Source organism: Cetorhinus maximus, chromosome 12 (assembly GCF_964194155.1).
Source record: "Cetorhinus maximus chromosome 12, sCetMax3.hap1.1, whole genome shotgun sequence".
Lineage (NCBI taxonomy): Eukaryota > Metazoa > Chordata > Chondrichthyes > Lamniformes > Cetorhinidae > Cetorhinus > Cetorhinus maximus.
In genome coordinates, this window is record NC_135890.1 from 118,604,380 (window position 1) to 119,649,379 (window position 1,045,000).

Consider the following 1,045,000-nt stretch of genomic DNA (forward strand, 5'->3'; position numbering starts at 1 on the left):
TGTGATTGTGTGGGTGTGTGATTGTGTGAGTTTGTGCGGGTGTGAGATTGTGTGGTTGTGTGATTGTGCGGGTGTGTGATTGTGTGGGTGTGTGATTGTGTGGGTGTGTGATTGTGTGAGTTTGTGCGGGTGTGAGATTGTGTAATTGTGTGAGTTTGTGCGAGTGTGTGATTGTGCGGGTGTGAGATTGTGTGGTTGTGTGATTGTGCGGGTGTGAGATTGTGCGGGTGTGAGATTGTGCGGGTGTGTGATTGTGCGGGTGTGAGATTGTGTGGGTGTGTGATTGTGCGGGTGAGAGATTGTGCTGGTGTGAGATTGTGTGGGTGTGAGATTGTGCGGGTGTGAGATTGTGCGGGTGTGAGATTGTGCGGGTGTGAGATTTTGCGGGTGTGTGATTGTGCGGGTGTGAGATTGTGCGGGTGAGAGATTGTGCGGGTGAGAGATTGTGCGGGTGTGAGATTGTGCGGGTGTGAGATTATGCGGGTGTGAGATTTTGCAGGTGTGAGATTTTGCAGGTGTGAGATTTTGCGGGTGTGAGATTTTGCGGGTGTGAGATTTTGCGGGTCTGAGATTGTGCGGGTGTGTGATTGTGTGCGTGATTGTGTGGGTGCAAGATTGTGCTGGTGTGTGATTGTGTGGGTGTGAGATTGTGCGGGTGTGAGATTTTGCGGGTGTGAGATTGAGCGGGTGCGTGATTGTGTGTGTGATTGTGTGGATGTGTGATTGTGCTGGTGAGAGATTGTGCTGGTGTGAGATTGTGTGGGTGTGAGATTGTGCGGGTGTGTGATTGTGCGGGTGTGAGATTGTGCGGGTGCGTGATTGTGCGGGTGCGAGATTGTGTGGGTGCGAGATTGTGCGGGTGCGAGATTGTGCGGGTGCGAGATTGTGCTGGTGCGAGATTGTGCTGGTGCGAGATTGTGCGGGTGCGAGATTGTGCGGGTGCGAGATTGTGCGGGTGTGAGATTTTGCGGGTGTGAGATTGTGCGGGTGTGTGATTGTGTGCGTGGTTGTGCGGGTGCGAGATTGTGCTGGTGCGAGATTGTGCGGGTGCGAGATTGTGCGGGTGCGAGATTGTGCGGGTGCGAGATTGTGCGGGTGCGAGATTGTGCGGGTGTGTGATTGTGCGGGTGTGTGATTGTGCGGGTGTGAGATTGTGCGGGTGTGAGATTGTGTGGGTGTGAGATTGTGCGGGTGTGTGATTGTGCGGGTGTGAGATTGTGCGGGTGTGTGATTGTGCGGGTGTGAGATTGTGCGGGTGTGAGATTGTGCGGGTGTGAGATTGTGTTGGTCTCACTTTTTTATTTAGAGGCAGCTAACGTCTGAAGATCTGAGTGTCTGGGAGTTCGGGGTCTCAGTTTGTCATGGGGCAGACTCTGTGATCTACTCACTCATGGATTTTGCCAATAAAATCCCTTCCCAAGTAGTTGTGATGGATGGAATCAGAAGATTGCTGTTCTTTAGCCCTTGGGGGTTGTTCTTGTCCTTCAGGAGTTTAAAAAAATGCTAATTTGTACCTGGGCTGTTGGAATCTGGATCTGCATTTGCTCGATGGCCTTCACTCATTCCAGGCCTTCTCCGGCCAGAGTGAAATGTGCCGGAACCCAAAACTCGGACAGTTCATTGACCTTTGACCCCAGTGTGACATCTCAGCTCCTGCGATATTGACCCTGATAATCTCTCTGTGCAAAACTGTCCAAGTTTCAAATAAGAACATAAGCAATCGGAGCAGGAGGTGGGTATTCGGCCCATCGAACCCGCTCTGCCATCCCATAAGATCATGGCTGATCTGACTAGGGCCTTAACTCCGCTCTCCTGCCCATTCCCCGTAATCTTTGACTCCCCCGAGGTTCAGAAATCTGTCTCTCCCAGCCTTAGTTACTCCTCATGACTCCTCATTATCCCCCTCTTTAATTACAGGTAAACCTGCATTTACCTAGCACCTTTACAGACCTCAAGCGCAAACCAATGTTGCAGCCAATAACGTGCTCTTGAAGTATAGTCACTGTTGCCTTGTCGCCAATATGAAGGCAGCAACATAACAGTGACAATCAGCAACAATAACTTGCATTTATATAGCACCTCTCAGGTAGGAAAACGTCCCCAAGGCATTTCACAGGAGTGTTCGCAGCCCATGTTTGACACTGAGCCACATCAGGAGACATACAGACAAGCGACCAAATGTTTGGTTAAAGGGGTAGGTTTCAACGAGCGACCTTCCAAGAGAGGAGCGAGGCGGATTGGAGGGTTCCAGAACTTCAGGCCCAGGCTGTTGAAGGCCGGGCCACCAATAGAGGGGCAGTGAAACTCAGGGACTTGCAAGAATTGAAGGAGTGCGGAGACAGACCTCAGGGGGGGTTATTGAGGTCTCTGGGATATCAGAGGGTTGTTGGGCTCCAGAGATAAGGAGGGGCAAGGACATGAAGGATAACTTCTGGCTCGAATACTGGGGCCAACTCCCCCGGTTGTCTTCAAAACAGTATAATGGGGTCTTTTTAATTTTTAATCTTTTATGTCCACCTCAGTTGGTTTAACATCTGAACCGAAAGATGGAACCTGTGAGGCTGTGGCAGTCCCTCAGTACCGCACTGGAGATACTGTCGGCTGGATTGCGATCAAGCCCGTGGAGCGGGACTTGAACCCACATCCTCAGGGGTGTAGCGACAGCTGTAGATCAGCATCTACATGGTTAATAGCGCAGATTCACATTCAGATTAAACCCACTCCAGGCTGAGAAATTGGCATTGTTCTGATGACAGATGAGATCTGGATGTTTAAAACCGAGTCCTCGCAAGTTTTACTTCAAACTTGGCTCTCTGGAGGTGATTAATGTCGCTCTGGGCTGTGTACAGAAGTTAGCATTTGCCAGAAATAAATCCTGTAGGATTTTCACATTCTTCTCCAAGAGTCTATTAATTCCCATTTCAAAAGACTGTAGCAAGAATGCTCCATAAATGACAAGTTAAAACCTTGTAGGATTTACTTTGGAAACCTACAGCAATCCCATATTTGGGATAATGAGGTTGGTATTCTGAGAGGCACTTAAAAAAAAAATACAACTAGTGGCAAACTGGCAACTAAAGCCCAATTATTAATGTACCGCAACAAGAGGACACTTAATGCAGGAAACACCATCTGCAGCCCAGGCAGACGCTGGAATATAGTTCCCTGTCATTCTCAAACTCTTAAAGGGTGGTCAACATTAGCAAAATAATGACCTCAGGATGTCCCAAACTGCTTCACAGCCATTGAAGTACTTTCAAAGGAAACATAGGATCTGGAGGAGGCCATTCAGCCCCCTCAAGTCCTGTTCCACTGTTCAATCAGAACAAGACTGATCTGAACCTCAGGTCCGTTGACCCATCTTTGATGCATATCCCTTTGATGCTCTACCCAACAGAACTCTGTCAGCCTTGAATACCAGGATCAGCTAGGGCACAGATTATCAGTGAGATAGAAATCAATAAATCGACTGAAAGAACTTGCATTTCTATAGTGCCTGTCTCTGGATATCCCAAAGTGCGTGATAGCTAATGACGTTCTTTTGACGTGCCCGATACTGTCGTAAGGAAGGAAATGCGGCAGCCAAGTTATGCACAGCAAGCTCCACAAACAGCAAAACAAAAGCAAGAGTATTGCGGACAATGGAGATCTGAAATAAAAATAGGGAATATTGGAAGTGTTCAGCAGGTCAGGCAGGTCCTGTGGAGAGAGATAGAGAGTTCATATTGATGGCCTTCACCAGAACGGTAAGAGATTAAACAGCAATGTTGATTATCAGACAATCTGTTCTTTAGAGATGGTGATTGAAGGATAAGTATTGGCCAAGACACAGTTATTCTTTTTTTCCCCATGGGATCTTTCCTGTTCACAGAGAGCAGACAGGGCCTGAATATAACATCTCATCCAAAAGACAGCATCTCTTACAGTGCAGCACTCCCTCATTCCTGCACTGGGAGTGTTAGCCAAATCTTTGGCATGGAGCTCGAATTCTCAGCGATGAGAGTGTTACCCACTCAGCCACAGCTGGACACCTTCATGATACCCATCAACAGGAGATGTTCCATATGAACAGGAGCTGAGTATTGCTCAGTTGTCACTCCTTCATTAACTTATTCTGACTGCTGCAGTGCTGAATACCTGAGTAGTTAATACCTCAGAGCCTTAGGAAAACCCACCCAGCCTTCAAACATCCCCGGGAACTGAATGAGCCGTCTCAGTGTCCCCGAACCAAGCAGAGAAAATGAAAACTGAGCAAGGTTCCCACTTCTCCTTGATCTCCACTCCAAACTGCACTAACTGTGGACACTGGGTGGGGCCTCAGCTGTGATGCTTCCTGTGGTGGAATAGCCAACTGAGATTGTCCAGACTCAAGTATGAAGACTAACTGTCTGGGCAAGAATCGGGCCCCAGCTTTTTCATATGGTGAGGGGCTGCACTGAGGGGTTCCGCTAAACCATGTGGGGAGATGTTATAGCCACGGGTTCCGGTCAATTACACGCCTGACGCACCTCCCCGTTTAACCTCTTCGACAAGGTTGGAGAAAGTGGGCAGCATCATCGGGGTCAGTGCAGAGCTTCCCAAACTGTGGGTTGCGACCCCCAGTGGGGGTCACGGGATAAGATTTTGGGGGTCATGAGCACGAAAGCAGTAACAGCAGCCGCGGAGTTCAGACTGAGTTCTGACAGATGTGAGGACCCTTTACATATTTGTGCTTTTTTTTCCTTATTGGGTGCAGCTTAAATGGACTATTCTTGGGGGCCCCATTACTCCTACAACCAGAGTCTGTAAAAATCGGGATCTTTTCAGGTTAAACCCAGCTGAGGTAAACCCCTAAACCTGCCCCCTGCTCAGCAACTCTATGACCACTCACTCCCTCCCTCACCACATCCCACTCAACAAACTACGCCCCCAATTTTCACTCTGGGGGGTCACATGAACTCTGAGGCATTAAACGGGATTATTTTGGGAGAAAGTTTGGGAAGCGCTGGGTTTGTGCCTTAAACAGGGGTCCAAGGGGAGAAATAATAACAACATTCATATTACATATGTGGACAGATAACACGATAATCCCAATAATCCTTCGTACAAGGCTTCAACTAACTACTTGGCTAAATTCATAATCCTGGATTGTGCTCATTTCTCTCAGCTCCCCAAGTAAAGTGATTTCTTCTTTGCGAATTAGACTTAATCAATTAAACTGTCAGTGGCCACACTTCAAGATGTACTGTAAAACAATTTGGGATAGCCTGAGGTGGTGAAAGGCACTATATAAATGCAAGTTCTCTCTTCCTGGCTTAAAAAAGGGGCCTTGGTTTAATCTGAAAGATGGAATCTCCGACAGCACAGCGCTCTCTCACCAGGCCAGATTTTTTTGTGCCCGAGCCTCCGGAGTGGGATTTGAACCCACAAGCCTTTTGACTCCGAGGTGACTGAAGGAGCCACAGTTGACAGAAAAGAAATTTTGCACCAGCTAAGGCGTTTAGAGTTACTGCAAAGTCTGCTCACACACATAACTGTGCTCTCCCAGCAGGCAGCTTGTTACAGATGAACCAAACTATGTCCTTCCACTAGTGCGAGAAAAGCTTTGGACTTGATTACACTGGCTCCCAGGGAACGACATCAGAACAAACTCCTGGAGGCTGTGTCATACATATTAACAACCCCAACTGAAAATCATTAACCGCGGTGGAAATAATGAGAGGTTTTCCAGTGATGCTGGGACTTCTCACAAGGAAGCGGTTGGGACAAATCCAACCGTTGTTCTTAGTTCGAGGGGAAGGTCACAATATCATCCAGTCGGAAGCAAAATGCATCCCCCCCCTCTTCGCTAATCAGCCTTGTGTTAGCTCAAAGCGTTTTGTAAAATTATTTGTGTTCACCTTTGGAGATTCATTCATTTCTATTCTGCCTCACAGGAACATTGAGAATCTATTTTAAATAGATTTGCAGCTTTAATCGCATGCTATATAAATGCAAGTATTTTTCTATTTTTTCCCCCACATCCAATGACGTACTTTAGGAGTGCACTCACCGTTGAAATGTAGGAAATGCAGCAGCCTATTTGTGCAAAGCAAGATCCCACAAACCTCAATACGATACAAAAACAGAAATACCTGGAAAAACTCAGCAGGTCTGGCAGCATCGGCGGAGAAGAACACAGTTGACGTTTCGAGTCCTCATGACCCTTCAACAGAACTAAGTAAAATTAGGAGAGGGATGAAATATAAGCTGGTTTAAGGTGGGGGAGGATCATGACCAGATCATCTGTTTTTTTTGTGACATTGATCAAAGACACACGCTCTCCTTTTAAAATAGTGGCCATAGGATCTTTTACATCCACCTGACAGAGCAGGTGGGGTCTCGGTTTAACATCTCATCCAAAAAGATGGCACCTCCGACAGTGCAGCACTCCCTCTGTGAGTGTCAGCAGGGATTTTGCGCTCAGGCCTCTGGAGTGGGTCTCTATTCTATGGCCTTCTGACCCAGGAGCACGAGGCCGATACCGAGATGGATGGTATCAGTTTCATTATGGCTCTAGAGTCGGGGGGTAATGTTGACTTTGTCTAATTGCCCCTGGTTTGAAGGGTCCCAGTGCGATGTCGTCCAGATTGAGTAGCTGAGCCAGGGCTGGAATCCCGGTGCTCACCACATGATGGCACTGTGGCACTTCCCCTTGGTATTGTCAGCAGCTGATCCATTTCTGAGACACTTTGCAAAGTGCCACACACACAGGGTTAAGTAATTCAACTGCTAAATGCAAATGGTAATCTTCAAACCAAGTTGTAAAACCATGGTGGGCCCTAGGGCTTGCTCTCAGATAAAAGGCGCTGCTGCGAACACATTCTGCAGAGGCCTCCATAGCTTTTAAAAAATGTCCTTTTGGGTGACATTCTTCTCTCAGTCTCCGCTGTGATAATTGATAACACAGAGAAATCGAGCATCTGCTCAGGAACAGATATTAATGGGCAGATAAAAGATAAGATAGAAACTCAGCCATGTGTAATTATTCCAAACGAGGAGCTATTGAGCAATAACAAGTGAGCTCTTCCAGTGGGTTACATAAACTGAATGGAACACTTTAGTGAAAATACAAAAGGGGTTAGAGCTGTGATGTCAGGGCACCTTATCAGAGACAGATTGTTGGCCTGACTGAGCAGGGCTCAAACAAATAAACTACCTTTACCCAGAACATAACCTTATCAGCCACTATCAATTGTGCGAGTGCTGCTCAGTCTAAACCAGCAGCAAATCTATTTGGACATGACATTCACACACTGATAGTGAGAGATATCAGGCACTGATGGCCGATGAGATAAGCTCATACAGACTTCATACACAAACCCAGGCAGACTCAACCTGAACAACAGAGGAAAGGGTCCAAGTGTGAATTCATTTAAAGTTTTTTTATAAAAACCGCTTCATTCACCTTACACCTTACACCTTAGTTTTTAATTTGCTCCCTTTTTGCTAGTCTGTTTATCACAAGCTTTGGGTGGGGGGGGAGTGTTTAAACCTTAACAAAAAATAAAAATACCTGGAAAAACTCAGCAGGTCTGGCAGCATCTGCGGAGAGGAGCACAGTTAACGTTTCAACTGTGTCCGGCCCATCTCCCGCGCCTCCGCCCTCACACCTTCCTCTCCCTCCCAGAAACATGATAGGGTCCCCCTTGTCCTCACTTATCACCCCACCAGCCTCCCGCATTCAAAGGATCATCCTCCGCCATTTTCGCCAACTCCAGCATGATGCCACCACCAAACGCATCTTCCCTTCACCCCCCCCCTCCCCCCCACCCCGGCGACATTCCGCAGGGATCGTTCCCTCCGGGACACCCTGGTTCACTCCTCCATTACCCCCTACACCTCAACCCCCTCCCATGGCACCTTCCCATGCAACCGCAGAAGGTGCAACACCTGCCCCTTCACTTCCTCTCTCCTCACTGTCCAAGGGCCCAAACACTCCTTTCAAGTGAAGCAGCATTTCACTTGCACTTTCCTCATTTTAGTCTACTGCATTCGCTGCTCCCAATGTGGTCTCCTCTACATTGGAGAGACCAAACGCAGACTGGGTGACCGCTTTGCAGAACACCTTCGGTCTGTCCGCAAGCATTACCCAGACCTCCCTGTCGCTTGCCATTTCAACACTCCACTCTGCTCTCATGCCCACATGTCTGTCCTTGGCTTGCTGCATTGTTCCAGTAAAGCTCAACGCAAACTGGAGGAACAGCACCTCATCTTCCGACTAGGCACTTTACAGCCTTCCGGACTGAATATTGAGATCAACAATTTTAGATCATGAACTCCCCCTCCCCCCATCCCCTTTCCGATCCCCCCCTTTTTTTCCAATAATTTATATAGATTTTTCTTTTCCCGCCTATTTCCATTATTTTTAAGTGTATTTCCATCCATTGTTTTATCTCTACCTTTTAGCCTATTTCGATCCCTTCCCTTCCCTTCACCCCACCCCCACTAGGGCTATCTGTACCTTGTTTGTCCTGCTTTCTACCCTTAATTAGCACATTCCTTAGATAATATCACCACCTTCAACACCTCTTTGTCCTTTTCTCTGTGACATCTTTGGTTATCTCCACCTATCACTGGCCCTCTATCCAGCTCTACCTGTTCCCCCCCCCCCACCCCCTTAAACCAGCTTATATTTCACCTCATTTCTATTTTTCCTTAGTTCTGTTGAAGAGTCATACGGACTCGAAACCTTAACTGTGTTCCTCTCCGCAGATGCTGTCAGACCTGCTGAGTTTTTCCAGCTATTTTTATTTTTGTTTTGGATTTCCAGCATCTGCAGTATTTTGCTTTAATCTTAGTGTTTAAACCTTCTCCGTTTCATTGTTTGATTTGCTGCAGGAGTAAGATTATGTCGGTAAACCTATTCTCTTCATAGAAAAAGTTAAATAGCAAGAAAATAACCAGAATTTTAAGTACAAAAAAAAATAACAGTTCACCTGTGCTCGCTGAGCTACGTTGGCTCCCAGTCCGGCAATTTTAAAATCCTCATCCTTGTTTTCAGTCCCTCCCTTATCTCTGTAACCTTCTTCCATAGCCCCCTCCCCCACCACCACCACCGAGATCTCTGCGCTCCTCCAAGTCCGACCTCCTGTGCATCCCTGATTTCAGTCGCTCCACCACTGGTGGCCATGCCCTCGGCTGTCTGGGCGCTAAGTTCTGGAATTCCCTCTCCAACTCCCTCTCTCCTTTAAGACGCTTTTTAAAACCTACCTCTTTGACTAAATGTTTGGTCATCAGGCATAATAAACGTGCTTGCTAACGCTCCTGTAAAGCACCTTGGAACATTTGACTACATTAAGGTGCTCTATAAATGCCAGCTGTTGTTGTTGAAATACGCTCTTTAATTTATGACATGGTCCAACGACATACATTTATATATATATGTGACGAGGATGAGATGAACTAAGGTGGGAAGAGGCTGAGGTGGAGCATGAACACTGACGTGGACCTAGTAGAGCAAGTGTCCTGGTCTCTGCTCTGTAAAAGCCAATGTAATTTGGTATAACTCCCTTAATGAGGGGAGGGAGAGGGGAGGACAGAGGGTGATAGGAGGAAGAAGGGAGGGGTAGGGGTGTGGGAGGGGAGGGAGAGGAGGGTTTGGAGGAGGGGCGGGTGGACGGAGGGAGCTAGTAGAGGGGGAGGGGAGGATGGAGGGTAAGTGGTACGGGTGGGGAGGGAAGAAGGGAGGGGAAGGGGGTAGGGGTGTGGGAGGGAGGGGAAGGGATGAGGAGGGGAGGGAGAGGAAGGGATAAGGAGGGGAGGGAGGGAAAGGGATGAGGAGGGGAGGGAAGGGAAGGGATAAGGAGGGGAGGGAGGGAAGGCCTGGAGAAGGAGGGAGGGCAGAGGGGGTGGAGGGGTGGAGTAGAGTACAGGAGAGGAGTAGGGGGGAGAGCAGAGGGGGAGGAGGAAGGGGGTAGGAACGGGGGAGGGAGGTGTACGAGGAAGGGGAGGAAGGAGTGGAGGAGGGGAGGGAGGGAGGGAGGAAGGGAGGGAGAAAGGGATGGGAGGAAGGGAGGGAGGGAGGGAGGGGATGAATGTCAAAGATCTGCTAAGTCCGCACAGGTGCAGTTGGCTCAAATTTTGACTTTTTCTGTCTTAATGTTTCTGCCCAATGGCAGCCGTGAATGAAATTGTGACAGTTGTCAGTTTGGTTGGTGATTTAAATGCCTCCATTCCCAGCGAGAAACCCCTGCTTTGTCAGGAGTTCCCCTCCGATCCTGGGCTCGCTCAGGGCTCCTGAACATTAAAGGACCTGGAACTTCCAAACTGTCCACTCCCAAGTGATAACAGCTGCATGGAGTCCACAGCAGTGACTGAGATTTTATTCAGTTGTGCTCAATCAATCCATTGTTTTTATTACTTGGATTTACAGGATTTTTGCTGGTATTTTGGGGATTGTATTTCATGATATTGCCCAATTATCTTAAATAGCAAAGCCACTGGCCGTGTGGGGGGTCAGCTGTGGCTCAGTGGGTAACATTCCCACCTCCGAGTCAGACGATTGTGGGTTTGAATCCCACTCCAGAGCCTTGAGCACATAACGTGGAATTTCAGTGCAGCATCGAGGGAGTTTCACACACGGGGTTGGAGGCCCCGTCTGCCTTCTCAGGTGAACGTAAAAGATCCCATGGTGCCCTTTTGAAGAACGTCCTGGTCAATATTCAGATCCTCAACCAAATCGCAAACCGATTATCTGGGCATTGTCCTGTTGCCGTTTGTGGGAGCTTGCTGTGCACAAATTGACTGCCACGCCCTCATACATTACAAACTCAACAACAAAGAAATTCATTGGCTGGGGCATTCTGATGTCATAAAAGGTGCTACATAAATGCAAGTCTTTCTTTGTGAATGGGTGAAATGGACTGGGCCCAATAGTGTGGCCACACAATCCATGAGCCATTCATCTCTGCGCACTCTCCAACATTTGTCTACATTTCAAACCATATTTGTAGTAAATCTTGGCCCCGGCCACTTCCTGGTGCAGGCAAACTGTCAGACAGTAGACCAGATACAGGATTTGTATCAAGGTCAATGGTTCATCTACATTGTGGCTCATCAAAGCACCGAGTGCAAGCGCTGACTGTGGTGCTGTAAATTGCCAATCATACACTTAATTAAATACGGTTGATTGCTTGAAATAGAAAACAGCATTTGCCACATAAAAATAAATCACTTTACTTGCACCTCAGCTATAACTGATGGAACTCACAGTCAGGAGTGAACAGGATTCCTGGAACCTGTGGAGTTGCTGAATTGACTGATTTACTCAGAACAGAGGCACCAAAATCCAATAGAAGACGGCAATGGATACAGACCAATCAAAGAGTTGTTGGACAGGGCACAGCAGGAGCTTTGTGTTTGATTATTGCTGCCCAGGGTCCGTGGAAAGATTTTGACTGTGAGACAATGTAAGATAGACAGCAGCAAGCATGCACCTGTTCGGCATCACTCCCGCTTTGACTTCCATAGAATTGGGAGATGTAACATGGGGTCGGCCAGCTCACCATCGTTTTGCTTCACACCAACGCAGAAAGTCAAGATTTACCCCATTCTATTGTTAAATCTCCCAAGGATTGCCAATCCTCACTGGACATATCCCTGGATCCCAGCTCTCTCTGTCGCCTTTAAGATGCTAAAAACCGGCCTCGTTGACCAAGCGTTTGGTCACCTGTCCTAATATCTCCCTACGTGTCACAGACTGTTTTGATAATCATTCCTGAGAAGCTCCTTGCCACATTTTACTGTGTTAAAGACAATATGCAAATTGTTGTTGTTTCAACACATGACTTCATACCTCCAACTGCCCCACCCAAACAGCCAGTCATCCCTTCACTAACTTTTTTTTTAAGAACTAGCAAAGTGTTAGACCATCATTAAAGACAGGTTCTTTTCAATGTCTTGGTAATTCTTCTCTTGTGTTGTGGCTGTCTCCAGGATTCATTCCTGGAGACTCCTGACTCCTGGGTGATTGACAATCCTAACTCTCGCTGTTCCCGCCTAGTCAGGTTTTGGTTATGCTGGGCTCTGCCACTGTGGGTGGGGTTTTGGACCGTGTTTGGGAGGGGGGTGTAGCGGGGGGAGAGGTTGGTGAAGATCAGCTTCTGGTGTTGGGGCAGTGGGGGGAGAGGTTGGTGAAGATCAGCTTCTGGTGTTTACTATCCCAAAGCCCACCCCAACTCCACCCCCCGCATCCCCCAGCAACCTCGCCAGCATTGGCTGACCTGATCTCCTTGGTGCAGGGTGTTTTATATGATTTAAGGCTGCTGCTAAACTGAGTTCACATTTCTCCTGCCTGCTGCACTCCTAGGATATAAACTAGCCTGAAACCTATTGCTGGGGGAGTTGAGAGAATTTACTTCACTACTACCTTGAAAATGCAGGCCCCTGCAGGGTTGATCCCCTGTGTTGATGGTAATGGTAGAGTGGGGGATATGCTGGGCCATGAGGTTACAGGTTGTGTTCGAGTACAATTCTGCTGCTGCTGATGGCCCACAGCGCCTCATGGATGCCCAGTCCTCAGTTGCTAGATCGCTGGAGGAGGTGGCTCCACAAATATCCCCATCCTCAAAGATGGAGGAACCCAGCACATCAGCGTTAAAGATAACGCTGAAGCATTTGTTACAATCTTCAGCCAGAAGTGCTGACTGGATGATCCATCTTGGCCTCCTCCGGAGGTCCCCAGCATCACAGATGCCAGTCTTCAGCCAATTCGATTCACTCCATGTGATATCAAGAAATGGCTGAAGGCACTGGATACTGCAAAGGCTGTGGGCCCTGACAATATTCCAGCAATAGTACTGAAGACTTCTGCTCCAGAACTTGCCGCGCCCCTAGCCAAGCTGTTCCAGTACAGCTACAACACTGGCATTTACCCAGCTATGTGGAAAATTGCCCAGGTATGTCCTGTACAGAAAAAGCAACACAAATCCAACCCGGCCCATTACCACCCCATCAGCCTACCCTCCATCATCAGTAAAGCGATGGAAGGGGTCATCAACAGTGCTATCAATCAGCACTTGCTCAGGAATAATCTGCTCACTGATGCCCAGTTTGGGTTCCGCCAGGGCCACTCAGCTCCTGACCTCATTGTAGCCTTGGTTCAAACATGGACAAAAGAGCTGAACTCCCGAGATGAGGTGAGAGTGACTGCCCTTCACATCAAGGCAGCATTTGACCGAGTGTGGCATCAAGGGGCCCTAGCAAAACTGGAGTCAATGGGAATCAGGGGGAAAACTCTCTGCTGGTTGGAGTCATGCCTAGCACAAAGGAAGATGGTTGTGGCTGTTGGAGGTCAGTCATCTCAGCTCCAGGACATCACTGCAGGAGTTCCTCAGGGTAGTGTCCTAGGCCCAGCCATCTTCAGCTGCTTCATCAATGACCTTCCTTCCATCATAAGGTCAGAAGTGAGGATGTTCGCTGATGATTGCACAATGTTCAGCACCATTCACGACTCCTCAGATACTGAAGCAGTCCATGTCCAAATGCAGCAAGACCCGGACAATATCCAGGTTTGGGCTGACAAGTGGCAAGTAACATTTATGTCACACAAGTGTCAGGCAATGATCATCTCCAACAAGAGAGAATCTAACCATCGCCCCTTTACATTCAATGGCATTACTATCACTGAATCCCCCACTATCAACATCCTGGGGGTTACCATTGACCAGAAACTGAACTGGACAAGCCACATAAATACTGGGGCTACAAGAGCAGGTCAGAGGCTAGGAATCGTGCAATGAGTAACTCACCTCCTGACTCCCCAAAGCCTGTCCACCATCTACAAGGCACAAGTCAGGAGTGTGATGGAATACTCCCCACTTGCCTGGATGAGTGCAGCTCCCACAACACTCAAGAAGCTCAACACCATCCAAGACAAAGCAGCCCGCTTGATTGGTACCACATTCACAAACATTCACTTCCTCCACCACCGACACACAGCAGCAGCAGTGTGTACCATCTACAAGATGCACTGCAGGAATTCACCAAGGCTCCTTCGACGGCACCTTCCAAACCCAAGACCACTGCCATCTGGAAGGACAAGGGCAGCAGATAGATGGGAACACCACCACCTAGAAGTTTGCTAACAGCACTGTGGGTCTAGCTATGCCACATGGACTGCAGCGGTTCAAGAAGGCAGCTCACCACCACCTTCTCAAGGGCAATTAGGGACGGGCAGTAAATGCTGGCCCATCCAGCGACGCCCACATCCCATGAATGAATAAAAAAAACAGCAACAAGATGTGCTGAGTGAGGTCAACAAATGTATTCATTTAGCAAGCAAATCACTTGTCCTAATCCTCACTCGTGATCTCCGGGCTCATGTTTCATGGGAGAAGGAAATGGAGGGAATACAGGGACAGGTTGGAAGAGATAATTGTGAGGAGGCGGCTTTTGTGAATGATAAATACCAGTAGAGGCCAGTTGGGTTGAATGGCCTGTGTCTGTGTGCAAATTCCATGAAATTTTATACCAACAATTCCATGTGGAGTAGAAGGTCATCATTTTTCACTTCACATCATATATTACCTCAGACTCTCAGGAACCCATTTATCCCAACAGATGAGATGAGAATAATGAACATACCTGGGAAACTGGGATGATCATCCACCTGCAACCTGGGATGATCGTCCCACATTACAACAGTGACTACCCTTCAAAAACACTTCATTGGGTATAAAGCACTTCGAGACATCTGGTGGTGGAGAAAAGCACTATATAAATGCAAATCTTTCTTTCTGAAGAGAGGATAGGAGGGAGGATTCACAGGTGTTTCCAAGACAGAGTTTTTAAAAAATTCTTTCATGGGGTGTAGGCATCACTGGCAAGACCAGCATTTGTTGCCAGTCCATGTCAGTTTAGAGTCAACCACATCGCTGTGAGTCTGCAGTCACATGTAGACCAGACTAGGTAAGGATGGCAGATTTCCTTCTAAAGGATATTAGCAAACCCGATGGGTTTTTACAACAATTGATGATAGTTATCATGGTCACCATTACTGAGTCGAGCTTTACAATTCCAGATTTTATTAGTTGAATTTAAATTTCACCAGCTGCCGTGGTGGGATTTGAACCCATGTCTCCAGAGCATTAGCCTGAGCTTCTGGATTACTGGTTCAGTAAACAGGAGCACTACGCCACTGTCTCCTCTCTAGATGATAATGGTGTAGCTGTTGATGGGGCAGGGAGTCAGCAATTGATGGCTCGTTTCATTGGCATCGATGAAAGGGATGAAAGTGGGAGCTGGACCAGGCAAAAGCAACAAAAGCCTGAACCTTCCGAGGTGCATCAATCACCATCAGGTCGCTGCTCCACTCCCACTTTTCTCCTCCACGATGGAACTCCGGGTCTTCCCATCCCGGCTACCTCAGAAACACTGAGCAGTCTTCCATCGAACTGCCTACTTGTAGTGTACTGTCGGGGGCGGGGGAGATAATTCAGCACTATGAGATGCACTTCGATGGTAGGTGGGTCAGGGGCTAGTCAGGCCTGGTCAAGGGGGAGTCAGGGATCTGGGGGGTTGTTGTGATAAGTCAAGTCAGGCTGGGGAGGTAGTCAGGGTGGGGGTGAGGGGGGGTGCGGTTAGTGTGAAAGACTTGGTGGGGGGGTAGGGGGTCAGTTGCATGGTTACCCAGGAGCTAGACTAAGATTTTTCTGTCAAACATTCCTCCTGGGTAAGTGAGTCAGAACCGTTCGAAGTTGCCAAGTGTAGTTCAGAGCTGGAGACTTTTTCCAGAGGGTCTTGGGGAGCAGGGGAATTGCCCATTGGGAGTTCAAACTTCCTGGGCAATTGCCATGGAGTCAGTGCCTCAGGACCTCCGAGGGGTCCCATAGCGCATCTGGTGGAGCACGTCCAGTCTCCAACCATCCGGAAACCGGAAGATTTCAGCCACTGACTCCACAAGAACCCGCAGTTGACTGATTTACAACTGCCAAAGAAGACAGGGCTAGATCACAGAATAAACAATCTGTTAATGATTCACTGATATAGTCGACATTAAGATTAGGGAAAGATATGCATTTTTCGGGCTGGATTGCAGAGTCCTTGGCTCTTACAGGCAAAACTGGAGCCAAGATCAGTTACAAAACAAAATTGAAAGCACCTTTCTTTTTCCCACATCCAAGTCGCTCATGTCTGCTCTAAGACACTAAGAGCCGTCAAGCTGTGAGGATAGAGAAGAAAAAAAGTTTCCTTTCACTGCTCTCACGCAAGGTTCCTAAAATGCTGGCTCACTGTAAACAGGTTACTGCAGCACAGGCAGTAGTATGAGGAAACAGAAAGGCTTAATACCCGTGCTTCAGAAACATAATTCAGCCAAAGTGTGTCCATGTTTGTGCCTCCAACAGCTGGTCACACGGACAAATCAGAGTTCAGTTGTCCATTTAATAGCCCACCAGATGGGCACAATGGGTTAGATCATCTCATATCTAGAAGCTGGGTTGAACTCAGGTCCAGGTGGATGAGATGAAACTTACAGAATACTGAAAGGCCTGGATAGAGTGGACGTGGGGAAGATGTTTCCATTAGTAGGAGAGACTAGGACTCAAGGGCACAGCCTCACAGTAAAGGGAAGACCTTTTAGAACAGAGATGAGGAGAAACTTCTTTAGCCAGAGAGTGCTGAATCTACGGAATTCATTGCCACAGAAGGCTGTGGAGGCCAGGTCATTGAGTGTATTTAAGACTGAGATCGATAAGCTCTTGATTGGTAAGGGGATCAAAGGTTACGGGGAGAAGGCGGGAGAATGGGGTTGAGAAACTTATCAGCCATGATTGAATGGCGGAGCAGACTCGATGGGCCAAATGGCCTAATTTCTGCTCCTATGTCTTATGGTCTTAGATGGGAATATCCTCTTGTGACAGGAATCTTGGCCACCAGCACTGAACAGGTGATGTAGCTCAGGCTGATGGCAGTCTCGAGAGCATTACCAGCAGCGTAATGGCCATTTCACTTTCTTCCCCAGCAGCATGTCAAACAGGAATTCACTTCGAGACACTTCAAAAATCTGATCAAGTGCGATGTTAAAAGGCAAGTTATTTTTAATTTGGGAACCTGATGGGGTGTTCTCAGCACCCATTTGAAATTCATTGTTGAATAATGGCAGGAAATCGTAACATCAACATACGGTTATATAACACTGGAAATTTGGCAAAAACCTGTCAAGGTAACTTAACCAACGCCAAGGAGAGATTTGAAGGAGGGTCGTGGTGGCAACTGAAGGAATGATCAAACATAGAGAGAAATGTCATAGCAACAACTTACAATACCTTTAACCTAGCAAAGATGTCCCAAGGCACTTAGCAGGAGTGGTATCGAAAACAATAGGTCACTGAGCCACATAAGGAGGGACTAGAGCAGATGACAAAGAGTCAAAGGGTTTGATTTTAAGGAGCATCTTAAAGGAGGAGAGAAGTTTAGAGATGGAGAAGTTTTTAGGAGGCAATTGCAGAGCTTTGGGGCCCAGGCAGATGAAAATACAGCCACCAATGACGGATGATGAAAATTGGGAATGGACAAGGGGCCAGAGTTGGAGGAGAGCTGATAACTCTGAGGGTTGTAGGAGATTACAGAGTTTGGGGAGGGGCGAAACCATGGTGGGATTTGGAAAAAAAGGATGAGGATTTTAAAATCAAGACTTTGTTTAACTGGAAGCCAATGTAGGTCAGTGAAACACGGGTGGATGATGAGAGGCTGGCATTAAAATAGTCAAGTCACGAGGTAAATAAAACATGCATGAGGGTTTTCGCATCAGAACACATCAAAAGTATTTAATTGGGTGTAAAGTGATTTTGGACAGCCTGAGGTCATAAAAGGCACTACAGAAATGCAGGTTTTTTCTTTTAAGGACAAGGATTCCCACCTGCAACTGACTCTGGGTTTACTTGGTCTTTGGTTCCACAATACTAATGTGGAACATTTTATTCATTCATTCACGGGATTTGGGTGTCACTGGCCTGACCAGCATTGCCCATCTCTAACTGCCCTTGAGAAGGTGGTGGTGAGCTGCCTTCTTCAACTGCTGCAGTCCATTAGGTGTAGGAGCTCCTTAGCTGCTGTTAGGGAGTTCCAGGATTTTAACCCAGTAACAGTGAAGGAACGGCAATATAGTCCTAAGTCGGGATAGTGAGTGACTTGGAGGGGAACTTGCAGGTGGTGGTGTTCCCATCCATCTGCTGCCCTTGTCCTTCTAGGTGTTAGAGGTCGCAGGTTTGGAAGGTGCTGTCAAAGGCGCCTTGGTGAGTTTCTGCAGTGCATCTTGCGGATGGTACACACTGCTGCTACTGTGAGTTGGTGGTGGAGGGAGTGAATGTTTGTGGAAGGGGTGTCAATCAAGCGGGCTTTGTCCTGAATCTTGTCCAGCTTGTTGAGAGTTGTGGGAGCTGCACTCATCCAGGTAAGTGGGGAGTATTCCATCCCACTCCTGATATGCATCGTAGATAATGGACAGGCTTTGGGGAGTCTGGGCGTGAGTTTAGTCTCCACAGAATTCCCAGCCTCTGACCTGCTCTTGAGGCCACAGTATTTATATGGCTAGTCCAGTTCAGTTTCTGGTCAATGGTAATCCCCAGAATGTTGATAGCAGGGGATTCCGTGATGGTAATGCCACTGAATATCAATGGTAGATGGTCATTGCCTGGCACTTGTGTGGCGCGAATATTACTTGCTACTTATCAGCCCATGGCTGAATATTGTCCAGGTCTTGCTGCATACGGACACAGGCCACTTCAGCATCTGAGGACTTGCAAATGGTGCTGAACATTGTGCAATCATCAGGGAACATCCCCACTTCTGATATTATGATGGAGGGAAGGTCATTGATGAAACAGCTGAAGATGGTTGGGCCATAGGACACTACCCTGAGGAACTCCTGCAGTGATGCACTGGGACTGAGGTGGTTGACCTCCAACAACCACAACCATCTTCCTTTGTGAGAGGTATGACTGCAACCAGCAGAGAGTTCCCCCACCAACCCCCCCCCGCCGATTCCCATCGACTCCAGTTTTGCTAGGGCTCCTTGATGCCACACTTGGTCAAATGCTGCCTTGATGTCAAGGGACTCTCACCTCTGGAATTCAGCTCTTTTGTCCATATTTGGACCAAGGCTGTAATGAGGTCTGGAGCTGAGTGGCCCTGGTGGAACTCAAACTGAGCACCAGCGAGCAGGTTATTGCTGAGTAAGTGCTGCTTGATAGCACTGTCAACAACACTTTCCATCACTTTGTGGATAATCGAGAGTAGACTGATGGAATGGTAATTGGCCGGGTTGGATTTGTCCTGCTTTTTGTGTACAGGACGTACCTGGGCAATTTTCCACATGGCCGGGTAGATGCCAGTGTTGTAGCTGTACTGGACCAGCTTGGCTAGGGGCGCGGCAAGGTCTGGAGCACAAGTCTTCAGTACTATTGCCAGAATATTGTCAGGGCCCATAGCCTTTGCAGTGTCCAGTGCCTTCAGCCGTTTCTTGATATCACATGGGGTGAATTGAATTGGCATCTGTGATGCTAGGAACCTCCGGAGGAGGCCGAGATGGATCATCCACTCGGCACTTCTGGCTGAAGATGACTGAAGTGTTCCAGCCTTCTCGTTTGTGCTGAGACACAAGGGGACCCATCATCCACTTTGTGGTGCACAAAAGTCCACTGAAAGGAACAATTAAAAAAACAACTTGAAAGGAAAAAGAAATGAGCAGCCCAAAGCTGCAGAACATTCGAGTTCCATGAAATCTCAAACACACAGTGCAGCCAGGTGGAAAACAAGCCCGGAATAACGTTTAGAAGAAACAGTTTGTTCTTCACAGAAATTGTGGTGCTGAGAAAAATCGAAAAAAAACCCAGATGCATGCACCAAATGTGCTTTTGACCAGAACTTGTTCTCACCTGACTGTTAAGTGGAACCATATGAAAACTCCATTCTATTACTGGACACAGCACAGTCCTTATAGTGGGGAAGAAACATTTATGCCTTTAATGTGGAAAGACTGAGCACTTCATTATTGAGGAGCTCAGGAAACAGAACAATCGACTGGATTTTACTGCTCCAAGATCCCGGCCCTAGGCTGAGTGCAGGACATCACCAAGGCTGGAGTAGGAGGAAGTACACAAGATATCAAATGATAATGGAGTGTTCATGCCAAGCTTGGGTTTCAAAGGTGGGCAGATTGCCAAGAAGGACAGACAATTACCTCAACCATTGAAGAGTTAGGAACTACCATCTAGTATTGTGCTGCTCTATTCTATTAGGTGGCGGGGAGGGTCAATTATGCAGGCTTCACCCATCTGCCATCAGTGCTTCTGTGTGACTGGTTTTGCACGGAATCTGCACTCCTGGATGCAAAAGACTTCTTTGAAAGGAACTTTGAGGTACCTGATCATAGCTGGGGTTCACTGTGGAGTTTGGGACTGGGGGGCTGGGGGTGGTTGTGTGGAAATACAGCCAATGTTCATACTCTCTGAAGAAGAGCAGGGGAGTTCTCCCTGGTGCCCAGGCAAATACTTATCTCTAAGTCAACATCACAAACACAGATCATCTTGCCATTATCACATTTCTGTTTGTGGGAGATTGCTATGCAAATATTGGCTGTCGTATTTCCTACACCACAACACTGACAACATTTTCAAATGTACTTTATTGGCCGGAAAGCATTTTGGTATATCCTGAGGTTGTGAAAGGTGCTATATAAATGCAAGTTATCTTTTCTCTCCTGATCACAAACCAGTGACCATCAACTACCCCCCCCCACTCCCTCACTGGGAAGTGTACTTGTGCAGATATTGAAGTGAGCCTTTTATTCAGGCTAACACCAGTGCTGCACTCTCTCAAGAACTGCCTTTGGATGAAATATTATACTGAGTGCCTGTCTGCCTGTTCAGGCAGAGATGAAAGATGCCTCAACACTATTCAAAGAAGAGCATGGTGAGCTTCCCTGATGTCCTGGTTAACTTTTCTCATCAGTGGAAAGGGTTTACACGCCTGCTTGCTGTCTATTTTTAAGGTGAAGAAAGGATTTTGCTGTGAGTAAATTAGCTGCCACATTATCTGCACTTCAAAAAAAATTCATTGCTGCCGACAAACACACCAAAGCACTAGAGAAATGCAAATTCTCCTTACGTATTACTGTCAGCGCAGCTTAACAATCTGACAGTCTAATAACATGGTTTTGCATTGTAGATCTGTATAAGTTCAGCTTCAAGCATCTGCCATCCTTGTTGACGATGTAAATGAAACAAATCTTGGATAGGAATAAAAGCAGAAAATGCTGGAAATACTCGGGTCAGGAAGCATCTAGGGGGAGAGAAACAGAATTAACTTTTCATCAGAACCTCAAACACTAGTCAGGGAGGCTGAGGTTAATGCTCGAGCAGAACAAATGAACCCTATCCTCCATTGTACTCAGTCCACAGTGCAATCCTCTGCTGTGAGATATCCTGAAGTTTTCAAGCCCAAAGAGCTGCTGCATATCAACACCCTAAGGAGGAGAGAAAAAAAATAACCTTGCATTTGTATCATGCTCAGGGTTATCCCAAAGCACTGCTAATTTTTGAAGTGTAGTCACTGCTATAATGAAGGAAACATGGCAGCCAAGCTTCCACAAACAGCAATGTGATAAGTTACCAGATTAGCTGTTCTTTAGTCATGTTGATTGGGGAATAAATATTGACCGAGAGGGGAGAACGCGCTGATCATTTTCATACAGTGCCATGGGATCTTTTACATTCAACCGAGAGGGCCGATGGGGCCTTGATTTAACATCTAACCCACTCCCTTTGCACTGCACTGGGAGTGTCAGGTTGGATTTTTGTGCTCAAGTCTCTGGGGTGGAACTTGAACCCACACCTTCTGACCCAGTGGTGGAAGTTGACAAAAGGAAGGGGGGAATGAGTTAGGCATGGAACAATATTCCAAACCTGATGTTAAACACAAAAAAAAAAATCACACTTCAACCTCTGAATTAAGGTAAATCAGTTGAGACACAACACAATGACAATCTGCAAGATATTCTGAAAGAGCCACAAGGTCAATAGAAAATCACGTGAAATCAGAGATTTTGTGAAGGCTAAAGTTTGCACATCTCAAGCATACAACCTGGTAACCCAGAAATCAGATGAGGCCCTTTTTGACAAAAGTCTTGAGCTGTTGCACGTTGATGTAATGTTACATTTCCCTTGTGATAGAAAAGGTTGGTACATGGTTTTGACCCACCAATCTCCTGCGATCTAGCACTGAACCTGCAGGCAGACTGATCTTTCCATCTCCGTGTCCCCCCTCTCAGCAGTCAGCCAGCCTTGCTGCATCTCAGAACAGAAAACAAATTATTTTGTGTAAATCCATCAACCAACCAAACTGAAGGATTAGGCAAAGTAAAAACGGTTCCTCGTGGTCAAAGGTGTCAGACCAGCAGACGGGGCAAACTGTGTGTTGAAAACAATAGATTCTGTTCCACAATCAGAGCTGTTCAATCCTCTGCTGGCTTTAAATGAGCTGCTGGGCAAGAGTCAAGTCGATCAATCTCACACAACCACTAATATTTCATTGTCTCTCTTCTGGCTTTGTTAAACCATGAATTATTCAAGGAGAATTTCAGTGCCATTGCAATAATTTGGCAAGTACATTTGTTGTCATACGTGCCAACTTTATATCAGACAGATATAAACATAAAAGGCTTTACTGGCATCAGTTGTAATAAAATGTAATGCTTTACCTCTGTTCATAATCCCATGCTCGCCTGTGCCAAGCTAACCTATTTCAAAGGTAGCTTTAAGATTAAAATGGCAAGACGATGTGCCCCAAGGCACAGGCCCCTGAGATGTGATAAGATTGGATTTGTGCCAGTAAATCTTTTACACTGTAAATCTGCTTGCCTGTAGTGTTAAAGTCAGGTCTTTGATACAATATCTCCCATAATTGGTGACTGCGCACAGTCGGCCTGAGGGAGTTAACAAGTCACCAGTGCATGAACCCAGGTTCTCTCAGCTGGAGAAAGCAATGGGAAGCAGAAACTAGGCACTTCTCCACTGGAGCAGAACACTGTCTGCTTCAAAATCCGTCTGCAACCATTGACGCTGTTGACCACTCCATTCCTCCTCCAACATAATTCCTCATCAAGTTGAGTGGGATTGCCATCACTTGGTTCACAACCTTGGCAACATATTTGACCCAGAGCTGAGCTTCCAAACACAATGCTGTGCCATTAAGATCACTTATTTCCACCTATGTAGCATTGCCCAACTTTGCTTCTGCCTCAGCTCATCTGCTCCCTAATCATTCATACCTTTTGAATACCATTCATGCCCTCATTCACACCTTTGTCTAGACTTGACAGACATTCCTGGCCAGTCTCCCACCTTGGCACCATCTGCAAACTTGCTGCCCACATCCTGACTCTCAAGTCCCATTTATCTATCACCCAGTACTGTTGACCTACATTGCCTCCATGTTAAAGACCATTTCGATTTTAAAACTGTCATTCATACGTTCAAATCCCTCCATGGTCTCATTTCTCCCATTAATAAAAACAAAGCGCTGGAAAAACTCAGCAGGTCTGGCATCATCTGTAGAGAGCAGAGTTAGCATTTTGAGTCCAATATGACACTTCTTCAGAACTTCACCTCTCCCTCTCTGTAACCTCCTCCAGCCCCACAACCCTCAGAAGTCTCCATATTCCTCCAATTCTGGCCTCTTTTGGAGCATTGATTTCCTTCACCCCATCATTGGCAGCTGTGTTGGGCTCTAAGCTCTCGAATTCCCTACATTTTATGAATCTTGAACCTACACCTTTGATAATGCTCCTGTGAAAGGCCTTGGGACATTTTACTATGTTGAAGGAACTGTATAAATACAAATTGATGTTAAATGGATCAATTCATTGGAGCTATAATACCGAGAATTCAGTTATAAAAATGACATTATTTCATGTTAAAGTTAATAGTGACGCAGGGTAAAATTCCAAAATTAAAGGGACAAGTTTCTTTCACAATCAACTGCCTGAACCTTTGGCTCTGGAATTTCATCTCTAAACCTTTCCACTTACCTCCCTGTTCTTTGTTGAGACCATTCTTTAAACCCATCTCTTCTGTCAAACCTTCAGTTTCCCCTTCTAATATCTAATATTGGCTGCATGTTCATTAATTCCAATGAATACACCTTTGGATACATGTTTCCATGTTAAAGGCACCATCCAAATGCAAGTTGTTGATTTATTACAGCAATAAGTCTTCTATGATTTCAATGTTGCTAAAATAATGAAATGCTAATATTTATTATTCAATGTGTTGGACAAATGTATTAACATTGTTCTGACTCACGCAGATTCTGACAGGAAATCTTGTACATCAATAAGAGAAAACTTCTCCTTTCATACCCATAAATTACATCAATATATTATTCGGCATGTATTAGTAAAATCAAACCAATGCTTCAGTACATGTTGATGGGACAGCTCCAGCACGATTCATTAAGCTGTGCACAAGAGAATGAAATATATTGCGATAAAAACAATATATAGTATTGGTGTGAAATGTATTGTAATCAACTCAGGAAAATGGAATAGGAAGTGAATCTCAGTCTTACAGGAGTTGTTTGCAGAGTGGTTGTAAATGTGAATATATGATCTCAATGGATAAACCTGGTTTCTTTGAAAATCAAACTTTAAATTGTGCTTCTCATCAATTCAGTATCTTGATGTATTTTTGTTCTGATGCTCAGCATGACACCTCAACTGAGTTGTAACCGAATCGGCATTTTACGCGATGCCACTGACCCCTCTAAGCACTAAATGCTGCCTTGTTGGAGGTTGAGGCCCTGTCTGGTTTTGTTGTTTGAGATGGACATTGAAGATCTCATGGTCTCTATCAGAAGAGAAAAATGTTATTCTGGTCTGGCTACAAGCATTTAAAAAAAAAATGCTGGATTGAGTTTACAGGCATCTCTTGCCAGGTTAGGGTGGTTTAGGCTATGGGTTTCACCAAGGCTCCCATCAACGTTGCTTGAAAATTGGTCGATTGAAAGCATGTGTGTGTGTGACAGGACCAACCCCCTCAGGGATGGAGAAATCCACTGCTTTAGGGCTTTTAACTTGCAATCGGATAGCCCGATTGGAGATCACAGTAAAAAAAATCAAACCTTAATGTCTCTCGCTATCTACCCAGCCTGGCAAGTAGACAAGATTTTAAAAAAAATTCAACCATAATAAATCAATTTGTCATTTAGCCTCAAGTTTCCTGCATTTCAACAGGAAAGGCATTTCAAAAGTATTTCATTAGCTGTAAAGCACTTTGGGATGTCCCAAGATTGAGAAAGGCACAATAGAAATGAGAGTCTTTCTTTCATTCTGCAAATTTTCTTAGCGTCGATAATGAGAGAGACCTGTGTTGGTAAACGAACCAGCGTGAAATCATTGAAAGTTAAGTAACTGATTGATGCAAAGTATGGACATTATATGGCCACTTTGGATATGCTGGGGAACTGCTGACCCTCAGCAAAAACAAATTAGCACCTTTACTAAGGAAAGTGCTCGCGAGTCACCCGGAACATTTAGAGGACCGAATATTTTATGGCGGTGTTCAGGTGTCAAGAAGTGCATCACATCATTAATATACTAAAATTAGCTCCCATAATAGGAGAAAGATTTAAATTTAACCTTTGTTGTCTGGCTTTCCCGTGGCTTAGGGAGACAGAGGCAGGAAATGCCAGATCAAGAAATCAAGTGCCTTTTACAGCACTTCTTATGGGCGAGGATTGGAGTGCTCTCCCGAGCCCCTCGAAGAAGCCTTCAGTCTCCCCTCTGCTGATAGGCTACATCATATCCTCCTTCCGCGATGGCCTCTCTCTCCCTTTCACCAGGATCCCTCATTCCCTCTCACCTCCCGATTGCTGGTTATGGTCGCAAAGGGTCCCTGCAGTCTCCTCCTGCCAGTTTTCCAATCTGACAGCCAGCGAGCCTGTCAAATTATGAGGAGGGCCTGATGTTAAATTTAGCCTCCGTGTCCTTGACTGCGACAAGTTTTCCTCTGCCTTCCACACCCTCCCAGTAAATATTGGGGTCAATATTTCAATAAGCGAGTGGTCAATCTAAGGTACAGACTCCCTTGAGGCATGGCGGAAGCAGCTAATATTTACCCATTCAAATGCAAATTAGATTTCCTTTAGAAAGTAGTATATAGTGGAGCAGGAATTTGAGACATGACGTGTAGCGAGTGTGGTGTGCTCAAGGGGAACAGACTACTTTGCACCTGTGGTTTCTAAAGCCCCACCACTGGGGGAATTCCTCACCTCATGTCTGGATATGTTTAGACTCATTGTTGGAAATTGATAGCTGTGATTAGACAACAACTCCATTATCATTGCATCATTTGACTATCAGGATGGTAGAATCTAGACCAAAAAGCTGTTTCGTGAGCATGCATTGTAATATTTGTAATAGAGAAGGCTGAAGACAAGAGAAACAGAGAATTGATGTGGTGGGTGACAGAAAGCTCAGGGTGGAATTTCTAAACAGAATGAAGATGTTCAGTGAAGCAGTAACCTAATCTGTGCTTGGTCTCCACAAAAATAAGAGAAATGTTGTTTCCCACCCCGTAGATGTTGCCTGATCTGCTGAGCGTTTCCAACATTTTGTTTGCTTTTAACAAAGGTTGATGACAGTGGGACTGGTTGAGCACCTGAGAATAGAGAAGAACCACTACTGGGGGTAAACAATCAAACGATGATTATATCTAAAAACATTAATGAGGTTGTAGTTATGTACAAAGACTTCATAAATTTTATCTTTTCACTGGAATAGTTAATGAGGATCTTATTGAAATTTATAATGAGACTGAATGGTGAAAGATTGCCTCCAGAGGTTAACAAGTTGGTAGGTATAGGACAGTAATTTTATTGAAAGAACAAAGACACAGGGTACAATTTCTTATGGAGAACCTGAAATTAATTACAAGGAGCTACTGAGGCTGAATCACTATTATTTAAAAAGGAATTGGTAAGTATATGAATGGAAAGGACATAAAAGATTATGGGGAAAAAGTAAGGAAATGAGATTCAGTTGATAACTCCAGTTAAAGAACTAGGACAAGCAAAGGCTTGATGGGCTGAATGGCTTCACTCTGTGCTATAATTTTTCATTGGTGTAAATTGGAGTAGTGAAGCCAGGTTACATTTAAATGAGCATCTTGACTGAAATCAAGCTTTGATACTGATCAGAAAAGTGAAGTGGAATGATTGTTCTCTGTTCCTGCTTACTGTGGTCCAAGTACGGAGGGCACTAAAGTAAGTAAGTTAAAGCACTTCAATTAAATTCTAAGAGCTGTGCTGAAAAAAATACATGTCATTTTGCAGTATTGCAAAACTTAATTATCCTATGTTCTGCTTTGTTTATGTGAGATATTGCAATGTTTAAATGTAGAGAGTGAAATTTGTAGTTGAGAAAAGTTTCAGAACGTTAGGTTTCCAAGTCTAATTTTTGTTCATAGATTCAGAGTGTTGCACCCTGTTTCTAATGAGCTTCTGCTCACACATGACAACAAGTGCAAACCTCGTAAGGTTTGACACAATGTGCAATCTTTTCCTTTGATGCATCAAGCTTAATGTTCAGCTGGATTGCAAATATTTCAAAATTTCCTACAACTCTGCTCTGAAGCACAATTCATGACTACGAAGGGTGGGAATATAAGGTCCATGAGTAATGATTTTTCTAGTGATAATCCTGAGTTTATCTCAGAACGGTTACAGCACAGTAAGGAGGCCATCATTTGACCGATCATGATTGTGCTGGTTTTCTGCAAGATCACCCCAGATAGTCCCGCCCTTCCCCCGTACCCCCGAACATTTTCCCACGACAGGAGCTTGTCCAATTCCCTTTTGAAAGTCCCAATTGAATCCGCCTCCACTATACTCTCACGAATGCATTCCAGATTCTGACCACTCGCTGTGTAATAACACTTTTCCTCACGTCGCTGTTGGTTCTTTTGCCAACCAATTAAATCAGCGTCCTCTGTTTCTCTTCTCTAAACCAGGAGCATTGAGGCCAATTGCAGCATTCCCTGCTGTTGTACTAGCTTAGATAGCTAACTCAGCATAGGGAGTGCATCAAATTTGAGTTCTCCATGGCTCAGAAGCTCATTGTTTTCACTAGCTGTGCTACTGGTGCTCCATATTCCAGGCTGTTAAAATGTGATATTGTCAGTGTGATGCACATATAAACACTCTTTGTAAGGTAACCAGTAAAACCCTTTTATCAAAATTAAAATAAATCCCAAATCCCAAGCAATTACTTCACAATAAGCTAGAGTAGATTGTCTCTTCACTTAGTGATTGCAGGCTTTGTTTAAACGTCCAAAAAAGGAAATGAACAGATGCTTGTTTTAACAGGATGAAGGGCAAATAAGATCTTGGTTTAAAAACATCAATAACATGAAAGTCTATGTGAGTGTTGAATAGAATGAAACAATGATGAGTGGCACTGCTTTTTCACACATTTACCTTATGAGTTTGCTGTGGGTTAGATAGATGATGGGGCCTATCGTAAGTTGTGCTGAGAAAATTGCAGTGTGATCCACAATATATTACTTCTTACAATAAGTGAAACAAGGAGATAAACTGCAAATGCAATATGGACTTTTTTCCACATAGGGAATGAGCAGAGAGTCTGTATTGTAGCTACCGACCATATATTTCTGAGCTGAATATTAAAAAAAAGCATTGCCACAGGCAGACAGAATCACTTGTGGGGATTGTCAAAGCAATTTTGTATCAACAACTCACAAGTGCTGGTGGTAAACAGTTCAATTGGTACGATCTCTGACACAACAAACAAACAACCATTTTGTCTCAAAATCAATGCTGTATTTGTCTCATTGATCTACAGGAATCAAGTCTGTTTAAAATACAGAAACCAAAGTACAGAGCAGAAAGGAGGAAATGGCAGCTGATGTATGAAGTAACTACAGAGTAAAAGCCCAGATATATAAACACAGATGCTGCTTTTTGTCCAGCAAGTAAAACATGGCAAAATTTACATATGACCAAGAAATAAAGAGTCATGCAGAGTAGTTCAGCCAGAACCACACTGCAAGAAACATCTGTTTAAGGACTTAATTGCTAACAGTATTTTATCAGAAATGTTACCATGAGATTTTTGATCCTAAAATACTACTTTGTCTTGTATACAGATTCCATAAAAACACTGCACAATTACACAAGGTCCATACTGAATGTCCTTGCCAGCCACTAAGAATTTCTGCCCAATACAATGTTTGTCATTATTGTCTGTGTTGTGGATTGAGAAATAAAACCTCTCTCTGAACTGGGTGCCTCATTGGTCCAACAGTTTTCTTCTCTCCCTCTCTCTTGTGAATGCAGTTTGTTCCGTGTCTGCTAAATGGATTTGCATTTTGTCCCCCCTGTTGCACGCAGTAGTGTTCCCCCACTGTGTGTTGCCATTAGCTTGGATGCACAGCCTTTGTGAAAGACCTGCCTGCGGTTCTTGCATAGTTGAATTGAATATGCTTCTCTGAAACTGAGCTTCAAGCACACTTCCACGTGACACTATAGGAATAACTGTGCTACAAATATCCAGTGAGCTGTTCTGGTTTCAGAAACCCTTTATAAAGGCTACCTAAGTAAAGAATTTAATTAGCATGTTCTGAGTATTAACAGAGTATTTACATTTGTACAGGAACCACAGGGACCTCTTCTGCATATCTTGTAATCGTTAATAAGGCAAAACAAATTCAGATTTGTACATTTCTCAGAGTACACAGACATTTTTGGGAACCAAATAAAGGAAAGTCATTTTTTGGCCTCAATATGAAACCTCACAGTGGATTCATTGTAAATTGGTATCGTGATAAATAATACCAATAGCAAACCCTGGGTATTATTAAAATAGTTTGAGGCCTGTAACTGCTGGAAACAGAACATAAAACTTAAAAGCAAACAAATTAAAGTGAAACAAAAAAATTACAAATTCATACAAATTAGATTTCAAATATTGGAAAAATGTACAAACATGATTTCAGAATTCTCTGCACAAAGAAATCTAGAGATTTATAATTGATAATATATTAATTCCAATTATAAGCAATCTTCTGGTATCAAAGTTCAGACTTTTTTAACCCTCCCAACTGTGCTTCAATTCTATAAATTTACAGCGTTCTCTTCTTGTTGCAGTGCATTATTTAAATCAAAGGATCTCGTACACAGGACAGCTCTCACCAGGTCCAAGAACTACCTTGCCTCAACTTCTTTGGGATTACGAGAAGGGGAGTAGTCCCGGGACTCTGAGTTAGTGAGTGGGGTAGTCCTCCGGGGAGACACAGACCGTGCACTGCCTGCTGGTACCAGAGGAGGTGGGGCACTCAACGCTGCAGTTGGTGGGGTCCTGTTCAAAATACCATTGTGATTGGCAGTGGATGGACTTAGCCTCGGGTAGTGCATTCCGCTTAAATGAGGCATAAAAGATGGCACATGTGCCAAGTGACTGTCCATGGCTGATGTATGCAAGGCATGCAACCTGGCACGGTCAAACTCTTCCCGTAGATGCAAGCGTTCTCTTTCATCTGTTTGCCGTAAGCGCTCCTGCTCACGCCTGACCTCCAGGACGTGCTCGTGGTTGTAGTCGTGAGGCTCCCTGTCTCTGTACGACCGATCGTGCTCATAGAAACCAGCGGGCGTTGGGAACCTGTGCATGGAATCTGTGCGTAGGGGGAACTCCATCCTCCGGTGCAAGTCAAAACTCCGGTACGCATCTCGTAAAGGATCCCGGACAGGATCCCAAGAAAATCCGGGGTGGGGTAGTCGCTCTCTTCCCGCCAGCGTGTTCATACCTATGAAAGGCGTCACCATCCGAGCACGGTCAAGCACATTCATGTTGTTCATCTGGTGGATGCTGCTCATTGTAATAGGCATAGGGCCCACAGAATGACCCAGTGGAAGTCCGTGTATAGATGTGTGGTGAGGTGGCTCATTGCTCCTGGGATGCTGCGATGAGTCTGAACCTATCACCATCACCTCATTATCCTCCTTTCTCTCTTCCTTAATCTTTACGTCGTTTTTTATTTTCTGAAGGTCGCAGGAGGGCTCTGACTTCCTTTCGCTGTCTTTGCTCACCGAATTGCTGAGCTTCATGCTTTCACTCAGCACAGCTCTGCTGTATGGAGAACTGGGTCTCACAACTGGCTTTGCATTGTCTTCTGGGAGCCGTCTCTCATGGCTCTGCCCTTCCTTTATTGGTGACCGGTTCTCCTTGATTTTATGCTCAATGCCAGGTAACTCCCGCATTGGGTCCGTGTGCTCTCTCTCCAGCTCCTTTGACCGATCTCGCTCAGTGCTGCTGTGATGTCTGTTTGGATCATTAGTGCTGCGGCTGTTGCTATGGATGAGATTGTTAATTTGGTGGTTGACTGGGGCAGATGCTGGTGACGATCGGTTGGAGTGCCTGTTTTTCTCCATTCCATCCCTAGAAAAACATGTCAATTATTTTAAACTGCGTGGAACTGCAAACAAATATATCTGGCGATTTGGTTTTTCAAATCCAGTTAAGAGTTTGGAAATTCTGCAAGGTTTTTAGGCAAGTAATCTTTCACATAAAATGCTGGAAATATCTAGGAGCTCAGTCAGCATCTTAAAGAGAAACACTGGGTGCAGTCCTTTCAGAATGTTAACCTGTCCTTTCTTTTTACAGATGCTGATTGACAGCTGCATATCCAAGAACGAAGCTTTTCTTCTAACAACTATGCAAGGCCTAAAACTCTCAAATAGCCAATCGTTTGCTCAATTTCATCATATGAAAAGACATAACAGAAATAAACACAAAGACAAAGAATCCGTTTGGATAAGAGGGGTGAAGAGGAGCATTTCTCATGTAGTAAATTATAAGCAGATTCAACAGTAACCTGCCAAAGGAATTGGAAAAAGAAAAAAATGCAAGGACATGGGGAAAGAGATGGGGGATGTGGGACTAATTGGATAGCTCTTTCAAAGAGCCGGTAGAGGCATGATGGGCTGAACAGCCTCCTTCTGTGCTGTAAGATTCTATGATGCTAACAATGAATATCCTGGAGCTTGGATTGCCAAAGACCTATGCGTTTTATGAGGCATTATTCTAGAACTGATTTTGTAATTGATTCTTTTATGATTTGCACTTATCTTATTTGTAAAATAAACTTACAAATGAAGAGATTGTTTCTGTGCTGTTAACACTCTCTTCCACATTACAAATAAATGTTGGCATTGACCTTACACAAGCTGGGATCATGCCTACAACTGTCTTGCTGCGATATACAGGGTCACGGAGAGAATATCCCATTAGCACGGGTGTCCAAGCTAGGATGGGCACATCACACATCCTGGAAACTCCAGCTCATGGCTGCTTAGTTCTGCACTTCAATATGGGGTCAACCTCTGCCCTTTCTACTCGGTCTCACTGCTATCAGAGATGTGGGATGCCCCATTGCTGAGAGTCCATGCCCCCTTTGTGTCACTGGCCTTGAAGTAGGTCAGTCTCTGCCCTTTATGAGGCCAGTGAGGGCTCCCAGCATAGGCTGGGACCTCACGCATTGGGCCTAATTCTAGACTATTCTGGTGAGAAGGCAGGAGTCTGGCAGACCGATCAAATAAACTCAGGACTGCATGACCATGTAACGAAATGTTCTGGATAGTCTAGTCCTAATAGCTGAGCACTGGGGACCAAGTTTCAGTTCATGCTCTATGTTGAGTTACATCATCACCAACAGTTGGCCCTAATGTTAAGCCAGTGAAGAGAGGGGGAGAGTTCGTCATTAGGGTTTGCTGACCACCATCCAATAATTTCAGTCGCTAGTGGACAGACTGAATACCGCCCAAAGATTGGATCAAGCTGATCCCCGTGGTTAAATTCCTTGCAACAAGTTCCCGTTCACAAATTGTGGCACTTGGGCAAGTGCTGGTGGGAACCCAATGTCTTTGGAACCATCCTGAAAGATTGAGTCAGCAGAGGAGGAAGGTGCAATGCAGGATCAAGAGGATTTAATTTTTCAATACATGAAAGAGAACAATTGTCCACACCTATAGAAAATTCCTATTAAACAGGAGAATGTTTAGTTAAGCAGGTACCTTTCTTTCTCTCTGTCACTTTTAAGCGAAGATTCTCTTTTCTCCAAATCTCGATCTCTGTCGTGATTAGTTACTGAGGAGCTTCGTTCAGGCTCCCCTGGTTTTGGCCATTGTGGTGGGGTTGGAAATGAAGGTGGAGTTCGATGGAGGCGGTTCCATGGTTCGTGAGCATTGTTGAGGCTCTGCATACCTGGACCTTCTTTGTGACCAAACATGCTGTTGGAAGCTAAGAAAGTGGAATATGGGGGAAAACACACAGATTGAGTAGTTGGAAGGCCTTTTGAAAATCTCATGAAGCACAAGTCAAAATGTTACATCGTAAAGAAAGAAAGAAAACCACTCTTGGAACTGGGCTTGAAGTTTAGCCTCAGTCAGTATTCATAGTCAAGTCATCCACAGATGTTCAGTTACTCATTTGAGAAAGGTTCATCAGATGAGGCAGTGAAGGCAAGGCACCTAGTCTTGATAGCAGATACTCCACATCACTGCAACTGCCACCACACAGCAACATCGGTGGAGGACTGCACTTATGCAGCCCGAAAGACTAGGTTACACCCAGAATCTGACAACTATAAAAACTCAGCCTGACGCCTGCAGTGTTGGTTGACGAGGAATGTTCGCACCCATGGGGCAGCTGCTACATGATCTGCACTACGGCGACAGTTGCCAGATTTAGATGGCAGGATTAGCAACACAATATTAGCAGATCACGAACTGCATCCTTCAGTTTCTTTAAAAAAAAAACTTGGCAAAGCCTGAGCCCAAGACATGTTCAGATGGCAATGGCCCATTGAAATAACTTAACTTGTGCATGAAGAAAACGCACTGGCAAACAGCCAAAACCAGTCAAAACAAGCAACTGTGCTCCTGCCTAAATAAATACATTATCTTAAGGAACTGTTTTGACAATACAAAGAATAATGGTACTTTGGATTTACAATACAAACATGTACTAACCAAGTGCTGGATTGCCTAACCCTCCAAAGGCACTAGTGCTGAGGTTTCCAAGGCCACCGTAGGTGTTTGATCGACTGAATGGATCTGAAAAAAAAAATGGATTTAGAAGACAGTCAGCCACTTTTCTAGAAAAGTCTATCTTTGAGGTCTGAGAACACACATTTCATTTTGCAGACTGAATCTAGGTGGGATTTACCTAGAGCTGGTGCTGATCTTCGTGCATGAAGGTTTGATGCGGAAACAGCTCATTTTAAAACCTGGCAGCATCTTGTTTCCTCTCCTAATGCTCAAAACTACTAAGTCAGCTGCCTAATAAAACTTGTCTCAATGAATACAATCCTTTCAAAAGCTGGTCAAAAAGAATATTTTTTAAGTAACCTATAACCAAAGTCCAAAGATGAGAGAAGACTTTGCTTTTGTTCTGTACCTGTTCACTTATCCAAATACAGCAACTGAAAATATCCAGACTATCAGCTGGTTTTCAGACCCTAGAGTTAGATTTTCCATCCAATGACAATGCAAGAGCAGAACACTGAGCCCTTATGATTTCATGCTCAATTTGTCTCTCATGGGTTTCTTATTCTCACAGGATTGAAAGAATGCTCCTTGTGCCTAACTTCCATTTTAATCTCTGATATTTAAGGGGTAATTTTAACCTAACTCGCCACACGGGAAACCCATTAGATTTAATGTTCCAAGAGCTTGTATTTCTCTCCATTTACCCACAGCAATTGAAAATTAATTGATGTGTATTATAACTGTCATTCGCATTAAAACTGCAGCTGCCTATATTTCTCCCATACAGTAAATGTTGTTTCAGATAAAGGGGCCGTCACCGCATCCACCTTGAAGATATTTATAAACGTCACACTGGAAAACTGTTGTGTGAGCCTGTGGTAGATACTTCGCAGCCACCACTCCCCCGCTTCAAAAAGTAAAGCGCTTAAAATGGATGGCCTGACAATAGTTTTTCCACAAGCAAGTTCCTTCGGCTCGCTCTTATCTCTTAATGAGAACAAACGTAAGGGCACGACATCCTTTATATATAAAATATGCTGACACAAACTACAAACTAAGCTTTTGCAAACTTGACACATTTGCTGCTTTATTTCTGCATAACCTTATATTCAAGAAGTTAAAATTATTAAATAATTTGGAAAAAAGGCAGCTGCGAGATATACAATACTTTACCCATCTCGAGACATTATTGAGTGAAAATATTAGACTGGCTTCAGTCGCAAGGGTAACTAAAGAGCTTTGGCTAACTTCAAGTTACCAAAATCTAACATGGAACAATAATTTTCTTAAGCATGTCGTTAACTAGTGTGTTTCTCATTTCCTCTCAATCTGCAATGCATTCCCATACTTGTGTTTGGGTAAGGTTTAAATTTCACATGAACTTAAGCATATTCGTACAGACAAGTGTATAAAAAGGGCAGGAAAAGGCCATCAGGCTCATCTCGACAGGGTGCAAATTCTTAGACTTATGTTTCGTCCCTAACCAATCTACCTCCGGAGAGCAGAAAAACCAGCAAAAGAAACCTATGGTCAGTTCAGGAAAATCTCTGGGAAATTTCTCTGTTGTGTGCACGCTTCAGGTTACAAGCAGGTTAAGTACATTAAAAAAAATGCACGGCTATGAATGTGGTGGAACCTTCCAGACAGCTGCTTGGGAGTTACGATGTGCAAACATGAATTAATGTGTGACTATTAGTTTTTGTACGGTTAGTAAGGCAAATGGCACAGACTGGCATGGTGGAAGGCAAAGGGATATGGCAGATTTGCACTTCTGCATGCACTTTAACAAAATGAAGTATTTTTAGAATAGCTGCACAATAACAACTCGCAGAATTGCAGTGCAGAGGTGTAGGTTTGCATCTGTAATTTGCAATGCTTGCCACTTCCTTATTCAGTGAAAAACTGCAGCAATGCCACTGGTGCATTCTCACCATCTCCTAATAGATGATAACAAATCTACAGAACATATTGTTTCTGTGCTCTCCTGCAGGAAAACACTCTGCACCATCAGTTGGGTAGGGGCCAGATAATGAAGAGGTTTTGTTAAACGGTGTTCAGTCTAAAAGTTTTTCCTAAGAGAAGCAGGCATACCCATCTCACTGATAAGTAAATACACGCACTCTTAAAAGAATTTTTAAAACACACTCTTTATGTGCAAAACTTTCATATTATGAGGACTATCTAGTGTTATACTGGGGAGGGGGGGGGGGGTGTGTGTGGTGGAAATCTGTGATTACTAATGCATCTGAAAAGGGATCCTTCAACCAAAAAGTTTGAAGAACCACAGACCTATCCTACCTAAGGTTTGTAACAGCTTATTTAGGCAGTGTGGTCACATTCAGGGACCTACAAAGATACACTTCACTTGGATACAGAAATATAGCCAAATGTGCAACCTCCTGTGAAGTAAAACCCGCAAGCACCCTGACTTGCCCATATCTTCTAATATTTTTCAGAACAAGTCTCTGAAGACTTGTGCTCCAGAATCAGCTACAACCCTAGTCAAGCTGCTCCAATACAGCTACAATATTGGCATCTACCAGTCAATGTAGAAAATTGCCCAGATATATCCTGTTCACCAATAACAGGACAAATCCAATCTGGCCAATTACCGCCCCATAAATCTATTCCGATCATCAGTAAAGTGTTAGAAAGTGTCAGTGACAGTGCTATCAAGTGGCACTTACTCAGCAATAACCTGCTCACTGATGTTGAGTTTGGATTCTGCCAAGTCCATTCAGCTCCTGACCTCATTACAGCCTTGATCCAAAGATGGACAAAAGAGGTGAACTCCAGAGGTGAGGTAAGACAAGCGTAGCATTAAGGAGCCCCAGCAAGATTAAGTCAATAGAATCGTGGGGCAAACTTGCCACTGGTTGGAGTCATACTGAGCTCAAGGAAGATGTTGTGGCTTTTGGAGGCCAATCATAGCCTCAAGACATCGCTTCAGCAGTTCCTCAGGGTAGTGTCCTAGGCCCAAACATCTTCAGGTGCTTCATCAATGGCCCTCCCTCCATCATAAGGTTAGAAGTTAGGGATGTTGGCTAAGCCTCCTTCTTCAAAAACCATTTGTGTGTTGCTCGGTGAAAACAGTGGGATCATTTTACATCCGGGATGTGTGAAAAGAAATCTGCTATTGCTGTGGCCTGCAAGAAGTGTTCAAACCAGTAGCTACAAATTTGGCAGGAGAAAAACAGCTCCCTCTTTAATTGACAAAGTTGGTGGGTATGAATAGTTGAGCCTTCCATACATCCAGCCAGGGAGGGGCAAGACTTCAGCCTCACTCTTTGAAAAAAAATTCTTGGTTTCAATGAAAAGGTGGCTGTTTCACAGATGAGGATTGAGGAATAGTTCCATCATGGCAACCTAATGACACTGAATGCAAGGAATTTTTTTGTCAAAATGGCATACTTCTTTCGTTTAAGTCTTTGATCTCTAAGAGACATGTTCTGACCAGGCTCCAGTTTGGTTCCCCAGTCTTTCATTGAACTATATTCTCTTGTGAGCTTACCAGTAAAAGTGTACTCATTCCAACTCAGCAGTCAATCTCAAGGTCACAGCACTTCAACTTACTTTCAAAGTGCTGTTACTCATACATGGGGCAGAATTTTACCGTCGGCGAGCTGGGCCCTCTCGCCAACGCGTAAAATGACGCGGGATGACGTCAGGCGGAACCCCCAACGTCACCACGTCCCATTTAAATTTACAGGAAGGCGGGGGCGCAGCAAAATCAGCTGCGGGCCTGCCGACCTGTCAATGGCCATTTGAGGCCATTGACAGGATCAATTAACCAGTTAAAGGACCTGCCCGTCGAACCTTAAGGTTCGCCAGGAGCCCTGGCGGCAACTAGAAAAAACACGAAACCTCATCCAGCGGCGGGATGAGGTTTCATGTAAGGTTTTAAAAATTATACTAAAGTTGTTCTGTAAATTATGAACATGTCCCAACTCAAGTGACACTGTCACATGAGGGGACATGTAAGGGATTTTTCTTTTCTTTATTTTTAATATTTTTAAAAGTCGAGGCGATCTCCCTGAGGCTGCACTTAGCCTCAGGGAGATGTGAGCTCTTTTGCGCGCATGCGCGAAAGAGCGCACTCTTGATTTTAGGGATTCCCGCCCGCCCGCGCAGGGAGCATATAGCGCTTCCTGGTGGACGTCACGCTGGGCAGGCCTTAATTGGCCCGCCCACGTAAAATGGGGTAGCAGCCCCGATCGCTGGTGGTGATCGGCTCCGCGCCCGTCCGTGATTGGGTCAGGCCCGCCCGCCCGACAAACGGAAAAATCTGCCCATGGAGTGCTCCCACTTATAGGGAAGACTCTTATGAGACCCATGGAGTTGGCATCTGGAGGACAATAGGAAATGTTGATGTTGGGTCAGCAGTATGGTCTGTTCTCACCTCTGGGCAAACTCACCACAGTTCAGTGGGTGAGCAATGGCATCAGTGGGTAGTGAATAATTAGCAATCATGAGGATAATTAGGGAGACAGGGAGGATTCTGCTGGGAACAGCCTCCAGCTGATCCCAGCTGCTCAGTGAAGGTTGCTTCCTGGCGATAGGTTGGGCAGCCATCCAAATCAGAAGCTTTGTGCTCCAATGGCTGCACCGCAGCAGGACAGGCCACACCTGTGGCCCGAATGAGTCCATTGGAAGGGCTCGCCCTCTGCTCCAAGGGGCCTACTACTTCAACCCTCATCATTTTTAGTTTTGTTTCATGCCTCCACATTGAGGTATCCTTGTGCTCTCCTTTCTGTCTGAGCAGTGCCAACCTATCCAGACCTGTGGTCTTCCAAAGGTTCGCTGATTGGGCAGGCAGCCAGCAATCTCACAAACCCACCTACCATCCTTAATTGACAATGTTCCTGGAGGTGGTCTTTTAATTGGCAGGCAGGTGGGACTCTCAGACCATTGGGGATGGAACTGCATTTGTCCCTTATGAAAGAATATTTTCAAAGGCAGCCTGTGTTTACCCTCACGTATTTATTCTCATTGCACTAATATTCAGGCACTCAGACGGATGCTCCCACTCAATCAGTTTCATTCACATACATGCAGGTATCTGTCACAATGCTGTCACACAATCACTTCTACACACATGCTCATGTGTTTTTATACGTGAACTGGATTTGGACTGTTACTTGCATTGACTGCTCCTTTCCAGGTCCAGAAACCTTCCTTTTCTCAACTCCTCCCTGGCAAGGCCAGCATTTATTACTTGCTGCCAATGAATGGAGTTTCATGGACAAACCTCATTAGTCTCTTCATTCATTTTAAGAGGTGGCTCACTGCAATCTGCAGTCAGCCTGGATTTGACTCAAGCAGATCTCTGTCAGAGCCAGAAATAGGTCATTAAAGAATTATATTTGCAAATATTTTCATGGCAGCAATAAAAAAAGACTCTGCTGTCAGTTTAAGTAGCAACAATGTCCAAGACCTTTGCAGTTCTGAAACAAACCTACTCCTTCAACTAAAACTATGAGCAATCTTCTTTTAACATGGAGGAAAAAGCCAGCCAAGGCAAGGTTCTGCTTAGTCACTTCCTTCGGGTTTCAGTGCTGCTGATGCAGGATCTTCCATTGTTGCCAAATAAGCCCAATCTTTTCACTGAAACAGCACACAGCACCACAATTGTTTTAAGATCCAAGAGGCAGATCAGGCTGGTGCAAAAGACTGACCGGCACCTTTTAATTTGATGTTGAAATGTTGGTTGGGCAGTTGTTACACTGAGTGGAGCCCCTGTTAATAAAACCAGGGAGCAGCATTGGCATTGCATGATGCAGTGATTGGCCTGGTGATGTATCCTGTGGGGTGCAGCAGGAACTGTGAAATCACTATCTCCAGAAAGAAAAGCAGCTGAGGGAACAGTTAAGTAAAAGAGAAGCTGATCATAACTGGATTTAGCTGTGGCTGGATGCAACATGAGCAATCATTGTGTCAAAGGCCCAGTAAGGTATAAGGTTGCGCAACTGCACATCTGCCACCCAACGCCCATAGTTCTCACCTGCCAGGTGACCAGTGGGTAAGTAGCTGCCGTGGTGATGAGGTGGAGGTCCAAAGGTGGTTGCAGCCGGATGTGCATTGCCTACAAGGAAAGGACGAAAATAAAGAGCTCGGTTAAATGAAGGATAAAAGAGTCAAGAAAAAATGAAAGCAACAATCCATCAATACTGTTAACAAGTCATCAGAGAATAGAGATACATAGGGTCATTTCAGTGAACACATACATACAGTTCAAATTATTACTATATCATCAACCCAGGAGGCAGCTTTCTGTTGAAATGGAAATCCATTGAAACATATCTACTACTCTACTTCCATATGACTAATGGAGACTGTCATTTTCCAATCCACCAAGATTTCAGGACACATCTAACAGATGAGAAGTCCAGTGACAGGTTTTAAATGAGATCACTTACAAACTTTTGTAATGCACAGGACAGAAGCCAGGCGATAATGAAGATCCACCTGAGGAACTAAGGGAAATGCTGCAAAGTGGCACAATGTTATCGAACATAGTGTTGCCCAAGCAGCCAACCATCTGTCTTGTGGACAGTTAGTCAAAGTTAACATGTACACCTACCACAGTACCAAAAATATCAGCACATGTACAGTGCCTGAAAGAAGTGAGGTGCTGTTCAGCGTGCCAGCAGCAATGGGATGAAAGCAATACACATCAATGGTATTTTCATCTGATGGCAATTTTACTAATGCTTTGAGTTGCTGCACTTTATTGACTTTCAAGAATTCCTCATCTGATATCCAGCGACCTGCATTTATGTTGTGGCTTCAATGTAGTAAATATCTCTAGATACTTGCAGCTGGCAAACAGTAATAGAAGCTTTAGGAGAGATTGAAAGCAGTGATAAGTAGCAAAATGGAGGTGTTTAGGAAGCTCAGGAGAGCAGGGCTGAAATTGCAAAAGGCTCAGTTCACAGGTGGTTGAGGGGAGGGGTTGGGATGCTCATGTGGTCAGAGTCCAAAGGAGATTACAGAGGTAGGGGTGGGGCAAGGGTATTCAGGAAGAGGATTTTGGATTTTGTGTGTGTGTGTGTGTGTGTGCAAACTGATAGGCAAGCAGAATCGAGTGCAGTTGCTTTCTGGATGAGTTTGCAATCTATATAGGGTGGCAGCCATCAAAATCCAAGCTATACCACTGGAGTAAGGCCAACTCATTATTTTAAGTTGACATCAGCTTTATTCTAGACACTCTATTTGAATATTTATTTTATCAATTTAATTCAGACCCAGGTGTAATTAATATATACTGTATAATTCCATTAATAAGATTAGAAAAAGATGAGGAATTTTAGATTGCATTCTCCCTTGACAAGTGGCTGCACCAAGAGCTAATGAAGATGATTACAAGTATGGTTGGAGTGAATTAGAGCATCAAACACAGGTGGAACTTGAACCCAGGACCATAGTGGTGTTGTGGTAGCCTCAAACACCAAGTAAACTCCACAGGCTGAAACATTTAGATGACATTTTACAATCAGTCTTCTGTAAAAGTTATTGATCTCAGCTTCATGGTCAGGCAATAAACTCAGCAGGTGCTTTACTAATGGGAGGAATGAAAAATCTAAAGACCTTCTTTTTCAGGTTGCAATTCACTTCTCCTCTGGTCTGGCACTGGCAGAAGTGACGAAGAGTATTGCACTAATCCATTCTCTTGGGTCCCAGGATGCACAATCTGGGAAGCCATCAGTATGTGAAAAAACTCAAAATACAATAAAAACTGTTCCGCCATTCAACGATATCATGGTTGATCTTTTACCTGAACTCCACCTTCCCGTAATTTTATATCCTTTAATTCCCTTAGTAACCCAAAATCTATTGATCTCTATCTTGAATATACACAGCGACTGAGCATCCATTGCTCTCTTGTGTGCAGAATTCCAAAGATTCGAACCCTTTAAGCAAAGAATTTTCATCTCAGTTCAAAATGTCTGATCCCCTATTCTTTAGACTGTAACCCCATGTTCTAGTTCTAGATTCCCCAGCAAGGGGAAACATTTTCTCAGCATCTACCCTATCAAGTCCCTTAAGAATTTTATATGTTTCAATTAGATCACCTTTCATTCTTCTAAACTTCAGGAAGTTTAGGCCTAAATGAAATATAAACAAAGAAAAGAGGAAATATTCCATATCATCAGCTGACAGACCTGTGGTTGAGAAGAGGGGCCTGGCAAGGTCATGTGGATATGAGAATCCTGGGAACATTCCTGGTGCAGGTGGCCGACTAAACAGGTCTAGTTTTCCCCCTATTTCGAGTTTGTGATGGTCCAACGGCATTTGTTGCTTTAAAGTAAAACAAACATCTTCAATATCATGCATTAGAGTAACAAAGCGCCAAAAGGAACAATTATTCCACAATCAAGACTGGCTCATGGTGCTCTGTTTGAGCTGTTAAAATGGAGGGATATGGGCTGGAAAATTCCTCAGGGGTCCTCCTGATCGATCACATAAATTTGGTGCATACGGTATTCCTGCTGATCGTCAGTTAACTGAGAGAACCTCTAAGAAAGGGAAATCCCGGCAAATAATTCTGGACAGAATAGCTCAAAAGCAACAGTCACTCATAGTAGTTTTTGAAGGGGTGGAGTGGGATAGTGCTTAGTATAAACTGGTACACATATTAGCAAAATTTCACTACTCTAACACATCTGGCAGCTTTTAATATTATTTAATACATCTTCACGTACACTGATAGCTAATAAGTATATATGGAAAGGAGAGAGTACAAAATTTGCCATTCTTGGGATTGTGAAGGCTTGTCTTTTCAATACCTTTAATTTTTGCTGATGATGGTAGATTTGCCAGGCAATCTGCACATGAACAGCACACCATTTCCCAGGCTTCTGTAAGACACAAAGACACAACACACCTTAGCAGACACGTTTCAACTGGCAGTAACGAAAACATGCAAATTCATAGGCTTACTGAAATAAAATGCAAAGCACCACATAAAATAGCAAGCAAAAAAAACCTTTAAATGGACTGTAGCCAAATATATATGTTGTGAAGCTTAAAGCAAATGTTTGACAGGTGAGCTGAGAGAGCATGAATGAAGAAATCCTTTTCAATTATATGGCAAGAGCTGCCAGTAAGTAGACAAATATACACTAGAACAAGGACATGTAATCCTGAGATAGAATGCGCCTTGTACATTAGATTTGGTTTGGGTTACTGTTCCCATATTTTGGAATGGAATGTCAAGATGACAAATCGACGATGAAAAGGTTTTGATTTTATGAAAGCGTTACTTCTGCTTTGAAGAAACCATAACAATTTGCATTTCAGCTGAATTGGAAACCGGTGATGTACATCCTCTGTACTTCACTTACTGTAAGAGTTTAGGTGCCTTTTCTCATCGTGGATCATAAGCAAGTACCCTTCCTCAATCCAGGCAATGGAAATGTTGTTATGCAAAGGAGAGCTTAACTTGAAGAATGGTAATTACTGCAGCTATGGTGAGAAATCTTCTGCACATGCCACAGCTCATTCTGAGAAGGATCAGTTTGACTAGGAACTACAGCAGATACCAAAATTACCCTGTCATGTTATGACTATATGTCATGAAACGGAGGTCCAAAAGGCAACACTAATATTAGGAATACTCCTTGTGGCTGCCTTGCAGACATCTTCTTTGGTAACTTTCTCAAAACTAATACATATTTGGGATACAGTTCTTCTCGAATGACCCTTAACCTTTCCCAGGGTGGTAAATTATTTTTTGGGGGCAGAATGGAGGTCACTGTCTCCATATTAGTTGTCTATATTACACAATCCACTTATCCATTATTTGCTTTCTGATAAACTGACCCAATGTCTTGTCTTCACAGTTAACTGTTATTTGTGCACCCAGAAGGTAGAATCTTAGCTCTCCTTCATACTTGATGGCATAGAATTAAAGAATGATTATCACCTCAGCCCAATGATATTTGGATACCAGGTCTGGCATGAAATTAACATGAGGTCTGAAAACGTGTCTATCCTAGATAAGGCAGTCATGTTATTAGAGTACATAGCTGAGCTCTCTCTCTGACTGAAACCAAAGCTATTAATGTTACTATTTTCAGATTAACAGTGCTAACTAGTGTAGGGTAATAGGCTCAATAAATCACAGACATTTGTGCAAGACTAAATACTACCCTTAAGAAGGAATCAGGCATTTTGCTCCCCTCTGCCCTACCCCAGAATATCTAGTTCACCACTTATTAGTGACAGGAACATTGGTGAGGGCACATTAAGTGCCTACCCAGAAGGCAATGGATAATGTTAGACCATTAGGAAAGCATTCAGTGCTTAGTACCATTAACAAATTCTACATTGGTTGAAGTAATTTGAACCTGCCTGCTTACAAACACCATGATTGTGGTGGTGTCTGCCTATAGAGAATGACCAATTATTTGGTTACTAAGGTGTGAGAGCCTGCCAATCTATTGTTATTACAATCAGCTTCCTTTTGTGGGAGGGTGGAAGGGGAAAGAGAAGAGAAAGAAATAAATGGTTCACCTCTCTCAACAATGACCCAAACATGTTCCCAAACCAGTCAGAGAAGCAGAGCACTGTGAACCAACCCTTTCTTCCCACCCTGACCCCGCAAAAAAGAAAAATAGTTGACAAGAGTATATTTTGGGAACAATGCAAGAAGTAGAGTTCAGCGGTATAACAGGGCTTCCGTGATTGAATAGGGAGTAACTCGGGAGCTGGTCAAGTTTAAGAACAGAGAAGATAATAGTAGTTGTAAGCGTGTGAATTCTAGGCTCCTATCATTAATTCTCTGGTAAGTAAGAGGGGAAGAGAAGATGACTTAGATCTTCAGGTAACCAAAGAGCTAGCAGGCTCATTTGGAAATGTCACAAAGAGCCTGATGTGTGTGACCACAAATATGCTTGGTGCCACCAAACTCAAGGTCTAGCTATCAAGTCCAGCGAACTTTCTGCTTCTGGCAGTGATGGACGTTATTTGAAGAACTTTTTCTGGAAGTCCAAAAACAAAGAGCAGAATATTTCCAAGACAGCCTTGAACCTGGCTTCTATGAAACTGAAGCCCTAGGGAAAGATTCATTTCCAGGTGTGCTAGGTCTCGACTAATACTTTTACTCAAAGTATACTTACGCCCATTGGTTTTTGAGGTAGATTTACCCTTTTGAGTGGGAGCTGGAAGAAAACAGTAAACACAAATGAAACACTGAACTCTTCATGGATGAAACCATGTCAAAAATAGACGTCTTGATTTTTTTTTTAAACAAAGTGATCCACAAGTTTTTCCCTTGGGCTTCCATGGCAGACTGCAAAGAAGTGTTCAGTGGGAAGATAGAAAGCCTTGCTGGAGCACATACAGATTTTTGAAGCCAGAACTTTGCGATAATTCCATTATTTGCGATCTTAAGTTGCCAGAAAGCAAAGGAACTTCAATGCGTTTCAAAGAAAAGTTGCATTCACAATGAATGTATCACTATAGGAATAAACCATTTTGATGTGTGGGTGACCACAACAAACTCTCAACCGATGTTAACAAGCAAGCAAGATCTGAAGATGGGCCCTGTACAGACCACAGAAAGGAGAGAGGACAGATTCACTAAAAGCTTCATATAATTTTATTGGATGTACCTATGTCACAAGCCAGATAGCAGAGAATCAGGAATCAAAGCAATTTGAGTTATTCCATAATAATTTAAAGTATAAATGCACCTGCCATGTTTATTCATTTAGAGCTCTAGGGAGGGGGGCCACCACAGAGTTAACTGGTCCCAAAGTACTCAATTAAGTCTCCAAAAAAAATGTATGCAAATGCATAAATCGTTACAACTGCACAACCCGCACGAGCAAACATAGTCATTTGGTTACAGAAATCTTTAATTTTATTGAAACATTTACCACAGTTTTCAAAGAACAGCAGTGTCCTTTTGCTTTACTATGTTCAGAGATGAACACATTTGTCTTTTTCTTATACTGTCTTTAGAAGTAAATCAAACCAAGATGATTTCCATACTTCAGAATTTCTCCTAAGTTCATGTCTGGCCAATTAGAACTACGAAGACCGGATTCAACAATGCAAGACATCGACAAAATAAAACCAATTAAAAATCCTTCTTCCTTTGAACATTAATTTACCCTTTGCCTTCAAAATTTTCCAACAGCACACACAACTCCCCCAAGGCAACATCTGATTAGACACTTCCCAAAGTGAAAGGAAACATGTCAAAAATTATGCCCAAATATCCAAAATGTTGTTCAGCTATGAAGCACAGCCCAGGCTAACTTGTGCAGCCCTCTCACGCAGGTGGAAGAAAATAAGTCTTCTCACTCTGCTTCTCCTGGACCACAAGGTTGAAATGGAGAATCAGGTGCATGAACACGCATTCACCAGCATGTCAGAGCAAAAATATATCACGCATATGAAGCACAGGAATCAAGTAATTCAATGAGATCTGCCAAAACACTAAATGGCAGTAGGCAGCTTGAGCAGCCCACTTGAAATTTAGGCTCAACTTTATAAACAGGTATTAAAAATATTTGTTATAATCAATGCAGGAAAATAGCCTGAGACTTGCAGTGTACATACTTTCATAGATTCCATTATAAACATGATGTTTTGGAATAAAAACACGCTAACTTAATAATGTGTGAAATGGTTTTACAAAATGATTAACTGTTAAAAAAGTAGTTCTCACTTACTCTTATTGACTGTCTGTAGGGGTCTGACAACTGCGAGAAAAGATGAGACAGAAAGGTTGTACAATTATATTGATAGAAGCAAAATATTAATGGGAACTGACAATATAAAAACGATCTTGGATAAACTAATAAGACTGCTGTCAGTGTCTAATGCATTAAACTCACCCAAACGTAATCACTCATTGGCAATTTCAATGAATTCTTGGGATAGATGGAATTCATTTTTTTAAACATCAGATACAAATCAAATACTCATGTCACCATCAGTAAAAGGGTAAATTATTCTTTGTAAAAGCATTTACAGACAGCAAAATAATGCAAACATTTTCTCAAAGAAGCTAAACTAATACACAGCACATTATCTATGTTCACTGTGTGTCACTGCTAATACTCTTCACCAGCCAAAATATATAGAGGATTGCTGCTGTCAATTACTGTGCACCCTATTTATATTAGTGACTTTTTGAAATATGAACAAATGTTGCGCTCAAGATATTTTTATCATCAGTCTCTGTATCTCATTCATTTAATCATCCTCATTCATTTCAAGCTATCTTGTCTCCATGGAATTTGAACTAAATTTCACCTTTCATTTGGTTCTAGGTTAGTATAGTTTGTTATAGAAATATACCAGCCTTCTGCAACAAGACATCGCAGCAACAGTGCTGCGCTGGCTGAGAGCTCAGCAGTGGTAAATACTAGAAAATGATTTCAGTGTTAGGTACCATAAATAGTTATAGTCTCTAGCTTCCTTAACCCCCCTGATCTGTGCTTCTATGTTGCTTGACTTATTTTAATGGAAAAAGGAACACCTCCAACAATCAGCATTAACAAAGCTTTTACTCAATTCTTTTGAGAGATACCCACTGTCCCTATCAGAATCCATCAACATAAAAACAATTTTTTCAGACAACATATCCCCAGAATAATAATTGCATCTAATCAAGAATTCAAAAGGCACAACCGTTCCACTCCTTTCCCCCATGTAGTGAAATGGAACATTAATGCCACTCTTATTCATTACAACCCTTTTTCTGCCCAAATGACGACTCCCACAGCAGCAAGTTTTCCTACATTACAACTGTACACTTCCAAAGTACTTCATTGATTGTAAAGGGCATTGGGATGAGCTGAGGTTGTCAAAGTCGCTGTATAAATGCAAATCCTTTCCTTTCATATTCCTTTCAGATTAGCAGTATCTCACTGGGCTTGAAAGTTCACTCAACAAAACTAGATCAAAAATATTGGCTCACAGAATTGCGATTTATTGAGATCGCAACACATCTGCAAAACTAATAAAAGGTTACTGCTTGATATAAAAACAGAAAATGCTGGAAATGCTTAGCAGATCTGGCAGCATCTGTGGAGAGAGAAGCAGAGCTCTCATTTCGAGTCAAAAAAGACTCTTACTGCTAAATGTATCTGCTGATTAGTGAAACTCATTTTGTGGGCATCCATTTTCAAATCCAGATATGGGTTAATATTGGATAAATCCAAACAAATGACCTGGAATGTAATAGTTCATTCAATGCAGAAAATGCATCAGAAACAACCCTGTAAACAAAACTATGCTGAAAGCAGCAAGACCTCCCTCAGGAGGGGCTTTCAGTTGTAAATAAAGATATTGATCACTGTTGACATGTTGCTGCCAGTTTGATAGTGACCCCTGGGTAGATTTATATCTCATGTGATATACACATTACTGGTTTGCACTGACCTTTCCTCAGTGTTGGACAAACTCCGACCAAATTGGCAGTCAGGGTTCTGCGCTATCTGCATGTGTCTGAATCTTACATTTGTGTAGTTATCTGCTGTTCCTGAATTAATGGCGCAGCATAAGTTGGACAAATTCAGGGACCTGGGTTATATTCTAATAATGTAAATGGGGCAGTAAATAGCCATGGAAACCAAGCTTGTAGACCTATCTGCTTACACTGCTTTGTTAACTAGCAATATGGATACAAACATGATGTAGTCATTGTTATGAGCAGGCAGAATCAGGATTTTTAAGAATCAAAGTTAGATAAAGGGCTAGTAAACAAAATGCCAAATAGATTTGATGATCAAGCCTGGTCTTGCTTCTGGATTTCAACTTACTGGCGGTTTCTGGCTGCATGGCCTTCTGAAACACTTTTGCCAAGATGGTATCTTTCAAGGAAAAGATTTTTGACAAAAGATGAGCTTGTTTAGAATAGGAAGGGTGATGATAGATTGAACAAGCTCAGGGAGCACTTACTAAAACTGAGCTTGGAATAGTGTTAACAGCAAGAACCTCAAAGATTCTCTGAATAGGCTTTTCATAAGCAGTCAAGAACAAAGCTGTAGGGCAGGTCAGAAATGCATTTGGTGGTATAAGGCATTTGGTTCCTGTGCAGTTCAACTGCATCATAGTGAAAATTCAACATGTATGTAATGCAGTCCTGACTCAAGATTTCAGGTTGAAAGTGATTAGTTCATTTACCCTGGGGTCCTTCTGGAGTAGAGTGTGAGGAACTGTTCCTTGCCTGCTTGCTACATCAATTGGATTGGAAGTCTGGGGAAAGACAACACCATATTCATATTATTAATAACAACTGCTCCAGTCCACTGAAATTATTACAAATTACAAGGCCACAAAGATATGGAAAAGCCACTGGGCCTAAAAATTTCTGAATTTATGAAAAATTATATTTATATTTTAAGTAGAGAATGCTTTCTGTAATCATTATTTGTAACTCAAATTCAAAGATATTAGATTCTGAGATGATTACTGTGAACTGCAAAAGTATATATCAAGAGATATCTGTGCATCTGCATCCCTTATATAGAAAGTTCTTAATTTTGGCTGTGCCTATGGGCTGGATGCTGAAGTCAGCCACTTCTCCACCATGGGTGATGACAATGGGGAATGAAGGGGAGTGAGCAACCTTTGGTCCTCCCGGTCACAGAGTGGCTCAGGAGGAGAAATTCCTTAGGAGCCCTCCTGTTATGTTAATTACAGCAAAATTATCACTGTCACTGCTCCATTGAAATTGACAGCAATATCTAGGGTCTGTATATGCGCAGAGTAAGGCAGAAATCCATAAGCTGTTGTCAGTAATTTTACACATTTCCGGAGTTGTGTTGTGGTTCCTCCAGACTGCAATCGCTAAGCAGTGAATTGTCAAAGATTTCCACTTATATGCCGTTAGTTTTGCTGTAAATATCCTTGAAAACCCTTGTTGAAGGAGGTGCAACTGGGTTATTAATGGCATACTTTTAAAAAAAATTCATTCATGGGATGTGGACGTCGCTGGCATTTATTGCCCATCCCCAATTGCCCTTGATCAGGAGAAATTTAAGAGTCAACCACATGTAGGCCAGGCCAGGTAAGGACGGCAGACATTAGTGAACCAGATGGATTTTTACAACTTAGGCTTTTAATTCCACCATCTGCTGTGGCAGGATTTGAACCCAGGTCCCCAGAGCTTTAATAAAAACAAAAAACTACTGCGGATGCTGGAAATCCAAAACAAAAACAGAATTACCTGGAAAAACTCAGCAGGTCTCAGCAGAACTGCTGAAGGGTCGTGAGGACTCGAAACGTCAACTCTTTTCTTCTCCGCCGATGCTGCCAGACCTGCTGAGTTTTTCCAGGTAATTCTGTTTTTGTCCCCAGAGCTTTACCCTGGGGCTCTGGGTTACTAGTCCAGCGACAATACCACTACGCCACCATCTCCCCCTCAACTTCATTAACTTCATACTAACTGCTAAACACCCCAGTGGCCCAACAGCTAATTTTATATTTGTGGAATGTCAATTTTTTCCATTGATTAAAAAAATACTATAGCATTTTGTTTCATGTAAGAGTGAAATCAATGGCCTGGATTTTGTGGTCATATCATAAGAAATAGGAGCAGGAGTAGACCATTTGGTCAATAAAGCCTGCTCTGCCATTTAATAAGACCTGATTGTGGCCTGTCAACATTGCCAATACCTTTAAAAAAAATTCATGAATTTCAATTAATGTTCTTAAGATTGCCAAAGGTGTATTCAAAATATTAATTTATAATTTGTCAGGATTGCACTTTTCCATACATTCACACTCTTGCTTGCCTGATGCTTAGTTTAATAGCAACTGTGATAACAGAAACCACCATATTTCAACAGTGACAAACCTCAAAAGTACTTCATTAGCTGTGAAGTGTTTTGGGATGTCCTGAGGTTGTTAAAGGCGTGATATAAATTTAAATCATTCTTCCTTTCCTTTATCAGTATGTGCATAATATTCAAGTTGTAAAAATGATTGGCTTTTACTTTGAGGTTTGAACTGCTGTTGTGAAACTAGTTTAAGGATGCTTACACGACAATTCTGAAGGCTATTATATGGAGTATGTAGGACCTTTGAGTCCACAGGACTCAATTACTTTCTTTGACAAATTGAGCTCAACATTCAATCAGTTGTTTGGTGTAGCTTCGGGCATGAAACAACTATGAAAAGTTTTAATAAGTTGGCACTCTTTATAAATTTTCCATATGGAATCACAAGTTCTGTTCCAAGTTTGGAATTTCCCTGCAAGTTACATTTTGATAAACCTTCAGAGGTACCTTTCCTTTAATGACATTTTCCTTTGCACTGAGACTTGAAAGACAAAAAAACCAGGAACTTTCACCAAAACTAAAATATCAAAAAGCCCACACCCTAATAAAAATATTTCTATTTTTATAGCAGTTTTTAAAAATCTATCCAGAAAGCGTTGATGAGCTGAAGAATTACTTTGTAGGCTATGTTGTCATTTCAGTGCTTGATTGAGTTACTGCTCTGCATTCCACATTTAAGTATTTACTATTCTTTAAAAACATACCTTGAGAGATAAGAGAGCTCATTCTACAGACTGCCAACTGTTTACTACACTTGGAGGTTTAAATTTACTGTTATCTAAAATTGAAAGAAAGCGTTTTAAAGCAGTTTCATAATTGATTATATGTTGCTGAAAATGTTAAAGTTTCATTATGTTCTCTTTCCTGTGACCTTGAGTTAAGGATACTACATGCCTGTCCATGAAATTGCCATTTGCCTACACTACGACAGTCAGATAATGAATAACCTGTTATGCCTCTAACTGGCTCCCAGCTCAGCAAAGTGGAGTGCGAAGACAGTGAAATTGACTGAGGTAATCTGTCTCTTCCCACCTCAGTGACAGATGCTTCAGTCTGAAAAATGGAGGAGCACTCAGCAGCACCGACCCAGGCAAACTTAATAACCCTGACTGATCGTGGCAGCCCAGTGAAAGGCATTGTGCTCAGTCAGCACAAGCACACGCAAGTCAGGCCTTTAGGGCAAAAAAATCATCTGCTCTACAGAACAGGGTAATTTGCTCGTTTGAAATGGTTCCTACCATTACAATGCATCAGCTACAGGATTTTTGACTCCAAAGATGGGTCAAGTATTATTAACCTTTTGCAGTTTACCCTGAGGGCCTCCTCTTCTACTGAAGTTGGCATGTAAATTATGTGGAAATTTGCAGATCAAACCGGTCTCTGTTTGACAGACACATTTTTTCCTCGAGTTTTATGCCTAGAAAATGCTGTATTTACTGATCCCTGGTATAATCATAGGTTAACCACATCAATCACAGCACGTTTACAGTAACCCTTTATTAGCAAAGGTTATGCAGAAAGCATATAGCAAATCTCAACTTCAGATAAGCTGTTTGATAATTATAAATTTACAATTCATTGCTACTTTCTTTTAATACTATTGGACATTTAGGGTACAGTTGCCTCAGTTAGCTGAGGAATCTTACACACTCAATGATAATTTAATTTACCAAGACAAAAAATGGGGAAGGGGTGAGAAAGATAGAGGACTGGCTTTGCCCTTTCTAGCACTGTCATGATTATCCAGAAAACCACCTAATAAATCATTGTTAGCAACTTTAAATTGATTTACATACCTTAGGCTGAAATGCTCCCTGAAGTGACCCAAAGGGACCTGAATGTGGAATCATGGATGGCATGCCTGGCATTGCCGGAGCATATGGTGGGAAGAACTAAAATCAACAAGATATGAAGAGTTATATTCAGAATGAGAAATAGTCACGTAATGCATATCTCACGTACAAACCAAGCACTAGCTATGCAATGATGCAATTCAGCTACTCAAGAACAAATGTACATCAATTGTTTACACATGGTTGTTGTATCTTTGCCACCATCTAAAAATAGTACGATATCAGATAATGTTTACAACAGGCACTTCACCAGATACAGGATATGGTGAAGCGGTTAACTGTGTGCAACATATATCTAAAAGATGCAACATTAAAATAATTTTACATATGGAAGACTCACAACTAAGTCTTCCTCCTGAAGCATCTAACATTTTATTTTCAACTTCATCAAAGACTGGAAAAAGGCCTGGTATAACATCTGCTGTTTTCTATCCCACGACCCCATAATTTTAGTATGAGCAAATTAAATTACTGCTGCGATCTTGCATCATGTCTGCGTGAGGCAACTGTTCCCAAAATGCCCAACAACATAGGCTCATCTTCAGTGAAGCCAAATAAAATGACATATCTTCATCAAACAGAATTGCAATTCAACAATGTAGTTTTTAGGCAGCTGCGTTCTTATTGATTTTGTACCTGTAATCTAAACAAGTAAACAGCTATCTATTTCTGCATTTTATGGGAAAGCGTTTTGAAGGTGTAACATTTTTCAAACTATACCGGAGGTGCTAGCATGAACACGGAGATGCTTGATTTGCATGTGTGAGATAATGCCTCTGCTATCAAACAAGCATGTCCTGGATGCACAATGACATGAAACTTTGGCTTTAGCAAAGGAGAGACTGTCCAGAGCATATTCTGCCTTCAATTTGCAGTTCAAAATCACCTGATCTATATTTAGTCGGTCTCTGTTAGAAATGCAAATTGAAGCTAATTTGATGAACTGCAGATGCATTGGAAACCACAAGAGTAGAAACACCAAATTTAACACATGAAATGATGCTTGATCAAAATAACACTTTAAAAAAATGTGGGTGTGAGCTGAAGCACACGCACAATGAGCTCTTGAAAAAAAAAGAGGACACTCACACTAGAATGTCGATAGAAAGGATTTTCTATTTTTGGTGTATACTTTTCAAACTGAAAGGAAGAGGAAAAACAAGTTGTAATAGATTTTATTTTGCCTAGCATCTAAATCACTCTGTCATTGTGAAGCTCTGAGGCTGTCAAAATGAATTAAATACATTCTCTGATCACCATGTACAATCAAAATAGGCTAATGATTGATCAATATTATTAGCTGCTAATCATTTTCAACTTGGCATGAACTACTTACAATTTTTTGGGAAAAATCGATAAACAGCTTTTAATAATTACTTCTACATATTTCATCTTTGAACAATTAAGGGAAATTAAGAAATGGAAAGTCTTCACACACAGCCATTTGGCATGGCAGCTGCTGCTGAATATAATAACTGTGTATACAGAACACATGCATAATTTCATTAATTATAGCCATTACCAGATGTCTGCCACTTAGTCAGCATAAACAACATTAATCACAAAAACATACACTAGGTAGATTATACACACACTTCTTTATGACCATAATTAGGCCACATGGTACATTTTTTTGCATTAAAAAATTGAAAACACATTCTGCAACAAGCAGTTTCTCTTCTTCATCTTTTTTGGAAAATTTGGAAATGGCATTTAAAATGGAGTAGACATGCATGCAGCTTGCACAAGTACCATGGTGAGCTGGTGTGTAAACCAGAACAAATTAACTGTTTTTAAACACTAGTCAAAATAAAGAAACAGTAACCAACTGAGCATTTAAGAGCCAGATTCTATAGGTATATATATGGTCTTAGTAATTTTAATCGTACATTCTTAACACTTAACTATGCTACAAAAACAGTGTTTGTGTGTTAGAAGTTATAGAACTGCTACTGTTTTCAGTTCACAGAAAGAATATGTATAAAAACAGCACTGTGGATATATTTATACTTTATTCTTCCACACTGGGCTACTGTGGTATTTCACTCTTTGCTAGTACGCAATGCTCATATAGCATATATTTAAAGTCATATTCAATTATTTCATACTGATGAATAAAAAAGGTTTAGTGCACTAAAATTTAAACCCGCAACCCTGAAATAAGCAGAGAACAAATATGTGTTCCAAGGTCCAGAAAGGATTTGTAATTTCTCCGTCTTTTGACCACACAACACTTTAAAGCACTATCAAGCGCCTTCGAGATGTTTTACTACATTAAAGGTGCAACATAGATGTAAGTTGTTGTTGCTAATTAAGTTTTGAAACAACTTTTCTTATGACTGCTATCAGTTTGTGGTATTTTAAAATAGCAGGGCCATATTAACTTAACAGTCAACAAATATTAAACAAGTTTTAAGGTACTATTCTCTTTAAACATTAATCGATGGTGACTGCCAAAAGTTTGAAGTCCAATGTACACAAAGAATCTCAAAACAAACATACGATCTTCCACCTTAATTGGTCGTCTATTGATTGTATGGTCAAAAGATATCACAGGAGGTTCAGAATAGAAAAATAAGTGCCACTGGTGTTTTTCTTTTTAAGAACCACATTAGCCAACCCATGGTCACTATGGCAAAAGAGATGAAAGGTATTTTTTTTGTAAGGGGAGAGGGGGAGTCAAGAGATGCTCTACTTATCCTCACTTTTCTGCCTGGGGTATGCACCATAGGTGGTGCAGTGGGCGGCATGAGTGGAGTCGGTGGCAGACTCGCAGGGAAAGGAGCAAACGTGTGCTGATGTGTGTGTTGATGCGTGTGCTGATGCTGGTGTTGATGCTGATGAAACTCTGCCCTCAAGAATGGTGGCGGGGCTAGCGACCCTGCCCTGTCGGAACTCTGAACCAAAAACCGGTTGTTCAACTCCTGCCTCAGCAGTTCATGCTCTGGAAGAGAAAAAAGAAACACAAGGGCTGTGGGCCAGTCAGTTGGAAAAAGAAAGGCCAAATATTCACCTGGCATTCCCTGTTTCTGCAGGTCATGCTGTGGTGGTTTTCTACGTGAGGACTCATTGGTGGAGGTAACAGAGATGCCTGTGACAAAGCACCAATCAGAATTCCCGACTGAGGCTGACAATACATGATTGGTTGGTTGAATGATATCAACAGGCTGGTATCTAAAGACAGAAGAGAACCATATGAGTCATCCCAGCAGAAAACAAAACTAGGGAAATGAGAAACACACACACAGTCCACCTCTAAAGGAGATAGCTAAGACACTGTACTTGTCTACATAAGAGCAGGCAGCAATACCACTATTAATGAAGTTGGCACCTTTGCAAGCTACCATTTTCTATTCATCGGAATTGGAAAAATGCATCGTGAGCTTTAAATGGGGAGGTATGCAGCAATAACCATTTGATTACTTTTACACTGGCATTTCAGAGCTCGTCTGCGTTTCTTTAAACGGCCAAACCTTACAAACACTCTACTCTGAATCACCTTCACTGCTAGTAGCATGGCAACATCTGCAGCATGCTGAAAGCATACATTTTTAATAAAACAAAACTATTATATGCTCTTATGAGGACATGTTTCTTGACATCATATCAGACACTTGCATTCAATACAACTTCAAGAGAAAAAATCAGTTTGAATTATGTTAACTTGCAAGATAAACACATTTGAAAAACTACTTATTGAAATATCATTACCATTTAAGTTAAACTGAATGGAATGATTAAATACAAGTGTAATTCAAGGGATGAAACAAGATTCTTGTTAATTAGCAGTACAATCATCTTGGCCAAATGCTTCTCTGACATTTTTGGACAGGATTTGAAAATTTACAATAAAACAGGCATGATTTTGTTTAACTCCCCCAAAAAGAAGATCTTTGTGGTGGTGCTCAGTATAACTATTTGAACAAGACAGCTATATTACAGAAATCAATCTATCTTGTTAAGGACTGTTAAACATCATTAAAACATTCAAAGTTTCCAGGAAATGAAATATGGAGGGGATTTGATTTTTGAATACCCAAATAGACTGAAACAAGGATTTGTTATCAAGCTAGTCTTTTGCTGGGAGGATAAGCAAGTAACAGCCCAGCTTACAAGATCAACAATGTTGCTTCCTGAAAGGTGAGGGATACGCCATCAATTCATCTCTCTCTTCCAACTTAAATCTACAACTGACAGGACTATAATTAAACATTTTCTCGGTTCTTCAGGGGCTTCCCAAACATGGTACACATTTTCTCTCGCCAGTGAGGGTATATGATCTGCTTTCAGGCTTTACCAATGCTGCTTTTTAATTTGAAATTCCTCATGAGCATAAAACCAATCTGCTTGACTTCTTATAAAAACAAAATATGTATGAGTTTTGAAGCTATGGTTGTGGTTTATAAGCACAAATCAAATTCTTTGATCACCCCCTTAATCTGATAAGTGTGGGCTCTTCCATGTTGGGGGGGCGTGTTTGGAGTGAAAGGTGAAGAGAGGGAAGGGGATGGAGGTTATTGGTCGAGTTCTACATCTCTCTCTCTCAATAGCATAGGCTGTTATAATATTAATCCACTATAATACCAGACTACTCATTAGGTGGACACCTTAAACCATTACAAGATCTGAGTGTGCTGCTCTTTCTTTATTTTGTCAGCTCTGAAAGCTACACCTGTAATGACCAAGTTATGTGCAATTATCTTAACTCAAAACAATTCTATTCAGAATGGCGATTTGACATGTTACAGCATCTGAAACAGTCAAGTCAAACAAAAGAGAGTGCCTACATAAATGAGTGAAATTCAACTTTGATTGCATTACATTATATTTTTGTACATGCTTCAGTTTTATACTGTAACAGATTAGGCTGGCTTCTGAATATCAAGGAATCTTATGAATAAAGCGAGAGTTCTGAACCTTTTTTATGCAATAAACTTCCCTTATCCCTCAAGGCCATTTCCATCCTGTTGGGTTATGAACTGAGTAAACACAATGTTCACTTTTAAAAAAAAAGAGTATTTTGTTCAGGAATATTTTAAGTGAAACACTAGAACTTTTAAAATTGAACAAAATTAAATTGGCATTTTGGGGAATTCAAAAGGAATTATAAATATTAACAAGCAAAGTCCTCAATGACAAATGCAGCTGAACGACATCTTTAATACTGGGTAAATAAGAATCTGCACCTACCTGAATAGCCAGGTCCTGCAGGGTGACCCGGTACAACAAGGCTGTTTGACGTTAAAGGAGGTGGTGGTGGTAAGGTAGCTGGTGTTGCAAACATGGCGTGGTGATGAGGGTGAGTCTGAGGCCTCAGGGAGAAATTATGTGAGGTAGCAAGGTTTGGAATAGATAGGGGCAGGACTGGAGTGGATGAATGATGAGGGTGGATTTGGGGGGATGAAGGCAAGTGTTTGGGTAGGCTGACGCTTGCAGCACTGCTGGCGCTGCTACTCCTGCTGCTGGGGAAGAAAATTTGATCATTAGTTAACATATGACACAAAACATAACAATAAAAATACAAATATATCTCATGTGCTGGGACTAAAACAAGACAGTCATGTTTCCTGTGAAATCTCTACTGCAAATGTGTTAAAACAATCCTGAGCAAATTAATTTCACATAAATCATTTTTTTCATTCCAATCAAAACTGGTACATAGTTATATTTGTAAAAATTCAGTCTCACTGATCTCTGCTCTTCCTCATTACAAAGGGCAATAATATTTATCTTGGTGGTGTATTTTTATAAAAATGTAGCAATTTTCATTTAAAGAACTAGGGTAGGAAATTAAGTTTAAACTTTTATTGGCAATTATCTTTTTGTGATCTTGTAATCCTTAATACTGGGTAAGTAACATAGAAACATAGAAAATAGCAGCAGCAGTAGATCATTCGGTCCTTTGAGCCTGCTCCACCATTCAATATGATCGTGGCTGATCCTCTATCTCAACGCCATACTCCTGCTCTATCCCCATACCCCTTGATGCCTTCAGAGTCTAGAAATCTATTTTCTCCTTAAATATATTCAGTGTCTTGGCCTCCACAGCCTTCTGTGGCAGAGAATTCCACAGGTTCACCACCCTCTGAGTGGAGAGGTTTCTCCTCAACTTAATCCTAAATGGCCTACCCCATATCCTGAGACTGTGACCCCTTGTTCTAGGCCCCCCAGCCAGAAGAAACATCATGCCTGCAATGAGTCTGCCCAGTCCTGTCCGAATTTTAAATGTTTCAATGAGATCCCCTCTCATTCTTCTAAACTCCAGTGAATACAGCCTAATTAACCCAATCTTTCCTCATATGACAATCCTGTCACCTCAGAAATCAGTCTGCTGAACCTTTGCTGCACTCCCTCTATGATAAGCATATCCCTTCTTAGGTAAGGAGACCAAAACTGCACATAATACTCAAGGTGTGGTCTCACCAAAGCCCTGTACACTGCAGTAAGACATTCTTGCTCCTGTACTCAAGTCCTCTTGCAATAAAGGCCAACATGCCTGAACTGTTTGCAGCACCTGCATGCTTGCTTTCAGTGATTGGTGTACAAGGACACCCAGGTCCCTTTGTACATCAACATTTCCCAATCTATTATCATTTAAATAATACTCTGCCATTCTGTTTTTCCTACCGAAGTGGATAACTTCACATCTATCCACATTATACTGCATCTGCCATGTATCTGCCCACTCACTCAACCTGCCTAAATTGCCTTCAAGCCTCCAAACATCTTTCTCACCACTCACAATCCCACCAAGTTTCGTGTCATGAGCAAAGGTGGAAATATTACATTTGGTACCCTCATCCAAAGCATTGATATATATTGTGAATAGCTGGGGCCCAAGCACTGATTCCTGTGGTACCCCACGAGTCACCACCTGCCACTCTGAAAAAGATGCATTTACTCCTACTCTGTTTCCTGTCTGCTAACCAATTCTCAATCCATGCCAATATATTACCCTCAATTCCATGTGCTTCAATTTTGCACACGAACCTCTTATGTGGGGCTTTATCAAAAGCTTTCTGAAAATCCATAACATCATATCCACTGGTTCTCCCTTATCTATTCCGCTAGTTAAGTCCTCAAAAAACTCCAGTAGGTTTGTCCTTTACCTTCCATAAATCCATGTCGACTTTGTCCAATCCCGCAGATATTTTCTAAGTGTCCTGTTATCATATTCTTTATAATAGACTCTAACATTTTCCCTACTACTGATGTTAGGCTAACCGGTCAGTAATTCCCTGTTTTCTCCCTCCCTCCTTTTTTAAATAGTGGGGTTACATTTGCCACCCTGCAATCTGCCGGGACTCTTCCAGAATCTACAGAATTTTGGAAGATGACAACTAACGCATCCACTATTTCCATGGCCACCTCCTTTACTACCCTGGGAAGTAGATTATCAGGCCCTGGGGATTTATCGGCTTTCAGTCCCATTCATTTCTCTAGCACTATTATTTTTAGTAATACTAATTTCCTTCAATTCCTCCTTCTCACTAGGCCCTTGGTTCCCTAGCATTTCTGGGAAGTTATTTGCATCTTCCTCCACGAAGACAGAACTAAAGTAGTTGTTTAATTGCACCGCCATTTCCTCGTTCTCTATTATAAATTCTCCCATTTCAGATTGTAAGGGACCTACTTTTGTCTTCACTAATCTTTTTCTTTTTACATTCTTATAGAAGCTTTTATAGTCCAATTTTATGTACCTTGCAAGTTTACCCTGGTACTGTATTTTTGCCCTCTTTTAATCAATCTCTTGGTCCTTCTTTGTTGAATTCTAAACTGCTCCCATTTCTCAGGTTTGCTACTTTTTTTTAAAGCAACTTTATATGGCTCCATTTTGGATCTAATACTATCCTTAATTTCTTTTGTTAGCCATGGTTGTGCTGCTTTTCCTGTTGTGCTTTTGAACCAGAATGGAATGTACAACTGTTGCAATTCATACATTCATACATTCCTTAAATATTATTAACATTACCTATCTGCCTTTTAATGAAGTTCCCCAATCTATCTTAGCCAACTCATGCCTCATACCTTCGTAGTTTCCTTTGTTTAGATTTAAGACCCTAGTTTTGGATCGGACCACTTCACTTTCCATCCTAATCAAGAATTCTATCATGTTATGGTCACTGTTCCCTAAAAGACCCTGCATAACAAGATTATTAACTAACTAGCTCTCATTGCACAATAGCAAATCTAGGATAGCCTGTTCTCTAGTTGGTTCCTCGATGTACTGATCTAAAAACCATCTCATACACATTCCAGGAATTCATCCGCCACAGTGTTATTGCTAATTTGGTTTGTCCAGACTATATGTACAGTACAGGTAACAAGTTAGGGCAAGTTGATATAGATGATCCCTGTGATTATTACAAAAGTGATCAGTACATTTGCAAGTACTTTCCCTCCGCTGCAGTATTTGGATGTTTTGAAGGTAAATGGAAGTGTTCAGTTGAGATAGCTTGCTTACAGTTAGATAAACATCAGTCATTTCCTGGAAGATCTAGTCTGAAACATCTTTGTACTTTTTGGCCCACTTGGTTACTCTGAACTGAAAATCTGGAAACTGGCATCAAAATCAGGATGACTCATCCTCACAGTTAAGTGGTTTGGAACACAAGGCAACTATTAACAGCAATATGGCAGTTAACTGTGCTGCGCAAATAACACAACATTTAACTGAAGTATGCATTAATAACTTTCAAATGTAGCCATTTAAAACAAATATAGCCAAGAATGTTACAGCTTAAATATACTTCCAACTTCTAGGCATACTCAAGGAAATCTAAATTGGCACTCCCTCAGATGAAGGGTCATTTTCTACTATTACTTTAATGCTGCCATCATAATGAAAAGTTAATTTTGCGTTAATTTGTTAGTAAGAAAAGTAGGGTTGCTCCACTGTACAAAGTTCTGCAATTCTTTTATTTGGATACCTATTTTCTTTCTGAAGTTAATTGGGCTGCTGTAATTTATTTGTTGACAGACAAATTTAGCTTTATGATTTTCCACTATCCTGGATGACATCTGTTAGTGAAGCCAGCATGTTCTCAGCCTGCAAAATCATATCTGAAATTGTGGAACAGACAGTTTCTTTGGTGATTTGGGAATGTCAATGAAACAATTGCTTGTGTTTACATTTAATGCAGCACTGGTCAAATCAAAAGGTGAAACATTCAAGCTCATATGAACTTCTGTTTAAATATATGAGTAAACAAGTACTGACAGCATTATTTGGAGAAAGGGCTGGCAAGAGCTATAAATATGAGGGAACAAAATGAACAGTTTTTCTGCTGCCTGGCTGATCCAGCAATCAAGTCCATTTAATTAACTGTGCTAATTTCACACCCTCGGCATCAACCAAGGTCTTTAAAAACTTGATTGTAAAGCTTTGTTTGCAAAAAATTACCGGTGCCTATTAATCAGGTAGGCGCAGCATTTACAATTACACAATCTAAGAAGCAGAATTCCAGGTCTTAATTTATACTTTGAACATTTTACCATGTATATAAGGTTGTGGACTATATTACATACACATCATAAATGGATAGATGAGTCAGTTAAAGCATGTCACAGATGGTGGGCACAATTTAATATCTGCCAAAAATATATTTGCCCACGCTATAATTATAGGTCAGAACCATTACTTGCTGTACTATATGGGCTGCAACATGTAACGAAGCCACTGCATAATTAAAACTTGCATTTATACAGTGTCTTTAACATAGTAAAACATCACAAGGCACTTCACAGGAGTGTTATCAAACTAAATTTGACAAGCCATATGGAGATATTAAAATATTAAGGTATTAAAAACTTGGACAAAGATGTGAATTTTAAAGGAGCATCTTACAGGTGGAGAGTGAAATGGTGAGGTTTAAAGAGAGAATTCCAGAACTCACGCCCTGGACAGCTGAAGGCATAGCAGCCACTTAAGGTTTGGGGGAGGGGGGGGGGGCGGGGGCGGTGTGTGTGTGTGTGTGTGTGTGTGTGCGCGCGCGCGTGTGAGTGATGGCTGGGAAGGAAAGTGGAAATGGACAAATGGACAGAATTGGAAGAAGGCAGAGTAATCAGAGGGTTCTAAGAGGCTGGAGACAGGGAATGGCAAGGCCATAGTGGGATTTGAACACACAAAGGTAAAAATTTGAAATTTCAGTTGTGGCTGGATCAGGGGCCAATATAAATTAGTGAGCACAGGGGGAGATGCGTGAATGGGACTTGGTGTGAGTCAGGATAGGAGCAGCAGAGTTTTTAATGACCTTGAGTGTATGGCAGGTGGAAGATGGGAGGCTGGCCTAAAGACCACTGGAAGAGCTGAATTTGGGGCTAACAAAAGTATGGATGAGGGTTTTAGCTTCAGATGGGCTGAAGCAGGCAATATTACTGAGATGGAGGCAGGTGGCCTTGGTGATGAACAGGACAGATTAGAACAACTCAGGATCAAGTTGAATGTCAAGGTTGCTTTGGTGTAATTCTGCTTCATACATCATCCAGTGGTAAGGGAGTGATTGTGGATGGGAAATGTATTTTGGGCAGATGATAGAGGAAAATTCCTGGTAATTCAGGATACACACGCTACATAACCAATGCAACAGCTGTGGTTGCTCAATGAACAAATCCAGTGATGTCAGTGTACACCATGTGAGGCATAACATGCAGCAGCACTGCACCATTGCTTCTTCTGCATAGTAAATATGGACACATGAGATCTAGCGTCTAATTTTTAATCACATTTTCACCATTTGCACAATGTATTCAATATTTCTAACGCTATATGAATTGTGCTGCATAAGCAGAAAGTTTAATACATTTCGGTAAAAAAGACATTCATACTATCCTGAATCAGAAGGGGACTGATGGCGAGCTTCTCTTTCATCAGGTGCAGAAACACTGCATTTTAGCAATAAGCTTTGCTTATGGGTTTAGTATTGTTTTAAAAATTAAATATGTAAAGATTAAAAATTTTTAAAAAATTAAACTGCACCATTGCCAATCTGATTTGTCATGCACCACTGTTAAGCAATAGTTACAATTAGCAACCTAATAGCTGAATAGTTTCTTCCAATCTTAATATTTGTTATACCCCTGTGCTTATTCAATCTTTTGAGTGCTGATGGGAGGCTCACATTAGCAGTTCCCTATGGATCTGGACGAAATGTGTTAGGTTTCACAAAACCACAGTATGAAATCAACATTTATTCTAGGTTTCAATATTAAACATGTAGAAAATAATACAGCTTTATAAAGAATAATTGGTCTAAGGTAAGAAAGCAGGTCTTGTGCTGGGGTGAGTGCATGCATTTTAAGAAAGTTAGTATGTTTTGGCTTTTGTGAATAGTCACTCTCAAATGGCAAACCGGAGTTCAAATCCAGTCCAGGCTGATGGAATGCAAGTCCTTCAGTTAAAGATCCTAAGTAAAATGAGTTCTTCATCTCAATGCATTTCTTAGCGAGCATTGTACCAGCACAAAACAACCCCTAGTTTTGAAATTCTATTCAGAGGTCACCTAAAACTTTTGTGGGAAATGGAAAAATGTCACGCTACTGGAGAATTAGGTATTCTATGATAGAGGTTTTGGCACAATACAAGGACAGAGTTGAACTACACCTGACCTAGGAGCACTCAATAAATACTGGTCTAGTCATTAACACTTCTCACCTGGAGTACTAAATAAAACACCGTGTGAATTCTGAAAGTGATGCAATATCTTCCCTGCTTACCTGATACTATTAAGACTGCTGAAAGGTATCTGGTGGTGAATCTGGTGATGTACAGGAGGTTGCGTGTGAATCTGAGACAGAGGATAATGCTGTAGTTGCGGCTGTAACTGTGGCGTTGGCTGTCTTGCTTGGGGCTGTGCCTGGTAAATGGTTTCCTTTACTGTTGGACTCACTGTGCTGTTGGAAGCACACGCTGAAGAAGCTGGAGGTACCACAGCAGCTGGAGGGCTTGGCACCAGCGGCACAAAGGGTGTCTCCTTGCTCTGTTCCTGGCTACGTTCTAGTCCAGAAACCTTGGAAACACCTGGTCCCTTTGTTTCAGGTTTCTCATTCAACGTCAGGCTGCTTCCAGTGAAGCTTGAACCTAGAAAATTAGAGAAGAGCAAAACCTTTTCTGAAGTGTTTATGCAGTACATTTCCATGCTTAACCATCATCAGCTGATTCCACCTCTCTGAGGAATAAAGTCAGCTTTAATAACTCACTCCTAATTATTGTTAAACGCCTGTCGATTCAGGTCTTCGCCAAGCACATTCTAGCATAAAATGATTATGTTGCAGTACAACTCTGAAAAGTTCACAGCCTTTTCCCACTGTGCAATGATCAAAATCCTCAGCTCATTCATGCCTATTAATATTTAAGGATTAATTAAATGTAAGGGTTTTATCGCAAACTTAATAGCATTTCCCACAATTTATTTTTTAAAAAACTACCTGTTTAAACCGTCAAAGAGGCCAATCTTACAGCCCTGCGGTCCAAGCATAATCCATTTGCACAAATTACAATCAAATGAATATGAGGGAGGCAAAGTGGCATGGATATTAACACTAATTGTTGTCTAGCTGCAAACAGCACATCTTTGCTGCAATTTACTTAATGAAAATCTGTTTAGTTTAATTGCTTTGACACTGTTCTCTTTATCTCAATAAATGCATGTATCAAGCCAGCTTTGCCGGCCTTGCTTCTGCAGTAATAGTCTAGAGGATGAACTAACAGGCAGTGAGGCCTGTGTTTACATCCCGGGCCTAATCTCTTCACTCAACAGAAATCACATTCCAGCTGGCTTAGCATGCTCAGAGTTAGGGAATCCTAAGTACACAAAGGCAAGCGGAATGAAAAACATATTTAAGACAAGAGTTAAACTTCAGGCATTAAGGGTCCTTTGCAGCAAAGCTTATTTAGGTTAACAGATTCACCATTTACTGCAAGTTTTGAGCGAACATTTAATTTACTCTTTCCACATTTTGAAACAATTATTAATCACAATAGTCTTTGTTACATTTCCATACAATTCTATGAAACATGGTCACTTCCAACAAAGAGGGCATCTTAGTGTGAATGCCATAAATTGGCAGTATCTATTCTGTGACTGATATGAATCCATTCTTTTCCTTCCAGGTCTCTTGCCAGGAAAAGCAAACCTTATAGACAATTTCTGACTGATATTAAAGCTTTTCTTTTGGGGAATTTCACCTCCACGTCAGAATCTTGCCACCATAGCACATTTAGCTGCCAGTCACAATTTTTAATATCCTATATGTTTTACAGCACTCCTGCCAATGATAGTGGGGGTACCTTTGTAGTCTGGCTCCCATGCTTTGCAATTCCCTCCCTGAACCTCTCTATCTTGCTCTTTCTTCAAGACCCTCCTCATAAACCTACCCCTTTGCCAAAGCTTTTAGTCACCTCTCCTAATAGCTCTTTCATCCATCTTTATTTGATTACATTTCTGTGAAATGCCTTGGGGAATTCTGTGACATTACAGGTGCTATAGAAATGCAAATTGCTGAAACAACAATCCAAAAAGCGAACAGAAACACAAAGCCTCTGGGGGAGGGCACAGCCTCTTCTCACAAGTTGGATTGTGAGTTCAATTACTGATCTTGTGCACCTTCCTAGCAGTTAGCACATAGATTCATGTAACCTGCTCTCCGTGTTTAATGGGCCAGGTTAGAAGGCGACTAAAACATAGAAAGATAGAAAATAGGAGCAGGAGTAGGCCATTCAATATGATCCTGGCTGGTCCTTGATCTCAGCCCCCAGCCAGGCGAAACATCATCCCTGCAGCCAGCCTATCTAACCCTGTCAGAATTGTATATGTTTCAATAAGATCCCCCCTCATTCTTCTAAACTCTATTGTATAAAGGCCTAGTCAACCCAAATTTTCCTCAACTTGTAAGTCCAATAGAAAAAGTACATCTGTGAGGGAGTTTTCTTCAGATTACTTTATGTTCAAGAATGCCAATGACAGTTGAACTGTACGCCTGCCATTAATGGGTTTTTATGAGGTAAAGCTGCAAGAGAATAGTTCTATAGAACTGGCACTGTTGAATTATTATGCAGAACCACTTTCAGGCTGTTCTGCAATAAAGGGAGCATAATGTTTTCATTACTAATGGCTATATCAACAAAACGCGAATATTTCTAAGTGCTGGGAATCCAAAACAATCCATCATACTGATAAAGTATTAGCTTCTGTTAGAACACACTGCAAACTGGAGCATGAGCCCTAAATATGTATTATTCTGTTTACAAAACAATATTAATTTTTCAAGGTAGTGCCAAGTTTGACAACATTTCAGACCTTGCATCTTCTGCAAAATCAATGACCTATTCAATTTCCAAAATACATTTTGTACTTTCTACAAAATGACATTGGAAGTTGATAAAGAGCATTTCCTTCCCAAACAAGCAATAGAAATATAGAGAACAGAAAACTAGAGAAGTAAATAGGATCTGGAAGAAAACATATTGAAGCATATTGTGCTTTAGGACCCATCAGAAGTCCTGATGCCCACACAAATGCTGTAATTGCCCGGAAAGTTTAAACTTCCAGAGGTCTGATTTGCGCTGCCCTAGAACCTTCGTGAATGTCTCCTACACAGGTCTCAGTGTTGGAGACTTGGGCTAGATAACACAACTTACCCCGGATACTTACCATAGAATTATTGCAGTATTTAATCTCTGGTGTAGCTCAGGTGAACAGCAGCATAACTCAACCCACCACTTCAACTGACACCTGCACCAACCCGCCTACCCACCCCGACACCCCACTGGCTTGACTGCTCATTCCTGACCTCCACTCACCAGGCTACCCAGCCCCCGACCCCACCACCAGCTTGACTGCCCACCCCTATTATACCCAATTGACCTGACTGCGCACCCTGACCACCCCCCCCATGCACCCAACATTCAAACCCTACCAACCACCCACCACTCAAAAGCTTTGAAATTTTTAAACACTGACTTGAATACGGCAGTTGACGTTATAAAAATGGGTACTTCCTCTCCACTGCTCCTCTTCACCATTGTTAAATGTGACTGATCGCGCTAAAGCATCGCTGCTGCAGCCGGGACAGGATGTCCCAGCTGGAAGGACGCAAAAAAGGTCCAGGCGCAGCGAACTTCACAGTCAGTGGCAACTGTTCCAACATCGCCACTGACTGGAAAATCTGGACCAATATCCAAGATAGCTAAATCACCTTGAAAGCGTGAAGACCAAAAATCAGCTTATTTCAACCACTGACTGGACATTGTAGTTGTAACACATAACATTAAACACCAGCTCATCATAATTAGCTGGCTCAAGCTTTGGAGATTAGTGATCATATGTATAAAGATCATGGGATACTTTAATTTTGATGCAACAATTAACAATGCTCTCTCTGTACACTTTGCTCTTCGTCCACATTTTTATAAAGGGTTCACATTTAAAATGCATCTGTTCTGTTGTGAATCAGTGCATCAAGCCATTTATTATACAACAGCTGCAATTCAGTCTTGTCATCCTTTTCATAGCCTTTGAATAGTTAGTCAGCCAGCCAGCTAACAATCTAAATGTCTTGAAAACAGCTGCCACAACCACTTATTATTGTTAAGTTGTGTCTGGCATGTAGGAAAATATGGAGAACTACTGTTGGGAGCTTTGAATTCGTTTTCAGCACACTGCCAATTAAAAAAACTCTTGGTATCCAGTGAAAACAATACTCATCATAATATAACTCATTTGCATATTTTTTTCAAGGGCCAAATGCTGGGAGAATTGTTCAAGAAAAACAATAGCTAGAAAGACTTGATCATTTAATTGCTAAATATCAGCATCTACACAATAATGTTTACAATATAAATTCATTGGCATGGTAGGTTTTTCTAATAGTTTAGTTCTCCTCCCCAAAGTTTATTGTATTTTCCCCAAACTGCTGGCATATTCACTGCACTTGCCAGGATTCTCAGGAGAAGTTCCAGTCCATCAGGACCACACTGGTAAAGACAGGGTCATGTAATGCCTTATCTCAGTGCACAAAAGATATGGAGCTCCAAGCCCAACTCCAAAATCCAAGGACAAGCAAAAGATTCATCAGCGATGTGCACAAAGATTAGGACTCTGCATTACTCGGTATGCAAGTGTATAGATGTCAATCACATTGAGGATTTCACAATCTATGCTTTAACAAATTTTAATGCCATGAAGTAAATAATGCTCTTTCAGTTTGAACTTGGCCGTGCGCAGTTTGCACATTCTCCCCATGTCTGCATGGGTTTCCGCTGGGTGCTCTGGTTTCCTCTCAATGTCCAAATATGTGCTGGTTAGGTGGATTGGCTATGGTAAATTGTCCCTTAGCGTGTGTGCGTGTGAGTGTGTGACCTGTGATGGACTGGCGTACGTCCTGGATGTACCCCGCCTAGCACCCAATGCCTGTCAGGATAGGCTCAGACTCCCAGCGACCCTGAATTGGATGAAGCGGATCTGAAAAGTGAGTGAGTTTGAACTTGGTCTACTGATATGCATTCAACTCTACTAGGAATAGTATCAGACTGCTTAATATTGCTGCCTGAATGTGCAAAGTAAATGCTGGAAACATTAACAAAAGCTTTATAGTGCTCCACTGTGAAATTTCAACAACTTGCAGTTACATAGTGTCTTTAATATAGTAAGAGTTCGCAAGATGCTTCACAGGAGCAACAAATAAAATTTAACACCGAACCTCACAAAGAGATATTAGGGCTGATGAACAAAGGCTTGGTTAAAAAGAAAGGTTTTAAGAAGTGCTTAGAGGAGGAAAGAGAAGAGAGACAAAGGGATTTCGGAAGGGATTTTGAGAGCTTAGAGCCTAGACAGCTGAAGGTATGGCCACCAATGGTGTAGTGATTAAAATTGGGAATGTTCAAGAGACCAGAACTGGAGGAGTGCAGGTATCTTGAAGGGTTGCAGGGCCAGAGGAGATTACAGAGACAGGGAGGGGCAAGGTAATGAAGGGATTTAAGAACAAGGATGAGAATTTTAAAAGAGGCGTTGCTTAACTGGGAATCCAATGAGCACAGAAGTGCACAGAACAGGACTTGGTGTGAGTTAGGACAAGGATAGAAGAATTTTGGATGACTTCAGGTTTATGAACACAGGACTATGATACGTCTCTTTCTCAATCCATCAGAAACAGAGATTTGTACAATTCAGCCCAAATTTCCCCAAAGAATAGCAATTAATCTGATTAGCCATTTGTTTGGTCTGAAAAGTATTGATTAATGCTCTAAAGTTATGAAGTCTGTCTCACAATGGACTGAGTCAGGTTAATTGTTTACAAAAAAAATTTTAGAAAAAGAGTCTTATCCTTAACTTTCAAGGGCACTTGAATTTGAAGCATTCTTTCCAAAATATTTTACTGCTTCCACTAGAGTTTGCCAAATCCTGATGATTATGAAAACATCACAAACTTCTACTAAAATTTGTGGTACTTAACTAAATTGTAGCCCAAGAAAATAGCTTCTACTTCAACTGGATAATAAGGTAGGAAATGAATGAAAGTCAACAGTACGTATTTCCCAATTTGAAGCTGAATTATTGATTTTCTTTCCCATTCTCTAAACAGCAAGTTATTAATCATTCCAATTAATGCATGCACATAGCTCCCTAATGCATAAACTGAACCATTAGATCAATAGTTATGCCCTTAAGAGTATTGTTGTGGCATGCAATTACGGTGTATACTGTACCTGTACAAAGTCCACTGGCTACATCAGGGCTTTTAAACTTCGAAGCAACCAGTTTTATCAAATGCACCAGATTTAATGTTCCAAAGTTCATAAAATGTTAATCTAAAGGTGTAACACTTCATGCTATCACTAGCTCCCAAGTGCCTGTACCTTTTACGGTGTTCACAATATCTCATACAAATTCATTATTGTACATTATCAAATAAAGGATAAATGGTTTTGTAAAGTGGCATCTTTGCAAAAGTGATATAAAAATGGACAAATGAAGGATGAGCAATGGTCATTTCCTGACGACCTTCCAGCTTTCTTTATGATGAACAGGCAGTATGTATGAAAGTCCACTGTTGTTTATTCAATCATATCTCAAAGTTGCATGAACCTCACCCATGATTACAGTTGTTTGCAAAGCCCCTATGTTAGGCCACCATCATAAAGATATAATTGGTTCTCAGCTAACTACATACACCTTTTGACTAATCCTGCCTCAATATAGTGGTATGGCTGAATGAGATTCATTCTTCAGTCCATTTTCCAGTCATATGCGCAGTGATGTTAATAGATAGGCATTTAGGGATGTTTGTTTGACACAATGAACCTGTTGCATGATGAAATTTAAAGTCAGAGATGGCTGCCTAACTTTCAGCCACACAGTTTTAAGTCAATCAACTATGAAATTATTACAAGCTATATATATTAATCAAGATCTTCAAATTACTACTATTCATAACATTTGCTGCAATAATTATGTGGAGGTTCCAGCTGATTGTTTACCTCCAGCCATGTAAAGGTTAAATGCTTGCTGGGAAGCAAATTCAACTTGATGGATGTAAAAACACATTCCTAATAAACTGGAATACTTTAGTTTCAGAGTCCAACCAGAACAACAAGACAATGTCAAATACAATCTGAAGCAAGATCCAAGCATTTACTTGCAACTCTCTAATTTTCTTCTAGCAATCAATAAACAGTAGCTTTTCTGGTGAAAACAATCAAAATGGAAAGGATGAAGCACAATAATCTCTCCCTGTTACCAAGACAAATCTACAATTTCTATTGTCCATGCCTGTTCCCATTGGTCATCATACCACTGCCTGCGGTATGAACACCCACTATGAACAAAACAATAAAACATAACAAACAATACCAGTTACTTTATCAGAAAGGCTTCTAAATTAATTGCTTGTGACTTACAGAAATCAAATTACAATTACTGCTACATTCTTATGAAGCTGCTTAAATTCCATGCTATTAAAGACTATAGTTGGAATTTTTTTTCACAATGATCTTGAGCTAAAACATGCTTAATTTAGAAACTGACAACAAACTGATGTACATCACATTAAGACCACATTGTTTAAACTTCTTACTTGAATACAGGTAGCTATCTCCATAACTGAGTTGCTGGAATCTGGATTTGAAAATTTTTACCATAGTAAATCCAGTCATTTTAGGAATAATTTACCTTAATACTATGCTCTGAAGCAGAGGCAGACAGATTTGTTCCAGCACTGTAGAAAGAATAAAGATAAGCAAACCTCTATTCCTCCTCACTTGAATTCAATGGGCAAATTCTGCAGGGAGATGGGTTTATAGAAGCTGTTCAAAGGCTGGATCAAATAGATGCTCATCGATCGACTCAATAAATTACGTGTCACACATTGTTCCATTTTTTACAGCCAGCTGAAGGTGCACACTTTGTGGCCAGCAACAGGTAACTTATCAAAGCAGTTTGTGTCAGTTGTCAAAACAAGCAATGTTATCCTACACTGTCTCTGAAGGGACAATAAAGGGAAGAGAACGCGTACACAGGCATTGATTGCTGCCTTCTTTGCTACCACTGCGGCTGCCTGCAGGTGATATCTGCACGTATGATGCTTTCATTGCTCTAAATGCCCTGCTCAGGCAACCTGCATTCCATCCATCATCATTCATTAGGGAAGCTATTGGCACCCAATTAACTGGAGAGGGCACAAGCCGTGAAACAAATCAGGATCAGTTCATCTTCCAACCTTCAGGCTGCAGGCAACTGGATTTCGCCACTGAGGACTGTCACATCTGGTTTCCTTCTCTATAAACAACCCATTCTATAAGCTGTCAAAATGGATTTGGAACCAAATCAGAGTAATGCTAGTAGTGACAGTGGCAAATAGCAGGAGTGTGCAAGGAGGCAAGCATCTAAGGAACCAAAGTATTGGCTTAACTGAAGGACCATAAGAAACGTGACATGTGCTGCCCTGATGGCATGAAGACATTTTACTTTTCATTTGCTGCATGATAAATAAATTCAACTATTGACGGTTTGAGCGCAAAAGAGTTTGTAAACAATTGTGGGAAGACACAGATGTTCACTTGCCATTAAATATAATTTTAGAGCATATTTTCCTTTGCATGCACCTGCCACAAAATAAACAGCATTATTCTGTCTGCTGTTGTATCTAATGAAGAAGACCTAGCTCAATGTGTATTTAAAAGTCCTTGAATCTACCGTCTGCTCACTTTATATCAATATCTGACCAGTAGATTCAACGATATGTCTGAACAAACCACTTGCAGAATTAATCCCTTTGACATTTTATTTATAAAGGGTTTACATTATTTTACTGTTATGGTGTGGTGGTGGTGGTGGTGGGGAGGTGGGTGTGGGGGGAAAGAGTGGAGAAAAAGCACTTACAATATCATGAAGAACTTAATTGCTTGATAAACATGGTCAGCAAGATTTTTCATGTAAAGGTTAAACATTTCCACTGTAGCAAAGTGTTACCACCAACATGAAGGGTGTTAGATGTGACCAGTATAGAGTTCCTAAAAAATATTTTAAAAGATGGGCTCCAATCCGTTAATTAAAGCTGCTTTGGTTTAATATTGTCCAAGTGTTGCCAGTTCCCAACACAAGGGTCTTGCACAGTGCAGGAAACCCAAAGTTGGCAAAGTCAAGCAGTTGGGATGACTTTTTGCTGCTATAGTGAATCTGTCAAGTTTACTTAGGGTTGTCTCCAGCTGTTCAAGACCCATGTGTCAGAAGCTGGTTTGCCACTAGTATGCCAATAAACCCAGGATAAGAGCAAAGGACAGAAGTGGGAATGTTCGTTGATGATTGCTCAATGTTCAGTGCCGTTCGCAACTGCTCAGATACTGAAGCAGCCAGTGGCCATATGCAGCAAGAACTGGACAACATTCAGTCTTGGTTTGATAAGTGGCAAGTAATATTCACACCATACAACTGCCAGGCAATGACCAATTCCAACAACAGAGAATCTAACCATGTTCTCTTGACATTGATTAGCATTACCATTACTGAGTCTCTCAATATCGAGATCGTGGGGGTTACCATTGATCAGAAACTGAACTGGACCAGCCATATAAATACTGTGGGTACGAGAGCAAATCAGAGGCTAGGAATTCTGCAGAGAGTAACTCATCTCCTGACTCCCTAAAGCTTGTCTACAAGGCTCAAGTCGAAAGTATGATGGAATAGTTTCCACTTGCCTGGATAAGTGTAGCTCCAACAACAGTCAAGAAGCTCAACACCATCTAGGACAAAGTTTGATCCCACCTTTCACCTTAAACATTTAATCCCTCCACCACTGACGCAGTAGAAGCAGTGCGTACCGTCTACAAGATGCACTGCAGGGACTCAAGCAGGCTCCTTCAACGGCACCTTCCAAATATGTGACCTCTACCATCTAGAGGGACAAGGGCAGTAGACGCATGGAAACACCACCATCTGCAAGTTGCTCTTCAAGCCGCTCACCATCCTGACTTGGAAATATATCGCCGTTCCTTTACTGTTGCTGGGTCAAAATCCTGGAACTCCCTCCCCTAACAGCACTGTGGGTGTACCTACACCACATGGACTGCAGCAGTTCAAGAAGATGGCTCACCACCACCTTCTCAAGGGCAATTAGGCATGGGCAACAAATGCTGGCCAAGCCAGCAGTGCCCACATCCTTTGAAAAACAACTAAAATTGTAATCTTCTTGGTCAGGTTCTGATTAGATAAATGGGCACGACATGCTGACAATGCAGAATCTTCAGTTACTTCTGCCCAATATACTCTCTGAAACTGCTGCAACCATCTTCATGGGCACCGACAGAATTAAAACTAAACCTGTGGGTCTCCAATTTCATCCAAACCTCTTATCTTCATCATCTTTAAACAGCAAAATATTCTCAATACATTTGAGTGGAAAAATAATTCCTAGCTTGCCATTTAATACACAATAATTGAAGGCCACACAGGAGACTCGAGGGCTCTATTTCTTTGACCTTAATAGAATTAATCAAATGCAACTTGTGGTGGTCTGCTTAGCCTTTCAAATGCACTCCATACATCGTTACCATGTAAGAAAGAGATTTAGACAAATAACCAAGATATGCACCTTAACTCTGTAAGATGCTGCACTCTTTACTCCTCTAATTCTCTTGCAAATATTTTCCCCCTACGTTAACTCTCTTGGAATTAGCAATTCATGCCACGGGTATGGACCGAGAGGTGATGGCTCTGATACTTCACCCAACTGACCATTTTTTATTCGAGTATCCAGAGAGCACAGGCAGTGGGCTATTCCACAATGGGGATGTTATGATCGAGCAGTTGGTAAAGCTGAGTTATTTAAAAATCCCAGAGGGAAACTTTAAACAACTGTCATAATCAATAATTTTAAGTGTTATTCAGGAACCAGGCCACCAGTTCTCGAGGTTTTACATTAAACTAAATGAAACATTTTAATAATTTACACAGGCTAAAATGTATATACACATGGCTACAAATTACTACTATCATAACTTTTAACAAATTCCCAAACTAATCTCCATTAAGGCAACAATAACCCATAGACTTAAACAAACACCAGACAAAGCATTTTCACCTTACAAATTCAAAATGAGGTTCTTTTCACTTTGGATCCTGTGGAGACAATTTGAGGCTTACAACTGCTTTGATCTTACATTGCTTCTGCTCTACACACACAAAACGGTCGTCTTGTTATACCTAGCACAGCCCATTGAATGTAAATTCTCATTGTATCACCAGCCTCTGCTAACAATGAAACCCCTTTCATAGTATCAATTTTATTCGCAATATAAACATATTGATTGGTCTCTGGTCGCAAGGTACTAGAATTCACCCCACTTCTTGAACGCTCTATTCAAAAAATACAAATGCACTCTACCGCTCTGTTTACACCTCAAAGCTAGTACACATCAAAGCACCCAGACTAGCTGGCTTTAATCCAATTAAGACACCCCTGCAGACTAAACCTCTATTTTAAAAGAAAAATATTTCCCAATAATATTATATACATTAATAGCTTCAGGACAGGGGATCATCACAACCCAATCTCCACCATCCAATGTCTGACAGAAGTCTCTGGATGGTTATCAGGAGCATGGGCAATAGTTAATTTTTCCCCTGCTTAGGGTAGGATGTTGGAGGCTCGCTCCCTTGTACTGCCTTTCCTTCAAAGCATCAGCATGGACTGAAACTTGGATATTCCTAGTTTACTCAACGTCATTCCATCTTTTCAATACTCAGAATATTAAGACATTGTCGTCAAAAGCATTCACTGTATCACAGTGCACACCCATTAACTGCATCAGATTTATTTAGGAATAATTGAGATGCACAGCCCGAAAGCATGTTCAGAGAGCCTTCATCACAGAATACATTTGAAAGCTACGCTTGTACATACGTACACGTATACACATTTTACAGATGCCAGCACTTTTATGAGAATGGTTTGGCAATAAGTTAATAACCACACACCTGCAGGACTTCAGTGTACCAGCATTTTTATTACCCCATTTAAATTATATCCTTGGCTTTAGCTTGCTCCATTCCAATGATGAATATACTGTCTCTCAATCCTTTTTATTTTAGTTCAGTGCTATTAGATCTACAACCCGTCATGGAAAAAAAATGCTTTCAACAAAATGCTTGCCTGCATTTGCAGTCTAACGCAGGATTAAGCTCTACTGGTTCTAAACACTTCACAAATACCTATAGTTAAAAAGGGCACAACATATCGTTTAGATTTAAAGGTCACTAAGGACTGAAATGAAATGAGTTAGATCTGATGTACTGTGTGGTCACTTTTCTACAGAGCAGATACCATAGATTAGAATCTCCAACCTCTATTATTAAAAACCAAGTTTGGATTATTCAGGTCTTGCTGCCAAATGATTTGTGTTCAGTTAGAGACCATGTAGGGAGGTCTTGTGGCACAATGGATAGCTTCACTGCCTCTGAGCTAGAAGCTCTGGGTTCGAGTCTCAGCCCAGGGCGGGATGGTCAAGGAAGGTGCAGTCATAATGCGGCCAAACAGGTTGATTATCAACAAGCAAATCCTTTCAAAACATGCCAATGGCAGGAGCAAAATCATGATTGGAGGGATTCAAATATAGAGTTCGAGGAAAGATGGGCACAACATATTCAAGGACTTTGACGTGGAAAGGGAGATGAAGCGGTAGTTTGCAAGGGTGGAGGGGTTGGGAGTGTTTTTTTGAAGAGTGGTGATGAGGGCAGATTTGAAGAAAAGGGGAGCACCGAGGAGGGAGAATCAGGATTAATACTTCTGTGCATTATGACAAACTTTAACCTGGAAGCAGTAGTGCAAAAAAACTTTGTAATTTCTTTAAAACATTTGTAGAATCTGTAATTATTTGTAAGAATATTTCAACAGGGCTTTTAAGAGTTTGCATTAATTGTAAAGAGACCAATTGTAATTTTCTTGGATAATAAGAAATGCTGGTCAGTGTGCCCTGGTGACCCTCTACCTGCAGGCAATACAAACATGAAGTTAAGACAGAAGCCATGTGGCCAGTTAAAAAGGAGAGCTGCAGACACAAAGCAGAGCTACAAGTGGAAGAGGTGGAGGGTGAAGGCACAGGTGCAGACAAAAAGAGAATGCCAACAGAGCCAGAAAGAGGAACACAGCGAATTCTAGTAAACAGAAACTATTCAATCTCAGGAAGAGGTCAGTTTTTATTGTTTGGCAGGAAAGGAGACAGGAGCTCTTGGAGGCAATGTGCAAGCTCGCTAAAAATGTCTAAAACCTGTGTGAATAGCTCAGAGACGCAAAAGAACTGGGTGTTTTCCCAGAAATGGCCAAACTGTGAACAGCAGTGTTATTGGTTTGTTGGCTGAAAAGGAACTCTGGAAAGCTACATGATCAGGACTGTCGCGATCTGAGGGACAGAGGGTTCATAGAAGTTTGCTGTGATGATAATCATACCCGTGAAAAACTCGGAAGTGAAAGCTGCTGTCGAATAGAGGATGCCTGACCTACCCTGCAGGAATAAAGAACAGCATATTGTGGAACTACATGGCTAAGTAATGCCAAACATGCTGAAGGGGAATGCTTGTGGTATCTTTGTTGCATCAACTATTTAAAGTGAAATTTACCTTTTTAGTATTATTTGCCTGTTAATTCATGTTTAATTTGCGTTGGTTCTGATTTGTGTTGAAGTAGAAGTTACAAAAAGCGAAATCTTGTTGATAATGTCTTCATCTGGAGGTCATTCATTAAATTTGGTTATTTTGGTTTTCGGTTCCCCCATGGGGATTGTAACAAGATCATTTATGGTTGGGAGCGAAGTAGGTGAAGGATCTGAGTATCTGAATGCACTTTTCCATCGTGTCAGTAGGCGAATAATAGTAAAATGAATCTATTCCATCTTTTGGCATCAAACCATAGGGAGCGAAAATACCAGGGCTGTAACGTCCACAAACCTTCAACTGACCTTTCAACAAAGTAGCTGCAATGCTAATCTACAGGTTGAATCACATTTTAACCTAAAGGAACACAGTTTCTTCTCAGCAGCAGAATATGCTGTCCTTATGATATAATGCTCCAAACAATGCAATCACAGATCTACTAAAATATATTGCCGAGCAAGCAAGAATGCTTCACATGAAAGGGGAGGAATGTTGTGAGCAGCACCAAGATTTATAGCCACAATAGAGAATACAACCAAAACTGTGATAAGTTTCTGGGGACTGATGCATGTATTAGTTCAGAACCTAGAGGTATCATATTCAGTTTTAGTGTGTATGTATTACTGGAAATGTAGTTTTGACTAGATTGATACATTTCAAATCAAGTACCAAAGAGCACTAATACAAAAAACGACGAATATTTCATTATATAAAAGCCAAATCATGCAGGATTTCAAACTTCATTTGACTTGCATTTGCACTACAGCACTTGATATTCCAGATATGTAGCATCAAGCATTTTTGCTGGTCAGATGCAAAAAGATTTACATAATTGAACACCCAATCCAAAGGCAATGCACATCAGTTGAAAAAGGGTGCACCACTTTTTAATTTGACAGAATTTTGGCATTTTTCCCAAACTGGTTGACACTGTAACTGGGTGTATCATTTATGCGTAAAGTCTGAATGGATTATTATTTAGAAGTAATTATGTAATGATTCCTAGATGCACATATTCAATGACTAAGCATCGGGTGAGCACAAAATATTGCTGACATGATGCAAATATTTTAGACAATTATTAGTTTGCATTTTTACATCCAGTATGGTAGATAGTCAGGCATTACGTCCCGAAATATGTTTAGGAAAGAAAAGAATCACACTACTAAAATGAAACCCAACATTACTTCAATTGCTAAAATTTGTGAAGTATAAATGTTTGATTTCAGATTGAAGTTCGATAAAGACAGATAACATCACAATGAATTATTTATATATAATCTTTATTTTCTGCATTGCACCGTAACTAGAACGAGAAAGCTATTTTCCTCAGCCTTGAATTTTCTTATCAGTATTCCACAAGCAGGCTGTATATATTTATTTTATTTATTAACAGCCCTGGCTAAAGCCTTCAAAATCCCTAATCTCAAGGCGCTTCACAAACTTTTCTATTGAATTAATGAACACCAGCTATGTTCTTTCCTAAAGACCTTGGTGCACTGATATATGTGCTAATACTCTCAAATCCCTGCTCTTTGGCTGCATTCAATCACATTTAACTGAGATTAAATAGAGTTAAGCACTACTGTACCTGCATTTGATTTTCATATTAAAACGATTTGGTTAACTTTGTCCTTTTTCTATTTTGTAATAATCAATCCCAATCTAGGGTGAATTATTTCCTGTGTTAACAGAAAAGACATCAAGTGTCCAATTGGTTGTTTTCTTCATGGTGTTGGCTGAATTTTAGCTTGCTGCTCAAGCTCAGGTTTCCCTTTCATTTGTTTAGACATCCCCAGAGGACCCATTAGAATTGTTCTTTTTTATTAAAAAATAAAACAAAAACTCGCATAGGTTTTTTTAGAAGCAATGATATAGCAACTTCATCCTTTGGATGAGGAGGCGGTGGTGTACTGGTATTGTCACTGTACTAGTACTCCAGAGGCCCAGGGTAATGCTCTGGGGACCTAGGTTCGAATCCCGCCAGCAGATGGTGAAATTTTAATTCAATAAAAATCTGGAATTAAGACCGATGATGACCACAAAACCATTGCCAATTGTTGTAAAAACCCATCTGGGTCACTAATGTCCTTTAGAGAAGGAAATCTGCCATCCTCACCTGGTCTGGTCTACATGTGACTCATGAGACCCAGAGCAATGTGGTGGACTCTTAACTGCCCTCTGAACAATCAGGGACTGGCAATAAATGCTGGTCTAGTCAGTGACGCTCACATCCCATGAATGAATTAAAAAAGCTATTTTTGGATAAATTATAAAACAGATAATTCTTACCAACACTGTCAACTAATAACTCTCCTCAGGCACTATTTTTCTCTTTCTTCTGTTCTTAAAAAATCTAACTTCAACTCTGTGTTCTCCAAGTACTGCCTCCTCTGCCTCTCTTAGCTTCTGAAATGGATGGTTCTCACCCAAACCTCTGTTTATCTCTCCTTTCACTCAAGTGCCAAACAATTGGTAGCACTTTCACCTTCATGTTAGAAGGTTATGTTCAACTCTCAGTTCAGACACATAGGCACAAAAATTTAGGTTGACCCTCCAGGGCAGTACTGAGGAAGCACTGTGCTTATGGAAATGCTGGTTTTCAGATGAGATGTTAAAAAGAGGCCTGACTACTCTCTCAGGTGGAGATAAAAGGTCCCATGGTACTATTTCAAAGGGCAGTTATGGCCTATGACCTGATCAATAATTATCCCTCAACCAACATCACCAGAAAAAACATCTGATCGTTATCACAGTTCTGTTTGGGGGAGCTTGTTGTATGCAAATTGGCTGCAGTGTTTCCTCCATTCCAACAGTGTCTACAATACTAAAGCATTTGCTGTTAAATGCTTTGGGACATCCTGAGATTGCAAAAGACATTATGTAAACACAAGCATGCCTTTTTATTTTGGTTTTTTTACACTGACAGTACTGAGACCTGTATCAAGATGTATCCCCTATGATGCACTACCTATTAAAAATTCATTTACAGGATGAGGGCATCGCTGACTATGCCAGCATTTACTGCCCATCCCTGATTGCTCTCGAGGTGGTGGTGGTGCGCTGCCTTCTTGAACCACTGCAGTCCCTGTGGTGTAGTTACACACACACTGTTGTTAGGGAGGGAGTTCAAAGATTTTGACCCAGCAGCAGTGAAGGAATGGCGATATATTTCCAAGTCAGGACGGTGAGTGGCTTGGAGAGGAACTTCCAGCTGATGGTGTATCTGCTGCCCTTGACCTTCTAGATGGTAGCGGTCGTGGGTTTGGAAGGTGCTGACTAAGGAGCCTTGGTGAGTTTCTTTACTCTTCTTGTCCTTTTTCTGGCCTTCAACTGTTGACCTGACATACACTTCCATTCTAATCTGCCCTAATGAATTCAACTCATCAACAATAGGTTTTCCTTACATCCAGTCATAGTCATCTGTACCTTCTAAAATACATTCTTACTTCCCACCCTTAATTCATCTACAGGCTGCTTCTTGGTGACATTAATGTAAGCAGGGGGATAGCTTACATATGCATACTGATGATATTCAGTCTTCATTCCATGATTTTTATTACAATCTCATTGTGAGGCATCAAGCTGTATGTCTGTCAAAACTTCTGCAACCTAATGTTGGAAAATCCAAGGACACCTCTAACATACCTAAACCTTGATCCCATCCCCTCTTTCTCCTTGTTCACTCAGGCTCAACATGATTCTTTATCCTTAGCTGAGCTTCAACTTTCATCCAGTCCATCAACACTAACCATTTCCATCTCAAATATTGTTTCTTTCCATCCTTATTCTACTCCCACCACTCTTAAAATCTATATCTACATCATCACCTAAGGATTTGACTTCTCTTGTGCCCTCTTTCTAAGCTGTATCATAAACAAATTCCAACCCATCCCAGAATTAGTGCGTCCATTCTACACATGCTGATTTGTTCATTTTTCCCTTACCTTGTCAATCTGCAGTGGTTCTTTGCCTCTCAGCATATGAACTTCCAAATGCTCTATCTACAAAACTTGACATAACCTCATTCCAACCTATCCCTGCGAAACAACACATAAATCCTTCATCTCCACCTAAACATTCCTCAATTCAATCTCTGCTCTCTTATGCATTCTGCCTTCCTCCAAAGTAAAACAACAGAAAATCAGTTGTTCAAAAAAGAATTTAAATGTGATACAAAACCATTTTATACCCCTAAGGGGCAAGAGCTCTACTTGTCAAAAAGAAGGCATGGGCAACTAAAGAGCTAAGGGACAACAGAAAACAAAAAGAAAAAGCACATAGAAATGCAAAACGTAGCTCAGGTCCTGATGACTGGGAAAGATACAAAGAACTGAAATGGGTGACGAACAGGTAGAGCTACGAAAAGGGAGTAAGAAAAGAAACTTGCAAATTATATCAAAATACATATTTTTTATAATTATATTAGGAAAAAGAGGGTGATAGGCGCAATGTTAACCCCTTGGTTAATGGTGATACTGTCAATGAAAATAAGGGAATGTAGAATAATTGCTTTGTGTCAGTAATTACAGTAGAGGAAACGGATAGCGTGCTGGATTTGCAAAGGAAACTAATATTGAATCAGGGATATTGTCTCACCAATAATAGCATAAGCAAAATTACTGCACTAGAGTGCGACAAATCCATGCCAAGGTTTAACAAAAAGGTAAGAACCTTGCAGATGCCCTAACTATACTCTTTCAAAAGCTCTCCTGATTTGGAAACCATTGCTTTCGATTGAAAAATTGCACAGAACAATCTGCTAATTAAGAAAGGAGAGGGGAAACGGATTTATAAACAAATCACTCAACATCTGTTGTCAGAAAATTACTAGGACATATAATTGACAACTTATATTTATACAGCACCTTTAACAATGAAATATCCTATGGCATTTCACAGGGGCATGAGAAAACTGAATATGACACTGAGCCACATGAGATATTAGGGCAGATGGCCAAAAGCTTGGTCAGAGGGGCTTTAAGGAGGAATGTGAGGAGAAGAAGAGGTGGATAGGTGTAGGGAGGGTATTCCAGAGCTTGGGGCCTAGGCAACTGAAGGCATGGCCACCAATGATATCATTTTTAATATTCATTCATAGGATGTGGGCTTCGCTAGCTGGGCCAGCATTTATTGCCCATCCCCAGTTGCCCTTGAGAAAGTGATGGTGAACTACCTTCCTGAACCGCTGCAGGCCATGTGGTGTAGGTACACCCACAGTGTTGTTAGGAAGGGAGTTCTAGGATTTTGACCCAGTGACGGTGAAGGAACACGATACATTTTCAAGTCAGGATGGTGTGTGACTTGGAGGGGAACTTCCAGGTGGTGATGTTCCCATCTAGCTGCTGCACTTGTCCTCCTACATGGTAGTGGTTGTGGGTTTGGAAGATGCTGTCGAAGGAACCTTTGTGAATTCCTGCAGTGCATCTTGTAGGTGGCACACACTGCTGTTACTGTGCGTCGGTGGTGGAGGGAGTGAATATTTGTGGATGTGGTGCCAATCAAGCGGGCTGCTTTGTCCTGGATGTGTCAAGCTTCTTGAATGTTGTGGGAGCTGCACTCATCCAGGCAAGTGGAGAGTATTCCATCACACTCCTGGCTTGTACCATGCAGATCGTGGACAGGCTTTAGGGAGTCAGGAAGGGAGTTACTCGTCGCACAATTCTAAGCCTCTGACCTGCTCTTGTAGCTACAGTACTTATATGGCTAGTCCAGTCCTTTTTCTGGTCAATGGTAACCTCCAGGATGTTGACAGTGGGGGATTCAGTGATGGCAATGCCATTGAATGTCAAGGGGTGATGGTTAGTTTCTCTCTTGATGGAGATGGTCATTGCCTGGCATTTGGGTGGCACAAATGTCACTTGCCACTTGTTAGCCCAAGCCTGGATATTGTCCAGGTCTTGCTGCATTTGGGCATGGACTGCTTCGACATCTGAGGAGTCATGAATGGTGCTGAACATTGTGCAACAATCAGCGATCATCCCTACTTCTGACCTTATAGTGGAAGGAAAGTCATTGATGAAGCAGCTGAAGATAGTTGGGCCGAGGGTACTACCCTGAAGAACTCCTGCAGTGATGTCCTGGAGCTGAGATGACTGACCTCCAACAACCACAACCATCTTCCTTTGTGCTCGATATGACTCTAACCAGTGGAGAGTTTTCCCCAACTCCCACTGACTCCAGTTTTGCTAGGGCTCCTTGATGCCACACTCGGTCAAATGTGGCCTTGATGTCATGGGCAGTCACTCTTGCCTCACCTCGGGAGTTCATCTCATTTGTCCATGTTTAAACCAAGGCTGTAATGAGGTCAGGAGCTGAGTGGCCCTAGCGGAATCCAAACTGGGCGCCAATGAGCAGGTTATTGCTAAGCAAGTGCCGCTTGAATACACTGTTGATGACTACTTCCATTACTTTACTGATGATTGAGAGTAGACTGATGGGGCAGTAATTGGCTGGGTTGGAATTGTCCTGTTTTGTGTGTACAGGACTTATTGGGCAATTTTTCACATAGCCGGGTAGATGCCAGTGTTGTAGCTGTACTGGAACAGCTTGGCTCGGGGTGCGGCAAGTTCTGGAGCACAAGTCTTCAGTACTATTGCTGGAATATTGTCAAGGCCCACAACCCCTGCACTATCCAGTGCCTTCAGCCGTTTCTTGATATCACACGGAGTGAATTGAATTGGCCGAAGACTGGCATCTGTGATGCTGGAGACCTTTGGAGGAGTCCAAACTGGATCAGCACTCGGCACTTCTGGCTGAAGATTGTAGCAAATGCTTCAGCCTTCTCTTTTGCACTATTGTGCTGGGCTCCCCCATCATTGAGGATATTTGTGGAGCCTCCTCCTCCAGTGAGTTGTTTAACTGTCCACCACTATTCACCACTAGATATGGCAGGACTGCAGAGCTTAAATCTGATCCGTTGGTGTGGAATCATTTAGCTCTGTCTATCACTTGCTGCTTGTGCTGTTTGACACGCAAATAGTCCTGTGTTATAGCTTCACCAGTTAACACCTCATTTTTAGGTATGCCTGGTGCTGCTCCTGGCATGCCCTCCTGCACTCATCGCTGAACCAGGATTGATCCCCTGCCTTGATGGTAATGGTAGAGTGGGGGATATGCCAGGCCATGAGGTCACAGATTGTGTTCAAGTACAATTCTGCTGCGGCTGATGGCCCACAGTGCCTCATGGATGCCCAGTCTTTGATCTGTTCGAAATCTATCCTATTTAGCATGGTGATAGTGCCACACGACACGATGGAGGGCATCCTCAATGTGAGGGCGGGACTTGGTCTCCACAATAACTGTGTGGTGATCACTCCAACTGATACTGTCATGGACAGCTGCATCTGCAGCAGGCAGGTTGGTGAGGATGAGGTCAAGTATGTTATCCCTCTTGTTGGTTCCCTTGCCACCTGCTGCAGACCTGGTCTAGCAGCTTTAGGACTTGGCCAGCTCAGTCAGAAGTGGTGCTACTGAGCCACTCTTGGTGATGGACATTGAAGTCCCCCACCCAGAGTACATTCTCCACCCTTGCCACCCTCAGTGCTTCCTCCAAGCGGTGTTCAACATGGAGGAGCACTGATTCATCAGTTGGGACGGTGCGGGGGGTACGTGGTAATCAGCAGGAGGTTTCCTTGCTCATGTTTGACCTGACGCCATGAGACTTCATTGGGTCCGGGGTCAATGTTGAGGACTCTCAGGGCAACTCCCTCCCAACTGTATACCACTGTGCCACCACCTCTGCTGGGTCTATCCTTCAGGTGAGACAGGACACACCCAGAGATGGTGATGGTGGTGTCTGGGACATTATTTGTAAGATATGATTTCATGAGTCTGACTATGTCAGGCTGTTGATTGACTAGTCTGGGAGACAGCTCTCCCAATTTTGGCACTCTAAGAACTCCAAGGGTTAACCAAGAGGAGAAAAGGAGAGATCACATAAACTAGGAATGTATTCACAGGAATATAGAAGGTTAAAGGGCGATTTGACTAAAGTCTTCAACATATTAAGGGAAACAGATAGGGTAGATAGAGAGAAACTATTTCTGCTGGTTGCAAGTCTAGGACTAGATCTTTTAGGGGCAAGATTTGGTGGAGTTGGCGTGGATGCTATGTCAATACTTAATTTTAAAAAGTGTGTTTAACAGACTTTTGATAACCAAAGGTATTAATGAACATGGAGCAAAGGCAGGTATTTTTGAATAAGGTCACAGATCAGTTATGATTTCATTGAATGGCAGAACAAGCTTGAGGGGCTAAATGGCCTTTTCTCATTCTAATGTTTCCACTTTCAGCCATGTCGAACCTTGATTTTATTGACACAAGAACAAAAAATGCTGGAAACACTCAGCAGATCTGACAACATCTGTGGAGAGAAAGGCAGAGTTAACGTTTTGAGTCCGTATGACTCTCCTTCATTTCCCTCCTGGTATTTGACAAGGTGTTTACTAAAACTCGCTTTCGCGGCCATATTTCCTTCCTCTGACTGTCTTCGGCTCTGAAGAAGAGTCATACGGACTCCAAATGTTAACTCTGTCTTTCTCTCCACTGTCAGACATGCTGAGTTTTTCCAGCATTTTTTGTTCTTGTTTTAGATTTCCAGCATCCGCAGTATTTTGCCTCTATCTTGATTTCATTGGTTGACTTCTGACTGGTTGGAACTTTTAACTTTAGAGAAAGCTCTGTACATGCATAGTGCTGTCAACCAGAAGTCATTAATTTAAATTTTTGGTGTTGGGAAGGGAGAATCTCTGTTCATTAAATTAAGGTCAGGTAGGTTTACAAAATATTCAGGTTTCAAAGTGAAGTGTTGTGAGGCGATGGACTCAAGGGAGACACGCTCCACCGCTTTTTGGAATCAGATTGGCTAACAGTGTTGCTGCACCCTGAGACTGGGTCATGAAGTCAAACCATCTTAGGAATCCTATACTTTTACGTTGCAGCAGGTGTTTTATGAAAACAGAAACACATTGGTAGTGGGGCACAATTGTGTGGTTTTCAAACTTCTGTGCAGGGAATTCCCTACAAACACTGATAACAATTCAAAGAATTCCTGCTTTAACTTACAAAACATAACTTTTATTTTCAAGGAAGAAAATGTGATGACCTCTATGCATTCTCGGTTTGAAAGCCTATGGCATTTGTTTTTCGAACCACACAGCTCCACACTTAAACAAGAGCAATTTATTTCAAAGATCATTTATTGCTTTTGCTTAGCACCAAAATTCACTATAACCGCAGAATGTTAATTAATTCATACAATTGAAAATTCAAAGAACTGTATTTGTTCATATGGGTGTCCTGAGAAAAGCTAAACTCAATTAGAAACAATTAGTTCTTTAAAGAAATAACATACATTTTAGCCCTGGAAAAACACCATCCTTCGAAACACATGACAATCATTTAGAACAAAGTTACTTAGACTCTTTTAACCAACCTGAAAAGTGACTATACAATTGTATTAATCAGCTGGCAGGAGGCTGCTTGTTTTGAATTAAAGCATCAGACATAAGGCTGGAGAATCAACTAAGTTATATTATTTTGCATTTCAAGTGCTAGACTTGCATTTTTGAATTTTGTTAAACATTTTTCGTTAAATAGTCAGGTGAAACCATACAGTTAAAGTATTCACAGGGTCAAAAGAAGTGCAAAGTATCTTTGCACAATAGTTCTTTAAGAACTCCAACCAATCGCTTGTATCAGCATCAATGTGTGCTTGGGTGGCAGCCATTTGAAACAAACATTAATCAGTTGGTGGCTGTTCTCTTCCCTTGTTGCTCATCAGGAAAAAAATAGCTGGGCTGGGAACACCACTTCCATATACAGTACACACATGGTGTATTTGAACAATGCATCACTGGAGCCAGAGACCAGTCAGTCTATATTTCTGGGCCACAGAAAACTTTGGAACAGACAGAATTTTTATTTGTTTGCCCCACGGCACTAGTTAATTATTTAATGAAAGACTTATAAATTATGGCTCAACTGCCCCTGTTAGGAGGAAAGATTTATCATACATTTCCATGCAAGACTGTACTTGCAACTGAGTCAGTCCAGCTTCTGTTCAATATAACATTTCAAAAAGGGCGAGGAGACCAAAAAACAAAAATGATCAGGGCCACCATGTAATTCCAATTCTAAAGAAGTCCATTGCATCCAACTCATTGACAAAAAACTTGCTAACACTCCTGGGTACAAACTTTCAGTAACACACACCTGAGACTAACCCGGCCATGTGTTCACAATGGCATCTAGCAGTACTGTACCCATGCTCCTGAATGAGACAAAATTAACCACAATACAATGCAGTGCTTTACAAATTACATTGTATGGGTAATTCTGGGTTTTTATTATCTTTAAAGCATGTGACAACCTGTTGTAGATATCCAGGTTGACCACACATCATGCCTTCTAATCTAGGAGTATGAAGCTGAATGTTCTTCTGAGAGTAGGAGTCTGGAATAGAGACTCATCACTAAAACACATTTCGAAGCTATCCCTTAATTTCCTGTTTATTGAAAGAACCTTAATGCTGTAAGGCTAAAACCTTTCAACAATAGTGTGGTAATTATGGTTTTATGTAATGTGTAGTATACCTTTGTTACAAAGGAAGATCACATGATCTTATGTAACCAATAGAGTAGCAGCAGGGGCTACCTCTGTAGTCAGTAGTCTGTAGTATGAGTCAGTAGTATGGAGATAGGGTTTGAGTTGAAGGCGCACAAGTGTAGCTGCTGAGTACCTTTGTAAATAAACAGAATGTGTTCCACCTAAGAAGTGTCTGCTAATCAACTCTGTCTATTGTACCAACTCGGCCATCCCACAGCAAGTGTGCAACCAGGATCCATAAGTCCCAACAAACTGGTGACTTTTTTTGGATCTAATAAACTGACGACGGGGTAAAAGCGAAGATACAATAAACTGGCTTCGAGAATAAAACAGATTAACGGAAGAAATCAAGAGAAATGAAATCGGGCTGTACCTCGCACAGTAATTGTAAGTATAATTTCTGTTCTAATCGTCGAAGCAATTCCCTCTCAGAATGCAGCAATTCGGAAGAATTGATCCTTTCAAACCAGCCGCATATGACTGGTCTCATTACACCTCACGTTCTTTTTCCAAGCAAATGACATAACAAGGGAAGAGAAGAGGCGAGCGATCCTCTTTTCTACATGTGGGAATAAAGCCTACAATTTGATTCAAAGTTTGACAGCACCCAGTGCCCCAGATTTTTAAAGTTTTGATGCATTAGTGGACTTCGTGAAGGGTCATTACCAGCTAAAGCCCTCGGTAATGATGCAACAGTTCAAATTTAACTCAAGAAATAGATCCCCAGGGGAGACGGTTGCTTGTTATGTGGCAAGTTTGAACCAGTTAACAGAACACTGTGAGTTTGGTACATCTTTAAATGACATGCTCAGAGATCATTTAATGTGTGGTGTGAATAAGGGCACGATTCAGAAGAGATATCTGTCTGAAACAAATTTGGATTTTAAGAAGGCATTAGAGATAGCACTGGCCACGGAAAATGCAGTAAGGGTTTCAAAAGCCATACAGGGAGCACAAAATAGCCTCCACTTGGCTGGGGCTTCCTGTCCAACAAGGACATGAAAATGCAAGACTCTGCCGGGAAGCAGAAAACAGCAGAAAAATAAAAAATGACATAGCAGCAAAAATGAGGAATAATTGAAACAGAGGTGGAAACAAGACCTGCTGAGTTTTTCCAGGTATTTTTATTTTTGTTTCGGATTTCCAGCATCCGCAGTTTTTTGCTTTAACCTTATAACGATTTAGTAGTTTAAGAAAGCATTGTTTTTATTGTCATAATGAGACAGTGCAAGGAAAGTATCAGGCAGACTTTCAAACAAAATAAAAAACCCAGTGAGATCTACAATGTAGAAGAGCCTGAAGCAGACAAATGCAGATATTTATTCATTATTTAATTAAAAGGTTGAAAAGTCAGAGCAAATACATGCAACAGTGAAGGTAAATGGCAGGCCTATTAGAATGGAAGTGGACACAGGAGGTTCCACTACAGTAATTGGTGAATTCACCTTTGCATATCTGAATTATGAAATTAAATTTGGAAGAAACTGATGCCAAAGTAAAAACTTACACGGGTAAAGACATCCAAGTCAAAGGTATAAGCAGAGTTACCAGTCCATAGCGGAAGCCAATCGGTAAAGCTACCCTTGATGGTGGTAGCAGGCAAGGGGCCAAGCCTCCTTGGGCGGAACTGGCTAAAGGAGATTAAGTTAGAATGGGCTGAGATTTTCCAGCTGAGAGCAAGTGGGCTACCAGAGCTATGACAAAAATATGCCTCAATCTTCAAGGATCCAGGGGCTACAAGCAAAAATTCATGTGGATCCAGAGGCAACCCTTCAATTCATGAAGTCAAGGCCAGTACCTTATGTACTGTGGGAAAAGGTCGACATGAAACTGGACAGATTGGAGAAACTGGGCATTATACAACCTGTGCAGTTCTCAGAATGGGCAGCACCAATAGTCCCCGTCCTTAAACTCGACAAAAGTGTTTGAATTTGTGGAGACTGCAAATAGACAGTTAATAAAGTGGCTAAGCTGGACAAGCATCCCATACCAAAAATCAAAAGACCGGTATGCTAAGCTACCAGGTGGAACTGCCTACACCAAGCTTGATATGAGTCATGCTTATCAACGATTAGAGTTACAGAAGGCCTCCTGGGAATTTGTCACAGTTAATGCACACAAAGGGTGTATCAATATACCCATTCACCTTTCGGCGTCTCCTCAGCTTGCGCCATATTCCAGAGAACAATGGAAAAATTTATTGCAGGAACTGCCCCGCATTGTAGTCTATTTAGATGATGTTCTGGTGACAGGGCTCACTGAAAAGGAGCATTTGGCAAACTTAGGAGAAGTCTTAAAATGTCTCTTGCAGGCTGGAGTGCATTTAAAAAAAGAAAAGCGCACGTTCCGGGTAGATTCACAGGGACCCCATCCGGTTGAGGAAAAAGTGAGAGCCAGAAGAGAGACATCTGCGCCAAAGAACCCCTCTGAGCTCAAATCATTCTTAGGAATGATCAATTATTATGGGCTGTTCTCACCCAATTTGTCTATAGAACTGCCACCCCTGCATTATCTACTCAAGAACCACAACGTTGGTCTTGGAATACACCACAGAAAGAGGCTTTCGTAGTGGTGAAACAATTGTTGCACTTGTCCAACCTATTACAACATTATGGCCAGAGGAAAGAATTGGTGCTAACGTGACGCATCTCCCTAAGGAGTGGGAGCAGTGTTCTCCCATCAAATGGACGATGGCATGGAACGGCCTATAGGATAGGTATATCAAGAGCACTCACCACAGTGGAAAAAGGATACTCACAGAAAGAAAAAGAGGATGTTCCAGTTCCTCAGGAACTAGATTTATTGTTAAATTTCTTAGATTCACCGCCGGTATGTGCTAGACAGATCAGAGACTGGACAAGTCGAAACCCAGTCTTATCAAAAGTACAAGAACATGTGCTTTATGATTGGTCACAAGAGCATGTATCTGATGAAATGAAACCATACTTTAACAGAAGACATGAAATAACCAGCCAGGATGCTATCTTACTGTGGGGAGCACGAGTGATAGTTCCTCCAAAGGGAAGAAAGCCATTGTTAATTGAACTACATAGTGCACATCCAGGAATATCCTGAATGAAGACCACAGCACACAGCTATCTATGGTTGCTTGGGATGGATGGAGAAAAAGAGAACTTAGTGAAGAATTGTGTGTAGTGTCAACGATTGCAAAAGTTACCTTCAACAGCTCTGTTACACCCTTGTGGGGGCCAGGAAGGCCATGGGTGTGGTTACACATTGTTCCCAAGAAAGGCCCCACATAGTCAATGTTTCTGCTCATTGCTGATGCCTACTCAAAATGGATGGACATATATGAGGTGAAGTCGCCAACGTCTTCTGCTACAATTGAGAAGCTACGTTAAAGTTTTGCCATTCACGGACTACCAGAAGTGGTCGTATCTGATAACGGCACGGCATTTACAAGTGCTGAGTTTCAACACTTTATCAACCTCAATGGTATTACTTATGTAAAAACTTCACAGTACCACCCTTCCTCAAATGGACTGGCCGAAAGTTCAAACGTTCAAGTCAGGCATGAAAAAGTTAATTGGAGATCCCCTAGCAACCAAGTTAGCATGCTTTCTTTTCCATTATAGGACCACCCCTCACACAACAATAGGTGTCACATCTGCAGAATTATTGATGAAACGCCGTTTCAGGACGAACTTGATAATGCCAAATTTAGTGGGGGGGGGGCGTAGTTCGAAAGTTAGACACGACTGGCATAGTTGTGACAGGGAGTTTACCACAGGAGAGACAGTATATGTGAAGAACTTTGGAGAAGGACCAAAGTGGTTACCGGGTGAAATAAGTGCAGTGACGGGACCTCTACATGAAGGTGGAAGGCCGAGTCATATGCAGACATGTGGTTCATCTAATGGAGACAGAAACAAATCACCAAGAAATGATTCCACCAGTGTTCACAACAGGGTCAACGTTTCCTGTTGAGAGAACTCAACCTGGTACAAATGTGTCAGATGTGTCTGCTGTACCTGCAAGAGTTGAAGAAACAGGTTTGCAGGTGCCTGTTGAAGAACCCGATGTTCGGACAACTCCAGAAAAGGAGGCTCCTGACAAAGCATCTGAAGTCGTGGAGCTGAGACGTTCGACACGCATAAGGAAACCCCCAGAAAGACTGAATTTGTAAATTACTTGTGTGTGTAAATAATTTGCTATTTTGAGAAAATTGTACTTGTAAATGTGAAATGTGTTTCCAAGTAAAGGGGGAGGGATGTGGTAATTATAGTTTTATGTAATGTGTAATACACCTTTAAGGAGGATGTTATAAAGGAAGATCACAAGATCTTATGTAGCCAATAGAGTAGCAGCACAGGCTACCTCTGTAGTCAGTAGTCTGTAGCTAGAGTCAGTAGTATGGAGATAGGGTTTGAGTTGAAAGTACACAAGTGTAGCTGCTGAGTACCTTTGTAAATAAACAGAATGTGTCCCACCGAAGAAGCGTCTGCTGATCAACTCTGTCTATTGTACCAACTCAGCCATCCCACAACAAGCGTGCAACCAGTTTCCGTAAGTCCCAACAAATTGATGACTAGGATCCAACAAATAGTTAGATTAGTACAATGGTCTGTATCTGCAAGCACAGGTTTCAGCTTCAAGTCTGTTGTTGGAGCCATGTTTCAATCCATGCCATCCAAAAAATAAAGCATAATTGCTACAATAAGCCTCACATGCCTACATATACAACTACCCTAGTTCAAAAAAATCTGTGTGGACGCCAGCAGGCTTCTCAGGGGTGTGATAAGGTGCTACATAAATGCAAGCTGTCCCTGGCCAGATCTCCCATTATGTCATTCACAAACAACCCAAGATCTTCTGATAGCAGCCTAAACATATGTTGCTGTAATACTACAAATTCACTGACACAATGTGAATGACATTATTAATATTGAAAGATACAAGGCTCAGATGTACTATTTCACCATTTAATATTTGCTTAAGATGCCACTTTGCTGTTCCCTCACAAAGAACCTTATTCTTAGTTATTTACATAACAGCTTTCCCATCACGAACCCGCAGTAGTTGCTTAATATTAATTTATCTATTCTTCCCTCCTACTGCCTCAAACCTTCCCCCTCAGTTATTTACATGGATAAAAGAGATATTTATTCTTACTTCCCACAATAGATTTGTAACATCTGCAAAGTGATCATTGATAAAACAATTGTTAGTATGTTTATTTCAATTGATGAGTCCTTAATTAGAGAGCCTGCAAAGATATGATGGGCTGAATGTCCTACTTCTTCTGCAGTTCTTCTGCTTTGGTTTTGTCAGCATCACAGACTAACACCCATACTCTGCCAAATTATAGATGTGGTTAGCGCTAGCTGAACGAGACATGATCCACTGATAATGAAAAAACTTATAAATGGAGATGATCTAAAGATGGATCTTGAAGATTTCAAATGATGAGGCTGCCTTTGGCAGTTTGTTCCACTGTGGGATTGTTCTTGGAAAGAAAGATTGTTGATGCACTGCCTTGGAAATAAATGGTCTCTGTAGTTTATGTGGATGGCTATCTTGTGTTTTGTCACTGCCAGAGAGCACCAGGTATTTGTTTCTGTCAATTCACACCATTTCATTCCACATTTTATTAAACATACTGAGATTCCAGGTAATGCTGGAAATACACAGCAGGTCTGGCAGCATCTGTGGAGAATAAACAATTAACCTTTTGGGCCGATAACCTTCCATCAGACCAGTTCATTAACTTGAAACATTAAGTTTGTTTCTATCTCCACAGCTGCTGCCAGATCTGCTGAGTACTTCCAACGTTTTCTATTCTTATTTCAAACTTTCAGCATCTGCAGTATTTTACGTTTATGTGATTTTGTCTCTCTAACAAACATAGATGCAATGATGCCTAAGATGCAATGTTTCAGAGGTCACACTTCTGCAAGGTGTGGCTTTAGGTTGGATGTAAACTTATATAGCTACAAGCATTCCAAAGTCATGGGTATATATGGCATCAACATCACTACATAGGCACAACTCAACACAATAAAATTCTCATTAGTGCTAGCGTTAAAAATAAAATACAAGCTAGTCCAGTATTTAGCTGGTGTTTGGCAGAGGATGGGGATTGTGACCAACCTACTGAGTTCATGTGAAAGATGTACAGTTCCAGCACGCAAGCTCACACATCTGCATTTCCCCAGATGCCAAGTTTCTGATATCAACCATATTGTTTGAAAGAGGTGACTGATTTTCAGTTGCTTCAGCAGATAGATAAGGAGGAAAAGCTCATAGCTGAGTCACTGCAAACCAGTCTTGTGAGCTTTCCATCAGCTGGCAATTAGGCAGCATTGTGGGGGGGGTAGTGGTGGAGGAAAGTCTGTTTACCCTCTTACGCACATTGACAGAGTTTCTCCCCAGTAGCCAGAGATCAGAAGCTGCTAAGGTCCCAGTGAATCTCAAATCGCACAGGAGGGCAGGTATACGTTAAGAAAACTGCTTTGAGGCATTTCTACCATTAAATAACCAATTTCACGGGTAAATTCAGGTTTACTTCTATGGTTCATACGTTTGTTATGTTTATAAACATAAAATTCTGAGGTGGGGAGGGGACAAAAATGGAATAAGAGGCATTGTTTTTTTAAAAGGTAAATTTTAAAAAAGCATCAATAGTAGATACTCTCCATTGCTTCACCCCACCTTTAGACCAATAGAATTGATGGGTTAATACCTAGGAAAATATGTAAAGAATGGTTGATTTTCAATCCAATATTTAGTATTATTGTGCTGCCTACATGCAGTTTGTGATGTTATCCCCTAACCTCCAGTAAAAATTACAGTAGTTTTGCTTGCTGTTATGTATTTTCATTTTGTTTCTTCAAGTGCAGTCACTCAAGGGATCCAAGCAGTCTGCTGAGGAATATAAACTTCTACTTAATAAGACTTGCTTTTCTAACTGTGAAAATGCGACTAAATCAACTACCATCTGTTCCATGTCTCAAAGTGTTAAAACATTTGGTTAAAAAAATGAAACAAGCACCTCCTTGCAATAAGTCTTTACAGAGACATCATGTTGTAAACCACTGTATAAGATGCTCCCCTGCATCCTTGCTCTAATCTCGTTAAAATAACACAGTAATTGGGAATATATGCCAGATTTTACAGTAATCTCCTAGCAGCCTGCTGCAGGAACAGATTGTAGCCATGAGAATCACTGTCAGGAAAGCTGGCATGAGGCTTCATAAATAACAAGACATCTGGAAAGCTATAAAGCGAACATAAGCAGCAGCTTGAGCATATAACAGCAAGAATGTTTTGAGCCCACGTAAAATGCATGAGAAGAAATTAAATGAGCTGAGAGCTAAACTGCGCTGTGTCAACACAAAGGCATGAAAAGGCCTGGCATTTTCAGCAAGGAAAGCATCCAGTTTTACAACACAATTACTGTTAGTTCTGCCACTTTCAATTTGGAAAAAAATGACAGTGTATTTTTTTTTTTGTTAATGCATTTACTTCAAGCCATACAGACAAACTTTTTCCTTTCCCAAGATCCATCCAATGCTTGAACTTTGCCACATGCTAAATGAATTAGCCAACAAATCTACAGAATGTGGATCAGGAAATTGCAAATTGGGACTAAGAATAATACGTTTGAGATGTTGTGCCAGGAATATGATATGAATCTGTACTTGGATACCTTTAAATTTGATCAGTGACTCTGTTGGGGCCAGTTTCTATCTTCATCAGAAATATTCAATCTCTTCTCACACGATTCGAGGATAGAATGTGGGGTATCAAGATTTTGCTGTCTTGGGCTGAGGTTTAGCTGGACGCTGAACCAACCGGTACTCATTTGAACCTTGGCCAACCAAACTGCCAAGCACGTAGTTACCACTGACCAATTAGATTCCAGAAACTGGTGCCACCGCACTGTTTTCAGTTTATGGAGCAATCAGACCACAGAAATGAGGCCATGCACAGTTGGAAGGACAGACTAAACAACTTCAAAAAAATAGCAAGAACGAAGCCATTACCCTCAGTCCTACCAGGAAGAGAGTCCCTAGACACTGTTTCCACCCCCCCTCCCTGGCCACAGGCTCGACCAGACAGTTCCAAACCTCGAGGTCCTATTGGCCCCATATTGAGGTTCGGAACCCACTCTCTATCAAAATATCACCTCCTTTCATCTCCTTAATATCACCCATCTCTGCTCTGCCTCACTTTGGCCAGAATTATGTGCTTTGAGGCAGGACCCCAACGTTGGAGCCAGACATGTATCCGGACGTCACACCGTGTTGGGAGCAGTAACCCGACATTGATTTTTGCAGAATTGGTCTAGTAGTGGTCAAAGGGCAGGCGTGCCCCCAAGGCCGGGGGGGCCAAAAGGAGGCCTTCCAGGGATGACACGCCAGCAGCCAATGGGGTGGGGGAAGGAAGAAGAGGGAGAGAGAGAGAGTGCGAGTGAGCGAGAGCGAGAGAGCAAGAGAGCGAGCGAGAGAGCATGAGCAAACGAGAGAGAGAGACTCACAATGAAGCTGCCCACTGAAGAGAAGGTAAAAGAATTTAATCTAAAAAGGCCACAGCTACCTTGTCGTAATTGTGGAGGGGCAACCCCTCCATTGGACTCCAAGCGACTGCAGCTGAGGGCACTCACCATGATGGGTGCAGGTGGGCAGATCCCTAGCGGGCTGAAACATGGACACTGCCCTCTTAATGATCTAGATGAAGGAACAGAGGGCATTCTGGCTAAGTTTGCAGATGATACAAAGATAGGTGGAGGGACAGGTAGTATTGAGGAGGCGGGGAGGCTGCAGAAGGATTTGGACAGGCTAAGAGAATGGGCAAAGATGTGGCAGATGGAATACAACATGGGGAAGTGTCAGGTCGTGCACTTTGGTAGGAAGAATAGAGGCATAGACTATTTTCTAAATGGGGAGAGAATTCAGTAATCTGGAGTGCAAAGAGACTTGGGAGTCCTAGTCCAGGATTCTCTTAAGGTTAACTTGCAGGTTGAGTCGGTAGTTAGGAAGGCAAACGCAATGTTGGCAGTTATTTCAAGGGGACTAGAATATAAAAGCAGGGATGTGCTGCTGAGGCTTTATAAGGCTCTGGTCAGACCACATTTAGAATATTGTGAGCAATTTTTGGCCCCGTATCTCAGGAAGGATGTGCTGGCCCTGGAGAGGGTCCAGAGGAGGTTCACGAGAATGATCCCAGGAATGAAAGGCTTAACGTTTGAGGACTCTGGGTCTATACTCGATGGAGTTTAGAAGGATGAGGGGGGTTCTGATTGAAAATTACAGAATACTGAAAGGCCTGGACAGAGTGGATATGGGGAGGATGTTTCCATTAATAGGAGAGACTAGGACCCAAGGGCACAGCCTCAGAGTAAAGGGAAGACCTTTTAGAACAGAGTTGAGGATAAACTTCTTTAGCTAGAGAGTGGTGAATCTATGGAATTTATTGCCACAGAAGGCTGTGGAGGCCAGGTCATTGAGTGTATTTAAGACCGATAGATAGGTTCTTGATTGGTAAGGGGATCAAAGGTTATGGGGAGAAGGCGGGAGAATAGGGTTGAGAAACTTATCAGCCATGATTGAATGGCGGAGCAGACTCAATGGGCAGAATGGCCTAATTTCTGCTCCTATGTCTTAGGGTCTCTCTCCCACCAGAAGGCTGCCTTGCTTAACTGGCCATGTTTCGGCTGCTGTGTGGGGCCCACCTGCCGACTCAAAGTCCAGTCAGCGTGGGATAGGGGCCTTAATAAGCTCCTTAATTACCGGAAGTGGCTACCTGCTGCTTGTGGGCGTGAAGCCATTCTACCCCCAAACTAACCTTCCCAAAAGTGATTCGGGGGTAGGATGGTGCCAGCAAAAAAGGTCTGCCTGGCTCAGTTCCTGTCCCTATTGGCCTCTGAAAATCCTGTCCCTTACCTCCTGCTGAAATCCTTATCAATGTCTTTGTTACCTCAAGACTTGGCTATTCCAATGCTCTCCTGGCCATCATCCCATCTACCACCTTCATAAATTTGAGCTCATCCAAAATTCTGCTGCCTGTGTTCTAACTCGCATCATGTCTTATTGACTCAGAATACCTGTGATTGCAAACCTATATTGGCTCGTAGCCCACCAGCACCTCAATTTTGAAATTCTCATTGTGTTCAAATTCTTTGATGACCTGGCTGCTTCCTAACCTTCCTCAGCCTTACAAACTCTCTGAGCACTCTGTGTTCTTCCAATGCTGGGCTTCTGTACAGCACTCACTCCCTTTACCCCCACCACTGGCAGCCATGGCATCAGCTATCCAGGCCCCAAGATCTGGGATTGCATTCCTAAATGTGACTGTCTCTCCACTTCTTGCTCCTCGATTCAGGCTCTCCTTAAACCTTATCACTTGACCAAACATTTAGTCGTATGTCTTAATATCTTTCTCTTTAATTTGGTGTCAATTTTTGTCAGATGACAATCCTTCGAAAGCCCTGGAATGTTATACTACAATAAAGGCACTACAGAGATGCAAGTTGTTATTTCTTTCAATACGTTAACTTACTAACACATTATTTGGGCGTTGACAACGTACCATGCAATAGGTACTTTATACAATATAGTCATGTGGGAGAAAAAGGAAGATACTGGATTGAATGGGGAATTGGTTGAGTTCGAGAGCAGAAGGCTGGTTACTAGTGGAGTCCCACAAGGATTAAGTTGGCACTGCTGTTCTTCATAGTGTATATTAATTATCTAGATGGAGTTGTGGATGCTGTCCACAAGTTCACAGATGAAAGAGTGTTGTGGTAATGTTAGGATCCTCAAAGAGGAAAAAAACCCCTAAAATGTAATTTAATTGCAAGGAAGACATGACTTGCATTTGACAGATGTAATTTAATGTAGATAAATGTAGCATAATGTGGGTAGGTCTAATGCCAAGCACGTGTATACCATGCGTAAGTCTGTTGGGAAAGGGAGCTATATAAGTTACCGCACATGAGTCTCTGAAAGTGTCTGGGCAGTGCCAAGAGGGTAAGGTAAAAAATGTCTGATTGTAAACGTCTGCTGGTGAACACAAATTGATTGTAGCAGTTCAAAAAAGTAGCTGGATACATACATAAAAGTAGGTGGGCCATTGGTATGCACCTCATGGTCACTGTGATCTTCTGAACATACTTTGATCACTTTAGGCAGTCGTGATGATTCAGTGCCACAACAATGTTGCTGATTCTGAACTGCCTTCTGCAGTGTCCTGGATAGCCATTCAGTTGTATCAAACTATACAAATACTGGCTTAAGAAGGCAATCCACCACCTCCTCAGGGCAACTGGGGACTGGCAATAATGCTGACCTTGTCAGTAAAACCCACTTAGCAAAAATGAAAAAAATAATGTTGTTAAATGTTGTTGTTCTATTTCCTCCTCCCCGCCCCCCCACTAGCATCACACACCTTTGGTCAACCAAGAATGTATGCTCACAATCTGTATCTGCCAATGAGAATGAGGGGAGGCAGTGGCATAGTGGTATTGTCACTGGGCTGGTATCCCAGAGGCCCAGGGTTATGCTCTGGGGACCCGGGTTCAAATCCCACCATGGCAGATGGTGAAATTTGAATTCAATAAAAAACCTGGAATTATAAGTCTGATGATGACCATTGTCAATTGTCGTAAAAAAAAACTCAACTAGTTCACTTTAGGGAAGGAAATCTGCCATCCTTACCTATCTGGCCTACATGTGACTCCAGGCTCATTGACTCTTAAAATGCACCCTGAACAAGGATGGGCAATAATTGCTGGCCTAGCCAGCAATGCCCACATCCCCATGAACGAATATTTTTTTATCTACAAACGTGTAAATGTGTTTTAATGTGCTAGTGTAAAAGATGTCTCCTGTACTGGTTGCAAATTGCTTGGCCTCTGATGTTTCATCATGTTGAGAAATCATTATCAATAATTAGAGGTATGAATTGCATTCCTCTGTCCTATATAACGACCTCTTTGTTCACCTTAAACTGACCAGTTCAATTCTAATGCACTGAAACCAAAATATGTTCCAGTAATGTGGTTCCACAGTGAGCATGTGACCAAACCAAAAGTGATATGTTGTTTTTGGTTGGCACTATGCTCAACTGTCCCGACCCCACTCTGTTGCCAAATGCATATATAGAGTTTCTGTGTAACCAATAGAGTTCACATACTCTTCATAGACCAAAAATCTGACAGGTTTAGGTGCATATGGCAAGAACCATGGTTAGTGGTTCCTTAATTCCCCATTAAAATACAAAGGGTACTGTTGCAGTTTAACTAATGATGAGCCAACAGCAGGGTATCTCCCTCTGCATTTCCAGCAAGGCTCCTGTGCCTGTTCACTGCATTAGCTTGAATGTTTATCTATATCTGAATGGGAAAAATCCTGTCTCTAGCAACAGGTTTACCCTGCAGGTCTCATTGATGAGCCAAGCCAGCTGGTCAACAATGAATAACGCCCTGGAGTATTGCAAACAGCAGCATTGATTATTAAGTCTATCATGGAAGGCTGATCTTTATGTCGCAATGTTTCATTGACATGATGTGTCATCTTGGCGTTACCTTGACCCCAAAGGGACCCTGCTTACCTAACCTCCTCTCCCTGTGGAAATTAGTTACTACTTGTTCATATTTTAATGGTGCTGAAAGTAAAAACAGAAATTCCAGAGTTAGAGGTGCGCATCTAAAAGAGGAGTGGAGATTTATATAGACATCCCTGGATCTTAGATACTGCACTACAAAGTATAATAATTTTTAATAATTGAGGAACTTTACAAAACAACAAAATAGTTGTTTGGTAGTACAGAACTTGAGTACATCTGAAAAAAGATATTTTGTGGAAGCTTTTCATCTTGTACTCATCAGGACAATTGCAAGAATACTAAAGTCAGGGGAAGCAACAACTTTATACTGTATGAGGAGAGAGTGCTGATTGGTTGGCAAATGAACTCTTGATTGCCATTGAGAATGCACCAGTTAATAGTGACTGACAGTCAACTGCCAAGCATTGTTTGAAATTTTAAACAAGCTCCGATTGGTCAAGGCATTGCCCTGAGGAATGAACCGGTGAATGACTGTCACTTATTTTGTTTAGCTGAAACAGGTGCAATTTGGACATGTTCACTCTGTCTGCAAAGAACAGGACCCTGTGTATTAATATATGTAGCTTCTAGTACACGCAAATGTTCCACACTGCGAGCCTGACTAACAATCTTAAATTGGTTGTCGGTGTAATTTTTAGCACACTGAAGATTTAGCAAATGTCGTCCAATTGGGGAATAACATCTAATGATGGACATAGTGTTTTGAGTTTTGCAAGCACGGGCTGATTGGGTATGGTCTGTACCTTGCCTATCACTAACAGCAGAAGGGACATGCTGTTTGATATGATCTGCCAGTCTTTGGGATGAACGGTCTACATACCCAGCATCACACTGCCAGTGAAATTCATGTACAAATTACTCATTTGCGTGATAGGCAGAACGTCTTTTTGGTTTGACGACAGCCTCCTGTTAATGGCGAATACCACTCGCATTGCTACTGCATAGTAGCATCAAAGACATCCTGCAGGATAATTGCTACCCTGATCAGATCATTTCGCGCTGTACATCATGCAAACTCATGAATGGGCCTTAGGCTGTCACTTTCAGACCTGAAAAGTGCCCAGTCTACCTCAGATTACCCTGGAAAGGCAAGGTATCTCAAAAATTTGAGCAACAGGTGAAGTTAGCTGTTTCATGCTGCTACTATGCAGTCGCAACACAAGTGGTATTCAGCACTAACAGGGTGCTGTCAAGCCAAAAAGACATTCTGCCTAACACACAAATGAGTAATGTGGTTTATGAATTTCAGTGCAGTGTGATGCTAGGTATGTAGGCCATATGTCCCAAAGACTGGCGGATCGTATCAAACAGCAAGTCTCTTCCGTTGTTTGCAACGGGCAGGGTACAGACCACACCCAACCAGCCCATGCTTGCAAAATTCAAAACACAGCGTCCAACACTAGATGCGATTCCGCGATTGGACAATATTTGCTATCCTCAGTATGCTAAAAATTACACTGACAACCAATTTAAGATTGTCAGTCGGGCTCGAATGTGGTACATTTGCATGTACTGGAAAATACATATATTAATACACAGGGCCCTACTCTTTGCAGACAGAAAGAACATGTACACACATTGCACATGTTTCAGATAAACAAAATAAATGATAGCTATTTGCTGGTTCATTCCTCAGGGAAATGCCTTGACCAATCAGAGCCAAGCTGCCTGGTTTAAAATTTCAAACAATGCTCAGCAGTTAACTGTCAGTCACCATTAACTGGTGCCTTCTCCATGTCAATGCCTCCATCAATCAGGCTCCACTTGCCAACCAATCAGCACTCTCTTCTCATACAGTATAAAGTTGTTGCTTCCCCTGACATTGGTATTCTTGCAATAGTCCTGATGAGTGCAAGAGGAAAAGCTTTGGCAAAATGTCTTTTCTAGCAATACTCAAAGCAACTAAGCTACCCTCTTGCAGTCCAGTCCAAGTGTGTTACAATGTTCATGTACTGCAAAACAACAAACATTCAATTCCTATTAAGCCTTATAATATTCAATTAATGGTGTCTGCCTGCACATAAGCACTGCCATATGACCAGCTACGTTTCATCTAACCTGCAGTCAAATAACGTCCCATTCAACTATTACCCAATTAGTTAATGCCATTGATTAAATGATAGCATGTGACCCTTTAACATACACACCAATGGCTCATTTAATCAGTTAATGATTATGGATTCAGAAACCACTGGAATAAACTTGAACAAAGATGACACAACTTTGCACCAAGTAGTCACAAAGCCACGGCAACAAATGACTGCATGCAAGGACCACATATATACATACACACACACAGACATACATATAAAAAAAGCACTCATTAAAGCTATGCACATAGAATAGTAGTGCATTGTGCAAATAATAGATTTGCATTTGAAAGCCACATTTATCCCTTTCTTTAAGATAGTGATACTTTCACAGAAATAAACTTATAGCTTCTTGGCTGCGATAATGATTTTCAAACTCCGTTTTTTCAACTAAAAATTCAAGGTGAAGGACCAACTGAAAGGGGGTGTTAAGTTTGGGAAAAAATTAAGTGAATCAAACAATGATCAGGTAACATCAAGTTTAGGTTTTAAAAGCCTCTTAGTGGAAGGACAAAGGAGATGGAGTCACACAGTTTTAAGTCCTCAGTTAGGGCATAAGAACATAAGAAATAGGAGCAGGATTAGGCTTTTTGGCCCCTCAAGCCCCTCATTCAATAAGATCATGGCTGATCTGGCCCAGGCCTCAACTCCTCTTTCGAGCCTGTTCATAGCCCTCAACTCCCCGATATTTCAAAAATCTATCTACTTCCTCTTTAGATATTTACAATGATCTAGCCTCCACAACTCTCTGGGGTAGAGAATTCTAGACATTCACTACCCTCAGAGAAGAAATCCCTTTGCATCTCAGTTTTAAATGAGTGTCCCCTTATTCTGTAACTATGCCCCCTAGTTCGAGTAGGACAAAAGAAAATTTGGCAATTTCGATGAAAATAAAATGTTCAAATAGAATGTGGGTATAACGGGAAGAGTAGTTTTTTTTTCATCTGTTCGTGGGATACGGCATTGCTGGCTAGGCCAGCATTTATTGCCCATCCCTTATTGCACTTGTATAGAGAGCATTTTTAAAGAGTCAACCACATTGCTGTGGGTCAGGAGTCACATGTAGACCAGACCAAGTAAGGACAGCAGATTTTCTTCCCTAATGGGCATTAGTGAACCAGATAGGTTTTTACAACAATCGACAAGGGTTTCATGGTCATCATTAGACTTTTAATTCCAAATTTTTATTGAATTCAAATTCCACCATCTGCCGTGGTGGGATTCGAACCTGGGTCCCCAGAGCATTACCCTGTCCAGTGACAATACCACTATGCCACTGGCAATGAGGAAGAAAGCACTACTTTACTGGTCTGGTAATGAAGCGGAACGAATAGGCAACATTTGGGGAGAGATGGAAAACTGTGAACCCAGTATTATTAGAGTTTATGAACACAAAAGGGAAAAAAAAGTTGAGAACAAGGTATTTAACTGAAAAAACAATTTAAAATGACGTTACAAAGTCACTTTGCTCATATTAAATGGAAGGTAAATTTGCAAATAGAACAAGAAAGGAGAATATTTAAATGTTTCGAGGAGATGGAGGGGGCACAAATCAAATGTATTCCCAAATTAGTCCAAAGGCTGGGATTTTATGGAGATTACATCAAATTTGAAACTGTAAAAAAACATTTATCGGCAATTAGAACTTAACAGGAAAGTATTAAAAATGAAAGCTAGGACCCATATAAAGAATATAAAGCACAACTACAAAACTTATAACAGAAAGGCTAAAAGGGAGTATGAGAGAAATAAACAAAGCAATAAAAGGTTTTCTACAAACATGTTAGCAATACAAGGGTAATTAAGGTCAGAGTTGGACCACTAAGAGGAGGCAATCTTGAACTGGGTAGCAAGGGAATGGCAGAGTTATTAAATAAGCCCTTTGCCTCGACTTTCACAGAAGAACTAGATTCTGGGATTGTAGAACTAGTATTAGTGGATACAGTGCTGTTAGTGGATGCAATTATTGAAGAGAAATGGTATAAAAATTACTCAAAGCTAAGGTAGATCAAACACAGATTTCTGAAAGGCAGGTCATAGAATTCTTCAAAGAAAGAATAAAGAGATCACTAAAGGAAATAGACATGGCTTATATGGATTTTCAAAAAGCATTTGATAAGGTACATAAAAGAAACTGCAGCAAAGATAATGGCATGGGAAATTATAGGAAATGCTGCTACCTGGATAGAGAAATAGTTGGAGGGCAGAAAGCAAAGAGTAGCAGTTATAGATAGTTTTGACACTGAAAAGATGTGATGACTGGTGTTTCACAGGATACTGTGTTGGGGCTGCTCTCATTTACGATTTACTTAAATGATTTGGAATTAGTTGTTGAAGGAACAATACAAAAAAATTGATGATGCCAAATAGGGAAAAAGATTGCAAAAAACTACAAAAAAGCTGAGATGAGCGAACAGGATCTACAGATGGATGGCAGATGCAATGCAAAAGGATAAATAGTGAAAAATACAATATGGGAGCAAAACCAGGGAAATACTTATTTTAGAAGGGAGTACCGGAGGACAGATACACCTTGGTGTCCCAATACATAGATTATTAAAAGGAGGCAAAGCAAGTAGATCAGGCTGTAAAAAGGAAACCAAATCTTTGCTTTTGTACCTAGAAACAAAGAATACAAAAAGCAAATATTAAACTAATATAAGACCTTAACTAGGTTGAAGTATTTTGCACATGGTTTTGGATATCCCATTAAAGGAAGAGCTTAAAAGTAATGGATAGATTTACCAAGGAATCACAAAGGGTGAGGGGGCCAGTTTTTAAGGATAGACTTGAAAAGAACGTGATGAGGTGATCTGATAAAGGTTAAATGTTATGTAGGGTCATGATAAGGTAAATTGTGACAGTTTATTTCCATAAGACAGTGAGCCTATTATGAGGCATCACAATTTTAAGATAAACAAAGTGCATTAAAGGGAAGGTTTGAAAAAAAATTATTTACACAGAGACAGATTAGGTTATGAAATTCTCTGTTCTAAATGCATTCAAACAGACACCAAAATTATTTTAAGAGAATTATACTGCTGCTTGAAAGAGAGGAATATTAAAGGGGAGCAAACAGGAGAGGTAGCTCGTGGAGATGCCAGCTCCTACTCGGTTGCACACTATGCTATGATTCTCTAAATATCCAATAAATTCCTTCAGCAGTCTTGCCAATTTCATGCAAAATTCCCTTAAATTGAGAACGCTTCAATTTGCATTTTACACATTGTTAGGATGATGTGGGCTTAACCAATGATGAATTGCTAGAGGCGTAAACTCTTGTGATTACTTACTTGGACTCAAAACAGGGCAGGGGGGTACTGTCTACAAATTTAAATTATACAACAAAATGATATTGTATTTTGAACTGAAAGCAAAATGGGCTAAGATACCATGATTTGATTAGACTAAAAATAAATATCAAATTTCTGTCTAGAACAGGGGTCCTAATGTGTTCAGTGCGTGGAAAAAAAAAATCAAGCAACCAGAACCTTTTCTACAAATGATTACTTCAAAAATGAATTGTAACAGATTCTAATTAGATCGATTATGGAATCCATGGAAGCACACAATTCACAAATCTAATGGACAGCCTTCCCTTAGTCATTTCCCAGGGTGCTTTTAAGTCTGCAATGTAATTTAAATCTTAACACTTTCACTAACAAACCGACAAGAGAAAGCATTTCAACATCTTGGAAGGTGTTCCAGTGAAAGAGTGAAAACATTGATGTGAATGGCAATGTGAAATTGCAAATTGCATCCCATAACAAGAGAGGCAAAGTTCACACAGAAAGGGCAACCGTATCCATTTTCAATCAATAAACACATATCACATCTGGTTCCTTGATTGTTCATATTGAAACATGAGTTGCCCAGAGACTGCTCCCTTCCACTCTCTGAACCAGTTACCTTGACCTGTCAAATTACTTGGCAGTCCCTGATGTGATATGTAGGTTAGCAGTTCTGTACAGAAAGGGGGCTCAGTTGCTTTGTCCAGAGGGAAGTTCTAATGGATATTTACAGAGTTTTAGACAGCTTAGTATTGACTTTTTGTCAACTCGCCTTTCCAAAGCAACTCTTTAGACAAGGGATCAAAACTTGATTTTAAATTTAACAATGTTTCTTGAAAAAGGAAATTTCCATGAGTACAGTGGTTCCCACTCTTCAAGGATTACCTTCGATTTGCTATTTTCTTTAAAAACAAAATCAGTTTGAAGGACAAATTTTACTCTGTACATGCAGACTACTGTTAAAAGGGCTAAACAAACAATTGCACCATACATACGGAACAGCTCAGAAGATATCCCAGAGAGTCAAGCCCACCTCTGGGTCAAGACCTCTTCCTACACCATTTGCCAACATATTTTACACAATTACACAGAATCCCCATTCCTACGGGACTCATCCTGTTAAATTCTGAGTGACATATAAGGAAGAGGTGGAGAAAGGTGGAAAGAAGTACATATATAGGATAAAGGTTTAGCACAGGTAATGTCACAAAAGCAGTACTATTACCTTCTCTTTTTAATCTAGGTTGAATCCTGCACACTGGGCTCTGACTCTTCATTAAGATCTGGATTTAATCAAAAGCATCTTTCTGATGAACAATTACTGAAGAGGTCAAAATAGACCACTATAGAGTCAAATCCTCGACTAAAACAAAGGCAGGCTTCCATATACACATACTGTCTTATCACATCAGTCTGAAACATCCCAAAGTTCTTTACATAGAATGAATTACATTGAAATGCAATTACTTATGGAGCCAAGAAGAGCCACCATTTGCGCACAGCATGATTTCCTAAACAGCAATAAGATTTAAGACTGGTTAATCTATATTTTTGGTGTTATTGGTAAAAGCAGCAATATTAGCATGACACCGTTAAAAACTTCTTTATCTGTGATATCCACTTGAACAGTCAGAACAGACAAACAACTCATCTGAAGACAGCACCTCTGACAATTCAGCACTCCCTTACTTAGGTGGTGTCAGCTCTGGCTCAGTGGGTAGCATTCTTGTCTCCGAGTCAGACAGTTGAGAGTTCAAACCCCACTTGAGACTTAAGCACAAAATATAGGCCGACACTATAGTGCAGTACTGATGGAGTGCTGTCCAATCGATGGTACAATTGTTCAGATGAGATGTTATACCAAAGCCCTGTCTGCCCTCTCAGATGGATGCAAAAGGTTCCACTGCATTATTTTGAAGAAAAACAGGGGAGTTCTCCTCAGTGGCCTGACCAATACTTATCCCTCAACCAACATAATTAATACAAGTTATCCTGTCATTATCACATTGTTGTATGTTGGCCCTTGTGTGCAAATTGGCTGCCAATCTAATATGCTTCAAAAATGCTTAATTGGCTGTAATGCACTTTAGGGTGTCCTTATGCTTCCAAAGGTATCAAAGCAAATATTTCTTTCCTCAGTGCAGTACTGCACTAGGGTGCTAGCTTAGGTTATGTTGTCGAGTTAGACTCAAAGGCCAGTGTTGCAAAGATGAAATTTCCAAACTGCAATGCTTACTGAAGGAATCCAGATTACTTCAAGTTTATGATTGGCAACATGCATTTAAAAAAAAATACATATTACAGCTGCTGGACTTTACATAAGATGGATATGTTTGAAACTGTCCCCTTTAATTCACAGTAAAATGGAGTAGTGGAGAGGGGTATGTGACCTTATATGAAGTCTGCCCAGAGAGAAGCCCGTGGTTGCATGGGGACAGGTGCCCAGGTCAAAACATACTGAAAGGAAGGTGCAAGTTTTAACTTCTTGACACAAAAGAGACCGTTGATCTTGCTGCTTGCTCACTTATAGATTCTCAGAGGCAGTCAGCAAGGGAACTTTTGGGGAGAAGGCTAAAAGCAGGTGCCAGGCAGAAGAAAAGGACTGCTTTTGGATTAACCACCGATTGTGGGCTGGTGAGGATAGAACTCATGTTTGAGGAAACTAGGCATGTGAAGAGTTAAAGATCACAAAATCACCAGAGGGTACCTTGCAACGTGAAGTCCATTCAGTTATGCTCACAGAGTTGAGTGAGCAGGACTTTGTTTAAAAGGGCGCTGGAAGATTCACCCTGGTGAAGCGTAGATCACTGGAAAATTCATATCCCTTTTATAAAATTTATCAGTCTCTAGGGGATCATAACAATATAATGAACAAAATTTGTTCACATTGTGACTGATAGCGAAATAGTTTCTAAATCTTTTTAACTGGAAGTTCTCAATCTTCAAAGGTGGGCATGCTCCATCTACCAACAGACACTGTTCATCAACAGGTTAACTCTGCTCGGAAACAGGGTAAATTTAGGACTTATCCCCACTGCAGACAAGAAGTTGGCTAACTTTTCTAACACTACTCAGCCTGTCCACTAAAATGTAGAATGGTCTGCATGAGCCTACGTGGTGGAGGAACAACATTAGGAGTCCTGAGAGTTCCTGGTCAACACTGGACTGAACCTGTACATCGATGACAAATCAATTATACAAATTGCTAAGTTTTGAGGTGCATTTGCCTTCCTCTCCTTTCTTGGGAGTGGTTCCATAGCTGCCAGGCACACTTTCCTACCTCATTTTTGAAATGCAAGCCTAGGTGGTAGGTACTGCTTGTCTATTTAATCACAAGTCAACTACAATTGAGTTTGATCCTGTCCTTGAGGTATCAACATGAGCAATTCCAGCAGCAGATGCTACACAAACATTTAGGAATGGGTATCCTAACACTACCATGGCAGAAATTAGTTCGTTTATTACAGACAAGAGACTGAACAGAAAAACTTCTGGCCTGTATAGCTCACCACCCTAATCAGGTAAATTAGTGGGAAATACCCCACCTCCCAGCTGTAATAGTGAAATGCTGTGCCCATATCTTCTTCCAAACCAACACAACAGAATCGGGTTTATTGAGCCCAGCTGACCTTAATACTTAGAGCATTCAATATTGTATAAATACAGTCCCAGTCAATTCCAAAGAGCATTCAATAAGATGCCACATAAAAGGTTACACAAGGTAAGACTCATGGTACAAGGGCAAAATACTGTGGATGCTGGAAATCGGAAATAAAAACAAAAAATGTGCAAATGTTCAGCATGTCAGGCAGCATCTGTGGAACAAAACAGAATTAACTTTTCAGGTTGATGACATTTCATCAGACCTGGAATGTTAACTCTATTTCTCTCCACAGATGCTGCCTGACCTGCTGAGGAAAACAAGTTGTGAGGGGGACACAAAGAATCTGAACAGGGATATACGTAGGTTAAGTGAATGTGCAAAAACTTGGTAGATGGAGTATAATGTAGGAAAAAATGTTGGCCACTTTGGTGTGAAGAATGGAAAAGCAGATAAGCAGATTATTATTTAAGTGGAGAGAGGCTGCAAAATGCTGTGACACAGAGGGATCTGAGCGCCCTCATACATGAATCACAAGAAGTTAGCATAAAGGTACAGCAAGTAATTAGGAAGGTAAGTGGAATGTTGGCCTTTATTGCGAGGGGGATGGAGTATAGAAGTAGGAAAATCTTGCTACATCTGTACAGGACATTGTTGAGACCACACAGAGTACTGCGTACAGTTTTGGTCTCCTTATTTAAGGAGGGATATACTTGCATTGGCGACAGAGAAGAGAGTGAAATGAAGACGTTGTCTTATAAGGGAAGGTTGAGCATGTTGGTGTTTAGAAGAATGAGAGGTGATCTTTTTGAAACATTTAGGAATCTGAGTAAGCTTGACAAGGGAGATGATGAGAGGACGTTTCCCCTTGTGGAGGGAATCTAGAACTGGGGTACAGTTTCAGAGTAAGAAGTCTCCCATATATAACAGGGCTGAGGAAAATTCCTACTCTCAGAGGGTCATGAATCTTTGGAATTCTCTATCGCAGACAGCAGTGGATGCTGGGTCATTGAATATATTCAAGGCTGAGCTAGGCTAATTTTTGATCTACAAAGGAGTCTAAAGTTATGGGGGGCAGACAGCAAAGTACAGCTGAGGCCGCGATCAGATCAGATGTGATCTTACTGAACAGTGGAGTAGACTCGAGGGGCCAAATGGTGTACTCTTGCCCCTATTTCTTATGTTATGTCCATAAATCGAAGCTACACAATGCCAGAAACAAATGGATAAAATCAATTCTGAAGCCAGTGTGCAGGGTAGTGGAGCCAGCATAGAGCAGCAGCGGGAGCGGACTGGAGCAAGCCTGGGGGTGAACGGCACCAGCGGGGCTTCTCAATAAAAGCCTAAGGGTCAAGGCCCAGATCGAGCCAGTCGGAGCAGCAGCTAACCCCAGCAGGAGCCCCGCCAGAATTCGAAAAGGTTGACGAAAGTGGCGTCAGCGCAATGCAGAGAGCTGATTGGTAGATAGTGGGTAAGTTGATCTTCTCCACTTTAAAGCTATATTAAGCAAAGGTATGAGTTCTAGCTTTTGTTTTAGAAAGGAAAGAAACTTAAATAATATTCCTTAGAGCAGTGAAGGCTGAGGGGGAACCTGATTGAGGTGTATAAAATTCTGAGGGGCAAAGATAGGGTAGATAGAAAGAAACCTTTCCCTTTAGTGGGGGGGGGGAGGGTCAATAACCAGGGGGCAAAGATTTAAGGTGAGGGGAAGGAGGCTTAGAGGGGGATTTGAGGAACAATTTATCCATCCAGGGGGGTGGGGGTGGTGGTATCTGGAAGTCTCTGCCTGAAAGGGTGGTAGAGGCAGGAACCCTTACAACATTTAAGTAGTATTTAGATGAACACTGGAAACACCATAGCATACATGGTTCTGAGCCAAGTGCTGGGAAAATGGGATAAGAGTAGATAGGGGGCTTGATGACTGGCATGGACACAATGGGCTGAAGGGCCTCTTTCCATGCTGTAAAACTTTATATGAGTCTATGAAACTTGCACACTTCCTGTCTGGGCATGTAGTTGGGCAAATGATCTGGCAAGATGTGCTCTTAAACAGCTTGTCACTGTGACAAACAAATACTTGGATCAACTTGGAGTACAGGATCTACTGCATTCTTTCCTACCCTCCAGCCAATTTTGTTACCCTGCCTTTTTTAAAGGCAGTGACTCATGTTGGTATTTGTTTCCACAGGTGTTAGCTGCCATCCAGTACCATGCCTAAACTGCAATTCTTCTTGTTTGAACCTGCATAATGAATACAATGAATGCTAAACTACAGACGAGTACCAAATTGTCAGGCCTGCACAGGCAATGATTTTTTCTATTCGTTCATGGAATTTGGGCGTTGCTGGCTAGGCCAGCATTTATTGCCCTTGTTCAGAACGCACTTAAGAGTCAATCCCACATTGCTATGGGTCTGGAGTCACATGTAGGCCAGACCAGGTAAGGACAGCAGATGTGAACCAGATGGGTTTTTATGACAATCAGCAATGGTCATCTTCAGACTTTTAATTACAGATTTTTACTGAATTCAACTTTCACCATCCGACGTGGTAGGATTTGAACCCGGGTCCCCAGAACAGGGTCTGTGGAATACTAGTCCAGTGAGAATACCACTATGCAACCATTTGAACAAACAGGCAGAAAGAATCATAGTTGTTTTTTTCTCTCCCTAGCTTTGGGGATACGGTGGTCAAATGTAACACATCCCCAGCTGCCACCTTGACTGAAATCAGCTAACGTGCCACAGATTAAGCCCTGAACTTAGCATTTATCAGATATGACATGTTTATCACCTACTTACCAGCCTACCATGAGTTTTAACTCACATGCTCAACCCACATTTCTTTTTTTTAAACAATTCATGTGGAATTTCAATTGAGGTGTGAGCACAGCTGCAATGTTTAGTGAAATGTCTTTTCCAACAACAGGAAGAGCCAAAATTACAGTGGTGGCTCATAATGGAAGGAAAGTAACTTAAGGTGCAGGAAGCTAACTGGGATACTTATGGAGGCTGTGTAAAGGGAAGTAATATATTGGCACGTGAAGGAAACTAACCCAATTTATCTTGGCCCCAGTGTCTCCCAACCCCCAGGACATACGGATTAGGAGTAGGCCACTCGGCCCCTCGAGCCTGCTCCGCCATTTAATAAGATCATGGCTGACTGGAATGTAACCTCAACCCAACATTCCTGCCTACCCCCGATAACCTTTCACCCTCTTGTTAATCAAGAATCTATCTATCTATCTTTCTCTGCCTTAAAAATATTCAAAGGCTCGGCTTCCACCACCTTTTGAGGAAGAGAGCTCCACAGACTCTTAACCCTCAGAGTGAAAAATATTTCTCAACATCATGTCTTAAATGAGCGACCCCTTATTTTTAAACAGTCACCTCTAGTTCTAGATTCTACCACAAGAGGAAACATCCTCTCTACACCCACCCTGTCAAGACCCCTCAGAATCTCAAAGGTTTCAATTGAGTCACCTCTTACTCTTCTAAATTCCAGTGGATAAAAGCCTAACCTGTCCAGCCTTTCCTCATAAGACAACACGCACATTCCTGGTATTAGTCTAGTAAACTTTCTCTGAAATGCTTCCAACACATTTACATCTTTCTTTAAATAAGGAGACCAGTACTGTACACAATACTCCAGCTGTGACCTCACCAATGCCCTGTACAACTGAAGCATAACCTCCCTACTTTTGTAATCAATTCTCCTGACAATAAATGACAACATTCTATTGGCTTTCCTAATTACCTGCTATACCTGTATACTAATCTTTTATGTCACCAAGGACCACAACATCAAGATTTAAAAAAAAATTCATTCATGGGATGTGGGCTTCACTGGCTTGGCCAGCATTTATTGCCCAACCCTAAGTGCCCTTGAGAAGGTGGTGGTGAGCTGCCTTCTTGAACCGCTGCAGTCCATGTGGTGTAGGTACACCCACGGTGCTGTTATGGAGTTCCAGGATTTTGACCCAGCGAATGTGAAGGAACGGTGATATATTTCCAAGTCAGGATGGTGAATGACTTGGAGGGGAGCTTCCTGGTGGCGGTGTTCCCATCTATCTGCTGCCCTTGTCCTTCTACATGGTAGTGGTCATGGGTTTGGAAGGTACTGTTGAAGGAGCCTTGATGAATTCCTACAGTACATCTTGTAGATGGTACACACTGCTGCTACTGTGCGTTGGTGGTGGAGGGAGTGAGTGTTTGTGGATGTGGTGCCAATCAAGCGGGCTGCTTTGTCCTGGACGGTGTCAAGCTTTTTGAGTGCTATGGGAGCTGAACTCATCCAGGCAAGTGGGGAGCATTCCATCACACTCCTGACTTGTGCCTTGTAGATGGTGGACAGGTTTTGGGGAGTCAGGGGGTGAGTTACTCATCGCAAGATTCCTAGCCTCTGACCTGCTCTTGTAGCCACAGTATTTATATGGCTAGTCCAGTTCAGTTTCTGGTCAATGGTAACCCCCAGGATGTTGATAGTGGGGAATTCAGTGATGGTAATGCCATTGAACATCAAGGGGCGATAGCTGGATCTCTCTTGTTGGAGACGGTCATTGCCTGACACTTGTGTGGCGTGAATGTTACTTGCCACTTGTCAGCCCAAGCCTGGATATCGTCCAGGTCACGCTGCATTTGGACATGGACTGCTTTAGTACCTGAGGAGTTGCCAATGTTGCTCAACACTGCGCAATCAGCAGCGAACATCCCCACTTCTGACCTTATGATGGGAAGAAGGTCATTGATGAAGCAGCTGAAGGTAGTTGGGCCGAGGACACTACCCTGAGGAACTCCTGCAGTGATGTCCTGGAGCTGAGATGACTGATCTCCAACAAGCACAACCATCTTCCTTGGTCTAAGTATGACTCCAACCACTGGAGAGTTTTCCCTGATTCCCATTGACTCCAGTTTTGCCAGGGCCCCTTGATGCCACACTCGGTCAAATGCTGCCTTGATGTCAAGGGCAGTCACTCTCACCTCACCTTGGGAGTTCAGCTCTTTTGTCCACGTTCGAACCAAGGATGTAATGAGGTCAGGAGCTGAGTGGCCCTGGGGGAACCCATACTGGGCATCAGTGAGCAGGTTATTGCTAAGCAAGTGCTGCTTGACAGCACTGTTGATTGGGAATGCACCAAATCTTTTGGGTCAAACATTACCCTGACTTGGGCATATGCCACTGTTCCTTCACAATGCTGGTCAAGATCCTGGAATTCCCTGCCTGTCACCAATCTAGAGGTAGTACTGGCAGCACTGTGGCCATTCAAGGGGAATGGCACCACTTTCATCTTGGTTGCAGTATTTTCTTGGCCTCAATCTGATTGGTGCAATTAACATACGCCTGATTTAAAAAAAAACACATCAATGCACAATTTCAGAAATACAATAAATAATTCAACTCATTTTATCTTAATACAGAAAGCTGTTTAAGGGAACCAAATTGTTACGAACATATGAAATAGGAGAAGTACGCCATTCGGCCCTAGAGCCTGCTCCGCCATTCAATAAGATTGTGGCTGATCTGTTTGTGTTTCAAATTCCATTCCTATTTACCCCTGATAACCTTTGATTCCCTTGCCTAACAAGAATCTGTCTACCTCTATTTTAAAAACAGTCAACAACCCCACCTCCGCTGCCTTTGGAGGCAGAGTTCCAAAGTTGCACAATGCTCAGAAAAAATTTCTCATCTGTCCTAAAATGGCAACCCTTAATTTTAAAACTGTGCCCCCCTAGTTCTGGACCCACCCACAAGAGGAATCATCCTTTCCACATCCACCTTGTCAAGACCATTCAGGATCTTATATACTTCAATCATGTCACCCCTCACTCTTCTAAACTCCAGTGAAAACAAGCCCAGTCTGTCTAACTTTCCTCATTCCAGGTATCAAACTAGTAAACCTCCTCTGAACCACCTCCAACGTATTTACATTCTTTCTTAAATAACGAGACCAAAATTGCACATAGGATTCAAAATGTGGTCTCATTAATGCCCTATTTAGCTGAAGCATAGCTTTTATGTTCAATTCCTCTCGTAATAAAGGATAGCGTTCCATTAGCCTTCTCAATTACTTGATGTACCTGCATACTAATTTTTTTTGTGACTCATGCCCTAGAACACCTCAGTCCCTCTGCACCTCAGAAACATTTCTTCCCATTGTGCATGAAATGTTGCATTTAATGAATAATCAAGGTGAAATGTTCCATGCAGGCTGAATGACAGATTAAACATAGAACTCACTTTCAGTGGAAGAATCCATCAACAGAGAAACAGAACACAGACCAAAGCTGTTGGCATTTTAAAAGTTATCAATATATTACCTGAGTTCCAGTTCAGAATTATAGATTAATATTCAGCTTGTGATTTATTTCAAAGAATTCTTCCAGGAAATCTACAAAATATTGCAGGGCAATGGTTTTTAAACAGGTGGGGGGGGGGGGGGGGGGGGGGGGGGGTGGGGCAGAGAAGAGGGGGGGGGGGGGGGGGGGTTTGGCAGAGAAAAGCTTGATCCTAAAACACAGAACAGTAAGCACATCAGGTGTGACCTGAACGGGATTTACAGACACTGAAAAATCCAACAACTTAAGTTTTTGCTCTCGTTCTTCAGTCTCTTGTGACATCATTGCTTAAGGAAAGGAAATGTTCAGATTGAACATTTAAAGCCTTCTTGCAATTTGCTACCTAATTTATGGCAATTGTGTTAGTTTACAGAAATTCCCACCTGCACTCTCTCTACCCCCCCTCTGGATTTGTTTCCTTTAATTCTTTACTGAATGTGGAATATAGTTCTTTCTCAGTGGCGGCAGCAGCAAATGATTTAACTGTGAGAATTAGTATAGCTAAACCTGATAATATTCTCGCCCTCTGATTTTCAGTTCCTGATAGGGAAATGGCTGTTCTTGAGTTTTCCGGGTCTCCCAGTTGGATGGACAAATTGTGTCGGAGTGGGAAGCGAACCTGCGTTTGCATTCTGTGCCAAGCACACTGGGAACACCAAGGTACTCAGCCACCCACTTTGATGACCTGCTGTTCTAATATGATCTTATATTTGGCAAATTTTGTCATCCAGTGCAACATTCTCTAAACAAGCCAGTTTCATGATGAAACCTTGCAACACCCTAATTCACATCGATGAGTACAAGATCACAGTTTAGTTTTATAATACTGCTAGATATAGTTAAATATAACTGTCACAGGATTCCAGCTATATTTTGTGCCAACTATTTTACCTCAATATTGTGATTTATTCTTGGAGGGTGAACATTTTCCTAATGCCAGCTTGTGACAAACTGCTCTTCAAAAATACATAGGAAACTGGTTTTGCAAAATTGAAGGTTCCTCTGTCTAAAGAGCCATGCTCTATTAATCAGAAAGGTGCAATGAATTTATAGCACAGAACTGATGGGGAAATTGAAACAGAAACAGGGAAGCCCGGGACAGATTTACAAGTTGTGAACAGGGTATCACATTCTGCTCACCATAATATTCTAATCTTTGAGACAACTAACAGAATAGATTGGGATGCAGGATCAATGTTCATTTTATTATTTTTAATACCAGAAAATTTACTTTTGAAGTAAATTGCTATTTTTTTTAAGAAAATTGGTGTTTTGTTTTGCTGACTCAGGTCAGAAATTGAAATTGCCTGCACACAGCTCTCAATACCCACAGGGAATGGTTGAAGTGAATAGTATAGATGTATTTAAGGGGAGGGAAGATAGACAAACATTTGAGGGAGAAGGGAATAGATGGTTAAGATGGTAGATTAAATGCTGGCCTAGAGCCAGTGACACCCGCATCCCTTGAATGAATAGATAAATAAAAATTAGATGAGAAAAGATTAGAGGAGCATAAACACTGGTATGGACTGGCTTGTTTCTATGCCATACATCCTGTGTAATATCGAAGTGTTTCTGCTATATCTTCCTTTTCCCTCAACCGAGGATACCCCTCCATTGTGGTCGACAAGGCCCTCAACCATGGCCCATTCCATTTCTCCAATTCTGCTCTCACCCCTTCTCCTCCTGGAAATGCAATAGGGTTTCCCTTGTCCTCACCTTTCATCCCAACAGCCTCACAATCAATGGATCATCCTATGCCATTTATGCTTCCTTCAGCATGATGCCACTACCCTACTCCTACCCTCTCCCCCACCCAAGCAAGCCCAAGAGGTGCAACACTTGTCCTTTTACCTTTCTTCCTGCCACTTCCGAACATCCAAGGTCCCTCCAGGTGAAACAGTTGCACTTCTGCCAATTTAATACACTATTTGCTGCTGACAATGTGGTCTCCTCTACACAAGGAGGCCAAACGCAGGATACGGGACCACTTTGCAGGACACCCCTGTTGAAGCCTGCAAAATGACCTCAAGCTTCTGGTCACTTTTCACTTTAATTCTCTGCCCTTGGTCTGCTACGCTGTTTCAATGATGCTCAACGTAAGCTCCAGGAGCAGGATTTCTTCTTCCAATCAGGCACATTACAACCTTCCAAACTTAGCCCTGAGTTCAACAATTTCAGATCATAACCTCTGTCACACCTTTTTTTTTGTTTTCGGGTGGCAGCTGTTGGTGATGATTCTGTTTTACCCCATTTGTTTCTTTACTTATTCCATTACCATCTCCTTTTGCTTTGCACCATCATCCCTTGTCAAGTTCCGAAGACATGAAAGAGATCAAAACTATGTAAATCAGACCTTATTTTCTGCTCATTTAAAAATTGACTTTACTGGACCAAAAACATGGCTGCTACAGGTCACACGATTTGCAAGTTGACTACAGTTCTGGAAACTTCCAACAGTATTTACAGGACAAAGCTCAACCCTCATCCTTGTGAAATCTCACACCCATCACTATCAATGAAACAAAGGAGCAACAAACGGTCCATCTCCCCAACCTGGACTTACAACAAAGAGAGCACCATCGAAACTCATTGTACCTACTGAGGTGCAAATAGTCACCATCTATCTCCTAAGGTAAACAATGGAATTTGACCAGAGACATAAAAACCGATGGTTAACCTGAAACTGACTCAATAATGGGCAACACCACATGACTATGCTCCTTTGGCCTTTGGAAGGTTTTATTACATTCCTGGACTCCCAGGGCAGTCTGCTGTTAAACGTCCAGCCTGTCGACACCAAAGTGTGACCTCCAGGCTGACAACAAAGCCTGACTCAAGTCTAAACCTCCTCAAAGCCTGGTCCTCTGGAAGATCCCTGCCATTACCTGGAGAGCAGACCAAGTCTCTGTATACCGACCTCATCTTGCTGCGTTATCAACAACTTTGAAGGAATTTGGCAACTCCTGCTTTCTGCTAGCTGAACCTGCCTGAACTTTAATTGCTAGGTGAACGAACCCTCACTGGACTCTGACATTCTAGACTCTAACATTAATGTGAATTAATATTCTTATCTTTGGGGGTTTTTTTGTTCTAGGTCAATACTAGTGGTAAGACTCTTTCCTTTCCTATCTCCTTCTTGTGTGCGTGTGTTGTGTGTGCGCACGTGTGTATGTATGTGTGCGTGTGAGTGTAAGTAGCTGCAATGGCCATGACCTGGGTTTAAATGTATAAATAAACAATACTTCTGATTTAACCCTAAAGAGAGTTTGCTGTGGGTCACTTTAAAATAGATTTCACAAATGGAAAGTTTGGGGAAACACTCCACAGTCTATTCCAAAAATTAAAACACCTCTGCTTACGGATAGGCGGCAAGAAAAATAAAGGAGTTCAGTTTGCCTCTCTGCCCTGTCCGTAACTCCCTTTTGTCATTTAATCTCTCCTGCCCTTCAGCCTACCACAAATCTTTCTTCTTGTTCTTTCCTTGCCACCATACATGATTAAAATCTGCTGTATCTCTAATTTTGTCCACTTCTAACAATGGGTCATGTTCCTCTCTCCACAGATGCTGCCTGACCTGCTGAGTGTTTCCAGCATTTTGCTTTTGTTTCAGATTTCCAGCATCTGCAGTATTTTCCTTTCATAAGTGATCAAGATTCCTTGACAAAACAGACTTCTGTTGCAAACGATTTTGGGGAAAAAATAATTAAATAGAAAGCTTGACATCTCTGGCATCTCAAGGGCAGCAGATAGATGGGAACACCACCACCTGGATGATCCCGCCTGCCCCCAAGTCACTCACCGTCCTGACTTGGAAATAAATCACCATTCCTTCACTGTTGCTGGGGCATAATTCTGGAACTCCCTTCCTAACAGCACTGTGGGTGTACCTACACCACATGGACGGCAGCAGTTCAAGACGACAACTCACTACCACCTTCTCAAGGATAACTAGGGATGGGCAATAAATACTGGCTCAGTGAATGTATAAAAAAAACCAATTATTTAAAACTAGGTGTGAATTTCAAAGTATGTAGCACGCACCTGGAGAAATAATGAAATGCTCATGTCCTGAACCACAATCGTTTCTCAATGATACTTTTGGTTTCACATAGTATGTATCTGTTCCTTGGTGCGCCATTTATTTTATTTGGTTTTAAATGACGCAGCAGTAACGTTGCAGGACCAGGGAATTTTTTTCTCTACACAACTCTCTGTACCTCATGCATTCCATACATGTCACCAGGTTACTGCTGAATGATGCGGCCTAAATTAATTATGTCCAGATTTGTTTTGTTCTCAAATAACCACATCAAATATACAGACAAAAGTTTTACGGTTTGTTTTTCCAACTCAAGTTTTCCCCGCTATTTCACCTGGAAGTACTGAATCCTGCAACAAATGACACCAAAGTAGAATTCCAGCAATGCTCTGGATTGAAGACACATCCCATAAGAGCATCAAAGTGCAATGGCATAATGTTGGGACATGAACTCCCAGAAGCTGTGCCACCAATCTCTAAGCAGAAGGCAGACATTTTGGGCAGGGAATGAGAATTTCTGCAAGGAAATGGCTACTTTATTTCAAGAATTGACTTATATGGTGCTCAATTTCTTCCCCAATTGCCAATTTGTTCTGCTCAAGGCATCAATTTCTTGTTGAGGTTTCATTCTACACGCATGGGCAACCTCTGGCACCTTGCCTAAGTGGCCATTATTCAAGTGTGAATCTTGACAGTGAATGTTGGCAGGCTAGTTTATTGTAGGAGTCATCAAATGCCTTTGCTTGACACCTACACATCCCAATTCCAGAAAGGGCTGCTGCATAGCAATGGAGAGTGAGAGATCTCAGTTGACCTTTCCTTCCCTAATCCTGGGAAATGGAATGCAACTGAACACAGCCTGGGGTCAAAACATAGCAGATTCTTGTTATATTTGAGGCAGAATGCAGTTCAGTTCTTAACCGTGCCATCACCAGAATGAATGTTGTACGTTTTACAAACATTAGTTTCCGTCTTCTGCAGTATTTTCTCCAACATTGATGGGAATGATCTACTACTTCAAGAAACCTCTGCTAATACAGAACTTAAATTTAAATGTAATTCACATTCAACATTACTCCATTGCCCTTTGATATATCAAAATGTTCTTTTTAGGAAATTAATGTGGATCTTATTGTTTGTCTACTCTTATAATCCTTTGCAACAATAGGTAATAGAACAATTACAATACAAGTAAATTAAGGATTAAACTGTTAGAATGCAGATCAAATGGTTTCCAACCACTTGGAATCTGGTCAATTTGACGTTTCCTCAATCCTGGAGTGGGGTTAAAAGGATGAATGCCATCAGTGTGTTTCATTTCCTTGGTGCATGAAAACATTGGCACAAAAGATATAACACAGCTGAGGTTGACTGCAAAGAAATTCCATGCCTATTATCTAAAACACAGGTCACTAGAAGACATTATGCCTCAAAGGGACCAATAATCTTATACTCAAACCTGACAAGGTTAAGAAAAAACTGAAACTCTGACTTTCTTAAAATGAACTTCTGTGATTCTGCTCCTGATAACTTGGTATGAGAGCTTAGAAATCACACAATTTTGCTTATCAAATGCTCTGGGTAGGAAGGGAGTGTTAGCCCTACAAATTAAGGAAGGATGTAAATGTGTTGGAGGCAGTTCAAAGGAAGTTTATTAGATTGATACCTGGGATGAGTGGTTGTCTTATGAGGATAGGTTGGACAGACTGGGCTAATTTCCACTGGAGTTTAGAAGAGTGAGGGGTGACTTGATTGAAGTATATAAGATCCTGAATGGTATGGAAAAAATGTTTCCTCTTGTGGGTGAGTCCAGAATGAGGGGGCACTGTTTTAAAATTAGGGGTCGCTCTATTGGACAGAGATGAGGAGAATTTTGGATTGTGCGATTTTGGAATTCTATGCCTCAGAAGGCAGTGGAAGTGGAGTCACTGAATATTTTTAAGACGGAGGTATATAGATTCTTGTTAGGCAAGGGAATTAAAGGTCGTCAGGGGTAGATGGGGATGTAGAACTCGAAACACATACAGGTCAGCCATGATCTTATTGAATAGTGTAGCAGGCTTAAGGGGCCGAATGGCCTACTTCTCCTATTTCGTATGCTCGTATGTAAACTTGAACTCTCCAGATTTGGTCATATAAATCACCTCTTAAAAGCTATTTAATGTAATGACTTCAGCAATGTTAACCCAAAGTTTAACTTTGGGAAGCAAAGACAGCAATTTTAATATATAATACCTGTACTCAATAATCATCAGCAATTATCAGGGTAATTTTCCAACTTCACATTACCAGTAAGGAGTCTTGTCCAAAGGAAGTCATTATGAGAAATATGGTGTCAGACACACTGTGTCTGAGTTCTCAGATTTAGATGGAAAATTATCCCATATATAGCTCCAACTTGCTTTTCTTCTTTGATTGATTGACATCCTTCCACCTGGAAGAGATAATGGGAATGCAGCCCCAGAATCCTGGTGAGGCCAAACGAGATCATCCTCTTCACCTCCTTTGATGATCAAACAAGCTGACTCTGGAAAGGAAGGGTGAAGTGTCTTCTTCATTTGTTTTTTCGTTGTCTGGGCAGGATTTGAAGACATGTGCATCTCCTCAACCTTACAGACTGAATCCAGAGGAAGGGCAGGAGCCCCTACATCTGGAGCTCACTTAGTTGCAGGAGTTGCCGAAAGGTGCCTGCTTAAAAGGATCACTGGCCGCTTATGGGACTCCACAATGCCTTTGACAATCCCGAGTGGGACCCACAAGGCAGTGGATATTATCTGACCTATAGATGGAACCTGGTTGATGGACGTCAAGGTGTGTCCACATGCTTGTGGGCTTGCATATCGCATCTCTGGGGGCCAGGGTTCCTCTAAGTTCCCCTTCAGATCTGTGGGGTGCCTGGTTGCAGTGTGTCACAGAAGAAGTAGTACAGGGGATTTTGGTGTTGCAGAGACTGTGTATTGGCAGAAGAGACCTATGCACTTGGCTCCCTCTGTGCAGTAAGCTATCCAGTGGCACTGGATCATGCAACTGCACTTGGTGCCTAACATCACAATGTGACAAAACCACTGACAGACACCCTTCTTTAATACACTCCTTAAAATCTACCTCTTTGATCAAACTTTTGGTCATTTGGCTTAATTTCTCATTATGGGTGCAATATCTCCTTTGTGGCTCGGTGTCAAATTTTGCTCCATTATACTTATGTAAAGCACCTTAGTACATTAGAGATACTATATAAACTTAAGTAGTTGTTGTTACTTTTTTGGTTATGAAAATGACAATTCTCTATTGCTTATAATTGAACTAGTTTGCATAAAGGAATTTAAATCATGTAAAACATTCAACCACCACCTTCCATTAAAATGAAAGTCCCAGAAACCTTAAGTCATGAAAAGAATAAAATCACCTCTGGCACTGTGATATATGTATTCATATCAAACACTTGTTATGACACCACACCAGAAAATGTTCAACTTCCTTACTGCATGAGATCAAGTTTCAGCACTGAGTTGCAGTGGTTTCTTTATAATGGATGACTGATCAAATGCTCATTGTTTACATTCAATAGTTTATATACTTCGCATTTTTCCTCCAGGTGGCTTCTTGATGACCATGAACTACTGTCTCCAATAAATTTCCCCCTTCACATTCATGTTGAGAAATTTAAATTCACAAAATTGACTGGTAATAGGCAAGGTTGATGCTGTTTGAACTTAAAAGTTCAGCAAGATAGTTCCCAATAAGTTTAACCCTTTAAGCATGAAGTGTGTTTTGCAACTTTCCCTACCACCTCTCCTGAAGTCACTGACTGTCACTTTGATATAATTCCTGCCGCCCACAGTGCTTCGCTCAGGTAACTATTCGTGTGTGAACTCTGATTAAGAATTTCAACAGGCTACTTGCCTGTGAAGGACATAAAAGCAGAACCTAAGTCTTTCTTCATCTAAAGTCCACACGTGTATTTTCCTGCAGCGGTAACTGCTCCAAGAGTGCTGCAAACTCAACGCAAACCAGAAGCTGAACTTGGGAATTTATAGTTTGTCTGTATTATATTACATGGCACATTTGCCTATTGATAGATTGGAGGAGTTGGCGGCTTTCAGTCACATTCAGCATATTTTTTTAATGATGAGACAATGGAAAATTTTGGTATTCAGAGGAACCTGGGTGTCCTTGTACATGAATCACAAAAATGAACAAGCAAATAGGAAAGCAAATATTAAGTTATATTCTAACCCTTTTGTAATAAAGGCGAAGAGTGGAGAAGTCTCACTGCAATTGTATAGGACCTTGATGAGACCATGCCGGGAATGCTGTACATAGCTTCGGTCTCCTGACCCAAGAAAAAATACGTCTGCCTAGGATGGATTGCAAGGGATGAGGGGGATTTTCCTAGGAGGAGAGATTAAACAGATTGGGACTGTGTTCCCTGGAATTATGAAGGATGAGAGGTGATCTCATTGAAACATATAAAATTCTTAAAGGGATTAACAGAGTAGATGCTGAAAAGTTGTTTCCCCTGGCTGGGGAGCCTAACACTCGGGGTCATAGCCTCAGAACAAGAGGTTGGCTATTTAAGACTGAGATGAGAAGAAATTTCTTCACTCAAAGGGCTGTGAATCTTTGGAATTCTCTCCCAAGAGGGCCATGGATGCTCCATTGTTGAACAGGTTCAAGACAGAGATAATAGATTTTTGGATACCAAAGGAATTCTTCTCTTCTCTCTTAGGCAGTCTCTTGGGATCGAGGATGACCTGTTTCCACTTCGGTTTAATAGGTTCTGAGAGAGCTGATGAATCCAATGTGTGATCTGTAGACTTTCTCAAATGTGGGGTGGGCAGGTGGTGCCTGAAGGGCTGGGTAGATGGATTATTTGGAGGTTTGTATGCTCCCTCTGATGCCTCGATTTCGCCTCTGCACATTCCCAAAGTCTCTCGAGTGTTCGGTGTCTTCCTGAATGAGCCTTCTCCATTTTGGTCGGTCACAAGCCAGGGTCTCCCATGAGTTAGAGGATATGTTTCACCTCTTCAGAGATGCTTTGAAAACCTCCTTAAAACATTTCTGCTCTCCTCTTGGGAATCTCCTGCTACAATCAAGTTCCAAGTAGAGCAATTGCTTCTGGAGTCTGGTGTCAGGCATACAAATGATATGTCCGGCCCAACAGAGCTGTTGTTAAATAATTAGCACCTCAATGCTGGGCAAATTGGTTTGGAGAGGACATGACTGTTGGATTGCCTTTCTTGCCACCAAATTTGGAGGATCTCACGAAGGTGCTGCTGGTGGTACTTCTTTAGTGCTTTGAGGTGCCTGCTGTAGGTTGTCCAAGTCTCAGAAGCATATGGAAGCATAATAATTAAGAGGTATGGGGATAGGACAGGGAGGTGGAGTTGAGGTAGAAGAGCAGCCACCATCGCAATGAGTGGCAGAGCAGGCTTGAAGAGCCAAGTGACTCACTCATACTCCCATACCTTATGTTCGTATATCTACAAGACAATGCTCTTTACAAAGAATCATGGATTGTGTGGGTGCCTGGGGAATTAGGCATGTTGAAACTGACAACCAGAGAATCAAATGAAATTGGATGAACTATTTGAAAAGCAGCAGAAGCTTGACAAAGTATTGTTTTAATTCAAACAAAATAAATGCTGAACAGATTGATTATCAGTGAAGTAAAAACAAAAAACTACTGCAGATGCTGGAAATCCAAAACAAAAACAGAATTAGCTGGAAAAACTCAGCAGGTCTGGCAGCATCGGCGGAGAAGAAGAGTTGACGTTTCGAGTCCTCATGACCCTTCAACAGAACTAAGTAAAAATAGGAGAGGGGTGAAATATAAGCTGGTTTAAGGGGGGGAGGAGAGAAGTTTGGGGGTAGGGGGTTGTAGGGACAAGCAAGCAGTGATAGGAGCAGATAATCAAAAGATGTCACAGATAAAGGAACAAAGAGGTGTTGAAGGTGTCTGTGACATCTTTTGATTATCTGCTCCTATCACTGCTTGCTTGTCCCTACAACCATCCCCCCCCAACTTCTCTCCCCTCAACACCCCCCCCACCTTAAACCAGCTTATATTTCACCCCTCTCCTATTTTTACTCAGTTCTGTTGAAGGGTCATGAGGACTCGAAACGTCAACTCTTTTCTTCTCCGCTGATGCTGCCAGACCTGCTGGTTTTTCCAGCTAATTCTGTTTTTGTTTTGGATTTCCAGCATCTGCAGTAGTTTTTTGTTTTTACTTCACTGATAATCAATCTGTTCAGCATTTATTTTGTTTGAATTAAAACAATACTTTGTCAAGCTTCTGCTACTTTTCAAATAGTTCATCCAATTTCATTTGATTCTCTGGTTGTCAGTTTCAACATGCCTAATTCCCCAGGCACCCACACAAAATACCTGAATGAGCACATCAACAAATTACATGCACTGCCAAGAGGTGGTGGAAGAAACTGAATGTTCACTTACAAATCCACCAACCCATTTCCCTCTGGAGCACTCAATTTCTGTTGACATTGTTCCAGACAGGCTTGGGAATATTTTAAAGCAATTATTACAGGTGTATAAATACAATAAGTGGCAAACACTTAGTGTGAGCACAGGTGGGAATAAGAAATGCTGCTCAGCCCAGCTAGTGCACCCCATCATTTACATCTACACACCTGACCCACCAGGACCACTTATCTCACTCTCACCTCCACCCCAACTATCTCTGCACCAAACTTACATGGCTTCAATTCTTCCCTGCTGTGTTAAGTAAACTGTATATCCATTTCCTTCATTTCAACTCAGTCAGCATTGATGAATGGCTGTTGAGTCCTAGATTAAGCACAGAGCAGTTACTTCTAAAATGCACTAAAATAAAAGTTAAATACTCCAGATGCTGGAAATCCAAAATAAAAACAGAAAATGTTGGAAAAACTCAGCAGGTCTGGCAGCATCTGTGGAGAGAGAAACAGAGTTAACGTTTCGAGTCTGTATGACCCATCTTCAGAGCCATTCTGAAGAAGGGTCATATGGACTCGAAACGTTAACTCTGTTTCTGTCTCCACAGATGCTGCCAGACCTGCTGAGTTTTTCCAGCATTTTCTGTTTTTACTTCTAAAACGCATTTAGTTTATTTATGGTTTACTTAGTTTATTTCTGCTTTGTATTAAATGGGCAAAAAAAGTCTCCACATCTAACCCACTGACACCACTTTGATCTTGAACTAAAAATACTAAAGCTTTGGTTTAGTAATAACATTATGTAATCATTTTGGCAGCACAGTGTCAGCAAGGAGTGGTAAAGTATAGATTAGGCCTCGAATTTCCTTTCTCCTCCTTATTAGAAAGTGGGAGACAAATAGAGGGCTAAATTTTCTTTGCGAAATCTCTGCTCTCATTACTCTTAGAAATAAAATAATTTTACAAATATCTTTTCAAAATTAACATTTTAAGCAATTTTAAAGACACAGACATGCATGGAAATGCACCATCAAAATGGAGAAAATACAAAAGGTCATACCTGCTGTATCCACCCAGGGTATGAGCAGAACATGTTGGGTTGGTAGGTTTAATGGAAACAATTAAGAATGGCTTAAAATGCCATCTGTGTTTAAGCATCATAATCCTCTAAGCTTCCCAGGTCTACTCCAGTTGATACAGTAAATATTCAATTCAATACACTTTCTGAAAATGCTCTTAATACTGTGGGTCAAAATTAATCAGAGCTGTGAGGCACTATTCACAAAAACAACTTGCACGCTCAAGCTAGATGAAGGCTTGTAAGTTTAACCCTTTTAACTACACCAATTTGCATTAGTATTTTGAAATAATAAACTTATTGAACCAATATAGCTTTGCTTCTGTGTGTCTAAAACATCCGATTTTTGGAAACCATTAAATGCGACATTTAGTTCAACATACTATCTATACCTAGTTCAAGTAGTCAATCGAAAAATCCTGAATAAAACAGAATGTAACAACAGTAAACTCATCCACTGCCATGGGATAAAATATTTCCATTAATGGACACAGTTATGCTTATGGGTCAACACCCCTTTCTTTTAGCTGATTCTCTACAGATTCCTACACAAAGCTCTTATGATTCTCCCTTCAGGCTACATATTTCATGAGTTGAAAAGGCTTTAGAAGTGTCCCAAAGGAGGAAAACAGAGCTTGGTTATGGGACAAAAAGAAAATACCCTCTGGTGGTCTACATTCATGCCAGCAACATGACTTCCATGATAAGCCAGCACATTCTGTTAACAGAGCAGGAAGAGTAAAACCAACCAGAACCCACAAGGCCTTGAAGACCCTTCCAAAATAATTAAACCAACAGTATGTTTTACGACTGGTTTTCATAACAAAAAATCAGGCTCTTTAAACAGTAGACAATGTACAATGACTAGCATGAGTCTAAAAAATTCTGGAATGCACTACCCCAACCAAGACCACAACTGAAAAGCAGCTTTCTTTACCAACAAACACAGACCGACTCCTAGGCTGGGTGAGGACTCTCGTTTCTGTCCAACAATCAGCTGTCTGAAACCTTCCATTTTGACCACAGGAGAGCCAGGAAGGGCTACGTCACATTTATGCGCTAGTTGTTAATGATACATAAGCAATTCATTTTCATCATAAACCTTTCAACATTAGTGTGTTTCCTCCTGCTAAGAGCAGAAATAGCAAAAATTCAACACCATTATCCGAGTTAAAAGGGAGACAGTTTGCAAAACCACATTGCTTAAAATCTGATGACCAAATTGGTCTATGATGCTCATTTTAAGTGTAATACATCAGTCTGATTTATATAAGATGCCTAAAAGGAATAGCAATTACACACTAAATTGTCTACCAGGGAGACACTTCTCTAAAATCAGCACCATTGATAAACATATAACCTAACCCTTTGTTCAAACTGCCACAACCACTTGGAGCATGCTTGCTCTTTAACCATTTTCTTATTTAACATTAAAATATTCCACATTTTAAAGAGGGAGAGAAGTAATGAGAATAAGAATTCACTAAGGCATAGTCATAAGACAAGGTAGCAAAAATCTCTATCTGCTAAGTTAAATAATTAACATTGCAGAACTAAAACCAACCTTTCTAAAGAAACTGCAGTGACCCTTGCAAAGACTTCAGTATTCTCCTGACGTATATGTAGAAAATTTGATTTTGGGAACAGGGGAAAACCAAGTTTCAAAATAAGAAGGCCACATCTTATTAATTTTGAAAAAGCAGCATCATGAGTGACAGAAACCATACTCTGGCCAGTCATACAAGGTTTAATTTTTTAAAAACTCTCTTAAATTCTAAAATAAATAATGGCATTATAAAGTGAGAAAGTTAGGAATATATTCTGAGGCTGGTTACTTTCCGCATGCTATACGGTTTACTGCACAAATTTGTTGTGCACTGTATTCATGGTCATTTCTGGGATCTTGCTGTGTAAAAATTGTTGTCGTAATTGTCTACCTAATGGTGATTCTATTTCATTTGCCGCATTCAGGTGTTTTCCTGAAGGCATAAAAGGCACATCATAAATGCAAATACTTCTGTTATTTCTACCCCAAATAAATATTTTCAGAAGGTGTAACTGCTGGGTTGCTATACTGAACGCTAAATTGGGATGAGGCAGCAATTAAAGTGTGGTTAGCACACTAATGCATTGCACCACGGGTCTTCCTCTTCGCTGCAAGTTACTGATTTTAGCTGTGACATTTTATGGAATTGCTGAGAGAAAGCAAAGTAAAACCGACTAAGTTACTGAAAAAATGAAACCAAGTCAAAAAAAATAGCAGCAGGCATGTCAGCCATTGTCACTCTCAATTCCTAGCAATCCGATCAAAAAGCACTTTTGGAGCAGGCTTGGTTAACACAAGAGTTTTGCAGTACAGAAACCAGCTTTTCAGTTGGTCTAAGGCACTGTTTATGCTCCAAATTAGCATCATCCAACCCTACTTCTCTTAATCTATCAGCACAACCTTCTTTTATTCTCCCTCACACTTATCCAGGTCATCATCTCTACCCCCTTGTAAAAGGAATGGTGTTCGGCCTAGCGGGGTAAAGACACAAGAGGTTGAGAGAAAATAAAAAGAGGAAGTGGGAAATGGGGATCAAAAATGGAAGAGAAGTAGTTGGACAAAAGATGCCAGAACAATGTAGCTGACAAAAGATATTTGTGAAATAGAAGCACTTTTCAAAAATTTACACCTTAATTGTTCCCAGCTGTAAACTAAACTGCGTCACTCAGCACTAGAGAAATGGTCCCACTTCAAATTAATGGGCTTTCCAGAAGATCATTTCTTATTAATACCTTTCATGCTCCTGCAGGGCATTTAGTCTGTGCAACATAACTGATTGCTCAATCTTCATTGTATGTTCTACACTGACTATTCGTGGGTGCAACTGCTGGAATTTGTTACATGAGAACTAATTGTTTGAGGGAAGGAAAAAGACCAAAGGCCCCAGAGGAGCTTCATAGCCCCATACTTTGAAAAACAATGTTTGCAGCCAAGCAATTTTATGCAAAAGAGTCAACCCACAAAGCTACAGCTCACTTCCATTAAAATTTAATCATCAATGTTTTACAGCACAAATGTTAATGTGCTTAAGAGCATTATAATCAAAAAGCACAATAAATTTGATCCTTGTAAAAGACAGACCCAGGATTACTTGAAATACCAGAAGCTACATACACCACCAGTTAAACAACAATTTGTAGCTATATAGCATTTAATGTAGTGAAATGTCCAAATGTGCTTCACATAATCAAACAAGATTTGACACTGAGCCACACAAGGAGGTAAGGTCAGGTCACCAAAAGCTTGGTCAAAGATGGACAATCTTTTAGGGACAGTCTTAGGGGAGAGAGACAGAGGCAGAGTGGTTGAGAGGCGGAGAGGTTTAGTGAGAGAATTCCAGAGTTTAGGACCTTAGGCACTGCTACAAATGGTATACAGGATCCCATAATTAAACCTTGCCTGCTTATAACCGTACCCAGCTACTAAACTTGGATTCCAAATGTAGCTGTCTAATCATTTTTAATTAAAAGCTTCTTTTGAAGTCACCATATTAAAACTTTGTTGCAAAACATAGATCTAATATTTGTAAGTAGCATAATGCTGACATTATTTCTTTCGAATTCAAGCAATATAAGTATTTACTGAGCATCGCAGATGGGAAACTTCTGACATAATCAGTTAATTTTCCAGCCAAAGTTACTGAAGATCTGAGGAATTAGAATTTCTCTTGCAAATGCAAGCAGATATTAAACAGATGTTCCAAACACCAGTGTGTTACGCCAGTATGCTTCGGATTATTGCATTTGTAAATTTGATGGGCAACTTTGCTTTAAGAGCAGAGGAAATGTAGGAAGGGGAAAACTTACACAGAATGTGTACCTGGTGTGGAACTTTGTCCACAGATGCTTTGTGCTGAGCCTGCACATTCTTAACTGAATACAGTTCACAATAGAAATGGCATATTAATGAGAGATCATTCTAAGCATGTCAGTATTTAGAGTAATCTTGGCAAAGTTTGAGGGAGAAGACAGAAACAGATGAGTGAGTTTAAAAAAAGTACTAGCCACCTGAACAGGTTTTAAATAACACACCATATGCTCACATTGTGAAACACATTAAACAATGCTGAATATCAAGTTCAGCTAGATTACATGAGCTAAAATCTGGAAGTGAAATTCTGACTTTAAGATTCAGGAAAGGAAGAAAATTATTGTCCTTATAAATCTGGATTACAATGTTGTATAGAATTTGAAAACGTTTACTGGACTAACAGTAAGCTTCTATAGAACAGCTTTGAAAGTACACTTCAGGCAATTTGCTAATTCCCACTGTTAATTTTAAGTATCCCTTAAATTAAATGCAGTGATTTAAATCTGAAACAAACCAATTTAGAGCTACTTGGCACTTCAGCTCAGAATGATAAAAGGATTGCTGAAGTTTTGAGTGTTCTCAAGAATTTAAATTCTGCCCTGAATGAGAAGATAAACTTACCTTTACTTGCTGCAGGTGAGAAGAGTTTCTCTGAGCCTACATCTGATGCCTGTGGGAAAAGCGGAGAAGATATATGTTAAGATTGAAGATTTATATCCAATGTATTACTTGAAAACCACCAGTAGAGGGAAGTGTTTTGCCATCAAAGGCCAAAATATCACTAGCAATACACTCACTTTTTAAAAGAGCATTAAGTCGATAAAATTATCCATTTGCCTGGGTGTAAATGGAAAATGAATAGTTTGCCAATCCAATTTTTAGTGAGGAAACAGTTGTGGCCACAACCAAGAGGCAGCAGTTCAAGGGCTCTTGAAACAAAAATGCCCTTACACAACATTTCCATGTGAATTAACAAAATACGGTATGGAAAAGGAGACAATCTGGTTCAATGCAACATCTAGCTCTTTGACAAATAAGTCTTCAAACAGTGTAGACAGGCTTTTGACTAGAAAGCACCCATAGGCCTTGAAACACGCGCAAAAACTGACAATAAAGCCATGATCTATTCCATTGCAGGACATGCAATTTGTATTCATTTTGCGAACACTCTCATTGACAACTGTCTACTATGACTGAAATCTTGGAAGTTTGAGCAGACAGACACTGGGTGATGTAGAAAGTATTTCTGTAAATCTTTTAAAAAGGCAGAGAAAACAAGAACCTATCTGGTGCATGTTGCACACTTGGACAGAATTGATGCAGCAGCCTGCAAAGTTCTAGCAAATTTCTTTGATCCCCTCAGACCTGGCTTAATTTGAGAGCGCCATTTCGTCAATTAACCCCATCACTTTGATCTAGTCTCCCCTTGGCGCAAGGGGATTGAACTTCCTTCAAGTTTCACATGCCAAGACTTCCCACCAGTCATAAACCTGACTTGTCAGGCTCAGTAAGCCTTTTGTACTCAAAATTGATTTTCAATGAAAACCATCTGTGGTTACGGGATTCTCAAGCAACCCAGCTAATGTAAGCAGCTACACATTATTTGCTTAATGCCAATGAGAGGCGGTAGGGAAAAGGATTAACTGGTATGTTCAAGTGGCTCAGGACATTAAAGGCTGCTGCTCTCTAATTTGGGCATAAAGTGTAATTGTCTTCGAGGCTCTTAACCGGCACAATCTATTTTAATAGAAGATGTAAACACCATGACTCCCAAAAAGGCAATTTTGGACTATGAAGTTATCTTGTTATTATATATAAATACATATATTATATATATAAATAAATCATTGGCAATCTGAGCATTTAGTGTATATAAAATAGAATAAAATGCATTCCTAAGAGAGAAATTTTACTACTTAAAAAAAAACCTAAAAACACTAGCACTTCTGTCAGTTGGAAACTGCTAGCTAAGTCAGTTAATATTAAGAGTGTGAGGATGTACAGTTTATAGACCACAAATCAATCAAATTTCCCTTCACCCTCTCAACATATATAGAAGCTTGAAAAATCTTTAGTTTGTTAAATGTTTGGATAATCTCTTGGTTGTTCAAGGGCAGCGCATCCAGCGATCCTACCACTGGACACGCCTGACTGATATGGGTTACTAGCTTGATCCAGGGGAGCAATGCTAGTGACAAACGCCTGATTGAAGAGTTATGCCATTTACAGGAGCAGCTGGCAGCATAGAGTACAATTACAACATTGTACAATTTAATTCCAACCTGCTTAGAAGGCTTATGGGGGATGATCTTTTTACTGTGGTTCTAAGTTCTAGTAGCTGAGAGCTGCATCAATTGCGCTTTTGTTACTGTATTAACTACTAAAACAACAACTTATATAGCTTTAACATAATAGAAAATCCCAAAGCACTTCAAAGGAGCATTATAAAATAAAATATGACACCGATCCACTGAAGAGATATTAGGCCGGATGACCAAAGGCTTGGTCAAACAAGTAGGTTTTAAGGAGTGTCTTACTGGAGAAAAGTAAGGTAGAGAGGCAGAGAGGGGTACCGGCAGTATACCAGAGCTTAGGGTGTAGGCAACTGAAGGCACAGCTGCCAAACGCGGAGTGACTAAAATCAGAGATGTTTTGGAGGCCAGAATTAGAGGAATGCAAAATGCATGTACTTTGGCGGGTTGTGAGCCTGAAGGAGGTTACAGAGATAGGGAGGGTCGAGACCATGAGGGATTTGTAAACAAGGATGGTCGTTTGAAATCAACACATGCTTGCCCAGGAGCCAATGTAGACCAGCGAGCATATGGGTGATAGTTGATCTGGGCTTGGTGTGAGCCAAGGCATGGGGAGCAGAGTTTTGGACAACATCAAGTTTTCAGAGGGAGAATGGGGGGGGAAGAGCAGCAAGAAGTGCATTGGAATAGTCAAGTCTGGAGGTAACAAAGGTATGAATGAGGGTTCCAGCAGCAGGTGAGCTGAGATGGAGTGAAGTTGGTCGATGTTAGGGAGATGAAAATAGGCAGTCTTGGTGATGGCACAAATGTGAGATCGGAAGCTCAGCTCAAGGTCAAATACGACACCAAAAGTGCGGACAGACTGGTTCAGTCTCAGACTGTGGCCAGGGAGAGGGGTGGAGTTGGTGGCCGAGGAGGAGAGTTTGGAGCAGGGACCAAAAGCAATGGCTTCAGATTTCCCAATATTTGATTGGAGAATATTTCTGCTCATCCTGTACAGGACGTTAGATAAGGAGTCTAATAATTTAGCAACAGTGGAGGAGCTGAGAGAGGTGGTGCTGAGGTAGAGCTTAGTGTCGTTGCCACATGCGTGAAAACTAACACTGTGCTTTTGGGCGATGCGCCGAGGGGCAGCATGTAGATGAGAAATAGGAAGGGACCAAGGATAGGTTCTTGGGGGACACCAGAGGTAATGGTGCAGGGTCAGGAGGAGAAGCTATTGCAAGTGGTGCCATGGCCACAATTAGATGGGCAAGAATGAAATCAGGCAAGAGCAGTCCCACCTAGCTAGATGACAATGGAGACATATCAGGGGAGGATGGTGCAATCAACTGTGTCAAAGGCTGCAGACAGGTTGAGAAGTTTCATACATTCGCTGACTTATGCTAAATTTTCACATATTAAATGCAGTAGGATCACATAATGCTCAAAAGATTTATAGTTTTTCATGGCTACCAACCATGGATTGGCAGTGAAGTTACAGTATTAAAGTCACAACTATATCCATTGCTTTGTGTATTTCATCAGGCATTAAGTACATGGAGTCAATTGGGCACAGACAACCACTGCTGAATAGAACTGAAGGAGGGAGGGAGCAGTCCTACAGAGTATACAAGGAAGTGATTTTAAGGCTGCAGCCTCATTTCAGTGTCAGATAAAGTTTTAATTTTGGTCTTATGATTTGTCATCTGGTCTGACAGCTATTCCCAAGTATTTATTATTCTGTCTATAGCTATATAAATGAAGAACATACAGCACTCAAAGGGTTACACAGAATGGTAATTTCATTTTTAATATGGATGGCTGAAAGGATTATGAACACAAGCACCAACAAGCTAAATATCTTATCTTAGTCTCCAACCAATCCTGTGGATTTGGTTTGCTGCGAGTCTGTACCCATGGTGTATAATTCTCTTAAGTGCGTACAATTTGAAAAAGCAAAACCATTTCCTTCCTGAACACACTGAATTCATTTCTATTAACTATACACTATTCTAGTGTAAACTCCTGTGAAATACATAATTGCTTCCCCAGATTGTTCTCAACCATGTTAAATCAGGATTAGGGACATTAAAATTCTAGTCAACCCTTGTACTGCAGTCTTGTGCTTTTCTGATGAAAAGCCATTTTTAACAAAATAAAGTAGGTTAAAAAATACTATAAAAAAGTATATAATTTGGAATGCTTTTCATGGTAAATACCAATGCTTAACTTGTTGTTTCCTTCAAAACATGTAATAAAAGTACATAACAACTAATGGAAAAATAGCATGTGTTTAATTTAGGATAGGATTGAATAGCCAAAGGAATCAGAGCTTCCTTGTAATTGCAAAGCCTCCCCCTTCTCCCTCCAATGTGGGCAGACAGCAGATTAAGGGGCTGAACGAGCTTTTAAAATGGCTGTCTTAAACTAATTAATACTTAAGAAACTGAAGTGCTTTATTCCCCCCCAAAAGGCGGCTAAATCCTCTACTTAAAACTGCCTCGCTTCTTTCATAGTCAGTTAGAAACACTGAATTAAGTTCACCACTGAAAATGTCCTTGTACAGAGTTTGTACCAAATCACTTTGAACCTTCACAGATAGATAAATTATAGATTTTAATTATTCTTCTCCTACTAACCCTCCTCTCACCATAAAATTGATGTCAAAAGGTAGGCTTCTTCTGGACCAAAAGTTTAACGGTGATACACTGCAGGCCTGAACGTTAATACTTTTGTCTTTTCTAGGAAGGAGGCAAATTGTTTATCTGTTAGTCCACAGGTTGCAGTCCCACTGGGTCATGTTTGCTGAGGCTGCTATGTCCATTAATGTTTACTATAGTATCTTTTTCATCCGGAAATAGAAGCCCTGCCCAACAAACTGCAGGAAGCTTGACCTCTGAACATGTCCACGTATTAAGCCTGAAGCCACAGACTCCCTCTGGAGAGCCATCAGCTGCAGAGTTTTTCTTCCCTATTCTCTCCATTAGCTACGCTTTATGAATCACCTTCCTCTGAGCTCAATAAAACTCCCCTAAGGAAAGGGCTTTAAAAGCTCTCGAGGTCACAAACCCCCAAGCTATGCTGGCTAAAACAGTTGTAGAAACCTATTCTGCAAAGGGAGTTGAGCATGAAGTCTCAGTGTAGTTTAAAAACTCCCCAAGGAGTCTGTGTTTTTATCTTCTGATACACTTTTGCTTCTCCCCAGCAGCCAACCTCTCGCACTTCATTCAGAAGCTTTATATGCTCCTAGAATGTGGAGCCGATATAAGGATCCGGTTTCCCTCATCTCCATTCAGATACCAAACTACCATATAGACTTCAGAGTTGGCAGCCATACAAAATGCCACAGGCTCTTGGCAATGTCATAACTTGGATTTCTCTCCATGCAAGGTGCCTGCATATATCAGTGTAACAGCACAGAAGGGGAGGCTTGGCAAGGGAGGAGTAAAATTATGCTGGCAGCAGACAACACTCCATACACATATGTCATTTTGCAGTCACGGCAACATTTTATCACCAACACGCCTCCCTTCCCCGACACTTGAACCAGTTCCAAATTGTAACACATGTTCCACTGCCTTTTATGTTATAAACACATTAAACACTTTTACGACGAGCATTTTTCGCGTACAACCAAAATATTAGTCTGTTGCCAGTTGGTGTCAAATCCGTCCCATCCCCCTCCCTTCTTGCTACACCAGCAGCTACAAAGCAGCTGCTGCAGCTTATCATGGCTGTCTGTCCATTAACTTTACAAATTAACACCCTATCAGGGCAGTGCAGGACCGATTAATCAGTGAATGCCTGTCTGGTGGTTTATCGCTTCAAACTGCTGCTGCTGACTCTATGGAGGCAGTATCTGGACAAGAGAGAAAGGAGAAGAAAGAAGTGAAAGGCAGATGAAGGAGATAGAAAGCAGACAGGGAGGGAAGAGGAACAAAAAGATAAAGGGATTAGAGAAAAACAAGTCAGGCTGCCTGGCCAAAGAACAGGCAACTAAGGAGAGAGAAGAAAGCAGCAAAAAAAAAAATCTTGGAAAATGATCCAAATCTAATTTGCAGCGTTAACATAAATTGTGACAATCAAATTGGTCAAATCCAAATTACAGGTACACCTAAGGCTACTGTTAAAGTAAAAATAAATCTAATTAGCGGGATCCAAATAAACTCTACCAGTAGTTTTTCTCTCACTCTTGTAATGTGACAACACGCGAGCATTTTGCAATAGACAGGCACACAATCACTACTGTAGAATAAAACTCTTATCATTTCAGCATGATCGAAGTGTAGTTTGACTGTTGTTCAGAAGGTTGATTCAAAACAGACAAGCCTGATCCTCTGAAATGCCACACATTTGATCTACATGTTGCAAAATACAGTGCCAGTGTAAACAAGGCTCATCTCATGCTTTGGCTGCACGCCAATGTGGATTCAGACTAATGTCAGTATAACCTGGCAGCAGACTGTGGCCATAATTCCCCCCTCACAATTGATGAATTTCCCTCTTCTGGGAGCTGCAGCTACCAGGTTCCACTTATGGCTGCTTTTTCATCAATTCAATTGTTAGTGCTCCTCTCAGTGGTTAAACCTTCCACTTTTACTTCTTCATTTCAATAACCTCCTTCATCATCATTCAACCCTACTCAGTCTTTTGAAACCTCCAGTCTACATGCACAATTTTTTTCCAGATCACAAACCATCAGTGCTCACAATTAAAGTTCCCAACATGCAATGGTTGAACCACCTCTCAATTTCTCCCTTCAATTGAACAGGAAAATCTCCATGTTTCACAAGTCTAATCAATAGCTTTTACCCTTAAGTCCTTCATGGATATCTTCATTGGCCTACTACCTCAAAATGGAATTCCTGCATTACAGAGATTGTTTTTGAAGGAGCTTGACCATCTCTTTTGTGTCAAATAATACTTTCTCCCTTATCATATCTCAATTTAGCCCAAGTCTATCTGAGCATTTCATATGGCTCCTTTATCTGGGAATGCTGTTCTAACACTTCTGTCACATTTCTGATAAATCAGAAGATTAAAGTTTGACATCTCGAGTGTTACAGCTAAAATGTGACAGGAAGTAAGGGCGTAGACGCTGTAAGCAAACCTTTTAGCATACTTCATAAATATACTGATTAGAAAGTAGAAAAGTTATGGAGATGACTCAGCATATCACTTCAGTAACTACAGCACGATAAGTTGATATTACAATCAGCAGTGGAGCTATAGAAAGGAAACATAGAACAAGCAAATAGTGAGAAATACTGTTGGGTATTGACTAAAAGCATGAAGCGAAATCTGGGTTATCTTCACTGAATCTAACTGCAAGCCAGAATAACCACCACATTGACACGATTTCAATGTTCAAGTTACATGCAATCTGGCTTGTGTTTGTCTCAATCAAAAATGTAAGTAAAGCAATGAAGCACCTGCTAACTAGGCCAACGTGCATTCCTGCTGGACTATACTTTGACCCAAATTACAGTTTATTTATTGTACTGATAAGAATTTTGTCAAATCTTTTTGACACAGTACAAGATGCAGCATCCAAGAACTGAACCAGTTAATAACCAGTTGTTACCACGAACTACAATCGGACATTGGGCTACTAGTTGGCAGCGACCACAATATGATTGAATTTTACATCCAGTTTTAAAGGGAGAAGAGTGGGTCTAAGGCTAGTATTTAGACTTAAATAAGGGCAACAATGTGGAAATGAAAGCTGAGCTAGCTGAAGTGAACCGGGATACTAGGCTGGGGGATAGGTCAATAGAGAAGCAGTGGCAGACTTTTAAGGGGATATTTCATAATACACAAAATAAGTATATTCCTAATATAAAGAAAAATTCGAAAGGGAGGACCCACCATCTATGGTTAACTGAAGAAGTTAAAGAAAGCATCAAACTTAAGGAAAAAGCACATAACAGCGCAAAGATGATTGGCTGGTCGGCTGATTGGCCAGAATATAAAAAACGACAGGTTAATCAGGAGTTAGAAATTAGAGTATGAGAGGAGGCTAGTTAGAAATGTAAAAACGGATAGCAGGAGTTTGTACAGATATCTAAAAAGGAAATGAGTAAGTAAAGTGAGCGTTGGTCCTCTAGGGAGTGACAGTGGAGAGTTAATAGTAGATAATAAGGAAATAGCGGGTGACACACACAAATATTTTGCTTCAGTCTCCGCTAAAGGATACAAAAAACATTCCAGAAATAGCTGCAAATCGGGAAGTGAAGGGGAGAGAGGAACTTGGTAAAATTACAATCACTAGGGAGGCAGTGCTGAGCAAACTGATACAGCTGCGGACTGACAAGCCTTTGGGTCCAGATGGACTTCATCCTAGGGTCTTAAAAGAGGTAGCTAATGAGGTAGTGGGTATGTTGGTATTGGTTTTCCAAAGTTCGCTAGAATCTGGAAAGGTTCCACCAGACTGGAAAGTAGCAAATATAATCCCTCTGTTCAAGAAAGGAGGGAGGCAGAAAACAGGAAACTGTAGGCCAGTTAACTTAACGCCTTTCCCATGTCAGATATCAAGAGTCAATCATTAAAGAGGTTATAGCTGGGCGCTTAGAGAGACTCAAGGTAATCGGGAAGAATCAGAATGGTTTTATAATAGGGAAATCATTTCATCTGATTTATTATAGTTCTTTGAAGGAGTAACATGCGCAGTGGATAAAGGGGAGCCTTTGGATTTCCAGAAAACATCTGATAAGGTGCTACATCACAGGTTATTGTGGAAAATAAAAGCTCATGGTTTAGGGGGTAACATATTAGCATGGACAGAAGATTGGCTGGCTGGCAGAAAGCAGAGAGTATGCATAAATGGGTCTTTGTCTGATTGGCAGGATGTAACGAAAGGAGTCCCACAGAGGTCAGTGTTGGGGCCTCAACTTTTTACAATTTGTATCAATGGCTTAGATGGGGGAGGCGAAGGCATGGTAGCTAAACTTGCAGGCGACACAAACATAAGTAGGAAAGTATGTTGTGAAGACATAACGGGTTTTTAGACGGATATAGTAAGTTGAGTGAGTGGGCAAAAATCTGGCAGATGGATATAATGTGGGAAAATGTGAAGTTATTCACTTTGGCAGGAAGAATAAAAAAACAGAGTATTACTTAAATGGAGAACGACTGCAGAATTCCGAGGTACAGAGCAGCCTAGGTGTTCTCGTGCATAAGTCACAAAAACTTAGTATGCAGGTACAGCATGAAATCAAGACGACTAATGGAATGCTATCCTTTATTATGAGAGGGATTGAACATAGAAGTAAGGATGTTATGCTTCAATTATACAGGGCATTGGTGGGACTGCGTCTCGAATGTTGTGTGCAGTTTTGGTCTCCTTATTTAAGGAAGGGTGTAAATGCAGTTCAGAGGACGTTTACTAGAATGAGCCGGTTGTCTTATGAGGATAGGTTGGATAGGCTGGGCTAGAAGAGTGAAGGCTGACTTGATTGAAGTATACAAGATCCTGAAATGGTCTTGACAAGGTGGACGTAGAAAGAATATTTCCTCTTGTGGGTAAGTCCAGAACTAGGGAGCACTGTTTTAAAATTAAGGGTCGCCCTTATAGGACACAAATGAGGAGAAATTCTTTTGAGGGTTGTGCGACTTTGGAACTCTGCCTCAGAAGGCAGTGGAGGCAAGGTCACTGAGTATTTCTAAGGCAGAGGTAGGTTGATTCCGTTGCCTAACAAGTATCCAAGGTTATCGGATGTAGATGGGAATGTGGAACTTGAAACACAAACAGATCGGCCATGATCCTATTGAATGGCGGAGCAGGCTCGAGGGGCCGAAAGGCCCAATTCTGCTTCTATTTCCTAGGTTTGTATGCTTGTTCCACAAATGAGGAATTTGAATGTCCAGGGCTTCCAGGATAGTTGTTCTACATGATTAGAACTGGAAAACATTTGAATTTGGTGTCATTCTAGTTCCAGAAGTATAAAATCACAGTATGAATATTACTCTATTTCACAAAAACGTCTTAAATGGCACACAAAGTAAACTGAACAAGATTTTTAATGACATGACAAAATTCTTTGTGACAAAAACGTGACAAAGACTTATAACTGAACCACAGTGTGCCACTCTAAAACTAGCACATACCAATCTTTACAAAATGTTGATGGAAAGCAGCACCCTATAAAATGAAAAGGCCTTTTAACTTAGGAGTGTGTCATGTAATGGTAGAAGTTGTCTGATACCATATGAACTATAGAGATAAGATGTAATTGCAGATTGAATTAATCTTCATGGAGGATCAGGCCTGGACTTTGTTACCACTGAATTAGATACAGATCTGTGTTCAGCCCTCCCACAACTGCCAGATATTTAAAAAGGCTTTACTGCCTGATACTTGAGGTTTATCACCAGGTAATGCTTCATTGCATATACTACATTCATTTCCTACACTTCTACAATCTGCAGTTTTGCAACACTTCATCTAAGATCAACAAATGTAGAATGAAAATATACAAACGGTCAAACCTTCTACCCTAAGGATAAGGTGGATAACTATGTTTTATTTTTGGAGGCAAGAATATGTGCATGTTTTAGCAATGCGTTATTGAGGGTATACTTGGCTAAATGAAGATAATAGTGTGACGGACTTTGCGTTACTGGTGACAAATCTGTTGGTGAAATCCAAAATATTGCTTTTTTTAAAGCTTCCATTTTGACTTCTGTCAACTGCAGAGGCTATTTGGATTTATAAGACTTGACCCCCAACCTTATTTATAATTGTGGACTCCATGGACCAGCAGTGTTGCTTCGGCCCAAATGATGGAAAATATTTCCCTGATCTATTTCCACGTAATTGTAACAGATCACTGAGAAAGATGCAAGCAGATTTGTTTTGTTTTGCAGATTTGTTCATCACAAAAGGCAGTTGGAGGAGCATAAAAAATGGGCAAGGGAGTAGTGTTGCGTATCCAAATTCAATTCTCACCCAAGTTATGGTGCAAAACCAGAAAAAATACCAGTTTCTGCTGGAAATGCAAAGAAAAATGTTCCTTGAAAAACAAGCTGCGAATTCATCGCAATTGAATTACAATTCTATTAGCTACAATTATTCTCATTTTAGAAAAATGATAGAATAATCTATTAATGAAATGTGGTTTAACATTTAAACATTGAAGTAGGTTCAGAAATGTGTGGATGTACATTATACATCCCTCCCAAAATCTGAAAAGTGCAGAAAAACTTAAGAAGCAAGTAAAAATGACTTAGGGGAACATTTGGTTAACAAATCTAAGTTAGTTTCACCAAAAACACATCCTTTTCTTCATTAACAAAACAAGCAAAGGTGCAGAACCATCCATACTGAGAAATTTGATAATGATCTTTGCTCTTCTAAGATCTGCTATCTCAGGCAGGGTGCCTGTGGTAAAGCCACTAGCCCAACATTGCTTTCCTCGTTAGCTGCAAACAGGCTTCAGCAGACAATTCAAAAAACCTCTGGCCAAATTGAATTTATTGTATCTGATGAACATGCAACTGAAGACAAGCATCTACAGTAAATCTTGTTGAAGTAGCACTCTAGGAAACAAAAATGAAAAGATTCTAATCAATATTTTTGTTATCTGATTTAATACATGTTAAGGTTTCATATACTTACCACTGTTTTTCCCAATAACACGACTTTTGTGTCTCATTGTGACTATTTTTTGCCTATATTTTCTAGGTGGTCTTTATAATTATATAAAGAAAAGATGGTTGCCGATATCGGAATAGCGTTTTTTTTGCAGAAGGGTCCCTGGGGTATTCCTTCAAATAGTTATGGAACCCAACTAATTGCTATGGACAGATGGTGTCTGGATTCAGAGTTCTTTTAACACTGGCGATGTCTTCTTAGGTAAACCCAGCATGAAATTAAATCTCCAGTGGAAACACTGGAAAAAAAATGCATTTCAGTGTTGAACTGATACAAAAGCTTGTCCCAAGTTTTGTTTTGCATTACATCATATTTTCTTTCACTGAAACAAACATCCCTGTTGATCAGGAATTGTGCGCTTGCATTGTCCTGCATGTATATGCAAATATTTAAGTTTTACGCCATAAGCTTCACTGAGCATATACATAAACTAGACAGTACCAATTCCCTCACTATATTAGATTTGCCCCATTCCAATTTTGCTACAAATGGGTAATTTAGATCTTCACTCTGCCAGCATATGGAGTGAACAGAATTAGATTCACTTCAGATAACAGGCTAATGCCTTGGTCTATAACTTGCAGAGTCAAACCCCTGATGTGAATTATGACCCAGTTGAACCAATAATACTGAATCTGGTCATTGCTGAATTAGATGCTCCCGAGGTTGGCTTTCACTCTCTCCAACTCCACATTTCCTTAATTCCAATTACTGTGCAATTCAAGTGGAGTCCAGGCAGTTATCACTTGGAAGGAAAGAAAATCATGGCAAAATGCTGTGGTGCATATTCTTCTGGCTATCTTAGAGTGACTTTTAAGGAGAGCACATAACCTACCTACCTCCTATTGAAGCATTACTAATCCAGAAAATGGGAAGAAGAGGAAGTCAACTATGAAAGATGACAGCTTTCTGTTAAAGCTTTGTTCTATTTTCTTAACTTTATCAATCAAAAGGGTTTCCACTTCTGGTCTAATTGGCACATTGGAGCTTGATGAAACAACAGGATTAAAGTTACCATTTTAAATTTGCCTGTGACTCTTACAATGTCACCACAATCTTGTTTTCTACAATTCAAAATAACATGTTCAACATATTGCTGCAGGCATCTACTGAAAATATATTCCTGTAGCTTCAGCACATATAGGCAGCTGTCTGCAGTGGAAAGTTTGGAAATCTGGGCACATCTGGGTTTGGAAGGTGCTGGGTAAGTTTGCCAGATTACTGGGTGAATACTACAAGTAGCATCTGCACATTTTTAAAGCATACAATAATCCTGTTTAGATTGGGGCCGAAGTTCCTGTTTCCAGAGGATCAGGTCTCAATCAATTTAACTTGAATGACTGAATTATGCTTCATATTTCATAATGATGAAAAAGGGTTGTGCACCACTAGCCATAAACAGGCATGTTAAGTGCTTGATGATATCTGACATTTTAATGCAAAATAGCTTACCATATTGTCAGTTCTTTAGTGACAGAAAATCATCCCTAGTTGGACGCAACTTTAAAGAACTCCAGCTATGTTTCAAGTAAGCTTGCATGGAGCTCTGCATTCCTCCACTCAAGAGTGATGCAAACTGGAAGTAGACTGTGACTACCTGTTCATGCCACTCAGAAATGGAAGTGAAAAGGACTCTATTTACATTACAGAACCTAATACAGCAGATAGCCAAATATTCTGCTACTTCAGCCCCATCATGATGCAAACTTGATGTGACCATTGGAGCTGTTGATATTACTACTGACACACTTTCCATTTCCATTGCACTTTTACTGGCACCAAATCATAGTCCAGTGGATATTTAACATAAAATACATGCTCCATTTGAACTAAGATACACATATTGGATTTATACTGGTTCTAACGTCTCCAATGTAAACAGGGAGTAGACCAGATATTGAAATAAGCAGCTGCTGTGTAGTTTGGGTGGCTAAAGAAGAGGTTTCATGAATCCTTCCATGTGGTCCTCTTGTCTTCCAATACAGTAATAAGCAGCTGTTTAGCTGGGTGGAGTTTTTAATCTAGTTCAAATTAACTGACAAAAATGTTTCTTCGATATTAAGAAGTGGTCTTCAGCAGATTATCTTTCAGTGTACATGGTTTGCCAATGCTGCTTGTACAGGGCTAAAGCTAACTCACGTGGAAAAGAAGTCCAAACTGCCCAATGATATTTAACATACAAGCTGGTTACAACAATGGAGTATTGTCCCATTGGTTCTCATGCCTCAACAAAATTATCTGACTGTAGTTTTTAAAAAAATTTGTTCATGGGATGTGGGCATTGCTGGCTAGGCAAGCATTTATTGCCCATCCCTATTGCCCTTAAGGAGGTGATTGCGAGCCATGTTCTGGAACCACTGCAATCCATGTGGTGTAGGTAAACCCGCAGTGCTGTTAGGGAGCTCCAGGATTTTGACTGAACAACAGTGAAGGAACTGTGGTTTAGTTCTAAGTCAGGATGGTGCATGGCTTGGAGGGGAACTTGCAGGAGGTGGTGTTCCCACGTGTCTGCTGCTCTTTTCCTTTGAGATGGCAGAGGTTTTGGGTTTGGAAGATGCTGTTGAAGGAGCACTGGTGAGTTGCTGCAGTGCATCTTGCAGATGTGACACACTGCTGTCGCTGTGCATTGGTGGTGGAGGGAGTGGATGTTGAAGGTGGGGGATGGGGTGCCATCAAGCAAGGTGCTTTTTCCTGGATGGTCAAGCTTCTTGAGCTTTGTTGGAGCTACACATCCAGGCAAGTGGAGAGTATTCCATCACATTCCTGACTTGTGCCTTCTAGATGGTGGACAGGCTTTGGGAAGTCAGGTGATGAGTTACGTGCTGTAGAATTCCCAGCATCTAACCTGCTCTTGAAACCATAGTATTTATGTGGCTAGTCCAGTTCAGTTTCTGGTCAATGGTAACCCCCAGGATGTTGATAGTGGGGGATTCAGTGATGGCAATGCCATTGAATGTCAAGATGAGATGATTAGATTCTCTCTTATTGGAGATGATCATTGCCTGACACTTGTGTGGTGCAAATGTTATTTGCCATGTTATCAACCTAATCCTGAATGTTGTCCAGGTCTTGCTGTATATGAACATGGGCTGCTTCAGTATCTGAGTCATCATGAATGGTACTGTGCAAATCATCAATTTGGTTAGTGAATTAATGTAGAATATTGCCCCCGTAATTGTCAGTAAATTATATCAATGAAGAGATAGCAGATTTGAATCATTTCATAGGTAAATGCCTAACTTTTTAAGAAATAATTGCTTCTGTGCACATTCACAGTGTCGTGGTTTTACGATACTGTAGAAAATGTACAAAGACAAACCTCATATCACTGAACATTAAACAGTTCTAGCTGAAGAACAGATCCTGTCACAACACTTCTGTTCACATGGTTAGCAGGCTAAACAGCCAAAAGATCAGATCTGCACCAGAATCAGTTTGCACATCTCTTCAAAAACTTAGTTACAAGTGCAATTAGACAGGTTAATTTGTGCAATTAGTCAGGTGACCCGCCTAGAATGGTAATTTCAATACTGTGGGAAAATACTTTTTATCTTGACATATAAATCAATAATTCAGTAGTGTGGGAAAGCTTTAAACCGTTTCTCTGTAACCACGAGACTGACATCCCACTGATGCTGGTTAACGTGCTCGTAGATCAAACCTGATACAGGTTCATGGTTCACAAATTATGAAAATGGAGTAAACTGAGGTGGAGAGAGCAAGCATATTCAAAACAAACACCATAATGTGGTAAAACATCCTTGATTAAATAGTTTTCAAACATGAGGTAAAGTTCAGTAGATACAGACCACTGGTATGCAAATAAAAGGCTCACCTCAGTGTTAGAAAATATGAACTTGTGATATGCAGAATAGATCTCAAACATTATAGGCACATATTCTCACATACTCTGAGTATGCAGTTATACTGTCAGACATGCAGACAATTGCTAGTCAAGGGAAAGAAGATCTCAATAATTGTGTACTTAAATGTACAAGGATTGTCCATCCTTGCTGGCGAGATTTTTGAATGGTAGAAAACTGCTAACTTTGGTGACAAGTCCTGTTGGATGTGAGAAACTCAAAAGTCAGATCAGCTGATCGCCTGGGATACTTAGAAGTTTAAAAAGCTGCTTGTAATTCATTTGCTTTAATGCTGCAGCAAGTGTGAAATAAGTGTTCTAATGATGAGGCACTCTCAAATAATCCCAGCACAAACCACTGAGCTGTCAGTTCAGCTGCAGCAATGCCACACGTTGTGTGTCGTTGCAATAATGAAACTGCTTTGCAGCAGAGGCTTCTTATTGGAGGTTCATTTGTGTATTCACATGAGTATGATTAAAAGCAATCTTAGATATAAACAATGTTTCGAACTTCTCCACTACAGTAAACCTACATTTAGGCTGCAGCTAACTCTGCCTCTGTATTCTGTATTGTTTAATACTTCAGTTCATCTAGTCAATACTTTACACCTGTACGTGAAACAGGTGCAGTTCAAAAAGATTTTAACCAAATCTACGTCACATTTAACCACAGTAACCTAGAGCTTTAATTTGCATTACTTATAAATATGCATAAATTTATATGTCAACAGGCTTTTTCACAAAGTATAAATCAGAAAAGAAAAATACAAAGGAGGAAGGATTAACGTACGGTGTCCACAGAGCTACACCAGCTTGTCCATTTTCATATTTGCAAACATTAAAATTTGGAGAACGATAGGATTTCCAATCGGTAAGGAAGGATTTCATCGAAAATTTATACACAGCTTTCATTTCTTGAAGTCGCTGTTAGGAACCCTCTATATAAAAGGCACAGCCAAGCCAATAGCCTTGTGCTTCATGCTGTTCTTTCCAGGCTATCAGCCTGCAGGCATTGTCTGCACAGAGGCTAATCCAAGTCTCCCTCAGTCTTGGCCTTGTAGCTCAGACAGCTAGCACGAAAAAAATGAAAGACTTGGCAGTGAAAAGCAAACCAGCTTATCCAAAGCTGAAGGTATATGCTGTTTTCTTTAATGTGTTATCAGTTTGATTCAGCTTCACGGAATTTCATTTGAAGTCCTCCCCTGCTCTGGATGAATGCGTGTGTAGGCTAGCCCTGTAGAAATCACATTACACCAGTCTCCAGAAGGGAAGTGGAACAGTAAATGGGTTAATCTTGTCTCTATTTTCTCCCCACAGGACGGCTGATTCAACACGCTATGTTTCACCATGTTTCTTTAGGATACTGCTCCCCTGCCTCCATTCTCTACTTTTCTGCATCCCCAGGAAAACTATACCACCTCCTGGTATCTTTCAACAGCTTTATCAGTGCTCAGATCTAATCAGCTGTGAAAAGCTGCACAGTCACAGCAGGGGAACCATTCCTTATTTCATCCCTTCAGCTTTTCCTTTTACACAACTTGAGAGTTACAGATAATTAGGTATCTCAGTGAGCACGCTTAAGCGCGTAAGCACTTCTTCCTCCTAGAAAGACTTATCAGGTGTGGGCTAAGACGCTCAGTAAGCCTGCTAACCTGCTGTGCTGCTCTGGCTTGTAATTAGAAGGATCCACACTTTGCTGCACAAAAGTAGACAGGGTCAGCATGAGCCTTCAGTGAGCTTTGGTGCAAAATTGCAGCTGGCATGATTGATGGGAGGCATCAAAGGCAGCAGAGACAAGTCAGCTATCAGTATTTAATATTTTAAAAAGCCGTAAAGGCTGCAGTTGATCATGCAGAACATCAGTGAATAGATGAGCTAACCTGTGCTTGCTAATGTGCCATTTCTCGAATAATGAAAGGTCAGATGATCCGCAGCCGCCTGTCTGGCTGCAAATATGAACATGCTATCAGCAAAATCCGCTATTCTAGTCCCCCCGCAGCTACAAGCAAGACCATCACAATTTTATTCCTCATCTCTCATTCTCCACTTTTCATTGCCCAGGAGCGTAGTAATTTCATAGATGTAACACTACCCAACCGATAAACAAATTATCTACATACTCTACAAGGTTTTCTATTAGCTAGGACACATTCCCAATTCTATTTGCCTTGAGACACTTTTGATCAGATTAAGGCCTTCCTTCCTCTGCGGCAGAGTTTTTATATGTTTACCGAGCAAAATATCTCTGTCAAATTAAAACACAAAAGTTGCGTATCTATCAAAGGTCCCTGCCCTAGCTGGAGCCATCAAGCATGTACTGCAAGGTTCAACTTCCCTCACATCATCTGCAGCAGCCCTAGGGACTTCACAAGGCAAACTATAATTTCTAGTAAATATATCCTAGGGACACAATTAGTTTTCAGTTGGGGAGATGATAAATTGGTCATGCATAATTCAGAACTGGCAGAAGCTAGAAAATAAACTGCCCGAACTTTGCTTCCAACCCCGACAAGAGAATACAAATGTGACTCGGGGCTGGAGTTGATGAACGGTGCTAATACTGCCTGGGTACAGCACAACGATAGGAAGGACACTGCTGGCAGCATCTATTTTGTGCTGTGCTTCCGTATGTGTCATGAGCTTAAGAGTCTGACACAGAGTTAAATGCACAGATGTTCAGCAATCTGCACTTGTGTTAATTACCCTAATGTGAGCTGAAACTCAGCAGATCACAGTTAATGAAGAAGCCCGTTTTTTCCAGACCCTGTATCTTGACTTCCTTTGTAAGTGCATTGAGGTTTTTCTATAAATTAACATCACCTTCTTGGAAGGTGAACAAAATTAGACATAAAAGGAACACACTGCCTGCACAAGTAGATGACAGTAGGATGACTGATATATCTGTTCATGGTGCTTGCAATAAAACTCTATGTTTAATTATTTCATTGTTGGTCTGATATAAAGCTCAGGTTACAAGTTTTCATAGAACTGTGCTGCACAGGAGATGACCATTCAGTCCATCATGCCTATGCTGGCCCTTTGAATATACTATCCAATTAGTCCCACACACCTCTGCTCTCTCTCTTGCAAGGTTAATAAACGCTTCTCTTCAACATTCAGGTGAAACAATTAAGTCAGTAAGCCAAAGTTTCAACTTGATAACACAACACATGCTATCTTGTTAAGCACCTGTTTTATCTGACTTAAATCATGGCATACCATAAATAAGCCTTAAAAATTCTTGGGGTGAGGGATGGTTGGGGGCTAGGGGAAGAAACAATGATGGGAAGACAGGGTATGTTTACATTTTTCAGTACAGCAAAATCATTTATTTCACAATCAATAAATTTAAAAATGCTATTTCCCTTTTGCAACTTTTAAAAGACTTTTTTGATAATTAATACACAGTATTCACCAAGGAGATTTATAAGAACATGCATGAGAACGGGTCAAGAGTAGTGTGAAGTTCCTAAGATGAAGACTCTTTGCCACTTTGGAGCCCACTCTTCCCATCATTAACACTAGGGAAAAAACATCTGGTAAATGGCAACTGCAGCAAGCCTGCCGGCATACAAGTGACATTTACCATACATAACCAATGCAGAGTTGATTTAATTACTGCACTTAAAGGTAACAAAAGACGACTCAATTTAATCCACAATGGCACTAGAAGATCAAAACGCAGCTGTAGGATAACAAGACAGCATAAGCTGTGAAGAAGAAGGACCAATTTGCTTGAGAGTCTCATCTGCACCTTTCCACAAAAGAACAAGAAACACTTCTCTCTCACCAAATCAAAGGAAGCTTTTAACTTTATGTTCACACCAATGTTCAATTAATTGGGGAAAAACTCTTAAAGGGCTGAAGCACAAAATTACTTTTACACATCCACGCTCCCAAAAAAATTAAGCACGTTTTAATCGTCAACGACGAAAGAAAATGGGGGGTGGGGGCTGAGATGAACACACGTTGAGGCAAAGGTGCACAATGAACAACAGCTTTTACTTTCATTGTGGTGTCATACTAATGGAAGGGAGCATGTGACAACATACAAATGGCTTCTCGAGGGAACCTGCCTCAGGCTCTTCATCTGTTTTTCTCCATTTCTGCAGGAATTAATCAGGAGTGATAAGAACGTTTGTCTTGTAAATGCTGCATCAAGAGGAAACACTGTTTTAACTTATCATGCCAGGCACTGGTGAAGAAGGCACTGCTTTAAGCCTGGGATAATAGAATGCTTTTTGTGCAGTTCTCAAGGCCTCGTGAGACAGGGAAGCACAATGATGTGACCTTCAGTGTTGAAAGCAACAAAGCCCACCCCAGAGTCTTTGGTAGAACAGTGGATTTTGTGGAAAGGTCATCTTTCCAACAACAGAATACCTTCTGAACATTGCTACCAACCTCAGTGCCTTTGATCTGGCCAGTATTGGGACAGCAAAGGCACATCAGTGCCCAATGCTATAAAAGTCTACAACATATCATTCAGTCTGCATTAATGAGCATTTCTAAAATAAAATTAGGTAAATATATGCTTTGGTTCGGAAACGCCTAGATATTTGCTTTCTGTCCTGTATTAAAACATTTCAATAAATTCTGTCTGGGGAGACAACTGTAAGGTTGAAAACCAGTAACCATTATAAATGTCAATATGTTACAACTAAGTCTCCTGACATGTTGCACTCAAAAAGGCAATGCAGATATTTTCACGCATGCACAGGTCCTGTCGAAAGGTTATACTAACTACAAGAGTTGACCAGGTTAAAAGTTCTTGGGTAGGCTACAACATGCAGTCTTTGTCTTTTAAGCATAAGTATTCCAATCCCATGATTGTGGTTTCAAATGCAGCTCTGCCCCCAATCCTTTACTAGCTGTATCAAAGATCATTCTGAAATAAGATCGAACTAAAATATGAATTTTAGTACCGCACTGGTACACAGGAATCTCTTTCATTTAATGGGACACCTTTTATCCTTGGATCTTAAAAGTGTTAGGAGAAAACTACTTAAAATAAATTGATCGCAAACAATACTAATGCTAGACCGGGAACCAAATTTTAGAGAATGTTTCTGTCCTAAATTAATGTTGTGAGCATACAATTTGTAAATGTGAAAACAGCTTTTCTGATGATGCAAAGTTCATTATTTGCTATGTTTCTTTTAAACGGAAAAATGAAACTATTCAAAATACAGGAAATGTTTCTTGCTCGTCAGAAGAAATGCGAGATATGATGCTTGGCATTCTAAAGTTATTTGTCTAATTGGTTAATTAGATTGGGAAACGTTTGCCTAAGGAAACTCAGATGCCCCAAATATTTTCTAGTTATAAAATACATATTCAGTACTGCATCAATGTGCTGGCAGGAAGCAGACACACGGACTTGTTTAACAGCTGCATGATTATTCACAAGCAACAAGGTACCAGAGGAAACAAAGGAGCCCAATGATTTTACAAGAAAATATTGATTTCTATTATACCAGTAGCTTTTCAACTGTCCAAAGTTATTGGATTCATATTTGACAAGAAAGCGGCTCAGTGAGCTGACAAAGGGCTTCCTGGACTCATTTCTCCACGCTATGATCGAGCATGCAGCCTGCTCCGAAACGCTTAACTTTGTTGTTCAGTAATGCCAACCAGCTGGTTAAGCTCATGTACCTTTAACTAAATAGCACGAATAATGGTAATTTTAAAAACATATAAAAAAAAACCCAGCATCGCTCAGAGCTACTACTACTTTGGTGAAAAGGCACGGAGCCAACAGGGAGGATTCCCTTTGTTACTGATCTCAAAGACAGAGGAGTCCACAATAAAAAAAATATAAACACTACAAGCAATAAGAACACAAGGGCATTTCTTAGAAGGGAAGAAACTGAAATGTATAAACCTTACCAACACCGTGGAGTTATTTTCCTAAACACAAAAACCGATTGATAATCTCAATCCAAGAAGCAAAAAAAACGCAGTAAATCCCAAACCATCTAGGAATCCACAATTATCCGGAACATTCCCCCTCGCAGTAAAATAAACACATGAGTCTTGGTAAAATATGGCCGTATTCTCGTGGCTTTTTTTTTTAAAAAAAGCGTGGTGATTTTTTTGTTTTGTTTAAAAAGACCAGTTTTCTTTCCAGATGTTGGTTGGGGGGGGTGGGAGAGAGAGAGAGAGAGAGAGAAAGAAGACAGACGAAATCGGAAACGGGCACAGCGAAGAGAAACCAACCTGACTCGCCCGCCGTCCACCCCCAGAACACTGGCGGCCGGTGCAAGCAAAAGCGAGCCCGTCACTGCCGCTTCCTCCACCGCTTCACCCCCAAAAAAATCCGGCACACAAACCACCGGCAGCTCGGGGCTTCCCTCTCCGCTGCTCCTCTTTTTCCAGTATATAGATGGCGATGAAGTGAATCCTACCGGGTGTGTGTGTGTGTATGAGGGTTTGTGTCTGTGTGTGTGTGTGTGTGAGAGAGAGAGAGAGAGAGAGACAGGCGCGGTGCGGCTCGGCTCGGCTCTCAGCGCTGCCCAGCTGCTTTGCTCATTAGTCCGGGACTGGCGCTCTCTCTCTCTCTCTCTCTCTCCTCTCTCACACACACACACACACACACAGAGAGAAAAAGAAACGAGTTTCAATCCTCACTCGGGTCCTGGAACCGCTTCCCTCATACAAACTGCACTAAGATGATTTTCTCAGGTCTTGATATCCATAATTCCCATGATGAGCGAAGAGCAATACCCTCTGCACATTGTAATCTCAATCTTGTTACTGTTAAGCCTCCAAATCAGCTTTGGAGCCGCTCTGGACAACTGCCGCTTTCAACCTCCTAAGGTGGCTTAGGGTTGTAATGCCAGCGAGCAGACTGAACCGATCTATTCAAGAAAGATGGATTACAAAGACTGCTTTCGTTTCTCTTAAAGGGACCGCGCACCGCCGTCTGTGCCACTGTCAACTCGCTTCTCTTCCTCTCGTCCCCAGTTTGTAGTTACAGAATAGATGATGGCTTTTGCCAGTGAGCTCCCAAGCTGAGAGTCAGGACGTGGGGGTTTTAATGACGGCTTCTTGGTTATGAATGCCATCAGGATCTTCAAATCGAATTGTCGACGTTTAGGTCAATTTCAACGTTATTCTACACACGCAGGCAATTTAAAAATAATATAAACATTCTACTTTTTCGACAGTTATACGGCGTGTGCTTAGCCTCAAAGAAGTCAGTGCAAGGTTTGGATGTGGGGTGGGGTGGGGTGATGTGGGGTGAGGTGGGGTGGCAAGCATAGATGGATCTGAAGACTTTTTTTCTAATCCTGGATGTCTAAACATAAAAACAAAAAGTATCATTTAACACTACCCTGTTTGGGTGTAAAGGGTTTTTCCTCGGGCGGGGGGGAGTGGGGGGCAGACAAATAAAACTCATATCAGCTATCCAATGTGCTTCATTTGTCTGACTTTCATCAGCTTTGAACAAGAAAAGCACATATTAAATTGTGAGCATTCCCACTTCGTATCCTATTTGTCTCTGAGCTCTTTAGTTCTTTCCCCTACCAAATCCCTTCCCATGGATCTTCTGGCTAAAAAAATCTCTTGAGGTGCAGAGTTGCAGCTGAAATCAATGGCTTGGTGGAGTATTGAAATACATCATGTTGCTGAAGCTTTTTGCCCCGGCACCCACCAGGACAAATGCAAGAATGCCAAATTTCAAACCATTTATACTACAGGAGAAAAAGGTGCTGATTGATTGGCAATGCTTTGACCAGAGTCAACTTGCCAACCAATCAGAATTTAAATTTGGCAACATTTCTCTCTTTTCAACAATATCCAAGTTTGGTACTACCACATGCCTGCTTTCATACATAAATTCTTTTGTGGTCAAAAATGATCCAAGTCCAGAGAATTACATTTAGCTTACAGCACAGAAGCAGGCTATTTGGTTTAACTGTTATGTACCAGTGTTTATGTGCCACATGAGCCTCAAACCCAACAGCATATCTTTCTCATCCTTTCTCCCTCAAGAACTTCTCTAAGTTCTTTGTAAATGCATTCTGAATCCTTATTGAATTTATTAGCAACTGTCTTATACTTATGGTCCCTAAGCTTCCATCTACTCCATGAGTGGAAACATCTTTTGTACATTTAACCTACCAAACACCTTCTAATTTTTATTAGACCACCCCTCAGCCTTCTCTTTTAAAGTGACAGGAGTCCCTGCCTATTCAGTTCTGCCTGACAGATGTTAATACAACCAACAGCCAAACCCCTATTATTGCATTTTTTTTTTTGGTTAGGTTATAAAAATCAATCTATTGGCTGAAGTTTTAATTATTTTCCAATCTGAGACTGAGAAATATTTTGGATGTAAGGGTTAGATCAATTCTAAATTATCTCCATCGTGAATAACTTTCTTGCAAACTGAGGTAGTGTATCAGCTTAAATTAAAAATTAGGAAACAAAGGCGGGACCCGTGGATAGTCTGCAACACAACACAGGCAAAGTAGAGCAGTGGACAGAATTATCAAGATACAGTGGATGAGGGTCAAATACATACCATAAACTACTTTACTTTATAGTTTGATAAACGTAACTCAGGAACATGTGGCGTTTAAGTCCACGTTTTCAATAATCTGCATACAACTGAAGCTGCTGATATCTGGTATTAAGATTTAGGATTTATCTCTCCATCAATGAGTCAACAGCCCTTTGCAAAAGTCCAGGTCCATGAAATTCCAACAGGGCAAACCAACAAGCAAGGAAATACTAGCACATGTAGAAAGAATTATGTTACTTCTGCTTTGTAAAACAGATTGCTGGGGCTCGCAAAACATCTATGAGTTGCAAGTCCTGGGGACAGGGTTAATTACATAAAATGGGTGGATGCATGTGCCATTTATGGTGTTTCCTCTGTACTGCCAATGGTGGCCAGGAATATTGGAGCAGAGTCTTTTCTGCTCTGTCAAGGGGTGGGGCAGCTGATTAATATACATATATATAAATATATATATTAAAGAGCATCTTCAATTTCCTGCTGGGAAATGAGATTGTGGATCCTCTTTCCACCTTTCTACAGTATGTCTGCATCATACTTCAGGCATCTGTCACAAGACAGGTGCAACTGGCAGGATATCTGACTTCCCCCACCCTGTGTATGGCCCAGTTCTGCCATCTAAGCCCAGGAATTCCAACTAAGGTGTTCCAACCCCACAGTTCGAATTGCAACTGAAAAATTTATAATTATAATATTTGTAAGTGCTTATTGAAAGTGAATTTTGTTTGTGCTCTATTCTCTCCTGAAGGTTGTGGCTTGTATTTGGGCATGGAAATCCATCCAATGCTTTAGCACAAATGAGAGCTCTTCATACGTAAACCTTGACAGTGAGAATCACCATCATAGCTGACCTCAATCCTATCCATGTGTGTACTGGATGATTTCTTTTTGTTTTCCTAACTGGGAACACAGATCAACTGCAGCAGTATGACTATTGCCATTTCTCTACTGACTGCTGAGATCAACTAACTCAGTCTGGGCAAGAAGTTGCATCAGGAAACTTCCTGGTCTGAATGATTATGTGGTGCAATGCACTCACTTGTTGTCCCTCCCAGTTCTGCATTTTGTTAACAATACCAGAATCTGCAGAGTCTGCATTCTGGAGCTCAACATGGATACTGTGAATACTGGTATTGATTTAAATAATGCTCTTAACCACACTCTTAATTTGGTCCAAAATGCAGAACTCATTTTCATTGAATGCTTCCAAAGTTTGAATCAATGTTTAGACGCACAGCTTTAATAATTCTATTCTGTGGTCTGTCGAGGGCTGTTGCTGCAATGACGTCACTGCACAATACTAAGAAACATGAGTAAAGGTTGCAAACTGTTCCACAAGACAGTTTAGAATGATCATGGCCTTCTTTTAATGCAGAGATGGAACGTATGCAAGTCCTTTCATTAATATCAAAAAGGTCTAAACTTTTCAGTCAATAATGGAAACAAAACAGCAACATTAACAGGACTTTAAATGCACAGATAAACACTATGGCTGGATTTAAACTCCATACTTTGGGGATTCAAATTGGTGAGATGGCCTCAAGAAAGGATTTCATACCTCCATGGTATAATGTGCTTTTTAGTCTTCTGAATGTACTTCCAAGTATGTGCTCCCTAAAAATGTTATGCATTGGTGCAAAAGTGGCAAAATAAAAGCAGCTTCAAAAAAACGGTTTGCCATCTGAATGTAGCATTGAATCCTAAAGCTGTTGAAGTATTCAGATTGATTGATCCAGCCTGCTGTTTTCAAGGATAAAAGATCCAGGAGGGTCGCTGTTGTCAGACTGAGACACCAGTTTTGACCCAAGACAAGACCTCTGCCTTCAAAAAAAAAATCTGTGGGCTTCAATTTCTCAGATTATATAAAGGCTGAAATTTTCTGCCAAAGCATTTTATAATTCCCTGGGAGAAAAAAAGCATTAATGATGAGTGTGTTAATGGCCATGATTTGGGAGCAAGTTAATGTAAGTATTAAACAAAAACAAAAATTGCTGGAAAAACTCAGCAGGTCTGACAGCATCTGTGGAGAAAACAACAACTTCAGATCATGAACTCGTTCCTCCATCCTCACCCCTTTTTGATCCCCTTTTTTCAATATTTACTTTTTAATTTTTATATATTTTTCCCACCTATTTATATTATTGTTTTAAAAATTTATTTCCATTCACTGTTTTATCCCCACCTTTTAGCCTATTTCGATCTTTTTTCCCCACACTGTCCCCTCCCCCCACCCCACCCCCACTAGGGTCATCTGTTATTGCTCATCCTGCTTTCTACTCTTAATGTCACCATTAGCACCTCCTTTAGCCAGTATCACCACCATCAACACTCCTTCGACCTTCTGTTTATGACATATTTTGCAATCTCTCCACCTACGCCTTTGCCTCCACCTATCACTGGCCTTCTATCCAGCTTCACCTGTCCCACCCCACTTAAACAGTATATATTTCACCACATTTCTACTATGCTTTAGTTCTGAAGAAGAGTCATACGGACTCGAAACGTTAACTCTATCTTTCTCTCCACAGATGCTGTCAGACCTGCTAAGCTTTTCCAGCAATTTTTGTTTTTGTTTCAGATTTCCAGCAGCCGCAGTATTTTGCTTTTATCTTAATGGAAGTATTAGTTGTTCTAGACTGGCACAATTAAAAGCCAGTAAGTTTGTCAAAATGTCTCATTAAATAGTTTACAAAAGTTACAAACATCATTTACCATTAATAAGAGTTATAAAGAAAATCTATTCCCTGCGTTTACTGATCGCTAATATACAAGATGCCTGGCAATGTAACCCTTTGATGCTTTTACAGTCTTGCTGTAAATTACTTCCATATATTTCCACTCTCCTTACTCAGGATATTTCGGTCATGACACCTTTTCTTACATTTCACTTGTAGCTTATGAGACAAATTGTTTCCTAAAATTTGAATCAGCTGTCATCTGCCCTCTCCAAAAGCCTCCCCCCACCTGAAATACATCAAATTACCCATTATGTGCATGTAATATGGTTTTGAGAAGCTCTTTCATAACCCCACCTTGAAAAACTTGCAGTAGAAGCATTTTAAACCAACATGAACGCTGTGGTGGTTGTGCTTAGACTGTCAGATATCTCTTTGATGCTTCATTTTTCTCCCTACTGCTCAAACACAGTTGTCATCAGACCTAACTCATGCATGACGACCTTTGGTCACTGCAAACACAGATCGTTTGGATGATAATAGTGAGAAAATGGATTGCTCGCCAAGTACATCATGTGGAGATCCTACATTCCACCTTCAAATATCTTCCATTTTAACCTATAATTTACCAACATCAAAGAAAACTGAAGATATGTTGAATGATTACTTAGAATTTTTCATTTAATGTTTAGCCTTGTGTAGTTCACCATCAAAACTAATTTCAAATTTGAGATGTGCCATGAATTCACATTAAAATAATAATGCTTTAAATTTAAAATATAGAATGAAAATTGAAAATTGGGCAAAGATCGTGATATTGACTTTTTGTAATTCTGGAATATGCGTTCATTTTCTGAATCATTTTGTATTTAACTTTCAGTAAGAACAATATTAAAATTAACACATAATTGCCTAGCTGCATAAAATGTACATTCTGAAGCTTTTCATATCTGTTATATAGACACTTTAGACTTAATATTTTTAAAATCTAATGGTTTACAAGAAAGGAAAATAGAGTGTCAAAATAACATTTGCTTTATTATTATAATATTGAACAATTGCAAAGGGTCATATTGCTCCATTGTAAAGTACTTTGTTGTAAAGGAAAGTACTTTGATGCTAGAACCCCAATGGAAATGCTTGTGGCAATAATAACACCAGGGAAAAAGATACATTCCAAGAAGCAAAATACCAAATTGTTTCGGCCACCACTGGGTATTGCTTAATTGTCTCTGCTATGGAAAAATTATATCAGTTTACCCATTATTCTGCATGTAATACATTTTTGAGCAGGCAGTACAGTTAGCAAACTTCCTTTGCTTCCAAAACTGGGGTTTGAATCTAGCTGAAAGTGATAAGACGGAACAAACTTGCATTTAGTATAGTGACTTTCACATCCTTAGGTATTTCACAGTCAGTGAATGGGTGTATGGGTAGGGTAACACAGTGGTTACCTTGCTGGATTAATAATCCAGAGTGTTCAAATCCTATCATGGCAGTTAGGGATTTTAAACTCAATTAATTAAATAAATCTACAATAAAAATGGCAGCCACGAAATTACTATTTTGTCACAAGAACACTTCTGGCTCATTAATGTTCCATCTGGAAGGAAATCTGCCATCCTTACCTGGTCTGGGCTAAATGTGACTCCAGGCATACACCAACATGGTTGACTTATGACTACTCTCTGAAGTAGTCTACAAAGCCACTCAGTTGTATTAAAGTGCGAAGTAAAACAAGAATTAAAAAAGACGAACCACTTGGCATCATCCTATGCACCAGACACAATGAAGACACAGACATTCCAGTCAACCTTGCAAAGTCCTCCTCAGCTAGAGACTTGTACCAAAATTGGGATTAGTCAAGCAACATCCTGACATAATCATTCTCACAGAATCAAATCTTTCAGTCAAAGATCCAAACTCCTCCATCACTGTCACTGGATATTTCCTGTATTATCAGAGTGTGTGGCACAGTGGTATACAGTGAAGATGCCCTGGCAGACCTCAACTTTGTCTCTGGGCACCCTGCAGTCACATGGTGTCAGGTCAAACATGGGCAAGGAAATCTCCTGCTGATTACCACCTACTGTTCTCCCTCAGCAAATGAATCAGTGCTCCTCCATGCTGAACACCACTTGGAAGAGATATTGAGGGTAGCAAGGGCACAGAATGTACTCCAGGTGGGGGAATTACAACGCCCATCACCAAGAGTAGCAACGTAGCACGATTACTGGCCAAGCTGGCACAGTACTGACACAGTACTATGATATAGCTATCAAACTGGGCCTTTGGCAGGTAGTGAGAGAACCAACAAGAAGGGAAAACACACCTGACCTCATCTTTACCAATCTACCCATTGCGGATGCATCTGTCCTTGACAGGAGGAGTGACCACTGCACAGTCCTCTACAGGCTATGAGGCTACAGACCAAGAGCCAGAAAGCGGAACTTGGTTGCATGGCTCTTTGTCAGCTGGCTTGGACATGATAGGGCTGAACGACCTTCCCCATTGTAAATTTCTATGACTCTTTGACACGGTCCAAGTGTTGTGTGACACTACTATTTTGCTAAATGGGTTAGATTCAGATCAGATCTTTCAGCTGAAAAGTCAGCATCCAATGGCACTGTGGGCCATCAGCTGCAGTAACTTTGTATACCATCACAATCTGTGATCTTATGGCCTGGCTTATCCCTCACTCCACCATTACCATCAAGCCAGGGGGTCAAACCTGTTTCAATGAGAAATGAAAGATGTGCCAGGACCAGCATTAGGTGCACCTAAAAATGAGCTGTCAACACTGGACTAAATGCATGTTAAAGCACAGTGACAGTATGCCATAGACAGAGTTAAGCGATCCTACAACTAATGGACGAGATAAAAGCTCTGCAGTCTTGCCACAGTGAGACATGAATGGCGGTGGACAATTGAACAGCCAATGGAAGGAGAAGGCTCCATGATCATACTGATCCTTAATAATGGGGGAGCCCAGCATCAGTGCAAAAGTCAAGGTTGTGGAGCCTTTTCAACCATCTTCAGCCAATTGTTCTGAGCGCATGGGCCCAGTTCATCTAGACCTCCTCCTGAGGTCCCACCATCACAGAGAATCCAGTCTTCAGCCAATTCTATTCATTTCACGTGATATCAAGAAATGGCTGAAGGAACTGGATACAACAAAAGCAATGGGCCTGACAACATCTAGGCTGTGGTACTGAAGACATGCTCCAGAACTAGTACACCCATAGCCAAGTTGTTCCAGTAAAACTGCAACATTTGACCCTACTTGGCAAATGGAAATGACCCAGGTATGTTCTATCAACAAAATTCAGGACAAGCCCAAATGGTCGATTACTACCCCATCAACCTCCTCTCAATTATCAACAACGAAGGAGGGGGTCATCAACAATGCTATCCAGTGGCACTTACTGATAGCCTGCTCACTGATTGGGTTCTGCCAGGGCCACTCTGCTCCACATCTCATTATACCATTGGTCCAAAAATGGACAAAATAGCTGGATTCCAAAGGTGAGGTGAAAGTGACTGCCCTTGACATCAAGGTTGCATTTAATCAAGTGTGGTGTCAAGGAGTGCTTTTAGAGTTGAAGCCAATGAGAGTCGGGGAAAACTCTCTGCTGGTTGGAGTCATATCTAGCACAAAGAGAGATGTTTGTGGTTGTTGGGGGTCAATCATCTCTGTCCAGAATATGGCTGCAGAATTTCCTCAGGGTAGTGTCCAAGGCTCAACCACCTCCAGCTGCTTCACCAATGGCCTTTCCTCCATAATAAGGTCAGAAGTGGGGATGCTCGCTGATGATTGTACTGTCTTCAGTACTTACTCAAAGGTGTCAGTTGGAACTCGAAACCAGTTTCTATTTTGATTTCAAGCAACTACACAGTCTGGATTAATTCAGGCATTGAAATTATAGTGTACATTATTTCTTTAGTTTGAAACTATAGAAATATAAAGAGAACAGACCACTCGCATAGAACTTTGTTTACTACTGCTCAATTACAACATCTCAAATGGAATAAGACTGAATGAGTATTTGAAACAATTGTTATAGCTGCTTTTTTTGTTTTGATTGTTCTGTGGTACGGTATGCTACATATGGCATGTTGTTGCTGGAAGAAAGTGTCATAATTCTTGTCCAATAATTGTAATGGACTGTTCCAATAAAGTTTACAGGTCTTCTTTAGGGAACACAGAAGGTGTGAATAAATATTGTTGTCAAAGCTGCACAACATCATAAGTCAACTGTATTATCAATAGGTAAAGATTCATCACTGGCATACAGTTCCTTTGGTACAGTGCAGAGGTTGACAGACAGGAGGACTATGCAATATGGAAGTGGAATTTTAAATAAAGGAGGCTGCTGGGTGCTCGGATATAGGTTCTAAAGTGGGTCTAAGCATTAACAACTATATTAAGCTAGCTAAAATATGGCACAGTGATCCAAGTTAAATAGTTGTGAAGAAAAGAGACATTTTAGTACAGTGGATCCAACTCAAATGTAGTTTTGAAATTCATGCCTTAAATCAGGCTCTCTCTTTAAATGGATACTTCTAGAAAAATGCTCATCCTGCATTATTTATATAAAAATGCTGTCTCTACATCTTTATTAAAATTCTTAAATCACTTAGTTAATTTTGCCATTACAATTTTGTGCCCACGTTTACAATGGAAACTGCCAATATAATGTTGTTATGCTGTAATTACACTCTCCCACCAGTGGCAGCATTGCAGTGTCTCAGTTTTACATCACCCAGCTACTCAACCTATTGCAGAGAGGAAGTCTTACACTCCAAGCAACTCTAATCCTCTGCTTACCACATTTTTGTTATGTAATTTAATTTGATTGATATAAAATTAGAGTATTATATAAAAATGAGAAACAACTTTGAACTGGTGAGGGAGATATATCTGCACACCCTGTTCTAATTATTGCCTATCATCCAATCCTACTTTTTCTAAAGATTACATTTTATCTGGACTCCCTATGTGGAATGTTATGCAAGGTCAACTGGTACCTAATTCTTATTGTGCTTCTTCCCTCCACTTCCCATCTCCTATAAAGGCATTTAATGAAATTGAGATGTAGTTCCTATGTGCCAATTACCTTAACATCATCTCATGTGTGAACCAGTTAGGATAATTAGACATTTCAACCATAAGGACAATGAACAGAACTCAATTCTGTCCTTTCCTGATATCCATATGCACAATTCATAGCAGGGGTCACTGTATACTGTTCAGGGAAGAAAACTTAGCTCAGGATTCCTAACCTCAATTATACTGCAGATACATGGGAACACCGCCAGCTGGAAGTTGCTCTCCAAGCCACTCACCATCCTGGCTTGGAAATGTATCGCCATTCCTTCACTGTCGATGGGTCAAAATCCTGGAACTTCCTTCCTAACAGCACAGTGGGTGTACCTACATCACATGGACTGCAGCGGTTCAAGAAGGCAACTCACCACCACCTTCTCAAGGACAATTAGGGGTGGGCAATAAATGCTGACCTAGCCAGCAACGCTCACATCCCATAAATGAATAAAAAAATACTTATCAGCTAACTCAGCATTGACAGCAAACCAGGAACCCTCAGCCTGTCCAGCTTACTTTCACACTAGGTAGTGCGTTTGCTAAATAAGGTGGCAGAAACACCATCTTCTTAAAACTTTTCACAGAGACAACTGAGTGGTACAGTGGGTTAGACATTTGCCTTTTATCACTAGGACCTGGTTTCCAATCTAACTAGCAGATGGGATAGAAGTCCTCCCCCTCTCCTGGCTGTAATAGCCCTATCTAAATTGAGTTTTGTTGCACTCAATTCATTTAGCAGTGGGCATAGGCCTACCGCATGAACCTGCCCATAATTCAGTACTGATTGTTCATATCACAGGGATGCCACAGGGTGGCTGGTGTAGGAAATGGAAAAAAAAGTCATACTGGTGCAGTAGGATATGCCCTTTCAAAGCTGGGAGCAAGAAATCTTAACATCTCAGTGCAAACCACTCTCCACTTTACCTCATCATTGGTCGACTAAAACCTATTAATAGCAAAAAGTGCTAGGAACAAACACTAAGTTCCCTGCCTAGCACCAAATTACCAGATAGATGGTGGCCTGTTCAGCTGGAGTATTTTTACATGAATATTCCTGCACCAGGCCATTATGGAGTAATCCTTATCTGAACTGTTGTCGTTTTTCAACTTTGTGTATAATTGCAGTGGATCAGTGAATTTGAGTGTACCAACATATTATTTTGGTAATTGAACATTTTATTCATAAAAAAAGCCAATTAATTAACTCATTGGAAATATTAAATAGTCATAATTATGGTAGCGTATCCTGCTTGAATGCTCGATCAGTTTCTCGTATCGTTGTGCTAATCTGCCAATTCAGTTCGAGCATGTTTGAATCATGTATTTTGCAGTCAATGCATATGTCAGCTGGCTGGCTAATAAACTTAAGGTCTTTTGTTTTACGACAATATCATCGCTAGTGTTCTGTAGAAGAGGATCTGAATAACCAAATCAAATGTGCACACATAAAGGATAATAGAGGCCTGGAACATGTTGCAGAGCAGTATTTCAATTGAATAGTTCTGATGTCATAAATCACAAGGGCAAAAGGCAGTGCAATAATTAACGTCAGCAGGACTTGGTGATTGATTGTCTTTGTTGAACTTACCACTAGATTTTGTTATGTTTTTAATAGAGTATGTAATTTCATTTTTAAGAATATTTATTTATTTCAGTATGCGCCTGATCTGTTGAGCAAAGTCGAGCTCCTGTAACATGAATGAAAGAGTAGGAAGTGGGTAGTAAGATAACTGTATGATTTCATGAAACACCACATGCCTCTATCAGACTGCATTACCAGGACTTTCAAGAGCTCAATAGATGAAAATGTGCTACAGTTTGTGAAAGCAAGCTGTAGTACGTTTATGATATCTCAATGCCATGCTATTTGATATACCACACAATGGTGCACCATATATATATGCAAGTGCCTTAGGATGTTTTACTACATTTAAGGTGCTATATAAATGCACATTGTTGTATGTTACTGTAGATGTTATACTGTTTTGCAAAAGCATAGTAGCCAGTGAGATGACAAATCCACTTGTTTAAATTCCCATTGAATCATCCACTGCAATAAAATGGCAAAGGACCCACAATTAACTATTATTTTCAGATTTGAATAGAACATAAAATAGAATGATCATTGCAGAGTCGTGGTATTAGCCTCATGCGCTGCAGTTTCACCTTGATAAACCTTAATCTTCACCAATCAAGTATTGTGCAACAAATCACTTTATGTTGTAACAATTATACTGTAAAAATCATGCTGAGCAAATAAGCCATTCTAGTTATCTTCCCTACTATCTATACTAATTAGCCACTAATTTCTGCATCTGTTCCATTCCAGAAAATTCAGGCATGGAACTAATGTGTCTATTTTATTTAATTATAAAAACAGCTAAATCTGCACTATAAAGCTTCAATCACATGTTTGTTAATGAAGTTCTGCATAGCAGAACAATGCTGCATTATTTCACAATATAACATTAAATTCCATTAACATGTACTGGAAGAACTGATGATATTTGTTATTTGTTGTATTTGCTACTCAACAGATCAAATGCAGTTATATCCTATGTCCATTTACACATTTATCCCCTGGCTGTTCAGCTCCAACAGCTCCACAGCATACTTTACTCCAACACAAACAAAAATACCTGGAAAAACTCAGCAAGTCTGACAGCATCTGCGGAGAGGGATACAGTTAACGTTTCGAGTCCAAATGACTCTTCATCAGAACTCATATACTTTACTCAGATACTTCATTCATTTCAAAGTCGGTTCATGATCTTGAGTAGTTCGGATCAACCTCTATGAAATCAACCTAGTCTTAGTTTTGATCTTTTTCTTTGCCAGCTCTCCGGTACAACACAATATTCCAATTTAGCTCTGATGGCTATTGCTCAGTCAGGGAAAATAGATTCAAATGTCTCTCAATCTTTGGTTTGAAATTCTGTGCTTTTGGTCTAGAGTCTAATATTTTACCCCTCCAATTATTAGGTATACCAGGAAGAATATTGAACTCCATATGTGAAATCAACAGTTGGTGGTGGTGCGATTCAGTGATTGCAATCCAACCAGGTTAAGCACTGACCCCTGGAAATATGAATGTGGGCTCTTGTACTGAGGATCCAGGTCACTTATTAAAGCAGCACATTCCAAGTCTGATCTGAGAGAGACTTTGATGATGATGGAAGATGGACATTAAGCTTCAGATGATGGAAAGAAGAAGTTCTCATAGGACACCTCAAAAAAGTTTGAGATTCTAAGGGGAACAGGTAAACAAACGCTCAAGCTCTGGAGCTAGATAGACCTTTTCAACCTCAGAACAGGGAAGATGAACAGTTAGATTAAATTATCTTACACAGAAGATTATGAATGTGTGAACAGATTCTTTGGAAGACAGTGGCATCACATGAAGTTGACAAATTCACAAGAGTTGGTCAGTTTATTGGTGAAATAAGCTACTGGGGGATTTGAGTCTGAGAGGGAAGGAGAAAAATCTTGCATTTACATTAGAAGATAACGGGAGCAGGAGTAGGCCAATTGTCCATTTGAGCCTGCTCTGCCATTTAACAAGGGAGGGAGGTAAAAAACAGAAAACTAAAGGCCAGTTAGCATGACATCTGTCGTGGGGAAGATGTTAGAATCGATCATTAAGGAAGTTATAGCTGGGCACTTAGAGAAACTCAAGGTAATCGAGTGAAGTCAGCATGGTTTTGTGGTTTGTTGGAGTTCTTTGAAGGAGTAACATGTGCTGTGGATAAAGGGGATTTCCAGAAGGATTTGTGCATGGATTTTCAAAAGGCATTTGATAAGGTGCCACATCAAAGCTTATTGCGCAAAGTAAAGGGTCATGGAGTAGGAGGTAACATATTAGCATGGATAGAAGATTGGCTGGCTGGCAGAAAAGAGTATGCATAAATGGGTCTTTTTCTGATTGGCAGGATGTGACGTGTGGAGTCCCGCAGGGGTCTGTACTGGGGCCTCAACTTTTTATAATTTATATCAATGACTTAGATGAGAGGAGTAAAGGCACGGTAGCTAAATTTTCAAATGACACAAAGATAGGTAGGAAAGTATATTGTGAAGAAGATATAAGGAGGTTGCAGACGGATATAGATAGGTTGAGTGAATGGGCAAAAATCTGGCAGATGGAGTATAATGTGGGGAAATGTGAAGTTATTCACTTTGGCAGGATGAATAAAAAAGCAGAGTATTACTTAAACAGAGAATGACTGCAGAATTCCAAGGTGCAGAGGGATCTAGTTGTTCTAGTGCATGAGTCACAAAAAGTTAGTATGCAGGTACAGCAAGTAATTAAGGCAGCTAATGGAATGCTATCCTTTATTACGAGAGGAATTGAACATAGGAATAAGGGTGTTAAGCTTCAGTTATACAGGGCATTGGTGAGACCACATCTTGAATATTGTGTGCAGTTTTGGTCTCTTATTTAAGGAAAGATGTAAATGCATTGGAGGCGGTTCAGAGGAGGTTTACTGGAATGATACCTGGAATGAGCAGGTTGTCTTATAAAGAACGGTTAGACAGACTGGGCTTGTTTCCACTGGAGTTTAGAAGATTGAGGGGTAACTTGATTGAAGTATATAAGATCCTGAACGGTTTTGTCAAGGTGGATGTGGAAATGATGTTTCCTCTTGTGGGTCAGTCCATAACTTGGGGGCACTGTTTTAAAATTAGAGGTCGCCCTTTTAGGATAGAGATGAAGAGAATTTTTTTCTTTCAGAGGGTTGTGCGACTTTGGAACTCTCTGCTTTAGAAGGCAGTGGAGGTGGGGTCACTGAACATTTTTAAGGCGGAATTAGATGGATTCTTGTTAGGCAAGGGTATCAGAGGTTTTCAGGGGTAGATGGTAACGTGGAATTCAAAACACAAACAGGTCAGCCACGATCTTACTGAATGGTGGAGCATTTCGTGGGGCCGAATGGCCTACTTCTGCTCATATTTCGTATGTATGTTCGTCTGTTCGTAAGATCATGACTGGTCTTCTACTCAACTCCACTTTCTTTCACTATCCCTATATCTCTTAAATTCTTTGGAACCCAAAAATCTATCAACCACTGTCTTGAATATACTTAAAGACTGAGTATTCAAAGCCTCCTAAGGTCGAGAATTCCAAAGATTCACAACCTGTTGAATGAAGCAATTTCTCCTCATCTCAGTCCTAAATGGTTGACCCATTATTCTGAGACTATGACCCTGTGTTCTAAATTCCTCAGCCAGGGGAAACAATTTCTCAGCATCTACTGTATCAAGCTCCTTAATAATTTTATATGTTTCAATTAGATCAGCCTGCACTCTTCTAAACTCTAGGGAATTAGGCCCGAGTCTACTACAATCTCCCCTCACTAGTCAATCCCCTTATTCCAGGAATCAGTCTCGTGAAACTTTGTTGCATTCCATTTAGAGGCAAGTACATCCTTGAGACCAAAACTGCATGCAGTACTCCAGCTGTGGCTGCACCAATGTCATGTATAATTGTAGCACGACCTCTTTACTCTATACTCCAATGTCTTTGTAATGAAAACTAGCATATCATTTGCTTTCCTAATTGTTTATTGTACCTGCATGCTAACTCTGTGGTTTATGGATAAGGACACCCAGGTTTCTCTGAATGCAAACATTTCCGAGTCTCTCACCATTAAAAAAGAATCTCCTTTTTTATTTTCCCTACCAAAGTGGATAACTTCACACTTCGCTGCATTGTATTCCATCTGTCATGTTCTTGTCCACTCAACTTGTCCCTATCTTTCTGCAACCTCAGAATCTTTGCATTCTCATCACTTACTTTCCCATCTAACTTTATATCGTCAGTAAGCTTGGAAAAATTACTCAGTGCCTTCATCTAAGTTATTAATAGATTGTAAAAAGCTGCGGCCCAAGTACTGATCCTTGTGATCCCTGCTGGTCACAACCCACCAACTGTTTATTCCTACTCTCCATTTTCTGTCCATTAACCAATCCTCAATCCATGCTAACATATTGCCCCAATCCCATGAGTACTAATTTTGTGTAATAACCTCTTATGTGGCACCTTATGGAATGCTTTTGGAAAATGCAGATACACTACACCTGCCAGTTTCCCCCTATTCATCTTACCAGTTACATTCTCAAAAAACTCCAAAAGATTTTTCAAACATAATTTCCCTTTGATAAATACAATATAGCATCATATGGCATTCACAGGACATGCTGAAGCAATTCGCAATCAATATTTTTGTGTTGTCAGTGATATTATGTACTAACAAAGTTGCCAATAATACACAGGAAGGTCCAACAAACAGTAAATGAGTTGAATGACCCATTAATCTTTTTTTTGGTGGTGTCAATTGAGGGAGGAATGTTGGCTAGGATAGTGGCAGAACCCTGTCATTCTTCAAACAGTGCCATGGAATCTTTCACTACACCAAAAAGATGGGGCCTTCATTTAACACATCATTTGAAAAATTGCCCCTTCTTACTGCACATGATGGGGGCTTGATCACAACCTTCTGACTCAGAGGGAAATTTACTACCAACTGAGCTAATTTGACAGTTTGAATTGATAAAACTATGTTTTATTTTAAACTTTGGGATGAGCCAGGTTGGGCTGCACTCCTGAATTTTCCAATATAATCTATGCAGTGTTCTACTTGCCATCCGAGATAACATAGCTCAGATTAGGAATTAAACCTTCATGGCTCAGATTCACACTGGGTAGTATTTACCAATGGAGCCATCATGGAGCTCTCAGTGATTTTTAATTTACTGTGACATGACTGAATTATGTGATAAATACACTGCATTCAGCAGATTGTTTATTGTACATAAGTTGAAAATTTGGCTCTGCTACAGTGTAACAGAAGTCAGTAACAGAAGCAGAATTCAATTAGGGTGATCTTAAATTGCATTGGTTACATAGAGCTGCTTAATTTAGTACAGTAAATCTTAAATTAATTTGAATTTAAAAACTGTACAAACAGGGATTTAGACAAGTGCATGTAGTGTTAGAATATTAATATAATTTTAACGCTGCAAACTTTATTTTCTCCAACCTTCTACCGAATGCCCTATAGATCCACTGAAATACAGATAAATAGAGCCTCAAAATCCATATTGTCACTGAACTATACATGTGTAACCTTACCTTTAACAAATAGCAATAAATTTTGAAACCGTCAACATGCTCTGCTACAAGGCATGGCAGAAAGATGCAAAAAAATCACTGGCAACCCACAACTGACCAAGATAAATGTTCTGAGGGTCACTGTAGCCCTTATCAATCAGCAAATGCATTCTAACATTTCACTGTGCAATTTTGCATTATTCTGCCAATGCCTAGAATGTATACTTAAGCTCCTAATACTTACTTTGTGACCTTAATAGTTAAGAACAACAAAAGTGATGTACACTGGCACATCTGTAGAAGAATTTGAGCCTATGGTAGGACCCAAAAACAGTTTTTTAAATGATAAACCAGTTACATTCCTTCAATTATATGAATTATGCCCTGCACAGCACAGTTTGGGCCTTGCTTTTCTAATTTAATTTTACTTTTTTAAAACACAGTTCCATGCTTTCCATTGTTTGGTCCGTAAAAGGTGTTATAACTTTGAAATTACTTTTACATTTGCTCATTTATTATCACACAGGCAGGTATTTCATTATGAAGAGGTATGCACAATGTAAGATACATATCCTTCTGGGGCCTCTTAGAATCATTGCTTACTTCTCTGGGTGGGTGTGGTGGAGGGCATGGCATACCTGCTCACATGACCTGTGGTTCTGAAACAGCCTCAAGGCTGTAATTGTAGAATAAAGCAGTTTTAGCACAATACTAGTGCTAAAGTTACAGGCCATGGCAATGAGAGTAAGGAATTAGGACTGCTATTGTAAACTATGGTAATCTCCATTTAGAAGTGGAGCAGTAGAATTTGTTTACAAAGCAACAATGACTAAATCTCTAAAATTATTGTTGGTAAGTGTTTTGGGTCATCCTGAGGACAGAAAAGGCACTATATGAATAGAAGTCTGTCTTTTCTCCCTAGATGTATCTCAGGATTTGACTGAAATGAAAAAATACAGTACCTGTACTTGAAAATTGGCACAGCAGGGAAGATGTTTTGACTTCAAAATTTTCACTTCACTGATATGGTTCAAAAAGATACATAATCGACTCATGTAAGACGTATTCTAGACCCAGGCAAAGCAACAAACAGAACATGGAAACCCAAAAGTAGGGTTTCCAAATTATATATATCCAAATATCTTTCGCAATTTAAATTTCTCTTGGACACAAATCAACAACTTATATATAGCACCTTTAGGGTAATGAAATGTCCGAAGGTGCTTCACCAGAGCATTATAAAACAAAGTATGACACAGAGCCACATAAGGTGATATTAGGTCAGATGACCAAAAGCTTGGTTAAAGAGGAAGGTTTTAAAAACTGTTTTAAAGGAGGTAAATGAGGTAGTGTGGCGGAGACATGTAGGGAGGTAATTCCAGAGCCTGGGGCCTAGGCAACTAAAGATATGGCCAGCAATGGTTAAGCAATTATGATTGGGAATGCACAAGAGTCCAGAATTGGAGGAGTGCCTTGGAGGGCTATGGGATTGGAGGAGATTACAGAGATGGAGAGGGGCAAGGTCACAGAGGGATTTGAAAACAGGACTGCAAATTTTAAAATCAAGGTGCTGCTTGTTCTATCTACAATATATAAAAAAAATTGCCTCTGTGCATATACCTTATTAAGAATTTATAATGGAGATAAGTTAAGTCTCTGTTTACAATGGAAACTGTTACGTAAATGTGTTATGCTGTAATTATACCTTCCCACCAGCAGCGCAAATGTAGCGCCTCAATGTGTCTTCTTGAGAATTATTTAAGGGCTCTTTGGTTACTCCACCACTGATTCTTGCTTTATTATTTTTGGGGTGGGGAGGGTGCAATATTATCTGAACAGTTCTACTTGTAGCTGCACAAATCATGAAGCGATAAAGCCAGTTGGTTCATTGTACTTGTGCTGGCTTTTTAAAAGAGTTATCCAATTAGCCACATCCCCTGTCCCTTCTTTTCCTGCATTTTCTTCCCCTTCAAGTAATTATCCAATTCCCTTTTGAAAGTTAGTACCGAATCTGTTTCCACCATCCTTTCAGGCAATGTGTTTCACATCATAAAAACTCACTGTGTAGAAAGAAATCTCTCTGGTTCTTCTAACAATTGCCTTAAATCTGTATCCTCTGGTTACTGATCCTTGCGAATGGAAACAGTTTCTTCTTCTCTACTCTATCAAAACTCCACGATTTTGAACAATTCTTCAATCTCCACTCAATATTCTCTGCTCTCCAGAGAACAACCCCAGCTTCTCTAGTGTCTCCTTGTAATTGGCCCCAAATCACTGGTACCATTATTAGACATTTCCTCTGACTCTCTCTCAGACTTTGGCATCCTTTCTAAAGTATGTTGCCCAAAATTGGACACAATACTCCAGCTGGGGCATAACCAATGATTCATAAAGGTTTAGCATAAGCTTACTTTTGTTTCAAAAGCCAAGTATTCCATATGCTCTTTTTTTAAAACAGGGTTCTCAACTTATCTCGCCACCTTCAAAGATTTGTATACATACACCTCCCAGGGTCTCTCTGCTCCCGTATCCCTTTTAAAAATCTATCATTTAGTTTATATTTTGTGTTCTCATTCCTCCCACTAAAATGCATCACTTCACACTTTTCTACTTTAAATTGCACCCGCCATGTGTCTATTATGCTGCACTTTACCAAATGCCTTTGGAAAGTCTATACACACATCAAACACTCTATCTACATCAACCCTCTCAGTTACTTCATCAAAGAACTCTATCAAGTTAGTGAAACATGATTTGCCCATACCGAATCCATGTCGGTTGTCATTTATTAATTATTTCTCCGAGTGACAATTAATTTTGACTCTGATTACAGTCTCTAACAGCTCCCTCACCACAGACGTTAGGCTAACTGGCCTGAAGTTGACAGATCTTTCCCTCTCCTCAAAATGCCCAAAAGTTGTTGTTAATTCTCAATGATGGTCTTCACCCCATGAATTTCTCCTTCTCCCAGGCCTGGAGCTCTTCACTACTATAAAGTGCTGAAATCCTTTAAAGAGTAAATAAAATCCATCAACCAAACCAGGACAGCTAGATACAATAGTCAGTCAGAAACAGATTCAAAGCTTTGGCCCTCTGATTGGGATTTTGTCAGTCTAATGCAAAATCTATGAAGTCATCTTCATGCATTTTCTTGGTACATACAGATTAAGACATGTACAAAATAATTTTAAAATAAAATACATCAAAGTTAGAGAACTGTAGCTTTAAAAATTAACAGTTACTGTAGTTACTGCCCTGGGAAAAAAATATTAATTGGAACTAGATAGTAGATTCTTCTCATAAATAGCACTTTGATACTTAGCAAGAGCAATGGCATCAGACTACACTGAATTAACCAGAAGAAACCTGTGACCTACTCTCTTAAAAATATAACTCAACAATCATAGCAGCATCAAGTCCTGGAAGAATGAATCTGAATAGTGCCTTTGCCACATGAATTAAAAAAAACCGAACAGCCCCCATGTTGTGATGTGTCCCAGAGGAGTCCCAGTCAGCCATTCTCCTTTCTCTCTATCCATCATATTCACACAAATCCCAGAGGTGGACCAGTTTCTGAGGACTTGCGTAGCGCATTATCCTCAAGCTTAACAATCCAATATCAGTGTAGCTGGGGATAATTACTTTCCATTGATGATAAAATGCCCCAAACCCTGTCAAGCATAGTAATTTGCATCTTACAGCATTCAAGATCAATAGAAACACAGAACGGTGAAGGCTTTAAAAAAAAAGAAAGCGGGCAATGCATGAGGTGGACTTTACTGATTAGAAACTGAGAAATGGGTCACTAACAAAGGAATGAATATAGAAAAATGAAGGGCAATCAGGACAGACAGATAATAAAATAATATTGTCAAGAATAAATAATATAAAGAATGAAACTAGAAACAGCGATTCGGTCCATTTGAGGGAAGAAAAATCAGGGCACTTGTCATTGAGTGGAATAGAGATAACCACTCGAGATTAGACTGGTATTAAATATTGGATTACCAAACAAAATATATAATCCATTTAAAGGCACTGATGGCAGTTCTCTGAAGCACATTTATTTGCAGCCTACGGTTCAACAACCGGCATTATAACTCCATTTCTCATCATTAAGAGAGCTGTATCAATGTCACAGTAGTCTGCGAGAGAAGAGGTCAGCTTCACCGAAAGGACTGCATTCATCAGGCACAGACAGACACTGAGGAGCAACCACGGCCACTGTCTGTTGGAGCATTTCACACAGAGTGGTGGTTCGTGCAAAGGACATAGTACTTCAGCATCACAGCAGGACAGTGCAGGTCAATATGTCCACCCTGAGGGATGCTGAGATGAGAACATAATTTTCAGCTGAGGAGGAGCTTTGAAAAATACTAATGTGCATGTGGAAGCGTCTTTGCAAAATGTCATCTTTAAATATGAAAGCTGAAGCTTTCCATTATGTAAAAATAAAAAAAATACTTCAATGTCTGTAAGTATGACCTCCATTAACATGCTGTATTAAATATTAAGCCATTAAGAAGCATTCATTAAACTCCTCATAAACAAGAATCTGACATTAATAGTTAAACAAAAAGGAAGAAAGATGAAAGTTCCTAATTTTTTATCCTTGCATCTATGCAAAATGGAACTTAACCTACGCTCCTCGTGTTATTTATTTATTATGGCTAACTAACCTATTTTCAAAATTTTTCCTGCATTTTTTATTTTCCTGTTCTTTTCTGGTTATTTCCTCTCCATAGTGTATACCTTGGCACCATTCCCAGACCAACAAGACAAACATTTACCTGTCCTCAGGTAAAAGCACCAAGTGCTCTGGATTGAGCCATATGAAGGTCTAAATTTTCACCCTGGTCTTGATCGAGATAGCTGATCTCAGCAAATGCAGCACTAGTGATATTGCAACTGATCTAATTAGCCCTGGGCTAGAGATATGAAAAGATTGTCAGTGATCCAGCTACCCTGATGGAAATATGTGGACACCATTGGGGCTCACATGATTGAATAACCTAACAACATGATGGCCACTTGCACCAAGTTATCACTACTGCATCATACTACATCCTGTTTTTAAAAAAAAGACGAAAAGGGAAGAAGCATTTGCTGCAAATCACCTCCCAAAAAATATTCTTTAGCTGGTTATGAGTGATTTATCATGTCTGATACGGCAATGTACAATCAAATAGTGTATCAAGTGCATATTTTTGTTAATGTGGAAAATAAAATTACTAAGTTTTTCAATATAACAAAGTGGAAAAGTTTTACAGAAATATTTCACAATAGCATCTCTGGATGATATGCATTCAGCACCTTAGTTAAACACATATCCCATAGAGCATAATGTTTTTATAAGGCAATGTTCTGTGGTCCAGCTGGGTTCATTAGATTTTGTTACTTTTATGCTTAAACCTTCTGCAGTACAAACACAGCATGATGGCAACTACACTTACAGCACTTTCACACTACCTTTTTTTATCTCCATGATTTGTTTGCTAGGATAAAGCAGCTGGTTTTAGCATGTGGAGCCAGTCCATGGAGGATACTCTGCTGGGATTCTAACTAAAATACATCAATCTAAAAGTGTTTCCATATTGGTGATTCAGGTTCAGGGGTGGTGAATTTCAACATCAAATTCTCCAGTGACTCCCAAAGCCAGCAAATAACTTGCTCACATGGGAAAGCCAACTGTTATGTCTTTTAGCAATGATGGTCTAACATATTATCAGTTCAAAACATAACTAATTAAAGATACCCGGAGACAAACTGAAATACGTTAATGGGAATAAAAATCTGGCCCTTGGGGGGTAGTGTGTTGCAACCAGGTCTTTGCGGAAAATGACCAGTCCACTGAAATCAAAGAGAATAAGTACACAATATTATAAACAAGGATACAAACTGTCCTTTTTTGTGTGTGTTTACTGGTTACTGAAAAATAAATTCTCTCCTTCCTAGTTCTGAGGCAGGATTGCCAATTGTAGAAATAGAATCTTCAGCCTAGCTGAGATTAGTTACTTATATGTAGACTGGGTATTCAATTTGGGTCTGTCCTGGTCCGTGAAGTTCAGTACCATTTCAGGCAGTATATTTAGATATAAAGAAATGGGGGAATCTCAGATGGAGCATGGTTAAATTGGTAAAGCATAGCTTTGTTTGTGTGACAAGCCCCCCAAAAATTGTGAAAAATTAAAACTATGTAACATTTAATTTTAAAATGCTCTAGTTAAATACTGTTCAACAAAAACTTTTGTTATCCCTGTGTGCTTGAGTGGATTTATAATATATTCAAGGTGTAGCTTCATGTAACTTACTGTTAAATATAGGGTTTGTCATAAATTCAATATTCTTTCAGTTCTTAGATAACAACACTGATATCTTCCAAGGCCCTTAGTCACTTAATATGTTGAAGAGACAACATTAATGGAAATGTTGCATTGGAAGCAACATAGCTGTGGGGAAATATCACTTCCTTGTATGCATTACAGACAACAGCAGACATCTTTTTTAGCCAATTTAACCATATCATGCTTCAGAAGCATTTCCTGAAAATCTCTTAAACTGCTATCTTATAACATAGAAACAAAAAAAATTCCCAAGCAATATCTTATGAGGCTTCAAAATTATTTGTAAACTGACATGAAAGCAAACAAAAAATAGCATGCATAACTCACACACATCAGATGGCAGGCAACAGGATAGAGGGTGCTGTGTCATCCATTGGGTTAGACACTAACCTTTCACTGCTGAGATCTAGCTTAATTCTTGCTCATATCGATGGGATGAAAGTCATTTCTGTCTGATGGCTGTCAGGGTTCCAAGCAAATGAGTTTGAACAGTTTCAGTCCAATTTTTAGCAGGCTTGACCCCACAGCAAAAAAAACTGTCACTAATTCAGCACTAACTGGCAATCTCATTCAGACAGGCCACATGAGGCTGGTGTGGGAAATGGAAAATACCCTTCCATTTCTTTAGGAGGGGGGGAGCGATGACAACAGTGTATATTTATACAGTGTCTTTAATGTAATAAAAAGTCCCAAAGACACTTCACAGGAGCATTATAAGACACAGTGTGGCACTGAGCCACATAAGGAGATGATAGATCAGATGACCAAAAGTTTGGTCAAAGAGGTAACTTTTAATGAGTGTCTTAAAGGAGGAAAGTGAGAGAGAGAGACGGAGAGGTCTAGGGAGGGTAATCCAGAGCTTATGTACTAGGCAACTGAAGGCGTATCTACCAATGGTGGGATGATTAAAATCAGAAATGTACAAGAAACCAGAATTAGAGGAAACCGATATCTAGGAGGGTTGTGGGACCGGAGGAGATTACAGATAAAGGGAGGGGCAAGGCTACGGAGGCAGAATGTGGGAGACCAGTCAGGAGTGCATTGGAAGTCAAATCTAGAGGTGACAAAGGTGTGAATGATGTTCTTTTTTTTAGAAGATGAGCTGATAGGGGCAAAGTTAACATCAAAGGTGCTACACAAGATAAGATTACATGGTATAGTGGGTAATATATATTAGCATGGATAAAGAATTGGTTAGCTAACAAGAAGCAGAGAGTAGGGATAAATGGGTCTTTTTCAGGTTGGCAAGCTGAAACTAGTGGAATGCCACTGGGATCTGTGCTGGGGTCTCAACTATTTACAGTCTACATCAATTGTAGTAGTATGGTCTGGTACATAAAGGGTTAACATGGGACTGAGTACACTACCACCCACAAAGTGATGTAAGACGACGCATGATCCAGAGCCAGGGTCAGTCTAGAGATGGACAGAGTTGGATAAAGACCTAGACTGGAGTTAGTTCCATGCCTGTACCCTCTACTGTGAACTTGTACATAGTTGAGTTGTTAATAAAGACTTGATGTTAACATACTCTAGGCTATGAAGCCTACTTCTTGATGTCTGAAGCAGGATTTTTAATCAATGATTTGGATAAAGGGGCCGAATGTATGGTAGCTAAATTCGCCAATGACACCAAGATAGGTAGTAAAGTAAGCTCTCAAGGAGGTAGAGGTGCTGCAAAGGGATATAGACAGGTAGAGTGAATGGGCAAAAATTTGGAAGATGGAGTATAATGTGGGAAAATGTGAACTTGTCCACTTTGGCAGGAAGAATAGAAAAGCACTAAACTATTTAAATGAAGAGAGATTGCATAACTTGGTGGTACAGAGGGATCTGGATGTCCTGGTATATGAATCACAAAAAGTTAGCATGCAGGTACAGCACATGATTGGGAAGGCAAATGGAATGTTGGTGTTCATTGCAAGGGGAATGGAATGTAATAGTAGGGATGTTTTGCTACAGTTGTACACTGCCTTGGTGAGACCATATCTGGAATACAGTTTTGGTCTCCTTATTTGAAAAAAGATGTAATTGCATTAGAGGCAGTTCAGAGAAGGTTCACTCAACTCATTCCTGGGATGAGAGGATTATCTTATGAAGAAAAGTTGAACAAGTTGGGCCTTCCCCAGAAAGCAGCGGAGGCTGGGTCATTGAATTTATTTAAGCCAGAGTTAGGCAGATTTTTGATAGACGAGGGAGTCAAGGGTTAATTTGGGAGTTGTGGGGAGGGCGCAGACAGAAAAGTGGAGTTCAGACCACAACCAGATCCAGCCATGATCTTATTGCATGGCAGATCAGGCTTGAAGAGCTGAATGGCCTATTCCTGCTCCTAACTCCCATGATCCTATGGTTGATGTTACAGAGGTGAAAATAGAGGCCTTACTGATGGTGCAAGTATGAGGTCAGAAACTCATTTTGGGGTCAAATGTTGCCAAGGTTCCAAACACACTGGTTTAATGTCAGATTGTTGCCAGGGAGAGGGATGGAATTGGTATCTAGGAACTGAGTATAGAGTGAGAACCAAAAGTAATGGCTTCAGTCCTCCCAATATTTATTGGAGGAAATTTCTGCTCATGCAGTACTGGATGTCGGATAAGCAGTTGGATAATTTAGCAGGGCCAAGACCATTTGAAGTATTAATCTCTCTGAGGTGCTTGCTGAAATTACTCCTGAACTTTCCTTTTACCAATTTGCACATAAATCTCTTTGTTCTGCAGTGTGGTTCAACTTTAAATAGTACTCAATGTTAGCCTTTTCTATTACCTTCTTATCTTAAAATACTTCTGTCAGGTCCTTTCATTCATCTTCTTTCAATGCTGAAGAGTTTTTCTAATCTTTCCTTGAGCATCCCCAATTTTAATTGCTCCACTCTTGGTGATTGTGACTTCAGCTATCTAGGCTCTAAGCTTTGGAATACTCTCCCTACACGCGTCTGCCTTTCCACTTCTCTCTCCTCCTTTTAAACACCCCTGAAATCCAACTTCTGTGATCAAGCTTTTGGTCATCTGACCAAATATTCCTTAATATGGCTCAGTTTGTTTGATCATACTCCTGTGAAGCACCTTGGGATGTTTTGTGACATTATATGTGTTATATAAATTATAAATTGTTGTTATTGTAGCTCTGACATGAGGGATCAGCCTCATTATCCTTCCTGCACCAGTTCCAAAGCTAGGATTTTTTCCTTCATCTCTAGGTCATCAGTATTTAGTGTGTTATTCAAGGAATAAATAGTCTGACCAGAGCACTGCATAAACTTAAACTCTACAGATGTTGTTCTTCAATGAATGGATGTACTAAAACTACAATCACTCTCCAGCCTCTGTCTGAGTTATTTACTGAGTTGTTTACTATGCCAAATAACAACGTATTAGGCCTTATGCTTATCAAAATTGAATAGCAATTAACATAGCCTCATATTGGAGATAATTTTCACTTTTGGTTTGGGGAGTAAACTGACGGTTGCAGATCAGTTGCCTGTTACACTTCCTGCTCAATTTTTCTTCCACTGAAGTCAGTACCAGCAACTGCCAATTTTCTGCCCACGCCACGAGAGAAAATTCCTGTCCATCTGTAAAGCCTTGATTGTTTAATCTAACTTTACTACCCATCCCCAGAAATAGTAGAAGCAACAGCAATCAGTTTTTACAGCAGCCTTTCATTTGGAACTTCAGGAATCTAGTTGCACTATATCAAATAGTTTTCCTATGTCCACTTAGAGTGCAACTTTCTCAATAAAGTCCACAGAAATATTACAGACGATCATAGAAAGAATTGAGGTAAGGGTAAAGTAGCAGAAGAGAGGAGACACATTTTAATAAGGGGGTCAACAAGATAGAGGTTGATGACGATGAGAGAACAAGTGCATGAGAACAAGGATGTGAGAGATCATGTGTGAAAGATTAAGGGCAATTAGATATAGAGGGGAAGCGGAAAAGGGAAACTGCTAAAATGGATCAGCCAGAGAAAGAGAGGTTAATAAAAGGGATCAGCCAGAAAGAGAGAGATCAACAAAACCAGTCAGTGAGAGACAGAGAACAACAGAGATTATCAAAAAGGATCAGCAATTACCTGCTGCCTGATTCTGGTGCATAATATAACTAGCTAGGAGAACTCTTAAGTGGCAGGTGAGGAGGTGAGGTGAGGTGACAGATTGTTTACTGCCTACACAAACTTCAAGTTGCTAGCTAAAGCCCTGAAATACAGAGCATTCTTGATGCAAGTTGACTGCCAGGAAACAGAGGTAAGTGCCTTTGTAAGTGTTACCTGACTGGTTTATTCCCACAACCCACTGGAACATGTGTCATTTCTTCCAACACATCTTCATTGATGGTGTTCATCTATCTTAATATGTGGCTCTTCTGAGAGGATTGCCGTCAACATTTTCTCATCCTACCATGAAGCAACAGGAAATCTAAAATGGCTCTTGAAAGGGTTCAAAAGGGGATGTGGAGCCTCATCATGAAGTTCCCAATCTGATGGAACAAGCAAAGGAAGAACGATGGATGCATGCAAAGGAGGAAGCATGAAATTGGAAAGAGGTAAAGAGAGGGGAAGGAAGGAGAGAGAGAAAAAAATGAGAAAGAGGAGTGGCAGAAGAGATAAGGAGGTAAAAATTGTGATCCAAAAACTCCAGGAAATGGAAAATAAATTGGTAACAGCAAATAGTGTTTAGCCATGAGTCTGCCTGACTCAAAGTGTACTGTGTACTGAGGTGAGTACTGTACTGTAATCTTTTTAAAGAATTTAATTGTATTGTATTCTTTCATATTTAGTGATGCATTTTATTTTGTAAGTTATTTCAGATAGGAATGTACAGTGCCGCAAGTGTGTGGTACAGTATTTCAATTTGTACATTGTGTTTTTCTGGGTGAGAAATATCCAAAGGAACCTAACTCTGGCTTTATCATTGATTCCTATGGGAACCAATGATTCACTTAAAGTCGTGATTTTCAGAAACACAACCACAACTTTAAGTGAGGGCTTACTGTACTCATCTTAGCAGTTAAGTTACAAACCATCAAGAATAACATCTTGTTGCTGAATTTGGAATGTGGTACATTGAAACACAATATATGCAAAAAGAACTAGAAACGAATATTAACTCTTGGGCTGCAGGCAAGGTATAGTGAAATTTCTCTCTCTCTGGCCAGGTGGTGTATGCTTTAGGATGCTAAATTACTAACAATAGAGTAATGAAGTTACAATTTTAAGAGTTGAAGTACAACTAAAATAATGATCACTTTACTGTTGCTTATCCTGTTACTCATACTTTTAAAAAAAAAAATCACACTTTAGTTTTTTCCTCTATCTAATTTTTTTAGAAAACCCTCTTGCAAAAAAATCATCAATAACTTCTTGATTACTTGGATACCCATACTGGAAGCAGGAGGCAACTTTCAAAAAGCTGGTTTTTCAATGACACAGCTTCAGTTTTAAAGGACTCACTTCTGCCAATCCAATACACAGAAGGTAAACTTTGCAATTATGCAATATTGTCAATTTTTGACACCTAGAAGCACAATAAATATTGAAGCAGCCTCTGTATACATGTCAGTATCTCCTTGATGCACTTCAGATATGGAATAGTAACCATTCTGGAACATGGAATAGTAACAGTAACAGTCCTCCACATATTGCAGCAAACGGAATAAATCATGCAGCATTGTGTATTTTTCCTGAGAAAGGCAGGAATGTTGCTTTGAGATCACATAAAATATCAAACTACATGTCAAGGCCAATAACAAATGGAGTCTGCTGTTAACTGATTTCTGGTACTTTCCAAATCCAATCTGTGCAGAACAAAAGATGCACTATCTTATTAAACAGTTTCCTTTGCAATTATTATAGTAACTTTAAACCATCTGTAACACACATCCTTGTAAAGACGCTTGTGTGTCTCGAATTGAAAGTGTTAAATTACTTGTTTTGCTAGCCTCTACATTTGGGAGTCTACCAACAGCACTTCAGACAAGCAAGGTCAGATCCTCGGTTCAAGCTGAATGCTCAATCAGCCAAGAGGACTGCAGACCAGGTCACATATGGAAATCACTAAAGCTATTTCACTTGCCAGAGGTTATTAATAAATCTCCAGCTATTTCCTTAAGTAAATAATAGGATTCCATCTTTCAAACAAGGAACGTCTGTATCTGTTATGGTACCAATTTTACCCTTCCTTTCTTCCCCCTGCAAAGAGGAAATACAAATCTCTGGTGACAACAATTGCAAACTGTGAATTATAAACATCCATGTGTCTTGGTTAAGGGCCTCTTACAATTTTCCTGACAGCTGCTAGTGCCTCATGGTTTATTTAGTGGCCGCTGTATAAGTTTTCTCAGGAACTCAGCCGTTGTGGTAACACCAGCCAGCTGCTTCTTCGTGATAAAGTTAAATATCCTCAATCAATTACACGGCTTAAAATGTCACCATGTAACAAAATGATTTGTATAGTATTAAACAATACCACATTCACCATCTTCTCTCTTATAGAATTAACTGTAAAATATGGTTGGAGTGGAAGATGGAAATGACAATCCACACTGAAGATCTTTTCTTATGACAATTTAGACTTCTAACCAAGCTTCAGTTTTGGATCCGAAAAACACTTTGGACTATTGATGTGAATATGTGCTCAGCTAAGATAGAACAAAGTATTTTTTGAAATTTTTACAAATGCTATGTAGTGTTCTTGACACATTAGCTTCGTATGGAGCATCAGCACACTTTGGGAGATCAAAGCAAACCTGGCCTTAATCTCAACTGACAAAACATTTGAGTTTATAAAGACTACATCTCATTAAGTGCTTTTAAGTGTCTCATGTTGGAATAAGGCATGTAAGAGTACAGCTTAAAGGATGTTTTTTATATAAGGCAATCCCAGTTGGCCCTTAGTGAAATCTTTCGTGCCCATCTTGCTTAACCATGCACTGGACTGGCAACCCAGAGACCCAGGGTAATGCTCTGGGGACCCAGGTTCAAATCCCACCATGGCAGATGGTGGAATTTGAATTAGAATTCAATAAAAATCTGGAATTTAATGATGATCATGAAACCATTGTCGATTGTCATAAAAACCCCATCTGGTTCATTAATGTTCTTTAAGGAGGGAAATCTGCCATCCTTACCTGATCTGACCTACATGTGACTCCAGACCCACAGCTATGTGGTTGACACTTAAATGCCCTCTGAACAAGGGCAATTCGTGATAGGCAATAAATGCTGGCCTATCCAGTGATGCCCACATCCCAAGAATGAATAATAAAAAAAAGAGATTTAGCTATCGGCTACATTTTGGTAAGATAAGGAAGCGAAGAGAAAAATGAGAAAAGATCAGAAAGTAAAGCAAGGGATAATAAAAAGTACAACTGAGGGAAGAGGTTCTCTGCATATGCAAAGTTAACTGAACTCAGCTGGGTTGGTGATAGGGATGTTAGCACCCTTTAGTAGAGGTGAAACTGACTTGGCTCCCCGATTGCTATCCAGCGATACCTTATGCAATTGTACATTTGGCAAGTATGGTCAAATAGCCTGCTAATATTCAATATCTGGGGTCAAAGATGAAGGAGGATGAGGTATTGGATGTGTCCTCTGGAACCATACTCCAGCAAGCAGTCTACAATTTCTAAGTGAGTAAGAGGTGAGGAGTTAGAACAGGGGAAAAAGAAAAAAAATGAAGGAGAAACAACTGATTCTCAAGTGGCAATGCCCAACCAATATTGTAGTTAGGAAATATGAAGGACCCTGTTATGCATACATTGCTTGTCTTAAGTAGATACATGATGGCACAAAACACCAGCAAAATGATAGTAGTGAGTGGTAACAACTCAGATACCGGTGATCACTAGAAAGTTTGTTTCAGTTCCAATGTGGAAAGAGAATGAACAATTTTCTAGGACTAATGGCCATTAAAGACCAAGTCTGATTAGGTTTCCATCCATCAACTATATCCTTAGCACTATCCACATTTAATAAAGCCTGATTGTGGCCTCAACTCTGCTTTCCTGCCTGTCATGACTCCCTTGTACATCAAAAATCTGTCTCTCTCAGCCTTGAATATATTCAATGAACAGCCTCCACTGCTCTCTGTAGAAGAGAGTTCCAAAGACTCACAACCCTCTTAGAGAAGAAATTCTTCTACGACTCTGTTTTAGCTGGGAGACCCCTTATTTTTAAACTGTGTTCCCTAGTTCTAGATTCCCCCATGAGGGAAACATCCCCTCAGCATCTAGGAAAGGCGCTGACCTCAAAGAAAGATTCCCACAAAGATCGAGTGATCTCTGGTGCAGTTTCACCTTCTCCAATAGCAATTGAAATCTAGTGCCAAGTCAAGAGGATATCTTGTCCTGTGATAACAGTGATGTCAGCAACTGGTAAGGGGCTAATCTGTTGAAGTATTCACACATAGCAAACCAGGAAGTTAAAGCCACTTAATGTCTTTCACTTTTGATTTAAATTTTAAGATTGCAAAATAAATGACTATGATTGGATTAACATAGAAGCTGAAATAAAGATAAACGTAAACAAAATAAAAAGTACTTTTCTTGGGCCACTGGGGATGTTTAGCAGTAACTATGAAGTTAGTGAAGTTGAGGGGGAGGCAATGGCATAGTGGTATTGTCGCTGGACCAGAGATCCAGGGTAAAGCTCTGGGGACCTGGGTTCAAATCAAGCCATGGCAGATGGTGGAATTTGAATAAAAATCTGGAATTAAAAGTCTAATGATTGTTCTAAAAACCCATCTGGTTCACAAACGTCCTTTAGGGAAGGAAATCTGCTGTCCTTACCTGGTCTGGCCTACATGTGACTCTACACCCACAGTAATGTGGTTGACTCTGCACAAGAGCAATTAGAGATGGGCAATAAATGTTGGCCTAGCCAGTGATGCCCACATCCCATGAAATAAAAAAAAATTAGGCTGCTGTAAGGTGAAATGCTGAGAAATCTATCTTAGTTGAATTTGTACGAGGCTATATGCGCAGCCATAAAAAACACAAAGAGTTTCTCTGAAACTTTTCCCTAATTCAATTGGAAATGAGAAAGTACCACACTCAATCCTGAAACAAACTGTCTCCAAAAATTCATCTAAAAACATATATTGGGTAATTGAACAGAGAGTGTGTAAAACACATTTCAAAACTTAGCAAATTTTGACAAAACTGGTGTATTTTGCTCATTGCATACCAGCAGGACATCATTGAAAAAGCAAATATTCAGGGTGTAAAGTTGTGATCTCATCTTTCTACACATCTATGATATACTTTACACAGTATATATTTTGCAAGCGATAATTACAGGGCAATTTTAGCTTTCATGAAAGCTGCCATCTATGCTTTGTTCTCAAAGGGCAACATGTCTATATTCCACTTTGCAACACAGTTAAAATTGTTAGGTCAGAAATTTCAGCATATGTTCCCCACCCCCGACCCCCTTTCTGAATTACAGAAATCAGCAATTGGCAAGCCAATAAAGGGGCAACCGCAAATCAGCTAAGATTATCTGACTTCCTTCAGAAAGCCAGAAATTGTTTACAGCAATATTCAGGCAAATGGCAGAATTGAGGAGGAAAGCTTTGATCTGGAAATATCTATGTAAAACCTAAGCTCCTTCCTGTAGGTTACCAATGAGACCACTGTAATCTCTAGTTTAATCTTAGAATTTGTTACATACACACTTCGTTTCCTTAAATACATTGCTGGAAAACAAACTTGGGAAAAAAACATTTAACTACTCACTCAAAAGGATGTAATTAAAAGAGATCTATATATTCCGATAATGTAGGTTACTGGAAAATATATTCATACTGTATAGGAAATCTGTTTTTGTACACAAAATTCACTTTATAAATTATAAAGACAACATTTTATCATGCAGCTCTAAATATAAGCTATATTATAACACTCATCGAACCATAAAGAGAAACAGTTGAAAGTGGACATTTATCACATCAGTGTTACAGCAGGTTTAATTACATATCTTTACAATGTAAAAAAAACTTAGTAATAAGTTTACTGTTGTAGTGTAAGCAATGTTAATCAGATTATACTTTTGACAGTAGTATTTGTAGATCTATAACTAATATATTAGAATCCATGTTCTAAGTTAAAATATTTTCAGGTTGTTGTATTATTGCCCTAGTATTTCAGCTTCATAAAAAAACCTGGTGATAATATTATTATATTTAAGAGGTAATATCTATGTTGAGAAGAGTGCTTTAGGTGTACAATAAATGCTGTCGCTGTTGGGCCATTATGCAGTGAATGCCATAAAAGCCTGCTACACTAATGAAACATCTTGAAAATTTATGTCTGCAGTTAGTATGGTTTCCCACTTGCATGTTTACTGTTTCATTTCTGCACAGCAGGCTTTAAGAGCAGCCTAACTGCCACAGTCTACATTTTACATAGAATATTAGGCATTTTTTAATAGAATCAACTGTGTGAATGGGAGGATAAGTTTTATGTAATGCCCAACAGTTATTTTGAAAAATTATTTTAATTTGTGCATAAAGTCACAGAGCTAAAAGTAGTTTATGTTAGCAAACCATTTTTGGGCCAGAGACACTATTGGGGATTATATACACTTCCAAAGAGGTTGGAGATTGGGTTAGAGAAGTGCTGGGAAATTTAATTGTGGGCATTCAGGGGACAAGAACTTGTATTTATGTAGTGCTTTTCACAAAGCATTCCCAAATCTGTATTCACCTTTCCCAGTGCTTCTATTTGAATCCCTCTAATAAGGTTTCTGCCCCTGCACAATGCTAAAATGGCTCTTATCAAAGTCACAAATGACATCCTATTTGACTGTGACAAAGGTAAGCTATCCCTCCTCATCCTTCTCGGCCCTGTCTGCAGCTTTTGACACAGGCGACTACACCATTCTCCTCAAATGCCTCTCCACCGTCGTCTAGATGGGTGGGACTTCGTTCGTCTGGTTCGAATCTTATCTATCCAGTTATAGCCAGAGAATCACCTTCAATGGTACATTCTACCCTCTGTAAACTTGAGGGTATCCAAAACTCCTGTTGCCCATGTCCTAACTCACACCAAATCCAGTTCATCCATCGTGTCTCTGCTGCTGTTCTACACTGGCTCATTGTTAAGCAATGCTTGGATTTTAAAATTCTCATCTTTGTTTTCAAATTGCATGGTCTTGCCCATCCCTATCTCTGTAAACTTCGCCAACCCTACAATCCTCCAGGATATCTGTGCTTCTCCAATTCTGTCTTTTGAACATCTGATTTTAATCATGTCACCATTAGAGGCTGCCCTTTCAACTGTCTAGATCCTATGTTCTGAAATTCCCTTCCTAAACCCCTTTGACTCTTTCCTCTCTTTAAGACACTCCTTCAAATCCACTTCTTTGACCAACATCAGCCTTAATATCTCCTTATATGCTCAGCATCAAATTTTGCTTGATAACTCTCCTGTGAAGTACCAGGGACATATTACTATCTTAAAGGTGGTATGTAGCCTTGTGATTATGGTACTGCGTTAACAACTCAGATGTTGTAAATTTAAATCTCGCCACAACCTGATATAATCAGATTTACCAAATCATATCTATCAGCCATCATCCCAGACTTCTCCCCCGCTATCCCTCGATATATCCTATGCCACTTGTTACTTCAATCAATGGTATTGAGTACTTGGCCCTTGGGATCACCAACATTATTAATATAATGCTTTCTGGCTTCATGTCAAGCAAGTTCAAAGAAAAATTTTGCTGAACACCACCTATTGCGACCCCCTCAAATGATGAACCAGTAATTCTTTGCGTTTAACATCACTCAGAGCAACAAGTAAGAAGCAAGGGGATAAATGCCCACTAAGGACATCAAAATTTGGCACCAAGAGTGGCTTAGTAGAACCATGATTGACAAAGCTGCTATGTCCTGCATCTGGAAACCAACATGAAAACCTAACCTATTTCACCTTTTCCTCACAAAACTACTTGCTGCAGACATGCATTTCCACAGTAGAACTGGTTGGAGTAAGCCACTGCACAACCTTTGTGAAGACAAAGTCCTGTCTCCACAGTGAAGGCATCCTAATGCAGCATGACCATTATGCTAACTGGAAGAAACTAAGGACAAACTTAGCAGCCCCAGCAGTGCATCCATGAGGCAATGCGGGCTATCACAGTCTGTAGCCTCATGGCCTGGCACATTCCTCATTCTGTGATTACCATCAAACTAGGGGACCAACCATTGTACAATAACGAACGTAGAAAGGCCTGCCAGGGGCAGCACAAGACATTCCTCATAATGAAGTACCTCCTCCAGCCCTATAATCTCTAAGCTTCTCAAAAACAGACTAAAGTGTGATTGAGCTCGCAGCCAAAGATGGCTACCCAATTTGCATCTCCATACCCTCCACAATCCAATCTACTGAGATGGAGACACCACGTCTGCAAAGACCCATCAAGGACAATGACCTCAGGAGAATGTGTGAGTCATATATCCTGTCCCCATTATCAAGGCGTCAAAGCAATCACCTCAGACATGAACTCATCAAGTTACAATGGGAAACAAAAACAGAAAATGCTGAAAAAACTCAGCAGGTCTGACAGCATCTGTGGAGAGAGAAACAGAGTTGACGTTTCGAGTACGTATGGCCTTTCTTCAGAGCTACAGAGAAGTAGAAATATGATGAAATTTATACTGTTTAAGGAGGGGTGGAGCAAGTGAAGCCGGATAGAAGGCCAGCAATAGGTGGGGGCAAAGGAGAGAGTGACAAAGATGCCATGAACAAAAGGACAAAGGGAGTGTTAATGGTAGTGGTAAGGGCTAAAAAAGGTGTTGATAGTGGCAAAGGTAAGAAAGCAGAACGTGATAATAGCAGAACAAGGGTCAGCACTCTGAAAAGAACAACATGAACAAGTAATAAATGGCCCTTGTGGAGGTGGGGTGAGGGGAGGGGGCGGTGGTGGGGGAGAAAAGGATCGAAGATGAGATAAAAAGGTGGGGGGGGGGGAGAAGAGAGGAGATAAAAAAAGGGGATAAAACAATGGGAATATGTTTTAAACCTAATCACTTGAACAATGGGACTCTGGCTGAGAGGGGTGATTCTCAGATATGCACTGATTAAGTTACAAAGGGGAAATATGCTAGTAGTGACCACATTTGAATCACTGGGTGACAGTCATATGACAGGCTCACCCTTTGTGTGCTTAAGCTTCTGCTTTCTCTGTAGTATGAGGTGAAGCAGCTGAGACGCTGACAAGAGAAGACCCGAGTGGGGTCCCTCCTTCCTCCCTCTCTCTCCAACCCATCTTGCCAGTTTTCAAACCAAGTTTTTTGACCATGACCACCCAGGGACGTCCCTGCTGCAGTCAGAGACTTCTTGAAGGAAATCAACCCTACCCAATTATCTCCAGGACAGCTAAAATCAGTCGCCTACATCTTTAAATTGTATCCACGAGGTAACCAACAGAACCACCAAAGTCATCCCGAAGCTAGTCAAGTCACCAAACTCCATGAGCCATATACCCCTTTTATTTCTCTGGACTCTAATTTGATTAATCTGTCCTTTCCCACTGTGTAATCTACTTGTGTGCATGTGTGAACTTCGAGTGTTTGTGTGTGCGAATGTCACGGCATATTTTAAATTATTTTTTTAGACCTGGTTAAATATAATAAAGCTAACCTCTTTCTTCGTTAAAACTCAAAAAAACCTGCCTGATTTTGTCTTTTATGATCACAGCTCAAACAGTCACTGAATTGGCAAGGATATCCAAAATTTCACAAAAACCCTGTTACAGTCAAACGAGGAGTGGGAAAAGAGGGGAATCATTTAACCACTCCTCACCTGATCGTGACACTGCAGACCTACCACATCCAGGCATGAATGGTGATGGACAACTAGGCAGCTAATAGAAGGGGGCTCTGTGAATATCCCCATCCTCAAGCATGGTGAAGCCTAGCACGCAAGTGCAAGAGAGAAGCCTGAAGTGTTTGCAATCGTCTGCAGTCAAAAGTGCTGAGTGGATTATTCTACTTAGGTTTCCCCAAAGACCTATAATATCACAGATGACAGTGAGAAGTAGCTGAGTGTGATGGACACAACAAAGACCGTGGACCTCGACAATATTCCAGTTGTAATGCTGATGATCTGTGCACCAGATCCAGATGCTCCACTCACCAGTTTTCTTTCACCTATGATAATGGCATTCGACCAACAATGTTAAAGATTGTCCAGCGTGTTCTATTCATGAAAAACAAGATAAATCTACCCTGGTCAATTACTGTACTATCAGCAGCAGCAGATGGAGGGAGTCACCATTAGTGCTGTTAGGCAATGCACACTCACCAATAAACTGTTCACCAATTTTCATTTGAGTATCCTCCAGCACCACTCAGTTCTAGGACTTATCACAGCCATAATCCAGCCAGAAGAACTGAATGCCAAAGGAGAGGAAAGAATAGCTGCCCTAGGCTTCAAGGTGCTCTAGAAAACTTAGGTCAATGATGATCAAAGGAAAAACTCTCCTTGACTGGAGTCATAGTGCTATGGGAACTCTTAGGCTAGAATAATCTGACCCTGTTGGCATCAGGTGTCATGGAGGGCAGGTGGGGAGGGTGGGTTACAATATGGCGAGAAGGCCAAAAATCAGTGTTATGCCATTGTGAAACCAGTTTGCGATGGTCTGCTCCACCCGTCAACGGCAGGCCACATGCATCTGCATCTAATTATAAGGCCTGCTTGCCGGAATCATCTCCCCCACGTCAAATTTACTGCCCACATTGGCATGGCTTCAGAACGGTGTGTTTCACAGCTGTCTTTAAAAGATGTGTACCTGACAAACTGAGGAGCTCAGAGGTGAGTGTACACAACCTTGTGCAGTGCTTGTGAGTATCACCCATAGGACATCAATGAAGAGGCACTGCGCATTCGCAGGGGTCACAGGCAAGTCACTTTTTTCCCAGCTGGCTTTCAGTGTGGTGCCAGGGCAAGGGCTCCAGTGCAGGTCAGGCCAAGGGGGAGTGGGAGCAAAGCAGCACAGACAGACTAAAGGAAATACTCAAGCACATGCTGGGCCGGGGGTGGAATTGGTCAAGTGGAGCGGAGCATAGGTGGGTGGGGTTTTGGAAAGCCAATGAGCGCACTACACACTGGTCATCCAAGTGGTGACCAGCACTTTCCTGCATGCGTGAAGGGGCCTTCAGACTCAACCAAGAGAGGTTCTTAGTACACCAATGCTAACCCACAGGCCTCTCGGAGAACTTCAGGATCATGGAGCCTGGCGATTTAGCAGCATGCCTCATGGCTTACAGAGACCAAAGAAGAAGAGAGCAGCAGAGGCACCTGGCTCGGCAAAGGGAGGAGTACCTCCCTCAAGATGAAGGGGCGGCATGGCCTGCTGCACATGCAGCTGAAGATCCATGAGCCATCACTTGTAGGCGCCTCACTAGACCCAGGGTCTATAGACGGTGCCTGTCATTCCTGCAGATGACTGAGAGCCAGTGTTGCTGAAGGCAGCGCATGTCTAGGGAACTGGTCCAGTCATATATATGAATATAGTAGAGAAGTAGGCCATTCAGCCCCTCGGGCCTGCTCCACCATTCATTAGGATCATGGCTGATTTGTTTGTGTTTCGAATTCCACATTATCATCTACCTCTGATAACCTTTGATTCCCTTGCCTAACAAGAATCTATCTACCTCCGCCTTACAAATATTCAAAGATCCCGCTTCCACTGCCTTCTGAGGCAGAGTTCCAAAGTTGCACAAACCTCAGAAAAAATTCTCCTCATCTCTGTCCTAAAAGGGTGACCTCTAATTTTAAAACAATGCCCCCTAGTTCTGGACTGACCCACAAGAGGAAACATCCTTTCCACATCCACCTTGTCAATACTTTTCAGGATCTTATATACTTCAATTAAGTCACCCCTCACTCTTCTAAACTTCAGTGGAAACAAGCCCAGTCAGTCTAACCTTTCTCCACAAGACAACCCATTCATTCCAGGTGTCAAGCTAGTAAACCTGCTCTGAACCGCCTCCAATGCATTTACATCCTTACATCTTTACATCCACATGGTATTTGAGATGTGGTCTCATCAATATCCTGTATAACTGAAACATAACATCCTTACTTTTATGTTCAATTCTTCTCATAATAAAGGGTAGCATCCCATTATCCTTCTTAATTATTTGCTGGTACCTGCATACTAACTTTTTATGACTCATGCACTAGAACAACTTGATCTCTCTGCAGCTCGGAAATCTGCAGCCGTTTTCTCGGCTTTTTTATTCTTCCTGCCAAAGTAAACAACTTCACGTTTTCCCACATTATTTTTTGTCTGCCAGATTTTTGCCCACTCACTCAACCTATCTATGTCCACCCACAACCTCCTCATGTCTTCTTCACAACATACTTTCCTGCCTATCTTTCTGTCATACGCAAATTTAGCTATCATGCATTCACTTCCCTCATCTAAGTCATTGATATAAATTGTAAAAAGTTGAGGTCCCAGCACAGACCCTTGTGGGACTCCACTTATCACACCCTGCCAATCAGAAAAAGACCCATTTATGCATACTCTGTTTTCTGCCAGCCAGCCAATCTTCTATCAATGCTAACACATTACCTCCTACACCATGAGCTTTTAGTTTCCACAATAACCTTATGTAGCACCTTGTCAAATGCCTGTGGAAATCCAACTACAACACATCTACAGGCTCCCCTTTATCCACTGCACATGCTACTCCTTCAAAGAACTCCAATAAATTGGTTAAACATGATTTCCTTTTCACAAAACCATGCTGACGCTTTCCGATTACTTTGAGTTTCTCTAAGTGCCCAGCTATAACCTCCTTAATGATCAATTCTAACACCTTCCCCACGACAGATGTCAAGCTAACTGACCAAAAGTATCCTGTTTTCTGCCTCCCTCCCTTCTTGAATAGAGAGGTTATATTTGCTACTTTCCAGTCTGATGAAACCTTTCCAGAATCTAGGGAATTTTGGAAAATTAACACCAACGCATCTACTATCTCAATAGCCACCACTTTTAAGGCCCTAGGATGATGTCCATCAGGATCCAGAGACTTGTCAGCCTGCAGCTCCATCAGTTTGCTCAGTACTGCTTAACCAGTGATTATAATTTCACCAAGTTCCCCTCTCCCTTCCACCTCCTGATTTACAACTATTACTGGAATGTTTTTTGTATCCTCTATAGTGAAGACAAGGGTAAAATATTTGTTCATTTCATCCAACATTTCGTTAGTATCTAGAGGACCAACACTCATTTGGTCTCACCCTTTTTAAATATCTGTAGAAACTCTTGCTATCCATTTTTACATTTCTAGCTAGCTTCCTTTCATACTTTAATTTCTTTCTCCTGATTAACCTTTCAGTCATTCTCTGCCTTCCTTTGTATTCTGACCAATCATCTGACCTGCCACTCATCTTTGTGCAGCTATATGCCTTTACCTTAAGTTTGATGCTTTTCTTAACTCCTTTAGTTAACCATGGATGGTGGGTCCTCCCTTCAGAATTTTTCTTTATAGTAGGAATACACTTATTCTGAGTATTCTGAAATATCCCCTTAAAAGTCTGCCACTGCTTCTCTATTGATCTATCCCCTAGCCTTGTATCTCAGCTCACTTCAGCTAGCTCAGCTTTCATGCCCACATAGTTGCCCTTATTTAAGTTTAAAATACTAGTCTTAGACCAACTCTTCTCCCTTTCAAACTGGACGTAAAATTCAATTATATTGTCGTTGCTGCTGCCTAGGGGTGCCTTCACTCTGAGGTCATTAATTAATCCTATAAAATTACACAATACCAAGTCTAATATAACCTGCTCTCTGGTTGGTTCCAGAAAATGCTGCTCTAAGAAACTATCTTGAAAGCTTTCTATGAATTCCTCATCTTACTACTGTCAATCTGATTTTTCCAGTTTATATATATAGATTAAAATCACCTATGATTATTACCGTCCCTTTATCACAAGCACCCAATATTTCTTCTTGTATTCTTTGTCCTAAATTGTGATTATTGTTAGGGGGCCTATAGACCACTCCCTCTACTGACTTCTTTCCCCTACAATTCCACAACTCCATTTAAACCGATTCTACATCCTGATCTCCTGAACCAAGTCATCTCTAACTATTGCACCAGTGCCATCCTTGACCAACAGTGCTACCCCTCCACCGTTACCTATTCTTCAATATTCCGGACCCAATCCTTGTCACCCTGCAGCCATGTCTTCGTAATAGCCATCAGATCAGATTTATTTACTTCAATGTGTATTATCAACTCATTGGTGTACTCTTGTGCCCTTCCTGCTATTCCATGACCCTCATTTTCCAAATTACTATTATGGTCTTCTGTCTTGATCCTACCCCTTGATTTGCCACATCTACCCAAGCTTGATCCCTCACCTTCCACCCTCCACCCCCTGCCAGATCAATAATCCTGATCCAGAACTCCTCCAACTGCTTACACTTTCTGCAGATGTGTTTGTCTTGGATCACCTTGGCGTCCAAAAGCACCCACATTCCACAGCTGCAACATAACACCTGTCCTTCCATTGTTACTTTGTTATTTAGTTAACTTAATTTAATTGCTCACTTAATTAACTTAGAACTATTCCTATGTATACCACACCCCTCTCCCCTGTGCACTGAATTCCCAAGTGAACCTAATTCGCTACTCACTCAGTCTCTGTCTCACTCCAGCATAGTCACCTGTCTCCTTGCACGCTGCTTACTGATCCCACCTGCTGCAGAATTTGGTACTATGGGGACATGGAGGTCATCCGCTACCAGCGGCCGTGAAAGTGACCATGACGCTCAAATTTTACGCCAGTGGCTCCTTCTAGGGCTCCACAGGTGACCTTTAAGGGATCTCAAGTCTCCACGCACAAGTGTATCCAGAAGGTCATGGATGCCATCTTCACGAAGGCACAGAACTTTGTGCATTTTGTCTGAGATCAGGAAAGCCAGGAAGCAAGAGCACTGGGTTTTGCACAGACCTCAGGTTTTCTACAGGTGCAGGCTGCTATCGATGGCACTAACGTGGCACTTAGATCTCCATGGCAGCAAATAGTCAACTATGTCAACAACAAGAGCTTTCACTCGCTAAATGTTCAGCTGTTGTGCAACCACAACAAACACATCCTGCAAGTCAGCGCCCGATTCCCAGGGAGTGTCCACGACTACTACATCCTTAGCAGGTCTCAGATCCCTGACATCTTCCAGGGTCCAGAGAGGCTGCAGGGTTGGCTTCTCCGTGACAAGGGTTACCTACAGAGGACATGGCTGATGATGCCCATGCAGTGGCCTCAGACTGCAGCAGAGCGATGTTACAATGAGACTCATGCCGGACTTTAGTGGAGCAAACCACAGGCATTTTGAAAATGAGGCTCCGGTGCCTCAACAGGTTTGGTGGAGCATTGCAATACAATCCCCAGAGGGTGTTGCGCATCATCGTTGCTTGCTGCGCGCTCCACAACCTGGCGCTGCAAAGGGGGGTGGACATTGCTGAGGGGGAAATGGAGGAGCTGCACGTCTCCTCTGATGAGGCCGACGTCAAAGGGGATGACGGTGATGAGGTCCTTGAAGGCAAGAATGACGGCCATGAAGCCATCGCTCTGGCCAGACGAAGTAGGTGTGCTCAGAAGGCCCTCTTAGCCGCAAGATTTGTGGAGGATGATGATGAGATGCTGTGAGGACAGTCCTGACATCCTCACCTTGCATCTTTGAATGTTTTACTCTTGTGAGGCTGATGACAGCGCGCATACCCTCAGTGCTCAGGCTCATGGAAGTACAGCAGAGGTCCTAATAGTCACTAGATTCCAGTAGGATGATGACGACATGTATTAAGGACACTCCATAGATCTTCACATTGCCTCCTGTCTGGCTGAGGGCAGCTCGCTTGCACTCTGTGACCAGGGTCATATCATGGAGACACAGCCGTGAAACTTCAAATGCACCTGATCCTTTGTCAGTTTTCAGCCCCTGACACCTTCAGGAGCACAGAGTCACTGGTCACAGATGCTGAAGAGATGGGGGACAGCCCCACCTCAAAGGTGCTGAGAGCACAGAAAGAGAATGACAGAACTCTGTGACGCCTGCCCACAACATTCTGGCAGTAATGTCCAGCACCATCGAGGGGCAGGCATCACTAATGTGTCCAATGAGTGTGAAGCCGGACCATCACTTCGGTCTGAAAATTGCACACTGCACAGGGAAAAGGTCCTGGACCGAGACACGTGCCTTTATCTTGTGCAGGAATCAAGGTTTCACATCTGAGTGACATGAACACTGCTCATCATAACAAGGGGCCACAGGCAAGGAGGCATTCTTGGGAGTTTATTTACAGTAGCCAACATTAAGTACAAATGATTAATACCAGTGCCCAGGCTGTCAAACTACATCTTCTTGACCTTCCAAATGTGGCCGCTATGTCTTGGTGCCATCTAAGACCAAGATGAAGAGGAATTTCTTCACTCAGAGGGTGGTGAATCTTTGGAATTTGTAAGAGGTAAATGATCAGCCATTTGAATGGCAGAGCATGCTTGAAGTGCCAAATGCCTACTCCTGCTCCTATTTCCTGTGCTCCTTTCTGAAAGATTGGCACCTCCACCTCACTATAGGACTGAAATCTTGGCTTAGGTTATGGTGTGGAACTGGAACACACAACCTTCAGATTCAGAGGTGACAGGACTTCACCTGAGTCAACCTGACACTCGTTAGACGAGCAGTAAAGTAGTCCAAGCCCATACAATAGTTATGAACAAGGAAATATTCATGGTATTATGCTGCTGGTCGAATATGCCATATGCATATTTATAAACATTATCATTTGAATGGTGCATCTGTAATTCAGCACATCAGTAAAATATGTTTCTCCAACTGTATAAATTTCACAATTTATGCCGTACCAACACTTACCTTGGACCTTCCTCCTTCTACAAAAACACGATCGCTTCTGTAACAGGAGGTACCATATGTTGCATCATAATATAAATTCCATACAGCTTCTACACTGCAATGTAAAAATGTCTCAGACTACATACAAAATCTCAGCATAGCTTGGCAGCATTCACACTAAATGTTTAGTATTCATATTGATCTGGTAAAGCTCCAAAAAAGATCAAATAAATGAGAATGCTGTAGTAGTCCACAGCCTTTTCTAATTAACACTACCAACAGTCAGACAGAATTACTTGGATTTTAATAACTCTTCTGATATTGCATTTACAGAAATCAAATACAATTTTTTGTGCAACCACAACAGAGCTAACGCTAAACTGGATACGATTTTGGCAGACAGGAAGGATCATGTTCTGCATCCATGTGAACATTTTTGAATGTTACATTTTATTAACACACAGAAGCACTTGTGAAAGGTAAGCTTTCTTTTAAAGGGCCCCCGAGACAGTTTATTTCTGCATTCTAAAAGGCTCTTGGCCAACATGTATGACCTTCAGAATAACTGTGAAAAGTGTAATGAATAGCTTTTCCTCCAATCAGCTAACAAAAAGAAACGACACATAAAATAATGATATCCTTTACCCTAATTAAGGAACATCACCTTTCCTGTGAGCAAAGAGAGCGCTGACCCTCTGCTGAACTAGAAGCATTTTTTTCTTTGCCTGAATGCCAAATGCACCCGAAACTGGATAGCCAAATTAATAAAGCACTAACAATGCGGCAAATTGGTGCCTTTCTACTATCAAACAATGCAAATGAAGGTTTGGAAATAAAAATCTCCTGAGTAATTGAGTCCTTGCTCCTGAATCAAGACATTTGATGCTAATTTAGAGTTATGTCTTATCACATTACCCACAAACACAGACCCATACATTGTCTGTTCACCAGGGAACAAAATAGCTACACACGGTATTATTAATGAAGTCAATGTATTAATTTCCTATTTATGAGAAGATAACCAACTGGCTACCTTGCTGACAGCACTATTAATGATCTTTAATGCCCCACAGGCAGTAACGGGTCCCAATGGGACCACAGGGAGCTCAGCAATTTGTATTGAGGATTTAGACATAACAAAAAAACTATGCTCCTGGGAGTAGGCATTTGATCAGCAGTCGCCCCTGTGGAACACAGCAGACAAATAATAAATGACAGCTCAGCGATTAAATCAAACCTTCTACCTTAAGTGTTAAAGTGTCTGATTGTCACTAACAATCTAGTGCTTGTTAAAGCCCTTGGGGCCTTGGAACAGATGAAGCCAGCTGAAAACCAAGGAGGGAAAAGGAGTGAATAGGAGCCTTGCTGTCTCGACAACTGAACCCAGTGTGCCTCTGTGGCAGCAAGGTGTTCCTTCTTCTTACCCAGAAGAGGAGAAACTTGCTGGGATGCCAGTTCAACGTGTAACAACTTTAAGCAAGTTCCTATTCCCACCATTGCCCCATGAACCCAAGGCGAGGGAGGGGAAAGGTAAAAAAATCTATTAGTTTAAATTAATCCATCATGGTATTAGTAGTTCTTTATAAGCACATAATCAGCACTCACATTATGGCACTTTATGGCAAACAACTGGTGGCAAAACTGAGCAATTACTGCAGTACGCTTTTAAATAGGTGGTGATAACATTAATGTGCCATTCTATTTGCCTTGATGGAGCTTTATCAGGTACTTCATCAGAGCGCAAAGCTCCAAAGTGAGCCACAGTTCTTCTGGGGTCATTGTGCAAAATCACTAACAGGCTTGTTCATTAAAAAACATGATCATCAAAAGAAACATTACCAAGCGCAAAGCACTGATTGCAATTTGTATTTCTCAAGGCCCACATGAATAAGTTAGAGAGGATGTAGCCACTTCTGTCAGGCCCATTCTTTTTAACAGTCCTCTGAGCCTTGTTTTACCATGCATTTTCCATTCCTTGCAGACTGTGAGGAAGAAACATAATTGTGACGATGCTCAGGAGAATACTAGGAGGCCCTGTAAAGTGCACTGCACAAATGAGCATGTCTGCTCACTCATCACATTTAGCATTTGTGCTGCCACTCTCTGTCAAATTAAACCACGGCCAACAACTCATTTTTCCCCCTTCCAGTTACAAATTAGTCCATTAAGCTGTCTACAGTAAGCCTTTTTCCTCTTCCTGGTAATGGCCTATGAGAATTCCTTCATAATCACAAAGGCTCCCAGTACGCCCATGGAAGCAGATGGAGAAACTCTGGGGTAATGGATTGCACTTTTATGACATAACATACTTCTCTGCCATTTCATATTCTTCTGGAACAATCAAGATTTTTTTTTTTAAAAAGGGCATAAAGGAAGGAGAGTGTGTGACAGGCCTGGGGCTTTGATTTAAAATGCAGTTAAAATTTATAGCACTATGGCTGGATCTGAGCCACACCATGCAGATTGGCGTGCTGATCAGAACCACAGCAGGCTTGCCTAATGAATCCCACACAGTTTTTCACCCCCCATATTTTACCAATAAAGTAGTAGTTAAATACCAACCACAGCTGCAGCAGCTCCTGCCATCTGTGCATTTTTCTCTTTCGCTTTTATGGAATGGTTCTTGGCCGTTTACACCTTTCTTTTCCAGTGCAGATGTGCAATGAATTTTCTGACACTCCTGTGATGAAACTAGGGACCATGCACACTCTATCAAGCTTTATGGATTAAATGGACTTTGTATGCTGTAAAGTGAACCACTGGGGAGCAACTTGAGCTTCTAAGGCTTTTGCTAACATTAACAGCAGTTAGCGCCATATTTGCTCCCCTCAGTGCATGGCAGTTTCTTTGCCATTAGCAGTAATCACTACTCCAATCGTCTAATCCACATGTTAGTTCCCCCTCCAATGAGAAAGCATGATGCTCACTAACAAGTCCCCATAAAGCGATAACACACCTGCAGTGTCCAGTTTTCAAGCTAATTTCTCCTGGTACAGCACATCTTTCAAACATCAAAGGATTTCAGTTGCGTGAAAAGCACATGTATTCTATTTTAAGTTAATTCAACCCAGCTGAGCACGTTGTTTGGCAGTCTGCAGGCATGCTGATTGTTCCTTCCTTCCCACAGAATCTCCACATCACAGAAAGACTTTTTCAAAATAAAGGCCGATCATCATGGTAGGGAAACACAATGCTCTGTGCGTAAGATTCCTATGACGCAGATGGCAAGAGCTGCCCTTCACACAAAACCATGACTTCGGCTTTATGTTGGCCCAGTCAAGAGCAGCCAAATGTTTAATGTTGTTTACCTTGCCTTGATTGTACCAGGAGGCTATACACTACAATTTGAGCAATGTCTGGTTTCCATTTACAGTACTGCAAACCTGAAACTAATTACTGCTGGGTCATGTTTGTTGAATAAAAGCACTCCAGCATTATGTTTATACAGAACTAAAGGATATTAACAGCCAGTAATAAAAAAATACTTTTACAATGCACATCTGCAAGCAATGTGAACCAAGTCCGCACCCTACCATTTAAGTCTGCTGCACTTTGAGCAATTCTCTTAAGATGGAATGGCTAATTCTGATCAAACCCAACTAGTATCCATTTCAGATGACAAAACACTAGTGTAATTTATACTTGCTTATCATAGATAGTAACAGGTTATTATGCCAGTGTTTTGTTCAAATGAAATCAATACACCAGGAAAGGTAAAAATGTGGTTATAACTAGACAAATTAAAAAACCACTCTTGAATTTTCCAGTGAGGTTCCACAGTGTGCCTTCATCTGGACTCAAGATTGAAATCACTCATGTTAAGGAGGCAAATTAAAACATTATAAATCTTTTTCTTGTTTTAGTTGTCCCTGCGTTACCCTCTTGCCCAGAAGTTGGGCCTATAACTACAATGCTTGAGCAGCATTAAAACATTTTGTTCTTGTGTTTGAATCCCTTGCATTTCCCCCACTGTCCCTTTTCTCGAATTTCCTCCTGTCAAACAACTTCTCCAAAACACTTCATTTCTTGGACTCTATCCTCTTGTTTATTCCCAACACCCTGCCTTTACCTCGAGTCTCCCTCTCTTAAATTTCCTCCCAAATCCTCTCTGCCTCTCTAGCTCCTTCAAAACTGTTCTTAAAAGCCACCTATTTGGACAAGCTGTTGACTATCCATCATCGTCTCTCTCTTTTTTGGCCTGCCGCCCATTTTTCACCATGCCTCTGTGAAACAACATGAGACATTTATCTACATTACAGACATTGTAGAAATGTAAGTTATGATGTCTGGTTGGTAGCATGTGGCACATATTCCAACTTCTTTTCATCTTGTGGCAAGTGCCTTGTTACCAATTGCTGCCATTTGTGACAGCACAGTCAAGAGAAGGAAGGCATTGCAAATCACAACAGCAAATTGCATCTAATGTAGACATCTAAGGTGCTTCAGAGAGATGGAATAGACTATTCCAGTCCACTGGAACGCCAAGCTTCACTACCTTTGCTGACATTGTTAAAAAGCTATTAGAGGCACCAAATCCTGTCCCTTGATGCAAACTAATTATTTCTGTTGATTTAGAATTAATAAGTAAGTGTAAGCATTGCCTGTCAACAATGGAAATGCAGTATATGAAGGCAGACATTGTTCTTTCAGTTTGTGTACTCATTCAGGTTTACATATAAATAACATTAGGTGTAGGCCATTCAATATTTTTATAGGATTACAGTAAGTACTTTTAAATTAATGGCTCTCTTTTGTCCTTCAGTGGGTCTTTATAAATTTTTTAATACATTTAAATTGAATATGATTACAAACCAAATTTCACCCAGCAGTGTCTGCCTTTCTGAACACCCAGATCATGTTTGATCAAGTAGTGTGGAACAGCTTCCCCACTGGATGAAAGAATATATATATTATGCAATGTGGTACTGAGTGACAAAGAGCCAAATTTAACCATGATCTTTGCTGAGTTCATTTATCTCAGCTGGGTGCTGCTGGCAGGTGGAGGGGGGGGGGGGGGGGGGGGGGGTTGGTCAGCAGCTATAAGTGCCACTTTTGCTGGATGCTTCCCATCCCCGTACCCACAGCCATGCTACCCATCACACCATCATTCTAATCCATTCATGAAGAACACCAAGATATCAGTGGGTCATCACCAAATGCTTAAGAGGAGAAAATTTTCAAAAACATATTTCAGCATTCAAAAGGCAGCCTACACTGGATACAGAGGTGTATGTAAATGGATATTTGGACTGCTCTAGGTGTATCCTAAAAAACTAAATCAAATGAAGCTGGGAAGCCTGCAGAAACTTCATGCATCAAGGAAACCGAGTAATCGTTCATAGAATGTCATTGAGACTGAAACAGCCTTTGGGCTTATCAAGACTGCATTTACTAGCCACTTAGTCTAAAAGCTTATGTTCACATATCTTCCAAGATAAGTTAATTACGTTAACATATAATACACAAGTTACACACAGGAGTGAAGAGTGATCTGGATTCGAAACGTTAACTCTTTCTCTCCACAGATGCTGTCAGACTGGCTGAGTTTTTCCAGCAATTTTTGTTTTTGTTTCAGATTTCCAGCGTCTGCAGTATTTTGCTTATTAGTATTAGTGTTACACCCCCATTGTACACAGTATTTCATTATTCACTGCTCAGTTTGTATATTTACTGCCAAGTGTGGCAATGACCTAAACAGACCAGGAAGACTGTAGCTGGATCCCATCAGTGATGCTGAGTTAATTCATCTCCGTTGGGACGACAGTACCCCTGAAATGACATGCCAGTGAGCCCAGCAAACCACCATCTTAATGATTTGGCTTCAACTTCTGAAGATGATGATAGGAATTTCAGGCATTCCAAAGTATTAATCTTTAAAAATGAAGGCTGCTTTAAGTTTCTCATACTTTTTTAATAAAAATTATTTATTGTTTTTTTCCATGCAATCGGTGGGAATTGTTGTGAAGTATATGCCCATTTGGCATACTTGAACATCTAATCTAATAAATGAAATGTCTTAGTGCTTTTGGGAAGTGGATTGGACTCAGCTGTGAAGCACTCTGCAGTTGTTTACTCTTACCTTTGAGAATGGTCACCTGGGTGAAGTGAGATATCAGAAGGCTGCTGAAGTTCAGGAGCTGTACAAAAGAGTGACTTAGTGCCTTTAGAAGCAAGGGCTGAAAATCTCATCTCACTCATTGTAACTCCAGTTTGACAGGATCATGCTTTAACCTGCTTCCTTCATGTCATCTTATACAATGGCAGCAGAGAAGAATTAGTGCTTATAATGGTGATAGTCATGGAAGATACAACTCCTAAGAGAGTCAGGTCCAAATTGATAAGCATTATGGAACATATTCCAAAGCAGTGTTTTTTGAACATGGTCAAGGCTCTAACGCACTATGATTTGGACACTGCATAGAAATTGCTCTCAGAGTATATGCTGAATCCCTTGAGTTTATTACTACCTTGTAACACTCTCTTGGTCATCATTTATTCTCTTTTTGAATGGTATAGAACATTAGTTACCACACACCACTTGCCTGTTCATTTTACAATGCATGGAATCTGATATTAATGCGTTATGGACTTTCCAGGCTTAAGTTACTTCTCATCTAATAAAATGCCAGCCTACACCTCTGCTTCTAATCTGCACTTTCATGTAGGGTACAGGATAAACGTACAATCAATGATTTGTTTCACAATGATAACTAATTTCCACAAGACACCTGGCAAAATATTAACATGAGGTACTCATTCTAAACAGCAATGTCTGAAACATTGCAGTACACCAGAGTACATGAAACAGTGATATCATTAAGACATTAGGGCTTTAAATTGGCCACAAACTGCACATCTATACTTTATTCAGATAATTTTTACAGTTAGCAAATGAGAGGGGAAATGTAACAGATTGCCTGTGTTCAGGTGGTTGGCCTCAACTTAAATAAAAGACTGAAGGAACTGATGTATTTTGACCATTTCAGGGTAATCAAAAACTGAAAAGCTTCAGTTCAGTTTATTTCAATGGAAGAACCTTAACCAAGTCATAATGTACTATCCAATCATGGTGATGAAACCAGTCTTTCCACCTTTGGCAATAAAGTCTATAACAAATTTTGGTTTTTAACTTTGCTCTTTTACAAAATACTGCAAGATTTCTAGGATTGAATGCAATTATATTTACTGAAAGGGGAAATGGCTAATTAAGTATGTTATAATGTTTTACAGGCTTTTACAATACTTTCAGCTAAGGCTGATAGAGGGATCTATTTCACACCTGCAATCTGGTGTCAAAACAGCACTGGATATATGATCAATTTGACTAAGGATCTCAACTCAAAACATTAATGAATCTTCTCTTTTGTATGCTAATAGTTCCCTTAACTCCTGTTTAATTTCAGAATTCCATTATTCAATTTTTCTTTTAATATCTACGCGGAAATCTTTAATTTGTTTTAACGCTGTTGGATAAAAGTATGTCTGCATGTATGTGACATGCATGTATCTCTCTGATTCAGTATTAATCTAAAGGCTGTGGCTACAATCTGCAATTGCTTATCTGACATCCAGACCCAGAGAAGCCAATATTTGGCTCGACATATCTCTGGCCTTGATTCCATCAACCTTCCTAGCTGTCATGAAGTGCTGAATGTGAGGTGTAATACCAGGGTATTCTGCTTGATCTAGAGATCAGCTTCTTCCATTGCATCTGCTTTGTCATTTAGGCACCTTTCCTCACATCTGCAACATTTCTTGCCTCCAATCTTATCTCTCCTTATCTTTGTAACTCAATTTTTCAATTTTCCTTGATAGCCTCTTTAAACAACTTGAACATGTCCAAATCACTCAAAATCCATCAACTCTGTGCTCCCAATCTGAGTAAAGTTGACATCAAAATTCTCATCTTCATCTTCAAACAAATCCATGGACTTGCTGCCTTCTAAGCTGGCGATTTCCTCAATCTGACATCCCCACACTATCATTACCAAATTAATTAAAATAAGTGATCGTTAAAGTGTGCTGTACTGCAATGATTTGTCATAATTTCTCAAATTAGAAATTAAATTCTCTGAACATTATAGCCTATTAATCTTTTCCTGTACCCTTGTTCTGTTAAATAGGAGTATGGTACCATACTGTATGTTATATTACATGGCAAATGCAGAAGAAAGATGCCTAAATGACAAAGCAGATGTGGTGGAAGGAGCTGATCTCTAGATCCGCAGAATACCCTGTTAATAAACCTCACATTCAGCACTTCATGACAGCTAGGAAGGTTGATAGAATCAAGGCCAGAGATATGTAGATCCAAAGATAAAATATTGGCTTCTCAGAATCCAGAGGCCTGGGCTAATGCCTTGAGACACAAATTCAAAATCAAAAAAGTTAGTATCAGTAATAGTGATCATAAAACTAGCAGATTGTCATCAAAACCCATCTGATTCACTAATGACCTTTAGGGAAGGAAATCTGCCTTCTTTATTTGGTCTAGCCTATATGTGACTCCAGGCCCACAGCAATGAGACTAACTTTTCACTGACCTCTGATATGACCCACCAAGCCACTCAGTTGTATTCAAGAAAGCAGCTCAGCACCGCCTTCCCGAGGGTAATTATGAGTGGGCAATAAATGCTGGCCTTGTCAGTTACATCAACATCCTGTGTTTGAGTATAAAAAAATCACTCTCTGCTCCTCCCACACTTCCCCTCATCTTCCTTTCCACTGATCCTGGCAGCTTGTTCAGCCACTACTGTCCAGCTCTTTGGAATTCCCTACCTAGTTACCTTTCTGTCTTGCAGTCCCCATTTCTGTTATCAAAAGTCTCCTCTTGAGCTGTTCATTTGGTCCTCCACCATAACCCTATGCATTTTCCTTTTCTTCTCCTCCTCAATGCCAATAGTTCATTTTCCTCCTGCATCTAAATGAGAAGTTTTCCTGCATGAATGGCTCTATAGAAGTTAAGAAATATGGAATATTTGGGTAAATCAATTAGGTATAGTTCCTTTATCTGGAACCTTTATTTTGACTTTTACATTATGGGACAAATTATCAACATGGTGACTCTAATTTGCTATTACCAACAAACTAATTAAAATAAGTGATCATTAAAATGGCTGTAATGTAATGATTTGTCAGCCTCTTTCTCATATTAGGAATTACATTTTCTGAATCGTATAGCCTATTAATCTTTCCCCGTACTCTTGCTCTATTAAATGGAAGCATTTACATTTTTCTTTAGAAAAAAGTTAAAACTCTACACTCAATTATTCAAATTTGACAGCAATTTTAAAGATATATTGTTAGAAATTTAGCTTATCATTAATTCATACAAACTATATTATCCTTGACTCAAACTTTTGTTTAATGCAAAAATAGTCTGTATTTCAGATACTGCCCTAGAAAATATAACATATTTACTGTCTTCAAATGTTCACTTTTCTCTTGCTGGTAGTTGAATGTAAACAAATCATTTTGAACCCCATTTAACAAGATATTTGTGAGGAATGAGAAGAAATGGTTCCAGTTACAACTAACACTTTCATTATACTTTTCCTTTGTCAATGTTTCTGCTCTGAAGTTTCTGACTCCTTATGGACGTGCATTTCCAAAAGGTTTCAGGTATCACCCAGTACCCCTTCCAAGTGGTCAGAATTGACAGCACCTGCACAATGATTCTCAATAACTATCTGACCATAGTGGGGTCCTGCCTTATGGTGTGTGTTATAGCTACAAATGTTAACGTTTAGTTACAAAGATGAGCAGGAAGAGAAGAGAACACAAATTGAGTGTGCACAATGTTATTTAAGTTTAAAAACGAGTTAACCAACTAACCAAAAAAAGCATTTCCAACAAAGCACATGTTGCAATCACTATTTTTCCAGAAACCTCACGTTTTCCAAGGTCTGCATGGCATCTGGCACAAAAAACTTGCAATGACACTAATTGTTTCCAACCCTAATGTATATGATAAACCTGACTGATAGTGACTTAAATGCAGTAATCTTGTCCATAGGCTTGATGAAAGTTAACAAATAGCTAAAGCTTCATGTTTGCAGTTTATGTTCCTCAAATAATTCCATGAGATTACTGCCTTATAATCATTCCTGTGAGTGTCTAAGGTAGACCTGGGATATCCTCAATTCATGTTAATAATTTTATGTTGTTAACTGATGATGCTTCCTAAACAAATACTTAAAATGACTGTACACAGATAATTATACTCTCAATTTTACCTTTTCTTGTTTATATTTATAGGTACCTTACAGGGCTATGGAAAAAGATTTTTCTTTGGAACTAATTTGATGCAAGTTGTTAGGTAAATTCTAGAGTATCTTTTGTTCCCTTCCTTAACCAACCTAGACTGGTACCAGTAACCAGGAGGGCTGGTTGCCATGTCGGGCACCAGTACACAATCATGTGAGCTGTGAAGGCATGTTTTTCCTTACTGCTGGCAGACTCTGCAGCCTATGCATTGCATCATTCCATTTAATACTGAGATTGGCAACAAATCAATGTGAAACTCCAAAATTCCACTATCACTGGTCTGTGACAATGAGCAGTCAATTTATTCTAATGGGTAGTTGGGTCTTTAGATGCCATGAAAGCACCTAAAGTGAAATATATTCCGTGCTTGCCCTTACCATTTGGTCAGTACAAAAGAGTAATATTTAGTAAGCCCAAATTCAGCACGCTTCGTTTGTTTAGAGCACATTTCTGATCATATTCAAAGTGGGAACTTGAGACGTTGAACAATTTTGTCATGAATAGCTTGACGCAGGACTGTCAAGCTTTGTGTATATTGGTGATGGTGTTGTGGTAATGTCACTGGAAAACTAGTAAACTAGAGGCTCAGGTTAATGTTCTGCGTACATGCATTCAAATCCCACCATGGCAGCTGGTAGAATTTGAATTCACTGAATAAAATCTGGAAGTAAAAGCAAATGATGACCACGAAACCATTATCAATTGCTGTAAAAACCCATCTCGTTAGCTAATGCCCTTTAGGGAAGGAAATTTGCTGTCCTTACCTGGTCTGACCTATGTGTGACTCCAGACCCACAGAAATGTAGTTGGCCCTTAAATCCCCTCTGAAATGGCCTAGTAAGTCACTCCATTGTATCAAGCCACTACAGAAAAGTCAATAAGGAATGAACCCAGACGGATCACCTGGTATCAACCTAGGCACCTGAAACGACAATGGCACACCCAGCCCTGTCGACCCTGCAAAGAGTCTATTGTGTTTTGTTTCAAAATTCAGAGAGCTGCCTCACAGGCTAGTCAAGCAACAGCCTGACATATTCATACTCACCTTACAGCGAGTGTCCCAGCCACTACCATCACCATCCCTGGGTATGTCCTGTCTCACTGGCAGATCACAACCAGCACAGGTAGCAACACAATGGTATACAGTCGGGAGGTAGTTGCCCTGGGAGTTCTCAGCATTGATTCCGGACCTCTTGAAGTTTTATGCCATCAGGTCAAACATGGGCAAAGAGACCTCCTACTGATTACTACCTGCCACCACCCACCCCCAAGACCTTCAGCTGATGAATCAGTACTCTTTCATGTTGAACACCATCTGGAAGAAGCACTAAAGGTGGCAAGGTCACACAACGTACTCTGGATGGGGGACTTCAATGTCCATCACCAAGTGTGGCTCGATAGCGCCACTACTGACCGAGCCCTAAAGGACTTAGTCGCTAGGCTGGGTCTGCGGCAGGTGGTGAGGGAACCAACAAGAGGGAAAAACCGACTTGACTTCATCCTCACCAATCTACCTGTCGCAGATACATCTGTCCATTACAGCATTGGTTGGAGCGACCAACGTACAGTCCTTGTGGAGACGAAGTCCCGACTTCACATTGAGGACACTGTCCATCCATGCTAAATAGGATAGATTTTGAACAGATCTAGCAACCCAAAAGTGGGCTTCCATGAGTCAGTGTGGTCTGTCAACAGCAGCAGAATGTATTCAACCACAATCAGCAACCTCACGGCCTAGTATATCCCCCACTCTACCATTAATATCAGGCAGGGAGATCAACCCTGGTTCAAGGGCTGTCAGTCTGGTGAAGTTACAACACAGGGCAACTTGCGTTCCAAATAGCATAAGCAGCATGCAATAGATAGAGTTAAGTAATCCCACAACTAACGGATCAGATCTAAACTGCCACATCCAGTTGTGAATGATGTTGGACAATCAAACAACTAACTAGAGAGGCAGCTCCACAAATATCCCCATCCTCAATGATAGGGGAGCCCAGCACTTCAGTGCAAAAGGCTGAAGTATTTGCAACCATCTTCAGCCAGAAGTGCGAGTGGATGATCCATCTCAGCCTCCTCCTGAGGTGCCCAGCATCATAGATGCCAGTCTTCAGCTAATGCGATTCACCCCATGTGATATCAAGAAACAGGTGAAGGCACTGGATACTGAAATAGCTATGGGCCCTGACAAAATTCCGGCAATAGTACTGAAGATTCACGCTCCAGAACTAGCCATGCCCCTAGCCAAGCTGTTCTAGAACAGCTATAACACTGGCATCTACCTGGCAATGTGCAAAATTGTCCAGATATGTCCTGTCCACAAAACGGACAAATCCGATGTAGCCAATTACACCCTATCAATCCACTCTTGATCGTCAGCAAAGTGATGGAAGGTGCCGTTGACAGTGCTCACGTGGCACTTACTCAGCGATAAGCTGCTCTCAGACTCAGTTTGGGTTCCACCTGGGCCACTCAACTCCTGACCTCATTACAGCCTTGGTTCAAACATTGACAAAAGAGCTGAACTTAAGAGGCGAGGGGAGAGTGACTGCCCTTAACATCAAGGCAGCATTTGACCGAGTGTGGCATCAAGGAGCTCAGACTGTTCACAATCTTAGTGCCATAAACGGCCCCGAGAAGAGTTCCTGACAACATGTCCACGGTATCATTGCCACCTCTATAACATCACTCCATTCCATCCTTGCCTCAGCTCATAGGAATGTAAGAGAGAGGAGCAGGAGTAGGCCAATAAGCCCATCGAGCCTTCTCTGCCATTTATTTAGATCACAGTCAATCTTCTACCTCTGCTATACTTTCCTGCATTATTCCCCATATCTTTTGATTTTCTTAGTATCCAAAAATAGGTCTCTGACTTGAATATATTCAACGACAGAGCATCCATGCTCCTTAGGGTTGAGAATTCCAAATGTTCACAACCTTTGAGAGATATACACTCCTCCAATTCTTGCAACTGAACATCCCCGATTTTAATTGCTCCACCACTGACAGCGATTCCTTCACCTGCCAAGGCCCTAAGCTCTGAAATTCCCTCTCTCAACCTCTCCGCCTCTCTACCATTCTTTGCTCCTTTAAGACCTCTTTGACCAAGTGTTTGGTTATTAGCCCTAATATCGCCTTATGTGGCTTGGTGTCAAATTTTGTTCAATGACATTCCTGTGAAGCACCTTGGAATGTTTCATATGTTAAAGGTACTATTGCCAACAATTCTCTAGCATGCAAAAGTACTGATCGAATCTTTTAACAGTCATACACCTTCAGTTGTTTGCATCTGTAATGCAGTAGTAAGCCTGCAATAAAATCAATGTACTTATAGTACTTAATGTCATCAAAGCTCTCTCTGCAAACACATGTTCAATTTGCATTGTGGAAGCAGTGCAAAAATTTGAAAGGTTGCTGTCCTGAATATTCATAAAGATTATAGTGCAGTATTTATCCTTGATGATCTCAAAATTTTAAGAGCAGAAGTTTTCATAAGGTACACAGGACGTTTCATGGGTTATGGGCATTGCTGACAAGGCCAGCATTTGATGTCCACCCCTAATTGCACTTGAACTTAGTGGCTTGCTGGGCATTGAGAGGGTAGTTAAGGGTCAACTATATTGCTTTGGGTCTGGAGTTACATGTAGGATGGCAGATTCCCTTCTCTAAAGGACATTCGTGAACCAGATGGTTTTTACGACAATTGATGGTAGTTTCATGATCACTATTACATTCCAGGTTTTAGCAATTGAATTCAAATTCCGTTAGCTGCAAAGGTGGGATTTAAACCCATATCCCCAGGGCATTAGCCTGGGCCCACTAGTCCAGTGACATTACCACTATGTCAACATCTCCCCCAAGCTCAGCTAAGAGTATAAGAGGCAACAAATTCCATAACACAAGGACTGGAATAATGAAATTCATGGCAGAAGGATAGCTTATAAGACTCCAAAAATACACAAGAATATTTCAGAACAGTTTTTTCTAATGGGCAGAAACTTTGCATTTTTCATAAATACGGAGGCTTCATTTGGCAACAAAAATAATTTCAGCAGTCTTTGACTATGGCCTCCAGTCCAGATGGACCAGAGTTTGAATCCCAGTTTAAAATTCAAATCTGCGCTCAATACATGAGCACTCCGTTGGGCAGCCAGGTGAACTTTAAACTTAACAGACTGCTGTGCTCTATTTCAGAACATTTAGTGGAAAAAGGGAAAAAAAAACTTTGCAGAAACGGTCTTGTCTCACATAAGCATACGCCTTCCGTTAGCCAATCTGATGTTAAGGTCATTAACTGGTGACATAATTCTGAATCAGCACTTTGGATCTCTAAGGGCAAATGAAGTGGATCTCCCCTGGCTATGCTGAATTCCCAAAGTAGAGGGGTTCCTTGGCAGAAACAGGTGCATGCCTGTGGGGGAAAAAAGGTTCTAATTTTTTTAAAAGTTCATTGAGTGATTCTGACAGGAAACAAGTAGGCAAATCAGGATGGTGCAACACACACTAAGCGAAAAGGATGTGGTGGTGTAATAATAGATTCAACAGCTGTCATGGGAAGTAAAGGAACTGATTCAATCACGGTTCCAATGATAAGTTACGCTGACATGTGCTTAAAGAGGTGATAGAACGAACCAAGTTTACATCAGTCTGAATTGGCCTAAATTGTGTACTTCAGTCAGAAGTCAAATTTCACTCAATTTTGGGTCCCCCACATCGAATATAACCAGCAAAACCATTCCGTTAATCCAGTTAGGGGGAAGAGTCAATCCTAGGTCTATGCCACAAAATATGAAAAAAGAACCATGCATTTGTAGCAGTTTTAAGAATGTCCAATACGCAAACATTTCTTCATTATATTATAAATACAAAATGATCTATTATGTTAATTTGGCAATTTCTGAACAAAAAAAATATCAATTTGTGCCACTGGAAGAGAGACCCAGCAGTTAGTGAGACTTTGGGGATGCGTGTACCGACACGCATGCACGAACAGACAAATGTGTCCAGAGAGAAAGAGAAAGTTGCAGATCTTAGCTGGTTGTCAGGAGCAACAAAGAGATAGGATGGGGGGAGGGGGGGAAGAAAACTGGCCAGGTTCCACCTCAAATGCAACCCGTGTACAGCTTTATCCAATTAGTTATCCAGTAACAACGTGGCAACCTTTGCCATTTCTGCAAATCATTTCATGTGCATTCTGGGGCCACAAGCCAGGAGGATATTTAGGGGCAAAAGTAATAATACATTGAATGCTCTATTGGTGGCCTTCTTCCTTTCTGACAATCCCAATAGGGGGTGCTTCTATTTTTTTGTGACAGCAAAGGTTAGGCATCTGCCATTTTAAAGTGGGAAGGGTTAATATATAATTAGTGCTTTAACCATACTTGCACTTAATCACTCAAGTGAAGGTAGGCTGAGAATACAGCAACACAATTGTGTTTAAAAGCCAGTGTTTTTGATGAGGGGGAAGAGGAAAGGGGGAGACTTCTTTGAAAGCGTTATCTTCTAAATTGTATTTATATTATTATAATGAACAATATGCAATAGCCTCTCAATAAAATACATTACTAACGCATCCCAAGTAGATGACCCAGAGGAGGCTTTAATGCACTGCACTATTTTCGTAAGGTTTTTATTGCTTGCATTCTCATCCAGAGTGAGATTCAGCAGTCCATTTCAGTTAGCCCACGCAGTGACCATGCAGGTTGCTCTGCTGCCACACATGGACTTTATAATCATGTTGCTGTGAATCCTATGTTGCATACACATGCTTGTTCATCTCAGTATATGACGTGTTGCTGTCTTAACTGCTCAATTACATTGCAACTATCACTTGTAATGGAACTTCATTACTTATAACTTTATTAGTCTCATAAACACATTTATGTCATTTCAGTGTTACAGAAGCTCACAGCTTGAGTCATTCACTAATAGGATAAGTTATATTATTTTGGCAATGAAACACATCAGCAAACTGTAGGGGAACGAAATTTTTTTTGATTCAAGTAAATGCGCCCTTAGACACAATAACATTAAAAGTGATGTCGATGTATTAAATTCTCAATCACAGTCCTCTGTTGTTATTTCTACGCTGCTGAGGGACAGAATTAAAATTATCAGCACTGGTCCAAATGGATTTGCTCTCATTCAGCAACCTGCTTCAGAGAATATTTCTGCAAATTGGTTTTAAATTAAAGGAGGTGGAAGGTATTGTGCCTTCTCAGCATTTTCCCAGGTGCACTTAATCTAATTTCATTAAGGATATCAGGACAGATGATCACTTGTGTAGAAACATTAAGTCTGTCCATTTTTGTATAAAACCATTAAGTCTGTCAATGTGTCAGCGGGTAAGCTGTTTATTATTTGAGATGGGAGCTGGGCTTAGCTTCCCAATAATCTGTCAAGAACAGTCAACCACAAATTAAGTCTGCTGCCAAGGAACTCAGCTACAATTCTGCTAACTTTAAAATATTTGTACAAAACCTAGATTCTAGACCACACCAGTTTGATTTCAGAAGTTATGCAAGTTTTCAGCCTATGAACATGCATTCACGGGCAGTTAAGAACAGATTCCACTGGTTAGACTAAAAAATAAACATTAAATAAACTGATAAAACACTCCTGCAACTGCATTCCTCATTGTTTTAAACCCATCAAGTTTTTTGCTGACAAAATTAAAGCTCATTGTAAAATCAAGACCAAATCACTCTGTTTTCTTGCTGAAATGCAGTTTCACTTTCCAACTGAACTCAAAGGATCGAGATCAGTTAGATCTTTCCCCTACCTATCTGGGAATAAAGGCCAATTGTCCTCTATCTGAGATTAGCTAAATCAATTTAGACCTTCCCAGTCTGTATGGCTCAGAACCACATCAGGTAATGCATTTACCCACTCAACCAAGAAGGGAACATATCTGCCACCATATTTATGCCGCAGACCACTCATTTATTAATGTCAGAAGGATTTGCTGCTTGCATAAGCTGAACCTTTGAGATATTGCCTCCTTTCATATCTACACTTTAATCTGCAAATTAATCTAGATCTGTAGTGATGTGACACACTTTTCTTAAAAGCCTTCTAGTGAGATTTCTTTTTGCATGTCATTGTTTCATTTCACTTTATTCCTGTGCATATCAAGCAGAGGGATTTTAGTGCTGGGGTATGGAAGTACTTTCCATTTCAATGCCTAGTGTCAACAACAAGCACTCACAAGTAAGGTATAACACAACTACATGCAGAGTAGCGGTCCCCTTATTCTACCCCAAATTGACATTTTTCCATTTGTGGCCCCTAAGTGAAATTGTCAATTAACTGAATGAGGGACAGTTTTGTGCTGCAGGCCAGATTTGCAGCTTGTATTATCTATAGGTCATATTGTGTGCTTTGAGAATATCAAATGCAGAGTCTCACTGCATATTCCTACTTACGCTTGATTTGCATGTCACATCAAAAGGGCTAAAGGTAACATAGAAAATATTATGTTATTTTTAAAGTTCCATGTTTTCTACTGATACCTTTCAGTAGCAACTATAGTACTTGCATTTCATGATTATGGATGAGGAGAGCTCAAATAGATGACTTGGATTATAAACAACCTGTCAATCATCAACTTCAGAAAACATGTCCAAGTGTTACTGCACCGCTGATGCTAACTACGTCACTTTCTGGATCATGTCTTGGTGCTGGACTCAAGCCCAATTAGCAGTGTTGCAGATTAGTGAAATGTGGGTTTCTGTCCATCCATGTGTTGGCTTTCCATTGAAATGCACTGCAGTGGAAGGATTCTGGGTATAAACTGTCATAACTACAAATCATCTGGATTCGTATAACTGATCTACCTTTACTGTATTGTTACATAATTTCCCCATTCACAATTGTTTCTGCATTATTATACCTGGAAAACACTTTACACCAACAGCATTACCACAATTCTGAGTGGAGTATAAGAGATAACTCTATATAATTAATATAACAGAACTATACTTTCTGCTAAAACTACAACTACTCTTCTGATTAAATACTAAAACTATGGTGATACATTGAATCTACAGATATGTAAATTTGCTACAAGCAAATTCCTGATAATGCCCTAAACTTAACACAATATTAGAAAATCTGAGAACAATTATTAACAAAGTTAATAATGGTGTAGTTACAAATAGATCTGATGACATACCATTTTTCCAGCCTTATTGGCATATTTCTTTCTCACAAAATTGATAACTTGGCCTCAGATACTGAATATTCAGGCTTTTCTCTGGGAAAGGAAATTGAGCGAGTGAAAAAATGGATGCTGTGGGTGTTTTCTCCTGTTGTATCTTGTTACTGCTCGGAACTGCAGCAATCACTCAAGTATAAAGGTACGCATGAATTTCCACAACTGAAAACTCGACTCAAGCAGGAAGGCTCAGTTTTTGGTTTGCAAGTACCTACAGCACTGCATTTCCAAACAGGGGGGCCTAGTGGACTACAAGATTTTTAAGGGAGAATCCTGGACATTTAAAGATAGAGCAAGGGCAATAAGCTTTTCCTTCTGCAGACTGCCTTCACATCCAGCTCAGAGTGATATTTTCATAACACCTGTTTGCTAACAATATGGATCCAATGTAAAATGAGTTTGAGGGTGAAGCAACCCAATTGCTCGTGGGTTTGTACAGTACCCATAGATATATATGGCGCTAAATTTGCAATTTCTCTCAGATGTTAGTGTAGGAAATAGGAAAGATAAACTGCTATGGTGGAAGTGGTTCTTCTGAGTTTGCTGCTGAGCACATGATGATGCATTGAACTGGTGTTATAACCTGATCTGGGAGTGTCTGATACTACCACTAGGTGCCTGAAATAGAATGTGTTTCATTTTCTCATTTTGATCAGTTCACAAGAAAGTACAAAAGGCAAGTAAATGCAACATGAAAGGTATCTTCTCTTTTTGAAAGATTTGATATTTAATTGAAGAGTTGGAAAAGGAATTAAAATTAAAAATAAATCCAAATACAGATACCAAAGATATAAACATCTTAATGCTCTCACCCGACCTGTGTTATGTCCTCTAGCCTTTATATCCCTGTACTCCTCCCACACTGAGCATCTCCTTGTCCAGATCCACTAATGGTAGCCTTTCATTCAGTCATTATTCTGCTGTATTTTGGATTTCCATGATTATATCCTGCCATCTTTCAACTTTGATTCCTGCTTTCCAAAATAAACCTCATTAAATGCTCTCCTCTTTGACTATGCCTTTGGTTTCTATCCTAGCCCCTCCATTTCTCAACCACTTCTTCTTACTCAGTGCTCATTGTAGTATAAGGGTCTGGTATTTAGAGGGGTTAATGTGGGACTGAGTACAGTACCACCACACAGTGATGTAAGGCGGCATATGACCCAGATCTAGGGTCAGTGTGGTGTTGGCCAGAGACATGTTAAGACTTAGACCTGGAGATAGCTCCTTGCCTGTACCCTTTACTGTGTACATAGTTACAAGTAGTTAATAAAGACTAGCTGTTAACATACAGAAGACTTTGAAGACTTCCTTAACAGACAAGCTCTGTAACCAACACCATTACAATGTGGTGGCAGCGAGGGATCAAAAAACCTTCAACCTCACAAGAATGCTGAAAAACTATACAAAAAGAAAATCTTCAATGGATTCTAAAAGAAGCTCCCAGCTGAAGGTCTAGGTGCTGAGAAATTTCACCAGAAAAAGCTCCAGACAGAAGAGCGTGGAAGCCAAAGGCAGAAGCTTTGCTGCAGCGGAAGACACCATGGAATCTCCCTTGGAAGTCCAGTCTAAGCACGCAGAGACCATAGCCTGCAAGGGTGAGATCATTTTTTTTTAAACTTGCAGGCTGCAGCTAGCCCTGAGAAACCCGTTTTACTAATTCAGTCAGAAGTTCCATTTGAACGACACCCATTGCTAATCCTGATCTCTGACTCCGAGCCACAACATGTGGTCTTGAGTTGAAAAAGAAAGAAAAAGAAAATTAACTTACTCAACGCTTGGGAACTTTGCAACTGTCTGAATCCTTAAACAGCAAGCCTGTGGTTAATTTAAACACCTCATTACTCACAATGCTACATCGCTGAATAAATCAAGTCAGCAAACAGCCAACCAAACAGCTATTGTTAAACATTCTTCTTCCAGAAGCGCACTGCCGCCATTTTGCAAAGCCCGCCAAAACCGGCAAACGCAGGAAATCCATTGTTTTGCAGTGAACGGTGACGCCATCTTGGAAGCCTGCAAGCTCTTAAAACTGTACCCATATATTAAAAATCTTCAATATGAATCACAGTTCCACACTTCCAACTCCAACACACCCAAGGCCCAGACCAGTCACAAAATTGGAATCTTTGGAGGGCAATACTTCTATGGGACAACATTTCTCCCAACTTCAGCAATACGTCTGCAGACCTGCAAGCTCAGGGTTATCTTACCTTAGACAAGGCAATCTAGCTAGTTATACTGTCTGAGTTACGCGAGCAACACAGGACAATCTTAAGGGGAGAGAATATAACGTGGGGCAGAAGCCAACTTTCAGTCCAGCTGATCAGGTTACAAAGATGCAGGGACAATCCAAGTCAGGGAAAGCAATTCCTGAACAGCCCAGCACAGCAACTATACCAGCCCCGCTCACAGGACAGATCAGTGTCCTGAGAGTACAGCCCAATGCTTCCACTGCAACAGACAGGGACACTTTGCCAAACTGTGCAAGTCAAAACCCCCAGCACTGCACATATAGCCGAAAGCTAATCCATGAGATCGAGACAGAAAACCCAGGAGACACAACCATGTTTCTTGGGTGAGGTCAAAGATAGCAGTTCTTCACTTTGGAATGCTGACATCATGGTAAGTGGTCATTAACAAATTTTAAATTAGATTCAGGTGCCATCATGACAGTCCTATCAGACGAGGAATCATGGCTCAAAGGCCTCTGGCGTTGAACAACAGACACTCCACTTCACGGGGTGGGGGAGTCTGACTCCCGGTCAGCGGCATGATCCTGGAGCCACTGAGGTATGGCAGTAACAGATCTTTAAGCTGATGTACGTCATCCGTAACCAGACTTTCTCTCTCCTAAGCAGGGATGCCTGTGTGGCCCTGGATCTCCTCCAGGCGTCAGAGGATGTCAAGACTACCACTGTCATTAGCCAGCTAGAACAGCACAGTCCTGAGTACTCAAACACTAAAGAGTGTTCAGACTCGAATTTCACCTTCGATCTCTCTTCTCTCTTTGTGGAGCAGGTTTGTTCATAACAGGTTCTGGAAAGTTCCCATTGGTCAGACCAACCTACCACCCATGAAATTGCCATCACATACAGAAGACTACAAAGACTTCCTTAACAGAAGCGTTCTGTACCCAACACCATTACAACACTCACCATGTTTTCTTGACTTTATTGTAAACACCCTGGTGCATCATCTTACAGATGGGTATAAGTTCAAGTTATCATTCTCTCTGCCTTGTTACCTCCCTCCATACTTGGCAAAGAGGGCTCTTTGCCCTTGCTGTCCTCACTTTGCACTTTGTTCCCATCATGCTTGGTGTCTGTCCTCCATTATGCAAAGAACTTTGAGACATGTTTCTACATGTGAGGAAGAGTCTTCTAGAAAAGCAAGATGTTGTTTCTGATATTGGCTGCTAGAAGCGCCATGAGTACTGTGAAACAAAGACCTGGGCTTTTTGCCTTTTCGTTTGGTGATTTGGTTGTGGTGGGGAGGTGGTGGTGGGGTTGGTGATGGAAATTGGGGGTAGAAATGTATTAGAACCTGTCACTGGCCTAGCGTCTCCTTAGCCCGCAGCATGACTGCCTTCGAATACATCATTGTCAGTTGTCAAACAACAAATCTGCCTGCTGCTTGCCAGATGATGCCTGCTATAGACGTCAAAACTACAGTCAAGTCTTTTAAGTTATCCTGGTTGCAGGTTTTGATCTTTCAGACAGCATTTTATATCTTTTTCATCTGTAAGTCCAGGATTCTGGTAAACTAGGTCACTGTGCTGTAAATCTCCATATCCCTAAGGATACACTAGTGTTGAGCTGTTCATTTAGAAATATGAGGCAATTCCTTCTGGAATAGGCAACTCCTATGAATTTCACTGAACTCCACAATTTGGGTCATTTCACAATGTACATCACTCTCAATTTATGCAGATGCTATATTCTCTTAAAGGGCAGGGGTCTGTAAACAGTGCAAGAACTGGTTGTTTGTTTCAGATGTCCATGGGGCGCAATGATTGAGTATTGTTTTAACAATAAATTCAGAACATATTAGGGAATACAGCAGCTATTTAATTAATCTATCTTGCTTCAAAAAGATATTAGGCCTGTTGCCTCTGATTAAAACTGCAGTGCCCAAGGAATTTTTAGGAACTATTTTACTGAATAATTATGGTAAATTTTTTAAATTCTTGATTACAGCTACTTGCAGACCCAATAATTTCAGAAATTTTTATGCTTCATATGAGTCTGCTAAAGCTGCTCAAGTATAATTCAAAGGAGTGTTTAGTATATAAATAATCAATAAACTTCATTATCATAACCGAGCCAAAAGAACATATTCTGCAGCTGTTTATATAAATTGGTGTAAATCTATATATGTAAAGAATTTGAATGAACCTCTTTAGGGTTCGTGCCATTCATTTGAGAGTCTAGATAATATGATGGTATCAGGTCGTCATCCAACATTCACACCAAGACAACTAAATAACAATTAGGAATGGAAAGCCTGACTGATTTTTCCATTCCCAAGTTGAGAGGTACCAATTTTAATGACTCAATTGATGCCTCAACTCAGATCAGTTAAAATGAAAATAAATAGAGTCTGAGCCTGGAACCATCTGGCTTGAATGCGTGGTGCATTTACCGTACATGCCAACCTACAAAATTCAGAAAAGCCGAATAATCCTATGAAATAGTGAAAGCTCAAATCATATGACTGAAAACAGCCCTAAACAAATGCTAGTGATCAAGGCCACTGCTTTAAGACAACTGAATAAGTTAAAATAATTTATATTACATTGGATTTCTGGATTTTTATTAGTATTTTAGGATCAAATTCTGCAATGTAGTTCGTTTTTCCTTAAAAACTGAAGCCTTGTGACTTCAAGTGACATATGAAAAGTATATGTACAGAGTGGTCATAAACACTTAAAAATTCTAGTGTGTGAATAATGGGCATTTGGTGAGAGTGGGAACATGTTGCAGAGGGGGAAGGTGGCGTTGCATGTAAGACTGAGGCAGAAAGTAGTTAAAATTTTTGTCCAGTGCTTTAGTGTGAGCTAGTATGCAGAAAAAGGTTTGAGAAGATACAAACTAAAAGTATATATAAATAATCTAGACTAAAATATGGCAAAGTAATTTTTATGTCTGGACTGCAACATGTGGGACTTGTTGACAGTGCAACTGTTCCAAACAAAGACTTCTGCAGTAGATTGAGAGCAAAATATTGCGGATGCTGGAAATCTGAAATAAACTCAGTGCTGGAAATATTCAGCGGGTCTGGCAGCATCTGTGAGGAGATAAACAGAGTTAATGTTTCAAGTCAAATATGACTCTTCTTCAGAACTAACTTTTGCAGTAGATGTCTCAGTCTTGAATTGCTCTGGCTCAGAGTCATTGAGCTGGTGTGCAAGTTGATGACACTCTGACACATAATTGGGAGGGGGAGAAAGATCTCAGTCACACCTCATAGGGAAATGCTGGTTCAGAGTAGGGTTGCTGTGACCAAGAGTGTACAGGTCAAGGGGAACCCAGGTGAAATGGAGAACAAGAATTCACAAGAACTGACTGATCCTAGTCAATGGATACCTGTCAGGATAAAAACAGTCAGAGGACAGTCAGAATGCTGGCCATGGCACACCGGAGCAGGAGGCTGTCCAAACGGAGGGGCTAGGGAGAAGAAGGTGGCAGTGAAGTATAATGTAGCAGTTGTAGAGGGTTTAGTAATTAGGGAGACAATCCTATTTATAAAGGATGCTATTACGAGTCCCACATGGTATGTTGCCTATCTGGTGCCGAGGTGAGGAACATCTTAGAACCATAAAAAAGTTACAGCACAGAAGGAGGCCATTCAGCCCATCTTGTCCATGCCAGCCCGAGGACACCCAGGTGCCATTTCTAATCCCACCTTCCTGCACCCAGCCCATAGCCCTGCAGCTTACAGCACTTTAGGTGCAGATCTAGGTACTTTTTAAAACAGTTTAGAGTTTCTGCCTCTACCACCAACTTGGGCAGCGAATTCCAGACACCCACTACCCTCTGCGTAAAAAGTTCTTCCTCATGTCCCCCCTACACCTTCTGCCACTTATCTTAAATCTATGTCCCCTGGTTCTAGAATTCTCTATCAAGGGAAACAATTTTATCCTGTCCACTATCTATTCCCCTCATAATTTTGTACACCTCAATCATGTCACCTCTCAGCCTTCTTTGTTCTAAGGAAAATAACCCCAACCTATCCAATCTCTCCTCGTAGCTACACTTTTCTAACCCTGGCAACATTCTTGTAAACCTCCTCTGCACTCTCTCCAGAGCTATTACGTCCTTCCTGTAATGTGGTAACCAGAACTGCACACAATACTCCAGTTGTGGCCTCACCAGTGTTTTATACAATTCCAACATTATATCCTTACTTTTATCTTCTACTGGTTTGAAAGGATATTGTAGGCAGGGGGATGAGATCTAGTCATTGTGATCCATGTTGGGACCAACAAATAGGCAGAGTTGAGAAAGAGGTCCTGTTTGGAGTGTACCAGGAACTAGGAGCTAAATTAAAGAACAGGGCCCTCAAGGGTTATAATCTCTGGATTATTATCCAAGTCATGTGTAAATTGACATAAGAAAATTATGGAGGTAAACAGATGACTGAAGAAGTGGAGTGGGAAAGTGGGGTTCCATTTCATTGGTCAATCGTACAGGAAGGAACTCTACTATTGGAACAGGCTCCACCTGAACGGAATTGAGACAGGAAAGGATAAATAGGGTGACCACAAGGACTTTAAGCTCGTAAATTTGGGGGGAGGGGCAGTGTGGGATGAAAAAGATAGTATAAATAGTAGTTCAAAAACAAATGGAAGGGAAGAGAGTAAAGTATCAGCTAGAAATTGTGCTTTAGGCAGACTTTAGAAAACAAAAAGATATAATTAAAATCAGGAAAGAGAAGTAAGAAATGTGTGAGTAAAACATTAGAGCAGAAAGACAGGTCAGGATATGAGTGTTCTTTATAAACACAGATTATAAGGAACAAATTGAATGAATTGCAGGCATAAATTCAACTTGAAGGGTATGACAGAGCAGCCATTATTGAGACATGGTTGCATGGTTTTAGGACTGAAAACTAAATATATTAGGTTATAAGGTCTCCAGGAAAGATGGGGAAATGGAAGAGGAGGAGGAGTAGTCTAAGTAATTAAGGGTGAAATCACCTAAATGACAAGAGCGGATATTAAAAGGCATAAGCAGGCAATGGAGACTTTATGGGTAGAATTAGGAAATAGAAAAGAATTTAAGACTCTAGTGGGTGTTGCATACAGGCCCTCCAATAACAACTGTAATGTCCATTACAAGCCTACCGACTCCCACAGCTACCTCAACTACAGCTCCTCACACCCCGCTTCCTGTAAAGACTCCATCCCATTCTCTCAGTTCCTTCGCCTCCGTCGCATCTGTTCTGATGACGCTACCTTCAAAAACAGCTCCTCTGACATGTCCTCCTTCTTCCTTAACCGAGGTTTTCCATCCACGGTCGTTGACAGGGCCCTCAACCGTGTCCGGCCCATATCCCGCGCATCCTCCCTCACGCCTTCTCCTCCTTCCCAGAAACATGATAGGGTCCCCCTTGTCCTCACTTATCACCCCACCAGCCTCCGCATTCAAAGGATCATCCTCCGCCATTTCCGCCAACTCCAGCATGATGCCACCACCAAACACATCTTCCCTTCACGGCATTCCGTAGGGATCGTTCCCTCCGGGACACCCTGGTCCACTCCTCCATCACCCCCTACTCCTCAACCCCCACTTATGGCACCTCCCCATGCCCACGCAGAAGATGCAACACCTGCCCCTTCACTTCCTCTCTCCTCACCGTCCAAGGGCCCAAACACTCCTTTCAAGTGAAGCAGCATTTCACTTGCATTTCCCCTAACTTAGTCTACTGCATTCGTTGCTCCCAATGCGGTCTCCTCTACATTGGAGATACCAAACGCAAACTGGGCGACCGTTTTGCGGAACACCTGCGGTCTGTCCGCAAGAAAGACCCAAACCTCCCTGTCGCTTGCCATTTTAACACTCCACCCTGTTCTCTTGCCAACATGTCTGTCCTTGGCTTGCTGCATTGTTCCAGTGAAGCCCAACGCAAACTGGAGGAACAGCACCTCATCTTCCGACTAGGCACTTTACAGCCCTCCGGGCTGAATATTGAATTCAACAACTTTAGATCTTAAACTCCCCCTCCCCCCATCCCCACCCCGTTTCTTTTCCACCCCCCCCCCACTTTTTTTTTTCAATAATTTATATAGATTCTTCTTTCCCCACCTATTTCCATTATTTTTAAATCTAAAACTAAAACCTCTAGTCTTTCCACCCCACCCCCACTAGAGCTGTACTTTGAATATCCTGTCTTCCATTCTTAATTAGCACTTTTCTCAGACAAAGACCACCACCTTCAACACCTCTTTGACCCTTTTGTCTGTGACATCTTTTGATTATCTGCTCATCTCCACAATCATCACACCACACCCTCAATGTGTCTCTTCCCGCCCCCCCCACCCACCTTAAACCAATTTATATTTCTCCTTTCTTCTAACTATGCTCCAGTTCTGCCGAAGGGCCATGAAGGCTCGAAACGTTGACTGATTTCTTCTCCGCCGATGCTGCCAGACTTGCTGAGTTTTTCCAGGTAATTCTGTTTTTGTTTTGGATTTCCAGCATCCGCAGTAGCTTTTAGCTTTTTGTTTTTACAACTGTAATGTGGTGGATTATATAAATGCAGAGTTTAGACAAGCATATAGCAAAGGCAGAGTGGTTTTAATGGGGAGATTTTAATTTCCTTATAGATTGGATTAAGCAGGCTTGTGTATGTCAGAAAGGTAGTGGATTTCTTGAGTGTGTTCAGGAAGGTTTTCCACAATAATATGACCTAGAACCAAGAAGGGGGCATGCCATATTGATCTAGTAGTGCCTAAAAAAAAGCCAGATTTAGTTAAGAGCCAACAGTATTGAACATTTATCTAATAGTGATCATGATATGCTCAAATTCAATGTAGTGTTTGAAAGGGAAAAATGCAAAAAAGCTATGAAAATTCTCAATTTATGCAAGGCTAACTTCAATACATTGAGATAGAGAATGTCCACAGTAACCTTGGCAAATCTGTTAACAGGTAAAATGTCAGAAGATTAGTGGGAGGTTTTCAAAGAGAATTTAGTGTGGTGCAGAACCAGTTTATACCTCTAACAGACAGAACTCTATTTGCCAAAGAAGGCAGCCATGCCTAACGAAAGAGAAAAAAAAAATAAAAGCATGCATAAATGTAAGAAATAGCACATACCCTGATGAAAGGAAGAGTTACAAAGAACAGCAAAGGGTGACAAAACAGGTAGTAAGAGCTACAAAAGGGGAGCATGAAAAGAAGCTTGCAAAGAGCATCAAAATTAACAGAAAACCTTTTCTTCCAATTATATTAGGAAAAAGATGGTGGTCAAGAGCAACATGGGCCCCTTGAAAACTGGTAACGGTATTTTCTGTCAAAGTAAAGAAATGGTGGACATTTTCATCAGCATTGATAGTGTGGAAGAGGCATGCCAGAGATCCCAAGGAAATATATACTGATTTAGGGACAGGGACTCACAAAAATTAATATAAGCAGAATAATATAAAGAGAATAATGGTACCAAAGAGGGACAAAACCTAAAGACCAGATGGTTTCCATGGCAGGGTTTTAAAAGAAAGTGGAGATGAGAACATTGCAATCCCCTAACTATAATCTTCCAAAATTGTCTTAATTCAGGAACCACTCCTTTAGAGATTAGAAAATTGTGCATGTCATTCTACTAATTAAGGAAGGTGAGAGGGGAAATCTAAGGAATTACAGACCAGTTAGTCTAACATCTGTTGTCAAGAAATTACTAGAGTCTACCTTTAAGGACAGAGTAACTGAACACCTTGAAAATTTCCAGCTGATTAGAGATGGATTTATAAGTGTAGTAGGCCATGTCTGATGTACCTGATTGAATATTTTGAAGAGGTGACTAAAGTAGTGGACAGGGGAATGCTTATGGGTGTTATGCATATGGACTTCCAGAAGGCATCTGAACTTCCAGAAGGCATCTGATAAAGTCCCTTATAAAAGACTGTTAGTTAAAATTGAAGCTCATGGAATTGAAGGAACATTACTGAGCTGGTTAGGAAATTGGCTGAATAGTAGGAGACAGAGTGTAGAAATAATGAGGATGTACTTTAGTTGGCAGGATGTGACAAGCGGTGTCCCACAAAGATCTCTGTTAGTGCTTCAAACTATTCACTGTACTAACTAACAATTTAGGTGATGGGCTAGAAAGCCACATATCCAAGTTTTCCAATGACACCAAGATAGGCAACACTGTAAGTAATGTAGATGAAAGCATAAAATTACAAAGGATCTCAATAAATTAATTGAATGGGCCAATATGGATTTTAATGCAGGCACATGCGAGGACATCCATTTTGGAGCTAAAAAGGATAAAACAGTACTTTCTAAATGTTGAAAGCTAGAAACAGGAGGCAAGAAGAGGCTAGTTGATCCAGGAATATAGATCGTTGAAATGTCATGAACAGGTACAGCGAATGATCAAAAAGGCTAGTGGAATGCTTCAAACTGAAGGGATATTAATATTGCGTCAGTTGTATTATAGATCTGGTTGCAAACCATCTATTTTTTGAGCAGTTGACCAGTAGTTTTTTTTTAATTCGTTCATGGGATGTGGGCAAAACTGGCTGGGCCAGCATTTATTGCCCATCCCTAACTGCCTTTGAGAACTGAGTGGCTTGCTAAGCCATTTCAGAGGGCATTTAAGAGTCAACCACATTACTGTAGGTCAGGTGACCTGTGTAGACAGACCAGGTAAGGTTGGCAGATTTCCTTTTCTAAAGGACATAAGTGAGCCACTTGGGTTTTTACCACAATGGTTTCTTGGTCATCACCAGACTTATAATTCCAGGTATTTTATTGAGCTCAAATTTCACCATCTGCCATGGTAGGATCCGAATCCGGGTCCCCAGAGCATTGCCCTGGGTATCTAGAGTACTAGTCCAGTGACAGTACCACTACGCCACCGCCTCCCTTCTTTTCTGGCTCTCGAGTCTTGTAGATAAAAGTAGTTTGGGGCATGCAGGATTTGTGGGGTAATTGTTGCCATTCTAAAAAGATAAACATTGATGAGTATTGTAATGCACCAATCCCATGAGGAAGGAGTGGCCGTTTGGCCGAGGTCGTGGATGGGCACCGCTGATCAATGGAGATTGAGATGGAGGATACAATGGGGCAGATACAGGCCAGTCGATGACAAATTATCAAAGCCTCTGGAGAAAGACAGAGTAAACCTGGCACAGAGACACAGCCAGAGACAGCACAGTCGGCGGTGCATCAATAGCACACAGCCATAAACCAGGTCAAACTGCTGTCTTTGCCTCCGCATCATGGGGTTGAGTATGCTGGCTGCCAGTCAATATTTGTCATTTTAAATGGAGTAACAATGAATGATTAATGAAGATGTAATAATGATTCAAAATTATAGTTAATTGCTTAGAATCTTAAGTTTTAAATTGCTCAAAAGTAGATGCTGTCAGGTGTCATTAAAAAGCTTTACTTGGCTGAAGTCTGATGACCCTTGGCCAGGTTGCAAGATACAGACCTGCATAGTCGGAAAGCATTCTATCTCACTGAACAAAACTTGAAATTGCTCATGTTGCCTTGCTTTAATCAAACCTCCCATCATCTGATCTTGGCTATCACATGGACAGATGCACAGTTTGAACTGATTCTACCTTCATAAGATAGAAAGATAGGTGGCGGAACGAGCATTTAAAAATCTTTACAAAATAGGAAGTAATTTTAATTCTAAAATGCAACAAGGAATTGCAAATTTTGGCAATGTATTTGAGAAGAAAGCATGCAATGGGAGAGCTTTAACAACACTCATGATCATTTTGGCATGAAGATAGAGTGCGAGAACAAACAAAACCATGATAATAGTGCAAACGGACATAACTTTTGAGTTTGTTATTAGCATTTGAACCCACATTGTGATTGTTGGTGTATACAAATCAATTTTTTCTACCTGTTGTCTCCCGAAAGCAACGACTTATGCTGGGTTACTATTGCTCAAGCAGTGCACACCCACTTCGATCTTTCCAAGTGACCATTTTTCATATGAGACACAGAATGGTCAGTACTAGCTGTCTGTTGACCTACAAAGTTCAATGGGGTCAAAGTCAATCTAGTCTTCATTTGATGTACATGCGAGTACTTCGATTGGGTAACGATCAGAGAAGCCCTACCCGATGTTTCCCTTTCCAAATCCACACATAGAGACTGATTCGAAACCAGGTTTGTCAGGTCCATAAGCAGTAAACAGATGGCTCTTTGTAAGGATATTTCTCAAGTTAATTTCTCCTCTTTCCTCCTAGGTCTCTCCAAAACAAATGTCAACTGTAGTCAAGAATCAGTGTGTGGCACTTGCAGGCACAAACCCATGCTCACTACACAGTGGTGCTTCAATATTCTTGTCTTCAATTTGTGCACTGAGCCATCAGGGAATACCAAACACTATTAAAATAAAAAAGTAATAGGATGATACGGTGTCACAACATGTCATCACTTGGTTGCCAACATTGGTGTAGGGCTGAGGATAGGTCCCTTCAGGTCTAAGGGGCGTGTGACCTATCATTACTTGCATAAGGAGAAAACCATATGTGCTTTTTTTTAAAGGAGACATTGTAAATTCCAATCTTCAGCTTCCCTCTTTCTTTGGGAGTAAATGTGTCATATGGTATAGCACTGATTCAAACATACCAGGATGATATGATCCCAGATTCAATCTCTGTGCTCAAGTGGCTGTTCTCAACGGGGGGCAACAATGCAGCTGCCAGTTAACAGCAGCATCCCCAAATGGAGAGCAGAGAGAAGAAAAACCACTGCTCCCTTTCTGGTCACTTTCCAGTTTGGAAACCAAGGTGAGAACATGGTTAGGTTAATCTGTAATACCCTCACAATTAAATCATAGTCATGAAAAATCGCCATTTAGATGATGAGCAAGTCAGCTGTAGGTGTTTGTGGAATCACACTTCAAAGATGAGAAGCAAGGTTGGAAAACTTGGCTGGAAAGTCTCTGGCTTTAAAACTACATTTAAGCTGGAGTGGCTGTCACTTGTGTCAGCAGTACAAAATCTTTATGCAGACATTTGGAATATAAAGGTAAATTCTAACTCAGTATTCCAGGAATTTACATTTCTGGAAGAATCAGGCATAGCACCGAGATGATCCGCAGTGGTCCAATGGACAGAAACTCTGACAGCATGTAATAAACACAGTGAACTGCTACAATTAATCCCCTGAGTATTTAGCTTCCATTGAATAATTTCAAATACTCTTTCTGCAACGCAATACCAATGATAATGATTTCCTAAAACTGACTTATGAAAATTGTTGTAAAATATTAAGTACATAAAATTTTTATAAGAAATGCCTGTTAAATAATGCAACACTAAAATTAGGAAGATAATCAAAAACAGTCATTTTAAAAGCAAATAATCATTAAACAGTGAGTACTGATGACATACTGGATTAGAGGAGCTGTTGAACTAGGCAGTATAAGCAACCTGAATTATGATAACAGATGGCTCTTTGTAAGGATATTTCTCAAGTTAATTTCTCCTCTTTCCTCCTAGGTCTCTCCAAAACAAATGTCAACTGCAGTCAAGAATCAATGTGTGGCACTTGCAGGCACAAACCCATGCTCACTACACAGTGGTGCTTCAATATTCTTGTCTTCAATCAAGCCACAGTCGTAACCCTTCAGTGCCTCTGCATCAACTATACATGCTAATCCAGCTTCACTGCTGTGTACTCCCCTCAAGGCAGTACTCACCATGATGCCATCACTCACTTGCTTTCCTGAAGCTTATTCATGTAATTCTGTATATAACAGGGGTGGTGCTAATGAGCAAGTGTGCCCTTGACACCTTCTTCGCTTAAAAGATAATTCTAGTTTATCAGGATTCTTTGTAATGTAACTACCCTAAATGAAGCAATGACATTTTTCAATCTCATTTATGAGTTGAATAAATAATGTTTTCTAAGGTGAATTTTTATTTCTAACAGAAAAATTAGCTTTTTCCTCTAAAAACTTAACAAAGGTTCATCAGGCTTTGCTGGTAAAAGCTGAAACCAATAAAAGAATTGCTGTGGAGCAGGCACTGTCCCCTTGACTTTATCTATTTTTATTAGAAAAATCATTGGAAGATTCCTCCTTCTGATTGCCCCAATGTCTGGCTCTCACGTAAAATCAACAACTGTATCACACATTCTTCTCAAGTCCCCTTCGAAACCCTATATTCCAACAGCTATCCCTCTCAGAACCAGAGAATAGCATGTGCACATCAGACCAAGGACATGTGCATGCTGATCATTCTGTCCTGCTACTGCTGATCTGACTGTTCCATATTCCGTTGTTTTTTTTCCTTCTGCAGACATAACTCAATTATCCAATGCCCCGCTCACAGCCTAGTTCTCAGACCAAGTGAGCCCTAAAACCCTTTGCTTTGAGACCTAATGGCTCAACTTATTTACACTCTCAACACTACTCCAGCACAACCTGATCTCTTCTCACATCATCATAGGATAGTTATAGGACAGAAGGAGGCTATTTGCCCTATCACGTCGTGCTGGATTTCTGCAAGAGAGCTAGTGCCACTTATCTCCTTTCCCTGCATGCCCTGCAAATTTTTTCTCTTCAGATAATCATACAATTTCCTTCCAATCCAGTAGGTCCTAAAGTCTGATTCAAACTAATCCTGAATGCTTTTGCTGACTTTGGACTCAGATTCTCATGGATAGCAAAGTTAACAATGCAGGGCCTAAGTGATACAATGATTTTAAGATGATTACCACTGGCCCAATTCTCACTAACTGTAAAAAAAAACACCACAAACATATTTCACAAGACAGCATGAAAAGCATAACGGAATTACAGAAACTTTAAACAGTACTCAACACTAACCAAGTGTGCGGCTCAAAAAGAGGCAAAGTTTGAAATGTCATATTTATTCAAAAAGAAAATAAATTGTGTCAAATTCCAAATCACACAGTAGCATTCTGTAACGTTTCCCAAAAAAGACAAAAAAAGGTAACTGGCAGTGAGATCTTGAAATGCACAATTCTCTTCAGATATGATCCCCAAAGTACTCTGTAGATTAAAAGTATTACAGATGACAGTGAAAGTGAGACATACCCACAAGTAAGAAAAAGATAGACAGGCGGAAACTGGAAAAAAGGTAGGGAGAAGGAAACGGAAACTGGAAGGGTGGAATATGAAAAAGATTTATTCATAAGCTACCCTACATAAGAACAACTAATGTTGGTTATAAAAGCAGGCTTGTGTATTTAATGAAGTGTTCATCAACTGTGGGAAAAAATTTGATTATCACTAACTGTCCTTTAACAGTGACAAATACAAAAGCAAAATACTTCTGATGAAAGTTCACAGAACTAAACATTAACTGTTTCTCTCTCCACAGATGCTGCCAAACCTGCTGAATATTTCCTGCATTTTCTATTTTTATTCCTTAACAAATACTGTTCCAAATGTTGCCACCACCCACCAATTCAATTCCTCCAGTGATCTAAATTCCACTGCTATTTCTTCATGGAGAGCAAAACAATGTTAGAAGTTACACACAAATGGTTTGCTGTCTAGTAAAACTGTTCTGCAAAATGAAAAGATGAACATTGCATAGATCCCCCAACAGCTGACCTCAAACACCATACTTTGAAAGCCAATCAATGTTGTTCGTATTGAATTTTCACCAGTACAACCCAGAGGCAAATCTAATCTGCTAGATGTCAGTCGTGCATGGAATGATGTTAAGCTGACATACTCACCTGCCAACAGGACCATTATTAATCCCACCCTTATGAGAAAACACTAAATACACTGGGGGTGACATAGTAGCTTCACTGTTCAGGAGTTGGTTTCCCAGAGAGCTGAAGGTACAAAATCTCAGGCCTGCCTGTCAGTCAAAATTATCTGCCACAGGAGTTAAGTTCTCAGTTGGATCACTAGATAAAACCACTCAGGAGAAATACTTTGCCCCAATTTTGTTTAGGAATCTGTAATAAATATAGAGGTTAGTGTTATGAAAAGACTAAAACTATTAAGTGTGTACCAGGTGGCAGATTCCATTGACTATTTAAAGGACATGTGTGTGATTGGACCAGGATTTGTGGAATTCAGATTCACAGATTGTGCTAGAGAATCGAAGAAGCTCATATTATTTACAAAAAACATAGCAAGGTGCCAGTTAGGGAGTTATAACTAGCTGATTCATCACTGATAGTATACATTTTGCAGGGCATTACTGATAGTTGCCTGTAGAGCATAAAGGCTATTAAGAACAACTGACATAGTTTTGAAGCCACAGGTTTCCTTTCTTGGGAGGGGGTGGCGCTACTGAATATTTCCAAATCGATTTAAACGGTCATCAGCACATATCCAGTGGATACATTTGATTTTGAAAGGGGCCATATTTGAGATTTCTGAAGAAGCTAAGTATGGATTTTAATGACAAACTAACCAAGTAGATTGAAAACTGGTTTGGCAATAGAGAATAGATGGTGATGATAAACAGCTAAGAGTAATGACTAGGGACATTGTGCAGGAACCTATTGCAAATACATCACCGTTCATGAATGTAGGGAACACTGAACTTCCCTTAATATTATGTTATTTGATTACTACTGAAGGGATAAATCACACTAAAAAGAATACAGTTGCTTTAAATATTTGGACAAATTAATTAAATAAGTGGCATTTAATATGATGGGATGTTTAGTAATGCATCTGGCACATAGAAACAAGTGCAATAAACAGGTACTGCCCAATTACTGAAGGTGGTGTAGTGGTAATGTCACTGGACTAGCAATCCAGAGGCCCAGGCTAATGCTCTGTAACACAGATTCAAATCCCGCCATGGCAGCTGGTATAATTTAAATTCAATTAATAAATCTGTAATCTGTAATTAAAATGGAATGGTTACCATGAAAGTATCAGGAATTGTCTGCTGTCCTTATGTGGTCTGGCCTACATGTGACTCCAGATCCACAGAAATGTGGTTAACTCATAAACGCTCTCTGAAATGGCTAGGAAGCCATTCAGTTGTTACAGGAAAAGTCAAAAAGAAATGAAACCGGACAGGCCACCTGGCATCGACCCAGGAACTGGAAACCACACCAGCACACCCGGCCTTGTCAACCCTGCAAAATCCTCTTTACTAACTTCTGGGGGCTTGTGCCAAGAGCTGTCCTAGTCAAATTAGACTAGTCAAGAAAAATGGGTGAACTGAATCATACCTTACAGACAATGACCCCGGCATCACCATCACAAACCATGGGTTTGTGCCTGGTGGGACAGGACATACCCACCAGAGGTGGCAACACAATGGTAAACAGTCAGGAGGGAGTTGCCCAGAAAGACTTCAACATCGACTCTGGACCCCATGAAGTCTCATGGCGTCAGGTCAAACATGGGCAAGGAAATCTCCTGCTGATTACTCAGACTCAGACGTTTACAGCACAGAAGGAGGCAATTCACCCATTGTGTCCACATGATCAACAAAGATCTGACTACACTAATCCCATTTTCCGGCCCTTGGCCCATAGCCATGGAGGCTATGGCAATGAAAGTGAATGTCTAAATATTTCTTAAATGTTACGAGAGTTTCTGATTCAACCACTCTTTCAGGCAAATGAGTTCCAGACTCCCACCACCTTGTGGGTGAAAAGATTTCTCCTCAACTCCCTTCTTAGCCTTCTACCTCTTACCTTAAATCTATTCCCCTTGGTTATTGACCCCTCCACTAATGGAAAAAGTGGCTTCCTATCCACCCTATCTATGCCCTTCATAATCTAGTACACCTCTATCAGGTCCCTTCTCAACCTTCACTGCTCCAAGGAAAACAACCCCAGCCTATCCAATCTTTCCTCATAGCTCAGACCCTCCAGCCCAGGGAGCATCCTGGTAAATCTCCTCTGCACCCTCTCCAGTTCAATCACATCCTTCCTATAATGTGGTGACTAGAACTGCACACAGTACACCAGTTGTGGCCCAACCAGCGTTTTATACAGTTCCAGCGTAACCTCCCTGCTCTTTCATTCTATGCTTCGGCTAATAAAGGCAAGTATCCCATATGCCTTTTTATCCACCTTATCTACCTGCCCTGCTACCCTCAGGGATCAATGGATATGCACACCAAGGTCCCTCTGATCTTCAGTACTTTCCAGGGTGCTACCATTCATAGTGTAATCCCTTGCCTTGTTAGCTACCTACCGTCGCCCCACCCCTCCCCAACATCCCATAGCTGACGAATCAATAGTCCTCCAGGTTGAACACCACTTGGAAGAAGTACTGAGGGCAGCAAGGGCACAAAATATACTCTGAGTAGGGGACTTCAATGTCCATCACCAAGAGTGGCTTAGGAGCACCACTACGAGCCCTAAAGGACAAACCTGCTGGACTGCATCTGCGGCAGGTGGTGAGGGGACAAACAAGACGGAAAAACCTGCTTGACCTCATCCTCACCAATCCACCTGTCGCAGATTCATTGGTCCATGACAGTATCGGTAGGAGTGACCACTGCACAGTCCTCGTGGAGATGAAATCCCATCTTCACATTGAGGATGCCCTCCATGGGTTGTGTAGCACTACCACTGTGCTAAATGGGATAGATTTTAAACAGATCTCGAACCTCAAAGCTGGGCATCCATGAGTCACTGTGGGCCATCAGCAACCACAGGATCGTATTCAACCATAATCTGTAACGTCATGCCCTGGCAAATCTCCCACACTACCATTACATGAAGCTGGGGGAACAATCCTGGTTCAATGAAGAGTGCAGAAGAGTATGCCGGGAGTAGCAGCGGGCATACTAAAGATAAGGTGTCAACCTGCTGAAGCTACAACACAGGACCACTTGCATGCCCAACAGTTGAAAGGGCATGCAATAGGCAGAACTAAGCGATCCCACAACCAATGGATCAGATCTAAGCTCTGCAGTCCTGCCACATCCAGTTGTGAATGGTAGTGGACAATTAAACAACTAACAGAAGGCTGAGGCACTACAAATATCCCTTTCCTCAATGATGGGGGAGTCCAGCACACCAGTGCAAAAGACAAGGCTGAAGAATTTGCAAGGATATTCAGCCAGAAGTGCCCAGTGGAAAATCCATCTCGGCCTCCTCCTGAAGTCCCCAGCATCACAGATGCCAGTCTGCAGCCAATTTGATTTACTCCACATGATGTCAAGAACATGCTGAAGGCACTGGATACTGCAAACGCTAAAGGGCCCTGGCAGCATTCTGGCAATCGTACTGAAGACTTCTGCTCCAAAACTAGCCGCACCCCTAGCCAAGCTGTTCCAGTACAGTCACAACACAGACATCTACCTGGCAATGTGAAAAATTGCCCATGTATGTCCAGTCACAAAAAGTAGGATAAACCCAACCTGGCCAAATGCCACCCCATCATTCTACTCTCGATCATGAGCAAAGCAATAGGCAGTGCTATCAATCAGCACTTACTCAGCAATAAGTTGCTACATGATGCTCAGTTTGGGTTCTGCCTAAGGCCATTCAGCTCCTGGCCTCATTGCAGCCTTGGTCCAAACACGGACAAAAGAGTTGAACTCCAGAGGTGAAGTGAGAATGGCTGCCCTTGACATCAAGGCAGCATTTAACTGAGTGTGGCATCAAGGGTCTGCACTGGAGTGCTGTGTTTGGCTGTAGTAGAGAGCTTCAGTTGAAAATTGATGACTGAGGGAGTTTAAGGGTTAAATTCTACCTAAAGTTTAGTCTTTCTTTAATTTAGCAATTAACTAAAAGCTGCTGTTAGGTTTGAAAGAGGGCGAGTTTTAGTCCAGCCTTAAAATAGGGCTCATACAGGCTCTGGTGCAACTTCAACTAGTTAATTAGATAATTGGCTTAATCAGGTTTTCAGAGGCTAGCTTCAGAGAGTATGAAAAGTAGGCTATCTATTAGTGCTGACTTTGTCTGCCCTGGAGTGCTGTGTTTGGCTGCAGTAGAGTGCTTCAGTTGGAGTTTGGTGACAGGGAGTTCGGTGAGGAGGTGCTCCTTTATTTTTCTAACTTTCCTCAGAAAGAAGAGCGGTGGCCTTAGTAAGTAGGAACTGGTTTATTATTATTAAATTAGAAAAGTGTAATATTTTTAAAATCCCTATACTTGGATTTAACTGCAAAGTGCCAGGAATAAGGGAAATCTAGGGCCAATATAATAAAGTAATACAAATAATCCAAAGTAGAATAAAGTTAATGTAAGGGAAGTAGAGTTAAGGCATAGCAGGGCAACTCAGTCAAGTGGAATGTGTGTCCTGTAATATGTGCAAAGTCATGGACGCTACCGGTGTCCTCTATGACCACATGTACATGAAGAGCTGTCAGCTGCAGAAACTTGAGCTCTGGGTTTCAGAGCTTGAGTGGCGGCTGGAGTCACTGTGGCACATCCGCGAGGCTGAGAGCTATGTTCAAAGAGGTGGTCACACCACAGCTTAAGGGCCACTTAGAGAGGGAATGGGTGACCACCAGGCAGTCCAAGAGAAGTATGCAGGTAGTGCAGTAGTCCCCTGGGGTCCTGCTCACAAATCGATTTTCCGTTTTGGAAGCTGGTGAGGGTGCTCGTTCCTTGGAGGAGTGCAGTCAGAGCCAAGTTTGTGGCACCATGAGCGGCTCGGCTGCACAGGAAGGGAGGAAGAAGAAAGGGGATTCATTGGTGAGGGGAACAGACAGGCACTTCTGTGGCTGTAGACGTGACTCCAGGATGGTATGTTGCCGCCCTGCTGCCCAGGGTCAAGGATCTTGCAGAGTGGCTGCAGGACATTCTTCTGGGGGAGGGTGACCCGCCAGAGATCGTGGTCCACATTGGGACCAATGACTTATGTAGGAAGGGGAATGTGGTCCTGCAAACAGAATTTAGGGAGCTAGGTAGAATATTAGCAAGCAGGACGTCTAATGTAGTAATCTCTGGATTGCTCCCAGTGCCACGTGCCAGTGAGTACAGAAGTAAGAGGATAAGGCAGATGAATGCGTGGATGGAAAGATGGTGTAGGAGGGAGGGGCTTTAGATTCCTGGGACACTGGGACTGGATCTGGGGGAGATGGCACCTGTACAAGCCGGACGGGTTGCACCTGAACAGAGCTGGGACTGAGTTTCTTGCGAGGCATTTTGCTAGTGCTGTTGGGAGGGCTTTAAACTAACTTGGCAGGGGTGTGGGAACCAAGAAAAAATATGAGAGAGGAATATCAGGGTGCACAAAATACTGGGAGGGACAGATAGCACTAATATAGAGAATAGTAAATTAATAGATAAAGTCAGGGTAAGTGAGAAAGTAACAAAATCTAAATCAGGATTACTATGCATGTATGTGAATGCACAGAGTATAGTAAATAAGATTGGGGAGTTACAGGCGCAATGTGGAAATATGATGTTGTGGCAATAACAGAGACCTGGCTCAAGGAACCGCAGAACTGGGTGTTAAATATTCCTGGGTACAAGGTGTTCAGAAGAGATAGGAAAGGAGGAGGGGTGGCGGTATTGGTTAAGGAGAGCATTGCAGTACTGGAGAAAGAAGATGTCCCAGAGGATTCAAGGACAGAATCAATTTGGCTAGAGTGAAGGAACAAAAAGGGTGCAATTACATTGCTCAGTGTGGTCTATAGGCCGCCAAATAGTGAGAAGGACATAGATCAAATCTGCAGGGAAATTACAGAGAGATGCAGGCTGGGACAGTGGTAGTGTAAAGGGTGGAGAGGGGAAAAAGTTCCTAGATTGTGTTCAGGAGAATTTTCTACAGCAGTGTGTGTCCAATCCAACAATGAAAGACTTGGTTTTTGGAAATGAGGTGGACCAAGTAAATCAAATGTCAGTGGGGGAACATTTAGGAGACAGTGATCATTGTATTGTACGTTTTAGGTCGATGACAGAAAAGGACGATGGGCAATCCAGAGTAAAAAATAATTAACTGGACAAGCACTGACTTCAATGGGGCGAAAACGGAGCTGGGCCAGATAGACTGCAACGAAAGATTGGCAGGAAAAACTGTAGCTGAACAATCGGCCACCTTCAAAAAAGAATTGGTTCAGACACAGTCAAGGTATATTCCATCGAAAGGCATAGGTAGGGCAAACAAGTCCAGAGCTCCCTGGATGAAAAAGGAGATTGAAGTTAAGATAAAGAAGAAAAAGTGCACTTATGACAGGTGTCAGGTAGAAAATACAATTGAGAACCAAAAGGTATGCAGAAGGTTCAGAGGGGAGGTAAAAAGCATATTAGAGAAGTGAAGAGGGATTATGAGAAAAGACTGGCAGCCAACATAAAGGGGAATCCCACAGTCTTCCATTGGCGTATAAATAGTAAAAGGGTGGTAGAAGGAGTAGGGCCGATTAGGGACCTAAAAGGGAATTTACACATGGACGAAGGGGCCATGGCTGAGGTATTAAGTGAATACTTTGCATCCGTCTTTATTAAGGAGGTAGATACCCAGGCCATCGTGACAGATGAGGAAACTCTGTCACTAGAAGGGTTCAAAATTGATAAGGAGGGAGTGTTGAATAGACTGCTGGTACTTAAGGTTGACAAGGCACCGGGACTGGATGAGATGCATCCAAGGTTATTGAAGGAAGTGAGAGTAGAAATTGCAGGGGCTCTGGCCATAATCTTTCAGTCTTCCCTAGACTCAGGGGTGGTGCCAGAGGATTGGAGAATTGCAAACATTACGCCCTTGCTCAAAAAAGGTTGAAGGGATAAGCCCAGCAATTACAGACCAGTCAGTTTAACTTCAGTGGTGGGCAAGATTCTAGATACAATTATTCGGGATAGAATTAGTAGTCACATGAAAAAATATGGGATTGATTTTTAAAGGGAAAATCGTGTTTAACTAACTTGCTGGAGTTTTTTGAAGAGGTAACAGAAAAGGTCGATGAGGGTAATGCTGTTGATGTGGTGTACATGGACTTTGAAAAGGTATTTGACACAATGCCACACGACCGACTTGTGAGAAAAGTTATTGCTCATGGAATAAAAGGGATAGTAACAACGTGGATACAAAATTGGCTGAAAAATAGAAAGCAGAGAGTAATGGTCAATGGATGTTTTTCGGGCTGGAGGAAGGTTTGTAGTGGAGTTCCTCAGGGGTTGGTATTGGGACCCTTGCTTTTCTTGATATATATTAACCTGGTGTGCAGAGGACAATTTCAAAGTTTGCGGATGATGTGAAGCTTGGGAATGTTGTGAACTGTGAGGAGGATGGTGTGAACTTCAAGAGGACATAGACAAGTTGGTGGAGTGGGCAGATAGGTGGCAGGTGAAGTTCAATGCGGAGAAGTGTGAGGTAATGCATTTTGGTAGGAAGAATATGGACAGACAATATAAAATAAAGAGTGAAATTTTGAAGGGGGTGCAGGAGCACAAAGATTTGGGTGTATATGAGCATAGATCATTGAAAGTGGCAGGACAGGTAGAGAGAGCAGTTAATAAAGCATATAGTATCCTGGGCTTTATTAATAGGGGCATAGAGTACAAGAGCAGGGAAGTTATGCTGAATTTATTTAAGACCCTTGTTAGACCTCAGCTGGAATATTGTGTACAGTTCTTGGCACCATATTAGAGGAAGGATGTGAATACATTGGAGAGAGTGCAGAAGAGGTTTACAAGAATGGTCCCAGGGAAAACTTCAGTTTTCAGGAAAGATTGGAGAAGTTGGGACTGTTTTCCTTGGACAAGAGAAGGCTGAGAGAAAACTTGATGGAAGTTTTCAAAATCATGGGGGGGCTGGACAGAGTAAATAGGGCGAAGCTGTTCCCACTCATAAACGGATCAAGAATGAGAGGGCACAGATCTAAAGTGATTTGCAAAAGAAGTAAATGCAATGTGAGAAAAAACTTTTTCACATGAGTGATTTGGGTCTGGAATGCACTGCCTGGAAGTGTGGTGGAGGCAGGTTCAATTGAGGCATTCAAGAGGGCGTAAGATGATATTTTGAATAGAAACAAGGTGCAGGGGTACAGGGAAAAGGCAGGGCAATGGCACTAGGCCACAATGCTCATTCGGAGAGCCAGTGCAGACACAGTGGGCCAAATGGCCTCCTTGTGTGCCTTTAAGACTCTGTGATTTCGTGATTCTGTGAAGGAGCCAGAGCAAAACTGGAGTCAAGGGGAAAACCTCTCCACTGGTCGGAGCCAAAGGTTGTTGGAGGTCAATCATCTCAGTCCCAGGACATTGCTGCAGGAGTTCCTCAGGGTAGTGTCCAAGGCCCAACAATCTTCAGCTGCTTCATCAATGACCTTCCCTCCATCATAAGGTCAGAAGTGGGGATGCTTGCTGATGATTGCACAATGTTCAGCACCATTCGTGACTCCCCAGATACAGAAGCAGTCCATGTGCAGCGAGGCCTGGACAACATTCAGGTTGGGCTGATGTGTGGCATGGTTACTTGCCACTTAGGTGCCAGGCAATGACTAACTCCAACAAAAGAGAATCTAACCATCTCCCCTTGACATACAATGGCCTTCCGTTGCTGAATCCTTCACTATCAGCATCAAGTGGGTTACCATTGACCAGAACCTAAACTGGACCAGCTATATCAACATTGTGGCTACAAAAGCAGGTCAGAGGCCGGGAATTCTGTGGAGAGTAACACTCCTCCTGATTCCCCAAAAGCCTGTCCACCATCTAAAAGGCACAAGTGAGGAGTGTGATGGAATACTCTCCATTGCAGAGATTAGTGCAGCTCCAACATCATTCAAGAAGCTCGACACCATCCAGGACAAAGCTTGATTGGCACCCATCCACGACATTAAACATTCACTCCCTCCATCATTGACGCACAGTGGCAGCAATGTGTACCAGCTACTAGATGCACTGCAACAACTCACTCAAGGATCCTTCGACAGCACCTTCCAAACTGGCGACCGCTAACACCTATAATGACAAGGACAGCAGAAGCATGGGAATACCACCACCTGCAAGTTCCCCTCCAAGCCCCACGCCATCCAGACTTGGAACTATATCACTGTTCCTTCTCTGTTGCTGGGTCAAAACCTGGAACTTCTTTTCTAACAGCACTGTGGATGTACCTTAACCACATGGACTGCAGTGGTTCAAGAAGGCACCTCACCACGACCTTCTCAAGGATAATTAGGGATGGGCATAAATGCTGGCCTAGCCAGTGAGCCCACATCCAGAGAAAGAATAAATTTAAAAAAGGAAGAGCAAGATTTAAGTATGATTATTGCTCCTGCACTAAAAAAAATGAATACCAGGATATTGCCAGCAAGTTGAATCATGCCTTGGAATGCATTTACCAATTAAAACTAAAAGCCACAATAGGATTACCTCAACCTTCTCTAAGTCCCAGATAAGAGCCAGAACCAGAAATATCTGTCTTTATTTGGCATGAGTTTAAAATAGATTCACTAAGGAATAGTCAGGTTCAAGATGGATAGTGCTTTCTCTTTGCTAGGTTTCAAAGTTTTTGGAGACCGACAGCTTGTATTAGGACTGAGATTTATGTTCAGGAATCCAAGTTATTTTGGTCTAAAATGATTTGGTTGAATAAGTAAGTAGTTCTGTCTTCCTGACTGTAAGTTACTCAAGTTTGGGTAGATGCACTCCATTTCTTAATGAGCATGAACCTTCAGCACATATCTGTCCTTAATTTGGTAGTAACTGACAATGTTATGTAGGTAGGCCTAAGGATGCTTGTTGTAGAGAATAGAAAAAAAAATCACAATGATCATAAGACGTAGAAGCAGAAGTAGGCCATTCGGCCCATCGAGTCTGCTCCACCATTCAAAGAGATCATAACTAATCTGATAACCCTCAACTCTACTTTCCTGCCTTTTCGCCATAATCCTTGATTCCCTCAGCAGGTCTGACAGCATCTGTGGAGAGGAAGACAGAGCTCATGTTTCGAGTCCGTATGACTCTTCATCAGAATCTTCATCTGTTCTGATGAAGAGTCATATGGACTTGAAACATTAACTCTGTCTTACTCTTCACAGATGCTTTCAGACCCGCTGAGATTTTCCTGCTATTTTTGTTTTTGTTTCACATTTCCAGTATCAGCAGTATTTTGCTTTTACCCTTGATTCCCTTACTCATTAAAAATCTATTTATCTCAGCCTTGAATATACTCAACAACCCAGCCTCTACAGCCCACTGCGGTAAAGAATTCCACAGATTCACTGCCCTCTTGAGAGAAGAAATTCCTCCTCATCTCTGTCTTAAATGGGTGACCCCTTACTCTGAGATTATGCCCTCTGGTCCTAGACACTCCCCACAAGGGGAAACAACCTCTCAGCATCCAAACTGTCAAACCCCCTAAGAGTCTTATATGTTTCAATAAGGTCGTCTCTCATTCTTCTAAATTCCAATGAGTACAGTCCCAACCTACTCAGCCTCTCCTCATAAGAAAATCCCTCCATACCCGGGATCAACCTAGTGAACCTTCTCTGGACTGCCTCCAATGCCACTAGATCTTTCCTTAGATAAGGGGACCAAAACCGTTCATAGTATTTTAGGCGTGGTCTAACTAGTCCCTTGTTTAGTTTTAGCAAGACTTCCCTATTTTTATACTCCATTCCCTTTGAAATGAAGGCCATCATTCCATTTTTCTTCCCTATTACCTGCTGAACTTGTATGCTAGCTTTTTTTGATTCATGCTGTGCTGTGACTCTGTGCTGCAGCTTTCTGTAGTCTTTCTCCATTCAAATAATATTCAGCTCCTCTCCTTTTCCTGCCAAAATGCATAACCTGACATTTTCCCACATTATACTCCATCTGCCAAGTTTTTGCCCACTCACTTAACCTGTCTATATCCCTCTGTAGACTCCTTGTGTCATCCTCACCACTTGCCTTCCCACCTATTTTTATGTCATCTGCAAACTTGATGATAGTACATTCACTTCCCTCATCCAAGTCATTAATATATATTCTAAATAATTATGGCCCCAGCACTGATCCCTGTGGCATTCCACTAGTTACAGGTTGCCATCCTGAAAATGCGCCCCTTATCCCAAATCTGTCTTCTTATTAGTCAGCCAATCCTCTACCCATGCTAACATACTACCCACAACAGCATGGGCTCTTACCTTATTAAGTAGCCTTATGTGCAGTACCTTATCGAACGCCTTTCGGGAAATCCAAATATATTACATCTACTGGTTCCCCTTTATCTATCCTGCTTGTTGCCTCCTCAAAGAATTCCAGTAAATTTATCAGGCATGATTTCCCCTTCATGAAGCAATGCTGACTCTACTTGATTATATTATGGATTTCTAAATGTTTTGCTATTACATCCTTTATAAACATTTACCAATGATGGATGTTAAGCTAAATGGCCTATAGTTACCTATTTTTTGTCTTCCTCCCTTTTTGAATAAGGGTGTTACATTGGCAGATTTCCAATCCTGTGACTTTTCCAGAATCTAAGAATTCCTGGAAGATTACTACCAGTGCATCCACTATCTCTGTAGCTGCTTCCTTTAATATCCTAGGATGCAACCCATCAGGTCCAGGGGACTTATCGGCCTTTAGCCCCATTAGTTTCCCTAGTACTTTTTCTCTAGTGATAGTTGTTGTATTTATTTCCCCCGCCCTCTTTTGCCCCTTGATTATTCAGCATTTTTGGAATGCTATTAGCGTCTTCTACCATGAAGACTGATGCAAAGTATTTATTCAACTCCTCTGCCATTTCCTGGTTCCCCATCATTATTTCCCCAGCCTCATTCTGTAAGGGGCCTATGTTCACTTTGGCCTCTCTCTCCCTTTTTATATATTTAAAGAAGCTCTTACAGTCCATTTTATATTACTTGCTAGTTTACCCTCAAAGCTCATTTTCTCCCTCTTTATTATTTTTTTGGTCATCTTTTGTTGGTTTTTAAAGCTTTCCCAATCCTCTGGCTTACCACTAATCTTTGACACATTGTATGTTTTTTCTTTCAATTTGATACTATTTCCTTAACTTCCTTGGTTAACTGTGGTTGGTTTATCCCCTTCCTAGAATCCAACTTCCTTGGTTAACCGTGGTTTGTTTATTCCCTTCCTAGAATCCTTCTTCCGTATATTTGGGGCTGCTCTTCTGAGATTCGGGTCAGCGCACACTGAGTAGTGGGATTTTTGGTTGGATCTGGATGGGAGAGCTGATGGTGACCCCAGCTTCAACCAGGTTTTGAAGACTGAAATCTATCTAGGACAAGGAGATGGCTAGTATGGATATGGCAGACTAGTGGTTATGGTACAGGAGTGGTAATCTGGAAATGGTGAAATAGAATGTTACCATGGCAAGTTGTGAAATTTAATTCAGCAAATTAGTTAATTTGTGGTCTGCACTGGACAAAATAACCACAGAAGCTTCCGCATTATTGTTTGGAGAATAAACCCTGGCCTGGCCTACTCATGATGCGTCAGGGAAATTAGGGTTAGACAATAAATTCCTACAAAAATATATAATCTACTGTACAGCCAGTCTCTATGGATGGCAAGCATTGACATCAAAAGAGGGATAGACTATTGCTGCATGTCTTTAAGATGTGGGAATACAGAAAGATCATTAGCTACATTGTTGAAATAATGAATGGATAATTGAAAAGCTTAGAGTCATGAAAGACAGCAGGATACTAAATATGAGATTGGCAACAGCAATGACATGACAGGCAATGCTGAAATAGAATCATACAAATGGCCACCTCCCCTCAAGACAAGATGACAACATGCAAGAAAGGAGAGAAAGAGACACAAGCATTGACATTGCACAGCAATCCTTCAACCCAAAAATGTGTGACAACATGATTTTTAATATTAACTTTTCAAAAATAGGACTTTGATCATTCACATCAAGAACAAATTCCTGAAGCCACATTCCAACAACTGCTCCTAAGTTCTGTTGCGGTAGATATGTGTCTGTTTTTGCTGCAGAAATATTTTTACTTTAAACCAACTGTGCGTGTGCAAAGTTGTTTCAAAGTCACAGTTCATAATTATTTTCCAAATGCCAGAACTGTTCCTAATGACAGGATAGGTCTGTGTAGGCAAGTGGTAACAAAGCCATCTATAGTCATCTGTACAAAGGTAGGCAGGCACACTTCAACTCCTCAGCTGGCTGACAGACAGGTTTTTGGCTGCCTATGATGGTGGCATTTATTTGAAAGCAGAGGTGGTATTGTCAAAATGTGCAGTCGTAAACCACCTAACATTGGTTGTGTGTGTGGCCTCAGAGCGCAGCTGTGCTACTCCATTCATATTAGAGGTCTGCTGTCATTAGACCTCCACTATTTTAAGTGAGACTCGTGTTGCAAGGTCTGGAAACATATACTTGATGGAGTACGGCTTCTGATATGTAATCTGTTGGAATTCATTTCCTCTGTGTAGGAAAAACTCAATACCATCATATTTTGTTCCCCAAAAAACTTAAAATTTTGCTCTACATAAATTCAACTTGACTTCAAATCTAAGAAGCATTTGCCAGGAACATAATTACCAATGCATACTGATTTGTTTTTGTCTCAGCAGCCAGGATATTGCACATTTTCAAGTTTCTGAACTAGACTATACCCTCTCTAAATATTTAAAATTTTCTTGAAAAAATATTTTTGCAAATATGAATATTCAGAAAAGATTCATAAGTTAGTAAAACAATTGTGAGCAATCTCAGTTTTCATTTATTGGAAGCACCAGGAACTTTGTTAATATGCTTAGAAATGTTATGTAGAGATATTTATAACAACATAGTTTTTAAGACCTCCTAAAGCGATATCAACTCCTCAAGATCAAAGATATTAAAGCAGTCCCATAAAATATAATTTTTTTGTAGTTTTTATTACAGAACAAAGTGGAATCTCACAGCAGTAAAGAACTCCAATCATTGAGGCTTGCAGCTGTGTAAGACCATTAAAGTACTCAACCCCCTTCAAGCTGAATCCTGCTATGCTAATTAAAATCCATCTGCACACAGCTTTTCGCTTAGTGCTTTTGTAGACAAAAGTCATGTCGCACCTGAAATTCTCTTACTACCTGAACATGCAGAGTAGCTCTGTCTCTCTAATGGCAAAACCTCATCATTTAGAGGGCTCAGTGGCAATTAGAACTATTGCATTTTAATTGGAAAACAACAATTCATGGGAAGGCAGAGGTGAAATGAGTCTTTCATGCAAGCATTCTATATATATGTGACCTAAGAAAATACAGCATAAATTACTAAAGGTTTCAGTGGTGCTTCATTTTTGTATAACATTCTAAAAATTCAGTTGGTACAGCTGTGCCATACATTAGGTCTTTATCAAAACGCATGCTGTCCCAAAAATTCTGCTATAAAATAATGATTGCTCACCTTTTTTATCTGTTGCTTCCATTAAACACATATTTCAAGGACCAAGTTTTCAAATGATGGCCACAACAAATGAAAGCATTCCTAATTTTCTACAACCACAATTGCTGGAGGTGACTGAATACATCATACGTTTTTGTCAATAATCAAATTTAATGTCATGGCTTACATAAATGTTAAAATTATTGCTGACTTAGATTTCTAGTTATTATTCTATAAAGTACTTTCATTCTGAACAGATTTAAGATGCCTCTCCCAGCCCATCTACAGTATTGCAGTGGACCTTTTAGACTGGCTGATATAGATTCTGACACAAGGCCACTTTATCCATACGCAACATGAAATTATTCCCACAATGAAAATTATAGCAATTTTCAACCATTATGCTGCCTTCTATAAGTTATGTGCCATTTAGAATGCCTGGCGTGTTGCTGCATAAAAAACCCAACCACTTAGTCAAAAAGGAATTGGTCTTACCTTGTCATCGATGTCACTCTCACTGTCACACTATTAGAAAAAGAAAATGATAAATTAGTTCTAAATCTAAATGCACATTTCAAAACTATAGAACTGAAAGTTTGATCAACTTCTGATGCAGTAAAACAATCAACAGATTGGTTTAGGGAATGGAAAAGTTTTCTTTATAAAAATAGCAGATTGGTTTCCAAAACAGGGCCAGAGAGGTAAGCATGCTAAATTACATTTCTTCACTTCTAATTTCTGGGGTGCCCCTCCCACTGTTTTTGAAGCGAGTGTTTGTTGGCAAGCTATTCAACTGTGGCACTGTCTGGTAAACCTAATTCCGATGCCTACATGTGCAATTCCTGCTTTCACTGGTTAACAACCAGGAGGGGCAATCCTGATTGATAATTTTCCTGGACAAAGAGGCCTGAGGCAAATTGTGTTCCATCCTCATCACTTCCCCAACTGAGACTAGTTAAACTTATTACATAATAAGAGTAAAATTTGGGAATTTACTGATCTGTATGTCTTACTATCACATTAACATTACATGTTGTAGTCACTCACTGAATAACTAGGAATCTCTTATGTTCTGATAAATTTGGATTGAAACAGTACATCATACTGTTACCCAGTTTAATAGAGGGGATAGCTAACTAATGCTAACTCTTAAAAAACACAGAACTTTTATCATACACAATTGGAACATGAGATTAACCAAATACGTCTTCAGACTCAAGCTGCTCTGTCACCTGGTAGGCTGTACAGTAATCTGTGGCCTGACAGTGAAACCAAGCTTTTAGGACTCAATAACACATCATGCAGATAATACTGAAAATACATCATGATGTCTGATATGTAGGAGGACTGGCATTTCACGAGAAAGTTCCAGGGTAGATTATCAAAACAAAATTCTAGGCAAAAGAATGCAAAGCTTTTATTTAGCAGCGGTTTTGACTGGTTCCAATCTCTTACTCATTTGCTACGTTACATTTCTGCACCAAATTTAAACATAAATGAGACACAAAAGTTGCATTATAACAAATCTCAATCAACTATGATATACCACCTCTGCCATAGATTATCGACTGTCTTGCAATGATTAATTTGTGTCAGTTCTACAGAAGTACTTGGAGACAAACATTGCAATGACTGAATATCATAAAGGCTGGATTAATCTTCTACTTATTAATAGGTATTTGACACCAAGGCTCTTGGGCCCATATAACAGTTATGCAGCCAAGTTATAGGGGCCCAACAAACTAGGCTGCACGACGTTCCTAATTTCTACTATGCATGCAAAGGCAATTTTTGATGGATAATTGAGTTTGCACAAACCTGCACATCTACAATTCTACTGTGAATTTCAAAGGAAGTCAACGTGGCTAACTGCTTGCAGCAAAATTAATTAACCACCCATTCTTGCGCCAGGCTGGTTAAAATAACAGCTCTTCAGTTCTTCTGAGATTGGAATGATGGACCCTCCAGCCTTACTAAAAACCAACTGTTAATCAGACCAGCCATTTTTGAGTTTGCATCAGTGGATGGTATAAGTGGAAACTGCCAAGTCGTATTGACAGGTTTACTCTAGGTAAAGTAATATCATAGCTCAAATATCAAACGTTATAATCCTTGCTCATATGTGATTTGACTGGAGTTGTTTCAGTCATGCTAGATGTTCTGTAGGGCAGCACCACAACTACAGTAATACTTATTTTTAGCCCATAGTTGTTATGCCTCCTTACATGGCAGAGCCATTCTTTACCCCGAGTTGCAGGGCGATAGCTGGTGGTCACCTGGATGAAATACAAATGGTAGCCAAATTTGGTATATGCAATGGAAGTCATTTGAGACTGCTATTAGGTTAAGGTGGTACATGTTTAAATTGTTACGCACAATACATTAATCTGGAGGTGGGGATGGTTTACTGATTCAGAGCTCAGATTTCAGTAGTTTCCAGGTCAGATTTGATGTCCATATTGCAGCATAACCATACAATTAGTGACATTGAGTTGAAGGTCAAAACCATGTATAATATACTTAGATTTTCTTTCAATCAGAAGTGGAAAAGAGGGATACTTGCAGCTAGTGCCAGAATTCCTCTAAATCCAAAGGTTGTTTCATACAATTTTCCTAAAGGAATACTTCAGGTTCACAAATATATTTGGGTCCCGTCTCCAACATCTGCTTTTCTCCTACAGCTAAAAATTCAAATGTGAACATATCCATAGAAGGTAATTTTAAAAATTTTTCTTACAGAGCAAGATAAATAAGGTCACCAGTGTTCCATTGCTCATTTTTATCATTACAACACCTGAAATTGGCATTTGTGTGGAGCACAGAAGCACATTCTGAAAGCATACTGCCCTCTCAATAGGTATTATTTTAACACTTACGTTGAACTGAAATGTCTTCAACCATCTGGGAGGACAGTATATACTGTTATGATAAATGTTACTTATAATCAATGCATGGCTCAGCAATGCAGTTGGACAATCGTAACACATGTACTACATCAACTCCTTAATACTAAATTCTTCTCATCAAGAAGTGCATCTGTTGGAGAATTAATAAAATAAATTTAAACTTGACTGCAGGTCTGATCTTGGGAAATGCCATTTGCTAAAGAAAAGCTCACAAACAAGAGCCTTTTGAGTCTTAAGGTAACAATTTCTTTATTACATTTTCACAACGCTACACTGTCAATACTTTATATGCTAAAAATATGTGGATTTCACTCAAGCAACTGTTCACCTATGTCATGATTTTACTGCTAGATTGTTCAGGGTTTGAATGTAACTTTTAGTACAGATAGACTTGAGGGCATATATTTACATAGGAACAGGAGAAAGTTGTTCAACCCTTCAAATCTGTTCTGCCATTCAATTAGATTATTGTTGATCCACCCACTTCTACAACTGATCCCCAGCATCAACAACATTTTGGGAAAGGGCTCCAGGTTTCCACTACCCTTTATATGAAGAAGTGCCTGCTGGCATCATCCCTGAACAGCTTTAAGGAAATGTCCCTTTGTTCTGGATGCCAGCATCAGTGGAAATAGTTTCCCTCTATCTACTTTATCAATCCTTTAAATCATCTTAAACACCTCAATTAGGTCAATCCTTAATCTTCTATACTCAGTTTAGAAAAAATACTAAAGTTTTACTAAGGGAAAGTCCTGTTTGACAAATTTATTAGAGTTTTTTGGGGATGTAACTAGTAGGGTAGATAATGGGGAACCAGTAGATGTAGTATACCTGGATTTCCAAAAGGCATTCAATAAGGTGCCACACAAAGTTTAACAGGCAAGATAAGGGCTCATGGAGTTGGGGGTAATATTTTAACATGGGTAGAGGATTGGGTAGAGGGTAACAGATAGAAAGCAGAGAGTGGCAAGCAATGAATAGTAGCACGCTGGATGGATCATTGCTGGAGTCCCAGCTATTTACAATTTATATTAACGACTTTGCTGAAGAGACAGAGTAATTTATCAAAGTTTGCTGATGATACCAGGCTGGGTGGGAAAGTAAGTTGTGGGGAGGACACAGAGAGGCTGCAAAGAAATTATAGACAGGTTAGGTGAGTGGGCAACAAGGTGGCAGATATAATGTAGGGAAGTGTGAAGTTATTTACTTTGGTTGTAAGAATAGAAAGGCAGAATATTCGTTAAAAGGTGTGAAACTTGTAAGTGTTGATATGCAAAGACACTTGGGTGTGCTTGTACAAGGAATGCAGCAAGTTAGCATGCAGGTACAGCAAGCAATTAGCAAGGCAAATGGCATGTTGGCCTTCATCGCAAAGAGATAGGTGTACAAGAATAAAGAAGTGTTGCTGCGGTTATACATGGTTTTGGTGAGAGCACATCTGGAAAACTGTGCAGTTCTGGTCTCCACATTTAAGAAATGATATACTTGCATTGGAGGTAGTACAGCAAGGCTCACGAAATTGGTACCTGGAATAGTGGAGTTGTTTTCTGATGAGGGGCTAAGTAAATTGGGCTCATATTTTCTGGAGTTTAGAAGAATGAGAGACAGCCTCATTGAAAACTTCAAGATTCTAAAGGGGCTTGATAGCGTAGACACTGAAAGATTGCATCCACTGGTTAGGGAGTCTAAAACACAGGGGTACAGTCTCAGGATAAGGAGCCGATCATTTAGGACTGAGATGTGGAGAAATTTCTTCACTCAAAGGGTTGCGAATCTTTGGAATTTTTTAACCCAGAGGGTTGTGGATGTTCCATCATTGAATACATTTAAGACTGGATTGACAAATGTTTAGTTTCTCAGGGAATTAAGGGAAATGGGGAGCGGGTGGGAAAATGGAGTTGAAGCCCACGATCAGCTATGATCATATTGAATAATGGAGCAGGCTTGATGGGCCATATGGTCTACTTCTGCTCCCATTCCTTGTGTTATTGTATCATATTTTGCACATTTCTGAAGATGATATAAAATGGATTAGAGAAACATTCAGCACTAAAAATATTTTTAATCTGTATGAAATAGGAACAGGAGTAGACCATTCTAGCCTGCTCTGCCATTCAATAAGACCATGGCTGATCTTGTTGTGTTTCGATTTCCACATTCCCATTTACCCCCGATAACCTTTGATTCCTTTGCCTAACAAGAATCTATTTACCTCTGCCTTAAAAATATTCAATGACCCTGCCTCCACCGCCTTGAGGCAGAGAATTCCAAAGTTGCACAACCTTCTGAGGAAAAAATTTCTCCTCATCTCTGTCCTAAAAGAGCGATCCCTAATTTTAAAACAGTGCCCCCTAGTTCTGGACTCACCCACAAGAGGAAACATCCTTTCCATGTCCACCTTGTCAAGGCCATTCAGGATCTTGTATACTCAATCAAATCACCCCTCACTCTTCTAAATTGCAGTGGAAACAAACCCAGTCTGTCCAACCTTTCCTCATTAGACAGGCCACCCATTCCAGGTAGTAATCTAGTAAACCTACTCTGAACCACCTCCAATGCATTTACATCCTTCCTTAAATAAGGCGGCCAAAACTGCACACAGTATTCGAGGTGCAGTCTCACCAATACCCTGTATAACTGAAGCATTAAATCCTTACTTTTATGTTCAATCCCTCTCGTAATAAAGGATAGCGTTCCATTAGCCTTCTTAATTACTTACTGAACCTGCATACTAACTTTTTGTGACTCGTACTAGAACACCTAGATCCCTCTGCACCTCAGAATTATGCAGCCGTTCTCCATTTAAGTAATACTCTGCTTTTTTGTTCTTCCTGCCAAAGCGAACAACTTCACATTTCCCCACATTAAATTCCATTTGCCAGTTCTTTGCCCACTCACTCAACCCATCTATATCCATCTGCAACCTCATGTCCTCTTCACAACATACTTTCCTATCTATCTTTATGTCATCTGCAAATTTAGCTACCATGTCTTCACTCCCCTCATCTAAGTCATTGATGTAAATTATAAAAAGTTGAGGCCCCAGTACAGACCCCTGTGGGACTCCACTCATCTATCCTGCCAATCCAAAAAAGACCCATTTAAGCATACTCTCTGCTTTCTGCCAGCTAGCCAATCTTCTATCCATGTTAATATGTAACCCCCTACACCATTTTCCGTGATAGCCTTTGACGTGGCACCTTATCAAATGCCTTCTGTAATCCAAGTGCAATATGTCTACAGGCTTCCCTTTATCCACAGCGCATGTTACTCCTTCAAAAAACTCCAATAAATTGATTAAACATGATTTTCTTTTCACAAAACCAAGCTGACTCTTCCCGATTGCCTTGAGCTCGTCTAAGTGGCCAGCCAAAACCTGCTTAATGATCGATTCTAATAACTTCCCTACAACTGACATCAGGCTAACTGGCCTATAGTTTCCTGTTTTCTACCTCCCTCCCTTCTTGAATAGAGGGGTTATATTTGCTACTTTCCAATCTGATGGAACCTTTCCAAAATCTAGCCAATTTTGGAAAATTAACAGCAGTGCATGGAATACCTCATTAGCCACCTCTTTTAAGACCCTAGGATGTAGTCCATCAGGACCTGCAGACTTACCAGCCTGCAGCTCCATCAATTTGCTCATTACTATTTCTCTAGTGATTTCAATTTTACCAAGTTCCTCTCTCCCTTTCACCTCCCGATTTGCAGCTGTTACTGGAATGTTTTTTGTGTCATCTATAGTGAACACAGAAGCAAAATATTTGTTCATTTCTTCTGCCATTTCCTTATTATCTACTATTAACTCCCCATTGTCACTCTCTAGAGGACCAACACTCACTTTACTTACTCTTTTCTTTTTTAAATGTCTGTAGAAACTGTTGCTATCTGTTTTTACATTTCTAGCTAGCTTCCTCTCTTACTCTAATTTCTTTCTCCTGGTTAACCTTTTAGTCATTCTCTGTCATTCTTTATGAATTAAAGTAATGACTTGGGGTGGCGGAGGGGGGCGGGGGGAGAATTTTAATTACAGTTTTGGATTTTGAGATAGAAGTGCTACCATGATCTTCAAAATAGTAATGTTAGGTGAAACACCAAAATACAGTTACATTTTTAAGTTTATTTGCGTGAAGTGGAACCCATAGCACAAACTTGCCAATGAGTTCAGAATTCCAAAACTTTGTTTTCATTCCAACATCTTAGCTGTTTTTTCCTTCTAGCTCAAAATGCAATCAGTAACCCTTAAAATCTAAGCTCAAATATTTTTATGCAATTTGTCACAATGAAATACATTTAGAACCTCTGGTATTCTGTCTAGCTATTGTGAACATTTATTCCGCTTGGGATCAGTGGAAGGACAGCCAGGAGCTTCTGTGTGGGATTTCCTTTCAGCTCCAAGGAGAAATGTTGGGAAAAGAAAATAATCCTCTGCATGCTGCACACTTATAGCCCATTCCAATTCCTGGGAAATAACAATGAAGCCCATGCATAACTTGATTTAGTTGATAAAGCAGTTGAATAACCAACAGAACTGATATTCCAGAGTAACAATGCAATGATTTTCTGTATTATTCCATCACTTAAAAAATCAGCTTCTTACAGTACCAATTTCACCTTCAGGAGGGTTGCAATGGTGGAACAATCAAAACTCCCAGGAAAGGAGATGGGACAAAGGGTGAAGTGACTGAGAGGAACCAAAGTCTAAGCAGGGAACATAACATAAGAAACAGGATCAGGAGAAGACCATGGCCAGGACTATACAGCCCTGCCACAGCATGTCTCCCCCTGGCGGATGCGGCGAGCCATTTAAATCCCCATTCAATTCGGCGGGACCATAATATCCCACTGGGTGGGAGGGGCCGTAAAATCCTGGCCCATATATCCTGCTGAGCTGCTCCACCATTCAATTTGATCATGGCTGATCTTGGGCTTGTTACAAACAGGTGAGAAGGGGTGAACTGGCTCCCCTCTATTCAATGTCATCGGTTGGTCACAACAAATGTTTAAGTTTCCTTTTCATGAGGATATGGCTATTCTAAACCAAAATGTATTTAACTATTTAAAGGTGTGAGTAATAAGGAGCCAATAAAACATGCTTTTCTTGAGTCTCATCAAGAGGAGGTTCCCTTTTGTGCCATCTCCCAGGGGCAAGGTCTATCCTCGCAACTGTCCAACTATTTGTAAAGAGTTCCTGAATTCACTGGGTGTTGAGAAATGCACAGAGCACAGAGTTAGGAACTACAGTGGGATGATCAGCTCTGACTTTTCTCTGAAGCGGAATGCTATTTTACCTGAGTATTGCTGAAAGTAGAGACATGTTATCAGAGCTTTTCATCTTGTACTCAACAGGACTGCTATGCAAGATAAACCAATAGTACGGAACAACAATTTATACTGCATGAGAAGAAAGTGCTGATTGATTGGTAGAGGTGTTGCCATGGGCATTGCAGCAGAGAATAGTTAATTATTAATGCAATTGGATAATAATTGCTGAACAATCCTGATTGTGCTAATAATTATACTGAAAACCAATTTAAGATTACCAGTCAGGGTTGAGGTGTGGCTCACTTACACATGCTAGAAGCCATATATATTCACCCTGGACCCTGTCCTTTGCAGACAGAAGGAGCCTGTCATCGCATTATGTCTTTTCCAACTAAACAAAAGCTTGGGGGACAGCCATTCTTTGGTTCATTCCCCAGGGCAATGCCTTGACCAGTGTTGGCCTGTCTGGTGTGAACTTGAAACAGAAGTGTGGCGTTTAACTGTTCTCTACTGCCTTCTCCATGGCAATGCCTCTACCAATCAGAGTCCAATTGCCAACTAATCAGCATTCTCTTCTCATGCAGTATAAACTGTTGTTCCCTTTACTGCTGGTTTATCCTGTGTAGCTGTCCTGATGAATGCAAGACAAAAAGCTCCGATAGTATGTCTCTTTTCTCAGCAATACTTAACTTCTATACTATCAAACAATTATTATTACATTTCAAACAAACTGATGTTCTCAGGGATTACTGGACAGTAAAGAAAAGGAATATTTTTAAAATACAATAATGTAAAGCCCCTAATGTCACTGAACAAGGCACAGGATCCACCGATGTGCTTTCTTAAACTTTCGAGATAACTTTTCACAAACACTTTCAAAGATGCCAAAATGACCATATTGAATTAATTGCAGTAACCAGTTAATGTGCATTACCTATGTGGACAAATATAAAGAACAAAATAAACCTTTTTCTCTTGTTGTGTGCAATAATTTAAATGCCCATTTGAAATTTATCAATATCATTTTGATCAGTATTATGAAAACAATACACCAGGTTAAAATGAATGGGACAAATTTTGGGAATGGGATGGAGGTTAGAAAAGAGAGATTATCCTTGACTTTTAGATTATTTTGTTCACTCAAAAACTCTCCTTACTATCAAATTAAATACATCATCATGGCTCACTACCTCTTTTGTTACCAGCCTTCTTGAAGTAATCATGTCTGAATATGTAACAGTGTCAGCTGTGACTCAAGTGGTAGCACTCTCCCCTCTTGAATCATAAGGTTTAGGGTTCAAGTCCCATTTCAGAACTTGAACACAAAAATCATGGCTGACAAGTACATCAAACACTGGGGGAACTATAACTAGGGGTCACTGTTTAAAAATAAGGGGTCATCTATTTAAGACAGAGATGAGGAGAATTTTTTTCTCTGAGGGTAATGAGTCTTTGGAACTCCCTTCCTCAAAAGGCACTGGAAGCAGAATCTTTGAATGTTTTCAAGGCAGAGTTAGATAGATTCGTGATAAACAAGAGAGTGATGGGTTACTGGAGGTAGGCAGGGGGTTACAGTCAGATCAGCCATGATCTTATTGAATGGTGGAGCAGGCTTGAAGGACTGAGTGCCTACTCCTGCTCCTAGTTCGTATGCTCGTATGGGAACGCTGCACTGTCAGGGGTGCTGTTTCTCATAAGACTTTAATCCGAGGACCCATCTGCCTTCAAAAGGCGGATGTAAAAGATCCCATGGCACCATTTCAAGGAAGATTAGGGGAGTTCTCCTAGGTGTCCAGATAAATATTTATCCCTCAATCAACATCACAAAAATTGATTATTTGGTCATTATCACATTGCTGTTTGTGGGAGTTCGCTGTGTGCAAAATTGTCTGCCATATTTCCTACAACAGTGGCTACACTTAAAAAAAAAAGTACTTCATTGGTTGTAAAGTGCTTTGAGATGTCTGGTGGTTATGAAAAGTGCCACATAAATGCAAGTCTTTCTTTCTTTCAGTTTTCACCTTGTAGCACAACATTCAAAACATGGCAGGTCAATGGAAGCATTATAAATAAAGTCAAGATGAAGGAAGTATCCCACAGAGCCTTGTAAGCAAGGCACTGCTAATAATATAGTGGTGCATGTGTGAGATGCATAGGCCAATACAACATGAAAAGGCTTCAACTCCCTTTGGTGCTATGAAAATGGTGACAAGAAACTGTGGAGCTCTTATGGACCTTACTTTCACAGCACAAATATTCCAGTATGTAATACCTTCCAAACTAAATTGAGTAAAGTAGCCACATTAGAAAACTATGAAGGGTTGACATGATATACAGATTTAAAATATTTCTGCACTATTTGGTTATTAAGCTATTGTTTATGGATTAGTTCCTGGTCATTTTGGTGGCACAAACCAACATTAGGTTCTTCTCCCCTCAACAAGATGTTGACTATTACTGTGCAGTACCATGAGTTCTGCTGGTCTCTCCTGTGCTTTGCCTATTCTTAATGAGTAAGACTAGTCAGCAAGTATAAACAGGCCATGCAACCACAGAGGGCATCATTACTCGACCCAATCCTGACCTCACCCAGCATTCACATTTTCCAGCAGGTATCACATAATATAGGACAGAAGCAGGGAATTTGGCTGGAATGTTTCCCTCATTACTCAGGGTTGCAGAGGCCAGTTCTAGCAGCCCTAATATTAGGTGGTGACATGGACAGAGTTGTTTCCCATTGTTAAATAGCCTGTTCACATTTACACAAGATGACCGACTGGGCGAGGTACAGGAGGTCAGAACCATATCCCAATGAGGCATTTCAGGATAGGAAGGGAGAAATGTAAAAAGACAAGCAGGTGAAACACTGTAACATTGGCTTTGCTGAAGCATATTTATTGTGTGCCTCTCTTAAACAGGTCTATAAAGACGGTAGGTAATTTGTGATAAGACCAATTAATTTTAATAGGAAGACAGTTCGTTAGTCTAGTTGTCTATTTTTGTGTTTTTTCAGTAAAGTGGACAATATCATAATTGATGCATGTTTGTTCAGTTCTCAGCTGTAACACCCATTAGTAACAGTAATGGGTATCTTATGGATGCTGCAAAGACCCAGGAGTTTAATTTAACGTGATAAATTTCCTACCAGCTTTCCACAGCAAAGTCCAATAGATCAACACAACATACACTCATCACCTACAATAATATCTGACTTTGGTAACCTTCAACATGAAGATTCTTCACCTAAATTATTGAATTTGCATAAGCTTATTTAGATTCTATAATTAACAAGAGCAAAAGAGGGGACAAGTTAAATGTAAGGAGGTTTCAGGAGGACAATAGGAAATCTTACACTTAGCTAAACATAAAACACATAAAACTTATATTTACATCACATTTCAATTATTTTATAAGTGCTAGGGTCAAAGCAAATTATTGTAATTGTATATTTTAATTAAGTTACACTGAGTCTTCTTTGCCTAACAACCATAATATCTTAACTAAGACTATGGGCGATTAACCAAGTTCAGAAACGTGCAATATTTTCCTGGCATGGTTTCCACTTCCAAATTCACTAAGAAATGGTTATCAGAATCTGACAAATGTGAACTTACTAGTGCAAATTACAATTATTTTCAATATATTAGCAGTACTGCTATATATTAAATGCAGCCGAGAGTAAGATTAGATTCTCTCATTGAACCGTACCAATATGTAACCAGGCAACTGAGCAACAGAATATGTCAGTGCTATAATTTGACGTCACCAAACAGCTGTCCTTCTTCTGCCCCTCATGGCTGGACTTCACAATGTTTTGAGGTCTGCATTAGGGTAAATGGTGCTGACCTCCAACCCCATTAAATAAATCACCACAATTGTCCTCCAAAGACTTATAACGAAAAAGTGGTCTAAGTTCAGTCACAAATGCATGAAACACACACTAGTACAATGTGCTCTTCATTTCATCGGTAACAACGATCACAACTCTCAGATTTATAAATGTTCAGAAATTCTGTAAGCCTCAAAACGTAACTGATGTGATATTCTGAGATCACTAGCTCTGGTCTAAAAAGCTTCCAACAACTGTGGCAGTGTGGCAACATCAGAGCACACAGGAGTGTCATTATCATTTTTATTTTCATTGTGGTGAATTAGGTCTTGGGAGAGAAAGAAAAATTTCCCTGGAATAAATCAATCTGTGTACCTACACACTTGAGGATATACAAAAAGACTTTATTCAGAAGAAGAGTGTCACGGGCAAAGCTACCCAACCATTATACGTCAGGGGTGTTTCCATGCTGACTTCTGTGGACATGAACATTAAAAAAAAAATCAAGCAAGCAACCTCTTTTGGTTTGATAAATGAAACAGGAACTTGTGAGGCTAGCTTTAGATTACAGACAAACAGAGAACACAAAGAGACAGCTGTAATAAAAGACATTTAGCTAGATAAAAAATGTTTGAAAACCAGAATTTAATAGGACAATTCAGCTTCTGTAGAAACATTGTTAACCATCTTTTTTCTTTGCTATTGAAGAGGCAAAGAAAAGACCCTGAATCAAGGAAATAAAAGAAGGAAAATCGAAACTGCAGTTCTGTTGTGCTGTAGTCCAAATGTATAATTAAGTAATGGGAGAGACTTCAAACTGACCCCAAGAGTTCACAGAAGTCTCTTGAGAATATTTTTTGAGGTATTCAAAAGGAGTGAACAAAACTGGTACTGTCAAAACTAGTGTAAGTCAGACGACTAATTTCTGCTCAGCACTGCCAAAAGAATGTTAACACTGAAGAAAGAGGCCGGCCTTCACCTCCCACGCAGCCCTTGTCAGTTGGACAAAGGCTCGTGTCAAAATAAGAAGTTGAAGAAATCTAAAGAATGGCAACTGTTGACAGCTATGGTGCTTGTTGAAAGATAAAGGGCTCTATTACCTGGAGTTTCCTCCCACTGTTAACACCTGCTCTAACACAAAACTGTAAACAGATCATTGTGCTCATTGCAGTTCTGTCTACATAGAGGCTAGTAGGGGATCATTTACTTAGTTGTGCCAATTGCCTTCTAATTCTTTAAGGAATGTTAGCAAAATAGGCTCTAATTATGTGTTGCAGCAACATTTTCCTCCCATGAAGATTTCAGGAGGAAGCAACCTCAAGAAAAGATGAGTGAAGAGTGTTTTTGTGACCCGATCAGACTGAAAACCCACTAATGGGACTGATTTAGGGCAGGAGGGGGAAAGAGTACTTTATTTACTAAATATTCCAGTTAATGGGATCTAGGTTAAGAGAGTTCGATGCACCACACATGCTGACAGAAAATCCTGCTAATGGAACTTGGAGCATATGGAGGAGAAAAGTGCCAAAATAATAGGCTACCATGAAAAAGTGCATTAAAAGCAACTAATTTATCAGAGAGATTTCAGCAGTGTCCTTTATAAATTTCCTCAAGTCTTAACATACTAATAGAGGCAAGCACACGTGTGTGGTAACCTATCAAGGGGAAGGAGTTTTCAAAATTCTGTTTCCTCTCCTGCCCTTTTCAACCACAAAGGCATTTGAATGGAAGGAAATAGAATGTTGACTTGAACTTGCCCCAGGCTAAAATAAGAGGGTTGTCTCAGCTTCACTGGGTCTTAGACAGTTTGATGAAACATGCAGTGGCTTCCCTAAGGTCTGGCCAGCAGACAGCCAATGCTGAGATAGCAATGTAAGAAACAGATTGAGCCTCAGGGCAGCACTCTGTTTTCTGCTCTCTGGGGGTTTAACCAGCACTACAGATGTAGATGGTGAGTTTTTTCGTGCTTTATGTGTATGTGCAAGCAGCAAGAAGAGTATATTAGTTATGGCAACCGAATATAGCCAAAGGCATCTGAATTAATTCTGAGGGGGGGCAATGATGCGTCCCACAGTCCCCTAGCACATCAGTCAGAAGGGACCCCCTGTCGTGGTATGACAGTTAAGGGACATTTTGTTAAGTGACCATAAAAAGCTGTCATCTGTAGGCATATAAATGAATATTTGTACCATGAGGGCAGTTTATATGAAGCTTGGACTCAGCTTTAGCCTTGTACCATATGAAAAACTTTGTTTTTATAGCTCTCATGAATATATAAAGAAGACATAAGACAACTAATTGTCTGCAGCACAACATGAAAGAAACTCCTGCGAGAGAACAGAGCAGATCTATCAGAATTGCAAAGGAGAGAATAAAACAACCTATTTGATTCCAAGATAAAAGCTTTGGGACTATGCTCACTGCTTATAGCCTAACTCCAAATAAATAATGTAGACAACATCATGAAAAGAGAGAGAGAGAGACACACAGAGTGGGGGAGGAGGGGGGGAGAACACAGAATATGTAACTCAAGGGCTGACTACTGCTGAGGCCCAATGCACCAAGCTTTATAAAGGAAGAATTCATCAGGGGAGCAAATAGCAGATGGTCGTGGAAACCGACTCAGAGCACTTCCTATGCAATGTTTAAGGTCACCAGCTTCTGTATGGTCTACCAGCCCAGATGGGCCGACCATCAGCAGACACCCTTTGGGGCTTCGTTAGTGCCTCCCATGAATTGGCCCTATTCTTCTGCGTACTCAGATTTGTAATGACGACCACATGTGGACAACCTAACAAAGTTGGCATTAACAGGTCGCAGTCTAAATTTGTTTGCAATCCTACTCCTGACTGACCTCGTAAAACAAACTGCTAACCCAGGTCACCCATGCTGTCATTGTACTAAGATTATCTAAGGCAATTACTTCTAACTGAGACTGTCCTGTTCCACAGAATGTTGTTGCCTGCCAGCATCACAGAAAATGTCACTTAAGCCCAAAAGGCCAGCAGAAACACAAATGCTATAATTCTGAGATCCCTTCAGATTTCTTTTATTTTCTATTTCCTGTCACGTGACAGGAGAGAGGGAACAGAATAACAATATTTTCATCATTAGAAAGTTTTTTTTAAAGCACAGCTTTTCAGTCAAAACACTCAGCCATTATACAATTTATTTAAAATTCGAACAAAGGCAGCAGCTAATAATTTCTAGGCCTTAATTCATGGAATGTAACTATAAAACCATTTTAATTAATTTTTCATACCTTTTTGTTTAGAGATTCAATACATTGGATTTTTTTTGCTATGCTAATTTTCCCCCTTCATCTTCTCTTGAAGGCACTAACTTCTGCTGCAGCATGATTTCAAAGGACATATCTACCTCTGGTACTTTGCTGAAATAGCCATTCTTCATTTGTGAGCCAACTTGCTGAGTACTGGGTGGCTTTCTCAGTGAGGGAAATAACAGCTGATCTCAATCCTATCCTTAACTGAGTTCCCACACACTTGAAGCATATCAAATTGGGAGCAAGAGCTAAGGCGGAGGTAAAATTGTGATTAAATTGTCACCTCAGGTGAAATCAGCACAAATCTGGACCTTCTTGTCTGCATGTCTCAATTATACATTGCCTTGGCCAGCTGAGCCATCAGGAGAGCCAACCTAACGTTGCAACCAATAACCCTATATTTACACCTGTCCAGCTATGTCAGAAGTGGAACCTGTTAAGGAGGAGCACCCAGCTAAGCACTGCATAATCTTTGAGTGTGCTATTCTAACTTTAACAATTATAAAATTTAGACTAAAAGCAAAATACTGCGGATGCTGGAAATCTGAAACAAAAACAAAAATCGCTGGAAAAACTCAGCAGGTCTGACAGCATCCGTGGAGAGGAAGACAGAGTTAACGTTTTGAGTCCGTACAACTCTTAATCAGAACTAAAGACGAATAAAACTGTGGTGAAATATAACCTGTTTAAGGGGGGCGGGGTGGGACAGGTGGAACTGGATAGAGGGCCAGTGATAGATGGAGGCAAAGGAGAGATTGCCAAAGAAATTGTCAACATCCCTTTGTCCTTTTGTCTATGACATCTTTGGCAATCTTTTCTTTGCCTCCACCTAACACTGGCCCTCTATCCAGCTCCACCTGTCCCACCCCCCCTTAAACAACTTACATTTCACCACATTTTTATTCCTCTTTACTTCTGATGAAGAGTCATACGGACTTGAAACGTTAACTCTGTCTTCCTCTCCATGGATGCTGTCAGACATGCTGAGTTTTTCCAGCGATTTTTGTTTTTGTATAAAATTTAGACTGTTTTCTTTCTCTGTCTCTTCCATCCCATTTCTTTTTCAGCCACACCTTTTGCCATTTCTGTCAACGAATTAGGAGCCCTTGGCCCCTCAAGCCTGCTCCACCATTCAAAAAAATCATGGCTAATCTAATTTTAACCTCAACTCCACATTCCTACCTGCCCCAGATAACCTTTCAGCCCCCTGCTTATTAAGAATCTATCTACCTCTGCCTTAAAAATATTCAAAGACTCTGCCCTCCACCGCCTTTTGAGGAAGGGAGTTCCAAAGATGCATAACCCTCCAAAAATTTTTTTTCATCCCCTCTGTCTTAAATGGACGACCCCTTATTTTTAAACAGTGACCCTTAGTTCTAGATTCTCCCACAAGAGGAAACATTCTTTCCACATCCACCCTGTCAAGACACCTCAGGATCTTATATGTTTCAATTAAGTTGCCTCTTGCTCTTCTAAACTCCAGCGGATAGAAGCCTAGTCTGTCCAGCCTTTCCAAGACAACCCGCCCATTCCAGGTTTTAGTCTAATAAGCCTCCTCTGAACTGTTTCTCATTCATGGTGAATACATAAGCAGTGGGCACTAGGGGGTAGAAATTTGTCTCAGGTGGTGGCACAAAATGGATGATATTGAATTGGCTGCCTGTTATAGGCAACATCTGATATCTGCTGCCATTGCAGTCACCGAAGTTCAGCGCTGTGTGTAACAGGCGGCCGATCCGATAACGCCCATTTTGAACCACTGCTGACTAATTTCTACCCTTAGATTTATGCACTTTAAGGACTGGAATATCTTACAGATCACTTTAATCATTGGTCACTATAAATTCAAGCTTAGCAGCTGATGATTTTTGTTATGGGGGTTCAGACCAATTCAGATTGTGTTTCGACCTTGAGAATAGAATCATACCAATGTGAAAATGGAAGAGAGTAAAGCATACGATTTGGAGTGAATCTGAATGAGGCACTAGGCTATTATATTGTCGCCCTTTGATGACTGAGGCAGCAATTTCCCTCCTCTCAGAAAATAAAAATCTAAGTACAAATATTTTACATTTATTCTTAAAATGAGGAATTAATATTGCCATCGGAATGATATTAAGATATTTTGAAATCAGTGAATAATGCCACAAATGCATGGAGGGGCAGAGAGAATGCTTTCTTCCTCCCCATAGCCCTTAGAAGCCCTCTCCCACCTACCCAACATTAGAAATTCACAGAAAATGATTTATACAGCACATACACTTTGAAAGCTATAATAAAAATTTATTACTCAAAGGCTACAGAAGTGAGTAATACTTCTGAAAAGCTGTACAAATAGTATAAGCTCCTTAATGGACTTTATTTCTCAATTTGTGCTTGCTAAGATGCAAATATCACAAGATGATGTGATAAGGAATTACTCCTATTCACTATACACAAGTCTGGGGAAACTGAAGACTGCTCATTGTTAATTAAAGCTAGACCCAATCTGAAGCAGAATGCCTGCCATCACATTTTAAAATTTACATTAAAAATGAAGCCCTGACAAGACAGACGCTTATTTTGTCCCTCTTCATTATAACTGTCAAGTTCTTTTATTTTGTACTCACTCCAATATCACACATTGTGTCATTCATTTCCTTTTCATTAAGCAGACCTTGGGCTAGTTGTGTGCAGCCTAGATATGGTGCCTATTATTCCAGAGCTTGCATTGAAATTCCACACAGCACTTGCAATTATGGTCCTCTCATCTTAAATGAATTATATTTCTGAAAATAAATCTTCTGAACTACAGACTTGGCTATCTGGCATCAGTCAGGCACATACATTACTGGTTTTTAAATGTTTAACTGCACTTGATTAATATAGGTAATCAAATTATATTGCCTTCAATTCCACTTTCAAATTCATGACTATGATGTCTTCAATGACAAAGCTGGAAGCATTATACGGAAATGCACTTCTTGCCACACTAGGCAGTTATTACAGCAGTAAAACTGCTATATACCCATCTAAGAATCGTATTTAATAAAAATCTAATTTTTTTTGCTGAAATTAACCCTCAACTTTCTGCAACACATCAAAAAGATTAGGCAGAGCTGTCTGATAGGTCAGGCAACAGGTCACTGGATTCCCAGCATTAAAAAACAGTCTTTGGCTACCAAATAAAGTTTAATATCTTATTAAGCAAGTTTTACTGATTAGCCAGTTTGCTACATACATCACCATATAGTAGGCAAAGAAACACCACCCTGGGAGGGGAAAAGATAAAGTGGAGAAGAGTACCTCTTGTCATTCAGACATATTAAATAGTATCAAATTAAACAAAGTTATATAGATCTCACAGGCAAAGAGAAAGTGGGGCAGCAAATATCCAACAAGAGCCTCAAATCCATAAGCTATCATCCATGTTCCTTTCTCACTACAAATGTTGGACCATTCGGATGCAGTATGAGATTCTTCCCATTCTGTACTTTAGCTTTCTTTTACATATGTTCAAAATTATTCAGAATTTCTAGTTGTTGATTAAATTAAGGGCATGGACCAAACAGTGTGAAATTACAAATATGAGAATAAATTCCCTCTTATGTTACTGGAAAAAATATCTTCCATGGGAAGATGATTGAGTTCAAGGTGTTGCAAGTAGCCTGGTCTGTACCGCTGGCTTCTGCGAGCCAATTGTGCATCCATCCTGGTACCATACTTTTGCAGCTGAAACAACCACCTAATGACCTTTTGTCAAAGGCAACCTTTAGTATCACAAAAGGGTCAGCCATTTGAAATAATGAATGTCTATTTTCTCTAATCTCTGGCTTGCTACGCAATGTTGATCCACCAAACTTTGACCTACTGGGGACAATCTTGTATGGCCACATGTCTGTTTTGTGCCTGATAACTGGACAACCAGAAGGTAAAAATTGCCTGAGTCAATTTCAGGCAGGCCTTTAATTGGGCACAAAACCTTCAGGAGATTGTTTAAATGTGATTCAGGGTCTTATGCAGTTGTAGGGCCTCTACTCCCATTTTGATATGGAAATTAGTGGCTTGGACACTGAGCATATTAGATCTAGTTTTACCAAATGCTGAATGGCCTAAGCATCATTCCTTAATGAAACTACTGGACGCTGCTCCAAAAATGGGCTGGGGAACTTTGTGGGGCATATAGGAACAGGAGTCAGACAGCATCCAATTAGGACATTATATTGTGACAATGTCTGTATCAAGTTCTGAAGCTGCCTTTTTGATGGACCATGTGAGCAGCATCCAGAAGCCAGACAGTGTGTGTTGCATGGTTGAATCTGTGTGAAACTTGAAAGACTCTATTCCAATCTCTCTATTCCTAGGAATTTGGATGCCTAACTACACAGCAATATGGGCATATTCTTCATCTTCTTCTTCAGTCTCACAAGCAATGGTCAGATTCAAGTCCTGTGGTCCTTGCTGACTAAGCTGGCGGTGATTATAGAATTACTGTTGGCTACAACATCCCGGAGCTTTTGCAAGCACCAACTCTCATCAACTTTAAAGAAGAATTTATTGATGGGACTAAGGAATCTTTCATGAGCTGGAACAATGGTAGGCAGACAGCTGAGTGGGGAAGTTTCTGTAGGAACACGTTAAGATTTATAAGGGCAGCATCCCTAAGTGCTTTGTCCTTACAAATAGGTAGAATACACAACATCTGCCTCAAGACAGACGATGGAAAAGATGCAGCTAATTATTCCTCCTTCCTGGGAGAAACACATTTAAAAAGGTCACATTCTCTTACAAAGCCTAAAGTGGTAACCAAATATAAATTCCAAGCTTGCTTTGATATTGCATAAATTTTAAATCAAAAGATGTGGTTCTGGAACATCATTTTGGTGAGTTTCAAACCAGTCTTTAGGACACCAAAACACATACTGACAATTTTTAAACAAATATTAGCATAACTATAGGTGAACACATGTAAGCGGAGAGCACAGCAGCATTTTACCAGACAGAACATTCCGTGCAGTGTTGTCTGTCCATATAATGAAAGATACAAGCTGACCTAAGCCAAGTCTGCATTTATATTATTTAAATAAATGATCACAGATAAATTTCAGCATACACTATGAATCCATTAAGCTGTCTCTTTATCTTTAGACAGCCATACTGGCTACAAGTAGACTGAGTACTGGCTTCATAACATCCTGAAATAAAATTAGCGGCTTCATGGCATTCTCACATCATAAACTCCAATATAAATTGTCAATACACAGTACATTTAGAATATGAAATGTCTACATTATATTGAAACATAGACCTCTTCCAAAAATAACAGCAGCACAAGTAGTGTCCATAAGGAAAGCTGAAGATTATTTTGCATGAAGTTGGAGACCTGCACCTTCTATGTATGCAGGTTTGAATACTGCTTTGTGGAATTAAACTGTCTGCTGCAAAACAAATGTTACCAGTTTTCAGGCAAAAGCTGATGGCATATCTTCCTCAACTGACAAAATTCCAGATCTACACTTGAATCAAGTCAAGGTTTGAATACCCATCAATTATGATCTGAAATTAATCAGCACAATCTAAACTGCCCGTTATTTGAACTAAAATATCACCGAATTAGTGAAATTCCATGGTATCCAAATTTTAAGCCTGACATGTCCCAAAGGTGTGGACAGAACATATATCTGAATCTCAAAATGGCACATAAGATCCTATAATCATCAGCAGAGTGAAGAATATCAGTCTTCAAATCAAGCAAACCTGCTCATTTAAATTGAACAGGTCAAGAGAACGAAATTTTAATCAAGTTATAGGCGCACTCCAAGATTCCGAGCTCCTCATTTGCAATTGTATTCAATCCAAATTGCATTGATTTGTACCACTTGAACAGTGGAATTTGATTCAACTGGAAATGACTCTACAACCAGGTGATGGACATTATGCCTTTGTGTCATCAGTACAGTCTATGCATGAGCATTAAGTGCCCAGACTGAAATTGTTTAGCTGCTTACAATCCACCAGAAAGAAATTCCTGGGCCTCAGCCTATGGCTGGCGTGGATATCAGTAAGCTATTGCCACAATACTTATTCCCTGTCCCAAAGAGATTACACCGTGTTTCTAAAGTGATAGTATAATAAAACATCTATGTCAGGAATATTATACTGGTCCAGATGTACACCTGTGGTAGAGATCATTACATCCTAATTGAACTATTCCCAAGTCATTTTATAAAAACATTCTGGATATTACTTTAGGTCCATAGCAATCTAGTTTGAATTTATGTAATAGAGATAGTAGAGTTATTATTAATTGAAGGCATCCATAGATAGACAAGGCATTGTAGAGTGAGTCCTTCGAGAACCTTTTTAAAATAGTTGAGGTTCCTTTGTTGTTCAGTGCTAGTAACAAGCAATCTTGTAAATCTTTTTCTTGTCTGCTATAGGTAACTGCCTGACAGTTCTTTCCATTTGAAAACATATGTAATAGAATACATGCCAAAGTAGGAATGGCAAACAAAAGCTATTTACATTTTAGAAGATCAGATACTTAAAATATCTTAAATACAAGAGACTAAATCAAGAACTGATGTATTAGGATTTTTTCACAACTAAAATTAATTTTATTGACATCAGCAAGTTTGAACAGCAAGCTTCAGAGGGGATCACTGCATCCCGCCACCCCAAACCACACCCCTACACCACTCCCTAGGAGAAATTGTGGTTCTTGGATCTCAGTTTTCCAAAATAAATTACACCGATTAAATGATAAAAATATCAGCACTTCCAGTTGCTGCTTTTTAATTGAAGCTTTCAATATGTAAAACAGCATGTTACTGATAACACATCCACAGATATGTCTCCAAAGCCAAAACAGTCCAATACAGTTAGCGAAACATTGTGCTACCATAGTTGTAATGCTTCATATGGTTTTATGAGACATCTCTTTGTCCCAAGTTACTGAGTCATGGAAAGTGAGCATACCTATTTATACTCTTTGGCAGTGATATTTAACCCTCTTTTGGGATAGAAAAAGTTGCGAAAATCATAGAAAGAGGCACCATTTAAAATCTTCCATGTTGTTATCAAGAGCAAAAATAATGGCAAGAAAACAGAACAGTTTTACATTTTCTACTTTTAGATAAGCACTCTCCGATCAGATCTGAAGCAGTGTCCTTTCATAAACTGCTGCTGATGCACACCTGTCTTACCCTGAAAGCACCACCATTTGACACATCTATTTGGACGATCTCAAGAGTGAAATTACAGCCTCAGTAGGAGGGCTAAATTGATTTTCTGTTATGGAAATGTATTTTCATTATTGTATAAAAATGGCTAATGCCACTGATGACATCATTAGTTTACAGTTTCTACAAGTGTCTGTGAATTATGTCTGGAAAAAAAAAGAGTTCTTTGGACTAAGATTACTGGGGTTAGTAAGAATTTATTTCAGTAAGATGGAAATTTTACTACTGGAGAATGGAACATATTTACAATTTGTGCAACTAACATCAGCACCAATCACTCCAAGCCAAGGCCTGCACTGGAATACAGTTCTCTCTACCCTGTCCTAACTGTGTCTGATAGAACGAACTTCACACACATTGTGGAGTTAATAAAATAACAAACTTTGCCAAGGCACGCCAAATCTCCAACGTTTCAAACTCTTGGCCCGCCACAAGCTGCATTGATGCTGTTCAAATTAATTTCTTTTTTAAACTTCTCAGGCAGTAGAGAATGATCAGAGAATCATTGAGCAGAGAAAGAGGCCATTCAGCCTGTCATCCCTGTGCCAGCTTTTGAAAGAGCTGTATAGTTAGTCTCAAGTTCCCTCCCCTTTCCCAACAGACCTACATTTTTTTCTCTTTCTAGAGAAACTCTGTTAAGAACAAAGTAGAACTGAAGAATGGTGTTTATGCATATTTATAATTTATTCGATAGCTTTCTTGGTATACAGTACCATCAACCTTCAGCTACTGCGTTATACCAGCAGCTGCAGACATTTCAAGGGCCGTCATTGCGGGAGAGCCGATAACCAAAGTTCTCTGTGTCTTATCAGTGGCCAACCTTATTTCCAAAAGTTGAAGCCATTCAAATTCATTAAAATAAATACACAAACAAATTACATAATTGAATCTAGCAGAGTAAAGAGCAGGGATATAACTCATTTGAGCCTTTGTGCTAACTCTGATTAATTCAAATTGTTTTGAAATTTTCCATTCATATATGGGCAAAATCATAATTCTGCCTTATTAAGTATGGCTTTTCCCTAGTCTTATTTTTTTTTAAGACCAATTTCCTTTCCTCTCCACCTCCCATGGTTCTGTGGTGACTGGTGGGGTGGGGGGGACAATGCAACTTTTGAAAGTGAACAAAAGCAGCCCCCAAAATATTTAATCCCATTCTGTTCCTTTCACACTAACTAAATTTAACAGGTATACGTCTTTCAACAGCAACTTCATTCAGAGAAAAAGTCACCTCCCCCACCTTTGACTCTTTAACAACTTCTGAAGTAGCTGAACAAATCACTCAGTGGTAAAAAAAATTGCTATGGAGCAAAATTAAGGCCATCAGCATTTTCACTGCACGACTAGAGGTTGGGAATACAGCTTCGCCAACTTTGACCACATCCAGAAAACAAATTTTATAAAGTGTCGGAGCAAATGTTATCATGTGACAGACAAGTACTGAGCTGCATGTGAAGAGGTTTTCATATTGAACCAGAAGGCAAGAGGAAATGAATAACAGATAAGAAAACAGATCGTCTTGGTTTGTTGTTTTGAAGTTATGCAATGCAGTGCTTATTTCCAATTTACTAAGCCTTTTTCAAACCATGACGTGCACTTCATGCAGCAACATAAACGGGGCAATTATAGGTTCTGTATTCCAGCATCAGTTTGTTGAAATTCAAGATGCAATAGGTATACTCTTAATTTCTATCTGGTCGGGCTCAAGTGAAAGCTCTGGTTAAAATATGCAAATATATTGCTGAATTACTGTGCTTTTTGGATTAAAATTCAAAATGGCACTGCACTCTCCATAACAAATCAAATCCTGATTTTAAAAGCCCAGCAGTTTTTCCCTTTCTGTTCCTGTAAAACTTGAATACTGGCTAAGGCATTCTTTGCTTGTCAGTTAGTCACAGGTGAAAAACAGACCATAAGGGTATGGCACCATTTTCTTTTCCCTTTGGAGCTGCAATATAATGGACAGAATTTTAGCTTATTTTATCCTGGGCGACCAACAGCAGGTCAAGAACTTAAAAGATATTGGAGCGGGTTATTCTGTGGCTCTTTAACTCAGTCACAGCATGAATATTCCACTTTCAGGTTTCACAGCCAACTGGAGTGGGAGGCCAGGCGTGATCACAGCTCATACCTGATTGTTGAAACCCCGTCAAATCCCACTGTGCTTTCACCTTGTTGACCGTGGAAGGCCTGCGTGCTGGCATTTAAAGTCAGAATGCATGGTTAAATCTTCAGACAACTGCCTTTCCTCCTGTCCTACGAGGGTTCCCTAAGCACCTGAAGAGGCACGCACACTGGTTTATTGTTGAAGACAGCGAGTTCATGTTGAACCCCTGACACGCCATTTGTTTTTCCTTCTTGAAGTCGCATCTCCTCCCACCCGGCACGCACCTAGATCTGCACCCATCCCACACCCAGTCTTGCAGATTAAAATTCCCTCCATCATTTCATGCATGCTCGCCTTCCTTTAGTACCTCATCCAAGAGGCCACTCTTCACACATGAGTCAAGGTATAAATTGTTGACAGGCTGTTCAATTTTCTGCTTCCACAGCCAAGTCAGATGCTTTTACCACCTGATTCCCACAAATGCACACTTTCCAGCAAGGGTTACTGGATGTTAATCAGGCATGGAGCCATTGCTAATTTTCTCCCCTCGAGCAGAAGGTACTGAGGCCAACTTCAACATCTCTTGGCCTGGCTGAGAAGAACAGGTACCAGAGATTGAACTTGGGATACTCCGCTTCTGCATGCCTCTATATCACCAGAGAAAGCACATTGTGCATCGGTTTAGCATTTCATCCAACAGTGGAGCACTCTCTCAGTACTGTCCATAAATGTCTGCCTAGATTGTGCTCAATTCTACGCAATGGGACTTGAATCTATGACCTTCTGGTCTCGGAGGTCAGCATGCTACCAGTGAGCCAAGGTTGACATTAGTAAATTTAACATAGACAGATACCAAGTTTTGATTTATTTTATGTAATTTAGCACATTATACATTTTGGTAGTTGAAATATGCTTGTGCGTTGTAACGTTCATAGATGTTTCAGCACTCAGAGGGGATATGATCCAATTTCATTTCTCTCTCTTTCTTGACTAAAGACTGGAATCTTAAATAACTAAATATCTGTAGTTTTAAAGATGCTGGTATTAAATGGAAGCAAGTTGAACAGGAATGTAAGTGAATACATTATTGTTAAATTCTTCCACTAAATTATTGCTTAATTGTGCAGCCATCCTAAAACGGAAAAGGCAATTACTCAGAAGAAAAGCCACATCTGTCAAAGATTTTGAATGTGTCTGGTGAAATGACCTTCGAAACATCTCTGCTGACTAAAGCACACCACCCACCATTTGACAGTGCTGATAATGAAGCGAGAAAAAAAGTGAAGGGAAAGTTTAGTCAGTACAACCAACAACTCACTTTCAGTGCGAGTCATGCAGGAAACACCTTCATCTGCCACAACAGTGCTCTAACCTTTTGTGTCATCACGTCTCAAGGGACCAAAGAAAGGAGAACTTCAAATCAACTTCCTGGGCCACATAGAATTTGTGAAATCAACAAATTATACTACTATTTATTAATTTATTAATTAAATTTATTAAAATAATTTATTTTCCTTCATTTCTTGATTAATTTGACTCACTTTCACAGTTCTCTAACTTGTGACAATCACTGGGGGCTATGAATAACTTGTTTAAAACAAACAAGTGAAGCCAGGCTGCAAACACTAGAAGTGCAACACATTAAAAAGTATTAATAAAGAGCAATACGAGCACGAAGATTTCTTGACTCAGAAAGTCATGAGTTAAGAGTCCCAGTGATACTTGCTCAACTAGGGTTGGTTGAGCTCAGTTGCTCTCAGCTAGGCTGTTGGGTGGAACACTGTACTATTTCAGAGGGGAGTAGAGGTGGAAGTGGATAAGCTGACACAGGTCAATCTGCACTACTGAATCTTGCTTGCTGCTAACCAATTATAAAGCAGCAATGTCAGCAGGTGGAAAACCCTCGGATCCACACTCTTCTGCCCTCTTGTTTGTAGTGGGCTGGGTCATTGGTTAGCAGTACAGTTGTATGAACAAGAAAATCAGAAAATTAAAGGATAGTAAAAGGGGAAAAGAATTCTGTGCATACAGCTTATTTTTCCTTCCTTCTGTAACTGCAGGTCTTATTGAAAAGATCAAGGGCAGAATTTTCCATTTGGCTTGTGGGCGCACAGCCGGCATGCCGGAACGTTAAATGACACGTGATGACGTCGGGCATGCATCCCGATGTCATCGCGAAGTGGCGCGATAATTCGTTCAGCGGATGCGCGCCAGAGTCAGCTGCAGGGTCACCGATAATTGATAGGCCTATTAAGGCCATTAACCAGGTAATTAACATGAATTTTACGCTGCCCGTCAAACCTTACGGTTGGCAGGCAGGCGAAAATGCCAAGCGGCCTTTACGTTTTTTTTTTAGGAAACCTCATCCACGAGCAGGATGAGGTTTCCTAAAGCTTTCACAAGTTAAATAAAAACTTTTTTTGAAAAATAAAAACATGTCCCATCTCATGTGACACAGTCATTTCGCTACATTTTTATTGTATTTACTTATTTTTTTAAAAAGCGCTCTAAACTCCGAGGCAGCTCCGTGCCTCAGGGAGACTGAAGCGCTCTTTTGTGCGCATGCTGGACCCGACTCTCCCTCCTCCCCTGCCCGCACAGGTAGCGCTCTACCGCTCGCGATCTACACGATTGGCCCGCCCGTGTGAAATCGCACTGTGGAGCCGATCAGGCAGGGGTCGGCTCCGTGACCGCCCCCTCCCGCCGAGCCCACCCAACGAATGGAAAATCCTGACCCAAGTTTTCTTGAGGATCATCATCTTTCAAATTTACTTAAAAAAAAAGTAGTTGTGTCAGAAGATTCTAGATATATCACAGGAACAAGACAGTACACTCGCAGTTATTCATAGCATGTGTAAAACATTTCTCGGTGGACTGTTGCACTGTCAAAGCTTTTGAGGAGTGCTGACTTCATCACTTTCCCATAGATATACTGAATTTCTGTGCACAGCAGCATTATACCACCAGCAGTCTAACTATATTCTTCACCACATACCTAAAAACGCTTTGAGTGAAAATTTAAATGGTTTTAGGAATAGAAATTTGTAGCTCAGAAGGAGACCACTCTAGCCTTGTGCTGAGTTTAGGCCCTCACAAAAGGTTAATTTTACACGGTACCATTTGTAGAAATAGAGTTTTCAGCTACCCAAGATTTTTATGTTGAAATTAGTCAGAAATGTTCCAAAAGATTATGAAATATTTGCACTCATCTTAACACATGTGTACCTGATGTTGCAACCATGCATCATTGTAATTCAGGTCTAAAGGGATGGGGTGTGGTGAGGTTCTTGAACATAATGCTAATTTCACATCACATGGATGGGGGCTCCCAATCTTAACTAAAGAGCCTCAGTTTCATTCATTATCTAGACCCTATGGAATGCAGTCTTTTCTGACGTAGAAATATCTTACCTCAGGAAAAGAAAACTGATAATTCCTCCATCTGTCCAGCCAGTCTACATTTCAAGCTGATAGATGAGAATGGAACAACACTAAGCACGTGAGGTTATAGAAGAATTTGCCTCTTGTCTGTCAAGAGAGTAGCATCCGCAATGATGAGTTAAAAAAAAAAGAGCTGGGAGAATAAAAATGAAAATCTTCTGTCCAATTAAAGAATGATGCAACCTCAAAGACATTAGAAGATTCTCCTTTGAATATCATAGTAATTCTGTAAATTGAGCTCATTGGTATAAGTCTACAACCCCAGTCTGTAAATATACTTGACATTTCAATTTATCAATTGCTACACAAGTCATAGAATTAATGGCCCTAGTTTGAAAGCTACAAGACTCCAAAGTTCAGCATCATTCATGTACAGCTTCAGTGTATCCACAGTATCACCTAACAGCCAGCATGCCTAATTGACCCAATTTTGTACACAGTAATGCTTTGAAAGAAATTCACATTAAAAAAGCAACAAACCAATTAAGACTGAAGAGAAAAAGACAGATCTGTTGCGACAAGTATAGTAATTAATAAAGCATTCTAAAGGACAGAAGCTTTTTTGTTAAATGCTGGCATAGCATTGGAGAAGCCGGGGTGGGGGGTGGGGTGAGTGGGGGCAAGCCGAAACACTCAACACCCCCCACCACCTCCCCAACCACAAAGCTGCATGTGGACCTGATGTTGCAACCATGCATCATTGTAATCCAGGTCTAAAGGGATGGGGTGGGATGAGGTGGGGGGGAATGGTTGAGAGGGAGATTGTCATCCACATGGGAAAGTGGATCACGTTTTCTTCTCTCTGTTGCGCATTGTCTTTCCTTGCCCCCCCCCCCCCAACTCACCCATCACCCTTCTTTATAACTGCGCCATGTTCTCCCTCTCCTCTCCCTCACCAGATTTGGATCATACTCTTGACCAATAACATCAGTGAGTTGATTTATCAGAAAGCTTGGTATTGTGTGCAGCAAGAGACATCATTAGACTGGGCGAAACTCAGAAGTCATAATACTATCATTCTTAACTCTTGTGATATAAAGGGAGATTTCCCCAGCCCCCACACTTAAACTGGTTAACGATCTTTGGCCAGCACACAATGCCTGGTTTATTCTTGGGATGTGAGTGTTGTTGGTAAGGGCAACATTTATTGTCCATCCCTAATTGCCCTCGAGAAGGTGATGGTGAGCCAGCCTCTTGAACTGCTGCAGTCCATGAGGTGTAGGTACACCCACAGTGCTGTTAGGGAGGGAGTTCCAGGATTTTGACCCAGTGACAAATATAGTTCCAAGTCAGGATAATAACTGGCTTGGAAGGGAAACTTGCAGGTGGTGGGTACTTATGTGTCTGCTGCCCTGTTCTAGGTGGTAGAAGTCAGGGTTTGGAATTAGTTACCACAGATCACAACCAGAGTGTTTCGGTTGATGGACTGATAAGAGCCAATGTGGGTAATTACAGTCTTCAATCCGTAATGCCATCCTGCACTTGAATCAGGCCTCTTGATGATACTACAAATCTGCAACTCCATTAATGTCACTTACAATGACTTTATACTCACCTGTTCCCATTGAATAAAATTCAGTGGATGATCCATCTCAGTTTCCTTCTGAGGTCCACAATATCATAGATGCCTGCAGTCAATTTTGTTCACTTCACATGACATCAAGAAATGGTTTACTACACTGGATACAGCAAAGGCTATGGAACCCAACAATATTTGGCCGTACTGCTGAACACCTGTGCTCCAGAACTAACCGCACCTCTTGCCAAGCTGTCCCAGTGCGACTACTGGCACCTACCCAACAAGTGGAAAATTGCCCAGGTATACCCTGTTCACAAAAAGCAGGACAAGTCGATTAAGGCCAACTACCACCATGTCAGCATACTCTCAAAGGTCAACAAAGTGGTGCACGGTGTCATCGACAGGACTATTAGATGGCAATTACTCACGATGCTCAATTTGGATTTTTCCAGCACTTCTCAGCTTCAGACCCCATTACAAACTTGAGCTAAACAAGGAGAAAAGAGCTGAATTCCAGAGGTTAGGTGAGAATGACTGCCCTTGACATCACAATGGTTTTTTTGATCAAGTGTGACACCAAGGAATACTAGTAAAACTGAATTTAGTGGGAATCGGGGGGAAAACTCTCCATTAGCTGAAGTCATACTTAGCACAAAGGGGATGGTTGTGGTTGATGGACACCAATCATGTCAGCTTCAGGGCACCACTGCAGGAGTTCCCTAGGCCAGTGTCCGAGGCTCAACCATCTTAAACGACTTCATCAATGATCTTTCCTCCATCATTAAGTCAGAAGGGAATGTTTGCTGATGATTGCACAGCGTTCAGTATCATTCATAATTCTACGGATAATGAAGTAGTCTGTGCTCACAAGCAAGGTCTGGTCAACATTAAGGCTTGGGCTGATAAATAACAAGTAACATTTGTGCCACATTTGGCAAGCAAAGATGCTTTCTCGTTGGAGATAATCAAAGAATCTCCCCTTGAAGTTCAACAGCACTACCATTGCCAAATCCACACCATCAACATCCTGGGTGGGGGGCGGGGGAGGGGGAGGGGGGGGGGGGGGGGGCTCCATTGACCAGAAACTGTAGCAGGCACATAAATACAGTTGTTATAAGGGCAGATCAGAGGCTGCGTATTTTGTGGTGAGTGACTCACCTCTGAACACTCCAAAGCTTTTTCACTACCTACAGAACACAAGTCAGAGGTCTGATGGAAAACATTGTACCTGTCTGGATAAGTTCAGCTCAAGCAGCTGGCTTGACTGGCACACTACCTACCACCTTAAGCATTCACTCCCTCCCACACTGGTGTACCAACTACAATATGCAGCAAATTGTCAAGCCTTCCTCAACAGCACCTTCCAAACCTGTGACCTCTACCACCAAGACAGACAAGGTCAGTAGGCACAAAGGAACAGTGCCTCCAAGTTCACTCCAAATCACATCATTCTGACTAGGACACATATTGTCATTCCCTCATTGTCGATTGGTCAAAATCCTGGAACTTCCTATCTAACGGCAGTGTGGGAGGACCTTCACCACACGGACTGCAGTGGTTCAGGAAGGTAGCTTACTACCACCTTCTCAAGGGTAATTAGGAATGGGTAATAAATGTTCGATTTGCCTGCATCCTGAGAATTAATAGATACATTTTTTAAAAATGAGAGCATATTCTATGTTGGTTTCACCAACATACACAGCATTACACTTGTGATATTTGCCAGACTCGACTATTCCAGAATTCTCATGGCCAGCTTCTAATGAACGGGAGTTCATCCTAAACTCTGCTGCCCCTATCTTCACTTGTAGTAAATGCCACTCACCTGTCACTGCTATGCTGGTTGACCGACACCTTGATTTTAAAATTCTCATCTGTATGTTAAATTCCTCCATGGTTTCAACCTTTCCTATCAGAACTCCAGAATAGAGATGCTGTGTATTCTCTGAACTCAGCACCGAGTCCTTTGTGTTCTCCGAAGTTCGGTGCGAGTGCTGTGCATTCCCTGAACTCGGCAGTGTCAGTCAGCACTGTGCCTTGTCAGAACTCTGTAGCCTGCCTCTGTAGTCAATGTCTGGATCAAATTACACTGGCAAAAAACACAATCTACATCAGACATGATCAAATTACATATCCCACACAAACTAGTGGGTGTGCCTTGTCCTTCAAGGGGACCAATCAGAAATCTGGTCAGTCCACTAATGTCGCAAATAGATACAGCCTTTTATTTTAAGTTGTGTGGCATGTTTCCAGTGGAACCATGAAAATTCATGATAAGACAAGATCACCACAATGAACTCTACAATCCTTCCTGTTTGGCAGTCCAAATTAATACAGGAAGCTGTCGCCTATAGATCCTCTGATTTGTCAGATGAGAAGCCAGTGCCTCAAGCAATCATATAAACATTATACACTAAATTTGATTAAGGTCCTAGCTGCACTAGTAAAAGCCCTACAGAATATTATGTCACCAATATCCTTTACCGAAGTATGCTCAGTTTGAAGCACAGGCTGCGTTTTGCTGTATTCTGCTACCAGGATATCAAAGTACACCTGTTAGAAATGATGAAAACTCATCTTACTTTACCATTTTTAAAAGTGCGCAAATACTCTTGGAATCAGCAAAGATATAAGAGAGCAACTGATCAGACAGAATTTTCTGAGAAGGGTTTAGGTACCTCACTTCGTACAACTGGAGTAGAGTGCTTTGCTGAAAAGCAGCCAGAGATTCTCAATTGTGGCAGGCTCCAGGAGATATCACATGTTATCATATAAAGTTGAATGATTTTCAGGAAACAAAATTAAAGCAATGGACCAGTGACAATGTGCCATAAGATATTTTCTTTCTTCCCACTGCTATAAATTGAAGTTTGCTCATTGGAGGTTACTGAAGGATCAAAGATCATTATTTTTTTCTCTTCCCAACCTAAAGATGAGGCTATTAAACATGGGTTTTAAAGCACCAACAGTGAATATCATTCTGTCTATGCTGTTATGATTTGAATCATTGGATCATAGGATAGTTACAGCACAGAAGGAGGCTATTTGGCCAGTCATGTCTATGCCGGCTCTCTGCAAGAGAGCTAGTGCCACTTCCCCCCTTTCCCCGCGTGCCCTGCAAATTTTCTCTCTCAGATAATGATCCAGTTTCCTTTTGAAAGTCACCATTGAATTTGCCTCCAACTCAGGCATTGCATACTGGATCCTAACCATTCACTTTGTAAAAAAGCTTTTCCTCATGTCGCCTGTGGTTCTTTTACCAGTCATTTTTGATTGTTTAGTGTTTAATGAGGGGCAAAGTGGCATATCCCAGCACCCCCCATTCCCAACAACCCCCTTCTGCTTTCCATGTGCAACAACCACCCCCCCACCCTCCGATCCTTTTTCTAATCCAATCTGTATGAACATTGTTTAAGGACAGTGCTGAGGAGGGAGACTCCCCACTGCAGAGTGAGTGAAGGGTGTTTCTGGCAGGAGGGCAACTTGCATAGAGAGACCAATTTTCCAATGAAACAAATACATTCTGAGAGTGAGATAACAGACCACAGGACTAAACATCATTCCTCAACTGTGGTATATTGCACCGGAGGTTATGTGGGATACCAGCCATGTTATCCAAACGGTCATAAACGCCATACCATTATTTCCAGATAGAAACAATTTAGACAGCTAATTTACAACTAAGATTTTGCTTTGTTGTGATTTTCACTTGTATTTCTCACATGCTGATCAGGTACAAAACTGATGAAAGAGACTGCTGTACTTTTCTCATAAGCTGATATACGAGGGTGATTTGAAACTCCAGTCCAATGCAAAGAGCTCACCTGTCAATTATATTAAACAAAGTTGAACAGTTAGGCCAATGGCCTTTTTGTCAATATAAGTCTTCCATGGCACAGTTGTTACTCTTAAGGTATTAACATCCTCCCTCTTAACTATATATCGAAGAGTCAGTTATTAAAAATAACGAATTCTTCCTCCAGACTGTGACCTGCCATTTATTAGGTTTGTTTTTAAGAAAAGCTACCTAACAAACTATTACCGAATGAGTGTGATTGTAGCACGTTTGCTGGAGACACCTAGCCTTAACTCACTACCATCTCTCTCAGCTCCTCCACTGTTGCTAAATTATCAGGCTGCTTGTCTGACATTCAGTACTGGATAAGCAGAAATTTCCTTAAATATTAAGATCGAAACAATTGTCTTTGGTCCCTGCTACAAACCCCATTCCCTAGTAACTGACTACATCACTTGCCCTGGCAACTGTAGGGCAAGTTGTTCGTAACCTTGGTGTGACACCGAGATGAGGTTCCAACCACATATATGCACCATCAATAAGACTGCCTTTTTCCATCTCCTTAACACTGCCAGGCTCCACTGCTGCCTCAGTTCACCTGCTGCTGAAACCCTCATCCATGCCTTTGTTACCATTATAGTTAACTATTCCAATGCACTCCTGGCCACCTTCCCACTTTCTACCCACCAAGAATATCTGTGCTCATTTAATTCTGTCTTCTTCAGCATCCTCAACTTTAATTGCACCACCATCGGGGGCCATGCCTTTAAATACCTAGCTCCTAAGCTCTGGAGTTCCCTTCCTAATTTTCTCCACCTCTCTTTCCTCCTTTAAAATGTTCCTTAATAATTGCCTCTTTGACTAAATTTTTGATCATCTGCCCTAATATTGCCTTATATGGCTCGGTGTCAAAATTTGCTTTATGATACGCCTTGGGACGTTTTATTATGTTAAAGGCACCATATAAATACAAATGCACGCCATGGCAGCAACAAGAAATGTATTTAAAATTGTAAATGTATCTGACCAGTTCCATTTAATGGTACCACCTACTGACACAGAGGCAAAGGATTCTCTAGCTATAGATGTTCAAAGCCATTAACATAATTTAGGCCTGTCTGTCTAAATTAAAACAAAACAAATAAATACATTTTCAATACTGAATCTGGTTCCATCATGTGATGTGTTAATGTTCTCATTAAAAAAAGCTAAGACCCTATCTTTTAATTAAAAAGGAAGTGCAACCTGATTCTTTTGCAAAATAGATCTGATTCACTTTAAATTGTGATGATCTCATATGTCTAGCATTTCTACTGCACCAATGCCTCAATCTAGGAAACATCTAAAACAGAATCGAATTACAGAGACTTGTAAAGTGGATAAAAGTGCAGCATAATAACAAGTAGACTACTGTGTAAGTGTTGGTATGGGCTCTATGCACTACTTTTCTGTGAAAGCTGTAGATGCTGCTATAAAATAAAGAGTTTACATTTTTTCATTCCTCTACACCAAGGCATTCACGAGCCCATATCCTCCATTAGCTGCAAACATGTAATAGCTTGGGCCAATGACATCTCCTTGTGCCATCCTCAATGCTGCTGTGTGATTAGCCAAAAGGAACATGATCCAGATGGGACCAAGCCAGGCAATTCATTTTTCTGTCGTTTCGGAAGGAATAAGTCACTTTCCTGTGGCATCTTGGTTGCTCCTGACACTGGTTGAAACTCATTTATTCAAATCCTTCAGTGAGGGCCACAAAATTAGGAGTCATATTAAAGTTGGGGGGAAAAAAAACAGCTTTTGGTGTAGCTAATAATAGAAATCAGTGATCAACTGGATTTTCAGTAGACATGGAGTCGCTGAGTGAAGTCCTTATTAAAGTATTCTTGTGGTTAGTTGTGGCATCTGTTTTTTGTGTGTTGACTCCAGGCTGTCTATGTTGCAAAACCAAATGAAATTAATGATTGCTAGTAATGTTTATATTTATAACTGGAATGCTCCTATTCATATTCTTGTGAATGACAAAGTGCCTTTCAATTCATAGTATATTGGTAATATGAATTTGTAGCATATTACTATTATGCTTGGGTACAACGATCAAAATCATTTTTTATTTACAACAATTAAAATGATTTTGCTAATTGAAATCTTCTAGATGTCTTCATATTTTACACTTGTGTGCTTAAATTAGGCAGTAAAGAGTGGCAACAGACTACTGAAGTTGTAGTGGATATGTTAACACACAGTAGATGAGTTAACTGGGAATCCTTACTGAGAATGAATGGAGATTGGTAAGGATAGAGGTGATGGATGTATTAGAGGGGACTTGGTCTGCAGAATTCCATATTAGATGAGGTTTGTGATAGGTGGAAGGAAAGAGATCTTCAAGGAAAGCATTTGAACAATCGATCCAAGACGATGGAAGGCATTCATAGGGATCAGCAGATATGGGAGACTATTTTCTACAAGAATAATAAATCTTAGTGAAATCAACACTTTGATGAATATTAAATTGGTTACTTACAATGGAACTACTTAAAGCGCAATGTCCAACCTTGCATCACAATTGTGAGAACGAAATGCTAAAAGACTTCCTATAAAAACAGACAGCCTAAGAAGTTCCCAGCTGACTTAAGCAGTAGTCTGTTCATACAAATGGTTTGCCTTTAGAGAGGCAAAAAAGAACAGCCCCAAGGTCCTGTTCATGATCTTTATTTAGTGACTCTTGTTGAAGAGTGTGGTATTTGGATGCTGGATGGGAGCAGGGTTGAGCTCTGCTGAGATCCCCTCCCCCTTCCTTCAAGGCCATTACTGAACAGACAATCATTGACCAGCCTCACACAGGGAGAATGGCCTCTTAGGAATGGTAATGGAGGGTTGCTGATGCTGGTGGAACTATTCCAGCACTCACCCAATCATGGGTCATTGTCATTAGTTACACGAGGAGAGAAAATTGAAAGGGAATAAATCCATGTTCACCAAAGAATTGAGTACTTGTGGTCCCTTTGCCTTACAAAATATATTCTAATTCCCCATGTTGTATGAGAAGCAGAGATGAAAATCTAACTTATCTCACTAATTGTCATGTTTAAGGGGAAGCTAGCCACATACCGGAGAGGAAAAGAATAGGATATGTTGATAGGCTGAGACCCCCATACCTCCCTGACTAAAACCTCAAACTTGTGCTGGGGCAGAAGCAGCCAGTGATTATTAGAAGGTTTGGTCAAGGCCAACCCCCACTCTCACTTGACAGATACCTTTTTTTTTAAGCAGAGGTCTGTAGATACCAATTAAGAATAAAAGAACTTTTCAAATGTATTTTTCTTGCCGAAATTTAAGGGTTAAGATAAATGAATCAAATTCTAGGGTAAATTGTTGCTGATTTGGCTGAGATTAACTAATAGCATAGAACAGGGGTTGGCTTAATTGGACCTAATCAGAAAGCAAAATACTGCAGATAACGGAAATAAAAACAGAAAATGCTGGAAATGCTCAACCAGTTATAGCAGCGTTTGTGAGAGAAATAGAGTTAATGTTTCAGGTCAATGACCTTTCACCAGAACTTCTGATGAAGGGTCACTGACCTGAAACATTAATTCTGTTTCACTCCACAGACACTGCCATCACCTGCTGAGCATTTCCAGCATTTTCTGTTCTTATACTGGCTTCGACCCTACTGGTCTGTGTGCCACAGTACTATAATTGGCAGTGCATTTAATACATTGAGCCTACAATCTAACTGAAGTGAAGCGCTTGTGTGTAATTCATGTAAGTTCCCTGCCGAGGAACATTTCTGCATTTAGGTCACTGCTTTCGCAGGGTTTAACAGTTAACAGCAAATAAAGTGAAATTCGATAGCCCTCCAAAAACTCAGTCATATTCTGCAACCAATAATATATATACTGTATGAGTTAATAATCCAGGTGGTCAAACATGAGCTGTTCTTCCAGAGAACACCCTGGCTTTCTCTCTTCACGAACTTGAGTAACTACATTCCAAATTCCTCTTGAGGCACCATTCGCTTGACAATGGTACAGTATTAGGTTATTTTCACTTGCTAGCAAAGGGAGACAAAAAGGACTTTATCAATCTGTAACAGCTGGCCAATCTTGACTCAAATCCCTCTACACCTCCATCCTCCACCAGGATGGTCTGAGGGCTCTCTGCTTCTTCCTTGAGCAGAGGGCTGAAACAATCCCCATCCACCACCGCCACTACTCTCCTCCTTCTGTCTGAACTTGTTCTCTCACTGAAAAATTGCTCCTTAAACTTGTCCCACTTCCTCCAAATAAAAGGTGTGGCTATGGGTGCCCACATGGGCCCCAGTTATGCCTGTCTCTTTATGGGGTATGTGGAACATTCCTTGTTCCAGTCCTACACAGGCCCCCTCCTTCAAATCTTCTTTTGGTACATCGATGACTGTTTCGTTGCCATTTCATGCTCTCACTTGGACCTGGAAAAATTTATCAATTTTGATTCCAATTTTCACCCCTCCATCACTTTCACGTGGTCCATCTCCGACAACTTCCCTTCCCTTCCTTGACCTCTTTGTCTCTATCTCTGGTGATAAACTGTCCACCAATATTCATTGCAAGCCCACCGACTCCCACAGCTACCTCAACTACAGCTCACACCCTGCTTCCTGTAAGGACTCCATCCCATTCTCTGAGTACCTTCGCCTCCGTCGCATCTGTTCCGATGGTGCCACTTTCCAAAACAGTGTTTCTGAAATGTCTTCCTTCTTCCTTAACCGAGGTTTCCCACCCACGGTGGTTGACAGGGCCCTCAGCCGTGTCCAACCCGTCTCCTGTGCCTCTGCCCTCACACCTTCATCTCCCTCCCAGAACCATGATAGGGTCCCCCTTGTCCTCACTTTTCACCCCAGCAGCCTCCGCATTCAGAGGATCATCTTCCGCCATTTCCACCAACTCCAGCATGATGCCACCACCACCACATCTTCCATTCACCCCCCTCCCTGTCAGCATTCCGTAGGGACCATTCTCTACGGGATACCCTGGTCCACTCCTCCATCACCCCCTCTCACGGTATCTTCCCATGCAATCCCAGAAGGTGTAACACCTGCCTCTTACTTGCCCCTTCCTCACCGTCCAAGGGCCCAAACACTCCTTTCAAGATGTACTTCCCTCGATTTGGTCTACTGCCTTCACTGCTCCCAATGCAGTCTCCACTACATTGGAGAGACCAAACGTAGACTGGGTGACTGCTTTGTGGAACACCTTCGGTCTGTCCGCAAGCAAGACCCAGGCCTTCTTGTCGCTTGCCATTTCAACACACTATCCTTATCTCATGCCCACATGTCCGTCCTTGGCCTGCTGCAATGTTCCAGTGAAGCTCAACGCAAACTGGAGGAACAGCACTTCATCTTCTGATTAGGCACTTTACAGCCTTCCAGACTTAACATTGAGTTCAACAACTTCAGACTATAAACTCTCTCTCCATTCCCACCCCTTTTTGATCCCCTTTTCTCTATATTCATTTTTATTTAATTTTTCCCCCACTTATTTTCATTATTATTATTTTTAAAATTTATTTCCATTTTGATAGATTTTTTTATCCCCAGCTTTAGCCTATTTTTGATCTTTCTTCCCACCACTGTCCCCTCCCCCACTAGGGCCATCTGTCACTATCCAGGGTGCTTACCCTGGTCTGGCCATCATCATATTCTGCTTTCCGCTCTTAATGTCACCATTTGCACCTCCTTTAGCCAGTACCACCACTAATAATAACCCTTTGACCTTTTGTTTATGACATCTTTTGCAATCTCTCCTTTGCCTCCATCTATCACTGGCCTTCTATCTAACTTCATCTGTTCCATCCCCCCTTTAACAGTATATATTTCACCACATTTCTACTTCCCTTCAGCTCAGAAGAGTCAAACGGACTCGAAACGTTAACTCTGTCTTTCTCTCCACAGATACTGTCAGACCTGCTGAGTTTTTCCAGCATTTTTTGTTTTTGTTTCAGACTTCCAGCATCCACAGTATTTTGCCTTTATCTTATGTTGTTATTGATTGAAAAAAGGTTGCCTTCATTGATACAAATCTGGACATCTAAGAAATTGAAATGGTTCACATCAGCTGATTGATCAGGAATAGCTCCTAGTCCGAACGTAAGCAAGACTATCTGCATTATCAAGTGGTACCAACATCATCTGAGAAGCAGTTAGAGTTTGACATAGACATTCCTTCAGACTATTAACATACCATGTCAATGACTTTTTTGGAAACTGAGGGAACATTTAAAGAAGGCCAGCTCTGCTTGAGGTGTTTTTCATTGTTTCCACAACAAAGTAAAAGGCTTTACAGTCAATCCCAAAATGCAGACTTTATTATTTATAGCAGCTGCTGTGTGTCTGTAAGATTAAAGATTTTGCAACTAAATTGCTGATATAGTTCCACAGAATGAGTCATTTCTTAACCATGAAACCACTTTTGATTTTAAACCAGTTGTAGATTTTGCACGTCTTAATATAGAAAAACCAAACTGACCAAGTACCCAAAGGGAATTTGTACTTTTGTGATTGAGTAACTGATGATTCTTAATGAATGTGCATGCCAAAGTGACCACAATTTGATTCTCTATCCCACATCCTTTAAACAGCATTTACACAAGGGGAGCTACTCCATTTGATAGCAGACCTACTCTTTTTCCCACTTACAATACCACAGACTGGGGACTTCAGACTACAGTGATATGCTATTACTGTACACTATAGTACCTTGTATCAGGAAATGTGTAGCATATATTGCAACCGGGAATCAGAAGTTATTGCGGTGCCCATTTTCATGAAGGCAAGAAACTGGGATTGAATTCTTTGATAGTGGAGTGTGTCCTAAGGACTAACCTTATTGCTCTTTCAGGGTGTTGAGTGAAACCATCTGTTAACGAACATAGAGTGGTGCCTTAAATAAGGATAGGCCAGGTTGCTGAATTTAACTTTATCTCAATGGAAATTCAGTCATTTCTAAAGTCTACAGGGACCTTCTCTATTGATATTACAAAGCCAAATGGTCATTTAAATCATCAGTTTTCCATAGCTTTCAACAACTTTAAAACTGGAAATATTCTGTGTATGCTTCTTCAAGACCTGAAGCAAATGATCTCACAGAGTGAATAAAGAACTGGCACAACCATCACATCATTTCCCCTGCTTTGAGGAATAATATTAATTATTCACACAGTTCGGTAGAGGATGGTAAAATACAGGCAAGGCCCTAGAATTGTGTGATTAGTGGCATCAGAATCTCTAGCTCAGTATTTCCAAGGCCCCTTATGGTTGTAAGGAAAAGAAGCCTGAATAGTGTCAGTTGTCACCAATCTTCTAATTGCCACTGATTTGCAGTTTGTTACTCCACATGCATTTCACTCCTTGAATCATTTAACTCATTGCTAGGCAGCCCACTCAATCATCTAACTCCATTCATCCCAGCTCTTCAATCAGCTGGTTTTGCAGAAGTTGGGCCTTCAGCCTCTGAGCACCTGATTCTTTACTCAGCTTATTTTTAAATATTAGTGATGGTAGTATTTACAAGTCTTATCTTCTCATGTAACAAATATAGTTTCAGCATTACATTCAGACAACCCTCCTAGCTTGGTATATTTCTTTACATCCCTGTAAAGCATCTTGGGATGTTTATATAGTGCCTTTAATGTAGGCAAAAAGTCAGAGTCTATATGAGGAAAAACATTTTTTATGCAATGAGTGGTTAGGATTTGGAATGCATGACCTGATAGGGTGGTGGGTACAGATTTAAAGTAGCCTTCAAAAGGGAATTGGTAAATACTTGAAAGAGAAAAATGCAGGGATATGGAGAAAGAGCGGGGGACTAGGACTAAAGGATTGGTCTTCGAAAGAGCTGGTGCAGACTTGATAGGCCAAATGACCTCTTTTCTGTGTTGTGTAGGTTAAGGAAAATCGGAAGGTAAGGGGCTGTGACTTCTCATGTAGGTCCTCATGGTCAGGTGATGCCTCAACTGCCATTTATTAATCAAGGTAATGCTCAATATCAACAATGTAAGAGGTCCTGCTTCATATTCCAGTCTCAATTGATATTCACACTTCCAAAGATCAAGCTGTGCAATGCTTAACTGTGGGGAAAACAGGCAAAATCTGACCCACCGGTCAAGCACATGTCCTTCAGAATCAACTAAGGAGTCGCACAGAGACAATAGAGAATTTTCAGGCTCCCTCTCCATCCTTTTAGGCAGTGGGATGGATTTAAGGGAGGCGGAAGAGAAGAGAGGGAGTCTCTTTCAATAACTCAGTACAATAAGCTTATCCTGAAAATGGAGCAAATTAGTTTTCATTGCAAAGACAACTGTTAAAAATAAGTTATACTGTTGACAGATAAAAAGCTGCATGATAGCTTTTTTTCAAAAAATCTTTACTGTTTAATTGGAATTGAAATGTTTTCTCCTTTAAGTTAGTTCACTGTCACTTACTGTCATCATCTTTTTGCAGTTTTTACTATTCTTTCAGGAAATATAAGTGATACATTTGATTGGACTTTCAATGTGGTTGAGATTCTAGACATGAATGTGCATTGGGAATGACATCATCCAGTCCAATTACTGTACCTCACCTAACTGAAATAAGTCACCAAAAAACATCGTCACACTTCCTGTTTTGGCTAATATGACAGCCACATTGCCTTTAAAACAATCATATAACCTTTTCACTACCAAATTTATCTGTCAGTTTCACGTGAGAAACATGCTTTTTGTGCAACAGCTACAAAAGTGGCAGTGAAGACAATGGTAGAAGGCAGAAGGCATAATTTTTCAAGAGGTGAGCTTCTGATCTGAGTCAGAGCAAGATGCAGCCCACAGAAAGGCTTGAGGCAGAGGAGATATTCAATGACCACTCAATGGCATTGACAGAGGGGTCAACAAGACAACTAGAATAATAAAAAAAACAATTTTTAAAATATGGTCTAAATGCTGTGTTGGAGCTCAAGGTTAATGATCCACATGGTAATTCATGAACTATCTACAATATCAACAGATCAGCACACAAAACAGTTAAAACACTTTTAATACTGCATATATAATCACAAATTATAAATTGAGAGAATGAACTCTTGAATTGCTTTCTAGACTTGAATTCCTTTCTTACTGCGCTATTCATTAATGTTATGACTTATGCAAATAAAACAAAGCCATGCATGGTCAAAAATGCTGTACAATTTCCACACCCACTTTTACTTTTGGTTTAAAATGTAGTTGCTTATCTCAGTAGTCCCGTGACCGATGGCTTGTTGCTATATGCCATTGGTTAATTACACAATCATGGTTCTATGGCAGTTGTCTGATTCACAATGGTGGGAGATAACAGGCAACTCAGCAAAAGCTTATTCAGTGTCATTGGTATTAAAGTAGGGAAACTCAGCTCCAGTATTAACAAGTATTTCAGCTAAGACCAGATCTAATTTTTCCACCCCAGTTTGCCAAGCTCAACAAAGAGGAATTTTGATGGAGGGAAATTTTATACAGCTCATTGCAGACATTATTAAGGATTGCTTTGAAGATTCAATGGACAAACACTCTGTAGTGTGGTACTGAATCAAATACACCAGGAAAGTCTCGGGCCCAATCCTATTGTTACAATTCATGCACTCTCAAGATACCTTTTCCTCATGCTAAATCCAAAAGTCAGCTTCTACAATCAAATGCTCAATACCTATGAATCGAAGCATGAATTTATGTGCGAAGCATTTGATAATGTAGCATGCCTGGGTGAACAATTAACCTTTGGTGCCCTTGATGAGCTCACCAAATATAATAGAAGATGCCTCGTGATCTGTGGATCTTGCCAGACATGACCAGTAAAACTTTGACAGGCCATAAGTCTGGTTATAAACTATAAATCAAATTTATTATTTAAAGAGAAGCAAGAGAAACATAGCAGGTTACTCAATTTTATTTGTCTCCTAAAACTATTCCAAATGTATGTGAAGGTTCTACATGAGATTAGGTATTCCCTTGAGAATTTCCACTAATCCCAGTTTGTCGCCTGATGAAACAGGAATCCCCTCAAGAAATCCCTAATTATAATGCTAAGGGTTGAATTGAGTTGAAGAAAGATCAAAATATCAAATTATTTACTATATATATATATATATAAATATATATATATATATATAAATGACTTAGGTGAGGGAAGTGAATGTACTTCTAAGTTTGCGGATGACACAAAAATAGGTTGGAAGGCAAGTGGTGAGGATGACACAAGGAGTCTACAGAGGGATATAGACAGGTTAAGTGAGTGGGCTAAAACTTGGCAGATGGAAGATAATGTGGGAAAATGTAAGGTTGTGCACTTTGGAAGGAAGAAAAAAGGAGCTGAATATTATTTAAACGGAGAAAGACTGCAGGAAGCTGCAGCACAGAAGGATTTGGGAGACCTCGTGCATGAATCCCAAAAAGCTAACATACAAGTTCAACAGGTAATAGGGAAGGCAAATGGAATGTTGGCCTTTATTTCAAAGGGAATGGAGTATAAAAATAGGGAAATCTTGCTAAAACCATACAAGGCACTAGTTAGACCACACCTAGAATATTGTGAACAATTTTGGTCCCCTTATCTAAGGAAAGATATACTGGCATTGTGGGCAGTCCAGAGAAGTTTCACAAGTGTTGATCCTGGGTATGGAGGGATTTTCTTATGAGGAGAGTTGAGTCGGTTGGGCCTGTACTCATTGGAATTTAGAAGAATGAGAGGTGACCTTATTGAAACATATAAGATTCTTAGGGCACTTGACAGGGTAGATGCTGAGAGGTTGTTTCCACTTACGGGAGAGTCTAGGACCAGGGGGCATAATCTCTGAGTAAAAGGGTGCCCATTTAAAACAGAGATGAGGAAGAATTTCTCCTCTCAGAGGGTAGTCAATCTGTGGAATTCTTTACCACAGAGTGATGTAGAGGCTGGGTCGTTAAGTATATTCAAGGCTGAGATAAGACAGATTTTTAATCAATAAGGGAATCAAAGGTTATGGGGAAAATGCAGGAAAGTGGAGTTGAGGATTAACAGATCAGTCATGATCTCATTGAATGGCGGGGCAGATTCGATGGGCTGAATGGCCTATGTCTGCTCCTACATCTTATGCCTTAACAACGAGCAAAGCAGTCAGTTAAGAAAAGGTTCAAAGATAGCAAAGATATAAAATTTAGGTTGACACGAGCTGCTCTGTTGGAGAGGCCATCTTTGGTTAAAGTGAGGATCTGGCTGGCCTCTTTGGTAGATTAAAAGATCCCATGACATGACTCAAAGAGCATGGTAAACACTGTCTTAGGCTACATTTATTTCTCAGCCAACATCACAAACAGATTAATATAAAAGTAAAATACTGCGGATGTTGGAAATCTGAAATAAAAACAGAAAATCCTGCAAAAACACAGCAGTTCTGACAGCATCTGTGGAGAGAAAAACAGAGCTAGTGTTTCAAGTTCAATATGACTCTTCTTCGGAACAGATTATCTGGTAATTGTCTCATTGCTATGTGTGGGACCTTATGTGTCAACTGGCTGCTACATTTACTGTATTACCACAGCGACTTCACTTCAAATGTACTTCATTGGCTATAAGGTGCTTTGGGACATCCTGAGGATGTGAAAAGGGCTATATTACTGCAAGTTCTTTCTTCGTCAGCCTGACAGGATTTCCTGGTACAATATTTACACGCATGAGACAAAACAACTCACACACTGCAAGGTTAGATTCTTCACCCTTCTTGGGGGCTGTCAATTTCAATTGATTAACTATGTCTTCTCTTGCAGCTAGGCAATTAATATTAAGCATTTCTATATTTTAGCTGGTCACTAACTGTTTTTAAGACATACACCTGGGACAGATCATATCCCCTGCTCTTTCAAATGACTAACAATTAAGATAAAGTATGCATGCCAGTAGTCATACAAACAAAAATGGCCATTGGCTGGCTAGTTACCAAAACTTTGTTAAAATAGAATTTATACTATTAGAAACAAGACAGAACTTCAATCTGTCAAACCATTGTCTACGCAGAACTAGGATAACTTGGGAAACATAGTGCTGGGACACTACAATGTGTCATATGGGCCATATATTTGCCTGGAATGCACCCTGATGTATTCATTATTTTGTCACACCATTATCATGCACAAATTAATTGGGCTACGATTCAGATTTCAAATATTTTTTTATTCGTTCATGGAATGTGGGCGACACTGGCTGGGCCGGCATTTATTGCACATACTAATTGCCCTTGAAGATGGTGGTGAGCTGCCTTCTTGAACCGCTACATTCCTGTGCTGTAGGTACTCCCAGAGTGCTGTTAGAGTGGGAATTCCAGGATTTTGGCTAGCAACAGAAAAGGAATGGCCATATTTTTCCAAGTTAGGATGGTGAGTGGCTCAGAGGGAACCAATTTTTGTGTCATCTTCAAACTTACTGATCATCCCTCTTACATTCATGTCTAGGCCATTAATGTACACTACAAGCAGGAAGGGGCCCAGCACTGAACCCTGCAGTATGCCACTGGACACAAACATCCAATCACAAAAACAACCTTCGGCTAACACCCTCTATCTCCTGCCACTAAGCCAATTTTGGATCCAATTTGCCAAATTGCCCTGGATCCCATGGGCTCTTACCTTCTTGACCAGTCTCCCATGCAAGTCCTTGTCAAAAGCCTCACTGAAGTCCATGTAGACTACATCAACTGCACTACCCACATCTACACCCTAGTTACCTCCTCGAAAAATTCAATCAAATTTGTTAGACATGATCTCCTCCTGACAAAGCCAAGCTGACTATCCTTGATTAATCCCTGCCTCTCCAAGTGGAGATTAATTCTGTCCCTCAGAACTTTCCCGGTTTATCCCTACCACCCTTCTTGAATAACGGTACCACATTAGCTGTCCTTCAGTCCTCTGGCGCCTCTCCTGTGGCCAGAGGGGATTTGAAAATTAATATCAGGGCCCATGCAATCTCCTCCCTTGCCTCTCACAGCAGCCTGGGATACATCTCATCTGGGCCTGGAGATTTAACCACTTTTAAGCCCACTAAAACCGCTAATACTTCCTCCCTCTCAGTGCAAATTTGTTCAAGTATATCACAGCCCCTCCCCCTGATTTCTATAGCTACATGGTCCTTCTCTATAGTGCATACAGATGCAAAGTACTCATTTAAAACCTCATCCACCTCTTCTGGCTCCTCACGCAGATTGCTGCTTTGGTCCCTAATGGGCCGTACTCTTTCCCTGGTTATCCTCTTGCCCCTAATATACTTATAAAACACCTTTGAATTTTCTTTTATTTTACCCGCCAGTGCTTTTTCATGTCCTCTCTTCGCTCTCCTAATTTCTTTTTTTAAGTAACCTCCTGCACTTTCTATACTCCTCTAGGGCTTCCACTGTTTTAACTTCTCCAGCTGAGATCAGCATAAGACTGAATACAGTCTGCTTGTTACACAATAGTGCTTTTAGCTAATGAAATACTTCTGAAGCATTGTTGTAATAATGCACACAGCAAGATCTTATAAATGTCTCTGGCTATAAATGTGTTGGTTGAGAGATAAACTGGTTGAACTCCATTTCTCTTTGCCATGAAATTTTTTACATCCATCTATAAAGGAAAATGGGGCCCTGGTTTAGCGCCTTATTCGAAAGACAAACAAACACATCTTTGAATAAAATGCTTCTATATTTTTCTCCATGCTGCTATTGTACGCTTTCCGCAACTCAAATGAGGGTTTCTACCCGCGTGCCAGAGCCAACATCAAGCTGATCAACTTGGCAACTCTGTGCACCAAGACCATAGTGCGTAATGTCCTAGTTAGCGAATTGATTTTGCTGATGACGCCACACTGACATCCCATGCTGAAGTTCACTTGCAGCACCTTGTAGATCAGTTCTCCCAGGCCTGCAAGGATTTGGACTGACAACCTGCGTCAGGAAGACCAAAATTATGGGCTCACTCTGGAGGCTGTCGACAGCTTCATATACCTTGGATCAACAGTTATCAACAACCTGTCTCGATACCGAAAACAGCACCAGGATTGCCAAGGCCGCAGCTGTCATGTCAAAGTTGAGAAGTCCAGTGTGGACCAACAGCAAACCAAGCGAAAATACAAAGCTTCACGTGAACCAGGTTTCTATTCTCAGTATCCTCCTTTACTGCAGCGAGGCATGGATAACTTAGGCAAGTCAAGAAAAGTGGATGAACTGCTTCCACCCCTACTCCCTCAGACGAATATTGGGCATCTCCTGGCAAGACAGAGTGCCGAATATGGAAGTATACCAGTATACAGGGATCCCCAGCAAGTTTGCCCTCTTGAATCAACTGCAACTCCATTGGTTGGGTCATGAGAGCTGAATGGATGACGGCACATCCTCAAAGACATACTCTATGGTGGGCTTGCTATCTGGACGAGACCAACAGGTTAGTCACACCTGCGACACAAGGATGTCTGCAAGCGAGACTTCAAGTTGATTAGGAATGGAGTTGATGCATGGGAAGTTTTCACTGCTGACTGGAGTGCCTGGAGGCAAGCAGGGCAGGAAGGATGTGGAAAAACCAGAGGACAAAAGAAATGGCCAGATGGAGGAAGAGCCCGCCGGAAGCAAAAAACATTAGTCGTCCTCGGGCCAACGCTATTCATCTGTGCCAGCTGCAGAAGGGTCTGCCACTCACAAACTGGCCTCTACAGCCACAACAGATAATCAATACAAAAGTGACATACACCCGGAGATGGATGGATGCCAATAAATTCATGGCAACAGAGCATATATGTAAAACTTCAATAAATTGCGTTAGTATCTCAGGATGTGGGAAGACCTTTTCAATTAATTAACCTTCAAACCCTTCACACTTCAGCCAACAAAGCCCTTTCCTCAGTTCTCCATTTTAACGCCTTAACAATTCACCTGTAATTCTCATTTTTTGACTTGCTTTACTTTTGTTTCTGTCAGTAACCATTTGTTTCTCAGAATCCTGAGAAGGTGCATGCCATGGTTATACTATTTGATCATTAGTAGCAAGCTTACCAAGGTTCAAAGCAAAAGTGAAGAGAAAACTCTTCCAGACTCAATAACTGCTTTTACATTGCACAAGATCCATGATAGTGAGGTTGAGTTCTGGAGTACATATGAACACACGAAATAGGAGCAGGAGTAGTCCATTTGGCCCCTTGAGCCAGCTCTACCATTCAATAAAATCATAGCCTTGTATATTTGGCTGCAGGCTGAACATAAAACTGCAAGGGGTCACCAAGCATGACCGACTGTCCAACACAGCCACCTGTGCTTTAGAAACCAGCCACATGAACATGGGCCTTGCACAGTGTAAAAGTAAAGACTTAACTGAGTTGGCTTGATCAATTCTAGCTGAACTCTATCTAAAGGTGCGCTTACAGTGGTGCTTATTTAATTAAGATCACAAAAAGCAGTATCTATGTCAAAAAAATGCTGCACTCATTGCAGAATCTATCATGACAGCACAACATCAGTTAGTATTTCATGTCATAAAACTGCCTCACAACAAGTGTTAGTTGTTTTGCTGCTTATCACATTTATGTAGACGGGATCTCATGGCTCTGAGTTGCTTTCAGGCCAGTCTGAAGTAGGAGCCCCGATGTTTCTAATCAAGCTATTCTTAAACGCAAAAGGACAGACCTCCTGCCAGTATATCATGAAAGATTTAGCACGAAAGGAAAGTACATACTTCCACACCTCACAACTGGAAATGGTTTCTGCAAGTTTGCTGTTTATCATTATGAAATGGGTGAGGGTATGGGTGTACTTTGAGTAAAAAGTATTCCTAAACTTATTCTCCTGTCATGATCATTTCAATCTGACTTTTTCTCAAAAGCTGGCAAATGGGCCTAACCAAAAAGATTGGCTTCTTAGAGAGTTTTTAATGATTTTTAATGGTGGAGGGATCAATAACCAGGTGGCATAGATTTAAGGTAAGGGGCAGGAGGTTTAGAGGGGATGTGAGGAAGAATTTTTTCACCCAGAGTGTTGGGAATCTGGAACTCACTGCCTGAAAGGGTGGTAGAGGCAGATACCCTCATAACATTTAAGAAGTATTTGGATGTGCACTTGCGATGCCATGGCATACAAGGCTATGGGCCTAGTGCTGGAAAATGGGATTAGAATAGTTAGGTACTTGTTTGACCAGCGCAGACTCGATGGGCCGAAGGGCCTTTTTCTGTGCTGTAGACCTCTATGAAACCCTAGTAATGATCATAGATTGTTTTCGCTATTGATCCTGTGCGCAGTCCCATTGCAACTTACTTTTATCATTTTAATTTGCCATATGCAAGATGTGCATTGGAAAGCCAATTCACAAAAGAACATTTGCACACAAAGAATTCATATTTTATTAATATGCAAACATTTATATCATACTTGACATGTTTATAGTTCCCTGGTGTTTTTGTAGCCTGATTAATGCTTTTGAATTAGAGCCCGCTGTGATCTTATCAAGCAGGCGTTTATTATGCCACAGCCGATGGATGGTAAATGCTGAGCTGCTCAAATCCCAAAGGGAAACTTGAAACAACTGCCACAACTGTTTTGCAATTTGTATAGATTTTGAGATGCGTGCCTTGAATTCAGTAGTAATAAGGCCACTGAGTCTTACAGGTTTCTTACAAAACTAAATTAAACTTTTATTAATAGAAGAAATTATTTTAAGTACACACCTACATCTACAAATTACTTTTACGATAACTTCTAAATCCCCTATTTAATCTAACTCCCAGTTATACTTTCATTAGGGCAACAGTAAGACACATAGATTTAAGTAACACACAATATCCTGAAACAGTTGAATTCAAAGTGAGTTTTCTTAACTTTAGTTTTTTGTAGACAGCAGCTTGAGGCTTAGATGCTGAAGGCTTTTCACACTTGTTAGATCTTAGAATTCCTTCCCTTGCACACAGCCTTCTCTCCTTTATCTATATTTTCCCTTTTGAATGCAAATTCCCATCGTTTCACTGTGTCTTTTGGACTTTACCTCTCTAATAATAAAAATCTCTCATAGTACCAATTTTACCAGTAATCTTTGGGAAAAATAAACACACTGTTTCTTAACTTCTCCTGGCTAGGTGAAACATTTCACCCCTCCTTTGAAATCAATCAAGTCTGGCTTATTTAAAAATACAAATGTTCCCTTTACACCTGTGTTTACCTACTTAACATTTCAAACCTAGCTTATCTTCTGACACATCAAAGCCTCCAGACCAGCTGCCTTTAATTCAATTAAGTCTCACACACACACCCCCCACTATTACTCCGCGTTATAATAAATTCCGATAACATTATGAAAATTGTTATATCTTCCTGACAAGTTCTACTGAAAACAAAATATACTAGGAACTAACTGGCTCACCCAGAAAATCAGTAGGCGTTGCCTTATAACCACTAATGAAAACAAAGCTTGAAAGGCTTACAACAAACTATTGGCTTAACTTACTTCTTTCGTCGCCTGCTTACAATATCAAAGTTAATATTTACATGTCCATACAAATTATCACTTCACTGAAGAAAAGTTTGTTTTACTACTGCAATATTAGGTATTAGTTGCTGGCATTACCACCCAAAGGACTGTAGGTAAAAATCACATGCAGTTTGTTAACACAATATTTATGGGTTTTAGCTCAAAACATTTCCGGTAATGATACTCTTAGCTTTATAAAACTGCGTTGCTGTACAAGACAGTTCAACTCATTCCATGAGCATTGATAATACTTTTGCAAGGGAAAGGGCATATTTATATACTCATAAACTTTTTTAATCCCAGCCATATTTTGTATATACTTTCTTCCACATGGAAGTTCCTCCACAACAAACATCTTACATTTGTCTGCTGTGCTTTGTCTCATCTGCACCTTATATTGGACAATCTCATGTCTTCTTTGATTCAGTGGCATAATGTAGCCCATTGTCAGAATTTTTAAAAAATGCTAGTATTTTGCCAAAAAATTATACTTTTAAAAAATACCTGAATTATCACTGATGCACAGCCAATCCCCAGTGTGCACTGAGGTGACTGATTTCAGTTGGAATAGCCGTTGGAGAGTTACAACATGAACTTTGGGTGGGGGAGAGGAAATCAGACATTGTTCCTATTTCTAATTGGACTGTGCATGTGTCAGGATCCATGTGGCTGTGCTCTTCCACATAGTTAAATAGCATGCCTATGCAAGCTGCTGTTGGCTTATGCATAAAGACTGGCCACTGGGAGAAGTATCTGAGAGCTGCTGGCGCCCATGAAGCTATACCAAAGCAAGTGTCAATGTTTTCCAGAAAGAAATATTACCACCATTAAATATTTACTTTTTGATCAAGACAAATAAGGGCTTTGATTCTTCTGTCAGGGTCAAAGCTTCATTCCTGGCTGTACTACATGTTCTTCTCATGCTGATCATGCTTCCTGAGTTGGTTTCTTCTGGCTCGACACATAGGCGCCCAGTGCTTCTAAGCTCTGGGATGCCTACCTATATACAAAACATTTCGTGTTGAGCACCATCTCTCACACTTTGGAGTGCCAAAAGAAAAGAACAATAATTTATTATAATAATAATTTCTTTCCTGATGATGATGACCTGACTTTTCCCCATGACCAGCAGCTGAGAACATAAGACTGCTTCTCACAGTAAGTACCTGAGCAGTGGTCTTAAAGGAACAAGCCAGATCGAGCTGCATCTTAATTGTTGGACATCACAAATGTATAGAGACGTGAAACTTTATCCAAACAATGCTGGCAGGCTGTTTGATAAAGCTATAAACTGCATCTTTCCCAATCAAAGGTTTGCTATGGTGCCCATTTAAAGGACTGCTGAAGCAATACAGTAAAGTTTAGACTCTTCATGACATTTGCTTTCTTCTGGGCTAATTTCTCAACTGGTTCTTAGTCAGGTCACCTAGGTACCTAATAATTAAATATTTGGAGTCGTGCGTTACCAAGATATCTCTTTCCTTTGAAGAATAGTAGATATACTGAGCCCATTAATACTACCAACCTCAGTGACATAATTTTACCCAGATCCTTCTCAGTCCTTCAACATTTCCTTAAATTTTCTCCTTTCCTTTACTCTTCTAAAGGTATCCACTCATTTTTTTTCTGGTTTTCGGCTGAGCACTGATGGTCATCAAGTACCATGTCCAACAAGAGCTTAGATAGTGAATGCTGGCAGGCTGTTTGATAACTGGGCACCACTGGATTTAGTATGTCCTCACCTGACATCCACTAATACTCATTTCCAGCTAGAAGCATTGGATAATAGTCAGGATTGGCAACTCTCTCAGAAAGATTGAGCCTATTGAAAAACCACATTAGTGTCCAAGTTGAGAGCACCAGATATACCATTGGATAATAGTCAGGATTGGCAACTCTCTCAGAAAGATTGAGCCTATTGAAAAACCACATTAGTGTCCAAGTTGAGAGCACCATGCTATATCATGGAAAGTTTGATAAACAAGGAAATTTGGTTGCAGAATTCACGTGAAAAGAGAGCTTATCCACAGTGCATTGAACACAGTATCACAGTTACCAGCTTGTTATGGACTTCTCTGCATCCTTTGACATAGGTCAACCATATACTCCTTCAATGCCATTCTCATCCACATTTGTGGATTTTTACCTATCTAAGAATGGCATCCCTCAATGGCTACTTTTCCTACCCCTGAACTGTCTTCTACAGAGTCTCCAAAGATTTATCTGTGGCCCCCTCCTCTTTCTCATCTATCTGCTACCTCTTGGCAACATCATCATAGACACAAAATCAGCTTCCAGATGCATGAATTGACATTTTCCATCTTTCTACCACTCCCCTGTGCGGTCAAGTTACTGGCTGAACATCATCCCGCCTTTTATAAGCTGCAATTTGCCCCAGCTAAATTGGAAACCTGAATTATTAACTTTGGCTTGGCCACAAAGTCTACATCTTTGCCATCAACTTCATCTGACATCTCATCAACTGTCTTAGGTTCATCCAGAATGTTAGCAGCCTCTATTTGGTGATATGAGCTTCTGACCCTATAGCCTTCCCATCACAAAGACCTATTGCTTCTGTCTCTGTAGCGGGTGAGATTCTAGGAAATTTGAGTCAGCAGCTTTAAACTCTCAACAAGCTTTGTATAAAGATAAACTGTATGGTGGCCACTTGTAACTACTACCACAAGAGCTCTCAGCTAATGCCAGGAACGTTGTAATTATCAGTCCAGCCAGACAGATTTAGTGTATTTTTAAAAAAATGATAGCTGCATGTTTTTTTAGGTTTTGCTAGAGTAAGAATTGAAATCAATGAAGATGTTAGTACAGAGAATCATATGGAAACACACAGAATGGTTTGCATGAAAAAAATCAAAGATTTGCATATTGAGATTGTCAAGTTTATATACATCTGCTTAATGATACCATCATCCTTTAGTACTGCTATTTTCCAATTTTCTGAGACCATATAGTGCTACATGGAATCTTCCACAGTGTGATGGCTCAGTGGTAACTGTAGTGACCAATGTTAACTATACTCATGATGATGATGTCAACTCTTAGTGCCTCTGAAGTGACCTAATTACTCAGTCGAAAACAATTGCTAAAAGGTTCACAAAAAAGGGGGAACGAACTCGTATGGATCTAACAGCAATGACAGACATTGCATCAGGATAGTGCTTAGGCAATTTCAGCCCAGGTAACCCTGCAAGGCCCTCTGCACCAATGTTTTGGGATCATTAACCGAGTTGAGAGAACTGTTCCACAGACTGGAGGGAAACAGGAAAGGATTGATCATTAGTGCCAGCAGCCACCTGCTCATCAATACGTATCTCAGGTTCATAAGAACAGTAGGCCTTTTAGCCCCTCTAGTCTGCTCTGCCATTCAATTAGACTATGGCTTATGGCCAGAACCATGCAGATCCAAGACTTCATTGCCATTTCCAGACATGGCCACAAGAGCTCAAATCCAGACGAGAAATTAGGGCTGCCCTTGATATCAGGGCAACCTTCTACTGAGTATGGTGTCAAGAAGCCCTGACAACTCTGAAGTCAATGAGGGTCAAAGAGAAAACTTTTCAGATAACTATCATAAGGTCAGGTGTGGGAATGCTTGCTTGAGCGTTCATCTCCATTGACAATTCCTCTGATAATAAAGCAATCCATGTCATGGGACATGAACAACACCAAGACTTCATGAGGACTCGAAACGTCAACTCTTTTCTTCTCCGCCGATGCTGCCAGACCTGCTGAGTTTTTCCAGGTAATTCTGTTTTTGTTTTGGATTTCCAGCATCCGCAGTAGTTTTTCGTTTTTACCAAGACTTCTGTTGACAGGTGGCAACTACATCTATGTTGGCAGGTAATCACCATCTGCGACCAGAGATAATCTAGCTAACTCTTCCTGACCTTCAATGGTATCACCATCACAGAATCCCTCACCATCAACAACTAATGGGTCATCACTGACTATGCATTTAACTGGATAAGCCATATTAACAGCATGACAACTACAAGTGGCTCACCTCCTGACCCCCTCAAAACTCTCCACAAAGCTCAGGTGAAAAATGTGATGGAATACTCACTTAACTGGAGGGGTGCAGCTGCAAAACTCAAGAAGGTTGACACCATCCATTTCAGAACCTGATCGGCACTGCTGCCAATGAACTCGATATCAATGCCCCCACACCCATTGCCTATCACTAGCGTACTGTGGTTATAGTACAGTACATATGGTTTACAAGATAGACTGCAGCAACTCACCAATGTTATTTCAACAGCACCCCCAAACCACTGTGACCTCTTCCACAGAGCAGGACAAAAGCAACAACGTCATGGGAACACCATCACCCCCAAAATTCAAATCACACACTATCCTGGCTTAAATGTATACCGTCATTTCTTCATAGCTTCTGCAGTAATATCCTGGAATTCTCTCTCTCCCAGAATTACAATGTGAATACAGCAGTTCAAGGAGAAGACCCACCACTACCTTCACACAACAACTACGGATCAGCAATAAATGCAGCCTTGTCATTGTGCCCACAGTGTGAGTTAAAAAACTGAACTGTATAGGCCAAGAAGGTTACAATGCTGATCCTGTGTTAGCTAATCTCAGTTAGGAGAACAGAGGCTTGCTCTAACTGGCCTCTGCAAGGGCTACATGAGGTCACATGTTCTTGCACTCTGGAATACTCTCCTAAAATCACCTCTGTCTTACCTCCTTCCTGCCTGCTCCTGTAAACTTTTAAACTTAGCTCTTCATAAGCTCTTTCTACCCCATCTCCTGATTTCGTTCCACTTGTTCTTTCCTCCCACTGAATACCCATTCTCCTCTCTCTAAAATACTCAGTTTGTCAACATAAAGGAGGCTAAATAAATGCAAATTGATGGGGGAAGCGATGGCATAGTGATATTGTCACTGGACTCATATTCCAAAGAGCTAGGGTATTGTTCTGGGGACTGGGGTTTGAATCCCACCACGGCAGATGGTGAAATTTGAATTCAATAAAAATCTGGAATTAAAAATCTGATGATCACCACAAAACCATTGCCGATTGTCATAAAAACCCATCTGGTTCATTAATGTCCTTTAGGGAAAGAAATCTGCCATCCTTACGTGGTCTACATGTGACTCGAGACCCACAGCAATGTGTTTGATTCTTAAATGTTAGAGGAATGCTAGCCTATCCAGCGACACCCACACCCCATGAACGAATAAAAAAACATTTGGCAAAGAAAGGGAAACATCAGCCAGGGATCCTGCTGTTGACCACTAACCAGTGCAAAGTGTGAATGCCGTGAGGAATGAGGCTGTGATAAAGTAACTCACTGGCACTTGCTGTCTAGATTCAACGATGAAAGATTAGCCACTTTGTTGAAGTAACTGAGGATCCACCTGAACTGTTCCTCAACATGATTTAGTGTCTTTGGTGGTGAAGGACAGCCATTAAAATAAACCTTGTTCAGATTCTAATTTTTCCATCTCACTCTTTTGGGTTCTTTTTACCCCAGCAACTGGAACAAGCAACTGAAACTTCAACCCATCCGTGATGTTTATCTTGGTGCTCCTTGGCTAGGTGAAGCAGAAACACAGCCAGGATATTTGGTCATGAATCCGCCAATTTAGTTAAAAACAAGGGCATCTGTCCACTTTGTACACCATGGGAAAAACAGTTGCAGAGAATGCCAAACTAACTATGAAGGTGTATTTTATTTATTTGGATATACAACAGACATTTTCTCAAATAAGCTCCAATTGGTCTGATGTCAGATACAGGGAACAGGCAAGCTTGGGCCAATTTGTTGATGAGGAGTTTGCTTTTATTTACCAAAAAACAGATATTGCACTTGTGTGAGATCACATTTGAATCCAATGCCATTTCTGTGACATCAAATGAGGTCTTTGTTCTATGGCTTTACATGAGTCCAGTTGGTTTGGTCCACTAAGATGAGAAAGCAAATTAAAGACAGGACTGAACGAAATTAACTAGTCTGACTACATTGTAAAGGGTGCAACACAAGTAAAACATTGAATATGCCAAAAATTTTATATTAAAAATTAGATCCATATAGCATAATTTTCACTCAGCTCAAATGTTTCACTAAGTTTTTTTTTGGTAATGATTATACAGAAATCCCACATCACAGAAAACCTTCAGCCTAACATCTGAAATCTGCCAAACCCACAGTTAATTGGGAACATCATCAAAAAGGGGCATGTGATGTTGATTAGTGTATAGTACACATCAAGTTTGATGCACATATAGCGCAAGTCTCGTGATACAAAATCCACTATGGCAGCCACTACATTGCAATTTTCAAAACCAGATCAGTTTCAATCAGGCCAAAGCAATCAAAATCAGCTGTACTCAATTATTCATTTGGTTTTTTCATACCCGAGACATGTTAATTGATTGCATTCTTTTTCCTTTAAGCTATTGCATTCTAGACAATTATTTGAGCAAGCAAGAAAATATGAAAGAAGTTATTTATAATTACACTTAAATATTGCAGATGAAACCACATGCTGACACAGAAGTGGCTGATGTGGGAGAATTACAAAAGTCTATTTCATCCATTTTGGGAAAGAAAACTTACATTTCATCCCTTTATCGTTCAAGGATTAAGCTTTTTAAAATTGTCATTGGATGACCAGATCACATGGACATTACAAACAGAACAACCTTCAGGATATGAACTTCAAGTTCTTTTGATATGGAGGGCTAATTATTTACAACACTGGCTCATTTATGTAAGTGAGGAATTATATACAAAGGTTTTAGTGTAAGGTTTCTTAAGGTTTGTCAAACAGCCTCTGGTAGATGTCTTGTGATCATCATTTTCCATTTTTCTCCCCATTCATGAAGACTAATGGACTTACATGAACCCAGAGTCACCAGCATCAGCAAAGCAAGTCAGATGCTTCTCTTTTACTGTTAACTAATGATGAACTGGATTCAGCCGGTTAGGACTCCGACCATCAGAATGTGGGATCATTGGTATTTTGAAATATGATTCTGCTCATTTATCAAGCAAGGTATGCACTCACCATATATTGGTCTATCATTCGTGCTCTACCAAAGGATTTTTCTTTACCAGAATTCTCCTCTATCCATTAAGTCCTTATTGCTGCCATAGTTTCCCTTTTAGCCAGAAGGACCAATGGGCTGAACTCCAGACTTCCTACTCCAAATTACACTATGTTGTGTCCAAACCGGAATTTAAACAGGACCGATAATGAGGCTGATTAAAAATCAACAGAAAATATCATTCTATGAGATAGGATTGGGCCTGCTTGATTTCATCCACACTTGTTTACATGCTCTACCCCAAGTAAATGGCCTAGCCAAACACAGGCTCATGAAGCGGGGTTGAGTATAAATGATGCTGATGCTGAATTTGATGAAGTAACAGAGAGGACTGACAAAGTTGATTTGTATAAATGGACTCCCAAAAGCTGTTTGATGAAGTAACATATAACAGGCTTGTCAGCAAAGTTGAAGCCCATGGACTAAAAGGGACAGTAGCAGCATGGATACAAAGTTGGCTTAGTGACAGGCAATAGAAAGTAGTGAAGAAGTTGTTTTTCAGAATGGAGGAAGGTGAGATTCCCCAGGGATTGGTATTAGGACTACAGATTTTCTTGATCTTTATTAGTGACCTAGACTTAGGTGTACAGGCCACAATTTCAAAAATTGTGGTTGACACAAAACTTTGGAAGTATTGTGAACTCTTAGGAGGATAGACTTCAAGAGGACATTGACAGGCTGGTGGAATGGGTGGGTATATGTGGCAGATGAAATTTAATGCATACATTTTGGTAGGAAGAATAAGGAGAGGCAACATAAAATAAAGGATACAATTGTAGAGGAGATGCAGGAGCAGAGACACCAGGGGTTTATGTGCACAAATCAGTGAAGCTGACATGGCAGATTTATAAAGTGGTCAATAAAACACATGGTATCCTGGGCTTTATATATGGAGATATGGAATATAAAAGCAAGTAAGTTATGCTGAACCTTTATAAAACACTGATTTAGTCTCAATTGGAGTATTGTGACAAATTCTCCACACCACACTTTAGAAAGGATGTGAACTTATTCGAGAGGCTGAAAATGAGATTTACGAGGAATTATTCCAGGGGTGAGAAATTTCAGTTATGTGGATAGATTGAAGAAGCTGGTGCTGTTCTCCTTAGAAAAGCTTGAGAGGAGATTCCATAGAGGTGTTCAAAATCATTCGGGGTGTAGTTAGAGTAAATAATGAGTAACTCTTCCAATTGGTGGAAGGGTCGAGAACCAATTTAAAGTGAATGGCAAAAGAACCAAAAGCTACATGAAGAAACATTTATTATGCAGTGAGTGGTTTGGATCTGGAATGTGCTGCCTAAGAGTGTGGTGGCGGAAGATTCACTCAGCTTTCAAAGGAGACTGGTAATTATCTGAAGAGAAAAGAAATTGTCGGGCTATGGGTAAAAGACAGGGGAGTGGGACTAGCTGAGTTGCTATTGCAGAGAGCTTGTACGGACACAACAGGCTGAGTGGCCCTCGCAACAACCCTCTATGATTCTAACCTTACACTCTCTGGGCATAAATCTAATCATCTACTACTGAAACTTTAATAGTTCTGAATTAAGTCACTGGGCAGGCTGAGAAATGTGAGAAAAACAAACATTATCAATCTAATTTCTTGGAGATTCACCTCCTGTAACTTCATCCAGAGCACAACAGATGTGGAAACCTGAAGAAGAATGTGTTAATGTTCACCCTCCCAAATAGAAGATTAAGCTTATAGGAAATGAGGTGAAGGGAAGCCGTTCAGCATTTATATAAAGAGATATGACAGCATTTGCACGTACCATTATGCACATAGTCTTGCATGAAGACAAAAATGTCAGAATGCATTATGCAGATAAACGCCTACAGTAGTGTTAATGATTTCACATCTGAAGGCTTCTAGCTCCAAATGGCTGACAGTAAGTTGTTAAAGATAAAAATTTCCTTCAAAACCTCACAGGTCTGGAGATTAGTTGAAATCCTACAACTATTAAAATCTTCAGGCACAGAAGAAAAAGCTGCATTTAGAAAAAGACAGAAATTCATCCAGAACTTTTGAACTATGACAGTTTAAAACCCAGTGGGTGCATATTTAACTTTACAAATTAGGCAAATTAAACCAGTTTAAATATTAAAAGCTTTCCTTTCCATGGAATTACACAGAGCTTCACTAAAGGCCATTCACGATATGGTGAATTGGTTACAGTCAAGCTGGTTCATGAACAATGTGTGCAAAGCACTTATTTGAAGTGCAGACAACTTATTCTGTTCAAAGGGAAAGGGTGAAAGGTGAAAAAGTGATGCTTTCAAACAATTTCTCTTTCTCAGAGTATCCTACAGGTATTATGGCTGCTTAGTGAAGCACCACACTATGCAGAATAAGGATAACGTGCTTAATGCCACCTTCAAGTTACATGTCTAAAGAACTTTAATCAACTCTTAATTATGCCTTTTTTCCAATATCTTCAACACTGCACATTTACTTTAACAGCACCTTGGAAAATTCTCAGTATCCTTGTGACAAAATGAAAACTGTACTATTTGCATAAATACTCCAGTTGACTGTAACAGAGAGCTGCAGATTCTCTAACTCATTTCCAGCTGAGGATAACCAGTACTACTAAGGCGTTAACCTTCATTTGTGCTCTTAATATTCAATTTGGGATGTAGACCACATACCAATTAAAAAGCTCTGCTAAAATAAGAAGGCCTTACATTGCCATCATATCTGCCTCCATCCCAAGGGGATTGTGGGTATCAGCCTTGGGAGATCAAATTTATTGAGTTTTCAATAATACTGTGAAAAATGTTCTTCTGGAAATCAAATTATAAGATCTTTTCAAATCTACAGTCATATTGAAAAGGTCAGTTCTCATCATGTACTCCAACCTGAGTCATGTAAGTTACAACTGCTCAAATATTCCAGTGACAAAATTTTTTTGGCAATCCTGTCAATGAAATTGCAGAAATACGGGGTCTGAGTAAAAATAGACGCTTGGTTGGCCCCAAGGCCAAGACCATAGATAGAATATTGGTGAAGGGGGCACAGAGGAAAAACAGCAAAAGCATTAACATCAGGGCAGGTTATGGAGAGCTTCCTTGTTGCAAGAGTGCAGCAAGGACTGCCCTCCTCCAGAAGCATTCAATACAAATTCAAAGACAGTGGTTGTCCTCCATGACCTTGTTTCAGGGGGCCATTCTTCTTCTGGGTGATCTTTGATAGGTTATCTGATCACAGAGTGGAGTAGGGTAGGGTGGCATTAGAGCTTGATCTTTACTTGTTCACAGGGATTAGCTGCTACCTCACATTAGTGGACATTTATCAGGTGCAAGATGGACAGTGGTGGTCCATGGGCTAATCAGCTAAGGGGTTCTTCACATGTCCTATCCCAGTATCTACAAACACATTCACTTCTGTCCAGGTTCACTGGAGGACAACTGGGATTTTGAATCCTGGCCTGGGTTTTGCCTCCCTAGCCCAGGGTGCGGAGGTCAACTGCAGTGCCTAACTCTTGCCCTAGAGATCATCAGCTAAGTCAGTATATAACAGGAATGATGGCTCAGAACCACAACATTGGTCCATTTATCCACCAAGACATCAGTGGAGGCAGAAAACTGAATTACGCACATATTACACTAAAATTTGTAGCCAAAATCTCAAAATGTCTTTTAGCCCTTAAAGACTCAATGATCAAGTTATGTGGATCTCGATTTAAAGACTAATTTGAAAGGTAGCAACTTCACACAAAAATGTTTCAAAACTTGCCACAGTACATAATTATCAAAGACTAGTTATAAATTTGTATAATGCTTTTTTGAAACATTGACTTGGCACTGGGCAGCAGAAAAAAAGGTTTCGCTATTAGTGAAGTGCGCTTATGATAATAGACTAGCACTCAAGAAGACATGAGCCTAAATCCCACCATGGCAGGTTGTGAAACCGAATTCAATAAATTTCGTAATTACAAGCTAGCACGAGGAAAAATGATCAAAATCATCATAAAAAATCCAAATGACTTCACTAACCAGATCGGGCCTACAAACCCATAATTATTGATTGACACTTAAACCACTCTGAAGTGGTGCAACTGTCACTACAGAACAGGATGATCACCGCTAACTTCTCAATAAACTTGACTAGAGTTGTCCACATCCCAAGAAGAATTAAATAAAACTTATTAATTATACTATTTTAATCAACAGTAATAATTTTGATAATCAATGATACTCTACTAATACTTGCTTGTTGATGCATCTGATGTATTGAAAGGAGGACTGGAAAGAGAAAGCTGGATCTTTTTCTTAATACTATCCATAAATATTAACTTATCACAAAATTTATTAGCCAACTTTGAAATTCATCAGCCAGCCCATTAAATACAGTGCCAGGGTATCTATTCTCTAGATTATTAGCCAAATGAACACGTAAAGTCATATTAGCAATTAGTGAATGTCCAGCTCAGTCTCAGAGTTGCAATGAAGTATTGCAGAATCATGCATAATTAGCAGTTACCTATAATGTCAAGAAGCTTTCATGTGCACAACAGCTGTATTAGTAAGGGAATTATAGAAATGAACCAAACCAGATTTTCTACAGCATGGCTTATTCATTCTAATTACATTTCTATGAATATAGCACAAGAATAAACTAGAAAGTGGGGCAGGAGGGAAGGGTAAAACTCCAAGAAGTATGACTAATGGGAAACAAAGCAGCAGGTTAGTGTGTGGGGTGGGGGGGTGGATTCAACTTCATGGAAAATTATGAAAAAACTGAAAAGAAAGGAGAGCCCAGGAGAGGCTATTAAAGTCTCCAGAACACAAAATAGGACAGAGTGTTTGGAAAGGGCTAGGAATCTAACTTCAAGCACATCAGATAAAGGGACGACAATGAGAAAGGGGACAGGAAATACAGGACTGAAGGTATTGTATCTGAATGCACGCAGTATACGAAATAAGGTAAATGAGCTTGTGGCGCAGAATGAAATTGGCAGGTATGATGTGGTGGGCATCACGGAGACATGGCTGCAAGGGGATCAGGACTGGGAGCTAAATATCCAAGGATATACATCCTATCGAAAAGATAGGCAGGTTGGCAGAGGGGGTGGAGTTGCTTTGTTAGTAAGAAATGAAATTAAATCGATACAAGAAATAACGTAGGGTCAGATGATGTAGAATCTGTGTGGGTAGAGTTGAGGAACTGCAAAGGTAAAAAAACCATAATGGAAGTTATGTACAGGCCTCCGAACAGTAGTCAGGATGTGGGGCACAAGATACACCAGGAGATAGAAAAGGTGTGTGAGAAAGGCAAGATTACAGTGATCATGGGGGATTTCAATATGCAGGTAGACTGGGAAAATCAGGTTGGTAGTGGATCCCAAGAAAAGGAATTTGTGGAATGTCTACGAGATGGCTTTTCGGAGCAGCTTGTGGTGGAGCCCACTAGGGAACAGGCAATTCTAGATTTAGTGATGTGTAATGAGGCAGATTTGATAAGGGAGCTTAAGGTGAAGGAACCCTTAGGAGGAAGTGACCATAATATGATAGAACTTACCCTGCAATTTGAGAGGAAAAAGCTGGAATCAGATGTAACGGTATTACAGTTGAATAAAGGCAACTACAGAGACATGAGGGAGGAGCTGGCCAGAATTGACTGGGAGATGAGCCTAACAGGAAAGACAGTGGAACAGCAACGGCAGGAGTTTCTGGGAGTAATTTGGGACACACAGCAAAAATTCATCCCTAGGAAGAAGAAGCATACTAAAGGGAGGACGAGGCAACCATGGTTGACAAGGGAAGTCAGGGACAGCATAAAAGCTAAAGAGAAAGCATACAATGCGGTGAAGAGCAGTGGGAAGCCAGGGGATTGGGAAGCCTACAAAGACCAACTGAGGACAACTAAAAAAGAAATAAGGAGGGAGAAGATTAAATATGAGGGTAAACTAGCCAGTAACATAAAAGAAGATTGCAAGAATTTTTTTAGATATATAAAGGGTAAGAGAGAGGCAAAAGTGGACATTGGGCCGGTGGAAAATGCGCTGGAGAAGTAGCAGTGGGGAACAAAGAAATGGCGGAGGAACTGAATAGGTACTTTGCGTCAGTCTTCACGGTGGAAGACACGAGTAACATCCCCCAAAGTTCAAGAGAGTTGGGGGGCAGAGGTGAGTATGGTGGCCATTACCAAGGAGAAGGTGCTAGGAAAACTGAAAGGTCTGAAGGTGGATAAATCACCTGGAACAGATGGATTACACCCCAGAGTTCTGAAGGAGATAGCTGAAAAGACAGTGGAGGCGTTATTGGTGATCTTTCAGGAATCACTGGAGTCAGGGAGGGTCCCAGAGGACTGGAAAATCGCTAATGTAACCCCCCTGTTTAAGAAGGGAGTGAGGCAAAAGACGGGAAATTACAGGCCGATTAGCCTGACCTCGGTCATTGGTAAGATTTTAGAGTCCATTATTAAGGACGAGATTTCAGAATACTTGGAAGTGCATGGTAAAATAGGGCAAAGTCAGTATGGTTTCATCAAGGGGAGGTCATGCCTGACAAATCTGTTAGAATTCTTTGAGGAGGTAACGAGTAGGTTAGACAAAGGAGAGCCAATGGATGTTATCTACTTGGACTTCCAGAAGGCCTTTGACAAGGTGCCGCACAGGAGGCTGCTCAGTAAAGATAAGAGCCCATGGTGTTAGAGGCAAGGTACTAGCATGGATAGAAGATTGGCTGTCTGGCAGGAGGCAGAGAGTGGGGATAAGGGGGTCCTTCTCAGGATGGCGGCCGGTAACTAGTGGAGATCCGCAGGGGTCAGTGTTGGGACCACAACTTTTCACTTTATACATTGATGATCTAGATGAAGGAACTGAGGGCATCATGGCTAAGTTTGCAGATGATACAAAGATAGGTGGAGGGACAGGTAGTATTGAGGAGGCGGGGAGGCTGCAGAAGGATTTGGACAGGTTAGGAGAAAGGGCAAAGAAGTGGCAGATGGAATACAACGTGGGGAAGTGTGAAGTCATGCACTTTGGTAGGAAGAATAGAGGCATAGACTATTTTCTAAATGGGGAGAGAATTCAGAAATCTGGAGTGCAAAGGGACTTGGGAGTCCTAGTCCAGGATTCTCTTAAGGTTAACTTGCAGGTTGAGTCGGTAGTTAGGAAGGCAAATGCAACGTTGGCATTTATTTCGAGAGGACTAGAATATAAAAGCAGGGATGTGCTGCTGAGGCTTTATAATGCTCTGGTCAGACCACATTTAGAATATTGTGAGCAATTTTGGGACCCGTATCTCAGGAAGGATGTGCTGGCCCTGGAGAGGGTCCAGAGGAGGTTCACGAGAACGATCCCAGGAATGAAAGGCTTAACGTTTGAGGAATGTTTGAGGACTCTGGGTCTATACTCGGAGTTTAGAAGGATGAGGGGGGATCTGATTGAAACTTACAGAATACTGAAAGGCCTGGATAGAGTGGACGTGGGGAAGATGTTTCCATTAGTAGGAGAGACTAGGACCCGAGGGCACAGCCTCAGAGTAAAGGGAAGATCTTTTAGAATTGAGATGAGGAGAAACTTCTTTAGCCAGGGAGTGGTGAATCTACGGAATTCATTGCCACAGAAGGCTGTGGAGGCCAGGTCATTGAGTGTATTTAAGACCGAGATACATAGGTTCTTGATTGGTAAGGGGATCAAAGGTTACGGGGAGAAGGCGGGCGAATGGGGTTGAGAAACTTATCAGCCATGATTGAATGGCGGAGCAGACTTGATGGGCTGAAGGGCCTAATTTCTGCTCCTATGTCTTATGGTCTTAAGAATAAGATAAGCACCATGTAGTTAAGTATAAGTATTTCACTTTTTTTGTACAGTTGAGTACAAATGAGCTTCATATAACTGTTGTTATATTTGCTCTTTTTGTTTGAAAGTACAATTCTCTGTTTAAAACATCAAAATATAGGTTACAAGGCACTAGTTAAACCACACCTAGAATACTGTGAACACTTTTGGTCCCCTTATCTAAGGAAATATATACTGGCATTGGAGGCAGTTCAGAGAAGATTCACTAGGTTGATACCGGGTATGAAGGGATTTTCTTATGAGGAGAGGTTGAGTAGGTTGGGCCTGTATTCATTGCAATTTAGAAGAATGCAAGGTGACCTTATTGAAACATAAGATTCTTCGGGGGCCTGATAGGATAGATGCTGAGAGGTTGTTTCCCATAGTGGGAGAGTCTAGGACCACAGGGCAGAATCTCAGAGTAAGGGGTCGCCCATTTAAGGCAGAGATGAGGAGGAATTTCTTCTCTCAGAGGGTAATCAATCTGAGGAATTCTTTACCGCAGAGAGCTATAGAGACTGGGTCGTTAAGTACATTCAAGGCTGAGATAGACAGATTTTTAATAAGGGGATCAAGGGTTATGGGGAAAAGGCAGGAAAGTGGAGTTGAGGATTATCAGATCAGCCATGATCTCATTGAATGGCAGAGCAGACTCAATGGGCTGAATGGCCAACTTATGCTCCTACATCTTATGGCCTTAGCTTGCCTCAGGATCTCTCAATCATCATTGTCTACTATTACAAAGTGCAGTTTGGATTATTAAGATTTGCCAAAGTCAATGAAGAATTTTTTATGCTAAATAAAACACAACTACAGAAATTTTAAAAGGACTAACATACAGTTTGGATCAACAGACTTTTCTCAATAATCTCCAAAAGAAGTTGTGGAAGAAAAATTGCACTTTGGATGCAATGGATAGACCAACTGATATTTTGCACTCCTTCACTCCCAGAATGAGCCTTGGGAAACTGTGCACATTCCAACCCATGGCTTCCTTTTAAACAATAAAAATTAATGGCCAGAAAATCATGGGGTGGGGCAAGGAGTTACCCTAGTATGTATGCTCCCGCTGTTTGCCAGCAGGATTGAAGTGGAAAATGCTAGCTTTCATGAGTTCACGAGAACAATATTTCAGATGTGAGAAGCAACTCATAACTAGGCCTGCGAATGGTGTTTCAGAAATCATTAACAAAAACAGCTCAAGTTTCTAACTAAAACCTTACAGCCAGTAAACACCTCAGCAGCGACAGGAACTTCCAGTCATTTCTTTACGTGTAAAAGACCACCATAACTCTCTTGCCCCTGCAGCATTCATGAGTTATGGGTCTTTCACATTCATGAAAGAAATGCTGTAACTCACTGTCACTGGTGAGATATAATGAGGTTATATAAAGGATATTTTTCATTTTCAGGCAGAAATGCTATTGCAGACCTCAAAGGATTAACCCTCTGAGTATAGAGCAATCACAGCTTTTGTGCTTGAACATACTGGCTTGAAGAGCAGATGTCTTATTTCAAGTGTTGCCCTTGTTACTGCAGCTATTAGTAAACAACTGCACCAAATATGTACAATGTAGGTCGAATTCCAAATGCATTTTTTTTAACAGGTGGATTTGTACTAATATAACATTCTTGCTATACAGGAGTGAACCAGGAATTAATCTTTGCTGGGTAGCACAACTAGGTTCTGAAGAAGTATCCATTAATTTATTTTGGTATCATTTTAAATTGTTAGGCAATAAGTTAGGCAAGCAAAAAACGTTTTAATATTAAAGCAAAATACTGCGGACGCTGGAAATCTGAAACAAAAACAGAAAATGCTGGAAAAGCTCAGGTCTAACAACATCTGTGGAGAGAAAGACAGAGTTAATATTTCGAGTCCGTATGACTCTTCTTCAGCTCTGGAGAAGAGACATACGGACTCAAAACGTTAACTCTGTCTTTCTCTCCACAGATGTTGTTAGACCTGCTGAGCTTTTCCAACAAACTTTTAAACTTTTATTCTATATTTTCAGTCTCAATTAGACTGAATTTGCACAATATGAACTGCTTTTCCAGTGTTGGAAAAATTTGGTACTTAAGATAATAGCCATTTGTCTGTGGGAATACCTCTGTGTTACATTAAGCAATAATATAACATTACCTTATTGTATCTAGTCTCCCTCTTTAGGGAGGTCCTGCCCAGTTACTAATGTTCATAGCAAATTCTGACTCCAGAAGAATTAATGATCTCCATCCATAATTCCAGAATAAATATCAATGAAATCATTTAATCAGTAAACTGACAAATAATATTACAGAAGTACAGTCATAAGGTTAAAATGAATTTGTAAGCCAGTGTGCAAAATTTACTGTGGTGTATAGAAGATTGACTAGCTGGCAGAAAACAGAGAGTATGCATAAATGGGTCTTTACGAAAGGAACTGAACATAAAAGTAAGGATGCTATACAAGGCATTGGTGAGACCGCATCTCGAATACTGTGTGCAGTTTTGGTCTCCTTATTTAAGGAAGGATGTAAATGCATTGGAGGCAGTTCAGAAGAGGTTTATTAGATTGATACCTGGAATGAGGAAAGGTTGGACAGACCGGGCTTGTTTCCACTGGAGTTTAGAAGAGTGAGGGGTGATTTGATTGAAGTATACAAGATCCTGAATATTCTTGACAAGGTGGATGTGGAAAGGATGTTTCCTCTTGTGGGTAAGTCCAGAACTAGGGGGCACTGTTTTAAAATTAGGTGTCGCCCTTTTAGAACAGAGATGAGGAGAATTTTTTTATCTCAGGGGGCTGTGAGACTTTAGAACTCTCTGCCTCAGAAGGCAGAGCCATTGAATATTTTTAAGGCAGAGGTAGATAGATTCTTGTTAAGCAATGAAATCAAAGGTCATCAGGATAGATGGGAATGTGGAATTCAAGACACAAACAGATCAGCCATGATCTTATTGAATGGCAGAGCAGGCTCGAGGGGTCAAATGGCCTACTCCTGTTCCGATTTCTTATGTTCTTACCAACCATTATGTGTTGCTTACACTTGCAGGACTTTGTTCTCACAATAACTTGCTTAGTAACTTAAAAAATTGGCCATAGAATCAACAGCAAATTGAATAGACAATCTGACCTCATCCAGATGAGGAATTGGAATGAATTGAGTTAATTTGGACCATCCTCAATTTGACTTTAATTATTTTCTAGATCATGGAAAAAGCTCCTCTTAAATGCTTGAGGCTTCATCACACATTAATTAGCATAATCTCTTGAATAAACTAAAAAAAACGCTGTTTAAAAAAAACCTTCGCATAAAATGAAATCAACATATGCTCCTAATGGAGAAGTTGTATATAGCTTCCTTTGCATATCTGAGTCATACAGGCCAGGAAGGTCCCAGGATTGATCCATGTCTATACTGCTGATATGAGCAGGGGTGATTGAAGGTTACTAAAATTTGTCTCATTGCTCCTAGCTAGGAAGTGGGGGTGGGGTTCAGAAATTAGCCTCTTTTTCCCTCTTACAGATTGCATGAATGCAGGCTTTGGCAAAAACAGCAGGATTTGCTCAATCGTGATGTCCAAATTGGTCAAATACTGCTGCCTGACAAAAGTTGAGTAAAGTAGCAAAGGATAGTTGGCACCTATGGATTCATAGCACAGCACGAGTCAGTGACTTTAGGAGAAAGAGAGGAAAACTGGGCAACACACACAGTGGCAAAGTGTGGTCAGAATAACAACTGAATTTTTAAAAAATATTCATTCACGGGATGCGGGTTTTGCTGGCTGGGCCAGCATTTATTGCCCATCCCTGGTTGCCCTTGAGGTGGTGGTGGTGAGCTGCTTTCTTGAACCACTGTAGTCCATGGGGTGTCGGTACACCCACAGTGCTGTTAAGAAAGGAATTCCAGGATTTTGACTTAGCGACAGTGAAGGAACAGCGATATACTTCCAAATCAGGATGGTGAGTGGCTTGGAAGGGAACCTCCAGGTGGGGGTGATCCCATCTATCTGATGCCCTTGTCCTTCTAGATGGTAGTGGTCATGAGTTTGCAAGGTGCTCTCCAAGGAGCCTTGGTGAGTTCCTGCAGTGCAGCTTGTAGATGGTACACACTGCTGCTACTGTGCAGCAGTGGTGGAGGGAGTGAATGTTTGTGGATGTGGTGCCAATCAAGCGGGCTGCTTTGTCCTGGATGGTGTCCAGCTTCTTGAGTGTTGTGGGAGCTGCACTCATCCAGGCAAGTGGGGAGTATTCCATCACACTCCTGACTTGTGCCTTGTAGATGGTGGGCAGGCTTTGGGGAGTTAATGAGGTGAGTTATTTGTCGCACGATTCCTAGCCTCTGACCTGCTCTTGTAGCCACAGTATTTATATGGCTAGACCAGTTCAGTTTCTGGTCGATGGTAATCCCCCAGGAAGTTGACAGTGGGGGATTCAGTGATGGCAATGCCATTGAACATCAAGGGACAATGGTTGGATTCTCTCTTGTTGGAGATGGTCATTGCCTGACACTTGTGTGGCGTGAATGTTACTTGCCACTTGTCAGCCCAAGCCTGGATATTGTCCAGGTCTTGCTGCATTTGGACATGGACTGCTTCAGTATCTGGGGAGTCCCGAATGGTGCTGAACATTATGCAATCATCAGCGAACATCCCCACTTATGACATCAGTTTAACTGTTAAATCAGTTTAACCGCTAAACTGACAAAATTTCAGCAGGAGAACAAAGCGAACTTTGATGGGAGAGGAGTGATAAATGTCACTGTGATCCACAACCAGCACAGTTCCTTCTGATTATGAGTGGACACTAGTCTTTACCACCACGTGGTAATCTGGCGAGTGGATCATCCACCCTTTATAGAATTTGGCCAATTTTCATTCCTTTGATCCTTTCCGCCAGGTGCCCAGACAATGAAGACAAAATTCTCCCTCCAGGATTACTGAGGTTTCCCTACTTGAGTCACATGGCATTCTTCCACTTTCCTAAGAACAGGACAGTGCAGATTTTCACCATGAGAAAGTCTGCAACGACTCTACCACACTCACCTCACCAACTCACACAATTGTTTCCAACACCTGGATTTCCAGAAGCCCATAAAACTTTACTTTCTCTCCCCAAATCTTTGCTTGTAAATTTTAATGGTAAATGCTATAAAATTGTCAACTTCAAGAACTGATTATAGGAAGCAAATGTAAGCAATATTAGAGTAAGCAGCTGCTATATTGCTCAATTGCACATTAAATTACTGGATAGCTAGCTTAAGTTTTTTTGAACATTGTTATGCTATAAAAAATGGTTTCTATAAAACTAACTAAAGGCAGTTTTGTTTTGAAAAAATTGGGACCAACTTATTCTTTTGAAATAATAAAACGTCCACAATGACGTCAGTAATTTAGCTGAACAGATTTTTCTTGTTACTGCAGTATTATAAGCATCTTCTCTCAATGTGAATCCAATTACAGTATTTCTTGTTCTGTGCCCATTTGGTTTTGTTTTAATCACCTGTCTGGAGAGGAGCTCGCCAAAACTTTCCCACTCCCCATAATGATTTTGGAAAGATTCAAAGGTGGGGGCTGATGGTGTACGGCCCTCTGTTACATTTAGGCTTATGCCTCTATGCAAGGATAGGTCTGGAAAGTGCAATAAATGATCAAGACAAGAAAAAATTAAACAATTTTTCCCCTCCTTTTTTTTAATGATACTCAGCAATGAGTTGTGATTTCCCATCATTATGTGGTATATTTTTGGGGCTGGATGAATTACAAGCTAAATAAATAGCCTTGCTAAACAGCTGGAACCATACTAAGCCTCTAAAAATTTATTTCAGTGGGAACTTTCAGGCTCCAGTCAAATACTCTAAAAGGCACATTTTCACTTTGGAATTGTACATTGTTAAGAGACGGGCAGGAAAAGGCAAGAATCCACCTTAATGCCAAAACTACTCCCTTGCAGGTTGTTCAGACTTGGCTCCTTCCATTGTAAGTAATAACATGTTTTCTTTTAGACCTATAACTAACTTGGCATTTGAAGAGGAAGACCAAAGGATTATCTTTGTTTTTACATAAAAGATCAATTTAGTGTGGTCTCAAATGAAATAGCCACTCCCTCTCTTCAGATCTTTCTCAGTTTCATCTGTCACCATTTAGTGCAGGATAAATCCAAAACGATTCAGTTGTCAAATAAAAACTTCCTTCACCTGCAATTTGTGAGTCCATATAAATTGAACAGTGACCAATAATTCAGTACTTTGTAGACAAAAATAATTGTTGATTTGGTAGTTTATGTTATTAATAACAGAGTGTTCATATCATCCTGGGTAAAACTGTGAAATTCAATTTTCTTCCATGAAACTAAAATCTTTAGTTCCCCTGATAGCAGCATGCGGTGATCAGACGATCAACTTCAGCCAACAAAAACTTGAATTTATATAGCACCATTACTGTTATAAAACATCCCAAGGTGCTTTACAAGAGTATTGTGTAGTGTGACAAAATCTGACACCTAGCCATAGGAGGCGATATTAGGCCAGATGATCAAAGGCTGGGTTAAAGAGGTAGGTTTTAAGGAGCATCTTAAAGGAGGAAAGAGATGTGGAGAGATATAGGGAGCGAATTCCAGAGCTTAGGGCTTAGCCAGCTAAAAGGACTGCTGCCAAAAGTGCAGTGTTTGAAATCGGGAATGGTAAAGAGTCCAGAAATATCAGAATACAGAGAGCTATGGTGGGGCAGTAAGGCTGAAGGAGATTAGAGATAGTGGGGGGAGAGTGCATGAAAGAATTTGAAAAAAACTTGGCACATGGAATATAATGTGGGAAAATGTGAGGTTATGCATTTTGGCAGGAAAAGGAGAGGAGCTGAATATTATTTGAATGGAGAAAGACTACAGAAAGCTGCAGCACAGAGTCACAGCACAGCATGAATCAAAAAAAGCTAGCATACAAGTTCAGCAGGTAATAGGGAAGGAAAATTGAATGATGGCCTTCATTTCAAAGGGAATGGAGTATAAAAATAGGGAAGTCTTGCTAAAACTAAACAAGGGACTAGTTAGACCACACCTAAAATACCATGAACGGTTTTGGTCCCCTTATCTAAGGAAAGATTTAGTGGCATTGGAGGCAGTCCAGAGAAGGTTCACTAGGTTGATCCCGGGTATGGAGGGATTTTTTTATGAGGAGAGGCTGAGTAGGTTAGGCCTGTACTCATTGGAATTTAGAAGAATGAGAGACGACCTTATTGAAACATATAAGACTCTTAGGGGGCTTGACAGTTTGGATGCTGAGAGGTTGTTTCCCCTTGTGGGGAGTGTCTAGGACCAGAGGGCATAATCTCAGAGTAAGGGGTCACCCATTTAAGACAGAGATGAGGAGGAATTTCTTCTCTCAAGAGGGCAGTGAATCCGTGGAATTCTTTACCGCAGTGGGCTGTAGAGGCTGGGTTGTTAAGTATATTCAAGGCTGAGATAAATAGATTTTTAATCAGTAAGGGAATCAAGGGTAAAAGCAAAATACTGCTGATACTGGAAATCTGAAACAAAAACAAAAATAGCTGGAAAAACTTGGCGGGTCTGACAGCATCTGTGAGGGGTAGGACAGAGTTGGCGTTTCGGGTCCATATGACTCTTCATCAGAACAGATGAAGATTCTGATGGGGTGTCATACGGACTCGGGGCGTTGGCTCTGTCTTCCTCTCCACAGATGCTGTCAGACCTGATGAGGGAATCAAGGGTTATGGGGAAAAGGCAGGAAAGTAGAGTTGAGGGTTATCAGATTAGTCATGATCTCTTTGAATGGTGGAGCAGACTCGATGGGCCGAATGGCCTACTTCTGCTTCTACGTCTTATGATCATTATGAACAAGAATGAGAATTTTAAAACTGAAGTATTGCTTGACCTTAAAGTTTTCACACCCTTCCTCAGGACTCAGCCAGACCTGAAACATCAACTGACTGCATCTGCTTCTACAAAGACGCTGCTTGACATGCGTATTTAGACTTCATTGTTTTGTTCTCAGATTTTTAGTATCTGCAGTAATTTTCTGTTTGTTTAGACTGAAACTTCATCTTCTGATCTGTGCTGAATGAGTTGGTCTCAGCCTGGTGGTTGTTGAGAGACTTACAATTAGCCTCTCCATTTGGATTGGGTGGGGGTTGGGGGGGGGCAGTGTGCGGGGAGAAATACAACCAGATTTGTCACTACAAATTGCCACCCAGTGACTCCTGCTGGACAATGTGCTCCTGTATATGTTGGTTTTGGGCAAAATTGTGCATGGCCGTAATTCTTTCTTCGCTCACGGGATGTGGACATTGCTGGTTAGGCCAGCGTTTACTGCCCATCCTTAAGTGCCCTAGAGATGGTAGTGGTGAGCACCTTCTTGAACTGCTGCAGTCTATGTGGCATAGGTACACCTACAGTGTTATTATGAAGGGAGTTCCAGGGTTTTCACCCAGTGACAGTGATGGAACAACAATATAGCTCCAAGTCAGGAAGGCGTGTGGCTTGCAGGGGAACTTGCAGGCGATGGTGCTCCCATGCATCTGATGTCCCTGTCCTTTTAGGTGGTAGAGGTCACGAGTTTGGAAGTTGCTGTCGAAGGAGCCTTGGGTGAGTTGCTGCAGTGCATCTTGTAGATGGGACACACTGGCTGCCACTGTGTGTTGGCGGCGGAGGGAATGAATGTTGAAGGTGATGGATGGGGTGTCAATTAAGTGGATTGCTTTGTCCTGGATGGTGTCGAGCTTCTTGAGTGTTGTTAGAGCTGAACTCATCCAGGAAAGTGGAGAGTATCCCATCACACTCCTGATTTGAGTTTTGTAGATGGCAGGCAGGCTTTGGGCAGTCAGGAGGTGAGTTACTCTGCACAGAATTCCCAGCCTCTGTCCTGCTCTTGTAGCCACAGTATTTATATGGCTAGTCCAGTTCAGTTTCTGGTCAATGGTAACCCCCAGGATGTTGATAGTGAAATGCCTTCCCTAGTACAACAGTTTGCCAACACATTGATTTAGGCTCATATGTGAACTACTGTATTGCCATTTGGAAAAGGTGCTGGTGCTCATGGACCCTTTCCTCAGTAAAAGTCAAGAAAAATTAAACAGTAAAGAAAATAAAGCCTTGTTTGGTAGAAATTGGATAATGTCTTCCCATCAAATCACAGCAGAATCACAGCTACTAATATTCCTATTCCCTCACCAAAATGAGAATGTGGTTCAGTTGCAAGTCTCCATTTTACACAATAGGGTGGGGGAGGAGAGAGAGGAGAATAAGCTTATTTAAATTTTAGCTGCATTGCATTGTGCCCCTGACAAGGAGGCAAACTCAAAGCTGAAATAAAAACAGAAAATGCTGGAAACGCTCAGCAAATCTGGCAGCATCTGTGGAGAGAGAAACAGAGTTAACATTTCAGGTCAGTAACCTAACAACAGGACTTGGAAAAGTGGCAAACTCAAAGCTGATCTTGATCAATAATCACATGCTTTGGTGTCTGGGGTGCTTTAGCTATCTTTTGTTTTAAACCAGATAATCAGGACAGAACTGGCTAGGGGGTTAGGGGATGGAAAGCATATTAAAATCTCTTAAGCACTTAAGGTTTATTTACTAAAAAGCAGCACTAATGGTTAATTCTCCAGACTGTCCCACATTCTTTTCTGATGAGAACAGCATGAATACAGAGGAATGTATTGAGAGGGAAAAAAATTGTTAATTTTCCCCAAAGCACTCAAGTTTAGATGCTATCAAATTATCAGTCTGAGGTTTTCCAGCGCCTTTTAATCCAACCTGATTCTGTGGATTAAAACCCATGAGTATTTATTGAATTGATTTATGGTGAAAACAGGATCCATGTTTGTTCAACTTTTAGAAATCAGGCACATTTCCAAGAAGCAACTGGTACATAACTTCTCATCCAACAAATTGGCACCCCACTGGCAGTTTGGGATGAGCTGTGTAGTGCAAAAGAATTTCAGATTTAAAAGCATTAAAGCCACTTACCCTCTCTGTTATAGTCATCACAAAGTATCATGCAAATTAACTCTTTCACTACTCAAGATAAAGCTTATACAGTAAATGCATTAAAAATGGTGTCAAAAAGATCATTTAGGTGTCTGTTGGAATAATTAAATAGGAAGGCTGCCTAAACATGCATTTCGAGAATTATTTGTGAAATATGAAACCCTGCATGCAAATCTAAGTTGAAATGAATGCCAGGTACGCAAATAGAGAGTGCACACCTGCAAACGCTTATCACACCACCATTCACATCAGCATTGATGTTGCTTTGGTTTTCCTGTAAGCCTGTACTTGTTACTTGGTAATTTGATTACAATTTTCAAAATCGTATATTTATCAAAACACTTAACTCAGCTATCAAATGAAGCTGGGATTGAATACATTCAGGAAAAGTGCATGAACTGCAAAGGAGGAACAGCGAAGTGTCTCTCAGATGCCTCAGTTACTGCAACACTGGTTTGCCCAGGATCCTACCTTTGGAATTCGAATTGGCAGATAGATTACCTGGCCCTTCATATTTGCTTTGAACTGAATTCAGTCCTTCTACATTTTTTATTAAGTTACTCTAAAAATTGGACTTGTAAGGTGTTGAATTAGACAGGAAGAGCCAACTGGCTCATTATATCCAGATAGAAGCTTTCACATAAACTGTCTGGATTTGAGTTTAGACAATCTGGATCACAGCTACCACAGGCTTGGCTCAAGATAGCTACCCTTGTACTGACTTACCAGAGTGCCAATTGCTTTTGAAGACATGCAGGTCTTGCAACTTAATGGATTTGTTAAAGCCAGTGGCTGGGAGGATCCATCTTTTAAAAAAAACAGGAGCCAGTGGCACTCAAACCAATATTTTGTGTTCTCTGCAGGGACTGAGGTCAGGTTGGTAGGAGAAATTTGGATAGGAAATAAATTCACGTTATAATATTTTTTAAAGGTATGATTTGAGCGTCCATAGCTACGCTACCCGATTAAACGGCAGTTATACAATGCCTTGGTTTGAAGGGTCTCTAAGCACTATCAACATTATCTCTTTAGTAAAGCCATCAGAAAGTGACCTTGAAGGGTGTAGAAAGGGACTTCTATCATAAACTAGTTTACCCTTCCCTCTATTCTGATCATGATCTGTGAAGCTGTCCCTTCGAGCTGAAATTTGAAATAGTGTGTCTGAGTCAGGAAGTCCAGCAGAGAATTAGTACACAGCCCCAATGCAGTTAGAAAACTAAGGCTTTCATCCTGTTTTTCAAATGCTTTAAATCCCTTTCAACACTTCAGTTCCAATTCCAAGGCGAGTTTGACTGTTATGGCCATCCTGAGACTTTTTGCTGGTGCTTATTGCGTGAATGACATTATATGTTGTCTAACTAGCTTTTGCAGCATTACAGTCATTGTACGTAACAGCTGTTGATGGTGATGTCTAACTATTCAAGTTTGGCCATTACATGCAATTTTCAGCTAAAGCAGACAGATAAAAGCCATTCTAGCTATTGTCATTAGGATTTCAAGTAACTGTCATTGACCAGCTCCAGCATTTGTTGACATTGACTGACAACTAACTGCTAAAAGTAGGATCTAGGGCTAATAACAGTGGCAATACTTAACATCTAACTGGTTTCAAGATCATTTTTATTTCTAGAGTAGCAGCCAGTAGAGGCTTATCACTTGTCTATAAGAAAATAAAAAGGCCAAAAAAGCAAACAGGCATTTACAAAGGGTGAGAACAGATTGTCCGACGGTCCTCTTGGAAACAAAAGGGAAAATTTTAACTTTGGACGATGGTGCAAATTGGGCGATTATCTGATTGGAAAGGAAATTCAGGCAGGATACATAGTGGGTGGCCCGCTATTATCAGTTTTACACTATTGCCCAAGGTTAAAATTACTCCCAATGTCCGGAAGGGAGATGTAGAAAAGGGAATAGGCAAAAATGTATACTGCATACAATTAAAGCAACTTACTTTTTAACCCAATTTAATAGTAATAATTTTGATCAATATCAACTCAGCTTTCCTATAGCTATTTTGGTGTAATGTGCACTGCACTCTTTCTTCTTTCTGTCTCCATCCACCTGCAAGGTCACATGGCACATTCAGAATGGGGGATAAGTCAGGGCTGGAAGGGAATATTACAGAATCACAGTGCAGAAGAGGCCCTTTGGCCCATCGAGTCTGCACCGACACGTGAGAAACACCTGACCTACCTAACTAATCCCATTTACCAGCACTTGGCCCATAGCCTTGAATGTTATAACATGCCAAGTGCTCATCCAGGTACTTTTTAAAGGATGTGAGGCAACCCACCTCCACCACCCTCCCGGGCAGTGCATTCCAGTCCGTCACCACCCTCTGGGTAAAAAAGATCCTCCCTAAACCTCCTGCCCCTCACCTTGAACTTATGTCCTTGAGGTTGTCAAATTATTTGCTGTGGCTCAAGGGCAACACCACTGTAAATCAATTTTAAGACGTTTCTTGCATATAATACTGCACTGATGCTACTTGCTCCCAATTCCTGCATCTTGCATAACCAGATTCACGAAGACCAATTTGGCCAAAGAGTCCCAGAAGCCCTTCGATGAATCTTTATGTTGGTGTTGCTGTGCGAGACAGATGCATTGGGTGTTAATGGCATTACAGCAATATTAAAGCAGTTTTATTGTAAGCCACACTAAGCTGCCACTCTGCCTGGAATTGAACAACAATGCAGTGATAAAATACCCCATACAAAATTCATGGTACCAATTAATGAAACCGAAGAACTAAACTTTGGTTTTGTCAATTCCTATATTTATTGCCTGATTCCATAATGAAATTAATCAGATTCATACCTTTTTCTCTCCTCAAAGTGTTTGCATTCCAATGAAAGCCATGCACTCTTCCATTCCTGTGAAGGTCCTGCCACACATACCACTGCAGTTGAGCAGTCTGCTTCAAGGCCACCTCTTCACCTGTTTTCCCGAGTACGAGTGTGGCATGGGAGTACGGCAGTAAGTGTTTATGTTTCAAGAAGGGATTGGAATAGCGAGGGAGATTGGAGGTACAGCCTTCCTGTGTGTGGTGCTGTATTTTGCTACTATAATGCACAGCTGCACTCATCCTACACATGGATCCTTATTATGATATTTCTGAATGTGTTTATAACAAAAACATATATTCATATAGCGTCCTTAATGTAATAAAACATCCAAAAGCACCTTAATGGAACGTAATCAAACAAAAACTGACAAACTGAAGGACATAAGGAAAAGCTTGGTCACAGGCAGCTTTCAAAATGCACCTTAAAGGAGGGGAGAGGTGTAAAGGCAATTCCAGAGCTTAGAGCCTAGACAGCTGAAGGAAGATAGTATGATGCAAACCTTCATTCCTCTAACTTGGGACCTTGGTGCATCTACTGTCGGCAGTACTGTCTTCAGCTTCCTAGGCACCAAATTCTGGAATTCCTTCATTCCCCCCACCTTTCCTTTGTTCACCTCCTTGAAACCCAATTCTTTGATCAAGTTTTCAGTCAGAGCACCAAATGTTATTTTCTTCTACAGCTTGCACCCATTTTCATCTGCTAATATAAATGCAAGTTGTTGTTTATTACTTAACAAACTCAATATATGCTCTCTGTTCTGCCGAAGGGTCGTGAAGACTCGAAACGTTAACTGATTTCTTCTCCACCGATGCTGCCAGACCTGCTGAGTTTTTCCAGATAATTCTGTTTTTGTTTTGGATTTCCAGCATCCGCAGTAGCTTTTAGCTTTTTGTTTTTATCTCTATGCTCTCTTACATTGCTAAACAAATCCTATGATTCATTGAATGCAACGAGGTCTTTAAAAGGTGTGATGTTCAAAAAATATTTTACTTCATCAGAAATGTAACTTTAAAAGTTCGTATTTGAACTTGAATATATTTCAATCCAAATTTAGCTACATTCATTATTTGCTTAATTTATTACTGAATCTCACAAATATCTGAGGCTTATACTTAAATTTGCATAAAATTTCTGAAAATTTCCATTTGGATTCATGAAGCCTTTGTTGAATGATCTAATAAAGAATTTAATTTCTTTCATTTAAATAACCATTCCTTTAAATCACTCAAATAGTCACTGGTGTGTGTGTGTGTGCTCTTCCACACAAAACAGCACTCTGTCTGGGGTAGACGGCGGCTTGCTGCTGAGTTAAGCCATTTGAGCTAATGACTACCTCTGAGAGAGCAGCTGTCACTGAACTGGAGTTAATGTCCTTTTCTGGCAGGCAAAGTTAGCAGGTAACATGTCAAGGTGAAAGGTAGTACTCGCTGGAATTGCAAATCTCTTGCTTTACCACGTTCATCCTTTACCGTGGCCCACCTTGCACCACTTCACTGTTAATCCTTCTGTGACAACCTAAAGGTCAAAGGCAGAGCTAGCTTGCCCTGGGAAAGCTATGCTTTTTTATTTTCAACTGTAGCTCAAATTTATAGTGACCATGAAGTAGCTCAAGTAGTGGAGTAATGAACGTCATAAACCTGCCTAATAAAAATGGCATTCCTGTGGTATTACAGCAGGTCAGGCAAAGAAGAACATTTCATTAAAAATTCTCCTGCTCACCCAAGAGAGACTTAAAAGTATAATCATTTAAAATGGCTGAATGACACCATTAATGAACATTAATATTTCAAGTCTTAATAGTGTAAAATATTCCAGCTCCCCTACAGGACAAAAAAATACAGTGCCGCCAAGCTGCTAAGTTCACTGTATTTTACCTTGAACCTCAAGTCTCCTAGCCCCTCCACCCCCTCACTGCAAAAAAATAGTTATTTTCGCAGCTTCGTAATAGAGGCCTAGCAGGTCACTCTTGTGATTTATGGGCCTGTAATTAGCCCTGCCTGACAATGATGAATACTATACACTAACACCTTTGTAGACCGCCTTGTTAAAGAACATCTGTAAGGAAAGCAAAGCTATAATTTAAGAAAACCTCTTAATTACAGTGGCACAGTAATGAATGTGCTCAGAACAGGCTTCCAGCTGTTCTTTCGAAAGGCGGATCAGGCTGACAGATACAGTGGTGACACATTTCTGTTTAGGGTTTCTTTCTGACAGAAGAAAGAAACTGTAGTCTGTCTCTCTCCCAAAGCTATAATTTAGATGAGCAGGCAAAGGAGGTGGGGGATGGGAGGGGGAAGAAGTGGACAACATAAAATGTTGTTGAAGAACAAAATCTGGCTTCATTCATGCCTGCAAGCACCTGTGATCTTTATATGTTCATTAATACACTACTTCAACGCATGTATGTTTTAAACTGTACTCAGCATTTATTCATCTGTGACTATGTTATTCTCTAGGATAGATAGAGGAGAACGATTGAACCTGATGGACAGTTAGTTTCCACATCAACTCTCCCTTGTCTAAGAACGATTTACAGTAATTGTTTTGAGCAGAATTGCATTCAACCATTGTATTCAAACCTCATGGCCTGGCGAATCCCACACTCTACCTTTACCATCAACCGCCTGGTTCAATGAGGAGTGCAGGAGAACATGCCAGGAGCACCACCAAACATCCCTAAAAATTAGGTGCTAAGCTGATGAAGCTACAAAATCGGACGACATGCATACTAAACAGCAATAAAAAAAGCAAAGTGAGCTCACAACCAACAAATCAATCTTGTCACATCCAGTCTTGAATGGTGGTGGACAATTAAACAACTAAGCAGAGAAGGATTTTCCACATTCCTATTCTCAATGAGCATAGCACATCAGTGCCAAAGACAAGAAAGAAACATTTGCAACCATCTTCAGCCAGAAGTGCCAAGTGGATGATCCATTTAGGTGTCCTTCTGAAGTTCCCAGCATCACAAGTGCCAATCTTCAGCCAATTTTTTTAGCCAGCACATAACCAGCCCAATGAGAAGGAGTGCAATTCTAGGTTTAGTCTTAGGAAATGAAGCTGGGCAAGTGGATGAAGTAGCAGTGGGTGACCATTTAGGAGATAGTGACTGTAGTATAGTTAAATGTAATATAATTATGGAAAAGGATAAAGATAGATCTTGACTAAAAGTTATAAATTGGGGGAAGACAAGTTTTGTGAAGCTGAGAGTTCATCTGGCGAAAGTGGACTGGTTACAGCTACTTTAAGGGAAATCAGTGACAGACCAGCATTCCAAAGCGAGGTTCTACAGGCACAGTGTATACATGTCCCTGCAAAGAAAAAGGGTGGTACTGCCAAATCTAGAGCCCCCTGGTTTTCTAGAAGCACACAAAGCAGAAAAAGAAAGCTTATGACAGTCACAAAAAGCTTAATGCTGTAAAAAGTCTAGAGGAGGATAGATAGTACAGCGGTGAAATAAAAAAGGTAATTAGGAAAGCAAAGAGAGGATATGAAAACATATTGGCAGGTAAAATCAAAGAAAACCCAAAGATGTTTTACCAGTACATTAAGAGCAAGAGAATAACTAAGGAAAGGGTAAGGCCAATCAGAGGTGTACATGGTAATTTGTGCTCTGGTGCTGAAGATGTGCATTATGACATGGCATCGAATCCACGAGGGAAACGTGATCCCGCTATCACAACAGTTTTGCAATTTGTATTTCTTTTCGAAATGCATGCCCTGAATTTAGTAGTAATAAGTCCACCAAGACTTGAGGTTTTTAGAAAACTAAATTAATCATTTATTAACAAAAGAAAAGATTTCAAGCACATACATAGATCTACAAATTACTACTATTAAAAACTCCTAAAACCCCAAATTAATCTGGCTTCCAGTTACACCCCCATTAAGGCAAAAGTAAAAATAAATAGATAGTAAACAGAACCAGGCATGTCAACTCAATACCCTGGACAGTAGAATTCAAAGTGGCTGTTCCCAGCTTCGGTTTCTGTAGACAGCAGGCTTGATGCACAAATATTGGAGGCTTTTCACACTTCTGGTAGATTTTACGATGCCTTTCCTGACACATAACTTTAATCTCCCTTATATATGTTTCTCCCTTTTAACGTAAATCCCATTGTTCCCATATGTCTTTGGAACTTTACCTTTCTCATAACATAAATCATTTTATGGTGCTAATATTATCAGTAACCTTTGGGAAAAATAAACACACTGCTTGGCCCAGCTTCCTTGGCTAGGTGTAACATCCTACCATTTCTTTGAAATTCAAACTACCCTGATTTATCTAAAAATGCAAAATCTCCTCACCTCACGTTCTAAGGCTTCAGCCATGTTTACGTATTTAGCATTTCAAACCTAGCTTCTTTTGATGAGTCAAAGCCTCCAGGCTAGCTGTCCAATTCAATTAAATCCCACACACACAGAAACTATCCAAGCCCGACTATTAACCTACTTTTACAATAAATCACAAAAATATTATGAGAATTAGTATACTTTTGTGACAAATGAGTACTTTGTCTCTGTCTTCACTAAGGAGAGGGATGAAGTGGATATTCTAGTTAACAAGGAGGAGTGTGAAATATTAGATATAATAAGCATAGTGAAAGAGGATGTACTGGAGGGACTGACATCCTTGAAGATGGATACGTCACCAGGCTGTTAAAGGAAGCTAGGGAGGAAATGGCAGATTCTATGAGGTTTATTTTCCAATCCTCACTAGAGGTACCAAAGGATTAGAGGTCTGTGAATGTTGTAACATTATTTAAAAAGGGTGCGAGGGATAGACAAAATCATTATAGGCTGGTTAGTCTGACTTCTGTGGTGGGTAAATTATTAGAATCCATTTTGAGAGACAGGCTAAACTGTCATATAGAAAGAAACGGATTGATCATGGATAGTCAGCATGGTTTTGTTAGGGGAAGGTCGTGTCTTACTAATTTAATCAAATTTTGTTTTGAGGAAGTAACAAGGAGGATTGATGAGGGTAGTGTAGTGGATGTTGTCTACATGGATTTTAGTAAGGCATTTGACAAGGTCCCACATGACAAACTGGTCAGAAAAGTAAAAGCTCATGGGATACAGGGGAATGTGGCAAGTTGGATTCAAAATTGGCTCAGTGATAGGAAACAAAGGGTAGTGGTTGCTGGATATTTTTGCGAATGGAGAACGATTTCCAATGGTGTTCCACAGGGCTCAGTGTTGGGTCCCTTGTTGTTTATTGTATATATTAATGATTTGGACTTGAATGTGGTTGGCATGATTGGGAAATTTGCAGATGACACAAAAATTGGCTGTGTATTTGATAGTGAAGAGGATAGCTGCTGTCTCCAGGATGATATCAATGGTTTGGTTGAGTGGGTGAAAAAGTGGGAGATGGAATTCAATCCAGAGAAGTGTGAGGTAATGCATTTGGGGAGGGCAAAGCTAGGTGATACACAATAAATGGGAGGATATTGGGAGGGTTGGAGGAAGTGAGACACCTTGTTGTGCATGTCCACAGGTTCTCTGAAGGTGGCAGGACAGGTGGATAAGGTGATAAAGAAAGTATATGGAATGCTTTCCTTTATTGGATGAAGTGTAGAATACAAAAGCAGGGATGTAATGATGGAACTGTTTAAATTGCTGGTTAAGCCACAGCTGGAATTTTGTGTACAGTTCTGATCGCCACATTACCGGAAAGACATAATTGCTCCGGAGAGAGTGCAGAGTAGAATTACAAGAATGTTGCCAGAGCTTGAAATTTGCAGCTATGAGGAAAGATTGGATAGGCTGGGGTTGTTTTCTTTGGAACTGAGGAGGCTGAGGGGTGACCTGAGTGAGGTGTACAAGATTATGAGGAGCCTAGATAGAGTAGACAGGGATGCCCTGTTTCCCCCAACAGAGAGGTTAATTACCGGGGGCACAGATTTAAGGTGATTGGTAGAAGGATTAAAGGGGAAATGAGGAAAAACTTCTTCACCCAGAGGGTGGCAGGTGTTTGGAATTGACTGCCTGGTTGGGTGGTGGAGGCAGAAACCCTCAACTCATTTATAAGGTATCTGGATCTGCACCAGAAGTGCTGTAACCTGCAAAGCTGCAGACCAGGTGCTGCAAGGTGGGATTAAACTGGGCAACTAGTTTTTCTATTTTTTCTTTTTTGGCCAGCGCAAGTATGATGGGCTGAATGGCCTCTTTTTGTGCTGTAATGTTTCTATGATTCAATTCAAATCACTCCATGTGTTACCAAGAAATGACTGAAGGCACTGGACACAGCAAAGGCTACAGGCTCTGACAACATCAGAAGAACTGAAGGCTGCAGTATTAGGGTGCTCAGGGCTGTAAGGGTTAGTGTAGCACTGGTAAAGGAAACAAACTTCAGTATACTGTAAATAATTTACTGAGGTCCCTATAAATGGCTAACAGCTTTTTTATATTCTTTCATGGGACATGAGCATCGTTGGAAAGCCACCATTTGTTGCTCATCCCAAACTGCCATTGAGAAAGTGGTGGTGAGCTACTTTCTTGAACCGCTGCAGTCCACCTGCTTGAGGTACAGCTACAGTACTGTTGGGAAGAGTTCCAGGATTTAGACCCAGTGACGTTAAAGGAATGGTGATATAGTTTCCAGTCAGGATGGCGTGTGGCTTGAAGGGGAATTTGCAGCTGGGTAGTGTTTCCATGAGTCTGCTGTCCTTGTCCTTCTAGGTGGCAGAGGTCACGGATTGGAAGGTGCTGTCGAAGGAACCTTGGTGAGTTGCTGCGGTGCATCTTGTGGATGGTACACACTGCTGCTACTGTGCGTCAGTGTTGGAAGGAGTGAAAGTTTGAGGTGGTGGATGGGATGCCAAGCAAGCAGACTGCTTTGTCTTGGACAATTCTTTATTAACAAGATAAATCCTCAGCATAATAGAATTAGTCTCTATATTTGATGACACAATATTTAATATGGAATGGTTTTGAGGGTCATAATGCTTCCCTCCAATTTCTTTCCCCTCCCCCACCTGAAGGCATTGACTCACTCACGCGGGTACAGTTCCATAGGCCAAATGCCAATAAGAATGAACAAATTTGCTTTCATAGAAAGATACAGAAAAAAAGGAAAAATACTTCTATTTATATAGCGCCTTTCACAGCCACTGGATGCTGTTTCAAAGCACCTTACAGCCAATAAAGTACTCTGAAGTGTAGTTACTGTTGTAATGTAAGAAACGCAGGAGCATATTGAAATACGGGAGACATTTGGCTGATCGCGCCTGTGCTGGTGGACAGGCAGCATCTTACCATGACCTCAGCATACTGCAAAGGACTTAAATAGTGAGTCAGTTTTTACCCGCAATGATTGTTGTCTGACAGGGATATGTGGCAACTGGTATGCTCATAGTATGCTCAAATGGAAAAAAGTGAAGGAATGAAACTATCAACAACTGTCATAAAAACTCAGCTGGTTCAGTGGTGATTTCCTCTCCTTTAGGAAAGGAAACCTACCTGTGACTCCAGACACATAGGAATGTGGTTGGCTCTTAAATACCCTCTGAAATGGCCTAACAAGCCATTCAGTTGTATCAAACTGCTTCAGAAGAGTCAAAAAGGAAAGGGACTGGAAGGACCACCCAGCATGGCCCTAAGCCCCAGAAACATACATACGAACATATGAGTTAGGAGCAGGAGTAGGCCACTTGGCCCGTAACAACAGGTTAGGAGCACGGAGGCAGAAAGGGAATGAGTGATCACCAGGCAGTCCAAGAGAACAAGGCAGGTAGTGCAGGAGTGCCCTGAGGGCCCACACCCAATTGGTTTTCTGTTTTAGATATTGGTGAGGTCGTTGTTTCCTCGGAAGAGTGCAGTTGGAGCCAGGTTAGTGGCATCATGGGCGGCTCAGCTGTACAGGAAGGAAGGAAAAAGAGGGAAGAGCAGTAGTGATAGGGGATTCGTTAGTTAGAAGAACAGACAGACATTTCTGTGGCTCCAGGGTGGAATGTTGCCTCCCTGGTGCTAGGGTCAAGGATGTCACAGAATGGTTGCAGGGCATACTTCGAGGGGAGGGTGAATGGCCAGAGGTCATGGTCCACATCAGCACCAATGTCTTAGGTAGAAAGGGGGGATGAGGTCCTGAAAGCAAATTTCAGGGAGGTAGAAAGGTGAGTGAAAAGCAGGACCTTTAAAACAGTGATCTCAGGATTACTTCCAGCCCCACATGCTAATCAGCATAGAAATAGGAGAATTGAGCGACTGAACACGTGGCTGGAGAACCAGTATAGGAGAGAGGGCATCAGGTTTCCGAGGCACTGGGACTAGTTCTAGGGCAGGTGGGACCTGTACAAGATGAAAAGGCTGCATCTTAGCAGGACCGGGACTAACATCCTCGCAGGGAGATTCCCAAGTGCTGTTGAGGAGGGTTTAAACTGGATTGGCAGGGTAATGGGAACCTGAGAGGGAGCTCAGACTTCAGGAAAGCAAAACTACTAAAAGGAAGTAGAAAAGTAGAAAGCAAAAATAGAAGACAGATGAAGCCTATGCAAGCATCAAATTGGATCTGAATAGAGAATAATGTTAAAAAAAAGCAGAATTAAAGGCACTCTACCTGAATGCATATAGCTTGATGATTTGAATGCACAAACTGAGGTAAAGGGGCATGATTTAAATGCCATTACAGAGATGTAGCTATAGCGTGACCAAGATTTGAAACTGAATATTCAAGGATATTCGGCATTTAGGAGGGATAGGCAAAAACAAAAAGGAGGTGGGGGTAGCACTCCTAATAAGGGCCAGGATCAGTACATTCATCAGGGAGGAACTTAGATTGAAGGATCAAGATGTAGAATCAGTTTGGGTGGTGGAACTAAGAAACAGCAAGGGACAGCAAACATTGGTGGCAGTGGTTTATAGGCCATCAAACTGTAGTGTCAATGTTGGGCACGGTATAAATCAGAAAATTTGAGATGCACGTTACATGGGTAATGCAGTAATAATAGGCGACTTCAATTTACACAGACTGGGTTAACCAAATCGGCACTAATGCTCTGAAGGAGGAATTCCTGGAATGTGTACGAGATGGTATCTGGAGCAGTACATTGAGGAGCCAGCTAGGGATTGGGCTATTTTGGATTTAGTGTTGTGTAATGAGAAAGGTCTAATTAATAACCTTGCTGTAAAGGAGCCTTTGAGAAATAGTGACCATAATATGACAGAATTTTGCATAAAGTTTGAATACGATTTGGGTCATTCTGAAACTGAAGAAAGAAAATTATGAAGATATGAGGGGGAAGTTCGCTGTGGTGGATTGGGAAATTACACAAAGGTTTGGTGATAGACAGGCAATGGCTCATATTTAAAGACATGGTCCACATCAGATATACGTTCCTCTAAGGCACAAACACTCAAAGGGAAAGGTAAATCAACCATGGTTAACGAAAGAAGTTAAAGGCTGCATTAGATCAAAGGAAGTGGTTTATAAGGATGCCAGAAAAATTGCTGAGCCTGAGGATTGGGAGTAAAGGAGGACCAAGAAACTGATTAAGAAAGGGAAAAGAGAAAATGAATGCAAACTGGCAAGGAACATAAAGGTGGACTGTAAAAGCTTCTTTAGGTATGTAAAAAGGAAAAGATTAGCAAGGACAAATGTGGGCTCAATACAGGTGTGGACAGGATAATTTAAAGTGGAGAACAGGGAAATGGCAGCAAAACTAAAGATACAGAAAATCTCCCAGAAATACTTGGTGACCAAGGGACTTGTGAAACTGAGGAACTAAAAGAAATTAGTATTAGTAAAGAGGTAATATTTGAAAAGTTAACTGGATTGAAGGTTGATAAATCCCCTGGACCAGATGAGCTTCATCCCAGAGTGTTGAAGGTGGTGGCTAGAGTGATAGTGAATGCATTGGTGGTTATCTTTCAAAATTCTATTTATTCTGGAAAGGTTCCTGCGGACAAGAAAGTAGCAAATGTAACTTCACTATTTAAGAAAGGAGGAAGAGGGAGAATAGAAAAGTACAGGCCTGTTAGTTTGACATTAGCAGTAGGGAAAATGTTAGAATCTATTTTAAAGGATGTGATAACTGGACATTTAGAAAAGAATGGTAAAATTGGGCAGAGTCAACATGGATTTATGAAAGGGAAGTCATGTTTGAAAAACTTGAAGTTTTTGAGGATACTACTTGTAGCACTGATAAAGGAGAACCAGTGGATATGGTGTATTTGGATTTTCAGAATTTTTGATAAGGTTCCACACAGGAGGTTAGTAAATAAAATTAGAACACATGGGATTGGGGGAAGTATGCCAGTATGGATTGAGAATTAGTTAACAGATAGAAAACAGAGTAGGAATAAATGGATCATCTTGGGGGTTACCATTGAACAAAAACAGAATTGGACCAGCCATATAAATACTGTGGCTACAAGAGCAGGTCAGAGGCTAGGAATTCTGTGGAGCGTAACACACCTCCTGACCCCCCAAAGCCTGCCCCCCATCCACAAGGCACGTCAGAAGTGTGATGGAATACTCTCCACTTGCCTGGATGAGTGCAGCTTCGACAACACACAAGAAGCTCGACACCATCCAGGACAATGTCGCCTGCTTGACTGGCACCCCATCCATCATCTTAAACATTTACTCCCTCCACCACCGACGCACAAGGTGCACTGCAGAAACTAACCAAAGCTCCTTCGACAGCACCTTCCAAACCCACAACCTTTACCACCTGGAAGAACGAGGGCACAGACCATCTTGAGTTGGAACTATATCGCCATTCCTTCACCGTCACTAGGTCAAAATTGTGGAACTCCCTTCCTAACAGTACTGTAGGTGTACCTACACCACATAGGCTGCAGTGGCTCAAGAAGGTGGCTCACCAGGACCTTCTCGAGGGCAATTAGGGATGGGCAATACATGCTGGTCTAGCCAATGATGCCCATGTCCCTGAAAGAATAAATTTTTAAAAAGCAGCCAATCTTCATGCATGAGCCAAGACTTCAACTGACAGCCAGCTATGCAGCTACAGTGGCTTTTACAGCCAAATTTGTTTCCACTTTCAACTAACATTAACACATGTGTGTGTCCCACTAAGGATCAGTGGATAGAGACAATGAACTATTGCTGCTTTCCTCTCCTATACCAGTTCAGGTCCTATGTAATGCGGTACTGAGTTATCATACAAACCACAGTGATTCCTGCTCCATTCTGATTTAGCTAACCTCAGTTGGTGGTAGCCAAACAGTTGGATCTCAATATTCCTTTGTTAGAATCGGAGGTAAACAGTAACAAAGATTCTATGTTGCTGGAAGGATAGGGAATGCATGTGGACTTCTGGTGAAGATAGGACTCTGCAGCTTAATTACCTATTGACACTCATCTTCCAGGTTCATACAAAGAATGGCACTCCGGAACACACCTATGGTGCTTGAGGAATTAATAAAATGGCTTTGGGAAAGGGTGTTCCAAATTGGAAAAAATATGTAACTTGCGGATAAATAACATTGACTATTTCTCCATTTTAATGGGCAACCCAAAATATCCTTCCAACCTTCATCCTATACTTCTCATCCTCAAAACAAAGGGTATGATAAATTTTCAAAAGTAATGGATTGCCAGCCACTCCAACCTTGCAAAGAACTAAATCTTCACTTCCAATTTCAGAATTCAGTAAAATTCACTCAGCTTTTTAGTGTTGACAATTTAAAACTTCAAATTAAACAAGTGAAGGTGAAATATCTTTATTGCTATTCCATAGAACAAATATCAAACACAGGTACAGAAGGGCAGTTTTCTGGCAAGTCCTTTCAATCTGCATCAAAAACACTGTTGATAGTCAGAAAAAGGACATACTTTCTTTAAGTGCAACATAATTTAGGAGAAAATGTTGTGACTCTGGGAGCAGTTCAAATTCCATGCTATCTAAAAGCATTAATTTGACCAAAAAAATTGAAACATAACATATAGTGGCCAAATTATTGTTTTAAAATGCAATACTGTTTCAGTATCCTCATTGCTTTGGAACTGGTGTTGAAATGAGTTTTTGTTAATAAAACACAATCAACTTCCTATCTCCTCGTTTGACTAATGACATGTTGACAAATGACTTCCGGAGGTGATCCAAATGATATAACCCAACATGTACTAATCAACCAAACAACAACATAACTACCCTGGTGCCTGCACGAGGTCAGTATTTCCTTACCATCAAACCACCCTCCCACATCTCTGTAGTCTTAGACTACAGTTTCCGAATAGGAAACAGTGACTGAGTTGAGGCCCAGTTCATGGCCCTAAAGTTTCACAAGAAATCACTTCCTTTTGAGATCAAACAATTGAAACCACTTGTTTACATCCATCATAAGGAAAATAAGCCATTGACTATTTCAAGGCTGCAATTCTATTGACGCCAGAGGCAAAAAGATCAGAAATAATCCTTTCTTTTATCAATTATAATCAACAGGTTTGTTCCAAATGATTACCCATATGGTAAAGTATTTAAAAAATGCTCCAACAGCCTAGTGATCAAATGCAACACCTACTGTAGCACAAAGCCTCTGGATCAGAATATCGCAGGTTTGTGCTTAGCTTTATCTCGGCAAGGTCAGCAGCTGGGCCGGCCTCAGCATTTCAGGGCAAGAAAAGGAAGAAAATTATCCCATTCCTGATCACGATTCAGTGGTCCTGCTGCAAGGTGTCACATAAGGGTAAATGGCAGAGCACGGGTTAATGTGGGACTGGGGAAACAATACTGCCCACAGTATGATGTAGAGTCACATGATGGTAGACTGTGTACAGAGAGAGTCTGAGAGGAGTTGGTATGAAGATAGCACATAGTTAGGGTGTATACCAGGGAGATATGTATATAGTTGTGAATTGTTAATAAACAGTTATGTTCAACTGGATGCACCACCCGGCATCAGGAAAGAAACCGGATGGAGCACCCGGCATCGACCTAGGCACCAGAAGTGACAATGGCAAACTCAGCCCTGTTGACCCTGCAAAGTCCTCCTTAATAACATCTGAGGGCTAAAATTGGTAGAGCTGTCTCACAGACTAGTCAAGCAACAGCCTGACATAGTTATCTTCACAGAATCAAACCTTACAGGTAATGACACAGACACCATCATCACCATCCCTGGGTATGTCCTGTCCCACCGGCAGGACAGACCCTGCAGAGGTGGCGGCACAGTGGTGTAGAGTCAGGAGGGAGTTGCCCTGGGAGTCCTCAACATCGACTCCAGACATCATCTCATGGCATTAGGTCAAACATGGGCAAGGAAACCTCCTGCTGATAACCACGTTCCGCCCTCTGTCAGCTGGTGAATCAGTGCTCCTCTATGTTGAACACCGCTTGCAGGAAGCACTGAAGGTGGCAAGGGTACAGGATGTATTCTGGGTGGAGGACTTCAACGTCCATCACCAAGAGTGTCTCGGTAGCATCACTAATGACAGAGTTGGCCGAGTCCTAAAGGACATAACATTTAGACTGGGTCTGCAGCAGGTTGTGAGGGAACCAACAAGAGGGAAAAACATACTTGACCTCATCCTCACCAACCTGCCTGCTGCAGATGCATCTGCTCATGACAGTATCAGTAGGAATGGCCACCGCACAGTCCATGTGGAGACAAAGTCCTGCCTTCACATTGAGGAAAGCCTCCATCATGTTGTGTGGCACTACCATCATGCTAAATGGGATAGATTCCGAACAGATCTAGCAACTCAAGACTGGGCATCCATGAGGCATTGTGGGCCACCGGCAGCAACAGAATTGTACTCGAACACAAGCTCTAATTTAAGGCGCGGCATAACCCCCACTCCACCATTACCATCAAGCCAGGGGATCAATCCTGGTTCAATGAAGAGTGCAGGAAGGCATGCCAGGAGCAGCACCAGGCATACCTAAAAATGAGGCGTCAACCTGGTGAAGCTATAACACAGGACTACTTGCACTCCAAACAACATAAGCAGCAAGTGATAGAGAGAGCAAAGCGATCCCACAACCAACGGATCAGATCTAAGCTCTGCAGTCCTGCCACATCCAGTCGTGAATGGGGTGGACAATTAAACAACTCACTGGAGAAGGAGGCTCCACAAATATCCCCATCCTCAATGAAGGGGGAATCCAGCGCATCAGTGCAAAAGAGAAGGCTGAAGCATTTGCTACAGTCTTCAGCCAGAAGTGCCGAGTAGATGATCCATCTTGGCCTCTTCCGAAGGTTCCCAGCATCACAGAAGCCAGTCTTCAGCCGATTCAATTCATACCGCGTGATATCAAGAAACGGCTAAAGGCGATGGATAGTATAAAGGCTATGGGCCCTGACAATATCCTGTCAATAGTACTGAAGACTTGTGCTCCAGAACTTGCCGCACCCCTAGCCAAGCTGTTCTAGTATGGCGACAACACTGGCATCTACCTAGCTATGTGGAAAATTGCCCAGGTATGTCCTGTACACAAAAAACAGGACAAAACCAACCCGGCCAATTACCGCCCCATCAGTCTACTCTTGATCATCAGGAAGTAATGGAAGAGGTCATCAACAGTGCTATCAAGTGGCACTTGCTTAGCAATAACCTGGTCACTGACGCCCAGTTTGGGTTCATTGTCAAATATGGACAAAGGAGCTGAACTCAAGAGGTCAGGTGAGAGTGACTGCCCTTAACATCAAGGCCACATTTGACCGAGTGTGGCATCAAGGAGCACTAACAAAACTGGAGTCAATGGGAATGAGGGGGGAAACTCTCCACTGGTTGGAGTCATACCTAGCGCAAAGGAAGATGGCTGTGTTTGTTGGAGGAGGTCAGTCATCTCAGCTCCAGGGCATCACTGCAGGAGTTCCTCAGGGTAGTGTCCTCGGCCCAACCATCTTCAGCTGCTTCATCAATGACCTTCCTTCCAACATAAGGTCAGAAATGGGGATGTTCGCTGATGATTGCACAAGGTTCAGCACCATTCACGACTCCTCAGATACTGAAGCAGTCCATGTCCAAATGCAGCAAGACCTGGACAATATCCAGGCTTGGGCTGACAAGTGGCAAGTAACATTTGTGCTACACAAGTGTCAGGCAATGACCATCTCCAGCAAGAGAGAATCTAGCCATTGCCCCTTGATGTTCAAGGGCATTACCATCACTGAATCCCCTACTATCAACAGAAACTGAACTGGATAGCCATATAAATACTGTAACTACAAGAGCAGGTCAAGGCTAGGAACCCTGCGATGACTAACTCACCTCCTGCTCCCCAAAGCCTTCCACCATCTACAAGGCACAAGTCAGGAGTGTGATGGAATACTCTCCACTTGCCTGGATGAGTGCAGCTCCCACAACACTCAAGAAGCTTGACACCATCCAGGACAAAGCAGCCCGCTTGATTGGCACCACATCCACAAACATTCACTCCCTCCACCACTGATGCGCAGTAGCAGCAGTGTGTACCATCTACAAGATGCACTGCAGTAATTCACCAAGGCTCCTTCAATAGCACTTTGCAAACCCACAACCACTACCATCTAGAAGAACAAGATCAGCAGATAGATGGGGACACCGCTGATGCAAGTTCCCCTTCAAGTCACTCACCATCCTGACTTGGAAATATATCGCTGGTCCTTTACTGTCACTGGATCAAAATCTTGGAACTCCCTTCCTAACAGCACTGTAAGTGTACCTACACCATATGGACTGTAGTGGTTCAAGAAGGCAGGTCACCATCAACTAGGGATGAGCAATAAATGCTGGCCTAGCCAGCAAGGTCCACATCCCATGAATGAGTAAAAAAAAGAAACCACACAAGCCTCAAGTCCTCTTTGTGAGACACAAGAAAGCCTTAGAACATGGTGGCAGCTAATGGAAGAACCTAAAACCTCAAAGAAGCTGGAGAAGGATCCCAGAGAATGAAAAACTAAAGACTGATCTGAACGAAGTGCACCTGAATTGAAGACACAGTTGGAGATCATCTAAAAAGTTCCATTGCAGACTTGGACACTGAAGGGCAGAAGAAAAGTCCATTGTGCAGCTGAAGGACTCCATCAGAGCACTTTGGGGCCCATTGCCAAACCTGATCAAACGCAGAGTTAATGGATCTAACCAGATCACAAAAAGGGTGAGCAAAATTTTCGAAAAGGCTGAACTAACCATTTAAAGACAATCAGGGCACTAATCAGGCAGAGTATACAATTGTTTAACTAGTGCAGCTGGAAGAACACTGCAGTCGGCTCTGGAGTCAGTGCTATACCATGTGGTGGCCGAGCTCAAATGAATGAAAAAACCTTCTTTAAACAGAAGGCAGAGCTAAAAATCACCTTCAAATCAATTTCCCAGGCTTAAAAAAGTAGCTGGCCCAAAAGACCTTTTTGACAATTTCTTGCGAAATCGCAAAGTTTAGAAAAGGCCCTGTGATCACAACAGGAATCCACCAAAACCTCACATCGTGGGAACAACAGAGAAAAATCTGTTACTGCGGGGCCATCTTGGAAGAAAAAAATTTAAACTGCATTCCCGTTATGAAAAACGGCCATGGATTGCAAATTGAAACAACCAGACTAATTTCAGCTCATGCAAGGGCCAAACCAGATGCAAAATTGGCCATCAAGGAGAAGAAAATTTTTAGATTAAAGGAGTACATCAGGATTATGTCAGAAATCAGAAGAAACTTATATGCTTTTATATTTTTTGGGGGGGTATTTGCTGATGAAGTAATCCTAATGCAAGGTATAGATGAATCCCCAACCACATTTGGTGAGGTATTAAAAACCTTTGACCGGTATTTTAAATTCCAAGTTGTGGAGAGTGCAGATCTTTAAAAAACCTACAGAATAACCCCAGTAAAGCACCAAAAGGACAAGGAGACCCCCAGGTGAGGGAGACAATATCCAAGCAAACCACTAGATGGTGGCACACCATGTCACTGAAATGAAGTGCACAAGCCGAAGAGTTTAATGCTGAAGAAAGAAGAGGCTGAGAAATGGCCGAAAGGCTTAAAAATAGAGCTTTTTGAAAATGCCGACATAGTAGCCAAACGAGAACAACAGGTGGCAGTGGGGAACAAGCAGATGGCTGTGAATGACAGAAAGATATCAGAACTCAAAAGAAACAAAGCCTGCAAAAAGATAATGTACCTATTTCACAGGAAAATGTTCATAACAAAACTGAGTTGGAAGAACTCAACCAGAAGTACAGCCAGGCACAACAGAAGGCAGAAAAGGTACTCAACGAAGTCGCTGCCCTGATTCTTTGAAGAATTAATACGTGGCCCTGGAAAAACATGAGTTAAAAAGATGTTGAATACTACTTTAGAAAAAACTGCGCTGGAACTATCAGCAGCGACAAAGCAATGCACTGAAGTGCAGCGAGGGTTGGCAAGAGGCTGACAAGAAAATAAACAGTTGAAAGTACAGCTAATTGTCCTTTAAGATCAAGTGCAAAAGAAGTACATAATCCTTCAGCAGCATGAAGAAATTTAGACTATCTTGAACAGCAGAACGGAAGAACTGCAGAACAAAGTCGAGGAGACTCTGCTGAATTACAAGAAAACTCAAGACAAAGAATTTGAGCTTCGCAAAGAAAAGGAAAACCTAGGACCATCACATGCTTCAAGAGTCCCTCGGGTCAATTTTTTTTCCTCTGCAAAATTACAAAGAGAAGAAAAATTAATTTAATGTCATTCCGACCAAACAAAGAACTAGTTGACAGAGAAGATTCAGCAATGTTCAATATTCCAGGAGGAAGACAAGAGGTATAAGAACAATTTCTGGAAGAAGTGTTAAGCCTCCAAACTGTCTGAATTTATAAATTCAGAGGCTTGAATGGGGTGGGGGGAGAGGAGGGGTAGCATAGAAGTAAAGATTGTATTGTAAATATATTTGGGTATAGACTTGAGGGGGAGGTATAATATAAGGGCAGAGTAGGAGTTAATGTGGGACTGGGGAAACAGTACCACCCACAGTAATAATGTGCAGTTACGTGATGTTAGACTGTATGTAAGGGGAGTCAGAGAAATTGGCATGAAGGTAGCACCTAGTTAGGGCTACACCTGGAAGGTATGTATATAGTTGTGAGTTGTTAATTAACAGTTTATGTTCAATCACACAAATCTCCAGACCCCTTAGTGAGACGCAAAACCACTTTTCAACAGAAAGCGCATGTGCGTGTTGGACAGGGAAAGCAAATGGGACTCAGCAATGATGCTCTCTATGTTCCAGTAGCCTGCTTTCAGTCACTAGTTCACACATTTAGAATGGTCACTTGGATGCAACGGATGACTTCAGGCTTTGGTGAAATTGAGTCCCAGTAAGAAACAGTGACTTGAGGGAGAAAATTAACAACAAAAGAGCTACATCAGATTCAGAAAGTGTTGTGATTTAACTCTGTTGCAACAATGCAGTGGCAAGAGTGAAGATCTAAAGCATTCCTTGTAAGTTATTGATCTCAGCTGAGCTTTTATGTGGATGCCAGGAAGTTTATTAGTAGAGAACAATCTTAAGCTGATTCACAAGAGTTGCTATTTGACCACAAACTACATCCCAACAAAGCTTGATCTTGTTTACATCTAATACACAGACATGGAACTTTGTACAATGATTGCAATCAAGAGTGCAATTCCCTGGATGGTTTCTACCCCCCAAACTGTTCCCTCTCTAGCCTGAGGACAAAGCTAATGCATAACACAACATAGCAAATCCACTTAACAAATGACTCAACACTTCTAAATTTCCTGTAGCTAAAGCGTGCACGTCATCTACCACTTGACAATCGGAGAAACATTTAAGGCTATACATCATGCCTTAAGTCAGTCTTCTCAGGTTGAACTAAAAATAACTGTTATACTCTTGGGGATTTTTGCCAAAATGTTACAGTAAGAGATAAATGGCTTACAAAAAGGGTTGTCTAATTCAGAATCTGATAATAGCCACAGGAACTTACCAGGACTTTTTAATTCCACGCATTTACAGATGAAAGATATAGTTGGCTTGCAGCGGATTTGTACAATTTATTTGAATAGTTCTTGACTAAATTTGAGTGCACACTGCTGCATTTATACTAAAGTAACAAATAGGTCAATAGTGGGACGGGGTTCCCTCATCTAACCCAAGCGAGGCCTGCAAACTTCCCGTCCCCAGACTCAATATCGGTTTCAATTCCCTTTGCGTCACCTTGAATCATGTGCCTCTCCACAAACGAAAGCACGGTAATCATTAATCTCTTGGGAACAGCGCCCAATGGTTCTGTGATTACTGATTTCCTCACATTTATTCTACATTGCTAGCTTGACAGGGATGTCTGAGGGAAAAAGACACTTTTGACTGTGGGGCATTCCCATTTGGAATGCTTTTGCTGACAGCTTTTCCTTTCTCCTCCCTCAATTTCTCATCCAGGTATTCATTCATTTTGGTAGATGGGCATTAGACATCCTAAGGCCCAAAACTCCATCGTATATGTGTGAACTTGACAGTGTGCTAACACACAATGTCCACAGAAATGCACTTGTAACACAAATTGCTGGAGAACTAATAGGTATGGGAACCCTGGGCAATTCTTCCTTTCCTACGCAAAAGGCATGAATCACAGAATAGTTATAGCACAGCAGGAGGCTAGTTGGCCTGTCGTGTCTGTGCTGGTCCTCTGAAGGAGTTCACCTAGTTCCACTCCCTTGCCTTTTCCCTGAGCCCTGCAAATTTTTCTTTTTCAGATAATGATCCAATTCCCTTTTGAAAGCTTCGATTGATCCTACCTCCACCACACTCTCAGGCAGTGCATTCCAGATCCTAACCACTTATTGCGTGAAAATGTTTGTCATGTCATCATTGCTTTTTTTGCCAATTACCTTTAAATCTGTGCCCCTCTGGTTCTTGATCCTTCCACAAATGGGCACAATTTCTCTCTATCTAATCTGTCCAGACCCCTCAAGATTTTCAACACTCCATCAAATGTCTTCTCAACCTTCACTTCTCCAAGGAGAACAGCCCAACTTCTCCAATCATCTTCATAACTGAAGTTCCTCATCTCTGGAACCATTGTTGTGAATCTTTTCTGCACCCTCTCTACTGCTTTCACATCATTCCTAAAATGTGGGTGTCCAAAACTGGACGCAATACTCCAGTTGAGGCTGAACCAGTGCTTTATACAGGTTTAACATAACTTTCTTACTATTGTACACCATGCCTCTATTGATGAAGTACACTTTATTAACTGCTTTTTCAACCTGTCCCATTATCTTCAATGATTTATGCACAAAATACCCCCAGGTCCCACTATTCCTGCACACTCTTAGTGCCCTTTATTTTATATTGTCTTTCTGCAATCTTGCTACCAAAATGAATCATTTTACACTTCTCTGCTTTAAATTATATCTGCTACTTAACTGCCCATTCCACCAACCTGTCATTTTGAAGTTCTACATTATCCTCCACATGGTTCACAATACTTCCAAGTTTCATTTCATCCACAAATTTTGAATTTGTGCCCTGTACACCAAGATCTAGGTCATTAATATAACACCGACTCCTGGGGAACTCCATTATAAACCTTCCTCCAGTCTGAAAAACAAATGTTCAGTACCACTCTTTGTTTCCTGTCACTCAGCTCATTTTGCATCCATGTTGCTACTGTCCCTTTTATCCAATAAGCTCTAACTTTGCTCATAAGTCTGTTGTGTAGCATTTTACCAAATGCATTTTGGAAGTCCCTGCACACCACATAAACAGCATTACCCTCATCAACCCTCTATTATCTCATCAAAAAACCCCAGCAAGTTAGTTAAACATGATTTGCCCATAACAAATCCATGCTGGCTTTCCTTAATTAACACACACTGGCCCAAGTGACTATTAATTTTGTCCCAAATTATCGTTTCTAAAAACTTCCCCACCACTGAGGTTAAACTGACTGGCCTGTAGTTGCTAGGCTACACCCTTTTTAGAACAAGAGTGCATTTGCAATAGAACATTTGTAATTCTCCAGTCCTGTAGCATCATCCCTGAGTCTAAGGAAGATTGGAAAATTATGCTCAGTACCTTCACAATTTCCACACTCATTTCCTTCAGTATTCTTGGATACACCTCACCTTGCCCTGGTACCTTACATATCTGAAGATGCAGAAAATTTGGATTTATTTTAAAGTACTAGCCAGGACCAGCAGCTAAGGCACCAAAGCATACACAGTCACAGCCTTACATGAAAGCTATAAACTTGTACAAAGGGCTCAGCTGTAAATTTGCAATTAGGAAATGGGAGACACACGGGCGGGGACACGGGATAACTCAATCAAGAAATGGGGAAGGCCATTTTGCACCGTCTGATAGCCATCTTCAAAAAAGACAATGCCCAGTCTCCGCACTACAATTACTGTACAAGAACACAATTATCAGCCCACCGTGTGTGTGTGGGGGGGGGTCATTGTGCTGTGGCCTTTGTCTAACGAATACTATTAAGTTGTAACTGATAGTAAAAGATATATAAACTCTGCTCATTTGAAACCTCGGTGGAGAAGTGCCTGGACTGCCCAGTGTTTGCTCCCTGCATGCGTAATAAAGGAACCACTTGAATATTGCATCTGGACTTCAAGTGTTGAAATTTTGTACCAGAGTATTCCTTGGACCTTTCATATCCAATACCACCTCATCATCAATTTTAAACCCTTCAAGTGTCTGAATTACCTCCTCTTTCACCATGACATGGGCAGTATCTTCTTCTTTGGTAAAGAAACATGCAAAGTTTCATTTAATACATCAGTCATGCTCCCTGCCTCCATGTGTAAATCCTCTCCTTGGCCCCTAATCGGCCCATTCCTCCTCTTAATTTGTCTATAGATGACTTTTGGAGTCCCTTTGATGTTAGTTGCCAGTCTCTTCTTGTATTCTCTCTTTGCATCTCTGATTTGCCTTTTCAATTCCCCTCTGAAGCTTCTAAATTTGGCCTGCTTCTCAATTGTGTTGTCTACCTGATATCTGTCATAAGCGCACTTTTTCTGTTTCATCTTAATCTCTATCTCTTGCATCATCCAGAGAGCTGTGGATTTGTTTGCCCTATCTTTTCCCTTCATGGGAACATACCTTGACTGTACTTGTACTATCTCTTCTTTAAAGACAGCCCATTTTTCAGTTATAGTTTTGCCTGCTAATATTTGATTCCAATTTATCTGGACCAGATCTATTCTTACCCAAATGAAGTTGGCTTTCCCCCAGTTAATTATTCTTACTCTGGATTTCTCCTTGTCCCTTTTCATAGCTAATCTAAACTTTGATACAATGAACAATGTCTCCTAAATGTTTTCCTACTGATACTTGATCCACTGGGCCCACCTCATTCCCAAGAACCAGGTCCTCCTTTCTTGTTGGACTGCAAACATATGGCTGTAGAAAATTCTCCTGAACACATTCTAGGAACTCTTGCCCCTTTCTGCCCTTTACAATACCACCATCCTAGTCTATATTTGAATAATTAAGTCCTCCTTATAACTTCTCTATAATTCTTGCATTTCTCTGTAATTTCCTTGCAAATCTGTTCATCTACATTTTCCCCACAAGTTGGTGGCCTGCAGACTATACTGAGCAATGTTATTACACCTTTTTCATTCCTTAGCTCTGTAGAGTAAAGGGTTAATTCTAATGATAGCTGCTTACGCACATGCTCAGTAGCTATGTCACAGTGATGTCACTCATTGAGAGATGACGACTGTGAAGCATCTCAGAGAGTAGCTCCAGCTACGTCTTTGTCTTATTTAACCTTTATAATTAGTTAGCATGTAAATAAAAGTGTTGACAACAAAAGGCCATTGCCTCCAGCAAGATCTCTTCTAGAGTAAGAATCTAATGAATCCCAAGATAAAACCACGATAACAGATAGTGGCCACCCACGGAGAAATGGTAGAAAATGGCACATAAAGCCTCAAGTGAAGCCCAGCAACAGTGCAGCTCAGCGGTTGAAGGATGTCAAGGCCAGCCCAGCAGCCACACCGGAGAAGACAAAATAACAAGCGCAGCCCAGTGACTGGCAAGACAAGCAGCGCGGAAAAACACAACCTCGAATCAGGGTGAAAAATGGCTACTACTTTTCACTTATCAAAATCATTTCAAAACATAGAGGGCCCCAGACAGGCTGAACAATGGCAAAATTGGAAAAGACTTTTTACCTGGTACTGCACTGCCTCAGGTCTTGCAAGTAAAGAGATCAAGTTTCAAGATAGCACTTTGTTATCCACTGTTGGGAGCATAGCAGATGATGTGCTCGCCAGAGACAGCCTTCTATGAGGATGTCATTGAAGCCTTAGACTCGTACTTCAGTCTTCGCAAAAATATTGTCATAGAGAGGGTGAAAATTAATCGCCGCAGTCAAAAACAAAGTGAAGGGATTGACTTGTACCACCTAGCCCAAAATTGAGAATATTGAACATTAAAAGACAACCAGATCAGAGATAGAATAGTCATTGGTGTTTTAAATGAGCATCTCTCTAACTTCTTACAATCTCATCAAGATTTAAATTTAAGCAAAGCTGTACAACTGGCTAGATAGGATGAAAAGCAGAGGCAGAATAAGGATGAGGGGGAAATTTTTCAAGAACAAATGTCATTCAATTTGCGGGTTGCAAAGCCGAAAGTATGGCAAGGCAGCAGCCAGGGAAATGCCCTGAAAAGGCGCAAGCCGCCATTTTCCAATGTCCCTGCTGTGGAAGAAGGTCTATAGGTGGGAAGAATGCCCTACCCGAATTGTGCAGTGCCATGGCTGTGACAAGTTAGACCATTTTAAAGTGGTCTGCCATTCCAGGAAATCTGTGTTTATAAGGCAGAAGGAGAAATATGCTAAAGGAAACTCCATTCAAGAAATTCAAGACTTTGACAACCAGAAAATAATCTTTCTAGGAGAAATAAAGGAAAATAAAACCAGTATTGGAGTGCTGACATTGAGGTAAATGGGCATCTGACCAAATTCAAGCTAGACACAGGAGCTGGTGTCACAGTGTCACCTGAGAGAGTTTCATGGCAAAATAAACTGACACTGCAACCATCTTCTATTCAACTCCAGGGTCCAGGGGGCCCCAAGTTAAAAGTTCAAGGCCAACTAGAGACGACACTGAAATACAAAGATGGAGAAATTTCTGAAACGTTGTACATTATCAAGAATGCTCTTTGTCGAGTAGAAAAGCCTACATAGCTCTAAACTTGCTTCTAAGGGTTGGTGGGGTCAACACAGAAACACACAATAATGAATTTAGGAGGGAATTCTCCATACACTTTACAAGATTGGATAAACTGAAAACCATGTATCACATTACAGTCCAGGCAGACGCTAAGCCTCTTTGCCTTTTCATACTAAGGAAGGTCCCACACCCAATCTGAAAAGAGTTAGGAGTAAGATTAAAACAATACTGCAACAAGGAGTAATTTCTCCAGTCATTAAAACCAACAGGTAGTGCTTTGGTATGCTACCAGTCCCAAAGCCTAATGGCTCCATTCGTATCTGCATTTGTCGAACACACCTCAACAAGGCAGTTGAAAGAGAAATATATCCAATGGCATTGGTAGATGAAAACTTGGCCAAACTTGCAAAAAGCACCATCTTCAACAAACTTAATGCCACCAGTGGGTTTTGGCAATTGCCATTGGATCAGTAGTCCAAAATCTTAACCACTTTCATTATGCTCTATATGCCACATGGATGACATCCTGATCCTTGGGTCGATGAAACAGGAACACGATAAACAGGTCAGGGAAGCCTTACTCATGCTGCAAGAGGCTGGCTTGACACTCAATGACAAATAATAAGGTTCCTAGTAGAAGCTAAGCCATCAAACCATCAATCTTGTATGTTTAGTCAGAGACATAGGGCTCAAGACCTTCCAATTTTTGGAAGGGGAGAGAGGGTATGGATCAGACACCAGGACTGCGCAGGAGTGGTAATTCAGAAGCTACAACAGCCGAGATCATATCCGGTCAAGACACAATCAGGCATCATTCAAAGTAACAGATCTGTCCTAATCTCAATGGACAGAACACCATAAACAGCATGGGAAGATATCATGAACCACAAGAGGTTGTCACACCTGTTTTTTTTATTCATTTGCAGGATGTGGGCTTCGCTGGCTAGGCCAGCATTTATTGCCCATCCCTAATTGCCCATGAGAAGGTGGTGGTGAGCTGCCTTCCTGAACTGCTGCAGTCTCTGTGGTGTAGGTGCACCCACAGTGCTTTTAGAAATGGAGTTCCCCAGGATTTTGACCCAGCGACAGTGAAGGAATAGTGATATATTTCCAAGTCTGCATGGTGAGTGGCTTGGAGGGGAACTTCCAGGTGGTGGTGTTTCGATGTATTTGCTGCTCTTGTCCTTCTAGATGGTAGCGATCATAGGTTTGGAAGGTGCTGCCTAAGGAGCCTTGGTGAGTTTCTGCAGTGCATCTTGTAGATGGTACACACTGTTGTCACTGTTAGTCAGTGGTGGAGGGAGTGCCAATCAAGCGGGCTGCTTTGTCCTGGATGGTGTCAAGCTTCTTGAGTGTTGTGGGAGCTGCACTCATCTAGGCAAGTGGAGAGTATTCCATCACACTCCTGACTTGTGCCTTGTAGATGGTGGAAGGCTTTGGGGAGCCAGGAGGTGAGTTACTCATCGCAGGGTTCCTAGCCTTTGACCTGCTCTTGTAGTTACAGTATTTATATGGCTATCCAGTTCAGTTTCTGGTCAATGGTAAATCCCAAGATGTTGATAGTAGGGGATTCAGCAATGGTAATGCCATTGAATGTCAAGGGCCGATGGTTAGATTCTCCCTTGTTGGAGATAGGGATTGCTTGGCCACAAATGAGGGAAACAATGAGCGACAACCCCCATGAACTGATCTCAGACCAACAGGACTTCTAGAAGGAGCTCCGCATCTGTTCAGAAAAACTGATGAAACCATCAAAGAGAATTTACATTTAAGAGAAGAGATTTTGAGCGGAGGTATAGGGGAATGTGTGTATAATAGTATGGGGATAGAGACCTAGGGAGAGATGTAGAGTAAAGGATTAACTCTAATGGTAGCTGTTTACATACACGCTCAGTAGCTATGTTGCAGTGATCTCACTCACAGAGAAGATGACTGAAAAGCATCTTAAGAGAGTAGCTCCTTCTAGGTCTTGGTATTACATACTAACTATTTACTAAGGTTAAGTAACTAAATGTGTTTTCAACAAAAGACCATTGCCTCCAGCAACATCGCTTCCAGAGTGAGAAGCTAACAAATCCCAAGAAAAAAACCATGATAACAGAGCTCTATTCAAATAGATTCTGTCCTTGACCCCTCTGGGACATCCATCGTCTCTCTCCAGCACTGCAATGTTCTCCTTAATTCTGAGGTAGATAGAAATCCTTAATCAATATTGTCACTCCTCCTCTCTTTTCCTATCTTTCCTGAACACCGTTTATCCAGGAATATTTAATACCCACTCCTGCCCTTCTTTAAGCGATCATATTTCCACGTGGCTATCTGTGTCTGCAACTCATCAATCTTATTTACCACATGGCATGCATGCACTGTAACCCTAATTTAGATTTTATTATTTTCTTTCTTATGCTGAATCCACCTAATGCCTTATTATCTCCTACTCCAGTGCTATATATTCTTTGCACCTTGGTATTCCTCTCTAGCATTACATCCTGGTTCTCCCTATCAAGTTAGTTTAAACCCTCCCCAATAGCACTAGCAAATTATTCCCCAAGGAAATTTGTTCCAGCTTTGTTTAGGTGTAACCCATCCAGTCTGTCCAGGTCCCATCTCCCCCAGGACTAATCCCAATGTCTCAAGAATCTAAAGCCCTCCCTCCTGCACCATCTCTCCAGCCACGCATTCATCTGCTCCATCCTCTTATTTCTACACTCACTTGCACGTGGCACTGGAAGTAATCCCAATTTCAGCACCCACCTGACACTGGCTAACTCAGCACAGATTGGGGTACATTCCAATTGTACACATAGTATAGAAAAGTTTTTTAAAAAAATCTTGGTTTTGCACAGTGAGCACTTGTGGGCATTAAATAGAACTTGGACAAGATTAGTTTTGCTGTGTTAGCTACCAGTTGAATACAACACTATCAAAATGCACATGGCAATAATAGGCTACTTGTGGAGAGATGACTAGGGTTCATGGTACTTCCCTGGACTGTAGGTTCAGCTACTTGCTGGGCAAAGTTGCTGAACCATTGGGGAAACCAAGAGAAAAAAAGCAGTTGCCATATCATGCATCACATCATATACAGTCGGTCTGAAATATGAATTACAAATCCAGTTTTCTTTGGATATGGCTTTAAAGAGTAGGTTATACTCAGAGGGTATGTTTCGATAGACATTTACTTATTTCAAATGACAGGTGCTCAAACTTTATAGTTACAATCCTTTTTGAAATTCAGTTATCGTCTACATGGTGTAAGTTCTATCATCCCAAATTCCTTGTAAACCACATTCTGCAACATTTATTACAACCTTTCACATTATTCATTTCAGCAATCTTTATGAACATTTAAATGAAAAAATGATGCAGTCACAGTTCTCTAATAGCTGTATATGATATGTAATTTGTGAAACTGCTTTAAATGTGCAACAATACTGAAGGAAATATTACTCAACTGAGCTTTTTGTCTTTTAAACAAATTATATCTCATAGCAAAGAGAGCATTTCTGAATCTCTCAATGTGTCACCCGGAAGCATAATTATGCATAAAAATTGGCAGAAATATCATTCTAGAACATGCCGTAGAAATGAAACCTACAATATCGAAGACAAATACATTTAAAAACACAAATACACTTAAAAACAAAATCTGTAGTGTATGTTTATGGAATTATTTTCAACAAGTCAATGACTTAGCAACTTGATGGCAGCTTTTGAAATGTCTTGAGATTAGATCATGGGTATTTAAGGAAGCTTTCTTCAAAACTATGATGTTTTTAAATTGATATATTATCACAGAAAGATCTTGGATGAATGAGATTAAGGAAACTAAATCTGTTTTGGGGGAGGGTACAGGGGAAGGGAAGAACATGTCTCCAAACATTTAGTTGACTTTAAATGAATCAGTGGGATAGATAATGCAGAACTCTTTCATACTCAATTGGAAATATGATAAGCTAACAAAACACCTAGTTAAACGTAATTTGAGTAATTACAGTAAAATCTTTATTATCTGGCATGTGCGGGGAATGGGTGGTGCTGGTTAATCAAGAATGCCGGTTAACCGATGGAATACAGTACAATACTTGTAGCATCAACCAATATGCAAATACTCAGGAAGTGAAGAACAGTATTCTTTTTACTTCTAATCTTCAACAGTATATTAGGAAGTACAGGTTTCAGATAACTTTGTAATTGCTTCCAGTTGGTAAAGTAATGATTCGTATTAGGGGAACAACTGAAATTTCACTTAGTAAAAATTTTGGTTGGTAGAGTGTCAGATAACACAAAGTTTATTGCACTTTGGATTAAATTTATCTTATGGAACAGCATTTTAAATACTATATGGCTAGACCAGGAAAAACATAGGAAAAAGATTTCCTTTCAACTGGAAATAGAAGCTTAAACTTGTCAGTGAGGCAGAAAAGAATGGACAATGTGAATGGCTCCTACACATGGAACTGGATATGACAAGATGAATGGATTTTTCTTGTTCCTATCTTTTAATAATATCAAGGTCAAGTTTAAGAAAGCAACAGAAAATTCAAAATTGAACGGACAAAGCCATCAGCTCTGATGTTATTTCCTAGGCTGTACCAAAAATGGCGCAGACTTTCCAAATATAGCTGTATCAATAGCTTCCTCTAAATGGCAAGACTGTCGTGTTATATTTAATTTTGTAGACATGACATTTGCTATGTTTTAGTGCCAGCTTGGCTCAGCTGTAATACTCTCAACTCTGAATCAAAAGGTTACGGTTTCAAGCTCTATTCTAGGACTTGGACACACCTGTGCAGTACAGAGAGACTGCAGCATCGTCATGTTTGTACAAACATATGAATTAGGAGCATAGGTAGGCCACTCAGCCCCTCGTGCCTGCTCTGTCATTCAATAATATTATGGTTGATCTGATTGTGGCCTCAACATCACTTTCCTGCCTACCCCAATACCCGTTTGATTCCCAGAATCGCAGAATTATTACGGCGCAGCAGGCAGCCATTTGGCCCATCGTGTCTGCATTGGCTCTCCGAATGAACAACTTACCAGTACTATTCCACTGCCTTTTCCCATAAACATTCTTCCTTTTCAGTTAACAGTCGAATTCCTTTTTGAATGCTTCAATGTCTCCACCACCCTCTCAGGCAGGTTCACTTGCTGCATAAAAAAGCTTCTCCTCATATCACTTTTGCTTCTTTTTATTAATTACTTTAAATCTGTGCCCTCTCATTCTCGATCCTTCCATGAGTGGGAAGAGTTTCACCCTATTTACTCTGTCCAGACCCCTCATGATTTTGAATACCTCTATCAAATCTCCTCTCAACCTTCTTTTCTCTAAGGGAAACAGTCCTAACTTTTCCAATCTATCTTCATAAATGAAGTTCCTCATCCCTGGAACCATTCTTGTGAATCTTTTCTGCACCCTTTCTAATGCCTTCAAATCATTCGTAAAGTGCGTCGCCCAGAACTGGATGCAATGTTCTAGCTGAGGCCAAACTAGTGATTTATGCAAATTCAACACAGCCTCCCTGCTCTTGTACTCTATGCCCTATTGGTAAAGCCCTGGATACTGTATGCTTAATTACTGCTCCCTCAACCTGTCCTGCCATCTTCAATGATTCATGCACATATACACCAAAGTCCCTTTGTTCCTGCACACCCTTTAGAATTGTATCCTTTACTCCCTTGTCAGTCAAGAATCTATCTGCCTCTGCCTTAAAAATATTCAATGACCCTGCCTCTACCGCTCTCTGGGGAAAGAGTTCCACAGATTCACGATCCTCTGGGAGGAAAAAAATTCTCTTAATCTCCACCTTAAATGGGAGACCTTTATTTTTAAACTGTGCCCGTTAGTTCTGGTCTCTCCCACAAATTCTCTCAGCATCCAGGATCTTATAAGTTTCAATAATATCACCTCTCATTCTTCTAAACACCAATGGATTCAGGCCCAACCTTTCCTCATAAGATAACCCCCTCATCCCAGGAATCAGTCGAGTGAACCTTCTCTGAACTGCTTTAATGCAATTATGTCCTTTCTTAAATAAGGAGGCCAAAACTGTACACCAGATGTGTTCTCACCAATGCCAATGTAACAAAACGTCCCTTTTATATTCCATTCTGCTTGCAATACATGACATCATTCCATTTGCCTTCCTAGTTACTTGTTGTACCTGCATACTAACTTTTTATCAATGTACCAGGACACCCAGATCCCTCTGTGTTCGGCAATCTCTCCCCATTTGGATAACATGCTACTTTTCTATTCTTCCTGCCAAAGTGAACAAGTTCACATTTTCCCACATTATACTCCATTCGCCAAATTTTTGCCCACTCATTTAACCTATCTAAATCTCTTTGCAGGCTCCTTATGTCCTCTGCACAATCTACTTTCCTACCTATTTTGTATCTACAGCAAATTTAGTAACTAAACATTCAGTCCCTTCATGCAAATCATTAATATAGATTGTAAATAGTTGAGGCCCCAGCACTGATCCATGTGGCACTCCACTTGTCACTTCCTGCCAACTGGAAAATGACCCATTTATGCCTACTTTTTGTTTCCTGCTAACGAACCAATCCTCTATCCATGCTAACACATTATCCCCTACACCATGAGCTCTTATTTTATGTAGTAACCTTTGATGTGACACCTTGTCAAATGCAATCTGGAAATCTGAGCACACCACATCCACAGGTTCCCCTTTATCCATGTTGCTTGTTACTTTCTCAAAGAACTCTAATAAATTAGTCAAACACGGTTTCCCTTTCACAAAACCATGCTGACTTTGCCTGATTGCACTGGGATTTTCTAAGTGCCCTGCTGTAACTTACTAAATAATAGATTCCAGCATTTTCCTATGACAGATGTTAAGCTTACTGGCCCATAGTTTCCAGATTTTTGTCTCCCTCCTTTCTTGAATAGAGGACTTACATTCTCTATTTTCCAAAACTGACAGGACCTTTCCAGAATCTAGGGAATTTTGGAAAATCAAAACCAATGTATCTACTATCTCAACAGCCATTTCTTTTAAGACCCTAGGGTGAATTCCATCAGGACCTGGGGACTTGTCAGCTTTAAGTCCTAACAATTTTCTCAGTATCCTTTCCTTGGTGGTTGTAACTGTTTTAAGTTCCTCCCTCCCTTTCACCTCTTGATTTATTGTATCTGCCACGGTGAAGACAGACACAAAATATCTGTTAAATTCATCTGCCATTTCCTTATTTTCCATTATTAGTTCCCTAGACTCTCTCCAGAGGACCAACGCTCACCTTCCTTTTCCTTTTCAATACCCGTAGAAACTCTGAATATATTTTTATATTTATAGCTATTTTATTCCCATACTCTAATTCCTCCCTCCTCCTTATTCTTTTAGTTATTCTTTGTATTTCATATTCTGTCCAATCTTCTGACATGCCACTAATCTTTGTGGAATTGCACACATTTTCTTTCAATTTGATACTATCTTTAACTTCCTTAGTTAGCTACGGATGGTGCATCCCTCCCCTAGAGTCTTTCTTCTAAACTCCAAAGGGTCAGGCCTAACAGGCACGAGGTCAGGGTGAGAGTTCCAGTGGGAATCGGGGCTTTGAAAAGAAACGAGAATTGCAGTGAGAGCCAGGGATTTTAAAAATACCTGGTGCAAGGACAGAGTGAGAGTTGATCAACATTTTACTGTATTTATTTAAATTCCAATTTCAGTGCAGTAAATAAATAACTCGAGGCATGACAGGGCTGCTCATACCCGTTGAGTGCACATCCTGTACTATGTGGGGAGTCCAGAATGCTACCCATGTCCCGGACAACTACGTGTGCAGAAAGTGTCACCAAAATGGAAAAACCCAAGCGCCGTGTCTTGGAACTCAAGGGGCAGCTGGTGTCACTGAGGTGCATTTGTGAGGATGAGAGCTACGTGGATAGCACGTTTCAGAAGGTGGTCACCCTGGAGCTTATGAAAGAGCAGGCGAAGAGGGACTGGGTGACTGTCAGACAGGCAAGACAGACAAGGCAGGTAGTGCAACAGACCCATCCCATTTTCTAACAGGTACTCAATTCTGAGTACCAGCAGGGAAGAGGGTTCCTCTGAAGAGAGCAGCGAGAGTCATCACCAGAGTAACATGGCTGGCTTAGCTGTGCAGGGAGGGAGGAAGAAAGACAGGAGAGCAATAGTGGTAGGGGATTCTACAGTTAGGGGAACAGACAAGTGCTTCTGTGATCGCAGACGTGATTCCAGGATGGTATGTTACCTCCCTGATGCAAGGGTCATGGGTATCACGAAGCAGCTTCAGAGCATTCTGGAACATGAGGGTGTACAGCCAGAGGCCATGGTTCACATTGGTGCCAACGATATAGGAAGAAAAAGGGATGAGGTCCTGCAGATTGAGTTCAAGGAGTTAAGAAAGAGATTAGCAAGCAGGCCCTCAAAGTTAGCAATCTCTGGATTACTTCCAAGGCCATGTGCTAAGGAGCATGGAAATAGGAGAATACACGTGATGAAAGCATGGCTGGACAGATGGTTCAGGAGGGAGGGCTTCAAATTTCTGGGACTTTGGGACCGGTTCTGGGGAAGGTGAGATCTGTACAAGTCAAACGGTCTATATCTGAATAGGACTGGGAGGAATATCCTTGGAGGGAGATTTGCCAGCGTTGTTGGTTGTTGTTTAAACCATATTGGGAGGGGGATGGGAACCTGAGGGCAGATTCATATAGAACAAATTCAGAGCAGGGAGCGGGGGACAGAAAGTTAGCAGAAAGTCTTAGAAAATGAAGCTGGGCAAGTGGATGAAATAGCAGTGGGTGACCATTTTGGAGATAGAGATCATAATAGTTAGACTCAGCGTAATTATGGAAAAGGACAAAGATAGAACAGGAGTAAAAGTTCTAAATTGGGGGAAAGGCAAATTTAACAAAGCTGGAAGGTGACATGGTGAAAGTGGATTGGTTCCAGCTACTTGAAGGGAAATCAGTGACAGGTCAGTGGGAGGCATTCCAAAGCAAGATTCTATGGGCACAGTTTAGACATGTCCCCACAAAGAAAAAGGTGGTACTGCCAAATCTAGTGCCCCCCGGTTATCTAGAAGCATACAAGGTAAGGTAAAGCAGCAAAAGAAAGCTTATGACAGTCACAAAAATCTTAATACTGTAGAAAGCCTAGAGGAGTACAGAGAATACAGGGGTAAAGTGAAAAAGGTAATTAGGAAAGCAAAGAGAGGATATGAAAAAATATTGGCAGGCAAAAATCAAAGAAAACCCAAAGATTAAGGGCCAGACAATAACTAAGGAAAGGGTAGGGCCTATCAGAGATATACATGGTAGCTTGTGCACCAATGCTGATGATGTGGGCAGGGTTCTCAATGAGTACTTTGTCTCCGTCTTCACTAAGGAGAGGGATGATGCAGACATTCTAGCTAAAGAGCAGGAGTGTGAAATGTTAGATACATTAAGCTTAGTGAGAAAGGATGTCCTGGAGGGACTGACAGGCTTGAAGCTGGATAAATCACCAGGGTCGGATGGATTATATCCCTGGGTGTTAAAAGAAGCCGGGAGGAAACAGTGGATGTTCTGAGGATCATTTTCCAATCCTCACTAGATACAGGTGAGACACCAGATGATTAGAGGTCTGCAAATGTTGTGCCATTGTTTAAAAAGGTGCGAGGGATAGGCCAAATAATTATAGGCCGGTCAGTCTGACTTCTGTGGTGGGAAAATTATTGGAATCAATTCTGAGAGGCAGGATAAACTGTCACTTAGAAAGGAATGGATTAATCAGCAACTATCAGCAAGGTTCTGGTTAGGGGAAGGTTGTGTATTACTAAATTAAGCAATTTTTTTGAGGAAGTAACAAGGAGGATTGATGGGGGTAGTGCATTGGATGTTGTCTACATGGATTTTAGTAAGGCATTTGACAAGGTCCCACATGACAAACTGGTCAGAAAAGTAAAAGCTCATGGGGTACAGGGGAATGTGGCGAGTTGGATTCAAAATTGGCTCAGCAACAGGAAACAAAGGGGAATGGCTGATGGATCTTTTTGTGAATGGAAAATAGTTTCCAGTGATGTTCCACAGGGCTCAGTGTTGGGTTCCTTGCTGTTTGTTGTATATATTGATTTAGACTTAAGCGTGGTTGGCATGATTGGGAAATTTGCAGATGACACAAAAATTGGTGTGTATTTGATCGTAAAGGGGATGGTTGTAATCTCCAGAATGATACCAATGGTTTGGCTGAGTGGGTGGAAAAGTGGCAAATGGAATTCAATCCAGAGAATTGTGAGTTAATGCAATTGAGAAGAGCAAACAAAGTTAGGGAATATAAAATAAATGGGAGAATATTGGGAGAATATCGAAGAAGTGAGACACCTTGGAGTGCATGTCCACAGGTTCCTGAAGGTGGCAGGACAGGTGAATAAGGTGATAAAGAAAACATATAGAATACTTTCCTTTATTGGACGAGGTATAGAATACAAAAGCAGGGATGTAATTATGGACTTGGATAAAATGCTGGCTGGGCCACAGCTGGGATTTTGTGTACAGTTCTGGTCGCCACATTACAGGAAAGACATAATTGTTCTGGAGAGACTACAGAGGATATTTACAAGAATGTTGCCAGGGCTTGAAAATTGCAGCTATGAAGAAAGATTCGATTGGCAATGGTTGTTTTCCTTAGAACGGAGGAGGCTGAGGGGTGATCTGATTGAGATGTACAAGGAGCCTAGAGAGAGTAGACAGGGATGCCCTGTTTCCCCTAGCAGAGAGGTCAATTACCAGGTGGCACAGATTTAAGGTGATTGGTAGAAGGATTAGAGGGGTCATGAGGAAAAACTTTATCACCCAAAGGGTGGAGAGTGTTTGAAATTTGCTGCCTGGTATGACAGTGGAGGCAGAAACCCTCAACTCATTTAAAAGATACCTGGATCTGCACCTAAAGTGCTGTAACCTGTAAGGCTACGGACTAGGTGCTGGAAGGTGGGATTAGAATGGGCAGCTAGTTATTAAGTTTTTCTTTTTTGGCCAGCGCAGACACCATGGGTTGAATGGACTCTTCTGTGCCGTAACTTTTCTATGGTTCTAATATAACCCCCACATCCCAGGAATCAGTCGAATGAGCCTTCTCTGAACTGTACAAGGCTTTAAGTTGAGCTTCCGTCTGTCTGTTCAAGTAGATGAAAAAAGATGCATTGGCATGATTGGAAGAATAACAGGAGAATTCATCCAATATTCAGGTCAACATTCACCTGACATTCAATTATAGCTAAAAGCAATGAGCAGGTAATGTATCTAATTGTTGTTTGTGGGACCTGATAGCATGCAAATTGGTTGCCATGAATGCCTGCCTTGCAAAGTAATTTGTTAAATGTGAAATACTTTGGGACATCCTGAAGATATGAAAGGCACAATAGTAATTTAGTTATTTCTTTATCTATCATAACAGCTTTCCATCACATTACATTCTCTATGAATGAATGGCCTAGGGCAAATGATTCCATCAAAATAGTTACAAGTGGTCAAACAAGAAACTTTGGCCAGTTGGTTTGTATCAATTTGCCTATCCTCTGATACAAACTCTGACTGCCATGCAAAGTTCCATCCAACATTCCAATCAACAACATACCAAAATCATCTGACTGAGGTGTGCTGTCCCAGGAGTTTGAACTGAAACCTTCCATTAGGGGTCATGCAATTATCTTATTGAAACTGTTCATTAAATCTAAATAGTGCTAAGACTAATGTATAACTTTAAGTTTAATTTATATTTGTGTGCTAAGAAAGGTTTCAGTTTCATTTAGTTTTTTTGAGAGAGCTTGGTGTCATGAAGTCTCGAGAGCCTCCTAGCAAGGAGGTCAGGTTTTCTGGATTTGTTTGTATACATGCATTTTTAATTAGGTTTTACAACCCTTGAAGTGAAGAGATGGATTACAAAGGGGTTAGTAGTTTAGTGATTTTGGGAAAAACCACAAAGAAAAAACTGTGCTGTTGCCTAGCGACAGGGGTGCAGAGACACACGGAAAGACAGAAAAGAAATTCAGTGTGTCTGTGTCAGAGAGCGAAGGCAGGAGTTCTACACTCTCAAGAAATACTGCAAGGCTACTGGGGACTGAGTTACACGTGAACATACGAATTAGGAGCAGGAGTAGGCCACTCAGCCCCTCAAGCCTGCTCCGCCATTCAATAAGATCATGGCTGATCTGACTGTAACCTCCTAACTACCCCCGATAACCTTTCACCCCCTTGTTTAACAAGAATCTATCTACTTCTGCCTTAAAAATATTCAAAAACTCTGCTCTCACTGCCTTTTGAGGAAGCTACCCTCAAAAAAAAAATTCTCCTCACCTCTGTCTTAAATGGGTAACCCTTAATATTAAACAGTGACCCCTAGTTCTAGATTCTCCCACAACATCCTCTCCATACCCATCCTGTCAAGACCGTGCAAGATTTTAAATGTTTCAATCAAGTCGCCTCTTACTCTCCTAAACTACAGTGGCTCAAGCCTGTCCAACCTTTCCTCATAAGACAGCTTGCCCATTCCTGAACTGCTTTGAGCGCATTTACATCCTTCCTTAAATAAGGAGGCTGATACTGTACACAGTACTCCAGACGTGGTCTCACCAGTGCCCTGTACAACTGAAAGCATAACCTCTCTACTTTTATATTCAATTCCCCTCGCAATAAATGATAACATCCTATTAGCTTTCCTAATTACTTGCTGTACCTGCATACTAGCCTTTGTGACTCATGCATTAGGACATCCAGATCCCTCTGAAAATCTCTCACCATTTAGATAATAAGTTTCTTTTTCATTCTTTCTGCCAAATGGACAATTTCACATTATACTCCATTTGACAGGTCTTTCCCCACTCACTTAACCTATCTATATCCCTTTGTAGCCTCCTTGTGTCCTCTTCACAATTTACTTTCCTACCTATCTTTGTGTTGTCAGCAAATTTAGCAACCATTCCTTCAGTTCCTTCATCCAAATCATCTAAATAAATTATAAAAAGTTGAGGCCCCAGCAGTTGATCCCTGTGGCACTCTACACGGTCACATCTTGCCAACCAGAAAAAGACCCATTTATGTCAACTATCTGACCCCTGTTAGCTAGCCAATCTTCTATCCATGCCAATATGTTACCCCCTATACCATGAGCTTTTATTTTCCGCAATAACCTTTGATGTGGCACTTTAACAAATGTCTTCTGGAAATCTAAGTACAGCACATCCACTGGTTCCTCTTTATCCACAGCACATGTGAGTCCTTCAAAGAACTCCAATAAATTGGTTAAACATAATTTCCCTTTCACAAAACCAGGTTGACTCTGCCTGATTGCCTTGAATTTTTCTAAGTGCCCTGCCATAATATCTTTAATAAGAGCTTCTGACATTTTCCCTACGACAGATGTTAAACTAACTGGCCTGAAGTTTCCTGCTTTCTGTCTCCTTTCCTTTTTGAATAAAGAGGTTACATTAGCTATTTTCCAATCTAATGGAACCTTCCCCGAATCTAGGGAATTCTGGAAAATTTAAACCAACAATCTCACTAGCCACTTCTTTTAAGACCCCAGGATAAAGTCCACCAGGGCTGGGAATTTGTCAGCCCACAGCTCCAGCAATTTGTTCAGTACCACTTCACTGGTGATTGTAATTTTCTTGAGTTCCCTCCCTTCCAACTCCCTACTTACAGTTATTTCTGGGATGTTACTTGTACCCTCTATAATGAAGGCCGGTGCAAAATATCTTTTCAATTCATCTGCCATCTTCTTAGTTTCCAGTTTAGGAAACTCATGTTTGCTCTGCAGTTGAAATATTAGTGAGTTTAGAGTGCAATTTTGTGTCTTGGGTCTCGGACAGAAACCAGCAGGGGAAAAAAAAAGCATCTAGTGAATGCTCAGAAATCTGCCAGAAGAAAATCATTTGCAACTGGGCCAGCCCAAGCAAGATGCCTTGGTGTTGAGACAGCGGCAAATCTTCACTGGGTGATTGTATCTGTAAGGGTATTGCTGGGATGAAAGGGATAGTGAGTTTGAATCATTTTCTGATGTTTGTATTGTGATCTTTCCAACTTATGTGTCTGGTGTAATATAGTTCATTTTTCTTTGTTTAATAAATGTTTTATTCTTTATGTTAAAAGTTCATCAGTAAACTCCTGTGAATTTGTTTAGTAACTTTCCCTCCACAGTTTCTAAAGAAAGAATAAGTTAGGACCTATGAAGCCAGGTTTCACCCTGGGATCTGACTTGTCCAATATTAACATCAGCTGGCATTGTAACAATAGTGATTAATTCATGTTTGTTATCCCATGGTTAAGTGCAATTTAGACCTGGAAATGAGAATCATTGAGCTAGAGCAAAAAAATTGCAGAAGAGGCATGAAAGTAACAGCTTGAGTGAGTCACACATGAATATGACTAAATAAATAGTACATTCAGGTAGGTTCAAAGGTACTCAAGGTAATTTTGGAATTGGAACAATGGAGTTTAAGGGATAAAAATATTATTTGGGATAGTATCTCTGTTAATCAAACATCATCTGCATCAATTGAGCAGCTGAGAAAAAGGCCAATATATCCATTATTGGGCACAAATTATATCAGCTCATCTCCAGCCATGTTTATTTCCCCTTCCCCCACTGCACTGGAAACTGATTAAACTCAAGCACATTGCTGGGGAGTGAGCATCTTGACAGCTATGCTGCTTGACTATCAACATTATAGTTACGGATAGGTTTTGTACAACCGTACTGTCCTTGGTTGAATGTGAACATGCTCAGATATTAAAAATTACATGGCAAATAGACTATGAAGCATCAAATATATTTGCATTAAGCAGCCATTTCCTGTTTCCTGTTAAAAGCCTCTTTATCTTAGCCCATCGCTCGAGACTGTAAGCAGTTGCAAGCGTGAGCTCTACCATCTTTCTCTCACTCGCGCTCTCTCATATGAGCCATTTTTATGAAATCAGGCTCATGAATAAAGAATTGCTCCTCATGAAGAAGTGAGGGCTTGCCTAATTTGACAGCACAAAACAAATGGGAAGCTGGCTGAAATCATTCCGTTTCAAGGTGACACTAAATGAAGGAGTCAGTGAAGTCTTATTGGTATGCAGGGAGAGTCAGCACAGTCATCGGACATGAGATTACACTGAATTGAGGGAGTCTAACTCCATTAATTTTAAACTGGCAGAGGTGGGGGGAAATGGAACAATATGCATTATGTATTTGTTACAAAACTATCATGTCAAAATGATACTTAGCGATAAATTACACTGCTATCAGCAGTCCAACACTGCACATATTAATAAATCTGTATCTATCAGGCAAGCAGAAGTGTGACGGAGAATCATGCACTCACCTGCACCATTATTTCAAAGGAAATATCGTGGTTGACTGCACACATATAGAAACCTCTCAAGAAATGTATCTTTACAATATTGAAAGGCCTCTCTGCCATTCATTTTTAAAAGAATATCCATGCAAGATGCTTTGGAAATCTGAAACAACTACAGCAGAAATTCTGTAAAATACTAGGATGAATTACTAACAGAGTTTTCACCATAATTTTTTTTGCATTTCATTCTCAGCAGTTTTGGACTTTACATGCTTTAAGCATCCAACAAGCGTATTTAGTTCCTCAGAAAATGTTACACAACGTTTATCTGGATTCTTGTTCTTTGTTATGCGACTGAAATTTGTTTCTTCCTAAATTTTTTTAACAGATTTTTTGTGTATATCACGATGAGGGAAATGATATTGGGGAAGGAAACACTTTTGAACCTAAAAGTTAATGTCGACACTGCAAGCTCAAATTGGTCTAGGACAGTTCTCTGCCTGCTATTTTAAAGGAGTGTTCATAGAACCATAAAGCACAGAAGAAAGCCATTCAACCCTTTGTGTATGTGTTGGTTCTTTGAAAGAGAGTAATTAGCCCCACTCACCTGTTCTTGGTTCATAGCCCTGCAAATTTCTCTTTTTCAAGTGTGTATCCAATTTTCTTTTCAAAGTTACAACCAAATCTGCTTGCAGTACTTTAATGCAGCGTGTTCCAATCATCATAACTTCCAGCGAAAAGCAATTTCTCCTAATTTTCCTAGGCTTTTAGGCAATTATCTTAAAGCTGTGCCCAATGGTTACTGGCCCTCCTGGTAGTGGAAATGGTTTCACCCTTTCTACCGCACCAAAATACATCATAATTTTAATCCCCTCTTAACCATGTCAGCTCTAAGAACAGCAACCCAAGCTTCTCCAGTCTCTCCAAATGACTTAAGCCTCTCAACCCTGGTACCTTAAAATAAAATATGTGCCATTTAAAATTGAAAAACACATTGAACTGATATAACACCTTTCCCTAAATATTCCACAGAAGGGCAGTCACTGTCATTATGTGGGCAAATGTACCAGGACATCAGGAGAACAACCTTACTCTTTAAATAGTGCCATGGAATCTTTAACATCCACCCAACAGGCAGATAATGCCTCAGATTTACATCTTATCTGATTCTATCAGTATTGAACTGAACTGCCAACCTGGGTCAAGTTCTGCACTGAGAATTGAACCCATGGTTTCCACTGAACCGACCATTGCTACTGAGTCAAGGTGGAACACAAGTGAAGTCAACAGTAATTTCTAGGCGAGAATAAAATCAAAATGCTGGATAGACCCAGTAGGTCTGTCAGCATCTTTGGAGAGAGAATGTTTCAGATCTGTGACCTTTCATCAGAACTGAGAAAAATTAGAAATGTAATAAGTTTTAAACAAGTGAAAATGGGGGAGAGTGGGAAGAACAACAAAAGGGAAGTTCTGTGATAGGATGGAGGGCAGGAGGGATTAAAAGACAAAAGGTTGCATGATGCAAGGCCAAAGGAGTGGTAATGGGGCACGTAAAGAAACAAAAGATGTGTCTGGACAGAATGCTGATTAGTTGCCATCTGAAAATAATGGAAATAAGAGAGATACTGGAGAAAAACAAGCAAACCAGCAAAGAAAAACAAAACAAAATGAGGACAAAGTTACAATATAAAATTGTTGAACTCAATGTGAAGTCCAAAAGGCTGTAAAGTGCTGAGTTGAAAGATTAGATTCTAAACCTCAAGCTTGCATTGAGCTTCGCTGGAACACTGCAAAAGGCTAAGGACAGAATGGTCAGAGTGGGGGCAAGGTGGAGAATTAAAACGAGAGATGACTAGAAGCTATGGGTCACGCTTGCGATTGAACAGAGGTGTTCCACAAAGCGTTCACCAAATTTGTGCTTCGTTTCCCCAATGTGTTTGGTTTTCCCAATGTAAAAAAGACCAAGTCGCGAATATTGAATAGTGTATACTAAATTGAAAGAAGTGCATGTAAATTGCTGTTTCACCCTGAAGGAGTGTTTGGGGCCGTAGACGGTGAGAGAGGAGGTAAAAGGGCAGATGTTGCATCTCGTGTACTTGTGTTGAAAAGGTGCCGTAGAAAAGGTTGGGGATGTTGTGGAAGTGAACCAGGATATTGCGGATGAAATGGTCCCTTAGGAATGCTGAAATGGGAGGGGAAGATGTACTTCACGCTGGAGGATGATCTGTTGAATATGAAGGCTGGAGTGCTGGAGGGTGAGGGTAAGGGGGACTGGGGGGTGGGTGGGGGGAATAGGGTCAAGAACTCTGTCACTCATAGTGTGGGGAATACTCTGGTCAAGGAAAAAGAAAGATATTTTGAAGCACTGATATGGAAGGTTGCCCCGTCTGAACAGATGCAACGGAGATGCAGAAACTGGCAGAACGGAATACAGTCCTTGCAGGACACGGGGTGTGAGGAAGTGTAGCCAAGTTAGTTGTGGGAGTCAGTGGGCTTATGGTGAATATTAGTCGACAGACCATCTACAGAAAAGGCGACAGGGCAGTCAAAGAAGGGAGGGGAAGAGTCTAGGATAGACAATGTGCAGGCAAGAGAAGGATGGTTATTGGAAACAAAGTCAATGAATGTTTCCAGCTCAGGATGGGAGCAGGAAACGGTACTGGTACAGTCATCAATGTACCGGAAAAAGAGGTGAGGGAGGGAGTCTGAGTAGGACTGGAACAAAATGTTCCACATATCCACAAAAAGGTGGGCATAACTAGGGACCATAGCAACACCTTTTATTTGGAGTAAGCGAGTGGAGTTAAAGGAGAAATTGTTCAATGTGGGAACAAGTTCAACCAGGTAGAGGAGGGTGGTGGATGGGGACTGGTTGGGCTTCTGCTCAAAGAAAAAGCAGAGAACTTTCAGACTATTCTGGTAGGGGATAGAGGTGTAGAGGAATTGGACATCCATGGTGAAAAGGAGATGATTAGGACCAGGAAACCAAGAACTGTGGAAGTGACAGAGGGCATCAGAAGAGATATGGATGTAGGTGGGAAGAGACCAGACAAGGGGAAAAAATATTTTATTTCAGATTTCCAGCATCAGCTGCATTTTGATTTTGGGGAAAAAAATAGGGTTGAGGAGGATAAAATCAGTTCAGTGGGATATGAACAGGCTGAAACAATAGGTCTAAAGCTTGTCCACCAGCAGAACATAAGATGTCATTGTGGTACAGTATGGATCAGCACCACATACAAACAGGATTGTCACTTTGTACAACATGGAAATTATTATTGGTGTCAATGACTCAATCCATTTTAAAATCAAATCAAATCAAATCCCCAGCATGCAATTCAATACATTACACATATACAAAGGCAGGAAAAATGACTGTGCCCAGCCATAAATTAGTCCAATCAAAAGGTTTGACATATTATAAAGTTCAAATATAACTCCTTATTAAATATCCCAGTAATCAGCTGAAGATGTAACAAAAAAAATTAAAAAGTTACCTTTTAAAGAGCCTCACCATTCTCAACTGGCATTCTCTCCATTCAGTATCCAATGAACCATTAGATGTTGAAATACAGATAGAAATTGACACTAAAATAATGTGGAAATGTCTCTTCTGATCAACCCTACAGTCATCACACTACATACAGATTTAACATGGAAGCAGAGGTCCGTCCACAGGCATTGAACCATTTAAGCTATTTTGTCAGCTTCACTGCTAACATTTACATCACTGGGCAGCCCTACAGCAACACAGAAACTGAGAAAGGATCAATGACAACTGACAATTAACCACTGATTGACCAATACTCAAACTGCACAACTCCCATCATAACAACAACACTATCAATAGAGTTTAATTTCAAACTTGACATGCCATTCCAATATTATTGAACCTGACTCCTAAAATATAGCGAGAGGTTAATAAACTCCATTTTATAAGGAGGTATTTTTGACAGTGAATGGCTCTAGTATTAGATTAGCTGGTGTTGAACTTAGTTAGCATGTGAAACACATTACTTCAATTCTATCTGATCAATTTTTATTTGATGTGAAGATGTGAATCAACTGGCATTTATTGTCCATCCCTGCACAACAGAGTAGCTTGCTGGGCCATTTCAGAGGGCCATTAACCATCATCTACATTGCTGCGGGTCTGGAGTCATGTTGTCCAGGTAAGGATGGCATCAGTGAACATGAGTTTTTACAATAATCCAGTAGTTTCAACGTCCATGACTGATCCTAGCTTTTTATGAAGATTTATTTAATTAACTGAGTTTAAATTAACTCATGTCTTTGGATCATTAATCCAGGTCTCTGGATTACTAGTCCAGCAATATAATCACTATGCCACCAGATCTCACTAAGGGTAGGCCTTCTTCTATAGCATTTGTTTTTGTATCTTGAATAACTTACTAGGTCATTTTAGAGGTCATTCAGAGGCAATCACATAATTTGAGGTCAGTGTCAAATGTCAGCCAGTCCAAACTGAGTGGTAGAAATGAACTAGCTGTATGTTTATGATAATCCATCAGCTTTCATGGCCATTTTGTTCCAGTGCTAACTCAAAAATGACCATATTTACTGAATTCACAACCTTTTGGTTACTAGTTCCTACATTACAACAGCGGGTTATGCTTCAAAGGTCCTTCATTGGCTGTAAAGTGCTTTGGGGCATCCTGAGGTTATGAAAGTCGCTATATAAATGCAAGTTCTTTGTCCTTTTTGTATTGCCCCATAACCACTACATTACCATTATAACCCAAATTCATCAGAATTCAACACTGATAGTTTCCTTTATTGAGTCAGTATTCTCCCCTTGCTCCCCCTTATACTTCTGAATCTATGAAAGAAACATGACTTAGTGCCTTTGGAAATTCTCTTTCTATTGCTCCCTCTTAATCTGGAACTCTTATTCTCCACCACCTAGCTACTACAGACCAGAGAGATGCATATGGATGCAGTCAATAATATTGCTTGACTAATGTGACAGAGTGTGGATGAAGTAATCTTTCTTGCACCAGGTTTCCTTCCTTCTCAATATGATAACATGAAACATGCCCTCTGGCGACACCTCGAGTATGAACGTTAGCCAGTAATATGATTTGAGATCCATTGCCTCAATGTAAATGAATCTCCAATATTCAAATATTATAGCTATGAGACCACCTCATTAAAAAGTGCTTATTAATAGTAGTTAGCATTGTGTAGACATCTCTTCTAAATCAAAACAGTATCATCTCCACTCTGTTGCTGTAATGCTGCCACTTGCTTAGATTGGATTCTGGCAGATCATCATCCAAAGGGGGCTCCTTTTCTCTAGGTGATAGAATTGGTGACCAAATAAACATCCTAGACAAAGGATGTTGGATTTGCTAGCACAAAGCCCGTATTTACAGTAAATCACAGATTAGGTTTCATTATGTTTTTGCTTACACTACCACACACCTGCTATTAGAAAGTAATCATCAATTTTCCTCTTACCTAGTTCAAAAATGCAAAGGTCATTTGTAGCATCATTATTGCTGGCCATGTTAAGATCAGTTAACTAAGTGCAGGCCAGGGCTAAAACCTGATGTCTACTCGTTTCCCAGTAGCTGCTGAATCATCAGTGTCGCTCCATGGCAAACTATTTAAGATATACATCTAATGGTAGCTTAAGGACAAATGTGCAACCTTTATGCAGTTGCCTTTCTTCGAAATTTCTTTAATTTTGTTTCCTGATTTTTTTGGTTCAGAGTGAGGGAGGTCACTGTTTTTCCACTTCAGTTATCTGTTGTCAGCAGCAACATTCCCAGGTTAGGAGCAGCGTGGTGAGATAGCAAACAGGCACAAGGGACCAATTGGCCTACTCTTGCTTCTAATTTGTATGTTAGCATGTATGTTCGAGATGCAAGTGAACCTTAGCCTCAATCTTAACCTCAGAAGAGCACCTTATGGTACCAAGGTGACAACTTTGCCATAGCAGCCAATTTGAGGTTTCTTGAAGGTGAAAATTTAGTGGTACATCTGGGTCCCCATGCCCACGAGGCATTGACCAGCATGTAGTTTTTGCCCAGAACTCAGAAGTATCTAACTCACTGCGTCCACAGGATTCCAGCCCTGTCCGCTATTCAAAAGTAACACCAAAACATTCAGACATTATCATGATTTTGTAAAAATGTTATAAAGCATCTCACTATATATACAATAAAGAGCCAGAAAATGATGTTGCCATCTCTATAGTTACTGTTTTTCCACTGAGTGTAACAACTGTAGTTGCCCCCAAGAATTCGTTTGAGCATATATAAGGGAACAGGCACAACATTCATATAAAGGATATCAAAATAATTAATAGTTGCATATTATATGGAGATAAACTCAAGCTCTGAGTAACTTCTTTTACAGAAACGTTGAGGTTTGCAGATGAGTTGAGTCAAACAATTTGACTGAATGCAAAGAGTGCCAAGAGATAGAATCAACATCAAATATGCACGTAGTTATGTGGTTAATATCTGACATTTGAAATCAGTAATGAAACCCCCCAGAAGTCAATCTCTGATCGAAATGAGCAACATGAGTCATCATGGAACACTTTCACCAAGATGATTTTAATATATAATTAGGGCCTGTACAATTATTGAGCTCCAAAATAACGCATGTTATATCCACGCCTATATGTAAAGAACAAAATTGCAGTCAGGTGGCACCTCAGGAAGTTGCAAAGATTGTTACACTCAATGAATTATTTTTGAAGCTACTTGGCAGAACAGAACTTGAATCTTGCTGAAAAGGGAGACATGTTGCTGAAGCTTTTCCTCTTGCACTCATTAGGACAAATGTAAGAATGTCAAATTTCAAGATCACAACATTTATACTACAGGAGAAAAGGGTACTGATTGATTGGCAAGTTGATACCGTGTGTATTTCCATCCGGAGATGATACATTTGTGAACTTTGAATCTGCATCAGAATATAAGGGTTTCCTTAAACACCTTAATACGCTCCGTCCCATGCTCAAATTTGCTCGAGATGGAGCAGTTTAACGCATTCCCTTCCCTTGGCATGCTAGCTGAGAAATCCGTTAATGTGTTCTGCACTACTGTCTACTGCAAGCCTACCTTTCGTTACCTGTCAATATACAGTTGGGATTCATACAGCTCCATGCGCTATAAGATTGGCCTTATTGGCAATCTTGTAAGTAGGGCACTAGCCATTTGCTCACCTTCCAAGCTTGATGCAGAAACAGAGCGCATCAAAGCTATCCTGTGGGACAGTGGGTCTTCTGATCAGATCATTGTTTGCTATGTATTGCACAAACTTGCAAATGGGCCAAAGGCTGCCACTTTCAGATCTGAAAATTACCCGGTTTACTTCAAATTACCTTGGAAAGGCCAAGTATCTCAAAAATTTGAAAACAGCTTAAGCAAGCTGTTTCATGCTACTACTATGCAATGGCCATACGAGTGGTGTTTTCTATAACAAGCTGCTGCCGTCAGTCCAAAAAGACATTCTGTCTACCACAAAGTTTAGTAACGTCATGTATGAATCTCAGTCCTGGTGCGATGCCAGGTATGTAGGCTATACGTCCCAGTGATCAACTGATTAAATCAAACAGCTTGTTCCTTCAGTTGTTTGTAATAGGCAGAGTACAGACCATATTTAACCAGCCCACACTTGCAAAACCCAAAACAAAACTGTCTGCTGTTAGATGTGATTTTGTGATTAGGCACACTTGCTGAACAGTCCTGAGGGTGTGGTAATAGCTACACTAACAAGCGATTTAAGATAATCAGTTGAGCTCATAACATGGCTCATTCACACTTGCTAGAAGCAGCATGCAGAGATCTGTAAACAAAAGGAATATGTTCAAGCCTTGCATCTTTTTTGAATTACCCGGAGCTTGGGGAGCCAACAGTTCCCCGTTGCTTTCTCCATGCCAATCAGAGTCAACTTGCCAGCCAATCAGCACCCTTTTCTCCTGTAGTATAAATTCTTGTGATTATTTGAAATTTGGCATTCTTGTATTTTGGAGTTTGGCATTCTTGCATTTGTCCTGATGAATGTAAGATGAAAAGCTTTGCAACATGTCTCTCTTATCAGCAATATTTTTAAAGTGCAGTTATTATTGTTGAACAGGCAAATATATTTGCACATCATAGCTCCAGCCCCATCGTACAAATGGTCAGTTAATCTGGTTTTGATACAGTTGGTTGAGAGACAATGCAATACTTTGCCAGTTCACTCCAGGTTATGTACTCAAATCTTGGAATGGAGCTTGAACCCACAACCTTCTGACTCAGGTGTGAGACTGCTACAACAGTAAGTAAGCGTAGGCCATTTTTAACTTAAAGCAAAGTTGTTACTAAACAGTGTTAACACTTGCAAAAGTGATATTTCCTTTTTTATGAATAAACACAGCTTAAGAGTTTTGTCATGGAAAAAACCAGTTCAGACTCTCCACGTAATGTTATTGCCACAAGGCATCCTCACTGGGCCAAACTGTATCAATCTTGCACAGAACTATCTGATACAACCACAAAAATATTTGAATTTGTCTCAATAAATGTGGCAAAGAAGCAGCACACTTGTTATGTAATGGGAGGTCCAAATTCAATTCCCAGCCTTGACTAAGGTTTAGATATAGACTTCTCACAGAATGCAGCACCTCAAGTTCTCAACAATACAGCCTATTCCAAGGCCTTTGCTCAAGGCTTCTCTGCAAGATTGTACAAGGCGGATGCTAAGTTATTGGTCTTCTAACATTGTCTCTTTTTCTATCTGAAACATCTGTTTTCCACCCAGTACATCCTCACAGTAATGCAGTTGACATCAGAATCTTACTGTGAGGAATCATCATTGCAAACTACACCAATCTGCAACACCACCTTGTATTACTTTTAACAATGAAATATATTTATGTAGTCTCGAAGGTCTTTAAAAAGTCCTTAGTTCGATGGTTCAGCTAGTTTGGGTCAATTTGTTAAAAATATATCTTATATACTATGCAGGCTTAACATGAAAGTATTAGACAGTAACCACAAGCGGCAAACTTACCACTAAAGCTCATATCAAACCTGTTAACTGGGAATTACATTTAACTGTTATCTACCAGCACAAAAACCATATTCAAAATGCTGCCGGAAATCCCCTAAGGCACTCATTATGAGTAATCAACACTGTGGCTTAACGGTCAAGAAAATGAATACTTCTTCATGTCTTCTTGTGGTAAGTTATCACTCTCAGCACATATAGAGTGAAGGATGGTATCAGATACAAAAGTGAACTATATGACTGAGCAGTTGACAGATTACTTCATTGTTATATTGTTTAGACCCATTTAATGTGCACAAATTAGCTGCTGTGTTTCCTACATTAAAACAGTGACTACATTTCAAAAAGAATTAATTGGCTATAATGTACTTTGGAAGGTCCAGTGGTTGTGAAAGATGCTATAGAAATGCACATCTTCCTTTTTAAAAAAATATATAAATGTTACAACCTAGTTTTCTTTGAGAAATTTTGAATTCATTGCAATGGGTGAAAAGGAGCACCTCTTACCAAAGTTCCCATTTTAAAAATATTCAAGGCTCCCCCTTCCCTAATGTTTGGTGGCACGAAGCCATCCAAACAAAGAATTCCAAAATTCAATTATCTTAGCAGCAGTAATCAAAAGTGAGAATTTTTTTTATAATGGCACCACAATCCCTGCACTAGGGAGAAGAAAATCAATAGTCAGACCCTACTTGCCTGACCAACCAAACTGCACTGGAATGTGTGAGAGATGATATCAGGTGAGGACAAAGTTGGATTCAGCTGTAATGGCTCCACATTGGCAAACAGCCCACCAACTGAGCATTAGTTGCTGTTATCATAAAATAAAAGCAAAAAACTGCGGATGCTGGAAATCCAAAACAAAAATAAAAATACCTGGAAAAACTCAGCAGGTTTGACAGCATCTGCGGAGAGGAACACAGTTAACATTTCGAGTCCGTATGACTCTTCAACAGAACTAAGCAAAAATAGAAGAGAGGTGAAATATAAGCTGGTTTAAGGGGGGGACAAGTAGAGCTGGATAGAGGTCACTGTTATCATGTGTGAAAAGATAAAGTGAGGCCGAGGAGAATAAAGTGTATTGCTGAAAAAAGACATTTTATCGAAGCTTTTCGTCTTGCACTCATCGGGACAATCACAAGAATACCAATGTCAGGGGAAGAAAATAAATGTCTTCAATGAAGATTAATGTTAAATTCAGTGGGCAATTTTAGTTCTAAATATAATCTGAGTTAGCAATGAACTGAAGAGTTACTTAGCAAAAGGAAACATAGGACCATCCTCAAACAACAAAGCTACTATGACAGACTGTTGGGAATGTAGTTTCATGGACCAAGGGACCAGTGTAAAACTAGTCCCTATCCTAAAAATTATGACTTCATGATAATTTCTGAGCTCCAGGTCGTTGTATTGGGGAGCGGGGGCAGATACCCCAAACATTCGGAAGTTGACAGGTAAGGTTTGCATGACAATTGCCCAGAAGTGCAAACTTCCCCATGGCAACTGCCCTGCACTCTTCTAACTTCTGGGTAACTATTGTACAGACCTACAGGACTCTCCTCACCCCCAACAACTACCCCTCCTGCACCACAGGACTCCCCCTCTCTCACCCAGCCAGGCCTGACTCTCAACCCACCGAAGCCTGACTCTCACCCCCATCCCCCAGGCCTGACCCGACCCAACACTCCCCACCACCCTCCTCTCCGCCCGAGGCCCCGCATCCATCCCTGACCTCCAACCCCTCCAAATCCTCCCCACTTACTTTAGATACATCTTATTCCTGGCCTGTCAAGGACCTTTAAACTTCAGTGAACCTTTAACTTACCTGGTTTATGGCAGCTAGTGCCATAAAAGAGGGGTTGTGGCCTCCTTCCCTTTGACGTTAGGCCCTGGGGGCATTGCCCAGATCTTGCCCAGCCTGAGTTGGAAGGCTGTGCAAGATAGGATGGAAAAAATTTAAGGTAAAAAAACTAGAAGCAGAATAGCAATCCGACGATGCTGATTGCCAGTCCGAGGAAGTTCAGGCCCCATGTGAGGAAATTTCTACAGCTCACAGACCACATGGTATGTATATAAAAGGTGGGTGTGTTCTGCCCCACAGTAAGTAGTGATAAAAATTTTAACAAGTGAGAAATTATTGTAAAGAGGCATTTACCAGACCTCACTGCTGTATAGTGCTGTGCAGTAAACCTCGCAGGGAGCACTGTAGAGAATCTGTGAAGTCATGCCCCCTTTTTACTGCACTTGCTGCCGTATTTCGGTAAGTAAAGAGTTTAGAAGTCCCAGAGTTGCTTTGGAAACTGTCACAGAGTAAGCTGCTAGAATGGCAGGTTGGAAGGAGGGTAGGTGCTGGAGGTGGTAGGGTGGCAGGTCGGCAAGTGGTGGGTCGGGAGTAGTTGGGTGGTGAGGGCTAGTCAGGTCGGATCGGGATGGGAAGGCAGGGAAGTCACTAGGTTTTTTCTGTCTAACACTTCCTAGGTAATTGTTCACGTAAGTAAGTCAAAACCGTCCAAAGTCGCCAGCTCTAACTCTGAGTGGGAGGCTTTTTTGGAGGGTTCCGGCAGCAAGGTAACTGCCCATTCAAAGTTCAAACTTCCCAGGCAATCAATTCACATGGAGTCCTTGCATTGGGACTCCTGACAGGTCCTGTTATGAATCTTCTAGGGTACGTCCAGCCTCCGACCATCCTGAGACCGGATTATCTGGGCCCAAGTACTGAAATTATTGCCTAGACTCCTTTGTTTCTCCAACTCCTCCTTCTCCAAATGCTTACCATTTGGACCAGGCTTTCATTTTAAAGCATGCCTTCCCTGTAATGCACCTCAGAATGTTTTCCTACATTAAAGGTACTATACAAATGCAAATATAAATTTTACTATAGTTGTAATAGTCTGGACAATGTTGCCATTGGCAACGTTAAACTTGAAGCCTTGCAGGTAGGTATTGCATCACCACTGGCACTGTCCACAAAAGCTTTAAAAGCAGTGAATTAGGTCATGTAATTTAATGCTCTTGAGCTAACACACACTGTTCTGCAAATGTGGCAAGAATTAAGATAACTTTAATTGTTCTTTTTATTCAAGCACTCCACTACTTACACAATCATTTACTTGTCAAGCAATTAAATAATCACAGCATCATTAATTTTAACAACGCTTATCTAATGGTTGTTTTACAATATGTAGAGAATACACAATAGTCGTTAGGGTGCAGAGTGTACCCAAGGGCTCTAGTTCCCATGTTGCAACTGTCAATGCAACCTATCATTTTGCGCTTACAAGTTGCAATTGAGTATCCACAGGCGCTTGGGATGCACAGTTCCCCATTGAAATCATAGTGGGAAAAAATAAGGCTCCCTGGTGTGGCTTCATTTGTTGTCCGATAATGCAGTGGAAACAACCATCATAAAAAGGATTCTTAACCTACATTTATCTGGGCTGTGCAAACAAGATGATTAACACTTCTGAACAGACCATAGCATTCAAATGCATTTATTTTCCATTTCTTAATTATATGTGCCAAAACTGTCAGATTGTGTTCCAAAACTGACGGATCGGAGAAAAGCAATATTATTAGGTGCAAGCCTTTTGTTAACAGTTATAAGATGAATTCTAGTAACTCCAGTATTAAAACTCTTTTTGATGCTATTTACATGGGTTGAATTAAAGCTGGGTTGAGGGATGAAAAGATTGCCCCATTTTGCCTTACTTAATCCACTGAACACCACACCAGTGAAGCAATTGCAGACAAGGTGATACTCAGTAAACAGGATAATATCTGTTGCAACAGCACTACTGTCCGCTCCATTTCCTGTTTTAGCTCAGAATATCTTCCTGTTACACCAATCAGCAATCTGAGGAATATATGCATTTTGCATTTTTTTTTGTTTGCTAGTTTATTTGCAATTAGGGGGCGGTACTGCAAGTAGATCTTCCCAAACCTTCAGTGCTGCCAAAGCTAAACACAGGCAAGCTCAGTGGAATATAAACAAAAATCAATGCTTGTTTTAATTTTAATTGATGCTTTGTTATGATCCAAGCTGCAGTTACCTCAACCTGGACAAGCCTGATCCCAGAGCGGAACCCAGCTTGATGGATCTTAACTTTTATTTTGTTTGTGTAGATACGTGGAGAGTAGCTACTGAACAGAGGCACAGGGGTCAGCTGGTGAACTTTTAAAAAAAGAATAAAATATTTATTCAATAAGAAAGGATGAACTATATTACAATACTCCTTCACCCACAACTAGACCTTTTCAGATGTATATAAATTTGTAAGGATAACACAAGTTACAAAAGCTATTTTATACTCCAATGTTCACAGTAAGTGCACAGTCCATGTAAACCTATGGCACCCTGTGGTCAGACACACTACACTTTGAAACCATGTGACCGCCTCAAACCGATGCTGTGGATCTCTCCTCAGCTCCCCCAGATGCTTATCACACTGTGAGCCAACCAGTCTCACTGAATTCCGTCTTTCACACGAGGGATTCCAATCTCCACTCTCCAGGGCATCGCCTTAGAATCTTCTCCCAAACTAAGGTTTTTGCTCAGACACCTTCCACAAGGGTTCACCTCCAGGGTTTCATACTTTCCTTCTGATGTTCCTCTTTCCTGGGTCACCACATGCCCTCAAGCTGTCTTCCAAGCACCCTCTCTCACCAACTCGGCCTTAACATTACACCATTGCTTCACATGCTCATAGCAAAGAATTACAGACCTTCAGTTGTCTCTTTGAACCTTCTTGCTTCCTGCGAGCTGTTATCACTTTAAATCTGAAGCTTGGAGCCTTTCTCTCTGCCCCTCACTCTTAACTTCACTTAAAAGGGCCGTTTCCCAGGTTCCTGTCCTTCCTTTAACTAGAAGGTCTTCTTTGGACTCTTTTTTTTCTTCCACTCCCCTGGACTTATTTTTCTTAGCTTGGGACTTGCTATCTGTCCTTTTTTTAGGCTGCTTCTGCTTCACAGCTGCCTTTATACCAACTAATCTCAAACAGCTTCCAAAACAAACTGCTGCCTTTCTTTTTGTGTGTGTGTGTCTGTGGGAGGAACATGCCTATCTGGCCCCCTGTTGCTAGGCAACAGCACTGTTCTTCCTATTCGTGTGTTTCATTTTATAGGGGTCGTAAACGTCTCATTAGAAATGCAAGAAGCCTTTTAAATTGAAACCAAACCTACATTTGACCTTTCTTAATACACATATACAGAAATACAAATCAAACTTAAACTTAAAAGCTAAAACCCATTCCTAACACCAACAAATACAAGTATAACTTACTTAAGCTATCCCTATTTCCTAAAATGCCTACATAGTTTTAATTGACACTTACAATGTGACATTGCGAACTCAAGAGGTGAGGTGAGAGTGACTGCCTTTGACATCAAGGCCACATTTGACCGAGTGTGACATCAAGGAGCCCTAGCAAAACTGGAGTCAATGGGAATCAGGTGAAAACTCTCCACTGGTTGGAGTCATACCTAGCACAAAGGAAGATGGTTGTGGTTGTTGGAGGTCAATCATCTCAGCCCCAGGACATCACTGCAGGAGTTCCTCAGGGTAGAGTCCTATGGCCCATCCATCAGTGCTTCATCAATGACCTTCCTTCCATCATAAGGTTAGAAGTGGGGATGTTCACTGATGGTTGCACAATGTTCAGCACCATTCGCGACTCCTCAGAAACTGAGGCAGTCCATGTTCATACGCAGCAAGAACTGGACAACATTCAGGCTTGGGTTGATAAATGCCAAATAACACTCACGCCAGGCAATTACCATCGTTAACAAGAGAGAATCTAACCATCTCTCTTGACATTCAATGGAATTATCACTGCTGAATACCGCTCTAACATCATCCCAGGAGTTACCATTGACCAGAAACTAAACTGGACCAGCTATATAAATACCGTGACTATAAGCAGGTCAGAGGCTGGGAATTGTGCGGCGAGTAACTCACCTCCTGACTCCCCAAAGTCTGTCCACTATCTACAAGGCACAAGTCAGGGGGGTGATGGAATTACTCTCCACTCGCTTGGATGAGTGCAGCTCCAAAAACACTCAAGAAGCTTGACACCATCCAGGAGAAAACAGCCTATTTGAACATACAAATTAGAAGCAGGAGTAGGCTATTCAGCCCCTTGAGCCTGCTCCACCAGTCGATGAGATTATGGCTGATCTGATTGTGGCCTCAACTCCACATTCCCAATAACCTTTGACTCCCTTCTGTCTTAAAAATATTCAATGACCTTGCCTCCACTGCTCGCCAGGGAAGAAAGTTCCAAAGACTCAAGACCCTCAGAGAAAAAATTTCTTCTCATCTCCGTCTTAAATGGGAAACCCCTTATTTTTAAACTGTGTCACCTAGTTTTAGGCTCTTCCACAAGGGGAACATCCTTTCAGCATCCAAAATGGATTGACGCCTCATCCACCATAGATCATAGCATAGTGGCAGCAGTGTGTACCATCACCAAGCCTCCTTCAACAGCATCTTCCAAGTACGCAAGCTCTCTCACCTACAAGTTCAAGGGCAGCAGATGCATGGGAATATACCACCTGCAAGTTCCCCTCCAAACCACATATCATCCTGACTTGGAACAACTCCCTCACTGTCACTGGGTCAGAAATCTGGAACTCCTTTCCTAACAGCGCTGAGAGTCTACCTACAGCACATAGCCTGCAGCGGTTCAAGAAGGCAGCTCATCATCACATTCCAAAGGGCAGTTAGGGATGGGCAATAAATGCTGGCCCAGCCAGCGATGCCCAGACCCCGTGAAAGAATAAGTAAGGACCAATTTCTTCGATTGTTGACTTTTATGTCAGGAGATATTACCCAGCTAATGCTCAAACTGCTGGCACGTGAAATATTGATAATGTTATTCAGGAAAGTCCTGACCACTCCAAGCAGTATCTCTAAACCTGTGAGTCAACCAATCAGGACAGAGCTCTTAAAGATAAGGTTTGATTGGATACCCCATTCTCAAGTTATTCTTTGAATCCTTAGTAACATCTAGATTACTCACTCTAAATGTGAATTTAAAAAGTCTTGCATTTATGTAACAGCTCTCATGAGCTCAGGACATGCTCAGACAATGAAATACAATGAAAAGTCTATTCACTGTTGTAACATAGAAAACTCAGTAACCAAATTGTGCACAGAAAACTCCCACAAACAGCAAGATGATAAGGACCAGAAAATATTTTTTAGTGATGTTGGTTGAAGCATAAATATTGGCTAGGACACCAGGGAAAACCCCCCTGCTCTTCTTCAAGATAGTGCCAGGGGATTTTTTCCATCTACCCAAGACAGCAGACATTCATGGCACCTTGATTTAACATCATTTAGAAAAGATGGCACCTCAGATAAAGCAGCATTCCCTGAATACTGCTCTGAACTAAAATAATTTGCAAATCTTTGCACAGCCATTTCTTAAACAAAGGGTTCCTGCAAGATGGACATGTACATTCCTGTGGCTGGGCACCCAAAGGGCATCCTAAACAGATTAAAAGAGTTGAAAGCTAACAAATCCTTAAGGATGGTGCTATACACAGAAAGTTGGTAAGTGAAACTTAGGATTATAATGTACAAAATGCTCTCAGGCATCACCAGGAAGCTGATGAATACAGGGGAGAGCCAAATAAATTGGGAACAAACCAACCTGTTTTCAAGAAAGGCAATAAAATAAACTTGAGTAATTGCAAGTCTATTAATCCAACACCAATAACTGGCAAATAATGAAAGTTATGTAGAATCAAGCTGAGGAGTATCTACATAAAAGTATCTTAAATAGCAACCAAAAAAACTACATGACAGGCATCTCATATTTGATGAATCCCTTGTCATCTATCAGGAAGTGACATTCTAAGTCATACTTGGAATGTCCTATGGCATACTATGTCCAGGTTTTCCGAAAATCTTTTGATAAAGTTGCATATCAAAAGTTCTTCCACAAACTTAAGGGTACCCCAGATAAAAAATGGAGTTGGATAGAGAATTGGCTAAAAGAAGCTGCACTGGTGCCATTTAGGGGCTGACATCAGGTTGGGGAGATATGTTAAGAATGCTGCTGACTGTTTCAGATCTAATAAATCACTTGGATTCAGAAATTGATCATTTTGCAGAAAATATTAAATTAGGTCGAGATTGGGAAGCTGTAGAGTCTAATACAGCTAACAAGGAATACAAATAACCCCAGACAATACTTTCAAGTGGGCAAAGTTGTGGCAGATGATGTTTAATACAGACAAGCGCACAGTTGGAAGAAAACAAACAGGAAAATTACTTAATGAATGATGTTCAGCAAAGAAGTTGAAGTAGATCTCACAGCAGTATTCAACTCTTAAATGATGTCTAATCATGGTGGAACAGCAATTAACCAAGCAAGCAGGATGTTGACCTATATTGGTACATCAATAGAGTGCTTCTGTGCTGGAATTGTATAGAGATCTCGTGAGGTAGCAGCAACATAATATTGTGTTCAAATCTGGTTACTGAAGCACATCCATGCCTTGCAAATGGTGCAGAAAAGAACCATAACACTGATCCTTGGTGTCCGAACAGTGTAATGAGAGAAGGGGAGAAAAACCTGGGACTCTTCAATCCTAATGGATGTTATGAGAGTGGAAGAGGGGATAGATTATTTAGGGTTCCCTGAAAAGACCTACATGGGACGAATGGTCTGTCTCATCTTTATGACTGTCATTCATAATTCCACAAGAATTGGTGGAAAGCTAAGAGTCGGAACAGAGGCTAAATTCCCCTTCCCTAATCTGAGGTGTCTACAAACCTTTGTACAGTTCCTAATGCTGCCCCAGGTTGGAACAGCGAATTTATCACAGACTGAGAATCTAACCTATGACAATCTTGGTCTATATAACAGAGAAACTTATTAGATATGCTTCCAAATCATTGGAGAGCTCCCTAATTGATAGATTACACACAAGAAACCTAACTGGTTATTGTCTTGCCTGCTCCTGGCTGGGTCAGCGCCAGGAGTTGCTTCATGCAGTATAATGTTACATAGAATATAAGGCACTGAAACAGGGCATTCTGCCCAATCAGACTGCACTAGTGTTTAAACTCTTTCGAGTTATCAACAGTCACAGATTGCAACTCTTTCGAGTACAATCACAGTTCTTGGTTTCCGGGAGTGGGACATGAACCCACAACCCTCTGATTCAAAGGCGAGGGTGCTATGAACTGAGCCACAGCTGACAAATGCTACAAGAATCTCCTCCCATTTGATTGCTCTGGCCTGAGTGATTGAAAGATTGACTTTGCCCCAATCAAGTACAACTCCTTTTAATTGCTCTTCAGCAATTAAGAACATGGCAAAGGCAGTGGGATACATTGAGTGTTTTTGGGTTCTTTTACTTTTTTCAGCTTGTATTTCACTATTCTTGTGGGGAGCCCATCTCTACATCATCAAATCAATTTAGGCACAATAAGTTTGCAGAATAAACAGAAGAATTCTAAAAAAATCTCCAAAAAAATTCTATCCTATGCTTCTCTGCTTTCAGAAGGTATCAGAATAACACACTAGCTCCTCTCTTAAGCTATATCTGCCACATAATTTATTAAATAGGAATAAATAAAGTATTTGTAGCAATAACAAAATGTAACTTTAAAAATCTGTTAAACTTTGCTAATTTAGTAAATAGGAAAATAATTGTAACTCTGCGGTAAAACTATGTTACAATGACTTTCTTTTTTACACACAGTTCCTGCAATACTTTCCAACTACATAGTTTAGTTAATTTCCTTTCGAGGCTCCAGTCAAACAGTTTCCCTTCAAAGGTTCCAGATTCAACTCATTGATTTGAAAAATGCAGGTTATTACTTTTAAAAAGAATGCCTGTAACTTTGTGAATTGAAATAACTGTTGATAATTTGAAGAAAATTGCCATTCAGGAACCCATCTGAACAAATCTCACAGTATGTTTGTATTAGAATTGATCACCAAACTGCCTGGTGATCAACCTCTTCACATATCAACACACCAGGGGTGTAGTGCTACTGGAGTGCTACTCTGGCACCTCCAACTAGGGCCCGGGGAGCAGAGTGCCGGAGAACAGGACCTGGGAAGCAGAGTGCCAGAGAGAAGAATGCCAGGACCCTGGGGAGGAGATGCTGCAGCAAAGTCTGGTATTGGAATACTGCAGAGCCCTGGGTCATTGTGGGGGGGGTAGCGTTGCAGGCAGGTCAGAGGGGATCGGCCGACTGCCGTGTGTGGGAGCGAGAGTGCGCGCGCGTGGGCGCGAGAGTGCGTGTGCGGGCGCGAGAGTGCGTGCGCGCGCGCGGGAGCGAGAGTGCATGCGCGGGAGCGAGAGTGCAGCATGCATGGGGGAGAGAGAGTGAGAGAGAGAGAGAGAGAGAGAGAGAGAGTGAGAGCGCATGCATGTATGGGATAGAGAGAAGGCGTGTGTGCATGGGAGTGAGAGTGTGCTTGCGTGCGTGTGCGTGGGAGTGAGAGAGACTGTGAGTGTGTGTGGGAGATGTGGGAGAGAGAATGTGTATGTGAGGGAGAGAGAAAGTGTGTATGTGTGGGAAAGAGAGTGCGTGCATGCATGGGAATGAGAGTGCGTGTGTGTGGGAGTGAGAGTGTGTGTGTGTGAGAGAGAATGTGTATGTTTGGGAGAGAGAGAGAGAGAGAGTGTGTATATGTGGGAGAGTGCGTGCAGGAGTGAGAGAGAGTGCGTGCGTGCGTGGGAGTGAGTGAGTGTGCGGGAGTGAGAGAGATTGTGTGCGTGCATGGGCGTGAGAGAGAGTGCTTGCATGCTTGTGTGGGAGTGAGAGAGCGTGTGCGAGTGTGTGGGAGAGAGAATGTGTATGCGTGGGAGAAAGTGTGTATGCGTGGGAAAGAGAGAGTGCGTGCATGCGAGGGAGTGATTGTGAGTGCGTGCGGGAGTGAGAGAGAGTGCGTGCGTATGGGAGTGAGAGAGTGCGTATACATGCATGCGTGGGGGTGAGAGTGCGTCCGTGTGAGTGAGAGAGAGTGCCTGCGTGGGAGTGAAAGAGTGTGTGTGTGCGGGGGTGAGAGAGAATGCGTGCGTACGTGGGGGTGAGTGTGTTCGCGTGTGTGGGAGAGAGAGGATGCATATGTGGGAGTGAGAGAGCGTTTGGGAGTGAGAATGTGCGCGTGTGTGTGTGTGTGTGTGTGTGCATGCACGTGAGAGTGAGAGTGAGAGAGAGTGAATGGATGTGGGTGTGAGTGAGAGTGTATGTGTATGGGAGCAAGAGTCTGTGTGTGCAGAATGAGTGTGTGTAGTACGGGTGTGAGTGACTGAGAGAATGTGTTTGTACTTCTGTGTGGGAGTGAGACAGAGTACAAGTGCACGAGTGGGAGTGAGGGAGAGTGCGTGCATGTGCGCGAGTGTGTGTGAGTGAAAGAGAGAGAATGCCTCTGTGTGTGTGTGAGAGAGAGAGAGAGAGAGAGAGAGAGAGAGAGAGAGAGAGAGAATGTGTGTGTGTGCACGCGTGAGCGAGAGAGAGTGCGCGTGTGTTGCCATGACAGCTGATCATAGTCCGAATTACTTACGGCCATATTGAACGTTTAAAGGAAGATGTGTGTTTTTTTAAAAAGACATACAAGCCAAAGCTGGCTGAGAATATAAAGGAACCACTTGTTGGAAAATTCCTGTGTATTACACTTGACTGACTAGTCCAGAGAACATAGAATGTCGCACCTAAAAGGTGTCAAGGCCTACTTCAGAGACATCTGAAAGGGAGAGATGCAACGCAAAAGACAGAACTCTAATCTCATTGTGGTTACAGAGACAATGGAGATTGATTACCATTTCAGCAGGAACCATCTCCTGTTGAGTTATATCTCAAAATCTGCGCATGATCTGAGTTTAAAGAAAGCAGATTCTGGGCGAAAGACACATTTGTTTTTCCCTTCCAGGAATACACAAGAAAAGGTTAAAAAAGCCAGCTGCAAACTTGATCGGTGTGTTCTAGTTTTGGTGTTCTAGTTTTGGTGTGCTAGTTTTGGTGTGCTAGTGTGTGCGACGAAGGTCACAGCTGAAGAACATCAACTAGGCATTCCTGCAGCCTGCAGGTAAAAAAATCTTTGTTGTTGGAGGCGAGTCACAAGTCAGCAAAACCACAGTCAAAAAGTAAACAGGACAACTTCTTCAGCTAACCTGCAGAACCAAGTGTCTCCAAACCAAATGCTCAATGGCCAAAGTCAGCTCTACAGGATCTCTAATTTCATGGCTGCAATGTTTCGCCATCTACTCCTCACGGACAAACCAAAGACTGATTTTTTAAAAAAAAACTTTTATTTTTGGACTCAGATACTCATCTCTAATCTGTGTATGTGTGTCGCATTTTTATTATTTTTTCCCTTGGGTTTTTAGTAACTAATGAACTTACTTTTTCTATGACTCAAGAAAGTCTGGTTAAATTGGCTCCTTCTAAAGCACAAATACATTTGGACTTGGAAAAGGTATTCACGAGGGAAGGAAACCTTTTTAAACTAACCTTGTTGCAAACGACTGAGGGAGTTGAATAAAGAAAGGGAGCCAGTTCATCCCTCCTCACCCGGGGGCATAACGATTTGGGGTATCTCATCTGGGATCATAACAAATTGGGGTCTTCGCCTGGGGATAGGCTGTAACAGTGTGCATGTGTGAGTGAATGAGAGTGTGAGTGAGTGAGAGAGTGTGTAAGCAAGTGAGTGAGAGAGTGTGTAAGCAAGTGTGTGAGAGCAAGTGAATGAGAGAGAGTGTGCGTGTGTGTGTGTGTGTGTGTGAGTGAGTAAAGCTTAATTTTAAAAATAAGATTGTCTGCCTTACTTCCGGTCTCAGGTTTCTCACTCTCACTACCACACACCAACACATACACACATCCACTCACAGTGGGTGAGGGTGAGTGACCAAGCACCCTGAGGCTGGGAGTGAGCCTGGCACATGCACGCACACACACACCCTCTCATACCCTGGTCATTTTTATTAATTACTTTCTTAAACTTAGCAACTTATTGTTCTGACAATTGCTTTATTTTTGCTCTGGAATTGTCTCTTTTCTTAATACCTCAACTGTTTTTTGAAATTCAGTTTAAAGTTGTGCTGAATCTTAACTTTCCAAAATTTGCTCAAAAAGATGGAAATGTGCCCCCCTAACCCCCCACCCTCACCCCAGCGAAAAGGTTGGACAAGCCTGTTTTGAACAGAGTTCTCTCATCCACACTGAGCAGCCAGAGCTTAGTATGTGACAGACTGGCTCCAGTCTGAGTTCTGATTTTTTGAAGCTGGTCTGTCAGGTCAACCTCATTCGGTGCTACACTGCTGCTGGGGAGTCTAGAAGTTTGGGGAGGGGGGGTTGTTGGGGAGGTTGGGAGGAGCGATGGGGAGGAGTTTGGAGAGGGTGACTTGGTGGGAGGGAGTGGGTGGTTGGGGTGGTTGGGGGAGGAGTGGAGAGGAGGTTGGAGGGGGTTGGGGTGGAGGGGGGACAGGGTGTTTTTTCTATTTACTCATGGGATGAGGGCATCACTGGCTGGGCCAGCATTTATTACCCATTCCTAACTGCCCTCGAGATGGTAGTGGTGAGCTGCCTTTTTGAACCGCTGCAGTCCATGTGGTGTAGGTACACCCACAATGCCGTTAGGAAGGGAGTTCCAGGATTTTGACCTAGGTTCTGGGGGTTGGGGAGGTTGTTGGACAGAGGGGGTGAGAAAGAGGTTGGTGGCAGTGGGGGCACTGATATTTTTCACTTAAAAGGCATGGTTTTACTGACTTTTGGGGACTCGAGTGATTAATACATACGAAAACAACGTAATAGTAGATTTAGAAATGATATGGCCAACAAATTTTCTTAGAACTCCGGCACCTCAAGATTTGGCACTATACCCCCGCAATACATTGACAAACTGGGGCATGATTTTTCAAGTAGTTTTTAACCTTTTATTCTACCAGAACAGAATTAAAGAAGCCAACACATAGCTAAATCTTAGAAAAGAATACTTCATTTTTGTCACAGTGTTATTTTCTTTTTGTTTCCCAACCACCTGAACTGTGCTCCCTCAAAAGAAGAGATCATTATGGTGCAGGAGGGGACTAAACACAAAGAAATCAAAAGTGAAAAATGAGAAGAAAAGCTTCATTTGTAAGTAAGGTTGAAATCAGTGTACATGCAGCAATACACTTGTTAATAAACTAAACACAGAAATGATTTTCCCTCTATAATAAGCAACAATGAGAATCGGATAACAACAACATTTGAGGGAGGGTGCTGGCTGAAAATTAGTGCTAGCTCTGCAATAAACTAAAATCAAAATGTTCACACTTCGTTTACATTTTTAGTTTTACCATTTAATGGAAATACTGTAAATCCTGAAAATTCATTACTGGCATGGTTTCATCTTTCCTATCAGTGAGAAAAATGCCTAAAAATTACTTCTTACTGAATTTGCAGCATTCCAATTATACCCTTGAGAAAAGATGGTATTTTAGTCCCGTTTGAATTAGTCAGAAATGAGTGATCAAGTACAAATCTAACAAGATGAATCTTCAAGGGTTTACAGCAACAATACAGCCCTTATAAAAACACAAGGTTAAACTTCTTACAGCTTCCATTTGAGCGTTAAAAAATTCCTCACTTTTAACCTTCAGAGGTCATTGCAAAACCTTCAGGGATTTGAAAATTTTATAAATAGCATAATTTCTTTTGGGAGAGAGAAGAAGGAAGATTGGAATAAGACAGACTAGACCAAGGAGTACGAAACCTTATATTAAAACCATAATCTGGTTTCCTGCTATGGTAAGTGGTCCTTTTACTTCATTTTGCCCATAAAATATGACAGAAGTTTGGCTCAGCAACAAGACACTGTCTGGATGGATAAAACCAAGGCAAAACAAATCTAAGCTATCGCACTGGGTGACAGTGTGTTCTTGCTGTTCTTTCATAAATGTGAAAGACTCATAATTCAAGAGCACCACAGGGACGAACGAACTATGAAGATCTTTCTCACGAGTGAAAGAACAGTTTGAACGTGCCATTGCAACATTCTATTCTGTCATTGTTCGATGGCTTTTAAAAATAATTCTATAATAACAATTGTCTACCAATTTATACTCTTGGACAAATTAAGCTCCATGCTCTTCATAATGTCACACAGTCACTAAGAAAAGTTACATATGAAAGGGTGATTTTGGAGACAGCAGCAGTGATCATACCTGCCATGGTCTCAGGGAAGGGGAGGGGGAAATGCGACTGTTCCCAGGGAGCAGGAAAAGAACAAGATGGAAATTTAAGTCTTCTGAATTCCCAGGGAGGGGGTTGGCGAAAATGGGGAAAGATATGAATCCAACCAATTCTGCATTGTTCTCAAGTGGCGCGTCCACCCATTTAAAATGAGCACACTGTGACACAGGACTGTCAGCTGAATTCAAAATCAATCTCATGCCTTCAGCCTCACTTGTTGAGAACAGGCCAATTCTTTGAGCAAGAGTCATAATACTGTGTATTTTCACCAGAGGTGGAATGACAATTTCAGAGGAGGCCATTCAGCCCCTAAGGTTGTTTTGTCATTCAATTAGATGATGCTTGATCTGTACCTCATCCATGTGCAGTCAATGGAATATATTAATAAATTACAATTATTTGCATTTATATAGTGCCTTTAATGTGGAAAAACACCCCAAGGTGCTTTACAGGAGCATTATCAAACAAAATTTGACATCAAGCCACATAAGGAGATATTAAGTCAGATGACCAAAAGCTTGGTCAAAGGGGTAGGTTTTAAGGAGGGTCTTAAAGGAGGAGAGGTATAGAGAGGCCAGGAGGCTTAAAGGATGGAAATTCCAGAGTTTAGGGCCTACGCAACTGAAGGCATGGCTGTCAACAGTCATGGATGTGCAAGAAGGCAAAATTGGAGGCGCAGAGATCTTTTGGAGAGGTCAGGAGAAAGATGGATTACCAGATGATTTAAAATTAAAAATAAAACCGAATGGCACACTTACTTTGGAAATGCGCTGGGTATTGTGGATTTTGAGTCATGCAGAATGAAGACATCTCAATTGAATTGTTGACCTAGGTGGAATTATCCAATGGGGAGGAGTGGCGACAGTATGCTCCTGGGTTAGAAACTGAGAAAAACTACCTGTCAACATTCTGACTGTTGATGGCTATCACCAGTGACTGCTACTGAAAAGCACATGTTTATGTATGTGAGATAAGAACTGGATCAGACTATGCTATCTTGCCGATCTACTCCTTCCCCAGAGTGAATAACCTGTTAACACACTCTATGAAGGTTGAGACACCAAGAACGGCTCATTACCCAAGATACTGGAAGGTTGCCAGCAAACGTGGAATGGTACCAAACACGCAACAGTGCTTTCAGAAGATGAGGGGAGAAAATTAGGTGGTGGGTAGAATCTTTTTACCACATTTTGTTTCCATCGAGTTGTTTTCCTCTTGCTTTCCCATACAGTTCAGTCCTGTCAACTAATTATTCCGTCAATGTTACATGTGTCTTACATGTCCGCATCTCCTCATTGCATTAATATTGAATCAAATTGGATCCAACAGGGATGATCACTGATATAAAATAAATCCTTCAAAGCACTGAAAATCTAAACAATGCCCATAATAAACGTATTGTTCTTCTACATGCTCAGTCACACAAATTAGCTATTGTAGAAATATTCTTTTAGTTTTTGCAATGAAACTGTTATTTGATATTCAATAGACAGCCAAAGTCATCATAGTCAGCAGGAATAGTTTGAAAATCTTGCTTTTATAACACAATGTACCTCCATAGCATAAACAAGGCAATGTATGTGCTCTTAAGTGAAAGACACAATCTCAAACAGATGTGGTTATGAAAGGAAAACTGGGTATAAATGTCTTTTTGTTAAAGTGGATGAGTCTGAGAGAACTCATTAAGCTTTTAGAGTGCAAATTTCTGGTCTTGCATATATAAGTTACAGGGTGAATTCTGAGTTTGGAACAACAGAAGATACACAGCAAATCCACAGAGTCTGTAAAGAGGGAAAAAAAAGACAGCTTAATGTTTCCGGGTTGGCCCCTTTGTCAGAACACATTATCAGTATTTGTAAGAAGAAAGACACAGGGTTAACATTCCAAGTGTGGTCCCGTTCTGAAGAAAGGCCCATGTCCGAAACAAGAACTTGGATTTTATTTTTTTACAGATGCTGACAGACCTGATATATATTTCCAGTAACTTTTTCTTCGTACTCTAAAGGAGGAACTATGAAAATTACAAAATAGAATTACAGTAATATATTGTGCCGTTGAGAAACAAGCTGTCCACACTTGCCTAATGGGGATAGAAATGTGATTTAGTCTCTGAATCAACCTCACTTTGCAGCACTGTAGATTTAATTTTGCTTTCAGCAAAGAGCGCTCTTTGCTTGATCAGGAAAGATATCTCGTTACTTCAGTGTTTTTACTCAGAAGTGAAGTCAGATTTTATCTCTGGAATTGAGCCAGCAACCTCCGCTGTAGTTTTATCAGGTGTGACATTTCTCACCTATACACCTATATGCGAGTGAGAACAAACAGGTTTATTCAGAGAATCTGACAATGAGAAGCGAGTGTGAAACACCTCAAAGCTGTTTATTTTAAGTGTTGAAATGGTTACATTCTGCAGGCTACGTGCAAAAGCCCGCAACAATTACATTTCCTGAATACCTCAATAATATTCCACAGAGACTGCAAAATAAGAACCCACAAGAAAATAAATGAAACATTATTCTCACCTAAAACATGAATTATTTTTATTAAATCCACAACACAGCAAATATGCTGGCGACTGAGGGATTTCTGATCTGGTTTATTACACATTTTGTTCTGCTACTGCTGATTATTAAGCTGGTTTAACATTATTTAATGTACTTAAAGTCTTTATGGCTGTAGCCCCTGCAGTTCATAATAAACTCTGTTATGGATTTTAGGGCACTAAACGTGCTTCACTGTCCAAAAGCTTCATTTTACTGATGTTTATAGTTATAAAGTGAGCATTGTTAAATAAGAATAAAATACTTAGGACACTTGTATCCCCTGTGCATTAGCATAATGGCAAGGTACTGATGTGGGTTGAGGTCAGGTGCTGTGATGGCCCCCATAAGATTGAATTGTCTATCAATAGTCATTATGAAGGCTTATAGGTGAAGAGAGGCCATTTGTGCCAATTATCAGAAGTCTGCTGGCATCCGTAGAACCCTACCCCAGCAGTAATCACTACCTTTGGGAGATGAAGAGACAAATATGGGAAGATAAATAATTTTCTCAATCAGCTTAAAGAGACTCATTCATTCTAGCCATTGTAAATGCAACAGGTAGATACTATTCTGGAAATTGGGTCTAAAAACAACTTTTATGTATATATAAATAAAATGTCCCAATGTGCTTCACAGGAGCATTATAAAACAAATTATAACATTGAGCCACATAAGGAGATATTTGCACTAAAAGCTTGGTGTCTTAAAGGAGGAAAATGAGGTAGAGAGGTGGAGAGGGGGAACTCCAGAGCTTGAGGCCTTGACAACTGAAGGCACAGTCACTAATGGTACAGCAATTATAATTGCAAATATACAAGAGGCCAGAATTAGAGGAGCGCAGATATCTTACGACAGTTGGATTGGAGGAGATTACAGAGATAGGGAGGGGCAAGGCCATGAAGGGATTTGAAGACAAGGATACGAGTTTTAAAATCAAGATGTTGCTTGACTGGGAGCCAATGTAGGTTAGCGAACACAGGAGTGATAAGGAATGGGACTTGCTGCAAGTTTATACACAGGCAGAGTTTTGGATGACCTCAAGTTTATGAAGAGTAGAATGTGGGAGGCCAGCCAGGAATCCATTGAAATAATCAAGTCCAGAGACAACAAAGGTATCAATGAGGGTGAAACTCTCACAGTTTCAGTTAACTCAGTTAAGCTGCGACGGGCACAAAGTTGAGCGATGTTATGGAGGTGGAAATAGATAGTCTTAGTGATGGCACAAATATGAGGTCGGAAGCTTATTTTAGGATCAAACGTGGCACCACGGGTTGTGAACAGACTGGCTTAATCTCAGACTGTTGACAAGAGTGATGGAGTTGGCAGTTAGAAAATGGAGTTCAGAGCGGGGACCGAAAACAATGACTTCAATCTTCCCAATATTTAACTGGAGAAAATTTCTGCTCATCCAGTACTGGATGTCAGATAACCAGTCTGATAATTTTGCAGCAATGGAGGAGTTGAAAGGTGTGGTGGTGAGGCAGTGTCGGATTTTTAACCAAAAAGTCTTTAATATCAAATTAATAAGCGGTTAGTAAGCTGAATTCAGTCTGCAAACTCCTCCAATCTAGCCTGGAGTTCCTTCCTTCTATTTCCTTTCTTGTGTGCAATAAAGACTTTCCTGCGTGCTTCAAACTCCAAAGACCTGGAAGACTAGAAGAGCTGATTTCTGACTGGTGAATTGGACTGTATTCTACGCCAAGGATGTTTTTAAGAAGCTGAAAGAGTTTCTATATTGTGGGCTGAGGGACAGCAGAAAGAGGAGCAGGGAGCAAACGGTGATGGACTAGGTCAGGTTGTAGAAGAGGATGCAGAAGTGTTGATCATATCTAGTCACAACAACTCTCATTTAAATAGCATCTTTAATGTAGAAACACATGCCAAGGTGCTTCACAGAGGCGGAATCACAAAGCAATGGATGTCAATCCAAAAAAAGAGCAATTAGGAGATGGTGATCAAAAGCTTGGTCAAGGAGTTGGGTTTTTAAAGATGGTCTTGCAGGAGAAGAGTCAGCTGGAGGGGTTCAGGGATGGAATTCCAGAGTGTAGATGGCTGGAAAGGTGACCACCAATGATTGGGCAAAGGAAAGATGGATGCATAAAGATATCTGAGCTGCAGAAACAAAGGCCAGGATTTTCAAGCATATGAGACTTGGAACCAATGTAAGTCAGCATGAACAGAAATGGTCAGTGAATAGAATATGTGCAGGATAGGTTTGGGCAGAAGTTGAGGTTTATCGGAGATGAAGGGCTGGAGGCTAGCCATTAAAGACCTGGAGGAGCAAAAAAGGCAAATGGGGCACTAGTCCTGGTGTACGTGCTTTTAGAAGATTTTATTCTAAACCACGCTTAGATTTTTGCATATGGACATTGAATTTTTTGCATGAGTTGGCTTCAATTTTTTAGTGCAAAGGGTTTCTTTTTTATATATGAGGCCCTGGGTTTTTATCACAGGAGCAACTGGAAACTCGATATTGTGGAGAATTGGGGTTTGTGAATAAGATTAGGATTAGATAATACAACATATACAATACTCTGTCCTAGCACACATTCCATGATGAGAATGTAAATAGTTCTGAAATGTGGAACTTGTGACACAGAGGTTTCCACTTGATTCTACATATTGTTTGGGGAAAATCCATAAATCTTGACATATTATGCTCTGCTACAATATTCCAAAGGTCTGTCAGTAAATAGGAAATAATCATTTTAACATGCTACTTTAACAATTAGATATGTGAAATGAACATTTCATAATAAATAAGAGATCTTTCTTACATCAAATTCATTTAGAAGGATCATAATTTCTACATAGATTATTATATATGATGTAGCTTAAATCTATCAACAATTTTTCAAGTTACTGCACTGGGAGATAGAGATCCTGACTACAATACTTGGCTTCTGGTCAGAGGAAACCAAAACAGGTGTATGGAAAGTACAACATATTATGCCCAAAGCTGTGTTATTCTTTTAAAAATGCCCAGCCCATAATTTTCCAACATGCTCTGCTAAGATATTAGTACAGCTCCACGAGGGCAGGCAATCCTCCAGTAATTTGCCTAAGTTGCTGTTCTTTGGGTACAAGATTTGACTATATGTTAGTTTCCAAATATCTCACCATCAGAGCCAAGATATAACCTCTCCCCACTCAATATTCTCACACGTGCATTTTGTTGCACAAGGTAGCAATTAGAACAAAGGTTAACTGTAGTATCCTACTGTTGGCCTTACCCAGATTAGCTAATTTAAAAATCAAACCTGGGGCCTTCTGCTCAGTACTGCACCGTACAATTAATTTATCCACATAGTCACCTGATTTTTTTTTTCTAGTTAGTCTTTTTATAAATACAGAACATTAATGTATCTGCTATTAGGTACAAGCTTTAATCCAGATTTTAAATGAAGTCATGAGCTCCCAAATTCCTGTGGGAACATCATTAACATGCTGCCAGGTGTGCAAGAGGAAGCAGTGCTTTCAGTTCTTACGATAAAACTTATTAAAGATGAAAACAAAGCAACAAATCCGTATTACCTGGAGGGAAAATATAAAATCTAAACGTTATAATCTCTTTCCCCATATAAAATGTAGTGTGACGTCCTGTGAGTAAATGTACTCCCATAGACTCCTAGCATGACTTGCTGTTGTGTTAAGGTGCTTGCTTCACATCCTTGATTGTAGGCTCCCAGCGAAGTTTAACACTTAAACTTGCTAATAATTTATGCATGTGATTAATTTCCGCCAACTAAGAATTAAGAAATTTTTCTCTCAGCGCATTGCGCTTGTGTTGATTGGTTTTAGAATGCAGTATTCTTGGGTCTCTTTCACTGTATTTCCCTAATTGTTAGGGAATGTGATGTAACCCAGCCAAAAGCTGAGAGGCAGTTGTAGAGGAAATGCCAAAAACTGTGGGGCAGTCTGAAGAGACACGTCAGAAAACATGAAGCATATGTAGTTCACTCACTCAGAGAACATAGCTGGCCCTGTTTTCTGTGTGTATTAATAATCACAGCAACTTGTTAAATAATAACTTTCTTTCATTAGTTAGACACTTTGCTTCTGTGGTTCAAAGCAGTAATTTTCAGGTAATTTTTGCTAAGGCCTCCTGTACTCGTGGGAGCCCCTCTCTCTACTGTGGTGTCCTTTCTTGGGTACTTCGCTTTTGTTTTTCTCTGTTGTTGTGAAGCTTGAGAGGATTATTTTGTTGGTTGGTCACTGTACTGGCTGGAAGAAAATGGCGTACTTCAATCTGTTGGAGGTGGTGCAGCAACCAGGAGCATCTCAACATGTGATGTCTATAAAGCAAGATAGTTGCTACTATTTGTAGTATGCTACAAAACCATGATGGTCTGGAAAGTTGTGTGATCTGTCACAAGATGTTGTGGCCTTGACAATTCCCTTATTCCAATAGCAGGAAGACACAGATTTAAGATAATTGACGAAAGAATGAGATGGGAGAGAGTGACTTTTTAAAAAATAAATGCATTGAGTTGTTTAAATCCAAAATGCACTGCTGAGAGGGTGGAGGAAGCAGATTCATTAGTAACTTCCAAAAGTTTATTAGATGTATACTTGAAAAAGGAAAAATTTGCATGACAATGGCGAAAGATCAGGAAGAGTGGGACTAATTGGATAGTTCTTTCTTAGAGCTGATGCAAGACACAATAGGCTGAAGGGCCTCCTTCAGTGCAGCAATATTTCAGGGAGGATGGGGGGAGGTAGGGGAAATGTGCCCTCAAATATCTAGAGTGTCTTCTGGAAACAAATCCAACAAGTCCTTCACCGGCCATTTATTACTAACATCCCTTCACTTGAATATTTCATTCAAGTATTGAAATTGACACCCAAGAGTGGGAATGTCAGGAGCAGCTGGCTAGAACAGGCCCATTAGAAAGGGTGCCTGGACAGATATTTTGCAACTAGAAGGCTAAACATGGTAGGTCTCCATGATGCTTATACTACACCAAGTGAATGGTCCCAGATAATATTACCTCTCAGGGCGAAGGTGTACTCTGATTTTTTTTTAAAACAACTCCATTTGTGGTGCATGTTTAGATTAACAGCATTCACCTTGTGGAACTGTTCCCTTTTAAGCTGACACCAGGTAATTTATATCAATTATTTTTGTGAGAATGGCAATTACTGTAGTGCTGAATTGGGAAGCAACATTGCATGGTGGCCGCCCACTGTCCATGAGAAACTGGGTTGAGACTAAACCTCATTTCAGAGAGGACTTTACAGCCAACAGACAAATAACCTATCAATCTGCACCGAGAATATTTTCAGTGTATTAGAAATACAAAACCATTTCCTATCTATACCTATTCTACTTATCCAGTGGACGGTTGGTACTTTTGTAAATGTTACATATTTTGCAATTAAACCCCCAGGTTACCCACAAGTGTTGTGTTATGCACTGTCTAGACTTTTGATGTCAATCTATTAAACATTAAATAACAGGAAATCATAATACATTGGAACAACTTCATGATGATGAAATACATGCAAGAAATTGCAAAAAATGAAATTTATCTTGTGAATTTTTGACAAGTGACTAAAATCTTGCGATAGACCTTCACATTTTTCATTTCAATGAATTGTGAATCTGTGCTACCAGACTGCTCCTCACTATCTTGATTTGTTTTATAACTTTCAAAAAAAATGAGGGAAGTGAACAGCAAACAGAATATTAATTTTCTCTTGCTCTGTGTCTGCCAAACTCAGCAAATCTAGATACCTGAAACAGCCATCAGGGTACCTTTGTTGGAAGTAAATTATACTAATACACTGCTCGAAGATCATTGTTCCACAAGCAATGTCACGGGCTTTTTAAGTTGATGAACCGTGATACAGCACCAATGGTGTGAATAATTAAAATTAGCTGATGAAAGTGGAATCAAACATCACTTGACTAAACTTCTGAACAGATGTGTCATCTTAATGAAAAACCAAACAGACTGCAAATGCTTTTAATACTGAACTAAAATTATCCCCCAAAGCGCGAGACTTAAATCACCAGTAACTGCACTTGAAGGAGCCAGTATGCAAAGCAGCAACTTGTCATGGTTGCTAATTTCATTTCTCCCCAGCATGTGCTAACAGTTAGCTACCATTATTCAAGTACGTCCATTGATGCAAGCCAGTCCCCAAGGTGTAGCATTAAAATGTAATAACTTCCACTGTAAATGAAAACAAAAACCATTATGTTTTCCAGGGATTTGAAACCTAATACATGTCCCATCTGGCTGCCGTGATTAAGCATACAGCAGGATTGTAACCTCAGAAGGGAAATTTTGAACAGATTGGCTGGCTGTCTGTCGGCAAGACACAGCCTTGCAACCTGAACACAACCTCCCTGCTCTGTTGAAGAAAGCGGCCACAACAGAGAATACTGCGCTTATTAAAATTCACACAGCAAGCCCGATTGCTTCAAACAGCAATTCAAGGAGAATCGACTCAGGGTCCATTAACTTGATAAAAGTATCAATTTTAAAAAAAATAAAGCTGTCAGCATTACTGGTGTCATTTCTACACGGGCTCAAAAGCTGTTGACTGTCACAGAAACCAAGCAACATTATTTTACTGCAAGTGTATGGCCATTTACAACTTTTACTAAATTTATGTTTGAACATGTTGAAAAAGGAAATAAAAGTGCTCACGGGAAATTGAGGCAAGGAAGCATATGGTATCGTAAAAATGTTAATGTTTATTTGCAAGAATCACAACAATTTCTCAAAAATAATTAACTGGCGGTAAATAATAAGTGGTGATGTCCTCTGCCAAAAAACCTTGCCAAAATGTGCCTATAGTACTTGCTTCCTGCCCACTTCAGTGGGAACTGCGTGCTGTTGTATTTCATTACAAGTCAATAATTTGCTGGGATTTTGCTGAACAGAATTTACAACAGTGGCAGAGGGGGCATCTGACAATAACACGCAGCACCACAATTATTTTTAAATAGGACTATAGTTGTATAACGAGTCCTGTAATACAATGTTGCATAACTGCCATAAATTTTACATCAGGCTTTGCTGGAAAATGGGCCTCTCAGAACTGTCCCGATAGCTTGGTTGATAAAAGCAGCTGTACAAACTAAGAGTCAATAGTTGCCCTACGTGGACTTACATTTGGCTGCCTGACCTCAGCTCGCTCATTAATCTGAGATCATCAGGGGTACAAAGGTAATCACAGTGCTCCATGGTAGAACTCAACCCTCTAAGAATTAGTGATCGCATTTTGTGGCGCAACTTCATGCTGAGGATTAGTGTAGAAGAAACCTCTGTTGCTTTTACATCTGGAGAGCAGTATAGTTTGTAATTATTGTAGATATACTGCTTGAACAAAGTACCATTTATTTATGTTTAATGTTTCAGTAAATGTATTTTTGGCTTGAACTGCAGCATTGCAAAGATGAAAAGCATGTGTGATGGCATGTGACATATTCCTGCAGGTCAGAGCGCATTAACAAGGGTTCTCTGTTTGAACCTTGTGATTCTCTGCAGTTCCAGAGGTATGAGACAAGCAATGACATACTCTGGTTTTACAAGAGGTGTGAAGTTCACTCCTGGGTGCGAACACTGAAGTTGAATCTAAAGAAAACCGAATTCTGAAGGTTAAAATTTTAGCACCCAACAAAAAAATCTTTTTTCCCTCCAAACAATCATGCTTTCAACCATCGTTATACTCACAGTTTACAATTTAATGGTGCCAGGGATAACCAGGGATAGGTGAAAGAATATCTCCAAGATCCTGATCTTACAGACAATCTTAGTGATGCAAATATTTGCTGGTATATTTTGGAGTAGCAGCTTGATATGTTCACTTTCATGTTTCAGAGTAATTGGGCTAGTACTGGTGTTTTTATTGTGATATACAGCATTGAGATTTAAACATACTACTAAATGTAAAACGCATGCCATGTTGGAAACATTTGAACTCCTGAGGTGTTTGACAAACCTTGGGAAAGCAAGTGTGACAACAGAAGTGTGCATAATCACAAGAATTTTAATACAATACAAACTGCCCTCTCATGCTGCTGCCTACAGGGAGTCAAGACTATTCACTTTAGGTGAAGGACTCAGTATAAGTGGCCGATATGTAGTTATATTCAGGTTTCATTTTAAAGACTTCCTTTCATATATCTCCAATATAAATTATGTCCAGACTTAGAATGCAAATTACCTAGGTCAATACCTCATAAATTTAATCATAGAACAGTTACAGTACAGAGGGAAGGTATTCAGCCTGCCATGTCTGTGTCAGCTCTCTGCAAGACCAAATCAGCCAGTCCCACTCCCTGCCCTTTCCTCGCAGCCCTGAAAATTTTCTCTCCTCAGGTTTTATCCCATTCCTTTTTGAAAGCCAGGATTGAATCTGGCTCCACCACACTCTAAGACAGTGCATTCCAGGTCCTAACCAGTTGCTACATAAAAGGAAATTTTGCCATTGATTCCTTCTGCCACTCACCGTAAAACTGTGTCCTCTGCTTCTTGAATCTTCCATCAATGAGAATAGTTTCTCTCTATCTACTCTTTCACCTACTTGGAGGGAAGGTCCACGAATATCCTCATCCTCAATGATGGGGGAGCCCAGTACAACAATGCAAAAGACAAGGCTGAAGCATTTGCAGCCACCTTCAGCCAGAAGTGCCGAGTGCACTGATGCCGGTCTTCAGCCAATTCGATTCACTCCACGTGATATGAGGAAACAGCTGGAGGCACTGGATATGGGCCCTGACAACATTCCGGCAATAGTACGGGGGGGGGGGGGTACTTGTGCTCCAGAACTAGACACGCCCTGAGCCAAGCTGTTCCAGTACAGCTACAACACTGGCATCTGCCCAGCAATGTGAAACATTTCCCAGGTGTGTCCTGTCTACAATAATTAGGACAAATCCAAGCCGGCCAATTACCACCTCATCAATTGGCTGATGATTGAGAGTAGCAGTTGCAAGTTCTGCTCCACTGACCGGTTTTGACGGCAGCATTTTATCTGCATAAGCAATATTATATCATTTTTGGCCGAGTGGTTAAGGCGTTGGACTTGAAATCCAATTGGGTTTACCTGCGCTGTTTGAATACTGCTCGCAGCGAATCTATTTATTAATTAAAACATTATTTCAAATGGAAAGTGTCATCAACAATGCTATCAAGCGACACTTAATCAGCAATAACCTGCTCACTGACGCTCAGTTTGGGTTCTACCAGGGCCACTCAGCTCCTGACCTCATTACAGCCTTGGTCCAAACATGGACAAAATGCTGAAGCCAAGAGGTGACATGACAGTCATTGTCCTTAACATCAAAGCAGCATCTGACTGAGTGTGGCATTAAGGAGTCCTAGTAAAATTGAGGTCAAAGGGAATCTGAGGGAAAACTCTCTGCTGATTGGAGTCATACCTAGCACAAAGGAAAATGGTTATAGTTGTTGGAGGTCAATCATCCTAGTCCCAGGGCATCACTGCGGGAGTTCCTCAGGGTGGTGTCCTAAGCCCAAACATGTTCATCAGCTTCATCAATGACCTTCCCTCCATCATATGGTCAGAAGTGGGGATGTTCACAGATAATTGCACATGTTCAGCACCATTCGCAACTCCTCAGATACTGAAGCAGTCCAGGTCCGAATGCACTAAGACCCTGACAGTATTCAGGCTTGGACTGATAAGTGGTAAGTAACATTCGCGCCACACAAGTGCCAGGCAATGACCATCTCCCACAAGAGAGAATCTAACCATCTCCCCATGACATTCAATGGCATTACCATCACTGAATCTTTCACTATCAGCAGAGGTTATCATTGACCAGAAACTGAACTGGACCCACTATATAAATACTGTGGCTACAAGAGCAGGTCAGTGGCTGGGAATTCTATGGTGAGTAACTCACCTCCTGACCCTCCAAAGCTTGTCCACCATCTACAAGGCACAAGTCAGGAGTGTGATGGAATATTCTCCACTTGCTTGGATGAGTGCAGCTCCAATACTACTCAAGAAGCTCGACACCACCCAGGACAAAGCAGCCTGCTTGAATGGCACCTCATCCACCGCCTTCAACATTCACTCCCTCCACCACCACCAATGCACAGTGGCAGCAGTGTGTACCATCTACAAGATGCACTGCAGCAGCTTACCAAAGCTCCTTCAACAGCACCTTCCAAACTCGCAACCTCTACCACCTAGAAGGACAAGGGAAACTGATGCATGGTAACACCACCACCATTTGCAAGTTCCCCTCCAAGCAATACATCATCCTGACTTGGAACTATATCACTGTTCCTTCACTGTTGCTGGGTCAAAATCATGGAACACCCTTCCTAACAGCACTATGGGTATACCTACACCACATGGACTGCAGCGGTTCAAGAAGGCAGCTCACCACCACCTTCTCAAGGGCAATTAGTGATGGGCAATAAATTCTGGCCTAGTCAGTGAAGCCCATATCTGATGAACGAATGAAAAACCTTTGTCCACGCACTTCATGATTTTGAATGCCCCTATCAAATCTCCTCTCAACCTTCTTTTCTGTAAGGAGAAAAAAAACCAGCTTCGCTAATCTATCCACATAACTGAAGTCCCTCATTCCTGGAACTGTTCTGGCAAATAATTTTCTGCACCCTTCACAACCTTCCTAAAGTGTGGTGCCCAAAACTGGATACAGTAATTCAGTTCAGAATAACTTCCTTGCTCTTGTACTCCAAAATATCAAATGTAACTCCTTTATTCAAAAAGAGAGGGAGGTGGAAGGCAGGAAACTACAGGCCAGTTAGCTTAACTTCTGTCACACAGAAAATATTAGAAGCTATTATTAAAAATGTTATGGCAGGGCACTTAGGAAAACTCAAGGCAATCAGACAGAGTCAACATGGTTTTGTGAAAGGGTAATCATATTTAACTAATTTAATTAAGGTCTCTGAAGAAGTCACATGTGCTGTGGATAAAGGGGAACCGGTGGACGTACTGCACTTAGATTTCCAGAAGGCACTTGATAAGGAAAATAAAAACTCATGGTGTAGGGGGTAACATATTGGTATAGATTGGCTAGCTAACAGGGAACAGAGGGTAGCCAAAAATGGGTCTTTTTCTGTTGGGTGGGATGTAGCTAGTGGTGTGGCACAGGGATCGGTGCTGGGCCCTCAACTTTTTACAATTTATATAAATGACTTGGATAAAGAGATTGAAGGAATTGCTGCTAAGTTTGCTGATGATACAAAGATATGTAGTAAAGTAATTTGTGAAGAGGACATAAGGAGGCTACAAGGGGACATAGATAGGTTAAGTGAGTGGGCAAAGATCTGGCAAATGAGGTATAATGTGGGCAAATGTAAAATTGTCCATTTTGGTAGGAAGAATAAGAAAGAAGCATATTATCTAAATGGTGAGAGATTGCAGAGCTCTGAGATGCAGGGATCTGGGTGCCCTAGTGCATGAATCACAAAAGGCTTGTATGCAGGTACAGCAAGTAATTAGGAAAGCTAATAGAATGTTATCGTTTATTGCAAGGGGAATTGAATACAAAAGTAGGGAGGTTATGCTTCAGTTGTACAGGGCATTGGTGAGACCACATCTTTGTACAGTATTGGTCATCTTATTTAAGGAAGGATATAAATGCATTAGAAGGAGTTCAGAGAAGGTTTACTAAACTAATAGCAGGAATAGGCAGGTTATCTTATGAGGAAAGGATAGACAGGCTAGGCTTGTATCTGCTGGAGTTTAGAGAGTAAGAGGTGACTCGACTGAAACATATAAGATCCTGAGGAGTCTTGACAGGGTGGATGTGGAGAGGATGTTTCCTTTTGAGGGAGAATTTAGAACTAGGGTCACTGTTTTAAGAGGTCGCATATTTAAGGCAGAGATGAGAAGAAATTTTTTCTCTCTGAGGGTTGAGAGTCTTTGGAACTCCCTTCCTCAAAAGGCAGTGGAAGCAGAGTCTTTGAATAATTTTAAGGCAGAGATAGATAGATTCTTGATTAACAAAGGGGTGAAAGGTCATCAGAGATAGGTGGGAATATGGGGTTGGGGTTACAGTCAGATCAGCCATGATCTTACTGAATGGCAGAGCAGGCTTGAAGGGCCGAGTGGTTGACTCCTGCTCCTCGTTCGTATGCCTTTTTAAAAAATTATTTCACGGGCTGTGGGTGTCGCTGGCTCAGCCAGCATTTATTGCCCATCGCTAACTGCCCTTGAGCAGGTGATGACGAGCCGCTTTCTTGAACTGCTGCAGGCCATGTGGTGTAGGTACACCCACAGTGCTGTTAGGAAGGGAGTTCCAGGATTTTGATCCAGTGACAGTCAAGAAGCAGCGATATATTTCCAAGTCAGGATGATGTGTGGTTTGGAGGGGAACTTACAGGTGGTGGTGTTCCCATGTGTCTGCTGCCCTTCTCCTTCTAGGTGGTAGAGGTTGTGGATTCAGAAGGCGCTGTTGAGCTGTTGCAGTGCATTGTGTAAATGGTACACACTGCTGCCATTGTGTGTCGATGGTACTCAGGATCCATATGTCACGCTGTAAATATGTAAACATGCCAGTGGTGGCCCTACAGCCCCTCCACTTTAACTTTTGTGACCTTAGATAGTGAATGATAACAGGTTATTCAACCATCTGGGCCATTACAGCTGAACCTGACTTTGCCTGGAGGTTTAATTACATCTGTGATTGCCAAGTACATGTTAATCTTAAATACATTTGTGTGCTATTTTGATGCCATTGCTCTCCTGTTTAAAACAATGTTTGCTCAAACATAAGGGATCACTGGATAGCAGGAACAATGGCTGATTCTTTCCTTCCTCAACCAGAGACCCTGAGATCAATTGCAATGCTCCCTGTATCACTCCAGATATATCACTTTTATTTTTTGCTAATTCAGAAGTATGAAAATTTTCTTATACTTTAAATGCAGAGTGTTTGTTCTTTTAATATTATAACAAAAAATATACAAGTCCTTCTTCCATCATTTCTCAGGCAGTTGCATTCTGCTTTAAAACAGCCATTCAGCTTAATATACCTTGTAATCTGTGCTGCAGGCCCTAGGGATGAATGGTTATCAGTAATAGTTATTTTCATAGTAAATTGAACAGTCTCACCTGGCAGATAAATTACAAGACTCAACACATAATCTTTCATCTAGCAGCCCTAATGACAGATGGATTGAGGGGTTAATTTAGCTCAATTCCCAACTACATGTTCCATAGCATTGTAAAAGGAAAGCGAATGAACACAATTACTGCAACATCTGCCAAAAGAGTTCTGCTGCTTTTAAATCTGGTTTGGTAACATTAGCTTTGTACTAGGTAGTTTTTCACCTTCAATCCTTCACTGGATATATCTACCATGTCCTACAGAATTTTGGGCTTCTCCCCTCTGCTGCTTCTGGTATACTTGAAAAAAATAAGGACCTGGTTTGTGACATTACTCGATACCTTATGGTGTTTTACAATTTTAGGGTTGGGTGGAGATCATATGTATCTGTGTTGTTTTCACTGCCAAGGTATTTTCCTTATCATCCCCTCCAAAAATATACTGAGTGACAATGTAACTGTGGGGAGGTAGGGAAGAGTCAACTCAGTAATTAGCTTCCAAAGAAATGTCAATATAGTATGTAAAAACAAAGCACTGCCAATATTTTGCCAGTATGTGGGAATTTGCACCCACTTAAGTGGATCAATGACAGTAATTATCTATCTAATCATAGCCAGGGAATCACCTGCAATGGCATCTCTTCCAGTTCTATTACCTCTGGTGTCCCCCAAGGATCTATCCTTGCCCTCCTCCTATTTCTCATCTACATGCCACCCCTCGGTAACATCATCTGAATGCACAATGTTGATTTCCACACATACACTGAAGGCACCCAGACCTACCTCATCACCACCTCTCTCGACCCTTCTACTGTCTCTAAATCATCAGTTGCTTGACTGATGTCCAGTACTGGGTAAGCAGACATTTCCTCCAGCTAAACGTAGGAAAGACCGGAGCCATTGTCTTCGAGGCATACCATGAACTTCATTCCCTAGCTGCCGACTCAATACCTCTCTTTGGCAAGTGTCTTGAAGCGGAACCAGACTGATCACTTCTTTGGTTCATTCTTGAGCCTAAGATGAGCTTCCACTATATATCCATGATATCACAAGACCTGACTTCACCCCTGCCTCAGCTTATCTACTGCTGAATACTCATCCAACCCCTTGTTATCTATGGAACACATTTTGAATCAGAGGGTTGTGGGTTCATGTCCCACTCCCGGAAACCAAGAACTGTGATTGTACTCGAAAGAGTTGCAATCTGTGACTGTTGATAACTCGAAAGAGTTTCCATGGTTCTGCCCTCCACAAACTTGGTCTCTATAAACTCTGCAGCCTGTGTTATAACTAGAACCAAGTCTCATTCATTCATCATCCGTGCTCGCTGACCTACACTGGCTTCTGGTTAAGCAAAAGTTCAATTTTAAAATTCTTATCTTTGCCTTCAAATCCCTCCATGGCCTCATCCCTCTATATCGCTGCAATCTTCTTCAGCCCCACAACCCTCTGAGTTATTCTGGCCTCCTGAGCATCTCTGATTTTAATTGTTCCACCACAGGCATTAAAGTGCCAAGATCCTAACTTTTAGAATTCTCTTGCTTAACATTTCTGCTCTGTTTCCTTCTTTGAGATGCTCTTTAAAGTATATCTCTTTGGCCAAGCTTTTAGTCATCTGCCCCAGTATTTCATGTGGGTCAGTGTCAAATTTTGTTTCTTAATGCTCCTGTGAAGTGCCTTGCGAGGTTCTCCCAAGTTCAAGATGCTATATAAATACAAGTTATTGTTAATGTAATCTAGGAGAGCTCCACAGTCATATTGGGCTTGACACTGGGAGCTCATTAAGGGAGGGGAATGGGATATTGCCCTGAAAGGATCGCTGACAAAGAAGACAGGAACAATAATTATGTTACTCTTTACAAAGGCTGCAGATATTTACAAGGCATTTTCAATGGCTGGTTGGCAATATCCAGTGGCTGGCATGATAAATGTGGAGGCTGGAAACTAAATCTGAGAGTTAGCAATGAAGAAGCGAAGTGCTTTGATTCCCTGTTTGAAGACTTAAATGGAAATGGTCTTGCATGATGTGGGTGCAAGGAGAGGTGCCCTGTAATCCATTCGGGGGCAGCCTCCCAGAGGGCAATGTACCTGTCACATGTCACCAGGTGGGCTCAACACTGCAAATTGGATTCAGCTACAGTGCTTGCACAATTGGATAACCTGCTGACACTTATTGTCTAGGCTAAAAAATAGCCACTTGGGCAATATTCTACAGGACTTGGTGTACGTTGAATTGTATACCAGCAGGAATCAATGTCTCCCAACAACAGAGAAAAGATGTTTAAAAAAAAAAGTACAGAGTTCCCTTTGCTGCCATTTCTTAAGGTAGTTTATTTTATAATTGATACCCTTCCTAAGGGTTTAAGGTCAATAGACTGGTTGGAAACTTTTTGTAGAGAACAACATTCAACCCAAAACCATCTACCCAGAAATCCCTGTTGCATCACCTAGACAGACAGCTGATAGAGCCCAGTAGGCAGGTTGTTTCAGTGATTAGACAAAGGCTAAAAAAGCCAACAGATAAGAATCGTGAAATTCCCTAGAGACCCCACAAACTAGCAGGGCAGCTAAATGTGTCAGAAGGGAGAATTGAAACGGTGTAATCAGAGAAGACAGTTCAAATGAACTCTGCATGCCTGCACAGAGGCACTGGCTGATTTCTCCTTTTAGAGCTAATAAGGACATGTTTTCTTAAGTGAGAAAGACATGACGTGCAACAACTTCTGTCAGGATTAAAACATAAACTGAAGGGGGGTGGGAGGGACATTCAGTGCACTCAAGTTATCCTGTGTCTTCCTCACACTGACCTTTAAAAGCAATCTGAACCTCAAGTTTAAAACACTTAAGCCTTGTTTGCTCTGTGAAGTACATAATCTATATATAACATATAAAAATGTTACAAAGACTATACCTATAAATACAGTTATTCCTTTCCCTCTGTTGGCATGAATGAAATGATACTCTGACATCACTTTGACAAAAGCTTACTGTTGAAAACATGGCTGAGGATTACATTTCTAAGTATTAACAGTATTCCCATTCGCTATTCAGGTGAATTTTCTCCTGGGGTACACAATAATGTGAAACCAGTTTGCACACCACTCAAGATGTACAGCAAAATAGAGGAGGAAATTTATCACAGCCAAGTAGTGTAAAGAGTTCTTCAACAACAGCATTGCCGGATGAGGTTGTGCAATTTTTTGAACACCACTCTCAGCTCTGGAACTTGGGTTAAAATTCAGACTAAAGGTTGCATCTATGTACACTGCTAAAGTGAGTTTGGCCATTCTCAACTTTATTGACAAGTCAATAAATCTTGGCTGACTGTACTATACAGGTGATTCGGTGTTGCTCAATTTGTGAATTTCTATAATTACCACATACAGTGCACATTAATGCAATTTTGCCGTAAAGTGACAGACTGGGTCTCTTTTCTCTTGATAAAAGAAGGCTGAGGGGTAACCTAATAGAGATATTTAAAATTATGAAAGGTTTTGATATAGTAGATACAGAGAGAATATTTCTTCTTGTTGGGAGGAGCATAACTAAAATAAAAACAAAAGTGCTGGAAACGCTCAGCAGGTCAGACAGCATTTGTCAAAGAAATAGTGTTAAAGTTTCAGGTCGCGATGACCTTTCATCAAAACTGGAGCATAACTAAAGGGCATCAATGGAAGATAGTCAGCAAGAAATCATACAGAATTCAGAAGAATCCTGAAGAAGATACAAGAAATCTCCCAGAATTAGAAATTCAAGGGACTAAGGAGAATGAGGAATTGAAGGAAATTAGTATTCGTAAGAATGTTGTATTGGAGAAATTAATGGGACTGAAGGTGGAAAAGTCTCCAGGACCTGATATTCTACATCCCAGAGTGTTGAAAAAGGCAGGTATGGAGATAGTGGATGCATCGGTGATCTTCTTCCAAAATTCTATAGATTCAGGAACAGTTCTTGCAGATTGGAAGGTAGCAAATGTCGTCCACTATTTAAGAAGGGAGGGAGAGAGAAAACAGGGAACTACAGACCTGTTAGCCTTACAGTAGTAGGGAAAATGCTGGAATTTGTTATAAAGGATGTGATAAATGGGCACTAGGATAATAATGATCTGACTGAGCATAGTCAACATGGATTTAAGAATGGGAAACCATGTTTGATGAATCTCTTGGGAGTTGTTTTAAGGATGTTACGAACAGGATTGATAAAGGGGAGGCGGTGGATGTAGTATACTTGGATTTACAGAAGACTTTTGATAAAGTCCCCCACAGGAGATTGGTTAGCAAAATTAAATCACATGGGATAGGAGGTAATATACTGGCATGGATAAAGGATTGGCTAACAGGCAGAAAACAGAGAGTAGGAATAAATGGGTCTTTCTCATGTTGGCAGGCTGTGACTAGTGGGGTACCATAAGGATCAGCACTTGGGCCCCAACTGTTTACAGAATATAATGTGGAAAAATGTGAGGTTATCCACTTTGGTTGGAGAAACTGATGTACAGAGTATTTCTTAAATGAAAAGAGATTAGAAAGTGTAGATGTACAAAGGGACCTAGGTGTCCTCGACAATAAGTGACTGAAAGCTAACACACAGGTTCAGCAAGCAATTAGGAAGGCTAATGGTATGCTAGCCTTTATCGCAAGAAGATTTGAGTGTAGGAGTAGTGAAATCTTGCTTCAATTGTATAGAACTTTGGTTAGACTGCACCTGGAGTGCTGTGTGCAGTTTTGGTCCCCTTACCTTAGGAGGGATATTACTGCTATAGAGGGAGTCCAATGTAGGTTCACTAGTCTTGTTCCCAGGATGGCAGGGCTGTCCTATGAAGAGAGATTGGGGAAACTGGGCCTGTATTCTCTAGAGTTTCAATGAATGAGAGGTGATCTCATTGAAACCTACAAAATACTACAAGGGATAGGCAGGATAGATGCAGGTAAGATGTTTCCATTGGTTGGGGAGTCTAGAACCAGGGGACACAATTTTAAAATAAGGAGGAAGCCACTTAAGACTGAGATGAGGAGAAATTTTTTTACACAGAGGGTTATGAATCTTTGGAAATTTCTACCCCGAGAATTGTGGAAACTCAGCCACTGAGTGCATTTTAAAGTAGAGAATGACAGATTTCTAAATACCAATGCAATAAAGGGATAGTGTGGGAAAAAGACATTGGAGTGGATGATCAGCCATGATCGTAAGAATGGCAGAGCAGGCTCGATGGGCTGAATGGTCTACTCCTGCTCCTATGTTCCTAAGAGGCCCCAACACTGATACAATGTCAGATACACTTCTGGACGAGAATAACAATAGCAAGTTGTATTTATATAGTACTTTTAACATAATAAAACATCCCAAGGCTCTTCACAGGAGCATTATAAAACGAAATTTAATACTGAGTCACATTAGATGATATTAGGGCAGATGGCCAAAACCTCAAAGAGAGAGGGTTTAATGGAGCAAAGAGAGGTAGAGATGTGGATAGTTTTGGGAAGAGAATTCTAGGGCTTAGGGCCAAGGCAGCTCAAGACACACTCATCAATATTGCAATAATTCAAATCAGAAATGCTGTAGAGGCTAGAATTAGATGATTGCAGATATTTTAGATGGTTGTGGTGTTGGAGGAAATTACAGAGGCTGGGCCATGGATGGATATGAAAACAAGGATGAGGTTGCTTAATTGGGAGCTAAGGCATGTCAGCGAGGACAGGGTGATAGGTGGACAGAACTTGGTGCGAGTAAGCACAGAGGGCAGCACAGGTTTTGGATGACCCTAGGTTTACGGAGGGTAAAACTTGGGAGGATGGCAAAAGCAAGGGTAAGGGTTTTAGGAGGAGGTGAGTCGAAATTGAGGTGGAGTAGGGCTACGCCATGGAGGTGGAAATGGGCAGTCTTAGTGACGTCACAGATATGTGGTCAGAAGCTCATCTTGAGGTGAAGTAAGACATCAAGGTTACAAACAGCCTGGCTCAGCCTCAAAGGATGGCCATAAAGGGGGTTTGAGTCGGTGGATGGGGAACAAAATTTCTAGCGGAAACTGAAGATAATAATAGCTTTCAAGCTGATATCGAACAGTTTGGTTGCAAACCTCTAAGCCTTGCCATATTTGATCTGGGGGTGTGTGATGTTGACACGGATTGTAAAGAGAGAGTCTATTCTCCAGCACTGCCATTCCTCATCGTGATAAACACACAAAATAATGGAACATGGAGGGGTTGGATTGGACATGTATACTTTCATTCGTATTTGTTAATTAAACTACACCGACATGGTCCACCAGCTTATTGCTCTTAGCCTTATGTCAGCCACTTACTGGCAATGTCAGGGAGCAATGGCAGTGATGAGAGTTACACTTGGCAATCTCATCCAAAGTGCCACAAAATGGATTGTATAGTTTTAAAATAACGAAGCAGAAAGTGTTCTCCCTATAGAATTGCTTGTAGATATTTGGGATTTGGAGCATTTAACTGCCAACCCTTGAAGGTCACTAGTCAGGTACTTCCCATAAAGGAAGTAATCTGAATTGGTACTGAGGTAAACGTGAAGCTAATTAACATTATTGGGATTTTCTCTAAACTGGCAGTTTCAACTTCATGTCACTTCATCAACCTCTCCACGTTATCTCAATGTTAAAAACAAAGGAAATAACTGCTTTTCTACTTTTCTTTTTGTATATTAATAAATAAAAATCCAATGTGAGGGTAGATATTTCTTTCCAAGTGGCCTGTCAGGCACAGTACACCACAGATGGGTCACATCCAAGCAGATTGAGCTCTCTATGTTGTTCCTCACCAGCTGGGAGGAACTCAAAAGCTCAGTCCCAGTCCTGTGCTCCTAAAAGTTGCGAAGAAAACTGATGTTGTAGGCCGCAGAGATCAAGGCCTTTTGTCACTGTTCAACTGCAAATACTGTTTAAATTCTAAGTATCATCCAGGGGCCTAAGCAGGGAGATAGAAGCTATCCACTGGCAGCAGCTGAAATAGTTAATTAAGGGAACTAGCTTGCTGTGCCTGGGCTCAGATAGTCCCTTTGTTTAGAACATTTAAATTCACACAATCTCAGTGCGACCAGCACTGAGTTTACAGCCTCAATGGAGTGAAAGAGTTTGGTGAGCTGAGGGAGTTCGGTGTGGAGGGAAGAGAGGTGCTTCTTTGCTTTTTCCATCTCTTTCGCCCTGTAGGAACTGGTTCTTGCTCTACTATTGTTTGGTGAGTGGTCAAGGTCTATTCTATTCCTAAGGTTTAAAATAGTACAGGAATTTGTGATAAGATTAATAAATATATAAAAGAAAATAAATATTGGAATAAAATAATTAAGTAATTAATTAAAGCACATAAGTATGAGAGGACAGGTGATGTGTCATGGCTGCAGCTTGTGGGAGGTCATGGATACCAGTGTTATCCAGGACAAACATATTTGGAGTAAGTGTCTTCGGCTTGAGGAGCTTTGACTCAGTCATTGTGCTGAAGGCTGAGCTGCAGACACTGAGACACATCGAGAAGGGGAGAAGTTACCTGGACGCTTTGTATCAGGAGGCGGTCACACCCGTTAGGATAGGATCTTCCTATTTGGAAAACATGGGCAGTTTAGGCTTGTATCCACTGGAGTCTAGAAGAGTAAGAGGCGACTTGATTGAAACCTTTCAGATCCTGAGGGGCCTAGTCAGGGTAGATGTGGACAGAATCTAGAACTAGGGGTCACTGTTTAAAAATAAAGGGTTGCTCATTTAAGACAGAGGTGAGGAGAATCTTTTTCTCTGAGGGTTGTGAGCCTTTGAAATTCTCTTCCTCAAAAGGTGGTGGAAGTAGAGTCTTTGAATATTTTTAAGGCAGAGCTAGATGGATTCTTTGTTAACAAGGGGGTGAAAGGTTATCAGGAGTAGGCAGGGATGTGGGGTTGAGGTTATAATCAGATCAGCCATGATCTTATTGAATGGTGGACAGGCTCGAGGGGCTGAGTGGCCTACACCTGCTCCAAATTCGTATGTTTGTACTTACAGCCCGTGATGAACACTCAACATTTTTATACAAATAAATACATGGGATGAAAGACAAATATATACAACTGTACAACAGAAAATCTGTCTGAAATAGTAACATGGTCATCTTTGGCTACATCAGCAACTTTTACATGGGAAAATTCGAGACTTTACTCTAGCTAATTTAGTCAAAATGTTTTAAAAATGGGCATATCTGAAACGCAATGTTGGTTTTCATTTAGCTCTTCATGGCTACAAAAAACATTACTTATATTTCAGATTGCCATTAAAACCAGTCTAGATCCAGTGACCCTTTAGTAGCAGTTAGCAGCGTAAGAGATATCAATGGACACAGCCACCCAAGATTAATTACTATAGGTTCGACTAAACAAAAAACAATTCTGAACCATAATTACTGCTGAATTGGGCAACATCTTTGAAGAAATGTACCTTTGTACACATTGAACATTACAAAGACCTCTATGTGAAACAAACACATTCAATATGCAAATTAAGAAACAATTTTTCATCGGATGTAACTCCTAAAAATATAAACCCATGAGACAGGTCAAAACAGAATCTGATCTTTCAGGTGTCATTCGCTTTTGTTTTAAAACTGCACAACAACTCAAACTACTATATTTGAGGAAAAGACAGGCTGTAAAGGTTTAAAGCATTGTGATCTTGTCATCAGCTTGATGCTGCAGATCAGTACCCACTTCCCAAACATTTAGAATTACTTTTCAAAAGCTGTGTTAAATCACCCAATAGGGCCACCATTAACCTTCCTTTCAACCATTGATTGATAGCCATGCAACACACAAACAGCCTAACGTTCTTTACAAAAAGAGCAAAGATGGCAACTAATCTGCTTTATCACAACATTTGTCCATAGGGGGAAAGGGAAAAGAAAGATGCTTTCTTATCCAAGAAGATGCAAACTATCATGCTAAATGAGCCTGTGCTTTCATCTGGAAAATGTTTGTATTTTTCTCCACTTGAAATGCTAACACAGTTGCAGCTGAATTTTTAATCTGTAAAAAAATGTCATTGTTAAATTACAGTACTTTAAACATAGAACACTCCTATAATTGTACCTGCTCTACAGCTGCCTACCTTGTAACTCTTACTTGAGCCAAATTACCATAATTTAACATGAATAGCATTTACCAGAAAAACAAGTTAGGTGTAACTTGACTTTTTCCGTTTTTACAGAGACTTCCAATACTAATTCTTCACATCCGTAATTCAAAACTGTTATTGTTAGTTTAAAAAAATTATACGTTACGTTCAGGTTTGGCAAGACCTACTTTGTTTTATTACATATAATTAAATGGCAAAGGGAAAAAGCTGCAAGAAAGGCAAAATTATTTTGATAGGTGATTTGTTCTCCTCCGCATGTGGCAGAATCTATTGTGGCAACAGCAGCTTTTGAACTTTATAGGGCGCATAGGATGGTAAAATGAACCAAGTCCAGCATTAACAGAGATAAATGAATTACGGGGCAGGGGCTATATTGAAGAAAAACAACTCAAGTGACACTGTGACCACAGAACTAGCAAGAGGGTTTTTTTAATACCTCTGACATTACAATGGTTGGGAGAGGGGAATGTTCTATCCATCAGTCACTTAATAATAATTTACTCACTATTTATATTTTAAGGAAATCTATGCTGTTTTAGGACTTAAAATTATATGTTAATCCAAGCAATTTGAAATTGTGGAATATCACAAAATTTCCACCAAGGTGAAAGTACCAATTTGCATTCAATTGGCAATTGTGACAATCAGTATGAAGCAGACTTAGCGCTGAATGGTATGGTAGCAAACAGACTTATGTTTGCATGCATGTATGGGCAAATATGAAAAGTAGGTTCCATTAAGTTCAATCACAAAAGGACTGGGGATGAATGTCAAACAAAACAGATATAAATTGGGAGATTTAGATTGAATTCGCAAACATCAAAACTGGATCTAATTCAAACCACTGTATGCCAAATTAGGTTTCTCCCTTTGACAAAAAAATAGTTGTTTAAATTCAGAATTTGAAGCACTTTTAGGGGAGAGACACTTCCAAAAAGAGGGTGCTTAAGGAGTCATGATGCTTGCATTCTAGACATGGCACAGATATGTCAAATCTGCAAAGCTGTGGCCTTGACATCAAAATGTGCCAAAAACCCATTTTCTAGCAGCTTTGGCTTTCAAATGTTAGTTTAATACTAGTCCTTTGTGCACATCCAACTTATTATGTAGGAGCCATAAACTTTGTTTTTTTAAATCCTCGTTTTCCCCTTTGCATTTGGGTATAAGTTTAGAAAACTAGTTCTGCGGACATGTTTAATATTTAAAGCAATAGTGTTTTTTGGAATAATATATTTTGTGTGCTCACTCTTTGTAATGATTGTATTAGACTGAACACCCATTGAAGAAACAACATATCATGCACATCACTCATTTAACTTGTTGACCAAAGTAAACATAAATCATCCTTCACCTTTGACAAAGCTGAAAAGTTTCAGATTTTTAGATTCAAATGTAGCAGTTTTTGCAGACTACTAAATAATCGTAATATTTAAAAAATGGACCAGTGCCCTTTACAAATCTGTAACTAGGAAACACTTTGTTAATTATATTTTACTGTTAGACTGGGCTTTTCAACAGCTGCACTTTCCCCCCCACTCCACTCCCCTAAGCCTTATAAAAAGAAAGTTAGTTTCATTTTTATGATAAAACTGTTGATTTACTTGATCAAAGAAATTAGAGTTTGCTTCATTCTATGTTAACAAAGGACACTGTTCCAATTCTTTGCTGTCTTACTGGCTAATACCATCAATACTACAAACCTGGTTTGTAAACATTCGTTTTATGATCCTTGACCAGACCCCCAAGTTTTTGGTAAGATTCGGCTAAGGACTATTAATGTTTTGTTTGAAGTAGACAAAGTTTGAGGTTCAAGACATTTGCCCAGAGAGCCCTCTTTGATTACCTGGGCTTTCCTCGAGCCCTCTTCACTTAAAGTCTGTTACCTGCAACCCTGCTTATTGGAGCCATTATTCCCTGCTCCTCTCTTTTTAACTGAACTGGGACCTTTTCCTATGCCTATCCTTTCTGAGACTCTTCTTTTGGGACCTCTCCCTGTCCACTCTCCCTGTCCCCTGCCTGGGACTTTCCTTCTCAATGGCCCCCGGCTCCCAGTGCTGACCTGGGTTTTTGCACCATTTCTCTTCTTGCACAGGTGCACTTGGCCCAAAGAATGTGAAAATGCTGATCTGTGCATGTGCAGCCTGTTCCTGGTCTGAGCATGTGCTGGAAAAGCACTGAGGCCCATCGGGAGTTAAATTCCCAATCTCTGTTCTCAACGTTAAGGTAGTTTGACTTTCATAACACTCGTCACAGGCATGATAGGTTTGATTCTCACCAATCCCTGGCCCATGCCCACCCACCCCACATCCCATCCCAACACCCTGCCAACATCACTCCTTCTTGATTGAATGAAATGTGAATTAGCTGCTGACGCTCACTATCTGGCCTCTACTGTGAAGTGGCCACTTTAGCAAGGCACTTAAACGCTGCTTGTGGCCGTGGATTCAGACCTCAGCCTGAGCATCCAGCTCCAGGAGAGGGGTGAGAAAAATGTAGAAGAAATAAACCATAGGCTTCTAAAGTGCAAATTAAATAAGTCAATGCTGAACTTCCATTTTTAGTGGATGAAAAAGTTGATTTAAAAAAATACATAGACAGAGTTGGAGGTTGACTGCTGACAGAGGATGAACTATAATAAAAGAGCAAAAGAAAAAAAGACCCATGAAAATTATGGTGTTTACTGGGTTGACATCTACAATAAGGTGCCTGAGTTTTAGATTTCCCTTGCTCCCATCTCCTGCCTCCAGTCTCACGCTAAGGTTATTAAAGTACTGCTGAATTCACCCAAGCAACAAATGGCGCTGACTGCGGTCCATTAAAGTTTTTCACTGGGGAGCTGCAGAACATGCTGGCAGGCAATGAAAAGGGCAAAAAATTTTACAAATCCAAACACCTCAGTCACACTGCAGCACGCGCCAAGCCTGACTGGAGTGACGTGATTTGGGTGACAGGTGCGTTTTTCTTCCTCTGCCTTAACATTTTCTCTTAACTGCATTGCCTCAATGCAAGTGTTTTATTTATAAACATCATCTGTATTTTTGCAAACTTTGTTGTGCTTTCATTTAGCAGAATGGATACCCCATGAAGTCCCTTTGGAATGCTGTAAAAAGCACATCAGGGATGTTGCAACGCAACCAAGTGGTTTAAATTGCCTAACCCAAACAGTCCCAGTAACCATATAAAATTGATATGTCATGCTCGCTCAGGAAGTCAGTGTGCTCTGAAAGGATGATATCCATTTCAGACAACTCCTCAGACTTTTCTGAGGGGCATATGTCGACAAAATAACACCTGGTAAGTATTTACAGGCATTTACTAAGAGGATACCAAGTAAAAGTTGAAAAACACCAAATTTATAAAATCCAGCAAAAGTGACGAGTGGTTGGGTGGGTGGAGGGGAGAGACTGAAAGAAAGGAAAGAGAAAGATGGCAAAATAAAGAATTGGATACCTTGTAATTCAAACATCCAAGCATTTGTATCTCAAGAAGGGTTCTTGAATTCAAATCTTGCTATCATCTTCCAATTGTTCAACGTACTTTTTACATTTGTGCGCACAGCCAATTCTCAACCAGATACATCAAATGACAAACAGAGTATAGGTGTGCCATCCAGAGAGGCGGCAGAGAGAAAGATTGATTTGTGATCTGCACTGTGCGATGAAGCAGCAGTATCCCAAAGTTGTAGAGGACTTAAGAGTGATTTCTCCTTTGGTTGGCTACAGATGCTTTATAATGTGTGACCTTCCAGCAGAGGGAAAATGGGGAGTAAATCTTCTCGGGGCATACAGAAAGGGAATAATACAGTGGATTCCTGTGATTGTTACTTTCAGCAACGCTGGACAAAAGCATTTCACTGCAACATCACAGTGAAAGGTTTTTTTCCTACAAGCATTTGAAATGAACAATCTGCAGTTAAAATGAAAAACATCAGGCTTTTTGCATTATAGTTGCTGTTTTAGTTTTGTGTAGTTCTGGATTACATTCAAAAGCAGCTAACAGCAGAGTCTGCTGCAACAACAAAAAAAAATGCATGAAAATTGTGTTACAAAAAGTGACAATAGGTACAATAAAACAATAACTATCAGATTCCCCAGAGAGGGAATGACTAAGAATTGGACTTGAGAAAAATGTAACAATGAGCTGCAAATTATTCATATTCTACCAATGAATTTATTAGATGGTGATCATGTTTGGAGCTTTAGGAAATCCCGTTGTAGTTTCAGGTTGCGTCAAAGAAAATATGTCAAAATATAACAGTGACCGAATACAAAATGGTGCCAACTGACTGTCTGCTCCAAACAGTACCCTGCAGAGAATGAAGCATGTATCTTTCTTCAGGAAGAAATTATGCCAACAGCATTAGATGGAAGCAGTAAAAAAGGGATTGAAAAACCAATGAACAAAGATGGAATTAGAAAAGAAAGATGAGAGTGAGAGAATTAAATAGAAAATCAATTAGGGAGAGACAGAACAAAGGCAAGGAAGAGCATCAAAAGGAATTTGGGTATGACAAGGTTCTAATATTTGCGCTGCACACCAACTTCAATGTTTACATACCTTTCCTTGTTGTGCTTTCACTTTTACACATACTGGGAAAAGTGTGATGTGAGAATTTGTAATGAAATTACACTGGCAGTATGAGATAACAGAAGTCTGTCAAAATCAGGGACAGTGAGTTGGCATAAAGAGGACACTAATGGACAGTGAGGAGAATCTGACATTTATCCTTCAGTACTAGTTTCTTCCCTATTACTGGTAATTTCTATCTTGTGTATAGGGCTTTCACTACCAACACTAAAGCCTCCCTCCCAGCTGAGATTTCAATAGTTCATTAAATTCACAATTCATGAGGCATATTCTGATCCACTGAACACTTTGAGAAGCAGATGCTCCCATTGCAATCACCACCCCACACCCACCCCATCTTATTCTGTATTCAAGAAGCATATAAGATGTATGGTATTTTATTAGTTCATGCTGGGGACAGATACTTAGCCAAAACAGAAAAGCTTTGATTTTAAATGTATTCAATTCACCACTCCTATTATAATGATCCGCAAGCTCCTGTCTCTGTTAATTTCAACTGCAATAAGTCAATGCCGCATCTACGTTAAGGTCTTTCGATTCTGATTTAGTCCATATTCAACCAAATTTGGAATGTAATGTACCTTGTAAATGGTGAAGTAATTATTTTCCACCAAAAGTATTATACGAATAATGACGTAGGCAGACTACTGATGCTACCAACTGAGGGAAGGGGGCCTCTAGATAGACCCCAAGGCAAATAATATACTAAGTAAATCAATCTTTAGATCACCATGGACTTTAAATTGTAGATAGTTGCTTATTCCCTTTGAGGGAAACAGTTCCTATGGAGCAAAACTGGATAAAAAAAAGCCAATGTGTACAGTTCATTCAGTGTAATTGTCGAACTATATAGTCACTTATTGCAGTGGCATAATCAGACCACCTAAAATATCCACAGGCTAATATAAACAACTGTGCATTTGGAGTGGATTAGGAGGACATTGAAATGGCAATATTGTTCAAGATCCAGCAGTTAGTATGGTCATTTTCCATGACTGCCTGACATTCGCTAATGCAGGGTACTTGTTTGTGAAAAAAAAAGTCACCAAGTAAGTGATTATTTTCACTTCGATCTAACATTCTAATGCCACAATGTAATTGATTGGAAAAGGCTACAAATCAGAGATTGTTGTGCAATAAAGACATACTCCTGCAGGGCAAATATTTAAAAGTTTTTTAGTAAGTGACTGATACCTGCATATTTACTCACGTCGCCTTTAGCTTTTAGCTAACATCAGGCTTTGAAGATGATTTTTAAAATTCATTTATGGGATGTGGGCGTAGCTGGTTAGGCCAGCATTTATTGCCCATCCTTAATTGCCCTTGAGAAGGTGGTGATGAGTTGCCTCCTTGAACTGCTGGAGTCCCTGCGGTGTAGGTACACCCACAGTGCTGTTAGGGAGGGAGTTCCAGGATTTTGACCCAGCGACAGTGAAGGAACGGTGATACATTTTCAAGTCAGGATCGTGGGTGGCTTGGAGGGGAACTTCCAGGTGGTGGTGTTCCCATGAATCTGCTGCCCTTGTCCTTCTAGATGGTAGAGGTCGTGGGTTTGGAAGGTGCGACCTAAGGAGCCTTGGTGAGTTTCTGCAGTGCATCTTGTAGATTGTGCACACTGCTGCCACTGTTCGTTGGTGGTAGAGGGAGTGAGTGTTTGTGGAAGGGGTGCCAACAAAGGTTGCTTTGTTCTGGATAGTGTCAAGCTTCTTGAGCGTTGTTGCAGCTGCGTTCATTCAGGCACGTGGAATTCCATCACACTCCTGACTTGTGCCTTGTGGATGGTGGGCAGGCTTTGGGGAGTCAGGAGGTGAGTTACTCGTCACAGGATTCCTAGCCTCTGACCTGCTCTTGTAGCCACAGTATTTATGTGGCTATTCTAGCTCAGTTTCTGGTCAATGATAACCCCAGAATGTTGACATGTGGGAGATTCAGTGATAATAATGCCATTGAAGTCAAAGGGCGGTGGTTAGGTTCTCTCTTGTTGGAGACGGCCATTGCCTGGCACTTGTGTGGCACGAATGTTACTTGCCACTTGTCAGCCCAAACCTGGATATTGTCCAGGTCTTGCTGCATTTGGACATGGAATGCTTCAGCACCTGAGGAGTTGAAATGGTGCTGAACATTGTGCAATCATCAGCGAACATCCCCACTTCTGACCTGATGCCTGGGCCTAGGACGCTACCCTGAAGATCTGCTGTAGCAATGTCCTGGAACTGAGATGATTGACCTCCATCAACCACAGCCATCTTCCTTTATGCTAGGTATGACTCCAACCAGTGGAGAGTTTTCCCCCTGATTCCCATTGACTCCAGTTTTGCTAGGGTTCCTTGATGCCACACTCGGTCAAACACTGCCTTGGTGACAAGGGCAATCGCTCTCACCTCACCTCAGGAGTTCAGCTCTGTTGTCCATGTTTGAACAAGGCTGTAATGAGGTCAGAAGCTGAGTGACCCTGGCGGAACCCAAACTGAGCATCGGTGAGCAGGTTATTGCTCGGCAAGTGCTGCTTGAAAGCACTGTTAATGACCCCTTCCATTACTTTACTGGTGATGGAGAGTAGATGGATGGGGTGGTAATTGGCCAGGTTGGATTTGTCGTGCTTTTTGTGTGCAGGACAAACCTGGGCAATTTTCCACATAGCCGGGTAGATGACTGTGTTGTAGCTGCACTGGACCAGCTTGGCTAGGGGTGCGGCAAGTTCTGGAGCACAGTACTATTGCTGGAATGTTGTCAGGGCCCATAGCCTTTGCAGTATCCAGCGCCTTCAGCCATTTCTTGATATCACGTGGAGTGAATCAAATTGGCTGAAGACTGGCATCTGTGATGCTGGGGACCTCCGGAGGAGGCAGAGATGGATCATCCACTTGGCACTTCTGGCCGAAGATTGTTGTGAATGCTTCAGCCTTATCTTTTGTACTGATGTGCTGGGCTCCTCCATCACTGAGGATGGGGATATTTGTGGAGCTTCCTCCTCCAGTGAGTTGTTTAATTGTCCACCACCATTCATGACTGGATGTGGCAGGACTGCAGATCTTAGATCTGATCTGTTCCTTATGGAATCGCTTGGCTATCACTTGCTTATGCTGTTTGGCATGCAAGTAGTCCTGTGTTATAGCTTCATCAGGTTGATACCTCATTTTTAGGTATGCCTGGTGCTGCTCCTGGCATGCTCTCCTGCACTTTTCATTGGACCAGGGTTGATCCCCTGGCTTGGTGGTAATGGTAGAGTGAGGGATATGCCGGGCCATGAGGTTACAGATTGTGGTTGAATACAATTCTGCTGCTGCTGATGGCCAGTCTTGAGTTGCTAGATCTGTTCAAAATTTATACCATTTAGCATGGTGGTAGTGCCACGTAACACAACGGAGTGTACCCTCAGTGTGAAGACAGGACTTCGTCTCCACAAGGACTGTGCAGTGGTTACTCCTATCAATACAGGGTCATGGACAGATGCGACTGTGCCAGGCAAAGTTTGCAAAGCTGTAATATAAATGAAGCAACAATACTGTTACTGGTGCAGTGCAGAACAGCTTAGAAATTGGCTTTCAACGGTTCTCAAGGAGCAACCATGTAGACAGTGACAGGTGTGAATACCCGTCGACACTGGTAATTAGCCGCCATTTCCTCCCAGTCACTAGTGTAGTTCAGTTTGCCAATCCCAGCTAGATGTGCTGTTTCCCCAGCCTCCTGTATGAAAATCCATGGCTGCAAAGTGAATATTGCAGTTGTCATGTTTAACAATTGTGCAAGTGACCATTCACATCTATTTCACCATTGCTGTATTAAGAACATAGGTACTGTTCGATTAAAAAGACCAGAATATCCCACAAAAAGTCCATCTAGTTCACCTTCTACCAGCCTGATAGTTACGTGCTACAATGATAGTGGAGTTGTTGACTAATCGTGGCAACTAGTCTCTATCAATTAGTGTACAACAGACCTAGACACGAGGTGGGGAAAATCCTCTCAAGAGTCCAGGTGTTGGGCGCTGGAGGGTATGGTTTCATCAACTTTACATTAAAGCATTTTGTCACTGACAGGACCATTTGTCTCTGACTGCATACCATTCAATGTGAAAGTAGCACCATCGAGCAAGAATCCTCATCAGTAGTGTCATTACAGCTTTTATGAGATTGCCTACACAAGAACAGTCAGCACACTCCAAAAACAATTCACATGATAAAGCACTTTAGATCTTATCACATACTATGCGAATGCATACATCTCTTCTCTAATACCAAACAGCAAATAAGCAAGAGTTGCACTGTAAGCCTGCAATCAGAAAATCATCTACTCTTCAAACATAAGTCACTTGAATCTTAGCCTGCATTGACATCACAAGCAATTTCTGTTTTTCACAGAGACTAATATTGATTAAATCTGGAATCAGGGCCTGTCTGCCTGCTCAAGTGGATGCAAAAGATCCCACTCCTTTATTTGACAAAGAACGCAGAATTCTCCTGGCATCCCTGTGAACATTCCTATCGCCATGAAACAGGTTGTATTCACTTGCTGTTTGTGGGACCTTGCTGAGTGTAAACCGGCCATCATATTTGCATATGTAACAAGTGATTGTCCTTCAAAAATGTAATTAATTGGTTGTGCACTGCTTTGTGATATCCTTCGGATGACACACACACACACTAATTTCCAGTCTATTTCATTTCCTCCTAAGTACTGACCACTCTGTCAGTCAATATTGTTGGGAAAGATAGTAGGCTCTCAACGCCATACCATTGGAGGCACTATTTTCATCTGCACACAGCACCTATACACACAACTGCAGAGCAACTGGCTTTGTAGGAAACTGCAGGGATTGAAACAACATCATGCTTAGCACAGTAGTGCAGTTATGCTCTGCACTGCCACAGAGAGCCTCTTATAAATGTTTTAATCTAAAACATCTAAAGCACATTTTCAGAAAGTGTGACATTAAGTATTCTCATTTATCTTTCCTAGTAGTGTACAGTTATACTACTGCTGATGTATTATACAGTAGGAGACAATGTGAACATGCAATCATTATGTGGTACACAATACTAATCTTCGATATTGCTATTATATATTTAAAAAGAAATTGTTTTTATTGTTGGGGCCAGAAGAGCCACTTATTACTTTCTGCCCATTGACGTCATAAGCAAGCATTTCCATAACATAATGAGATGCTGGTACAATTGCTTGCTTCCCAAATGAAAATGATTTTCCATTCTTACACAAAGATGATGCACATTTAATGTTTCAATTAACTTCTGCTACATCACAATGAAACATAAAATCCTGCATTTCTAACATCACATCAGCCATTGCTCCAATGTTTATATAATAATCATGTACAATTTAACTTTTTGTTAGTGAAAACATGAAGTTGAGTCATTATCCAGAAACATTAATGTGTGATTTTTTAAAATCCATATGAATCTATAATGGCTTTAAAAGTGATGACCACAAGCAGAAGAGGTCATTCATTTTACTCAGTGCTGACTCACTAACAGGTCTCTTTAAAGAAGAGCAGAAGAATTCTCCTGGTGTCTTGGAAAACACTAATTCCTCAACCAATACCACCAAAATGAATTATCTGCTCAATTATCATATTGTTCTTTGTGGGATATTGCTGTGTGTAAATTAGTTAACTGCATTTCCCTCCAATACAACCCTTCATTGGATGTGAAGCACTTTGGGATATCCAGAGGTCATGAAAGGCACTATATTTATACAGTGTGACCTTAAAGCTATTTCCAATATTCCATCCATATCATCATCTCCTGAATATTGTTCCACAGATGTTCATCATCATCCTTAGATACCTCTGCCCTCCTAGTGGCTATTATTTGAAAGTTTAGGCAGTAACCACAAGCAGAGTACTCAACTGTGAGGCATTGGAGTAAGTAAATCATCTGATGCCCACACGTACATTGCAGTTGGGGTTGCCAACAACAATCAGAAGCAGGAACCCTGAATGAATTCCCCCTCCTAGTCCAAGGATGCAGAAGACATTTGATGCACCCCTGGTCCAACCCTGAATGAGATCAGCTAATTCAACTCAACCAGGAATCTAATCTAGGATCTCTGGATGTATGATCCCATTATTCATTATACAGTACAAAGGCTATGCCACTGAATGTTCACTTCTATAAAACCTACTGCAGGACTAAATGCTAGTGAGGTCCACCAGGCCAAGAAAGAGTCTACAAGACTATGTCTTCAGGTTTACATTACAATAACGTTGTAACAACATTTATTAAAAAGTTCCTTAAACACAAAGCAATAATCAAACAGGCAATGAATAAATATTTTTGGGCACCAAAAAGTAAATGCAACATGGAAGCATGCCTAGAAAAAGAAAGCAGCTCGGACTTTAAATCCTCTGGCAGTTGAAAAAAGATCCAAAACCTAGATTTGGATTAACATACTGTATCTGTTACTTGTATTCCTGGGGTAAAATACCACCACCTTCACACACAAACAAATTATTCTGCTTTCATCAGTTCTGATTGTGAATTTGATACTTCTTTAGTTGGATCAGAGAATTTGAACATTGCACACTCTTAAACATGCAGGGACAGAAGTGGCAGGAGTCATAGATATGCAGCCTGGTGCAATCCCACTCTGCAAACATGTACATAATTGATTTGATTCTCCTTTGCTTTGGAGACCTTCCTCACACTTGTGTGGCTGAGATTGGGAACTCAATAATAAACCCATGCTCACACAAAATTGCATAGTTTTTAATGCATCAATATATTTAAAAACTTTACTGCCAAACTTGATTGTTCTTACATTTTAAATGCTATTCAGCCTGTTTTGAGTTAAGATGCAAGGTCATATAGTTGATATTTCAAGGAATATGCAAAACCAAGGTTAGAGACAACAACCTTATGCTTAATGTTTGTAGCTTTCTATAGCAAAACAGGCAGGAATAATAGAAAAGCAGTATACTATTTAAATGGAGAGAGATTACAGAACTCAGTGGTGCAGAAGGATCTGGGTGTCCTGGTACTGTCATGAAGCTCTTAATTTATATTATATTATTGGAAATTATTTTTCTTTTAAAAATAGAGGGTTAGTCTGTGGGTGTGTCTTAATTGGATTAAAGACAGCAAGTCTGGGTGCTTTGAAGTATACTAGTTTTGAGATGTAAGTGAGGTAGCGTGTATTTGCATTTTGTTAAATAAAGCATTCAAGAAGGGGAGTGAATTCTGGCACCTAGCTAGCAGAGACCAAGTAATATGTTTATATTACTAATAAAATTGGTACTATGAAAGGTATTTTATTGTTAGAAGAGGTGGAGTTCAAAGGGGCTGGTGATACATTGAGATTTTACATTCAATGAGCTGTTTTGGGTATAACAGACAGCAGTTTTGTGTGTGCAGGGCAGAGGCAATGTAAGATCAAAGCAGCTGTAACCTCCAACTGTCTCCACAGGAATCAAAGTGAAAGGAACCTCATTTTGAATTTGTAAGGTGAAAATGCTTTGCCTGGTGTCTGCTTAAAGTCTATGGGTTGCTGTTGCCTTAATGGAGATGAGTTTGGGAATTTGTTAAAAGTTATGATAGTCGTAATTTGTAGCCATGTGTATATATTTAACTTGTGTAAATTAATAAATGTCTCATGTATTTTGATATAAAACCTCTCGAGAATTGGTGGTCTGATTCCTGAATTTAGAGCTGCATCTCAAACATACAAAAAAATATAGGTTATGACAGTTGTTTAAAGTTTCCCTCAGGGATTTTTAAATAACTCAGCTTTACCAACTGCTGTGTCATAACAGTACATGAATCATAAAAAGTTAGTAGGCAGGCACAGCAAGTGGTTAGGAAGGCAAATGGAATATTGGCACTTATTACAAGGGAAATTGAGTATAATAGGGAGGTTTTACCTCAGCTGTACAGGACCTTGGTGAAATGACAACTGCAGTGTCTGTACAGTTTTGGTCTCCTTATTTGAAAAAGGTTAGAAGCATTTCAGGAAAGGTTGAACAGGTTGGGCTCATGCCCATTGGAGCTTAGTTTTGTGTCATCAGCAAACTTGGAAATATTGCATTTGGTTTCTTCATCCAAGTCATTTATATATCGTGAATAGCTGGGGCCTAAGCACTGATCCCTGCGGTACACCACTCGTCACTGTCTGCCACACGGAAAAAGACCCATTTATTCCCACTCTCTGTTTCCGGTCTGTCAACCAATTCTCAATCCATGCCAATATATTATCCCCGATCCCATGTGCTTTAATTTTGCCCACTAGCCTCTTATGTGGAACCTTATCAAAAGCCTTCTGGAAATCCAAATACACCACACTCACTGGTTCTCCCTTATCTATTCTACTAGTTACATACTCAGAAAACTCCAGAAGATTAGTCAAGCATGATTTCCCTTTCATAAACCCAAGCTGACTTTGTCTAATCCTGTTAATGCTTTCCAAATGTTCTGTTACCATAATAGACTCTAGCATTTTCCCCACTACTGATGTTAGGCTAACTGGTCTGTAATTCTCTGTTTTTTCTCCCTCCTTTTTTAAATAGTGGGGTTACATTTGCCACCCTCCAATCTGTAGGAACTGCTCCAGAGTCTATAGAATTTTGGAAGATGACCACCAATGCATCCAATATTTCCAGGGCCACTTCCTTTAGTACTCTGGGATGTAGATCATCAGGCCCTGGGGGTTCTTCAGCCTTTAACCCCATTAATTTCTCTAGCACCATTTTTTAACTCATACTGGTTTTCTTCAATTCCTCCCTCTCACTAGACTCTTGGTTCACTAACATTTCTGGGAAATTATTTGTGTCCTCTTGTGAAGGCAGAACCAAAATGTGCGTTCAATTCTTCTGCCATTTCTTTGTTCCCCATTATAATTTCCCCTGTTTCTGACTGTAAGGAACCTACATTTGTCTTTACTAATCTTTTTCTCTTCACATGTTTATAGAAGCTTTTACAAGTCAGTTTTATGTTCCCTGCAAGTTTACTCTCATACTCCATTTTCCCCTTTTTGATCAATCTTTTTGTCCACTTTTGCTGAATTCTAAACTGCTCCCAATCCTCAGGCTTGTTGCTTTTTCTGGCAATTTCATATGTCTCCTCTTTGGATCTAATACTATCCCAAATTTCTTTTGTAATCCATGGTTGAGCCACCTTTCCTGTTTTATTTTTGCAGGAATGAATAATTGTTGTAATTCATGCATACGTTCCTTAAATATTAGCCATTGCCTATCCACCATCAACCATTTTAGTAAGGTTTCCCAATCCATCATTGCCAACTCGCAACTCATGCCCTCGTAGTTCCCTTTATTTAGATCCAGGACCCTAGTTTCAGAGTCAACTTCTTCACTCTCCATCTTAATGAACAATTCTATCATTTTATGGTCGCTCTTCCCCAAGGGAACAACATTGCACAACAACATTGTTAATTAATCTTTTCTCATTGCAAAATACCCAGTCTAGGATAGCCTGTTCTCTAGTTGGTTCCTCAACGTATTGGTCTAAAAAACCATTATGTACACACTTCAGGAGATCCTCCTCCACAATATTATTGCTAGTTTGGTTTGCCAATCTATATATAGATTAAAGTCACCCATGATTACAATTGTACTCTTATTGCATGTGTCTCTAATTTCCTGTTTAATGCCTTCCTTTACATCTCTGTTACTGTTTGGGGGCCTATTGACAACCCCCACATTTTCTGTCCCTTGGTGTTTCTTATCTCCACCCAAACAGATTCCACATCATGATTTTCTGAGCCAATATCCTTCCTCACTGTTGCATTGATTTTTTTCCTTAACTAACAGTGCTACCCTAACTTGGACAACATTTGCTAAATAATCCTCAATGTGATAACAAATACACTGACAACCAATTTGAGATTGTCGCTGGGCTCGCAATGTGACATATTTGCATGTACCGGAAGCTACATATATTAATACACAGGGCCCTGTTCTTTGCGCCTGTTTCAGCTAAACAAAATAAGTGACAGCCATTCACTCGCTCATTCCTCAGGGCAATGCCTTGACCAATCAGGGTCAAACTGCCTGGTTTAAATTTCAAACAATGCTTGGTAATTAACTGTCAGTTACCATCAGTGGTGCATTCTCCACGGCAACGCCACTTGCTAACCAATCAGCAATCTCTTCACATACAGTATAAATTGTTGTTTTTCCCCTTATATTGGTATTCTGATGAGTGTAAGACAAAAAGCTCAGACATGTCTCTTTTTTCAGCAATACTCGTTTTGTACTATCAAACTATTTCTGACTTCTGTTCAAATGAAATCCACCAGATAGACTTTTATAGTCTGAGCTACAGTGTATTTATAACCAGGATCCAAAAATGTATAAGAGTTTTAAGACAATAAAAGATTAATTCTGTCATGACTAAAACACCATTTATTTTCCAAAGCACTGTTTTATATTCAGTTTCTTCCAAAGTTCCATTAAAATCTAGTTTCTGATGGAACAATGCAATTGTGTTCTTTTCTGAACAATTTATCCTTGGAGAATTTAAGAAGTATTTTAATACCATCTAGAAATAACAAAAAGTCAGAGTTTTCAATTTACTCAGACCATACGTTAAGTACATACATTTTGCTAATGTTTCATCATGCTGTCTAACACTTAGTATTATGGAAAATATGTTTTAACAAAGTATTGCTACAAAAATCAAAAGTACATCACATTGAACAAAGCTGTCTGAGCAAGTAGTGGTGTTCAGAGATGAGATGCTACGACCCATAAGGAGTACCATGATGCAAATCAGTATAAGTCTCCCTCACAAATCCTTCATTTGTTAAATAGTTTAACAACTACGCCACCACACATTATGATTAATTATAAGACCTATTGTTTCATGCTACACCTTTTCAGCTATTTGATCCACTGTAACTTTGAAATCTCTGAATTCTGCTTTGCAACTTTTTTTTATACCCATTTTCTGCTTTGCTGTTTTATAATCCTTCCTAGAGTTTCTCATGTATTGGATTGTTCCCAGTGAAAGTGGCAAGCTTTTTCTTTTGAAGTATTAAACATTTAAATGTGTGAGGGAATACATATTTTTAAATTTAATTTGAATGTTTTTGAGCAGTGTTTACCTCAAAACAGAAGCTGAACTGAAAATGAAACTGAAAGGGAAGCAGAAAAGCTTAACACAGAAATCAAACTGAGTTTCTCAGCTTCTAAGGAAACCAAAAACAAGCTGGTGTTGGGAAATCAAAAGTAAACCTTGTTGAAAAATATAAAAGGACACAGATCAGTCAAGGTGTGCAGTAGCAGTTATTGAGTCCACTGATGCAGTACAAGCCAGCTGAAGATGTTTGAAGAAGACAGTCCAGATCCAGAATCTGAGAACAAGTTGCTGCAACTGGAAGATAATATTGGTGGGTCCACCCCTTCCAGACTGAGTTGAGCAGGTTCTGCAGACGTGTGCCATTTGTGGTGAAGAACGTGCCGTGGAACTTGAGTTGGTTGTGCGCTGCTGTCAGCTGGAGTACAGACTAACTCTGAGAAGGAGAGGAGCTGAAATTCCTCATGAGGAAGGCAGAGTTTGAAGGATTTGTGACTCACTGTGATCACTAAAATCTAAGTGGACCGCTAAGATAATTCGTAAGATCTGTCTTAGTTGTATCTGCCATTTCAGGTGTAATTTATAGTTCATATTCATCAAACTTTTAGCCTGTTGATTCATGTTTACTTCATGTTAGTTATGGATGTTAGAGTATAAGTTAGATAGTATTTAGTGTTTGCTTTGTTGACTCTTGTATAGGAAAAATTCTTCTGTTTTAAACCGTGGAATCTTGTGGCTGCATTCTTTTAGTGAACAACCGGATTTCAAATTTTGTCTACTCAGTTACTGGTCTCTATTGAGATGTTAACAATTGCCTTTATTTAAAAAGTTCACCAAAGAATTATTCACTCTTCTAAAAAACATTAACTGTAAAAGTTTTTATCAGATATTTAAAATAATTCACATTTTATACAATGTATATGTCACAACCTTCATTTATATCTTTAAACGAGAGAGAATTTTTTGGCTTACTTTTTCAAAGCCTTTTGTGCACAAGACAAGGCTCAACTCAACTATCCTAGTTTAAGGCATGACGTAGTTCAACCTTTTTCAAAACCCTACCTCCTGCTGGGTAAGTGCACTGACAAGAATTAACTTCTTTTAAATACTACAGATGTAAAAAAAAATCGGTAAAAACCTTTATGGAAATAAAGTTTTCTTGACTGAATAGCCCAGCCTACATCATACAGTGTTCAGTCAGTGGAAAACATGCAGTAAAGTCCAGAGAATGGCCCAGAACCCTGAATCCTTCATCCAGGGCCATGACTGATGTGCTGTGGGTCCTTGTTGCAGTTAACAGTAATTTTTATCTGTTGCTAGCAGCAACAGCCAGGGTCTCAGCGTGAGGTTAGCAGCAAGCTCCACTGCTACAGTAGTGCTGCACACTGGGGCAGACAAATAGTCTTTCAGCTGGATAGTGTTCACGGTGTGGTCTTGACAAAAACAACTCTTTGGAAAGGCTGAAAATGTCAATCCTTTGATGGTGACATGCTGGGCTATTGGTTTCTGTTACTAATTTGTGCTGTGTGTCTCAGTATGTGAGGGCAACGCAATGCGAACACCTGCAAACTACTGGAGATGACTGCATGGGGAGAGATAATCCAAGTGTATCATTTGCTGAGAACAGGTCAGAGACAGCAAGCTGACAAAAGAAGCCTAAAGTGAACAGAAATATAATAGATAGTCCTGGCAAAAAACACATACCAGTGTTACATTACAACAGGGTGCAACTACTAGAGCAAATCAAATTTTCTTGAAAGCAGAAAAGTGCCCAGTCTACCTCAGATTACCCTGGAAGGGCAAAATATCTCAAAAATTTGAGCAACAGGTGAAGCTAGCTGTTTCACACTGCTATTATGCAGTAGCAACACAAGTGATATTTGCCACTAACAGGATGCTGCCATCAAGCCAAAAAGATATCCTGCCTATCACACAAATAAGTAATGTAGTGTATGAATTTCAGTGCCAGTGTGATGCTAGGTATGTAGACTGTACATCCCAAAGGCTGGCAAATCGTATCAAACAGCATGTTCCTTCTGGCTGTTTGCAATGGGCAAGGTACATGCTGTACCCAACCAGCCCATGCTTGCAAACCTCAAGACAGTGTCCAACATTAGATGTGATTCTGCGACTGGACAACATTTGCTAAATAATCCAGTGTTAAGAATTATGCTGACAGCCAATTTAAGATGGTCAGTTGGGCTTGCAGTGTGGCACATTTACATGTACTGGAAGCTACATAGATTAATACACAGGCACTGTTCTTTGCAGACAAAAAGAACGTGTACACACACTACGCCTGTTTCAGCTAAACAAAATAAGTGACAGCCATTTGCTGGTTCATTCCCAGGGGCAATGTCTTGACCAGAGTCAAGCTACCTGGTTTAAATTTCAAACAATGCTTGGAAGTTAACTGTCAGTCACCATCAACTGGTGCACTCTCCAAGGCAACGCTTCTATCAGAGTGTCTACTTGCCAACCAATCAGCACTCTCTTCTAATACAGCATAAATATGTTGTTTCCCCTAACATTGGTATTTTCTTGCGAATTGTCCTGATGAGTGCAAGACGAAAAGCTCTAACAAAAAAAGGTATCTTTTTCAGCAATAAATAATTATTTTGCTACAGTATTTTCCAGAGAGATGTCTAAAATGGATATGACATTGTAGGATAAGATTACAAATGATATAAACGCATTTGAAATAACTTATATTCATATAGCACCTTTAATGTAAGAAACATCCTAAGATGCTTTACAGGAGTATTATAAAACAAAATATGACACCAAGCCACATAAGGGGATATTAGATCAGATGACCAAAAACTTGAAGAAGAAGTATGTTTGATGGAGTATCTTAAAGGAAGAAAATAATGTAGAGAAGCAAAGACGTGTAGCAAGGGGATTCTAAAGCTTAGGTCTAGGCAACTGAAGATGTGGCACCAAAGGTGGAGTGATTAAAACTGGGGACGCCAGAATCAAGAGACCAGAATTAGATGAATGCAGCTATCTTGGAGGGTTGTGGGGCTGGAGGAGATTACAGCGATGGGGAGAGACAAGCCATGGAGGGATTTGAAAACAAAGCTGAGAATTTTAAAATCAAGATGTTGCTTGACCGGGAACCAATGTAAATTGTCATGCACAGAGATGATAGGAGAATGGGACTTGGTGCGAGTAGACCTCAATCAAAAAAAAAGCATGAAATGAACTATTTGAACTCAGAGAATAAAACCTATGGTCCAGATGAACTGCATCCACATATTTTAAAAGAATCGAAGCAAATGATAGCAGAAGTGCTATTACACATATTTAATAATTAATTAATAAAAGGTTGTAGTATTGGAAGATTGGCAAATAGCTAAAATCATCCCTATATTTAGGAAGGGAACTAGAACACGTCCACAGAACTACAGACTAGTCAGCTTAACATCAGTAGTTGGAAAAATAATGGTTTCCCTACTCAAGGAGAAAATAGAAAACCAACTAGAAACTTAAAATATTATAATGAATAGTCAACATGGATTTCATAAGAGAGTCTTGCTTGATCAACCTCATTGAATTCTTTGAAGGAAGAAAGCAGGCATGAATATTAAATAGATGCAACATATGTATATTTCCAAAGGCTTCCAATAAAGTACCACATAATACATTAATAAATAAGCTCAAAGCATGGGGGGGAGTCAGGGGGCTAATAGCAGACTGGTTAGCTGGCTGAAAGACAGAAAGTAGACAGCAGGAGTAAAGGGTAGCTTATTCAGAATGGCAGGAGATGGGAAATGGGAATATTAGTGCTGGGATCACTGCTGTCCACCAGTTATATTAACGATTTAGGCATAGGCATCAAAAATAAAATTCTAAATTTGCAGACAACACCAAATTAAAATACACAACACTGAGGAGGACAGCAACAAATTAGAAGCCAGCATTAATAAACTTACTGTACAGGCATTTAATTTGCAAATTTATTTCAACATAAATAAGTGTGAAATATTATATTTTGGTGGGAAAATGAGACTACATACTACTTGTAAAATATCTAAATGGGGTAGAGAAGCAAAGGGATCTTGGAGAACAAAAATTCAAATCACTACAAGGTTGTATTCCAGGTTGATAATAAAAACAAAGCAAGCACAGAGACAGAATTGTAAAGTAGAGAAGTTATGCTGAGCCTATATTGAATCTTGATTAAAGCAAGTACTGTGTGCAGTTCTGGTTGGCACATTATTAAAAAGGTACTGATGCACTGGAGAAGATTTACAAGGAGGATACCTGAAGTTCGAGGTTATACCTATCATGTAAGGATGAATAGGCTGGGTCTCTTGAAAAAGAGAAAGGTGAGGGGTAATCTCATAGAGGTCTTCAAAATTCTGAAAAGGTTTTGTTGGAGCAGATACAAAGAGCATGCTTCCAGTTGTGGGAAATATCATAACCAGAGGCCGTCAGTACAAGAGAATGACCTAGAAATGAAAAAGGCAATTCAGAAGAAACTTCTTTATCCAGAGAGTGGAACAAAGAGAGTAGGGTGAGGTGAACAGTGTAGATGGAATAAGCATATAAGGGAGAAGAAGTAAGAGAATTATGCTGATAAGAGTTAGATGAGGAAGGATGGGAAGAGGCTCAAGTGGAACATAAACACAAGCATGGGCCAGTTGGGTTGAATGGCCTGTTTCGGTGTTGCATATTCTACATAATTCCATGTAATTAACCAATAGCTCTACAAATAAAGTTCCCACAGAATGCAAGGGACTTTTTTTTAATGACATCAGGCACAAATTAGGATTTGGTAAACGGCATTTGTTTAGACAAATTTGAAAAGTGCGAGTAGCAATTTTAAAGGATACAATATTGTTTCCTGTGCCAATATCATGGACTAGCCAATCACAGGATTATTCACTCTCTCTAGTAATTTATCTTCTGAGATACAAGACAGTTGAAAACCAGCTTGAAAGTCCAGGGTGGAACTTTATGACGGTGGGATTTTACAGTCTGGCCGAAGTCAATGGAGTTTAGAATGGCCCGCTGCATTTGCAGGTCTCCTTTATCTATTGGCTGCAGGGATCCCAGATGAAATTAGCTTGGACATTTTGCAAATGTGTTTTGGATCGAGTGTATAGAATTGGTCCAAACTTGGCACTTAATTAGCAATCTCATGGCTATTGTGGGAAATGGAAAAAGTGGTGAGATAAGAGTGCTCATCTGAGGCTGACGCAGAGCATAAGCAGAACTTTACATCTCATTTTATTATATCTGATGTGGGAATGGTTGGCTCTGAACCCAAGTGCCTGAAATCAACTCTAGTTCAATTTTTCACATGAACATTCTTCATCTTGGAAGAGGATAAAAAATCATCAAGGGCCATTACAAAAAGCAATTTGAGGAGATGGAGTGAATAATTCCCCATATCACTAAAAATAAAAACTCGCATTTATATAGCTCCTTGCATGACCTCAGTACTATGCAACCAATTAAGTACATTTTTTTTTGAAGTGTAGTCATTTTTGTCATGTAGGAAACATGGCTGCCAAAATTGTGCACCACAAGCTTGTGATGTTGATTGAGGGATAAATATTGGTCAGGACACTAGAGGTAACGCTGTTTTTCTTCAAATAGGTGCCAGGGGATCTCTTATGTCGAACTTTGAGAGCAGACAGGGCCTCTGTATAAGGTTGCGAAAGGTGGCATGTCCAAAACTGTAGCAGCCCCTCAGTACTGGAGTATCAGTCTAAAATTCTGTGCTGAACTGCATTAGTGGGACTTGAACCTACAATCTTCTGACTCAGAGGCGAGAGTGCTACCAACTGAGCTGCAGCTCACATTGAGTACGTTGCTTTTAGTTATTTTCGTTTTTATTTCAAGTTTTCTTTTGTGACTTTTCTTTTCACCTGCTCTTGAATTTAAACCTCTGAAGAAGTAGACCCGTTAATATGCTGTTACAGTCTCATGTTGAGTGGGCAATCTAAATAGACACACACAGCTGCTACACTCCACAGATACACATCGTACTTTGAACTGAATGCGTACATGGAGATACATGCCACATTATGTTAAGCCGTGGCAGAAATGTAATTTATAAAATACTATATCATTATCCCCATTGATAAACCGGGGGGGTGCGGGGTGGGGGAGAGTTTAAGCAAATCAAATCCTGCACATCCTGAAATTCAACGGCAAATTCTTACTGCTACTGAAAAATAAGGCCCCCCAAAATGCTCAGCAGTCAACTTTCAACTTCCATAGATTTTTTAAAAAATCTTTCACAGGCTGTGAGCATCACTGACAAGGCCAGCATTTGTTGCCCATCCCTAATGGCAGTTAAGAGTCAACCACATTGTTGTGGGTCTGGATTCACATGTAGACCAGACCAGGTAATGATGGCAGATTTCCTTCCCTAAAGGACATTATTGAACCAAATGGGGTTTTTACAACAATCTGAGATAGTTTCATGGTCACTATTACTGAAAGTAGCTTTCAATTCCAGATTTATTAATGAATTGAATTTAAAATCAACAGCTGCCGTGATAGGATTGGAATCCGTGTCCCCAAAGCATTGGTCAGGGCCTCTGGATTACTAATCCAGTCACATTACCACTATGCCACTGTCTTCCCCACCCCCAAAAATTAAATAGGCAATGTCAGATTGGTCATCCAATATGCATTCAACCTAAACGAACAGAGTTTTCAAACCAATTGATATGCTGTCAGTCTAGAATCTGTAATTAAGAGTTTATTTAGATGCCAGTATCCATTTTGAGTTCAACGTACTAATTGGAAGAAATTGGTGCAGCAATAACATTCAACCTCTATATATTTTTCACACTTTTAATACAAAGTATTTGCTAAATATACAAGTGTCACCTAGTGGCAGAACAACAATACTCCACTATAGTGGTGACTTTTACTGTACCTAGATCATGTACATTTTTGCTAAGGCTGAAAAGCAAAAGTTAAAGTTGATGATGTTTCTGAAGACTAGCAAGTTTATAGTTGCCTATATAGCTGATTGGCAAATTTGCAGGTCAATGTACCAATCTGCTGCTTGATAAAGCAGACAATCATCTAGTTATAATGATTAAATAGTTTTAAAATCCAAGATCCTTGTCCTAGAATACTACGGTAATATAGCAGTACATAGCATTATTAAGGGACTCGTCCAAAAGGAATAGCATGCCAAGTACTGTTGAATTCTATTTCCTTTTGTTAATCCTAAAGTCTTTTAGAACAGAGGACTAAGCATTAAAGTTTCTGTCTGGCACTTGGAAGTATTCTCAGTCATCCAGGCATTAATTTTGAAGAGCTTCATTCATTTGCACTAGATTACAGCCCTCTTCCAAATATAAATGTAATGTACACTTTTTCAAATTTATATATCAGATGTTTATGAGGATTTAGAGGATCCAGGACTCATTTTTATGGATTGGCATTTTAGGGCTCAAAAAACACCTTATCTACAAAAGTAAGATTTCCAATTTAGCCTGATTACATTTTCATAATCCCTTTGGGATAATGCTGATTCATTGGCAGGATTTGGGAATATACAGCATTTGATGGGGCATTAAAATGATACATAGGTCACAGCCAGCTACTTTAATCTTAGGCATAGTAAAACATTTTAGTGGGTATGACATCTACAAATTACTAAATACAGATGTTTTCTGGCAATGTAGGTACATATTACTTAAAGTTGCAATGTGTTCACATTGTCAGGTATAACATCTTGTAAGTAATCATTTAGTCAACATCAGGCTAGGCAAAAAAAATTCCTTATTTTTGGCAAAACTGGTCATCACCATTAATGTACCTTGCATGCTTCTTTAGCAAGATGGCAGGATACCTACACAGCTGATATCTCTTAACAGGGACTTTTTAAATGAAAACATACATTTGCCTGATTACCAGCTATTTTCAAATAAAATCAGCACCATTGGGTTTGTTTAATGTTAATGATAACAAATTGGAAAGGTTAATTTCTCCAAGGGAATCCCAATTATGGTCTCAAATGTAGAAGCAATACAATATAATCAACATTGTATCAATACATTCAAAAGATTTGGATTTTACATCAGGCTGTCCTTTTAAGAACCATCAGGCCCATGCAAACACAGTAGGATACTTTTCTGTTTTTGTTCTGGCGCATGCATGATTTGTTATTGGAGGATCTACCCAAGAATGCTACTGGGCAACTGGAAGAGAGTAAAATTATTTCTTTGTTTAGCATGTATCCTGTGATGGTGACCATTCATTTCCTAGGAGGCTACAAAAAATACAAGTTTCTCTTTTCCTGATGGTCAAGGGAGTGGGAAGAGTAGACATTTCTTCAGCAATCTCCTACTCTTTAATAACACCTGGCACCGTTATTTCTTCTGAAAACTTCAACTTGTGCCACCGATTATCTTTTTTGTTAATCTAAGTTAAAACAGCCAGAAGTGGGCAGAATCCTCAGATCAAATGACAGTTAACAGAGTATAATCACAGCTAGTACAAGTTAGTAGAAACAAATGTAGGTTGTAAAATCATGGCTCACGCGCCATGCAGGCAGTGTCACTGTAACACAGTGTTTCCAGCCTGCCCTTCACCAAAATGCTAAACATCTAATTTAGCGGCCTGACATAAGGTAACATTGAACACCAAAGAGATGCGTTGAACACACGTTTTGCATTCCTGGAACCTACAGCAGGTTTCACACCACTGTACACTTGCAACAAAATTGGAAAATATCTCAAAACTAGTGTAGGTCAAGCATTCACGAACAACAAACATGTAGCATATTAGAAAATAAATTGTAATCCAAGAGAGTATGCAGTGTACATGGATGTGACATAATTGTATATATTCAGTGGCATATGGAAATTTTATTTAAAAAAAAAATATTTTTGAAAGCTGTAACAGCTAGGAGTTTCACTCTGAAATGGATTCAGAAAGCACGGTTTTTAATCGGTGCCTTTGGTAACTATCTGATAACCGAGTTATTCCTGTCTCTGCAGGCCAAATGTCTCCCTCTTCCTGTAGCTGTAACCACACCGAGACACCTACAGTACTCGCGTAACCGCAGACATCAGAATCTAACTGACAAAGCATGTGGGAACAGAAGCACAGCTTCACTCAGTTTGTATTTCTATAAAACCAGAAGTAAGCCACAAGCTGTAGAGGGATCAACCACAGATACTACCTAGATAACAAAACTGGGGCTGGTAATTCAGAGCTTCCTGAATCAAGCCTCCCACAAATTAATTCCCCCTTCCTCCACAACCCAGCCTGATGTAACTAATAGTAAACCTCCCTGCACACATATCTTTTGGTTTATCACAAAATATGATAAGTGCAACTGATAAGATGCGTGGCTGGGTTTCTTTTTTAAAATCTTCAATTATCTAAAATAATGCATCTCAATGCCACCCTATTTAAGAGATAAACAAATGGAAGGCCTTGCAAACAAAATTCTACATTTTTCCTTAAGCGTAGAATCTCAGTTCCTGTTCCATAACCTGACTTTTCCCAGTGACAATCTCTCTCCCTAGTGGTCTTTTTACAGCCTCAGGCAGAGTAGCTGAAGATTATTCAATTCATAACTCAAAAGTTATTGACTTCTATGATTTGCATGCAGCATTATTTTTGGTTATCAGGTACCAAAAGGAAATTTAATTGCATCCTAAAACATACTTGGTTGGAGCCACCATTTTATTCAGCCAGTTTTCTTTCCATCAGTATTTCAGGGTGTCTCAAGAATAGTGTGTGCTTTAACACTAAGTGGTGTACTGAAACTCTAAACATATATATAAAACTACACTTTTTATCTTTGCCAATGTTCTGTGGAACACAAAAACACAACATTGCAAGGATCAAAATACAAAGCTCGATGTCAGTTTTAGTTGAGATAACACAAAAAAAATCCTTCCTCTTTTGAGGGCATCCTTGCACAACACTTGGTCCCAGGCCAAGGGGCAGATTGGCAAGCAATCTACTCACAGGCCACTGTCAGTGCTTTCCAAAACCAACCACAATAGCATTGTGGAAGAGCGTTAGAATTACTCACCATCTGGTGCAACACTTACTCTTTGCTTGGTGGCACCCAATGATAACACAGCTAAGGTCATGAACTTATCATAAGGAACTTTGGTCTTACCATTATGAAGCCTTATAAAGTTAGTTTTTATGTCCTTTGCTAACAGAGTATGATCCTATATTATTTTTGAGAATACAACAATCCTATTAAGACATGTGTCCTTTTCCCTTCAAACTCCCCCTGCTAGGCCACAACTGTCATGCATCTTTCATCAACTCTGATGTAATATTCTGGAAACCAAATTGATGCCAGGTTGTGTAGCACACTGCACAACTTTCCTTTACAACAACAACAACTTGCATTTACATAACTCCTTTAACATAATAAAACGTCCCATAGCACTTCACAGGAGCATTATGAAAGAAAATAGAACAACAAGGTACAGAAGGAGATATTAGGCCAGATGACCAAAAGCTTGGTCAAAGAGGTAGGTTTTTAGGAGTGGCTAAAGAGGAAAGTGAGGCAGAGAGATATAGGGAGGGAATTCCAGAGCTCAGCAGGGCTGTGGCATTTGAAGATATAGCTACCAATGGTAGAATGATTAAAATCAGGAATGCTCAATACGCAAGGGTGGAATTGACAAACTGCAGACACGTAAGAGGAGGAGGTTGAAGGGCTGAAGAACAAAAGAGAGATAGGGAGGAGCAAGGCTAAGAAATGATTTGAAAACAAGGGCGAGATCTTTAAAATTGAGACCAGGAACACAGGTCATTAGCACAGGGGAGATGGGTGAGCAAAACTTGGTATGAGTAAGGACACTCGTAGCAGTCTTTTAAATGACCACAAGTTTGTGGAGGATACAACGCCAAGAGGGCATTGGAATAATCAAGTCTAGAGGTAACAAAGGCATGGATGAGGGTTTCAACAATGGATGAGCTGAAGCAAGCTCAGGTCGCGTAATGTTATGGAAGTGGAAATACATGATCCTGGTGATGATATGGATATATAGTAGGAAGCTCATCTCGGGATCACACATAACACCAAGGTTACAAACACTGATATGAAACTACATTGTGCCACCTCGTTGAAATATATGTTTGTGGACTAAACAAATAATCCACCCACAAACCATCTTCTGTATTCATCAAGGTGAGGGGAGTCACTGATGCAGCATGCAACTTCTTTCGCTTTTGGCATCTTGTATTGACGATTAAGTATTTCCAGGTCTGACAGAACATGGCAAGAGTAAGCTTGTCTGTGCACAGTATCAATCTACTGTAACTGACTACAATGTTTGTGTAGAAAAACAAACTAAAGTAGCAAAATTTCAAGTCATTATACATGCATCTCCCACATTCAGGGCCTGAACTGTCAATAACATGAACTCTTTTGTCCAAATTGGTGAGATTTGTTGCAGCCAGCTTATTAGACAACAGCACTAGTTAAGGCGCCACTACCTTCTGACAGTGACATTGATTGCAACTGAATGAATTATCTAACCTCCAAACGGCCAATGGCAGGCACCACATACATTTTCATCAGAACAGCGTTATCCTGCCCATTAAATGTGATAAGCAATTCCACATGCAGAAGAGATAGTCTGTATCCTCCCAACCAGTCTCCAACTAGTGGCAGGCTTAAGTATTAACACAGAAGAGTGACGTAGGGGGTTGATTTTGACATTCCCCTACCAAGGCCTAAAGTACATTGAGCTGCAAGGTAAAAAGCCCTTTAGAAACAAAGCAGCTTAAATGTTGTAACCAGTAAAGTATGAGGATGAATGAGACACTTTTTAAAAAAAAAATAAAATGATGCTCACTTGATCTGCAGATGCAGCAAGCAGTACAATGCTGATTATTTTCCTTTGAAACTTTTCTAGCATTCAGAAGAGCATTTTTGGGTGTACAGCATTAGCGTGAAGTACTGGTGGCAATAGGTGTGCAACTGGTGGAGGGGCAAACAATTTGAGGTAATGAATTGGAATCAAGAAAAAGAAAGATTTGTATTTATATAGCACTTTTCACAACCACTAGATGTCTCAAAGTGCTCTACTCCAATTAAGTGTTTTTTGAAGAGTAGTTACTGTTGTACATGGAAACATGGCAGTCAATTTGCGCTCGGCAAGTGCCCGCAAACAGCAATGTGATAATGACCAGATAGTCTGTTTTTTGTGATGTTGATTGAGGGATAAATATTGGCCAGAGCACTGGGGATAACTCCTTCGCTTTTCTTCAAAATAATGCCATGGGATCTTTCACATCCAACCGAGCAGGCAGATGGGGCTTCAGTTTAATATTGCATCCGAAAGACAGCATCTCCAATAGTGCAGCATTCCCTCAGTACTACATTGGAGTTTCAGCCATGATTTTTGTGCTGAAGCCCTAGAAAGTTACTTAAACTCAGAGCCTTGTGGCGACAGTATTATCAACTGAACAAGGCTAACATATTCAGATACTGAATTAGTCCCAATATACTAAAGAAATTTAGTACAAATCCACCTTAAAAGGAAGAGAATGTAAAAAGTTTGGCTCACCCTAAATGACATGCACTGCAAAATGGCACTTAGGACATCTACGAAGAAATACGCACCACCTGCCTGTCCCACTCTCCTAGACTTTTTGGAGTGAAGAACTATGTTACATAGTGTAGCATAGATAAGATACTGCTTGAATCTAGCCAGCCAAGAAGAACATCTGCCACCATGCACCCCTCCCCACCCCCACTCTCCGCAAAAAAATCCTCTCTGCTGGTTGTACATAAAACTAAGTATGGAGTAACCAGTAGGAAAAGAAAGTAGAAAGACTTGGACATTTATTATTGCTATGCTTTTTCTATAAAGTAAATGCAAGGATGTTAGTACTGCTCTAGTTCATTAAGGTTTTATATAGTTGTGGTGCAAGACATGCCATTAACTAAGAAGTTGACTCAGCATTTATTAATTGGAATGTAGCATAAATTTTGTTTTTGGAACCTATCGTAGGACAAATTCCAGATATCTGAAATAACATGCAAAAAGTTGAAATATGGAAAAAAACACCACCAATCTGTAAAAGTAAAATGGTTCCTGTTCAATTGTCAACCGAAAGGATTAAACCATCAAGAGCGCTTTAGGAACTCAAGTCTAAGAATATTAGAGTATGTCATAATTACACCAAATGTTGCCAGAACTTCCGCATTAGTAGGTATACAGTACTTCAGTACCATCTACATGGAACAATTTAGCAGAATTGAAAGGAATATGGACATCATCTGTGGCAGCCTGTGATATGTAAATCTGTCACATCTAATCAGAATCCTATGACTTCCAGTGACAATCCTGCCAGATACCATTAACATAGCAATGACCTTGTCACCAGAGAATGAAGCTTTAAAACTAAATCACATTAAGTCTGATTAATAATAATAAACTACACAAAAAAATAGAAAAAGTAACAATATGGAGCATAATGAACAGCAATTACAGAAGAGATAATGATTTGGAAATTTGTTACATTGATCTCTAGACTGTGTCAGGGTATGTTCCCTCCCCTAAACCTTTCCAAACACTGTACTGCACTGATCCCGATATATGGTTTAAGGATGACATAAGCACAAAAGAGAGAGATGATCTTAGTTCGAAAGATCAAGGTCTAGAAACAGTTTGAGTGGAGATAAGAAACAGTAAAGGCAGGAAGTTACTTGTAGGAGTAGCTTATAGGCCTCCTAACAGTAACCATGCTGTAGGACAGAGTACACAGGATGAAATAATGGGGCTTGTGGGAAAGGTATAACGGTAATTATGGGTGATTTTAATCTACATATAGATTGGGCGAATCAGATTGGCATAGGTAGCCTAGAAGATGAGTTCATAAGAGTGCTTTCAGGTCAATTTCTTAAAGCAGCATGTGGAGCTAACCAGAGAACAGGCTATTCTAGATCTGGTAATGTGCAATGAGACAGGGTTAATTAATGACCTCATAGTAAAGCAACCATACATTCGATTCCGCCATCCAAATCATTAGCATGAATTGTAAATAGTTGAGGCCCGGCACTGATCCCTGTGGCACTCCACTCATTACTTCTTGCCAATCTGAAAATGACTCATTTATGCCTACTCCCTGTTTCCTGTTAGTTAACTCTTTATCCATGCTCATATGTTACCCCCTACATCATGAGTTCTTGTTTGTGTAGTAACTTTTGATGTGGCACCTTGTCAAATGCCTTCTGAAAATCTAAATACACCGCATCCGCAGGTTCCCCTTTATCCAAGTTGCTTGTTACTTTCTCTGGTCATCCCTTGGTAGCAGTGATCTTAACATGATTGGGTTTTGCATTCAGTTTGAGGGAGAGAAGGGTGGGTCTAAGACTAGTTTTTTGAACTTATACAAGGGCAATTATGAAAGAGAAAGCATACAATTCTGTGAAGATTGGACAGAATTAAAAAAACAAATAATGGCAAAAAAAAGGGGAAAATTTAGAGTATGAGAGAAAGCTAGCTAGGAATATAAAAGCAGATAGCAAGAATTTCTGTACGTATTTAAAAAGGAAAAGGGTAATTAAGGTGAGCATTGGCCCTCTACAGGGTGAGTCTGGGGAATTAATAATGGAAAATAAGGAAATGGTGGATGAATTGATCAGACATTTTGCCTCTGTCTTCATTGTAGAGGATACAAATAACATGCCATAAATAATTGTGCATCTAGAGGTGAAAGGGAGGGAGGAACTTAAAACAATTACAATCACTGGGGAAAGAGTATTGAGAAAATTAATAGAACTAAAAACTGAAAAGTCCCCAGGTACTGATGGAATTCACACTCGGGTCTTAAAAGAAGTAGCTGCTGAGATAGAAGATGCATTGATTTTAATTCTCCAAAATTCCCTAGATTCTGGAAAGGTCCCATCAAATTTGAAAATAGTAAATATAACTCCTCTGTTCAAGATAGGAGGGAGACAGAAAGCAGGAAACTACAGGCCAGTTAGCTTAACATCTGTCAGGGAAAATCCTGGAATCTATTATTAAGGAGGTTATGGCAGGGCACTTGTGAAATCATGTAATCAGGCAGGGTCAACATGGTTTTGTGAAACAGAAATTGTGTTTGACTAATTTATTAGAGTTCTTTGAGAAAGTAACAAGCAACTTGGATAAAGGGGAACCTGCGGATGCGGTGTATTTAGATTTTCAGAAGGCATTTGACAAGGTGCCACATCAAAAGCTACTACACAAAATAAGAACTCATGATGTAGGGGGTAACATATGAGCATGGATAAAGAGTTAACTAACAGGAAACAGGGAGTAGGCATAAATGAGCCATTTTCAGATTGGCAAGAAGTAATGAGTGGAGTGCCACAGGGATCAGTGCCGGGCCTTAGTTATTTACAATTCATGCTAATGATTTGGATGGCAGGATCGAATGTATGGTTGCTAAATTTGTTGATGGCACAAAGGTAAGAAAATAAGTTGTGAAGAGGACATAATGAGTTTGCAAAGAGGTATAGATAGGTTAAGTGAGTGGACAAAATTTGGTAGATTGTAGATGGAGTATAATGTGGGAAAATGTGAACTTGCCCACTTTGCCAGTAAGAATAGAAAAGCAGCATTTGTTTAAATGGAGAAAGATTGCAGAACCCTATGGTACAGAGAGATCTCGGTGTCCTGGTACATGAATCAGAAAAAGTTAGTATGCAGGTACAGCAAGTGATTAGGAAGGCAAATGGAATGTTGTCATTTATTGCAAGGGGAATGGAATATAAAAGTAAGAATATTTTGCTAAAGTTGTAAAGGGTGTGGGTGAGATCACATCTGGAGTATGGTGTACAGTTTTGGTCTCCTTATTTAAGAAAGGACATAACTGCATTAGAAGCAGTTCAGAGAAGGTTCACTTGACTGATTCCTGGCATAAGGGAGTTATCCTATGAGGAAAGGTTGGATAAGTTGGGTCTGTATCCATTGGAGTTTAGAAGAATAAGAGGTGATCTTATTGAAACATATAAGATCCTGAGGGGATTTGACAGCGTGGATGCTGAAAGATGTTTCTCCTTGTAAGAGAGACTAGAACTAGGGGATACATTTTAAAAATAAGGGATCTCCCATTTAAGACAGCGATGAGGAGAAATTTAACCTCTCTGAGGGTCGTGAGTTTGTGGAACTCTCTTACCCAGAGAGTGGTGGAAGCAGGGTCATTGAGTATTTTTAAGGCTGAATTAGACAGATTCTTGGTTGACGAGGGAGTCAAAAGGTAGACAAAGAGGGTAGACAAGAAAGTGGAGTTGAGGCCACAGTCAGATCAGCCATGATTGTATTGAATTGTAGGGTAGGCTTGAGGGGCTGAATGGCCTACTCCTGTTCCTAATTCGTATGTTTGTATGTTTTCTGACTTAACTCCTCCAGTTAATTTCCTAAACGATTAATAAGCCTTTATTTCCGTTGGACATATTTTATTCTTTAATTCTCGTTCCTCATTCACTTATCATTCCTCCATTCCTAAGATATGCAGCTGCAGTTAAAAAGGCAAGTGGCAGGTTTGCACCCAGGTTTCTATGATTGGTGTGCTAAATCCAGTTTTTCACAGATCTCACCAAGTCTGGGACCAGGAGACAGGTGCTAGGTTTAATAGCATGAATGTAAAAATTTAAGGTGGGATTTTCTGGCCCCGACACTGATGGGTATCGTCACAGGCGGGCTGGAAATCCCGGCCCTCGTCTTCCAGCATTATGAAAACAAGAATGGAATCACCTACTACAATGGGGTTATATTTTTAACAAATGCAGAGCTTTCCATCGAGTTCCTTCACATGGGTTTCTACGAGTTGCCCAAAACAATGACTTGCATTTATATAGTACCTGCAGCATAATAAATTGTCCCAAAGTACTTCACAGGAGCTTAATCAGAGAAAACAAACTGACACGAGCCAAAGGTGGAGCCATTAGGACAAGAGGCCAAATGCTTGGTCAGAGGTCAGTTCTAAGGATTGTCTTATGGAGAGGGAGAAAGACAGGCAAATCTAGGAAGGGAATTCCAGAGTCTAGATCCTTGATAACTTAAGAATGGTCACCAATGGTGGGGCAAACTTGGGGATGCACAAGAGGCTAAAATTGAAGGAATACAAAGTTCTCAAAGGAATATTGGGCTGGAGGAGTTTAGAGATAGGGAGGGGCAAGGCAAAGCTGCAGACCACCACCTTCTCAAGGGCAATTAGGGATGGGCAATAAATGCTGGCCTAGCCAGTGACGCCCACATCTCATGAACGAATAAAAATCAAAAGCACTTAACTGAAAAGTCAGAGGTGCATTAAAAAAAATTGTGCTTCTGTCATTTTCTTTGAACACTTTCATTTGTCAATTAAAATACTGGAGGAGGAAAAAAAAGGCTGTTTGACTGGGTGAGGCAGTTGGAGGCAGGAGGTCACAAACCAGAGTAGGCAATGTTAGTTATGTTCCAGTTACTGTCCAGGCTGATATTGACTATCTCAGCATAGATTGAAGATTAACCTAATTTGGGCCTTCAATTAAATACTAAATACCAGTATCTCCTTAAGGGCTGGTGACTTCAGCTTCCACACGGTTTCACTTAACGCAGCCAAGAGCTCTCAAAATGCAGCAGACAGACTGTTACCAAGGTTTTTCTTGGGAGTCAAAGAGTACAATTATTTTATATTGTTCAGTAAATTTTCTTCTGTTAGGATTGATTTTCTATCGTCTCATTCCCTTCAATGTTTGTAAAACTACTTTTTCTATCAATGAGTTGTGCTGAGGTCTTCTCAACTTACACCCCCTCCCCCACGATAAGGTTTATCTCTTTTGACATGACTTTTGATTTATAAATTCTGCCTCATGTGATCACATCACCCTCACATAAAGTATCCCCAACCTTTGTAAATGTGTGCACACACAAACTTTCAAGCAGAGTGCAGTTATAACACCAGACAACCCTGTAGCTTACAGCAAGTTCCATAAGAACAATGGAAGGAAAACCTGCATTTGCAAGTCTGGCTGTATTAGTCACACATGAAATGCAGGTAAAGCTGATGTGCTGGTAACTGTCAAGTGGAAATAATTTATGACAGAGGGCCACTGTGATTTTATAAAGCCCATGGGTGCTATAAAAACAAATGTCTAATACATTTATTTATATACTAAGGGGAGAGCAGAATCATGCCACATGTTCAATTCTGTGTTAGTTATACCATCATAATATAATTTTAGGAAACGTTATAATTCAGTCAATTCTACTTCCGCATTAATGAATATCTCAGCTCAAGGAAATGGCAGCTATTGGTGAGAAGCACCAATCTTATTTTCTCCTTCACACCCCCTCTCCCCTATCATGTCACACTTTGAGGTGCTTCAATACAATTGTGGTACATGTAATATTTACTATATACGTTCAATGTGAGTTATACAGTCCGAGCGGTTCTATACAATTTTCAGCCCCTCAGTGCACTATGGCTGAGAGGCCTTAGACAGTGACCTTGCATCTCTGCGGTGGCTGCCCCAAGCTTTAGTGCTTTCCTTGGCACATATGCCTGGACTTTGGAATGTGCCAGTCTGCAACGCTCGGTCGAGGATAAGTCTTTGCATTGGAAGACCAACATAGTTCGGGCAGACCAAAGAGCATCTTTCACCGAGTTGATGATCCTCCAGCTGTAGTTGATATTTGTCTCGGTGAACGGCTCATTGAGCAGAGGTGCTCAGGATGAACCTTGACAAAAGCCACTGCATCTCTCTCCAGGCCTTCTTTGGAAAGCACATTCCACAAGGAGGTGGACAATAGTCTCTTCCCCACCACAGCCACCTTGACAGTAACGTGTGGAGGGGGTGAGACTCCAGGCATGTAGGAAGGTCCTGACGGAGAGGGCCTTTCTCACCACGAGCTAAGCTATACCTTGGTGCTTGTTTGTAAGTTCTGTGATGGGGCATTCTGTCAAATTACTTTGACAGTCTGTTCAGGGAACCATCTGACAGGATCCGCCAACTCCTTTTCCCACAGGGCCTCCAGGACGTTATGTGCAGACCACTATATGATTTGTATTGAAGCACTTCAAAGTGCAACATGATCTATGTAGAAAATTTGAATATCACTGCATTTTTTAGTGCCCATTTCAAAATGTTTTGTAAATTTCTTTATTCATAAAATGTCTAAAAGTATATTTTTGCAAATAAAAAACACCCCTATCAGCCACCAACACCCACTCCCACCCAGTAAAACATCTATGACTGAAAAGTCAGGCCACCTGCTCCCAAATGTCTACTGATATTGCTCTTCAGACTGGCACAGGGTAGAATGGTACTTTGGTGGTGCAAATTGATCCTCTAATTTGCCCTCCCTTTCAGGAAAGGATTGGGACTGCACTGCAGTGCAGTTGACATCAGGATTTAAGTAGAGTGGAGAAATTGAACTTGTATCCTTTCACTTTGCGGTACTACAAGCTCCTCATTGCTGTATTACTGGCATTTGGGGGATAAGTAGCTTTAATCATTCAATAATCAAGCACTTTGTTCAGCAATTCCAAGTTCAATATTTGGACAATGGCTTTTACTTACCAATCCCTGTTTCTGGTCATCACAAGCAACTTTTAAGAGGTCACAAGAACCAGTATGTCAGTGTGGGAGCGTGGAGGTTGCTGTTGCTAAGTTTTTGTGGGCTCATGCGAACGTACATACGATTTAGGAGGAGTAGGCCACTCAGCCTCTCGAGCCTGTTCTGCCATTCAATAAGATAATGGCTGCTCTGATTGCAACCTCCACTCCACATTCCTGCCTTCCCCTGAAAACCTTTCACCCCCTTGTTTATCAAGAATTTATCTAGCTCTGCCTTAAAAATATTCAGACTCTCTTCCTCAAAAGGCAGTGGAAGCAGAGTTCCAAAGACTAACAACCCACTGAGAGAAAAATTTCTCCTCATCTCTGCCTTAAGTGAGCGACCCCTTATTTTTAAACCAGGTCTAGATTCTCCCACAAGAGGAAACATCCTCTCCAAATGCACTCTGTCAAGACCCCTCAGGATCTTAAAGGTTTCAATCATGTCGCCTCTTACTCTTATAAACTCCAGTGGATATAAGCCAAACCTATCCAGCCATTCCCCATAAGACAACCCACTCATTCATGATATGAGTCTAGTAAACCATTCTCTGAACTGCTTCTAACGCATTTATATCCTTCCTTAAATAAGGAGACCAATACTGTACACAGTATTCCAGATGGTCCCACCAGTGCCCTGTACAACTGAAGCATAATCTCCCTACTTTTGTAATCAATTCCCCTCACAATAAACAACAACAGGCTTTCCTAATTACTTGCTGTTCCTGCATACTAGCCTTGTGATTCATGCACTAGGACACCCAGGTCCCTCGGAATCTCAGAGCTCTGTAACCTCTCACTATTTAGATAATATGCTTCTTTTTTATTCTTCATGCCAAAATGGACAATTTCACATTTGCCCACATTGTACTCCATTTGCCAGATCTTTGCCCACTCACTTGAACTATCTATGTCACTTTGGAGCCTCTTTATGTCCTATTCGCAGCTTACTTTCCTACCTATCTTTATTGATGTACATTGGCTGTTATTCATTGATTAACATAAGACACAATGCCTGTGTTTACAAATATAATTACAGCCTCTCAGAAGCCTATAGAATCAAAAAGAGTAAACTCCACATCTTTAGGCTGAAACGCTCTGACAACCCTCTGTGGATCAGGTAGCCATGGGTTACCAATGGGAAATGAAGCTTTGCTCTGAAAGTGTAGGCTGAAGTTATCTCCCCTTAAGAGAAATTAAAGATCATTTTCTGTATCCAATCCCATTAATTGAACACAATCAGCCATAAAATCCAGTAAAGTGCGCTTGTCAAACTCAGATTACACCTTTTTGATGCCCAAGTCACCAAAGTGATTTGTCACACAATAGCTATCAATTGTATGAACAGCACTAAAATGGAGCAATATGAAAACAATTTTTGGGGAAAATACTCCCCAAACTTGCAAGAATGAGTATAATATTGACAGAAACAGGTAATTCACTCAAATAGTAAATGTATCTCCAGAACCAAGAAATCAAGCTGCTAACTTTCCTGAAAATGGAATTTCTTTGGCTACTGCAGATTCTAATCCTTTCTTATTTTTATCTGCATGGATGGAAGAATTAGAAACCACCTAAGTGAACGGCATCAACAATGATCCTGACCATGAAATAATTTCATACCAGATTCAACTGTGAACAGTGTACCAAATGGGAGCTGAAGCAGTGTTTTGGGCTTTTAAAGATTATGACATTACTGAAGTATAATATATTTTAACAAGAATGTTGTGGAAATCCAAGTCTTTATGTTGTGTGACTGAGTGACAATTATGAACCTCAGGTGAAATCAAGCTAAGGATCTGTGGAAGAATGACAGACTTGAGTCCTAGTTTAGGATGCTAATCATCCAGTCATTTCTCACTTTACCAAGCAGTGCCTGGTCCACTGTTATCGATGTATCAGTACCTCACAGCAGTACATCCTATACTCCTGCAAACCATAGTTTATGTAGAATCTGAAAGAAATAGACCCTCCAAAAAATTTACCTCCATCATCAGCCAATTGCAATTCAACAATAGCTGCTAATAATATACATAGAGTTCAGATTCTTGTTCGTCACTGTGTGGATTCTTGCTTTTTTTAAAAAAAAACTTGCTGAAGCACACCCATTATCAGTTCTTGAAAACTTAAAATTTTAGCACTGAAAAATACTAATTACAGAAATAATTCAGAAATACAAGCAGTCTTGCCAATACTGAGCCCCAACATGTTAAGCGAAATGTTGCATGTGCAAGCAGAACACCCCTGTTTCATTCCATGGGTGTAGTCAACCCATCATCCTCTAGATTGCAGTCTCACACCTGTTGCTCAAATGACCTAGGAAGAAAAAGGTCTCACTGCCAACTTCTCATAGTAACCAGGGATGGACCAAAGTCACCCACATCCAGAGAACAAATATAAAACCAAAAACCAGGAATCATAAGCCAATGCCCATCATTTATTTGTTAAATCAGTAGCCCTGTAGATCCAATTTTACAAGAATCTTGGAATCAGATTTAAAGCAACTATTCAAAAGGGACATAAGATACAAATGGCTGAAATTTAAACATATGCTAGGCTGGTAAAAAGATTGAGAAGGGCAATTAAAATGTGCTGAGAATAGCTAAATCCAGCCCATTCTTTTCACAATTGTAGGACTTCTATAAACCAAGTAGGAACTAACATATACCGTTACCATGTAATGAAATCCCATGCTAGAAGACCATTTCTGCAATTTATTACTTTGTGTAAGTGGATGTATGTGCATGTATACTCCGAAATATACGCAATTAGCTCTGAAACAGAGCACTAATACCCAAGAGAACTGATGTATGATATTCAACGATTTGCAATGACTTACAGAATATCCTCGTCCTGAAAACGAATGAGCAGAACTCTGTGGAGGGAAAAGAAAGGAGGAGAATGCATTAGATTTTGCACATTTTTTAACACCTCATAACAAACCCTTTAACAACTTTTAACAATTACAGGCCTATTGTATAGTAGTGGAAGTGATTATGCATATTTTCTGGCAATTGGTCTGTTTTCAACCATGCTTTCTTTGTTAATAGACATAGTTAGATATTTTATCACTATATTGTTTCACATTTTGTCAGGCCTGTATGTTTTGGGTACTACGGTTACCATTTTGACTGATCTGACTTATTTAAATATTTTAAAAAGGTTACAGTGCTCAGACATATAGTGTTCAACCAAAGCGATGCTTATCCTTTTATATAATTTGATTAAGAACCATAGGTTTCAATGTACTGAATTCTCTCTATATTGCAATACATCGTTAGAAATATATATGTATAAAACACACAATTTGCCATATATTAGCTCCTTGTAAAATGACATAGCAAGAACATCTGAAATGGAAAGGAATTTCTCATTTCTTAAAATAAGACTTTGTCTGGTTTAATGTATAAGTGTACCAGGCAGTGCATTACTGAGCCACACAACCAGAAGGTCCCAGGTTCAATTCCTGGCCTCTGCCAAGTTAGCTGCTGCTACAGCGCTAGGGTGTCAACTCAGTGCCCTATATTACTAAGTAGCGGTGGGGTGGGGGAGAACGTGAAGAACAGCACATATTTACACTCTATCTCTACAAAGACGGAGTGTGACTTCTGGGTGAGAGCATGATTGAGCTCAGGTGTGATGTCAACCAGGGTCAATATTCACTATCTAAACCACTTTTGGAGAGTACCTGTGGAACCATACTTCAGAAAGTGTCAGCGTCCTCAGGTGAGAAGAGGACAAAATTGGGGATAAATCGAAGTCCAACAAAGTGCGTCAGCTGTGGCTCAGTTGGTAGTGCTCTCCCCTCCGAGTGAAAAGGTTGTGGGTTCAAGTCCTGCTCCAAAGATTTGGGCACAAAAATGCAAACTGACACTCCAGTGTAGTACTGAGGGACCTGAGGGAATTATGCATTGTCAGACGCACTATCTTTCAGATGAGACTTCAAATCAAGGCCCTGTCTGTTTTCTCAGATGACACTATTTTGAAGAGCAGGGAAGTCATCCCCAGCATCCTGGCCTATATTTATCCCTCAATCAACATCACAAAAACAGATTATCTGGCAATTATCATGTTAGTATTTGTGGGAGTTTGTTGTGTGCAAATTGGCTGCCGTATCACCTACATTACAACAGTGACTACACTTCAAATGTGCTTCATTAACTGTAAAACACTTTGGGATGCCCCGAGACCACAAAATGCACTATAGAAATACAGGTCTTTCTTTTCAAATATTTTCTGTTGCAGCATGTCTTTGCAGATACCTTCCAATCAGAATGTGTGGAAGTAAAACTTGAACATTAGCAAATGTGCAATGTACAGCACAAATTTCAAAATATTCTGGCATCTGTGTATTTCCACTACCTTGGTCCTTCTATCACAACTGACTAGTGTGAAGCAAACATCATCATAAATCCAATGGATGGATATCAGCCAAGAGTGACCATCTGTTTGATGATAAACTGTGACACAAATTACTGCGAATGACACAAAAGCAGCAGAGAAGCTGCTGAAGAAACATTTTTTATCATAAGATAGGTACTAATCATTGGCTCTTTAGCAAACATGTGCTAGCTGGAAGAGTATTCAGCTATGAAATTAATAATCGACCACTGCTGTAATCAGAATTTAATCAAATATTGCAATAATCGGTTTACCTCTGCTTTAGTCAGGTTTCTGAGCTAGCCAGCATTGCTTGCTTCATCAGCCCCAATCAGCTAGTCTTCATCACAGAAATTTTGCTATTTCCTATTTCAATCAAAAGCTCAGAAGGCATTCTACACCTGCCAGCCTTTCTGCTGTGCTAATAATTGCCAATTTGCACATAGCTCTGGCTATATCACTCAATTTGGCCCTGGCTGCTGCACGCATACACCATGATTCATCAGCAACCCCCCCATGACAATTAGAGCCAATGTCTTGACTAACTGGAGCACCCATTCTAGAGGCTCAGCAGACAATTACCAGTCTATTTTCCCATCTCACCCAGAAAAATATGAGAATGTGTAACAATGGCATTCAGTGCCTCTGAAATGTTACCCTTGAGGGAATGAATATTTCAAATTATCACAGCTTTACAACCACATTCAAATTTCAGCATTTGGAAGGATACAGGGCTCATTTAAATGATAATGAAGGTGATCCATTCAATTTACTAAAAAACGGCAAGTTCTTAAGCTGACGGGTCAAGAAACAGCAAAAACCCTTTTAACCATTGTGCATGGCTGTATATAGAATCCTAGAGCAGTACAAACATCAAAGGGATTAGTATGACAAATAAAAGAGAAGGCAAAAATGCTCTCTGCTTTCCTTAGGTCAAAACAACAAAATATGAATGTCACTTATCAGACTCTTAATATACTGCTAAGTTCCAATTACCCCACAGAGCAAGAAATGATAAGAAAATCTAATTTTGGGAGCATACACTGTTGGTTTTGTGCACTGATATTGGGGCTTGAAAGCTATACAAAGCATGCGACAAAGCATTCACAGAGCCCAAACAGAGCCACCTTTCATTAGTAGAGAAAAGCTTTCTCGTCAATTAACAATAAGGGGAAAAATAAATTAAGATGCCATTTTCCCCCACTTCTCCCCAGAGAACACTGCTGCGTCTTTGCTTTCCTCATGTGGAAAGAGCACTTCTATTTTGAGAATGACTAAGAAAGTTTTTAAACATATCTTCAGATTGTTTATTTTCGCTAGGCTGGAATTAGCCACGGTCTCAGAAACAGGGTTAATAGCTCCCCCCCAACCCCGACCAATAAAATAAAATATGAATGATAGTCTCAAGGACCTTTTTGACAGCACTGGTGAATGGCCTAACAGTTTCTAATATATTGCCTTAAGGAAGCAACTCAAATCTTACGCTACATTTATTTCAATTTTTCCCCAGTCACAAATAGCACAGGAACAAAGGGATCATCATCTGGTTGAGAATAATGATTTAATCTTTTGGACAAAATATTTATTTGGCAGCTTTTCAATATACATTTTGTGATACACAGCAATATTTTTGAAATTATATATGCTGTGAATTTCTAATGATAGTGTTGCATATGGTAAAAAGAACCTTGAAACATGCTCTACTTGTCCTCCAAAGGTTAAATGCCCTGCACATTTATAAAAACAAATAAAAAAAAAGGATATTCACTTGTTTGGTTGGAGGATTAACCCTTTGAGTACTGAAGGCCTTTTCAGCTTTCGAAATTCGCACATCTTTTGTATATGACATCTGAAAATATTATAAAGTAGAATTAGAAGTATGTACAGACCTAGATAACATGCTAGCTCACAGTATTCTTGGAGTTATATCGCAAAAATTGCAATCTGGATATAATTTGGTCTTGGTACAATGCAACGGTGTTCTTTAGAATTAACTGCTTTTACGGGAATTATTACAATAATTTGAGGGAACGTGCACCAAGTTGGTCTTTGGTATGCATGTTATATTTTATACAAATTGACTATAACTAGTGTAAGTTTTAAGAGAAATATTAAATGAAGGTCCAATGTGCAGTCTGAGCCACATTTTCCAATTTATGAACATGAGCTGCTTATATGTCAGCTTTTCTTAAATTCAGATTTGGGAGAATGGCCCCTCGAAAGCTAGTGTTATTGGTATGAAATCTGGCGCCCTTATCCTGGCACCATGATAAACTAGCTCTACCACAGTCTATCACAGAGCTAACGCCAGAATTAGTGGTGTGAGGACCAGAACCTGGCTTAGGAAAAATTATTCTTCAGGAACCCTCATTAAACAGCACTAATGCAAAAGCAGCTATAACATTTTGCTTCCAAAAACAGAAAGTCACCAGGCAGTTTATAAATATTTTCGGCATGCAGTTGTGGTATTGAGGTGGGCAGAACAGCTCCTTGTGAAGAAGGATTTCATCTGGAAAGGAGGGTGGGTGGGTGGGCTGGAGGTGGGAAAAGATAATGACAGAGTAGAATGTTCAGTGAACAACTATTCAATAGTAACAGGTGTCATCTCACATCAATGCCATATCCTCTGTCAGCTCAGCACAGAGTGATAGAAAGTAACAAAGTCATCTGCCCCAGTCGAAGGGGAGATGGGATGGGGGACTGTATACTAATGGCCCATGAGAGAAGGAGAAGAATAAAAACAGGGAATTGGCAGCCAAGTAGCAGATGAACTATGAACAGGCAGTGCTTTATGGAAACAAAGCATTGCACCTAGGGAATTTCTTTTGAGAAGAGGAATGACATCAACCCGCCTCCTTCTGCTTGAATTTGGCCTCCTTTGGGCAATAACTGAACAGTACCAATAGTGACCATGACTATATTTCCAAACTGCTAGAGATAAAAGGGGAAAGAGGAATATACCTGGAGATGGGCAGCCTTTACCAAGAGGAGAGATGCCCAACTGGGGGGGCAGGGGTACAAGTATTTGAGAAGAACAAATACAAAGAAATAAACATATTGCGATATGTAATTTGTATTCACATAAAAGCACAATAAAAAGCACCAAGTAAAAGTAAAAGACAACAGGCAATGAACTCTTACATTACTTGCACACATTTACAGCTCCCGTGATTCAGGTCCCTCACTGAATAAAGCAATATAGTAATATGATAAAAATGGATATGATATTTTAAGCATTACATTAAAAATATTTGCATCCCAATTGTAAACAAATACAGTGGGAAGGTTTGTACTAACCTGATTGAGAAATATATTTTCTCTTAATTAACACAAGGTCTTCGTTTCCCACTAATGTCAACTGCATTTTATTACCCTGAATAACATTCATTTAATGTTATCAAAGGCCCTAGGTTTCAGGAACCGCCTGGTAACACATGTTCAAAACTGTATAAAGATGGCTCTATGGGCTAATAGAAAGTGATGCTTCTGTGAATACACTAGGAGGGACCTGAACTTGCACTTATATGGCACATTCACAACCTCAAGGCGTCCCAAAGTGCTTTAAAGCCAATGAAGGCATTTTTGAAAGGTAGTCACTACAGCAATGTCGGCAAAAAAGTTGGCCAAGGTGCTATGATCCCAGCTGATGTTACCACTAGTCAAGCCTGATCCCTGAGTGAAACCCAGCTTGATAGGTCCTAACTTTTAATTTGTTTGATTAGATACATGGAAAGCGGCTACTGAACAGAGTTACTGGAGTCAGCTAATGAACTTTTAACAAAAGGGTAAAACATTTGTTTAACAAGAAAAGTTGAACTATATTACAATACTCCTTCACCCACTACTATACCTTTACAGATATATAAAGATTGGTGAGGATAACAAAAGTTACAAAAGCTAAGTTATACTCTAATGTTCGAAGTAAGTACACAGTCCATGTAAACCAGTGAGCGACCTGTGATCAGACACACCACACTGAAACCAAATGACGGATGTCACTCCAAACAGATGCTATTGATCTCTCCTCAACTCCCCCAAGACGCTTACCACACTGTGAGCCAACCAGTCTCACTGAACTCTGTCTTTCACACAAAGTAAGGATGTTAAGCTTCAGTTATACAGGGCATTGGTGAGGCCACACCTCAAATACTGTGTGCAATTATGGTCTCCTTATTTAAGGAAGGATGTTAAATGTGTTGGAGGCGGTTCAAAGGAGGTTTACTAGATTGATATCTGGAATGAGTGGGTTGTCTTATGAGGAAAGGATGGACAGACTGGGCTTGTTTCCACTGGAATTTAGAAGAGTGAGGGATGATTTGATTAAAGTATACAAGATCCTGAACGGCCTTGACAAGGTGGACGTGGAAAGGATGTTTCCTGTTGTAGATGAGTCCAGAACTAGGGGCACTGCTTTAAAATTAGGGGTCGCCCTTTTAGGACAGAGATTAGGAGAATTTTTTTCTCTCAGAGAGTTGTGCGACTTTGGAATTCTCTGCCTTAGAAGGCGGTGGGGGCAGGGTCATTGAATATTTTTTAAGGTAGAGGTAGATAGATTCTTGTTAGACAAGGGAATCAAAGGCTATCGGGGGTAGATGGCAATGTGGAATTCGAAACACAAGCAGATCAGCCATGATCTTACTGAATAGTGGAACAGGCTTGAGGGGCTGAATGGTCTACTCCTGTTTCTATTTCTCATGTTCTTAAGGGTTTCCAATTTCCACTCTCCAAGAACTCACCTTGGAAGCTTCTCCCAAACCAAAGTTTTCTCTCAGATGCCTTCCGCAAGGGTTCATCTCCAGGATTTCAAACTCGTCTTCCAATGTTCCTCTCCCCTGGGTCACCACATGCGTTCAAGCTTTCCTCCATGCACTCTCTCCCACTGACTCAGCTGTCAATAGTACACCACTGCTTCCTATGCACATAGCAATGAGTTACAGACCTTTAGTTGTCTCTTTGAACCTTCTGACTTTTCTTTAAGCTTGAAGCCCTTCTCTGCTCCTCACTCTTAACTTCACTTAACAAGGCCTTTTCCAGGTTCCTGTCCTTCCTTTGATTAAAAGGTCTTCTTGGGACTTCCTCCTGTTCCAACCCCCTGGATTTGGGGGTTTTCTTCTTTAGCTTGGGGCTGGCTATCTGTCCCTTCTAGGTTGTTTCTGCTTGGCAGCTATCTTCAAAGTGAACTCAAAACTGTTGTTTCTTTATTTTTTGTGAGTGTGTGCGCGCATTGCGGGGTGTGGCATCCCTCTCTGGACCCCTGTTGCTATGCAATATCACAATGTTTTCTACTCATTTGCTTAACCTTCTCTTTAGGAGTCATAAAACTAATTAGAAATGCAGGCACCTTTTAAAGTGAAATTAAACTCAACTTGACCTTTTCTTAACACACAAATACAGAAATACAAATCAAACGTGAACTTTAAAGCTAAAACCTATTCCTAACACCCACAAATACAAATATAACTTATTTAAACTATCTCTATTTCCTAACAAAGGCACGAGAAGAACTCCCCTGTGCTTTTTCAAAATGTGCCATGGGGTCATTTCTAAGAACCTAGAACATAAGAAATAGGAACAGGAGTAGACCATTCGGCCCCTCAAGCCTGCTCCCCCATTCAATAAGATCATGGCTGATCTTCTTGTGTTTTGATTTCCACATTCCCATCTAACCCCGATAACCTTTGATTCCCTTGCCTAACAAGAATCTATCTGTCTCTGCCTTAAAAATATCCAATGACCCCACCTCCACCACCTTCTGAGGCAGAGAATTCCAAAGTTGCACAACCCTCAGAGAAAAAGTTTCTCCTAATCTCTGTCCTAAAAAGACGGCCCACAGTTTTAAAAGAGTGACCTGAGAGGGGAGATGTAGCCTCGGTTTTGTTTTATCTGTGAGATGGTGCCTCTGATAGCGTAGTACTAATTGTCAGCCTAGTTTTTGTTTTCAAGTCTCTTGTATGCGACTTGAACATACAGCCTCCTGACTCAGAGACAAAACTGCTCATATAGAAATATATAGTGCCTTTAATGCAGAAAATATCAAGGTTCGTTACAGTTAGAGTGAAAATTAAGTATTAGCAAGACAGAGGGATGACTGAAAAATGGTCAAAAAGATAGGTTTTTAAATTTAAGAAGACAGGAAAAGCAGGGCTGAGAGGTTTAGGCAGGAAGTTACAGGCAGTAGCTAGGGTCAAATTGGTTGATGACTCTTCCACTGGGTCAGCAAAGGAAAGGCAACAAAGAGGCCAGGATCAGTGGATTGTGGACTGTTTGGTACATAGGTCCAAGAGATCAGCAAGGTTGGGTTGAGTAAAAGGATATGGGAAGTGTAGTTTTAGATAAGTTAATGTTTCTGTAGAATGGATCTGGAGGCTGTTGAGTCAGGTGCTGGAGAAGTTGAAGCAACAGATATCAAAAGCTGTGGAACACATGTTTTAGCTATGGCCGGGTTAAGTAAAAGCAGAGATGGATTATGTTGCAAAGTTGAAAGGAAATGGTCCATAGAAGCGCAGTCCTATCGAAGCTCATGATGTGACAGTGAGAGCGGTTGCACAGAAGTCTGCAGCATAGGCAGTCTCATGGATTAGGAGAGGGGTAAAAATTTGAAAGACACAAAATCTAAATAAAATCAAGAAATAAAAACTCTCTTGAAACAAAACAAGCAGAGCCCTTGATGCTCAGATTCTGCAGCCTGGGAACATCTCCCTTGCTACTTCTGACTGCATTCTCAGAACTATGACTGTGGCTTGTTTTGTATTTAGCTCTGAGTCATTGTACTTGCAAAATATACAATCAGAAATTTCAACACAGAAGGAAATCCATTCAGCCCATTGTGTTTCAGCACAATTGCCAGTATTGCATTCTTTATTTTCATAGCCCTTGAGTGAAAAAAATTGTTAACTTTTTAAAATGTTTTCCATACTAATTCTAAATTTATTCTCCCTGGTTAACAATTCATTTACTAATGGAAATGCAATTTAATTATTTACCTTCTCAAATTCTGGCAAAACTTTGAAGACTTCTCTCAGATCCCATCTTAACCTTCTCTTCTCGTGAAGTTAGATCTAACTTCTCCCACGTTCTCACTGTAAATATTGCCTTTATCATTGGTTACTATACTAATACATATACATTACACCTTTTTGATGCTCCAAAACCTTTTCTAGAATGGGATCCCAAAACTGCACATAATACTACAATAAATGCCTTGTATATTCATCAGCATTTCCTTTGTATTCAATACTCTTGTATAGAAAATGTGGTAACCCTCTCTACCTTTTTTTTTTAGCTCTTTCTACCTGAAATCCTGCTTTTTAAGAATCTATATATCCGATCTCTGTTCTTTCACTCCACATTACTTGCAATGTTATGGCTGGGACTCTTGACATTAGGCAAGCTTAATTGTCAAAAGTAGGTAAAGTAGAATTTCAACTACACTGGCTAGCTCATTGAGTGAGAAGCAAATATAGTGAACTGTACTCCCAAACCTGTACTAGTAAAATGACCCCATGCTACTAAAAAGTAGCTACACTCAACTGATGTTTTCCACATAACATGGGTTCAATTAAAGAATTGCATGACGTTTAGTTGATAAAAACATTATTGGGGGTCATGTATTCTTGAATGGGCTTTTTAAAACAAGTATTACTAGTGCATCTGCTCTCTATATTTTGAGAAATAAAGGTGCAATGTTTATTGTGAATACATTTTTATAGGCAGAAGTGGATCTGCCGTGGCATTGCTCGTTAAGTATACACTTTATTAAGTTCATCAGCTCTTGAATGCTCCCTAAATCTTGATCTCCTGTCATACCCTCTCCATCTCTAATATTCTCTCTCCTTGTTCTTCAATAACTATTTCTCTTCTGCTTCCCTAATTTTTATATTGCCTTGCAACATCTTCAGAAAAGCCCAATAAATGGTTTAGATTAAAATTCTGATATGTTCCTCACTTAACTATTGTTTGTGTTTTACTCTCTTTGTCCCTATAGTTGTCACTGGAGTTTCCATGTAGGGCAATATCATGGCTAGAACAAAAAAATATTGGTGCTGAATTTTGCACAGGGCCTGGAATAGCAGATGTACAGATACTTGTGGCAGTGCCAAGAAGTTATGGTGAGAAAGTTAGCATGAAGAGACCTGCGGCAGCAGGTAAGAAGTCCTGGAATTAAAAGAAGTTAGAAAACCCAGAAGGTGGCACTGTGAAGTGGGTGGAAAGGCTCCAAAGATAGATTTTCAGGAAGAGGTGGTGGATAATGGTTGAGATTGTCTAGGGGTGGCAGCAAGGGAAAGCTGGAGGTGATGGGTTAGAATGAACTGTATAGCAGCTGCACAGGTTCTTTAGAGGAACATTATATGTTGTACAGAATTGGTGGCAGAGATTGGGCAGTAAGGTTAATTAGACATTTGTAGATTGTAGGGCAGAGGGAAATGTGCAAGACCAGCAGGGCTGGGGTAGGAAGTACAGAAGGAGAGGAAGGAAGCAAATAAAAGATAACAGAAAATCTGCACACAGCGCAGGGGCTAGAAAGGAAGCAAGGACATTTTGGAAATTTAAAAATGTTAAATCAGAATTGTTAAATAATTTATCTAAGTTGAGAAAGAAAAAAGAAATCACATGAAAAAAACAAAATGGGAGACAACCTAGGTGAGAAATACCATCGCGCTACCAGTGGTGGGAGATATGAAGCTACAGCATGATTGGCAGATAGGGTTTTTTATAATGGAAAACGTTCCTGCTCTAGGATTGCCAAAGCTTTACTCAAAAATTGTGACAAGTATTATGGGTTTGTGGGAAGAACTTGTATCATAAACAAGTAACTATTACATATTAATTTATATATAGTTTTGTCTTAGGTGTTATCTTCCAGTGGCTCTGAAATGGGAGCTGAAAAAAATTATACTGTAATGAGAATGAAACAAAAAAGTTATATTTATTTACTTCAACCAGAGATTGCATGGAGGTCTTCAAGAATATGAAGCATTATGACAGGCCAAACAGATTTTTCTATTGGTGTTAAGACAGTAATGAGAGGGCAAAATATTAGGATAATCACAAAAAAACTGAAAGGAGGCTAGGAATAGTTCTGCATCCAAAAGATGGACAAGAATCGACATCAAAGATTACTACACAAAATAAGAGCTCATGGTGTAGGGGATAACATATTAGCATGGGTAGAAGATTGGTGAGCTAACATGAAACAGAGAGTAGGGATAAATGGGTCATTTTCAGGTTGGCAAGATGTAATCAGTGGAGTACCACAAGGATCAGTGCTGGGGCCTGAACTACTTACAATCCACATCAACGACTTGGATGAAAGCACCAAACGTATGGTTGCGAAATTTACTGATGACACAAAAATAGGTACGAGCATTAGTTGCGAAGACGATATAAAGATTCGGTGAAGTGAATGGGAAAAAATTGGCAGATGGAGTATAAAGTGGGAAAATGTGGATTTGTTCAATCAGGAAGAATAGAAAAGCAGCATATTATTTAAATGGAGAGAAATTGCAGAACTCTACAATGCAGAGGGGTCTCTGCATTCCGGTACATGAATTGCAAAAAATTAGTATGCAGGTCCAGCAAGTGATTAGGAAGGCAAATTGGATGTTGTAGTTTATTGCAAGGGGAATGGAATATAAAAGTAGGGAAGTTTTGCTGCAGTGGCACAGGGCATTGGAAATACTGTGTAAAGTTTTGGTCTCCTCATTCAAGAAAAGACAGCATTGCAATAGAAACAGTGCAGAGAAGTATCACTCGACTGATTCCTTGGATGAAGGGGCTGTCTTATGACGAAAGGTTGAACAGGTTGGACCTGCTTCCTTTGGAGTTTAGAAGAATGAGAGGTGATCTTATTGAAACATATAAGATCCTGAGGGGATTTGACAGGGTGGATACTGAGATGGTGTTTCCCTTTAATGGAGAGACTAGAATCAGGGGACACAGTTTAAAAATAAGGGGTCTCCCATTTAAGATGGAGTTGAGGAGAATTATCTTCCCCAGAGAGCAGTGGAATTAGGATCATTGAATATATATAAGGCAGAGTTAGATTCTTGACTTACAAGGGAGTCAAGGGGCATTGGGGATAGACAGGAAAGTAGAGGCCACAATCAGATCAGCCATGATCCTTATCAAATGGCAGAGCAGGCTCGAGGTGCTGAATGGCCTACTCCTGCTCCTAATTTGTATGTTCGTATTATAGAATATAGTATTGATACCCTGAACTGCCACAGAATCTATTTTGTGCTTTCTGGACAATTCTAGGGACAATGAAAATAAGGCATAAAGGCTGAGGCTCTTAAAACTGCTTAGGAGGATCGAATGCACCCCTCGTATGTACTTCAGTTGCATTTAATTTCCGGACAGTGCAGGTTTGTTGTGAATATCACAGTGTTCCTCATTAAATAACAATAATCTGGAGTCATTACGGAGAAGGAGAAACACTGCATATTGATTACCATTAACATAGCTTCAAATCATTGAAGCTAAACATGGATTTCTGTTGATCTCATTCAAAGTGATTCCCTGCAGCATGAATATTTTAAAGTTTGCTCTTGGCACAAGTAATTGTCTTTACTTTGTCAAGGACTAGATAATTTATATAAAAACAAATGCAACAATTAAAAAATATTTCCATTGCAGATTTCTTTCAGAGAATTTAAACTTCATTATGGATTATCAATATGTTAATGCCCACAAATTCAATTGGTTAAAGGAAGCCCAGTGGATCAGTATCTCAACGTATTGCTTCAAGCAATGGTAGCCTACAGGATATTGAACAAAACAGGTTACTCTTTCAGCCAGATTGACTGGAGGTGGGACCAAGCACTGATTGAAAGGGAAGAAAAATTGTAGGGCAATTCATTAACTGCCTCCTATGATGTGCATAAAGAGCTACACAAGGTCCATGCCTGTGCTGGGTTCGCAAACCTTGTTCAAGACTACAGATGAGTTTGGTCTAAACCTCAGAACCCATGACAAAATGTTAGCTCTTGATTGTCATGTGGACGTAATTGTTGGAAAGTCTCACATGTGAATTTGAGACGAGAACAGGACATGGGTTGGCTGTGATGCCCTCCAGTTGAATGGCATACTGAAACTCAGTGGCCATGATAACAAATGAAGAATGCCACCTTGGTTAAAATATCTGTGGAACTGTGGAATTGTTCACTTGTGAGAAACAGTGTTTTCAAAAGAGGGGAATAAAATTGGCTTGCAAAGAAAAAAAGCTGTACAAGTTACATGCCTCCCAGCAAGGTGCCTGTCCAACCATTTAGTGGGTAATGGTACACTATTATAAGAACAAATTAGTTTCTACAGACTGCATTCAAAATAACCATAAAACTCTGTCATGTTAATATAATACTCTTTGATGATAGTGCGAGGGCATCTGCAACAGTAGTTCATGGTAGATCACATTTTTAAACTATGAAAAGCATGCCTATCTACATGCAAAGAAACAAAAACAAAAATACCTGGAAAAACTCAGCAGGTCTGGCAGCATCTGCAGAGAGGAACACAGTTAACATTTCGAGTCCGAAACTCGAAACGTTAACTGTGTTCCTCTCCGCAGATGCTGCCAGACCTGCTGAGTTTTTCCAGGTATTTTTGTTTTTGTTTTGGATTTCTAGCAACCGCAGTTTTTTGTTTTTACATGCAAAGAAATGTAGCTATCAATCGTAACTTGTGCACTACTATTCAAATAAGTTTAGTATTTAGCATGTCAATAGCACATGTATTCCTAATTAAACAGAACCATTTAAAAAATTTATGTACAAACATTTCAACCTGTCAATCACAGTTTCATTGCACTGTAGATAGGGGAAATCAATGTCTGCATTAAATAACTAAATACACAAGTCACATATTCATTGGTAACCTTTGTTTATCGACTATTTAAAGTGAACTTTACCTTTTTATTTGAAGTATCATTTGCCTGTTATTGCATGTTTAATGCAAGTTGATTCGGGTTTGTGTTGAAGCAAAATATTGCAGTGAAATCTTGTTGGTAATGTTTTCTTTGAGAAAATTAGGTAATTTTGGTTTACAGTTCCGCTAAGGGGATCTTAACAAGTCTCACATCTACTCAGGTTAGATTCCCGAAGAATTATGGCCTGTGCGCCAGTTTATCATTTATCTGATAAAACTATTTTAGGTAATCCCTCCATGGTTTCTCCTTTCCCTATCTCTGTAATCTCCTCTAGCCCCACAACCCTCAGAGGTATCTGCGTTCCTCTAATTCTGGCGTGTTGAACATCCCCAATTTTAATTGGGCCACCATTTGTAGCTGCGTTTTCAGTTGCCTGGGGCCTAAGCTCTGGGGATATGCCCCATACAACTCTCTGCCTCTCTTTCCACCTTAAAGACACTCCTTAAAACCTTCCTCTTTGACCAAGCTTTTGATCATCTGACTAGTATCTCAGTGTCATGTTTTGTTTTATCATGCTCCTGTAAAGCACCTTGGGGGATGTTTTATTATGTTAAAGCTGTTATATAAATAAGTTGTCGTTGTTTTGCCTTGACTTTAAGCATGAATGCTACCTACAAATCAGTAGCTAGATAGATCCTATGCTTGTATTTATGGGACATCACAAACCCAAAGCCTATACAGTAGGCAATACCTGATGGCCTGTTTGGAGTACTACTGGCTGTTCTTTTTGCCGGTCTAGTGATTGTGTGTTAATCTGATATACCCATTAAACATGAATTGAAGCATTTTGCTTGCTCCTCGGATAAAAGTCCACAGAATAGAAATACTCATATTGCCTGTGGCATGCTTGGAGTCGGAACATATATCAGTATGTGACAGATCACAGGCCTTGAAATACAAAGCAAATCACTGAAGAACAATTTTACAATTATAACTTAATATAAAATCTCCTAGCTTCAAATACCTTCAGGACTATTTCAGATGCAGTTTTAGCATACAAAAATAAGGCTGCCAATTGAATTGATCTTAAAGGGAGAACTTCTTTACCAAGGCGTACAATTCCTTTATACAAAAAAATTCAGGGAGAGATGCTCAATTCTTGCAGTGTTACTGTGCCAAGGTATTATAGGGAGTTTTGTTAGAAAATGCTTCATTAAAATTGAAGCCCAATACAGATGAATGGATCAGGTTCAAAAGAGCTGTCTAATACTGCGCTCGTGATGCCTAATGTACAGATCCTCATGGTGGTAGCAATGCAAGCATAAACTTTCCAGATTTCCTCAGGTCAGTGTCCAGAAAGATTTTTCTAAATTAATCAGCTCTTCCACTGCTGGCATTGCCATTTGCTCTGCAAGGCCTGTGTGGCAGCAGCTGGTGTCATTAACCGCAATATAAAAACAATTTCATTTTTAAATAGAAGCAGAATGTAGCTTCTCTGTAAATATAGCTAATACATTTTTTAAAAACATAGCAAGCTTTAAGGGGAAGGAGGAAGTAATCAAAAAAAAAACATGGTTCTGCTAAAAATTACAAATAGCTCCTAATAATGTGTTTCATAGCACTGCTGCCATGGGACTGGAAGCTGAGACTCCAACCCACAACCATTTGGAAAATAAGTATCATTCCTCAGCTATAACAATAACTTAGTAATTGTTCCCATCCGAATAGTTATATGTTTAAAATCGTTAGCATATTAAGCCTTGTGACAAAAAAACTTATTGCCAATTTTAGTCTGCATAAAACAAAAATATTAAGAAAACAAGGTGGTTGCACACCTGCCACCTTTGATCTGTGCATGGTGAGTTAGTCCCAAAGCGTAATCTAGTTTGATCCTCAACTCCACATGGCACCAAATATTACATTAAATAAAATGCACTCATTAACATATTTGCATCTGATTTTAAATCAGGCTGGAATACCGCGAACGAGTTGGAATTGAAGATCCACTACTCAACAAAACATTTTTTTAAAACCCTTAAAAATAATTTAAATTAAAGAAAAGATAAGCAGTACTGAATTTGAACAACGCAGATCTCACTCTGAAGAATGTGCCTCAGCCTGACAACAGATGAGTAATTAAACAGCATTTATTGTTGAACCAACGAGTGGGTCCGAATTTTATTCTATTTGTTTTCAGTATGTGGGCAACAGACAAGTCTGCATTTATTACCTATCCCTAGTTCTCCCAGTGTGGTAGTGGTGGCTCTTCTCCTGGATCCATTATAGTCTGGTGGTAATGGGACTCTCACAATAGTGTTAGGTTGGGAAGTCCAAAAAATTGAGCCAGAGATTATGAAGGAGCATAGGTCATCCAAATGAGGATGATTTGTGACTTGCCGTGGAATTTAGAGATGATGCGTGTTCCTAAAACATTGCTGCTCTTGTCCTTCTTGCTGGTCCAGGTTACAGAGGAGGGCAGTACTATCAAAGTAGCCTTTGTGCCAAAGTGCCGGAGTTGCTGCAGCGCATCCTGGAAATTGTGCGTTCAGCAACGTTAGTGATGGAGGGGGTGGGGTATTGATCATGGTGGAAGGAACAAATCAAGTGAGCTGCTCCGTCCTGAATGCTGTTGAGCTTCTTTGGTACTGTTATAACTGCACCCATCCAGATGAATGGTGAGTATTCAAAAGCACTCCTAGCTACAGCCTTGCAGATGATTGTGAGATATTGAGGGGTCAAGAGGTGAGCCACTCTTTGCGGGGTAACCATCCTCCTCCTGCCTTTGTAGTCACTGTGTTATTGTTGATAGAGCAACACTTGTCATCAATGGTGACCCCTAAGATGTTGGTCAGTAATAGCCACTGAAGGACATGGCTGAGTTACACTTCCTCAAATTGGTCATTACCTGGCAACTATATGGCACGAATGTTACCTGCTACTCGTCAGACCAAACTATCTAGGTTCTTCTGTAGCTTGACATGGACTTCTTCTTATCAAAAATTAAAGATAAAGAATTGTCAGTAAATATTCCAACTCCTGATTTTATGACATTGTTGAACCAGCTAAAAGATTGGGTCTACAACACTTCCCAGCCAAATACATCACAGATATGTCCTAGGGTTATGATAACCAGGACCATTTTCTTTTGCTCTCACTACTAGAGGACAGCTGTTCTGACCAAGGATGGATCAAGGTTGTGCGGCACTTGGAGCTGAGTGTTTCTGGTGGGACCCGAGCTGTGCATCAAAGAGCAGGTTATTGGTAGGTTGGTTATGTTTAATGGCACTACTGATTATTCCTTCCATCACTTTACTGATGACTCAGAGAAGGATGATAGGTTAGTAATTGGTGAGGTTAGATGAGTCATTTTTTGTGGATAGGTTATACCTGGACAATCTTCCATATTATCACTGTCAGTGTCATGGCTTTACAGAAACAGGTTGGCTAATTCTGTCTTTACCAAAGTTGGATTTTGGCAATGGTTACAGCACAGAAAAAGGCCATCCAGCCTGGCGTGTACATGCTGACTCTCTAAGAGTAACTCACCTTGTTTCACTCCCCTGCCCTTTCCCCATAGTCCAGCAAGATTCCCTTTTGAAAGCCATGATTGACTCTGCCTCCACCACACTTCCAGGCAGTGCATTCAAGATCATTACCACAAGCTACACAATAAAGCTTTTCCTCATGTCGCTTTAAGTTCTTTTGCTACTTGTCATCAGTATCCCCTGGTTCTTCACCCTTCCGCCAATAGAAACTGCTTCTTCCCATCTATTCTGTGCAGACTCCTCATTCTTCCGATGAAAATGTATCATTTCATACTTCTCTGTCTTACGTTTCATTTGTCACGATCACCCATTTCATTGGCCTGTCTATGTTCTCTTGAAGTCTATCATTATCCTCCCCATAATGCACATTATTTCCAAGTTTTGTAGCACCTGCAAATTGTGCCCTGCACACCCAAAGTCTAGGCCATTACTAATATAGTACCGATGCCTGGGGATCTCTACTATATATCTACCTCCAGTCCAAGAAACAACCGTTCATCATTACTTTCAACGCCCTTTTCTCCTGTTGTATAAATTGTTGTGATTGTTTCAAATTTGGATTTCTGTGTTTGTCCTAATGTGTACAAGATGAAAAGCTTCGGCAACATGTCACTCTTTTCAGCAATACTCTGTTTCCTGTCACGCAGCCAAATCTGCGCTGCCACCATCCTTGTTATTCCACATTTAACTTTGCTGAAAAGCCAGTTACGTGGCACTTTATCAAATGCCTTTCAGAAGTCCACAAACACTGTTGAGTTTTGGTTTCGAGCTCTCTTCCCATTTCTCCTGCAAGCATTGCCTCATTCTATAGTATTCTTGAAAAGTATGACGTATTCTCTGGTATCTCACCAATGTAGAACGTGGAAGCCTAGATGGTGAGTTTCAACAGGCTATTGAACAATGATGCCAATCATATCCTCATCTGATATACATACACAGGAAGATTACAACAAAGAATGCTAGGTAATGACTAGCAACAGCTGATAATTTTTCACCCTCCCAAGTTCAGAAGTCCCAAAGGCCAACTACTATATTATCATTGTTCTGGATCAACTTAATCTGGGCATCACCCTCAAAGCTTTACTAGTTGAAGTGACTTTTCAACATTGAGAGGTATACTTATATCCTGAGGGTGCAATGATCTTCACCATCAAACATTTTGATCAAGGTTTCAAAATTTCAACATTAAAATTAAATATTAGAAAAGAATAACATAAGTGGTGAATATGATGATTTCAGTTTGCCACATTCTCCAATTCTAACTAAAGCATTCAACATTAGTGAAAAAAAGCTGAAAAGGTCTTTATGCATTCAAGGTATTAAATGTGAAAAGCCAAATTCAGATTGGTTCAGTATTACGTTTAAAATGGTAAACATACCAGGTTTCATTTTTCTTATGCATTAGTACCAGATAAGTAAGTAATTGATAAGTTTTTTTAAACATGCAGATTTTCAAGATGCCAATTCTTGTCTTCCTTCAAGGAAACCATTGTCCGTTGAGTAAGATGTTGAGTAAACAGATCTTCAGTTCTGTTGATGAGACTTACTGTGACAGCAAAGGACAATATTTTTCACTTTTACACTAGAAATCCTGCTTAGTACATTGTCGTGCAGTATGACTGCCACAGGATATCTGAAGCTTTGGGTTGCATATCTAAAATGTAACCAAGCCGCTCTCTTGAAGAGTTTTAGTAACAGTAACAGCCTCTCAAGACACTTGCTGTCCACTACCTACATTGCACAAATCTTGCAGGGGATCAGAGTGACACACATCTTTAAAAAAGCATGAAGTGTTTACTGCACACAATTCTCACGCTTTACATGCACAAAGAATTTTCTAGCTGTACTTGCTGTCAAAACTGTCAAGCCAGCTCCTGCTTTTATCTGCCAGATCCAGTTTGTAACTGACATTTTTAATAAATACTTTTAGATGCCAAACACATTTGCTGGAAGTCTTTTACAGCTATTTGCTTCACAATGGACAATGAAAGCATTAATAACCAATATATTATGCTCACTTGGAATCCCATCAAAAATGTTTCACATCTGAAAGGAAAGGTAGCGTTTTTAATTTGAAAGCTAAATGAACTGTCCAATTGGATTTTGTTAGGTTGATACATTTTCATGACTGCTTCTGGTTAAGAAGCATATTTCACAGCCAAGTAAGCGAACACTCAAATCCGCAGCATGAGATTTGCATAAATTCACCTTGCTTTAACGAAGCTCTCATTTAACCTGCCATGTTTGACCACTCGAACATTAATCTGCCTTGCACATCTGATGGTAAAATGGCAAACTGTAGGCCGTTATTAAATAAATCTGTAATTAGAAGTGAAATAACTGTCAGCCATTCTGTTTGACTGCTTAAACTGTCAGTTAATGATAGCATGTGTGAATAAATGTGAATCTAACACTGTTCTGTGTGGTCAAGCTGCACAACAGAGAACATTCAACAGCCTGCAGCATGCATCTATGTGGAATAATGAGTACCTGTGATCAAGCTATGCTTCCCTGATGGTTTCGTACCACAGATGCAGGTCAAATCACATTTATTCACACATCGTAATTGCAGTCCACCGCCTTCTTGGAAAGTTGCTGGTGGTCATCCCAGCCCTACAGTTCTAACTATGAACCAAGTGCTTCTATATCCACATTTTCCCAAGTTATGATGATATAGGTGACACCAATTCTCAAGTCATCACTATTGTATTGGTGGTCTTGCCTATGGAGATCTGCCCTCGAAAGCTTCAGTAAAATCATTTGTCACGGAGTGCTTCCATACAATGTGTCACTATATGGCAATCTACTAAATCATGTTTAGTTATTTCACCACAGAAAATTAGCATGCAGGTTTACCAAGCAATTAGAAAGGCAAATAGTCCATTAGCCTTTATTCCAAGGAGATTGGAATATAAGAGTATGGGAGTCTTACTGGTGTTGGACAGGCCTTTGGTGAGTCCATACCTGGAGTACTGTGAAATGTTTTGGTCTCCTTACTTAAGAAAGGGTATAATTGCCTTAGAGGTGATGCAACCAAAGTTTACTAGATCGATTTCTGGGATGATGGGGCTGTCCTATGAGAAGAGATCAGCAGAATGGGCCTATATTCTCTGGAATTTAGAAGAATGAGAGGCAATCTCATTGAAATGTAAAAAATTCCTAAGGAGCTTGACAGGGTAGATGCTGTTTCCCCTAGCTGGAGAGTCTAGAACTAGTGAGTTTTAAAAGTATTCAAAGTTTTAGAATAACTGGTTGGCTAGTTAGGACTGAGAGGAGGAGAAATTTCTTCACTCCTAGGGTTGTGAATCTATGGAATTCTCTACCCCAGAAACATCTGGATGCTCAATCAGTCAATATATTCAAAGCTGAAATCGATAGCTTTTTAGACACAAAGGAAATCAAGGGATTTGGGGATAGGGCAGGAAAGCAAAGTTGATGTAGAAGATCAGCCATGATCTTACTGAATGGTGGAGCAGGCTTGAGGAGCCAATGGGCCTACTCCCGGTTCCTATTTCTTACGCTCTCATGTAGTTTCCTCTTAAGTGCTGTACTAGAGATTCAGTCATCTTTCTGTTTCCTCCCCGGCTTCATTTCATTCAGGTTTCCTGGGGCTTTATCTTTTCTTTCTGTATATTTCCTTCATAGTAATAATCTCCTCCACTGTCCTTCCAACTCTATCCATGCTTTTACTGATGATTCCAAATCACATTTAGCAACTTCACATTGGTCACAACTTTCAGCCACAATGGTGGAATCATTACATCCTTATCAACCCCATACTGTCAATGGGGCAATGTAAATACTGTTTCTTTAATTTTTGTTTTGAAAGTAGTGTAGCCTTATGTCTCTTGTAAATCCAAACAACAACTACCACCTCTTACCTTTGATAGCTTCACCCGTAATTCTTCATCTGTTAATATCTTTGTAGTAATTATCTCCTCTGACCACAAGCAGAACACTTATCCCTCTCCATTTTCAAACTCCAAGAAGGTCCAATGGGCCTTTTTGCCTTGAACAACTTTTAATCTTCTACAAAACATCAAGCTTGCGCATATCTGGGGAAACTCTTTCACAGCCTCTCATACTACTGGACACGCAAGAAGAAATTCTTATCTGATAATATGATACCACCCTCATGTCTAGTAACAACAGCTTTTCATTGTAATTCATTTTTCTCCAAACTATTGATCTGCTACAGTACGTAGGCCCTTCTCTGAATAATCTTTCCTCAATCTTCCAAGTTGCAAAGATGTCATCCTACAAGTCTTCCTCATATTCACATTCTGTGTTCAAATAGCAATTGTTGACTCAACTCAATCTTTCCCATGATCTCAAAATTGTGGAACTCCATACCTCCCTCAATCTATCCTCCCCTCAAAAATTGGGGAGATTTTAATACTCAAGATTGGCATCACCTCATCATACTTCCTACTTTCTGCCTCTTATACTAATTTCAAACTTGGTAGTGGGCTTCACTGCGTTGTCTTGTGACGCAGTGGTAGCGTCCATATCTCCAAGCCACAACTTTGGGTTTGAGTCCCACTCTAGGACTTGATGGCCACGGAAAGTGAGTTCATAATGTGGCCAAACAGGTTGATTATCAACCTACAAATCCTTCCAATACACCTTAGGTTCCTAAACCAAATGTCACATAGACCAGATGAGCCTAGGTTTGACTCCCTATTAGGGTAAGCTAATTGACCTCAGCTTTGACGGCATTAGTTCAGCTGAGCAAGGTCCTAAATTGTAATTACAAGTAAGTTAAAAAAAAACAGCAGTGGCTACGTACTATTGTAGCATGTGATAGATTGTGAATATCAAGCATTTCAGCCCACAAATGCAAGGGCATATCAAAGGACTGACTGCAAACTGCTGAGGCTTAGAATGTACCCTAGCCTACAAAATCAGAACATTATTTTGCTCACAAAGAGCATACAGAAGTAGACCTTTCATGCATTTTATTATTTAATAACAGTAGATCATCTATATATTTCCAAGAAATTTATAACAAGCATGCTGACCGAAGGAAGATTCCAGACGACATACTTGCAGTTGACCAACTCTTCCTATCAATTCCCAGGAATAATATAGCTAAGCTTATTTATTTCGACAAATCTTACCTCTTTAGTGTGAGATGATGTTGAAAGAACTTTTGACATCTTGTTCTGTTGTGGACTTCGGTAGTGAATTCGGCATATTGACTGTTCCTGAAGATTGCGGTAGTTTTCCCGCTGTGAGGTAAGTGGAAACGTGATTTCAAGTGTGTCCTGGGTGTCCTTCGATGTAAATGTGCATTTTAGGAGATGTGGTGCTTGCTCTTTTTTAAAAAAATGTGTGGAATACATAACCTGATAAAGATGAATGAAAGTAGTGATGTTTTGTCTGAAAAGATGTAGAATCTGAGTGTAGAAATGAAGGCTAGATGTGCATTTGTGTGCACACCAAAATGTTTACAATCAGTTTGTGCAGCATTTGTGTAAGGGCATCCTATTGCATATACCAACCAAAATCCATCAAAACCAACAGGAATAAATTGGTCTTGTCTAGACCTAACTGGCATTCTGATGAGGACAAGTAATGTGGTAGTGTATGATCAAATTACTCAGCATGTTGTGTGATATGTTTCAATAGAATATTACCAGAAATGATATAGAATGGAAGCAAGTTACTGCATACACTATCCTTCCATTCTTATACTCAAAATGAACTGGTGAACACGGCCAATGGTCACAGCAACATTGTCTTAAGTAATCATTTCTAGCCTTCTTGTAGCATTTGAACATCATTTATAGGCTATTTAACAAGTGAAATGCCTATACCCTGGAACGAATTAACGGCTACCACTCAGCACCCTTAAATAAATCTGTTGGGGATCTCCCTTCATTTCTGTACACAACTTAGTTCCTTGTAGTAGAACATGGAATGCTTTAAAGCATTTTTAAAAAGGGGGTATTTACAGGCAATAGCCATCATGGAATAGTGCCAACATCGTACCTGCGCACAGCGTAACTCTGTATGTCACATAGCGTTTATATGCAGGTTAGGTATGAAATAAAGGATGGTGTATACCAGTGCTGTCAAAAAGAGGAGAAATTTGCATAGACTCCATCATAACAGGCATTACTAGCCTGACTTAGCATGTTCATTATTCAATGAATCTGGTATTCACACTAACACTTTGCAGACAGGTCTTTAGATAGCTAGCTACTTCCCTTCGAAAGGAAAATCCTGTTCAAATACTGCACCAGTTAAATTCCCGACAGCTCCCGTGTATGTCTTAAAAGTAGAATGAAGCACTGAATGCCACTTTGTGAAAACATATCCTCATCTCCATTCTCAACTTCCAAATCCCTCCGCAAAACAATTCCAATGAATTGTCATTGCCACTGAACGCCAAGTGCAGATCCTTTCTTTTGAAATGTGTACTTACATCACTAAGCTTGTCTCTAGAGCTGCTCTTCTCTGGACTGTTGGCTTCTCTGACACTCTCATCCTCACTGTTCCTGCCATTTTGGTTGGAAGAGACCTTCATCTGCATGACAAGGGAGAAAGAGAAATGCTTGAGTTATGACAAAGCTTCACTGTAGGGTGGTGAATGAACAACTTCTGCTGTAGGATCAATGTCTTAAATTTACTGATGAAAGGTTGCACTCCAAAAACAACATGGAAACTTGTGACTGCTGATCCTTTTCTAGCAACACAACATAAATACAATCATCTTCTTGTGTAGGACTGAAAATTTGAAATCTAAATGTTGAAATAATAAAAGGAATAGTGGAAAGAAGAAACAAAATTGCATTTATATAGCATCTCATTACATCCTCAGGATGTCTCAAAACAGTGCACATCAATGAATTATTTTAGGAACCAGTCTTGAAGTGGAATTGGACCTAAAATATTCCGATTCTAAAGGTGAACGTTACACTAACTGAGCCAAACAGCCAAAAGGTTTCCATTAATTGGCACTCCAAATAAAGAGATATATGATGAGATTGATATTAATTTAAGAAATAAGAACATTTTGTGATCATTATGCACAGCCTGTTAAAGTTTTGTTGGATTTGTGAACATCTTTCTCCATATGGTGGGTTCCCAAACTCAGCCATGCCATTGTGCAGAGCTGTCATGTGAAGGGAGGCAGGAAGACAAATCAGAAACAGAGTTATTAAATAGGCTGCATGGCAGCATCAACCGAAAATGTGGTGACTCAGGGATTGGAGGGAAGGAAAGAACATCGTGTTAAATCATAATTTTATATCCTGATATTTCACATTACTTTGAACTGCACTGTTAATAGTACAAATGCATCAGCCAATTTGCAACAGCAAGAACCAACTAGCAACAGTTGTACAAAGGACCAGATATTCTGTTTTTGGTGGTGTTGGTTGAGGGAGGAATGTGGGTCAGGACACAGAGTTCCCTTTTACTTCTAATGAAACAGGAAACAGAACTCAACCGAAGCTTGGCACCTGTCCAAGTGCAGCTCTCCCTCAATACGATCCCGAAGTGTTAGCCTAGATTATGTCAAATCACGAAGTGAAAATTAAACTCACAACATCCTCACTCAGAGGGCAACAGGGCTACCAACTAAGAACAAAGGAAAAATGTAGCAACCACAATAAAAAGGTGTGCTGCCTCCATTTCTGATTAAGTACTCACTTGTGGTGTAATGTGACTGACAGTAAACATAAGCTGGGAATTTCCTTACAGCCACTCCAGTTCTGCTGCTGGAACTCTGGCGAAAACCCCATTTACTTCCTTAAAAAAAAGCTTTCAACAAACTCTAGCAAAGTTACGCCAGTGGGAAGAAGTCTGAGGAAAGCCCTAGCCAGAATTTTGCTGTTGACAAATAAAGGAGGCTTGGGTAAGAACCACTTGATTTTTTAATGAAACTAGAGCAGTATGGTTGGGAGCTTCTTGGGTGTGCAGAATGGCAGGTGAGAACCTCAACGATGAGACAGATTAAATATTCAATTTACTGAGTAATTTGGCATCCTGCATTCACTCTTTCTCAAAGGATCAAATGAAGTTATGAATTAGATGATCTCAGCTCAACACACCTTCCATTTAATCATGCCTTTCCCCCTTCTTATCTGATATTTCTAATTCTGTTCCTGCTTGCTGAAGGTTTGAACCTGCATGGACTTCTCTCCAATACCCTACTATAAATTAGCCTCTGTGTAAGACATGTCATTCCCCCTTGAGTTAAACAACCCTATTTCTCTTGGGTCTCGAGTACGCCTTAGTATATTTTCATGACTACCCACAAGCATTCTTCATTAAGGTGTGACCCTGATTCTACTTCATGACACGCTTTACATGTGAATCAGAGACACTGTGAAACTAACCCCCAAGTCAGGTGTCATATACACTGACATCTGGAAGCTATACTCTACACCAGAGTTTGACTATCACAAATTTGAAAGCCAATCTGATCTCAGATGCAAGATAAAAGCAGGACATTGATGTCACCTTGGAAGTGGCTGAAAGACAGTCACAGAACGGTCCAACTATTCACCCAAAATCGGAAATCCCTCCGCAGAATTGCAATCCAACATATGGCCAGGTTGCCAATCCAAGACGTTCGTTCACCTCTGAGCAGCACAGCAACAGTTGAGTGACAGTAGCCTTCTGACCTTTTCACTGCTAGGCAGGGACATGGGCATGGGCTGAGATGGTGCATTTTAATTTGATGCTGTTTTAAGTTCAGAAGAAAACTGTGCTTTTGATGTCTTGGAAGCAGAGACATGATTTGCAGGCTCTGCTTTTGACATCAAAGCTCGTACATAATATGTGCAGGGAAATGCAAAAGCACAGGTAGAAATAAATACTGTTCCATTTTACCAATCGTCAAAAATGATACGTCATAGAAGCTTGCACCCAACTTTGCTGTAGCTGAAGGACCCAAGTTAACTCCACAATCTAGTAAATCACAAATAATATATTTTTTTAAAAATTGGATTATAAGGAGATCAAGACCACAACGCAATATTTGCAGTTGAGAGAGGAGACATACGATAAGCTGATGTTACTGCCTTTAATGCCTGCCCCCAACCCCCCACCCCCAGTCTCTTCATTTATCCTATAAATAGCAGCCACCTGGCCACAATTATATCAAAAAGGTTTCCTCCATAAACAAACAGCATATGCACCATTCAAACCCCCAGGAGCTACATACTTAACATTCATTAAATCAACATGCTTTGAATGACTTGGGGAATGTCAGCAATTAACTCCACTGCAATGAACAAGCAGGAGGCGAGAGCGAGGAAGAGGAAGAAAAAAAAATCTGTCCAAGTAACACCGACTGTGAGAAGCTGATCAAGAATGCAAATTAGAATGAATGCCGTTGCAATTAACCTATTACAGTAAGTATCAATTATTAAACATGCTTGTTCCTCTGGCTCACACTGCTCTGAATTAAGAGGGTCATCAGCTGATTTGACAGATCGTGTTCCTTTACACCTGCTGGCTGCCAGCAGGAGTCCGCACACCCACTGGCAAGGCAAGCCAACCTGTCTTAATCATTTGTAATTATCCTAACGAGCTCTAGTCATAATTCTGGTAGGAGGAGTTGCTGATCAGCTAAACAAATTAAATGGTCTAACCTACAATCCCGTTGTTTGTCCCCATCACAGAGACAGAATTATTCCACACCTGGACCTTGATTCTCTGAAACATTCAGTACAGACAAGAGGCAGGAGGCAGGAGGGAGTGATATCTCCTGGTAATGTTAACCTGCCCTCTACAGCTGCAACCCACATATAGAAGCATCAGTCACATTATTTTGATTGCAAACAAAATGATATTCATTAGTAAATAGCTCAACACAGTCATTGCGGCACACAGACAGCAGCAGATTTTCTATTCACAGAATAAGATGGAACTAGGAGGCAACATATATTTATATACAGCTCTTATTAAAGTTACAAGTGACATCCTATGTGACTGTGAGAAAGGTATACTGTCCCTCCTCATTCTACTTGACCTGCTTGCAGCCTTTAACACGATTGTTTACACTATTCTCCACCAACACCACCCCACCGTCTTTCAGTTGCATTCACCTGGTTCCATTCTTATCTATCTAAGCATAGGCAGAGAATAATCCACAGTGGCTTCTCTTCCAGCTCCTGCAGTGGCGCTCCCCAAGGATCCACCCTTAGCGCCCCATTTCTTATGTAAATACTACTCCTCAGTCAAAAACACATGTACATTGATGACACTAAGATAAAAGCAAAATACTGCGGATGCTGGAAATCTGAAACAAAAACAGAAAATGCTGGAGAAACTCAGCAACATCTGTGGAAAGAGAAACCGAGTTAACGTTTCGAGTCTGTATGAGCTCTGAAGAGGAGTCATACGGACTCAAAACGTTAACAGTTGTTTTTTTTTCTCCCCACAGATGCTATTAGGCCTGCTGAGTTTTTCCAGCATTTTCTGTTTTTGTTACCCTGCTTCAGCTCACCAGCCTCTCTCCACCCTTTATATTTTCTCTAAATTGTCAGATTGCTTGTCCAACAAACATACGGGCAAAAATTCCCTCCAATTAAATATCAGGAAGACCGAAGCAATTGTCTTCAGTCCCCATGACAAAATCCACTCCCTAGTCACCAACTCCATTCTCCTCTCTGGCAATTGTCTGAGGCTGAACCAGACTGTTGCAAACTTGACGTTATGTTCGATCCCGAGATTAGCTTCCAACCACATATCTGCGCTAAGGCTGCCCATTTCCACCTTCGTATCATCACTGACTTTGCCCCTGCTCATCTACTGCTGAAACAATCATCCATGCCTTTGTTACCTCTATACTTAGCCATTCCAATGCATTCCTGGCTGGCCTTCCACATTCTATCTTTGGAAACTTGAGGTCATCAAAAAACTCTGTCCAAGTCCCGTTCACTGATCACCCACTGTGCTCGCTGACCTACGTTGGCTTCAGGTTAAGAAAAATCATGATTTTAAAATTGTTATCCTTGTTTTCAAATCCCTCGATGCCTCTCCCCTCCCCTTCTCTGTAATCTCCTCCAGTCCCCCAACCCAAGACATCTGCGTTTCTTTAATTCCATGACCATCCCCAATTTTAAACAGCTCCATCATTGGCGGCCGTGCCTTTAGGCGCCCAGGCCTTCAGCTCTGAAATTCCCTCTCTATATCTCCCTGCCTCGCTTTCCCCCTTTAAGGCACTCCTCAGAATCTACCTCCTTGACCAAGTTTTTGGTCATCTGCCCTAATATCACATTGTCAAATTTTGTTTTAAAAATGCCCCAAGGCACTTCACAAGGGCATTATATTACATTGAAGATACTATATAAATACAAAGTTGTTCTTATAAAATTGCCTCACAATTTGGCGACCACTAGAACACATACAACATTGGAAAATAATACTTGGGCGGTAGACATTCCAATAATGCTTTATAAATAACTAATAGTTAACTGCATACAAAGGATGAGATTTTAGATATTATTTAAATTTTTACATTGCTTTAGGAGTAATGAATTTGATATGCACTCAGCTAGTCCAGCAAGGTCATTACAAAAGGAGAAAAACAAAAAGAAAAGGAAAAATTTCAAGTTCAAGGCAAGTCACTTTGCGAAATTATATATCCCCTCCCTCCATCAGTTCTGGACCTTCCTGTACTGAACACCAAATACAGCTTTAAATGGGGTTGGGAGGGCAGAGGGAATTGTATAAATGGCCTATTCCCAGCTCTGTGTCAATAATTTAAAGCATTTATTTGTTTCCTACCATTAGCCACATTGAAATCTCAGACACTGAGGATCCCATGATGCCCTGCTCTTTTATGGGCTTAATGCACACCATGGATGAAGAAATCAAGCAGGAACACAGGTATCAAAATAAAAATGGAGTTTTTAAAAAAACTGTGACTCATGATAAAAATTCAAGAGACGAAAACCCCATGGGAGTTGCTTTAAAGTAAAGAAACTAGCTAGCTATCTGATGCTGATCACCATGATTTTTTCTTATATTTCAGGCCTACAAAGTCAACGAGAGAAGACGGCAGTTATCTGTCATGTTCTCTTGTAATCATCTCTTCACTGCTTCACATCTCTCACCACTGTCAAGGGCCCCTGATATAAGTGGCTTCATCTGAAAAGCTCAGAGTTTAATCTCCAAATCATGCCGGTCCCTCTGCCACATCCTCCTGCCTCAGCTCATAATGGACCTGCACACTTACTTCATTTATTTTTCTTCCAGTGTCATAAAACACATTTCTATGCTTTGCTTTCAAAGCATACGCACATTCCCCCTCATTATTAATAAATACACTTTCATTTATCAAACGCTCCATTTGAGTGCCACATGGGCCTGGGGCAAAAGGAGACAAATTCTTCCTCTAAGTTGTTATGAAAGGTGTCGCACTGAGCGACCCTAACCCCCATTAACCCAGCTTCTAGTCTGCTTCTACTGGGAACAATGAGGCTCCTCAGCAGCTAAACTAGTAGTGATCTTGTGCCATCTCAATATATTTGTTCATTATCTTCTGCACACACAGAAGCATTTTAAAATGTACTTGGGGCAAGGGCCAAATTGAATCATCTGCCTTAATTTTCCACACGGTGCAAAGCTGCAGCTGCTGTGTGGGCTGTGTATTTTCTTCTTTTCTTGATATTAACATTTCCACAGCTCTCAATTTCAACAGGGCCATCGTGAACTACTGGGTTATGGCTGCATTCTGCAATATTCCCCAAACTCTGCTGTGTTTAACACAAGTCACTGCTCTTTTTGTTACCAAAAGAACATAGAATCGTTCTTATTTTTATCATTTAAATTGTTAACTCAGAGGATATATAAAATAGAAATGTATCCCTGGTCAATTTAGAAAGAAGCCAGCAACCTAATCAAGGAGATTCCAAAAAATATGAAATTATTTGAACACCAAGACTATGTTGAAGTTTCCTCTTAATGTGGAACTTACTGAAGAACAACATATTTACATATGTTTTCACTTTAACCACATTGACCTATATTCTATTCTTCTCTGCCTGAACAGTCCTGTTGTGACCTTGCTCCCTGGATTGCACAATGAATAGTAATCTAAGCTACTTTTATGTTGTATTTTGTGGGATGCTAGGGCCATCAGCTCCTGATGCACAGGCTTCACGCAGACAGCGGCAACCCAGGAGGGAAACTTTCTAGATTTGCTAAGGTCAGTCATACATAGTATAAAATGTAAAGGAAAATCTGTCACACTTGGCTCCAAAACATACACGTGATAATAGTACAACATTTAAAATAAAAGGCCAGTTATTTTCTGCAGGTTTCTAGTCTCTCTTCAAAGAAAGCAGTTGCCATCTAGAAAAAGTTTCCTCAGCAACAACAATTGGTCTCAGGATGTGCCTACTTTGAGCACTTCCTTACCAGTAGCATACATTGTGGCCTTAAAGAGACGAGGAGTGTAAAACAGATCCACCTTAACAACTAAACATTACAGTCATACTTCAAGCCAAGAAATAATTGTGAGCAGTACCACAGGATATTAAACTATAAAAGCACAGGCTCTAACCAATTCAGTCTGGAAAAGATACACATGGGTGTGGTGTTGAAGCTCTCATCAGCATCTCATCAGCACAAATTAACTGAAGTTTGTATTCTATTTTTTAACTTTAAAAAGCTGACACCCTCAGCTAGCTTACTTTTTGAAGGTTTCATTGATAAATAAAATTGTAGTATTTTTATAACTGTTGGACCGATGTTCTCCACTTATTTGAGTTGTCCAGTGCTGCATGGCTGACTAAAACGGCAATAGGCAACCTGCACCAACCCTCTGCTTAAATCTAGAAATTCCACAGTTACTAAGAAATAATGGTCATTTAAGTTTTCTTTAAAAATTCTATGCATTGTACATATAGAACATTTTGTCACCTCCCCCAAATAAATAAGGCAAGGCAGTTTTGCTACCACTTTATTTAAATTAAGCCAAACTTACCAGGGAACCAATGGCCCTCCGGTACCTCACTCAAATTGCTGTGTGAGCCTGCTGTCAGTGGGCTACTTGACATCACATCTGAGGTTAATTCTGCCCTCCTTTAATATCCACACGTGGACACTTTGCAGCATGAGTCACTAAATAATGATCAGTGGGGATACTGAGGAAAAATTTATCACTCCCATCCCTGCCCAAGGTTTTAGTGAGATACTCTTCCTGATCAATATAGCTGAGTGTTTTAAGAACATAAGAAAATAAGAAATAGGAACAGGAGTAGGCCATTCGGCCCCTTGAGCCTGCTCTTCCATTCAATAAGATCATGGCTGATTGCTTGTGTTTCGATTTCCACATTCCCATCTACCCCGAATAACTTTTGATTCCCTTGCCTAACACAAGAATCTATCTACCTCTGCTTAAAAATATTCAATGACCCACCTCCACCACCTCCTGGAGCAGAGAATTCCAAAGTCGCACAACCCTCAGAAAAAATTTCTCATCTCTGTCCTAAAAGGGCGACCCCCAACTTTAATACAGTGCCCCCCTAGTTCTGGGCTCACCCACAAGAGGAAACATCCTTTCGACATCCACCTTGTCAAGGGCATTCAGGGTCTTGTATACTTCAATCAAATCACCACTCACTCTTCTAAACTCCAGTGGAAACAAGCCCAGTCTGTCCAACATTTCCTCATAAGACAACCCACTCATTCCAGGTATCAATCTAATAAACATCCTTTGAACCACCTCCAATGCATTTACATCCTTCCTTAAATAAGGAGTCCAAAACTGCACATAGTATTCGAGGTGCGGTTTCACCAATGCCCTGTATAACTGAAGCATAACATCCTTACTTCTATGTTTAATCCCGCTCGTAATAAAGGGTAGCATTCCATTAGCCTTCTTAATTACTTACTGTACCTGCAAACTAACTTTTTGTGACTCATGTACTAGAACACCTAGATCCCTCTGCACCTCAGGATTATGCAGCCGTTCTCCATTTAAGTAATACTCTGCTTTTTTGTTCTTCCTGCTAAAGTGAACAACTCCACACTTTCCCACATTAAACTCCATTTGCCAGTTCTTTGCCCACTCACTCAACCTATCTATATTCATCTGCAACCTCATGTCCTCTTCACAACATGCTTTCCTACCTATCTTTCTGTCATCTGCAAATTTAGCTGCCATGTCTTCATTCCCCTCATCCAAGTCATTGATGTAAATTGTGAAAAGCTGAGGCCCCAGTACAGACCCCTGTGGAATGCCACTCATCACATCCTGTCAAACAGAAAAAGACCCATTTATGCATACTCTCTGCTTTCTGCCTGCCAGCCAATCAACCTTCTATCCATGCTAATACGTTACCTACTACATCATGCGCTTTTATTTTCCATAATAATCTTTGATGTGGCACCTTATCAAATGCCTTCTGGAAATCCAAGTACAGTACGTCTACAGGCTCCCCTTTATCCAGTGCACTTGTTACCCTTCAAAAAACTCCAATAAATTGGTTAAACATTTTCCTTTCACAAAACCATGCTGACTCTTCCCAATTGCCCTGAGCTCTTCTAAGTGCCCAGCTATAACCTCCTTAATGATCGATTCTAATAACTTCCCCATGACAGACGTCAAGCTAACTGGCCTATAGTTTCCTGTTTTCTGCCTCTCTCTTCTTGAATAGAGGGGTTATATTTGTTACTTTCCAATCTGATGGAACTTTTCCAGAATCTTGCGAATCTTGGAAAATTAGCACCAGTGCATCGACTACCTCATTACCCACTTCTCTTAAGACCCTAGGATGTAGTTCATCGGGACCCGGAGACTTGCCAACCTGCAACTCCATTAATTTGCTCAGTACTGTTTCCCTAGTGATTTCAATTTCACCAAGTTCCTTTCTCCTGTTCACCTCCTGATTTGCAGCTATTACTGGAATGTTTTTGTATCCTCTATAGTGAACACAGAAGCAAAATATTTGTTCATTTCTTCTACCATTTCCGTATTATCTACTATTAACTACCCACTGTCACTCTTTAGAGGGTCAGGCAGTGCACTTATACACTGAGCTATTGAAGACTCCTAATCCTTTTTGAACCAAAATCCAAGGCGTTTTTTAAATGCAAGTCTTTTTGTGATGAAGGGAAGGGTTACCAGCAACAAAAAAATTAAATGCAGAGATCTTCGCTCTTGTACTAACCAACATTTTACTTTTTGCTGTCTTTGTCCAAGCTATAAAGGGACAATGGTCCAAGTAGCGCTTATTAATGACTGAACATGAAACTTATACTCAATAGCGAAAATGTTGTGCCTCGAAGTAGAATTGACTACAATACAAACAAGCTCACTTCCTTTGTACATACCGCTCTGAAAATAAATCAATCAAATTAGATCTGAAAATAACGGCACAAACTTGCTGACATGCTTGAAACCCATGAATACCAGAGCAAGACATAAATCAGCTAAAGACTTTTTCTGACTTCTAGCTGCAAGTCTCGCCCTAATGCATTCCAACTGGTTTTATATGCTTAGTTTTACCTTATAATTAGATCAACTGGGAAAAATATCCTGTGCATCTGTGTGCTTTACATTCACAGCAAGTTGGTAGTTCAGAGGCTACTTATTCCCCAGATTATGTTCAAAACATTTCAACATTGCTCACTTTTCTACCCTCTTGTTGGGTTTGATGACTTATTGAGCTCCAGCTCCTAGGGAACTTGCACGGCTACTCTTTTACATAAGCAGCACCTCTGAATCATCAGATAAAAGCAAAAAACTGCGGATGCTGGAAATCCAAAACAAAAACAAAAATACCTGGAAAAGCTCAGCAGGTCTGGCAGCATCTGCGGAGAGGAACACAGTTAACGTTTTGAGTCCGAATGACCCTTCGATAGTTATTTAGTTCTGTTGAAGGGTCATTCGGACTCGAAACGTTAACTGTGCTCCTCTCCACAGATGCTGCCAGACCTGCTGAGTTTTTCCAGGTATTTTTGTTTTTCCTTTGAATCATCAGTTTCTTTTTCATTTCCTGAGGCAGAGTTGGGTACAGAACGTACATTTCCTGATAAATGCAGTTTTACTACACCAAATATGAACCTTTTTCATTCAGTGCATCACAGCGAATTAAATACTATTTACCATGCTTCCCATTTCAAAGTATGTTAAGCCAGAATTGCAACTTGTGGTTCAGTCCAGATAAACATGCTTTCTCAATCTTGGAATGAATGAGTACCACACAAGTTGATTTACATCATCAAGTGACACTCAGCCTACTTTACTATTCAAATGTTTCCCATTAATCTTTTTCAACCATATTTCCCCCTGAGGAGTGCTTTCCTCCATATGGCATAACCCAGTCAAAGGGGAGAAAGGCGGCAAGAGCCGCTTTGTGACCATAACACTGTAGTTCTGAAGGGGTAAGGTAACCACAATCCTGTCTGAATGACAGTGCGCTATATTGTTGAAAGGTAATCCTCCTCACAGACCACCCCAGAACTGATAAATCACAAGTGAGTCTTGCAGATGTTAAACATCGTGCAGACATGGGAATCAAACCCACAACCATCTGGTTTTGTTAATCCACCTGACATCTAGGCAATGTTGATCCAAGCAATGTCAGCATACAAATAAGCAGAATGGGATTCTGTTGTGAATAACTCACAACCTTTGATTTTTTTTTTTGTTACACCACCCTCCTGCAACTACTTATGACTACTTCTGCAGTGAACTTCAGAACCAGTGTGTGTTACATGCTGTTAAACACACAGATTTTTGAGAACGATGAAGGATTATCTTAATGTTGGACACGTCATACTTAGAGTTCCCCAGTTTACTGTGATTTTAGTTTCAAAGTTGCACAGTATTTAATGATGGGAAAACAGGGGCACCAGTGGCCTCATCTTAAGTGGTGGCTGCAGATTCAATCCCTCACCCAGACAACATGTTGATTCACAGCAATGCTTTCATAAAAAAGTACTGTGGAAGCAGGCATTTCCCTTCTGAAGAAGAACAAACAAGAGGAAAGGATCTCTCTGGGCTGGTGCCATGGACCTCCCCCAGCAGTTGATTCAGAGTGGTCTCATGAGTGCTTACTGACTACGGTGTTTGCATAGAGCAGAAAAGGGACAGAAATAAAGGAAGTCATGCCTACTAATCAGATTAAGGAGCTTCTACACACAAGTGTAACCTTTTATAAAATCAAGTTCAATGTGAAGAAACGGGTTATTAAACAAAAAACAATTTTTTTTGGTAAGGCTGGGTTTGATCTTTGAACCTGCTCTCTTTATCTCTTGGTTCTATTGAATCTACAGGCAAATCAAGCTGGAGAGGTTTCTAACACCATATCAGCTCATCTTTTATTTATGAAAATTTTCTCTTCTCTCCTGAAAGTGCACTCCAGATATATGTGATAGCCCTTTGCTGTCCAAGTGGGAATGTGAGTGAGGAGAAACTGTCACCAGGCTATTCAACTGCAAGGGGCATCACTACCAGAATCTACTGTCCAAAAATGGACACTTTAGAGCAGGAGTCACTGGATATGAATCACTAGTAGTTATTCCAACTGATTTCTTTTCTTCCTAGTCCTAGGCACAGAGGTCAGTTGCATTAATTCAACTGCTGAGATCAGCTCATTAAGCACAGAATGGGATTCCCTTATCTGTATGGCTTTGTGCTACTTTGGACAGTGCATTTAATCAATGTTGACTTTATTTTGCTGTTTGTTGTTTTAGCTTTAATAATTCAAATAAAACACATTACAGACGACCTGATCGGTATGACGCGCACATCCTAAAAAACTAACTTGTCGACCTTTGAGCACTGAGAAAATGAAACTGCGTTTAATAGGCTTGAAGTTTTTCCAGTTATTTGATCTAGATATTCTGTTACGGTGGCAAGTAGTTATTTTGTTAAATTGAAGGATTTAATTTGCCGTCCATTTGCCTCCTCTCACAGCACTGTCCAGGGTCCTAAGCACTCCTGTCAACGATAACAATTTACTCATATTTGCTGTAATTTTTTATTTACTGTATTCATTGTTACTGGTATGATGTCCTCTGAATTATGGAACCCAAATCCATATTAGGCAATTGTTTTGCTGAACACATCAATTTTGTGTGCAATGTGACCCTGAGCTTCCTACAGCCTGCCACTTTAAACTCCCCCTCCTAGTTCCACTCAGATCGAGGCCAATGGCCTCGTACACTATTCCTATGAAACTCAATGCAAATCCAAAAAGCAATATTTAATTCTTTCTCCAAGGCACTTTGCAACCCTTCAGTCAAAATACAAATCTCAGTAGTTTTGAACTTTAACAAATCCTCATTTTCAAACCTGTTGAATTTCTTCCCCAGCCCCGGATTTCCGCCTATCTATATATCTTCAACCCACCCATCCCTTTTCTGAAGGAGGATCTTCACCTGAAACGTTAACTTATTTGCTGATAGACCTGCTGAGTGTTTCAGCATTCTCTATTCTTGTGTTCATTTACCTCAATGGAAATACAGCACTTTCATAGGAACACACAGGAGGAAGCCATTCAGTCCAAGCCTGTTTCACCATTCAATGAAATCATAGCTGATCTGTGTCTTAACTTCATCCAGCCACCTTGGCTCCATATTCCTTCATATCTTAGGCTAGCAAAAATCTATTGATCTCCGATTTAAAATCATTAAAGGAGGTAGGATCTACTACTTTTTGTGGGAGAATGTTCTACCACTCTATGAACAAAGTAGTCGATCCTAATCTCTCTCTCCTGGCTCTGGTTCTGATTTGAATGTTAAGTCCCATTTCTTAGACTCCTCCACTAGCAGATAAGATTTCTATCTACCTATCAATTCCTTTCAAAATAAAAAAAATCACTCAAAACACCCCTTTACCTTCTTTATCCCAGGGTGTTCAAGCCTAGTTTATGTAATTTCTCCTCATTATTTAATCCTTGGAGCCTCGGAAACATTCTAGTGGTTGTGTACTGCCCTCCTTCCCTGGCCAATATATCCTTTCTAAGATGTAGTGCCTGAAACTGCACAACATACTCCAGATGTGATCTAGCCAGGGCTTTGTATAGTTGTAGCATAACTTCCTTCCCTTTATATTTTAGTCCTTTAGTTAGAATGACTAACATTCCATTAGCCTCTTCGATTATTTTTGGACCAGATAATGACTACATTTAGTGATCTCTGTACATAAACCCCACATCTCCATGGTCCTCCATTGTTGCTAACTTTTCACCATTTAAAAAAAATTCTGGTTTATCCGGTTTTGGTCCAAAATAGAGGACCTCATACTTAACGGCATTGAAATCTATCTACCATAGTTTTGCACATTCGCTTAATCTATCAATGTCTCTTTGCAACTTTATGCTCCAGTCTTCACTACTTACGATGCCACCAAACTTCAAGTCATTGGCAAGCTTGGAAATATGACTCTATTATGAAATCCAAGTTATTAATATAGTAAACTGTCATGGATGCAGTTGAAATTTAGGTTTCCAGCACGACCGAATTACTATCAAAAGTCTCACTGGGAAGCAATATTCTTCTATAGTCTATTTTTAATTGAACACTTGATCATGCCATTATGTTAAAATGACACCATGCAAAATAAAACAGGCCCAGAATGAGAAAATAGAATAGGATAAACACATGGGCATAGTTCATTTTTTCCTTCTACCTCTTTTGAAGGTGTTCATTTAGAAAGAGGTATACTTCTACTGCAGTTGGTCATCTCCTTCTCTCCCTGATAACTTGTGAAAAGTACCAATTTTCAAATGAGAGAGCAGGCAATTAATGTTCACAAACTATTCAACAATGCGGAATCAACTCAACCAATCCCCATTCTGTGGCAGGGGGTACTGGACAACAATCTGGTGGGCAATATGACCATGAAAGCTGTCAAGGCTGCTGTAAAAATCCAAATGGTTCACTAAGGTCCTTCAGGGAAGGAAACCTGTCAGCTGTGACTCCAGTTTCTTAATACCCTTGGGTCAACGAGGGATGGAAATAATATTGTCACCAATGAATAAAAGTGGCACCTCAGTCGAGTTCAGCAAATGAAAGAGGTCAAAACTGTGAGTTGACTCATACATGGCTCAGATACTCAGTAATCAGGGGAACACTGCCTGAAGTTTTTGAAAACAGGTGCATAACTTTAGCTCCTCAAAGAATTATGTTCAAGACAAACTGCTGTTTATAATTTCAATGTTTACTTAAATCAGTGAGAGAAAATACAGCTGAAAAGCAGCAGCACAAATCCCTGCTGCGTTCTCCATTGTTAGATAATTAACAGAAGTATATGTAATCTGGCACAGGCCAGGAGGCCTTTGGAATCAGGGACCTCGAAACACAAAACCACACTTGTATGTGTTTTCTAGAACTGAAAGTTCCAGTTTCACTGGTTATATATCCTTTCATCCAAAAATCTCTGCAGCACCAAAATTATTATATTTAACTATTCAAGTCAATGATTACATATGTCAGATTCAACTATCTGCCTCATTACACATCTCTGTATAACTGAATCAAACAACTGTGTGTAGCTTTATACCATCTGGCTCAACAACATGCTCGGATGATTAATTTCCTGTTAATTAAAATCTGTAATCGATTATATTTGATTAATTGGCAGAGTGAGTTGTTACCAATAACATTAAATCGCTGGAACCTTGGAAAACAGGAAAGTGTCTGTTTTATTCCAGAGTTCTCAATAATGATGTTCAACTAGTCTGTTGACAGCCTTAACTCAAAACTTCTCACTTGCAGAAAACAATTTACGCATTAATCCACAATAATCCCCTTAGATAAAAATCTTCAATCCTGGATTGCACTGTTGTGTCAGAGTGTAGCATGTGCAATTAAACAATAGGGCATCACTGGGGAGCTATGCAATTTAGCTTTGGATGAATAAAAGCTGTCAAGCAGGCACTGTCTATTCAAATGTTACAGTATGTCAACCATTCAAAAATGTTTAGTATACTATAATTATAGATTTCACACAACTGCTTGCTATCATCTAGGTTTACAGCTAGGGTGGATTTTTAGCCCCAGTGGGGGTGGAAACAGAGGTGGGTGGGAGCCTGATGTTGGGGTTCAGAAGCCCACAGGAAAATCCTGCCTCAAGTCTTGGTTGGGTTAATAAGTGTAAACCAATGACCTCAATGCACTGTCCCAAACACAAGTTTAACATTTCTGTGAGTCAGCTTAAATTAAAGCAAAGCAAATTTTTAAAAAAAATTGTCACTTGAAATAATTTATGAGCAATTCATTTGGAAAGAGGAACTTCACGGTGTGTTTAGTCCATTGGACGAAATGCTAAACAAAGGCCCCAAATTCCCTACTCAAAGGACAGAAAAGATCTGCTGACACTGCGGGGAGAGGAACTGGGAATCCTATCAGTGTCCTTACCAACATTAATCCTTCAACCAAACAGCATCAAAACAAGCATCAGAAACACCACTGCTCAGATCAACATCATTGAAGGGGCTAAGAGCTCTGCATTCTTAACCCTCATTTGAACATAGTTTAGGACAGCTTCAAAGTATAGGTAATAAAGTCTATGCGACTAAAAGAAAGAGATGCCTCCCCTAGAGAGAGAACAAGGCAAAGTTTATATTAAATAAATTGGATTATAATTTAGAATTAAAGTTATGCCCAATAAATGTGGTGATATCTTTGAGCTCCTCTATAACAATATACTGTTACAACAGATAATCAACAGGGCTTTGCAGAATGATAGAAGCTTACAGCACAGAAGGAAGCCATTTGGTCCATTGTGTTAGAACCTCCAAAATATAATCTAATTTTACCATGGTCAACCCCTAACCTCTGTAGCTTCCTCTGCTTCAAACATTTATCCACTTTAACTTGAAAAGATGCAAAGATCTCAGCCTCAACTACTCCATGAAGTAATGCATTTCGTGCTTCAGCAACCCCCTGCATAAATAACTTTCTACTCTGTAAAGAACTTCCTTCTAATCTCTCTCCACTCTATCAAATTCATCACCCCTCATTGCTGACTCCTCGACCAGAAGAAATGAGACTTCCCTATTCATCATAACAAATTATTCATAATTTTAAAAATCTTTATGGAATCTTCCCTTAGTCTTCTCTTCTCCAATGGAGATAGAAATATAGAAACATAGAAAAATGGAAGCAGGAGTGGGTCAGTCAGTCCTTCGAGCCTGCTCCGCCATTCAATATGATCATGGCTGATCCTCTATCTGAACACCATACACCAGCTCTCTCCCCATCCCCCTTGATGCCTTTAGAGTCTAGAAATCTATTTCCTTCTTAAATATATTCAGTGACTTGGCTTTCACAGCCCTCTGTGGTAGAGAATTCCACAGGTTCACCACCCTCTCAGTGAAAAAGTTTCTCCTCATCCCAGTCCTAAATGGCCTAACCCATATCCTGAGATTGTGACCCCTTATTCTAGACACCCACAGCCAGAGGAAATATCATCCCTGTATCCAGTCTGCCCAGCCCTGTCAGAATTTTAGACTTTTCAATGAGATCCCCTCTCAGTCTTCTAAACTCCATTGAATGCAGGCCTAGTCAGCCCAACCTCTCCTCATACGACAAGCCTGCCATCCCAGGAATCAGTCTGATGAACCTTCGCTGCACTCCCTCTATGGCAAGTATATCCTTAGGTAAGGAGCCAAAACTGCATACAATACGCCAGGTGTGGTCTCACCAAGGCCCTGTATAGGTGCAGTAAGACATCTTTGCTCCTGTACTTAAGTCCTCTCGCATGAAGGCCAACATACCATTTGCCTTCTTAACTTTTTGCTGCACCTGCATGCTTGCTTTCTGTGATTGGTGTACAAGGACACCCAGGTCCCTTTGTACATCAACATTTCCCAATCTATCACCATTTAAATAATACTCTGCCATTCTGTTTTTCCGACCGAAGTGGATAACTTCACATCTATCCAGGTTATACTGCATCTGCCATGTATTTGCCCACTCACTCAACTTGTCTAAATCGCCTTGAAGCCTCTTAACATCCTCCTCACCACTCACATTCCAACCTAGTTTTGCGTCGCCAGCAATCTTGGAAATATTACATTTGGTTCCCACATAGTCTTAATAAATCAATTCTCGCTTTATAGCAATAGTATTTCTACCATAGACACCATCCTAGTGAATCAATGCTATACACTATTTTAAAGTAGTGTGACTTAACCGTTATACAAACTAAATTTATGTTGATCTCCTTACAAGTGAATTAATCAGTCTCTCATGTTCATTTGGCTGCAGCTACTGAACACTTGTGCTTATATAGCACCTTATCACATCTCTCAAAACATCTTGGAATATTTCTCACAGGTTGATTTATGGTCATGCAGGCAGATACATCAGCCATTTTGGACCACAAAATCAACTTTTTAATTTTGGGTGAAAGTAATGTTGTCCAGGACACCAGAAGAATTTGTTTATGGAACATGGAGAAAGGACCTTGGTTTAATGGTTCATCTAATGGACAAAACCTCCAACAGTATAGCATTCCCTCAGTACATTAGAATGTCAATCTAGATTATGTGCTCAGGTCCAGGAGTGGGGATTGAAATTACAATCTTCTAATTCGGGAATTCTACAACTGAGCTACACTGATGCATACATTTTATAAACAAATGACTTGCTCAGTGCAACTGATAAGCCATACAAAAGCAACAAGTGCATACGATTTGTACCCCTCCTGAATTATTTTGTAACGCCAGTGTCCTTACTTGCACTAAGTCCTGTTCACCACCCACCCCTGTGCTTGCTGACTTACACTGGTTCCAAGTTAGGCAATGCCTCGATTTTAAAATTCCCATCTTTCTTTCAAATTCCTCCATGTCCTCCCCTCTTCACCAATTCTGTAATCTCCTCCAGCCCTACAACCCTCCGACATATCTGTGCTCCTCTAATTTGGCCTCTTGAGCATCCCCGATTTTAAGACCGGTGGCCGTGCATTCAGTTGCCTAGGCTCTAAGCTCTGGAATTTCCTCCTTAAACCTCCCTGCCTCTCTACCTCTCTGACCTCCTTCAAGATGCTTCTTGAAGCCTACCTCTCTGACCAAGCTTTTGGCCATTTGTCCTAATATTGCCTTATGTGACTCAATGTCAAACTTTGGCCATAATGCTCTTGACATGCATTGGGACTTTTTATTACATTAAAGGCCTTATATAAGTGCAAGTTACGATAAAGTAAATGATGGTTTTTGTAGCGTTTGCCTCCTTATAATTGTCAGAAAAACAAATAACTTTGTCCACACTAAGAGCTTTTGCATGAATACAACCAAATTTGCAGTGATATCACTGGGCTAAATTTAGCATATTGGCACCAATACACTGTTATGTCTGGGGTTGGGGGTGATGGCTGTTGTGGGGTGGGGGAAAAAAATAAACACACGTCTCAATTCATCACCTCAAACTGAACCCAACACCAGTAATTTACATGATGGAATGTAACTTAATAAAAATTGGAAATGCAGTATAGGTCTTGTCAGTGTCTGAAAATAAAGAGGAATGGTAATGATAGAGGTCTGAATGGTCTACATTTAAATGTTGCTATTTTTCTTTTCAGATAGATGTATTATGCATTTCCTACATTTTCCATAATATAGCTTGAAATGCCCTCTTCAGACACAAGTCTGTGACGACCGGGATGGGAGGAGCCCGCCTATGATCCAGCCCCATTACTCTGCAGGCTGCACCATTAATTTTAAAAAGTCTAATTTTCTCACTAAAATAGCTAATCATCTTTTTCCCCTACTTGTGCCCAGAATAAAAGAGCCTTCAACCAGGCTTCTTTCAATAAACTCAGAATGATTGTTTATTATAAAATGAAACTTCTTTTTAACAAGTTGCAAGTATAGGTTAACACAATTTTAATCGGGAAGTATAACTATCTATCACTTCCTAAAGATTCTCCAGCATTCACACAGGCACATACAAAGACAAACAAAAGACAAGCAGATAGAGTCTCTATGCAGAGATGGGCGTTATAAAATAAAGGGTAAAGTTCGCAGAGTCTCAACGCTGTCGACCTGGAGTTCCCTCATGTGAAGATGGGCTGCTGGTCCCGGTGACGTTTGGAAGTTCTTGCCAACTGGTCACAGCTTTGCAGGTCCAAATGCAGACCAGTCACACTCAGATAAGGGTTCTCTAACTACAGGTTGGTAGCCACACATAATTTTAGACAAGGTAGAGAGAGCGAGAGCCAAATAGGGTAGCCTCCCTTCCTCAGCTTGTTCCCCAACAAGACTGCTTTCAAAACCAGCAGGTTCACAACTTAAGTTTTTTCCTCTCTGCCATGTGATTTAAAGCAAGTTACTAGCCTTGCTTTTCCTCAGTTTTTTTCCCCATCAATTAAAGTGATTGCAGCTCAAACAAACAACCAGATCTTCCTCAAATACAATAAAGGTCAGGTTATTTCTGGGAAAGGGCCTGCTTGCTGACAGTTCCAAGGTGAACTTATGCCCTTTTTAAAAAAATCCCACATCAGCATCCAAATGTACAGGTAATGCCAAGTCCTTCCATTTTGTAAAAGAAAAATTCAGTCTTGAGAGATATGATTACACTAAGTCTCTGTGAGACAAAATCTATAATTTATAAAATGGTATTTTACTTGATAAATACAAACTTGGATTGAACAAATGGACTTCCATAAATGAAGGAATACAAAGAAAGGACACAGATTCTGTTACACTGCATTATGCATTGACTATATAATTAACATAGAAGCAATACCTGCACTGAATTAAAAAGTCACTTTTTTCTGGTAGTTACAGCCTAATTACTGAAGACGACAATGATATCACAAATGAAGTCCCCTATATCTTTCTAAGTACAAATTTTATGTAGTCTCTTTGAAAATGAAGATGGATTGTTATAAAGTAATTTTTTCAGAAGAGCAGATAAAACCAGCAGCTGGTTCCTGAGCTGCATCTGGCTTTTTATTTGACTCATTTAATTTATCTGTAACAAACTTTATGACTCTGCTCAGATAAGCAAAAATGATAATACAATACAGCTTATTTTTTCCCACTAGTATACTTAGGACAGCATGTGGATACAATTTTAAACTAGTTTCAGTTTTTACTTCTCTTGACTACACTTAAAATCCATTTGTTTCATCTCATTTGTAACTGTACATTATAGGCTAATCTGTCGAGGAGGAACAATCATGAACTGCATTGTAACTTTTAACAGTATGCTTGACCATGCTTGAGTGTATGCCATCACACTCCTGACTTGTGCCTTGTAGATGGCTGACAGGCTTTGGGGAATCAGGAGGTGAGTTACTCTCTGCAGAATTCCCAGCCTCTGAGCTGCTCTTGTAGCCACAGTATTTATATGGCTGGTCCAGTTCCGTTTCTGTTGTTGATAATGATGTTGATAGTGGGGCAATCAGCGATGGTAATGCCATTGAATGTCAAGGGGAGATGGTTGGATTCTTTCTTGTTGGAGACAGTCATCGCCTGGAACTTGTGTGGCATGAATGTTACTTGTCACTTTTATCAGCCCAAGCACGAATGTTGCCCAGGTCTTGCTGTATATGGGCACAGATTGCTTCAGTATCTGAGGTGTTGCGAATGGTGAACATTGCACAATCATCCACGAACATCCCCACTTCTGACCATATGATGGAGGGAAGACCATTGATGAAACAGCTGAAGATGGTTGGGCCTTGAATACTACCCTGGGGAACTCCTGTAGTGAAGTTCTAAGACTGAGATGATTGACCTCCAACAGCCACAACCATCTTCCTTTGTGCTATGTATGACTTCAAGCAGTGGAGAGTTTTCCCCCTGACTCCCATTGACTCTAGTTTTGCTAGGGCTCCTTGATGCCACACTAGGTTAAATGCTGCCTTGATCTCCAGGGCAGCCACTCTCACCTAGAGTTCAGCCTTTTTGTCCATGTTTGGACTAAGGCTGCAATCAGGTCAGAGCTGAGTGGCCCTGGTAGAACCCGGCATCATATCTGGGCAGTTTTCCACATTGACGGGTGGATGCCAGTGTTGTGGCTGTACTGGAACAGCTTGGCTAAGGGTGCAGCTAGTTCTGGAGCACAAGTCTTCAGTAAAATTCCTCTTTGAAGAGTCAAATGGACTTGAAACGTTATCTCTGTTTCCACCTCCATAGATACTGCCAGACCTGCTGAGTTTTTCCAGTATTTTCTGTACCTTCAGTATTATTGTTGGCATGTTGTCAGGGCCTATAGCCATTGCAGTATCCAGTGCCTTCAGCTGTTTTTTGAAATCATGTGGAGTGAATCGAATTGGCTGAAGACTGGCATCTGTAATGCTGGGGATCTCAGGAGGAGGCCAAGATGGATCATCCACTCAGCACTTCTAGCTGAAGACAGTTGTAAATGTTTCAGCCTTATCTTTTGCACTGATGTGCTGGGCTACCCCATCATTGAGGATGGGGATATTTGTGAAGCCTCCTTCTCCATTGAGTAGTTTAATTGTCCACCACTATTCACGACTGGATGTGGCAGGACTTCACGGCTTAGATCTGATCTGCTGGTTGTGGAGTCGCTTAGCTCTGATGATTGCATGCTGCTTTCGCTGTTAGGCATGCAGGTAGTGCTGTGTTGTAGCTTCGCCAGGTTGACACCCCATTTTTCGGTATGCCAGGTGCTGCTCCTGGCATATTCTTTCCTTTAACTCTCTTACAATATTGATTTATGCTGGCATTATACAAAAATTGTGAAAATATCATTAAGAGAGGGAACTGGAAAACCACAAAAAGATTGGCAACAGACCACTGCAAGTGAACCAACTCTGTCTCAATCCTAATCCAAATTTCTGGTCATTGGGAAACTATAAAACATCTTCTGCCAAGAAATTGATAGTATGGTGTATCACTCATCATTGTACTTCAAATGTAATTTTTCTGATCATCTAGGAGTCCGACACTCGTAGGAATCTATCCTTGCATTTAACTGTTTCTATGGCAAACTATTGAAAGAACATAAGTAGTAATTTAGAGAGTCTACATTTTGTCAGAACCCAGTATTTGTGGAGCTAGGAAGTTAGGGTCTTGATAAATGGTTTCAATGTCAAATATTAACCCTATCTACCTTTCACTAGAGATGATGTGTTTCCAGAATTTCCTGTTTTTAACTCAGGCTTCCACCATCTGCAGTATTTTGCTTTTTTTCTTCTATAGGCTAAGATTCATTATCTTGATTTGAAGAGCTCACGCCCTGTAAGGACATGCTTCACTCACTCACTACAGTTCAAAGGGAACAGACACAAGTTTGCAGAGCCACGATTCAGGAGTGACCACCAAGTGCGTGCAGAGTACTGAAGGAATTAAAACTAACAGAACTTGGAACTGGTAAGCTTTTGGTTGCTTGTTTTACTAGGGGCACCTACCAATTAGATTTGCAGTGATATTAGGAGCCATGAGAGAAAACCTTAACCATCGGAAACAGGTTATGTTCCAATAAAAGCCAGGTTTTCTGGTCAATCATTAACATTGTCCTGGAGCCACCTGGTTCAAGCATGAGAATCTAGAGTCTGACACAGTTGAGTTCATTTAGTTGCTCAGACAGGTTGTCTTAACAGTCACTTCAAACTCTTCCTTGCCCAAGGATGATAATCACAAGATGTTCATTCGCATCATGGTCATTATGCCCTCGCTAGGCTTCCAGCAAATACCTCATTCACTGTTTCTGCTACAAAAGGAACTTGTTTCTCAATGCAGTCCTCATACTATTTTTGAGCAAAAAAAATGTCAGTGTTCAGGTTAGAAGTAAACAAAATACCACTGTCTAATATGCAGTTGTCATAACACAGAAATTTCAAAGGCGATTCAGCTATATGGTTATAGGTATTTGAAAAAAAAACAATTGCTCATTGGTAGTAATTATAGCTGACATCTCAATCCTGGGAGAAGCCATTATAGTTGACTTGTGGCTGAGCGCAAAAATTTCCTTCAATTAAATATTGGGAAGATTGAAACCATTGCTTTCAATCCCCATCACAAGCTCTGTTCTTTAGCCATCTGACTCCATCCATTTCCCTGACAACTATTTGAGGCTGAAAAAACTGTTAGCAACCTTGGTGTTACGTCTGACCCCGAGATGAACTTCTGAGCACAGTTGCACCATCCCCAACACCACTCTATTTCCACATACAGAACATTTCCTGACTCAGCCCGTCTAGCTCATCAGCAGCTGAAACCCATATTCGTGCCTTTGTTACCCCTAGATTGAACTATTCCAACACACTCATGGATGTACCTTCAACAGATGGAATGCAGTGGTTCACCAACACCTTCTCCAGGGCAATTAGGGATGGTTAACAAATGCTGGCCTTGCCAGCGATGCTCACATCCCATGAAAGAATTAAAAAATGGCCGGCCTCCTATGTTCTATCTTTTGTAAACTTGGAAGCCATCCAAAACTCTGCTGCCTGCACCAAGTCCTGTTCACCCATCAATCCTGTCCTCGCTGAGCTGCATTGGTTTCTGGTTAAACAAGACCGATTTTAAAAATCTTATCCTCATTTTCAAATCCCTCCATGATCTTGTCCCTCCATATCTCTAATTTCTTTCGCACTACAACTCTCCGAGCTATCTGTGCCTCTCTAATTCTGGCCTCTTGAGCATCCCCACTTTTAGCTGCTCCACCATTGGCAGCCATGCCTTCAGTTGCCAAAGCCTTAAGGTTTTTATAATTTTTTCCCCAAATTTTTGTTAAGGTCTTCTGACAGGGAACTATAACATTTGTCTGGTTTAAAAATGCCATACAAGTTTAAGTGCACTGTAATCGCTCCAGTCCGGAAATCTATTGTTTGGAAACACTAGCTGTCTAGAATTTTTTTTGATCAGATTCGCCTGTTACTTTGAAATCATCAGCATTGTTTGTGTTTCTGATTCACACACCTGTGATTAGACATTCTAACCATTCTATAATCTACAAAATTCTAAAATCCACAGATCCCTTGGTCCCAAGCATTCCAGACTGGAGAGGTTACAGTGTACTTACTGTATAACTTACAACAAACAGCAAGCAAATAGAAGTGATACTAGTACTCTCAGTAACTCTTTGATCACTAAGTCAACAGACATCTGGTAAAAAGCATTTCAGGAATAAAGAAAAAATGCAGGGTGTCTATTATAAAAAGCAACAAACTTAATTCCTTTAGAGTTCTTGACTGGAGAGAAAGCAAATGCAAATATTACATAAAGCTAGAGCTGAAAATGAGTTATCTCAATTCTCGGTATCCAGAACCACAGCTAACAACATTCACCCCTCATACTAATGTCAAACAAAAGGGGATGTACAAGTGAAATTTATGAAAACTCTCTTCATATTTCCTTGTAGTCTCCCCATTGCAATTCACCCAATTCGTCCAGATTTGACAAGTGGCTATCAGGCAGAAGCTGGAGTAGATTTAACCTTCTTGAGCTCAATATTACACAGGGCTGTTTTGCAAAACACATTTTCTCCCAATTATCTCCTAAAGCTGCTGATTCATTAGCTGTGGTTCCATGGGCATCAGCAGCACTCCAGTGTCCCATCAAAGTGGCTTTTGTTCATATGTGAACTTAAACTGGGTATTTAGCTGTGTGAGCATCATAGCAGAGCTAAGACCTGATTTTACTCAACATCCATACACATAGGGAAGGATTTTATTATCGGCGAGCGAGGGCGGGGCCTGCTCGCTGACACGTAAAATAACACGCGGTGACGTCGGCGGGAACTCCCGACGACACCGCGCCTGATTTAAATTTTCAGGAAGGTGGGGGCACAGCAAAATCAGCTGCGCGCCCGCTGACCTGTCAATGGCTAATTGAGGCCATTGACAGGATCAATTAAGCATTTAAAGGACCTGCCCGTCCAACCTCAGGGTTAGCGCGTCAACCAGGAGACCCGGCGGCAACTAGAAAAAACAGGAAACCTCATCCATCGGTGGGATGAGGTTTCATGTAGGGTTTTAAAAAGTTTAATAAACTTATTATGTAAATTATGAACATGTCCCATCTCATTGTCACATGAGGGGGACATGTTAGGGATTTCTTATTCTGTTTTTCAAAGTGTCAGCGATCTCCCTGAGGCAGCACTTAGCCTCAGGGAGATGTGCGCTCTTTTGTGCGCATACACTCTCGCTTTTGGAGAATCCCCCCCTGCCCACACAGGAAGCGCATAGCGCTTCCCGCCAGATGGGCCTTAATTGGCCTGCCCACTTAAAATGGCGGCGGGGCCCGCTTCTCCGGCGGGGATCGGCTCCCCGCCCGCCGGAGATTGAGTTGGGCCCGCCCACCTGGCAGGCAGAAAATTCTGCCCATAATTTTCATGGGGACTGGGGGGGCAGTGTGGGTGGAAAAGAGTGGGCTGTAGGTTGGTCTACAAAACAGCAATAAAGAACAGGAATTTTGAATGGTTTTCCTTTTTTTTTTAAAATCTTAGAGCACTGAAGCCAGTTATACCATCCTTTCTACTGCCCTGGCTTAGATCAGTACATTCCACCTGGTCTGTGGAATGAAGCTCATGCCTTCCTTGCCTGAGAGCTCAGCTGTTTGCTGATGCATTTGAGTTAGTTGACATTGAATATTTTCCATACATTTTAGTTGAATTGAAGTTATAAATATGCACTTAGTTCTTTGTCAGGGGCATCCTAATAATGAATGAATCACACTGACAGTACAATATCTGTTTGCTACTTAATACAGAATGAGTGAGAGTTATGGAGTAAACCATTCCTCAAATATTATCAAACAGAATTTATTTATTGCTGTTCAAACTTACAAAACATAATGAAAAATGCTTTGAAGTGTTTCTTCATGGCAATACTCAGTTCTCTACCAGCAGGTGGTAGTCTTGGTTAGAAGAACTGATGCTCAACATTGGACACATGCAGTGGAAGTTCACAATACTTAAACATGTAAATAACATTTCTCTTCATATCTTTCTTTCACCTCTACCTATATTATTTCATGTAGAGGTTCCAAAGCATAGACAAGTATACAGATTTCTCCATTACTTTGTCTGGAAAGACTTCATTAAACTTAATTTTGACAAAGCACTTTACAGAACAATTCCCTATCTCCAGTGTTTTTTTTACAGGTGCACCTGTAAAAGCTTTGGGATTGCGAAATGAGTTTGCGGGGAGTGGTGTGTTTAAAACCATTCCAGCAAGCAATATTAATACTCTCAGTAAGTCTTTGATCATTAAGTCAACAGACTTAGTACAAAGCCTGGTACAAAGCCTTTCAGGAATAAAGAAAACGTGCAGGGTTGTCTGTTATAAATGGATGAAACATTACTGCAGCAAACTTAATTTCTTAGAGTTCTTTACTGGAGAGAGTGCAAATGTAGATATCAAGTAAAACTACAGTTGAAAATAAGGTATCTCAATATACAGAATCCAGAACTACAGCTGGCAACCTTCACCCTTCTTACTAACATCAAACAAAAGGGGATGTGCAAGTGGAATTTAACCTTGTGATCTCCCTTTGCAATGCACCTAATCTGTCCAGATCTGACAAGTGGCTAAGATAGTCGACTGTTGCTGTCCAATAATTTGACACATTAAAAATGTATGTGAATAGCATAGGAGGGGATTATTGAAACTAGAGTGCCGTGCTCTCCTAAACAGATTAAAAACAACTTGCCTGGATAGGCCCAATAGTCTTATCCAGTTCTTTTCATAAGGAGGCCAGTTCTACAATGCAATTTTTTTTAAGCAACCCTTTTCAGTGATGAGTTGCTCTTAGACAAGAGATCTTGAGGAAAATAAAAAATCTCATCTGAAGCCTACAAAAGTTGAGTGTTAAGGATCTGAGCCTCCCACTGACCAAGATGGGACATCTAATTATATACACTGGCCATCTCAATCCTGCATCCTTCCCATGATAAGCAGGTGGGACAGCAGGCTTATTCATATTTCAGCCTTCATTAATGCTTCTGAGTCTGAATCATTGGACAGATGAGGCACACTGAGCAATGCTCATGACAGTCTTCCCACTCATCACACTGAGCATTGCAAGCCCCTACCTTGTCTTTGCATCAGTCAACCAAAACCAGGTTTTCCCTCTCGCTGCCTCTCAGAGAGTTAATGCTTACAGGGGTCCAATGCTACAACTCCTTACTTAATTCTGTAAAAAATCCTCAAAATGCAGCATATATACAAGGATTTATTCTGTTATAAACAATGAATATTACACAAAAAAAATCAAGATGACGGATTACTGAGCTCATCAGCCTCCATTTGGCCCCATAAACAACTTAAACGAATTCTAAGAACCATTTGCTGAACTTTGTGCAATCTCCCTTGCCACATTAATATTTTAACATTAGCTGCATTGGAAAGAAATGACAATTTAGCGCGATTTTTAAAAACCAAGGTTCCCATTTTTTGAAGGGGTAAACTTTAGATTAAACATTCTTTTATTTAAAGGCGTTTGCATGTTTTACAATCATTCGCACTCCTCACACAGACAAGACATTTGCCCAAACAAGCTGGAACTATTAAAAGACTAATGATTTTACATCCAATTATTCTGTTGGCTAAATTTTCCCTAAAACACAGCCCATTTACAGATTTACTGGTTACATTCATCTTCTTGTAAAACAGCAAACTGCAGCCACAGAACTTGTCATCAAGTCAGAGCAGCAAGAGTATGCTTCATGCTGTATGCTTCAGTCTGTCACACAAATTTCTGTGCTTTGACCTTCTGCTGTAAGCCAGCTCTTCAGATGCAGCGAAAACTGCAATATTTCACAATCCTCCCTCCTCTAATGCTGTGTAGCCACTGGATAGATAGATAGAGAGAGAGAGAGATAGAGATAGAGATAGAGAGAGAGAGAGAGAGAGAGAGAGAGAGAGAGAGAGAGAGAGAGAGAGAGGGAGGGAGGGAGGGAGGGAGGGAGGGAGGGAGGGAGGGAGGGAGGGAGGGAGGGAGGGAGGGAGGGAGGGAGGGAGGGAGCGATCGATCGATCGATCGATCGATCGATCGATCGATCGATCGATCGATAGATAGATAGATAGATAGATAGATAGAAAGAAAGAAAAGGCAGAAAAATTAAATATGGACTTTCTCCTGACAAATGATTCTTTCCAGCACATATTGTATAGCTGATATCTGAAAGCTGTTCAATAAAGATGAAGTAGCACTTTAAATTACTCAAAACAAAAATAAAAATACCTGGAAAAACTCAGCAGGTCTGGCAGCATCTGCGGAGAGGAACATTTGGATTTCCAGCATCTGCAGTTTTTTGCTTTTAAATTACTCAAGTTGAACTCTTCCAATACAAACAGAGGGCCATGTATAATTCAGTCCAGTAAGTGGCGCTAAGGTACCACACTACATCAAATAAAGAGCTCTGCTTTCAACTAGACTACCAGAAGTAAATCTTTATCTCTTTAACACATGTGGAATTGAAATTAAAAATTCAAATTTTATTTTACAATTGTTCAGCTCATAGTCTGATCAACAGAACGCTGGGGAAGGTTCAGTAAAATCTGTGGGAGGATTTTGATATCTACAGGGAACCTGCATGGCATCACAACCATTTCCAGAGAATAAAAAGACCATCAATGTCACGGAAAATAATATAAATGCTTCCCAAGAATTGATATGCGTTGTTTTAAAGAAAATTTACTTTAAATTAGCTGCAATTGGCGTCATCTTAGTTCAATTGGTGGCACTGGAAAGTCATAGAATCAAGCCTCATTCAGGACTGCAGCATATACACTAGCCTGATATTTCCATGTACTATGGAAGAAATATTGCATTGTTAGGGATGCTATGGGCCAGGTCTTTTGATGCCAACAGCAGTGAATGTTGAGATGTTCGCTGCTGTTGTGCATTGTAACCTTTCAGAACTCTTGAGCCGTGCATATGTGTGGTAGTTACCTGTGAAGTTTAAACTTCCAGTTGGCAGAATTGCACTGTCCAAGCTGCTCTGAAAATGTCTCTGACACTTGGGCTTCTTGAATGGTACTTACCGGGATACTTACTGTATTGTCCCGCTGTTAATTTCTGGTGTGGGTCAGTGCTCAACGGCAGAGCCCACTCCACCAGACCCCAAACACCTCCAACCAGAGTACCCAAACCCCCGACCCGACTATCCATCCCAAATTACCATCCCACACCTCCCCCCCTTAGCTCCCTACTAACCCCACTAAAATCTTGAGACTTTAAATACTTACCTGAACATGGCAGCTGGTGTCATAAAAAGACACGTGGTTGCTCCGCTGCTCCTCTTCACCATTGATCTCTGTGGATGGCTGCACCAAGAGATCACTGCCGCAGCAGGGGCAGGAAGACTGAAAGGACTGAAAATGGTAGGGCCGCTGACCGAAAAATCTGGACCCATGTCATAGATAATACATTACACCAAAACTCTGTCCAGCCTGTTGGGGTGGACTGAAAAGATACCATGGTAGGGAGTTCTCCTCAAATCCCAGTCAACATTCATCCCTCAATGAACAGTACCAAAAGCAGATTAACTGGTCATTCACTTCACTGGTTATTTATGGGGCCCTCAATTAGCCACCATAACATTAGCCACCCTTCAAAAAGTAATTACTAGGTTGTGATGTGTTTTCAGACATTGTAAGGATATTTTAATCTCCAGATTAAAAAGAGGAAATAGTGTCAAGGTCCATCTAGTTACTGTAAAGTATGAATATGTGGACTTTGAGGCTGTGAAATTCCCTGATCTCGTACAAAGGTTGCAGCGTCATAGTTTGTTGACACTTGGGCTTACATGTGAAAAAGGCCACTTGCGTGAGTTATACAAGGGTGGCCAGCACCTCAAACTATAACTCAACAGAAACCACGGGAAAGAACCATAGAACACTACAGCACAGAAAAACAGGCCATTCGGCCCTTCTAGTCTGTGCCGAAATATTATTCCGCTAGTCCCATTGACCTGCACCTAGTCCATAACCCTCCAGACCTCTCCCATCCATGTATCTATCCAATTTATTCTTAAAACTTAAGAGTGAGCCCGCATTTACCACATCAGATGGTAGCTCGTTCCACACTCTCACCACTCTCAGAGTGAAGAAGTTCCCCCTAATGTTCCCCCTAAACCTTTCCCCTTTCACCCTAAAGCCATGTCCTCTTGTGTTTATTAATGGGAAAATTAGAGAAACAAAGAAAAAATTCTGCAATGCAAGAAAAATTCTACATTCAATTTCTAAATGATTGACAACCACAGTAAACAGCCAAGTGAAATATCACACTGGATCTCTTATTTTGATGTGGACATGTAGTTGGTGATCATGAACAGCTTTTCATGGTTCCAATGGCACAGGAACCAATATACTTCTTCGATCATTTGTTCAATCTCATACTTAATCTTATTACCCCCCAACTGACTCATTATTGAAGGAGTAAAATATATAGTATTAATTTTTTTGCTGGAAACTATTGCTAATTTTGGACTTGTATTGTCCAGTTCTGTGCTCCCATTTCAGGCTAAATAGCTAACATATCTGCTTTTCAGTATTTGAACCTCAGAACCACAGTCCCTCTCAATCTTCCTTCAATGAAAATAACTTAATTCATATAAGTAGTTTTTCATGACTTATTGCAAGCCTCAAGATCATTATCATTCTCCTCTGCACCATTTCCAAAGGTCCGTATCCTTCTGAAGCTATCAGGCACAAAATCGCTTTGGTAAGACCATATCAGGAAAACTAATCACCTGACAACCCTGGCAAACAGTAGGACATGCGAGGCTGTATAAAAATGGTTAAAGCTCATCTAGCACCTAGGATGTGTTCAATTGTTTGCTCTTATAGCGAAATATTCTCACTGTTATTAATTTTATAATGTTATTCTACATGTAAAAAATTTCTAAGCACTCAAGTCATTTGCTGCATTTGAGACTCCTTCACACAGTATATCTTGGTATCTCAGACCGGATATTTTCAACATCAGTAATTAGTATTGTTGTAAGGGTTTGTTCAGTAGGTCTCACAAAGAGGTTCAGGGGCTTGTAAGGTTGAACAGTAGTGTTTGTTGGTAACACGTAACTACATACGTATGTACAAAGTATAGCCCATACAGAGAACTAACTTCATACTGACTTCTCTTGATTCTCTCCAAACAGCTCTGTCTCCAGTCTACTGTCAGGTGTCTCTCTACATCATACCGTGGGTAGTACTGTTTTCCAGTCCCACATTTACCCTTGCTATCCCAAACACCCTTATACTACAGGTACGCTATGAGTACTGCATGCTCATTCCACTAAAGCTTTGATACATCTAGTCAAAAAGTAAAGTGGATGAAAAAGTGGAATTGCACAAGATCAGCCTATACACCTACTCCGTTTCCTGAAAAGCAGTCCAAAGAGAAACAAGGAGAAAGTCAAGCAAACTGGAAATTTAAAAATACAATTTCAGGGATATTCTCAACAAGCCACATTAATTCACAAAGAGATTGAACTTCATCTCAAAAATGCAAACATTTGTTGAGAAAATAGGATTTTCAATGTTTACTGGGCAATTAAAAACGTCTAAGTGAATGAAGTATATATAGCTTTAAAAAAGTGGCAATTGTACACAACATGTAGACTTCAATCCAAAGCAAACATCCTTTTTAAATGCAATCTCCATTGGCATGGCACCACTGGAAATTGCACCTGCTCAATGCAAAGCAGTACCTGTCCAACATTTTAGAGTGGCAATGGGGGAAAGGGAGAGGAATGGGGAAGGTGTTTCAAATATTGATACATATCAGGACTGCCTGTCTTATTTCAGAAAGACACCATCGGCTATCCAAACGAAATAATGCCAATTATGAAAACAAATGTTTTAGTCACATACAATCTCATAATTACAGGAGGCGGCCATTCAGCACATTGTGTCTGCACTAGCTCTCCGACTGAGCATTGTGACTCAGTGTCATTCACCTACATTTTCCTCATAACCTTGCACATTGTTTCTATTTAAATAATCATTTAATGCCCACTTGAATGCGTCGATTGAACCTGCCTCCACCATACTTCCAGTGCATTCCAGACCCGAACCACTCGCTGCGTGAAAAAATTTTTTCTTACATCGCATTTGCTTCTTTTGCAAATCACTTTAAATGTCTGCCCTCTTGTTCTCGATCCTTTTATGAGCAGGAACAGTTTCTCCCCAACTACTCTGTACAGCCCCATCATGATTTTGAACACCTCTATTAAAAGTGCTCTTAGCCTTCTCCTCTCTAAGGAGTACAGTTCCAACTTCTCCAATCTATCTTCATAACTGAAGTTTCTCATCTCTGGAACCATTTTTGTAAACCTCTTCTGCACTCTCTCCAACGTGTTCACATCCTTCCTAAAGTGCGGTGCCCAGAACTGCACACACTACTCTAGCTGAGGTCCAAGTAGTGTCCTACACAAGTTCAGCAGAACCTCCTTGCTCTTGTACTCTATGCCCCTATTAATAAAACCTAGAATACCATATGCTTTATTTACTGCTCTCTCCACCTGTCCTGCCACCTTTAATGATTTATGCACATATACACCCTGGTCCCTCTGCTCCTGCACACCCTTTAGAGTTATATCCCTTATTTTATACTGTCTCTCCATTGTTCTTTCTACCAAAATGAATCACCTCACACTTCTCTGCATTGAATTTCATCTGCCACCTATCTGCCCACTCCACCAAGTTGTTTATGTCCTTTTGAAGTTCTACACTGTCCTCCTCACAGTTTACAATATTGCCAAATTGTGCATCATCCACAAACTTTGAAATTATCTGTTGCATACCAAGATCTAGATCATTAGTATATATCAGGAAAGGCAAGGGTCCCAATACCGACCCCGGGGTCTCCACTACAAACCTTCCTTCAGCCCGAAAAATATCCATTACTTGCTGTTTAAGACAATTTTGTATCCACGTTGCTATTGTCCCTTTTATTCCATGAGCTATAACTTTTCTCAAGTCTGTAGTGTGGCACTGTATCAAATGTCTTTTAAAAGTCCATGTACACCACTTCAACAGCATTACCTTCATCAACCCTCTCTGTTACCTCTTCAAAACACTCCAGCAAGTTAGTTAAACACAATTTTCCCTTAAGAAATCCATGCTGGCTCTTCCTAATCAACCCACATTTTTCCATGCGACTATTAATTCTGTCCCAAATAATTGTTTCTAGAAGTTTCCCCACCACCCAAGTTAAACTGACTGGTCTGTAATTGCTGGGCTTATCCTAACAATCTTTTTTGAACAAGGGCATAATATTTGCAATTCTCCAGTCCTCTGGCACCTTCCCTGAGTCTAGGGAAGACTGAAAGATCATGGCCAGTACCTCTGCAATTTCCACTCTCACTTCCTTCAATACCCTTGGATGCATCTCATCCGGTCCCAGTGCCTTGTCAACTTTAAGTACAGACAGTTTATCCAATACCTCCTCCTTATCAATTTTGAATCCTTCTAGTGACAGGGTTTCCTCCTCTGTCACCATGGCCTGGGGAGCATCTGCTTCCTCAGTAAAGACAGATGCAAAGTGTTCATTTAACACCTCAGCCATGACCCCTGCCTCCATGTGTAAATCCCCTTTTTTATAGAATCATTTCAGTACAGGAGGCGGCCATTTGGCCCATTGGGTCTGCACTGGCTCTCTGAAAGAGCATTCCACCTCGTCCCACTCCCCTGCCTTTGGTGCCTACTCCTCCTTTTACCACCCTTTTACTATTTATGTGCATATAGAACTTTGGGATTCCCCTTTATGCCCTCTTATTTGCTTCTTTGCATCTTCTCTGAACTGTCTACATTCAGCTTGGTTCTCAATTGTATTTTCTATCTGACACCTGTCATAAGCACACATTTTCTTCTTTATCTTAATTTCTATTTCCTTTTTCATCCAGGGAGCTCTAGATTTGTTTGCCCTACCTTTCCCTTTTGAGGGAATATACCTTGACTGTGCCAGAAACATTTCTTCTTTGAAATGGTAGCCAACTGTTCAGCTACAGCTTTTCCTGCCAACCTTTGGTTCCAATCTATCCGGCCCAGCTCCGTTCTTGCCCCATTGATGTCAGCTTTCTTCCAGTTAATTATTATTACTCTGGATAGCCCTTTGTCCTTTTCTACTGTCATCTTAAGCCTTATGATAGAACGATCATTGTTTCCTAAATGTTCCCCACTGACACTTGATCTACTTGGTCCACTTCATTTCCAAGAACCAGGTCTAGCAGTGCCTCCTTTCTTGTTGGATTGGACATATACTGCTGTAGAAAATTCTCCTGAACACACTCTAGGAACTCTTGCCCCACTCTGCCCTTTACACTACCACTATCCCAGTCTATATTGGAGTAATTATAAAGTCCCCCATTATAACTACTCTATAATGCTTGCACCTTTGTAATTTCCCTGCAGATTTGTTCCTCTAAATCCTTTCCACTAGTTGGTGGCCTATAAGCTGCACCAGCAATGCAATTGCACACTTTTTGTTCCTTAGCTGTAGCCAAACTGAGTCTGTCCTTGAACCCTCTAGGACATCCTCTTTCTCCAGCACTGCAAAGCTCTCCTTAGCTAATATAGCCACCACCACTCCTTTTCTTCCTGTCCTATCTTTCCTGAACACCTTGTACCCAGGAATATTTAACACCCAATCCTGCCCTTCATTCAGCCAGGTCTGTTATCACCACATCATCATAATCCACATGGCAATCTGCACCTGTAACTCACCAATCTTATTTACTAAACTCCATACATTCACACACATGCAGTATAACCCTGATTTAGATTTCACTACTTTCTCCCTTATTCCGACTCCACCTATTAATTTAGTATTCTCTAATCTAGTGCTATCCGTCTCTTCCAGTAGTTTGTGCACCTTGGTATTACTCTCTAATATTCTCTCCTGGTTTTCACACCCTGCTGAGATAGTTTAAAGCTCCCCCAACAGCACTAGCCAAACGCTCCGTAAGGAACTCAGTCCCAGCTCTGTTCAGGTGCAACTCATCCGGCTTGTACAGGTGCCATCTCCCCCAGAGCCTGTCCCAGGAATCTAAAGCCCTCCCTCTTGCACAATCTTTCCAGCCACTCATTCATTTGTCTTATCCTCCTATTTCTGTACTCACTTGCATGTGGCATTGGGAGTAATCTGGAGATTACCACTTTTGAAGTATTGCTTGCTAATTTTCTACCTAGCTCCCTAAATTCTGTCTGTAGGACCACATCCCCCTTCTTACCCAAGTCATTGGTGCCAATGTGGACCATGACCTCTGGCTGTTCACTCTTCCCCAGATGCATATCCTGCAGCCTTCAATGACATCCTTGATCCTGGCACCAAAGGTGCAACATACCATCCTGGAGTTATGCCTGTCTGTTCCCTTAACTAACGAATCCCCTATTCCTTTCTTCCTACTCCCTTCTTCCTACACCCGTCCTTGTACAAACTTGGCACTGACTGTTCTCCTCTGAGGAACCAACGCCCTCAACAGTATCCAAAATGGAAAACCAATTAGCGAGCTGGACCCCAGGGGACTCCTGCACTACCTGTCGGGTTTTCTTGGACAGCCTGGCGGTCACCCATTCCCTTTCTGCCTCCATGTTCCTAACCTGCGGTCTGACCACATCTCTGAATTTGCTATCCACATAGCTCACAGCCTCGCGGATGTGCCACAATGACTTCAGCTGCCGCTCGAGCTCTGAAACCCAGAGCTCTAGTTTCTGTAGCTGGCAGTACTTTCTGCACTGGGTTGTCTAGGTTACCAGTAGTGTCCATAATTTCCCACATATTACAGGACAAGCATTCCACACGACTGAGCTGCTCTAGCTTTCTTACCGACCAATGAACTTATGGTTTTCCTGTGATGTCACTGTTCCATTTTCTTTTCCATCTCCGCTCCAAAGGTGAGGTTTATGCCCAGGTCTGTTTCTACTCAGCTACTTCTGTTCCTGACTTAGAATAATTCTTATGTACACCACACCTCTTTCCCCCATGCACGGAATTCCCATGTGAGCCTAATTCGTCAGTCACTTGGTCTCTGTCACACTCTGGCATAGTCGCCTGTCTTCTCGTGCGCCTGTAGAATGCAGCAATCCCAGCTTGAAAGCCTGTGCTGTATCGTGATCGACACATAAATCACTTGGACAGGTTTGATCTTTGACTGCGGTTGGAGAATCTCCTAATATTTATAGGTGGCCTTAAAAGATACAGGTGGTCCTGCTATGCAGATTGTTATCATGATGGAGTTGTCCCAGCAGGAAAAAATTGCAATGGATCTACAGTAATTACCAATCAGGTATTAAGGTCCTGAAATTCCTGGGTTAGGCTCGAGACGGGGGAAGTCTAATTTCTGTCTAAGCATCCAGGAATTTAGAGGCAAACATTATTATACTGGGGGTGGTCAGTGGTCTTGTAAATTTTGAGTGAAAAGGGCTATGGCGGATCTTCCACCTGCCATCGCTACATCAAAAGGGACACATCTGGAGAAGTTCCTGGGTTACCAGAGAAATTCAATTCTTAATGCATTTGAATGCTTCAGGGAACTCTTTAGTCACAGAGGTCTACAGCACAGAAAAAGGCCCTTCGGCCCATCGACTCTGTGCCGGTCAAACAAGTACCTAACTATTCTAATCCCATTTTCCAGCACTAGGCCCATAGCCTTGTATGCCATGGTATCACAAGTGCTTCTTAAATGTTATGAGGGTTTATGCTTCTACCACCCTTTCAGGCAGTGAGTTCCAGATTCCCACCATCCTCTGGGTGAAAAAATTCTTCCTCACATCCCCTCTAAACCTCCTGCCCCTTACCTTAAATCTATGCCCCCTGGTAATTGATCCCTCCACCAAGGGGAAAAGTTTCTTCCTGTCTACCCTATCTATGCCACACATAATTTTATACACCTCAATCATGTCCCTCCTCAATCTCCTCTGCTCCAGGGAAAATGACCCCTATCTATCCAATCTCTCCTCATAACTAAAACTCTCCTGTCCAGGCAACATCCTGGTAAATCTCCTCTGCACTCTCTCTAGTGCAATCACATCCTTCCTATAATGCGGATTCCAGAACTGCATTCAATACTCTAGCTGTGGCCTAACCAGCGTTTTATACAGTTCCAGCATAACCTCCCTGCTCTTATATTTTATGCCTCGGCCAATAAAGGCAAGTATCCCATATGCCTTCTTGGCAGCTGGGAGCTTGCTTGGGTCCCACTGAGCAACTTAAAAGCCACAAATCTTTAGTAGAGGCACAATTGCTCCATTGGGAACAGAATATGTGAAGAACAGGAGTTTCTTTGGGCTGCCACAGGGCACCTGCTCCATTGCTGAAATGGTGCCACTCCAACACTTCGGTCAGCAGCTCAGGACATGAACTGCTTAAACACCTTTAAAAAAATGATGTGTCTACCTCAGTAATGCAAATGGCCCCATCCCCTGTATTCATGACAGGGTCATTGGCTATCAGCACAAGTCAAAGTTTCTGTTCTGGCCTAAAAGCATGAAAAAAGCTGAAATCATGCCTAATAAAAATAATAGTTACCAATAATAGTTACTCAAAAATTTGAGCAACAGGTGAAGCTAGCCGTTTCACACTGTTGCTGTGCAGTGACAACACAAGTGGTATTTGCTACTAACAGGATACTTCCGTCAAGCAAAAAGACATTCTACCTGTCACACAAATGAGTAGTGTGGTGTATGAATTTCAGTGTCAGTGTGATGCTAACTACATAGGCTGTACGTCCCAAAGAGTGGTGGATCATATTAAACAGCATGTCCCTTCGGTGTTTGCAACAGGCAAGGTATGGTCTGTACCCAACCAGCCTGTGCTTGCAAAACTCAAAACATGTTGTCCAACTTTAGATGTGATTCCACAATTGAACAACATTTGCTAAATAATCCTCAGTATGCTACGAGTTACACTGACAACCAATTTAAGATCGTCAGTCGGGCTTGCGATTCCACTTGACAACCAATCAGCACACTCTTCTCATACAGTATAAATTTGTCGTTTCCCCTGACATTGGTATTTTCTTGTGACTGTCTTGATGAGTGCAAGATGAAAAGCTTTAACAAAAACATCAATTTCTTCAGCAATACTTTAGAATCATTTCATTGAGCAGTCTGTACCACAAGATATTACATTTAATTGTTAAATCTTTACAAGAGATATTTTGTCAAAAGAAGCTTTTTACAGTTGCACAATGCAACCTGTATTGAATAATAATTGACCTCAGTGTTTATTAATTCTTCATTATATGTTTGGTGACATTATCTGAGAACAGAGTAAACACACAATGAATCAGCAATAAAAATGTTCAACTGCACAATCCCTGACATTATTGTCTGCAAACTCTTCAAAATTACAAGGTGTTACATTTAGCTTCATGGCTGCCCCAGTGAGTTTGGGTGAAGGCACCAGCACCTGGTAGAGTATCAGGCCATATAGACGACGGTTCAGTTCCTGGAGGAACAGACTCAAGACAGTGAAGCACTGCTCCTGTTTCTGAACTGAACCATGATATGGTAGCTCACTGCAACCAACAGTAGAGCCACTACGACTGGCTTAATCACAGTTGGAGTAATGAAGAACAAAAACCAGTTTTGTTATTGCTCTCAGTTGCTAATCATCCACTGAGACTGGAAAATGTGAGTGCGGATGTCGGGTAAAAACAGGATCAGGGAACAAAAAGCAGGCAAAACTTTTTTATTCTTTCATGGGACGGGGTATCACTGGCAAAGCCAGCATTTGCTGCTCATCCCTAATTGTCTTAGAACTGCATGGCTTGTTAGGCCATTTCAGAGGTCTGTTAAGAATCAATCACATTGTTATGGGTCTGGAGTCACATGTAAGTCAGACCAGGTAAGGATGGCAGGTTTCCTTCCCAAAAGGACATTAATGAACCAGAAACAAAAACAAAAAATAGCTGGAAAAACTCAGCAGGTCTGACAGCATCTGTGGAGAGGAATACAGTTAACGTTTCGAGTCCGTATGACTCTTCATCAAAATTAAGAAATATAGAAATGAGGTGAAATATAAACTGGTTGAGGGGGGTGGGACAGGTAGAGCTGGATAGAGGGCTGGTGATAGGTGGAGGCAAAGAAGAGATTGCCAAAGATGTCATAGACAAAAAGGACAAAAGGGTATTGACTGTGGTGATGTTAGCTGAGGAATGTGCTAATGATGACATTAAGGGTAGAAAGCAGGACGAGCAAGTGACAGATAGCCCTTGTGGGGGTGGGGTGGGGGGAAGGGATCGAAATAGGCTAAAAGGTAGAGATAAAACAATGGACGGAAATACATGTAAAAATAATGGAAATAGGTGGGAAAAGAAAAATATATATTTTTAAAAATGAACCAGAAGGGCTTTTACAACAATTGATGAAAGTTTCATGGTCACCATTGCGGAGACTAGCTTTATATTCCAGAGTTATTAATTGAATTTAAATCCATCACCTGCCTTTGTGTGATTTGAACTCATGCCCCTAGAGCATTCGTCTGGGTCTCTGGATCACTAGTCCTGTGACATTCTCTTTACATGAAGAGGGTTATGCAGTTGTGGAATGGATTGTTAGTTAGTGCCAGAAGCAACGACCATGTCAAAATTTACAAAGTTGTTAAATATATGGTTGCAGGAAAAGGAAATAAAGGCTTCAGTGTACTGAGCAGGCACATGAGATTTAGGACAATGGAACATGTCGAAGAGGAATAGCAAAATGGAATGATTAGGTCATGGGGCCGTTTCCATATTGAGATTTCTATGCGTTTCTACGATGCCCAGCAGTGTCGAAGAATGTCTGCACAGTGTCTAACTTCATACCTGGTGCCAACAACTCTAGAACTGTAGAACTTTGAAAACAAAAGAAAGTTCTGTTTCCTTTCTTATACTTCCCAAGCAGATATTACATGTTTTTGCCTAGCCAATAAAGTACAATATTACATCCAACTATCTGAAGCTAACGTATAAACGTAGTGCATCTAGCTGCCATAGAGAATGGGTAAAAGCAAAAGACTGCGGATGCTAGAACTCCAAAACAAAAATAAAAATACCTGGAAAAACTCAGCAGGTCAGTAGCAACGACTACTGCATTCGTTGCTCCCAATGCAGTTTCCTCTACATTGGAGACACCAAACGCAAACTGGGTGTCCGCTTTGCAGAACACCTTCGGTCTGTCCGCCAGCATGACCCAGTCCTCCCTGTCACTTGCCATTTCAACACTCCACCCTGCTCTCATGCCCACATGTCCGTCCTTGGCCTGCTGCATTGTTCCAGTGAATCTCAACGCAAACTGGAAGAACAGCACCTCATCTTCCGACTAGGCACTTTACAGCCTTCCGGACTGAATATTGAGTTCAACAATTTTAGAAGATGAACTCTCTCCTCCATCCCCACCTCCTTTCCGATCGCCCTTTTTCCCTCAATAATTTATATAGAGTTTTCTTTTCCCACCTATTTCCATTATTTTTAAATGTATTTCCGTCTATTGTTTTATCTCTACCTTTTAGCCTATTTCGATCCCTTCCCTTCACCCCACCCCACCCCCACTAGGGCTATCTGTACCTTGCTTGTCCTGCTTTCTACCCTTAATTAGCACATTCCTTAGATAATATCACCACCTTTAACACCTCTTTGTCCTTTTGTCTATGACATCTTTTGGCTATCTCCACCTATCACGGACCCTCTATCCAGCTTTACCTGTCCCCCCCACCCCCTTAAACCAGCTTATATTTCACCTCTTTTCTATTTTTACTTAGTTCTGTTGAAGAGTAATACGGACTCGAAACTTTAACTGTGTTCCTCTCCGCAGATGCTGCCAGACCTGCTGAGTTTTTCCAGGTATTTTTATTTTTGTTTTGTAGAGAATAGGTTCCTAGATACCTCCTGTATACATAAAACACTCATCTCCCTCTTGCGCAAATGCTGCGCATTCCCGGAAACCTCTGCTGCGAACAGCAAGGATGAAAAATAGGCTGTTTAAAAAACAAATGTATTGCAGCAATGAAAGGATATATGTGAAGGCTTTCATTTCTTTAGTCATGACTCTTAGCACTTCTAGTCATTCCGATGACTGAGGGGAATGTACTGAATGAAAACACTGCATAAGATGAGTGGATCAGTTTGGTTAAATTTATCAAAAAGTAAAATACTACATATGCTGGAAATATAAACATCAAGTACTGAGTGTCAGGCAGCATCTGTAGAAAAAGGGTAAAGGATAGGTTAACATTCCAGGTCCATGATATTTCTCCTTTTTCCACAGATGCTGCCTGGGCAATTGAGTATTTTCAGTTGAATGTATGATTCACAACTATTGATTCTACTAGGTGCACTTCAAACTAATGCAACAAAGAATTGTCTGCTCCACTAATGGTTTCTGAACATGGCGTGAGAAGACATCACAAGGTTTGGTCACAAAGGTGATATCTTGTCAAGGGGCCAACAGCACATCACAAACCAATGAAAATTAAGCGATTCATTCTCAAGCCCTTAGATTCACATAACCATATCACTGTCCGCTCCATTACACTGACAGCCCCACAGAAAGTCTAAAAGAGACTTTCCTAACAAACACTTCTGGAGAATATGTGAAGTTCAACTAAAATCTGTACAAACATATCATACCCCATATGTTTCAGAGGCACTGCATCTCTCTGGAGGATGTTGCCAACATGCTGTTTCATATACAAGCATTCAAATCCTTTCTCCCTATCTAATCTTTCTGGGAAGTGACCTGGGATGCCACAGAGGCCACTCAAATCCACTCCCTATCTCTTAAGCCTGGTTGATCCTCCTGAGAAACAGATGTTCATTGCCAGGAGCAAGATGGTGCATTTCCCCATTGCAACAAAACATGACAGGCGTTAAGATTAAGCACCTGAGACAGATACACCAGTCAGAGATTGTGACCAACAGCCCCCATTTAGAACTGGGAAAATATCAAGCAACCTGGAGACCTATGAACGAGTCACCTCTCACAAACTCCACAATATATGAAAGTGCACACACTGTATAGAACACAAACCCAATCTGGAATTGGCATGACAGCTATTGTGTGCTGATTCAGCCATGGCTACATCATACCCAAAGTATAGTAAATTGATTATTTATTATTATTATTATCATCCCTCTTATATATTCTCAACCCACCACTTACATTAGTTACCTTATTGGTGTGAAAAGTAGATGATAAATTGTTATATGTTTATGCTGGTTTTAACTTGTAATTTGTTTGTAATGTTTTGTTTGCTGAAATAAAATGTGGAATAAAATGATTCAGAAAATGAAATTGACTGCTATAGAACTCTACTTTGGAAATCACTTGTGGGTCAATTTGTATGCACTTCATTTACATCAAGTGATTTTCTTTAAAAGTTCAAATAACTCCCTAAATGTATATTTTTCCAGCTGTCAATTTATCATCTCCATACCCAACAATAATAACACTTTTGTATACAAGACCTTGTTTAAAACAATTTATCCCATTTCTCTTTAGGACTTGATTGGGGCATTAACACCCAAAGCTCTGGTATTTAATAACACTCAGGTCTGGTGCAGTTTTCTGGCTATCCCAATCAAGATCAGATCTCCACCTGCAACATGTTAACATCACACCTGATGTATTTTTCGACACTAAATATACAATAGGTGATTCATTTATACAAAATTACCATACATTTCACATAATATTGCACAACATAAAGTGTATGTTACATATTTTAGGAAATTATAAATGCACAATAAAAAGCCACTTTACCGAGATTTCTAATTAGCCACTGCTGATGAACTCATTAGACTTAGTAAGCAATACAAATAAACATTACTAAAGAATGATGGTATTAATACACCAAGCCATAATATTTTTATCACCCAACAAGCAGAAAACTAAACAACCATATTGTAAGTGGGAGCAGGCTCCTTCTTGCTGGTCAGTAGCAAATATACTGAAGTCTGTCCTTTGGGCATAAAAAGATTGTTGCAGATTTGACTCGCAATGTAAGCCAGTCATCCTTGTGACAGCGTGCAGCTGCTCATCAAATTAGTTACTGTTGTGTCTGCTGATTAACTCTGACCTTGGTCCCATGAGACCAAAAATGAAAGGTTCAAAGAAGGAAACAGTATTAACTAGTGGCTGAAATTTTTTTTAACACATTAATCTTAATGGCTGCAATAGGGTAATGGGAAGGAGATACAAGGCTGTAACACAAACATGAGGATCAGATTATGCCATCAAATACCAGGGCACCTAAATCAGCTGAATCCTGAGCATGTACTATGTGATGTTTCTACAACTAAATAGAAAGTGCTGCTGTTGTGCTGTGTACAAAAAGTGAACTGCCATGTCTCTAATTTTGGTTTGAATTATTTAACTTACTTTCAAATGGCTCAGTTGATAAAGGCGCTATACAGACCAGGGGGTCCCAGATTCAATTCCTGATCTATGCTAAGTTAGCAAGATGGCAACAGGGGTTAATAAAATTGGTGCCTTTGCCACTGGATAGGAAATGGGAAGGCAGTCAGGATTGTGTCATTTGAAAGCACCATTAGAGGAAAGATCTAGAATCAATAGAAAAGATTCATTAGGATCTTGCTCAGTGTGAAAGTCACAATTACAAAAAGAAACTTGAGAGGTTAATGGCTCAGATTTTACTATGGGTGGCGAAGGAACGGTGCTCATCACTCACTTTGCATGTGATTGTCCAGATGGTTATCATGGGCTTGTCAATGGAGATTTCTAGTAATTTGGCATCTAATCCAGTGCTGGGAATCTGTGGCAACTGTGAGAAGAGCGAGCGAGCGACAGGGAGGCTCTTCAACAAGATTGAAGAATCCTCAAAGAATGCAAGGCAGGAAGTAAAAAACGAACAGGAGATATAAATTAAATGTAAATCATTTTATGGGAAGCAAACTAAAGATAGACGTGTGGGGTTAAAGGGGAGAGATAAAAGAAAATCTTTAAAAAATTAAAATTATTCGCATTAATTTTCTTCTGAGGGAACAAGACTCCACACTTATAAAATTGTTTCAGGGCCAGAGAAATTGTTCAGCAATATACTTATTACACCATAAAAAATTCGAACACCTGGCTGCGCAAGCCCAAACTTTCTCATCCGTCTTTAGTACAAGATTAATGGGTAATTAGTTTAGGATCATGCCATTACAATCACCTTTGTACAGATTGCATCAATGAAGACTACAGAAGCACAGGCTATGGAACAGCAGGTTATCACCAATGGCAACCTCCAGATTTCCACATTTAACTGCAGATGCCAGAAGTTTCTGACAGTTTTACCCTGTAATAACAATGAGTGCTGAGTACCTCCCCATTATTGGTTTAGCAAAATTCAGGCTTTAATTTTTTTTCCACTGGAGCGGAGAGATTAAGGGTGCCTTAATAGTTGTCTCCAAGCTTATTGCTATGTTATTGTTAAGGGATATGAAAGAGTAAATGATGATGGATTCTTTCCATCATGTCCGGTTCACACAGAAATAATAATCGCCTCTAAGAGATACAGACAAGCGGGCAGCACCATTGAACTGTCCCCATTAGGAGTCAGCACTACATAAAGGAAAGGAAGAAAATTAATTGAGTGGAGTTGTGTGTGGGGGGGGGGGGGGGGGGGGGGGGGGGGCAGTGGAGGAATGTGACAATTAAAAACTTAAACTACATTCCTTTTTCTCAAAAAATAAATATAGCTACATGTATTTAAACAAACTATTATCTCATTCTCAATTCAACTGATCTTGAGATTACTGCTTCTAACCTTGGAGCAAAAGAATGATTTGTGTGTTACTACAAAATTGGTAATTTGGCTGCCTAGAGGATCAATAGATCATATGTCTCAGTCCCATGGGATAGTAAATTAAGGTTTATTTGTGTTTGCAGGGCTCAGTGTCCAGGATCCATTTAAAGTACTACGTAAACATTCAATAGGAGCTCTACAGCTATTGAGTAAAATCTAACAATCTCACCAACAAACTTCTTTATCTGTGTAACAGGCAGTCAGAATTAAGTTACTTGGTACTTCAATTGCATTTCTTATCACTTTTACTTTCCAGTTATAGAAACTGAATATTCCTTGCAATTTATTTTGTTACTTTTTGGGATGCGAGCGTCACTACCATGACTAGCATTAATTGCCCAACCTTAATTTCCCTTGAAAATTTACTCTTATTTAGATACATCTCAACTCTATGTAGCCTGAAGTAACCTCACAGAAACATACAAAATCCTTCATCACTGGTAGGATACCACAAATATGGCACAACATTTTGTCATGTACTGATTATTCACTTCTTTACAATGTTCTATCCTACATCACTAACTCAGTAGCCGACAAATCTATTGCAATTACTGGATTGAGCTTCGACATTATGAAATCAAGCGTTCACAATTCTCCACACTGGTTATTAAGGATCTTCATCCAGTTGTCACAGGTATATGTGGAATACAGCCCAAACAGAAATGGAGATCTCACCTGCCAACCCAGGCTGCCCTAGAACACTACATAACTTGTTACAAATCCTATTATTCTATTTAATGAAAATGGTGAAGATTCAATTATTTTGTAAATGCAATGTTGTGCTATCGTGCCAAATGCATCTGCCTACTTCTCTGGCAGTATCACAGATTATGTTTTTGTTAAAAGCTTCCACATACTGTGCTGCAGTTTAGTAGGCATTGGGTCTGTGCCCATTATTCCTCTTGCAATTAATTGCTGATCACAACCATGTATGTCTAGATATTTCTCCATGAAGGAAGAGAGGAAATAAAATTTGTAGGAAAATTTCCCTCGCAATCCATCACAAAGCAGAATTGGCAATAGTGCAGTGTAGCGATATGGGTAATGATAATCATAGTGTGACAGGAAGGGACAGAGTGTACAAACATTAGAGTGCACCAGCAAATAGGGTCAAGAGTAGGGTAAAATAACAAAAAGGCAAAATTAAAGACTCTTTATCTGAATGCATGCAGCATTCACAACAAGAAAGATGAATTGATGGCACAAGGAGAAGTAAATGAGTATGATCTGATAGCCATTAGTGTTGTGGTTGCAAGGTGACCAAGGCCGGGGACTGAATATTCAGGAGTACTTAACATTTTGGAAGGTTAGACAGGAAGGAGGAGATGGGGAAGCTCTCTTAATAAAGGATGAGAGTGAGAAGGAAGAAAGTTCAAATAATATGGCATTAATATAGCAATATTAGTTTAAAAGTTACTTTGGGTAAACTCACAGTAAAACGTCTTTTAAAAGGGGTCAAAACTAGCCTGCAAACACAGCATAGTCAACTCCCTTCACCACAACGTGAAGCTATTGATAAGAATTACACACACCTGAAAAAAGACAGTATCCTATAGTCCTTGCTAAGACACTAGCACATAAGCCTTGCGCTGATAAGTAAGCCAGAAAACAGATCAACAAAACAGTAGGCCCCAAGTTTATTATCTTGCTGGACACAATAACTTGACTAAGCACCTTTAACATGAATGCAACGTCAGGTCTGATTTCAGGAATAAATTCAAAATAACATTTCCTAGAAACTGAACAGACACACTATAATAGGTAGTCCTTTCACCAAACATAGGATACTAATTAGGGATGGTGTATGATTTGAACAAATGAACATCTAATTATACAACCCCAAAATTCATTATAAAGATCTCAACCCAAACTTGAATCTTCAGATTCATTAGGGAGACCCATTAGACTGACTTCAGACCTGTTCTGAACCTAGCCTTGAGGATGACTTCACAGAGTGTACTTGGGACAGTTTCTTAGAACAGTATGTTGTGGAACCAACCATGGAACAGGCTATTTTAGACCTGGTAACATTCAACGAGACAATATTAGTTAGTGATCTTATTGTAAAGGGTCCTCTAGAGAAAAGTAGCCAGAATATGATAAACCGAATGTAAAAAGAGGGTGAGAAACTTGGGTCTGAAACAAGTGTCTTAAACTTAAATAAGGGCAATTACTAAGGAACAAAGGCAGAGTTAGGTATAGTGTACTTGGAAAATAGGTTAAAAGCTAAGATGCTCTAAAAGTCTTGACAAAGATTTAAGGAGAAATTTCATAACTCTCAATAAAGATACTTCCTCGTTGAGAAAGAAAGACTCAAAGGAAGTTAAAGATGGTATCAAATTGAAAGAAAAGGCATCCAATGTCGCAAAGAGGAATGGTATGCCAGAAGATTGGGAAAAATTTTAGAAACCAGCAAAGATAACTAAAAGAAAATAAAAATGGTGAAAAAGATCATGAGAGTAAACTAATAAGAAATATAAAAACAGAGATTCTACAAGTGCATAAAAAGGAAGAGAGTAGTTAAAGTAAATGTTGGTCCCTCAGAGGATGAGACTGGGGAATTAATCATGAGAAACAAGGAACTGAAGATATTTTGAACAAGTATTTTGTATCTGTCTGCATAATGGAAGATATTAAAAGCATACCAATAATAGAGAAAATTGGAGGGGTGGGGTGGAGGGAGGATCTTAAAACAATTATTGCTTGAGGAAAAGTACTAGACAAACTAATGGGACAAAACACTGATAAGTTCTCTGCATCGGATGGCCCGCATCTTAGGGTCTTTAAAGAAGTGGCTGCAAAGATAGTGGGTGTGCTGTTTGTAATCTTCCAAATATCTCTAGATTCTGGAGGCTGAGTCATTGAGTTTATTCAAGGCTTAGTTAGGCAGATTCTCAAATTATAGGGGAGCAAGGTCAGCATTTATTGCCAGTCTTTAGTTGCCCTTGAGAAGGTAGTAGCGTGCAACCTGCTTGAACCGCTGCAATCAATATGGGGTTGCAGACACACTGGCAGTGCTGTTAGTGAGGGAGTTCCAGGGTTTTGATGCAGCAACAGTGCAGGAATGGAGTTATATTTTCAGATCAGGATGCTGCGTGGCTTGGAGGGGAACTTGTAGTTGGTGGTGAGTCCATGCATCTGCTGCCCTTGTCCTTCTAAGTGGTAGAGGTTGCAGGTTTGGAAGGTACTATAAAAGAAGCCTTGACAAGTTGCCTTGACAGTGCATCTTGCAGATGGTACACACAGCTGCGACTGTGCACCGGTGGTGGGGAGTGAATGTTTAAGGTCGTGGATCAAATGGGCTGCTTTGTTTTGAATGGCACTGAGCTTTTTGAGAGCTGTTGGACCTGTTATAAGGAACAGGCAGGAAAGTGGAGTCGTGACCAAGTTCATCTGTGATCTCATTGAATGTTAAGAGCGTTGAAGCGTTGTATTCCCTACTCCTGCTCCAGTTTCTTGTGCTTTTATGTTCTTGACAAAATCTCAAAGCAGCCCACTTGCCTGACTACCTTACGTGCAATCTGACATGGGGAGAGCATAAATTTAAAAAAAACTGCCAGAGACATTCGAAGTCACTCCAAATGGTCTATAGAATAACACTGGAATTTTAATAATTCATTGATCATCTAATTTTACAGTACCAAGGAAACTACAGTAAGCCAAGGGTTGTCTTTGGTAACTGGACAGAAAGCATGCCAAATGTTATGTTGTAATTATTTTGTTTTACAGTTTATAGTTTCAATTGAGGGAGCAATTTTATAAAAGGCTGTGGTACATCAAACAGCACTGAAACAAGGAACTCTACTCGGCACATACTGACATTTTGTAATATTTTTCACTTTACAATACTACAACCTTCACACGTTTGGAAGTAGATCCAAATCTTCGGCTCTTCAACACTTGAATTTACCATCCACAAATAGTTTGTTTTGTAACTTCTTGGTCACGTGGTTAGGTGGAGTTCTTTACCATAACTAAGCCACAGATTTCTGATGCAACCCTTTTAAATGCAGCTGCTTAGTTACTGCTGCAAATGCACTGACTCTGATGCTTGTATCAGCAACATCTGTGACCACAAAACCCACAAGTTAGTTCTTTGAATTAGTTCTGCTTCCCACCAAAATTATTGTAAAGTGATCTCTTGTTAGATTTGACATGTTACTGTAACAATGCCAATAGCACTTAAAAGGCATGGTTCGGATCCCTCAAGGAAAGATAAGTGCAGTAACTCATTCACCAGAAATAATGCAGAAAAAAAATTATGCTATCACTCGTGCAGGTCAATGGCAGATATCAAGGGTTTTTGTATTCGCATTCAGTATCAGTGCATAACAATTTCTACTTCACAGTAAGCTAACTTTAAGGGCACGTCCACAATCATTACCTGACCTGCACAGAGATAGTCTCATACCACTTCATTTAATTTACACTTCTTATAATATCAAACTGGAGTCTGAAATCTACAGCTTCTACATGTATGCTGATGACATCCAGTTCCACCTCACCACCACCACCACCACCTCTCTTGACCTTTCTGCTGTCCTAAAATTGCTAGGCTACTTGTCCAACGCCCAGAACTGGATAAGCAGAAATTTCATCCAAGTAAATAACGGGAAGACCAAAGCCATTGACTTCAGTCCCACCCACAAACTCTGTTCCCTAGTCATCAATTCCACCCTTCTGCCTGATAAATATCTGTGGCAGAACAAGACTGTTCGCAATCTCAGTGTCATATTTGACCCTGAGATGAGCTTCCAACAAACAATGCTGCTCAATTCCACCTCTGTAATATTATCCCACTTCCCCCTTGCCTCAGCTCATCTGCTGCTGAAACCCTCACCTGTTCCTTTGTTGCCTCTAGATTCAACTATTCCATGAAATTAAGGAGGGCTGAGGCCCTAGAGGGATTTGAAAGCAAAGATGAGAATTTTTAAATTCAGATGTTGCTTAATACCTTAGTGATAGGAACAGTGATTATTCCAAAGCACTCCTAGCTAGCTTCCCACTTTCTACCCTCCATGACCTCATCCATCATTCCCTTCAAATTCCTCCATGATCTCTTCCTTCCCATCTCTAATCTCTTACAGCCCTACAACTCATATATATCTGGGCTTCCCAATTCTGGCCTCTTGATTATCTCCAATCTTAATTGCTGGTGCCTGTGCCTCCAGTTGCCAAGGCCCTAAACTCTGGAATTTCTTCCCTAAACCTCCACCTTTCTTTCTTCAAGACACTCCTTAAAACCTACCTCTTTAGACACCTAATGTCTTCTTGTGTGGCTTGATGTCAAATTTTGCTTGATAGCCCTTCTGTGAAGCACCTTGTGTTACTGTGTTGAAGGGTACTATATAAATGCAAGTTGTTTTTGTTCACAGCAGTGTCCTAGCGATTCATCTTCAAATCCCAGAGACTTCAGGTCAACCCAGAGGGGTCCTTTGGGTACTTCTTAATTCTAAATTACTTCAATTTAAATGTTTAAAAAACATGAAATCTGCTTTCCCCGTTCTTTAAACATTTAAATTGTTAGCTACTGTAAGAGCTTGCCGCATTTATGTATGAATGCATGTTCAAAGCTCTCTGCTAGATGACTGTTAAAGTTCTAACTAGGCAGGCTGCACCCTGAAATTTTAGAAAATTGTTGACAATTGTGCCTACTATGCACTGCAATGCCAACTCTTCCGAATGCAAGTATCAAGAGCTAATATCAGAGAGTACAACTATTTGTAAGCAGTGGGTAGGATTCAGAATTTCAAACTTTGCAACAAAAATTAAGTCTTTTCTGAACAGAACTCTTCCCAAAAATGCAAGGTCTAGTGAGTTTTTTTTTTGCAACGTGCCTTGTTCCTACTTTATTGATCCAATAATGATCAATACTCTTTTGAATTTTCTTCTTGTTGCCCAACTTCCTACATGATCTTCCTCCTTACTGCACTGAACTCAAGACCTTTTGTGCCACCTCCTACTCAACTCATTCTTTTCAGGAAAGCATTACCTACCATGGGCTTTCCTGTTCCTACTACCAATAAAGGTTTAATACACAAGCTTTCTGGTCCCTAATCACGACAGATTTCTCTCTTTCTTTCAAGGTGCCACGCATGATGGGTTTATATTTCTCAATAAAAATAACAACAGAAGACTCCAACAAGAAGTATAAATGTGTTCAGAATGATTTTCTGGCTCATACATATTTAAGTTTCAAATGAGAAAAGAGAACCCTAAAATATGCTTTTTGCTTATTATGTTACACAAGAGTCTCAGGTGACAAGTGACAACCATGCTGCCCACAACTGACTGTCAATGACATGAAAAGTATTAGAACTGAAGACTGAAGAAGAAAATACAACTTTCTCTGTAAGACAGTGCTCAGACAACAGCAGTTTGGATTTCACATTTTACAATGTGCAAATTTTCTTGGATGAAATTATAGCTATTTTCAAAAAGGGCTTCATAGAATTGTATAATTTACAGCATATAATGATATAATTATATCATTTACAGCTATTAAATGAACTAGACCACTGGCACTGTCAATCACAGCTGAGGGCTAATGAAGACAACATTCATAATCTCTCCCCTGACGCATTCAACCAGGTAGGTAACACACTACAGGTTATATATAAATACAACTAACTATATGTAAAGTCACCATGCTACCAGGCAGAAAGTAACAGCTGGCGCCAGACCAACCAGAAACATCTAATCCGGTAATGTTCCTTTGGTACAAAGAGAATGTCCTAAACACATTCATCAGCTTGAAAAAAATCCTTTAAGGCTACATTTATGCTGTGGTGCCATGAAAACCGCACTCATTTTGCATTAGCATGATTCAAGTTGAATGCATCTCCCAGGGTTTTACACGTACGGCTGCCCAATTTCAGTTTATTACCTGCTCAATGCATGCAGAGTTTTTCTGGCTCACAAGAAACAGCAAGAGATCTACATGAGCTATTTACACCAGCCTGGTGGAGCAGCTTCTGCTTCACAGCCAATGCCAATTCAACTGCTGAGAGGCAGAATTTGTCATTCAAAAGTTCCATGAGAATATGCAAACTTTAACAGCATTCACAGTGGATTGCTTAGTGCAACTCCACAATGAGCTTACGTTTGCAACTGTTACCGACAGGTATGATTGAGATGTCAATTATGGCAGTAATAGCTGGCTTTAAGGCAAAATTATAAAGTTAATGAACTGAGTAAACCCATTTAAATGGGTTAAATTGGTCTAAGACATGCATTGAGTACATTGCAGCACAGCTGAGACCATACAAAGCTGCATGAGGCACATAGGCAGCATGGTGATGGTAACAACTAATACAGTAACAGGATGCCAAGAGGTTAACATGGAAGGCCTTCATTTCCAAAATCACAGGAAGCACAAGTTTAATCAGCTTTTATGAAGGGTGAGGTACATGATGTAGATTACAATGGAGGTTGAAAAGTGTCATTGAGAAGACACGTGTGTTTGAGTAGTAATGAGTCAGTGACAAAACAAATGCCTGAATAATGCAGAGGAAGGATAGGAGCTCCATAGGATTGAGATCCTGGAAAGGATAAGTTATTGTAGGAGATAGCAGGATGAATTTTGAAGCAAACAGCGAGGATGCAGAGACAGAAAGGGATATATGGGTGATTATATTTGAAACTTCGGAAATATAACAATTATTAGAGGATGAATGAACACAACAGCAAAAACACAAGGAAGATTACACTGGAAAGGGGAGTAAGGTTGGAGGTTGCAGGTGAGACAAGGGTTGACTCAAATGGCAATTGTTTTCTTGTATTTTGTTCAAAAGTGTGAGTGTGATGCTTATTCCAACAAATTTTAGATACTTCTCCATTTCGTTTGGGTGTTAAGGTGGAGATGTAAACTGGGCTGCTGAAGGGAAGCCATGCTGGACCAAGGAGTACTGTCTTACTTGTCTTGCTGAGTGCCTGGGAATATATGCACGCAAGTCTTTGAAAGGTGGTTGAGAAAGTTGCTGTAAAAGCTTATGGGATCCTGAGCTTTATAAACAGGCACAGAGTAAAAAAAGCATGCAAGTTATAAAACACTGATTTAGGCATATGATGTCCATCCGTCTTGGGGGATGATGGACTGTGCCCAGGGTGTATGTCACGTCTGGACTGAACTTAGTCTGTTGTGGCTGTAGAGGTTGATTTATGAGTGGCAGTCCCTTCTGTACTAGGCATAGATGAATAGTGTTGACCCAAGGGCAACTGATACTTTTTCCTTCCAGCGGGCTCTCTTTTCTGATATCTGGTCATTTCTTTTGTCCTCTGCTTTTTCCATGCCCTTCCTGACTGCTCATCTCCAGGCACTCCAGTCAGCAGCAAAGGCTTCCCATGCATCAACTCCAATCCCAATCAACTTGAAGTCTCGCTTGCAGGCATCCTTGAATCGCAGATGTGGGCAACATGTTGACTTCGTGCCGATAGCAAGCTTGTCATAGAGCATGACTTTGGGGACGCAGCCATCATCCATTCTGCTCACATGGCCCAGCCAACGGCGTCATCGCTGACTCAAGGGGGCAAACATGCTGGGGATCCCTGCATGCTGGTATACTTCCATATTCGGCACTCTGTCTTGCCAGGAGGTGCCAAATATTCATCTGAGGCAGTGAAGATGGAAGCTGTTCAGTCTTTTTTCTTGGCTTGCATAAGTTGTCCATGCATTGCTACTGTAAAGAAAGGTGCTGTAAACACAAGCCTGGTACACATGGAATTTTGTATTTTTGGTTAGTTTGCTGCTCATCCACACTCGATTTCTCAACTTTGACATGAGAACTGCGGCCTTGGAAATCCTGGTGCTGATCTCGGCTTCAATGGACAGGTTGCTGGTAACTGTTAGTCCAAGGTATGTGTCAACGACCTCTAGAGTAAAATTGTTGGTATTGATGGAAGGTGAAGTCTCTACGTCCTGGTCCATAACTTTGGTCTTCCCTATGCTGATCACCAGTCCAAACTCCTTGTAGGTCTGGGTTAACTGGTCTATAAATTGTTGTAAGTGAGCTTCAGTATGGGATGCTACTGCGGTGTCATCAGCAAATAGCAATTCAGACGAGGACAATCCGCATTTTGGTCTTGTCAACAGTCTAGTCAAGTTGAATAGCTTCCCATCGGCTCTGACATGCAAATAGACACCCATATTTGAGTCGCCGAAAGCATGCAATAACAGCACGGAGAAAAATATACCAAAGGAAGTTGGCACCAGGGCGCAGCCCTGCTTTAATCTGCTCCTGATGTTCCTCCATTGTAACTGATGAAACAGTGCATGTTCTCATGGAAAGAAAAAAATGATGCCCAGGAGTCCAGGTGGACAGCTGGTTAGGCCACAACTCATGTAGTGTCCCCAATTCTGGATATCACACTTTAGGAAGGATATTAAGGCTTTGGGGAGGGCACAGAGGGGATTTACTAGAATGGGAGCAATGATGTAGGGCTTCAGTATTGTGGGGAGTTTTGAGAAGCTGGGATTGCTCCCCTTAGAGCAGAGAAGATTAAGGGGAGATTTAATAGAGGCGTTCAAAATCATGAAGGATACAAACATATGAATTAAGAGTAGAAGGCGGCCAACTGGCCCCTCGAGACTGCTCTGCTATTCAATAAGGTCATGGCTGATCTGATTGTGGTCTCAATTCCACATTCCGCCTATCCCCGGTAACCTTCGGCTCCCTTGTTAGTCAAGAATCTATATACTTCTGCTTTAAAAATATTCAGTGACCCTGTCTCCACCATGCTCTGGGGAAGAAAGTTCCAAAGGCTCCTTATTTTTAAACGGTGGCCCTAGTTCTAGTCTCTCTCACAAGGGGAAACCTCCTTTCAGCATTTGAACCAATGAATAAAGAGAAACAGTTTTCGGTGGCAAAAGGGTCAGTAATCAGAATACAGATTTAAGGCAACTGGCAGAAGAACCAGAGGCAAGATGAGACCAAATTTTTATGCAGCAAATTGTTATGATCTGGATCGCAGTGCTTAAAAGGGTGATGGAAGCAAATATAATACTAACCTTCAAAATAGTATTGGATAAATATTTAAAGGAGAAATATTTGCAGGGCTATAGTTTTTGGGACTATAGCTCTTTCAAAGACCCTACAACAAACTGTTTACAATGCCATTGCTGTCGTTATCACCAGATGGGATTTGGTAAGTTAACTCTGATGTCAATTTGGCTCACAGAAGGAGGCTTTATTATAAATATATAGGAATCAGCTGACGTAGTTCAAAGAAGGTCACCCATCTATGTTGTTCCTGTTTGACATCCATACCCGACAAAATCTAAATCTGCATCAACCTTCCATCTGTGAGATTCAGTCTTACTTTCCATAACCGTCATAAAAACTTCACACTCACAAGCTTTATCAAATCTAACTTGTCAAGACATTTTACTACAGCAATAAAAATGCTATAAAATCAGTTAGCCACTCAGCTAGCAACACTCTTAACTAGCGTCTCATACAGACAAATGTAATTGAGGAACTATATGCCACTTTATAGCTGGCAAGTTTTGGGAGTTGCCTCCTGGTTTATCTGTTTTGGCTATTTGCACAAACCTTAAGTACAGTTGATCTTTATGGTAATCCAACTCCATTTTATACACATGGAATGTTGGAACATTCAAAGTCATCAAACCAATAATCTATTGATGTCCAAGTTGCTTCAGGAAAAGAACTATTGAAATAGCAAAACAAAAACAAGTTGAAAATAGTTGTTGGTTTTTAAAAATGAATTGATCAAGGTACATTTTATGTGTTAACGTTTTAAACACAAACCATTTTAAGACTCTGGAAAGCTGATTTTCTTTTCTTTGTTAAAAAATCTCCTGGACCCCTGAAAACCAAGCCATTTCATAATGGCAAGTTAAGTTTCTATCTATGGTCTGATATTGATTTGAACATTAAGATTTTGCTTAATGAAACATTATTGCAAAATATCCCACCGCGCTCTCTGACACCAGCTTTGTATATAGTCAAGAAATCAAGTGTTTCTTTGCTCAACATCAGAGGATTTAAAAAAAATCACCAGTGAAGTGTTTTGGAAACCAAATGCTCCCAGAGGAATGTCTTCCTGCCCTAGCCTTCATGCATCACAAATTTGCCAGCCTCAACTGGAAATGGGCTTCTGTGTGTTAGGTTCTCTGACTCTTGCAGGTAAGTATTGCGGGTAAAGGTGCCATACGGTACTTCAAGATATCATTCAAGTTTTTGTTTGGCAATCTCTTGCTGTTATAAACGTTGGGAGCATCATAAATATCAGCCTGATACAAGTAAAGGAAAAAGAAACGAAAACAAAAATACCTGGAAAAACTCAGCAGGTCTGACAGCATCTGCGGAGAGGAACACAGTTAACGTTTCGAGTCTGTATGACTCTTTAACAGAACTAAGGAAAAATAGAAAAGAGGTGAAATATATTAAATCCACAACCTTCTGACCAATTTTACCAATTGAGCTGAGTTATAACTTAAATTTTGTTTTATTTGTTCATGGGCCAGCATTTATTGCCCTTGTTCAGAGGGCATTTAAGAGTCAGCCACATTGCTGTGGGTCTGGAATAACATGTAGGGTGACAGACATTAGTTTTTGTGACAATCGGCAATGGTTTCATGGTCATCATCAGGCTTTTAATTCCAGATTTTTATTGAATTCAAATTTCACCATCTGGGGATTTGAACCCTAGTCCCCAGAGCATTACCCTGGGCCTCTGGAATGTTAGTCCAGTGGCAATACCACTATGCCACCGCCTCCCCTAAATAAAGTTCTTTCTTTTTGAAGGCAACATGCAAAGTTTGGTGGGGTAGGTGTTATTGAGGTTGTAGCTGTATAAATAAGCAGACAGTTGTATAGTGGAAATATCACAGTCTAGTATTCCAGAGGCCCAGGCTAATGCTCTGGAGACAAGGGTTCAAATCCCACCACGGCAACTGGTGGAATCAGGAATTGACAATTAGTCCCAGAAAGGGTAACTGTGCAGCTATCAGCAATTGTAGAAACCCATCTGGTTCATTTTAGGAAAGGAAATCTGCCATCCTTACCTGGTCTGGCCTATATGCGATGCCAGATCCACAGTAATGTGGTTGACTCTTAGTTGCCCTCTGAAATAGCCTAGCAACCCACTCAGTTCAAGGACAATTAGGGTTGGACAGCAAATGCTGGCCTTGCCAGTGATGCCTACGTCCCATGAAAGAATAAAAAAATGAGCTAAGTTAGAACAAGAGTTGCAGAATTTTTACTCATCACATCCTATGGGGAAGCCTGGATTTTGACGAATTCAGACGGTATACCAACAAGATCACTGATGTAGGTAATGTAATAAGGAAGCACAAGTTGTTAAATTGCAACTGTCAAAGTCAAATAACAGCTGAATACATGTCAAACAAATTGGTTTTGTTCAGCAAGATCAGAAAAGTCTGCCAGCATTCTTCCTCATTTGTAATTTTGTTGGGGGAGAAGACAAATAACGATCAATACAGAACAGGCAGAACTGCTCCATAAGAAAATGGTTGCTTAGAATGCAGCTTTCCAGCTCATTTATACATGGAAATCCAGAAAACTACATTTGTACAACAATGTGCGGACTAACATTTGCATAGTATAATCAATTGTTGCTTTCACATTTCACTTATTTTCATTGGCACTGCAGGAAGTAAATAGAAGTGGCCCTGTGTAGATACCTTCATTGTCTGTAGCCTCATTTCATCAAATAGGCTATAGGAAAACTCTAAGAGCAGAAACGTTCTGGCTTTATCCTGGTCTTACCTGTATTCAAGAAGGAAAAACCAACAAGACCTTGTCCTTACCAATCTACCTGTATAGGTAGGAGTAACCACCTCACACTCCTTGTGAAGACGAAGTCCCAACTTCATATTGAGAATACCCGCTAACATGTTGTGTGGCACTACCACTGTGTTAAATGAGACAGATCAGAACAGATCTAGAAGCTCAAAACTGGGCATCCATGAGGCACTGTGGGTCATCAGCAGCAGAACTGTATTGATCCAGAATCTGTAGCTCAGGGCCCAGCATATTCTTCACTCTACCATTACCATCAAGCCAAGAAATTGATCTAGGTTCAGTTAGTGCAGGAGAGCATACCAGGAGCAGCATCAGGCATATCTAAAAATGAGGTGTCAACCTGGTGAAGCCACAACACAGGGCCACTTGCATCCGAAACAGCGAAAGCAGCATGCAATAGACAGAGTTAAGTGATCTCACAACCAACAGATCAAATCTAAGCTTGGCAATCCTGCCACATCCGCTCCTGAATGATGATGGGCAAATAAACAACTAACCAGAGGTGGTTCCACAAATATACCCTTCTTCAGCAATGAGCCCAGCACAAGGTAAGGCTGAAGCATTTGCAACCATTTTCAGCCAGAAGTGCCGAGTGGATGATCCATCTCAGCCTCCTCCTGACATCCCTAGCATCATAGATGCCAGTCTTCCGTCAATTCGATTCACTCCACATGATACCAAGGAATGGCTGAGGGCACTAGATGCTGCAAAGGTTATGGGCTCTGACAACACCACGGCAATAGTACTGAAGACTTGTGCTTCAGGACTAGTCATTACCTAACCAAACTGTTTCAGTACAGCTACAACACTGGCATCTACCCGGCAATGTGGAAAATTGCCCAGGTATATCCTGTCCACAAAAAGCAGGACAAATCCAATCCGGCCAATTACTGCCCCATCAGTTTACTCTTGATCATCAGCAAAGTGATGGAAGGTGTTGTTGACAATGCTATCAAGCAGCACTTGCTCAGCAATAACCTGCACAGGTTGGGCTCTGCCAGAGCCAATCGACATCTGATATCATTACAGCCTTGGCCCAAAGATAGACAAAAGAGATGAACTTAATAGGAGGGGCGTGAGTGACTGCCCTTGATAGCAAGGCAGCATTTGAAGAAGTGCGGCATCAAGGAGCCCTGGCAAAATTGAAGTCAATGGAAATCAGGAAAAAACTCTCCACTGGTTGGAGTCATGCCTAGCACAAAGGAAAATGGTTGCAATTGCTGAAGGCCAATCATCTCAGTCCCAGGACATTGCTGCAGGAGTTCCTCAGGGTAGTGCCCTACATTCAACTATCTTCAGCTACTTCATCAATGACCTTCTCCCCATCTTAAGGTCAGAAGGGGTATGTTTGCACAATGTTCAACACCATTTGCAACTCCTCAGATACTCAATCAGTTCCTTTCTATTTGCTGTATGATCTGGACAACATTTAGCCTTGGGCTGTTAAGTGGCAAGTAACATTCACACCACACAAGTGCCTGGCAATGTCCATCTCCAACAACCGAGGATCTAACCATATCCCTCTTGACATTCAATGGTGTTACCATAACTGAATCCCCCTTTAACAACATCCTGGGGGTTTACCATTGACCAGAAACTGAACTGGACCAGCCATATTGTCATGTCTCACTGGGGATAGTGCACTGTAATATCGAGCCCCACTGTTCCCCGAGTCGCGACAAACGTGAAAAGTTTGATCAAGCCACCAGACTGCCCCAATTCTACCTAACTGTTTAATTTAGGTTAACAGAATCCGAGCATCAGGTTTGTAAACTTAATAAGTAAATAACTGTTTATTGAACAAACTGTCGTTAACCAGTCCGCTTTTTTAAATCCACACACACACACACACACACACACACACACACACACACACACACACACACACACACACACACACACAAAAACATGGATTATAAGGGTGGGATAAACCAGTTTACTAGCACCAATTCTGGAGTACAGGATTTGATGGGTTGATTTTGATCGATGTCTTCCAAATTCCTTTCAGTTCTTGTTGGTGACACGAGGTGGTCTTCCAGTGCTTTTAGTCTGTAGTTCATTGGTTGGACACTTGCCTTTCACTGTCTCTAACAGTGATTTTCCCCTTTGCCTCTTGACAGGGGTTTTCAAAGAGAGAGCAGGTTATAAAGAGATGAGGAGAAAAAAGAAACAGCTAGCAATGATTGTGGAATTACTGGAATCTTCCACACACAGGAGAAAGATGTTTTAGGTCTTGTTCCTTTCAGGCTAGGAACTATTCTCACTGCTCTCACACAAAACCTGGTCACCTGGTCAGGAGCCAATTAAAATGCTGTTGTCAGGCAGCTCCCTTAGTCCAGGACTCCTTTCCGGTACCATCCTGTCTTTCATGGCACACTCTGTTCCAGGACTGCAACATTGGATACATATCTCATCGTGTCCCAGTGGACATGTCTTTCAACCTGCAGCCATTGTAATTCTAATCCACAGTCCAACAGAAAATAAAGAGGTATGTTCTTTACGACAAGCCAACAGAAATAAAAAGGTATGTTCCTTACAATATAAATATTGTAGCTACAAGAGCAGGCCAGGGGCTGGGAATTCTGAGGTGAGTGTCTCATCTCCTGACTCTCCAAAGCCCATCCACAATCAACAAGGCACAGTCAAAAGTGTGATGGAATACTCTCCATTTGCCTGGATGGGTGATTCCAACAACACTCAAGAAACTCAACTCCATCCAGGACAAAGCAGCCCACACGATCAGCACCTCATCCACCAACTTAACCATTCAATCCCTCCACCACCGATGCACAGCGGCAGCAGTGTGTACTATATACAAGATGCACTACAGCAACTCACCAGGTTCCTCTGACAATGCCTGACAAACCCACGACCTCTACCACCTAGAAGGACAAGAGCAACAAACTCATGGGAACACCACCAGTTGCAACTTCTCCTCCAAGCCACACATCATCCTGACTTGGAACGATGTCACCATTCCTTCACTGCTGCTGGATCAAAATCCTGTAACTCCTTGGCTAATAACACTGCGGGTGTATTTGCATCGGATAGTCTACAGTGTTTCAAGGAGGCAGTTCACCATCACCTTCTCAAGGACAATTAGGGATGGACAACAAATTCTTGTCTTGCCAACAACACCCAAATCCCATGAAAGAAAGGAAATGCAATGGTCAAAACAGAATTTTCTTTCTCTTTTATAAATGTTGTTTGGCCAGGAGTCAATAAACGACTGGAGCCTTTCGTGGCTGAACAAAATACAGTTGAAAAGGGAAGATTGATAATTTACTGAAATAACTCCACACATCAATTCTCAGTATCAGTAATTCTAAATTTGCTTTAATATTGGATTTAATGGGCTGCCAAGGCCACCTGCTCCAAAGGCGTAGGCAGATTCCTTGCAGCTGGCAGGAACCCAAAAATAAATTGTGGATTTGTGAAGACTGGCCTCCAATTTCTCAATGCTTTCTTCCTATATTCCAGTATCCTTTCCTCTCCTACGCTAATTCTAATTGCGTGCCCCGTCTCACCTTGATTCCCTACTGTTATGCTAGATCCAGCCCACTTCATCTCTTGGGATAAAATATATTATAGTTCATGCATCTGTTTTTTCTTCTTCTAAAGTTTGTCTAAAGAGAAGTGTAGAATCACAGGTAAAATTGTTGTAAATTATATTTATTTCATTCAATTAGATAATTATCTGGGTAAAGTTACTTATACTGTTTGAGTGACAAGTTTCCTAATTAGTGCATCAGAAAATTGATTTAAATTCTGTTAAAATAGACGAACCAAAGCTGTCAATATTAATTAATAAAAATTGGGGAGAGGGGCAAAGTACATTTTTAAAAACCAGACATGCACTGCTCAAGACCTAATTTTCTGACTGAGGTGAAATGCAACGCAACATCTATTTGCACCATGATCATGCAGCTGATCAGCATGTGAGGAGAGGGTTGAGGGCTTGATCTGTTCTAATTCTGACTTAGCCCTAGCCAATTAAACTCACTGTACACAATTAACAAATAATAAACCAATAACTCCACCGCCTACAACAGGGGAGGGAGTAACAAAGCAAATGGTGCACTCACCAGGTTTTCTGCAACTGGCAAGTTTTCAGTATTTAAAAACAGCAGTGCAATTCATAAAACATTTTGTTAATGATAGTAAATTAAACCACCCAGTGATTTCCACATGAACATCTGCCAGCCTCTGTGTTGCTCTTTTCCTGCCTCTCTATGCCGCAGTGTGATTTGGATAAAAATAATAATTTTCTCGCCAAAAGTTTATTTAATGGTGCATGACCACCAGAGGTTATTCGATTACAAAAATATAGCCCTTACAATTTCTGTAATGTGGATAGCTATCGTTCCAGACAAAAATTGCAGCATACCTGGTCCTTAACAGTAAAAAGGAAATTAGAACTGTTGTTACTGGTAATCTACTCTTCCTGGGCTCCTTGCAGCATGTTTTCCTATGGAGTGACCATCATAACTAGAAGTAGAGAAATTAATACAGAAGACACATTCCTTCACAAGAATCCATAATTGAAAAGCACACAACAAAATGTTACTCGACGCTTGATAGGTAGGTTTTTTACTTGCCAAAAAATAGCATCAGGGAGGAAACAGTCAAAACTACAGTGAGACACCAATGACTTTAATGTGGGCAGTCTCAACAATTTGGGGATAGGGCTTATCTGAGGAAATGCATTGCAAGTCAAGTCCTAGTGTATTTGGACTTCTGTATTTTTCCACACAATGTGGAAATTCATAGTAATTTGGGATTTGGAACTATGTTGTGAGAATTAACTAACAGGTTTATGGCCTCTGTTAAACAAATGAACTTTTAGGTACACTAACACTACTTTCATTATTTTGCCATTAAAATAGCAGACAAAAGAATTTGATCAAATGTTTTAATTCTTCAGATGCTAATATTCACACTGTGCAATTTCCAGGCCAGGCCCTAGATGATGACTTTTTGCAGACTGTTAAACTTCAAGTACCAATTTGAGCCAAGTAGATTTTATTAACTTCCACAGAAGCCCTGTTGAGAGCAAGCTGTTGAATTATAAATAATGTACCCGCTTCCCCCCTCAGCTGCAGCACATGCTAATGATCGCCGGTGATAAAGCATGTTTTTCTCCTCACTGTACAATGAACTAATGAACTAAGTTGATTTTGAATTTTACAGGCTCTTTGAAACTTAAATCCATGTACAGTGGTAAAGTGAATTCTTGCTAAATCAATATTTTGGTAGAAAGTTTTAAGAGGAATCCACTTAACTTCTAACAAGCTGGGGCATTCTGGATTGAACCCGAAGTTGACGTGGGCCACATTAAACCAGGCTTTTTTTGAAAAACACTTTAGTGGAAAGTTAACATATGAACAAGTGTCAAGCAGTTGTTGGATGTTTATATCATTACTTGCCTTTTTGCAAGAATTTCATTAAATTATAATCGTACAGCACAAAGTGCTTGGATGAAAACTGCTAATAATCTCATGCATGGTCTTATTAGATGATTAAAGGCTACTGTTGTATGATGTATGTTCAGTAGGTCTCACAAAGTGGTTCTGAGTTTTGTATGGTTGAATATTAAGCGTTTATTGATACCACACAACTATGCATATATAAACAGAGTATAGCCCAAGCTATGAGCTAACTCAATGCTTGCTCCTATACAAGTCTCTGTCCAGTCCATAACTGACTAGTCTCAGATCATGTGCCTCATTACAGCACACTCTGGGCAGTACTATTTCCCAGTCCCACATTAACCATTGCTGTGCTAGATACCCTTTATACTTTATCTTCCCCAAAGTCTTTACCCAACGTATTTAAATTACAATCGTGCTGCCCATTGTCCACCACACCACACCCCCCGCACCCCAAGTCTTGACTTTATAAATTCAGATGGTCTGGGGGCTTGACAATTCTTCCAGATCTCGCTCTGGTCATATATGGAGTAGTGGTAGGCTCCATTGATTTGGGAAACCTTACTGATTTGGAGTTTCAGTTGTGTCTGTGTTTCTGGCGTCTGGATGTCTTCTTTTGATACACTTTGTCCGCTCCTTGGAGTTGAACTTCTCTTTGTCAGCTCCCAATCTGCTCTGCTTGGGGACCACCAGCTTGTCCTGTTCTTTTTGGAGTGCTCACTCTGTTCATTCGTGGTGCAAACCAAGTTTTTCCTTTTCCATGTGGTTCACTGTGATCTTTGTGGGAGTTGAAGGTGTTCCTCCTTGTCACTTGGATGTTCCTCATTAATGGGTTCAACTTGCAGTTTGGCTTTTATCACAACACTGTGTTCTTCTGTGCCTCAATGTGGTGTGTTCTGGTGAGTTGATGGTCGCTAGTTCCTTGGCTCCAGCATCGTCTTGCCACTTTGTGCATTGGTTGGATGTTGCAGTGTCTGTGCTGTGGTGTTTACAGGTAGTGTCACAGCAACCATTGGAGCCTGAGGTTGAGGATCATTCTTCTGTTGCTGGTCATTTTCCTGTGTGTCTTCCACTCAACGTAAAGTGGTAATTATCCGAAGCTTTGGCTGGTCTGACCAAAGATGAACTTCTGCAACCTGCAAAGAAAGTGGACCAGCCGACTCTGCGGAGAATGAAGACAATTCAGTGGTGAAGTCCCAGACCAGCATTTCATTCTTCGTGTGCTCTTGGGAACTTGCAGTTCCATGTAGCTGACAACAGAGGCTGCCTTGATGTTTTTTGCCATTTTAAGATGGTTAAAGGCAACACAGGCATCTCTGCTCATGAGAGAAAAAGATTGTTTCAGACAACATGCATGACTTTGAATATCTGCTTGCCGCCATACTTTAGTGGTTTGAGGATCATGAATATGACCAGAAGTTGGATTCCTCCAGGCACGTAAAGTAGCGTGTCCGCCATATGGAGCCAGAGATGTCTCAGCCACGGTTCCTTATCCAAGAGGATCATAACACAGGCTCCCATCTCCAATTTGAAGTTGGTGAAATGACCATTTACTGAGATGTCCAAGGTCCTTGATCTCACCCCAGCAAGGCAACTGGGTTTCTTCCTGGGGTGGTACTTCAATCTCATGGATTGTCTTGAGATCCTCTGCCCGTCTGGATGTCTTAACTTTGCATAGCTTTCCAAAGTGCCCCAGGCAGTTGCAGTTGAAACACTGCACCAAGATTGCTGGACATTGCTCTCAAGATTGTTTGGCTCCACAGTGCTGACGTGGTCATCCTCCCTCTTGTGGTCAGCTGGCCCTTTGTTGCTTTACTAGCTGGATAGTTGGGGTTGCTCTGTACCATGATTTGCTTTTGGCACATAAAATGGATCAGTGCTGTTGGCGGATTTCAGACTCTCCATGTATTTGGATGGCCTTTTCTAAAGTCAGATCCTCCTTAGCCTGTAGTATGTCTGAAAAGGCATCACCAGCCACTCCAACAACAATTCTGTGCCTTATGAGTTCTAACTTAAGGTCACCTTGGTCACAGCCTTCAGCCAATCTGTATAATTAATTTATAAAAGAGTCAACCGGTCTTCTAGGCTGTTGGACACACTTATTTGATTTCACTCTGTCTAAAATTTTGAGTATGGCTGAAAAAAGACATTTTGTCGAAGCTTTTCGTCTCGCACTCATCAGGACAATCGCAAGAATACCAATGCCAGGGGAAACAACAACTTTATACTGTATGAGCAGAGAGTGCTAATTGGTTGGCAAGTGGACTCTGACTGGTACAGGCATTGCCATGATCCACCAGTCTTTGGCACGTATGGCCTACATGCCTAGCATCACACTGGTATTGAAATTCATGTACAACATTACTCATTTGCGAGTTACGCAGAATGTCTTTTTGGCTTGACGACAGCATCCTGTTAGTGGCGAATACCACTCGTGTTGCTACTGCATATTAGCAGCGTGAAATAGCTAGCTTCACCTGTTGCTCAAATTTTTTGAGATACCTTGCCTTTCCAGGGTAATCTGAGGTAGACTGGGCACTTTTCAGGGCCGAATGTGACAGCCTCAGGCCCATTCATATGTCTGCACGATATACAGCGCAAAATGATCTGATCAGGGTAGCCATTATTCTGCAGGATGCCTTTGATGCACCCTATTTCAGCATCATGCTTGCATGGTGAGCAAATAGCTCAGGCCCTATTTATGTGGTTGTTAATAAGGCCAATCTTATAGCACGTGGAACTGTAAGAATCCCAGCGCATGTACTGACCAGTGAAGGTAGGCTGCGATAGACTGTGGTGGAGACCCCCTCCCAGCAGGTTTCTCAGCTAGTATGTCAAGGAAAGGGCACTACCCCTTCTCATTTTTCAGTAATCTCTAAAATTTTATTGTTTCTTAGGTTAAATTACGTATTGAAGAGTTTTAGAACTTCATCAAGTATATCTGAGGATTCATTTAGTCCTTGCCTCGCAATAATATCATCGGCTATCGGACTTACTGAATAAAGTAGTGTATTCACTTTTATCTAACCCTGAAGCTATTATGTATCTTAAGAATCTTTTCTGCCAAAGTCCCCAATTTTGATCTGGCAATGTTGATTTGTTATCCATGGTTGCTTTAAAGTTCAGCTGAGTAGAACTTTAAATGCTGGGCAGGTTTTAAAGTTGGTGCTGTAGTAACCGTTTTTGCAAAGAGTCTTCCCGCACTTGTCGTGTTTTAGTGGGCTCCCGGGGTGATGGCGGTCCCGACCTCTTTGGGGTTTAGTTTTTTGCAGAGATTTGTTAATTCAACAATTTGGGGCCTTCCTTGCGATAATGGAGGATTTTGGGGCATTTTATAATCAATTACCAGCTTTGGCTGAGATTTTGTTAAACCTGCTCTCCTTTTTTCCTGACAAGAAGCTTGGCTGCCACATGGTATGGCAGCAATTCTGAACCTGGGCTGGCCTCAGTGGTTTCAGAAATGGGTTGCTCTGACTTTTTTTATTTACAGCATTGAAGCTTTTTAAACTAGTCCTGGCTTAGAGCTGAATTTTTTGCTGACCCCTGCTAGGTCCTTTGACTCTGCACTCTTGTGGGCATTCACAATGGACCTCTACGAGATCTTGTGGAGCCCCCAGCTGCACAGTGAAGTTTTCTCTTCTGCCTTTCTGCTTCCAATTCTGCAGTGGAACTTCTTTCAGGCAATTTCCCTCTGTGTCCTCACTTCAAGTGTTCAGTCAGGTCAGAATGCTACACCTTTAATTTTCCAGCGTTTGTATTTCTGCTCCAGCTTCTCTGAGGTTCTGGGTTTTTCCATTAGCTGCCACCATGTTTTATGTTTAGTAGGCTTCACAAAGAGGTTCTGAGTCTTGTATGGTTGAAGGTTAACTGTTTATTGGCAACACATAACTATGTACATATATACAGGGTATAGCCCAAGCTATGAGCTAACTCCATGCTTGCTTCTACACAGGTTTCTGTCCAGTCCACAGCTGATTCTCATCTCAGGTCATGTCTCTCTTTACATCACACTGTGGGTAGTATTGTTTCCCAGTCCCACATTAACCCTTGCTAGCCAGATACCCTTAATACTACAGCAACCACATAAAACACCACAGCTGCTATTAAATTATTTAGGTTTAAAACATTGTAAAGTCCAACAGTTCAATAAGAAAAATAATGGATATAGTGTCTCCTTAAAGCATCATACTTTTATCTGTGGAAAAAACATTTTCTACAGCTAAAACTAAAAGCATGATTTGGAGGTATTTAACTTAATTTTATTTGAAGTAACTAGCAAAAATACCCATGCAGCACAAGGAAAAATACCAGAGATGCTGGAAATCTAAAATAGAAACAGAAAGTGCTGCAAACACTCAGCAGGTCACACAGCATCTGTGGAAGGAAAAACAGAGTTAATGGTCCAGATCTCCTGGTCTCCAGATCGTCGGAGACCAAATGTATGATTAAAGATGCATGTCGAGACCTCGCAAAAGTCCCAACATGTTGACCTCCATAGGAATTGCCCGGGAAGTTTGAACTTCTGATAAGCAATTCTTCTGCTCCCTGGGACCCTCCGTGAATGTCTCCGACTCTGAGTAAGGGTCGGAAACTTGGAACAGGTACTTACCTGAATAGTTACCGAGGAAATTTTAGATCGAAAAATCCTAGTCTAATTCCTGGGTAGCTAAAGAACTGACCCCCGCAATCACTCACACTGCCTCCTGGAACTCTCTCGGCCCTCCCGACTATCCCACAACCCAGCCTGGCTAACTCCCGACCACCCGATAAACCCTGGACACCTAACCAGAACAGGTTACCCACCCTGACTAGACCCAACCATGCGCCCCCTCCCCCTGACCTCACCTGACTAGCCCCAACTACCCACCTCACCCATCGATCATACTCACCTACTCACCCTTCCCATTCGCTAACATTCACACTGGACCGTTAAACTTAGCATATGGCAGCTAGTGCTGTAAAAAGGAAGCGTATCCGGTCTTCCCCCAACACTATAGCATTGCAATGTAGCTCTTCAATGGATGCAGCACTCTGCATTTCTGGAGAAGCTGGGCTCCGAAGACCTGGCAAGAAATGCGGAGCAGCATTGGGGCGTGGAAAAGTTTGAGTGGAGTGGCAGATGATTTCCACGCTGTTTAAGATCCAGGCCATTGTTTCAGGTCGCTGACCTATTGCCAGGTTTGAAGCAATTGCAAGAAACTTTAATTGAATATAGAGTCAGGGAAAAGAGGCAGAAGAAGAGAGAGATGCATGATTTGGTGAATGACAAGAGATGGTTAATTGACAGAAGTGATCATGATGCCAGGCAAGAGAAGGTGATAATGAAAAGAGTCCAGAGTAGAACAGTATAGTGGGAGAATAGCATGGAGAATTTGGCTAAGCAAACTAATGCCCCCATAACCACGGATCATGGAGTAAGAACAACAGATACAACAATGGTGTGGACATATTTGAAACTGATTTACTGATAATGGGAACTCCATCACAAACATGTCTACCATTCCCAGTAGTTTTAATGCATCCATCCTATATTACCAGCAGCTGCTGTGGAAAAGACAACAGGTCTGAAGTTATTAAAGTCAGTGTTAAGACCAGAATTCTTTCAAATGCCAAGTAGAAAGATGACATGTTGTTTGTCAAGCTTACGCTGAGCTTTCCTGCAACCTCGCCCTTCTAGTTCCCTTTTCCCTAGCTCTTTACCTGCTGAAAATCAGCACATCTGTAACATTTTCTAATGCAGACTTGAGACATTAAACCATGTTTCGCTCTCCAGAGATGCTGACAGACTTGATGTGTGTTTCCAGCATTTTCAAAACCCCCGTGGAATTGTTCAGAGTCAAAGTATGTGCCTCTTTATAAAAGTCAGAAACACGCCATGAGAAACAAGATGTATTCTTCTGCAAAATTGCAACTAAATGTCTCTTTAAAGCCAACAAGTCTAATTGGAAAGTAAACATCAGAATAAATGCAAGGAGGCCAAATTTCAAACAATCACAACAATTCATACAATAGGAGAAACAGGGTGCTGATTGGTTGGCAAGTTGACTCTGATTGGCCAAGGTGTTGCCATGGAGAAAGCAACAGGGGAATATAGGCTTCCCAAGCTCCCCCGTAATTCAAAAAAGGCACAAAGCTTGAACATATTCCTTTTGCTGTGGAGAATTGTATGGATGCATGTCACTTAACGTGTAAATGAACCACATTACGAGCTCAACTGATGACCTTAAGTAGATTGTTAATGTAGCTATTAGCTCACTCAGGATTGTTCAGCAAGTGTTGCCCAATCACGAAATCACATCTAATAGTAGAGGTTTTATTTTGGGTTTTAGAGATCCAGAGTGCAAAGGTACAGGATTAGTTACATATGTATTTTATAGAAACCAGAAGCCTTAAACCAATGGCACAATTCAACATCCTGGGGATTACCACTGACCAGAAACTGAACTGGACTAACCATATAAATACTGTGGTTACAAAAGCAGGTCAGAAGCTAGGAATCCTACAGCAAGTAACTCACATCCTGACTCCCCAAAGCCTTTCCACCAATTACAATGCACAAGTCAGGAGTGTGATGGAATACTCTCCACTTGCCTGGATGAGTGCAGCTCCAACAACAGTCAAGAAGCTTGACACCATTCAGGCCAAAGCAGCCCGCTTGATTGGCATCCCTTCCACAAATATTTACTCCCTCCACCACAGATGCATAGTGGTAGCAGTGTGTACCATCTACAAGATGCACTGCAGCAACTCATCAAGGCTCCTTAGGCAGCACCTTCCAAACCCACGACTGCTACCATCGAGAAGAGCAACGGCAGCAGGCCCATGGAAACAGCACCACCTGGAAAAAGTTACTCACCATCCTGACTTGGAAATATATTGCTGTTCACTCACTGTCACTGGGTCAAAATCCTGGAACTCCCTCCCTAATAGTATTATGAGTATACCCACACCACATGGACTGCAGTGGTTCAAGAAGGCAGTTCATCAACACCTTCTCAAGGGAAATTAGGGGTGGGAACTAAATGCTGGCCTTGCCAGCAATGCCCACATCCCGAGAATGCCCAAGAATAAAACAAAATTATATTATTGAATGCACCCCAAAGGGGAATAGTGCATCTTTCGAAAGCTGGGTGAGACCTGCTCATTAGTTGCTGGTGACAAACACTACAGTAAACTAACATAAAAGCAGCTACTGCATCATCTATAATAGTAACTTTGGTACTGCTGCCAAATCTTGCTCACACAAAAATAAGTTTTGGCCACTTCACAATCAGTAATCTCAGGCCTACTATTCACATGATAAATTAAAATAAGGAGAGGGTGTATTATTTACTTACGTCTTCTACTCCTTTTTTTGTGGTTTTAGTAATGGCACTGACCCTTGGTGAGAGAAAGTACTGAGTATTTCACCCAACTGGCCATACTTAATGTAAGCCTAGTTAGAACCTGTTCACACACTATCTGGCTGTAGGGATAACTAACACAGTCAAATCTGATCTGTCCTCACATAATGCCTATGTGAAGCAAACAGTAGCTGGTTTATTATTTCAAACCTTGCTAGCCAAGTTGTGCTGAGGCCAACTGAAGGATTTTTACCAATCGTTCAAGTTTAGCTAACTCAGCGGAGATCTGGGATTAAACCTAGGATCTTGCAGAACTCTACAGATTATAAACACACTGAGCAACATATAATGGTCTTGGAATCTATAACTAAGTGTTTCTTCAAATTTGCTAAACCTATTAATTTATCCAGAAACTCGTCAGTTCTTCCTTATGAAGCAAGAACCAGAGTGGACTGGGAGCTGCTACTTTCAGGTAAATCTGCATCACAGCAGTGGGACTCATTCAAGAAGGAAATAGGGAGAGTACAGGGCCAATATATTCCAGTAAAGACAAAGAGTGGGACCAACAAATCCAGGGAACCCTGGATGTCGAGGGAGAGACAGGATTGGATAAAGAGAAAAAGGATGAAATGTATTCCAGGCTGTTGAGTGAGGCAAGGGAGGGGATAGCAGGGGTGCTGGCAATAATTTTCAATGCCTCTCTGGCCACAGGAGAGGTGCCAGAGGACTGGAGGACAGCCAATGTGGTACCATTATTCAAGAAGGGAGGAAGGGATAAACCAGGGAACTACAGGCCAGTCAGTCTAACCTCAGTGGTGGGGGAACTATTGAAAGCAATTCTGAGGGACAGAATTTATCTACACTTGGAGAGGCAAGGATCAATCAAGGACAGTCAGCATGGTTTTGTTAAGGGGAGGTCATGTCTGACCAATTAGATTGAATTTTTCGAAGAGGTGACCAGCTGTGGACATGAGGGCAATGCATTTGATGTAGTCTACTTGGACTTCAGCAAGGCTTTTGATAAGGTCCCGCATGGGAGACTGATAACATGGGGCCCATGGGATCCAAGGCAATTTGGCAAATTGGATCCAGAATTGGCTGAGTGGCAGGAAGCAGAAGGTGATGGTGGAGGGGTGTTTTTGTGACTGGATGCCTGTGTCCAGTGGGGTTCCACAGGGACAGGTGTTGAGTCCCTTGCTGTTTGTAGTACATATAAACAATTTAGACTTGAATGTAGGAGGGTTGATCAGTAAGTTCGCGGGTGACACGAAAATTGGTGGGGTGGTAAATAGTGAGGAGGATAGCCTTAGATTACAAGAGGATATAAACAGGCTGGTCAGATGGGCTGATCAGTGGCAAATGGAAGTTAATCAGGATAAGTGTGAGGTGATGCATTTGGGCAGGACAAACAAGGCACGGGAGTACACAATGAATGGTAGGACCTTGGGAAGTACCGAGGATCAGAGGGACCTTGGTATGCATGTCCACCGGTCCCTTAAGGTAGAGGGGCAGGTAGATAAGGTGGTTAAGAAAGCATATGGGATATTTGCCTTTATTAGCCAAGGTGTAGAATATAAGAGCAGGAGGTTATGCTGGAATTGTATAAAATGCTGGTTGTGCCACAGCTAGAATATTGCGTGCAGTTCTGGAATCTGCATTATAGGGAGTATGTGACTGCACTAGAGAGACTGCAGATGAGATTTACAAGGATGGTGACTGGGCTGGAGAGTTTTAGTTATGAGGAGAGGTTGGATAGACTGGGGTTATTTTCCCTGCAGCAGAGGAGATTGAGGGGGGACATGATTGAGGTGTATAAAATTATAGGGTAGACAGGAAGGAACTTTTCCCCTTGGTGGAGGGATCAATAACCAGGGGGCATAGATTTAAGGTAAGGGGCAGGAGGTTTAGAGGGGATGTGAAGAAGAATTTTTTCACCCAGAGGGTGGTGGGAATCTGGAACTCACTGTCTGAAAGGGTGGTAGTGGCAGAAACCCTCATAACATTTAAAGAGTATTTGGATGTGCACTTGCGATTCCATGGCATACAAGACTATGGGCCTTGTGCTGGAAAATGGGATTAGAATAGTTAGGTACTTGTTTGACTGGCGCAGACTCGATGGGCCAAAGGGCCTTTTTCTGTGCTATAGATCTCTATGACTCTAACCACGATAAACAGTGCTAGGCAGATGTAAAATTAATCAACCTAACCAAGAATCAATAAAAAATCTGACAACACAAATGTAATATTACTATACAGGTTGAACGATTGAAGATATCTGGTTTAGCCAATGCCAGCTTCTGTTTATTTATTTTGATCACTTGTCATTGGCAGGTGTTTTAGAAATGTGAATGTTTACAGCTGGAATTGCTTACCGTCATTTCATTACAGGACTGAGCCATTTTTTGCGACCCAACAGATGCCCCAGACTACTTAACTCACTTGATGTATATAGACCAATCGCCAGATTACAAAGCAGATGGTCTATAAAAGTCAACAAATGCCTCTTGCTCAATCATCTCAGATTTTGATAAAAGCTTTCTGAGGCACTCCCTATCTCCTGTCACCAGCAAAGTGCGAACAAAGGCAGTATTTTTTCAGACTTTAACTTCAAATAATTTCACAGCAATCAAGCACCTGTATTTTTATTGATACCCAATAATGCTCGCACCACGTTGTGTTTTATTTCTTCTCCTCTAAGAGGTCAAAACTTAATTTAATTCCTACATTTAGTACAGAAGAATTTTGAGATTTTCCAAAATATATTTTCAATGGTAGCAACTGAGGAGCTTCAAATGAACAACCCCTATTGATGACTGCTTTACATGTTAATATGAGCAGCACTATCAATACAGTTGAGGCTATTTTTTAATTTCATGGATAAGTTATCAAGTTTACATAACACCATTCACAATGTATCTTGAAGGAACAGAGAAATGTTGAGACCAAACTGAGGACCAATAACATTTCTTATTCCAAAGCATTAACAGTTTTATAGTTTATTACTCATTTTTCATATCGTTCTCTGAAATACTTGTCATGAAAAATCTATTATAAACAAAACTCCATCATTTTTACTTAGATGTACTTCCAGACACACCTCCATACTTACCACACAGACTCCTTTGAAAATGAAGACAAAGGTTTTTAGGCAGTTTATACCTTATATACTTCCTCATAACTTGATTTCACCAACAATTTGCATTCATTCGAAATCGAAAGGCCAAGAGATGCCAGATGAAAATGAATCATAAAAACTTGGTCAATTAAGGAGGTGTCCAGCTGAGAGTAAGTAAAATATCACTTGTTGAGTGAACATAAGCAGTGCAGAGAAAACTAGTAAAGTTCTAGCAACCAGAGTTGGAGCGAACACACTGGGATGATCTAAGGCTAATGTCACAAGTATTTCAAAACGCCTGTATCATTCTACTGTTATCAGTATTTTATCAGACTTCTACACTTATCTAAACCAAACACTTTGCTAGAACAGCAGCTGATAAGCCTCCATAGTATGGCAGTTATAGCAATTAAATGTGGCAATAATAGAAGCTTGTGGGAATTTATGAGCTTTACAGTTCACCTCTGCCCTGTTTTGCTCCATCTATAAAGCTTGCTGTTACCTGCACAAGCTGCTTCCACTCATCTAACACTGGTCCCAAAGTCCTTATTCATGGCTTATTAACCCCTTGTCAATGGCCATTTTCTGGGTTTATATATTCTATGTATGTCAGTCTGTTTTAAAAATCCAGTTTGCTAAAAATCACAGCCAAGCCCAATCCTGTGCTCAACTAATATACACATCAACACTTCATAGCAGGAATCATTGGGCTGCAACTTGAGTGGGAAAACAAAGCTTCTTCCCCACCCCATCCTTCCAGCCCAGAGATTAGGGACAGTGACATTATCCCAGTGTCACTCTAACTGAGCACAGGCTGGGAATAAAACCTGGGACGTCCCTGGTCTGCACAGTTTAGTAATACAGTTACCAACTGACCCAATAGGAAAGTATTACTCAGATCTTAAAGATTAATACAACAAAGTGTTTCTGTTTGGAATCTTAATTGGATTGGCCCATTTTGTATTACAAGAAATGCCCCTTCTGTACTATGTCAAAGCCTTCAATGAACCACCTATCTGCACAGCTATTAAAATATTTGTTTTATGACACCAGACTATAAATCTTAATTACGGTATACGTCAGAATACGTTTCCTTTATTGTACACAGTCCAGATATGCAGTGTCAGTACTATTAAATATAGTCAAATAAGATATGTGTTAAAAACCCTCTGTTGAAGGGTCATGAGGACTCGAAACGTCAACTTTGCTCTTCTCTGCCGATGCTGCCAGACCTGCTGAGTTTTTCTAGGTATTCCTGTTTTTGTTTAAGTTTTGAGTGTTTCTGCAGGAATCATCCAAAAGAATTCATTTAAATTTGAAAACTGCAAAAAAGAATCATGACAGTTCTTCAACCCTGGGCAGTTTTGGGTTGGCAAAGACCTCCACCAGAAAGTCTCAGACCATCAACTGTGACTAATAAGCAGGTGTCAAGTAGACAACAGCTACTTTACTACTGGGGTGAGCTGGGAGAGGGAAGAAGAGGAGAAACCACCCCAATGCCACCTGTGTGACACAAGCACAGGGACCCAAAACAATTTGAATTTCTACAGAGCTTCTAATGGTGGGAAACAATCCAAACAGCTTCAAAAAAGGTGGGAAAATCTAGAAGGAGTTCCAAGGAGCTTTTCCAAATTCAGATACTTAGATTCTGTGACATCACTTACTTCTTCAAGAGATCCAAGTGCCTTACTTATTTTAGGAATTGTCCCAAAATGGCTTATATATACTTGTGATAGTTTAACCCAGGGATATAACAGCAATATCTCCGTGCGATTTGGACAGGATTCTCTTGTCTTTCGCCCATGCATTTCTTCACTCCTTATGAAGTCAAACTGAATTAACAAGTGATGAGAAATTTGATTCGAATCGTTATACTATTATTCCACAGATCAATAGTTGTGACTGGCTTCACCTAGTTCAATTGATACAACTGATCTCTGCATAATAGGAAAATAATGAACAGGCTAAGCTATCCAACTTCACTAGATGTTCTTGCTTAATTTAAACAGAATAACACTTCTGACTTTCCTGGAGGCTTTTCTGCTTCAGCAGCTTCTCTGTTGGAAAAGCTAGATTGCCTTTTAGATATTTGTAACTCTGCTTCATTCCTGACTCTTCACAGAAAGAATGAAATCAAAAAGCGTCAACACAATATGAGATATTTAGTGATGGAGCCAAGCTACCCAATTACATTACTTGCGGTCTATGAGCGATCATCAAAGCTGGCTTATTAGTATTTTAACTATCTATGGCCTCAGATCTCCATGTTTTAGGTTAATACACTGCTTCTAAAACACAACTTTTAAAGTAACCATTTTTTCCATAAAGAGGATTTGAACAAAAGCCAAAAGATCCCAAAAAGTGACATGGGGAAGGTAGCTGATGATTCGACAACCACTGGTGGAGGAAAGGCTGGAATCAGGAGAACAATGTCCCAGGAAAGGAAATAGGGCTGAAGAGTGCAGTGATATGGGAGGGCAGGGCTATGGAGGGATTTGAATGAAGTACAGAGGTTTAACTCTATTACATTAATGACTGCATTGGTGCCGTGTCCTGCTCTCGCCCCGAATTGGAAAACTTCAACTTTGCTTCCAATAGCCCTTTTCTCAGTTTCACATGGTCCATCACCGACTCTTCCCCTCCTTGACTTCTCTGTCTCCATTTCTGCTGATAGGCTATCAACTAATATTCATTATAAGCCCAATGACTTCCACAGTTACCTCGACTACACTTCCTCACGCCCTGTCAGGATTCCATTCCATACTTTTCCATACCATACTATTCCATACTATTTCCATTATTTTTAAATCTAAAACTAAAACTTTGTTAGTCTTTCCACCCCATCCCCACTAGAGCTGTACCTTGAGTATCCTGCCTTCCATTCTTAATTAGCACTTTTCTTAGATAATATCACCACCTTCAACACCTCTTTGATCCTTTTGTCTGTGACATCTTTTGATTATCTTCTCCTATCACTGATTGCTTATCCCCACAACCACCCCACCCTCAACTTCTCTCTCCCCCCGCCCCCCACCTTAGACCAGCTTATATTTCACCTCTCTCCTAACTATACCTCAGTTCTGCCGAAGGGTCGTGAGGACTCGAAACGTCAACTGATTTCTTCTCCACCGATGCTGCCAGACCTGCTGAGTTTTTCCAGGTAATTCTGTTTTTGTTTTCCATTCCATACTCCCAGTTCTTCTGCCTCCGTCTCATCTTTTCTGATAAAGTGATCTTCCACAACAATTCAGAGATGTCTTGTTTTTTCCTCAAATCGAGGATTCTCCCCATCAATCATTGACAGGGCCCTTGGCATCTCCACCACATTTCCTGCACTTCTGCTCTCATCCCATCCTTTCCCTCCCAGAACCATGATATGGTTTCCCTTGCCCTCACCTTCCACCCCAGCAGCCTTCTTATTCAATGGATCATTTTCTATCATTTCCGCCACCAAACACATCTTCCCCACCCCTTCCCTTTCAGCATTCTGAAGGGACCATTCCCTCTGTGATACCATGGTCCACTCCTCAGTCACTCCAACACCCCGTCTCCCTGCCATGGCACCTTTCTATCCCATGGCGCCTTTCCATGCAAACACAGGAAATGTAACACCTGCCCTTTTATCTCTTCTCTCCTCACCATCCAAGGCCCCAAACAGTCCTTCCAGGTGAAGCAGGCACTTTTGTGTACTTCTTTCAATCTCGTCTACTGTACTCGCTACTCACAATGTGGTTTCCGCTACATTGGGGTGACCAAATGCGGATTGAGTGAATGCTTTGTGGAACAGCTCCTTTCAGTCCGCAAGCATGACCCTGAGTGGCTCATTATTTAATTCTCCACCTTGCTCTCACGCCATCATTTCTGCCCTTGGCCTACCACACTGTTCTAGTGAAGCCCAACTTAAGTTGAGGAACAGCATCTTTCAGTTCGGCACTTTATAGCCTTCTGGGCTCAATAGTGAATTCAAAGATGTCAGATCGTAATCTCTGCCCCATTTTGTTTCCTTTTCTTTACACGTTTTGGCGTTTCCCTTATTTTCACTTGTAGTCAGCAGCACAGGTAAAATTTTTTTGTTTCTTTTCTTGCCCTTTGCCATTCTCTTTGACCCTGGAAAACAAGCTCTTCTGTCATTTAATCTCTCCTGTCTTTCATCCTATCACAGACCTTCCATTGTCCTTGTCCTACCTACACCTTGCTCAAATCCTATAACATTTCCCAGTTCTCATGAAAGATGACAGACCTGAAACATTAGCTCATATCTGTCTCTGCAGATGCTGCCTAACCTGCTGAGTGTTTCCAGCATTTTCGGTTTTTATTTCAGATTTCCAGCATCTGCAGTATTCTACTGTTTTTTATACTTTATTGGTTTGGGGAAAATCAAGTGACAATGTAAGAATGGGGTGATAAGCAAACGGGACTTATTGTGCAATAGGATAGAATGTTATATAACATTTCATTAAGTTGGACTTTACGAAGGGTCGAGAATGAGAGGAGAGCATTACAGTAGTTGAGTTTTGAGGTGACAAAGGCAACGATAAAGGTTTCAGTGACAGAGGCAGGGGCAAAGGCAGGCAATGTTCCAGAACTGGAAATAAGCAGTCTCAGTGAGAGAACTGATGTGCTGCATAAAGCTCAAGGTCAAACAGGACACTAAAGATGTGAATGGTATGCTTCAGCCTGAGACAATGATCAAGAGGGAGATGGAATCAGTGGCAAAACAGTCCTTTGTGATGAGGACTAAAAATCATGGTTTCAGCATTCCAAATGTTGAGCTGGAGGAAGTTATGACACATCCATGACAATGTCAGACTAGAAATCTGAAGTACAGAGGCAGTTGAGGGAGGTCAAGAGAGGTAGCAATAGATGTTATGTGCATACTTGAAAGCTGAACCATGCCTGGGGACGGTGTGCCAAGAGGCAGTATCAAGATAAAAAAAATGCACCATGGATAGATTTCTGGAAGAATGATTTTTTCCCTCTCAACATGGGACTAGAGGTGGTGTAGGATGAAAACAATTGTGGCTACTAAAGATGCTGTTTTTGTGCGTCCATGGGATGCATCACTGATAAGGCCAGCAGTTAGTGCCCATCCCCAATTGTCCTTCAGGGCGTGGTGAACAAGTTGAACCATTGTAGTCATTGTGGTGTAGGTACACCTACAGGTAGGTATGTTAATTGTATATTAATTGAGTATTTAATTGTATTTAGGTGGTGGGCATGAAGCCTGTGCTCACATTTAGGGCAGGTTGAAACTATGGCTATTGGATGGTAGATGCACGATGCGTAATTTGTGCGTCTCTCTATAAATAAAAGCTTTTAAGTGTATAAAGACCAGGCTCCAGCTCTATCCTTCAATGCCTGGCTATCTGAGTTACAAGGTAGGGAGTTCTAGGACTTTGACCATGCAATCAATGAACGGTAATATATTTCCAAGTCAGAATGGAGTGTGACTTGGAGGGGAACTTGCAGGTGATGAGGTTTCCATGCCACCCTTGTTCTTCTAGGTGGTAGAGGCTGCAGGTTTGAAAGGTGCTGAAGTAAATGCATTAAAAAGGTTACTGGCTACAATACCTCCTGTCTGAATTACTAGGGAAAAGTGTCAAACAGAAGGTAGCATTTCTCTACAAGGAAAGGAGGCAGATTTTGGAAGAAAAAAATCACTCTGCTTAATTTCTCAAACACTTCAACATGCCCCCTAATATCCACTTGTAGTGCAGTCAAAGTTAAAGAACAATTTGAGAAAAACCAAAGATATTTGGATGAATATGAACTTCTGTTCAGAATATCTTATTTAAAAGAGACAAAAACTTAGCAAATAACTAAGAAGCAGTACTTAGCAGGTTGCAATCACTTCCAGGCAAGTGCAACACCATTTCTTAAGTCACAACAAATATCTTTGAAACTGCGTGTTGAGTTGGAAAGTATCCAGTAACAGTTAGTCACTTTATCCTAGAATCATACAGCACAGGAGGAGGCCATCTGGCCCATCATGCCTCTACTGGCTTCTTGACAGCTATCCAATTAGTCCCCATAGCCCTGTAAAATAGGTAAGCAATCTGATACAGTAGTTTATCACACTGAACTTTTACAATGGGTGATCAAGGATACGTTATCAAAGTGCAACGCCCAGTAATACTGCTATATGAGCAACAGTTCATATCAAATGTCGAACATTAGACAGCCACATATAAATAAACAAGTTAATCTTTTCACAAAGTCCGGATTTCCACCAAGGAAACTGCTGCAATCTCGTTGTAAAATGGTTCAATAAAACAAATGCAGCTGAATCAGCTTAGTTAAGTCCAACTAACTTAAAATAATGTTTACTGTCTAACAGTATGATCATAGCCATTAAAATTCATTATGGATCGTTTAGCCAGAATGCTAGAAATGCTACAACAGACCAACAGTGGACTAGATAAGATTAGATAAAGAGAAACTGTTTCTATCGATGGAAGGGTCAAGAACCACAGGTCACATTTAAAGTAATTGGCAAAAGAATTGAAGGTAATATGAGGAAAAACTTTTTTTTGACTCAGTGAATAGTTACAATTTGGAATACACTGTCTTAAAGGGTAGTCAAGGCAGATTCAATCATGGCTTTTAAAAGGAAATTGGATAAGCACCTTGTCAGGAAGATATAATAATTTTCATAATATTATTGGAATTTATTGTTAAGTAGAGTAATGGTGAGGTCTGTGTCTATATGTGTGTGTGTGTGTGTGTGTGTGTGGCTTAATTGAATCAAAGACAGCTGGTCTGAAGGCTTTGATGTATCAGAAGATAAGCTAGGTTTGAAATGTTAAGTAGGTTAACATGGAGGAAGTTTTAAAATGTAAGGTGTAAAGAGAACATTTGCATTTTAAAGAAACCAGACTAGCTTGTATTCAGAGGGGTGAAATGTTTCACCTAGCTAGGAGAAGTTAAGAAACAGCATTTATTTTTCCCAAAGATTACTGATAAAATTGATACTATGAGAGATGTTTATTATTAGAGAGGTGAAGTCCAAAGACTTTGAAAAAATTGAAACAATGGGAATTTGCATTCAAAGGGGAAAATATGTATAAAGGAGAGAAGGCTGAGTGTAAGGATAGGCATTCTAAGATCTAAAACAAGTGCGAAAAGCCTCCAGCATCTAAGCCTCAAGCTGCTGTCTACAAAGAACTGAAGTTAAGAAAACTTATTTTGAATTGGATTGTTCAGGGTATCATGTTTCTTTGCCTGGGTCTTATATAGTCTATGTGTCTTACTGTTACCTTAACAAAAGTGTAACTGAGAGTTAGATTAACCAGGGAGTTAGAAGTTATAGTAGTAATTTGTAGTAGCTCTGTGTGTGTGCTTAAAATCATTTATTCTATTAATGAAGGTTTAATTTAGTTTTGTAAGAAACCTATAGGCCTTGGTGGTCTTATTACTACTGAATTCAAGATGCGCATCTCGAAATTTATACTAATTGCAAAACATTTGCGGCAGTTGTTTCAAGTTTTCCTTTGGGATTTGAGTAGCTCAGCATTTACCATCGGCTGTGCCATAACAACCTGAAGGGAAAATTATTGCACGGCTATGGGAAAATGCCAGGGAGTTTAAAAAAAACTAGCTAAACTGCTCTTGCAGAGGGCCAACAAAGGCTCAGTAGGCTGAATAATCTCCTCTGTGCTGCAACCATTCTGTGATTCTATCATATTGTGTGGGTACAAGACCCAGCAGGAAGTGTCTAATGAGTGTCAGTGTTTCAAAGTGACTGATAATGAGCAACAAGCATGTAGGGCCATACTTCATTGTTTTGTTATAGAATCAATGTTAATGAACATTTTTGACTTTACCACAAACTGAGTGGTGCCTAGGATTAAAGCATGATCCTCTTCATTTCTGTGCCAAAATTAAAAACAATTAATTTCATCTCTCTTCTGCCTGGTTAAATACATTTGGGCAGTCCCCACTTCATGCTAGAGTACATCAGTTCACAGAATAAAACTCTCTTCATACTCAATCAGCTTGAATTTGACAAAATCAGAAAACTGAAAGGCAATTAGTAAGATAAATTGAATGTTGGTGCAATAAAAGGAGCCTTTATGATGTTGGGGCATTTGATGTTGAGGCTCTCTCCACTTTAAGTGGGTGTTTTAATTGCATACATTAAATACTCACTCACTCATCCACAACCGCTTCATCCAATTCAGGGTCGTGGGGCGTCAGAGCCTATCCCGACAGGCAATGGGTGTTAAGAGGGGTACACCCTGGACTGTCACATGCAATTGGTTGGGAGAAGGTTAAAGGCTGCTTATATATAGACTTATTGCAATGGTGGGGTATGTTACATGTCCAAAGCTTGGTAAACCAATTACAAGATGCTGTAAGATCATTCCTTTATGAATTTTACAGTAATGCAGTACAGTACCTATGCCCCTTTTCACACCGAGATGCTGTTACTGAGTTGAGACAAGTGCAGGCTTACTAAAAATCAATGCACCTACAACTTTATCCACATACTTCTATTTTGATGCACAGTGTCCCAGTATATTAACATAGCAGCGTTAACTTCAAACATGTCATATTGAAAGAGCTATGTTCATTTGGGATTCTGGTTAAAACCAAATGAAGTCAGCCCACACTGCTGGGCCTCAATTGATAGCTAAACGTACCACATAGTTCGTACTGCAATTACAAAATTCATAAAAATATGAATTGAAGAATCACCTACTTATCTCATCTCATCTAACTGGCTGTTCCAGGCCTTCCCAAGAAATAACATAGGAAGTTAAATCTTTTTATAGCATTGCAACAGTGACTATAATTCAGAAATACTTCATTAGCTGCATTCAGGGTGACCAGAGGATGAGAGAGGAGTGACAGAAAAAACTTCACCACCTGAAGTAGAAGAACAAAACTTACAAAGCATGCATCAGCATCTTTCAAAACCAAAGTTTAACTGAAAGCTCAATTAAACAATGTTAAGCTTCCACAAATGTTTTGTGATTAACTACCAACTCCATATACGAGGAAACAAAACTGTTACTGTACTATTTTACTTTGTGAAAAGAAATGTTGAAAATGTTTCTTTAATGCACTGTTGTGTCTGATGAATTTATTAGTTTTATTTTTGAGTCATTATGGCAGAGGATGTCATTCGGCCCATTGAGTCCATGCTGGCTCTCTGTATAACAATTCAATCAGTCCCATTCCCTGGCTCTATCTCAGTAGTCCTGCAAGTTTATTTTCCTCAAGCGTCCATTCAATTTCCTTTTGAAATCATTCATCATTTTCGTTTCCACTGCCCTCATAGGCAAAGAGTTCCAGGTCATTACCACTCGCTGTGTAAGTAAGTTCTTCCTTATATCCCCCTTGCATCTCTTGCCCAAAATCTGAAATCTGTCCCCCCTGGTCCTTGTGTCAGCTAATGGAAACAGCTTTTGTCTACCTTATCCTAACCTGCAATTCTTGTACACTTCTATCGAATCCCTCCCTCAATCTGCTTTGCTCCAAGGAGAGCAATCCAGCTTCTCCAACTTAATCTTGTAGCTAAAATCCCTCATCCATGAAATCATTCTGATAAATCTCCTCTGCAACCTCTCAAGGACGCGCACGTCCTTCCTAAAGTATGGTGGCCAGAACTGGACGCAATACTCTAGTTGTGGTCTAACCAAAGCTTTATGCAGGTTCAGTTTAACTTGCCTGCTTTTGTACTCAATACCTTTATTTATGAAGCCCAAGATTTCATATGCTTTGTTAACTATTCTCTCAATATGTCCTGCCACCTTCAAGGATCTATGCACATGAACCCCAATGTCCCTTTGTCCCTGAATACTCTTTAGAACTGTGCCATTAAGTGTATATTGCCTCTCCCTATCCCTTCTGCTAAAATGCATCACCTCACACTTCTCTATATTAAATTCCATCTACCACTTGTCTGCCCATTCAGCTAGTTTATCTATGTCATGTTTCAGTTGATTGGTATAATCCTCACTGTCTGCCACCCCTTCAAGTTTGGTATCATCGGCAATTTTTGAAATTTTACTCTAATTCCAATATCAAATTCGTTTATATCAAAAAAAAGTGCTGTGATCTAAGCACTGTCCTAGTCTGGAAAACAACCGTTTACATTTTCCATCTTTAAGTCAATTTTTTATCCAAGCTGACATTGACCTTATTCGATAAGCCTTGATTTTGTTAACCAACCTTCTATGGGGTACAAGGTAGCTCTGAAGAAGGGTCATATGGACTAGAAACGTCAATTCTTTTTCTCTCCACAGATGCTGTCAGATCTGCTGAGCTTTTCCAGCATTTTCTGTTTTTCTCTATGAGGTACTTTGTCGAATGCTTTTTTAAGACCCATATGGACAACATCCATTTTATTCCCTTCATCAATGTCTGTTACTTCATCAAAATTTCAATTAGATTAGTCAAGCACAATCTGCCTTTTACAAATTCATGCTGGCTATCCTGAACTAACTCAAATCTCTCTAATTGCCTGTTGAGTTTTTTTCTCTGATTATCATTTCTAAAATAATATCCCAATTGATAGTTGAGTAACTAATGTCCTCAATATCACCACTCTTGCACATGTCCTTGCATGGAGATTTGCTCATCTATTGCTCTCTCATTGTTTGGAGACCTAGAGAATGCCCCCAGTAGTGTGATCATTTTCTTTTTGCTTCTCAACTCTAACCAAATAGATTCTGTCCTCGTCCCCCTCATGAATATCCTCTTATTCCAACATTACAATATCTTCCTTAATTTGTACTGCTACCCCAGTTACCTTTTCCCCTCCCTTACCTTTTCTGAACACTGTATCCCTGAATATTAAGCACCCAATTTTTCTATTTTTAAGCCACATTTCAGTTATTGTCACTACATCGTATTCCCACATGGAAAATTGTGCTTGTAGCTCACCGACCTGACTGACCAGAGTTTCTGCATTTGCATTTACGTAGATGGATTCTAAACCACTCCTCGTAGTCCTTCTTAATCTAATCCTCTCTAATATGGTTCGACTTCCTTCTCTAGTAGAGGTGTCAGCTGTGGCTCAGTTCATAGCACCCTCGCCTTTGAATCAGAGGGTTGTGGGTTCATGTCCCACTCCCGGAAACCAAGAACTGTGATTGTACTCGAAAGAGTTGCAATCTATGACTGTTGGTAACTCGAAAAAGTTTCCTTCTCTAGTACTACCCAGCAGTCTCACTCCTTTATACAGCTTAATCCTCTTTCCTACTTCTATATGCTGGTGCTCCCCCCTGCCAATTTAACTTAAACCTTCCCCAAACACACTAGTGAACCTCCCTACAATGACATTGATCCCAGTCTTTTGAGGTGCAACCTCTCACTTTTGAATAGGTGTCTCCTATCCCAGAATTGGTTCCAAGGCCCCAAAAATCTGAAGCCCTCCCTCCTGCACTCTGTCAAGGTCCAATAACAGTCTTCTTGTTGATTGGCAATTACATTGTATATCAATTACATTGTTAAGACAACTGCTTCTTTAAACAGGTGATGGGCATTGGTTCACCTATAAATGGGTGCAGCATGGAAGGGACTGGAAGAGTCTGTTATACTGCAAAGCTGTCTTGAGAATAAACCAGATTGGACTCATTCTTCCATGACAAGCACTTATTGTGAGTAACACTCTGTCTCAAGCCATGTACTGATACTCCCTTTCTATTTCTACTCTTGACAGTGTATGGCCTTTGGCACTACTCCAGAAATTATTACCTTTGAAGTCCTATTTTTTAAGTAACACACCATGTGGGACTCATGGTTACAAAAATTTCTGTCTGTTCCCCCTAATGTCCTATAAACTGCATTTCTACTCTTTGCTGTTCCTTCCTGTGCCCATTGGTGCCATAGTGTGGACTGCACTCCTTCAATGCATTGTCAATCTGAGCAGTCTACACTGCTGAGGTATCGGTTTGAAAGTGGCGCACACCCAAAAGACTCCTATGCCTCCTACCTCTTCTTACTCTTCTGGATAGCCATCCATTTACTTTCCTGAACTCACTGCCTGTGGAGTGACCACCTCCTGGAAAGTACAATCCAGGAAACACTCATCCTCCATGGTGCTCCACAGTGACTTCAGCTGCCCTCCAAGCTTGGCAATTCTGAGCGTGAGCTCAAGTAGCTGGGGATACCGCCTACACACATGGTACCAAGATAAGTATCCTGAAGTTTCCATATGGCACAGGAATTACAAGCAACAGGCCTCAGCTGTCCATCCATGGTTCTCAAAAAAAAAAATCTCTCTCCCCTCTTTTTGAGTCTAGTCAATACCTTGTTTAAACTGCTTTTAGTTAATGCCTGTAGATCTGCTCTGTGCTCATCCTCTATTAATTCATTTACCACTTGCCCTGATTAAAATTTTTAATTCTCTAGCTTGTAGTTTGTCCCAATATTGGTATGGTAGATTACGCTAAAAACTGGAACAATTTAGTTTCTTTGAGACTTTATATCCCACCGGCTATTTTTACAAGGCTGTTTTTACTTTGAACTAGTATTATTTTTGCATTTGCATTAGAATTACACATCTAATTTGTTTAAAAATAATCAATCATCAACAATCTGCAAGTGTATAAATTATTTTATGATGTAGTAATTATAGAAAAGCAAAAAACACACTCATTAGCACTACTGATAAGTGATAAGGTTATAAAGAAAACTCAGGGACATTGTAATTATGGATCTTATCAGGCCATGGTACAATATTAACTAAGGTGAATCATTTAGTTAGCTATGGAGTGCCAAAAAATATTAACCTTTTCACTTCACACTTGTATTTTGCAGTTTTTAAAATACATACGTTGCCTGAATCAAATATGGTGAGTACAGTAATCTCTGAAATGAAGTCGTCAAACAGTATTCAGTGCAGAAATGTGTGTGGTTCATAATTTCTCAGTTTTTTGATCTGTGTGTGGCACAAATTTGATAATTAAAGTGCCAGGCAATGACCATCTCCCCTTGATATTCTTAAGGGCAATAAGGGATGGGCAACAAATGACGTCCACATCCCATTAAAGAATATTAAAGTCATTGAATCCCTGACCATCAACATCCTAGGAGTTATCATTGATCAGAAATTTAACTGGATCGGCAATTTAAATACTGTGGCTACAAGTGCAGGTTAGATGGTGGGAATTCTGCAGCTAGTGACTCACCTCCTGACTCTGCAAAGCCTGTCCACCATCTACAAGACACAAGTCAGGAGTTTGATGGAATACTCTCCACTCACCTAGATGAGTGCAGCTCCAACAAGAAGCTCGACACCATCCAGGACAAAGCAGCCCACTTGAGTGACGTTCCATCCACCTCCGATGCATAGTGGAGGCAGTGTGTACCATCTACAAGAAGCATTGCAGAAAGTTATCAAGCCTCCTTCCAAACCTAGAAGGATAAGAGCTGTGGACACATTGGAACATCGCCACCTTCCAAGTGAAACACCATCCTGACTTGGAACTATATTGCATTGTCTTTCCTTCACTGTCACTGGGTCAAAAACCTGGAACTCCCTTCCTAACAGCTCTGTGGGGGTACCTGCACCCAGATGGACTGCAGCGGTTAAGGCGGCGGCTCATCACCTTCAAGGGCAATTAGGAACGAGTAACAAATGCTGGCCTTGCCAGTGACGTTCGCATGCCATGAGAGAATATTTTTTAAAATTCTTACAATTTGCCTTTCTCCTAAAATCTAAACGCCTTAAAAATCAAGCTTTGTGTCACCTAATCATGACTTCCTGAGTTACCTCATCTTCTCTACCATTTTTTAAACCTCACTGGTGGTGTGTAGCCTGTTATCCTGTAATGAAAGAATCATAGAATGGTTACTGTACAGGAGGCGGCTATCCGGCCTGTCTGTGCTGGCTCTCTGCAAGAGCCATTTAGCTAGTCCCACACCCTACTCTTTCCCCGTAGCCCTGCAAAGTTTCACTCTTTAGCTGCTTATCCAATTGCCTTTTGAAAGGCACAACTCAATCTGCCACCTCCATACTCCCAGGCTGTGCATTCAAGAACCTATTCACTTGCTATGCAAAAAAAAATTCCTTGTTACTATTTGTACTTTTGCCAATCACCTTTTATGTAACTTTAAGAGGAGATTCAAACTTCCATTTGACAGCTGAAAGATTGACAGAACAAGATTTCATATTTTAAAGCTCTTACTGTAACAAATGAGTAAAAGCACTCTTGACTAAACACTCTTTATTTAGTAAGTAACTTATACTTTAAACTAGAGAGGAACATTCCCCTTTTATAGTCATCACCCATCAGTCTCCCCAGAAGCAAGCAATCCACAGTTGTTCTTGGTTTCAAATGGGTTTCTGTATACTCACTTAATTAAGTAGTAACTTTGAGTGACTGCCCCCAGCCACTTTTCTCAGTGTTTGGAGAGTTTCCTAAATCTACCATCAGCAGTAAAGCCTGTCCCAATGATTATTCTTCCCCCTGACCATGCCAGAACAAATCTCCCAGGATCTGCAGAAGACTACAGTTTCTTCAATGAGTGATCATCTCCCTACCATGTCCAGCTGCGGTAGCTTGCAAAGTCAAGCAGCCTTCATCTTGGAAGTAAACGGACTGTTTACAGCACTATTTAAAATCTGGTATCTTCAAAACCTTTCTGGGACTTTAGGAGACTCAATCTACTCATTGCAAACCCAGAGACTGCTGTCATTGTCTCCAAGCATAAATATCTTGCATCTTCTTCTCAGTAAAACAATCTAAGCCTTTGTTTGATCTCTAACAATCAAACCACTGAGGCTTACAGTCAGGCAGACTGCAGAACAGGTCACATAAGCCCCTTCATTTATCCTAAATTTAAAGCTACAGTTCTAAAACATCAATCTTATAGACCTCAAATGTAATACTTTACATCGGTGTCCTCTAGTTCTCAAACCTTCCACCAACGGGAACAGTTTCTATGTTTCTAATGTGTCTAGACTCATGATTCTGAACATGTCAATCAAATTTCCTCTCAACCTTCATCTCCAAGGAGAACAACCCCAAATTTTCCAGTCTTTCCATGTAACTGAAGTCCCTAATCCCTGGAATCAATCTCATAAATCTTTTCTGCACCCTCTCCAATGTTTTCACATCCTTCCTAAAGTGAATGGGACACAATAATTCAGCTGAGGCCAAACCAATGCTTTATAAAGGTTCATCAAAACTTCCTTGCTTTGTACTCTACCCCTTGAATGCATGTGGCTTTTTAATCACTTTCTCAACCTGCCCTGCCACCTTCAACAATTTGTGCACATAGACTTGAAGGTTTCTGTTCCTCCATTCCCTTGAGAATTTTACCCTTTTATATTGAGTCATCTTATTCTTCCTACCAAATTGTATCACTTTATTCTTCCCTGCATTAAATTTTTTCTGCCATGTTTCTGCCCATGCCATCAGCCTGCCTGTCCTCTTGAAGTTTATCACTAACTTCCTTACAGTTCAAAATGCTTCCAAGTTTTGTCATCTGCAAATTTTTAAATTGTGCCCTATACATCCAAGTTTAGTTCATTAGTATAAAAAAGCAGTGGGGACCCCTTACACCAATCTGAAAACCAACCATTCACACTACTCGCTGTTTCTGTCACGGTCCCTTTTATTCCATGGGCTTCAACTTTGCTGGCAAACCTAAGTAATGTTTTGTCATTAAAAACTTTGGCATTGAATGATGACCCACGTGGCTGGAGCAAATATACATGGCTTTAGATTCCGTCTCACCACCATAAAATAAAAAGGAGGAACAACAGAGAAATTGTACAATAACTTTACAAATACACATACCTCACATTTCCTCCTCATCTCTATCTTAAATGCCCTTATCCTGAGATTTTGTCCCCTGGTTCTAGACTCACCAGCCAGGGGAAATGTCCCATCCACATCTACCCTGTCACACCCTGTAAGGGTTTCATAAGTTTCATTGAAATCACCTTTCATTCTTCAAAACCCTGGGGAATATGAACATACAAACATGCAAATTAAGAGCAGGAGCAGGCCCCTCGAGCCTGCTCCACCATTAAATACTACAATTACTAATACTACCATTACTAACATCTGGGGGCTAGTGTCAAAATTGGGAGAGCTGTCTCAGACTAGTCAAGCAACAGCCTGACATAGTCAACCTCACGGAATCATGCCTTACAGATGATGTTTCAGACTCCTCATCACCATCTCTGGATACGTCCTGTCCTACCGGTAGGACAGGCCCAGCAGAGGTGACGGCACAATGGTATACAGTCGGGAGGGAGTTGCCCTGGGAGTCTTCAACATTGGCTCCAGGCCCCATGAAGTCACATGGCATCTGGTCAAACATGGGAAAGGAAACATCCTGCTGATTACCATGTACAGCTGAGGGAGGGTGGATGAATCAGTGCTCCTCCATGTTGAACACCACTTGAAGGAAGCACTGATGGTGGCAAGGGTGCAGAATGTACTCTGGGTGGAGGACTTCAATGTCCATCACCAAGAGTGGCATGGTAACACCACCACTGCTCAAGCTGGCAAGGGTCCTAAAGGACATAGCTGCTAGATTGGGTCTGCAGCAGGTGGTTAGGGAACAAACAAGAGGGAAAAACATACTTGACCTCATCCTCACCAAACTGCCTGCAGCAGATGCATCTGTCCATGACAGTATTGGTAGAAGTGTCCATCACACAGTCCTTGTGCAGACCAAGACCCGCCTTCACATTGAGGATACCCTCCATCGTGTTGTGCGGCACTACCACCGTGCTAAAGTGGATAGATTTCGAACAGATCTAGCAACTCAACACTCAGCCTCCATGAGGCGCTGTGGGCCATCAGCAGCAGCAGAATTGTACTCGGACACAATCTGTAACCTCATGGCTTGGCATATTCCCCACTCTACCATTACCATCAAGCCAGATGATCAACCCTGATTCAATGAAGAGTGCAGGAGGGCATGCCAGGAGCAGCACCAAGTATACCTAAAAATGAGGTGTCAACCTGGTGAAGCTATAACACAGGACTACTTGCGTGCCAAACAGCATAAGCAGCAAGTGATAGACAGAGCTAAGTGATCCCATAACCAACAGGTCAGATCTAAACTCTGCAGTCCTGCCACATCCAGTCGTGAATGGTGCTGGACAATTAAACAACTCACTGGAGGAGGAGGCTCCATAAATATCCCCATCCTCAATGATGGGGGAGCCTAATGCAAAAGACAAGGCTGAAACATTTGCAACAATCTTCAGCCAGAAGTGCCAAGTGGACGATACATCTCAGCATTCTCTGGAGGTCTCCAGCATCACAGATGCCAGTCTTTGGCCAATTCAATTCACTCCACGTGATATCAAGAAACAGCTGAAGGCACTGGATAGTACAAAGGCTATGGGCCCTGACAATATTCTGGCAATAGTACTGAAGATTTGTGCTCCAGAACTTGCCGCATCCCTAGCCAAGCTGTTCCAGTACAGCTACAACGCTGTCATCTACCTGCCAATGTGGAAAATTGCCCAGGTATGTCCCGCCCACAAAAAGCAGGTCAAATCTAACCCGGCAATTACTGCCCCATCAGTCTACTCTTGGTCATCAGTAAAGTAATGGAAGGGGTCATCAACAGTGTTCACTGATGCCCAGGTTGGGTTCCACCAGAGCCACTCAGCTTCTGACCCCATGCTACTCAGCTTCTAACCTCATTACAGCCTTGATTTAAACATGGACAAAAGAGATGAACTCCTAAGGTGAGGTGAGCGTGACTGCCCTTGACCGAGTGTGGCATCAAGGAGCCCTAGCAAAACGAATGGGAATCATGGGGAAAAACTCTCCACTGGTTGGGGTCATACCTAGCACAAAGGAAGATGGGTGTGTTTGTTGAAAGTCAGTCATCTAAGCTCCAGGACATCATTGCAGGTGTTCCGCAGGGTAATGTCCTCAGGCCAACCATCTTCAACTGCTTCATCAATGACCTTCCTTCCATCATAAAGTCAGAAGTGAGGATGTTTGCTGATGATTGCACAATGTTCAGCATGATTTGCAACTCCTCAGATACTGAAGTAGTCCACGTCCAAATGCAGCAAGATTTGAACTATATCCAGGCTTGGGCTGACAAGTGGCAAGTAACATTCATGCCAGGCAATGACAATCTCCAACAAGAGAGAATGTAATCATCGGCCCTTGATGTTCAATGGATTTACCATCACTGAATCCCTCACTATCAACATCCTGGGGTTACCATTGACCAGAAACTGAACTAGATTGGCCATATAAATACTGTGGCTATAAGAGCAGGTCAGAGGTGCAGTGAGTTTCTCAGCTTCTGACTCCCCAAAGCCTGTCCACAATCTACAAGGCACAAGTCAGGAGTGTGACGGAATACTCCCCACTTGCCTGGATGAGTGCAGCTCCTACAACACGCAAGAAGTTTGACACCATCCAGGACACAGCAGCCCACTTAATTGGCACCACATCCACAAATATTCACACCCTCCATTACCAATGCACAGTAGCATTAGTGTGTACCATCTATAAGATGCACCTCAGGAGTTCACCTAGGCTCCTTAGATAGCACCTTCCAAACCTACGACAATTATCATCTAGAAGGACAGGGGCAGCAGACAGATGTGAACACCACCACCTGGAAGTTTCCCTCCAAGTCACTCACCATCTTGACTTGGAAATATATCGCCGTTCCACTGTCGCTGGGTCAAAATCCTGGAACTCCCTTCCTAACAGCATTGTGGGTGTACCTACACCACATGGACTGCAGCGGTTCAAGAAGGCAGCTCACTACCACCTTCTCAAGGGATGGGCAATAAACGCTGGCCCAGCCAGCGAAGCCCATATCCCGTGGATGAATAAAAAGAACTTACCATTTAAACAATATGCTGCTTTTATATTCTTCCTGCCAAAGTGGACAAGTACACATTTTCTCAAATTATGCTCCATCTGCTATATTTTTGCCCACTCTCTTAACCTGTCTCTCTCCCTTTGTAGACTCTACCTCTTCTTCACACAACTTACTTTGCTATGTAACTTTGTCATCAGAAAATTTAGGAACCATCCATTCAGTCCTCCATCAAAGTCATACAGGCCCATTCCTCAATCTCTCATGATGAGACAATCGTGCCATCCCAGGGATTAGGCTGGTGAATGTCCGTTGCACTCCCTCTGTGGCAAGAATATCCTTCCTTAGATAAGGGGACCAAAACTGTACACAATGCTCCAGGTGCGGTCTCAGCAAGGCTCTATGCAAATGCAGCAAGACATCTTTATTCCTGTACTCAAATCCCCTTGAGATGAAGATCAAGGTACAATTTGCCTTCCTAATTGTTTCCTGCACCAGCATGCTAGCTTTTAGTGACTCATGAATAAGGACACTCAGGTCCGTTTGGACACCAACACTTCCCAACTTCTCACGATTTAAGAAATACTTCACCTCTGTTTTTTCTATTGAAGTGGATAACTTCACACTTATTCACATTATATTCCATCTGCCATGTTCTTGGACCATTCACTTAGCCCGTCCAAGTCCTCTTGAAGCCCCCTTGCATCCTTCTCAACTTACATTCCCATTCAGTTTGATGTCATCAGCAAATTTGGAAATATTACATTTGCTCCCCAGATACAAATTATTTATACAGATTGTGAACAGCTGTGGCTCCAGCACAAATCCTTGTGGTATCCCACTATTAACAGTCTGCCATCCTGAGAATGACCCATTTATTCCTACTCTGTTTTCTGTTAACCAATTCTCAATCCATACTAGTATATTTCCTCCAATTCCATGTGCTCTAATTTTGTTTATTAACTTCCTTTGGAACCTTATCAAAAGCCTTCTGAAAATCCAAATACACCACATCCACTGGTTCTCCTTTATCTATGCTACAAGTAACATCCACAAAAAGTTCCAACAGATTTGTCAAACATGATTGCCCTTTCACAAATCCATGTTGACTCTGCCCAATCACATCATTATTTTCCAAGTGTCCAGTTATCACATCCGTCAGACTAGATTCTATCATTTTCCCTACTGTTAACATCAAACTATCAGGTCTGTAATTCTCCATTTCTCTCTCCCTCCTTTTTTTAAATAGTGGGGTTATATTTGCTAATTTCCAGTCTGCAGGAACCTTTCCGGAATCTATAAAATTTTGAAAGTTAGCCACCAATGCATCCACTATCTCTGTAGCTATCTCCTTCAAAACTCCGGGATGCAGCTAATCAGGTCCAGGGGACTGATCAACCTTCAATCCAATTAATTTTCCGTACTACCTCTTCATTAATTCTAATTTCTTTCAGTTCCTCATTTTCACAAGTCCCTCGGTTCCCCAGTATTTCTGGAAAATTTTCTCTATCTTCCTCTTTGAGGACAGACACAAAGTAATTGTTTAGTTTCTCTGTCATTTCCCTATTCTCCATTATAAATTCTCCTGTCTCCACCTGTAATGGGCCATATTTGTCCTAGTTAAACTGTCCCTTCTCACTTACCAAAAGAAGCTGTTACAGTCTGCCTTTATTTTTCTCTCTAGCTTGCACTCATATTCTCTTTTTTCCTTCTTGCTCAGTTTCTTGATCCTCCTTTGCTGGATTCTAAATTGCTCCCAATCCTCAGGCTTACCACTTTTTTTCTGCTGCCCTTATAAGCCACATCCTTTGATTTAATGCAATCTTTAACTTCGGTAGCCACGCTTGTGTCTTAGAGGAACTCTGAGATGCAAAGGGGGCAGATAGGGAGGAGTTATGTTCTGTGAATAATCGTCACCCTATGCATCTCAGATATCTTGACTTTTTAAACAATGTTTTAATGGGAGTTAAATTCCCATATTTTATGTTGCAGTTCCTAAAATACCCAAAATCATAAAAATTCTGATGAAGTCAGTGAATGAGATCCTCAGTTTTGTGGAATGTGAATTTTGTTATGGCAGGCGGATGGTAAATGCCAAGCTGCCCAAAACCCAGAGGGAAACATGAAGCAGCTGCCACAACTATTTGCAATTTGTACTTATTTCAAGATGTGGGCTTTGAATTCAATAAAAAGGCCACCAAGTCTTAGGTTTCTTACAAAACTAAATTAAACCTTATTAAAAGAAGAAATTATTTTAAGCACATACATACATCTACAAATTACTGTTATAATAACTTCTAAATCCCCTAATTAATCTAAACCCCAGTTACACCTCCGTTAAAGCAACAGTAAGACACAGATTTTAGAAGACCCAGGCAAAGTAACACGATACCCTGAACAGTTGAATTCAAAGTGAGTTTTTCTCAGCTTCACTTCCTTGCAGCTTGAGGCTTAGATGCTGGAGGCTTTTCACACTTGTTTTAGATCTTAGAATGCCTGCCCTTACACACAACCGTCGCTCCTTTATACATATTTTCCCCTTTGAATGCAAATTCCCATTGTTTCACTGTGTCTTTGGACTTTACCTCTAATAATATGTATCATTGTACCAATTTTACCAGTAATCTTTGGGAAAAATAAACACACCATTCCTTAACTTCTCTTGGCTAGGTGTAACATTTCACTCCCTCTTTTGAATTCAAGCTAGTCTGGTTTATTTAAAAATGCAAATGTTCCCTTTACACTTTACATTCTAAAACTTCCCCCATGTTTACTGACTTAACATTTCAAACCTAGCTTACCTTCTGATACATCAAAGCCTTCAGACCAGCTGCCTTTAATTCAATTAAGTCCCACACACAGACACAGACCTCGCTATTACCATACTTTACAATAAATTATAAAAACATTGTGAAAATGATTATATCTTTCTGACAACTTATGTTGTGTGTTTTGGTTTTAATATCGAATATAAGCTCTTTATTTTTTTTTTCAGTCATGGGATATGGGTGTCGTTGCCTGGGCCAGCATTTATTGCCCATCCCTAATTGCTTTCGAGAAGGTTGTGGTGAGCTGCCTTCTCGAACAGCTGCAGTCCATGTGGTGGAAGTACACCCACAGTGCTGTTAGGGAGGGTGTTCCAGGATTTTGACCCAGTGACGGTGAAGGAACGGGATATATTTCCAAGTCAGGATGGTGTGTAGTTTGGAGGGGAACTTCCAGGTGGCGGTGGTGTGCCCATGCATCTTCTGCCCTTGTCCTTCTAGATGGTAGCAGTTGCGGGTTTGGAAGGTGCTGTCTCAGGAACCTTGGCGAGTTCCTGCAGTGCATCTTGTAGATGGTAGATGCTGCTGCTGTGCGTCGGTGGTGGAGGGAGTGAACGTGGCTTGATGGGGTGCCAATCGAGCAAGCTGCTGTGTCCTGGATAGTGTCAAGCTTCTTGAGTATTGTGGGAGCTGCACTCATCCAGGCAAGTGGGGAGTATTCCATCACACTCCTGACTTGTGCCTTGTAGATGGTGGACAGATTCTGGGGAGCTGGAGGTAAGTTACTCGCTGCAGGATCCTAGCTTCTGGCCTGCTCTTGTAGCCACAGTATTTACATAGCTGGCCTAGTTCAGTTTCCAGTCAATGGCAACGCCAGGGATGTTGATAGCGGGGGAATTCAGTGGTGGCAATGCCACTGAATGTCATGGGCAATGGTTAGTTTCTCTCTTGTTGGAGATGGTCATTGCCTGGCACTTGTATGCCGCGAATGTTACTTGCCACTTGTCAGCCCAAGCCCGGATATTGTCCAGGACTTGCTGCATTTGGGCATGGACTGCTTCAGTATCTGAGGAGTTGCGAATGGTGCTGAGCATTGTGCAATCATCAACAAACACCCCCTCTTCTGACCTAATGATGGAAGAAAGGTCACTGGTGAAGCAGTTGAAGATGGTTGGGCAGAGGACACTGCCCTGTAGAACCCCTGCAGTGATGTCCTGGAACTGAGATGATTGACCTCCTACAATCACAACCATCTTCCTTTGGCTCGGTATGACTCCAACCAGAGGACATGTTTCCCCCCACCCCGATTCCCATTGACTCCAGTTTTGCTAGGGCTCTTTGATGCCACACTTGGTCAAATGCTGCTTTGTTGTCAAGGACAGTCATTCTCACCTCACTTCTGAAGTTCAGTTCTTCTGTCCATGTTTGAACCAAGACTGTAATGAGGTCATGAGCTGAGTGATCCTGGCGGAACCAAACTGAGTGTCAGTGAGCAGGTTATTGCTAAGCAAGTGCTGCCTGATAGCACTGTTGATGACCCCTTCCATTACTTTACTGATCAAGAGTAGACTGATGGGGCAGTAATTGCCGGGTTAGATTTGACCTGCTTTTTGTGGCGGGACATACCTGGGCAATTTTCCACATTGCCAGGTAGATGAAAGTGTTGTCACTGTACTGGAACAGCTTGGCTAGGGGCGAGGAAAGTTCTGGAGCACAAGTCTTCGGTATTATTGCCAGAATGTTGTCAGGGCCCATAGCCTTTGCACTATCCAGTGCCTTCAGCAGTTTCTTGATATCACGCGGAATGAGTCAAATTGGCTGAAGACAGGCAACTGTGATGAGGGATCTCTGAAGGAGGCAGAGATGCATCATCCACTCGGCACATCTGGCTGAAGATTGTTGCAAATGCTTCGGCCTTATCTTTTGCACTGATGTGCTGGGCCCCCCCCATCATTGAGGATGGGGATATTTGCAGAGCCTCCTCCTCCAGTGAGGTGTTTAATTTACGACTGGATGTGGCAGGACTGCAGATCTCGGATTTGATCCATTGGTTGTGGGATTGCTTAGCTCTGTTTATTACATGCTGCTTACACTGTTTGGCATGCAATTGGCCCCGGTTTGTAGCTTCACCAGGTTGACACCTCATTTTTAGGTATACTTGATGCTGCTCCTGGCATGCCGTCCTACACCATTCATTGAACCAGGGTTCATCCAATGGCTTGATGGTGATGGCAGAGTGGGGAATATATTAGGCAGTGAGGTTACAGGTTGTGGTTGAATACAATTCTGCTGCTGCTGATGGCCCATAGCGACACATGGATGCCCAGTTATGAGCTGCTAGGTCTGGTCAAAATCTATTCCATTTATCATGGTGGTAGTGCCACACAATGCAATGGAGGCTATCCTCAATGTGAAGATGGGAAAAGTAAAGGTGGTCACTCCTACCAATACTTTCAAGGATGGATGCATCTGTGGCAGGCAGATTGGTGAGGATGAGGCCAGGTATGTTTTCTCCTCTTGTTGCTTCCCTCACCATCTGCCGCAGACCTTGTCTAGCAGCTCAGTCTGCAGTAGTGCTACCGAGTCATTCTTGGTGATGGACATTGAAATCCCCCACCCAGAGTACATTCTGTGCCTTGCCACCTCAGTACTTTCTCCAAGTGGTGTTCAATATGGAGGAGCACTGATTCATCAACTGAGGGGAGTGTGGAGGCGGTACATGGTTATCAGCAGCAGGTTTCCTTGCCCATGTTTGTTCTGATGCCACGAGAATTCATGTGGTCCAGAGTCAATGTTGAGAACTCCCAGGGCAACTCCCTCCTGATTGTATACCACTGCGTTGCCACCTCTGCTGGATCTAATCTGCTGGTGAGACAGGACATATCCAGCAATAGGGATGGTGGTGTCTGGGACATTACCTGAAAGGTATGATTCCGTGAGTATGACTATGTCAGGCTGTTGCCTGACTAGCCTGTGACACAGCTCTCTCAATTTTGGCACAAGCCCCCAGATGTTAGTAAGGAGGACTTTACAGGTTTAACAGAGCTGAGTTTTCCATTGTCGTTTCTGGTGCTCAGGTCGATGCTGAGTGGCCTTTCCGGTTTCATTCCTTATAGACTTCGTAGCAGTTTGATACAACTGAATGGCTTGCTAAGCCATTTCAGAGGGTATTTAAGAGTCAGCCACATTGCTCTGGGCCCGGAGTCGCTTGAGCCAGACCAGGTAAGGGTGGCAGATTTCCTTCCCTAAAGGACATTAGCGAACCAGATGGGTTTTTATGACAATCAGCAATGGTTTCGTGGTCATCATTAGAATTCTAATTCCAGATTTTTATTGAATTCATACTCCACCATCTGCAGTGGTGGGATTCGAACCTGGGTCCCCAGAGCATTACCCTGGGTCTCTGGATTACTCGTGCTTAATTTATTATCTATCTTTACCAAGATTGAACAGTCAGTAATAGAAGTGCACAAGTTACAACTGGAATCCTTTGAACTGACTTTAACAGAGCCCGTTACCTGTATTGCTTGACTTAGCAATTCCACCTTAACACGGCTCAATATTGGCACGCTCAAACACAATGAGACCGAGTTTCTGCTTTGGGTGCAATCAACAATCTGGGCAAAAATTCCATTGAAGATCATTTGCATATTCAAACATAAAAATCGCTAAGTATTTTAGAGCATTATTGTGTTTACTCCTTGTATTAATACATTTATATTCATTAATATGGTCGTTTGATAGTACAGCACTTGAGTATTGTTGAAAAAAGACATTTTGTCAAAATCTTTCGTCTTGCACTCATCAGGAAAGCTTCGACAAAATGCCTTTTTTCAGCAATACTCAAATTCCTTAATATAAGTTTGGTAACCTGATGCAGTTTTATTAATACAGCTGAAAATGTATTTACGACAAAAAAATACACATTTTAATAAGTATGTCTAGTCCACTACCTGTGAGTTTGTTGGCATCCTTCCATCTACAAGAGATGATGGGCATGCAGCAAACTATCCATTTAGGTGGGGTGTCTTCACTCGGTGCCCCTTTGCTGATGACTGTAAAGGCCAATCCATGAGTAGTAAGTTCTGCCACAAGTGTTGCACACGAAGCTGCCAAAGGACATTGTAAACTGTCGTTTTAGTCATTGGCACCTGTTGTCAGCTGCAGTGGCCACTGGTTGTCGTGGTAGCACATGTCCTTTAGGGAAGGAAGTCTACCATCCTTACCTGGTCTGGCCTACATGTGACTTCAGACCCACAGCAATGTGGTTGACTCTTAGCTGCCCACTGAAACGGCCCAGCAAGCCACTCAATCCAAGGGCAATTAAGGAGGGGCAACAAATGCTGGCCTTGCCAGTGAAACCCACATCCCATGAAAGGATTTTTAAAAAGCAACCTCTTTCATCCTGCAGACATGCCCAATCTAATGAAGTCGCTTGTGTTTAATTAGTGTCAGTACACTTCTGAGCTCTGCCTTTGAGAGCACTGCCGCATTCATAATTTTGCCCTGCCAAGATGTGCCACAACAGCAAAGCTGGAAATTGTTGAGTTTCTTTTCTTGTAGCTGCAAGTCGCCCATGTTTCACAGCCATAGAGCAAGGTGCTGAGAACACAGCCCGGATATACCATCAGCTTTGTCCTAAGGATGAGCTTGGTGTTGTCCCAGGTGTTTCGTGAGCTGGCCAAAGGTGGTAGCTACTCACCACCTGTGAGAAACCTGACTTTAAATAATGGAAAATAACTTTTTTTAAAACTGTACAAAATTCTTTAATTAATTTTTCTACATCATACATACAGACAAACATACAAACTAGGAGCAGGAGTAGGCCACAAGCAACTTCAAGCTTGCACCGCCATTCAATAAGATCATGGCTGATTTGATTGTAACCTCCCGCCTACCCCTGATAGCCTTTCACCCCCCACCCCCTGCCTTGTTAATCAAGAATACATCTAGCACTGCTTTAAAAATATTCAAAGACCCTGCTTCCACTACCACAAGAGAGACTGAAAGACTCATGACCCTCTGAGACAAAAAAATTTCTCCTCATCTCTGTCTTAATTAAGCGACCCCTTATTTTTAAACGGTGACTCTTAGTTCCATATTCTCCCACAAGAGGAAACATCTTCTCCACATCCACTCTGTCAAGACCCCTCAGGATCTTTAAGGTTTCGATCAAGTCACTTCTTACTCTTCTAAACTCCAGTGAATACAAGCCTGTCACTAGTAATCTCTGAACTGCTTCTATAACGTTTACATCTTTCTTTAAATAAGGAGACCTATACTACAGTCAGTTTCAGTAAATTAAATACTTAATTCTTAAAAATCGTTTTTAAAATGGCTACCAGTGCCTTTGCACATAAAACTATTCATCTTATTTTGAAGAAGCTCCTTAAGGGCACAATGTGCAGAATTAGCTGTGGCGGTTAATTCAATATGGGGGAGCGTGGCTAGTTTTGTGTGTGAGACCATCTTCCAGCTCAATGATTTTTTAGCTAATGTAAAAGATTGCAGAAACTCAATTTTCACTTGAAATTTCGTGATTATTCAAAGGTTATTTGTTGAAGTTTATTTTAAAATACACAAGACAGATTAAATGTCACATACCTAAAGAACAATATTTGATATGGAATTGGTGGAGTGGGAGAAAGTACAGAAAAATATTTTCCATGCAAAGTGCTCCCTTTGTAAATGATGAAAAACAATTTAAAGCAACTTATAAAATAGACTGAATGCTTTTCATGGTCAAACACAATGTGGAAGAACCTATTCCAGCCAGAAAAGATGCACAGTAGATGACCTATCTGACAACTCTTTCATTCAGATGTGCAAGAATCAGCATATCTTTTCATCCTGGGTGAATCTCAGTGAAACAACACATCCAAAATGATTTCAACCAGCCCGCAAAAGTATTCTTTCACAGTATTTGACCTTTAACACAATAACTGCAAGTCCACAGAGTGTGCCAGTGAAAGGCAGAACTTTTGAAGAAAGATCACCACAACTGAATGGATAGAAGATTAGTAACACAGTCAAAGAAGTCACTTTGCCACTTGGGGTTTAGTTACCCTTTAAAATAGCTGTTAGTGGTTCATTTGGAGAGGAGGAAGGGGAGAAGGAGAAATAGAAAGTGGTCATCTAGGAGACATTTGTGGTCAATTGACACCAACAATATTTAACATAGCAAAACGTCTCAATGCAGAATCAGAAAAATTGGATACCAATGTTTAACTTCCTGTAGTCTGTTGGTGAAAGAGACCAGAAGTCAATCTTTACTCTGTGTTAAACAAAAACAAAAATACCTGGAAAAACTCAGCAGGTCTGGCAGCATCTGTGGAGAGGAGCACAGTGTTCCTCTCCACAGATGCTGCCAGACCTGCTGAGTTTTTCCAGGTATTTTTGTTTTTGTTTTGGATTTCCAGCATCTGCAGTTTTTTACTTTTATCTTAGCTTTTTACTCTGTGTTAGATTTATTCACAAAGTGAGGCATTACAAATGTATAGCTCTTAACTCTACAACCCACCACCAGTGTCAATAAGTGTCTCAAAATATATGTTTCTGTATGAAAAAATAATGTCCTTTAGGTCCCAAAAGTACATGTGCACAAGTACTTATCCAATAAGCACCACCCACCTGAATACACTTAACATTCATTCGCACCATTAACAACTGAACCAAAGGAGGAATTGTTAGGAAGGGTGACCAAATACTTGGTGCAAGAACTGGATTTTAAGAAAGGTTTTAAAAGGAGAAAAGAGAGGTGGAAGCAGGGAATACCAGAGCATAGTTGACTGAGGGTATGGTCAGCAATGTGGGACTAAGGGAGGGAAGGGTACACAAGAAGCTAAACAGAAAACTGAGTTCAGAGGGGAGCCAATATTACTGGGTTGGAGGAGGTTACAGAGATGGGGATGGCCGCAGCCATGAAGCAATTTAAACAACAGTAAAATTGCGGCTTTAGGAAACACCATAAGCCAGTGAGCGACGGATAAGAGGTCATTAGATCACTATATATGGAAATGCAATAGTGCGTGTATTAACACCACCAGCATTTATTCTAAATATGTCTAAAATCAACATCTATTTAAGATACATTAAAAAAACAGCATTACTCTCATTAATCTAGTGTGGTCGGGCTCTGTGAACTTTGAGAACCTCCAGATTTTCATCAGGCAAAAAACCTAATCTACAGTAGCTTGTTCAAATGATTAGTGATGCCAAATGCACTTGTCTGCCAACTTGCACTTACAAATATCTTAGCCTTGCTCAAGTAGTTATAGTTCAACAAAATGTCATATCAGTGAGATTTATTTATACAGGAAGGAAAAAGTATTGTCAAAGCAAACAAACCAAGAACAATTCCACTCCAAAGACTCAGCACAGGAAATTATTCATCTTCCAGATGCATGAAAGCTCATTGAATGAAGTACAAAAGGCCACTGCTTATAAGCACAGTCTCTATGGTAACAAACAGTCTACTGGAGCCCACTATTGACAACTTAAAGTATGCAGCTGTTCACCTTCATAACAGCTGAAATGTCAAATAGTACACTATAAATTATGGACAATATCATGTTATTTGTTAAAGGGGCAAGCTCCTTCCAATTTTTTCAAAAACTTTGCTGCAGATGATAACACATTCCAAGTACAATTCCATAAATGCCAACAGTCACCCATTTCCACTCCCATGGATTGGTCTTAGCAGTGAGCTCCAGGTAATTCGACAGTAGAGGCATCACATCCAAGTCCAACCTATAACAGCTTGCCATACACATATGGTCCATTGGATAGTGATCAAAAATATTTATTTTTCTTTTTTCTAGCTTGGTGACACTGAAGTATAGCAACTCCACTGTTGCTTAGTTGTGATCTGCTATTTTGGTGCAGACAGGCATTTGAACCTGGTATTTTCTTCAACTGTGTGGCTCAATTCCACACCATGTTGCTCACCAACTAACTCCTATTCAGGCATGAAAATGGATTAATGTGCCAAACAGTTGTAGAGGTCAAGTATCTTGTTTGTGCTGAGGCCAAGTGCCATAATCCAGGATTGCTAATTGAATGCTCAGAAAAAGAAGACAACTGACTTCATTCGTAGAGCACTTTATATCCAATAAAGTACTTTTAAAATGTAATCACTGTTGTAATGTTGGAAACAAGGCAGCCAATTGACACACAGCAAGCTCCCCAATGTAATATTGGTTAAGGGATAAATATTAGTGTGACATCAGGGAGAATGCCACTGCTGTTCTTGAAAATAGTACTCTTGAATCTTTTATGCCCACCTGATTGGGATGAGACCTGGTCTTATCTGCCCTAAGAAACAGTTCTTCAATGATGTAACAAGCTGGGTGGAAAAAGGGGAACCAGTAGAGGTAGTGTATTTGATTTCCAAAAGGTATTTGATAAGGTGCCACATTAAAAATTACTACACAAGGTAAGAGCTTATGGTGTTTTGGGTGATATATCAGCATGGATAGAGGACTGGTTAACTAACAGGAAACAAAGTCTGGATAAACGGGACATTTTCAGGATGGCAAACTGTAACTAGTAGAGGGCCACAGGGTTCAGTGTTGGGGCCTTAATTATTTATGATCTGTATTAATGACTTGGATGAACGGACTGACTTATTGTAGCCAAATTTGCTGATATGAAGATAGGTAAGAAAGCAAGTTGTAAGGTGGATAAAAAGTCTGCAGAGGAATATAGATAGGTGAAGGGATTCAGCCAAAAATTGGCAGATAGAGTATAATGTGGAAAAATGTGAGGTTGTCTACTTTGGTGGGAAGAATAGAAAAGCAGAATATTTTTTAAATGGAGAGAAACTACAGAATGCTGGAGTACAGAGGGATCTGGATATCCTTGTATGTGAATCACAAAGCCAGCATGCAGATAGAGCAAGTAATTAGGAAGGCAAATAAAATGTTGGCTTTATTGCAAGGGAGATGGAGTAGGCAAGTAGGGAAGTCTTGCTACAACTGTACCAGGCATTGGTGAGATCACACCTAAAGTACTGACTACAGTTTTGGTCACAGTACTTAAGGGGGGGCAGACTTGCATTGGAAGTAGTTTAGAGAAGGGTCACTTGGCAGATTCCTGGGATAAGGGGTTTGTCTTATGGGGATAGGTTGAGCAGATTGGGCCTGGACTCATTGGAGTTTAGAAGGCTGAGAGGTGATCTTATTGAAACATAAGATTCTGAAGGGGCTTGACAAGGTATATGCTGAGAGGATATTTCCCTTTATGGGAATCCAGAACTAGGGGGAACAGTTTCAAAGAAGGAGAAGAGGAGGAATTTCTTCTCCGAGAGTTCCTAGTGTTTGGAATTCTCTTCCCCAGTGAGTCGTGGGGACTGGGTCATTGAATATATTCAAAACTGAGTTAGACAGATTTTTAATTGCCAAGGGAGTCAAGGGTTATTTTCTTTTTTTGGCATCTGTGTACACAAGTATGAAATTGTACACAGCTGATTTGCAGTCTACAGATGTGCATCGGCATATATCCCCATAGGATATGGGTTTTCCTTCTTTCACTAACTATTTGAAAGCAGTGGTGTATAAAATTAACAAGTAGTATAACAGGTCTAAAATCTACTGTCCTTTTGCCAACATAAATGGGAGATAATCCAAAACAGGTTTAAAATGAAAGAGGCTAATGCAGTCTTTCAATGCCCAGCCAGAGGTGCTCTGAGATGGTCACCATATTCACAATTGGCTCATTTTGAGTAGGGAAGACTTGTGTTTTGCATTTATGACACAACACACAGCAAGAGTGATGGGATGTGGGTTCAAGCATGCTCTTCCCCACAGATGAAGTCCTTTGTCTCAATCTGGCATCAGCTGCAGGTGGTTAGTCACGCTATTAGATCTACAGTAACATCAGCTGCACATTGTTACTCACAGTTACTTGCGATTAATATTACAATCCCCGTAGAGACCGACAACTTTTTAAAGGATATGAATTTAAAGGAATTTGAGTAACCAATGCAAAGCATCACACAAGGTTTCATGTTTTAAGATTTTTACTGTCACAAACAAGCTATAATCAACATTGATTAAACATTACCATGTTAGTTGCCTACTAGGTAAACTACAGAAAAGGCCGGCACTTGTTGCCCTTGAGAAGGTGGTGGTGAGCTGCCTTCTTGAACCACTGCAGTCCATGTGGTTTCGGTACACCCACAGTGCTGTTAGGGAGGGAGTTCCAGGATTTTGACCCAGCGACAGTGAAGGAACGATGATATATTTCCAAGTCAGGATAAATATATTCCTACTAAAGAAAAATTCTAAGGAGAGGACCCACCATCCGTGATTAACTAAAGTAGTTAAGGAAAGCATCAAACTTAAGGAAAAAGCACATAACTACACAAAGATGAGTGCAGGTCAGATGATTGGTCAGAATATAAAGAATGGCAGAGAATGACTAAAAGATTAATCAGGAGAAAGAAATTAGAGTATGAGAGGAAGCTAGATAGAAATGTAAAGACGGATAGCAGGAGTTTCTACAGGTATTTAAAAAGGAAAAGAGTAAGTAAAGTGAGCGTTGGTTCTCTAGAGAATGACAGTGGGGAGTTAATAGTAGATAATAAAGAAATGGCGGATGAAATGGACCAATATTTTGCTTCTGTCTTCACTATAGAGGATACAAAAAACATTCTAGTAGTAGCTGTAAATCAGGAGGTGGGAGAGGGGACCTTGGTGAAATTACAATCACTAAGGAAGTGGTACTGAGCAAGCTGATGGAGCTACGGGCTGACAAGCCTCTGGGTCCAGATGGACTTCATCCTAGGGTCTTAAAAGAGGTGGCTAATAAGGTTGTGGATGCACTGGTGTTAGTTTTCCAAAATTCGCTAGATTCCAGAAAGGTTCCATCAGGCTGGAAAGTAGCAAAACTATTCAAGAGGGGGAGGGAGGCAGAAAACTATGGGCCAATTAGCTTGATGCTTGCCATGGGGAAGGTGTTAGAATTGATCATTAAGGAGGTTATAGCTGGGCACTTAGAGAAACTCAAGGTAATCGGGAAGAGTCAGCATGGTTTTGTGAAAGGCAAATCATGTTTAATCAATTTATTGCAGTTCTTTGAAGGAGTAACATGCGCTGTGGATAAAGGGGAGCCTGTAGACACCTGTACTTGGATTTCCAGAAGGCATTTGATAAGGCGCCACACCACAGGGTATTACAGAAAATAAAAGCTCAGGATGCGGGGTAACATATTAACTTGTATAGGAGATTGGCTGGCTGGCAGAAAACAGACAGAGCGCATAAATGAGTCTTTTACTGATTGGCAGGATGTGACGAGTGGGGTCCTGCAAGGGTCTGTGCTGGGGCCTCAACTTTTTATAATTTATATCAATGACTTAGATGAGGGGCGTGAAGGCATGATGCTGCAATATAAATTTGAAGATGACACAAAGATAGGTAGGAAGGTATGTTGTGAAGAGGACATGAGGTTGCAGATGGATATAGATAGGCTGAGCCAGTGGGCAAAAATCTGGCAGATGGAGTATAATGTAGGAAATGTGAAATTGTTCACTTTGGAAGGAATAAGAAAGCAGAGTTTACTTAAACAGAGAACACTTGCAGAATTCTGTGGTGCAGAGGGATTTAAGTATTTTAGTGCATGAGTCACGAAAAGTTAGTATGTAGGTACAGCAAGTAATTATGGCGGCTAATGAAATGCTATCCTTTATTACAAGAGGAATTGAACATAAAAGTAAGGATGTAATGCTTCAGTTATACAGGGCATTGGTGAGACCACATCTTGAATACTGTGTGCAGTATTAGTCTCCTTTATTTAAGGAAGGATGTAAATGTGTTGGAGGTGGTTCAGAGTAGATTGATATTTGGAATGAGTGGGTTGTCTTATGAAGGAAAGGTTAGACAGGCTAGGCTTGTTTCCACTGGAGTTTACAAGAGTGAAGGGTGACTTGATTGAAGTATATAAGATCCAGAACGATATTGACAAGGTGGGCATGGAAAGGATGTTTCCTCTTGTGGGTGAGTCCAGAACTAGGGGGCACTGTTTTAAAATTAGGGGTTGCCCTTGTAGGACCGAGATGAGGAGAAACTTTTTTCTGAGAGGGTTGTGCTCCTTTGGAACTCTCTGCTCTGAAGGTGGTGGTGATGGGGTCATTGAATATTTTTAAGACATGGGTAGATACATTCTTGTTAGGCAAGGGAATCAAAGGTTATCGAAAGTAGGTGGGAGTGTGAAATTCGAAACAAACAGATCAGACATGATCTTATTGAATGGTGGAGCAGGCTTGAGGGGCTGAATGGCCTACTTTTGCTCCTATTTCGTATGTTCGAATGGTACTGAACATTTTGCAATCATCGGTGAAGATCCCCACTTCTGACCTTATGATGGAAGGAAGGTCATTGATGAAGTGACTGGATTGAGATGTACAAAATTATGAGGGGAATAGATAGAGTGGATAGGATAAAATTGTTTCCCTTGGTGGAGAATTCTAGAACCAGGGGACATAGATTCAAGATAAGTGGCAGAAGGTGTAGAGGGGACATGAGGAAGAACTTTTTTACGCCGAGGGTAGTGGGTGTCTGGAATTTGCTGCCCAAGTTGGTGGTAGAGGCAGAAACTCTAAAATCTTTTAGAAAGTACCTGGATCTGCACCTTAAGTGCTGTAAGCTGCAGGGCTATGGGCCGGGTGCAGGAAGGTGGGATTAGAAAGGGTACCTGGCTGTCCTCGGGCTGGCATGAACAAGATGGGACGATTGGCTTCCTTTTTTGCTGTAACTTTTCTATGGTTCTAAGTAGCTGAAGATGATTGGGCCAAGGACACTACCCTGAGGAACTCCTGCAGTGATGTCCTGGAACTGAGATGATTGACCTCCAACAACCACAACCATCTTCCTTCGTGCTAGGTATGACTCTAACCAGTGAAGAGTTTACCCCGATTCCCATTAACTCCAGTTTTGCTCGGGCTCCTTGATATCACACTCAGTCAAATGCTGCCTTGATGTCAAGGGCACTCTCACCTCACCCCTTATCTTCTTAACACAAACCAAATATCCCACGACCCTTTTATACATTACTGTACACTACTCTCTCAGCAGAAATGCAACCCGGTAGATTCAAGTTCAAAACCTCAGCATTTTGCAGGCTCCCTTCTCCCTGCCACATCAGAATAAGTCTTCCAGTATCATTTTTAAAACAAAGTTCACTCAATCTTCTGAGCATAATCGAATAGACTTCCAGCTGCAAGGTCCATTTCGGTGACTCTTTTGCTCTCAAGCCTCCAAAAGCCCTGTCTGTTCAATCGTCTTCTTTCCAAACATAATAGAGAGTCTTACAAGCATCCATCTCTTACAGCTGTATCTTCTTTGCTTTGCACACATAGCAGTATCTCTCTCTCCGGTGTCACCAAGACTAAGTCTGGCAACAGAAAGGCCAGCTGCACTTCCTTTGTTTCCAGATAATTAAGCTTGCACCTTACAACCTGGGCCCCTGTTCCTATGGCGACCAGGTCACATTAACCTATTGCTGGGCAGAGCTAGGCGCAACTTCACACCATCCCCCATTCCAGGGCATTCTGTTTTACCTTAAATTGAAAGAGACAGTTTAAAATGTAACTGTCTTATTAAGTCCAGCGGTCATAAAATTACTTAACACAGTGGTAACGTTCCTGGGTCAAGTAACCCAGAGGCCTAGACTATGTTCTGGAGACACGAGTTCAAATCCCATCACAGCAGCTGGTGGAATTTAAATTCAATAAATCTGAAATAAAAGGCTAGTGTCAGTAACGGTGGCTAAGAAATTACCAGAGTGTCGTTAAAACCCATTGAGAGCACGAATGTCCTTTAGGGTCCTTTTAACCGGTCTGACCTACGTGTGATCAACAACAATGTGTTAACTCTAAACTGCCCTTTGAAACAGCCTAGCAAGCCATTTAAATCCAGAAAACTGCTACAAAAAAAAACTAGTCAGATCACCCAGCATTGACCGAGGCAGCAGTTGACCCTGCAAAGTCCTCCGCATTAACATCTGGGGACTTGTACTAAAATGCTGTCTCACTGATTCATCAAGCAACAAAAGAACACAAGAAATAGGAGGAGTAGACCACACATCGAGTCTGTTCCACCATTCAATATGATCATGGCTGATCTTGGGCTCCAACTCCATTTTTTTGCCCGCTCCCCATAACACTCAATTCCAAGACACCAAAAATCTGTCTATCCCAGCTTTAAATGTATTCAACGATGGAACATCCACAACTCTCTGGGGTGCAGGATTTCAAATATTCACAACCCTTTCAGTGAAGTCATTTCTCCTCATCTCAGTCCTAAATGAATGGCCCCTTATCCTGAGACTGTGCCTGTGGTTTAGAATCCCTGATAAGAAGAAACGATCCCTCAGCATCCGCCCTTTCAAGCCCCTTTCGAATTGTGTAGGTTTCAATTAGATTGCCTCTCATTCTTCTAAATTCCAGAGAACATAAACTCAATTTACTCAGCTTCTCATCATCGGACAACCCTCTCATCCCAGGGACCAATTTAGTGAATCTTTGCTGTACCGCCTCCAATGCAAGAATATCCTTTCTTAAATGTGGGGACCAAAACTGCACACAACACTCCAGAAGCAGTCTCTCAAAAACCCTGTACAACTGTAAGAAGACTTCTTTATTTTTGTACTTCAATCCCTTGCAACAAAGGCCAACATGCCATTTGCCCTTCTAATTGCTTGCTGCACCTTGTCATAAAGCTATTAATGTATATAATATTATTGGAAAATATTTTCTTTTTAAAATAGAGGGTTAGTCTGTGTGTGTGTCTTTACTGAACTAAAGCCAGCTAGTCTGGGTGTTTCATGTGTACTAGTTTTGAGATGTAAAAGAGGTAGAATGCATTTGTATTTTTTGAATAGAGCATTCAAGAAGTGGAGTGAAATCTGGCACCTAGCTAGCAGAGACCAAGCAATGTTTATATTACTAATAAAATTGGTACAATGAAAGGGGTTTTATTGTTAGAAGAGTTGGAGGTCAAAGAGGTTGATGATACAATGAGAATTTACATTCAATGAGATGTGCTGGATATAACCAATAGAAGCTTTTGTGTGTGCAGGGCAGAGGCAATGTAAGATCAAAGCAGCTGTAAGCCTCCAACTGTCTCCACAGGAACCAAAATGAAAAGAACCTCATTCTGAACTCGAAAGGTGAAAATGCTTTGCCTGGTGTGTGGTAAAATCTATGGGTTGCTATTGCCTTAATGGAGATTAGTCTGGGAATTTGTTACAAATTATGATAGTGATAATTTGTAGCCATGTATATATATTTAATTTGTGTAAATTAATCAAATGTTTCATTTAGTTTAATATAAAACCTCTTGAGATCTGGTGGTCTGATTCCTGAATTTAGAGCTGCATCTCAAACATACAGAAGTAAAACTTTAGGTTATGACAGTTGTTTAAAGTTTCTCTCTGGGATTTTTAAATAACTCAGCTTTAACAACTGCTGGGTCATAACAGCCTGCCTGCTAATTTTGTGTTCCTTGTACAAACACACACAAATCTTTACAAAAATATTCAGCTTTTTTATTCTTATGACTAAAGTGAATAACTTCACACTTCCCTATATTTACTCCATCTGCCATCTTGTTGCCCACTCACCTAACCCATCTATATCATTTTGCAGCATCTGTGTCCTCCCCACAGCTTACCTTTCTTTCCAGTTTGATATCATCAGAAATCTTTGATATATTACTCTCTGTCTCTTCATCCAAGTCATTAATATAGTTGTAAATAGTTGAGGCCCCAGCAATGACCCTTGTGACACTGCACTATTCACTGCCTGCCAATTTTAAAAAGTCCCATTTATGCCCACTCTCTTGTGGTCAACAAGATTTGACATAGTCATACTCACCAAATTATACCTTACAGCCCAGACTCCATCATCATCCCTGGATGCTCTCTGTCCCACCAGCAGGACACACCACCCGAGGTGGTGGCACAGTGCTATAAAGTCAGGAGAGCGCAGCCCCAGGAGTCCTCAGCATTGACTCCAGACGCCATTGTGTTGCGTGGCACTACCATTGTGCTGAATGGGATAGATTCAGAACAGATAGAGCTCAAAACCAGACATCCATGCGGCGTTGTGGGCAATCAGCAGCAGAATTGTACTCAAAAGCAATCTGTAACCTCATGGCTTGGTATATCCCTCACTCTACCATTAGCATCAAGCAGGGGTCAACTCTGGTTCAATGAGAAGTGCAGGAGAACATGTCAGGAGCAGCACCAAGCATACCTAAAAATGTGGTGCCAACCCTGTGAAGCTACAACACAGCGCTACTTGCATGCGAGAAAAAACAGACAGCATGCAACAGACCTAAGTGATCTCACAACCAATGGGTCAGGTCAAAGTTCTGCATCCAGTTGTGAATGGTGGTGTACAATGAAACAACTAGCCAGAGGAGGAAGCTCTACAAATACCCACATCCTCAATGATGGGGTAGCCCAATGCATCAGTGAAAAAGACAAGGCTGAACCATTTGCATCCATCTTCAGCCAGAAGTGCCGAGTGGATGATCCATCTCGGCTTTTTCCTGAGGTCCCCAGCATCACAGATGCCAATATGATTTTTTTTTCATTCACGGGATGTGGGCATCACTGGCTGGGCCAGCATTTATTGCCCATCCCTAATTGCCCTTGAGAAGCTGCCTTCTTGAACTGCTGCAGTCCATGTGGTATAGGTACACCCACAGTGCTGTTAGGAAGGGAGTTCCAAGGATTTTGACCCAGCGACATATTTCCAAGTCAGGATGGTGGGTGACTTGGAGGGGAACTTCTTCACCGTGCATAACATCAAGAAACGGTTGAAGGCACTGGATGCTGCAAAGGACTATGGGCCTGACAAAATTTTGGCAGTAGTACTAAAGACTTGTGCTCCAAAACTAGCTGCGCCCCTAGCCAAGCTGTTCCAGTACAGCTACAACACTGACATCTACCCAGCAAGGTGGAAAACTGGTCAAGTATGTCCTGTCCATAAAAAGCTAGGGAAATCCAATCAAACTAATTACCAGTCCATCAGTCTATTCTCGTTCATCAGAAAAGTGATGGAAGGTGTAACTGACATTACAATCAAGCAGCACTTATTCAGCAATAACATGCTCACTGATGCTCAGTTTGGGTTGCAGCAGGGCAATTCGGATCCAGACCTCCAGAGATGAGTTGGCCTTGACACCAAGGCAGCAGTTGACAGATTGTGACCTAGCAAAGCTGAACTCAATGGGAATCCAGGGGAAACCTCTCCACTGGTCAGAGTTTTATCTAGCACAAAGGCCCAACCGTCTTCAGGTGCTTCATCAATGATCTTCTCTTCATAAGGTCAGAAGTGTGGATGTTGGCTGATGACTGCACACTGTTCAGTATCACTTGAGACTCCTCAGATACTGAAGCAATCGTGCCTACATGCAGCAAGACCTAGACAACTTTCAGGCTTTGGCTGATAAGTGGCAAGTAACATTCAAGCCACACAAGTGCCAGGCAATGACCATCTCCAACAAGAGAATTTAACTACCTCTCCTTGACATTCAATGGCATTACCATTGCTGAACCCACCCCCACCATCCACATCCTAGGAGGGTTAGTATGGACCAGCGATTTAAATACTGTGGCTGTAAAAGCAGGCCAGAGGCTGGGAATTCTGCAGTGAGTAATTCACCTCCTGATTCCCCACAGCCTGTCCACCATCTATAAGGCACAAGTCAGAAGTATGATGGAATGCTCCCTTTTTGTCTGGATGAGTACAGCACCAACAGCACTCTAGAAGCTCAACCTTATCCAGAACAAAGCTGTCTGCTTAATCAGTACCCCATCCATAACCGGCGCATGATGGGAGCAGTGTGTACCATCTACAAGATGCACTGCAGCAACTTGCCAAGTCTTCTTTGGCAGCATCTTCCAAACAGTGACCTCTACCACCTAGAAGCGCAAAGCAGCAGCTTCATGGGAACACGACCACCTGCAAGTTTCCCTCCGAGTCACTATCCATCCTGACTTGGGACTTTCATCACTGTTTCTTCACTGTTGCTGGGTGAAAAACCTGCAACTTCCTTCCCAACAGTATTGTGGGTGCACCTACACCACATGCACTGAAGAAGTTCAAGGCAGCTCACCACCACCTGCTAAAAGTCTACTAGGGATGGACAACAAATGAGGGCTTGTCAGCAAAACACACATGAACGAATATAATAAAGACACTCCTGAACCTACAGCAATATCAGCTGCAGCTGTGGCTCAGTTCATAGCACCCTCACCTTTGAATCAGAGGGTTGTGGGTTCATGTCCCACTCCTGGAAACCAAGAACTGTGATTGTACTCAAAAGAGTTGCAATCTGTGACTGTTGATAACTCGAAAGAGTATCAGCTGCATGTGTTAGTGTTACTCACACTACTGAACTACAGCAATTGCATAACAATACTTCTGGTAGAAGTCAGACACAAATCACAAGGTTCCAAAGGATTCCTTTCAGGGGCACTGGATTTCACATTCATTTTGGGCAGCAAGAACATGAAGTTTGTATACTGCATCAAAAGAAAATTCATAAAATCCTTTATTCTCTAGGAAGGGAATGTAGTCTTCCTAAAGAAGGTGCTTTTAACTAATTTGAGTAAACTCAGTTTAAAAATGTTATGGAGGTAATTTTAAAAGCAATTTTGTGGCAGCCGCTCTCAATACAAATAAAATAAAGCTCCTTACTCACAGCAATCAGGTTAATTACATCCATTCCAAAGACCAATTAAAGCAGTGCTCGTCAGTTACCAGAGTGTGAATCTAAGCATTTCTTGGGTGTTCCAAGTAGTCTACAATTAAATGAACCACATCCATTAAGTGACACTTCTCTGCATTTTACCATGCTCCAATTACCTTTAATCAGTCCCTGTGAGTCTCTCCTTAAGTAGAAAACATCACTGTACAAAATGAATGGTGTAATTTGAGCCAACAGTAAAGCTATCACCTGGCTGTAAAACCCAGTTTTTCATTTGAAGTTACAATCCTCATTTGCTCATCTGTCAAATGAGAAGGAAGAGATCTAATGACTAAAAAGTACACTTTAATCAAGTCAATTAAAATCACTGCAGGAGGACAGAAATTAATTGTGCTATTAACCCCTTATTGCTAAAGCACTATTATTTTCCCAAAAGCTAACTAATTATATTTTGGAGTAGGGGTGGTGCAGAGGAGTGCAATATCATGGAGAAAAATTCAACATGTGTTGAATTTAATTTTTTTCTCCTGCTTTACACCCGGCAGGCGGCCAAATTGACAGGCTGACTAGGCAGACAAACCAGCAACAGGAGGCCAAAGCAGGGGATCCTAGAGAATAGGCCACTTGGGAGTGAGAGAGTAGGGCTTTGGGGCAGGGATGGGCAGGGTCAGTGATTGTAGCTGGTTTTGGGGGGGTGGAGGGGCAGAGGAGAGGTCAAAGGAGCAATGTAAAAGGCACTTCCTGCCCCCACTCCCAACTGCACCATGGGAGCTCTATTCAAATATGTTGAACAAGTTCTCCACCTCTCAACAGCATGACACTCACACAACATAAAACCCGTTGTGATAAAAACAGCAGTGGACACACTGGCAGCAGTTTGGGGGCATATTTCCCAGTTTTAAGTTGTTAACAATTGTCTCGACCATCAGAGGAATTATTTTAATCGAAGCCAATCTATCATAAGGGGTCAGGAAGTAGTGCAAAATTCCTGCATTTTATAGCACGAATGACAGGACTTCTTTAATACAATCAAAGGAACATTACAAACATTTCAAAGTGGTCATTACAGAAAGTGCAATGATATTCAAGTTGTCTACATAGGTGCTTCAATAAAATTGTGATACGTATAATACTCACTGCATACATTCAATGTGAGTCACACAGTCCGAGGGGTCTATACAATTTCCAACCCCTCCGAGCACAATGGCTGAAAGGTCTGAGATTGTGACCTTTCCCCATTGCGCCTCCGTGGTGGCTGCCCCAAGCTTTAGTGCGTCCCTCAGCATGTAGTCCTGGACCTTGGAATGTGCCAGTCTGCAACACTCAGTCAGGGACAACTCTTTGCATTGGAAGACCAACAAGTTTCGGGCAGACCAAAGAGCATCTTTCACGGAGTTGATGATCCTCCAGGTGCAGTTGATGTTTGTCTTGGTGTGTGTCCCTGGGAACAGCCCGTAGAGCACAGAGTCCTGTGTCACAGGGCTGCTCGGGATGAACCTCGACAAAAACCACCGCATCTTTCTCCAGGCCTCCTTTGCAAAGGCACATTCCACAAGGAGGTGGACAACGATCGCTTCCCCACCATAGCAACCTCAAGAGCAACATGTGAGAGACGGGTGTGTAGGAAGGATATTACGGGCTGGGTCGATCTCACCACTAGCCAAGCTACGACTTGATGCTTATTTGAAAGTTCTGGCGATCTGCTCGGGGAACCATCCAACAGGATCCACCATCTCTTTTTCCCCGCAGGGCCTCCAGGATGTTACATGCAGACCACTGCCTGATGATGGACTTGTGATCAAAGATGTTTCTCTGCATAAATGTTTCCACAAGGTACAGGTGGTAAGCACCTCAGCATGCAACCAAATTGGGTAGAAAACCTGAATGTCACTGCACTTTTTGTAATGACCATTTTGTAATGTTCCTTTGTGTTGAAGCACCTCAGGGTGCAACATGATCTATGTAGAAAATATAATTGCACTGTGATGGCCATTTTGAAATGTTTTGTAATGTTCTTTCAGATTTATGAATAAAGTATATATTTTGCAAAAAAACAGGACTTTAAAAAATATTTGTTTCTGGAATGTCAGTGACCCCAGAAAGGCACAATTTATAGTCCATCCCTATTTCCCTAAAGACATCAAGAGTCAATCATGCAGACTGGGACTGGAATCACATGTAAACCAAGAGAATACAGGGCTGGATAGTTCCCATTCATGAAGGACATTCATGAACCAGTTGTTCTTTTTTTAAACAACAATTGCATTGTGATTTTCTTGTTCCAGTCCACCAATTATTCAATTTACCAAATGAATATTCATAAATTTCTACAGTGGGTTTTAAACTCACCACCTCTGATTGGTAATCCAGTAACATAATACTGGTCTAATAACATAACTGTACTTCTACTGGTAACTTTGTTATATGTGACTGCTATTGCTGCTCCTAGATTATTTCCTCCCTTTGCCAAATAGAACAAAAGCGCTTCTAGCACACATTTGGTCGATCATATCTACGCTGGCTCTTTGCTAGAGGAATCCAAAACTAATTCCAACGATCTACTTTATCATCATCTGCTTCAAATATCTATCCACCTTTTCCTTAAAGGATGCAATGCTCTCTGTCTCAACTACTCCTTGTGGCAAAGCATTCCATTCTCCAATAACTTTGCATAAAAAGACTCCTAATCTCAATCCTCCTTCTTGATGACAATTTTCAATTTTTTATCCCTCATCATTGAAAATCCCATATTACCTATCATTTCCTTATCAATAAAACACATTTTAAAATTGGTTATTAAGTCTCTTCTTAGCCTTCTCTGTTCCAGTGGGAATAGTCCCAGTATCTCAAATTAACAGCACACAAACTTGTTCATTCCTTCTGCTATTAGAATGTGCAAGCCTTGCAAAAATGAGTTAATTAATTTCAAGTGAAGCAGCGGTGGAGGCTTTCCAATGGGCCTCAAGACATGGTTACCACACCATCCTCATCCAATGTCTGTCTTCCATTGTCCAGTTGAGTTACACTGTCCTTAATTGGTTCTGCTCTTACCTATCTAATTGTAGCCAGCAATGAGTTCTGTTCCCACTCGCTACAGTCACATCTGGAGTTCACAGGAATTTTATCCTTGACCCCTCTTCTCCTCTTTTCCATCTACATATATAGTCCAAACGAATGAAGCCGGAAGAATCACCTGGCAGTGACCCAAGCACCAGAAGCAACAATGGCATACTTAGCCTTGTTGACCCTACAAAGTCCTCCTCACTAACATCTGGGTGGTAGTGCCAAAATTGGGAGAGCTGTCTTACAAACTAGTCAAGCAACAGCCTGGCATAGTTATCCTCACAGAGTCATATCTTACAGATAATGTCCCAGACACCACCATCACCATCCCTAAGTATGTCCTGTCCCATTGGCAGGACAGGCCAGGCAGAGGTGGCGGCATAGTGGTATACAGTTGGGAGGGAGTTCCCTTGGGAGTCCTCAACATCAACTCCAGACCCCATGTAGTCTCAGGGCATCAGGTGAAACATGGGCAAGGAAACCACCAGCTGATTACCATGTACCACCCTCCCTCAGCTGATGAATCTGTGCTCCTCCATGTTGAACACCACTTGGAGGAAGTGCTGAGGGTGGCAAGGGCACAGAATGTACACTGGGTGGGGGACTTCAATGTCCATCACCAAAAGTAGCTCGGTAGCACCACTACTGACCAAGCTGGCTGAGTCCTAAAGGACATAGCTGCTAGGCTGGGTCTGCAGTAGGTGGTGAGGGAACCAACAAGAGGGAAAACATACTTGACCTCATCCTCACCAAACTGCCTACCACAGATGCATCTGTCCATGACAGCATCAGTAGGAATGACCACCATACAGTCCTTGTGCAGACCAATACCCGCCTTCACATTGAGGATACCCTCCATCGTGTTGTGTGGCACTACCACCGTGCTAAATGGGATAATTTCAAACAGATCTAGCAACTGAAGACTGGGCATCCATGAGGCGCTGTGGGCCATCAGCAGCAGCAGAATTGTACTCGAACACAATCTGTAACCTCATGGTCTGGCATATCCCCCATCTACCATTACCATCAAGCCAAGGGATCAACCCTGGTTCAATGGAGATTGCAGGAGGGCATGCCAGGAGCAGCAGCAGGCATACATAAAATTGAGGTGTCAACCTGGTGAAGCTATAACGCAGGACTACTTGCGTGCCAAACAGCATAAGCAGGAAGTGATAGACAGTGCTAAACGATCCCACAACCAACAGAACAGATCTAAGCTGTGCAGTCCTGCCACATTGAGTCGTGAATGGTGGTGGACAATTAAACAATTCACTGGAGGAGGAGGCTCCATAAATATCCCCATCCTCAATGATGGGGGAGCCCAGCAAATCAGTGCAAAAGAGAAGGCTAAAGCATTTGCAACAATCTTCAGCCAGAAGTGCTGAGTGGATGATCCATCTTAGCCTCCTCCGGAGCTCACCAGCATCACAGATGCCAGTCCTCAGCCAATTTGATTCACCCCACGTGATATCAAGAAATGGCTGAAGGCACTGGATACGGGCATTGACAATATTCCGGCATTTATGCTCCAGAACTTGCCGTGCTCCGAGCCAAGCTGTTCCAGTACAGCTACAACACTGGCATCTACCTGGCTCCGTGGAAAATTGCCCAGGTATGTCTGGTACACAAAAGGCGGGACAAATCCAACCTGGCCAATTACCGCCCCATCAGTCTACTCTCCATCATCAGTAAGGTAATGGAAGGGGTCATCAACAGTGCTATCAAATGGCACTTGCTTAGCAATAACCTGCTCACTGATGCCCAGTTTGTGTTCGACCAGGGTCACTCAGCTTCTGACCTCATTACAGCCTTGGTTCAAACATGGACAAAAGAGTTGAACTCATGAGGTGAGGTGAGACTGACTGCCCATGACATCAAGGCAGCATTTAATCAAATGTGGCATCAAGAGCACTAGCAAAACTGAAGTCAATAGGAATCAGGGGGAAAAATCTCCACTGTTTGGAGTCGTACCTAGCACAAAGGAAAATGGTTGTGGTCAGTCATCTCAGCTTCAGGGCATCACTGCAGGAGTTCCTCAGGGTAGTGTCCACAGCTCAACCATTTTCAGCTGTTTCATTAATGAACTTCTTTCCATCATAAGGTCAGAAGTGAAGATGTTCGCTGATGATTGCACAATATTTGGGACCATTCTCGACTCCCCAGATACTGAAGCATTCCATGTCCTAATGCAGCAAGATCTGGACCATATCTAGGCTTGGGCTGATAAGTGGCAAGTAACATTTGTGCTACACAAGTGTCAGACAATGACCATCTCCAACAAGAGAGAATCTAACCATCGCCCCTTGATGTTCAATGGCGTTACCAACACTGAATTCCCCCCTATCAACATCTGAATCCCCCACTATCAACATCCTGGGGGTTACCATTGACCAGAAACTGAACTGGTCTAGCCATATAAATACTGTGGTTACAAAAGCAGGTCAAAGGCTGGGAATCCTGCGACAGGTAACTCACCTCCTGACTCACAAAGCCTGTCCACCATCTACAAGTCACAAGTCAGGAGTGTGATGGAATACTCTCCACTTGCCTGGATGAGTGCAGCTTCCACAACACTGAAGAAGCTCGACACCGTCCAGGACAAATCAGCCCGCTTGATTGGCACCCCATCCACAAATATTCACTCACTTCACCACCGACGCACAGTGGCAGCAGAGTGTACCATCAACAAGATGCACTGCAGGAATTCACCTAGGCTTCTTAGACAGCACCTTCCAAAACCACAATCACTACCATCTAGAAGGACAAGGGCAGCAGATAGATGGGAACACTACCAACTGGAAGTTCCCCTCCAAGTCATTCACCATCCTGGCTTGGAAATATATCGCCATTCCTTCACTGTCGCTGGGTCAAAGTCCTGGAACTCCCTCCCTAACAGCACTGTGGGTGTACCTACACTACAGGGGCTGCAGTGGTTCAGGAAGGCAGCTCACTATCACCTCCTCAAGGGCAACTAGGGATGGGCAATAAATGCTGGCCAAGCCAGCAAAGCCCACATGCCGTGAATGAATAAAAAAAAGTGTTCCGCACCAACGCTGGTGACATCTAGTACTACCTTGCCAGCACCTCTCTTGATTCCTCCACTGCCTTTGTGCTGCAACGTGCTTGACAGATATCCAGTTCCTGGATACGCTGGATTAAACATTGGGAAGACCTAAACAATCACCTTCAGCATGTGCCAAATTTTGGTTCCTTGCCACCAATTCCATCATATATCATCTTAACCCCTGCTCTTTCTCCATGGCCGTACAAATTTTCATTTTTAAACACACCCTTTTGGAAGTTACAATGGAATCTGATTTCACCATCCCTTTGGGCAGTGCATTCCATAAAATCATAACTAGCTGTCAAAAAAACTCATCTTCCCATGAAGGAACTTAAACATAACCTCACGAATTTTAAATTGAAGTCACTGTGGGACCGGGAGTCAATGTGGTCAGCAAGGTCAGGAGTGAGCAGGATTTGATGCACAAGATATAAAACTACAAGGCCCTTTTGAAACTGAAAGATGGTCCTCTTTAAAATAGACAGAATTTGTTTTTTTGATGTTGTAGCAAATCGCTAATAAAGCATTGTTACTCTTTGCAGTTTAAAGTACACCCACCTACGAACAAATCTGAAGCAAACATGTGCTCATCACAGAACAGACCACTCATTGTTCGTTGGAAGATTCAGGATCATTTAGTTGAAAGTCAATCAACACTGATTTTTTCTTACGGACTCTCCCTCTATGTGAGACTGCATCCTTAGTAACCCAAGCTACTGATCCAGGACAGGGAGAGAAAAAGTTACACAATACTCAGATCCCTTGGTACTCTCAGCTCCTTAGCAGTTAATCACATCTCCCTGCAATCTCCATTGCTAGACACATTTGTTTACGTAGCTCATTACAAAAGGGCAGGCTAACATAACCTTATTTAAACTTAATGCCCGATTAAAGTTCTCCAGTTGGCCAACAGAAGAGGACCACCCTGCCAAACTTCTCATCTACTCCCTTCAATCCATCTTGCTCGCCTGAAAGGCTGCATACACACTGTAGCTATTAAATGGTCTCTAAGCCAGATTGTGCAAACCCTCCAGACAGCTAGTTGTAGCAATGTGGGAGGTTCGAGTCTGTGGGCATTCTGTTTTAATCCAAATCTGAGCAAATGGTGATCAACATAAAATGGACACTGGGTAGATCAATACATAAATGGAGAAAGATTGCAGAACTCTGTGGTACAGAGGGATCTGAGTGTCCTGATACATGAATTACAAAAAGTTAGTCTGCAGGTGTAAGTGATCAGGAAGGCAAATGGAATGTTGTTGTTTATTGCAAGGGGAATGGAATATAAAAGTAGGGGAATTTTACTATAATTGCACAGAGCATATGTGAGACTACATCCGGAGTACTTTGTAAGTTTTGGTCCTTCTTAAGCAGGGATATAATTGCTTTAGAAGCCATTCACTTGACTCATTCCTGGGTTGAAGGGGTTATCTTATGAGGAAATATTGGACAGGTTAGGCCTGTACCCACTGGAGTTTAGAAGAATGAGAGGTGATCTTATTGAAATCTTATTGATCCTGAGGTGACTTGACGCTGTGGTTGCTGAGAGGATGTTTCCTCTTACAGGATAGACGCGAAGTAGGGGGCACAGTTTAACGGTAAGGGGTCTCCCATTTAAGGAGACAGAATTATTTTTCTGAGAGTTGTTAGTCTGTGGAATTCTCTTCCTCAAAGGGCAGTGAAGGCATCGTCATTGAATGTTTTTAAGGCTGAGCCATTAAGATTCTTGGTTGATAAGGGAGTCAAAGGGTGTGGGGGTAGGCAGGAAAGTAGAGCTGAGGCCACAATCAGGTCAGCTATGACCTTATCGCATGGTGGAGCAGGCTTGAGGGGCCAAATGGCCTACTTCTGCTCCTAATTTGTATGTATCACATCTTCTCTCTCTATTTACCTCCTCTACTTTCCCATGAAGCCAATAGATAAAGCCTCTTTAGCAAGTCCCATGATAAACTCCTGATTTCTCTTATTATGTCCATTAGTTTTCTGCTGTAATCACAGCTCATGACATTAAAACAAGCCACGAGTTAGTAGACTGCACTCATCATAAGCCATTTCTTGTTAAATGAATCTCCATACAACAGATCATAAACAAAGCAGCAGGAAGCAAACTAAAAAGAACTCTGATAATTCAAGTGCTGTCATAGACAGGATTTACAATTTCATTCGTTTGGCATTATAATATGCCATATTTTGTCTTAACTGTTAATAAAATATTTTTGCAATATTTCTACTAATATTTTTCCTTAATTTTAATTACATAAGTTTTACCGAGATCTGCAATCTAACAGAAGAAAATCTGGTCTTCTCCTCTAGAGGATAAGATTAAATTTGCCATGTACAATTTGAACTTCTTGCAAGAGCAAAGTATGAAACTAACAAATGATCTGACGGGACAATAGTGAGACACTGCAACTGGCTGCAGCCTTGGGTTAAGGAGGGGAAAATCTGCCAAAACCCCAGTTTCTGCATGTTCACCATTGACATCTGGTGATTTTGATGCTGGGTGAGGACATGATTAGGCTAGCTTCTTTTGCGCATTTCAACCCCTCCCTTCCATGTATTTAAATAGATTACTGACACATGATTAATGATCACTCATGCATGGATCATGGGGGATAACTGGCATTTATGGAACTACACCAGTGGCAAGGGAATCGATGCCTTTAGGCAAGAAGGAGAAAACAGCAGATTAAGGAAAAACATTTATGTAAGGAAAAACTTAGAAATCAACCTTTTAGATAATTAAGATATTTTCGAAGTCACAGTCATTCATTCTGCATACAAAATAATTTATTAGAAGCAAGTCATTAATCTAAGTCATTGCTTTCGAAGTAAGGTCTGTAAAGGGATTGAGGTGATCCATGAGATCAGGCCCCTTAAGTTTCCCACAGTTGCTGTGCTACTCTTCCCCTTTGAGTAACTGACAGTGTCTTTTGGAAGCGAGGACAGGGGTTCTCCAATAGTTTCATGGGGCCAAGGTAGCGCGTCACTATTTCCACATAGAAAACAAACCACACAGACTACAGCTGTTCAAGAAAACTGCTCACCACTACCTTCTCGAGGGAATGTGGGGATGGGAAATAAATGCTGGCTTTTCCAGTGTCACCCACATCCTGAGAATGAATTAAAAATTGACTCATTTATGATTTTATTTTATATTGAAATTTCAGATGTCAATTACTAGAGCAAAACTAAGCTTTAAGGAATAAAAGCAAAATATTGCGGATGCTGGAAATTTGAAACAAGAATAAAAATAGCTGGAAAAACTCAGCAGGTCCGACAGCATCTGCGGAGAGGAATACAGTTAACGTTTCGAGTCAGTTCTGATGAAGAGTCATACGGACTCAAAACGTTAACTGTATTCCTCTCCGTAGATGCTGTCAGACCTGCTGAGTTTTAACAGCTATTTTTATTTTTGTTTAAGCTTTAAGGGAACTACATTCAGTGCTAGAAAAGGTGTTACGGTTCAATGGCATAGCCAACAGGATTTCCGCATCATAATCCCCCATGCACTTCAAATCTCAGCCTAGCTGTCTCAGTGGGATACTTACATTATGGGAAAAGCAGGGTCCTAAATTAACTAATTCAACGAGTACCTGGTGTGACAACCTTTGACCCAGAAGCAGTACAGTAAGGAAAATGTATAATTTCTTCAAAATGTCTATGGGGTCTGTAATTGCTTTAAAGAATCTTTGAAAGGGAATTCTAATAGTTTGCATCAATTGTAAAGGGATCAATTGTGATTTTCTTCGATAATAAGAAATACTGGTGTACCTGACTTGGTGCCCCTTGGCCTGAAAGCAGTACCAGCAGCAAAGAAGTTAAAATACAGAAGCTGTGTGGCCAGACACAAAGGAGAGCTATAAGCAGGAGAGCTGTAGGGTGAAGGTAATTAGCACGCAAATGCAGATACAATGAGAAAGCAGACAGAAACAGAAAGAGGAACAGAGAATTCATGCGAGGAGAAACGAGCAAAGCTCTACCAAAAGATTGGATTTCTGTTTGGTAGTAGGAGGGAAAATAGAATTCCGGAAGCTCTTGGGAAGTGATATACGAGCAGGCTAAAAGGAACTGAATCCTAAAAAGTGGTGCGAATAGCTTAGGTATGCGAAAGAGCAGACCACTCAGATAAATTGAAACCAGAGAACCTTATGCTCCGCCCATCTCCATGACAATGTAGCCTTTAAACTAATGGTTTTAAAGTAATTTAGCTCTAATTCCCAAAACAAAAATCTCTCTGGACAGCACTTCTTTGCAAGCAGTGCAGACATCACCTCTCCAATTCACCAGCTAAGCAAGCCCACCTGCTGCTTTAGGATCTTTCTTTTCTAGCTGTTAACCCCTTAAGTCAACATGGCTTCAACTCTTTAAGGGTAATAGACTCCAAGCTGCTTTAGTTCCATTTATCCCATTTGCTACAGTTCCCAGAACTAAAAATTACCTCTAAAACATTAACATGAATGATGAAGGTGAAAACAGAAACAAATGTGATACCCTCACCCTCTTTTATTGAATATAGTCATTGCTCTATCTCTCTCAACGAGTATAGTTAGTGAGAACATTTTGCAGCAGCTTTGAAAATTGGGTCACCTTTTCTGCTCATCACTAGTTTAGATGACCAGAAAGCTTATTGGATGCTGCTGGAAGATTCCAGTATCAGAACATTTTCAGACTCCTATCATGGGATGCCCAACTAAATTGAATTAAGTGATGTTATAAATATTAAGATCCTTAAATAATATGGATGTAATAATTCAACATTGAAAATATATTTTGTATATTTAATTGCACAAGGAATTTCAAGCTGAAAGTACTCAGCCAAAACATAGGACCACAGATGCTATAAGTTAATGACCTGCACATAATTTTGAGTGTGGGCTAGCCTATTGGAACACTTATTCCTATTCATCCAGTAACACAATAATAAAAAACTTCTGTTCCTTCAATTTTTATGTGATGCATTTTCTTTCAAATCTGGAACGAAGAGAGACTCATGCTTCTCAGCTCCATCTTGAGCCCCTTGCTGTCTCAACATGAAATTTTCACATTTCATATACTATTTTAAGGCCATTTGGAATTGCAAATTCAAGGCACTCAGGATTAAGCAAAAACAGATTGTGAATTGAGTTCGCACCTAACTTCTACTAAATCAGAGAGTAAATTTTGTCTTCACTGCCTTACCCCAATTCAAATCCAACAATAACCTACACATATACAGCGCTATTAATGTAATGAAACCTCCCAAGGCTCTTCACAGAAGCATTATAAAACAAGTATGACACTAAGCCACCCAAGGAGATTTAGGGCAGATGACCAAAAGCTTGTTCAAAGAGGCAAGTTTTAAGAACTGACTTAAAAGAGGCAAGCAAGGTATGCATGGAGGGAATTCCAGAGCTTGGGGCCTAGGCAACTGAAGGCATGGCTACCAATGGTGGAGCAATTCTAATTGGGAGTGCATTAGAGGCCAGAATTAGAAGAGCGCAACATCTCAGAGGGTTGTGGGATTGGAGGATATTACAGAGATAGGGAGGGTCAAGGCAACGGAGAGGTTTGAAAAAGAGGATGAGAATTTTAAAATCAAAATATTGCTCGACTGGAGCCAATGTAGGTCAGTAAGCACAAGGGTGACATGGAACAGGACTTGCTGAGGGTTAAGACATAGGCAGCAGAGTTTTGGCTGATTGTTATGAGACAGCCTTTCGGTAAAGCTGAGCTATTTAAAAATCCCAGGGGGAAACTTTAAACAACTGTCATAACCTATATTTTTAAGTGGTATGATTGAGATGCAACTCTAAATTAAGAAACCAGACCAGCAGTTCTCGAGAGGTTTTATATTAAACTAAATGAAACATTTTATTAATTTACACAAGTTAAATGCATACACATGGCTACAAATTAGGACTATCATAACTTCTAACAAATTCCCAAACTAATCTCCATTAAGGCAACAGCAACCCATAAACTTAACCAGATACCAGGCAAAGCATTTTCACCTGAATGAGGTTCCTTTCACTTTGGTTCCTGTGGAGACAGTTGGAGGCTTACAGCTGCTTTGATCTTACATTACCTCTGCCCTGCACATGCAAAACTGAAGTTATACCTAACACATCTCATTGAACGTAAATTCTCATTGTATCACCAGCATCTTCCAACAACAAAACCCTTTCATTGTATGAATTTTATTAGTAATATAAACATATTGCTTGGTCTCTGCTAGCTAGGTGCCAGATTTCACTCGCCTTCTTGAATGTTCTATTCAAAAAAAGGCAAATGCACTCTACCTCTCTTACATCTCAAAACTAGTACACATCAAAGCACCCAAACTAGCTGGCTTTAATCCAATTAAGACACCCCCACAGACTAAACATCTATTTTAAAAAAGTATTTTCCAATAACATATACATTAATAGCTTCATGACACTGATCTCAAGTTTACCAAGGGTAGAATGTGGGGGACCAGCCAGGGGTGTATTGAGATAGTTGAGTCTAGAGGTAACAAAGGCATGGATGAGAGTTTCAGCGGCAGATGAGCCGAAGCAGGGGCTAAGTTAAGTGATGTTACGGAGGTGGCTGGCACGAATACGAAGTCGGAAGCTCATCTCAGGATCAAATGTGACACCAAGATTGTGAACAAAGTTGCTTAATCTCAGGCTGTTGCCTGAGAGAGGGATGGAGTCAGTAGTTAGGGAACCAAATTTGGAGGGGGGCCCAGAAAAATGGCTTTAGTCTTACCGACATTTAATTAGAGGAAATTTCTGCTCCTACAGTACTGAATGTCATTCTGATGATTTAGCAACAGTGGAGGAGTCAAGAGGAGTGGTGGTGAGGTAGAACTGGGTGCTGTCAGGGTCCATGTGAAAACTAAAGCCTTTGGGTGATGTCACCAAGGGGCAGCATGTTGATGAGAAACAGGAGGGGGGCAAGAATCCTTCGGGGACACCAAACGTAAAACTGTGAGAGCAGAAAGCGAGGCCATTGTAAGTGACGGCATGGCTATGATTTGATAAGAAAGAATGAAATGAAAGCAGTCCCACCCAGCTGAACAACAGTGAAGAGGCACTGGAGGAAGATGGTGTGGCCAACCGTGTCAAAGGCTGCGGACAGGTCAAGACGGACGAGAAAGAAGAGTTTACGTTTGTCACAGTCACATAGGGTGTCATTTGTGACTTTGATAAGAGCCGGCGCAGGCAAAAGCCTGATCAGAGGGATTCAAACATGGAGTTCTGAGAAAGATGGGAATGAAAAGATCAAAAAGATTTTCCTAGCCCAATCCTCCTTTAAGCTAACCAAAAGCCATAAATCCTGCATTTCTGACATATTTCTATCTTTTCCCTTAGCGCTCACCTTGTATGCTGCTGGACAATGGAAAGTTAAAAGGAGAACCATAGGTACTGATTAGGAAGGAATAGATCCAGTCAGTAATGTGGCACAAAATGGGAGATAGTCCAATCTGAGTCAGGACTCAAATCAAATTTAAATTAGAATATGGGTAATTATAATGGTTGAACATCAGGATCTATTTCAACAAAGCCTAAAAGTTTAGCTCTATTACTAGTGGAAAATACTAAAAACGAAAACAGATTTACATCGTTAATACACCAGCATTTACTGGAAATAGTTTTTACCTTTTAACTAGGGGTACACTGGGGAACCTGGATACAGAATGTGGTGTACAGTTGATGAAAAAGGACGATGATGAGCTTCAACTAACATGAGAATTTTCCATCCTCGGTAAGTTGATTTGTAGTTTTTACTGTAGCTGTTGTATGGAGTTTTTCAAAGAGACACAGCATGAGTCAATTACAGAATTGGTGGCTTTTGTACAAAATTTACTGATATAGGTGCTTCCCCTTCCCAAAAAAGATGATCATTCAGCAGTTTGTAGAAACAGAATAGCATTTTGTTGGGGGCAGGAAGGTGACTGAATGAAATATAATGAAACTTTAGAGAGGCAGTAAATGCATTCTACCACAGTACAAAAGCACATTTCCAAGAAAAACTCAGCAAGAAAACTTTCAGTCGATCAATTTGGAAAAATCCAAAACAGTAGTGCAACATAATATTAATGCAATAAAAACAAAAAACTACTGCGGATGCTGAAAATCCAAAACAAAAACAGAATTACCTGGAAAAACTCAGCAGGTCTGGCAGCATTAGCGGAGAAGAAAAGAGTTGATGTTTCGAGTCCTCATGACCCTTCAGCAGAACTGAGTAAAATTAGGAGGGGGGTGAAATTGCTGGTTTAAGGTGGGGGGGGTGGTAGTAGGGACAAGCAAGCAGTGATAGGAACAGATAATCAAAAGAGGTCACAGGCAAAGGAACAAAGACGTGTTAAAGGTGGTGATATTATCTAAGAGAATGTGCTAATTAAGAATGGATGGCAGGACACTCAAGGTACAGCTCTAGTGAGGGTGGGGTGGAAAGACTGACAGGGCATTACAGATTTAAAAATAATGGAAATAGGTGGGAAAAGAAAAATCTACATAAATTAGTGGGAAAAAAAGGGAGGGGGAAGAAACGGAAAGGGGGTGGGGATAGGGGAGGGGGTTCAAGATCTAAAGTTGTTGAATTCAATATTCAGCCCAGAAGGCTGTAAAGTGCCTAGTCGGAAGATGAGGTGCTGTTCCTCCAGTTTGCGTTGGGCTTCACTGGAACAATGCAGCAAGCCAAGGACAGACATGTGGGCAAGGGAGCAGGGTGGAGTGTTAAAATGGCAAGCGACAGGGAGGTTTGGGTCTTTCTTGCGGACAGACCGCAGGTGTTCTGCAAAGCGGTCGCCCAGTTTGCGTTTGGTCTCTCCAATGTAGAGGAGACCGCATTGGGAGCAACGAATGCAGTAGACTAAGTTAGGGGAAATGCAAGTGAAATGCTGCTTCACTTGAAAGGAGTGTTTGGGCCCTTGGACGGTGAGGAGAGAGGAAGTGAAGGGGCAGGTGTTGCATCTTCTGCGTGGGCATGGGGAGGTGCCATAGGTGGGGGTTGAGGAGTAGGGGGTGATGGAGGAGTGGACCAGGGTGTCCCGGAGGGAACGATCCCTACGGTATGCCGCCGGGGGGGTGAAGGGAAGATGTGTTTGGTGGTGGCATCATGCGGGAGTTGGCGGAAATGGCAGGGGATGATCCTTTGAATGCGGAGGCTGGTGGGGTGATAAGTGAGGACAAGGGGGACCCTATCATGTTTCTGGGAGGGAGAAACTACATCTGCAGAAACTTGGAGCTCCGGGTTGTGGAACTTGAGCGGCGGCTGGAGTCACTGTGGTGCATCCGCAAAACTGAGGATTACGTAGATAGTACAGTTAGAGAGGTGGTCACACCGCAGCTAAGGAGTACACAGGCAGAGAGGGAATGGGTGACCATGAGAGAATCTAAGAGAAACAGACAGGTAGCCTCTCTATCTCGCTCTCTAACCATTTTTCCATTTTGGATACTGGTGAGCGAGATGGTTCCTCAGAGGCAAGAACCAAGTTTGTGGCACCAAGGGTGGCTCAGCTGCACGGGAGGGGAGGAGGAAGAGTGGAAGTGCTATAGTGGTAGGGGATTCCATAGTTAGGGGAGCAGACAGGCGCATCTGCAGCCAAAGACGTGACTCCAGAAAAGTACGGTGCCTCCCTGGTGCCAGGGTCAAGGATATCACAGAGCAGCTGCAGGACATTCTTTTGGGGGAGGGTGAGCAGTCAGAGGTCATGGTCCACATTCGGACCAATACATGTGTGGGAAAAGGGACGAGGTTGTAAAAGCAGATTTTCGGGAGTTAGGAAGGGAATTAAAAAGCCGGACCTCAAGAGCAGTAATTTCAGGGTGGCTCCTAGTGCCACGTACTGGTGACCATAAGAATAGGAAGATTGAGCAGTTCAACACGTGGCTGGAGAAATGGAGTAGGAGGGAGGATTTTAGATTTCTGAGGCAGGTGTACATAAAGGACAGGTTACACCTTAACAGGATTGGGACTAATGTCCTCCCGGGGAGGTTTGCTAGTGCTGTTGGGGAAGGTTTAAACTAGATTTGCAGGGGGATGGGAACCTGAGGGGAAATACAGAATGGAGAGGAGGGGGAACTGGCAGTGGGAAGTAGAGAAGTATTAACTGATATTGAGGATATATCAGAGAGTAGTATCAAGGTATATAGAATATTTGGAGAGTTTGATAGAATTAGAGTAGGCAATACTAAGTCATTAGATGGGGTCAGAGGAAGGGGGAAAGTAAAAAAACCTCAATCAGGGCTAATGTGCATGTATGTGAATGCACGGAGTGTGATTAATAAGATTGGTGAACTACAGGCACAGGTTGACAAATGGAATTATGATATTATTACAAAAGGGCAGGACTGGACGTTAAATATTCCTGGGTAAAAGGTGTTTAGGAGAGACAGGAAAGGAAGAAAAGGGGAGAGGGGAAGAGTGGCAATATTGATTAAAGAAGGCATTAGAGTACTGGAGAGAGAGGATGCTCCAGAGGGGTTGACAGGATCTCTCTGGCTAGAGGTATGGTATGAAAAAGGTGCAATAACATTGATCAGTGTCGTATATAGACCACGAACAAGTGGAAGGGATGTATAGAAACAAATCTGCAAAGAAATTACATAGACGTGCAAGAATTATACAGTAATTATAATGGGGCACTTCAATTATCCAAATATAGACTGGATAGAAATGGTGCAAAGGGACAAGAGGGGCAAGAGTTCCTGGGATGTGTTCAAAATAATTTTCTGCAGCAGTATGTTTCCAGTCCAATGAGAGGGAAGGCACTGTTGGAGCTGGTTCTGGGGAATGAGTTTGCCCAAGTGGATCAAATATCAGTGGGAAAGCATCTAGGAGATAGTGGCCATTGTATCATAAGGTTTAGGTTAGTCATGGAAAAGGACAAGGATCAATCCAGGACAGGGATAATTACTTGGGGGAACGCTCAAATAAATCCAGAGCGCCCTGGATACAAGAAAGGTAGAGGTGAAGATGAAAAGGAAGTAGTACGCATATGATAGATGTTGGATAGAAAATACAATGGAGAATCAGGCTGAATATAGAAGAAGCAGAGAAGTGAAAAAACTAATAAGAAAAGCAAGGAGAGAGCATGAAATTCCAAGGTCTTCTATAAGCATATAAATAATAAAAGAGTGATAAAAGAAAGCGTAGGGCCGATTAGGGATAAAAAAGGGGACTTACACTCGGAGGCAGGAGAAATAAAGGAGTTATTAAACAAGTACTTTGCGTCTGTCTTTACAAAGGAAGAAGATGCTACCCAGGCCGAGGTGTGAGAGGAGGCAACTTGTACACAAGAAGAATTTACAATTGAGAAGGAGGAGGTGTTAGAAAGGCTATCTTTACTTAAAATTGATAAGGTACCAGGGCTGGATGAGATGCATCCAAGGGTACTGAGGGAAGTGAGAGTGGAAATTTTAGAGGTACTAGTGATAAGCTTCCATTCTTCCTTAGACACAGTGGTGGTTCCAAAGGACTTAAGAATTGCAAATGTTACACCCTTGTTCAAAAAGGGGTGCAAGGATAAAGCCAGCAACTACAAGCCAGTCAGTTTGACTTCAGTGGTAGGGACACTTCTGTAAACTATAGTTTGGGACAAAATCAATAGTCACATAGACAAGTGCAGGATAATTAAGGAAAGCCAGAATTCATTAAGGGAAAATCTTGTTTAACCAACTTGCTGGAGTTTTTTGAGGAGGTAACAGAGAAGGTTGATAAGGGCAATGCTGTTGATGTGGTGTACATGGATTTTCAAAAGGCATTTGATACATTGCCACACAACAGACTTGAGCGCAAAATTCTAACTCATGGAATAAAAAGGAGAGCAGGAACTTGGATAAGAAATTGGCTGAGTGACAGGAAACAAAGAGTAGTGGTTAATGGATGTTTTTCAGGTTGGAGGAAGGTTTTTAGTGGCATTCCCCAGGGCTGAGTGTTGGGACCATTACTCTTCCAGATATATATTAATGACCTAGGCTGTGGTGTTCAGGGCACGATTTCAAAATTTGGAGATAAGATGATTGGAAACATTGTCAACTGTGATGAGGATAGCCTTGAACTTCAAAAGGACATAGACAGGTTGGTGGATTGGACAGACAAGTGGCAGATGAGGTTCAATGCAGTGATGCATCCAATTCTGGGCACCATTCTTGAGGAAGGATGTGAAGGCATTGAAGAGAGCACAGAGGAGATTCACAAGAATGATTCCAGGGATGAAGAACTGCAGCTACTGGGATAGATTGGAGAGGTTGGGACTGTTTTCCTTAGAGAAAAGAAGGCCAGGAGGAGAAATAAAAGAGGAATTCAGAACTGGGCGCAGTATTCCAGATTAGGCCTAACTAGTGTCTTATACAAGTTCAACATGACCTCCTTACTCTTGTACTCAATGCCCCTATTAATAATGCTGAAGATACCATATGCTTTATTAATTGCCATCTCAACATGTCCTGCCATCTTCAATGACTTATGTACATATACACAGAGGTCCTTCTGTTCCTGCATCTCTTTAAAGTTTCTCCCTTTATTTTATCCTGAGGGGTGTGGACAGGATAAATAGTGAAAAACTGTTCCCGCTCAAGACAGCATCAAGAACTAAAGGGCACAGATTCAAAATAACTGGCAAAAGGTGTAAAAGTGAGGTGAAGAAATTTTTTTTCACCCAGAGGGTGGCTGGAGTCTGGAATGAACTTCCTGAGAGGTTTGTGGAGGCAGGTTCAATCGAGATGTTCAAAAGGGAGTTGGGTTGCTATCTGAAAAGAAAGAATGTGCAAGGTTACAGGAATAAGACAGGAGAGTGGGAAGAGGTAGGAGGCTCTTTCAGAGAGCTAGTGCAGACACAATGGGCCAAAGGTCTCCTTTTGCAGTTTAAAGATTCTGTGAAATACAGCTAAGAGCCAAAAAGTGAAAATCAGACAACTATGGCAGGTTGTGAGGAATCAAACTGCCTACTGCAATAATGGAAGCAACTGAACCACATGATGTTCCTTGGCCTTTAACTAAAGGGGTGAGGTATTTCTCTGGACCATGGGAAAAGTCTACAACAAAACTCACATGTGAAGTCAGTTTTCACCTCCTCTGTGTAACCTAAAAAGGCAAAACCAGTGAGCATCTTAAATGCAGTCAGTCCCTGGTTAAGAAAATGCTTGTCAGTTTTATGCTACACACTGATCGGAAATTTGCAATGATATGGGTTTCTTGATGTAGAAAAGGTTCGGTGTTTATGGTTGGTAAAGGAGACTTTCCAAAAATGTAGATCATTTCACATGGTTACACATTATACACGATGTGCCATCATTTGGTTCAGCAACAAAGAGAATGTATTATAAAGATGAGGAGCATGTCATTTGTGCTGTAACCATGGAGAACTCAGGCAAAAAAAAATGTTTCTGAGCAGGTGTTAACACAGTTGGTTCAGGCAGAATACATTCTGGTGATTTGCAGTTACTGTTCGCTTAATGCTCACATTCTAGGCTGTGTAGAATAGTAGAAAAGCACTGAGGAATAAATTCAATCTTAGGTTACATTCATTTCGATATTAAAAAGAAAACCGCTGACTCTCTTTCCCCTTTCCAAACAAAAGCAGCTGAAGAAAATGTAAAATCATCAGCCATCCACATAAAGTGCACATTATTACACATCAGCATCTCTAAATTGACTGCTTACTCAACCTGCACCAGAACCTCTCTGCAACAAATGATGGGCCTGCATGCAACCATGAAAACCTGCTCTTGTAGCCATAGTGTTTATATGACTGGTCCAGTTCAGTTTCTGGTCAATGGTAAACTCCAGGATGTTGATGGTGGGGGATTAAGTGATGCTAATGCCATTGAATGTCATAGGGAGATGCTCAGATTTTCTCTTGTTGGAGATGGTCATTGCCTGGCACTTGTGTAGCGTGAATGTTACTTGCCACTTAAAAGCCAGGCTTGAATGTTATCCAGGTCTTGATGCATATGGACACAGAGTTCTCCAGTATCTTGAGTCATGAATGGTACTGAACACACTTCAATAATCAGTGAACATTCCCACTTTTGACCTTATGAGGGAAGGAAGGTCATTAACGAAGCAGCTGGAGATGGTTAGGCCTAGGACACTGCCCTGAGGAACTCCTGCAGTGATGACCTCCAACAACCACAACAATCTACCTTTGTGCTAAGTATGACACCAACCAGTGGAGCGTTTCCCCTGATTCCCACTGACTTCAGTTTTACTAGGGCTCCTTGATGCCACATTCGGTCAAATGCGGCCCTGATGTCAATAGTATCACCCTCACCTCACCTCTGCCAATACAGTGTTTGGATAGGTCATTTAGGAGTTTTGGAAGAATAGTCTCCTCTGACTTTCTCTTTATTTGGGGAAATACATCACACCTTTCATGTTGAAGGTCAAGGCATTTTTGTAATGAGTTGACCTGAGCTATGCCTGACCAAGCAGCATTAATACTTTTGGGATGGAAGCAAAGCTGCATCATATGTTAGAATACAGAAACTGATACAGAATACAGAAACTGATACAGAATATAGAAACGTATGCAACTCTAGATGGATATGTAATATGAATGAAAAATTGGCTTTGGGTTAGCTGCATCTTTTAAATAACTTCTTTGTCTTTGTGCCAGAGTTGAGCTAATATATGAAACTCCCTTTATTAAGGTCTCAAATGCTATCTATATCCGGTGACTTTCTTCATTGATGGTGTTGCCTTTTTCAGAAATTGGTTCTGTCAGAAGATTACTTGAAGTTTGGGTCAGTACCACCAGGTGTTAATGCATTAGAGCATGCCATCGAGGGGATTAGATAAAATTCATCATCTCTAACAGCTGGGCCAACAAGTTAATGCTGCCAAGGCGTCATAAAGCTATGGACAACCAGGTTGCAGGAAACTACTGTTCATCTCTTATCTATTTAAGCACCAGAAATAGTTTATAAATTAACTACCTAACCACCGAGAAGATTTCTTTCCACCTTCCAATAAATTTCATTCAACAGTAATGACAGAACATAAAATAGGACAGCAATCTTGAGACCTACATTTCCCTGCTATGCAGTGCATATTGCACTAATAAAGCATTGTGGAGCTATTGCACATACAACGTTTACAGCTACTGAGAAGCCGAATAAGATCTTGGTCTCACTTTTGAAAAAAATATTTATTGCATAAAAAATTAAGTGACTAATACATTGCTATGTTTTCCTATTACTGTGCAATCATAAATAAGTGTGACTATTAGGTTTAGCCTGAATACAGCTGTCTGAAAGTGTGATATTTTGGAGTGTAGTGGGCTACATACTATCCTATTGATACTAAATTCTCGGTTTCTCTGGGTAAACCTATAAAATCTTAAACCATAATTATTGTCACTGGGTATGAGTAAAGTATTTCATCACTCACTTTGATATGGAACAAATGCACATTCAACATTCACTTCTTAAAATCAACTTATTCGTAGCACTTTTAATTCTGTGAAAACTACCAGTCATGAACAGAACCGTTTCAAATTTTATCTTCCCAGCAAGGGGAAGCCAACACTAAGTTTGAATGCTGCCTAAGTAGATCACTGCTAACTCACAGAACTGACCCTATGTCGTTTCTGGTCTAGATGGGCAATGCTACACCAGGTGTTACTCTTACTCATTAATCCACCAAAGAGATGAAAGAAAACGTACTTATGGTGCAGCCTATTTGAAAATATTTTAAAAATCGTTGCAAATCCTTCCAAACACCTGAAGCAAAGTGTCTGAGCAAAAAACTAATCACTGTGAGCAATGTAATGTTGAATATTATTTTAGACATAAAGATTAAGTACATGAATTACCAGAATAACTTCAGTTATAGTATCAAATGAGGCTTTGTCTCACTGACACCAGATGCACGGGAAAGTCTGAACAGGATACTAAAAGAACAAACGACACACCCTCTGATAAATCTAACACGTTGACTTTTCAGACAGTTTGATTACTAGAACATGGAGAAACTAGTGCTATTGAAGCCAAGAGACACAGATCTGGCCCTGCTGGATTAGTGACTATGACATTAAGGCAGCTTTCTAAATACATCTTTAATTAGTTCAAGAAAGATATATCTTCTGCGGAATTATCACTCAACACCCTCAACAGTATAATACATCATCAGAAGGGGTCATTGAAATTAGCTATGGCTAAATCCAATTCTTTCCTCTTACAATAAATGAGGAGGTATATGTTCAGTGTTTTTTTCTTGTTCCTTGCAACCGGTTTCTTCCAATGTTGAAAATTAGAAAAAAGTTTTCATTGTAACACAATGGAACATTGAAGATTATCTAACGTGTTAAGACTTTTTACCATCCACCATGTTACATGTTAGGTGTATAAAATTATGAGGGGCATAGATAGGGTAGACAGGAAGGAATTTTTCCACTTGGTGGAGGGATCAATAACCAGGGGGCATAGATTTAAGGTAAGGGGCAGGAGGTTTAGCTGGGATGTGAGGAAGAATTTTTTCACCCAGAGGGTGGTGGGAATCTGGAACTCACTGCCTGAAAGGGTGGTAGAGGCAGAAACCCTCATAACATTTAAGTATTTGGATGTGCACTTGAGATGCTATGGCAAACAAGGCTATGGGCCTAGTGCTGGAAAATGGGATTAGAATAGTTAGGTACTAGTTTGACTGGTGCAGACTCGATGGGCCGAAGGGCCTTTTTCTGTGCTGTAGACCTCTATGACTTTGTTATCTTGCTAGATCCAAGTTTCTCCCATTCCAATATAGCACACATGTTGGGAACTTGTTCAATGAAGTGCAATTGCAAGTATTTGAAATATTCATAAAATGTCCACTTGAACTGCGAAAAATAACTAGAGGTAAAATTATAGATTCTCCTTTCAAACTTGGGTCATTTCTGGATTCGACTGTAACACCAGATTAAGTATTACTGATTGATTACAAGTCTTTCATTTGCGATTCTAAAAGTCATAGTAGGGGAGATTTGGAGCGATGAGGGTAGCACAACAATAGTTTTGGCACAACTTTATTTGCATTATCTTTTCCATATTTAAATACTGTTTCCAATTAAAATGTAATTAAAGCACAAATAGGATACTGATGATGTAACAGGTGAAAATATTCTCCACTATAATCTATAATTTAGAATGGATACGTGATTTAAAAGAGGGTACTATTTCAAGAAAGGAGCCTACACATCCACCCCCAAAGCAACAATGTGACACGTATAAGGTCATTGCAATCTTTGTCTCAGAATCTACATGCCAGTCTCAAGTCATTTATAGGTTAATTAAGTAATCTGTTAGATTGGGGCTCTGACACAGAAAAGTGCTTTTCATTTCCTGCCAATTCATCATACTCCTTTTGCAATGATGCCTGCCATTAAAATTTTGTCTAATATGTTCCTCCAGAATAATGCAGGATTATCCCATCATTGCTTGTTGCCAACTTGCAAAAAGTAGTATTTAATTTGGCAGCCTTTGATCATGCAGTTATCAGATGTGGCATTACCACCATGTACCAGCAATTTATGCTTGGAAACATGACTTCAGCTGGGTATTCAAGCTCAATTAGAAACTGAGCTGCACATACATTGCTAGGAAAACAAATGACAGTTTTGCAAGTTAAAAATTATGCAGCTGAAATAACTTTAACCTAAAAGGGGAAGAAATAATTTAGTAGCTTTTATTAATTTTCATGCAACTCCATAAAGAGCCACAAAAAGAAAATGTTTGCAGCACTGAGAAATTCAAGAGCAAGAGCAATTTCACTGATGTTGTCTACAAACTTGAATTAAAAAGAACACCTTACTATGCCTACCATGAAGAACAGTTTCAGTCCTTACTCTCCACAGACTTCGCAGCTTGGTTGATGCAGGTAGGTAACAAATGTAGGAAACGCACACAGGTGCAGAAAACAATCAAAGAGAATCTAGCAGTCCTGTATTGCATTGATCCTGACACTGTATAATTGAAGTCCTGCCTTGCTGATGTGAACTCTGTTGATTTATTAGATGATCAGCATTATTGGCAGTTGTGGAGAAGTTTTCTACTCACACCCTTTACCATCTTGGCTAAAATCATGTGCGTGTCAGCAACAAGCAGGATGCGGTATATGAGCAATTTGAAACATGACATGGTGAATGTAGCGTATTTGGCAGGGCGGGGGGCGAAAACAGGCAACTTTGAATCTATTTCTTCCACCACTGGGGTATTCCCTTGCCTTGTTTCTGGGTCTGTTATAGACTAATTGATAGAGACTGACTGATTGCTGCATTTAGTCAAGAACTCCATTATCGCTGCATCATATAACAACCAAGATGGTTGAAGGAGAGCTAGTAGACGGTAGGCTGTGTTTATCTAGCAACTACTATTTTGCAATGATAGTGAAAGATATATAAATGAAGAGCCAGAAAATTAGCCTTCAATTATACAGTGTCAGGATCAATGGAATACAAAGTCAACATTCAATGGTTGCCGCTCAAGAAAAATAAGTGACAAACAAATCAATATTACACTTGCAATAAAGCTGTTTTTTCTATATTTTTAGTGCGATAGCATGTAGTAGCTATCTTCTTTCTTATGGTTGACATTGATATAGAACAACTATAATTTTACATTCAGGTGGTTAAGCTAGATAACTGTAAAATATTGGAGTGTATTGCTGTGATGCAGCTTTCATATTTGTGAATTAGCCATCTATGCTTAACCTTTGACAATACGATTTCAACAGTGATGAAGCTAGGAAAGGCAATCGGAGTCCACAAAAAGTCACAAACTAACACATAACACCTTATGAAAGACCTGACACAGAAGATCTCAGGCTTCAATCTTCCCTGTTGATGGGTGACCCTAAATCACATCTGCACAAAGTTTATAGATGCGGTTTCTTGATGCAGGAATGAAAAGTTGTGGCCACCCCAAATAGATCATGGAACATATATGGCCAATTTACAAATATGAAAATGGCATCACAGCCTGTCTGAATTGCAATTACTTCAGGGTTTCTTATCAGTTTCTTAACCAGATCTCCCATTTTCTACAGTTAAAACTTTAATTCCTAAAACTAAAAGTTACGTTCTAAAATATACAAATTATGAACTAGATATTTGCAACAGAGTGAACATATATGCATGTCACCTTGAAGGCATTTCAATACCTTTCTGATTGGCCAGTACAATTGGAAAGACATGTTTATGCAGAATGAGAACCTTTATGAAAAATTATCATGGAGATAGAAAGCTCTTGTTACCAGACAAACAAACAAAATGTGGCTACTTATAAATTTTGCTGAAACAAGCAGTACAAAACAAAATCTCCCCTGCATAAAAATAGCCAGAGAAAAACTCAAATTAACAGATGTGCATAACCTGCTGCTAATGCAATTAAACAACTTATGCAGCAAAATCACTCAAATTGATTGAAGCAAGGGACCACCAAAAACAGCATCTTAAAATGCTCCTTTCAAAATTACAAGAAATGATACTGGGAAATTTACTTCCAATATACGACCACAGATACCCCTCCCTCACACTGCTACCACTTCAAAAGGTCTCACTTCTCATTTCAGAGACACAATACATCATTTTGACATACTGAGTGTCTTGCATACTTCAGCTAAGTTTTGAGGATGTACTTAAACACTTCAGCGCACAGAGTGTGAAATGGGAAAATACACTTGGGACCACTTCAACTAAGGGACAAGGCACCACAGTGAATGAACACTTGTCAATTCCATACACTTCAGCAATGGTTAGATTATTAAAAAGTAACCCTTTTCAAATTGCTTTAATACAGGAATACAGGCAAGGAGGTATTAATACACTTGGGATAAAGACAAAATTCTTTTTGAGGGAGTAGAGAAATTTTAAAAAGCCCAAGTGGTTGGATTCAAAATTAAAAACAAAGATTGCAAAAGCTCACCAAAAAAAAAACCATTTTAACTGATTTTGTTAGGATTGCAAAGAAAATCACATTAAGCTTCAACATTGGTGAAATTATTCCTCAGTAACCACAGTTTGCATCGTTTGCTTTGTAAACCTCATGTTTATTACATAGGTAATTTTATACATAGCCAAAACAGCACTTGCGGTGTTCTGATTACTGAATTTCTAAATCCCAGGAATTTTAAATTAACGTATTGAGCTTTTGTCAAGAACTTTAATAAGTTCTATGTCAAATACTTCATTCCCACCATTACAAGTGCAAATTATTAACTACTCATCCACCTCAATCTTGCAGAATAAATGCACTCTCGCTTCTTTAAATGGTTCCAAATCAGATTATTTGAAATATAAAACTGGATTTGCTGCCTAGTTAGATTTTTTTTCACCTAAAATAATGTAATGGCACATACAAATTGCATTTATCACCCTAAACCAAATAATGAATAGTTCCTAATCTAAAAATGTATGCTTTATATTATCACAATTTAAAATCATTTCCTGAAAAATGCAACTGGACTGCCTTTTGCCACTGAAGAAAGACTTTGGTTCTATTTAACACATGGCTCAGCGTTGAAGCTACAAAAGTAAGGACACAGCATCCAATTTTTCAGCATCCTACTTGGCCACTGCTTCAAATTAAGTTCACAAAGACTCCTGTGGTAGTGTAAATCTTAAATAGCATCTGGCACAAAAAAGTGATCACAAAATGAATTCATTCTCACAGAGGGAATTTAGTAACTGGATTTCTTGGAGTCTTTCCTGAGCATATTAGCTTAAGGAGCATCAGATATAAACCTGAAAATAGTGAAAGGAAGATAGTGTGTCTGTAAGAGGCCAGGCACATGGTGTAATTCTTAATCTTCAAGAAAACCAGGGTGAAAGATCACATCGGGGTTCAGCTTCCTAATGGGATCTAATTTTGATGCCAATATCTTCTCTGCGATATCAAACAGATGAAACTACATAAGACAGTATATCTTTTGCTCAAAAGGGAAGTCAGTCACTTCTGAAGAGCTGAACAGAGTGTTCGCAGCAGACCTGAATTGGATCAAATACTGTTTAGAAAGGTGACATCTCAAATCTAATTGTCTGAAAATCACAATTACTTCTGACCACTTTGGTAATAAGGGAGCCAACCATCATCTGTGTGCATCATCCCCTGGCAGTTCAATGCAGTAAAAGCTGTGGTTCAGTGGGCAACATTCTCACTCTGAGTTAGAAGGTTTTGGATTTAAGTCCCACTCCAGGACATGAGCACAAAAAATCAAAACTGACACCCCAGTGCAGACAGCATGGAAGAAGAGCAGCACTGTAAGAGATGTCTTTTTTCAGCTCAGATGTAAAGCTGCCTTCTCAGATGGATATAAAAGATCCCACTGCAGACCAGTTATCCCCAGTGTCCTGGCCAATATTTATCCCTCAACTTTGGCTAGGGTTCCTGCTCTGAACATTGTCCACAAACACCCCTGGGCGATGAGGTTGCAACACAATGGAAGCAGTCTCTGGTCAAATTGGTGGTTGAAAGCAGAGTTATTTAAAAATGCATTTTAAAAAGTGGCAAGGAATTAAAATAAATGAAAACCCCTGGTGGGAGGCTGGTAAACAGACTTAAGGTAATTGCAATTCAAAGGATGGCCTGTGTTTTTATTTAAAAAGGTCAGAGTTGGAAGTGGGAAAACATGAAACTTGGATGGCTCCTTTCTGAGTTTCTTGGTGGAGATGAGATGTCTTAAGTTGTCTTCATAAGGGGTTAAATTATTCATTTGGGTCCCAGAGCCAAAGGGATGTTTTGGAAAGTGAAGTTAATTAATTGAAATCACTATCTGAGACATCCCAGGTGTATCATACTGCCATGGGGATAGATAGTAGGGAGGTACCCTTTTGTTTTGGGTTTATCTGTATGATTTTTCACAGAAAACAGGTTAATATCTGAAGCTAAAACAGTTTGGAAACAGGCAGCGAAAGCTGCCAGCAGCTGCAGTTGGAGCATGAGAGCAGCTTTGAGAAATCTGCCAGGAGTTGTAGACCAGAAGCAAAGGGGTATCAGAAACAAACGTGGTTTCTGATTTTGGAACCACTGACCAAGAGCACAGTGAGACCCATGCTGAGCTGGGATGTCCACAATAGTGAGGTGCTTAAAGAGAGTTGCCCAGCTGAATGCTGGTGGAAGGACCCCAAGGAGTCTCATAACTTGGAGAATCAAAGTGAATTCCTGGGAGCTACGGCACACCTCGATTTGCTTCTAGGAGAAGTGAAGGAACTCTCAAGATCTTTATAAAGTATAGTGTGGATAGAATGGAGGGTGTCCTGTTGAGATTTTAGGGCTTAAAGAATAAGTGTTTATAAAGTATAGTGTTAGCTTTGTTTAACTCATGTACAGGAAAAGTTTTTGGTTAAAACGTGAAACCTTGTGGAGTCACTCTTTCACCTAATAACTAGGAGTTCGAATTTCTTGTTAAAAGTGACTGGTCTCCCTCGAGATCATAACATAGGCTTTATCACCAATTATGACAATTGTGAGTCACTCCACCATTCAGTTTAGTGTTTGGAACTTTAATTTTCACAAGTTAATTTATACAATTCCCTAAACTTTAAATCTCCATAGCCTTTTATTCTTGTAGAAAGTGCTACTATTGTCTTCAAAGGTTTAACAATGAAGGCACTTAACTCTTAAAATAACTGGCCTGCGTGATGGAAGTCACCATCTAGGAAACTTCCTCACTATTAACCATTTTAAAAGCAGTTAGCTATATAAGCAATGATCTAAGAAGAAACAATGGCTGAAAAATGTAAATTTAATTCAAACATTAATCCTTCTATGGTTATGCAGATATTCTATTAATACCCATCACTTGACAGAAATTTTCAGAAGACAATTTTACTCATTTTATTTTATTTATTTTACATATTCTACAGTATTCTCCTTATTCAGCACCTCATAACTAATCTTCAACTCTAAAATAAACGTATATACATTCCTGCACTGTCAGGATTTGAAAGTAGACCAAGGGCACATAATTTATCGAGAAATATCAAGAGCTTCAACACTGCTGCATTACAGCTCAACACACCAGGGTTTTTAGCTAGTTTGCACAATACATTAAAAATTCTGCATTCCCCATTAAACATTCAAAACCATGGAACTATAGAACAGTTACAGTGCAGAAAGAGGCCATTCAGCCCATTGTGTCTGCGCCGGCCAAAGGAGAAAAACAGAAACTAGCCGCTCATTTAATCCCGTTTTCCAGCCTTGCAGGTTATGGCACTTCAGATGCAGATCCAAAATCAAAGCAAGTTAGAGATAAAGCTGTTTAAAAGAACTTTACACCAATGGAATAGGTAGCTTTCCACCTTCTGTTACATGGCACTAGAGCTGAAGCAAAGTCTGCAATGGATTATTTAAATCTCATTGCTGTAACTAGGAACAAATTAACCCCCTTTCCCCTATGCTGTCGGTTGCTAGTTATTCATTCCTGCCCAGACAAAGCCCAGTGCTTTGAGATATGCAAGCTTTTTAAAAGGTGTCCAACACTGACGCTGACAGATTGCTCTTTAACAGGCAGCACTGGTTAACTTGTGTCACCATTCCAGTTATAAATTATCACAAGTAACCTCAAAGGTATTCAAAGCATGGGCAATTTAAAAGAAAATCCTGTTCCTAGCTCTAGCGTGAAAACTATACAAAACTGAGGACAATTTGTTACCTTTTCCACATACTTGGATTTAATGAAGAACCAGCTTGATCTGATCATGTTGCCACAGTCTTCTAGTCTCACATAAGTGTTGCAGAGGAAAAGAAACTGAAGAGTTCCTTCAAAGATATCAGCTTTTATATAAGTTTCTTACAAAAACAATATTTAACCCAGTTTTCAATAGCTAATCTGCTTAGCCTAGGCCTGACAGATTGGCTGTTTCAGAAGCGAGTCAGAAATTGGACTAGGGTTACACTCATTAAAAATGGCACATGTCAGTACATTGAGTACAGAAGCAGCAAGCTCCCCAAGGGAACGGACGCAGACTCACAACACACTATGAATAATAAATATGGCTGATACTCTCTTTCAGACCTCGGCATGCTTAGAAGCCACAGTACCCCACTGTTCTCTTTCTACATGCAGATGGAGCAATAGTCTGTCCTGCTGCCAGGTTGTACACAAGAAAAATCAATCTCTTTCTCAGCTATTTGAAGCCCTGAGCTCTCTATAGAGTAAGATTCAAAACAGACTACACGTTACTTGCAGTACTCACCACTTGGATGACTAAGTAACAAGCTCAAATACCTAAAACTACTTGTTCCAGAGATTGTTGCCTAAATTCAAGCACGTTTGCAGTAAAGTTTGTACTTCATTCAACAATCGGAATGAGCTACAAGCAGACTGTAATCAATCAGCACCTCAATTACAATCTCACCTCCTGTATCAGCAGTGCAAGGACAGCCAAAGAGTACAATCAGAATCTGTCTTTCAGCTAGACGATCACCAGGTAACAGGAGACGCTAGTGGGTGTATGTGATGACATCATCGTGCCATGCTCAATCCACACCTCCATGCCTCAATCTAAAGCTCTCAGGAGTGCAGTTTCTGGAAATAGTTTAAGCCTCGGTTGATTATAAGTGCCGAGATAACACACAGTCACTCTGTTTTTATTGCAAAGCTGTTTCGATAATAAAAACTGGTTATGCTTGCTGCCAAACGTGCGGGGAAGATTTAAAAATGGTCAGCACATGCAAAGGAATGTCCATGCCTGTGGCTAGAGCCAAGAGGGCAAACCTAGCCCATACATTACCATCAGCAACTGTTTACCTTTCCCATCAAAAATGCATCTAACAAAGGTGGGCATTAGTTCGCTGATCATAGGTTTGTAGGGTTGTCTCTTGGCAATAGAAATGACCCCAGAAATTAACTGTTACAAATGAAAATATGGTTTTAGTTCGAGGAGTCCTCACACACTTCAGTCCATCGTTTAAGTTTAGGCCATGTAGTCTAATTCTGACCGGAATGTACTAAAATTCTCATGCTTCAATTGGCTAAATGCAAAAAACATTTTTGTGCTGGTTGTATTTATTACATAGAATTGCAAAGAATTTAGAACACAGAAACTGGTCATTTGGGCAAAGAGATGTTTATTTTTCACACAAACCTCCATCCTACCATATCAGCCAAGTTCCTCTTTCCTTTATCCTATATGTGTTTAGCTAGCTTCCTCTAAAATGCATCTTTGCTTTTTTGCCTCAATCACCGCATGTAGTAGCAAGTTCCACATTCTCTCTCAGTCATCTAAGTGGTGAGTACTGCAAGTAACGTGTAGTCTGTTTTGAACCTTATTCTATAGAGAGCTCAGGGCTTCAAATAGTAGAGGAAGGGATTGATTTTGCTTGTGTACAACCTGTAGGCAGAAGTTTCGCCTAAATGCCTCTGGATTTATTAGTGACTATTTTATATTTATGGCTCCTCATTTCGGATTCCCTCACGAATGAAAATGACCTCGTTCCTTCAACCCTATCAAACTCCTTCATAATCTTTAAGACCTCAATAAGGTCACCTCTGTCTTCTTGTTTTCTGGAGAAAAGATTGTTGCAATTCTCAGTTCTGTTCACAACAGTGATTTTGTCCTAACTTGGTCAGAAAACATTAATCTAATTTTACTAATTTTAGGGGAGGCAGTGGCACAGTGGTATTGTCACTGAACTAGTATTCCAGATACCCAGGGTAATGCTCTATGGACCCGGGTTCAAATCCCACAACGGCAGATGGTGAAATTTGAATTCAATAAAGGATCTGGAATTAAAAGTCCAATGATGACCATGAAACCATTGTCGATTGTCGTAAAAACCCATCAGGTTCACTAAAGTCCTTTAGGGAAGGAAATCTGCTGTCGTTACCTGGTCTGGCCTATATGTAACTCCAGACCCACAGCAATGTGGTTGACTCTTAAATGCCCTCTGAAATGGCCTGGTAAGCCACTCAGTTCTCAAGGGCAATTAGGGAGAGGCAATAAATGCTGGCCCAGCCAACGACGCCCATATTCCATGAACGAAGATCTTAAAAATTCAGAACTCAGAACATCTAGCTCAGTTTCCAACCAAAACTATTATTATTCTATTACTAATCTCAGGGCTCTTTTCCCCTGCCCTCCTTATCCTCCCACTTCCTCCCCACCACACTCCAGAAACAATTTTTGAATTCCGATACACCGTCATTACTGAATATAAGCAAATACAGCCAGCATCAGATGCTCCTCGGGTATAAATTTAGACCTTTCTGAACTTGAAAGGAAAGATGCAGCCATGCCTTTTCTCCCTCTGCACTCCTGCAAGGGGAGGCGCCAATCTTACGGCAAGCCTAGCTGCTCTCCATTTCCAAAAACCCAGCTAAAAATAACTTAGGCAATAATGCTGCATTTCTAGCAAAGCACTGTTTGAATGCTGCCCCACCCCACAACCAGGCAACAAAGATAGATTTTTTTTTACTGATTGGTTCTCTCAAACTTTCACATGCGGCGACTGCTTCATTCAACATTCGCATTCATTCAACCAAGGCACAAAAATAAATAAACCAGTAATCCTCACCATCTTTCATGTCTGTAAATCCTATCAGCAGTCAAACATTATTGTGTTGCAAAATTAAACGCAAAATACTACATGCATTCCTTTATTACAGCTTTTAGAATAATTCACTTCGAAATGTATGTTCAATAGACAGGATGACAGAATTGGCATTTATTTAGCACCTTTCACAATCTCAGGATATCCTAAACACTTTACTGTAAATGAAGTACTTTTTCAAGTGTAGCCACCCTTATGATATAGAGTAAAGTAGTAGGCAATTAGTGCACAGCAAGCTCCCACAAACAGCAACGAGATAATGACCAGATAATCTTTTTTTTTGTAATGCCACTGATTGAAGATTAGATATTGGTGCGGAAACTGGGGATAACTCTACTAATCTTCAAATAATAGCTGTCGGATCTTCCAAAATCCACTTGAGAGGTCAGAGGAACCCTCAGTTTAATGTCATGAAGTTATTAATGTATATAATATTTTGGAAAATAATTTTCATTTACAATAGAGGTTTACTCTGTGGGGGTATCTTAATTGGATTAAAGCCAGCTAGTCTGGGTGCTTTGATGTGTACTAGTTTTGATATATAAGAGAGATGGCGTGCATTTGCATTTTTTGAATAGACCATTCAAGAAGTGGGGTGAAAATTGATGCCTTTCTAGTTTATATTACTAATAAAATTGGTACAATGAATGTGATTTCATTGCTAAAAGGTAAAGTTCAAAGAGACTGGTGAGACAATGAGAATTTGAATTCAATCAGTGGTGGTAGGTATAACTTCAGTAGTTTTCGGGTGTGCAGAGCAAAGGCAATGTTAGATCAAAAGGCAGCTGCAAGCATCCAACTGGCTACACAGTGAAAAGAACCTCATTTTGAATTCATATGGTGAAAATGCTTTGCCTGGCGTTTGGTTAAGCCTTTGGGTTGCTGTTGCCTTAATGGAGATTATTTTGGGAATTTGTTAAAAGTTATGATAGTAGTAATTTGTAGCCATGTGTTCATATATTTTAACCTGTGTAAATGAATAAATTGTTTCATTTAGTTTAATGTAAAACCTCGAACTAGTGGTCTGATTCCTGAGTTTAGAGTCCCATCTCAAACATAACACTTAAAATTATTGGTTATGACAGTTGTTTAAAGTTTCCCTCTGGAATTTTTAAAAATAACTCCACTTTACCAACTGCATCGGTCATAACATTAATGTCTCATCTTAACATCTCAGAAAATTCAGCACTGTCAATACTGCGCTTAAATGCATGATCTAGGCTAACACTTCAGTTCAATTCAGATGCCAAGGCTGAAATCAGCAGCTTTATACTGTGCATGCAGGCAACCAGATGTTGAAATCATCGCCTGACATCTACTTATACCATGGAAGATGCGAATAACTGAACTGAATGGAATTCTAAGCATCATGCGGTATAAAGTAAACTACAATGTGTAGAACATTTACTCCCCATTATCATTAATACAAAAGTTTACATATAACACACACAAGAAAACTTTTTTATGTAGTTAGCAAACCCTGCCAACGCTGTTTGTTTAAAGCAGTGCCCAGGCCTTGATCAGCAGTGGCAATATTAAAGCCGAGAGACCGTTACCAATTGCACAGATCAGTGACTAAGGGTAAAAAGTTCAGAACCCTCTCCCTGATGAGGCAGAGATTCAGAAAGCATTTTTGTGTTCCACTGCGTTTATTCTGATTTGTGTATGATTTTTGGAAAAAATTAGCTGCTTTAACTGCTAGAGGCCATTCCTTCCCAGTGTTCACAAAGGTTGACAGTGCCAGAATGATAAAGTATATCAGAACAACATTTCAGTATTCATCTGAAGACATCGAATTCATTCTGTACTGCTGAACAAAACATATTTTAATTCATGACATAGAAACATAAGTGCAGACATTCACAGAAAAATAAATTGTTCCAATGTTGTGGTTGAATGTTCCATAACTTTCACTGTGTACAAGATTTCATTAGTACAGTAAGTACCAGCTTGCCTATGAAGTCATGCAGCACATTTTCAAATGTTTAACACAAAAGGAAAAACCCTTTTTTGAATAGCATCTTAATGAGTTATCCCACTGTGATGAATGGATGGAGATCATTTTTCCAATAAGTCTAAGAGTTGAGGGTCAGTTTAATGTTAATGGAAGTGAATTTCACCCCTACTCCTCATTGAAAGCAAGCAGCATGGGTGAGGTCTACCTCCATTAGTGTAAAACCAGACTTTCTGGTTAGCGAGAATCTCACTTAATAAATTAAATGGAAAATGAGTGATAATTAAATTTTAATCTAGATGATTAGCATTTATTGAACTTTGCCCACTCAGGAAGCTGGACAGATTTTCACCTAAATTTATCCAGTTTCATTCTCATTCCCCTTAGTGGTGGCTCAGCAAATTTACCTCGGCAGTGGCTGAACCATATAAACCATGGTAGGCTGACATTCAGCCTCCAGCCTGTGTTAAATTAATGAATCACTACAATTGCTCTTAGGGAGGGGGTAACAGTCATCCAGGTTCACTCGACTGTTATTTGATGACCCTGCTGGAACTGTGCAAGTTGGGCGATGGCAGGTTTGGACTCAGTTGCAATTCCCCAATAAATTGTAATTTTGTTCAGGTACTGGAGGGTGGTCAAAACCTATGGAATTGAGTAAGATGATTTTACAGTTACACATATAAAATTTGCCCTGAAATCAGCAGTTGTCAGCTTAAAAGGGTTTGTCGAAGAACAGGTAGTCCTCAACTTTTCTGGCAGCATACTCTGCCCATTGTCTGGATGAATGACTGCAACAGGTAAAAGAAGTAGTCATATATAGTGGAGGAGAGGAATATGGACAGGATCTTACTGTTGATTGGTTACGCTATTGTTGGTGCATTCTTGCTGCTGATTGGTCGACTGTGCAAATTGGATGGTAATGTGTTTCTTAAGTAAGGGTAGCCAGATGTCAATGATAAGATGGCTGCTGCCTTGGGGGACAGTGTAATGTTGGTAGATCCCCATGGCTTCCCTGTGACAAGCCTTGCATGCCAGGGCATGATGGATAAGATAAGTCTAGAACTGGACCACTGCATGTGGTGGTTATTAGCTTGAGTGTGTTTGACAATAGCTGACCTGTCACATCCACTGTGTTTGAAGCATCCACAGTGATATGACATTCCTCGGGTCTAGTGTGTAGTCTGTGTCCTATTTCCCCAATGTAGACGAGTCCGCAATCGTATGGTATGCTGTAAATTCCTAGTTTGCTCCGAGCTGGTTTCTTATCTTTGTGGGTATGAACAATGGAGTGGAGCTTCTTAGATACTTGTGTTGGACTTGTATGTCTGCTGATTTATATATATATTTTTTTTTTGTAAAAATATACTTTATTCATAAAAAATCTTCAATCACATTCAAAACCATTTCAAAAACAACATTACAAGGGTACAATCCAGGTTAAACTTTTACAAAATGTATCACCAGGTGCATCAGTACAAACAATATTACAATCATTTACAGCCTTTCATTTTGATCTGTACAGCCCGAGGGGCTCTAAACAGTTCCCAGTCTCTCGGTGCGCTGTGGTAGAAAGGTCTTAGACAGCGACCCTTCCCCATTGCGCCTTTGCGGCAGCTGCCCCAAGCTTTAGTGCGTCCCTCAGCACGTAGTCCTGGACTTTGGATTGTGCCAGTCCGCAACAATCGGTCGGGGACAACTCTTTGTGCTGGAAGACCAACAAGTTTCGGGCAGACCAAAGCGCGTCTTTCACCGAGTTGATGATCCTCCAGCTGCAGTCGATGTTTGTCTCGGTGTGTGTCCCTGGGAACAGCCCGTAGAGCACAGAGTCCTGTGTCACAGAACTGCTCGGGATGAACCTCGACAGCAACCACTGCATCTCTCTCCAGACTTTCTTTGCAAAGGCACAATCCACAAGGAGGTGAACAACGGTCTCTTCCCCACCACAGCCACCTCGAGGGCAACGTGCAGAGGGGGTGAGCCTCCTGGCGTGTAGGAAGGATCTGACGGGGAGGGCCTTTCTCACCACCAGCCAAGCTACGTCTTGGTGCTTGTTGGAAAGTTCTGGCGATGAGGCATTCTGCCAAATGACTTTGACAGTCTGCTCGGGGAACCATCCCACAGGGTCCACCCTCTCCTTTTCCCTCAGGGCCTCTAGGACGTTACGTGCTGACCACTGCCTGATGGACTTGTGGTCAAAGGTGTTTTTCTGCATAAATTTTTCCACCAGGGACAGGTGGTGCGGCACGGTCCAACTACTTGGAGCGTTCCGCGGCAGCGTGGCCAGACCCATCCTTCGCAACACCGGGGACAGGTAGAACCTCAGCACGTAGTGACACTTGGTGTTTGCGTACTGAGGGTCTACGCACCGCTTGATGCAGCCACACACAAAGGTGGCCATCAGTATGAGGGCGATGTTGGGCACGTTTTTTCCCCCTTTATCTAGAGGCTTGTACATCGCGTCCCTGCGGACACGATCCATTTTCGACCTCCAGATAAAGCGGAAGATGGCTCGAGTGATCGCCATCGCGCAGGAGTCTGGAATGGGCCAGACCTGCGCCACGTACAGCAACAGCGAGAGTACCTCACACCTGATGACCAGGTTCTTTCCCGCAATGGAGAGGGAGCGTCGCTCCCACATGCCCAGTTTCCTTTTCACCATAGCCACTCGCTCCTTCCAGTTTCTAACGCATGCCCCGGTCCCTCCGAACCATATCCCCAGCACCTTCAGGCCGTCAGCCCTGACAGTGAAGGGGACAAAGGATCGGTGTGTAGACTGTGCGAGGTGAAACCAATGTATAGGAGGCTGACTCTTGTTCTTCCAAGGAACACTTCTAAGATAAAAACTGCTCTTTTCAGAGCAACTATTACATGGAGTGACCATAAAATCATCTTACACAATGTTACTTCTCTCACCATGAAAACCTTCAAACATTTTTTACCTATGGAATTGTACAGCTTGAGAAAAGAATGACAAAACTTTTGTTTCCCCCAAAGTTTATGCAGTCCTTTTAGCTTAAACTACTGTGAATATTCAAATGTTATGCATGCAGACAACCAAAAGCTCTACATTTGCAGCTGAATGCATCATATAGAGAAAAACCCAGGTTTGTAACATCCAAACCTAGTGGTCATCCAAAGCCCATTATTGTGAATCCATTGAATTTCCATTAATTTCAGATGTTCAAATGTTTGGCTACCAGATGGGTCATTAATGGTAAATTAACTGTTGCTTTTGTAGTAAGTTGTACAAGACCAGATGGGTCCAATTTTTGATCCCTATTCTACGCCATGTTTGATCATTTGAGCTGGGCTCAGGCATACGACAGTTGGCCTCAGACTTTCCCCCCCAAAAGAGGAGAAATTTAGAACATAAGAAATAGGAACAGGAGTAGACCATTCAGCCCCTCAAGCCTGCGCCACCATTCAGTAAGATCATGGCTGATCTGTGTTTCGAGTTCCACATTCCCATCTACTCCCCATAACCTTTGATTCCCTTGTGATTCTAACAAGAATCTATCTATCTAACTCTGCCTTAAAAATATTCAATGACCCCACCTCCACCACTTTGAGGCAGAGAACTCCGAAGTCGCACAACCCTCAGAGAAAAAATTCCTCCTCATCTCTGTCCTAAAAGGGCGATCCCTAATTTTAAACAGTGCCCCCTAGTTCTGGACTCACCCACAAGAGGAAACATCTTTTCCACGGCCACCTTGTCAAGGCCGTTCAGGATCTTATATACTTCAATCAAATCACTCCTCGCTCTTCTAAACTCCAATGGAAACAAACCCAGTCTGTCCAACATTTCCTCATAAGACAGCCCACTCATTCCAGGTAACAATCTAGTAAACCTCCTCTGAACCAGCTCCAATGCATTTACATCCTTAAATAAGGAGACCAAAACTGCACACAGTATTCAAGGTGCGGTCTCACCAATGCCCTGTATAACTGAAGTATAACATCCTTACTTTTATGTTCAATCCCTCTCATAATAAAGGATAGCATTCCATCAGCCTGCTTAATTATTTGCTGTACCTGCATACTAACTTTTTGTGACTCATGTACTAGAACACCTAGATCCCTCTGCACCTCAGAATTATGCAGCCATTCTCCATTTAAGTAATACTCTGCGTTTTTGTTCTTCCTGCCAAAGTGAACAACTTCACATTTTCCCACATTAAACTCCATTTGCCAGATCTTTGCCCACTTGCTCAACCTATCTATCTATATCCATCTACAACCTCATGTCCTCTTCACAACATACTTACTTTCCTACCTATCTCTGTGTCATCTGCAAATTTAGCTACCATGTCTTCACTCCCCTCATCTAAGTCACTGATGTAAATCGTAAGAAGTTGAGGCCCCAGTACAGACCCCTGTGGGACTCCACTCGTCACACCCTGCCAACCAGGCTAAGTAACAGAGATCTGGTGACACCCATGGGACTAGATGCCACCACAGTGAATCACCAGCTTCAGGAGAGGAAGCAAAGGAAACAATGGGCCTGAACTGCCTCAGAGCTGCAGTCAGCGTCGGATTGCCACTCCGTGCCCAATTTCTTAACTTAATTGTTTTCAATCCTATCTTGTCCGATCTTCTGACTCAGGCTGGGAAAGATCCACGCAGTACAGTGCATCCCCAGGGCCCAGCATTGAAGTGGAGAGTTTAAATGAAGGCGGCCACACCCCCTTTTATTGCAGCAATAGCTGCCATAAAGCAGGTAACTTTAAAGGTCCATTGAAATTTAAAGGTCCTTGACAGGCCATGGAGAAGGTTAAGTGTCTAAGCTAAGTGGATAGGATTTGAGGATTGGGCTTGGGGGAAATTGGTCGGGCCTGGGGTGTGGTGGTGAGGGGTGTGTGGCTTTAGGTCAGGTCAGGTCAGGCTCAGGGAGGTGGATGGTGTTGGGCCTCATGGAAGGAGGGTTGGGGGAGGAGGTCGGACCTTGGTTGGGGGGGGAAGGGGAGGAGAGAAATGGAGGGGATGAGAGTCAGGCCCGTTGGGGTGGATAGGGGAGTTCCATGCGGGTGGAGGGAATCCAGTGGGGGTTGGGTAGTCAGGGAGTGAGGGAAGCTCACTGGGGAGTTGGCTGCGGGTGGGGTAGTCAGGGATGGGGGGAGACCCTTGGGGGAGTTTAGTGGGGAGGGGGGAGTAGTTGTTGGGGTGGGGGGGGGGGAGACCCTGGGGTTCAGGGGTGTGTGGGGGGGGGGGTCAGTGTGGGTCTGTACAATAGTTACCCATAAGCTGGTAGTGGTTTTAATCTTTCTAACTTTTTCTGGGTAACTAATGATGGTGTAACCCAGTTGGAACGATCCAAGGTTTGCGATTTTAATCGCATTTTCAGATGGTTCCCAGTAGAGGGCAATTGCCCAAGAGAAGTTTACACTTCTGGGCAATTGACATGCAAACCTTATCTGGTGCTTACGAAGGGGATTCCCCAGCACATCTCTCGGGTATCCCCTCCAATACGATGCTGTGGAGTTCGGAAGTTACAGCTCATTGTTAAATACTTATACGTAGTGCTTTTAACCGCCTAGGCCCTAAACACTGGAATTACCTTCCTTAACCCCTCTATCTTTCTACCTCCTCTTCTCCTTTAAGTTGCTCCATTCAAACAGGAAAAGCTAACAGGTTAAGTGATTTAAGTGGAAACAGAAACTAAGTTGCTCAAGCTTCACAGTCTAGATAGCCAGGGCTTCTGGGCTGTCATATGTGCATGCCAGTATTAAACACCTGATTGTTAATAAGACCAGCAAAAATTAAGTTGAATTATCTTTTTAATGAACTGTTCTTTCTTCTGCCCCTTTCAAAAGCACTCAAGGTGTCAAGCAAGAGGAGCAGGCTATTCAGCCCATCAATCTTGCGCCACCATTCAATAAAATCATGGCTGATCTGTTTGTGGCCTTAACTTCACTTTCCTGTCTAACCTCATAACCCTAAACTCCCTTGTAGATCAAATATCTGTCTAGCTCAGCCTTGAATACAGTTAATGACCCAGCCTCTACTGCTCTCTTGGGTAGTGAATTCCAAATACTAACAACCCTCAGCCGAGAGAAGAAATTCCTTGTCATCTCCATCTTAAATGAAAGATCCTTATTTTGAAACTTTGCCCCCTGGTTCCAGATTCCCCCATGGGGGAAATATCCTTTCAGCATCTTAAATGTTTTATTCTTCTAAACTCTGTTCTTCCCATCAAAATGGACAACCTCACATTCACATCATACTCCATCTGCCAAATTTTTGCCCACACATTTAACCTATCTCTAGCTCTTTGCAGCCTCTTTCTGTCCTCCTCACACCTTGCTTTCCTATCTATCTTTGTATCAGCAGCAAATTTGACAACAACACACTCAGTCCCTTCATCTAAGTTATTGATATAGATTGTGATTAGTTGAAGCCCTAGCGCGGATCCCTGTGTAACTTCACTGGTAGTTTGCCAACCTGAATATGACCCATTTATCCCATTTTCTGTTAGTTAGCCAATCCTCTATCCATGTTTATATATTACCCTGAACACAAACTCTTATCCTTGTGTAATAACTTTTTATGTGGCACATTATCGAGTGCCTTTTGGAAATCTAAATACACTACATTTTTGTTACTCCTTTATCTACACTACTTGTTACATCATCAAAGACCTCTAATGAATTTGTCAAGCACGATTTCCCTTTCATAAAACCATGTTGACTCTGCTTGATTGTATTCCGATTTTCTAAATGTCCTGCTGCTAATGCCTTAATAATGAATTCCAGCTTTTGCCCCAATGAACGATGTTAGGCTAACTAGTCTATAATTTCCTGTTTTCTGTCGCCCTCCTTTCATGAATAGAAATGTTTACATTTGTGGTTTTCAAATCAGCTGGGACATTTCTAGAAGATAGGAAATGTTGGAAGACCACAACCAATGCAGCAGCTACTTCTTTTAAGACCCCAGGATCCCAGCAATCTAGTGCAGGGGCTTTGTCAGTCTTTAGTCCCACTAGTTTTCCTTGTACTTTTTCTCTACTGATAGTGATTGTTTTAAGTTCTTCCCTCCCTTTTGCCCCTTGATTTCCTATTATTCTTGGGATATTTTTTGTGTCTTCTATTGTGAAGACAGATAAAAAAAAATACTCGTTCAAAGTCTCTGCCATTTCCTTGTTTCTCATCATTAATTCCCCAATCTCACCCTCTTAAGGGAACAGCATTTTAGCTCCCCTCTTCCTATTATATACTTGTAGAAGCTCTTAGTCTGTATTTACATTTCTTGCTAGTTTACATCTCATATTATAATTTCTCCCTCTCTAATTTTTTGAGTCATTCTTTGCTGGTTTCTAAAATTTTCCTCTTCTGGCCTACCACTAATCTTTGCAGCATTCTTTTCCTTTTCTTTTACCCTGGTTCCATCCTTAACTTGCTTAGCTAGTGTCAGATGGCACATTCTTTTCATTGAGTCTTTCTTTCTCAATTGAATACATCTTTGTAGAGTTATGAAATATCTCCTTAAATGTCCACCACTACTCCTTTACTATCTTTCGTTTTAACCTATTTTTCCATTCAACTTCAGCTAACTTTGGTTTCATGCCTTTGTAATTGCATTTATTTAAGTTTAAGACACTAGTTTCAGACCCAAGTTTCTCACCCTCAAATTGAATGTGAAACTCTATCATGCTATTATAAGTCTTGCATAGAAGATCATTTACTCTGAGATCATTAATTAATCCCGTCTCATTACACATTACCAGGTCTAAAATATCCTGATTGCTAGTTAGCTCCAAAACGTATTGTTCTAAGAAACTGTCCCGAATATGAACTCTGTTCTGTCAATCATCATCTGCTCAATAGTCAGTAATTTCTGAAGGCCATAAAACAATTTTTTAAATTTCAGCTGAATATGGTGTGCAAATCCTACCATAATATTCTGAGAGCTAAATTAAAGGGCACTTCAGAAAAACATGATAAAAGAATCACCAAACTGAATCTATGGCCTGGACCTTTTCCATGAGCTTCAACTTTGTTCACAAGCCTGTTTTCAAAATGCCTTTTGGAAGTCCCTGTACACGACATCTACCCCACTACCTCATTCATCCTCTCTATTACCTCATCAAAAAACTTAATCGAGTTAGTTAAACACGATTTGCCTTTAACAAATCAATTGGCTTTCCTTATTTAACCTACACTTCTCCAAGAGACTCTTATTATTGTTTCCAAAAGCTTTCCCAACTTCGTGGTTAAACCGACTGGCCTGTAGTTGACGGGTTTATCCTTATACCCTTTTTTTTAAAATAAGGCTTTTGTAACATTTGCAATTTTCCAGTCCTCTGGCACCACCCTGGTATCGAATACTTTGCAATTTATTACCTTACTTTCCTTAGCATCCTCAGATGCATCCCATCCAGTCCTGGTGACTTATCAACATTAAGTACATCCAGCCTCCACCATCTCTTAATCAAATTTTAGCTCATCTAGTATCTCAACTACCTCCTCTTTTACTATGCATTTGGCAGTATCTTGTCCCTTGCAGAAGAAGGATGCAAAGTACTTGGTATCTCAGCCATGCCCTCTGCAATTATGTTTAAGTATCTTTACTAGAGTACAATATTATTGCACGGTAGTGGCACAGCTGAATGTCAGGTAGAAAATAAACTCCGAACTTATCAATGGTCGAAGTTGTGTGGTTTTGAGTTACCAAATGGAATTTAAATTCTTTTTTTTTTAAATAAGCAAGAGCTTGAACATTGGAAATTTTACATTCAACCTACTGGTGATGATTTGCATTATTTCCCAAGCAATGAACAATTTGCTATTCTCAAATTTTGTTTAAACTTCTGAGCTACACATAGACCACATGGATTTTACTTTGAATAGTACGTTTGTCATGTAAGTGAAAGCAATTTCGAAAAAAAAACTTCCAAACTGCTGTAATGCAATTTCTTAAGACGATCGAGCTACAAGTAAACTTGTCCAGTAGGGGGCACTTTTGCACCACGGAACCAAACAAACTCTCTGCTTTTGTTCCCATGTACCTCATTTACACCCAAGATACACAGCTAAAAAGCACTGTATTCATATTTCATGAGAAGTGTTTAATGTGTGTTGTCAAGCAGTGGCTCTGCCAGAAGTACAAGCCCAAAGAAAGGAGTTTCACAAGACACAAGAGAATTAGGAGTAGGCCATTCGGCCCCTCAAGCCTGCTCCACTATTTGATAGCATCATGGCTGTTCTGAATGTGGCCTCAACTCCACTTTCCTGTCTTACCCCATAATCCTTGATACCCTTGCTGATCAAAAATCTATCTAACTCAGCCTTGAACATATTCAATGACCAGCCTCCACTGCTCTCTGGGGAAGAGAAATTCACAGACTAACAACCCTCAGAGAAAAAAATTCTCCTTATCGCAGCTTAAATGGGAGACCCCTAATTTTTAAACTCTGCCCCCTGGTTCTAGACACCCCCACAAGGGGAAACATCCTTTCAGCATCCACCTTATCAAGTCCCTCAGGTATTACATGTTTCAATATGATCACTTCTCATTCTTCTAAACCCCAATGGATACAAGTCCAATCTTTCCTCATAAAATAACCCTGCCTTCCCAGGAATCAGTCGCTTGGACCTTCTTTGCAACTGCTTCTAATACAATTATATCCTTTCTTAAGTAAGGAGATCAAAACTGTATACAGTACTCCAGATGTGATCTCATCAATGCCCTATACAACTGTGACATAACTTCCCTACTTTATACTCTCCCTTGCAATAAACGCCAACATTACATTTACCTTCCTAAACAGTTGCTGCACCTGCATACTAACTTTTTGTGATTCATGTACCAGGACACCCAGATCCCTCTGTACCGTAGAGTTTTGCATTCTCTCTTCAATCAGGTAATATATACTGCTTTTCTATTCTTCCTGCCAAAGTGGACAAGTTCACAATTACATAAATTATAGTCCATCTGTCAAATTTTTGCCCACTCACTTAACCTAAATCCCTCTGTAGACTCTTTGTCATCTTGACAACTTACTTTCCTACCTATTTATCATCAGCAAGTTTAGCTACTACATCTTTAGCACCTTCATGCAAAATGTTGATATAGATTGAATATAGTTGAGGACCCAGCACTGATTCCTGCGGCACTCCACTCATTCCATCTTGCCAACCCAAAAATGACCCATTTATCCATACTCTCTTTTCCTGTTAGCTAACGAATCTTCTATTCATGCTAATATATTACCAGTGCCTTCTGGGATTCTGTTGCTTTAGACAAAGAGAACTCAGCTTCATTCCTTCTTTTGCTGGTTTCATTGACTGCTCACTTTTCATTGGACTGCTGTATTTTGCAATATCTCTACACTATGATGACAAATTTGACCTTTAATGCATGAACTGAATCAGCTCCTGGTGAATTATGCCCAAATGATGTCAGATTCTCTTTTACAAAGCAGTCACTTAACAAGGTAACTTTCATTTTAATGGAAGCAATTACCTAAATTTCTCTTCCATATTATCATCTCTCCCAAATCAATTCTAATCCTACTTGGACACCAAGGTAGGACACAGCTTATGTCACACAGATGCTGTCAAGTCCATGTTGTATGGCTCCACAGGAGGTACATTTACAACAATACCAAAGTAATTTCACCAAGCCAGCTTTCCTGCAGAATTTGAGAAAACTTCACTAAAACTGGAAAATATAACTTGACAGAGGATCCTAAGAAAAACTGCCTCAAGAGCAGCGTTAAAATTTGGGTTTTGTAAATGAAATCCAATATTACAGAGAGATAACTAGGAGGTCAAGTGGTTCATGTATCACATTTATACTCACGTACATTATAACCTCCTTCATCACCAAGTAACAGCACGCAAGAAAGCTAATTAAAAGTGAGCTTGGAAAAGCATCCTCTCATTCCATATTTTAAAAGGTGCTCACAATACACTTTGCTGCCTATATCACAGCCACAGTAAGAGTTAAAGGTACAGGAACTTTTTTAAAATAATGTTGCCTGGCAGCAGAAACTGTGGAGCTATTAGCTCATTTAAACAATCTCTCTCAAATTCGAGAGAGAGAGAGAGAGAGAGAGAGAGAGACTCCACATTCTGTGGTGGTGGCCTGGTGGAAACATCAAATATAGTGGAGTAAATTTCACCAAAAGCTTAACTTGTTTTGAGGTCATGAGTTGACTTGTGCAACAGTTTACTAACCCTCAACATTAATAACTGGCAATGTGGGTAAGGTTGAGACAATGACACCTGGATCCTGCACTGATCCACCGAGCATTCACATAGACTTTTCTTCCCGTCTTTCACTGTCATGCATTTTCTCCCACACCCACCTTCCCTTTCCCCAGTTGTTAAGACAGCAGTGTGAACTAAAATTTGCTCTTCAGCCACCATCAATGACACATTATAATCAGCTGGCCCAGAGATGCTATTCATCCAACATGCATTAATCAAAATCTGGTCAATAATAAAGGAGCCCCCACATGCATATCCTCCTCAATATCTGTGCTGTTTCATTCAGAAGAACTGACAAGGCAAATGGAACTAAGTGAATGGAGAAAAGCAAGACTTCAACAGTTATCTTCTGTCTTGTAAATAGCATTTCTTACTGCTTTTAATGCTAGGCTAACTTCCTATCGAGCGCTAAACTGGATCCAGGTTTATAGTCAAGTAATTTTGCCAATGATTTTTATTTGAGCTGTAGGTTTGTTGGCTTTACTGTGCACATAGCAGTTTACAACTCTAAACATGCACTGAAGCAGGAGTCAGTAATGTCTAGAAAGTGTAGGATGCTAATTCAATGCAAAATAATTGTAACTGGAGCAAAGGTCACGTGCAAGTAATCAACTTCAGTATGTGTAACCCCAGCATGTGCCTGTGTAAACAAGTCTTTGGATTACTGTGGCTGCAGACTGAAAGGAAGACAAGCTGTTTACACTGTAGTAAGTGAACTATCAAACAATGAAGTACACAAACAGAAATGCAGCTACTGGTACAGACAGAAAAGACTGCCTTAGGCTTCTTTGAACTTTAAATGCAGTATTCTGTTGTAAACACAAATTCCTACATGGAGCCGTTAATCATTTTACACATTTTTATTCCATCTGCTTATTTTTGTAAAATTAAACATTACATTTGGTTCTCAGAATATAATCAATGTGAAACAGACCTAATTGGCAATTTAAAAAAAAGTAAATGACAAGTCAAAACAAAATTGCATATTGTAATAGGAGCTTCTGTTACCAAAATAAGGGGCGGTGTGAACCCATTAGACATTGAATTCCCAGCTTGACAATTTGCATTGCCAATGGATATTATCACTGTTTGACATTGTCCTTAAAAGTAGATCCAGGGGGTATGTGCCATCTACATGGACATATCTCTGCGTAAAATGGCAGTGACTATTATAATAGTATTCTGTGGGCACCTTAACTTCCCCAGTAGCTTAACTGAAGAGCAAGCTTCAGCACTGAAGCATTTTCAGCCCAAAATTGTTGCATTGTGTGGTCGGGGTCTAGTTTGCGCGACGGGGGCAGGCGGGTTGGGGACTGTCTATTCTCCCAAAGTATGCTGCTCGAGTCTGTTATTTCTCAAACCCACTACTCTTTATTTAAAGCAAGTATTTACACATTTAGATCTCTACACAAGGTTGCAGCTTCTTCTCCTTCCAGATGTCTCTTCTCAGTCATGTGGTCTGACATTATTACATCAGCATCATGTATGCTTCTGATGTTAGCCCTTTACTCTACGTCACCCCCCATGTCTTTATCCACATCATATTTACATCCTCCTACACCTCTCCCCAAAGTCTCAGACTTCACACGGTGTGAGGTGCCTTGACCAATCTCCCTGATCTCATTCTGTTCTCCTTTTGGGGTTCAGGGTATTCTATACTCTCCCTTCCGTCGGTGTGAGTGTTCTTCTCCTGGCTGCCTGTGTCGGTGTGAGTGTTCTTCTCCTGGGTGGCTGTGGGGCTTGTAGTAAGTCTTTCTTCTTCTTCTTCTTCATCAGCATCTGAGTAGTAAGCCCAAGTTTCAACTGGCTTTCCCTCCAAGGATATTAAGGATCTGCGGTTTCTCCTCATGATAACCTGGTCTGTCTCAACCCTGTACGATCTTGGTTGTGGAGTTTTTTCAATGATTATGCCCGCCTTCTGTTGGTTTCGGATCCATACCCTCTCCCTGGGCTTCAGCACTGGTAACTCACATGCTCCATGCCCGTGATTAAAGTCCTGAGCCTGGTTGCGTCTCTGTTCTTCCTCATGCTGTTTTACCCTCTCGTGGTCATTCATCATGATATTGGGTCTGAGTTTTGTTCCAGGCTGCTTATGGCAATTAGAAATCATTTCTTCTTTAGAGCAAGTACTGCCTGGCCACCAAATTTACACATGGCACCTTCAAAATTCCAGATGACCTTGTTGAAGTTTTTGAAGAATGTCATGCCAAATAACAGTAAGGTGCTTGTGCTGTTCAAAGTACTGCCGTAGTATCAGACTGGCGGGGATATAGTCTGGCCATCCTTCCAGACAATATTCTCGCATTTGAAGACAATTCTCATCTCATTTCTGGATTCGCTTTATTTCCTGCAACTTTCTTGCAGTAGCTGGTAAATGCTCAGTGATTAAGGACATATATGTTTCAACCTCCTTGATGGGGCGTACATCCTCTTGCTCAGTTTTTTCTGATGGTATTCGTGACAGTGTGTCCCTGCTGTTGTTTGACATTTTCCTTGCACACACTCTGTGATGGAGTCATATTTCATCAATCTTAATCTGAACTGCTGGATTCTGGGCGGCACCTTCACAATTTATTTCATGTTCAGAATGGTGACTAGAGATTTATGGTCTGTTTCAATTTTGAAACAAAATCCATAACATAGTCTGAAAATATTTTACATATCCAAGCTGTTGCCAAATCTTCTTTTTCTATTGTGAATTATTGTTGTTTCATTTCTGTTACTGACCTAGAGGCATGGTAGACTGGTCTATGCTTGCCACCTCTCTGAACTTAAAACATTACCGCCCCAAACCGCTACAATGCCGGTAATTTTTGGGTTGTAATGTGCCAATATTTCAGAAGAGATTAGAAGTTATTTAATCCTTTCAAAAGCCTTTTGCTGTTCCACTGTTGACCCTGTCTCAAAAGCTGTCTTAAGGGCTCGTTGACCTCTGCTAAATTCGGTAGGAACTTGCCTACTTGGTTCACCAACCCGGGGAATCTTTGAAGTGCAGTTATGTTCCTGGGTTGCAGAAATTCTCTTATAACTTTAGATTTTCGTGGATCAACTATGATTCCAGTGGATTGCACTACGTGACCTAGAAAATTGATCATGGGTTTGGCGAACTCACATTTTTCATTCAATGTTAGGTCTGCATCCTGTAAGACTCTCAGGACCACTCTGACCCTGCGATCATTCTCTTCTCTCATCGATCAGTATGTCATCCAAATGGCATATTACTCTTTCCATACCTTCTAAAGTGTTCAGACATTATTCACTGAAAAATTTCGGAAGCAGATGCTATTCCAAGGGCAATCTATTGAAACAATAATGACCGACTAGCATCATAAATATGGTCAGTGATCTGGATTATTTGTCAAACACAACTGCCAAAATCCACTCTTTGCATCCAATTTGCTAAATGAAGTGTTCTTGGCTAGTTTGGCGAGGTTCTCATCCACTGAAGCCATTGGGTAGATCTGTGTTCCACTGATTTGTTTTGTTGAGATAAATCCAAATTCTTATAGAGCCATTTGGTTTTAGGACCATAAGCATACCTGAACATCATTTTGTTGGCTTGCTGACCGGTGAAATAACCCCTTGCCGCTGCACCGTTTCTGTTTCGATCTTGACTTTGTACGAAGGACTTTCCTCAGTGTAAAGAGGCAAACTGATTTAGCATCAGCTCGTAGGGTGACGTGATGCTCAGTCTTTAATTTCCTTAGCCCTGTAAACAACTTTGGGAATTCATTTTGGAATATAGTGCTGTAATTCTCACTGGCAATGTCGTCCACCTTACAAATTAATTTTAGTTTTAAGCATGCTTTTCTGCTTAGTAGAGAGCACTCTTGATTTTTAATGTATGTCATTACATTAAATGTAATGAGAGGTTTGAGGATTTTTCGATCTTTATATTTCAGCTTCACCATGAGTTGGCCTTTCACTTTTAATGTAATCCCCCCAGGACCCTGTAATTGGATAGACGCAATGTAATCTGTTTGAGCCATTTGACTTTCATAAAACAGAAACCCCTGCCCTTGTGACCAATTTAAATGGGGTGTCCATCCAATTCAAGTTTAACACACTAATGCTTGTTTTCAGGGTCATTCATCTCCCCTAGGAAGGTTAATTCCTGTTCTTGTGTTTCTTCCACTTCTTGTATGTGGCTCTGTTTTAGAATTTTCTCCTTTTTACAGGTTGTCAGTATTTCGAATGACAAACAACTTTGATGTGACCTATTTTTCCACAATTGTGGCACTCTGTTCCCCCACCCCACCCTTTAGGCATTATTCTCATTTGTGTGATGCACAGTGTGTACCATCTACAAGATGCACTGCAGCAATTCACCAAGTTTCCTTACACAGCACCTTCCAAACCGCAACCTCCACCATTTAGGACTGGGGCAGGGGATGCATGGGAACACCACTACCTGCAAGTTCCCCTCCAAGACACAGGACATCCTGACTTGCAACTATATCGCCGTTCCTTCACTGTCGCTGGATCAACATCCTGGAACTCCCTCCCTAACAGCACTGTTAGTGGGTATAGCTACACCACATGGACTGCAGTGATTCAAGATGGTGGCTCACCAACATCTTCTCAAGGGCACTTAGGGATGGTCAATAAATGCTGGCCTAGCAGCAACGCACAAATCCCATGAAAGAATTAAACAAATCAAAATGCTTCGGAATTTCACAACACTCTGAACGCATTTCTGTTTGTAATGATTTGGGAACGCCTCATTGGACCTATTTAAGACTAAAAATGCATTTGACAACATTTAAATCCGGATACCGCTTTTTCCAACACTGAAGTTGGAGTCAATAGGGTGAAATATTTGTTCAGTAGTATTATTTCATGGCTTCATGTAGGGGGCGGGCAGGAGAAAAGAATTTTGAACGAAGATATACAATAGAGTGCCCTATAACCGGTCAGTGCAACAGTTGAAATCAACATCGTTTTAAACAGGATTTAAGCTCTGTAATAATTAGCCGGTTCCTAGATATTATTATTGTAATAAATGGAGGGTGGTCTGCAAAAAACTGAACAAGCAGATTTAACTAATGATTCCCAGAAATAGGAAAATTACCAGAGACTAAACAAGAAGTGCCAATATATTCCTCTTTTATTTGGATGCAAATAATAAAGTTCCGGCAATTTTACAACTATTTTACAGTATTTCTACTTCAATCACGTAAAAACAAAACTTGAATTGATCTGCCACCTATCATACCCTCAGGAGCGTGCGATGCCCTTTAAAACCAATGAATTACTTTTGAGGTGTCGTCACTGTTATTATGCAAAGGAAGGAAATTTGCTGGCAAGTGCACGTTTGTAAATAGCAGGTAAATAGGGATTAGCTTTGGCTGTGATTGAAAACTTTATCAACACTCACTGACAAAGCCCATAGGCAAATAATGACTACTCAGGTGAGACACTGGAGGATTACTGTCAGCCATGAAACTGCATCCCAAAACAAAATCATTAGCTTCAGCCTTTTGTGGCCAAGAGAAATCTTAAATTTTCTCATGCTAAATGAAATACAAGCTTGTAAGTTGACATTTTTCCACTTTATTCATTGGTTGGCTCTAATGTGTATTCTGGACTCTGCACTTCACAGACATTCCCCAGTATATTTAACAATTTATTATGGGCATGTGTTATCCTGCAGCTTACACGACAGAAAACATGGTCTGAGGCTGCCAAGTGCTAAGGGGACCATGTGCACATTGATTAATTCTCAGCAACGCATCTCGATACATCGCTAATCAAGACAGCATACTGTTACAGCTACTGGTCTGTTAAAAAGGTCAGATGCAGTGTTTTTGCAAGTTCATCGCATCCACTGATGCATTTTCATTTGGTAGATAATCTTCAGCCCTACCAGGAAAACATAATAAACACGAAAGGCCATGCACATAAGCAGTGAAAATAATCTATGTAATAAGGAGGAGTGTCACCAATGAGAGTTGAAGTCCTCCAACCTATCACTGCCACTGCACACTTACTATTTCTGCTATGGAAATAGTTTAGTAATTTAATTATAACATCTCATTGTGCCAAGAACAGAGCAGTTGCAACAGCTTTCTGACCTGCTTTAGCCTTCTCAACACTGTTACTACTCATTGTGCTTTCTACAAGAGGCTATGCCAGGATTAGTTCAGCTCATTGTCAAAACAGTATTTTCCAGTCAGGCATCAAGAAAGCTGTTCCCAAATCATTACAAACAGAAATAAGGTTCAGAATGGTGAGAAACATTTGATCTTCTCTGTCATTACCACCCAGCATCTTAATGGTTTTCAACATCAAATAAAAATATGTACAACATACCAAAAATAAATGTTTATAACAATGTTAGTCTGTATTGTTGATATTATAAAATTATCTCAAAGACCATTATTGTATTTTCAGCTTTTGAAAGCCATATTTAGACCCCAGGATCAGTACAGAAACAATTAATGACAACTGCACATTACATCAAGTGGTGTTAATTTTGGAAAACTGAGCATTGTGTGTTATTTCATCCACGTGAATCAGCAGTTTTGATTTTCATGTGTGAATTATTGATCCCATGGCCAGGAAAATTATCCACCGTGTCTACATCTAATTGCTGGTTTGGAGTATATTACACGGTAGTAATGCAATCAAGAGTTTCACGTGATGTCAAGCCACAGGAGCAAAGCATAAAGCCATTTGAACTATCAGACTGAATAGCAATTTTATAACAATCCAAACCTCCTGTGGTTATAGACATGCAGACACACAGACTGAGAGAGAAAAATTAAAATCAAGCTTATTTACTGAAACACCCCAGTGCTCATGATAACTGGATTGATATTCTCTGACAGGAATGACAATAGGCAATAGGAATGTTTTTGCAAAGAATGCATACACAACTGACCAGGCACTGGAAATCATCACTTTCTGGTGTGTACTAAGGCACACAGGCCAAAAGGTGCTGCGTTTGATTCCTAGCTTGAGGTTCTACAATTGACCTGTAGAGTGACAACAGACAGTGTTCCCACTTCTGATCCTATAATTTCCGCTGGAGTAAATGTGGATGGGAATGAGGGCAAGGACATGGTCTGGTTTGTCTGTGCTGCCTTCTTCTTTCCTTAACAATCTAACTTTTCATTCTGCTCTTATGTGTGCAAGAAATAAACAGTGGAGTGAACTTGATGAAATTGGTTAAGAATGTTTGAGTATTCTAAAAGAGCATGCACATTATATTTATCCACATTCAAGCCCCATGTCATTAATTTAGCACATGCAAATGTTGCATGTATAGACACAATCTTCTGCTGGCCTCACATTCAGGAAACTGATTACACAATCACTACAATGTGAAATCATCAAGAAATAAAAACCTAGTGAGTCACTCGTTGGTTTTTGCATAATTTAATCTGCATGAAATATTTAAACCTGAACATAACATTTAACCATCGGATCAGACTGCAGTGTTTACTGAGCCATGCCCTCATCCTACAGAATTCCTACAGAATTTATCCAATACATCCGAACCCATCCCATCCAGTTGACTCTGTTCGTTATTCACAAACGAGCACCAAAGATTTGACCCAACTACACAATAGTGTATAGCATGAAATGTTACGCTAGTAACAAAACGACCTTGTGCATCTGCTGTACTGAGTGGCAAGATCAGCATGGAGTTAGACCCACAACTCAGCACACAGAGCTCTCTGCTCCACTTGAATTGTTAAGAGGAGGAAGTAGCGGGGCAATGGTGCTAAACGGAAACCAAGCACTAACCTCTCTTCAGCTGGGGAAGTCACCTCAGGTCACGCTGAAATCACACACCTCAAGGCTGCTAGTTGAACAGCAGCAGAGGTAGAGACCTGGAATAAGGCCAGCTGCTTATTCTCTCAGCTAAAGGGAATGGAACGGCACAGGGACACCGTCATAGCAGCAAATCTTTTGATAATTAATTAAGAAGGAAATTTAAACATTCAACAATGGTATCCCTAATCAGATACACACAACAAATTCATGCCCCAGTCAAATCAATCCACCCTCTCTTTAAATTTTCATCCCTGTGAATGCGTTGAATGCTGCTCTGCACCGAGTGCTGCAAGATAATTAACCAACTACTACCAAAATATCACACGATCGAGATGAAAATAATAACTAATTTCTATTCATAACAGTTCCAGGAATGATATACCACTTATTTAAAGTTTGAGTGCTGCAGCTCAATGATTTCCAAATCCGCATCTCATCATCCTTACTGGCACAATGATAACAATTTTACAGTATTCTGCCAGATACCTAAATACAATTCCAGTCAATTAGTATAATGTCAGAGCTTTTTACAGGGAAGTTGATCCAGCAATATTTTAGTGTTTTGATGGGCACTCCATGCCGGGCTGCTATAGAAACATCGCTCCCTTCTCTAAACCACATTTGAGCTTTCTTGTATAGCTTGACAGAATCAGTTGATACCAGACTTCCCCACGTTGGTAAATGCAGTAAAAATTAACTGCTGGATATCTGACTTGGTTACAGCTGGCAAAGAAAGAGTTGGAGCGCCTATAGAAAATCAAGTCTAGAACCACAAAAATAAATAAGAGTGACTGAAACATGTAAAAATGTGGAATTTTCCAGAGGTGACGCAAATAGTTGTAGACTATGTCTCAGACCTTTTAATCTTCAAAGTTACAAGGGTAAGTCAGTTCCATCTGCTTCACCCACAAAGAATAAACAAAGAGCCAAAATAAAATTGCTAATTAAGAGAAACAATGTTTTTTTAATTCAACAACAGCAGCAAAAACAGAAAATGCTGGAAAAACTCAGTTCTAACAGCATCTGGGGAGAGAAAAGCAGAGTTAACATTTCGAGTCTTAGTCAAACAGACTCGAAACATTAACTCCGTCTTTCTCTCCACAGATGCTGTTAGACCTAAGTTTTTCCAGCATTTTCTATTTTTGTTTCAAATATGACTTGCATTACTGATTAAGGTAGATACACAAACATAGATATGAATATACAAATTAGGAGCAGGAGTAGGCCATTTGGCCCATTGAGCCTGCTTCATCATTTGTTAAGATCATTGCTGATCTGATTGTGGCCTCAGCTCTACTTTCCTGTCTACACCCTATACCCTTTGACGCCCTTATCGATCAAGAATCTACCTAATTCAGCCTTGAAAACATTCAATGACGATGCCTTCACTGCCCTCTGGGGAAGAGAATTCCACAGGCTAACGGCCCTTTGAGAGAAATAACTCTCACTCCTCCTTATTAAACTGTGCCCCCTAGTTCTCATCTCTCCCATAAGGGGAAACATCCTCTCAGCACCCACCCTGTCAAGTCCCTTCAGGATCTTACGCGTTTCAATAAGATCAACTCTCATTCTTCTAAACTCCAATGGATGCAGGGCCAGCCTGTCCAACCTTTCCTCATAAAATAACCCCTTCATCCTAGGAATCAGTCGAGTGAACTGCTTCCAATGCAATTGTATCCTAAGTAATGTAAAGAAAATATCATTCATCCAATATTACTGTGGGATACTGTGAAGCAGACTTGTGGGGGCTGTGTGAATCTTTTGTTTCTTTCTGTGCAATGTGTGTGTGTGACTAATTTAATTAAACTGAAGACAGTCAGGCTGCAAGGTTTAAATCATCAAAGGGATGGATGCAAAAGCAATCTTTTTGAAGTGGAGATGGACAAGCTAAGATGGGATATACATAACTACAATATGAATAGGAATTTGCATTTGGAGTTAAATGATTGAGTTGAATTTTTAGCTGTTGAATTTCAAAGAGTAATAAAAGGGAGTTTTACAGCTAGCAAAGATCATAAGTAAATAATTCAAAGCTATTAAGTTTATTTTTCCATAAAGATAACGTGAAAGATTTTTATATTCTGGGAAAGGTAACTTCCAAAGAAAGTTAAGAGCAATGGGTTTAAAGATGGAAGAGAAAAAACATTTAAGGAAAGACTGAAAGCTCTAAGGGGGAATGGCCACAGACCTGTGAAGGGAGCAGCCTTTAGCCACCCCAGAGAAGCATCCGGTTGTTCCAGAAAGCAAGGTTTTGTTACAAGCCTTGGATTTGCATTGTCGAGTGAGGGGGACAAAGAAGCCCTGTGAGATATCTCCCCTATAGCAACAGTGGGTACCTTGCGATAATATTACTGGATGTATTATTGATTAAGAATATATAGGGACTGTTGCCTGGAAATGGTGTTTATTTGTGAGTCTAGCTAAGTAGAAATCTTCTGGGAAATGTGAGACTAAATTTAACTGTAACTATAATCTTGTGTGGTTAAGTTTTTTTTGTTAATAAATGTTTTAATTTAATATTTTAAATCTCCAAAAGTGGTAATGGAATCTTTACTTCTGACTTCAATACACATACCTTCTCATAATAAAAATACAAATTGCAAATCATTGTGATAGTTTGACCAAGTCTCCCTTAGGGATTTGGTCAGCCCGGCAATTACCACCTGCCATATCATAACAGTAAGGAAACAAAAACTTACGCAGTACTTCAGGTGTGGTCTCACCTACGCTCTGTACAACTGTAGCAAAACTTCCCTACTTTTATATTCCATTCCCCTTACAATAAACAACAACATTCCATTTGCCTTCCTGATCACTTGCTGTACCTGCATACAAACCTTTTGTTATTCATTTATCAGAACATCTGAATCCCTCTGTACCGCAGAGTTTCGCAATCTTTCTCCATTTATGTATTGATGTATCCAGTGTTCATTTTATGTTGATCGCCATTTGCTCAGATTTGGATTAAAACACAGTTCCCACAGACTCGATCCTCTCTCATTGCTAGAACTGTCTGGAGGGATGGCACAACCTGGCTCAGAGGCCATTCAATAGCTGCTGTGTATAGCTTTCTTCATATTGATGTGCAAGTCTTGCACAATGGAAACAACAGTAAATTTGTTATGGCCGCATTAATATAAGAACAGGAATAGGCCATTTGGCCTGTCAACCCTGCTCCACCATTCAATTAGATCATGGCTGATCATGTACCTCAACAACACTTTCCTGCACTGTCTCCATGTTCCTTGATGGCATTAGTCTGCAGAAGTCTATCAATTTCTGTCTTGAATGTGCTCAATGATTGAGCTTCCACAGGCCTCTGTGGAGAGAATTCCAAAGATTCGCCATCCTCTGAGTGAAGAAATTTCTCCTCACCTCAGTCTACCGCTACCCCTTATCCTGAGATTATGTCTCCTGGTTTTAGACTCGCTATTCAGGGGAAGCATCTTATCTGTCATGCCCTGTAAGAATCTTGTAAGTTTCAATGAGGCCACCCTCATTCTTTTAAAACTCTTGGGAATACACACCTAGACTCCTCAATCTCTCCTCATAAAACAATCCCGCCATCCCAGGGATTAATCAGGTGAACCTCTGTTGCATTCCCTCTATAGCAAGTATACCCTTCCTTAGATAAGTGGACCAAACCTGCACACAATACTCCAGGCGATGTCTCAACAAGGCTCTATATAATTGCAGCAAGACATCGTTATTCCTGTACTCAAATCCCTTTGTGATGAAGGCCAACACACCATTTTCCTTCCCAATTGCTTGCTGCACCTGCATGCTAGCTTCTAGTGACTGTCAGAATCATATATCTCAAGACTGAAAGTTTTCTTTTACAAAATGGGAGGACACGGCATGATCTGGATGCTAACCTGGGATTTTTTTTAAGATCATAATCCACCTTGGAACTGTCGACAAGCAGGCCTCTTCCAAGAAATCACCTGACTTATATGGTACTTGAGGAGTTGTTAGTTTGTGTTGAACTGCAAAGCGCTTTAATTAATGAAAAGCCGGGAGACAAAAAGCAATCACCTGGGGGGAAAACCTGCTTGTGAACCGGAAATAAAAACAGAAAATGCTGGAAAAACTCAGCAGGTCTGACAGCATCCGTGGAGAGAGAAACAGAGTTAACGTTTCGAGTCTGTATGACCCTTCTTCAGAGGATCAAAAGGATCTTGTCCTTGTGGACCACAACCTCTGGCTGTTCACCCTGGCCCAGAATGTCCTGCAGCTGCTCCGTAACATCCTTTACCCTGGCACCAGGGAGGCAACATACTATCCTGGAGTTATGTCTAGAGCCAAAGAAACACTTGTCTGTTGCAGCAAATCCCCTATCACGGCTGTTCTTCCTCTCTTCTTCACCACCACCAACCCCCACCGCCACCACCTGTGGTGCCATGGACTTGGCTCTGACTGCACTTCTCCGAGGAACCAACACCATCACCAGCATCCAAAACGCAAAATTGATTAGCGAGCAGGACCTCGGGGACTCCTGCACTAACCTGTCTGCTTCTCTTGGACTTCCTGGCAGTCACCCATTCCCTTTCTGCCCCATGCTCCTAACCTGTTGCATCCAAGTAGCTCTCAGCCTCTCAGATGCACCACAAAGAGTCCAGCTTCCTGCACATATGGTCATCTAGGTCACTGGTAGCGTCCACTACTTCGCACATACTACAGAACATGCATTTAATGCGACCGAGATGCCACAGCTTAACTTTACTTAACTTCATTTTACTTTGGTTCGCTTAAATTAACTTGATTTTATTTTGTCTTAAGTTAATAAACCGTACAACTATGGTAAACCTTACTAGTACTGATAAATCCGACTTATGGAACCGGACAGACCACCCAGCAGCAACCTAGGCACCAGAAACGACAACGGCAAACTCAGCCCTGTCCACCCTACAAAGTCCTCTTTACTAACATCTGGGGACTAGTGCCAAAATTGGGAGAGCTGTCTCACAGTGAGTCAAGTAACAGCCTGACATTGTCTGCAAGGTATATTTCCATGAGTATCGCTATGCCCTAGGCACCACCATCATCATCCCTGGGTAGGTCCTGTCCCATTGGCAGGACTGACCCTGGAGAGGTGGTGATATAGTGGTATACAGTTGGAAGGGAGTTGCCCTGGGAACCCTCAACATTGACTCCAGACCCCAAGAAGTCTCATGGCATCAGGTCAAACATGGGCAAGGAAACCTCATGTTGATTACCATCTACTGCCCCCCCTGGCTGTGAATCAGTGCTCCTCCATGTTGAACACCACTTGGAGGAAGCAGTGAGGGCGCAGAATGTACTCTGGGTGTGGGACTTCAATGCCCATCACCAAGAGTGGCTTGGAAGCACCACTACTGACCAAGCTGGCGGAGTCCTAAAGGACACAGCTGCTAGACTGGGTCTGCTGCAAGTGGTGAGGGAACCAACAAGAGGGAAAAATATACTTGGCCTCACCTTCACCAACCTGCCTGTCGCAGATGCATCTGTCCAGGACAGAATTGGTAGGAATGACAATTGCACAGTCCTTGTGAAGACGAAGTCCCGTCTTCACACTGAGGATACCCTCCATCGTGTTGTGTTTTTAAAATTCATTTACGGGATGTGGGGTTTGCTGGCTTGGGCCAGCATTTATTGCCCATCCTAGTTTCCGTCGAGAAGGTGGTGGTGAGCTGCCTTCTTGAACCGCTGATGTCCATGTGGTGCAGGTACACCCACCCTGCTGTTAAGAAGGGGGTTCCAGGATTTTGGCCCAGCAGTAGTGAAGCAATGGCAATATATTTTCATTTAGCACTATCATCGTGCTAAATGGGATAGATTTCGAAGACATCTGGGCAACCATGAGGCATTGTGGGCCATCAGCAGCAGAAGCAAGATTGTAATCTCATGGCCCACTCTACCATTACCACCAAGCCAGGGGATCAACCCTGGTTCAATGAAGACTGCAGGAGGGCATGCCAGGAGCAGCACCAGGCATACCTAAAAATGAGGTGTCAACCTGGTGAACCTATAAAACAGGACTACTTGCGTGCCAAACAGCATAAGCAGCAAATGATAGACAGAGCTAAGCGATCCCACACCAACAGATCATATCTAAGCTCTGCGGTCCTGCCACATCCAATCATGAATGGCGGTGGACAATTCATGGGAGGAGGCGGCTCCACAAACCTCCCCATCCTCAATGATGGGGCAATCCAGCACATCAGTGCAAAAAATAAAACTGAAGCATTCAGAACAATCTTCAGCCAGAAGTGCCGAGTAGATGATCCATCTTGATGCCCTCCGGAGGTCCCCAGCATCACAGATGCCAGTCTTAGCCAATTCGATTCACTCCATGTGATACCAAGAAACAGCTGAAGGCACTGGATACTGAAAAGCCTATCGGCAGTAGTACTGAAGACCTGTGCTCCAGAACTCGCTGCGTCCCCAGCCGAGCTGTTCCAGTACAGCTACAATACTAGCAATGTGGAAAATTGCCCAGGTATGTCCTGTACACAAAAAGCAGGACAAATCCAACTTGGCCAATTACCACCCCATCAATCTACTCTCCATCATCAGTAAAGTGATGGAAGAGGTCATCAACAGTGCTGTCAAGCAGCACTTGCTTAGCAATAACCTGCTCACTGACACTCAGTTTGGGTTCTGCCAGGGCCATTCAGCTTCTGACCTCATTACAGCCTTGGTTCAAACATGGACAAAAGAGTTGAGCTCCAGAGGTGAGGCAAGTGTGACTGTCTTTGACATCAAGGCAGCCTTTGACCAAGTGTGGCATCAAGGAGCCCTAGCAAAACTGCAGTCAATGGGAATTAGAGAGAAAACTCTCCGCTGGTTGGAGTCATACCTAGCACAATGCAAGATGGTTGTGGTTGTTGGAGGTCAATCATCTCAGTTCCAGGACATCACTGCAGTAGTTGCCCAGAGTAATGTCCTAGGCCCAACCATCTTCAGCTGCTTCATCAATGACCTTCCTTCCATCATAAAGTCAGAAGTGGGGATGTTCGCTGATGATTGCACAATGTTCAGCACCATTTGTGACTCCTCGGATACTGAAGCAGTCCATGTCCGAATGCAGCAAGACCAAACAATATCCAGGTTTGACAAGTGGCAAGCAACATTCACACCGCACAAGTACCAGGCAATGACCATCTCCAACAAGAGAGAATCTAACCATCGCTCCTTGACATTCAATGGCATTACCATCGCTGAATTCCCCACTATCTACATCCTGGGGGTTACACCATTGACCGGAAACTGAACTGGACTAGCCATATAAATACTGTGGCTACCAAAGCAAGTCAGAGGCTAGGAATTCTGCAGCAAGTGACTCACAACCTGACTCCCCAAAGCCTCTCCACCAACTATCTACAAGGCACGTTAGGAATGTGATGGAATGCTCTCCACTTGCCTGGATGAATGAAGCTCCAACAACACTCAAGAAGCTTGACACCATCCAGGACAAAGCAGCCCACTTGACTGGCACCCCTTCCACAATCATTCACTCCCTCCACCACTGGCACATAGTGGCAGCAGTGTGCACCATCTACAAGAGGCACTGCAAGAACTCAGCAAGCCTCCTTATACAGCACCTTCCAAACCCACGGCCACTACCATCTTGAAGGACAAGGGCAGCAGACACATGGGAACACCACCATCTGGAAGTCCCCCTTGTTATGACTCACTGGAGATAGTGCGCTGCAATATCAAGCCCCAATGTTCCTCGAGCCGCGACAAATGTGAAAAGTTTGACCAAACCACCAGATTGCCCTAATTCTACCTAACAGTTTAACTTAAGTTAACAGAATACGAGCACCAGGTTTGTGAACTTAATAAATAAATAACTTTTTATTGAACAAATTGTCTTTAATTAGTGGCAAAAGAAATATGAACTGTTAACTTCTAACATTATAGCTTAAACTCTACCCCCTTCTTAAATCCTTTTACACACACACACACACGACACATAAGACACACAAAACGTGGATTTTAAGGATGGGATAAAACAGTTCAATAGCACCAGTTCCAGAGTACAGGATTCAGTGGGTTGATTTTGATCGATGTCTTCCAAATTCCTTTCCGTTCTTATTGACGACACAAGGTGGTCTTCCAGCACTTTCAGTATTTAGTTCACTGGTTGAGCACTTGCCTTTCAATGTCTCTAACAGTGATTTTCCCCTTTGCCTCTTGACAGGGGTTTTCAGAGAGAGGGCAGGTTATGGAGATATGATAAGAAACACCAGCTGGTTATTATTGTGAAATTACTGGAATCTTCCACACACAAAGGAGAAAGAGGTTTTAGGGTCTTGTTCCTTTCAGGCTAGGAGCTATTCTGCTGCCCTGCTCTTCACACAAACCCAGGTCACCTGGTCAGGAGCCAATTAAATGCTGCTGTCAGGCAGCTCCCTTGATCCAGGGCTCCTTTCCGGCATCATCCTGTCTTTCATGGCACACTCTGTTCCACAACTGTAACACTGTATATATCTCTCATCCTGTTCCAGTAGACATGTCTTTCAACCTGCAACCATTGTATTTCTAATCCACAGTCCAACAGAAAGTTCTTTACAACAACAGAAATAAAAAGATATGTGCCTTACACCCTCCAAACCACTCACCATCCTGACTTGGAAATATATTGCCATTCTTTCACTGTTGCTGGTTCAAAATCGTGGAACTCCCTCCCTAACAGCACTGTGGGTGTACCTAGACCACATGGACTGCAGCAGTTCAAGAAAGCAGCTCAGCTCCCCCTTCTGAAGGGTAATTAGGGTAGGGCAATAAATGCTGGCCTAGCCAGCAACGCCCACATCCCATGAATGAATAAAAAAAAACTTAACACACTTCAGCTATTTATAACTTTATGTTTTTCTAATTTCCAACTATTTCCACACTCTCCCCAAGACCAGCCAATCAACTTAGGGCTTTCCTGTGATGTCACTGTTCACATTTTTTCCCCAAACTCAGCACGCTCCCAGACTCTCGGAATCTCCTTTCCCTGCTCCATGTATCTCCCACAGATCCACCTCTCTGCTCCTCTTCCTGAAGGTGACTGTATGGGAAAACTCAATAACAAGCAGCTCTTCCCAGCCGCTGGCTCAACAAGGCTTGCTTGCTGGAGCTGATAGCACTAGAACAGCACTTAATACATGGAGACTGACTATAGTTTAATTGTAAACTTAAATTCCTCTTCCAAAACTGACCTGCAAAACAAAATATGAATGCAGCTTGCAAACAAGAGATGGCCAAGTGTCTTTTCTTTCAAGAATGCAAGTGATGCAGAGACAGAGGAGCAACTCAACAAAATTTACCTTTTAAATCAAGACACCTTGAATTCATTTCTTCTGTTTTATATTGAAAGCAGCACAACTGCAATATGATGTCAATGTTGTAATGTTAAGATATTCCATTAATGGTCATTATCCAGAAAATTATCTTCACAAACATTTTCACATAATCAAAACTTTCCATTTTAATACTTGCAAAGAGGATTTAGTTTCCTCAGAGTTAATGTGCCTTTTCTTAAAAGAATAATTTAATATCATTGAGCTTATGAAAGGACAGCGCACCTTTCAGTTTATTGGGGAAACTAAAATAAAACTTCGAGGAGCATAGAAATAGGAGGCGGCCATTTAGTCCGTCAGGCCTGTTCTGCCATTCAATGAGATCATGGCTGATCTGTGATAGAACTCCATATACCCACCTTTGCCCCATATCCCTTAATACCTCTGGCTAACAAAAATCTATCAATAAATCTCAGATTTAAAATTAAGCATCAATTGCCATTATGGAAGAGAGTTCCAAACTTTTATCACTGTTAGTGCAGGGTTGTTTCCTAATCCCATTCCTGAAAGGTCTGGCTCTACTTTATTTAGATTTTGCCCCCTAGTCCCAAACTAGTGTAAATAGTTTCTCCTTATTCATTCCCCTTAATATCTTAAAAATTAGATTAAATCGCCCCATAATCTTCCACATTCAAGGGTTTACAATGCTAGTTTGTATAAATATCCATGTAATGTAACCCATAAAGTTCAGGGATCATTCTGGTAAACCTACGTGCACTCCCCCCTTTGTGAATGTATTCTTCTTAAAGTGCGGTGCCGTGAACTGCTCACAGTAATTCAGGTGTGGTCTGAACAGTCTCTGTATAGCTGAAGCATTACATCTACCCCTTGTATTTTTTCCTAAATATAAAGGCCACCACCATTAGCCATTTTGATTATTTTCTCCACCTGTTCATGACATTTTAATCATCTGTCTATCTGGACCCAAAGTCTCCTTGGACCTCCATTGTTTCTAGCTTTTCACTGTTTAGAAAGTGCTCTGTTCTGTGCTTTTACGGTCCGTGTCCATTCACTTAATCTATCACCTGCACACAGGTGGTTGTTATGGACCTCTGCACGCGTGGTAACGTGGGTGACTGAAGTAGAATCAATGGATCCAAACAGATGACTAAATGATAGAAGTATAGATAATACATCTTTATATTCTGTAAGCCAATTCAGGACACTGGCTTACTACATGTAAAGAATGATACAGCTGTCTTACTGTTTGCAAATCTAACTAGACACAATTTTACTTTTCACCCAAGACAGGTGATGGTGTGTATAATGTGTATCCAACCTGAGGCCTGAGAACCACATGTTGTCCCTAATCTGAAAACTCAGCATCTTAAATTAAGGTAACTTAGTTTTATTTGAGCTTATGGTCAGTTCAAGTAACTACTTTATGGCGTTGATTCGCGAAAAACACCTTTGTAAATAGGACAGTTTAGAAGTCATCTCATCCATTTACTGGACCACTATGATAACAATTGCAGTATTATACTGTACTAAAATATTCAGATTGACAAAAACTCGACCACGTGGACAAATCTCCCTTGCAGTGGCGACACAGTAGTTCAGCACAGAACTGCTCACACACTGGTTCTCATCCACAATACTTCATACAGTGAGCTGGTCAACATAAACATGCTGCTTTGGAAAGGAGCTATGTCAATGTGACTGCCAAGCAATTCCCTTTTTGGCCTTGAAACCTAGTTTGAGGCTTGTGTTAAGGCTACTGTGTAATAGGCTATAAAAAGCTATAGAGAAGTGACCTAGGAGGAAAGCAGGCAGATCAATCGTCTTGTGTCAGTGTTCTATGGCTTTTTATAGTTGATTGCACAGTAGTCTTAACAGAAACCTTAAACTAGGTTTCTAGCTCAGCTATGTAGAACTGGAAGACTGAATAAAGTCACAAAGGCTTTATTCTTTGGCCTCCAATTTCACCTTTTCTATCTGTATTGAAAAATATCTTTTGCAGATTCAGAGCAGCAAGTGCATTTCTACTCCTAATTGTGCACGGAAATTGAGTTTAGTTACAGTGAGGCATCAAAAAAGTACTAAACATAAAACTAATCTCTGAGTGGTATAGAGAGGAACTAAGCAGTATGTTGTACAGATCACCATGGCAGCATCCAGATGAAAAAGCCAAAAACAAACTCAAAGAACAATGAAGTGAGAGTTCATGGGATTCTGGATGACATAACAATGTCAGAAGCCAGAGCATGTTTTTTAACAAATCACATGCAAAGTGCAGAACTGCATGAAGACAACCAGAAGTGTCGGTTACAATTGCAGTAAATAGGGGACTGTGGGGAATAGGGGCATTAAAACTTCAGCAGTGGATGAGTTTGAAAGGTATTTTGGCAAGACAGTTGGTGAAACCTGTATTCTACAGTGAGAGAATCCGATTTTAACTGTTCTTAAAGGAGTATATGCAATGAATTATGACAGGAGACAGATTAAGAAACTGTAATTTAGTTGCTGGAAATGCAAATTGATTTATTGCAATGATTTTAGGTTCTCTCTGGTCATCCACAATGCTCAGAAAAGGGTGTCTGTGATTTCCTGCCAGATCACTGTCAATGTCACTAAATTATACATGGCAGTAACACAAGTTGACTTGTACTCCAATTTCCCTTCCACCACAATCTCTGCTGAGAAAAATAGACCCAACAAAATTTGTTCTAACATCGTCATTTTTCCCCAGATTTTGGTGATCAAGCAACTCTCATCTGTTACGATGCCTGTGGAGGCCAATAATGTAAATGAACTGAACTTCCCAAATGACCCCAACAGAAGAAACCAATGGGCAAGATTCCACTTTTTAGAATTTTTACTGTAACAAACAAAAATCAACTTAAATTTAGCATGAATTAATAGGCAAATTGTATCCAATAGAAACCATAAACTTTACTTTAAATAGTAAATATAACAAGATAGATCACACAAATTTCTTAATTAATCCTTTCAGCACATATAGCATTAATCTCAGCCAGAGGAGAGGGTTCCTCAAAATTCGGTCTTCCACAGGTAGAGTTTCAGTCCCTTTATTTATGCAGGAGTTAGGCACCCAACACCGGCTTTACTCCACCTGAATTCCACAGGTGGAATTTCCACCAAAAGACACACTTCTCCAGCTCCGTCCCAGCTCTGCACACAGAACCAGCCTTTTTGGTCTTCTTTTCCAGTTGTACCACAACTTTCTTCCTTAGCTGTCTCAAACACTACTCTCCACAGCCTGTCTGTAACTGTTCTGACCACTGGCTGAAAATTCACATCTCAGCTTCATGCTTTTAGCCCCCAGTCAGCTTCCACAGACTGATTTCTCAGAAATCTGATGTCCCGGCCCAGAATCAAACGTTCCAAAATTTTCCAAAGACCTGGAGTTTTGGTTTCTTTTTCAGGTAGGGATGTCTCAAAAAATACACTTTCAAACCAGTCAGTGCAAACAGCTTTCAACTACAGACTTCATCAGACATCTTACAAAGGGATTTATGCTATCTTCAGGTAACACCCTGACCCAAAATATTGCAGACAGAAACATACTAAGACAATTGTTTCCCTATTGCCCTCCCTGACAAGTTGCTTACTTTCATACTTTGTTTCCCAGCTAGACCAGAAAGAATTGTATCTGAAACTATTACCAACATTTCTTCTCTGACTGAATGTTAAGAGGAACAGCTCAAGCAAAGCCTGCCCTGTGTTATGCATGTTTTCTGCTGGGGTAAATGGTTGAAACTTCTCAATGTAAAGAGGGATGTAAAAAAATTACCTGTTCCTAATTGCAACAGTCTACAATGCTCTAGCAAGTCAAGGAGGGTGCATAACAGATTGGACACAGAACCAAAAGTCAATATCAACCAATTGCATGCAACTTCTTTTCAAGCAGCTAAGTCAAATTTGTAATTGACAGAAGACTGGGTGTACCCAGTTGGCACAGCAGAACGGAAAGAAGGTTGCAGAAGAACTGCAGTAAATGGGGGGACAGTCAAGGAGATGAGAACAGTTTAGCTATTGGAAATATTGCATGGCTCTCAGAATTTTGATCACTCACTTCCTCAGTAGGACAATGCACTATTAATGGCAACATTCAGTAGCTTATTTTTAATCCCTTTTCCTACAATAAGAAATTTATTTACAATAATTTCTCATTGTCTCTACGGCACTCAAGGCATCATCCACTTTTTTTCTGTGCTTCCATAAAATAAGCTGCATTGTTTAGTGTTATACATAGCACTTCAATTCCTTTGCTCAGAGGGCAGTTTAACTGAGGCTTCATAGATGACAACTATTTGTTTCAGCTTCTGATAACCCAACTTGCATTGTTGTTGAATCACAGAAATGGGCTGCTCTTTCTTGCATGACACATAACTTCTATTGATCTCATAAATAACTGGCTTCCGAAACTGCGTGGCAAAGCTGGTTAAAAAAATCATGTTGTTGCCTTTACAACAGTGACACTTCCTTCCGACTGGGAAGCCTTTTTAAAAAAACTAATTATTGAAATTATCTTTCCCTTGTGGTGTGACCACAAGTAACTGAGGCAAACAAGTGTTTTGAGGACACCAGTCCTCAAGAATTCACCCTAGCTACTGGGGTCATCTTGATGTTATCAGAATCACGATAAAGTCAGTCAAATGAGAAGTCAACCAGAAACCAAATCAATTATTCTTCACTTAATGATTTCAGTTAGCTTGGGACCAAGGGGTGGGAAGGGGCATGTGAGAGAACTAAAGTAAAAATATTAATTTCAAAGCTTCTTCACCGGCCTTTAAAAGGGATCTTTCAGAGCTGATTCCGATGTTTAGTTGGCTTTAGTCAAAAGGCTACAGCTACAGTTTGTTGTCCTGGCATTAATGGGGTAATGCAAGTCTGCTATACATAGTAAGTAATTGTAAACATCAATTAATCTAACAAAAACTTGATTGGTCTGCAAAGCAAAAGTATATCCATGTAGACAACTTCCTCAATCCATGAGATTTTTTGGCTCATTTTCTTTCCTCCCCCTTCCTTAAGGATAAGTTCCTCGTTGGGTTCCATGGTCACTGGGTAATTCTTGATACCAGGCCCAAATTACCACTATATGTGAAACTGGATGCAGTCAGCTATTAAAGAACCAGGGGCATGGAAACAGAGATCACAGGCAGGCACAATCCGTCTCATCCCATGAACATAGACATGCTCTTCCAGCAAGTTAATAGATAGCAATCAGGGGCAAGAAACATCCCTAACACAGGGACACAGAGGTGAACTGTAATGCCTCCATTGGTGCACCAGGAAACATCAAGAAACTCAACATAGAACACATTGAATCTGGCACTATTCTGTCTCTCTGGCTCAACTATTCACTGAATAAATTTGCTGCATCAGGAACAGAGGAGGCTGAGGGGAGATTTAATTGAGGCGTTTAATATTATGAGGACACTGGATAGAGTGGAAGGGAGGGACGTATTACTCTTTGCAGAGAAGTCAATAGCCAGGCAGCATAGATTTAAAATAATTTACAGGAGGATTTAAAGGGGAGTTGCTACAGGGTTACGGACCAATAACTGCAAAGTGGGATTAGGCTGGATAGCTCTTTTTGGCTGGCAGAGACACAATGGACCAAATGGCCTCCTGTATTGTAAACTCCTGAGATTCCAGGGCGGTTGTGAGAGGTGGGGGGGATAGTGTGGTTTGGAGGGGGCAGCTTTGATTGATTTAATAATGTTGGAATAAAATTATTTCAGATCCCAATTTAATTTTTTAGGGTCCCTTTTATTTTCTCTCCTTGAGCGAGAAATATGATATTCTGTGCCCAGGCTTCTCCCAGTGATGTGTCAACCTATCAAGCAGATACATGCAAGTGGTCTCAGCACAGAAGAATGGAAGAACCTATTACATTTTCTCCCCCACCCACCTCATGGGAAGGCATCATGAATCTGTTCAACTGTTCTTGATACCCACTTCCCAAACAACAGAACAACTAACACGATAGGAAGTAATTGGCATTAACCCACCTCCCATTACTCCACAGTGTATTGCAGGAGCAGCTGTACATCATCGAAGTTAGATCCAGCGCAATATAAAGCAATCCTCAAATTCTAATAAAACCAAACCACATTCTGCAGTTGTATCTATAGTGGAAAATCTAATAATTCTGTGCTGCCAGTTACTGGGACATGTACGACCATAATAGACTTGCTTATGCTTCATTTACTTCCCCTATTAGCTGAATCACTTAAGAAGTGCAATCTCCTTCTAAAACAGTGCAGCCAAAGCCATTACTCCAAACTAGTGTGTAGTATTGGTGAAAAGACAAGCATTTATGTTACCTATGAGGTATCCAACAGAGTTGTGCTTTATTAAACTGGTGTACAGTTTCAGCTGCCTGTAAAGAAAGTCAGTGAACATATTCAAAAACAATCAAAATTATTCCCCATGAGGACGGCTGGAAACAACATTGAATGAACCTTAAATCTGAGAGACAGAAAATACATGTCAATCCCACCATCTTGAAAAAATTCTTGGATCAATCAAAAAACTCTCTAGGAGGCCTTCAAGGTAGAAGCTCTGTTGTGTATCTCTGCAACTAGATTTTTCAACAAAATTCACCTTAAGAGATTACACAGAAATGAAAAAATGGTGTCAGAATAGCACTCTCCCCACCTACTTTTCACTATTCCCTCTATTGCAATCATTTTCAGCCAAGATATTCAAAGTATTGCTAGAACTTCCACAATGTTTTCCTAGCTTTGCAAGTCTATCTCTCTCAATAAAATATAAACTTCTAGTGGCTCCAGAGAAATCAAATTCATATTGAAAATGGAGTCACTTCAAGATCAACTCCCAAATCACTACTGCTCAATAACTGCAATACATCCAGTTTCATCTTTGCTCCAAAATTCTTCTCCCCCCATCTATCCCTTTCTTGCAGTTTTCTGGTCTCTCAGTTCTAGCTCTGATATCAATGATCAAATCATCTGGCAATGGAGGCTGTGTCGTCAAAGCACCTCTACCTCTCCAAGGCTGAACCAAAACTTCCTTTGCAAACCTATGTTATCTAGACCACGATTCCACCACTGAAAACCAAGCCATCATATCCCAGATAGATAACCATCAGTAGTTCTGGTCTACACTTGAAACGTTAACTTGTTAGGTCACATTACAAATGTTTCCAGCATTTTCTGTTTCAGATTTCTATATTTCTAGTATTTTGCGTTATTGATAACACCTCTTCCAGAAATCTCCATCCACAAAGCTTCCAGTCTCATTATTCCCCAAAGCCACACAGCCCACTCCTAACTCCTTTACAATTTCTGCCCCTTCCATCAGATACACAACCAAGACTATTTCAGCCTATTCCACTCTAACGGAATTAGTTTCTTCTGACCTAGGCTGAATTAATTCCCTCTCGTCAAGCCCCATCCATCTGTATCTGTGAATCAAATGATGCTTTCCATCATTTAAATTATTTTAGACTTTCTGGTCTCCACTGTATCCTTTTCACTATGGATACCCAGTTCTCTCTACACTTCTATCCCTCATTAGGCCAGGTTCTCTCTTCTTGTCTGAACAGTGGCCCAGCCAGTCCCAACCCACCGCCTTACTCCGACCTGCATTAACTCGCTGTCACGTTGAAAAAGTTCCTTTAACTTCCATTCGCTTCCTCCAGGAAAAAGGTGTTGCTCTGGGAACTCATGGGTTCAAGTTATGTCTGCTCAGACATAAAAAACAGTCTCTGTTCCAATCCTGCTCAGGTCTTCATACTTTTCCTCCTTTATAATGACAATTGTATTGGCACTGCTTTTTGCTTTGGCTCTGATTAAGAAGTTCATTAACTACACTTCCAATTCACACCCATTTTTCACCTTTACAGAGACTATCCTTGACTCTTGCCTTCCTGGGCTTGCCTGTATCCTTTACATTAATCCTGGTGTTCTTATAAGCAGTCCTGTTATAGGTGCCATCTTTCAGATGAGACATTAAACAAGGTCTCATCTGCTGGCTAAGGTGAATACAAAATATTTCATAGCAATATTTCAAAGAGGAGCAGGGGAGAACTGGCCAATATTACTCCTTCAAACAACATCACAAAAACAGATTATTTGACGATTCTCAGGTTGCTGTTTGTGGGAGCTTGCTGTGTGCAAACTGGCTGTAGTGTTGCCTCCTCCTTAGGCAGTCCCTCAGGATCAAGGACGGCATTCTTCTATTCTGGTTCGATGAGTTCTGAGATGGCTGATAAATCCAATGTGTCATCTGTACACTCTGCCATGTGTGGGCAAGTGATGCTTGGAGGGTCAGGTAGATGAGTTGTTAGGAGGCTTGTGGTTCTCTCCAATGCCTCAACTTTGCCTCTGTGTGTTCCTGACAAAGTCTCTCGATGTATTTGGTGCCTTCTCGAATAGGACTTCTCCATTTTGGTCTGTCACAAGCCAGGGAGTTCCACGAGTTGGCAGGAATGTCTGATCTCTTTAGGGGTGCTTTGAGGACATTACTAAAGTGTTTCTGTTGTCTTCCTGGGAGTGTCCCGCTGTAACAAAGTTCAAGAGTAGAGTAGCTACTTCATGAGTCTGCTGTCAGGCATACAAACAACGTCTGCCCAGCAGGGCTTGGTTTTGAGTGATTAGCGCCTCGATGCTGGGCACATTGGCTTGGGAGAGGACGCTACTGTTGGACCGCCTTTCTTGGCGCTGGATCTAAAGGATTTTGCGAAGGCACCACTGTTGGTGCTTCTCCAATGCTTTGAGGTGCCTTATGTAAGTTTCCTGAGTTTCCAAAGCGTATAGGAGCTTGGATATCACTGCTGTCTGGAAAACTATGCCTTAGTCTAGGGTTTGAGATCCTGATTTTCAAATGCTCTTTTCCACAGTCGGCTGAAGGTCAAGCTGGCACAGGGTGAATTTTGTTGCAGGATACAGGATATAGTTCCTAATCGAGCGTAAACACAAAGCTCTTGCAGACTGGAAACTTAACTATGCCTCAAGAGAAAAGCATCAATTCTACAGGCATCTCAAGGCAATGGTACAGCATAAAACCCACTACAAAGAACAAATTGTGGGGAGAAAGTGCACAGGAGATTCAACAACTGATGGACAACAATGACATGCACAGTTTATCAGTGCTATCAAAACCATCTATGGCCCAAGCACTGAAGAGCCCACCCTACTGAGAGCCAAGCATGGAAGGGAGCTCATCAAGAACAGTGAGGCAGTTGGTGCTCAGGGGAGAGAACATTTTGAAGAACTCCTCAACCAAGACCCTGTCTTTGACTTGAATGTCCTGAATTCCATTCCCCATACCCTATCTGGCTCAGCCACAGCGCCACCCCAGCCCAGAGCGAAGTTGAAAAAGCCATTCGATAGTTGAGGAACAACAAAGTCTCTGGAGCAATGAAACCGCTGCCAAAATTCTGAAACACGGTGAGACACACTCTTGGCATAGCTGCTCAATCTCATATCTCTCATCTGGGAAGAGGTGTGCATGCTGGGGAATTGCAGGGACGTTGTGATCATGACTATACTCAAGAAGAGAGGCATGTCTGATTACTGTAACAACAGAGGAGTCTCCCTGCTGTTGAAGCATCTGCAATGATGGATGAACTAATGGCACAAATAAAGGTAAATGATTTAATCTAATCGCCATTGCAGAAACATGGTTACACGGTGATCAAGATTGGGAAATAAATATTCCAAGGTACACAATATTATGGAAAGACAGGCAGAATGGCAAAGGAAGAGGAGTAGCCTTGTTGGAAAGGATGATTTAAGGACATTTGAGAGAAAGGATCTGGCCTCAGAAGATCATGAAGTAGAATCAGTATGGGTGGAAATTAGGAAAAGCAAGAGTCAGAAAACACTTGTGGGAGTAGTTTACAGGCCCCCTAACATTAGTTATACCTTTGGAGAGCAGTAAGCAAGAAATTATTAGGGCTTGTAACAAAGACAATGTAATAATTGCGGGGAACTTTCATCTTCATATAGACTGGGACAATCAAATGGCAAGAGTGATCTAGAAGGTGAGTTTGTAGAATATTTTTGTGGCAGTTTCTTGGAGCAATACATTGTGGAACAATCTAGGGATAAAGCTATTTTAGATCTAGCATTGTGGTAATGAACCAGAGATAATTAGTAGTCATCAAGATCTACTGGGAAATAGTGATCATACCATTGAATTCCATGTTAAGTTGAAAGTGACACACTCCAATCACAAACAAGAATCTTAAACAAAGCCAATTACATAGGTATGTAGGGAAATTGATGTTAAATGATTAGTTTTAGTTTAGATCACATAATCAAACTATATTAATCAATTAACCTTATGGTATATTATCCTTTTAAATCGTAACCACTAGAGAACTTCAGCATTTAATATCATGTGACTCTGCTTAGCCTCATTTGACAGGGAAAGGCACCATGGGATTTTAGGCACAATGAAGTAACCTACTAGTGAGTCAATTACAGAACAACCGATGAAAGGCCCCTGTTGTACTTATCTCCATATCACAGAGCCGTATTGACTCGCTGCCTTCAAGGCACATCGTAAAACCTTATCAAAACCTGGTATTACCAGCAAACAAAAGTTAGGAGGGATTTATTGTATAGAGAGGAGGGTAAGAATAACAACAGCTGTATTCTACATTAAGTTACTTTTAATTTGTTGTGATTTAAAAGAAAGCAATTTCATTTGGCACAATGTATTCTTTGTATTAGAATTAACTTCTGTAACAGTATGTGACTAGTTTTGTAGTCCTTTTGTAATTTTTTTGAAATCCTTTTAGACTTTTATCACAAGACTGTGTGTTAACTGAATGTATAAGGAGACTTTACTACCTTACATTTTAAACACTGATTATTGCTATCCACTTATATTTCATACACACTATGTATAACTTTTAAGTATCACTGATTTTGTAATATTTTGTATAAGTACTTTGTAATTTTCTGTATCAGGCCTACATAGTTTCAAGGTTATAATCAACTTTTCCATTCTATCCTTTGTTTTTAAAGTAAAGTAACTAATTTCAATTGCCAACAGCCACAGACAGAGAAACATCACCTACCAAGTGGCCTCTAAAAACAGTCACTGATAAAGGTTCTGATTTAGTGAGGAACCTTCACCGATTAAGCAAAGTTTGAGACGATGAGCTCAAGGTATCATTCATGAGGGCATGACAGCATACTTCCCCTATCCTAAACAAATGGGCAAAGAAGATATCATAAAACACCCTTTTATCTTAGGAAGAAGTCATTAGAATAACAGAAACAAACTATAATGAGGAAGATAGTCCTACAAGTAATTGGAATTTTAAGAAACCAGTCAGAGGACAGTGGGAAGTGACATCAATTGATGACCATCACCCTTGGGGAGGCAATCACAGATTGATCATGCACCCCTTTAGCCAATTAGAAAATAGCCTTGCCTCATTTAGGCCAATCAGAATGCAATATCATTGATCACGCTGTGGGTTGTGGCTTGGAAAGAGTTAATAAGCAGCAGCTTTCACTGACTGAAGCACACGCCAAGTTTGAAATTGAATTTGAAACTGAAGACTGCTTGTCAGCTGAAAGCTGTAGACCAGAAGGCTCCAGAGAGAGAGAGAGAGAGAAAACTGAGTGTTTCAAAAGCTGAACCGGGAAGCAAGAATCGTAGTATGCCTGTAAAGTCGCTGCCCTGCTGTGATAAGTATTAATTTATAACTTATCAAAGTTTCCTGAGTTACATCACTGAATTGTCTCCTACTGCGTGATGGTTGAAGTCTCAAAAGAACAAATTAATATTGAGTATGTGGACTCAGAGGTTAAATACCCCCTAAAAACTGAAAGGTATGAGGGGAGAACTGGATAAGGTGAATTGGGTAAATAGGCCAAAAGGTACGGTGGTAAATGAACAATGGCAGACATTTAAAGAAACAATTCAATTGTTCAACAAAAATATATTCCATTGAAAAGCAAAAACTCAGCAAGAAAAACCTATCCGTGGCTCACTCAGGAAGTAAAGGATAATACTAGATTGGAACAAGAGGCTTACAATCTTACAAAAAAGTAGTATCAAGTATGAGGATTGGGAGTGTTTTAGAAACCAAAAGGCTACCAGAAAGCTGATAAAAAGGGGAAAGAAAAGTGTGTAAACTAGTCAGAAATATAAATAGATTGTAAGAGCTTTCACAAGTATATAAAAAGGAAAATAACAGCCAAAGTAAACATTGGTCCCTTAGAAGCAGAAGCAAGAGAAATTGTCATAGTGAATAAGGAAATGGCGGAGGCACTGAACAAATATTTTGTGTCTGTCTTCACAGTAGAAGCACAAGTTTCATACAAGAAATTTACAGTGACCTAGGGGCTAAAAAGTGAGGAAATTAAGGAAATTAATATCAGCAGAGAAAAAGTGTTGGAGAAACTTAAGGATACTAAAACCCAACAAATCCCCAGGACCTAATGGCCTACACCCTAGGTTCTAAAAGAGATGACTGCAGAGATAGTGGATGTGCTAGGTATGATTTTCCAAAATTCCTTAGATTTGGGAACTGTCACATCAGATTGGAAGTTGGAAAATGATTCCCCCTCTTTCTTGAAAAGCAGTGTGAGAAATCAGTGAACCACAAGCCAGTTAGCCATCAGTCGTTGGGTAAATGCTGGAATCTATTATTAAGGAAGTCTCAACAATGCACTTAGAAAAGCATTGTATGATTAGAACAAGTCAATATGGTTTTACTAAAGGGAAATCCTGTTTGACAAATTTGTTATAGTTTTTTGAGCATGTAACTAGTAGGAAGGTAGTGGCATAGTGGTATTGTCACTGTACTAGTATTCCAGAGACCCAGGGTAATGCTCTGGGGACCCGGGTTTGAATCCTACCATGGCAGATGGTGAAATTTGAATTCGATTTCAATTAAAAAAAATCTGGAATTGGTCCCTGGGATGAGGGGGGTTCTCCTGTGATGAGAGGCTGAGTAAATTAGGCTTATATTTTCTGGAGTTTAGAGGAATGAGAGACTATTTCATCGAAACCTACAAAATTCTGAAGAATTAACAGTCTACTAGCCAGGGAATCTAAAACACAGGGGCCCAGTCACAGGATAAGGGGCGGATAATTTAGGATGGAGATGAGGAGAAACTACATCACTCAAAGAGTTGTGAATCTTTGGAACTCCACCTCAAATCATTGAATACATTTAAGGCTGGAATAGACAGATTTTTGGTCTCTCAGGGAGTTAAGTGTTATGGAGAGCAGACAGGAAAGTAGAGTTAAAACCCAAGATCAGCCATGATCCTATTGAATGGCGGAGCAGGCTTGACGAGCCATGTGGTCTACTCCTGCTCCTATTTCTTCCATTCTTGTGTTCTTTTGTTCTGTCTGCCACAGGGAAGATCATTCCAAGGATCCTCCTCAATTGCCTCCTCCCAGAGACCAAAGAGATCCTTCAAGAGTCACAATGCGATTTTTGCCCATTGAGAGGCACCATGGACTTCACTGCATGGTGAATCCAAGAAAAGTGCAAAGAACAGCACCAACTACTGTAAATGACCTTTCTCGATCTCACAAAAGCCTTTGACTCTGTCAACCATGAAGGCTTATGGAGTATTCTCAAATTTGGCTGCACTCTGAAATTTGTCGCCATCCTCCACCTACTCTATGATGACATGCAAGCAGTGGTCTTCACCAACGGGACCACCACAGACCCTATCGCAGTGAAGACTGGGGTCACACAAGGCTGTCACTGCACCAACACTCTTCTCCATTTTCCTCACTGCAATACTGCACCTCACCTCCAGCAAATCACCCACAGGCCTGGAGATAATTTACAGTAGAAAGAGGAAACTGTTCAATCTATACCACCTTCAATCCAAACCAAAACCACTCCAACTTCAGTCATTCAACTCACAATATGCAGACGACACTAGTATGCATGCTCACTCAGAAACTGAGTTCCAGGTCATTGTCAACGCCTTATCCGAAGCATATGAGAAAACGGGCCTTTCACTAAACACCTGGAAAACTAACATCCTCCTTGAACCGGCTCCCACAGCACAACACCTGCCCCCCTCATCAATTAAGATTAATGGTGACATTCTGGAAAACGTGGACCATTTCGATGAAGGCAGGCATAAGCAATGTGTTATCTACATTATGGTATGAATGCTGAACCTTACAAGGCGAATGTGTTTAAAATGTCCGATTTAAGGTAAAACCAAAAGTCCAGAAAAGCAGGATGGTGAATTCCTGATAAACACCTCAGTTTATGGAAGTGCCCATGTGATTTCAGGTTGCCATGGGGAGAGAAACTCAAATAGAAACCCACTGACCAATTTTAATTCACAGTAGCACATAGAACAGAAGAGAAGCTGCTGCTGAGACGTAGGGACAAAGACTGCTCCTGTGGAAAAGGAGGGAAAACTGTTTCTGTTAAAGACCAAGCAGGAAAATTTTAAAGGGTTCAGTTTCTGTTCAAAAGAAAGGGAACATAACAAAAGGAGATCTTAAAGATTTAAGGAATGGGGAGTTGTTGAGTTCTGCCTTGCTCGTGAGAATCGGATCCAGAAAACTCAAGAAGTGGAACAATTGTCGAAGGACACTGGAAATTTCAACCTGGTGTGGCAGGAAGAGGTAAACATCCATTGGAGAGCTGGGAGTGACTCCGAGACTGTTCCTTTAATGCTACAATATCTGCCAGAAGCATGGCATGAAGTAAAAGTATTTCGTAAGTCAATGCAAAATTTACATTTTCCTTAGTTTGATGTATCTGTTGCCTGTTAATTATTGTTTGGTCTGTCTTGATTTTAGTTTATTTGTTAAGGTAAAAGTCTTAAAAAGTTAAATCTTGTCTATTGGTTTCTTTTCATTGGTGTCATAGGGATTCATTTTTTTAAAGAAAGTTATCAGTCTCTACGGGGATTGTAACAATTTTAACAGTGACCAGACTTCCAAAGTACTTCACTAGCTGTAAAGCAGTTTCAAACATCCTGAGGTCATGAAAGGTTCAAAAGAGACACAAGTCCTTCTTCTCTTCCTTTGGAATTCTTCCATACAAAGAACACATAACTCCTGTATATTTATTTTCTCCTATATCATTGTCTAGAGCCACAAACAATTTTAAAAAATTTATTTCGTGGGATGTAGGAATCACTGGCAAGGCCAGCATCTGTTGCCCATCCCTAATTGCCCTTCAACTGAGTGGCTTGCCACACCATTTCAGAGGGCAGTTAAGAGTCAACAACAAAGCTGTGGCTCTGGAGTAGCATGTAGGCCAAATCAGCAAAGGATGGTAGATTTCCTTCCCTGAAGGGCATTAGTGAACCAGATGGGTTTTCACAACAATCAACAATGGCTTCATGGTCACCGTTACTGAGACTAACTTTTCAATTTCAGATTATTAATTGAATTTAAATTCCACCAGCTGCCATGTTAGGATTTGAACTCTTGCCCCCAGAACATTAGCCTGCACCTCTGGATTATGCCACCTTCTCCCTATTTCATTCCATCAGAGTCAACATTGATGTGCACTTTATTTAATCTAGTGTGCCATATTTGTTGCTCATGATGCAGTTTCCTCCACAATAGGGAACCAAATGCAGATTAGGTGATGACATCATTGAACACCCTCCTCTATTCACAAGCATGAACCATTCCTTCCTGTGGCCTGCCAACTTATGGTCAGCCCATTCCCACTATGACCTTTCCATCTTTGTTCTCCTACAGCGTTCGAATGGCCCCAATATTAACAGGAAGGTGGGAAGGGTATTGGGGGAGCCCGAGAGTGGATGAAGAAGCCGGCAAAGCCGGGGATGTGGAGGCTTGTCAATCTTAATTATTTTACTGAGGTCCTGCCATTGTGTGCAGCCTGACACCCAGCTGAGAGTAGGAATTTAATGACAAGCTGAAGCTGGGGATCCATGGAAACAGTCCCCAGCAGCCAGAGGGGGAGTGAGAATTGGATGACTCTGCCCCCACCTCCCCCGACACCGTGGCAAGGTTAAAAATATCTCACAGCACCAATGAAATTGTTGAGCCATGATTCCTAAATCTTAAGTAAGCTCCTGTGCTTTTAGCAAAAGCCTCATCCAAGGCCTGAATCAGCATCGTAAATATAATGGCAACTGGGAATGCATCCAGTTGATGGTTACGTGATCCGAATATTTTAACCCCTGATCCTCTCCCTTTTGACGGGTGTTGGGGGTGGGTTAAAACTGAGGCCAAAGAAGCTCAAAAAGAGTATCCCATTTTTCTGCAAATGTTTGGCTTGAAGACAGAAATAAGTACTTCAGACTGTGGCTATATCCTTTATTTTCATCACAGCAGTGAGTGTTCTGGTATGGGAGACTTTTTGCCAGTGCTTTAGGGGAGGGTGAAGACTTGTTCACTCTTGGGTTGGAGACTATTTTATCAGAGAGCAGGTGTTGACAAGGATCTGAGTCTGTGGTATGGACCAGTGCTTTGCGTTGTCTTGTGGCTGTAAAATCCATCAGTCTTGCTTGAATTTTGTGATTTAATTTCATGTCACTGCATTATCCAACTATAATGTAACTGCTTGTTATTAAGCAGTGTGCAGATCTTTCAACCTACCTCTTTTCTATAATTGTTAGTTCTCTGTCCTTTTCTCTCTTCACTTTTGCTACTTTAAAATGTCTGTCTATGTTTCAGTCTCTGTTTCTAATGGAGAGTACACACCCAAACATCCTAACCCACTTTTGCTCTCTACAGATTCTGATTAAACTGCGGTGCATTTCTGGCCTTTTCTGCTTTTATTAAAGCAAGTTAATAATATTAAAAAAATACTGAAGTTTGAATTAGATCTATACTTTGTTAGGAACTAAGTACAGTTAACAGACTCCCTGCAGAAGACTATTCAGTGACTCAGTTACATGAGCAGAGTCAACCAACTAGAGATAACATAAGGTGGTAACTAAAAAAAAATTAAAATTAATAATTAACTGTATCACAGATGCATGATACTCAGGTATGACAGATTGGGAATTTCAGAGCTAATGTGGTGTAAAAATCATGGCTCAGGAAATAAGTGTGAAATCTATTTTGTGTTCGGTGTACAAACTGTATGCCAAAATCAGAGCTTTAAATGTACTATAGGTGGATATTGATAATGGAAATATTGAATAGCTTTCTAGTAACAACTGTCTTTTATGCTTCATGAACATAGTACATTGCCACTGGTGCAACATCTCCACACTATAGATTCAAAGTAATTCAAAAATATAGGAAATGAGAAACATCGGAGCAATAGAAAGGATAATGCCACAGGTAACAATAGAGACATCATAGAAATATTAAATAATTATTTTGCTTCTGTTTTTACCAGGAAGGTAGAACAGGTAGGCAGGACATCGAATGATGAGAAGAGCGATGTGGTAGGCGCATTTAAAGTAAAAAAAAAACAAGGGGAGCATTGAATAAACTAAATCAGCTCAAAGAGAATAAAGCTCCTGGTCAAGATAGATTGCACCCATGTATTTTAAAATAATCTAGGGGAGAGAGCGCAGAGCTAATGGGCTGAATTTTGCCGTCGGCGAGCAGGGGGCAGGGCCTGCTCACCGACACAGGATGACGTTGGGGGTTCCCTCCAACGTCACTGCGACCCATTTAAATTTTCAGGAAGGCAGGGGCACAGCGAAATCAGCTGTGCGCCTGCCGACCTGTCAATGGCCAATTGAGGGCATTGACAGGATAATTAAAACAATTAAAGGACCTGCCCGTCCAACCTTAAGGTTGGTGGGCAGGCCAGGAGCCCCGGTGGGCTTCTGAAAAAACATGAAACCTCATCCACCGACAAAATGAGGTTTCATGTCGGGTTTAAAAAACTTTAATAAAGTTTTAGTGAAGTTTATTGACATGTCCCATCTCGTGTGACATTGTCACATGAGGGGGACATGTTAAAGATTTTTTTATTTTTCTATTTTTAATGTTTGTACAACTTTCAGCGAATTCCCTGAGGCAGCATTTAGCCTCAGGGACATGTGCGCTCTTTCGTACGCATGCGTGAAAGAGCGCACTCTCGCATTTGGGAAATCCCCCTCCCCACCCACACAGGAAGTGCATAGCGCTTCCCGCCGGGCGGGCCTTAATTGGCCCGCCCACTTAAAATGGCGGCGGGGTTCGGCTTCCCGCCCGTCGGAGATTGGGTCGGGCCCGCCCGCCCGGTAGGCAGAAAACTCTGCCCAATGTTACTCATATTTAATAATTTGTTAGAAAAAGGTATAGTTCCAGAGGACCACTAATGTGATTCTTATATTTAAGAAGGGGGAACAGAACATGCCCAGGGAATTATTGACCAGTCATCTTAACCTCAGTGGTAAGAAAAATACTAAAGGCTAGAATAGAAGAACATCTAGAAATGAGAAATAGAGCAATGAATAATCAGCATGGATTTCAAAAGGAAAAATCCTGCTTGACAAATTTTATTGATTTTTTTGAGGACAAACCAGAGAGAGCAGACAATGGTAGTGTAGAAGATGCTATTTATCTGGATTTTTGTGCCCCATAATAGACAAATTGATAAGGTCAGAGACTGGAGTCAGAGGACAAGTGGCAGAATAGGTCACTAGCTGGTTTCAAGACAAAGCAGAAAGTGGGAGTAAAGGATAGCTATTCAGAGTGGCTGAAGGTGGGAAGCGGTGTTCCACAAGAATCAGTGCTGGGACCACTGTTGTTCACAATTTACATTAACAATTTGAACATTGGAATCAAAAATTTGGGAATGACACAAAATTGGTAGGATAGTCAATATTGAGGAAGACTGCAACAAGTTACAGGAGGACATGAAAAAACTTGTAAAATGGGCAAATAATTGGCAATTGAAGTTCAACACATAAATATGAGGTAGTACATTTTGGTAGGAAAATAGGGAGCAAGTCTAGGTGGAGGAGAGGAACAAATGGATTTTGGAGTAAAAATACATCAACCATTAAAAGTTAGCAAGGCCATAAGAAAAGCAAACCAAGCACTACACTTCAATTCTCTCCCTCTAGAAATAAAAAGTAGGGAAATTTTGACCACGTTGAGCACTGCATGTAGTTCTGGTCAGCATATTAGAAAAAGGATATACAATAGGCGCACTAGAGAGGGTGCAGAGAAGATTCACAAGGATAATACCAGGGTTGCGTGGATATACATATCAGGAAATGATTGAGGTTACCCAACAGAGGTCTTTAAAATTATAACAAAACCTTTTCAGAGTGGATACAGGAGAGAATGCTTCCTTGTGGGGAAGAGCATATCAATATAAGATGGTCACCAAGAAATCCAATTGGCAATTCATCAGGAACATCTTTACCCAAAGACTGGTAAGACTGTGGAACTCACAACCACAGGGAGTAGTTGAACAAATAGAATAGATCTATTGAATTGGAAGCTGAACAAGCATTTAAGGGAGAAGGGAATAGAAGGTTACGATAGTAGATTTAGATGAGAAAAGATGGGAGGGGGCTCAAGGGGAGCATAAACACCACCATGAACTGGTTGGGCAAATGGCCTGTTTGTGTCAAATGTCCTATGTAATCCTATGTAGACTTGCATATGTCCAGTGTCCTCAAATTGAAAAGCCATCCCATCAGGAAAATGTTAGGAGTAGCACTTATGAAAAGTTGCATAATTGAAAATCAATTTACATATATTGAACAGTATTATTCTAATAAAACCGGTTTAACATCTTCTAAAGAACCAGAACATATAGTACTCCTTTAAAAAAAAAATATCCCTTATGGGCCTTATTTTACTTTCAGTCTTTACTTGTCATCCAAACCCACAACCACTACCATCTAGAAGGACAAGGGCAGCAAATACATGGGAACACCACCACCTGGAAGTCCCCCTCCAAGGCATCCACCATCCTGACTTGGAAACATATCGCCATTCCTTCACTGTCGCTGGGTCAAAATCCTGGAACTTCCTCCCTAACAGCACTGTGGGTATACCTACACCACTTGGACTGCATGGAAGGTGGGAATTGGATAACAATCATGAATAGGAATAGAGCCACGGGAGAAAAGTTCAATTTTAGTTACCCCACCTCAACACTGGAGGAGTTCAGTTAACGCAACATTCACGGGTTCAAACCTTGGCTCCTTTTTCTGTGTGCTTCAGAACCACATTTACCCACTGAGCTACTATGGGAAGCTAGGAAGGGTATGTTTTTAAAGCAAAATAAAATGATCATTTAGAATGAGATGATCTGACCTACATTACATAGATGTCAGGATGCCACGGACTAATACAATACAGGTTTGCTTCCTTACCCATCTAAGTTTACAATCATCATTGTCATACTGCCTTAGAGACGAGGCTAGCAGAGATGAGGTTTCTTTGATCTAGGGTCTAAGAGGCAGCAGTAACCAGAGCATTGTTGTGACTTCAAGCAGCTCTGTTGAAAGGTACTACTGATAACATACTACCTTCTTGCCTTATCACAGGAAGTGATAGACTGAAAAAATTAAAAGGGTTCAAAAATGAAAGGATTCTGACCAGCATAGAGGAGAGAATTGATCTGGTTGTCAATTCCATCCATGGATTTATGTTTCCATTATAATGTCATTGATGAGACCCTGCAAGCCTACATGGAGATACTGTATCAATTTTACCTAAACGCACATAAAAGTGCACACATAATCAAAAAGAAAAAAGGCCTTCATTTACATGCTACATATTATTTGCCAGCAGGTTACAAGTTAAGGGATTACTTAGATATTTTCAAGTGCTTCAAACTAGTCACTTTTGCAAACAGTCTTAACATATTATGCTTAATTGTGTACTGTTAATGAAGAAGAAGAATGATAGAAATTCCCAAAACATGACTAAGCATCGCTACATGGGAATGTCACTGCAAAGTTTATCAAAACACACATACATGCAACCATACAAAAAAGTCATAACAGGCCTTCCTGCTTCGCATGTCACACACCACTTCCTATTGGCAGCCCAGGTTGTCCCAATCTCCATTAATATGAGTCACCAATAGTTCAATGGAAAGTGTGGAAAAGCCATCCTGTTCACTTTGTCCATTAACTTTCCCTCATTTTGGGAAATGCCTGGTACTCACTCCAAAACAGCCTGGTGTGGGGATCACAGGTGCCAACCTGCATCTTACTTAACTTCAACTTAGTGCCTAACAGCACCAACACATTACTTCAGCATTATGTGCTCATCCGAGTTACTTGCCATTGTCCAATAACCCTGCCATCTCCTTTTTTGCCTTCACCCAAAAATATACTCGATTCTCAAAGAGAATAGACAAAATAATTGTTGTAAAAATCCAACGGGTGATGTTCAGGTGGTAAGTTGGGCTTGATTCTAATTACCAAGCACAAGGTGGCATATTGCCTTCAGTTTTAATGAAGTACACCAATCGAGGTCTGATTAGGATTAGGCTCTAGCCACATTTACTCAACTTTTGATCTGTGTAGCATATTCTTGTGTGTACCCTAACTTTGGTTTAGTATGAATATGGAACTAGAACATTTCACCACTCTGACTGGCCATCATAAAATGCACTGAATATTTTAGAAGTCCTTTTTTTGTATGTTTGTGATGGAGCAGAGGTGAAGAGGAAAATTTACTTGCTGTGTGTGTTTAGTCCATTTAACTTGCATAATCACATACTGTCAAGTGTACCAACTGGGCATAACTTGATGTGAGGTCCTGCACGCCAAAACAACTTCCAAGTATTTGGCAACTGTCCTGCACCACACACTGTCAGACTTTGAATTTCTTATGAACACAAAGCAGCATTAAAGCTTTTTGGCACAAAGGACCAAATGGTTTTGCTTACCAAAGACACAATTGTAACAACAATCAAGTAGGCATTATAAAACTCAGGAAGCAAGCATGATTCACTGATTACTGGTATATTTTCAAAAAACCTTCCTGAAGATGTCCTCAACTATATCAAGTTACTCAAAAAGTATGCCAAAATTCACTCCTTCATTCTAAAGCAATAGTCCATTACTACGGATGCAAAAAAATGGCTATGCCAAAAAGCAATCATCTTCTCACTTGTTTTTCACTGCAGCATTGTATGTTATCTTGAAAGGTCAAATGTCAAGGAACAATCAAGTACACAGCAAAGGATAATTCATGTATGTCTATGCTGCATATTTCATTTCTACAACTGAACTTCACAGTAAAAATATAAACCAGAATCTGGCCCAATTTCTTATTGGGTTAATGCATCAGCGTACAACTGAGCTATAGAGACTGTGCCAAAATTCAAAGGTGTCTTAACTTTGATCTTTGGTTCGTGCCAAGTTAAGATCACAGCAGTTGGAGCACCTTAACTGACTTAGATTCTCTGCAGTTTTTTTTGGGTGGCAGGGCCGGGGGGCGGGGGGGCTCAAAGCAAACAAATGATCATTTCAAATGACATTTGTGGTTCGCTGAAAACAAGTGGGCTTGCTTTTATATTATAGAAATGCAGCTAATGGGAGACTAGCCAAGATATTCCAATTCAGCTATGACACCAGCATCTACACAACCACCCAGAGAATGTTGGGGGCCTGGAACTCACTATCTGAAAGGGTGGTGGAGGCAGAAATCCTCACCACCCGTCCTACAAGGCTGCAGACATACAGCTGGAAATGGGATTAGGCTGGATAATTTTTACGGCTAACACAGACATGAAGCAATGGCCTCCTTTTGTGTCGTAAGTTTTCTGTCTGCCATGTTTCTACATTAACGTGGAAGATTGCAAAGTTACGTCATATTCACAGAAAACAGGTCAAATCTATTTCAGCCAATTGCCCTACTCCTCACAATCATCAAGTTGGTGGAAGCAGTGATCAATAGTGCCATAAAGCTACATATAATTACCAATAACATGCTCACCAACACTCAATTTGAGTGCCAGCAGAATCACTCATCTGCAGATCTCAATACAGCCTTGATGCAGAAATGGAAGCAAGATCCAAATGCCAGAGAAAAGGCTACCTGCCTTCGACATCCAGGGAGCAGTTGATCAAGTATGGCCCCAAGAGGTTTCATCAAAGTAGTGGTCAATGGGGGTTAAAGGGAAAACTATCCAATGGCTGACACAGAACTGGTACAGTAGAAATTGATTAAAAATGTTCAGATGATTCATCTTTTCAATGAAACAAAAGAGAAAATGCTGGAAATAATCAAGTCAGGCAGTATTGTGGACAGAGAAACAATTACCATTTCAGGTCTGTCACCTTCCACCAAAAAATTAAGTTTATGTCAGGGAACAAAGGCAACAGCTTCAGTCATCCCAGTATTAAGGAAATTTCTGCTCAACCAATATTGGATGTCGGACAAGCAGTCAAATAATTTAATGACAATGAAAGGGCCGGGGGCGATGGTCGTGAGATAGAGCTGGGAGTCGTCAGCATATATGCAGAACTTGGCATGTTTTCGGATGATGTTGCTGAAGGGGCTGCATGTGGAGAAATAGGAGTGGTCCAAGGACAGTGGTCGTTGGAGCTGGAAGGGAAGCCACTGCGCCTGGCTCTCTGGCTACAATAGAAAAAAATGTAACCAGGTGAGTGCAGTCCCACCCAGCTGAACCAAGAAGGATGGTGTGGTCCACCATGTCAAAAGCTGCTGACAGGTCAAGGATGGAAAGTTTACCTTTGTCAGTTACATCAGATGTCATTTGTGAATCTGATGAGAGCTATTTTGTACTGTGGTAGGGTGGGGAAGGCATTGGAGGGATTTAAATATGGAGCCCTGTGAAGAATGGGCATGGATTTGAGAGGCAACAGTACATTAAAGGAATTTGGAGATGAAAGGGAGGCTAGAGATGGAGCGGTAGTGGACAGAGGGAACAATAGTTAGTTTTTACAGGGGGATGATGAAGGCAGATTTGAAGGGCAGCTGTACATTACCTGAAGAGACAGAACCGTTAACAATATCAGCTAACATAGGAGACAGAAAGGGAAGCTGGATGGTCGGCTGCTTAATTGGAATAGGGTTAAGGAAGCAGTTGGTGAATCTCACAGACAAGGTGAGCTTACAGGGGGGATGAGGAAGGCAGCAGAGAGCTTAGTCATAGAATCAAGCTCAAGGTGAAGTGGGCGGAACCTTAGAGGAAGTTTATCTCTGTGGGCTAAGGGGAGGGAGGGAAGAGGCACTATTTGAAGGAGGGCAGGTAAATTCTTCTGGATATCCTGACCAATATTAATGCCTCAATTAACACCACTAAAAACAAATTACCTAGTTATTTATCTCACTCCTGTTAGAACTTTCTGTGTGCAAATTGTCACCCATGCTTCCTTACAATATAACAGAGACTACAGTTAACAGTGGGGGAGGTGGTGGTGTAGCGGTATTGTTGCTGGACTAGTAATCCAGACACCTAGGGAAATGCTTTGGGGCCCAGGGTTCGAATAATACCATAGCAGATGGTGGAATTTGAATTCAATAAAAATCTGGAATTTAAAGTCTATTGGTGACGGTGAAACCACTGTCAATTGTCGTAAAAACGCATCTGGTTCACTAATGCCCTCAAGGGAAAGAAATCTGCTGACCTTACCTCTGGTACAAAACCTACATGCGACTTCAGATCCACAACAATGTGGTTGACTCTTAACTGCCCTCTGAAATGACATAGCAAGCCACTCAGTTATATCAAGCCGCTTAGAAAAAAGTATGAAAGGAATGGAACCAGACGGACCAATGGCATTGCGCTGTGGGTGTATCTAGGCCACGTGGGCTGCAGCGGTTCAAGGCAGCAGCTCACCACCTTCTCAAGGGCAATTAGGCAATAAATGCTGGCCTAACCAGTGATGCCCACATCCTGTAAATGAATAAAAAGAAGTACTTCATTGGTTGTAAAGTCCCATGGACATGCTAGGTTGTGAAGGCACTGCTTAAACAGACATTTTTTTTTTGAGGAATCCATATGATAACATATAATATATCTACTAAGCGGAACTGCAATGATAAGGGTTCTGAGCTCAATGCCTCAGCTCTTTCAATTAATTGGATATTGGGCAAGCCAAAGCTCACAGGTAACTTGGTTTCACATACAGGAATGGTCTGCAAAACTGATTTAGAAACAGATATCTAGTTTAAAGTCAAAAATGCAATAGGACACAATTATCATCAACCATGTACAAGCATGTACATGATACATCAGAGTGCTCAGGGCACGCAGCCATTATAATTGAATTGGTGCAACAAACAACATTGCTCAAAATGTGTCCGAAATTAAGTTTCACATTGAGATAGACACTCCCAAAAAAAAAATCTGTAATATAACCCAATTAGACATAGGTAACAAGCAATTTTCAACTATACCTTGTTTCGCATCAGCAAACAGTGCTAATGACTGCAAATGGCATTTTAAGGGTTAGCACTTAACTGCTGCATAAACCAGAAAATTCCTGTGTCTGAGCTGACTAACTTTCAGCTCATACAATGTAATGTTGACACAGAACTAATTTCACTGTAATAAAACTGCTCAAATGTAGACAGCATCTTTATTTCTGTGATATTAACTCTGGGCTACTGAAATCAGCATATCTGTGCTGAGCTGATAAATGACAGCTGAGGAAGAAGTTGGACACCAGAATTAATCTTAACATTGGTGGGTTTGTGAGAATGAAGTGGACAAGTAATACAGTCAAAACTCCCACTCCTGTTCACTACCTTGGCAAGAAAGTACAGGGGCCACAGGAGCAGCATCAGTTTTGCTGCCAATGCTCATTTGTTGGGCTAACTGTTTATGGGGCAGCAATTCATGAGCTACTGGAGGGCTGATAGTTTGTACAGGACTAATATCCCCACAAGAGTCAGTACCTTCAAGAATTCTAATGGCCGGCGGGGGGAGTGGTGGGAGATCACAAAATACAAAAAAAAAGTTAAATATTTCAATTCTGCCTAGTTTCCCTTTTCTCTATTCCATTCTGTTCCACTGATCTCATCAATTTTCTTTCTTTTCACCTAATCCTTCTCATTTATTTTGTCTAACTCCAAAAAAAAATCACTTCCCTTCTTGTCTATGGTTTTCCCCCAAAAATTGAAAGTCAGGTGCTATATTTAAAAGTTTTCATTAGCTGAGAAACAACTTTACAGCTAATTGAAATTGTGGAACCTAAGAAATAATTCATTAGCAACAGAGATATAACCCAGATAATTTTTTTTGACCAGTAGAAAAGTGTCAAACTCAGAAGGGGCCCTGTCAAATGAAAACAATTCTGTATGTCCTACAGCACGACAGCACCTAGGCAAACTAGGATCAAAACCAGAGCAGATTAATTCTATAAATGTGACTGTTGTTGAAGTAATTCCAAACAGGAAAGAATATAAATTCAAAACTAATCAAATGCATATTGTTTAAAATAAAAACAAATCAATGAACTTCAACTTCAAGTTTAGAATTCAACACAATTGTCACACATGCCTAAGTTGGCACTTTGTCAATTTGCACCCTTCTGTGTATGTGCTGTGCCATTTTACAGTGTTCTATTTAGCCAAAGCCGAAATCAAAAATCTCCAGAGGTATAATTTGTATTATTTTTAAAAAGGAGCTGTCACAATGGATATGCATTCATTTTCCTTGTTAGAGCTGAGGGACAAGAATGTCAGTTATTCCTCTTTGATGATCACAGGGACGATAACTTGCACATGTATAACCCTTCTTCAGAGCTTTGAAGAAGGGTCATACATACTTGAAACGTTCACTGTTTCTCTCTCCACAGATGCTGTCAGAACTGTTGTGTTTTTCCAGCATTTTCTGTTTTTATTTCAGATTTCCAGCATCCACAGTATTTTGCTTTTGCATATAACTTGCACATGACTTGATATCCCTGTTCAATGAAAAGCAAGAACATACTATGCTCTCAAAGTCAATATTTTGAAGACATCAAATGAATGAAGTCTTGTACTTGCCTAAACTTACATCACTCTTAGCATTGGTCAATCTTCATACTATTTAACAATTATAACCTACTCAGTACTGAAATACAGTCAGTTCAAATCTTGTAATGTACATGTGATTCTATTCTGAATCTCCAGTTGAATGTTTACTCTAACTTCTAAAGCTCACAAGAATATGTTGACAAAGGAAGTTCTGATAATTTGCTTATCTGGTTTGTGCATTACACTTCCCGTGTGGTTTTCCGTCAATTTCCTGCCATATGCTGCCCCAAATTAACACAAAGAAACTTGCGAAATGAATGTCAAGCTACTAAAACAGCCACCTTTTACCAACCGAAGTAATAGATTTTCAATAAAATAGGTTGTTAGACTGACAGCATGTTCTGTTGAAGGAAAAATACAGCAAAAAACAGTATAAATCAAACAGCATTTAATTATAGAGCGACAACAACAACCAGCACTGGTTAGAATTTGAAAATATCAAATGCCAAAACAAGACAAGCGTTGCCTCCAGCTCCTTGCCTTATTATATTTCATCCACCACGTTACATCTTGAACAAGGGAAATACAGTTTGTTTATGTAAATGTCTCTTACAATGGTCAATGAATGCAGGTTACAAAGTCATTATGGGCATTGTGCAATGTAGGCTTGAGTGCAACACCATACCAAAAAAGTCATGTCCACTGGAACTTGGCTGACTTATATGGGAACAGTTCAAATTTTCACATGTCACCAATCACATCACTTATTATGGATTAGGCACATCTCGGGATCTTATAGATTGGGACCAAAATTGGCAAATATTTGTACCGAGCTGGCCCCTCATTATAATGGGAATGAATATACTGTAGTAAATGCAAAAATTAAGAAGGTATAAACAAAAGTGACTAAAAAATCCTGTGATATAGATCCCATATTCTTATCCAAACTTTGCTGTTAAAACCAGTGTTGTCTCATAGTTACATACATATAAATGAAAGAGGTACACTTCACAGACCTGTGTGGAGTTCTTCAGTGGAACTTTTTTCTTTGCTCGATCCCTTCCCTGATCTCGTCCTCTGTCAAAGGTACCATTTCCATTCTCATGCCCATTTTCACTTGGTTCTGCCAACATGCCATTTGCCACCTGCCGTGGTTTCTTCCCAACTTGCTTCTCCCACTTTTCATTTCGTTCTTGTGGTCTAAGTGCAAGGTCCTTCTGACAAAATTAAAGAATAAGTAATTGAGAAAACAAATCAGAGAATCCTTTCTTGCAGTTATTAAATCACAATGTATGAGTGTGTCCTCCCTTCGCACCCACTCACTTCTCTTGAAAATGATGGTTACACGGATACTGTTTGACTTGCATTGGCAACCTTCCAATAGTATGCCTAAGCGATATTTCTTTATGCATAAACATCAATGATATCAGCAAGCTACTGAATCATGGAAGATATCATAGCTCAGCCTGATTCTGCCTTGCCAACTCCTACACATTTTAGCAGTAACCATGCCAGTGATCAAATATTAGAACCGTTGATTATTTTTTATTTACCCCTCAGTTCTGGAATGCTAAGGTCAATTATCTTTGATGAGATCAGTTAGTTTAGCACACATCTTCCTAGTCCATAAATAATTACTATTTTGAGTTTGTATCAACCACTGAGCAATCAGGGGTCCTTCAATACAAGATTAAAAGTTCAGAAATATTTAAATATATGTTTTCTGAATACATCTGTTGTAATTAATCACAGCAGATTTTGCACATATTAGCACATTTGAACAGAGGCATCCTCCACATTATCAGATGACATTGGCTAAGTGGCTAGGTTGCAAGGAAATAAGCTCTGAGATACAGAAATTCAAGCCAACAACAACTGTATTATGGAGAATCTGCTTTTTAACAACTCCAGTATTGTAAGTCCCCCTCTTCTCAATCTCCTAGACTTCTGCTCCAAAATATAGTTAAATGCATAGTTCTCTGATTTGCAGCAAGCTGTTTTGACAACTTTTCAAGCAATATATTCATGTGCTGTAAACTGTAGGCAGAAGAAACTTTTTACCCATGGAAATCCTAATGATTCTGTACAGGTAATACGCAGGACCCTGAATTACAATAAATATTGGAAACATCACAATCTGAAACACAGCCATTCAAGATATTTCTGGAATATCAATTTGATGGAGACTTAATTTTTTTTTATACACCTGGCTTTCCTGAAGCAATGGACAACTTCAATTACACACGATCAGTTGTAAACGCTACATGGATATGAAAATTGCTGCACGGCACACTGCCATTTGTACACTATCAAGCAACCATTTCAGTTAACATGTTAATGGTAAAATAGTGCATGCTGCAAAAATCTGTTTTTGAGAATCCTCCATTATATACATCAGAGAAAGACAATGCTAGGCTGCATTAACTTGATCCAGATTAACCCATTCTGACTCCACACAGATTCACTTCTGAATTGCTTGCATTAAAAACAATCACCGATCTATTATGGCACTGTCTGCATCAACAATGTACACTGACATGGTCAAGGCTAGTTTCCCTCTTGTTAAGTTTGAAGACCTCACTCCTAAGCAGTATTCCATTTTGCAGCATAAATTGTAACAAAAGAAATTCACTCCTCTTTCATTTGCCGTCATTACATCCTGTTGTAGAAGGTGAGGCTACAATGGTCAATTCTAAACAGAGACACAGTTGCTGTCCATTTTAAACAGCATACTAATTTCTCTATTTCACCTGTAATCTGTACCCATAATATCTTCAGATGGCTTGGTGTCATCTTGGGCACCAGAGAAACAACATCTTAATCAGAAGATAGGCAAGGCTTGAACAGTGTAGACTGACCTCTCCCCTCATCATTTTCTCCTGTCGTTTGTGAAGTTTTAATGTCATTCAACTCCTTGGAAGTGAAGACAGAAATTGGAAATCCATCCTCAGTTGACAACTGAACACTGTTCTTCCAACTTCTGAGCCACTTATGACAGGAAATACAAGGAATTCGAGGAGAGACACAGTGAGTTATTCCAATCCCTTTGTGAGGTGCACTGTTAAGGAAAATGCTTCAGAACTAACAACTTCATTGCACACAGATAGTCCAACTGAGTGCCGGTCACTACTTGAAACACAAAACCACAAGCACATCACTATGCTGTCACTGTAATATTAAAACTACAAAGCCAAGCTACTGGTTGAATAAAACGGTACAACCCAACTTTTAAGGATATATTACAAACATTTTACAAGTTGCTAGCTACTTACTATAAATAATTTTGACAGCCCTGTGTGAATGACTCTTCAAGTGTGCAGAGGCTTTTCTGTTCCTCATGAATTAAAACCCTTGTTCTAACAAAAAATGACACAAAAATAAATCTGTGAAAGCTCCTTGTTCAACTCTTATTAGTGATTCATGAAAACTAATTGAGACAAATTTGAAGATGAAATAGATACTCTAAGTTAATCTTGTGCACAGAACTTAAAACTTCCTTCATGCGTTTGTTTCTTAAATGGTTTTTGCAGGCCTCATTGCTATGGTGATGTCAATATTCATAGTCATAATGAATGGGCAGCATTGTTGGGTCCATTAATTTACTCCTAGATTATAGATTAGTTTGCATGTGTTACGGCACACAAAATCAACCTCCGTATCAATTAAATCTCTGAAAGCTCAATGAAACCATTCATAAATGCTCAAAATGTGCCAACTGAGCAACATGAGACACCCATGTCTCTGGCTTACCTACATTGACAGGGAAAATACAATTTATTTTCTATAAATATGCCAGCCTTTCTCTGTACATCTCTCTGTACTTCAGGCCAGCATGATGTTCAAAATTCAGTGTACCAACTCATCATGCTTCAGTGAATGGATAATCAAAGCGTTAAATGTCATCCAAATGCAGGATTTGATTCTTTTTTTCCATAGGCTCTATTCCAAAACGCAGAAACAAATCTGTTACAGAAGACTAGGCCTTCTCTCCCAAGAGACTGTAGGCATAAGAAAAATTACACTGGGTTATTAGAAGTAAAGTGGCCAGGAACATTATGAAAACACAAGGGAAAAGCAAAAACCTACCCATCAGCTACTTCAATAAACAGAACAGACGCTAAACAAATAATGTTTTAAATATTTCGACAGATTGTATACAAAGTTCAGCATAACTTGAAGCCACTCAACCTGAAAAAGGACTACAAAACTCTAAACGTCAAAAGATCATGTTGAAATGCAAACATACGAATTAGGAGCAGAAGTAGGCCATTCTGCTCCTTGGGCCTACCCCATTATATGATAAGATCAGTTATGATCTGATTATGGCTTCTACATTTCTGTCTACCCCCTATATCCTTTGACTCCCTTCTCAGTCAAGAATCTATCCAACTCGGCCTTAAAAATTTTCAATGACCCTATCTCCACTACTCTCTGGGGAAGAGAATTCAAATGCATTTCTGAAGCCCCATTTAAATGGTAAACATGATTCAGTTCATATGACAATGAATTGTACTGGATCTATCTGTGGAGGATCCTTAAGCTATTAGGCAGAACAGCTGCAGAATAGTAAAAGTGGCCAGACCAATTATAATCTGGGGTCAGAGAGTATCTTCAGGCTGAATGGGACATGTTTCAAATTTTATGATTGATTGCTTAAAAAATAAATTTTGCTGGGAGTAGCAGAAGGTTGCGATTTTGACTTCCATCGCTGTCTGTCCTTTCAACTCAGTCATCATGATTGGTAGACCTCTGCCAGAGGTCAAAATGAAAGGAAAATCTGTCGTCTCTTACATAAGCCTGTGTTACAGGGTTCCTTGATCACAAAGATAGCTGGCCTAACAGGGAAATGTCTTCAACTGAGGTTATTTTATAGCACGCAATGTTACGTGAAAAAAAAATCAAAAAGCTAAGGAAAATGTTTTGCTACATGTCCAGGTCTATGCAGTGCCTTATTATTTCAGTATTCATATTAATCATCAATAAATTGATGGCTCTTTAACACTAGAAGGTAAAAGGGATCAAGTATCAGACAAGTGTTGTTTTATATCATGTTCACAAGTGCAAGAACAGTCTTCTCAGATGTGGGAGCACAGGTCAGGTTCTGAACAAACTCTGGTTTTACAGGAAGTTATAAGTTGTTGAGGAAAAAATCAGTTTTTGACATGGGAGAAAACCAAGCTTTTTGGAGACAACTTTAGGAAGGACGTGCAGAATTACACTTGGCACCACAGAAAATAGTGATACCAAGAATGCCAACAGGCAAAATGTAATGGTACTGTTGGTTGAGCTTTCGAGAGACAGGGAGAAACTCGCTTTGAAGAAACCAGATTTTCACTGCTCCATTGAAAGACATGAAGAAGATTTTTTAAAAAGTGATTTGAGATGATTGAACATTTTAAGCACCAAAGGCGCACGATCTGAAGGAAGTGATAATTGTCGAAAAGAATCATCAGTAAAAAAGAGTAAACAGGTTTGGAAAACAGATGAAGGGGCCATTGTCATTAAGTAGGACTAGGGTGCAAGATAGAACAGAGCCTGGAATTCTCCTGAGTTAATAGAACCAGGGGCTAAACCATCAATTATGCTACTTATGGTTCAGGCAACAGGGAACTAGATAGCTATGGACATAGACTGGTAGGAGGCCAACCAACAATAACTTATGTTGAAATGCACAGCACTAGAGGCTATGGAGGTGTTGATAGCAATGACGGATGATTTACTCAAGTGTTAACAATTGAGTTCCAGAAGTATACAACACGTATAACAGGGTGATCAATGGGGCAGCCATGCTGAAAACCATACTGGCAATCATGGATTGGACTAGCACTTCCCAGCTAATGGATAATTTCAGAATTAACAGTAGCTTTCGAAACAACGAAAATTAACAGCGGCTACAAAAGGTAAAAGCATAATACTGCACATGCTGGAATATGAAATAAAAACGGGAAATGCTGGAAAAACTCAGCAGGTTCTGGCAAAATCTGTGGAGAGAAAGAGAAACGCAGCTAATGTTTCGAGTTGATTATCATCCTAGAAGAGTCATATTCAACTCAAAATGTTAACATTGTTTCTCTCTCCACAGATTGTGAGGTTTTCCAGCACTTTCTGTTTTGATGCTACACAAGGTAAGTGGGAATGTCTTTCTAAACAATTGAGTAAACATGAACAAATTTCTCAAGAAAGAAGAACTTGCATTTATATGGTTCTTTTCACAACCTCAGGATGTCCCAAAGTGCTTTACAGCCAATGAAGTATTTTTTGAAGTGTATTCACTGTTGTAATGTAGGAAACACAGCAGCCAACTTGTGCACAAAAGCCCCACAGACAACAATGCAATAATGACCAGATACACTGTTTTTTCTAAGTGATGGAAGTTGTGAGATAGATATACATAAAAACATTCGAATTAGGAAGAGTAGGCCATTCGGCCCCTCGAGCCTGCTCCGCCATTCATTAAGATCATGGCTGATTTGACTGTAACCTCCACTCCACATTACCACCTACGCCCGATAACCTTTCAGTCTGGGCGACCGTTTTGCGGAACACCTGCGGTCTGTCCGCAAGAAAGACCCAAACCTCCCTGTCGCTTGCCATTTTAACACTCCACCCTGTTCTCTTGCCAACATGTCTGTCCTTGGCTTGCTGCATTGTTCCAGTGAAGCCCAACGCAAACTGGAGGAACAGCACCTCATCTTCCGACTAGGCACTTTACAGCCCTCCGGGCTGAATATTGAATTCAACAACTTTAGATCTTAAACTCCCCCTCCCCCCATCCCCACCCCGTTTCTTTCCCCCCCACCCCCGCTTTTTTTTCAATAATTTATATAGATTCTTCTTTCCCCACCTATTTCCATTATTTTTAAATCTAAAACTAAAACCTCTAGTCTTTCCACCCCACCCCCATTAGAGCTGTACTTTGAATATCCTGTCTTCCATTCTTAATTAGCACTTTTCTCAGACAAAGACCACCACCTTCAACACCTCTTTGACCCTTTTGTCTGTGACATCTTTTGATTATCTGCTCATCTCCACAATCATCACACCACACCCTCAATGTGTCTCTTCCCCACCCCCCCCCACCCACCTTAAACCAATTTATATTTCTCCTTTCTTCTAGCTATGCTCCAGTTCTGCCGAAGGGCCATGAAGGCTCGAAACGTTAACTGATTTCTTCTCCGCCGATGCTGCCAGACTTGCTGAGTTTTTCCAGGTAATTCTGTTTTTGTTTTTAACCTTTCAGTCCCCTGCTTATCAAGGACATATCTAGCTCTGCCTTAAAAATATTCCAAGATTCTGCTTCCACCGCCCTTTGAAGGAGAGTTCCAAAGACTCACGACACTCAAGAGAAAAAAATTTGTCCTCATCTCTTTCTTCAATGGGCAGCCCCTTATTTTTAAACAGTGACCCCCTAGCTCTAGATTCTCTTAGAAGAGGAAATATCCTTTCCACATCCATGCTGTCAAGACCCCTCAGGATCTTAAAAAGGTTTCAATCAAGCCACCTCTTTCTCTTCTAGACTCCAGCAGATACAAGCCTAGCCTGTCCAGCCTTTCCTCATAAGACAACCTCCCATTCCAGGTATTAGTCTAGCAAACCTTCTCCGAACTGCTTCCAACATATTTACAATCTTCCTTAAATAAGGAGACGAATACTGTAAACAGTACTCCAGATATGGTCTCACCAATGCCCTGTATAACTAAAGGATTGACAACTCATTTTTAGGTATGCCAGGTGCTTCTCCTGGAATGCCCTCCTACACACTTCATTGAACCAGGGTTGATCCCCTGGCTTAACAGTAATGGTAGAGTGGGGGATCTGCCGGGCCATGAGGTTACAGATTGTGTTCGAGTACAATTCTGCTGCTGCTGATGGCCCACAGCGCCTCATGGATGCCCAGTGTTGAGTTGCTAGATCTGTTCGAAATCTATCCCATTTAGCACAGTGGTAGTGCCACACAACATGACGGAGGGTATCCTCAATGTGAAGGCGGGAATTCATCTCCACAATGACGGTGTGGTGGTCACTCCTACATGGACAGATGCATCTGTGGCAGGCAGGCTGGTGAGGATGAGATTTCAAGTATGTTTTTCCGTCTTGTTGGTTCCCTCACCACCTGCCGCAGACCCAGTCTAGCAGCTATGTCAGTTAGGATTCGGTCAGTAGCGGTGCTACCGAGCCACTCTTGGTGATGGACATTGAAGTCCCTACCTAGAGTACATTCTGTGTCTTGACACCCTCAGTGCTTCCTCCAAGTGATGTTCAACATGGAGGAGCACTGATTCATTATCTGAGGGAGGACAGTACATGGTAATCAGCAGGAGGTTTCCTTGCCCATGTTTGACCTGATGCCATGAGACTCTGATGTTGAGGACTCCCAGGGCAACTCCCTCCCGACTGTATACCACTGTGCCGCCACCTCTGCTGGATCTGTCCTGCCGGTGGGACTGGACATACCCAGGGATGGTGATGGTAGAGTCTAGGACATTATCTGTAAGGTATGATTCCGTGAGGATGACTATGTCAGGCTGTTGTTTGACTAGTCAGTGAGACAGCTCTCCCAATTTTGGCACCAGCCCCCAGATATTAGTAAGCAGGGTTTTGCAGGGTCGACAGGGCTGCAATTGCCGTTGTCGTTTCTGGTGCCTAGCTCGATGCCGGGTGGTCCTTTTCATTCCGGTCCGCTTTCATTCCTTATTTATGACTTGGTAGTGGTTTGTTACAACTGAGTGGCTGGCTAGGTCATTTCAGAGGGCATTTAAGAGTCAACCACACTGCTGTGGGTCTGGAGTCACCTGCAGGTCAGACCAGGTAAGGACAGCAGATTTCCTTCCCCGAAAGGACATTAGTGACATAAGGGTAATTACAATGGAATGAGGGCAGAGTTGGCTGGGCTGGACTGGGAGAGCAGTTTAGCAGAAAAGCCGGCTGATGAACAATGGCCGACATTTAAGAAAATAGTTCATGACTCTCAACAAAAATATATCCCAGTGAGGAAAAAGGATTCAAGGGGATAAACCAACCATGGTTAACCAAGGAATTGAAAGAAAAAAGATATGTGGCAAAGATTAGTGGTAAGCCAGAGGATTGGGAAAGTTTTAAAATCCAACAAAAGATGACCAAAAAAAATAAAGAGGGAGAAAATAAACTTTGGGGGTAAACTGGCAAGTAATATAAAAACGGACAGTAAGAGTTTCTTCAAATATAGAAAAAGGAAGAGAGAGGCCAAAGTGAACATAGGCCCCTTAGGGAATGAGGCTGAGGAAATACTAATGGGGAACCCGAAATGGCAGAGGAGTTGAATAAATACTTTGCTTCAGTCTTCACGGTAGACAACACTAACAGCATTCCAAAAATACTAACTAATGAAAGGATGGGTGGGGGGGTGGGGCGGGGGGAGGAAATAAATACATTAACTATCACGAGAGAAAAAGTACTCGGTAAACTAATGGGGCTAAAGGCCGATAAGTCCCCTGGACCTGATGGGTTGCATCCTAGGATATTAAAGGAAGTAGCTGCAGAGATAGTGGATGCACTGGTTGTAATATTCCAAAAATCCTCAGATTCTGGAAAAGTCCCAGAGGATTGGAAAACTGGCAATGTAACACCATTATTCAAAAAGGGAGGGAGACAAAAAACAGGTAACTATAGGTCAGTTAGCTTAATATCCATCATTGGGAAAATGTAGGAGTCTATTATAAAGGATGTAATAGCAGAGCATTTAGAAATACATAATATAATCAAGCAGGGTGAGCATTGCTTCATGAAGGGGAAATCATGCCTCACAAGTTTATTAGAATTCTTTGAGGAGGTAACAAGCAGGATAGATAAAAGGGGAACCAGTAGATGTAATATATTTGGATTTCCAAAAGACGTTCGATAAGGTATCACACATAAGGCTCCTTAATAAGATAAGAGCCCACGGTGTTGGGGGTAATATATTAGCATGGATAGAGGATTGGCTAACTAATAGAAGACAGAGTTGGTATAAGGGGGGCATTTTCAGGATGGCAACCTATAACTTGTGGAGTGCCACAGGGATCAGTACTGGGGCCTCAATTATTTATAATATATATATTAATGACTTAGATGAGGGGAAGTGAGCGTACTATTGCCAAGTTTGCAGATGACACAAAAAATAGGTGGGAAGGCAAGTGGTGAGGATGACACAAGGAGTCTACAGAGGAATACAGACAGGTTAAGTGAGTGGGCAAAAACTTGGCAGATGGAATATAATGTGGGGAAATGTGAAGTTATGCACTTTGGCAAGAAGAAGAGAGGAGCTGAATATTATTTAAGTGGAGAAAGGCAGCAGAAGGCTGCAGAACGGAGGGATTTGAGAGTCCTTGTGTGTGAATCCCAAAAATCTAACATACAAGTTCAACAGGTAATAGGGAAGGCAAATGGAATGGAGTATAAAATTAGGGAAGCCTTGCTAAAACTATACAAGGCACTAGTTAGACCACACCTAGAATATTGTGAACAATTTTGGTCCCCTTATCTAAGGAAAAATATACTGGCATTGGAGGCAGCCCAGAGAAGGTTCACTAGGTTGATCCTAGGTATGGAGGGATTTTCTTATGAGGAGAAGTTGAGTAGGTTGGGGCTGTACTCATTGGAATTTAGAAGAATGAGAGGCGACCTTATTGAAACATTTAAGATTCTTAGGGGGCTTGACAGGTTGATTCCCCTTGTGGAAGAGTCTAGGACCAGAGGGCATAATCTCAGAGTAAGGGGGTGCCCATTTAAAACAGAGATGAGGAGGAATCTCTTCTCTCAGAAGACGGTTAATCTGTAGGATTCTTTACCGCAGAGGGCTGTAGAAGCTGGGTTATTAAGTATATTCAAGGCTGAGATAGACAAATTTTTAATCAGTAAGGGAATCAAGGGTTATGGAGAAAAGGCAGGAAAGTGGAGTTGAGGATGATCAGATCAGCTACGATCTAATTGAATGGCAGAGCAGACTCGATGGGCTGAATGGCCTACTTCTGCTCCCATGTCTTATGGTCTAAGCATAGCCCCTCTACTTTTGTACTCAATTTCCCTCACAATAAACAATAACATTCTATTAGCTTTCCTAATGTTGTGCGCTTATATTGGCCAGGGCACCATGTGGTACACCCCTGCTCTTCAAAATAATACCACGAAACATTTTTATGTCCACCTAAGAGTGCAAATGGAGCTTCAGTTCAATGCCTCAATTGAAAGGCAGCAGTTCCATCATTGCAATACTTCCTCAGTACAGCTCTAGAGGGTCACATTATATTTTTGTGCTTATGTCTCCAGCTCCAACTGAGCCATGGCCTAATAATTCCTAAGAGAAAGAAAGGTGAACTAGAAACAAGAGACAGGAACCATCATAAGAAAGAGGCAAATTCAGAGGCACAATTCTTAAGACAAGGAGAAATAACATCAAGACCAGGAGTGCTATTTGGCAGTCACAGGCATAATACTCCATGTCCACCATAATGATCAAACAGATAGCAGCAATTAGCAGAAGGCCACTTAGTTAACGTCGGGGAAGAAAAAAGGGGGCAAAAGAGTTAGCTTTCCTCTAGAGAGTACTCTGATCTCAGTAGAGACCAGTAACATTTTTATTTTTTTTATAAGCTGAAAACCCAAGTGTTTACTAAAAGAATGGATTCATGAGGTTTAAATCAAAATGATTTTACTACACAAAAATCAAAAAACAGCGATACTAATAAACAGACACTAGGTGGAATAGTCAGTGCCTGCTGGCGTCAGGCGTGAGCGGACAATATAGCGGGAAGGCCAAAAATCGGTTTCATGGCATCATGAAACCAGTTTGCGATCATCTGCTCCGCCTACCGATGGCGGGCTGCACTTTCCCACCATTGGATGTTGGGAACCTCATTATAATACATCTGCACACCGACATGTTTCACGACACAATATAAAAGGCATGCACTTGGTGGGCTGCACTTTGAGAAGAGTAAACAGCAACGTTGTTGAGCCTCACCCGGATTGCCTGGCTGGGTGGTGGTGGGGGGGAGGGGGGTGGGGAGAGCATTAGGGAAACCTTGTTTAAAGTGACCATTCCTCTGCAGCTTAGGCAGTTCAGGCGCAACTACATTGATATGATTGGATAAAAGCAAAAAACTGCAGATGCTGGAAATCCAAAATAAAAATACCTGGAAAAACTCAGCAGGTCTGACAGCATCTGCGGAGAGGGACACAGTTAACATTTCGAGTCTGTATGACTCTTCAACAGAACTAAGGAAAAATAGAAAGGTGAAATATAAGCTGGTTTAAGGGGGGGGGGGACACACAAGTAGAGCTGGATAGAGGGCCAGTGATAGGTGGAGATAACTAAAAGATGTCATAGACAAAAGGACAAAGAGGTGTTGAAGGTGGTGATATTATCTAAGGAATGTGCTAATAGGTGACATTAAGGGTAGAAAGCAGGACGAGTAAGGTACAGATAGCCCTGGTGGGGGGAAGGGATCGAAATAGGCTAAAAGGTAGAGATAAAACAATGGATGGAAATACATTTAAAAATAATTGAAATAGGTGGGAAAAGAAAAATCTATATAAATTATTAGAAAAAAGGAGGTGGGGATGAAGGACAGAGTTCATGATCTAAAATTGTTGAACTCAATATTCAGTCCGGAAGGCTGTAAAGTGCCTAGTTGGAAGATCAGGTGCGTTGAGCTTCACTGGAACAATGCAGCAGGCCAAGGACGGACATGTGGGCATGACAGCAGGGTGGAGTGTTGAAATGGCAAGTGACAGGGAGGTCTGGGTCATGCTTGTGGACAGACCAATTGGAGTCAGGCCTCCAGCTTCTCTGCCCACTCAAGCAAAGCAGAGGCACGAAAGTGCTACCAAGTGCTCCAGAGCTTTTCACCCCTCAGACACAGGCTGCATATTAAAAGTGTTTTAGTGAACTACAAAACAGTTGGACGACTGGGAACGTTGTATAATCTCCTTGCTAAAGCTGGCCATGGAGCAGTTACTTGTGGAGGCGCTCACAGCCCCTTGCAATGTCATCATCCCGGTTTGGGCCAGTCTCCCCCATGGCTCAAGCTAACAGTGCAGCCTTGCAGCGCAGGTTAGAAGAATGCCTGCGCCAGAGCATGCAGTCCAAGGGGCAAAGCTGCCGCCAATCGGTCAGGTGGAGTGGGTGCGGTTTCAGGCAGCCATGCAACACATTAATCTCTGGCCAGCTAAGTAGTGGCCAGCACTCTCTGGGATACGTTAAGGGGCCTTCAGACTTAAACAAGACAGGTTCTTAGTACACCCATGCTAACCCACATGACTCTCTCTTTCATCCTGTAGGAGTAAAACATCAGGATCATGGAACCTGGTGAACTAGCTGTATGCCTCGTGGCTTACAGAGAGTGAAGACAACTGAGAAGAGAGCGACTGAGGTGCCTGGCTGTGCAGGAGGAGGAGCACCACCCTCTGGAAGAAGGGACCACTGGGGCTCCTGCGCATGCCGCCGAAGAGCCACAGCAAGCCGTCGCTGGTTGGCGCCAAGCTAGACCCAGGTTCTATTGACACCGCCTTTCCCTGCAGATGACCGCGAGCCAGTGTTGCCGAAGACTGCACATGTCTAGAGAGCTGGTCGGTCACATCGGCCAGCTACTACAGCATTTGGCACCACGGGAATATGGAAGGCATCCACTGCCACTGGCTGTGAAAGGGACCACGGCGCTCAATTTCTATGCCTTTGGCTCCTTTCATGGCTCTACAGGTGACCTCTGTGGGATTTCAAAAGCTGCCACCCACAAATACATCCGTGAGGTCACGGATGCCATCTTCGCGAGGGCACACAACTTTGTGCATTTCACCCAGAACCAGGAAAGCCAAGATACAAGGGCATTTAGATTCGCCCAGATCTCTGGTTTCCTCACAGGTGCAGGGTGTCATCGACTGCACTCATGTGGCGCTCAGGTCTCCATCGCAACACCCCCTGATCAACTATGTCAACCGCAAAGGATCCCATTCCATGAAAGTGCAGCTGCTGTGCGACCACCACAAACGCATCCTGCAGGTCTGCACAGTTTCCAGGGAATGTGCACGACTCTTACATTTTCAGTTGGTCACAAATCCCTGAAGTCTTCCAGGATCCACAGAAGCTGCAAGGATGGCTGCTCGGGGACAAGGGTGGACATGTTTGATGACACCCATGCGGCGGCCTCAGACTGCAGCAGAACAAAGGGGTAACAAGGCTCATGCTGGAACTCGCAACTTGGTGGAGCAGATCATCGGGATGCTGAAAATGAGGTTCCGGTACCTGGACTGCAGCCCTGCAATATAGTCCAGAGGGTGTCATGCATTGTCATCGTCTGCTGCACCCATTACAACCTGGCACTGCAATGGGGAGAGGAACTGGCTGAGGAGGAGATGGAGGAACTGGAGCTCTCCTCCGATGAGGAGGTCGCCGACGGGGATGAGGGTGAGGATGTGGAGGTCCTCGAAGGTGACCATGATGGGGATGAGGCCCTCGCACTGACCAGGTGAGGCAGGCGCGCTCAGGAGATTTGTGGAGGATGATGACGACGACATGCAGTGAGGAGACACCGTAGGTCCTCACAATGCAGCTATGAACGTTTGACTCAAGTATGGCTTATGGCAACACACATACTTTCTGTGATAATGCTCCTGTCATGGAGATGCAGTGGAGGTCCTAATAGTCACTCAATTGCAGGAGGATGATGACAACATGCAGTGAGGACACTCCACAGATTTTCACATAGCCTCTGAGAATACCGGACTCCTATCTGGGCAAGGGCAGCTCGCTTGTAGTCTGTGATCATAGAGATGCAACCATGAAACTTTAGAAGCATCTGATCCTTTGTCTGCCTTCAGCACCTGACCCCTTCTGGGGCACAGTGTCACTGGTCACAAATGTTAAAGAGATGGGGGCCACCCCATCTCAAAGGTGCTGAGAGCAGACAGAGAGAATGACGGAACTGTGTGGTGTCTGCCCACAACATTCTGGCAGCAATGACGAGCACTGTCGAGGTGCAGGCATCACTAATGCATCCAGGGAATGTGAGGCTGGACATCACTTTGGTCTGAAGGGTGCACAAGGCACAGGTAAGAGGCCCTGGACTGAGACACCTGCCTTTATCTTGTGAAGAAAGGTTTCACATCTCAGTGACAAGAACACTGCTCATCAGAACAAGGAGCCAGAGGCAGGGAGACATTCTTGGGAGTTTACTAACAACAATGAACAATATGTACAAGTGATTTAACACCTGTGTCTAGGCTGTGTAGCTACATCATCTTAACGAGGTGTCAGCTGTGGCTCAGTTCATAGCACCCTCGCCTTTGAATCAGAAGGTTGTGGGTTCATGTCCCACTCCCGGAAACCAAGAACTGTGAATGTACTCGAAAGAGTTACATGCGATCTGTTGATAACTCGAAAGAGTTACATCATCTTAACTTTCCTAACCCTGCCACTATATCTTGGTGTTCCCTGGACATCCACAGCAGAGGTGGAGGCAGCCTGCTGACAGCTACGCCCTGCCTGTGATGACCTTGGCGGCTGTCCTTTGGAGGGCTGAGACCTGGAGGGCCCCAGCCTGCTTTTGGGGTCCTGCTATGTGGCAGTGGCACCCTTCTTAGCCTTTGGAGCTAGAGCTACTGAGGTCACAGGAAAAGGCGATTCGGAAGGGGCAGACCACCACTGCCACCGCCTCCCAAGCCAGATTAGCAAGGTTGCTGCCCATCCTGCGGCCAGAGCGGGGGTAGAGGACTTCACGGCGAACCTCCACGTCATCCAAAAGGCGTCACTGCACCTGGGGGGCTGCAGTCTTTTTGCCTTTCAGGGCCATGTCTTCTTTGCAGCAGTCGTGGGCTGGAAGCATTGAGAGGGTGTGCATGCGGCTGGACTTTAAATTTTTTTCTTTTTATTCGTTCATTGGATGTGGGTATCGTTGGCTCAGCCAGCATTTATTGCCCATCCCAATTGCCCTTGTTCAGAGAGCATTTAAGAGTCAACCACATTGCTGTGGGTCTGGAGTCACATGTCGGCCAGACCAGATAAGGACAGCAGATTTCCTTCCCTAATGGACATTAGTGAACCACTTTATGACAATCGGCAATGGCTTCACAGTCATCATTAGACTTTTAATTCCAGATTTTTATTGGGATTCAAATTCCACCATCTGCCGGGTCCCCAGAGCATTACCCCTGGGTTTCTGGATTACCAGTCCAGTGACAATACCATTACTCCAACGCCTCCCCTACATACGGTCGTTTTACCGCCCTGCCCCTGCTACCGCACTTAGTGCAAATCTGGGATGATTCTGCCCTTTATCTTAAGTTGTCAGTTAAGTCAAAGATGTTAAAAGTACAAGGACCTCTGTAATCTTTATAATCTAAAGCAAACTCCTTAAATCACCCCTCCTTCTACACCCACTTAATTTACACCCGCAATAAGCTAAGTCAGATACTTATCAAAAATTTGGAAGATTAACCGCTTGGTCTGAGTACTGTTTTGAAGATTTGTATAAGGGTAGAGATTTCCTGGGTGTTCTGCTTACTTCTGGAAAAGTTGTCCCTTCAAATCTGCTCCAACCGTCCTACAGCTGCAAACTCCCTGTTCAACTCAGGCATCTCTAGCGTCTTAAGCGTTGCCACCTCAGGTCAGAACTCTCCTGGTTCTAATGTTCTTCAACTCTTGGGGTTTTGCATTTAAAACTCTCACTCTCTCAACTCTCTCTATGCCAGAAGTTCAAGTACTATTAGGAGTCCTTCAGTAACAAGAGTTTTACTCTATTTTAGCCAACACACAAAATTTCAACTGAACTTTGTTTGAGAGAGGTTTTCTCCTCAGCAACCAGCTTATTCTAAAACCTAAGAACTCACCCCTTATAATTAACGTATGTTAACTTATTTTTCTCTATTGTTTATCTCCCAGGCAACCTGGGCACATCATCATTTATGGAAGCCTGGTGCTTTACTATAAATCAGATCCAAGAGAAATCTAGAACTTAAAGGGATCAGTGCCCCTTTTCCCCCCCAAAACCACATGGGGGAAAGCCACAAGAGCTAATAAGGGAGGATGGAAAAGGGCTAGAAATAAAGGATATAGAAGTTGCAAAGATTCAGATGGAGCAACGACTGGAAGAGTAGGAAGGCAGAAATTGTGTACGTTTGTTAGTAATCAAAAATATGGGTTCACTGATATACTTAATACAGAGCCAAAAGAATAGAAACCAATTTCCAAGCATATAGTACAAAAGTAATCTTAAAAATGGTATCTTTCTTAAACAAATCTGTTTTTAAGCTAGGAAATGTAATCTAGGGAGAGCACTATAAGATATGGACAAGCATATCTCATTTTATTCTTGGTACTTAAGAATTGGATGCTCTTGGTGTATCAGTTAGTTATAATTTTGATCCAACAGACATGGATGCAAATGCAACCTGTAGGTAAGAATGCCCATGTAATTTTAAAAAATAGACTATAATGAGTAGGGGTTTGGCATCTCGTCCCTTGGAAAAGTATTTGTCTTTTGTTTAGAAGATCTGCAGAGAAAACCATTCACAGAACTCAATGGTTGCTGCATCTGTTTAACCCTTTCAAGTGCTAGTTCAGAGGTTCATAATTTAGACTAACTTCAATAGTTTATAGTTATTTCCCTCCCTTAACAAATGACTGTGAGAATAAATCTGCTTGGAATTTTCACCTGCTAGGTAAGTATCTGGCATAACCAATATCGATCATTCTCTGAGGTGCCATGGACACAACGTGAAAATCCAGCATAAATCAAAGTTAATAAATGGGTATGTTGTTTGCTCAAAATGTTCTAACCCAGATTACTTAGCACACAAGGTCTTACCTCGATTTCCATGTTGAGTATTAGAAAAAGTACTTGAATCGTAAGAATGGATAAAACTGGCTAACAATCCTTCAGAATGACCAAAATCCCAGCTGCAATAGGCAGAATTAGCCACAATCTCACATGATCCTTGTAAAGACCATAATAGAAATGAAAACCATCAATTTTCTATGAAAGAAATAGTGATAGTTAAAATCTTGATGTATCCACATTGTACTCGACTGTTCCCATTTGAAAGGCTGCTTGCTTACTTTACATCTAATCTGAAAAGAATACTGCCTCAGGCTGCTTTCAACTTAATTATTTTTTTAATAAAACAGGATTTCCTCTGAACAAATGGCAGGCACAAGAAGCTGAAATCATTTAATACTGAATTTTGTGTGTGGCTTAGCACCAAGTCACTGACTTGCGGGGGTGACTGTTAATGCACAAATTAGTTTTATTTTGTTATTGAAAACTAAAATCAATGCCATTAGCTATTGCCTTGTAAGATTGAAATGATGACCCCAGTGATGCCTGAAGTGGCATTTAACAAAAACACATGTTCGCCATGATGTTTTGACTGGGGCGAGGGATGAAAGAGAGGAAATTTTGCAGTAAATTTGCCTACTTCCTGCATTGCCTAAAGTGGTCTGGCGCATCAGAGCTTTAAAAGAAAAAAACTAAATTTGCTATGTCATCCTTTAAAACTTGAGGTAGGAATTCTAAATAAAGACTCTACAATTCTCAAAAGGATAACTCCAGTATTTTGCACAGCAGCATTTTCTTGCAGAAGGGGAAAACTCAGTGCTGTGGAATTCTTTATGGTCCGGAGAATAAAGGAAAAAATGGTAATTGCCAACATGGCAACCAATCTGCTGTCAGTTTTGATTTACAGGTGCAGTTCTGGTTTCTCTGCACTTTGTTCACATGAATAGCAAGAGAAACCAGTTATGTCAAGTACTGTGAAATAACTCCTTAGTCCAATTACAAAAGATCATTGATCACTCTTTCCTCTGCATCCACCTCACACCACCCACCCCCAGCTCATTTTGCAAGGTCTCTGCTTGGTCCCACTCGCTGAGAACAGAACTTATTCTTTCAGTATAAATCGAAATCTGGAACAATCTAATTTACAGCTGTGTTGGTATAGTTTAAGATCAATGTTAATGGCGTGGTCTCCCAAACTGCGAGTCTCATATAGTTAGCTAAAACTAGAAAATAAATCTGCTGGGAAAAAGCTAAGAGAGCAACCAGGTAGATGCAGAATTGAAAAGAATCTAGAAAGGTGCCTTAGAAAAGGTCAAATAAACTGAAAAAGGTATTGAAAAAATTCACATTTTGGTTAATTTCTAAGGAGAAATTCTATTCTGTATTCAAAATGTTCAATTTGCCTTTGCCTACTGGGAAAAGGCAGAATGTTTAGAGTTGTATATCCTCCTTCTAAAGGCCATTAAGGGGATAAATGCTGTACACAATTATATGCATAGCTAAAGGGCTGAAAGCTCTTTATATTGAGCTGGAGCCATTAAATTCGAATGCACTATTAAAAATTTTCCAGGTTTTCCCCATATTTACATAAGATTACATAATGTAAACACAAGAATTGGCCATTTGGTCCAACTGCTCCACACAAGCTTCCTCCCAGCCTTCTTCCTTGTGTATTTATCTAATTTCTCTTCAGATGTAGGGTCATCTGAGGGAAGACGAGAAAAAATTGGGCTTTTTAGCCTTGGCAAGTGATCTTTTATAAGGAAACCAGATTGCAGAAATTACTTCCAGTTAAATTGTACAATTAGGGCAAAGCAGACAGCTTCAAAGTAGGAAAAGGCAAATCAAGGACTAATATAGGAAGTTCTTCAATGAAAGTGATCAACACACAGAATGGACTTCTGGCTGGTGTAGTGGGGGTAGAAATCCTGAAATCATTAAGGAAAACATTGCATGATGCATTGGGGTTGAACATTGGAGGGCTAACCTCGACATATGACTGAAACTGAGTTAAACACCGGTACTTATTTTCTGATCACTGTCTAATGAGGATTAATACCTCACAGATTATGGCAACATATTCACGATCAGGTGTGCATGAATGCAGCATCAATTTAGAAGTGAAACGGGGCATCAATAACATTAGCAATAACCTGGAAAGTATAATGGTGCCTTTTATATCACAGGTGCAAATTTGACTCCTGTACCTGTTTTAAAAGAGCGAGAATTCCAAAAAGGTGTACTGTTTTGTTTTGTAATGAAGTGACTCTCTGTATGAGAACTGGAATGCAAGTACAGAATTCTCTCTGCTCACCAGCACCTGGAAGGCAGTAAACTTGCAATTTTAGTTAAAAGGTCATGTTGATTGTTCTTTGATAATATTGAAAGCATAAGGCGCAACTAATTAGACTTTAAATTAACATTTCACTTGAAAGATGGCACCTCAGGCAGTGCTGAACATCCTCACTACTGCACTGGAGCGTCAAGTCTAGATTTTTGTGCTCAAGTCTCTGGAGTGGGATGTAAGCCTCCAACTTTATGATTCAGAGGCGAGTGTGCTACAAGCTGAGCCATGACTGGCACAGCCCATTTACACTGCACTTTGAATCTTAATGCAATACTATTTACCATTGCATTGATGCAGATGAGTATAACTAGTCAGCTAATCGACCTAAAGACACAATGCTTTGGAGGTCAGGTTTTTGATCTAATCCAAACAAAGAACAACTTTCAGTTTCTAATTATCACAGAATCCAGAGGCGTTTCCTTCAGTACTAAAACTAATCAAGCCAGCCACTGTGCCTGTGCTTTGTAAACTCTTGCAGAGATAGACACAACAACTAGATAGTTAATCTATTTTGAAAAGAAAGTGTTTAGGCTCAACTCATCCAGTCATGATACTTAACTACCAACTCTCACAAAGCTAACGACAACTAAATGCATTCCATGGTTTTTCCATTTTTTCGGTTTTAAAGACAAGCCAAGTTGCAGTTCCCACAAAGAGTGGTAAACTTAACCCCAATCCTGCAGCATCTTGCAAAGAATTTTTTTAAAGAAAAAGTAACAGAAATGAGTGGTTCTGTGCACAAGCTGCTCGCCTATTTTGTTCTACTTTGCTTTTATAGCAGTTAAGTTTCAGTAGAACAGTTATTAAGATAAGTTGAGATGATCTTCCACAACTTTAGAATTGCACTTAGGGAGGTATAAAAACCATGTAACACAGTTTAGATTTATTTCCATTCCTTTGATGAACATTGTGATATAGAAGCCGCTTTTCCAGTGTGTATATTTATTTGTTAAATTTATTTTCCACAAAGGCTAAATGATGAAAAGAGTATATTGTGAATAGAAAACATATTAAGGACTTTTCTCCACAATTTACACAACTCCTTGACATTCAAAAGTCAAAACTCTCTTTTGTTAACTCCCTCCAAAAGGCCTTTTCTATTTAGAACAACAAAATATATGGTTCACAGCTGAGTGGAATCAACTCATAAGCAGGGTAGTAGGCCAAATATAGCTTTAGCTTACATTCCTGGACTGAGACTAAAGGACAATCCGAAAAGACAGGATTCCTATCTATTGCACTCACCCTCCCCCCCCCCCCACTATTATCCATTAGATATTGAGGCAGTAATGTGCCACATTGCTACTTATGTATTCCTTGTCATATTAGCAAACAAATTTATAAAAATATAGAAAAATGTGCAATTTGGAAGGAGTGGTATTATTTTGCTGCAGAAATTACAGTATTAAAGTGAAAACTGAAGCAGGTTACATGACAAAATATGAATTTGTGGATTTATTTAGTTTCAAATATTTTTAAAAGTAGGAAAATAAGCGGACTTTTAAAAAATGCCCACGTTCCTATGAATTCTAGGTATTATAAATACAGGAATGCAATACAAAAACAGAGGATAATGCTAAACATCTACAAATAATTCTTAGACACAATTAGAATTTGATGACCATCTCTGAAAGCAGCCAACCCAGGAGTACAACCATACAACCACAGCTGTTGCTCTGCACCACTCTTCCAGCATGCTATTTAAATTACAATTATCCCTTCTGATGATCAACTTTAGACCCGACACCCACCCTGGGTTTATAATCAGAGACAGTCTAATGGGATAGGGGGAGTAAGAGGGAATTTCAATTTACAGGTAGGGAGAAGGTAAAGTTGCCATTTTCATATCACAATGCTGGAGGAGAGCAGCAACACCTGATAGGAACACATTGATAGAAAAGCAAAGGATGGGAGAAAATATTGCAGCAGATAACAACTAACTTGAAGATGGACAGAGGCTTTGTAATGTTGGCAGTTGTCTTATAAGATTTTTTTGAATAGAAATCACCTTGCATGTTAATTGCTTTATACAATAGTAAAAGGGTGCTGCAGCTTTACATTTTGACGTTTGCCAGTCACTTGATTTTAGCTGCCAAAAGATCCACAGGTATACTGCATATCGCTGACAATGTTTAAAATGAGTGAATGATTCCTTGAAGCAAATGCAAAGGTGTTGCTTTGGTGCAGAATTTAAGGTCTGCTTGACATCAGTCATAAACTGACAAGACCATCAAGTTTCATGTCAGAGTACCACACTCTGATGAAGATTCTGTCATGGTACTTAGATAGTTACACATTTTGACACAAACTGGAGCATCTGACCATATTTGGGAAACTGACAAAGAGAACATATCTTGACGCCTTATCATCTTTCCATACAAAAAGACCAGTTTTTTGACATCACTTTGGCTGAATCATAAGACTGACAGCTGCAATACCACTTCAGCAAAGGCGCAGCATAAATTTTGCTTAAAGGGCAATTATGTCATGTGCTTGTTACCAAGAGATTATCACTTTGCTTTTAATTTGTTTTTAGGAAATACAGACCTCACATAACACCTTTTCTGAATCCGTATGATAACTAGCATGATCAAAACAAAATGTCTGGGAAGAGAAAGTCATGAGGTAATCTATCACCCATCCACCTCACTCTACCAATTTTCTTTTTTGGGCTGGATAAAGCTGAGCTACCATATCACAATTACTCAGCTTTTAAATACCTTTGTCCAAATAACTATTTTTTTTTATTCATTCATGGGATGTGGGTATTGCTGACAATGTCAACATTTATTGATCATCCCTAACTTCCCTCAAGATGGTGGTGCTGAGCCACTTTCCTGAATACAACTGAATAGCTTGCTCGGCCATTTCAGAGAGCAGTTAAGAGTCAACCACATTGCTGTGGCTCTGGGGTCACATATAGGCCAGACCAGGTACTGACATCAGATTTCCTTCCCTAAAAAAGATCATTCACGAATCAGAAGGGTTTACAACAATCTGGTAGTTTCATGGTCACCATTATTGATACTGGCTTCTTATTCCAGGTTTTATTTAACTAACTGAATTTAAATTCCCCAGGTGGTATGGTGAGAATACTTCTGGATCTTAGTCCAGGGCCTCTGAATTATTAATCCAGTAACATAACCACTATGCTACGATACTACACGCTATATATACACACTACTGAACTTTCCAACAATAATCTTGGCTGCTTATCACCTCCCTCGCCTAGGGCTGTTGCAACCTTGTGTTAACATCTCTGCTGAGATAATGTTTTATTATATAGAACTATTATATAGCACTTTCCATGGTTGTACTTGAAGGATTAAGATCAGAGGCTGTGAAGATGCTGCAAGCTTACCACCAAAAGAATCTGCTCAGGTCAGATTAAAAAACTAATGATCCACGACCACAGTAGCAATTCTACATTACCATGCTGAAACTTGAGGAAAGTGACAACTTCTATTGTGTGTGTATTGTGCATGTGAAAACACATTGCTGGAATGCATATACTGCCTGGCTAGCAAATGTGCAACAAACTTCAAACTCAAATCATAGGCTTTTTTTTTCATTTTAACTATCTAGACAAAGCACTATTTCTTCAAAACAAAAACAAAAATACCTGGAAAAACTCAGCAGGTCTGGCAGCATCTGCGGAGAGGAACACAGTTAACGTTTCGAGTCCAAATGACCCTTCAACAGAACTAAGTAAAAATAGAAGAGAGGTGAAATATAAGCTGGTTTAAGGGGCTTATATTTCACCTCTCTTCTATTTTTACTTAGTTCTGTTGAAGGGTCATTTGGACTCGAAACGTTAACTGTGTTCCTCTCCGCAGATGCTGCCAGACCTGCTGAGTTTTCCCAGGTATTTTTGTTTTTGTTTTGGATTTCCAGCATCCGCAGTGTTTTGCTTTTATCTTACTATTTCTTCAAAACAAGGTTACCTCATAGTAGTCAGTTAACTTTGTGAGACCTCTGACATGATACCACAGACAGACGAGGCATGGGCTAACACCTATAATTCCTCAAATTACAAGAACCTCTGCCTTGCCACCAACAGAAGCTGCCAGAACCAGTAAATTACATCACAGGGGAGAACAGTCACTGCTATTTCTTCTTCCACATGGTCTAGGTAAAATAAACTGAGTTAATTGTCAAAACTATCTCAGTCAACTTAAACTACCAAATTTTTCTAGATAATTTTGACTCCAAATTGACATCAAAATTCTATTGGCTTGTCAAGGATTTTTTAAAATTTGGATAAGCAGAAAATCCTCCTTAGAAGCCCAATACCATGGCAAATATTGTTATGTTTTGTAGTACCCAGTTCATGCCACTGAATGACACTATGTCAAAACCAAGAACTGTAACACACTACTTGGTTTATACATTGTGCCAATCTGAGACTGGAATTGGGAAAAATCTTTATTCCCATGTCATCAAATAGCAACATGGAAGAGAGGGAGGAAGCAAGGGAAGCAAACAGAAACTTAAAACAAAATGGAAAAAATATTATTGGTTCGCAGCTGAAATATAAAAAATTAATTTCCATGTGGCAGCATGGAAGAAAGGAAAATAGATGGAGAGGCAGGAAGGAAGATTCTCTTTGGAAAACTAACATTGGTTCACAGCTGAAATAAGAAAAATCATGTAAATGTATCAAGCAGCGACACTGAAATTTGAATCAACTACATTCCAGCTTTCATTTGGCATGGGTCCAAAAGCAAAATACTGCAGATGCTGGAAATCTGAAATAACTCAGCAGGTCTGACAGCATCTGTAGAGAGAAAAAAAAAACAGGAAATAAGTTGTTTCTCTCTCCACAGATGCTGCCAGACCTGCTAATTTCCAGTATTTTCTGTTTTATTTCATTTGGCATGGACTAGATACTCTAAATTAATTTTGATCATATTTCATTTGGAAGGACAAATTCTGTGAAAATTTTAAACAAGCTGCAGTGCTGTTATAGCTTACTGAAAATATGTTGTTTTTATCTTCTAAGCTGCTGTCCATACTACATTGGAGATAGATGGCTCTTTAAGCACAGGAGCATAATATCATGAATTTCAGTGTGCAGTACACTGTCAGCTGTTGCAAGTGTTATTTCCATGTTATTTCCCCTTCTGTCCATAACTACCCATTAGTTTTACATCATTGCTAATTCTCACTTTTTAACTGTTCCAATGTGTCACCTCTGTAATTCCATACACTGCTCTTGATTTACATTGCTTTTCCATGCTGGCTGCAACCATTTGCTTACTTGTTATGGCTCCTCTACACATAGTCGCAATTCGATCACTGGCTCCACCATTTGAAGCAAAACATTAGCCGAACCCATGGTCACAATACTTACATATCTGGCATAATTACTGACACACAGCAGTCTGCAACACAATATTGAAAATCCCAAGCTTAAGCATTAGCATTACAAATTGGCAAATTTCAAAGAACAGGATACCAATCACAAGCCACTGGCACAATATGCTTTCAATTTACTACCAGCGAATTGCTAATTTCTTAACTCAATTTATTTCATGATGGTTCCTTTTCATCTACAGCCATTAATGTTTCAGCAATTACAATTGCCCTCTGATCTCAGGAGCTGACAAGCTACCTGCCTTTGCCAATTTAGGCTACTTTCTTACAGCAAATACTAGATCAATGGCTAATAAGGAGAGAAATGGTTAACAGCCTAATGTTACAGACATGTTGCAAACCAATGAACACCTGGTAGTAACATCTTAGGAGATTCACTAGTATAAAAAATCAATGGAATGCTCCGTCAGCTCTGCCTTCGGCGCCATGTTCCCACAAGTCACACATCATCTCCCATTCCTGTCAGTTCTAATACAATTCACACTTTCGCTGCCAGTCTGACGACCATAAGCTTGAGCACTCTTGGCACACGACTAATTTAGTCATACATCTCCAAATCTGGCCGAACCACATTAAGTTCTACTGCGCATCACCCTCCTCAGCCAAATCCTATTAATTCTGGATCATCCTGGAGGGCAACCTACTGCACCTTTTCTCTCTGACAAACTGCTTCCTTGGACCTCTGCATTTCCACCTCTCTTCTTCCCCCCCCCTCCATTCTCACCATCAGTACCAAACCTAAGGAGTTCATGGATATTTTCATCTCTTTCATCCATATTTGGTGTAATCTTAATCAGCAGTACAATATTAACATAAGGAAATAATTTATTGTAATTAAAATAGCTATTTCCACTCAAGTAAAATCACTCAACTTTTCAAAATTGCATACAATCTGAACTATTTTGACTGAAAATTTTATTTTTAACTTTGAAAAAACACCTGCTGTTGATTTTAACTGTTTTTGACTTGATTACAGTTAAAAGAGCCCTAAAAATCAAAACTATTAAATGTTTATTAGAGGGGTTCTTAATTTTTTAATTGAAAGAATAGTCACATAAAATATATTAGAGCTGCACAGCTGTGATCTTGAATTGCAGAACTGAAAGATATTGGTCCATAAGATCTGAATACAGTAGAAGCCTTGTTTCAATGACACACCATGAACCTTTTATCACATGTATGAATAGAATAATTCACAAAGTAAAATTACAGGATGCATAAGACTTTGCAAAACATGCTATATTAATGAAGTGTGATTTTTGTCATGTCCAGAGAAGGCATACCATTTATATGCTATACTTGAGTATTGAATAAAATACTGCCTCAAATTGTCTGGGACCAGCTGAGTCAGTATCTAATGCTTTCTCCACTCAACCACAATTTTATTTTGTAAAGACCCACTGGCAATTTGCAGTTGATGTCCAAAGCCACTGTTATTCCACTTAAAAGTAGCTACTGGCCACAACAAGGCAACAGTTCTCCTTGACATATCACAAGTGGTCAACTGACACCAAAACAAGATCTCCCAGTCAAATATGTCCTTCTGGTAACCTTGATTAAAAAGCCAAAGGGGGTAAACAGCCAATACCTCCCAAAATTAACCCATTTACAACTGAATTTTAAATAAAATTTGAAGCTTGATTAATGGGTCAACTGGCACAGAGGTCTGAATAGCAGAACAACCGAATCAAACAGTTTAAGCTATTATGAAGTAATGATAATGTTTCAGTAAAATCAATGGAAAGGTTCAAATTTAAGTACAGTAAGTCCTCACTCTAAGTTGTGGATGCGTTCTTGAAAATCTTGACTTTAAGTGAATCAACTTTATGTGAATCATGGTTTCCCACAGGAATCAATGTTAAAGCTGGAGTGGGGTTCCAGACATTTCTCGCCCAGAAAAAAAACACGTACAAGTTGAAATACTGTACCATACATGTGCAGCCTGTGCGTTCCTAGCTGAAATAACTTGCAAAATGAATCACTAAATATAAAAGAAATCCTGTAAAAATTCACATTAGATCGCACTCACCAGTCTCTCTCTCTCTCTCTCTTCATAGGCAGTCCCTCAGATTCAGGGATGACTTGCTTCTGCTCTGGCTCAATGGGGAGATGCTTTACCTCTTCATGGATACTTTGAGGACATCCCTAAAGTGTTTCAGTAGAGGTGACTTTGAGTGATTTAGAGCCTTGAAACATGTTGGCTTGGGGGAAAACTTGGTTGTTGCACTGTAGGAGGTAGCCCAAGAACACTAGCAATATCGATTACTTGTTCTCCAGCCTCAAGATGTTTTAAAACATCCAATTTCACTACTAGGCTGATGGCTTTCCTTGCTTTCTTTGCAGCATCATGCACACTGCCACCACTTATTGGGCATTTCTCACTCATGTTTAAAAGTGATTCAAAAATCTCACCCATAGCAAAACTCCAAAATTTAATAAACACTGGCTTTGGATGCCTCTTTTTTAAAAAAAAAATAAAGATCAATGTTGCCTCGAATACCACACTACTAATGGCGGCACCGACCTGACAGAACCCAATATTGCATGAAGGGAGTTGACATGCGCTGAGGTATGACATGCGAAATGCGATTACACCACAGCCGGCAATGACATGTGTTGCGCAATGATGCAAGAAAAACTTTATACCAGAAATCAGGGTTTGTAACTGGGAAATGGGACCTAAAACAAACACCATTGTATAGTGAATCAACTTAAATCAGAACAACTTAAAATGAGGACTTACTGTATGCTAGTTTTTACAATGAAGTGGTTTTAGGACCATTTCAAAACCACAATCATCTCAGAAATCTTTTACACAAAATAGTTTTTACCTTTGTGAAGTGTCCTTCATGTTAACACAATGCAGTAGCCTACTTTTGTAAATATGTAGAAGCAGTAGATTAGCAATATAAATTAAACGTACCTCTAGAATAACCAGTCATTGCCTTAAACAAGGCCACAACCATGGTTTAAAGCTGCCATTGTGGTTACATTCAAGACATAAAAGCAGTTCATGATTTGCCTGGATTTAAAAGCCTTAAGCAACTTGTTTGGCACAGGCCCAATGAGAATGTTTTAATGCAGTTTGCAATGTATTTATTAAAAGCCAAAGAAAAACTAGTCACTACTCTTGTGGATTTGGTATAGAGATAGAGGTAAGTGATTCCAATCATGCTGCTGGACAGTCCAACTATCCCATTGCTTTAACACAGTTGACACCAAAGTGTTAAGCAGAAATTCTTTTCGTGCCGAGAGGAAAAAGTTCCTGGTTTGATAAGTTAAAATCCTGTTGTGTAATGAACCCTGAGACAAGAAGGTAGTTTGTGAATGCCATTAGAAATGAAAACTCATTACAAAGTACCAATACCAAAATTAATTGAAACACTAAATAGCTTTACACTTGCATTATATTGATATGAAACCACGGTAACAGCAATGTCAACAAATGTTGCAAGTGCAAACTGCGATCAAATTTGAATGTAGCTTTAGATTTGACTTCTTTGTGATATTTTCCATCCCTTCACTGTAAACAACACAACAAAGCAGGATGGAATATTATTGTTACAAATTTTGATTCTGTGCTAATGTTCAAGCTCATAGTCACTGGTCTCGCCTATAAATGGATCCCACTTCCCTTGTAATCAGGAGTTTACCTTTATATCCAATCTCGCAATGGAGTAAAAAGAAATTTCTTTCAATGTGAACGGAATATTGCACAATTACTAGTGCCTCCACCTGAATTTCTCCTACCTTTCGACAGGTGTACCAACACAGACTCAAGCAAGACAAAGCCATTATATACCAACAGATGAATTTATTTTACACAAAATACAGGACTGACATAGCAGCCTTCAGTGCAATTTTTCTTGATTTTACTCTGTGACACCAAAAATAATTACACAAACAAAACCTTTGCTGCAGGCCTACTTTAACTTTTACAAATCAATATTTGCTAAGCTAACTGGTTCAAACCTTAAAAAGAGGTGTCTCATCCTGTCAGGACTGTTTCCATTCTATGTTCTCGTAGACAGCCTGCACGTGCCTTTCATAGCTGGACAAGATGGTAAAGGTTTGACTTCTAACCTTCCCCCGTACTCTATCTGGGGCTCAGCTGGTTGGTTGAGCTGCCCATCAAATACACTATTTTAGATTATAAACCTTGCCATACACATGGCCTATTCAGCCAAGCCTGTGCTACACTAAGTGAAAAGGAGCCATTCTCACACCATCACCTGTGAATATACAGTAGAAATATTTCAATTATCTTAAACTGTGATATGTGGAAAACGCCATCTTCCTGGCCATTTCACCAGGGTCTGATTCCTTATGTGCTGAATTATAATCTGGCACGCTGAAATGTTGTATGCTGTAGCTTTAACTTCTGTCAAATTGAGTTTTACTTAATAGTAATATCTTAGCATAAAAGTTACCCAAACTTCCTCTTGGGTTTAGCAGTCAAATATCAGGAAATGTAACAACCAAATTATATCTCATAAAATTACACAGTTATTACAGAATATCTGAAAAAGAGTTATCGCATTGAGATACATTGTCAAGCCTCACCAAAGTTTATTCACATGGAATGAAAAATGCCCTCTAGTCCATTTAACCTTCTATTTCCCTAACCCTCCCTGTTTAGATGTGCTTTGGTATCACATTGACACATTTCAAGGGTGGGGAAGGAAGACACAGATAAGACCTTTTGCCATACCATACTGCAGTGCTATTCTGCACTCCTGTATTCTGTAGCACTCTGGGGTGCAGTAATACCTGACTGCACTCCTGTGTCTCATACCATGCTGCAGTGATGTTGTACCTTACAGCAGCCTTGTGCCTTATACCACGCTGCAGTGCTATATTTCACTCCTATACACAATTTTAAAAGTCTTGCAAATTGCATACTACTATAATCATTGAATGCAACCACTTTGTAATGGTGCTCAGACAGATCCAAGTCTCACCAGCACAACTTCAACAATAATCAAGCTGCTATTAATGACTATATAATAACATTTTATCGTCTCCTTCAGATATTAATGACAAAGTTACAATTAACAAATCCACAGCGCTCAACATACATACACTTGAAAGTACGTGCGAGCACTAACGCAGCTTGATTCTTTTTGAGGTCCTGATGCCGACACTTGATAGACCTGTCTGACTGGGCAACATTACAAAGTGGTTGTGTTCAGGGATTAAACTTTGGAAAGCTGTAACATTTGTATGCTAAACTGCTGGTTAGTTGTGACTGGGAAAATTGGAATGAAAAGAACACTAAAACAAACTCTTCAGAAAATAAAATTAGACAGTGCATTAGCATAATAATGCAGGTTTTGGACCTGCAATCCTGCATGCTGCTCTTTAGCTGCAATACTGTAGGAGAGCCTGGTGTGTGCCCAGTGTGTAGAATGGAGGAAAATTGATTCAAAAAACTTAAAATTTCCACACCCAAAAAGCTGCAGATAGGCAGTTACAGTGAGCAGGGAGCGCGATGGTGTTCATTACAGTCATAGATCATGCGTGACACAGAAAAGCGAGATAATTTTTTTTAAAAGCTTCACCCAAAATAAATAAGGCAAAACTATACTGTAATAACAGGATATGGCTCAACATGGGGTCCAGGATAATATTATCACATGGTATAATGGGATTGTAAAGTAATTTTAGAATCTCCAAAATATAATCCTGCAAGGGATTACAGAATATCATAAATTAATATGCCATGCAGAATGCATCATCCATTGTACCGCTACAAGTTAAAAGATAAGGATCAATCAATAATAATAAAGGGTTTCAATGTCTTTTCAGATTCCACAACAAAAACACAAGTTTGACAAGGGAGTGGCAACTTTGAAAATAAAAAGCTGGCAGGGAAGAAGAGAGGAGTATTCACCTTCCAATATTACAATGGCTGAATGATAATTTATCAGCTTTGCAAAGTCCATAAATCAATGAATGCAACAGTCAACTTCTGCAATAATCAAAGGAGTAACAAAGTATTTGCATAAACTATGATTTGCCTCTTGTGCTTTTCAAATTTCAGCCAACATTGCAGATTCCAAATCATTGCTGGGAAATCTGGTTTTCCAACTATGTTCATACTTAACACACTGGGAAATGCAGCAAGGCAATTTTGCTGCCATCTCAACATCAGTATACTGAGGCACAGACCATTGAGGGGGAACGAATATCATGTGAAACTGAAAGGAGATCTACACACTGTTAATCTCAGTCTCAAACCAGGAACACTAAGCCAGTTCAGGTCACAGGAAATTTTACTGGCTCAGCAAAATATACTCAAGTTTTTGATTTCTAGTTGGAAATCATAATAGGAAACCTCAACCTTCTGTAAGTGAGCCAATTAAGAATATCACACCTAATATACTTTACCATTTGGCACGATTGTGCGGTAACTTCACAAGAACTACACATTTTTATGAGCCTTAATGCATAGATATGAACTGTTGAAGATATTGTAGGTACATATGAGACGTGCACATGCTCACAGACACACACATGAGCAGGAAACTAAAGATTAGTATCGAGAAGAAATTAAACTAAAACACAAGAGAAAGCCTTATGCCTGGCAACATATGTCAGATTCCAGTCTTCACCAATTAAATGGCAGGCATCATTTAGCATTTTTCACTTGCAAGTCAGAAATATGTGCAAAGAGAGTCATTTTAAATGCAACTTACCCAGTGGTGAACTGTGATCAGATTGGCTCCGTTTTACACACTTTCCAATTATACTTTCAGCCCGTTAAACAAAAAATAATGGCAGCCTGTAAAACAGCAACTGATCTGACTGCACCAGCTTCCCACTGGAAGAGTTAGATTTAAATTTCCCATGGTCTCTGTATGTTGAGGTTAACATATCAGTGAGCAATAATGTCATCATGCAGACACACATGGATCTAGAACTGAGAACAAAGAGCTAACAATTGCACATTGGCTTCAGCGTTGTGGGACGAATCACAAGGGAAAAAAAACTTACATTTACAGATAGATCACTTATCAGCTCTCAGAAATATCCCAAGCATTCCAGACATACCAAATTATACTGTGCAGTTACTGTTAGGTAGAAATATCAATGCCAAGGAATCAGCTCAGGCTCTTACACAGATTGAGAAACAACCCAAAATGTGTAAGGGGAAAACCCTTATAAAATTAAAATGATGAGTCAGCTGATGACAGAACTTTGCAAAAAGCTGTCTCTTATGCACTGAAGGTTTAAAGTATAACATAGTCTAAGGATGATTATTTCATCTTAAGTAGGCACAAGTGACTACTCATCAAACAAAGCAGCATTTTATTCAAATAGCTTCCATTTTGTTAGAACACAAATGGGATTTCATGACAGTGACCCCTAGATAACAGTAAACTTGCAAAGAATGCTAGTCTGCAGTACAGTTGGCTAAATCAAAGTAAAGCCAAAGGACAGCCTATCATTTTCCCATTAAATCTCGTGAAAGACAGAAAGCTTTGCAGAGCTGTAGGCCTGAATAAGTTGCTGCACTTCATTATATGGAGCATGTCATTTTCCTGTGCACAACAAATCTATCAAGTGACCCAGTCCATGAAATCTCAAGCCCAGTAGTAACAGAACATGCTTTTTTGCTGCAGTCTCACTTGTCAAATCGAATACAAACACTGCTTCATCATTTCAAGGCGGCAACAGTTATTGAATCCATCAAACTCACTGACTCGTAGGCAATGTGCACCATGCTGCCAGTATTTCGCAATATTAAAAATTATTTAAAATAATTTTTGGAAGGGACAAGTTAATACGACATTTATTGTGACTCATTTCACTGGCATGCAACACTTACCATAACAGTCATTCTGCACCTTAGTGCAGCCTCTGTGAGAATATACTTACAATCTGCTTTTATTATCAATTTAAATATTCAAACATTGTAAGTAAAGTAATCCCAACAACAAAAGCTGACAAGGTGGTCTTCACTACTTCTCAGTCAAGGAGCTAGGAGTGGTGCAGTCATCATCAAGTAAATGAACCAGTGGATTAATTACCTCGATACACAATTTTTATTTAAATTCACTCCTTCCTTGATGAAAGAATAAGTTATATTTCTATAGAACTGCTGCAAAGAAAAACCTTTACAAACAGAGGGAAAAACAGTAAAACAGTGCTAGGGAAAATAAAAGGATTAAAGGGGGTGGGAAGGTTTAAAAAGAGGGCATGAAAGCAGGGAGTGTACCTGTAGTGGCAAAGTAGAGGAATCTAGGGAGGGACATAGTTAGTCAAAATGATAGGCACTGACAAATAGAGTGGAGGAAAAATAACCTATTTTCAGAAGCCTGCATGATTATATAGATAGAGGAGATTACTATGATAAGGTGAGAAATAGAGAGCTGGGAAAAGACAGTGGGTGTGTGAAAGCTTTTACAAGGTGAGGACATGGCTAAGGCTCATTATGAGAGTGCAAGAAGTCAAGTTTTGAGGTGTTCAGCATATTGCCTTATGTTTCAGCAACAGTGAGAAGTGGGTGCAAGAGGATAATGTTGCGGAAGCAGAAGAAAGCACCTTTCACAACAAAATGAATTTGGCCAAGGAAGTTCAACACGAGGTTAAGCAGTAAACCACCTCCCAATGTAGCCTCAAGTGAAACCACATCATTGAAGCCCAAGTCAGTGTGGAGTGACTGTCAAAAGTAGCAAGTTTTCAAGGTGGATAAAGAGAAACATAGAACCACCATTTCAGACACGTAGGATAGCATCTGATTTTTGACCAGCATTTTCTGTACTGTGAGCAGGTCAGAATCCCTCCTAGATTGCCTTGAACAAGCAATAGAGGAAGTAGGAGCATAATTGTAAGTAGAACAACATATCCCAGGACTTTAGAATAAGAAGAATAAGCAAGATTGGAGTTTAAGCAGTAGCTGGAGAAAATAGGAGACCTGGTAACAAACAGCCTTCACTCTGACTGTTACCATGATGCATTATCCATCCTTATACACATTGCAGCCTTTCGAATTGTCAACCACACTATGTCCTTCTTGAACTCAATTTTCCAGCTCAATGGGACTGTCTTCACCTGCTTTCACACTAATCTACCAATTGTAACCTGAGCATCTCCAGCAATGGTATTTCTTCCAACCTCCACACTTCTACTTCTGGAATGGAGCCTCCAAGGATCTTTCCTCTGCCCCTTCCACTCTACTTTTTCATCCACATGCAGCCCTTGGCAGCATCAGAGAAATGCAGTCAGCTTCCATATGTACCCCTATGACACCACGTTTTAGTTCTTACCTCTGTGCTGCTAGAGATCCAATCTTGGAAAAACAACAATTTCTTCAAGCTAAATATTAGTGAGACCAAAGCTATCACCTCATCCTCCACCAGAAACTCTGCATACCTGCCAGCGATTTCACTCCCTCACTGGCCACACTTGAACTACCATTTTCAACGAAACCCCAAGTTGACCTTCAGACCTCATATCCTCACCATCACAAAACACCTGCTTTCACCTCCATTACAGCACCCTCCTCCATCTCTACCTCAATTCATTTGCTTCTGAAATCCACATCCATGATTCTGTCACCTCCAGGCTCAACCGTTTCAAAGTCTCCTGTTCATTACTTCAGGCCATCCAAACCTGAGCTGTATTCATCCCAGGCGAAGTCCTGCTCCTTCTATGGCCTTGCCTCCATCCCACCATCTCTCCAGCCGTCCAGCCCCATCTCTGACAAACACTCTATGCCTATGGTTCTAGCTTCTTAAGTTCTTCTGTAAGAATATGCTCAAGAAACAGGAGCAGGAGTAGACTATAAAACTCCTCAAGCCTGCTCTACCATTCAACAGATCATGACTGATCTTCTGCCTCAATTCCACTTTCCCACCCGCTCCCCATGTCACTTGATTCTTTAAAAATTTATCTATTTAAGCCTTAATATACTCAACAATGGAGTATCCACAACCCTTTGTGGTAAAGAATTCCAAAGATTCACAACCTTTCGAGTGAAGAAATTTCTCTTCATCTGAGTCCTAAATAATCAAACTCTTTCCTGAGGCTTTGCCCCCTTATTCTGGGTTCCCTAGCCAGGGGAAACAGCCTCAGTATCTACCCTGTCAAGTCCCTTCAGAATCTTGTGTGTTTCAATTAGATCCCCTCACATTCTTCTAAACTTCAGGGAAAAAGACCCAGCATCTCATCATAGGACAAAATTCTCATCCAAAAAATAACCTAATGAACCTTTGCTGTACCTCCAAGACAAAGATATACTTAGATATGGAGACCAAAACTGTGTACAGCACTCCCAGTGTGGTCTCAACAAATCAAGACTTCCTTATTCTTGTACTCCAATCACATTGCAATAAAGGCCAATATGCCATTTGCTTTCCTAATTGTTTGCTGTGCCTGTATGCTAACTTTGTGTTCCTTGTATTAGTACAGCCAAGGTCCCTCTGAACATCAACAATTTCAGTTTTACTTTTAAAAAATATTCTGCTTTTCTATTCTTATAACCAAAGTGAATAATTTCACACTTCCCCACCTCTGCCACCGTATTGCCCATTCACTTAAAATGTCTATGTCTCTTTGCAGCCTCTGTGTCTTCCTCACAGCTTACGTTCCCAATTAGCTTTGTGTAGTCAGTAAACTTGGATGCATTACTCTTGGTTTCTTCGTCTAAGTCCAATAATAAAGATTGTAAATGCTGAGGCCCCAGTACTGATCTATGTTGCACATCACTAGTTTCAGACTGTCAACTTGAAAGTTCCTCGTTCATCCCTATTCTCTTTTTCCTGTCTGTTAACCAATCCTCCAATTCATCATTGGTAGTCAATGCTTCAGCCAGCTTAGTACCAAAACACTGGAATTCCCTCCCTGAGACACCTCTGTACTTTACCTCTCCTACACTTTTTAAATCCTCCTTAAAACGTCCTTGATCAAGCTTCTGGTCACCCTTCCTATTATCCCCTTCTTTGGCTCAGCATCTATTCATTTGATTCTGTCTCTGAAGGATGTTGGGTCATTTTTCAGAGTTAAAGGCGCTATGTAAATTTAAGCTCTTGGAATAATGAACAGAAACAAAAGCCTGAATGAAATTACATGCTTCTGAAGTGAATGGAAATTGAGTTCTCCATTTAATTACAATATCTATGTCATTAATGTACTTATTTATTTGCTGAAGGGACGGTGCTGGTCAATGGTACATACTATCTGCCTTATGCTAAGCAACTGAAAAGTAAATACATCAAAAATATAAATCAGGTCCCTGTTCAAAGGACTGAAAGATGCAGCATCAAGTTTTGCACAGCTCATTGTCCAGACACATAATACATCTGCAACCTTAACTTCAGCAGTGTACAGACAGTGTGACTTTAAAATAAAATAAAAACAGAAAATGCTGGAAAAACTCAGCAGGTCTGGCAGCATCTGTGGAGAGAGAAAGAGTTAACATGTGGCTCTTCATCAAAACTGATGAAGTCAGTTCTGAGAGTCATAAAAGACTCGATATGTTAACTCTGTTTTTCTCTCCACAGATGCTGCCAGAACTACTGAGTTTTTCCAGTATTTTGTTTTTATTTCAGATTTTAAACATCCGCAGTACTTGATTTTATAGCTTTTTTTAAAAATTCGTTCGTGGGATGTGGGTGTCACTGGATAGGCCAACATTCATTACACATTCCTAATTGCCCTTGAGAAAGTGGTAGTAAGCTTCAGCCCTGAAGCAGCCTGGAAAGCCGAATGGAGCCCACAAGAAATCACCAACACCTTGTGAAAGACACTAGGCAGCATGTCCCTGGCTTCAATCTTTCCAAAAACTCATGGGCAACCTTATACTGCTTACATACTAATCATGGCAGGTGTGGATACTCGGTGCATGAATAGAAAATTAAAAACTCTCCAGCCATACAACTGTGGTCACCCAGAGCAAACTATGGAACATAGAATGACTCAAAGCTCTATTCATAAATACAAAGGAGGCATACACTCCACTACGGCTGACGCAATTATCTGACTAATCACCTGAACATAAAATTATAGTTGTTGCTCTACATCTACAAAGAGAATGCATAAATAGACAATTTTTATTTCTCAGGCTATCAATGCAAAAAAGATTAATACATCATATTGTTAGTACAACAGAAGTGATTTATGTACACAAGAATAATTATAGCACTGAAGCAAAACAACTCTACCAAGGGAACAATGCACAGATTTTAAAAGTATTATTAGCTACATCAGATTGCATCCTGAAACATTTTTGTAGTTGGAGTAATTCTTGTAGCTGTTTTCTGAGATCAATGTCAATATCATGCAAACATAATGTAATTCTCCAATCAAAAGGAAACGAAAGTAGTTCAGTGAGTTTCATGCCAATTAGGATCAGGCTAACTACTCTCTTAAGCTTGCCTATGTTATGCAATGGCAACCTTTTTTGGTATTCTAATACAGGATCTAGTGAAAGCACACTCAAGCATGAAAATGCTCCTTTCATCCTGTCCATTCATTGACAATGTCCTGTCAAAAGTCCCTTGTGGGCAAATTAACAACTGTGACTGACTATGTCAGACATACAATGCACTGAGTGGGTTAGAGACTTGACATGGCAGCAATGAGGACCTAAGACAAAAGAGAATGAAATTCTTCACATTCCTAACACGTCCCTTCAATTCAAGAGCATTTTAGTATGAGACTGCTTAGCTACCTTCCAGCCCACATCACAGCCAGCCAAAGACAGCTGCAGTCTTCTGTGCCAAGCCGAACGAGTAAAAAGAGTATACAGCATATGTGCGGAGGACCTAATTACTAAACCAAGAAATAAAACAAGAGAGCATTTCTCTCAAGAAACTCAATGTTCATTGTGCATCTGCAATATGCACTTGTACTGTATAATTATACCCAGTATCACTTTCATTAAGTACACTGCTTTGAAAACCTAACATCAATTCAGTATAAACAAAAGTTTTTATCACTGTTTCATATTGCCAGTTCATGGTAATAAAATTCTGTAGAATTTAGAAAGCAAACTTAAGAAAAAAAGAATCTCTTTGTTAACATATATAAATAAAGTACATTTAAACTGCATTCTAAAATATCAATAAATGCCATTAGCTCGTGAGCAATACACACTGTGGATCATCTAACGTAGATATATGGTAATGTTAATGATATACTCTATGGAGAGAATTTTCTCCCCGTCGGTCGGGAGCAGGCGGAGCTGATCACTACCTACGATTAGCTATGCGCCGCCATTTTGCATGGGCGGGCCAAGTAAGGCCCACGCAGTGTGACACACGCCTGGATGCGATCAGCACTACCTGTGCGGGTGGGAGAGGAGGGAGAGTCTCTCCCCAGGGAGATTAATTTCATAATGTGAGTTTTAAATAAGGAAGCTAAAAACTCATTTACACACGACCCCTCATGTGACAGCATCACACAAGCTAGGACATGTTTTCCAAATGTCCAAAAAAAATATTTATTAGCGTTATAAACCCTTCATGAAACCTCATTCCACCCGTGGATGAGGTTTCATGAAAAATGCGAAGACCACCTGGGCTCTTCGCCTGCCCACCAACCTTAAGGTTGGACGGGCAGCTTTCTCAATTGACAGTTCGGCAGGCGTGCTGCCGACTCTGGTGTGCACCCGCCAAACGGAAGATCAGAATGACACGGGGTGACATCTGGATGCACGCCCAATGTCACCGCGCATCATTTTACGCGTTGGCGTATGGGGCCCACCCCGCCATGCCGAACAGAAGATTCTGCCCCATATTTGTGACAGATAAACAAAAATTAACACTTCCTATTTGTTGCATCAAGGAATTATTTTATACATTTTAGCACTTGTTTAAAAACCTATTTTTAACCTTTGACTTCTGGCATTGCAATATTATTGCCAACTTCTCTCTCCTCTCCAAAGTCCTTGAAAAATTGAATCTGTGCCCAACTTTCCAACAATTCCATTTCTGAATGTCTCCAATCAGATTTCCTCCTTTCTTACAGCATTACAAAATCATTAATAAAAGTCACAAAGTACATGTTCTGTGACTAAATGTATTAACCCTCCTGGTCTTTCTCTGCAGCCTTCAATATGGTGGACCACACCTCACTCCTCCAATGTTCAGGACCAATGGAGCTGCCCTGACTTAGTTTCACTCTTGCTGATCAAAGCATAGCCATAAAATGTCCAACAGTGGCAACAATTCTCACCATTTGCACCATTACATCTGTAGTTTCCAAAGATCTATCCCTGTCCCCATCTCATTTACATTCCGCGTCTTGGTGACACATTCCACAGACACATACATTATAACACCACGTGCTACCTTTCAACTGCCCCCACGCAGTTTGACTCAATGTTGGATATATAGTCTATTTCATCCAGCTAAACATTGGAATAAGCAAAGTCATTGTTTTCAACCTCTACCACAAATCCCACACCCCTACCAACAAATCCATCCCGTTCCCTAGCCACCATCTCAGGTTAAACGAGAATATGTTCTCAACATCACAGGCCACCTACTTCAAGCTCCTTAGAATCGCTCACCTTCTCCTCTACCTCAGTTCATCAGCTGCTGAAACTTTCATCTGTGCCTTTCTCCAGAATTGATTATTTTGTTACACACCTGGCCAACCTTGCATCCTTCATAAACATCAGCCCATAGAATACAGATAGCAGAGTTTTCAATGATAGATCAGGTCCTCCTCAACCATCACCCCATCCCTCCCCCCAACATTTGAAAATTAAAATTCTGATTTTCAGGTTTAAGTGCCTCATGACTCCCACCTCTGTAACCATCTACTGCCCTACAACCCTACCTTTAATCTCTCAGTACCTCTGACTCTGGCCCCTTACGAATCAGGCCCTCCCTTTGCTCCACCACTGGCAGCTATTCCTTCAGCTAACCAAGCTCCACACTCTGGAATTCTTCCCAAAACCCCTCTACCTTGCCACCTCTTGGCTTAAAAACACTCCTTAAAGTGCACCTCTTTGATCAAAAGTTAGATCACCCCTGCTAACATATCCTTCTGTGTGTTGGCATGCTTAGGGGTGTTTGTCTACATTCAAAAGCAAGAAACTATGTAAATTGTTGTTGCGTTTGCTGTCGTGCCTCTCGAAGATTGCCATCATTTTTCTGCATGTTTCCACATTGAGCGTTGGCAGTGACAGCCACCTAAGCTCAGTCCTGTCCTTAGCCAATTTCCACAATTGCAGATTCCCATCATGGATCGCTGAATATTGACGCATGAAGGATCATCACCTCTCCACACAGGAGCAATAGTAAGTCATCTGCAACATCACATCTGCCAGTTCAGATACAGGAATCAAACTAGGGACATTCCTAGATTGTATGGCTCAGCTAATTTTAGGATAACTTTGCTGAGCAAAGTTGGTGACTTGTCGAAATAACCAACCTTAGCTAGAACAGCACTATTGTACGAACAACTGGCTACAAATGTCTCTGGGCCGATGCCCAGATTTCCCCTTTCTGACTGACATGTTACCTTCCGGAACTGCCCATTTAGATGTGACAACGTCAAAACCTTAATGACCCCTCAGTGAGAAAGGTGACTGAACCTCATCTTCAGGCTCACACATGTATAAAGGTTAATTTACAAGATGCCAGAAGGCTGCAGAATCCATTCCAGTACAATTCATGGCCTCCAGGTTTGTAGAAGTAAAGGAAAAGGAACTGGATGGAAAATTAGAGAAAGGAAACAAGTTAATTTGTTTTGAATCACGTCAAAAGAACCTGAGAAGCTCTAGCTCTCATCTGTACATACATGTACCCTGAATTACCTGTGGTGAAAAGTCACTGTCTTAGGCATGTGAAGAAACTGTACACTTAAAAGTCAGCAAAGCCTGGGTCTGTAGTTACTTTTTGCATTGATTTTTTACTGGTGTATGCCATAACAAGATAATCTCTGCTAGGACATTAAATACCTGAAATCACTAAACAATAATAATAAATATGTTACAAATCAACAAAAATAAATAAGTCAGGACTGCAAGTGCCAAATTGGAAGCCACGGCAGGAGGCTGACAGATGGATAATAAAGGTAAACCAGCTTCTTATTACAACTGTGGATATTTTGAGCTAATTCTGCATTTATTACTGCAGGCTAACAGCTCTGTAACTATGAGAATTGAGAGATTGGTGCTTTGCCCGAATCAAAAAGTATCTCAATTTCAATTACTTGCAAGGACAAAATGAGCATAGTCCACTACAGCCAATAATGATGAAGCCAAACTTCATCTCTCTAAAAGAGTGTGTGCACACTGAGAGGGTGGGTGGGCATGGCAACCTTATCCTAACTACTCCAAAATCACTGTAGTGGATCTAGTGACCTGTTTATAATGTCAATTGGAAGCTGGAGCTCTTCCAACTTCCTGTGCAACCTAGTTTATAAATGACAGACAAAGAACACCATCTGCATTCAGAGTAAATTCTCCCAGTCTTTCATTGCTAGACTGCAAAACCAGTTTTAGTTTCATGAGTGACTAGACAAGAAGTGTCCTAGATCAGTTCATTTGGGACATTACAAAAACCATGCATCTGAGTATTTTTTGTTAATTTTGTCAGTGTGACACTCAGCTCCACTTTAAGGCAGAGTTCCAACAAGGTGTATTAATGATCCAAAAACAATGTACAAGCTGACTTTGGGACTACAATAAAAATGTAATTCTTAGAAAGGCAGCAATATTCCAATACAGATTAATTCTGAATTTATTTAAGATTTCCATTCAGGTAGTTTTTCATAGTTCAGAGCTCTAGGTAATCTACAGGCCTTCCTTCAGACAATGGACAAGATCCAGGAACAGGTTGTGATGCGGTGTTGGAGAGAAGGGGACAAATGGGGCCTTAGGGCTTAAGGTGAATGAACGACAAGTGGCAAGTTACTCACCTCCTGACTCCTCAAAGTCTGTCCACAATCTACAAAGGCATAAGTCAGGAGTGCAATGGAATACTTGCCTGGATGAGTGCAGCTCCAACTACACTCAAGGAGCTTGACACCATCCAGGACAAAGTAGCCCACTTGATTGGCACTCCATCCACCGCCTTCAACATTCACTCCCTCCATCATGGCGCACAATGGCAGCAGTATGTGTCATCTACAAGATGCACTCACCAAGCCTCTTTCAACAGCACTTTCCAAACCCACAACCTCTACCACCTAGAAGGACAAAGGAAGCAGACTCATGGGAACATTGGCTGCAACTTCGCCTCCAAGCCACACACCATCCTGACCTGGAACTGTATTGCCATTCCTTCACTGTCGTACGAAAGTACGAATATTAGGAGTAGACCACTCGGCCCCTCGAGCCTGCTTCACCATTCAATAAGATCAGGGCTGATATGAATGTAACCTCAACTCCACATTCCTGCCTACAGTCTTCCTCAAAAGGTGGTGGAAGCAGAGTTCCAAAGACTCTCAACCCTCAGAGAGAACAAATTTCTCCTCATCTCTCTCTTAAATGAGTTTATTTTTAAACAGTGACCCGTAGTTCTCAATTCTCCCACAAGAGGAAACATCCTCTCCACATCCACCCTGCCAAGACACATCAGATTCTTAAAGGTTTCAATTAAGTCGCCTCTTACTCTTCTAAATTCCAGTGGATATAAGTCTAACCTGTCCAGCTTTTCCTCATAAGACAACCTGCCCATTCCTGGTATTAGTTTAGTAAACCTTCTCTGAACGGCTTCTCAAATCATTTACGCCTTTCTTTAAATAAGGAGACCAATACTGTACACAATACTCCAGGTGTGTTCTCACCAATGCCCTGTACAACTGAAGCATAACCTCCCTACTTTTGTAATCAATTCCCCTCACAATAAATGATAAGCTTTCCTAATTACTGCTGGACTTGCTTACTAACCTTTTGTGATTCATGCACCAGATCCCTGTGAATCTCAGAGCTCCTCAATCTCTCACCATTTAGATAGTAAGCTTCTTTTTTATTCTTCCTGCTAAAATGAAAGATTTCATACTTGCACATATTATACTCAATTTGTCAGATCTTTGCCCACTCACTTAACCTATCTATGTCACTTTGTAGCCTCCTTACATCCTCTTCACAATTTACTTTCCTACCTATTTTTGGGCCGTCAGTAAATTTAGCAACCATTCCTTCGGTCCCTTCACCCAAGTCATTCATATAAATTGTAAAAGGCTGAGGCCCCAGCACTGATCCCTGTGACACACCACTTGTCACATCCTGCCAACCAGGAAAAGACCCATTTATGTCAACTCTCTGCTTCTTGTTAGCTAACCAATCTTCTATCCATACCATTATGTAACCCCCTGCACCATGATCTTTTATTTTCTGCAATAACCTTTGATGTGGCGCCTTATCAAATGCCTTCTGGAAATCTAAGTATAGTACATCTACCGGTTCCTATTTATCCACAGCACATGTGGTTCCTTCAAAGAACTCCAATAAATTGGTTAAACATGGTTTCCCTTTCACAAAACTGTGTTGACTCTGCCTGATTGCCTTGAACTTTTCTAAGTGCCCTGCTATAGCTTCTAACATTTTCCCTATGACAGATGTTAGGCTAACTGGCCTATAGTTTCCTGCTTTCTGTCTCCCTCTCTTTTTAAATAAAGGAGTTATATTTGCTATTTTCCAATCTAATGAAAGCTTCCCCAAACTTAGTGAATTTTGGAAAATCAAAACCAGTGCATCAACTACCTCACTAGCCACTTCTTTCAAGACCTTAGGGTGAAGTCCATCTGGACCTGGGGATTTGTCAGCCCACAGCCCCAACAATTTGCCCAATACCACTTCGCTGGTGATTGTAATTTTCTCAAGTTCCTTTCTCCCTTCCAATTCCTGATATACAGCTATTTCCAGGATGTTACTTGTGTCTTCCATAGTGAAGGCTGAAGCAAAATACCTGTTTAATTCATCCGCCATCCCCTACTTTCCATTATCAATTCCCCAGACGGACTCTCTATAGGACCAATGCTTACTTTAACTCTATTCTTTTTAAAATATCAATAGAAACTCTTACTATCCATCTTTATACTACTAGCTAGCTTTCTCTCATATTCTAATTTTTCCCTCCTTATTAATATTTTTGTCATTCTTTGCTGTTCTTTATATTCTTGCCAATCTTCTCACCTGCCGCCCATCTTTGCATAATTATATATTTTTTCTTTAAGTTTGATACTGTCTTTAACTTTTCTAGTTAACCACGGATGCTAGGCCCTCCCCTTGGGATTTTTCTCTCTCATTGGAATGCATCTATTCTGTGTATTCTGAAATATCCCTTTATATGTCTGTCAATGAACTTCTATTGACATATTCCTTGACCTCATTTGCCAGCTCACTTGCTAGCTCTGCTTTCATGCCCTCATAATTGCCCTCATTTCAGTTTAAAATACTAGTCTTGGACGCACTCATTTTTCCTCAAAAATGGATGTAAAATTCAATCATATTATGATTGCTGCTACCTAGGGGTGCCTTCACTAGGAGGTCATCAATTAATCCTATCTCATTGCTGAATACCAGGTCTAGTATAGCCTGCTCTCTGGTTGGCTCCAGGACATGCTGCTCTAAGAAACTATCCTGAAAACATTCTATAAACTCATCATCCAAGTTACCTTTGCCCATCTGATTTTTCCAGTCGATATGTAGATTAAAATTCCCCATTATTATTGCTGTACCTTTCTGACAAGCCCCCATTATCCCTTCTTTTATACTCGGTCCTATTGTGTGGTTACAATTAGGGGGCCTGCACACCACTCCCACAAGTGACTTCTTGCCTTTATCATTCCTCATCTCAATCCAAACTGCTTCTACATCCTGGTTTCCTGAACTTAGGTCATCCCACGTGCTAATACCATCATTAATTAACAGAGCCGCCCCTCCACCTTTTCCTAACTTCCTGTCCTTTCTAAATGTCACATATCCTTCAATATTCAGGTTCCAATTTATGTCATTCTGTAGCCATGTCTCTGTGATGGCTATCAGATCGTACTTATTTATTTTGATTTGCGCCATCAGTTCATCTGTTTACTATCACTGGGTCAAAATCTTGGAACTCCCTTCCTAACAGCACTGTGGGTGTACCTACACCACATGGACTGCAGCGGTTCAAGAAGGGGGCTCACCACCACCTTCTCAAGGGCAATTATGGATAGTCAACAAATGTTGGCCTTGCTGGAGATGCTCATATCCCATGAATTAATTTTTAAAAATCTATTATCTAATTAAAGGCTTAACAATTCTTCATCACCTAAATATTCCAAATAGTTCACATTGTTTGGCTAAGTGGCAGCAATTTTCCTGGCAGCCCCTAGCTATTAAAAATCAGTGCAAATTCTAGACACCTCCTACCTAATAGTAGGATATATCAGGGATTAATAAAACTTGACCAAAACAAAAATTCCCTCGATTGTCCACCATTAGACTAAGGGAGAGAACAGGGCCTGGCAACATAATATAGTACATAATATAGATTTGCTCATTCTCAATTATCCTGAATGAGAGAATGTATATACACAATAATATATTAAAAGTGCTTTGTATATTACACTTTTGCTATTAATGTCACACTTTCTTCCTGTAACACTTTCCCTGGCATGCTTTCCCAACAACATCCTAGTTGTTATAAAAGTGTGTCCTCTGACAATGAGTAGGTTTTTGTGCTCACTGTAAAAAAAAAATCAATTTCCATTCCTGTAATGTATCTATTGGAGGCAATGATCTGATTTGACCTTGACAACTGCTGCAACACATGGCCTGAGGCTAATTACAACCCTGAAGAAAACATTTTTAGTCACTTTATTTCTACTGAATGAGCTCCAAGAATATTTTCTGTGGTTAAGAAATGACTCTTAAACCAGGAGTGCATTTAGGTAAAAACATTAAAATATATTTAGAAATCTGTTGGTAAGTGCATCAAAAATGGATATGATGAACAAATCTTACAGGCTACAATTTAGACCTTTGGATTTTAAACTTGGGCTTTTCAATGTCACACAAGTTTATTTTAAGGAAATTGATAGTAAGGAGGCTCAGTTTCACTATTACTGCTATTCTATGTATCCAAAAGCCCTTTTTTAACCTTAGCTGAGACAGAACCTGGGATGGAATCACAAAAGTACAAGAATTCACAACACCCCACCCCCCCCCCCCCCCGGCCCTTTCAGATAAATAGCCTTGCTGTGTATTTCCAGCACTTTCTGCTTCTATAGAGTATCAACACAACATATTTATTTCAAAAAAGTTGATGACCTAGATCATGTACTGTTGCTATAGAATGTACATTTCTTCCTTTAAACACCTTACGAACAAAATACAATTTTGAAAAATGGCGTTGTTCTTTCAAGTTGGCTCCTGACATATTTGTCAGTATCTACTTTAAGTTTCTAGATTATATATCGCTATTGTCTCTAACTTCATATTATCCTCCTTCTACTTGTCTATATGGATTTTTGAGAACAAAGCCCTGCACAAGATGTTATTTCTTCTCAGTTTCCTTTGTTGTTGGTATTGCATCCTGTTTTAATGCAAAATAAATACATGATTATGCCTTAGTTGCCATTATCAACTCTGGGAGGTAGAGATTCTCAATTATGGATAATACAGCCAGTAATGAAATACCTGATTATCTAGTAAAGTTAGCATCAATATGTTTTCAGCACCATTAAGTGCAGAATTTAGCCATCTAACCTTTATGGGGAGATCTTGTGGCGCAGTGGTAGTGCCCTTACCTCTGGGCCTGAAGCTCCAGGTTCAAGTCCCACTTCAGGCCTTGATGGCCACAGGAGATATGTTTATAACATGGCCAAACAGCTGATCATCATCAATACCCCTGATGGCAGGTGGTAAGAGCGGGAGAGCTTCCTGCTGCAGAAGGCAATGGCAAACCACTACAGTACTTTGCCAATCATAATCATGGACCAATCCAATGGAAGTCCAAGGTCTGCCAACACCTTCTTAGGGCAAGTCACCTGAAGGAGGAACAACCTTTATAACTAAACTAGATTTAGTTCAGTGTCATGAGGACTCAGAGTGGATCCAGCACAGTGGGCAGCAACTCAGAAACTTGCTTGACTCACTAAGGTCAGCCACCAGAAAGAGCCAGTGAAAAACTGGTATTCCTGTAGTTGGCTTCAATTAATCCACTTCGATTACTTGGGGGTTCCTGCCAACTACACAAGACCAGCTTGTCTGGAATTGGCACCAAGACATCACTAAACCAAATTTAATAGCAGACTCACATTATTATTTCAATGGAATCACTCATTCTTGTGGTCGCATTGATTTTTTTTTAAGTTAGTGTGGCAATTTAAATTGAAGGAAAAAACTAATGCAAGTTACATTCAGCAATCTATACAATAAAACAGACACTAGAGGTACTTACAGTAGGAATAGAGAGCAGACAACTTAAAATAACGAGGTTGAGAGCAATTACATAATAAAGGCCACAAAGAGTATACAAAATACACACAAAAACACTTAATTATTGTTGGGGAAAGAAAGTTGACTCAAGATCACAATTTTAGGAGCATACATCAAAAAAAAGTAGGAAAAAGACAGGTGCCTTTAGATCATAACATGTCCTTTAGCTAAGACATTCTAGAGGCCCAAAACAAAATCATTCTAGTGCAGAAATAGGACTGCTTAATGGAAATCTTGTAACACAATCAAAAATGCTCAATCTTATGACTGGCCATATTACAGAAGACTAATTGTATTTCAGAAAAAAAACACTGTAATCAAATTAGGCAGAGAAGAATGTTCACTAAAGACCACAAAAGAATATGGGCCATCTGTGAAGTTGCATTTTCCTCCGAGAATATCGATCCCGTAAACAGTAATTAAATCTACTTAAAAAGAGGACTGTTAAGTACATAATCTGGCCTTGAATTTATGACAAGCAGCTGGCTGTAAATGCCCATTTCCTAAAGCAAATCTACAATAACATACACTCTCAGTTGGATCCAAAGTCTTGGCTTTGTTTCAGGCCCACTGTATTAACATTGTGCCCGGTGGAAAGCCTACGTGAAAATACAGCAATAATGTGTGTTTACTGAATTATCTCTAGCTTTCAAACAATGTCCAGCAACAGATTAACTCTCTTACAAAAAACAAAGTGCCAGGAGGCAATTAAAAACCAAAGTATACACGAAGTGCAAAAGAATATTAAATAAGTAGCAGCTGTGAAAAATTAATATTCCTTGAATGTTAGAAACTGGATTCTATAAAGCAAATTACCTTGACATTGTAAGTCAGTCAGTCCACTGATGTCCCTCCAAAATTTCTTGATGTTTAATTGCCTAGGGAAATTCTGGAGAGTCAGGATCTTCTTTATTATGAAGGGTAGAGAAAACCACACGGCAAATCAAATTGTGCTGATTTGCACATAATACTTAGTGGCCACTCTGTAATATATTTGCATGCATGTGTGATCTTCCATCGAGAGAGTGCGAGTGTGTGAGCGAGAGAGCGAGAGAAAGTTGGAGCCTACTTTATTATTTTACATAGATCGGCTTCAATATAATAAAACTAACCTCTTTCTTTGTTAAAACTCGAGAAAACCTGTCCAATTGTTTATTTTACTATCACAGTAAACAGTTAGGTACTCATTAATTTGGCATGTGCATCCTTTTCCTATTTCACTAAATGCTTTCAGGACAGTTTTATCAACCTCTACAGTACAAGATTTATATAGATATGTACACTCCAGTGAGGATCCCTGGTCCTGCACTTCCCATAGCAAAGGATGAATCGCAACCACTTCGCTGGCAATGTTACTTGTCAAAAAGTTGTGGGTTCAAGTCCCACTCCAGAGACTTGAGCACAAAATCTAGGCCAACACTCAAGAGCAGTATTGAGAGAGTGCTGCATTGTCGAAGGTGGCTTCTTTCAGATGGGAGGCCCCAGTTGCCCTCTGATGTGGACTCAAAAGTTCCAATGACACTATTTCAAAGAAGCACATGGGCGTTCTCTCCAGTGTCCTGGTGAACATACAAAACAAAATCACTGAAAGAAATCATCTGGTCATCATCACGTCGCTGTTTGTGGGGCCTTGCTGTACAGAGGTTGGCTGCTACATTTCCTACATTACAACATTGACTGCACGTTAAAAAGTACTTCATCTGCCGCGAAGCATTTTGGGATGCCTTGAGGTTGTAAATGGCACTACATAAAATGCGAGTCCTTTTTTTTTCGTATTTTGGGCTAATTCTAGGGATCCTAGGTGATTCTCCCCATTAAACTCCTCCCTCATTTCCTATGGAGAATGAACTGGCTTCAACTCAGCACCTCCCTCTCCACTGCACCTGAAACTCCACACAGATCACACTGGGTATCCGTTTATTGTCTGGCATCAAGCACCAAATGGTGGCTTCAGAACTGTTTGTGAAGTTTAAAACATGAAACTAATAGGCACTACTAAAGAGCTAATTTTATTAAACTGAAAAGTGAGCAATGAAAACCTTACTAGGCTACAAGGTATTCTGTAGCATCAGAAAATACTGCACTTTTTAAACAGCTGTCAAACATTTTACTATACAACAGAGATGTTTCAATTTGTTTCAGCTGTAGCTCTTTTGGTCCACTCTCACCTCTGAGCCAGGAGGTTGGCAGTTCAAGCCCCACTTCAGGACAAAACAAAAATCAAGGGAGTGTTGCCTGTTAAAAGTGCGTCTTTGGATGAGACATAAAACTGAAACCTTATCTCCCTTCTCATTGGACATAAAAGATCCCATGGCACAGTTTTAAACAAAGGCAGGGAGAATTGTCCCTGGAGTCCTGGCCACTATTTATCCCTCAATCAACATCACTATAAACAGATCTGGTCATTATCACATTGCTGTTTCTGGGAGTTTGTTGCGCGCAAACTAGCTGCCATGTTTCCTACATTATAACAGTGACTACACTTCAAAAGTGCTTAATTGGCTGTAAAGTGCTTTGAGGCTTCCAGTGGTCATGAAAAGAACGATATAAATGCACATCTTTTTTCAGTTTAAATGCCACTGGGTCGTAGATGGATTTACGATGAAACCTCATTACACACAGAATTTAAGAAAATAATGCACCCATTTGTGTTTGCTACTCTATGGATATTCATTCTGTTTAAAGTATTGGATAGATTGCCCAAAAGCTGGGGAATGGTCTATTAAACACAAAATCTGCTTCTTTAATGTAAAATTTACATCACCGTCTAAGCATACTTGTAGGGTTTTTAATATCTGTCCAGTCCTTTAAGACATGGAATCACTTTGCTCCAGATAATACAGCATTATAAAAGTAAACCAGCATTGGTTTTCAACAGCAAATTGACAAAGCTTTTTTCCAGGAACCTCAGCCAGTGGGGTTCTAACCGGGAAAGGGGCTCTGCAGATGCTGCAATGAAAGAGACACCTCTTTAACAGAGGAGTGGATCATGCTGAAAAACTATCTACTGTACAGAGACACAAGTACACTAACTTCATTCCCAGTACGTTCCAGGATTGTACTATTAACTGAGATGAATAATCTCAGAACAAAAACAGAATTACCTGGAAAAACTCAGCAGGTCTGGCAGCATCGGCGGAGAAGAAATCAGTTAACGTTTCGAGCCTTCATGGCCATGAAGGCTCGAAACGTTAACTGATTTCTTCTCCGCCGATGCTGCCAGACCTGCTGAGTTTTTCCAGGTAATTCTGTTTTTGTTTTGGATTTCCAGCATCCGCAGTAGCTTTTAGCTTTTTGTTTTTATCTTTATGAATAATCTCAGTACTGCCTTGAAGAATAAACTGTCCAGTTTTGGGTTTCTAAAATTAACTGCAACAATGTATGGTCAGTTTGAAAATAGAGAAATTTTTACCAGTCCTTGGCATCATTTAAACACCTTAAGCTGTCAGTCACTGGGGCAGCAGAATACTGTTTGATGAAAGACGAAGTTCTTCATTTTCTATTTTGCTTCCAGCTGATTTCTCCCAGGCCAGGCCATCAAAGTCTATGCTTACATAAATTAATAGGAAGCTGAAAAATGCACGGCACTTAGTCCAAGGCTTTTATCCATACTGCTCGAACCAAGCACTTGATCTGTGGTGGATAATTGCCTCTCTTTCAAACCTCCTTGATTTGTCCAAGATCAGATCACTGTGCTGGGAATTTAGCTGAGAAATTCTCAATTGATCTCCAAGGTGCAGCAGCATCAATCACTAACATGCAGTATAAGCTTTTATTATCTATGCCCCTATCAACAAAATGTCATGGGATTTTCAATTCAAAATAATGTCCATATAACTTCATAATGCTACTTATTCAGAAGAGTCAGGATTTTGGATTAGTCCTCTCCCCTCTCTTACTCCCACGCAGAAGTTGGGTTGCAGAAGCCAATTACCCAGAAGTATACTCCATCCGCAGCATAGTCACTTTTATTGGTTATCAAATACATTAATCTAAACAAGTGGAGGATATCTGGTTTTAAGGAAATTCATAAATTATTCATTTAATAAACAGTATTGTTCCTGCTAAGCTGCACACGTGCACAGCCACGCAGCAGCTGGATGGTACCACACAGGTCTTGGGACTGCGCATTGAAAAAACTGGTGGTGCACAACAATGAAATTTTAAAGGGAACATTGTTTGGAACCCAGTCTCCAGTCCACTGTAAGTTGAGATGTCCAAGACAAGTCTGTGACATGGATATCGCAGAGAAATTTGTTAAAGGACCTAAGTGGGTAAAGAACAAACCTCTCCCATCAGTTTCACCTAAATCTAGAATTTATAATTAAGGATACTCCTAATTTTGATCATTCCTTTCTATCTGAAGTTTCGCTGTCAAGTTCAAGAACGTGGAGGTTATTTTTCCCAGAAGCAAACTTCCCCAACTCCAGTTTTAGTTACTGCAATTCTCCACACCTGCGTCATTTTGTCTTGCATTCTATTGGGCTTAACATTAAACTCAACTAAAAATAGAATTGAATTTTTATTTAAGTATTAACATTTTAGATTAAAATATTTCACATTTTAATGACACTGTGTTGCTTAGTCAAGATGTGGGTTTCAGATTCAAATTAGAATCAGTGCATGCTCAACAAAAATCAGCAATCTTACAAAGAGTTCCGAAGAAGAGTCGAAGTGTTAACTCTGTTTCTTCTCTAAGATGTGCCAGACCTGCTGAGTTTTTGCATCACTTTGTTTTTATTTCAGGGCTCCAGCATCTGCAGTGTTTTGCGTTTCTTTTACAAAGACTGGATCAGTCAGCCAGTTTAAACCCGATTAAGTGCTGCAGGCAAACCTCAAAGATTCTTATTTAACTGCCCACCGTGCCATCAGTTTCAGTGACCAAGAGTCCACAGCTCCTAATTTAAAGCAAGTTGCAACAAATTACAGTGAAATGGGAGAAAAACAAAAAGGGATCGTGCGAGCAGAGGATCAGACATTCGACAATTTCCTCCACTACCCCCATGCATATCCTTTTGAGAATCCTTGCAACAGGACAAAACATTAAGATGCTTCCTTCATTGTCCTACATTTGTTGAACTGGTCTACTTATTCCTAATTGTCTCTGGAATGCCCGTTTAAACTTGCTAATGTGCTAATTCTACCCAAGTGGTGAGGTGTTTTTAGTAATACAAATCTTAACACTCTGAAGCTAATCACACTAAACAACCAAACATTCAGATCAACTATCAAATGCTGTTTTATCTGTGCTGCAATTTGCTTTGCAACATGAAATTTTAGAATTAATTATCACCATTTAAAATAGATACACATCAGACCATAAAGATCTGAAGTGATACAGCTGATCAAATCTCTAATCACAAAGGAACACCATTGCCTCATCAAGGAATTTTTTGCAATCAGAATACTGAGAATCTTGTCAACTTGATATTTAACTTGCTATTAAATTGTAATTATGCTTTATACCCAAGACAGTGTATGTCTATATACTAATTTATTCTATTTCAACAACTGAAATTGATTCATCTTTCATAACTTTCAATAAACTTATTAGTGGATAAATGTGCCAACAAGTATGAGAACAAGCCCCAAGGACCAATAAGGTCCCTAAGAAGAAAAATAAGATGTTCATTTACAAAGTGTCTTTCCCGATTTTAGAACACCCTAAAGTGCTTTATAACCAATTAAGTATTTTTGAAGTGTAATCACTGTGATAATGTAGAAATCACAGCAGCAAATTTGTAAGCTTCCACAAGCAGTATGTGATAATGACCAGATCATCTTTTTGTTTTTATTCATTTGTGGAATGTGGGCATCACTGACAGGGACAGCGTTTATTGTCCATTTTAATTGCCCTTGAGAAGATGGTAGTGAGCCATCTTCTTGAAATGCTGCTGTTCATGTGAAGTATGCCAACCCGCAATGCTGTTAACTAGGCTTTTTTGTAGTTATTTGATACAGTATTTCAGAAGGTAGTTAAGAATTAACCACATTGCTGTGGACCTGCAGTCATTTGTAGGCCAGACCAGGTAGGGATGGCAGATTTCCTTCCCTAAAGCATATTAGTGAACCAGGTGGGCTTTTAAAACAAAAGATAAAAGCAAAAAACTGTGGATGCTGGAAATCCAAAACAAAAATAAAAATACCTGGAAAAACTCAGCAAAAACTCAGGAAATGCTCAGCCGAGCATCTGTGGAGAGGAACACAGTTAACATTTCGAGTCCATATGACTCTTCAACAGAACTAAGGAAAAATAGAAAAAAGGTGAAATACAAGCTGGTAAGGGGGGGGGGGGGGGGGAGGAGAGAGGAGACAAGAAGAGCTGGATAGAGAGCCAGTGATAGGTGGAGATAGCCAAAAGATGTCATAGACAAAAAAACAAATAGGTGTTGACGGTGGTGATATTATCTAAGGAATGTGCTAATAGGTGACATTAAGGATAGAAAGCAGGACAAGCAAGGTACAGACTGCCCTAGTGGGGGTGGAGTGGGGGGGGAAGGAATCGAAATAGGCTAAAAGGTAGAGATAAAACAATGGATGGAAATACATTTAAAAATAATGGAAATAGGTGGGAAAAGAAAAATCTATATAAATTATTGGAAAAAAGGGGGATCGGAAAGGGGGTAGGGATGGAGGAGAGAGTTCAAGATCTAAATTTGTTGAACTCAATATTCAGTCCAGAAGGCTGTAAAGTGCCTAGCCGGAAGATGAGGTGCTGTTCCTCCATGCTTAGCAGGGTGGTGTGTTGAAATGGCAAGTGACAGGGAGGTCTGGGTCATGCTTGCGGACAGACTGAAGCATGTCCCAGACCTCTCTGTCGCTTGCCATTTCAACACACTACCCTGCTCTCATGCCCACATGTCTGTCCTTGGCCTGCTGCAATGTTCCAGTGAAGCTCAACACAAACTGGAGGAACAGCACCTCATCTTCCGGCTAGGCACTTTACAGCCCTCTATCCAGCTCGAAACGTTAACTATGTTCCTCTCCACAGATGCTGTCAGGCCTGCTGAGTTTTTCCAGGGCTTTTAAAACAATCAGGTAATTTCATCGTCACCATTCCTGAAGACTAGCTTTTAAATTCCAGATTCTTAGGTGAAGTCGGTTGAGGGATAAATATTGGCCAAGATGCTGGGGTGAATCTCCTGTTCTTCTTCCAAGTAGCGCAAAGGCATTTTTGCATCCATCTGAGAAAGCCGAGGGCCCTCAATTTGATGTCTCATCGGAAAGGCGGCATCTCGAACAGTGCTGAGCTCCCTTAGCACTATAATTGGAGTGTCAACCTAGGAATCTCTGTTCAATTCTCTGAAGTGGAACTTGAAACTACAACCTTCTGAAGCAGGAGAGAGAGAGCTACCCATCATGCCATGACTGACATCACAAATTCAATCCTTGATTTCTTTTTTGGAAGGTACTCTTAGCAAGAACAGCAATAATAGAGCAAAATTGTGTCAGGGAGAAAAAGAAAATCAGTTATGATTTCTGCTCTGCTAGCTATAGCTGTTCCAAACTGTGTATGGACTTCAGGTACAAGAGAATCGCCCCTTCTGTGGTGTTCTCACTCTTCATACTGTGCTTCCCCTTCCCACAATCAAGTAGTCTGAGCTTCCCAGGCTCTCACTTGAAGCAGTTCACAGCTTAAATAATTTACAGCACAACAGGCAGCCTTTCCAGCCATCGTGCCTGTGCCAAAGGAATTTTCCAATTAGTCCCCCTCCACTACTCTTTCGCAACAGCTCTGCAAAATTTTTCCTTTCTAATTATCTATCCAATTCTCTTTTGAAAGTTACTCTAGAATCTCCTACCACCACCCTTTCAGGCAGTGTATCCCAAACTGTACTAACTCAATGCATAAATAAAATTCTCATCTTCCCTCTGGTTCTTTTACAAATTACCTTAAATCTGGAAACAGTTCCTCCTCACTTGGTAATTAGCCATAGTCTACAAGGGACCATAGGCATCTCTGTCAGAGAGAGACAAGTGGCTAAATAGCTAGAGGGGCATTACTTCTCAAGGCAAGGAAACTGACCTCCATGAACTACCTTAGCTGGAACAGGGACTGAACCATCCAAACCGATTAAAAACTCTATTAAATCTCCCTTTAACCTTCTCTGCTCTAAGGAGAACAATCCCAGCTTCTCTAATCTCTCCATATTCTACCATTCCAGTAAACTCCCTCTGCATTCTCTCAAAGAACTTGGCATCCTTCTGAAAGGGTGGTGCCCAGGATTTTGCTGAGTACTCCAGTTGAAGCCTAACCAGAGTTTTGAAGGTTTAGCATAACTTCTTGATTTTGTACCCTTTGCCTTTATTTATAAAGTAAGGATCTCGTATACCTTTTTTTAAAAAGCCAGATCTACTAGCCCTGTCATCTTCAAAGAATTGCATATTTAAACCCCCAGGTCTCTCTGACCCTGTGGCCCCTTTATTGTACCATTTATTTTATATTTCCACTCCTCATTATTCCTTTCAAAATGCAGTGGTCCAAATACAGACCTTTGGGGGACACTGTATACTTTCCTCCTCTACGAAAAACAAACATTTGCCACTGTGCTCTGCTTTCTGACTCTCAGCCAATTTTGTTTCCATGCTGTCATGGTCCCTTTAATCCCATGGGCTTCAGTTTTGCTAACAAGTTTTTTATGTGGTGCTTTATTAAATGATTTTTGAAAGTGCAAATACATCATCAACCACACTACCTTCTTCAAACCTCTGTTACTTCAAAGGACTCAAATCAAATGCCAGGCACAATTTACCTTCAACAAATTTGTGCTGGTTGTCATTTATTAATCATGCCTTTCCAAGTGACAATTAATTTTGATCTGATCTACTGTCTCTAAAAAGTTTCCCCACCACTGTGGTTGGGCTGGTTTCGTTTGCCGGCTCTGTCGACATTGAAAACTAAGAGCCATACTCCGCCAATATTTTTTTTTTGAATGAAACAGCAATGTAATAATTACCAGATTAAAACAGATTGAGGAACAAGCATTAACCAGGGCACCAGGGATAACTCACCTGGTTTAACCTTCTCCCCTTTTTTGAACAGCAGTGTAACATATGCAACCCTCCAGTGCTCTGGCACCACAACCATGCCCAAGGAGGACAGAAAGATTATAGCTAGAGCCTCCACTATTTCCACTCTTGCTCCCCTCAGCAATGTATTCCAGACTTATCTACCATAAGTGATACCAACTTTTTAAGTACCCCACCCCCCCGTCTTAATTCATTTTTATCCCGTCCAATTTCTTTGCTACCACTTTCTTCACTAAGGTAAGGCTGACTTTTGATTCTGGAATTTCAATCAGATAACGAAGCAGCATCAAGCTAAGCTGATTATAACATTCCAAGTTAAAACCACTTACTATGCCTTGCCTTTTCCAAAGAAGAAATGTTTATTAATTCATTATTCTCTGTAACTTTCATAGCTTTCTAATTTATTTTAGCTGAAACTCCACAGAACCTGGTGAGAAACTTTTTAGGAGTTGGATCAAGCTATCTTGTTAGAGGAACACTCTAATTTAAGAACATATTAGCGGAATAATATTTCGGCACAGACTAGAAGGGCCGAATGGCCTGTTTTCTGTGCTGTAGTGTTCTATGGTTCTATGGTACTAAGTTAACAGTTTATTTTATTACAATCATGGTATAGATTGGTACAGTTTTAGAAAATTAACAGTTTAGTGTACAGCTTTGGCATAATATGAAAAATGCAGTCAGGCTGCAAGCGTACTACACATTTGGTAATCAAAGAACTGAACACCCATTTTAAAAGGCATCATATATTTATGAGTAGTTCTTTTTTTTAAATAAAAGGCTGTCTGCTCCTTTGAGGGGAGATACTGCCTGGTGCTATTGACATTACTGTGACATTTAGCTGAACCACAGAATGCCTGAACGCTTTGACACGCAAGTTGTGTTCAATGGATCAAGACGACAAAGAAAACACAAGAAGCCGCTTATTCTAAGCTCACTCTTCTATGACCCTGTGCACTGACAAGCAGCAAAAGACTAAACACAACATATTCAGGGTCAGCTAAATAATTGCATTCCACTTGCTGTGTATGTTGGACAGGAAGGAGAGCAAGTAGCCTTATTCTAGCTGCTCCTAATCTATGTTCACAGCCTGATTAAAGTCAAATTAACTCCAGAAAGCATTCTCCAATGGCAGGGGAGCAAGATTTGCACTGCCCATTTTACTTCAAGACCATAGTACATCTACTGAGAAAAGATCAAATGGGCTCATTTCCTTTATTTAATTACAGTCTTGGTTCCATCAATATTTAAAAATTGCTTTGTTAAAATGTGCAGATATATTTGCATGTTGCAGTCCTGCAGAGTGTGCACATCTTATGGAATTTCACACTTCATATATGGCACATTTTTTTCTTTTTCTTTTGGTTGCATTTCTGTGTATGAAGCTTTTTCTTTAAAAAATCTCTATGCCATGATGGCGCAAACGAGTGTAATGAATCCAAGTTTGCTAATGATACCAAAAGTGAGGTAGGAAAGTAAGCTGTGAGGAGGACACAAAGGGGCTGTAAAGGGATATAGACAGGTTAAATGAGTGGGTTAGAGCATGGCAGATGGAATCTAATATTGGGGAAGTGTGAAGTTGTCAGTTATAAATAGGAAAAAATAGAAAAGCAGAATAGTTTTTAAACAGTAACTCCTGCTGCCGACCAGAAAGCCATCAGGAGTAGTTGCGCATACGCACACACAGCAGCCAAAGACACATGCACATGTTTGGAGTTTGGAACATGCATGATAGGCATCAATTTCACTGCAGCAAATAACAGAGGAAAGAACAACAATTTGCTGGCAATAATTCATTCCAGTGCCCAAACGCTAATGGATCTTAATCGCAATGTGATTTTATGCGAGTGTTGTCTCCTTACACTAGACCCAATATGTTAAGGTTCTGTGCAAAGAGCTTCCCCATAGTTTGGATAAGATAATTCACTTGTAGATAATGGGACACTTAATTCCAGGGTCATCGTTTCTAGTCCCACATTGGGTAATGATTTTTTTCTAAAATACTTTATTGATTTTTTTGCCGAAAAGTGTCCAACTAAGTATTACAATCAATAATCCACATTGGAAGTTGAGAATTTCGTTTACTGAAATTTCCTGATTACGTGTCTTCATCATGTCCATGACAGTATCAGTTGGAGTGACCACCGCACAGTCCTTGTGGAGACCAAGTCTCGCGTTCACATTGAGGATACCCTCCATCATATTGTGTGGTACTACCACCGTGCTAAATGGGATAGATTTCAAACAGATCTAGCAACTCAGGCTGGGCATCCACGAGGCGCTGTGGGCCATCAGCAGCAGCAGGATTGTACTCAAACACAATCTGTAACCTCATGGCCCGGCATATCCCCCACTCTACCATTACCATCAAGCCAGGGGATCAACCCTGCTTCAATAAAGAGTGCAGGAGGGCAGCACCAGGCATACCTAAAAATGAGCTGTCAACCTGGTGAAGCTGTAGCGCAGGACTATTTTTGCGTGCCAACAGCATAAACAGCAAGTGGTTGACAGAGCTAAGCGACCCCGTAATCAATGAATCAGATTTAAGCTCCTCAGTCCTGCCACATCCAGTCGTGAATGGTGGTAGACAATTAAACAACTCACTGGAGGATGAGGCTCCACAAATATCCCCATCCTCAATGATGGAGGAGCTCCAGCACATTAATGCAAAAGATAAGGCTGAAGCATTTGCTACAATCTTCAGCCAGAAGTGCCAAGAGGATGATCCATCTCAGCCTCCTCCAGAGGCCCCCAGCATCACAGATGCCAGTCTTCAGCCAATTCGATTCACTCCACGTGATATCAAGAAATGGCTGAAGGCACTGGATACTGCAAAGGCTATGGGTCCTGACAATATTCCGACAATACTACTGAAGACTTGTGCTCCAGAACTCGCCATGCCCCTAGCCAAGCTGTTCCAGTACAGGAACATGAACATGGTTAGGAGTTAGCACCAGAGAAGGAATGGATACATTATAATACAAATAGTATGTTCAACCTACAATGATAAGAACACAGTGCTGTAACAAGTGCTCAGTCAATTGACCAGCTAAATGTGAATGGATTATATGGATCATTCATTCTCCAATAATGTGCCACAATAGTAACCCTCAACAATAACTGAAGTGACATTTGCAACAGCTTCAAAGCAGATTTTTTTTCCCCTCAAACACTAATTACAGCACACAACTTTTGGAAAAAAAAACATTGAGCCAAATTCAAGCTGCTTATTTAATGCTGCTGTTCTAATTCAGAATCCAGGAAAGCAATACCCTTGAGCTGATTCCCCGAATTCACACTATCAAAGCTGGCTTCTTATCGCAATGGCAGACTCATAAACCTACAAAAAAAAAATCAAAGCTCTGGCCATGTGGATAAGAAGTCAGGTATAAATGTCGACAGCCAACTCTAAGACAAAACAGTGTCAGCATAAACACAGCTTTAGTTTGCAGAAGAAAAACTGGAAAATTATCCGTAATGCCATAACTGAGTCACCTGAATCAACAGAGAATGACCCATATAGCACATTTATAAACCCTATTTCCTGAATTGGAATCTTTCCTTTGTCTCAAAGCTGGTGGTGAAAAGTTAAGTAGCAGCTGGTGAAATACATACTTACAATAAGCTCTGAATATCAATAAATGTTTTATAGCAACAATATTCATGGACCTCACTGACTATCACTGCACATAAAGAGAGAACCAGGCTCTCCACAGTAAGTCCCCGCTTTAAGTTTTGTTTGAACATCATTTACTCTTTAGGGTCTGTTTTTACGGTTTATTGCTATTTTTGATTTTCCATCGTCTGCACTCTGGCCCTGCACCCGCTGCGTGCTCCATTCTGGGCCATTTGCTGCCATGTTCTGAAGCTGGAGCCACCGTCGCCACACCACCAGAGGCTGAGACTGCAGGGAGAAAGTGAGGCCCGAGATCTGGGAGCAGGAGCGCAGAGCAGATACAGGAAGGTGCTGGCCGCCAATCAGGTGGTGAAGTACGAGTAACCCGAGGGGAGCAACCCCCACTGCCCCCCAACCCGGCTCCTTGCACGGCCGGGGACAGGGGCTCAATCTACTGCAGACTGCCCAGGAAAAGGTCCAGACTCTGAGCCCAGGCGCAGCCTCGGATTGGGAATTTGCCAAGACTCAGGTTGTTGTGTCACTGTCCTGGGCTGGGGGTGAGAGCGTGGGAAAGGAGAGGGAGAGAGAGACAGAGTGGGAAAAGAGAGAGGCAGACAGAATGGGAAAAGGGAGAGAGAGTGGGAAAGGACAGAGAGAGAGAGAGAGGTTGGGAAAGGACAGAGAGAGAGAGATTGGGAAAGGACAGAGAGAGAGGGTGGGAAAGGACAAAGAGAGAGAGAGAGAGAGGGTGGGAAAGGACAGTGAGAGAGAGAGAGGGTGAGAAAGGATAGAGAGAGAGAGAGAAAGAAGAGAGAGAGAGAGAGAGAAAGAAGAGAGAGAGAGAGAGGGTGGGGTGGGAAAGGATAGAGGGGGAAAGGACAGAGACAGAGAGAGAAAGAGAAGGGGGGGGGAAAAGGACAGGCATATGGAAAGGACAGGGAGAGGGGGTGGGAAAGGGCAGAGAGAGAGAGCGGAGAGAGAGAGTGCGGAGAGAGGGAGAGGGAGCGGGAAAGGACAGAGGGGGAGAGGGAGCGGGAAAGGACACAGAGGGTGAGGGAGCGAGAAAGGACAGAGAGGGAGAGGGAGCAGGACAGGACAGAGAGGGAGAGGGAGCAGGACAGGACAGAGAGGGAGAGGGAGCAGGACAGAGAGGGAGAGGGAGCGGGAAAGGACAGAGAGGGAGAGGGAGTAGGACAGGACAGAGGGAGAAGGAGCAGGACAGAGGGAGAGGGAGCAGGACAGGACAGAGAGGGAGAGGGAGGGGGAGCGGGAAAGGACAGAGAGGGAGAGGGAGAGGGAACGGGAAAGGACAGAGAGGGAGGGGGAGCGGGCAAGGACAGAGAGGGAGAGGGAGCGGGAAAGGACAGAGAGGGAGAGGGAAAGGACAGAGAGGGAGAGGGAGCGGGAAAGGACAGAGAGGGAGAGGGAGAGGGAAAGGACAGAGAGGGAGAGAGAGCAGGAAAGGACAGAGGGAGAGGGAGCGGGAAAGGACAGAGGGAGAGGGAAAGGACAGAGAGAGGGAGGGGGAAAGGACAGAGAGAGTGAGTGAGAGAGAGAGAGAGGGAGAGAGAGAGAGAGAGAGAGGGAGTGAGAGAGAGAGGGAGAGAGAGAGAGAGAGAGAGGAGTGGGGAATAGACAGAGAGAGATAGGGAGAGAGTGGGAAAGGACAGAGAGCGCGAGAGTGGGGAAGGATAGAGAGAGATCACGAGATTAGGAAATGACAGAATGGGAAAGGAGAGAGAGAGATGGGGAAAAAGGATAGAGTGAGAGTGAGAGTATGGGAGTGACAGTATGAGAATATGTGTGAAAGAGGGGATGGACGGAGAGAGAGAGAGAGCAGGAAAGGACAGAGAGAGTCATAAAAATCAGAAGACCCAAATAATTCTCTACTTCAGTACACTGCAGCATTCATAAAATAGGTAAAAATGAAGGAAGGTTATTTGACCTGCTTTATATCTTCCATCCACAACCAAAGTCTGTTCCTCTCATATGCACCTACACCACATTGACTGCAGCAGTTCAAGGCTCACCACCACCTTCTCAAGGGCAGCTAGGGATGTGTAATAAATGCTGGCCCAGCCAATGAAACCCACACCCCATGAATTAAAAAAAAATGAACGAATTAAAACGTTGCAACAAGACAGGATTTTTAACTCTACTTTCCTACTTGGATGTTCATTCCGTGTGATAATTCTGAGATGAGCCTCCTGACAATGGTCCATCCCACTTTGCTTTTACTACTTCAAACCTGCACCCATTGCCTTAATGAGTTTGAAGTAGTATTTCAGATCTACTTTTTCAATATTGTTTCCTATACATTTTCTGCACTGTTCACTACAGTAGAGTCACATCTAATTCATCTCTTTCAAGGCTAGAAAGCCCAAATATGTTCAGCCTGTTCTCATAGTTCTGTCCTTGTACACAAATATCCCAATAATAGCTCTAGGACATAGGGTGCAATATAGGTGTGAAACTCAGGAATTGTTACAGCACATCAGTCTGAGATATTTTAACAGCAACAACTCATTGTAATGCGACTGCCTTGGATTCTGAGCTGAATGTGCAGTAGCAGACATGCTGCAGACCCGCATGATGTGATCTCATACTTTTGGTATTTAAAAGGCCAATCTAAAGATGGAATTTGGAGGTGTTAGGGTTTGCACAAAGAGAGGGAGAAGTTTCATCATGAATTCAGGATGGTAAGGCGCTACATCCCAATTTAACCATGCATCGCTTGATGCACTTATAGGTGCAGTTAAGAGCAGGAAAGGGATGCATTTCCCAATGAGAGGAAGAAATCTGCAACAAACGTGTGGCCTGAGGTGGTCAAAGGGCTCAGCAGCATGAGCTTTGTGTTACGTCCCTGGATTCAGCACAGGAAGTACTTTAATAACTCAGCCAGGTCAGGACATGAGAGTACAGTTACACATCAGCCCTTACACCCATGCTGCCTTGACAAACTTACTCCATCACATAACTCCACTCGCCCCATACTTTGCAGGCACGTCCACTCTATGCACTCCCTCAGATCCCCATCTATCCATTCTCTACTGCCACCCACCTTGTTCCTTATCCAATAGTCATCACCAAATGCACTGCATCCATTGGGAGAATCTATGCCATTACATCAGTCATTAGGTCTGTTCTTTCCCCTGATACGGAAGTGTGTGCAAAATGAGAGGGGGGGGCCCGGAGATGGTCCTCCATAGATTTTGCAACTGACAGCTATAAATGAGGAAGCCCTGGAGACCAGAGGCACTTTGCCATCCTTTACTAAGAGAGATTGCGAGATTTCGACCTCCCAGCTATCTAGTGACAGAATTAAATACCAACATTCCACATGTTATACAACACTCAGTTATGTTGACTTACTTTCAGCAATGAGTGAAATATGATCATCTTCAGAATGCAAAGTTGCAACATTCTCACCAGGCCAGTACTAATTCAACTATTTTCTTTCCACCAGGGCCTTCAGGCGTACAGCAGGAGTTGGTGAACCTCCTACCCAACAAATCCTCAGAGGAGCTGATTCTTTGAGAGTGTAGTATCACAGGGCTCATGACTCGAGCACTCTCAACAAACCATTTTCCAGTGAGAGATAAGAAACCAGCTGCAGGTATTTATTGCCATCGTATGCCTGATTTTTTACTGAGCCTCATGAGTTGCCTTTTGGTCTTCTTGTTTCAATGGTGAGTTTCAGGATGCCCAGGAAACCTGGGCATGTGCTGCGAAATTTAAACACTGGTTAAAATACGTTGTAATATTTTCAGTAAAATATTCTGGAAAGGGTTACACATGCGCAGCAAATTGTGCCCAAAGTAAACCCAGAAGTTACATGTTAGAGAAGCTTCCAAATTGCTGACATCTTTGACAGGTTTAAGCCCCCGCCCCTACCTGCATCTAAACCCACACACTTTTCAATGTTAAAATTCCTCCCTTAGGATGAATATTAGGGCTTTTCTCTGTAAAGCTACACTCAGCAATGGTGGCCATAAAGCCATTGTCAATTGCCGTAAAAACCCTCCTCGTTCACTAATGTCCTTTAGGGAAGGAAATCTGCCATCCTAATCCGGTTTGGCCTAGGTGTGACTCCAGACCCACAGCAATCTGGTTGACTCTCTAACGCCCTCTGAAACGGCCCAGCAAGTTACTCAGTTGTGTCAAACTGCAACAGAGTCTAAAAGGACTGACCGCCCAGCATCGACCTAGGGACCAGAAACGACGATGGCAAACCTGTCGGTCATGCAAAGTCCTCCTTACTAACATCTGGGGGCTAGTGACAAAATTGTGAGACCTGTCCCACAGACTAGTCAAACAACAATCTGACAGTCATACTTACAGAATCATACGTGACAATGACTCAGACACTACCATCACCATCCCTGGGTATTCCCTGTCCAACTGGCAGGACAGACCCACCAGAGGTGGCGACACTTTGGTATACAGTCGGGATGGAGCTGCCTGGGAGTCCTCATCATTGATTCCAGCCCCAATGAAGTCTCATGGCATCAGGTCAAACATGGGCAAGGAAACCTCCTGCTGGTTACCACCTACCATCCCACCTCAGTTGATGAATCAGTGCTCCTCCATGTTGAACACCACTTGGAGGAAGCACTGAGAGTGGCAAAGGTGCAGAATGTACTCTGCGTGGGGGACTTCAATGTCCATCACCAAGAGTGGCTCGGTAACACCACTACTGACCAAGCTGGCTGAGTCCTGAAGGACACAGCTGCTAGACTGGGTCTGCGGCAGGTGGTGAGGGAACCAGTAAGAGGGAAAAAGTCTTATTTGACCTCATTTCACCAATCTACCTGTCGCAGATGCATCTGTCCATGACAGTATTGGTTGGAGTGACCACTGCACAGCCCTTCTGGAGACAAAGTCCCACCTTCACATTGAGGATAACCCTCCATGTTGTGCAGCACTACCATTAAGCTAGATGGGATAGATTTTGAACAGATCTAGCAGCTCAAGAGATCGAGGCGCTGTGGGCCATCAGCAGCAGCAGAATTGTACTCAACCACAATCTGTAACCTCATGCCCCGGCATATCCCCCATTCTATCATTACCATCAAGTCGGAACGATCAACCCTGGTTTGTTCAAGAGTGCAGGAGGGCATTCCAGGAGCACCACCAGGCATACCTAAAACTTACAACACTGGACAACTTGCATGCTAAGCAGCGGAAATAATCATGTGATGGACAGAGCTAAGCGATCCCACAACCAATGGATCAGATCCAAGCTCTGCAGTCCTCCAACATCTAGTTGTGAATGGTGGTGGACAATTGAACAACTAACTGTCAGAAGTGTTTGAACAAATATCCCCCATCCTCATCAGTGCAAAAGATAAGGCTGAAGCATTTGCAACCATCTTCAGCCAGAAGTGCTGGCCAGGTGATCATCTCAGCCTCTTCCTGAGGTCCCCAGCAAAACAGATGCCAGTCTTCTGCCAATTTGATTCACTATGTGACATCAAGAAATGACTGAAGGCACTGGATACTGCAAAGGCTTTGGGCATCGACAACATTCGGCAATAGAGCTGAAGACTTGTGCTCCAGAGCTAGCTGCACTCTTAGCCAAACTGTTCCATTACAGCTGCAATACTAGCGTCTACTCAGCAATGTGAAAAGTTGCTCTGGTATGTCCTGTCCACAAAAATGAGGACAAATCCATCCCAGCCAATTACTGCCCCATCAGTCTACTCTTGATGATCAGCAAAATGATGGAAGGTGTCGGCAACAGTGCTATCAAGCAGCACTTACTCAGCTCACTGATGTTCAGTTTGGGTTCCACCAGGGCCACTCAGCTCCTGTCCTCATTATTGCCTTGGTCCAAACATGGGCAAAACAGCCGAACTCAAGAGATGAAGCAATAGTGACTGCCCTTGACAATAAGACTGCATTTGACGAGTGTGGCATCAAGGAGCCCCAGCAAAACTGAAGGCAATGGGAATCGGAAGGCAATGGGAAGCAGGAGGCGATGGCAAAGTGGTATTGTCGCTAAACTAGTGATCCAGAGACCCATGGTAATACTCTGGGGACCCGGGTTCGAATCCCGCCATGGCAGATGGTGGAATTTGAATTCAATAAAAATCTGGAATTAAATGTCCAATGATGATCTTGAAACCATTGTTGATTGTTGTAAAAACTCATCTGGTTCGCTAATGCCCTTTTCCTTTCGGGAAGGAAATCTGTTGTCCTTACCTGATCTGGCCTACATGTGACCCCAGACCCACAGCAATGTGGTTGAGTCTTAAATGCCCTCTTAAATGGCCACTCAGTTGGAACAAACTGCTTCAAAGACAAAAAAGGAATGAAGCCGGACGGACCACCCAGCATTGACCTAGGCACCGGAAACAACAACGGCACCGGCAATCGAAGCCCTGTCAACCCTGCAAAGTCCTCCGTACTAACATCTGGGGGCCAGTGCCAAAATTGGGAGAGTTGTCTCACAGACTAGTCAAGCAACAGCCTGACATAGTCAACCTCACGGAATCATACCTTACAGATAATGTCCCAGACTCCACCATCACCATCCCAGCAGAGGTGGAGGCACAGTGGTATACAGTCAGGAGGGAGTTGCCCTGGGAATCCTCAACATTGACTCCGGACCCCATGAATTCTCATGGCATCAGGTCAAACGTGGGCAAGGAAACCTCCTGCTGATTACCATGTACTGTCCTCCCTCAGCTGATGAATCAGTGCTCCTCCATGTTGAGCATCACTTGGAGGAAGCACTGAGGGTGGCAAGGGCACAGAATGTTCTCTGGGTGGGGGACTTCAATGTCCACCACCAAGAGTGGCTCGGGAGCACCACTACTGACCAAGCTGGCTGAGTCCTAAATGCTAGACTGGGTCTGCGGCAGGTAGTGAGGGAGCCAAAAAGAGGGAAAAACATACTTGACCTCACCCTCACCAACCTGCCTGCCGCAGATGCATCTTTCCATGACAGTATCAGTAGGAGTGACCACCGCACAGTCATTGTGGAGACAAAGTCTCGCCTTCAAATTGAAGATACCCTCCATCGTATTGTGTGGCACTACCACCGTGCTAAATGGGATAGATTTCGAACAGATCTAGCAACTCAAGACTAGGCATCCATGAGGCGCTGTGGGCCATCAGCAGCAGCAGAATTGTACTCAAACACAATCTGTAGCCTCATGGCCCAGCATATCCCCCACTCTACCATTACCATCAAACCAGTGGATCAACCTCGCTTCAATGAAGAGTGCAGAAGGGCATGCCAGAAGCAGCACCAGGCACACCTAAAAATGAGGTGTCAACCTGGTGAAGCTATAAAACAGGACTACTTGCGTTCCAAACAGCATAAGTAGCAGTGATAAACAAAGCTAAGCAATCCCACAATGAACGGATCAGAGATAAGCTCCTCAGTCCTGCCACATCCAGTCGTGGATGGTGCTGGACAATTAAGCAACTCACTGGAGGAGGTGGCTCCACAAATATCCCCATCTTCAATGATGGAGGAGCCCAGCACAGCAGTACAAAAAATAAGGCTGAAGCATTCACAACAATCTTCAGCCAGAAGTGCCAAGTGGACGATCCAACTCTGCCTCCTCCAGAGGTCCCCAGCATCACAGATGCCAGTCTTCAGCCAATTCGATTCACTCCACGTGATATCAAGAAATGGCTGAAGGCACTGGATACTGCAAAGGCTATGGGCCCTGACAACATTCTGGCAATGGTGCTGAAGACTTGTGCTCCAGAACTTGCCATGCCCCTAGCCAAGTTGTTCCAGTGCAGCTACAACACTGGCACCTTCCTGGCTATGTGGAAAATTGCCCAGATAATTCCTGTACACAAAAAGCAGGACAAATCCAACCCGGCCAATTACCACCCCATCAATCTGCTCTCCATCATCAGTAAAGTATTGGAAGGGGTCATCAACAGTGCTATCAAGAGGTGCTTGCTTAGCTATAACCTGCTCACTGAAGCCCAGTTTGGGTTCCACTATGGCCACTCAGCTCCCAACCTCATTATAGCCTTGGTTCAAACATGGACAAAAGAGCTGAACTCCCGAGGTGAGGGGAGGTGATGTCCCTTGACATCAAGGCAGCATTTGACCGAGTGTGGCATCAAGGAGCCCTAGCAAAACTGAAGTCAGTGGGAATCAGGGGGAGAGCTCTTCGCTGGTTGGAGTCATACCCAGCACAAAGGAAGATGGTTGTGGTTGTTGGAGGTCAGTCATCTCAGCTCCAGCACATCACTGCAGGAGTGCCTCAGGGTAGTCTCCAAGGCCCAACCATCTTCAGCTGCTTCATCAATGACCTTCCTTCCGTCATAAGTTCAGAAGTGGGGATGTTCGCTGACGATTGCATAACGTTCAGCACAATTCGGGACTCCTCTGATACTGAAGCAGTCCATGTCCAAATGTAGCAAGACCTGGACGATATCCAGGCTTGGGCTGACAAGTGGCAAGTAGCATTCGTGTCACACAAGTGTCAGGCAATGACCATCTCCAACAAGAGAGAATCCAACCATTGCCTCTTCCTGTTCAATGGCATTACCATCACTGAATCCCCCACTATCAACATCCTGGGGGGCTACCATTGACCAGAAACTGAACTGGACTAGCCCTATAAATACTGTGGCTGCAAGAGCAGGTCAGAGGCTAGGAATCGTGTGACGAGTAACTTGCCTCCTGACTCCCCAAAACCTGTCCACCATCTACAAGGCACAAGTCAGGAGTGTGATGGAATACTCTCCACTTGCCTGGATGAGTGCAGCTCCTGCTTCACTAAGGAAACTGGGCACCGTCCAGGAAAAAAAAAGCCCGCTTGTTTGGCACCACATCCACAAACATTCACTCCCTCCACCACCGACACACAGTAGCAGCAGTGTGTACCATCTACAAGATGCACTACAGGAATTCACCAAGGCTCCTTAGACAGCACCTTTCAAACCCACGACCACTACTAGCAAGAAGGAGAGAGGCAGCAGATAGATGGGAACACCACCAACTGGTCCCCTCCAAGCTACTCACCATCCTGACTTGGAAATAGATCGCCGTTCCTTCACTGTCGCTGGGTCAAAATCGTGGAACTCCCTTCCTAACAGCACTGTGGGTGTACCTACACTACATGGACTGCAGCAGTTCAAGAAGGCAGCTCACCACTACCTTCTCAAAGGCAACTAGAGACAGGCAATAAATGTTGGCCCAGCCATTGAAGCCCACATCTCGTGAATGAATAATAAAAAAAAAAAATCAGGGGGAAAACTCTCCACTAGTTGGAGTCATACTGGGCACAAAGGAAGATGGTTGTGATTGATGGAAGTCAATCATTAATGCAAGAGTTCCTCAGGGTAGTGTCCTAGGCCCAACCATCTTCAGCTGCTTCATCAATGACCTTCCCTCCCTCAATGTCAGAAGTGATGATGTTCAGCATCACATGCATCTCCTCAGATACTGAAGCAATCCATTCCATACACAGCAAGACCTGGACAATATTCATGTTTGGGCTGGTAAGTGGCAAGTAACACTTGTCCCACACAAGTGTCAGGCAATGACCATCTCCAACAAGAGAGGATCTAACTATCGCCCCATGACAATCAAAGGCATTACCATTACTGAAACCCCCACTATCAACATCCTAGGGGTTACCATTGACCAGAAACTGAACTATATAAATACTGTGGCTACAAGAGCAGGTCAGAGGCCAGGAATTCTGTAATGAGTAATTCACCTCCAGTTTCCCAAAGCTTGTCAACCATCTACAAGGCACAAGTCAGGAGTGTGATGAAATACTCTCCGTTTGCCTGGATGAGTGCAGCTCCTACAACACTCAAGAAGCTTGAAAGCAGCCCACTTGATTGGCACCCCATCCACCACCTGCAACAGTCACTCCCCTCCACCCACCGATGCACAGTGGCAGCAGTGTGCACCACCTACAAGATGCACTGTAGCAACTCACCAAGGCTCCCTCAATAGCACCTTTCAAACCCGCAACCTCTGCCACCTAGAAGGACAAGGGCAGTTGATGCACGGGAACACCGACACCTGGAAGTTCTCCTCCAAGTTGTACACCATCCTGACTTGGAACTATTTTGCCATTCCTTCACTGTAGCTGGGTCAAAATCCTGGAACTCACTTCCTGTGCACTGTGGGTGTTCTTGCAACATGTGGATTGCAGGGGTTCAAGAAGGCAGCTCAGCACCATCTTCTCAAGGGCAATTAAGGATGGGCAATAAAATGCTGAACTAACCAGCAATGGCTGCATCCTATAAACGAATTTTAAAAAAGTGAAATTTCCTTAAACTAAAGCTTACACCACAAACAAAGTGTACTGCACTAAATGTCTACTGAAACTAATTCCCTTTTCTATCCACATAACTGTAGACATTCTCTAGCCCCAAAATTATCCAAGTAAAAGGTAGCATAATACAAACACTACATATGTATGTAGACATTGATCTTCAGTTTTCAGCAGAGATGCTTTCCCTATTCCATTCCCTGAAGATGTTGAGTCATACTGAGTGATGATTCCACCGGCAGAAGTTCCCAAGTGGCCAATTTTCATATGTGAGCCTATGCAGAGTGTCAGCAAACTTTTTAATCATGGAGATCTTCCCTATGAACATTCAAAGTCCATTTTGCAGCAGTATTCACTATTCACAAGAACCCTTGCCAATTATGCCCCTCTCTCCTGTACAGGCATACTAAAATCAGATAATATCTAAACAGCTCCCTCGCCTTCACTGCTTGTATCTGTACAGCCCATGAATCAAATTGAGCATCTTCCTGCTCAGTCCCATATTGAGTGAAACATTAACTCCACCAAGCCTTCAGAAAGCTTTTAGTTTTCAACGCCTTAAAGGAAAAATAATTTTTGAACATATGAAAATGATGGCAAATGTTCATAATCCTGATTGTTTATTTTTCTGAAGTGCAGATGTTTATGCATACTTCATAGCCTACATAAACCTATCCCATTTTAAGAGATGATACAGGACTCTGGGTTTTCCTGGGGGGGTGGGGGGAGTGTAGTGTCAGAATTGAAAACGTACACAAAATCCAGATACTTCCTGTTTCACAGCCTTCAAGAAGAAGAAACTGCTGCTAAAAAAATTACTGAACATTAATCTGTGAACTGAAAACATACGCAGATACATGGGAATAACCTCACCATTTTTCTTCCCATACAAAAGAAATTGATAAGAAATATTTGTAAACAGGCCTTCAGGTCCCTGGGCTGTCATTAGCAGCCTTCAAACCACAGATGTAATTTACTGCCGATGGCCATAAAATTTAATTACATTCAGTATGGGGCCATAGGTATTTAAAGTTCATAAATAAAACCTACACATAATGGAAAAATCAGAAGGGAGTTCACATTTTGCAATCCATATTAAGTTTAAATGCCTGCAAATAGCACCAGAGTCTCAAGACATCTGTTTTAAATGCAGCAGCCCCATCCATTTGATTCCAAAGTTTGAGTGAAGTTACAAACAGTTGCAGAAGAGTACATCTCTGGTTTTCCCCATGTGGATAGTAGAGCAACAGAGTACTTGTACTCACTCTCTCAGGAGCTATTAGCAGGGTTACTTAGAGTAGATAGAAGGGGTAAAATTGGTCTTTGGCAAAATAGATGATAGTACATTAACATCTGCTTCATACGCCTTCTAATCTTTTTTCCCTCCTGTTGAGCTCAATGGAAAAGAGAAATCAGGCAAGGTGTGAAACAGACAGATTATGGTCACACAAAATGGATGACAACCAAAGATCAGTTTCATCTCCATAACATCTGCACAATTGCTCCCAAAATCACCTTTTTAAAAAAAATCATTTATCTTATTTAAAACACATTAGTGTTGTGTACATAATGGTGAAGAACAAAGCATTTAAAGCAATATCAAATTATCTCCTGGGTGTCAGTAAGACAAACTCCAATAGTATTGTATTTGGTTGCACCAGGGTTGTTCTTTTGACCCTAACAGAATAACACTTGCACTGTACAGCTGCCTCCTCAACAGTTCATTGATGCAAGTTCCAAAACTTGGAGGGATAAAACAAGATAAAAGCACAATACTGTGGATGCTGGAAATGCAAAATAAGAACAGAAAGTGCTGGAAATACTCAGCAGGTCTGGCAGCATCTGTGGAGAGAGAAAAAAAGTGAACATTTCACAGAGTCACAGAACTGTTACAGCACAGCAGTGATTGTTTGGCCCATCGTGTCTATCCTGGCTCACTAAATGGGCCTTCTCCCTGTAACCCTACACATTCCTCCTTTTCAGATAACAGTCTAACTCCCTCTTGAATGCTTTGATTGAACCTGCATCCACTACACTCTCAGGCAGTGCATTCCAGACCATAGCCACTCATTGCTTGAAAAAGATTTTCCTCATATCACTTCTGCTTCTTTTCCCAATTACAGTAAAGTCCCGCAGTCCACAACTTCTCTCATGATTTGGTTTACCCAACGCGCAAGTCCTTGTACACACGATCGCCCGCTGTGGCCCCAAATCTTCACCTATCCGCAATTTGAGCCAACTAAAATGAGTTCCTGCAACAAGCTAGTTCTTTCTGCGTGCTTGTGTGTATGCTTGTGCATGAGACACTGACAAGGGGTGGCGGGGGAGGGAGAGGGAGAGAGAGAGAGATGCAGGTTAGCTGTGTACGCGCGCGCGCCCACACACACACACACACATTTATAAAGAGGTGTTTTTAGAAATGAGAGGGGGTTAGTTAAACAGTGTACATTTCTCCCAATTATTACATTCTGTCTCTTTGGTTGCTTTCAGCTCTTGCTCGGGCTTGGCAACCAATGTTGCAGTGGCAGCTTCTTACTCTCGCCCAAACATGGGGGGGGTGAAGAGCGGGGGCGCCAGCGAGGCAGGGCGGGGGCGCCAGCGAGGCAGGGCGGGGGCGCCAGCGAGGCAGGGCGGGGGCGCCAGCGAGGCAGGGCGGGGGCGCCAGCGAGGCAGGGCGGGGGCGCCAGCGAGGCAGGGCGGGGGCGCCAGCGAGGCAGGGCGGGGGCGCCAGCGAGGCAGGGCGGGGGCGCCAGCGAGGCAGGGCGGGGGCGCCAGCGAGGCAGCCAGCGAGAGAGAGAGAGAGAGACACACAAAGACCTAGTCCTTTAAACCCCGCTTTCTCTCTCCCTGTAATGGTGGCGTGAGAGGAATCTGCTCAGGGCTCAGGTCATGCTTTTTGCTTTCAGTTTTCTGTCATGGGAAAACAAAGAAGAAAATAAATAGGGAGGAAGGCTGGCGGCGGGGAGGGGGGTGCTGCAAAACTGGATCAGAGAGAGAACCGTGTGCAATGGTGGAAGGGTCAGCTGGTGCCTTCAGTACAGCAAAGTCTCTCAGTGAGAGAGAATAAACCCGATTAACATCCAAATTTCAGGAAGGATGGAACCTATCTAATTCACTAATTATAAAGAGGTGATGGGGGAGATGATGGCAGAGTGGTAATGTCACTAGACTAGTAGTCCAGAGGCCCAGACCAAAGCCCTGGGGGTGAAGGTTCAAATCCCACCATGGCTGTTGGTGGAATGTAAATTCAATTAATAAATCTGGAATATAAAGCTAGTCTCAGTAATGATGACCATGACAACTATGATCAATTGTTGCAAAAACTCATCTGGTTCACTAATGCCTTTTAGGGAAGGAAATCTGCCATCCTTACCTAGTTTGGCCTGCGTGTGACTCCAGACTCTCAGCAATATGGTTGACTCAGCTTCCCTCTGAAATGGCCTAGCAACCCACTCAGTTCAAGAGCAATTATGGATGAGCAACAAATGCTGGCCATTTCAGCGACACACACCTCCCATGAAATAATAAAGTAAAAAAATTATAACATATGTTTGCTGTCCGTGACTTCACCCTTTACGAGAATTTGCAGGAATATAATCTTCGTGAATGGCGGGACTTTACTATACTTGAAATCTGTGCCCTCTCGTTCAATTCTTTCACAAGGGGGATGTTTCTCCCCATTTACTCTGTCCAAACCACTCGTGATTTTGAACACCTCTATCAAATCTCCTCTCAAACCTCTTCTCCAGGGAAAACAGTTCCAACTTCTCCAATCTATTTTCATAACTAAAGTTCCTCATCCCTAGATCTATTCTCATTGATCTTTTTCTGCACTCTCTCCAATGTCTTCACATCTTTCCTAAAATGCGGCACTCAGAACTGAACGCAATACTCCAGCTGAAGCCGAACTGCTGTCTTATACAAATTCAGCATAACCCCCTTGCTCTTGCACTCCATGCCCCTATAAGTAAAGCCTAGGACACTGTATGCTTTATGCTCTCAATCTATCCTGCCAACCCCAATGATTTATACATATATACACCCAGGTCCCTCTGCTCCTGCACCCCCCTGTCAAGTTGTATCCTTTATTTTATATTGTCTGTCCATGTTCTTCCTACCAAAATGAATCACTTCTCATTGCTCTGCAATTAACTTCATCTGTCACTTGCCTGCCCATTCCACCAACTTGTCTATGTCCTTTTGAAGTTCTACACTATTCTCCTCACCATTCACAATGCTCCCAAGTTTTGTAACATATGCAGATTTTGAAATTGTGCTCTATACACCAAGGTCTGAGTGATTAATATATATCAGAAAGAACAAGGATCCCAACACTGACCCTCGGGAACTCCACTACAAATCTTCATCCAGCCCAAAAAACATCCATTCACCACCACTCTCTTTCCTGTAACTCAGCCAATTTTGTATCTATGATGCTACTGTCCCTTTATTCCATTAGCTCTAACTTTTCTCACAAGTCTGTTGTGCGGTACTGTATCAAATGCCTTTTGGAAGTCAACATATACCATATCAACAGCTTTACTCTCATCAACCTTCTCCGTTACCTATTCAAAAACCTCCAGCAAGTTAGTTAAATGTGATCTTCCCTCAACAAATTCATGCTGGCTTTCCTTAACTAACCTGCATTTGTCCACGTGACTATTAAAATTGTCCTGACTTACTGTTTCTGGAAGTCTCCCCACCATCGATGTTAAACTGGTCTGGACTTAATATTTTTGAACAAGGGTGTAACATATGCAATTCTCCAGTCCTCTAGCAGCACCCCCGAGTCCAAGGGAGATTAGAAAATTATGGCCAGTGCCTCCGCAATTTTCATTCTCAGTTCTCTCCGTATCCTTGGCTGCATTTCATCCAGCCCCAGTGCCTTATGAACTTTAAGTACTGACAGCCTAACCAATACCTCCTTAATACACTAGAAGGGTTTAAAATTGTTAAACTCCTCACCAAGGCCCTGTGCAGCTATAGTAAAACTTTCCCACTTTTAATTTCCATTCTCCTTGCAATAAAGGACAATATTCCATTTGCCTTCCAAATCACTTGCTGTACCTGCATAATAACTTTTTCTGATTCACGTACCAGGATACCCATATACTTCTGCGCTACCGAGTTCTGCAATCTCTCTCCGTGTAAATAGTGCACTGCTTTTCGATTCTTCCTGCCAAAGTGGACAAGTTCACATTTTCCCACATTATACCCCATCTGCCAAATGTTTTCCCACTCACTCAACCTACTTATAACTCTTTGTAGACTCTTTACCCCCTTTTCACAACTTACTATCCTACCAATCTGTGTCTCATCAGCAAATTTAGCTACCATACATTCAGTCCCTTCATCCAAGTCAATGATATAGATTGCAAATTGTTGAGGCCCCAGCACATATCCCTGTGGCATTCCATTAGTTACAGGTTACCGACCTGAAAAAGACCCATTTATCCCAACTCTCTGCTTCCTGTTAGTTAATCTTTTACCCATGCTCATATGTTACCCGCTACACCATGAGCTCTTATTTTTTGGAGTAACCTTTGATGCGGCACAATATCAAATGCCTCCTGAAAATCCAAGTGCACCACATCTACAGGTTCCTCTTTATCCACCTTGCCTGTTACTTCCTCAAAGAACTCTAATAGATTAGTTAAGTATAATTTTCCTTTCTCAAAACTATGCTGACTCTGCCTGATCCATTATGATTTTCTAAGTATCTAGCTATAACTTAATAATGGATTCTAGCAATTTCCTCATGACAGATGTTTGGCTAACCGACCTATAGTTTCCTGCTTTCTGTCTCCCCTCTTCTTTTGAATAAAATTGTTACATTTGCTTTCTTCCAATCTGCTGAAATCTTTCTAGAATCTAAGGAATTTCGGAAGATTATAACCAATGCCTCCACTTTTAGCCATTTCTTTCAAGACCCGAGGATGCAGGTCATCAGGTCCTGGGGGTTTGTTAGGTCTGGTACCTTTTCCCTAGTGATGGTGATTGTTTTAAGTTCCTCGCTCCCTTTCACCTCTTGATTTTCATGTATCTTTGAGAAGTTTTCTACGGCTTCTACAGCGAAGACAGACAAAGTACTTGTTCAATGCTTCCGCCATTTCTTTGTTTCCATTAATAGCTCCCCAGACTCATTCTTGAGAGGACCGACACTAGCTTTAGTAACTCTTATCCTGTTTAAATGCTTGTAGAAACTCTTACTATATGTTTTTATGTTTCTAGCCAGCTTTTTCTCATACTCTAATTTATTCCCCTTTATTATTTTTTAGTCATTTTTTGCTGGTTCTTAAAATCTGTCTAATCTCTGACCTACCACTAATCTTCGCAGATTTGTATAGTGTTTCAATTTGATGTTATCCTTAACATCATGGTTGATGCATCCTTCCCCTACAGCCTTTCTTTTAAGCTGAGATAAATGTTTTTTGAGAGTTATTAAACATCTCCGCCAGGCTTTTCTGCGCCCGCCAGCGTCGGCCGTGTTCATCCGCCCACATCAGCGGGAAAACACACCGATGTGTTTCACAGCAGCACATAAGGGACGTGCACCTGGAGGGCTGCACTTCGCTTAGGACTTCAAGGTTTGTTTGCCTACCTTCCTTCAGTCAGCACTTAGTCATCAGCACCAGGCTTCACAGACAGTGTCAAATCACTTTTAGGGGGCTCACGGAAAGGTCTCGACCTACAAGATCAGCCATAGGTGGGTGGCTTTTCAATGGATGCAGGGCAGGGTCTTGCTTGGGGAAGGGGGAGAAGTGGCCTCAGGCAAGGGAAGAAGCTGCAGGACAAGAGCTGTACTGTGGAAGGAGGGCATCCCAGGGTGTGTGTGGGGGCACATGTTGATCTGTGCAAGTGACCTCAAGATGGTGATGACTGAGGAGGCAGTCTCCAGAGGAGATGAGGCCAGATGGACATGTGAAGGTATGTGTGAGAGAATAGGTGGTGATGTCCCTTGAGTTGGCAGTGAGTGGGATGCCAGTAAATGTGTAATGGGCTTGAGTGAGAGAGTTTAGAGTGATGAGATGGTTGCCATACCTTGGCTGCACAGATGAAATCATTCATCCTTTAACTGCAGTGGATGGCCAACCTCTTCTGTGCAGCATTGGCACTGACCACTGCTGCCATCGCCTACCAAACTAGAGAGATAATATAGCTGCCCCTCCTGCCAGGGCGGAGGTAGAGGACATCACAGCGGGCCTCCACAACGTCCAAGAAGTGCTCAAGGGCTGCAGTCTTCTTGTCTTTCAGGGCCATGTCTTCTTTGCTGCAGTCCTAGGCTGGAAGCGCTGAGCGCGGCTGTACTTTAAATGTGGTGCCTGATGTGATGAAGTGGCAAGGTGATGGCGTGGCGGGTGAATGGGAGCTTGCCCACCATAGGAACGGCGTGCTTCCTGGGGATGCATAAGTAATGCGGCAGGTTTGGAACGATAAGAGGTGAAAACTTGCCATCATGGCTGACAAGTAAAACGTCATTTTACCTGCCTGCTACTGCACTTAGTGCAAATCTGGGACGATTCCACCCAGCATCTCCGCTGGCCTAGCTATTAACCTAGTTTCATAGCTCATTTTAGCCAACTCTGCATTCATACCCCTATAATTACCTTTATTTAGGTTTAAAATACTAGTCTTAGACCTATACTTTGCACCTTCAAACTGAATGTGAAATTCAACCATGTTATGATCGCTGTAGCCTAGAGGATCCTATACTGTGAGGTTATTGCTTAATTCTGTCTCACTGTACAACGTGCCTGGACTTAGTATTCTGATCATACCACATGGTTATTGACCTGCAAATGCATCTGGGGAGCTCACAGATCAGATACCCTTCACAATAAACCTCAAATTTAATTACAGTCACACTCTATATTCAGAGCTTCCATGCTGCTAAACAGCCACATTATAAAAATCAGAAACAGTAAATTATCATACACAGTAGATATTTTAGCGCACAGAAACTAGGCAAAACTTCCAGAAGCGAAGCAGTGATTTAGTCCTTTAATTCCTAATTACCTCACCTATATAAAAATGGCAGCAATTTGGTAGTAATTTTCAATCAACAAGGAGACCACAGAGGGCCCTTGGCCAAGTTGAATTGCCCCCAAAGGCTTCCTTGGTGTAGATATGACCTGTCTGGTTATGGAATGAGTCAGACTGCTAAACTCCTAAATAAAGTTAGATAGCAGATGACTGCACCTATGCAGAAATTACAGAGTCCAGTTCATAAGGACACAAGAAATAGGACCAGGAGGAGGTCATTTTGCCCCTCAAGCCTCAGCTCAGCTGCACAGATAAGCAGGTCCAGCATTAGAAGAAGTGCAAAAGGCCAATATGCTGAGTCAATTTTAGCCCACATTATTATTTGGAGGTTAATGGGAGTCTTCCAAGAAAGGGAGCACGTTATAACACAGCTAAGTGGGGACAACAGAGCAATTACTAATGAAATTCAAGTAGCAATTTTGTGTCAAAGACCTGATCTACAGTCAAAAACACAGCTAAATAATTGCAATTTGACCTAACTAACAACCTGCACCCAACTTAACTTGAAAAGTGCATATTTGAATTGAACATAGGACCTTAACCAGTTGACGACAGCAATTGAAAACCTGCACCAGTAAAGCTCATAGGTACCAGGAGGGCAGATAATTGGGGTTCTACTGTATCTGTAATCCAGTTAGCTGCTTTTTGGAGCTTTCCTTTTGCATACAATTAATATCTGCAGTTATTACCACTAATTGCCGCCATCATAATTGACAAGATTTTCTTGCATGGCTTGTCAGAGGACAAGGCCCTCCACCACCTTCTCAAGGGCAATAACAGACGGGCAATAAATGCTGGCTTTGCCAGCAACGTTTACATCCCACAAATGAATGAAAGAAATGTGAAAATATTCTTAAAAAAGGGCATTGGACCTGGGATGTAAAGTGGGACTCAGTTGACAGGTAGTAGACCAATTTAAGAAGAAAACACTATTACATAGATTAAATATAGAATTTAATTTAATGTGGAAGCAGTGCTGCAAGGTAGTAGGAGAGCAAGAAAGATCAGGTGACATCATAAATTACAACTGCAAAATTCTGCAGTTGAATGAGTCATATACTTAAAAACAAGCCCAGCTATGTTATTCTTTATAGTCTATATACACAAATGAAGCTGTGGAGTTAACCAAAGCTTTACAGATCTCCACTTAGCATTACTGTAGGCCATTATTTGAAACATACTGTTTAAAAGTATAACCTTTTAAAATACACAGGATTTTCTTATGGTGGGTGTCATTGTAAATAGCAGACTCATTAATTAAATCATGTATTCTGAACTGAAGTATTATCATGATTTGACCTGCAGCGTTGCAAAACAGTTAATCTCAATTGATTTCACCCATGCTACGCACCTTCATGTGGTGCTTTGCAAGCTTGAATGCTTCCTATTTCTTGGGGAGTTTATTCTGTAGAGGAGAGCTGTGGATTCTTTCCAGCATGATTTTTCTTTAGATGTCTATTTCTTAGCTGCCCTATAGCATGAGTGTAGGACTGAAACATGCAGACCTAAAAAGTTCCAGGTTTGTCCCCCCCACCCCCTTCCCTGCCCCACCCCTGGCCACCCTACCATCACATTTGTGCAGGGATTGCTGATCTTTGCAGGAGCTCAATAATTGTCAATTTAAAAATTGCATTTATATAGCACCTTTCAACTTTAAAATATTCCAAAGAATTTTCATCTAAGGAAGTAGTTTTTGAAGTAACTTTGATCCCGTTGTAATATTGGAAACGCGGCAGCCAATTTTCACACAGCAAGGCCCCACAAACAGAAATGCGATAATGACCATATGCAGAAATTTGTTTTTCAGCGATGGTGGTGTGATAAATATTGGCCAAGTCTTTTACGTACACCTGAGAGGACAGACAGGGACTCAGTATAGCACCTCACTTGAACTGTGATACTTCAAACCATGCAGCATTCTCCCAGTACCACACAAGTGTCAGCCTAGATTTTGTGCTCAAGTCTCTGGAGTAGGGGCTGAACCCACAACCTTCTAACTTAGAGGTGAGAGAGCTACCCACTGAGTCACCACCAATAATGTTCTAGAGCTTGCAGAGAAAACTGGACCTAAATTAGAATTGCCCTGTAACTCCAGGCTATAGCTCCCATGGATATGCTTATAATTGAGATGGGTGTGCATAGGAATGTAGGAGCAAGAGTAGGCCATTCAGCCTGCCAAGCCTGCTCCACCATACAATTAGATCATGGATGATCATCTACCTCAATGTCACTTTCTATTGATTTCTGTCTTGCACATGCTCAATGATGGAGCTTCCATAGCCCTCTAGGGGAGAAAATTTCAAAAATTCACTACCCTCAGTGAACAAACTCCTCCTCATTTCGGTCTTAAATGGCCTGCCCCTTATTCTAGTGTCAACAGCCAGGCGAAACATCCTATCCACATGTACCCTGTCACACACTTCAAGAATTTTGTAAGTTTTAATGAGATCACCTCTCTACTTCGAAACTCTGGAGAACACAGGCCCAATTTCCTCAATCTCTCCTCGTAAGACGATCCCGTGTTTCCAGGGATGAGATAGGAAGGAGTAAGATTGTGCTTGGGATGGGTACTCCCCCCAACTGAAAAATGCAGGTGAGTTGTTCAGAATCCGCTGGCATCAATTTTTTCCCCCTTCTATCAAACTCCTCAGCCAATAGAGCCTGCTTTACTCTGGCAGTTTTTCTTGATCCCCTTTCCTACCTCCTTATCCTCCATCACCTCAACTATTCACACTGAGCTTCACGTATGCCTTTTATTTCTTTGATTTTTCATTATGGCTCCTATTGTCTCATATTTTTAAAAACTTTTGCCACTTCTTTCTCCACTTAAACACTGCAGATTATTCAATTCCTTGTGTGTTGGTTTTTTTTAATTTCTCCTCTCCCTCTTCACTTTATTCTGTCTCTTTTTAAAAACTATTTGCTGTAATATCCCCAATACGTGGAACTTCAGCTCCTGTTTTCTCCACAGATTCTGCCTGAACTGCTGAATGTTTCAAGAATTTTCTATTTTTGTTTCAGATTTCCAGCATTTGTAGTATTTGATTTCAGTTCTTAAGTTTACTGGCAAGTTACACCAGCCATTTGTCTTGTGGCGCAACATCAGTCTCAAGTGTATGCCAGTTTCTCAACTCACTGGCACTTCAATGCTAAGCAGCATGTTTTAAAATGCTGGTGTTCTGTCTCTATCAGCCTGTGTAGGAGTGAAAGAAGTTTCCGGCTCATTACTACAATAGTTGCTCAATGGCAGCAAGCACACAGCTCACTGACACTGGACTTCAAATTTTGATTTGGAAACTGCTAACAAGGAGACCACTTGCCAACTATACGAGTTGCAGTCACTGGCTGGTAACTTCCTTCACTTGTGGTGATCGACAGGGCTGGAATACTGGCACTTAAAACATAATAATTAAAATTGAAACACAGTAAGGGCAGAAAGAACTAAATGGAATTTCCAGAAAGACACCCACAGTTTTAACTAAACGGCCACAACTGGTACATGATTTCTGGTAATTCCTGTCAAGCCAAGTTACTTGCTGTAGTGACAGGGGAAACAAAACTGAGTTTGTGCAGATTGGGATTAATGGAGATAATTTCCCTTACCCAGAAAGATTAAAAGGAAGCTGGAGAATTTCTTACTGGAAATCAGGATTAATATGCTTAAAAGCATACTAGTTGACAGGCGTCTTTATTGTATATGCAGATACTCTGGAGCAGAATGGTGTAGTTTATAAACACGTGGTTAAATATGCAAAGATGGCCTGTTTCCTTTACTTCAAGAACAAGTAGGTATTTTAGCTTGGAATGGCTTAGAAAAAGATTTGTGAAGCTCCAGTCGCTGAAAGATCAGGTTCAATTCAAGGAAGCAAAGGGATGTATTTCTCCACTCCTTTACTAATCAGGTAGTCCATGTTACAATGATAATTTTTCGCTATTCCTTTGCAATTTTCTTACCCTGCATTAGAGATAACATTTTTGTGACAGTATAGTATCAATACTCCCTCCCAATACACTCATTATATTTCAAAACATTGATTTAAATTTGATCGAAACAGTTTATCTTCGGTCTGACAGAAATTTCCGGCCCTAAAATGTTTTAGATTTTAAAGCATGATCCTACAGTAAAGAAAGATAGAACACATTTGAATCAAAGAACATCAAAAAGTAATAGAAACAGTCACAGTGGACTCACTTTGAATATTTACTGTTCATGTTGGTTCTTTTGTAAGTCAGGAAATCTTTAAAGAACATTAAGTTCTATGCAGCAGATTATCAGAGGCGGCTCTGGAAGACAATGTTGTAATTCCCAATTGATTTCAGATATTGGCCCATCACTGCTGCAGTTCTAATGTTGTGATTTATTACGCACTTTTCTCCCTCCATTAATTCTCAGGATGTAGACATTGCTGGCAAGGCAAACATTTATTGCCCATTCCTAGTTACCCTGACGATTGAATAGGTTGCTAGGTCACTTCAGAGAGTTGCTAAATCCAGGACGCTCCAAAGTGTTTCATCACTACTAAGGTATTTCTAAAGTGTAGTCACTGTTGTATGTAGGCAAATATAGCTACCAATATACAGCAAGGTCCTAAAAAGAGCAATGAGACAAATGATCAGTTACCATATTTTACTGATGTTTGTCAAGGCATAGACATTAGACAGGGCACCATCCCCAGCATCACAGATGCCATTCTTTAGCCAATTCAATTCACTCGATGTGATATCAAGAAACTGCTTAAGGTACTGGATACTGCAACAGCTATGGGCCCTGACAATATTCCGACAATAGTACTGAAGACTTATGGCTCCAGAACTTGCAGCACCCCTAGCCAAGCTGTTCCAGTATAGCTACAACACTGGTGTTTACCCGACTATGTGGAAATTGCCCAGCAATGTCCTGTACACAAAAAGCAGAACAAATCCAACCTGGCCAATTACCGCCCCACCGGTCTACACTCCATCATCATTAAAGTAATGGAAGGGGTCATCAACAGTGCTATCAAGCAGTACTTGCTTAGCAATAACCTGCTCACTGACGCCAAGTTTGGGTTCTGCCAGGGCCACTCAGCATCTGACCTCATTACAGCCTTGGCTCAAACATGGACAAAAGACCTGAACTCCCGAGGTGAGGTAAGAGTGACTGCCCTTGACATCAAGGCGGCATTTGACAGAGTGTGGCATCAACGAGCCCCAGCAAAACTGGAGTCAAAAGGAATCCGGGGGCAGACTCTCCACTGTTTGGGGTCATACCTAGCACAAAGGAAGATGGCTGTGGTCGTTGGAGGTCAGTCATCTCAGCTCCAGGACTTCACTGCAGGAGTTCCTCACGGTAGTGTCCTCGGCCCAACCATCTGCAGCTGCTTTGTCAATGACCTTCCCTCCACTATTAAGTCTGAAGTGGGGATGTTCACTGATGATTACACAATGTTCAGCCTCATTCGTGACTCCTCAGATACTGAAGCAGTCCATGTCCAAATGCAGCAAGACCTGGACAATTTCCAGGCTTGGGCTGACAAGTGGCAAGTAACATTCGCGTCACACAAGTGTCAGGCAATGACCATCTTCACCTAGAGAGAATTTAACCATCACCCCATGACGTTCAATGGCATTACCATCACTGAATCCCCCACTATCATAATCCTGGGGCTACTATTGACCAGAAACTGAACTGGACTAGCCATATAAATACTGTGGCTACAAGAGCAGGTCAGAGGCTAGGAATTGTGCACCGAGTAACTCACCTCCTAACTTCCCAAAGTCCGTGCAGCTCCCACAACACTCAAGAAGCTTGACACCGTCCAGGACAAAGCAGTCCGCTGGATTGGCACCACACCCACAAACATTTACTCCCTCAACCACCGACGCACAGTAGCAGCAGTGTGTACCTCTACAAGAAGCACTGCAGGAATTCACCAAGGCTCCTTAGACAGTACCTTCCAAACCCATGACCAGTACCATCTAGAAGGACAAGGGCAGCAGGTAGATGGGAACACCACCACCTGGAAGTTCCCCTCCAATTCAATCACCATCCTGATTTGGAAATATATCACCATTCCTTCACTGTGACTGGATCAAAGCCCTCCCTAACAACAATGTGGGTGTACCTACACCACATGGACTGCAGCGTTTCAAGGAGGCAGCTCACCACCACCTTCTCAAGGGCAACTAAGGATAGGCAATAAATGCTGGTCCAGCCAGCGAATCCCACATCCCGTGAATGAATAAAAGAAAAAAATTAGAATTCCCCTGTTCTTGCCATGGAACCTTTTACATCCATCTGAAAGAGCAAATGGGTCTTAGGTTTAATGTTGCATCTGAAAGATGGCAGCACCCTCTCAATATGACACTAATTATGTACTGAGGTCACTCGAGTGAGTATTGAACTCACAACATTCCAACTCAGAGGTAAGAGTGCTACCATTGAGCCAAGGCAGATGCTCAGGGTGATGTTGGGCTTTGCTTTAATCCTCATGGTCAAATCTGTCCCTAGCAACATCTGCTGCCCATGAAAGAATTCACTTGAGTATTTGCACCAAAAGAACCTGGAATCAGGAATTATCCTCCCAATAGGAGATGGAGCCTTTCGGAAAATGATGATGTGATTAAGGATTGATAAAAGGAGATAAGAAAGGCTTAAAAATTGAATCATTAGGGGAAATTGGAGAATTGTTCAAGTCCTAAAAATGATATATTAAAGTAGCTTGTGAGAAAGAACACATAGCATATATTATATTTAAAATGTGCTAAGTAATGATTGTACTGCATTCTAAAAACTGGTCCTATTGAGGGAAATTTGACAATCTACGGTGTCACCTGCCAGACTAATCCAACCTCAGTTCAGTCTTACTACATTTAGTGAGATATGCAGATATACCAACTCGTCATTCAGTAAAGATAATGTGACATGAGGACAGCAAAGATGACCAAGCAAAATAACGGGCTTTAACTTCACAAGAAAATTTAGCACTTCTGACTGCGGTAACATTTATGGATCGTCAAATTTAATGACATCACTAAAAGTAGTTTCTCTCCGGACTTCTGTACATAGAAACATGACTTGGTTTTAAAAAAAAACTAAGACTATAAATAGTTCCCATCTAAGACACTTCAAAGGGAAAATGCTGTTTTTAAGTTTGACGGTTCCTGAGGAGCTCCTTCCTATTTTTAAAAAACTTGGTGTAAAATGTCACTCTTATCCTTAGGGGGTCAGAAGAATAATGTTACAGCATTACCATTTTATTCCATTAGCAGGAAACTAAAATGATATGAATTATTTGTTCCTACAGACATAGAAGACTGCACTTCTGCACAAAGACAAACCACTTGTGGCCATTCGTCATTTCTCAGTTGGATTTAAACTAAACCAAGAGAGTGCTACAGTAAATCAGAGCTCCACTGGGAAAACATTCCTGGTTTACAAGAAGAATGTACACTTTGCATCATTTTGAGGCATGCAGTTGAGTGCAGATCTAAACAGGACTCCTCCAATGCAGAACCATTACTCAGAAAGCACATTATAATCTATTTATCATGTAATTCTACTCAGGAGGTCAAAACCATTTTAATACACCAAAAATGAGTGGAGATTCTTCATAATGGAGAGAGAATTAGACTGAATAGTCTACTTACTATTGAGTCAGTGGCTTCATGATTGACTTCAGAATAATAGCATTTGTATTCATCACACTATTTTTGTTAGTATCAAAGCGGTTAATCAGGAGAATATGCTGGGATTCAATACTGAACTAATAATTAATTGATGTTCCTACTGGGTCCCAAAAGCTGTGCAATGAAGTGAAATGCTATTGATGGATTCTGTGAACATCTGCAAAAAACAAGGTCATTATCAAATCATCGTTCATTAATGACCATCATTATAAGTCATCTGACCAGACTGACCATCATAAATGAACTGTTACCAGCAAAAATATGCTGAGGGAACAGACAAAATGCACAGAAACATAGCATTTGGCAAATTGTATTACTCCTTACATCATAATCAGAATCTCAGCTGGAAGAGGACACAAGTAACTTTGTCCTGGGTCTCTCCTAATCTTGTACACTTGTTTGCCCCGGGTCTCTTCGAATCTCATACAGCTGTTTCCTTATTTCTTCTGGAAAACAAACTCGCCTGTTGGATTTCTTCTCAGTAATATAATTGAAATTATGAAACAAGGTACAGGGAATTCAGAAGTATACCTGCTCTACTACAATAAATGTTGGTTGAAAACCACGAGCTAGCTTCCAGTTACTATGCTATGAAGTCAGAGTAAACCTTGAAAGCTTTAACTGCAAAATAAAATCTATACTGCATATTAGTGAAATATTATAAAACTCGTATGAAAATTTACGACTCCAAACATGGAACATAACTTGGAGCTTTATGAAAAGCTTTACAAATGCATTGTTGTCCCAGTTGCTACATGTATTTTATGAAACTGTTCCTTCCTAACTTTCCTAAGGTCAGTAACCAGCTCGAATACATTGCCAGTATAGGATGCCCGCATCTGATACCTCAACTGAGTGGCCATCCTTTATATGCAAGCCAGAATAGTCAGAGAGCCTTTGGGGAGGTGAAGGCGTAGTGGTATTGTTGCTAGACTAGTAATCCAGATACCCAGGGTAATGCTCTGGGGAGCTGGGTTCGAATCCCCAGATGGTGGATTTTGAATTCAATAAAAATCTGGAATTCTAATGATGACCATGGAAACATTGTCAATTATTGTGAAAACCCATCTGGTTCACTAATGTCCTTTAGGGAAGGAAATCTGTTGTCCTTACCCGGTCTGGCCTACATGTGACTCCAGAACCACTGAAAGGGCTTAGCAAGCCACTCAGTTGAAACAAACCACTACAAAATCACAAAAAGAGGAATGAAAATGGATGGACCACCCAGCATCAACCTAGACACCGGAAAAGACCCTGCAAAGACCTCCTTACTAACATCTGGGGGCCAGTGCCGAAATTAGGAGAGCTGTCTCACAGACTAGTCAAGCAACAGCCTGACATAGTCCTCACAGAATCATACCTTACAGATAATGTCTCAGACACCACAATCACCGTCCCTGGGTATGTCCTGTCCCACCAGCATCACATGCCCAGCAGAGGTGGCGGCACAGTGGTATACAGTGAGAGGGAGTCCTCAACATCGAATCTGGACCCCATGAAGTCTCTTGGCATCAGGTCAAACATGGGCAAGGGAACTTCCTGCTGATTACCACATACCGCCCTCCCTCAGCTGATGAATCAGTGCTCCTCCATGTTGAACACCACTTGGAGGAAGCACTGAGGGTGGCAAGGGTGCAGAATGTTCTCTGGGTGGGGGACTTCAATATCCATCACCAAGAGTGGCTCAGTAGCACCACTTCTGACTGGGCTAGCCAAGTCCTAAAGGACACAGCTGCTAGACTGGGTCTGCAGCAGATGGTGAGGGAACCAACAAGAGGGAAAAACATACATGACCTCATCCAGATGCATCTGTCCTTGACAGTATCGGTAGGAGTGACCACTACACAGTCTTTGTGGAGATGAAGTCCCGCCTTCACGTTGAGGATGCCCTCCAACATGTTGTGTAGCACAACCACCATGCTAAATGGGATAGATTTCGAACAGTTACTAGCAACTCAAGACTGGGCATTCATGAGGCGCTGTGGGCCATCAGCAGAAGCAGAATTGTACTCGAAAACAATCTGTAATCTCATGGCCCAGCATATCCCCCATTCTACCATTACCATCAAACCAGTGGATCAACCTTGCTTCAATGAGGAGTGCAGGAGGGCATGCCAGGAGCAGCATCAGGCACACCTAAAAATGAGGTGTCAACCTGGTGAAGCTATAACACAGGACTACTTGCATGCCAAACAGTATAAGTAGCAAGTGATAGACAGAGCTAAGTGATCCCACAACCAATGGGTCAGATCTCAGCTCTGCAGTCCTGCCACATCCAGTCACGAATAGTGGTGGACAATTAAACAACTCACTGGAGGACGCAGCTCCACAAATATCCCCATCCTCAATAACGGGAGAGCCGAGCACATCAGTGCAAAGGAGAAGGCTGAAGCATTTGCTACAATCTTCAGCCAGAGGTGCTGAGTGGATAATCCATCTTGGCCTCCTCCAGAGGTCCCCAGTATCACAGATACCAGTCTTAAGCCAATTCAATTCACATGATATCAAGAAACGGCTGAAGGCACTGGATACTGCAACGGCTATGGGCCTTGATAATATTCCGGCAATAGTACTAAAGACTTGTGCTCCAGAACTTGCTGTGCCCCTAGCCAAGCTGTTCCAGTACAGCTACAACACTGGCATCTACCTGGCTATGTGGAAAATTGCCCAGGTATGTCCTGTTTACAAAAAGCAGGACAAATCCAACCCGGCCAATTACTGCCCTATCAGTCTACTCTTCATCATCAGTAAAGTAATGGAAGGGGTTATCAACAGTGCTATCAAGCTGCACTTGCTTAGCAATAACCTGCTCACTGAAACCCAGTTTGGGTTCCGCCAGGGCCACTCAGCATCTGACCTCATTACAGCCTTGGTTCAAACATGGACAAAAGAGTTGAACTCATGAGGTGAGGTGAGAGTGACTGCCCTTGGCATCAAGGCAGCATTTGACAGAGTGTGGCATCAAGGAGCCCAAGCAAAACTAGAGTCAATGGGAATCGGGGGAAAACTCCTCACTGGTTGGAGCCATACCTAGCACAATGGAAAATGGTTGTGGTTGTTGGAGGTCAGTCATCTCAGCTCCAGGACATCACTGCAGGAGTTCTTCATGGTAGTGTCCTCAGCCCAACCATCTTTAGCTGCTTCATCAATGACCTTCTTTCCATCATAAGGTCAGAAGTGGGGATGTTCGCTGATGATTGCACAATGTTCAGCACCATTCACAACTCCTCAGATACTGAAGCAGTCCATGACCAAATGCAGCAAGACCTGGACAATATCCAGGCTTGGGCTGACAAGTGGCAAGTAACATTCACACCACACAAGTGCCAGGCGATGACCATCTCCAACGAGAGAGAATCCAACCATCACCCCTTGATGTTCAGTAGCATTACCATCATTGAATCACCCACTATCATCATCCTGGGGCTACCACTGACCAGAAACTGGGCTGGGCTAGCCATATAAATACTGTGCCTACAAGAGCAGGTCAGAGGGTATGAATCGTGTGACGAGTAAAACGAGTAAAACACGAGTTTTAGACTCCCTAAAACCTGTCTACCATCTACAAGGCACAAGTCAGGAGTGTGATGGAATACTCTCCTCTTGCCCTGGATGAGTGCAGCTCCCACAACACTCAAGAAGCTGGATACCATCCAGGACAAAAAAGCATGTTTGATTGGCACCACATCTACAAAAAATCACTCCCTCCACCACCGACACACAGTAGAAGCAGTGTGTACCATCTACAGGATGCACTGCAGGAATTCACCAATGCTCCTTCGACAGAACCTTCGAAACCAACGACTACTACCATCCAGAAGGACAAGGGCAGAAGGACATGGGAACACTACCACCTGGAAGATCCCCTCCAAGTCACTCAGCATTCTGACTTGGAAATATATCGTCATTCCTCACTGTCGCTGGGTCAAAACCCTAACAGCACTGTGGGTGTACCTACACCACATGGACTGCAGTTCAAGAAGGCAGCTCACCACCACCTTCTCAACTATGGATGGGTAATAAATGCTGGCCCAGCTCGCGAAGCCCACAACACATAAATGAATAATATGGGAAAATAATAAATACACATTGTTCTACCAGGTGCAATGCAAAGCAGTCAGCAATGAAAGCACTGGTTTATTTTTCTCCCCCATCACACCCAGAATAGTTAGGAGAAATAAACTGCCACTCCAGCTAAAAATCAAATTGGGGATTAAACCTAAGACTTTCCTCATCTGAATGGTGTGGTGCCACAGTGGTCAGTGAACTTAGAAACTGAGCCAGTTTTATGCTAGGATTTAAGAACTCATCTGGGAGAAAAGGCCACCAATTTACTTAAAATGAACCTATAACCCAGTAACCATAAATTAAACTAAAAATTAGCAAAAATAGCAATGCACATTCTCTCTCTCTCTCTCTTCAGGTACCATGCCCTAAGAGGGCATTGGTGACGATGGACGTCCATTTTAATCTTGCTCTGGAGGCATGGATCATCATCGTTGGTGGTACATTCATCCCGTTTGTGAGGCTTTTTAAAAAGATCGTTCTTTGTCTACCTCCATTGCTTTTACCATCAATCTTCCCCATCAGCATCAGACTTTCTAAATCATGATATCTTATTACATGCCCAAGAAATTCCAACCGTCTCTTCCTGATCTTGGTCAGCAGAGTTCTCGTTGTCTCAGATTTTACAAGCACCTCTTCATTCGCAGTGTGACTTGCCCAAGATATCTTCATTATTCACCTCAAAAGCCACAACACTCAGCCTCAATTCTTCTCTCAGCATTGCTTCACTGATTGTACAACACTCGCTTCCATATGTCAAAATTGGTGTAATGTAGCAGTCCAGGGTTCTCAGCTTTGTTTTCATGGTTAATTTTGAGTTGATCATAACCTTTTTTATTTTTTGACATGCATCTTTGGCCATTCCAATTCTTTGTCTTATTTCTTGGTCGCACTTTCTGCCTGATATTAACATACTTCCTAGGTAACAAGATTTTTTTCTACCTGTGTGATCTTTTTCATTCTTCACTGTGATCTTACCTTCTGGTATGATTTTCCTTTTGGACACCACTAGACATTTTGATTTTCTTACAAGTTATGCTCAGCCCTTTCTTCTCGCTTTCACTCACTATTCTATCCAAAATCTTTTGCAGTTTCTCTTCAGAGTCAGCAATAAGATCGGTGTCATCGGCGTATCTTATATTATTCTGCAGGTTATCAAAGCTATATAAAAAAAAGCTCTGGGTCATCCAAAATTCTACCACCCACATCCTTATTCACACCAATTCCCCCTCAACCATTGCTCATTGGCCTACACAGGCTCTCTGTTCATCTATGGCTTGATTTTAAAATTCTTGTTCTTGTTTTCAAATCCCTCCATAGCCTCACTCCTCTCTATCTGGATAATCTCCTGCAGGCCCACACCACTAAGAAATCTGCGTTCCTCCAGTCCTTGCCTCTTGAGCATCCTGGATTTTAATTTTCCATCATTGGTGGCCGTGCCTTCAGCTGCTAAAGCCCTAAGTGATGGAATGCCTTCCTTAGGCTTCTCTGCTTTTCTATCTCTCTTTTATTCTTTAAGACACTCCCTAAACACTTGGCCCAACTCTTTGGCCAAGTTTTTGGTCATGTGTCCTAATATCTCTGTGGTTAACAGGATGCAGAGAGTAGGCATAAATGGGTCTTTATCAGGTTGGCAAGATGTAACAAGTGGTGCGCCACAGGGATCAGTGCTGGGACCTCAACTTTTTATAATTTATATAAATGACTTGGATGAAAGGATGGATGGGGATGGTTGCCAAATTTGCTGATGACACAAAGATAGGTAGGAAAGCAAGTTGTGAAGAGGGAAGAAGGAGGCTACAAAAAGAAATAGATAGGTTAAGTGAGTGGGCAAAGATCTGGCAAATGGAGTATAACGTGAGAAAATGTGAAATTGTTCATTTTGGCAGGAAGAATAAAAGGGACGCATATTATCAAAATGGTGAGAGATTCAGAGTTCTGAGATGCAGAGGGATCTGGGTGTCAGTGCATGAATCGCAAAAGGCTAGCACGCAGGTAGAGCAAGTAATTAAGAAAGCTAATAGAATGTAATCATTTATTGTGAGGGGAATTGAATACAAATGTAGGAAGATAATGCTTCAGTTATACAGGGCACTGGTGAGATCATATCTGGGGTACTGTGTACAGTATTGGTTACCTTAAGGGTGTAAATGCGTTGGAAGCAGTTCAGAGAAGGTTTGCCAGACTAAGATCAGGAATGGGCAGGTGGCCTTATGAGGAAAGGTTAGACAGGCTAGGCTTGTAGCCGCTGGAGTTTAGAACAGTAAGAGGTGACTTAATTGAAACCTTTAAGATCCTGAAGGACCTTGGCAGGGTGGATGTGGAGGGGATGTTTCCTCTTGTGGGAGAATCTAGAACCAGGGATTACTGTTTAAAAATAAGGGGTCACCCATTTAAAACAGATATGAGGCAAAATCTTTTCTCTCAAAGGGTCGTGAGTCTTTAGAACTCGATTCCTGAAAAGGGGATGGATATTAAATATTCTTAAGGCAGAGATGGATAGATTCTTGATAAGCAAGGGGGTGATAAGTTATTGGGGTAGGTGGGGTGCAGATTTGAGGTTACAATCAGATCAGTCATGATGTTATTAAATGGCGGAGCCGAATGGCCTACTCTTGCTCCGTGTTCGTATGTTCGTGTCATAAAATCTCATTAAAATGCAGGCATCTTTTAAAGTGAAATTAAAACTTAAGTTTCCCCTTTTCTTAACACACCAATATAGAAACACATATTAAACTTCATTCCTAACACCCACAAATACAAATATAACTTACTTAAACTATCTCTAGTTCCTAACAAGTGACAGTACCACTATGCCACCATCTCTCCTCAAGACTATGTGATCAAAGATGAATTATTTGAGAGAAAATAATTGTCAATGTTTAACATATTTGCCTTGTTATTTGCTCCAAACTGTTTACTATGGATAATACAAAATGGTAACGTATAGAATTTCAACAAAAATAAAAGGCAGCTAGTCATGTTTGTGATGATATTGCACAATATACATTAATGGGGTTAAAAGTGATCTAAATAATTTGCCTAATCTGAAACAGGCAAAGGCAATTCCCCTGAAGTGGGCAACTCCACTAAACCAAACAGGCTGCAGTAACTAGGCAAATTGAAGACTGTTGGAAGATTTCCAACAGTCACTGCAGCCTACTGTATATACTTGTAATTTTAATAATCGTGCAGCCATTGATAAAGCGTTTTTAGGAACAGGCAATATAAGCAGTGTGGCTGAGGTTAATAATATCACTGCCATTTAAGATTAGTCCAAGATGACCAGGAACCATAGTGCACGAGAAATGATTACTGTGAATTATGCAAGTATCAGAAGACTACTCAACCCAGACTTCGATTTGTTTGTTGAAACAGCAGCACAGAAGGGAAAACATTGCTCGATTGACAGCTGTTTTTCTTAAATCTATTTTGTCAATGGCTCAATACTTATTTACACAAAAAATAGAGGTATCAAGTGATTCCTGTTTCCGCTATTGATACTTTAAAGGCCTGGCTAATTGGCACTTTTATAGGGTTATAGTAAATGCAGTTTTTTGAAGAAAGTTATCAATGGGTGTTTTTTTTTCAAGTTTTTCCACACATGCCAGAAGTTACTATAGGGTTTATTGGTTCTGAACAGAGGGTATATACTGGGTGAATGGGCATGGAATGCTTATGAGTTGGCATGGAGGGTGTGAGGAACCACTGGGGGTGGGTGGAGGGGCATGGGTTGACATGGAGGGTATGAGGGGCCATTGGAGGTGGGTGGAGTGGCATGGAATGGCACATGTTGGCATAAATGGGACATGGGGAGTAGGTGGGGGGGGGTGGTGAGGGCTAGAGGGCCTAATATTGAACAAAACAACTGGAACGAAGACCCACAGAGCCCAGGCAGGCCTTTTAACAGTCTTGGCACCTAGCAGCCCCTATAGCCACCTGCAAACTGTTTACAGGGACAGACTTCAGCATGCACCCCACCCCCCCCCCCCCCACCCCCCCACCTTCCTCCCCACTCCCCATCAAATCCCACCTTTCATGGCACTTCCTCCCAAGGTGTATGCGCCAAGCCAAGAATATTCCCAACTCCCACTATCCGCCTTTAACATGAAAATCCAGCCCATAATTTTAGTTAAAACCTTTTGCATTTTCCACTTCAATCGGGCATTCAGAGACCAATGCTGCTTCATGAAATGGTGCTGCTTCTTTTGTGCTGGGTTCTGAAACTCATTACTGCTGATCTTTGTGCTTAGCACTGTATTATTGTTGAACGCAAACTACAGGAATATTCAATCCTCTATCAGTCACCTTCATGACAGAGCCAGGAAAAGAATGAAGTAGATAAAGCTCTAGTTACAGAACAAAAACAGAATGATGCAGCACTAAAAGTCTTGCATTTTCCAGTAATTTGTCAAGAGTCTAGTCACAACATCTCTGCTTTTCAATGCTGATGAAATTTGAAAAAGAGGAGCTTTGCATCATAGGCATCACATTTCAGAATGGCCGGTGAGCAGTGATCTAGCAAGCCATAAATAAATTAGTGACACAAGCTTCACCATATGCCAGCACTTGAGCCCTGATCACTTACATCTGTTAACTTGTTAGAATTTACTGAAGCTATTTTTTCTTTATATAATTATTGGAATTCTGCTAGAATGTCACAGATGAACTACTAGAGCTAATCCGAAAGAATGACCGACAACAAAAGTTAAAAATAGAAACTCTTTCAGTAGCCCAACTGAATGTTTTCTGTTCTAAACTGTTTAGATCTCCTATTCAGATAACTGACAAACCTAACATTTAGCCATTAAACACAGTTAGACTCGACAGCCCCAGAGCGCAGCAGTAATGCCATCAGGATTATGCACAAAGAACTCTTCCATTATACAAATAGTGGCCTTGCTATGTTTAACCCTTCAGTCAGCTACCACCATTACTTACATCAGAGCACTGCTTCCCCAATGGCAGCTCCAGGCCAAACTGATGGAGGCCATGCTAGAGGCAACTTATACATTTGCAGCATAGATTACATCAATGAAAATCTTTAAACTCTTTAGATAGAGCTCAACACTTTTGGAGTCGGCAACACTACAGAGTAAGTACAACCCGAGATTATACAGAGCTAGCAGTCTGTTGACTGAAAAGTGGCTTTGTTAAATGCAACATTCCTACGCGCAGAAAAAAACAGCAGCAAACGAATTTGGAAAATCAACAACAGCTGAGAGAAAGCATTGCTCGTATTTGGGTTCAAGGGCAGAAATTTTCCACTGGAAGTAATAGCCACTTCTTAAAATAAAATTCATGAAAAATCAGTGCACTCAACCTGCCCACCTGTGCTTTTCATATCAATATACTCTCAATTGTTCTTAAATTGAAACAATGAATGTGCAAGGTCCCCAGGCAGGATAGATTTTACTGCATACATTGGGGTTCTTATCTTGTCTTGAATGAGAACCAAAGTTCATTGATAATGGATCTACCTCTGCACCAGACATCTATATTTAAAGATGCTTTGCAATGCAGCCCAAGTCCCAGAGTAGGTTAGATGAGCTGCTCTGCCATACTGATTTTTTTCTCTAAAAGTGCAGCACATAAACAAGCTTTCGTTTGTGGCTGGTCATGGATGGAGTTCCATGATGTTTCTCCTGATCTCCTAGGGCAACTTTGGCGGAAACCCAACAGAAACTTTGGCAGATGTCCCAGGAAAATGGTGTAAAATTCTACCCGTATATTTTGAAAGTACACATATCTGAAGTAGTGACATCATGCCATTAGCACAAAGATGATCAAAAGAAGCCATGCATGATGAAAGTCATATCACTGCTGAACAATAGTACCCTTATAGCAACATATTTACTAGTCCAGTAAAACCTGCTGCAGGCAAAAAGACCGAGTGGGACAAAGTGTTCTATCTGGCCACCTTTCTGAATAAATCTGAGAAGTTAATGACAACATGGCTGCTGTGGTTGAACATAAATAAAAAATGGCTGTAGTGAAGGAGAACACAGCAGGATATTAAGATATTTGGCTAAGACAATCAATTGTAAAACTAGTACTACCCGTACAAGGCCTAGGTCTACCATTTTCCAGTTTCTAATTCCTCACATGTTGGAGTTCATCCAGATCTTGTTTTTTTTCAAATTACAGGATGTGGATGTGCTGGCTAGGCGAGCATTTATTGCCCATCCCTAATTGCCCTTGAGATGGTAGTGGTGAGCTGCCTTCTTGAACTGCTGCAGTTTGTGTGGTGTAGGTACACCCACAGTGCAGTTAGTGAGGGAGTTCCAGGATTTTGACCCCGTGACAGTGAAGGAATTACGATATATTTCCAAGTCAGGATGGTGAGTGACTTAAAGGGGAACTTCCAGGTGGTGGCGTTCCCATGTATCTGCTGCCCTTGTCCCTCTAGATGGTAGAGGTTGTGGGTTTGGAAGGTGCTGCCTAAGGACCCTTGGTGAATTTCTGCAGTGCATCTTATAGATGGTACACATTGCTGCCATTGTTCATCGGTGGTGGAGAGAGTGAATGTTTGTGGAAGGGGTGCCAATCAAGCGAGCTGCTTTGTCCTCAATGGTGTCAAGCTTCTCGAGTGCTGGTGGAGCTGCACTCAGCAGACAAGTGGAGAGTATTCCATCACACTCCTGACTTGTGCCTTGTAGATGGTGGGCAGGTTTTGGGGAGTCAAGAGGTGAGTTACTCGTCGCACGATTCCTAGCCTCTGACCTGTTCTTATAGCCACAGTATTTATATGGATAGTCCAGTTCAGCTTCTGGTCAATGGTAACCCTCAGGATATTGATAGTGGGGGATTCAGCGATGGTAATGCCTTTGAATGCCATGGGGCAATGGTTAGATTCTCTCTTGTTGGAGATGGTCATCACCTGGCACTTGTGTGGCACGAATGTTACTTGCCACTTGTCAGCCCAAGCCTGGATATTGTCCAGGTCTTGCTGCATTTGGACATGGACTACTTCAATATCTGAAGAGTCCCGAATGGTGCTGAACGTTGTGCAATCATCAGCGAACATCCTCACTTCTGACCTTATGATGGAAAGGAGGTAATTGATGAAGCAGCTGAAGATGGTCGAGCCGAGGGCACTACGCTGAGGAACTCCTGCGGTGGTGTTCTGGGACTGAGATGATTGACCTCCAACAACCACAACCGTCATCCTTTGTGCTAGGTATGACTCCAACCAATGGAGAGTTTTCCCCCCGATTCCCATTGACTCCATTGATAGCACACTCGGTCAAATTCAGCCTTGATGTTAAGGGCAGTCTCTCTCACCTTGCCTCAGGAGTTCAGCTATTTTGCCCATGTTTGAACCAAGGATGTAATGAGGTCAGATGCTGAGTGACCCTGGCAGAACCTAAACTGATTGTTAGTGAGCATATTATTGCTAAGCAAGTGCCACTTGATTTCACTGTTGATGACCCCTTCCATCACTTTACTGATGATCGAGAGTAGACTGATGGGGCGGTAATCCGGCAGGTTGGATTTGTCCTGCTTTTGTGTACAGGACATACCTGGCCAATTTTCCACATAACCGGGTGGATGCCAGTGTTCTAGCTGTACTGGAGCAGCTTGGCTAGGGGGTCTGGAGCACAAGTCTTCAGTACTATTGCTGGAATTGTCAGGGCCCATAGCCTTTGCACTATCTTGTGCCATCAGCTGTTTCTTGATATCTCGTGGAATGAATCAAATTGGCTGAAAACTGGCACCTGTGATGCTGGGGACGTCCGGAGGAGGCTGAGATGGATCATCCACTCAGCACTTCTGGCTGAAGATCGTTGCAAATGCTTCAGCCTTATCTTTTGAACTGATGTGCTGGGCTCCCCCACCATTAAGGATGGGATATTTGTGGAGCCCTCTCCTGCAGTGAGTTGTTTAATGGTCCACCACCATTCACGACCGGATGTGGCAGGACTGCAGAGCTTAGATCTGATCCGTTCGTTGCGGAATCACTTAGCTATGTCCATTACTTGTTGCTTGTGCTGTTTGGCGTGCAAGCAGCCCTGTGTTGTAGCTTCACCAGGTTGACACCTCATTTTTAGGTATGCCTGGTGCTGCTCCTGGCATGCTCTCTTGCACTCTTCATTGAACCAGGATTGATCCCCTGGCTTGGTGGTAATTCTAGAGTGGGGGATATGCCAGGCCATGAGATTACAAATAGTGTTTGAATACAATTCTGCTGCTGTTGATGTCCCACAGCGCCTCATATATGCCCAGTCTTGAGTTACTAGATCTGTTCACAATCTATGCCATTTAGCACGGTGATGGTGCTAAATGTAAAGACAGGATGTCGTCTCCACATGGACTGTGCAGTGGTCACACCTACTGATGTCATGTACAGATGCATCTGCGGCAGGCAGGTTGGTGAGAATGGGGTCAAGTATGTTTTTCTCTTGTCGGCTCCCTCACCATCTACCGCAAGCTCAATCTAGCAGCTATGTCCTTTAGGGCTCGGCCAGCTACCGAGCCCCACTTGATGATGGACATTGAAGTCCCCCATCCAGAGATCCAGAGTACATTCTGCACCCTCAGTGCTTCTTCGATGCGGTGTTCAACATGGAGGAGCACTGATTCATCAGCTGAGGGTAAGGGGAGGTGCGGGGGTGGTACGTGGTAATCAGCAGGAGGTTCTCTTGCCTATATTTGACCTGATGCCATGAGACTTCATGGGGGCCAGAGTCTATGTTGAGGACTCCCAGGGCAACTCCCTTCAGACTGTATACCACTGTGCTGCCACCTCTGCTGGATCTGTCCTGCTGGTGGGACAGGACATACGCAGGGATGGTGTTGGTGGCGTCTGGGACATGGTCTGTAAGGTATGACTCCGCGAATATGACTATGTCAGGTTGTATGACGAGTTAGTGAGGCAGCTCTCCAATTTTGGCACAAGCCCCCAGATGTTAGTAAGGAGGACTTTGCAGAGTCGACAGGGCTGGGTTTGCTGTTGTCGTTTCCAGTGCCTAGGTCAATGCCGGGTTGGTCCGTCCAGTTTCACTCCTTTTTATTGACTTTTTAGCGGTTTGATAGAACTGAGTGGCCATTTCAGGGGGCATTTAAGAGTAAACCATGTTACAGCAGATCTGGAGTCACATGTAGGCCAGGCCAGGTGAGGACGACAGGCTTCCTTCCCTAAAGGACATTAGTGAACTAGATGGGTCTTTACAGCAATCGAGAATGGTTTCATGGTGGGATTCGAACCCGGGTCTCCAGAGCATTACCCTAGGTCGCTGGATTATCTGTCCAGTGACAATACCACAATGCTACCGCCTCCCCCTAAAATAAATATGTGCCTTGTGAATGGCATTCAGGAGAACTGGTAGTTAGTATAAGAGCCCTTAGTCATCAGGACAGGATTTGAGAAATGCAGCTTTTCACTTTGAAAATTGTAGACTGTGAAGGGATATGATGGAGGCCTTTAAAATCAATGACAGGATTAGAAGATGTCCAAGTGGACATGTTATTTAAGGCAGGCTAGCAGCAGAGGGCATCTGTATGAACTACTAAAGCACAGGATACGGTCGGATGCTTGTAAGTACTTTTCTCAGAATTATCAATCCCTGGAATAGTTCATCAGAGCATGGAATAGATCGCTTATACGTACAGCAAGTGTGGATTTATTGCTGGCACTCGGAAGGGAACTTGTCCAGATGGACAAGTGGAAGGTAGCTTGAATTCTAGAAGGTAGGGTGGAAGGTGGCTCCCCACCGCCTTCTCAAGGGATTGAGCAACACATGTCGGCCTTGCCAGTTATACTCACATCCCAAGAAAGAATTTAAAAAATGTACATCTGAAATGGTGACACTGCTGTAATGTAGGAAACCATACAGCAAGGTCCAAAGACCGCCTTGTGACAATGGCCAGATAGTCAGTTTGTGTGATGTTGGTTGAGCAGTAAATATTGGCTAGGACATTGGATCCCCTGCTTTTCTTCAAATATTGTCATGGGAGCTTTTATGTCCACCTGAGGGTGCAGACAGGCCTTTGCTTTAATGTCTCATCGAAAGATGGCACCTCTGACAGTGCAGTGCCTCCTCAGAGATCATGTATAATGTTAAAAGTGTGGCAATTTGTTGCAAGTGACTAAAGCCGCAATTTGTAGTAATATAGTCAGAGAATCACACGAGCATCCATTTTTCTGGGGGGTGGGCAGGACAGGGAGGTTAATTATTAGACTTCACGTCAAAATCAGAAGTCTTTAGTATATTGTTCAACTTCAAATTGTTTAACTGCATGATTTGTAATCTATGAAACCTCTGACCTATAAGCAAGCCCATGAGTTGTGTAAAGTTGACACACTTCGTAATCTGGAACACCCAGCTGCCTCTAGTCAAACATTACATTAACTGAGCCTCCAAGTCAACTGCAGGCTTCTTTGAGTCCTTTATAACACTATCATGGCCAATAATGATAATTTATCCATCAGTTTGTAATTAAGTAGACATAATCTGCCAAGTCACTGCAATCTCTGAAACTAATTAAATTTAGCAGAAATTAACACTAAAGTTCATCAGGTTTGACCCTGACAATTATTCTCGTTTTATCAAAATCAAACAAAATAAATGAATTTTTTTTTTCAATTGCTTGATGTTTCAGAAGAGCAAACTTATGACATTTGCAACTATTCAGCTGTATATGCTAGACTGGAGTAAATAAAAAGTGCAGCATAAACTATAAATTAAATCTGTGAAACATACTAATATTAAGACTTTGGCCTGTGTTTCACTGACTTTTATTGCTTATAATTTTTATAACCTAGAATCTGTGCCCCAGAGACCATGCATTGCATTTAGGAATAAGCTGTTACTGCAGCCAAATTTCCACAACACTGGGCATCTTTGGACTAAACCACAGATATTACATGACCTTTTTTAAAACTGCCACCTAGCCAAATTTAGAGTCATCCCAGTCCCAGGATATAAAACATTACAATTCTACTCTACTGCCTCGGCATACAAGGCTATAGGCCTAGTGCTGGAAAATGGGATTAGAATAGTTAAGCACTTGTTTGACTGGTGCAGACTCGATGGGCCGAAGGGCCTTTTTCTGTGCTGTAGGCCTCTATGACTCTAAAAACAAAGCTTTAAAGGAAAAACACTTCTGAATGCCGAATTGACCAACAGACGTTTATAATGGTTCACCAATGTTGCTCACCAAGTTAAAATGGTCCATTTGAGGAGGAAAGGAAACAGAGAAGTCATGGCCTGGTAACTCCAATTATCTATTGCTGAACAACTAATTATCTTATCAACCAGAGGGTCATGGGTTCCTGATCCAAGGCTAACCATGACTTCAGATCATTCATGTTGGTTTGAAAAGTAACAATTCAAGTCAATAGGCTGAGGCATCACGCAATATCAAGGCAATGGACTCCAAGAAGGGTACAAATGAACCTCATGGAGGTAATCAGTGTAGTATTGACAGCAGTGGGAATGTTTTGCGACCGATCTGGACCATCTGTAATCTATCACCAGAAGAAATCTATCATTGTCCACTCTCTGGAATGCTCTCCCAAATCTTCTTTTCAATGTCCAAATTGCTGTAGCCATAAAGCTTCAAAATGCTGAACACCTTATTTGAGCTTAAGTTATCAGGGCAACCTTGCTAATCGAGAACATGATAAAAAAAAATTCTGGATATGCAAATTAACCACAAATTGGAGTTTTCTTTTTACATATTGGGCAGCCAATGAGTGAAACTCTTTCGAGTTATCAACGGTCACAGATTGCAACTCTTTCGAGTACAATCACAGTTCTTGGTTTTCCGGGAGTGGGACATGAACCCACAACCCTCTGATTCAAAGACGAGGGTGCTATGAACTGAGCCACAGCTGACACCTCCCAGCCAATGAGTGAACATGAACATTTTCAATACTTCTGATAAATACTTGCTTGTACCTCCCACAAATTTGTGCTCAAGTATGGTATTGAGATTTGGTTTTTCAAATGAGCTTTTTCTCATGTGCAATACAAAAGCTAGCTCCATCGCCTAACCCACATCTCCCATGAACTGAAACAAGACTTGTGCATAAAATAACTCAGAACATCATGCATAAGAACAACATAAGCCTGCTCCGCCATTCAATAAGATCACGGATGATCTTCAGGAGAAGATGCACTAGAGAAACAAAATTCATTTATTGTCTCAGAATTATGCCCATGATTTATATTATGGGCAACTTTACTTAAGACTACGATTAAGATCAGCGATGTCAGATATTTTTGCAGTAAAAGCCAAGCTGCTAAATTCAGTTCAAACAGAAAAACCCATCAATTGAGGTTTTTTGATTGGTTTTCTTTGCAGATCCCGTTAAGAAAATTCCAAAACCATTCTTGGCATGGGACCACTCAATCCCTACTTGATACAGTTCATTTCATAATTGTATGGTCCTTATCTACAGAACAGCATGTTGACTCCCTTCATGTTTTGGCTAGATGAAAATGAAAATCAACTGGTACAAACTATTATATTCTTATACCCTTAATCTTCTCAACCTATCTGCAGCCTTTGCGACAGGCGACCACATCATCCTCCAACGCCTCTCCATTGTAGTCCAGCTGGGAGCAACTGCTCTCCCTTGGTTCCATTCTTAACTAGTATCAACTGCAATGGCTTCTCTACCTGCCAGCCTACCATTATCTCTGGTATACCCTAAGGGTCTAGCTTGGCCCCCTCCTATTTCACATCAACAATATTGCCGCACAGTGACATTATCTGAATGCACAACATTAGTTTTCACATGTACGCTGACGACATCCAGCTCCACTTCAGCACCATGTTTCTTACTAGATTACCAGACTACTCATCCAAGATCCAACACTGGATGAGCAGAAGTTCCCTCCAATTAAAAAGTGGAAAAACTGAAGTCCTTGTTTTGGATCCCAGTTCCAAACTCTCCTCCCTAGCTACAGGCTTCAACCTTCTCCCTAGCAACCGTCTGAGACTTATGAGCTTCAGGCCACATATTCACGTCATCATTTGGAACACCATTTTCCATTTCCCTAACATTGCCCAACTTCACTCGTCTCAGTTCATCTGCTGCTGAACCCTAATTCATAGCTTTGTTACCTTCAGACTTGACAATTCCAACACGCTGCAGTTTGGCCTCTCACATTCTACCGTTAGTAAAACTTGAGGTCATTGAAAGCTCTGCTGCCCGTGTCTTAACTTGCATCAAGTCCTATCACCCCTATGCTCAGTGATCTGCATTAGCTCCAGATCAAGCAACGTCTTGATTTTAAAACTTTCATCTTGTTTTCAAATCTCTCCATAATTATGCTGATCGCTATCTCTGTAATCCGCTCCAGCCACACAACCTTCTGAGAGATCTGCGCTCATCTAATTCTGGCCTCTTGAGCATCTCCTATTTTAATCACTCCACCATTAGTGGCTGCCTCTAGACAAGCTGCCTGGACCTAAGCTCCCTCCCTACAACCTCTACCTCGTTTTCTTCCTGCAAGACACTCCTTAAAGCCCACTTCTTTGAGCAAATATTAATACTTCTTTAAGTGGCTTGATGTCAGATTTTGTTTTATAATGCTCCTGTGAAACAACATAGGACATTCTATTACATTAAATGCACTATACAAGTTGCTATTATTGGTAAAAATCCTTTGAAATACAATTGTGCCTTTGAGTAATCAGTCGGCAATTCAGACACTTTAATCAAACAATGGACAGTAAACTCCATCACATGCACAACACCCACATAGATGGCTAACAGTTTGACAAGCACTCACTGTGCTGGGACTATCCTGGTTAGGTCATTAATGAATTGCCCCACAATCCGCTTTAACTATTTCTATCACCTTGATAAACTAAGTCTTCGCCCAGCTGCTGAACAATAAGGTCAGAAAGTTTCTATTCTGTCTATCCCTAACCTTACATATTCCCTCTAAGGTCATGAATTACAAAGGGTAGTCGGGGACTTTGGAGTTGTTCACAAAAGGGGGGCGAATGTCAAGTCAATGAAGTATAGAATGTATATGGAGGAATGACAGGTGAATGGTACTCGAGGTCCAGATCGCCAATGGTCTAATTGAATGGCAGAACAGATTCAAAGGGTTAAATGGACAACTTCTGATCCTATGTAATAAAGGAAAAAGGGAATTCAAAATAATTCTATTTACATAGTTATGAGTCATTGATGGCGAAAATCCAGATTCAGACATTTCTATATATTCCACCTAGACAGGCTGCACTAATGTTTAAAGTGGCTACAGCACTTGCCAGAAGGAAATACAATATTAAAACAAAGTTGTTTAAAATTTAAAACCTAACAAATCTCTGATGACAGCTATGCTTGTGTACATCGCCATTTTTCAAATGTGAGCCTAGATAGTAAAGGTCAGCAAGAAATTAAACCATGGAAACCAACAGAGTGGAGCTTGATCTTAACCTCACTTGACCTACAGAAGTAAATTATCTAGCTGTGAGCAATGCAATGGAATCAGCAACAGGAACCTGAGCCAGCCTAATTTTATAAAACATAAGTATGACAGTTCTGGGTGAATCCAACAAAGGAACACAACACAGTACTTCTCGTATTTTATCTGTTCACACGCCGATTTCATTCGCAAAAGCCATGAAATGTTGTTACATCATATTACTAAAAATGATTGAGGATATAACTACTTATTTCATGTCTCTAATGTGTCAATTAAAAGTTTAGCCTTTTTATGAATAATCTGGCATTTGTTATAATTTAATTTTGTATGAGGAGGGCACCAGGATGAAACAGGGAGGAAACATTAGGTGCTCAAAGGACTGGGAGAGACAACAGAATGAGAATAAAGAGTAATGCAGAAATAGAAGGAATCAGACATGGGGGAATGTGAAGCAGACTAAGATGCCTTCGGTGTGTATGCATCAATACCCACAGAGTTCAATAGGTAAGGTTGCTGAGATTGGTAGCAAGGTTTGAAAATAATTTCATCATCTGTAAATTTGTGATCACAAAATGGACACTTTCCAGTTAGTATAACTACAGAACAGCCTAGACTCTATTCAAACAGTTCAGAAGTACTCCTCTGAATGGTTGTGCATCAATTCCAGTGCTGTGCTGCATATCAGTTCAGCAATCCTCACTTACACTGTACAATTATACACAGGATGTCCTGCCATTATGATTAAATGTTCAATTTGATAAATGCTGCTCAAATTAAAAGCTTCCAACTGTAAATATATTTTTTTAAAGGATAGAATCAGTTTACTAAGATTAAGCAATTTATTTTTGGAAACTTTAGTATGCACAGCAGCATGCCTTAATGGCGAATATTCAGAATGTATGGCAGGTATCACAGCTCATGGAACTGCACTCCCAATCCAATCAGACACCTTCAGTATACCAGAAAAGAAAAGTTATGGGCAGTGAGGGTGAAAACAAAAAGCAACATTCAGTTAAAAAGCACACTTAACCACTTCCCAGAGACATTTTCATTGTGCTGTAAAGAAATTGGGCCATAACTTCCGATGTTGTGGCAAATGAGTCATATTGCCACTCTGCTTAAAAGTGCTTACCTTGAAATCCAGGCAATTCTATCTCGCCCAACCTTCCGACTCAGAGAGAGCGAGATCTGGGCCGTGCAACGTGTCAAGGGCTGTAGCGTTGCAGGTAAGGAAGCTACACCCCCTATTTTACGCCACAAGTTGCCATAAACCATGTATGTTTAAAGGTCCAGCCAGGTTTTAAGGTTCTTCACAAGCCAGGGGAGAAGGCGAGTATGCAAGGTGGTGGGATCGGGGGTGTGGGTGCCAGGAACCTCCTTTTCCCAGTATCCTTGCATATTTTTCCTATTCAAATAACCATCTAATGCCCTCTTGAATGCTCCAATTGAACTTGCCTCCACCACACTTCCAGGCAGTGCATTCCAGACTCGAACCACTCGCTGTGTGAAAATGTTTCTTCTCATGTCACATTTGCTTCTTTTGCAAATCACTTTAAATCTCTTCTCGATCCTTTTATGAGCGGGAACAGTTTTCCCCTATCTACTTCACCCAGCCCCTTCATGGGGGGAGGGGGGGTGCGGAGGAGTGTTGGGTTAGGCGTTGGGCCTTGGAGGTGAGGAGCATTGGGGTGTCAGGTCAGGCCTTGGGCTAGGAACATGTCGGCTCTGGCCGGGAAGGGGGGGGTGGTGGTGAGAGTCAGGCCTGGCAGGGGTTGGGGAATGCGGAGTGGGCGGTGGGTGTCAGGTCTGGCAAGGGATGGAGAGGTGGATCCCGTGGGATGGTGAGTTCCTGCCCGGGGGAGGGAGGAGGGCGGGCGGTGGTGGTGTAGTCCCTTGGGGGTGGTTGGGGTAAGTCCCCTGTGGGTTTGGCAATAAATACAAATTTGCCAATGTCACATACATTTCAACAACACACAAGATAGTTTATTTTATTTTAAATTACTGATGATTGTCACAAATTGGTAAATTAGTATTTTATTTAAAGTCAGACATTTTGATAATACATTTTATAACAATATGCTTTGGCATATTTGGAATGCTTTCTAAACACAGACATATGAGAGAGCATAGTCTTTCAATCAGACCACTTAGGGCTCTAAATTTATAGAACCAATATGAATATGCCCGAAAACAAAATTTCTATTTTGGGGTTGTACACATTTCACTGTTAAAATGAATAAATGGTATTGTTTCTCAGTAAATGTATTCAGAAACATTCACTACTGTATTTGCACCCTGACCCTTTCTACAAGGGTTAAAAATCTAACTTCTCTTTCAAATATCAATACATACTTATAGATTTCTCATTCATTCACAAAAGAAAATCAAAATTTGAGGTTCAAAATTATGACATGGTTCTGGGATTACATTACATACTTCTGTCCAGTTAGAAGTAAAGTCGTTAAATTTGTGTTAACTGAATAGGTCAAATGTCAGTTTTATTTCAAAGTGCTTTATGACTTTTCCTAGTGCTTTGGAAATTGCATAGTCATTTAATCCATTTTCTCCACTGAAACTGCATGCGAGCGGCATTGAAGATCATTGATGTGAAGAATTTCAGATTCCTACAAAGTATATATGGGGCTATAACTTCTGATTGAGAGGTAATTGAGTTGATTGCCACTCTGCTCTAAAATCTTACCTTGAAATCCGGGCGATCCCATTTTGCCTGACCTTCTGACTCAACTTGGGCAGTGCAGCATGTCCCTGGGGCCTAGTGTTGAGGGCTGTAAAGTCAGAGGTAAGTAATCCACGCCCCCTTTTTATGGTACTAGCTGTCGGGTCGGGCCTTAGGGAGGTGGGGGTGTCGGGTCAGATCGGGACTTGTTGGTGGGGTGGGGTTTTGTGAAAAGTCCCCATTGACCGGGGGGGGGGTGCAGTGTGGAGTGGTGGGTCCTGTGGTGGGGGGGTGATAGTCGGGGGTTGGGGGAGTCTCGTGGGTGGAGACAGGGTAGTCGAAAGAATGGGGGGAGGAGGGAAGTTCCATGGGGGGAGGGGTAGATGGGGGTGGGGGGTTGCTGTGAGTCTGTACAACTGCACAATAGTTACCCAGAAGTTAAAAGTGGTTTTAATTCTAATTTTTTAGGGTAATTATTGATGTAACACAGTCAGAGCCAATATGAAGTTTACGATTCAAGTCGCATTTTTTTGATGGTTCCCAGCACAGGGGCAATTGCCCATGGGAAGTTCACACTTTAGGCAGTTGGCATGCAAAACCTACCTGGGAACTCTCGGGGCGGGGGGCGGGGGGGGGGGGATGTCCCAGAGCTTCTTTGGGGTGGCCATACGATGCCCTGAAGCTCAGAAGTTATGGCCCATGATGTTTGCACCTTTACTGTAAGTTTTTCACCGTATGGATCTCCAACCATTTTAATTAAATTAACACTGCAAAAAGATTTTACAACAGAATTGTTACAGCGCAGGTGGTGTTCATTTAACCCATCATGTCTGTGCCAACTCTCCGAATGAGCAACTCACCTAGGCAGAGAGCCAGACACAGAGAGAAAAAGAGAGAGAGAGAGAGAGAGAGAGTGTGTGAGCCAGGCAGAGAGAGAGAGAGAGAGAGAGAGAGTGAGAGTGAGAGTGTGAGCCAGGCAGACAGAGAGAGAGAGAGAGAGTGTGAGCCAGGCAGACAGAGAGAGAGAGAGAGAGAGAGAGAGAGAGAGAGTGAGCTAGGCAGAGAGAGAGAGAGAGTGAGCCAGGCAGACAGAGAGAGAGAGTGAGAGCCAGGCAGACAGAGAGAGAGAGAGAGAGAGTGAGCTAGGCAGAGAGAGAGAGAGAGAGAGTGAGCCAGGCAGACAGAGAGAGAGAGAGTGAGCCAGGCAGACAGAGAGAGAGAGTGTGAGCCAGGCAGACAGAGAGAGAGAGTGTGAGCCAGGCAGACAGAGAGAGAGAGTGTGAGCCAGGCAGACAGAGAGAGAGAGTGTGAGCCAGGCAGACAGAGAGAGAGAGAGAGAGAGAGAGTGTGAGCCAGGCAGACAGAGAGAGAGAGAGAGAGAGAGAGAGAGAGAGTGTGAGCCAGGCAGACAGAGAGAGAGAGAGAGAGAGAGAGAGAGAGTGTGAGCCAGGCAGACAGAGAGAGAGAGAGAGAGAGAGAGAGTGTGTGAGCCAGGCAGACAGAGAGAGAGAGAGAGAGAGAGAGTGTGTGAGCCAGGCAGACAGAGAGAGAGAGAGAGAGAGAGAGTGTGTGAGCCAGGCAGACAGAGAGAGAGAGAGTGTGAGCCAGGCAGACAGAGAGAGAGAGAGTGTGAGCCAGACAGACAGAGAGAGTGTGAGCCAGACAGACAGAGAGAGTGTGAGCCAGACAGACAGAGAGAGTGTGAGCCAGACAGACAGACAGAGTGTGAGCCAGACAGACAGACAGAGTGTGAGCCAGACAGACAGACAGAGTGTGAGCCAGACAGACAGACAGAGTGTGAGCCAGACAGACAGACAGAGTGTGAGCCAGACAGACAGACAGAGTGTGAGCCAGACAGACAGACAGAGTGTGAGCCAGACAGACAGACAGAGTGTGAGCCAGACAGACAGACAGAGTGTGAGCCAGACAGACAGACAGAGTGTGAGCCAGACAGACAGACAGAGTGTGAGCCAGACAGACAGACAGAGTGTGAGCCAGACAGACAGACAGAGTGTGAGCCAGACAGACAGACAGAGTGTGAGCCAGACAGACAGACAGAGTGTGAGCCAGACAGACAGACAGAGTGTGAGTCAGACAGACAGACAGAGTGTGAGCCAGACAGACAGTCAGAGTGTGAGCCAGACAGACAGACAGAGTGTGAGCCAGACAGACAGACAGAGTGTGAGCCAGACAGACAGACAGAGTGTGAGCCAGACAGACAGAGAGAGTGTGAGCCAGACAGACAGAGAGAGTGTGAGCGAGAGAGATTGATTATCTGGCTCACTCCCATTCTATTGATTCTCAGTCACCCAGAGCCCCACAACCGACACATACTCTCACCCACTCTCACAATGGGTGAGGGCAAGTAAGTAAACACCATCAGACTTGGGGTGAGCTGGACATTCATACTCTCACCCTCTTACACTATAATGGCGGTTTTTAAAATTTTCAAATTATCGATTTATTGCTTTGACATTGCTTCATTTTTGCTCAGCAAGTTGTTTCTGCTCTTCATACGTAACTTTTTTTTGAAATTCATGTAAGTTACTGAAATCTGCTCATCTTGAGTGAGAAAAAAATGGAAACGTGGCCCCTCACATAAAAATGTTGGACAACCCTGCCACAGAATTTAGAACAATGAGAGTTGATCTCATTCAAACAGAAAATTCTTACAGGGCTTGACAGGGTAGTGCAGAAAGAATGTTTCCCCTGGTTGGGGCATCTAGAACTATGGGACAGTTTCTCAGAATAAGCATTTAAGACTGAGATGCAGAGGAATTTCTTCACTCAGAGGGTAGCGAATCTCTGGAATTCTCTACCCAAGGTGGCTCTGGAGGCTCAGTCACTGAGTATATTCAAGACAGAGATCGATCGATTTCTAGATATTAAAGATATCAAGAAATATGTGGATAGCGCAGGAAAATGGCGCCGAGGTAGATGACCAACCATGATCTAGTTAAATGGCAGAGCAGATTCGAGGGGCCAAATGGCCTACTCCTGCTCCTATTTCCTATGTTCTTGCCAACAAGTTTCTGCAAAGTGATCCGAGTTATTTCTGAGTGTTGTACTGAAACAAATACTATCCACCATATATATATTTTTTATATATAATATCCTGAGGATGCATGCTCCAACTATACAATATATAGTTTTGAACATTGAACAGTGGAACATTCCTTGTTCCAGTCCTACTCCAGCCCCCTCCCACAACTCTTTCTCTGGTACATCGATGATTCCTTTGGTGCTGCTTCATGCTCTCGCCTGGACCTGGAAAAATTTATTAATTTTGCTTCCGATTTCCATCCTTCCATCATTTTCACATGGTCCATCTCTGACACTTCCCTTCCCTTCCTTGACCTCTCTGTCCCAATTTCTGGTGATAAGACTGTCCACCAATATCCATTACAAGCCTACCGACTCCCACAGCTACCTCGACTACAGTTCCTCACACCCCGCTTCCTGTAAGGACTCCATCCCATTCTCTCAGTTCCTTCGCCTCCGTCGCATCTGTTCTGATGATGCCACTTTCAAAAACAGTTCCTCTGACATGTCTTCCTTCTTCCTTAACCGAGGTTTTCCACCCACAGTGATTGTCAGGGCCTTCAACCTTGTCCGGCCCATCTCCTGCGCATCCGCCCTCACATCTTCCTCTCCCTCCCAGAACCATGATAGGGTCCCCCTTGTCCTCACTTATCACCCCACCAACATCCGCATTCAAAGGATCATCCTCCGCCATTTCTGCTAACTCCAGCATGATGCCACCACCAAACACATCTTTCCTTCACCCCCCCCGGCGGCATTCCGCAGGGATCGTTCCCTCCGTGACACCCTGGTCCACTCCTCCATCACCCCCTACACCTCAACCCCCTCCCACGGCACCTTCCCATGCAACCACTAGAAGGTGCAACACCTGTCCCTTTACTCCCCCTCTCCTCACTGTCCAAGGGTCCAAACACTCCTTTCAAGTCAAGCAGCATTTCATTTGCAATTTAGTCTACTGCATTCGCTACTCCCAATGCAGTTTCCTCTACATTGGAGAGACCAAACGCAGACTGGGTGACCACTTTGCGGAACACCTTCAGTCTGTCCGCAAGCATAACCCAGACCTCCCTGTCACTTCATGCCCACATTTCCGTCCTTGGCCTGCTGCAATGTTCCAGTGAAACTCAACGCAAACTGGAGGAACAGCACCTCATCTTCCGACTAGGCACTTTACAATCTTCCGGACTGAATATTGAGTTCAACAATTTTAGATCATGAACTCTCTCCTCCATCCCCATCCCCTTTCCGATCCCCCTTTTTTCCAATAATTTATATAGATTTTTCTTTTCCCATCTATTTCCATTATTTTTAAATGTATTTCCATTTCGATCCCTCCCCCACCCCCAATAGGGCTATCTGTACCTTGCTCATCCTGCTTTCTACCCTTAATGTCACCTATTAGCACATTCCTTAGATAATATCACCACCGTCAACACCTCTTTGTCCTTTTGTCTATGACATCTTTTGGCTATCTCCACCCATCACTGGCCCTATATCCAGCTCTACTTGTCCCACCCCCCCTTAAACGAGCTTATATTTCATCTCTCTTCTATTTTTCCTTAGTTCTGTTGAAGAGTCATACGGACTCGAAACGTTAACTATGTTCCTCTCCGCAGATGCTGTCAGACCTGCTGAGTTTTTCCAGGTATTTTTGTTTTTGTTATAGTTTTGATGTTGTTGGAGAGAAGAAATATAAATTAAACAAGGGCAAGTAGTGGATAATATGCAATAAATAAAGCATTTACAATGCAAATTCTTAATTTTGTTGCGAAGTATTAACACCTCTCAAACACAAGCTTCTGTAGGCACTTGCAAAGAGTGACAAGGGCTTGCTCTCGTCAAACTTCACTATTGTATGAATAGCCTTCCATTCTAATTACTAGATCATTCAATCACACCCTGTAAAGTCTATTACATCTGGCTTGTCACAAAGCATTAGTGTTTCCACTTACTTAGCACATCAGTCAACAGCACTGAAAGAAATGCAGAAGCAGAGGCCCGGTCCACCTCTTTGAGGGGAAATGAAGCCTCAGGAAACTGAAAATAATTAGTGCTGATATAGCAAAGGGAGATTCAATGCAGCTCAGCTGCTGGAAATATATTTACCCTTCAAAGAATTAGACAATGCTGTCCAAAGATTTAGATTAAAAAACAAAATCAAAAGAGCAAAAGAGAAAGATATTACTTTGGCAAATGCCAATTTAAAAACTTAAATATGCTAGCTGCTCTTGTCATTACTCTCCATTAATCTTTTAAAGGCCAAAAAGAACTCCCAATTTAGCACTGCAAAGCAAGGAGAAAAAATTGCACAATAAATAACCAGAAACTAAAGAAGTTACTCCTCATTTGAAATGAAACCTTGGGCTACGTAGAGTGAAATTGGTCAGTTATCTGGAAAGTTGTCAAGACTCTCCTGGCTGCAAGTTTTTGCATTTGGCGGTGGCGGCACACTGGGCAAGGACAGGTTTGGGCTTGGCTGTGATGGCCTTTGTAGTTGAACAGCTGTCCACCTGATTGGGCAAGAAAGTAAATCTAATCATGTGTAAGGGAATATATAAACAAGTCAAAGCAGACAAGGCCATGATGCTTTTGGTTTTAAAAACGTTGACAGCGACCAGGGGAAAAAAGACAACAGTGACAATGGCAATTATAACACTGTCACCCACAGCAATCAAAATAATAGTGCTATGTGCCGCATCTGAGAACTGCTGCTGACCACTTTAGGACATGCTTCTTGAACAGCTAGAGGCAAGAAATAACTGAAATATATGCAGTAGAAAAGAAAATGCTCAGGTCTTCCATTGTTTTATGTGGATAAATGCACCACCCGATGCAGTGCCAAGGTATATGGATCAATATGACAACTTCATCCCAGTCCTTGGTCTCTGCTGCATTAATTACTCTCAGCTAAGCCACCAGGCGGAGTGCTATAATTGGCTTTAGTGCCCTGGCGCTGAGGAGGAATGGAAGAATTAGCTATGGTTATGATTGCTATTCAATGAGATTTGTGGCTGCCAGGCTAGAGCAGGATCAGTTTTGGGCGTGAATACCCCACTCCAACAAAGGATATTCTTAGAATAGAACACATCTTTAGAAATGAAGCCTAACCATTTGGTTGAGGTGCAGGACAGCTGGCACCAATGAAACCACCTCAAATTTGGCTGCCCTTCAAAATTTGTCACCATAATCTGCTTTCTCCATGATGGCATGCAAGCTGTGATCCAAACCAACAGAATCACCTCACACCCTATCTCAGTGAAAACTGGGGTCAAACAAACCTGTGTCAGCACACCAATGCTCTTCTCCATTTTCCCTGCTGAAATACTGCACCTCACCTCCAACAAATTACCCACAGACGTGGAGATAATCTACAGAACTGATGAAAAGCTGTTCAACCTATGTGCCTTCAATCCAAAACCAAAATCACTCCAACCTCAGTCATTGAGCTTCAGAATATAGATGACGTTTGTGTGCACTCACTCGGAAATTGAGCTCCAGGTCATTGTTAACTCTTTCACTGAAGCATATGAGGAAATGCGGACCTTTCACTAAACACTCGTAAAACTAAGATCCTCTTCCAACCAGCTCCCACAGCACAACAACAGTGAGATCGTGGACAACGTGGCCCACTTTCTGTACAACTTATTCTGTCACAGGATATGGGCATCGCTGGCAAGGTTAACATTTGTAGCTCATCCCTAATTGCCCTAGAACTGAATGGCTTGCTAAACCCTTTCAGAGGGAAGATAAGAGTCAACCACATTACAATGGGTCTGGAGTCACATGTCAATCAGACCCGGTAAGGATGGCAGATTTTCTTCCCTAAGGGATAATAGAGGAGCGAATGGGTTTTTATAAGGATCGATGATAAGCTTCATGGTTACCATTACTGATAACATCCCTCAACAATAAGAAAGCTGCAATTCTTAAGTTATTTTACTGCTTTAAGCACCATGACAAAATACCTCTCCATCCAAAACCCAAATTACTGGAAATATAAACAAGTGGTCAAAACTTGGAGGTGTGAGGAATGCTAATGGTACATTGATTTCTTCTACCCAAGTAAACATTTCCCCTACATCTCCCTCTTGTATAGGGGTGATGGACTCCACTTCACTGGTCATTCCAGTATCCTCCACGATGATGCATTTGTGCGCTGTATATTCAAAGTAAACCTCTCTTTTTGACTGTTCCAACTTTGAATTTGCCACCTACCACTAATAGAATTGATGGACTGTTTTTTTTTATTTTTATGAACTGCTATTTAAAATCATTTAATAGTTCATTATATTAATTAACTATTCCATAAATTATTGTACTGAGTGGTTGCACAGCAAAATATAGAACAATGTGGAAAATACAATAATTATTTTATTTTTATGACCTCTGTTTAAATAATTTCAGTTCCTTGTAATAATTAATAATTCTAACACTATTGTGCCATAACAGATGCACTTGCTAGTACTTGCTTAGCAAACATCCATATTAACATATCAGACACTGAAAACATTCACACACGGAGAATATTTAACATGGAACTTTGTTGATTTAAAAGTAAATTGCCTTGAATCATAAAAATAAGAGCCTGTAATTACACCTTCTTTCTCAATCAGTCTCTTTATCTCAAATCTGATTCTGCAAAAGCAAGCCCCAAAATAAACTACTTCTGTGTAGGTTTTGTACAATGCTAGTGTCATCATCTCCCAATGAGCCTCTTTATACACAGGCAGAGGCAGCTACCACAACGTAAAGCCATCAACTGCAAGAAACACACATTGGGAGCCAGCAACATGAGAACACCATAAAACCAATATAAAAGTAGTTACGTTTTCAGCACAAATTTGGCATTTACTATAAGTATTCCCGTAGGTTTCAACAAATGCATGCTGTATCTGAAAACAGCAATTTCCTTTCAATCCATTCCTAGGAGAGTGCTCACCACAGCTCATGTAGTGTGTAAAGCGTAAACCAAATAACGTACCAGGATTCTTGCTATTATATGTGCAAGGGCAATATTCACTTTGATGAATTATATGATTTCTTTTGTACTACACTACAAAGAGTCATTAATCCTGTTTATACCCACTGAACTCAGCAGATTGCTAGCTATTACTTCCCTGCACCAGGCAATAAAAGATGGAATATTAAAGGGCATAGCTCTCTGCAGTAAACGACACTGCAAGACTCATTCATATTAAAATAATGCAGATAGTTTTGTTTTCTAAAGAAACCTCTCAAACTTCAGTATCCAATGATTTTCTTGTATAAATTATCTTAATATCTGACGATATGTTACTGCAGTTATTTGTTAAGTAAGCACTGGTAAACACTTGCTTGACCAAATATAATTAATATAATGAACTATTAAGTGATTTAACCTCGCCAAGGCTCCTTAAACAGCAGCTTCTAAACCCATGACTGCTATCATCTAGAAGGAAAAGGGCAGGAGATACATGGAACACCACCACCTGGAAGTTCCCCTCCAAGCCACTCACCATCCTGACTAGGAAATATATCACTGTTCCTTCACTGTCGCTGGGTCAAAATCCTAGAACTCCCTCCCTAACAGCACGGGTGGGTGTACCTACACCACAGGGACTGCAGCGGTTCAAGAAGTGAGCTCACCACCACCTTCTCAAGGGCAATATGAATGGGCAATAAATACTGGGCTAACCAGTAACACTCACACCCCATGAATGAATAAAAAAAAGCAGTTCATGAAAATAAAAAAAGTCCATAGATTCCATTAACAATAGGTGACAAATTCAAAGTTGGAACAGTCAAAGCAATTCACTTTGAATATACAACACACAAACCCATCATCTGGCACAATGTGTGTGCGGTGTTTGTATTTCACTTGAGTCACTTCCCAATCCATGTACCTCATCTCAGCCTTCAGCATATGTGCTATTCCCTTTTCTCTCATGTACTCATCTATTTTCCCTTTGAAAGCATATATGCTATTTGCCTCAAACACTTCTTTTTTAGTGAGTTCCACATTCTCACAACTCTAAGTAAAGAAACTTCTCCCTGGATTTAATAACAACTATCTTGCATTTAAGGGCCCCCACTTCTGGATTCTCCCGCAAGTGGAAACATTGTAAATCTATCCTGTCCAACCCACTCAATCTTAAAGACCTCTATCAGGTCACCTCTAAATGTTCTCTTTTTTAAAAGGTAAAAGTCAAAGCCTATTCAACTTTTCCCAATAGCTGTAATCTCTCAGTTCTGGTACCATCCCTGTAAATCTCCCTTTTCTTCATTGCTTCTATGTCCTTTTTATAGTATGGAGATCATAACTGTGCACATTACTCCAACCACAGCCTGAGCAGGGTTCTGTACAAGTTTAAAGTAACTTCACTACTTTTGACTTCTATGCCCCTAGAAATTAATCCCAGTCCTTGCTAGCATTTGTAACTGCTTTGCTGACCTGTGGGTGCTGCTTTTAATAATTTGTTCACCTGTATCTTAGATTCTTTACCTCCTCTATCCAATTCAGCTTATTTTCCAACATGATATTTTGATTTTTCTTACCAAAGTATGCCACCTCACATGTACCTACGTTAAAATTCATTTGCCACTTAACTGCCCAGTCTGCATTTAAAAATCAGAAACCAGAATTTGACCACAACCACAATTCACCCCTAATGGAAAATCTTCAGTTTTTAGTTGTGCTTTCCCTTATAAAAACAGGATGTTACTTGTTGGGAACGGCAAATTAAGATTTCAAAACAGATGGCACGGGGTGGCGAGACAAAGAAGGGAAAAGTTGGAATGGTAGAAATAGAAAGTTTCATACAAATTTACTAAACAAAATAAATTAATCTAGGCACAAGATGGAGGGAGAGAGAGAGAGAAAGAATGCAGTCAATTACCCTAGAAAACTGTCTTTCAAAAAATTCTAGGAGTATTACAAATAAAAATTAAGAGGGCTTAGAAGCAAAATACACCTGGTGGTTCATGGGCAGTGGCAGTTACATAGCCCTGACTACAGCCTGAACAAGACTGGGAGTCAAGTGCAATGGGGTACAAAAACTTTAGGAAGGATAGGGTAAAAAGAAAGCGGGAGGAGTGTGGCAATATTAACAAAAGATGCTACCATGATGTTAGCAAGGAAACATCCAATTTAGTGTAATGAGTATGTGTACAACTAAGGAGCAGTAGAAGATACAAAATACTGATGGGGCATTTTGTATATCTAACTGTTGATTATTACTTCAGAATTAGAAGTACATATATGCTTTTAAGAAGAAAATGCAATGGTGGTTAATTTGCATATAGATTGGAAGAAAATGGATGTATTGAATACATTTAGAATAGTTTTCTTAAACATTATGCCTTAAAGCTAACAATTTACACTATTCAGTTATGAGCAATGAACCAAAATACTTAGCAATGCTAAGAGAGCACCTTTGGAATCTTGGCTTTAATATAGCTGAATTCACTATGGGGCTTGAAAAGGAAACAAGAGAACATATACATGATTACATTTTGAAGGGACAAGAAATAAATTTACTAAAATCGGGCAGAAGAAGTGATGAGTTGGAAAATCTACAGTCTAATGGGTGTAATCTATTCAAAAAAGTAGCCACTCAAGTACAAAAGAAATATAAACCCAATAAGGCAAAATGAGATACTTCATGGGTGATTTACTATGGTCTATTTCAGTGTGGTTGGGACGGTTTTTAAAAGGATATAGAGAAATGAGAGGAATGAGGGCTGGGAGTCTATTAAAAAGCAACAAAAAGAGGCCAAGAAAATGAGAGCAGAAAACTTGATAGACAATATCAAGGCGACAGTTTTTTTCTAATCATTATGTTCACAAAACAACTGTAAGAGCTGAGGTGGGCCCATAAAAATAGATCTAGAAATGAAAATAGGAGTAGTTCAGGATAAGGCAAAATCACTAAATGAATATTTTACTTCAGTCACTAAGTGCAAGAGTACCAGCAATTAGTGAAGAGACAAACTCCAGAAGGATTAACATAAAACAGAACCTTTTTCTTATAGAAACTAATGAGATTTAAGTCAAACCAATTTCCAGGCCCAGATGGTTTCCACTTAAGGTTATTAGAAATAAGTGCGCACAGAGATTTGAGATACAAAAGCTTGCTAGAGTTCTGTATCATTGCAGAAAACTGCCTGATGCGAGGGGCAGGCTTGATGGACCAGCTGGCCTTTTCCTACACATCAATTTTGTATGTTTTTTCTCTAACTGGAAAATAGCAGTAATGAGAAAACTGCTGGACTCCATTACTAAACAGAACAAATGAGAACTTAGAAAAGTGCAAGCCAAGTAAAAAGTCAGCATTTTTTTGTGAAATGTTGGCTATCTTCAACTGACGTAACAGAACTCTATGCGTCAATGGGGTGGTAGATAGAAATTAAATTAATGTCATACATGTGGAATTTCAAAGCATTTAATAAAGTCATGCATAAGAGATTTATGGTTAACATTCAGGTGCATGGAATTGGAGGAAATCAATTAGGAGATAGGAATGTAAAGAGATGGGGAAAAAAAGGGAGCTTGAATCAAAGGCAGCTGACAAATTGCATCCACAGGAACTAGTGCTGGGCTCCAGCTTTTCTATTTGTACGACCAGGACTTACAAAGATTAAATTACATTCAAGCTTGCAACTGATAACAAACTTTGAGGTATTGTGAAGTGTAGAGCAGAAAATAGCAAAAGGACATAAATAGGTTAAGTGAGTGGCTGAATCAATAGTAGTCAGAAGCAATTCAACATTAAGTGTGAGGTAGAAATACAGTCTCAATGCAGAAACACTGGATGAGGGGATTCTTGAAACAACTTAAAGAATCAGGCACATAAGTGGTCAAGATGACAAACGGAATGCTGAACTTCAACGCATGAGAAAAACAATATCAAAGAAAGTAGTACTATTGCTGTTATGTGCTGGAGAGACCTCAATTGGACTAACGTGCTCAGCTTTAAATATCTGACTGTAGGAAAGGTATACTGATCTTATTGCAACAGGATAATACCTGGAATGATGGGATTTATAATAAAGGATGCATAAAGCTAGAGATGAGAATACTCAGGATTGATTTGACTGAGGTGATTAAAATAATGAAGGAAATTGATAAATAGGAAATAACTATTCCCTCTATGAGATGGGGTAACCTTAGAATTCAATTACAAAAGCTGATAAAGAATATAAAATACACCGTGCCAGAAAGTGAACAGCGTACAATCAACTGGGGTGGGGTGTACAAAAGTGCTTCCTCGGGAAGTAGGGGTATTAAGGATACGGATAAATGACAAAGAACTGCGATTAAAAGATGCAATGCTGCTATGGCTAAACATCACTGTAGACTCAATGATCCTTTTAGCCCTGTTCCTATGAATAGGCATCAATTGTCTTCAGTGTGCATATAACACCATTTACCCAACATCACAAGTGTTTCCAATCCTAGGTAACAACAACAGACACTCCAGGCTTTTTTTCATATATATCATGTGAATTTTCTGTTTGGGGGGTGGGATTGGGCAGAGATGAAAGAGTGGAGTAGAATCTAATCCCCGGTAGTTCATTAAGCATTCAAAGTGCATTTAATTCCTAATAGTCTAACAGACCATGCTTTGTTGCCTCCAACATAGTAAATTGGGTAGGCTGGTGTGTGAATTAATATTTGTCTATGTTTCTTCCCTAAAGCTATGGAGTTAGTTTGCAGGTCAGCCATGATCTCGTTGAATGGTGGAACAGGTTGGGGGGAGCTAAACGGCCTATTCCTGTTCCTATGTCCTGATAACCACATGAATAACCTTAGTTTTATCAACGCTAACTTTGCGCCTCTGAAGCTGAATGCTAAATTTAAGTAATCTCTCCACTTAACAGGCAGAAATATATTGAATAAGTCTGTGAAAAAGCTCCCTAAGCTTGACATTTTTAAAAAACCTATACAGGAGTTCCAAATTTAGATCAAATAAAGAGGTTACAAAACCACTGTATCACAAGATAACTAAGCTTTGAACTTTTCAATCATGATACAGGAATTCGAACTGAGCCACTGTTACCTTTTACGGTCTCAACCTGCTTTGAATTTGTGCACTGTAACTTCTCACATTGGAGATGCTGCTGGGGCTCTTGTTTATTTGAACTGTTCATAAATCACAGCATTTCCCACTAAAGTCTCTGGTCACATGATAGTGTAATACTGACCAACTAAAATTAAATAGGAGAACCCTATAAACGATCAAATTAAGGAATATGGAACAATTTAGTTTATACTTCAACAAGCAGATGCCCACATACAGTACAGGGTCAGGCTTCTAACGTATTTAGAAGATGCATCAGTGAAAGGGGTTAAGTAATCCCTAGAAAATGAAACTAATTGAACTTAACACTCCTGTTTACGCTGCTTGGTTAAACCTGGTCAACCTTTCGACTCCTGTCACAGCAACTAAAAGGTACTGGCTTGGAAACTAAAAAGAAATTATCCAAGAAGCTGGGTCTCATTAGAAATTTGAAAATTTTGTTAACAATTTATGCCATTTTAGTCTTTAAATATCCAGCTTCCTGGGGCATAGTTACAGGGATGAACATATGGACAGTTGCCTACAGTTGCCAACACAGTCAGTAGCAAGTCTAAGATTGTTGTGTTTTGAAACTGTCTCTTTAATTTGAGGTAAATGAAGGGGGTCATGTGACCTGTCCTGGTCTGAAGTCTGCCCAACATCAAGCCTGGGTGGTTTGACTGGTAGAGATTAAGGGGGGCCCAGATTGTTTTACTGAGAAGGTGGTGCAAGGTGTTTACACCTGGAGACAATGACAGCAGCCTGTGTGTTAACAGTGGATAGACTGAGAGCCTCCAAAGTCCCAGAAAAATGTTGAGAATGTTAAGTTTTAAACAGCTGTGCTCTAAACTGTCCACTTACTTCCAAGATAAAAGGGAGAATTGGGGTCTCAAGGGTAGCTAATCAACATTTCTACTTGGTTACAAGGCCCATGTGATTCATGCTCCCATGGATATAGGCTTCAAGGAGGGGAAGGGTCTAAGATATCCCTGAAACACGGACACAGGTAGTCTGCCAGGACCCAAGAGAAAGACGGTAACAGGTGACCAGTGGCCTCTGATTCACTGCATAGTAATGCAGGTGCATGCCTCGGATTGAAAAGACCAAATCTGTGAGGAGTTAGAAGGGGCTGGAGGATTTGCCGAGCTTACTTTAAAGGAAGTATTTTCAGGATTTAAAAAAATCTCACTGTGAGAGACAGTTCTGAGATTACAAGTTACCAAGCTAACAAAGGAACTCTCAGGAGAGAAGGTTCACACGGGACTGATTCTGGGAGAATTGAATTTCTACTTAAAGGGCAGTGTAAAGTATGCCCATGAAATGTGTTTTCTCGGTTGTGCTAAAAGTAAAAAACGGAAAGTTCTATTCTGTGGTCTAAAATATAAGTTGCCTATAAATGTAGTGTTTAGTCATTGGTATTTTAATCTTATGTTACAGTAGAAGTCTGAACATGAAATCTTGTTGTGGTATCTTTTTGGTTATTAACTAGAAGATTAAATTTCTCTTTTTTTAAAGTTATCGATCTCTATGGGGATCATAACAGGATACAGAGGGGGAAGGAGAAGCAGTAAAAGATTATAGGACAAATCACTCCAATTCCTTCGCCTAGCAGTACTGTCAAAGGCCTAGGAGTACTCTGTTGACCGTTTACAAAAATGAAGATTAGGGAACAGGGTGCTGAATAAATACATGATATTTAAGATTCACAAAACTCCCCCCAATGGTCTAGTAAGAGTACCATCCAATGTAGTACTAAGTTATACAGAGCACCAGATGCTAGGTTCAATCACCAGTCTATCTTATGAAGTCGCCCCAGTTCCAGTTCCTCCGGCTGCAAAGAATGAGTGTGGATGTAGCTAAGGACATCATCAAGTCTGGCTGTGATACCTTTCATGATAAAATAGCCTCCTGCCATTCATATGAGAATAGCAGTTTGCATGGTAAGGCTTGGAGAATCCAAGGAATCCTACCTCACCAACAGTCTGCACATTTGGGGAAGGGGTAGGTTTCACACAGGGAACAGCTGGAACAAATATGTCTTGGACTATTAACTGGAAGCACAATTGACTCAATTAATAAAAGAAGAAAGAGAGAATATTTGTACAGGTTAAAGAAATCAAGTACATCAGGTCAGATAGCTTTAATTTGCATCTAAGAAAAGATTGATGGTGTTTTAATCTCAGCGGAGACCAGTAACTTTTAAAAATAAATTTGAACCCCTAATTATTTAACTGAAAGAATTATGCCACGAGGCTTCATGTTTTAAACAAAAAGCTTTTACTGTGCAAGTGTTAAACAAAGCAAGTACTACTAACTTAACACTATATTTTGCAAACATATTATTATTTAAGCCTGAACATCTCAACAGGTCACTCCCCGTTCTACTTTTATTTCCATCCAAGAGTCTCCCTATATTTTACAGGATGCTGCCAGATCTGCTGAGTTTTATCAACATTTTCCGTTTTTCTTTCAGTTCTGCCACTAGCTGGGTACAAAGACAAAAGGGACACCAGTAGTCAGCCAGCTAAGCCTCAGAGAGAAGCCTATCCAAAACAAGGAAAAACACAAGACCAGAGCCAGCCATGTTCAGGCAAATGGTCATTAAAAGCTAAACAAACCCACTAATTGGGATAGTTTTCATATTTTTATTATTTTCCTTGTTGCCAAGGAGAGTTCTGTCATCAATTGAACCAAAATGAGTTTTGATTACATTCATTACTCTGTATGGTCACTAACTTCTACAAGATAAAATAACCGTTAATTTGTATTTGCTGTCATTCCACTAAGTGTTTCTGTCAATCAGGGAAAAGATTGGAGAAACGCACAATATACACGCGAAAGAAACACATCCAATTAAGATCAGAAATCGGTGCCTTGTTAAAACTACTGAATTACACTGTAGTGTGATTAGATATTGGACAGTATGGGTACATTCCTACAAATAAGGCACTTGGACTGCTTACAGGAGCAACCATCACTGCTGTATTGACAGAATACATAAAACACGCTAAAAATTTGTAATAATGGCTTTAAGAAAACAGCATTAAGAATTTTACTGTACTAAAGGTAACTGGGACTCTATATATAGATAATATACAGTTTCTAATAAAGACCTATATCAAAAATTAATTGGTTCTGTTTTTATACTTATGTCTCCCAGGGTAATCTAATTCAGCAACATCTCGAAAGTTGGAGTTGGGAGTTCAAATCTCTCTGCCTCGGGGATGGTTCAGAGAATCAGAACTGTGCTGTTGCAATATATTTTCCAGTCAGTTTCACAGTCAATCATTCACAGAAGTAAATGCCACTACAATCACAATACACTAAAACTACTGTTCAACTCCACTCATTGGCAGTTCCCCTCATCATCCTTCTTTTAAAAGCACAAATATTTACAGAGCCATAGCAAACAGCAGGTTATCAACAAAAATTATCACACCCACCGGGCCAGCCAAGCTCTGATATTACCTCCAGCACTGGTTCACCAAAACACAATGAGCTGCACCTACATGTGCAGATTATGCTGCACCAGATCACCAGCTTCAGTATCTATCCATTATCATTTAAATGTGAGACTGGATTTACTACTGAAAATTCACAGTTGTCTTTTTAGCCTTGCAAAAGTTTGAATTATCCAGTAATTTGAATTAAATGAATTAGGCAAGAGTAGCCTTTAGCTATCAGAATTTAGACTATCATGGTGCAGCATTACTACATGCTTTCTGTTAATTATAGTCTGCTAATTATTAATTAAATGTAGAGCCACTCTAAAAAAACAAAAGTTAAGAAGCAAGTGCAATATTTTAAAGATGTCTCAATTCCCCTTCCAAAACTTCCTGGCTTGCTTTTTGTGAGCCAGAATTACATTTGATTTGTTGAATAGGGCTTGGTATGCAGAGAGGTGAGTTACACTGATTTATCAGCCTAAAAAAATTGCAATGTCTTTTGAATTATCCAGTAACTTGAATTAATAGACATCAAATTAAGAGTAAAGTGTGTGTGTGGAAGCATGTGTAAGTATTTCTACAGCTCCCAGTAGACTGTAACGAAGTAGATGTCATATTGAAAATCGACAAGAAGCTTCAAAACAAAAAAAATCGTGTCTGAAGCTAGTAGATGTAGTGAAGTGAACATTAATTCCGTTAATTCTACCTCACAGAGAGGTGGAGGTGTGGTTAAGTTTTAAGGAAGGGTTGCTTAGATGTGACGTGCAGGTTTAATCCTTCGATAGTAACATACAAAAGATTTGAAGCTGATGTACTTCATACTCAATGGACAAGAATTTATAAACTGCAGATTCAGAAATCAACATTTGTTGGAAAGCGGAATATTAAAGTAACTATAAATGCACTATTATGTTTTTATTTTTGGAAATGTGAAGTTTGAAATAACTTAACGGTTATTGAGAGTCTGTTTTAATATAGAATTGTAGTTTCTATCTTAAATGAAGAGATTTGTAGCACATAGGCAAAAGTATTCTTTACAGACAGAAATCTGCAATGTGTCATTGAACAGTTGACCATTACTCTAATACCACAGCACTTCAGTAAAAGGCAACCTACCTTCCTTTAGAAGGAAGTAATGTGTGTAAGTTCAGATAATGCTGATCTCAAACAACACAGCCAAGTCACAAACTTCTTTCATTTGATCCAGTCAAAAAGCATTGATCATGCAATCAGAACATTTTCCTTACTTTACAGTTACTCTGTTGAATTGTCATTTTTTAAAAATCTGTCCAGGACCAACAGCTTCTCAAGACAGGCACTGAATCCAGACAAGAGGCACTTAATAAAGAGTGACTGCTTGTACCGTATTGAAAAACTAATGAACAGGCTGATCTGAAGAACTATACTGCAAGCAAGCCTTTCAATCCTAATTCTCAGCAAAGAATAAGTATAGCCCAATACCAGTACTTGTATTTTTTTTACTATTTTACTTTGATAAATTTCCTGACATTTCAATTAAATTAGAAACATTCCTTTATCCCTATCTGTGGTGGAAGTGTATTTGGGAAGGGCATCCACATTGATGCTTACACAATTCAACAGACCACTCACTGATATTCACTCTACCTCACACCATGTTAGGGGGGGGCACCCTGAATCTCAGTTCAGATAATTGTTAAACAAAATTTCTTTTTAAGCACCAAATAAGGCTTACAAAATCAACAGGAAGGCAGCTATAATTTAATCCTGTTTTTTATTATTTTAATAAACTTTCCAGAAAACCCAGTATAACACACATCTGACATGAAGAATTTCCCAAAGGTCCAGTGATAATAACCAGCAGCAAAGCTGTACTTAATGACAAATTGTTGGAATGGCAACACAGATATTTGACTCACGGTTTTGACTGTAAATTGAAACACATCTAAATGAAGAAAATGATTGGGGAGGTCACCATGCTTTTCTTCCTGAAAAGGTAAAATAGCGAAGTTCTTACAAAATCAGTTGCTAAATAAACAACAGGTTTCATACAACAAATACTTTTTTTTAAAAAACCACATCCATTAGCATTATTTAAATGTTACAATCTATTTTTTTTAAAAAAATAAACCAAGCTGCAATCTCTAATAGTTAGTAGAATCTATTAATAGAGGAACATGCAACCCACTCTGGTATGTTTTACCACACAGCAAGTTCTGTAAATTCTGCATTTTTAAAAAAATTGTAGCTAAAACTTAAAAGGAACATCCAGCTGTCAAACATAAAGAGCTTATTTGTATCTTCAGAACGCATCTCCAGTTTTTACGGTTGTAAAGACAGAAAAACAGTCAGCGTTCACTGTCACTACTCTGTGAAGCTGACAGCAACTTCTGGCATCCGCACATGCACAGTTGAACACACAAATCAAGAATTTGATGTCAATCTAGTGATTCCTCGCTCATCCACAGGGCATGCTTTTGGGAATCAATTGATTTAACATGAACTTCCACATTTTACACTATTAGTCTCACTGCAAAAACCCTTGCAAGAATCACACCTTGTTCAATGTTTTGAAACCAGGGTTTTAAAATGGCATACTAAGTCACAATTTTTGAACAGGGCCTCTCTGGCCCTGAAACACTAATTTTATATCTGTGGAATGTCAAATTTCTTCATTCCATACCAACAGATTGCTAAAGTATTTAAGATTTATGATATTACAGCTTTTACCTTAATTCCATTTATTTCTCTTCCCATAAAATGATAGGATAGTGAGTGATAAAACATACAGCCATCATTTTTCATGGACCTCAGGGATGCCCTATAGCTGGCGCCAGAATGAAATTACCATCAGGAAAGGTAAAGTCCAGGCCACAGAGATTGCTGGATCTTTGTGGGCAGTTTTTCTCAGTCAGTAGTGAGCACCATCACTTCACCACTGACCGCACAATTCCAATAATCCATCAATCTGTGACTTGGCCTTCTCAACAACTGAGCACCCACAGATCTCTAGGATAGGAAACACCAAAGATCCACAACCTTTTAGAGTGAAGGAATTTCTCCTCATCTAAATCCTAAACGGTCAAACCCTTATTCTGAAACTGTGTCCCCAAATTCTGAACTCCCCAGGCAGGGCAAACATTCAATCAAGCCCCTTAAGAACGTCATATGCTTCAATGGAATCAGCTCTCATTCTTCTAAATTCTAGGAATGTAGGCCTAGTCTACTCAATATCTCTTCATAGGACAATCCCCTCATCACTGCACTCCATGTTGTACATGCTGGATTCCACATGGTTTAAAATGGACTCGTGTCTCATCTTCACATATGCTTCCTGGTCTAGGATACTGTTCAGAAGAAGGGCCATTAAAAAAAATGTGTAAAAACATTTAAAAGACAAGTCTAAAGACATGTATCTGAATGCACAGAGCATTGCAATAAGGTAGGCCAATTAACAGCGTGAATAGATGTAAGTGGGTACGATGTGATTGCGATTATGAAGTCATGGCTGCAGGGTGACCAAGGTTGGGAAAGGAAAAGGCATTGTTAGTTAAGGATGAGGTCGGTACAATAGTGAGAGGATATTGGTTCAGAAAATCTAGATGAAGAATCAGTCTGGGTTTGGCTAAGAAGCAACAAGGGGCAGAAAACATTAGTGGGATTGTCTATAGGCCTCCAAACAGTAGTGGTAAGGTAGGGGACGGCATTAAACAGGAAATTAGAGATGCACATAACAAGGGTGCTACAGTAATCATGGGTGACTTTAATCTACATATAAACTGAGCGAATGAAATTAGCAATTATATTGTGGTGGATAAATTCCTGGAGTGTGTATAAGATGGTTTTTTAGGCCAATATGTTGAAGAACCAATTAGGGAACAGGCTCTCCTAGATTTGGTATTCTGTAATGAGAAGGGTTAATTAATAACCTTGCTGTGCTTCCCTTTAGGGAACAGTGACCATAACATGATAGAATTCTTCATTATGATGGAGAGTGAAGTAGTCCAATCCAAAACTAGGGTCCTAAATCTAAATAAACTATGAAGTGTGAGGCGTCAGTTGTCCAAGAAAGATTGGGGAACTTCATTAAAAGGCATGACGGTGAATAGGCAATGGCTAATATTTAAGGAACAAATGTATGCATTGCAACAGTTATACATTCCTTTCTGGCACAAAAACACAACAGGAAAAGCGGCCCAACCACAGCTAACAAAGAAATTAAGGATAGTATTAGATCCAAAGAGGAGTCATATAAATTGCTGGAAAATTTAGCAAACCTGAGGATTGGGAGCAGTTTAGAATTCAGCAAAGGAGGACCAAGAGATTAAGAGGGGAAAAAGAGAATGAGGGTAAACTTGCAAGGAACATGCAAGCGAACTGTAAGAGCTTCTATAACTATGTAAAAAGAAAGATTAGTGAAGACAAATGTAGGTCTCCTGCAGTTTGAAACAGAAGAATTTACAATAGAGAACAAGGAAATGGCAGAGCAATTAAGCAACTGCTTTAGTTCGGTCTTTGCGGAGGACACAAATAACTTCCCAGAAATGCTAGGGTATAGTGAAAAGGAGGAATTGAAGGAAATTAGTAATACTAAAAAAAGTGCTGGAGAAATTAATGGGACTCAAAGCCAATAAATCCCCAGGTCCTGATTAGGATGTTAAGAGGCTTCAAGGTGATTTAGATGAGTTGAGTGAGTGGGTAAATACATGGCAGATGCAGTATAATGTGGATAAGTGTGAAGTTATCCACTTCAGTAGGAAAAACAGAATGGCAGAGTATTATTTAAATGGTGATAGGTTGGGAAATGTTGACTTACATAGGGATCTGAGCATCCTTGTACATCAATCACTGAAAGCAATCATACAGGTGCAGCAAGCAGTTAAGAAAGCAAATGGTATGTTGGCCTTCATCACGAGAGCGCTTGAGTACAGGAGCAAAGGTGCCTTAATGCATCTGTTCAGGGCCTTGGTGAGACCACACCTGGAGTATTGTGTGCAGTTTTGGTCTCATCTAACAGGGGGTACAGCGAAGGTTCACCAGACTGATTCCTGGGATGGCACGATTGTCGTATGAAGAGAGATTGGGTCAACTAGCCCTGTATTCACTGGAGTGAATAAGGATGAGAGGGGATCACATTAAAACATAAAATTCTGACAGGGCTGGAGAGACTGGATGCAGGGATGATGTTTTCTCTGGCCTGGGGGGTCGGGGGTTGGGGGGGGTGTGGGGGATGTCTAGAGCAAGGGGTCACTGTCTCTGGATAGGGGGTAGGACTAAGATAAGGAGAAACTTCTTCACTCAGAGGGTGATGAACCTGTAGAATTCTCGATCAAAGAAGGCTGTGGAGGCCATATATTTATGAAGGGAATAGATAGATTGCTAGACTCGAAATGTGTCAAGGGTGTGGGGAGAGAGCAGGAGTATGGCGTTGAGCTAGGGGATCAGCCATGATCATATTGAATGGTGGAGCAGGCTCAAAGGGTCGAATGACCTACTCCTACTTTTTATGTTTCTATGTTTCTGACAACAGAACACTGCCAATTTTTTGTTGATTGAGAAAAAAAAGTCACTTTTACTCCAATTCTTCAACTCACTGAGCTACTGGAAATTTATAACTAAAGCAACAACAGCGCAAAAATGAACTTATGCAAGTGCTAGTACATTGCTCCTGAAAATGCCAAAAGATTTTTTTTAATTACAGAAGACTACTTCAGGGTTATGTTTGACAGAAGTGAAATTGCCCAAGGTTAGTGGCAGAAGGAAGAAGTAAAGCATCACAAAGGTGTGAGAGTTGGTATTGGAAGGAGTTCAGGCTTTAGCATTTAGCATGTGGGTGTACCTAAACCACACAGATTTCAGTGGTTCAAGGCAGTGGCTTATCACCAATTTCTCAATGCAATAAACACTGGCCTCGGCAGCAATATCCACATCCCATAAATTTAAAAAAAGATTTCAGGTAAATTCGGGATGCTGGATGTAGATACAGGGAGTTGAAACCTACCTACTACAAAAGTCACTGAGCTAGACTGAAGTACGATAGCATTCACCAACAATGGTTCAGATACAGTTTATAACTTTTATTTACATTCTCTGGCTGGAGCTTTATCTATTACATTGTTCTAATTTTGTTGAGCTCTGTATTTGTTGACAAAGCACATGGTCTTGCTGTCATTCTTGCTAAGTCATTTGCACTGTACTCTGGAGTATACACAGTGTGCAGGCAGCTATACTGTAAATGCAAGTTGGTTGTTGTTGGAGTGTGTAATTTTGAAGAAAAGAATCGCTGTCAGCTCGGAATCATAACTGAACAATTTGCACAAATGAACTGTTGCAGGCTGCCCTCTATGCAACTTCAGTGGGTAGCACTCTTGCCTCTGAGTCAGGAGATCCTGGGTTCCACCCCAGAGATTTGAGCACAAAATCTGGGACGATACTGCAGTGCGGTACTGAGGGATTGCAGCATGAGCCACTAAGCCAAGGCCCTTTTTGTTATCTCAGGTAGAAGTAAAAGACCCCACGGTGCTATCTGAGGAAGAGCAGCAGAGCCAATCTGTACATTCACATGATAACATTGTTGTTTAGGGAATCTTGCTGTACACAAATTGACCGTCGTATCTACAACATAATGGCAGTGTCTAAATATCAAAAGTTCTTTGTTGACTGTGAAGTGCTTTGGTCGTGAAAATTGATCTATAAATGCAAGGCTTTTTACTTTACGGTCATACTATACTGCACCTAGTTTCAGAAGAAAGGTATCTGTTCGCTGCTCTCACTTAATTATTCCGAAGGCCTACAGTACCTGCTGTAAATGCCAGCTGCAGTGTCAGAAGTTACTCTAATTATTTTAGTTTTATTTTTCTTGATTCCTCTCTAATTCAAATCTTCACAAAGTCTTACAAGAACAGTGGGCAATCATATTCTGACCAATAAAAAAAACTTCATAAAAAGCAATGGGCAACACCCAATCCTTCAGAGCCACCAATCATTTATTTTTCAGAAAAAATTCACTTCAACTGCAATAACTTGCTTTGCCATCCCACAATCTAGGGAAACACTAGCACTGCACAGATCAGATTGCTTGAATTTGCAGCAGTGACAGAGACTACGTTGGATACCTTCAGCTTTAAATCTTCAGCTGCTGGAACATTTCATTTTCAAAGTATAATGCTAACATTAGTATATGCCAAGAAAAAAGATATAAAAGGTCAAAGGTTATACAAAGCAGGTTTACAAATTTCCCTTTGAGTTTCATAAATGTTAGGTTCGGACATTGGTCCATTAATGATGATATTATATGGCCAATTTTTGCTCTGGCTATAGCATAAGCTTCCCCTGTGCAGAAACAATGCATATTGAAAACTGGTTGATGTAGAGGGGGAAGGGATTGAGAGGGGGAAAAAGAGGTAGGTATTGACCTTTTAAGCTCACATAGTGTTACTTCCAATTCTTGACATTTATTTTAAACAGGAAAATCTCTTCATTTGCTGCTAACTGATATATATCATGTTTTCTCAGCACCACAGAAATATCTCAAAACCATACAGGATTTAAGACGATCTGTCAAAGCAGCAGTGCACATTCCTGCATGATCAATATTACAAGGCTCTTTACCTTTAACTCTTTCCTTTCAACACATTACTTTAAAAGGGAATTAACTTACACTCTTGCAAAATTATACATCCTGTTAAACTAGAATCTATCCAAGATTTAAAAAAAGCAAAGCTCCCCTGAAAGCTCATTGAGGTTATCTGCAGAATAGCTAGTCAATACTGACCAGAAAGAAATTTATAGCAGATACTGTTGGCCTTAGGAAGAATTGTAGCTGCCTGCATAGCTTTACCTCAGAGTAGAATGCATGTGACTTGGCAAGAATGGCAAAAAGGCCATGTGTTATGTAAACAAATTTCAACACCGACCTCAGTCAGGCAGGAGATAGGCTACAATTGGCTTCTCGGTCACTGGATAAGAATCTAGAGTTAAAAAGAAAAAACTGCGGATGCTGGAAATCCAAAACAAAAACAGAAATACCTGGAAAAACTCAGCAGGTCTGGCAGCATTGGCGGAGAAGAGCAAAGTTGATGTTTCGAGTCCTCATGACCCTTCAACAGAACTAAGTAGAAATAGGAAAGGGGTGAAATTTCACCCCTTTGCTCTTCTCCGCTGATGCTGCTAGACCTGCTGAGTTTTTCCAAGAATCTAGAGTTCCCTGTTCCTGTGTAACAATCCCATTGGAAGTGCATATCATCTGAGGGCTTTGTCAAGCTTGGCTGTAACATCCCTTCCTAAGCTTTGTAACCAAATGGCCTATCAACATTCACCATCAAAGCTCATGTGCAGTTGTCACCCAGGCAAGATACCAGAGCATGGCGTATGTCAATAGAAGACCACTTAGTTAAGATTAATCTTTTTGGCAAAGGAGAGGATAAAATTCAGCTCAAAAATGGCTGAATGGCACATCAGCTTCTCAATTTGGAACTGGACCACATAGACCAGTAGCATTAAAAATCATCCATAATGTATCACTGAACAAGGGGTTGGCCTGGATTGGGGCAGGGGGGGGAGCAGCTATTGGTAGGTGGAAATTACCCAAGACTGGTGCTGTTAATCACAATGCAAAGGTCACTGTTGAAAATATAATCGTGTGCATGTCAGGTTGAGTCACAGTCTGAGTAGTGACTGTATCTCACTCCCACAGTCAAACAGCATTACATTTGCTGTACAGGGTCATACATGAAGCATGACTTTTTCATTGAGGTGACAGAAGGCAGCAAGCACACTTAAAACTGCATTCCACATGACAGTACCCACAAGAGAGGAGGAGACACAGGTGGGCAGAAACAACTGCAATTTGTATAAATATGAATATTCTAAAGCAAGGAGATAGCTGTTTACTATTGTTACGCAGGTTGCATTGAGAACTGTACATTCAAGTAATTCTGAGACAGCAATATCTGCACATGCACATTTGTAACTTAAGCACTCTTTGGCTACTTCTTCCAACTAGAGTTAACACAATCAATGACTTAGAAAGTGAAGCAGCATTCCAACAATTTTGCTGGATACACTTTAAAACCAGGATAATTTTTTGTGGCCTCATAGCTGCTGACAAATTGGTAAATTGTGTATAAAGTATTCCACTGATTATAATGTTGCATTCTATTTGACAATTATATACTGAAGTTCATGGTGCCACTCAAAATAAACATTAGGCTCCTTTTTTTTAAAAACTTCATTCAATGTTTGATAGCTAGTATTAAAACAAGATGAAGACCTTTATGAGGAACTCTGACTTTTGCTCTTTTCAGCAACTCCTGAACCATTTTCAAATTAAATCATGTTCTAGAGGGATGCAATTTTTATAATCCAGTTTACATCTACTGATAATTACACTATTTATAGCACTACTCCATTTGAGCAATTTAAAATCAAGATTACATAGGGATAATGGGAATTGTGCACTGACAATTTTTGCTTAGATTACTTGATCCATTGCTTCTAAACTACAAATTAGAGGCAGAAATATAGAACAAAGTTGCAGGGTGACGTTTGAGCGCCAGCACTTGGGAGAGTGCTGCAAGTTGGAAACGCTACTGAACTCCACTGAGCTGCACAATGTTGTACAGGGAGGCATTACATAGATCTGGCATCACATTGCTCTCAAGCACCTCTTAATAGCTGCACCAGACATGGAAGTGGTGGGGGCCAGGGAAAACATTAGACACTTATTACATGGGTCTAGGGAGGCCTGAAAGAGTAAAGGGAAAGAGAATGGTCTGGATCTTGCAGTCCCAAGTGGTTAACACAGAGATATTCTCCCCTAATGAGGGCCATAGCACATCTGCAACTTCCGGGGAACTGGCCTACACTCGAATCCAGTGATACCATGAAGTAAGGGGGACTTGACATTCGTGCCTTTGCTTATGAAATTAAATCCTATTCTGCACTGCATTTCCCCCTCTGTCTCCCCCAGTTCTGCTCCCATTCCTCCCCTCATCACAACTCACCCAGCACCACATTCCTCAGTCCCACCGATGTCAGAGAAAAGCTGGGGTGACGGGGTGGCGGGGGTGGAGAGCTGAGAGCAGAGCCAGGTGGGGAGAGCTGGAATTAAAAGTTGAACAAAGAAAACATTTAAAATGATTAAATACACTTGCCTGTCATTGAGCTGATGGCAGACCTCAAGGGGTGTTTCTTCAAAGGGGCATGGTTTTGCTGGAATCGCATCTTGCCACTAGGCCTCCCTACCGATCTCACTGATGGAGCCATGCTGCAGCCAGAAAAGCAAGTTCTGGCTGCAGCCTACAAGAAAGGTAAGAATGTAGGTCTAAATACAGTCAGCGATTTAAATCTCTACTTCCGGGCCAATATCTGCTCAGCTCTCAGATTCATGTCACAGGAAAAGGGGCAGAGAATTACAAGAGTTCATAGAACAGAAATAGGTTATTCAGACCATGGAATGGAATTTTCAGAGGGGACCAAAGACAATGGCTTTGGTCTTCCCAATATTCCTTGGGAAAAAATTAAAGCCATTTATGGCCTCATCCCTCCAGCCCTTTACCTATCTCGAAACCTCTCTTCCTCTGACCTCTTGTGCAACATAAATGTAAGTCCTTCCTTCCTTTATATTGCAGGACCCCTAGTTTTTCAATACCACCCAGGCATACTATAGAGAATCCATACCCACCAAAAAACGCACTGGGGCTTTGCCGGAAATGTGTCTTTGTGTGCCTCGAGTGGCAGTGCCTTTTAGCTCCTGGTACTAGAAAGTCTACCTCTCTTATTGCTTGCTGAAGACTCACTCACAAGCAGCAGCAGCACGCTGACTACTGGGTGACGTATTTCAAGGCAAGACTGCCAGCCACAAGAGAGAGATTGCAAGTGATACAGGTGGCGTCCGAAAAGTCTTCAGTAGAGGAAGCAAGCTGAGGACTATCTCTCTCCCTCTTATGCTCTTGGAATAAGCGTGTTGCCTGGTTCAAGAGGCCAAATCTACCAGAAACCTGTCAGCGAACAGAGATCTTGTAATAATTGCAACTTCTTCTATACCTGACCGCATCCAAAAGACAAAAGTTTTAAAAGTTGCAGCTGATTTAAGTTAGTCTGTCTCTTGGATGCAGTCAGATGTAGAAGATGTTGCAAATATTTCGAGATCTCGGTTCGCTGACAGGTTTCTGGTAGATTTGGCTTCTTGAACCAGGCAAAACGCTTATTCCAAGAGGAAAAATAGGGAGGGCGATAGTCCTCAGCTTGTTTCCTCTGCTGAAGACTTTTCGGACGCCACCTGTGTCATTTGCAATCTCTCTCTTGTGGCTGGCAGTCTTGCCTTGAAATACCTCACCCATTTGTATTTCCAAGAGGGTTTGGGTGTGTCTCTGTCTGTGGCAGCCATTGTTTCAATATCCAGCACTTGGAATTTTTAACGTCTCTTCCTGAAGCAGTTACGAGTTTCAATGAGTGTCTAGATTATAGGAAATGCCTCTCTCTTCACACTCCCAAGAGTGATTTGTTGGTATCTCATCTTCAACTTAGAATGTGGCCTTGCATTTTTAAGCAGTTTGTTCTATCTCAGTTCAAACTGTCAAATTTCCAGTCAGTTGAAAGCTGAAAAATCATATTTTCAAAAATAAAGGGGCATAGCCTCATATCACTACTTTTGACAGAAAAGAAAAGAGTTCAGGGTGTCATGCAAATTAAATGGAGTACGGGACAAGCATGCTATCCCCTGCTGTGGAAATGCAGCTCCTTGGAATTGCCTTGTGAAGTTCACAGTTTTGCAGTACTTGAAGACGTTGAGGCTACATGTTCAAGAAACAGGTTTTTTTTCTTCACCATACGTCATTTCCTTTTCTCTACATCCACTCATTTCAACTGTGGTCATACCCACACTCCACAATTACTCAGCAACATCTATTTCAATTTTTCTTTCCCCACAAGGGTAGAAATAGCTAACAGGATAAAAGAGATCTTAGAAGTTTCTGGGTTTTTTTTGAAAGTGCAGTACTCACTCCAGGACTCCAAATTCAAATAAATTATTTGATCATTCGTCTCATTTGCTGTTTATGGGATCTAGCTAAATGCAAATTTGCTGCTTTGATAGCCTACCAACAGTAATTTATTGATTATGAAGCACTTTGAGATGTCTAGAGGATGTGATAAGATATTCTATATATTTTTTCTTCCTTTTCCACTTTACTTGCCAGTAAATTTTGCCTTCAATTTGAGGGACAGTCACACTTGATTAACATTACTCAAGATCAGACAACACAAGTTACATAGCTGTCAAAACTCAGCTTTTTTTCCCCTTCTCCACCCTCACCCAAAAAAAGTTACACAAAACTGTGACACTAATTGTAACTGAAGTGTTAAGCAGTTATTTTGAGGTGCCATTCATTTACAACTAAGTTTCAAAAGGACTCTTTTAAGAATCATAATTCAAATGTGCATTCCATGGTCACCCAACAAATTTACTAATATGCCAAATTCTGTTGTGTAATTGCATCTAAATTGGGTGTTACGCCCATCAAAATCTAGTACCAGGACACTATTTTCAGCCTAGGAAGGAAACAGTTATTATATTAATAATGTTCTCCCATTCAGAACCACAGTCCTTTACAATAATAGAGTCCATTACACAGTGGGCTTTTCAACTGGCTCCAGTTCAATTCTGTCACAACTCAACATGCTACCTATTATTAGATTAGTCATCAAACATACTGTGAGGCAAGTGAAAAGAGCAAATTCTATTAATTACAAACAATTATCCAGACTGGAAAAAATGAAGCTATTATATCAATTCACACAACATTTTTCAAATCCATATTTATGGCAACACTACCGAAGTGTTGATTTGCAATAAATACCATCACAATAAATCACATTAATGTGTCTGTAAACAGTTGTCATACATTGTGTCTGCAAACTGTTGTCATAGCAATAAAACTGAATTTTAAAATGGCACAGTCATGTTATTTTAGCACCGACTATATAGCGAACAAAAGATTTGACCCCGTCAGGTATTCATTTTGGAAACATGGATAGACAATCAACTCTTTTAGCCATCATCCCTTCTACAATATGTATTTCTATTCTGGAGTTACTCAATTTGCACCCATTGATCTTTTTAAATTTGAAAATACCATAGTATCTCTTTCCTAAGGCTGGATTTGTCTCCAAGGTTGAAAAAGTACACTTTATGGCCTTATTGGCACCAACATATCACTCTCATGCAATCATACAAAGGGAGATAAATATAAAATTTAAAATTGATAAAACATTCATAATCAAATGCCAACTTGCATCATAGTATTTTTGATTAAAGAGTAATGTCGAACCTTTTCATTATTGTATTGAATGGACAGGAATTTATAGTCAGGGATTCAGCGAGAATCTGTAGGATAATTGTACTCTGTGCCAGCATAATGCCGCATCCCAAACAGTTCCAATAATTAACGTCGTTTCTCTAATTGTTAGAAGGAAATATCAGTTTATTCATAGTTTTCCATGTGCAATCTCCTGTAGCCACCTGCCAGTTTTCTACTCCTTGCTAGATGGAGCTGGTGTGAATATCATAAAGATCATCAAACTCTCCTCATATTTTAATCCAGCCACACAGAACATTGCTGCCAATTTTATTACTTACAACTTCTTTGACAAGAAAAATTGGATTTAAGAGACTTCAATGTACTTTTATATTGAGCCTAAACTTCCTCAAGTGGCAATCAGCGTTGGATTGTCACTCCATGCCCCAATTTCTTACCTGAAGTTTGTTCCCCAGCCTGTTTCACCTGACCTTCCGACTCAGGCCGGGAGAGATCCAGGCAGCACAGCTCATCCCCGAGGCCTAGTGTCGAAGTGCAACTGAGTCAAAGGGAAGGAGGCCATGCCTCCCATTTTACGGCACTAGCTACCGTAAACCAGGTAAGTTTAAAAGTCCATTGAAACTTAAAGTTCCTTGACAGGCCAGGGAGTAGGTAAGTGTCTAAGGTAAGTGGATAGGATTTGGGGGGTTAGGGCCAATCCGAAGGTGGGGAAGGGATGATTGGAGGTCGGGGGGATGGGGGAGGTGTCAGGCCTCAATGGCAAGTGGGGGGGGGGGGGGGGTGGACTCGGAGTCAGTTTGAGTCTGTACAATGGTTACCCAGAAGTTAGAAGTGGCTTTAATTCTTCTAACTTTTTCTGGGTAACTATTGGTGTAACCCAGTCAGAACCATCCTAAGTTTGCAATTTAAATCATATTTTTGGATGGTTCCCAGTGCAGGGCAATTACCCAAGGGAAATTTGCACTTCTGGACAATTGCCACAGAAACATTATCTGGGAACTTCCAAAGGGGATTACCCAGTGCCTCTTTGGGGTGCCCCCGCAATACATTGCTGGGGACCTTGGAAGTTATGGCCGATTCAGAGTCTTGCATCAAAGTCCAACGGCTGTACAACAGCACCCCCAACTTAGTGGCACAGAAATCGGGTAAAAGAGGCATATTCACTCATGTTATGCCAGATAATGTTGTGGTACAGGAGACCTAAATTAAAAGGTTGAGGTTCTCTTGTTTTGGACTTAGTCATTCCCAGATATAGAGTATTGTTACATACTCTATTCAGGAGGTAATAGGAGAATAGAAAGGCTGTTAAGAGACAGAAGTGAAAAGGCTCTTTAAAGTGGTATGAATACACCTAGGCACAAGATTCTATTCAATGCTCCCTTAAAATTCCATTGCTTTTGGCTGAGATTCTATGTCCTGTTACAAAGTCAAGAACAAAATACTGAAAGGAAGTGTAGATCTCTTCTTTTCACTTATTATGATATCCATTGAGGGTAAAGTGCTTTTGATGCAATTTGCATTGCACAATAATTTAACCATATAAGGAAATTCACATGGAATTCTTTTGTGTTATTAAAATCAGTTTATTTTTTCCCATAAAAGTATTGATAGGTTATCTTTTCCAGTTGGCCTTCTTAACAGTGCAAAGTCCAGCACTGATGCATTAACTTCAGCTTTATTCTGCAGTTGCGTCAGTCGACGCCAACACCAAGATTAATGGAAGAAAGTATAAAATTGCCCGAACCTGCCATATGTTCTTGTGCTCATTTCAATGTTATTTTTTGCTATAAACAGAATTCACTTCATTTCTGGATTATTTGATTGATGAATGGGACTGCCAGAATTTAGTTGCTGCATCATGTTTTTGATATTTGCTCAAGATTTTTCCACTAACTGCACCTTGAAATCAAAAGATACCCAAGTTCAAATATTCAGCTTCTTGAGTAGAAACTCCCCTGTAGAACTATTGAAGCATAGCTATTAAGAATTGTGAAGTGGGCCACGAATAAGTTGCTAATCTGAAGTATGACTGGCTTTGGGTGAGAAATTTACGCACAAGTCAGGCACTCAGTCCATTCAGACATCTCCCTATTGCTAGTGACCCCACATTTCAGCCTCCAAGATAAACCACAGATGACACTGCAATTTGGATGGCATTAGTTACACGATAAACATTTCCAATGTCTGTCTTTATCACTGACAGATAAGGTACTTAAATGATAACAGCAACCAACAGACAGCTTACAAGTTTTACTCGTATTTCTCAAATCTAACAACTAAACATTTCTGCAATGGTCTGGATCCAATTGCTGTTCAAGCCAATGCACACAAATCTAAAATTGAGCGTGGCATTTTTCCCAGACAACACTATTAAATTCTCTTCTAATCTTAAGGTAGAGGGATATGCCTTCTATTACAAAAATCTTACAACGTGTGTAAAATTACTTTTTAAGAGAGAACTCTCTTTTGGTTACAGTGAACTAGCATTATGATGTTTTATTAGAAAGTAGTGTATTCACTGAGTCGTCAAGTGATTTAATGTCTGGAGAATTCAAGTCTATATTCCATATACATGTGTATGTATATATATATATACACATATATATATATATATATATATATATATATATATATATATATATATATATATATATATATATATATATATATATATATAAATAAAATCTGACTACAATTTTGCTTAGCTGTATCATATAGCACCAAATAGTTTTCTTTGCTTTCCTTTCCACATGTCAGAGACTTTACACAGGTCCCTGGTGATTTTGTTGTTTGTAGCAAACAGAAGTGTCTCTCAAAAATCAATTACAACCATTCAGAAACTTACCAGTTTTGCCAATTTAGCCCACAGCACAGACTTCGTAGATGCAGCTGTCAACAGCAGCTTTTCCTTCAACACAGTCCTGTTATTACAGCTGCTGCTAAAATGCAGACCAGCACTGCTACAGTGCCCAATTCAAAGGGAACCTCAGAAAAAGGAGTTCTCCAAATTGATAAAAAGCTGTCAGAGCCAAAAGTGATTACCTGCTTAAAGAAAACTTACGAACATACGAACAAGGAGGAGCAGGCCATTTGGCCCCTTGAGGCTGCTCTGCCATTTAATATCATGGCTGATCTAATAGTAACCTCAAATCTGCATCCCACCTCCCTCCAATAACCAATCACCCCCTTGCTTACCAAGAATCTATCCATCTCTGCGTTAAAAATATTCAAAGAGAGCCTTTTCAGAAAGAGAGTTCCAAAGATTCACGGCCCTCAGAAAAATTTTTGTCTCACCTCTGTTTTAAATGGGTGACCCTTTATTTTTTAAAGAGTGACCCCTAGTTCTAGATTCTCCCACGAGAGGAAACATCCTCTTCACATCCACCCTGTCAAGTCCCCTCAGGGTCTTGTGTTTCAATCATGTCGCCTCTTACTCTTCTAAACTCCAGCCGATACAAACCTAGCCTGTTCAACCTTTCTTCATAAGACAACCTGTCCATTCCAGTTATTTGCCTGGTAAATCTTCTCTGACTGCTTCCAAGGCATTTACATCCTTCCTTAAATAAGGTGACCAATACTGTACACAGTGCTCCAGATGTGGTCTCACTACTGCTCAGTATAACGTAGGCATAACCTCCCTACTTTTGTATTCAATTCCCCTCGCAATAAATGATAACATTCTATTAGCTTTCCTAATTACTTGCTGTACCTGAATACTAGCCTTTTTTTAAAATTCATTTAGGGGTGTGGGCTTCACTGGCTGTGCCAGCATTTATTGCCCATCCTTAGTTGCCCCTGTGAAGGTGGTGGTGAGCTGCCTTCCTCAACCACTGCAGTCCATGTGGTGTAGGTACACCCACAGTGCTGTTAGGAAGGGAGCTCCAGGATTTTCACTCAGCGACAGTGAAAGAACGGTGATATATTTCCAAGTCAGGATGGTGAGTGACTTGGACGGGAACTTCCAGATGGTGGTGTTCCCATCTATCTGTTGCCCTTGTCCTTCTAGGTGGTAGTGGTCGTGGGTTTGGAAGGTGCTGTTGAAGGAGCCTTGGTGAATTCCTGCAGTGCATCTTGTAGATGGTACACAATGCTGCTACTGTGCATCGTTGGTGGAGGGAGTGAATGTTTGTGGGTGTGGTGCTAATCAAGCGGGCAGCTTTGTCCTGGACAGTGTCAAGCTTCCTGAGTGTTGTGGGAACTGCACACATCCAGGCAAGTGAGAAGTATTCCATCACACTCCTGACTTGTGCCTTGTAGATGGTGGACAGGCTTTGGGGAGTCAGGAGGTAAGTTATTTGTTGCACGATTCCTAGTCTCTGACCTGCACTTGTAGCCACAGTATTAACATGGTTAGCCCAGTTCAGTTTCTGGTCAATGGTAACCCCCAAGATGTTGACAGTGGGGGATTCAGTCATGGGTAATGCCATTAAGTATCAAGGGGCGATGGTTAGATTCTCTCTTGTTGGAGATGGTCATCGCCTGGCACTTGTGTGGTGCGAATGTTACTTGCCACTTGTCAGCCCAAGCCTGGTTATTGTCCAGGTCTTGCTGCATTTGGACATGGACTCCTCAGTATCTGAGGAGTTGCGAATGGTGCTGTACATTGTGCAATCATCAGTAAACATCCCCACTTCTGACCTTATGATGGGCAGAAGGTTATTGATGAAGCAGCTGAAGATGGTTGGGCCAAGGACACTACCCTGAGGAACTCCCTCAATGATGTCCTGGAGCTGAGCTCCAACAACCATAACCATCTTCCTTTGTGCTAGGTATGCAATTCATGCACTAAGACATCCAGATCCCTCCGCATCTCAGAACTCTGCAATCTCTCAACATTTAGATAATACACCTTTTTTTATTCTTCCTGCCAAAATGGACAATTTCACATTTGTCCACATTACACTCCATTTGCCAGGTCTTTGCCCACTCACTTAACCTATATCTTTTTGTAGCCTCCTAATGTCCTCTCCACAAATTACTTTCCTACCTATCTTTGTGTCATCAGCAAATTTGGCAACCACCCCACCATCCAAGAGATTTATATAAATTGTAAACTTGCATTGATTTGCCCTCTTGTACATCCTCAGGGTGCCCTAGAGTGCATCACAGCCAATTAATTATTTTTGCAGTACAACCACTTTCATTATGTAGGCAAACACAGCCAATTTGTGCGTGCCTAGGTCCCACAAACAGCAACAAGAAAAATGTCCATTTCATCTATTTTGATGGCATTAGTTGAGAGATAAAAGTCACCCAAGCCACCAGAGTAACTCCCTACTCGCCTTTGAATACTGGCATGGGATCTTCTACATCCATTTGAACAAGCAGAATTAACATCGCCATAACTCTGACAGCCCAGCATTCCCCCAGTACTACAAGTCACTGAGATATCAACACAGGTATGTGCTTCAATCCTGGAGTAGTGCATGAATCCACAACCTTCTAATTCAGAGGTAAGTGCTGAGTCAAACTGAAGTAGAGCCATGAGAGGCGACAATGAATGTTTGGTGGCAGGAATAATAGAGCGGAGTTTAATTTTGAATCATTTTTGAACACAATTCAAATATTGAAAACTTCAAAGCTTTACAGTGGTCTTAAATTAACTAACCACAATGTGTGCAATTCTTGACCAGCTTCCTAGAAATCAGCCAGTCAGAAGGACAGAGTCACTGTCAATCTTTGAAAGGTTGATGTCAGGTTCCCTCCTTTCCCCACGGCAAGATGGAAACTTGGCATTCCATCAAGAGGAGGAAACAACAACACTCCTGGTTTAGACTGGAGCTGGCAGCTGTTCAATCATGCATTCAAAATCAAGCAGCTGTAAAGAGACCAATTCAAAAACCTTTAACCCCGAACACCCTTTTCACGACTGTTTTGCCATGCTGCAAAAATATATTTTAATTTTGCAAATGCATGACTAATAGGTATTATACTCTATTGTAAGCATCTCTTATTCATAAAAACAGATCAATGTAGAGCTGTGAATCTCTATCTCCATTTGTTGCACAGTAGCACAGAAGTAGCCAGCCATGGAAGTGTGTGTCTGGTTACAATGGAGTGGGAGGAAGAGATTAACTACAATCCTTAAACACTAGCACCAACTGCCAAAGACAAAACAAGGAGGGCAGCAATATTGCCAAATGTCCGATCTTAGTTCCAAAGCTTAACAGTCTTCTCACTTGACCTGCTCCTAATCCTACTCACATTTCCAAAATAGTTTTGATATTTGTCAAGTGCATAGGTTGGAATTAAAACTATTTCTCATTTTGATAAATAAAAATTGGAAATAGAGTTGTTGTATAAATTTAGGATAAACTAGCATAAACTACAACTGCTTATCTTGCACCCAAAGATTACATTTGTGTAACTGTTAAAGGAGTTTTTTTAAAAAGCTGCAGCTGAAAGTGCAATAAGATGAAACCCAACATCACTAACTATAAAATCTAAAAGGCCAAGATAGATTTATCCAGGGGAATACCTCATTTATCAAAAAACTTTCTTCAATGAATAAAAATTGCACTGCTCTTAAAGGATAAACCAAAATGTAATAGAATTACTTTGAAGATACAGAAAATATTAAGTTAACAGTCAGCAAGGTGGAACAAATAAAACAATTTTAAAAAGTACCAAATAAAAAGCAAAATTTTAAAGTTGTGGAATTTTAACCAGTTCCTGGAATCCTTGTTATATACTTTAGAACTAAACTCCTAATGCTTCCCTTTTTTAAAAGAAAGCCTTGCACTTATAAAGCACCTCTCACGACCTCAGGGCATCCCAAAGCAAATGAATACTTTTGATGGGTGATCGCCGTTATAATGTACTACTTGAGATTCCTTTTAAATACATCCTTGGTTAACCAAACTTTGCAAGGAGTGATGGGAACTTTGCAACAGAAGCTCTATTGCAGAAGATGTAAAAGCATTAAAACCATACTAATACTAGATGCCTCCAGGATTGATTTTAGGTGGTCCTGCAGAAAGTTGCCTATATTCAAATTCAGATTTGCCTTTTTAATTCATTGTTAAAATTATAATTAGATTATTATAGATAGATGGTGGTTTACTAAACATTAACACTATAACATAAAAGCATAACCGAAAATTACAAGTATTTTCCATTTTCTGTCCAGCTTTAAAAACGTTCATATTAGACAAACCGCCCGCCTGAATATATCATCATCTTCAATTATCACTCCAAGTGCTTCAATTCCCAGAATTGAATGATCTACATGTGATAATTAAACATGTAGCTGATCATGCTGTAATACCATATTCATTAATTTTTATGAAGGAAAAGTCAGACAGGAGAAGCTGTGGTAATCTATATGATCACTGAGATGGTAGGAAATATCAATGTGTGTAATAAGCTTGAAATAACCACAAGTGAGGTGAGCGGAGTTAAAATGGAACTGAACTTTTAAGAAAAGAAACCAAGCAAGCTTGCTGTCCAATATTTCAAGTTAGTGGGGAGATAGTAGCATAGCAGTAATGTCACTGGGCTAGTAATCCAGAGGCCCAAACTAATGCTCTGGGGACATGGGCTCAAATCCCACCACAGCAGCTGGTGGAACTTAAATTCAATTTGCAGCTAACATAAAAGGGAATCCCAAGGTCTACTATAAGCATATAAATAATAAAAGGATGGTAAAAGAAAGAGTAGGGCCGAATAGGGATAAAAAAGGGAACACACGTGGAGGCAGGAGAAATAGCGGAGGTATTAAATGAGTACTTTGCATCTGTCTTTACAAAGGAAGAAGATGCTACCTAGGCCAATGTGAGAGAGGAGGTAACTGGTACACTAGAAGAATTTATAATCAAGAAGGAGGAGGTGTTAGAAAGGATATCTTTACTTAAATTAGATAAGGTACCAAGACCGGATGAGATGCATCCAAGGGTACTGAGGGAAGTGAGAGTGGAAATTGCAAAGGCATTGGTGATAATCTTCCAATCTTCCTTAGACACAGGGTGGGTGCCAGAGGGCTGGAGAACTGTGAATGTTACACCCTTGATCTAGAAGGGGAGCACAGATAAAGGCGGCAACTACAGACCAGTCAGTTTTACAGCAGTGGTAGGGAAATTTCTGGAAACTATAGTTCAGGACAAAATCAATAGTCACTTAGACAAGTGCAGGATAATCAAGGAAAGCCAGCATGGATTCATTAAGGGAAAATCATGTTTAACTAATTTGCTGGAGTTTTTTTGAGGAGGTAACAGGGAAGGTTGATAAGGGCAATGCTGTTATGTGATGTATGTCAATTTTCAAAAGTCATCTGTTACAATGCCACACAACAGACTTGGGAGCAAAATTCTAGCTCATGGAATAAAAGGGAGAACAGGCACTTCGATAAGAAATTGGCTGAGTGACAGGAAACAAAGTAGTGGTTAATGGATGTTTTTCAGATTGGAGGAAGGTTTGTAGTGAGTTCCCCAGGGGTAGATGTTGGGACCATTGCTCTTCCAGATATATATTAATGACCTAGACTGTGGTGTCAGGGCATGATATCAAAATTTGCAGATGATACGAAGATTGGAAACATTGTCAATTGTGATGAGGATAGTCTTGAACTTCAAAAGGGCATAGACATGTTGTAGTCTGGGCAGACAAGTGGCAGATGAGGTTCAATGCAGAGAAGTGTGAAGTGATTCATTTTGCCAGGAAGAATATGGTGAGACAGTATAAAATAAAGGGAGAGCCTCTAAAGGAGGTGCAGGAACAGAGAGACCTCGGTGTATATGTACATAAGTAATTGAAGGTGGCAAGGCATGTTGAGAGAGCAGTTAATAAAGCATACGGTATCTTAGGCTTTATCAATAGGGGCACTTACAAGAGTAAGCAGGTCATGTTCAACTCATATCAGACACTAGTTAGGCCTCATCTGGAGTACTGCGTCCAGCTCTGAGTGCCAAACTTGAAGGGCATGAAGGTATTGGAGAGAGTAGAGGAAGTTCACAAGAATGATTCCAGGGATAAAAAAAACTGTAGCCATGAAGGTAGATTGGAGAGTTTGTACTATTTTCCTTGGAGAAAAGAAGGCTGAGAGGAGATTTGATAGAGGTATTCAAGATCCTGAGGGGTATGGACAGGGCAAATAGTGGAGACTGTTCCCATCAAGAGCGCATCAAGAACTCGAGGGCACAGTTACAAAATAATTGGCAAAAGGAATAAAGGTGATGTGAGGAACATTTTTTTCACCCAGAGGGTGGTTGGAGTCCGGGCTGAACTTCCTGAGAGAGTGGTGGAGGCAGGTTCGATTGAAATATTCTAAAGGGAATTGGATTGCTATTTGAAAAGAATGTGCAAGATCGTGGGAATATGGCAGGGGAGTGGGACTAGGCAGACACAATAGGCCAAATGGCTTCCTTTTGCACTGTAAAGTTTCAATGATTCTATGAGTTAATAAATCTGTCTCTCCCATCAAAGCAAGACAGCGGTCTGCGCTTCGCATTGGTCTGTGAATGCGCGGAAATCTACTGACATCATTCCGTGGCACCCAGACTGTCAGCATCAGTCTACGCATGCGCAGACCTCTGTGTATGCGTAATTAAGGGCTGCATAATGTGGTGACATCAGAAGGATTACGCAAACGTGAATTTCAAAACTCAGCCGTTCCCGAGGTACGTCATCAGGCTGGGTTTCCATCGGGAGTGTTGGTCAGTATTTATGGGGGTCACCATCTGCTCCTCCTCACCCCCAACCCCTGCCTCCTCCCCCTGGACACACGCTCTCGGGGAATCACCTATCAATGCTTGTCTATGTAATGGCTATCGCGATCAAGCGCATGTCGCCATATGCTTTCTCCAGGCTTTATTGGTGGCAGAGAGAGGACAGTTTCCATAGTGAAGCCCAGCGATTTACCATCGATTCTTGTTCCACAGGCAACTCTGCAATTATTCCTTTAAAAAATGCACTATTTTCAACGTTCTGGTTACAAACAGCTGTGATTCATTCTCATATACTGATATCCATTTTGGAGAGAGTGCAGTGTCTTGCCTTAAATCTGCATCTTTCCTGTATATATGTTATTAGTTAAATAACCCACAATGGATGAGTACAAATTAATACAGCTTCACATTTCTTTCCAAGTGCCTGTTAAAAGGATGCCGCTGCCCAGCTGTGAGGATTTCAGCAGCGCCATATTTGGTCCTGGTTGCTGCCTACTCAGGCGCTCCAAATGATGTCATGGAGTAACACACATGCACAGCATTGGCAGGAAACGCAGCCTTAATAAATCTGGAATTGAAAGATCATCTCAGTAACGGCAACCATAAAACTACCATAGATTGTCATAGAAACCCATCCAGTTCACTAATGTCCTTCAGGGGAGGAAATGCGCCATCCTTACCCAGTCTGGCCTACAGAGCCCTGAAGATGGGTCATACGGACTCGAAACATCAACTCTGTTTCCCTCTCCACAGATGCTGTCAGGCCTGCTGAGTTTTCCTATCATTTTTGTTTTTCTTTCAGATTTCCAGCATCCGCAGTATTTTGCTTTTATCTGGCCTACATGTGACTGGGTTGACTTTTAACTGCCCCCTGAAGCGGCCTAGCAAGCCACTCAATGCAATTAGGGATGAGCAACACATGCTCGCCTTGCCAGCGACACCCATATCCCATGAAAGATAAAGAAAAAAAAAATTATCCAATTCCCTTTTGAAAGCCAAGAGTGAATCTGCCTCCCCAAAACTCATGCGGGAGGGAGGCATTCCAGATACTTGCTGCGTAAAAATGTCTTTCCTCACGACACCTTTATTATTTTTTGCTGTTCATCTTAAGTTGGTGGTTCTCTCATTTTCCACCCTCCTGTCAATGGGAACCATTTCTACCTATCTACACTGTCTAGATCCATGATTTTGAACATTTCTAATCAAATCTCCTCTCAAACCTCTCTTCTCCAAAGAGAACAGCCCCAGCTTCTCCAATCTATCCACGTAACTGAAGTCCCTCATCCCTAGAACCATTCTCGTAAATCTTACCTGCACTATCTCTAATACCTTCACATCCTTCTAGAAGCGTAGTGCCCAGAATTGGATACAATATTCCAGTAGAAGCCACGAGCCAACATTTTATCAAAGTTCACCATAACTTCTGGGTTTTTGTACTCTTATGACTCTATCCATAAAGCCCAGGATCCCATATGCCTTATTAGCCACTTGTTCAACCTGCCCTGACACCTCCATTGATTTGTGCACACATATCCCCCAGGTCTCTTGCTCTTGCATCCCCTTTAGAATTATGCCCTTTATTTTATATTGCCTTTCCTTGTTCTTCCTACCAACATGTATCACTTCACACTGCTCAGTTTTCTGTCACTCATGTATTTATGCTATCACTGTCCTTTTTATTCCATGGGCTTCAACTCTGCTGGCAAGCCTGTTATGTGGGACTTCAAATGCTTTTTAACAGTCCGACTGCACATCAACAGCAATACCCTCGTTAATCCTGTTACCTCACAGAACTCAATCAAGTTAGTTAAACATGATTTTCCTTTAACACATCAGTAACAGCTTTCCTTAATTAATCCACATTTGTCTAAGTGACCATCTTTCATTCAAATTGTCTGAAATCCATGCACAAAGTGGACATCTTATCATGTCAATCCTTCTCCAATGCCCACTAAAGCACACCTAGTATACCTATGTTCCCTGGCTGTCATTTACATGTGTTACAATTATGAAGTTTATAAGACTGTTATTTTTGGGGCTGTGCCTTTAATTAGGGTAAAATGAAGGGAGTCATATGACCTGTTCTGTGACAACAGGCCTGGGTGACATGGCTATTAAAGACTAAAGGGAGGCCTGGGTTGTTTTGCTCGAAGAAGGTGTCATTGTTCACACTTGGGAGACAATGGCAGCAGCATCTGTGCTTACAGTGGTTAGACTGGTATTCTCCAAAGTCCCAGGAAGGTGTTGAGAATGTCAGGTTGTACATGGTTATGCTTTAAATTGTCCATTTGATTCCAGAGTAGGGTAGATTTGAGATCTAAAGAATAGCTAATCAGCATTTCTACCTGGGTAGAAGGCCCATGTGATTCATGTTGCCATGGAAATGAGTTTTGAGAGGGGAAGGGAGCAGAGGATCAGACTACAGGCTTCCTTAAAATACCATTGAATATCACAGACAAAATTAGTCTGCCTGAATCCGGGAGAGAGGGACCGCTGCTGGAGGCCGAAAGTCCTTATGGTTCAATGCTCAGGGATGCAGGTAGGAGTGCACACTCAGATTGAAAAGACAAAATTTGTTAGGAGCTAAAACAAGGCTGGAAGAGAGAGAGATGGAAAAGCATAGAGTTTTGCAGAGGAAATTCCAGAGCACAAGGCCTAGATGGCTGAAGATACGGCTCCTAATGCTGCTGTGCAATGGGCCATAGAGTCAAAGACTGTTAAGGGTGGAGGTGGTTAGAAATTGGGAGGCAGGAGGCTGTGAAAGCTGATACAATATCCTATATCAAGCCTGCACCAAGTCCCAGTTATCAATTAATCTATTCTCATTAACCTGCACCAGCAATGCACAAAACGTAAAATCCCCATTCTGATCTTCAAAATTGTCCACAGCCTCTGTGTTCTATTTGCAAACTCCTCCAGACTTGTACCCTCTTATGCATCGTTGGGTTCTCCTCTCTGGTCTTTTGTGAATCCCAAGCTTTCTTGCTCATCTGTGATAACACCACCTTTAACCACTTCAACCCTATCAGCCCTACCCTCTGGAACTCCAATCCTAACCCTTCCATCTCTTCCACCTTTCTCTACCTTTCCTCCTCTCCACCTTTAAAAACTTACAATCCGTCATTTCAAAGAAGTTGTCAAGTAACCCTTCCTAATTTCTTCCTCCATGGTTCTGCATCTATTCCCCTATTTCCATGGTTCAGCAGTTAATTTTTTCTATGTCATAAAGGTGCTGTATAAATGTAAGTTATACTTAAATAAATCAGATCAAAACAGAGTTGGCCTCATCTATAATCACATCAATTTTAACAATCCTTGCCACCCATCTGTTGACAAAATAGCCCTTGGAGCCAGTATAGAGTCAGAGGTCAATTATCAGGGTAAAGTAAAATGCTGTGAAATGTTCAATGACAACAGAAAATGCTCAAAATGTACAGCACACCCATCAGCAGTTGAGGAAAGAATACAAGTTTACATTTGTTTATAGGTTCTTAATTAGAACTGGTAACTGGTAGATAATCTGGGCGTAGGAATGAACAAAAATAAGATGGGTTGGGGAAAAGAACAAAAAGTTTTACACTCAAACATTAAGAACACTTCTTTTCGGTTTTCACTTGCTAATGATCCTGTGCATTTCTAGCATTTCCTTTCAAAACTTGGTTCATTTTTCAAAAATGGACTGTGAAACCAGAGATACTCAGATGAAGTTAAATATGGAAAGCAAAATAAAATGTTACAACAGGGTTTACCAGCTAGAATAAGCTAAAGGATAGTTAAAATAAAACTAAAAGAATCAGGCTTGAAAGAATGGTTGAAGAATAAAATTGGCTGAGTAGGAGCTTTCAAAAATTATTTGCAAAAAACTTAGCCAGCTCTTTTTAAAACTAGTGCCATGGGAGAGAACAGATGGGAACTTGTTTTAACGTTTGACATGTGCTCGAGTCCTGGAGCGGGACTCAAACCCTCAACTTTTTGACTCAGAAGCAAGACTACTACCAACCGAGCCACAGCTAACACAAAATTTCATGCTGTGTCTAATTTGTATGGAAATAATATGACCATACAAATTACCCCTGACATTTGACCAGCATAAGCAAAGCAAGATTCATCAAGTTTAGAAAAAAACAGTTGGAAGGAGGCATGATGTTAAATGAGAAAATAAAAAGGAAAATGCAGATTAGTTCAAAGGGGCACCTGTAACATTCACAAAGTTACTTACTCTGAAGCCTACGTTTGATCGGGCACCTATTTTATAATGGGAAGTTCTCATAGTAAAACAAAGCAAGCAAATAATCCAATAGAGGGAAGAAAATTTCAATTTGTTGTTTGAACAGTGGTTTCCTGTGTATTCCGAAACACTACTTCTCATCATTTAATGGCTGCCTTTATTTGAAGTAGTATTGGAAGCTTGCATTTATACCACTTGAAATTGCATATTTTCTCCAATCGATCAAAGATACAGTATTCAAGCCATCAACTGATAACATGCATTTAGGTAAGTTACTTCAAAGGATGCTGTTAAGGCACCAATATTTCTCAAGCATCACTTTTTTTTCCTATTTTTTTATTCGTCCATGGGATGTGGGTGCCACTGGCTAGGCCAGCATTTATTGCCCATCCCCAAATGCCCTTGTTCAGATGGCATTTAAGAGCCAACCGCATTGCTGTGGGTCTGGAATCACATGTGGGCCAGAGCAGGCAAGGATGGCAGATTTCCTTCCCTAATGGATATTAGTGAACCAGATGGGTTTGTATGACAATTAGCAATGTTTTCACGGTCATCATTAGATTTTTTAATCTGCCATCTGCTTGGGACTTGAACCCGGGTCCCCAGAGCATTAACCCTGGGTTTCTGGATTACCAGTCCAGTGACAATACCACTGTGCCACCTCCCACTTACAAATTGCTTGGCACACTACCAACTTAGGGCAGTTAATATGGAACCGTGACTTACTCTTTTTCCCTCCCTAACACGGAGAAAGAGAGGTAATTTGTAGTACTGCAACTGAACTGAACCAAGACCTTCTGGTCCATATGGCTTAGTACAAGACCTCTGTTCACTGTGCTGTCGCAACAACTGCTGTATTTTTCATATTAAAAACAACTGCAGTGATTGTAAACCATCAAGTGGACCTCTTGCTGCAATCAGTATTTATCATTAAATGGACACCTTGAAGTTACTCTGTGATAAACAATTTATGTTGCCTACTTCATATCAGAGAGCGCAGTATATTGTAAAAGGGTTTGCTGTTGTGCGGCAACTTGATGCTGCTGCTGCTATACCTGCTCTGGCCTGAGTGACCTGTCAGCCATGGTTCAGCTAGTAGTACTCTTGCTGGAGTCACAAGGTTCTGAGTTCACGTCCCACCCAGGACTTGAGCACCAAAGTCAAGGCTGACACTCCATTGTAGTACTGAGGGAGTGCTGCACTGTTGGATGTCTTTCGGATCAGACATTAAACTGAGGCCCTGTCTGCTGTCTCAGGTGGATGTAAAAGATCCTATGGCACTATTTTAAAGAAAAGCAAGGGAGTTATTTCTTATGTCTTGGACAATATTTATTCTTCAACCAACATCACAAGAATAGGTTATCTGGTCATTATCACATTGCTGTTTGTGGGAGCTTGCTGTGCGCAGAAGTTGCCCACGTTTCCTATATTATAACAGTGACGATACTTCAAAAATACTTCAATGGCTGTGGGATGTTTTGGGACATCTGGTGTTCACATCAAGGCGGTACATAAATACAAGTCTTTCTTTCTTTGTGATAACCACTACGGTACACAAGCAGAAATTTCACAGGTCATTGGATATGATAGAAGTGAATTATTTCTCAAATGCAATAATTAACCATTAGGAAGAGAGGGGGTTATACTAAAAAATAATCTCTCCACTCAGTATCATATATAACAATTTTTGTGTTTTATTTCCTTTTAGTGGGAAACTTAATGTAATGAATATTCATGCATCACAGAAAGCATTACCATCAGTGAGCATAAGTTCAAGCATCTTTTCATTCATGCGGAAGGCCATCACTTATGCCTGAAGTGCTTGTAACTTACAGACCTCTGGGAGCTACAATGGCTAATGATCGGTGAGAGTGTCTTTTTAACTAAATAACCCTTTGAAGAATCCAAATACAGTGCTACCGTGTTAAATTACAAGATTAGAAATGATCTTATGGACAGGCACACAGATCATTGCTGTACACTTAATTCCTATTAGAGTTTGCAAGGGTTTCAGAAGAAAACTAGTTTTAAGATCAGAACCTAAAATAAAGTCCTCTGAACAGTTTTAAAATATTTCACATAAAAATGTCAGAACTTTTTCAACACATTGGGTGCATTAGCTCTTGCAATGATGTCCCCGAAAAAGATAGAAAAGACTGGAATTTGGGTATTAAACTGCACAATAAATTATAAATAAGTTTACTTAGATTTTCTATACTTTATAAATTATATTGAATATTCACAAATATGCTTCCTAGAATATGCAAACTATAACTATTAGTCCATATTACAAAAAATATATTTGTAAGCTTATAGTTGGATCATTTGGAGAGCGCTCCTAATGTAATATACACTGAGTCTTAACGTTGCTGTCAAAATACCAATTGTCCATTCCAAACTTCAAAGGGTCACCAGACTTACTGCACTTCCTAAGGGAAGGTGTTCGAATACTGCTGAGCTGTCAGGGTTTACAGTGCCTACCGCTCTTCAGAAAATGAATTTAAAATTGCCCTTTCTTTTATAGGAGGCCCAAAGATCTGCAAATGTCAAATTTCCAGGGTTTACTAGTGTTTTACAAAACCTTGTGAAACCACTTTTTGCAAAGGTTTACAATTTAAATAGCCACCTTTAAATCAATGGGATCTAGAATGGCTTCGCTATTTTCTCAAAGTGGCACAAAGTGCTGTGTTCACTATAATGTGAAGTTCGATACAGACGTATACAAACATACACAGAGTGCTGTCCACAGACCAACTGTCATGAGATATTATATAGCACCTTTAATGTAGTAGAATTTCCTAAGGTGCTCCATAAGGGGTGAGGGGGCAGGGGGCGGGGGGGGGGGGGGGCGGTGTTATTAAAAACATCTGACACCAAGCCACATAAGGAAATGCTAGGACAGATGACCAAAAGCTTGATCAAAGAGCTAAGTTTTAAGGCACATCTTAAAAGAGGAAAGCCTGGAAGAGAGGCAGAGGGGTTTAAGGAGGGAATTCCAGAGCTTAAGATCATGGAAGTTGAAGGCACAGCCACCAATGGTGGAGTAATTACAATCAGGAATGCTCAAAAGGCCAGAATTTGAGGAGTGCAGATATCTGTGGGTTGTAGGACTAGAGGAGGTTACAGAGATAGGTAGGGGCGAGACCATGAAGGAATTTGAAAACAAGGATGAGAATTTTAAAATAGAGTTGTTGCTTAACTGAGAGCCAATGTAGGTTTACAAACACAGGGTGATGGATGAATGGAACTTGGCGTCAGTTTGGACACAGGCAGCAGAGTTTGGGATGATACCAAGTTTACAGAGGGTAGAATGTGGGAGGCCAGGTGTACATTGGAATAGTCAAGTCTAGAGATAACAAAAGCATGGCTGAGGATTTCAGCAGCAGGATGAGCTGAGGCAGAGTTGAGCAATATTACAGAGGTGGAAACAGGCTATCTTAGTGATGGTTTAGATATGCAGTCAGGAGCACATTTCAGGATCAAAGATGACACCAATGTTGCGAACAGTCTGGTTCAGCCTCAGGCTGTTGTCAGTAAAAGGAACAGAGTTGGTGGCTAGGGAAGGGAGTTTAGGGCAGGGACTGAAGACAATGAGTATCAGTCATGATTCACTTGGTGGAACTCTTGCTTCCGAGTGACAAGTTGCTCTCTGGACTTGAGCACAAAACTCAAGGCCATTGATCCAGTGCAGTACTGAGGGAGTCATGCACTGTTGGAGGTGCTAACTTTCGGATGAGAAATTAAACAGACGCCCCATCTGCCTGTTAGGGTGGATGGAAAGATCTAATGGCACTATTTCAAATAGGAAGGAAGATCTTCTCAGTGTGCTGGCCAATAATTATTCCTCAATCAACATCATAAAACACAGATTATCTGGCCATTATCACATTGCTGTTTGTGGAAGTTTGCTGTGCAGAAATTGACTGTCGTGTTTTTTACATTACAACAGTGACTACACTTCAAAACTAATTCATTGGGTGTAAAGCACTTTGAGATGTCCTGTGGTCGGGAAGAGCCTTCTATAAATGCAAGTCTTTCTTTTTTCCTGATATTTAGTTGGAGGAAATTTCTGCTCATCCAGTTTTGGATGTCAGACAATTTAGAAACAGTGGAGGGGTGGAGAGAGGTGGTGGTGAGGTGGGCCTGGAGTGTCCTTAGCGTACATGTAAAAATTCCTTGGACTTGCGGATGATGTGGACGAGAACCACGAGGGAGTCAAGGATAGATCCTTGGACACCAGAGGCAGTGGTGCAGGAAGAGAAGTATTTGAAGATGATTCTCTGGCTACTACTAGATAGCTAAGGATGGAACCAGGTGAGATCAGAAATGAAATATCAAGCTTCTTTCAATCATTAAAAATATGAATGGCAGCACAGAATGTCATGAGAAAATTTCTATCTTCAGAAAAAAACACTATACTTTAAACTAGGTTCCATCCCTGGCCCTTTTACTTTCTTGAAGAACGCTACTCATGCTGGCCTCTCTCTGGTAATCTCATCCAAATGACTATTCCTCCTCACCTGTTAACCTAGATAATAAGTGCGAAAATAGCTCAATCATACACAAATATGTGCACTTGCCAAGGCAGGGGTGGGGAGGGGGAGAGATGAATTGGAAAGGAAAGAATAAAACAAGAACTTGCATTTATATTGTGTCTATGGTAGAATAACACTCTACAATGGGGTGGGGGGGGGAGGGGAGAGAGAGAGGAGGAGGAGAGGGGAGGGGGATGAGAGGGAAGGGAGAGATGCTAGATGGTTGAAAGCATTGTTGACATGGAGGGTGAAGGGACAGGGGGATGCACACATGGCCAAAGTCAGAGGAAATGTTTTTATGAAGGGTGGGTTGCAGAACTGGAGGTGGTCAAGATGGGCAAGCCTAGAGAAGAATTTAAACACAAGTTTGAGAATTTTAAACTTCAGGTAGTTGGATAACAGGAGTCAATAACAGTTAGCGAGGATAAGGATGATGGGTAAGTGGTGTAGGATGCTTAGAATTTATCCGCACTGAGGTTTACAGAGGTGGAGAAAGGGACAGAAAATCCTACATAGATTATTCAGCAGATACAGAGGCCAACTTTGGTATCTCCACTGTTACACTAATGGAGATCAGCTAACTCAGGGTAAACCATGGGCAAACATGGGACCCTCCTGGTCTTCATGGTTCAATAATGCATCATACAGAGTCATGTTTGCCTGCTGAACTCCAGACTGAATTTTGTCCACAAATGAAGTCTGCTTACTGACTCACTAATACCATTTCCTGTAAGAACTTAAGTGAAGGAAACAACCTTCCTCCACTGGCAATTTAACCTTACTGTACATGAAGGTGTATAACTTATGCTTTTTAATTGGTAATTTGACAGTTATTAAAACATGGAAATTAAATTAATTGCTGCTTCAGAGGTTTAAAACTGGGTCAATGTGATTTTTTTTCTTTAATTTGTGGGTTATCCTATGCTTCTTCCCTCCTTTCTGGTTCCTTTGGCCACAGCTCTTCCAAAGGCTAAAGGGCAACCAACATGTCCCTAGGCATCCAGAATGCCACTCTGAAACCATCCACAAAGAGTTGAACAAGGTCCCATCAACACGTTCAAATTTTTAATCAGAAACCGTGAAGTACGTACAGGTGTCTGGCACCTGCCCGCAATGTGACTGCGACTGCCAACCATGTATGAAGAAATGAATCATTGTTCCAGTATCCTCTGGTACTGAGCACCAGTGTTTCAACAAACTTTAATCTGTCAACTCCAGGGGGCAGTAAGATTGAAGAAAAAATTGCTACCCAATACCAGTCATAGACCTCCAATTTAAGCAATCCAAACTGAAATTACTGTCACATGATTGGAGAGAATTATGTGTTTATTTGTAAATGTGAACCAGTCTGGCTAAAGGTATAGGAGTAACGTAGCATTAATTAAATAAAAACAAAAAAGGCTTGAGTAGGTGATAGATTCTCTGTTCTCTGGTTTCCAAGGAAACCTTTGGTTTCACACACTGCCTGCCAGGCTACCGTCACGAATTCTCCACACATGGCTAGCTTCGATTATTTAAATTAACTGAGAAATTTTCCTGTCAATTCCCTATTCCATTGGTATGTTAATCACTTCATCTATCTCAAGCTGGAACAAACAAATTTACTATTCACAATTAGGAACCCATTAAACAGTAATTATACTGTCTTTTATTTATCAAACTTGATCAAGTTTAAAAATATACATTAACAAAGTCAACATTACAGCAGGAGCCCCGTCATGAGATGTAGGTGGCTTTGACCAATTTTTTCAAGCCAACAATCAAGTTTAACTGTAGGATGTTTCACATTCATCGTGTCAGCTATTTGTGAATATACTAACATTAATCTTACTGCATAAATAGGTCCTTCCCATCGCTATTGCTCTGCATTACTTGCAGTTTTCAGGGAACAAGATAAGTACTACCTAGATAAATTAAATTTAGAATATACATAATGCAATACAAGTATTTTTAATTCTCAACAAGTTGCTGACCCTCCCACTTTCCAGGTATAAAATATTGCAGCACTTTGTCTTTTGAAAATGGGAAAACTGTATCTACTCTTAAAACTGCATTCTCAGCTACAATGTGGATGCAAAGCTTTGAGGTTAAACTAAAGTTGCAGTGTAAACCCAGATTTAGGTCCCAACTGATTCCAGAGCAAAATGTGTTGAGACTTCCAGGAGAAGGGCATTTCACTCTGCTTCATTCCAAACTCAGAACAAGTTCTTACTCCAGAATTATATAGAATATATTGCCAACCTTTAAGCATCAAAGTGTGAAACATGCTTCAAATAACACCGAAAACGCAGGTGTCAACATACTGGTATTAAATTTTATGACAAGAGTACTTGTAAAAAGATTTCTATCATTTTCAACATGATTGTGCTCAAAGAACTCAAATAAAACAAAGGAATAGTGCTGGCAGTACATCAAGCTGTTCAATTTCATGCAAGCCAATAAAAAAATGGCACATGGGTCTTCTGCCTAAATCTTTTGTCTTAACGCTCAAATAAAAAAAATGACTAAACTGGATTAGAACAACAATGTATGTGTACACTGCTATTTATTCTCTGGGCATTGTCAGTGTTATTTGGCAGATCTATTCAATAATTCTTCCATCATCGTTGGTTATAGCAGCCTTCTGTCTCAGGAGACAATGGTTTGCGCCTTGGTGGTCAACTCTGTGTTAAACATTGCCTGGTGTGGGTGGCTCAGGTGCCCCACTATGGCATGGCAGTCTCTGCCGCACTTGCTGCAAACGAAGGCAGTGGGCTGAGAAGGTGCAGGTTTCTGTTTTCTCTGGGCCCTCTTCTCAGTCTAAGCTTTCCGCTTCTCCTCGCCTCTTGGATGCTCCTATGAACAGCCAGCCTCCAGGGGTCCTGGCTGTTGGCAGCTGCCCCACAGTTGTCTGTTAATGTCCGCCATCTTCATATCTCACTTGCAGGTATCCTGGCAGCAGAGGAATGGGCTTCCAGTAGGTCATGACCCAGTGGGCTGTTCGCCGTACAGAATATCTTTGGGTAAACAGCTGTCATCCATCCGATGAACATAGCGGAGCCATCGCAGGCCTTGGCTTAGTAATGAGCATATGCTGACAGAATTATCACGCTCCAGGGCCTTGTCTAGCCAAGAGATGTTGAGGACACATCTGAGACAGTGGTGGGAACTATTCAGCTTTTACTCCTGCCTAGCATATGTTGTCCAGGTTTTACTACCATAGAGGTGTATACTGAGGACACGGGCTTGATAGGCTTGCAGGCTGGTGCTCTCCATCAGGTTGCTATTGTTCCATACACTCTTATTCAGTTTGGCCTTAACAGTTGCAGCTTTTGCAATGCGCATGTTCATTTCAGCATCCAGTGGCAGATTTCTGATGAATGTGGAGCCTCAATACGTGAAGTTATCAACAATCTCCAGCATCACATCGTCAATGCTGACTGGTGACAGTCTGGCCAAATCCGGGACCATAACGTTCATTTTCCTGATGCTGATGTCAGAACCAAAGTCTTTAGAGAGTCTGTCCATTTGCCACTGAAAGTGTTCCTCAGTATAGAATACTAGAGCGGCATCACCAGCATAGAGCAACTCTCTGATGAGATGGTGGCGCACTATGTCTTGGATCTCAGGCAAGCAAGGCTGAACAGCTTTCTGTGACAAAAACAGAAACTGAAATACCTGGAAAAACTCAGCAGGTCTGGCAGCATCGGCGGAGAAGAGTACAGTTGACGTTTCGAGTCATGACCCTTCAACAGAACGGTTGTGTAGACACCCTCTGGCAATGAACTGAAGACATATGACAGTCACAAAGAAAATATCCCCAGGGTGCCGGCACCAAAACCCAACCCCCTGTTTGATTCCACTGTGGATTTTGAAGGGTTCTGATTGTTCATAGGTAAAATAATTTATTTCAGATAAAGCATCATTAACAAATTTAACAGTCAAAATGCAAGCACGATAGCTAAAGATTAACCTTATCTTTATTTTGACTGTTTCATCAAAATAATCCTGCACTGGCCCATCCCTACAAATTCATGATTACCCTTTCAGTGGTGGAGGGTATCAGATGAACCCAAAATCACAAATCTAACATATATCCCACAGTTCTTTCCCAACTAGCTATCAGTTTCTGCCAATTTGCTTCAGCTTCTGGCTGCAATTCAACTGCAATAATTCATTTTTGGTTCAAGATTTCACACCCCACAATACAAGTGAGTAATGTTGATAATTATTATTCAATACTTTCTGGGGAGGTACATTTTAAAAACTTTTCCAAAAGTAAAATAATGCAGAAACTGGAAATCTGAAATGGAAACAGAAATGCTGGAAATATTCAGCAGGTTCAGTAGCATCTGTGGAGAAAGGGAAAGAGTGTTTGAGGTCGTGACCATCAACAAATTTTTTTCAAATAAAAGGAAAAGTTCCTTTGCATGCTTAGTACAACTGCTATGAATTGAGGAAATCCATTGATGTAACTGGTACTGAAATAGAGCCACCCTAGATTTTGGTGCCAGAAGCCAGTTTGAGAGACTTATTACTACGTGCAGCTAGGGAACTCCCATATGAAGCCTACTCTAGTGACCTTTTAAGTACAAATTCATCCTGTTGATGCTGATGCAGTCCATTTCCCTCTGTCATTTATACCAATGTAAAAGTGTAAGCATTTGCCCTTTGGTGTACCCTGCACGTCTTCACACACAATGGTAACAAAAGTGTGCACGGTTACACAAAGTCTCCACATCACCGCTCTTCTGTGCTGCAACATTGAGATTGCTGGTGTAAACCATGCAAATTCAAGACTAGTGCCTAGCCATCTACTACAAGTGCGATATTTGAGACAAAATGGGGTGTGTGCAAATGTCTGGCAACTTCACCAGTAACAAAATTGTTAAGAAAGAAAACTTTAAATTTGTTTTAACAAGTCCTTATAGTGACTACATTAAATCAGCATTGTGCATAGTTATAAATGGCAGAAAATCAGTGCTAGGAGTCTACACACACACTAATTTAGCAGGTGCAATGCTCCAATTTCAAATAAATAGACAAACAAAAAATATAAACAACAATTCCAGCATAAACCTGTATAATTTAATAGGAAATTAAAAAGCCTCACAGCCCCACTGGAAAACTGCTCTGGTTTAGCAGTGCAAGAGAACAGATGGGCATTTGTAAGAACAGGACAAAACAAAACTCAAAATAATTTGAAAAAAATTTGGGGAAAAGTAAAAGTTTGCAAGTGTCTTGATTCTAATGAAACTCAGATTGTACAATATACAATGCAAATTGACACAACCCCAATAATTACTTCAGACAGACTGGAGCTAGCAATAACTGGTAGACGGTGCTTTAGAGACAAATTCTAGCTCACAAGGGAATTATACTATAGCAAATTCCCCATTTCTTTTATCAATGGATATTTAAAGAGATGAATTTTACACCAAGTCCCAGTGGTTAAGGTAGCTTTTACTGAAGGAATGCAAATAGTACAATGAATTAATATTTCTACTATTCCATGCATTGTTTAAAAATTTGGCAAATTAGATACTTACTAATCGCTATAACTAGTGTCCCTCGTGCAATACAATGAAAATCACACTTCTAAAAGATTGGTTTAATTCACTCAGCAGGGACATCAATGCAGGCCAATGAGCCTGACATCTATCAGTATTAGAAGAAATCCTGAAAGGATGAATGATGAATCACCTAGTTAGGTCATGAAACTCTAATAGAAAGGCAGCAATTTTATGAGAGGGAGATCATGCATACCAAATCTGAGCTATTTAAAAATATAACAAACATTGTGGAAAGGAGAAACTCAGTGGAGATGTTTATTTAGATTTCAGTTTTGTATCCAGGGCCACCTTGTAGATTGGTCCACAAGGCTGCAAGGCACATACTGGTGGAGTTCTTCTGAACTGGGCTGTAAATTGGCCAAAGCAGAGCAAGCAAAGGGTGGTTGCACCTGGAGCTGGATCAGCATGTAAGGAGTTACATACAGTAATGGGGTGACTCAGCGATCAGTCTTTGGTTGCTTACAATGCACATAAGTGACTTGGAATGTGGAGACAGAAACAATACCACTAAATATCTTAGAGATGTCAACTTTTCAGGAAAGAACCAAGAATAATCTCCTGGCTGAACTAATGGAACACCAAAATAAACACCAAAATGATCAGGAGAATAAATGAGTCAGCTGAGTAGATAGCAGGACTTAAGAAACTTATGTCAGACGAACAATTGGATACCACATAACCACACAAACTGAAGATTTCAGAACTCTGCCCAAATATTTACTTAGGCCATGCGTATTTAATATAATGTCAGATCGTTATGCTGCACTAATTCCATCAAAATATCAGAATTTTTAAAAGGAAGGAATTCACTCGACAACTTGAGTAATTGTTGCCAATTAAAAGTTACAAGCTTTGTTTCTATGATTGCAGAAGTCTAAAGTATGTTAAGACACTGATGCAACTGCACAAGATACATATACTTAAAAAATGTGCTCTTGCAAAAAAATTCTAACATGTTTACAATGAACATTTTAAATGGAAATTGCAGAAGGAACTTTTTCATAAAAAAAGGGTAGTAATTGGAACAGCTTACTAGCATAGGTGGTGCAAAAAGAAATATTAAGGTTTTTGTCAATGAATGGGATTCATGGTTATCAGAAATAATTCCTACATTACAACAATGAATATATGCCAAAAGTACTTAAGTGGTTGTAAAATGGTTTGGCTATTTTGAAACCATGTAAGGTACAATACCAGTTTTTCTTTCTCTAATACAGTCATTAGTTGGGCAAGATCAACCGACAGTCTTCTTCCTGAAACAATGTTCCTATGTAACTATGTAACTTCACTTAAACAAAAGAACTGGACAGCTTCTTTAACATATAAAAAAATTTGGGTACACCTCAACAGAAGGACAACCAACAAGACAGGGAAATAAACCATTTACTTCTGATATCCATATTTATGGTAAATCAAGCATAGCTTCAACTCTTTGAGCTTTAAATATAAAGGACTAGATGGCAACATACCATAGACAGGAAACTAACATTTTCATTTACAATTTAATTTAATCCATCTTTAATAGAAGACAGAGATGTGTAATATATTATGCCGTGAGCTGACCTTGCATCATTTATTTCCATTGCTGTTTATTTTGATCCACTATCAGCAACTGCTGCTTCAGCTCTTATGCCCAAACTTACTGGAACTCCCTCCCTCAGCTTCTCCCCTCAACGCTTCCATCCCCGCTTTCTAAAGTGTTTGTCTGACTATGTCTTTGTCGCCAACCTTGCGTATGTTTCCCTTTCTCACTCCAGCTTGACACCCACTCATGCCCACTTGGGCCACTGAAGTACTTGAAACATCACTGAGTGCAGGAAGTACTATAGAAATCTATTGCTTTCAGTGGAGAAAAGTGTACACCACCAATTGTGAATATTGCTAATGTAAAATATTATGATCTGAGCTTTTGTGTTTTAAATTTTCCAAAAGAGTAACTTAGGAAGCAACAGTTCTGCATCTAATTATATATCTACTAATTATTTAAGATTAGCTTTGCCTACAAATCAGTAGCAAAATAACATGTCCCCATCATGCCAAAACTATCTTAATGGTTTATACATGTTAACATTACTGTCACAGGCTCAATTTTGGAGTCCATTCTATGACATGTGACTGCTTATGCAAAAGTCCCAGTGCTGAAGCACAGCATTTACAGATCCGATTCATATACTAGGTGTTAAAAACACAAAAGGGAATTCAAGGTCTTCACTCCCTGACTTTAGTGGAAAACAAAACAATGCAAAATGTTGAGGCCTGCAGTTTGAAACCCTAGGGTATTTCAGATTGCTGAGATGTCAAAATGCACAAGGACCGCTGAAAGTGAAATCTGTTTCCCTACAAAACTCAATGTAGATTCATTATTGTCCAATGGGGACTTGAACAGCTGCATATAACAGTGGGAACTTGTAAAACTCTCCCAACAATAGGGGACTTTGAAGCTCTTATGCTTCAGCTGAGTCAGAACTCTTGTGCTGCCAATTCTGAAACACATGTCTTTTCCCAACTCTCTTTGCAGTGTTTGGCTTAATAGAAAACAAGAATGAAGTGCTGATTATATGAAATAGATGGACAAAAATATATCCATGAAAGGTACAGTAACAAAATAGAAAACTACAGAAATCCCAATGAACAATGAAACATCTTTGCAGCTAGACTTTTAAAATATTTGTGCATTGTAACTTTAAAATACGGCCAGTATTTTTGGTGTCGGAATGACCCTAAATTGGTTTCTTTGTCAGAGGGGATGAAGCAATTATGTTACCCTGCCAAGACTTGGGGGTTTTTAAGGTGGTGGACATGTCAAGGAGGCCATAGTTGGATGGTCCTATTTAGCTATAGTCTACCATAATTTCTTATTGCCGCATGACAATAGTAGCGATTATCTCATTTTTGAATCGGTAACTCCAGTTCACCTGACCGGCAGGATTTGCTTGTTCAGTCAAGTAATGCTGTTTATGTCAGAACAAAGGGAATTAGGAGATGATTTGACAAAAGGTAAAGAACAAGGAAAAAGTAGTGAGATAGTGTTCCCAGTGATTGAGGGGCTAGAACAAGGTCATTTAGATACAGGATTAAATGGAAGAGCATAAAAAGAAAGTGCATAAGAGATTTTGTTTTTATGTATTCAGACACTTGAGTCTATAGAAGACACTACCAGAGTTAGTGATTGACACAGTCTATTTCCAATTTATAATTTTTACGCAAAGTTAATTCTCAAACTTCGCAAAATCTTACATTTTGAAATTACCTAAATAACGATTAGAATTATACTTGTATCTTTTTACATTCACTAGAGCATTATTTTAATTATATGAAACAGAGGTTCAATAGGTATTCATGGGGAAGGTGCCATTCAATGCTAAATGGCATTGCAGGTAGATTATATCATTTAACTCTAACTGCATTGTAAATTACTGTGTTCAGTTATCAAGTGAATTGGATCCCTCCCCCAAATGCAGTTATGCAAAACCAAGTCAAAAATAGTGCTGGTTATCCAATGAATACAAATGCAGCAGTTATAACATGAAAACTTGTGATAATTCCATAATCAATTTGTACTTTGATGTTTGTATATAGTAAATTGTGCCAAAATAACTGAAGCACTAAACTTGCTGATACTGTTCTGCAACCTTATTCCTGGAGGTACAGTTTCTCAGAAAAATTGATTCCTTGGTGAAATCCATTATACTATCTTTAGTATTCAGAAATGAGCAGTTAAATCTTTTGAACAGCTCTGTTGCTTCTTGCTATTTGCTTTTTATGGGACATGGTAACAGGGCACGAAGATTATCTCCAAAGGTACAAAAATAAGAATACTTCGTGAAGGCTTGAGTGTCTCTCACTCTGTTCGTGTCAGGAACACTTCTTTTTCTCTGGAGCTCTAACGTCATATGTGTAGGGCACACCTTTTGTCTATGAATAAGCATGAATTACAATGCCAAGAGCAACTGAGTAAGAAAGATTCAAATCCCTCCTAATCTTATATGCCACTTTTGCTGCTATATAAAACTGCTCCCAAGAGGCAGTGAACAGTGCTTGGTGCTGTTTTAAATTGGTATAAATTGGGTACAGATGAGTCCAACTCCTACTGTTAAAACTGGTTGTAGTGCAAGTACTTTATAGCTGCAATGGAACTGCTAGCCAGGATCTTCAAATTGCTTTCATTAACTGCACATTTCAATCACACCTTGTCTGGGCAGCAAAAGGTACTGGAACATTTAAGTGTAGGTTCTAAAAAAAAACTGTACTCAAATGCCTGAGTACTCTGCTTCCCTATTTACCTTTGGTTCCTGAACCACTGCAAAGCAAGATGTGGCCAAGGTCTTTTTAATGTGGGTTGTGCTTGGCATCTTTGTGGCTGTATGGAAATGAAGGACTGATGTCATGCCCATATTTCAAAGTTAAATACTCTCATATGTATAATTTAAGAAGCATTTGTTGAAGGATTGATTTTTGCAGCAATTGGTTCTGCTTCATTTCACCTGTAAGTGATATGAAGTTGGTCGCATGTATCTCCCAGCCTCCAACAAGACATGAAATCGCTCAAAGGACATTACGCGGAAATTCAAAATGCAGTTGGATGTTTGGTTGAAATGCTAGAAGGATGAGCTCAAGGGGTTGAGTGTTCTTTTCCTTCTGTTTTAAGCAAGTAAATGCACACTTAGCAATCCAGCTTAGAAGTACCTAGCCCAACAGTAGTTGGTTTACAATTTGACTCATTTTATATTTGCCAGGGGCACTACACGGAAGAGAACATGCAGCTTCCACCAACCATGCTTCCAAGGTGTGACCATCCTCCCCACTAATCACAGTGCAACTAGTCTTAGCTTAGACCTGCTTACAAATAATCCAAATTTGTGAGAGACCAGGTAAGTATAACTGGCATTAAAACTGCAATGACTAAACTATATAACCAATTTTGCACTGCATAGCTGGAAAATAAATCTGAAGGAACCACAATGTCCTGCCACTGTTTGAGGCACACTTGCAAAATAATCTATTTTATCTTTTACAGAGGTGAAGACTGGTGCTAAATATTGCGCAACTGACCAATGGAATAGCAAAATTAACACAGCTGAAAATCTTGTTGAATTTTGACTTCCTGTTGTGGCCTGAATGAGCCAGCAATTCCAGTTTTTCATTGTTCAAGCTATCCACACTCATATTGTAACATTTCCTTCCTAATATAGTTTTCAAGATGCTCAATAAAATAATGATCTCTGACTGTTTTAATCACGTAAATCAAGTGTAAGGAGGGTTCATTATGATTCCAATATGGATTCCAGAGGATCCCATTCACTTAGCAAAAGGATGACTGTGAAAGGCGGGAGGAGAAAAAGGGTGGTGGTCTGAACTCTGAACACCAATCTGAAGGTATTGAGACAATGGGTGGGAACTCTGCTTTAGCCCCACTGCTATAACTTCACCAGAAGTACGACATAAACAGAGTTCTCACTGCACTGTCACCAAGTAGCGGTGGCAGAACAGGAGTAACTGAGGGAATTCTTGTCCACTGGCCCCAATGTGGAATCAGGAGATTTGCATCCCAGAGGCCTCACGATTAAAGCTCTCCTTTTGTGTGACTGAAAATGAGGGTGGTGATGGAGCTTTTTATGGTCTTCTGCATGCAGAGCAGGAAACAATTTTTTTTTTAAACCAGAAATGCACCCATCTTGCTTCCAATATCAAGTTAATTACCTCTGTTATAGATAACATTGAATACCATATATACTTCACACATGTAAAGTTTAAATATAACCACTCTATTCTGCAGCACATTTTCTGCATTAGGTGTGTGGTCATGCTTGTAAAAGTGATTTAGATAGAGTCTGTACAAATATTTAATGGGTACAAATCCTTTTAAATGTCAACTGTGAAAGGTTTCGCAATAAGGGATTGTGAAGAAGTTTGTGGTACTGACAGGATCTCATTGCTGAACTCAATTATCTGGAAAAGCACACAGTCTAATTCCTTTCAGAGAAGACTTTGAAAACGGACTGCTGCTTCAACATCATCTCTTATCAGTTCAACACATGTAGTCTCAGTTGGGGAGCAATGTTCTGTCTGTTAGCTGTTGCGAGATATATTTAAATCAAATTGTATACAAAAATGTTAGCTTTCAGGTTTATAGTATGTAGCCTTCCAGTCCTTGAATTTAAACTTCAAGTTGGAGCGGTGCTTATCCTCGGTTGCTATAAATATGGATCATCTGGAACAAAGCTTGAGCTGCAGTGGGCACCTAAGGCTTGTGCTTGTCAAAGTAACCCTGTCCATTTTGGCAAGTACATTTTGTGAATGAAACCAGCTTAAGCCAGACAGTTAGAAAATTAAATTTGCCTTTTCAACACATTACAAAAAGGTTCAATAGCTGGAATAAAACAATTTACATTTCAAAATAAATTTAGCTCAGCAAGTTTGTTTGGGTGAGTAAGTGACCTACATAAACCAAGGAAGTCCCAGATAAAATGCCTCACCGATCTTGGCTGAGACAGCAGTAAGGGCGTCGCAAATGGCCTAAGTGCTATTGGATCAAAGAGGAAAATCAGCATGTGCTATCCAATAACTCCTGTTGCAAGTTCTCATGAGTGCTCAGGTGAAGACAGGGTCACATTCACATTCTTCCATGGTCAAGAAACCTGCCAACTCTGACACAAGTGGTTGCTGAAAACATTTTGTTACCTCCAAATGGGAACGACTAGTTAGGATCTGTGCAGAGTACAGCTAAAGAGCAGAGGGGGAGACAGAATAAATGGGTTTGTTTACTCTAACAATTTGGAAGGTATTTAAGTTGTCTGAACAGAGACTAACTTCAGTAACATCAAATGAGAGATCACACAAAGAGTACACCCATCAGTTGCATTCCAACTAACCACAGAGCCAGAAGCCAGTCAAAAGTGCCAGCACCACAAGTTCACAAACCATGCAATGAAATTCAACCCAACTGCAAATAACCAATGATACTAGGAGTAACTATATTCAGGAATTTGTGTTTATTTCTCTCAATTTAATGAAGGCAATGAAACAACTGCAGTTTCAAAGCTATACAAAAATAGTGCAACATGAGCAAATATAAACTTTTAAAATCTGATGTTGGAATAATAAAAAAGAAAAGCAAGTTGGAAATAAGAATTGATCGCAATCTTCCATTTTACAATTACTGGTAATGAATGCCATCACACAAGAGTATTCAAAAGGCTGAGGTAGTGCAGCACTAACAGCTAATGCCAACACAACAGAATAGCCAGCCTATATAATACTATTTAAGAATTAATCAGTAATTTCAAGGCTCTAAGATAATCCTTCGGGTACTGTTGATTACAACACCAGCTATGTGCTTTATGTGATCTGATCCATTCGATTTAATTACAACCTTGAAATCACTCCCGGGCATCCATTACTGATTTACGTTCCTAAATTCCATAAACCATTATCAACCTTGACTCATTGGATAGATAGAAAAACTGTGCAAATGCTACCAAGCTCAAAATGGTAATGGGCAATCAGGCAACTAGGGAGGGTCTGTGAACATTCCAATCCTTAAAAATAGTACAACGTATCACAAGTACAAGAGACAATTTGAAGTACTTGCAATTGTTTTCAGCCAAAAGTGCCTCCTCCCAAGGTTGTCAACATCAAAAGTGCCAGCATTCTAGTCAATTTGCTTCTGCATGCTGTGAGGGAATCTGTGTTTTTAAATTTAATTTGTAGGACTTTGAGGCAGACCATTGCTAAAACAGAAACTGTATTGAAAAGGGAACAGAAAGGGAAACAGAACAGGTAAACATAGAAAGGAATCTGACCCTCCCAGTTTCTAAGGAATGTTATGACCAGGTTAACAGGGTGAATGGACTCCTCTCTTTGTCCCACTCCTGAGTTGGTTGTAGCAGTTTGAATTTAAAAAGGGAGCTGATATTGCATATATACATATATTTGTGTATGTGTGTGTGTGTGTAAATACATATATATGTGTGTAAATACATATATATGTAAATATGTATATATATGTAAATGTAAATAAATGTAAAATTGATGCAGAAATTTTTAAAAAGCTTAAAATGAACAAATATGTTCAACTACCTACTAATGCAAAAAAAATACATTCAGAATCCCGCCCAAGCATGCACAAAAAAGTAAAATTGCAGTGTATCAGATAATAAAAACGTGGCCAAGTAACAAGTCAGAAAAAAAATTATTCACAGAATAACCAGATGCTTGTTCACAGCTGAAGAGACCCAGTTCACAGTAGCTGCTGGTTCTTGGAGGTTTCTCACTGGAGACAGCAGTGTTGATTCAAAATTCTTTTATAAGAACTCTCGGTTTACAGCAATGGGCTTTCAAACCACAAACAGTTCAGCTTTGATGAGAGGGGTTGCAGAAGAATGAGAGATAGGGTAAGGCTGTTGCCCCTGGGGAAGTCGCTCTCCAACTATCCAAAAATCCAGTATCGTTTTTACACCCAAGAACGGGATCACATGACCTCTCTCTGAAAGCTCCATAGAACTTGTATCACTTTAAAAGCAGCTTGTGACCCTCACAAATGCAACACAGTAGCTGCTGTAAGTCAGTGGCCTTTGCTCAGGAAGAGTATTCTTTTCAAAAAATGGTTCAATACATATGTATGTCCAGCTGATGACATTATAAAATTAATATTTTCTATAATACATCTTCATAACAGGAAACAAAAACAAACTAAGGTTTGGAAACCAAAACTTCTGGGCAAACTGACCCTGTTTAAAAGATATAAAAAGTCCAACCTGAGCAGTAGCAGTTGGTGAGTCCACTGGTGCAGTACAAGCAAGCTGAAGGAGACAAGAAAATTGAAGACGACAGAAGCTAGATCGAGAAGCTGAGAATAAGCAAAGATATAGTTGCTGCAGCAGTTTCTGTCACCATAGGCTTTTACAATTCATCTTACACCTTTGTTGTGTATGGTCAGTGTGGGTTTTGGTTTCTTTTAAAATGCTGTCGCCCATCATATCTTGCAGTCTTAAGGAAGGGTTTAAATCTGAAATGTCAAGTGATTCGTGTTTTCTGGACAGGTGTTGGTTGACCTGTTGAATGTGCCGTGTTTCCCTTTTTGTTTCTTGTCCTCTAACTACCGACTCTATCCTCTCCCTGGCAACAGTCTGAGATTAAGTCAGTCTGATCGCAACCTCGATGTCACATTCAACCCCATGATGAACTTCTAACCTCATGTTGACGCAATCACCGAGAACCCCTATTTCCACCTTCATAACAATGCCCAACTTCACCAGTCTCAACTCGTCTGCTGCTGAAACCCTTATTCATGCATTCATTACTCTAGACTCAACTTTCATGGCCAGTCTCCCACATTCAACCCTTTGTAAGCTTGAAGTCATTCAAAACTCTGCTGCCTGAGTCTTATCTGCTGCCTGGGCCTTAACTCACACCAGGTCCCATTCCCCTATCGCCCCTGTGCTTGCTGACCTACACTGGCTTCCTGTCAAGCAATATCGCAATTTTAAAATTCTCATCCTTCTTTCCAAATTCCTCCATGGCCTCACCTCTCCCTATCCTTGTAATCTCCTCCAACCTCACAGCTCTCCGAGATAAGTATTAGTCTGAGCTCAGTTAGTACCACTCCCACCTCTAAGTCACAAGGTTCTAGGTTCAAGTCCAACTCCAGTGCCTGAGCACAAAAATCAAGGCTGACACTCAAGTGCAGTACCCATGAAATGCTGCACTCAGAGGTGCTGCCTACTGGATGAAGCATTAAGCCAAATCTGCCCGTTTGGAGGATGCAAAAGATCCAATTACACTATTTTGAAGAAGAGCAGGGGAGATATTCCTGATGCAAAAGCAAAATACTGCAGATGCTGGAAATCAAAAACTAAAACAGCTTTCCACAATTTTCTGTATTCATTTCAGTTATCTGTGGTGTCCTGGACAATATTTAATCTCTCAAGTACGCTGCACATAAATTGGTTGCTGCGTTTTCTGCATTACTTCTGTGACATCAAAAATACTTGCTGTAAAGTGCTTTGAGATGTTCGGTAGTTGTGAAAACTGCTACAAGTCTTTCTTTTATCTGCAGTCCTCTAATTCTGGCCTCTTGCAAATCCCCAATTTTAATCGCTGCACCATTAATAGCCGCACCTTCAGCTGCCTCAGTCCTAAGCTTCGAAATTCCCTCCTTACACCTCTCTACCATTCTACCTCACTTTCCTTCTTTAAGACACTCCTTAAAACCTAGCTCTCTGACCAAGATTTTGGTCATCTGACCTAATATCTCTTCATTTAGCTCAGTGTCATATTTGTTCTGTAATACTCACGTGAAGCGTCTCAGGGCAGTTTACTACTCTAAAGACACTAAATATAAATTAATTGTTTCTAACAAGAAAAAGACCGATTTTCAAAACTGAACATGCACTTTCCTCTGAAGCCTTGCAAAATTAGTAGTGAGCCACCTTCTTGTCCTTGTGGCAATAGTGTTCTTGGATTTTGACTTGGCGACAATGACTTAGGTGTTTGAAATAAAAACAGAAAATGCTGGAAAAACTCAGCAGGTCTGGCAGCATCTGTGGAGAGGGAAACAGTTAACTTTTCGAGTCCATGTGACTCTTCTTCAGGGCTGAACAGAGGTAGAAACGTATGGGTTTTATACTGTTGAAGAGAGGGGTTGGAGCAGGTGGAGCAAAAAAGGTCAGGAATAGGTGGGAGCTCAGGAGAGATTTGACAAAGATGTCATGGACATAAGACAAAGGGAGTGGTAATGATAGTGTTAAAGACTAAGACAGGTGCTAATAGTGGCATGAAGGTCAAATAGCAGAATGTGTTAATAGCAGAACTTTCTTTGAAAGCAAAACATAAGAACAAGTTACACACTGGCCCTATGGGCAGAGGGTGATGGGAAAAAAAGACCAAAATGGAGGAGAGAGTTCACAGTCTGAAATTGTTGAACACAACGTTAAGTCCAGAAGGCTGTGAAGTGCCTAATGAGGTGCTGTTCCTCCAGTTTGCATTGGGCTTCAGTAGAACATTGCAGCAGGCCAAGGACAGAAATGTGGGCATGACAGCAAGATGGTGAATTGAAGTGGCAAGCGACAGGAAGGTCGCGGTCATGCTTGCAGACTGAGTGAAGGTGTTCAGCAAAGCAGTCACCCAATCTGCGTTTAGTCATCCCAATGTAGAGGAGACCGTACTGTGAACAGCGAATGTAGTAGACTAAATTGAAAGAAGTGCAAGTGAATCGCTGCCTCACCTGGAAGGTGTGTTTGGGGCCTTGGATGGTGAGGCGGGAGGAGATAAAGGGGCAGGTGTTACACCTGCTGCGGTTGCATGGGAAGGTGCCATAGGAAAGGGACATGCATTTTGCTCTGATAATCAGAACTAAAGTTACAAGTGACAACAATTAGTTTGACTGAAAATGGCTTCCTTGTGATACCACTGGATTTTGTTTAGTCAATACTCGATTAAATAAGAGTATGAATGCAGCTAACACTTAAGACTTTGTCACTATCATTAATATACAACCATAATAGAGGTGCAAAAGAAAGAAAATAAGAATGGCATTGTTAAATGTATTCTATTCACTTATACATGGTAAGATACGCATTGAAAAAATCCAATGGATGTTAAAAGTTCCACAACTTCTCAAATATCTGGAAGATTTTTGGTGCTCTGTTTGATAAACCTTACTCAGATTTAGGTTTCAAAGAAAGCAGATTAATCTGCATTCTTGTGGGATGGGAGAATGAATATATAATCATATTTATTCAGCAGAGATGTCAGCGTTAATATATTCAAATTGGTATTCTCGCCAAAGGTGAACTACACACTTTTCTTTTCGCCTTTGTTCGGATCAGGTTGAAAACTAACTATTTTCAAAATCTCCACTTTAATTATAAAATTGATGGAATACAAACTTTTAGACCTTCACAAATGGTTAACTTTCCATTGTCAGTTAGATTTCTACATTTTTACAAATTGCTCCTCTATGAAGTGCCTTGAGATATCTTTCTACATTCAAGGCACTGCACTTAATACAGCTTCTTATTGTAGTCATAAAAATAATGAATGATTAAACATCTAATGAGAGCTTATCATTTCAATTATGAAAAAGGCATCATAAATAAGAAAGCAGCAGAATGGAGAATCATTAACCCATTCAGTTGTAGAGCAGTGTTCGAAAATTAACCATCAGTTAAAAGGAAACATTTTATTGCCCACAAACCAACATGCAATAGATGCACTGAGACAAATTCTCAGCAGTTCAGATGCTAGCATCAGTTCTCGGTCTTCTTCTGTGTTTGACCCATTGCAATCTTTGGACAAGTAAGTGCCTTGGTGCAAGCAATAATCTATGCTTCAATAAACTGCACTGCAATATGCGGGAGTGCTTAGTTTTTTTGTAAACTTAACCAACCATGCCACCATAATATTTTGTGTGGGGTGGAGAGAGACAGTTGGACACTATGCATATACCCTTGCCAACACTGCAGAGATTCTTCATTCTTCAGTCAACTGATGGACCACTGCTCCTTAGGCATTCAAGTGTACTTTTAAAATTTGGCAAATTCACAGCAACATTATTTAACACTATTATTCCCAGAGACATTCTACAGAATCAGATTTCTTCTTAACTGAACACACAGAGGGCTCTGCAATAAACATCCTACAAACTCCTAACCTGCTGAAATAGAGAAAAGGAAAAAAGGGAAGAAGAAAAGCAATTCACTGAATGTGCAATTTATGCAGGCAATACTATTCCAAGGCTGGTTTTAATGGCCAAAATTCATACATCATTCACTGCTACTCACATACAAATACAAGATATAGAGAACATTATAATTTATATCTTTATGTTGTTGAAAAACAACTCACCTCTCATTTTACCACTTATTGAACTAAAGAATATAAATAAAAACATAAGGCTGATTTACTGCCATCGCCACAAGAATGGCAGGAGGTGCCTTGTAAAAGGCAGCTGGAGCTTCTTATACAGATTTTCTTTTCTTAAGTCAAAACCTAGTTGCACAGGTACCTGGATGGCAGCAAAAACATATATTTATGCATGTCAAAATATAAATAATGTGAACCAGGAGTGATTTACCCACTCCAATGCTCTTCCTTCAATCTTATTCTTCTATTCAAGCAAGTCCCAGTTCACAATAACTATACTCTTAGTTCAACTGTTGTTACCCAGCCTGACGAGAGTCGCTTCTGGTCACACTTTCTTTTCTGAAGTGACAAAAAAAGTAAATCATTCTCATGCAAAGTATTGCCCAGTCTTTTCTTCATTCATTTACAGAATGTGGGCATTGCTGGCAAGGTTAGAATTTATTGCCTTGAAAAATCAGTAGTGAGCCACCTTCTTGAACTGCCACAGTCCTTGTGGCAACAGTGTGTTCCTGGATAAAAGCAAAATACTCCAGATGCTGGAAATCTGAAACAAAAACAGAAAATGCTGGAAAAGCTCAGCAGGTCTAGCAGCATCTGTGGTAAGAGAAACACAGTTAACGTTTCGAGTCCGTTTGACCCTTCTTCAGAGCTGAAAAGAAGTGGAAATGTGATGAAATTTATACTGTTTAAGTGGGGTGGAACCGGTGAAGCTGGATAGAAGGCCAGAGATAGGTGGGGACAAAGGAGAGATTGACAAAGATGTCATGAATTAAAGGACAAAGGGAATGTTAATGGTGGTTATGGCTAATAAAGGTGCTGATAATGGCATAAAGGTAAGACTCGAAACGTTAACTCTGTTCATTTTCAACTCAGCATTTTCTGTTTTTGTTTCAGATTTCCAGCATCTGCAGTATTTTGCTTTTAACTTAGATGTTTGGTTTAGTTAAGTTTCACGTCAATGGTGACCCTCCTCACCCCACCTCCCTTCCTTCCCAGGATGTTGATGGCTGGGGATTCAATGATAGAAATGCAGTTGATTATCAAGGAGAAATGGTTAGATTCTCTCTTGTTAGAGACAGCCATCGCCTGGCACTTGTGTGGCACAAATATTACTTGCCACATATCAGCCCAAGCCTGAATGTTACCTAGGTCTTGCTGCATGCGTGCACAAACTGCCTCGGTATCGGAGTTGTAGTAAATTGAATTGAACAGTGTGCAGTCTCAGTAGGTTAGGCGTTGGACACGTTCTTGAAGGACTCCTGCAGCAATGCCTTGGGGCTGAGATGATTGGCCTCCAACAACCACAATCATCTTCCTTGTGTAATGTAGTAAGCTAGCCAGTGGAGAGTTCTCTCTCCAATTCCCATCGACTTCAATTTTTCTTGAGCTCCTTGATGCCACATTTGGTTAAACGCTGCACTGATGTCAAAGGCAGTGAATCTCACCTCACTTTGGAATTTTTGTCGATGTTTGGACAAAGACTGTAAAGAGATCTGGAACCAAGTGGTCCTGGCAAAACGCAAGCTGATTATCAGTTACTGATGAGTAAATGCTGCTTGATAGCACTGTTAATGATACCTTTCACCACTTTTGCTGATGACTGAGAATGGACTGATGGGGCAGTAATTAGTCGGATTGAACTTATCCTGTTTGTTTTTTTTGCAGGGTCAACTTGATTGGGTGATTGTTCTAGCGAAAAGGGTAAATAGGGTGGTCAACAGGACTTTAAACTAGAAAGTTGGGGGGGGGGGAGGGAAAGGTAAAACTCCAAGTAGTATGACTAATGGGAAACAAAACAGCAGGTTAGCGTGTAGGGGGGTGGATTCAACTTCATGGAAAATTATGAAAAAACTAAAAAGGAGAGCCCAGGAGAGGCTATTAAAGTCCCCAGAACACAAAATAGGACAGAGTGTTTGGAAAGGGCTAGGAATCTAACTTCAAGCACATCAGATAAAGGGACGACAATGAGAAAGGGGACGGGGGATACAAGACTGAAGGTGTTGTATCTGAATGCACGCAGTATACGAAATAAGGTAAATGAGCTTGTGGTGCAGATTGAAATTGGCAGGTATGATGTGGAGGGCATCACGGAGACATGGCTGCAAGGGGATCAGGACTGGGAACTAAATATCCAAGGATATACATCCTATCGAAAAGATAGGCAGGTTGGCAGAGGGGGTGGGGTTGCTTTGTTAGTAAGAAATGAAATTAAATCGATAGCAAGAAATGACGTAGGGTCAGATGATGTAGAATCTGTGTGGGTAGAGTTGAGGAACCGCAAAGGTAAAAAAAAACATAATGGGAGTTATGTACAGGCCTCCGAACAATAGTCAGGATGTGGGGCACAAGATACACCAGGAGATAGAAAAGGCGTGTAAGAAAGGCAAGGTTATAGTGATCATGGGGGATTTCAATATGCAGGTAGACTGGGAAAATCAGGTTGGTAGTGGATCCCAAGAAAAACAAGCAGGACCTCAAACGTAGTAATCTCTGGTGTCATGTGCAAGTGAGTACAGAAATAGGAGGATAAGGCAGGTGAATGCGTGGCTGGAAAGATAGTGCAAGAGGGAGGAATTTAGATTCCTGGGACACTGGGACTGGCTCTGGGGGAGATGGCACCTGTACAAGCCGGCCTGGTTGCACTTGAATAGAGCTGGGACTGAGTTCCTTGCGGCGCATTTTGCTAGAGCTGTTGGGGGGGGTGCTTTAAATTAACTCAGCAGGGGTGTAGGAACCAGGAGAAAATATTAGAGTAATACCAAGGTGCACAAAATACTGGGAAAGACAATTAGCACTAGGATAGAGAATAGGGAGTTAATAGGCAGAGTTGGAATAATGGAGGAAGTAATGAAGTCTAAATCAGGTTCTGCCGTCATCCTAAACCTTATGATGCAATTATCACTGTCTCCTAAATGTTCTCCCATTGACACTTGATCTCCTTGGCCCACTTCATTTCAAAGAATCATGTGTTGTATGTATGTGAAAGCACGGAGTATAGTAAATAAGATTGGTGAGTTACAGGAGCAGATTGTCATGCGGAATTATGTTGTGGCAATAACAGAGACCTGGCTCAAGGAAGGGCAGGACTGAGTGTTAAATATTCTGGGTACAAGGTGTTCAGGAAAAATAGGGCAGGAGGCTGTATTGGTTAAGGAGAGCATTGCAGTGCTGGAGAAAGAGGATGTCCCAGAGGGTTCAAGGACAGGCTCAATTTGGCTACAGCCAAGGGACAAAAAGGGCACAATTACGTGCTCGTGTAGCCTATAGGCCACCAACTAGTGGAAAGGATGTAGAGGAACAAATCTGCAGGGAAATTATAGCAAATATTATAGAATAGTTATAATAGCGGATTTTAATTATCCAAATATAGACTGGGGTAATGGTAGTGTAAAGGGCAGAGAGAGGCAAGAGTTCCTAGCGAATGTTCAGGAGAATTTGCTACAGCAATATGTGTCCAGTACAACAAGAAAGGAGGCACTGCTAGGCCCGATTCTTGGAAATAAAGTGGGCCAAGGAGATCAAGTGTCAATGGGAGAACATTTAGGACACATTGATAATTGTATCATAAGGTTTAGGATGACGGCAGAAAAGGACAATGGGCAATCCAGAGTAAGAATAATTAACTGGGAGACAGCAGACTTCAATGGGACAAGAACGGAGCTGGCCAGGTAGATTGGAACCAAAGGTTGGTGGGAAAAGCTGGAGCTGAACAATGGGCTACCTTCAAAGAGGCAATGGAAGATCAAAAGACAGCTGCAAGCCTCCAACTGGCTCCACAGTGAAAAGAACCTCATTTTGAACTTGTAAGGTGAAAATGCTTTGCCTGGTGTTTGGTTAAGTCTATAAGTTGCTGTTGCCTTAATGGAGATTAGTTTGGGAATTTAAAAGTTATGATAGTAGTAATTTGTAGCCATGTGTACATATATTTTAACCTGTGTAAATTAATAAAATGCTTCATTTAGTTTAATGTAAAACCTTGAACTAGTGGTCTGATTCCTGACTTTAGAGTCGCATCTCAAACATAGCACTTAAAATTATTGATTGACAGTTGTTTAAAGTTTCCCTCTGAGATTTTTAAATAGCTCCGCTTTACCAAGTGCATCGGTCATAACAATTGTTCGGGCACGGTAAAGGTATACTCCCTCAAAAGGGAAAGGTGGGCAAACAAATCCAGAGTTCTCTGGATGAAAAAGGAGATAGAAATTAAGATAAAGAAAAAAAAGTGTGCTTATGACAGATGTAAAGTAGGAAATACAATTGAGAACCAAGCTGAATATAGACGGTTGAGGAGAGGTGAAGAAGCAAATAAGAGAAGCGAAGATGGATTGTGAGAAAAGACTACCAGCCAACATAAAGGGGAATCCCAAAGGCTTTGTAGGCACATAAATAGTAAAAGGGTGATAAAAGGAGTAGGACCGATTAGGGACATAGAGGCAGGGGGCATGGAGGCAGGCCATGGTGACAGAGAAGGCAATCCTGTCACTAGAAGGGTTCAATATTGATAAGGGGGGAGGGGCGGATAAACTGTCGGTGCTCAAAGTTGACAAGGCACCAGGACCAGATGAGAAGTATCCAAGGATACTGAAGGAAGTGAGATTGGAAATTGCAGGGGCACTGGCCATAACCTTTCAGTCTTCCCTAGATTCAGGGGAAGTGCCAGAGGACTGAAAAATTGCAAACATTACACCCTTGTCCAAAATAGATTGTAAGGATAAGCCCAGCAATTACAGACCAGCCAGTTTAACGTTGGTAGTGGGGAAGCTTCTAGAAACAATTATTCGGGATAGAATTAGGAGTCATATATGAAAAAATGTGGGTTGATTAGGAAGAGCCAGCATGGATTTCTTAAGGGAAAATTGTGTTTAACTAACTTGGAATGTTTTGAAGGAGAGGTAGCAGAGAGGGTTGATGAGGGTAATGCTGTTGATCTGGTGTACACAGACTTCCAAAAGGCACTTGATACAGTGCCACACAACAGACTTGAGAGCAAAGTTGTAGCTCATGAAATAAAAGGGACAGTAGCAACATGGATACAAAATTGGCTGAGTAATAGGAAACAGCGAGTAATGGTAAATGTATATTTTTCAGGCTGGAGGAAGGTTTGTAGTGGAGTTCCCCAGGGGTCGGTATTGGGACTCTTACTTTTTCTGATATATATTAATGATCTAGATCTTGGTGTGCCGGGGACAATTTCAAAGTTTGCAGATGATACAAAACTTGGACACGCTGTAAACTGTGTAGAACTTCAAAAGGACATAGACAAGTTGGTGGAATGGGCAGATAGGTACCAGATGAGGTTCAATGTAGAGAAGTGTGAGGTGATTCATTTTGGTAGGAAGAACATGGAGACACAATATAAAATAAGGGGTACAACTCTAAAGGGTGTGAAGTGCAGAGGGACCAGGGTGTATATGTGCATTAGTCATTAAAGGTGGCAGGGCAGGTAGAGACAGCAGTTAACAAAACATACAGTATCCATGGCTTAATTAATAGGGGGCATAGAGTACAAGAGCAAGGAGGTTATGCTTAACTTCTATAGGACACTAATTAGACCTCAGCTGGAGTACTGTGTACAGTTTTGGGTGCCATACTTTAGGAAGGATATGAACACATTGGAGAGAGTGCAGAAGAGGTTTACAATACAGTTCCCGGGATGAGAAACTTCAGTTACGAAGATAGATTGGAGAAGTTGGGACAGTTCTTTTTGGAGAGGAGAAGGCTAAGAGGAGATTTTATAGAGGTGTTCAAAATCATGAGGGGACTAGACAGAGTAGATCGGGAGAAAATATTCCTGCTCGTAAAAGGACTGAGAATGGGAGGACAAAGATTTAAAAAGTGATTTGCAAAAGAAGCAAATGCGATGTAACAAAAAAACTTTTTCACATAGCGAGTGGTTGGGGTCTGGAATGTACTGCCTGGAAGTATGTTGGAGGAAGGTTCAATCGAAGCATTGAAGAGGGCATTAGATGATCATTTAAATAGAAACAATATGCAGAATTACAGGGAAAAGACAGGAGAATGACACTGGGTCATAATGCTCATTCAGAGAGCTAGTGTGGACACGATGGGCCAAATGGCCTCCTCTGCACAGTAACAATTCTGTAATTCTGTGAAAGCACCACAGCTGATCGAGAGTGGGATCCTTATGATGATGCCACAGCCAAGTGACCCATGAGTTCGATTAACTCTTTGCATTGGATGCTGAAGACAATGAATTTGACAGGTTTTAAAACACTTTCATTGTGGTTGGAAGTATATTTGTATAATTAGTTTATTCAATAAATCATGCCACATTAATTTAATATGAATTACCGGTATTGTGTTTTGTTCTCATATTTCAAAATGGCGACCACCCACTCTGGCAGTTCATCTGCTATACTCAGTATATAAGTCAACCACCATTTTTGGAATGATTTTTGGAGTCTTCTTAGATTGACTTCTACGCCAACATCTAATGTACAAGTACAATAACCTTACTACGATGCTGCTGTACCCCAATAACCCTGTTCAGCTTGACATACTGATTGTGAGAGACTTTCAGCTGAACTGGCACAGTGGTAGCATTTTTGCTTCAGACTCAGGTGGTTCCAGGTTCATGCTTCATTCCAGAGACGTGAGCACAGAAACCTAAGCCAGCACTTCAATGCAGCACTGAAGGAGTGCTGCTCTGTCAGAGGTGCTGGCTTTCAGAACAGATGTTAAACCAGGCTTGTCCAATGTACGGCCCACCGGCTGCCGTGAAGCCTCTCTAAGCGGCCCCCGGGGCTAATTTTCAAAATGTCAATCAAACAGTTAAGTTTGAATGGAAGATTCTGTATGGAGCTGTTCTTCCAATCTCAAGCTGTTTCTCTCCCATGATGTTCTTCCAATCACAAGCTGTTTCTCTCCCGTGAGCCTAACAGCAGCAAATGTGGGAAAGAAACAATTAGTGACTGGAGGAGCAGCAAACTCCAGAGCCGGTGAGTTCGGAGCCTGGCCACTGTGGCTGCTGGATCAGGGCCCAGGCAGCTGGAAACGGAACACAAGGCAGCAGGAGCAGTGCCCAATGGCATCTGAGAAAGTGAGCTTGGGTGGGGGAGAGGAGGAGGAGAGCGGGCATGCGCACGAGGTGGTGAGCGAGAGTACGTGGGTGGAGGGGCAGAGACAAAGTGAGAGTGAGTGAGGAGGGAAAGCCTGCATTCAATCATGGCCCTATTTGCACTCTCAGGTGTACATGAACGATCCAGTGGCATTATTCTGAAAAAAGGAACATTTTCCTCAATATTTACTCCTCGGCCGACACTTATTAAAAAAGATTACCTGGTCATTTGGTGATTTGTTATATGCAAAATGGTTGCTGCGTTTACATTACAGCAATGGCGACTCTTCCAACAGTACTTAATTAGCCAGCTTGTGTTTTGGGACATTGAGATCATGGAATTTTATCGCACTTTTCAAGTCCAGTTGAGAGGTATATTTCCCCTAATTCGTCTGCTCAGATATATACAAAATAACTTCATTTTGAAATGCATTATATCAGAAGGGAGGGATCTACAATATGCAAACCATTTGCATAACCTGTTAATTTAGCACTGATGTTCAAAAGTAGATAAGGAAGCCCAACTCTGAATTCCCTTCCTCTCTACTTCTGCCCTTCTTTGAGATCCTCAATAAAATTTACCTCTTTGACCAAGCTTTTGATCAAGTCCTAATGTCAATAATACTCCTGCAAAAGGCCTTGGCATGTACAACATCTTCCATTTAATAAAAATAAGTCCAAGCTGTTGTTGCTGAGGGAAACAAGCCTCTGGCATGATCCAGATAAGCAAACCATAGGAAGGAACTGATTCTGTAATCTCATTGTGTCTCTGTTGAAGTTCAGATGTGCAACACCATGCCTAAAATTCAGTTTTATGTCTACTGAACACTGACATCAATTGTTTTACCAGGCAGCAATTGACAGAACTTAGCTGTCCTGAGGCATGGTTCATTTGCCATACGCAATGGAATAATGGTTAACTTACAGCTGTCCTCAAATCCTGTACGTACATCTATAGTCAGCTACTTTCCCCTCCCACACACTTCTTTGTTCTGCTGTGACACAGGCTGGAAATAAGTGAAAGGGGAAGGGGTGAGAGATATATTAATCCTATCCCAACATACTTATAAGAAAGTATATATATATATATATATATATATATATACACACACACATATATATATGTTTTCTTAATGAGGGTAGGATAAAGATATATATTATATACAATACCATAAGCAAGCCCAGGCATTCTATTCCTTGACTGAATACCTGTTAAGGCTCAAAGACTGTACGCCTAAACTACAATTACTTCAGGTAAATACCAATTTGCTAAATATGGTAATTATGTGGTGAAACTTGATTTGACAGCTCTATAAACATCCACAATTAAATCTGCCTATTAACTCCAATTAGAGTTCTCTGTCTCTGTATACAACAAACTGTAACAGGCAACTAAACCATCAATTACACAACAAAGACTATACAGTGGTCAGTTTAGCAGCATCTTTATAAAGTTTGTTGATGCAGTTTTTGAAGGACATTTAAAACAGCATTGTTTGAGGTGCCAGTCAGCGAAGAGCTAAATGAAATTAACTTCAGCTGTGTTTTGGTACAAATTATGAACAATTTACCAAACTACTAAGAAAATATCAGAACTCTTTTCATATGGTTTTCAAAAAGTTCACCAGCTTCCTTTGGGTTTTTTTTGCTAATTGTAACCATATTAGCCAAAGCAAATAGCCTCTTAAATCAGGATACTGTGCTTCAGGCCAGTTTTATGCTATCTCAGGTTGAAGGCCACACAGGTCTCTTTGTAAAAATATTAAACTTTTCCTTGAAATTAACCTGCTCCTTGGCTCAACACATTTTTACATGGAATATAGCATTACATGTCTCATACATCTCACTATTCTTCAGTTATAATTCAATGAAGTAACACTACATACAGGACAATACTACAATGCTTTTACACAAAATAGTACGAAGCATATTTTGTTTTAAAACTTCTTATCCTATTGTCTCCTAACTACCTATAGTTAAATATCACTGCACAAAATACTTGTTGGATAGAAATATTTTATGATTGAAAAATTTTAAGTGTATTCGATCAAGACCTTTAGCTAAAAACTAGAGTAGCCCTAGGCAAACTATAATAAAAAGACATTAAATTCATAGAACACCTTTCATTACCTCAATACCTCCTAAAGTGCTTTACAGCTATTGAAGTAAGTTTACTGTGCAGTGAATTTGTGTTTCCAACATTACAACAAACTCCCAAAAAAACAGCCATGTGATACTGACTGGATAATGTTTTTTGTGGTATTAATAGAGGGATAAATATTTGTCAGGGCACTGGCGACAACTTCCCTGCTCTTCTTCAAAATAGTGCCATGGGATCTTTTACATCCACCTGAAGAGATAGACAGGGCGTCATGTGCCATTTGAAAGATTGCACCCCCAATTGTACAGCATTCCCTCAGCACTGCACTGGGAGTGTCAGCCTGGATTCCTATCCTATAAAAATCTATCAGCATCAAACAAATCTAATTAGGCAGTTTCCAAGAGAATTTTTACTATTATTTAAAATCATATTGCTTTGTGTCATTTGCTGTACAGGGAATCTGGTCATAGAAGGAATACCCAGCATTTCCTGAGTAAACCCGTGAACAGGAATTACAATCATATCTCCCAGGTGGAGTATTACATTTCACAGTGGATTGTTTATCAATATTTATCCCTCAATCAATATCACAAAAAAAGAGATTATCTGGTTACTACCACATTGCTGTTTTGTCAAAGCTTGCAGTGTAAAACCTGGCTGTCAAACTTATATTACAACAGCGACTGCATTCAACAAACACTTCATTGATCGAAAGGTGCTTTGAGATGTCCTGAGATCATGAAAGGTGCTGCAGAAATGCAGCCTTCCTTTCTGTGCTCCACAGTGGGATTTAAAAGGATGTTAACATGGAACAAAAAGAAAATAACTGCTTTAAACATCATAATTAGAATTGTGGCTATTTCTTAGTATCTTGAGCCACAGAACTGCATTCATATGATCACCATTTTATACAACTTTTATACAATTCTGGCAGCTCTCCTCAGCAAAACCACAACTGAAGTCAAGCTTATTATGTACTTTTTAAGTTTGCGGCTAATGTTTGATGAGAAGACAGAAGTGTCATAACAGCTGGTGGCAGCATTAAGAAAACAGAAATACAAATTTCTCAAGATAATAATGGTGTCATTTTGGATTATAGAGCTTTTTCATTTTACAAAGAAGTTTCCTTTTTCCAGAATGCATAAAGCACAATTGCACGCTCTAGAAACATGAAAGACTTTATAACAATGTCAAGTAATGCTATCAAGCTCAGAACTGAGGGAGTACTGCAATGTCAGTGGTGCCATCTTTTGGATGACATGTCCCTGTCAGTCAATTTAAGTCAACATAAAAGATCCCAGGGTAATAATTTGTAGAGGAGGCAGTTCTCTCAATACCCAGAACAATACTGATACCTCTACTAATACACAAAAACAAATTGGTCATTTACCTCATTTGTCAATTGTGGGCCCTTGCTGTGCCAAGACTGGTTCCATTATTTGCTTACATAGCAACAGTAACTGCACTGCATAAGTATTTAAGTTTAAAAAGTAAGCGCTTTAGCATCATGAGGATATGAAAGGCATAGCAAGTGCTTTTTCATGTATTTTTCATTTTCATGTGTTGTAGTATAACTTAATATCCCCACTTAATAGTGTAATTTTCAGCAAATCATTTAACAACTTGCATTTGCATAGACCTTTAATGTAGAAAATACCTTGGAGGTTTTTCAGATGCAAGGAAAACAGAGATTGGTCAGCTCTGTTGACAAATGCATGGCAAAGGGAATGGGGAAATACATAAAAAGGTACAAATCTTAGGAAAGTTCATAAGTGTGGTAAGACAATATTGGGCTAGGGAATATTCTAGAAGTAGGATGATGTGGGACACAGAGGGATTTAAAGGGTGAGGAATAAAAATTTAATGGCTAATGTGCCAGTTAACAGAGAGCCAATATAGATCAACAAGGGAAGGAGTAATCCAAAAGCAAGACTTGCTTTGGGAGAAGACAGCCACATATTGAATTATACATCAAACTCATATCCAGACGTAGCAGATTTTCTATCTAAAATATAGCTATATTCTTAAAATGATTTGTAATTCAAGCCAGGTTTTTATTTATTGAAACTGTTGAGAAAGTGCTCCATAGGCAGCAGCAATTAACAGCAGTGATCCATGCAACAGATAACGGACTCAAAGATGGGATATGGTCAGTGGCAAAATTCAATTAACAATCTAATAAACTTTTCTACATGGGTCTTCAGTTGGCTGAGGAATGAGTGATCTGGAAATCTATAAAATATGTGAAATACAAATTGTATGGAGAACTGTAGTTTGACTTCTTATCCTAATTTTTATTTTGACTCTTGCACAGAAGTAGTGCAGCACTTGAGCAGGATACGTAAGACCTACTGAGGTTTTCTTCTGTGGTGTGCAGCTGCTAAAAAAAGTTACAGAAATCCAATGTTCAAGGAGTGGAAATTAGAATAACCCATCTTTGCATATAATATTCAGAAACAAAGACAAAAGGCTTCTTCAAGCCATTTCTTCTCAATGAAATTTACAAAAGCATCTGTTCACAAGTTTGGCCAACCAATTTATAACAGATTGTATTACAGTATACAAGCAAAAAAAAAAATCATACCTTCAGCCAATGTATCTTCACAGTGCAAATCATCAAATTTGCATTGTATATAGGCATTCCTATAAGAATGAACTGCTGACAATTTTCAGCAGTATGCATTACAGAATCACATTCTGATTATACGCCGATAGTAAGCACAGTTCTTACTGTGAAATGCTGGCAATTATTAGAAACACTGACCACAGGAAGCGGTTTATTCTGAGATACGAAACTGTTCATCTCTACAGTCAATACTGCTAACAAAATAAGGCAAAAATAAGAGATTACTGAGTCATTAAAATTGGTGGACTGCATGATTCTAGTAATTACAACAACAGCAAATTCATTTATGTCCTAAATCTGAAATTTTGCCTGTATATAAAAGCTTCCAATGACTTTTGAAGCAAGTTAAATTCTAAATAGATGGTGGACCTGCAATTTTAGGTCAACTTCATTTCTGCAATTTTTCAAAAAGAGAGAGTACACTGGATACTTCTGTAGTAGTTATATTGCATTTGGCATCTAAACCTGAATTATTCTTGAAAATGCCAGGACTAAAAATGATAAACTTCGAAAAAGTTCAGAAGTTAATTTTGACCAAAATGCTGGGCTCAGATACTGGTCAACCAATTCACAACTCATATTAAGCCACCATATTCAATGTTTTTCTTCAGATGCATCAAACATTGCAACGCACAGAGCATGAGGGGAAAGTGACAATTATTCTAGGAGTTTAAACTATGCTCTAGCTGGACAATATTTGTGTTAGGCAGCCAGCAATCATGCTTGTTTGACTCTTGAAATATTGCTCACAAGGTCTAACAGCATACCACATAAACAAATCAATTAACCACAGCACTTTCCTGGTTGCACTCCAAAAAGAACAATCTTTTAAAATTCTACTGTTGCGCAGTACTTGCACTCCCTTAAACCGTTGGCTTGGATTACAACTTGCACAATCATGCATCCATGCTCACTTAGATACAACTGTATTATACCTTATATTGGCTTTAGTTTTGTGTCTCTTAATAACCTATACTACCATCTGAGTACACATAAAACATAATTTCTCTACAAAAAAAATCTCACTTCAACTGGAAATTTATCAATGTAGCAATTTCATCCCAAGCTGTGGTAACCCACCAATGAGACTGGTTGAGATGTTTGTTGAGTTATAGGATGATATGGGTTGAAAAGGGGTTGACTGAGATTTCTAATTATGAGTCTGGAGCATTAGAATGTGCCTAAAAAGTGTAACGTCTTAGCTGGTTCATGAATGAAAAACTCATGCTTATGCAGAGCGGTAACAGTAGTCTTTCTACATAGCTTGCACACACTGCAGGATAATACTCTAGCACTGTGATCTCAGCTTCAAAGTGTGTTTGCTCTTTGCCCAATCCATGTAATTTACCTTCCTTTTCTTTGGCTTTGCACCGTTGCCAATGATTCACAACCACTGCAAGTGTTGTGAGCATTCAAGTGAGAGTCCAGTCCAATTCCAGCAAGGCATTCTCGGTTGCAGTGGGAGCATCACAGGTCATCATTCACTGCTGCAGGGGCTATGGCTGCATGGTTCCTGCAATGGAGCTTTACTGCGGCAATCTGAAGATGTAATTCTTCAAATTTCTGTGCTCCAGCATAGAGAATTCAGTACCAAGTGCTTTGATCATGCGCAGGCAACAACCAACTGTTGAAATCAATCTGGCATGAAATGATATTTCGCTTGCATCAATGACTCAGCTAGCATTTATTGCCCATCCTTAATTGCAATTGAGAAGGTGGTGATGTGCTGCCTTCTTGAAAGGCTGCAGTCCATGTGGAGTAGGTATACCAACAGTGCTATTTTGGAGGGAATTCCAGGGTTTTGACCCAGCAACAGTGAAGGAATGGCGATATGTTTCCAAGTCAGGATGGCAAGTGGCTTGGAGGGGAACTTCCAGGTGGTGGTGTTCCCACATATCTGCTGCCCCTGTCCTTCTAGATGGTTACAGTTGTGGGTTTGCGAGGTGCTGTCTAAGGAGCCTTGGTGAGTTCCTGCAGTGCATCTTATAGCTGGTACACACTGCTGCTACTGTGCATCGGTGGTGGAGGGAGTGAATGTTTTGAATGGGATGTCAATCAAGCAGACTGCTTTGTCCTGGATGGTGTCAAGCTTCTTCAGTGCTATTGGAGCTACACTCATCCAGGCAAGTGGAGAGTATTCCATCACATTCCTGACTTGTGCCTTGTAGATGGTGGACAGGCTGTGGGGAGTCGGGGGTGAGTTGGTTGCCACATAATTCCCAGTCTCTGACCTGTTCTTGTAGTTTCTGGTCAATTGTAGCCCCCAGGATATTGATACTGGGAGTTTCAGTGATGGTAATGCCATTGAATATCATGGGGCGATGGTTAGATTTGCTCTTGTTGGAGATGGCCATTGCCTGGCAGTTGTGTGATGCAAATGTTACTTGCCACTTGTCAGCCCAAGCCCGGATATCTCCCAGGCCTTGCTGCATTTGGACATGGACTGCTTGATGGAAGGAAGGTCATTGATGAAGCAACATCCATTGATGGTTGACCCTAGGACACTACCCTGAGGAACTCCTGCAGTGATGTCCTGGAGCTGAGATGATTGACCTCCAGCAACCATAACCATCTTCCTTTGTGCTAGTAATGACTCCAACCAGTGCATTTGCTCCCGATTCCCACTTACTCCAGTTTTGCTAAAACTTCTTGATGCTACACTCGGTCAAATCCTGCCTTGATGTCATGGAAAGTCACTCTCACTTCACCTCCGGAGTTCAGCTCTTTTGTCTATGTTTGAACCATGACTCCTTGTATCTTAGTTTTGGCTGCCCAGCAGGTCTACTGGCACCCTCAAACGCTCCTTACAGTGCATCATTTGGTAGACAACCATCACTTACTCTAACAACGTGACCCCAACCATCACAAGCATTGCTATGATACTTTCGGAGTTAGAAAGCTAAAGGGTCAGTAGAATCAATATTTATCCCAGGGGCTTCAGAGGAGGGAGGAAAGGACAAATTGTTATATTGACAAGGGCGCTTTGAATACAAGTAATTTAGTTTAGTGCTGAGGTGGGGGTTTAATGTTGAGAATTGAGGTGCCATTTTATTACACGGTTTAATGTTGCGATGGGGATCTTATTGAAGGAGTTTAATATTGAAATGTTGAGGTGAGGTTTATTGAGAGGGTTGTGATTCAAGGAGCTGTCAGAATGTTAGGTCTCATTTTCATCCCAAATTTGAGAAATTCCCCCAGGTCTTACTGAAAAGTGAAGCGGTGCCCATCAGCACAACTAAAATTGCTTCTCCAGTATCTTATAGGGCATGAAATGAGATCAATGGTTTGGCATACACTATTGTTTAGTGTTAAAATCTGCAGGTATAGGGTTATTTCTTCCCTGACCTGGTGTTGCCAACTATTTCATATTTATCCAGATTGAAAAATTCTACATCAAAACATCCAAATGCTTAATGTGAACTGCTATGTATCCTAGGATAGAAACAATTCTGCTAAGTTTTGTACTACCCCTCAATGTTGTTAGTAATACATTAAACCTTGAACACGATAATGCATTGTATTCATTCTAAGTTAAATATACAATATATCACTTCTCTACGATTGCCCAAAATTCTGCTTTTGTGTAATACTGATGTGGACTCGTTTAGCCGTCTTCTCCTCATTTTTCAATTAATTGCTTGCACTGAAATTAAAGGAAAGAAATGTTTTTCCCAAACATTACAACTTCCTCTCTAATGATGCCAAATCCTATCCCAGTCTACACTAATTCCCATTTTAAAAAGCCGACAAGAATTTAGCTATGTTTCACCATTTAGATCAAAAACAGGAATTTAATCTTCTAAGACTGCAAAGGATTAGCAGAGTTTTGAGAGAAATCGCTTCAGTTTTGTGAACAATGTGTTGAAGCCAAAAGGATTAATTACTTCTGCTTTAACAAGATTCCTTGTCTGTAGAATGTAGAAATCTGCAACTAATCATAGCCTAGAAGTAACTGAACAAAACAGCTTTTGCTGTGTCAGAAGACAGAAGCTTCTAAACCAATCCTTGAACATTAGATGAAATCAGTCAGCTTGTTTACACAAGCAAACTTATTCTTCTAAATTATGTAGCATTCATAATACAGAAGAAATGCTATATGGTAGATGTAGGTAAAGAGAGCAACAACTTTAAACATCTTTTAAAAAGATTGTTTTTGTAACGCTGAATAAAAGAACTGCCTCAACTTTAGAAGACTTTTTTTTGAGGGGTGAGCGGAGGGAAATGAAAGGTAATGCAGCCTTAGCAGATTTCAGGGACCTATGCATGCGCGTGAACTTTGTGCGTTGCAAGTGCAGAATAAAGCAGGGAAACCAGTTTACTTTCAGCAGGTATGTAAAACGACAAGTTATCGAGATATTTTACATATTCGGCATTGAAAATATGAGAATGTTAGGGTGACATAGTAGTACGGCACACTGCAGCAATAGGCAACATCCCAGAAGGGAGGCTCGTGCTCCCACTCCTGAATCAGTCATGCATGCCTACTGTATAGCTAGACAGTGCACAAGGGCTGTCACTATAATTTTGTCTGCAATAAAATACTTGATCTCTATTAGGTGCCTCCCTATAACATGCATACCCTGCCTCACCATTTTATCTCATTTATGAATACCTTTCAAATGACTACGCCACAAAAAAATTATGATACCCTATATCTGAAATAATATTAAGATCTGTGCTAAAATGCCAAATTATATGGCTGTGTGAAGTGACAATTGATATCTTTTTTGATTTCACAGATGAATTAGCCATACCTGAAAGTAACAAGTCCTAGTACCAGTGTATTGGAAATTGCATAAATACTTAAAATCAGTTTGAAAACAATAAATTAAGCGCTGGACTGAAATAAATTTTTCAGCTGGCTTATATAGAGATAGTCAACATTTTGAAAGCTGATGGCCCAAGGAGTAAAATGAAATTCCTGAACAACTTAGTTCTCCTGTATTGTGTGACAACTATATTGTAGTAACAATTAAGAACATATTGACGGCCTTATACATTGTTCCTAGCTATTCTTGGCTGAAGCGATCTCCTGAAGATGAAGGAAACAAAATACTCAAAATGCTTTTATTTTGAGTCGTACATTTTTGTTATATTACTAATATAATGAAGGGTCTCTCAGGCAGTAAGCTAAATGTATTAACATGGGGATGGCAAAACAAATCTTTGAAGGCAATCCTCCTTCAGCACATCACTGATAAATATTGCAGTATATCATCCAAACATCTGCCAGAGCACTGTGAGTTCCCCACTGCAAACACCGCTATTGAGAGGACATCTGTTTTATTAAAATCGATGAGGGAGCATTAGCGACTGGCTGAAATTGCAATGTGCCGTCTGCTACCAGTTACTATGCATCCCATAGCGCTTCTTTACACAGGCTCTGAAATGTAAGTGACAAATCCTGTTGAGTTTCTTGCATTTTCACAGCTATTGCAGGAAGTGACATCACTAGACAGTAGTAGCTTGAAATAACCATTTCAGACACAAACTGTTGATCCAGAAAGTCTGAAAGTCATACTCTAGACAAGATTGGATCGCGGCTCGTCCAGTTTCTTATTTGTCTTACACAGACTGGCGAAGAATCCAGGAAATTCATCGCTAATACAATCTCTTGGGAACCTGGAGCATGTTCAATGTTTTCCTGCAAGGGAAGGCCACTTAGGGCATTTGCATTGGCTATATATTTCCCAGGTCTGTGCATAAAAGTATATTCATATGCTGATAAAATCAAAGCCCATCTTTGAATTTTTGTAGAAGCTATGAGAGGGATAGCTTTTTCTTCACTAAACAGACCCAAAAGCAGTTTGTGATCAGATGCTATAGTGTCAGCCATGTACATAATTGATGGAATTTTTTTAACTCCAAAAGTAATCGATAATCCTTCTTCCTTGATTTGTGAAAAACCCTTCGACTGTAGAGGTAGTTCTGGATACATAGCCTATTGGCCTTTCTGAACTGTCGTCCATCTTATGAGATAGTACCGCTCCCACGCCATAGGGGGATGCGTTGCCAGTTAGTACCAATTCTTTAGTTGGGTCATAGCGTACTAACAAGTTCAAAGAGTGCAAGAGCTGTTTAACTTTTGTGAAGGCTTCTTCTTGAGGTGACTTCAAAGACCAACATTGGTTTTTCTTTAATATTGAGTGTAGAGGGGTTAGGACCATTGATAAGTTGGGTAGGAATCGACCATAGTAATTTACCATACCCAAGAATGACTTGAGCTCTGAAATATTTGTAGGCGAGGGTGCCTCCTTACGAGCTTTGACTTTTTCTTCTACCAGGTGTATCCCTCGGGCATCCATCCGGTGGCCCAAGTAAATGACTTCACTTGCTTGAAAAGTACATTTTTCCTTTATCAAGTGTACTCCTGCTTCCAAGAATCGTTTTAAGACTTCTTCCAAGTTAGCCAAGTTATCTTCTGTTAACCCAGTTATGAGGACATCGTCCAGGTAGACCATGGCTTGAGGTAGTCCTTGCAGCAAGCTCTCCATCGTCCTCTGGAAAATTGCACAGGCTGAAGAAACACCAAAAGGGAGGTACGTGTATTGATACAACCCTATGTGTGTGTTTATGGCCACAAATCCTCTGGGCGTATCATCCAATTCCAGTTGCTGATATGCGTGACTCATATCTAATTTAGCGCAAGTTCTCCCTCCTGCTAATTTGGCATACAGATCCCCGATCTGGGTATAGGGTACTTGCCCAACTTGGCAGCCTTGTTTACTGTTAACTTATAATCCACACAGATACGGATGGTCTGATCTGGTTTCAAGACAGAGGACAACGGGTGCTGCCCATTCCGAAAATTGAACCAGTTGAATAATACCCAGCTTCTCTAAATGGTTTAATTTGGTGTCAACCTTTTCTTTCAGGGCATAAGGCACAGGCCTGGCTTAAAACAAATGAGGATTTTCTTCAAAGTCAACATAGATTTTAGCCTGCAGGCCCTTGATTTTCCCCAGTTCAGCTCATCATATTTCTTTAGCAGCTCTGGCAGTCCTCCAGCTCTCAGCTGGAAAATTTCAGACCAATTTAGTTTAATTTCTTTTAACCAATCAAGACCTAGAAGGCTTGGTCCTTCATCTTCCACTAGATCACAAAGAGCTGTGCTGTCTGGTGCTTGTAATAAGCAGGCACAGTGGTAATACCTTTCACTTGTATGGCTTCACCAGTATACGTTATCAATTTGTCTGAAATCTGCTCCATATTCAATTGTTGTGTGCCCTTGTTTAAATATTTGAATGTGTGCTCCCTTGCTACAGTTGTTGATGCACCACTATCCACTTCCATAATCAAATGTTTTCCATTGACCTGCAGAATAACAGTGATTGGCTCCGTTTTCCCCACTTTCACATTAAATAGAGAATAAACATCGGAATTAGTGGTTTCTGGTTCTTCCACATTATGTACTTCGATCAGTTTAGTTTGTTGCCTGGGAGTCTGTCTCAATCTTGCTTTACATTGCTTCAGTATGTGTCCTCTTTTATGACAATAATGGCACTCCACCTCTTTAAAAAGGCAAGTTTCAGGAACATGGTTACTTCCACAGCGGTAACAATTTATTTTCAGATTTGCTGCTGAGCTGTCTCCTGTATATTTTTTTAATTTTCAGGTAGCAGGGACTGTCTCCCACTTCACGGCTGACTCCCTGGTTTTCGCGCCACACCCAGCAGTCTGTTCCCGTCCCCAACTGGAAAATGGCGCCATTTTGTACACCCTGTAAGGCCTGCGGATCCAGCTCGGCACTTTCCACCACAAGTACTATTTCCAATACTGTTCTAAAATCCGTGTTTACTTCAGCTAATAGCAGTCGTTGAATGGCATTCATCGTGCACAGCCCAGACCAAATGATCCCATAACACATCATTTAAGGTCTCCCCGAAGTCACAATGTTCAGTTAGCAACATATGTAGCGAAACTGAAACAGCTATGGTCTCCCCCAGGGCTCTTACTCTCAAATTAAATTTGAACCTCTGCATGATTACAGAGTGTTTGGGTTGAAAATGACCCTTTACGAGGTCTACCAATTCGTGGAAGGTCTTTGAATCGCGAGCGTTCAGGGCTGTCAAACTACAGATTAAATTATAAGTTTTACTCCCACAGAAGAATGTAACTGCTGCTGAAGCCCTGTAAATAAAGTTCACTGTTTCTTATGAAACTTAGGAGAATTGCTTTCCTTTTTCCCTCCACCATTATTTTGTTTGCTTGGAAAAAGGGGTTCTATATATTGATCCCAATCCTTTATGGACGAGTCGAAAGGGTCGATCCTACCAAAAATGGCACACCTGGTGAGTATATTTTCCCTTTCTTCTGTTTAAAACAAGATACTTACATTCACTGGGCGAGGGGCAGAGCCGGAACCAATTTATCCTCGTCGGCAGGTGTTATGGACTTAACTTTCCAGACAGGTTTCTCATTTATGAACTTTATTTACAGGGCTTCAGCAGCAGTTACATGCTTCTATCAAGAACCACAACTAAGCACAAACTCCACCTCTAAGGTTCCCTGCGCTTTGGGCTGATTTGTTCACACTGTCACATGGTACTACATAATAATGTAATGGTGCTCGGCAGAGCAAGGATTAACGTGGAGCTGGAGAATAGCACCACCCATGGTTGAGTCACATGGTAATAGATTGAGAGAATAGTCTGGAGGGAATATTCTGGAACCAGCTGCATAGAGGTTAACAGCACCATGCATGGCAGTAACCTGGGATCTGTAAATAGTTACAAGTTAACAATAAACGGTTCATGTTTAAATATACAAGTCTCAAGGTCTCATCATCGAGACATCTAAAGAACCCATATTACAACATGGTTGGCAGCAGTGGTCGCATCTAAAAGAAATTACATCAGTGGTGATATGAAAGGTGGCATTTTAACCCATGAACCCAGAACAGTATCCCAAGATATGAAACACTAAAAGCAGCTGATGACGGACTAGAGAAATGTACGCCCAAGAAGGAAAAATTGAAGAAACAGTTGAAGAAGCTTCGCTATGGACTTAGAAGTGTGTGAGTGGAAGGGTAAGTGGAAGCCCATTGCAAGACCCCTGAGCGGCACAGAAAAATACTGCTTAGCTCACAAGACGGTGTGCAAATCTTTAAAAAATGCAAGACCTTGAGCGATGCAGTGTGAAGAATACTGGACAGTTCACGGGACAGTGGGCAAAAATTATGAAAAAAGCTGTACTTGCATTGTAGGATAGGTGGCAGTCCCATGGCTCAGCATACCCATACAGAAGCTAGAAGACAGCTGCAAGTTAAAAAAAAAACCTGTAAAAAAAAAAAAAATTGGCTGGCAGAGTCAAGAGGCAAACCTGCAGGGCACAGTAAAAAACAGAAAAAAGGCTGCAGAGTTTAAGAGGCCAGGAACCCCTTTCAGTTGGGAAAAGCAAAGTTTTTCAGTAAAGAAAAGAGAATTGCTGCTGAGTTTAAAACAAATAGCACTGAGAATAAAAAAAAAGTTTCAAAACAAAGCCCGTCTGCCGCAACTCTCAAAGCGCAAAGCTCAAAGAGACCTGCAGAGGTTAAGGAGGAAAGAATCGCCCAGAAAAGAAATGCTGTAATATTTTCTAAAAAGTCTGAAAGGCCCACGATTGCAGGGATTTCGAAAAAACGCAGGAAAACTACTGGGAGAAAACCGGCAGGCTGCCAACAGCCCCCAAAGTTCAAAATAAACAGGACCTGCAGAGTTCAAAAAAATAGAAAGTGCTGCAGTTTTAAAAAGTTCTTTTGCAGCCATGATCGCCAGGGAGCCCGCCAAAAATCAGAAAAGCACGGGAAAATCACAGTGACAGAACCAACTGCTACAGACAGCCTGAAGTGAAAAAAATGGTTTCTACACTGACAGTCTTAAAGGGGTAACAAAATTTAAAGCTGTAACTACAAGAACAAACAAACATCATGGACAGAAAATTAGAAAAGTGAGATGCATTTTTGCTATGGAAAGGGCTAAACCAGACCCAAGAGTGGGAGTCTTGAAGAAGAGAATTTTTAGTGTATAGGAGGAGTACAAAGTTAAATAAGGAATCTGAAGAAGTACAAGCGGGTAAGTTTTTATTCATCTTTGGTTCATTTGCCAGAGAATTAGTACTCCACAGCCAACATATAGGTCCATACTCAACAACATTTGGTGAGTTATTAAAAGGCTTTGATAGATATTCTAAACTCCCAAAAAAGTGCCGAGGGCAACAAGAGACCTCAGAGGGAGGGAGCCAAAGGCAATGCTGAGTGAGCAAATGACAATGAATGAAGGAAAGCTATCTGAGGTAATTCAAAAGAAGCCAAATATAAATGAAGCTGTTCTACAGGAAAGTGTTTGAATCAGGGCTGAATGGAAGTTTTGAGCGCAAGATTCAAGCTGAGTGTATACCTCTGAAACCGCACAATAAACTGAAGTCTTCAATGAACCAAGCTGTTCGAGCTCTGAACAAATAAATTTCAGAGACAATACAAAGGTATCAGGAGAAAATAACAACCCTCAATTCCACAGTTGGCAAATCAAAGTAGGAGTTAGAAAAACTCAACCAAATGTAGACAGGCTAAAAAGCAGGCAGAAAAGGCAGGCAAATAAGCTGCGACCCTGAAAGGCTCCTTGAAGAATCAATATGTAGCCATGGAAAAACACGAGGGGCTAAAAAGGATATTGAATATTACTTCAAAAAAAGCTGCGTTGGAATTATCAGTAGCAACAGAATGATGCACTGGAGCCCAGAGTGAGTTGGCAAGAAGTCAACAAGGAAATGAACAATTGAAAGAACAATTGCCTGTTCTTTAAGATCAAATAAAAAAGAATGTGTAACCATTCAGCAACATGAAGGCTATCTTAAACAGCAGGATGGAAGGACAGCAGAAGAAATTCGAAGAGAGTATGTTGAATTACAGGAAAGCTCAAGGTGAAGTAAGCGAGCTTCACAAAAGAAAGGAAAACTGTTGAAGATCCTTCACACGCTACAAGAATCCCTCAGGACAAAGTTTATTCTTCTGGAAAATTACAAAGAGTAGGAAAATGAATTTAATATCACTCTAAACAAACTGAAGAACCAGTTGGCAGAGAAGACGCAGCAGGGTTCAATATTCCAGGAGGAAGCCAAAAGCTACAAGAAGCAGAATGAAGAGCTGAAGGTGCAGCTGAATGGAAAAGAGAAATCTTTGAAAGGAAAAGCCGTAGAACTTTCCAAACTGCAAGTGGATAATGAAGCCATGAGTAGCAAAATTACAAGTTAAGACTTTGTCGGAGACAGACCTGGCCAACTGTGAATCCAAAATTAAGGGCAAGGACAAAGTTCTGTTGCAGACTGAAAAAGAAAAAAAAAGAAAAGGGATCGGAACATGTAAATTCACTGTCACTGTATAGGCACTAGAAGAAGAAACGGCTGAGCTGAATGAAAAGATTCATAAGCTTGCAAAAGGATTTGAAAATAAAACAGCAAAGAAGTGTTTGGCTGAAATTGTGAAACAAGTGGAAATGAAGGTTCCATTTGCAAAACATATACATCTAGCAAGAATGCCACGGAAAAAGAAAATTCAAGTCCACTCTAGAAATGAACGGAGTGCACATTCCCTTCAGGAGGGACGGCAGAAACCCACAGTGTCCAAAAAAAATGAATTGTTAATAAAGAGAAACGCAATTCAAAAGAACACAAAAAGCAAATCACATGGAGATAACCAAATACCACTACCATTCTTCCACATCTTGGTCTGTCACATTTGGAAGAACTGTCAAGCCTCAAGACTGTCTGAATTTAAAGAGTCAGAGACTTGAGATGGGGAGAAGGGATAGCAAGTAAATATTGTATCACAAATAGTTCTACTCCATTGGAAGGGAAAATTTTCTTTGGAGAAGAAAGGGGGATGTTATATGATGTATGTGCCTGCATGTCATTGTAATGTAAAGGTGCTCGGCAAAGCAAAGGTTAACATGGGGCTGGAGAATAGCACCACCCACAGCATGATGTATAGAGTCACATGGTAATAGGCAGAGAGAACAGTCTGGAAACAGCCTGCATGGAGGTAACAGCACCAAGCATGACAGTAACCTGGGATCTGTAAATAGTTAAAGGTTAACAATAAGCAGTCCATGTTTCAATATACAAGTCTCAACATCTCACCATTAGACATCTAAAGAACACATATTACAACAAAATGTATAATAATAAATCTACCGTTCAACTTGAAAGGAATTCAATGCCTTTTTGCAAAAATCTGCTGCTAAAGTCAGAATACAGATAAGACATCTAGATCCAGACCAAAAGCTACAAAAGGGTTATTTACAGGCTTTCTTAATATTAGTGATGCTGGACAGCACTCTTGAAAAGCATGCACAATTTTATAGTGAATTGTGATATTTTGCAGACTCCTTATACCAGACATCACTGATAACGATCACAGGTAAGAGGCAGACATTTTAGTATCTAAACAAGTAAATTACTCTTTTCACTGTATCTCCCAAGTTCACTTTTCTCCTAAGTCCAAGTTGGGCAACAAGGTTAATTAAACTTTGTCTATTTAAATTTAGTCTACTGCATTCGTTGCTCCCAGTGCGGTTTCCTCTACATTGGAGACACCAAACGCAGACTGGGTGACCGCTTTGCAGAACACCTTCGGTCTGTCTGCAAGCATGACCCAGACCTCCCTGTCGCTTGCCATTTCAACACTCCACCCTGCTCTCATGCCCACATGTCCGTCCTTGGCTTGCTGCATTGTTCCAGTAAAGCTCAACGCAAAGTGGAGGAACAGCACCTCATCTTCCGACTAGGCACTTTACAGCCTTCCGGACTGAATATTGAGTTCAACAATTTTAGAGCTTGAACTCTCTCCTCCATCCCCACCCCCTTTCCGATCCCCCACCTTTTTTTTCCAATAATTTATATAGATTTTTCTTTTCTCACCTATTTCTATTATTTTTAAATGTATTTCCATCCATTGTTTTATCTCTACCTTTTAGCCTATTTCGATCCCTTCCCTTCACCCCACCCCCACTAGGGCTATCTGTACCTTGCTTGTCCTGCTTTCTACCCTTAATTAGCACATTCCTTAGATAACATCACCACCTTCAACACCTCTTTGTCATTTTGTCTATGACATCTTTTGGCTATCTCTACCTATCACTGGCCCTCTATCCAGCTCTACCTGCCCCCCCCCCACCCCCCACAACCCCACCACTTAAACCAGCTTATATTTCACCTTTTCTATTTTTACTTAGTTCTGTTGAAGAGTTATACAGACTCGAAACGTTAACTGTGTTCCTCTCCGCAGATGCTGCCAGACCTGCTGAGTTTTTCCAAGTATTTTTATTTTTGTTTTGGATTTCCAGCATCCGCAGTTTTTTGCTTTTAATTTAATTAAATCTTGTCCTATCCGGCCAACACTCAGAAAATTGCTGGATTAATGTCCATCACTCAGCTGTTGATTGGAAAAAGCACATGTTTTCTGCACCAGGTCATGCAAAACTGTTTTCTGCCCTGGTAAAATCACAACTCCTTGAGGTGTTTGACCTTGGCCATGATTTCACATGTCAGAGGATTGGTGAAGGAACTCAAAGTAGCCATATTTACCAGCACACACTTAAACAGGTGATCTCACTTCTCCAAGTAACTATTAGCAACCAGTCCATTATTACACCATTCTATGCATGCCTTTGGGTTAGATTTATTTCTGTTTATGTCAGACATGCACTCAGTTACCTACATGGCCATTGAAAGCTTTGTCTCATTCCCTATGCACCATGGTGCCTTTAATTTTGCCTCCTATCACTCCTCCAGCCACAACTTCTCTCTCCTATTAAATACAATTGTATGAACAGAACAAGAGTTGGAACATTTTCTTCCATCCCCCTTGCCCTTTCAATACCTTGCACCATTATTTGGCTGAGAAGAATCTAGCAAATTGCTCCCAGCTGAATACCATTCAAACATAGACTTTGAGGTTGCACAGTTTGCACACAAATACTTTATTGTTACTGGTGGAAAATGGTAACTATCTGCTCCATGCTTTCCCCAATTGCCAAAAAAACTTGTAAATAACAAGTGTAAACTTTAGTTTTATTGCTGCAATATTGTTTATACTGCAAGTTTCCTGAGACTGATTTATTTTTAACCCATTCTTTGTGTTAACGCTAGTTGAAAAAGTTAACCATAAGTGTCTCATTAAAAGAAAGGACACCATCAAATCTTTCACATTTCTTACCTCTCTGCATCAGCTGCACAAACACCTAAATGGCATTCATAGAGGAACAGTCTGGGTTAAATTCACAGTCTTGGGTTTAGCAAAATACTGAATACAATTAGGCTCCAAGTATGAAACATTTAAAGAATCAAGGACATTTCTGCACAAGTTCCTCAGGGTAGTGTTCTAGGTCCAGCCTTCTTCAGCTGCTTAATCAATGGCCTTCCTTCTATCATAAGATCAGAAGTAAGGGTGTTCGCTGATCATTGCACAATGTTCAGCACGATTCGCGATTCCGTAGATACTGAAGCAGTCTACGTCCAAATGCAGCAAGACCTGGGCAACTTTCAGGTTTGGGTTGATGTGTGGCGTGAATGTTGCTGGCCAAAGTGCCAGGTAATGACCATCTCCAACAAGAGAGTGTCTAACCATGACACCCTTGACATTCAATGGCATTACGATTGCTGAAACCCCCACTATCAACATCCTTGGGGTTACCATTGATCATAAACCTAACTGGCCAAACCGTATAAATACAATGGCTACAAGAGCAGGTCAGAGGCCAGGAATTCTGAGGCAAATAACTCACCTCCCAACTCCCTGAGGCCTGTCCACCATCTACAAGACACAAATCAGAAGTGTGATGGAATACTTTCCACTTGCCTGGATGAGTGCAGCTGCAACAACACTCAAGAAGCTCAACACCATCCAGGTCAAAGCAACTCACTAGATTGGCACCCCATCCCCACCCCCACTATAAACATTCATTCTATACCACTGACGCACAATGGTAGTAGTTTGTACTATATACAAGATGTACTGCAGCAACTTGCCAAGCCTCCTTCGACTGCGCCTTCCAAGCTCGTGATCTCCACCACCTAGAAGGACAATGGCAGCAGAGGCATGGGAAGACCACCATCTGCAAGTTCCCTTCCAAGCCACATACTATCCTGACTTCTGGGCCAGGGAGAGAAATCATAGGCCCTGGTGCTTCTCCTGTTTCCGGGCCCACTGATCACATTATGTAACAAGTTTAAATTATTGAATTTAAATAAGTTTGACAATTCTGTTTGATCTGGATTTTCAATTTATTTGCACACAATACCAATTTAATTACAATTGAATATGTTATGTTAAACGATAAATATATACTAAATGGCAGCAATTGAACAATCAGCTCACCAAACCACACTTCACCATATTCATTTTCAAACTCTGTTCAAAAGTCTTTCCAAAATCATTTGAGAAGCCAAATCTTTCATTTCATATCCTCTGACTCAGAGGACAGTGAATGGCAGTTCATCTGTCATTTATAAAATTTAACCTTTGTGATTTGGAGTGAAGAATCATCCTTCCACTAGGAATGCCATGCACCATGGAATCCAAAAAGTGGACAGAATAGTATAGCACAGAAAGAAGCCATTTGACCCACTGAGTCTGGCAGACTCTTTCAAAGAGTAATCCAGTTAGTCCCGTTCTTTCCCCATATCCCTGTAATTTTTTTCCTTTCGAAATACTTATCCAATTCCCTTTTGAAAACTTCTATTGAACCCATTCCATCACCTTGTCAGGCAGGGCATTCCAATCATTCACTGCAAACAAAACGTTTTTCATGTGGCCCCTGTTCTTTTGTCAATCACTTTAAATTTGTGCCCTCTGGTTCTTGACCCTCCAGCTACCGGAAACAGTTTTTTATTTTCTCTATCTAAACCCTTCATGATTTTAAATACATCCACCAAATCTCCTTTTAGCCTTTTCTGTTCAAAGGGGAACAACCTCAGCTTCTGTAGTTGTAATCCCTCATCCCTGGAACCAATTCTAGTAAATCTCAACTATAGGCTCTCCAAAATCTTCACATCCTTCCTAGAGTGTGGTGCCCAGTAATGAACACAATATTCTAGGTAGGGTGAACTGGTTCTTGAAATAAGTTCCTGACGTTTGCACTCTATTCAACCCACTCCCACTAAAATGCTGACCACCCAACTTCCATTCGTGGTCCCCACGCTAGATGAAGTGGTTTAAAAAGTTCAGGTACTATCCTTTCCACATTCAAAACTCCTCCCTTAAAGAAAACAACTCTCAATCCCTCTGTCCTTGCAAATTACTACCACCTCCAACGTCCCTTTCCCCTGAGCATGTTGTTGCCTCCAGTGCCCATCCCTCCTGCAAGTCCATTTATAAATCTCTCCAATCAGGATTCTGCCACTGCCACAGCACTGAAATAGTTTCTAGCCAAGTCGCAATGACTTCCTCTGTAACTGTGACAGAAGTGCATATCTGGCCTTGATCTTCCTGCAGCTTTTGACGTGGTTCCACCAATACATTCTTTTTCTAATTGGTTTTCGTTGCCATCCAGTTGTGAGATTTCTCTCACTTGGTCCCAGTTTTACCTGATCGTGGCCAGAACTTCTCCAACAATGGCTTCTCTTCCCATTCCTGTTCATGCAAGTTGGTTAAGCTTACCCAGCTCTATCCCCTCTATGAAATCTCACTACACCTTCACCTCCACTGTATTGCCAGCCTCCTCATCTGAGATCCATCCAGTCTTAAATGAGCTGTAAAGTCCTTCAGTTAGGTATGTTAAAACAACACCATTCCATCTTGCTCCCTATTCACTGTCTCAAGCTGAACCAAATTGCAATCTCAGTGTCCTATTCAACCCTAAGTTAAACTTTCCATCACAAAGTGCTGAATTGATACCACAGTGCATAACTTATACAGTTTATAAATTTTCTGACTAACTTTAACACAGTTTCAAAAGGAAATGTATTGCACTTTTATTCTTTGAACAATGGCCTGGATTCCTGCTTGGTTCTATAAAACTCTCTCATAACACAAACCATCCGCATGCAAGATGAGCACAATCACCCCAGGAGCAGCTATTCGCCTCCTTTAAAAAACAGAACTGTATTTATTTAGTTTTGGGAACTGTTCCACTGAGGTCTTACAAAGTTGCAGGTTTTGAATTTACTTGCAATATGCTGGGTGCTGTACAAATGTAACAAGTTACATTTTATAGGCCTAAATAGGTGAAGAATTTGAAAGTCCAAATACCGAATTAAATTCCAGAATCCGCTTGAATTCTTGGCATACACAAAGCAGTTAAAGTCCAAAGGAACTAACCAGACTTGTAGACTCATGGTTATATTTTACCTTCCCAGTGCCTCGTGTTGTAATCTGCACTCTAATGCCTCTGCCTGCTGAACGCATGTCTGTACCTGCTCACACCAGCCCAACCAATCCCATGCAAGTGTTCAATTGATGGACAGCGCCACAGACCAATGGAAAGCTGAATCACCACATCGATCAAGCGCAGCTTCCCCCGCCCTCTGCAGCACTCCATTCCTCACACCCACTTATCACTGACAGCGGAAATAAGCGGATGCTGGTAGGGAATAAGCGTTCACTTCGGAATGATGATGCAGAGCATCAGCTTTTTGTAAAGAAACGGAGGACTTGAGCCCAGGCCCTCCTAAGCCCCGGTGTTTGGCACCACCAGCACCCCCCCTCTCCAGGGCCCTGCCTGATTTAGAACTATATGACCATAGTTGCTGGATCAAAAGCCAGGAACTCCCTTCCTAACAGCACTGTGGGTGTACCTACACCTGTTGGACTGCAGTGGCTCAAGAAAGCGGCTCATCCCAGCCTTCTCAAGGGCAACTAGGGTTGGGCAACAAATGCTACCTTGCCTGCGACACTCACATTCCACAAAAGAATACAAAAAAGCATGTACATACTTTGTTCAATCAACTCTGCTGTGAAAGTAGCACAAAATTCTCCTGCACAAACCCATTAATGCCATAAATTTGGCCGCAATATTGATATTCAAGTCCATTACATCAATGGCCAAACCTTGCTGGAATGAGGAATCCACAACTTACATCATTAGTGTTAGGAAATAGAGATAGTTTAAGTAAGTTATATTTGTATTTGGGTGTGTTAAAAGGTGAAACCTGGGGTCTAGCTTCATTTTTGAGTGGAGACAGCAGGTTTAAAGCTCAGTCCACAAGCATGACCCAGACCTTCCTGTCGCTTGCCATTTCAACACACCACCCTGCTCTCATGCCCACATGTCCGTCCTTGGCCTGCTGCAATGTTCCAGTTCCAACGCAAACTGGAGGAACAGCACCTCATCTTCCAATTAGGCACCTTAAAGCCTTCTGGACTTAACACCAAGTTCAACAACTTCAGACCATGAGCTCTCTCCTCCCTCTTGACCCCTTTTTTAATCCAAGTTTTATTTATTTTGTTAAATTTTATTTTATTCTTTTATTTATTTGTTCATTTTTTTATCCTTATCCCCCTTCCACCCACAGGGCCATCTGTCACGTTTTTATGTTTTGCTTTCACAGAGTGCCGACCCTTGTTCTGCTATTAACACGTTCTGCTATCTTACCTTTATGCCACTATCAGCACCTTCTTTACTCTTTGCCACTACCATTAACACTCCCTTTGTCTTGTGTCCATAACATCTTTGTCAATCTCTCCTTAGTTGTCACCTATTCCTGACCCTATCATTCCACCTGCTCCACCCCCCTCTTAGTATAAAATCCATCATATTTCTACTTCTCTTTAGCTCTGAAGACAACTCATATGGACTCAAAACATTAGCTCAGTTTCTCTCCCCACAGATGCTGCCAGACCTGCTGAGTTTTTCCAGCATTTTGATTTTTAAGATCTAAAGCTCTGTTTGCATATCTGCTTTTCTAATGAATTTTATGACCTTTGAAGTGGAGAGCTATTATCAAGGTATAGGGGTGGATAGTGGTTTAGGAAGGCTAAAACAAGGTTTAAAATAAACTGTGCTGTTGCCCAGCAACAGGAGGTCCCACAGGGACAAAGTAAACTAGAAAAGTAGTTTTAGTTCAGTTGAAAGCAGATGCCAGCAAAAGCAGCCTAGGAGGGACAGATAGCCAGTCCCAAACCAAAGTTCAGTTGAAGCCAGGATTCCAGAGCGACTGGACAGCAAAGGGACAGATAGCAAGTCCCAAACTAAAGTTGAAGCCTGCTAACTAGAGAGGCTGGGCAGGAGAGCAAACTGCAGAAACAGGTTCCAGAAACTAAAGAAGGGAGTCCCCAAATCTAGGGGTGTGGAACAGGAAAGGTCCTGTTCCGTGGCAGTGAAAGGGGAAAGGAAAGGGGAAGGTTCCAAGCTTCAGGTTTAAAGAAAAGAAAGCTGCAGGAAACAGATTTAAAGCAAGAATACAGAAGATCCAGGGAGCCAGCTGAATGTCTGTAACTCTTTACTATGGCTTTGTGAAGCAGTGGTGTTCTGTTGGCACGGCTGAGTACATGAGAGAGAGTGCGTGGAAGAAAGCTTGAATGGACGTGGCAATCCAGGGGAGAAGAACATCGGAAGGACAGTTCGAAACCCTGCAGGCGGACAGTTGTGGAAGGTGTCTGAGCGAAAGCATTGTTTGGGAGAAAGTTCCAGAGTGAGTTCTTTGAGGGTGGAGATTGGAAACCCTCGTGTGAAAGACGAAGTTCAGCCAGACCGGTTGGCTCACGGTGTGACAAGCGTCTGGGGTGAGTTAATAAGAGATCCACAGCCTCTGTTTGGGGTGACGTCTGTCACTTGGATTCAGAGTGTGGGCCTGACACAGGTCGCTTATTGATTTACATGGGTACATGGGAACATTACACAGTGTAAGATAACTTTTGTAACTTGTGTTATCCTTATAAATCTGTATATATCTGTAAAGGTATAAAACAAAAATAAAAATACCTGGAAAAACTCAGCAGGTCTGGCAGCATCTGTGGAGAGGAACACAGTTAATGTTTCGAGTCTGTATGACTCTTCAACAGAACTAAGTAAAAATAGAAAAGAGGTGAAATATAAGCAGGTTTAAGGGGGTGGGGGGTGGGACAGGTAGAGCTGGATAGAGGGCCAGTGATAGGTGGAGATAGCCAAAAGATGTCATAGACAAAATTTTGTCGAAAACGTGAACTGTGTTCCTCTCTGTAGATGCTGCCAGACCTGCGAAGTTTTTCCAGGTATTTTTATTTTTGTTTTGGATTTCCAGCATCCGCAGTTTTTTGCTTTTATCTGTAAAGGTATAGTTGTGGGTGAAGGAGTATTGTAATATAGTTCATTTTTTCTTGTTTAATAAATGTTGTATCCTTTTGTTGAAAGTTCCTCAGCTGACTCCTGTGACTCTGTTCTGTAGTCACTCTCCATGTATCTAAACAAAAAATAAAAGTTTGGATCCATCAAGCCAGGTTCCACCCTGGGATTTGGCTTGTCCAGTAGTAACTTTGTTATGATCTATTTCTGCTCGAAAGATCTTTGCGCAATATATTGCTGGAGATGCAAACTGATAACAGCATGACGAGGGCAGCAATGCATCTGGGTCTTTAGTGGACTTTGGTAAACAAGGGAGCAATATCCCATCTCCTTAACCAATGAGATTTAAGAATTGTGAAAGAAACAGAAAACTACAGAGGGCGTTGAATTAGCATCGAATCAGGTTAAAGAGAAAAAAAGAGATGGAAAGGCAGATTGGATTGAGAGAAAAAAAAAGGAAAAGTAAATGTGATTTTATTTGTCCCAAAAAGAACTTATTGCACGTAGAAATGTTCCTTTTTTTGACAAAAGGGTCCGATAGGCATTGAATTAACTATCACATTGTTAAAAGGGTACTTACTTTCTTAATTACCAGCCCTAACTTTGTGACAAGTTTAATGGTTAATTAATGCACAAATCTAACAAGCTCTTAAAAATAACAGCGAGACCAACAGCAGGGTGTAGTTTGTGCAAAGCAATTGATGCAAATTGACCAACAAGTTTGGAGATTCAAAAATCTATCTCTTAATCCCAAAGTAGATGGCCGCTCTGGCATTAACAATGACAAGCAATTTCCACAAAAATTTGACAGAGTAGAATTTTAAGCTCTATCCTACATTGCGAATCTGTGGAGCACTGCAGGGATAATTGACTCATTAGTGGAAGCACTACATTTGATTAGTTGATATGCCAATGTGTCTATCCTTCTGTAATAAATGTGAACATGCTGACTTTTAAAATAGCGCAATTTGGATTGACAAAACTCTCTAAATTAAACTGGAGAAACAGTTTCCATTTGTTTGCCATTGTGACATTTAAGTATTGAAACAAAACTCTCAAAACCAAACAAACTCAGAGCAGTACTCAAAACAAACGTATGTTTTCCGAACATTAAGCAGTTAATGGAGCTCTGTTATCCAATGACATTGTTCCAAAGAACTTCTGCAAGGCAAAAAGCTGAGGTGTTTCAGGTAAAATAGCTGACACAAGCTCTGTCAAGAATGATCAGATTCCTTATATGCCTGCCAAGTCCTATGATATATTCAAAAAACTTTCCTTTCAGTTGAAAAAAATAGCCTAACTTGCCATTCCTTTAAGTACTTAATCTTGATCACTCCAAAAGCAACTTAGCAACATCAAAATATTACTTCAGACATTGTTAAATAGATGATCAGGGATATCAGGCACTTCCAAATTAACCTGCCATGTCAAACAAACACACAGAAAAGGAGGTGCCACGTTTAATCACAACTGTGGCAAATTACCTCTCAAACAAGCCACTTATAAAGGAGCTTTAATCAACATAATTTCTTAACTAGAAAAAGGGTGGAGAATTCCAAAGATTCACAATGCTTCGAGTGAAGTAATTCTTATCTCAGTCCTAAATAGTTGGCCCCTTATCCTGAGACTGTGTCTCCGTGTTTTAGATTCCCCAACCAGCAGAAACAATTTCTCAGCATCTATCCTATCAAGGCCCTTAAGGAAGTGAGAGTCATAGAGGTCTACAGCACAGAAAAAGGCCCTCCGGCCCGTCGAGTCTGCGCCAGTCAAACAAGTACCTAACTATTCTAATCCCATTTTCCAGCACTAGGCCCATAGCCTTGTATACCATGGCATCGCAAGTGCACATCCCAATACTTCTTAAATGTTATGAGGGTTTCTGCCTCTACCGCCCTTTCAGGCAGTGAGTTCCAGACTCCCACCACCCTCTGGGTGAAAAAATTCTTCTTCACATTCCCTCTAAACCACCTGCCCCTTACCTTAAATCTATGCCCCCCTGGTTATTGATTCCTCCACCAAGGGGAAAAGTTCCTTCCTGTCTACCCTATAATTTTATACACCTCAATCATGTCCCCCCCTCAATCTCCTCTGCTCCAAGGAAAATAACCCCAGTCTATCCAACCTCTCCTCATAACTAAAACTCTCCAGCCCATCAACATCCTGGTAAATCTCCTCTGCACTCTCTCTAATGCAATCACATCCTTCCTATAAAGCAGATTCCAGAACTGCATGCAATACTCTAGCTGTGGCCTAGCCAGCGTTTTATACAGTTCCACATAACCTCCCTGCTCTTATATTCTAAGCCTCGGCTAATAAAGGCAAGTATCCCATATGCCTTCTTAACCAACTTATCTACCTGTCCCGCTACCTTAAGAGACCGGTGGACATACACACCAAGGTCCCTCTGATCCTCGGTACTTCCCAGGGTCCTACTATTCATCACGTATTCCCGTGCTTTGTTTGTCCTGCCCAAATGCATCACCTCACACTTATCCGGATTAAATTCCATTTGCCACTGATCAGCCCATCTGACCAGCCTGTTTATATCCTCCTGTAATCAAAGGCTATCCTCCTCACTATTTACCACCCCACCAATTTTCGTGTCATCCGCGAACTTACTGATCAACCCTCCTACATTCAACTTGTATGTTTCAATGAGATCACCTCACTCTTCCAAACTCCAGAAAGACCCAATTTGCTCAGCCTCTCATCATAGGCCAACCCCCTCTTCCCAGGGACCAATTTAGTGAATCTTCACCGTACCACCTACAATACAAATATATCTTTTCTTAAATGTGGAGACCAAAACTGCAAATTGTTTCTCCCCATTACTTTCTATTTCTTCCTTTGAAGAAACACCTCTCTCCTATGAAAGTCCTATAGGATGGCTTCTAAAAGATATTGGTAGTTGCCTAGAGAACAGGCTCCTGCCCTGCCTCTTCCCAAATCACTAGGAAAAGTGAAGAAGGAAAAAAGGGAAAGTAATGAGAATCTTACTGCCCAAAATATAGTTTCTGTGAGACATCATCACACATTTACAATGCACTGATGCTTTATTTCATATGTAAAGAGAAAATGGATTTAGCTTTAGTGCAAAGAATCCAGGCCTCATCACAAAGCAATAAACTATCATAGTAGGTAGGAAAAAGGAAAGTTTAGTCTAATTCACCTTCCCCAGTGAGAAATCTGCATGTTGCTCTTTATGGAAGAAGTTGATTTGTTTGTACTTCAGTTTGTTTTAGATAAATTAATCCAGAAGCAACAGAATTGCTAAAAGAGGAGACTGCCCATTTGAATATAAAACATGCTGTTTGAATACACACATATAATGTTTAAAATTACAAACTCCCATTGCAAGTCATGTTTACACATTTGCCAGAAACTACCATTACTCATGAAAACGAAACTGAACCATTCAGCATCAGGAAGGAAATGTTAATCAACTGAGTTGTACAAAAAAATTAAGAGAAATGCTGCAAAATAATAGAAACTTCAGAAAGTAAGTCCAAAAATATAAATAGCTATCTAATAAATGAGATATCTCCATCATCTCATCAGATAGTGAGTTTGGGTGAGCAGCTTTTCCAATATTTTATCAACTCATTCCAGACAGTATCTCACCTCAGTAAACTGAATCAAAGAACAGCATTTTAAAATGGACCGTCAGGTTCAGTAAATTGCCAGATTACACCAGTTGTTTTCAGCAGTGTCCAACTAATCCAATTAAATTTTAAACTTTAAAGTTTAATCCATCTTTTAAAATCTCAATTACAATATGGACTTGGTAGCAGTAACCATAATAAAACATTCAAGAATATGTTATGGAAACCATACTTACCTTGGTATTGAGAGCGGAGGTCAGGAACTTCAGCTCCCGACGAACCTCAGAACTTTTGCACATGAACAGACTGGGAGCAGGCTGCACATGCACAGTTCTACATTTTCACATTCTGTGGGCTCGGGGCACCTGTGCAAGAAGGAACACGGCTTGAAAACCAGGATCAGGTGACTGGGAGCAGAGCACCTTGGAAGACTAGTGTCTCAGAGAGGGGACAGGGACAGGAAGAGGTCCCAGTTCAGTTAAAAAGAGACTCCAAATATGAAAATGGCTGTGGGCAGCAGACTTTAAGTGAAGAGGGCTAAGGAGAAGCCCTGAAGATCCAAGAAGGCAGCCGAAGGTTGGTGACTCCGTGCCGTGGGGCCTTTGGAGCAGTAGTGTTCTGAGATTGTAAATTGTTTTAGCTTTCTGAGCTTGTATTGTAAAGTTTATTTTTGTTCGTTCAAAACCTGTGGAATCTTGTGGCTTTATTCACTGAGCAAGTGTCTTAAATCTCAAACTTTAAACAATATGTTATTGGTCCCGGACTGGATCTTACCAACAACTTGGGGGTCTGGCCAAGGATCATAACAAGTAACAGATCTATTAATGAGTGTTTAAAGTTGGGGCACAGAATATGGATTCTTGCTAATCACTTTTCATGCCACTGAGTTTCCAAACTCAACTGCATCAACACAGCATCATATAAATAGACAACAGACTACTCCTCCACTCTCATGCCACTCCTAGCGCCACTTTTGAAAGGTATTGGCATGGATTTGAAAACAATTTGCCTATCTAGCTCATAGACTACAAAATATGAACAATTTTGGTCCCCTTATCTAAGGAAAGACATACTGGCATTGAAGGCAGTCCAGAGAAGGTTCACTAGGTTGATCCCGGGTATGGAGGGATTTTCTTATGAGGAGAGGTTGAGTAGGTTGGGCCTGTACTCATTGGAGTTTAGAAGAATGAGGAGGCGACTTTATTGAAACGTAAAATATTCTTAGGGGGCTTGACAGGGTTGATGCTGAGAGATTGTTTCCCCTTGTGGGAGAGTCTAGGACCAGAAGGCATAATCTCAGAGTAAGGGGTCGCCCATTTAAGACAGAGATGAGGAGGAATTTCTTCTCTCAGAGGGTAGTCAATCTGTGGAATTCTTTACCACAGAGGACTGTAGAGGCTGGGTCGTTAAGTATATTTGAGGCTGAGATAGACAAGTTTTTAATCAGTAAGGGAATCAAGGGTTACGGGGACAAGGCAGGAAAGTGGAGTTGAGGATTATCAGATCAGCCATGATCTCATTGAATGGCAGAGCAGACTCAATGGGCCAAATGGCCTAAAGCAATATTCAACATTTTATATTAAAATATTATAATTAATCCCCTACCAGAACCTACTGTTAATTAGTGACAAAAGAAATACAATAAACAGAAGCAATAACTAGGGCTGAATTTCAGGGCTATAATTCGAATGACAACGAGCGTTAATCTGGAGTCATGTGATCTGAACCAAAGATTGATTTAAAGTTTGTAACCACAGTAATTATGGAAAGCACCTTCTAGTTTAACAGCTAGAAATAAGACTTCTTTTTACCCTCCCATGCTATGCGTTGAACTGATTTGACATCAGATATTATTGTTAATTCTGACTATATTAACACATGCTCATTGGAACTTAAAGCCCATGGTATGCTGCAGCTACCCGTCATTTTGGACAACAACACAAAATGCAATAATAAAGACAATAAACATTTTAAAAGTTTCACAGCAAACAGGTTATTCAAAAGGATTTCAAAAAATACAGGCACTAACACCAAAACATCTGTTGGTAAAAGCTACATCACATTTTGGCAAGATGCAGAAGGAACTAGATATAGATGTACGAGTAACAAGATAAGCAACAAAGTCCTCCATGTTAACACACAGTAAGCCAAGACTGGCAAAGTGCATAAGATAAAATGTTGAGAAACGAAAGGAAATACTGCGACTTGTTTTATGTTCAAATCGGACTTGTTCCCCTTGACGCGTGCTGTCAGATTGGAAAGAGGCCATTAAATAGTACCCATTGGTGAATTTAATCTTTAAGCGCAGTACTAACTGCCATAAACGCCTGCAGTTAAAGAATTCAGATGGAAGGATCACCAAAGGACTTTTGATATTCAGGTTACTCCCAATATGTATTTAAAAAAAACTCAAAACAATGCACCTTTATACAGAACATTCTCTAGAGAAGCCAAATTAATTCACAAACTAAACATCACTGCAACATGTTACCACAAGACTTGAAGGGGGAAAGGGGGTTAAATTTAATAATTTCTAAATCAAACTATGGCTCACTCCTGAAAGGCTCAAGATGATCATTCATCTGTTTATTTTGGAACATTTGGTTCTCTCTACTGTGAGCACTGCAGCACTATGAATTCAGTAATACTGTATAATGTGTACCTTCCAGAAACATAGTGTGCTACTGCTCTGAGTGACCTAAGTGTTCAACTATCAGACAATATCATTGCATAATTAGGAAAGAGAATTATTTTGCAAAGTTATTCATAGTTTATGATTGAACAAAACTTACTCAATCCACAAAGTGCAGGAAGTGCACAATCCTGTTTATTAACTATTTTCTTTCAATCCTCCTTTCTCCCATTAAGAAATTGAGATAATCCAGTGTCAAAATAGAATTTGCCTCTTAAGTAGAATTTTCCCAAGTGACTCAAATGAGTTTCTAACTTGATCACATTTTTTTATTCTTTCATGGGAAAGCATTCATGGCCAGCATTTGTTGCCCATCCCTAAATGCCCTTGAAGTGACCTTGCTAGGTCATTTCAGGGGGCAGTTAAGAGTCAACTACATTGCTGTGGGTCTGGAGCTTTAACTGAATTTAAATTCCACCTGCTGCCATGGTGGGATTTGAACCCATGTGCCCAAAACATTAGCCTGTGTCTCGGGATTACTAGCCTAGCGACATTACCACAATGCCACCGTCTCCCCAAATATAGATCATGTCTACAAGCGATTACTACTACTAGTCATGAGCACCCAAGAACCTGAGACCACGAGACCTGTTTTACATGCCACAATCCAGTCATTCCTTCTACCTTTGGGGAGCAATTACAACACACTCAAATGTCATCAGGTGACCAACATATGCATAATTACTCAGGCTCAGTTTATAATAGCAAAAATCTGCACATAGTGAGTCTGCCCGCAGAAGCTTCTAAATGTATTCAAATGGAAAGAACTTGCATAGCGGGCACTGAGCACACAGCACAGCAAAGTCCAAGAGACAGTGGTGGTAAATGGTCAGTCTGTTTGTGGTGATGTTGGTTTGAAGAATAAACGTTAGTCAAGGATGTATCTAGTGCCTTTCATGACCATAGGGCATCTCAAAGCTCTTTACAGTTAATGGAAGTATTTTTGAAGTCGCTATTGTGATGTAAGTAACGCAGCAGTCAATTTGTGCATGGCAAGCTCCCACACTAGTGATACGATAATGACCAGATAATCTATCTTAGCCATGTTGATTGAGGGATAAATATTGACCAGGGCACCAAGGAAAGCTGTTCTTCTTCAAGAAAGTACCATGGGATCTTTGTGTCCACCTGAGGGGGCAGATGGAGTCATTGTTTGATGTTTCATCTGAGAGACAGCACCTTTAACAGTACAGCACTCCCTTAGTGCTATCCTGGAATGTCAGCCTACATTTCTGTGCTCAAGTCTCTGCACTGGGGCTTGAACCCGCAGCCTTTTGATTCAGGGGCAAATGAGAGGGGTTACCAAGTGAGCCATGGATGATAACTCAAGACACTGGGGCAAATCATCTGCACCTTTTTGAGTAATGCTTTTCCGTCCACTTGCACAGGCTTAAACTTCTGTCTCAGAGATAAATATGCTACTGCTAAGCCAAGGCTACCACTAAACTTAGGAACATTCATTTGATTTCATTTTAAAACAAAATCAACTTAATATATCCTTCTGAAGTCACACTTAGAAATTATGCTATTTCAAATGTAGGTGGGCCTACCATTTCAGAATGCCATCATTTACATTAAAGGCTGTTCTGAGCCAAGTAAAAGCAGAAAAAGCTCCTGCCGATCACTGACCTCAGTCATACAGCAGATCCCGAATGAGTCCAAGCAGCAGAACTCCAGGCAACAATTCAGAATCAGAGTTACAGACATAGGCAGTAGGTATGAAGGCTAGATTTGGCCAACATGTCACAGCACAGCCACGATAATATCCTACAATGCAACTATGTCATCCCCTCATTGCACTCAATAACTACTTGCCATTTGACACTGTCACTGATACACTACGCACATTCATCACCTACAGACTCAGTTTCTCTCGTACTCTCACTAGCTGTCCTCTCCAAAAACTCCCAGATGCAATCCCACACCAACTCACAGTCCATTATCATTCCAGTTCTTGCCAATTTTCATGGGCTTCCCATTTTCCCCCTTGTACTTATTAATAAGCTTGAGGAATTTTAATTATGTTTGTCCATGACCTTGCCCTCAACCTACATTCTTGCTACTTTGCATCAGCCATCACTCAATTTTAGTGGGCTCTTCAGCTATACAGTTCCTACGGTCCGAACTCTTTCCATCTTGCCCCCCACACCCCCCAATTTCAAAAGTCTCCTCAAAATACATCACTTTGACTATGCCTTCAGGTCATTTCTTTCAATTATCTTCTCAGTGTTCACCATCTGTTTCCATCTTATAATGTTAAAGACATAATTATAAATGCACGTTGTCTTAAAAATATGGTTGGATATTTTCTTTAACTTAACAGAACATCCTACTAAAAAAATCTCAACACGATGAAATCTCAGTCCCAGGGTTGCAAATGCTTGAAGTTTAATGTGCAAATTGACAAACAATGCTTTTCATGAAGTACTCCATCATTCTCTATTATACCCCGAGGTGAAATGTACTGCAATAAATTCACAGTCTACATTACCATGATTTAACAGCTGTAAAATAGTGCACTTTACTCCCTTCATCCAGTTGTCGTCTGCTGTCTTATGCAAAGTGTCAAACCACTTGCCATCATTCCCCAGTGGTTCTCCATAGCTCCTCAGCACATACACTACATCAGATAAAAGCTGAATGCGCTCAGCTAATTTGAGATTAAATGTGCCACAGGAGAAAACACAGGGGGGAAAACTGGAGGGTTGGGGATGGTTACTCCCAACATCTAATGAGCACTAAAACAAAAACAGAATTACCTGGAAAAACTCAGCAGGTCTGGCAGCATCGATGGAGAAGAAAAGAGTCGACGTTTCGGGTCCACATGACCCTTCAACAGAACTGAAGTATAGTTAGGAGAGGGGTGAAATACAAGCTGGTTTAAGGTGGGGGGGCGGGGGGGGAGAGAAGTTGAGGGTGGGGTGGTTGTAGGGACAAGCAAGCAGTGATAGGAGCAGATAATCAAAAGATGTCACAGACAAAAGGATCAAAGAGGTGTTGAAGGTGGTGATATTATCTAAGAAAAGTGCTAATTAAGAATGGATGGCAGGACACTCAAGGTACAGCTCTAGTGGGGGTGGGGTGGAAAGACTGACAAGGTATTAGTTGTAGATTTAAAAATAAAGGAAATAGGTGGGAAAAGAAAAATCTATATAAATTATTGAAAAAAAAACAAAAGGGAGGGGGAGGAAACGGGGTAATGAGCACTGATATTTTCATACAAAAAAAAACAGAAAATGCTGGAAATACTCAGCAGGTCAGGCAAGATTTGTGGAAAAAGAAATGTGGGGTTAATGTTTCAGGTCAATGATCTTTGGTCAGAACCAAGAGATGTTACATTTGAACAGTTTTTAGAAGGAGGAAAAGATATCTGTTCAGTGGCATAATCTCCTAGCTCTGATGAAATATCATCAGCATTTTTTAAATTTCAGATTTCCAGAATTTGCAGTTTTTTTTCTTTTACTCTACTTTCACACCATGTCTTGCTACAGTATCACCTTGCCTAGGTCACTGGAAAGGTCATGTCTGGAGTATTCATGCATTACATTTAAAAAACCCACATTTATTGGCCCTCAACATTACAATCACCTCCAAGTATCAGTTCTGCATTTCCCAGGGAAGTGCAGTACATACTGAGTCAGGAAGCTTATAAATGGTTTGTCTATGAAGTTCTTTTGCTCTGTTTTTTGTATGAAAATAGCAGTGCTCATTAGATGTTGGGAGTAACCATCCCCAACCTTCCTGTTTTCCCCCCGGCACCACTTTGAGCAACATGGCTTCTCCTGTGGCACATTTAATCTCAAATTAGCTGAGTGCATTCAGCTTTTATCTGATGTAGTGTATGTGCTGAGGAGCTATGGAGAACCACTGGGGGATGATGGCAAGTGGTTTGACACTTTGCATAAAACAGCAGACGGCAACTGGATGAAGGAAGTAAAGTACACTATTTTACATCTCGCTCAGATATTATTGTTGTAAATTGTGAATACACAAACTCAAAGGCAACAATTTCCTGAATAAACAATGGTGTACTTATGTGCTTATTGAAAGATGGGAAGAAGCTGGATATATTCTATTTATCTAAGCTATGCAAAAAAAATCTCAGAATAGAACGTCGGTCTCAAGCTGCTTTAACAAGCCAGCAGTCTTAAAAGAACACACTACCACCAACACCACCCCCACCCCACCGGCCACCCCTCCCATCGGCAACCCCCCTCCCAGCCTCGCAAGCATATTCCCATTGATAATTACACAAGTTTAAAACTAGTCAATAAAATGTCAAACTGACCTTTGAGCACAAACTATGAGCTCTATACTTTTAGAGCAAGTTCCTTTGATGTGGCTTGTGCAAATGACAATTGTCAAAACAGTTTCTAAGTCTAGGTTAGGCATCTCCAGCTAAGGTGCACAGAAAAAGTTTATTGTAAAGGAAATTATTTTCTTTAAATTACAATTTGAAGCCACTGCACGAAGACAATGGCATGCTAGTAAAAGTAGAAAGAGAGCCGCTCAGTATTCACACAGCTTCGAAGTTCAAACTTAGCCATTCTCCTTAACAGTTTGCGAGAAGTCAGAAAGTGTTTTCTTCCAGTTGAATGAATGTCCTTGTCCAAAACAAAACAGATAAAAACCATGACTGGTTCTCAAACTAAATGCACTATTTCAACAGCATGCTGCGGACAACCAACCTCCTATGCTTCACTCATGGGATTACACAAGTAATAATCAAGAGACAAGCCAAGTAATACAATTGATTGTGCTCTCTATCCAACTCATTGAGAATAGGCGTTTCTGTCTGAAACATGGCTGGAATACTAATCTAGTGCATCAAATTCCAAAGAGCAAAAACAATCACAATAGAGAACGGAGCCTACCCTTCAGCAGGCAGGCATCAGATCAGTCAAGCAAAAAAAAGGCACAAATAAAGGGATTCCAATTTCTGAATGCATGACAGATTACTACATTTAAAGAAGACCCCTTGCTACAGGAGATCATATTTAGATTGCTGACAGACACACTATTGGGTCAGTGAAGAATGAACTAAATTGTCACTGCCATAAGGGGCAGAGAAATGCTTCACAATGTACCACTGATTTGTTTATTGCACTGCAATTCAGTTCCATTACTTGTTTATGACTGAGCAACCAAGTGTGAATATTTCTTATCACAGGTTCCTGTTGAAGTCAGTGACAGCACGTGCAAAGTAATTGTCAGTACAGCCAGCTAATTTACTGGCCAAAGTAAAAGAAGGGGGAAGGGGCAAGAAAACTGTAACATTGTGATAATTATATACATAAAACAAAGCTACATAGCACAGAAGATTAATTAGAGTACTGTTGAATGATATCTGTTGTACTTATACTGGGTGACAGCAGTTTCGAAAGCATTTAAATGATCTGACATTCACACAAGAGTTCCTATTTAAATTTGATCTGTGAATCTAACATCCATATCGTATGCTGCAAGAATGAACCAATGGGAAATGTGGCCAGATTAGGACTCTGACAACCGTCCCTCAATGGATACATAGACATCTCAGAACAGCATTTCCAAAAGGTTGTATGTTTTGCTTGCACACCAGATTTCAAATCAGTTCAGAGGAAATACAAAAATGCATCTATACTATGCAATACCACAGGTGTTTAAAATTGTTATTTTACCAATAGTAAAAAACAGAATAAACCAGCACTTGGAATAAAGATCACATATATTAAAAGTTTTAATTTTACGGCAAATTACTAAAATTCTTTTTTTAGGATGGCAACAATATCTGACGCAGGCAGACTTTTTAAGAAAAACATTCCTAGTGCCTGCTGGCAGCAAGCAGATTAAACTGTACCAGAAAAGCTGTGGTGCCAGTCTAGTCACAATCTTACAGGTAACTGGATTGTCAATCAACTCTGTCTAACAGTGTAGAAGATGGACTCGAAACTGGATTATGCCATCCTCAAGGTCACTGTACTGCACAATTTTAGACATGGATAATCCAATTGGATTTCACTCTGCAAAAGTAAATATATAATGTTGCACCAATGAATAGGCAGTCTTGAATTTCTCACTGTGACAAAGAGGGTGTAGCTATTAAAGCTTCTTCCATAGCATCTTTGGCCATTTCCATTTTGTTTATCTCAGTGTACATCAGACTTTTATTTTTATTGCATCTGCAAACCTTGTTGAATACAAGTGAGTAAATAAATTCATGGTCCATCTTTCCTGGTCATGAAGATGGTTTTGTGTGTTGGAAGGTACCAAGTGCATGACCACTGTTTATTCTAATTAAATTTGCCTGCAATGAATGTTCAGGATATTTCTTTTAAGTAAGGAATTAACTCTGTAGAGACTGGTACTACCAGCCACTTTCAAGGCAAACCTTTAGATCTTGATTTCTGGTTTTCAGAGTAGAGCTAAGACTGGTTCTGTAAGGAAATGCTATCACAAATGTCTATTTAGTTGTTTGGTAGTATAGAACTTGGGTACATCAAGTAGATGTAAAACATTCCACAGCACTATTCAAAGAGTAGCAGACTTCCACCCGTGTCCTGACCAAAACTAGTCCTTACTTATCCCCAAACCAGTAACATTCAACCAGATTATCTGGTCATTTATCTCAGTGATACTTGTGGGATATTGTTATGCACAATTCTGGTTGGCAAATTTCTCTGTATTACCAGAGTGTAAATCAATTGGCTATAAAGTGCTTGAGGTCATAAAAGGCGCTATCCATGTGTCATTTTGGCTAATGTGGCAACACATCTTCAATCAAATGACTTGTGAGCTGATTCTAATGGTTAAGCGTTTTGCATGGACTATAGCACTGTACCCTAAACACTTCGAATGAAATGATGTCTGATTTTCTGTGACAGGTTGCCAACTAGAGGTAAAAATATTCCTACTTCAAACTATTCCAAATTGATCTTTTCAAGTATTCATTTTGCGACATTGATGAAAGCAAGCTGCCCACAAGCAGTTGTCCAAGGTGCCCTGTGGTACCTTGTTCAGTACTTCACTATCAGGACAGTCAATGTTTACAACCAAACATATGTCATGTCTTGTCAGAGGTTTTCAATTATTTGCATTTATAAAAATTCTTTAATGTAGAAAAACATCTAACGGTGCTTCCTAAAGGTTTAATCAGGCACATAAGGACACCTAGTCAGAGAATGACATACTGTTATTAGGAGGGCTATTCAATAGCTTGGTCAAAATGATGGGTTTTTAAGGAAGTTCAGATACGGAAGCAGTCTGTGTCCATATGCAGCAAGACCACGACAACTTTCAGGCTTGGGCTGAAAAGTGGCAAGTAATATTCGCGCCATACAAATGCCAGGCAATGACCATCTCCAACAAGAGAGAATCTCATCTTCCCTTGACATTCAATGGCATTACCATCACTGAATCCTCCTCTATTAACATCCGGGAGTTACCACTGACCATAAGCTGAACTGGACCAGCCATATAAATACTGTGGCTACAAGAGCCGGTCAGAAGCTGGGAATTCTGCACAGAGTAATACTGCCTAACTCCCCAAAGCCTGTCCATCATCTACAAGGCACAAGTCAGGAGTGTGATGGAATACTCTCCACTTGCCTGGATGAATGCAGCTCCAATAACATTCAAGGAGCGTGGCATCATCCAGGACAAAGCAGCCTCATGGATTGGCACCCCATCTACCATCTTGAACGTTCACTCTCTCCCACACCAATGCACAGTGCAAGCAGTGTGTACCATCTACAAGATGCACTGCAGCAACTTACTAAGCCTCCTTCAACAGAACCTTCCAAACCCACAACCTCTACCACCTAGAAGGACGAGGGCAATGGATGCATGGGAACACCACCACCTGCAAGTTCCCTTCGAAGCCACACACTATCCTAGCTTGGAACTATATTGCTAACTATATTTGAACTACCGTTCCTTCACTGTTGCTGGGTCAAAATCCTGGAACTCCATTCCTAATGGCATTATGGATGCACCAATAGACCGCAGCTGCTGAGGAAGACAGCTCACCACCCTCTTCCATGGTAATTAGGGATGGGCAAGAATCACTGGGTGCCCAATTCCCATGAAAGAATAAATAAAAAATATATGAATTAGGAGTAGCAGGAGGCCATTAGGCCCCTCAAGCCCTTTCTGCCATTTGATAAGATCATGGCTGATCAGATTGTGGCCTCAATTCCAATTCCTGTCTACCCCCTTTACCCTTTGACTTCCATGTCAATCAAGGATCTAACTCGGCCTTAAAAATATTCAACGACCTTGTCTCCACAGCTCGCTGGGGAAAAGAATTCCACAGACCAACAACCCTTTGAGGGAGAAAAAAGTTCTCCTCATCTCAGTCTTAAGTGGGAGATCCCTAACTTTTAAACTTGTGTTCCCCTCATTCTAGTCTCTACCATAAGGGGAAACATCCTTTCAGTATCCACTGTGTCAATTCCCTTCAGGATCTTATGTTTCAATAAGATTGTCTCTCATTCTTATAAACTCTAATTGATACAGGCCTGACCTGTCCAACCTTTCCTCATATGATAACCTCTTCATCCCAGGAGTCAGTTGAGTGAATCTTTTATGAACTACCTCTAATGCTATTATATCCTTTCTCAAGTAAGGAGACCAAAACTGTACACATCTGTTCACTATACACTAATGATCTATGCACCTGAACCCCCAAGTCCCTTTGAATTGCTATAGTTTCTTGTTTTTCACCATTTAGAAGGTACTCTGCTCTTTCTATTCTTTATAGGTCCCAAGTGGATGACATCACATTTGCCTACAATGAAATCTATTTTCCATAGTTTTGCCCATTCACTTAATCTTTCAATATCTCTGTAATTTTATGCTTCCATCTACACTGCTTACAATGCCACTTATCTTTGTAACGTCAACAAATTTGGATATGTGACTTTCTATTCCACCATTCACGCCTTTATTACCTCTAAACTCTACTATTTCAATGTTCCCCTGGCTGGCCTTCCACTTTGCCGTCTCTATGAATCACTCTAACATTGGCAGCCATGCCTTCAGCTGCCAAGGCTCTAAGCTCTTGAATTTCCTCTCTAAAACTCTCCACCCCTCTCCCATCCTTTCAGACACTCTTTAAAACCTTCCTTTTTGGCCAAGCATTTGGTCATCTGTGGTTCAATGTCAAATTTTGTGACAATGCTCCTATGAAGCACCCTGGGATGTTTTACTATGCTAAAAGTGCAGCATAAATGCAAACTCTTGCATGGAAATTGAACAAGTGGAGAGAAACTATTGAGAATTGCATTTTTTCCACCACCTACAGATCTACAAATACATAGGTTAGAGCAAAGACACCACCAGCTCTGGTCCTCTTAAGTCCATTTAAATTGTATACTCTTAATAAGACGACAATAAAAATCACGTACTCATCAGTGAAAACCCACCTACATTACAAGCAAAGCTTCCAATGAATCAACTTCCTACTGTCAATACTGAAAGGGTGAACCTTAGCTTAAACTTCTACAAGCTCCGCAATGAATATTCTGATTGCACAAAACACAAGTGTTTATAGTCGTAAATAGAGGATCCAAATTTCAGCCAATTTTCATGGATAATTTAAATCCCCATTCGAACCACGGAAAGCAAGGTAAATCTGTATGCTTCCAAACAAAATGTATGGCTCACCCTTCTGGAATCGACACTATTCACCAGGTTATGCATATCAATGAGGTACTTAATTAGAAATGATTACTGGGTCTTAAAACAAAATCAGATCCCTATATTTGACATGGGTAGACTAGATAATTCTAAGTGCAATATTTTCAGTCTACAGTCAATCAGCCAAGCAGTAGGAACACTGCAACTGAGCTCCGCATCCTTGAGCTACAGCTAGGAAAATCAGTTTACTGCTATGCTGTGGCCACTATTTGAAAAATGCATGTACATGATTATCAGGTGAGGCAGGACAGGATCATGTTCAGCTGTAATTCCTCACCAATCTAACACCTACTAACATTCACCATCTTGGCTGCCATTTAAATTGAATCGATGCCTCCAGGAGGACGGAGAAAAGAGGATAAACGTTGTAGAAGAAAGTAAATCCTTAGCGGAGATGTTCAAAAATTAATGATTAAGGTTGGTTCTGGTTGACTAACTTACAAACCCTACAATCAGGATAATCATATTGGTTCCCTTGCAAGTTACTGAGTAGTCAGCTACAAATGTGCTTACATTCTATATAGGTGCTTTGATCTGTACTTCCAGAAGTTGTTTATCCTTCATTGACTACCTGAAGTGCAGATTATGTTCTGGACAATATACTTCAGCCACTGAAGCCATTCTGAAATCAATAAAAGTCCGCTGGAAGAAAACAAACAGGTTCCCCCAATGGGTCAGCCCATTAATGCAGTCATCAACTGAGCCAAACAGACTATTGGATTAACTTATCTCACACTGGGGTGAAAGCATGTGCCTATATGTTAGTGCAGGCAGGATCAGGCTTGACAGTTATCTGCCTGTGGTCAAATAACCTACGAACGAACACCTATCATAGCTCACAAGTAATAGCATAACATTTTATAATCTGTTAGAAATATTTACAGCTATACCCTTTATCAGACCATAAGTGGGGCAGAGTAAGGGAAGTGGAATTTGAGAAATCTACTTTAAATAAATTTGTTCAGGCAGGCAATGACACTAGGGAGTTTCATAAGTTAGAAAATGGGTACTTTTAAAAGTGATGGTAATCCCCAAATGTCTCAATTAACCAGTCATCATACTAAACAGTTTCTGCTATAATGACTTTTTGATGGTTTGACATAATTTCCAGAAAGGACCACAAAGCATGGACAGGCATAAAACAATAATGGGGCTAAAGGCCGATAAGTTCCCTGCACCTGATGGGTTGCATTCTAGGATATTAAAGGAAGTAACTACACAAATAGTGGATGCACTGGTAGTAATCTTCCAAGATTTCTTAGATTCTGGAGAAGTCCCAGAAGATTGGAAAACTGCCAATGTAATGCCCTTATTCAAAAAGGGAGGGAGACAAAAAACAGGTAACTATAGGCCAGTTAGCTTAACATCCGTCATTGGGAAGATGTTGGAGTCTATTATAAAGGATGGAATAGCAGAGCATTTAGAAATGCATAATATAATCAAGCAGAGTGAGCATGGCTTCATGAAGGGGAAATGATGCCTGTCAAATTTATTAGAATTCAGAGAGTTGGGATAAGGGGTAATTCTCAGGATGGCAACCGGTAACTAGTGGAGTGCCACAGGGATCAGTGCTGGAGCCACAATTATTTACAATATATATTAATGACTTAGATGAGGGAAGTGAATGTACTATCGCCTAGTTTGCAGGTGACACAAAAATAGGTGTGAAGGCAAGTGGTGAGGGTGACACAAAGAGTCTACAGAGGGATTTAGACAGGTTAAGTGATTGGATAAAAGCTTGGCAGGTGGAATATAAATGTGGGAAAATGAGAGGTTATGCACTTTGGCAGGGCGAATAGAGGAGCTGAAAATTATTAAATGGAGAAAGACTGCAGAAAGCTGCAGAGAGATTTGGAGTCCTCGTGCATGAATCCCAAAAAGCTAACATACAAGCTCAGCAGGTAATAGGGAAGGCAAATGGAATGTTGGAAACAAAAACAGAATTATCTGGAAAAACTCAGCAGGTCTGGCAGCATCGGTGGAGAAGAAAAGAGCTGACGTTTCAGGTCCACATGACCCTTCAACAGAACTGAAGTATAGTTAGGAGAGAGGTGAAATATAAGCTGGTTTAAGGTGGGGGGGTGGGGGGAGAGAGAGAAGTTGAGGGTGGGGTGGTTGTGGGGACAAGCAAGCAGTGATAGGAGCAGATAATCAAAAGATGTCACAGACAAAAGGATCAAAGAGGTGTTGAAGGTGGTGATATTATCTAAGAAAAGTGCTAATGGAATGTTGGCCTTTATTTCAAAAGGAATGGAGTATAAAAATAGGGAAGTCTTGCTAAAACTGTAGAAGGCACTAATTAGACCACACCCAGAATACTGTGAACAGTTTTGGTCCCCTTATCTAAGGAAAGATATACTGACATTGGAGGCAGTCCAGGAAAGGTTCACTAGGTTGATCTCCGGTATGGAGGGATTTTCTCATGAGAAAAAGTTGAGTCTGTACTCACGAGTTTAGAAGAATGACTGGCGATCTTATTGAAACATAAGATTCTTAGGGCCTTGACAGGGTAGGCACTGAGATGTTGTTTCCCCTTGTGGGGGAGTCTAGGACGAGAGGGCATAATCTCAGAATAAGGGATTGCTCATTTAAGGCAGAGATGAGGAGGAATTTCTTCTCTCGGAGGGTGGTGAATCTGTGAAATTCTTTACCGCAGAGGACTGTAGTGGCTGGGTTGCTAAGTATACTCAAGGCTGAGATAGACAGATTTTTAATTAGTAAGGGAATCGAGGGTTATGGGGAAAAGGCAGGAAAGTGGAGTTAAGGGTTTTCAGATCAGCCATGATCTCAATGAATGGCAGAGCAGACTTGATGGGGCTGAATGGTCTACTTCTGCTCCTATGTCTTATACTCTTAATGAACACTGTCAGCTTCCCTAGAACTGTGTTAATGATATTATGATCTCGGTCCAGGCCAGTAGCTTCTTTTAAAGGAAATAATATGAAATCCCAGTTACTTACTAAAAAGAATGAAGCCACATGATTCCATGGTTTAAAACAGAAGAATTTCACTACACAAAGGAGTCAAACAAAGCAAACACTAAATACTACCTCAGTTAATCACCTGTACTCTAAAACCCAAAACGTCAACTTTAGGTAAGCAGGAATTAACAGGCAAATTGTGGTCAATTATAAACTATAAATTACACATTAAATGGCTGACACAACTAAGACATAACTTACAAATTCTCTCAGCAATCTACTCAGCATATAGGCCATCAAACTCAGTCACAAAGTCCTTCAAAACTCAGTTTTCCCTTCAAAGAGTTTCAGCTCCTCTTCTAGGATGTAGCCTGATCCTCAGCCAATAGCAACGTACAACCAACCCGAGTTCTGCAAGTATTTTCTTCATCAAAAATGGCACATGTCTGCAGAACCTCCTCAACTCGGTCTGGATGGTGTAGATCCACTAATGTAATCTTTAAATAACCGAAACAGCTGCAGCAACTGGGTATTTGCTTACTCTCAGCTTCTGGATCTAGCCCTTGTCTTCTTCAGCTTGCTTGTACTGCACCAGTGGACTCATTAACTTCTACTGAGCTCTGAGGGGAAAATGTGTCCTTTTATATGATTTCAACCAGGTTCAGCCTCCCCAGGAAGTTTTGGTTTCCAAGCTCAATTTCAGCCCTTAGTTTCATGTGAAACTGGGAGGGTCAGTTTCCTTTCTCAGTTTCCCTTTTCAATTAGGGTCAGTCTCAAAAATATAAGCTTTGAAACTACAGATTCCAGCATAATATAAAAAGACCACAGATAATTTTGCTCCATTTTTTTTTACGGTTTAGCATTATTACATTGAGAACAGTTTAATCTCAGGCTGTCAAAAAGTTGATATACTTACTGATGCCAACTGCTCAACCTCTTTCTGGTTGCTTTTGTCAAATCATTTACATTTTTGCAATTCTCCCCCTACCTGCCACAAAATAGGATTTTCAACATCAATTATTAAAAGGCATCACATACCTTCCTGATGTGGAGACCACGAGCTGAATCTTGACAGGAGCAATGTTTCTGTTGGGAAGCCTGGAGAATTTGGGTTTCCCCCACAAAGAGTTTTTGATTCCACAGCATCTGTAATTTTGGTTTGGCAGATATCCTGCAGGAATGGCAGCCTGATTGGCAGGCTTGGCGTCGCTGGCCAGGGGAGCACACATGAGTTTGCTGCCTCAGGCAGGTTGACTGCTGATCCAATCACCAAACTCAGGGGGAAGCACTTACTCTCCCCCGCAAAAGCTATCCTTTCTTCCCTTCAGTTGCCACGTTTCCCAAAACCTGGGAAACCCAGCTGGCCATAGTTAAACTGGCAAAGTGCTTTTCTTGCATCACAGTCATATGTAACAGAAAGATTACTGTATGACAGAAAATTTGAAAAATCGTGCTTTTTGCTAGAGATTTACAATTGTACTATAATTCTTCTACATTCTCCTATATTTCAATAATACAAAATAATTGTTTAAAATATTATAACATCAATACTAAACCATTCCAAATCACAACAGAGTCAATGTTCATGAAATACAGTTAAATGATGCAAGCAATTGAAACATTACAACTACAGTATGTCAACAAAGGTTATCAATAAGCTAATAAGTCAGTTGGCCATCCGTCCCCCCGTCCCCCATACAAATCACATTTGTAAAATGCAGAAAGCCTTCTCTAGAACTTGTGTGGAACACAATGCAACAATGCAAAAATAATAAACCTACAATCTATCCCTCCTTTCCTTCATTCAGGTGATCAGAAGGACAGAACTGTCTAGCTCACAGAATTCACCAGTGCCATTCCTCAGTTAACCTACAATATACAAGATATGTTTTTTGCAGGCAGGGTCATCCTCCCAAAGTTTTCTTCAGTTAAAACCTGAATGTAAACATCAGCCAACTTGAAATACTGTAAACGGTCTCATGTCATGAACTTTATAATGGTGCGTTTATGAGGAAGTCAGTTAATTTACCCTAAAAATAACACGGTATAAGGAATTATCTATTGAGTAGAAAAATGCAATATTTCATCTGAGATTATTAATTTATTATTTAAAGGTTTCATCCCATTATTTTCTCTGTTATTCTGCACAGTTTCATACTAACTTGGCTGAAAGTGGGATGTGGTAAGGTTACCACGAGAAGACATGTCAGTAGGTCATATAAAGCAGTACTTGTCTGGTGCCGAAAGTTCTCTGCTTGAACATTTGACAATATGATTGGCTTTGGGCAAGCTCACTGACAATACTCTATTGGAGTGTATTTCCTAAATACCGCAGACCCAAACTAGGGAATCTCTACAGAAAAATAGAAGTTAATAGTTCCACATTGCAAATCTTACACTTTTAAAAATCTTACTTAGGTTTAGTTTGGGGGAAGTGCTGCACATGAAAATTATTTAACCGTTTAATTAACTTGCTGGCACCTGTGCAACTTTACCATGCTATCATCATCACTGGAGTATCTTCTGTGACCCCCATTACTAACTTCACAATATTAAATACCTCACTAATACAGGGCCATCTATGTTACAGGCACTCAACTCAATAGCAGTAAGGGACACAGCTCACTGGGTAAAAGAAATCAAGCCACTATCAGTACAAATTTAGATTTGGCTTGAGGTGAAACAATGAACTCAGCAATCCAATGACACTTCAGGTTTTAATTCAGTGAATTACACAGCAGCATAACATTACATTGTGGTTAGTAAACAGAAAGCCACATTCAAAATAAAGTGTAGTGAGAAACTAGCTTTAAAATGACAACTTGCTGCTAAATGAAGCATCATTTTGGAAAACTCTACATGGCTTGAACGGCATTCAGCATTCTACTGGAAAATGCAAAAAAGAACAAATGTAATGTTTGGGGCATGACATGAATTCTATGCTGATATGCCAATTAAAAATCTATGTTAAGCCACGATCTTTCATAGATAACAGTTTCATTGTACTCTTTAGCAAGAGGCACACTGTGCAAACAGCTATTTGAAAACACATCAGAAATTGTCTTACTGGCTTGGCAAATTAAGCATGTATTTATGTATTAAAAGACAGATGCAGCTTTTATTTCTGCAATCCGGCTTTATCCACAAATTCAGGAAGCTATTCCATCGTCTGAGCCATGTCTGTAGAAAATTCATCACCACCATTTATGATACTGGGACACAATTCATTTTACATTTTTGATCTGATTATGATTATAAACATTGTAACCCAATAACATAATTTTTATGTGGCTTACAATGCATGTAAAATTGGTATTAAAGACAAATGCAGGAACTTAAATTGAATAGAAGTCTGGACTGCTTGCCAGTTTAACAGTTGCAAATTAGTGTTGTACTATTTGTTTTTTTGGCATCACTAGGTGTACAGTGTGCATAGTATAAAATGGTTTTTGAAATACAGAATCTGAAATGTTCCAGTTATAATGTGCCATGTTGGGTCAGAGGACTTTGACCTAGTGAAAGTATTCTTGCAGCCCCTCATATTTTATTAAGCTCTCTGGCCTTTACTTTAGAACACACTAACACTCCTTATGGATGAGACAACAGATCAAGATACAACCACTTGACTTGCAGTATTTCAATCCACTGTTGGCATACAGGCACACACTAATGCCCATTCTTCCAGCCAATACATCAACGGAATTCCATATAATTACTAATAAATCACACATAACACAAATCTAACTTGAGGTAGTTCAATTTTCTTAAGAAAGATCACAGTCATAGATGCTTGGGTTACAAAATGTTATCCACAACCAAAGAAAACTAGTAAGGGAAAAAGTGCAGGAGTAATTTATAATGTTGCAAATGAGTGATTCTTGATTTCAAATGCAAAATGAAAATAATTATAATGAAACTCTTTCGAGTTATCAACAGTCACAGATTGCGACTCTTTCGAGTACAATCACAGTTCTTGGTTTCCGGGAGTGGGACACGAACCCACAACCCTCTGATTCAAAGGCGAGGGTGCTACATAGAAAGGTAACTTCAAACGTGAACTGTGGAACACAACATAGATCAACGATTTTCTAAAAATGGTACTGCAACTTTTAGGTTAATAGATACATTCTGATTGGCCCAAAAATTGCTGTCAAAATAACAGCAAGCCTAATTGTGCTTGCTGTTCTTTAAGTGCAAATGGCACTGCAATTTCAAGTAAGAGCAGATGCACGATTAAGCACAGGAATCAAGAGGTTGCTATCAGATATATGCCACTCCAGTGTTGGCTTCACGAAAACAGCATCTCACTGTCTGGTTTCCATGCAATTAAATGGCATGAAGTTCCTGCATTTGTACTGTAGATACAAAGGGTACTTGCCACAGAAAGTTTAGTCATTTATAGTCTAAGTACCCTTTTAACAAAGTTTAAAAGCATTAATTACTGCTGGTCCACCATTCTGGGACTGAAAATTAACCATTACAAGTATAGAATCTCATTCCTTCAGGTTTTGTTGTTGGGAGACTATTTTTTAATTAATTTTTTTTTAATTCAGTTTTTGTATTTCTCTTTTTGCTCTCTCTCTCATTCCAATCTTTCTTTCCTTCGGTACCTGATTTGGTATTGAATGCACCATTCTAACTTACAATTACTTGTTCAGATCTTGCACCGTTCCTTTCACAATTCGTCAATCTGGTTGGTTAAGGAGATGCACAGTTGCTTGTCCTGTTCACTCAGATCCCAAAAGCCCTGTAGTGACCACTGTGCTGTTTCCCTCTCTCACTTCCAGCAACTTAGCACACAAAATATCATGAAGATAAAATAAGCAAGGACAGCAGATGATAGGTAACGGAAATTTTTGGAACGTTATTTTCCAAAATAAAAGCTTGGTTCTGATTCAGAATAGATTTTAAAATGGAATAAATGCTTCAAAATATCGACTTTAAACCAAACATAGCAAAAGCCCCACAAAGTTACTCCCTCTATTTTGGCCAAAAATTGTGCTTTAAAGACTGAAAATGTTTCAGTGCATATGCCCAAAGTCTCTCATAATTGTGATGTAATGCTGAATTCCAACATAAAAGATAAAGGAAAATCAAGCAGGTGCATGTTACACTATGTCTGAATTTCCATTAACTTCTGCATGCATTGAACGCTCCACCTGAACATATTGTGCCTCATCATAAAGGCTCTGCCCAGATGCTAAGGGAGTTGGCACATGCACATTTTCTGCAATTCCGCTGGTTCAGGACAGATATAAAAGGGCACCCAGTATTTGAGCCTCACCATTGCAAATCATTACAATTGCTCCATGTGCTTTTTTTGGCACATGTTAAATAAATATTAGTGTACACTCTTCTTTCCACTAGGACACGAGCTCTCAATGAGAATGCAGGAACAGTGAATTTGAAATAAAAAGTCTCAGAAACCCAAACTTAATTAATTGTCAGGCATTCATTTTAAATGTCAACAATTTCTTAGTGATTAAATAGATGAGGTATAAAGAAAGGTAAACACAAGATACAATTCTACATTCAAGAATCAATTATTGTACGTTCATCAAATCCAAGTTCCCCTGGACCAATAAGCCCCGAGTACTAACATAGTTCAAACTGAACAACATCACCTTTAATTCATTAACAATGTCATATAATGGGATAATATGTATTGATTAATTCCAAAATTTCATTTAAGCAAAAGTTGGGGTAAATTTTGAACCTCGCTACGTGTTACAGAAATAGAGGGCATCAGTGTTTCTTTTAAATCACTTTTTCTTAAATACTCCGGTGTAGTCAAAATTAGATGCACAAGAGATTTCAGTGGAAATTAGCAACAGCAAAAATTTATGTAAAACAGGTGTGAATTGAAGTTTAACTTCCTCAATATTCCTCAAGAAATTTTACCAAGTACTTTGGAAACTTTACCTTGTTACGAATGTCTAGTTCATGGTTCATGTTAATATTTTAGAGGTAATGTTTAGTTCTGGGAAGATTGCTGTTGTGAAGGTAAAGTAACTAAAACGCTGGACTTTAGAGATTGCCAGAACATCTAAGAGAAAATGGCAGTTTAGAAGGTTACCCACGTGTCTTTAATGGAGTCAGAACAGAAGCAATAGAGCCATAGAACAACAGGTGGGATTACGGTCTGTCCGCAAGCATGACCCAGACCTCCCTGTCGCTTGCCATTTCAACACTCCGCCCTGCTCTCATGCCCACATTTCTGTCCTTGGCCTGCTGCAATGTTCCAGTGAGGCTCAATGCAAACTGGAGGAACAGCACCTCATCTTCCGACTAGGCACTTTACAGCCTTCCGGACTGAATATTGAGTTCAACAACTTTAGATCATGAACTCTCTCCTCCATCCCCACCCACTTTCCGATCCCCCTTTGTTCCAATAATTTATATAGATTTTTCTTTTCCCACCTATTTCCATTATTTTTAAATGTATTTCCATCCATTGTTTTATCTCTACCTTTTAGCCTATTTCGATCCCTTCCCCCCACCCCACCCCCACTAGAGCTATCTGTACCTTGCTCATCCTGCTTTCTATCCTTAATGTCACCTATTAGCACATTTCTTAGCTAATATCACCACTGTCAACACCTATTTGTCCTTTTGTCTATGACATCTTTTGGCAATCTCCACCTATCACTGGCCCTCTAACCAGCTCTACTTGTCCCACCCCCCTTAAACCAGCTTATATTTCACCTCATTTCTATTTTTCCTTAGTTCTGTTGAAGAGTCATACATACTCGAAACGTTAACTGTGTTCCTCTCTGAAGATGCTGTCAGACCTGAGTTTTTCCAGGTATTTTTATTTTTGTTGAGGTGGGATTACTTAGCTGGATAACTGGAGACATGATGTCTACACTGCTTGCAAAGAAGTGCAGTCCAGAGATGTTTTGTTTTGGGAGTTAGAGCCAAATTAGTTTAAAAGCACTCCGCGAACCATGAAAGGCTATGTCGTCATGGAGATGGGTGGAGCTTAAGCAGGTTCTGTGGTTTCAATTGATCAGAGTGCTCTGTAGCAGGAAAAGGAGCTATAACGAAAGGTGCTGTTGTTAGCCGACTCTATGCAGTTAGGGCTCGAAGAAGCCTGGGAGCTATTCGGTGCAGCTGGGAGTTGCAATTTAGACCTCATTTGGTTCACAGAGAAGCCCTAGGAGCTGTTAGCAGGCTCCAGACAGTTAGGGTTCAGCGAAGTCCAGGGGAGCTGAGGAGATGGTTCCATGCTGGAGCGGGTTAGGCCTCAGAAGAAGCCCTGGGAGCCATTTATAGCTCGCTGGAGTACAGAGAAACCCAGAGGCAGTGCCGGCTTAGTGAAGCTAACGGTCTGCAAAAGTAATTGGAATTGTGCCAGTAATTAGAGGTGTGAGTGCAGTTTTGTGAATCTCATGGAACGCAGTCTCAGAAGGAAAGACTGAACTATCGGGAGGTGAGCAATCGTAGAGGCAGTCCTGAGTCAGAGCAGCTTTTGAGGGAATTCAGAGGCTAGATATTCAAAAGTGAAGAGTTGAAATCCCTCGCAAAGGTGACAGAATTTTAATGAGACTTTGTGACTCTCAGTGGTCATTAATATCTGTGTGGGTTGCTGAGAATTCCATGGGATCTGTCTTGGTCATATCAGCCATTTAATGTGCAATGTGGTGTGTTCGAATACAGTTTGCCTGTTAATTCATATTTACCTTGTTAATTCTGAATGTGAGAGTATAAGATCGGTATTGTAAATTGTTTTACTTTCTTGACTTTGTTTAGTATGGTTGTTTGCTTAAAACTGTGGAACCCTGTGACTTTATTCTAGTGGGTAATCAGGATTTCAAACTTTGTCTACTTTAAACAAAAAGTTACTGCTCCCTAACTGTATTCTAACAACCTCGACTTGGCCAATCCAGGCATTGACAACTCCCTACCGCGCGCTCCCCCAACTCCTGCTGTCCCAATGGCTCATATCATCATTGGAAATTTGGGCTTAACAATGGGTAGTTCTGCACTTTCAACTTATAATTGGATTGCGATGCCTAAATTCATTTCAAGTAGGGCCCTCGCAGTCGACAGATTTCCATGCCATTGACATATGCTAGATTTGACCCTCATGCAAGGGGTAAACGGACAGTAGGCTCATTCATTTTTGCCACCCAGTTTCCAGGGACATAATGGATCAAAACATTGGAACATATGTGCACATATATCAAGAATACGTGTAAACAAAACTTAGAATAAATGCCTCTTCCCAATGTATAAAAAAAATTCTCTTTCATCCCAGCAGTTTTTTGTCATAATAAAGCTACAGGTATGCTGAAGGAATGATAAAAGCAGCAAGGTGACTGACTCCATTGAGTCCAAATCCCAAGATAGATACACCTAGTGTATGTATTCAGGGCTGCAATGCAAAATGCCAAAACAATGTAATTCTTCCCTACATGCAACTGCTGGTAAAGCAAAGCAACTTGCAACGAAGTAGGTATATTTAAATTTACAGACAGAAACTAAAGTGAAAGCTTTTTCAAAACAGGTTTGATTCAAATTAATAGGTGAAAGGCCACATTCTAAATTTGGATACAATCTGCAGATAAATTACATGGTACATTTCATTTAGTTCAATTCTCATTAATCTGAATTAGCAAGTTCCTTGTGTGCATACAGCGTAATAGATAATCAGTAATGCAATTTTCATTTTTTTTACTTTGCAAGGGAATGCTACTGATTTCATTTAGGACAGAAGAAAAACTATCAAAACGGATCTATTCTTTTTAATACGCCATATCCTGTTTTCTGGTTTTCTTCTGGTAACAAATGCAACATGTAAGGTAAGTGGTTGCTTTAATGCAAAGCAAAGATACAGATGGTAGATTTATCAAGTATTGTCAATCTCAAAATCCAATCATTGTACACAAAGAAAGAACTTGGATTTATATGGTGTCTCATTATATCTCTCACCTGCCCTAAAGCACTTCACATATGATAAAGTACTTCTTGAAGTACAGTCACCATTACGTAGACAAAAGCAGCTTCCATTTTGCACAGAGCAAGTTCCACTGAATAGCAATGAGACGAATGACCAATTAATCCATTTTCAGTGTTCTCAGTTAAGAAAGGAATCTTGGTCAGGCCACCAGGGCAAGTCCCTGCGCCTCATCAAATAGTACCCTGGGATCTTTAAGGTCCACCTGAACAATCAGAATACACTGGAGCCTCAGTTTAATTTCTCGCCCAAGAACGGTGTTTCCAATATTACAGAACTCCTTCAGGTTTCAGCTAAGATCAAGTTCTGCAGTGGGGCTTGAACCTACACCGCTCTGATTCATATTGTGTTTATTAATTCGATCAAGTTAACATACATAATACACAAACAGCAAGTTAACTATCCAGGCAGATCTAGTGCAGACCTAATATTAAGCTTTTTTTAAAAAGTTAACTTATTTAAGAGCCTTCAGATAAACAGCTTAGAATGAGGTACTATTCAGCCATCAAGACAAAGGAGACAAGTTACTATCTTAGTCCATGCGCATCATGTTCAATTTGATTCATCTCATTTTTGAAATGATTCAGCTTAGTCACTACTGATTTCAAACAAAGCTGCTTGACAATGCATGCGAAATCAAAAGAATTTAAATCAGCATGAAAGAATGTTAAACAAGCACTCAAAAAAGACAGGCTTATCAGGTGTGAAAATAACTGCAAAAGAAGCCACTTTCAAACAGTCATCTGTTACACTGCAACAAGAGACTCAGGACTTCTAAAGCATTCACTTACAAGGCCAGTTACATATTGATGCTGTTTGCCCAAAAGGCAAATACAATACATCAAAAATCCCCAATGCCACCCACTGCACATCTTTTCTTTAAAAACAGAGTATAGCATAAAATAGCTCAAGCCAGCAAATGAATTGCCTCTGTTCATAGTACAGAAAACAGCAGTTGTTAGCACAGAATAGCTATTTCCAGTTAAAAGACATTTTAAGTACGATGTCATGGCTTTCATAAATGCATGCATTTGAAAATCTCTCAATTGCTCTCAAGCAGCAGGATAATCACACTGTCATTTTGCCTCTGGGATCCAAGATTCCAACTAGCCCAGATTGAAGTGCTTACACTTCTTCTCCTTGCCAACGAAGGATCTGACACAAAAATGGTCAGTCTCAACGCAATGTCTTACCAAAACAAAACCATATCATACCATCCAGAATTGAGATTAGTTGGGCATCGCATGATTTATTTATATTACACACAGCTGGGGAAGCAGTTTTGTAGTAGTCTTGGCATCCAGTACTTTGAAACCCACCCAGTTTACTCTGCAAAATTTACACAGCATCAAAACAACTGCTTGAAAGTCGCAATATATAGCCAGAGGTTTCTCATAACAAAAATACCAAATTGGCAGATAATGAACAGCAAAAAAAGTGATCCAATAAATCTGCACAATTAGTATTCGTGACGACTGCACACAGTAAACTGTGGACATTACAAGTTGCTCAAACATTTTCAACATGAATAAGATTATTGCTGCTGCTGCTTGTAGCTACCCCTACCGGGAGACCTGTTGTTATGGTACGTCATGCTCATCTGACTTGCGCCATCCTCAAACATCTAATGTAGCTGTCTGCAACTGCTCAGTGATGTAAGACCATAAGACGCAGGAGCAGAATTTGGCCATTCGGCCCATCAAGTCTACTCCACCATTCAATGAGATAATGGCTGATCTGATAATCCTCAACTCCACTTTCCTGCCTTTTCCCCATAACCCTCGATTCCCTTGCTGATTAAAATTCTGTCTATCTCAGCCTTGAATATGCTTAACTCCCAGCAGTAAAGAATTCCACAGATTCACTACCTTCAGAGAAGAAATTCCTCCTCATCTCTGTTTTAAATGAGTGACCCCTTACTCTTAGATTATGCCCGCTGGTCCGAGACTCTCCCACAAGTGGAAACAACCTCTCAGCATCTGCTCTGTCCAGCCCCCAAAGAATCTGATATGGCCAGAATCTTCGGGTTGGCATGCAGGGCAGGCCCCATTCACCGGCGCGTAAAACGACATGCAGTGATGTCGAGTGTGTGTCCCGACATCACCGCACATCATTCAGACCTTCAGTTCGGCGTACACACAGCGGACTCGGCTGCGCGCCCGCCAAGCAGTCAAAGGCCTATTAAGACCATTTAAAAACTAATTAAGAGACTTAACGGAGCTGCCCATCTAACCTTAAGGTTGGTGGACAGGCGAAGAGCCCAGGCAGCCTTCACATTTATCATGAAACCTCATCCACAGGTGGAATGAGGTTTCATGAAGGATTTATAATTCAAATAAATATTTTTAAAAATTAAAGTTCATTGATATGTCCCAGCTCACGTGACACTGTCACATGAGGGGACGTCTTAAATTTTTATAAAAGAAAACATTTTTTTTTTATAATCAAATTAATCTCCCTGAGGCAGCTCTGTGCCTCAGGGAGACTTCTGCGCTCTTTCGTGTGCATGCGTGAAAGAGCGCAGGCCCCAACTCAGCCTACTCCCCCCGCCCACACAGGGTGCGCTGAGCACTTCCAGATGCGCATCACGCTGGGCAGGCCTTAATTGACCCGTCCAAGTAAAATGGCGGCGCACAGCTGATCGCAGGCAATGATCAGCAGTGCACCTGCCCGCGCCCATTCAACCCCCCCACAACGGGGAGAAAATTCTCCCATATGTTTCAATAAGGTTGCCTCTCATTCTTCTAAATTCCAATGAGTACAGGCCCAATCTACTCAACCTCTCCTCATAAGAAAATCCCTCCATACACGGGATCAATCTAGTGAACCTTCTCTGGACTGCCTCCAATGCCAGTATATCTTTCCTTAGGTAAGGAGACCAAAACTGTTCACAGTATTCTAGGTGTGGTCTAACTAGTGCCTTGTATAGTTTTGGCAAGACTTCCCTATTTTTATACTCCATTCCTTTTGAAATAAAGGCCAACATTTCATTTGCCTGCCCTATTACCTGCTGAGCTTGTATGTTAGCTTTTTGGGATTCATGCACGAGGACTCCCAAATCCCTCTGTGCTGCAGCTTTCTAAAGTCGTTATCCATTTAAATAATATTCAGCTCCTCTCTTCTTCCTGCCAAAGTGCATAATCTCTCATTTTCCCACATTTATATTCTATCTGTCAAGTTTTTGCCCAATCACTTAACCTGTCTAGATCCCTCTGTAGACTTCTTGTGTCATCCTCACCACTTGCCTTTCCATCTATTTTTGCATCATCTGCAAACTAGGTGATGGTACATTCACTTCCCTCATCTAAGTCATTAATATATATTGTAAATAATTGTGGCCCCAGCACTGATCCTTTTGGCACTCCACTAGTCACAGGTTGCCATCTTGAATATGCCCCCTTATCCCAACTCTCTGTCTTCTATTAGTTAGTCAATCCCCTATCCATGCTAATATACTACCCCCAACACGATGGGCTCTTATCTTAAGCAGCCTTATGTGCAGTACCTTAGTGGACACCTTCTGAAAATCCTAATATATTACATTTACTGGTTCCCCTTCATCTATCCTGCTTATTACCTCCTCGAAGAATTCTAATAATTTAACAGGCATCATTTCCCCTTCATGAAGCCATGCTCACTCTGCTTGATTATATTATGCATTTCTAAATGCTTTGCTATTCCATCCTTTAGAATAGACTCCAACATTTTCCCAATGACAGATGTTAAGCTAACTGGCCTATAGTTACCTGTTTTTTGTCTCCCTCCCTTTTTGAATAAGGTTGTTACATTGGCAGTTTTCCAATCTTCTGGGACTTTTCCAGAATCTAAGAAATCTTGGAAGATTACTACCAGTGCATCCACTATTTGTGTAGCTACTTCCTTTAATATCCTAGAATGCAACCTATTGGGTACAGGGAACTATCGGCCTTTAGCCCCATTAGTTTCTCTAGTACTTTTTCTCTAGTGATAGTTATTGTATTTATTTACTCCACCCTTTTTGCCCCTTGATTATTTAGTGTCTTCTACCGTGAAGGCTGATGCAAAGTATTTATTTAACTCCTCTGCCATGTCTGCCATCCAACTATGCCTAGGATGATTCCTCTTTCTGCTGCCTTCCACTTTGCCCTCCAGAAGAGGTCTCTGTCATTTTTCAGCTCTGATCAAATGGCCAAAATACTGAATTTTTTTTTCCAGGTGTCACATTTGAGGAGTTCTTTTTGCTCTTGAAATATCAAGCAGCTCTTCATTTGTCTTATGGTCTGTGTATGAAATTTTAATCATATGCCTTAGTATCCACATTTCAAAGGCCTCTATTTTCTTCCACGGATCTTTACATATTGTCCAGGTTTCTGAGGCATACAGGAAAGTGGATAGAATGCAGTATCTTATGAGTTTTTTCCTTGTTACAAACTTGAGTTTTCTTGTTGTTGATACATCCTTCACCTTCACAAAATTACTTCTGGCTATCTCTATCCTTCTTCTCACTTCAGCATCACATCTACCATCTATCAATTATCCTAAATGGACAAAATTATCTACTAAGTATTATTTGGTCTAGAAAATATTCTTTTATTTATTGAATAATTGGTAGTTTTTTTGCTATTGGGAAATATTCCTTAACCATACTGATTATATCTGTGTTATGAGACAGTAACCAGTTACTTTGTGTTACACTATTGCATCATACTGCAATAATACATAGTACAATAAACTTGCCACCTTCAAATCCACCCAGATGCCTAAAGGTTTCATCTTTGGCCTTCCAATCAGTGTCTGAGGGCCAGCATGTAAACAAAATGTGCAAATGTACACATACACAACATCACCCAGCATTATCACTCCACCATTTCCCTCAAATCCATGACTATCCCTGTATAATCAGACAAAGTCAGGGATTAAAGTTGAGGATGGTCTAGTACTTTCTCCAACAAACATTAGAAAATTGAAGTCATCTTATTCCACTCCCATCAAAAATTCCATATTCTTGTCGGACTTCATCCCATTCCTAGTTGCTCACGAAAGTTGAACCAGTCTGCAATTTTGGTGTCCAAGTTGACCTATATGCTATCCATCAAGGGAGTGGATCTCCTTCACACTTGACCTCTACTGCCAATTATTAACACTTCCATTATATCAAGACTTGAATTTTCTTATGCACTTTTCACCAGTCTGCCGATTTCCACCTTAATTCCGACTCATCCAAAACAGCTGTATCCTATCCCACAGTTAAGTCCTATTTATTCTTCCCTGCTGACTACTAGTTCCCTATCCCACAAGGAACCAAATAAAAATCCCTCCACAACCTCTTGCATGCTCTACTGTGCCCCCGACACTCCACAACTCATCGTAGAGCTTTGAGCAATTCAGGTCCTATACTCTAGACATCCTTGCCGAAATGTCTCTCAAAAGCCTCCTCAAAATCTAATATTTGAACCAGTCATTTGGTCAACTGTCCTGATTTTTGTACTCCTATTCAGTATGTTCTATACTTCGTAAAATATTGCAGGATCTATTTTTTTTTAATTCATCCACGGGATGTGGGCTTTGCTGGCTGGGCCAGCATTTATTGCACATCCCTAGTTGCCATTGAGAAGGTTGTGGTGAGCTGCCTTCTTGAACCGCTGCAGTCCATGTGGTGTAGGTACACCCACCGTGCTGTTAGCAAGGGAATTCCAGTATTTTGGCCCAGCGACAGTGAAGGAACAGCAATATATTTCCAAGTCAGGATGGTGAGTGACTTGGAGGAGAATTTCCAGGTGGTGGTGTTCCCACCTATGTGCTGCCCTTGTCCTTCTAGACAGTAGTGGTCGTGGGTTTGGAAGGTGCTGTCAAAGGAGCCTAGGTGAATTCCTGCAATGCATCTTGTAGATGGTACACACTGCTGCTACCGTGCATCGGTGGTGGAGAGAGCGAATGTTTGTGGGTGTGGCGCCAATCAAGCAGGCTACTTTGTCCTGGACGGTGTCAAGCTTCTTGAGTGTTGTGGGAGCTGCACTCATCCAGGCAACTGGGGAGTATTCCATCACACTCCTGACTTGTGCCTTGTAGATGATGGACAGGCTTTGGGGAGTCAGATGGTGAGTTACTCGTCGCACGATTCATAGCCTCTGACCTGCTCTTGTAGCCACAGTATTTATATGGCTGATCCAGTTCAGTCTCTAGTCAATGGTAACCCCCAGGATGTTGACAGTGGGGGATTCAATAATGGTAATGCCATTGAACATCAAGGGGTGTGCAATCTCTCCTTTGCCTCCACCTATCACTGGCCTTCTATTCACATTTCTACTTCCCTTTAGTTCTGAAGAAGGGTCATATAGATTTGAAACGTTAACTCTGCCTTTCTCTCCACAGATGCTGTCAGACCTGCTGAGTTTTTCCAGCATTTTTGTTTTTGTTTCAGATTTCCAGCATCCACAGTATTTTGCCTTTAACAAGGGGCGATGGTTGGATTATCTCTTGTTGGAGATGGTCATTGCCTGGCAATTGTGTGGTGCGAATGTTACTTGCCACTTGTCAGCCCAAGCCTGGATGTTGTCCAGGTCGTGTTGCATTTGAACATGGACTGATTCAGCATCTGAGTCATCGTGAATGGTGTTGAACATTGTGCAATCATCAATGAACATCCCTACTTCTGAGCTTATGATGGAACGAAGGTTATTGATGAAACAGTTGAAGATGGTTGGGCCTAGGGCACTACCCTGAGGAGCTCCTGCAGTGATGTCCTGGAGCTGAGATGACTGACCTCCAACAACCACAACCATCTTCCTTTGTGCTAGGTATGACTCCAACCAGTGGAGAGTTTTCTCTCTGATTCCCATTGACTCCAGTTTTGCTAGGGCTCCTTGAGGCCACACTCGGTCAAATGCTGCCATGATGTCAAAGGCAGTCATTCTCACCTCAGGATTTCATCTCTTTTGTCCATGTTTGAGCCAAGGCTGTAATGAGGTCAGGAGCTGAGGGGCCCTGGCAGAACCCAAACTGGGCATCAGTGAGGTTATTGCTAAGCAAGTGCTGCTTAATAGCACTGTTGATGACCACTTCCATTACTTTACTGATGATTGAGAGTAGACTCCTAGGTCGGTAATCGGCCAGGTTGGGTTTGTCCTGCTTTCTGTGTACAGGGCATACCTGGGCAATTTTCCACATAGCCGGGTAGATGCCAATGTTGTAGCTGTACTGGAACAGCTTGGCTAGGGGCGCAGCAAATTCTGGAGCACAAGTCTTTAGTACTATTGCTGGGATGTTGCCAGGGCCCATAGCCTTTGCAGTATCCAGTGCCTTCAGCTGTCAGAAACATAACAAAGAAGGCAAATGGTATGTTGGCCTTCATAGCCACAGGATTAGAGTACAGGAACAGGGATGTCTTGCTGCAATTGTACAGGGCCTTGGTGAGACCATACCTGGAATATTGTGCGCAGTTTTGGTCTCCTTATCTGAGGAAGGATGTACTTGCTATAGGGGGAGTGCAGCGAAGGTTTACCCGACTGATTCCTGGAATGGCGGGACTGACATATGAGGAGAGAGAGAGAGTCGATTAGGATTATATTCGCTGGATTCAGAAGAATGAGGGGGGGGATCTCATAGAAACATATAAAATTCTAACAGGACTAGACAGGGTAGATGCAGGAAGGATGTTCCCGATGGTGGGGGAGTCCAGAACCAGGGGTCACAGTCTGAGGATATGGGGTAGACCATTTAGGACTGAGATGAGGAGAAATTTCTTCACCCAGAGAGTGGTGAGCCTGTGGAATTCGTTACCACAGAAAGTAGTTGAGGCCAAAACATTGTATGTTTTCAAGAAGGAGTTTGATATAGCTCTTGGGGCGAAAGGGATCAAAGGGTATGGGGAGAAAGCGGGAGCAGGCTATTGAGTTGGATGATCAGCCATGATCATAATGAATGGCGGAGCAGGCTCGAAGGGCCTAATGGCCTACTCCTGCTCCTAGTTTCTATGTTTCTTGATATCACATGGAGCGAATCGAATTGGCTGAAGACTGGCATCTATGATGCTGGGGGCCTCTGGAAGAGGCAGAGATGGATCATCCACTCGGCACTTCTGGCTGAAGTTGTAGCCGATGCTTCAGCCTTATCTTTGCACTGATGTGCTGGGCTCCTCTACCATGGAGGATAGGGATATTTGTGGAGCCTCCTTCTCCAGTGAGTTAATTGTCCACTACCATTCACGACTGGATGTGGCAGGACTGCAGTGCTTAGATCTGATCCATTGGTTGTGGGGTCGCTTAGCTCTGTTTATCACTTGCTGCTTATGCTGTTTGGCACGCAAGTAGTCCTGTGTTATAGCTTCACCAGGTTGACACCTCATTTTTAGGTATGCCTGGTGTTGCTCCTGGCATGCCCTCCTGTACTCTTCACTGAACCAGGGTTGATCCCCTGGCTTGATGATAATGGTAGAGTGGGGGATATGCCAGGCCATGAGGTTACAGATTGTGTTCGAGTACAATTCTGCTGCTGCTGATGGCCCACAGCGCCTCATGGATGCCCAGTCTTGAGTTGCTAGTTCTGTTCAAAATCTATCCCATTTAGCACAGTAGTGCCACACAACACGATGGAGGGTGTTCTCAGTGTGGAGGCAGGACTTCTTCTCCACAAGGGCTGTGCGATGGTTACTTCTACCGATACTGTCATGGGCAGATGCATCTGCGGCAGGCAGGTTGGTGAGGATGAGGTCAAGTATGTTTTTCCCTCTTGTTCGTTCCCTCACCAACTGCCGCAGACCCAGTCTAGCAGCTATGTCATCTTTTATTACATTATTAAAAGTGCAATCCAATACAAATGGATTTTTTTTTCAAACGCTTCACGAATTTGCGTGTAATCTAGTGTAGTCAGATCTCTGTTGGCCAGCGCTGACACGATGGGCCAAATGTCGTCCTCCTCTGCTGTAAACGTCTATAAGTTTATGAGTCTAAGATCAGATCAGCCATGATCTTATTGCACGGTGGAACAGGCTCAACAGGCCTACTCCTGCTCCTATGTTCCTAAGTCTTGGTGCACAGAAATTGGGGCAGTAAAGCACAGCTTTTGTTTGGAATACTGCCAATAAAAATGGAAAATGTTGACTGAGAACAGGCATGGTGATATAAAACTGAGTATTTACTCTAGAGACCCAGCAGAAGGCTACAACTTTCCACTGGCACAACTAATTAAACACTGTGCCATGGATTGATTGTTCATGGGTTTGCAGCAAGGATTATCCACACATTTGTTGTGTTACCGTGTAGAAATGCTGAATGAAGGCCACATGTATCCCCACATGGTGAAGCAAGAAAATATTCACAGTGGCACTGCCCCAGTCTACTCAAACACATCTGCCAGTTAATTAGAGTTGGAACAGGCAGCCTTCAAGCTTTTCTTGGGACTGGTTAATAACATTGAACAACCAAAAATAGAGAAATTTAAACATGTGATTTGTAAATTGAACTGGAAAAAGATCATTTCAATATGCATTCCTATAAAATGACTCCTTCATTTTAAGTTATAAACTCCTATGCAGATTATTTCCTCACCATGCGGCTACATTTTATCTAACCATAGGTAGTCTAAACTTCATAGAATCATGTCCTACGTGGTGCGTACATGGCTCCTGTACCAAAAATTGCCAATATACTGCAGTTTGACAATTCCAAGTTAAAGCACAATAAAGCAATTTGAACAAAAGTTCAATTCTACATTATTCACTTAAAAGGAATTAACTCTACTCAGGTTTTCCACAGTATATTAGCAAGACTTTTTCCATAAAATTTGCCACTTTAACACCTGCTACTTTAGATAGGAGTCCCTTAGATATGACTCTCTGCAGAAAGGAAACAGATGGCTGTATGTAAAACACAGAACACAATTATTCTCCCACATAGCGTCTATCTTAAATTCTGAACAGAGAAAGTAGCTGATGAATTTGAGTGTGGGACCACTTAAGTTCGAGTGCAGTTCACTGCATAGGAATTGAGGTATTTGAGAATGGACAGCCAGATCAGATGGAAATTCTTAAATTCTCATTTACACTGAACTAGACGGTTTTTTTGAACAAAAATGTTTCAGACAAGAGCTATAACAGTAGAGAAGCACTTATTACACTTGGGCATCTGGGCTGCATAACTAGAAAGGGTCCACCAAATATATGTTTGACTCTTTGGGGACATTAGCTCTGCAGCTTTCTTTCACTGTCCACAGGAGGTAAAAAGAAAGGCTTGTTTTTATATTGTGCCTTTCAGGGCCACAGGACTTCCCAAAGCACATACAGCCAATGAAGTACTTTTGATGTTACGATCGCCTTAGAGACTGATAACTTGTACAAAGATATTTGAATTTCCAGTGACTGACTGAAAGGATCACACAATGAGACTTCAACTTTTAAGACTTAGTATAACAAACTAACTAAAAGCAACATTGCCTCAAACTGCTTCAGTAGGCAATGTATACTCTAAACTACAAAAATGTATCCCCATTTAATTTTTAAAGCGATCCAAAATCCCCCTCAATGGTTATACTTTATGTGTCCCTTAAGCGGACACTTCATTCTCCAGGACCCAGTCCAAAGTTATTCTTAGCTCCCATTGGTTTGCTTCCTTCTTCCTCTTCTAGCCGGTAACTTCTAATCCTTGAACTGACTTTCACAGTGAAGGTTACCCTGGAGATTCCTCCCTCTAGCCAAAAGTAGGCGAATCTTCCAGCCTTGTTTAAATCCTCACAAACCTGGTCTCTCCGATCCAAGTGCGAGCTCCCACCCGCATTCTGCATGGTGAACAATACAGGCTGGCTGCCCCTCTCTCTTTCTCAGATTCTTGCAGGCTGTTTGTGTCTGAGGCTCAGGGATACCTTGGGAAAACATGCAGCCTGATCCTACAATGTCCTTCTATGGACTTTTCCCCTCAAAGTCCACCTCAATGGCAATGTGAATCATATGGGCCTTGCATCCAGGTAGAGATGCTAATTTAGAATTTCAACTCCATTCGATCTTTAAATTAAATGGACAGTTCAAAGTATAACCATTTATAAAACCTGACATTCCTAACACCTTCTATTGTCCACAGGTGTGAACATCTTGCAACTTCTTCCCAATAAAACAATCTTTAATAACCAAGCTGCCCAAACTTCTTGTTGGGCAGGATTCAGAGGACACATGACACCCATTGTTCCTCCATTTTACTCTAAATTAAAGAAACAGGTCCAAAATATAACAATCATATAAACTTCATATTTGTAACATTAATCTCTGCTGTAATGTAAGAAATGCAGATGCCAGTTTGTATACAGCAAGTTCCCACAAACAGTAAAGTGGTAATGACCAGATAATCTGTTTTTCTGATGTTGATTGAGGGATAAATATTTTGCCAGGACACCAGGGATAATTGCCCTACTCTTCTTTGAAGTACAGCAATGGGATCTTTTACATCCACCCGAAGGCTTCACAACTGGTCACAAGCAGCTTGACCAGCCCTACATCTTATCTGAAAGATAGGTAGAGTGCAGTAGCTCACTTTAATGAAAATGTAACTAAAAAGGATATGAACTGTTTTTGAAATGGTTCCAGAAATTCAAATATTCAGTTTTAATTTTACAGCCACAGGATTGAGACTTTATATATATATATATCTAAAGGATCAAAATTATCTAGCAGAGTGGCACTTTGCCAGAGTGCAGGGAAAAAGGTTTCTGCCAATCATTTCTCACATGTTGAGTTCTTATTTGAACCAGGCAAAACATGCAGCACAGAGTAAACACATTTCAACAAAGGATTAGTTAAACTTCTAATTTTCTTTGGCCACTGGCACTCTTCTCCTGAGTACAACACTTCATTCTGGGTGGCAATAAGTCTCAAACATCACAGGAACCATTTTTCAAAAGTGCTGCAAACCTGAACAGAAAGCCAACAGGTCAACTTAATCATTCAACATCCATATAAACCCAGCTTCAGTAGGGGTCAATAGAAATTTGTGGAAGATTGGCTGAATTTTTCCTTCTGGAACAATGTGAATAACAGTAATTCCTCCCTTTCCATCTCCAAACTTGTGTCCAAGTTGATCATTTAACTCTGAGCCTGCATGGCTCAGACCCAGAACACATGGTTTGGAGGCAAGATGTGAGAAGTCACCAAGCAAGACAGACAAGAACAGCTCTAGTTCATTTCCTGATGTGTGCAGAGGTAGCTCTTAGCCAAGGGAGTAGTTGGGGATATCACAATTATCTTTAGGTTGAGGTGTTTTAATGAGGAATTGTCAGCCTGGTTGTATACCTTGATGGGAGGGCAAGAGGGTGCAGAATCAGGCCTCATTCTTGCCATCCCCAGTTAGAAAAAACATCATTAATCCCTGTCTAAGTTCATATGTTTGGAATGGGCACTTCTGGGCCAGAAGTCTATGGAACCATATGCCAGCATCACACTCTACCTTCAACAAAGCAGACGTTAAACGGAATAATGAAAGCAGAAAAAGGAGAACATATTACGACAAATCGAATTATAGCCAGCTGTAGGACACAACAACAAAATAAAACACTTTGTTGTAGTATTCCATCTGCTTCAATTAGAGAATAATCTGAAAGACACTTTTAAAATCACTCTTACATTTGAAAATGATGCTATGGGAGATTCACAGCTCTTGTATTCTAATTGGGTATACCTCACCTGGGGCCTGGTGGTCATCTATGCGATAAAAGAAACCTTTGGTTTCATGAATAGTAAAGTTTTCCTAGGCTGAGACTAACAACTTAGTATGATAATAAAGAAGAGAATGATAGTGCTCAGCAAATACTGCATACGCTCATTTAGGACAAGTCATTTTTAGCCACTGCAATAATAAAAAAGTCCTGTAATTGCAGGCTAGAAACAACCTGGATGAAAAGGGCAAGTTCCCCACTCCATTCCATCTAAAGCTATAATTTTATTTCTCAGAAAACATCAGCTTTAATATTAATGTTTTAAGAGTCTTGTTTTGGTTGCCTGCTCCAAATACAATGCACCATTCCTAGCTAGATGAGGAACAGGCAGCCTCCTCTAACCGAAGGCTTCACAACTGATCACAAGCAGCTTGACCAGCCCTGCATTTTCCATGTGTATTATTTTATTTTTTCTACACAAATGCCAATTAAGGCTTATTCGACTCTTAACCTTATGGGGCAGGCAGGAACAACTAGGCTGCTAGTACTGGGCTCAGTGCACCTGGGATTTGGAGGGGCCAGGAGAGAAAAAAAATCAGCCAGGCTCCTAATCCCCCTCGAGTGATCCAAACTATAAATTGTGCCTATGTGGGTGTTCAGCAGAAACAGAACAGTTGACTAGGCCATCATTCATTTTTGGACATGTTAGTAGGGGGCTTACTGGGATTAGGGAGAAAATGGAATAAGGACAGGTATGGCAGTAATATCAATTAACCTTCTCAGAATTTTCAATGTGTTTAAAGGGTCACTATCAGATATCAGTCCAACCCGATGGCATTTGGAGCTCAATAAGAGACAGCAATCTGTAGAAGATTTTTTTAAATGCTGAGTTAACCTACTGTTGGAAATGTTTAATAGCAGAACCAAGAAATTGTTTGCACATTGACCTGAAGTTATATGCTCATGACTACCCAACTTAGCCTTCAGACAAGAGTGATTTCATCCCATGCAATACAAATTCCATTGAACAGTCAACAAATGTAAATTTTAGGAATATTCAGTTTGGGTCCTTCAATTTTACATCAGGGAATTAAATTAAAACCAAGCTGGAACACTATCTGATAGCAGAATGAAGTATTCGACTGCAGAGCTTTGGTATTCCCTCAGAATAAGAGGATAATTTAAATTAAGTGCAAGTCTACTGCAGTACTGAAGAGATTAAACTAAACTCGGTCTGAAACTTCCAAGTACAGGCATTTCTAGTCAAGGTCTTAACAAGTGGTCTTTCAAATTTGAATGAAGCTTCTCTATGTTGAAGCTTCACTTTGGTTCATGCAGGTAACAGACCAAAGAAAACTAGAACAGAGACAAGCTGTTGAAGCTTTTCTTCTTGCACTCATCAGGACAATTATCAAGAATACCAAATGTAAAGTGAACAGCAATTTATATTTCATGGGAAGAGGGTGCTAATTGGCTGGCAAGCAGGCTCTGATTGGTTGAGGTGTTGCCATGGAGAATGCACTAGTTAACTGATTGGTCAAGGCATTGCCCTGGGGACTGAACCAGACAATGGCTTCATCTATTCTGCTTAACTGAAACAGGTGCAATGTGTGTACAGGTTGTGTCTGTTTGCAAAGAACAGATTAAAGATAACTATTAAACCACGAAAGAGCTATTAAATATAAAGGTAAGCTATCTATCGAATTTCTCCGAGAGTGTATTAAACCCAAGGTTGTGCAAGTTTTCATTTCCAATGATGATAATGATAAAGTGAGAGAGTCCCAGATTGAGCAGGCATTAATGCAGGAGGAGATTGAACAGATTAGTAATAGGGTTGCTAATTTACGCTATGCCCTACACTTGGTCTGAGGTGCACAAATTTCTTTCAGTTTCGATTTGATCCATTTATGACTCTATATTGCCTCAACAGATGACCGTGCCATAAACAATTCCCATTTAAAACACGCCTACACTGTAAACTCACTTATGCGGAAGTGGTTTGGCAACACAATTAATGACACCACCAAACACGTAGTAAATCTCTCTGACCACGTACTCTGAAAGTGAGGAGTTTGTTCTTGCGCATGGTTTCAATTTTGATATGCCTTCATCCCACATCAAATGGGAAGACGTATTTGTTGAGTTTGAACTTATCTACTGCCAGCTATCCTGTCAGTCATCAGTTAACTGGCGCATCCTCCATGGCAACGCCGCTGCCAGAGTCCATTTGCCAACCAATCAATACTCACTTCTGATGAAGTATAAACCATTGTTCCTTTTACATTTGGTATTCTTGCAAATTGTCCTGATAAATGCAAGACGAAAAGCAATTCAACAACGTAAGATAAAAGCAAAATACTGCAAATGCTGGAAATCTGAAACAAAAATAAAAATAGCTGGAAAAACTCAGCAGGTCTGACAGCATCTGCGGAGAGGAATACAGTTAACATTTCGAGTCTGTATGGTCATACAGACCAGGGCTGGTCAAGCTGCTTGTGACCAGTTGTGAAGCCTTCAGTTAGAGGAGGCTGCCTGTTCCTCATCTAGCTAGGAATGGTGCATTGTATTTGGAACAGGCAACCAAAACAAGACTCTTAAAACATTAATATTAAAGCCGATGTTTTCTGAGAAATAAAATTATAGTTCTGATGAAGAGTCATACGGACTCGAATTCAACAACGTGCCTTTTTTTCAGCAATACAAAAAGAGAGAGAACATAAATTGTGATACGAATTCCAACAAAACATTTTCATAATTCAAAAGAACATCCTTTTGGTCACCAATACCAATTTATTCTAGCCCAGTTCAGAAATTTCACATTCACCTACTATTGTGGACGACCTACCATCTTTACATTGCAACTGTGACACCAATGTCATTGCCACTCCAAGAAACTATTAATGATACTTGGTGGAGAAATGTCTCTGAAAGCAATCTAGGACCTTGCGGATAATCCCCAGTTTTGAAAAACTTCACAGGTCTTTGTATTGCCACGTATATAAATAGATAACTGGATTATTTACACCTGAATGCCAAGTAACCTCCTCTTCCAACTATGGTTTAAACTAACTTGGGTACAATAGGGTTGTACGCAAAGTCATCAATTTTTAAGGTATCTCTGACTAGAGTAAAATTCAAGAAAGAGTCTCAAATGAATCAAAAATAATGCTGTAAAAAAGGCATTTATTTTTCTCTTTCCCCAAAACAACACAACCCTGCTGTTGATCTTCAAGTTAGCCACTGGAATTTCCTTCCTTTTCAAAAGAAGACTTACAAACCTGTTAGGGACCATTAATGTTTAAAGAGAAATCCGAATATCCAGTGAATAACTAAAGGAAGTATATCACAAAGATTTCACATTTTTAAACAAAAACAAACTTTACCGTATATAAAATGAAGTAAGCAAGTACCATTAATACTATAGTTTATAACTGCTTATGTTATGATCTCAGTTCTACCTTTTACTTGCCCCCAAGAGTTCCCTTATCCATTACAAGAATCTTTAAGGTTCATTCACTTATCCTGTACCAACCCAAAGGTATGCCACAGCCCTTAAGAATGAACTTTAATTCTCCTCAGTGTTTCAGCTATTCTCAGAGGTAAGATTTTATGGAGATCCTTCGACTATCTTTTGGGCAAAGCAACTTTCCAACCTTTAAGACCTCATGACTGTGGATGCCTCAGCCCCTTGTCCTGGTTGCCAGCATATGGCTGAGCTGCCTTCTCACAGCTACTCAGCTGCCTGCTTTCTGCCACAAGGCTCTGCGTGGACCATTGTACATTTCTTTGTCTAGCTTCAAACCTTCTAGTTTCTTTACCCTCACGAATTCCAAACTGAGTACGACTCCACTCCCCTGCAATCTGTATTCCATGCAGTGAACAATAAAATTACTTTAAAAGCAAAATTATTTTGCAAAATAAAATTATTTTCTCTGCTTAGGTGCAGGCCTGACTAACAGTCATCTCCTTTGGCTCTCCCAACTCAATGAGCTTCAGTTTGCACCAAACCACAACTGCAACTGCCTTCCGTGAGAAGCACCCAGTTAAATTAAACAAAGGAACCTTCTAACCTCCACAACTGATTTCCATGACACCATGGTATGCTTTGGGATGCTATCAAACAGAAATGCAAAATAATTATTTTACCTTCTACACAAGTCTTTGATTCTGTAACCCATATGAATCATTTATATCCCTAATGGAGTTTTACAACCCTTTCTCCAGACCTTCTGACGCTATCAAGCAACTCCCTTGCTGACCAACACCCCGATCTTTTTTCATCTGGGAACTACATACATAAGTTAAATCTTTTATTTGAAGTAAAAGGGCTCCATTAAGCTAAGATAGCCTATTGTTTATTGCCTTAACACCTCTACCTCTGACTTTGTAAAATAAACATAGGTTAGCTTTTAACTGTAATTAACTCCAAGCTTTTAGGAATCGCATTCACTTGAGATGTATACTAATTTCTTAACCAGATGTTTCCACTTATCTTTATTTTTCATTCAACAATTTAATTCCTAAAGCTAAAAGTTATATTCGAAAACACATGAATTACGAGCTAGATATTCGCAACAAGGTATATATCCTCCGTATACCTCCCCTCAACACCATAATGATTGCAAATTGAGCAGTGTTGGAGCAGAAGGAGGAAAATCAAACCTACACCCCATTACTCCATGACACTGAGTTTTGGTGTTTTAACAGCATAGAACTACACCAAGGTTACTGACGGCATCAACTGGCCGCTATCCTGATAAAATATTTCTATAAAATACAATGCGCAATGTTAAATATAAACAAATATGCTGCAAGGCATAATTTAAATTTTAGAAATTATTTCCCATTGTGCTGCTTATAAAACATCATTGCCCAAAGTTTTCTTGTGCAATGCAAATGGAGATACTGGATTGATTCATATGAAGTTCATCCCTGATCTCCAGTGCCTTCAATTTCACAATAACTGCTCTTTAAAGATACTTTCACACTGCTGTTGCTGTCCTGGGAGACTGAGTGCCATTCTCCACTATTCAACTTAGTTGGTTCTGAGCTACCTAATCACAGGCTATTAAAGGGCCATTTTATTTTAAGTGGGACCCTGTGCTTTACAAGCTGGTAATTTTCACAGCTGCCCATGTATGTGGGGGCGGATATAAAATTGGTCTCTTGAAACAGTATCACCAAGTAATTCTGGAGGCAAATAGAAGAAATTACACTGGAGCAAAATTTCCTTGGCAGTGCTGCTACAGATAGTGTGTGTAAGGAAGTGTCAATTTCACAGCATGATCTAGGAATTGATGCAGAGCTGGTTCTGTATTTGTGTGTAATGACACAAAGTAGCAACATACCATAAGCATAAAGCTGCACAGATTTGTGAGTTTACTGGTTACAGTAGATGTCTAATCTGACTACAGTTTGCAAGATCCATGAAAATCTACAATGCTGTTGAGACTCTGGAGATTCCTCCTCTTAAGACTGCCATTGACAGGAGAACTACATGTCGGCTACCAATGGCTCTGTTTCAAAGTAAAAGAGCCAACTACAGACTAAGGAAAGAAAAGGGCATTTATGCAGAGCCTTACATGACCTCAGGACATCCCAAAGCACTTCATACCCAATTAAGTACTTTTGAAGTGTACACTGTTGTAATGCAGGAAAATGTTGCAGACCAAGGTCCCACAAACAAAAAGACAGATTATCTACTCACATTGTTAAGTGACGCTGGTTGAAAGATAATTCAGCCAGGACGCTGGTTGAAAGATAATTCAACCAGGATACCAAGGAGAATTCCCCTGCTCTTCTTCAAATACTGTAATGCAATGGGATTAGGGCCCAGTTTAACATCTCATCCAAAAGACAGCACCTCCTAACAGTGCAACATGCCCTCAGTTCTGCGCTGAAATGCCACTGTGCCAAGGCTGACACTGATGAGCTGGGAACAGTGCAGTACACAGGATTGTATTAGGAGCTATATACACCCTTGTGTAATTAAATTGCAACTCTTTGAATATGTTGTTTATCTGCTTTGCCCACACACTCTGTTCTGATCCCAGGAGTACAGAGTGGAACATGATTATCCATAGTAAAACAGGAAGTTTTTCTGATGTAACGTTAACTGTTTCTATCTATACATGCTGCCTGGCCTGCTGAGCATTTCCAACACGTTTTGTTTTTATTTCAGGTTTCCAGCATCCACAGTATTTTGCTTTTCTTCTGACTTGACTAAAACTATTGGACTCAACATGTTAACTCTGTTTCTCTCTCCAAAGATGCAGTCAGACCCACTGAGTTGTTCCAACACTTTATATTTCAGATATCCAGTATCTGCAGTGTTGTGCTTTTATTTTAGCCTAAAATGTGTATTTGAAATTGATTATAGATTGTTAACTATTTACAATAACTATCAACTTTCTCAGCTACACTGCAACATGCAACATGATGAGGATCCTAAAGTTGAATTGCAAATTTTTGTAAAATAAAGCTTTAATTCCTAAACAAACAAGTTTCATTCACTACCTCAGCAACTTTTATGTGCTACCTAAGCAGCTGCCTCCCCTCACCCACCGTCCCCAAGAGTTTAATGTTGGCTATAGTTTAAACAAATTACCCCTTGTTGATGTGCAGTCTTTTCTTTCAGCTCCTGAGTTTAGAAAGGTTGGTAACCCATAAAATATATCTTAGATGGAACCTTTAAAAGGGTTCAGCACAGCGCCATGCAAATATAATTCTTGGACTACAGCCAAATAGTGATAGTTGCAGACACAATCAGCCATGCCTTTTGCAACCTATTCTCATAAACTAATAACCATTTCTAAATAGTACACTGAAAGATAACTGTCAGCTGTTAACTCTACTAGAATTATAGTTATAGGTGTCTTTTTTTAATGACCAGGGAGTGCAAGAATGAATAATTGAACGTTCCCAGCATACCCCAACATTGTTGCAAATACATTAATCTGTCAGAAATTTCAATAGAAAATCTAGGATTTTTGGGCACTGAACCTCAGGAAAAATATTTTGATCTTGGAAGGGGCAAAAAACAGATTCTACCAGGACTTAAAGGGTTAAAATACAAGGGCAGGTAGCAGAAACTTTGCTTTTATTACCTTATACGGTTGAGGAGTGATCTAATTGGTTATCTAAAATGATAAGATTCGATAGGATAGATACAGAAAAGCTATTTTCTCCAGAATAGGAGGGCATAATCTTAAAATTAGAGTTAGGCCATTTGGGAGTGAAATCAGGAAGCATTTCTTCACACAAAGGGGAGTGGAAATCTGCAATTCTTTCTCCCAATAGGCTGTGAATGCTGGGTCAATTGAAATTTTCACAACCGAGATTGATTTTTTTTAGGGAAGGGTATCAAGGGACATGGAACCAAAGTGGGTAAATGGAGCTGAGGTAAAGATGAGCCATGATGGAACTGAATAGCAGAACAGGCTCGAGGAGACGAGTGGCCTACTCCTGTTTCTATGTTGTTAAATCACTGTCAAAAGAAATAGTGAAGTTATATAAAATTACAATGATAGCTGTTTTCTTTCTCCCTTCCAGCCATTAATAAGTACACTGTGTGCTTTAACAGTTTGGCACAAGCTCACAGCCCATATCTGGTTGCCATACCAACAAACAGACAACTCAGCACTGTAACATTCAGAAACTTATGTTGTATGCACATCCGAATTTTGTGAATACCACAGCACATTTTGCAACCACCCAATCTATACTACCATCTTTTAAATGTAAATTGTCAAAACGATACAATATTCACATTCAATCTAACTGCCCACATTTCAGAACCTGATGACAATAAGGAGGTTGCTGAACACTTTTCTTTAAACAACCATGGGATAACTGCAAATCTCACAATCAAAAGTGTCAACCGTTGCTCAACTGGTTCCACTCTTATCTAGGGAGTCGCAAGATTGTGGTATCAAGGACCACTCCAAGATCCGAGCACAAAAATCATAGCTGACACTCCAGTGCAGTACTGAAGCAGTGCTGCGCTTTGGAGGTACGGTCTTTTGGACGAGATGTTAAACTGAGGCCCTGTCTGCTCTCTCAGATGGATGCAAAAGATCCCATGGCACTATTTTGAAGAGGGGGGGGAATTCTCACCAATGTCCTAGCCATATTTCTATTCAAAAGAATGGAAAGGCAGCACAAAATAACAGATTATCTGATTATCATATCACTGTTTTTCGGAACTTGCTGTATGTAAATCAGCTGCAGTATTTCCTACAAGACAACAGTGACTACACATCAAAAAGTACTTGATTGACTGTAAAGTGCTTTGGGATGACCTATGGTCGTGAATAGTGCTATATAGATGCTTATTTAAAAACACTTTTACATTTAAAAGTGCACGTGACACTGACTCATTTTAGCTGATGACAGGACACTTAACAACACGACCAACACATTCACATGTTCATAACAATTCAGCTCACCTTTCTCTGGAAGCAGAGACCTACATTTTTGGGAACTGCTGTTAAACCTACCAACTCTGTTTCGACTAGGGACTCAATGAAGAACAGTGTCAGGTGGAAAAAGTAAATGGGAAACTTGACTTCTAACAACAATTCCAGGTGAGACTTCACTTTCAGTCAAAGGGCAAGGGGCAATGGACAGTAATAGCTAAATTGGCCCGAGTACCTAAAGGCTAACAGAGTATCACCCCGTAGGCCCGCTATTGATTACTATCTAAAGATCCCGCATTCACAAGGGCAGCACTGTGCTGTCCCTACAATCAAATAACTTGTCAATACTCAGTTAGGCTACCCATCTGAGCATGGTATCAAAACACAACTGGAAGCTATGGAACCACAACCCAATAAAAATGGCCAATTTCATGAGAGATTGGGGAAGGGGTGGTGAGTTAAAAAGTAAACTTAAATATTTGGAAAAGATATGGGCCATAAAAATGCCACCAATTGTGTTCACATACATATATCTAATCTGATTGTGTATAAGATAGCTAAAATATTTACAAGAGTAAATGAGTGAAGACAGATTAATCGAGAGAGGAGCCCAGACAGACACAAAAGGGAGGGAAACACAAGAGAGAAAGAGCAAGCAAGAGAGAGATGCACACAGGGACGGAGGAGGCAAGGCACCGCCAAGAAAGCAAACACTCAGGAGGGAGGACCTGCAATGGGTGTGATGAGCATAAACAACACATATGCGCTTGTATATCATTCCGCAAAATAACTGAATTGCAGGGAAATAGCAAGCACCTCACAGGCATGCAAGGGGCATTCTGCAAACAATCTCAGGATAAAAATTTGCAGAAGACACAGTAACAAGAAACAAAGTCTAACCATAAACAAAGAAATGCCTAAAACAAAATGCAGTTTTTCCACCTTGTGAACTAATGGATTGAATAGCACTAGAATTGACTCTTCCCCAAACAAACATTTGTAAAACTGATCCCATTAATTAGAGAGTAATTTAGGTTCTAATAATGTTTAATCAAATTATGCAAAAACATGCTCTGTGGTCATCAACAATGAAGGATTTAAAAAAGAACCTAAAGCAACCTGTGTACATACACTGGCAAACTGGTCCATGATCCAAAGAGATAATAAATAGATCAGTTCAACCAAGTTTTATATCACTGAATGACCATGGTTCCCAGACAACAAGAATCAGCTCGGTTCCTGATTCTAGATTGCAAGCTTCAAAAAAGATCAGCATTTTAACAATTACAACAGACCCTGCACTAAAGTTAATGCCACGCAGATGTGCTGTACACCATCTCACAAAACGCCTACTGTGGAAATTAGCCAACAGGTTAGTAATTTTTACAAACCATTTTAAGGATCCACTAGTAAAATGCTAATTTTATTTGTAAGTCATGGGAAACTCTGCGCCTACAAATCATTAAAATGGCCAGCACTAGAATCCCAAACTCAACATGTTACACCAAACACTAGTGCTAACAAGGTACCTCACTAAAGTTATAGCACGGGATTTGTCATAATCTAATGCTGAACCACAATAGAATACTTTTCTTAACTTTTTTCAGCATCACTATGTTACAAAAACACTGTACTAATCAAGGTAAATGATGCAAAAGGAAATTCAAAAGGATGGAAAGACAAAATTTATTACAAAAATCAGCTCACATCACCTTACATCAAACACATTAATGCATTTCTATCAAAACACAGCTCCCACTTCATTCTAGCGTTCTGAATGACAAAAACACCAGAATCTCCAATGTACTGCTTTCATTATAGCAGTATTTTTTAAAAATAAGTCAATATGAAAGCACCCCACATTATTATTTTAAATTTGATGACCACAGATTCAGTCATCCAGAAAAACATTTGATTTCGCAAATGCGGTTTTAATATCTAACAATGCTTTGATATTTAGAACCCTCAATATACAAACGGTTCCAAATCTCATCCTAAAGGACTATGTACTTCACAGGCTCCTACTATCTATGTTGGAGAATTCCTTACAAAACTAGCAATGAGAAAATTGCTAACAGCGCTTGCAGAAATTTTTCATACTTCAAAAATATCTTATAATTAAAATCCTGCCCTTACTCCTCATTCACACAAATACCAAAGATTTATTAAAATATTGTGATACTCATCCTTTTCCCACCCACCCAACCCCTTCAAAAAACATAGGAGGAAAATAAAATCTGGGAAAATGCCCATTTAAAAACACCATTCCAATAATGCTTAACTAATCTAAAATGGAATGGAGCAGTTTTTCCCCCACCCTCCCACTGTGTTAATCCCAAGGGCTGCGTTTAATCCCAGGCCCTGTAGGGCACTATTACACTCAAACAAGGCAGACAAGGCAGTTTTAAAGGACAGAATTGCTGACTGTTATGAAGCATACACATCTAGCATTACTTTTCTATATTTGCCAAACAATTACATTGTACATCATAATTTGCTTAAAAACTTGTTTGAGACAGAAATATGCATTATGTTCAAAAAATCCCTTTTCTGCTGCACTTTGAATATTTTAAAGCCAACATACGATTATTTGTTTAGAAGGAATTTGATTAAAACATATTGTATTTGGTTTCCAGAGGATTCTAAAGTTACATAACATTTGCCTTGATGAATTAGTAATGTAAATAATTCAATTCAAATACTTTAGTCCTAAGGATATGAATGATAAATTACATGCCCTGCTTGCATTCTAGGCACATTCAATTTTACTATGTTTACTATGACCATGAATGACCAAGTTATTGTCTGGAGGGCTTGAGTAGAAAAGCCACTTGTTGTTGTTAAATTGGGAATTTTGAGATAGGGTCAGGCAGGCAAGTCCTTCTTACACACAGTAATGATAATCAAAACCAACAGGTCCAGTACAAGGCAGTTATAACTAATAAGGGTTACAGTTTAAATTATCCAAACTCTCAGAAGCAGCTCATAAAAATACACACCAGTAGGTCATATTTTAAAAAGCACAATTATTGTCACCACCTAAAAGTTCAAATCAGATCTTCGGGTACAGTAATATTTAGCACCACACAGCTATACAGGTAAATGCTCAGTATTTTCACAGCTTCTACTCAATTATTGCTGGATGCACTATTAAACTAAAAGGTACCAAAGATTTAGACTCCACGTGTTCCTGGATTCAAGTTTTCCAGATCGTACAGGTCTTTCCGTTCAAATGGCAATGTGTAAATTAAGAAAAAAGTGTACCTTCTGCCATGATATCACTTTTCTATTGCAAAAATTCACATCTTTGAAATGTTTAGCTGAAATACTGTTTATTTTTGTAACCAGCAGCAATATTAAAAATCTAAAACCAGTCTAATTAGTTAAGGTCATCACTGCACCATAATATAGCCTATCATCAGCAGCTACCACCTAGTTGCTGAAATGTATTATTTCAAGCCAATATGCTCAATATCTTTCAATAATTGATTGTTATGTATTAGAAGCATGAAGTTACCCAAGTCAAAGTAATGCTTTGGGCTGAATTTGAAAAAGGCAGCACCACACAAGCAAAGGGAAAAATCAAGACAAATTAATAAATTAACACCTTGCTCAAGTTTGAAATCAAGCACATGGTCAAGAACCATAAAAACCCAGTGTTCTTTCTCAGCAAGCACATACCTATTAATGAGAACCTAACATTAAAATGCCATCTTGCAGAAATTATACATATTTTCCTTGGAACTGCTAAAAGATGGATTGCGCAGGTCTCATTTTTAATTGCTTTGGGAAGAGAGAGAAAAAAGTTCAGCTATTCCCGCATAAGGGAAATCACTTGAAAACAGATAGATTTTGCTCAGTTTAAGCAGTTTGAAGAAAAAAACCTACATTCTTCATTTACCAACTTTGTATTTAAATTTATTGCAATTGGTTATGAAATGTAAATACTTCCACCGTCACAGGAACTCCAACTACCAATTCAGAAAATGACACCTTTTTCTTTGAGCTATGCCAATAGCATTTGCATTTATTCTTCCAGATTCCATTAAGGTATAAACCACATATACACAAAAATCTCCAAGGAATACACCATATTTAAAAAATAATTTATTGGACAAAGTTTCTCATAGTTAATTGAAGATGTAAAATGACAATGCAATTTTATAGAACCCAATAAAAATCTGTGTATGGAATCACATCCTCAATTATAATTTACTTGAGCATCTGGAAAATTTTGTCCAAACAACAAAGGTAAGGAATTAATGCATGTCCCATGATTTTATTTGACCGTCAGTGCACGCAGATCATAAGAATAAATTTAACAGTTTTATAATTCCCCTCCGCAGGTGGGTGAGTGGGTGGTGGGGTGGAGTCTAGAGCAAGTGATATAACCTTAAAATCAGTGCCAACTTATTCAGAAGTTAAAATATAAGATCAATATATTTTCATTAGCCCAGTATTAAGGGATTTGGAGCCAAGGGATGCAAATGGAGTTAAGGTACAAATCAGCTATGATTTCACTGAATGGCGAAAAGGATAGAAGGGCTGAATGGTCTACTCCTGCTCCTACATTCTATAATCACAGTGCCCGACTTACTGCAATCACCTCAGCGCCAATTGCATCAGCAGCATCCAGAGTCAAATTAGGTTGTAAAAATAAGCAGTTTTGGACCAAACAAAAAAAAAAGGCAGTACCACACAAGCCAAAGTGAAAACGCAATCAAATTAATAAATGAACACAAAGTATTTTTAATCACTGTTAATGGGGAATGTACACCTGAAAATCCCCTAAAACCATACATGGGAGTTTTCTTTCTTACACATACTGTATCTAGTCAGCAATTCCTACTTAGAGCATGCAGGGTTCTCAGATCATATCATATCCAACATTTGCGAAGCGCAGTCAATCACTGAAAGACTGCTTACTAGACAGCGAGTCTCAAAACAAAAACATCACAATAGCATAACAAAATATGGAAGCATTTTATCTAACCACAGTTTTAAAGAATCTGTTTAATGAACAATACAAACAAAATGAACATACAAATTAGGAGGATTAGGCCATTTGGCCCCTCGAGCCTGTGCCACCATTCAATAAGATCATGGCTGATCTGATTGTGGCCTCAACTCCACTTTTCTTCCTACCCCCTATGCCCTTTGACTCCCTTGTCAATCAAGAATCTGACTAATTCAGTCTTAAAAATATTCAATGACCTTGCCTCCTCCGCTCTCTGGGGGTAAAAGAGTTCCAAAGACTCTTGGCCCCTGGAGAGAAATAATTTTTCCGCAACACCATCTTAAGTGGGAGACCCCTTATTTTAAAATTGTGCCCCCTAGCTCTAGGCTCTCCTTTCAGCATCCACTCTGTCAAATTCTCTCAGGGTCTTATATGTTTCAATAAGACTGCCTCTCATTCTTCTGAACTCCAATGGGTACAGCCCCAACCTGTCCAACCTTTAACCAAGTAACATTTTAAAATCAGGATTTTTAAAAAACCCACCAAGTATCACACAGAATTGAAAATCTTATTCAGTTATTTCAAATTTAGATAATCAGTAAACCTGGAACTATCCACGTCAGCAGAACCAGTTTAAAACATCCATCTTCATTTTAAAAGTTCTAGTTTCAAACCTGTGATACCGTAACTAACTATCCCACATAAATTGATGGTAGAGCCACTTGTGATGTGCAGTTCACAAAGACTGCACCAAATGGTACTTTTGAATAATAGTTTGAGTCCATATGCTTCAGTCACTAAAATACAACTGACTTTGAGAAGTCTGGTGCATTATACGATTTTGGCCTACACACTTCCAAAATTTGACAGAGCAGGCACCATTAGCTACAGTTTTAAAGCCATCCTACAATGATAAAGAGCTGTTTTAGCACATGCTCCTGGATTATTTCTTTCAACCAAAAAAACAGCACATGTTGCCAAGGACATAGGACAAAAATAGCCAAGGAATGAATTCAATCAAATATTGCAGAATCATAGTTTTAATTCAAAAATGACTATCCTCCTGATGTCAACACAGCCAGGCTAACACCGAGGACCGGTACTTGCTTGATTGAATCGCCAGATGAAAGTTACTATTATGGTTATGTTCCCAAGTGCCACAGCACATCTGACTGAAAATAACTTACACTGAACTTTCTCTGCTCAAAATCTCTCCCAACCTTATTTTCTTTCTCAGCCATTGTCTAAAGACTCTGAAATACCCCAGGTTTAACCACCATTTTGAAAATCTTTTCACTGTGGTTTTCTGCTGTGAACCTTGTTACCGGTAGAACAATTATATCATAATTCATGACCAATTTTAAAGGGAGAAACTTTATCATACAGAAATCCTATTTCATCCAAACTATAATTTTTAAAAATCTACTCCAAACCTCAGTAGACTTTTTTAACACTACATGGATTACCTGTATGCATTTATAAAGGTATTGATGTTGGTAAGATTTTGAAAGCAGTATGTTTTAAAAATATTTTCCAAATCTAGTTTGGTAAATAAAAATCTGCTGACAAACATGGCTGATGTCCAGGAAACTGACAATGAAGCAGTCATCCAACTGGCTAAGATACATCCTTTCCAGACATTAATACAGGACACTAGGTAGAAGTTTATAGAACAGTTTCGGCAATCCTGAATGTGTGCTCTGATCTACTACACCTCACAGCTGTTGCAAAATGATTCCACTTCCCTAAGTTAGGAACTAAAAAATCCAAATCTTTTCTAACAAAAAATAATTCCTTATCACAATGGCTGCAAATATATAGTTGTTATTGCAGCCTCAGTCAGTCTTGACAATAAAATTAATAGTTTGTGTACATATATCACTGACCTGGCTTTAAGCTGCTGGGCTCCTATCACAGACCTAAAACTCAGATAGAGTTAAAGGGTGAAAGTGAGTGGGGAAATGAAGCTAATTATTTTAAAAATAGAATAACATTTTACAGGCAACTCTTGGGGGGCAGAAAAGACAGATGTGATTTTTTTTGACAACCAAACAGGATTGCAGCTTAAATTTACAACTGCTCAAGTCCCGCAGCAGATTAAAACACAAATTCAGGCAGCACAAAATGTACCAACAAGTACATCCAAAATCACACTGAATAACTAAGTAACATTGCAGTGTGCCCAAAGATAAATGGACTTGGACAAGAATGGAAATGAAAAAAAAATCCAACTCTCTTGCAGCCAAGAGGTACTGAAAATTAAAACCGAATCACAGACCGACCCTGTTCACACAACCAAAGCAGAGCAAGAGCTGTGTTCCTTCAAAGCTTTACGCGGGCAATACCAGTTTCAAAATACATTTTTAAACTTTGAACCTTCATGGTGATGTCATTAGAAGTTGGCAGTTTTCTAATGCTCAAGATTTCAGGGCACTTCTTACCCACTCCTGGGGTGCTCAGAGGTCATCACATTTAACAGAATTGGGATGGGAGGGATGGGGAGGTATCTTCAGTCAATTATATATATATTCTTTTTTAAAAAAAAGAACATAAGTGCTCCACGTTTTTCAGATCAACATCTGCACCTCTTCCAGAATTTAATCCATGGCCAATTCAACATCAACTTCTAGAAGGGCTATTTCAAAAACTTAAAAAACACCAGAGAGAGGTTGAGAAATAAAGCAAAATAAGTAGGCTTGGAGGAAGGTTCAAAGGTTAAAAATAGCTTGGTGGAAAAATAAGCCTGCTTAGCAAAACAGGGCAGAATATTTCTTTTTTTTTAATAAAATACAAGGACAGCAACAACGTGACAATAAACCTTACCTTATCTGCGCACTGAGTGCTTCTAGTGATCAGGCAATGGATAAACTGGCACTGCCTGGGCTGTCAATAGCAAGTGGACACTCATACATAGATATATAAATGTGTATTTAAATAAAAATTGAGGTATGCAAACCCCCCCCCCCCCCACCCAACCAGTGGTGCAACGGTGGGGAGGGTTGTCTTGTCTCCTCTTTTTCTTACCTCCAAAGCCTTCCAGGGTGGTGAAGCTGGCGATCGCAAACCCGTCGATGATGTCCTCTTCCTGGGAGCTGGATGCCCTCCTCTTGCGGCGGGGGGGCGGCAGGAGCGGGATGAAGCCGGGGTCGCCGCCGCCGCCGCCGTTGTTTGGCCGGGGCTGGGGTGGCTGAGGTTGAGGTTGGGGTTGGGGTGGGGGATCTCGTCCCTTTCGGAGCCCGAGGACGGGCTGTGGGGCCGGGCGTTGCGGCTCGCAGCCTCCCGTCTCCTCACTCTGTCCCTCTGAGACCGGGATCGCCTGCTCTGCTTCAGCCCACTACACCGTGGGCCCTCCATATTCCTCTTTCTCTCTCTCTCTTCACCCCCCCCCCCCAACCCCAAACCCCCCTCCCCCCCAACCCCAAACCCCCCCAAAACCCAGCAGCAGGACCACCGGCCCCCCCCACCCCCCACAAAAAAAATAAAAATTACTGAGGTAAAAAAAAAAATTACCTCAGGGGAAAAAAAAGGAGGGGGGGAAAAAGAGAGAAGAAATTAAAATAAATGATTCCTCCCCCCACCCCCCCTTCCCCCAAACCAGCTTTTCCTTCCTCCTCACAAGAGAAAACAATGCAGGCCCGCAGCCAGCATGGAGACAACTGCCTCGGTGAAAACTTTGCTTACTGCAATGGAAATCCTCGAGTCAGCGGCTCCGGGACGCCTGTTTTTTTATCATTCAGGACTTGCCAGCTTTCAGGCTTTCCAACCCCAAAGACCTGCGCACTCCAGCCCGGAGCCGCCGCGCAGGCGCCGTGTGGCCGCGCCGGGCGTTTTTTTTCCCCTCTCTCTCTCTCTCTTCCCGGTCTGCTGCGCCTGCGCGCTCGCCAACACCACCTCTCCCTCTCCTCCCCCCCCTCCCCCCCAACCAACAGCACCACCGCGCGCTCCGCCCCGCCCCCTCACCCCCCCACCCCCCCCACCGCGCGCCGCCAAACAACCACCACCGGCCTCAACGGACCCCAAGCCCTCAGTCGCACTGTCTGTCACCCCCCCGCCCTCCTCAATCCCTCCCGCGCATCAACTGGCTGCGCTCGAGCGTTTGATGGGGAGGGAGATGGAAGTGAGGATTGGCGTCTTGTGGAAGGAGGGAGTTGGGGTGAAGGGGTAGTTGTTGTGGACGGGATGTAGGGGCTGCGGGTGAGGAGGAGGGGGGGGGGAGTTGTTGAGGAGGGGGTTGAGTGGGTTGTTGAGGAGGGGGAGGCTATTCAGCCGGGGGTTGGGGGGGGCATGGGAAGGGGGGGGCCAAGGGTAGGGAAGGAGGGAAGGGGGTAGGGGTAGGTGGGCAAGATGGGGAGGGGGCAAGGGTAGGGGTGTCGTGGAGGGGGAATGTGGGGGGGTCAAGGTCAGGGCGGTGGGTGGGTCGTGGCGGTGGGGGTGTCGATGTGGGTGGCTGATGGCGGTGGGGGTGTCGATGTGGGGGTCGTGGTGGGGGGGGGTTGGTGGGGTTCGGGGAGGTGGGGGTCATGGTGGTGGGGGGGGTTGGTGGGGTTCGTGGTTGGGGGGAAATGTGGAGAGGTCGAGGTGGGGAAGATTATGGGGGGTAAATATGGGGGAGTCGAGGTGGGGGGTAAATATGGGGGGTCGAGGTGGGGGGAAAATATGGGGGGGGTCGAGGTGGGGGGAAAATATGGGGGGGGTCGAGGTGGGGGGAAAATATGGGGGTCGAGGTGGGGGAAAATATGGGGGGGTCGAGGTGGGGGGAAAATATGGGGGGGGTCGAGGTGGGGGGAAAATATGGGGGGGGTCGAGGTGGGGGGAAAATATGGGGGGGGTCGAGGTGGGGGGAAATATGGGTGGGGGGGAAATATGGGGGGGTCGAGGTGGGGGGAAAATATGGGGGGGTCGAGGTGGGGGGAAAATATGGGGGGGTCGAGGTGGGGGGAAAATATGGGGGGTCGAGGTGGGGGGGAAATATGGGGGGGTCGAGGTGGGGGGAAATATGGGGGGGTCGAGGTGGGGGGAAATATGGGGGGTCGAGGTGGGGGGAAAATATGGGGGGTGTCGAGGTGGGAAAATATGGGGGTCGAGGCGGGGGGAAAATATGGGGGGTCGAGGGCGGGGGGAAAATATGGGGGGTCGAGGCGGGGGAAAATATGGGGGGTCGAGGCGGGGGGAAAATATGGGGGGTCGAGGCGGGGGAAAATATGGGGGGTCGAGGCGGGGGGAAAATGTGGGGGGGTCGAGGCGGGGGGGAAATATGGGGGGGTCGAGGCGGGGGGAAATGTGGGGGGGTCGAGGCGGGGGGGAATATGGGGGGGTCGAGGCGGGGGGAAATATGGGGGGGTCGAGGCGGGGGGGAAATGTGGGGGGGTCGAGGCGGGGGGGAAATGTGGGGGGGTCGAGGCGGGGGGGAATGTGGGGGGGTCGAGGCGGGGGGGAAATGTGGGGGGGTCGAGGCGGGGGGGAAATGTGGGGGGTCGAGGCGGGGGGGAAATATGGGGGGGTCGAGGCGGGGGGAAATATGGGGGGGGTCGAGGCGGGGGGGAATATGGGGGGTCGAGGCGGGGGGGAAATATGGGGGGTCGAGGCGGGGGGAAATATGGGGGGGTCGAGGCGGGGGGGAAATATGGGGGGGTCGAGGCGGGGGGAAATATGGGGGGGTCGAGGCGGGGGGAAATATGGGGGGGTCGAGGCGGGGGGGGAAATATGGGGGGGTCGAGGCGGGGGGGAAATATGGGGGGGTCGAGGTGGGGGGAAAATATGGGGGGGTCGAGGTGGGGGGAAATGTGGGGGGTCGTAGCGTGTGGGGGGGAAATATGGGGGGTCGAGGTGGGGGGGGAATGTGGGGGGTCGAGGTGGGGGGGAAATATGGGGGGTCGAGGTGGGGGGGGGAATGTGGGGGGTCGAGGTGTGGGGAAAATGTGGGGGGGTCGAGATGTGGGAAAATGTGGGGGGTCGAGGTGTGGGGAAAATGTGGGGGGTTGAGGTGTGGGGAAAATGTGGGGGGTCGAGGTGTGGGGAAAATGTGGGGGTCGAGGTGTGGGGAAAATGTGGGGGGTCGAGGTGTGGGGAAAATGTGGGGGGTCGAGGTGTGGGGAAAATGTGGGGGGTCGAGGTGTGGGAAAATGTGGGGGTCGAGTGTGGGGAAAATGTGGGGGTCGAGGTGTGGGGAAAATGTGGGGGGTCGAGGTGTGGGGAAAATGTGGGGGGTCGAGGTGTGGGGAAATGTGGGGGGTCGAGGTGGGGGAAATGTGGGGGGTCGAGGTGGGGGGAAATGTGGGGGGTCGAGGTGGGGGGAAATGTGAGGGGGGGGAAATGTGGTGTGTCGAGGTGGGGGAATATGGGTGTCGAGGTGGGGGGGAACATGGGGGGTCGACGTGGGGGGGAAATGGGTCGAGGTGGGGGGGAATATGGGGGGGGTCGAGGTGGGGGGGAAATGTGGGGGGTTGAGGTGGGGGGAAATGTGGGGGGGTCGAGGTGGGGGAAAATGTGTGGGGGACGAGGTGGGGGGGGCTCGGTGGGGGGGATCGTGAGGTGAGGGTCGAGGTGGTGTGAGGGTCGAGGTGGGGTGGGGGTCGAGGTGGGGTGGGGGTCGAGGTGGGGTGGGGGTCGAGGTGGGGTGGGGGTCGAGGTGGGGTGGGGGTCGAGGTGGGGTGGGGGTCGAGGTGGGGTGGGGGTCGAGGTGGGGTGGGGGTCGAGGTGGGGTGGGGGTCGAGGTGGGGGTCGAGGGGAGGTGGGGGTTGATGGGGGGAGGTGGGGGTCGTGAGGTGTTGGGGGTGAGGTGTGGGTATCGAGGTGGGAGAGGGAGGTGGGGGTCGTGAGGTGTTGTGGGCGAGTGGGGGGGATGGGGTCGTGTTGGGGTGGGGGTCGTGGTGGGGGGTGTTTGTGGACGCGTGGTGGGGGTGATTGGGAGTCGCGTCGGGGGGGGTGGTTTGGAGCCGCGTGGGCGGGGTGTTGGGAGTCGTGATGGGGTGAGGAGGGGGGGTGGGAGTTGTGAGGGGGTTAGGGGGAGGAGTCGTGGGGGGAGTAGCAGTTGGGGAGGGTGGGGGGGGAGTGGAGGTAGGAGGAGGGTGGGAGGGGAGTGGGGGTAGGAGGAGTGGAGGGTGGGAGGAGGGAGTGGAGGTTGGAAGAGGGTAGGAAGGGAGGGGAGTGGAGGTAGGGGGAGGGTGGGAGGGGAGTGGAGGTAGGAAATGGGGGAGGGGAGTGGAGGTAGGGGGAGGGGAGTGGAGGTAGGAGGAGGGGGAAGGGAGTTAGGAGTGGAGGGAGGGGAGTGGAGGTAGGAGGAGGGGGAGGGGAGTGGGGGGAGGGGAGTGGAGGTAGGGGGAGGGGAGTGGAGGTAGGGGGAGGGGAGTGGAGGTAGGAGGAGGGGGAGGGAGGTAGGAGGAGGGTGGGGGGGAGTGGAGGTATGAGGAGGGTGGGAGGGGAGTGGTTGGAGGAGGGTGGGAGGGGAGGTCGGAGGAGGGGGGAGCGGAGTGGAGGTAGGGGGAGGGTGGGAGGTGAGGGGAGTGGAGGTAGGTGGAGGGTGGGAGGTGAGGGGAGTGGAGGTAGGAGGAGGGTGGGGGGGAGTTGTGGAGGGGATCGGGGGAGGAGTTGTGGAGGGAGGAGGGGGTCGGGGGAGGAGTTGTGGAAGGAGGAGGGGGTCGGGGAGGAGTTGTGGAGGGAGGAGGGGGTCGGGGAGGAGTTGTGGAGGGAGGAGGGGGTCGGGGGAGCATTTGTGGAGGGAGGAGGGGGTCGGGGGAGGAGTTGTGGAGGGAGAAGGGGTTGGGGAGGAGTTGTGGAGGGAGAAGGGGGTCAGGGGAGGAGTTGTGGAGGGAGGTGGGGGTCAGGGGAGTTGTGGAGGGAGGAGGGTGTCGGGGGAGGAGTTGTGGAGGGAGAAGGGTGTCGGGGGAGGAGTTGTGGAGGGAGAAGGGTGTCGGGGGAGGAGTTGTGGAGGGAGGAGGGGGGTCGGGCCGGGAGTTGTGGAGGGAGAAAGGGGTCGGGCGAGGCGTTGTGGAGGGAGAAGGGGGTCGGGCAAGGAGTTGTGGAAGGGGGTGGGGGGGAGAGTTGTGGGGGGGGTGGGGTGGGTAGTGATGGGGGGTTGGGGGGGGAGTTTTGGGGGGGGGGTAGTTATGGGGTGGGGGGGGAGTTGTGGTGGGGTAGTTGTGGAGAGGGTATTGGGTGTGAAGGGGAGTCGTGGAGGGAGTGTTGGGGTTAAGTAGGAGTGTGACGGGTGGAGGGTTTTGTAGAAGGGATTGAAGTTGGTTGTGGAGGGGTTTATGGGGTGGGGTTGTGGAAGGTTTGAGTAGTTGGGGATCAGTTTGCAGTTTGGTCAGGAGGGGAGTGGAGTGGTGGGGTTGAGGGTTAAATTGAAGAGGAGCATTGAGGGTGGGGAGGAGGGGTTTGCAATAGGGAGGGGGTTAGTGTAGGCTGGGGGTTAGGATCGCAGTGTGAAAGGGCTGTTTGAATGGAGAGGAGGATGAGTGGTGAGAAGTAGTGGGGATGCTGTGGCGGCTTGTTGTGGTGAGTAAGGCATTCATGGGATGGTGAGGATAGGGCATGGCAGAGAGATGTCGGTGGTGAGAATGGAGGGGTTTAAGCGGCGAGGGACTGAGGGGGCAGGAAAGATGTGGGATGAGAAAGGGAGGGAGATCAAATGGCAGGGGAACGGAAGAGTTGGGAGCAGTGGATGTCAGGAGAGGGAGGGTGAAAAAGGGAGGGATGGGGCAGGAGAGAGAGGGGGTCAGGAGGGAGGGTGGGGGTGAAAAAGAGGGAAGCCAAAATGGAATGGAAGAGTTGAGGCATGGGGGCTAAGAGAGTGAGGGAGGGACTGGGGGACACCGGTGATGGGCATGGAAAACCCGGGTACAGTTCCCATTGCTGATGGCGAGAACTGATGGAAAATGTAAGTGTGAGTATCAGGTAAGAATAAGGTAATGCTGAGGCACAATTCCCTCCATAGCTGAATAGCTTGCAGACAGTTAACTGTCCAGGCTACTGGAGAACCCAATGTATGTTTTTAAGAGTAAAATTGAGGGGGATCAAATGCCAAGTGGACAATCCGCTGGTTTATGGCAAATGATTAAAGCAAATCCATGCTGCATTGGTGCTTTGGGAATTATATTCTGACTTTGTCCACTTTTTCATGAAAGCTACAAACCACAGCATGATAAATAGTGTGACAAAGAGCCAATTCCACTGTACTTGTTGGTAGTTTGAGGGATTGAAACTCCTGTCCCCTCAGCATCTCATGTAAGTGCTGAGCACCTCCAAATCTTCCTAAATATCAAAAGCATAAACGTGCTTGCTAAATGTCATTCATTAGAAGTAACAATCAATTACTTTGTTTTCTAAGTGTTTTGATCCATGTCGTTCTTAACAATAAATGCAACTCCACATGCTTAAATGAGTTTAGTACCCTGTTGATTGTAAATGTCAGTTTCAACTTTTCAAGGTTGACAGCCCTGTACAAAAATCTCTTGGAAAGAAAGGGGAAGAAGAGTAGGTGGGAGGGTCAGGTATGGGGAGCAAGTTGAGGAAGAAGGAGACACTGAGACCTAGCATACCCTACCAAATAAATTAATTTTCATGGTTAGGAACTGGATTTTTTTTTTTTTGCAAAGCAAACCTTTTGTTTATTGTGCTGCTTGCTCAACTGGAGCCATGCCATTATTAACCAGAATAGTGGGTGTCCAAAATTCAGCCCATGGGCCATATCTGTCCCAGAGCCCTGGCAATCCACCCCACAAAGCCAGGCCCTAAACTCTGAAATTCCCTCCTTAAACCTCTCTGCCCCTCTCTTCTCCTTTAAGACAACCCTTAAAACTTATCTCTTTGCTCAAGCTTTTGCTCACCTGTCCTTGCATGTCCTTATGTGGCTCAGTGTCAAATTTTGTTTGAAGCTCCTGTGAAATGCCATGAGATGTCTTATTACTGCTGAAGAAAGAGACATATGGAAGCTTTTCGCCTTATACTCATCAGGACACTTTGCAAGAAGACCAATATAAGGGGAAGACAATATATACCGTATGTGAAGGGAATGCTGATTGGTTGGCAAGTAGACTCTGATTGGTAGAGGTGTTGCCATGGAGAATGCAACAGTGATGGTTACTGACAATTAACTGCCAAGCATTGTTTGAAATTTAAACCAGGCAGCTTGACCCTGATTGGTCAAGGCATTGCTGTGAGGAATGAGCCAGCGAATGGCTGTCACTTATTTTGTTTAGCTGAAACAGGTGCAATGTGTGTACATGTTTTTTCCTGTCTGCAAAAAACAGGGCTCTGTGTATTAATACATGTAGCTTCCAGTACATGCAAATGTGCCACACTGAGAGCCTGATGGAAAATCTTAAATTGGTTGTCAGCATAATTCTTCGCACACTGAGGATTATTTAGCAAATGTAGTCCAAACATGGAATCATATCTAATATTGGACACCGTGTTTTGAGTTTTGCGAGCATGGGCTGGTTGGATACAGTTCCTTGGCCGTTGCGAACAGCGGCTGGGACATGCTGTGTGATATAATCCGCTGCGAGTCTTTGGGACGTACAACCTGCCAAAAAGACATTCTGTCTATCAGACAAATGAGTAATGTGGTATATGAATTTCAGTTCCAGTTTGATGCTTCCTATGTAGGCCATCACTGGTGCATTCTCCATGACAATACCTCTACCAATCAGAGTCCACTTGCCAACCAATCAGCACTCTTCACATACAGTATAAATTGTTGTTTTCCCCTTATATTGGTGGTCTTGCGAAGTGTCCTGATGAGTGCAAGACAAAAAGCTTCGACATGTCTCTTTTTTCAGCAATATTCAACTTCTGTACTACAAAACAACTATATGTTTTATTACATTAAAAGTGCGGTATAAATGTGAATTGTTTTCTCTTTTTTTATGGTTTCTCCTCTAAATTTGGTGAGCCTGGAGTTTTGGAAAAGATTTCATTTGCGGATAAATCTACACCAACTCCTTCTGTTAGCACCTACCACTCCAAATATACATAAGTTACAACCATCAAACTTTATATATGACCTGTGAAGCTTCAATGTATGCACCAAATCTGTCCATTGAAACATAAAGCTTGGAAACCTTTGCCTTTTACAAGATTTGGAAGTTATGGTAGTGTAGTGGTTATGTTACTGGTACCAGTAAGCTCAAGGCTTAGACTCATTCAGAAATCCAAAATCCAACCTTGGCAGTTTGAGAATTTCAATTCAATTTTAAAAATCGAGGAATAAAAAGCTGACATCAGTACAAGTGACCATGAAGTTGTCAGACTGCCTCAAAGTCCCAACTGGTTCACAAATGTTCTTCAGGGAAGAAAACCTGCTGACCTTATGGCCTATATGTAACTTCAGTCACACGTCAACATAGTTTACACTTAACTGCCTACCAAGCCACTCAGTTGTGACACTGGGAATGGGTAAAAATGCCAGCATTGTCAGCAAGGTCCACATCCCAAGAATTAATTTTTAAAAACAAGCATATGAAAATGATGGACTGGAAAAGACCAACTTGTCCACCTATCCTGTCCTACTGTAATGGCTTATACATCATCACACATATACTTCCTTTTCACCTGAGGATCTCCTGGGAGAAGAGAGAAAAAAACCCAGGCCAATTAGGAAAAATAATTTGGAAATTTCCTCTCTGATCCCTCTAGGCAATCAAAACTAATTTAGGAATCGCATTGACCCTGATTTATTTTACAGGATACCTATCTATGTACAAGATAATCTCTGCCCCAGCCAGAGACAAATCCAGTTCTCTCTTGAAGGAATATGGTGAATCAGCATTCACCACACGAACCAACATCCTGTTCCATAGGTCTGCAATTCTCTGGGAAAAGAAAAAAACACACTAACTCCACCCCAGGACCCTGAGTGTGAAAGGTCAGCTGTGTGTAGCATTGAAATTTCACTGCAGTGGTGACTATGGAAACTGAGATATTTTATGACTGCACCACAATACAGGGATTAGATTTCCTTATTAAAAATAATAGCAAACTAACTCTCATATTCTGAGTTATCTCCACTGCTTTTCCAATTGTGTATCTGTTGTAACTTGTTGCATTGGATAACTATCACCAGTGAAACTTAATATTATGTCAAAGAGGCAGATAAATGGCTTAAAGCATTGCCTGTACAATTGAGTTGTAAAATATTAAGAACTATTGGTTTAATCAGCCTCCTTACTGTACAGACTGTACAATGATTTATGAAAGCACATCCAGTAAAACCACAGTCAACCATGCAAGACTAAATCACAGTGAGTAGGGAATGGATGTAAAAGAACACAAACTAAATATTAACAAATGTAATGATAATGCTGAGAGGTTATTTTATAAATCATCACATTTGATGAAAAAAGCCAATTACAATTTCTGTTGCATCCTAGCAGTTGCTATTCCTTCTATTAAAATAAATGTTTAACACTGCAACGGTAGAACGGAAAATGAAGGGAGTATGCATTTATATAATTACATAAAGTATTATTTTATTCTTTTCATGGTTAACAGTAAAAGCACATAAATAACCGGACCTATAATAATCTTTTTAAAAATAATATTTAGAGATAATTGTACTCATTTTGTGCAAATTTATGAAGATGGAATATTAAAATGGCAATCAAATCAATTACACTGAAACCAGCCTATTGTAAATTCTGGACCGACATTACAGCTGATTTCTTCCTTTTTAAATGATAGCTTTAACTGGAAATCACTCAAGTAAACACCTGAATAATGACAGTACTTTTGGGAAAATGTAATTATTATTCCGATGAAAATTAATTTTTAGACCAATTCAAAAGTTGTAGTTTAGAAAATGTAAAACTGAATTTGTTAATAAATATGTTGTGTGTGGAGATGGGAGAGGAGGGGATGGGAAAAATTATAAAACAAAGTGAACCTGAACTCAAACAATACGACAATGATACAGCAGGTTGATTTGAATTGTTTTTGTCACCCTTGGGTCAGGAAGTCATTTCTGAAAGCTTAATGGACAACTTGGCAACATTTAATTTTGTGCAAGGGTCAGATTCAATTGTTTAAAATCAAAAGCTAATTATGAAAACTGATGCGGGGAGGGACTCCTATTCATAGACAGTGAATGAGTATTTTGTCATTAGAGAAAGGATAGAAGAGCAATGGAAAAGGTGCAGGGGTAGGTTCAGTAGGATGTTCTCACTGAGGGCTTACTATCGTGAAGAAGTTTTATTTCATGAGTTTTGAAGGTTAAGCAGGGACTCAATTGGGATGTGACAAGATAAGTGCCCCCTTCCCTTAACTTCTCACTGAGATGACAACACATTTAAGAGAACTCACTAAAAGAATAAAAGGTTAGAAAAATAAATGAACACAACGTTGAATTCTATGCCATGAATCATTGCTGAAGTAACTTTTAAAATGAATTACACATTTGTTTGAAAAAGAGGAATATTAAAGCATTTTGGAACCAAGCAGGAAAGTGGGTTTAGGCTAGGTGACCCCTGTTGAGAAGCACCAGCCCAGCCTTAATGAGCAGAGAAACTTGTTCTCTTATTGGAACTTCAATGATTCTAAATCGGCAGATCCATTTGAAATTATGTCTCAAGTCATTCCCAACATGCCAAAGTCCACTGATCTTAGTCAATCTTGAGCATTGTTGTATTGCTTTTTCTTCTCTTCAGTTGCAATAGTCTATCTATTGTCTTTTATTAATTTCCACTGTTTTAAAAAAGGAACTAGGTTCTGACAACAAAAATAGAATGGCCATTTCTGGGCAAGCTGTGTGTGCTGACACCTTTTGTATGCTCAAGATGATAGTGATGTTGATAGCATCCAAAGCTGTATCAACACATTTTCATTTTCAAAGTATGATTCAGAAGATTTCCAGCAGGTAATTAGGTAACCTGCAAGCTTTAAAAGCAATTGAATTTAATTCCCTTTTAGGAGTGCAGTACAATTAATGATCCAAAATCTATTGCAGTACTGAGAGTTGGGGCTACTTTATCAGATCTTAATGTATTTTTCAGAAACGGGTGTAGAAAATGACTGCAGTGAAGCACAAAGCAGTTGTGTTTTGTAATGCAAGTCATTTTGCATTGAAATTAACCCCAACTATCTTAAATTATTTTAGATTTGTTTGCAGATATTTACATATGTCAGTAAGTATCAAGAGAATGGTGAAGGCTTGACTTTCTCTGGAATTTGAGTCATTTTAAATTCAAATCAGTGGTGCTCCATTTAGCAATGAAATGTCATCTTCCCCTCTTCCTCCACCAATTTAAAAAAACAGAAATGATAATTTCTGTATTTGAGAACATTGAACTATCCAGTTCATGTCTTTATACTACTGTTGGTATACTTAAAACGTAGAAAGCATTAAAGTCATGTGTTCATCTCCTTACAGGGAAAGTCCAACAATCCCTGCAGTTTAAAATTTCTAATCTGTACACACAAGGTATCTTGCTCATCAATATTTATGATCTCCCACTGAAATCAGGAGAAAGTAAGGATCCAATTCATATTCTTTGATTGTTCCTCCACTCCTCACATCCAACTCTTTGCATCAGACTATGAAATTAGTCCCCAGTAGCCCTTCGTGTATCCCTACCTCATGTAAGCATATGTAAGAAATTGCACCATGGAGGGCATTGTGGATGAAGTTCACCTTGTCCACATTTTCCCACTTACCAGGTGTTAAAAGATAATGGCCAGCAGTGGGAACACAGCCCAGTGGCACTGAGACCAATTGTTAGAAAAAAGTCTCAACGCAATTTACAGTTTGCTAACACTCCTCACTTGTGCAGAAAAACCTCTCAAAGCATTTCACATTAAGGCAAAAAGCAGTAGGAGGAAAAAGTAAGGGGAAAATAAAGAGGGGTTAGGGTGGGGTTCGACCAATAGTATGGTCAAAGAGAATCATTTGAGCTGGTTCGAAAAGCAGGGAGGGAGCTGGAAAGGTGGAGAGGGCGGGAGTGTAGACAATGTACAAGCAGTCACCAGTAGTGAAGCAGGGCACTAGAAGTAGCTTACCATTAGGTCTGTGGTAGCTGTGCATTAGGACACAAAGCAGATCACTCAAATAAGGCTGGGCAAGGCCATGAAGGGTATTAAAAGTGAGGAAAATTCTGATATTTATCTGGTGGGGAATAGGGAGCCAGTGAAACTTCAAGAGGACAGGTGTCATAGAAGTGTGGAATCGTTCTATGGACAGTCCTGGTCTGTATGCCTCAGTACAAATACTTTTTTACATTGAGGTAGAAGGGGAGCCATTTCACCAGTTAATAAAATGCAATAACCTTGAAAGCATGTGTTTATTATTGCATCAGATTTCCCCAAGCCAAAACAATCACTGGCATGATAAGACATGCATTACATGTACACATTTAAACTTACTACCTAAATATTCAGGAGTCATTTTAACATACAAATTTTAGAAGATCAAATAAAGCTGCTGGGTAACTATCAGCTATAATACAAAACATACAACTAGACTTATGTTCCCTGTAGTATAGATGGTTAAGCAGCAATCTAATTCACATGTTTAAGATTATTAAAGAATTTGATAGGGTAGATGGAGAGAAAATATTTCCTTAGGTGAGAGAGTCCAGAATGGGGTGGGTGGGGTTTGGGGGGCATAACCTTAAAATTAGAGTTAGGCGGTTAGGCTGTTCAGGGATGATGTCAGGAAACACTTCTTCACACATTGTGGAGTGAAAATCTAGAACTCTATCCCCCAAAGAGGCTGGGGGTTAATTGAAAATTTCAAAACTGAGATTGATAGATTTTTTTTTAGGTAGCACCTTTCACTGTATCAGGATGTCCTAAAGTGCTTTGCAGTCAATGAAGTACTTTTGAAATATAGTCACTGTTGTAGGAAACAAGGCTCACACACTACAACGTGCCACAAACAGGAATGGTGATCATTAGCACATTGTTCCCTCACTTCCAGGCCCTGGATTATAATCCAGAATTATCCTGAAGTAAACAAAGCAAAATTATTTCCTTTTTTAACTGGAAGGGTCCTGAAGAATAGCTATTTTTCAATTTTGACATGAGTTCACAGCACAAGTTTGGCTACGATCAGCAATTTCATTAAGAGGCCACGAGGATGGCTAGTACAGGAAGCAGAGAGAGATGGAGAACAATCATATTGCTACAGTAATTGGAACTTTAAACAAAGTCAAGTTTCTATTATGCTATTGTGCTGCAACAGCATCAATTGTTATTGGAAAATTTTCCGAAGTATTCAATAGGAGTATAAGAAGGGTGTGTATTGTAAGGAGAACTTAAAACTATTCAAGCAAGACGTAAGGTTAGAATTGTAACTTTTAATATTCAGAACTGAAATAAAGCACTGTAAAACTCATGTTCATTTTAACAATCTATACAGGGTGTTTATAAAACCTGCACAATTTTAAACTTTAATAGCTTTTAATGTACACATGATAGCAGTAAACTTTTAAACAGCATATGTAGGCATAATTTTTAGTTTTAACAATATATCTAGGTTTCAACATGAGTAACAATTTTGTGATTTAATTCAATTTTTTCAACAGTTCATTTTTTCTTCAGCTGTCACCATTTTCAGTTTCAACTTCATTAACAGCATTAACGTTAATAAAAATATATAAATTATGCTTTCATATGCCTTTTACAGTTCACTTCCATCTTGTGTGGATCCAAAGTTATTAAAGTTTAAAGTTGCACAAGGACTTTAAAACTGATTATAAAGCTTGCAAGCTCTGCTTAAGCATTCCATTGAATGAAAAATACATGTACATTTGAAATGATGGCAAGGAAAAGACAGAATTATAAGACAAACTCATTAGGAGGCAGAAATAAATAGAAAAACAGGGGCCACATCATTCAGATTAGTTACAGCGGATTGTCTACACCAGGTGCCTTGCACACATAGTTATTGTTCCTTTTGGTTCACAATAGGAAAGGCAATAGTGATGGATAATGGAGTTCAAGAGGGAAAATAAGTTTACCAAGATTACTGTAAAATCAATTGCAAAATACAGATGGGAAATTAGAATCTTTACATGATAATGATCTGCATATTAGAAGCTTATTCAATAATATAATGACTTTACCACAAACCACAGTATGACATTAAACGGCAATTAGTGGGAGGGGACAATCTTAGGGAGATTTAAAGAAATCTCCTCTTACAAAAAGGTTACTTATATTTTTTTCTATTTGATGTCTATAACAAGTAAATTGAAGTATGGTTTTTCCCCCTGTACAATGCAATGATTAATGACTTTTAAATATATGTTTTAATGTTGGGCACTACCCTGTATGAGGCACATTTATATCATCCTGACAATAATGAAGGTTTGGACATTTTAATTTCTTCAGGCTACCTTGATAGCATTCTCCTTCAGTTTCCTGACCCTTAGGGCAGGGGATTATAGCCTTCAGTTTTGAAACTTGCAGAAGGCTTGAGTACAGTATTGCATTTCACTGCCTAACTTCAGGGGAAACCTGAACCAATGGAGTTTTTGAATAGGATTGAATGTTTCAGAGGAGCAATTGGCAATCATTAAACCCAAAGTGAAGCATCTATTTGGTGAATCCCTACACTTTCAACTTTTCATTTGGCTTCTTGATATCATCTCGCTTACCAATTTCCTGTTGCTTCATGACGCAGTTTGCCTCCCTTCCTCTCTGACAACAGTCTGAGATTAAACCAACCTGTTCGCAATCTTGATGTCATATTTGACCTCAAGATGAGCTTTCAACCACATATTTGTGCCGTCACTAAGACCGCCTATTTCCAACTCTTTAAGATCACCTGACTTCACACCCTGTCTCAGCTCATCCGCTACAGAAACCCTCATTTATTTCTTTGTTACCTCTCTACTTGACTATTCCAATGCTCTCCTGACTGGTGCCCCATATTCTACCCTCTGTAAACTTGAGGTCCAAAATTCTGCTGTCCATGTCTTAACTCGTACTAAGTCCCCATCACTCCTGCCCTTTCTGATCTACATTGGCATCTGTTTAAGTAATGCCTCTGTTAAAATTCTCATCTTCGTTTTCAGATCCTTGCATGGCCTCACCCCTCATCTCTGTAATCTCCTCCAGCCCCACAACCCTCCCAGTTGTAGTAGATCCAGTACAGGGCCTGTAATTGGGCAGGATGATTAGTAAACAAGGCCTCAGGTGCATTATATGCTTAATTCCCCAGTTTAATACAGGTGGCTGTTCATTATCGAGACTTTTATTGTTAGTTGCATATTAATTGAGTGTTTAACAACTTATATTTATATAGTGCCTTTAATGTAATGAAACATTCCAAGGCACTTCACAGGAATATTGTGAAACAAAAAGTGACATCGAGCCACATAAGGTATTAGGTCTGATGACCAAATTGTGGTCTAAGAGGTTATAAGAAGTATCTTAAGGGAGAAAAGTGAGGTAAAGAGCATAGGGAGGGAATTCCAGAGCTTAGGGACATTGAAGGAGGGACGCTGAAGCTACGGCCACCAATAGTGGAGCAATTTAAAATCCAGGAATGCTCAAGAGGCCAGAAATAGATGAGCACAAGTATTTTGTTGGATTGTGGGGCTGGAGGATATAACAGAGACTGATAGGGAGGGCAAGGGTATGGAGTTATTTAAAAACAAGGATGAGAGTTTTAAAGTCATGATGTTGCTTGACCTGGAACCAACATAGGTCGGTGAAAACAGGGGTGATAGATGAATGGGACTTGATGTTGGTGTGAGTTAAGATACAGGCAGCAGAGTTTTGAATGACCTCAGGTTTACAGCAGGTAGAATGTGGGTTCTACAGGGTGGCTACAGAAAACCTATTTACCTGGTGGGATAAACCAAGAACGAGGGGACGTAATCTTAAAATTTGCCAAGGAAATCAGCAAGCATTTTGGCACAAAGGGTAATAGAATTCTTTGTCCCAGAAAGCTTTGGATGCTGGGGAACAATTGGAGCTTTCAAGACTAAGATTGGTAGATTTTTGTTAGATAACAATATTAAGGAACATGGAGTTAAGTTGTGGTGCAAATAGATCAGCCATGACCTAAGTGATTGGCAGAACCTGCTTGAAGAGCTGAATGACCTACTTTTGTTTATCTGATCCTATGATACATCACCCAAGTGGATAATAACATGTTAAGCCTAGACACGACTATGGGCAGGCTATTTGACCATGAGTCGGGATGTTACAACTGAGCTCAATCTCATAATTTGACATTCAAATATCTGCACTTTCCCTGACGTATCAATTAGGAGTGGGAACCCTGACTGACCTTTCCCATTCCTATCCAAGAGACACTGAAGCAACCACTATGTTTGTGACCTGAAGCAAAGAAAGCAAATAATGCATCACTATTGACATAGGAGAGTAAGATTGGTTTACCACCTATCACATCTTTGAGCACTTCATAGGAACTCAAGCAAACAAGACTGTTTTCCATTCAAAGCCAGTGAATATACTGTAATTCTGTGGATTTTTGTAATTCATCACTGTACATTTACAGAAAATCACTTGTGGAGCAGTTACAGTAATATTTTGAAAGTCCCAACATTCTTACAGTACTCGCAGTGTTAAAAGCTTTTCTATTTGAATGTTGTCAGTTTCACAACTTGCAATAAGTAATAATGAAATTCAAAATATTTTCAGAGAGGAAAATCAGTTGAACGTCAAAATATTTACCTCAGTGGGTAAACATTTACTCAGTCTCACACACACATCAACATTTTTGCCACAACTGACCAGTTTCTAAATAAATCACCCTACACTTTAGAAGTGGAAACTATTTTTCTGCACAAGGACAGAGCTTGTCTATGTAAGAATTCAATATTATATATGACATGTAAAACTAAATATGATGTAGGTATTATATATTGCTTAGAATTACAAGCCTGATGAAACAAAGCAGTAGAGTTAAAGATGAAAAGATACTTACAGAACACTATGTTCAGGTTTTCCTCAATAACGCAGTATAACCTGCACTTAATTTTAACTGAGATTTGACTCGCAATTATAAGACTTTCTATTTCATGTACTAAACACTAAAATCCTAGTAGCTGCTGGAAGGAATAAGAAAAGGAAAGAAATGTCTGACTGCATTGACTACCTGCAACGGCTCTGGATAACCAAGCAAGTGAGTTCATATAAAATTAACCAACAATATTTATCTTTCAACCAACTTCAGTAAAGCAGATTACCTGCTCATTATTATATTACTATTTGTGGGAGCTTGCTTTGTGTAAATTGGCTGCCACGTTTCCAACAACAGTGACTATACTTCAAAAATTACTTCATTAACTGAGAAACACTTCGGAAAGTTCTGAGATTATGAAAGGGGCTATAGAAATGGAACGGTTTTCTTAAATATGGTTTATGCTTTTAATAGCTTCTCAGGAACAGCCACTGGAATTTTCATTTGGTCAAAATCCCATAGAATTATTTTTTTGTAATTAATTTACAGGATGCAGGCATCGCTGGCTCAGACAGCATTTATTGCCCATCCCTAATTACCCTTCAGAAAGTAGTGGTGAACTGCCTTCTTGAACCGCTGTAGTCCCTGTGGTGTGGGTACACCCACAGTGCTGTTAGGGAGGGAGTTCCAGGATCTTGACCCAGCGACAGCGAAGGAACGGCGATATATCTCTGAGTCGGGATGGTGAGTGACTTGGAGGGGAACTTCCAGGTGGTGGTGTTCCCATGTATCTGCTGCCCTTGTCCTTCTAGATGGTAGTGGTCATGGGTTTGGAAGATGCTGCCTAAGGAGCCTTTGTGCGTTTCTCCAGTAGATCTTGTAGATGGTACACACTGCTACCACTGTTCGTTGGTGGTGGAGGGAGTGAATGTTTGTGAAAGGGGTGCCAATCAAGTGGGCTGCTTTGTCCTGGATAGTGTCAAGCTTCTTGAGTGTTGTGGGAACTGCACTCATCCAGGCAACTGGGGAGTATTCCATCACACCCCTGACTTGTGCCTTGTAGATGGTGGACAGGCTTGGGGGAGTCAGGAGGTGAGTTACTCATCGCAGGATTCCTAGCCTCTGACTTGCTCTTGTAGCCACAGTATTTATATGGCTGGTCCAGTTCAGTTTTTGGTCAATAGTAACCCCCAGGATGTTGATAGTGGGGGATTCAGTGATGGTAATGCCATTGAATGTCATGGATTCCAATAGCACAGCTGATTAATGAGGTGAGTAGCTATGCTCTACAGAGCAGGAAACTCACCAAATTCAACTTGTGCAAGGTTAGCTTATTTCAGCTTGGCAGTGGTAGGATCAAATTAATTAGCCTCAGCATTCTTGAATTGGAGGGGTTTGAGGTGGGGGTGGGGTGAAAGTGGAGATAAATCAGCCAGGGTCACTGAGCACTAACCAGCACATGTGTGGAATTTTGGTGTGAACAATATCATGCAGAGCAGCAACTTCAAAACTGACCACACCACCACCCACTGCCCCCATCTGAAAACACTCACTATGTTAGTTCACATATGATGGTCACTTGGCTGGAATAGCAGAGGGTGTCTGACATCCTTTGGTACCTGAGCAGGAGCTTAATAGCTTTGTAAAAGGAAAAAAGTTGGCAGAAAAATTTACCTTGAGAAAAGTATTGAGTTCTGTTGAAAACTACTTATGAAACTGTCATATTTTGCAAATGCGGAATCAAGTAAATAATGATCTGGCCTGAATGGTACCTTGTATGGGTCTTTCTCCTTTTCCCATTTTATTACATACTGAACCCCTTTGATGGGTGTAACGTATATTTAAGATGTTTTTATATGGTGCAAGATTCACACTACTGCAGGTTTCCCTAAACGTGGTCTTAGGCAGTCAGCTTCAAACCAAATTATGAACCGTCAGGACACCCTAGACCATCTACAAATGTTTAAGCTGATCCGGGCTGGTGGTTTTAGCAAGGCTTGACAGTTTACAGTGGATTACAATGACTGTGCAAGATCCACATTCAGAAGCCCAGCAACATAAAGCATTTTAAATTTAATCTCTCGTATATTTTTTAAAAAGCTGGGTTAACCTTTTTCTGGATTACCACTCAGGCCCCCCCAACAAATTGTTGCACTTTCTTGCAGTTAAGCCAGAGAGCTAGTTACAAGAAGAGTTTTTTTAACAGAAGCCACACTTAACTTGGAAGTAAAATTCAGGATTTATCTTAATCCACAGTATGAAACCGTGTAATGTCGGAAACTAAAATGGAAAAATTCAGTGCATCACTTCAAGGGAATGTGTTATATGCCAACTTTACTTTGTTAGATAAACTTGTGACTTGTTCTGTCAAATATCCCTTAGAGCTGCCATCTGTCACTTACTCTCTAAAATGTGCTGTATATATTGAGGATTGGTTAATGTTTGGCTATAATATCCCTCACATCGGGTGAAACAGTTTACATAATGTCACGACTACGGAGGGGTAAAATTTGACTCCCCTAATTTACCACTCCAGGTTTGGCTGTAACAGGGTTTAGTTAAGAATTTAACAAGGATATGCTTTGCCAATACTGGAGTCCCACTATGTACACTTTCAGATTATAAAGAATTAATCAGACAGGTTTTCTCAGTTGAAATCAAAGAATGAGATAAGTTTATTGACCCTATTTCCTGAATTAAAAGAACTAGGTAAATTGTAACCCTCATTCACATGTCACACACATTCCCTGGGCCCCACACACACTAGTATAGATGGTAGAATACGAAGATAAACTTAAAAGATTTTTTACAGCTCATGAAGAAAAAAGAAATCAAAGAAATATACAGTTAATTGTCCTTTAGCTAGTCGTGATGTGGTGATTCCATGTTGCAGCTATTTTGTCCAGTTCGGTGTAGCTGTACAGAGCAGATTTCCACATTTTATTCCCAAAAGATCTTGGTTTGCAGTAGATTTCTCTTCTTAGGATGGTTGCTTTGCAGTATCCATGCTCAATACTCCTGAAAGGCAGAGAGAGAGAGAGGGGGAGAGAGAGAGAGAAACTCGGCTCATGCAGCCTTTCAGTATATCCTTCCAATCTCTGCTGACTTGGTAAAAACAGTTCTTAATAAGCCTTGTTGGCTGTATATTCCAGAGGAATTTGATTACCATCTCTGCTGTAGTCATTGTATTGTAGAACAAGTAATTACAATTTTTGATGTCTCATCTCAAACTTTTGAAGAGTAATAGTGTAAAAGTCTACAGGATGTGGAGTTTTCACACCCCCCATGAAGGGGCACACATGGTAAGGAGGGGCCGGGGTGGAGGGGGTTTGAGAGTCTTTTCCTTTACTTCCCTCTTGGGGTGAAATGCATGTTGTATATTCAGCTGGCTGGCAGTCTTTCCATTGTCTCGATGGGATTACAGTTTATTAAAAATCCAGCCAGAAAAAAAAGGCAATAGCAATTGTATCTCTTTCTTTAAAAAAATATACACCCTCGTAGCAATACACCCACTTCACAGCCTCACAAATGAAAAGTTGCCATTTGCAACTTGTGCAGTTTACCTGCAATCTACCAGGAACTGTGTCATTTGCTGCATTCGAATTGGATGCCATTACCATCAGGAAAGAAATTTGATATTAAGGGGAGCAGCTGATTACACGTACACTCAACCGTTCCTAATGGTCCAATGTCTCTCCCCGCAAGCACCCCCAACAACAAGGGGAGAATTTTCACCCCGTCGGGCAGGCCGGTCGGGACCGGGCACGGGGCTGATCGCCACCCGTGATTGGCTGCGTGCCGCCATTTTACATGAGCGGGCCAATTAAGGCCCGCCCAGCATGACACACACCCGGAAGCCCTCAGCACTACCTGTGTAGGCGGGGGGAGGAAAGAGAGCCGGGGCTTGCGCTCTTTCACGCAGAAATCTCCCTGAGGCACGGAGCTGCCTCAGGGAGATTAATTTCATTATGAAAAATTGAAAAAAAGAATTTAAAAAATGTTTCAGACATGAAAGTGTCACATGAGCTGGGACATGTTTATGAATTTTGATAAATTTTTATTTCATTAATAAAACCTTCATGAAACCTCATCCCGCCCATGGATGAGGTTCCATGAAAAACGCAACGGTCGCCTGGGCTCTTCGCCTGCCCGCCAACCTTAAGGTTGGACGGGCAGCCCTGAGAAGTACTTTAATTAATTCACTAATGGTCTTAACAGGCCTTTGACAGTTCGGCAGGTGCGCAGATGACTCAGGGCGTGCCTGCCGAACTGAAGATCAGAATAACGTGAAGTGATGTCGGGATGCACGCCCGAAATCGCCGCGCGTCATTTTACGTGTTGGTGTGGAGGTCCCGCCCCCGCATGCCGAACAGAAGATTCTGCCCCTAATGTGTGCAACTTAAAATTAACTGTTGCTCAACCTAGATGTTTCATCCATCCCTGATTATGTGAAATAAGAAAAAAAGTGCATTTATATAGTGCCTTTCAAGACATCAGGACATCCAAAGTGTTTCACAGCCAGCAAACTACTTTTGAAATGCAGTCACTATTGTAATATAGGAAACAACGGCAACCAATTTACACATAGCAAGCTTGCACAAACAGCAATGTCATAAATTACCAGGTCATCTGTATTTTCAAGATGTCGGTTGAGGAATAAATATTGGCCAGGGTATTGGGAAGAGCTCCCCTGCAATTCTTTGAATAGTGCTATGGAATCTTTTTCATCCATCTAAATGAACCATCTAGGTTTAACATTTCACTTGAAAGAAGGTGCCTTCTGACAGTGTAGCACTCCCTCAGTACTGCACTGAAGCGTCAACCTAGGTTTTGTGCTGATTTCTCAGTGAGTATTTTATTTACACAGCGTTCTCTAACACACATTATATCAAGGAGACATAACGGTTTACCCTTGATTGCTTCGTATGGCTGAAACAACTGGAAACCAGCTCACAGAATTGCTTTCAGAAATTCCAGCACAGCTGCCAAGAGGTATGTCAGGAATTTAATGGTGGAATTGTGTCACTTTTATAAAGAGTTATATTTGCAGGCTGGCTTTTCAGCAGTCACTATACTACTGATTCATCACCGACTGAATTGGATTTTAAAGAATGTTAAAGAAATGTCTTGCAGTGCCATTAGAAGACTGGGAGATGCAGATAGAACAGCTATTAAAAATAATCTTTACCAATACAAAATGTAATTTGTGAATTTCAGATCATTTGCTCCTATCCTCCCCACCTCAAATACATCCAGTGGCGGGGGGTGGAGAAGAGAAAGGGGGCCTGGAATTTCTCATAAGGAGGGAGAGAACAGATGAGAAGGGTGAGGCAAAGGTGCAAAACTGTGAAAGTTTGGGGGAAACTTGGGAGGAACTTCTTCACACTAAAGGGTGTTGATGGAGGTCTGGAGTTCTCCTCCCCCAAGTAGCTATTGCAGCCAGGTCAACTGGGGATTTCAATACTAAGATTGATGGATATTTATTGGGTAAGGATGTTGGGGATTGTGAAGCCAGGGTGGGTAGCTGGAGTTGAGGTACAGATCAGTCATGGTCTAGCTGAGTGACAGAACAGGATCAAGGAACTGACGGGCCTACCCGTATGTTCCGAGAAGGACATATTGATAGGGTAAGATGAAGATAAGTGGGAGCAGGCTCAAGTGAAGCACAAACACTGACATAACCCAGTTGGGCCAAATGGTCTACTTCTGTGCTGTAAATTCTATGCAGTGTAATTCTATGTAGTAACCCGATGTACCACCTCCTATTCACTGAGGATAGATACTGCCAAAGACCAGGGAACAGAGGCTTTCAGCTGGCAAGAGGGCGCTGAACACAAAAATAGTTCAAAACTTGTTGAGGATGAAAAATAAATAAATGTATTTATTCACATATGTTACCTCAACAAAATGGATTCTGAACAAGATGATCTCAGCCTTGAAATAGCTAATATGACAATGTTGTTTATAAACACCGGTAATGATGAGTGTTTATGTGATCAGGGTTATTAAAAAGCAGGCAATACTGTAGATCTACCATACAGCAACTTGCGTTTATACAAGGCCTTTAACATTCCATTGGAGCGTTATCAAACAAGATTTGACACCCAGCCACATAAAGAGATATTAGGTCACGTGCCAAAAGCTTGGTCAAAGAGATATATTTTAAGGCATTTAATCCAACATTTCCATCAGGATTTATAGTGTGCGAAACATAACACCTTTTGTGCTACTTCACATGGAATTACTCGCCTCTGCAAACATCAGTAAACTCCACAGGGGGAAATAACAAGAGGACTAATAGTGAGAAATTTCCTTTCAAAAAAATTTACTGGCATGTTTCTATTGTGCATTTCATCAGTTCACTGTAAATCAAAGATAAGAATTCTGACTTGAGTGTTTAGGGAGACAAAAGCGATTTAAACTTCATTCTTACAGTTATCTCATCTACATGCCTATATGCACTACTGAGTGTTTTTAACAGTCATTATCGGAATCTCACTCACCCTGCTGTCACAGTAGAATATTTGATGTTTTTCTGCGTCATGTTCAGCAAAGCCTGCATAATTAATTCAGCGAAGAATCAAACTTATGTGAAAGTTGTCGACACATTCAGGACAGAATCCAGAGTTTGCAAACTGGGATCCAAAGCGTGGAGCTTCTTCCAAATTTGGCACAATGTGGTAGAGAAAATTTACCGACGGTAGCTGCACGGATGAGATTACCGAAAATCGTGCATTTTACACATTGACTGGATAATCTATAGGGATGTGGTCCAAATGGAAAGTACCAGATCTGAGAGAAAACTTTTTTTTTGGCCAACTTGATTTTGTTGTACACAGAAGGAACTTGACTTTTGTTTGAGATTTTTTATTTAACTACATTTCGCAAGTAATTTCGATGTTTCTCTTGAGTTTCTCTCCGCCTTATGATTCACAGCAGGCAGAGAATTTGTTCACACATCTCTATTGATCTTACTTTAAATCCAGCCACTAACCTGCTTCGAAATAACACGTATTGACTTATCTCCCATGTTCCTCTGTAGAGAAACAACTTGCATTCACTCTCCCTTTCATTGACACTGCATTTACCAGGTCACTTGCCTATTATCAACGTTTTTATACTTCGCACCGGGCCGACGCTCCCTATTATCATGATTTTAGATCACGTGTCCACCTCTACCATGGTAAATTGTTATGTCAACATTTTCCACTCAATTTTGCAACACCAGCTATTATGGTGTAGTTGCCAGTCTGGTAAGGAATTTTTAAGTCTTTCGTCTGACACTTGCAACATCCTGTATATCTCACCTACACTCTCTCATACATCGAAAGTTGAAACATGTTTCAGTAAAACAATCTTGAATATTACTATGGGATACAGATGTTGTTACATTATATCTCATGTTCTCGTAATTGCATTCTCCACAAGAATGGTTAGTACTTCCATTTAGTCAGTACAATCTCTTCAAACTGTATGCTTTATTCACTAAATTATTGATTATAGTCTAGCAACTTAATCTACTAGGCTGCATCCAAAGTGCAGTTTCTTCGCAAATCATTGAAGTTCTGAAGGTTTCTTTTATGCTTTAACACAACACAGGAGAAAAGTGATTCTGTTTAAACCATGTCCCTTTACTTTTTAATGCCTCTAAAGATCCTTTTATTTTATACAGGCTGAAGAAGCTACAAGTTCAAATGACCAAAGCTGAATGCATTTTCCCCTCAAGGCTGATAAATACAGCAGACTGTCTCAAGTCAGTACACATGCCCGAAAGTCTCAGAATAATGGGTTAGCTATTAGGACTGAGATGAGGAGAAATAGCTTCACTAAAAGGGCTGTGAATCTCTGGAATTCTCTACCCCAGAGAGCTGTGGATGCTCAGATATTGAGTAGTCATTAAGTCAAGAAAAGTCAATAGATTTTTGGGTACCAAGGGAATTAAGGGATATGGGAAAGTGCAGGAAGGTGAAGTTGAGGTAAAAGATCAGCCATAATCAATTGAATGGTGAATTAGGCTCAAAGGACCAAACCGTCTCCAGCTCTGATTTCTTATGTTCTTATAAAGTACTAAATTAGTGAACTCCATGGAGTTTGTGTTGGTTATTATAATCTACAGGAGAATCATGTAAGTTATACTAACTACCCTGATGTGCATCCCCTGCATCGCAGCCTCAGAAAACATTGGCAAAACAAAGGGAAATCATAATGCCCTGTGTCAGGATCATATTGTTTACACAAATGTGTTTTTAGATCAGAATTTGCAAATTCACATCAATAGTTTTATTAACAATCAGGTAAAGCATTGCTTCAGTTAAAATGGAGAGAACTAGCCTAATCCTCTGTAACTTCCCCTGTTATATAACAGCAAAGCCAAGTTGTCACTCATTATGAAACAGATTTATCAGGATCCATTTCCACTTTTTGGAAAAAAAGTATATTCAAGGACAAAATGTTCCCCCACTCCTTTCCTCCCCCTCACGTAAAGTGCCCAGGGCTCACTGCTGTTTTAAATTGTTGTCATTTAATCCACTTCTTCCTCTGCACAGATTGATTTAGGTCCTCACACAGCAGGTTATGGAAGAACAAATGCATCCTGAGTTAACAGCTGTCAACCTTGCACACTTAAAAGTCTGGGATCACTAATTTCATTCCAAATGATTTCAGCAGAGACTCTAGAACGAGATCGAGACTCAAGTCCATTTCACAGCAGATCGAGCAGGCAGATGAACCAACAAATCCATTCCAAGGCTGTTGCATGCTCCCCATGAGCAAGGTAGCTCTCGTGCAGAAAACTTCCAGTAAACACCTGCATACATAGAAGAGGCAGTGAGCACATGTTTAGTTTTTTATTTTACATGTATGTGTTTAGTTTCTAGGCTACTCACAGACTCATTTCATCAGCTGCTGGCACTGCCATAATTTCAAGCTTACTACATAACTGGAAAAAGACATATCTATATAGCACTTCTCATGACCACTGGATGTCTCAAAGCGCTTTACAGCAATGAAGTACATTTTGCAATATAGTCACTGTTGTAGGAAATGCAGCAGCTAATTTGTGCTCAGCAAACTCCCACAAACAGCAATATGATAATGACCAAATAATCAGTTTTTTACAACGTTGATTGAGGGATAAATATTGGCAAGACGCAGGGGATAACTCTGCTGGCTCTTCCTCACGTTAGTGCCATGAGATCTTTTACATCCATCTGAGCGGGCAAATAGAGCTTTAGTTTAACATCTCATCTGAAAGACAGCACCTCCAACTGTGCAACACTTCCTCAAGACTGCACTGGAATATCAGCCGTGATTTTTGTGTTCAAGCCCTGGAGTGGGAATTAACCCAGAGGTGCACAAAAAAAAAAGTTACCAGACCTTGATACTTAACCCAGGAACACAAGAACTGCTCCAATTAGAGCCCAACATTCTGAATTCATACAGAGTATCTTGATGGAATATTAGCTGTAATGTCTTTATGTTTCACCCGTTTATAAACTCTCCCGTAGACAGTGTTGTTGCCTTGAAACCTCCCCTTGTATAAATGTGTAAAATCAGATTTAACCGTGATTGCTGAAGTAAAGCATTGGGCCACTGTAATGTTCCGGTTTGTCTTCCAACTCCCATCATGGATTAGCAAATGGTTTGCCCTGCAGATAACAATTTAAGTGGGAAAATAAGCGATGAGACGGACGGAAAGAGGCTGAATATATGAAGATGAAAAAGAAGAGGAAAGAATATAGACGGGTTGTGAGAGTGGGCAGGAACACAGCAGATGGAATGCAATGTAGTAGCAAAGTGTGAGATTATCCACTTTAATCAGAAAAAAATTTTTTAAAAGCAAAAGAATTTTTGAATGGTGCGAGATGGTCGGCATGACTGAACGTTTGCATTCCAAGGAACTTGGGTGGTCATGTTCGTGAATCACAGAAAGTTAACATGCGGATAGAGCAAGCAATTAGGAAGGCAAATGGTATGTTGGCTTTTGTTACAAAGACATTGGAAAATAAGAGTAAAAAGACAAAGACAAATGTAGGTCCCTTACGGTCTGAAACGGGGGAAATTATAACGGGAAATAAAGAAATGGCAGGAGAATTGAACACACATTTTTGGTTCTGTCTTCACAAAAGAGAACACAAATAACTTCCCAGAAATGTTAGGGAACCAAGGCTCCAGTGAGAGGGAGGAATTGAAGAAAATCAGTATTAGTTTAAAAAAAACTGCTGCTAGAGAAATTAATGGGGTTAAATGCTGAAAAATCCCCAGGGCCTGAGAATCTACATCCCAGAGTACTAAAAGAAGTGGCCTTGGAAATATAGTAACATAGAAACTAGGAGCAGGAGTCGGCCATTCGGCCCTTCAAGCCTGCTCCGCCACTCATTATGATCATGGCTGATCATCCAACTCAATAGCCTGCTCCCGCTTTCTCCCCATATCCTTTGATCCCTTTCGCTCCAAGAGCTATATCTAACTCCTTCTTGAAAACATACAATGTTTTGGTCTCAACTACTTTCTGTGGTAACGAATTCCACAGGCTCACCACTCTCTGGGTGAAGAAATTTCTCCTCATCTCAGTCCTAAATGGTCTACGCCATATCCTCAGACTGTGATGCATTGGTGGTCATCTTCCAAAGTTCTATAGATTCTGAAGCAGTTCCTACAGATTGGAGGGTGGCAAATGTAACCCCACTATTTAAAAGGGGGGAGAGAAAAAACAGAGAATTACAGACTAGTTAGCCTAAGATCAGTAGTGGGGAAAATGCTAGAGTCTCTTATAAAAGATGTGGTAACAGAACACAGGATCACACCGTGCAGAGGCCCTTCGGCCCATCGAGTCTGCACCGACACGTGAGAAACACCTGACCTACCTATCTAATCCCATTTACCAGCACTTGGCCCAAAGCCTTGAATGTTATGACGTGCCAAGTGCTCATCCAGGTACTTTTTAAAGGATGTGAGGCAACCCGCCTCCACCACCCTCCCAGGCAGTGCATTCCAGACTGTCACCACCCAATGGGTAAAAAAGTTTTTCCTCACATCCCCCCTAAACCTCCTGCCCCTCACCTTGAACTTATGTCTCCTCGTGACTGACCCTTCAATTAAGGGGAACAGCCGCTCCCTATCCACCCTGTCCATGTCCCTCATAATCTTGTACACCTCGATCAGGTCGCCCCTCAGTCTTCTCTGCTCCAATGAAAACAACCCAAGTCTATCCAACCTCTCTTCATAACTTAAATGTTTCAACCCAGGCAACATCCTGGTGAATCTCCTCTGCACCCCCTCCAGTGCAATCACATCCTTCCTATAATGTGGCGACCAGAACTGCACACAGTACTCCAGCTGTGGCCTCACCAAGGTTCTATACAATTCCAACATGACCTCCCTACTTCTGTAATCTATGCCTCGATTGATAAAGGCAAGTGTCCCATATGCCTTTTTCACCACCCCACTAACATGCCCCTCTGCCTTCAGAGATCTATGGACACACACGCCAAGGTCCCTTTGTTCCTCAGAACTTCCTAGTGTCGTGCCGTTCATTGAATACTTCCTTGACAAATTACTCCTTCCAAAGTGTATCACCTCACATTTTTCAGGGTTAAATTCCATCTGCCACTTACCTGCCCATTTGATATTCCTGTCTATATCTTCCTGTAGCCCAAGACACTCAACCTCACTGTTAACCACCTGGCCAATCTTTGTGTCATCTGCAAACTTACTAATCCTACACCCCACATAGTCATCTATGTCATTTATATAAATGATGAATAATAGGGGACCGAGCACAGATCCCTGTGGTACGCCACTGGACACTCGCTTCCAGTCACTAAAGCATCCTTCTGTCATCGCCCTCTGTCTCCTACAACTAAGCCAATTTTGAATCCACCTTATCAAGTTACCCTGTATCCCATGTGCGTTTGCCTTCTTTATAAGTCTCCCATGTGGGACCTTGTCAAAGGCTTTGCTGAAATCCATATAAACTACATCAACTACACTACCTTCATCTACACACCTGGTCACCTCCTCAAAAAATTCAATCAAATTCAGTCAAACACTTGGAAAGCATTAACGGGATTAGACAAAGTCAGCATGGGTTTATGAAAGGGAAATCATGCTTAACTAATCTGCTGGAGTTTTTGAGGATGTAACTAGTAGAATAGATAAGGGAGAACCAGTGGATGTGGTGTATTTGGATTTCAAGAAGGCTTTTGATAAGGTCCCACACAAGAGGCTAGTGGGCAAAATTAAAGCACATGGGATCAGGGATAATATACTGGAATGGATTGAGAATTGGTTAACAGACTGGAAACAGAGAGTGGGAATAAATGGGTCTCTTTCCGGATGGCAGGCAGTGATTAGTGGTGTACCGCAGGGATCAGTGCTTGGGCCCCAGCTATTCACAATATATATAAATGACTTGGGTGAGGAAACCAAATGCAATATTTCCAAGTTTGCTGACGACACAAAACAGGGTTGTAAGGAGGAAGCAATGAGGCTTCAGGGCAATTTAAACAAGTTGTGTGTGTGGGAAAACACATGGCAGATGCAGTATAACATGGATAAATGTGACGTTATACGCTTCGGTGTGAAAAACAGAAAGGCAGAATATTATTTAAATGGTGATATATTGGGAAAAGTGGATGTACAAAGGGATCTGGGTGTCCTTGTACACCAGTCAATGAAAGTAAACAGGCAGGTGCCGTAAGCAATTTGGAAGGCAAATGGTATGTTGGCCTTCATTGCAAGAGGATTTGAGTTCAGAAGTAGTGATGTCTTACGGCAGTTATACATGGACTTGGTGAGACCACACCTGGAGTATTGCGTGCAGTTTTGGACTCCCTATCTAAGAAAGGGTATACTTGCCGTTGAGGGAGTGCAGCGAAGGTTCACTAGGCTGATACCGGGGATGGCAGGACTGTCATATGAGGAAAGATTGGTTCGATTGGGCCTGTATTCACTAGAATTTAGAAGAATGAGAGGGGATCTGATTGGAACGTGTAAAATTCTAACAGGGCTAGACAGGCTAGATGCAGGGAGGATGTTTCCCATGGTTGGGGAGTCTAGAACCAGGGGCCACAGTCTCAGGATATGGGGCAGGCCATTTAGGACTGAGATGAGGAAACAGTTCTTCACTCAGAGGATGGTCAACCTGTGGAATTATTTACCACAGAAGGCTGCGGAGGCTGGGTCACTGAGTATACTCAAGAAAGAAATTGATAATTTTTTGGATGTTAGGGGCATTAAGGGGTATGGAGAGAAAGGGGGAATACGGTGTTGAGATAGAGGATCAGCCATGAATGGCGGAGCAGGCTCGAAGGGCCGAACGGCCTACTCTTGCTCCTAGTTTCTATGTTTTTTGAGTCCAATCCTTTGAATTCTCTGTGCTCTTCCAATTTTGGCCACTTGAGCATCCCTGATTTTAATCACTCCACCATTAGCGGCCGTGGCTTCAGCTGCCTAGGGCCTAACCTCTGGAATGCCTTTCCAATTTCTACATTACTCCCCGCCACCGGCCCCCGCCCCCCACAAGATACTCCTTAATGCCGACCTCTTTACCAAACTTTTGGTTTTCTGTCCTAATATTTCCTTGTGACTTTGTTCCAAATTTTGTTTGCTACTCACTCCGATGAAGTGCCTTGGGAAATTTCACTATGTTAAAGGTACTATATAAATGCAAGCTGTTGTACTGAAGCACTTTGAGACATCCCACTATAAACTGGTATACTCTATACACTTTGAATATACCGAGTAAACTGGATGAGATAGCTCAAAAGTTGAAGGGATCCCAAAAAGCCTGATTCTCAACTGATCTTCCCATTTGTTCAATTGAATACGTTGCCACACACAGGCACACGGTAGCCTTCTATCAGAATTCAGTGAATGTGCCGCAGAACATTGCACTGTTGCTGTCACTGAATAGGATAAGTGGCAATACTGGGAGAGCTGCGGACTGGAGAATGAAGTGAGATTGTATTATTCCTACTGTCTTTATTTGACTTCTTTTCCCAGAAAAGAGAGGAATTTAAAAAAATAAATTAGAAGTTGTTTCTCCACACAAAGAGTAGTGGAAATCTAGAACACACTTTCTCAAAAGTGGTGTTAATATTCTGTGGGAGAATGATACAAACCATGTGAATGTTGTTCCAGTCACCTTGAGGAGCTCCTTAAATTATGAATTATGAATTTTTCCTTTGACCGACAGCAGTAAGAAAAAATACTCAAAACCCGGTTTTATAATCTTTCAAATCTTTTACTATCTTTCAAATCACCCAGGTTCTCCTGTTAAAATTCGAGTGTTCTCTTGCAGGTTCATTTGAATCCTCTCTCCAGGGAATGTGCTGTCATTGAAAATCAGGTGGTTCTCATCAAATAACTAGATGGGTGAACAAGCCAAGACGTTCCTGTATATACAGACATGTTCTTTTAATACAGATCATAGAGGCTTCTAAAGATGCCCCAGGTGTATAGGATTCTGAATTAAAGTCATCAGCATTGCTCTTAATGCACGTTGGGACTTCTGCCAAACCCACCACACTCCATTACCAGAGAGTTTATAGAAAACACATTCGTCACATTCTACAGATGGCAAGCCAAAGATCTATGCATTATCACCACCTGCTTCGAGTTACAACTGGAAGGGAGACTAATTACTTTGCCTGTACCATGACTTTTACCTTAGCATCCAATTTCCAGGGATACTCATTTAACAACTACTGCATCTAGAACAAGCTCACTTAAACACACCTCTGACAAAGTTAAATATTTGATATCTTGTTCTGTGATTTATAGTTAAATCCAGAAAAGGATGAATTACCTGTATCAATGCCTAATTAGGATGACCTGGTACACAGGATTATGCCAATTAATAGGACTATGTAAAGAATAAAAGCATATCCATTTAATACAGCATTCACAATGGAGATTTTCAAATGCTTCAGCCAGCGTATTGCTTTTGAAGTATGCTATGACTTGTGGTAAAGAGTGATCTGCACCAAGGTCTCACTACCCTCCCTATAAAACATTGCTGAAACCTTTCTTTCAAATAAATTATACGAACAGAAGGCATGACAGATCTGTATCTTATTCCAATTACCTACCTTGGTTCTGTACCCTTAATACTTTTGCCTAACAAAAGATCCATCAATCTCAGGTTTGAAATTTCTAGTTGACCCCCAGCCTCAGCAGCTTTTAGGGAAAGTGTGTTCCAGATTTCCACAACTCTTTGTGTGAAGAAATAACTTCCAATTTCTTTTTAAAAATTCCTCTCTTTTCTGGGAAAAACATAGACAAACAAAGACATTAGAATAATAAAATCGCATCTCATTTTGATGGGCCAGTGTGAAACTTCAACCATCAATAATTTTGAAAATCAAATAAAATTATCTTTCCTTTACAATCTTCTAACATCCTGGATTAGTCCAGTACATTACTGAGGGATTGCTTCACTCTTAGAGGTGCCAATTTTTTGGAAGAGACCACATCTGTTGGCTCAATTGCAAGTAAAAAGATCCTATGACACTGTTTCATCAATGAGCAGGAAGGATCTCCCTGGTGTTCTGGCTAATATTTATACCTCAACCAACACTTCAATAAGATTATCTTGTCATTTTCATTTGCTGTTTGTAGGAACATGCTGCGCACAAATTGGCTGCTGTGTTTCCTTATATTATGAGAGCAAAGGAACATTTCAAAAGTACTTCATTGGCTGTAAAGCTCTTTGGGTTGTCCAGATGTCATGAAAGGCACAATAAAAATGTCACTTTTTTTGCATTCCTTTCCTTGATTGAAGTGTTTTACAAGGTGACTTTGCTAGATTTGTATGCAAAGGATGTGGAATAATTGGGTTGATTATGCATCATTGATTACGTCTGCCTCAAGGATGTTTGCTGTAACGCAAAGCTCAAGAAAAACATTGAAAAGTGGGAGGATTTGTTTTTTGCAGCAAAGACTTGCCCCAACAGATGCTGTTTGGGTTTTTGGAGCAGATTATAGCTGGGCTGCTCTAAAATTGTCACTTGTCTGAAAACTCCCCAGTAAACAAAAAAAAGACTTTATAGCACCTTCCATGACCTCAGGATGTCCTAATCCCAGAGCACGTTACAGCTAATTAAATACTTTTGAAGCGTAGTCACTGTTGTGATATAGGAAATGTGGCAGCCAGGTTACACACAGCGAGATCCCACAGCAATGCAGTTGACTCTTAAATGCACTCTGAACGGGGAAATTAGGGGTCGGCAATAAATGTGGCCTAGCCACATCCAATGTACGAATTTTAAAAAATCCCAGAAACAGCAATGTCCTGATAACCTGTTTTGTTTCTTGCAGGATGAATAGTGACCAGGACACAGGGGAGAACTTCCCTGTTCTTTTGAATAATGCCGTAGGATGTTTACGTTCATCCAAGAGGGCACAGGGGGCTGCATCCCAAAGACAGCTCCTCTGACAGTGCAGCACACGGAACTGGAGAGTCATCCTGGAATTTTTGCTGAAGTCTCTGGAATGGGAATTGAACACACAACCTTCTGACTCAGAGCCAAGAGTGTGAACACTGAGCCACATCTGACACCGATGGTATAAAGTTAGCAGCTTTCCAACTTAATAAAAATTGCTTCCATTATATTGGAATGCAAATGAGTTACACAGGTGACTTATAATCAATGATATAGTATCAAAATATACTGGTTGTATAAAACTTAAGCATGAAAAAAATTAAACTCCAACAGGTTTGCTGATGCTAGAATCCCCAAATTCAGTTTTCCCTTTTGATTCCCTTCCAGAAAGTACAAAAGGGTTTAATTCCCCACATGTTACACATACACTTCCATGTGCTGTTCTTCAGTTAGACTCCATACAAATTCTCTTGAGTCTACAATCTTGTCACATTACAGCAATGTTGCTATGAGATCCATTAACTAATTCCTTAAACATAACACAAATACTCAGCTTAATTATAGGAATATATTTGAAGGTATGCTTTATAATATCACCCAACACCTTCTGTGTAAATCAGATTGTCTTGTCAAAAGGGAATTAAAAAAAAAGGGTGAAATTAAGTTTATCTATGGTTTGCAATGAAATTTTCAGAGACTTCTATTTGCATTTAAATTGTATAAAAACACACTTCACAATGGATTCTCCACATTTCAGTAAAGAACTTGCATATTATACATTTAGTTATCGCAACGTGTGTGAAAATGCCAAATTTTTCCGCACATCAGATATCCACCTTATTGCATTTGACTGAAACCTGTGTAATTCAATCAGTCCAACATTAACATCTTACTCTTAACAACTGATACAAGTGAGGAAAATACATCCCACACATGCACTCCTAGAAATGCCCAGTCATGGGAATCAATTACAGAAGGCAAACTCACAGTTCAGTTGGTTATGATCAACTCAAGACAGTACACACCTCTCATATTACTCCCTCCCAACCATTCTGTCTGCACAGTGCAGGTCAGAATGGCTGTTGTTAGATTCAATCTGGTGCAGACAAAAATGTGCTAAGGAGGACAAGATTATGGGAAGAAGGGAGTGAACACTAATCATTTTGTGTGCTTAGTGAACTGAGTCAGATTCCAAGTCTGACCTTTACACATTTAAAACTACAGAGATACAATAGATCTGGGAATTGTGTTTGGTCAGTGAATGCAGCAGTGTGTCATTATCGAAAGGCAGTCTTCCTTTATGCATTAGTCATGGAAATTAAAAAAACAAGCAACCATACTCCTACTGGTCTCCAGTTCCTTTTTGAATTGACAGTACTTGACAACTTGCATATGATTTTGACACTTAATAGGTAACAGGAAAATGTAAAATTAAATGCCTATAATTTATTTTTTGGTCCCCTTTGTGTTTTATGGGTTTAATATACTTGTCACTGGTTCCTTTTGATTACGTTTCTAAAGTGCCTGGGGCTGTATCTCTGCATTAAAGGCACTAAAAGAAATCATTTGCATTTATATAGCACCTTTCATGTCCTCAAGACGTCTTAAATCTCTTTACGCCTAATGAAGTACTTTTAAAGTCATTGTTGTGATGTAGGAAACACTGCAGTGAATTTGTGCTCAGCAAGATCCCACTCATGGATAATTGGGATTATACCACATTGCTGTTTTTTGTAATGTTGCTTGAGGGATAAATGTTGGCCAGAACCTTGGGGATAACTCACCTGCTCTCCTTCCAGGTAGGCCCATGGGATCTCTTATGCCACCCGAAAGTTGGCAGCCCTGACAGTGTAGTGCTCCCTCATTGCTGCATTGGGAGTGCATCTGGACTGGGACTCACACCCACAACCTTCTGACTCAGGTGAGACTGCTACCCACTGAGCCATGACTGACACCCTGTATAAATGCAAATTATTAACATATGAACAAGGAACAGGAGTAGGCCATTCAGCCCCTCAAGCCTGCTCTGCCATTTAATAAGATCATGGCTGATTTGACAGTAACCTGAAATCTGCATCCTACCTATCCCTGATAACCTATCACCCCCATGATTATCCAGAATCTATCCACCTCTGCCTTACAAATATTCAAAGACTCTGCTTCCACCATCTTTCAGGAAGAGAGTTCCAAAGACTCATAACTCTGAGTGAAAAAATTTCACCTCATCTCTGTTTTAAATGGGTGACCCCTTATTTTTAAACAGTGATCCCTAATTCTAGATTCTCTCACAAGAGGAAACATCCTCTCCATATCCACCCTGTCAAGACCCCTCAGGGTCTTATATATTTCAATCAAGTCATCTCTTACTCCAGCGGATACAAGCCCAGTCTGTCCAACGTTTCCTCATAAGACAACCCACCCTATTCCAGGTATTAGTCTGGTAAACCTTCTCTGAACTGCTTCCAGTTGTTCCCTCCTTTCTCATCCAAGTGGCTGTTCTTTGAGGGAGAGTTTAGACAACGAGTTCCAGTTGGCTACTGACTATTTAATTGAGTGGTGGGGTCGGGGTGGGGAAAGGAGAACCAGTGAATCCATTACCGTGGAGACTAAACTTGTCCCAACCCAATAACCACATACATCAAAAACAAAAAATGCTGGAAAAACTCAGCAAACTTGGTAATTTTGCAGCAAGAAGCCTCCTCCTTGCCCGAGGTCTCTGAGAACATCTGTAATGCTCCCACCCACTGACCCAGTCAAGACCTATTCAAACAGCATTCGCAATAGAATGAGTCCTCCACCTTCCCAATCCACACTGCTCGGTGCCACTCCAGCACCTTGCATGTCTCCATTCAGCGCTTTTAAAAATGCACCTCCCAAAATAATTCTGTGGTTAAATGCATCAACCGGCAGCCGACATCTCCTTGCCATAGTTTCCCACTCCTTCCCTGAAGGTGATGGCACCTCTGTAGGAACTGGCTGTACTACTTTGGCAAGCAGCGTGTTATTCACATGCAATCTGCAACAGCAATCGTCAGGGCTATTTGAGCAGTAGGGGCATCATATAAAGTGCCAGTTCCCCTCCAAGTCACACACCATCCTAACTTGGAATTATATCGCCGTTCTTTCACTGTCGTGAGATCAAAATTCTGGAACTCCCTTCCCAGCAGCACTGTGGGTGTACCTGCACCAGATGGACTGCAGCAGTTCATGAAGGTGCCTCACCACCTTCTCAAGGGCAATTAGGGATGAGCAACAAACGCTGTTTTGCCAACAATGTCCACATCCCATGGAAGAATAAAAATAAAGTGGCCTCTAGTGCACATGCAAGGAAATTTGACTCTTCCTGTGCTTTCACTCATCTCCCAGGGAAGCACTTTGCCCCCATATAGTGGGTCCCCAAGGTGGCCTGGCAGAGTGTGAAAATCTTCAGTTCCACAGCACACTGGTACACCAGCTGCCTTGTACCACTTAATTAATAGGATAATTCTTCATTTGCAACACCTAAATACACTCAGCAAATTAACAATGTAGGAAAACATCCCAAGGCACATCATAGGAGAATTCACAAACAAAAACGGGATAGACGATGGCATAGTGGCAATGTCACGGGACTAGTAATCCAGATGCCCAAGCTAATGCTCCGGGTCACAGGTTTAAATTCCACCATAGCAGCTGGTGGAATTTAAATTCAATAAGGAAATCTAGAATTGAAAGCTAGTCAAATGGTGACCATGAAACTATCAGCGAATGTTGTAAAAACCCATCTAGGGAAGGAAATTTGTCATCTTTACCTGGTCTGGCTTGCATGTGGCTCCAGATCCATAGCAATGTGGACTCTTAACTGCCCTCTGAAATGGTCTAGCAAGCCACTCAGCTCAAGGGCAAATTGGGATGGGCAATAAATGCTGGCCTTTGCCAGTGACATCCACATCCCATGAAAGAATAAAATAAATCTGACACAGAGCCACATAAGGAGATATTAGGACAGGTGTGGTCAAAGACATAGGTTTTACGGAGCGTCGTTAAAGAAAGAGAGGGATAGAGAGGTGAAGAGGCCTAGGGAGGGAATTCTAAAGCTTAGAATCTTGGCAACTGAAGGCACGAGCAATGAAAATCAAGGATATCAAGAATTGGCCAGAAATATATACAAAAACTAAAGTCAGTCTTATACTGTTGGTCTTTCCTGATCTTAATCATGTCTCCCCAAAGGCAGGACCTCAGCTTTACAAGCTGCTGCCAATGTACAGAAGTGTCCCTCAATAACTTAGACTCAGGATGTGCCTGTTTAAATCACTTCCTCAATGAGAAAATCAATCCAGTGAAGGGTCCCAGGTTTGACCCCAGGTGAGTACTGCATTATTTGATCTCAAGTGAGAGAGGGAAGAGGAGGGTGACCTTGGTGCCCTCTACCTCAAGAGAGGGTATTAAAAAGATCAACGTGTGGGATCCCACTCCTGATTGGTATTCAGCAACACCACACCATCTCCACTTACATCAGTTAAAATTGAACATGTGGACAGTAGTTTGGCCATTGGTTTGACGGTCCACTTGGTCGAAAAGTATACTGACATCAATGCTGACTTGAACAAGGGTCCCTTTGGAAAAGTTGCTGAAGGAGAATGATGTCCATGGAACCACAACCTGCGAGGAGTGATCATTTTGCAGAAGAGGGCCAAAAGGTGGATAAAGTGCCAAAAGAAAGATAAGAAAAGCGTGCGTCACGCTGAGATACTGTCCAGGAATCATGAGATGCTCTTGTAGATTGGTTTTTGGACCAGCTGTAGTCCATGTACTGGCTCCCTGCAATGGCAGTGCTAAATCTGGCTTTCTTAATCTACCGGGAGAATCACAGACCGACACAAAGCCGGCTAGATAACCTTTATGCCAGGCTATTTAGCAGTGGAGGCGCAGGATGCTGCTATCCCACCTAAAACAGCACCACTCTAAAAGCTGTTTTAAATTCCCTTTATTCTCAAAACTAAAAAAAAAGAAGAAAAACCACAGCCATAAATATTAAAATACCAAAACCAATTAACAATTCACAGTCAATGGTAGCGGAAAGTTGCAAGATTAATTGGTTTGGGTTCTAATCCATGGTGGAAGGTGAGGAAACCACAAATTGTGTAATAGGAGCTAGAATGTCGGCTGATGGAAAATCATACTCCAGACATTCCAAACTACATTTCAGCTTACACAGGTATAATGAAGGATATATACTTGAAAAGTAGAAATTTGCAAGACTACAGGGAAAGAACTGGGGAGTGGGGCTAATTGGATAGCTCTTTCACAGAGGCAACACAGGCATGATGGGCAGAATGGCCTCCTTCTGTACTACGGGACCCTATGAAGCCTATTGGCAAGAACCATTTTTGTTGGAACTGGACACTAAAATAAAAGCAAAGTACTGCGGATGCTTGAAATCTGAAATAGCAACAGGAAATGTTGGAAAAATTCAGCGGGTCTGGTAGCATCTGTGGAGAGAGAAACAGAGTTAGTGTTTTGAGTCCATATGACTCTTCTTAAGAGTTGGATTTGTTGGAATTGAGTTGTTTAAGTTATTAAGACAACTATTATACTTTGCCATTGTAAAATAAGACAGGTAGAACTTCAACTAGAGTTCCAAGGCACTGTTTCCTGATATATGGAGCAAGTTCTCTGCTGGTGTTGCCATTCCAATGCTATTGCGGGTAACACCAAAGCAAGCTTGCGCGATAACTGGTAATTAAACAGATGGGCTAGTTTCAAAAAGTCCAGCAAATTTATTTTGGGACAAAAGTGAAATACCACAGCTGCTGGAAATATGAAATGTGAAGAGAAAATGCAGAAAAAGCTCAGCAGGTCAGACTGTGCTTCTTTCTCAACAGTTACTGAGTTAACTGGGAAGATTTTGAGAACCTGCCAGGGCCAGAACAACATGCCAGATGCTAAAAATAGTGACCACCAGTGGCATGCCAGTTTCCCAGCCCCATCCTTCCTCCAGGCCATTTTCCCAGAGGCGCGATTGGGGGTGTAGCAGGGTTACCTGCATGCATATGGTGGGTAGCTGATTCAACTTGTTAATGGCAACTTAAGCCCAACTGAAGGAGGCCAACACATGGCAGATTGGTCAGGAAAGTAAAAGCCCATGGGATTTAGGGTAATGTGGCAAACTGGATAAAAGGTAGGCTTTGTAACAGGAAACAAAGGGTAATGGTCGATGGATGCCCTTGCGAATGGAAAGTTGTCTCAAGTGGTGTTCCTCAGGGCTCGGTGTTGAGACCCTTGCTGTTTGTGTTATATATTAACGATTTGGACGTGAACGTGGGGGGCACGATTGGGAAATTTGCAGATGACACAAAGATTGGCCGAGTAGTGGATAGTGTAGAGGATAGTCATAATCTCCAAAACAATATAGATGGGTTGGTGGAGTGGGCGGTAAAGTGGCAGATGGATTTTAACATAGAGAAGTGTGAGGTCATACATTTAGGGAGGTCAAACAATTACAGGGATTACACAATAAATGGGAATATACTAAGAGGGGTAGATGAAGTGAGAGATCTTGGCGTACAAGTACACAGGTCCCTGAAGGCAGCAGTTCAAATAGACAAGGTTGTAAAGAAGGCATATGGAATGCTCTCCTTCATTGGCAGAGGTATAGAATATAAAAGTAAGGATATAATGTTGGAATTGTATAAAACACTGGTGAGGCCACAATTGGAGTATGGTGTGCAGTTCTGGTCACCACATTACAGAAAGGATGTAATAGCTCTGGAGAGAGTGCAGAGGACGTTTACAAGAATGTTGCCAGGGTTAGAAAAGTGTAGCTACGAGGAGAGATTGGATAGGTTGGGGTTATTTTCCTTAGAACAAAGAAGGCTGAGAGGTGACTTGATTGAGGTGTACAAAATTATGAAGGGAATAGATAGAGTGGACAGGATAAAATTGTTGCCCTTGGTGGAGAATTCTAGAACCAGGGGACATAGATTCAAGATAAGTGGCAGAAGGTGTAGGGGGGACATGAGGAAGAACTTTTTTACGCAGAGGGTAGTGGGCGTCTGGAATTCGCTGCCCAAGTTGGTGGTAGAGGCAGAAACTTTAAACTCTTTTAAAAAGTACCTGGATCTGCATCTTAAGTGCTGTAAACTGCAGGGCTATGGGCCGGGTGCAGGAAGGTGGGATTAGAAAGGGCACCTGGGTGTCCTCGGGCTGGCATGGACAAGATGGGCTGAATGGCCTCCTTCTGTGCTGTAACTTTTCTATGATTCTAACTGGGATTTTCCATATCAAACCAGAGGGCCTGAACTCCAGGCTTAGAGGCTCCCCTTGGCTGTTTGGGTGCAGCAGAGGCACAGGCTGACCTGTAGTGGTGACCTGGCTGCAAAAGTTATTTTTTATCTAAACTTTGAAAATGTTAGCGAGTGCCTCAATGTTGAAGCACTGTCTCCTTTACTTACCTGCTATGGCATTGTGCTGCAGTTTTCAAGTTGATTGGCCCTCCAGCTTCAACAGCCTGCCCGCCATCCTTAATTAGACAGCAAGCCCACCGCTGGCCGTTAATTGGCTGCTCCAAAGAAAATCACAGCGAGTGACCTGTTTCCCACACTTTGCTGGCTTCTAAGTCCCATTTGAGCCTGACGACAGAGAAAACCCAACCCAACGTGTCAGTTTGATGACCTTTCAAAGTTTATTCTGGGGTTGCCTCCGGCTCCACAACTCCAGGATCCCAGTGGGTTTTGCACAACCTTGCCTGTTGTAAAAACTGTGCAGCTAATAGAGGGATACCCAATGCATTGCGTTCGAAAGCCAGGCTATCTTCAACCCCCTGGCAACGCAGACAGAAGGAAACATGAGTCTGTAGTTCTGCCACAGGCCGGTTTTAGTAATGCAAATACAAGAGACCCAGTCCGAAGTGAGACAGCAGCGAATAGACACCTCTCTTCTGAAGCTAGGTGCAGTGCAGTACGATCGTAAAGTAAAAAGACTTGCGTTTATAGATCAAATCTCACGACCTCAGGACATCCCAAAGCACTTTCCAGCCAACAAAGAATTTTTGATGTTTAGACACTGCCATTATGTTGTAATTATGGCAGTCAATTTGTGCACAGCAAGATCCTCTAAACAGCAATGTGATCATGTGAATGTACAGAATTGACTCTGCTCTTCCTCAAATAGCACTGTGAGATCTTTTACTTCTACCTGACATAACAAACAGGGCCTTGGTTTAATGCCTTATATGGAAGACAGCACCTCTGGCAGTGCAGCACTCCCTCAGTACTGCACTGGAATATCACTCCAGATTTTGTGCTGAAATCTCTGTGGTGGACCCAAGGGCCTTCTGACTCAGAGGCCAGAGTGCTACCCATTAAAATAGCATAGGAGGCAGCCCATAGCAGCTCATCATTGCAAACTGTTCAATTACAATTCTGAGCTGGCAATGACTCTTTTCTTTAAAATTACACACGCCAACAACATATATATAGTGCCTTTGACATAATAAAAGTCCCAAGTCGCTTTGCAGGAGTATTATCTCACTAAGTCACATAAGGAGATTAGGGCAGGTGCCCAAAAGCTAAGGATCGGCACTGAATGCCTCCCTCTTCATGATTATCATGCATGTTCTAACTGAGCAAGTGAGACAAGAATTGCCGTGGTCAATGACGTTTGCAGATGATGTTGAGCTATGTGGCGGGGAAATTGAGAACATGACTGAGTATCTGGAGAAAACACTGGACGACAGGGGTATGAAGATCAGTAGACCAAAGACCCAATTTATGGGCTGTCAGTTTGAGCTTAGGGAAGAGGATCAGAGTGAAGGTGTCAAGATTATGGGTGAAGACTTGGAGAAAGTGAGTAGTGTCAAGTACCTGGGGTCAGCGGTGGCAGAAGATGGAAGTATGGAAATGGAACTTGAGCACTAGAATGGAACTTGAGCTCTGGTTGGAGTAATTGGAAGAAGTTCAGTGGGTGATATGTGATTGAAGCTGAACCTGAAAGGAAGGATCTACAAGACAGTTGTGAGGCCGGCCTTGTTATATAGTGCAGGAACTTGGGCACCATCAAGATGAGAGGAACAACGACTGGATACTAATGAGGTGCAGATGCTGGGAAGAATGTGTGGAGTAACGAGAAAGGACAAAATCAGGAACCAGCACATCAGGAGGTCAGTGAGAATTGTGGGAGCATCGAAGCAAGGAGCCAAGAAGATACTGAAATGATATGGTCATCTGTTGCAGATAGAGAGAGAGGAAATGTGGTGAGGCGAGTGATGAAGTTGGGACTGGCAAGAAGAGGGAGAAGAGGAAAGCCTAAGACCAAATGGAAAGATGCGGTGGTGAGAGGGATTGGCAGGGGAATTGGGTGACTGACAGGAGGAGGTGAAGGATGGTGATGAACCAGCATTGTGGTGGCTCCAAGTGAAATGGGAGAAGGTGAGAGAAGAAGAGGTAAAGAAGCAGATTGGTTTAGGGAAGGAATTTCAGAACTTAGGACTCAGGCAGTTAAAGGCACACTGGTAATGATGGCGCAATGAAAATCAGGGATGGTGCGAGAGGCAAAAATTGGAGGAACACAGAGATCTCAGAGGCTTGTAGGGCTAGAGGAGGTTACGGAGGTAGGGAGAGGCGAACTCATGGAGGGATTTGAAAACAGGAATGAAAATTTTAAAGCCCATTCCAGCAATGTGGCAATTCAATCCAATAAAAATGGTAATTCAAAGAAAGAACTTGCAGTTATTCAAAAAGAAAAACAGAAGAAAGCTGGAAACACTCAGCAGTCCGGAAGCATCTGTGGAAAAACAGCAGTTAATGTTTCAAGCTGTTGGCCCTCTCTCAAGATCGGGAGATGTTACAGATGAGTGGCATTTAAAAAAGAAACACAGTGAAAGAATGGGGTGGGGGGGGGCGGGGGAGAAAAACACCAACATAGAGCACAGAGGAAAAGAAACAAAATGAGCTGTGAAGTGTTTGGGTGCAGATGATTAAGTGGCAGATGTGGTGTTAATAGGAGACGAGAAAGGAGGCCTAATGAAAAAAGTTTAAAAAAAGGAGACGTGTGTGAGACACAGAATAGCTGAAGAGAGAGAAAGGGAAGCCTAAAAAACCAGCAACTTGGAGCAAACTCCAATATCCCAGGAGTCTAGTGAAAGAAGAAAACAAAAAGCAGGTCAACAGCAAGCGCACAGACACATCCTGACATCTGCTAATAAGGTGGGAAATGGAAGTGAAGTACAGATCAGCCGAGACCTAATTGAATGGCGGTGCAAGTTCGAGGAGCTTGCTGGCCTCCTCTTGTTTCTATGCTGTTCTCTACTAGATTCTTTACTGCCTCCCTGTCATCTTCCTCAATGTGACAGTTTTTTTTCCATGGCTTTTTTTTGTATAATGGAACTGCTCTTTCAACTTTTTTTCTATCCTCCAGAGTCCTTTGGAACCACAAACCATTCCTTGGGGCAGGTTGTGGCAGGCGGCTTGCAGGTCTCAGCAAGCACTACCCTCAGGGCAGACACAAGAAGGTGGTGGAATGCTGTCTTGGGTGGCTGACACATCAAAATAAACTTCTGGATTGGGTTTTCTTGGCCTTAGTCATGGGTTTTATTTTTAAACTGGGTCTTCCTGACCGCTGCCAGTAAACCTTGGAAGCAGCAGCTGGTTTTGGTGGTGCCATCATGACCAGTCAGCTCACTCCCTCAATCAACATTGCGAAAAACAGATTACCTGAATGTTATTACATTGCTGTTTGTGGGAGTTTCCTGTGCACAAATTGGCTGCCTCGTTTCTTACATTCCAACAGTACATTTCAAAAGTACTTCATTGGCTGTAAAGTGCTTTGGAACGTCTGTGGTTGTGAAAAGCGCCACATAAATACAAACTTTCATTTCCCAAAATTAAGGAACACATTATTGCTGTAATACTAGAATATGCTTCAATGGTTAACAGTCACATTTAATTCTAACAAAACAAACGATTGGTAAACAAATGGCCCACACCATTACTGAGAGAAACTTTTCTCAACATGAAGGGAAGCTTTATGGTCCTGACTTCTGGATCTTACACTCTGAGCAGCTGAAGCATTCTGGCACCATGAAATTTAGGACTTAGGAGCAGGAGTAACCAACCATTCGACCCATCATAGTGTTCATCTCCCCTCTACCTGCTGCCATTAACATTAATGTTTTCACTGTATAATGAAACTACTGAGAAAGGGTAAGTTTTAGTCACCAAGGGTGCCGATAGAAGATTAGTCATTTCAGGCACTTAACGAGTCAAGTTTCATTACTGTCCGATTCTACATTCTAGCTGTCTCACCGCCTGCAAGATCTGAACTGTGGAAAGAAAATTGCTTCTGAAAATAAACTGTACGTTGACGAGGGAGCCATTCTAAACTGTAATTTAGGGCCATCGCATAACATCTTAAACCAGAAGGTCTTGAGTTATGTGTTGTAATCTATCCATTTTTGTGTGAATCCCAAACAACAAAAGTAGCTACACTGTATAAAAAGAACGAAAGCACTCGAGTGACAAAGCCACCTCTGTCGATAAAATTGGCATTTCCTTAAGAATTCCACATCTAGCAGCATTATCAAACCTCAACACGGCATTGCACCCCTTTCCCCGCGAGTGTGTACATTCTAAGATGACCCAGGCCTCAATTACAATGTAACAGCTCCAAAGCTAATTTACAGGTAACCCCCAGCCGCTGGATTATACACTGGAGTGACCCAGGGTGACAGAGGCTGCCTGCACAGGGTTGACATTTCATTCACAGGATTGACATTTCATGCAATTACATATGGAGCCGAGTCAGCTAATCACTGAACACTCACTTGGCAACATCATTATCTAAAAAGGAATTTCACTACACACAAGTTCAGTAAGTAACTTCCCAAGGCATGTGAGTGGAAATACTGCAGCAAGCTAATTTGTGATTTTTAAAAAGTTTTGGTTACTATGTGAAATTGTGACACTTCCACAATTGAAGTTACAAGGCAACTTTTATTTTTTTTAAAGAAAAACAATACCTGCCTGAAGAACTCTCAGCGGCTAAACGCCTCCTAATTCCCATTTGCAGTCCCACCGAAACTGTGATTTATCAATCAATATCTAATCTATTCTCTTCTCCCTTGAAAAGTAGTCCCAGTGGGTCGATTGCTCACTACCTACACTTTGTCGTCGTCCGCGTCACCACATAACGTCCTCCGCGCGGACTACACTGCAAAGATGCATAAGGATTATTTCTCCTCAGTTCATGCAACAGTCCGGAGGATCCTGCCTTTGGCACAGAAAGTACCACAGGAAGATATATATATCATGTTTAAAGTCCCAATTCTAATGTTGCATGAATCTGGCGAGGATGAGAAGGTTAGATTTGACTTGAACCACTTTGGCGATTTTGCATTTTTGAAATGTGAATTTAATGCAATGTGTTTGTGATGTTACATGTATTGTTACACTGAAAATTGTGGACATCATTACAGATGTCAGACTTGCTGACAGACCTGCCCGCTTATTTAATCAGATTTGTGTAACATTGTTGATGCATTTCAGATAGAATATCTGGACATTTATAGCCTCAATCCATCAGCTTTACTTACTGACTAATATTCAGTATAATATAATGAATTGATGCTGTATACTCCAGCTGGCAGAGTGATATTCAATCATTCACTGGCTTATGGTCACAGACTTTTTGTTTTCTTTTTCACCATAATGACACCCACGAGACTGAACCAGCTTGATGGACAAAAGCAACAACCACACATCAACTCAGGTGGTTCAGAATCGGTCATCGGCTCTGGGCAGGATGGGCGTTCAGAGAAACAATGCTTTTATTTTACAAAACCTTCAGGAAGAGGAGGGGGAATTAGCAAACGCCAGGAGGAGGTGGACAGACAGTAATGTATTCAGTCATGACTTGGGTTTGTTAGGTGAATGTCAGTGAGGAGAGACTGCAGAGTAGACGGTGAAAGTACGAAAAGAAAGCAAGGACTGAAAAACAATTGGAAAATCAATCCACAGTTGACACGAATCGAAAGATTAGGGAGTTGAGAGAGGAAGTTGGGAGTTCAGAAGGCAGATTGAGAAATTGGAAGGGATGGGGGGAAGGAGACGAGAACTGCAGAAACAAGCACAGCTAAAATAAAGATTGAACTGTAGATCTAGTTTTTTAAAAATTTAAAGTGACAGGTTGTTTCACCTCCCCCCCTGAAATTGGGCGATTCGGATTCTCCTGATCAGAAAGCACCTAGGCCAGGACTGTGCTAGGATAAAAGCAAAATACTGCTGAAGCTGGAAATCTGAAATAAAAACTGAAAATGCTGGAAAAGCTCAGCAGGTCTGAGAGCATCTGTGGAGAGAGAAACAGAGCTAACGTTTCGAGTCCGTATGACCCTTCTTCAGAGCTACAGAGAAGTAGAAATGTGATGACCCTTATACTGTTTAAGGGGGGATGTGGAGCAGGTGAAGCTGGATAGAAGGCCAGCGATAGGTGGGGGCAAAGAAGAGATTGACAAAGACGTCATGAACAAAAAGACAAAGTGAGTGTTAATGATAGTGGTAAGGGCTAAAGGAGGTGCTGATAGTGGCATAAAGAAAGCAGAACAAGGGTAAGCACTATGTGAAAAGAACAACATGGAACAATTGACAGATAGCCCTTTTGGGAGTGGGTGGGGGAGAGGGCAATGGTTAAGGAAAAAGGATGGAAAAAGGGATAAAGAAGAGGATAAAACAATGAATAAATGAATAAAAATGAAAATAATTGGATACAAAATAAAAAAGGGGTGAAGAAAGAGGAGAGAGTTCATGGTCTGACGTTTTTGAACTCAGTGTTAAGTCCAGAAGGCTGTGAGGTGCCTCATCGGAAGATGAGGTGCTGTACCTCCAGTTTGCGTTGGGCTTCACTGGAACATTGCAGCAGGCCAAGGACGGACATGTGGGCATGAGAGCAGGGTGGTGTGTTGAAATGGCAGGCGACAGGGAGGTCTGGGTCATGCTTGGTTTGGTCTCCCCAGAGGAGACCGCATTGGGAGCAGGGAATACAGTAGACCAAATTGAAGGAGGTGCAAGTGAGGTGTTTATTCACCTGAAAGGAGTTTGGGCCCTTGGATGGTGAGGAGGGAGGAGGTAAAGGGTCAGATGTTGCACCTTTTGTGATTGCATGGGAAGGTACCGTGGGAAGGGGATGAGGTGTTGGGAGTGATGGAGGAGTGGACCAGGGTGTCCCAGAGGGAATGGTCACTACGAATGCTGACAGGGGGATGAAGGGGAGATGTGTTTGGTGGTGGCATCATGCTGGAGTTGGCGGAAATGGCGGAGGATGATCCTTTGAATGCGGAGGCTGGTAGGGTGAAAAGTGAGGACAAGGGGGACCCTATCATGGTTCTGGGAGGGAGAAGAAGGTGTGAGGGCAGAACCATGGGAGATGGATCGGACACGGTTGAGGGCCCTGTCAACCACAGTGGGTGGGAAACCTCAGTTAAGAAAGAAGGAAGACATGTCAGAAGTGTCGTTTTGGAAAGTGGCATCACCGGAACAGATGCGACAGAGGCTAGAACTGGTTTGGCAAAAGAGGACTTTCCTCACACTGGAAACAAGAGGAACTGAGCTACTTATAACAGTGCACCTCCGCAAAACTCGATAGAGTGACTGGACACTGACCTCAATGCAATGGGATTCTTTAACCCTGGAGTAAAATTCCTTTGTGTGCTATTTTAACGCTGTTGTTAACCCATTTCAGATGGCGCTTAAAAGGTTTATTTTAACCTAAATTTGTTAACCAGAATGCTACCAAGAAAAATTAAACCCTTTAATTTGTAATTTGAATATTCAAAAGTGTTATCAGTCATCTGTCCCTGTTAAAAACATCGAACACTTTGGGGGTTAAATAATAAAAACACCAAAATTCTGCCCATTAAACACACTTGAATTTCTTGGTTCAGGGTTCATCATGCTTCTCAGAATGCAACGTCCAGAATACAGGGAAATTCACACCAGTTACAGATTGTGCTGTTTTTCTTTTACACAGGAGTCCAATCTGGCCCTTTGCTGTTTGTGATACTTAATTACACTGCTTTGTCACAATGCTTCTTCGGGGTAAATTGCAACCCAGCCTTGAGCAGGATCACGAGAGCGATTCCTGGGACTTGCTGTTTGTCTTATCCGGACTAGTGCCGTGCCTCAAGCTGTCAAAGCAGACAGGAAAGAACGAGAGAAAGAGCTTGGGTCTGGATTTGTTGTTACAGCTGCTCTCCTATCAAGACATAATGAAATGAACTTGGCTCTACTTAGACATGAGGGGGTGGAAAAGCTCCAGAAGAATGAAACAAATGGATGATGAAGCCACACGGAATGTACAGCACAGAAACAGACCATTCGGCCCAACGGGTCCATGCTGGTGTTCATGATCCACAGGAACCTCCTCCTACCCGACTTCATCTAACCCTACCAGCATATCCTGCCATTCCCGTATGCTTATCCATCTGGACACTTAAGGGAATCAATGGATGTGGGGAAAAGGCAGGAAAATGTTGAATTAGGAAATCAACTGTGACCTCATTGAATGGCAGAACTCAAGGGGCTGTAGGGGCTACACCTGCTCCTCTGTTACATTCTTCCATGTACCTGTGCTATTTACCTCAACCACTCAGTGTGGTAGCAAGTTCCACATTCTAACCACTCTCTGGGTAAAGATGTTCCTCCTGGATTTCCTACTGGATTTATTAGTGACTACCTGATATTTATGACTTCTCACTTTGGAGTCTTACACAAGTGGAAACATTTTCTGCACACCTACCCCATCAAACACTTTTATTATCATAAAGACTTCTATACAGCTGAAAAGAGAGACATGTTGCTGAAACTTTTCGTCTCGCACTCATCAGGACAAGCGCAAGAATGCCGAATTTCAAACAATCGCAACAATTTTTGCCACAGGAGAAAAGGGTGCTTATTATTCAGCAAGTCAAGTCCGATTGGCCAAGACATTGCCATGGAGAAAACAACGGAGAACTATAGGCTTCCCATGTTTCTGAGCTCTTAACTTGGCTCATTTACGCTCATAGAAGTGATATCCATTCATATGCAGGAACCCACTCTTTACAAACAAAAGGAGTATGTTCAAGCCTTGCACCTTTTTTGAATTACCCAGAAGATTGGGAAGTCTATAGTTCCCCATTACTTTCCCCATGGCAATGCCTCGGCCAATCAGAGTTGACTTGCCAACCAACCTGTGGTATAAATTGTTGTGATTGTTTGAAATTTTGCATTCTTGCATTTGTCGTAGTGAATGTAAGAGGAAAAGCTTCAGCAACGTGTCTCTCTTTTCAGCAATAGTCAAGTTCTGTACTATAAAGACTTCTGTTAGGTCACCCCTCAGCCTTCCTTTTTGAGAGAAAAGGATCCCAGCCAGATCAGCCTTTCCTAATAAGTGTATCCTTTCGGTTTTGGTATCACCTCTCTACCTCTCTTTCATCCTTTAAGATACTCCTGTAAACCTATCATTTTGACCGATCCTTTGGTCATTTGGCCTACTATGTGGTTCAGTGTCAAATTTTGTTTTATAATGCTCCTGTGAAGTGCCTTGGGATGTTTTATTACATTAAAGGTGCTATATAAATGAAAGTTATTCTTGTTGATACAGAATCATTCTCAGGCATGAAAGTTCCAGTTGCTGTGCTGAGTTAGCTAATCTCAGCCCAATGATGGGTGCACTAACATTAGTGTTAGTGTTCCTGGTTTGGGAGGATGGCAGACAGAGAATCAGTGCACAGCACTACTCCTGGTTATTACTCATGTAACAGTCTGATTCATGCTAGAATCGCTGTGTTTATCCTTGGATGCAACCATGACACACATGAAGTGTTACTGACTCAGCATCACATAATGTGGGACATTGTCTCAGTGATTGCTGCTGGAAATGTATGTGCCTAGACCTCAGCAAATGCAGAATTAGGATCAGTTGCCATGTGTTAACTGTCAAAGAACATGTTTAATCTTACAGAGCACTGTTTAATTTTACGCGTTGGCTACTTGGGTGAGTCACTGGGGGTGTTTGTAGATCAGTAACCCAATATCAGCACGACTGCCTCCGAGAGAGAAGGGGACTTGAATCTGGAAGGAAGTTAAAATACTTTCTGTTTTATTTTTCTTCCAAAGAGCAGGGTGTAGTGGGACTAATTTGGATCGCTTTTTCAAAGAGCTGGAAAAGGCCTGATGGGCCTCCTTCTGTGCTGTATCATTCAATGACACCGCTCCAGAAATAAATGTGCACTATGTATTTGTGTGTTTGAGGGAGGTTGCAGTTGCAGGGGGAGAGTTGGATAGGTTTCATTGGGCATTCTGACTAAGTGTAAAATTAAATCATACAACTACTAATTACACAATTATCCTGAAACATTTGCAAAAATCCATCATCGCTTTTTTAATTGCACAATGATAATTACATTAAAACTGGCTTTTTTTTGGCAGACTTAATGACGAGCTTGTACGTTTGCCATAATTAAGACAACTTTTTCCTGTGAGGATCATTTCTGGTATCGAACGGCTCTGCAGTTACACAATCTTTTAATGCAAAGTCTCCACTGACAGTAGAAGCAGCGTGTGATGGAGTATAGGTGGCAATGAATCTCCAGTTGGTTTTAGCTGCTGTCATGACACAAGGGAAAAATAATTTCATTTTCTAGCCATCCCACTTGCCTTAGAAAGAACAGATTTCTCTTAAAAACATCTTGCGTTTATACAGTGCCCGAAATGTAGCAAAACATCCCAAGGTGTTTCACAGGAGCGTTATTCAGACAAAATTTAATACTCAGTCACATAAGGAGATATTAGGGCAGGTGAGAAAAGCCTTGGTTAGAGGGGCAGATTTTAAGGAGAATCTTAAAGGAGGAGAGAGAGGTAGAGGAGTTTAAGGAGGAAATTCCAGAGCTTGGAGCCCAGGAAACTGAAGGCACGGCTGCCAATGTTGGAGCAGTGAAAATTGGGAATGCGCAAGAAGCCAGAATTGGAAAAATACTCTATGCCTGTATCCTAACTCACTCATCTCCTGTCTCCGGGATCGCTAATTGACAATGGCTCCTGGCCCAGCAACACCACTGATTTTAAAATTTTCATCCTTGTTTTTTATTCTCTTCATTGCCTTATCCTTCCCTAACTCTCTGATCATCTCAAGCCCTATTACTCTCTAAGGTCTCTGATCTCCTTCAACTCAAATGACTTTCAGTGCAGGACTTAGCAAAGAATTTCAGTGATCTTTTATATTAATTAAGGACTATAGATAAAGTATTACTGTAACGCCCTAAGCTCTAGAATTCACACCCTAAACCTTCTTATGCATTAAATTCTATCTGATAATGCCCCTGTGAAGCGGCTTGGGACATTTAGCTATGTTTAAGGACGCTATAGAAATGCATATTGTTTTTGTTGTTACCTGTACCCAATATGTACGTAGTTAGGTACGGTGAGATTGAAATTGTCAGAATGTAGCTGACTAATGAAGTAACAGTGTAAAGTACACACGCTAATACCTGGGTAGCACCTGAATCCTTCCCAAGTGCAGAGTGACAGCTACCGTTCCATAACTGTGCTTCTGTCCTTATGTGGGTCCGTTCCTCCATGATATATGCCTATCTATCTCTGTTCTACTCCCCTAGATTAAACCCCTCGATTAGAGGTCTAACGTTGGATTTTCAGCCCCCTCTAGGGACAGGAACAGAAGCAGACTGGATCGACTGCTGGCCAGCCTGCCAGTTCCATGTCTCCATTCTGTCTCTGGGCCATTTTTGTAGTGGTGGGGCTGGGGGCCAACAGGGCTATCCACCCGCACTTGGTGGGTAGCCAATCAGGCTCATGAGGAGACTAATTGAGGCCAATTTAAAGGAGGTTGCCTGGAATTTTCCAGCCAGCCTCCAGTTTGCTGCTGGTGGCAAGTCCTAGAGACCACGCACCCCCCGCCCCCACCCACCGCAGTAATGCAGCAGCCACAGTTTGCCCTGGAGAAGAGTTCCACCCCTCCCCACCATAGTGGTCTGGCTGAGAAACACTGGTTTAAAAATTAAAAACACCATCTCTCTTACACCTTTCATTACAGCCTGCTCCTCCTCCTCAAGCTGCAAGCCTTCTGATTGGCCCTCCAACATCGAGAGCCCGCCTGGGGTCCCCAATTGGACAGGGAGCCCGTCTCCAAGTCAATTAACAGGGCGGCCCCCTTGAAAATCCCATTGAGTGAATATTAAACCGACCCCAGAAACAGTCCCGACCTCTGTTTTCTGTCTCCCGGGAGGGGAAATTCAACCCCGAGTATTGTGGCGATACATTCCAACCTCAGCTGGTGACATTATGTTGCCAACATGAGAATACCCGAGGGGGGGGGGACAGATTAAATCTTGAGTGGAGAATTTACTTTGGTCTCACGACACTGGATCCTCAAATTGCCAAACATTTACTTGTGTAAATATTGCGAGTATGGTTTCTTGATTTTGGAAAGATTGTTTGAATGTTCCAGCAGCTGTTGCAGCCCATGTGTGGAGAGGCAAGATTGGTGCAATGTACAAGTGCCTGTGCAGAGAATAGGAGGCCTGCAGTGTTTGGCAGTAAGATTGTTAATGAAGAGTCAATCTGCTTCATTTGCTTTAGAGTCAGTTGGAAAGCCTGGGGTTTGGAAATACTGGCAACTTTCAGGAAGACTATCTCATGAAGCAGAAGTGAGACATGGGGGAATGCTGAGAATTTCTCTTCCTCCTCATTTAAACCTCAAGTCATTGAACGCTCAGGATTATGCACCACATCCTCTGACATAATTCCTGTCATAATTTGCTTTTTACTGAATTCCACGGGGTTCCTATTGAATTTCCTTTGTCATGATTTTCCCCTTTCCCCCCCTCCCACCGACATAGGCGTTCATTCCTTGCTGTGTGCCAGATCCGCCCCTCCTGAATTGTTAGCTAAGCCTAGATGGTGTGTGTCAGTGTGGGTGTGTGTGCACGTACAGGGTTGTGTGTTTAGGTGTGTCTAAATGTGGAAAGCCAGCATTACAGCTAAATCCAATCCAATCCTCACCTGTCACAACCACTTAGTGTGCAGCAACTAGGAACAGGAATCTCAACTGATTTTTCCCTCCCTAACTGACAGGCGTGGAGCCCAATAATAGCACTCGATTACCACTTTGGCTGAGATTGGCTGTCTCAGCAAACCCAGGGATCCGAGCTGGAACATTCCTGACATGATTGGCTCAGCTATTCACTGGATAATTTCACCAAATGACTGATGGAGGAACATTTATATCAATTCCCCAAGGTTGTGATTCTTTGGTTTATGCAATTATTCCCAATAAATAGCTTCTATTTTATTTATGTTTTGTTTGGAAATAACCTTCTCTCTCCTCTAGGTTCTTATAGCCTGCACCCTCTGAGATCCCTGAGCTCCTCCAATTCTGGTCTCTCACACATGTTATGATTATAATAAATTTTAAAAAGCCATATAGATTTCCCAGTGACCTATGCAAAGAATTGCTCAACAAGATCTCACTTTTTAGGAATTTTACTGTAACAAACAAACTAAAGTCAATACAACTAAACATTACTTAATAGGCAGCTAATACTCCAAACTTGCTGCCTGACTGATTCTGAGAGTCTTTATGTATCCATGTAGCAAGGCTAGCTGCTTCTCCCTCTGTGTCCAGGTGTGAAAGCTCACAGCTGAATTTCAATAGGTTTTGACCAGGACCCCTGTCCCCAGGCAACCAGATCTCATGAGCCTGTTGCCAGGCAGAATTCAGTACACCTTTACACCACCCCCAATGCCAGGGCATTCTGTTTTATCTTAAATTAAAAGAGATAGTTTAAAACATAACTGTCTTGTAAAGTCTAGCAGTTACAACACACATCTTCGATTTTCATTGCTCTACAGTTAATAGCCCTGTCTTCAGCTGCCTGGGCAGTAGGTCCTGGAATTCCCTCAATAAACCTCTCCGCCTCTCTCCTCCTTTAAGATACTCCTTAAAGCCTACCTCTTTGACCAAGCTTTTGGTCATCCATCTTAATATCTCTTTATGTGGTTCGGTGTCAAATTCATTTATATAACGTTCCTGTGAAATGTCTTGGGAAGTTTAACTAGATTGCTATAGAAATGCAAGTTGTTGTAAACACTACTTTTTGGATGAGCATGCAATGAGTTGACTTTCTATCAGTTCCTCTCCCTCTGTCACTCTAAATTGTTCGGAATGTCCAAGATGGACAAAGCTTTCCAATTCATCTTATTTCATCACTCTAGGTTTGAGATATTACAGGCTTTCTGATCAAGATTAAGAATATACTGTCTGGTGGGGGTGTGAATATGAACATAGCAACAGGAGGCCATTCAGCTGCTTGAATCTGTTCTGCCGGTCAGTTAGATCGTGGCTGATCTGTACAATGATAATTTTCCCTTATCTAGTGCCTTTATCATAACAAAACATCCCAGGCACTTCCCAGGAATGTTAACAGCCAAATTTTGACACTGAACAGCGTAAGGAGATATTAGGTGACCAAAAGCTTGGCTGAAAAGTTAAATTCTAAGAAGCATTGTAAATGAGGAGAAAGAGGCAGAGAGGTTTAAGGAGAAAACCCCAGAGTTTAAGGCTTAGGGCGGAATTTTCCGTGCCTGCTGGCGTCAGGCATGCTTGGTGGCGTGAGCAGGCAACATAGCGAGAAGGCCAGAAACCCGTTTCACAACGTCGTGAAGACAGTCCGCTCAGCCTGTGGGTGGTGGGCTGTGTCTCCCGCCATCAGATGTCGGGAACCTCATTGTAATACATCTGTGTTTCATTATAAGGCCAGCCCGCCGGAATCATCCTCACCGCTGGACCTTCCACCCCGTCGGCAGGAAAACATGCTGGTGCAGAACATGTCTTGACAAGTGTGACGTGCAGAAGGGAATACGAGGGGAGGAGGGGGTAACGGGGGAAGAAGATGGCAACTGGGGAGGTAGGTGTGGGGGGTGGGGGGGATGGGGTGGTGGTTATAAGGGAGGGAGTTCAGAGGGGAGAAGGAGTTCGGAGAGAGGAGGGAGTCCAGGCGGAGGAAGGAGTGCGGAGAAGGGAGGGAGTCCAGTGGGAGGAAGGAGTGCGGAGAGAGGAGGGAGTCCAGTGGGAGGAAGGAGTGCGGAGAGAGGAGGGAGTCCAGTGGGAGGAAGGAGTGCGGAGAGAGGAGGGAGTCCAGTGGGAGGAAGGAGTGCGGAGAGAGGAGGGAGTCCAGTGGGAGGAAGGAGTGCGGAGAGAGGAGGGAGTCCAGTGGGAGGAAGGAGTGCGGAGAAGGGAGGGAGTCCAGTGGGAGGAAGGAGTGCGGAGAAGGGAGGGAGTCCAGGCGGAGGAAGGAGTGCGGAGAAGGGAGGGAGTCCAGTGGGAGGAAGGAGTGCGGAGAGAGGAGGGAGTCCAGTGGGAGGAAGGAGTGCGGAGAGAGGAGGGAGTCCAGTGGGAGGAAGGAGTGCGGAGAGAGGAGGGAGTCCAGTGGGAGGAAGGAGTGCGGAGAGAGGAGGGAGTCCAGTGGGAGGAAGGAGTGCGGAGAGAGGAGGGAGTCCAGTGGGAGGAAGGAGTGCGGAGAGAGGAGGGAGTCCAGTGGGAGGAAGGAGTGCGGAGAGAGGAGGGAGTCCAGTGGGAGGAAGGAGTGCGGAGAAGGGAGGGAGTCCAGTGGGAGGAAGGAGTGCGGAGAAGGGAGGGAGTCCAGGCGGAGGGAGCGCAGAGAGGAAGGAATACAGAGAGGGGAGGGAGTAAGGGTGTCTGAAGGAGTCAGGAAGAGGGAAGAACTAAGCGGGGGGTGGGGGTGGGGAGCATCTGGGGGTAGGGGGGAGGAATTCCAAGGGGGGAAGGGGTTCAAAGGGGGAAGGGGTCTGGAGGAGGAATGTCCAAGTGAACATTGCAAAGAAGGGCTCTGATGAGTCCATGGCTGCCTGCTGGGAAGTGAACTGAGGGTGGGTGTGGCACGAGGGAATGGTGGGAATGACCGAGGGCAGAGTGAGGGTGAGGGTTTGACAGCAGTGGTAGAAGGGATGGTGAGGGTGGGTGGTTGGGGCTCGGAGACAGACATGGACTCTGGGGGTGGGAAGGAGAAAGTTGGGGAGGTGAATGTGGATGGGGGTGGGTATTTTGGGAAGGAAGGGAATGTGCATGTTCACCTGGACATCCCCGAAGGAAAAGGGTTGTGGCTGGTAGGTCATGGAGAGGAGGTGGAAGGTGATGCCAGGGGGAGTCGACAGTGATGGGGGAAAGGAAATGGGTGACTGGGGAGGGGAAAGGATGGGGGAATGAATGAAGAACTGAATCACCACCATGCTGTCTAAATGGAAAGTGAAATGAGAGTCGTGGTGGGCAAGATCTGGTTATGCTTGGGAGTGTGATCAGTGGGTGGGCGGAGATGCAGGTCAGCTCAGATGGACAACTGAAAGCAAACCCCAGCAGACAGCACTGAAAATGCTCAGGACATTGAGGTGAGGGGGATACGGGAAGGATCTGCGTGTGTGGGCGAGTGATTGCACTGAGGCTCTGAAAGGCCCTGTCACACACACACACTTATCCCTCCAGAATCACTCATTGCTCCCTCTGTGCTTGATGGAGGACGAGGTTGAGGGACTCACAGGCAAAGAGGACTCGGAGGGTGAGGACAGCCTCCGAGATTGCTGAGTGGATGACCCAGGGGTGTCCAACTGGCACTCTTCCCCCCTTCAGGTGCCAGGGGCCCTGGCCTGACTCTTTGAGGGGAAGGAGCAGCTGGAGGGAGGTTGAGGTGTCCCGTTTCCCTCTTGCCTTCTCACTGCAGGAATTCACCCATGGTTCCCGCGATGGAGTGCAGGTCTGCGCACATCTCTGCATTCTGCTGGACCAGGATCTCCATCGCATCTGCCATCCTCCCCATGGGGTCCACCATACGCACACAATTGGGCACAACTTCATCAGAGAGCAGGCAGATGCACTCCTCTGACTCACGTGCTACTCTGTTGAGGGCTTCCAACAGCTCTGTGTGATGTTCCTCTGCCTCCTGCTGACTTCCATGATGAGTTGGAAGGCCGAATCCAGAGACTCATCGTCTGACTCAGACTTTATAGATACTTCTCCCCCTGCAGTTCTCCGAGTGCCGGGGAGCTCGGCTGAACCTGCCTCCTCCTGCTGTGGACACGTGTCCATGCGGTGACCACCAGATTGTGAACCCAAACCTGCTCTAGATCTAGGCCCCACCGAGGTGTGTGTCTCTGCGCTGGTGGAGGGTGTGGATAAGCGCTGTGTCAGGTCTTCCAGGCTGCTTATTTCCAGCTCTTCAATGGGGGAGGTGTCCTCTTGGCTGGAGGTGAGGATGTGGATGGAGCTGAGGGACTGGCTGGCTGAGGGTGTCAGTCGCTTGGCAGAGCTCCCTGTGAATCAAAGTAGAGATAATGAGTGCCTGGCAGCTGAGTCAAAAGCAGGGGAGAGAGCGCTCACTATTGTGTTGAGAGAGGGATGATGTGGTGCAGGACCCTTACAAGGGTGTTTGCCACCGACCTCACTGTCACCACAGGCATGGGGGGATTTGAAAACTAATGCTTCTACCATAAGGTTCCATAACCCTTTAGGGATGGACAATAAATGCTGGCCTCACCAGCGAGGCCCACACCGCATGAATAAATAATAAAAAAAAATACCCTTGCCTAACAAAAACCTTATCAATCTCAGTTTTGAAATTTCCAATGGATAAACATCTTCAACAGCTGTTTTGGAAGAAAGAGTTCCAGATGTTCACAGAAATAAAAACAGAAAGTGCTGGTAAAACTCAGCAGGTCTGGCAGCGTCTGTGGAGAGGGAAACAGAGTTAACGTTTCGAGTCCAATATAACTCTTCTTCGGAGAACTGGAGAGGTAGAAATGTGATGGGTTTTTTTTTGCTGTTGAAACAGAGGGGGTGGGTCAGGTAGAGCTAAAAGGAAGGTCCATTTTTTCCATGACTCCCTGTTTTTATTTCATATTTCCAGCATGTGCGGAATTTTATTTTTATTTCCAGATTCTCATGACCCTCACTTCACTGCCCCGTGGGCCCAGCACCTACTGAATGCACTTTATTTTCCTCTATTCCTAGTGACTTGGGCGAGACTGGCAACCACAAAATAAATTCGTAATCAAAAGAAATTGACATGCGCGTAATAAACAACAATAATAAAAGCAGATAATAACGCAGAGATCATATTCAGTTCAGATCAGGATCAGTCAGATGATTCAGACTGACTCACAAGACTGTGATCCTGACACATGCCCTCCTCTCTAATTCAGCTAATGTCCAGCCAAGCGGAGAACGCTGTGGGCACCAGCCTTTTACATACACCCTACTTTTCTCTGTTGCACAACATGAGGAATTTGCACAGGGCACGGTGGTGAATGAGAGACGTGCATTTGACATCAGATGCAGCACTGTCAGAACAGGAGGTCAGAGGCAGAGACCTGACATTGCGATCAATTATTATCCTAGAGAGCGGTGAGAATGTGGAACTCGCTACCACATGGAGCATTTGAGGTGAATAGTATAGTATAGATGCGTTTAAGGGGAAGCTGGATAAACACATGAGGGAGAAAGGAATAGAAGGGTATGATGATGGGATCAAGGAGGATGGGAGTAGGCTCTTGTTTAGAATAAATAGCTCATGTACATGTTGGGCCACTTTATAACCACACCCTGATTGTAGAAGTTTATCTTAAATTTCCTATTGGATTTATTCGTGACTATCTTATATTGATAGTGCCTAGTTCTGGCCTCCCCCATAAGTGGGAACAACTTCTCTACATCTACCTTGTTGAACGCCCTCTTAATGTTAAAGATCCCTATCAGGTCACCTCTCAGTCTTCTCTTACTGAGAGAAAAGAGCCCCAGCCTATTAAATTTTTCCTGACAGCTATACCCTATCTGGTGCCTCTAATTCTGGTATCATTCTAGTTAATTATATTGCACCTTCTCCAATGCCTCAATATCCTTTTTATGATATGCAGTTTGGGTTCATAAAATAGCCACTTGTATCATTAATAGATCCGTCACTGGTAATTTAGTGATATTTCATTATTTGCCCTAGTACATTAAAAGCTCAGCATGGATGCTCCCAACACTTTTCTCTTGGAATGCAATGAGTAATTCACAAGATCACAAGAGAAAGACATTGAGAAAAAGCAGTCCGCCCATCTCTTAGTTCATCCGAGCAGAAAAACCTACATTTCTTCCAACACAGCATTTGACTGTCTCAGTCCCTGTTTATCTAAGCTGCTGGGATACCATGTCCTTCATTCTGGCTGCTGATGGTTGTTTCCTAATAGATGGGAGTATGACATTCTCCTATAATCATCCAGCTAAATGAGTCCTTATAATCACTGTTTGTCAAATCTTGCAGAACATTATCATTACATGTCAAACCGTGTGGTAGACATGTAAGAACTTGACAGGATTACCACTGGGTTACTGAGTAAGAGATAAGAGTAAGGAACTTTTAAGAATAACAAACTCTGGATTGTGTCCTAAGGCAGGTCCTATCAGAGGTTTCAGGTGATTGTTAGTAAGTGATTCACATAGTTCATGGTGTGATTGCAACCTCTTGGTTGCAGCACTATTAAATTTTGCATTACCCAACAAAGCAGCACAAAGCCAATGGGCTGAGTGGTTGTAAACGTCTATGGTTTAAATCCCTTTCGAGGTTGCTTGAAGTTTGGAGACTTGATCTTGATATTGCAGCATGACTCATGCATGTTGTTGTCACAACCAACAACAACTTGCATTTATATAGCAACTTCATGCAGTAAAATATACTGAAACGCTTTCCAGGAGTGTTATGAAACAGAATTTGACACCAAGCCACGGAAAGAGATAATTATGACAGGTGACCAAAAGTTTGGTCAAAGAAGTAGATTTTCAGGGGCATCTTAAAGTTGGAAAGAGTGGTGGAGAGCCAAAGAGGTGTAGGGGGAGAATTCCAGAGCTTAGGGCCTCAACAGTTGAAGGCATAGCCATCAATGGTGGAGTGATGGAAATAGGGAATGTATAAGAGGCCAGAACTGTGTCAGTGCAGACTCGATGGGCCAGAGGGCCTCTTCTGCACTGTGTGATTCTGTGATTCTGTAAACGAGCGCAGATATGGGGCTAGAGAAGTTTTCAGAGTGGGGAGGGGTGGGACCATGGACGGATATGAAAACAAGGATGAGAATTTTAAGATCAAAGCTTAATGGATTGGGAGCCAATGCGGTCAGTGAGCCACAGGGGTGACGGGCGAAAGGGATTTGGTGTAAGGATGGCAGAGTTTAGGATAGGATTGGAGTTTTGCATGACTTCAAGTTTACAGGGGGTGCAAGATAGGAAACTGGTCAAGAGAGCACTGGAATAATCGACTATAAAGGTAACAGAAACCTTGATGAGTGATTCAGCTGCGGGCAACCTATGAAAATGAGTGGATAACTATGCGGTACAAGTCTGCAGCCCTGTGCTTCCAAGAGGAAGCTACACTCACAGAGATCATGAGTTAGAGAATCTGGATTACAGGGTTGTAAACCATATTCCCACAGCCAGCATTATCTGCTGGGATCTGGCATTGAAGTCAAAATATTTTCTTTGTGATGCTGTGCAAGGTCAACCAGCAACACTGACCCAAAGGGATTTAAACTGAGGAGCCTTCATTTAAAGAACACAGCCAAATTTGGAAGGGGGAGGCCATTCAACCCATTGAGCCTCTTCTGCCATTCAACTAGATCATGGCTGATCTGTATGTCAACTCCAGTTACCCACCTTGGATCTGTAACCCTCGATACCCTTACCTAATAAAATCTTGTTTTAAGAATTTCAATTGACCGCCCCCCCCCCCCCCCCCTCCACCCACAGCCTCAACAGCTTTTTGGGGAGTGTTCGTTCCGGATTTCCACCACCCCTTGTGTGAAGAAGTGCTTCCAGGAAGCACCTCTGAACAGCCTAGCTCTCGTCTTGAGGTTAAACTGTCATCAGAGGAAATGGTTTCCCTTTATCTACCCTAACTATAAATTTATCTTCAATGCATCTTCATTCTTAAGGCTGCGATCCAACGCATAGGCAAGTAACCAGTTCCACATCCTTGCACAGAAATTAAAGCAAGTTCCCAGAGGTGGCTTTCCTATGTGAACAGTTGTAAAATACGGGAATGGAGTGCAGTCTATAGCTTGCCACTCCTGAAGCACTTTGACAGCATAACAACACTGACTGCACTTCAAAGCTGCTCATTGTTTGTGAAGTGCTCTGGAATGTTTCCAAGAAGTGTGATGAAGCACTATATAAATGCAAGTTCTTTCTTTCATCTCATTGACAGTGGCAACCACTACATCCTTATTATCATGTTGCTTCTCAGCACCAGAGCAGATAATATGACAGTTCTCTATCTATTCTCTCGTTCCACCCATGCTCCCGGCACTTCATTATCATTACTTTGTAAGCCAGCTGCATTCTATTTTCTCTACTTGCCTTCTCCCTTAATCCTCCCCGCACACAAATACAGTGGAGCCATTTCAATACCGTAACAAGATAGCATTAGGATCACCATTTTGAGGTTTCGTGTAAGCACACCGTGCAGACTGGAGCCTATGACAAACAAGTAGCATAAAGAGAGGTCGAGATAAGATCTTAAATCATAAAGCAATCCTTCCATGTAACAGGAATAAAAATACCTGGAAAAACTCAGCAGGTCTGGCAGCATCTGCGGAGAGGAACACAGTGAACGTTTCGAGTCCGTACGACTCTTCAACAGAACTAAGTAAAAATAGAAAAGAGGTGAAATATAAGCGTGTGACAGACTGGGCTGTGGCCCGGCCTGTTAATACCCTGCAGAGTCAGGAGGTTGTGGGTTGAAGCCTCATTCTGGAGACATGGACACCATAATCCAACCTGACACTTCAGTGCAATACCAAGGAAGGGCTGCACTGTTGGAAGTGAATTCCTTCGGTTGAGGTGTTAAACCCTGACCCTTCTTGGCCCATCAGGTGGACGTAAAAGATTCCAAGACCCTAATTTGGAGAAGAGGAGGGGAGTTCTCCCCAATGTCCTGGCCAATGTTTATTCCTCAATCAACATCAGTAAAAACAGATTCTGGTCATTATCACATCGCTGTCTATAGGGCTAGCTGTATGAAAATTGGCTACCACATTTCCTACATTACAACAGTGACTCCCAAAAGTTGGCAGTAAAAATGGCTGCAGGCAGGAGGGAACCTCTGATTTTAAGCCCCGAGCCATCACATTCTCCTTGCCCTTGTGGGGTGGGGTTGGTGCAGGGAGGAATAACATCAGATTTTATAAGTAAATGGTTTTGTCATTGCGCTGTGTCTGACTGATGGTCATTTCCACCTCCAGTCTTCTCCTGAAGTGCTGACTCACATTGGGATCTTTTTCCCTTTATTCATTCATGGGATGTGGGCATCACTGGCAAGGACAGCATTTGTCGCCCATCCCTAATTACCTTTGAACTGATTGGCTTGTCACACCATTTCAGAGGGCAGGTAAGAGTCAACCACCTTGCTGTGGGTCTGGAGTCACATGTAGGCCCAGACCAGGTAAGGACAGCAGATTTCCCCCCCCTAAAGGGCATTAGTGAACCAGATGGGGTTTTTACAACAATGGTCACCATTGCTGAGACTAGCTTTTCAATATCAGATTATTACTTAAATTCAAATTCCACCAGTTGCCATGGATGGGATTTGAACCCTTGCTCCCCAGGCTTCGGGATGAATAGTCCAGTAACATTACCACTATTCCACCGTCTCCCCCTAAACTCAGTCCACTTATGCTGGAACATCACTAAGTGTCTATTCGACGGGGATATGGAAATGGAATGATTCTGTTGCTGGACGAGCAATGCAAGGAACACAAGTTCAAATCCCTCCATCTGAGAATTTGAATCCTGTTTAAAAAGATTTGAAAGTATAATGTGGAGCGCAGTTTCATGTCCTGCGGGTGGGCGCGCGCCCAACCCGATCGGGCATAAAATAGCGCGCGATGACGTCGGGCGAGCGTCCTGATGTCGTTGCGCACTGGTGCGATAGTTCAGTCGGCGGACACGCACGAGAGTCAGCAGAGTGCCCACCGACAATTAAGAGGCCTATTAAGACCATTAAAGTTTCAATTAGTGGGCACTGTTCGCTGCCCGTCCAACCTTACGGTTGGCAGGTGGGCAAATCGGCCGGGTGGGCCTTTGCATTTTTGAGGAAACCTCATCCAAGGGCGGGATGAGGTTTCCGAGATTAATTAAAAAACAGATAAAAATAATTTTCAACCTCTGTTATGTTGAGGCGACTCGTTCTGACGTGTGGGCCTTGTTGCCGGATTTTACATTAGGTTCTTATTGATTTTAAATTTGTCAGCTCCCTGAGGCAGCTCTCTGCCTTCAGGAAGCTTTCCTTCTGCGCTTTCCCCCCCCGCCCGCGCTGACTTCAGCGCTCGCCCTCCTCCCGCCCCCCACCCCGGCAGCGCTGAGCGTCTCACCGCGCCTTTCACGCCGCCTGGCCTTTAGTTGGCCGGCCAGCGTGAAATCGTGGCCGGGTGCCACTCGCAGGCAGTGGTCCGTTTCCTGGCTGCTCCCGGGCCCGCTGACCACACCCGTACCCGTGCCCGCACGCTGAGGTCAAAACCCTGCCCCTGGTATCAGTAAAAGAGACCATGATAATGTCAATTGTTATAAAAAGCTAATTCACTAATGTTAAGACCTACCTTTTTGACCAAGGTGACCTTTTGGTTACCTGTCCCTATAGCTCCTTTTATGGCTCGGTGTCAATTTTTATTTTTTAATCACTCCTGTGAGGTGACTTGGGACATTGTACAACATTAAAGGCGCTATATAAATGCAAGCTATTTTTGCTGTTCTCCTGTTAAAGAAAAGCAGTTTTGTTCTTCAAAGTAAAAATTCAAATGTTTAACTCGCCTGAAGACGCTGCCTTGTGCTGCCCACACATTCCACAGATACCACTGGCAGCCCTCTGCTATCCAATCTACTATTTGTTCTTTAGCCAAGAGCTGATTTCCTGACTATTCGACTGTAAGGGGCACCACAGCCAGCTCCCTATCCTGCACTCACTTGCGGCGACCTGATCCTGATAAGGAGCAGGGAGTGCAGCTGACTTTCTTTTTATTCTCCCATGGCCCAGCTCCTTAAATGCTGCCCAGGATCAAGATTAATTACCGCTCCACAGACCGAGAATCAAATAAGTGTAGCTTTAGTGACGTGCTACTCTTTAAAGTCATGCAGTGTGATCAGCCCCTAGTGCCCACGCATTTACTATCTGTGTTTCATTGAATCACGGAATGTTAAAGTACCAAGCTCCATCAAAGCCTGCACTAAATCCATCTCCACCTAATCTCCCATTCTTTTACTCATTCCCCACACCTTTTAACATTCCTCTTTTTCCAACAACTTTTTGAAATAGCAATGAAGTTGGACATTATATCTTATATTTTTGATCTCTACATTGAATTTACAGCACAGAAACCGGTCATTTGCCCGAATGGTCTGTGTTGGTGTTTATGCTCCACATGAACCTCCTCCCGCCTCTTCATCTCACGTTATCAGCATATTCTTCTCTCCCTTTCTCCCTCGTGTTTATCCTTAACGCTTCTCCTCAAATGCATCTATACTATTTACCTCAACCACGTCTTGTGGTTGCAAGTTCCACGTTCTATTCACTCTCGGGGTAAAGAAATTTCTCTTGAATCCCTTATTGGATTTATCACTGGCAACCTTATATTTGCCGAATGTGCATTGGCGCTGAACCTTGTCCCCTCCTCCACATACCGTATTCTGTTGTGAAAATGCCAAACCCTCTGCATCGCCCATCATAAATTTGCAGCCAAATGTTGTATTTACCCTGGTCAGCTGTCCTCTCTGGTTGCATCTGAGAATTGGAATCCCCCAAGTTCTCTTTGAAAGTTCTTCTTTATTCATGGTTGCAAACAGAACAGATGCAATCTTTAAATGACAAAGCTGAGGTTTTAAGCTATTTTTAGTCAAATAAACCTCTCACATCACCAACAGCTACCACGGCAACTTTTGGTAGCCCAGGCCATCCAGGCAACTGGTGTGGTGTGTCAGCCAGGGTTCAGTGAGACGCACGCTGAGACAGAAGGTCATAGGTTCAGAAACTTCTGTACTGTCTGTGCAGGACTGAGGGAGCGCTGCACTGTCAGCGGTGCTGACTTTCGGATGAGGCATCATAATTATAATCTGTTTATAATGCTTTATAATCTGCTTTACCGATGTTGGTTGAGGGAGGAGACCAGGGAGAACTCCCCTGCTCTTCTTTGAAGAGTGCCTTGGGATCTCTGTATATTGGAGGGTAAGAATACTTTAAAACTGCACTGTTACCCTTCCCGAATTCATGCACCAGGGCCCCCTTCAGAATAAGACTACTGACATTAAGTAGGCTCGTTAAAAATCAAAGAAGAGAGATTGCAAGGAAATTAGATGAAAGGAAGTGAAAAAATACAGATGAGAAATGAAGAAATGGAAAAGCAAGAGGATTGGGGAAATTCTGCAAAAATGGATTAAGGAAAGAAGTCTATTCACGTGGAAATATCATTAAGAGTTAATGACAGGGTAGTTGACATAAAATAACAACTTGCATTTGTATAGGGTGTGTAATGTACTGAAGGCCCCAGGGTGCTTCAGGGAGGTCGGAAAAGAAGCCAAGCAGAGTAGGAGACATTGGTTAAAAATGAATAAGAATATCACACCTTTCACATTCTCAGGATGTCCCGAACCACTTTACAGCCGATGAAGTGCTTTTGTATTGTGATCACAGTGGTAATGCAGCAAACACAGCCAACTTGTGCACAGCAAGCTCCAACAAACAGCTTCTTCTTAGGCAGCCCCTCAGGGCCAAGGATGACTTGCTTCCACATTAAAAATGAGTCCTCAGGTGACTGAAGAGTCCGATGCGTGACCTACAGTCTCTGTCACAGGTGGGGCAGACAGCGGTAAGGGGAATGGGCGGGTAGGGTGCCCGGGTTGCCACGCTGTCCTTCCGCTGTTGACGCTTGGCTTCAGCTGGCCCTTGGCGATGAGACTCGAGGTGTTCAGCTCCTTCCCGAAGGCTTTCCCTCCACTTCAGACTTGGTCTTGGCCCAGGGATTCCCAGATGTCAGTGGCGATGTTGCACTTTTTCAAGGAGGCTTTGAGGGTGTCCGCGAAGCGTTTCCTCTGTCCTCCTGGGGCTCACTTGCCATGTAGAGCATTTGTTTCAGGAGTCTTGTATCATGCATGCGGATGATAGGAACATAGGAACAGGAGTAGGCCATTCAGCTCATTGACCCTGCTCCGCCATTCAATACGATCATGGCTGATCGAACACTTCAATGCCTTTTCCCCACACTATCCCCATAACCCTTTATGTTGTTGTTAATCAGAAATCTATCAATCTCTACCTTAAACATACTCAATGATTGAGCTTCCACAGCCCTTGGGAGTAGAGAATTCCAAAGATTCACAACCCTCTGAGTAAAGAGATTTCTCCTCATGTTGGTCTGGGCAAGAACACTGATGTTGGTGCACCGATCCTGCCAATGGATTTGCAGGATCTTGCAGAGGCAGTGCTGGTGGTATTCCTCCAGAGTTTGAGATGCCTGCTGTACATAGTCTACGTCTCTGAGCCATATAGGAGGGTGGATATCACTACTGCTTTGTAGACCATGAGCTTGGTGCTGGGTTTGAAGTGCTGGCCTTGCTCTCTTCCTCAGGCAGCCGAAGGCTGCACTGGCACACTGAAGGCGGTATTGAACCTCATCGTCGATGTCTGCCCTTGTTGACAGTAGGCTCCCAATGTATGGAAAGTGGTCCACGTTGTCCAAGGCCTCATTGTGGACTTTGATGAACGGGGGGCAGGGGGGTGGTGCAGTGCGGTATGGAGGGGGCAGGTTGGTAAAGGACCTTTGTCTTACGGATGTTTAGTGTAAGGCCCAGGCTCTCGTACGCCTCAGTGAATGTGTTGACGAAGGCTTGGAGCTCGGCCTCCAAGTGTGCGCAGATCCAAGTATCGTCTGCGTATTGTAGTTCAATGACAGAGGATGGGGGTGACCTTGGATCTGGCCTGCAGGCGGCAGAGGTTGACTAAGTTCCTGTTTGCTCAGTGGTTTAGCTCCAGTCCAGTGGGCTGCTTGCTGAGGGTGAGATGGAGCATTGCGGCAAGGAAGATCAAGAAGAGCGTCAAACATGAATTGGGCCTGTGGTGGATCCGTTGGTCAGGATCATGGCTTACATGTCATCGTGGAGCAGGTGGAGGATGGTGACAAACCTTTGGGAGCAAACTTTTGGCAAACAATGTGATAATGACCAGCTAATTTGTTTTTTTGATTTTGGTTGAAGGATTAAAATAGGCCAAGACATAAGGGAGAACTTCCCTACCATTCTTCAAAATACCATCATGGGATTATTTTTGCCCACCTGAGAGATCAGACAGGGCTGTGATTTAACATCTTCTCTGAGAAACAGTGCGTCTGATAATGAGGGATAAATGCAGACCAGGTTACAAGTACAACTTCCCTGCTCTTCAAATAGTGTCATGGGATCTTTTACATCCACCTGAACAGGCAAACATTGTTTAACATCTAAGCCTAAGGGACAGCATGTTCACAGTACAGTACACCCATAGAACTACTACGAAATGTCACATTAATGTGCTCAATGTGGAACTTGAACATATGACTCATGGCCGTGGAGACGAAAATGCTACCAACTGAGCTAGAAGTGACCAAAATGCATGGTGGAAAAGTTTGTTGTTGGGGTGAGATTCCCAGAATGTAGGCCCCAGCTCCGCTACTACAGGCGGAGAGCTGATTCGAGGGAATGTAAAGGAAGCCAGAGTTGGAAAAGCAAGGTGTGAATATAGGACTGACATTTGGTTACCTCCAGACTCGATATTCCAATACACTCCTGGATGGCCTTATTGCACCCTCCATAGACTCATGAGCTCATTCAAAACTCTACTGCGTGTATCCTATAGCTCACATCAAATTCTACGCACCCATCGCCCCTGTGCTCTCTGACCTTCATTGGCTCTGGCAACACCTCGGATTTAGAATTCTCATCCTTGTTTACAAATCCCTCCATGTCCTCGCCCCTCCCTGTTTCTGTAATCTCCTCCGGCCCTACAATCCTCCAAGATCCCTGTGCTCCTCCAACCCTGGCCTCTTGAGCATTCCCAATTTTCTTTCTTCCACAATTGTTGGCTGTGCCTTCAACTTCCAAGTCCCTAAACACTGAAATTCTTTCCTTAAACCTCTCTGCCTCTCTCTCAACCTCTAAGACATTCCTAATACTGATTTCTTTGACCAAGGGTTTTAGTCACCTGTCCTCATACCTCCTTTGCAGCTCAGTGTCAAATTTTGACAGGTAACACGCCTGTGAAGTAGACTCATAGACTCATAGGGCAGAATTTTATGACAGCGGGATTTTATGTTCCCGCTGTCGTCAATGGGGTTTATAACGGCCCCGTCCCCGCTGAAACGGGGCCATAAAATTCTGCCCATAGACTCATAGACATCGACAGCACAGAAAAAGGCCATTCGGCCCATTGTGTCCACACCGGTCAACAAAGATCTGACTACACTAATCCCATTTTCCAGCGCTAAGCCCATTGCCCTGGAGGCTATGGAAATGCAAGTGAATATCTAAATACTTTTTAAATGTTACAAGAGATTCTGACTCAAACACCCTTTCAAGCAGTGAGCTCCATACTCCCACCACCCTCTGGGTGAAAAGATTTCTCCTCAACTCCCCTCTTAGCCTTCTACCTCTTACCTTAAATCTATGTCCCTTGGCTATTGACCCCTCTACGAATGGAAAAAGTGTCTTCCTATCCATGTTCTTCATAATCTTATACACTTCTCAATCTTCGCTGCTCCAAGGAAAACAACCCCAGCCTATCCAATCTTTCCTCATAGCTCAGACCCTCCACCCCAGGCAGCATCCTGGTAAATCTCCTTTGCGCCTTCTCCAGTGCAATCACATCCTTCCCATAATGTGGTGACCAGAACTGCACCCAGTACTCCAGTTGTGGCCTAACCAGCATTTTATACAGTTCCAGCATAACCTCCCTGCTCTTGTATTCTATGCCCCAGCTAATAAAGGCAAGCATTGCATATGCCTTCTTAACCACCTTAGCTACCTGTCCTGCTACCTACAGGGATTTATGGATATGCACACCAAGGTCCCTCTGATCTGCAGTACTTTCCAGGATCCTACCATTCATAGTGTAATCCCTTACCTTGTTAGCCCTCCCTAAGTGCATTACCTCACATTTTTCCAGGTTGAATTCCATTTGCCACTGCTCTTGCCCACCTGACCAGTCCATTGATATCCACCTGCAGTTTACAGCTATCCTCCTCACTATTTACCATCCTACCAATTTTCGTGTCATCTGCTAACTCCTTAATCATACCCCCTACATTTAAGTCCAAATCATTTATGTACACCACAAACAGCAAGGGTCCCAGCACCAAGCCCTGCGGAACTCCACTGGAAACAGACTTCCACCCACAGAAACATCCCTCAACCATCACCCTCAGCTTCCTGCCCCTTAGCCAATTTTGGATCCAACTTGCCACTTTGCCTTGGATCCCATGGCCTCTTACTTTCTTGACCAGTCTGCCATGAGGGACTTTATCAAAAGCCTCGCATAAGTCCACGTAGACCACATCAAATGCATCACCCTCATCAACACTCCTGGTTACCTCCTCAAAAAATTTGACCAAATTTGTAAAACACGACCTTCCCTTAACAAATCCATGCTGCCCTGATTAATCCATGTCTCTCCAAGTGCAGGTATATTCTGCCTCTCAGAATTCTTTCTAGTAACTTCCCCACCACCGAGGTTAGACTGACTGGCCTGTAATTTCCTGTTCTATCCCTTCCTCCCTTTTTTAATAATGGGACAACCTTAGCAGTCCTCCAGACCTCTGGCACCTCACCTGTGGCCAGATAGGATTTGAAAATTCCTGGCAGGGCCCCTGATATCTCTTCCCTTGCCTCCCTCAACAGCCTGGGATACATCTCATCCAGGCCTGCGGGTTTATCCACTTTTAAGGTTGCTAAACCTATAGTACCTCCTCTCTCTCTATGTTAATTTCCTCTAATATTTCACAGTCCTCCACCTTGACGTCTATACCTGTGTTGTCCTTTACCATTGTGAAGACTGGTGCAAAGTATACATTGAGGACTGTACCCACATCTTCTGGGTCCACAGACAGATTACCTTTATGGTCCCTAATTGGCCCTACTCTTTCCCTAGTTATTCTCTTGCTCTTTATATATGAAAAAAAACCCTTTGGGTTTTCCTTTATTCTACTCACCAATGTTTTCTCTTGCACTCGCTTAGCTTTCCTAATTTCCTTTTAAAGTTCCTCTCTGCACTTAATATACTCCTCTAAGGACTCTGCTGTATTGAACCCTCGGTATCTACCATAAGCTTCTCTTTTTTTCTTAATCCTAACCTTTATGTCCCTTGACATCCAGGGTTCTCTGGACTTGGTCCCTCTCTTTGTTCTTTACAGGAACATATTTGCCCTGAACTCTCGCTATTTCCTCCTTGAATGCCTCCCACTGCTCTGACACAATTTTATCTACAAATAGCTGCTCCCAGTCCACTTGGGCCAAATTGTATCTCATCTTATTAAAATTAGCCTTTCCGCAGTTTAGAATTTTTATTCCCTGCCCAACCTTATCCTTTTCCATAACTACCCTAAATCTAACTGAGTTGTGGTCACTATCTCCAAAATGCTCCCCTACTGATACGCCTTCCACCTGCTCGGGCTCATTTCCGAATATTAGGTCCTGAACTGCCCCATCCCTTGTTGGGCTTTCTACGCACTAGCTAAAAAAGTTCTCCTGGATGCAACTTAATTAATTTTGCTACCTCCCTGCCTTGCACACTAAAACTATCCCAGTTAATATTTGGGTAGTTAAAATCCTCTACTATTACTGCCCTATTATTCTTACATTTCTCTGAAATTTGATTACATAGTGGATCCTCTATCTCTCCCTGACTGTTTGGGGGCCTATAGTACACACCCAACAGCGTGTTTGCCCCTTTTGTGTTTTTTACTTCTACCCATTTGGTCTTATTTGATGATCCTTCCAAGATATCATCCGTCCTCACTGCTATAATTGATTCTGTGATCAATATTGCGACACCCCCTCCTCTTCTATCCCCCTCTCTATCTCGTCTGAATATCTGATAACCAGGAATGTTGAGCTGCCAATCCTGCCCTTCTTTTAGCCAAGTCTCGGCCATATCTACGATATCATACTCCCACATGCCTATCTGTACCCTCTGCTCGCCTGTCTTATTCCTCAGGCTCCTTGCATTAAAATATATTTCATTTCGCCTTGCTAAACCTGCTTCTTTCTTATCTGGCCTATGTTTCCTCTGCTCCCCCAGACTCACTTACTAGTGTTTTAACTTCTAATTCCATCTCAGCTTTTCTCCCCTCCTGATACTTTTCAGGATCCCATCCCCCTCGGGGAAGTGCCTTTGGGAAGTTTTGCTTGGCTGATGGTGCTATATAAATACAAGTTGTTAGGGACAGGCTGTGGGTGATGAAAATTTTAGTCTGAAAAAGATTGATGAAGACATAAAGGATTCAATCTGGACTCTGTGCGATGGTGTAAAACTGGTGATAGCAAGTCAGAAGCCCAGTCGACATCTCACCGTTGAAGCCAATGGAAATAAAATAAATCGGGGTGGATGTGGAATGGGCTGCAACTCGCAATCAGCAGCTTTATACCAGCACACCAAGTCAAGGTTTAAACCCCATAAATAAGTGTGAAAAATTGTAAGGAAATGGTATGTTTGAACGCCACAGTTATAAATGGATGTGAATATAAAATAGAATGGGACCGCACTGCAATAAGCCAACATCCCATCACATTTATAGCTGATGAGACAAGCTGTTTGATGTCTCTCAGGTTTTACATTATAAAGGAGACTGCATCAGCTGGGCATGGTGTACTACATGTTTGTGCTTCTAGTGGCCTCAGGCTACAGACTGCTTTTCCCACACGCTGAATCGCACGCGGTTGCTTATTTGACATTCAAATTGCAGACGCTCAAATTGAAGTTTGATTCATTCATTTAATATTCCCTTTATTTTGAAACAAAGCCCCGTTCAGAAAATAATTCTTAATGTGACTGACAGTTAATAAAACAGAAGAAATCGTTGGCTCAGTGGGTTGCACTCTTGCTTTTGTCGGTCAAAGTCCCACTCCAGAGAGTTGAGCGCAAAGTGTTTAGGCTAACGTTCCCAGTGTAGTACAGAGGGAATGCAGCACTGTTGGAGGTGCTGTCTTTTGGATAATGCAGTAAACTGAGGCTCCGTCTGCCCTCTCGGAGGGATGTAACAGATCCCACGACACAGTTTGAAGAACAGTGAGGTAGTTCCCCCTGGGGTCCTGGCCAATATTTATTCCTCAACCAATAAATAAAATCAGATAATTTGGTCATTGTCACATTGCTGTTTGTGGGAGCTGGCTGTGCACAAATTGGCTGTTGCATTTCCTACATTGAAGCAATGACTACTATTTCTTTCTCTCTCTCTCTCTCTCTCTATTTCTCCCCAAAGGGTGGGATCCCTTTCTCTAGATAAAGGAAGGCTGAGGGGGTGACCGAATTGGGATCTTTAAAATTATGAAGGAGTTTGATAGGGTAGACGTGAAGAGAAAGTTTCCGCTTGTTGGGGAAGACCAAAACTAGGTCAAAATGATAAGATAGTCACGAATAAATCCAATTGGGAATTCAAGAGAAACTTCCTTATCCAGAGAGTGGTAAGAATGTGGAATTTGCTACCATAAGGAGTGGTTGAAGTCAATAGTATAAAGGAATCTAAGAGGAGGCTGCATAAACATACGGGCCTGAAGTTTTCATTCATCAGGTGCCCGCGATCGGCGGGCCTGGGAGTGGATGGGGAATGGGCCTCCAGCCGCGATTGGCCCCTGACCGCGATTTCACGCTGGTTGGCCAATTGACAGTCAGTCAGCGTGAAACACGCACTGAGAAATGCTCAGCGCTGCCGGGATGGAGGGGGTGGGGGGGAAGAGGGTGGGTGCCGTCCTAACCGAGGGGGCGGGCGAGTGCTTCTAGTAAGTTCCCTGAAGGCGGACGGCTGCCCCAGGGAGCTGCAGACCTCCACAGGATAAACAAAACAACAACAAAAATGCTGCAAAATATGTCTGTGCAGCACGATCAGGCACCTGAAAGCAAACCTCATAAAAAAAAACAGGTTCCCAGGTATCTCTTTATATTTTATTTCCCCCACGGAGATTTCATCCAGCCCCTGGGTCGAGGTTTGAGCAAAAATGTGAAGGTCGCCTGGGAGAACAGCCCGTCCGCCAACCGTCAATGTGGACGGGCCGCGAGAAATCGCTGTGAGTTGCATCGCTGTGAGGGAGAAAGGAATAGGAGGATCTGCTGATAGGGTCAGATGAAGAAGACTAAGAGGAGGCTCATGTGGCGCATTAACACCAGCACAGCTCAAATGGGCTGAATGGCCTGTAAGTTCAATGTATTGGGAAGTGTTAAAGAAGCCCAGCGAGGGGTGTGCAGGACACTGAAGATGAAGAAATCTGAATCCTCACAGGCAAGTTCCTGATGAGGAGGAGGAGGTGCTAAAAATAGATAAATAGCTGGAGACCAGAGATCACACTGCAATATTATTATAAGAACATTCAGCGCAGTCACATCAGGAACTCTCTCTCCTGTTTTAATGATACGAGCTCATTTTGAGTAAACAGGTTAAACTCTCCAATGACATTGTGAAGAAGGGAGTTTTATACAAATGCATTAAGGAGTTTACACAATAATATCTCGCGATATAAGTTTCCAACCTCAGGATAGGGTGAGGTGAATTAGCGATAAGGTGGGTCTTATGGAATACAAATGCTGGTGTGGACCAGTGGGGCTGAATGGCCTGTTTCTGTGCTGCACATCCTCCGTAATTCTAAGTAACGTGGGATAAGTCGTTTACAATTTTTTTAAAAGCTTCAGCCTTGATTGTAACTGTGAGAGCTGTGAGCATGGGGTGATCGGGGGCGGTGGGTTGAAAGGTGAACCGGGGTTGGTGGGGGGGAAGAGGAATAGGGGATTGGGAAACAGGAAAGTCAGGCTCACCCCTACTCACTGGCTTGATTTAGCTAAATTAGGCCTGACTTCCCCCCACCTCCTCCCCCTACACCCTAAATCCAGTGTCAATGACCTGAAGGCGGCAGAGGGGGTGGGGCGCGGGGGAAGCTGCTGCAGTGGAGATGTGGGTAGGGGGGCCTGGCAAGGCTAAGTTTAGCGGCTGTAGGGTAGATTCTGGATTTAGTTACTGACTGGAGAGCACGAGGAAGACCAGGACTGGGGAGGCCTGAAGTTTCCAAAGTGCGCTCCTTGGTCTACAGGGAAACAGGAAACATGTTACATTTGCCATTTCGGGGGCCTGAATGAAGTCACCAGACCCCTGACTCCTGAATCTTAATGAGGCTGTCGCTGTCCGCTCAAAGTTTCCTTGACGAGTCGGTGTGGAATCCATGAATTTCACCCTGCCGTAGTTTTAACTCCCCCCCACCCTCCCTTACACCCCATATTCGTCAGGCATGGGGGAAGGGGGTGCGGGGTCAGGGGTTAACAACGCACCATTCAGTTACACCCAAGGCTGCTTCCTTTTTTTTTATTTGTTGACTCCAATGGCTCCCAATCTGTTTTTAAAATTTTCATCGTTGTTTTCAAATCCCTCCATGACCTCGCCCTTCCCCACCTCTGTCATCTCCTCACTGCCCTCCAAGATCTCTGCACTCCTCCAATTCTGGTCTCTTGCCCATCCCCTGATTTTAATCACTCTACCACTGGTGGTGGCCGTGCCTTCAGCTGCGAGGGCCCTAGGCTCTGGAACTCCCTCCCTAAACCTCTCCGTCTCTGTATCTCACGTTCTCCATTAAAACACTTTTTTTAAAACTGACCTCATGGTCCAAGTTTTTGTTCGTCTGTCCGATTAACTCCTTGGGGCAGGATTTTCTGCCTGTCGGGTGGGGCTGGTCAGGCACGGGCGGCCAATTAAGGCCCGCCCAGCGTGCTGCACGGTCGGTAGCGCTCTGCTACCTGTGCGGGCAGGTGGGGGAGAAGGGAGAGTTGGGGCCTGCGCTCTTTTGCGCATGCACGTGAAAGAGCGCCGAAATCTCCCTGAGACGTGGAGCTGTGACATTGCTGCACATCACTTTACGCGTCAGCGTGTCGGGCCCTCACAGCGACCCAAAAACTCTGGCCCTCATGTGGCACAAGGTCACATTCTGTTTGATAACGTCCCTGTGAATTGCCCCCGGGACGTTTTACTACATTAAAGGCACCGTATAAATTCAAGTCGCTGTTAGTTTACAAGATAGCTTGGACGAACTTGTACATGGAATGCTGAATATCTGGAAACTGGGTGTGTGATGTGACGTTACTTCTGTTTGTTTTTCAGGTGAGAGAGAGGAAGACTGCAGCCAGCGAGAAATGGGACAGGAGACAGTGGGCGGGATCTCCCGGGCATAGCAGAAAAATTAGACGGGTGTCAAATAAACCAGTATCCCGCCAGTGTAAAAAGAGATCGTGATTGTCCGCTCCAGTCCTCCAAGCCAGGTCAGGAGTCTTTCGCATGCATTTAAATGTCACGCACGCCCATTATAAAGAATCACGCCCCCCACTCCAGATTGAAAGGCTATGCTGGCGGCGAATTAGACCGGCGTCACTCACAAACACACATAGGTGACATCCACCTGGCGAACTGTACTTCACTCGGGACTTCAAGGTATGCCCACCTACCTTTCATCGCACTGGCGGCTGCTCCGACTGCCAGGCAGGATTAGTGGTAGCTCAATGGGGGCTCGGAGCCAAGGATCGCCATTCCAGACCAACAGGAATGTTGGAGGGCGGGGGGGGGGGGGGGGGTGGGGGGTGGGGGTGGTTTGTGGCGGTAGGGTAAAGGCTTGACTGGGGGAGGGTGTGTGAGACAACACAGGGGTAAGGGAAGGGGCTGGAGGGCAAAGGCTTGACCGGGTGGGGAAGACTGGGGAAGGGTGCACACAGACACGTGACGGGGGGAAGACTGGGGAAGGGTGCACACAGACATGTGACGGGGGGGAAGACTGGGGAAGGGTGCACACAGACACGTGACGGTGGGGGGAAGACTGGGGAAGGGTGCACACAGACACGTGACGGGGGGGAAGACTGGGGAAGGGTGCACACAGACACGTGATGGGTGGGGAAGACTGGGGAAGGGTGCACACAGACACGTGACGAGGGAAGACTAGGAAAGGGTGCACACAGACACGTGACGGGGGGAAGACTGGGGAAGGGTGCACACAGACACGTGACGGGGGGAAGACTGGGGAAGGGTGCACACAGACACGTGACGGGGGGGAAGACTGGGGAAGGGTGCACACAGACACGTGATGGGTGGGGAAGACTGGGGAAGGGTGCACACAGACACGTGACGAGGGAAGACTAGGAAAGGGTGCACACAGACACGTGACGGGGGGAAGACTGGGGAAGGGTGCACACAGACACGTGATGGGGGGGAAGACTGGGGAAGGGTGCACACACACATGACGGGGGGGAAGACTGGGGAAGGGTGCACACAGACACGTGACGGGGGGAAGACTGGGGAAGGGTGCACACAGACACGTGACGGGGGGAAGACTGGGGAAGGGTGCACACAGACACGTGACGGGGGGAAGACTGGGGAAGGGTGCACACAGACACATGATGGGCGGGTGAAGACTGGGGAAGGGTGCACACAGACACGTGACGGTGGGGGGAAGACTGGGGAAGGGTGCACACAGACACGTGATGGGTGGGGAAGACTGGGGAAGGGTGCACACAGACACGTGACGGGGGGGGGAAGACTGGGGAAGGGTGCACACAGACACATGACGGTGGGGGGAAGACTGGGGAAGGGTGCACACAGACACGTGACGGTGGGGGGAAGACTAGGGAAGGGTGCACACAGACACGTGACGAGGGAAGACTAGGGAAGGGTGCACACAGACACGTGACGGGGAAGACTGGGGAAGGGTGCACACAGACACGTGATGGGGGGGAAGACTGGGGAAGGGTGCACACACACGTGACGGGGGGGAAGACTGGGGAAGGGTGCACACAGAAACGCGATGGTGGGGAAGAAAGGGGAAGGGTGCACACAGACACGTGACAGGGGGCGGTTTGGGGGGCGTAATTAGTCGGGTTCAGAAAGCATAGGCTGGCCGTCCTGGGCTAGAGCACAAGAGGCAGAATGGTCCAAAAAGGATAGATAGTCTTGTGGCTCTACGCCACAGTTTAGAGGCCTATGCTTGGAATGGCTGTCCTTGTCCCAGTCTAGGGAGGGGAGGGCCTGTCAGTCCAGTGTCAGTTGTGCCCAGCACAGTGTGATCAGCCCCTTGCACAGGTCAGTCCTGGGGGTTTCTGGCTTTAAACTGGGATACAGATGGCACAGTGACTGTCAGTTGGCAGACGCTGATCTCACCCTTGGCACAGGCACAGTCCCGGACCTCATTCTCCAGCTCTGCCTCATGCTCCTCAAACTCTGTGAGGGGCCTGAGCTCGGGGGGCGGGATCTCTCCTTTTTGTTGTGGCTGAGTTTCTCCTGCACCAAGACAGATGGACAGACTGTGAGCAGGATGGGTGCCAAGGCAGATGATAAGGGTGGCTGCCTTGTGTGGGTGCTGAGTGCACCTGTGTCAGGGCTGAAGACGCGAACTGCACAGAATGTGAGAAGAGATGAAGATGTCAGCGTTTGTGTGAGAGAGTCAGTGGTGATGTCCCTTGTGAGAGTAGCGTGTGAGATCCCTGTGGAGTGTAACCCTGAGAATGCCTGATGGGCTTGTGACAGTGAGAGTTGAGAGCAAGGGAAAGGTTGCCTTCCCCTGACTGTGCGGATGAGATCACTCATCCTTTTTCTGCAGTGTATGGCAGTCCTCCTGTGGGCTGAGTTGATGCTGACCCTACTGGTGACCTGCTCCCAAACCGGATTGATGAGATTAGTGGGACCTCCTTCTTCCATTGTGCGGGGACAGGGTTTCCTGGCGTAACTCCAGCGGGTCAAGAAGTACCTCCAGCGCTTTATCACTGAATTTGGGGCAGTCTGCTTCTCGCCTTTGGGGGCCATCACTCTCTTGGGCCAGTCCTGGCCTGCAGACAGTGAATGGCCTGCATGGGTTTAAACATGGCGCCCGGCAAGAGGATCCGATGAGGTCAGGGCAGGGCAGATAAATCCCAGCCCGTCCCCTCATGAAGTCCGACGTGCTTCCTGTTCATGCATATATAGTGAGATGAAAAACGGATGACCTGGCGCAGAAACCTGCTATTCCGGCTGGCAGGAGACTCCCTGCATTTGCCGCTCGCCACTGCACCTACTGTCCTGAGTGGAAAACCCCAGCCAATGTCTCATCAATTGATCCTGCTTCTCTTTGGGAACAGAAAAGACTTTGGAGCAATTCTACAGGGGTCTCCGTGTAACAGCTTTTCTCAACCTGGACCTACAGTAAAAGAGGCTCCTGTGTCTGAATTGAAAGAAGGTGGATCGAAAGTATCTGCACCCGGTCCTGGTTCTGAACCCAGTTCTTGAGACATTGTTAAGGCTTCCATTTGTGATGACGTGGTGCATTGTGACATTGCCGGGGGGGGTCAGGGCTCTGCTGCTGCTTGGCAGACTTCCCTTCTTTTGTTTTTCTCCTCGTCTCCCTCTGGTTGAGCAACAAAGGGTGGGTTTGGACAAGTTCCACCCTCTATTGATACGGGTGTCACCCGATCACAAATGACACCTGCCCCACACTTGGCTTCCCCTCGTACTGAACCAGCTGGGATTGGGAACTGAGCTAAATGGGGGAGTCAAGCACACATGGGAATAGTGGTATAGGGATTATTTTACTGGACTAGGAACCTAGAGGCCTGGACTGATGATTCAGAGAAATGAATCCAAACCCCACCATTGCAAATGGTGAATTTAAATTCAGTTAATTATATAAAACTGGAATTAAAAAGCTAGTCTCAGTGATAGTGACCATAAAACTACCAGATTATTGTAAAATCCCATTTGGTTCACCAATGTCCATTAGGGAAGGAAATCTGCCATCCTTACCTGGTCTGGCCTACATGTGACTCCAGACCCACAGTAATGGGGTTAACTTTCAACTAACTCTCTGAAACAGCCTAGATAACCACTCAGCTGTCTGAAGGACAATTAGGCCCTGTCATTGACGGCCACATCCTGTGAATGAATAAAAATTCAATTTTCAAATTTCTTTTAGAAAGACTTGCATTTCCATATGTTTCAAAATACTTTACAGCCAATGAAGTACTTTTTAAAGTGTAGTCACTGTTTTAATGTAGCAGCCAATTTGAGCACAGCAAGATCCCACAAGCAGCAGTGTGACATAATCAGGTAATCTGTTTTAGTGATGTTGGCTGTGGTTTAAATATTGTTCAGGACACGGGGGAAGACCTCCAGTTCTTCTTTAAATAGTGCCATGGGATCTTTTACATCTACCTGAGAGAGAGCAGGTTTGGTTTAATATATCAGCTGGAAGGCACCATCTCAGTGCTGCACTAGGAGTGTCAGCCTAAGTTACATGCTCAAGTCTCTGGAGTGAGACTTGAACCCATAGCTTTCCTAACTCACAGGCATGAGGGTTACCCACTGAGCCACAGCTGACACTACTAACTCCTGTCTCTCCCATTGACACTTCAAGATATTGTGCTTCTAGGCTGCACAACATGGTTCCTTAAGTAGAGATTTCTCATATCTGACGCTCACTCTCCATGTCAGTGTGACTGCAGGAAGCATCTGTTCAAATTATCAGCATGGCAACCAGGAGAATGGCAGGGTACAGATGCCTGAACGTAATCTGCATCTTTTCTGAACTGCAGGGTTCCCAAAATAATCCTGGTTGGAAAGTTGCCATCGAATGGGTTCATTCATTTGAGATGGATTGCAGAATGTCTGAGCCACTTATACTGTGCCTGGGTAGCAGAATCTAGCGAATGCTTATTGCCGAGGGAAGCGATGACAGTGTAAATCCTGTTGGCACTGCAGTCGCTATGCACTTTGGGTTCAATTCTTTGTGAATTCTAGTCTCAGCCTTTGCTGGTGACAGGGACTGACAATTTTACATAGAGTTACATAGAATTTGACAGCACAGAAACAGGTCACTCAGTCCTCTGGGTTCACGCTGGTGTTTATGCTACACATGAGCCTCCTCCCACCTTACTTCATCTCACCCTATCAACATATTTTTTTTTAATTCATTGATGGGATGTGGGCGTCGCTGGCTAGGCCAGCATTTATTGTCCATCCCTAACTGCCCTGGTAGTGCTTTTCACATTCTCACCACCCCCTGTGTAAAGAGGTTTTCCCTGAATTCCCTATTCATCTGCCCCACAAAGTGGAACCACCTATGTCTAACCTATCAGAATCCTCCTAAAGTTTGATGACCTCTATCATGTCTTAGCTTATAATAAAAAAGCGTATTTTTCCTCTGATACTTTTCCCAAAACTCCTTCCTCACGGTGTTACCTTGATAAGGTAAATAAGGAGAAATTATTTCCACTGCTGGGTAGGCAGACAACCTCAGGATGCAGATTTAAACTAAATACAGTAAAAGCACCTGGGGGAGAGGAGGATTTTTTTTACACAGTGACTCTATTTTTGTGATCTGGAACACACTGCTTAAAAGGGCAGTGGAAGCAAATTCAATCATAGCTTTCAACAGTGAATCGGATAAATACTTGGAAATTTGCAGGGCTGTGGGGAAAGAGTAGGGAAAGAGTGGAAGTAATTGGATCACTCTTTCAAAAAAAGCCAGCACAGGCACAATGGGCTGAGTGGCCTCTGTCTGTGCTATATCATTCTGTGTTTCTATCACCTGGCAACTCATGTTTACAGATTTGTTAAGTGTCCCGTCAGATGTCCATTCTGCAACTGTGAGCCTGGCGATATGTTCAAACAGGCTAATCAACTGTGGGGGCATCACAGCCAGGTTCAATCCTTACCTCACTCGAGAGAGAGACACACATGCCGGAGTGGCACCACCTGCATCCTCAACCCTGCTCCCCCTCAGACAGGCAGGAACCCTGACTTATTATCCCATCTCTGGCCCAGTTGTGCAGCCAATGAGCGGTGTCAGTTCTGAAGGCCACCCTCCTTGAGACCCCAGTGCGTCTGTCGTCACCAGCTCCTGATGGGTGAACAATGCTGCGATGGAGACATCCACAACTCACTTTCGGTCTGCCTGAGTGAGGAGGCTGAAGTTGAGCAGTCATTAACAATAAAAGAAAGAGGAGGGAGGGGTGGCAAATAAATTGAAAAGGGGAAATATAGACATACGAACATACAAACATGGAGCAGGAGTAGGCCCATCAAGCCTGCTTCGCTATTCAGTAAGATCATGGCTGATCTGATTGTAACCTCCCACCTACCCCTGATAACTTTTCACTCCCTTGTGAATCAAGAATCAATCTGGCTCTGCCTTAAATATATTCAAAGGTTCTGCTTCCACTGCCTTTTGAGGAAGAGAGTTCCAAAGACTCATGACTTTCTGAGAGAAAATAATTCTAATGGCTAATAACTTATTGCTGATTAATATATATATATATATGAATATATATTAAATTAACGATGACTATGCTTGTGCCATCAGTCAGTTTGATGTCTCCGCAATCCTATGTGTAAGGAAAGCAAATATTTTCCTAAGACATTATGAAGTGCCCTCACAAGGAAGGATTAAAATTAGAGTGCTTGGCAAAGTGAAACTCAAGACACTGGGGAGGCTGAGACTGGGTTTTATTTCAGCCCAGTGGGAGTTCAGGCAATGTGTCAGTGTGACAGACATTCTTTGTATAAAATACATAACCCCTCAGGCCATTTCAGGCAGTTTTACTGAGTGAAGATTAGAGGAGCTCGTTTGTCAATTGTCTTTTACATATTATTACATATTATTTACAGCACGGAAAAAGGCCATTCGGCCCAACGGGTCCATCCTGGTGTTTATGCTCCACATGAGCTTCCTCCCACCCTCTTCATCTCACCCTATCAGAATATCCTCCTATTCCTTTCTCCCACATCTTGTTATCCAGCTTCCCTTTAAATATACCTATGCTGTTTGCCTCAACCATTCCTTGTGTTTGAGCGTCTCACATTCTCACCAATCTTTGAGTAAAGAAATTTCTCCTGAATTCTCAACTAGATTGCACAGTAACAGCAGTGTGTACCATCGACAAGATGCACTGCAGGAATTCACCAAGGCTCCTTCGACAGCACCTTCCAAACCCACCCACGACCACTACCATCTAGAAGGACATGGGCAGCAGATAGATGGGAACACCATCACCTGGAAGTTCCCCTCCAAGTCACTCACCATCCTGACTTGGAAATATATCCGGTTCCTTCACTGTCGCTGGGTCAAAATTCTGGAACTCTCTCCCTAACAGCACTGTGGGTGTACCTACACCACATGGACTGCAGCTGTTCAAGAGGGCAGCTCACCACCACTTTCTCAAGGGCAACTAGGGATGGGCAATAAATGCTGGTCCAGCCAGCGAAGCCCACATCCCGTGAATGAATAAAAAAAATGATTGGTGGCTATCTTATATTTTATGTGTCCTAGTTTTGGTGTCTCCCCCACAAGTGGAAACATTAACCCTGCCAAACTATTTCATAATTTTAAAGAGCTCTTATCAGGTCATCCACAGCCTTTTGTAGAACAGAGCTGCAACCTGTTCACTTTTTCCCGAAGCTCTAACCTCTCAGTTTTACTATCATTCTTGTAAATAATTCTTTGCACCTTCTCCAGTGCCTCTTTATTCATTCTATTAAATGGAGAGCAGGATTGTTCACGATAATCCAGGTGTCACCTAATTATCAAACTCTACACAATTTTAACTGTAATTCTTTGCTTTTCAATTCTATCCCTCTGGAAATGGACCCCGGGGTTTGCTCTTTTTTTAAACGGCCTCATTAACTGGCGTTGTTACTTTTAGTGATTTATTGTTTCTCGCACACACATCTGCCAAAACATTTAACATGATGCAGATTAAAGAGTGAAATACACTTGGAAACAATGATAAAAGGCTACGTAAAATTGCTGATATGAAATCCTCTACTCTACATTAGTTCAGTTTATCTAATCAAGTTTTAACAAGTAACAAAGGTAAATGTGATCAATGCAAAATTTATTAGTTTCTAAGAAGAGAATCTGTTTCTGGTCACACTGGCTGACGTCAGTAATTAGTCTGAAGAGCAAGTACTGTCTCGTGGGCAGGATATCCTGAGGGAAGTGTTGAAAGTGTCTGATTTTGAGATGGGGCACTGTCTCACTTCTTCTTCTCGTATCCTAGTTTCCACATAACTTTCTGACTGTGCTGCCCAGTGAGCAACGCGGATCAGAAAATTCAAGCAGGGTGTGGGCAACATCGTTGCAGGTAGAAATTCACCCCGGGTGGCGAGCAAAAAGGACAAGAGTGAACTGGCCGCCTATTTCACCCTCCGACCGATTTTCAAATCGTTCCTTGCTAGGGCGGGAGCTAATTCCAACAGACTGGAATTCTGGTCCACTGGGGACCAGAAATAGCAGAACCAATTTTAACCCCGTCTCCCCGACTGGCAGCCTGAATCTGGCGTGCGGGCATGCGGGCGTGGAGGGGTTAAGGAGGGTCACGATGTGTTAACTGTGTTTCCTCATTTCACCTCAACCCTCCACTGGCCCAGAAGAAAGAGGAGGAACAGGAGTGTCCCCCTGGCCCCACAAAAGACACCTCAGGACTCCCCCCTTCCTCAAAGTGCTGTCCCACATTCATACATTCTCTAAGATAAAAGCAAAAAACTGCGGATGCTGGAAATCCAAAACAAAAACAAAAATACCCGGAAAAACTCAGCAGGTCTGACAGCATCTGCGGAGAGGAACACAGTTCCTCTCCACAGATGCTGTCAGACCTGCTGAGTTTTTCCAGGTGTTTTTGTTTTCCATACATTCTCTGCCGGAAAAGCATTTTTGTGAGACCCTGGCAGGACATTGAACTCTCACCTCAAGGTGGTGATCTTATTCCTGCCGTGTGTCAGGGACACCAGAGGAGCAGGGTAGGGGGAGGGGGAAAAATACAGTGTGTCATCTGTCCCACCACCCCCCCCGATTTCAAATCAGCCCCTATAAATCCAATCTATAAGAGATTGAGAGGCAGATAAGCTTTGAGGGGCAATTGCAGAGCTTCAGGCCTAGATTGCTGAAAGAACGGTTGCCAACGGTGAAGTGATGGACATCAGGAATGCACAAGACGACAGAATTGGGGGAGTGCAGAAATCTTACAGGGTTGTGGGACTGCAGGAAGTTACAGAGATAGGGAGGGGGCAAGGCCATGGAAGGATTTGTCAACAGGGATGCAAATTTTAAAATGAAGCCACTGAGCTACATAAGGACACATTGAGATAGGTTATGGTCAAAGAGGTAAGGTTTAAGGAGCATCTTAAAGGAGGAGTGAGAGAGGCGGAGAGGTTTAGGGAAGGAATTTCAGAGACGGGGGTCCAGGCAGCTGAAGGCATGGCCGCCAATGGTGGAGCGATTATAATTCGGGCTTACCAGAGGCCAGAATTGGAAGAGCCTGGAGATCTTGGGGCATTGTAGGGCTGCAGGAGGTTAAGAGATGGGAAGGGTCAAGGTCACCGAGGGAATCAAAATCAAAGATACAAATTTTTAAATTGAGGTGTTCCTGGACCTGGAGTTAATGTAGGTCAGCAAGCACAGGGGCGATGGGCGATTGGGACTTTGTGTGAGTTAAGATATGGACAACAGAATATTGGATGAAGTCAAGATCATGGAAGGTGGAAGATCACCATTGAACTATTTTTGTACTAACTTTACTGACCACAAAATCAGAAATACTGCACAATGAATCACATCCTTTAAAATATTTAATATTTTAAGCAAATTTACAAAACCAGGCAAGATGATAAGGAGGCACTGGGTACTGGGCACTGGGCACTGCTGTTTGATTGTTTCATAACCACACTTGTCAACCCACAAAGGTAGTCAGTCACAAGACAAAGTGCAGAAGTGGCGTCAGAAGGACATATAAGGGCAGAGATGGTAGAGACAGGAGTGAGAAGCATCAGACACAAGAAACAATGAGACACACACATTAGAAACAGGTCATTGCTCCTTCAAGTGATTTAATGCTGCAAGATTTACAGAAGGAGACATTTATTACAGCGCTAAATATCAATGTCTCTGCGCTGTCAGGAATTTCTGGTTGTAAACAGTGGAACTGATTGATAACATCAAAGGCAACTGCTGAGATGCAAGAGCCTGTTGCACTCATTCCGATAATAAATGTTTCTGTAGAGTTTTTTTTAAATGTGAAGTGTTGGCTTCACAGAGTCTTTGTGCTTATTAGTTTCCCATGTGCACCGGTTCATCAACTCATCTGTGCTGTCCGAGAGCTCCAGAGTGTGGCCTCACTATCCACTCACCTGACTAAAGAGGTTTTGGCAAAAGGTCTCCATTAAAAACATCAGCCTGCTATTATCTGTTTTTATTTCAGATTTCCTTCGTTTGCAGTTTTCCTTTTTTATATCACTCCAATTACCACCAGTCATCAGTCTTTCCCTCAAATAAATATTCTCAGCCTCTCCAATTATAGACCCATCTCCAGCATTCCATAAGTCAACATCACAAAAAACAGATTATCTGGTCATTATTACATTGCTGTTTGTGGGAGTTTGCTGTGCGCAAATTGGTTGCCACATTTCCCACATTACAACAGTGACTGCACTTCAAAAGTACTTCATTGGCTGTGAAGTGTTTGGGATGTCCTGAGCTCATATAAATGCAAGTTTGTCTGTCTTTTTCTCTTTTTTTCTATCTTTCTTTCCCCCTCTCTCCCTTTCCCCTCCCCCCCTCTCTAGCCAGACTCCTGCCTGGCCCACTTTACCAAGATTGTGTGGGTCAAGGTCACGAATGAAACTCTGTGCAACTATTACTGTCACTCACCATTCCTGGTCCTTAACTTCGCCACTGCCTTTGACACCATCCTTCTACAATCTCTCTCTCTTCAGCGGTCCATCTCCATGCTACTTCTCTCTTCTGATTCCATTCTCAGCCTGTAAATCACAGCCACATCATTACCTCCAAAATGTTCTTCCCGGGTCCTTAGAATCACCTAAGATCCCAACCTTGGCCTTCTCTTTGCAAGCTACCCATTGGAGCCATCATCCAGAACTATGAGATCAGTTTACACACAGAATCACAGAATTGTGATGACACAGAAGGAAGTCCTTTGGCCTGTCAGCTCTCCGAATGAGCAATGCACCTAGTGCCATCCCCCCGCCTTCTCCCGTTTGTTCTCCCTTCACACGTTTGTTGACAACACTTACCCCTACCCACTTAACTCTTTTATCTTCCTGGCACCTGTCTCATCTCATCTGCTGCTGAAACACTCATTCATGTCTTTGTACCTCTAGACTCAGCAATTCCAATGCTCTCCTGACTGGGTCCCACCTTGCGTCTGTAAACTTGAGCTCATCCAAAACTCTGCTGCCTCTACCCTAACTCGAACCCACATAACAACAGTGATTGTGCTTCAAAGGAATGCACTGTTACATGAAGTGTGTTGGGATATCATTTGTTAGCTGTGGTTCAGTTGGTAGCATTCTTGCCTCTGAGCCAGAAGGCTGTAAATTCAAGCCCAGGCCAGAGGCCTGAAATCTTAGGCCCAGATATTTGTTATGATGGACAGCCTCTCGTAACATCGAGATCTCAGCAAGTTCTGGAGCTCTCGTTCATTCTGTGCCAATTGCCATAGGCTTCAGTCAAAGGCAGGGATGTAGGAAGGGAGGGATGAAGGGAGGGAGGGATGAAGGGAGGGAGGGAGAGAGCTGGATGATTCTTGGGCATGGCTGTGGACGGCAGCCATCTTGTGACTCCAATCCTCCATCCTCCCGGGTGAATGGTCTTGGCTCACAAGGGATAATGTGGTTAGTCTTTCTAAGCCGCCAAGGCGATGGTTCCCCCTGTTGAGTTTTGAGGGTCATGGAGACAGGCAGAATACTGTCCGAGTGAAGCTTCTTGCACACGGCTCTCATCGCCATGGTCAAAGAGCAATGTCTCCATGCGCATTCATATATGAATGGGAGGAACGCCCATCTCTGGCCCTCCAGCAGGCCCTTTACCTGGAAGGGGTAGGGTGTGGGTGCTATGTCTAGATGGAGGCCAGGCGAAGGGCTTTTCACTTGCCTGCTGGCTTTGAGATGGAGGGAAACCTGTAAAGGACAAGCTCTGAGTGTACCACTTCAATTTGTTCACACATCTGCTGAGGTGTTGACGATGCAGGTCACAGGCAACCCTGCCATGGTCATTTTTGTCTCATCCAGATGAGGCGAAGGAGGGCCCATCACCAGTTGGCACAGGGTGAGGCAAGGGCCTGAGCAGCAAGGGGCAGTGGGGCCTCTGGAAGGTCAGGATGCTGGCAAACAAGGGCCACTGCAATGGGGAGCATTGGCCTGGCCATGGACGTATTGCCAGCGCTGCTCTAATCTGGAGATGAGGAAAGGCAATGCCGGAGGGACCCTCGTAGGTCCCGGGATGTGGTTGCTCACATCTGCCGGCTTCTCCGGCACGAGCTGCAGCTGCAAAGACTCTGGAGGAGAAATGCGGATCTCCTGGCCTGCAGTAAGTGAATGTCTGTCTGGGTGCCCATTAAATATGGCGCCCGGACCCTTGTTGACTCCATGAGGGAATAGCAGGGCGGCCGATTTCCTGCCTGCCCCCCACCACGAGCTTTGCTGTGCTCCTCGCAGAGGCATAGTCAATGAGCTGAATAGCGGAAGATTGTGCGTGTTCAGCCATTCCACTGCCCAGTGGGAACCATGTCAACATTCCCACCCACCGGCCGACTTTAGTCTGCAGAATGGAAAACTCTGCCCGGAGTTAACATTTCAGGCCGGTGACTTTTCATCCGTCCTGCTGGGTGTTTCCAACATTTTCCGCTTCAATCACGTTTCCAGCATCGTCGACATTTTTCTTTTTGCGCGTCAAACAGTTCCTCCGCTCATTATCACGTCGTTGTTTGTGGGAGCTTGCTGTGCGCAAATTGGCTGCCGCGTTTCCTACATTACAGCAGAGACCGCACTTCAAAAATGTGCTTTATTGGCTGTAGAGGACTTTGGGAGGCCCTGGGGTTAATTTGTTGTGGGTTTGCGTTCCAGCTGCCCACATTGTGCAGTGGGGCCAACCAGGACAACAAGAGACTAGGAGCAGTTTCAGCAGAAAATGAGACTAGTGCTAATGGCGCCAGCTGCCGACCCCCCGGGGACTCTCACAACTGCCAGGAAACCCCAAGCTGAACTTGCTAAAGCCAGGGGGGAAAAAAAAAAGATTGAAATAAATCAGAAGCACAAAAGCTCTTGAAAGTGCAGATGATGTACCATCGTACGTCAGCACGAAATAAATACTTTCTTTTTTTTCAACATAAAGAGTTTAAATCAATTGCAGGTTCATCACTGCCAGAGCAGAAAGTGCAGTATTGATTTCCAACAGCTTACCCTCACTGACTGTGCCTCCTGTTTACACTGTGTATAAAAGCAAAGAGCCTGCTTAGTGCATTATCCTAACAATAGCAACCTGCTTTAGCATTGTCAGGTGCTGTGTAGCCTGTGGTGGATGATCAATGACTCCTGATGGTGCTAACAAAGAGGAAAGGCCAGGTGCTATTTAATACCCCTCTGGCTCAGCACTCTGTCTGTTTCAGATTAGAAGTTCAAGTACATCAAATTGACATCCAGAGGATTAACCAAAACCTCAAAGAGTAAAAAAAAACACAATTTACAAGATGACTAACATTCGCGTCTAATCCTTTCACTGAATAACTTGATGCAAAGCACTTGATTGCAAAAACAAATAACGATTGTACTTTTTTTTGGCCAACTGAAGTCCTGAATGTTTTACGATGCATCTCGTGATTCTACATTGTTTCCTTGGCATTTGCTCAATTTAGTGGTAAAGAACCAGATTAATTTTTAAGCATTCCTCCAGCCCCGCCCCATCCTAAATTCGTCCTTGTTCTGCTGAAGGTTGTGGAATTTAAATGGAGCACCTGCTTTTCTGGCTTTACTCCTTCTTATAAGTTGCTCCTTCAGATGGGATGTTAAGCAGCCCTAACGTTTCTCTAAGTGGCTCAGCGTTAAGTTCTGTTTGAAGATGACTCCTGTGACTTCCCGCGGTTCAAGGAGGCAGCTGGCCACCACCTTTTCGAGGGCAACGAGGGATGGGCAATAAATGCTGGCCCGGACAGCGAAGCCCACACCCCATGAATGGATTTAAAAAAAAACGGACCTTGGGACATTTTGCTACACGTTATGTCTTCTGGTTCCCACAGGAGTAATCGGACTTTAGACTCAAAATGCTGGAGCTTCATTGAGTGAGCTCCTTGTGCTCGCCATGTGGCTCTGGACTGATAGACTGGTACACTGTAAAAAAATAAAAAATACCTGCAAAAACTCAGCAGGTCTGGCAGCATCGGCGGAGAAGAGCACAGTTGACGTTTCGAGTCCTCATGACTGGTACATTGTTACTAGGCACGTGACTGCAGTGTGACAGTAAATAGGGCACCTGCAACATTTATTCACATAACAGTTAGTTACTAGCTCTTTATGAATAATATAACAATGTTAACGCCACATTAAAGGCGCTATACAAATGCAGGTTGTCGTTCTGGTTGTTGACACCCTCTCTCCTGCGGGGAAAACCGGATATTGATCAGAAGTAGGAACACTAGCTGATATTTCCCCTCTATAGCTCAGAGGCACTGAAGTCAACTGTAGCGGTCGACAGAACCAATAACCCTTGGCAAACAAAAAATCCTGCCCACCTCTCTCTCCCTTCTTCTAGTGAGAACCTCATATTTATTTCCTGCTTAAATTGTAATGATTTACGTATGAGACGACAAGATAAATATTCCAGGTATATATTTAAATTCAACTTGGAAGAAAAATGAACGGATTGAAGTGCACAATAAACTAAAATTCTGTTCCTTCTTCTTTGCAATGATGTTTGTAAAATGCACGAAACCTGTCTGTACGTCAATGACGTGGTTGCATTTCAATATCCCCTGCTTTGGAGCAAAACAAATTGAAGCGATTGTATATTCGCCAACCATGTGTGAAAGTCAAATGGGGTGTAAATTAGATTTAAATGTATTAAAGTGAGTCGCACTGTGCCACAAAGGGCTTCTAAAATTTGACGCGGATAGGAAATGGTAGAGGAAAGCATCAGATTCCCGTTTACTGTGTTTTTCCGGCACAGTTTGTAGCTCTTATTTCAGAGTTAGAAGGTCATAGGCTCAAGACCTGTCACAGACTTGAGCACATGAGCTAGGCTGACACTACAGTGCGGGTACTGAGAACCATGTTAAAGTTCCCACAGCACCATTCCATGTTGAACAGAGATTTCTCTCAGTGCCCTGACCAACATGTCTCCCCATTGTTCACCTCCTTGTGGAATGTGCCTTTGCAAAGAAGGTCTGGAGAGAGATGCAGTGGTTTCTGTCGAGGTTCATCCCGAGCAGTTCTGTGACACAGGACTCTGTGCTCTACGGGCTGTTCCCAGGGACACACACCGAGACAAACATCAACTGCAGCTGGAGGATCATCAGCTCGGTGAAAGACGCTCTTTAGTCTGCCTGAAATTTGTTGGTCTTCCAGTGCAAAGAGTTGTCCCCGACCGAGTGTTGCAGACTGGCACATTCCAAGGTCCAGGACTACGTGCTGAGGGACGCACTAAAGCTTGGGGCAGCTGCTGCAAAGGCGCAATGGGGAAAGGTCGCTGTCTAAGACCTTTCTGCCATAGCGCACCGAGGGGCTGGGAATTGTATAGACCCCTCAGGCTGTACGGCTCACAATGAATGTATGTAGTGAATACTGAATGTATCATAATTATACTGAAGCACCTCAGAGTGCAACATGATCTATGTCGATAACTCCAATACCATTGCACTGTCTGATTGTCTGTAATGACCATATTGAAACGACTGTAATATTCATTGATTGTATTCAAGCACCTTGTGATCCATGTGTAAAAGTTGAATCTGATTGCAGTATTTGTGACGGCCATTTAGAAATGTTTTGTAATGTTCTTTCAGATATTTTATGAATAAAGTATATTTTTCCAAAAAAAACATGTCCCCCCTCAGCTAAATTTCACTGTTGAACGTGGACTATAAGATTCTGTCCAAGGTCATCGCTAATCAGGTCAAATCCGCTCTGGAATTGGTGATCCACCCTGACCAGACCTGCACTGTGCCGGGCAGGAAGATCTCTGACAGCCTCGCGCTGCTCAGGGATACGATTGCCTATGTGCAGGACAGGGGTGTGGATACCTGCCTCATCAGCTTGGATCAGGAGAAGGCCTTTGACAGAATATCGCACACCTACAAGGTGGACGTGCTCTCCAAAATGGGGTTTGGGGAGGGAATCCGCAACTGGATCCAACTGCTCTACATTAACATCAGTAGCGCAGTCTCAATCAATGGGTGGGAATCAGAAAGCTTTCCTATTAAATCTGGAGTCAGGCAGGGCTGCCCTCTCTCCCCTGTCCTGTTTGTGTGTTGCATAGAACCTTTTGCTGAGTCCATCAGGAAGGATCCGGGCATAAGAGGAGTGACGATCCCAGGCAGTGGAGGCACTCACGTCAAAGCCTCCCTGTACATGGATGATATCACCGTCTTCTGCTCGGATCCGCATCTGCGACCAGTTCGAACTGGCCTCGGGAGCCAAGGTAAATCATGGCAAGAGCGAGGCCATGTTCTTTGGGAACTGGGCTGACCGATCCTTTGTCCCCTTCACCGTCAGGTCAGACGGCCTGAAGGTGCTGGGGATATGGATTGGAGGGGCCGGGGCATGCGTTAGAAACTGGAAGGAGCGAGTGTCTATGGTGCAAAGAAAACTGGGCATGTGGGAGCGACGGTCCCTCTCCATTGCGGTTAAGAACCTGGTCATCAGGTGTGAGGCACTCTCGCTGTTGCTGTACATGTCACAGGTCTGGCCCATTCCTCACTTCTGTGTGATGGCGATCACTCGAGCCATCTTTCGCTCTATCTGGAGGTCGAAAATGGATTGTGTCCGCAGGGATGCGATGTACAAGCCTCTAGATAAAGGGGGAAAAAACGTGCCCAACATCGCCCTCATACTGATGGCCACCTTTGTGTGTGGCTGCATCAAGCGGTGCGTAGACCCTCGGTACGCAAACACCAAGTGTCACTCCGTGCTGAGATTCTACCTGTCCCCGGTGTTACGGAGGATGGGTCTGGCCACGCTGCCGCGGAACACTCCAAGTAGTTGGACTGTGCCGTACCACCTGTCCCTCGTGGGAAAATTTATGCAGAGAAACACTTTTGACCATAAGTCCATCAGACAGCAGTCAGCATGTAACGTCCTAGAGACCCTGAGAGAAAAGGAGAGGGTGGATCCTGTGGGATCGTTCCCCGAGCAGACTGTCAAAGTCATTTGGCAGAATGCCTCATCGCCAGAACTTTCCAACAAGCACCAAAATGTAGCTTGGCTGGTGGTGAGAAAGGCCCTCCCCGTCAGATCCTTCCTACACGCCAGGAGTCTCACCCCCCCTGCACGTTGCCCTCGAGGTGGCTGTGGTGAGGAAGAGACCGTTGTTCACCTCTTTGTGGATTGTGCCTTTGCAAAGAAGGTCTGGAGAGAGATGCAGTGGTTTCTGTCGAGGTTCATCCCGAGCAGTTCCGTGACACAGGACTCTGTGCTCTATGGGCTGTTCCCAGGGACACACACCGAGACAAACATCAACTGCAGCTGGAGGATCATCAACTTGGTGAAAGACGCTCTTTGGTCTGCCCGAAACTTGTTGGTCTTCCAGCGCAAAGAGTTGTCCCTGACCGAGTGTTGCAGACTGGCACATTCCAAGGTCCAGGACTACGTGCTGAGGGACGCACTAAAGCTTGGGGCAGCCGCCACAAAGGCACAATAGGGAAAAGTCGCTGTCTAATACCTTTCAGCCAGAGGACACCGAGGGGCTGGGTAGACCCCTTGGGCTGTATGACTCACATTGAATGTATGCAGTGAATACTACATGTATCACAATTGTATTGAAGCACCTCAGAGTGCAACATGATGTATGTCGATAACTTGAATACCATTGCACTGCCTGACTGTCTGTTATGACCATATTGAAATGTCTGTAATGTTCATTGATTGTATTGAAGCACCTCATGATCTATGCGGAAAACTTGAATATGATTGCACATTTTGTGATGGCCATTTAGAAATGTTTTGTAATATTTTTTCAGATAACTTATGAATAAAATATATTTTCCAAAAAAAATGTCTCCCTCAACCAAAACAAATCAGCTGATTGTTTATTTCATTGTGGGATCTTGCTGTGTGCAAATTGGCTTCTGTGTTCCACTATGTAACTTCAAAGTCGTATTGTACTTTGAGATGTTTTTGAACAAGCTGCTGAGAAGATAGATAAAGAAGAGTCATACGGACTTGAACCGTTAACTCTGTTTCTCTCTCCACAGATGCTGTCAGAGTTGCTGGGTTTTTCCAGGATATAGATTGGAGAAATTGGAACTGTTTTCCTTGGAGAAGAGAAGGCTGAGAGGAGATTTGATAGAGGTGGTCAAAATCTTGAGGGTCCGAACATAGTAGATAGAGAGAAAGTGTTCCCACTGGTGAAAGGATTGAGAACGAGAGGGCACAGATTTAATGTGATTGGCAAAAGAAACAAAAGCGACATGAGGAAAAGCTTTTTATATTCGTTTGTGGGAGTCACTGGCTAGGCCAGCTTTTATTACCCATCCTTAATTGCCTTCAGGGGGCATTTTTTTTAAAAGAATCAACCACATTGCTATGGGTCTACAGTCATATGTAGGCCAGATGAGTTAAGGACAAGAGATTTCCTTCCCTAAAGGACACTAATGAACCAGATGGGTTTTTACAACAATTGACAATTGCTTTATGGTCATCATTAGATTTTTATTGCATTCAAATATCACCATCTGCCGTGGCAGGATTTGAACCCAGGTCTCCAGAGAATTATACTGGGCCCCTGGATTACTAGTCCAGCGACAATAACCTCTCTCAAGTGGTTAAGCACCTGGTTAAGATCTGGAACTCATTGCCTGAGAGTGTGGTGGAGGCAGGTTCAACCAAAGCATTCAAAAGGCAATTAGTCTGTTATCTGAAGAGGAAGAATATGCAGGATTACAGAGAGAAGGCAGGAGAATAACGCTAAATGAGTTGCTCATTCAGAGACCCAGTACAGACATGATGGGCCAATTGACCTCCTTCTGCACTGTAACAATTCTGTGATTCTGTGATCTCCAGCATCCACAGCCTTTTGCTTTTATGTAAGTGTTGTCTGTTCACTACATTTCCCCAGTGCCTGAGGTTTGCAGAGGCCTCTACATGCAAAACCCTGTTCCGGTCCATACAGGCTGATCAGGTTGTTCAGGCTGCTGCTGGCCTGTGCCTTCATCCACAATACGTACACACAAACACACACACACACATAAACCCATCAGCGTTTGAACATCTTTAAAGCAAGCGCACAGGTAGAGCTTCTGATTGTCCAACACAACAGTGGGTTGTCAGATCCTGACTTTAGGTAACCCCAAATGTACATTGGAGTTGTTTCAGTGTCCTCAGGAATATTTATCTCTCTACTAATATGACCTGGTCACGTCTCTCACTGCTGTTTGTCGGAGCTTGGTCTGTGCAAGTTGGCCGCTGTGTTTCATACATTACAACAGTGATTAAATTTCAAATTATTGGCTGTGAAGCACTTTGAGGTGTCCTGAAGTTGCAAAAAGTTCTAGCTATAAAAGCAAGTCCTTTCTTTCATTAACTCTCATTGCAGCCTAGAATAAATCTAACGCTCAATGACAGTCCTGACCTAGCCCAGTTCTCAGTCAGAGCCTAATTAAACTCTGAGGGGTGGCCTCAATCCAACTCCAATGACGACCCTACCCTAACCCTTTCCAACTCTCAAGGACAACCTAGCTCCCAGCAACAACTCCTTACCAATGCAGAGGAAGACTCAACTTGTCTTGACTCATGGAAGACCTGACTGTTATCTGCTGCGACTCAAACTCTAGAATCCCTGACTGAGCCAGCCCAAAGTCAACTAAACTATTGCTGCCAAGTTTACCCTAATGAAGGTTGTTATTTGATAGTACGGAACTTACGTATTGCTGAAACAAGGGATATTTTTTGTCAAAGCTTTTCATCAGGACATTTTGCAAGAATACCAAATGTAAAGTTAACAACAATTTACACTGCATGGGATGAGAGTGTTGATGGTTGGCAAGTGGACTCTGATTGGTAGAGGCATTGCCATGGAGAATGCACCAGTTGATGCTGACTGACAGTTAACTGTCAAGCATTGTTTGAGATTTAAACCAGGCAGATTGACTCTGATTGGTCAAGGCATTGCCATGAGGGATGAATCAGTGAATGGCTGTCACTTACTTTGTTTGGCTGAAATAGGCGCAATATGTGTTGTTATGGTCCCAACTGATGTTACTACTGGACTGGTCAGATCCCTGGATGGATCCTGGCTTGATAGATCCTAACTTTTCTTCTGTTTAGAAACATGGAGGCTGGCTACTGAACAGAGTCATAGGAGTCTGAGGATGAACATTTAACAAAAGAATAAAACGTCTATTAAACAAGAAAAGATGAACTATATTACAATACTCCTTCACCCCAACCATACCTTTACAGATATATACAGATTTGTAAGGATAACACAAGTTACAAAATCTATTGTATACTCTCATGTTCACAGTAAATATACAGTCCATGTAAACCAATAGGTGGCCTGTGGTCAGACACACCACACTCCAAGATGAAGTGACAGATGCCACTCAAAGCAGATGCTATCGATCTCTCATCAACTCCCAGATGCTTGTCACACTGTGAGCCAACTGGTCTCATGGAAACCCTCGAGGGTTTCCAAGCTCCACTCTCAAAGAACCCTCCTTGAAATCTTCCCCCAAACGACGCTTTCTCTCAGATGTCTTCAACAAGGATCCACCTCCAGGGCTTCATTCTCTCCTTTCGATGTTCCTCTCCCCTGGATCGCCACATGCATTCAAACTTCGCCTCCCACACTCTCTCTCTCTCTCAGATACTCAGCCGTGCCAACAGACATAACTGCTTCACAGGCCCATAGTAAGGAGTCACCAACCTTTGGCTATCTCCTCAGATCTTCTGGCTTCTCGCAAGCCCACTTTACCTTAATTCTGCCGCCCCCCCCACAGCTGTCTCTCTTTAATTCAGAGCCTTTTCCTCTGCTCCTTACTTTAACTTCACTGAACAGGATCTGTTCCCGAATCCTGCCCTTGACCTTTGACTTAACTGTCGTCTTGGGACATTTTCCTGTCCCGCTCCCTGGGTTTTTAGGAACTTTCTTCTTTTCTTGGGGGCCTGCTCCCTGCAAGCTCCCACTCTCATGTTCAGCTTCTTCTGGCACTTTTTTGCAGAGTGGCGTTCCCTTCTGGGTCACATGACCCCCTTTTTGCAACTGTTTCATTTTTGGGATCTTCCTTCCCTCCTGTGCAGTCACAGGGCTGGCTTTAAATGAAAGAAAAATGAAAAGGAACGACCTGACCGTGTGAGGCCTTTCCAAGGCTGGTGCATGTGCCTATTCACTGAGGCCCATCGGGAACTATAGTTCCCTACTCGAGGGCCCATTCTTCACTTTATACAGCAGCCTGTTAGTGGTGAATACCACTTGTGTTGCTGCTGCAAAGTCCAACATTAGATGTTGCAGCTCTCCGAATGTTGCCATCCCACCCGCAACAAAGCCAGGGCCAGAAAATCCCCCACCGCCCGACCTCTCTGAAAAATACAGATCTTAGTTTCTTTATAGATTTCTGTGTGAGTTTATAAAGTATGAAGAGGCACACAGGAGCTGTAATGATTTTCCTGCGCGTGGTAAAGAAACAGAAGATCATTTACATCTTTGTCAAATAACAGTCAGCCCACAATTAACGACAGGCTCAACAAATGCAAAGTGCAGTTTGATTTAATGGTCACATTAATCACCGGAACGATGGATGAGACTATTTTTTACATAGATTAAACCATTAGAAAGGGAATCAAATTCAAGAGGAAAAATCACTTCCTTACAACACTTGTCCTCCAGTTGCTTTTTCTGCTCGATGTAGGGTAAGGAGATTTTGGTGACTTTCTGCTAGTTTTAATCCTTTTTCCAGCTCCCTCTCTCTCCGAGCCATAGAACAAGGCCATGCGGCCCATCGTGTCTATGCTGGCTCTTTGAGAGAGTTGTCTGATAGGGTTCAATTTTACCAGACCTCTGGGTTTGGGCTGGGAGGCGGGGTACCGGTAAAATAGTGAGGGAAGACAGTGGGTGGCGTGTCCGTTGTCTTTCCTGCTGCATTGACATGTTGGCAGTGGTGGGTAAGGTGCCAGCTGGCTCTTCGCCAGAGGGCAATCGAACCACTTAAGTGGTGGGTGGACCCTCCGCCATGGGGAGACAGCCAGGTGAACCCTGGTGGTGGGGGGGCTCCTCTTCAGACACACTCCACGGCTCATGGAGAGGCCCACCCAGCGGCAATTGCTGCCTCCATGACATTGCATCATCTGCCCTCACCAGCCAACCTCCCCCTTCTGACAGCATCTGTGGAGAGAAAGACAGAGTTAACGTTTCGAGTCCGTATGACTCTTCATCAGAACAAGTTCTTCAGCTCTGAGTTGAGCTGAAGAACTTGTTCTGATGAAGAGTCATATGGACTCAAAACGTTAACTCTGTCTTTCTCTCCACAGATCTGTCAGACCTGCTGAGTTTTTCCAGCAATTTTTGTTTTTGTTTCAGATTTCCAGCATCCTCTGCAATTTGCTCTTACCCTCCCCCCTTCTGTTGCCAAAGCATCCCTGACTGTCCCTGGGGGCCCCAAATCCCACTTACCTGGCTGAGAGGACACTGTCTATCAATGGCATCCTCTACTTCCAGGTGCAATCCCAGCAGTGTCCACTGATCCTGGTGGCTCTACTGAGGTTGCTGAACTGCCGACCTATTGCTTGACTGCTGACAAGATGCCGGCCTGGGTTCCACAGGCTCCCAAAGCGAGGTCTCCCCTGCTTTCAGACCAGTTGGCAGAACCCTTGCCGTGATGACTAAATCCAGCCCGAAGATGCAATTCTTCTCACCAAGAGTGGCAGTAGTTTGGAACTTCCTTCCACAAACTGACATTGATAAATCAATGATTGATTTATGGGTGAATAGATTTTTGTTAACCAATAGTATTAAGAAAAATGGGGTCAGCCCTGATCCCATTGAATGGTGGAACAGGTGGGGTGGGGGATGGGGGGTGGGGGTGGGTTGGTGGAGGCTAAATGGCCTCCTTCTGTTCTTATGCTTTCAGGAGACTTGGAGACAGAGATTTTGTGCCTAAAAACAAAATAAACACACGCTTAAGAAAACTTGAAATCAAATCATTGCTGCACAGTTAGGCACAGGGGCATTGTAATATAACATAGCTACAAAGAAATTTCATGTGAATGCTTCGTTCATCATTTATAACGATATCTCCAGGGCATACTGTGTGATTTACTAAAAGGTATCTCAGGAACGATGTGCTGGCCCTGGAGAGGGTCCAGAGGACGTTCACGAGAATGATCCCAGGAATGAAAGGCTTAACATATGAGGAACGTTTGAATGTTTGAGGACTCTGGGTGAGGGGGGATCTGATTGAAACTTACAGGATACTGAAAGGCCTGGATAGAGTGGACGTGGGGAAGATGTTTCCATTAGTAGGAGAGACTAGGACCCGAGGGCACAGCCTCGGAGTAAAGGGAAGACCTTTTAGAACAGAGATGAGGAGAAACTTCTTTAGCCAGAGAGTGGTGAATCTATGGAATTCATTGCCACAGAAGGCTGTGGAGGCCAGGTCATTGAGTGTATTTAAGACCGAGATGGATAGGTTCTTCATTGGTAAGGGGATGAAAGGTTACGGGGAGAAGGCGGGAGAATGGGGTTGAGAAACTTAGCAGCCATGATTGAATGGCGGAGCAGACTCGATGGGCCGAATGGCCTCATTTCTGCTCCTATGTCTTATGGTTTTATGGTCTTATGGTTTCACAGGCTCTTGCTGAGCTGTGCACTGGTGTCAATCTAGTTTCAGTAAGAAGTGTGTGCACCCTTCATTAAACAATAAATTCTTTACATACTGTACCAAGCCACTCCCTAGTTAACCTCTGCTGCCTCTATCAAAGTGCTGATATTAGTTCCCCACTTTGTTGAAGATAAGAGATAAAGATACTGTTACGCTAGGAAAACACCGTCACATGCCACAGAGCAAAGACACGAGAACATTTCGAGTGGATATTAAACAAGAGTTCATCTCTATCTCAGGCTGAACATGAATCACGTCCAATCTCGTTCACACTGGATTTGGTGTTGCCAATTCCGCATAGGCACATTCTTGAGGTTTCATCACATGACCAACCCCCCCACCCCCGCACTACACTCTTGCCATTGGTCCATACTGCATGCCCAATTCCTTCCCACAGCCAACTGGAAAGGGAATGGACTCTTTGAAACTTAATTGGATTAATTTTGACTCCTGGTGAAACAGGCTTTTCTCCATTGCCGCTCCCTCAACAATTCCCAATTTGTTTCAGAGTTAATTAATTAATTAATTAAGAAACTGGACTGGACGAGCCATATAAATAGTGTGGCTACAAGAGCAGGTCAGAGGTTGGGAATCGTGAGACGAGTAACTCCCCTCCTGACTCCCCAAAGCCTGTCCACCATCTACAAGGCACAAGTCAGGAGTGTGATGGAACGCTCCCCACTTGCCTGGATGAGTGCAGCTCCAACAACACTCAAGAAGCTTGACACTGTCCAGGACAAAGCAGCCCCGCTTAATTGGCACCACATACACAAAAATGCACTCCCTCCACCGCCGACGCACAGTAGCAGCAGTGTGTACCATCTACAAGATGCACTGCAGGAATTCACCAAGGCTCCTTAGACAGCACCTTCCAGACCCACGGCCACTACTATCTAGAAGGACAAGGGCAGCAGATAGATGTAGAATTGGCAACACCAAATCCGGTGTGAACGAGATTGGACGTGATTCATGTTCAGCCTGAGATAGAGATGAACTCTTGTTTAATATCCACTCGAAATGTTCTCGTGTCTTTGCTCTGTGGCATGTGACGGTGTTTTCCTAGCGTAACAGTATCTTTATCTCTTATCTTCAACACCTGGAAATTCTCCTCTAAGTCACTCACCATCCCGACTTGGAAATATATCGGCCGTTCCTTCCCTGTCACTGGGTCAAAATCCTGGAACCCCCTCCCTAACAGCACTGTGGGTGTACCTACACCACATGGACTGCAGCGGTTCAAGAAGGCAGCTCACCACCACCTTCTCAAGGGCAATTAGGGATGGGCAATAAATGCTGGCCCAGCCAGCGAAGCCCACAGCCCATGAATGAATTTTTAAAAAAGGGTTCAAAGAAAAGGAAAAAAAAAAATCCACAATTTTGTTTTCACGATGTTTCTGGAAATGGATCTTCAATTCCTGGCAACCCCAGGGCAATCCTGGAGGGTTGGCAAGCGTGTCTGGATTTGAATTCAGTTGTTCCCAATTGAATTCGCTCCCCGGGTGTTGGATCAGAGGGTGCAAAGGTTCAGTGCCGTACTGTGCATTTGATGCCAGCGTTGACATGTTTCACAAAGCAGGAATGAATGAAGACAAAAAGCAGACTGTTTACAGCAGTGTAATGGAAACTGTCACTGGGTGCTGGCAATGTGTGCGCTATTTAGACATGTGTTGCTCAATTTAACATGGATTTCACATTTTGCCAAGGCAAGGCAAAGGTTTGTTCAGAAGCCAGTGTTGTGCCATCGTCATTGCAGAGGTGAGGGTTGAATGATTTTTAGAGGGGATGTTGGGAGAAGGGCTGTTTAAAATTGAGCACTACCTGACCTAACAAGACTATTTCAAACCGCATAACTGGAATTTCACAATAAACTTAAAATGGAAACATTATTCCCTCAGTCAATCCAAGAATACAAATTATGCAGATACAGCTACACAACAGTTGCACCCCCTCTACTCACGGAATTACATTGGCTCCTGATCCACCAACACCTCAATTTTAAAACTCTCACCTTTCTGTTCAAACCCCTTCATGACTGCAATGCCCCCACTCCCCGGGTGGTATCTTCTGCTCTGGCTGGTGGTGAGCTTGGAGACGGGAAGGGCGTTTAATTAGGTGAGATGGTGGTGTACCCGAATCCTGTCACCTTCCCGTCTCCGCCATATTACGTTTTGGGCGGCAAGGCCCATTGTCAACCTTCCCTCCTGCCATCAGTTGAGGCCCTTGCCCGGCCAGTGAATGACCAGCTAAGGGCCTCATCTCACCAACGCTGGTAATGACCCAGCCGCAGGCGGCCTGTTGCCATGAGGTGTGCACTACAGGTAAGATGTGCAGCCAGCCTGTCACCTCCCGGTGGCAGCCAGAGTTGGGGGGCCCTGGTTGGCGCTGGTGGTGTTGGTGTGGTCTCTTGATCAAGTGCAGTCAATGCCTGATTGAGGGACTGGGCATCGGGGAAGGGGGCCCACTGAGAACCGCTCCCCTGCCCTTGCTGCCAACCTCCCTGCATCCCTCTCCCCACGACCCCCCACCACATGAAACCAATGCCCACATGACTCACCTGTGGCCTGGTCACTCCACGATCCTGGGACTCTAGTGCCTGTCCTTCTGGCAGTGGCCACGGCCTCCCCAGTGGACTGTCTGAGCACAAGAGCTCCAGGTCCCTGATTGGCCAGTAGCCCTCGGTAGGTGAGACTTCCGGCCTCGGGGTCTTGATTGCAGGACAAGGCCCTCCGCTGACCTCGCCACTGCCTGATTGGCGTGTGGTACTGTGGGCCTTCCCAAAGAGAGACTGCATGGATCTCTCACTGGTTTTCCAGCCAGCAGGCGAGATCCCCGACGCTTCTCCAATTCTGGCCTCTCACACATTCAAATTTTCACCATTCCACCTTCAGCTGCCTGAGCAATTAGCTCTGGAATTTCCTCCCTAAACCTCTCCATCTCTCTCCCTTTCTCTCCGCTCTTTCAGGACTCTCCTTAAAACCTACCATGCATTAGGTCTCCTTTAGTTCAGTGACAATTGTTGTCTGATTGCGCTCCTCTGAAGCACCTTGGGACAGTTTACGATGTTGAAAGGAACAGGCTACTGTTGTCAGACAGAAACTCTAAAGACTGAAGTCCAAGCGCTGGTTATCTGGCATTGGTATATCAGTAACTTTGTTCCTAATCACTGCGCTATCCAGGTGAATGTGGAAGTGAACATAACTAATGAATTT

The 1,045,000-nt window shown here is 41.3% G+C and overlaps 1 protein-coding gene across 2 annotated transcripts; it reads right to left on the minus strand.

Moving 5' to 3' along the window:
* Positions 1–28,832: 28,832 nt before the first annotated feature.
* On the minus strand, positions 28,833–942,770 carry fbrsl1 (fibrosin-like 1). Of its 2 annotated transcripts, XM_078554523.1 has the most exons (23): positions 942,410–942,770; positions 805,268–805,336; positions 680,205–680,402; positions 475,364–475,465; positions 474,054–474,164; positions 455,294–455,374; positions 451,985–452,020; positions 247,545–247,574; positions 132,415–132,463; positions 64,448–64,811; positions 57,923–58,194; positions 55,438–55,676; positions 53,822–53,872; positions 52,676–52,771; positions 49,222–49,293; positions 46,761–46,790; positions 45,198–45,239; positions 42,864–42,935; positions 42,240–42,375; positions 40,079–40,159; positions 34,060–34,143; positions 33,103–33,328; positions 28,833–31,468 (listed from the first exon to the last, which is right to left on the minus strand). In XM_078554523.1, exons 1-23 carry the CDS (start codon positions 942,737–942,739, stop codon positions 30,238–30,240), a joined length of 4,002 nt encoding a protein of 1,333 aa, XP_078410649.1. In that variant the 5' UTR covers positions 942,740–942,770; the 3' UTR covers positions 28,833–30,237. The 2 variants fall into 2 exon arrangements, with proteins under 2 accessions (XP_078410649.1, XP_078410650.1); XM_078554524.1 differs by lacking the exons at positions 680,205–680,402; positions 805,268–805,336; positions 942,410–942,770 and adding an exon at positions 549,241–549,472 and having other exon boundaries at positions 46,761–46,793.
* Positions 942,771–1,045,000: the final 102,230 nt, after the last annotated feature.

Excerpts from the sequence above, each read along its gene's own strand:
- fbrsl1 (XM_078554523.1), bottom strand. The coding sequence starts at position 942,739 with ATGGAGGGCCCACGGTGTAGTGGGCTGAAGCAGAGCAGGCGATCCCGG. Across the intron at positions 49,294-52,675 it reads AGGGAGCATTTCAGCCTAAG|ACTTCCAATCCAATTGATGT; the intron begins GTATGTAAATCA and ends GTCTTTCCCCAG. Across the intron at positions 46,791-49,221 it reads TACTCCAGAAGGACCCCAGG|TTGTCAGACCCCTACAGACA; the intron begins GTAAATGAACTA and ends CTTTTCTCGCAG.